Source organism: Mustelus asterias, chromosome 10 (genome assembly GCF_964213995.1).
Source record: "Mustelus asterias chromosome 10, sMusAst1.hap1.1, whole genome shotgun sequence".
Lineage (NCBI taxonomy): Eukaryota > Metazoa > Chordata > Chondrichthyes > Carcharhiniformes > Triakidae > Mustelus > Mustelus asterias.
Genome location: NC_135810.1, coordinates 34,886,189 through 35,867,114, shown reverse-complemented (window position 1 = coordinate 35,867,114; position 980,926 = coordinate 34,886,189). Strand labels below are relative to the sequence as shown.

At 45.4% G+C, this 980,926-nt stretch overlaps 2 protein-coding genes and 1 pseudogene across 3 annotated transcripts; 1 reads left to right on the top strand and 2 right to left on the bottom strand.

The window, feature by feature from the left end:
* Positions 1 to 6,265: 6,265 nt before the first annotated feature.
* Positions 6,266 to 614,378, top strand: uggt2 (UDP-glucose glycoprotein glucosyltransferase 2). 2 transcript variants are annotated; one of them, XM_078221650.1, is made up of 40 exons: positions 6,266 to 6,356; positions 27,359 to 27,489; positions 44,178 to 44,257; positions 96,909 to 97,039; positions 116,582 to 116,694; positions 121,764 to 121,938; positions 144,636 to 144,732; positions 159,903 to 159,975; positions 203,898 to 203,998; positions 230,715 to 230,814; positions 274,937 to 274,997; positions 279,591 to 279,682; positions 292,826 to 292,976; positions 295,426 to 295,545; positions 320,312 to 320,397; positions 336,213 to 336,348; positions 342,627 to 342,758; positions 346,362 to 346,526; positions 365,634 to 365,757; positions 365,849 to 365,947; positions 377,335 to 377,429; positions 402,460 to 402,666; positions 420,844 to 420,975; positions 422,261 to 422,391; positions 424,079 to 424,174; positions 424,605 to 424,704; positions 445,197 to 445,276; positions 454,477 to 454,666; positions 465,206 to 465,364; positions 479,937 to 480,022; positions 481,379 to 481,463; positions 501,257 to 501,342; positions 514,608 to 514,709; positions 532,000 to 532,084; positions 539,039 to 539,221; positions 545,195 to 545,355; positions 553,310 to 553,424; positions 574,306 to 574,422; positions 584,284 to 584,437; positions 612,015 to 614,378. In XM_078221650.1, exons 1-40 carry the CDS (start codon positions 6,333 to 6,335, stop codon positions 612,035 to 612,037), a joined length of 4,578 nt encoding a protein of 1,525 aa, XP_078077776.1. In that variant the 5' UTR covers positions 6,266 to 6,332; the 3' UTR covers positions 612,038 to 614,378. The 2 variants fall into 2 exon arrangements, with proteins under 2 accessions (XP_078077776.1, XP_078077778.1); XM_078221652.1 differs by lacking the exons at positions 6,266 to 6,356; positions 27,359 to 27,489; positions 44,178 to 44,257; ... (4 more) ...; positions 159,903 to 159,975; positions 203,898 to 203,998 and adding an exon at positions 228,609 to 228,908.
* Positions 215,822 to 215,951, bottom strand: LOC144500163 (U2 spliceosomal RNA; annotated as a pseudogene).
* Positions 614,379 to 650,993: 36,615 nt separating the features above from the next.
* Positions 650,994 to 761,198, bottom strand: dnajc3a (DnaJ (Hsp40) homolog, subfamily C, member 3a). Its single transcript, XM_078221656.1, has 12 exons — positions 760,887 to 761,198; positions 733,665 to 733,775; positions 729,496 to 729,620; positions 729,283 to 729,357; positions 706,804 to 706,956; positions 689,388 to 689,569; positions 686,481 to 686,600; positions 685,977 to 686,082; positions 682,048 to 682,168; positions 680,055 to 680,187; positions 679,490 to 679,638; positions 650,994 to 653,711 (listed from the first exon to the last, which is right to left on the bottom strand). Exons 1-12 carry the CDS (start codon positions 760,966 to 760,968, stop codon positions 653,554 to 653,556), a joined length of 1,515 nt encoding a protein of 504 aa, XP_078077782.1. The 5' UTR covers positions 760,969 to 761,198; the 3' UTR covers positions 650,994 to 653,553.
* Positions 761,199 to 980,926: the final 219,728 nt, after the last annotated feature.

The window sequence follows — 980,926 nt, the reverse complement described above, 5'->3', positions numbered from 1 at the left end:
TGAAGCTGGTGGAGCCTGTCTAGTCCCCAGACTTACCGGAGAGAACACAATGTTTGACATACAGCATTAGAGTTCCTATGTCGGGCAGCAAATGCCCAGACAATCTCAGCTTCAAGGTGGAGAAACCAACACTAAATGATTAATTCTAGTTTCAATGACACAGAATCTACATATGTCACACTCAATATGATTTTCGACTAATATGGCACATAAAACTCACATGACTCGCAACAACGCATATGGCCTTAAAGCAGTGATGCGAGATGTCAAAGTTGAACAATGACTCGTATAAACTATCCACCTCCCTCACAATTAAAATAATCAGTTCCATTCTCTAAATTCAAAGTCTATTGTACTCAGAATGGATGAACATAGGGATCTGGGTGTCCATGTGCATAGATCCCTGAAAGTTGGCACCCAGGTTGATAGGGTTGTTAAGAAGGCGTACGGTGTGTTAGCTTTTATTGGTAGAGGGATTGAGTTTCGGAGCCAGGAGGTTATGCTGCAACTGTACAAAACTCTGGTGCGGCCGCATTTGGAGTATTGCGTACAGTTCTGGTCGCCATATTATAGGAAAGATGTGGAAGTGTTGGAAAGGGTGCAGAGGAGATTTACTAGGATGTTGCCTGGTATGGTGGGAAAATCGTATGAGAAAAGGCTGAGGGGCTTGAGGTTGTTTTCGTTAGAGAGAAGAAGGTTAAGAGGTGACTTGATAGAGGCATACAAGATGATCAGAGGATTAGATAGGGTGGATAGTGAGAGCCTTTTTCCTCGGATGGTGTTGGCTCGCACGAGGGGACATAGCTTTAAATTGAGGGGTGAGAGATATAGGACAGATATTAGAGGTAGGTTCTTTACTCAGAGAGTAGTAAGGGCGTGGAATGCCCTGCCTGCAGCAGTGGTGGACTCGTCAACGTTGAGAGCGTTCAAGTGGTTATTGGATAAACATATGGATGATATTGGAATAGTGTAAATTAGAGGGGCTTTAGATTGGTACCACTGGTCGGCGCAACATCGAGGGCCGAAGGGCCTGTACTGCGCTGTAATGTTCTATGTTCTAAACAAGTATTAAAACACCCAGCTTTGTGCATTAAATTAGTGCAGTTTAATGAGTGATACTCAAGAGAAGTCACTTTATTTCACAGTGTAATTATCTTTGATTTTGTAAGTTTAGAACAAAGTTCTGAATTAGTTTTTGTAAATCTTCAGTTCTTTTAAATTTTAATATGTTAGTTTACTGTACTATGTTATAATAAGCAGACCAATCACTTTCAAGTTTTGATATGTAACTTATTATAAGGAAAGTAAAGTAACTCATTCCAAGTAACTAGGGAGGAGTAATAGCAACCTTCAAATCACCTGTTCAAAACAGACAGCATATTATCTCCATCCTGAACAAATGGGCAAGGGAGATATCAAAATGCTCTTTTATATTCGCAAGAAGTCACAGAAACAAACATTAATGAGAAGGACAGTCCCACAACTAATTGACACCTTATAAGGCCAGTCAGGGGGTCTATGGGAAATCCTGAGTTTATTTGATTCAGTTTACCTGGTTTTGCACAAAATAGGGGACTTTGGAACATGATATCAATTGATGACCAACATCCTTGAGAAACAAATTCAAAATGGATCATGCCCACTTTGGACAATCTCACAATTTACCATACTGTGGGGTATGACTTGCAATTAGATGATAAGGAGCAGCTTTCACTGACTAAGTTGCACAGTGAATATGGAACTGAAGTCCATTTGTAGTGCCCGCTGTTCAGAAGAAATAGGTTAAGGGAGAGGTGTTCTCAACATCATGTTGGCCAGTTTCGGTGGTCATCAAACGTCAAAGGGAACCCAAACTGAGCATCCGTGAGCAGATTAATGCTATGGAAGTACCAATTGATAGTGTTGTTGGTGACCCCTTCCATCACTTTACTGATGATTGAGAGTAGTATGATGGGGTAGTAATTGGCCATCTTGCTTTTTGTGTACAGGATATCCCTGGGCAATTTTCCACATTGCTGGGTAGATGCCAATGTTGTAGTTGTACTGGACCAGCTTGGCTAAGGGCACAACAATTTTTGGAGCTCAAGTCTCGAATACTATTGTCAAAATATTGTCAGGGTTCAGAGCTTTGCAGTGCACAGCGTCTTCAGCCATTTTTAGTCCATGTATTTACATATACCTTTTAACAATACCAAATTCCTGTGCTGTATAATTTATAACGCAGGAGGTGGTGCTGGAAGTCTTAAAGCACATCAAGGCACATAAATCCCCAGAACCTGATGAAGTGTATCCCAGGACACTGTGGGAGGCGACGGAGGAAATTGCAGGTCCCCAAGCAGGGATATTTGAATCATCGATAGACACAGGTGAGGTGCCTGAAGATTGGAGGGTGACAAATGTTGTGCCTTTAAGAAGGGCTGCAGGGAAAAGCCTGGGAACCACAAGCCGGTGTAGTAGGTAAGTTATTTCAAGGTATTTTGAGAGACAGGATCTACAGGCGTTAAGAGACGCAAGGACTGATTAGGGACAGTCAGCATGGCTTTATGAGTGGAAAATCATGTCTCACAAATTTGAGTTTTTTGAAGGGGTGACCAAGAAGGTAGATGAGGGCAGTGCAGTTGATGTTGTCTACATGGACGTTAGCAAGGTACCGCATGGTAGGTTGTTGCATAAGGTTAAATCTCATGGGATCTAGGGTGAGGTACCTAGATGGATACAAAACTGGCTTGATGACAGAAGTCAGAGGGTGGTTGGAGAGGGTTGTTTTTCAAACTGGAGACCTGTGACCAGCGGTGTGCCTCAGGGACCGGTGCTGGGTCCACTGTTATTTGTCATTTATATTAATAATTTGGATGAGAATTTAGGGATGTTTACTAAGTTTGCAGATGACACCAAGATTGGTGACATAGTGGACAGTGAAGGTGGTTATCTTGGATTGCAGCGGGATCTTGATCAATTGGGCTAGTGGGCTGATGAATGGCAGATGGAGTTTAATTTAGATAAATGCGAGGTGATGCATTTTGGTAGATCGAACTAGGGCAGGACTTACTCAGTTAATGGTAGGGCGTTGGAGATCTAGGGGTACAGGTTCATAGCTCCTTGAAAGTGGAGTCACAGGCAGACAGAGTGGTGAAGAAGGCATTCGGCATGCTGGTTTCATTGGTCAGAACATTGAATACAAGAGTTGGGATGTCTTGTTGAAGTTGTACAAGACATTAGTAAGGCCATACTTGGAATACTGTGTACAGTCCTGGTCATCCTATTATAGAAAGGATATTATTAAACTGTGCAGAAAAGATTTACAAGGATGCTACCAGGACTTGATGGATTGAGTTATAAAGAGAGGCTGGATAGACTGGGAATTTTTTCTCTGGAGCATAGGAGGCTGAGGGGTGATCTTATAGAGGTCTATAAAATAATGAGGAGCATAGATCAGCTTGATAGCCAATATCTTTTCCCAAAGGTAGGGGAGTCTAAAACTAGAGGGCATAGGTTTCAGGTGAGAGGGGAGAGATCAAAAGGATCCAGAGGGGCAATTGTTTCACATAAAGGGTGGTGACTGTCTGGAACAAGCTGCCAGAGGTAGTAGTAGAGGCGGGTACAATTCTGTCTTTTAAAAAGCGTTTAGACACTTACATGGGTAAGATGGCTATAGAGGGATATAGGCCAAACGCGGGCAATTGGGGTTAAAAAGATAGACGGCATGGACAAGTTGGGCCGAAGGGCCTGTTTCCATGCTGTAAACGTCTATGACTCTATAAGCCATGATGTATCTGTTTCAGAGTCACTCACTAATTCTGCACCTCCCATTCCCTGCTTTGGATTGGCCTTCAGATTTTCAACACCTCCCCCCACCTCGCCTCGCCTCGGCAAACAGCATGAGCAAATCTCTTTGCCCTCTTTTTAGGGTTTGTATTTCGGTGCAACAAACGGGTACCAACAAAATTGACGGTGGGGCAGGCACGCACACAGGAGTTTGCCACAGTGCCCAGACAACCACGACAATTATACCTGTCCTTTTCAGGTGTAACTGCTTGTATAGGTCCCACCTTCCTCAGAACCAGTCTTAATGACTCAAATATAATACCTTCCCTCCATGTGGGACTGGGAGTTAACCTGAGATTACTGCTTTAGAGATCTAGATGTGCTGTTTTTCAATCTCCTTCATAGCTCCCTAAAGTCCGCTTTCAGGACCTTATCCCTTTTCTTAATCAAGTCATTGGTACCATCATGGACCACGATCTCTGGCTGTCCATTTTTCCCCAGAAAAACATCCTGCAGCCATAGAGGTTTACAGCATGGAAATAGGTCCTTCGGCCCAAATTGTCCATGGCGCCCAGTTTTTATTACTGAGCTAGTCCCAATTGCCCACATTTGGCCCAGATCTCCCTATACCCATCTTACCCATGTAACTGTCTAAATGTTTTTTAAAAGACAAAGTTGTACCTGCCTCTGCCTCCAAACACTCACCACCCTGTGTGTGAAAAAATTGCCCCTCTGGATCCTTTTGTATCTCTCCCCTTAAACCAATGCCCTCTAGTTTAAGATTTCCCTACCTTTGAGGAAAGAGGCTAACTTTCTAGTTGATCTATGCCCCTCATTACTTTATAGAGCTCTATAATATCACCCCTAAGCCTCCTGTGCTCCAGGGAAAAAAGTCCCAGTCTATCCAGCCTCTCCTTATAACTCAAACCAGCAAGTCCCAGTAGCATCCTAATAATCTTCTCCGCACTCTTTCCAGTTTAATAATATTCTTTCTATAATAGGGTGACCAGAACTGTACACAATATTCCAAGTGTGGCCTTACTAATGTCTTGTACAACTTTAATAAAACATCCCAACTCCTGCATTCAATGTTCTGATCAATGAAAGCAAGGATGCCGAATGCCTTCTTCACCACCCTGTCCACCTGTGACTCCACTTTCAATGAGCTATGAACCTGTACCCCTCGATTTCTTTGTTCTATAATTCTCCCCACCCTACAATTAACTGAGTAGGTCCTCGCATTTATCTAAATTAAACTCCATCTGCCATTCATCGGCCCACTGGCCCAATTGACCAAGATCCCGTTGCAATCCTTCTTCACTGTCCTCTCGGCCACCAATCTTGGTGTCATTTGCAAACTTACTAACCATGCCTCCTAAATTCTAATAAATCAAATACAGTGCAGGAGGAGGCCATTCGGCCCATCAAGTCTGCACCAACCACAAACCCGCCCAGGCCCTTTCCCTTGCATTTACCCTAGCTTGTTCCCCTGACACTAAGGGGCAACTTAGCATGGCCAATCCAGCGAATCCACACATCTTTGGAGTGTAGGAGGAAACAGGAGCACCCGGAGGAAAATCACACAGACACGGGGAGAATGTACCAACTCCACAGATACAGTGACCCAAGCCGGAAATCGAACCCTGGTCCCTGGAGCTGTGAGGCAGCAGTGCTAACCACTGTGCTGCCCTCTAATCATTAATATAAATATCAAATAACAGTGGACCCAGCACCGATCCCGGAGGCACACCGCTGGTCAGAGGTCTCCAGTCTGAAAAAAACTCTCTAAAACCACTCTCTGTCTTCTGTCACCAAGTCAATTTTGTATCCAATTGGCTACCTCGACGAATAAAAATGGATTGGGACTGAGTACAGAAACGCTACAGTGATGTGACAGAACACAATCTGTATTTAAGAACCTGTGCAGTGTTGGAAACGGCGGTGTGCAGAAGCTTGGAGTCTGCTCCTAACTTGACTTTCACTGTGACTAAAAGTATGGTTCCTTCTCGTTAATATTTACAGTTGAACTACCCGAGACTACGAAGACCTACCGAACAATGCCCGACACCTTACAAGTCATGTTTCCACATGTCACAATCTACATGATATGATTTACATTTGTTAGTGTCGCTTTCCAGTTTTCCTGACTCACTCGGAACTATTACCGATTTTGTATATCCCGCTCTCATGAGTCAACGCAAACGTAACGTAGTCTCCCGATAACTAATGCCTGACTCTAAATATTTCCCTCGAATTACTCGCTGTGTGAACGGCAGTCTGAATCTGCATATTAGACAAATTCTGGTCCCTCGGTGTGATACACAAATCAAAATCCTTCATCCGCTTCAACTGGGAGTTGGTGCAAATGGCCTGGGGTTTTAGGTGGCCAAGTAAATAGCCAGAATATTATTACAATATTAAGGATGTTACGTGCAGCACGGTATTTTTTTTAAAAAGGCACGTGATGTTGATACACCTTTTGGCAATTAGTGTAACTTATTGGTAAATGCAACGGAAGCCGCTTGCATAGGCTGACCAAGTATAACTCGTTAAGAAAGACCCCAAAGATGGCAGGGGTCAGGTCAAGTTTGGTGAGTGAATAAATTTTCATTATTAACCCATGACTCAGTGAAGGATAATAAACCGGGTTCCCGATACACTAGTCCTTTCATTTACTGCATACAGCTTTCTGTCTATCGATTTACAACATTTTAAATCTTTAGCTGTTGTTACAGAAAGTACATGAAAGTTAATTTTGAAATAATTGTTTGCATCGGTTAATGGAAATGTTCTGGTTGGGGTTTAAAGGCTTGTCGCGGACGGTACGTGGCGTATTCTGAAGAGTTCAGTTTACCCGGGCGCGCCCTTTATTAGATTTGGACGACCCTGGGTCTCTGATTTAACATGAAACACAAAGTACGCCAAACTTTTGTTTTAAGACATAGCGCTGCATATTCTGGACGATTGTTCTGAAATGTTTCTGCTGAACTGTTCTGATAATCAAAACATAGGATTTTGTTTCTACGTGTCAGTTGGCACTGCAAAAAGTATCAAAGTAACCGTCTTTCAAACTGTACTCCGAAAGAGCCGTTACCTTGATCATAGACACCTAACAGTGCAGTCGGAGCTCATTCGGCCCAAAGAGTCTGCACCGCCCACAATCCCACCCAGGCCCTATCCCTAGTTGGTACCCCTGACACTAAGGGGTAATTTATCATGGCCAATCCACCTAATCCGCACATTTTTGGATTGTGGGGGGGAAAACTGGAGCACCCTGAGGAAACCCACACAGACAAGGGGAGAATATGCAAACTCCGCACAGACAATGACCCAAGTCGGGAATTGAGCCAGGGTCCTGGTGCTGTGAGACAGCAGTGCTAACCACTGTGCCACCATACTGCTAAGATGTTGTTTTGGGAACGTGAAAGTCCACTTCACACTGGACTATTGACAGAATTTGTTTATTTCTGGATTCCCTGCATTGGTTATCTTCCACCACCCCACCCCCCGTTTTTGTGAGTAATAGTATTTGTAAGGTACAATGTTCCTGTACAGAATTACATAGAAAATAGAAGGAGTAGGTCATTTGTCCCTTCAAATCTGCTCCACCATTCAATCTGAACATGGCTGAACCTCTATCTCACACCATACTCTCTCACTCTCCCTTTGACATCTTTAGAGTCCAGGAATCTATTTCTTTCTTGAGTATATTCAGTGACTTGGCCTCCACAGCCTTCTGTGTAGAGAATCGCAAAAGTTCTTCATCTCCTGAATCTTAAATGGACTACCCCATATCCTGAGAAGTGACCCTTTTGTTCTAGAATGCTCAGCTGAAAGAAATAATATCCCTGCATCCAGTTCATAGAATCATAGAATGTATGGAATGGCAACTGGCCCTTCAGCCCAAACTGGTCCATGCCGACCAAAAAGCACATCAAACTAACTCCATGTGATCCATGTCCCTCTAACTCTTTCCTATCCATGTCCCTCTAACTCTTTCCTATCCATGTATCTATCCACAAAGCTTTTAAATGTTGTCAATGTCCCTGCTGCAACCACTTCCTCCGGCAGCTCATTCCACATACATACCATCCTTTGTGTAAAGAGTTGCTCCTCGGGTTCCCATTAATTACACAGAGGGTGGTGGGGACCTGGATTGCTCTGCCAAGTGAGGTGGTTGAGACAGATACGTTAGCGACATTTTAAGACTTATCTGGATAAGCACATGAACAAGCAGGGTATTGAGGAATACAGGCGGTTGGTCTAGATAGGACAACTTGATCGGCGCAGGCTTGGTTGGCCGAAGAGCTTGTTCCTGTGCTGTACAGTTCATCGTTCTTAGTTCTAATTCTTTCTCCTCTTAAACCGATGCCCTCTAGTTCTCGATTTCCCACCCTAGGAAAAAGACTGACTACATTCACTCTATCTACACCTCTCATGATCTTGTACATCTCTATAAGACCACCCCTCAGTCTCCTACACTCCAAAGAAAAAAGTCCTAGCCTGTCCAATTTCTCCTTGTAACTCAGTCCCTTGAGTCCAGACAACCTTGTAAATCTCTTCTTGCACTCTCTCGTTTAGTAACATCTTTCCTGTAGCAAGGCGACCAAAACGGAACATAATACTCCAGGTGCCAACACCAATGTCCTGTACAACTGCAACATAACATGGAGTGGCACAGTGGTTAGCACTGCTGCCTCACTGCGCCAGGGACCTGGGTTTGATTCCTGGCTTGGGTCAGTCTGTGTGGAGTTTGCATGTTCTCCCTGTGTCTGCATGGGTTTCCTCGGGTGCTCCGGTTTCCTCCCACGGTCCAAAAAAGATGTGCAGATTAGGTGGATTGGCTTTGCTAAATCCTCCCTCCGTGTACCCGAACAGGCGCCAGAATGTGGCGACTAGGGGATTTTCACAACTTCATTGCAGTGTTAATGTAAGTCTACTTGTGACTAAGAAATAAACTTTACTTTTTAACTTCTATACTCAATGCCCTGCCTGATGAAAGCCAGCATGCCAGAAGCCGCCTTCATTGCTCTATCTACCCGTGACTCCACCTTTAGAGAACCGTGCATCTGAACTCCAAGGTCCCTCTGTTCCACGATACTCCTCAACATCCTACTATTCGCCGTGAAAGTCCTACTTTGATTTGACTTTCCAAAATGTAACACCGCGCACATATCTGTATTGAACTCCATTTGCCATTTCTTGGCCCACTTATCCAGCTGATCCAGTCCTGTTAGAATTTTATACATTTCAATGAAATCCCCTCTCATTCTTCTAAATTCTAGTAAATACAGGCCCAGTCGATCAAATCTATCCTCAAACACCAATCTTGCCATTTCAGGAATTAATCTGGTAAACCTTTGCTGCACTCCGCCAAAAAGGTGAAAGAGATCAAAAAAGGTGAAAGAGACCAAAAGAGTAATATATCCTTGCTCCTGTACTCCAGTCCTCTTGCAATGAAGACATACTTACCATTTGCTCCCTTAACTGCTTGCTGGACTTGCATGCTTGCTTTCAGTGACTGGTGCACAACGGCTCACCATTTAAATAATACTTTGCTCCCTGTTTTTCCTTCTGAAGTGGATAGTTTCACATTTATCTGCATTATACTGCATTTGCCATTTATTATTGTCTGTCTACTTACTGAACGTGTGGATAGCCAGAAGCTATATCCCAGGGTAGAAGAGTTAATTGCTAGGGGCCATAAGTTTAAAATGCGAGGGGCAAGGTTTAAAGGAGATGTACGAGGCAAATCTTTTACACAGAGGGTGGTGGATGCCTGAAACTCGCTGCCGGGGAGGTCGTGGAAGCAGATACGATAGTGACTTTTTACAGGTGTCTTGACAAATGCATGAATAGGGGGGGTATGGTCCCCGGAAGAGTAGGGGGTTTAAGTTCAGTCGGGCAGCATGGTCGGTGCACGCTTGAAGGGCCTGTTCCTGTGCTGTAATTTTCTTTTTTTTTGTGTGAAAATTGAAACCTCTTAACATTCTCCTCATCACTCAAGTTTTATGTCATCAGCAAATTTCAAAATATTATATTTGGTTCCTTCATCGTAATCTTTGATGTATATTGTGAAATAGATGGGGCCTGAGTACTGATCTCTGCGGCATCCAGTAGTCATCACCTGCCACTTCGAAGAAGACCCATTTATTCCAAATCTCTGTTTCCCGTTTGCTAACCAATCTCAATCCATGCCATTATACAACCCCAATTCAATGTGCTTTAATTTTGCACACTAACCTCTCAAATGGGACTTCATCAAAAGATTTTTGAAAATCCAAATACACCACATCCTGTGGTTCATCCTTATCTATTCTACCAGTTATATCTTCAACAGGGTCCAATAAATTTGTCAGACATGATTTCCCTTTTAAATCCATATTGAAGTTGTCTAATGCTGTTGATATTTTTTTAAGTGTTGTGTTATCACATCCTTTATAGTGGACTCTAACATTTTTCTGACGACTGATGTTTGGTTAACTAGTATGTAATTCCCTGTTTCCTCCCTCCTTTTTTAAATAGTGGAGTTACATTTGCCACCTTCTATCTAACTGGGGCTGCTTGAGAATCTACTGGATTTTGGAAGATGACAACCAATGCATTCACCATTTCCATGGCTATCTCCTTTAGTACCCTGAGATGTAGCTTTTCAGGCCCTGGGGATTTATCGGCTCTTGGTCCTATTAATTTCTGCAACACTATATTTTTAGTACTATATATTTCTCCTCCTCACTAGACCCTTGGTTTCCTAGCATTTCTGGGAAGTTATTTGTGTCTTCCTCCATGAAGACAGGACTAAAATATTTGTTTAGTTGCTCTGCCATTTCCTTGTTTTCTAATATGAACTCTCTTGTTTCAGACTGTAAGTAGCCTACATTTGTCTTCACTAATCTTTTTTTATTACTTGTAGAAGCTTTTATGTTACCTGCATGTTTACATTCAAGCTCTATTTTTCCCCTCTTTAATCTATTTTTAAATTCATTTATGGGATGTGGGTGCTGCTGGCTCGGTGAGGATTTATTGCCATCCCTAGTTGCCCATCAGGAGGAGGAGGTGGTGAGCTGCCTTCTTGAACCACTGCAGTGCTGTTAGGGAGGAAATTCCAGGATTTTGACCCAGTGAAGGAACAGTAATATATTTCCAAGTCAGGATGGTGAATGACTTGGAGGGGAATTGTCAGATGATGGTGTTCCTAGGTACCAGCTGCTCTTGTCCTTCTCGATCATAGTGTTTGTGGATTTGGAAAGTGCTGCCTCAGGAACCATGGTGAGCTCCTGCAGTGCATCTTGTAGCTGGTACACAAGGCTGCCACTGTTGTTGGTGATGGAGGGAGGGAATGTTTGTGGCGGGGTAGTAATCAAAGAGGTTGCTTTGTCCTGGATGAACAAAGAACAAAGAAAATTACAGTACAGGAACAGGCCCTTCGGCCCTCCAAGCCTGCACCGACCATGCTGCCCGACTTAACTAAAACCCCCTTCCATTCCGGGGGACCATATCCCTCTATTCCCATCCTATTCATGTACTTGTCAAGACACCCCTGAAAAGTCACTACTGTATCCGCTTCCATTACCTCCCCCGGCAACGAGTTCCAGGCACCCACCACCCTCTGTGTAAAAAAAATAAAAATAAATCTGCCTCGTACATCTCCTTTAAACCTTGCACCTCTCGCCTTAAACCTATGCCCCCTAGTAATTGACTCTTCCACCCTGGGAAAAAGCTTCTGACTATCCCTCTGTCCATGCCTCTCATAATCTTGTAGACTTCTATCAGGTCTCCCCTCAATCTCAGTCACTCCAGTGAGAACAAACCAAGTTTCTCCAACCTCTCCTCATAGCTAATGCCCTCTATACCAGGCAAAATCCTGGTAAATCTTTTCTGTACCCTCTCCAAAGCCTCCACATCCTTCTGGTAGTGTGGCGACCAGAATTGAACACTGTATTCCAAGTGCGGCCTAACTAAGGTTCTATAAATCTGCAACATGACTTGCCAATTTTTAAACTCAATACCTCGGCCAATGAAGGCAAGCATGCCGTATGCCTTCTTGACTACCTTCTCTACCTGCTCTGCCACTTTCAGTGACCTGTGTACCTGTACATCCAGATCCCTTTGTCTATCAATACTTAAGGATTCTGCCATTTACTGTCTATTTCCTATCTGTATTAGAGCTTCCAAAATGATGGTGTCAAGCTTTTGTGTTATTGGAGCTGCACAAATCCAGCCAAGTAGATAATATTCCATTACACTTCTGATTTGTGCCTTGTAGATGGTGGACAGGCTCTGGGAAGTCAGGACATGAGTTACTTGCCACAGAATTTCAAGCTTTTGACTTGCCCTGGTAGCCACAGTATTTATATGCCTAGTCCAGTTCAGTTTCTGGTCAGTGGTAACCTTCAGGATGTTGATAGTGGGGGATTAAGCGATGATAATGCCATTGAATGTTAAGTGGTGATGGTTAGAGCTTCTATTGTCAGAGATGGCCATTGCCTAACACTTGTCAAGCGCGAATGATACTTGTCACTTATAGAATTATACAATCTACAGCATGGAGACAGGCCCTTCGGTCCAAACTGATCCATGCTGTCCAAAATGCCCATCTACACTAACCCCATTTACCTGTATTTGACCCATCTTCCTTAAACCTTTCCTATCCATGTATCTGTCCAAATACCTTTTAAATGTTGTCAATGTCCCTGCCTCAACCACTTCCTCCAGCAGCTCATTCCACATATGTACCACCCTCTGTGTAAAAAAAAAATGTTGCTTCTCCGGTTCCTATTAATTCTTTCCCTTCTTATCTTAAACCTATGCCCTCTAGTTCTTGATTCCCCAACCCTGGGGAAAAGACTGAGTGCATTCACCCTATTCATGCCTCTTGTGATCACCTCAAGATGATTACCCCTCAGTCTCCCATGCTCCAAAGAAAGAAGTCTTAGCTTGTCCAATCTCTCCCTATAACTCAGTCCCTTGAGTCCTGGCAACATCCTTGTAAATCTCTTCCGCACTCTCTCCAGTTTAACAACATCTTTCCTATAGCAAGGCGACCAAAACTGAACACAATACTCCAGGTGTGGCCTCACCAACATCCTGTACAACTGCAACATAACTTCCCACCTTCTATACTCAATGCTTAAACTGATAAAGGCCAGCATGCCAAAAACCTTTTTCATTGCCCTATCTACCTGTGACTCCACCTTTAGAGAACTATGTACCTGAACTCCAAGGCCCCTCTGTTCCATGATAATCCCCGAGGTCCTACCATTCATCGTGAAAGTCCTACCTTGATTTGACTTTCCAAAATGGAACGCCTCACACTTGCCTGTATTGAACTCCATTTGCCATTTCTCGTCCCATTTCCCCAGCTGATCAAGATCCTGCTGCAATTTCTGATAACCTTCCTCACTGTCTACAATACCATCTATTTTAGTGTCATCTACAAACTTACTGATCATGCCTTGTACATTCTCATCCAAATTGTCAGCCCACGCCTGGATATTGTCCAGATCTTGCTTCATTTGGACATGGACTGCTTCAGTATCTGAGGAGACATGAATAGTACATTGTGCAGTCATCAGCAAACATCCCTGTCTGACCTTGTGATGGGGGGAAGGCCATTGATGAAGATGGTTGGGCTTAGTACACTACCCTGAGGAGCTCTTGCAGTCCAAAGATGGGTTAATTGACCATGTTAAATTGCCCCTTAGTGTCCCAGGATGTATAGGTTAGGGGGATTGGGGTTACGAGGATAGGGCCTGGGTGAGATGCTGTGTTGGAGAGTCAGTGCAGAAGGAGGCCATTCAGCCCAGTCGTAATTCTATGATGTCCTGGAGCTGAGATGATGACCTCCAACTACCACAAGCATCTTCCTTTATGCTAGGTATGACTCCAACCAGCAGAGGATTTACCCTAATTTCCCAATGACTCCAGTGTTGCTAGGACTCGTTGATGCCGCACTTGGTCAAATGCTGCCTTGATGTCAAGGGTCGTCACTTTCAGCTCACCTCTGACTTCAGCTCTTTTGTCCATAGAATCATAGAAACCCTACAGTACAGAAAGAGGCCATTCGGCCCATCGAGTCTGCACCGACCACAATCCCACCCAGGCCCTACCCCATATTTACCTACTAATCCCTCTAACCTACGCATCTCAGGACACTAAGGGCAATTTTTAGCATGGCCAATCAACCTAACCCGCACATCTTTGGACTGTGGGAGGAAACCAGAGCACCCGGAGGAAACCCACGCAGACACGAGGAGAATGTGCAAACTCCACACAGACAGTGACCCAAGCCGGGAATCGAACCCAGGTTCCTGGAGCTGTGAAGCAGCAGTGCTAACCACTGTGCTACCGTGCCGCCCCCATGTTTGAATCAAGGCTGTAAGGAGGTCAGGAGCTGAATGATCCTGACGGAACTTAGTGTCTATGAACAAGTGAGTAAGTGCTGTTTGATGATGTTGATGACCACTCCCATCAATTTATTGATGATTGAAAGTAGATTGATAGGGTGGTAATTGGCCGGGTTGAATTTGTCCTGTTTCTTGTATACAAGACACACCTGGGCAATTTTCCACACTACTGGGTGGGTGCCAGTGTTGTAGCTGTTCTGGAATAGCTTGGTAGGGACATGGCAAATTCTGGAGCGCAAGTCTTTATTACTATTGCTGGAATATTGTTATAGCCTTTGCAGTATCCAGTGCCTCCAGCCATTTCTTGATCACGTGGGGTGAATTGAATTGGCTGAAGACTGGCATCTGTGATGCTGCGAAGCTCTGGAGGAGGCGGAGATGGATCATCCAGTTGGCACTTCAGGCTGAAAATTGTTGCAAATGAATTATAGAATTATACAGTGCAGAAGGGGCCCTTCAGCCCATCAAGTTTGCGCCAAAACAGAAAAAACACCTGACCTCCCACATAATCCCATTTACTAGCACGTGGCATGCCATAACATTCAAGGCTAAGTGCTCACCCAGGTACTTTTTTAAAAATGTGAAGCAACTCGCCTCCACCATTCTCCCATGCAATGCATTCCAGACCGTTGCCATCCTCTGGGTGAGAGAGTTTTTCTTCTAATCCACCTACCCCTCACCATAAATCTATGTCTGCTTGTGACTGACCCTTCAACTAAGGGGAACAGCTGCTCCTTATCCACTCTATCCATGCTCCCCATAATCTTGTACAACTTGACAAGTCACCCCCCCCCCCACCTCACCTCAGTCCTTTCTGCTCCAACAAAAACAACCCAAGCCTACCCAACCTCTCGTCATAACTTAAATGTTCCATCTCAGTGAATCTCCTCTGCACCCCTACAGTGCAATCACATCCTTCTTATAATGTGGCAACCAGAATTGCACACAGTATTCTAGATGTGGCCTCACCAAACTTCTATACAACTCCAACATGACTTCTCTGCTTTTGTATGCCTCGATTGAGAAAGGCAAGTGTCCTTTTTCACCACCCTACTAATATGCCCTTCTGCCTTAGAGGTCTGTGGACAAACATGCCAAGGTGCATTCATTCCACAGAACTTCTTGGGTGTCATGCTGTTCATTGAATACTTCCTTGTCAAATTACTCCTTCCAAAGTATATCACCTCTCACTTTTCAGGATTGCATAGAAAAATAGAACCTAGGAATAGGAGCAAAAGTAGGCAAATTCACCCCTTCAAACTTGCTCTGCCATTCAATCAGATCATGGCTGATCTGGGGCGGCACGGTAGCACAGTGGTTAGCACTGCTGCTTCACAGCTCCAGGGTCCCGGGTTCGATTCCCGGCTCGGGTCACTGTCTGTGTGGAGTTTGCGCATTCTCCTCGTGTCTGCGTGGGTTTCCTCCGGGTGCTCCGGTTTCCTCCCACAGTCCAAAGATGTGCGGGTTAGGTTGATTGGCCAGGTTAAAAATTGCCCCTTAGAGTCCTGGGATGCGTAGGTTAGAGGGATTAGCGGGTAAATTAGCGGGTAAAAAAAAGGGATCAGTGGGGAGGGCCTGGGTGGGATTGTGGTCGGTGCAGACTCGATGGGCTGAATGGCCTCCTTCTGCACTGTAGGGTTTCTATGATTTCTATGATCTCTCTGTGGTCTCAAATCTACCTCCCTACCTGCTCCCCATATCCCTTTAACCCATTTTTATATCAGAAATATATCTGTCTCCTTGAAACTATTTAATGATTCAGACTCCACCGTGCAATGGATAGCGAACTCCACAAATTTACCACCCTCTGCGAGAAGTGATTCCTTCTCATCTCAGTTTTAAATCTACTGCCTCTCAACCTATATCTGTGACCTCTTGTTCTAGTTTGTCCCTTAAGGGGAAACATTTGGTCTATGTTTACTCTATCAATCCCTTTGGAATTTTATATAGCTCAATCAGATCCCCTCATCCTTCTAAACTCTAGCGAGGAGAAGCTCAACCTGTTCAATCTCTGCTCACACCTCAACCCTTTTAAGAACAAAGAACAGTAGAGCACAGGAACAGGCCCTTCGGCTCACCAAGTCTGCGCCGATCACGTTGTCCTATCTCGACCAACTGCCTGTACCCCTCTATTCCCGTCAGTTCATATGTCTCTCCAGATAAGTCTTAAATATCACTAATGTGTCTCCTTCAATCACCTCACTTGGCAGTGCATTCCAGGTCCCCACCACCCTCTGCAAAAAAAAAACTTCCCCTGCACATCTCCACTGAACCTTTGCCCCCTTACTTTGAACTTTTGCTCCCTTGTAATTGTCTTTTCTGCCCTGGGGAAAAAGCTTCCAACTGTTCACCTTATCTATGCCCTCATAATTTTATAAACTTCTATCAGGTTATAAAAAAAACCAAAGAACAGGCCCTTTGACCCTCCAAGCCTGGGCCGATCATGATGCCCTAACGAAACTAAAAATAAACCTTCTGCCCTTGCTCGGTCAGTATCCCTCTATTCCTTCCCTATTCATGTACCCATCCAGATGCTTCTTAAATGTTGCTTATCCCTGGAATCAATTTGGTGAACGTCCTCTTAACTGCCTCCAATGCCACCAGATCCTTCCTCAAATGAGATCAAAACTGGACACAATTCTCTATACAATTGCAACAATACTCCAGTTCTTTTGCAATACATGCTAACATTCCATTTGCCTTTTTTAATTACATGCTGTACCTGCATACTGACTTTTTGTGATTCATGAACAAAGACACCCAGATCCCTCTGTCCAGATGCATTTTGAATCTGCTTTCCATTTAGATAATTTGCGTTTCTTTTTTTTTGGCCAAAATGGATAACCTCATACTTATACACATTAAACTCCATCTGCCAAATTTTGGCCCATTCACCTAGCCTATCTGTATCCGTCTGTAAAAACTTTATCTCCCCTTCACTGCATGCTTTCAACCTGTTTTGGTATCATCCACAAATTTTGCAATGTCACACTCTCTCCCTGCTTGCAGATCATTTCTACAGATTGTAAATAGTTGAGGGTAATTCGCCAGCCAGAGAATGAATATTTATCCCGACCATCTGCTTTCTGTCAGTCAGACAATCCTCAACCCAGTCTAGTACCCCCAACCCCCTGCGATCTCACCTTCTGGATCAGGTTTTTTATGTGGCACCTTGTCAAATGACTTCTGGAAGTTTTGATCCACAGGTTCCCCATTATCTGGTTATGTCCTCAAAGGCTTAAATTCTGTCTGTCCATTTCACCATCCTGTCTATATCTTCTTATAGCCCAAGATACTCGGCCTCACTGTTAACCATCCGACCAATCTTTGTCATCCACAAATTTACAAATAGTACCCCCCACATAAACATCAATGCCATTTATATAAATAATGAATAATAGAGGACCCAGCAGAGATCCCTGTGTGGTATGCCTCTGGACACTGACTTCCAGTTGCTAAAGCTTCTATCATCACCCCCTCTCCTACAATTAAGCCAATTTTGAATCCACTTTATCAAATTACCCTGTATCTCATAAAAAAGGCAAATGCACATAAGTCGCCCATGTGGGACCTTGTGAAAACTTTGGTGGAATTCATATAAACTACATCAACTGCACTGCCCTCATTTACACACCTGTTCACCTCTCAAAAAGCTCAAAAAAATCTGTTAAGCGTTTGATGAAGTTATGCTGACTATCCCGAATTATGCTTTGCCTCTCCAAGTGGAGATAGATGCTCTACTTAAGAAATTTCTCCAAGTTTCCCTAACATTGATGTGAGACTCACTGGTCTGTAGTTCCCTGGCTTATCTCTACAGTTCCCTGGACTCACTCACCTGAAGAAGGGGCTTAAGGCTCCGAAAGCTTGTGGCTTTTGCTACCGAATAAACCTGTTGGACTTTAACCTGGTGTTGTTAAACTTCTTACTGTGTTTATCTCTACAACCCTTCTTAAATGCGGAACCATATTAACAGTGTCAAAAAGTCAAGCAGTAATCTTGACAAGACCACCTGTTTTTAATTTAGGCCAATCAATTAAAGCAGGCATTCAGCTACCAGGAACTTATAACATTTGAATTTGATGGTATTGATAAAATCAGACCAATCCTATTGTAGGAAAATTGATAGGTCATCACAGGTACAAAAAAGAGTGCAAGGGGGAAAAACAGGAGCTAGCAGCTGCCAACTCTCAAAGTCTCGAGAGGGAGAAAGTAGCTCTCAACCCTGCCAGCTTCAGATATCTCTTTAGAGAACGCACCATTTAACTAGCGAAAGGTACCAAATCAGAAAGAACTTGCAGGCAGAGGAATCATCAGATGAACTCCAAGAGTTTCCAAAAGCCACAAAACATGGTTGTATATTTTAAGAGTGACTGAATTCTATTATTATATTTTCTGCTTAATGAATGAGTATTGTACTTTATTTGAACAGCATTCCATTAGAATCTTATTTTATTTGGCAGGTTACTTATTTAGCTAAAGTTCCCTGTTCGTTAAATAAATGGTTAAGTGCTCATTTTAAAGTGAGTGTCAGGTATTTCTATTAATCATTAAACGTTACTGAAGAACAATTCACATCTTCTCACACACTTTGAATAGATTACGAGGTGAGATATTCCTCTTTGGGAGATTCGACATTACATCTCAAAAGGGGGCCAACCTCTGCATCATAACTGTGGACTTATAATGGATACTAGTGGACAGTTTATCACCAGAAATGGAGACAGAGGTCAAGGAAGGGAAGAGAAGTGTCAGAGATGGACCATGTGAAGGTGATAGAGGGGTGGGAATTGGAAGCAAAATTGATAAATTTTCCCAGGTCTAGACGAAAGCATGAAGTGGCACCAAAATAGTCGTTGATGTACTGATAAAGGAGCTGTGGGAGGGGCCGGAGTTGGGACTGGAACAGGGAATGCTCCACATAACCCATAAGGAGATAGGCATAACTGGGACCCATGTGGGTGCCCCAGCCATACCTTTTATTTGGAGGAAGTGAGGCAAGTTAAGGAGAAATTGTTGTGAGAGAACCAGTTCAGCCAGATGGAGGGGAATGGTGGATGATGGGGATTGCTTAGACCTCTGTTCGAGAAAGAAGTAAGGAGCTTTAAGGCCATCCTGGTGGGGAATAGAGGGATTGGACATTCATGCTGATGAGGTTTGGGCCAGGGAACTGGAAGTCATTGATGTCGCAGATGTAGGTGGGAAGGGACTGGACAAGGCGAGAGAGAATGGAGTCAAGATGGAAGGAAATTAGTTAGGTGGGGCAGGAACAGGCTGACACAAGGGGCTACCGGGGCAGTCCTGTTTGTGGATTTTGGGAAGGAGGTAGAAGCGGACTGTCTGGGGTTGGGAGACTGAGGTTGGCAGCTGTGGAGGGAAGATCTCCACAGGAGATGAGGTCATTGACAGTCCTGGAAACCGTGACTTGATATTCGGTGGTCAGGCCGTGGTACAGGGGGAAGTAGGAGAAAGCGTCCAAGAGTTGGCACTCAGCCTCCGCGAGATAGAGGTCCGTACACCAGACAACAATAGTACCGCTCTTGTCAGCAGGTTTGATGACAAGGTCAGGGTTGGTCCTAAGAGAGTAAAGTGCAGCAAGTTTGGAAGGAGACAAGTTAGAGTAGTTGAGAGGAGTGGAGAAATTGAGATGGCCGATGTCATGCCGACAGTTCTCAATGAAAAGATCAAGAGCAGGTAAAAGGCCAGAGGGAGGGGTCCATGTGGAGGGTGAATGCTGGAGGTGGGTGAAAGGATCAGCTGAGCAGAGGGAGGGCTCCTGTTCAAAGAAGTGAGCACGGAGATGAAGGTGGCAGAAGAAGAGTTCTGAGTCTGAAATTTGTTGAGGTGAGGATGTAAGGACTCGAAGCCAAGTCCTTTGCTGAGACCAGCATGCTCAGCCTCAGAGGGGAAGGTCACAGTGTATAGTGAATAAACAGCTTGGGTTAGGAGGGATGGGATGGGAGGAGGTGGAGGGTCCTGGATGGGTGTTGGTATCGATGAGTTGTTAGAACTTGCGTTCCTTAACACTGAAAAGGAAAGAAAAAGTTTTTTGTTAATGCGTTGGATGAGAAGAAGAATGAAGTGAAGCTGGAGACCAGGGCAGCTTAGTAAAGGACTCCTTAACTAATAATGCAATGCCATGATCAAAATGAATGGCCTACTCCTGCTTCAATTTTCTGTGCCCCCTCCTCTGTCTCACCTGAAGATTCTAAATCCTGGAATGTTGAGTTGCCAATCCTGCTCTTCCGTCAACCATCTGTGATGGATACTATGTCACACGTCCACGTATCAATCATCACCCTTAACCCAATGCTTCAGCCTTAATTTTTGTACTGGACTCCTCCATCATTGAGAATGGGGATATTTGTGGACCCTTCTTCTTCAGTGAGTTGTTTATAATTGATGACCGCAATTCACGACTTTGTGGCAGAACTGCAGAGCTTAGATATAATTTATTGGTTGTGGAATCACTTAACTCTATCTATTATTTGATGTTTGGCATGCAAGTAGTCCTATTTCGTAGCTTCACCAGGTTGACATGATATTTTAGGTATGTCTGGTATTGCTCTTGGCGTTGCTCTCCTGCACTCCTCATTGAACCGTGACGATCTGTAACTATGTCTGATTAAGGATAACCCGAAGAAAGAGAACAATTCAACTGAAAACATGTGTGGTCTCCAAGCTCATCCTATTGTATAATTTTGATGAAATCCCCCAGCCAGATTCTCGTTAACCTTGAGGGGCTGGTGTGAAGGGCACAATGTTCAAAATGTATGAACTGCATTCTCAATTAAGTTTCAAGAAATGAAGCTGGGCCAGTAGATGAGGTCACAGTGGGATCTATTTTGGAGATAACCATAATATAGTTAGATTTAGCATCATTTTTGAAAAGGACCAAGAACAGGAGCAATAGTTCTAAATTGAGGAAAGACAAATTTTACAAAGAACAAAAAGAAATTACAGAACAGGCCCTTCGGCCCTACAAGCCTGCACCGACCATGCTGCCCGACTTATCTAAAACCCCCTATCTTCCAGGGACCATACCCCTCTATTCCCATCCTGTTCATGTATGTGTCAAGACCATATCGCTTCCACTACCTCCCCCCGACGAGTTCCAGGCACCCACTACTCTCTGTGTAAAAAAAAAAAATCTGCCTCGTACATCTCCTTTAAACCTTGCCCCTCGCACCTTAAACCTGTGCCCCCTAGTAATTGACTCTTCCACCCTGTGAAAAAGCTTCTGACTATCCACTCTGTCCATGCCTCCCATAATCTTGTAGACTTCTATTAGGTCGCCCCTCAATCTCCATCATTCCAGTGAGAATAAACCAAGTTTCTCCAACCTCTCCTCATAGCAAATGCCCTCCATACGAGATAACATCCTGGTAAATCTTTTCTGTACCCTCTCTGAAGCCTCCACATCCTTCTGGTAGTGTGGCGACCAGAATTGAACACTATATTCCAAGTGTGGCCTAACTAAGGTTCTATCAATCTGCAACATGACTTGCCAATTTTTAAACTCAATGCCCTGGCCGATTGAAGGCAAGCATGCCATATGCTTTCTTAACTACCTTCTCCACCTGCATTGCCACTTTCAGTGACCTGTGTACCTGTACACCCAGATCCCTTTGCCTATCAATACTCCTAAGGATTCTGCCATTTTCCTATCTGTATTAGACCTTCCAACATGCATTACCTCACATTTGTCCGGATTAAACTCCATCTGCCATCTCTCTGCCCAAGTCTCCAACTGATCTATATCCAAGATAAGAGGTGAGCTGGTGATGGGACATAAATTTAAGGTGATAGAGAGAAGGATTAGAGTGTATATGAGGGAAAACTCTTTTCAACCAGAGTAATTGGCATCTGAAATGGTTAGCAAGGAACGAGCTGAAAAAGGGGCTTAGGAGAGCTAGGAGGGGACATGAGAAGTCCTTGGCGGGTCAGATCAAGGAAAACCCCAAGGCTTTTTACTCTTATGTGAGGAATAAAAGAATGACCAGGGTGAGGTTAGGGCCGGTCAAGGACAGTAGTGGGAACTTGTGAATGGAGTCAGTAGAGATAGGCGAGGTGATGAATGAATACTTTTCTTCAGTGTTCACCAAGGAGAGGGGCCATGTTTTTGAGGAAGAGAAGGTGTTACAGGCTAATAGGCTGGAGGAAATAGATGTTCGGAGGGAGGATGTACTGGCAGTTTTGAATAAACTGAAGGTCGATAAGTCCCCTGGGCCTGATGAAATATATCCTAGGATTCTTTGGGAGGCAAGGGATGAGATTGCAGAGTCTTTGGCTTTGATCTTTGGGTCCTCACTGTCCACTGGGATGGTGCCAGAAGACTGGAGAGTGGCGAATGTTGTTCCTCTGTTTAAGAAAGGGAATAGAAATGACCCTGGTAATTATAGGCCGGTTAGTCTTACTTCGGTGGTTGGTAAATTGATGGAAAAGGTCCTTGGGGATGGGATTTACGACCATTTAGAAAGATGCGGATTAATCCGGGATAGTCAACACGGATTCGTGAAGGGCAAGTCGTGCCTCACAAATTTGATTGAATTTTTTGAGGAGGTAACTAGGTGTGTTGATGAAGGTAGGGCAGTTGATGTCATATACATGGATTTTAGTAAGGCGTTTGGTAAGGTCCCCCATGGTTGGCTTATGATGAAAGTGAGGAGGTGTGGGATAGAGGGAAAGTTGGCCGATTGGATAGGTAACTGGCTGTCTGATCGAAGACAGAGGGTGGTGGTGGATGGAAAATTTTCGGACTGGAGGCAGGTTGCGAGCGGAGTGCCACAGGGATCAGTGCTTGGTCCTCTGCTGTTTGTGATTTTTATTAATGACTTAGAGGAGGGAGCTGAAGGGTGGATCAGTAAATTTGCTGATGACACCAAGATTGGTGGAGTAGTGGATGAGGTGGAGGGGTGTTGTAGGCTGCATAGAGACATAGATAGGATGCAAAGCTGGGCTGAAAAATGGCAAATGGAGTTTAACCCTGATAAATGTGAGGTGATTCATTTTGGTAGGACTAATTTAAATGTGGATTACAGGGTCAAAGGTAGGGTTCTGAAGACTGTGGAGGAACAGAGAGATCTTGGGGTCCATATCCACAGATCTCTAAAGGTTGCCACTCAAGTGGATAGAGCTGTGAAGAAGGCCTATAGTGTGTTAGCTTTTATTAACAGGGGGTTGGAGTTTAAGAGCCGTGGGGTTATGCTGCAACTGTACAGAACCTTGGTGAGACCACATTTGGAATATTTTGTGCAGTTCTGGTCACCTCACTATAAGAAGGATGTGGAAGCGCTGGAAAGAGTGCAGAGGAGATTTACCAGGATGCTGCCTGGTTTGGAGGGTAGGTCTTATGAGGAAAGGTTGAGGGAACTAGGGCTGTTCTCTCTGGAGTGGAGGAGGCTGAGGGGAGACTTAATAGAGGTTTATAAAATGATGAAGGGGATAGATAGAGTGAACGTTCAAAGACTATTTCCTCGGGTGGATGGAGCTATTACAAGGGGGCATAACTATAGGGTTCATGGTGGGAGATATCGGAAGGATATCAGAGGTAGGTTCTTTACGCAGAGAGTGGTTGGGGTGTGGAATGGACTGCCTGCAGTGATAGTGGAGTCAGACACTTTAGGAACATTTAAGCGGTTATTGGATAGGCACATGGAGCACACCAGGATGATAGGGAGTGGGATAGCTTGATCTTTGTTTCAGATAAAGCTTGGCACAACATCGTGGGCCGAAGGGCCTGTTCTGTGCTGTACTGTTCTATGTTCTATGTTCTATTCCAGGAGCAAATCTTTGTTGTAGCTACTACCACTGTTAATTCAGGATATTAACATTTGTAAACCACCATGTATTTTTGCACTGCACTTGGGCCCGCAGCAAAGGAAACTTCCCTATCCCCAGCCACCTTGGATGTGCCATCGGCACAATACGTCTCCTCCCAGGATATATAAACTGTTTGTACTATTACAGGAGTTGATCAAAGATTCTATAACACCAAAACAACTAAAATACATGAGCCCATGAGTTTCTACATGGGTTTTCGTCACCCACTGTGAGGTCACAAAGAAAAGTGCAGCACAGGAATAGGCCCTTTGGCCCTCAGCCTGTGCCAACCACGATGCCCTAACAAAACTAAGAAAAGAACCTTCTGCCCTTACTCAGTCTGTATCCCTGTATTTCCTCCCTATTCATGTACCCATCCAGATGCCTCTTAAATGTGCCTGCTTTCACCACCTCCTCTGGCAGTGCGTTCCAGGTACCCACCACTCTCTGCATGAGAAACTTCCCCTACACATCTCCCTTAAACTTTCCCTCTTTTACCTTGAACCTGTGCCCCCTTGTAATTGGCACTTCCACCCTGGGAAAATGCCTCTCACCATCCACCCTGCTTATGCTTTTCATAATTTTGTAGACCTCCTATCAGGTCTTCCTTCAGTCCGTCTTTCCAGTGAAAACAATCCACGTTTATTCAACCTCTCCTCATAGCCAACGCTCTTGAGACCAGGCAACACCCTGATGAACCTTCTTTGCAATCTCTCCAAAGCTTCCACATCCTTCTAGTGGTGTGGCAACCCTGCACGCAATATTCCAAATGTAGCCGAACCAAGATTTTTAAGTTAAAGTTTAGTGTCACAAGTAGGCTTGCGTTAACATTGCAATGAAGTTACTGTGAAAATCCTCTTGTCGCCACACCATGGTGCCTGTTCGCGTACACTGAGGGAGAATTTAGCATGGCCAATGCTGCTCACCAGCAAGTCTTTCGGACTGTGGGAGGAAACCAGAGCATCCAGAGGAAACCCATACAGACATGGGGGAACGTGCAAATTTTGCACAGGCAATGGCCCAGTAGGTCCCTGGCATTGTGCTAACCACATTTAGCTTTATGGTTTAATATAGCTGCAACATTTATTTTACTAACTCTTGTACCCAGTACCCTGGCCAATTGAAGGCAAGCATGCCATTATGCCGCCTTAATCACCTGCTCTCTCTCTCACGCATACTCTTATTGAAGCACAGATACACACACACATGCTGTCGCTCACACAGACATATGCTCTCACTAACACACACATATGCCTCGCTCACACACGCTCTCACTGAAACACATGTTCTTACACTCACGCACATGTTCTCGCACACGCACCCATATTGCATGCACGCACACACACACCCTCCTGCTGACACACTCACCTGCTCCCACTCACAAACATGCATATGTGCTCTTGCTCACACATACACATGCACATGTTCTCTATCACATACACTCTTGCCTGCTCATACACATGCTTTGGCGCACACACACACGTGGTCGCACTGATATCTACAAACATGTGCTCAGTCGCTCACGCACATTCATGCTCTCGCTGACACACCTACATGCTCTCACTGGTGCATTTAATCACATTCTCTTATTGACACACCCATGCTCTTGCTAATTGAATAATTAAATCAAATCATATTATGTACAAAGTGAGAGGCAAAGATGGATTAGGAGGAGATTTAGAAGGGATTTGAGGAAAACCTTTTTCACCCACTAGGTGGTGAGAACCTGGAACACACTGCCTGAAAGGGTGGTCGAGGCAGGAACCCTCAACATTTTAAGAAGCATTTAGATGAGCAGTTGAAATGTCATAGCATACGAGGCTGTGGACCAAGTGATGAAAAATGGGATTAGAATAGGTAGGTGTTTGATGACCAGCACAGACACGATAGGGCAAATTTTGCTGGGGAAGCTGGCTGCTGAGCTCTCGTTGTGCATGTGCCCCAATCTCTCTGCATCACCGCCCTGCACCGCCCTCTGCAGAGTTGCCCTTCCCATCCTGACCCCTTGCATTGCCCACCACCAGGGCAGTGCCATTGTGCCTTGTGGGCACTGCCAGGCTGGCACTGCCCAAGAGGCACTACCTGGCCCTCCCCCAACCACTCGGGGAGGGGGGGTCTCCAATGACCTCCATTCCCATCAGCAAGGCCATCACGTCTGGTCCCCGGTGGTGAGGGCCATATGTGATCCTTGCTGGTGAGAACCTCGACTGGTGAGCAGGTAAGAGCAAGTGATTCTGAATGATCATGTCCGTGAGTTACTAATTACGTTTAATTTAATTAATAAATATGAGCAAAACAGGGCTGGCAAAATCACAAGGCAAATAACCAGGTGCAACCTTAACATGCTGATCAAACAACGTGACGAGCCAGTAAGATTGCCGTCTATGACACAAAAGGAGGCCTTTTGGTTCCTCGAATCCATGCTGAAAAATTTCTCAAAATTTGTTCCCGTTCTGGGTTAGAGAGGTTGATTGGCATTGCATTGACAATCATCACATAATTTTAAAGATATCCAAACTCTTAATTTTTAACCAGATTTAAACTGGTGAGTTTAGTGGGCATATCCAGCAAATTCTTAAAAAAACATGATGTGGAGATGCCGGCGTTGGACTGGGGTAAACGCAGTAAGAGTTTTAACAACACCAGGTTAAAGTCCAACAGGTTTATTTGGTAGCAAATACCATTAGCTTTCGGAGCGCTGCTCCTTCGTCAGATGGAGTGGAAATCTGCTCACAAATAAGGCATACAGAGACACCTGGTGTCGTTAAAACTCTTACTGTAAAAAAAACATAGGCAGGCCAAGGACACGATGCCTTTTGTGCAGAACAAAAAATGATGCAGCATAAATGACATACAAATTCTCCAGATTTACAGTGTAGCTCTTTAATGCCCTGAAGTTGCTTGCTAATTATTAATAAGGATGTGCATCATATTTATACATTATTTTAACTGCAAAATACAGCCTAGTAGTTCTTTATCTTTTTTCCAGCATAAATAATAAGCTTAAAATACTGAATGAGCATTTGGGGGAAAAAAATGAGACTGGTATTATTGGAAAATATTTGCATTTTAGAAGAATTTGAAAACAAAGGTTTCAGTTTTTTTCTGGGTGTCATTTCTTCCCAGTGACAAGGATTATAGTGATGATGTTTATAATTACTTTAGGAAGGTTACATGATGTAATATTGCTTTCATACAACCTTAATGACAGCTGATGAAGTGGTGCAAATTGAATCTTTTGCTACTTGTTCATTTGTTACATTATATTGTAGAATACTGTTTGACATTCCATCCTTTTTTGTGCATTCAACTTCAGCTGTAAAATTCAGGAATATTGTACTTGATAACTCAGTTTTTCTTCTTTTTAGTTTTCAAAAATGATCATCCTGCCATTCATTGTCCTCATTTTGAGGTTTTGCAACATTCGCGCAGCTGGGAAAGGTGTTACTGCTAGTTTAGATGCAAAGTGGTCATCAATGCCTTTCTTGCTGGAGACAAGGTAACATTACTTTTGGACTATTTTGTACGCATTTAACTTCACCCTTTCTGAAGATCCTTCTTTAAAATTAAATTATGATTTCACAGAATTGTTATGACAGTGTCTGCACTGGAATTTGCCTGGATGAATAAGTATTGCCATTCATGAATAAAATCTAATCAAAATATCTATTTGTGGTTCAGCCAGTGGCTTATTCAAAGGGAGTGAAAAAATGTTCTCCAAATTCTGACTGCACTCTTGTTAATTGTATCCTCATGTCCATGAGTTCTGCATTACAGACCAGTTAAATATTCTGCTTATATCTATTACTTATAATATTTATGGATACTTGGTTACTTACAAAAAATCTTTTCAATCTTTCTTCAATGAAAATAAAATAGAGCCAAAATAGATAGAGAGAGAGATGAAGAGACACCAAGGAAAATGAAAAGCCAGAAGAGGAAATATAATCCAATTATGTTTGAAAATTGATGCATTGGTCCTTGAAGTTAACTGGTGAATAGCAGAGTACAACATTTTCAAGGGTGCTTGGTTCTTGAAGTATAGAACCAGTGCTCCCATTCAGTATGATCATGGACATTGGAATAGATTTCTTTGGAAATGCTACATGAAAATAAACAAAGCTCATCTCTTTTGTTTCCCACTGTCCTGGTAGTCACATGATACAATGATAATCAAGTTCCTGACCAAGTATAATAATGATTCTTTAATTGACCTACAGCAGACCCAGAAATTACAATAGTGAACTTTGGGAGCCGTGAGCCCTAAATCACTCACCGTGTCAGGTCTCAAATTACTTGGAATGTATCCCAAAAGTATTTTCTGAAAGAAATGTATCTAGTTTGTGTTTCTTGCCTCCAAGGTTGAATCATTGCAGGGCCATAAATTATGTCATTAGCGGAATCCTTACCACATGGATTACCACCGGTAAATGGCTGTGCTGAAATTAATTTGCATGAATTATGTAAATCAAGCAGTCTCATGACACGGAATTCAATTCAATGGGGAAGTTTATGGCAAACTTGTAGTTTTCAGTCATGTCAGGGGAAAATGGAGAAGTGCAAATCATACAGTGCAAAAGGGGCCCTTCGGCCCATGTCAAAATCTCGACTTCCGAGTTTGACTTTAACACAAACACACATTAACACAAGATACTTGCATAGGTTAGAGGGATTAGTGGGTAAAATGTGTAGGGATATGGAGGTAGCAACTGGGTGGGATTGTGGTTGGTGCAGACTCGATGGGCCGAATGGCCTCTTTCTGTACTGTAGGGTTTCTATGATACTTAACTGGCAGGTTGTCTTTATTTTACTTGCTAGCAAGAGGGGTAGTCTCTCAACACAATGGATCAGAGATACCACTCCAACAGACAAAGAAAATCATCCTGGTTTATACAATTCTGCAGCTCACAGTCAGTTGGACACAATCCAATCAAAAGTGTTACAAATGACATACTTATTGATCCAACAGAAAAAATACTGAACCACCCTGATCTATGAGATCACGATATCTTGTGGATACCCCAATATATCATCCCTAAGCCTGTCCTCTAGTCTTTTAGTCAGACACCATGTCTCTATTTTGATAGCAGTCTCAAAGCATCTTCACTAAAACAGTCTCACATGGGCATCATTTAATTGATAAATGGGGCCTACAAAAGCCATTAATATTTTATGTCCTTGTCAGTGAAGTTAACTGAATCTCTAAGGGATGTGGTCAACTCATCTTGCCCCAATTTTTGCTCTGATAAGTTTTGTTTATTGCCAACATAATGAAACATATATATATTGCTTATCAATTCAATGACTGAGCTTTTTATCACTACCTCCAAATTCAAGGGGTATCATTATGTTACTATTAATTCTCGTCCGTTCCCACTCAGTCCCCTACCATAACTCTTTGGTTAGCTAAGACTTTAATATCTTTCTGACTCTGTTTTGATTAGAAACTGTGAAGGCAGCCTCATTAAAACTCACTCTTGTTTCTGATGAGGTGTCTGGTGAGGCAATTAAGTCTCCTTCATGGCCTTGTGATTCCAACAATTGGGTTCTTTCAAGGAATGTATTTAACATATGTTTGGTATGAAAGGGCACTCTGTAACTATGCATCAAAGTTTCTTTTTCTAAAAATGTACAGAAGATATATTTATATGTATGGACTAATTAAAGGTATTACATGTACCTTTAAAACTACAAAGTATTTAAAACACCTCATTACAATTACGAGCAAACTTGCTGCCCATTGATAAAGTGAATTCTGCATCTAAGTTGATTAAACAAAAGCCCTAGCAGAGTCTGCCAATCTTATTGTAGCCCTTTTTCTTTTCTATCTTTCTACACCCATCAGGTTTGCACCAACTCATCAAGCAATTTATGGGGAATCAGAACTCATGAAGATGTATCTTTTTCCAGCCACAAATTGCTGAATGTTTTATGATGGTGTACATTTGCTAAAGGAAATGGCAGAGGAATTCCTTAGGATCATAAAGTGTACTTAAATGTTCATGGTTGTAAAGGAGACATGAATGCTGAAACAGCCTGAGTTAATGATGGGCAACAAATATTGCCAGTGACACTCTCATCTCCTGAAAGAATGAAAATTAAATGACTGTTCTTGCTGATTCAACTTCTTAACACTATTGGAATTAGGAGGAACTACTACATTTACTATCAATATGAAGTAGTTGATTAATATCAGGTAGCAGGTAAGACAGACAAACTTAGGGCCTTAATGCTCACGAGGAATTTGGATGTGGTTGCGGTGACAGAGACTTGGTTGAAAGAGGGACAGGATGGGCAGCTGAATATTCCGGGGTACAAGTGTTTTAGGCGAGACAGAGGAGGGGCCAAAAGAGATGGGGGAGTAGTAGTATTAGTTGGAGAGCATATTACAGCGGTGCAGAGGGAGGACAATTCAGAGGGGTCATGTAACGAGTCACTCTGGGTGGAGCTTAGAAACAGGAAGGGCGCAGTCACTATGTTGGGGGTGTACTACAGGCCCCCCAACAGCCCAAGGGAAGTGGAAGAACGGATATGTCAGGAGATATTGGATAGGTGCAGGAAAAATAGGGTTGTTGTAGTGGGAGACTTCAATTTCCCTGGTATAGACTGGAAATCGCTGAGAGCTGGGACTCTGAATGGGGAGGAATTTGTGAAATGCGTACAGGACGGTTCTTTGGAACAATATATAGATAGCCCGACTAGAGAGGGGGCTATACTGGACCTCGTACTGGGGAATGAGCCCTGTCAGGTCTTCAAAGTTTTGGTAGGGGAACATGTGGCAAATAGTGACCACAATTCTGTTAGCTTTAGGATAGTGATGGAAAAGGATGAGTGGTGTCCCAAGGGTAAGGTGTTGGATTGGGGGAAGGCTAACTTTAGTGGCATTAGGCAGAAATTGGCAGCTCTTGATTGGGAGAGGCTGTTTGAGGGTAAATCCACATCTGGCATGTGGGAGTCTTTTAAGGAACAGTTGTTAGGGCTACAGGACAGGCATGTGCCTGTAAAAAAAAAAGGATAGGAAGGGTAGGATTCGATAACCAGGGAAATTGAGGGACTGGTCAAAAAGAAAAGAGAGGCGTATGTTAGGTCCAGCAGCTAAAAACGGAGGGAGCTCTGGAGGAGTACAAAGAAAGTAGGAAAGAACTCAAACGGGGAATTAAAAGGGCAAAAAGGGGTCACAAAATGTCCTTGGCAGACAGGATTAAGGAGAATCCCAAGGCATTTTATTCATAAGTTAGGAACAAAAGGGTTGTCAGGGAAAATATCGGACCTCTTGGGGACAAAAGTGGGGAATTATGCTTGGAGCCCAAAGAAGTAGGGGAGATCCAAAATGAATACTTTGCGTCAGTATTCACAAAGGAGAGGGATGTGTTGACTGGGAATGTCTCGGAGGGGAGTGTTGAGCCGTTGGAGAAAATCTCCATTACAAGGGAGGAAGTGTTAGGTTTGTTGGAGAATATAAAGACTGACAAATTCCCAGGGCCTGATGGAATCTATCCAAAGCTGCTCAGGGAGACGAGAGATGAAATCGCTGGGCCTCTGACGCAAATCTTTGTCTCGTCACTGGACACAGGTGAGGTCCCAGAGGATTGGAGGATAGCTAATGTGGTCCCGTTATTTAAGAAGGGTAGGAAGGATAACTCGGGTAATTATAGGCCGATGAGCTTGACGTCCGTGGTGGGGAAGCTATTGGAGAAGATTCTTAGAGATAGGATGTATGCGCATTTAGAAACTCATTAACGATAGTCAGCATGGTTTTGTGAGAGGGAGGTCAAGCCTCACTAACCTGGTGGAGTTTTTTGAAGAAGTGACCAAAATGGTTGACGAGGGAAGGGCCGTGGATGTCGTCTATATTGGACTTTAGTAAAGCGTTTGACAAAGTCCCTCATGGTAGGCTGGTGAAAAAGGTTGGATCTCATGGGTTAAAGGGGAAGGTGGCTAGATGGGTGGAGAACTGGCTTGGTCACAGAAGACAGAGGGTGGTAGTGGAAGGGTCTTTTTCCAGCTGGATGCCTGTGACTAGTGGTGTTCCGCAGGGCTCTGTATTGGGACCTCTGCTGTTTGTGATTTACATAAACGATCTGGAAGAAAGTGTAACTTGGGTGATCAGTAAGTTTGCGGACGACACAAAATTGGTAGGACTTGCAGATAGTGAGGAGCATTGTCAGAGGCTGCAGAAGGATATAGATAGGCTGGAAATTTGGGCAAAGAAATGGCAGATGGAGTTCAATCCTGATAAATGCGAAGTGATGCATTTTGGTAGAGCTAATGTAGGGAGGAGCTATACAATAAATGGCAGAACCATAAAGGGTGTGGATACGCAGAGGCACCTGGGTGTGCAAGTCCACAGATCCTTGAAGGTGACGTCACAAGTGGAGAAGGTGGTGAAGAAGGCATATGGCATGCTTGCCTTTATAGGACGGGGCATAGAGTATAAAAGTTGGGGTCTGATGTTGCAGATGTATAGAACGTTGGTTCGGCCGCATTTGAAATACTGCGTCCAGTTCTTGTCGCCACACTACCTGAAGGACGTGGAGGCTTTGGAGAGATTACAGAGGAGATTTACCAGGATGTTGCCTGCTATGGAGGGGCTTAGTTATGAGGAGAGATTGGGTAAACTGGGGTTGTTCTCCCTGGAAAGACGGAGGATGAGGGGAGACTTAATAGAGGTGTATAAAATTATGAAAGGCATAGATAGGGTGAGCGGTGGGAAGCTTTTCCCCAGGTCGGTGGTGACGTTCACGAGGGGTCATAGGTTCAAGGTGAAGGGGGGGGAGGTTTAACACAGATATCAGAAGGACATATTTTACACAAAAGGGTGGTGGGGGCCTGGAATGCACTGCCAGGCAAGGTGGTGGAGGCGGACACACTGGGAACGTTTAAGACTTATCTAGATAGCCACATGAACGGAGTGGGAATGGAGGGATACAAAAGAATGGTCTAGTTTGGACCAGGGAGCAGCACGGGCTTGGAGGGCCAAAGGGCCTGTTCCTGTGCTGTATTGTTCTTTATTCTTTGTTCTTTCTTATCAATGCAAATAATTGTCAACCAATAATCCTTCAGGAATTTTGTCTTTACACTGGTAAATTTAATGCTTCAGTTTTGGCATTTAGATGCAAGAATTATTTTCTATATAGGTCTGGTGTTTCTTTACCAACTTTTAAATGTTCTTGTGTTGGGGACAGTTTTTAGAATTTGTAGGGACAATGCCTTTTCTGGTCAGATTGGAGAAGCTGCAATTCACAGCCGTTCAGTACAGAAAAGGCCCTTCAGCTCATCGAGTCTGCACCAACAATAACTACCACTAAGGTCATGCTAATCCCATTTTTCAGAATTTGTCTCATATCCTTCAATGTTATGAAGAGGATTTGAGTCTAGGAATAGAGATGTTTTACTGCAATTGTATAGGGTGTTGGTGAGGCCACACCTGGAGCATTGTGTACAGTTTTGGTGTCCTTTATCTGAGGAAGGATGTCCTTGCAATAAAGAGACCACAGCGAAGGTTTACGAGGCTGGTTCTTTGGATGGCGGGTCTAAGTAGATTAGGAATATATTCACTGGAGTTTAGAAGAGTGAGGAGGATCTCATCGAAACTTATAAAATTCTAACAGGATTGGACAGAGTAGATTCAGAAAGAATGTTCTGAATGGTGGAAGAGTCCAGAACTAGGGATCATAGTTTGAGGGTAGAACTGAGGTGAAGAGAAATTGTTTCACCCAGAGTGTGGTGAATGTGTGGAATTCACTACCACAGAAAGTAGTTGAGGGTAAAACGTGAGAGTTCAAGAAGAAATTAGATCATAGTTCTTGGAGCTAAAATGATCAAGGGATATCGGGGGAAGGATCAGGATATTGAATTTGATGATCAGCTATGATAATGAATGGTGGAGCAGGTTCAAAGGGTCGAATAGCCAACTGCTGCTTCTAGTTTCTATGTTTCAAGTGCTCATCCAGATACTTTTTAAAGGTTTTGAGATGTCCAGCCTCCACTATCTTCACAGGCAGTGCATTCCAGATTCCTACCACCCTCTGAGTGAAAAAATGTTTTCTCAAATCCCCTAAGAATCTCCTGTCCCTTACCTTAAAATTATGCCCCTCGTGATTGACCCCTCAGCCAAGAGGAGCAGCTGCTATTCACCCTGTCCATACCCCTCTTAATCTTATACACTTTGTCCCCCCACTCCTCCTCAGCCTTCTCCACTGTAAAGAAAACAATCCACGTCTCTCTTTATAGCTCAAAAGCTCCATCCAGGCAACATCCTGGTGAAGCTCCTCTGTATCCCCTCTCGTGCAATCACGTCATTTTATAGTGAGTGACCACAACTGCACACACTACTGCAGCTGTGGCCCAACCAACGATCTGTACATCTTTAACATGAATTCCTTTCTCTTGAACTCAATGCCACAACTGATAAAAGCAATTGTCCCATATGCCTTCTTATCTATCCTATTCACCTGTTGTGTTGCCTTCAAGGATCTGTGAACATGTGCCTCAAGATCCCTCTATTCCTCTGAGCTTCCTAGTGTCTTATCATTCATTAAATACTCCCTTGTCTTGTTACTTCTTCCAAAGTGCATTATCTGGTTTTCTCAGGGTTAAATACCATCTGCCACTGTTCTTCCCATCTGACCAACTCATCTATATCTTCCTGTAACCAAAGTCCTTCACTATTAATATTGGTGTCATCTGCAAATTTGCTTATCATTACCCCCCCCCCCATAATATCATCTTCATTAAGGGTCCCAGCACTGATCCTTGCGGTTGTTCTCAGAATAGATAAGGCTAAGAGGAGATTTTACATCTTGTGCCCTTTTTTTTTGAATCCTTACAGTAGTGAAGAAGGCATTCAGCCCATCGAGTCTGCACTGACTTTCTGACAGAGTATCTTACCCAGGTCCTCGCCCCTCTCTGAACCCACATACTTACCGTGGCTAATCCACCTAATTTACACATCTTGGAACAGTAAGGGACAATTTTCCCATGGCCAATCCACCTAACCTGCACATCTTTGGACTGTGGGAGGAAACCGGAGCACCTAGAGGAAACCCACGCAGATATGGGGATAATGCGCAAACCCCACACAGTCACCCAAGACCATAATTAAACCCAGTTCCCTGTCACTGTGAGGGAACAGTGCTAACCACTGTGCCACTGCACCATATTAAAGGCCCACTTTATCTTAGCCGTTTTAATAATTTATAACTTCTACTGATTTAGCAACATGAGAAGAGGTAATTTATCCTCTCAAGCCTACTTTACCATTCAGTGAAATCATTGCTGCTCTGATCTAATTTGTATATCTATAGATCCTTGCTCCATTTCCTTAATACTTTTGGTTCGCAAAAATCCTATCGATCTACGATTTAAAATGATGCCCCTCAGTCTTAGAATCCTCAACAATAGCTTATTTCTATTGATCCTATCTGCCCCCTTCCTTAACCATTGACATTCTAGGGAATACATAAGAAGTAGTAGCGAGAATAGGCCATCTGACTCCTCGAGCCTGCTCCACCATTCAATGGTGGAGCAGGCTCCTTCCCTGATTATCCTCTTCCATTCGATATACTTTGTGACCATGTACCCTGAGTTTTTTAAATCATGACCTCTGCAGCTTTCACAGTAAGTGGTTTCTTCGCTCACAGCTTCAGTGACGTCATTGTTGCTGGGTTGATTAAGATGAGTCCTTTCATTGCTATTTAAATGGGGTTGTTTGTGTTTACTCTGGGATTAGTTTTATGGCCCTGCATTTTTAGGAGAAAAGTTCATGAGTTCTGGACAGGTTTTTTTTCCTTCCCAGGGAGTTTAAAGTTTTTTTCCCTGTTCAGCTGCAGTTTGAATTTGAGTTTTTAGTTTAGAAGGGAGTGGACATCAGACTGAAAGCAGTGGCGTGCTTGTGCCTGGCCTCCTGGGAAGCGGAAGAATACCTCCAGTGATATACAAGAGTTACAGCATCTGGGAGAGGCGGCTGAGGGACTTCTCTGGTGCATTCTGGGAGAGGTCAGCCCAACAACATCTACAAAGAGGTGGGAAGCGGAAGGTCTGGTGTCGAGGAGCGACACCTGTTAGAGGCGGGAGATCTGTGACGCTTCCAGCATCTCAGACATCGGCCTTTTGGCTAAGATCAAGTGGAGTATGGACAGGCTGCACTTGGTTAAGGTCATTAGGTTACATTTAAGCTTCATTTGAAGCAATTTTTAAAAGCGGCATCTCGGCCTTTTGGCTAAGATGCAAATGAGATCAAACCTTGGAGGAGGAGGACTTGCACCTACTCCAATCAGCTTGGCTCATGTAGATCAGGCCCAAGACAGGAGTGGAGGCCCTGTCTTGTCAGCTTGGATAGGAAATGTCTCAACTTGTTGAGACTCTGAATTAGACTTGATTTGATTGAATTGGAATGAAAAAAAACTACAGAAGCTAAATGTAGAACTGTTGACCCCAGAGAACCTCGAGGAACTCAAAAGGGTTTACCACGGTTGGAGGACCGTGAAACCCTTCTTTGAGTCTCCATCGCTCTGGTGGGAAACCATCAAGGGCAACATCAAGAGGTTCTTCATCCGCAAAGGGGTTCAGAAGGCCAGGGAGAGACGGGGGGAAATGTCCCGACTCCAGAAAAGAATGCAGGAGCTACTACAACTGCAGTCGATGGGGGTTGATATCAAGGAGGATCTCCGGGAGGTGAAGAGCCAGCAAGCCTCGCTCTTTGCCTCGGAGGCCTCCAAGGTTATCTTCCGGTCCAGGGTCCGCTCCGTGGAGCAGGACGAAACGTGCTCGCGTTTCTTCTTCCAGAAGGTGCACAGAGAAACTTCTGTGATCAGCAGCCTGAAGGAAGAAGATGGCTCTGTAAGGTCATCGCAGTCTGACATTCTGAGGATCTGCAAATCCTTCTATGCCGGACTGTATGACCTGAAGCCAACAGGAAGCACAGCCTCCCAGTCTTTCCTGTCGTCTATCACGCAGGTCTTAGACGACGGCGAGTGGGAGAGCCTGGACAGACCAGTAACTCTGGATGAGCTGACAAAGGCCGTCGAGTCCCTTCAGAAGGGTAAAACTCCCGGAAGCGACGGCTTACCGGCTGAGTTTTACTTGGCGTTGTGGGACTTGACGGGCCCGGACCTCCTGGAAGTATACGAGAGTATGCTTCTGGAAGGCAGCATGTCAGAATCCATGAGGAAAGGCATCATCACTCTCATCTACAAGCAGAAGGCGGAAAGGGAAGAAATTAGAAATTGGCGACCCATTTCACTATTGAACGTGGACTATAAAATTCTGGCCAAGGTCATCGCCAACCGGGTCAAGTCTGCTCTGGGGTCAGTGATCCATCCTGATCAAACCTGTGCTGTACCCGGCAGGAAGATCTCTGATAGCCTCGCGCTACTCAGGGATACAATCGCCTACGTGCAGGACAGGCAGGTGGATACCTGCCTCATCAGCCTAGACCAGGAGAAGACGTTTGACAGAATATCGCACAGCTACATGATGGATGTGCTCTCCAAAATGGGCTTTGGGGAGGGAATCTGCAATTGGATCCAACTGCTCTACACAGACATCAGTAGCGCAGTTTCAATCAACGGGTGGGAATCAGATATGTTTTGGATCAGGTCTGGAGTCAGGCAGGGCTGCCCTCTCTCCTCCGTCCTTTTTGTGTGTTGCATTGAACTCTTTGCCGAGGCACTCAGAAGCGACCCAGGCATCAAAGGGGTCACAATCCCAGGCAGCGGAGGCACGCAGGTCAAAGCTTCCCTGTACATGGATGACATGGCTGTCTTCTGCTCGGACCCCTCGTCTGTTCGCAGGCTCCTCCAAGTCCGTGAGCAGTTCGAGCTGGCCTCGGGAGCCAAAGTCAACCAGGGTAAGAGCGAGGCCATGTTCTTTGGGAACTGGCCTGACACGTCCTTTGTCCCCTTCACCGTCAGGGCAGACTACCTCAAGGTGCTGGGGATATGGTTTGGAGCGGCAGGGGCATGTGCCAAAAACTGGGAGGAGCACATCGCCAAAGCCAGACAAAAATTGGGATTGTGGGAGCAACGCTCCCTCCCTATCACTAGAAAATACCTTGTGGTCCAATGCGAGGTACTGTCCGTGTTGTTGTACGTGGCGCAGGTCTGGCCTATCCCCAAATCCTGCGTAACAGCAGTGACCCAGGCCATCTTCAAATTTATCTGGAGATCAAAGATGGATCGTGTCCGGAGGGAGGCGATGCACAAATCTCCAGAGAACGGAGGGAAAAACGTTCCCAACGCTGCCCTCATCCTGATGGCCACCTTTGTGTGCGGCTGCATCAAGCTGTGTGTAGATCCTCGGTACACTAACAACAAGTGCCACTATTTTTTGAGGTTCTACCTGTCCCAAGTGTTGCGGAGGATGGGTCTGGCCACATTGCCGTGGAACGCTCCAAGTAGTTGGACCGTACCGCAGCACCTGTCCTTCGTGGAGACATTTTTCCGGCAACACACCTTTGACCACATGGCGATCAAGCAGTGGTCAGCACGTAATGTCCTTGAGGCCCTGAGAGAAAAGGCGATGGAGGATCCTGTCGGATGGTTCCCTGAGCAGACTGTCAGTGTCATCTGGCAGAATGCCTCATCACCAGAACTCACAAACAAGCACCAAGACCTGGCTTGGCTGGTGGTGAAAAGGGCACTCCCTGTCAGATCCTTTATGAATGCTCGAGGTCTCAACCTCACCGCACGCTGCCCTCGAAGCAGCTGATGAGACGGTCGCACACCTCCCTTGTGGAATGTGCCTTTGCAAAGAAGGTCGAGTGAGATGCAGTGGTATTTGTCGCGGTTCGTCCCGGGCAGCTCGGTGACGCAGGACTCTGTGCTCTACGGGCTGTTTCCGGGGACGCACACCGAGACAAATATCAACCGCTGCTGGAGGGTCATCAACTCGGTGAAGGACGCACTTTGGTCCGCCCGAAACTTGCTGATCTTCCAGCTGAAAGAATTGTCCTCGACCGAGTGTTGCAGACTGGCACATTCCAAGGTCCAGGACTACGTGCTCAGGGACGCGCTCAAGCTTGGGGCAGCCGCCGCAAAGGCACAATGGGGAAAGGCCACTGTGTAAAGCGTCTCAACCGAGGCAGACCGAGGGCCCGGTAACTGCAGAATACCCTCGGCCTGCGTAACTGTGTGCTTATCTGAAAAACAAAAAGCACACAGTAAACTCTGATGTGTGTACATAGTTTTAAGTTTTGAAATGCAATGTCGTGTAAATGAGCAAAGGATTTTACTGTAAAAATGTTTCTTTTTTTGCACTGTTTGTAACTTTTGGATCTGTCGTTTTGCAATGTTTCATTTGAGTTTTTTTTTTAATGAATAAAGTATATTTTTGAAATAAAAAAAACTACATCTGCACCCAATTACAGCTCCTTACAGACCTGCATGGATAGGTTGGAGCAGCAGTTGGATGCACTTAGGAGCATGAAGGTGTTGGAAAGTGTCATAGATAGGAACTTTAGAGACGTGGTCACACCCAAGGTGCAGACAGATAGATGGCTGACCACTAGAAGGGACAGGCAGTCAGTGCAGGAATCCACTGTGGTCGTCCCCCTCTCTAACAAGTATACCGTTTTGGATACTGTTGGGGGAGATGGCCTATCAGGGGATAACAGCAGCAGCAGCCAGAGCAGTGGCACCACAGCTGGCTGTGTTGTTAAGTAGGAAGGGACAAAGAGAACTAGAGCAATAGTTATAGGGGACTCTATAGTTAGGGGTGCAGATAGGCGCTTCTGTGGACGTGAGAATGACTCCAGGATGGTATGTTGTCTCCCTGGTGCCAGGGTCCAGGATGTCTCTGAACGGGCAAAAAGCATTCTGAAGGGAGAGGGTGAACAGCTGGAGGGCGTGTTACATATTGGTACTAATGACATGGGCAGGAAGAGTGATGTGGTCCTGCAGCAGCAGTTTAGGGAGTTAGGTAGAAAGTTAAAAAGCAGGATCTCGAGGGTTGAAATCTCAGGATTACTCCCTGTGCCACGTGCCAGTGAGGCGAGGAGTAGGAAGATAGTGCAACTCAACACGTGACTAAGCAGCTGGTGTAGGAGGGAGGGTTTCATATATCTGGACCATTGGGGTCTCTTCCAGGGCAGGTGGGACCTGTACAAGAAGGCAGGGTTGCATTTAAACTGGAAAGCCATAAATATTCTGGCCGGGAGATTTGCTTGTGTCATACGGGAGGATTTAAACTAGTTTGGCAGGAGTGTGGGAACCAAAGCAAAGATGAATTAACTGAAGGGGAACCAGAGAGTAGGGACAGTAAGACTCCAAGAACGAGCAGGCAGGGTGTAGTTGGATCTGGGTACACAGGCCACTGAAAGTGGCAATGCAAGTGGAGAAGGTAGTCAAGAAGGCATGCGTGCCTTCATCACAGTAAGAAGTTTAACAACACCAGGTTAAAGTCCAACAGGTTTATTTGGTAGCAAAAGCCACACAAGCTTTCGGAGCTCCAAGCCCCTTCTTCAGGTGAGTGGGAATTCTGTTCACAAACAGAGCATATAAAGACACAAACTCAATTTACATGAATAATGGTTGGAATGCGAATACTTACAACTAACCAAGTCTTTAAGAAACAAAACAACGTGAGTGGAGAGAGCATCAAGACAGGCTAAAAAGATGTGTATTGTCTCCAGACAGCTGTCTTGTCTGGAGACAATACACATCTTTTTAGCCTGTCTTGATGCTCTCTCCACTCACGTTGTTTTGTTTCTTAAAGACTTGATTAGTTGTAGGTATTCGCATTCCAACCATTATTCATGTAAATTGAGTTTGTGTCTTTATATGCTCTGTTTGTGAACAGAATTCCCACTCACCTGAAGAAGGGGCTTGGGGCTCCGAAAGCTTGTGTGGCTTTTGCTACCAAATAAACCTGTTGGACTTTAACCTGGTGTTGTTAAACTTCTTGCTGTGTTTACCCCAGTCCAACGCTGGCATCTCCACATCATGCCTTCATCAGCCAGGGCATTGAGTTTAAAAATTGGCAAGTCATATTGTAGCTTTATAGATTCTTAGTTAAGCTGCACTTGGAATATAGTGTTCAATTCTGGTCGCCACACTACCAGAAGAATGTGGAGGCTTTGGAGAGGGTACAGAAAAGATTTACCCAGAATGTTGCCTGGTATGGAGGGCATTAGCTATGAGGAGAGGTTGGAGAAACTTGGTTTGTTCTCACTGGAACGACGGAGGTTGAGGGGCGACCTAATAGAAGTCGACAAGATTATGAGAGGCATGGACAGAGTGGATAGTCAGAAGCTTTTTCCCAGGGTGGAAGAGTCAATTACTAGGGGGTATACACTTAAGGTGAGAGGTGCAAGGTTTAAAGGAGATGTACGAGGCAGATTTTTTACACAGAGGGTGGTGGGTGCCTTGAATCCGTTGCCGGGGGGAGGTAGTGGAAGCGGATACGGCAATGACATCTAAGGGGCATCTTGACAAGTACATGAATAGGATGGGAATAGAGGGATATGGTCCCCGGAAGGATAGGGGATTTTAGTTAAGTCGGGCAGCATGGTTGGTGCAGGCTTGGAGGGCCGAAGGGCCTGTTCCTGTGCTGTAATTTTCTTTGTTTTAAAGAGGGTCTGGTGGACTGAAGTGCATTTGTTTCAATGCGAGAAGCACATCAGGTAAGGCAAATGAACTTGGAGCTTGGATTAGTACTTGGAACTATGATATTGTTGCTATTACAGAGACTTGGTTAAGGGAAGGACAGGATTGGCAGCTTAACATTCCAGGATACCGATGTTTCAGGTGGGATGCCAAAGGGGTGGGGGAATTGCACTACTGGTTAAGGAGAATATTACAGCTGTACTGCAGGAGGACGCCTCGGAGGGCTCATACAGCGAGGCAATATGGGTAGAGCTCAGGATTAGGAAGGGTGTAGTCACAATGTTGGGGTTTAGTATAGGCCCCAACAGTCAGCGGGAGATAGAGGAGCAGATATGTAGGCAAATTTTGGCAAGGTGTAAAAGTAACAGGGTTGTTGTAGTGGGACATTTTAACTTCCTCTATATAGACTGGACTCACTTAGTGCTAGGGGCGTGGATGGGGCAGAGTTTGTAAGGAGCACCCAGGAGGACTTCTTGAAACAGAATGTAGATAGTCCAACTAAGGAAAGGGCCGTACTGGACCTGGTGTTGGGGAATGAGCCTGGCCAGATGGTTGACATTTCAGTAGGGGAGCAATTCAGGAACAGTGACCACAATTCAATAAGCTTTAAGGTACTGATGGATAAAGGTAAGTATAGTTCTCAAGTTAAGGTGCTAAACTGGGGGAAGATTAATTACAACAATATTAGGCAGGAACTGAAGAATGTAGATTGGGGGCAGATGTTTGAGGGCAAATCAACATCTGGCATGTGGGAGGCTTTCAAGTGCAAGTTGATAGGGATTCAGGACCGGTACATTCCTATCAGGATGAAGGATAAGTATGGCAAGTTTTGGGAACCTTGGATAACGAGAGCTATTGTAAGCCTCGTCAAAGAGAAAAAGGAAGCATTTGTCAAGGCTAGGAGGCTGGGAACACGTGAAGCAAGTGTGGAATACAAGGAAAGTAGAAAGCAACTTAAGCAAGGAGTAAGGAGGGCTAAAAGGGGTCACTAAAAGTCATTGGCCAGCAGGATTAAGGAAAATCCCAAAGCTTTTTATACATATATAAAGAGCAAGAGGGTAGCCATGCAGAGGGTTGGCCCACTCAAGGACAGGGGAGGGAACCTATGCATGGAGCCAGAGGAAATGGGAGAGGTATTAAATGAGTACTTTGCATCAGTATTCACCAAAGAGAAGGACTTGGTGGATGATGAATCTGAGGAAGGTGTGTAGATGGTTTGAGTCATGTTGAGATTAAAAAGGAGGTATTGGGATTCTTGAGAAACATGAAGTTTCTCAGGGCCTGATGGGATATACCCCAAAATACTGAGAGAGGCAAGGGAGGAAATTGCTTGGGCCTTGAGAGAAATCTTTGTATCCTCACCGGCTACAGGGGAGGTCCCAGAGGATTGGAGAATAGCCAATGTTGTTTCTTTGTTTAAGAAGGGTAGCAAGAATAGTCCACGTAATTACAGGCCGGCGAGCCTTATGTCAGTGGTAGGAAATTATTGGCGAGGATTCTTCGGGACTTATGTCCACTTATTTCCAAGTGGGAGTGTTAGCGAGAGACAACATGGTTTTGTGAAGGGGTGGTTGTGTCTCACGAACTTGATCAAGTTTTTCGAGGAAGTGAAGATGATGATTGAGAAAAGATTTACCAGAATGTTACCTGGTATGGAGGGCATTATCTATGAGGAGAGGTAGGAGAAACTTGGTTTGTTCTCACTGGAACGACGGAGGTTGAAGGGTGACCTGATAGAAGTCTGCAAGATTATGAGGGGCATGGACAGAGTGGATAGTCAGAAGCTTTTTCCCAGGGTGGAAATATCTAAGGGGCATATGTTTAACGAGCGAGGGACAAGGTTTAATGGAGATGTAGGAGGCAAGTTTTTTTACACTGAAGGTGGTGGGTGCCTTGAACTTGTTGCTGGGGGAGGTAGTGGAAGCGGATACAGTAGTGACTTTTAAGGGGCGTCTTGACAAATATATGAATAGGATGGGAATAGAGGGATATGATCTCCGGAAGGGTAATGCGTTTTCGTTGAGTCGGGCAGCATGGTCGGTGCAGGCTTGGAGGACTGAAGGGCCTGTACCTGTGCTGCAATGTTCTTTGTTCTATAAGCCTAATGCTCGTTTGGAGAGCCAGTGCTGACACAATGGGACAAATGGCCTCCTTCTGTGCTGTAACAATCTGTGATTCTGTGTCTTGGGGAACCATTAGCATGCAGAGAGGGATAATTGATGAGTGTATATTTTGTAATTTAGCAGAAGTGGAAGAAAGTGCTTTGAACTCAGTGCTCATTTGTCAGTGTTAATATTCCTTTCTTGTGCTGATTATGTGTCCTTGACATATGTTACAAAATCTTCCCTTTTTCTATAATGTTAACATTTTAACATTCTCCGATTACTACAAATATGGAGAAGTTGTATAAATTTAAATCCTAGCTCAACTCCCCATACTTCACCTCATTTTAGCATTTCTGTGTTGATGTAAAATGTTGTCTGATGGCCAGATTAACTTTTTTCTATTGCTTCTAATCATTCTGTATGAATATATTAATTTACTTTTGTGAAATATAAAATGTTATCTGACATTTCTTTTGCAGTGAGTTTGTAGCAGAAGAAGATAATGAAAAATTCTGGCAGTTTGTTGACACTGTCAAGGAAATAACATACCTTCAGGGAGGTGAGATTATTTTGCGTATGTCACAGTCAATGTCCATGCTGACTTTAATCATTGAGCTCCAAAGATTAAAAAAAAAAGTACATATTTATATGTGCGTTAAGACATTCTCTGGATTGTTTATCTCAGGGCTATGGAAAATATCCAAGAATATCAAAAGCAGACTGATGCCTTTGCAGAGCATAAATAGGCTGATGGTCGAGGTAGATTAGGGCTTGCTGTAATTGTCTGATACATAATGAGCAACTCTGGACGGTGAACAATTAAAAATAGATAATTGTGTGATGGGGACGTTTGACTAAATTGTATTTATAGCCTTGAAGTATAAAAGCCAGGGCCAGGATTTTTACGATTGAGGTTTCCTGTCCTACCATTTGAAGAGTGAGCAGGGAACACATTCGAGCCAAAACTATCTGTCCTGCAGCCATTTCACCTTCTAACAAGTGTTAATTAGCTGCAGGTTAGACCTTCACCCCTCATTTGGGGAGGAAGTCCCATCTTAGAATGAACAGCTGAAGGTGCAGTGGACGGGACTGGGACCCGGAGTCCAAGAACAGGTACATTTTGAGGTTCTCAAGGCAAGGAGATTATGGAGACCTTGAGAGATGGAGAGAGAGGGACTGGAGTGTCGGGCGAGAGGCCTTGGAAGCTATGTTGGAAAGGAGGTCCAGCAGTTCCAGTACATTAAGGGCCTAAAGTTAAAAGGAGGCTTTTGATGAAGGTCCTTCTCGCCTAAAGCTGATTATTTTTGGGCCACTCTCATCCTCAGGAAGACCTCCAACAGCCTAAAATATGGTCAATTATTGGCCACTTTGGGCCTCAAGTGGGGGAAGGTGTTGCCCCCCCCACCACCTCCTGCAATAAATTGCAGAGATGTTGGGGCAGGCAGGAACCCAGAGGGAAACTTGTTTGTGCTTTTTCATGTTCACTCACTCTCCACTCCCCCATCCGCACCATCAACCTCCCCAGCGAAAGAACATTAAATTCAAACCCATGTTTTCTCTGTGCTGGTCTGCTCAGAACGTCCATATTGGACAGTTGACATTGAGAACGCTGTATAGTGAAGAGTTCAGACTTTTATTCTTCCACTCCATAATACTGTTCTTTGAAGTTCAGACCTACTAGGTTATGTAATGCAGGTAATGTCTTGAGATGGATAAAAAGGTGGTTAGCAGATAGGAAGCAAAGAATTGCCATAAATGGGTTTTTTTCCGATTGGCAGTCAATGACTAGAGGGTTCCACAGGGATCTCTGCTGGGACCCCAACTGTTTACATTATATATTAATGATTTGGAAGAGGGAACTGAATGTATTTTCACTAAGTTTGCAGACAATACAAAGATGGGTGGTTGGGTGAGCTCTGAGGAGGTTGCAGAGATGCTTCAGCGTGATTTGAACTGACTGAGTGTATGGGCATGTGCATGACAGATGCAGTATAACGTTGATAAATGTGGGGTTATCCACTTTGGTAGCAATAATAGGAAGACAGATTATTAGTAAAATGGGTGTATATTGAGAGAGGTGGATATTCAGCAAGACCAAGCAAGGCAAATGGTATGTTGGCCTTCATAGCAAGATGGTTTGAGTAGAGGGACAGGGATGTTTTGCTGCAATTATATAGGGCACTGATGAGGCGACAGCTGGAGTATTGTGTGCAGTATTTGTGTCCTTATCTGAGTAAGTCTGTCCTTGCTAATGAGGGAGTACAGCGAAGGTTTACCAGGCTGATTCCTGGGATGGCAGATCTGTCATATGAGGAGAGACTAAGTTGGTTAGGATTATATTCATTGGCGTTCTGATGAGTGAGAAGGGAGTCTCAGAGAAACTTCAAAAATTCTAACAGTCTTACACAGGGTAGATTCAGAAAGAATGTTCTGAATGGTGGGGAAGTCCAGAAGTAGGGCCTGGAGGGGGCAAAGCCAGGCTAGGGTAGCCTGATCGGGGAGAGAGAGAGAGCGGGGACCGCTACGCAATCTGCATTGCGATCAGTATAGAGAGGGAACGGTGGAAGGGGCCCTAAATGGGGTAAACCTTTTAGAACTGATATGAGGAGAGATTTCTTCACCCAGAGGGTGGTGAATGTATGGAATTCACTACCACAGAAAGCAGTGGAGACCAAAACATTGTGTGATTTCAAGACAAAATTACACCTAGCTCTTGGGGCTAAAGGGATCAGGACATTGAATTCGATGATCAAAATGAAGGGCTGAATGGCCTACTGCTGCTTCTAGTTTTTACATTTCTAAGTATCGCCATCAGCATTGATAAGCATATAAGGTATATAGCATACTGATAGTCATAGGCCGCGATATTACCGGCCTGCTGCGCCATTGATGCATCCCGATTTCTTGTCTCTCGAGACCTTACCAGAACTAGATTTGCAGCAAGGTCAGCCTCTCTCCTATTTCTGGTGAGAGGCTGAATATATTACTCAAATTTACGTAAAATGTAATTTCCATGTGATTAGTGAGGCCGGCGCTCAATCATCCGGGTTCACTTGCCTTTATGGCCTCAGCTGGAGAGGAAGAAACCTGCTCCCCATGAACAGTGAGCAGTCGTGTTGGCCTTGGGGAGGCAGAGGGCAATGAGGTGGTGTCTTGGGCAGTGCCAGCCTAGCCTGAAGGACCTATTGGGATGGCCTGTGGGGGCTGGGCGAGGCCAGGAGGGGGCAGGGCCAAGTCAGGGCAGCCCTGATCAGGGAGGGCACGCTGTACTGCAATCAGTATGGGGAGAGGGTAATATGATCAGTGGGACGGGGGGGCGGTGGGGGGGGGCTCTACCACTCTGCAGCTGCGATTGGTGGGGGGGGGGGGAAGGGGGGGCACAATCCATCTGGGTGGGGGGGGGGGGGGGGAAGGGGGGGCACAATCCATCTGGGTAGTGGGGGGGGGTGGCAGAGGTGATATTTCCAGGTGGTATGGGCCTCGTGCTTGGTTGCGGCCTGCGATTGCAGGAGACGGTTGGTTTTGGCTGGCTGCAGCCCCAGAGGTCTGATAGATCATGCGCCCCCTTGCGGGCCTGCTACCCTCCGCCCGTCCTCACCTTCCCCCTTGCCCGCCCCCTCGCTCGCACATGCTCTCTGGGAACTACAGGCCAGTGAGCCTCACATCTGTGGTGGGTAAGTTGTTAGAAGGTATTTTGAGAGATAGGATCGACAAGCATTTGGAGACACAAGGACTGATTAGGGACAGTCAGCATGGTTTTGTGAGTGGAAAATCATGTGTCTCAAATTTGATTGAGATTTTTTTGAAGGGGTAACAAAGAAGGTAGATGAGGGCAATGCAGTTGGATGTTGTCTACATGGACTTTAGCAAGGTCTTTGACAAGGTATCGCATGGTAGGTTGTTGTGTAAGGTTAGATCTCACGGGATCCAGGGTGAGGTATCTAAATGGATACAAAATTGGCTTCTTGACAGAATGTGGAGATGCCGGCGGCTACCATCGACACTGCAAACTGCCGGCTCCAAGTGGAGAGGATCTTCAAGAAGATCGCGCATATCGACTCTTCCTGTTCTTGACAGAAGCCAGTGGGTGGTTGTAGAGGGTTGTTTTTCAAACTGGAGGCCTGTGACCAGTGGTGTGCCTCAGGGATTGGTGCTGGGTCCACTGTTATTTGTCATTTAGATGAATGATTTGGATGAAAAATTAGGTGGTATGGTTAGTAAGTTTGCAGATGACGCCAAGATTGGTGGTATAGTGGACAGTGAAGAAGGTTATCTCGGGTTGCAACGGGATTTTGATCAATTAGGCCAGTAGGCTGATGAATGGCAGATGGAGTTTAATTTAGATAAACGTGAGGTGATGCATTTTGGTAGATTGAACCAGGGCAGGACTTACTCAGTTAATGGTAGGACGTTGGGGAGAGTTAAAGAACAAAGAGATCTCTGGGTACAGGTTGATAGCTCCTTGAAAGTGGAGTAATAGGTGAACAGAGTGGTGAAGAAGGCATTCGGCATGCTTGGTTTCATTGGTCAGAACATTGAATACAGGAGTTGGACGACTTGTTGAAGTTGTAAGAGACATTGGTAAGGCCACACTTGGAATATTGTGTACAGTTCTGGTCACCCTATTATAGAAAGGATATTATTAAACTAGAAAGAGTGCAGAAAGGATTTACTCGATGCTACCGGGACTTGATGATTTGAGTTATAAGGAGAGGCTGGATAGACTGAGATTTTTTTCTCTGGAGTGTCGGAGGCTGAGGGATGATCTTATAGAGGTCTATGAAATAATGGGGAGCATAGATCAACTGGATAGTCAACATCTTTTCCCAAAGGTAGGGGAGTCCGAAGCTAGATGGCTTAGGTTTAAGGGGAGAGAAAGAAAAGTGTCCAGAGGGGCATTTTTTTCACAGAGGGTGGTGAGTGTCTGGAACAAGCTGCCAGAGATGGTAGTAGAGGCGGGTACAATTTTGTCTTTTAAAAAGCATTTAGACAGTTATATGGGTAAGATGGGTATAGAGGGATATGGGCCAAACGCGGGCAATTGGGACTAGCTTAGGGTTTTAAAAAAGAAAAAGGCGGCAAGTTGGGCCGAAGGGCCTGTTTCCATGCAGTAAACCTCTGACCACAACTGATAAAAGCATGTGTCCCATACGCCTTCTTAACCACCCTATTCACGTGTTCTGCCAACTTAAGGGATCTGTGAATAATTACCCCAAGATCGCTCCTCTGAGCTTCCTAGTGGTCTGCCATTCATTAAATACTCCCACATCTTGTTTCTTCTTTCGAAGTGCATCACCTCGCACTTATGAAGGTTAAATATCTTCTGCCACTGCTCTGCTCATCGAACCAACCCATCTATATCTTCCTGTAACCTTCAATCGTCATTTTCATTATTAACCACCTTACCAGTCTTGGTGTTGCCTGCAAACTTGCTTATCATTCCCCCCATATTTTCATCTGTATCATTTATTATTATTATTACCTTTTTTTACATTGAATATTGGAATATTTTTGACTTCCAGTGTACTAATCAGTATTTTGTTTAATTTTGTATTATATAGGATAAAAGGCACATCCATGCCCAAGCTTGTTCTCCACTTGTCCCTCCTCTGATCATTCCTCATTGATCATCAAAACCCGCTAATTCTAGCTCTCTCACGTGATTGTCTAGCTTCCTCTTAAATGTATCTTTGTATTTCACTTCAACCACTCCATTTGTGAGCTTCATATTCCCACCATTTTGGTTTGTTGCCAATATTTTTGAAGAAAATAACATAGAAAGGCAAAGAATAGATTTTGAAAAATGACCAATAAATTTAGTTTGGGATTGTGATCGTCAGTGCTTGCTTTAACCATTTAAACATTTTTCAGTTAAATTTTCATGTAAACAAATTGTCATTTGTACTAATACATGCATAATCTGTAACTGATATTACTAAACATGATTTTAAACTTAAGTCAGTTACTTTATATTTACTTACATTTAAAATATAGATCGTTGGGCTGAATCTTTCATTTTTTTGGCTAATTGTCGTTTTGGGCAAGACGAGGTGAGTAGCCCACCAGTGGCATCGGCAAGCATTTGCGCCTTTTAGGCATTTTGTAAAAACAATTTGCACAAGTTTTATGCTGCATCATTGGCGAGCTGACTCTGACTCTGTCTCGCCCACCCCTGTATCACTTGAGCACTTCAACTCAGAGGGGTGCTCCATTTAAGTGCCTTCTCAGCGTTCCAAGTTATCAGGAGGGTGGCTGCTGAGAAGAGTACCCCAAGGTTTACGAAGGGAGCACTGACCTGCATGCTGGATGGGGTGGAGGAGAAGCAGGACATATTGCACCTTTAAGCGAAGACCCTCCAGCAAGATAGTCAACCCTGCATGAGAAGTGGTGGCAATACTGGTAAGTGAAAGCTCCTGCACAAGAAGACAAGGCATCTAGTGCACAAAGATGAATAACCTCCTCTGTGCAGCTTGGGTAAGCCACTCTCCTCATTTCTCAATGCTCAACCACTCACACCCATCACGCATCTATTGGAAATTCACTCACTGCCACCTCATGGGGCCTACCATTCACCCGACCATATATAATCCCTACAGTGTAAAAGGCAGCCATTCGGCCATTGAGTCTGCACTGACTCCAACAGAGCATCCTGCCTAGGCCCCATCACCTAGTATGGCCAATCCACCTGAACTACACATCTTTGGACTGTGAAAAGAAACCGGAGCACCTGGAAGAAGCCCACGCAGACACAGAAAGAATGTGCAAACTCCACATACACACTCATCTAAGACTGGAATTGAACCCAGGTCCTTGGAGCTGTGAGGCAGCAGTGTTAAACACTGTGCCAACATGCCTCCTCATTTTCCCAGTGGCTCTTCTCTTTACCCCAGTTGAACGCCGACATCTCCACATCGCTCTTCTCTTCAGCACATTCCAGCTCCAACTCACCAACCACACAAGCCATGATTCCTTGCCATCTGACCTGGTACCTGGGGAGTGTTTACCCTTGCCCCATCTGTCTCCTTGCAGGACAAGCTGTATCACAATAAAAAGGAGAAAGCACAGATGGGCAGGGAATCCCTGAAATCCTCTTGCATATTGAGGAGAGCCCTCCATCCCTCTGAAGACGACCATTCCTGCACTGAGAGCAAGGTGCGTGAAGGAGACAAAAGTGAAGACCCACAAAACAATCGTCCATCTGGCCAGCCTCGTGAGTTTTCTCGCTGCTATCCTATGCTCTGTCATGCACTGATGCCATCTCCCTTCCCCTGCAGGGAAATTAGTTGATCATTCACAGGTGTGACTTTGGAGACCGGCCAGGAGAGCAGCTCTGATGAATTCTTGGATGCCACCATCGAAGAGGTGTCACAGCTGTCAGCACACCTCCACCAGCACAGACACACACTTTGGTGGAAATTAGTAGTAACAGGCTTCTGGGTCACTAACTGGTAAGCACCTCATTCCTGATGATTCACAGCTTGTGGAGGGTGATTATATACCAGGGGTCTGGCACTTAGTGGTCTACTGGAGGCCACAAGTCTGCTCAGCCCTAATCAGATGACGTGCCTCTGGACTAGGTTGTCCCTCAGCATAGGATACAAAGTTAAGATCAGGAAGCGATGTCAGCTTCAATCTTCATTTGCAAGGCCCACTGGAGGAGCCCCATTGCTTTCTGTCCAAGAAGATTGTGCCGACACTCCGGGTTAACCAGGCTAACGCTACAAGAGTGGCAGCTATATTGGAGACTGTGCAGGAAATGCACTCCATGATGCGGAATGTGCACTCCATGGTCCAGACCACAAACGCCTCATGGCTGAGAGCTCCATGCTTCAGGGCATTGACAACATGGTGCTGGCACTTATGACCATCTGTAAGTGCCAGTGTCAGAGGGCTTCTGGATCTCACTCCAGCTGCCCCTCTATGCCAAGGAGGAACTCGGGGGGGCCCCTGAGCACCCATAGGGAGGAGGATCAGCTGGTGCATCGCCGGGGTCTTGCACCCAGGGCACCCTGGGATGTCCCGCTCACCTGACTCTCCTGTTCCTGTAACCAACACAGCGCTAGCCCCACACCCCAAAGAACGTTGCACTAGCAGGCCTGTGCTACTTGAAAGCAAGTTGGAACCCTCCTGGTCTTGGCCCTCCAGATGATGTCTACTAAAGTCACCTCAGACAATAGGATGTGGCAGACAGCAGACCGCCTCCACCACAGCAGTGGATCCTGTGGAAATATCAAAATGTAGCGGCAGGGTTCGAACAAAGAACAAATAAAATTACAGCACAGGAACAGGCCTTCGGCCCTCCAAACCTGCACCGTCCATGCTGCCCGTGTGAACTGAAACCCCTTGCCCTTCTGGGGACCGTATCCCTCTATTCTCACCCTATTCATTTCTTTGCCCAGACGCCCCTTTAAAAGTCACTATCGTATCTGCTTCCACTACCTCCCCCTAACAGCGAGTTCCAGGCACCCACCATCCTCTGTGTAAAAAAAAAACAAACTTGCCTCATACATCTCCTTTTATGCATTGCTCTTTGCACCTTAAACCTCTGTCCCCTAGCAATTGACTCTTATACCCTGGGAAAAGCTTCTGACTATCCACTCTGTCCACGCCCCTCATAATCTTATGGACTTCTATCGGGTCGTCTTTCCACCTCCATCGTCCCAGTGAAAGCAAACCAAGTTTCTCCAATCTCTCCTCGTAGCTAATGCCCTCCAAACAAGGCAACATCCTGGTAAATCTTTTCTGTATCCCCTCCAAAACCTTCACATCCTTCTGGTAGTATGGCGAACAGAATTGAACACTACATTCCAAGTGTGGCCAAATTAAGATTCTATAAAGCTGCAACATGACTTGCCAATGTTTAAACTCAATGCCCCGGCCAATGAAGGCAGGCATGCTGTATGCCTTCTTGACTACCTTCTCCACCTGTGTTGCCACTTTCAATGACCTGTGTACCTGTACACCCAGATCCCTCTGCCTATCAATACTCTTAAGGGTTCTGCCATTTACTGTATATTTCCCATCTGTATTGGACCTTTCCAAAATGCATTACCTCACATTTGTCCAGATTAAACTCCATCTGCCATCTCTCCGCCCAAGTCTCCAACGGATCTATATCCTGCTGTATCCTCTGATGGTCCTCAAAGAACAATACAGCACAGGAACAGGCCCTCCGGCCCTCCAAGCCCGCGCCGCTCCCTGGTCCAAACTAGACCATTCTTTTGTATCCCTCCATTCCCACTCCGTTCATGTGGCTATGTAGCTAAGTCTTAAACGTTCCCAGTGTGCCCGCCTCCACCACCTTGCCTGGCAGCGCATTCCAGGCCCTCCCCCCCCCCCCCCCCCCCCCCCCCCCCCCCCACCCCCACCTTGAACCTATGACCCCTCGTGAACGTCACCACCGACCTGGGAAAAAGCTTCCCACCGTTCACCCTATCTATGCCTTTCATAATTTTATACACCTCTATTAGGTCTCCCCTCATCCTCCGTCTTTCCAGTGAGAATAACCCCAGTTTACCCAATCTCTCCTCATAACTAAGCCCCTCCATACCAGGCAACATCCTGATAAACCTCCTCTGCACTCTCTCTAAAGCCTCCACGTCCTTCTGGTAGTGTGGCGACCAGAACTGGACGCAGTATTCCAAATGTGGCCGAACCAACGTTCGATACATCTGCAACATCAGACCCCAACTTTTATACTCTATGCCCCGTCCTATAAAGGCAAGCATGCCATATGCCTTATTCACTACCTTTTCCACCTGTGACGTCACCTTCAAGGATCTGTGGACTTGCGCACCCAGGTCCCTCTGCGTATCTACACCCTTTCTGGTTCTGCCATTTATCGTATAGCTCCCCCCTACATTAGCTCTACCAAAATGCATCACTTCGCATTGATCTGGATTGAACTCCATCTGCCTGGCAGGGACCCTCATCATTATCCGCAATTCCATCAACCTTTGTGTCGTCCGCAAACCTACTATATATATATATATACAAACAGCAAAGGTCCGAGAACTGATCTCTGTGGAACACCGTTCGTCACAGCCCTCCGTTCAGAAATGCACCCTTCCATTGCTACCCTCTGTCTTCTGTGACCGAGCCAGTTCCGTATTCATCTTGCCAGCTCACCTCTGATCCGTGCGACTGCACCTTCTATACCAGCCTGCCATGCGGGACCTTGTCAAAGGCCTTACTGAAGTCCATATAGACAACAGCCAATGCCCTACCCTCATTAATCATCTTTGTCACTTTCTCAAAAAACTCGATCAAGTTAATGAGACACGACCTCCACTTCACAAAACCCTGTTGCCTCTCATTAATACGTCCACTTATTTCCAAGTGGGAGTAAATCCTGTCTCGAAGAATCCTCTCCAGTAATTTCCCGACCACTAACAGAAGGCTCACCGGCCTGTAATTACCTGGATTATTCTTGCTACCTTTCTTAAACAAATGAACAACATTGGCTGTTCTCCAATCCTCTGGAACCTCCCCTGTTGCCAGTAAGGATACAAAGATTTCTCTCAAGGCCCCAGCAATTTCCTCCCTTGCTTCTCTCAGTATTCTGGGGTATATCCCATCAGGCCCCAGGGACTTGCCTACCTTAATGTTTCTCAAGACCCCCAGTACCACCACCTTTTTGATCTCAACATGACGCAAACTATCTGCACATCCTTCCCCAGATTCATCATCCACCAAGTCCTTCTCTTTGGTGAATGCTGATACAAAATATTCATTTAATACCTTGCCCATTTCCTTTGACTCAATGCATAGATTCCCACCCTTGTCCTTGAATGGGGCAACTTTCTCTCTGGGGGCTACCCTCTTGCTCTTTATATATGGATATAAAGCCTTGTGATTTCCCTTAATTCTGCTGGCTAGTGACTTTCTGTGACCCCTTTTAGCTCTCCTGACTCCTTGCTTAGGTTTCTTTGTACTTTCCTTGTATCCTACACTTGCCTCGTGTGTCCTCAGCCTCCTAGCCTTGACAAATGCTTCCTTTTTCTTTTTAACTCTGTTCACAATATCTCTCGTTATCCAAGGTTCCCAAAACTTGCCCTTATTGTTCATCCTTACAGGAACGTGCCGGTCCTGAATTTCTATCAACTTACACTTGAAAGCCTCCCACATGCCAGATGTTGATTTGCCCTCAAACATCTGTCCCAATTTACATTCTTCAGTTGCTGCCTAATATTGTTGCATTTACCCTTCCCCCAATTCAGCACCTTCACCTGAGGCTTGCGCTTATCTTCATCCATCAGTACCTTAAAGCTTACTGAATTGTGGTCACTGTTCCCGAACGTCAACCACCTGGCCGGGCTCATTCCCCAATTCCAGGTATAGCCCCTTCCCTTGTTGGACTATCTACATACAGTTTCATAGAAACATAGACGACAGGAGCAGGAGGAGGCCATTTGGCACTTCAAGCCTGCTCTGCCATTCATTACGATCATGGCTGATATCCAACTCAAAAGCCTAATCTTGCTTTTTCCACATAGCCTTTGATCCCATTCGCCCCTAAGTGCTCTATCCAGCTGCCTCTTGAATACATTCAATGTTTTGGCATCAACTACTTCCTGTGGTAATGAATTCCACAGGCTCATCACTCTTTGGGTTAAGTAAATTGGAATATTATTTAAATGGAGAAAAATTACATCGTGCGACTGTGCAGAGGGACCTGGGGGTCCTTGTGCACGAATCGCAAAAACTCAGTCTGCAGGTGCAGCAGGTGATCAAGAAGGCGAATGGAATGTTGGCCTTTATCGCGAGGGGGATAGAATATAAAAGCAGGGAGGTCTTGCTGCAACTATACAAGGCACTGGTGAAGCCGCAACTGGAGTACTGTGTGCAGTTTTGGTCCCCTTATTTGCGAAAGGATATATTGGCCTTGGAGGGAGTGCAGAGAAGGTTCACCAGGTTGATACCGGAGATGAGGGGTGTAGCTTATGAGGAGAGATTAAACAGATTGGGTCTGTACTCGTTGGAGTTTCGAAGGATGAGGGGTGATCTTATCGAGACATATAAGATAATGAAGGGGCTGGATAGGGTAGAGGTGGAGAGATTCTTCCCACTTAGAAGGGAAACCAGAACTAGCGGGCACAGCCTCAAAATAAGGGGGGGCCGGTTCAGAACAGAGTTGAGGGGGAACTACTTCTCTCAGAGGGTAGTGAATCTCTGGAATTCTCTGCCCATTGAAGTGGTGGAGGCTTCCTCGTTGAATATGTTTAAATCACGGGTAGATAGTTTTCTGATCGATAAGGGAATTAGGGGATATGGGGAGCAGGCGGGTAAGTGGAACTGATTCGCTTCAGATCAGTCATGATCTTGTTGAATGGCGGGGCAGGCTCGAAGGGCCAGATGGCCAACTCCTGCTCCTATTTCTTATGTTCTTATGAAATGCTTCCTCACCTCCGTCCTAAATGGTCTACCCTGAATCCTTAGACTGTGACCCCTGGTTCTGGACTCCCCCACCATCGGGAATATCCTCCCTGCACATACCCTGTTAGTCCTGTTAGAGTTTTATAAGTCTCTCTGAACTCCAGCGAAAACAATCCTAACCTCATCAATCACTCCTCATGCGTCAGTCCCGCCATCCCCGGAATCAGCCTGGTTTCAAGAAGCTGCCCCATCCACACCCAGTCAATATAGGGGAAGTTAAAATCACCCCCCCACAACAACCCTGTTGCTTCTACACTTTTCCAAAATCTGCCTACGTATCTGTTCCTCTATCTCCCGCTGGCTGGTTGGGCGGCCCATAGTAAATCCCCAACATTGTGACTACACCCTTCCTATTCCTGAGCTCTACCCATACTGCCTCACTGTACGAACCTCCAGGGTGTCCTCCCAGTTAGGATGGTAAAGAAGTTGTATTTGCGCAGTGTACACACGAGTTGTTGGCCATGAGCAAACATAAGTTATTTCACCCTGTTCATGGCCCACTGCTCACTCTATAGCACCATAACTGTTGAATACACAGTGGCACCCATCTAACATGTAAAGGCTGGATGCTGTCAACCAGTGCCACCTGCAACTACTGTCTTGTGAGGATGTCATCCCACTGGTTGGCCTTCCCATATCCTGACTAGACATAGTTATGCAAGTGTCATCCTGGCCATGAAGAACCCCCTTCTCTATGGTCAAGCCCACCACTCAACCCAGCTATTTGGGGAAGTCTGATTTCAGCACAAGGAGGCCAGCGGCTGCAGCTTTGTGAGAGCGGTTCCTCGGGTACCTGTGATACAGATCCTCATGGGCACCCTTAACAATGGAGGTGCCTGCATCAGCAGAATGGGTCTGTCCGCATATCATCATTCTGAGATTACACTAGTTAGTGGGAATTCATGAGCTGCCTTTAGCCGGGCAGGAGTCAGACATTCACAGTCGCTCTTCGAGGACCAATGCTATGTTTTCACTGCAAGTCATCCTCATCCTCCTGCATCAAATGGACCATGGACAACTGTGCCCTCCCCAGGACAGAAGCAATATCAGTTGGGATCATGCTGTCACTACACAGTGAGGAAGCGCTATTGCCCATGATGGAACCTCAGTGCCCAACCTAGTCATAGAATCCCTACAGTGCAGAAGAAGGCGTTAGAGAGAGTGCAGAGAAGGTTTACCAGGAGGTTGCCTGATATGGAGGGTCTTGGCTATGAGGAGAGATTGGGTAAACTGGGGTTGTTCTCCCTGGAAAGACAGAGAATGAGTGGAGATCTAATAGAGGTGTACAAGATTATGAAGGGGATAGATCGGGTGAACGGTGGGAAGCTTTTTCCCAGATCAGAAGTGACGATCACGAGGGGTCACGGGCTCAAGGTGAGAGGGGCGAAATATAACTCGGATATTAGAGGGACGTTTTTTACACAGAGGGTGGTGGGGGCCTGGAATGCGCTGCCAAGTAGGGTGGTGGAGGCAGACACGCTGACATCGATTAAGACTTACCTGGATAGTCACATGAGCAGCCTGGGAATGGAGGGAAACAAACGTTTGGTCTAGTTGGACCAAGGAGCGGCACAGGCTTAGAGAGCCGAAGGGCCTGTTTCCTGTGCTGTACTGTTCTTTGTATTCTCTGCCTGCACCTTAGGTGTAGAACATAGAACATAGAACATAGAACATTACAGCGCAGAACAGGCCCTTCGGCCCACGATGTTGCACCGACCAGTTAAAAAAAAAAACTGTAACCCTCCAACCTAAACCAATTTCTTTTCGTCCATGAACCTATCTACGGATCTCTTAAACACCCCCAAACTAGGCGCATTTACTACTGATGCTGGCAGGGCATTCCAATCCCTCACCACCCTCTGGGTAAAGAACCTACCCCTGACATCGGTTCTATAACTACCCCCCCTCAATTTAAAGCCATGCCCCCTCGTGCTGGATTTCTCCATCAGAGGAAAAAGGCTATCACTATCCACCCTATCTAAACCTCTAATCATCTTATATGTTTCAATAAGATCCCCTCTTAGCCGCCGCCTTTCCAGCGAAAACAATCCCAAATCCCTCAGCCTCTCCTCATAGGATCTCCCCTCCATACCAGGCAACATCCTGGTAAACCTCCTCTGCACCCTCTCCAAAGCCTCCACATCCTTCCTGTAATGTGGGGACCAGAACTGCACACAGTACTCCAAGTGCGGCCGCACCAGAGTTGTGTACAGTTGCAACATAACGCTACGACTCCTAAATTCAATCCCCCTGCCAATAAACGCCAAGACACCATATGCCTTCTTAACAACCTTATCTACTTGATTCCCAACTTTCAGGGATCTATGCACACATACACCTAGATCCCTCTGCTCCTCCACACTATTCAAAGTCCTCCCGTTAGCCCTATACTCAACACATCTGTTATTCCTACCAAAGTGAATTACCTCACACTTCTCCGCATTAAACTCCATCCGCCACCTCTCGGCCCAACTTTGCAACCTGTCTAAGTCTTCCTGCAAACTACGACACCCTTCCTCACTGTCTACCACACCACCGACTTTGGTGTCATCAGCAAATTTGCTAATCCACCCAACTATACCCTCATCCAGATCATTAATAAATATTACAAACAGCAGTGGCCCCAAAACAGATCCCTGAGGTACACCACTTGTAACCGCACTCCATGATGAATATTTACTATCAACCACCACCCTCTGTGACCGCCTCACTAAAAAACTCACTAAAAAACTCACTAAAAAACTCACTAAAAACTCACTAAAAAACTCACTAAAAAACCTCACTAAAAAACGGTGAGGTGTGACCGCCTCACTAAAAAACTCTTTTCTATGAAGTGCTCAGCATCCTGATGATCCTAAGTGCATCCAACTCCAGCTCCCTAACTCGGTCTCCCAGGAACTGCAGCTAGGTGCACTTCCCACAAGTGAGTTATACTTCGCCCCTCTCACCTTGAGCCCGTAACCCCTTGTGATCGTCACTTCTGATCTGGGAAAAAGCTTCCCACCGTTCACCCTATCTATACCCTTCATAATCTTGTACACCTCTATTAGATCTCCCCTCATTCTCCGTCTTTCCAGGGAGAACAACCCCAGTTTACCCAATCTCTCCTCCTAGCTAAGACCCTCCATACCAGGCAATATTCTGGTAAACCTTCTCTGCACTCGAAAGCCTCCACGTCCTTCTGGTAGTGCGGCGACCAGAACTGGACGCAGTACTCCAAATGTGGCCTAACCAGGGTTCTATACAGCTGCATCATCAGACTCCAGCTTTTATACTCTATACCCCGTCCTATAAAGGAAAGCATACCATATGCCTTCTTCACCACCTTCTCCACCTGTGTTGCCACCTTCAAGGATTTGTGGACTTGCACACTAGGTGTCTCTGTGTTTCTATACTCTTGATGGCTCTGCCATTTATTGGATAACTCCTCCCGACATTATTTCTTCCAAAATGCATCACTTCGCATTTATCCGGATTAAATTCCATCTGCCACCTCTCCGCCCAATTTTCCAGCCTATCGATATCCTGCTGTATTGCCCGACAATGCTCTTCGCTATCCGCAAGTCCAGCCATCTTTGTGTCATCCGCAAACTTGCTGATAACACCAGTTACACCTTCTTCCAAATCATTCATATATATATATATATATCACAAATAGCAGAGATCCCAGTACAGAGCCCTGCGGAACACCACTGGTCACAGACCTCCATCCGGAAAAAGATCCTTCGACCGCTACCCTCTGCCTCCTATGGCCAATGCAGTAAGAAGTCTAACAACACCAGGTTAAAGTCCAACAGGTTTATTTGGTAGCAAATACCATAACCTTTCGGAGTGCTGCTGCTTCGTCAGATGGAGTGGAAATGTGCTCTCAAACAGTGCACAGAGACACAACATCAAGTTACAGAATACTGATCAGAATGTGAATCCCTACAACCAGCCAGGTCTTAAAGGTACAGACAATGTGGGTGGAGGGAGCATTAAACACAGGTTAAAGAGATGTGTATTGTCTCCAGACAGAACAGCTAGTGAGATTCTGCAAGTCCAGGGGGCAAGCTGTGGGGGTTACTGATAATGTGACATAAATCCAACATCCCGGTTTAGGCCGTCCTCGTGTGCGGAACTTGGCTATCAGTTTCTGCTCAGCAACTCTGCGCTGTTGTGTGTCGTGAAGGCCGCCTTGGAGAACGCTTACCTGAAGATCCAAGGCTGAATGCCCGTGACTGCTGAAGTGCTCCCCCACAGGAAGAGAACCGTCTTGCCTGGTGATTGTCGAGCTGTGTTCATTCATCCGTTGTCGTAGCGTCTGCATGGTTTCCCCAATGTACCTATGGCCAAGGCAGTTCTCCACCCATCTAGCCACTTCTTGTATCCCATGAGCCTTAACCTTCTTAACCAATCTGCCATGTGGGACTTTGTCAAATGCCTTACTGAAATCCATATAGACGACATCCACGGCCCTTCCTTCGTCAACGGTTTTTGTCACCACCTCAAAAAACTCCACCAAATTTGTCAGACACGATCTCCCTCTTACAAAACTATGCTGTCTGTCACTAATGAGATTGTTCCGTTCTAAATGCACATACATCCTGTCTCTAAGAATCCTCTCCAACAACTTCCCTACCACGGATGTCAAGCTCACCGGCCCATAATTTCCCGGGTTATCCCTGCTACCCTTCTTAAACAACGGGACCACATTCGCTATCCTCCAATCCTCAGGGACCCCACCTGTGTCCAAAGAAGCGACAAAGATTTCCAGGTGACCACCTGGAAAGGCAAAGGGAGCAGGCAGAGTGCAGGAGTCCCCTGTGGCCATTCCCCTCATAAACAAGTATACAATTTGGATACTGTTGGGGGGGATGACAGTTCAGGTAAAAGCAGTAGTAGCCAGATCTGTGGCACTACAAATGGCTCTGAAGCACAGCAGGAAAGGGTAAAGGTAAACCGGATCGTAGTGATGGGAGATTCGATAGGGGGACAGACAGGAGATTCTGTGGCTGCAAACAGGAGTCCAGGATGGTGTGCTGCCTCCCAGGTGCCAGGGGTCAAGGATATCTTGGAGCGGCTACAGAACATTCTCAAGGGGGAGGGTGAGAAGGTGAGCAGCCAGAAGCCGTGCACGTCAACACAAATGACACAAATAGAAAAAGGGATGAAGTCCTGAGGAGTGATTATAGAGAGCTCGGAAAAAGGTTCCGAAGCAGGACCTCGAGGATGGTAATCTCTGGATTATTTCCAATGCCACGAGCTAGTGGTGGTGAGAACAGGAGAATATGACAGATGAATGCATGGCTAAAGAATTGGTGCAGGGGACAGGGATTCAGATTCTTAGATCATTGGGATCTTTTCTGGGACCTGTTTAAGAGGGACAGTTTGCATGTGAACTGGACGGGGACCAATATTCTGAGGGGCAGATTTGCGAGTGCAACAAGGGAAGATTTAAACTAGATTGGCAGGGGGGTGGGATCCTCAGCAGCAGGGAAGCAAATGAGAGGCTGAACAGAAGTGCAGTACTCAGCAAAAACAAGCGGAATCGGCAGGAGCATGGCAGGGAACAGGGAAAATCTGTTGGATTAAACTGCATCTATTTCATAGAAACATAGAAAACTACAGCACAAAACAGGCCCTTCGGCCCCACAAGTTATGCCGAACATATCCCTACCTTTTAGGCCTACCTATAACCCTCCATCCTATTACGTCCCATGTACTCATCCAGGAGTCTCTTAAAAGACCCTATTGAGTTTGCCTCCACCACCACTGACGGCAGCCGATTCCACTCGCCCACCACCCTCTGTGTGAAAAACTTCCCCCTAACATTTCCCCTGTACCTACACCCCAGCACCTTAAACCTGTGTCCTCTCGTAGCAGCCATTTCCACCCTGGGAAAAAGCCTCTGAGAGTCCACCCGATCTATGCCTCTCAACATCTTATACACCTCTATTAGGTCTCCTCTCATCCTACGTCTCTCCAAGGAGAAAAGACCGAGCTCCCTCAGCCTATCCTCATAAGGCATGCCACTCAGTCCAGGCAACATCCTTGTAAATCTCCTCTGCACCCTTTCAATCTTTTCCACATCCTTCCTGTAATGAGGCGACCAGAACTGAGCACAGTACTCCCAAGTGGGGTCTGACGAGGGTCTTGTATAGCTGCATCATTATCCCTGGACTCCTAAACTCAATCCCTCGATTGATAAAGGCCAGCACACCATAAGCCTTCTTAACCACCTGCGGGGCCGATTTTAGAGTCCTATGGACCCGGACCCCAAGGTCCTTCTGATCCTCTACCGTACTAAGAGTCTTTCCCTTTTATATTGTACTCCTTCATCCCATTTGACCTGCCAAAATGGACCACGACGCATTTATCTGGGTTGAAGTCCATCTGCCACTTCTCCGCCCAGTCTTGCATCCTATCTATGTCCCTCTGTAACTTCTGACATCCCTCCAGACTATCCACAACCTCACCAACCTTCGTGTCGTCGGCAAACTTACCAACCCATCCCTCCGCTTCCTCATCCAGGTCATTTATGAAAATGACAAACAGCAAGGGTCCCAGAACAGATCCCTGGGGCACTCCACTGGTGACCGACCTCCATTTAGAAAAAGACCCATCTATACCCACTCTCTGCCTCCTTTGGGCAAGCCAGTTCTGGATCCACAGGGCAGCAGCCACTTGGATCCCATGCCCTCTCACTTTTTCTCGAAGCCTTGCATGGGGGACCTTATCGAACGCCTTGCTAAAATCCATATAAACCACATCTACGGCTTTCCCTTCATCAATGTGTTTAGTCACATTTTCTAAGAACTCCACCAGGCTTGTAAGGCACGATCTGCCTTTGACAAAGCCATGCTGAGTATTCTTGAACATACTAAACCTCTCTAAATGCTCATAAATCTTGTCCCTCAGGATCTTCTCCATCAGCTTACCAACCACTGAGGTTAGACCCCCGGTCGGTAATTTCCTGGGCTATCCCTATTCCCCTTCTTGAAAATAGGAACCACATCCGCAATCCTCCGGCACCTCTCCCGTCTCCATCGACGACGCAAAGATCATCGCCAGAGGTTCTGCAATCTCTTCCCTCATCTCCCACAGTAACCTGGGGTACATCCCATCCGGACCCGGTGACTTATCTATCCTGATGCCATTCAAAGATTCCAGCACAACCTCTTTGTTAAAGTCCACATACTCAATCTTTTCAGTCCACCGCAAGCCCACAGTCCATCCACCCATGTCCTTCTCCGCTGTGAAAACCGAGGCAAAATACTCATTAAGCACCTCTGCCATTTCTACTGGTTCCGTACTGATTTTCCTGCCTTCACCTTTTATAGGCCCTATTCCTTCACGTCTCATCCTTTTACTCTTCACATATTGATAGAACGCCTTAGGGTTTTCCTTCATCCTACTTGCCAAGGCCTTCTCGTGACCCCTTCTGGCTCTCCTAATTTCCTTATTCAGTCCCTTCCTACAACCGTACACTCATCTAGATCCCTATCTTCGCCAAGCTCTCTGCACCTTTTGTACGCTTTCCTTTTCTTCTCGACTAGGTACCGCACAGCTTTTGTGCACCACGGTTCCTTTAACCTACCAACTCCTCCCTGTCTGCTCAGAACATTGTCCTGTAGAACCCTAGGCAGACATTCCTTGAAAAACTGCCACCTCTCTTCAGTAGATTTCCCCGAGAATACTTCCTTCTAATTTACTCCTCTAATTTGCTGCCTCATGTCTTCATATTTCCCCTTACTCCATATAAACGCTTTCCGAGCTTGCCTGATCCTCCCTTTTTCCAATGCAAGCATAAAGCAGATAGAGTTATGATCGCTATCCCAAGATGCTCTCCCACTGAGAGATCTGACACCTGTCCAGTTTCATTGGTCAGTATCAGATCAAGTACAGCCTCTCCTCTTGTCGGCTTGTCCACATGCTGTGTCAGGAAACCCTCCTGAACACATCTAACGAACTCCTCCCCATCCAATCCCCTTACCCTAGGGATATTCCAATCTATGTTTGGGAAATTAAAGTCTCCCATCACAACAACTCTGCTATTATTGCAACTCTCCAGGATCTGTTTCCCTATCTGCTCCTCCACCTCCCTGTCACTATTGGGCGGCCGATAGAAAACTCCCAGCAAAGTGATCGACCCCTTCCCACTCCGAACTTCCACCCACAGAGACTCTGTAGACAATCCCTCCACAGCATACACCTTCTCTACAGCTGTGACACTATTCCTGATCACTCCACCCCCTCTCCTCCCTCCCTCTCTGTCCTTCCTGAACCATCTGAATCCGGGCACCTGTAGTATCCAGTCCTGTCCCTGAGACATCCAAGTCTCCGTAATGGCCACCACATCACACTTCCAGGCATCGATCCACGCTCTGAGCTCATCCCCTTTATTCACTATACTCCTGGCATTAAAGTAAACACATCTCAATCCTTTGGTCTGAGCTCTCCCCTTCTCTATCCCCCATCCATCCTCCCTCTTGCACCGTCTATAACTCTTCTCTGTTTGCGAGCTAACTTCCTCGCTCCCAGTCACCTCGTCTTGATCCCCTCCCCCCAACCTATCTAGTTTAAACTCTCCCCAGTAGCCTTAGCCAACCTTCCCGCCAGGATATTGGTCCCCCTGGGATTCAAGTGCCACCTGTTTTGTGTGTACAGGTCACACCTGCCCCTAAAGAGGTCCCAATGGTCCAGGAACCTGAATCCCTGCCCCCTGCCCCCGGCACCAGTCCCTCAGCCACACATTCATCCTCCACCTCACTCCATTCCTGCCCTCACCCTCCCGTGGCACAGGCAGCAAACCTGAGATTACTACCTTTGCTTTCCTCCTTCTCAGCTGTCTCCCTAATTCCCTATACTCTCTTTTCATGACCCCTTCCCCCTTCCTTCCCAAATCAGCGGTACCAATATGTACCGCTACCTCTGGCTCCTCTCCCTCCCCCATCAGGATTTCTGGGAGTCGACCAGCATCCTGGATCCTGGCCCCAAGGAGGCAGACCACCATCCGAGACTCCTGCCTGCCTCCGCAAAAACGCCTGTCTGACCCCCTTACTGTCGAGTCCCCGATTAACACTGCCTTCCTCCTCTTTTCCTTCGCCCTCTGAGTTACAGGGCCGGACTCCACTCCGGAGACACGGCCACTGCTGCTTCCCCCAGGCAGACTGTCCCCCCCAGCAGTACTCTGGCAGGAGTACTTGTTGTGTAGAGGCACATCCACCAGGGTGCTCTCAATCACCCGAGCTTTACCCTTCCTGGTTGTCACCCACTTGGCCTCCACCCATGGCCCTGGTGTGACCACCTGATGATAGCTCTTGTCTATCACCTCCTCATTCTCCCTTAACAGTCTAAGATCCTCGAGCTGCAGTTCCAGTTCCTTAACACAGTCCCTCAGGAACCGCAGCTCGACACACCCCTCACAGATGTGGTTGTCCAGGAGGCCAGGTGCCTCCAGGACCTCCCACTTCTTATACTGGGAACAACACACTGGCTTCACACTCATATTTGACCCTTTATATCAAGGTACACAGAGAAAAGTAAATAAGAATGAAAAATCTCACCCCTGCTCGCCCTGTCCCCCGAAGCCCTGTGAACCAAAGCCCTTATAGCTCACACTCTGCTCCCTGCTCACTCCGCTGCCCGCTCCCGACGCTGCCCGCTGTATACTGCAGCCTACCGGCACGGTAGCACAGTGGTTAGCACTGCTGCTTCACCGCTCCAGGGTCCCGGGTTCGATTCCCAGCTCGGGTCACTGTCTGTGTGGAGTTTGCACATTCTCCTCGTGTCTGCGTGGGTTTCCTCCGGGTGCTCCGGTTTCCTCCCACAGTCCAAAGATGTGCGGGTTAGGTTGATTGGCCAAGTTAAAAAAATTGCCCCTTAGAGTCCTGGGATGCGTAGGTTAGAGGGATTAGTGGGTAAAATATGTGGGGGTAGGGCCTGGGTGGGATTGTGGTCGGTGCAGACTCGATGGGCCGAATGGCCTCCTTCTGCACTGTAGGGTTTCTATGATTCTATATACTTCGCGCGCTTACAAAACCCTTCCCAGACTCCTTAGCAGCCCACTTCCGGTTTTCAGTTTAAAATTAAGAAAAATACTACTACAAAAATAAAGGCAAAAAAACCCCACACTAACTGACTAAATAAATAAATAAATAAATCTCTCACCAGCACTCCTGCCACAAATCACTCCCTCTCTGCTTGCTCCATTGGAACAATGAACAATTTCAATACAAGAGGGTAAGGCTGATGGACTCGGGCATGACAGGTATGTAGGACTGGGATATTATAGCGATACTGAAACATGGCAAAGGAAGAGGCAGGACAGGCAGCTTAATGTTCCAGGGTACAGGTGCTTTAGGTGGGACAGAGGTGAAGGAAAAAAGGAGGGGGAGTTGCATTTTTGATTAAGAGGAGCATCACAGCAGTCGTCAGAGATGAAATAACCGAGGGAATATCCAGCGAGTCTTTGTGGGTAGAACTAAAAAATAAGAGGATGGTGACCTTGTTGGGGTTGTACTATAGGCCCCCAAATAGTCAACGGGAATTAAAAGAACAAATGTGCAGAGCGATTGGGGAGACTTGCCGGAGTAATAGTGTTGTCTTAGTAGGAGATTTTAATTCTCCTAACATAGACTGGGACTGCCATTGTGTTAAGACTTGGATAGATTGGAATTTGTTAAGTGTGGGGTTCAGGAAAGTTTCTTCAGGCAGTATGTGGAGGGTTCTAGAACAAAGAACAAAGAACAATACAGCACAGGAAACAGGCCCTTCGGCCCTCCAAGCCTGTGCCGCTCCTTGGTCCGACTAGACCAATCGTTTGTATCCCTCCATTCCCAGGCTGCTCATGTGACTATCCAGGTAAGTCTTAAACGATGTCAGCATTCCAGGCCCCCACCACCCTACTTGGCAGCGCATTCCAGGCCCCCACCACCCTGTGTGTAAAAAACGTCCCTCTGATATCTGAGTTATACTTCGCCCCTCTCACCTTGAGCCCGTGACCCCTCGTGATCGTCACCTCCAACCTGGGAAAAAGCTTCCCACTGTTCACCCTATCTATCCCCTTCATAATCTTGTACACCTCTATTAGATCTCCCCTCATTCTCCGTCTTTCCAGGGAGAACAACCCCAGTTTACCCAATCTCTCCTCATAGCTAAGACCATCCATACCAGGCAACATCCTGGTAAACCTCTGCACTCTCTCTAACGCCTCCATGTCCTTCTGGTAGTGCGGCGACCAGAACTGGACGCAGTACTCCAAATGTGGCCTAACCAGCGTTCTATACAGCTGCATCATCAGACTCCAGCTTTTATACTCTATACCCCGTCCTATAAAGGCAAGCATACCATATGCCTTCTTCACCACCTTCTCCACCTGTGTTACCACCTTCAAGGATTTGTGGACTTGCACACCTAGGTCCCTCTGTGTTTCTATACTCCTGATGACTCTGCCATTTATTGTATAACTCCTCCCTACATTATTTCTTCCAAAATGCATCACTTCACATTTATCCGGATTAAACTCCATCTGCCACCTCTCCGCCCAATTTCCCAGCCTATCTATATCCTGCTGTATTGCCCGACAATGCTCTTCGCTATCCGCAAGTCCTGCCATCTTCGTGTCATCCGCAAACTTGCTGATGACACCAGTTACACCTTCTTCCAAATCATTTATATATATCACAAAAAGCAGGGGCCCCAGTAGAGAGCCCTGCGGAACACCACTGGTCACAGACCTCCAGCCGGAAAAAGACCCTTCGACCACTACCCTCTGTCTCCTATGGCCAAGCCAGTTCTCCTTGTATCCCATGAGCCTTGACCTTCTTAACCAACCTGCCATGTGGGACTTTGTCAAATGCCTTACTGAAATCCATATAGACGACATCCACGGCCCTTCCTTCATCGACCGTTTTTGTCACTTCCTCAAAAAACTCCACCAAATTTGTAAGGCACGACCTCCCTCTTACAAAACCATGCTGTCTGTCACTAATGAGATTGTTCCGTTCTAAATGCACATACATCCTGTCTCTAAGAATCCTCTCCAACAACTTCCCTACCACGGACGTCAAGCTCACCGGCCTATAATTTCCTGGGTTATCCCTGCTACCCTTCTTAAACAACGGGACCACATTCGCTATCCTCCAATCCTCAGGGACCTCACCCGTGTCCAAAGAAGCGACAAAGATTTCCGTCAGAGGCCCAGCAATTTCATCTCTCGTCTCCCTGAGCAGTCGAGGATAGATGCCATCAGGCCCTGGGGCTTTGTCAGTTTTAATGTTCCCTAAAAAACCTAACACTTCCTCTCTTGTAATGGAGATTTTCTCTAACGGGTCAACACCTCCCTCCGAGACACTCCCGGTTAACACGCCCCTCTCCTTTGTGAATACCGATGCAAAGTATTCATTTAGGATCTCCCCTATTCCCTTGGGTTCTAAGCATAATTCCCCTCCTTTGTCCCTGAGAGGTCCGATTTTCTCCCTGACAACTCTACTTGGAAAAGGGCAAAACTTGGCCTACTTTTGGGAAATAGGGCAGGGCAAGTGACTGAGATGACGATTGGTGACCACTTTGGGATCAGTGATCATAGTTCTATTAATTTTAAAATAGTTATGGAAAGGGACAAAACTGGCCCACACGTGCAAGTTCGAAATTGAGGCAAGACAAATTTTAATAGAATTAGCCAGGAGCTTGCAAGGTTTGATTGGTATCGCTTGTTTGAGGGCAAAGCGACCTCAGCAAGTGGGAGGCCTTTAAACGTGAAATAGCTAGGGTTCAGGGTCACTAATGAGATGGGCTTGGGTCACTGTCTGTGTGGAGTTTGCACATTCTCCTCGTGTCTGCGTGGGTTTCCTCCGGGTGCTCCGGTTTCCTCCCACAGTCCAAAGATGTGCGGGTTAGGTTGATTGGCCATGCTAAAATTGCCCCTTAGTGTCCTGAGGTGAGTAGGTTAGAGGGATTAGTGGGTAAAATATGTAGGGATATGGGGGTAGGGCCTGGGTGGGATTGTGGTCGGTGCAGACTCGATGGGCTGAATGGCCTCTTTCTGTACTGTAGGGTTTCTATGATTTCTATGATTTCTATATGTTCCTGTTGGAGTGAACGGCAAGGCTGGCAGGGGTAAGGAACCCTGGATGACACAACATATTAGCTATGAGGAGAGGTTGGAGAAACTTGGTTTGTTCTCACTGGAACGACGGAGGTTGAGGGGTGACTTAATAGTCTACAAGATTATGAGAGGCATGGACAGAGTGGATAGTCAGAAGCTTTTTCCCCAAGGTCGAAGAGTCAATTACGAGGGGGCACAGGTTTAAGGTGTGAGGGACAAGGTTTAAAGGAGATGTACGAGGCAGATTTTTTACACAGAGTAGTGGGTGCCTGGAACTCGTTGCTGGGGAGGTAGTGGAAGCGGATATGATTGTGACTTTTAAGGGGCGTCTTGACAAATACATGAATAGGATGGGAATAGAGGGATGTGGTCCCCGGAAGGGTAGAGGGTTTTAGTTAAGTCGGGCAGCATGGTCAGTGCAGGCTTTGAGGGCCGAAGGGCCTGTTCCTGTGCTGTAATGTTCTTTGTTCTGTGCTCTTTATATTGAGGTTTTGGCCAGGAAAAAGGAGGAGGCATGGCTCAGGTACAAACAGCTAGAATCAAGGGATTCCCTAGAGGTGTAAAGGGAATGCAGGAGTGTACTCAAGAAGCAAAAAGGAGGCATGAGGTAGCTTTGGCTGAGAGGATTAAGGTGAATCCAAAGTGATTCTTTAAGTATATTAAAGGAAAAAGAATAACTAGAGAGAGAATAGGACCCGTCGAGGACCAAAGTGGACAAACATATGTGGAACCGCAGAGGATGGTCAAGGTTCTCAATAAATATTTTTTCCCTGTGTTTACTGTGGAGAATGACACGAAGACTTTGGGAAACCTGTGAAAGTTAGTGCTGATATATTGGGGACAGTTCGCGTTACAGTCGAGGAAGTGATGGACGTATTAAAATGTATGAAGGTGGATAAATCTCATGGCCCTGATCAGGTATATCCAAGAATACTACATGAGGCTCGAGAAGAAATTGCGGGAGCCCTGGCTGAGATATTTGCATCATCGTTAGCCATGGGTGAGGTACCAGAAGACTGAAGGGTAGCAAATGTTGCAGCCCTTTAAGAAGGGCTGCAAAGAAAAACCTGGGAATTATAGACTGGTGAGCCTAACATCTGTGGTTGGTCAGTTACGAGAGAGGATAGTGAGGGATGAGATATTTAGGCATTTATAAAGACAGGGTTTGATTAAGAGTCGTCAGCATGGCTTTGTGCATGGGAGATCATGCCTTACAAATTTGTTAGAGTTCTTTGATCAAGTGACCAGGAAGGTTGACACGGGCAGGGCAGTAGACATAGTCTATATGGACTTCAGTAAGGCCTTTGATAAAGTTCCACGTGGTCGGCTGGTCTGGAAGGTTCCATCACATGGAATCCAGGGAGAGCTGGAAATTGGATATACAATTGGCTTGATGCTTGTTGGACTGGAGGCCTGTGATGATGTTGTGCCACAGGAGTCAGTGTTGGGCCCATTGCTGTTTGTTATCTATATCAACGATTTGGATGAGAATGTACAAGGCATGATCAGTAAGTTTGCAGATGACACTAAAATAGGTGGCATTGTAGACAGTGAGGAAGGTTATCAAAAATTGTAGCAGGATCTTGATCAGCTGGGGAAGTGGGCCGAAAAATGGAAAATGGAGTTCAATACAGGTAAGTGTGAGGTGTTGCATTTTGGAAAGTCAAATCAAGGTAGGACTTTCACAGTAGGACCTTAGGGAATATCATGGAACAGAAAGACTTTGGAGTTCAGGTGCACGGTTCTCTAAAGGTGGAGTCACAGGTAGATAGAGCAGCGAAGAATGGTTTTGGCATGCTGGCCTTCATCAGTCAGGGCATTGAGTCTAGAAGTTGTGAAGTTATGTTGTAGTTGTATGGCATGTTGGTGAGGCCGCACCTGGAGTATTGTGTTTTCGCTTGCTATAGGAAAGATATTGTTAAACTGGAGAGAGTGCAGAAGAGATTTACAAGAATATTGCCAGGACTCAAGGGACTGAGATATTGGGGGAAATTGGACAGTCTAGACTTTTTTCTTTGGAGCGTAGGAAACTGAGAGATGATTTTATGGAGGTGTACAATATCATGAGAGGCATGGATAGGGTGAACGCAGTCAGTCTTTTTCCCAGGGTTGGGGAATCGAGGACCAGAGGGCATTGGTTTAAGTTAAAAGGAGAAAGAGTTAATGGAAGACTGACGAGCAACGTTTTGACACAGAGGGTGGTACATCGATGGAATGAGCTACTGGATGAAGTGGTTGAGGCAGGGACATTTTCAACATTTAAAAGGCATTTGGACAGATACATGGATAGGAAAGATTTAAGGGATGTGGGCCAAATGCAAACAAATGGGGTTAGCTTAGATGGCATTTTGGTCGGCATGGACCAGTTTGGGCCGAAGGGCCTGTCTCCATGCTGTTGATTCTATGATCCACACAGACAGTGACCTGAGGCCGGAATTGAACCCAGGTCCCCAGTGCTGTGAGGCAGCAGTGCTAACCACTGTGCTACCCTGCTGCCCCGGTCATCAGTGAAGCAAGAATCTATCTGGGCGTCCCAAGCTCTCGTTCTCATTTAGATCCATGCCATCGCCGAACAGCCTTTCTCGGCACCCTCCACCGCGTCCCTCTCGGCACCCCTCCCCTGAGGTCCCCCCCTTGGCACCCCTCCCCTGCGTCCTCTTCATTGGAGGAAATGTGCCACTTATCCATCTGTTCCTCTGCTGGCTCCTCATCCCATTGCAGATTATGGAGGGTGCAACAGCACAATGCTGCGCAAAATTCTCTTGGGGCTATATTGGAGGGCTCCACCTGACTGTCCACACACTCGAGCTGCATCTTCAGGATTCTACCTCTCTGCCCGACTACCATGCAGGTGTCAGTCTGAGCCTTGTTGTAACATAGAAAACTACAGCACAAAACAGGCCCTTCGGCCCCACAAGTTGCGCCGAACATATCCCTACCTTTTAGGCCTACCTATAACCCTCCATCCTATTAAGTCCCATGTACTCATCCAGGAGTCTCTTAAAAGACCCTATTGAGTTTGCCTCCACCACCACCAACGGCAGCCGATTCCACTCGCCCACCACCCTCTGTGTGAAAAACTTCCCCCTAACATTTCCCCTGTACCTACCCCCCAGCACCTTAAACCTGTGTCCTCTCGTAGCAGCCATTTCCACCCTGGGAAAAAGCCTCTGAGAGTCCACCCGATCTATGCCTCTCAACATCTTATATACGGATCTCTGCTACACTCTGTGGACTCGGCACAGGCATCATCAGGTTTAGAATCATAGAATTCTAAATGCAGAAGGAGGTCATTTGGCCCATCAGGTCTGCACTGACCACAAGCCCAACCAGGCCCTATCCCTGTAACCCCATCAGCCATGTCCTGAGGGGGTAATCTTTGTCCCTGAGGAGCCATCCCCGTAGAGCCATAGAGTTGTAGAGATATACAGCATGGAAAAAGGTCTTTCAATCCAACTCGTAAATGTCGATCAGGTTTCCTAAACTGAACTAGTCCCATTTGCCCGTTTTTGGCAAGAAAAAGCAATAGGTCTAAGGATTGGGAGCAATTTAAAATTCAACCAAGGAGGAGGACCAAGGGATTGATTAAGAATGAAAAATAGAATCTGGAAGTAAGCTAGTGGGTAACAAAAGCTAACTGTAAAAGTTTCTATAGATATGTAAAGATTGACAAAAATGAATGGAGGCCCCTTACAATCAGAAACAGGAGAATTCATAATCGAGTATTAAAAAAAAGGCTGAGGAATTAAATTTGTGCTTCAGTCTTCACAAAGGAAGACATGTACAATGTTCCAGAAGTGCTGAGAGAAACATGTTTTAGTGAGGAGCTGAAGGAAATCAGCATTAGTAGAAAAATGGTTTTGGGGAAATTGATAGTGGATAAATCTCTTGTTCCTGATAATCTTCAGCCTCGAGTACTTAAAGAAGTAGCTTTGGAAATAGTAGATCCATTGGTGGTTATTTTCCAAGATTCTTTGGACTCTGGAATAGTTCCTACATATTGGAGGATAGCTAATGTAAGCCTGCTATTCAAGCCCACGTAGGATTGCAGGTAATGTCTTGGGATGGATCGAAAGCTGGTTAGCGAGATGGGAAGCAAAGAATTGGCATAAATGGGTCTTTTTCTGATTGGCAGTCAGTGACTAATGGGGTTCTGCAGGGATCTGTACTAGGACACCAACTGTTCACATAATATATTAATGATTGAAAGAGGGAATTGAATATATTATCTCCAAATTTGCAGATGATACAAAATTGGGTGGGAAGGTGAGCTGTGATTAGGATGCAGAGATGGTTCAGCGTGATTTGGACAAACTGAGTGTGCGGGCATCTGCATGGCAGATGCAGTATAATGTGGATAAATGTAAGATTATTCACTTTGGTAGCAATAATAGAAGACATTATTATTTGAATGCGTGTAAATTGAGAGAGGTGGATACGCAATGAGACCTTTGGAGTCCTCGTGCATCAGTCGTTGAAAGTAAGCGTGCAGGTACAGCAGGCAGTAAAGAAGGCAAATGGCATGTTGGCCTTCATAGCGAGAGGATTTGAATATAGGGATGTTTTGCTGCAATTGTTTAGCACAGTGGTGAGGCCAGAACTGGAATATTGTGTGTAGTTTTGGTGTCCTTATCTGAGGAAGGATAGCCTTGCTATAGAGGGAGTACAGCGAAAGTTTACCAGACTCAATCCTGGGATGGCAGGTCGGTCATATAAGAATTTAATCCTAAATCAGTTAGGATTATATTCACTGGAGTGAGAGGGATCTAATAGAAATTTATAAAATTCTAACAGGTTAGATTCAGAAAGAATGTTCCCAATGGTGGGTGAGTCCAGAACTCAGGGTCATTGTTTGAGGATAAGGGCTAAATCTTCTCACTGAGGTGAGAAGAAATTTCTTCACCCAGAGGGTGGTGAATGTGTGGAATTCACTTCCACAGAAAGTAGTTGAGGTTGTTTGATTTCAAGAAAAAAATAGATATAGTTCTTGGGGCTAAAGGGATCAAGGGATACGGTGGGAACGGGGGATCAGGATATTGAATTTGATGATCAGCCATGATCAAAATGAATGGCGGAGCAGGCTCAAAGGGCCAATTGGTCTACTCCTTCTCGTTTCTATCCCTTGAAACCTTTTCTATCCATGTTCCTGTTTAAATGTTGTAATTGTACCCACCTCTACCACTGCTTCTGACTGCTCATTCCAAATAGGCCCCACCCTCTGTGTGAAAAAGTTGCCCCTCCGATCCCTTTTAAATCCTGCCCCTCTCACCTTAAACCGATGCCCTCTAGCTTTGGACTCCCCTACCTTGGGAAAATCTATGTCCCTCATGATTCGATAAACTTATCCTCTTATGCTCCACGGTAAAAAGTCACAGCCCTATCTAGTTCCTCCTTGTAATTCAAACCTTTCTGTTCTGGTAACATGCTTGTAAATCCTTTTTACTCCCTTTCCAGTTTAATAACATCCTTCCTGTAGCAGGGTGACTAGAATTGTATGTAGTACTCCAAATGCGGCCTTACTAATGTCTTGTAGCCGCTGACCTTCCTCGGATGCCTCTGGTTTACGAGAGCAGCCAAGGATGTAACTGTCACGTATGCTCTCTAGGAACTTGGAACATACTTGCAGGATGTGCTTAGCATGGTTGCAGATGACCTGGGCATTCAGGGAGTGGAAAACCTTGCTGATTTATAAAGAGATCACCTTGATGCCATAGGGCATAGAGAGCCACAGACGTACAGTCTATGGCTGCCTGGACATGTGGGAAGCCAACTATCTGGGTGAAATCTGTGGTGTCCTGGCTAGTTTGGCCAGGCCCATAATGGTTGGAATGCGAGTCTTCACAGATAATCAAGCCTTAAAGGTACAGACAGTGTGAGTGGAGAGAGGGTTGAGCACAGGTTAAAGATGTATACCCCATGTATACCCAGCGACTGAACCTTCCTAACTAACCTCCCATGAGGGACCTTGTCAAAGGCCTTGCTGAAATCCAGGTAGACAACATCCACCGCCTTCCCTTCATCCACTTTCCTGGTAACCTCCTCGAAAAACTCCAATAGATTGGTCAAACATGACCTACCACGCACAAAGCCATGTTGACTCTCCCTAATAAGTCCCTGTCTATCCAAATATTTGTAGATCCTATCCCTTATCACACCTTCCAATAATTTGCCCACCACCGACGTCAAACTTACTGGCCGATAATTTCCAGGATTTCTTTTGGAACCTTTTTTAAACAACGGAACAACATGAGCCACCCTCCAATCATCCGGCACCTCCCCCGTGAATACTGACATTTTAAATATGTCTGCAAGTTCAACACTAGCTTCCCTCAAGGTCCGTGGGAATACCCTGTCCGGTCCTGGGGATTTATCCACTCTGATTTGCCTCAAGACAGCGAGCAAACTAGACCATTCTTTTGTATCCCAAACTAGGTCCAAACTAGACCATTCTTTTGTATCCCTCCATTCCCACCTCTATGACTCTATGGAGGTCCCTCTGTTTCAGTTTCATACAACCATAGATTGCATCAGTTCACGGACTCCCAAGATGCCTGACTTTTTACGGTTCTGTGGACCATGCTTCTATCGGATGCTTTCAGCTACACTCCCTTTTCAATTATTTAAGAAATCTTTATTACAGTTTTCATAGAATCGGAGAATCATACAGCGCAGAAGAGGCCCTTTGGCCCATCAAGTCCACACCGACATATTAGAAACACCTGAACTCCCACCTAATCCCATCTGCCAGCACTTGGCCCACAGCCCTGAATGTTATGAAGTGCCAAGTGCTCATCCAGATACTTCTTAAAGGTTGTGAGGCAATCTCAACCCCACACTCCTGATCTTTGGACACCAGGTAAGGAGAGGGGTGTGGACGAAGGACAACCTCCGGAATCTGCTTCTGGACCTGGCCAAACTTGCTGTCAACAGGTCCAGGCAGAGGGTGATTGAGAGGGTCAAATTACTTGATTGTCTGACCCTCTACTGCGGCTTCATTTGCGGCCGGGTATCCCTGAGGAAGAGTTTACTGGCACCATTGAGGCTTTCCATGCCTGGAGGGTACCATGGGGACGTTTGATGTTTAAAGTTTAATTTGTGATTTGGTTTAAGACAGTATTCCTTTAAGGGGCTGCCCCTTTTACTTTGTCCCTCAGTTTGTTTGATTTAGTTTAATTTGTTCTCTACAAAATAGTTGAAGCTGCTGATGTCGATTCCAAGGGAGTAGGAGACTCTTGGACTTTGGGCATTCCTTCTACAAGCAATTGCATTTGTACCAGGAGGATTTGCAGGGAGGATAGGCATAGCCTCAAGGCTTAACTGAGGCCCTGCTGCAATCTGAGGTCTTAAGGCCTACATTGCACTGAGGGGTGCGGACTTGCTCGGAATATCAGAACAGACTGCACCACAATTTCCATCAAGGGGTTGGTGCCTGAGACTTTGTGTCGTGGGGGCAGATACAGAAGGATATTGTGCATATTTGATCTGTGCTGACAGGGTAAGGAGAAGAAGACTGCAAAAAGACCTGCTATGTCACGGAAAATTTTGTACCCCACATGCCTCCCCGAGGCAGCCTTCTGGATCTGCCCTGTGAAGACAATCCTCATTTTGCAGGATAAGTGCTTCGCACTCCCAACTGCCTGGCTGAAGACATTTTCCCCCCCCCGCCCCGGGTTGAATGATCAATCAAATAACACTCTCCCATCCACCCCCCAACCACCATCTTTCTCCACCCAACCCAACTGACTATCCTGTGCCTTGCCCTTTGTCCTTCCTCCTGTGCCTCCCTCCCTCTCCATTACCATCATTTACTGTACATAGAAAGCCACAGCACAAACAGGCCCTTCGGCCCACAGGTTGCGCCGATCACATCCCCACCTCTAGGCCTATCTATAGCCCTCAATCCCATTAAATCCCATGTACTCATCCAGAAGTCTCTTAAAAGACCCCAACGAGTTTGCCTCCACCACCACCGACGTCAGCCGATTCCACTCACCCACCACCCTCTGAGTGAAAAACTTACCCCTGACATCTCCTCTGTACCTACCCCCCAGCACCTTAAACCTGTGTCCTCTCGTAGCAACCATTTCAGCCCTTGGAAATAGCCTCTGAGAGTCTACCCTATCCAGACCTCTCAACATCTTGTAAACCTCTATCAGGTCACCTCTCATCCTTCGTCTCTCCAGGGAGAAGAGACCAAGCTCCCTCAACCTATCCTCATAAGGCATGCCCCCCAATCCAGGCAACATCCTTGTAAATCTCCTCTGCACCCTTTCAATGGCTTCAACATCTTTCCTGTAATGAGGTGACCAGAACTGCGCGCAGTACTCCAAGTGGGGTCTAACCAGGGTCCTATAAAGCTGCAGCATTATCTCCCGACTCCTAAACTCAATCCCTCGATTAATGAAGGCCAGTACGCCGTACGCCTTCTTGACCGCATCCTCCACCTGCGAGGCCGATTTAAGAGTCCTATGGACCCGGACCCCAAGGTCCTTCTGATCCTCTACACTGCTAAGAATGGTACCCTTCATATTATATTGCTGCTTCATCCCATTGGATCTGCCAAAATGGATCACCACACACTTATCCGGGTTGAAGTCCATCTGCCACTTCTCCGCCCAGTCTTGCATTCTATCTATGTCTCGCTGCAACTTCTGACATCCCTCCAAACTATCCACAACACCACCTACCTTGGTGTCGTCAGCAAACTTACCAACCCATCCCTCCACTTCCTCATCCAGGTCATTTATGAAAATGACAAACAGCAAGGGTCCCAGAACAGATCCCTGGGGCACTCCACTGGTCACTGACCGCCATGCAGAGAAAGACCCCTCCACAGCCACTCTCTGCCTTCTGCAGGCAAGCCAGTTCTGGATCCACAAGGCAACAGCCCCTTGGATCCCATGCCCTCTCACTTTCTCAAGAAGTCTTGCATGGGGGACCTTATCGAACGCCTTGCTGAAGTCCATATAGACCACATCCACCGCTCTTCCTTCGTCAATGTGTTTGGTCACATTTTCAAAGAACTCAACCAGGCTCGTAAGGCACGACCTGCCCTTGACAAAGCCGTGCTGACTACTTTTGATCATACTAAACTTCTCTAGATGATCATAAATCCTGTCTCTCAGGATCCTCTCCATCAACTTACCAACCACTGAGGTTAGACTCACCGGTCGGTAATTTCCCGGGCTGTCCCTGTTCCCTTTCTTGAATATAGGGACCACATCTGCAATCCTCCAATCCTCCAGAACCTCTCCCGTCTCCATCGACGATGCAAAGATCATCGCCAAAGGCTCCGCAATCTCCTCCCTCGCCTCCCACAGTAACCTGGGGTACATCCCATCCGGTCCCGGCGACTTACCAACCTTGATGCCATTCAATAGTTCCAACACATCCTCTTTCTTTATGTCCACATGCTCGATCCTTTCTGTCCACCGCAAACCAGCAGTACAACCACCCAGATCCCTTTCCACCGTGAATACCGAGGTAAAGTATTCATTAAGCAGCTCCGCCATTTCTAACGGTTCCGCACAAACTTTTCCCCCTTCACCTTTTAAGGGTCCTATGCCTTCACATCTCATCCTTTTACTCTTGACATATTTGTAGAAAGCCTTGGGGTTCTCCTTAATCTTACCCGCCAAGGCCTTCTCATGACCCCTTCTCGCTCTCCTAATTTCCTTCTTAAGCTCCTTCCTACATCCCGTATACTCCTCTAAATCCTTAACACCTCCTAGCTCTCTGAACCTTCTGTACGCCTCTCTTTTCTTATTCACCAGGTTCATCACAACCTTCGTGCACCACGGTTCCCGTACCCTACCAACACCCCCCTGTCTCATCGGAACGTTGTCATGCAGAGCTCCAGACAAACATTCCTTGAAAATCCTCCACTTTCCTTCGGTACTTTTCCCCAAGAATGCCTCCTTCCAATTTACCCGTCTAATTTCCTCCCTGATGACACTGTATTTCCCTTTACTCCAGAGAAACACTTTCCTAGCCTGCCTGATCCTATCTCTTTCCAATGCTATCATGAAGGAGATAGAATTATGATCGCTATCCCCAAGATGCTCACCCACCGAGAGATCCTCCACCTGTCCAGGTTCATTAGCCAGCACCAGATCAAGTACAGCCTCTCCTCTAGTAGGCTTATCCACATACTGTGTCAGGAAACTCTCCTGGACACACCTAACAAACTCCTCTCCATCCAAACCCCTAGCCCTAGGGATATTCCAATCTATGTTTGGGAAATTAAAATCTCCCATCACGACAACTCTGTTATTCCTACATCTCTCCAGGATCTGTTTCCCCATCTGCTCCTCAACATCTCTGTTACTATTGGGCGGCCTATAGAAAACACCCAGCAACGTTACCGACCCCTTCCTGTTCCTAACCTCCACCCACAGAGACTCCGTCGTCAATCCCTCCACGGCGTCCACCTTCTCTACAGCCGTGACACTATCCCTGATCAACAGTGCCACTCCCCCCCCTCTCTTGCCTCCCTCCCTGTCCTTCCTGAAACATCTAAAACCCGGCACCTGAAGCACCCAGTCCTGTCCCTGAGACATCCAAGTCTCCGTAATGGCCACCACATCACAATTCGAAGCAGCAATCCACGCTCTAAGCTCATCCACTTTATTCACTACACTCCTGGCATTAAAATAGACACATCTCAGACCTTCAGCCTGAGCACTTCCCTTCTCCATCACTCGTCTAACCTCCCTCTTACCCTGTTTACATTCCTTATCTATTTGCGAGCTAACCTCCTCGCTCTCAGTCCCCTCATTTCGATTCCCTCCCCCCAACCTTTCTAGTTTAAAGTCTCTCCAGTAGCCTTAGCCAACCTTCCCGCCAGGATATTGGTCCCCCTGGGATTCAAGTGCCACCCGTCTTTTTTAAACAGGTCACACCTGCCCCAAAAGACGTCCCAATGATCCAAGTACCCAAATCCTTGTCCCTTGCTCCAGTCCCTCAGCCACGCATTCATTCTCCACCGATTCCTGTTCTCACTCTCCCGCGGCACAGGCAGCAATCCCGAGATTACTACCTTTGCATTCCTCTTTCTCAGCTGTCTACCTAACTCCCTATATTCTCTTTTCATGACCCCTTCCCTCTTCCTACCTATGTCAGCAGTACCTATATGCATCACGACCTTCGGCTCCTCTCCCTCCCCCTTCAGGATTTCTGGGACTCGACCAGAGACATCCCGGACCCCTGCACCAGGGAGGCAAACCACCATCCGAGAGTCCCGTCTTTGTCCGCAAAAACGCCTATCTGACCCACTCACCGTAGAGTCCCCAATTAGCACTACCCTCCTTTCCTTACCCTTTTGCACTACTGGGCCAGGCTCAGCTCCAGAGACACTGCCACCGCTGCTTCCCCCAGGTGGGCTGTCCACCCCAGTAGTACTCAGACAGGAGTACTTATTATTAAGGGGCACATCCACCGGGGTGCTCACCATCAACTGAGTTTTCTCCTTCCTCACTGTTACCCAGTTACCTTCCTCCCGTGGTCCCGGTGTGACCACCTGCCGATAGCTCCTGTCAATGACCTCCTCACTATCCCTAACCTGGCGAAGGTCCTCGAGCTGCAATTCCAGTTCCCTAACATGGTCCCTTAGGAACCGCAGCTCAACACACCCAGCACAGATATGGTCGTCCGGGAGGCTAGGAGCCTCCAGGACCTCCCACATCCTACATTGGGAACAACATACTGGCCTCACACTCATAATTGCCCCTTTAAACACACATGGAAAAAAAAGTGAATGAAAATTTTAAACTTACCTTTCCTCCTCCTGTTTTCTCCAAAGCCCTGCTCTCACTGGGTCTTTTTTTTTAGGTTAGAGGAGGAGGGAGGGTGGGATACTCTACAAGTGTAGAGTATCGGGATTCCTCTCTGTTCCAATTTATTGGGGAAAAAAAAATCTCTCTCTCCCAGACCTCCCTGCGCGACCACTTCCGGGTTTAGATATTTTTAAAGAAAAAACCCGCGAAAAAGTAAGTTAAAAATAACAGCGCTTACCCGCAGCACTCCTCTCGCGAATCTCTCCCTCTCTGCTGCACTTCCAAGACGCAATGAGGAGGAGAGTTCTTTCACCCTTTTGCTCTCCACTACCATCAGTAAACAAGTAGTCACTTGAACATAGGTGTAGCACCACTACCTTCTTCACTATCGGCAGGGCCCTCTAAAGCCACCTGTGCGGCGGTGGCGGCCTATTCAGTATCTGCTGCTGCTGCAGTCCCATCACCATTCAATCTGATGACAGGGAAGCACAGGGATGACAAGGAAGCGCAGTGCTACACCCCATCATGACCATCGAGGCATGCATCCGGCAATGGCTGGGGTTGTCAGTCTCTTGGACATTGTTGCCACCTTGCCCTGTGAGAGGTGCTCACCAGTGGGCGGGACCATCCTGACAGTGAACCCACTGGAGGCCAGTTTATTTATTCGTGTCACAAGTAGGCTTACATTAACATTGCAATGAAGTTACAGTGAAAATCCCCGATTTTAATATAATTAGTTTATTATGATTATGTAACATGTGACATTATGATTCACGCTCTCCAATATCCTGCCCTTTATTTCTAATGAGATCCTCCTCCCCCACTGCCACCTACTGGAGTATGACCAGTCTGAGGTGGCATTGGTCCTGCTTGATCATGTTGATTCCTTCTGGTGCTGGGTCTTTGTCTGCCTGGCCCGGAAGGCGTGTTCAGAAGGGAGCTTTGATATCCCCCATGAGGGAACCACCTACCATGTCTTCTGGTTGACAGGTGGCGTGTGGTGCCATGTCCGCAAGAACTGTCCTGCCTCCAAAGCCACTTAAAATAGCCGTGGCTGGCACCGCCGCACCTCCCCTACCAAAGCTCGTGATTGCAGATTTGTCTCTCTTGTGGTGCAGGCCCGTCATTGCCTTACTGCCCAAGAAGGAGGATCACCGCCTGTTTGAAAAACTGGCACCCAGTCTCCCTCCTCAGCATGGATTATAAAATCTTCATAGAAAGAAATCATAGAAATCATAGAATCCCTACAGTGCAGAAGGAGGCCATTCGGCCCATCGAGTCTGCACCGACCACAATCCCACCCAGGCCCTACCCCCACATATTTTACCCGCTAATCCCTCTAACCTACACATCCCAGGACTCTAAGGGGCAATTTTTTAACCTGGCCAATCAACCTAACCCACACATCTTTGGACTGTGGGAGGAAACCGGAGCACCCGGAGGAAACCCACGCAGACACGAGGAGAATGTGCAAACTCCACACAGACAGTGACCCGAGCCGGGAATCGAACCCAGGACCCTGGAGCTGTGAAGCAGCAGTGCTAACCACTGTGCTACCGTGCTACCGTGCCGCCCTTCAGGGCAATGTCTTCCCACTTTGCCACCATGCTGGACCCCATGATCCACCCTCATCAGTTCTACTTGATCCTAGGCCGGGCCATTTATGAAAACATCCACCTGGACCAAGATCTGATCCACCATTTCCAGAGGACTGGTCTGTTGAGTGATCCGGATCTGACATCTGCATGCTGCCACAGAGTGTCTCATTAAGGCTAACTGATCCCTAGCTGGCGAATTGGCATTCCTTCGCTTTGGGAGAAGAGTGTGTTAGCACATGTCTGGCCAGTTATATTCTATCTACAAGGAGCCTTTCCTGTGTCTTTTGCAAAGGAAGTTGTCGGTTTGGTTCCGTTTGGGCCAGGCATTGGGATGGTCCCTTTTGTATTATGTTGATGACGTGCTCCTCATGTTCACAGACCTGACTGAGCTGTGAATAATCCGCGCGTGCTAGGCTGTCTACTCTGCTGCACCTTTGGCCAGGGTTAGTCCATCTGTGGGAGATGGACTAACCTCCTGGAGGAGCTCAGGCCTTTCACCTGGAGCAGCACTCGCCTCCTCTACTTGGGAGTCCATCTTTAACCAGTTGAAGAAACCGAGCTGGCGAATTGGCAAGAGCTGGAGACCAAGGTCACTGCTTGCCTGAGACACTGGACAGGACTGCTCCGTGTGCTGTCTTAAAGGGGTCAAGTGTTGGTCATAAACCAGCTGATTGCCTCCCTGTTGTGGCACCAACTGGTCACTTTGACAGAGGAAGTCACTCTGTGGAGGCGTCTTCCCCATTAACTTCAGGAACCTGGGAACAAGGGTGTTGCAGCAGTCCCATACAAACTTAGGATGCATCAGTTCAGACTCTCAAGATGCTTGCCTTCTTTGCAGCCTTCATAAGATCTCATAAAAGGAGGCCATTCAGCCCAATGAGTCTGCAGTGACTCTCCGAAAGACCCAGCCCTATCTCTGTAACCTTGTGCATTTACCATGGCTTTGAGCACATCTTTGGCAATTAAGTCTATGGACCATTTTTGTATAGATTGCTTTAGACTGCACTTGCTTTTCAGTTATTTAAAAAAACAATTTTTTGTTACAGTTTTGTTTGCACTTCAGCCCCACGCTCCTGATCTACGGGCACTGGGTGTGGAGAGAGATGTGGAAGGAGGACAACCCCCTTGTTAACCTGTTTCTGGGCCTGGCCAAACTTTCCATCAACGTGTCCAAATAGCAGATGACCAAGGGGGTTGACTGACCCGACTGTCTAACCCTCTACTGTCGCTATATTCGCAGCCAGGTGTATCTGGAGAGGGGACTGCAGTGTTCACCAGCACCCCTGAGGCCTTCCATGTTCAGTTGGCACCACAGGGACTGGTGAATTATTCACACTCTTAATCACGTTTTGATGTTTCATTTGTGATTTGTTACGGCACTATCCCTTTGAGAGGCTGTCCCTTTAATTTGGCCTTTAGTTTATTCGAATTGCCTCAAAATAGGGTAAACCACAAACCTAGAGCAATGATCTGGGGTTCCACGTTTGAATTCCATCATGGTAGAAGGTTAGATTTGAATTCTAAAGTAAACCTCCTGTAGCAGGCAAGGGTAAACTCATGGCTGTTATGCTTCGATATTAAACTAATGAGGATCAGATAACATCACTGGCAGCCACATGCTCCCAATGCTGTGCCTCCCACCAGCCTTGTATTATGTATGCCCACCCACTCAAACCAGCGCCAGGGCCCCTCGAGATTGCATTGGCCCTTCACTCTGGATTTCACCCTCAGGGTAGATGAGATTTATTAGTAGCTTCATTGCCTCCTCATTCCAGCCCCCCTTTGAGTCATGCTAATGTCAGAACCCCAAAATGTCCTCCATCCCTGCTGAGTAAAATAGCTTTTGCCCCTTGTTTTACTATGGTGTCTGACCCCCGCGGATCCAACAACTGCCCCTGCCCCCCCTCTGGGACTGGCCTCTCCAGCTCTCATTCTTTCTGCACCCACCCCATGGTGCTGACTCTGGGCTGGACTTTCTGGCCTGCACAGCACATATCCTCGAACTCACGAACACCCCTCCTCTGAACTAACAAGCACCTCAACCAGAATGATACCGCTTAGCTGACCCCACACCACAAGCTCTTTGATATCTCCCTCCCCATGGACTCCCTTGTGGGCAGTGATGACCTGTGTGCTCACCTCCAAACTCCTCCTTGGAAGTGAGGTCATCAGGTTCACGTTTCCAGAAACCGTGATGTCATATCAGCGGGGTCGGAATTTACAATGAGGATGTGGCCGCAGGTGATGATATTACAATGCATTCAAATAAGGTTATCATAGAATCATTCAGTGCAGAAGAGGCCCTTTTTGGCCCATCGAGTCTGCACCGGCACACGAGAAACACCTGACCTCCCACCCAATCCCATTTACCAGCACTTGGCCCATAGCCCTCAATGTTATGGCGTGCCAGGTGCTCAGCCAGGTCCTTTATAAAGGATGGGGGTAGGGCCTGGGTGGGATTGTGGTCGGTGCAGACTCGATGGGCCGAATGGCCTCCTTCTGCACTGTAGGGTTTCTATGATTCTATGATTCTATGTGAGGTAACCTGCCTTTACCACCTCGCAAGTAGCACACTCCAGACTGCCACCACCCACTGGGTAAAAACATTTTTCCTCAATTCCCCATGAACCTCCTGCCGCTCACTTGAACCTATGTCCCCTCGTGACTGACCCTTCAACTATCCACTCTGTCCATGCCCGTCATAATTTTGTTCACCTCAATCAGGTCACCCCTCAGTCTTCTCTGTTCCAACAAAAACAACCTAAACCTATCCAACCTCTCTTCATAACTTAAATGTTCCATCCCAGGCAGCATCCTGGTGAATCTCCTCTGCACTCCCTTCAGTGCAATCACGTCCTTCCTATAATGTGGTGGCCAGAACTGCACACACTACTCTAGCTGTGGCCTCAGCAAAGTTCTATACAACTCCAGCTCGACTTCTCTGCTTTTATAATCTATGCCTCAATTGATAAAGGCAAATGTTCCATTTGCCTTTTTCACCACCGTACTAACATGCTCTTCCACCTTCAGAGATCAATAAACAAACACACCCAGGTCCCTTTGTTCCATAGAACTTCCCAATGTCATACTGTTCATTGAATACTTCCTTGTCAAATTACTCCTTCCAAAATTTATCACCTCGCACTTTTTGACCTTGCTCAGCGTGTACCTCGTTACGACACTGGCAGGAGGAGGGGTCAATAGTATTGTGAGATTTTACTGGCAGGTGTCTTGTTTCTAGCGCCTCATGAGATTTTGCGCCAACATTCCCATTTATACTTCCTATATTACTGCATTTTTAAAAAACTAGCCCACATTTGCTGTGACTGTAAATGGCGATGTGGGTGCAAAGTCACGGCCATTGATTTTTTTTTTCTGAGTTCAGTGGTTCAAAAAGGAACAGTTTAATGCTTCAGGCTTCGTGTTTCTATTTTTCAGTAAAGAACAAAGAAGAAAATTACAGCACAGGAAAAAGTCCTTCGGCCCTCTATGCCTGCACTGACCATGCTGCCCGACATAAAATAAACCCCCAACCCTTCCGGGGATCATATCCCTCCATTCCCATCCTATTCATGGATTTGTCAAGAACCCCCTTAAAAGTCACTATCGTAGCTGCTTCCACTACCTACCCTGGTAGCGAGTTCAAGACACCCACCACCCTGAAAAAAAAAACCTGTCTCGTACATCTCCTTTAAACCTTACCCCTCGCACCTTAAACCTGTGCCCCCGAGTAATTGACTCTTCCACCCTGGGAAAAAGCTTATGACTATCCACTCTGTGCATGCCTCTCATAATCTTGTAGGCATCTATCAGGTCGCACCTCAACCTCAGTTGTTCCAGTGAGAACAAACCGAGTTTCTCCAACCTCCCCTCATAGCTAATGCCCTCCATAACAGGCAACATCCTGGTAAATCTTTTCTGTACCCTCTCCAAAGGCTCCACATTTTTCTGGTAGTGTGGCGACCAGAATTGAACATTATATTCTAAGTGCCTAACTAAGGTTCCATAAAGCTGCAACATGACTTGCCAATTTTAAAACTCAGTGCCCCGGCCAATGAAGGCAAGCATGCCGTATGCCTTCTTGACTACCTTCTCCACCTGCATTGCCACTTTCAGTGACCTGTGTACCTGTACACCCAGATCCCTCTGCCTATCAATATTCTTAAGGGTTCTGCCATTTACTGTATATTTCCTATCTGTATTAGACGTTCCAAAATGCATTACCTCACATTTATCTGAATTAAACCCCATCTGCCAACTCTGCGCCCAAGTCTCCAACCGATCTACATCCTGCTGTATCCTCTGATGGTCCTCATCACTATCCGCAAATCCACCAACCTTTGTGTCATCCGCAAACTTTGTAATCAAACCAGTTACATTTTCCTCCAAATCATTTATATATAATTACAAACAGCAAAGGTCCCAGCACTGATCCCTGAGGAAACCACTTGTCACAGCTCTCCATTCAGAAACGCACCCTTCCATTGCTACCCTCTGTTCTCTATGACCAAGTAAGAAGTCTAACAACACCAGGTTAAAGTCCAACAGGTTTATTTGGTAGCAAATGCCACTAGCTTTCGGAGTGCTGCCCCTTCGTCAGGTGGAGTGAGAGATGTGCTCACAAACAGGGCATACAGAGACACAAACTCAATTTACAGAATAATGATTGGAATGCTAATCAAGTCTTAAAGGTACAGACAATATGAGTGGAGAGAGCATTAAGCACAGGTTAAAGAGATGTGTATTGTCTCCAGACAGGACAGCTAGTGAGATTTTGCAAGTCCAGGCAAGTCGTGGGGGTTACGGATAGTATGACATGAATCCAAAATCCTGGTTGAGGCCGTCCTCATGTGTGCGGAACTTGGCTATCAGTTTCTGCTCAGTGGCCCTGCGGTGTTTTGTGTCGTGAAGGCCATCTTAGAACATAGAACATAGAACATTACAGCGCAGAACAGGCCCTTCGGCCCACGATGTTGCACCGACCAGTTAAGAAAAAAAAACTGTGACCCTCCAACCTAAACCAATTTCTTTTCGTCCATGAACCTATCTACGGATCTCTTAAACGCCCCCAAACTAGGCGCATTTACAACTGATGCTGGCAGGGCATTCCAATCCCTCACCACCCTCTGGGTAAAGAACCTACCCCTGACATCGGTTCTATAACTACCCCCCCTCAATTTAAAGCCATGCCCCCTCGTGCTGGATTTCTCCATCAGAGGAAAAAGGCTATCACTATCCACCCTATCTAAACCTCTAATCATCTTATATGTTTCAATAAGATCCCCTCTTAGCCGCCGCCTTTCCAGCGAAAACAATCCCAAATCCCTCAGCCTCTCCTCATAGGATCTCCCCTCCATACCAGGCAACATCCTGGTAAACCTCCTCTGCACCCTCTCCAAAGCCTCCACATCCTTCCTGTAATGTGGGGACCAGAACTGCACACAGTACTCCAAGTGCGGCCGCACCAGAGTTGTGTACAGTTGCAACATAACGCTACGACTCCTAAATTCAATCCCCCTACCAATAAACGCCAAGACACCATATGCCTTCTTAACAACCTTATCTACTTGATTCCCAACTTTCAGGGATCTATGCACACATACACCTAGATCCCTCTGCTCCTCCACACTATTCAAAGTCCTCCCGTTAGCCCTATACTCAACACATCTGTTATTCCTACCAAAGTGAATTACCTCACACTTCTCCGCATTAAACTCCATCCGCCACCTCTCGGCCCAACTTTGCAACCTGTCTAAGTCTTCCTGCAAACTACGACACCCTTCCTCACTGTCTACCACACCACCGACTTTGGTGTCATCAGCAAATTTGCTAATCCACCCAACTATACCCTCATCCAGATCATTAATAAATATTACAAACAGCAGTGGCCCCAAAACAGATCCCTGAGGTACACCACTTGTAACCGCACTCCATGATGAATATTTACTATCAACCACCACCCTCTGTTTCCTATCCGCTAGCCAATTCCTGATCCAATTTCCTAGATCACCCCCAATCCCATACATCTGCATTTTCTGCAGAAGCCTACCATGGTGAACCTTATCAAACGCCTTACTAAAATCCATATATACCACGTCCACTGCCTTGCCCCCATCCACCTCCTTGGTCACTTTCTCAAAAAACTCAATAAGGTTAGTAAGGCACGACCTACCTGCCACAAAACCATGCTGACTATCACCTATCAATTCATTACTCTCCAAATAACTATAAATCCTATCCCTTATAATTTTTTCCAACATCTTGCCGACAACAGAAGTGAGACTCACCGGTCTATAATTCCCGGGGAAGTCTCTGTTCCCCTTCTTAAACAATGGGACAACATTCGCTAACCTCCAATCTTCTGGTACTATACCAGAGGCCAACGACGACCTGAAGATCAGAGCCAGAGGCTCTGCAATCACTTCTCTTGCCTCCCAGAGAATCCTTGGATAAATCCCATCCGGACCAGGGGATTTATCTATTTTCAGACCCTCCAGAATATCCTGCACATCCTCCTTATCAACTGTAATACTGTCTATTCTACTCCCCTGCAACCCAGTGTCCTCCTCAGCTATATTCATGTCCCCTTGCGTGAACACCGAAGAGAAATATTGGTTCAATGCTTCACCAATCTCCTCCGGTTCCACACATAACTTCCCTCTGCCATCTATAACTGGCCCTAAACTTGCCCTAACCAACCTTCTGTTCTTGACATACCTATAGAACGCCTTAGGATTCTCTTTAACCCTATCCGCCAAAGTCTTCTCATGTCCCCTTTTAGCCCTTCTAAGCTCGCTCTTCAACTCCCTATTAGCCAATCTAAAGCTTTCTAGTGCACTACCCGAGTGCTCACGTCTCATCCGAACATAAGCCTCCTTTTTCTTTTTAACCAACAAAGAAACTTTTTTGGTGCACCACGGTTCCCTAGCCCTACCAATTCCTCCTTGCCTGACAGGGACATACCTATCACAGACTCGCAGTAGCTGCTCCTTGAAAAAACTCCACATGTCGGACGTTCCCAGTCCCTGTAATCTCCTAGTCCAACCTATGTTTCCTAATTCTCTCCTAATAGCCTCATAATTACCCTTCCCCCAGCGAAAACCACTGGCCCGAGGTTCATGCCTATCCCTTTCCATCACTAAGGTGAACGTAACCGAATTGTGGTCACTATCACCAAAATGCACACCAACTTCCAAGTCTAGCACCTGGTCTGGCTCATTTCCCAGCACCAGATCCAATATAGCCTCACCTCTAGTTGGCCTGTCTACATACTGAGTCAAAAAACCTTCCTGCACGCTTTGAACAAAAACTGACCCCTCTAACGAGCTAGAGCTATAACAATTCCAGTCAATATTAGTCAAGTTAAAATCCCCCATAACAATTGCCCTATTACTTTCACTCCTAAGCAGGATTGACTCCGCAATCCTTTCCTCAACCTCTCTAGAACTTTTAGGAGGTCTATAAAAGACTCCCAACAGGGTGACCTCTCCTCTCCTATTTCTAATCTCCGCCCATACTACCTCAACAGATAAGTCCTCATCAAACCTCCTCTCTGACACTGTGATACAATCTCTGACCAATAATGCTACCCCTCCCCCTCTTCTACCTCCTTCCCTACTTCGACTAAAACATTTGAACCCCGGGACCTGCAGCATCCATTCCTGCCCCTGCTCTATCCATGTCTCTGAAATAGCCACAACATCGAAGTCCCAGGTACTGATCCACGCTGCAAGTTCACCCACTTTATTGCGAATACTCCTGGCATTGAAGTATACACATTTCAAACCCTGCTCCACCCCACCTCTGCAATGCCGTGCATTGCAGTCCCCATCCATGCATCCCTCACTTTCAGCCCCACTACTCAGGATCCCTCCCCCCCCCCGAATCAGTTTAAACCTCCCTGCATGGCCTTAGCAAATTTACCCCCCAGGATATTGGTCCCCTTCTGATTAAGGTGTAGACCATCCTTCTCATAGAGGTCACACCTTCCCCAGTACGAGCCCCAATTGCTTAAGTACCTGAACCCCTCCCTCCTGCACCATCCCCTCAGCCATGAATTCAAACCTTCCCTCTCCCTATTCCTCTCTAAACTATCCCGTGGTACAGGCAAGAGTCCAGAGATAACCACTCTGTCAGTCTTGGCCTTTAGTTTCCACCCCAACTCCATAAATCCCTGCCTAATATCCCCTTCCCCTATCCTCCCTATGTCGTGTGTCCCCACATGTACAATAACTTGTGGTTTATCTCCCTCCCCCCTAAGAGTCCTGAATACCCTGTCAGACACATCCCGGACCCCAGCCCCTGGTAGGCAACACACCAACCCTGAGTCCCTACCTTTAGTTCCGACCCTCCTATCTGTCCCTTTAATTGTGGAGTCCCCAATCACAAGGCCCAGTCTTTTACAGCCCCTAACCACCTGAGCTTTCTCACTCGGCTCACCCCCAGAGATCTGCTCTCTATGCTCAGTTGATTCCTCCTCAACTGTAGCCTCCAGCACCGAAAACCTATTATGGAGGGGAACCGCCCCAGGGGATTGTCTTCCCGATTGCTTCTTACCCCTCCTCCTGGCATTGACCCAAGCCTCATTTCTAGGAGTTACTATTTCTCTATAACTCCTATCAACTTCCACCTCCGCCTCCCGAATTATGCGGAGTTCCTCTAACTCCCCCTCCAGCTCCTTTACACGCTCCTCCAGAAGCTGCAATCTAATGCACTTCTTACAACTAAAATCTCCTGAAACACTACTGGATTTCCTCACCACATACATCCCACAGGAGATGCAGCATACTGCCTGAACTGCCATCCCTGAAGCCATTACCAGCAAGAAAAAAAGAAAACAAAAAACTTCCCCACACTTATAATTAGGTTAGAGGAGGATGGAAGGGTGGGATCCTCTACCAGTGTAGAGGATCGGGTATCTCCTCTTGGAGAACGCTCACCCGAAGATCAGAAGCTGTATGCCCGTGACCGCTGAAGTGCCCCCCAACAGGAAGAGAACAGTCTTGCCTGGTGATTGCCGAGTGGTGTTCATTCATCCGTTGTCATAGCGTCTGCATGGTTTACCCAATGTACCATGCCTCGGGACATCCTTTCTTGCAGCGTATCAGGTAGATAACGTTGGCCGAGTTGTAAGTGTATGTACCGTGTATCTGGTGGATGGTGTTCTCACGTGAGATGATGGCATCCGTGTCGATGATCCGGCACGTCTTGCAGAGGTTGCTGTGGCAGGGTTGTGTGGTGTCGTGGTCACTGTTCTCCTGAAGGCTGCGGACAATGGTCTGTTTGAGGTTGTGTGGTTGTTTGAAGGCAAGAAGTGAGGGTGTGGGGATGGCCTTGGCGAGATGTTCGTCTTCATCAATGACATGTTGAAGACTCCGGAGGAGATGCCGTAGCTTCTCCACTGTGGGGAAGTACTGGACGACGAAGGGTACTCTGTCCACCGTGTCCCGTGTTTGTCATCTGAGGAGGTCGGTGCGGTTTTTCACTGTGCTGCGTTGGAACTGTCGATCGATGAGTCGAGCGCCATATCCTGTTCTTATGAGGGCATCTTTCAGCGTCTGGAGGTGTCTGTTGCAATCGTCCTCATCCGAGCAGATCCTGTGTATACGGAGGGCTTGTCCGTAGGGGATGGCTTCTTTAACGTGTTTAGGGTGGAAGCTGGAGAAGTGGAGCATCGTGAGGTTATCCGTGGGCTTGCAGTACAGTGCGGTGCTGAGGTGACCGTCCTTAATGGAGATGCGCGTGTCCAAGAATGCAACCGATTCCGGAGAGTAGTCCATGGTGAGTCTGATGGTGGGATGGAACTTGTTGATGTCATCAAATAGCTGTTTCAGTGATTGTTCACCATGAGTCCAAAGGAAGAAAATGTCATCGATGTATCTAGTGTATAGCATCGGTTGAAGGTCCTGTGCGGTGAAGAAGTCACACAACCCTGCCACAGCAACCTCTGCAAGACGTGCCGGATCATCGACACAGATGCCATCATCTCATGTGAGAACACCATCCACCAGGTACATGGTACATACACTTGCAACCCGGCCACCGTTATCTACCTGATACGCTGCAGGAAAGGATGTCTGGAGGCATGGTACATTGGGGAAACCATGCAAACGCTATGACAACGGATGAATGAACACCGCTCGACAATCACCAGGCAAGACTGTTCTCTTCCTGTTGGGGAGCACTTCAGCGGTCACGGGCATACAGCCTCTGATCTTCGGGTAAGCGTTCTCCAAGGCGGCCTTCACGACACATGACACCGCAGGGTCGCTGAGCAGAAACTGATAGCCAAGTTCTGCACACATGAGGACGGCCTCAACCGGGATCTTGGATTCATGTCACACGATCTGTAACCCCCACAACTTGCCTGGACTTGCAAAATCTCACTAGCTGTCATAGAACATAGAACAGTACAGCACAGAACAGGCCCTTCGGCCCACGTTGTTGTGCTGAGCTTTGTCTGAAACCCAGATCAAGCTATTTCCTCCCTATCGTCCTGAAGTACTCCATGTGCCTATCCAATAGCTTCTTAAATGTTCCTAAAGTTTCTGACTCCACTATCACTGCAGGCAGTCCATTCCACACCCCAACCACTCTGAGTAAAAAACCTACCTCGGACATCCTTCCTATATCTCCCACCATGAACCCTATAGTTATGCCCCCTAGTTACCACTCCATTCACTCGAGGAAATAGTCTTTGAACGTTCACTCTATCTATCCCCCTCATCATCTTATAAACCTCTATCAAGTCTCCTCTCAACCTCCTCCGCTCCAAAGAGAAAAGCCCAAGTTCCCTCAACCTTTCCTCATAAGACCTACCCTCCAAACCAGACAGCACCCTGGTAAATCTCCTCTGCACTCTTTCCAGTGTCTCCACATCCTTCTTATAATGAGGTGACCAGAACTGCACACAATATTCCAAATGTGGTCTCACCAAGGTCCTGTACAGTTGCAGCATAACCCCACGGCTCTTAAACTCAAACCCCCTGTTAATGAACGCCAACACACTATAGGCCTTCTTCACGGCTCTATCCACTTGAGTGGCAACCTTCAGAGATCTATGGATATGAACCCCAAGATCTCTCTGTTCCTCCACATTCTTTAGAACCCTACCTTTGACACTGTAATCCACATTTAAATTTGTCCTACCAAAATAAATCACCTCGCATTTGTCAGGGTTAAACTCCATTTGCCATTTTTCAGCCCAGCTCTGCATCCTATCTATATCTCTTTGCAGCCTACAACAGCCCTCCACCTCATCCACTACTCCACCAATCTTGGTGTCATCAGCAAATTTACTGATCCACCCTTCAGCCCCCTCCTCCAAGTCATTTATAAAAATGACAAATAGCAGAGGACCAAGCACTTATCCCTGTGGCACTCCGGTGGTAACCGGTTTCCAGTCCGAAAATTTTCCATCCACCACCACCCTCTGTCTTTTGTTAGATACAGTAAGAAGTTTAACACCACCAGGTTAAAGTCCAACAGCTTTATTTGGTAGCAAAAGCCACACAAGCTTTCGGAGCTGCAAGCCCCTTCAGGTGAGTGGGAATTCTGTTCACAAACAGAGCATATAAAGACACAAACTCAATTTACATGAATAATGGTTGGAATGCGAATACCTACAACTAATCAAGTCTTTAAGAAACAAAACAATGTGAGTGGAGAGAGCATCAAGACAGGCTAAACAGATGTGTATTGTCTCCAGACAAGACAGCCAGTGAAACTCTGTGGGGGTTACAAATAGTGTGACATGAACGCAATATCCCGGTTGAGACCGTCCTCGTGTGTGCGGAACTTGGCTATCAGTTTCTGCTCAGCGACTCTGCGCCGTCGTGTGTCGCGAAGGCCGCCTTGGAGAACGCTTACCCGAATATCAGATATTCGGGTAAGCGTTCTCCAAGGCGGCCTTCGCGACACTCGACGGCGCAGAGTCGCTGAGCAGAAACTGATAGCCAAGTTTCGCACACACGAGAACGGCCTCAACTGGGATATTGGGTTCATGTCCCACTATTTGTAACCCCCACAGAGTTTCACTGGCTGTCTTGTCTGGAGACAATACACATCTTTTTAGCCTGTCTTGATGCTCTCTCCACTCATGTTGTTTTGTTTCTTAAAGACTTGATTAGTTGTAGGTATTCGCATTCCAACCATTATTCATGTAAATTGAGTTTGTGTCTTTATATGCTCTGTTTGTGAACAGAATTCCCACTCACCTGAAGAAGGGGCTTGCAGCTCCGAAAGCTTGTGTGGCTTTTGCTACCAAATAAACCTGTTGGACTTTAACCTGGTGTTGTTAAACTTCTTACTGTGTTTACCCCAGTCCAACGCCGGCATCTCCACATTCTGTTAGATAGCCAGTTACCTATCCAATCGGCCAAACTTCCCTCTATCCCACACATCCTTACTTTCTTCATAAGCCGACCATGGGGGACTTTATCAAACGCCTTACTAAAATCCATGTATATGACATCAACTGCACTACCTTCATCTATATACTTAGTTACCTCCTCAAAAAATTCTATCAAATTTGTGAGGCAAGAATAGGCCATTTGAGTCTGTTCTGACACTTGTAAATATCATGACTGATCTGATTATCAAAAAGGGGTGTAGAGAGAAAACAAAGATTTTCGACCAGTGAGCCTAACATTGGTACTGGAGAATTTGCTAGAGTCCATTAGCAAGGATTTCATAACTCAGCACTTGGAAGGGAGTGGTTTAATCAGATAAAAATGAAATCTTGCTTGACGAATCTATTGGAGTTCTTTAAGGATGTAAGGAGTAGACTTAACTGAGGAGAACTAGTGGATATCGTTTATTTAGACTTTTAGAACGCTTTTGACAGAGTCTTGTGTAACAGACTACTGTGTAAAGTTGAAGCACATAGGATTGCAGGTAATGTCTTCAGATGGGCCTCACGGTGGCACAGTGGTTAGCACTGCTGCCTTACAGCGTTAAGGACCCGGGTTCAATTCCAGCCTCGGGTCACTGTCTGAGGAGTTTACACATTCTCCCCATGTCTGCGTAGGTTTGCTCCGGTTTCCTCCCACAGTCCAAAGATGTGCGGGTTAGGTGGATTGGCCATGCTAAATTGACCCTAGTGTCGGGGAATTAGCAGGGTAAATAAGTCGGGTTACGGGAGTAGGGCCTTGGTGGGATTGTGGTCGGTGCAGACACCTTGGGCCGAATACCTCCTTCTGCACTGTAGGGATTCTATGGATGGATAAAAAGCTGGTTAGCAGATGGGAAGCAGAGTTGACACAAACGGGTCTCTTTCTGATTTGCACTGAGTGACTAGTGGGGTTCTGCAGGGATCTGTGAGAGGACACCAGCTGTTCACATAATATATTAATGATTGAAAGAGGGAATTGAACATATTATCTCCAAATTTGCAGGTGATGCAAAGTTGGTGGGAAGGTGAGCTGTGAGTAGGATGCAGAGATGCTGCAGTGTGATTTGGACAAACTGAGTGTGCGGGCATCTGCATCGCAGATGCAGTATAATGTGGATAAATGTGAGGTTATCCACTTTGGTAGCAATAATAGGAAGACATTATTATTTGAATGGGTATAAATTGAGAGAGGTAGATACTCGGTGAGACCTTGATGTCCTTGTGCCTTAGTTGCTGAAAGTAAGCATGTGGGTACATCAGGCAGTAAAGAAGGCAAATGGTATGTTGTCCTTAGAACCATAGAAAATTACAGCTCAGAGAACATAGAACATTACAGCGCAGTACAGGCCCTTCGGCCCACGATGTTGCGCCGACCTGTGAAACCAATCTAAAGCCCATCTAACCTACACTATTCCAATATCATCCAAATGTTTATCCAATGACCATTTAAATGCCCTTAATGTTGACGAGTCCACTACTGTTGCAGGCAGGGCATTCCACGCCTTTACTACTCTCTGAGTAAAGAACCTACCTCTGACATCTGTCCTATATCTCACCCCTCAATTTAAAAGCCTGCTTGGCTTTCTATGAGAATTCTTTAATGTGATTGGCTGCTTGAAAAGCTTGACATCACTGCAGCTTGACAGTTGGAATCCCCAGTAAATTATTCTACAATCAATTTCATTTTGAGGGGGTTAAAGTTCTCACCACAGAGAATGGCAAGCACCCATGCTTTGCCATTGACAGCAAAATTCTTGACATCATAACTTTGGATGACAGATTTTCAGGAGCACTAGGAATTTAGCATTGCAATGAAAAAGCTGTTATTTGTAAAATTAATCATTTGTGGCATACTATTAGGATAATTACTTCAATTGACATTTATAAAATTCTCCTACTAATATAATAATTTTAATTTACAGATTCTGAACATAGCTATTATAATCTGATTCTGAAGAAAGCTGGTCAGTTTTTGTCACAACTGAAACTCAACCTTCTGAAGTTTGCTCTCTCACTAAGAGCATATTCTCCAACTGTTCAGATGTTTCAACAGGTGCGTATAGTAATCTTCATGTTATTAGCTTTGTTGGATGAAAGGGACTATGGCATAAAAAGCACAGGTAAAACATTTCTTTCATTTAAGCAAAAGGAAGACTACTGAAGCGAAATGACACTGCATTTCCTTCTCAGTTTGATTTTGTAGTTCATTAACTGAGATATTTAAATTTAAAAAAAGTAATTTTAATCTAGATCAAAATTTATTTTTAAAATATTTAGTAGGGGAGAATCCTGTCAGTCAAACATGCTTCCCAATGAAATAACTGTGACGATGGTGGGAATTTCCGCCCAAAGTCAACAGAACTTGGTTGGTCCATCAAATGTTCCATCCTGTGTACGGCAATTCCCACAAAAGATGGAGCCAGAAAATCCAGCCCTCTGTCTGTGGAACTGTATTTCCTTTCTAAAGTTCATGGATGCTTAGCTAAATTTCAATTCATTTTAAGTGCATGTTTCTCAATATGAGCAATCTCTTGTATACAACTCATGCAATGCATTTCATTTGATGTATGAACCACATTGTCCATTTTGTCTTCTTGCTAGATTTTGTTCTTTTGGTGCTGTGTTTTACAATGTTGGTGATCATGGCTCACCAACCTCATGGTCCTTGATAACAGTTAACATCTTAGTGATCTCAAATCTTGTTTCTATAGCTGTTAGGCTATAGAATGAACAGCTGTATAGCTGTCGGCGCAACATCGTGGGCCGATGGGCCTGTATTGCGCTGTAATGTTCTATGTTCTATTGCTTAAGAAGGGCAGCAGGGATAATGGAGGAAATTATAGGCCGGTGAGCCTTATGTCAGTGGTGGGGAAATTATTGGAAAAGATTCTTAGGGACAGGATTTACTCACACTTGGAAACAAATGGTCTTATTAGTGATAGACAACATGGTTTTGTGAAGGGGAAGTCATGCCTCACTAACTTCTATGGTTCTAACTTATATGGTTCTAACTTGATCGAGTTTTTCGAGGAAGTAACGAAGGTGATAGATGAGGGAAAGGCAGTGGATTTTGTATACATGGACGTCAGTAAAACCTTTGACAAAGTACCCCATGGGAGACTGGTACAAAAGATGAAGTCACATCGCATCAGAGGCGAGCTGGCAAGATGGATACAGAACTGACTTGGGCATAGAAAACAGAGGGTAGCAGTAGAGGATTGCTTTTCTGAATGGAAGGTTGTGACTAGCGGTGTTCCACAGGGATCAGTTCTGGGACCTTTTGTTGTTCGTGATATGTAAAAATGATTTGGAGGAAAATGTAGCTGGTCTGATTAGTAAGTTCGCTGGTGACGCACAAATTGGTGAGTTGCAGATAGTGAAGAGGATTGTCAGAGGTTATAGCAAGATATAGACTGGTTGGAGACTTGGGCAGAGAAATGGCAGATGGAGTTTAATCCGGACAAGTGTGAGGTGATGCATTTTGGAAGGTCCAATGCATATAGGAATTGTACAGTAAATGGTAGAACCCTTCAGAGTATTGACAGGCAGAGGGATCTGGACATACATGTCCACCAATCGCTGAAAGTCGCAACGCAGGTGGATAAGGTAGTCAAGAAGGCATATGGCATGCATGCCTTCATCGGTCGGAGTATTGAATATAAAAATTGGCAGGTCATGCTGCAGCTGTACAGAACCCTAGTTCAGCCTCATTTAGAATGTGGTGTACAATTCTGGTTGCCACACCCAGAACGATGTGGATGCTTTGAAGAAGGTACAGAGACTTACCAGTCTGCCTGGTCTGGGGGGTATTAGCTATGAGGAGAGGTTGGATAATCACGGTTTGTTCTCACTGGAACAATGGAGGTTGAGAGGTGACTTGATAGAGGTTTACAAGATTATGAGTGGCATGGACAGAGTGGATAGTCAGCTGCTCTTTCCTACGTTAGAAAGTCAAGTACTAGGAGACATAAGTTTAAGGTGCGTGTGGGAAGTTTCGAGGAGATGTTTTTTTCAGAGGGTGGTGAATGTCTGGAACGCGCTGCCCGGGGAAATGGTGGGAGCAGGTACAATAGCAGCATTTAAAGGGCAACTATACGAATACGTGAATAGGATGGGAATGGAAGGATATGGACTCCGTAAATGCATATGGTTTTAGTTTAGGCAGGCATCATGGTCGGCTCAGGCTTGGAGGGCCTAAGGACCTATTCCTGTACAGCACTGTTCTTTGTTCTGCACAGACACATGAGAACCACTTTGTTGTGTTTATGATCTGATATTGAGACTAATAATAGACCATGAGGTCAGTGGTGGTAAACTGACTGGAACAGTGTATTAACACATCTTTATCCTAACACAGTCAGCACAAGACTGGCTAGGCAAGCTCCAACCAGCGTGGGGCTCGAGACCCAGGTCACTTGATTTGTTCTCTTAAGGGAGAATGCTTCAACATACCTATTTCCATTTACCAACTCTTGGCTATAGCTTTGAATGTTATCACATGCCAAGTGCTCATCCGATACTTTTTAAAGGACACCAGCACACTTGGTAGTGGTGCAACCGAGCCACACTCGGTGATGGTCATTGAAGTATACCCAGTGTCTGTTGTCTATTTGGAAACATGACACTTGGGAGCACTTTGGTAAAACCGAACGGAATGAAGTGGTGTGTGATCTCTTCCATGGCTGCTGCTTCTCTTTCTGTTTCCCGCTCTGCATCTCATGACAGCACTTCTGTTTGCAGGTGGAACAGGCTTGAAGAGCCAAATGGCCTCCTCCTGCTCCTATTTTTCTATATATTACTCAATCAATATAGCAGGGCTCCACAGTGATCCAATAGGAAAAAATACAAATGCATACCATTTCCTTCCCCTTTAATTTGAATGTCCCCAAAACAGTTCAGCATAAATAAAATTCAATAAGCCACTCATTATTAATAATCAGATGGTCTGGATGTTGTTGCTCTCAAAATGGTTGATGGCAAACCTTTGGTGTCGTCTTTTGTCTTCGCACTGTTGTGAACTTCTAACATCTTCACCTTACCGCTGACGTCATCAGTGGTTCTATTAACTGACATTGACATAGGAACTGGAGGTTACCTCTGTGTCTGGACAGAGGATGAGGTATTGACCTCCTCAACGATGTCTGATTGTGTAGGGGTTGTACAAAAGTCCAATCTTGGTGGATCTATTTTCCCAGCCAGTAACTGGTCTGCATATCTCCTCCAGATAATGTAACTCCTGGCCTGGACAGTGTAAGAGTCAGGTCCAGTTTACAGAGATTGTGACGGGAACCAATTTTTTCCCCTATGGAGTAGTTCCAAGCCAAAACTCCTTGTCCTTGGTGGAAAACTTTGTTTTGCCATGCATTCCTGACATTCCACTTGTGCTTGTAATTGCTGCTGCACAATCTCCTTAGTTTTTATAAGTTTTAAAAGATCAAATGCAGAACACAGCATGAGAATTTGAGAGTGAGAGAGATGTTTTGGCTTGCCGGTAGTCCTTATTGCATTGATCTGACCACTTCCATATCTTGTTCTGGTATGAGAGGTTATGTAATGGTTTTAGAGTTGTTTCCAAATTGGGACAAATCTTCCATAATAATTCAACAATTCCAGGAAGGAATGCATTTTGATGTGCAGGAACCTCTGTGATGGACTTAACCATTGAAGGAGATTTGTGAAGGCCAGCATCATAGTCATCAGTGGTGTCAGTCACGTGTCCAGATAGCAAACGAAAGATTGAAAGAACTCACATTTGTCCTTACGGATGCTCCATAGAACCACAGAAAAGCTACAGCACAGAAGGAAGCCATTTGGCCCATTTTATCCGTGCCAGTCCAAGGACACCCAGGTGCTCTTTCTAATACCGCCTTCCTGCATCCAGCCCATAACCCTGTAGTTTACAGCACTTAAGGTTCAGATTCAGATTCATTTTAAAAGAGTTTAGAGTCTCTGCCTCCACCACTAACTCGGGCAGTGAATTCCAGGCACCCACCACCTTCTGAGTCAATACGTTCTTCCTCATGTTCCCTCTGCACCTACTGGTTTTGGCATGGTTTTGTAAGCCGGAGGTCGTGCCTTACAAATTTGGTGGAGTTTTTTGAGGAAGTGACAAAAACGGTTGACGAAGGAAGGGCCGTGGATGTCGTCTATATGGATTTCAGTAAGGCATTTGACAAAGTCCCTCATGGCAGGTTGGTTAAAAAGGTTAAGGCTCATGGGATACAAGGAGAGGTGGCTAGATGGGTAGAAAACTGGCTTGGCCACAGGAGACAGTGGGTAGCAGTCGAAGGGTCTTTTTCCGGATGGAGGTCTGTGACCAGTGGTGTTCCGCAGGTCTCTGTACTGGGACCTCTGCTATTTGTGATATATATAAATGATTTGGAAGAAGGTGTAACTGGTGTTATCAGCAAGTTTGCGGATGATACGAAGATGGCTAGACTTGCGGATAGCGATGAACATTGTCGGTCAATACAGCAGGATATAGATAGGCTGGAAAATTGGGCGGAGAAATGGCAGATGGAATTTAATCCAGATAAATGCGAAATGATGCATTTTGGAAGAACTAATGTCGGGGGGAGTTATACAATGAATGGCAGAGCCATCAAGAGTATAGAAACACAGAGGGACCTGTGTGTGCAAGTCCACAAATCCTTGATGGTGGCAGTGCAGGTGGAGAAGGTGGTGAAGAAGGCATATGGTATGCTTGCCTTTATAGGACGGGGTATAGAGTATAAAAGCTGGAGTCTGATGTTGCAGCTGTATAGAACGCTGGTTAGGCCACATTTGGACTACTGCGTCCAGTTCTGGTCGCCGCACTACCAGAAGGACGTGGAGGCTTTAGAGAGAGTGCAGAGAAGGTTTACCAGGATGTTGCCTGGTATGGAGGGTCTTAGCTATGAGGAAAGATTGGGTAAACTGGGCTTGTTCTCCCTGGAAAGACGGAGAATGAGGGGAGACCTAATAGAGGTGTACAAAATTATGAAGGGTATAGATAGGGTGAACAGTGGGAAGCTTTTTCCCAGGTCGGAGGTGACGATCAAAGAACAAAGAGAACAAAGAACAGTACAGCACAAGAAACGGGCCCTTCGGCCCTCCAAGCCTGTGCCGCTCCTTGGTCCAACTAGACCAATCGTTTGTATCCCTCCATTCCCAGGCTGCTCATGTGACTATCCAGGTAAGTCTTAAACGATGTCAGCGTGTCTGCCTCCACCACCCTACTTGGCAGCGCATTCCAGGCCCCCACCACCCTCTGTGTAAAAAACATTCCTCTAATATCTGAGTTATACTTCGCCCCTCTCACCTTGAGCCCGTGACCCCTCGTGATCGTCACTTCTGATGTGGGAAAAAGCTTCCCACCGTTCACCCTATCTATCCCCTTCATAATCTTGTACACCTCTATTAGATCTCCCCTCATTCTCCGTCTTTCCAGGGAGAACAACCCCAGTTTACCCAATCTCTCCTCATAGCTACGAGGGGTCACGGGCTCAAGGTGAGAGGGGTGAGGTATAACTCAGATATCAGAGGGACGTTTTTTACACAGAGAGTGGTGGGGGCCTGGAATGCGCTGCCAAGTTGGGTGGTGAAGGCAGACACGCTGGCATCGTTTAAGACTTACCTGGATAGCCACATGAGCAGTCTGGGAATGGAGGGATACAAACGAAGGGTCTAGTTGGACCAATGAGCGGCACGAGCTTGGAGGGCCAAAGGATCTGTTTCCTGTGCTGTACTGTTCTTTGTTCTTTGTACTGTTGCTTATCTTGAATCTATGTCCCCTGGTTCTAGAATTTTCCAACAAGGGAAACACTTTTATCCTGTCCACTCAAACTCTTCCCCTCTTAATTTTGAATATCTCTATTAAGTCACCTCAAAGCCTTCTTTGTTCCTTGGAAAATAACCCCAAGCTATCCAATTCCTCTTCATAGCTACACTTTTCTAGCTCTGGCAACATTGTTGTAAGCCTCCTCTGCACTCTGTCCAGAGCAATTATGTTCTTCCTGTAACATGGTGACCAGAACCGCACAAAATAATCCAGTTGTGGCCTCACCAGTCTTTTACATAATTCCAACATTATATTGTTACTTTTATATTCTATACCTCTGCCAATGAAGAATAGCATTCCATATGCCTCCCTTACAACCTTGTCTATTTGAACTGCTGCCTTTCGGGACCTTTGTACTTGTATGCCAAGATCTCTCACTTTGTTCACCCTTCTTCATATATTACATTTGTCGTGTATTCCCTATAACTAGATCTCCTTAAACGCATTACTTCACACTTCTCTCTGTTATAATCCATCTGCCACTTTGCCACCCATTCCACCAACCCATTGACATCGTTTTTTTCAGATTATAGCTATCCTCCACACTATCCACGACTCAGTCAATCTTTGTGCCAGCTGAATATTTTCCAATCATTCCTCCTATGTTCACATCCCAATCGTTAATATGTAACACAAACAGCAGGGGTCCCAACACTGAACCCTGTGGAACACCGCTTGAAACAACTTTCCATTCGCAAGGGTATCCATCGACCATTACCCTTTGTTTCCTGTTACTAAGCCAACTTTTGATTCCATTTGCCACATTCCCCTGTATCCCATAGGCTTTTACTGTTTTGACTAATCTGTCATAAGAACAAAGAAAATTACAGCCCAGGAACAGGCCCTTCGACCCTCCAAGCCTGTGCCAATCATGACTAAAAAAAACCTTCTGCCCTGGCTTGTCCTGGAGTTCTGTTAAACAACTGTTCTAATGAAAGCTATATAGCTATATCTCTGACCAATGATATATCAACCTCCCTTGTCACTGTTCCTTGTTCTAATGGGCAAACGTGAGCTGCAGCTGCACATCATTCAATTAAATGGTCCTTGACTCTTTTCTGGGTCTACTTTAATCAAGAACTGTGGTTTTCTCACAGCCCTGTGTGACTGAGATACAGCTTGCAGCTTATGTGATTTTTAAACTTGTGTGATTTATTAACCCTTTCAGTTCCCCCTTTGGCCATTGAGTGACCACCCAAAAAGGCCAATATGATGAGAATACCTTTCCAAATCCTTTGGGTGGCCCGTCATCCAGATGTCAGGTGGTATCCTAAATGCTTCTGCTGTAAATTTCAGCTTCTGATTTTCCCACTTCTTCTTCCTTACAGGAAACCATGGGAACATAGCAAGGTACTACCAGAGCTGACAATTCAGCTAACTTTCTTTGATAACAGCACATTATGGTGGCCCAGAATAACATTACCCCTGTCTCTATGGTCATCCCTATCCTGATGATTTCCCACCAATTAGTGAGGCTGTTCCTGGAATAAATGTGTCCCACGACTGATGTGTTCCTGATTCTTTCAGTCTGGGTCGCTAGGTTCACCTGTACGGAGTACAGGAAAGAGACAGAGAAACTGGTGCGACGACAATAATCTCTACCTCAATGTCAGCAAAACGAAGGAGATAGTCATCGATTTCAGGAAGCGTAGGGGAGGACATTCCACTGTCTACATCAACGGGGGCAAAGTGGAAATGGTCGACAGCTTCAGGTTTCTAGGTGTCCAGATCACCAACAACCTGTCCTCCAAGTCACTCCATGCTGATGCTATGGTTAAGAAAGCCCACCAACATCTCTACTTGCTCAGAAGACTGAGGAAATTTGGCATGTTGGGTACGACTCTCACCAACTTTTACAGATGTATCATAGAAAGCATTCTTTCTGGTTGTATCACAGTTTGGTATGGCTCCCGCTGTGCCTAAGACCACAAAAAACTACAAAGAATCGTGAACGAAGCCCAGTTCATCACGCAAATCAACCTCCCATCCATTGACTCTGTTTACACTTCCCGCTGCCTTGGAAAAGCTGCCAGCATAATCATGGAAATCATGTACGCGGGACAAACTCTCTTCAACCTTCTTCCGTTGGGAAAAGAATGCAAAGGTCTGAGAACATGTACCAACTGACTCGAGAACAGCTTCTTCTCTGTTGCCATCAGACTTTTGAATGGACCTACCTCATACTAAGTTGACCGTTCTCTACATCCCAGCTATGACTGTAATACTACATTATGCACCCTCTCCTTTGCTTCTCGATGTATGCTTTGTCTGTATAGCGCGCAAGAAACAATACTTTTCACTATAATAATACATGTGACCATCATAAAACAAATCAAAACCAGCATATGTCCCTTATAGGTCTTCTTTGGAGCATCTGACATATTTATGGGTAATTTCCATTTCTTGCATGGTCTGTCGGATCACTTTCCCTGGTGTCTCTTCAGTGTTAATGATCGGGTCATCCCACCCAAGTATCAAACAAGTATCCCGACATTTTTCTGTGTAAGTGGAATTCTTCCACAGTCAATGAGTCTCGCGTGCAGACCAAAATTGTGATTACTTTCAGAAAGTAAATCCCCTGATATAATCTCTGTTTTTGGGGGGGAGTATGCACCACTGCGTTGGGCCCACCTGCACTGCTTTAAATGCCTACTTCAATGTTAAGATATCAACGATGATCTTGCTGGTGTTCCCTAGAGGCTCAAGGGTCCGGCAAGCACACACTATGTAATGCTCTGATTCTGAACAGCACTTTATCATGCTCAAATATGCCAGACCCCCCATCCTTATGGGTCGTATATCCTTTGGGTCCGACTTGGTGAACCCAGTCCTCTTCCTTTGTCCCTAAGTGATTCATAACTGTATCCATACAGATCCCATTGGATGTACTCTCCTGTGATATTGCCATGATAAACTTCAGAGCTCCTTTTACTGGGCCCCCCCACCCAGTTGAGTGACCATCAATTTATGTTTGCCTCAATGGATGTTAAGAACATTTATATCGGGAGACAAATAAATGTCAAGGACTGGTTCCAAATCCTAAATCTTCTATGTTAGACCTAACCTCATCTATCAGATCTCTGGCGAGATTGTCGCATGCCTGCCCTTTGACCTGGGCTTCAGTGGTATTGATCATTCCTTTGGTTACATGACTAAACGTTTTTAGGATTCCCTCACCGTGTAGGTCTGTGGTGGTGAATGTGTACTCAGTTCCATAGGCTCCATACAGTCGTCCCTTTCCAATTTACGTGGAAACCCAGGAGGAATAGCCTTTCAGTTCAGACAGTGGCATAGTGATTAGCTTTGCTGCCTTGCTGCGCCAGAGACCCATGTTCAATTCTGGCCTTGGGTGATTGGCTGTGTGGGGTTTGCATGTTAGAAAATAAAATGGGCACGGACATTAACAGGTCAGAAAGTGATGTGAGACCAATGGACGCAGCTGACTGCTAAGTCCTGGTGGGTATTTCCAAACTATATTAAATTGAAACTCATTGTTTAGGCAAGGGTAGGGAATGATTTGCTTTATTTCTTTTTTTAAAAAAAACTTAGTTTTTAAACTTAAAAGATTTAGTCATGGCAGGAGAACTCGAAGCTCTTCTTGCTACATCCAAAGATGTGCGGGTTAGGTTGATTGGCCATGCTAAAAATTGCCCTTAGAGTTCTGGGATGCGTAGGTTAGAGGGATTAGTGGGTAAAATATGTAGGGATAGGGGGGTAGGGACTGGGTGGGATTGTGGTCGGTGCAGACTCGATGGGCCAAATGGCCTCTTTCTGTACTGTAGGGTTTCTATGATTCTATGATTCTACATGAAGGAGGTCGGGCACATTTTCAGTGCCTGGGGCCAGCATGTGTGCAGGAAGTGTCTCCAGCTGCAGCTCCTGGAAACTCGAGTTTCGGAGCTGGAACGGTGGCTGGGGACACTGTGGAGTATCCGCAAGTCTGAGAGCATTGTGGATAGCACATTTAGGGAGGTGGTCACACCGCAGCTGAGGGGATTTGAGGAAGGAAGGAAGGGAATGGGTGACCACCAGGCAATCCAAAAGATGTAGGCAGGTAGTTCAGGAGTCCCTTGGAATCTTGCTCATAAATCGGTATTCCATTTTGGAGGCTGGTGTGAGAGCTGGCTCCTCCAGGGAGTGCAGGCAAAGCCAAGCTTCTGGCACCACAAGCAGCCTGTCTGTACAGGATTGGGGGGAAGAGAGGCAGAGAAATAGTAATAGGGGATTCTATTGTCAGGGGTACAAATAGAGTCAACATGGCTCCAGGATGGTATGTTGCCTCCATGGTGCTAGGGTCTGGGATGTCACTGAACAGCTGCAGGGCATTCTGAAGGGGGAAGGTAATAAGGCAGAGGTCATGGTACATGTTGGTACCAATAACAGATAGAAAGAGGGATGAGGTCTTGCATCAAGAATTCAAGGAGTTAGGAGGTAGACTAAAAGAAGCAAGACTTTTTGGGTTGTAATCTCGGGATTGCTGCCTGTGCCACATGCTAGCAAGCGCAGAAATAGGAGGCTGGTACAGATGAATGCGTGGCTTAAGAGTTGATGCAGGAGGGAGGGTTTTAGATTCCTGGACCTCTGGGACTATTTCTGGGGAAGGTGGGACCTGTACAAGCGGGACGGTCTACATCTGAACCAGAACAGGACTAACATCCTTGCAGGATGTTTTGCTAGTGCTGTTGGGAGGAGTTCAAACTAATTTGCCATTGGGAGGGGACACTGACTGTTAGAATAAGGGCAAGGATTCATACTGCAAAACAATTAAGTTGGAGGGAGTGTAGCTGTATTAAGTTTCAAGGGAGTAAGGCCAGACTGGATGGCCTCTGCTTTAACACCAGGATTATTGCAGGCAAAATGGATGAGTTGAGGGTAATGATTGACACGTGGAAGTATGATGAAGTAGCTATCACAGAGACTTCGTTGAAGGAAGGACATGATTGGAAACTCAACATTCCGGGATATAGAATTTTCAAGTGAGACAGGGGAGGAGGTAAAAGAGGAGGAGGCATTGCATTATTAGTTAAGGAGTCAGTAACTGCAGTAAGGAGAGACGATATCTTGGATAGGGCATCAAATGAAGCTTTGTGGGTAGAGCTTCGAAATAAAAAAGGGACAGCCACATTGTCAGGTGTTTATGAAGACCCCCAGATAGTCAGAGGGGTATTGAGGAGCAAATACATGCTCAGTTTGTGGAGGTGTGTAAAAACAATAACAACCGGGTTATTATTTTAGGTGATTTCAACTTTCCCAACATTAACTGGATCATGCATGGTGTTAAGGGCTTGGATGGAGTAGATTTCTTGAAATGTGTACAGGAGAAGTTTTTAAATGAATGTGTGGAGGGTCCAACAGGGGAAGGAGCTGTGCTGGACTTAATTCTGGGGAATGAAGCCAGACAGGTGGTTGAGGTGGTGGTGGGAGAGCATTTTAGTGACAGCAATCACATCATGGTACAAATTAAGCTTGTTATGGACAAGGAAATAGACAAGCTGCAAAAAAAAAGTTTTGGATTGGGGGACAGCAGATTTTAGTAAAATAAGACAGGATCTGGCCAAGGTACACTGGGAATAGTCACTAACTGGAAAATCTACAGAGGAGCAGTAGGGGACATTCAAAAAGAAAATGGGAAGGGTGTAAGCCCAGCATGTTCCCTCTATGGTGATAGGTAGGAATAACAGGCCCAGAGAACCATGGATGACCAGAGATATTCAAGATACAATGAGAATGAGGAGAAAGGCTTTTAAAAAGTACAAGGGGGAGCAAATCAGTGGAGGCATTAGTGAGATATAGAAAGTGCAGGGTGGAGCTTAAGAAAGAAACTGGGAATGCAAAGATGGGATATGAGAAAGCTCTAGCTGGTAAAAGTCATGAAAATCCCATTCTATAAGTGTATCAATGGGAAGAGGATTAATCAGGGAAAAAGTCGGGACGATTAGGGACCAAGGAGGCAATCTGGAGGTGGAGCCGAAGGACATTGGTAGAGTGTTGATGTATACTCCACATCTCTCTTCACCCAAGAGAAGAGGGCGATGGTATGGAATTCATGGAAAGAGACTGTGAAGTTCTTGAGCAAAATGACATAGGGTAGGGCAAACAAGGTATTGGAACTGTTGGCAGCCTTAAAAGTGGATAAATATCCAGGTCCAGATGACTTTATAGCAGAACATTTAGAAAGCAGTGGCAGGATCAGACGGTCAGCATGAATTTATGAAGGGGAAATCATGCTTGACAAATCTGTTGGAATTCTTTGATGATGTAACGAGTAGAGTTGACCAGGGGGAGCCAGTCGATGTGATATATTTGGACTTTCAGAAAGCGTTTGACAAAGTCCCGCATAAGAGATGATCACGCAAGATTAAAGCGCATGGGATTGGGGGAAGTGTATTGAGATGGATAGAAGACTGGTCGGCAGAGAGGAAACAAAGAATAGGAATTAAAGGGTCCTTTTCAAATTGGCAGGCAGTAACTAGTGGGGTGCCACAGGGATCGGTGATGGGACCCCAGCTATTTACTATCTATATTAGTGATTTGGATGAGGGACCAAAATGTAACATCTCAAAGTTTGCAGATGATACCAAGCTCGGTGGGAGGGTGAACTGTGATGAGGATGCAAAGATCCTTCAGATTGATCTAGACAGGTTGGGTCAGTGGGCAAATCAATGGCAGATGCAGTATAATTTGGATAAATGTGAAGTTATTCACTTTGGAAGCAAAAACAAGAAGGTAGATTACTACTTGAAGGCTATAAATTGGGAGGGGGGAGTGTGCAGCGGGATCTGGGTGCCCTTGTGCACAGTCGCTGAAGGTCAGCATGCAGGTGTAGCAAAGGCAAATGGTATATTGGCCTTCATTGCAAGAGGTTTCGAGTACAGGAGCCAGGGATGTGCTGTTGCAATTATACAGGGCCTTGGTGAGGCCACATCTAGAATATTGTGTGCAGTTTTGGCCTCCTTTCCTCAGGAAAGGAGACCAAAACTTCTCTCGAGGGATCGCATTGAAGGTTTACCAGGCTGATTCTGGGGATGACAGGACTGATGTATGAGGAGAGATTGATCAGGTAAGGATTGTTTTCACTGCAGTTCAGAAGAATGAGGGGAGATCTCATAGAGACTTATAAAATTCTAACAGGACTAGACAGGGTAGATGCAGGGAGGATGTTCCCTATGGTGGGGGAATCCAGAACCTGGGTTACAGTTTGAGGATTCAGGGTAGATCATTTGGGACGGAGATGAGGAGACATTTCTTCAGCCAAAGAGTGGTGAGCCTGTGGAATTCATTACCACAGGAAGTAGTTGATGCCAAAATATTGAATGTATTCAAAGGACAGCTACATATAACACTTGGGGTGAACAGGATCAAAGGTTATGGAGAGAAAGCAGGATCGTGCTGAATGGCGGAGCAGACTCGGAGGGCCAAATGGCCTCCTCCTGTTCCTATCTTCTATGTTTACTCTCTGACTTCTATGAGCAAGCCAATTTTGAATTCAAGTGACCAAGTCACTGTGGATCTCATGCATCTTAATCTTCTTTATGAACCTACCATGAGGGACCTGTCAAAAGCATCCACTGCTCTACCCTCATCGATCACCCTTTGCCGCTTCCTCGAATAAATCAATCAGCATAGGAAGACATGATCTGCCCTGAACAAAGCCATGCTGACTTTCCCTAATTAGTTCCCTGTGTCCACGTGGGTTTCCTCGGGATGCTCTGGTTTACTCCTACACTCCAGCTGTATAGAACGCTGGTTAGGCCACATTTGGAGTACTGCGTCCAGTTCTGGTTGCCGCACTACCAGAAGGACGTGGAGGCATTAGAGAGAGTGCAGAGAAGGTTTACCAGGATGTTGCCTGGTATGGAGGGTCTTAGCTATGAGGAAAGATTGGGTAAACTGGGGTTGTTCTCCTTGGAAAGACGGAGAATAAGGGGAGATCTAATAGAGATGTACAAGATTATGAAGGGTATAGATAGGGTGAACAGTGGGAAGCTTTTTCCCAGGTCGGAGGTGACGATCACGAGGGGTCACGGTCTCAAGGTGAGAGGGGCGAAGTATAACACAGATATCAGAGGGACGTTTTTTACACACAGGGTGGTGGGGGCCTGGAATGCGCTGCCAAGCAGGGTGGTGGAGGCAGGCACGCTGACATCGTTTAAGACTTACCTGGATAGTCACATGAGCAGCCTGGGAATGGAGGGATACAAATGATTGGTCTAGTTGGACCAAGGAGCGGCACAGGCTTGGAGGGCCGAAGGGCATGTTTCCTTTGCTGTACTGTTCTTTGTTCTTTGTTGTCCAAAGGTGTGTGGGTTAGGTTGATTGGCCATGATAAATTGCCCTTTTGCCTCAGGGTCATTCGCAGGAGAAATGCGTGGGGCTATGGGGAAAGAGGCTGTGTGGGATTGTTGTCGATGCAGGCTCAATGGGCTGAATAGAACATAGAAAAAATACAGCACAAACAGGCCCTTCGGCCCACAAGTTGCGCCGGTCATGCCCCTACCTACCTAGGCTTCTATATAGGCTTACCTATAACCCTCAATCCTATTAAGTCCCATGTACTCATCCAGAAGTCTCTTTCTTAAAAGACCCTATCGAGTTTGCCTCCACCACCACTGACGGCAGCCGATTCCACTCACCCACCACCCTCTGAGTGGAAAACGTACCCCTGACATCTCCTCTGTACCTACTCCCCAGCACCTTAAACCTGTGTCCTCTCGTAGCAGCCATTTCAGCCCTGGGAAAAAGCCTCCGAGAATCCACCCGATCTATACCTCTCAACATCTTGTACACCTCTATCAGGTCACCTCTCATCCTTCGTCTCTCCACCTGCACAGTCGGGATTCTGAGTTGTTCTGAATTAACTACCGAGTTTGTACTCCCAAACAATCCCTCGATATCTCCCAGTATGTTCCTTTTATCTTGTATCCGTGATTCAGGAACAATTCTGTAAGTATAATCACCAGTGATTCTCTGCAGTTGGACTTTCGCCTATATAATGGCGTTTGAATGATCATGGCATGTTGAATGTAAGATTGCTAATAAACCCGAAACTTTGTAGATTACCCCTAGAGATACCTTTGACACATCACGTAGTAAGGTTTTAGCTTTCCCAACCCGAACTAACCCACTTAGTGGTGGGCATTGGGTAGGTTTTTGATATCCACAGGTATTAAGCTGGCAACATCTAATATCTCTACAATCAAGTCTTATCTATTACATGTTTACATAGTTCTTTACAATACTGGCCTTCAAGGCCAGGTTCTGTGTCATTAAATAAATATTTCTATGAAGCCAGCATTTAAATCGTTTATCATTTTAATATCCAAATTGCCCCGAGTCTTTTTATTTGAGTCCCATCTCAGAGGGTGTTATGAAGGCTGCCCCTTTTACTTCCCTCTCAAATTGCCACTCAATGGGGTGGTTATGGTGCCAGGTTCCTATCCTTTCTCAGACTATCCACAAACTGGATTAATGATTTGGATTGGCATACCTGGCCTTTCTAGCGGCACAAAAACCTTGCGCTCTGTCTCAGTTCCTCTGCATGAAGGCACAATTACTTGTGCCCAATGATTGATGGGGGTCACTTGATCCGATATCCAGATGTTGGGTTTTATTTATCCACTCTCCTGTTTCTCCGATGGGTAACTGAACATCAGGGTCCTAATACGTTTTTAACAGAGTATAATGCTTCCATCAACTTCCTGTCTTTGTATTTACAAATGCGCACGTATCACCTGTCATAATTATCTTGTACGGTCCATGCCACTGCGGTTGGAGACCACTGCACTCCGGTCCCACCTTTACCATCGCCTGTTGCTCACTTGTGGTACTCTTGAATGATTGACTTGATGCTCCTTTCTGCCTGACACTCCCCATCTGCAGATCATCTCAATCAATATCATTCGAAATAACATTATGCATGAACTTAATATTCTTCAGCTCCCCATTTATCTGTATCCATCTTGTGGATATTCCTTACCAGGCTTATTTGCTACTAGGCCCTTAATTTGTTCCAACCCAAATTATTTACTCTTTCACTTTAATTTTACCTTTTATTTGACTTGTCCCAATTGTTTTGAAATCAGTTTCTCTATGGAGTGTGTGTCAGTACCGTGATCATTTAATTGTGCTGTTTGACTCTACTGGCCCCATTAGCCATTCGTGCTATATTGTTTGTCAAGTAATCTGAGACTTGCTCATCAATGTATAATTGTAAGTTCTTCCAAACACTTGAATGGGTCTAATTTAAACTGGTTTCCTGCATATTAGTTACTTCACATGTAACTCGTGTACACACTTATGCATTATCTCAGTATTGTGCCAACACCTTGACTTTCAGGCGATCTTATCAAAATATTTTGAAGTCTTTACTCATCTCTCCATGTATGGTCTAAATGCTTTGGATGAGGGTCAGAGTATGAAGTTCTGTTCTCTTAGAAAAAAAGACTAGGACACAAATATTACCACAAGAAAGCTATCAGTTTATTAGCCCATCTATAAACAAACAAAGAACAATACAGCACAGGAACAGGCCCTTCGGCCCTCCAAGCCCGCGCCGCTCCCCGGTCCAGGATTGAATCCTGAATCCAGGATCCCCGCCCAATTTTCCAGCCTATCTACATACTTCCTTTCCTTTCGCGAGAATATACAAAGGTGCCAGATCGAAATGTTCCACTAAATTGCACCCAATATCCCAATTCCATTTGCTGATAATTTTTGGTAGCATTTTTAAGGTAGCTTGCAAACAGCACATTTTTCCTTTGTCAAAATTGTCTCAAATCCAAACAACAGTGTTAGCTTTCAAATGTCCATTAATGCCTATCTTATCTTTTTTTAAAAACAAAAACTTTGTTCCTACATCCATAGAAATCACTTAAACTGTTTCTTTTTTTTCCTCTTAGAATCCCTTTAAATGTCTTTTTTTTTATCACATTGCATTCTCGTCATCCATCAAATAAATCCTACCTTCAATTCTGTCCTACACTGTTCAACAATTGTCCATCCTGTTCTTGGCTCTCCACTCACTGTATTGTAACTCGTTGACAAGCATGGTCACATCAGCTCCCCTATATTTGCTCTTTTATTACTCTGTTCACTTTCTCATATCTCATCTTCACATCACATGATCCCTTCCCTCAGTGTTCATCTATTCCACTGGGTTATTTCCCTTGTCCCTAACTATAATAATCTGCCAATTTGGTGGCAGGAGCAGACTTTCCCATTGAGCCTTCCTCGCATCTGACACAATTTTCAACCTTCCCATGTTTAAAATTTGCACCAGGGTGTGCTCTGTGTGTAGAATCACTTCTCCCAGCATTGTGATTGGTTCACTAACTTTGACCACCCACACCACACAGTCCAACAAGAATTTTGTTGGGTTACTATGGCAGTGTAAAAATTCCCATTATTATCTGGCAGCCCTAAAGTCGATGCAGTTGTTAAAAGTTGTCCAATAGTGGTGAATGTAACCTGGCACTCTTTTGTAATTCCTCACTGGATGCCCCCCCGCCCCCTTTTTTAAACCAGATTTTGTTTCAGGTTGAAGATTGCTTCTCTATTGAAAGTATACAAATAAATTCTTGAATGTCTTGAAGTTATTGCAAATCTTGCTTTATTTGCAGTTACCTGCAAAACAAAACACAAAAGATCTATCCTGCTTGGGTCAGAATGGGTTAATTAATCTGAACACATCTGATGATCCAAAACTTAAAAATGTAGTAATTCCCAGTTCCTGCAAAAAAAATCTTCAGCAATGATGAACTTCACCTGTTAACAGACGAGAGTTAATTCTCTATTGTTTTAAAAAGGCTGGAATAATGTTCTCAAATGGCGGACATTACGTCATCTCCCATTGTCTGGAATCGTTTCTATTTAACAATCTCTGCTTTCAAACTCTTTTCCCCAGTATCTCAGTCCACAATTTTCTTTTCATGGTGCCAATTGTGCCAGAAATAAATCTTTCGACCTCGCAGGAAGTTTTAGCCCAAGATCAATCCAACACAGGATTTGTTATCATTTTCAAATATCCCAAATTTTAATCAACCATTACAATTAAAACTATCTCATTCTCACATGTGTGAATTTGTATTGAGATTAAAATTCCCACGTTTCTCAAAATATTCTGCAATCATGCCTGTGGCCATTGAATCATGAATTCAGGTCTGTATCTTATGAAAAGAAAACTTCATTAACTTCCTCTTTCTTTTATCTATTTGACTTAAATCACAAACTATGATCACAAAATTATACTGAAAACATTAAAGCTTGAAACATACAACTTGCAAATATTATCCAAACATAAGCAGAGAAACTTAGCACACACTTTAAAGCAACAATGAATTCTGTAAGTATTCTCATGGTTCTGTTTTTAACCTTCTAAATTCTTGTAATTAGAAACTCAAGATAAAGTTAATTTCCCAGAAAGTTAACTATTTAACAAATGTAGCCTTGTAGCTTTCAAACAAATCACTTGTTCTTTATCTGGGATTGATGTGACAACATGATAAAATACTTTTTCCAAATCTTTTAAAATTTCCACATTTAACTGGTTCCCATAAATCCACAATTATAAACTAACACAGACGCGAACTAGCATGGCCAATCCACCTAACCTGTAGATCTTTGGACTCTGGGAGGAAACTGATACCCAGAGGAAACCCACACGAACACAGGGAGAATGTGCAAACTCCACACAGTCACCCAAGGCTGGGATTGAACCCGGGTCCCTGGTGCTTTGAGGCAGTAGTACTATCCATTGCACCACCGTGCTGAGCATCCTTTACTCATGTCCACATTAACCCACTAGTTCTCCATCGCTCATGTGAAAAGGTTTCTTTTTCTGACTTTTCCTCGCTGAAACTTTGTGTGGCTCTGCAACCGCACATCCATAGTCCATAGCACTGGTTTTGTTGTATGTTTGGAAAATGACACTCGGGAGCACTTTGGTATTTCCAACTCTACGTCTCATAACATCACTTGCATTTGCATTTATTACTACATTATTATAACAGGGCTTCACAGTGAGCCAATACGAACAAATACTAGAGTCATAGAGGTTTACAGCTTTTCCAAGTAGTGTTCAACATGGAGGAGTTCTAATTCTCAGCTGAGGGAGGAAGGTGGTAGGTAGTAATGAGGAGGAAGTTTCCTTGTCCATGTTTGACCTGATGCCAAGAGATTAAATGGAGTCCAGACCATTCATGATTTAAAGCACCCCGTTAAATCTCTTGTATACTTTCTCAACTTTAAGTTTCTGCATGTAATTGATTCATTCGTTCCTGATAACGTTCTTACACCTTTCTATGAGGTCCTCTCCAGGTCTTTACATCTTTGCAAAAATGTAGCATCCACAGTTCTCTAGTTGAGGCCTAATCATCATTATTTTTGAACATAAAAAAGAAAAGCAAAAATGTTACATTCAACTATGCTCTTATTAATAAGACCTGTTTAATCGGACAGGATCCCACCTGTTTCTTTTAGCAAGCTTTGAAACATGTCCTTCCAATTTCCAAGATTAATGTAGCACCTTTAATACAATAAATAATGCAATAATACTTAGTCAATGAAGAATATTTTAAGGAGCATGTTGAAGGAGAAAAATTAGATTGAGAGTATTGGGGAATACATCCCTGGAATTAAGGCCCAGGTATGGCCTTCAGTGACGTAAGCAGGTAAAATCTGATGCTAAAAATAGTTACTCATCTCTCAGAAGATGCTGAGAGTTTATGTCATTAAACTTATTTTATACTTTCAGATATTTACTTGTAACATTTGGCTTAGATTGCAGCTGATGAACCAGCACCAAAAGGATGCAACAGTTTTGTAGCTGTCCATGGGGAACATACCTGCCATACTGGTGAAATCAAGAAGCTTCTCAAAAGAGCAGCTAATAGGTATACAGCATATGTATGCTCTTGTATATGCATGACATTTTATGTTCCTCAGCTTCTCAATAAATTTCAATTCAGAATTAGGTAAAATATAAATCATGGAATGTATTTAGATATGAAATTATCTCATTGCTGCTACGTACAGAAACATTTTGTGAATTTTTCATTGATTAGTATTATGGGGCTTTTTGGTGTTTAGCCTTTTCATTTATTAAATTTTGTTCCCATCAAATGGCTAGACCAAGTCATTCACAACATTTTATTTGAGCTGTATAGCGAGGACTCTGGGAAGCCAGCTAGTGGCCAGCCAGAGTACAGGATTTAGCATTAAACAGGCAGATATGCTTTCAGATTCGAATACAAGTAATTAACATATACCAATCAAACAAAGAACAATAAAGAACAAAGAACAGTACAGCACAGGAAACAGGCCCTTCGGCCCTCCAAGCCTGTGCCGCTCCTTGGTCCAACTAGACCAATCGTTTGTATCCCTCCATTCCCAGGCTGCTCATGTGACTATCCAGGTAAGTCTTAAACGATGTCAGCGTGTCTGCCTCCACCACCCTACTTGGCAGCGCATTCCAGGCCCCCACCACCCTCTGTGTAAAAAACGTCCCTCTGATGTCTGAGTTATAAGTCCAAAGATGTGCGGGTTAGGTTGATTGGCCAGGTTAAAATTGCCACTTAGAGTACTGTGATGCGTGGGTTAGTGGGATTAGCGGGTAAATATGTGCGGGTGGGGCCTGGGTGGGATTGTGGTCGGTGCAGACTCGATGGGCCGAATGGCCTCCTTCTGCACTGTAGGGTTTCTATGATTTCTATGATTTATACTTCGCCCCTCTCAGCTTGAGCCCGTGACCCCTCGTGATCGTCACCTCCGACCTGGGAAAAAGCTTCCCACTGTTCACCCTATCTATACCCTTCATAATCTTGTATACCTCTATTAGATCTCCCCTCATTCTCCGTCTTTCCAAGGAGAACAACCCCAGTTTACCCAATCTCTCCTCATAGCTAAGACCCTCCATACCAGGCAACATCCTGGTAAACCTCTGCACTCTCTCTAACGCCTCCATGTCCTTCTGGTAGTGCGGCGACCAGAACTGGACGCAGTACTCCAAATGTGGCCTAACCAGCGTTCTATACAGCTGCATCATCAGACTCCAGCTTTTATACTCTATACCCCGTCCTATAAAGGCAAGCATACCATATGCTTTGTTCACCACCTTCTCCACCTGTGTTGCCACCTTCAAGGATTTGTGGACTTGCACACCTAGGTCCCTCTGTGTTTCTATACTCCTGATGACTCTGCCATTTATTGTATAACTCCTCCCTACATTATTTCTTCCAAAATGCATCACTTCACATTTATCCAGATTAAACTCCATCTGCCACCTCTCCGCCCAATTTTCCAGCCTATCTATATCCTGCTGTATTGCCCGACAATGCTCTTCGCTATCCGCAATTCCAGCCATCTTCGTGTCATCCGCAAACTTGCTGATGACACCAGTTACACCTTCTTCCAAATCATTTATATATATCACAAATAGCAGAGGTCCCAGTACAGAGCCCTGCGGAACACCACTGGTCACAGACCTCCAGCCGGAAAAAGACCCTTCGACCACAACCCTCTGTCTCCTATGGCCAAGCCAGTTCTCCACCCATCTAGCCACTTCTCCTTGTATCCCATGAGCCTTAACCTTCTTAACCAACCTGCCATGTGGGACTTTGTCAAATGCCTTACTGAAATCCATATAGACGACATCCACGGCCCTTCCTTCATCGACCGTTTTTGTCACTTCCTCAAAAAACTCCACCAAATTTGTAAGGCACGACCTCCCTCTTACAAAACCATGCTGTCTGTCACTAATGAGATTGTTTCGTTCTAAATGCACATACATCCTGTCTCTAAGAATCCTCTCCAACAACTTCCCTACCACGGACGTCAAGCTCACCAGCCTATAATTTCCTGGGTTATCCCTGCTACCCGTCTTAAACAACGGGACCACATTCGCTATCCTCCAATCCTCAGGGACCTCACCCGTGTCCAAAGAAGCGACAAAGATTTCCGTCAGAGGCCCAGCAATTTCATCTCTCGTCTCCCTGAGCAGTCGAGGATAGATGCCATCAGGCTCTGGGGCTTTGTCAGTTTTAATGTTCCCTAAAAAACCTAACACTTCCTCTCTTGTAATGGAGATTTTCTCTAACGGGTCAACACCTCCCCCCGAGACACTCCCGGTTAACACGCCCCTCTCCTTCGTGAATACCGATGCAAAGTATTCATTTAGGATCTCCCCTATTCCCTTGGGTTCTAAGCATAATTCCCCTCCTTTGTCCCTGAGAGGTCCGATTTTCTCCCTGACAAGTCTTTTGTTCCTAACGTATGAATAGAATGCCTTAGGATTCTCCTTAATCCTGCCTGCCAAGAACATCTCGTGACCTCTTTTTGCCCTTCTAACCCCCCGTTTGAATTCTTTCCTCCTCTCTCTGTATTCCTCCAGAACTCCATCTGTTTTCAGTTGCCTAAACTTAACGTACGCCTCCCTTTTCATTTTAATCAGACCCTCAATTTCCATGGTTATCCACGGCTCTCGAATCCTACCTTTCCTATCTTTCCTTTTTACAGGCACATGCCTATCCTGCAGCCTTATCAATAGTTCCTTAAAAGACTCCAGGTGTAGGAGTTATCCCCTTGCACCTATTGATTTGGTTAGGCATAAGATACTAATGTTAAAAAAACCAATCACAACCATTGCACGTCTGCTTAATTATTACATGCAATCAGTGCAAAGGTTTGAATATGTTAGCTGACCTAATTTATTATTGTTACAAGTTATCCTTAACATCCCAGCTTGTGTCTGGGTCTGTAGATACCAATTGTCTCTCCCATGTCCAAATGCCTGATTTAACGATTTTTCTTTTCAGACTAAGGGTCTTTGTTAGATAAACTAACTTATAACCTCGGGTTTCCTCCCTTGTAACTGGGCCTTGATGCTAATCTGGGTCAACTTTAATAAATGTCAGTGGTTTCTCTTATTACAGCTTGTGATTTTTAAACGTCTGTGATTATTAACCCTTTCAGTTGGTATGGCCGCTGTTGTTTCCCTCCCTTTCTTTAGCTTACCATGACAAACTTCCTTTAAAATTCATTCCACCCACCCTCAATTTATATCTTTTTCAGGTTTCTCTTCTGTCGCCCTCCCTCATGCACTATCTGAGCTTAGAGTCATAGAGCAATACAGCATGGAAACAGGCCCTTCAGCCCAACTGGTACACGCCGACCATGGTGCCCTCCCCGCTAGTCCCAATTGCCCTCGTTTGGCCCATATCAATCTAATCCTTTCCCATCCATGTACTTATCCAAATGCTGTTTAAATGTTGCTATTGTACCTGCCTCAACCACTTTCTCTGGCAGCTCATTCCATATAGGCACCACCCTCTGTGTGAAGAAGTTGCCCCTCAGGTCCCTTATAAATCTTTCCCCTCTCACCTTAAACCTATGCCCTCTAGTTCTCAATTGCCCTTCCCTGGGAAAAATACTATATGTATTCATCCAATATGTGCCCCTCTGATTTTATACACTTCAATAAAGTCACCCCTCATTTTCCTATGTTCCAAGGAATAAAGTCCGAGCCTGCTAATCTCTCCCTATAACTCAGGCCTGTCCTGGTAACATCCTCGTAAATATCCTTTGCACTCTTTCCAGTTTATCAATGTCTTTCCTATAAGAAGGTGACCAAAACTGTACATAAAACTCCAAGTGCGGCCTTACCAACGACTTGTACAACTGTAACACAATGTCCCAACTCCTATACTCAATGCTCTGACTGATGAAGGCCAGTGTGCGAAATGCCTTCTTCACCACTCTGTCGACCTGTGATGCCACCGGCCTCCAGACTGAGAAATAACCTTCGACCATCACCCTCTGCTTCCTACCATCGAGCCAATTTTGAATCCAATTAGCTAGCTCTCCTTGGATCTCATGCAATCTAACCTTCCAGACTAACCTGCCATGCAGGACCTTGTGAAAGGTCTTGCTAAAGTCTATACGAATAGCATCTACTGCCCTACCCTCATCCATTCTCTTGGTTACCTCTTCAAAAAAACTCTGAAAGATTCGTAGACATGACTTCCCATGCACAAAGCTGTGCTGACTATCCCTGATCAGACTTTGACTATCCAAATGTTGGTAGATCCTGTCCCTCAGAATCCCCTCCAGTAACTTACCCACCACTGATGTCAGGCTCACTGGCCTGTAATTCCCTGGCTTGTCTTTGCTACCTTAAACAACGGAAGAAGACTAGTCATCCTCCAGTCAAGGGAAAAGAGATGATGTAAATATCTCTGCAAGGCCTCTGCAATTTCTTTGATAAAAGCAAAATACTACTAATGCTGGCAATCTGAAACACAAATAGAAAATGCTGGACATACTGAGTAGGTTCAGGTTGATGACCTTTCATGAATTCAGTCATCATCCAGAAACACTAACTCTGTTTCATTCCACAGATACTGCCTGACCAACACAGTATTTCCAGCATTTTTTTGTTCTTCTGTCAGGATGTACTTTGACAAGGAGAGAGTAAATTCACCTTGTTAGCAAATAACTTTTGCATTCTGCGAAACCATTCATTTCATTACATTATACAAACCCTTTGTCATTTTTCAACTTCCAACTGTTGACATTTTAAAGCCAGGGTGCATGCCCTATTGATATCATAGAATCAAAGAATCCCTATAGTACAGAAGGAGGCCATTTGGCCCATTTAGTCTGCACTGACCACAAACTCACCCAGACCCTATTCCTGTAACCATCTGTTATCCTGCTAATCCCCCGACATTAAGGTCAATTTAGCACGGCCAATCAACCTAAACCACACATCTTGGACTGTGGAAGGAAACTGGAGCACCCGGAGGAAACCCACGCATTTTCTGGGAGAGATTGTCATAATCATATATTTGTTTATTGAATGAAGTCCATTCAACTTAATTTGTTATTTGAGAATTGTTAAAGCAGTTAAACTGTTTTTTTAAATGCAGGATAGATCCTAGAATTTCAACCTCATTTCTGTTTTCAGACCCAAGCCATACTTGTTTAAAGGGGATCATACATTTCCAACAAAGAAAACTGAAGCTCCAGTTGCCATTTTGTACGCTGAAATTGGTACAAAAGAATTTTCTAAATTCCACAAAATTCTGTCTGAGAAGGCTGGCAAAGGGGAAGTTATTTATGTTCTGCGCCATTATGTGCAGGTATGTGCTAAAAATTTGGTTTGCATGACTTTCATAAATATAGAGTCATAGAGGTTTACAAGTTCTTTGACAAAGGGTCATCTGGACTCTAAATGTCAGCTCTTTTCTCTCCTTTCAGATTTTGCCAGACAACTGAGATTTTCCAGCATTTTCTCTTTTGGTTTCAGATTCCAGCATCCGCAGCAATTTACTCCTATCTTATTGAAGTCCACATAGACTACATCTACTGCCTTGCCCTCATCGACCTTCCTGGTCACTTTATCAAAGAACTCTAATTTGTAAGGCATGATATCCCATGCACAAAGCCGTGCTGACTACTTCTAATCAAACCCTGTCTTTCCAAACATCTGTATATCATCCCTCAGAATCCTCTCTCGTGATTTAGCCACCACAGTTGTTAGGCTTGCCAGTCTATAATTCCCAGGTTTTTCTTTGCAGTCCTTCTTAAATAAGGGCACAACATGTGCTACCCTCCAATCTTCTGGTACCTCCCCCATGGCTAATGGTGATGCAAACATCTCGGCCAGGGCTCCCACAATTTCTTCTCTAGCCTCAGGCAGTGTTCTTGGATATACCTGGTCAGGGCCAGGAGATTTATCCACATTCATACATTTTAAAATGTCCATCACCTCCTCTACTGTAATGTGAACTGCCCCCAATATATGACCACTAACTTTTCCAGGTTCCCAAATCGTCATGACTTTCTGCCCTCAAGCAAGCTACTCCAATCAACCCTTGCAAGCTCCTATCTATTTCCATCAAAATTCACCTTGCCCCAATTTAGAACTTGCACCACCTGTGAACCAGTTTTGTCCCTTTCCGTAACTATTTTAAAATTAATAGAACTATGGTCACTGGTCCCAGAGTGGTCCCCCACTGTCACCTCAGTTACTTGCCCTGCCCTAATTCCCAAGAGTAGGTCAAGTTTTGCCCTTTCCCGAGTAGGACCCTACACATACTGCCTGAAAAAGCTTTCCTAGATACACTTATTTTCAGGTGATTACAGGCCAGTGAGCCTTATGTCAATGGTAAGGGAATTATTGGAGAGGATCCTTCGAGACAGGATTTACTCACTTGGAAATAAGTGAACACATTAGTGAGAGGCAACATGGTTTTGTGAAGTGGAGGTCGTGTCTCAGTAACTTGATTGAGTTTTTCGAGGAAAGGTCGAAGATGATTGAGGGTAGGGCAGTAGATGTTGTCCACATGGACTTCAGTAAGGCCTTTGACAAGGTCCCTTAGAGCAGACTGGTACAGAAGGTGAAGTCGCATGGTATCAGAGGTGAGCTGACAAATGGATACAAAACTGGCACGGTCACAGCAGACAGAGGGTAGCAGTGGAAGGGTGCATTTCTGAATGGAGGGCTGTGACAAGTGGCATTCCTCAGGGATCCGTGCTGGGACCTTTGCTGTTTGTAATATATATAAATGATTAGAGTCATAGAGGTTTACAGCAATGAAACAGGCCCTTCAGCCCAACTTGTCCATGCCGCCCATTTTTTAACCGCAAAGCTAGTCCCAATTGCCCGCATTAGGCCCATATCCCTTTATACCCATCTGACTCATGTAACTGTCTAAATGCTTTTTAAAAGACAAAATTGTACCCGCCTCTACTACTACCTCTGACAGCTTGTTCCAGACACTCACTACCCTCTGTGGAAAAAATTGCCTCTCTGGACCTTTTGTATCTCTCCCTTCTCACCTTAAACCTATGCCCTCTAGTTTTAGACTCCCCTATCTTTGGGAAAAAATGTCGACTATCTCGCTGATCTATGCCCCTCGTTATTTTATAGACCTTATAAGATCACCTATGCTTCCTACGCTCCAGAGAAAAAAGTCCCAGTCTATCCAGCCTCTCCTTATAACTCAAACCATCAAGTACTGGTAACATCCGAAGTAAATCATTTCTGCACTCTTTCTAGTTTAATAATATCCTTTCTATAATACGGTGATCAGAACTGTACACAGTTCCTTTCTATAATAGGGTGACCAGAACTGTACACAGTTTTGGAGGAAAATGTAACTGGTTTGATTACAAAGTTTGCGGACGACACAAAGGTTGGTGGAATTGTGGATAGCGATGAACATCAAGAGGATACAGCAGGATATGGATCGGTTGGAGACTTGGGCGCAGAGATGGCAGATGGAGTTTAATCTGGACAAATGCGAGGTAATGCATTTTGGAAGGTCTCATACAGATGGGAAATATACAGTAAATGGCAGAACCCTGAAGAATATTGATAGGCAGAGGGATCTGGGTGTACAGGTACACAGGTCACTGAAGGTGGCAACGCAGGTGGAGAAGGTTGTCAAGAAGGCATACGGCATGCTTGCCTTCATCGGCCAGGGCATTGAGTTTAAAAGTTGTCAAGTCATATTGCAGCTTTATGGAACCTTAGTTAGGCCGCACTTGGAATATAATGTTCAATTCTGGTCATCACACTACCAGAAGGATGTGGTGGCTTTGGAGAGGGTACAGAAAAGATTTACCAGGATGTTGCCTGGTATTAGCCTGGGGAGGGCAAAAGCTATGAGGAGAGGTTGGAGAAACTTTGTTTGTTCTCACTGGAATGATGGAGGTTGAGGAATGACCTGATATAAGTCTACAAGATTATGAGGGGCATGGACAGAGTGGATAGTCAGAAGCTTTTTCCGAGGGTGGAAGCGTCAATTACTAGGGGGCATAGGTTTAAAATGCGAGGGGCAAGGTTTAAAGGAGATGTACAGGGCAAGTTTTTTATGCAGAGGGTGGTGGGTGCCTGGAACTCGCTGCCAGGTGAGGTAGTGGAGGCAGATACGATCGTGACTTTTAAGGGGCGTCTTGACAAATACATGAATAGGATGGGAATGGAGGGGTGTGGTCCCCGGAAGGGTAAGGGGTTTTAGTTCAGTCGGGCAGCATGATCGATGCAGGCTTGGAGGGCCGAAGGGCCTGTTCCTCTGCTGTAATTTTCTTTCTTCTTGTTAACAACTTCCACTCCATTTAAGCCTTTTATCCATATGGCAGTCCCAGTCTATGTTAGAAAAATTAAAATTGCCTACTGTGACATCCCTATTACTCCTGCAAGTTTCCCCAATCTCCCTGCATATTTTTTTTTCCAATTCGCGTTTACTATTTGGGGGCCTATAGGACAACTCCAATAAGGAATAACGTCACCATCCTCTTATTTCTTAGTTCCATCCACAAAGCCTCCGTTGATGACCCCTCGGTTACTTAATCTCTGACTACTACTGTGATGCTCCCCATAATCAAAAATACAACTCCTCTCTCCCACGCGCACACACACACACACACACACACACACACACACACACCCCCGCCCCCCCCACCGCACCCCAACCGTTTCCCACCAAAAGCACTTGTACCCTGGAACATTAAGCTGCCAGTCCTGTCCCTCCCTTAGCCATGTTTCAGTAATACCCATGCACCAATCCATGCCCTGAGGTCATCTGCCTTGCCCATCAGACCTCTTGCACTGAAATAAATGCAGTTTAATCTGGACTTCTCTTGCTCTCTGTCCTGCTTTTGGCTGACCCGTGTAGTACTAGGATTACTGACACTGCCTTTACTATTTAATGTGCTCTCTTTAACTTTTTTCTGTGCTGTCCTCAACCTTTTCTTCTGTCTCCCTACTGCTTTTGGGTCCCAACTATAAAATAGCTTTGTCCTGATTATCATCACAGACTCTGCTACAATGTCAAAGTTGGCGGGGGTGATCTTCACAAAAAAAAATGTAAGTGTCATAAAAATCTGAAAATGGAGCGGAGCAAAGCCAAAGTATGCCAGGGAAGCTGGCTGTTGTGCGCTCGGAGACCTCCTCCCACACTGCCCCACAGACATCGGACACCCCTTGGAAACCACAACACCCCTTGCATTGCCCCTCCCATTCCTTGCAAATCCCCTCCCCCTTGTATATTCCCCGCCATGGATACATCAGAAGATAGAAAAGGTGTGTAAGAAAGGCAAGGTTACAGTGACCATGGAGGACATCAATATGAAGGTGGACTGAGAAAGTCAGGTTGGTAGTGGATCCAAAGAAAAGGAATTTGTGGAATGCCATATGAGATCGCTTTTTGGAGAAGCTTGTAGTGCTGGCAATTGAGAATTTGGTGATGTGTAATGAAGCAGACTTGATAAGGGGGTTGAAGGTGAAGGAACCCTTAGGAGGCAGTGACCATAATATGACTGAGTTCACTCTGCAGTTTGAGAGGCAGAAGCTGGAATCCAATGTAACGGTATTGCAGTTGAGTTAAGGCAACTACAGAGGCATGAGGGAGGAGTTGGCTAGAGTTGATTGGGAGAGGAGCCTAGCAGAAAAGACAGTGGACCAGCAATGGAGGCGTTCTGGGAGTAATTCGGGAGAAACAGCAGAATTTCATCCCAAGGAAGAAGAAGCATGCTTAAGGGGAGGACGAAGCAACCATGGCTGACGAGGGAAGTCAGACAGCATAAAAGCAAAATAAAAAGCATACAATGTGACGAAGATTAGTGGGAAGCCAGGGCCTTTTAAAATCAACAGAGGACAACTAAAAAAGCAACAAGGGAAGGGGTGAGTATGGTGTGCATTACTAAGGAGAAGATGTGGGGAAGCTGAAAGGTCTGAAGGTGAATAAATCACCTGGACTACACCCCTGAATTCTGAAGGAGATGGCTGAAGAGATAGTGGAGGCATTAGTGGTGATCTTTCAGGAATCACTGGAGTCGGGGAGGGTTACAGAAGACTAGAAAAAACACTTGTCACATCCCTGATCCCAGCAATGAAAGGCTTGATGTATGAAGAGCGTTTGAAGACTCTGGGTCTGCACTCAATGGAGTTTAGAAGGATGAGGGGGATTTCATACTTACAGAATACTGAAAGGCCTGGATAGAGTGGACGTGAAAAATATGTTCCATTAGTAGGAGAGATTAGGATCCGAGAGCCCAGCCTCAGAGTTAAGAGACGACCCTTTAGAACCGAGATGAGAAGGAATTTCTTCAGCCAGAAGGTGGTGACCCTGTGGAATTCATTTCCACAGAAGGCTGCAGAGCAGCTTATTGAGTGTATTTGAGACAAATATAGATAGGTTCTTGATTGGTAAGGGGATCAAAGGTTATGGAAACAAGGTGAGAGAATGGTGTTGAGAAACATATCAGCCATGGCGGAGCAGACTTGATGGGCTGAATGGCCTGATTCTGCTCTGATATCTTATGGTCTTATGGGATTAGCACCCACCCCACTCAGGCCCCACCTCATTCAGGCCGCACGCCCTTGGCACTGCCCCGGCACACTTAAAGTGCCCAACTGAGTACTGTCAGGGTCAGCCATGCCTCCAACTACACAGGGTCTTCAGTGGTCTCCGATTCACTGGTGTGGCCATGGCACCTGGTCTCCATTGGTGAAGATCAGTAGAGATTCTGATACAATAGGGGGAAGATTCCAGGATGCTGGAAGATGCTGTGCAGAAGCAAGTTAAGCCCTTTTAACTCTCCTTAATCTTCCTGCACATGGCACATAACTCTGCAACTTACAGCACTTAAGGTGCAGATCCAGGTGGTACTTAAATGAGTTCAGGGTCTCTCTCTCCACCACCAACACAGGCAACCAATTCCAAACACCAACCGCCCTCTGAGTGAAAAGGTTTTTCCTCATGTCCTCTCTAATCCTTCTGCCGCTTATCTTGAATCTGATTTTGATTTGATTCATTATTGTCACATGTATTAATATGCAGTGGAAAGTATTGTTTCTTGTGCGTTATACAGACAAAGCATACTGTTGAGAGGCATAGATAGGGTGGACTCTCAGAGGCTTTTTCCCAGGGTGGAAATGGCTGCTACGAGAGGACACAGGTTTAAGGTGCTGGGGGGTAGGTACAGGGGAGATGTTAGGGGTACGTTTTTCACACACAGGGTGGTGGGCGAGTGGAATCGGCTGCCGTCAGTGGTGCTGGAGGCGAACTCAATAGGGTCTTTTAAGAGACTCCTGGATGAGTACATGGAGTTTAATAGGATGGAGGGTTATAGGTAGGTCTAGAAGGTAGGGATGTGTTCAGCACAACTTGTTGGCCGAAGGGCCTGTTTGTGTTGTGGTTTTTCTATGTTTCTATGTTCATAGAGAAAGAAATGAGAGAGTGCAGAATGTAGTGTTACAGTCATAGCTAGGGTGCAGAGAAAGATCAACTTAGTGCAAGGTAGGTCCATTCAAAAGTCTGATGGCAGCAGGGAAGAAGCTGTTCTTGAGTCGGTTGGTACATGACCTCAGACCTTTGTATCTTTTTCCCTTTAGAAGAAGGTGGAAGAGAGTATGTCCGGGGTGCGTGGGGTCCTTAATTATGCTGGCTGCTTTTCCAAGGCAGCGTGGACAGAGTCAATGGATGGGAGGTTGGTTGCGTGATGGACTGGTCTTCATGCATGACCCTTTATAGTATCTTACAGTCTTGGGCAGAGCAGGAGCCATACCAAGCTCTGATACAATCAGAAAGAATGCTTTCTATGGTGCATCTGTAGAAGTTGGTGAGAGTCGTAGTGGACATGCCAAATTTCCTCAGTCTTCTGAGAAAGTAGAGGCATTTGTGGGCGTTCTTAGCATTAGTGTTGGCATGGGGGGACCAGGACAGGTTGCTGGTGAGCTGGACTGCTAAAAACCTGAAGCTCTCAACAATTTCTACTTTGTCCCCATTGATGTCCCCATTGATGTAGACAGGGACATGCTCTCCACTATGCTTCCTGTGACCCTAGTTTTAGAACTCTCTGTCAAGGGAAAAGGTTCTCCCTGTCTACTCTCTCCCTACCCTTACAATTTTGTATACCTCAGTCATGTCGCCCCTCAGCCTTCTCTTTTCCACAGAAAACAACCCCAACCTAGAACAAAGAACAGCACAGCATCAAAACAGGCCCTCAGGCCTACCAAGCTTGCGCCGACACAAGACACCTTTCTAAATTAAAGACCTTTGCCTCTACGTGGTCATGTCCCTTTATTCCCTGCCTATTCATGTATTTGTCAAGATGCCTCTTAAACATTGCTATTGTATCTACTTCTACCACCTCCACTGGCAGCGTATTCCAGGCACTTATCACCCTCTGTGTAGAAAACTTGCCTCTCACATCTCCTTTAAACTTTCCCCCTTTTATTTTAAATCTATGTCCCCCAGCAATTGACATTTCTATCCAGGGAAAATACTTTGACTCTCCATTCTATCCATGCCTTTCATAATTTTGTAAACTTCTATCAGGTCACCCCTCAGCCTTCAGTGTTCAAATGAAAACAAACCAAGTTTGTCCAATCTCTCCTCATAGTTAATACCCTCCAAACCAGACAACATCCTGAAAAACCTTTTCTGTACCCTCTCCAAAGCCTTCACATCCTTCCAGTAGTGTGGTAACCAGACCTGTATGCTGTATTCCAAATGTGGCTGACCTGAAGTTCTATACAGCTGCAACTTGTCTTGCCAACTTTTACACTTTATGCCCTGACCGATGAAGGCAAGAATGCCATATGCCGCCTTGACCACCTTATCCACCTGCGTCGCCATTTACAGGGAACTGTGGATCTCTACGCCTAGATACCTCTGTATGTCAATGCTTCTAAGGGTTCTGCCATTCACTGTATACTTCACTCCTGCATTAGACCTTCCAAAATGCATCACCTTGCATTGGTCTAGAGTAAATTCCATCTGCCATTTCTCCGCCCAAGTCTCCAGCCTGTCTATAATCCTGCTGTTACCTCAAGCAATCCACCTCGCTATACGCAGCTCTTCCGATCTTTGTGTCGTCTGCAAACTTACTAACCAGAGCACCTACATTCTCCTCCAAATCATTTACATATATTGCAAACAACAGGAGTCCCAGCAATGGTCCCTGCAGAACACCACTGGTCACAGGTCTCCAGTCAGAAAAATACCCTTCCACCGCTACTCTCTATCTTCTGTGACCAACCAGTTTTTATCCATTTTACCAGCTCATGCGGAATCCCATGTGACTTCATCTTCTGTATCAGCCTGCCATAAGGGACATTGTCATAGGCCTTGCTAAAGTCCATGTAGACAACATCCACCACCCTGCCCTCAACAATTGTCTTTGTCACTTAATCAAAAAACTCCAACAGGTTTGTGAGACATGACCTTCTCCGAACAAAGCCATACTGCCAATCACTAATAAGTCCATATTTTTCCAAAAGTGAGTAAATCCTGTCCCTCAGTATATTTTCCAATAATTTCCCTAACCTTTCTGTACTCTCTCTCCAAAGTCCCCACATCCTTCTGGTAGTGTAGTGACCAGAACTGTATGCAGTATTTCAAGTGTGGTCTAACTGAAGTTCTCTAAAGCTGCAAAATAGGAACATAGAAAATAGAAGCAGGAGTATGCCATTCCAACCTTCGAGCCTGGTACGCCATTCATTTTGATTATGGCTGATCATCAAATGCAATATCCTGACCCTACCTGCCCTCTCCCACCACTGCCCCCCCCCCCCCTTTCCCCATATCCCTTTACCCCAAGAGCTATATCTAATTACTTCTTCAAACTACACAAAGTTTTGGCCTCAACTACTTTTGGTGGGAGTGAATTCCACAGATTCGTCACTGAGTAAAGAAATTTCTCCTGACCTCCGTCCTAAAAGGTTTACCCCTTATCCTCAAACTATGACCCCTAGTTCTCGACTCCCCTTCTGGACATTTGTGCAAACTCACAACCTACTGCGCAGAAGTGCATCTCGCAGGTGATGGATGTCTTGATTCTTAGAACTGCCACCTGCTTTTCTACTGGTGAGAAATAAAAACAAAAAATGCTGGAATAAGTCAACAATTCTGGCACTGTCTTTGGAGAGAGAAATAAAGAATCATAGAATCCCTATAGTGCAGAAAGAGGACATTCAGCCCATCAAGTCTGCACCGACTCTCCGAAAGGGCATCCAACCCAGGCTTCCCCTCCATTTATCATGATGTGGAGATGGCGGCATTGGACTGGGGTAGGCACAGTAAGAAGTCTCACAGCACCAGATTAAATTCCAACAGATTTATTTGGAATCACAAGCTGACAGAGTGCTGCTCCTTCATCAGGCGAGTGAAGAGGTAGGTTTCATAAACATGACATCTATAGACAGACACAATTGCAAGATAATGGTTGGAATGTGAGTCTTTTCTGGTCATCAAGTCTTTACAGGTACCGACAGTGCGAGTGGAGAGAGGGATAATCACAGGTTAAAGAGATGTGAATTGCCTCAAACCAGGACCTCCGATCTTCGGGTAAGTTTTCTCCAAGGCGGCCTTCAAGACGCACGACAACGCAGAATCGCAGAGCAGAAATTGCCAAGTTCCGCACGCATGAGGACGGCCTCAACTGGGATCTTGGGTTCATGTCACACTACATGTAACCCCCACAATTTTGCCTGGGCTTGCAAAATGCCACAAACTGTCCTGGTTTGAGACAATTCACACCTCTTTAACCTGTGATTATCCCTCTCTCACTCGCACTGTCTGTACCTGTAAAGACTTGATTACCTGAAAAGACTTGCATTCCAACCATTATCTTGCAATTGTTTCTTTATCTGTATATGCCGTGTTTGTGAAACCTACCTCTCCACTCACCTAATGAAGGAGCAGTGCTGTGAAAGCTTGTGATCCCAAATAAACTTGTTGGACTTTAACCTGATGTTGTGAGACTTCTTACTGTGTCCATTTATCATGGCTAATCCATCTAACCTATACATTCTTGGCACGAAAGGGTAATTTACCATAGCCAAATCACCTAACCTGCACATGTTTGGACTTAGAATTAACATTTTGCGCCTGTGTGACTACTTATCATATTGCTACTGATTGAGCCCTATCAGGTTCTTACTGGACTCCCAGAGATACAGAGAGAAATAGGTTGTACAAAAATGAGCAGAATTCATCAATCAAAGTGATTCCACCCCTTTAATGATCAACTAATATGCAAACACTAGAATGTGCTGCTCTAAGAAATAGTTCCAAAAACACTCTACAAACTAATTTTCCAGACTACCTTTGCCAATCTGATTCATTGCAAAGATGAGGGATTTTAGTTACAAGATTAGGTTGGAGAAGATGGGGTTGTTACTTTGGGGCAAAGGAAGTTGAAGAAAGATCTGATATAGGTAGCAAGAATATAGTAGGTCCAGATGATATAAGGGGGAAAAAAAGCTTGTTCCTATTAGCTGGGGGAGCATTGTGGGCTGAGCGACTATAATTGCATAAGATTTTGGATAGTTATTGTTGTGAAGTTAGTGTTTGTAAATTTTTTTAAAAATTGTAAAATGCTAAGAGCTGTAAAATTGCATGATCTGTTTAAAAGGTAATTTTAGGTAAGATGCAGGTGCATATCTGGTACACAGACTGAAACATTGTATTGAGAGGCTAGGCAGTAGTGTTGCCAAGATACTTTTTGAAGTTTGCCCAATCCGTTTAAACTAGGCATTTGAATAACATCAGCCTATTAGATTTGAATTTCATGTTTTGGTAACCTGTAAACCAATCCTATTGTGGGGATGTTGCTGTGTCATCAGGGGGTGTAAGAGACAGAGGCAGTGGCAAACTGGAGGAGAAGAGCACCTGCCGAATGACAGCTTAGCACAGCTCTCAAAGAGAGAGAAACTGGTTGGTTCTCATAACTGCATTTATGTCTTAAAAGAAAGTCTCATCTCATAGAATCCATAGCATTCTAGAATCGCTACAGTACATAAGGAGGCCATTCGGTCCATTGAGTCTGTACCGACCACAAACCCACCCAGGCCATATTCCTGTAAACCCACGCATTTACCCTGCTAATCCCCCTGACACTGGGGTCAATTCAACACGGCCAATCAACCTAACACGCACATCTTTGGACTGTGGGGGGGAAGCTGGAGCACCCGGAGGAAACCCACTCACACACGGGAAGAAAGTGCAAATAGTGAAGCAAAAGAAGCCAGCGATTCCAGAAGACTACTAACCTGGTTGTATTTTGAGAGTGACTAAAAATTCTATCTTTTTGTTAATAAGTGTGAATTGCATTTATCTAAACAACATTCTGTTAGAATAGTGTTTTATTTGGTTTGTTAATAGTTTAGTTAACCTGTTCACTGTTAGTTAAATAAATAAAGTGATACTTGTTGATTTTACAGAGAGTCTCTCAGGTAATTATTTTGATTTAATTTTGATTTAAAGTTGCTGAAGCGCAGATAGTACTACTTCTCATACACATTTTAACAGATTATGAAGGGAGGTATTCCTCTTTGAGTGGTTAAGTGTTAGTTCTCAGAGAGGAGATCAGTTCTGGTCACCCTATATTAGAAAGGATATTATTAAACTAGAAAGAGTGCAGTAAAGATTTACTAGGATGCTACCAGGACTTGATGGTTTGAGTTATAAGGAGAGGCTGGATAGACTGGGACCTTTTTCTCTGGAGCATAAGAGGCTTAGGGGTGATCTAAAAGAGATCTATAAAATAATGAGGGGCATAAATCAGCTAGATAAATATCTTTTCCCAAAGGTAGGGGAGTCTAAAACTAGAGGGCATACATTTAAAGTGAGCGGGGAAAGATACAAAAGGGTCCAGAGGGGCAATTGTTTTCACTCACAAGGTGGTGACTGTCTAGAACAAGCTGCCAGAGGTAGTAGTAAAGGCGGGTACAATTTTGTCTTTTAAATAGCATTTAGACATTTACATTGTTAAGATGGCTATGGAGGGATTTGGGCCAAGTGCGGGTAAATGGGACTAGATTAGTGATTTTAAAAAAAAAAGGAGGCATAGACAAGCTGGGCCAAAAGGGCCTGTTTCCGTGCTGTAAACCCCCATGACTCTATGACTGTGGCACAGTGGTTAGTACTGCTGCCTCACAGCTCCAGGGACCTGGGTTTGATTTCCGGCTTGGGTCACTGTCTGTGTGCAGTTTGCACATTCGCCCCGTGTCTGTGCAGGTTTCCTCCGGATGATCTGGTTTCCTCCCGCAGTCCAAGGATGTGCAAATTAGGTGCATTGGCTATGCTAAATTGCCCTTTAGTGTCCGGGATGCGTAGGTTAGAGGGATTAGCAGGGTAAATATTTGGAGTTACAGGGATAGGGCATGGGTGGGATTGTGGTTGGTGCAGACTCGATGGGCCGAATGGCCTCCTTCTGCACTGTAGGGATTCTGTGACTCTATGAGTCTCTATAAGACCCCTATAAGATCAACCCGAAGCTTCCTATGCTCCACAGAAAAAGGTCCCAGTCTATCCAGCCTTTCCTTTTAACACAAATCATCAAGTCCCGGTAACATCCGAGTAAACCTTTTCTGCATTTTTTCTAGTTTAATAATATCCTTTCTACAATAGGGTGACCAGAACTGTACATGGCATTCCAAGTGTGGCCTTACCAATGTAATTATTTTGATTTAGTTTTGATTTAAAGTTGCTGAAGCGCAGATAGTACTACTTCTCACACACATTTTAACAGATTATGAAGGGAGGTATTCCTCTTTGAGTGGTTAAGTGTTAGTTCTCAGAGAGGGGATCAGTTCTGGTCACCCTATATTAGAAAGGATATTATTAAACTAGAAGGAGTGCAGTAAAGATTTACTAGGATGCTACCAGGACTCGCTGGCTTCTTTTGCTTCACTATTTGCACTTTCTTCCCGTGTGTGAGTGGGTTTCCTCCGGGTGCTCCAGCTTCCCCCCCACAGTCCAAAGATGTGCGTGTTAGGTTGATTGGCCGTGTTGAATTGACCCCAGTGTCAGGGGGATTAGCAGGGTAAAAGCGTGGGTTTACAGGAATATGGCCTGGGTGGGTTTGTGGTCGGTACAGACTCAATGGACCAAATGGCCTCCTTCTGTACTGTAGCGATTCCAGAATTCTATAGAATGTCTTATGGAACTTCAACATGACGTCCCAACTCCTGTATTCAGAGTTCTAACCAATGCAACCAAGCATGCTGAATGCATTCTTCACCATTCTGTCCACCTGTGTCTCCACTTTCAAGGAGTTATGAACTTGTACCCCTCGACCTCTTTGTTCTACAACACTCCCCAATGCCCTTCCATTAATTGAGTAAGTCCTGCCCTGGTTTGATCTACCAAAATGCATCACCTCACATTTATCTAAATTAAACTCCATCTGCCATTCATCAGCCCATTGGCCCGATTGATCAAGATCCCGCTGCAATCTGAGATAACCTTCACTGTCCACTATGCCAATCTTGGTGTCATCTGCAAACCTACTAACCATATTCTCATCCAAATCATTAATATAAATGACAAATAACAGTGGACCCAGCACTGATCCCTGAGACACACCACTGGTCATAGGCCTCCAGTTTGAAAAACAATCCTCTACAACCACTCTCTGTCTTCTGTCATCCAGCCAATTTTATATCCATTTGGCTACCTCACTCTGGATCCAATGAGATTTAATCTCATGCAACAACCATGCAGTACCTTGTGAAAAGCCTTGCTAAACTCCATGTAGACAACATCAACTGTACAGCCCTCATTGACCTTCTTGGTTACCCCTTCAAAAAACTTAATCAAATTTGTGAGACATGATTTTCCACTCACAAAGCCAGGCTCAAAATGAAAAGGGAGGGCAAACAATTCCAGAGCTTGCTGGATGAAATAGGAGATAAATTTTCAGATAGGAAGAAAATGTGTATTTGGGTAGAAAATACAGTTGAGAACCAAAAGGAATACAGAAGGGGGCGGCGAAGAAGCACATTGGAGAGGAGTGGAGGGATTATGAGGAAAGGCTGGCAGCCAACATGAAGGGGAACACAAAAGTCTTCTGTGGACATAGAAATAATAAAAGGCTGGCAAAAGAAAGAGTAGGGGAGGCTGGGGGCATGACTGAGGTATTAAATCAATTCTTTGCATCTGTTTTTACCAAGGAGGTAGATTCTACACAGGCCATGGTGACAAATGGGGAATCTCTGCCTTTAGAAGGTTTCAAAATTGATAAGAAGGAAGTAAATACTGAAATGGTCAAAAGAGATGCATCCAAAAATATTGAAAGAAGTGGAATTTTTTAGAAAGCTGATTGTTCGTTGACTTTTTTTTAAAAAAGCCTGAAGAGAAAAAAATTCAGGGCCCTTGAAAATTGAGGAGAGTTGGCAAGCTCAGTCTCTCTTATAGAGAGCAACAACATGATGGACAACATTTCTTCCATTTGGTGGTATAACTAATCAAAGATTCCATGATTTTAACATTGTTGTATCTAACAGTTACAAATTTAAAAATATTTTTAAAAAAATAGAATGTCTCAGATGCTGGAAATCCAAAATAAAAAATAAAATGTTGGGAATATATTCACACCTTGGGCAGCATCTGTGGAGAGAGAAACGTTTAGCTCAGTTTAGATGAAAAGTCACAGATCTGAAACATTGGCCAGAAACTTTCCGGCTGATCACACTGGTGGGACCTTCTGGTCCCGCCGACAGCACACTCTTGCTGAATTTCCTGGCAGCAAGGAGTGCATTCAACAGGATACAGTCTGGTCGGTACAGACTCGATGGGCCAAATGGCCTCCTTCTGTACTGTCGGGCTTCTATGATATTCTGCTGACAATGGCAGGACCAGAAAATCCCTCCACCGTCCAACAGCAGGTTGCCTTCTGCCGCCACAAAACATGCAGCGGATTGAGTGGATTGAGCCCGTTAGCTCTGCTGCTATCTGCACAGGTTTTTATTTAACCATTCAGCTATTTCATTGGCATCAAATTTTACTGGGTTCTTAGTATGTGTTTGTGTTTGACATATCACAGAGAAGGTGGTGCTGGAAGTCTTAAAACGCATCAAGGTAGATAAATCCCCAAGACCTGATGAAGTGTATCCCAGGACATTGTGGGAGGCTAGGGAGGAAATTGCGGGTCCCCTGCCGAGATATTTGAATCATCAATTGTCACGGGTGAGGTGCCTGAAGATTGGAGAGTGACAAATGTTGTGCCTTTGTTTAAAAAGGGCTGCAGGGAAAAGCCTGGGAACTACAGGCCAGTGAGCCTCACATCTGTGGTGGGTAAATTGTTGGAAGGTATTTTGAGAGACGGGATCTACAGGCACTTAGAGATGCAGGGACTGATTAGGGACAGTCAGCATGGCTTTGTGAGTGGAAAATCATGTCTCACAAATTTAATTGAGTTTTTTGAAGAGGTAATCAAGAAGGTAGATGAGGACAGTGCAGTTGATGTTGTCTACATGGGCTTTAGCAAGGCCTTTGACAAGGTACCGCATGGTAGGTTGTTGCATAAGGTTAAATCTCACGGGATCCAGGGTGAGGTATCTAAATGGATACAAAATTGGCTTCTTGACAGAAGCCATTTGGTTGTAGAGAGGGTTGCAGAGGGTTATTTTTCAAACTGGAGGCCTGTGACCAACGGTGTGCCTCAGGGATCAGTGCTGGGCCCACTGTTATTTGTCATTTATATTAATGATTTAGATGAGAATATACGAGGCATGGTTAGTAAGTTTGCAGATGACACTAAGATTGGTGGCATAGTGGACAGTGAAGAAAGTTATCTCCAATTGCAACGGGATCTTGATCAATTGGGCCAGTGGGCTGACGAATGGCAGATGGAGTTTAATTTGGACAAATGCGAGGTGATGCATTTTGGTAGATTGAACCAGGGCAGGACTTACTCAGTTAATGGTAGGGCGTTGGGGAGAGTTACAGAACAAAGAGATCTAGGGGTACATGTTCATAGCTCCTTGAAAGTGGAGCCACAGGTGGACAGTGATGAAGAAGGCATTCGGCATGCTTGGTTTCATCGGTCAGTACATTGAATACAGGAGTTGGAATGTCTTGTTGAAGTTGTGCAAGACATTGATAAGGCCACACTTGGAATACTGTGTGCAATTCTGGTCACCCTATTATAGAAAGGATATTATTAAACTAGAAAGAGTGCAGAAAAGATTTACTAGGATGCTACCGGGACTTGATGGTTTGAGTTATAAGGAGAGGCTGCATAGACTGGGACTTTTTTCTCTGGAGCGTAGGAGGCTGAGGGGTGATCTTATAGAGGTCTATAAAATAATGAGAGGCACAGATCAGCGAGATAGTCAATATCTTTTCCCAAAGGTAGGGGAGTCTAAAACTAGAGGGCATAGGTTTAAGGTGAGAGGGGAGAGATACAAAAAAGTCTGGAACAAGCTGCCAGAGGTAGGAGTAGAGGCCGGTACAATTTTGTCTTTTAAAAAGCATTTAGATAGTTACATGGGTGAAATGGGTACAGAGGGATATGGGCCAAATGCGGGCAATTGGGATTAGCTTAGGGGTTTTTTAAAAAAAAAGGGCGGCATGGGTAAGTTGGGCCGAAGGGTCTGTTTCCATGCTGTGAACCTCTATGACTCTATGACATACTCAGCAATAAATTCTTATCATTTCAGGGAAAGGTTGATTTGCTACATAATAGGTTATACATTATATAGAATTACATTGAATGTGCCCCACAAGAATAAACTGTTTGTCTCAACTGCCACTTGCAGATATTTTATACCCCACACTTTAAGATCACAATTACTCTAGGGTAGCAATCTCTGGACTACTCCCAGTGCCACGTGCTAGTGAGGCTAGAAACAGGGAGACTGCACAGCTGAACGCGTGGCTAAAGGACTGGTGCAGGAGGGAGGGTTTCGAATTCGTAGATCACTGGGAAGTCTTCAAGAGAGGATGGCACCTGTACGAGAAGGACGGGTTGCACCTAAACTGGAGGGGTACGAATATCCTAGCTGGGAGTTTTGCTAGTGTGGTTCGGGTGGGTTTAAACTAATGTGGCAGGGGGGTGGGGATCAGAACAATAGGTCAATAAGCATAGGGGCTGGGGACGAGGTTGGGGCCAAGACAAGGCTATCTAAGAGGAAGAGCATTCTGGGGGAGGATGACCTCAGTGGGCTTGGAGGTCTGGAGTGCATCTGCTTCAAAGCAAGGAGCGTCACGGGCAAGACAGACGAGCTTAGAGCCTTAATGCTTGCGCGGAACTTGGATGTGGTTGCAGTGACGGAGCTTTGGTTAAAAGGACAGGACTGGCAGCTGAATATTCCGGGGTACAAGTGTTTTAGGTGAGACAGAGGAGGGGTGAGGAGAAGTGGGGGAGTAGCAATGCTGGTTCGGGAGCATATTACAGCGGTACAGAGGATGGACGATATGGAAGGGTCAGGTAACAAGTCACTGTGGGTGGAGCTCAGAAACAGGAAGGGCGCAGTCACTATGCTGGGGTTATACTACAGGCCTCCCAACAGCCCACGGGAAGTTGAGGAACGGATATATAAGGAGATTCTGGACAGGTGCAGAAAAAATAGGGTTGTTGTAGTAGGAGACTTTAATTTCCCTCACATAGATTGGAAATCGCTTAGGGCTGGGGGCCTGGACGGGGAAGAATGCATACAGGAAGGCTCTTTGGAACAATGTGTTGACAGTCCAACTAGAGTGGGGGCTATAGTGGACCTAGTACTGGGGAATGAGCCCCGTCAGGTCATCAAAGTTGCAGATGGGGAACATGTGGCAAATAGTGACCACAATTCTGTAAACTTTAGGATAGTAATGGAAAAAGATGAGTGTTGTCCTATGGGTAAGGTGCTGAATTGGCGGAAGGCTAACTACAGCCGGATTAGGCAGGATTTGATGGCTGTTGATTGGGAGAGGCTGTTTGAGGGTAGATCCACATTTGGCATGTGGGAGTCTTTTAAGGAGCAGTTGACAGGACTGCAGGACAGGCATGTGCCTGTAAAGAGGAAGGATAGGAAATGTAGGATTCGAGAGCCGTGGATAACCAGTGAAATTGTGGGTCTAATCAAAAAGAAAAAAGAGGCATACATGAGGTCCAGGCAGTTAAAAACAGATGGAGCACTGGAGGAATACAGAGAAAATAGTAAAGAACTCAAACAGGGAGTTAGAAGGGCAAAAAGGGGCCACGAAATGTCCTTGGCAGACAGGATTAAGGAGAATCCTAAGGCATTTTATACATACGTTAGGAACAAGAGGGTTGTTCGGGAAAGAATCGGACCTCTCCGGGACAAAGGAGGGGAATTATGCTTCGAACCAAAGGAAGTAGGTGAGATCCTAAACGAATACTTTGCATCAGTATTCACAAAGGAGAGGGACATGTTGACTGGTAGTGTCTCAGAGAGATGTGTTGACCCGTTAGAAAAAATCTCAATTACAAGGGAGGGAGTGTTAGGTTTTTTAGGAAACATTAAGACAGACAGATCCCAAGGGCTGGACGGCATCTATCCGAGACTCCTCAGGGAGGCGAGAGATGCAATTGCTGGGCCTCTAACAGAAATCTTTGTCTCTTCACTGGACACAAGTGAGGTCATGATGTGGAGATGCCGGCGTTGGACTGGGGTAAACACAGTAAGAAGTTTAACAACACCAGGTTAAAGTCCAACAGGTTTATTTGGTAGCAAAAGCCACACAAGCTTTCGGAACTGCAAGCCCCTTCTTCAGGTGAGTGGGAATTCTGTTCACAAACAGAGCATATAAAGACACAAACTCAATTTACATGAATAATGGTTGGAATGCGAATACTTACAACTAATCAAGTCTTTAAGAAACAAAACAATGTGAGTGGAGAGAGCATCAAGACAGGCTAAAAAGATGTGTATTGTCTCCAGACAAGACAGCCAGTGAAACTCTGTGGGGGTTACAAATAGTGGGACATGAACCCAATATCCCGGTTGAGGCCGTCCTCGTGTGTGCGGAACTTGGCTATCAGTTTCTGCTCAGCGACTCTGCGCCGTCGTGTGTCGCGAAGGCCGCCTTGGAGAACGCTTACCCGAATATCAGAGGCCGAATGCCCGTGACCGCTGAAGTGCTCCCCAACAGGAAGAGAACAGTCTTGCCTGGTGATTGTCGAGCGGTGTTCATTCATCCGTTGTCGCAGCGTCTGCATAGTTTCCCCAATGTACCATGCCTCGGGACATCCTTTCTTGCAGCGTATCAGGTAGACAACGTTGGCCGAGTTGCAAGAGTATGTACCGTGTACCTGGTGGATGGTGTTCTCACATGAGATGATGGCATCTGTGTCGATGATCCGGCACGTCTTGCAGAGGTTGCTGTGGCAGGGTTGTGTGGTGTCATGGTCACTGTTCTCCTGAAGGCTGGGTAGTTTGCTGCGGACAATGGTCTGTTTGAGGTTGTGCGGTTGTTTGAAGGCAAGAAGTGGGGGTTTGGGGATGGCCTTGGCGAGATGTTCGTCTTCATCAATGACATGTTGGAGGCTCCGGAGGAGATGCCGTAGCTTCTCCGCTCCGGGGAAGTACTGGACAACGAAGGGTACTCTGTCCACTGTGTCCCGTGTTTGTCTTCTGAGGAGGTCGGTGCGGTTTTTCGCTGTGGCGTGTTGGAACTGTTGATCAATGAGTCGAGCACTATATCCTGTTCTTATGAGGGCATCTTTCAGCGTCTGGAGGTAGAACATAGAACATAGAACAGTACAGCACAGAACAGGCCCTTCGGCCCACGATGTTGTGCCGAGCTTTATCTGAAACCAAGATCAAGCTATCCCACTCCCTATCATCCTGGTGTGCTCCATGTGCCTATCCAATAACCGCTTAAATGTTTCTAAAGTGTCTGACTCCACTATCACTGCAGGCAGTCCATTCCACACCCCAACCACTCTCTGCGTAAAGAACCTACCTCTGATATCCGTCCTGTATCTCCCACCACGAACCCTATAGTTATGCCCCCTTGTAATAGCTCCATCCACCCGAGGAAATAGTCTTTGAACGTTCACTCTATCTATCCCCTTCATCATTTTATACACCTCTCTTAAGTCTCCCCTCAGCCTCCTCCGCTCCAGAGAGAATAGCCCTAGCTCCCTCAACCTTTCCTCATATGACCTACCCTCCAAACCAGGCAGCATCCTGGTAAATCTCCTCTGCACTCCTTCCAGCGCTTCCACATCCTTCCTATAGTGAGGTGACCAGAACTGCACACAATATTCCAAATGTGGTCTCACCAAGGTCCTGTACAGTTGCAGCATAACCCCACGGCTCTTAAACTCCAACCCCCTGTTAATAAAAGCTAACACACTACAGGCCTTCTTCACAGCTCTATCCACTTGAGTGGCAACCTTTAGAGATCTGTGGATATGGACCCCAAGATCTCTCTGTTCCTCCACAGTCTTCAGAACCCTACCTTTGACCCTGTAATCCACATTTAAATTTGTCCTACCAAAATGAATCACCTCACATTTATCAGGGTTAAACTCCATTTGCCATTTTTCAGCCCAGCTTTGCATCCTATCTATGTCTCTTTGCAGCCTACAACAGCCCTCCACCTCATCCACTACTCCACCAATCTTGGTGTCATCAGCAAATTTACTGATCCACCCTTCAGCCCCCTCCTCTAAGTCATTAATAAAAATCACAAAGAGCAGAGGACCAAAGGTGTCTGTTGCGATCCTCCTCATCCGAGCAGATCCTGTGTGTACGGAGGGCTTGTCCGTAGGGGGTGGCTTCTTTTACGTGTTTTGGGTGGAAGCTGGAGAAGTGGAGCATCGTGAGGTTATCCGTGGGCTTGCGGTACAGTGAGGTGCTGAGGTGACCGTCCTTAATGGAGATGCGTGTGTCCAAGAATGCAACCGATTCCGGAGAGTAGTCTATGGTATTGGGTTCATGGCACACTATTTGTAACCCCCACAGAGTTTCACTGGCTGTCTTGTCTGGAGACAATACACATCTTTTTAGCCTGTCTTGATGCTCTCTTCACTCGCATTGTTTTGTATCTTAAAGACTTGATTAGTTGTAAGTATTCACATTCCAACCATTATTCATGTAAATTGAGTTTGTGTCTTTATATGCTCTGTTTGTGAACAGAATTCCCACTCACCTGAAGAAAGGGCTTGGAGCTCCGAAAGCTTGTGTGGCTTTTGCTACCAAATAAACCTGTTGGACTTTAACCTGGTGTTGTTAAACTTTTCACAAGTGAGGTCCCAGAGGATTGGAGGATAGCAAATGTGGTCCTGTTATTTAAGAAGGGTAGCAAGGATAACCCGGGTAATTATAGGCTGGTGAGCTTGACGTCCATGGTAGGGAAGTTGTTGGAGAAGATTCTTAGAGAAAGGATATATGCGCATTTAGAACTGAATAATCTCATTAGCGGTAGACAGCATGATTTTGTACGAGGGAGGTCATGCCTCACAAATTTGGTTGAGTTTTTTGAGGAGGTGACAAAAACGATTGACGAGGGAAGGGCCGTGGATTCTGTATGGATTTTAGTAAAGCGTTTGACAAGGTCCCTCGTGGCAGGCTGGTGCAAAAGGTTAAATCTCACGGGATAAAAGGTGAGGTCGCTAGATGGGTGGAGAACTGGCTTAGCCATAGAAAGAAGTTTAACAACACCAGGTTAAAGTCCAACAGGTTTATTTGGTAGCAAATACCATTAGCTTTCGGAGCGCTGCTCCTTCGTCAGATAGAGTGGAAATCAGAGCAGATTTCTATTCCATCTGACGAAGGAGCAGCGCTCCGAAAGCTAATGGTATTTGCTAACAAATAAACCTGTTGGACTTTAACCTGGTGTTAAAACTCTTACTGTGTTCACCCCAGTCCAACGCCGGCATCTCCACATCATGATTAGCCATAGAAGACAGAGGGTAGCACTGGAGGGGTCTTTTTCCGGTTGGAGGTCTGTGACTAGTGGTGTTCCGCAGGGCTCTGTACTGGGACCTCTACTGTTTGTGATATATATAAATGATTTGGAGGAAGATGTAGTTAGTGTGATCAGTAAGTTTGCGGACGACACACTGATTCCTGGAGCTGCAGATAGTGATGAACATTGTCAGAGAATACAACAGGATATAGATAGGCTGGAACATTGGGCGGAGAAATGGCAGATGGAATTTAACCAGATAAATGCGAAGTGATGCATTTCGGTAGATCTAATGTAAGGGGGAGCTATACAATAAATGACAGAACCATCAGGAGTATAGACACACAGAAGGACCTGGGTGTACAAGTCCACAGATCCTTAAAGGCGGCAGCACAGGTGGAGAGGGTGGTCAAGAAGGCATATGGCATGCTAGCCTTTATTGGACGGGGCATGGAATATAAAAGTTGGCATATGATGTTGCAGCTGTATAGAACGATGGTTAGGCCACATTTGGAGTACTGTGTCCAGTTCTGGTCGCCACACTACCAGAAGGACGTGGAGGCTTTGGAGAGAGTACAGAGAAGGTTTACCAGGATGTTGCCTGGTATGGAGGGTCTTAGCTATGAGGAGAGATTGGGTAAACTGGGGTTGTTCTCCCTGGAAAGACGGAGGATGAGGGGCGACCTAATAGAGGTGTATAAAATTATGAAGGGCATAGTTAGAGTGAACAGTGGGAAGCTTTTTCCCAGGTCAGAGGTGACGAACACAAGGGGTCACGGGTTCAAGGTGAGGGGGGCAAGGTTCAACACAGATGTCAGGGGGACGTATTTTACACAGAGGGTGCTGGGGGCCTGGAATGCACTGCCAAGCAAGGTGATTGAGGCGGACACACTGGGATCGTTTAAGACTTATCGAGATAACCACATGAACAGACTGGGAATAGAGGGGATACAAAAGAATGGTCTAGTTGGGCACATGAGCGGCGCAGGCTTGGAGGGCCGAAGGGCCTGTTCCTGTGCTGTATTGTTCTTTGTTCTTTGTACTTATCTTTATAGCATATTTTTTCTGTACTAGCAGAAATATAATTAGCATTTCTGGGTATTCATGTTCTTGCATGTTTTGACAATGAAAATGAGTTGCATAGCTTACTCTGGTGAATACTATATCGTTAACAGAAAGCCAGCTCTAAGAAAGTGCGTATTTCAGGATATGGTGTTGAACTTGCTATTAAAAGTACAGAATACAAAGCGGTGGATGACACTCGGTTTGAAGGTATGTGTCTTCCTCTTTCTTCTACACACAAAATATGTTCAAGCTTGGTTGTTGAGGTAAATATTTCAGTTGAACCTTTTTCTATTTGTACTGCTCATGCTGGGATATTTTTATGCAGCTGTTTCATGAGATGTCAAGTTTCAGGTAAAGTCCAGTGTTTTTAAAGTATGTAGCTGTCCACTTTATTTCTATAGAGTTGCTCAAAAAGTAAAAACCACTGATGACACTGGCACCTTGAATACAATAGCAATCCTGTTCAGAAATACATTTACCTGCAGAAAGCCCAAGAAGTTAAAATTCTTATAATTCCTTTTTAAAAATTTAAACACATATAACACATCTTTTATGGGACATGATCATTGGTCTTTGTGTCAGTGCATTCACTGCTACTGCCACCGCTTCCCAGGCCACATTGCCGGCCTGACTCCTGGGTTGTCAACTAACTTAGGGGAACAGGATGACCCGCCTCTCCTCCACTATACCCAGCAGCCATCCGAACTCTCCCTCTGTGAACCATGGGGCTACCCTGTATGGTACCACCTTCCTGTCATGACTGCTTGTGGGTGCAGCAGGAGCATTTAAATGCAGCTCACCCTACTCAATGGCACACAGCTGTAGCCATGTGAGGCAGCACAGTGGTTAGCACTGCTGCCTCACAGCACCAGGGACCCAGGTTCAATTCTGGCCTTGGGTCACTATCTGTGTGGAGTTTGCACATTCTCCCTCTGTCTGCGTGGGTTGGTGCAGACTCAATGGGCCGAATGGCCTCCTTCTGCACTGTAGGGATTCTATGAAGTCACGCACCTGGGACTTCCATGAGTGAATGATTCTCATGGGACCTCTTTCATTGCAGTAAATGGTAGATTGCAATGCCGCGCTCCCTGAGATACCTACGCAGTTCACCCCAACTTTCCCTCGGTTTTGACACTAAGAAATTTGGGGGGAAATTTCCACCCCGATCCAGACTAAGGGCAGGATTTTCCGACCGTGCTCACCCCAAGGCCAGAAAATCCCGCCCAAGGTCAACGTACCTTTGCGTGGTCCGCCCATGCCTGCTATAATTCCTTTGGCAGGCAGGATGGGAAATTCCGCCCCTTTCTACTTCCTGGGAAGAAAATGTCAGGTATCACCCTTATTGGCCAGCATCATCATCTGTACCACTTGGGCTATCATGGATCTCTGATAACAACAAATACAGAGACTAATGATAACGACCGCAACAAATGCTGCCACTCTCCCTATTTCCCACCAGTCATATTGCATTCTTGCCAAGTTGGTCGATTACTGGCTGAGGCCTCCAATCTCTCAGCATTTTCTGTGTCCAGAGTCTTTCTGCATCCATCTCCTTATGATTGTTGACAGCTTTGTTCCAAAAACCTCCTGGTGATCAGGGCACTTTCCATTGCTACCTAAGCTTTTTGACCCGGAGTGTCATCAATGTTAAATTAACTGTCCCACCGTGGACTGAGGGCCCTGCCTGCAAGGTGAAAATCCTCCACTGTAAAGGAGTGAGTGATCTGTAAAAGAAGGTGTGTTTATGATCATACACTGATCCTCGATATTGGAATCTTGTTCTGTCCTGTCGGAAGGGTTTGGACTGCCCTCGGGCAACTTGGGATGAGCAATAAATGCTGGCCAGCCAGCGACGCCCATGTTCTGCAAATGAATTTAAAAAACCCAACACCAAAAGCACAGAAGAACTAGAAGCAGGAGTTGGCAATTCAACCCTTCAAGCCTGCTCTGCCATTATTTTATGATCATAGCAGATCTCATCTTGGCCTCATCTCCACCTTGCTGCTCATCACCTTTCATCCCTATACTAATTAGAAACATATCTTTTTCAGCCTTGGAGTTGTTTGTGTTCTTGTGTCCACTACACTCTGGGAAGAGAATTCCAAAGATTCACGACACTTTGAGTGAAGTAATTCCTCCAAATTTCTGTTTCGTTCTCTCGTTCTTGATTGTCCAACAAAGGGCAATACCTGCTCTATGTTTACCCAGTCAATCTCCTTTAGCATCTTATATGCCTCAAATAGATCGCTTTTCGCTCTTCTAAACTGCAGCGAGTAGAAGCCTAAACTGCTCGATCTCTCTTCAGTGGGGGCGGCACGGTAGAACAGTGGTTAGCACTGCTGCCTCACAGCGCCAGGGACCCGGGTTCAATTCTGACATCGGGTGACTGTGTGGAGTTTGCACGTCTCCCCATGTCTCCATGGGTTTCTTCTGGGTGCTCCAGTTTCCTCCCATACTCCAAAGATGTGTGGGTTAGGTTGATTGGCCACGCTAAATTGGCCCTTAATGTCATGGGGATTAGGAGGGTAAATGTGTGGGGTTATGGGGAAAGGATCTGGGTGGGATTGTTGACGGTGCAGGCTTGAAGGGCCAAAGGGCCGCCTCCTGCACTGTAGGGATTCTATGATTCATAAGGCAAGTCCTTCATCCCTGAATCAATCTAGTGAACTATTTCTGAACGAGCTCTAATGCACTCACATCCTACCTCAAGTAAGAGGAATAAGCCTGTGCACTGTACTCCAGATGCTGTCTTGTCAATGCCCTGCACAGTTGTAACAGCCCCTACTTTTGTACTCTGTTCCATTAGCAATGAATGCTATAATACAATTTGCCTTTCTTATTACCTGCTGCAACTGCATATTTACTTTCTGCAATTCGTGCACGAAGACACTCAGGTCCCTCTCTAACAAAGTATTTTGAAGTTTCTCTTCATTTAGGTAATAAGTTGCCTTTTTATTCCTCTGACTAAAATGGATAACCTCACATTTATCCACGATAAATTCCATCAGCCAAAGTTTAACCCACTCACCTAACCTATCCATATCCATTTGTAAATTTCTTATTTCCTCATTGCAACTTGCTTTTCCACCTATTTTAGTGTTGTCTGCAAATCTGGCTATCGTACATTCCATCTCTGCATTCAAGTCATTAATATAGCTTGTAAATACTTGGGGCTTGAGGACCGAACCTTGTGGCACACCACTAGTTACAGCTTGTCAACCCTTTCTCCAGTTTGCTTGTTGCAGACAACTCCACTAAATTAGTCAAACACAATTTACCCTTTCATAAAACCATGTTGACTCTGATGAATTGCATTTTGACTTTCTAAATGTTCTATTATTACTTCCTTAATAATAGATTCCAACAGTTTCCCAACAACAGAAATTAAACTAACTGTTCTATAGTTTCCTACTTTCTGCTTTTCTCCCTTTTTGAAGAGAGGTCTTTTTCCAATCCACTGGAAGCTTTTCAGAATCCAGGGAATTTTGGAATATTCTAACCAATGCCTCCACGAGCATAGATCAGCCACATAGACTCCTCTACCTTTGGGAAAAAATATTGATGAAAATTAGAGGGCATAGGTTTAAGGTGAGAGGGGAGAGATCCAAAAGGGTCCAGACACGGATAAGATGGGTATAGAGGGATATGGGCCAAACACGGGCAATTGGGACTAGCTTAGGGGTTTAAAAAAGGCGGCATGGACAAGTTGGGCTGAAGGGCCTGTTTCCATACTGTAGACCTCTATGACTCTATCGCTGCTGCCACTTCCTTTACGACCCGAGAATGTAGGCCATCAGGCTCCGGGGACTTCTCTGCCCTTTTAATCTCAATAACTTGTTCAGTACTTTTTCCCTAGTCGGCACAATGTTACCTGAGTCAGTCTGTCCCCTTTTTGAAACAATAGCCTGAATAACATGACAATAGGATATGGATAGGCTGGAAAATTGGGCGGAGAGGTGGCAGATGGAATTTAATCCGGATAAATGCGAAGTGATGCATTTTGGAAGAAATAATGTAGGGAGGAGTTATACAATAAATGGCAGAGTCATCAGGAGTATAGAAACACAGAGGGACCTAGGTGTGCAAGTCCACAAATCCTTGAAGGTGGCAACACAGGTGGAGAAGGTGGTGAAGAAGGCATATGGTATGCTTGCCTTTATAGGACGGAGTATAGAGTATAAAAGCTGGAGTCTGATGATGCAGCTGTATAGAACGCTGGTTAGGCCACATTTGGAGTACTGCGTCCAGTTCTGGTCGCCGCACTACCAGAAGGACGTGGAGGCATTGGAGAGAGTGCAGAGAAGGTTTACCAGGATGTTGCCTGGTATGAAGGGTCTTAGCTATGAGGAGAGATTGGGTAGACTGGGGTTGTTCTCCTTGGAAAGACGGAGAATGAGGGGAGATCTAATAGAGGTATACAAGATTATGAAGGGTATAGGTAGGGTGAACAGTGGGAAGCTTTTTCCCAGGTCGGAGGTGACGATCACGAGGGGTCATGGGCTCAAGCTGAGAGGGGCGAAGTATAACTCAGACATCAGAGGGACGTTTTTTACACAGAGGGTGGTGGGGGCCTGGAATGCGCTGCCAAGTAGGGTGGTGGAGGCAGGCACGCTGACATCGTTTAAGACTTACCTGGATAGTCACATGAGCAGCCTGGGAATGGAGGGATACAAACGATTGGTCTAGTTGGACCAAGGAGCGGCACAGGCTTGGAGGGCCGAAGGGCCTGTTTCCTGTGCTGTACTGTTCTTTGTTCTTTGTTCTTTAACTATAGGAAGTGACTTCTGTCAGAAATTCCAACACTTTGTTTCTTGATTCATTCTCTGCTCCCTCCTTTGAGTAGCTGCATGTACTGTCCTGAATGCAGACAGGTGGCTTTATGGATGCTCACAGCGAGAGCTCCTATGCTCCTGTAATCGTTAAGAGGGTAATTACGGCTGGGGCTGTCCTCCAGATTGCTATTGTTCTGAGCATTTGAAACAAAAATAGTTAAGTGGTCTGCTGGTTGTTTCCTTGCGAACAGAAATAGACCATGAGATGTAAGGTTTCACCTGTGACCAATGTTTCCAAACCTACACGTGTCACCAGTCACCGTTATCCAGTAAAGTCCTTGCCATTGCGGCAAAGATCCAGATCATTCTGGTGCCCTTCAAATATTACCTTATCATCTACTTCTGACCTGTCCTCCCTCACTAATATCTGGTTCCGCTACATTAGAAATATAGAAAATAGAAGTAGGAATTGGCCAATCAGCCCTTTGGGCCTGCCCCGCCATTCATTTTGATCATGGTTGATCATCAAATTCAATATCCTAATCTCACCTTTCTCCCATATCCGTTGATCCCTTTAGCCCAAAGAGCTTCTTGAAATCACACATTTTGGCCTCAATCACTTTCTGTGGTAGTGAATGCTGCAGATTCACCACTCTCTGGGTGAAAAATTTCTCTGCACCTCAGTCCTAAAAAATTTACCCTTTATCCTCAAACTATGACCCCTAGTTCTGGACTCACCATTGGGAACATTCTTACTGAACCTATCCTGTCTAATCCTGTTAGAATTTAATAGGTTTCTATGAGATCATACTTCTAACCTCCAATGAATACAATCCTAACTGACTTGGTCTTTCCTTATATGACGGACCTGTTATCCCATGAATCAGCCTGGTAAACCTTCGCTGCAGTCTCTCTACAGCAAGGACGCCCTTCCACAAATAAGGACACCAAAACTGCATGCAATGCTCCAGGTGTCACCTCACCCTATACAATTGCAGCAAAACATCCCTGTCCCTTTACTCAAATCCTCTCACTATGAAGGCCAACATACTGTTTGGTTTTGTTATAATCCAGGCCAGAAACTCCAAGGTTTTTTTATGAAGTCAGCCAAGACCATAGGTTTTGCACTTTGAGTTTGGCACAGGTGAGTATAAGAACAAAGAACAAGAACAAAGAACAATACAGCACAGGAACAGGCCCTTCGGCCCTCCAAGCCCACGCCGCTCCCTGGTCCAAACTAGACCATTCTTTTGTATCCCTCCATTCCCACTCCGTTCATGTGGCTATCTAGATAAGTCTTAAACGTTCCTAGTGTGTCCGCCTCCACCACCTTGCCCGGCAGCGCATTCCAGGCCCCCACCACCCTCTGTGTAAAATACGTCCTTCTGATATCCGTTAAACCTCCTCCTCCTCCTCTCTCTCTCCACCCCCCCCCCCCCCCCCCCCCCCCCCCCCCCCCCCCCTCACCTTGAACCTATGACCCCTCGTGAACGTCACCACCGATCTGGGAAAAAGCTTCCCACCGTTCACCCTATCTATGCCTTTCATAATTTTATACACCTCTATTAGGTCACCCCTCATCCTCCATCTTTCCACTGAGAACAACCCCAGTTTACCCAATCTCTCCTCATAACTAAGCCCTTCCATACCAGGCAACATCCTGGTAAACCTCCTCTGCACTCTCTCTAAAGCCTCCACATCCTTCTGGTAGTGTGGCGACCAGAACTGGGTGCAGTATTCCAAATGCGGCCGAACCAACGTTCTATACAACTGCAACATCAGACACCAACTTTTATACTCTATGCCCTGTCCTATAAAGGCAAGCATGCCATATGCCTTATTCACCACCTTCTCCACCTGTGACGTCACCTTCAAGGATCTGTGGACTTGCACACCCAGGTCCCTCTGCGTATCTACACACTTTATGGTTCTGCCATTTATCGTATAGCTCCCCCCTACGTTAGTTCTACCAAAATGCATCCCTTCACATTTATCTGGATTGAACTCCATCTGCCATTTCTTTGCCCAAATTTCCAGCCTATCTATATCCTTCTGTAGCCTCTGACAATGTTCCTCACTATCTGCAAGTCCAGCCATTTTCGTGTCGTCCGCAAACTTACTGATCACCCCAGTTACGCCTTCTTCCAGATCGTTTATATAAATCACGAACAGCAGAGGTCCCAATACAGAGCCCTGCGGAACACCACTAGTCACAGGCTTCCAGCCGGAAAAAGACCCTTCCACTACCACCCTCTGTCTTCTGTGACCAAGTCAGTTGTCCACCCATCTAGCCACCTCCCCCTTTATCCCATGAGATCCAGGTATACAAAGAGAAGTACAGCACAGGAACAGGTCCTCTGGCCCTCCAAGCCTGTGCCAATCATGATGTCTGCCTAAACTAAAACCATATGCAATTAGGGAGTTCATATCCTTCCATCCCCCCACCTCCGTTGTTCCAGTGAAAACAAACCGAGTTTATCCAACCTCTCCTCATAGCTAATACCCTCCAGACCAGGAAACATGCTGATAAACCTCTTCTGTACCCTCTCCAAAGCATCCACATCCTTCTGGTAGTGTGGCGACCCGAATTGTACACAATATTCCAAATGAGGCCGAACTAAGGTTCTGCACAGCTGCAGCACGACTTGGCAATTTTTATACTCATTGTCCCGACCGATGAAGGCAAGCATGCCGTATGTTTTCTTGACCACCTTATCCACCTGCATTGCAACTTCCAGTGATCGGTGGACATGTTCTTAAGTTCATAAGATATAGGAGCAGAATTAGGCTATTTGGCCCATTGAACCTGTTCTGCCATTCAATCATGGCTGATATGCTCTCATCCCCATTTCCCTGCCTTCTCCCCATAACCTTTCAACCCGCTACCAAACAAAAATCTGTCTAACTCCTCCTTAAATTTACTCACTGTTCCAGCATCTACCGCACTTTGTGTGTGGTGAATTCCACAGATTCACGACCTTTGGGAGAAGTAGTTTCCCCTCAACGCTGTTTTAAATTTGCTGCCCCTTATCCTAAGACCTCTCGTCCTAGAATGCCCCGCCAGCGGAAGCATCCGCTCCACGTCTACTTTATCCATACCTTTTATCATTTTGAATACCTAAATTTGATCTCCCCTCATTCTTCTAAATTCCAGAGTCGAGGGCTAAACTATTCAATCTCTCTTCATACGACAACCCCTCATCTCTGGAATCAATCTAGTGAACCTCCCCTGAACTGCTTCCAATGCCACTACATCTTTCCTCATGTACGGGCGGCACGGTAGCACAGTGGTTAGCACTGCTGCTTCACAGCTCCAGGGACCTGGGTTCAATTCCCGGCTTGGGTCACTGTCTGTGTGGAGTTTGCACATTCTCCTCGTGTCTGCGTGGGTTTCCTCTGGGTGCTCCGGTTTCCTCCCACAGTCTAAAGATGTGTGGGTTAGGTTGATTGGCCATGCTAAAAATTGCCCTTAGTGTCCTGGGATGTGTAGGTTAGAGGGATTAGTGGGTAAATATATAGGGATATGGGGGTAGGGCCTGGGTGGGATTGTGGTCGGTGCAGACTCGATGGGCCGAATGGTCTCTTTCTGTACTGTAGGGTTTCTATGATTCTATGATTACATCCAGATCTCTCTGCCTGTCAATACTCCGAAGGGTTCTACCATTTACTGTGTAATTCCTACATGCATTGGACCTTCCAAAATGCATTATCTCACATTTGTCCGGATTAAACTCCATCTGCCACTTCTCCACCGAAGTCTCCAACCAGTCTATATCTTGCTATATCCTCTGACAATCCTCTTCACCATCTGCAACTCCACAATTTTTGTATCGTCTACGCACTTACTAATCAGACGAGCTACATTTTCCTCCAAATCATTTATATATATATGATGAACAACAAAGCTCCCAGAACTGATCCCTGTGGAACACCGCTAGTCACAGCCTTCCATTCAAAAAAGCACCCCTCTACTGTTCCCCTCTGTCTCCTATGCCCAAGCCAGTTCGATATCCAACTTGCCAGCTCTCCTCTGATTCCATGTGACGTCACCTTTTGTACCAGATGTCACCTTTCGTACCAGTTTTGTGTCCCAACCGATGAAGGCAGGCATGCCGTATGCCTTCTTGACTACCTTATCCACTGCCTTGCCACTTTCAGTGATCGGTGGACATGTACACCCAGATCTCTCTGCCTCTCAGTACTCCTAAGGGTTCTACCATTTACTGTATAATTTCTACATGCATTGGACCTTCCAGAAAAGCACCCCTCTACTGCTACCGTCTGTCTTCTATGGCCATGCCAGTTCTGTATCCACCTTGCAAGCTCTCCTCCGATCCCGTGTGACTTCACCTTTCGTACGAGTCTACCATGAGATACTATGTCAAAGGCTTTACCGAAGTCCATGTATACAACATCCACTCATCTATCATCTTCGTCACTTCCTCGAAAAACTCGATCAAGTTAGTGAGGCACGACTTGCCCTTCACAAAACCATGCTGTCTACCGCTAATAAGTCCATTTGTTTCCAAATGTGAGTAAATCCTATCCCTAAGAATCTTTTCCAATAACTTCCCTACCACTGACATAAGGCTCACTGACCTATTATTTCCTGGGTTATCCCTGCGGCCCTTCTTAAACAATGGAACAACATTGGTTATTCTCCAACTTCACCTGTAGCCAATGATGATACAAAGATTTCTGTCAAGGCCCCAGCAATTTCCTTCCTTGCCTCTCTTAGTATTCTGGGGTAGATCCCATTAGGCCCTGGGGACTTATCTACTTTCATGCTTTTTAAGTCGCTGATATCGACATGACCCAGAATATCCAAATTCTACCCTCGGCTCCTCATCCACCAAGTCCTCCTCTTTGGTGAATACTGAGGCAAAGTATTCATTTAGTATCTCGCCCATTTCCTCTGGTTCCGGCGTGGGTCATTGTCTGTGTGGAGTTTACATGTTCTCCCCTTGTTTGTGTGGGTTTTTTCCGGGTACTCCGATTTCCTCCCACAGTCTGAAAGACGTGCTGGTTCGGTGCATTGACCCGAATAGGCACCGGAATGTGGCGACTAGGGGAATTTCACAGTCACTTCATTGCAGTGTTCGTGTAAGCCTTACTTGTGACTACTAAATAAACTTAAACTTTAACAATACCAGGTCTAATATGGCTTCTTTTCAAGTTGTGCTGTTTACATACTGTTTCAAGAAACCCTCCTGGACGCTCCTTACAAATTCTGCCCCATCCAAACCCCTGGCGCTAAGTGAACCCCAGTCAGTACAGGGAAAATTAAAATCATCCACCACAACAACCCTGTTGTTTTTGCATCTTTCCAAAATCTGTCAGCACATCTCCTCCTCCTGCTGGCTATTGGGAGGCCTGTAATAAACCCCCAACATTGTGACTCCGCCCTTCTTATTCCGGAGCTCTACCCATATTGCCTCGCTGCCTGAACCCTCCGAGGTGTCCTCCCTCAGTATAGCTGTGATCTTTTCCTTAACACTGGGTTGCAGGGGAGTAGAATAGACAGTATTACAGTTGATAAGGAGGATGTGCAGGATATTCTGGAGGGTCTGAAAATAGATAAATCCCCTGGTCCGGATGGGATTTATCCAAGGATTCTCTGGGAGGCAAGAGAAGTGATTGCAGAGCCTCTGGCTCTGATCTTCAGGTCGTCGTTGGCCTCTGGTATAGTACCAGAAGATTGGAGGTTAGCGAATGTTGTCCCATTGTTTAAGAAGGGGAACAGAGACTTCCCCGGGAATTATAGACCGGTGAGTCTCACTTCTGTTGTCGGCAAGATGTTGGAAAAAATTATAAGGGATAGGATTTATAGTTATTTGGAGAGTAATGAATTGATAGGTGATAGTCAGCATGGTTTTGTGGCAGGTAGGTCGTGCCTTACTAACCTTATTGAGTTTTTTGAGAAAGTGACCAAGGAGGTGGATGGGGGCAAGGCAGTGGACGTGGTATATATGGATTTTAGTAAGGCGTTTGATAAGGTTCACCATGGTAGGCTTCTGCAGAAAATGCAGATGTATGGGATTGGGGGTGATCTAGGAAATTGGATCAGGAATTGGCTAGCGGATAGGAAACAGAGGGTGGTGGTTGATAGTAAATATTCATCATGGAGTGCGGTTACAAGTGGTGTACCTCAGGGATCTGTTTTGGGGCCACTGCTGTTTGTAATATTTATTAATGATCTGGATGAGGGTATAGTTGGGTGGATTAGCAAATTTGCTGATGACACCAAAGTCGGTGGTGTGGTAGACAGTGAGGAAGGGTGTCGTAGTTTGCAGGAAGACTTAGACAGGTTGCAAAGTTGGGCCGAGAGGTGGCGGATGGAGTTTAATGCGGAGAAGTGTGAGGTAATTCACTTTGGTAGGAATAACAGATGTGTTGAGTATAGGGCTAACGGGAGGACTTTGAATAGTGTGGAGGAGCAGAGGGATCTAGGTGTATGTGTGCATAGATCCCTGAAAGTTGGGAATCAAGTAGATAAGGTTGTTAGGAAGGCATATGGTGTCTTGGCGTTTATTGGTAGGTGTATTGAATTTAGGAGTCGTAGCGTTATGTTGCAACTGTACACAACTCTGGTGCGGCCGCACTTGGAGTACTGTGTGCAGTTCTGGTCCCCACATTACAGGAAGGATGTGGAGGCTTTGGAGAGGGTGCAGAGGAGGTTTACCAGGATGTTGCCTGGTATGGAGGGGAGATCCTATGAGGAGAGGCTGAGGGATTTGGGATTGTTTTCGCTGGAAAGGCGGCGGCTGAGAGGGGATCTTATTGAAACATATAGGATGATTAGAGGTTTAGATGGGGTGGATAGTGATAGCCTTTTTCCTCTGATGGAGAAATCCAGCACGAGGGGGCATGGCTTTAAATTGAGGGGGGGTAGTTATAGAACCGATGTCAGGGGTAGGTTCTTTACCCAGAGGGTGGTGAGGGATTGGAATGCCCTGCCAGCATCAGTTGTAAATGCGCCTAGTTTGGGGGCGTTTAAGAGATCCGTAGATAGGTTCATGGACGAAAAGAAATTGGTTTAGGTTGGAGGGTCACAGTTTTTTTTTTAACTGGTCGGTGCAACATCGTGGGCCGAAGGGCCTGTTCTGCGCTGTAATGTTCTATGTTCTATGTTCTATGTTCTTAACCAGTAATGCAACTCCCCCACGTCTTTTACATCCCCTTCTATCCTGCCTGAAACATCTAAATCCTGGAATGTTTAGCTGCCAATCATAATCCCTCTTTCAACCAAGTCTCTGTAATAGCAACAACATCATAGTTCCAAGTACTAATTCAAGCTCTAAATTCATCTGTCTTACTTGTTATGCTTCTCGCGGTGAAAGAAATGCGCTTCAGACAACAAGTCCTGCTGTGTTCAAGAACGACTCCCTGCCTGAACTTTCTCTTAATCTTACTGGCCTTAGTCTGTAGCTTCCCTCAGTTATTTCTCCTGCTAAACTACTGCTCTGCTTACCACCCCCATGATGTGGAGATGCCGGCGTTGGACTGGGGTAAACACAGTAAGAAGTTTAACAACACCAGGTTAAAGTCCAACAGGTTTATTTGGTAGCAAAAGTGGCTTTTGCTGCCAAATAAACCTGTTGGACTTTAACCTGGTGTTGTTAAACTTCTTGCTGTACCACCCCCATGCCATACTAGTTTAAATGTGGAGATGTGGTTGAGGAGTGTGAGAGAGGTGCGACGGCAAAGTCTCTCAGCGTAGTCTGTGTTATAGGTTGACCTGAGTGGGTTCGTGATCCGTAGTCCTTTCGGTATCTTGTCTGCTTTCTTGCATGTTTGTAGAACCTTGATGTCTGCGTCGATTTGCGCGATCTTCTTGGAGATCCTCTCCACTTGGAGCCGGCAGTTTGCGGTGTCGATGGTAGTCATGATGTGGAGATGATGATGTTGGAGTTATGTCACATTATCAGTGACCCCCACAGCTTGCCTCCTGGACTTGCAGGCTGTCCTGTCTGGAGACAATACACATCTCTTTAACCTGTGCTTAATGCTCCCCCCACTCACATTGTCTGTATCTTTAAGATCTGGTTGGTTGTAGGGATTCACATTCTAATCAGTATTCTGTAACTTGATTTTGTGTCTCTGTGCCCTGTTTGAGAGCAGATTTCCACCCCATCTGACGAAGGAGCAGCGCTCCGAAAGCTAATGGTATTTGCGACCAAATAAACCTGTTGGACTTTAACCTGGTGTTGTTAAAACTCATACTAGTTTAATACAGTAAGAAGTCTCACAACACCAGGTTAAAGTCCAACAGCTTTATTTGGTATCACAAGCTTTCGGAACGTTACTCCTTCATCAGGTGAGTCTGACATCATACCAGTTTAAACCCTCCAGAGTGACTCTAGCAAATCTACCTGCCAGGATATTGGTGCCCCTCCAGTTTAGGTGTAACCTGTCCTTCTTGTACAGTTCCCATTTGTCCTGGAAAAGATCTCAATGATCAAGATATCTGAACACCTCCCTCTTACACCAGCTCTTTAGGCACATGTTTAGTTGCACTATCTTCCTATTCCGAGTCTCTCTGGCACGTGAGATTGCAAAACCAGAGGTCCTCTTTTTTAACTTACTACCTAACTCCCTGAACTCCCCTTGCAGGACCTTGTAATTCTTGCTGCCTATGTTGTTAGTACCAACGTGTACCACGACCTTTGCCTGTTTGCGCCGGAGTTGCCAGCTCCGTCATGGTGCCCGACCCGCCAGCGCCCGTCGTGGCGCCCGACCCCACCCCCCATCGTGGCGCCTGCCCCACTTGGCCCACCCCCGTTGTGGCACCCGACCCACCGGCCCCGTCATGGCGCCCACCTCGCCTACCCCCCCCCCCCACCCCCCCCCGCACTGGATGTGTCAATTGTCGCACGACAACGTATGCATGCATGAGTTTTCTTGCCGCACTGGACGCGTGGCTTTTCCCTCACCACTGGACGCGTGGCTTTTCCCTCACCACTGGAAGCGTGGCTTTTCCCACACCACTGGACGCGTGGCTTTTCCCTCAGCACTGGAAGCGTGGCTTTTCCCACACCACTGGACGCGTGTCTTTTCCCTCACCACTGGACGCGTGTCTTTTCCCTCACCACTGGACGCGTGTCTTTTCCCTCACCACTGGACGCGTGTCTTTTCCCTCACCACTGGACGCGTGGCTTTTCCCTCACCACTGGACGCGTGGCTTTTCCCACACCACTGGACGCGTGTCTTTTCCCTCACCACTGGACGCGTGGCTTTTCCCTCACCACTGGACGCGTGTCTTTTCCCTCACCACTGGACGCGTGGCTTTTCCCTCACCACTGGACGCGTGGCTTTTCCCTCACCACTGGACGCGTGGCTTTTCCCTCACCACTGGACGCGTGTCTTTTCCCTCACCACTGGACGCGTGGCTTTTCCCTCACCACTGGACGCGTGGCTTTTCCCTCACCACTGGACGCGTGGCTTTTCCCTCACCACTGGACGCGTGGCTTTTCCCTCACCACTGGACGCGTGGCTTTTCCCTCACCACTGGACGCGTGGCTTTTCTCAGCACCTGGTGTAAGTGTGTGGTGACTGATGAGAAGAATGAGATAGTCTGGCTGCATGATGGAAGTTATTCTTCCTGCACTGGATTCCCATCTGCATGTGCAGTAAGCTTGAGCTCACTAACTCTGCCACTGCCTCCCATGCTGAGTTTTTGACTTTGCTGGCAGGTCTTCTGCCCATTTTGGGTGGAGGATGTCATGCCTCTGCTGAACCCCGTCCAGAAACTTGGTGAGGGCTCTTTCTCAAACCTCAAAGATTTGCTTCCTGATTGATGAGCCCAAATGATACGAGGGTTTGTGAATCAGAGGCAGGGTGCCACATGCACAGTGTGAAACCTGTGGAAAAATATATATTTTTTAAGGATCTGTAGATACGGTGTAATTTCCCACTGACAATGCCAGCAGGATTCTCTCCAGTTTTCTCACTTTTATTTTCTTACACTTTGCCAAAATATTGAAAGGAGGAGTTTTAATTTTAACAGCCCTGATTTCTCCTCTCACTCCCTGTCCAGAAACAAAAAGGTATTTTTTGACTTTGAGTTTCAATCCTCTTTTAATAGCTCACAGAGCAATCTTGATAAATAAAATAAAAAGGATTGGTTTATTTTTGCACCCGAGTAGTTTTGCAATATCTGCACCTTGCAATCATAGATCATACACTACAAAGAGCGATGAAGAAAAGGAAGGGGGTTCAGGGCTTGACCACAATAAAATATAAGTTTTACATGGGTCTAGAGTCCAGAATCAAAAGTTTAATGAGAGGAGGTTGAATGTTGCAGGGTGATCTGTCTTTCCAGAAATGAGTCTTCTACCAGGGGAGAAGGCATGTAGTGTTGAGTTTGTCTTGAAGGCAGGAGTTCCAATGTCCCAGTAGTTTGCAGGCTTGATAAGGGCCAGAACTAAAATAGTAACTGCCTATAACTTCTCACAGCTCTCAGGGTTAAAACTTCCATTCCTTGGGTAGCTATAGTTCTGACCCCTCCACTGGACACTTCAACTACCCACCGCTATTGTATATACATGTGTCAAAAGTAAACCACTGTGTAATTATGTGATAAATATTATATCTGACTTGTCCTAGGTAAAAATACTACTGTGTTGGAAGAAAATGATGACATTGATGAAGTTCAGGGATTTCATTTTAGGAAATTGAAGTAAGTTATTTTTATTTTGATCCTACCTGTGTTTTTTCTCCAACGAATAATCACAAATGGTACCTCTGATCATAGAATTATACAGCAATGAAGACACCCATCAGTGTCAGAGCTATCTAACCAGTTTCGTTTCCCTCATCCTTCTCTATAGCAGTGCAGGTTTTTCCTTTTGAAGTATATATCGCGCTTCATTTTAAAAGTTACTGTAGAATCTGCTTTTGCCACTCTTTCTGGTAGTGCAGTTAAGCTCTTAACAACTCACTCGCTCTGCCACTGCCTCCCATGCAGAGTTGGTGATTTTGTGGGCAGGCCTCCTGCCCCTTTGAGGGTAGAAGATGTCACACCTTTGCTTCACATCATATGAATGAGGGCTCCTTCTGAAAACCTTGGCTAGCAACCCCTGATTGGACATGTAACAAGTGCTGGGGGGATGTTTAAAAGGTGTGCCCCCTGATTGATGAGCTCAAGTCTTCCATTGGTTAAGTGTCAATTATTTTAAATCTGTGGAGAAGGGCCCTAGAGTATCTTCCAAATGGTATAATTTAAAGTGGTAAGTCATGGCAACCATAGACCATAGAAAATTACAGCTCAGAAACAGGCCTTTTGGCCCTTCTTGTCTGTGCCGACCCATTTTTTGCCTCGTCCCACTGACCTGCACTTGGACCATATCCCTCCACACCCATAGATTATAACATCAGCCGGTACGGGAATTGAACCCTGTGCTGCTGGCATCACTCTGCACCACAACCTGCTGTCCAGCCAACTGAGCTAAACCAACCCCCAATTTGAGCAAAAGAGCTCAAATTCATGTTGTGCTCCTCCTGCTCTATGTGGGAAGTCAGGAATATTTCCTGTGCCCAGGACTAGCGTATGTGCAGGAAATGTCTCTAGCTGGAGCAGCGGCTGGGGACACTGTGGAGAACATCATGAATAGCATCTCTTCTTATGAAGGTCCACATACCATTTGCCTTCTTCACTGCCTCTTGCATCTGAATGCTTACTTTCAGCGACTGTTGTACAAGGCACCAAGGTCTTCTTGCACATTCCCCTCTCCCAATCTAAAGCAATTCAGATAATAATCTGCCTTCCTGTTTTCATTACCAAGGTAGATAACCTCAAGTTTATCCACATTATACTGCATCTGTCTTACAACCAGGGAAATGATATAGCATAGAAGGTGGCTATTCATCCCATTTTATCCATGCCAGCCCACAGACATCTAGGTGGCCTTTCTAATCCCATCTTCCTGCACATGGCCCATAGCCCTGCAACTTACAGCACTTAAGCTGCAGATCAAGATGCTTTTTAAATGAGTTTAGTGTCCCTGCCTCAGCCATCAATTCAGGCATCCAATTCCAGACAACAACCACCCTCTTCATCAAAAGGATTTTCCTCATGTCTCCCTTTAATCCTCCTTCTGTTTATCTTGAATCTCTGACTCCTGGCCTCTGCCAAGGAAAACACGTTCCTCCTGTCTACTCCTTTACTCTCACATTTTAATATACCTCAATCATGTCGCCCCTCGGCCTTCTCTGTTCCATGGAAAACAACTCCAACCTCAGAACAAAGAACAGTGCAGCACAGGAACAGGCCCTTCGGCCCACAAAACCTGGGCCGACACATGATGCCTTTCTAAGTTCAGGATCTTGGCCTCTATGCAGTCCGTATCCCTCTATTCCCTGCCTATTATGTATCAGTCAAGATGCCTCTTAAACATTGCTATTGTAAATGGTTTTTGGAATGCACGGCCTCTGGCAGCGCATTCCAGGCACTTATCACCCTCTGTGAAGAAAACTTGCCTCTCACATCCCCTTTAAACTTTCCCCCTTTTACCTTAAACCTGTGGCCCCTAGCAATCGACATTTCTACCCTTGGAAAAACACTCCACAACTATCCATTCTATCCAAGCCTCTCATAAATTTGTATACTTCTGTCAGGTCACCCCTCAGCCTCGGATGATCAAGTGAAAATAAACCAAGTTTGTCAAACCTCATTGCTAATACTCTCCAAACCAGGCAACATCCTGATAAACCTTTTCTGTACCCTCTCCAAAGCATCCACATCTATATAGTGTGGTGACCAGAGCTGTACATTGTATTCCAAATGTGGCCCAATTAAAGTTCTATAGAGCTGCAACTTGACCTGCCAATTTTTGTACTCTATGCCCTGACCAATGAAGGCAACCATGCCATATGCCTTCTTGACCACTTTATCCACTTGTGTTACCACTTTCAGGGAACTATGAACCTGTATGCCTAGATCCCTCTGTATGTCAATGCTTCTAATGGTTCTGCCATTAGACCTCACAAAATGCATCACCTCGCATTTGTCCAGATTAAATTCTATCTGCTATTTCTCCGCCCAAGTCTCCAGCTTATCTATATCCTGCTGTATCCTCTGGCAATTCTCCTTACTTTCTGCAACTCCTCCAAAATCCATGTTGTCTGCAAACCTACTAATCAGACCACCTACATTCTCCTCCAAATATGTATATTACAAACCACAGGGGTCCCAGCACTGATCCATGTGGAACACCACTAATCATAGACCTCCAGTCAGAAAAACATCCTTCCACCATTACTCTCTGCCTTCTGTTACCAAGCCAGTTCTGTATCCATCTTACCAGCTCATCGCAGATCTCATGTGACTTCACCTTTTGTATCAGCCTGTCATGAAGGACCTTGTCAGAGGCCTTGCTAAAGTCCATGTAGACAACAACCACCACCCTGTCCTCAACAATCATCTTTGTCACTTAATCAAAAAATTCCAATCAGGTTTGTGAGACATGACCTCCCCTGCACAAAGTAATGCTGTCTAATGAGTCCATATTTTTTCCAAATGTGAGTAAATTCACATCTAATAATCTTCTCCAATAATTTCCCCATCCCATTTTCTCTCCAAAGTCTCCACATCCTTCTGGTAGTGTGGTGGTCAGCACTGTATGCAGTATTCCAAATGTGGCCTAACTAAAGTTCTGTACAGCTGCAACATGACTTGCTAATTTTTATACTCTATGGCCTGACCGAAGTAAGGCTCACTGGCCTGTAATTTTCTGGATTGCCTTGTTGCTCTGCTCAAAAAAAGGAACAATATTGTGTTATAATCCAGGTCAGAAACCCCAAGAGAGTGCATTAGGCCCAGATTAAATAAAAAACAAAATCCCATTTAAGCAGCAATTAAAGAACATTAAAAGTGAGAGGGCATGGGATCCAAGGGGCTGCTGCCCAGTGGATCCAGAACTGGCTTGCCCAAAGGAGGCAGAGAGTGGGTATAGATGGGTCTTTTTCTAAATGGAGGTCGGTCATCAGTGGTGTGCCCCAGGGATCTGTTCTGGGACCCTTGCTGTTTGTCATTTTTATAAATGACCTGGATGAGGAAGCGGAGGGATGGGTTGGTAAGTTTGCCGACGACACGAAGGTTGGTGGGGTTGTGGATAGTCTGGAGGGATGTCAGAAGTTACAGAGGGACATAGATAGGATGCAAGACTGGGCGGAGAAGTGGCAGATGGACTTCAACCCAGATAAATGCGTCGTGGTCCACTTTGGCAGGACAAATGGGATGAAGGAGTACAATATAAAGGGAAAGACTCTTAGTACGGTAGAAGATGAGAAGGACCTTGGGGTCCGGGTCCATAGGACTCTAAAATTGGCCCCGCAGGTGGAGGAGGTGGTTAAGAAGGCGTATGGTGTGCTGGCCTTTATCAATCGAGGGATTGAGTTTAGGAGTCCAGGGATAATGATGCAGCTATATAAGACCCTCGTCAGACCCCACTTGGAGTACTGTGCTCAGTTCTGGTCGCCTCATTACAGGAAGGATGTGGAAAAGATTGAAAGGGTGCAGAGGAGATTTACAAGGATGTTGCCTGGACTGAGTGGCATGCCTTATGAGGATAGGCTGAGGGAGCTCGGTCTTTTCTCCTTGGAGAGACGTAGGATGAGAGGAGACCTAATAGAGGTGTATAAGATGTTGAGAGGCAAAGATCGGGTGGACTCTCAGAGGCTTTTTCCCAGGGTGGAAATGTCTGCTACGAGAGGACACAGGTTTAAGGTGCTGGGGGGTAGGTACAGGGGAAATGTTGGGGGTAAGTTTTTCACACAGAGGGTGGTGGGCGAGTGGAATCGGCTGCCGTCAGTGGTGGTGGAGGCGAACTCGATAGGGTCTTTTAAGAGACTCCTGGATGAGTACATAGAGCTTAATAGGATGGAGGGTTTTAGGTAGGTCTAGAAGGTAGGGATGTGTTCGGCACAACTTGTGGGCCGAAGGGCCTGTTTGTGCTGTATTTTTTCTATGTTCTATGTTCTATCTGATCAGGCAGCTCGGTGCCACAATGGGAAAAAAGCAGAGCTGCTTATAATTGCAGAGAACATGCTTAAAATACCTTACTTAAAGGCACAGTAATGTCATACCCCCCCGTTTAGAAAAAAATGCATTCAAAGATGGCTTTATTTTTCAAATCCTTTCAGTTTCACACACCTAGTACTCTACAATAAATGTACATACATTTTACAAAATCAAAACATGAAAATATAACAGTATTTTCAGTCCTTGTCTTACACCACCGAACAATTCTTCTTCCTGTATCACATTCGTGACAAAGCATTGGCAATCAACTTCTCACTTCCTGCCACATACAGAATTTTTAATTTAAATATCGATAATAATAATCGACAATAATAGCAATAATAGACTCCATCGAAATAGTCTGGCATTTTTATTCTTAAATTTCTCCAAAAACATCAATGGAATGTGATCAGTACACATAATCATCTCAGATGAATTACTGGCAACATAAATGTTAAAATGTTGCAATGCCAGCACCAAACACAAGGTCTCTTTCTCAATCGTTGAAAGTTCCTTATGATGATCATTCAATTTTTTTGAAAAATACCCAATAGGCCACTCTATCCTTTCATTGTCTTATTATAAAAGCTAGGCACCGACACCCACAACACTTGCACCAATGGTCACCTTGAATGGTTTTGTGTAATTTGGTGTGGCCAACACAGGGGTGGTGGTTAACAGCCTTCAGGCCGTCAAATGCCTGTTGACACTCTGCCATCCACTGAAATTTGCTACACTTCTTTCAACACATCAGTCAGTGGAGCAACCACACTGCTAAATTTTGGCACAAGTTACCGGTAAAAACCACTCGGGGCCCAGAATTTCCCTCCTTGTCAATGGTATTGGGAACTCCCCAATAACTGAGGGGCCATCTGTCCGTGTCCAATTGTATGGCTGAGGAACATGACTTGGGCTTTTCCAAACTCACTCTTAGCTAGGTTTACCATCAAGCCCGTCTCCTGAAGTCGATTGAGTAATTCCGTGAGGTGCTTCAAGTGTTCTTTCCACATTTAACTAAAAATCACCAGATCATCGCTGTTGACTGCACAATTGGATAATCCTGAAATAACCTTCTTGGTTAATCTTTGAAATGTGACTGGGGCATTTTTCATTACAAATGGCATAACTTTGAGCTGGTACAAACTATTTGGTATCACAAAAACCGAAATCTCCTTCACCCTTTTGGATAAAGATAACTGCCTCATCTTTGAGTCAGTCAAGTTTGAAGATAGAACATAGAACATAGAACATTACAGCGCAGAACAGGCCCTTCGGCCCACGATGTTGCACCGACCAGTTAAAAAAAAAACTGTGACCCTCCAACCTAAACCAATTTCTTTTCGTCCATGAACCTATCTACGGATCTCTTAAACGCCCCCAAACTAGGCGCATTTACAACTGATGCTGGCAGGGCATTCCAATCCCTCACCACCCTCTGGGTAAAGAACCTACCCCTGACATCGGTTCTATAACTACCCCCCCTCAATTTAAAGCCATGCCCCCTCGTGCTGGATTTCTCCATCAGAGGAAAAAGGCTATCACTATCCACCCTATCTAAACCTCTAATCATCTTATATGTTTCAATAAGATCCCCTCTTAGCCGCCGCCTTTCCAGCGAAAACAATCCCAAATCCCTCAGCCTCTCCTCATAGGATCTCCCCTCCATACCAGGCAACATCCTGGTAAACCTCCTCTGCACCCTCTCCAAAGCCTCCACATCCTTCCTGTAATGTGGGGACCAGAACTGCACACAGTACTCCAAGTGCGGCCGCACCAGAGTTGTGTACAGTTGCAACATAACGCTACGACTCCTAAATTCAATCCCCCTACCAATAAACGCCAAGACACCATATGCCTTCTTAACAACCTTATCTACTTGATTCCCAACTTTCAGGGATCTATGCACACATACACCTAGATCCCTCTGCTCCTCCACACTATTCAAAGTCCTCCCGTTAGCCCTATACTCAACACATCTGTTATTCCTACCAAAGTGAATTACCTCACACTTCTCCGCATTAAACTCCATCCGCCACCTCTCGGCCCAACTTTGCAACCTGTCTAAGTCTTCCTGCAAACTACGACACCCTTCCTCACTGTCTACCACACCACCGACTTTGGTGTCATCAGCAAATTTGCTAATCCACCCAACTATACCCTCATCCAGATCATTAATAAATATTACAAACAGCAGTGGCCCCAAAACAGATCCCTGAGGTACACCACTTGTAACCGCACTCCATGATGAATATTTACTATCAACCACCACCCTCTGTTTCCTATCCGCTAGCCAATTCCTGATCCAATTTCCTAGATCACCCCCAATCCCATACATCTGCATTTTCTGCAGAAGCCTACCATGGTGAACCTTATCAAACGCCTTACTAAAATCCATATATACCACGTCCACTGCCTTGCCCCCATCCACCTCCTTGGTCACTTTCTCAAAAAACTCAATAAGGTTAGTAAGGCACGACCTACCTGCCACAAAACCATGCTGACTATCACCTATCAATTCATTACTCTCCAAATAACTATAAATCCTATCCCTTATAATTTTTTCCAACATCTTGCCGACAACAGAAGTGAGACTCACCGGTCTATAATTCCCGGGGAAGTCTCTGTTCCCCTTCTTAAACAATGGGACAACATTCGCTAACCTCCAATCTTCTGGTACTATACCAGAGGCCAACGACGACCTGAAGATCAGAGCCAGAGGCTCTGCAATCACTTCTCTTGCCTCCCAGAGAATCCTTGGATAAATCCCATCCGGACCAGGGGATTTATCTATTTTCAGACCCTCCAGAATATCCTGCACATCCTCCTTATCAACTGTAATACTGTCTATTCTACTCCCCTGCAACCCAGTGTCCTCCTCAGCTATATTCATGTCCCCTTGCGTGAACACCGAAGAGAAATATTGGTTCAATGCTTCACCAATCTCCTCCGGTTCCACACATAACTTCCCTCTGCCATCTATAACTGGCCCTAAACTTGCCCTAACCAACCTTCTGTTCTTGACATACCTATAGAACGCCTTAGGATTCTCTTTAACCCTATCCGCCAAAGTCTTCTCATGTCCCCTTTTAGCCCTTCTAAGCTCGCTCTTCAACTCCCTCTTAGCCAATCTAAAGCTTTCTAGTGCACTACCCGAGTGCTCACGTCTCATCCGAACATAAGCCTCCTTTTTCTTTTTAACCAACAAAGAAACTTTTTTGGTGCACCACGGTTCCCTAGCCCTACCAATTCCTCCTTGCCTGACAGGGACATACCTATCACAGACTCGCAGTAGCTGCTCCTTGAAAAAACTCCACATGTCGGACGTTCCCAGTCCCTGTAATCTCCTAGTCCAACCTATGTTTCCTAATTCTCTCCTAATAGCCTCATAATTACCCTTCCCCCAGCGAAAACCACTGGCCCGAGGTTCATGCCTATCCCTTTCCATCACTAAGGTGAACGTAACCGAATTGTGGTCACTATCACCAAAATGCACACCAACTTCCAAGTCTAGCACCTGGTCTGGCTCATTTCCCAGCACCAGATCCAATATAGCCTCACCTCTAGTTGGCCTGTCTACATACTGAGTCAAAAAACCTTCCTGCACGCTTTGAACAAAAACTGACCCCTCTAACGAGCTAGAGCTATAACAATTCCAGTCAATATTAGTCAAGTTAAAATCCCCCATAACAATTGCCCTATTACTTTCACTCCTAAGCAGGATTGACTCCGCAATCCTTTCCTCAACCTCTCTAGAACTTTTAGGAGGTCTATAAAAGACTCCCAACAGGGTGACCTCTCCTCTCCTATTTCTAATCTCCGCCCATACTACCTCAACAGATAAGTCCTCATCAAACCTCCTCTCTGACACTGTGATACAATCTCTGACCAATAATGCTACCCCTCCCCCTCTTCTACCTCCTTCCCTACTTCGACTAAAACATTTGAACCCCGGGACCTGCAGCATCCATTCCTGCCCCTGCTCTATCCATGTCTCTGAAATAGCCACAACATCGAAGTCCCAGGTACTGATCCACGCTGCAAGTTCACCCACTTTATTGCGAATACTCCTGGCATTGAAGTATACACATTTCAAACCCTGCTCCACCCCACCTCTGCAATGCCGTGCATTGCAGTCCCCATCCATGCATCCCTCACTTTCAGCCCCACTACTCAGGATCCCTCCCCCCCCCCGAATCAGTTTAAACCTCCCTGCATGGCCTTAGCAAATTTACCCCCCAGGATATTGGTCCCCTTCTGATTAAGGTGTAGACCATCCTTCTCATAGAGGTCACACCTTCCCCAGTACGAGCCCCAATTGCTTAAGTACCTGAACCCCTCCCTCCTGCACCATCCCCTCAGCCATGAATTCAAACCTTCCCTCTCCCTATTCCTCTCTAAACTATCCCGTGGTACAGGCAAGAGTCCAGAGATAACCACTCTGTCAGTCTTGGCCTTTAGTTTCCACCCCAACTCCATAAATCCCTGCCTAATATCCCCTTCCCCTATCCTCCCTATGTCGTGTGTCCCCACATGTACAATAACTTGTGGTTTATCTCCCTCCCCCCTAAGAGTCCTGAATACCCTGTCAGACACATCCCGGACCCCAGCCCCTGGTAGGCAACACACCAACCCTGAGTCCCTACCTTTAGTTCCGACCCTCCTATCTGTCCCTTTAATTGTGGAGTCCCCAATCACAAGGCCCAGTCTTTTACAGCCCCTAACCACCTGAGCTTTCTCACTCGGCTCACCCCCAGAGATCTGCTCTCTATGCTCAGTTGATTCCTCCTCAACTGTAGCCTCCAGCACCGAAAACCTATTATGGAGGGGAACCGCCCCAGGGGATTGTCTTCCCGATTGCTTCTTACCCCTCCTCCTGGCATTGACCCAAGCCTCATTTCTAGGAGTTACTATTTCTCTATAACTCCTATCAACTTCCACCTCCGCCTCCCGAATTATGCGGAGTTCCTCTAACTCCCCCTCCAGCTCCTTTACACGCTCCTCCAGAAGCTGCAATCTAATGCACTTCTTACAACTAAAATCTCCTGAAACACTACTGGATTTCCTCACCACATACATCCCACAGGAGATGCAGCATACTGCCTGAACTGCCATCCCTGAAGCCATTACCAGCAAGAAAAAAAGAAAACAAAAAACTTCCCCACACTTATAATTAGGTTAGAGGAGGATGGAAGGGTGGGATCCTCTACCAGTGTAGAGGATCGGGTATCTCCTCCGCACCAATTTATAGGGCTAGGGGCTATGAAGTTGCTTGTCCCACTTTCTCAGTGTAGTCCTCCAACTAAGGAATAGGACATGAGCCTGATTTTGTATTTGTATTAACTTTCCTAAAGTCCAAACACAATCGCTGGGTACCATCACTATGGGTGAGCTCCACTTGCTGCAACTCACTTTAATTATGTCATTTTTAAACATACATTCAATCTCCTTTTGAACCTGTGCCAATTTTAGAGGGTTAAGTCTATAAGGATGTTGTTTAATTGAAACAGCATTTCCTACCTCTACGTCACGTATAACCATTCTAGTACTTCCCAACTTATTCCCACACACTTTTCCATCTGATTTTAGTATCTCCTTCAGATCATCTTGATTTTTCTCTGGAAGGTAACTCAATTTATCCCAATTTCTGATAACTTCCTCATTATTCAATTTAATTTGAGGAATGTCAAATTCAGAGTCATAGAACAGTACAGCACAGAACAGGCCCTTCGGTCCACGTTGTTGTGCCGAGCTTTGTCTGAAACCCAGATCAAGCTCTTTCCTCCCTATCATCCCGAAGTACTCCATGTGCCTATCCAATAGCTTCTTCAATGTTCCTAAAGTTTCTGACTCCACTATCACTGCAGGCAGTCCATTCCACACCCCAACCACTCTGAGTAAAAAAACCTACCTCGGACATCCTTCCTATATCTCCCACCATGAACCCTATAGTTATGCCCCCTAGTTACCACTCCATTCACCCGAGGAAATAGTCTTTGAACGTTCACTCTATCTATCCCCCTCATCATCTTATAAACCTCTATCAAGTCTCCTCTCAACCTCCTCCGCTCCACAGAGAAAAGCCCAAGTTCCCTCAACCTTTCCTCATAAGACCTACCCTCCAAACCAGGCAGCATCCTGGTAAATCTCCTTTGCACTCTTTCCAGTGTCTCCACATCCTTCTTATAATGAGGTGACCAGAACTGCACACAATATTCCAAATGTGGTCTCACCAAGGTCCTGTACAGTCGCAGCATAACCCCACGGCTCTTAAACTCAAACCCCCTGTAAATGAACGCCAACACACTATAGGCCTTCTTCACGGCTCTATCCACTTGAGTGGCAACCTTCAGAGATCTATGGATATGAACCCCAAGATCTCTCTGTTCCTCCACATTCTTCAGAACCCTACCTTTGACCCTGTAATCCACATTTAAATTTGTCCTACCAAAATGAATCACCTCGCATTTGTCAGGGTTAAACTCCATTTGCCATTTTTCAGCCCAGCTCTGCATCCTATCTATATATCTTTGCAGCCTACAACAGCCCTCCACCTCATCCACTACTCCACCAATCTTGGTGTCATCAGCAAATTTACTGATCCACCCTTCAGCCCCCTCCTCCAAGTCATTTATAAAAATGACAAATAGCAGAGGACCAAGCACTGATCCCTGTGGCACTCCGCTGGTAACCGGTTTCCAGTCCGAAAATTTTCCATCCACCACCACCCTCTGTCTTCTGTTAGATAGCCAGTTACCTATCCAATCGGCCAAACTTCCCTCTATCCCACACATCCTTACTTTCTTCATAAGCCGACCATGGGGGACTTTATCAAACGCCTTACTAAAATCCATGTATATGACATCAACTGCACTACCTTCATCTACATACTTAGTTACCTCCTCAAAAAATTCTATCAAATTTGTGAGGCAAGACTTGCCCTTCACAAATCCGTGCTGACTATCCCGGATTAAGCTGCATCTTTCTAAATGGTCGTAAATCCTATCCCTGAGGACCTTTTCCATCAACTTACCGACCACCGAAGTAAGACTAACCGGCCTATAATTACCAGGGTCATTTCTATTCCCTTTCTTAAACAGAGGAACCACATTTGCCACTCTCCAGTCCTCTGGCACCACCCCCGTGGACAGTGAGGACGCAAAGATCAATGCCAAAGGCTCTGCTATCTCATCCCTTGCCTCCCAAAGACTCCTAGGATATATTTCATCAGGCCCAGGGGACTTATCAACTTTCAGTTTATTCAAAATTGCTAGTATATCTTCCCTCCGAACATCTACTTCCTCCAGCCTATCAGCCTGTGACACCCTCTCTTCCTCAAAAACATGACCCCTCTCCTTGGTGAACACCGAAGAAAAGTATTCATTCATCACCTCTCCTATCTCTTCTGACTCCATGCTCAGCGACTCTGTGCTGTCATGTGTCTTGTGTCGTGATGTCCCAAGGCATGGTGCATTGGGGAAACCATGCAGACGCTACGACAACGGATGAACACCGCTCGACAATCACCAGGCAAGACTGTTCTCTTCCTGTGGGGGAGCACTTCAGCGGTCACGGGCATTCGGCCTCTGATCTTCGGGTAAGCGTTCTCCAAGGCGGCCTTTGCAACACACGACAGCGCAGAGTGGCTGAGCAGAAACTGATAGCCAAGTTCCGCACACATGAGGACGGCCTAAACCGGGATCTTGGATTCATGTCACACTATCGGTAACCCCCACAGCTTGCCTGGACTTGCAGAATCTCACTGACTGTCCTGTCTGGAGACAATACACATTTCTTTAATCTGTGCCTAATGCTCCCTCCACTCACATTGTCTGTATCTTTAAGACTTGATTAGCTGTAAAGATTCGCATTCTAATCAGTATTCTGTAAATTGAGTTTGTGTCTCTGTGTGCCCTGTTTGTGAGCAGATTTCCACTCCATCTGACGAAGGAGCAGCGCTCCGAAAGCTAATGGCATTTGCTAACAAATAAACCTGTTGGACTTTAACCTGGTGTTGTTAAAACTCTTACCATCTTCTTGTAGCCTAAGACACTCCGCCTCACTGTTAACCACCCGTCCAATCTTTGTGTCATCCGCAAACTTACTAATCCTACCCCCCCACATAGTCGTCCATGTCTTTTATGATGAATAAAAGGGGGCCTAACACAGATCCCTGTGGTATTCCATCGGACACTAACTTCCAGCCACTAAAACAGCCTTCTGACATCATCCTCTGTCTCCTACAACTGAGCTAATTTTGAATCCACTTCATCAAATTACTCTGCATCCCATGTGAATTTACCTTCTTTACAAGTCACCCCTGTGGGACTTTGTCAAAGGCTTCATTGAAATCCATATAAACACCATTGACTGCAGTACTCTCGTCTACACACCTGGTCACCTCCTCAAAAAAATTAATCATAGAGTCATAGAGGTTTACAGCTTGGAAACAGGCCCTTCGGCCCAACTTGTCCATGCAGCCCTTTTTTTTTTAAACCCCTAAGCTAATCCCAGTTGCCCACATTTGGCCCATATCCCTCTATACCCATTTCACCCATGTAACTATCTAAATGCTTTTTAAAAGACAAAATTGTACCCGCCTCTACTATTCCCTCTGACAGCTTGTTCCAGACACTCACCAAAAATTGCCCCTCTGGGCACTTTTGTATCTCTCCCCTCTCACCTTAAACCTATGCCCTCTAATTTTAGACTCCCCTACCTTTGGGAAAAGATATTGACTATCTAGCTGATCTGTGCCCCTCATTATTTTATGGACCTCTATAAGATCACCCCTCAGCCTCCTACGCTCCAGAGAAAAAAGTCCCAGTCTATCCAGCCTCTCCTTGTAACTCAATCCATCAAGTCCCGGTAGCATCATAGTAAATCTTTTCTGCACTCTTTCTCGTTTAATAATATCCTTTCTATAATAGGGTGACCAGAAATCAAATTTGTTAAGGATGACCTTCCTCTGACGAAGCCATGCTGACTATCCCTGACCAAGCTTTGCCTCTCCAAGTGGAAATAGATGCCCTCCTTCAAAAGTTTCTCCAATAGTTTCCTGACCACTAACATGAGACTCACTCGTCTGTAGTTCCCTGGTTTATCTGTATAGGGGCGGCACAGTGGCTAGCACTGCTGCCTCACAGCTCCAGGGACTCGGGTTCGATTTCCAGCCTCAGGTCACTGTCTCTTGGGAGAAGATGGATGTGACGCATGCTGTGTGGAGTCTGCACGTACTCCCTGTGTCTGCGTGGGTTTCCTTGGGGTGCTCTGGTTTTCTACCACAGTCTAAAGATGTGCGGGCTACGTGCATTGGCCATGCTAAATTGCCCCTTAGTATGCTGGGATGCATAGGTTGGAGGGATTAGCAGTGGGCTTACGGGGATAGGGCCTTGGTGGGATTGTTGTCAGTGCAAACACGATGAGCTGAATGGCCTTCTTCTGCAATGTAAGGTTTCTATGATTCTATGAACCTTTCATTAAATATTGGAACTACATTAGCTGTTGTCCAGTTCTCTGGCACCTTCCCCATGGCCAGAGAGGAATTGAAAATTTGGGTCAGAGCCCCTGCAATCTCCTCCCTTGCTTCCCTGGAGATTTATCCACTTTTAGGCTGCCAACACTTCCAATACCTTGTCTTTCACTGTGTCAATTTTCTCAAGAACCTCACACAGTCTCTTTCCCTGAATTTCATACCTTCATCCTCATTTTCTTGGGTGAAGATGGATGTGAAGTATTCATTCAACACTCTATCAGTGTCCTCTGGCTCCACCCACAGATTGCCCCCTTGGTCCCTAATGTGCCCTGCCTTGTTCCTGGTTATCCTCTTCCCATTGATATACTTATAGAATATCTTGGGATTTTCCCCACTTTTACCAGCCAGAGCTTTCTCATATCTCCTCTTTGCTTCCCTAATTGCTTTCTTAGGAAACAATCCATCTGGCCCTGGCGACTTTTTCACTTTCAAGGATTCCAACTTCTCTAACACTTCCTCTCTCGTTATGATTATTTTATCTAATATTTCACACTCTGTTATAATTCAGGTCAGAAAGTGTTTTATGAAGTCCACCTGGATCACTGGTTTTGCACTTTGAATTTGGCTAGGGTGAGCATGAGATATTTCACTTCAGGTATGATTCAAATTATCCACTTGGGAGTTTTTATCAAACAAAGTTTATTTAAGAATACAGTTAACATGTATAGGAAGAAAATTAGCAATATCTTTTACCAGTTACAAACAAAGAAAAAACAATTGTGATATATTATAACCCTTAACAGGTAAACACCATTCCAATGAATCAAATCCCCAAAACAAAACCTTTGCCACAGGTTTAATACATAAAGTATGAATGCTCACATGATGCTGGAACTTAGACCTTTGGGTGGAAAATTGAAACTCTGACCTCCTAGCCTTGTAACTTCTTGATACACCCAGAACAGCTTGAAGTCAGAACAGCTCCTAAAACACCAGGGAGAGAATCTCTAGGACAGCCAGCCAGCAACAGCAGATCTTCCACTCCAGGAAGGCCAGCAGACTCTGTCATACCAGGGAGAGAGAGCAAAACACTGCTTTTGATCTGATGTCCACCCGTTCCAAAGTAAAACTGAAAATGAATGATTTTTAACTGGGGAGGAGCCATCTGACTTTGACTTGTCAATGAATCTTCCCTTTCACAATGCAAGGTCATAAAAATTCCCAGAAAGTACCTGAGGCCTCAGAGTAAAAATAAACAAAACCCAATTTAAACCCCATTTTTGAAGCAGCAATAATAGGACTTCTCCAGACAGCAGGCGCCGCAACGAAAAAAAAACTGAAGCTGTCATAGCTGCAAAGAACATGATTTAAAAAAAAAAATTCTTAAAGATACATTATCATCACACCTCCCCGCTTAAGAAAAAAATGAACCATCAACATTCAAAGATGGTTTCATTTTTCAAACCCTTTCAGTTTCACACTACTAGTACAATAAATATACAGCTTACAGTATCAAAACATGCAAACATAACAGTAATATAGTCCATTTCAGTCCTTGTCTTCCATCACTGAACACGCCTTCTTCCTGTATCACATTTGTGGCAAACAGCTTCATCTCCAAGACTCTCTTTCAGCCCATAATCTTGTGTTGATTCCAAAGCCAAACTCAGTTCGTTGTCACAATGATAAATTAACTATGGTAAAGTCCTCAAGAGAACTAGCTAGGATCACACACGACGTGTATAGTCAGAAAAGTCTTTTTATCTCTGTCCCCTTTCTTGTTAATTGGCCTTAGCTCCTCCTCTGCCAAGCAATTCCACTCTTTTGTTTGCTCTAGATCTGCACCATCACTTTCTGCACACTCGTTGGCAAAGACACTCAGCAGATTGTCTTCCTTGGTGTCAGAACCCATTTCGACCATGGTTCCAAATAACACTGGCAGTTACTCTGCTGTGAAACCCACTATAAATTCCAATATTCAAAAAAGGGAGGTAGAAAGAAAACAGGGAATTATAGACCAGTAAGCCTAACATCGGTAGTGGGGAAAATTCTTGAATCCATTATCAAGGACTTTCTCGCGGAGCATTTAGAAAGCAGTGGCAGGATCAGACAGAGTCAGCATGGATTTATGAAGGGGAAATCATGCTTGACAAATCTGTTGGAATTCTTTGATGATGTAACTAGTAGAGTTGGCAAAGGGGAGCCAGTCGATGTGGTACATTTGGACTTTCAGAAAGCATTTGACAAAGTCCCGCATAAGACATTATCGTGCAAGATTAAAGCGCATAGGATTGGGGAAAGTGTATTGAGATGGATAGAAAACTGGTTGGCAGAGAGGAAACAAAGAATAGGAATTAATGGGTTCTTTTCAAGTTGGAAGGGGTGCTATTAACTAGTGGGGTGCCATAGGGATTGTTGCTGGGACCCCAGCTATTCACAATATATATTAATGATTTGGATGAGGGAACAAAACGTAACATCTCAAAGTTTGCAGATGATAACAAACTCGGTGGGAGGGTGAACTGTGACGAGGATGCAGAGATCCTTCAGCATGATCTGGACAGGGTGGGTGAGTGGGCAAATCAATGGCAGATGCAGTATTATTTGGATAAATGTGACGTTATTCACTTTGGAAGCAAAAGCAGGAAGGCAGATTACTACCTGAATGGCTGTAAATTGGGAGAGGGGAGTGTGCAGCGGGACCTGGGTGTCCTTCTGCACCAGTCACTGAAGGTGGTATATACCACAGGTACACAGGTCACTGAAAGTGGCAACTCGGGTGGATAAGGTAGTCAAGAAGGCATACGGCATGCTTGCCTTCATCGGCCAGGACATTGAGTTTAAAAATTGGCAACTCATGTTGCAGCTTTATTAGAACCTTAGTTAGACCGCACTTGGAATATAGTGTTCAATTCTGTTCGCCACACTACCAGAAAAATGTGGAGGCTTTGGAGAGGGTACGGAAAAGATTTATCAGGATGTTGCCTAGTATGGAGGGCATTAGCTATGAGGAGAGGTTGGAGAAACATAGTTTGTTCTCACTGGAAGGACGGAGTTTGCGGGGGCGACCTGATAGAAGTCTACAAGGTTATGAGGGGCATACTTACAAGATACTGCGAGGCCTGGATAGAGTAGACGTGGAAAGGATGTTTCCACTAGTTGGTTAAACTAGAACCAGGGGGCACAACCTCAGGCTAAAGGGACGATCCTTTAAAACAGATGAGGAGAAATTTCTTCAGCCAGAGTGGTGAATCTGTGGAACTCTTTGCCGCAGAAGGCTGTGGAGGCCAAGTCATTGAGTGTCTTTAAGACAGAGACAAATAGGTTCTTGATCAATAAGGGGATCAGGGGTTATGGGGAAATGGCAGGACAATGGGAATGAGAAAAATATCAGCTAACATTGAATGGCAGAGCAGACTTGATGGGCCAAGAGGCCTAATTCTGCTCCCATATCTTATGGCATAGACAGAGTGGATAGTCAGAAGCTTTTTCCCAGGGTGGAAGAGTCAATTACTAGGGGACATAGGTTTAAGGTGTGAGGGGCAAGGTTTAAAGGAGATGAACGAGCCAAGTTTTTTACACAGAGGGTGGTGGATGCCTGGAAGTCGCTGCTGGGGGAGGTAGTGGAAGCAGATACAATGGTGACTTCTAAGGGGCGTCTTGACAAATACATGGCTAGGATGGGAATGGAGGGATATGGTCCCCAGAAGGGTAGGGGGTTTTAGTTCAGTCGGGCAGCATGGTCAGTGCGGGCTTGGAGGGCCGAAGAACCTGTTCCTGTGCTATATTTTTCTTTGTTCTTTGTTCTATGTTGGCCTTCATTGCGAGAGGTTTCGAGTACAGGAGCAGGGACGTGTTGTTGCAATTCTACAGGACCTTGATAAGGCCACACCTAGAATATATGCAGTTTTGGTCTCCTTTTCTGAGGAAGGATGTTCTTACTCTCGAGGGAGCGCAGCGAAGGTTTACCAGACTGATTCTGGGGATGGCGGAACTGATTGTCAGATTGAGAGATTGACTAGGTTAAGATTGTTTTCATTGGAGTTCAGACGAATGATGGGGGAATCTCATAGAGACTTATAAAGTCCTAACTGGACTAGACAGGGTAGATCCAGGGAGGATGTTCCTGATGGTGGGGGAGTCCAGAATCAGGGGTCACAGTCTGAGGATTCGGGGAAGATCATTCGAGACAGAGATGAGGAAACATTTCTTCACCCAAAGAGTGGTGAGCCTGTGGAATTCATTACCACCGGCAGTAGTTGATGACAAAACATTGAATGTATTCAAGAGGTGGCTAGATATAGCACTTGGGGCAAATGGGATCAAAGTTTATGGGGAGAAAGCAAGATTCGGCTATTGAGTTGGACGATCAGCCATTATCGTGATGAAAATCACAGGTGGAGAAGGTGGTGAAGAAGGCATATGGCATGCTTGCCTTTATAGGACGGGGCATAGAGTATAAAAGTTGGGGTCTGATGTTGCAGATGTATAGAACGTTGGTTCGGCCGCATTTGGAATACTGCGTCCAGTTCTGGTCGCCACACTACCAGAAGGACGTGGAGGCTTTGGAGAGAGTACAGAGGAGGTTTACCAGGATGTTGCCTGGTATGGAGGGGCTTGGTTATGAGGAGAGATTGGGGAAACTGGGGTTGTTCTCCTTGGAAAGACGGAGGATGAGGGGAGACTTAATCGAGGTGTATAAAATTATGAAAGGCATAGATAGGGTGAACGGTGGGAAGCTTTTCCCCGGGTCGGTGGTGACGTTCACAAGGGGTCATAGGTTCAAGGTGAAGGGGAGGGAGGTTTAACACAGATATCAGAAGGACATATTTTACACAGAGGGTCGTGGGGGCCTGGAATGTGTTGCCGGGCAAGGTGGTGGAGGCGGACACACTGGGAACGTTTAAGACTTATCTAGACAGCTATATGAACGGAGTGGGAATGGAGGGATACAAAAGAGTGGTCTAGTTTGGACCAGGGAGCGGCGCGGGCTAATTGTTCTTTGTTTCTCGTTTCAAGGCTTCATTCTATGATCATCTTGCTGGTGCCAGTACAGAGCGAGACTGCGGATAGTTGGGAACCTGTCTCGGGGGCAGGGAATTCAGATGGTGTTCGTAAAGCAGAAGTGGAAATGAATAGGGTTGGGAAGCATTTTCTGATCAGGGCCAGTGTGATCTCCTGGACTCGTTTCGATCGCCACAGGGGGTCGGAGAGGAATTTCCCAGATTTTTTTTTTCCCCATATTGGCCCTGGGGTTTTCACTCTGGGTTTTCGCCTCTCCCTGGAGATCACATGGTCTGGAATGGGGGGGTGGGGGTGAGTTAATAGGTTGTGATGAACAAAGAATCGTAGCTGTGAGGGACAGCTCGGTGGATAGGATATTAGGATGTAGATAGGCTGGAAAATTGGGCGGGGATCCTGGATTCAGGATTCAATCCTGGACCGGGGAGCGGCGCGGGCTTGGAGGGCCGAAGGGCCTTTTCCTGTGCTGTATTGTTCTTTGTTCTTTGAATGGCGGAGCAGGCTCGAAGGGCCGCATGGCCTCCTCCTGCTCCTATCTTCTATGTTTCTCTAAGTTACTCGAACACCAGCTGTGTACAGTATGTTTTCACTTGGGCATCCACATCTTTGTACACTGTACAGAAATGGTACCATCGTCATTTTAGATGATTGTACCATTTCAACAATAGTCTGATCTCACGTTGTTGTCTCCTTTGATCCAGATTAGTACGATACTTCCACTCCAAAATCGCCTTTTAGGGATTACACATGACTGTTGATTCATCCACATTTTTCTTCACATAGATGATGATGATGGGCAATTTATGCTCAGGCAATTTGAACAATACAGGAACATATTTCAAAACAGTCACCAAAAGGGAAAATGCTGGAAAATCTTAGCAGGTCTGACAGCATCTGTAAGGAGAGAAAAGAGCTGATGTTTCAAGATGAACCTTTGTCAAAGCTCCACAAAGCTCTTTTTTCCAAAACAGTCAATTTAACTTGTATTTGTCTCCGCACCTGCTCACTTTCTTTAGTCACATCACTATTGTCCATCAACTGGTTCTCCTTCTCCAGCTCCATCAATTGAGACTTCCGTCTGCTGCATCTCACCAATTTGAAAAGGTCATATTTGCAAGGATGTTGTTTAATTGGAACAGCATTTCCACATTTACATCATGTATAACCACTCTAGTACTTTCTAACTTATTCCCAAATACTTATCCATATGATATTGGTAACTCTTTGAGGTCAGTTTGATTTTCCTCTGGAAGGTAATTCAATAATTTATCCCAATTTCTGATAACTTCCTCAGCATCCAATTTAATTTGAGGAATGTCAAATTCAGAGTCATCTGGATTTGGTTCTTCACTCTGAGTTATAACCACTAAAACGTCCTGCTTCTGCTTTCCTTCCCTATCAAAATATATTTTAAGCATATTCACATGACACACTGAGTTTTCCTTCTATCTGGCGTTCTTATCAATTAATTCACCTTAATTTCCTTTCAATTTGATAAGGCCCACTAAACCTTGCTTTTAAAGTTCACCTACCACTGGTAGCAGTACGATGACTTCATCCCCACGAGCAAAACTATGAATTTTTGATTTCTTATCCACTTCTTGTTTAATCACATGCTGTGCCACTTTTAAATATAATACCAGAGTCTACCCCCTTCCAAACTAAAACTGGAAATTAATCCTTAAATTCTTTTCTGGGGCGGAATTACCTGACTTTGACTTGTCAATCCATCTTCTCTCTCACAATGCAAGGTCATAGCAAATCCAAGAAAGTGCTTGAGGCCCCAGAGTAAAAATAAACAAAGCCCCATTAAACCATTGAAGCAACAATTAAAGGGTTTCTCCAGACAGTTAGAACATAGAACATAGAACAGTACAGCACAGAACAGGCCCTTCGGCCCACGATGTTGTGCCGACCTTCATCTGAAACCAAGATCAAGCTATCCCACTCCCTGCCATCCTGGTGTGCTCCATGTGCCTATCCAATAACCGCTTAAATGTTCCTAAAGTGTCTGACTCCACTATCACTGCAGGCAGTCCATTCCACACCCCAACCACTCTCTGCGTGAAGAACCTACCTCTGATATCCTTCCTATATCTCCCACCATGAACCCTATAGTTATGCCCCCTCGTAATAGCTCCATCCACCCGAGGAAATAGTCTTTGAACGTTCACTCGATCTATCCCCTTCATCATTTTATAAACCTCTATTAAGTCTCCCCTCAATCTCCTCCGCTCCAGAGAGAACAGCCCCAGCTCCCTCAACCTTTCCTCATAAGACCGACACTCCAAACCAGGCAGCATCCTGGTAAATCTCCTCTGCACTCTTTCCAGCGCTTCCACATCCTTCTTATAGTGAGGTGACCAGAACTGCACGCAATATTCCAAATGCGGTCTCACCAAGGTCCTGTACAGTTGCAGCATAACCCCACGGCTCTTAAACTCCAACCCCCTGTTAATAAAAGCTAACACACTATATGCCTTCTTCACAGCTCTATCCACTTGAGTGGCAACCTTTAGAGATCTGTGGATATGGACCCCAAGATCTCTCTGTTCCTCCACAGTCTTCAGAACCCTACCTTTGACCCTGTAATCCACATTTAAATTAGTCCTACCAAAATGAATCACCTCACATTTATCAGGGTTAAACTCCATTTGCCATTTTTCAGCCCAGCTTTGCATCCTATCTATGTCTCTTTGCAGCCTACAACACCCCTCCACCTCATCCACTACTCCACCAATCTTGGTGTCATCAGCAAATTTACTGATCCACCCTTCAGCCCCCTCCTCTAAGTCATTAATAAAAATCACAAAGAGCAGAGGACCAAGCACCGATCCCTGCGGCACTCCGCTAGCAACCTGCCTCCAGTCCGAAAATTTTCCATCCACCACCACCCTCTGTCTTCGATCAGACAGCCAGTTACCTATCCAATCGGCCAACTTTCCCTCTAGTTGGTGCCACTATGGAAAAAAAAACTGAAGCTGTGATAGCTGCAGAGAACATGAATTTAAAAAAACATTTCTTAAAGCTACACGAACATCACAACTGTTCCTCTTGGATTGCTATATCCACATTATCCCTTTAATTTCTGAATACGAAGACAAAAAATTCATGTAAAACTTTTCCCGTATCCTCTGCATCTTCATTCGAGTTCCCTTCATCTCCAATAGGTCCGACTTTTCTTTAACTGTCCTTTTGTTCTTTATATACTGGGAAAACACCTTTGGATTTTCCTTTATCTTGTTTGCTAATATTTTTTTCATGCCCCCTCTTTGATTTCCTGATTTCACTTTTTAATTGATCGCTATACTTTCTATACTCCCCTAGGCTATCTGCAGTGTTGGGTTATTGGTGATTATCATAAGATTTATTTTTTTGTTCAATCTTCCCCTGTATTTTTCGAGACAACCATGGGGGTCGAGATCTTATTTTTGGAGGGGATATGTTTTGTATCCTTACGGTCTTACTTATTAGTGCTTCCCATTAGTTTATTGCTGACTTATCCTTTAGCAGCCTTCTCCTGTCCACCTCAACCGAATCACTTCTCAAATTTGTAAAATTTGCCTCCCCCCAGTTTAAAACTTTTACTCCTGATTTATTGGTGTCCTCTTGCATAATACTAAATCTAATCGAATTGTGGTCACTTTTCCTGATGTGGTCTCCCATTGTCACTTTACCCACTTGCCCATCTTCATTTCCAAGACTAAATCAGAATTGCATCTCCTCTTGTTGGGTTTGTCACGTATTGCTTTAAAAAATTTCCTGGACACAATACATGACTTTTTCACCCTCAATGCCTCTTGTATTGTTTGAAACCCATTTGATATTGGGATAGTTAAAGTCTCCCAGTATTATCGTCCTCCTATTACTACAGGCAGAAATTTGTCTACGTATATGTTCTATCTCCCTCTCACTATTTGGGGGTCTGCAGTCTACTCCAAGTAGTGTGACTGCCTCTTTTTTATTCCAAGTTCGACCCATAAAGCCTCATTTGTTAACCTGTTTAGTATATCATCCCTTCTCACAACTGTAATTGATTCTTTAATATTGCTACCTCCCTCCTTTATGTCAACGCACTCTATCCTGCCTGAAAACTTTATATCCAGGGATACTGAGCTGCCAATGTTGCCCCTCCTTTAGCCAGCTTTCTGTCATAGCAACAGCATCTATCTGTCATGTGTCTATCTGTGCTCTTCGTTCATCTGTCTTGTTGGTAATCCTCCTTGCATTGAAGTATAAACAGGTCAATCCTGTCAATTTCCTTTGCTGGATGCTTTTTAACTCTAGTTTATTTTGTTTTTTTGAATTGTTGACTACATTACGAACTAATGTTCTACCTCCCATTTCCTGAGCTGAATCTGACCCATCTAAAGCCACTCTTTGGTTCATAAGAACATAAGAAATAGGAGCAGAAGTAGGCCGTCTGGCCCCTCGAGCCTGCTCCGCCATTCAATAAAGTCATGGCTGATCTTTTGTGAACTCAGCTCATCTTACCCGCCCACTCACCATAACCCTTAATTCTTTTATTGTTCAAAAATTTATCCATCTTTGCCTAAAAAACATTCAACGAGGTAGTCTCAACTGCTTCACTGGGCAGGGAATTCCACAGATTCACAACCCTTTGGGTGAAGAAGTTCCTCCTCAACTCAGTCATAAATTTGCTCCCCCTTATTTTGAGGCTAGACTCCCTGGTTCTAGTTTCACCCGTCAGTGGAAACAACCTCCCTGCTTCTATCTCATTTATTCCCTTCATAATTTTATATGTTTTGATAAGATCCCCCCTCATTCTGCTCAATTCCAATGAGTATAGTTTCCGTCTACTTGGTCTCTCATAAGCCAACCTTGTCAACTCTGGAATCAACCTCGTGAATCTCCTCTGCACCCCCTCCAGGCCAGTATATCCTTTCCCAAGTAAGGAGACCAAAACTGGACATAGTACTCAAGGTGTGGCCTCACCAGCAGCTTTATACAACTGCAACATAACCTCCCTGTTTTTAAACTCCATCCCTCCAGCAGTGAAGGATAAAATTCCATTTGCCTTCTTAATTAGCTGCTCGGCCTACAAATCAACATTTTGCGATTCATAGAATCATAGATTCATGCACAAGGACACCCAGGTCCCTCTGGATAGCAGCATGCTGCAAATTTTTACCATTTAAATAATAGTCCATTTTGCTGTTAGTCCTATCAAAATGACCTCATACCAACATTGTGTCCATCTGCCAGATCTTTGCCCACTCACTTAAACTATCTGCAGACTTTCAGTGTCCTCTGCACATTTTCAGTATCCTCTGCACACTTTGCTCTATCGTAGTGTCATCTGCGAACTTTGACACACTGCACTTATTCCAAATCATCTCCAAATCATCTATGTAAATTGTAAACAATTGCGGTCCCAACACTGATTCTTGAGGCACACCACTAGTCACTGATCGCCCACTAGAAAAACACCCATTTATCCTCACTCTTTGCTTTCTATTAGTTAATCAATCCTTTATCCATGCTAATATATTACCTGTAATATATTATTGGCACCTTTATCTTATGCAGCAGCTTTTTGTGCAGCACCTTTCAAATATCTTCTGGAAATTCGGATACCTCACATCCACCAGTGGTGTCACAGATGCTGTTTTAGAATCTGATGGAACCGCTCCAGTGAAGTTTGTTAAATTACCATGAGCACATTTGCTATTTCTCCCGCCATCTCTTTTTAGTACCCTGAGATACATTCCATCAAGGTCAGAAGACTTGTCTAGCTTTAGCCTTATTATCTTACCCAACACTACCTCTTTCGCGATTATGATCGTTTCTGGATCCTCGCCTGCCATAGCCTCCTTGACATCAAATTTTGGCATGTTATTTGTGTTTTCCACTGTGAAGACTGGCACAAAATACCTGTTCAATGCCTCAGCCATCTCCTCATTTCCCATTATTAAATTCCCCTTCTCATCTTCTAAAGGACCAATGTTTCATCCCCCTGCCACTAGCAAAAGCCCTCCATAGGATATTGGTCCCAGCTCTGCCCAGGCTTGTACAGGTCCCACCTTCCCCAAAACCAGTCCCACTGCCTCAAGAATCTATACCCTTTCCTGGTACACCATTTCTTCAGCCGCACAGCTCCAGGGACCTGGGTTCGATTCCCGGCTTGGGTCACTTTTTGTGTGGAGTTTGCACATTCTCCTCGTGTCTGCGTGGGTTTCCTCCGGGTGCTCCGGCTTCTTCCCACAGTCCAAAACTGTGCGGGTTAGGTTGATTGGCCATGCTAAAAATTGCCCGTTCGTGTCCTGAGATGTGTAGGTTAGAGGGATTAGCGGGTAAATATGTAGGGATATGGGGGTAGGGCCTGGGTGGGATTGTGGTCAGTGCAGACTCGATGGGTCAAATGGCCTCCTTCTGCACTGTAGGGTTTCTATGATTCTATCTGTGAATAGAATCTTGTCATCCCCCTAACCAGCAAAGACTCAATGGTGTCATGAACGTGGCTCTACTTCTTTCCCCTGAGAGAGCCCCCCCCTCCCCCCGCACTACCCACAGGGGCCACAGAGGACTCCTGCACTTCCTTCCTGAGCCTTTTACTTTGTCTGATGGGCACCCATTCCCTTTCTGCCTGTGTAATCCTCACCTGTGATGTGACCACCTTGCCGAATGTGCTATCCACAACATTCTCAGCATTGCAGATGCTCCAGTGAGTCCACCTGCAGCGAGACAAACTTCCTGCACAAATGATCATTAGGGACATTGGAAGGGTCCCTTTTTTCCCACATTGTGCAAGAGGAGCACACCACGAGTCTGAGTCTCTTGCCGTGACTTCTCTCTGGACTAAGCTAGTTACTCCCTTTCAGAGAATTTAATAAAGCTAGGGACCTTCCTTTGTTTCAAGTGCATCAATAAGCTAATACATTGTACTTTAAAAACCGCAAGAAAATACTCTGCAGCTATCACTTACCAATCGGCTGTTTCCGCTCGGACTATGTCACTTTCTGAACTGTGATGTCACCTCTGAAAGCCACTGTTGGTGGACAGATGGTTCCTGCTGCAAAGCTGCTGCTTGCCTTTGAGGATAGGTGGAAATGGAAAGGAGCACCTCGCTTCCCCCTGCCCCAACTCCCTCAGTCACCAAACTCCAACTTAAGCATTCTACTGCTACTCAAAGTAGCAAACAGATTCGCCCACTCTCTCAACTTACACAAATCACACTAAAGCATCTCTATATCCTCCTCGCAGCTCATCCTCCCACCTGACTTTCTGTCATCTGCAAATCTGGAGATGTTATATTTAATTCTCTCATCTAAACCATTAATATACATTGTGAATATTGGAGTCCTAGAACTGATTCTCACCGTACCCCACTAGTCACTGCCTGCCACTTGGAAAAAGACCCATTTATTCCTTCACTTTGTTTCCTCTGTGTCAATCAGTTTTCTATCCATCTCAATACACTAGCTCCAATCCCATACACTTTAATTTTATACGCAAATCTCTTATGTGGGAACTTGTTGAAAGCAGTCTGGAAGTCCAAATAAACCACATCTACTGGCTCCCCTTCATCAAATATATGAGTTACAGCCTTGAAGAATTCCAGTAGATTTGTCAAACATGATTTTCCTTTCGTAAACCTGTACTCACTCTGTCCAATTTTACCACAGTTTCCCAAGTGCCCTGCTGTTAAATCTTAATGGACGATAACATTTTCTCCACTATTGACATTAGGCTGACTGGTCTATTATTCCCTGTTTTCGCTCTACCTCCCTTTACATTAGCTACCTTGGGGTTACATTAGCTACCCTCCAATTTGTAGGATAGGATTTATTATTCTATCATGCTTACTCTCGTACTCTATTTTCCCTTTCTTAATTAATTCCTTTGTTGTAGAATCTCTACAATGCAAAAGAAGGCCATTCAGCCCATCGAGCCTGTACCAACAGCAATCCCTATCCCTGTAACCCCCATACTAATCCCCTGGCCATGATGTGGAGTTATAGAGTCAGAGGTTTACAGCATGGAAACAGGCCCTTTGGCCCAACTTGTCCATGCAGCCCTAAGCTAATCCCAATTGCCCGCATTTGGCCCATATCCCTCGATACACATCTTACCCATGTAACTATCTAAATGCTTTTTAAAAGACAAAATTGTACCCGCCTCTACTACTATCTCTGACAGCTTGTTCCAGACACTCACCACCCTCTGTGTGAAGAAATTGCCTTTTGGACACTTTTGTATCTCTCCCCTCTCATCTTAAACCTATGCCCTCTAATTTTAGACTCCCCTACCTTTGGGAAAAGATATTGGCTATCAAGCTGATCTCTGTCCTTCAGTATTTTATAGACCTTTGTAAGATCACCCCTCAGCCACCTACGCTCCAGAGAAAAAAGTCCCAGTCTATCCAGCCTCTCCCTATAACTCAATCCATCAAGTCCTGGTAGCATCCAAGTAAATCTTTTCTGCACTCTTTCGAGTTTAATAATATCCTTTCTATTATAGGGTGACCAGAACTGTACACAGTATTCCAAGTGTGGCCTTACCAATGTCTTGTACAACTTCAACAAGATGTTCCAACTCCTGTATTCGATGTTCTGACCAATGAAACCAAGCATGCTGAATGCCTTCTTCACCACTCTGTCCACCTGTGACTCCACTTTCAGTGAGCTATGAACCTGTTTCTTCAGGTTACAGAACAAAGATCTCTTTGTTCTACAACTCTCCCCAACGCCCTACCATTAACTGAGTAAGTCCTGCCCTGGTTCAGTCTACCAAAATGCATCACCTCGTACTTATCTAAATTAAATTCCATCTGCCATTTGTCAGCCCACTGGCCCAATTGATCAAGATCCCTTTGCAATTTTGTTCCCAGGAGTTCCCAGGAGCAGGCTGAGGGTAAGAGAGTGGGTTTTCTGACTGTAATTAATTATTTATTTTTTCAGTTAATTTTGGGTTTAAAATCGGAGGCTTTTTTCAAAACCGGAAGTCGGGCCAGGAGTGGCCTGGGGAAGTTTTTGGAGGGTTTAAAAGTGCACCAAAGTATACAGCGGGCAGCAGAGTGAGTGGGAAGTTGAGTGAGCTGTCAGGGCTTTGGCTCACAGGGCTTGGACGAGCAGGGGTGAGTTTTTGTTTCCTTACATTCTTATTAACTTTTCACTGTCTAACTTGACATAAAGTGTCCAGTATGAGTGTGAAACCAGTGTGTTGTTCCCAGTGTAGGATGTGGGAGGTCCTGGAGGCATCTGGCCTCCCGGACATCCACATCTGTGAGGGGTGTGTCGAGCTGCGGTTCCTGAGGGACCGTGTTAGGGAGCTGGAACTGCAGCTCGAGGATCTTAGGCTGATGAGGGAGAATGAGGAGGTGATAGACAAGAGCTATCATCAGGTGGTCACACCAGGGCCACGGGAGGAGGCCAAGTGGGTGACGGCCAGGAAGGGTAAGGCTAGGGTGGTTGAGAGCACCCCAGTGGATTTGCCCCTGCACAACAAGTACTCCTGCTTGAGTACTGCTGGGGGGGACAGCCCGCCTGGGGGAAGCAGCAGTGGCCGTGTCTCCGCAGTGGAGTCCAGCCCTGTAACTCAGAGGGCTAAGGAAAAGAGGAGGAAGGCGGTATTAATCGGGGACTCGATGGTGAAGGGGACAGACAGGCGTTTCTGCGGAGGTAGGCGGGATTCTCGCATGGTGGTCTGCCTCCCTGGGGCCGGGATCCAGGATGTCGCTAGTCGCGTCCCGGAAATCCTGAGGTGGGAGGGAGAGGAGCCTGAGGTAGCGGTACATATTGGTACCGCTGATGTGGGTAGGAAGGGAGAAGGGGTCATGAAAAGGGAGTACAGGGAATTAGGGAGACAGCTGAGAAAGAGGAAAGCAAAGGTAGTAATCTCAGGATTACTGCCTGTGCCACGGGAAGGTGAGGGCAGGAATGGAGTGAGGTGGAGGATGAATGTGTGGCTGAGGGACTGGTGCAGGGGGCAGGGATTCAGGTTCCTGGACCATTGGGACCTCTTTAGGGGCAGGGGTGATCTGTATACAAAAAACGGGTGGAACTTGAATCACACGGGGACCAATATCCTGGCCGGTAGGTTGGCTAAGGCTACTGGGGAGAATTTAAACTAGATAGGTTGGGGGGAGGGGAGCTAGAAGAGTTGACTAGGATCAAGGAACTAATTGATGGGGGGGAGGATGCAGGGGTAAGGGGAATTACAAAATTAATGGTAGAGGAGAGGGTGCAAGTGAATGAAGGCGGTAATTTAGATAAGGGAGTAGAGGGAGAGGGTGTTCGCGACTCATCAAAGCGGGTCCAGATAAAAGCTGGAATAAGGACACTTTGCCTGAATGCACGAAGCATTCGGAACAAGGTAAATGAGTTGATGGTGCAAATCAGCACAAGTGGGTACGATCTGGTGGCCATTACAGAAACGTGGCTGAAAGGTGACCAGGACTGGGAGATGAATATCCAGGGGTATCAGGCGTTTAGGAAGAATAGACAGGAAGGAAAAGGTGGTGGGGTCGCGCTATTAATAAGAGATAATATCAGGGTAGTACTGAGGGATGACATAGGCTCTGAGGAACAAAACGTGGAATCATTATGGGTAGAGATGAGGAATAGTAGAGGGAGAAAGACACTAGTAGGTGTGGTATATAGGCCCCCAAATAATAATGTTGAGGTAGGGAGGGCTATAAACAAGCAGATAAGGGATGCGTGTAAAAACGGAACGGCAATAATCATGGGGGACTTCAACATGCACATTGACTGGCAGACTCAAGTCGGTAAGGGTGGAATGGAGGAAGAGTTCTTAGAATGCTGTCGGGATAGTTTCCTTGAACAGCATGTTACGGAACCGACGAGGGAACGAGCTATTTTGGATCTGGTATTGTGTAACGAGGTAGGTAGAATTAAGGATCTTATTGTGAAGGACCCTCTTGGGTCTAGTGACCACAATATGGTCGAATTTCTGATTCAGATGGAAGAGGAGAAAGTTTGGTCCCAAACCAGTGTCCTCTGTTTGAACAGAGGGAAATATGATAGGATGAGGGATGAATTGGCTAAGGTAGACTGGGAGAGCAGGCTGGCAGGTAGGATAGCTGAGGAACAGTGGAGGATTTTTAAGGAGATCCTTTTCAGTTCTCAGCAAAAATATATTCCAGCAAAAAACAAGGATTGTAAGAAAAGGGAGAACCAGCCGTGGATAACGAAGGAAATAAAGGAGAGTATTAAAATAAAAACAGCTGCGTACAGAGTGGCCAAAAATAGTGGAGAAACAAGTGATTGGGAAAAATTTAAGAAACAACAAAGAGAGACTAAGAAAGCGATAAAGAAAGGAAGGATAGACTATGAAGCTAGGCTAGCAATTAATATAAAAAATGATAGTAAAGGTTTTTATAAATATATAAAAAGGAATAGAGTGGCGAGAGTGAATGTTGGACCCTTGGAGGACGAGAGGGGGGAGTTAATAGTGGGAAATGAGGATATGGCTGAGTCTTTAAATAAGTTTTCTGTGTCGGTCTTCACGGTGGAGGACACAAATAGTTTGCCAAATATTAACGATAGAGGGTTGGCAGCAGGAGAAATACTTAATACAATTAATGTTACCAGAGAGGCAGTGCTGGGTAGACTAATGGGACTGAAGGTGGACAAGTCCCCGGGTCCGGATGGAATGCATCCCAGGGTATTGAAAGAAATGTCAGAGGTAATAATGGATGCGTTAGTGATTATTTATCAAAACTCGTTGCATTCTGGGGTAGTGCCGGTTGATTGGAAAACGGCTAATGTTACGCCGCTGTTTAAAAAAGGAAGGAGACAAAAGGCGGGTAACTATAGGCCGGTCAGCTTAACGTCTGTAGTAGGGAAAATGCTGGAATCCATTATTAAAGAGGAGATAGCAGGGCATCTGGATAGAAATGGTTCGATCAATCAGACGCAGCATGGATTCATGAGGGGAAAGTCGTGCTTGACGAACATGTTGGATTTTTATGAAGATGTGACTAGGGCGGTTGATGGAGGAGAACCGGTGGATGCGGTGTTCCTGGATTTCCAAAAGGCGTTTGATAAGGTGCCCCATAAAAGGCTGCTGAAGAAGATTAGGGCACACGGAGTTGGGGGTAGTGTGTTAAAGTGGATTGGGGACTGGCTATCCGACAGGAAGCAAAGAGTCTGAATAAATGGGTGTTTTTCCGGTTGGAGGAAGGTAACTAGTGGCGTGCCGCAGGGATCGGTACTCGGGCCGCAACTGTTTACCATTTATATAGATGATCTGGAGGAGGGGACGGAGTGTAGGGTAACGAAGTTTGCAGACGACACAAAGATAAGTGGAAAAGTGAATCGTGTGGAGGACGGAGAAGATCTGCAGAGAGATTTGGACAGGCTGAGTGAGTGGGCGAGGATATGGCAAATGGAGTATAACGTTGAGAAATGCGAGGTTATACACTTTGGAGGAAATAATAACAAATGGGATTATTATCTCAATGGAAACAAATTAAAACATGCTACCGTGCAAAGGGACCTGGGGGTCCTTGTGCATGAGACGCAAAAGCCCAGTCTGCAGGTACAACAGGTGATCAAGAAGGCAAATGGGATGTTGGCCTATATTGCGAAGGGGATAGAATATAAAAGCAGGGATGTCTTGATGCACCTGTACAGGGCATTGGTGAGGCCGCAGCTGGAATACTGTGTGCAGTATTGGTCCCCTTATATGAGGAAGGATATATTGGCATTGGAGGGAGTGCAGAGAAGGTTCACCAGGTTGATACCGGAGATGAGGGGTTTGGATTATGAGGAGAGGCTGAGGAGATTGGGTTTGTACTCGTTGGAGTTTAGAAGGATGAGGGGGGATCTTATGGAGACTTATAAGATAATGCGGGGGCTGGATAGGGTGGAGGCGGAGAGATTCTTTCCACTTAGTAAGGAAGATAAAACTAGAGGACACAGTCTCAAAATAAAGGGGGGTCGGTTTAAGACAGAGTTGAGGAGGAACTTCTTCTCCCAGAGGGTGGTGAATCTCTGGAATTCTCTGCCCACTGAGGTGGTGGAGGCTACCTCGCTGAATATGTTTAAAGCGCGGATGGATGGATTCCTGATCGGTAAGGGAATTAAGGGTTATGGGGATCAGGCGGGTAAGTGGTACTGATCCACGTCAGATCAGCCATGATCTTATTGAATGGCGGGGCAGGCTCGAGGGGCGAGATGGCCTACTGCTGCTCCTATTTCTTATGTTCTTATGTTCTTATAATTTGAGATAACCTTCTTCCCTGTCCTCTATGCCACCAATCTTGGTGTCATCTGCAAACGTACTAATTATGCCTCCTATATTCTCATCCAAATCATTAATATAAATGACAAATAACAGTGAACCCAGCACTGAGGCACACTGCTGGTCATCGGTCTCCAGTTTGAAAAACAACCCTCTACAACCACCCTCCGGCTTCTGTCATCAGTAGGTAGTCTCACAACACCAGGTTAAAGTCCAACAGGTTTATTTGGTAGCACGAGCTTTCGGAGCGTTGCTCCTTCATCAAGTGAGTGAAGAGTTCTGTTCACAAACAGGGCATATGTAGACACAAACTTAATTACAAGATAATGGTTGGAATGCGTGTCTTTACAGATAATCAAGTCTTTACAGATACAGACAATGTGAATGGAGAGAGGGTTAATCACAGGTTAAGGAGGTGTGAATTGTCTCCAGCCAGGACAGTTAGTGAGATTTTGCAAGCCCAGGCAAGTCGTGGGGGTTACAGATAATGAACCCAAGATCCCGGTTGCGGCCATCCTTGAGTACGGAACTTGGCTATCAGTTTCTGCTCAGCGATTCTGCGTTGTCCTGTGTTGTGAAGGCCGCCTTGGAGAAGGGATTCATGATCCCAGCTGTCATCAAGCCAATTTTGTATCCATTTGGCTACCTCTCCCTGGATCCCGTGAGATTTAATCTTATGCAACAACCTACCATGCTGTACCTTGTCAAAGGCCTTGCTAAAGTCCATGTAGACAACATCAACTGCACTGCCCTCATCTACCTTCTTGGTTACCCCTTCAAGAAACACAATCAAATTTGTGAGACATGATTTTCCACTCACAAAGCCATGCTGATGACTGTCCCTAATCAGTCTCTAAATGTTTGTAGATCCTGTCTCTCAAAATATCTTCCAACAACTTACCCACCACAGATGTGAGGCGCACCGGCCTGTAGTTCCCAGGCTTTTCCCTGCAGCTCTTTTTAAACACAGGCACAACATTTGCCACCCTCCAATCTTCAGGCACCTCACCTGTGACGGTATCGATGATTCAAATATCTCGGCAAGGGGACCCACAATTTCCTCCCTAGCCCCCCACAATGTCCTGGGATACACTTCATCAGGTCCCAGGGATTTTTCGACTTGATGCGCTTTAGATTTCCAGCACCTCCTCCTCTGTAATATGTACACTCCTCAAGACATCACTATTTATTTCCCCAAATCCCCTAACATCCATGCTTTTCTCAATGGTAAATACTAATGAGAAATATTCATCTAGGATCTCACCCATCTCTTGTGGATCAGCACATAGATGGCCCTGTTGATCCTTAAGAGGCCCTACCCTCTCCCTAGTTACTCTTTTGGCCTTTATGTATTTGTAGAAGCTCCTTGGATTCTCCTTCGCCTTATCTGCCAAAACAATCTCATGTCCCCTTTTTGCCCTCCTGATTTCTCTCTTAACTCTACTCCTACACCCCCTATACTCCTCAAGGGATTCACTTGATCCCAGCTGCCTATGCATGTCATGTGCCTCTTCCTTCTTCTTGACCAGGGCCTCAATATCCCAAGTCATCCAGGGTTCCCTACTTCTACCAGCCTTGCCCTTCACTCTAAGAGCAACGTGCTTACTCTGAACCCTGATTAACACACTTTTGAAAGCCTCCCACTTACCAGACGTCCCTTTGCTTTCCCACAGACTCCCCCACTTAACTGTTGAAAGTTCCTGCCTGATACCATCAAAATTGGCATTGACCCAATTTACAATTTTAACTTTTGGGCCAGACCTATCATTCTCGACAGCTATCTTAAAACTAATAGAAATGTGTTCACTGGTCCCAAAGTGATCTGTCAGTAACACTTCTTTCACCTGCCCTTCCTTATTTCCCAAGAGGAGGTCAAGTTTTGCCCCCTCTCTATGTGGCAATCCACATACTGAATGAGAAATTCCTCCTGAATACACTCAACGAATTTCTCTCCATCCAACCCTCTAATACTATGATTGTCCCAGTCAATGTTGGGAAAATTAAAATCTCTGACTATTACCACCCTATTTTTCTTGGAGCTATCTGTAATCTCCTTACATATTTGCTCCTCAATTTCCCGCTGACTATTTGGGGGCCTATAGTACAACCCTAACAAAGTGATTTCCCCCTTCTTATTTCTCAGTTCTACCCACCTAGACTCAGTGGGCGAACCCTCGGATATATCCCCTCTTAGTACTGCCGTGATGTTTTCCCTAATCAAAAGTGCAACTCCCACCTCTCTTATCTCCTGTTCCATCTTTCCTAAAGCATTAGTACCCTGGAACATTGAGCTGCCAGTCCTGTCCCTCCCTTAGTCATGTTTCAGTAATTGCTATAATATCCCAGTCCCACGTACCCACCCATGTCCTGAGTTCATTTGCCTTGCCCGTCAGGCCTCTTGCATTGAAATAAATGCAGTTTAATCTGGACTTCCCTTGCTCTCTGCTCTGCTCTTGCCTGATCTGTCTGGTACTAGATCACTGACACTGCTTATACTGAGACTGCCTAAGTTCTATAAAGCTGCAACATAACTTGCCAATCTTTAAACTCAATGCCCTGGCGATGAAGGCAAGCATGCCGTATGCTTTCTTGACCACCTTCTCCACCTGTTTTGCTACTTTCAATGACCTGTGTACCTGTACACCCAGATCTTTCTGCCTATCAATCCTCTGAAGGGTTCTGCCATTTACTGTATATTTCCTATCTGTATTAGACCTTCCAAAATGCATTACCTCACATTTGTCCGGATTAAACTCCATCTGCCATCTCTCCTCCCAAGTCTCCAACCAATCTATATCCAACTGTATCCTCTGATGGTCCTCATCATATCCACAAATTCACCAACCTTTGTGTCGTCAGCAAACTTACTAATCAAACCAGTTGCATTTTCCTCCAAATCATTTATATAATATATATATTACAAACAGCAAAGGTCCCAGCATTGATCCATAGAACCATAGAAAATTACAGCTCAGAAACAGGCCTTTTGGCCCTTCTTGTCTGTGCCGAACCATTTTTTGCCTAGTCCCACTGACCTGCACTTGGACCATATCCCTCCACACCCCTCTCATCCATGAACCCGTCCAAGATTTTCTTAAATGTTAAAAGTGACCTCGCATTTACCACTTTATCCGGCAGCTCATTCCACACTCCCACCACTCTCTGCGTGAAGAAGCCCCCCCTAATATTCCCTTTAAACTTTTCTCCTTTCAGCCTTAACCCATGCCCTCTGGTTTTTTCCTCCCCTAGCCTCAGCGGAAAAAGCCTGCTTGCATTCACTCTATCTACACCCATCAAAATCTTATACACCTCTATCAAATCTCCCCTCAATCTTCCCCTCAATAGAGACACAAACTCAATTTACAAAATGTCTCTATATGCCCTGTTTGTGAACTGAAATCTCACTCACCTGACGAAGGAGCAGCGAGCGCTCCGAAAGCTAGTGGCTTTTGCTACCACGTAAACCTGTTGGACTTTAACCTGGTGTTGTGAGACTTTTTACTGTGACCTCCCCTGTAGCCAGTGAGGATACAAAGATTTCTCTCAAGGCCCCAGCAATTTCCTCCCTTGCCACTCTCGGTATTCTGGGATATATCCCATCAGGCCCTGGCGACTTGTCTATCTTTGTGTTTCTCAAGAACGCCAATACATCCTCCTCTTTGATCTCAGCTTGACTCAAACTGTCTACACACCCTTTCCCAGACTCATCCGCCAAGTCCTTCTCTTTGGTGAATACTGATGCAAAGTACTCATTTAATGCCTCTCCCATTTCCTCTGGCTACACGCATAGATTCCCTCCCCTGTCCTTGAGTGGGCCAACCCTCTCCCTGTCTACGCTCTTGCTCTTTATGTATGCATAAAAAGCTTTGGGATTTTCCTTAATCCTGCTGGCCAATGCTTTTCCGTGACCCCTTTTAGCCCTCCTTACTCCTTGCTTAAGTTTCTTTCTACTTTCCTTGTATTCCAAACTTGCTTCATGTGTTCCCAGCCTCCTAGCTTTGACAAATACTTGCTTTTTCTCTTTGACTAGGCTCACAATATTTCTTGTTATCCAAGGTTCCCAAAACTTGCCATACTTATCGTTCATCCTTACAGGAATGTGCCGGTTCTGAATCCCTATCAACTTACACTTGAAAGTCTCCCACATGCCAGATGTTGATTTGCCCTCAAACATCTGCCCCCAATCTACTTTCTTCAGTTCCTGCCTAATATTGTTGTAATTAGCCTTCCCCCAATTTAGCACCTTCACTTGAGGACTACACCTATCTTTATCCATCAGTACCTTAAAGCTTACTGAATTGTGGTCACTGTTCCCGAACTGCTCCCCTACTGAAACATCGACCACCTGGCCGGGCTCATTCCCCAATACCAGGTCCAGTATGGCCCCTTCCCTAGTTGGACTATCTCCATATTGTTTCAAGAAGCCCTCCTGGATGCTCCTCACAAACTCTGCCCCATCCACGCTCCGCACTAAGTGAGAACATAAGAACATAAGAAATAGGAGCAGGAGTAGGCCATCTCGCCCCTCGAGCCTGCCCCGCCATTCATTAAGATCATGGCTGATCTGATAGTGGTTTAGTTCCACTTAACCACCCGCTCCCCATAATCCTTAATTCCCTTATTGATCAGAAATCTATCTACCTGTGACTTAAACATATTTAACGAGGTAGCCTCCACTGCTTCAATGGGCAGAGAATTCCAGAGATTCACTACCCTCTGAGAGGAGAAGTTCCTCCTCAACTCTGTTCTAAACTGACTCCCCCTTATTTTGAGACAGTGTCCTCTAGTTCTTGTTTCCTTTCTAAGTGGAAAGAATCTCTCTGCCTCTACCCTGTCTAGCCCCTTCATTATCTCCTATGTCTCTATAAGATCTCCCCTCAGCCTTCTAAACTCCAACGAGTACAGGACCAATCTACTCAATCTCTCCTCATAAGCTAACCCCCTCATCTCCAGTATCAACCTGGTGAATCTTCTCTGCACTCCCTCCAAGGCCAATATATCCTTCCGCAAATAAGGGGACCAAAATTGCACACACTACTCTAGTTGCGGCCTCACCAGTACCTTGTACAGTTGCATCAAGACCTCCCTGCTTTTATACTCCATCCCCTTCGCGATAAAGGCCAACATTCCATTTGCCTTCTTGATCACCTGCTGCACCTGCAAACTGAATTTTTGCGATTCATGCACAAGGACCCCCAGGTCCCTCTGCACAGTAGCATGTTGTAATTTTTCACCATTTAAATAATAGTTCATTTTACTATCATTCCTTCCAAAGTGGATAGCCTCACACTTGTCAACGTTATACTCCATCTGCCAGATCCTCGCCCACTCACTTAGCCTAGGCGGCACGGTAGCACAGTGGTTAGCAATGCTGCTGCACAGCTCCAGGGACCTGGGTTCGATTCCCGGCTTGGGTCACTGTCTGTGTGGAGTTTGCACATTCTCCTCGTGTCTGTGTGGGTTTCCTCCGGGGGCACCGGTTTCCTCCCACAGTCCAAAGATGTGCGGGTTAGAACATAGAACATAGAAAAACTACAGCACAAACAGGCCCTTCGGCCCACAAGTTGTGCCGAACACATCCCTACCTTCTAGACCTACCTATAACCCTCCATCCTATTAAGCTCCATTAGGTCGATTGGTCATGCTAAAAAATTGCCCCTTAGAGTCCTGAGATGTGTAGGTTTGAGGGATTAGCGGGTAAATATGTAGGGATATGGGGGTAGGGTCTGGGTGGGATTGTGATCGGTGCAGACTCGATGGGCCGAATGGCCTCCTTCTGCACTGTAAGGTTTCTATGATTTCTATGATTCTATCCAAATCTTTCTGCAGACTTTCCGCATCCTCCACGCAATTCGCTTTCCCACTCATCTTTGTGGCATCCGCAAACTTTGTTACCCTACACTCGTCCCCTCCTCCAGATCATCTATGTATATGGTAAACAGTTGAGGCCCCAGCACCGATCCCTGCGGCATGCCACTCGTCACCAATCTCCCACCACAACAACTCTGTTACTTTTACACCTTGCCAAAATCTGCCTACATATCTGTTCCTCTATCTCCCGCTGGCAGTTGGGCGGCCAATAGTAAACCTCCGACATTGTGACTACACCCTTCCTGTTCCTGAGCTCTACTCATATTGCCTCTACCCATATTGCCCTCCGAGGTGTCCTCCCGCAGTACAGCTCTGATATTCTTCTTAACCAGTAGTGCAACTCCCCCACCCCTTTTACATCCCTCTCTATCCCACCTGAAACATTTGAATCCTGGAACGTTAAGCTGCCAATCCTGTCCTTCCCTTAACCAAGTCTCTGTAATGGCAACAATATCATAGTTCCGAGTACTAATCCAAGCTTTAAATTCATCTGTCTTACCTGTTACACTTCTCGCATTGAAACAAATGTACTTCAGTCCACCAGACCCTCTTTGATTAGCAACCACACCCTACCTGCACTTTCTCTCAATCTTACTGGCCCTACTCTCTGATTCCTGTTCAGCTAATTCACCTTTGCTTTGGTTCCCACCCCCCCTGCCAAACTTGTTTAAATCCTCCCATGTGACACTAGCAAATTTCCCTGCCAGAATATTTATACCCTTCCAGTTTAGATGCAACCTATCCTTCCTGTACAGGTCCCACCTGCCCTGGAAGAGACCCCAATGGTCCAGATATATGAAACTTTCCCTCCTACTGTTTAGCCATGTGTTGAACTGCACTATCTTCCTACTCCTCGCCTCACAAACATGTGGCACAGGGAGTAATCCTGAGATTACAACCCTCAAGGTCCTGCTTTTTAACTTTCTACCTAATTCCCTGAACTGCTGCTGCAGGACCTCATCACTCTTCCTACCTATGTCGTTAGTACTAACATGTACCACGACCTCTGGCTGTTCACCCTCTCCCTTCAGAATGTTTTTTGCCCGTTCAGAGACATCCTGGACCTTGGCACCAGGGAGGCAACATACCATCCTTTCACGTCCACAGAAGTGCCTATCTGCACCTCCAACTATAAAGTCCCCTATAACTATTACTCTAGTGTTCTTTGTCCCTCCCTGCTTAACAACAGAGCCAGCATGGTGCCACTGCTCTGGCTGCTGCTGCTGTTATCCCTTCATAGGCCATGCCCCCCAACAGTATCCAAAACGATATACTTGTTAGAGAGGCTGACGCCAAAGGGGATACCTGCACTGACTGCCTGTCCCTTCTAGTAGTCACCCATTTATCTGGCAGCACCTTGGGTGAGACCATGTCTCTAAAGCTCCTATCTATGAAGGTTTCCGCCACCTTCATGCTCCTAAGTGCATCCAACTGCTGCTCCAACCTATCCATGCGGTCTGTAAGGAGATGCAATTAGGTGCATTTCCTGCAGACGTTGTCGTCCGAGACGCTGGAAGCATCACGGATCTCCCACATCTCACAAGTACAGCACTTAACCCCACTACTGACATTTCGAGCACCAATTAAAGTATTTAAGAAAATTTATAAAACTCTTACCGTAACTTTCTCACAGTGGCCTTTTATTTTGGTTAAAGGAGGAGGGAGAGAGGGAAACACTAATGTAATCTTTCGGGCATACCACTCCTTGACACCAGATCTTCCGCTTCCCACTTCTTAATAGCTGTTGCTGGTCTGACTTCTCCCAGAATGCACCAGTGAAGTCCCTCAACCGCCTCTAGCGGATGCTGTAACTCTTGTTTATCATTGGAGGGGTTCTTGCGCTTCCCACTTAGTAGCTGTTGCTTGTCTGATTTCTCCTCGAATGCACCAGTGAAGCCCCTCAGCCGCCTCTAGCGGATGCTCTGACTCCTGTTTATCACTGGAGGTGATCTTCCACTTCCCACTTCTTAGTAGATATTGCTGGTCCGACATCTACCAGAATGCACCAGTGAAGTCCCTCAGCTACCTGTACCAGACTTTGCACATTCTCCCCATGTCTGTGTGGGTTTCCTCCGGGTGCCTCGGTTTCCTCCCACAGTCCAAAGCTGTGCAGGTTAGGTGTATTGGCCATGCTAAATTGTCCCTTAGTGTCAGGGGGCTTGGCTGGGGTGGCTGCATAGGGTTATGGGGGTGGGGCCCGGGTGGGATTGTGGTCGGTGCAGACTCGATGGGCTGAGTGGCCTCCTTCTGCACTGTAGGATTCTATGATAACAAAAACAACTTTCTGCCCTTAATCGGTCCATATCCCTCTATTCCTTTCCAATTCATGTACCCATCCACAAGCCTCTTAAATGTTGTGAATGTGCCTGCTTCCACCACCTCCTCTGACAGCACGTTCCAGGCACCCACCACTCTGTGTGAAAAACTTCCACTGCACTTCTCCCTCTCACCTTAAACCTGTGCATGGCCAATCAACCTAACCTGCACAAGAGTTATTCATTCCTGCCTGGCACAAAAATGAAATTGGATAGGTGGCTAAATCATGGCTTACAAGGGAAATTAGAAATAGTATTAGATTCAAGGAAGAGGCCCACAAATTGGCCAGAAAAAAACAGCACATCTGAGGATTGGGAGTAGTTCAGAATTCACGACACCAATGGAATTCCTCCTCTTTGATATTGTTACTAATTTGGTTTGTCCAATCTACATACAGATTAAAGCCACCCACAAGTACACTTGTTGCTTTATTGTATGCGTCTCTAATTTCCTGTTTAATGCCATCCCCAGCATCACCACTACAGATTGGGGGTCCATATACAACCCCCATTAATGCTTCCCCCACCCCGCCCCCCCTTGGTGTTATCCACTCGCAGGTGGATCAGCAACTAATTATTGAAATCCCTCATAATATCAAACAGTTCCATTAAATTTCCCCTTAATCCTCTTCACTGTAAGGAGAACAATCCCAACTTCTCCACACAGCCAGCAGCATTCGAGTAAATCTCTGCCTCACCTTTCTAAAGTGTAGTGCCCAGAATTGGATAGAGTACTGTCACAGATCTAGCCAATGATTTGTAAAGATTTATCATAACTTTTTTGCTTTTGTACTCTATACCTCTGTACACAAAGTCAAGGATCCAGTATTTTTTAAAAAACATTCTTATCAACATTGGTGGAGTAGTGGATGAGGTGGAGGGCTGTTGTAGGCTGCAAAGAGACATAGATAGGATGCAAAGCTGGGCTGAAAAATGGCAAATGGAGTTTAACCCTGATAAATGTGAGGTGATGCATTTTGGTAGGACTAATTTAAATGTGGATTACAGGGTCAAAGGTAGGGTTCTGAAGACTGTGGAGGAACAGAGAGATCTTGGGGTCCATATCCACAGATCTCTAAAGGTTGCCACTCAAGTGGATAGAGCTGTGAAGAAGGCCTATAGTGTGTTAGCTTTTATTAACAGGGGGTTGGAGTTTAAGAGCCGTGGGGTTATGCTGCAACTGTACAGGACCTTGGTGAGACCACATTTGGAATATTGTGTGCAGTTCTGGTCACCTCACTATAAGAAGGATGTGGAAGCGCTGGAAAGAGTGCAGAGGAGATTTACCAGGATGCTGCCTGGTTTGGAGGGTAGGTCTTATGAGGAAAGGTTGAGGGAACTAGGGCTGTTCTCTCTGGAGTGGAGGAGGCTGAGGGGAGACTTAATAGAGGTTTATAAAATGATGAAGGGGATAGATCGAGTGAACGTTCAAAGACTATTTCCTCGGGTGGATGGAAAGGGGGCATAACTATAGGGTTCGTGGTGGGAGATATAGGAAGGATATCAGAGGTAGGTTCTTCATGCAGAGAGTGGTTGAGGTGTGGAATGGACTGCCTGCAGTGATAGTGGAGTCAGACACTTTAGGAACATTTAAGCGGTTATTGGATAGGCGCATGGAGCACACCAGGATGATAGGGAGTGGGATAGCTTGATCTTGGTTTCAGATAAAGATCGGCACAACATCGTGGGCCGAAGGGCCTGTTCTGTGCTGTACTGTTCTATGTTCTATGTTCTGGCACCATCAAAAGATTTGTTTATATGAACCTCCAGATCTCTGTTACTTTACACCTGCTTTAAAATTGTTCTATTTTAGATGGGCCTTCCTTCCTCATTCTTCTAAAATATTGTCTCTCCATTTCACCAGTATCTCCATGTCAAGTGTCCTCTTATCATTTTCACTATTCACTATATGCTTGCAAAAATAGAATACTGCAGAGCTATAAACCTGAAAACAAAACAGCAAGTGTTTGAAACACTCAACCAGATCTGGTGACATCTGTGGGAGAAAGACTGATTAATGTTTCAAATTGATTAGTAGTTCTACTTCTTTTGTCACCTTTGCAATTCTGTCCTCCTAACCAAATTGTGGACACCATATACTTACCTCCAGTTTGAAACACCAATCCTCACTATTACTTTCAGCTTTGAATCACTTAGCCAATTATGTAACCACACTACTACTGTTGTTTTAATCTCAGGTGACAATTTAGCTAAAATATCAAATGTCTTTTGAAAGACCACATATACAAGATTAAGCGTATTACCTTCAGCAACACTGTTGTTGCATTGAAACACTTGATCACGTTTGTCAGCCATGATCTATCTTCAAAAAATCCATGGTGACTGTCATTTATTAACTCACATTTTTCCAAGTGACTTTTAATTTTGTTGCAGATTATGGCCTCTCAAGTTTCCACCTGTATCAATGTTACTAGGTGCTTCTTTCTTCCCCCTTTTTGAACGAGAGGGTAAACTGCTATTCAGCCTCACGATTGATGTGTAATAATAGAAACATAGAATCCCTACAGTGCAGAAGGAGGCCGTTCAGCCCATTGAGCCTGCCCTGACAACAATCCCATCCAGTGGGTGACCCCACGTATTTACCCTGCTAATCCCCCTGACTAAGGGGCAATTTAACATGGCCAATTAACCTAACCCGCATATCTTTGGAGTGTGGAAGGAAATGGGAGCACCCGGAGGAAACCCAAGCGGACACGGGGAGAACGTGCAGACTCCACACAGACAGTCACCTGAGGCCGGAATTGAACCCCCGTCCCTGGCGCTGTGAGGCAGAAGTGCTAACCACTGTGCCACCGTGTTGCCACTATTAAATAGTGGGAAGTCCAATCTCCTTCGCACTGCAAATCCCCTTTTTCTAATCAAATGACTCCATTCCTTAATAAAAGCAAATTACTCCGGATGCTGGACTCTGAAAATCTCAGCAGGTCTGGCAGCATCTGTAAAGATAGAAAAGAGCTGACATTTCAAGTTCAGTTGATCCTTTGTCAAGCTCTCCGTTCCTTTCCTGGCTGTAGTCTGGGACTGAACCAGCTTGTTTGAAATCCAAGCATCCAGTTTGACTTCCCAGTCCCTCCTCTTTTCCCACCTGCTCATTTCCTCTTCCAACTCTCCTCCCATGTCCATTTTTAAAGAATTTAGGAACAGATGCAGCATGAGGTATTATCTGTGATGTGTATCTTTGATGTAGATATACTAAAATGTACAAATGAGCATGATTTATTTGGTGGACCCAAAAGATAGAAGAGCTAAAAAGCATCTCTCAATATACAGTTACATTGACAGCCCATGCTGTATATTAAAATCTGCTCTCTATAATTCACCATCACACACCTTTGGCGGGATTGTCTGGCTGCGCTCGCCCCAAGGCCAGAAAATCCTGCCCGAGTTCAAGTGATCTTTGCATGGTCCATGTCCCACCCGCAATGATTCCAGTGGTGGGCAAGATGGGAAAATTCCGCCCCTTGTGTTTAGTCACAGTGAATTGTTCGTTATGAGTCATAGAAGGAAGGCGTTTGACGAACAACCTCCTTCATCTTGCGATTTCCGCCCCCCCCCCCCCACCCCTACATGCTTCGCCTTCCTGCCAGCCACACACTCTTCACTCAGCTGTTTGCCTATTCCTCTGTGTAAATGTTATATTGTTCTTTGAACAGGTGCCTGTATCCTGATTTAAAAAGCCAGCTGAAGGAATTAAGGAAACATCTTATTCAAAGCACGAACGACATGGCACCATTAAAAGTGTGGGAGCTTCAAGGTATTCTTTACAATTTCTGTCAGGATTTCTCCAGTTGGATATTTTATGCTGAACCTATTATATCACTTTTTTAAACCTGGTTCTGCTATCCTTTGCCCCACTTTCCTGCAAGCAACAAGAAGACAATGTTTCTTGATTGGCATAGATGCAATTTTGGTTTGGTGAAAGAAATTATCAGCCTTAAAATTTCCTACATTTGCCTGATTAGTGATGGTAGAGTATATCACTTGAAGCAAGAGCCAAGTTTGTGGCACCATAGCTGGCTCAGCCTCACAGGAGGGGAGGAGAAAGATTGGAAGTGGGATAATGGTGGAGGATTCCATAATTAAAAGAGCACATAAGTGTGACTCCACGATGGTATATTGCTTACCTGGTGCCAGAGTCAAGCATGTCAAACTGCGGCCTCAGGACATTCTTTTCAGGGGAGAGTGAGCAGCCAGAGGTTGTAGTTCACATTAGGACCAACAAAATGGTTGGAAAAGGGATGAGGTCCTGATCGCAGATTTTGGGGAATTAGGATGGAAATTGTAAAGCAGAACCTCAAGAGTAGTAGTCTCAGGCTTACCTCAGGTGCCATATGGTGAGCATAAGAACATAAGAAATAGGAGCAGGAGTAGGCCATCTAGCCCCTCGAGCCTGCCCCGCCATTCAACAAGATCATGGCTGATCTGAAGCGAATCAGTTCCACTTACCCGCCTGCTCTCCATATCCCTTAATTCCCTTATTGATCAGAAATCTATCTACCCGTGATTTAAACATATTCAACGAGGTAGCCTCCACCACTTCAATGGACAGAGAATTCCAGAGATTCACTACCTCCTGAGAGAAGAAGTTCCCCCTCAACTCTGTTCTGAACCGGCCCCCACTTATTTTGAGGCTGTGCCCTCTAGTTCTAGTTTCCCTTCAAAGTGGAAAGAATCTCTCTACCTCTACCCTATCCAGCCCCTTCATTATCTTATATGTCTCTATAAGATCACCCCTCAGCCTTCTAAACTCCAACGAGTACAGACCCAATCTGTTCAATCTCTCCTCATAAGCTAAACCCCTCATCTCCGGTATCTACCTGGTGAACCTTCTCTGCACTCCCTCCAAGGCCAATATATCCTTTCGCAAATAAGGGGACCAAAACTGCACACAGTATTCCAGTTGCGGCCTCACCAGTGCCTTGTATAGTTGCAGCAAGACCTCCCTGCTTTTATATTCTATCCCCTTGGCGATAAAGGCCAACATTCCATTCGCCTTCTTGATCACTTGCTGCACCTGCAGACTGAGTTTTTGCGATTCGTGCACAAGGACCCCCAGATCCCTCTGCACAGTAGCATGATGTAATTTTTCTCCATTCAATAATATTCCAATTTACTATTATTTCTTCCAAAGTGGATAACCTCACATTTGCCAACGTTATATTCCATCTGCCAGATCCTCGCCCACACGCTCAGCCTATCCAAATCTCTCTGCAGACTTTCCACGTCCTCCACGCAATTCGCTTTCCCACTCAACTTCATGTCATCAGCAAACTTTGATACCCTACACTCAGTCGCCTCCTCCAGATCATCTATGTAAATGGTAAACAGTTGAGGCCCCAGCACCGATCCCTGCGGCATGCCACTGGTCACCAACTGCCAACCAGAAAAGCACCCATTTATTCCAACTCTCTGCTTCCTGTAAGATAGCCAATCCCCAATCCACGCCAACACCTTACCCCCAACTCTGTTTACCCCAATCTTCTGCAGCAACCTTTTGTGAGGCACCTTATCGAATGCCTTCTGGAAATTTAAAAACACCATATCCACCGGTTCCCCTCTGTCAACCGCACATCTTCATAAAAATCCAGTAAATTCGTCAACACGACTTTCCTTTCATGAATCCATGCTGCGTCTGCTTGATCGAACCATTCTTATCCAGGTACTCTGCTATTTCCTCTTTAATGATGGACTCCAGCATCTTCTCAACTACAGACGTTAAGCTAACCGGCCTGTAGTTACCCGCCTTTTGTCTACTTCCTTTTTTAAACAGCGGCGTAACAGTAGCTGTTTTCCAATCAGCTGGCACTACCCCAGAGTCCAGCGAATTTTGATAAATAACTACTGACGCATCTGCTATTACCTCAGCCATTTCTTTCAGTACCCTGGGATGCATTCCATCCGGGCCTGGGGACTTGTCTACCTTCAGTCCCTTTAGTCTACTAAGCACTACCTCTTTAGTAACAGTAATTGTATTAAGGACCTCACCTCCCACCAACTCTCGATCTCTAATATTCGGTAAACTACTTGTGTCTGCCACCGTGAAGACCGACACAAAGAACTTATTTAAAGTCTCAGCCATTTCCTCGTTTTCCACTATTAAATCCCCCCTCTCGTCCTCCAAGGGTCCAACATTCACTCGAGCCACTCTATTCCTTTTTATATATTTGTAAAAGCTTTTACTATCATTTTTTTATATTTTGAGCTAGTTTAGTTTCATAATCTATCTTTCCTTTCTTAATCGCTTTCTTAGTCGTTCTTTGTTATTTTTTAAAGCTTTCCCAATCCACTAATTCTCCACTATTTTTGGCCACTCTGTACGCATCTGTTTTTATTTTAATACTCTCCTTTATTTCCTTTGTTATCCACGTCTGGTTATCCCTTTTCTTACAGTCCTTCTTTATCACTGGAATATATTTTTGCTGAGTACTGAGATTAATAAGATTACTGAACTACAGACCCAGCTTGACAAATGAAACTATGAAAGTGTTGCTATAAACTGAGATATGCTTCAAAGAAGAGCAGAACTAGATGATAAATATTCCAGGGTAGCAGGTGTTTAGGAGAGATTGGAAAGGAAGAAAAAGTAAGGTTGGGTAGTGACAGTACTGATTAAAGATGATGGGCACAATTTTTCCAAAAAAATTCTAAGTGCCCAACGAGCGAGAAAACAGGTTTTCCCACACGTTTTTTGGGCGAGTTTGTGAAATGAATTTATGGCACTATGTGCAACACAGTGGTCGTCAGGAGATTCATGCTTGCGGCGGGGTGGGGGGGGGGGGGGCCTAATCCAGCCCGAGAGGCTGGCATCAGACTGCTGAGAGGGCCACGCGCATCAAACCGATCTCACGCTCCCTGGACATTGCTGCTGGCTCCGGCCCGTGCCAATCACCAGCCTCCCAATGGTTGGCCAAAAGCTCTAAAGGCCGGCCCTGGCCTCAGATCGCTGGTCTCACCACTAACCACCCCCCATGCAGAGTTCCCCCTTTCCCTCCCTGTCTGGCTTCACTTCGGTCTGGCATTGCCCCCATGAGGCCCTGCCCCCTTTGCAGTACCCATTGGGCACTGCCAGTGTGCCAGGTTGACAATGTCTAGGTGCCCAGTAGACACTGCCAGGTTGCCAGGCTGGCACTGCCCAAAGGACACTGCCCCCTCTGCCCCTGACCTTCCGGGGGCCACAGTGCCCAGACAATTGCGTCCCCTGCTCACTAAACAGATGTAAATAAAGAAATGAATATTGTAATCAGCCTCTTTTCCCAGTGTGAGGCTGATTACGTCAGAAAAAAATGGCCCAGGAAGATCATGATCAGCAGGATGCTGGTCACAATTCCCGTTTTTGGCCTCCTGCTTAAATTTCCTACCCCGCTACGCTACTCAACCAGTGGGAAAATTGCATCCAGTATCACAGTACTGCAGAGAGAGAATGATCTGGAAGGGGCCAATGGTAGGATTTCTTTGGTTTGAGGTAAGGAATGAAAAATGTGCGATAACATTGATCGCTGTAGTACATAGACCAAGGGTGTAGAAAAATAAATTTGCAAAGAAATTACAGAGAGGTGCAAGATTTTGAGTAAATATAATGGGGGACTTCAATTATCCAATTGTAGATTGTGATAGAAATTGTGCAAAGGAACAAGAAGGGCGAGAGTTCCTGGAATGTATTCAGGAAGATTTTCTGCAACAGTATGTTTCCAATCTAATGAGAGGACAGGTACTGTTGGACCTGGTTCTGGGGAATGAGTTGGTCCAAGTGGAGCAAATATCAGTGCAAGAGCATTTTGGGGTCAGTGACCATTGTTTAGGTTGGCCATAGAAAAGGATAAGGAGAAATCCAGAGCAGGGATAATTAATTGGGGAAAAGTCAACTTTGATGGGATGAGAATGTATCAGAGGTCAGTGAGTTGGAATCAAATGTTGGCAGAAAAGATGGTGGCTGAACAATGGGCCACCTTCAAAGAGACAGTAATGCAGGCAATGTGAAGGTACATTTCTTTGAAGGGGAAAGAACGAAGAAAATTACAGCCTAGGAACAGGCTCTTCAGCCCTCCTAGTCTGCATCGATCAAGCTGGCGTCTGAACTAAAACCCCTTCCCCTTCCGGGGACCATATCCCTCGATTCCTGTCCTATTCATGTATTTGTCCAGATGCCCCTTAGAAGTTACTATGGTATCTGCTTCCACTATCTCCCTCATCAGCGAGTTCCAGGCACCCACCACCCTCTGTATAACAAAAACTTGCCTTGTACATCTCCTTTAAACCTTACCCCTTGCACCTTAAATCTATGCGCTCTAGTAATTGACTCTTCCACCCTGGGAAGCTACGAAATCTAGAACAGTCTGGATGACAAGAGCGAGATAGAGATAACGATGAAAAGAAAGAAATGTGTGTATGACAGGTGTCAGGTAAAAAATATAATGGAGAATCAGACTGACTATAGAAGAACAGAGAGGGAGGGAAAAAACTAATAAGGAAAGCAAGGAGGTAATATGGAAAGAGGTTAGCAACTAACATAAATAGAAGGCAATCCCAAGGCCCTTTATAAGCTCGCAAATAATTAAAGGTTGGTAAAAGAAAGAGCATGGCCAGTTAGGGATAAAAACGGAAACTTACACTTGGAGGCAGGAGAAGTAACAGAGATTTTAAATGGGTACTTTGCATCTGCCTTTACAAAGGAAGAGGATGCTACCCAAGCCGAGCTGAGCAGGGGTAACTGGTACACTCAAGGAATTTATAATTGAGAAGGAGGAAATGTTACAAAGTCTATCTTTACTTAAAACTATTGAGGCTCCAGGACCAGGTGAGATGCAGGTGAGAGTAGAAATTTCAGAGGCATTGGTGATAATCATCCAATCTTTCTTGAACTCAGAGGTGGTGCAGGAGGACTGGAGAAATGTGAATGTCACACCCTTGTTCAAAAAAAGGCTCCAGACCTGTTAGTGTGGTGTATATGGATTTTAAAAGGCATTTAATACAATGTACACAATAGACTGATGAGCAAATTTCTAACGCATGAAATAAAAGCAAAAGTAGACACTTGGATAAGAAATTGTCTGAGTGACAGGAAACAGAAAGTAGTGAAAAATAATTGTTTTTCAGATTGGAGGGAAGTTTGTAGTGGAGTTCTTTAGGGGACAGTGTTGGGATCCTTGCTCTATATAACATATATGACCTAGACTCGAGTGTGCAGGAGATAATTTTGAAATTTGTAAATGATATGAAGATTTGAAAGCATTGTCAACTGTGATGAGGATAGTCTTGAATTTCAAAAGGGCACAGATATATTGGTGGATTGGGCAAAGAGTGGCAGATCAGGTTCAATGCAGAGAAGTATGAGGTGATTCATTTTCGCAGGAAGAATATGGGAGGCATTGGGTGAAATTCTCCCAATCTGCCCATGGCAAGTTTGACAGGTGAGAGATGAATGTAGATGGAGCAAAAAAAGGGGAATCCTGCCAGCTTAAAATTAAGTTGCAATTCTCCCAAAGGGAGATTAATGGTGGATTGGTGTTCCTGCCGCTGGTGTGAATGTCATTTGCATTCATTTACATTACATGAGTGCTCCTTAAAACAGCTGCCAGGCAGCATCCCATCAGGTCTTCCAACCTTTCATCACACCAGCATGAAATTACATTGGTGTGAAACCTGATTGCTAAAGAATGGCGTGCACAAGGCCGTCCTCAGTTTGCTAGACACTTCGAGGTGAATGCAACAAAACAACTACCGTAGTGCTGCGCTACTCCTCTGATGCATTGTACACAACTCTACTGAGGCAGACCAGTTCCTGCTCTCCATCTCCATGCTGAGCTGATCTTCATGGACAGCGTTGTGCTTGACAGGGTAAATGCTGAGAGGATGGATAGAATTTTACTGACATGCCCGCCCGAGGCTCGTAAGATCCCACTCGAGGCCAACGGAGAATGCCTCCGGGGCGGGCGAGCCAGTAAAATTCTGGCCGATGCCTCCCATCATGGGAGAGTCTAGGACAGTGGGAATAGCCTCAGAATAGAGGGTGCCAATTTAAGACTGAGATGAGGAGGAATTTCTTCTCCCAAAGGGTTGTGAGTCTTTGGAACTCCTTGCCACAGAGCGCTGTGGCAGCAGAGTCATTGTGGGTATTTAAGGCTGAGATAGATAGATTTTTGATCTATAAGGAAATCGAGGGTTACGGAGAAAGGTAGGAAAGTGGGCATGAGGAATGTTGAATCAGCCATGATCCTAGTGGCAGAGCAGGAATGAGGCGTCAAACGGCCTACTCCTGTTCCTATTTCTTGTTGCTTTATGGATCCATGGATCTTCCTGTGTCATCAGGTTGGATCAGAACTGTGCCTGTGGTTTGGGAGTACAGGGATCTCCTTCCTCCTGGTGCCACAGACAAGTACCTATCCAGACAGCACTGTGCTGCGGGTCTCGTGCAGCCATTGCAATAAGTGTCTGAATTTTGACCGGGAATGGAGTGGGAGGTGAGACCTGTGGGATGGAAGACAAATGGAACAATGTGCAAGAAGGGCTGTGCAAGGAGGGTGGGGGAGAGAAGGGAATGGGCTCACGATGTTAGGTAGAGGGGTAAGGAGGTAGATGAAGAGGTTGAACAATGGAAAGCAGAGCGAATACTGAGGGGAGGGATGCTGGACCCTGATAAGGCTGCATGAAAAGAGTAGTGAGCCTGTGGAATTTATTACCACAGAATTAGTTGATGCCAAAACATTAAATATATTCAAGAGGCGGCTGGATAAAGCACTTGGGGCAATTGGGATCAAAGGTTAATGGGAGAAAGCAGGATTAGGCTATTGAGTTGGATGAGCAGCCATGATCATGATGAATGGCAGAGCAGGCTCAAAGGATCGAATGGCCTTCTCCTGTTCCTATCTTCTATGTTTCTATGTAAAAGCTCACGAATGAGGAGATCAAAGGGGATTTACTGGAAGGGGATGCATGAAGACTCCAGATGCAGTGAGTAGAGGTCCAAGTGGAGCATAGATGCCTCATACGTGGTGGATTCAGAGGGTCAAATTAAGGAACAGACCATCTTCTTGAGACGCCTGGCCTTTTCCCTCTGCATTGCTGACATTCTGCATGGTCTCGTGAAGCCAACTGGGCTGGACCATCGAACCCACTGGCTGACTGGGGGAAGACTAATCAGCTACTGGCCTGCCAGGAGATTTGGAGGGTATCTCTTCTGTGCAAAATTAATGAAGTTTGAAGCATAGAATTTGGCACAGGTTCCTGCCATTCTGGCCAGTGGGAATGGTGCCGCTGGAGCTCTCCACCCTCAAACATAGTCTCTAAAAACAGAGAACTTGGCCCAGTATAAAATAAAGGGAAAAACTCTTAAGGAGGCGCAGGAACAAAGTGTTGTGATGTTAGTGTGCCTTTAAGAATTTTTTTTTCAAATGCTCTCTGTAGCAAAAAAATCTTAGATGATGTCATTGTGGGAGGAGAAAAAAAATCAAGGTCAGGTGACGAGGGTTGTTTTTAATTTTAGTTCTGGGCTGCAGTGTTAGAAGCATAGCTGAAAAAAAGTCTCTCTCTGTTTTTAGAACAATACAGCACAGGAACAGGCCCTTCGGCCCTCCAATTTATTTTGAAAATTTTACCAGTTAGCTTAAAGCGCAGCTTATTGCCATCCTGCAATAAAGAATCTGTGTTTTGGGGAGCTGATCTTGAAAACTCAGAACAGCTTTTCGTCAGATCATTTGAAATCCGCATTCAACCCAGGGAACTGGATTTCAGTGTCATCATAGAAATCATAGAAACCCTACAGTACAGAAAGAGGCCATTCGGCCCATCGAGTCTGCACCGACCACAATCCCACCCAGGCCCTACCCCCATATCTACCCACTAATCCCTCCAACCTATGCATCTCAGGACACTAAGGGCAATTTTCAGCATGGCCAATCAACCTAACCCGCACATCTTTGGACTGTGCAACTTCATGTGAACTTTAGCCTGTGCAACGATAAATCTGTTTAAAGGGTTTTGTTTACTGGATATTGGTTTTGATTGGAACATCTAATATATTGGTTAGGGGTTATATATTGGTGTGGTTGCTTTGTATTTTTTGTAATTGATAAAAGTTCTTGCTAATTTCTTACTATACATGTTAACTATATTCTTAAATACACTTTGTTTGATAAAAGCTCCCTAGTAGGTCTTCTGAATCACATTGAAGTGGAACATATCATGCTTATCCTAGCTAAATTCAAGATTCAAAACTTATGATTCAGGCGGCCTTCATAAGACACTGGGGTTTCTAACCTGTGTATATTGTTGCGAAGTTGGGTAGAGTAATTGTAGATTGCTGTTTGTAAAATTGTAAAATGCCAGAGAGAAAGCATTGCATGGTCCCTTTAAAAGGTGGTGCTTTTTCTGTGCTTAGAGTTAGAGTTAAAAAAGAAATGCAAGTCCATTTCGAATGCCCAAACTGAAAACTTTGTAGCGAAAGGCCAAGTAGCAGTGTTACCAAGACAACAGGCTTACAGGCTTTGGAATTTAGCCAATCAATTTGAATCAGAACAGGTTTTTGAATTTAGCCAATTGGTTTGAATCAGGCACTTAAATACCAGCAACCTATTAAATTTAAATCTGATGATTTTGGCAACCTAGGACCATTCCTATTGGGGATATTGATATGTCATCATGGGTATAAAAGAAGAGGACAGTGGGACAAAAAGCAGAGAGCAACTGGCGCTTGCCACAGCTCTTAGCACAAAGCTTCATCTAGATAGCAAAAGAAGAAACAACAGAGAAGAACAGAATATTTCAAAAGACGCAAAACCTGGTTGGAATTTAGAGAGTGACTAACATTCTATTTTTTGTATTTGTTAGAACAGCATTCCATTAGAATCGTGACTTACTTGGTTTGTTAATAGTTAAGTTAACTTGTTCACTGTTAGTTAGATAAATAAATTGTTACTTGTTGATTTTAGAGAGTGTCAGGGAGTTATTTTGATTTAACCACAAAGTTGCTGAAGAGCAGATCGTACCACTTCACATTCACTTTTTACAGATTATAGGGTGAGGTACTTCTCTTTGAGTGGTGCTCAGAGGGGAGATCAACCTCTGCTTTATGACAATAAGTACATAACTCATTGAAGGTGGCAGTGCATGTGAGAGCAGTTAACAAACCATATGGTATCCGAGATTTTATTAATAGACATGATGTGGAGTTACCGGAGTTGGACAGGGGTAGGCACAGTAAGTAGTCTGACAACACCAGGTTAATAGAGGCATTGAGTACAAGAGTAAGGTGGTCATGTTGAACTTTTATACAAGTTCAACTTGTATAGAATCATAGAATCCCTACAGTGCAGAAGGAGGCCATTCAACCTATCAAGGCTTCACTGACAACAGTCCCACCCAGGCCCCAGCCACATGACCCGATGTATTTACCCTACCAATCCCCCTGACACAAAGGGGCAATTTATCATGGCTGATCAACCTAACCTGCACACCTTAGGCTTCATCCTGTTCTGGATTCTGTACTTGAGGAAGGATGTCAGGAGATTGACAGGAATGATTTTAGGGATGAACAACTGTAGCTATGAGGATTGATTGAAGAGATTCAGACTGTTTTCCTTGGAGAAAAGAAGGCTAGGAAGAGACTGAATAGATTTGAGAGAGAGATCCTGATGGGTGTGGTCAGGATATGTAGTAAGAAACTGTTCCCTCTCCAGAGAGAGCCAAGAACAGATCTAAAACAATGGGCAGAACATTTTCTGATGTGGAGATGCCGGCGTTGGACTGGGGTAAACACAGTAAGAAGTCTAACAACACCAGGTTAAAGTCTACAAATAAACCTGTTGGACTTTAACCTGGTGTTGTTAGACTTCTTACAGAACACTTTCTCCCAGAGGGTAGTTGGAGTCTCGGACAAACTTTCTGAGAGTATGGCGGGCGCAGGTTTGATTGAGATATTCAAAAGGGAATTGATTGGTATCTGAACAGAAAAAATGTGAAAGGTTACGGGGATAAGGCAAGGGAGTGAGATTAGGTTGAATACTTCGCTGGTGCATTGTGGGAGAAGTCAGCCCAGCAACATCGAAGAAGTGGGAAGCGGAAGAACCCCTCCAGTAATAAACAGGAGTTAGAGCATCCGCTTGAGGCAGCTGAGGGACTTCACTGGTGCATTGTGGAAGAAGTTGGCTCAGCAACATCTACTAAGAAGTGGGAAACCGAAGATTTGGTGTCAAGGAGTGGTAAGTCCGAAACACTACATTAGTGTTTCCCTCCCTCCCTCCTCCTCTAACCAAAAATAAAAGGCCACTGTGAGAAGGTAAGAGTGAAGGTAAGAGTTTAATAAATTTTCTTAAATAATTTAATTGGTGCTCGAAATGTCAGTCAGTGGGGTTAAGTGCTGCACTTGTGAGATCCGAGACGCTGCCGTGACGCTTCCAGGGTCTCGGAAGACTACGTCTGCAGGAAGTGCACCCAATTGCAGCTCCTTACAGACCGCATGGATAGGTTGGAGCAGCAGTTGGATGCACTTAGGAGCATGAAGATAGTGGAAAGTGTCATAGATAGGAGCTTTAGAAACGTGGTCACACCCAAGGTGCAGACAGATAGATGGGTGACTGCTCGAAGGGGAAGGCAGTCAGTGCAGGAATCCCTTGTGGTCGTCCTCCTCTCTTAACAAGTATACCGTTTTGGATACTTGGGGGAGATGGCTTATCAGGGGATAACAGCAGCAGCAGCCAGAGCAGTGGCACCAAGGCTGGCTTTGTTGTTAAGCAGGGAGGGACAAAGAGAACTAGAGCAATAGTTATAGGGGATTCTATAGTTAGGGGTGCAGATAGGCGCTTCTGTGGACGTGAAAATGACTCCAGGATGGTATGTTGCCTCCCTGGTGCCAGGGTCCAGGATGTCTCTGAACGGGCAAAAAGCATTCTGAAGGGAGAGGGTGAACAGCTGGAGGGCATGTTACATATTGGTACTAATGACATAGGCGGGAAGAGTGATGAGGTCCTGCAGCAGCAGTTTAGGGAGTTAGGTAAATAATTAAAAAGCAGGACCTCGAGGGTTGTAATCTCAGGATTACGTGCTCGTGAGGCTAGAAATAGGAAGACAGCACAGCTCAACACGTGGCTAAACAGCTGGTGGAGGAGGGAGGGTTTCAGATATCTGAACCATTGGGATCTCTTCCAGGGCAGGTGGGACCTGCACAAAAAGGACAGGTTGCATCTAAACTGGAAGGACATAAATATTCTGGCCGGGAGGTTTGCTAGTGTCACAGAATTTAAACTAGTTTGGCAGGGGGTGGGAACCAAAGCAAAGGTGATTTGACTGAAGGGGAACCAGAGAGTGGGGCATGTAAGACTCAGAGGAAGAGCAGACAGGGTGCGGTTGCTAATCAAAGAGGGTCTGGTGGACTGAAGTGCATTTGTTTTTTTTTTAATACTTTTCCAATTCAATCAAATCAAATCCAATTCAGAGTCTCAACAAGTTGAGACATTTCAGATCCAGGCTGACAAGACAGGACGGGAGACCAAAACCACCCTGTCCTGGGCCTGATCTACATGAGTCAAGCTGATTGGAGAAGGGGGAGGATCCTCCTCCAAGACTTGAGCTCATTTGCATCTTAGCCAAAAGGCCGAGATGCCGCTTTTAAAAATTGCTTCATATGAAACATATGAAGCCTCAGCGTAACCCAATGACCTCAACCAAGCGCAGATCCGATACTACACTTGATCTTAGCCAAAAGGCCGAGAAGCATTTGTTTCAATGCGCGAAGTGTAACAGGTAAGGCAGATGAATTTAGAGCTTGGATTAGTACTCGGAACTATGATGTTGCTATTTCAGAGATCTGCTTAAGGGAAGGACGGGATTGGCAGCTCAACATTCCAGGATACGGATGTTTCAGGCGGGGTAGAGGGGGATGTTAAAGGAGTCGGGGAGTTGCTCACAAGCAGAAAGCTAATGGCATTTGCTACCAAATAAACCTGTTGGACTTTAACCTGGTGTTGTTAAAACTCTTACTGTGTAAGCAGAATATCGCAGCTGTACTGCGGGAGGACACCTCAGAGGTCTCATATAGTGAGACAATATGTGTAGAGCTCAGGAATAGGAATGTTGGGGGTTTACTACAGGCCGCCCAATTGCCAGTGGGAGATAGAGGAACAGATATGCAGACAGATTTTGGCAAGGTGTAAAAGGAACAATGTTGTTGTGGTGGGAGATGTAAATTTCCCCTATATTGACTGGGACTCACTTAGTGCTGGGAGCGTGGATGGGGCAGAGTTTGTAAGGAGCATCCAGGAGGGCTTCTTCAAACAGTACGTAGATAGTCCAACTAGGGAAGAGCCATACTGGACCTGGTATTGGGGAATGAGCCCGGCCACGTGGTCGAAACTTCAGGAGGGAGCAGTTCAGGAACAGTGACCACAATTCAGAAGCTTTAAGGTCCTGACGGATAAAGATAAGTGTGGTCCTCAAGTGAAGGTGCTAAATTGGGGGAAGGCTAATTACAACAATATTCGGCAGGAACTGAAGAATGTAAATTGGGGGCAAATGTTTGAGGGCAAATCAACATCCGGCATGTGGGAGGCTTTCAAGTGTAAGTTGATAGGAATTCAGGACCGGCACATTCCTGTCGGGATGAAGGATAAATATGGCAAGTTTTGGGAACCTTGGATAACGAGCGATATTGTGAGCCTAGTCAAAGAGAAAAAGGAAGCATTTGTCAAGGCTAGAAACACATGAAGCAAGTGTGGAATACAAGGAAAGTAGAAAGAAACTTAAGCAAGGAGTAAGGAGGGTTAAAAGGGGTCACGTAAAATCATTGGCCAGCAAGATTAAGGAAAATCCTACCACTTTTTATTCATACATAAAGAGCAAGAGGGTAGCCAGGAAGAGAGTTGGCCCACTCGAGGACAAGGGAGGGAATCAATTTGTGGAGCCAGAGGAAACGGGCGAAGTATTAAATGAGTACTTTGCGTCAGTATTCACCAAAGAGAGGGACTTGGTGGATGATGAGTCTGGGAAAGGGTATATTTAGTTTGATGCAGTTGAGATCAAAAAGGAGGAGGTATTGGGGTTCTTGAGAAACATTAAGGTGGACAAGTCCCCAGGGCCTGATGGGATATATCCCAGAATACTGAGGGAGGCAAGGGAGGAAATTGCTGGGGCCTTGAGAGAAATCTTTGTATCCTCACTGGCTACAGGGGAGGTCACAGTAAGAGTTTTAACAACACCAGGTTAAAGTCCAACAGGTTTATTTGGTCACAACTACTATTAGCTTTCGGAGCGCTGCTCCTTCGTCAGAGGGAGTGGAAATCTGCTCTCAAACAGGGCACAGAGACACAAAATCAAGTTACAGAATACTGATTAGAATGCGAATCCCTACAGCCAACCAGATCTTAAAGATACAGACAATGTGGGTGGAGGGAGCATTAAGCACAGGTTAAAGAGATGTGTATTGTCTCCAGACAGGACAGCCCACAAGTCCAGGAGGCAAGCTGTGGGGGTCACTGATAATGTGACAGAAATCCAACATCCCGGTTTAGGCCGTCCTCATGTGTGCGGAACTTGGCTATCCGTTTCTGCTCAGCGACTCTGCGCTGTCGTGTGTCGTGAAGGCCGCTTTGGAGAACGCTTACCTGAAGATCCAAGGCTGAATGCCCATGACTGCTGAAGTGCTCCCCCACAGGAAGAGAACAGTCTTGCCTGGTGATTGTCGAGCACATTGTCTGTATCTTTAAGATCTGGTTGGTTGTAGGGATTCGCATTCTAATCAGTATTCTGTAACTTGATTTTGTGTCTCTGTGCCCTGTTTGAGAGCACATTTCCACTCCATCTGACGAAGGAGCGGCGCTCCGAAAGCTAATGGTATTTGGTACCAAATAAACCTGTTGGACTTTAACCTGGTGTTGTTAAAACTCTTACTGTGTTCACCCCAGTCCAACGCCGGCATCTCCACATCATGACTACAGGGGAGGTCCCAGAGGATTGGAGATTAGCTAATGTTGTTCCTTTGTTGCAGAAGGGTAGCAAGAATAATCGAGGTAACTACAGGCCTTACGTCAGTGGTAGGGAAATTATTGGAGAAGATTCTTTGAGACAGGATTTACTCCCACTTAGAAATAAGTGGACGTATTAGCAAGAGGCAACATTGTTTTGTGAAGGGGAGATCGTGTCTCAGTGACTTGATTGAGTTTTTCGAGGAAGTGACAAAGATGATTGATGAGAGTAGGGCAATGAATGTTGTCCACATGGACTTCAGTAAGGCCTTTGACAAGGTCCCTCATGGCAGACTGGTGCAGAAGGTGAAGTTGCATGGGATCAGAGGTGAGCTGGCAAGCTGGATACAGAACTGGCTCAGTCATAGAAGACAGAGGGTAGCAGTGGAAGGGTGCGTTTCTGACTGGAGGACGGTGACAAATGGCGTTCCTCAGGGATCAGTGCTGGGACCTTTGCTGTTTGTAGTACATAAATGATTTGGAGGAAAATGTAACTGGTTTGATTAATAAGTTTGCTGACGACACAAAGGTTGGTGGATTTGCGGATACTGATGAGGATCATCAGAAGATTACAGCAAGATATAGATCGGTTGGAGACTTGGGCGGAGAGATGGCAGATGGCGTTTAATTCAGACAAATGTGAGGTAATGCATTTTGGAAGATCTAGTGAAGATAGGAAATACACAGTAAATGGCAGAACCCTTAAGAATATTGATAGGCAGAGGGATCTGGGTGTACAGGTACACAGGTCACTGAAAGCGGCAACACAGGTGGAGAGCGTAGTCAAGAAGGCATATGCCATGCTTGCCTTCATTGGCCGGGGCATTGAGTTTAAAAATAGGCAAGTCATGTTGCAGCCTTATAGAACCTTAGTTAGGCCGCACTTGGAATATAGTGTTCAATTCTGGTTACCACACTACCAGGAGGATGTGGAGGCTTTGGAGAGGGTACAGAAAAGATTTACCAGGATGTTGCCTGACATGGAGGGCATTAGCTATGAGGAGAGGTTGGAGAAACATGGTTTGTTCTCACTGGAACGACAGAGGTTGAGGGGCGACCTGATAGATGTCTACAAGATTATGAGAGGCATGGACAGAGTTGAATAGTCAGAAGCTTTTTCCCAGGGTGGAAGAGTCAATTACTCGGGGGCATAGGGTTAAGGGGCAAGATTTAAAGCAAATGTACGAGGCACAGAGGGTGGTTGGTGCCTGGAACTCGCTGCCGGGGGAGGTAGTGGAAGCAGATACAATAGTGTCTTGACAAATACATGAATAGAACATAGAACATTACAGCACAGTACAGGCCCTTCTGCCCTCAATGTTGCGCCGACCAGTGGTACCAATCTAAAGCCCCTCTAATCTACACTATTCCAATATCATCCATATGTTTATCCAATAACCACTTGAACGCTCTCAACGTTGACGAGTCCACCACTGCTGCAGGCAGGGCATTCCACGCCCTTACTACTCTCTGAGTAAAGAACCTACCTCTAATATCTGTCCTATATCTCTCACCCCTCAATTTAAAGCTATGTCCCCTCGTGCTAGCCAACACCATCCGAGGAAAAAGGCTCTCACTATCCACCCTATCTAATCCTCTGATCATCTTGTATGCCTCTATTAAGTCACCTCTTAACCTTCTTCTCTCTAACGAAAACAACCTCAAGCCCCTCAGCCTTTTCTCATACGATTTTCCCACCATACCAGGCAACATCCTGGTAAATCTCCTCTGCACCCTTTCCAACATTTCCACATCTTTCCTATAATACGGCGACCAGAACTGTATGCAATACTCCAAATGCGGCCGCACCAGAGTTTTGTACAGTTGCAGCATGACCTCCTGGCTCCGAAACTCAATCCCTCTACCAATAAAAGCTAACACACCGTACGCCTTCTTAACAACCCTATCAACCTGGGTGCCAACTTTCAGGGATCTATGCACATGGACACCCAGATCCCTCTGTTCATCCACGCTACCAAGTATCTTACCATTAGCCCAGTACTCTGTGTTCCTGTTACTCCTTCCAAAGTGAATCACCTCACATTTTTCCGCATTAAACTCCATTTGCCACCTCTCAGCCCAGCTCTGCAGCTTATCTATGTCCCTCTGCAACCTGCCACTTCCCTCCGCACTGTCTACAACTCCACCGACTTTAGTGTCATCCGCAAATTTACTAATCCATCCTTCCACGCCCTCATCCAAGTCATTAATAAAAATGACAAACAGCAGTGGCCCCAAAACAGATCGTTGCGGTACACCACTAGTAACTGAACTCCAGGATGAATATTTCCCATCAACCACCACCCTTTGTTTTCTTACAGCGAGCCAATTCCTGATCCAAACCACTAAATCACCCTCAATCCCATGTGCCCGTGTTTTCTGCAAAAGCTTACCATGGGGAACCTTATCAAACGCTTTGCTGAAATCCATATACACCACATCAACCGCTTTACCCTCATCCACCTCTTTGGTCACCTTCTCAAAGAACTCAATAAGGTTTGTGAGGCACGACCTACCCTTCACAAAACCGTGCTGACTATCCCTAATCAAATTATTCCTTTCTAGGTGATTATAAATCCTATCTCTTATAATCCTTTCCAATACTTTGCCCACAACAGAAGTAAGGCTCACCAGTCTATAATTACCAGGGTTGTCCCTACTCCCCTTCTTGAACAAGGGGACAACATTTGCTATCCTCCAGTCTTCTGGCACTGTTCCTGTAGACAATGACGACACAAAGATCAAAGCCAAAAGCTCTGCAATCTCCTCTCTAGCCTCCCAGAGAATCCTAGGATAAATCCCATCCGGCCCAGGGGACTTATCTATTTTTACCCTTTCCAGAATTGCTAACACCTCCTCCTGATGAACATCAATCCCATCCAGTCCAACAGCCTGCATCTCAGTACTCCCCTCAACAACACTGTCCCTCTCCAGTGTGAATACCGATGAAAAATATTCATTTAGTGCCTCTCCTATCTCTTCAGACTCCACGCACAACTTCCCACTCCTGTCCTTGACTGGCCCTAATCTTACCCTAGTCATTCTTTTACTCCTGACATACCTATAGAAAGCTTTAGGGTTTTCCTTGATCCTACCTGCCAAAGACTTCTCATGTCCCCTCCTGGCTCGTCTTAACTCTTTCTTTAGGTCCTTCCTGGCTAACTTGTAACTCTCAAGCGCCCTAACTGAGCCTTCACGTCTCATCTTAACATAAGTCTCCTTCTTCCTCTTCACAAGAAATTCAACCTCCTTAGTAAACCACGGTTCCCTCACACGTCTGCTTCCTCCCTGCCTGACAGGTACATATTTATCAAGGACGCGTAGTAGCTGTTCCTTGAACAAGTTCCACATTACAATTGTGCCCATCCCCTGCAGTTTCCTTCCCCAACCTATGCCAGCTAAATCTCGCCTAATCGCATCATAATTTCCTTTCCCCCAGCTATAACTCTTGCCCTTTGGTATATACCTATCCTTTTCCATTGCTAAAGTAAACGTAATCGAATTGTGGTCACTGTCACCAAAGTGCTCACCTACCTCCAAATCTAACACCTGGCCTGGTTCATTACCCAGTACCAAATCCAATGTGGCCTCGTCTCTTGTTGGTCTATCTACATACTGCGTCAGGAAGCCTTCCTGCACACATTGGACAAAAACCGACCCCTCTAAAGTTCTCGAACTATAGCTTTTCCAGTCAATATTTAAAAAGTTAAAGTCCCCCATAACAACTACCCTGTTACTTTCGCTCCTATCCAGAATCATCTTTGCAATCTTTTCCTCTTCATCTCTGGAACGTTTCGGAGGTCTATAAAAAAACTCCCAACAGGGTGACCTCTCCTTTCCTGTTTCTAACCTCAGCCCAAACTACCTCAGTAGACGAGTCCTCATCAAATGTCCTTTCTGCCACCGTAGTACTGTCCTTGACTAACAATGCCACACCTCCCCCTCTTTTACCACCTTCCCTGCACTTACTGAAACATCTAAACCCCGGAACCTGCAACAACCATTCCTGTCCCTGCTCTATCCATGTCTCCGAGATGGCCACAACATCGAAATCCCAGGTACCAACCCATGCTGCAAGCTCATCACCTTATTCCGGATGCTCCTGGCGTTGAAGTATACACACTTCAAACCGCCTTCCTGCCTGCCAGTACACTCCTGCGACCCTGAAACCTCATCCATGACCTCACTACTCTCAACCTCCTGTACACTGGAGCTACAATTCAGGTAACCACCCCCCTGCTGAATTAGTTTAAACCCTCCCGAAGAGCATTAGCAAATTTCCCCCCCAAGATATTGGTACCCCTCTGGTTCAAGTGCAGACCATCCTGTTTGTAGAGGTCCCACCTACCCCAGGAAGAGCCCCAATTGTCCAGGTATCTGAATCCCTCCCTCCTGCACCATCCCTGTAACCACGTGTTCAACTGCTCTCTCTCCCTATTCCTCTCCTCACTATCACGTGGCACGGGTAACAAACCTGAACTGTGTGTATGATATATTTTTTTGTCTTCTTAGAATACTTTTAAATCTTTAACACCTTCATTGTTCTCACTATCCATCAAATAAATTCCACCTTTAATTTTGTCCTACCTTGTTCAACTATTGTCCATTCTGTCTTCGCTTGCCATTACCTCTGCTGTAATCTGTCGACAAACAGGGTCACATTGCCCCTCTAACGGTTCTTTTCTTACCCCGTATCTGCAAATCACATCCATGGTCCTTCAATATTCATATCCCACTGGGTTATCTTCCTCATCCCGAACTATGGTGATCAGCCTATTTGTGGTGAATGCAAGCTCGTATTTCCCCCATCCATTCTGTCTTGTGTAACTCCTCACTCGATACCCTCCCCCTTTTACCAGATTTGGAATCTGGCTTACCATTGTTGCAATATTGAAAGTCTACAATTAAATTCTCAGGCAGGATGGATTATTTGATCTGAAAATATCTGACAATTCAAAACCTTAAAATTATGCAATTCCAAATTTCTGCACAAATAAATACACCTTCAGGTGTAAATAACCAAGAGTTCGTTCTCGACTAGTTTGAAAAGGGGTGGAGTAAAAGTTCTCAAGTCGACATCATTATATGATCACCCTTTGTTTGAATCTAACAAGCACATGGTCTGAGACTCATTTTTGCTTCGCGATCTTTCCTTTTAAACTCTTTTCTTCAGTATCCAGTTCTAGAATTTTCTTTTTCTTTTTCATTGTGCCAGTTGTATCAGGAATATATCTTCCGACCAAAGATCAATCCAACACAGGATTTTAAAAATCATTTTAAATATCCCAAATTTTAATTAACCCTACCAGATTAAAACTATCTCATTCTCACACAGAATCCCCACAGTACAGAAGGAGGCCATTCGGCACATCGCGTCTGTCCCAACCACAATCCCACCCAGGCCCTAGTCCCGTAACCCCACATATTTACCCTGCTAATTCCCCTGACACTAGGGTCAATTTATCATGGCCAATTAACCTAACCCGCACATCTTTGGACTGTGGGAGGAAACCGGAGCACCCGGAGGAAAGCCACGCAGACATGGGGAGAAAGTGCAAACTCCACATAGACAGTGGACCGAGGCCAGAATTGAACCTGAGTCCCTGGTGCTGTGAAGCAGCAGTGCTAACTACTGTGCCACCATGACGCCCACTTTTTAACAATGATATTTGTTCCCTCTTCATTGAAGTTTTGCCAGTTTAGAATCATAGAATCCTTACAGTAGGTGAATTCAAATTAACAATAACAGACAGAAACATTAAAGTTTGAAACGTACAACCTACAATTATCATCTTACACAAGCAGATCAACATAGCACGTGTTTTAAACGATAACCAAAATGAATTCGACAAGCGTTCTCATAATTCTGTTTTTAACCTTCCAAATCCCTGTAACTAAAAATTTAAGATAAGGTTAATTCCCCAGAAAGATAAACCTTAACAAATGTAGCCCTAAACAATGATAAATCAACTCTATGAGCATCCAGGTAAACCAAGTGGAACACACTGGTTCCTGCAGCCATAAATTTCAAACAAATAATTTTCAGCATTCTTGGAACTATAGCTTCTTAAAGTGACAGTAAGACTCGGTGAGTCCATTCACCTGATGAAGGGGCAGCGCTCCGAAAGTTCGTGCTACCAAATAAACCTGTTGGACTTTAACCTGGTGTTATGAGAATTCTTACTGTGCCCACCCCAGTCCAACGTGGCATCTCCACGTCATTCTTAAAGCGACAGAGCATGACAAGCTCACAACCTCTTGATGAAAATAAGAAACACGTTTCTCCATTCTCCTTTATTATAACTTAACCTTTTTTGTTCCATTTAAGCCAATTTTTCCAATGCCTGATTTTATAGGCAATACCTGTTCTTTATTGATTCAAAATTTCAAATTTATACTCACCCATACACATTACCAGCTGCAAAAGCTTTGTTCTTTACCTGGGTTGATTTAGTAACACAATAAAATTCTCACACTTATTCCAAATTCTTCCAGCCTTTGCTTAAAATTTCCAGATTTAACTGGTCTCCATAAATCCGCAGTTATAGACTAACATAGACGCATACATAATCACAGACACACAGGTCTCCAGGCTGGAAAGTTCAGATTGGATTGCTGCCAAACTGCGAGTTTTCTATGACTTTGAACAATTTTTATAACATTCTTCAAACCTTCTCCTCAATCTTCTGAACTTTGAAAAACAGCCTGAATTGAATGTATTCAAAAGGTGGCTCGATATCGCACTTGGGGCGAATGGGATCAAAGGTTATGGGGAAAAGGCAGGATTAGGCTATTGAATTGGATGATCAGCCATGATTGTAATGAATGGCAGAGTAGGCTTGAAGGGCCAAATGGCCTCCTCCTGCACCTGTCTTCTATGTTTCTATGGTTCCTTAGACAGATATTCATTTCATAGAGTCATAGAAGGTTTACAGCATGGAAACAGGTCCTTCTGCCCAACTTGTCCATGGTGCCACTTTGTTTTTAACCACTAAACTAGTCCCAGTTGCTCGTGTTTGGCCCACATTCCTCTATAGCCATCTTACCCATGTAATTGTCTAAACGCTTTTTAAAAGACAAAATTGTACCTGCCTCTACTGCTACATCTGGCAGCTTGTTCCAGTAACTCACGACCCTCTTTGTGAAAAAATTGCCCCTCTGGACACTTTTGTATCTCTCCTCTCGCACCTTAAACCTATGCCTTTTAGTTTCCCTACCTTTGGGAATAGATATTGACTATCTAGCTGATCTATGCCTCTCATTATTTTCTAGACCTCTATAAGATCACCCCTCAGCCTCCCATGCTCCAGGGAAAAAAGTCCCAGTCTATCCAGCCTCTCCTTATAACTCAAACCATCTAGTCCCGATAGCATCCGAGTAAATCTTTTCTGCACTCTTTCTAGTTTAATAGTATCCTTTCTATAGTAGGGTGACCAGAACTGTACACAGTATTCCAAGTGTGGCCTTGCAATGTCTTGTACAACTTCAACAAGACGTCCCAACCCCTGTATTCGATGTTCTGACCAATGAAACCAAGCATGCTAAATGCCTTCTTCACCACTCTGTCCACCTGTGACTCCACTTTCAAGGAGCTATGAACCTGTACCCCGAGATCTCTTTGTTCTATAACTCTCCTCAACGCCCTACCATTAAGTGAGTAAGTCCTGCCTTGGTTCAATCTACCAAAATGCATCGCCTCGCATTTATCTGAATTAAACTCCATCTGCCATTTGTCAGCCCACTGGCCCAATTGGTCAAGATCTCATTGCAATCCGAGATAACCTTCTTCACTGTCCACTATGCCACCAATCTTGGTGTCATCTGCAAACTTACTAACCATGCCTACTAAATTCTCATCCAAATCATGAATATAAATGACAAATAACAGTGGATCCAACACACAGGCCTCCAGTTTGAAAAACAACCCTCTATAACCACCCTCTGTTTTCTCTCATCAAGCCAATTTTGTATCCATTTGGCTTATCTCAACCTCATTCAGAATGAGCTAAGTACAGAATGAGCTTGAAATAAGCATGTAGGGTGTCTGTTGGAATCCCCCTTTTTGCATTTTGCTAATTAATTGTAAATGTTTCTGGGTGAGGTAGGGATATAATTCTTCCTCCCCATTCAGTAATTAACTCGAGTTCTGCCTCCCCGGCTTTTGCCTTCTCAGCTTTTCGCCTTTTCAGCTCTCGCTGTGGCGCTTGTGGTTTTTTATAACTGCTCTCAAGGATTCAACTGTACTCCCTTCACCTGGTCTACTCTGGGTTCAGCAGGTTTTGGTGGCTGGTTTACAACAGTATCCAGTCGAGAGTGTAATCAAAAGATAATACTCACCAATCTGTAGATACTGTGTGCCTAGCCAGCCTGAGTGAATGCCATCTTGTCACCAATTTGTAGTGGGGCTGTTTGCTGTCCAGCTGCTTCCAGACTTTGTTCCTGTCAAATGATCAGACGAAGAATTTCAGAATTTTACAATCAGCTTTTATTACAATCTACAGCGAGGGTTCCAGTCGGCCAGCTGGTGGTGCAGTCCAGAGCAGAGGATACAACATCACACAAACAAATATACTTCCTGATTCGATTATAAGTAATTAGTGTATGCCAATCGAAGATGTACATTTTCATAGAAGTTATCTGTATCCACTCAGAACTATTGATTAGATTTATATCATGCATAAGAGTCATAGTCATCGAGGTTTACAGCATGGAAACAGGCCCTTCGGCCTAACTTGCCCATGCTGCCCTTTTTTCTTAAACCCCAAAGCTAATTCCAATTGCCCGCATTTGGCCCATATCCCTCTATACCCATCGTACCCATGTAACTATCTAAATGCTTTTTAAAAGACAAAATTGTACCCGCCTCTACTGCTCCCTCTGACAGCTTGTTCCAGACACTCACCATCCTCTGTATGAAAAAATTGCCCCTCTGGACACTTTTATATCTCTCCCCTCTCACCTTAAACCTATGCCCTCTCGTTTTAGGCTCCCCTACCTTTGGAAAAAGATATTGACTATCAAGCTGATCTGTGCCCCTCATTATTTTATAGACCTCTATAAGATCACCCCTCAGCCTCCTACGCTCCAGAGAAAAAAGTCCCAGTCTATCCAGCCTCTCCTTATCACTCAAATTATAACTCGGTCCAAAGATGTGCGGGTTAGGTTGATTGGCCAGGTTAAAAATTGCCCCTTAGAGTCCTGGGATGTGTAGGTTAGAGGGATTAGCGGGTAAATATGTAGTGATAAGGGGGTAGGGCCTGGGTGGGATTGTGGTCGGTGCAGACTCGATGGGCCGAATGGCCTCCTTCTGCACTGTAGGGTTTCTATGTTTCAATCCATCAAGTCCCGGTAGCATCCGAGTAAATCTTTTCTGCTCTCTTTCTAGTTTAATAATATCCTTTCTATAATAGGGTGACCAGAATTGCACACAGTATTCCAAGTGTGGCCTTACCAATGTCTTGTACAACTTCAACAAGACGTCCCAACTCCTGTATTCAATGTTCTGACCAATGAAACCAAGCATGCCGAATGCCTTCTTCACTACTCTGTCCACCTGTGACTCCACTTTCAAGGAGCTATGAACATGTACCCCTCGATCTCTTTGTTCTGTAACTCTTCCCAACGTCCTACCATTAACTGAGTAAGTCCTGCCCTGGTTCAATCTACCAAAATGCATCACCTCGCATTTGTCTAAATTAAACTCCATCTGCCATTGGTAAGCCCACTGGCCCAATTGATCAAGATCCCGTTGCAATTGGAGATAACTTTCTTCACTGTGCACTATGCCACCAATCTTGGTGTCATCTGCAAACTTACTAACCATGCCTCCTATATTCTCATCCAAATCATGAATATAAATGACAAATAACAGTGGACCCAGCACTGGGTGTGCAAGTCCACAGATCCTTGAAGGTGACGTCACAGGTGGAGAAGGTAGTGAATAAAGCATGTGGCATGCTTGCCTTTATAGAGTATGAAAGTTGGGATCTGATGTTGCAGTTGTATAGAACGTTGGTTCGGCTGCATTTGGAATACTGCGCCCAGTTCTGGTCGCCACACTACCGGAAGGACGTGGAGGTTTTAGAGAGAGTGCAGAGGAGGTTTACCAGGATGTTGCCTGTTATGGAAGGGCTTAGTTATGAGGAGAGATTGAGTAAACTGGGGTTGTTCTCGCTGGAAAACGGAGGATGAGGGGTGACCTAATAGAGGTGTATAAAATTATGAAAGGCATAGATAGGGTGAACAGTGGGAAGCTTTTTCCCAGGTCGGTGGTGACGTTCACGAGGGGTCATAGGTTCAAGGTGAGAGGGGGGGAGGTTTAACACAGATATTAGAAGGACGTATTTTACACAGAGGGTGGTGGGGGCCTGGAATGCGCTGCTGGGCAAGGTGGTGGAGGTGGACACACTGGGAACGTTTAAGACTTATCTAGATAGCCACATGAACGAAGTGGGAATGGAGGGATACAAAAGAATGGTCTAGTTTGGACCAGGGAGCGGCGCGGGCTTGGAGGGCCGAAGGGCCTGTTCCTGTGCTGTATTGTTCTTTGATCCCCGAGGCCTCCAGTTTAAAAAACAACTCTCTACAACCAAATGGCTTCTGTCAAGAAGCCAATTTTGTATCCATTTAGATACCTCACCCTGGATCCTGTGAGATTTAACCTTATGCAACAATCTACCATGCCGTACCTTGTGAAAGGCCAACAAAGGTCATCAGGTACAAATACTACTAACCAATCACAAAATGTGCACATGTATTGATTATAATGTTCAATCAGCTTGAATATGCTATCTATTCTGATAGTATCAGCCACATTTGGCCATAACATAACAACTTGTGTTTGACTTAGAAGTATCAATTATCCTCCCTATGTCCAAGGCCCCTAGTGTTTGATGAATTTTCTTAGGCGAGGGAGGTTTGACAGACAAACAAACCCTTATGTTCAATCTGTGAACAGTGTTGTTTCCCTATGTTATCTTTTGACTATTTGGTTATCAGACCAAAATGGTAAAGCAGTCTCCCATTGTTTTACAGTCTGTGAGAGTTGACACATGTGATGTTTCTGCCCGAGAACTAACACCCTGCAGTTTGTGTCCTTAGGTACTTGCTCACAGCTAGCAGCATGTATGAGTTTTCTACTAAACTAAATATTTTAACCCTTTCAGTAAGTATGATTATTAGTATGGCTACTAGCCCTCCTTCAGTTCCCATATCCATGGAGAGGAGGAGGGTTGCCCTTGTACATGGGGGGGCAGTCTCTAGCGTAGAGGTGGTTCCTTTTTTTAAAAATCAGAGATCTGAGTGCCACTTTTAAAAAAAGCTCCCCGATCCAGGGATTTCTGGCATTTCTAGCTTTACCCAACCCCATCCCACCAGCCTGATGGCGTGGGCCCTGCCACATTCCTTTTTTTGCACAGAGTACTGCACAATATACGAAAAGCCAACTGTGCAGCCAGAGAGCTGAGCTACTGGTACTTGCCTCAGCCAGCACTCTGTGCAGAAATGGAAAAATTCCACCCAGTATCAGGTGTTATGTGTGGTGGCTGACACACAGTGATACATTGGATAGCTCAGGAACTCAGGGAGCAAATACACAGGTCTTGGATGTGGGCACTGGGGGTTCTGAAGGGGTAGTGATGTCCTTGATCTGGTGGGGTTGTATTTCATCTCGCCCTTTTGTCGTTCTCTACTGAAGCAACCCTTACTGCACTCCCTGGTGTCCTGTCCTCCCACTCCTTAAGAAGTTTAACAACACCAGGTTAAAGTCCAACAGGTTTATTTGGTAGCAAAAGCCACACAAGCTTTCGAGGCTCTGAGCCCCTTCTTCAGGTGACCCCTAACAAGATCACCATGATCCCTCACCTTTCTTATGATGAATCCCAGTAGGTAAGCCAATACAGCATTTCCCCTTAATTTTACTGAAAGGAATTGCAGAATAAATGTAGCTCGAGTCGCGGTGAAATTTTGACAAAATGTTCTAGAAGGTCTCCTGAATTGTCTGATGCCCTGTTTGCAGCTGCAGTAGCAAATAAACATGCAACAGTGGGTAGTCCTTCCAGAGGCATTCAAAATCCACATCAGCACTATTTACTTCCAAACAGCAGGTTGCTGTTCAGAGAGAACGGACAAACGCTAGGTAGCAATGTTCCATACAACCTTTTTCCTGATTGCTAACAAATATTTTAATCTCTATGACTCTATAACCTCTTTACCAAGATGGTTTCTTGTGCAAAACCAGCATTTCAGATCAAAATCCCTTCTTGGTCACCTCAGCTAAACTTGGGGCAGGAATATGCTGCTGAAAATTGACCCGTGTCTCCAGGCAAAAATGTTAATTTCTATGTTATGAATTTTAATTTTTCCACTTCTATACGTTTGAAATGCAAACAGGATTGTTCTTTTCACACTAATGTATTCTTGGATAATAATACCAGATGGGTTTAATCTGCAGAATCTTTTTAAAGGTGGAAATTGTGCAGATATAAACATTCTACAGGCTTCATACCCAATTTTTTCTTTCAGATCTAAGTTTCCAAACAGCGACTCGCATTGTCTCCACTCCTGTTCATGATGCTTTGAAGTCAATGCGAGACCTTAGTCAGAATTTCCCAACAAAAGCCAGGTAAGGAAATTAGTATTATTTACACATTTCAGCCTAAAAGTATACTGTGTTAATGCTTTTAAGAAGAGAAAAGGCTTCTGGAATATATATTCATCTACAATTCTGCGTAACCAATCAATTATGACATTTTGTCAATAGAAACATTTACATTAACATCTTGTTTCTAGTAGAAAAGGCACACAGTATGACACAAATAGTGGCTAAACATGGTTGCTTAGCTGCATCTCTGCAACTCTAGGAAAATAATTAATGATTTGAAGGATCGTAACAGAATTCCAAGATAGCACAGTTGTAATTCTTATTTTAGAGAACATTGTAAATATTAGAAGGCTGGCCTGATCGAGCTAATAGAATAAGGTTTATTGCAAATAGGAAGTAGAAATACTCCTGAAACATTATGAACAGCATAGTGCCACAATGGTTCGTGGGTAGTCATGGATAAGGACAAGAGTGGCCCTCAGGTGAAGGTGCATAATTGGGTGAGGGCAAAATACATCCAAATTAGACACGAACTGGGGAATGTGGATTGGGAGTGGCTATTTGAGGGCAAATCCATGTCTGACATTTGGGAGGCTTTTGGTTGAAGTGAAGGACAGGCATACCCCGCAAAATTGAAGAATAGAAATGACAGGATTCAGGAACCATTGGTAAGGACAAATTGGAAGCTTAGTCAAAAGAAAAAAGGAAACATACGGTAGATTTAGGCATCTAAAAACTGACGAAGCCCTTGAGGAGTATAATAAAAGTAGGAAAGAACTTAAACCCGGAATTAGGAAGGCTAAAAGGGGCCATGAAATATCTATAGCAAACAGGGTCAAAGAGAATCCCAAGGCTTTTTATGCCTATATTAGGAGGAAGAGGGTAGCAAGAGAAAGAGTAGGCCCACTCAAGAACAATGAAGGGAAGTTATGCGTGGAGCCACACGAAGTGGGTGAGATTTTTCATGAATACTTTATACTTCACCAAGGAAAAGAACATGACGTTTGTTGAGGATAGGTGTTGAACGCTCTAAAGAATATCAATATAACGAAGGAGGAAATGTTGGGTATCCTAAATTGCACTAAGATAGACAAGTCCCCGGGGCCAGATGGAATCTAACCCAGGTTACTGCGGGAGGCAAGGGAAAAATTAGCTGGGGACTTAACAGATATCTTCGCATCCTGTTTGACCACAGACGAGGTTCCAGAGGGCCAGGAATAGCCGATTTTGTTCCCTTGTTTAAGAAAGGAAGCAGGGATAATTCGGGAAATTATAGGCCAGTACGCCTGACGTCAGTGGTGGGGAAGTTTTTGAAGATGAAACTGAGGTGAGGGACAGGATATATGCACAGTTGGAAGAAAATGAACTAGTTGGTGACAGGCAGCATGGTTTTGTACGGGGAAGGTCATGTCTCAACAAGCTGAATGTTTTGAAGAGGTGACAAAGATGATTGATGAGGGAAGGGCTGTGGATGTGGTTTATATGGGCTTTAGTAAAGCATTTAACAAGGTCCCACATGGCAGAATGGTACAAAAACTAAAATCACATGGGATTCGGGTGGGCTGTCTAGATGGATACAGAACTGGCTTGGCCATAGAAGACCGAGAATAGCGTGGAAGTATGGAATTGCAGAATGGAGATCTGTATATCGTGGTATTCTGTTGGGATCTCTGTTGTTTGTAGTGTATATAAATGATCTGGAGGAAAATGTGTGTTGTCTGGTTAATAAGTTTGTGGATGGCATGAAGATTTGTGGAGTTTCAGCTAGTGACAGGGATTGTCAGAGGATACAACAGGATATCGATAGATTGGAGACTTGGGCACCGAAATGGCAGGTGGAGTTTAATCCGGAGAAATACGAGGTGATGCAATTGGGAGGATCGAATTTAGGTGTAAATTATACTGTAAATGGCATAACCCTTCGGAACATTAACATATAGAGGGATCTGGGCATGCAGGTCTTCAGTTCCCGAAAACTGGCAACACAGGTGGCCAAGATGATTTTGAAGACATATGGCATGCTTGCCTTCATCGGCCAGGGCATTGAGTACAAGAGTTGGGCAATCATGTTGCAGCTATATAAAACCTCGGTTAGGCTGGATTTTAGAGTATTTTGTGCAGTTCTGGTTGCCACACGACTAGAAGGACTGGAAGCTTTCGAGAGACTGCAGAGAAAGTTCACCAGGAAAGTTCACCGGGGTAAAAAGACAGGTTAGTTCAAGCAAAATCACAAATGGAAGGGTAGAGTGTGGTGGAAATAATTTTTTGAGGTGTGTCTATTTCAATGCCAGGAGTATTGTGGGGAAGGCAGATGAGCTGAAGGCGTGGATAGACACATGGAAATATGACATTATAGCCATTAGTGAAACTTGGCTACAGGAGGGGCAGGACTGGCAGCTCAATGTTCCAGGGTTCCAATGTTTCAGGCGGGATAGAGGCAGAGGGATAAAAGGTGGGGGGGTGGCATTGTTGGTCAGGGAAAATGTTACAGCGGTACTCAGGCAGGATAGATTAGGGAGCTTGTCTACAGAGGCCCGATGGGTGGAGCTGAGAAACAGGAAAGGTATGACCACATTAATGGGCTTGTATTATAGACCACTCAATAGTCAGTGAGAATTGGAGGAGCAAATCAGCGGAGAGATAGCTGACAACTGCAAGAAACACAAAGTTGTGATAGTAGGGGATTTTAATTTTCCACATATAGATTGGGACTCGCATACTGTTAAAGGTTTAGATGGGGTAGAGTTTGTAAAATGTGTTCAGGAGAATTTTCTACATCAGTATATAGAGGTGCTAACTAGAGAGGATGCGATATTGGATCTCCTATTGGGAAATGAGTTAGGGCAGGTGATGGATGTGAGTGTGAGGGAACACTTTGGATCCAGTGATCATAATGCTATTAGTTTCAACCTGATCGTGGATAAGGATAGATCTGGTCCTCGGGTTGAAGTTCTGAACTGGAAAAAGGCCAAATTTAATGAAATGAGAAGGGATCTGGGAAGCGTGGATTGGCACAGGCTGTTCTCTAGTAAGGATGTAAATGGAAAGTGGGAGGCCTTCAAAGGAGAAATTTTGAGAGTGCAGAGTTTGTATGTTCCTGTCAGGATTAAAGGCAAAGTAAATAGGAATAAGGAACCTTGGTTCTCGAGGGAGATTGTAACACTGATTAGGAGGAGGAGAGAGTTGTATGAAATGTACAGGCAGCAAGGAACACATCAGATGCTCAAGGAGTATAAAAAGTGCAAGAAGCTACTTAAGAGGGAAATCAGGAGGGCTAAAAGAAGACATGAGGTTGCTTTGGCAGACAGAGTGAAGGAAAATCCAAAGAGCTTCTATAGGTATGTTAGGAGCAAAAGGATAGTGAGGGATAAAATTGGTCCACTTGAAGACCAGAGTGGTAGACTGTGTATGGAACCAAAAGAGATGGGGGAGATACTAAATGGTTTTTTTGCATCCGTATTTACTGAGGAAACGGGCATGGAGTCTACGGAAATAGGGCAAACTGGTAGGGAGGCCATGGAACCTTTACAGATTAAAGGGGAGGAGGTGCTTGCTGTCTTGAGGCAAATCAGAGTGGATAAATCCCCAGGATCGGACAGGGTATTCCCACGGACCTTGAGGGAAGCTAATGTTGAACTTGCAGGGGCCCTGGCAGACATATTTAAAATGTCAGTATTCACGGGGGAGGTGCCGGATGATTGGAGGGTGGCTCATGTTGTTCCGTTGTTTAAAAAAGGTTCCAAAAGAAATCCTGGAAATTATCGGCCAGTAAGTTTGACGTCGGTGGTGGGCAAGTTATTGGAAGGTGTGATAAGGGATAGGATCTACAAATATTTGGATAGACAGGGACTTATTAGGGAGAGTCAACATGGCTTTGTGCGTGGTAGGTCATGTTTGACCAATCTATTAGAGTTTTTCGAGGAGGTTACCAGGAAAGTGGATGAAGGGAAGGCGGTTGTCTACCTGGATTTCAGCAAGGCCTTTGACAAGGTCCCTCATGGGAGGTTAGTTAGGAAGGTTCAGTTGCTAGGTATACATGGGGAGGTAGTAAATTGGATAAGACACTGGCTCAATGGAAGAAGCCAGAGAGTGGTTGTGGAGGATTGCTTCTCTGAGTGGAGGCCTGTGACGAGTGGTGTGCCGCAGGGATCGGTGTTGGGTCCATTGTTGTTTGTCATCTATATCAATGATCTGGATGATAATGTGGTCAATTGGATCAGCAAGTTTGCTGATGATACAAAGATTGGAGGTGTAGTGGACAGTGAGGAAGGTTTTCAAAGCTTGCAGAGGGATTTGGACCAACTAGAAAAATGGGCTGAAAAATGGCAAATGGAATTTAACGCAGACAAGTGTGAGATATTGCACTTTGGAAGGACAAACCAAAGAAGAACGTACAGAGTAAATGGTAGGACTCTGAAGAGTGCAGTTGAACAGAGGGATCTGGGAATACAGGTACAGAATTCCCTAAAAGTGACGTCACAGGTGGATAGGGTCGTAAAGAGTGCCTTTGGTACATTGGCCTTTATAAATCGGAGTATCGAGTATAAAAGTTGGAGTGTTATGGTAAGGTTATATAAGGCACTAGTGAGGCCGAATTTGGAGTATTGTGTACAGTTTTGGTCACCTAGTTACAGGAAGGATGTAAATAAGATTGAAAGAGTGCAGAAAAGGTTCACAAGGATGTTGCCGGGACTTGAGAAGCTGAGTTACAGAGAGAGATTGAATAGGCTGGAGCGTAGAAGATTGAGGGGAGATTTGATAGAGGTGTATAAGATTTTGATGGGTATCGATAGAGTGAATGCAAGCAGGCTTTTTCCGCTGAGGCTAGGGGAGAAAAAAACCAGAGGGCATGGGTTAAGGGTGAAAGGAGAAAAGTTTAAAGGGAATATTAGGGGGGGCTTCTTCACGCAGAGAGTGGTGGGAGTGTGGAATGAGCTGCCGGATAAAGTGGTAAATGCGGGGTCACTTTTAACATTTAAGAAAATCTTGGACGGGTTCATGGATGAGAGGGGTGTGGAGGGATATGGTCCAAGTGCAGGTCAGTGGGACTAGGCATAAAATGGTTCGACACAGACAAGAAGAGCCAAGGAGAGGTTGAATAAACTAGCATTTTCACTGGAAGGACGGAGGCTGCATGGAGACCTGATAGAGGTCTACAAAATTATGAGAGGCATAGACAGGGTGGATAGTCAGAGGCTTTTTCCCAGGGTGGAAGTGTCAATTACAAGGGGCACAAGTTCAAGGTGAGAGTAAATGTGAGGTCATCCATTTTGGTGGGAATAACAGCAAAATGGACTATTATTTAAATGGTAAAAAATTGCAGCATGCTGCTGTGCAGAGGGACCTGGGTGTCCTTGTGCAGGAATCTCAAGGAGTTGGTTTGCAGGTGCAGCAGGTAATTAAGAAGGCAAATGGAATGTTGTCCTTCATTGCTAGAGGGATGGACTTTAAAAACAGCAAAGTTATGTTGCAGCTGTATAAGGTGCTTGTCAGGCCACACCTGGAGTACTGTGTACAGTTTTGGTCTCCTTACTTGAGAAAGGATATACTGGCACTGGAGGGGGTGCAGAGGAGATTCACTAGATTGATTCCGGAGTTGAGAGGGTTGGTTAATGAGGAGAGACTGAGTAGACTGGGGCTATACTCATTGGAATTCAGAAGAATGAGGGGAGATTTTATAGAAACATATAAGATTATGAAGGGAATAGATAAGATAGAAGCAGGGAAGTTGTTTCCACTGGAGTGTGAAACTAGAACTAGGGGTATGGCCTCAAAATAAGGGGAAGCAGATTTAGGACTGAGTTGAGGAGGAACTTCTTCACACAAAGGGTTGTGAATCTGTGGAATTCCCTGCCCAGTGAAGCAGTTGAGGCTACCTCATTGAATGTTTTTAAGGCAAGGATAGATAAATTTTTGAACAATAAAGGAATTAAGGGTCATGGTGAGCGGGCGGGTAAGTGGAGCTGAGTCCACAAAAAGATCAGCCATGATCTTATTGAATGGCGGAGCAGGCTCGAGGGGCCAGATGTCCTACTCCTGCTCCTAGTTCTTATGTTCTTATGAGAGGGGGAAAGTTTGAGGTGTGCGGGCTAAGTTTTCTATGCAGAGAGTGGTGGGTGCCTGGAACGTGCTGCCAGAGGGGGCGGTGGAAGAGGCACATTAGCAACATTTAAGAGGCATCTGGATGGGTACATAAATAGGGAAGGAATAGAGGGATATGTTCAGTGTAAGAACATACCATTCTCTATGAACGATATGCTCTGTCAGTATAGCGCGCAAGAGACAATACTTTTCACTGTATGCTAATACATATGACAATAATAAATCAAATCAGAAGGTTGTTTTGTAGTTTAGTTGGGGCATCATGATCGGCACAGGCTTGTCGATCCAAAGGGCCTGTTCCTTAGCACTGCTGTTTCACAGCACCAGGAACACAAGTTTGATTCCGGCCTTGGGTAACTGTCTCTGTGGAGTTTGCACTTTCTTCCTGTGTCTGTGTGGATTTTCTCCTACAGTCCAACGATGTGCAAGTTAGGTGGATCAGCCAAGCTGAATTCCCCTTAGTGACCAAAAGGTGTATAGGTTAGGTGGATTAGGCATGGTATATGCACGGGGTTACGGAGGTAGGATGTGGTGGGGAGGTGGGCCTAGGCCTGGGCCGAGGTACGGTGTTATTTTGGAAAGTCGGTGCACTTATCTGTATTGAACTCCATTTTCCATTTCTCGGCCCACTTCCCAAGCTGATTAAGGTCCTGCTGCAATTTTTGATAACCTTCCTCACTGTCTACAATACCGCCTATTTTAGTGTCATGTGCAAACATACTGAAAATGCCTTGTACATTCTCATCCAACTCGTTGATATAGATAACAAACAGCAGTAGGCCCAGCAGTGACCCCTGAGGCACACCACTAGTCAGTCACAGGCCTCCAGTCCGACAAGAATCCTTCCACCATTACTCTCTGCTTCTTGCCATCAAGCCAACTGGACATCAAATTTGCCAGCTCTCCCTGGATTCCATGTGATCGAACCTTTCAGAGCAGCCTACCATGTGGAACTTTATCAAGTGTCCCTGCTGATGACACCTGTGGGAAGTGCACCCATCTGCAGCTCCTCCAAAACCGTGTTAGGGAACTGGAGCTGGAGTTGGATGAACTTAGGATCATTAGGGAGGCAGAGGTGGCCATAGACAGAAGCTTTATGGATATAGTTACTCCAGGAAAGGAAAATAGATGGGTGACAGTGAGAGGGGCTGGGAGGAAGCAGTCAGTGCAGGGATCCTCTGTGGTCGTTCTCCTTAGCAACAAGTATTCCGCTTTGGATGCAGTTGAGGGGGACAACATACCAGTGGTGAGCCGCAGTGGGCAGATCTCCAGCACTGAATCCGTTCCTGTGGCTCGGGAGGGTAAGGGGGAGAGCGGGAGGGCAATAGTTATTGGGGACTCGTTAGTTAGAGGGATAGATAGGAGGTTCTGTGGCAGCAAAAGAGACTCACGGATGGTATGTTGCCTACCGGATGCCAGGGTCTGTGACGTCTCGGACCGTGTTTTCCGGATTCTTAAGGGGGAGGGGGAACAGTCACAAGTCGTGGTACACATTGGTACCAACGACATAGGTAAGAGAAGGGACGGGGATTAAAAACAGGAATTTAGGGAGCCTGGCTGGAAGCTGAGAGCCAAGACAAAACATGTGGTCATCTCTGGTACGTTGCCGGTGCCATGTGATAGCGAGTAGAGGAACAGGGAGAGAGTGCAGTTAAACATGTGGTTGCAGGGATGGTGTCGGAGGGAGGGTTTCAGCTACGTCGATAATTGGAACACATTCTGGGGAAGGTGGGACCTGTACAAACAGGACGGGGTGCACCTGAACCAGAGGGGCACCAATATCCTGGGAGGGAAATGTGCTACAGCTCTTCAGGGGGGTTTAAACTAATTTGTCAGGGGGGTGGGAAAAGGAGTTGTAGTCCGGAAGTCAGTGTTGAGGGTAGTGAGGTATTGGGGAAGGTATCAAGGTCAAGGGTGGGTACCAGTAGACAGGAAGGTGGGTTGAAGTGTGTCTACTTCAATGCAAGGAGCATCCGGAACAAGGTAGATGAACTTGGGGCGTGGATTGGTACTTGGGACTATGATGTTGTGGCCATTACGGAGACATGGGTAGAACAAGGACAGGAATGGGTGTTGGAGTATTCCAGGGTATAGAGGTTTCAGTAAGTGTAGGGAAGCTGGTAAAAGAGGTGGAGGAGTGGCATTGTTAATCAAGGATAGTTTAACGGCAGCAGAAAGGCACTTCGAGGGGGATCTGCATACTGAGGTAATATGGGCTGAAGTTAGAAATAGGAAAGGAGCGGTCACGTTGTTAGGAGTTTACTATCGGCCCCCGAATAGTAATAGAGATGTGGAGGAATAAATTGCGAAGCAGATTATGGATATGTGTGGGGGTCACAGGGTAGTTGTCATGGGGGACTTTAACTTTCCAAATATTGATTGGAACCTTTGTAGGTCGAATAGTTCGGATGGGGCAGTTTTTGTGCAGTGTGTGCAGGAGGCACAATATGTGGATAGGCCGACAAGAGGTGGGGCCACATTGGATTTGGTACTGGGAAATGAACCGGGCCAAGTGTTAGATTTGGTTGTGGGAGAGCACTTTGGAGATAGTGACCACAATTCAGTGTTTTTTGATATTGCAATGGAGAGGGATAGGACCATACGGCAGGGCAAGGTTTATAATTGGGGGAGAGGTAATTATGATGCGATTAAGCAAGAATTAGGGGGCATAGGATGGGAACAGAAACTGTCAGGGAAAGGCACTAATGAAAAGTGGAACTTTTTCAAGGAACAAATACTGTGTGTCCTTGATAGGTATGTCCCTGTCAGGCAGGGAGGAAATGGCCGAGTGAGGGAACCATGGTTCACAAAAGAGGTGGAATGTCTTGTAAAAAGGAAGAGGGAAGCTTATGTTGGGATGAGGAAAGAAGGTTCAGATGGCTCAATTGAGGGTTACAAGTTAGCAAGGAATGAGCTGAAAAAGGGGCTTAGGAGAGCTAGGAGGGGGCATGAGAAGTCCTTGGCAGGTCGGATCAAGGAAAACCCCAAGGCTTTTTACTCTTTTGTGAGGAATAAAAGAATGACCAGGGTGAGGTTAGGGCTGGTCAAGAACAGTAGTGGGAACCTGTTTATGGAGTCAGTAGAGATAGGAGAGGTGATGAATGAATACTTTTCTTCAGTGTTCACCAAGGAGAGGGGCCATGTTTTTGAGGAAGAGAAGGTGTTACAGGCTAATAGGCTGGAGGAAGTAGATGTTCGGAGGGAGGATGTACTAGTAGTTTTGAATAAACTGAAGGTCGATAAGTCCCCTGGGCCTGATGAAATATATCCTAGGATTCTTTGGGAGGCAAGGGATGAGATTGCAGAGCCTTTGGCTTTGATCTTTGGGGCCTCACTGTCCACGGGGATAGTGCCAGAGGACTGGAGAGTGGCGAATGTTGTTCCTCTGTTTCAGAAAGGGAATAGAAATGGCCCTGGTAATTATAGGCCGGTTAGTCTTCGGTGGTTGGTAAGTTGATGGAAAAGGTCCTTAGGGATGGGATATACGACCATTTCGAAAGATGCGGATTAATTCGGGATAGTCAGCACGGATTTGTGAAGGGCAAGTCGTGCCTCACAAATTTGATTGAATTTTTTGAGGAGGTAACTAAGTGTGTTGATGAAGGTAGGGCAGTTGATGTCATATGCATGGATTTTAGTAAGGCGTTTGATAAGGTCCCCCATGGTAGGCTTATGATGAAAGTAAGGAGGTATGGGATAGAGGGAAAGTTGGCCAATTGGATAGGTAACTGGCTATCTGATCGAAGACAGAGGGTGGTGATGGATGGAAAATTTTTGGAATGAAGGCAGGTTGCTAGCGGAGTGCCACAGGGATCAGTGCTTGGTCGTCTGCTATTTGTGATTTTTATTAATGACTTAGAGGAGGGAGCTGAAGGGTGGATCAGTAAATTTGCTGATGACACCAAGATTGGTGGAGTAGTGGATGAGGTGGAGGGCTGTTGTAGACTGCAAAGAGACATAGATAGGATGCAAAGCTGGGCTGAAAAATGGCAGATGGAGTTTAACCCTGATAAATGTGAGGTGATTCATTTTGGTCGGACAAATTTAAATTAAAAACAGGCGGCACGGTAGCACAGTGGTTAGCACTGCTGCTTCACAGCTCCAGGGACCTGGGTTCGATTCCCGGCTTGGGTCACTGTCTGTGTGGAGTTTGCACATTGTCCTCGAGCCTGCGTGGGTTTCCTCCCACAGTCCAAAGATGTGCGGGTTAGGTTGATTGGCCATGCTAAAATTGCCCCTTAGTGTCCTGGGATGCGTAGATTAGAGGGATTAGCGGGTAAAATATGTAGGGATATGGGGGTACGGCCTGGGTGGGATTGTGGTCGGTGCAGACTCAATGGGCCGAATGGCCTCTTTCTGCACTATAGGGTTTCTATGATTTCTATGAAATGTGGATTACAGGGTCAAAGGTAGGGTTCTGAAGACTGTGGAGGAACAGAGAGATCTTGGGGTCCATATCCACAGATCTCTGAAGGTTGCCACTCAAGTGGATAGAGCTGTGGAGAAGGCCTATAGTGTGTTAGCTTTTATTAACAGGGGGGTTGGAGTTTAAGAGCCGTGGGGTTATGCTGAAACTGTACAGGACCTTGGTGAGACCACATTTGGAATATTTTGTGCAGTTCTAGTCACCTCACTATAAGAAGGATGTGGAAGCGCTGGAAAGAGTGCAGAGGAGATTTACCAGGATGCTGCCTGGTTTGGAGGGTTGGCCTTATGAGGAAAGGTTGAGGGAGCTAGGGCTGTTCTCTCTGGAGCGGAGGAGGTTGAGGGGAGACTTAGAACCATAGAAAATTACAGCTCAGAAACAGGCCTTTTGGCCCTTCTTGTCTGTGCCGAACCATTTTATGCCTAGTCCCACTGACCTGCACTTGGACCATATCCCTCCACACCCCTCTCATCCATGAACCCGTCCAAGTTTTTCTTAAATGTTAAAAGTGACCCCGCATTTACCACTTTATCCGGCAGCTTATTCCACACTCCCACCACTCGCTGCGTGAAGAAGCCCCCCCTAATATTCCCTTTAAACTTTTCTCCTTTCACCCTTAACCCATGCCCTCTGGTTTTTTTCTCCCCTAGCCTCAGCGGAAAAGCCTGCTTGCATTCACTCTATCTATACCCATCAAAATCTTATACACCTCTATCAAATCTCCCCTCAATCTTCTACGCTCCAGGAAATAAAGTCCCAACCTATTCAATCTCTCTCTGTAACTCAGCTTCTCAAGTCCCGGCAACATCCTTGTGAACCTTCTCTGCACTCTTCCAATCTTATTTACATCCTTCCTGTAACTAGGTGACCAAAACTGTACACAATACTCCAAATTCGGCCTCACCAATGCCTTATATAACCTTACCATAACACTCCAACTTTTATAACAACAAAGAACAATACAGCACAGGAACAGGCCCTTCGACCCTCCAAGCCCGCGCCGCTCCCTGGTCCAAACTAGACCATTCTTTTGTATCCCTCCATTCCCACTCCGTTCATATGGCTGTCTAGGTAAGTCTTAAACGTTCCCAGTGTGTCCGCCTCCACCACCTTGCCTGGCAGCGCATTCCAGGCCCCCACCACCCTCTGTGTAAAATATGTCCGTCTGATATCTGTGTTAAACCTCTGTCTTCTGTGACCAAGCCAGTTCTCCACCCATCTAGCCACCTTCCCCTTTATCCCATGAGATCCAACCTTTTTCACCAGCCTACCATGAGGGACTTTGTCAAACGCTTTACTAAAGTCCATATAGACGACATCCACGGCCCTTCCCTCGTCAACCATTTTGGTCACTTCTTCAAAAAACTCCACCAGGTTAGTGAGGCATGACCTCCCTCTCACAAAACCATGCTGACTATCGTTAATGAGTTTATTCCTTTCTAAATGCGCATACATCCTATCTCTAAGAATCTTCTCCAACAACTTCCCCACCACGGACGTCAAGCTCATCGGCCTATAATTACCTGGGTTATCCTTCCTACCCTTCTTAAATAACGGGACCACATTAGCTATCCTCCAATCCTCTGGGACCTCACCTGTGTCCAGTGACGAGACAAAGATTTGCATCAGAGGCCCAGCGATTTCATCTCTCGTCTCCCTGAGCAGCCTTGGATAGATTCCATCAGGCCCTGGGGATTTGTCAGTCTTTATATTCTCTAACAAACCTAACACTTCCTCCTTTGTAATGGAGATTTTCTCCAACGGTTCAACACTCCCCTCCGAGACACTCCCAGTCAACACATCCCTCCCCTTTGTGAATACCGACGCAAAGTATTCATTTTGGATCTCCCCTACTTCTTTGGGCTCCCCTACTTCTTTGGGTCACTGTCTGTGTGGAGTTTGCACATTCTCCTCGTGTCTGCGTGGGTTTCCTCCGGGTGCTCCGGTTTCCTCCCACAGTCCAAAGATGTGCGGGTTAGGTTGATTGGCCAGGTTAAAAATTGCCCCTTAGAGTCCTGGGATGCGTAGGTTAGAGGGATTAGTGGGTAAATATGTGGGGATAGGGCCTGGGTGGGATTGTGGTCGGTGCAGACTCGATGGGCCGAATGGCCTCCTTCTGCACTGTAGGGTTTCTATGATTTCTATGATTTCTATGAAGCATAATTCCCCACTTCTGTCCCTGAGAGGTCCGATTTTTTCCCTGACAACCCTTTTGTTCCTAACTTATGATTAAAATGCCTTGGGATTCTCCTTAATCCTGTCTGCCAAGAACATTTCGTGACCCCTTTTTGCTCTTCTAATTCCCCGTTTGAGTTCTTTCCTACTTTCTTTGTACTCCTCCAGAGCTCCCTCCGTTTTTAGCTGCCTGGACCTACCATACGCCTCTCTTTTCTTTTTGACCAGTCCCTCAATTTCCCTGGTTATCCACGGTTCTCGAATCCTACCCTTCCTATCCTTCTTTTTAACAGGCACATGCCTGCCCTGTGGCCCTAACAACTGTTCCTTAAAAGACTCCCACATGCCAGATGTGGATTTACCCTCAAACAGCCTCTCCCAATCAAGAGCTGCCAATTTCTGCCTAATCCCACTAAAGTTAGCCTTCCCCCAATCCAACACCTTACCCTTGGGACACCACTCATTCTTTTCCATCACTATCCTAAAGCTAACAGAATTGTGGTCACTATTTGCCACATGTTCCCCTACCAAAACTTTGAAGACCTGACCGGGCTCATTCCCCAGTACGAGGTCCAGTATAGCCCCCTCTCTAGTCGGGCTATCTACATATTGTTCCAAAGAACCCTCCTGTATGCATTTTACAAATTCCTCCCCATTCAGAGTCCCTGCTCTCAGCGATTTCCAGTCTATACCAGGGAAATTGAAGTCTCCCACTACAACAACCCTATTTTTCCTGCACCTATCCAGTATCTCCTGACATATCCGTTCTTCCACTTCCCTTGGGCTGTCGGGGGGCCTGTAGTACACCCCCAACATAGTGACTGCGCCCTTCCTGTTTCTAAGTTCCACCCAGAGTGACTCGTTACACGACCCCTCTGAATTGTCCTCCCTCTGCACCGCTGTAATATGCTCTCCAACTAATACTGCTACTCCCCCACCTCTTTTGGCCCCTCCTCTGTCTCGCCTAAAACACTTGTACCCCGGAATATTCAGCTGCCAGTCCTGTCCCTCTTTCAACCAAGTCTCTGTCACCGCAACCACATCCAAATTTTTCGTGAGCATTAAGGCCTAAGTTCATCTGTCTTACCTGCTACGCTCCTTGCATTGAAGTATAAGCACTCCAGACCTCCAGGCCCAGTGAGGTCATCCTCCCCCAGAGTGCTCTTCTTCTTTGCCAGCCTTGTCCCAGCCCCAAGCTCGTCCCCAGCCTCTACACTTGTAGACCTAATATTTTGATCCCCTCCCCCCTGCCATACTAGTTTAAATCCCCCCGAACTGCACTAGCAAAACTCCCAGCCAGGATATTCGTGCCCTTCCAACTTAGTTGTGACCCGTCCTTCTTGTACAGGTGCCATCCTCTCCTGAAAACTTCCCATTGATCTAGGAAAATGAAGCCCTCCCTCCTGGACCAGTCCTTTAGCCAAGCATTCAATTGTACTAACTCCCTATTCTTAGCCTCACTGGCACGAGGCATTGGGAGCAGCCCAGAGATGGCCACCCTGGAGGCCCTACTTTTTAGCCTATTTCCCAACTCCCTGAATTGCTCTCGTAGGATCCCCCTGCTCTTCCTATCTACGTCATTTGCACCAATGTGTACAATGACATCCGTTTCTTTATCTTCCCCTTTTAATATGCCTCCTATCCGCTCGGAGACATCCATGACCCCAGCACCAGGTAGGCAGACTACCATCCTGGAGTCCCGTTCGCACCCACAGAATCGCCTGTCCGTGCCTCTAACCGACGCATCCCCCACCACTATTGCTCTCCTAACCCCTCTCTTTCCTTTCTGGGCCACAGAGCCTGACTGTGTGCCAGTGACCTGGTCACTGTGGCTTACCCCTAGAGAGTCATCCTCCCGCACACTATCCAAAACAATATACTTGTTTTGGAGTGGGACAACCACAGGTGACCCCTCCTCTAATTGCTCACTCCCCTCCCCTCTCATCGAGTATCGAGTATACTCGATACTCCTATTTATAAAGGCCAATGTACCAAAGGCACTCTTTACGACCCTATCCACCTGTGACGTCACTTTTAGGGAATTCTATACCTGTATTCCCAGATCCCTCTGTTCAACTGCACTCTTCAGAGTCCTACCATTTACCCTGTACGTTCTTCTTTGGTTTGTCCTTCCAAAGTGCAATATCTCACACTTGTCTGCGTTAAATTCCATTTGCCATTTTTCAGCCCATTTTTCTAGTTGGTCCAAATCCCTCTGCAAGCTTTGAAAACCTTCCTCACTGTCCACTACACCTCCAATCTTTGTATCATCAGCAAACTTGCTGATCCAATTTACCACATTATCATCCAGATCATTGATATAGATGACAAACAACAATGGACCCAACACCGATCCCTGTGGCACACCACTAGTCACAGGCCTCCACTCAGAGAAGCAATCCTCCACAACCACTCTCTGGCTTCTTCCATTGAGCCAGTGTCTAATCCAATTTACTACCTCCCCATGTATACACTGCGACTGAATCTTCCTAACTAACCTCCCATGAGGGACCTTGTCAAAGGCCTTGCTGAAATCCAGGTAGACAACATCCACCGCCTTCCCTTCATCCACTTTCCTGGTAACCTCCTCGAAAAACTCCAATAGATTGGTCAAACATGACCTACCATGCACAAAGCCATGTTGACTCTCCCTAATAAGTCCCTGACTCACAAAGCCATGTTGACTCTCCCTAATAAGTCCCTGTCAGGGTGAAGGGAACTTAATAGAGGTTTATAAAATGATGAAGGGGATAGATAGAGTGAACATTCAAAGACTATTTCCTCGGGTGGATGGAGCTATTACAAGGGGGCATAACTATAGGGTTCATGGTGGGAGATATAGGAAGGATATCAGAGGTAGGTTCTTTATGCAGAGAGTGGTTGGGGTGTGGCATGGACTGGACTGCCTGCAGTGATAGTGGACTTTAGGAACATTTAAGCGGTTATTGGATAGGCACATGGAGCACACCAGGATGATAGGGAGTGGGGTAGCTTGATCTTGGGTTTCAGATAAAGCTTGGCACAACATCGTGGGCCGAAGGACCTGTTCTGTGCTGTACTGTTCTATGTTCTAAAGGCCTTACTGAAGTCCATATAGACTATGTCTATCGCCCTGGCCACGTCAACCTTCTTGGTCACTTCATCAAAAGAACTCTAACAAATTTGTAAGGCATAATCTCTCATGCATAAAGCCCTGCTGACTTCTCCAATCAAACTCTGTCTTTCCAAATGCCTGTATATCTTATCCCTCAGAATCCTCTCTGGTAACTTACCCACCACTGATGTTAGGCTTATCGGTCTATAATTCCCAGGTTTTTCTTTTGCAGCCCTTCTTAAATAAGGGCACAACATTTGCTCCCCTCCATCTTCTGGTACCTGACCCATGGCTGACGATGATGCAAATATCTCAGCCAGGGCTCCTGCAATTTCTTCTCGAGCCTCAGGCAGTGTTTCTTGGACATACCTAGTCAGAGCCAGGAGATTTATCCACCTTCATACATTTTAATACATCCATCACCTCCTCTACTGGAATGCAAACTGTCCCCAGTATTTCACTACTAATGTTCCCAGGGTCCCAAGTCTTCTTGTCTTTCTCCATGGTAAACACAGAGAAGAAATATTCATTGAGAACCTCGCCCATCTCCTGCGGTTCCACACGGGTGTTCATTTTGGTCCTTGAGGGGGTCATATTCTCTCTCTCGTTATTCTTTTTCCTTTAATATACCAAAAAAAATCCTTTTAGATTCATCTTACCACTCTCAGCCAAAGCTACCTCATGCTCCCTTTTTGCCCTCCTAATTTCCTTCTTGAGCACACTCCTGTATACCCTGTACATCTCCAGGGAATCCCTTGATTCCAGTTGCTTTTATATGATTCATGTCTCCTTTTTCCTGGCAAAAATCTCTCTGTTTTGTCATCCAGGGTTCCCTATTCCTGCCAGCCTTTCCCTTCACCCTGACAGGAACATGTAGACCCTGAACTCTAGCTATTTCACTTTTGAAGGCCACCCACTTGTCAGAGGTCCCTTTTCCCTCAAACAAGCTACTCCAGTCAGTCCTTGCAAGCTCCTGCCTAATTCCATCAAAATTTGCCTTGCCTGCCCTGCCCTATTTCCCAAGAATAGATCAAGTTTTGCCCTTCCCGAGTAGGACCCTCCACATACTGCCTGAGGAAACTTTCCTGCACACACTGAGCAAATTCCACCCCATCTAAGCCCTTAACATTATGGCAGTCCAAGTCTCTGTTCGGAAAATTAAAATCCCCAACTATGACGACCCTATTACTCCTGCAAGTCTCCCCAATCTCCCTGCATATTTGTTCTTCTAATTCTCGTTGACTATTTGGGGTCCTCTAATACAACCCCAATAAGGGTGTTCTTGGATATACCTGGCCTTGATCAGGTATATCCAAGAACACCCCCTTCTTATTTCTTAGTTCCACCCACAAAGCCTCGCTGGATGATCCTTGGTTATTCATCTCTGACTACTGCCGTAATGCTCCCCTTAATCAAGAATGCAACTCCACCTCCTCTTCTTTCCTCCACCTCTGTCCTGCCTGAAGCACCTGTACCCTGGAAAATTAAGCTGCCTGTCCTGTCCCTCCCTTAACCATGTTTCAGTTGTAGCTATAATTTCCCAGTCCTGCGTACCGATCCAAGCCCTGAGTTCATTAGCCTTACCTGTCAGCCCCACTGCATTGAAATAGATACAATTTAATCGAACAGGTTTTCCCCGCTCCCTGCCATGCTCCTGCCTATCACGTCTGTGCAGCTTGCCGTTGCTGAGTACTGCATCTCCTTTCAGCCCCACATTTGCTTCCCTGCTGTTGAGGATCCCACCCCCCTGCCAATCTAGTTTAGACCCTCCCTTGTAGCATTAACAAATCTGTCCCCAGGATATTGGTCCCCCTCTAGTTCAGATGCAGCCCTTAAACAGGTCACCTCTGCTCCAGAAAAGATCCCAATGATCTAAGAATCTGAATCCCTGCCCCCTGCACCAATTCTTTATCCACGCATTGATCTGCCATATTCTCCTGTTCCTACTCTCACTAGCACGTGGCACTGGAAGTAATCCAGAGATTAGCACCCTCGAGGTCCTGCTTCTTAACCTTTTTCCTAGCTCTCTATAATCAGCCCTGAGGACCTCATCCCTATTTCTATTTACGTCATTTGTGCCGACGTGCACAATAACTACTGGCTGCTCACCCTCCCCCTTGAGAATGTTCTGCAGCCACTTCGAGATATCCTTGACCCTGGCATGTGGGAGGCAACACACCATCGTGGACTCCCGTTTGCGGCCACAGAACCTTCTGTCTGTCGGTCTAACTATTTAGTCTCCTATCACTACGGTCTTGTTACCTTTATCCTTTCCTGCTGTGCCCCAGAGCCAGTTGTAGTGCCACAGATCTGACCACTGCTGCTTTCTTCTGAACGGTCATTCCCCTCAACAGTATCCAAAAGGTATACTTGTTTGCAAAGGGAATGGCTACAGGGGACTCCTGCACTCTGCCTGCTCCCTTTGCCTTTCCAGGTGGTCACCCAGCTATTCTCTGCCTGCACCTTAGGTGTGACCGCCTCACTAAAACTCTTATCTATAAAGTGCTCAGCATCCCGGATGACCCTGAATGCATCCACCTGCAGCTCCCTAACTCAGTCTCCCTGGAGCTGCTGCCGGGTGTACTTCCCACAGGTGTAGTCATCAAGGACAGCGGAATTCTCCCTGAGCTCCCACATCCTGCAGGAGGAGCATATCATTGCCCTCATTGCCATCCCAACTGCACCAAGACTAAAGAGGAAAATTAAGAGGATGTTATCTGAGATTATTACCTGTATTCTGCTGAGACGCCACTCGCCGAAGCTTCTCAAGCCAAAACCTCACCACTCAAGCACTCTGCTGCAAATTTTCTAATAGTGCACCTCTCTCGCTCCCTCCTTTTTTTCTTTCTCTTACCGAAGTCCTCACAGTGACTTTTGTTTGGTTAAAGGAGGAGGGAGGGAGGCAAATACTGAAGTAGTGTTTGGGGTTTAACTGTCCCTTGACAACAGCTCCTCTACAAACCACTTTCTGGAAGCACTGACCGCCCAATGAAAATGAAAATGTTCCCCGCAACAGCCAAACAGCATCACCGTTCTGCTGGACCTTCAAAAGACATCCTCCGTGTTCGAGTGAAGGCAAGCATCCAGCAAAGGCAGTAGGATGGTGACGGTGATTGGCTGTTGTGGGGAAAATTTGCATAGGCGCAGTCACTGCTTGCAGAAAGTGGTTTGTGGAGGAACTGTTGCAAAGGGACAGTTAAACCCCAAACACTACTTTAGTGTTTCCCTACCTCCTCCTCTAACCAAAAAAAAAGTAAGGTTAAGACCACAAGCAAGCGAATGTCGGCAGGGAGCAGTCAGAGGGCGGAGCATGAATCGAACTGACCTCAGGGATCCATGGCCTAGCATCCAGGGAGCAGGCAGAGGGCTGAGCAGCAGCAGCAGCACTGAGAGTATAAATCTAACTTCCGGAAAGAAAAACCTGAAAAAGGACACTGTGATCTGGTTGGCTGGTAGGAAATCTGTGCTAAATTTGAGAAAAAGAACACTGCAGAATTAAAATAAAACAAAACTAATTAATTAACTAAGTAAAGATTTTCATTGGGCGGTCAGTGCTTCCAGAAAGTCATCAGGAGGGGGATCCTGAATTCAGGAACTGAGGAGCCTCAGCTCTTGATCTTGTCCAAACAGGTATGAGGTACTTGCTCCCTGTATGGATGAGGAAGACAGCTGTAGGGAGGATGAGCTAGCTGACCTCTGCACCATGGTACAGGAGGCCATTCAAGAGGGGGGAGCAAAAAGACAAGTGGTAGTTGTCAGGAATTCTATAATTAGGAGGATTGATAGTTGTATGATGTGGGAGCTGGCAGATCCCATTGCGAACTGCAGTGACCACATCTGCAGCAAGTGTTGGTTGCTCAAAGAACTTCGGCTCAGAATTGATGAGCTAGAGTCTGAGCTTCAGACACTGCAGCACATCCGGGAGGGGGAGAGTTACCTGGACACTGTGTTTCAGGAGGCGGTCACACCCAGTAGATTAGGTACTTCTAATTCAGTTGGTGGTTAGGAACAGCAGGGTGTGACTGCAAGTGAGGCAGGGAGGGGGATCCTGAATTCAGGAATTGAGGAGCCTCAGCTCTTGACCTTGTCCAACAGGTATGAGGTACTTGCTCCCTGTATGGATGAGGAAGACAGCTGTAGGGAGGATGAGCTAGCTGACCACTGCACCATGGTACAGGAGGCCATTCAAGAGGGGGGAGCAAAAAGACAAGTGGTAGTTGTCAGGAATTCTATAATTAGGAGGATTGATAGCATCCTTTGTAAGCCAGATCGTGAGTCCTGCATGGTATGTTGCCTGCCAGGTGCTAGGGTGAGGGACATCTTTGACTGGCTTGAAAGAATATTGGAACGGGAGGGGAGGATCCAGTTATTGTGGTTCACATTGGGGAAAACAACATAGGAAGCAAGACTAGGAAAGAGAACTTGTTTGGGGACTATCAAGCACTAGGAACTAAATTAAAGAACAGGTCCCAAGGGTTAAAATCCCTGGATTACTACCCGAGCCACAAGCAAATTGGCATAGGGTTGAGAAAATTAAGGAAGTTAACACATGGCTAAAGGAAAGGTGCGGGAAAGAGGGTTCCATTTCATGGGGCATTGGCATCAGTATTGGAACAGGAAGGATCTGTACTGTTGGGACGGTCTTCACCTGAACCGATCTGGGATCAGTCTAGCAAAAAGAATAAATAGCGTGGTCACAAGGACTCTAAATGAGCAAGTTGGGGGGAAGGGAAGAGTAAAACTACGGGAAGTATAATGGTTGATAGAAAGCAAAGCAGCAGGTTAGCCGATGGGGAAAAGGTTTCAACTACATTGAAAATCAGGAAAACAGTTCAAAGGAAGAACTCAGGAGATGTTATTAATGGAGGTGTTAGGATTCAAAAAGAAGGTACAAAAACTAGCATAAAGGCACTTTATCTAAATGTTTGTGGCATTCGAAACAAGGTAAATAAGTTGACGGCACAAATCATCGTGAATGACTATGATTTGGTGGCCATTACAGAGACATGGTTGCAGGATGATCACAACTAGGAGTTAAATATCCATGGGTATCTGACTGTTCGGAAGGACAGACAGGAAGGTAAGGGAGGTGGTGTAGCTCTGATATTTCAGGATGACATCAGGTGGTAGTGAGAGATAATATAGGTTCTATGGTTAAAAATGTTGAATCCATTTGGGTGGAAATTAGAAATGGTAAGGAGAAAAAGTCACTGATAGGTGTTGTCTATAGGCCACCAAATAATAACGTCACGGTGGGGCAAGCAATAAACAAGGAAATAACTGATGCATGTAAAACTGGTACAGCAATTATCATGGGGGATTTTAATCTACATGCCGATTAGTCGAACCAGGTCGGTCAAGGCAGCCTTGAGGAGGAGTTCATAGAATGTCTCTGCGATAGCTTCCTTGAACAGTATGTAATGGAACCTACAAGCAGCAAGTTACCCTAGACCTGGTCCTGTCTCATGAGACAGGAATAATTAATGAGCTTACAGTTCAGGATCCTCTCGGAAGAAACAATCACAGTATGGTTGAATTTAAAATATAGATGGAGCGTGAGAAGGTAAAATCCAATACCAGTGTCTTGTGTTTAAACAAAGGAGACTACAATGGGATGAGGGAGGAGTTGGCTAAGGTACACTGGGAGCAAAATCTTTATGGTGGGACAATTGAGGAGCAGTGCAGGACTTACAATGCGATTTTTCAGTGCACAGCAAAAGTATATACCAGTGATAAGGAAGGACTGTAGAAAAAGAGATAATCCGCCATGGATATCTAAGGAAATAAAGGAGGGTATCAAATTGAAAGAAAATGCATACAAAGCGGCAAAAATTAGTGGGAAACTAGAGGGTTGGGAAATCTTTAAAGGTCAAGAGAAAGCCACAAAATAAGCTATAAAGAAATGTAAGATGGATTATGAGAGTAAACTAGCTCAGAATATAAAAACAGATAGCAAACGTTTCTACAAATATATAAAATGAAAAAGAGTGGCTAAAGTAAACATTGGTCCTTTAGAGGATGAGAAGGGGGATGTGATAACTGGAAATGAGGAAATGGCTGAGGCATTGAACAGGTATTTGGTGTCAGTCTTCACAGTGGAAGACACAAATAACATGCCAAAAATTGAGACAAGAAGGCTATGGCAGGTGAGGACTGTCATTATCATTAAAGAAGTCATGTTGGGCAAGCTAATGGGGCAAACAACAGAGGCAAGACTGGGAAAGAGGACTTATTTCCTAGCCCTGATGGAATGCATCCCAGGGTACTAAAAGAGATGATGGGGGAAATAGCAAATGGACTGGTGGTAATTTACCAAAATTCGTTGGATTCTGGGGTGGTTCCCGCAGATTGGAAAACAGCAAATGTGACGCCACTGTTTAAAAAAGGAGGAAGACAAAAGGTGGGTAACTATAAGCGGTTCGCTTAACTTCTTTAGTCAGGAAAATGCTTGAATGAATGCTCAACTTCACTGCCATCACTGGTGCTATCCCTTCTGTGGACTTGGACAGCCTTGAACAGGCACACTTGACTACATTGACGAGTACCAGCAATGCCAAGATCACCATGAGGAATATGACGATCCCTTGTAGGATTGATGTTCCCACAGCATCCAGCCAATCTGATAGCTATCCAGCCAAGGTAATCAATAATGGTTGTTTAAGTTTCTCCACTCTTCTGATGTGAGCATCCAGATTGGTTACGTTTTCTGAACTATTTGGTTTGTAGATAAAACACCCTGAACCAAGCATCGCACACGTCCCACACCTCTCTGCCAAGACATAATCCAATGTCAATCGATGCTGAAGCACCACAGTGCGTATGGCAACCACCTCATCGTTTATTGCAGCTAGGGTTGTAGCTGTGTCATTGGCAACTTGTTCCAAAATGGAGCACAATAACCTTTCACATTGTCTTAGCCACTCCATAGGTAGGTAATAGTATGCCTAAGAATCATTCTGTTTCTGAAATTGCTCGTCGATGTCGTGGCAAGGGAGGGAGTTTATGAGTGTGGTATATGTAGGGGAGCACATATCCAAGGTAACACGACCCTTCCATCCAACCAGGGGGGGCCAAGGATAGGCTTTATCTTTACAGACCCAGTAAGTACTATTGAGTGTTGGGTAAGTGTTGCCTCCTTTAAAGTAATAGGATATGTTACATGACTGATCCCCTTTGGGTAGATTGAGGTAGATCTGGCTTTTCTGACCCACTTTGTAGTTGCATTCACTTACCCCTAAGTTCTTCCCAGGGCCTTTCAGATTCTCCACACACTGGCTGGAATTTTACCACAGAATGGAATTCTCTGTTGGCCTCGGATGGGATTTTACAAGCCTCACCCGAGTGAGGATGTAAAATACCAGCAAGCAAGTCCCTTTTGGTTTCAGGTTTGGCTGTTTCAAAATCAGATTAGAGGCTGACATTTTTAGACTATAGATGGGTGTGTACCATCTCATACAACCTATCTTCCCTGCACAGTCCCTCCTGCTATGGAACTTTTTCCACATCTCGTGTTGTCAAATCCTGACATGTGGTGTCCAGGATATCTAGCCTCCTGAGAGACCTGATCTGCCATTATCAACTCTGACCATGTCAGGGGTGTTGTCTGTAAAGGTATTCCTCCTCCTGCATGGATGGGAATGTGTGAACAAAGCCAACACCTTAACTGGTTAGTCATCTTTGCATGTGTGTGTGCCATATATAGATAAGTGTTCACATGTACCTCTCCAGAAGCATGATGTCACATCCAAAAAACTGGTTCTACTTCAGCCAACATATGTATATTTAATACTAAAACAATATAAACACATGCATTCATTGCAACAGTCTTCACAAGTCTTACAATCAGGCACAATTGTTGGTCAATATCAAGTAATGACAAAACTTGTTTACAAAACTTGTGCTCTCGACTTGATTTGCTTCTGTGCTGAGGGATGTTCAGTCAATCTTGATAGGAGCTGTGCCATGACTGTAGCTCCAGGTCTTTTCGCTAGCAAGTAATCTGTAATATATTCCAGATAGCCTCGCAGCCTTAAAACTAGTAATCAGAACAGAGTTGATCTAATCAGATTCTCTCCTCTTCTACTATTATAATTAATCATTCAGTCACTCGGTCAGGTTCGCTATCTTGGGGTTTCTCACTGAGGTTGAAGAGGTGACAAAGATAATTAATGTGGGAAGGGCTGTGGATGTAGTTTATTTAGACTTTAGTAAGTCATTTGACAAGGTCTCACATGGCAGACTTGTACAAAAACTACAATCACATGGGATTCGGGGTGGACTGGCTAGATGGATACAGAACTGACTTGGTTACAGAAGACAGAGAGTAGTGGTGGAAGGGAGTTTTTCAGAATGGAGATCTGTAGCTAGTGGTGTTCTATAGGGATCAGTGCAGGGACCTCTGCTATTTGTTGTATATATAAATGATCTGGAGGAAAAAGTAGGGAACCTGATTCGTAAGTTTGCGGATGACATGAAGATTGGTGGAGTTGCGAATAGTGCTAGGGATTGTCAGAGGATACAACTAGATATAGATAGATTGGAGACTTGGGCACAGAAATGGCAGATGGAATTTCATTTGGACAAAGGCGAGGTAATGCATTTTGGAGGATAAAATTTAGATGTGAATTATACTGTAAATGGCAGAACCCTTAGGAATATTAACATAGAGGGATCTGGGCGTGCTGGTCCACAGTTCCCTGAAAGTGGGCACACAGGTGGCCAAGGTGATTAAGAAAGCATATGGCACATTTGCCTTCATCAGTTGAGGCATTGCGTACAAAATTTGGGAAGTCATGTTGCAGCTATATAAAACCTTGGTTAGACCTCATTTGGAGTATTGTGTGCATTTCTGGTCACCACGCTACCAGAAGGACATGGAAGCTTTGGAGAAAGTGCGAAGAAGGTTCATCAGGATGTTGCCTGGTCTCGAGGGTGTTGACTATGAGGAGAGTTGAATAAACTAGGATTGTTTTCACTGGAAAGACAGAGGCTGAGGGGAGACCTGATAGAAGTCTACAAAATTATGAGTGGCACAGACAGGATGGATTGGCCAGAGGCTTTTTCCCAGAGTGGAAGTGTCAATTAAAAAGGGGCATAGGTTCAAGGTGAGAGGGGGAAAATTTAAGGAGATGTGCGGGGAATGTTTTTCATGCAGAGTGTGCCTGAAATGTGCTGCCAGAGGAGCTGGTGGATGCAGGCACATTAGCAACATTTAAGAGGCATCTGGATGGGTACATGAATAGGGAGACAACAGAGGGATATGGACCGAGTAAGGGCAGAAGGTTTTTTTTAGTTTAGTTTGGGCATCATGATCGGCATATGCTTGGAGGGCTGAAGGGCCTGTTCCTGTGCTGTACTGTTCTTTGTTCTTTATATAGTTATGTGATACTGGAAGTGGGAGGAGCTAGGTTTGTTACAGAAAAGCAGTTTTTCTGTGTTCAGTTTCTGGAGAGGGCTGTTTAAAGATACAAGCCAACAAGCTGCCCTCTCTCTCTCTGAAAAAAATCTCTGGAACATACACAGTTGTTACCACAATTTAAAGCAAGTATGTCTGAGTTTGCTAACTGTATTTAAAGTGGGGTTTAAGCCTGTGGGAAGACTGTTGCTTACTTGGACCTGAAATAATGTTAAGTTAGAAATTAAGAGTTGTTTCTTTTCATGTTCAGAAATTGTTCAACAGTTAAGAGTTAAACTTCTTCGTTTTATTAGAGTTATAATTAAACTGTGTAATGAATAAAGCTTATTTTGATAAAAAGATCTCCAATTTGTCAGTGGAATTACTCCTGAGGTAAAGCATCCTTTCCTCGCGTTTATGCCAAAATAAGAAAATTGTTGGGGTCTAGTCTGGCTTCACAGCATACCTTCGGGTTCAGGTCAAGCACCCTAATGATAGTAATTGCTATTGCTAAATTACATTGCATGGTTTATATTTCTATTAATGTTTATTTCATCTCTTCTGTGGTAGAGAATTCCACAGGTTCACCGCACTTAGTTAAGAAATTTTTACTCATTTCAGTCCTAAATGGTCTACCCTGTATCCTGAGCCTTTGTCCCCTGGGTTCTCGGTTCCCCATAAGAAGTCTCACAACACCAGGTTAAAGTCCAACAGGTTTATTTGGGAGCAAAAGCCACTAGCTTTCGGAGCGCTGCTCCTTCATCAGGTAAGTGGGAACTCCCAGTCCAACACCGGCATCTCCACATCTAGATTCCCCACCCAGAGAAAACATCCTCCCTGCTTCTAGTTTGTCCAGCCCTGTTAAAAGAGTTTTATACGTTTCAATCAGATCTCCTCTCGTCCTTCTCATACAAGCCCAGTCGAACCAATCCCTCTAATAGGACAATCCAACACTGGTATCAGCCTCGTGAGCCTCTGCTGCACTTCCTCTGTTTCAGATATATCCTTTCTTAGGGAGGAAGACCAAACTTGCATGCAGTACTCCAGGTGTGCTCACACCAAGGCCCTCTGTAACTGCAGTAAGACATTAATAATTCTGTACTCAAATCCTTTTGCAATGAAGGCCAACATACTGTTTGTCTTCCAAATTCCTTGCTGCACCTGCTCTCCACTTTCATTGGCTGGTGTACAAGGACACCCAGATCCCTTTGTACATCCACACTCAGTGAAGTCAGTGGACTGGTCAATATTTAAAAACTCAGTGACCAACCTGAATGAGTACACCATTTCAGTAACTGACTTCATTTGTAAGTGTGTAGAAGTCTGTATGCCAAAGAAGCAATTCCGTGTGTTTCCCGATCAGAAACCATGGATGAACAGGGATATCCACTGCTTGCTTAAGTCCAGGTCTGAGTTCACGTTAGGCAACCCTGATCTACACAAGAAAGCCAGATACAATCTACGGAGATCCATCAAAGATACCAAAAGACAGTACCAGACAAAGCTAGAGTTCTAGGCTAGCCTCCCATCAACAATGGCTAGGTCTGCAAGATGTAACAAGCTGCAAGATGAAGGCACGTAGAATTGCCGGCACTAATGCACCCCTCCCCAATAATGCCTATTTTGCGCAAGAGGTAAGTGAGAGCATGCTTTCTGCCCCGGAAACCTCGGCCGAAACAGTATCCGAGGTCACCATTGCAGACATCACATCAGCCTTCTCAAAAGTCAGCCTACAGAAAGCAACTGACCCGGATAGGGTACCCAGACAAGCACTCAGATCCTGCGCGGACCAGCTGGCAGGGGTATTCACAGACATCTTTATACCAATCTTAGGTCCCTTTCTGCCTCAAGAAGACAACCATCATCCTTATACGAAAGAAATGCCTGGCAGCATGCCTTAATGACTATCGCCTGGTGGCTCTGACACCCATCAGTATGAAGTACTTCGAAAGGTTAATCATAATCAGTGAGGAAGGAGAAAGCTCGGGTGATGGTGAGCACCCCGGTGGATGTGCCCCTTAATAATAAGTACTCCTGTCTGAGTACTACTGGGGTGGACAGCCCACCTGGGGGAAGCAGCGGTGGCAGTGTCTCTGGAGCTGAGCCTGGCCCAGTAGTGCAAAGGGGTAAGGAAAGGAGGGTAGTGCTAATTGGGGACTCTACGGTGAGAGGGTCAGATAGGCGTTTTTGCGGACACAGACGGGACTCTCGGATGGTGGTTTGCCTCCCTGGTGCAGGGGTCCGGGATGTCTCTGGTCGAGTCCCAGAAATCCTGAAGGGGGAGGGAGAGGAGCCCAAGGTCGTGATGCATATAGGTACTGCTGACATAGGTAGGAAGAGGGAAGGGGTCATGAAAAGAGAATATAGGGAGTTGGGTAGACAGCTGAGAAAGAGGAATGCAAAGGTAGTAATCTCGGGATTGCTGCCTGTGCCGCGGGAGAGTGAGAACAGGAATCGGTGGAGAATGAATGCGTGGCTGAGGGACTGGAGCAAGGGACAAGGATTTGGGTACTTGGATCATTGGGACCTCTTTAGGGGCAGGTGTGACCTGTTTAAAAAAGACGGGTGGCACTTGAATCCCAGGGGGACCAATATCCTGGCGGGAAGGTTGGCTAAGGCTACTGGTGAGACTTTAAACTAGAAAGGTTGGGGGGAGGGAATCGAAATGAGGGGACTGAGAGCGAGGAGGTTAGCTCGCAAATAGATAAGGAATGTAGACAGGGTAAGAGGGAGGTTAGACGAGTGAGGGAGAAGGGAAGTGCTCAGGCTGAAGGTCTGAGATGTGTCTATTTTAATGCCAGGAGTGTAGTGAATAAAATGGATGAGCTTGGAGCGTGGATTGCTGCTTCGAATTGTGATGTGGTGGCCATTACGGAGACTTGGATGTCTCAGGGACAGGACTGGGTGCTTCAGGTGCCGGGTTTTAGATGTTTCAGGAAGGACAGGGAGGGAGGCAAGAGAGGGGGGGGAGTGGCACTGTTGATCAGGGATAGTGTCACGGCTGTAGAGAAGGTGGACGCCGTGGAGGGACTGACTACGGAATCTCTGTGGGTGGAGGTTAGGAACAGGAAGGGGTCGGTAACTTTGCTGGGTGTTTTCTATAGGCCGCCCAATAGTAACAGAGATGTTGAGGAGCAGATGGGGAAACAGATCCTGGAGAGATGTAGGAATAACAGAGTTGTCGTGATGGGAGATTTTAATTTCCCAAACATAGATTGGAATATCCCTAGGGCTAGGGGTTTGGATGGAGAGGAGTTTGTTAGGTGTGTCCAGGAGAGTTTCCTGACACAGTATGTGGATAAGCCTACTAGAGGAGAGGCTGTTCTTGATCTGGTGCTGGCTAATGAACCTGGACAGGTGGAGGATCTCTCGGTGGGTGAGCATCTTGGGGATAGCGATCATAATTCTATCTCCTTCACGATAGCATTGGAAAGAGATAGGGTCAGGCAGGCTAGGAAAGTGTTTCTCTGGAGTAAAGGGAAATACAGTGTCATCAGGGAGGAAATTAGACGGGTAAATTGGAAGGAGGCATTCTTGGGGAAAAGTACCGAAGGAAAGTGGAGGATTTTCAAGGAATGTTTGTCTGGAGCTCTGCATGACAACGTTCCGATGAGACAGGGGGGTGTTGGTAGGGTACGGGAACCGTGGTGCACGAAGGTTGTGATGAACCTGGTGAATAAGAAAAGAGAGGCGTACAGAAGGTTCAGAGAGCTAGGAGGTGTTAAGGATTTAGAGGAGTATACGCGATGTAGGAAGGAGCTTAAGAAGGAAATTAGGAGAGCGAGAAGGGGTCATGAGAAGACCTTGGCGGGTAAGATTAAGGAGAATCCCAAGGCTTTCTACAAATATGTCAAGAGTAAAAGGATGAGATGTGAAGGCATAGGACCCTTAAAAGGTGAAGGGGGAAAAGTTTGTGCGGAACCGTTAGAAATGGCGGAGCTGCTTAATGAATACTTTACCTCGGTATTCACGGTGGAAAGGGATCTGGGTGGTTGTACTGCTGGATTGCGGAGGACAGAAAGGATCGAGCATGTGGACATAAAGAAAGAGGATGTGTTGGAACTATTGAATGGCATCAAGGTTGGTAAGTCGCCGGGACCGGATGGGATGTACCCCAGGTTACTGTGGGAGGCGAGGGAGGAGATTGCGGAGCCTTTGGCGATGATCTTTGCATCGTCGATGGAGACGGGAGAGGTTCCGGAGGATTGGAGGATTGCGGATGTGGTCCCTATATTCAAGAAAGGGAACAGGGACAGCCCGGGAAATTACCGACCGGTGAGTCTAACCTCAGTGGTTGGTAAGTTGATGGAGAGGATCCTGAGAGACAGGATTTATGATCATCTAGAGAAGTTTAGTATGATCAAAAGTAGTCAGCACGGCTTTGTCAGGGGCAGGTCGTGCCTTACGAGCCTGGTTGAGTTCTTTGAAAATGTGACCAAGCACATTGACGAAGGAAGAGCGGTGGATGTGGTCTATATGGACTTCAGCAAAGCGTTCGATAAGGTCCCCCATGCAAGACTTCTTGAGAAAGTGAGAGGGCATGGGATCCAAGGGGCTGTTGCCTTGTGGATCCAGAACTGGCTTGCCTGCAGAAGGCAGAGAGTGGCTGTGGAGGGGTCTTTCTCTGCATGGAGGTCAGTGACCAGTGGAGTGCCCCAGGGATCTGTTCTGGGACCCTTGCTGTTTGTCATTTTCATAAATGACCTGGATGAGGAAGTGGAGGGATGGGTTGGTAAGTTTGCTGACGACACCAAGGTAGGTGGTGTTGTGGATAGTTTGGAGGGATGTCAGAAGTTGCAGCGAGACATAGATAGAATGCAAGACTGGGCGGAGAAGTGGCAGATGGACTTCAACCCGGATAAGTGTGTAGTGATCCATTTTGGCAGATCCAATGGGATGGAGCAGCAGTATAAAATGAAGGGTACCATTCTTAGCAGTGTAGAGGATCAGAAGGACCTTGGGGTCCGGGTCCATAGGACTCTTAAATCGGCCTCGCAGGTGGAGGATGCGGTCAAGAAGGCGTATGGCGTACTAGCCTTCATTAATCGAGGGATTGAGTTTAGGAGTCGGGAGATAATGCTGCAGCTTTATAGGACCCTGGTTAGACCCCACTTGGAGTACTGCGCGCAGTTCTGGTCACCTCATTACAGGAAAGATGTTGAAGCCATTGAAAGGGTGCAGAGGAGATTTACAAGGATGTTGCCTGGATTGGGGGGCATGCCTTATGAGGATAGGTTGAGGGAGCTTGGTCTCTTCTCCCTGGAGAGACGAAGGATGAGAGGTGACCTGATAGAGGTTTACAAGATGTTGAGGGGTCTGGATAGGGTGGACTCTCAGAGGCTATTTCCAAGGGCTGAAATGGTTGCTACGAGAGGACACAGGTTTAAGGTGCTGGGGGGTAGGTACAGGGGGGATGTCAGGGGTAAGTTTTTCACTCAGAGGGTGGTGGGTGAGTGGAATCGGCTGACGTCGGTGGTGGTGGAGGCAAACTCGTTGGGGTCTTTTAAGAGACTTCTGGATGAGTACATGGGATTTAATGGGATTGAGGGCTATAGATAGGCCTAGAGGTGGGGATGTGATCGGCGCAACTTGTGGGCCGAAGGGCCTGTTTGTGCTGTGGCTTTCTATGTTCTATGTTCTATAACCTGAATCAATTCTGGCGTCCCAGATTGCCTGGATTCACTACAGTTCGCCTACTGCCGCAACAGGTCCACAGCAAACACCATATCCCTGGCCCTACACTCAACCCTGGAGCATCTGGATAACAAAGACACTTATGTTGATTCCTAGTTTTTCACTATAGCTCAGCCTTCAGCACCATTGTCGCTAAAAAAACTCACATCCAAATTCCGTGGCCTAGGGCTCGGCTCCTTCCTCTGCAACTGATTTCTGAACTTCCTAATCCACAGATCACAATCATAAGGATAAGCAAAACTTCCGGCATGATTCTCAACACCGCTGCTCCACAAGGCTATGTTAAATCTCGTGGGATTCAGCGTGAGGTAGCTAAATGGATACAAAATTGGCTTGATGACAGAAGCCAGAGGGTGGTTGTAGAGAGATGTTTTTCAAACTGGAGGCCTGTGACCAGCGGTGTGCCTCAGGAATCGGTCCACTGTTATTTGTCATTTATATAAATGATTTGAATGAGAATATAGGAGGCCATGGTTCGCAAGTTTGCAGATGACACCAAGATTGGTGGCATAGTGGACAGTGAAGAATGTTATCTCCAATTGTAATGGGATCTTGATCAATTGGGCCAGTGGACTGACGAATGGCAGATGGAGTTTAATTTAGATAAATGCGAGGCGATGCATTTTGGTAGATTGAACCAAGGCAGGACTTAGTTAATGGTAGGGTGTTGGGGAAAGTTACAGATCAAAGAGATCGAGGGGTACAGGTTCATAGCTCCTTGAAAGTGGAGTCACAGGTGGATGGAGTGGTGAAGAAGGCATTCCGCATCTTTGGTTTCATTGGTCAGAACGTTGAATACAGAAGTTGGGATGTCTTGTTGAAGTTGTACAAGACAGTCGTAAGGCCACACTTGGAATACTGTGTGCAGTTCTGATCACCCTATTATAGAAAGGATATTATTAAACGAGAAAAAGTGCAGAAAAGATTTACTAGGATGCTACCGGGACTTGATGGATTGAGTTATAAGGAGAGGCTGAATAGACTGGGACTTTTTTCTGGAGCATAGGAGGCTGAGGGGTGATCTTATAGAGGTCTATAAAATAATGAGGGGCATAGATCAGCAAGATAGTCAACATCTTTTCCAAAGGTAGGGGAGTCTAAAACTAGAGGGCATAGGTTTAAAGTGAGAGGGGAGAAATACAAAAGGGTCCATAAGAACATAAAGAACTAGGAGCAGGAGTAGGCCATCTGGCCCCTCGAACCTACTCCACCATTCAGTAAGATCATGGCTGATCTTTTTGTGGACTCAGCTCCACTTACCCGCCCGCTCACCATAACCCTTAATTCCTTTACTGTTCAAAAATTTATCTAACCTTGCCTTAAAAACATTCAATGAGGTAGCCTCAACTGCTTCACTGGGCAGGGAATTCCACAGATTCACAACCCTTTGTGTGAAGAAGTTCCTCCTCAAGAACAAAGAACAGTACAGCACAGGAAACAGGCCCTTCGGCCCTCCAAGCCTGTGCCGCTCCTTGGTCCAACTAGACCAATCGTTTGTATCCCTCCATTCCCAGGCTGCTCATGTGACTATCCAGGTAAGTCTTAAACGATGTCAGCGTGCCTGCCTCCACCACCCTACTTGGCAGCGCATTCCAGGCCCCCACCACCCTCTGTGTAAAAAACGTCCCTCTGATATCTGAGTTATACTTCATCCCTCTCACCTTGAGACCGTGACCCCTCGTGATCGTCACCTCCAACCTGGGAAAAAGCTTCCCACTGTTCACCCTATGTATACCCTTCATAATCTTGTACACCTCTATTAGATCTCCCCTCATTCTCCGTCTTTCCAGGGAGAACAACCCCAGTTTACCCAATCTCTCCTCATAGCTAAGACCCTCCATACCAGGCAACATCCTGGTAAACCTTCTCTGCACTCTCTCTAACGCCTCCACGTCCTTCTGGTAGTGCTGCGACCAAAACTGGACGCAGTACTCCAAATGTGGCCTAACCAGCGTTCTATACAGCTGCATCATCAGACTCCAGCTTTTATACTCTATACCCCGTCCTAAAAAGGCAAGCATACCATATGCTTCTTCACCACCTTCTCCACCTGTGTTGCCACCTTCAAGGATTTGTGGACTTGCACAACTAGGTCCCTCTGTGTTTCTATACTCTTGATGGCTCTGCCATTTATTGTATAACTCCTCCCTACATTATTTCTTCCAAAATGCATCACTTCACATTTATCCGGATTAAACTCCATCTGCCACCTCTCCACCCAATTTTCCAGCCTATCTATATCCTGCTGTATTGCCCGACAATGCTCTTCGCTATCCGCAATTCCAGCCATCTTCGTGTCATCCGCAAACTTGCTGATTGCACCAGTTACACCTTCTTCCAAATCATTTATATATATCACAAATAGCAGACTCAACTCAGTCCTAAATCTGCTTCCCCTTATTTTGAGGCTATGCCGCCTAGTTCTAGTTTCACCCGCCAGTGGAAACAACTTCCCTGCTTCTATCTTATCTATTCCCTTCATAATCTTATATATTTCTATAAGATCTCCCCTCATTCTTCTGAATTCCAATGAGTATAGCCCCAGTGTACTCAGTCTTTGCTCATAAGCCAACCCTCTCAACTCCGGAATCAATCTAGTGTATCTCCTCTGCACCCCCTCCAGTGCCAGTATATCCTTTCTCAAGTAAGGAGACCAAATCTGTACACAGTACTTCAGGTGTGGCCTGACCAGCACCTGAGACAGCTGCAACATAACCTTGCTGTTTTTAAACTCCATCCCTCTAGCAATGAAGGATGATTCTTGCACAAGGACACCTAGGCACAGCAGCATGCTGCAATTTTTTACCATTTAAATAATAGTCCATTTTGCTGTTATTCCTACCAAACTGGATGACCTCACATTTACCAACATTGTACTCCATCTGCCAGACCCTCGCCCACTCACTTAGCCAGAGGGACATTTTTTTCTCAGAGTGTAGAGTGTCTAGAACAAGCTGCCACAGAGGCGGATACAATTTTGTCTTTTGAAAAGCATTTAGACAGTTACATGGGTAAGATGGGATGGAGGGATTTGGGCCAAATGCGGGCAATTGGGACTAGCTTAGGGGTTTAAAAAACAAGGACGGCATGGACAAGTTGGGCCGAAGGGCCTGTTTCCATGTTGTAAACCTCTATGACTCTATGTCCTCAGCCCCCTATTATACTTCTTATACTTCTATGATTGTGTAGCCAAATTCCCTTCCAACTTGATTTTCAAGTTTGCTGATGACACCACCATGGTGGGTCGGATCTCAAACAATGGTGAGACGGAGTACAGGAAAGATATAGAGAAGCTGGTGAACTGGTGCAACGACAATAATCTCTCCCTCAATATCAGTAAAACGAAGGAGATAGTCATCAACTTCAGGAAGCATAGTGGAGTACATGCCTACATCAACGGGGATGAAGTAAGTGCGTACGGTTTTAGTTTAGTTTGGCATCATGATCGGCACAGGTTTGGAGGGCCGAAGGGCCTGTTCCAGTGCTGTACTGTTCTTTGTTGAAGTGGAAATAGAAACATAGAAAAACTACAGCACAAAACAGGCCCTTCGGCCCCACAAGTTGTGCCGAACATATCCCTACCTTTTAGGCCTACCTATAACCCTCCATCCTATTAAGTCCCATGTTCTCATCCAGGAGTCTCTTAAAAGACCCTATGATAAAAAGCTTCACTGGTGATGATGGAATCCCCGGGATTGAACCAGGGTCCCTGATTCTGTGAGGCAGCAGTGCTAACCACTGTGCCATAGTGCCGCCCTAAATGGTCAAGAGCTGCAAGTTTCTAGGTGTCCAGATTACCAACAACCTGTTCTGGTCCTCCCTGCCGACGCTATAGTTAAGAAAGCCCATCTATGCCTCTACTTTCTCAGGAGGCTAAGGAAATTTGACATGTCTGCGACGACTCGCATCAACTTTTGCAGATGCACATAGAAAGTATTCTTTCTGGTTCACAGCTTGGTAGGGCTCCTGTTCTATCCAAGACCACAAGAAAGTAAAGGATCGTGAACGAAGCCCGATCCATCATGCAAACCAGCCTCCCATACATTGACTCTGTCTACACTTCTTCCATCGCGAAAAAGATACAAAAGTCTGAGGTCACATACCAACCGACTCAAGAACAGCTCTTTCCCTGCTTTTGAATGGATCACCTTCACCTGGTCCATCTCTGACACTTCTCTGTCTGGTACAAAAGCAAAATGGTCAAGAGGGCCAATCCATGGCTTACAAAGGAAATTAGAGAGAATATCTGATCTGAGGAAGAATCTTGCAGGGAACATAAAGACTGACACTAAGAGTTTCTATAGATATGTAAAGAGAATGAGGTTGGTGAAGACAAATGTAGGTCCTCTGCAGACAAAAACGGGGAAATGTATAAGGGGACAAATAAATACCCGAGCAACTGAATACATACTTTGGTTCTGTCTTCACAAAAGAGGACACAAATCAGATGCCAGAAATGTTGGAGAATGCGAGATTTAATGAGAGGGAAGAACTGAGGGAGATCAATATTAGTAGAGAAATTGTACTGGGAAAGCTGATGGGGTTGAAGGCGGATAATCCCCAGGGCCAGATAATCTACATCCCAGAGTATTTAAAGAAGTGGCTCTAGAAATAGTGGATGCATTGGTGATCATTTTACAGGATTCTATAGACTCTGGAACAGACACTGCAGATCGGAGGGTAGCTAATGTCACTCCAATATTCAAAAAGGGAGGTAGAGAGAAAACAGGGAATTATAGACCAGTCAGCCTAACATCGGTAGTAGGGAAAATTCTCGAATCCATTATCAAGGACTTTATAGCAGAGCATTTGGAAAGCAGTGGCAGGATCAGACAGAGTCAGAATGGGTTTATGAAGGCAAAATCATGCTTGACAAATCTGTTCGAATTCTTTGAAGATGTAACTAAAACAGTTGACAAGGGGGAACCAGTAGATGTGGTATATTTGGACTTTCAGGAAGCATTTGACAAAGTCCCATACAAGAGATTATCGTGCAAGATTGAAGCGCATGGGATTGGGGGAAGTGTATTGAGATGGAGAGAAAACTGGTTGGCAGAGAAGAAACAAAGAGTAGGAATTAATGGGTGCTTTTCAAATTGGCAGGCAGAAACTAGTGGGTTGCCACAGGGATCGGTGCTGGGACCCCCAGCTATTCACAATATAAATGATTTTGATGAGAGAACAAAATGTAACATCTCAAAGTTTGCAGATGATACCAAGTTGGGTGGGAGGGTGAACTGTGATGAGGATGCAGAGATCCTTCAGGACGATCTGGACAGGGTGGGTGCGTGGGCAAATCAATGGCAGATGCAATATAAATTGGATAATTGTGAGGTTATTCACTTTGGAAGCAAAAACAAGTAGGCAGATTGAATGGCTGTAAATTGCGAGAGGGGAGTGTGCAGCGAGACCTGGGTGTCCTTGTACACCAGTCACTGAAGGTAAGCATGCAGGTGCAGCAGGCGGTAAAGAAGGCAAATGGCATGTTTGCCTTCATTGCGAGAGGTTTCGAGTACAGGAGCAGGGATGTGTTGTTGCCTTGGTGAGGCCACACTTCAAATATTAAGTGCAGTTTTGATCTCCTTTACTGAGGAAGAATGTTCCTGCTCTCGTTGGGAGTACACCAAAGGTTTACCAGGCTGATTCAGGGGATGGCGGGATTGATGTATGAGGCGAGATTGACCAGGTTAGGATTGTTTTTGCTGGAGTTCAGATGAATGAGGGGGGATCTCATAGAGACTTCTAAAATTCTAACAGATCTAGACAAGATAGATGCAGGAAGGACGTTCTCAATGGTGGGGGAACTCAGAAAGAAGTTTAACAACACCAGGTTAAAGTCCAACAGGTTTATTTGGTAGCAAAAGCCACACAAGCTTTCGAGGCTCTGAGCCCCTTCTTCAGGGAACTGTTTTAGAAAATGACATCATCAGGGGAACTCAGAACCAGGGGTCACAGTCTGAGGATTCAGGGTAGACCATTTAGGACCAAGATGAGGAGATATTTCTTCACCCAAAGAGTGGTGAGCCTGTGGAATTCATTATCACAGGAAATAGTTGATATATTTGATGCCAAAACATTGAATGCATTCAAGAGGCGGCTGGATATAGTACTTGGGGCAAATGGGGGTAAAAGCAGGATTAGGCTTTTGAATTGGATGGTCAGCCATGATCTTAATGAATGCCGGAATAGGCTCGAAGGGCCAAATGGCCTCCTCCTGCTCTTATCTTCTATGTTTCCCTTCCTTGACTTCTCAGTCTCCATTTCTGGTGATAAACTGTCTACCAGCATCCATTACAAACCAACTGACTCCCACAACTACCTCATAGAATCCCTGCAGTACAGAAGCAGGCCGCTCGGCCCATTGAGTCACAGAATCACAGAGGTTACAGCATAGAAACAGGCCCTTCGGCCCAACTTGTCCATGCCACCCTTTTTTTTAAAAATCCCCTAAGCTAATCCCAATTGCCCGCATTTGGCCCATATCCCTCTATACCCATCGTACCCATGTAACTATCTAAATGCTTTTTAAAAGATAAAATTGTACCCGTCTCTACTGCTCCCTCTGGCAGCTTGTTCCAGACACTCACCACCCTCTATGTGAAAAAACTGCCCCTCTGGACACTTTTGTATCTCTCCCCTCTCACCTTAAACCTATGCCCTCTAGTTTTAGACTCCCCTACCTTTGGGAAAAGATATTGACTATCTACCTTGTCTATGCCCCTCATTATTTTATAGACCTCTATAAGGTCACCCCTCAGCCTCCTACGCTCCAGAGAAAAAAGTCCAAGTCTATTCAGCCTCTCCTTATAACTCAATCCATCAAGTCCCGGTAGCATCCTAGTAAATCGTCTCTGTACTGACCACAATCCCACCCAGGCCCTATTCCCATAACCCCACATTTACCCTGCTAATCACCCTGACACTAGGGTCAATTTTAGCATGGCCAGTCAACCTAACACGCATAGTGGTTAGCACTGCTGCCTCAGAGCTCCAGGGACCCAGGTTCGATTCCCAGCTTGGGTCACTGTCTGTGTGGAGTTTGCACATTCTCTCCATGTCTGCGTGGATTTCCTCACACAGTCCAAAGATGTGCGGGTTAGGTTGATTGGCCAAGCTGAATTGCCCCTTAGTGTCAGGGAATGTATAGGTTAGAGGGATTAGTGGGGTAAATTTGTGGGGATAGGGCCTGGGGTGGGATTGTTGTTGGTGCAGACTCGATGGGCCGAATGGCCTCCTTCTACACTGAAGGGATTCTATGATCTATGATTTTATGATCTTTGGACTGTGGGAGAAAATCAGTGCACCTGGAGGAAACCCACGCAGACAAGGGGAGAAATGCAGACTCCACACAGACCGTGACCAAGGCTGGAATCGAACCTGGGTCCCTGGCACTGTGAGGCAGCAGTGCTCACCACTGTGCCACCGTGCTGCCCCTTGACTAGAGCTCTTCACACCCCACATTCTGTAAGGACTCCATCCCATTGTTTCAGTTCCTTCGCCGCATCTGTTCTGATGATGTCATTTTCTAAAACAGTGCTGCCTTTTTCTTCCTTTTTCCTCAATCATGGTTTTCCACCCACTGTGGTTGACAGGGCTCTTGACCGTGTCCAACCCATCCCCCGGGCTACTGATCTCACCCTCTCCCCTCCTCTCCCTCCCAGAACCAGGATAGGGGCCCCCTTGCCCTCACTTCTCACCCCACCAAATTCCACAGTCAAAGGATCATCCTCTGCCATTTCCGTCAACTCCAGCATGATGCCACTGCTGAACACATCTTCCCCTCACTTGCGCTGTCAGCATTGGGTATAAAAATTGGCATGTAATGCTGCAGTTGTACAGAACCTTAGTTAGGCCTCATTTGGAATACTACGTACAATTCTGGTCTCCATACTACCAGAAGGATGTGGATGCTTTGGAGAGGGTACTGAAGACGTTTACCAGAATGTTACCTTGTCTGGAGGGTATTAGTCATGAGGAAAGGTTGGATAAACTCGGTTTGTTCTCACTGGAACGATGGAGGTTGAGGGGTGACCTGATATAGGTTTACAAGATTATGAATGGCATGGACAGAGTGGATAGTCAGATGCTCTTTCCTAGGGTGGAAAAGTCAAAAACTAAGGACATAGGTTTAAGGTGCATGGGGAAAAGTTTAGAGATGTGCGAGGCACGTTTTTTACACAGAAGGTGGTGAGTGTCTAGAATGCGCTTCCTGGGGAGATGGTGGGAGCAGGTACGATGCAGCATTTAAGGGGCAACTAGACAAATATGTGAATAGGATGGGAATGGAAGGATACGGACTCTATGTGTATATAGTTTTAGTTTAGACAGGCATCATGATCAGCCTTGGAGGGCCGAGGGGCCTGTTCCTGTGCTGTACTTTTCTTTGTTCTTTTCTGTGACCATTCTCTCCAGGACACCCTGGTCCACTCCTCCGTCACACCTAACACCTCACCCCCTACCCATGGCACCTTCCCATGCAATCATAGAAGGTGCAACACCTGCCCCTTTGCCTTCTCCCTGCTCACCATCCCGGGTCCTTAACACCCCCTTTCAGGTGAAGCAGCGCTACACATGCACCTCCTTCAATCTGATCTATTGCATTCAATGCTCCTAATACGGTTTACTCTATACCGAAGAGACCAAACACAGACTCGGTGATCGCTTTTGGTACATCCGCAAGCAAGACTCAGACATTCCTGTCACTTGCCACTTCAACACACCACCCTGCTCTCCTGTCCACATGTCCATCCTTGGCCTTTTGCGATGTTCTAGCAAACCCCAATACAAACTGGAGGAACAGCACCTCATCTTCCAATTGGGCACTTTACAGCCTTCCAGACTGAACATTGAGTTCAACATCTTCAGAGCATGAACTCTCCCCTCCATCTTTGCCCCATTCATCCATTTTTATCATCCTTCTTTCTCTCTTCCATTTTTCCACTTCTTCATTCCCACTCTCCTCCTTGTCCAACCCCCTCCTTCCTCTCCTTCAGACCAACTGCCTTGACCATCTGTACCTCTGTTCTGCCATTTACACATTGTGCTCTCTAAATGGACACTTTTAGCACCTCTCTCAGCCATCTTTATCCTCATTTACATTCTCTTTGTCCTTTTACAGCTCTCCTCCCTCTCCAAAGTATAAATCTTTTCTGATTCTCTTTGCCCTTAGCTCGAATGAAGGGTCATCCAGGCTCGATATGTTGGCTCTATTCTCTCTCCACAGGTGCTGTCAGATCTGCTGAGATTTTCCAGTATTTTCTGTTTTTCTTTCTACCTTGATCTTTCTCTATCACCTAACTGTAACACTACGTTCTGCACCGTCTCCTTTCCTTCTCTGTGTATGGTATGCTTTGTCTATATGGCATGCAAGAAACAATACTTTTCACTGTATACTAATGCATGTGACAAATCAAGTGACAATAAATCAATCAATTAACTTTCCAATAGTTCACCGTTTAAATGCTACTCTGGCAATGATGTCCCGGAACTGAGATTATTTAAATATATTTTTGTTGACTTAAAGCAAACCGTTTCCTTTATTCAGTATTGTTGTTTTAAAGTTGATTTTCAGTATTCATATTGGAGGGAGTTGTAAGTCAGAGCATACTTACGTGTTGATTCATGGAGTAACCAGCAAATTAGATTATTTAATACAAAAAATAATTGTAGGGTTAGGTATAGGGGCTGAAGCTCGTCAAATTTGGCATAACTAAATAAGAACTGGCTGAGAATTTACTTCAACAGTGAATGCCATGAGTTGGATTCTTTTTCCTTCCAGTTCAAATCAACTTTGTACTGTTAAATTGTTGTAAATATAATTGTGAGATCAAGGGGGCATCTGTGACCTTGGTGAACAAGGGAATGTTACCGTAACTAATTAATGTTAAGGATAGAGAAAGGAAGGAAATAAGATTAACTGGTGTCAAATTAGATGCAGAAAAATAAGGAAAATGATTGGATTAAATGAGAGAGAATAATGAAACAAAGGAAAAATAAGAAAATATTTAAAATTACAAAGTACTATGGACAATTTACTATCTGTAAGAGTTAATTTCCGTTGCTATCTTGCTGGTCTTCCAAGGCAGAGTGACTTGTCAGGATCATAACTCAGTCCTTTAACAACATCCTTATTCAGTGAAATAGCAGCCTTAACAATTGACAGACATTTAGTTCATACTTTGACATAAAATCTTCAAATTCTTAAGAATTATTGTGAGGTCGACTGCAAACTCCTGTTTTTGCTCACATCCAGGGCAACTTGTACTTCTTGGACAGAATTTTCGCTCCAGTAAAAGGACAGAAACAAAGATGGCTAGATATATAATAGAAACATAGAAGATAGGAGCAGGGGGAGGCCATTCAGCCCTTCGAGCCTGCTCCGCCATTCGTCACGATCATGGCTGATCATCCAACTCAATAGCCTAAACCTGCTTTCTCCCCATAACCTTTGATCCCATCCACCCCAAATGCTATATCCAGCCGCTTCTTGAATACATTCAATGTTTTGGCATCAACCACTTCCTGTGATAATGAATTCCACAGACTCACCACTCTTTGGGTGAAGAAATGTCTCCCCATCTCTGTCCTTGGAGTACTGTGCTCAGTTCTGGTCGCCTCATTACAGGAAGGATGTGGAAAAGATTGAAAGGGTGCAGAGGAGATTTACAAGGATGTTGCCTGGATTGAGTGGCATGCCTTATGAGGATAGGCTGAGGGAGCTCGGTCTTTTCTCCTTGGAGAGACGTAGGATGAGAGGAGACCTCATAGAGGTATATAAGATGTTGAGAGGCATAGATAGGGTGAACTGTCAGAGGCTTTTTCCCAGGGTGGAAATGTCTGCTACGAGAGGACACAGGTTTAGGGTGCTGGGGGGTAGGTACAGGGGAAATGTTAGGGGGAAGTTTTTCACACACAGGGTGGTGGGCAAGTGGAATCGGCTGCTGTCAGTGGTGGTGGAGGCAAACTCAATAGGGTCTTTTAAGAGACTCCTGGATGAGTACATGGGACTTAATAGGATAGAGGGTTATGGGTAGGCCGAAAAGGTAGGGATATGTTCGGCACAACTTGTGGGGCCAAAGGGCCTGTTTTTGTGCTGCAGTTTTTCTATGTTTCTATGTAAATGGTCCACCCTGTATCCTCAGACTGTGACCCCTGGTTCTGGACACCCCCACCATCGGGAACATCTTCCTGTTTCTACCCTAAATTCTGTTAGAATTTTATAAGTTTCTATGAGATCCCCCCTCCTTCGTCAGAACTCCAGTGAAAACAATTCTAACCCAGTCAATCTCTCCTCATATATCAGTCCCGCCAACCCCGGAATCAGCCTGTTAAACCTTCATTGCACTCCTTCGAGAGCAAGAACATCCTTCCTCAGAAAAGGAGACCAAAACTTGCACAATATTCTAGGTGTGGCCACACCAATGCCCTGTATAATTGCAACAACACATCCTTGCTCCTGTACTCAAAACCTCTCGCAATGAAGGCCAACATACCATTTGCCTTCTTTACCGCTTGCTGCACCTGCATGAGTACCTTCAGCGACTCATGTATAAGGACACCCAGGTCCCGCTGCACACATTCCTCTCCCAATTTACAGCCAGAATAAGACCATAAGACATAGGAGCAGAATTAGGCCACTCGGTCCATTGAATCTGCTCCGCCATTCAATCATGGCTCATATTTTTCTCATCTTCATTCTCCTGCCTTTTCCCCATAACCCCTGATCCTCTTATTAATCAAGAACGTATCTATCTCTGTCTTAAAGACATTCAAAGATCTGGCCTCCACAGTCTTCTGTGGCAAAGAGTTCCACAGATTCATCACTCTCTGGCTGAAGAAATTCCTCCTCATCTCTGTTTTAAAGGATCGTCCCTTTAGTCTGAGGTTGTGTCCTCTGGTTCTAGTTTTTCCTACTGTGGGAACATCCTCTCCACATCCACTCCATCCAGGCCTCGCATTATCCTGTAAATTTCAATAGGATCCCTCCTCATCCTTCTAAACTCTGAGTACAGACCCAGAGTCCTCAACCATTCTTCATACGACAAGCTTTTCATTCCAGGGATCATTCTTGTGAACCTCCTCTGGACCCTTTCCAAGGCCAGCACATCCTTCCTTAGATACAGAGCCCAAAACTGCTCACAGCACTCCAAATAGGGTCTGACCAGAGCATTATAAAGCCTCTTGTCTGGAACAAGCTGCCAGAGGTAGCAATAGAGGCAGGTACAATTTTGTCTTTTAAAAAGCATTTAGACAGTTACATGGGTAAAATGGGTATGGAGGGATATGGGCCAAATGCAGGCAATTGGGATTAGCTTAGGGGTTTTAAAAAAAGGGCGGCATGGACAAGTTGGGCCGAAGGGCCTGTTTCCATGCTGTAAACCTCTATGACTCAGAAGTGCATCCCTGCCCTTATATTCTAGCCCTCTCAACAGGAATGCTAACATTGCATTTTCCTTCCTCACTGCTGATGTTGCACCTCTGGCCATTGTGTTAGTTTGCTGGTACCATCCTGCCCCAGAATCATCTTCCCAGAAGCTGGATTGGAATTGAATGTTTAAGGTACATTTGAGGTGAGTTAGATGCCAATTATCAGAGGGAGTTCTCTCTGATAAGGTGTCTGGCACATATACCTATTTTTTATTTCAATTTTTTTAGGGTTGCTGAGAGATGCCCTCTCCTTCACTCACCTGTAACAGCAGGCTGTAGTTCCTCTTCTTATTGGCCCTCCAGCTACGAGAGCCTGTCCGCTGTCCCTATTTGGACAATAAGTTGTCCTTTGGGCAATCAAGGCAAAATCACTGTTGAGTGACAGGTTCCAATACAGTACAGAGTTGGGACCTATATTTAACTGTGATATCAAGGTCCAAACCCAGCATGCAAAATTCTGCCCATGGTGCACCTTTTCCACACCACAACTTGCTGGGTTTTTCCTTTCTCCAATTATAACTCACTAATTTTTCAAGTAACATCTTGGAGCAACCCTTTACACATTTTGAGAATCAGATGGTAACTCTGCGTAAAGTTTACAAGATAAGTTATCAGGAATTGTACTGTTGCAATCCAGCCATATCCATTTGCCTGCAATGCATTATTTAATTGGCCACAAAAAGAGACAAATGACTTTCTCTGGACAGAATTTAGAGTTCCAGCATTAAAGTTTGCATATAAGGCACGGCTCTATAAAAGAAAAAATTTCATATTGGAAAAGTGAGTGTCATAATTTCTGTTTCTAAAATGTTTTATTTGAAATTTACCACAGATCACTGACAAAAATAGCTGTAAACCAGGAAATGCGAAATGAAATAGAGGCAAATCAAAAGGTAGGAATGTTTCTGTCATTAAAAACTGTCGCATCTCCATGAATCTAGACAACTGTTCGAAGATTATTAAGTTTGATTTAAAACTAACTGGTTGTAAACTATTAATTTAATCAAAATAAATACATCCTGGAGGCCATTTAAAACTTCCTTTTGACAATTGCAAATTAATCTCTTGGTGCTTTTTGTGAAATCCCAATGAACTAGAACTCCGGCATCCAATTCTTATTTAACATCTTGGGAACCAGATGCAGGTTCTGTGCAAAGCTCTGTTTATAAGTTTGTTCAAAAGTTAGCACTTTGGATAAATCTGTTGATCTTGTTACCATTATTATTTCCACACCACTTATGCCGAGGATAAAGAAAATTAATTATTGAGTAATTATAAATGAAGCTCTCAGCACAAGATTTGACCACGTAGTATACCAGTCAGTTGATTTTTGGCAGAGACAAACTGACATGGCAGAAGAAGCAGGAAGCAGCACTGACACAGTCAGCAATGTACTGGAAAAAGATACAAGGGAGGGGGCCTGACTATGACTGGAAGACTAAGTGTTCAACATATCTGACCAAAAGACAGCCATAGCTGAGTCCCATGCAAATATCCATAACAACACTTTTATTTGAAGGAAGTGGTGGAATTGAAGGAGAAACTGCTCAGTATGAGAACAAGTTCAGCCAATCGGAAAAGGGAGGAGTGGAGGTGTAAAGGATTAGATGTCAATGGTGGAGAGTAAACAGCACCAGGAAACCAGAAACTGCTAAAGTAATATAGGGCATTTGGTACAGGCACGGATGTCGGTAGGAAGAAACTGGACGAGGATTGGTAGAATAGAGTTGAGATTGGAAGAAGTGCATTCAGTGGGACTGGAAAAGGTTGAAAGAATCAGTCATCCAGGGCAATCACGCTGATGAATATTTGGAAAGGCGGTAGACTGGGATTGAAGGAGATTGATGGCAATTTTAATTCTCCATCTTGCTTCTGACATTTCTCTCCATTGTCTGCTACAATGATCCGAAGTTCAACATAAGCTGAAGGAACAGCAACTCATGTCTTGACTTGGCACACTACTGCCTTCTGAGCTCAACATTAAGTTCAAAATTGTCAATTATAATCTCTGCCTCCATTATCTTTTCTTTTTGACTTTGAATAAATAAAATAAATCTGATACATTAATCATAGAATTCCTACAGTACAAAGGAGGCAATTTGGCCCATCGAGCCTACACCGACTCTCCAAAAGGGCATTTTACTCAGAGCTTTTCCCCATAACGCCACGGATTTATCTCACTGATCCCCCGAACGTACACATCTTGGGACATGGCATGGCCAAACAACCTATCCTGCACATCTTTGGACTGTGGGAGGAAATCAGAGCACCCGAAGGAAACCCATGTAGACAAGGGGATAACGGGCAAACTCCATGCAGACAGTCACCTGAGGCAGGAGTTGAACCTGGGTCCCTGGCGCTGTGAGGTAGCAGTGCTAACCACTGTGCCACCCAAAATGCCAATAATGGATTTGAAATCTGAGCTAATTCCAGTTTTTCTTTTGTACTTGTTGATTTAAAAGCACTATTTGAATTTATTTTAATAAAATTAAGCAATTATTTGTTCAAACGTTCATGTGCCCATTTTTTAATGGATTAAAGAATTCACCAGAATAAAATTCCATTTCAGTCTGTCGCTATGTCTATATTTCAGGCCCAACTGAAATTTTCTAACAGACTAGCTGATATTTGAGCTTGATTTACAGAAATGAAAATCTTGAATTTAGTTTCAGAAAGCTATGACAATGACAACCTTTTGTCCTTGGAAATTTGGTATTTGTAATGAAATGTGGCACTTTAGATTAATCACTGGTATAACATAAATGTGAACCCACGATGGCAGTTTTTATGACACTATTAGCACTATAACACTACTAGTGGTTACAAGGGTAACCTGGGTAATTATAGGCCAGTGAGCTTGACGTCAGTAATAATAAAACTGTTGGAGAAGATTCTTGGGAATAGGATTTGTACACATTTGGAACTGAATCATAGAAACCCTACAGTGCAGAAGGAAGCCATTCGGCCCATCGAGTCTGCACCGACCACAATCCCACCCAGGCCCAACCCCCATATATTTTACCCGCTAATCCCTCTAACCTATGCATCTCAGGACTCTAAGGGGCAATTTTTAACCTGGCCAATCAACCTAACCTGCATATCTTTGGACTGTGGGAGGAAACCGGAGCACCCGGAGGAAACCCACGCAGACACGAGGAGAATGTGCAAACTCCACACAGACAGTGACCCGAGCCGGGAATCGAACCCGGGACCCTGGAGCTGTGAAGCAGCAGTGCTAACCACTGTGCTACCGTGCCGCCAAGAATGGTCTTGTTAGCGACAGACAGCATGGTTTTGTACATGGGAGGTCATGTCTCACTAAGTTAATTGAGTTTTTTGAGGAGGTGACAAAAATGATTGATGAGGGAAGGGCTGTGGATGTTGTCTCCATGGACTTTAGTAAGGCATTTGACAAGGTCCCTCATGGCAGGCTGGTGCAAAAGATTAAATCTCACGGGATCAGCGCTGAACTAGCTAGATGGATTCAGAACTGGCTTGGCCATAGAAGATAGAGGGTAGCGGTGGAAGGGTGTTTTTCTGAATGGAGGTCTGTAACTAGTGGTGTTCCAGGATCAGTGCTGGGACCTCTGCTGTTTGTAATATCTATAAATGATTCGGAAGAAAACGTAGCTGGTTTGATCAGCAAGTTTTTGGATGATACTTCAAAACAGTGCTATGTCAATATATTCATACAAAGATTCATTCAATACCAGTGTAGAATCCCAGTTAGTTTAGCAGTGTTCCAATGATAGCTGAAGAAAATTTCTATGTAAATAATGATAAATGGGACAGCACAGTGGTTAGCACTGCCGCCTCACAGCGCCAGGCACCTGGGTTCAATTCCGGACTTGGGCGACTGTCATTGTGGAGTTTGCACATTCTCCCCATGCCTGCATGGGTTTCCCCTGTGTGTGCTGGTTTCCTCCCACAGTCGGTGAAGACCCGACGGGCCAAATGGCCTGCTTCTACACTGTCGGGATTCTATGAAAGGAAGCTGATTTCCCTAAAACTTCAAATCACAATGATATTGTTAGCATACCTTCACACCCATACTGTTTTTTTAGCCTTTGAACGAATAATGGGAAGGATTTGTAATATTTATTAATGATTTGGATGAGGGTATAGTTGGGTGGATTAGCAAATTTGCTGATGACACCAAAGTCGGTGGTGTGGTAGACAGTGAGGAAGGGTGTCGTAGTTTGCAGGAAGACAGGTTGCAAAGTTGGGCCGAGAGGTGGCGGATGGAGTTTAATGCGGAGAAGTGTGAGGTAATTCACTTTGGTAGGAATAACAGATGTGTTGAGTATAGGGCTAACGGGAGGACTTTGAATAGTGTGGAGGAGCAGAGGGATCTAGGTGTATGTGTGCATAGATCCCTGAAAGTTGGGAATCAAGTAGATAAGGTTGTTAAGAAGGCATATGGTGTCTTGGCGTTTATTGGTAGGGGGATTGAATTTAGGAGTCGTAGCGTTATGTTGCAACTGTACACAACTCTGGTGCGGCCGCACTTGGAGTACTGTGTGCAGTTCTGGTCCCCACATTACAGGAAGGATGTGGAGGCTTTGGAGAGGGTGCAGAGGAGGTTTACCAGGATGTTGCCTGGTATGGAGGGGAGATCCTATGAGGAGAGGCTGAGGGATTTGGGATTGTTTTCGCTGGAAAGGCGGCGGCTAAGAGGGGATCTTATTGAAACATATAAGATGATTAGAGGTTTAGATAGGGTGGATAGTGATAGCCTTTTTCCTCTGATGGAGAAATCCAGCACGAGGGGGCATGGCTTTAAATTGAGGGGGGGTAGTTATAGAACCGATGTCAGGGGTAGGTTCTTTACCCAGAGGGTGGTGAGGGATTGGAATGCCCTGCCAGCATCAGTAGTAAATGCGCCTAGTTTGGGGGCGTTTAAGAGATCCGTAGATAGGTTCATGGACGAAAAGAAATTGGTTTAGGTTGGAGGGTCACAGTTTTTTTTTAACTGGTCGGTGCAACATCGTGGGCCGAAGGGCCTGTTCTGCGCTGTAATGTTCTATGTTCTATGTTCTATGTTCTATTTCCAACCTGATTATCAAGCGGTTGTGTTACATTGAACCTTCCTTCCATGGCCAACGAGCCCTGGCATAGGAGCTGAACCACATGCTTCTGGTCCAGGGGTAGAGGACACTTCTATTGCACCACAAGGCCTCCTAAGTCATAATGATGATACAAAATGGTGTATATTTTCCAAAAGTTGTAAATTTTATGCTTTCATTTTATTTTTGATTCAGTATGTATGGTTTTGATTTTTATATCATTGGAAATTACATGTTGTGCTAACTAACTGTTGAGGTATCTGTTCACTAAACAGTCAATGATGTTAAGTTGCTTGAGCTTCACTAGAAATTTCAAGAATTGGGAAAACAATAGCACAAATAGGTGAATGTGATCAATTTCACTTACTGTATTAACCAAATGGGAAACTATTTCTCTAAAAGTCCATTTGGTTTATTTAGCACTTTGCAGAAACTTTGGGACTTCAAACTGGAGATTCAGCTTTGTTTATAAATGGGCTACATATTGATCTGGACACTCAGAATCCATTCAGGTGGGTATACTGTTATTTTTCTGTTATCCATAATTACCAGATACTGATGTTTTTTCTCTTTAGCGTTACAGCATGCTATTCAGTTACTTAGTCAATTACTGTGTGGGTTTAAAAGGCCATCTCAACCTAAAGAAGATCTTTGCTTCCGTAACCAGCAACGAATTGTGTATTTCCCAACTTCCCTGATTGAACAAATAGGAACAGTTGTGTTCTCAAAGTGTGTCTTTGAGACTTCCCATTAAGTCTTTGTGGCATTCAATAAAATTTTCCACCCTGTCCTGATGCAACTTGTTCCCTGGGCTCAAAGTAAGGAAAAAGGACAAAGACAAAGTAAAAGAATGAGCATATAGAAGAGGAGAAAGGAAAAAGCTATAAAATGACAGAGGGGGCAAATCTCTGACCTTATCATGCCTGGAGCAGATTGCACCGATCCTGGAAAATAGCATGTGAAAAATGGTTTTGTACCCAGCGCCAAACAGTTTGCGATTCTCCCAGCCCCTTTCTATTGGCATGAACAGCATCCAGAAAGGGTGCAAGACTGATTAGCATGAGATTGACTGGATCTCAATCTCAATAGTGAGTTCGACATGCAATCCTCCCCTCTCCCAGAATGCTCCCACCACTCCGGCGGGAGGTCACACCAGCACAGATCACGATTGGTCTCCACTAGCGGAGAACTGGTGGTGGAGGCTCGGGGGCCATTGAAGATCCTGGTTGATCGGGGTCATGACTGGCCAGTGCCTGTTGGGTAGTGCCTACCTGGCACATTGGCAGGGTCCAAATGGCACACTGGCATGTCCACTGGACAGCCCGGCAGGGCCACTGGTCAGTCTGGCGGCGCCAATGGGTGAGGGTGGGCTATGTGTGGGAGTGATGAAGGGAGGCATGAAAGGGGTCATGGAGGGGGTGTTAGGAAGGGGGAGAAATGAAGGGGGAACATGAAGGGTAGGGCATGTAGCGGTGTCATGAAGGGGCACCCATTGGAAGGGCTCCAATGTCCCGATGCCAGTGATCTTTGTTGGGGAGGAGGTGGGGAAACATGCCATCAATGAGAGGGGGGTCCTGATGTCTTTGAGCGGAGGGAAAGGGTCTGCCACATGACTGTGAGATTGGGATGCCCTTTAAAAGCATCATCCAATTTCTTTGAAGCTGGATTTACTGGGATATTTAGGATCTGCCCCCCTCAGAACTGATGCAAAGCTCACCCCTCTCCCAAAAAATGACTGAGTGTAGGAAAAGTGCGATCTGAGTTGAGCTAGACATACCGGCGCAAATCACACCCGTTTTTCTTGCCCAGCTGTTCCTATTAGTTGAAGGGTCAGTCACGAAGGGACACAAGTTGAGGAGCAGGAGGTTTAGGGGACGTGAGGAAAAACTTTTTTACCCAGTGGGTGGTGACAGTTTGGAATGTGCTGCCTGGGAGGGTGGTAGAGGCAGATTGCCTCACATCCTTTAAAAAAATACTTGGATGAGCACTTGACACATCATAACATCCAAGGCTGTGGGCCAAGTGCTGATGAATGCAATTAGGTGGGAGGTCAGGTGTTGCACACATGTCTTTGCAGACTCGATTGGCCGAAGGGCCTCTCCTGCACTGTATGATTCTATAAAATGACACTTAATCATTTTTTGGAGAATTCTGCCTGTAGTCACCAGTGATGTTACAAATGAGAAAGGTTGTCCAACTGAAGCTGTCCCTACATCTGTCTATTGTGTCATTTCTTTTTTGCTGCGTGCACATTTATTTTAGACCGGTGTGAACTGTGCGCACATCTTGGCTGCTGCTCCAGACCTGAACACATCTCTTCCATTGCCCCTGTTCTCTCTCTTTTTAAAAAACTTGTCTTTCCCCTTTACCCTTCATAGACCACTTTTATCCTGCTGTCCTGCCTCCTTTCACTTCTCTCATCTTAATTACTCTGCTGTCTCAAATCTTCAGCATTCTTTGACATTCCTTCTCTGCCACGACTGCCCCAGGTCCAACTCGGTCTTGGATAAGTTCACGGCTTCCCTCTTTGGCACTTTTGACATCCTCTAAAGGGGCATCGAGGCATTCATCACTGCTTACTTTATGAGCAGAAACCCCAACTGTCTGTCCTAGTCACTAGTCACGAAGCAAGTGTGGAATACAAGGAAAGCAGAAAGAAACTTAAGCAAGGAGTAAGGAGGGCGAAAAGGGGTCACGAAAAGTCATTGGCCAGCAGCATTAAAGAAAATCCCAAGGCTTTTGATACATATATAAAGAACAAGAGGGTAGCCAGGAAGAGTGTTGGCCCATTCAAGGACAGGAGAGGGAATCTATGCGTGGAGCCAGAGGAAATGGGCGAGGTACTAAATGAGTACTTTGTGTCAGTATTTACCAAAGAGACTTGGTGGATGACCTTAAACCTGCGCACCCCAGTAATTGACTCTTCCACCCTGGGAAAAAGGTTCTGACTATCCACTCTGTCCATGGCCCTCATAATCTTGTAGACTTCTATCAGGTCGCCCCTCAACCTCCGTCGTTCCAGTGAGAACAAACCAAGTTTCTCCAACCTCTCCTCATAGCTAATGCCCTCCATACCAGGTAACAGCCTGGTAAATCTTTTCTGTACCTTGCCAAAGCCTCCACATCCTTCTGGTAGTGTGGCAACCAGAATTGAACACTATTTTCCAAGTGTGGCCTAACTAAGGTTCTATAAAGCTACAACGTGGTTGTAAATTTTTAGACTTAATGTCCCGGCCGATGAAGGCAAGCCTGCCATATGCCTTCTTGACTACCTTCTCCACCTGCATTGCCACTTTCAGGGACCTGTGTACCTGTACACCCAGATCCCTCTGCCTATCAATGCTCTTAAAGGTTCTGCCATTTACTGTATATTTCCTATCTGTATTAGACCTTCCAAAATGCATTACCTCACATTTGTCTGGGTTAAGCTCCATCTGCCATCTCTCCGTCCAAGTCTCCAACCGATCTATACCCTGCTGTATCCTCTGATGGTCCTCATCGCTATCTGCAATTCCACCAACCTTTGTGTCGTCCGCAAACTTACTCATCAAACCAGTTACGTTTTCTTCCAAATCATTTGTATATATTACAAACAGCAAAGGTCCCAGCACTGATCCCTGATGAACGCCACTTGTCACAGCCCTCCATTCAGAAACACACCCTTACACGGCTACCGTCTGTCTTCTATAACCGACATGATGTGGAGATGCCGGCGTTGGACTGGGGTAAAACACAGTATGAAGTCTCACAACACCAGGTTAAAGTCCAACAGGTTTATTTGGCAGCAAAAGCCACCAGCTTTCGGAGCGCTGCTCCTTCGTCAGGTGAGTGGGAGTTCTATTCACAAACAGGGCACACAGAGACACAAACTCAATTTACAAAATAATGCAAGTCTTTACAGGTAATTAAGTCTTAAAGGTACAGACAATGTGAGTGGAGAGAGCGTTAAGCACAGGTTAAAGAGATGTATATTGTCTCCAGACAGGACAGTTAGTGAGATTTTGCAAGCCCAGGCAAGTCGTGGGGGTTACAGATAGTGTGACATGAACCGAAGATCCCAGTTGAGGCCGTCCTCATGTGTGCGGAACTTGGCTATCAGTCTCTGCTCAGCGACTCTGCGTTGTCGTGTGTCGTGAAGGTCGCCTTGGAGAACGCTTACCCAAAGATCAGAGGCCGAATGCCCGTGACCGCTGAAGTGTTCCCCAACAGGAAGAGAACACCCTTGCCTGGTGATTGTTGAACGGTGTTGTTCATTCATCCGTTGTCGTAGCGTCTGCGTGGTCTCGCCAATGTCCCATGCCTCGGGACCTCCTTTCCTGCAGCGTATCAGGTAGACAACGTTGGTCGAGTTGCAAGAGTATGTACCATATGCAGATGAACGCGTGGCTGTAGGGATGGTGTAGGAGAGAGGGTTTCAGTTTCATGGATAATTGGAGCATATTCTGGGGGAGGTGGGACCTGTACAAACAGGACGGTTTGCACCTGAACCAGAGGGGCACCAATATCCTGGGAAGGAAATTTGCTATGGCTCTTCAGGGGGGTTTAAACTAATTTGTCAGGGGGATGGGAAAACGAGCTGTCGTCCAGAAGCCAGTGTTGAGTGTAGTGAGGTACTGAGGAGGGTATCAAGGTCACAGGAGTGTACCGGCAGACAGGAAGGTGGGTTGAAGTGTGTCTACTTCAATGCAAGGAGCATCCGGAATAAGGTAGGTGAACTTGGAGCGTGGATTGGTACTTGGGACTACGATGTTGTGGCCATTACGGAGACATGTGAGAACAGGGGCAGGAATGGTTGTTGGAAGTTCCGGGGTATAGATGTTTCAGTAAGAGTAGGGAAGGTGTTAAAAGAGGTGGAGGAGTAGCATTGTTAATCAAGGATAGTTTAACGGCTGCTGAAAGGCAGTTCGAGGGGGATCTGCTTACTGAGGTAATATGGGCTGAAGTTAGAAATAGGAAAGGAGCGGTCACGTTGTTGGGGGTTTTCTATAGCCCCCAAATAGGAATAGAGATGTGGAGGAAGAAATTGCAAAGCAGATTATGGATAGGTGTGGAGGTCACAGGGTAGTTGTCATGGGTGACTTTAACTTTCCAAACATTGATTGGAACCTTTATAGGTCGAATAGTTCGGATGGGGCAGTTTTTGAACAGTGCGTGCAGGAGGGTTTCCTGACACAATATGTGGATAGGCCGACAAGAGGTGGGCCACATTGGACTTGGTACTGGGTAATGAACCGGGCCAAGTGTTAGATTTGGTTGTGCAAGAGCACTTTGGAGATAGTGACGATAATTTGGTGTCATTCATTATTGCAATGGAGAGGAATAGGGCCTTACGGCAGGGCAAGGTTTATAATTGGGGGAGGGGTAATTATGATGCAATTAGGCAAGAATTAGGGAGCATAAGATGGGAACAGAAACTGCCAGGGAAAGGCACAAATGAAAAGTGGAGCTTGTTCTTGATAGGCATGTCCCTGTCAGGCAGGGAGGAAATGGCCGAGTGAGGGAACCATGGTTCACAAAAGAGGTTGAATGTCTTGTCAAGAGGAAAAAGGAAGCGTGTGTAAGGATGAGAAAACAAGGTTCAGTTGGGTCGCTTGAGGGTTACAAGGTAGCAAGGAATGAGCTAAAGAAAGGGCTTAGGAGAGCTAGGAGGGGGCATGAAAAGTCCTTGGCGGGTCGGATCAAGGAAAACACCAAGGCTTTTTACTCTTATGTGAGAAATAAAAGAATGACCAGGGTGAGGTTAGGGCCGGTCAAGGATAGTAGTGGGAACCTGTGCATGGAGTCAGAAGAGATAGGAGAGGCGATGAATGAATACTTTTCTTCAGTGTTCACCAAGAAGAGGGACCATGTTTTTGAGGATGAGAACGGGATACAGGCTGATAGGCTGGAGGAGGTAGATGTTCTGAGGGAAGGTGTCTTAGCAACTTTGAAAAACCTGAGGGTCGATAAGTCCCCTGGGCCAGATGGGATATATCCTAGGATTCTTTGGGAGGCAAGGGATGAGATTGCAGAGCCATTGGCTTTGATATTTGGGTCCTCACTGTCCACGGGGATAGTGCCAGAGGACTGGAGAGTGGTGAATGTTGTTCCTCTGTTCAAGAAAGGAAATAGGAATGACCTTGGTAATTATAGGCCGGTTAGTCTTACTTCGGTGGTTGGTAAGTTAATGGAAAAGGTCCTGAAGGATAGGATTTATGACCATTTGGATAGATGCAGCTTAATCCGTGATAGTCAGCACGGATTCGTGAAGGGGAAGTCTTGCCTCACAAATTTAAGAACATAAGAACATAAGAAATAGGAGCAGGAGTAGGCCATCTAGCCCCTCGAGCCTGCCCCGCCATTCAATAAGATCATGGCTGATCTGACGTGGATCAGTACCACTTACCCGCCTGATCCCCATAACCCTTAATTCCCTTGCCGATCAGGAATCCATCCATCCGCGCTTTAAACATATTCAGCGAGGAAGCCTCCACCACCTCAGTGGGCAGAGAATTCCAGAGATTCACCACCCTCTGGGAGAAGAAGTTCCTCCTCAACTCTGTCTTAAACCGACCCCCCTTTATTTTGAGGCTGTGTCCTCTAGTTTTAACTTCCTTACTAAGTGGAAAGAATCTCTCCGCCTCCACCCTATCCAGCCCCCGCATTATCTTATAAGTCTCCATAAGATCCCCCCTCATCCTTCTAAACTCCAACGAGTACAAACCCAATCTCCTCAGCCTCTCCTCATAATCCAAACCCCTCATCTCCGGTATCAACCTGGTGAACCTTCTCTGCACTCCCTCCAATGCCAATATATCCTTCCTCATATAAGGGGACCAATACTGCACACAGTATTCCAGCTGCGGCCTCACCAATGCCCTTTACAGGTGCATCAAGACATCCCTGCTTTTATATTCTATCCCCCTCGCGATATAGGCCAACATCCCATTTGCCTTCTTGATCACCTGTTGTACCTGCAGACTGGGCTTTTGCGTCTCATGCACAAGGACCCCCAGGTCCCTTTGCACGGTAGCATGTTTTAATTTGTTTCCATTGAGATAATAATCCCATTTGTTATTATTTCCTCCAAAGTGTATAACCTCGCATTTCTCAACGTTATACTCCATTTGCCATATCCTCGCCCACTCACTCAGCCTCTCCAAATCTCTCTGCAGATCTTCTCCGTCCTCCACACAATTCACTTTTCCACTTATCTTTGTGTCGTCTGCAAACTTCGTTACCCTACACTCCGTCCCCTCCTCCAGATCATCTATATAAATGGTAAATAGTTGCGGCCCGAGTACCGATCCCTGCGGCACGCCACTAGTTACCTTCCTCCAACCGGAAAAACACCCATTTATTCAGACTCTTTGCTTCCTGTCGGATAGCCAGTCCCCAATCCACTTTAACACACTACCCCCAACTCCGTGTGCCCTAATCTTCTTCAGCAGCCTTTTATGGGGCACCTTATCAAACGCCTTTTGGAAATCCAAAAACACTGCATCCACCGGTTCTCCTCCATCAACCGGAGGTAACTAAGTGTGTAGATGAAGGTAGAGCAGTTGATGTCGTATACATGGATTTTAGTAAGGCGTTTGATCAGGTTCCCCATGGTCGGCTCATGATGAAAGTAAGGAGGTGTGGGATAGAGGGAAATTTGGCCAATTGGATAAGTAACTGGCTATCTCATAGAAGTCATGATGTGGAGATGCCGGCGTTGGACTGGGGTAAACACAGTAAGAAGTTTAACAACACCAGGTTAAAGTCCAACAGGTTTATTTGGTAGCAAAAGCCACACAAGCTTTCGAGGCTCTGAGCCCCTTCTTCAGGTGAGTGAATTGTGTGGAGGACGGAGAAGATCTGCAGAGAGATTTGGAGAGGCTGAGTGAGTGGGCGAGGATATGGCAAATGGAGTATAACGTTGAGAAATGCGAGGTTATACACTTTGGAGGAAATAATAACAAATGGGATTATTATCTCAATGGAAACAAATTAAAACATGCTACCGTGCAAAGGGACCTGGGGGTCCTTGTGCATGAGACGCAAAAGCCCAGTCTGCAGGTACAACAGGTGATCACACCACACAACCCTGCACCACACAACCCTGCCACAGCAACCTCTGCAAGACGTGCCGGATCATCGACACAGATGCCATCATCTCACGTGAGAACACCATCCACCAGGTACACGGTACATACTCTTGCAACTCGGCCAACGTTGTCTACCTGATACGCTGCAAGAAAGGATGTCCCGAGGCATGGTACATTGGGGAAACTATGCAGACGCTGCGACAACGGATGAATGAACACCGCTCGACAATCACCAGGCAAGACTGTTCTCTTCCTGTTGGGGAGCACTTCAGCGGTCACGGGCATTCGGCCTCTGATATTCGGGTAAGCGTTCTCCAAGGCGGCCTTCGCGACACACGACAGCGCAGAGTCGCGGAGCAGAAACTGATAGCCAGGTTCCGCACACACAAGGACGGCCTCAACCGGGATATTGGGTTTATGTCACACTATTTCACATAAATATTTCTGCTTTTTTCCTCCTGAGTCTTTATCATGCGATCCTAGAATCAGAATTTATGTCACACTATTTGTAACTCCCACAGTTGCGTGGACCTGCAGAGTTTCACTGGCTGTCTTGTCTGGAGACAATACACATCTTTTTAACCTGTCTTGATGCTCTCTCCACTCCCATTGTTTTGTTTCTTAAAGACTGGATTAGTTGTAAGTATTCGCATTCCAACCATTATTCATGTAAATTGAGTCTGTGTCTTATAAGTTCTGTTTGTGAACGGAATTCCCACTCACCTGAAGAAGGGGCTCAGAGCCTCGAAAGCTTGTGTGGCTTTTGCTACCAAATAAACCTGTTGGACTTTAACCTGGTGTTGTTAAACTTCTTACTGTATCTCATAGAAGACAGAGGGTGGTGGTGGATGGAAAATTTTCAGACTGGAGACCAGTTATCAGCGGTGTACCACAGGGATCAGTTCTGGGTCCTCTGCTATTTGCGATTTTTACCAATGACTTGGAGGAGGGGGCTGAAGGGTGGGTCAGTAAATTTGCTGATGACACCAAGATTGGTGGAGTAGTGGATGAGGCAGAGGGCTGTTGTAGGCTGCAAAGAGACATTGATTGGATGCAGAGCTGGGCCGAAAAATGGCAGATGGAGTTTAACACAGATAAGTGCGAGGTGATTCATTTGGTAGGACAAATTTGAATGCAGATTACAGGGTCAACGGCAGGGTTCTGAGGAATGTGGAGGAACAGAGAGATCTTGGGGTTCATATTCCCAGATCTCTGAAGGTTGCCACTCAAGTGGATAGAGCCGTGAAGAAGGCCTATAGTGTGTTAGCGTTTATTAACAGGGGGTTTGAGTTTAAGAGCCATGAGGTTATGCTGCAACTGTACAGGACCTTGGTGAGACCACATTTGGAATATTGTGTGCAGTTCTGGTCATCTCACTATAAGAGAGGGAATAGGGGAGATCCTAAATGAATACTTTGCATCGGTAGTCACGAAGGGCGTGTTAACCGGGAGTGTCTCGGAGGGAGGTGTTGACCCGTTACAGAAAATCTCCATTACAAGAGAGGAAGTGTTAGGTTTTTTAGGGAACATTAAAACTGACAAAGCCCCAGGGCCTGATGGCATCTATCCTCGACTGCTCAGGGAAACGAGAGATGAAATTGCTGGGCCTCTGACGGAAATCTTTGTCGCTTCTTTGGACACGGGTGAGGTCCCTGAGGATTGGAGGATAGCGAATGTGGTCCCGTTGTTTAAGAAGGGTAGCAGGGATAACCCAGGAAATTATAGGCCGGTGAGCTTGACGTCCGTGGTAGGGAAGTTGTTGGAGAGGATACTTAGAGACAGGATGTATGTGCATTTAGAACGGAACAATCTCATTAGTGACAGACAGCATGGTTTTGTAAGAGGGAGGTCGTGCCTTACAAATTTGGTGGAGTTTTTTGAGGAAGTGACAAAAACGGTTGATGAAGGAAGGGCCGTGGATGTCGTCTATATGGATTTCAGTAAGGCATTTGACAAAGTCCCACATGGCAGGTTGGTTAAGAAGGTTAAGGCTCATGGGATACAAGGAGAAGTGGCTAGATGGGTGGAGAACTGGCTTGGCCATAGGAGACAGAGGGTAGTGGTCGAAGGGTCTTTTTCCGGCTGGAGGTCTGTGACCAGTGGTGTTCCGCAGGGCTCTGTACTGGGATCTCTGCTATTTGTGATATATATAAATGATTTGGAAGAAGGTGTAACTGGTGTAATCAGCAAGTTTGCGGATGACACAAAGATGGCTGGACTTGCGGATAGCGAAGAGCATTGTCGGGCAATACAGCAGGATATAAATAGGCTGGAAAATTGGGCGGAGAGGTGGCAGATGGAGTTTAATCCGGATAAATGCGAAGTGATGCATTTTGGAAGAAATAATGTAGGGAGGAGTTATACAATAAATGGCAGAGTCATCAGGAGTATAGAAACACAGAGGGACCTAGGTGTCCACAAATCCTTGAAGGTGGCAACACAGGTGGAGAAGGTGGTGAAGAAGGCATATGGTATGCTTGCCTTTATAGGACGGGGTATAGAGTATAAAAGCTGGAGTCTGATGTGCATCATCAGCTGTATAGTACGCTGGTAAGGCCACATTTGGAGTACTGCGTCCAGTTCTGGTCGCCGCACTACCAGAAGGACGTGGAGGTGTTAGGGAGAGTGCAGAGAAGGTTTACCAGGATGTTGCCTGGTATGGAGGGTCTTAGCTATGAGGAGAGATTGGGTAGACTGGGGTTGTTCTCCTTGGAAAGACGGAGAATGAGGGGAGATCTAATAGAGGTGTACAAGATTATGAAGGGTATAGATAGGGTGAACGGTGGGAAGCTTTTTCCCAGGTCGGAGGTGACGATCACGAGGGCTCACGGGCTCAAGGTGAGAGGGGCGAAGTATAACTCAGATATCAGAGAGACGTTTTTTACACAGAGGGTGGTGGGGGCCTGGAATGCGCTGCCAAGTAGGGTGGTGGAGGCAGGCACGCTGACATCGTTTAAGAAGGATGTGGAAGCATTGGAGAGAGTGTAGAGGATATTTACCAGGATGCTGCCTGGTTTGGAGCATAGGTCTTGTGAGGAAAGGTTGAGGGAGCGAGGGCTTTTCTCTTTAGAACGGAGGAGGATGAGAGGCGACTTAATAGAGGTTTATAAGATGACAAGGGGGATAGATAGAGTGGACGTTCAGAGACTATTTCCTCGGGTGAATGTAGCTATTACTAGGGGCATAACTATAAGGTTCATGGCGGGAGATATAGGAGGGATGTCCGAGGTAGGTTCTTTACTCAGAGAGTGGTTGGGGCGTGGAATGGACTACCTGCTGTGATAGTGGAGTCGGACACTTTGGGAACTTTCAAGCGGTTATTGGATAGGCACATGGAGTACACCAGAATGATAGAGAGTGGGATAGCTTGATCTTGGTTTCAGACAAAGCACGGCACAACATCGAGGGCCGAAGGCCTGTACTGTGCTGTACTGTTCTATGTTCTATTATGTATCCAGGCTCTTCACTCCCTCCCGGTAACCAGTGCACTAATGAGGCAGAACGCCAGCAACCCGACACCATCCCCAGTGCCATGCCTGAGTGGGCTGGCAACCGCTGCCACATCATCGCCTTGGTGGGCACGGGGGACATACGAGTGTCTGTGAGGGAGTATCCATTGAGAACTCCTGCATCATAGACATGAGTGCACCCACCCGTATGCCTAGTGCAGTGGCGACAAGGAATGGCTTGCAGTTCAGACAGACGAGGAAGGCGCACCCTCATGACTTGCACGGGATGGGTTTCCATCGAAGGCAGCACTGCAGAGTCCATGAAGTGTGAAGAGCCGTGTTAACACCTGCCGAGCTCCCCTGATTGGAGTAGCAGCTGACAGAGCTGCTGCTCGTTACTGTTAGCGGGCCTGAGATGGAAAGTCTGCAGTCAGCCAACGAGCCTGCCCAGCACATAAATGGCAGGGTGGCTATAGCGACTTCAGTGCAGTTGGGAGTTGACTTCAAGCAGACCCAAGCCAGCACCAAATCCTAACCTGAGGACCCCCATATCGGCATGAGCCCCCCTCAAACCCCTGCATCCATGCAAGCCCCCCACCTCATCTCACACCATGGCAGCAGCTGAGACTCCCAGGGGTTAGTGCTCAGTTGTACTCACCTCCTTGTTCCCCTTCACTACTGCCGAGCCTGAAGCAGAATTTTATAGAGCAATATTGATTCGGTCCAGTGTGACATCATGCCGGTGAGCTGGGAAGATGCTGGGAGGGGAGGTGATCAGCAACCTTGCTGCTGATATTGAAATTTTGGGAGCAAAGTGTTCGCACCTGTAGAAAGGGGCTGGGAAGATAGCAAACCATTTGATGCTATGCGCGAATCTGATTTTTAGCTTCATACGCCATCTTCCCACCTTGCCACGCTAATTAATGGGTTGGATGAGGTGGTAAGATGGCACCCACTATATTTAAGTATATTTTCTTTGGAAATGGAGTTGGAACATCTGATAATACAAATTATCAGCCCCAAAGAGCATTAAAAGTTAATGCAGTCATGAAATTGCAGAGAAAACAATCTAATCAAAAATTTTAATTTGCAACCAAGAGTAGAACCCAAACTAAGAAGGTAAATTCCAACTCAGCATGATGTTGGTTGAGGGATAAATATTGACCAGGTTGAAAGGATAAATACTTCATTTTTCAGATGGTGCTGTGAAATCTTTCACATTGACCTGAGAAGGAAATCTTGGTTTAACATCACTTCCAAAACCTAGCCCTCCTTCAGAATTATATTGTAGTGTCAGCTTAGGTCGCATAGGCAAGAGTGTGCGATTTGAAGCAATTTTATTTTCAAATTATGCAGCAGCATAGAAAACAAAAGTTTCCACTCAGACGTTCCGCAGTTGACGCCTTGAGTGATGTGACATGCACAGCTGAGTGAAAAATTTAAATGGCCCATGCAATTCAATAAATTTCCCATGCACTCTGAAAAAACTTTGAGGAATTCCTTTTTCCTACCCAACCTTCAGAATGGGGTAAGAGTGTCAACACTGAACAATAGCTGTTAGCTAATTTAGTTTGTATCTAAGTATTGTATTTTACTTAATTATGTAACCAATGGGATTAAAAACTGCAAGTCAGGGTCATTGTCAGTTAAATGATTGAAAGCAAAGTTAGGAGATAATTTTAAATTTCTTTGAACCATGATATTTGGGAGCTTAATAAATAGAGTGAGAGAGGACACTTGATCAGGGGTGAAACCATGCTCAATCAGGTGGTTCGCCCAAGCTAGGGTAGAGTCAATGATCATGGTAGCCGATGAGGTTTAACCAAAGCATTGCCTGATGCAATTTTTCAAAGCCATTTCGGCCTTTTGGCAAAGATGAAGTGTCAGATCAAGCCATGGTGGGATGCAATGCCTCATCTTGTCAGCTTGGATCTAGTTTGTCTCCCTTGTGGGGACCATGAGTTGGATTCAATTGGAATTTAGGTGGAATAAAAATTTGAAATTTAAATAAATATATAATCCTTTACAAACTTTTGATTTATCCATGCTATTTCCAGATTTAACCTGCATTTTCATAGTTCCTGTACTTGTTACCTTGTCTGCCAGTAAGTCTTATTAATTTTATGTTTTTCCCCAGCATCCTAGATATCCTCAAAGAGGAAGGAAGAATTATGGATGGTCTTTATAACCTTGGAATCAAAGACAAAGATCTAAGCAAATTTCTGAGTCTGAATGTTTATCCTACAGAAGAAAACCCAGCTCTTGATATCCGACACTCAACCATAATTGTTAGTATATTGTGCATTGTTCTGTGTTGTGTGTGTGTTCTCAGCCTTTGATCACTTGAGCTCTTCTTGGTATATAGTTCCGAAGAACAAAGGGACCTTGGCGTGTTTGTCCATAGATTTCTGAAGGCGGAAAGGCAGGTTAATAGGGTGGTGAAAAAGCTATATGGCACACTCGCCTTTATCAACCGGGGTATAGATTACAAAAGCAGAGAGGTCATGATGGAGTTGTATAGAACTTTGGTGAGACCACAGCTGGAGTACTGTGTGCAGTTCTGGTCAGCACATTATAGGAAGGACGTGAACGCACTGGAGGGGGTGCAGAGGAGATTCACCAGGATGTTGCCTGGAATGGAACATTTAAGTTATGAAGAAAGGTTGGATAGGCTTGTGTTGTTTTCACTGGAGCAGAGAAGACTGAGGGGCGACCTGATTGAGGTGCTCAAGATTATGAGGGGCATGAACAGGGTGGATTGGGAGCAGCTGTTCCCCTTAGTTGAAGAGTCAGTTACGAGGGGATACAAGTTAAAAGTGAGGGGTGGGAGGTTTAGGGGGGATTTGAGAAAAAACGTTTTTACTCAGCAGGTGGTGACGGTCAGGAATGCACTGTCTGGGAGGGTGGTGGAGGCAGGATGCCTCACATCCTTTAAAAAGTACCTGGATGTTATGGCGCACCATAACATTCAAGGCTGTGGACCAAGTGCTGGCAAGTGGGATTAGGTGGGTAGGTCAAGGCACTTCATGCATCGGTGCAGACTCGATGAGCCGAAGGGCCTCTTCTGCACTGTAGTATTCTGTGATATGATTGTTCACAAATTTTTTTGGCTTTATATTTGTCTAAGGATTGTGTATAGCTTTGTCACAGCTTCAGGAGAACATCAGTGGAAGCCCTGGAGTAAATAATATATCAGTCATACAGCACAGAAATCCAAATAGCTCCAAATAGAATCCAAATCTTTATCCAATTTGACCTGCGCCTCTGTTCTTATTCCATAACTCTGCAAATTTCAACTTTTTAGGGAATGGCAGTATGTGAATTGCTCTTAAGGAAAGCCAGCATGGACATGATTGGTCATATAGCCTTCTTCTGTGCTGTAAAGTTTCTATGATTCTTTACTAAATCCAGTTCTCTTCTGAAAGTTTTTATTGAATGTGTTTTCACCACGATATCAGGGAATTACATCCCAGATTGTAGCAATTTACTACTTAACAAAAGAAACAATCTAATTTGTCCCTCCTGAATTTTGGGCCATTTCTAATAACTCCCTGTCTTCTGGTAACCAATCCTCTTGCAATTGGAAACAGGTTTTTTCTTATCTGCCCATAAAACTCTAACTCATCCAGGTTCTTACTGGCATGTCCATCGCGACAAGTCAAAAACCTGTTCACACCCGGTTTCTGACCTGTCGCAATATTACCAGCCCTGTTCTAATTAGCCTTGCATTTGGGAAGGGTGTGAGGCAGATTTAAATATTTATGATTTGATTTTAATCTTATCAGGGAGCTTGGGATGCAATTGTCTGGGCTCATTTGCCTTAATAACCTCACCGGTGGAGGTCCTCACCAGCAAGCACTACGTATGGTACCCCACCAACGGGGACCTGACATGGTGGCCTCACTGGTGGGACTGGAGGCCACTGAGGTCCCACGTGTGGTTAAAGGCAGGGGTGGGCAGTGCCAGCCTGGCACTCTAGAAGTTTCACCGAGCATCCTGGCAGTGTCAGCCTGGCACGCTGATTGTCCACCAGACACCCTCGCACTGCCCACCGGGCACCCCCGACACCCACAACCCCCCAGCCATCAGGTTTTCAATCCCCACTGGAGAAGATGTCCCATAATCAAAATGAATAAAACCACAATTGCCTTGCATTTTAATTCTCTTTGTCCTCAAATCTCCTGGATTCAACATTGAGTTCAATTATTTCATTCTCTAATTTTTGCACTCTTGTTGTCTTCCTTTTTCATTGCAGGTTTTTGTTTTACTTTTGCCTTTCTCTATGTGTCATAGGATAAGCTAGTGTCTCTTGGAGATTCCTTTTCAGCTTTATGTGGAGCCTCAAGCTCCTCATGCCCTTTTACATTAGGATGTGCTGCCATATGTTTGAGAAGTCTGTTAATTGCACAAAAAACAAAGGTGTTGAAAGCTATACAGCGGTTTCTTGAAAGTATGAAACAGGGCAATGGCTAAAAACATTTTAACTAATCCTTTGTTTTGGAACCTCCTTCGCATTTTGCATCCTTCACTGACCAGTGGAGTAGGCAGGTTACTTCAACAAGGCTTCAACCAATCTTTTGCTGGGATTAGTTTCCAATTGGTGCATCAAAACAATTTGGGATTCCCATTCCCACTGATAGCCTTCCGACAAAATCTTGTCCAACAGGGAGAATTTCACCGAAATTACTGTATTTGTGGATCTTCAACATATTTACTGTCTTGTTCCTTTTTGTTTAGTGGATAAATGACCTGGAAAGGGACCAAAAGTACCGTTCTTGGCCATCAAGTTATCAAGAGTTATTGCGACCAACCTTCCCAGGTGTTATACGGCAAATTAGGCGCAACTTTTTCAATTTGGTAAGTATTTTGAAGTAAAGGTAATGAGTTAATCATATGCATTTTTGGTTTAATTTTACACTAGCTCTATGATTATTAATCTGATAATGGTACAAAGAATTGGATGTGATGGAAGTGAAGTCACATTAGTATTTTTTTTAATTAAATCTTTATGTCAATGAAATGCTTGACAGAGAAAAGTTTATTGGCTAGAGTGTTATGCTCTCCTTTCCCCAGGCGGGCTTGTTCTGAGGCGGTGGGCTGGGGGAGCATGAGATTACATGAAACAGGATCCTGCCCACCCTGACCTGGTTACAGTTTTATGCCAGGGCAGGCAGGGATGGGAAACATACCCTTGCCCCAAGTTTTCAACTGGTGGGTGGATGACCAATCGGGGGACAAACACAAAAAATTCAAACACGAAAGTTCAATCTTGGATGGGAAAGCGGTTGCTTCCTCCAACAGAAGCACCATTCTGACTGGAGGGTGCCCTCCCTTTAAGGCCCGGTGACCTTGAAATAACACTTATTTTTATTTTGTATTTGGACAACTGTGTGAGTTGTTGAACTGAGTGAACTCCAATTTGCCTATCACAATTCCCACTCCCTTGTGATGTCACATTTGGTGGAAAATATGGGCTTAGGTTGTGGGAGATCATAGAGAACTCAGATCGATAATGGAAGCCCTAATGCTACACTGGCTCAACGTGAGGCCATCAGAGTGCTGCAAGAGGCCATTCATACTCAAGTGGAGATTGACTGTTTGTTTGTTTATTTGTTACTAAAATCAGCTTCTACAGGCAAAACTCCACATGGGCTTGTCAGTTAGACAGCTCAACCTTCCTGAGAGTCACACAGTGCAGAAAAGGCCTTTAAGCCCATCAAGTCTGCACCAATAACCACCACTAAAGTCGCACTAATCCCATTTTCTCGCACTTGTTTTTGAATGTTATGGGGCGGTGGGGGGGGGGGGGGGGGCAATTCTCCCAGCCCGCTGCACTGCAAAGCCAGCACAGCGGGCCGCGTGGCTCAAACCGAGGTCATTTTGCGGGTCCCCTGTTGGGTGCTTTGGCCTCCGCAAGTCTCTGGCAGCCGGACTTCCGGCACTGTCAGCTCCGCGCCAGAAATCGGCACAGAGCTGAATACTTTATGTAAATCACTATTTTATTCTATTTTACATTAGGGAGAATCCCAAGATATTCGATAAATACATTAAGGGGAAGAGTAGGGCCAAGGAGGCAATCTAAGTCTGAAGCCAGAAGACGTTGGAAGGGTGTTAAATAAATACTTCTCTTCAGTCTTCATTCAGGAAAAGGAGAACATAGGCATATAATTCAGGAAAAAGGACTGTGAGGAATGTACAGTGGTTAGCACTGCTGCTTCACAGCTCCAGGGTCCCGGGTTCGATTCCCGGCTCGGGTCACTGTCTGTGTGGAGTTTGCACATTCTCCTCGTGTCTGCGTGGGTTTCCTCCGGGTGCTCCAGTTTCCTCCCACAGTCCAAAGATGTGCGGGTTAGGTTGATTGGCCAGGTTAAAAATTGCCCCTTAGAGTCCTGGGATGTGTAGGTTAGAGGGATTAGCGGGTAAATATGTGGGGGTAGGGCCTGGGTGGGATCGTGGTCGGTGCAGACTCGATGGGCCAAATGGCCTCCTTCTGCACTGTAGGGTTTCTATGAATTCTATGATTTAGTAAAGCGTTTGTCAAAGTCCCTCATGGTAGGCTGGTGAAAAAGGTTGGATCTCATGGGATAAAGGGGGAGGTGGCTAGATGGGTGGAGAACTGGCTTGGTCACAGAAGACAGAGGGTGGTAGTGGAAGGGTCTTTTTCCGGCTGGAGGCCTGTGACTAGTGGTGTTCCGCAGGGCTCTGTATTGGGACCTCTGCTGTTTGTGATTTATATAAATGATCTGGAAGAAGGTGTAACTGGGGTGATCAGTAAGTTTGCGGACGACACAAAATTGGCAGGACTTGCAGATAGTGAGGAGCATTGTCAGAAGCTACAGAAGGATATAGATAGGCTGGAAATTTGGGCAAAGAAATGGCAGATGGAGTTCAATCCTGATAAATGCGAAGTGATGCATTTTGGTAGAAATAATGTAGGGAGGAGCTGTATGATAAATGGCAGAACCATAAAGGGTGTAGATACGCAGAGGGACCTGGGTGTGCAAGTTCACAGAATCTTGAAAGTGACGTCACAGGTGGAGAAGGTGGTGAAGAAGGCATATGGCATGCTTGCCTTTATAGGATGGGGCATAGAGTATAAAAGTTGGGGTCTGATGTTGCAGATGTATAGAACGTTGTTTGGCCGCATCTGGAATATTGCGTCCAGTTCTGGTTGCCACACTACCAGAAGGACGTGGAGGCTTTGGAGAGATTACAGAGGAGGTTTACCAGGATGTTACCTGGTATGGAGGGGCTTAGTTATGAGGAGAGATTGGGTAAACTGGGGTTGTTCTCCCTGGAAAGACGGAGGATGAGGGGAGACTTAATAGAGGTGTATAAAATTATGAAAGGCATAGATAGGGTGAACGGTGGGAAGCTTTTCCCCAGGTCGGTGGTGACGTTCACGAGGGGTCATAGGTTCAAGGTGAAGGGGGGGAGGTTTAACACAGATATCAGACGGACATATTTTACACAGAGGGTGGTGGGGGCCTGGAATGCGCTGCCAGGCAAGGTGGTGGAGGCGGACACACTGGGAACGTTTAAGACTTATCTAGACAGCCATATGAACGGAGTGGGAATGGAGGGATACAAAAGAATGGTCTTGTTTGGACCAGGGAGTGGCGCGGGCTTGGAGGGCCGAAGGGCCTGTTCCTGTGCTGTATTGTTCTTTGTTCTTTGTTCACACTTAGTCACATTTTTGAAAAATTATATCAAATTTGTTAGGCATTCTCTAACAAAGCCATGCTGACTATCCCTAATTAACTCATGCCTTTCCAAGTGGAAATAAAATTCCCTCCTTCCGAATTTTCTCCTATAGCTTCTCTACCACTGACATGAGACTCACCGGCCTATAATTTCCTGGTTTACCTCTACCACACTTCTTGAAAGGTGTAACCACATTAACCATCCCCCAGTCTTTTAGCACTTCCCTGTGGTCGGAGAGGAATTAAAAAATTGTGTCAGAGCCCCTGCAATTTCCTGCTTTGCGTCCCATAGCAGCCTGGGATGCAATTCATCCGGGCCTGGGGATTTGTCTATTTTTAAACTCATCAGAGCCTCCAATGACATTTCCTATTTCCAACTGTACATTCCTCACAGTCCTTTTTCCTGAATTATATGCCTATGTTCTCCTTTTCCTGAATGAAGACTGAAGAGAAGTATTTATTTAACACCCTTCCAACGTCTTCTGGCTTCAGACTTAAATTGCCTCCTTGGCCCTACTCTTCCCCTTAATGTATTTATCGAATATCTTGGGATTCTCCCTAATCTTGTGTGGAAGTCCTTTTACATACCCTCTTTTTGCTCTTCTAATTGCTTTAAGTTCCCTCTTACATTTCCTATATTCCTCTAGGGCCAAAGCTGAATTGCTCCCTATGCACTCCTTATCCAGCCCTGAATTGTCCTAGCCATCTAGGGTTCCCTGAACTTATTGCTCCTACATTTCCTCTGATTGTGAACATGTTGGACTTATACCCCACCACATTTCCTTTTTGAATGCCCCCCGCAGCTCGGCTGTAGACATCCCACAAGGAGCTGTTCTGAGTCAACTTTGGCCAGATCCTGCCTTATTGTAATAAAATTTGCCTACCCCCTAATCCAAAGCCATTTTTTGCCACCTTTCTCCTTGTCCACAACAAACTTGAACAGTGCTGTGTTGTGGTTGCTATTGCTATCATGTTCCCCTATTACAAAAGATGACTGAGATGGATGATGTGGAAACTTTCCTGAGGATTTTGAATAGGCAGCAAACAGGAATGCCTGACCATGAGACCAATGGCTGGAATTATTTCTCCGTATTTGGCTGACAAAGCCCAGAATGTTTATGGCCCGGAGAAGATAACAGCTGAGAATTACAAGGCACTGGAAAAAGAAATCCTAACATGGCTAGGAGTAATGACTACTACCACTTTCATGCCTGGGTATACCAAAAAGAAAGGGCACCCCAGTCCCAGATGCTTGATCACTTGGCTCAGAGGAGCTCAGCCCTGGAGAAGTGATGGAAAGAGTCATCCTTGCTCACTTCCTCAGGACCTTACCACTGCACATAGGAGGTTGGTGAACCAATGGAATCCCCAGTCAGTGGATCAAGCAATGAAACTTTCCATGAAATAGTGGTACTAATATAGGAAAGCCAAATGTTTGAGTTATAAGGATAGGCTAGATAGACTGGGACTTTTTTCTCTGGAGTGTAGAGGGCTGAGGGGTGGTCTTATAGAGATCTATAAAATAATGAGGAGCATAGATCAGCTAGATAATCAATATCTTTTCCCAAAGGTGGGGGAGTCTAAAACTAGAGGGCATAGGTTTAAGGTGAGATGGGAGAGATACAAAAGGGTCCAGAGGGGCAATTTTTTCTCTCACAGAGTGGTGAGTGTCTGGAACAAGCTGCCAGAGGTAGTAGTAGAGGCGGGTACAATTTTGTCTTTTAAAAAGCGTTTAGACAGTTACATGGGTAAGATGGGGATAGAGGGATATGGGCCAAACGCAGGCAATTGGGACTAGCTTCGGGGTTTTAAAAAAAAAGGCTGGCATGGACAAGTTGGGCCGAAGGGCCTGTTTCCATGCTGTAAACCTCTATGATTAAATGGAGAAACCTAAGTGAGAAGTAGGGCCCGAACTAAAGTGTGCCGTTACCCAGTGACAGAGAAGAGAGCTTGTTGGGAATTGGGATACATGGTTGGCCATTGTCCCTTCCAGAGTGACCCAAGACAGAGGAAGACCCTAAGGGTCATTGCAGCCTTTAGCGCCACCAACCTTGTAACCCCAAGAACCCATCAACTGGATAGGGAAGAGATAACCATAGAACTCATGTTGGACTCTAGGAGCATGGTAACTTTGGTGGACTAAGTGTTGGTTGCCCAAAGACATGCCTTTGAAGGAAGGAGCACATGCCTTGGCAATCATTTGTGTACATGAGGATACCCGGACACATCCCATAGTGCAACTCCACTTTTAAACACCCCAAGGGGATTACCAGGCTAAAGTTGGTGTGGTAAAGCAATTGCCATATCAAGTACTGATTGCTCGAGATTGTCCTTTCAGGCACTATGGGAGCAGTCCAGAGCACTGCATCAGATGCTGTGGTCTATTGGGGGATGCAGATAGGGAACTTCCTGAAGACGAGCATGAAGACGTCTTTCCAAAAGTGGAACTGCCTGAGACAGCTTCCCAACAGTGGAACTTTCCGGACTTGAGATGAAGGTGTGCATTCAATGAGTAGTACCTATTCTGAGGTAACATCTGGAAAGGGCTCAAGCGGAGCGGGGTGGGATGGGGGGGGGTCTCACACTCTACCAATGCCAAAATATATGTGAGTTTCTGTCCCAGGTGTTTTCAAACCTTCCATCTAAAACTCTCAACCTAGACCACAAGATTGTCACCGAACCAGGACAAAAGGTGCGACTACAGTCCTACCAGATCCCTGAAGCATGGCGGGAAGCTATCAAGAAAGAGGTTGCCTTCCAGGTGACAACTTGGACCCAAGGGGGTGTATGTGGTGTCACCAGGGGCTGTGTTTTGGAAGGGCGGTACATTTCTCATAACATTTCAGTTTTTGAAGAGTTTCCCCCTACTAAGACGGCCACAGGTAGTCAACCCAGAAGTCACATGGCGGACTGGGAAAAGCCCCATCAGAAATCAGTGTAACAAGGATCAGCTGTGTAGCCTTGCTAGACTATATGAACAAAGCACTGAGTCCTGCTAGGGCAGAGGTCATCTTGGTGTCTTGAAAAGTGAGAAAGTTGCTGTGTTTATGCAGTTCCATTGCTGACCTCAGACAGTACAAAAACTCTGATTTGGATTGAACTTTAACCTGTAAGAAAACCTGCTCTGGTAATCTGGCCTTTCTCATCTGTATTTTTACCTTCCCTTCTGAAAGACTGTTGCTGTTGGATTATTTTGTATTTGGAGAACTGAGTGAACTCCACCCCACCTATAATAATCCTCAGCCGCTTGCAATATCACACTGCATATGAGCTTTTAGTAACTTCAGAACAATGACACGGGTATCTTCGGACATTAGCACTTCCTATCCTCTCACCATTTAAGAAGCTCACTGGGTATTTCTGGTCCTGCCTTTGGCGGACATTGTCACAAGTGGGATCGAAAGTTTAAAGAGCATTGACCTTTGGTGAGAATTTCAGTGGGACCAGAAAATCCTGCCTAATGTTTTTCTATTTTTTCTACCAGAGTGGGTGTCTTCATACTTATTCACATTATATTCCATTTGCCACATTCTTGCCTATTCACTAAGCATGACCAGATCCTCTCGAAGCTTCTTTGTATCCTCCTCAACTTCCACTCTCAACTAGTTGTGTCATCAGCAAATCTGGAATTTTATTTTGTTAATTCATGGGACATGGGCATCGCTGGTTGGCCAGCATTCGTTGCCCTTCTTCAGAGGGCAGTTGAGAGTCAACCACATTGCTGTGGTCACATGTGAGTCAGTCCAGGTCAGCTTCCCTTACATTAGTGAACCTGATGGGTTTTTCCAACAATCGACAATGGTTTTATGGTCATCAGTAGATTCTTAATTCCAGATATTTGTTATGAATTTAATTCCACCATCTGCCGTGTCGGGATTCGAACCTGCATCCCCAGAACATTACCTGAGTTCCTGGATTATTAGTCTAGCAATAATACCATTAGGCCATTGTCTCCCCATTTGATCCCCACATCTAAATCATTTATATAATGGTGAACTGCTGTGCCTCAGCATTGATCCTTGCACTAGTCAGGCTGCCATCCTGAGAACAGCCAGTTTATTCCTACTGTTTTCTGTCTGTTTACCAGTTCTCAAACAATTCCAGTATTATTACCTCTAATCCAAACGTGCTGCAATTTTTAAAAAACTACTCATGTGAATCAGAAGGCTTCTAAAAGTCCAAATGTCCCAAATGCACTGGTTCTCCCTTATCTATGCTTTCGGTAACATCTTCAAAACTCTAGTAGGCTTATCAAACATGATTTCCCTTTCATAGTTCCATGTTGACTGCCCAATAGTTTCATCATGTCCAGTTATCACATCTTTTATAATAGATTCTAACATTTTCCCATTGCTAACATCCAACTACTAGTTCAGTTTCTTTCTCACTCCTCCTTAAATAGCATAGTTACATTTGCAACTTTACAGTCTGCAGGAACCTTTCCAGAATGTAAAGAATTTTGAAAGATAAATACCAATGTATCCACATTTGTCCTTGCTAATCTTTTCCTTTTTATGTGAAGGAGCTTTTATAGTTTGCCATTATGTTTCTCGGTAGCTAGCATTCATATTCTCTTTTTGCGCTTTCTTCATAGAATCTCTACAGTGCAGAAGGAGGCCATTTGGCCCATCGAGTCTGCACCGACCACAATCCCACCCAGGCCCTATTCCTGTAAACCTACATATTTACCCTGCTAATCCCCCTGACACTAGGGTCAATTTAGCATAGCCAATCAACCTAACCTGCACATCTTTGGTCCATCTTCTAAATTGCCCTCAATCCTTGGGCATACTCTAGCAACCTGAAAAGCCACTTGATCAAAAGCAATTTTAAATATCAGCCAATGTTACCTCGCCTTTTCTGTTGGGTTTGTGTCTTAGAGGAATGTATATTTGTTGTAGAAGTCTAAAAGTCAAATTGACCTCTCATTCCCCAAGGCATTGCCAATGTTTTGTTGAATTGAGAAAGGTGAAACATCTGAACATGTTCTTTCTGTTTGCAAAGTCCTGCATAGGAATATATGTAACTCAGAACAACAGGTCCGACATTTGATCTGATTTCATAATTGGACAGCACTTAAATCCCCAATGTGCTAAAAATGATGCTAACCAATTCAGTCATGTTTGCAATGTGGCTCACCTATCCTTGCTAGAAGCCACATATATTAAAATGCAGGGTCCTGTTCTTTGTAGCTCTATCCATTTCTCTCTCAAATCACTTTCTCACATCTCCATCAGAACAAACCACTAACATAAACCTTCATTTCTTATTCACTTATGGGATATGGCCTACATTTATTGCTCACCCTAATTACTCTTGCGCAGATCCACGAGAGATGAGTGAGATCCTAAATGAATATTTCTCATCAGTACTTATTGTTGAGAAAGGCATGGATGTTAGGGAACTTGGGGAAATAAATAGTGATATCTTGAGGAGTGTACATATTACAGAGAAGGAGATACTGGAAGTCTTAAAGCACATCAAAGTAGATAAATCCCTGGGGCCTGATGAAGTGTATCCCAGGACTTTGTGGGAGGCTAGGGAGGAAATTGGGAGTCCCCTAGCAGAGGCATTTGAATCAGGAGACATGATTAGTAAGTTTGCAGATGACACCAAGATTGGTGGCATAGTGGACAATGAAGAAGGTTATCTAGGATTTCAACGGGATCTTGATCAATTGGGTCAGTGGGCTGATGAATGGCAGATGGAGTTTAATTTAGATAAATGTGAGATGATGCATTTTGGTCGATCAAACCAGGGCAGGACTTACTCAGTTAATGGTAGGGCATGGGGAGAGTTGCAGAACAAAGAGATCTAGGGGTACAGATTCATAGCTTCTTGAAAGTGGAGTCACAGGTGGACAGAGTGGTGAAGAAGGCATTCGGCGTGCTTGGTTTCATTGGTCAGAACATTGAATACAGGAGCTGAGACATCTTGTTGAAGTTGTACAAGACAACTTGGTAAGGCCACACTTGTAATACTGTTTACAGTTCTGGCCACCCTATTATAGAAAGGATATTATTAAACTAGAAAGAATGCAGAAAAGATTTACTGGGATGCTAATAGGACTTGATGGTTTGAGTTATAAGGAGAGGCTGGATAGACTGGGACCTTTTTCCCTGGAGCGTAAGAGGCTTTGGGGTGATCTTATAGAGGTCTATAAAATTATAAGGGGCACAGGTAAGGTAGATAATCAACATCTTTTCCCAAAGGTAGGGGAGTCTAAAACTAGAGGCCATAGGTTTAAGATGAGAAGGGAGAGATACAAAAGGGTCCAGAGGGGCAATTTTTTCACACAGAAGGTGGTGAGTGTCTGGAACCAGCTGCCAGAGGTAGTAGTAGAGGCGGGTACAATTTTGTCTTTTAAAAAGCATTTAGACAGTTACATGGGTAAGATGGGTAAAGAGGGATATGGGGCAAACGTGGGCAATTGGGACTAGTTTAGTGGTTTTAAAAAAAAGCACGGCATGGACAGGTTTCCATGCTGTAAGCCTCTGACTCTAGGGAGTGGTGAGTCGTCTCCTTGAACCATGCGATATCAGTACAGCAACATTTGAGTTCCAGAATTTTGATCTAACAACAGTGAAGGACTGATATCTTTCCAAGACAGCATGTTGTGTAACTTCGAGATTAATTTGCAGGAGGTGGTGTTCCCATACACCTTTGCCCTAGTCTGTACAACATTTAACACTTCAAGTGTACTGTTAAAGTAGTTTTTGCAAGATGCTGCAGTGCATCTTAATATAGGCGGTACACACTGCTCCTACTGTGCAGTACTGGTGGAGGGAGTGATTGGTTAAGGTAATGGATGGGATGCCAGTCACGAGAGCTGCTGTGTTTTGAGAAATGTCAAGCTTCTTGAATGGAACTGTACTAACCTATACAAAGGGGGAGTATTTCATCACACTCCATTCCATCCAAAGATGTGCAGGTTAGGTGGATTGGCCATGGTAAATTGCCCCTTAGTGTCCAATAATGTGTCGGTTAGATGGTTTAGCCATGGGAAATGCGTAGGGTAATGGGGATAGGGTGGGGTAGAGGGCCTGGGTAATGTGCTCTGCTCAAGAGTCAGAGCAGACTCGATGGGACAAATGGTCTCTTCTGCACTGTAGGGATTCTATGACATTGACTTGTGCCTTCTAGGTGATGGACAGGCTTTGGGGAATCAGCAAGCGTGGAAATCGGGGATCATTTGCAGAATTTCAAATCTCTATTAGCTTTGCAGCCACTTCTTAAATAACGGATACTGTTCAGTTTCTGGTCAGTGGTGACCCCAGTATGTTAATTTTGGGAAATTGAGAAATGATAATTGTGAGGGGACATAGTTTTAGGGTAGGGGGCAGGGAATTCACACGGGATTTGAGAATTCTTTTCAGAGGGTGATGGGAATCTGGAATGCACTATCTGGGAAGGTAGTGGAGGCCAGAAGCCTTACCATCTTTAAAAATTATTTGGATGAGCACTTGAAACATCATAACATTCAAGTTTATGTCCAGCATTACATAAGATATGTCTGGGTGAGGGAATTTCCTCCTGGAACCATATCACAGTGAGATAATGAATGCCTTTGGAGGGGGAGAAAAAAAATAGTATTTTTTCTTAATAAATCATCGAGGCATGTTTGGATTCAGATGATGGCCAAGTTTCATTGTTGTGGTTTAGGATTATTCCTGTGCACTTTAATTGGAATACCTTATCAATTAATCCAAGAAATAAAACTAAACACTGCTTAAAATTCAAAAGAAATAGAAGGAAGAGGTGACTGCCATATCGGCAGTGGAACCTGCTCTGTCATTCAGTATGATCATGGCTGCTTTTGCCTTAACTCTCTCACCTGCTCCCAAATCCCTTGGTTCCCCGAGAGACCAAGGCTGCAATTCTCCCAAAAAAGTTCTAAGTGTCGAATTCACGGGAGAACTGGTGTAAATTACACTGGTTTTTTCAGTGCGACTTCAGACAAAAATCTCCCACACTCTGCGCAATGCAGAGATCACAATCGGGAATATCATTAAAAGCTTGGGAGGGGCAAGGGCCTATTCATGCCGGAGGCTGACAGTTCTGGGCCCCTGCGCATGCGCACTGGCCCCTATCTGTCAGCGTGCAGTTTGCTGGCCAGCCCGAGACCGCCGCAGTGCTGCCCCCACTCCCCCACAGCCTGATCGTGGCCCCCCCATCCATTCGCGGGCCAGCCCAGAACCCCTCCCCCCGTCTCAGACTGCCCGATCCCCAGCCTGCCCTGATCGCTGGCCTCCCTCCTACCCCTCTCATTGCAATGGCAGCGGGACCCCACCCCTCCGAGCGCCCCCTGGGCATAGGCACTTTGCCCCTTGGGCAGTGCCAGGGGGCCCAGGCTGGCAGTGCCAGGATGCCCATGCCCAGGGGCTGCCAGCACAACATTGTAATCTACCTGATAATATGTTAAATTAAGTCAGTATGCCCTGTCCATGAAATGAAGGGCAAATCACATCCAGCCAATTACAACCTCATCAGTCTACCGTCCATCATCTAAGTGATAAAAGTGCAACAAATAGCATTTAATCAGCAATAACCTGATTTTGGGTTCTGCCAGGATAACATGGCTCTAAATATGGACAGAAGAGCTGGATTTCGGAGGTGAAAGTGGTAGTCCTGGACATCAAGGCAACATTTGTCTACGGAGCCTTGACAAAGTCAATGGGAATCACTGCACTGAAATAGCTGAAGCCATAACCAATACAAAGGATGATAGTTTTGATTGTCAGAGACCAAAAGATTTGATTGTCAGAGGACATTTCCACAAAAGTACCTCATGGTCGTGTCATAAGCCCAATCACCTTTAGCAAATTTATAATAGTCTTCACTCCATCATAAGATCAGAAGTGAAGATGTTTTCTGTTGATTGCAAAAAATGTTCAGTATCATTTGTAACTCAGATATTGAAGCAGTCTGTGTCCACATGCAGCAAGACATGGATAATCTTCAAGTTCAGGCTGATTAATGACAAGTAACATTCATAACACAAAAGCGCCAGGCAATTACATCTACCAAGCCAACATCTAATCATCCCCCCTCAACTTTTAAAGACAGAATCATATAGCACAGGAAACATTTGTCTAAGGAGCCTTGACAAAGTCAATGAGAATCACTGCACTGAAATAGCTGAAGCCATAACCAATACAAAGGATGATAGTTTTGATTGTCAGAGACCAAAAGATTTGATTGTCAGAGGATGGGGCATCTTTAATCCACTGGTAGAGAATTCCAAAGATTTGCTGTAGCGATTTGAGGGTGGCATGGTGGCTCAGTGGTTAGTACTGCCTCACAGTGGCAGAGACCCAGGTTCGTTTCTAGCCTTGGGTGACTGGCTCACCCCTGTTTGTATGAGTTTCCTCCGGGTGCTCTGGTTTCCTCCCACAGTCCAAAGATGTGCAGGTTAGATGGATTAGCCATGCTAAATTGCCTAAGATGTGTTGGTTAAGGGGATTGGTGGGGTAAATGCATGGGGTTAAGGAAATGGGGCAGGTGTTGCACCTGGATAAAATGCTGTGTTGGAGAGTCGGTGCAGACTAGATGGGCTGAATGGCCTTCTGCACTGTAGGAATTCTTTGTGGGACAAGGGGCTATTATAGAATCATAGAAACCCTACAGTGCAGAAGGAGGCCATTCGGCCCATCGAGTCTGCACCGACCACAATCCCACCCAGGCCCTACCCCCACATATTTACTCGCTAATCCCTCTAACCTACACATCCCAGGACTCTCCGGGGCAATTTTTAACCTGGCCAATCAACCTAACCCGCACATCTTTGGACTGTGGTGCAGACTAGATGGGCCAAATGGCTTTTCCTGTGCTGTATGATTCTGTCTTTAAATGTTATGGGGGGATGATTAGATGTTGGCTTGGTAGATGTAATTGCCTGGCACTTTTGTGGGTATGAATGTTACTTGTCATTAATCAGCCTGAGCTTGAAGATTATGCACGTCTTGCTGCTTGTGGACACAGACTGCTTCAATATCTGAGTCATAAATGAGACTGAACATTTTTTGCAATCAACAGAAAACATCTTCATTTCTGATCCTATGATGGAGTGAAGACTATTATAAATCTGCTGAAGATGATTGGGCTTATGGCACTACCATGAGGTACTTTTGTGGAAATGTCCTCTGACAATCAAATCTTTTGGTCTCTGACAATCAAAACTATCATTCTTTGTATTGGCTATGGCTTCAGCTATTTCAGTGCAATGATTTCCATTGACTTTGTCAAGGCTCCGTAGACAAATGTTGCCTTGATGTCCAGGAATCCTACAGTGCAGAAAGAGGCCATTCAGCCCATCGAGTCTGCACCAACCACAATCCCACCCAGGCCCTATCCACATATCCCTACATATTTACCCACTAACCCCTCTAACCTATGCATCCCGGGACACTAAGGGACAATTTAGAATGGCCAATCAACCTAGCCCACACATCTTTGGACTGTGGGATGAAACCGGAGCACCCGGAGGAAACCCACGCAGACACAGGGAGAATGTGCAAACTCCACACAGACAGCGACCCGAGCCGGGATTCGAACCCAGGTCCCTGGAGCTGTGAAGCAGCACTGCTAACCACTGTGCTACCGTGCCGCCCCCAGGACTACCACTTTCACCTCCGAAATCCAGCTCTTCTGTCCATGTTTAGAGCCACGTGATCCTGGCAGAACCCAAAATCAGTGATCAGGTAATTGCGTTTTTTGCACTGCCATCGCTTTGATGATGGAGGGTAGACTGATGGAGGGATTGCCCAGCTTTTCAAGGCAAGTTTTTTACAGAAGGTGCCTGGAATGCACTGCCAGAGGAAGTGGTAGAACAAGATACAAAAGCAAAGTTTAGGAGGCATCTTTGACAGATACATGACTAGACAGGGAATAAAGGGATATGGACCATGTCGAGGCAAAAGGTCTTTAATTTAGAAAGGGGTTATGTGTCGGTGCGGGCTCGGTGGGGTAAGGGGCCTGTTTCTGTGCTGTACTATTTTTTTTCAATACTAATCCTATTTACCAGCACTTGGACCATAACCTACTATGCCTTGGCGATTTAGTGCTTGTCCAGATGCTTCTTAACCTGGCTCCATCACCCCTTCAGACAGTGTGTTCCTTATTTCCACCACCCTCTGCATGAAAAATATTTCCCTCAGATCCCCTCTAAACCATTTATTCCTCAGCTTAACTGTACATGTATATATCTGTACATGTAGTATATCTGGACTTCCAGAAGGCATTTAGCACCTTATCAAAGGTTAATTCATAAGGTTAAATCACATGAAATTAAGGGTAATTTATTAGCTTGGATAGGTGACTGGCTTATGGACAGAAGACAGAGTTCGGATAAATGTTTTTTTTTCTGGATGGCAAGAAGTAACTAGTGGGGGTGCCACAGGGTTCGGTCCTTGGGCCCCAGCTACTTACAATCTATGTTAATGAGTTGGATACAGGGATAGAAGGCTCTCTAGCTAAATTTGCAGATGACACAAAAGTAGGTGGGACAGTAAGTTGCAATGAGGAAGTAAGAACCTTACAAATGGATATAGATAGGTTGGGTGAGTGGGCCAAAATGTGGCAGATGGAGTTTAACATGGATAAGTGTGAGGTCATGCATTTTGGTTGGAAAAATGGGAAGGCAGCTTATCATCTAAATGGGGAGAGGCTTCGGGGTGCTCCGGTGCAGAGGGATCTGGATGTCCTCGTTCATGATACACAGAAAACAAGCATGCAGGTACAGCAGATAATAAAGAAAGCGAATGGAATGTTGGCATAAGGAATAGAATATAAAGGTAAGGAAGTATTGTTCCAACAAGACAAGGCATTGGTGAGGCTGCACTTGGAGTATTGTGCACAGTTTTGGACCCCTTATTTGACGAAAAATGTAGTGGCATTGGAGGCAGTTCAGAGGAGGTTCACTAGATTGATCTCAGAAATGATGGGCTCGCTGTATGACGAGATTGAACAGCTTTGGCCTATACTCTCTGGAATTTAGAAGAACAAGGAGAGATCAAATTGAGTTATACAAGATGATAAAAGATATGGATAAAGTAGAAGTGGAGCGGATGCTTCCGATGGTGGGGCATTCTAGGATGAGAGGTCATAGTCTTAGGATAAAGGGTAGCAAATTTAAAACAGAGTTGAGGAGAAACAACTTCTCCCAAAGGGTTGTGAATATGAGGAATTTGCAACCCCAAACTAAATACAAATGAAACATTAAACCAAAAAGTGATTAAAGGGGTTGATAAGGCACTCCAGTCCCTACGAGTCCCAACAGAAGTCCTCGATGGCACCCCAGGACACTGCATGCTCCCTCTCCAGAAACACCACACCGCAAATGTGGCTGCGGTAGAGTGGCAGACAGTCAGGACGGACGATCCCGTTGTCACCCACTGCCTGGACCTGTTGTTAGAAGTTTGACCAGGAGCAGGTTAACGAGGAGTCCCTCTGCCTGGTATGGAGGGGCTTAGTTATGAGGAGAGATTGGGTAAACTGGGGTTGTTCTCCCTGGAAAGACGGAGGATGAGGGGAGACTTAATAGAGGTGTATAAAATTATGAAAGGCAGAGATAGGGTGAACGGTGGGAAGCTTTTCCCCAGGTTGGTGGTGACGTTCACGAGGGGTCATAGGTTCAAGGTGAAGGGGGGGGAGGTTTAACACAGATATCAGACGGACATATTTTACACAGAGGGTGGTGGGGGCCTGGAATGCGCTGCCAGGCAAGGTGGTGGAGGCGGACACACTGGGAACGTTTAAGACTTATCTAGATAGCCATATGAACGGAGTGGGAATGGAGGGATACAAAAGAGTGGTCTAGTTTGGACCAGGGAGCGGCACGGGCTTGGAGGGCCAAAGGGCCTGTTCCTGTGCTGTATTGTTCTTTGTTCTTTGCCTTCCCAGCCCCCCTGCACAACATAGATCAGGGGCATGGGCCTGAGTGCAAACAAAACATTAAAAGTTTGTTAAATAATGAAAAGGAGTGCAGCCTAAGACAATAAACATCGACATGGTCCACGGACTCCGCCAGACCGCAGAAAGGGCAGGTCTCTTGGGAGCCCATGAACCGAGGTAATCTACAGTTATACAGACTTCTGCATGCTTTTTTTTATTTCAAAAATATACTTTATTCACACAAAAAAAACTCTCCAATAAAACATTACAAAATTACAGATCCAAAAGTCATAAACAGTGTAAAAAAGAATCATTTTTACAGTCCAATACCGTGCTCATTTACAAAAACATTACATTCCGTTACATTTCATTTCTTAAAACTATATACATGTGTCAGAGTTTACTGTGTGCTGTTATTTTTCAGGTTGACACACAGTTGCGCAGGCCGAGGGTATTCTGCAGTTACCCGGCCCTCGGTCTGCCTCGGTTGAGACGCTTTACACAGTGGCCTTTCCCCATTGTGCCTTGGCGGCGGCTGCTCCAAGCTTGAGCGCGTCCCTGAGCACGTAGTCCTGGACCTTGGAATGTGCCAGTCTGCAACACTCGGTCGAGGACAATTCTTTCAGCTGGAAGATCAGCAAGTTTCGGGCGGACCAAACTGCGTCCTTCACCGAGTTGATGACCCTCCAGCAGCGGTTGATATTTGTCTCGGTGTGCGTCCCCGGAAACAGCCCGTAGAGCACAGAGTCCTGCGTCACCGAGCTGCTCGGGACGAACCGCGACAAATACCACTGCATCTCGTTCCAGACCTTCTTTGCAAAGGCACATTCCACAAGGAGGTGTGCGACCGTCTCATCAGCCCCGCAGCCGCTTCGGGGGCAGCGTGCGGTGAGGTTGAGACCTCGGGCGTGCATAAAGGATCTGACGGGGAGTGCCCTTCTCACCACCAGCCAAGCCAGGTCTTGGTGCTTGTTTGTGAGTTCTGGTGATGAGGCATTCTGCCAAATGACACTGACAGTCCGCTCAGGGAACCATCCGACAGGATTTGCCGTCTCCTTTTCTCTCAGGGCCTCAAGGACATTACGTGCTGACCACTGCTTGATAGCCATGTGGTCAAAGGTGTGTTTCCGGAAGAATTTCTCCACGAAGGACAGGTGCTGCGGTACGGTCCAACTACTTGGAGCGTTCCGCGGCAATGTGGCCAGATCCATCCTCCGCAACACTTGGGACAGGTAGAACCTCAAAAAATAGTGGCACTTGCTGTTACTGTACCGAGGATCTTGACTTCTGCATGCTTTACCCTCCACCCAGGTCCCCAATGCAGAAGGGGAGGATTCCTCCATAGAGCGGACCTCCGCCACTGGATGACAACAAGGCACATCAAGGTGTGTCTGAGCGAGGGCACAGTAGTGGAAGATGTGCAGCAGCAACCCATAGCTGAAATCCCTTCATGCAGTGGCAAAAGGCACAGAGGGCATTTCCATGATGCCACTCAGATTGTGGGGCTCCAGCCCCGGGGGAATAGGTCTGGTCTTGGGGCCAATGTGAAATTCGGTTCAATCAGGGGTACTCTCAGACAGGATTCCGCTTCTCCGAGACCACGTGTGACCACGTCGGGTCTGAGCATGACTGTTTTTGAGGTCAAGGATGGCATCATTCGCAAGCTGCATGCCCATCTCCGTGTGTTGAGCATCATGGGATGTCATCCAGCTCACTCCTCCGCCATCCACCACATCCCGACCCTAGTCACCCCAGCATTCACAAGCCGTCTCTCCGCCAGCCACCGGAAATGACATTTGTAGAGAAGCGGATTCCTGAGCAGGGGCTCCCGGACTATAGCTACTACTCCAGACAGGAGACAGCTGCAGTGCGAGGCAATCGTGTCACGGACTTTGAATGTGTCTCAGACGACAACGTCTGCAAGGAGTTTTGAAGATTCCTCAGGTCCATGACCAGGAACTGGCAAAAGAAATAATCACCAGGGCACATCATCGAGGAGGGGGCTCGATGTAAAAGCTGCAGGGTCTGAAGGCGAAGGTTAACACCTGGGTGCAAAGACACACCAGCACCTAACAGCCCTCTCTAAGTGGAAGACTCAGAACTTCAACAGCAACCCAGAAGAACTGCGTGACCATTGTGTGGATATTTATGACAGATCAGGGGGAGGCGTCAAAATGGCCAGCCAATCAGCTGGTTTACGATGAGAACAGCACGCTGAGCAGTCCTGTCCAGTGCTTCAGGCGAGTGGTGACCTTGGCCTCCAGCTCCTGCCAATTAGGTGAAGGCACCTGTTGCAGTGTTGGTCCTATGCTGCCATCACTGCCACTGTCTTCCGATCCTGATTTAGCTACATATGCGCTCTCATGCTGCTGGGGGAGCTGACAGCAGGAAAGTGCAGATCAAAGTCAACAATGTTGAAAATAGCAGAAATGGCCCCAAGTGTTGGAAATCAGCCCTTATAAAAAATTAAAACCCACTCTCAGAACAAGTCTTGTGAGTAAAGGCCTTTTGCCTAGGCAAGGAAACAATTGTGCTCATTTAGCATTTAAAAATTATCCAGCTGTTAATTTTCCACAACAAAAACAGAAAATGTTGGAAAGACTCAACAGGTCTGACAGCATTTGTGGGGAGAGAATAGAGCCAAGGTTTCCAGTCTGGATGACCCTTCGTCATCAGATTCCTGCATCCACAGTATTTTGCCTTTATCTTTCTGTTTAGTTTTACAGTCTGTTCAATCTGTACTGTGTTCTCACTCTATTGTCCCAGCTCAGAGAACCTGTGCATGCCAGTTAAAGCCAGATGCAAGATCAAATGTTCATTCAGTTTGCCCTTATTTAATAGTGACCCCGCCAGATCCATAGCAGTGTTTCCTGTGTATCGTAGAAAAGTTACAGTCAAAAGGAGGCAATTGTCCATGACATCTGAGGTCATGTTGAGTTTCTGGCATAGGGGCACATTCTGGTGTTTTGACACCCTGCTCACACCAACAGCTACTCACCCTTGCATGTTAAAAATCACCCCAAGTCTAAGATTGTCAACTTGACAGTTTATCTTATTTTTTTCATTATTTTAAAGCTAAGGATGCGGCTGACGAGTTGTCATTGCCAATGTCTAGGTAATGTGGCAAAACAAACATAATGGGTAAATGAATGCATCACAGAATAATGCAGTCCTATTCCGATTACGCTGATATTATAACATGCAGTGGCCAGGTTTTCAATGTAATACTTTCGGTATTAAATTTAGAAACCTCTCAATTTAGGCCTTAAAGAAAAGAAAAACATCTAATTGTATTGACGCAGGCTTGGAAGGGCGAAGGGCCTGTTCCTGTGCTGTACTTTTCATTGTTCTTTGCAATAGAGAAAAGTTAAAGGACAAATTTTTACCATGCAAGGAGATTTCACTGAGTATTAAGAAGGACTAATTGTATCTTGATTAATTGGGCATTGAGCATAATTGGCAGGTCATGCTGCAGCTGTACAGAACCTTAGCTGGGCCTCATTTAGAATATGGTGTACAATTCTGGTTGCCACACTACCAGAAGGATGTGGATGCTTTGGAGAGGATACAGAAGAGGTTTCTCAGGATGTTGCCTGGTCTGGAGAGTATTAGCTATGAGGAGAGATTGGATAAACTTGATTTGTTCTCACTGGAACGACAGAGGTTGAGGGGTGACCTGATAGAGGTTTATAAGATTATGAGTGGCATGGACAGAGTTAGATGCTCTTTCCTAAGGTAGAAAAGTCAAGTACTAGGGGACATAGGTTTAAGGTGCATTGGGAAATGTTTAGAGGAGATGTGTGAAGCAAGTTTTCTTTTACATAGAGGGTGGAGAATGTCAGAACGCATTGCCTGGGGAGGTGGTGAGAGCAGGCACAATAATGGCATTTAAGGGGCATCACGACAAATACATGAATAGGATGGGAATGGAAGGATACAGACTCCGTAAGTGCATATGGTTTTAGTTTAGGCAGGCATCACGATCGGCGCAGACTTGGAGGGCTAAAGGGCCTTTTCCTGTGCTGTACTGTGCTTTGTTCTTCGTTAGCAAATGCAGCTACACTCTTGGCTCACAGGATATTCTGGCAATCATTGGTCGCCTTCTGGGATTGCCACAAATGTGTCAGTCTCTGTGGTTCCGTTACGAACCAAAAAGTTGGTGTTTTGGTTAAAGGGCCGAGTTTTCACTAATTGGGATGGGAGGGCAATCTGGCTCCATCATCTGTCACCCCATTGATTGCTAGGGTTGATTCAGCTGATCTGGCTGGTGAAGTGGGTGCCCCCACTTTCCCCACAGTTCCTTGTGCATCCCTCCCAAAGCTCAGCACTTGGTCGCAGAGGATGACCCCCGAGAAGAGGACCACTCCGCCAGTCGAGAGTATCTCTTCGGTTCTCCTCTTTGAATAGATGTAGGCAAAACTGGTCTGAAGTGAAATCCTTTTTATTGATTAAAACTACAGAGAGCAAAAGAGATGGATTTACTGGAGAAAGAGAGGAGGCCCAGGAAGCTGCTTTGTCTTGGATTCAACTGAAAAACAGATAGCTGTATAGAGCATTATAACTTACCTGTGTTATGAAATTTCTGGGCACACACAGTCTGTAACTTTCAAAAACAATTTACAGCTGTGACCATGAAAGCTTGTTTATGCCAACCCTTTCTGTTAACATTGCACTTTCAAATGAAGTCAATTTCTAAGTTCATCCAGAACAAAGAACAGTACAGCACAGGAACAGGCCCTTCAGCCCTCCAGGCCTGCGCCGATCATGATGCCCACCTAAACTAAAACCATATGCACTTATGGAATCCGTATCCTTCCATTCCCATCCTATTCATGTATTTGTCTAGATGCCCCGTAAATGCTGCTATTGTACCTGATCCCACAACCTCCCCGGGCAGCACATTCCAGACATTCATCACCCTCTGTGCAAAGAAAAACGCACCTTAAGGAAAGAGCATCTGACTATCCACTCTGTCCATGCCACTCATAATTGCAGGGAACATAAAGACTGACAGTAAGAGTTTCTATAGATATGTGAAGAGAAAGAGGTTAGTGAAGACAAATGTAGGTTGTCTACAGACTAAATGTATAATGGGAGACAAAGAAATGGCTGGGCAACTGAATACATACTTTGGTTCCGTCGTCACAAAAGAGGATACAAATCAGATACCAGAAATGTTGGAGAATGCAAGCTTTAGTGAGAGGGGAGAACTGAGGGAGATTTAATATTAGTAGAGAAATGGTGCTGGGAAATTGATGGGATTGAAGGCGGATAAATCCCCAGGGCCTGATAATCTACGGTAGCACAGTGGTTAGCACTGCTGCTTCACAGCTCCAGGGTCCCGGGTTCGATTCCCGGCTCGGGTCACTGTCTGTGTGGAGTTTGCACATTCTCCTCGTATCTGCGTGGGTTTCCCCCGGGTACTCCGGTTTCCTCCCACAGTCCAAAGATGTGCGGGTTAGGTTGATTGGCCAGGTTAAAAAAATGTCCCTTAGAGTACTGGGATGCGTAGGTTAGAGGGATTAGCGGGTAAAATATGTGGGGGTAGGGCCTGGGTGGGATTGTGGTCGGTGCAGACTCGATGGGCCGAATGGCCTCCTTCTGCACTGTAGGGTTTCTATGTTTCTATGTTTCTATCCCAGAATACTTCAGGAAGTGGCTCTCGAAATAGTGGATGCATTGGTGATCATTTTACAGGATTCTATAGACTCTGGAACAGTCCCTGCAGATTAGAAGGTAACTAATGTCACTCCAATATTCAAAAAGGGAGGTAGAGAGAAAACAGGGAATTATAGACCAGTAAGCCTAACATCGGTAGTGGGGAAAATTCTCGAATCCATTATCAAGGACTTTATATCAGAGCATTTAGAAAGCAGTGGCAGGATCAGACAGAGTCAGAATGGGTTTATGAAGGCAAAATCATGCTTGACAAATCTGTTCTTTGAAGATGTAACTGGTAGAGTTGACAAGGGGGAGCCAGTCGACGTGGTATACTTGGACTTTCAGAAAGCGTTTGACAAAGTCCCGCACAAGAGATTACCATGCAAGATGGGATTGGAGGAAGTGTGTTGAGATGGAGAGAAAACTGGTCGGCAGAGAGGAAACAAAGAGTAGGAATTAATGGGTCATTTTCAAATTGGCAGGCAGTAACTTGTGGGGTGCCACAGGGATCGGTGCTGGGACCCCAGCTATTCACAATATATATTAATGATTTGGATGAGGGAACAAAATGTAACATCTCAAAGTTTGCAAATGATACCAAGTTGGGTGGGAGGATGAACAAAGAACAAAGAACAGTACAGCACAGGAAACAGGCCCTTCGACCCTCCAAGCCTGTGCCGCTCCTTGGTCCAACTAGACCAATCGTTTGTATCCCTCCATTCCCAGGCTGCTCATGTGACTATCCAGGTAAGTCTTAAACGATGTCAGCGTGCCTGCCTCCACCACCCTACTTGGCAGCGCATTCCAGGCCCCCACCACCCTCTGTGTAAAAACGTCCCTCGGATATCCGAGTTATACTTCGCCCCTCTCAGCTTGAGCCCGTGACCCCTCGTGATCGTCACCTCCGACCTGGGAAAAAGCTTCCCACTGTTCACCCTATCTATACCCTTCATAATCTTGTACATGAACTGTGACGAGCATACAGAGATCCTTCAGCATGATCTGGACAGGTTGGATGAGTGGGCATATCAATGGCAGCTGCAGTATGTTTTGGATAAATGTGAGGTAGCCTTCTTGACTACCCTATCCACTTGTGTTGCCACTTTCAGTGATCGGTGGAGATGTATGCCCAGATCTCTCTGCCTTTCAATACTCCTAAGGGTTCTACCATTTACTGCCAAGAAGGCAGATTACTACCTGAATGGCTGTAAATTGGGAGAGGGGAGTGCGCAGCAAGACCTGGGTGTCCTTGTGCACCAGTCGCTGAAGGTAAACATGCAGGTGCAGCAGGCGGTAAAGAAGGCAAATGGTATGATGGTATGTTGGCCTTCATAGCGAGAGGTTTCGAGTATAGGAGCAGGGATGTGTTGTTGCAATTATACAGGGTCTTGCTGTGGCCCACTAGAATATTTGTGTGCAGTTTTAGTCTCCTTTTCTGAGGAAGGATGTTTTGCTCTCAAAGGAGTGCAACAAAGGATTGCCAGGCTGATTCCGGGGATGACGGGACTGATGTATGAGGAGAGATTGACTAGGTTAGGATTGTTTTCACTGGAGTTCAGACGAATGGACTAGGCATAAAATGGTTCGGCACAGACAAGAAGGGCCAAAAGGCCTGTTTCTGAGCTGTAATTTTCTATGGTTCTATGGAATGAGGGGGGATCTGAGAGAGACTTATAAAATTCTAACAGGATGAGACAGGGTAGATGCAAGGAGGATATTCCCGATGGTGGGGGAGTCCAGAACCAGGGGTCACAGTCTGAGGATTCGAGGATGACCATTTACGATGGAGGTGAGGAGACATTTCTTCACCCAAAGAGTGGTGAGCCTGTGGAATTTATTACCACAGGAAGTAGTTGATGCCAAAACATTGAATGTATTCAAGAGGCCATAGCACCTGGGGTGAATGGGATCAAAGGTTATGGGGAGAAAGCAGGATTAGGCTATTGAATTGGACAATCAGCCATGATAGTAATGAATGGCGGAGCACGCTCGAAGGGCCAAATGCCCTCCTCCTGCTCCTATCTTCTATGTTTCTGTGTTTAGTCTTGTAAACCTCTATCAGGTCACCCCTCAACTTCTGTTGTTCCAGTGAGAACAAACTGAGTTTATCCAACCTCTCCTCATAGCTAAATACCCTCCAGACCAGGTAGTATCCTGGTAAACCTCTTCTGTACTCTCTTCAAATCATCCGCATCCTTCTGATAGTGTGGTGGCCAGAATTGTACACAATATTCCAAATGAGGCCGAACTAAGGTTCTGTTACAGCTGGAGCATGACCTGCCAATTTTTATACTCAATGCCCTGACCGATGAAGGCAAGCGTGCCATAAGTAGTGGACTCGTCAACATTAAGAGCATTCAAATAGTTATCGGATAAACATATGGATGATATTGGAATAGTGTAGATTAGAGGGGCTTTAGATTGGTTCCACTGGTCGGCGCAACATCGAGGGCCGAAGGGCCTGTACTGCGCTGTAATGTTCTATGTTCTATATGCCTTCTTGACTACCCTATCCACTTGTGTTGCCACTTTCAGTGATCGGTGGAGATGTATGCCCAGATCTCTCTGCCTTTCAATACTCCAAAGGGCTCTACCATTTACTGTATAATTCCTACATACATTGGACTTTCCAAAATGCATTACCTCACATTTGTCCGGATTAAACTCCATCTGCCATTTCTCCGCCCAAGTCTCCAGTTGGTCTATACCTTGCTGTATCCTCTGACAATTCCCAGCTGAGTCTAAAATGTGGTCAAGTTAGCTTTAAAGCTTAGCATAATTAGTTATATGGGCAGAAATACCTTCAAATGAAGCCATTTAACTAAAGCAAACCATACAAAGGGTGAAATAGCTACACTCCCCTACTCGGCGAATCCTCCAAGAATGGTGTACGATGATGTATGGAAGTCAAGCTCCTAAACTTCAGCCCATGGCAGTCTGCCATTTTTTTAAGAAAAGAATCATGGACACTTGGGATAACTCTCCTGCCCTTTGTTCATATGAACATATCTAACCTGAAGTAAAGTGAATGCAGTGCAATATTTTACTAAACTCGATTGCCAAACAGGATAATGATTGTTGTGACAAGCAAATTATTGTAATACAGTTTGCAATGATGATCAATTCATAGGCAGGCAAAGATCAGTCCATTTCATGCGAAGATTCTTGTCTTTTCTTTGTAAGAAATAAAAATTAAGCTGTGGACTCCTCGTTCTTTGAAATTATCTGATCTGTGAGCATATGCAATTTGTTTTGCATGTTTTTGGTTTGGAAAACAAAAGCTTTTTTAGCTATCACATAAACTGAAAACATTGATCCTTCTTGTTTAAAGATTTCACTAATTTTATTGTTCCCTTTTCTTACCACAGATTCTATGTGTTGATCCTGCGCAGGAAGATGCAGTTGCGTTGGTGAAATTGGCTGATCTGTTCTTTCGCCACAATATTCCTCTCAGGTAAATAGTAAATAAAGTACCTCTTTGGTATTGGCTGAGTAATGGTATTTTCTCCTTTGAGATGTTTTATTCCCTAATGTTAGCGTGCAGATTAAGAAGCATTAAAAAGCCCAGTATCTTGTACCAGGTTCATGTAGAAATAACAACATGCTGAGAGAAAGAGACTAACCTCCAGTATTCACGTTCAATTTCTTAGTAGCAGTGATAACAAAACAGCTGAATGGATTTTCTGTTTTCAAGATGGCAGAAATAGAGAGGAAGCATGACATCAATTTTATAATTGTGAATGCACAAAACAAGGTATTGGCAAAAATACCATGGCTTAGATTCACTGGGGGAATCCTACCAAAAAATGGCAGTGTGTTACTTCCGACAAGAAAACTGGCATGTTTCTCTCTGGAGAAACAGGCTGGTTTTGTCTTCAGATCTTATGACATTGTGCTTAAAAAACAATGAAAGGGGCATGTTTCATACCATTATTCGGGGGATGCCCTGAAGGTATAATTCTGCCCCCCCCCCCCCCTTGCCCCAGCTCACCCTCAACTGGGGTCAGCACTTCTCTGCCTCTCTCCTCCCCAACATACAGTCTGAGCCAGTACCTGCCTATGTCAGGGCGAACCTGTGGTAGTCGACATCTTGCAGATATCTGGCGTGGGGGCTGGTTAATGATATTACAATTTATTTAAATGCCCCTTATGAGTGTGAACCTGATGTCGCTGGCAGGGAAGATCTGAAATTGCGACCTCACTGGCGAGATCTTCGGAGTCTTGAGCTTTTGCCAGCATTTGCACAGACAGCGAGCATGGGCTTAAGATCACCCTGCACGCCCAGATCCCTCTATGTTAATGTTCCTAAGGATTCTGCCATTTACAGTACAATTCACACCTAAATTTGTTCTTCCAAAATGTATCACCTCGCATTTGTCTGAATTAAACACCATCTGCCATTTCTGTGCCCAAGTCTCCAATCTATCTATATCTTGTATCCTCTGATGATCCCCAGCACTATCAGCAACTCCACTCACATACCACCCATTATTTTCCTACGGATCATTTATATATACTACAAACAGGAGGTCCCAGCACTGACCCCTGTGGAACACCACTGCATTCTAAAACCACCCTTCCACTGCTACTCTGTCTTCTATGACCAAGCTAGGTCTGTATCCATCTAGTAAGAAGTCTCACAACACCAGATTAAAGTCCAACAGGTTTATTTGGTCGCAAACGGGTTCATGTCAAACTATCTGTAACCCCCACGACTTGCCTGGACTTGCAAAATCTCACTAACTGTCCTGTCTGGAGACAATACACATCTCTTTAACCTGTGCTTAATGCTCTCTCCACTCACATTGTCTGTACCTTTAAGACTTCATTGGCTGTAAAGACTCGCATTCCAATCATTATTCTGTAACCAAATAAACCTGTTGGACTTTAACCTGGTGTTATGAGACTTCTTACTGTGTTTATCCCAGTCCAACACCGGCATCTCCACACTGTATCCATCTAGCCAGCCCACCCGAAAACCATGTGATTTTAGTTTTTGTACCAGTCTGCCAGGTGGGACATTATGTGGCGATGCCGGCGTTGGACTGGGGTGAACACAGTAAGAGTTTTAACAACACCAGGTTAAAGTCCAACAGGTTTATTTGGTAGCAAATACCATTAGCTTTCGGAGTGCTGCTCCTTCGTCAGATGGAGTGGAAATTACATCTATACATTTCCACTCCATCTGATGAAGGAGCAGCGCTCCGAAAGCTAATGGTATTTGCTACCAAATAAACCTGTTGGAATTTAACCTGGTGTTGTTAAAACTCTTAACGTGGGACATTGACTGATGCCTCACTAAAGTCCATGTAAACTACATCCACAGCCCTTCTCTTCAAAAAACATAATCAAGTTGGTGAGACAGACCTTTCCCATACAAAACCATGCTGCCTATCACTAAGTAGTCCTTTCTCTTCCAAATATATCCTTTCCTTCAGTATCTTCTCCAAAAGCTTACCCACCACAGACGTCAGGCTCACCAACCTTATAATTTCCTGGATTATCTCTGCTTCCTTCTTGAAACAAGGGAATAAAATTGACTTTTACGAATCCTCTGGAACCTCACTTTGATTTGATTTATTATTGTCATATGTTTACAGTGAAAAGTATTGTTTCTTGCGCACTATACAGACAAAGCATATTGTACATAGAGAAGGAAGGGAGAGAGTGCAGAATGTAGTATTGCAGTCATAGTTAGGGTGTGGAGAAAGATCAACTTAAAATGAGGTAGGTCCATTCAAAAATCACAGGAAAGAAGCTGTTCTTTGGTCGGTTGGTACATGTCCTCAGACTTTTGTATCTTTTTCTCAATGGAAGAAAGCAGAAGAGAGTATGTCCGGGTGTGTAGGGTCCTTGATTATGCTGCTGCTTTGCCGAGGCAGTGGGAACTGTAGACAGAGTCAATGGATGGGAGGCTGGTTTGCATGATGGACTGAGCTTCGTTCATGACCCTTTGTAGTTTTTTGTGGTCTTGAACAGAGCAGGAGCCATACCAAGCTGTGATACAACCAAAAAGAATGCTTTCAGTGGTGCATCTGTAAATGTTGGTGAAAGTCGTAGCGGAGAGCCGCATGTGTAGTCAAAGAGGATGTGAAGATATCTGTTATTCATTGCCTCCCGCAGTAACCTGGGATAGACAACACTTCCTTCTTCGATATACTTACATTCCCTGGAGCGTCCTATCCCTGACCTCAAGATCCGTTGTGTCCTTCTCCTTGGTAAATACCAATGCAAAGTATTCATTAAGGATCTCACCCACTTGCTGTGCCTCCATGCACAACTTCCCTCCATTTTTTCCTTGAGTGGGCCTACTCTTTTTCTTGCTACCCTCTTGCTCCTAATATATGCATGATAGGCCTTGGGATTCTCCTTCATCCTGTTTGCTAAAGACATTTCATGGCCCCTTTTAGCCCTCCTAATTCTGCATTTACGTTCCTTCCTACTTTCACTATACTCCCCAGGGCTTTGTCTGTTTTTAGTTGTCCAGACCTATCGTATGCTTCCTTTTTTCCTTTAGACGAAGCTTACAAATTCACTTGTCAACCATGGTTACCGAATCCTGTCATTTCTATCCTTAATTTTTGCAGGGACATGCCTGTCCTGCACTTCAATCAACTAGCCTTTAAAAGCCTCCCACATACCAGACATAGATTTTGCCTTCAAATAGCCAATCCCAAACCACATTCAGCTGTTCCTGTCTAATTTGGATGTAATTGGCCCTCACCCAATTAAGCACCTTCACCCAAGGGCCACTCTTGTCCTTCGCCATGACTACCTGATATCTGATGGAATTATGGTCGCTAAGCCCAAAATGCTCCCCCACCAAAACATCGATCGCCTGGACTGGCTCATTCCTCAACATCAAGTGAGTATGGCCTCTCCCTGTGTTGTCAGCATACTGTATCAAAAAGCCCTCCTGGAAACATCTAACAAATTGCTCTCCATCCAAATCAATATAGTCCCAGTCTATATGGGGGAAGATAAAGTCACCCACCACAACTACCCTGCTTTATTTCACACCTTTCTAGTATCTGATGACACATTTGCTCCTCTGTTCCCTGTGGGTTCTTGGGAGATCTATAGTACACTCCCAACATTATGATTTCGCCCTTCCTATTCCTGAGCTCCATCCATAATGCCTCACTATAATATCCCTCCAATGTGTCCCCCCTCAACGCAGCTGTGAAGTGCTCCCGAATCAGCAATGCAATTCCCCCAACTACAAGGATATCCTGGAATGTTAAGCTGTCAGTCCTGTCCCTCCTTTAACCATGTCTCCGTAATTGCAATGATATTACAATTCCATGCAGTAATCCAGGCTCTCAGTTCATCTGTTTTACCTGTTATGCTTCTTGCATTGAAACAAATGCACTCCAACCTCCAGTCCCACCAAGCCCCGCAACTTCCCTCTGCCTGCTCTTACTCTGCGCTATGTTTATCTCTGTCTCATTTTCTTCCTCAGTCCCTACGTTACTGGCCTGCTGTTCCGGTTCCCACCCCCTGCCGCACTAATTTAAACCCTCCCAAACAGCAATAGCAAACCGTGCCCCTCCAGTTCAGATGCAACCCATCCTTGTACAGGTCCCACTTTCCCCAGAAGACATAGAAACATAGAAAAACTACAGCACAATACAGGCCCTTCAGCCCACAAAGTTGTGCCGAACATGTCCCTACCTTAGCAATTACTAGGCTTACCTATAACCCTCTATCTTACTAAGTTCCATGTACTTATCTAAAAGTCTCTTAAAAGACCCGATCGAATCTGCCTCCACCACCGTTGCTGGCAGGCCATTCCACGCACCCACCACCCTCTGAGTGAAAAACTTACCCCTGACATCTCCTCTGTACCTACTCCCCAGCACCTTAAACCTGTGTCCTCTTGTGGCAACCATTTCAGCCCTGGGGAAAAGCCTCTGACTGTCCACTCGATCAATACCTCTCAACATCTTATACACCTCTATCAGGTCACCCCCTCATCCTTTGTCTCTCCAAGGAGAAAAGGCCGAGCTCACTCAACCTATCCTCATAAGGCATGCTCCCCAACCCAGGCAACATCCTTGTAAATCTCCTCTGCACCCTTTCTATGGCTTCCACATCCTTCCTAATGAGGCGACCAGAACTGAGCACAGTACTCCAAGTGTGGACTGACCAGGGTCTTGTATAGCTGCAACATTATCTCACGACTCCTAAACTCAATTCCTCGATTGATGAAGGCCAGTACTACATACGCCTTCTTAACCACAGCCTCAACCTGCACAGCTGCTTTGAGGTAAACATCCCAGTGATCCATATATCGAAAGCCCTCCCTCCCACACCAGCTCTTTAGCCACATGTTCAAATGCACTGTCTCTCTTCATAGAATCATAGAAACCCTACAGTACAGAAAGAGGCCGTTCGGCCCACCGACCACAATCCCACCCAGACCCTATCCTCATGTCCCTACATATTTACCCACTAATCCCTCTAACCTACGCATCTCAGGACACTAAGGGCAATTTTAGCATGGCCAATCAACCTAACCAGCACATCTTTGGACTGTGGAAGGAAACCGGAGCACCCAGAGGAAACCCACACAGACACGAGGAGAATGTGCAAACTCCACACAGACAGTGACCCAAGCCAGGACAGTGACCCAAGCTTTTACCTACTTGTCCACCTACAGTGCCTTTTTTTTGGTTAGAGAAGGAGGGAGGGAAATGCAAATGTAGTGTCTCGGGCTTAACTGCTCCTTGGCACCAGTTCTTCCAATACCGACTGTTCAGGTCGAGGTGACTGAGCCAACTTCTCCCAGAATGCTCCTCTGCCGCCTCTGTTGCATGTTCTTCCTTCTGTTTATCACTGGAGGGATTCTTCTGTTATCCACTGTTCAGTTGAGGTGATTGAGCCAACCTCTCCCAGAATGCTCCTCTGCCACCTCTGTTGGATCTTTTGATTGTCACACTGGTGGGACTGTATTATAGAACCCCCCCCCCCAGTTAGAATCTCTCACTAATACCACCCCCACCAATAGGGTGGTATTAGTGAGAGATTCTAATTTCCCCAGTATTCACTGGGCCATCAAATAGGCTGGACAGGATGGACTTTGTTAAATGTGTCCAAGAAAGCTTCCTGAATCAATATGTAGAGGACCTACTCGGGAGGGTGCATCACTGAACCTCCAAGGTGGGGCAAATGACTGAAGTGTCAGCCGGGAAGCACTTTGGGTCCAGTGACCATAACATTATTAGTTTTAAAATGGTTATGGAAAAAGATAGGATGGGGCCACAGGTTAAGGTCCTAAACTGGAGCAGGGCCAATATTGGGGCATTAGGCAGGATCTAGTAGAGGTCAGTTGGGTGACTCTGTTTGAAGGGAAAGGTACAAATGGCAAATGGGAGGCTTTTAGAAGTGTGATATCAAGAGTCCAGGAGCAATATGTTCCTGTTAGGGTGAAAGGAAAGGCTAGCTGATGAGGGATTTGAAGCTCTAGTCAGGAAAAAGAAGGAAGCATACATTGGGTTTAGGCAATTGGGGACAAGTGTATTCCTTGATGACTATAAAAAGTGTAAGAATACACTTGAGAGGGAAATCAGAAGGGCAAAAATAAGGTATGAGACGGATCTTGCAGGTAAGGTTAAAGAAAATCCCAAGAAGTGCGATAGCTATATTAACACTGAAAGGGTGGCTAAGGAGAGAATAGATCTCCTTAATGATCAGCATGGCCGTCAATGGGTGAGATTTTTACTGACTATTTCTCCTCAATGTTTACTGAGGAGAAAATTATCGGTACTAAAGAAATAAGGGAAACATGATGTCTTGGGCCACATGCATATTACTAGGAAGGAGGTATCTGCAGCCTTAAAGTGCATTAAGGTGGATAAATGCCCTGGGCCTCATCAAATGCATCGTTAAATCTTGTCGGTGGCGAGGGAAGAAATTGCAGAGACCCAAGCAGAGATACTTGCTTCATCTCTTTCCACTGGTGAAGTTCCAAAAGACTGGGAGATGGCTAATGTTGTTCCATTGTTTGGAAGGGTAACAAAGACAAGCCAGGGAATTACAGGCCGGTGAGCCTGACATCAGTGGTATGTAAGTTACTCGAGGGGATTCTGAAGGACAGGATCTACCACTATTTGGATAACCAAGATCTGATTAGGGATAGTCAGCCTGGCTTTGTGCATGGGAAGTCATGTCTGACGAATCTTTCAGAGTTTTTCAAAGAGGTAACCAAGAGAATGGATGAGGGTCGGGCAGTAGATGTTGTCTGTATGGACTTTAGCAAGGCCTTTGACAAGGTCCCGCATGGCAGGCTAGTCTGGAAGGTTAGGTCGCATGGGATCCAGGGAGAGCTAGCAAATTGGATTCAAAATTGGCTTGATGGTAGGAAGGAGGGGGTGATGGTCCAAGGTTGTTTCTTAGGCTGGAGGCCTGTGACTAGTGGTGTGCCTCAGGGGTTGGTCTTGGGACCCTTATAATAAGTTATTTATATAAATGATTTGGATGTGAATGTAGAAAGCATGGTTAGTAAGTTTACGGATGATATTAAATTAGGAGGTATCGTTGATAGCGAAGAAGGTTATCAAAAATTACAGGGGGATCTTGATCAGTTAGGGAAGTGGGCTGAGGAATGGCAAATAGATTTCAATACAGATAAGCGTGAGGTGTTGCATTTTGGAAAGTCAAACCAAACCAGGGCAGGACTTGGACAGTGAATGGTAGGGCCCTGGGCAGTGTTGAAGAACAGAAGATCTAGGAGTACGATTACATAGTTTGAAAGTGGTATTACAGGTAAACAGGGTGATGAAGAAGGCGTTTAGCACATTGACCTTCATCAGTCAGGAGTATAGGAGTTGGGATGTAATGTTACAGTTGTATAAGTCATTGATGAGGCTGCACTTGCAGTATTGTGTACAGTTTTTGTCGCTCTGTTATAGGAAAGATATTGATAAACTGGAAAGAGTGCAAAGAAGATTTATGAGGATGTTGCCTGGACTAGTGGACCTGAGTTATTGGGAGAGTTTGGCCACTTTATTCCTTTGAATGTAGGAGAATGAGGGATGACCTTGTTGAGGTGTATAAAATCATGAGGGGCATATAGAGGATGAATGCACATAGTCTTTTTCCCAGGGTAGGGGAATTGAAAACTAGGGGGCATAGGTTTAAGGTGAGACAGGAAGATTTAAACGGGACCTGAGGGGCAACTTCTTCACGCAGAGGATGGTGCATATATATAATGAGCTGCCAGAGAAAGTGGTTGAGGCAGATACAATAGCAACATTTAAAAAGTATTTGGATAAGTACATGGATGGGAAGGATTAGAGGGATATGAGCCAAATGCAGGCATATGGGACTAGCTGAGGGGGCATCATGGTCAGCATGGACCTTTTGTCCAAAGAGTGTGTTTTCATGCTATATTGCTCTATGACTCTAACTCCTTTTCTGTGCCATGATGACTTGGAAATATATCGCCATTCCTTGGCAGTCGCTGGGTCAAAATCCTGGAATTCCCTCACTAATGGCATTGTGGGTCAACCCACAGCACATTGACTGCAGTGATTCAAGAAGGCAGCTCACCACCACCACCTCAAGGGCAATTAGGGATGGGCAATAAAATGCTGGCCCACCAGCGATGCCCATGTCCCACAAATGATTTTTTAAAAAAAGTCCCCATAGTCCTCTCTTTCTTGATCCATCAAATCTTTATCCACCTCCACTTTAAATATTTCTAACGATCCAAAATGCACCACCCCTTTGGGCAAAGAGTCCCAGAGTTTCACCACCCTCTGCAAGAAGAATTGTACCTTGTCCCCTTGTTTGAGACACTCGCTGGTGAAAACATCTCACCATCTACCTTGTCAAGGTCCATCAGGATCTTGTATGTTTGAATACGTTCACCCCTCAGGAGGCATGGTTAGTAAGTTTGCAGATGACACCAAGATTGGTGGCATAGTGGACTGTGAAGAACGTTATCTCGGATTGCAATGGGATCTTGATCAATTGGGCCAGTGTGCTGACAAATGGCAGATGGAGTTTAATTTAGATAAATGCGAGGTGATGCATTTTGGTAGACTGAACCAGGGCAGGACTTGCTCAGTTACTGGTAGGGCATTGGGGAGAGTTACAGAACAAAGAGACCTAGGGGTACAGGTTCATAGCTCCTTGAAAGTGGAGTCACAAGTGGACAGAGTGGTAAAGAAGGCATTCAGCATGCTTGGTTTCATTGGTCAGAACACTGAATACAGGAGTTGGGACATCTTGTTGAAGTTGTACAAGACATTGGTAAGGCCACACTTGTAATACTGTGTACAGTTCTGGTCACCCTATTACAGAAAGGATATTATTAAACTAGAAAGAGTGCAGAAAAGATTTACTAGGATGCTATCGGGACTTGATGGTTTGAATTATAAGGTGAGGATGGATAGACTGGGACTTTTTTCTCTGGAGCGTAGAAGGCTGAGGGGTGATCTTATAGAGGTCTATAAAATAGTGAGGGGCATAGATCAGCTAGAAAGTCAACATCTTCTCCCAAAAGTAGGGGAGTCTAAAACTAGAGGGCATAGGTTTGAGGTGGGAGGGGAGAGATACGAAAGGGTCCAATGTTTTCACAGAGGATGGCGAGTGTTTGGAACAAGCTACCAGAAGTAGTAGTAGAGGCGGGTACAATTTTGTCTTTTAAAAAGCATTTAGATAGTTACATGGGTAAGATGGGTATAGGGGATGTAGGCCAAATGCGGGCAATTGGGACTAGCTTTGGGTTTTAAAAAAAAGGGCAGCATGGACAAGTTGGGCCGAAGGGCCTGTTTCCATGCTGTAAACCTCTATAACTCACTGTTCTAAACTCCAAGGAATACAGACCCAGATTATTTTGGCTCTCTTGGTTGGACAGCACTCTATCCAGGAATTAGCCTGGTGAATCTCCTTTGGACTGCATGCAATATGTTACCATATACATTTTTGGATAAGAGGACCAAGACTGTATGCAGTATTCCTGGTGAGGCCCCACCAACACGCTACACCATTGCAACAAAACCTCCCCATTTTTTAACTGACGCTTTTTTCAATAAAAGCCAAACTGCCATTTTCTTTCTTAACTACTTGTTGCACCTGCCTGCTAGCTTTTTGTAATTCATGTACTAAAACACTTGGATCCCTCTGTACTTCACTACTTGCAGTCTCTGTCAATTTAGATAATCTGCCTTTTGATTCCTGCTACCACAGTGCATGACCTCACACTTCCCCACATTTAAACTCCATTTGCCAGGTTTTTGCCGAGTCAATATCTTCATCATGACATGCCCTTTCACCTATCTTCATATCATCGGCAAATTTGGAAACTGTACATTCTGTTCCTTCCTCTAGGGTATTAATTTAAATAGCGAATAATTGTGGGCCAAGAACTGATCCCTGCGGTATTACATCTTTACACTCTGAAAAGGACCCATTTATTCCAATTCTCTGACAGCCAGTTTTCAATCCATGCTAACACACTTCCTCCAATTGCTGATGAGACCTACTAAAAGAGCAAATAGAGATTGCAGTTAAGGTATCAAGTTATTAAAGCCAAGAAAGTGTTGGCAGTATGGGATGGGTGTTCTGGCACTTAAGGATGGTTGTTGGAAGTCAATCATTTCAGTTCCAGGATATCTACGCAGATGTTCCTCAAGTTAGTGTCTTAGACCCAACCATCTTCAACTGCTTCATGTCTTTAGCTGCTTCATCAATGACTGTCTCTCGATCAAAAGGTCAGAAATATGGATGTTGTTCAGCACCTTTCGCGACTCTTCAGATACTGACACAGTCTGTGCCTGTGTGCAGCAAGACCTGCACAACAGTCATGTTTGCTCTGATATGTGGTGGGTAACATTGCCTGGCACTTGTATGGTGCAAATGATCAAGGAGAGAGAATGTAACCATCTCCCCTTGACACACCATTACCATTGCTGAATCCCTCACTATCAACATCCTGCAGATTACCATTGACCAGAAACTGAATTCGAACAGCCACCCAAATACTGTGGCTACAAGAGCAGGCTAGAGGTTGGGAATTCTGCAATGACTAACTCCCCTTCTGAAACTCCAAAGGCTGTCCAGAATCTGCCAATCAGGAATGTAGAATACTCTCCACTTGTTTGGATGACTGAATATCCATGAGCATTGAATAAAACTATCCAGAACACAGCAGCTTGACTGGGACCTCATTTATTGCCTTAATCTGTCTCCAACACTGACACACACGGCAAGATCTAGCGGCCTCAATTGCTGTGGGTGCAAATCCCATTATAGCCGCTAAATGCCAAAAGGGATGTGATCACGGTATGAACCTAATTTACATAATTTTAAATACATTTTAATAGGGTCCAGCCACTTTAAGTACCCCCCCCCCCACCCCCCAGCGAAGGGTGTAAGTGTCCCCCGAAGCTTCATATGGAGGGAGATCCTCAGGGTCAATGTGGAGGTTGGGGCAACTTACTTTAAATGCAGATTGGATGCCCTTTAAAGATGCCCCCCACACATTTTATGCACTAAGTACCAGAAAATCTGCTCTGAAAATGTAGCGATTTTTGAGGTGGGGGGAGGGTGAATGGGAGGTGGGGGCGATCAGCCGAGGTGGAGGTGAACAGAGTCAGCGTTCAGCTGGAGTTTGGGGGGGGAGGCGATGTCACTCCCCTGGACAATGTCCCAATGCACTGTTGTACATAGTGCATTGGGAGATTGTGCGCAATAGTGCCCTCTGTCAATCAGCAGCTGGCTGTCCAGCGTGAATAGTCTCCATCCACTCTCCCTACTCATTTTTTTCCAAGTGACATAACCATAGAATCATACAGTGCAGAAGAGACCGTTCGGTCAATCAAGTCTGTACCAACACATGAAACACCTGAACTCCCACCTAATTCCATCTACCAGCACTTGATCCATAGCTTTGAATGTTATGATGTGCCAAATGCTCGTCCAGGTAATTTTTAAAGGATATGAGGCAACCCGCCTCTACCACCCTCCCAAGCAGCGTATTCCAGACCGTCACCATCCACTGGGTAAAAAGGTTTTCCCTCACATCCACCCAAAGCCCCTTCCCCTCACCTTGAATCTCTGTCCCCTTTTGACTGACCCTTCATCTAAGGGGAACAACTGCTCCTTATCCACTCTGTCCATGTCCCTCATAATATTGTACACATCGATCAGGTCACCCCTCAATCTTCTCTGCTCCAACGAAAACAACCCAAACCTACCCAACCTCTCAACTTAAATGTTCCCTCCCAGGCAGCATCCTGGTGAATCTCTTCTGCACCCACAAAGAACAAAGAACAATACAGCACAGGAACAGGCCCTTCGGCCCTCCAAGCCCGCGCCACTCCCCGGTCCAGGATTGAATCCTGAATCCAGGATCCCCGCCCAATTTTCCAGCCTATCTACATACCAATATCCTATCCACCGAGCTGTCCCTCACAGCTACGATGCTTTGTTCATCACAACCTATTAACTCACCCCCACCCCCCCATTCCAGACCATGTGATCTCCAGGGAGAGGCGAAAACCCAGAGTGAAAACCCCAGGGCCAATATGGGGAAAAAAAATCTGGGAAATTCCTCTCCGACCCCCTGAGGCGATCGAAACGAGTCCAGGAGATCACACTGGCCCTGATCGGAAAATGCTTCCCAACCCTAGTCATTTCCACTTCCACGAACACCATATGAATTCCCTGCCCCCGAGACAGGTTCCCAACTATCCGCAGTCTCGCTCTGTACTGGCACCAGCAAGATGATCATAGAATGAAGCCTTGAAACGAGAAACAAGGAACAATTAGCCCGCGCCGCTCCCTGGTCCAAACTAGACCACTCTTTTGTATCCCTCCATTCCCACTCCGTTCATATAGCTGTCTAGATAAGTCTTAAACGTTCCCAGTGTGTCCGCCTCCACCACCCTGCCCGGCAACACATTCCAGGCCCCCACGACCCTCTGTGTAAAATATGTCCTTCTGATATCTGTGTTAAACCTCCCCCCCTTCACCTTGAACCTATGACCCCTCGTGAACGTCACCACCGACCCGGGGAAAAGCTTCCCACCGTTCACCCTATCTATGCCTTTCAGAAGTTTATACACCTCTATTAAGTCTCCCCTCATCCTCCGTCTTTCCAAGGAGAACAACCCCAGTTTCCCCAATCTCTCCTCATAACCAAGCCCCTCCATACCAGGCAACATCCTGGTAAACCTCCTCTGTACTCTCTCCAAAGCCTCCACGTCCTTCTGGTAGTGTGGCGACCAGAACTGGACGCAGTATTCCAAATGCGGCCGAACCAACGTTCTATACATCTGCAACATCAGACCCCAACTCTTATACTCTATGCCCCGTCCTATAAAGGCAAGCATGCCATATGCCTTCTTCACCACCTTCTCCACCTGTGACGTCACCTTCAAAGATCTGTGGACTTGCACACCCAGGTCCCTCTGCGTCTCTACACCCTTTATGGTTCTTCCATTTATCGTGTAGATCCTCCCTACATTATTTCTGCCAAAATGCATACTTCGCATTTATCAGGATTGAACTCCATCTGCCATTTCCTTGCCCAAATTTCCAGCCTATCTATATCCTTCTGTAGCCTCTGACAATGTTCCTCACTATCTGCAAGTCCTGCCAGTTTTGTGTCGTCCGCAAACTTACTGATCACCCCAGTTACTCCTTCTTCCAGATCATTTATATAAATCACAAACAGCAGAGGTCCCAATACAGAGCCCTGCGGTACACCACTAGTCACAGGCCTCCAGCCGGAAAAAGACCCTTCCACTACCACCCTCTGTCTTCTATGACCAAGCCAGTTCTCCACCCATCTAGCCACCTCCCCCTTTATCCCATGAGATCCAACCTTTTTCACTAGCCTACCATGAGGGACTTTGTCAAACGCTTTACTAAAGTCCATATAGACAACATCCACGACCCTTCCTTCGTCAACCATTTTGGTCACTTCTTCAAAAAACTCCACCAGGTTAGTGAGGCATGACCTCCCTCTCACAAAACCATGCTGACTATCGTTAATGAGTTTATTCCTTTCTAAATGCGCATACATCCTATCTCTAAGAATCTTCTCCAACAACTTCCCCACCACGGACGTCAAGCTCACCGGCCTATAATTACCCGGGTTATCCTTCCTACCCTTCTTAAATAACGGGACCACATTGGCTATCCTCCAATCCTCTGGGACCTCACCTGTGTCCAGTGACGAGACAAAGATTTGTGTCAGAGGCCCAACGATTTCACCTCTCGTCTCCCTGAGCAGCCTTGGATAGATTCCATCAGGCCCTGGGGATTTGTCAGTCTTTATATTCTCTAACAAACCTAACACTTCCTCCTTTGTAATGGAGATTTTCTCCAACGGTTCAACACTCCCCTCAGAGACACTCCCAGTCAACACATCCCTCTCCTTTGTGAATACCGATGCAAAGTATTCATTTAGGATCTCCCCTACTTCTTTGGGCTCCAAGCATAAGTCCCCACTTTTGTCCCTGAGAGGTCCGATTTTTTCCCTAACAACCCTTTTGTTCCTAACGTATGAATAAAATGCCTTGGGATTCTCCTTGATCCTGAGTTTGCACCCCTCCAGTGCAATCACATTTTTCCTATAATATGGCTCCCAGAAGTACACACACTGCTCTAACTGTGGCCTCACCAAAGTTCTAAAGAACTGCAACATGACTGCCCTGTTTTTGTATTCTGTGCCTTGATTGTTAAAGGCAAGTGTCCCATATGCCTTTTTCACCACCCAACCAACATGCTGTTCTGTCTTCTGAGATCTGTGGGCGAACGTACCAAGGTTACTTTGTTCCACAGAACTTCCTAGTGTCATGCCATTCATTGAGTAAGAGCTTCTGAGAATGATTCTATCCTGTTTTCACGCTTATTCGGTACTTAAGATATTTTTGGTAAGATCGCCCTTGTTGTTTTTCTGTCAGACCCTGACACTTGCATTTTTTTGGGAAAATTCCACCCATACCAGCAATGGTACCATAAATAAATATACTGCAGCTGTTCATCAGCTTTGCACCTTCAAAACTCACAATTTCTACTACCTAAGAAGGACAAGGGCAGCAGACACATGGGGACACCCTCACCTGAAAGTTCACCCCAAGCCAGTCACCATCCTGACTTGGAAATATATCACTGTTGATTCGTTGTCTCTGGGTCAAAATCCTGGAATTCCCTCCCTAACTGTGGATGTACTGACAACATGGATTGCAGCAGCTCAAGGAACCATCTCCCCACTACTCTCAAGAGCAGTTAGGGATGGGGAACAAATGTTGATCTCATGAACAAGCCCCTCATCCTGTGAAAAAAATAAGCAAGGAGGCAAAACCTTGTTTGGTCACGGAAAAAAATCAGCAAATTCTGTTTATTTTTGCAGTAAATTGTAAATGTAAGCAGCTGAATTTTCTATTCAGTGCATATGTTTCTTCCTAACAGCCAGTTGACCTCTGTGAAACAACAGATCAAGTTCAGATATGGTAATGGCCCTCTTAAACTCAACTTGTTGCTATGAAAGTTCCTCTATTTGATGGTAGAAAAATGATAATCACTTAACTTGATTTTGCTTATTTTGCTTCATGCTTTTACTAGACAGCATTTGGAAACAAATTAAGCGTTTTGGCTTTGCTTTGGATTTGGTTCTCATGGAGACCATAAGACATAGGAGCGGAAGTAAGGCCATTCGGCCCATCGCATCCACTCCACCATTCAATCATGGTTGATTTCAACTCCATTTACCCGCTCTCTCCCCATAGCCCTTAATTCCTCGAGAAATCAAGAATTTATCAATTTCTGTCTTGAAGACGCTCAACGTCTCGGCCTCCACAGCCCTCTGTGGCAATGAATTCCACAGACCCACCACTCTCTGGCTGAAGAAATTTCTCCTCATCTCTGTTCTAAAGTGACTCCCTTTTATTCTAAGGCTGTGCCCCCGCGTCCTAGTCTCCCCTGCTAATGGAAACAACTTCCCTACGTCCATCCTATCGAAGCCCAGACCAGGTGGTCTGTGCAATTAGCTTAGAGCTGTAGATTTCTTTTTCATTGGAACTTTGGTTGCTGGAGCTTTCTGCACTTTTTCAATTTTTCAGTCCCATTTCTTCTTATGAAGAACTGCGGTTTGCTATGATTATCTTGGTGTTAAAATGAGCCCGACAAACTCCAGAAAGTGTGAAATCTGCACAAACCTCTGAAATTTCATACAAAATATGAGTAATCTTCGTAAAATCTAGAGATTTACTGTCACATTAAAATACTAATGTTTTCTTTTTTCACGATTAGAATTGGTTTCATCTTTGTTGTAAATGCTGATGAGAAAGTTGATGGCAATCAAGTTGCAGGAGTTGCTCTTCTGAGGGCCTTTAACTTCATAGGAGAAGATTCTGAACTTTCCCATGCATTTTCTTCAATAGTAGCAGTGAGTATGGAAAGGATTATTCTATGATGATTCTATGATTAATATGATTAAATCGTAACACTGCATGATAAACTCATTTACATAGAGCAGCTGTAATTCCCACTGGTGTGACATCTCACTGAAAAGGTGGTTAATGCAAGTGTTGCGAAGTTGAGTTCGTGAAGTTGGAATTTGATGTTGATAAAAATGCAAAAAAATGTAAAAATGCTAGCGAGAAGAAACATTGCATGGTCCCTTTAAAAGCTGCTGTTTGTTTCAGTGCTTGGAGATTTAAAATGCAAAGTACACACTGAGTCCAAGCTGAAACATTTTGTATCAAAAAGTCAAGCAGTAGTGTTGACAAGACAACCTGTTTTTTAAGCTTTACCCAATCAATTTAAAACAGGCACTCGGCTACCAAGAACCTATAAGATGTGAATTTGATGATGTTGACAACATCAGACCAATCCTATTGTAGGAAAATTGATAGGTCATCACAGGTATAAAAGAGCGTGCAGGGGAGAAAAAGAGCTGCCACCTCAAGTCTCAAGGGCGCGAGCAGCTGTCCACTCTGTCAGTTTCAGATATCTCTTAAGAGAACGCACCATCTAACCAGCAAAAGGTACAAAATCATAAAGAACTTACAGACAGGGGAATCAAACGAGAAATTCCAGAAGATTCCAAAAAGCACAAAACCTGGTTTTATATTTTCTGAGAGTGACTGAATTCTATTTTTTTTTGGTGAATGAATGAGTATTGTATTTATTTGAATAGCATTCCATTGGAATCTTATTTTTTTCGGTATGTTACTTGTTTAGTTAAAGTTCCCTGTGCGTTAAATAAATAGTTGTGTTCATTTTAAAGTGTGTCAGGTATTTCTGTTAGTTAACCACTAAACGTTACCAAAGAACAGTTCACACCGTCCCACGCGCTTTTAACAGATTATGAGGCGAGGTATTCCTCTTTAGGGGATTCGGCGTGATGTCTCAAAAGAGACAACCTCCACATCATAACATAAGTGAGGGGGGACGATTGTGTACCAAATTCATTAATGATATTGAAATCCATTCAAATGCATGCTAATGTGCGTCCCACCCATTTTGGGCATGAAGCTATTTATGCCCAGAAACTGTGGTTGGTAAGATTGGAAGCAACGTGAAACCAGGCGCATTTCCATTTTTCCACTTCACATGCAATCTTACCACCTTGCCCAACAGGTGGGACAACATCATAAAATTGCGCCCCAAGTTTCATAATGTTTTGGACAAGTTAGGCAATGAAACCTTCCGGCACTCTGTCAGTTTTTATTTGACAGCTGGGAGCTTTGTGCCGGCAGAGGGGGAACAAAGCCTAAGTACAACGGGGAAGCCAGCTTCAGAGCACTTGGGCTGATCTATTGAACCAAGACCTCCTCCCAACTCCGTGGAAATTGAACACCACCCCCCACCTCCCACTGCATCATCAGCGGCATTGTCACCATCCCCCCCCCCTCCTGATTTGTCTCCTAGCGGGCCCCTGATATGCCTCCTCCCCGCTGCCTAAACTCAGGCCCCACCCCTTTGGACACTAAGTGTGCCGGGCACTGCCAGGTTGGCAGGTGGACACTGCCCGGCCACACCTCCGACCACCCAGAGGCTCCAATGGCCTCTGATCTACCCGCTGTGGCCATGGTGCATGCCAAAAACTGATGAGCGTCCTCCCGGACCGGCTTCCCCTGGCTCTCCGTTGCTTGTAGTTAGGCCTTCAGAATCTGAAATGAACACTGTGGATGAATCTGCAGCTACTCCTTTGTCTCCCGAGGAATGGAGTGAACCGGAAATCCAGCGCTCACGGTGGAAGAGACGAATGCCTGTTCAATGCACCCCCATCCAGTCCGGACACCGAGTTGGAGGAACCAGATCCGGTGTTGGAACGTCACGAGACCTATGAGAGACTGACCTCAATGAGGTCCATGTGGTTGGCCTCTTGGAGTATGAGCTCCCTGATTGAGGTAATGATTGTCTGCCCAATCAGGGTATCTCAGCTGCATGTATATATAATATATATACTGAGGAGTGTCAGTGCTACTGACACTTCGGATTCTGACTTTGTACCTGAAGCACTCTTGGGAGTTGAGATCAGTTTGTAAATAATGAGAATCTGGTTAACAGACACCTACCTCTGAGGAGTTATTTCAATTTTACAGCACTCGCAAAGGTGAAAAAAGGACTTCTTTGAAAATAATGTCAATTTGTAAGGAATAGTTAAGAAGTAACTGATAGTGTGCTTCATCATGTCATTGTGTCACACCAGATGTGAAATAGAAAACATTTTCATTTTTCAGTCGTGTTAACTGAGAACACAAATTAAGATATCAGTGGCAGGGTGACAAAGTGGTTAGCACTGCTGCCTCACAATGCCAGGTACCCAGGTTCAATTCCCAGCTTGGGTCACTGTCTGTGTGGGGCAAAGAAAAGTACAGCGCAGGAACAGACCCTTAGGCCCTCCAAGCCGGCACCGATCGTGATGCCTGCCTAAACTAAAGCCGTATGTACTTGGAGTCCATATCCTTCCATTCCCATCCTATTTATGTATTTGTCTAGTTGCCCTTTAAATGCCGCTTTCGTACCTACTCCCACCACCTCCCCGGGCAGTACGTTCCCCGTTGCAGACATTCATCACCCTCTGTGTAAAAAAAGAACTTGCCTCGCACATCTCCTCTAAACTTTTCCCCACGCACCTTAAACCTATGTCCCCTAGTACTTGAATTTTCTACCCGAGGAAAGAGCATTTGACTATCCACTCTGTCCATGTCACTCATAATCTCGTAAACCTCTATCAGGTTATCCCTCAACCTCTGTCATTCCAGTGAGAACAAACCGAGTTTATCCAACCTCTCCTCATAGCTACTACCCTCTAGACCAGCTAACATCCTGGTAAACCTCTTCTGTACCCTCTCCAAAGCATCCACATCCTCCTCATAGTGTGGCGACCAGAATTGTACACAATATTCCAAATGAGGCCTAACTAAGGTTCTGTACAGCTGGAACATGACCTGCCAATTTTTATACTCAATGCCCCAACCGATGAAGGCAAGCATGCTATATGCCTTCTTGACTACCCTATCCACCTGTGTTGCCACTTTCAGTGATCAGGACAAATGTGAGGTGATGCATTTTGGAAGCTCAAGTGCATGTAGGAATTATACAATTACCCTTGAGAGTTATCGGCAGAGGCAGAGAGATCTGGACGTACATCTCCACCGACCCTTGCTCTTACTGAGATACCTCTCAAGGAAAGAAGAAGAACTGGCTGTTGTAGGCTCCTTGGCAGACAAGACAATAACCTAGCCTCCAAAAGGGCAAAAACTGGCCCACATAAGCAATTTTTGGGGAAGAGATTATGGCACAGTTAAGAGGATGGATCTAGGAGTGGAGAAAAGGAAAATAAAGGTTATTGTTACTGCTTCAGTTATTTAAAAGGAAATGATTGACCAAATGTAACCATAAAGTGCACTGGGCTATTACTAAGGGTTCAAATAAAGGTAAATCTAGTGGATGGCCCCATCAGGACTGATGCGAACAGAGCCGAGGAGATTCTGTACTGAATGCGTCATTTTGGTGAAGACATCATTTTGCCAAACCAAATAAATTAAGTCAAATAAACTGAGGGACAAAGTAAAAGGGGCAGCCCCTTTAAAAAAAGGGGGCGGGAACCGTCCAAAGCAAAATAAACCAAAGTGTAAAGGAAACTTGAAACATCAAATCAAAATGTGATTAAAGGGGTCAATAATAGGCCCCAGCCCCTGTGAGATCCAATGGGCACAGAAGGCCTTGATGGTGCCCCTGGAATCCGCATGGTCCCTCTCCAGGGACACCCAGTCGCGAATGTAGCCACGCTAGAGGGGCAGACAGTTGGGTCGGACGACCCCCTTGGACGCCCGCTGCCTGGACCTGTTTATGGGGAGTCTGGTCAGGCCCAGGAGCAGGTTCACGAGGAGGTCCTCCATCTTTCCTGCCCCCATTCCATAACTCAGGAGCATAGGACTAAAGTGCAAACAAAACATCAATCAATGGTTTTTATGTAACAAAAAAGGGGGCAGCACAGTGCCACAGTGGTTAGTGCCATGAACCCGGGTTCAATTCCGGCCTCAGGTCACTATCTTTGTGGAGTTTACACATTCTGCCCATGTTGGTGTGGATTTCCTCCAGGTGCTCCGGTTTCCTCCCACAGTCCAAAGATGTGCGGGTTAGGTTGATTGGCCATGCTAAATTGACCCGAGTGTCGGGGGGATTTGCAGGATAAATATGTGGGGTTACGGGAATAGGGCCTGGGTGGGATTGTGGCCGGTGCAGACACGATGGGCTGAACAGCCTCCTTCTGCACTGTAGAAATTCTATGAGTGCAGCCTAAAACAGTGAACATAGATGTGGCCCACAGCATTATGGTGAAGACCATGCCCTTGAAACTCAGATTGATTGGCAGTTATTGTCGGATGAGAATAGTGGTTAATTCCTTAAAGAAAAGGAGCTGACATTTGTACCTGAGGAATTTCAGAACTTTGAGAGATTGGGTGGCTGAGATTAGTGGACTGCCTCATAAATTCATGATATCTGTCCTCGTTGTATCTAATATTTAATCCTCAATGTATTGCGTATTTAACCCAATATTCTGGCTTTAACAGACTGGGATTTCCAAATTGTGTGGAACTTGCCTGGGTTAGTCATGCTTAGCATATCAGGGAGTCCTTCATTAATACTTAAGCAATGAACCTGAAGAGCTTCAACCATGCCTAGGTGAGAAACCACTGCTACGGAACTGCTTTTGAGAGTGTATTCTCACTTGCTTGATAGAGGATTTCTAACTTCCGGGAATTTACTCTAATGCACTTCATTAACCTTGAGCTGCACTTCCCTGATGTAAGCCTTCACTCCAACATGGGGGTATACTATGCAGCCCTACTTTGGACCTCTGAAATGGAACAACATGAACAACAACATCAGCAGCACGTTTTTCTTCTCAGGACTGTGAGGATATGCAGAGATCCAATTCAAATCTGCTTGTTCCCAACACAGGGTCAAATCTCTTTGTGAACACCAGTGCCTCAGAGGGTGCAGGCTGTGTCTGATATCTGCAGTCACCTGGTGGGCATTATTGCTAGCATCCAGCAAGTTTGCTATTCCCGTCTCCATCAGTCTCTGCCCCTCCCCGAAGATCTGTTTCTCCCCTGCAAGGAGAGAAAACAGATGATAGAGAATCCGACTCATCCTCTCTCAACATACTGCTTTTCAACCAGTGCAATGGATAAGTTAAACAGATGAGGCAAAGCCCACTGACAGAACAAATGACCCACTATTGGCTTTCCTACTGCATGTGGATCTGATAGTGAGCATAATTTTATTCTAAAGTGATGTTGGTTCTGGCTTCATTTCTATTGCGTCTCATTGGTTTCTATTTTCTTTCCAATTCTCTTTTGAATGTCCTGATTCTTGCGGGAATGTATGCACTTGCATGTTTGGAGAGGAATGGGTTGGTACCGCTTCCAATTGCTGTCCTGACTTTGCCATGACATCAGTGCAGTTCATGATGCATTTATGATGGAATACCTACCCATGACCCTAAGAAAACACTTAATTGTTTCTGTGAGACTTCTGTTGTGGAATAACAAGAGATGGGTTATCACTTGAAGGGTGGAGCCAAGTACCATAACACTAGAAGCTTTGACCAACCAAGGGAATATAGAAGAGTTTGACTGAAACTGGAAAGGAGACTCCTCGTCCATCAGAAAAATTAAAGAACTCTGACCCCCACTGTCGCAGGGACTATTACCGCCAGGTTTCATTTTGTGGTTCCAGATAGCACCATTGGAGGGAAAAGTCACCTATGTATTTCCTTGAAGTGAACGAGGCAGGGCAATGGCAGCTTGCTGCAATCTCAGTTGTGGTGACGGGGCAGAAAAATTCAGGGCAGTGGTATACCTTCCTCCTTACCACTATTGTCATGACATGGGGATTACAATTGATCCTGTTTTTATTTGTACTCCAAATTTACACATCAGTAAATTGAGTTACTGGGTAGTAATGGAAAGCAGAGAACCTGGCTGATTTATTTTTCCTTCCGTAGTGAAAGTACACCCTTAATGAGATCATTGGTACCAGAATATTAATAAATGCTTGCCAAATCAGGAAATTGTTAAATATGCTACTCCAGAGTTAAATTGCATTATTGACTCATAGATTTTGATGACTTTTATGTGTGAATGTAATTAACAGAATAAAAGCAAAATTACAATTAATTAACACCATTCTCTATTCTTGCAGATATACAATCAAGTACAGGATGGAGAATCACTTACTGTGGACAATGTAATCAATTTTATGAAAAAAAAGTATCCACGGGTTAATGTTCAAAACATCTTGGGTGTTGATTCTGAATTTGATGACCAAAGGATGGTGAGAAGTATAAGTGCTGTTTTTAGTTATACTAATGTCTCTATCACTATGGGCTGGATTTAAAGGAAAGTCCCAAAGATGCAGTTTTTAATATGCTATGCGAGCACATCACAAGTTATAATTTTACGTCCTATGTTATCCCCATGGAGACAGTAAACCAACAGAATCGCATTTATTGAATGACCCCTCTATGAGAAAACCAATTGGAATAAAAATTACCTTACTTTAACAACCAAATCAAAAATAACATAATTAAACATGAATTGACAAATGCATTGGATTCAATTGCACATTAAAAAGAAACAATTGGTCACTGTCTGTGTGGAGTTTGCACACTCTCCTCATGTCTGTGTGGGTTTCCTCCGGGTGCTCCGGTTTCCTCCCACAGTCCAAAGATGTGCGGGTTAGGTTGATTGGCCATGCTAAAAAAAAATTGCCCTTAGTGTCCTGAGATGCGTAGGTTAGAGGGATTAGTGGGTAAATATGTAGGGATATGGGGGTAGGGCCTGGGTGGGATTGTAGTCAGTGCAGATGCGATGGGCCGAATGGCCTCTTTCTGTACTGTAGGGTTTCTATGATTCGAGCTTCCTCCTCCATTCAATATGATCACGGCTGATCCTCTACCTCAACACCATACTCCAGTGCTCTCTTCATATCACTTGATGCTTTTAGAGTCTAAAAATCTATTTCCTCCTCAAATATATTCAGTGACTGAATATGGATGGCACCGTGGTTATTGCTGCTGCTTCACAGCACCAGGGACCCAGGTTCAATTCTGGCCTTGAGTGACCATGTGTGTGGAGTTTGCACATTCTCCCTGTGTCTGTGTGGGTTTCCTCCGAATGTTCCAGTTTCCTCCCACAGTCCAGAGATGTGCAATTTAGGTGGATTGACCATGCTAAATTAACCTTTAATGTCAGGGGGATTAGCAGGGTAAATATGTGGTGTTACGAGGCTAGGGCCTGGGTGGGATTGTTGTCGGTGGAGGTTCAATGGGTCAAATGGCCTCCTTCTGCACTATTGGGATTCTATGACTTGGCCTCCACAGCCTTCGATGATTTGAGAATTTCACAAGTTCACCATTCTCTGTGTGAAGAAGTTTCTTCTCAGCTCAGTCCTAAGTGACTTACCCCATATCCAGAGACTGAGAGTCCTTGTTCTAAACCCTGCAGCCAGTGGAAACAACACCCCTACATCCAGCCTGTCTAATCCTGTCAGAATTCCATCTCATTTTTCTAAACTCCGATCAATACAGACCAAGTCAACCCAATCTCTCCTTGTACAACAATCCTGCCATTCTAGGAATCTGATGCAGCAGATACAGCAAAAATAGGTCCCACAGTTTTACTAAGCAGTCCAATCAAAACAGACAGCAAAAATATCAAGTGAAAAGTTCTTCAATGCTCTGAAGTTTGATAGAATTCCAGCTCCTTACCTTTGAGAATTTTTCTTGATCTTCAGCCAGCAACCCAACCCAAAATGCTTAGGCATCAACATGACACATGTCTGGAGAATCTCTGCTCTGGTCACACCTGTATTGGTGCTCTGGATCCATCAATGTTATCTTCATGTCACAAACAGCTGCAGAAACCTATTCACGATTCCTGGACCCAGCCTCCATGTTCTTTGGCCTATCTATTGCACCAGTAGCTCAAATGGCTCTTTGCATTTCTTCCTAGTTTCAACCAATGTCAGTTTCCCCAGAAACTTGACATTTTTGTTTCCATTTATGTTTGTTTTTTTCCTGGACAGTTGCAGCTCCAGTTTACCTTTCAGCCACCTGAAGGTTCAATCATAGAATCCCTATCATGCAGAAGAAGGCCATTTGACCCATCGAGTCTGCACAAACTCACTCTGACGGAGTGCCCTACCCAGGCCCTTTCCCCCACCATATCACTGTAACCCCACACATTTACCATGGATCCACCAAACCTTCTACTTTGGAACGTGAAGGGGCAATTTATCATGGCTAATCCACCTAACCTGCACATCTTTCGGACTGTGGGAGGAAACAGGAGCACCTGGAGGAAACCCACGCAGACACAGACAACTTGTAGACTCTACGAGAAAGTCACCCAAGGCTCGAATTGAACCCGGGTCCCTGGCGCTGAAGTAGCAGTGCTAACCACCGTGCCATCTGTTTCTCAAAAAATGCAAGGGTTGAAACCATGAACCCTGTCAAACCTAAACTTCCACTATTGTTAAATGCCACAAAAACATATTGGATCACAATGTTGTCAAGGAGGCAAATACTTCAGATATAATCCCTTGCAATCATCTAATGCTATAGGCATTACCATACCTGTCCAAGTTGTTAGCTGATTGCATCGTGCAAAGAACATTTCCTAGCAGTACATGTTGACTCTTAATTTCCAGGCAAGGTTTTATTTTTATTTTTCAGTAAGTTTAAAGATTTTTTTCTTACTTCTCTCCTGAAATACAGCCCAATGACTTGTGGCAGTTCTAAGGTACTTAGAATCATTGAATCCCTACAGTGCAGAAGCAGGCTGTTCAAACCATAAAGTCTGCACCAACACTCCAAAGAGCATCCACCCAGACTCTAACTCTGTAAGCCCACGTATTTATCCCTGGGCGGCTCTACTACCTCACAACGCCAAGGACCCGGGTTCGATTCCTGGCTTGGGTCGCTGTCTGTGCGGAATCTGCACGTTCTCCCATGTCTGTCTGGGCTTCCTTCAGGTGCTCTGGCTTCCTCCCATTGTCGGAAAGACATGCTGGTTAGTTGCATTGGCCGTGCTAAATTCTTGCTCAGTGTACCCAAACAAACATCGGAGTGTGGCGACTAGGGGATTTTCACAGTAACTTAATTGCAGCAAGCCTACTTGTAACAATAAATAAACTTTTAAAAACACTAATCTCCCTAACCCACACATCCTAGGACACTAAGGGGCAATTTAGCATGGCCAATCCATATAACCTGCACATCTTTGGAATGTGGGAGGAAACTGGAGCATCCAGAGCAAACCCGTGCAGACAGTGGGAGAATGTGCAAACTTCACACAGTCACCTGAGGCTGGAATTGAACCTGGGTTCCTGGCACTGAGGCCCCAGTGCAAATCACTGTGCTGCCCATACTTGCCCAAGTGCTGTTTGTCATGTATCCTACACAGAAGAGACAACAACCTAAAGGGTATTAAAACCAAGCCTGATCTTTTTCTCTGTGACATTCATGCATTTGTACTTTTCAGGAGTAGCAGCAAGACTGCATCAAGGAGTGGGGGAGTCCAGTTGATTTTCTTGTTTGCACCACATCCCCTCACTCATCCAAGAGGCTGACTATACTAATCAAATTATCGCTAAGATCAGTTTACTCAGCAGATCATGGGAAGTGGAACTTTTTGATCCAAAAGGTTCAAATCTAGAAGGAGCAGCGAATGTACTTACCTAGTCTAGTTGATCATTTTTACAATATTTGTTAAAATTAATAAAATAGCTTTGAACGTGAGCCAATGTTTTTGTACTGCTCACACTACAAGTGTCAAGCTGTCAGGTTAAGTATCATAGATGTAATAATTTTAAGATTTCTTTTGTTATATAGGGTAAATCCTATATTAATATCTGTCTCACTTCTGATTTGAATAGGCAGGAGCAAGCTTTTATGAAACCACTGGCTTGGGTTCACTGCCACAAGGTCTCTTTAATGGCATTCCCTTTAACATAGATGAGTTGGATCCTGACGAGTTGGAAACTATTATCCTTCAAAAGATGATGGATGCAGCAGGGTTTTTTCAGAAGGCAGTTTTCATGGTATGTTTTATATATTTTAAGTGTCATAATATGTGGTCGGTAGGTATAAGTCTGACTATCGATTCTTAAACTAGTTTTTCTAATTTCAGAACTCACTGGACAAGCACTGCATTACAGATGATTCTTATTTTTAAAAAGAGCCAAGGATGATTTGTCCAATTACAGAATTATAAAACTTAATTATCAGGAAACCTCTTTGAAACTAAAAATGAGTAGTGTGATGGATTATTTTAAACAACAAAGACCAACTAGTGATTAGCATCATGCTAATAGGATCAGCAGGTTATTTATTGAATTTCTTGAAGAAATCTATGGACCTGACAATGGGAATATATATCTGAGGCACCATCTTAAGAGCTTGTCCCACCCTTGGTTTGGTGAAGCAAGGTGTTAAGATTGCTTGTGAATCAACATTTCAGCAACGTACCTAGTTTCCCATTTTACCAGCTACTTTTTCCAGGTATGAACAGCTTTGTGCATTTGAATGCATTACATTAGAATTAGCGAGTGGCATGCAATCGTCCCTCCTCACTTACTTAATCTTAACTACTTTGTCGGTCAGATGTCACACTGGCGAAAATGTCAAATACTCCATATATATTCTATAGACTTCTGGATGAGTACATGGGAATTAATAGGATTGAGGGTTACAGGTAAGCCTATATATAAGCCTAGGTAGGTAGGGACATGATCGGCGCAACTTGTGGGCCGAAGCGCCTGTTTGTGCTGCATTTTTTAAATGTTCTATGTTCTAGAACATAGAAAAACTACAGCACAAACAGGTCCCTCGGCCCACAAGTTGTGCCGAACACATCCCTACCTTCTAGACCTACCTATAACCCTCCATCCTATTAAGCTCCATGTACTCATCCAGGAGTCTCTTAAAAGACCCTATTGAGTTCGCCTCCACCACCACTGACGGCAGCCGATTCCACTTGCCCACCACCCTCTGGGTGAAAAACTTACCCCTAACATCTCCCCTGTACCTACCCCCCAGCACCTTAAACCTGTGTCCTCTCATAGCAGACATTTCCACCCTGGGAAAAAGCCTCTGAGAGTCCACCCGATCTATGCCTTTCAACATCTTATACACCTCTATTAGGTCTCCTCTCATCCTTCGTCTCTCCAAGGAGAAAAGACCGAGCTCCCTCAGTCTATCCTCATAAGGCATGCCACTCAATCCAGGCAACATCCTTGTAAATCTCCTCTGCACCCTTTCAATCTTTTCCTATAGTGAGGTGACCAGAACTGAGCACAGTACTCCAAGTGGGGTCTGACGAGGATCTTATATAGCTGCATCATTATCCCCGGACTCCTAAACTCAATCCCTCGATTGATAAAGGCCAGCACACCAAACGCCTTCTTAACCACCTCCTCCACCTGCGGGGCCGATTTCAGAGTCCTATGGACCCAGACCCCAAGGTCCTTCTGATCCTCTACAGTACTAAGAGTCTTTCCCTTTATATTGTACTCCTTCATCCCATTTGACCTATAAGTGAGTTTCAGGTGCAGCAGTGATGAAGGTGAGCGGCGAGGAGGTGAGTACCGCTCAGCACCAACCTGCCATAGTGGGGAGGAGGGGCAGGGGTCGGGGGTGTTCTCAGCCGCAATCATGGTGTTGGTATGGAGCCAATCTACCTGCTCGTCGTTCTTTAAAGGTTGCAGCAGGCAGACAGGCCTGCTAGTTGAGGAGGTTGTCACCCAATGGTCCGAGGAGGGGGCCAGAGGAGGAGGAGACCCCGGCAGTTCAGGACACGCATGTCCTTTAATGAACTGACAGACGCCGTGTGCTGCTGCAGGCTCCGACTCAGCAAGGAGATGGTGCAGCACCTGTCAGGTCCTCGCGGGCTCAGCACCTTGGGGACAGGGGTACACCTGTTCACGATAGCAGTGAAGGTTATGGCAGCCCTAAACCCTTTACGCAACCGGGCCTTTACAGGCCATTAGCGAAGACCTCTGTGGGATTTCCCAATCCTTGGTCCACAAGTGTGTCCGTGAGGTTAAGGATGCCCTGTTTGCCCGGCAAGCCAGTATATCAATTTCGACGTGGGCCAGGCCCGGCAGCACTGTAGCCTTTGCCACCATTGCCAGTGTGCTGAATATGCAAGGGGTATTAATTGCATTCACATGGCCCTGTGGTCCCCAAAACATCAAGCACTGTGCTCTGTGAACAGGAAGGGGTTCCACTCCCTGAATATTCAGCTGGCTTGCGACCCAAGAAGAATGTCATGCATGTGTGTGCACACCACCCGGGGAGCGTGCACAATAACTTCATCTTGCAGAAGTCTGAAATCCCCAGGGTCTTCGAAGACCAGCCCATCGCTGCCAGGATGGTTTGTGGAGGACAAGGGCTATCCACTAAGCTTTTGGCTATGACACCTGTGCGGGAGGTCAGAGACCAATGGGGAGACCCATTCTAATGAGGCATGCGCTGCCAACCAGTCCACCGGTGAGTGGTGCTTCGAGATCCCGAAGATTTGGTTCCGCTGCCTTGACTATGGCAAGCCCCACCAGTACAGCCCCATGAGAGTCTCGCACACCATCTTGCCTTATTGTGCGCTCCATAACCTGCCGCAGCAGTGGGGAGAATTCCTGAAGGAGTGTGAACAGGCGGACGCCTCTGAGGAGGAGGGGACCCATGAGGATGTGGAGGAGAAGGCCGAAGAGGAGACAGGGGATGGAGGACGTGCGGCAGCAAGGGTCTGGCAGGGCAGAGCAATGAGGGAGACCCTCCGCCACAAGATTCTATGACTAGGGGGCATGTGAACCTCCACCTCCTACCCCCTGTCCCCACTACCCACCATGGGTCCCATTAACATCACAAGGGTGATGGGCCTTGGTTGGCCATGTTAGTGAGTTACTGGTCCAGGTAGGGTTATGATGATTCGCTATGCATCACGCTGTGGTACAGATCCGGTACCATACAAGTCTGACTCTGACCTGTTCTCTGACTGCAAACTAGCGCCTGGGCTCAAGTCTGAGTGAAGGTTGGGAGCTCTCATCTGAGTGAAGGTTGGGGGCTCAACTGTCTGGTTCAATACTTGTGTATGGGGGAGAGGGGTTGTGTTCCCAGGGTCCGGTGGCTGCTGTACGACAGTGGGCCTACAGGGTACCAGCTGTTGGAACAGCAAGGGATGAGTGCTTTGAATCCCACACCAGTCAGGGGTCAGGCAGAGGCGTTCGGAAATGGGGGATTGCATACTTGATGACCCTTGATGAAAGTGGTAGTCCTGGGGGCGGCACGGTAGCACAGTGGTTAGCACTGCTGCTTCACAGCTCCAGGGACCTGGGTTCGAATCCCGGCTCGGGTCGCTGTCTGTGTGGAGTTTGCACATTCTCCCTGTGTCTGCGTGGGTTTCCCCCGGGTGCTCCGGTTTCATTTCACAGTCCAAAGATGTGTGGGTTAGGTTGATTGGCCATTCTAAATTGCCCCTTAGTGTCCTGGGATGCGTAGGTTAGAGGGGTTAGTTGGAAAATATGTAGGGATATGTGGATAGGGCCTGGGTGGGATCGTGGTTGGTGCAGACTCGATGGGCCGAATGGCCTCTTTCTGCACTGTAGGATTCTATGATTCTATGATAAGAAGGCTATGGCGGATGAGGACCTAGAAATTATCATTATCACAAAAGAGGTAGCGTTAGGCAGGCTAATGGGGCTAAAGTTAGACAAGTCTCCTGGCCCTGATGGAATGCATCCTAGGGTACTAAAAGAGATGGCGAGGGAAATAGCAAATGCACTAGTGGTAATTTATAAAAATTCGCTGGACTCTGGTGTGGTTTCCGCAGATTGGAAAACAGCAAATGTGATGCCACTGTTTAAAAAATAAGGTAGACAAGAGGTGGGTAACTATAGGCCGGTTAGCTTAACTTCTGCAGTAGGGAAAATGCTTGAATCTATCATCAAGGAAGAAATAGTGAGACATCTGGATATCAATTGTCCCCTTGGTAAGATGCAGCATGGGTTGATGAAGGGCAGGTCATATTTGACTAATTTGGTGGAATTAGAATCATAGAAATAGAAATCCTACAGTGCAGAAGGAGGCCATTCGGCCCATCGAGTCTGCACCGACCACAGTCCCACCCAGGCCCTACCCCCACATATTATCCCGCTAACCTACGCATCTATGGACTCTAAGGGGCAATTTTTAACCTGGCCAATCAACCTAACCCGCACATCTTTGGACTGTGGGAGGAAACCGGAGCACCCGGAGGAAACCCACGCAGACACGAGGAGAATGTGCAAACTCCACACAGACAGTGACCCGAGCCGGGAATTGAACCCGGGACCCTGGAGCTGTGAAGCAGCAGTGCTAACCACTGTGCTACCGTGCCGCCCTCTTTTGAGAACATTACATGTGCAGTGAACAATGGAGAACCTGTGGATGTGGTGTTTCTGGATTTCCAGAAGGCATTTGACAAGGTGCCGCACAAAAGGCTGCTGCATAAGATAAAGGTACACGGTGTTACGGATAATGTATTAACATGGATAGAGGATTGGTTAATTAACAGAAAGCAGAGAGTGGGGGTAAATGGGTGTTTTTCTGGTTGGCGATCAGTGACTAATGGTGTGCCTCAAGGATCAATGTTGGGAAAGCAATTGTTTACGATTTATATGGATGATTTGCAGATGGGATCCAAGTATAGTGTGTCAAAATTTGCAGATGACACTGAGATGAGTGGCAGAGCAAAATGTGCAGAGGACACTGAAAGTCTACAAAGGGATATACATAATCTAAATGAGTGAGCAAGGGTCTGACAGATGGAGTACAATGTTGGTAAATGTGAGGTCATCCATTTTGGTAGGAATAACAGCAAAATGGACTATTATTGAAATGGTAAACATTTACAGCATGCTGCTCTGCAGAGGGACCTGGGTGTCCTTATGCATGAATCGCAAAAAGTTGGTTTGCAGGTACAGCAGGTAATTAAGAAGCAAATGGAATTTTGTCCTTCATTGCTAGAGGGATGGAGTTTAAAACAGCAAGGTTATGTTGCAGCTGTATAAGGTGCTGCTGAAGCCACACCTCAAGTACTGTGTACAGTTTTGGTCTCCTTACTTGAGAAAGGATATACTGGCACTGGAGAGGGTACAGAGGAGATTCACAAGGTTGATTCTGGAGTTGAGAGGGTTGGCTTATGAGGAAAGACTGAGTAGACTGGGGCTATACTCATTGGAATTCAGAAGAATGAGGGGAGATCTTCGAGGAACATTTAAGATTATGAAGAGAATAGATAAGCTAGAAGCAGGGAAGTTGTTTCCACTGGCAGGTGAAACTAGAACTAGGGGGCATAGCCTCAAAATAAGGGGGAGCAGGTTTAGGATTGAGTGGAGGAGGAAGGTCTTCACCCAAAGGGTTGTGAATCTGTGGAATTCCCTGCCCAATGAAGCAGTTGAGGCTACCTCATTGAATGTTTTTAAGGCAAGGATAGATAAATTTTTGAACAGTAAAGGAATTAAGGGTCATGGTGAGCGGGCGGGTAAGTGGAGCTGAGTCCACGAAAAGATCAGCCATGATCTTATTGAATAGCGGGGCAGGATCATAGGGCCAGATGGCCTACTCCCGCTCCCAGTTCTTATGTTCTTATTAAGTACCATAAGATTGCAACTTGCGGCTCACCAAAGAAACTGGCGCCATTCACTCCCATCTTCTTGCTCATTCGGCGCTTGGAATCTTTTCATAAAATCGCCCCCTGGGGATTTAGAAATTGATTCACTTTGTCCACCATTACTGAAAGAACACGCTCCTAAATAGATCTTTTCCATATATTGTAACTTATATATTGCAGATGATGGAAATATAAAATAAAAATGAAAAATGCTGGAAATACCCAGCTGGTCTTACAGCATTAACGAGAGAGAAACAGAATTAACATTTCATTGATATAAACGTTAACTCTATTTCTGTCACCACAAATATTGCCAAATCTGCTGAGTATTTCCAGCATTTTCTGTTTTAATTGTAGGGGTTGAACTTTCCCAAAAAAAGGCTAAGGGCTCAATCTTATTAACTCATCGGGTCTGGAGGAAGTGGGGTGGGGGGGGGGGTGTATCAGGTGCTGCTATAGTGTGGGGTCGGGGGTCTGGTTGGGTGTTGGGATTTCAGGGGCACGGACTTGTCTGGGGGTCCTAGGGTCGTGATTTACCACTGGCACAAGTTCCGCCTGGCAGCTGAATGACAATCTCCCACCCACCCCCCCAACTCCCCACCACCCCAAACCAGTGATTTCACAAGGAGTCGAGTCCCAACCCCACTAATGCCTCACTGGTTACGCTGCCATTTGTCTGCTGGGCAGGCTCTGTGACCGACTGCAGACATTGCATCTCAGGCCCACTAACAGTAACAAGAACCAGGTGTGGCAGCTGTCACCTCAGTCAAGGGAGCTTGGCAGGTGTTAACACAGCTCCTCACACTGCATGCACTCTGCAGTGCAGTTATACTCATGGCTGCTGTAGTGGAGGCCAACCCACAGTGGAGGCTATAGCCACAGTGGGAGGACAAAGGGTTGCCATTCAGGGCTAGGATGTGGCCGCCCATCAACCCTTTATTAATTGAAAGGTGTTCCACTCCCTGAATGTCCAGATAATCTGTGAACACTGGCTGATAGGAAGGCCCCAGCATGGGCTCTGGCCCTTCCTCCTTCATTGAGATACCATTGGATCTCTAGGACATTCCATGGGATGGGGGAGCAGCTGGAGTGAACTCCAGAAGCCTCTGCGTCACCCTGTTTTGCCGGTCCTGGAGGCCCAACTCTGATCGCCCTCTGTCCTATGAAGTGTCAATTACAAGGGGCACAGATTCAAGGTGAAAGGAGGAAAGTTTAAGGGAGATGTGCGGGGGAATTTTTTCACACAGAGAGTGGTGGTACCTGGAACTGCCAGATGTGGTGGTGGAAGCAGGTACATTGGCAACATTTAAGAGGCATCTGGACGGGTACATGAATAGGGAGGGAATAGAGGGATACAGATCGAGTATGGGCAGATTTTATTTTAGTTTAGTTCGGGCATCATGATCGGCAGAGGCTTGGAGGGCCAAAGGCCCTGTTCTTGTGCTGTACTGCTCTTTGAGTCTGGACCAAGCCCTGGAGGCCCTCAGTGATAGCCTGCTGTGGGTGGGCCATGCTCACCAAGTCTGCAGCCATGGCCCACTGTGACTGGCCCACACTCACCAGGTCTGCAGCCATGGCCCACTGTGACTGGGCCATACTCACCAAGGCCACAAGTGTCTCTGCCATGCCTTGGACCGCACTATCCATTTTCTGCCACAGGCTTCCCACTGCGGCCGCCACCCTTGCAGTGTTGGCCTTGCAGTTTCAGCGGGGACTGCGATGGTGGCACTAACTTCTGAGGGCCTGGGCTCATCTGGGTCATCTCCTGCAAAAGTAGATGCACAGTTCAGTGCAAGGGAGGGACCCGTGTCAGGGCAGATTGCAACATAATGCTGGCACTATTAACTGCACCTGAAGGCTGTGGGACTCCAGGCAGACTTGCAGTTGCAGAAATGTTGCTGACACCCTCTCCTGTAATCGCCGGCTCTGCATCTCCAGCAGCTTCTGGAGAACTGTTCCCAGCAGCTCGCACCTGCCCAGGGACGGCTGTTTTCTTGGGTTTGGCAGATCTCTGGCTGCCCAAGCCCTTGGATGTTCCCTCTTCCACTTGATGTGCACCAGACAGCGTCCCAGAGGCCTCACTGCTAACATAGCCCACTGTCATGACTGTATCTGCGTTGGTGGATGGTATGTCTGCTGCCTTTGTTGACTAGTCAGTGCTTTCCTCAGAACTTTCATGGAATCTATATTGTGCAGAAGGAGGCCATTCGGCCCATCAAGGCTGGAATTGAACCCAGAGCACTGTGACACGACAGTGCTAACCACTGTGCCACCCTGGCGCCCCTTTCCTCAGAGGTACTGAGGTGCTCATCTGGATCATTTCCTGCAAAAGACACATGATTCAGTGCAAGGGAGGGACACACATCAGGGCAAATTGCAACATAATTGAGAAAGGTCATATGAAAAATTTTGTGGATCTTCACTTCTATGGTGTACACCAATCTGGCTGTCATGACTCTTTCCTCTTTCTTCCTCCCCTTGAGATCTTCATGGCATGCTCCTCGAATGGAATGAAGAGACGCAGCTCAGGACCTCCACTGCTGGTCCTCTCCCACTCCTTACTGTTATGGGCCATCTTATCCTGTGGCACACAAGGGGGGTATTGAAAGCCCGATGGCTGGAAGGACGCAGGGTAGCGGGGGTGTAGTGGGTGGGGGAAATCGGGTGGTATCTCGGCAGGGGTTTTGACGGGAGGTGCCAGAGGTGTTAGAGGCAGGTGTTAGAGACAGGTGTTAGGTGGTCAGGTGTTGGAAGGCCGAGGGATGCCAGGGAGTGGACATTCCAGGCGTGACATTCGGAACTGCTGCCATGATGGGATGGACACTTGCCCTTGCTGCACGAATGAGGTCATCTTCTTGCGGCATTGAGCATTGGTCCTCATGTCAGTGGACAGACACCGATTGCCACCACTTCCCAGGCCATATTGCCGGCTCGACCTCTGAGTCATTGACCATCTCAAAGAACAAAGAAAATTACAGCACAGGAACAGGCACTTCGACCCTCCAAGCCTGCACCGACTATGCTGCCGGAGACCATATCCCTCCATTCCCATCCTATTCATGTATTTGTCCAGACACCCCTTAAAACTCACTATCGTATTTGCTTCCACGGCAGTGAGTTCCAGGCACCCACCACCCTCTCAAAAAAAACTTGCCTCGTACATCTCCTTTAAACTTTAAACTTATGCCCCCTAATAATTGACTCTTGCACCCTGGGAAAAAGCTTCTGACTATCCACTCTGTCCACACCCCTCATAATCTTGTAGACCTCTATCAGGTCACCTTGCATCCTCCGTCATTCCAGTGAGAACAAATCAAGTTTCTCCAAGGCAACAATCTGGTAAACCTTTTCAGTACCTTCTCCACATCCTTCTGGTAGTGTGGCGATTAGAATTGAACACTATATTCCAAGTGCAGCCTAACTAAGGTTCTATAAAGCTGCAACATGACTTGCCAATTTTTAAACTCAGTGACCTGGCTGATGAAGGCAAGCATGCTTTATGCCTCCTTGACTACCTCCTCCACCTGTGTTGCCACTTTCAGTGACCTGTGTATCTGTACACCCAGATCCCTCTGCCTATCAATACTCTTAAGGGTTCTGCCATTTACTGTATATTTCCTATCTTTATTAGACCTTCCAAAATGCATTACCTTGCATTTGTCTGGATTAAACTCCACCTGCCATCTCTCCGCCCAAGTCTCCAACCGATCTATATCCTGCTGTATCCTCTGATGGTCTTCATCGCTATCCAAAAATCCACCAACCTTTGTGTCATCTGCAAACTTACTAATCAAACCAGTTACATTTTCCTCCAAATCAGCAAAGGTCCCAACAGTGATCCCTGAGGAACGCCACTTGTCACAGCCCTCCATTCAGAAACACACCCTTCCACTGCTACCCTCTGTCTTCTATGACCGAGCGAGTTCTGTATCCATCTTGCCTGCTCAGCTCTGATCCTGTGCAACTTCACCTTCTGTGTCAGTCTGCCATGAGGGACCTTGTCAAAGGCCCTACTGAAGTCCATGTAGACAACGTTCACTGCCCTGCCCTGATCAATCATCTTCTTCACTTCCTCGAAAAACTTGATCATGTTAATGAGATACGGCCTTCACAAAACCATGTTACCTCTCGCTAATATGTCCACTTGTTTCCAAGTGCGAGTAAATCCTGTCTCGCAGAATCCTCTCCAATAATTTCCCTTCCACTGATGTAAGGCTCACCGGTCTATAATTACCTGGATTATCCTTGCTACCCTTCTTAAACAAAGGAACAACATTGGCTATTCTCCAATCCTCTGGGACCTCCCCCGCAGCCAGTGAGGATACAAAGATTTCTCCGAAGGCCCCAGCAATTTCCTTCCCTTGCCCCTCTCAATATTCTGGGGCATATCCCATCAGGCCCTGGGAATTGTCTACCTTAATGTTTCTCAAGACCCCAAATACCTCCTTTTCGATCTCAACATGACTCAAACAATCTAAACACCCTTCCCTAGTCCTTCTCTTTGGTGAAGACTGATGCAAAGTACTCATTTAATACCCCGCCCACTTCCTCTGGCTCCATGCATAGATTCCCTCCCCTGTCCTTGAGTGGTCTCAGGAGAACAAGAGTCTCATAGCGTTCAGCAGCCATCCCAGCTCACACTTGGTGAAGCATGGGGCTGCTCTGCGTGATGCCAACTTCCTGGCATGACTGATTGTGGGTGCCTTGTTAGTGTTTAAATGCAGCTCCCTCTGCTTAATGGTGCATAGCTGAGCCTGGAGCCTCCATAATGGTGTGATTCGCATTGAGACTCTTTCATTGCACTAATTGTCGAAGGATCATTGTGCCAAGCGCGCCTGAGAGACCAGCTTGGTCACCCCAATTTTCTCACAGTTCTGACACTAACGATGAGTCATTTTTGGCACCAAAACAGGTGCGGATTGCACCAGCCCATCTGGCGCGAATCAGATTGCAATCTTCCAACACAAAGTGGAATAAATGAATCCCCACTTGAATCACACTGAGTTGTAGTCACCAGGCACCTAATTCACCCGAATCAGCTGTGCAGTGCAGTGCAATTGTTAATATAGGGGGGATGCATTTAAACAGTCCCTCTTGCACTCACTCTCAGGCCAGAAGGATGGCTGCAAGAAGACCAGCTCCACGTTTTCTGGAAGCAGATTTCTATTGCCTGGACGGAGTGGAAGAGAGGTGGGCCGCTGTTTACCCCCCGACTGGGTCGAGGATCCAGAGCTAGTCAGGCTGATTCCGCCTGGGATGTGGTGGCAGCCTGGCACCTAATATGAGCTGCAAGGGTGAATGACTACCTGTCTCCTATTGGTATCAGTCCCATATGTTACCCCTGGAATGTCATCATTAATCCACTCCCCGCCACCTCTCAACCTCCCAGTACGCGACCCCGCAGCAGAACCACACCCCCTCCCCCCTCCCACACCCCCAGCAGTACTTGTCACAATGCCTTCCTGTCTAGGTGTGGTGTCCACATATGCCACTTGCTAGACGTCTGGCTCACAATGTCCTCTTGTACCCTGACAAAGGTGCTGGGGATTCCATACCAGGCTATCTATCACTGTGGGCCTCCATGCTCCCCCCTCCCCCACTGCTGGGCCTGTTTGGAGTGTTGGCAGGGATTGGAGCAGAGGGGCTCAGCCCACTTATTTCCCTATCAGCAGTGGGGGCCGGCGACCCTGTGGCCCTAACGGCATTTCTGGCTGAGTGCTTGGAGTACCATAGCAGTCAGAAACTCGGCACAGGTGCTGGGAATGGCAGATTCAATGGGCTGAAAGGTCTATATCACACAGAACAACGCTCTGAGCTTCAATGCATATGGTCGGGGTACGGAAATCACAGACAAATTAGTCACAGCTGTGGGGTGCAATAACATAAATTGCCAAAACCCTAACTAGTGCTTGCCTTATCCATGACCTCTTGGTGATCCTTCAACTTATTCTTTACGTGGCCGACTGCTACGACTAGATTCCACCCCCCCCCCCTCCTCCCCCCAGTTGCAAATCAGAGTGGAGGTGGTCAGCTGTGTTCTGTGCCTCATGGACTGTGATGCTCTTGGCGGATGTCCGCTTGGGGGCTGGGACCTAGAGGCCCTTTGCTGACTTTCAAGTGTCATGGATATAGCTGTGCTATCCTATTCAGCCTTTTGCCCGTGAGATGCAATGGTGTCAGGCAGGAGGGTTTCGGAAGGGCTGGTGATGGCCTAGGTCTCCTGGGTGGAAGGCCCAGGCATGGGCTCCAGTGCTTCCTTCTGCCTCCCTGGGACACTTGATGGGATGAAGGGGCAGCTGGAGTGAGCTCCAGAAGCCTCTGCATCACCTGGCTCTGCCAGTCCTGGAGGCCCAAATGTGTTTGCACCATGGTGTGCGAGCCCTTGGCGATGACTCCTTGAGTCTGAGTCAAGCTCTGGAGCCCCTCAGCGTGTACCCTCTAACACTGGGCCAAGTTCTGGAGGTCCGCAGTCATGGTTCATTGAATCATAGAATCATACAGTGCAGAAGAGGGTGTCGAGTCCGCACCGACACATTAGAAACAAGTGAACTAATCCCGTCTGCCAGCACTTGGCCCATAGCTCTGAATGTTATGATGTGTCAAGTGCTCATCCATCTACTTTTTAAAGGATGTGAGGCACCCCGCCTCCACCATCCTCCCGGGCTGTGCATTCCGGACGGTCACCACCCTCTGGGTAAAAAGGTTTTTCCTCACATCCCCCCGAAACCCCTACCTTGAACCAATGTGTCCTTGTGACTGACCCTTCAAGTAAGGGGAACAGTTGCTCCTTATCCACTCTATCCATGCCTCTCAATCTTGTACACCTCGAACAGGTTGCCCCTCAGTCTTCTCTGCTCCAATGAAAACACAGTAAGAAGTCTCACAACACCAGGTTAAAGTCCAACAGGTTTATTTGGTAGCAAAAGCCACTAGCTTTCAGAGCGCTGCTCCTTCGTCAGGGAGTTCTGTTCACAAACAGGGCATATAAAAGACACAAACTCAATTTGGAAAATAATAGTTGGAATGCGAGTCTTTACAGGTAATCAAGTCTTAAAGGTACAGACAATGTGAGTGGAGAGAGCATTAAGCACAGGTTAAAGAGGTGTGTATTGTCTCCAGACAGGACAGTTCGTAAGATTTTGCAAGCCAGGCAAGTCGTGGGGGTTACAGATAGTGTGACATGAACCCAAGATCCCGGTTGAGGCCGTCCTCATGTGTGCGGAACTTTGGAAGGAATGAAAACAACCTAAGCCTATCCAACCTCTCTTAATAACTTAAATGTTCCATCCCAGGCAGCATCCTGGTAAATCTCCTCTGCACCCGCTCCAGTACAACTACATCCTCCCGATAATGTGGTTCTATACAATTCCAACATGACTTCCCTGCTTTTGTAATCCCTGCCTCGATTAACATAGGCAAGTGTCCCATTTGCCTTTTTCACCACCCTGCTAACATACCCTTCCGCTTTCCGAGATCTATGGACAAACATGCCAAGGTCCCTTTGTTCCACAGAACTCCCTAGTGTGCTACCATTCATTGAATACTTCCTTGTCAAATTACTCCTTCAAAAGTGTGTCACCTCACACTTTTCAGGGTTAAATTCCATCTGCCCATTCCGTCTATATCTTCTAAGGCACTCCGCCTCACTGTTAACCACTCGTCCAATCTTTGTGTCATCAAGTAGTCAACCCCCACATACTCAACCATGTCATTTATATAAATGATGAATAATAGAGGGCCCAACATAGATCCCTGTGGTACGCCACTGAACACTGGCTTCCAGTCACTAAAAGCAGACTTCTGTCATCACCCTCTGTCTCCTACAACTGAGGCAATTTTGAATCAACTTTATCAAATTACCCTGTATCCCATGTGAATTTGCCTTCTTTACAAGTGTCCTATGTGGGACCTTGTCAATGGCTTTGCTGAAATCTATATAAACTACATCGACTGCACTACCCTCGTCTACACACCTGGTTACCTCCTCAAAAAATTCAATCAAATTTGTTAGGCATGACCTCCCTCTGACGAAACCATGCTGACTATCCCTGATCAAGCTTTGCGTCTCCAAGTGGAGATAGATGCTCTCCTTCAGAAGTTTCTCTAATAGTTTCCCTACCACTAACATGAGACTCACTGGTCTGTGGTTCCCTGGTTTATCTCTACAATAAGAAGTCTCACAACACCAGGTTAAAGTCCAACAGGTTTATTTGGTAGCACAACTTGTGCTACCCAAATATACCTGTTGGACTTTTAACCTGGTGTTGTGAGACTTCTTATTTGTTTACCCCAGTCCAACACCGGCATCTCCACATCATTATCTCTACAACCCTTTTTAAATAATGGAACCACATTAGCTGTTCTTCAGTCATCTGGCACCTCCCCTGTGGCATCTCCACATCATGACCTCCCCTGTGGCCAGAGAGGAATTGAAAATTTGCTTCTATGAATTGAAATGTTTCTAATGAGACTCAGCCATGCATTGGACCCTGCCACCCCTAGCAACCATTTCCTGCCCGAGTGTTGCAAAGTTGGTAGAGTAATTGTAGATTGCTATTTGTAAAATGCTAGGGAGAAAGCATTGCATGGTCCCTTTAAAAGGTGGTGCTTTTTCTGTGCTTAGAGATTTAGTGGGCTGACGAATGGCAGATGGAGTTTAATTTAGACAAATGCGAGGTGATGCATTTTGGTAGATTGAACCAGGGCAGGACTTACTCAGTTAATGGTAGGGCGTTGGGGAGAGTTACAGAACAAAGAGATCTAGGGATACATGTTCATAGCTCCTTGAAAGTGGAGTCACAGGTGGACAGAGTGGTGAAGAAGGCATTCGGCATGCTTGGTTTCATCGGTCAGAACATTGAATGCAGGAGTTGGAATGTCTTGTTGAAGTTGTACAAGATATTGGTAAGGCCACACTTGGAATACTGTGTGCAATTCTGGTCACCCTATTATAGAAAGGATATTATTAAACTAGAAAGAGTGCAGAAAAGATTTACTAGGATGCTACCGGGACTTGATGAATTGAGTTATAAGGAGAGGCTGGATAGACTGGGACTTTTTTCCCTGGAACGTAGGAGGCTGAGAGGTAACCTTATAGAGGTCTATAAAATAATGAGGGGCACAGATCAGCTAGATAGTCAATATCTTTTCCCAAAGGTAGGGGAGTCTAAAACTAGAGGACATAGGTTTAAGGTGAAAGGGGAGAGATACAAAAGGGTCCAGAGGGGCAATTTTTTCACACAAAGGGTGGTGAGTGTCTGGAACAAGCTGCCAGAGGTAGTAGTAGAGGCGGGTACAATTTTGTCTTTTAAAAAGCATTTAGATCGTTACATGGGTACAATGGGTATAGAGGGATATGGGCCAAATGCGAGCAATTGGAATTAGCTTAAGGGTTTAAAAAACAAAGGGCGGCATGGACAAGTTGGACCGAAGGGCCTGTTTCCATGCTGTAAACCTCTATGACTCTAGGACCAAATACATAGAGAGGCCCAAACTGAAACATTTGTATGAAAAGGCCAAGCAGCAGTTTTTAACCAAGACAACAGGCTTTTGAATTTAGCCAATCAATTTGAATCAGGCACTTAGATACCAAGGACCTATTAAATCTGATATTTTGACAACCTAGGACCAATCCTATTGTGGGAAATGTTGATATGTCATCGCAGGTATAAAATAAGGGGGGGCAATGGGACAAAAAGTGAGAGCAACTGCCACTTGCCAGGGATAACAGCGCTCAGTTCTCAGAGAGAGAGAATCGCTGGCTCTCATAGCTTCATCTGTGTTTTAGAGAAATCACAATCTACATAGCAAAGGTACCAAAGAAGTTCCAGACAGAAAAGAACAAAGAACAATACAGCACAGGAACAGGCCCTTCGGCCCTCCAAGCCTGCGCCAATCATGTGCCCAACTAGACCATTCGTTTGTATCCCTCTATTCCCGGTCTGTTCATGTGGCTATCTAGATAAGTCTTAAACGATCCCAGCGTGTCCGCCTCAATCACCTTGTTTGACAGTGCATTCCAGGCCCCCACCATCCTCTGTGTAAAATACGTCCCCCTGACATCTGTGTTGAACCTTGCCCCCCTCACCTTGAACCCGTGACCCCTTGTGTTCGTCACCTCCGACCTGGGAAAAAGCTTCCCACTGTTCACCCTATCAATGCCCTTCATAATTTTATACACCTCTATGAGGTCACCCCTCATCCTCCGTCTTTCCAGGGAGAGCATCCCCAGTTTACCCAATCTCTCCTCATAGCAGACAACATCCTGGTAAACCTTTTCTGCATTCTCTCCAAAGCCTCCAAGTCCTTCTGGTAGTGTGGCGACCAGAACTGGACGCAGTATTCCAAATGTGGCCTAACCATCGTTCTATACCGCTGCAACATCATAAGCCAACTTTTATATTCTATGCCCCGTCCAATAAAGGCAAGCATGCCATATACCTTCTTGACCACCCTCTCCACCTGTACTGCCACCTTTAAGGATCTGTGGACTTGTACACCCAGGTCCCTCTGTGTGTCTATACTCCTGATGGCTCTGCCATTTATTGGATAGCTCCCCCTTACATTAGATCGACCGAAATGCATCACTTCGTATTTATCTGGATTAAATTAAATTCCATCTGCCATTTCTCGACAGAGAAGGCCCAGAATGTTCCGGAAGACACAATACCTGGTTGTAATTTAGTGAGTGACTAAATTCTATTTTTGTTAATTAGTGGGAATTGTATTTGTTGAATAGCATATCATTAGAATCTTGTTTTATTCAGGAATAGTTAATAATTAGAAGGGATTTATTTGGTTTGTTAATAGTTTAGGTAATTTGTACACTGTTAGTTTAATAAATAAATTGTTTTGAGTTGATTTTAGACTGAGTGTCAGGAATTTATTTTATATTTAACCACTAGAAGTTGCTGAAGAGCAGGTCACACCACTTCACACACACGTTTTGCAGATTATGAGGTGAGGTACTTCTCTTTGGGTGTTTCGGTGTTAGTTCTTCGAGTGGGGGGGAATACAACTCCGCTTTATAACACCAGTCTTTCCACTGCCACCCTTGCAGTGTTGGCCTGGATACCACACAATGCCGGCACAACTTCCTGGGCCTGAAGGCTGTGGGATTCCTCCAAACAGCCTTGTAGTTGCTGGAATGTTGCTTCTGCAATCGCCGGCTTTGCCTTTGCATCTCCAGCTGCTTTGGGAGAACTGATCCCAGTGGCTTGGCACCTGGCTGGGGGTCAGCTGATTCCAGGAGACCTGCTCCTCCCAAGCCCTCTAACGTTTCCGCCTCCACATTATGTTTATCAACAGGTGTGTGGTGCGCACCAAAAAATGTCCCAAAAACCTCACCGCTAATGTGCCCCACCAAGATGACTGTATCTGTCCTGGTGGATACAGCTCCGCAATGCCTGTGTTGACTGGTAGGTGCTTTCCTCGGAGGTTTCTGCGGAGTTTTTTTCTGAGGTTTCCTCGGAGAGTTCCTCCGCAGTTTAGATGGTGGTCGTATTGGGGGCTGCCGGGGTAGGGGGATGCCGACTCCTGACGGCACAACCTGCAAAACAAGACATATGGTGAGTGCAAGGGAGGGGCATGTATCTGGGCAGATCACAACTTACTTGAACAAGATCACGAATGAAGGTTTTGTGTCTCCTTACTTCTGTGGGACACCCCGACCTTGCTGTCAGTCACCACCCTCTACTCAACTTCCCCGGACAGGTCCATCACATGATCCTCCAAGAGAGTCAGGAAACACAGCTCAGGGACTCCGTCTTCTCTTGCTCCCTCCTGTTGTGGGCCATCTTCTCCTGCGGGGACAGAAATGGGGATTGAAAGCCTGATGGCTGGAAAAGCGTGGGGTGTAGGGGGTGGCGGCTCAGCAGGCAGGGATGTGACGTGAGGTGCCAGAGGGATTGGAGGCAGATGCTAGACGGGTGCTGGAAGGCCTGGGGGTGTCAAGGAGTGGATGAACGCTCACCTTTGCTGCACAAACGAGGTCGTTCACTTTCTTTCTGCACTGGCTGCCGGTCTCGTCAGTGCGCAAGCACTGACTGTGGCTGCCACCTCTTCCCAGTCCAACCCCTGGGCTGTCAACTGTCTCGGGGGAAGAAGATGGTTCTCCTCTCCTGCACGAAGCCATCCCAGCTCTCCCTCTGTAAAAAAATCATAGAAACCGTACAGTGCAGAAGGAGGCCATTCGGCCCATCGAGTCTGCACTAACAACAATCCCACCCTGGCCCTATCCCCATAATCGCACATATATACCCTGCTAAGGGTCAATTTAGCATGGCCAATGCACCTAACCCGCACATCTTTGGACTGTGGGAGGAACAGTAAGAAGTCTCACAACATCAGGTTACAGCACTGTGTGAGACTTCTTACTGTGCTTACCCCAGTCCAACACCGGCATCTCCATATCTGTGGGAGGAAACCAGAGCACCTGGACGAGACACGGTGAGAACGTGCAAACTCCACACAGACAGTGACCCAAGATTTTTGGCATGAAAAGCAACTTTACGTTCAAAGGTAAGTTGAACAGTAATAAAAACTATTGGGCAGCCATATTTTAGCTTTTAGGAGCTGTTACTCCTCTTCCCTATCCTAACCTTCAGTGTTTTAATCTTCCCATAACCTCCTGTAGGGACAGCAAGTAGCAGGAATGGAATCTTCTATGTTGGAGTTTTGCTTAAAACTAGACCTTCTTAAAGTCAGTTAAGTTCCTGCACAAATCTCACAGTTGGTAGACTTGTACTAATTAAGCTCCCCCAAATTTGAACTACCTTACCTGGACCCAGTGTCTGCTTGATGGATCGAGGTGTGGTATGTCCCAAAACAACGATACAGTTTGTACAATCTGCAGTACTGCAGAACCGTTTACATGCAGTCAGCTCATACTTGGTTGTCTCACTTCCACACCATTACTTATGCTGGATATGAACAGTTTAATACTTCTCAGCCAAATCTCCAAAACCAAATAATGCACTTTTATTCAATGTAAATGCACCAATCATACTACAAGGACAGTGTTAACTGGGATGCTTCCACCACTACTGTTGTTGAGTTGAAGGATCGGTTAGCTCAGTTGGCTGAGCTGATTTGTGGTGCTAACATTGCGAGTCCAACTCCTGTACTGGCTGAGGTTATCCATGAAGCTCTCTCAATCTTGCCCCAAGCCTGAGGTGTGATGACCCACAGGCTAAATCACCACTAATTTGCTCTCTCTCTCAAAGAGGAAAGCAGCCAATGGTTATCTGGGACTACAGTATCACATGCTGTGGTGCTGATAGTGATTGACAGCAGGTTAAGATACCCACTGTTAAAATTACATGCATATAACATGACAATATTCTTTTTGCAACTGCAGAAACATATGCCTGTTAACCTAACTCTACAATCACTTATCTGTACTATTTTTTCCAGTTAAGATCCATTGTTTTAATAATTACTGAATTTCTAATGCCCATTAAGAGTCTGGATTACACTAGCCTATGTAAAAATCTGATTACAGGGTCAATTAAATGAACATATGGATGTGGTAGATTTCTTGATGGATCAGCCAAATGTTGTTCTCCGCATCAATCCTGTAATTCTGAGCACTGAGCGGAAGTACCTTGATCTTACATCGAAGGCAGGTAATGTAATTAGTTATTTTCCTATTTTAAAAGTGTTACTATTGATTAAATCCAGAGTTGCATTTTATTAAACACATTTCTTCTGTTTTAGCTTTGAGTGATTGGAATGACTTTACCACATATTCCTTCCTGGATTCTCAAGACAAAAGCGCAGTAATTGCTGATCAGATGAAATACCTCACAAGAAAAGGTACTGGTAATTATTCTTTCTGTGTTAAAGTGTTTATATCAGTTTCTGATTAATAGATAACAAAGTCATTTGATAAGTTTCCGCTTAAAAAGTTACTGCACAGAATGAAAGCCTTGGTTTTGGGGGTAACATTAATCGAAAGCAGAGTCATATAAATGTGGAGCAGGAATAGGCCACTCGGCCATTCGAGCCTGCTACATCACTCAGTCAGGGCAGTGTCATAACTGCACGAATAATGGAGTGAACTGTGTCAGTCTTGCAGGCGCACTTCACATGACAATCTTCCGACACTCAGTCACTTTTTGGGAGAGTGGAGAGTTTTGCACCGAATTCAGAGCACTTGGCCGCCATTTCATAGTGCACTGGGAGACCCTTCTCACCCCCACGGACATCGACCCCCCCCCCCCCCCCCCAATCAGTGGCATGTTCTCCCCCTACCCCAACACTGGTGACCTGCATTGGGCATCAGGGCCCCTCCCAGACATGATCCCCTGTCATGGACCCCTCACTGCCTTCAAAACTTTCAAATACTCGTGCTTCCACTGCCTTTTGAGGAAATTTAAAAGACTAAAACACTCAGAAAAAAAATTCTTCTCGCCTCTGATTTAAATGGGTGATATCTTATTTTAAACAGTGACCCCCTAGTTTTAAATTCTCCAACGTGGGGCGGCATAGTGGCACAGTGGTTAGCACTGCTGCTTCACAGCTTGGGTCACTGTCTGTGAGGAATTTGCACATTCTCCCCATTTCTGCATGGGTTTCCTCGAGGTGCTCCGGTTTCCTTCCACAGTCCAAAGATATGCAAATGGTTAGGCTGATTGGCCATGCTAAATTGACCCTAGTGTCAGGGGGATTAGCAGGGTAAATGGGGGTTATGGGAATAGGGCCTGGCTGGCATTGTGGTCGGTACAGACTCAATGGCCGAATGGCCTCCTTCTGTACTGTAGGGATTCTTCCATTCTAAAAAGAAATATCCTCTTCACATCCACCCTTAAGCCAGCATATGTTTCAATAAAGTTGTCTCTTACTGTTGTAAACAACCAGCTGACATAGCCGAGCCTGTCCAATCTTTCCTCATAAGATAACTTGATTATTTCTGGTATTAGTGTAATAAACCTTATCGGAACTGTTTCTAATGCACTATATCTTGCATTAAATAAGAAGATTAATACTGTTCACAATACACCAGATGTGGTCTCACCAGTGTCCTATGCAACTGAAGCATAATTTCCCTACTTCTGTAAATCAATTTTCCTTGCAATACACAACATTCTCTTAACTTTCCTAATATTTTCTGTACCTAGTCATGGAGGTTTACAGCATGGAAACAGGTCCTTCGGCCCAACTTGTCCATGCTGTCCAGTTTTTACCATTTAAGTTAGTCCCAATTGCCCGCATTTGGCCCATATCCTTCTATACCAATCTTACCTATGTAACTGACTAAATGCTTTTTAAAGTACACAATTATACCCGTCTCTACTATTACCTCTGGCAGCTCGTTCCAGACATTCACCGTCCTCCATGTGAAAAAAACTGCTCCTCTGGACCTTTTTGTATCTCTCTCCTCTCACCTTAAACCTGTGCCCTCTAGTTTTAGACTCCCCTACCTTTGAAAAAAGGTGTTGACTATCTACCTTATCTATACCTCTCATTATATCATAAGATCACCTCTAAACCTCCTACACTCCAGGGGAAAAAAGTCCCAGTCTATCCAGCCCCTCCTTATAACTCAAACCATCAAGCCCCAGTAGCATCCTAGTATATCCTTTCTGCACTCTTTCTAGTTTAATAATATTCTTTCTATAATAGGTCAACCCAGAACTGTACATGGTATTCCAAATGTGGCCTTACCAATATCTTGTACAACTTCAACAAGACGTCCCAACTCCTGTATTCAGTGTTCTGACCAATGAAACCAAACATGCCGAATGCCTTCTTCACCATCCTATCCACCGTGACTCCATTTTCAAAGAGTTATGAATCTGTACTCCTAGATCTCTTTGTTCTATAACTCTCCCTAACACCCTACCATTAACTGAGTAAGTCCTGCCCTGGTTCGATCGACCAAAATGCATCACCTCGCATTTATCTAAATTAAACTCCATCTGCCATTCATCAGCCCACTGGCCCAATTGGTCAAGATCCCGTTGCAATCCTAGATAATCATCACCGTCTGCTATGCACCGATCTTGGTGTCATCTGCAAACTTACTAACCATGCCTCCTAAATTCGCATCCAAATCATTAATATAAATGACAAATAACAGTGGACCCAGCACCGATCCCTGAGGCACACCACTGGTCACAAGGCTCCAATTTGAAAAACAACCCTCTACAACCACCCTCTGTCTTCTGTCACCAAGCCAATTTTGTATCCAGTTGGCTACCTTACTCTGGATCCCGTGAGATTTAATCTTATGCAACAACTTATCATGCAGTACTTTGTCAAAGGCCTTGCTAAAGTCCATGTAGACAATGTCGACTCACTGCCCTGAAGGAGTAACCTTCTTGGTTACCCCTTCAAAAAAACGGAATCAAATTCGTGAGACAAGATCTTCCACTCACAAAGCCATGCTGACTGTCCCTAATCAATCTTTGCCTCTCTAAATGCCTGTAGATCTTGTCTCTCAGAATACCTTCTAACAACTTACCCACTACAGACGTTAGACTCGCGGGCCTGTAGTTCCCAGGCTTTTCCATGCTGCCCTTCTTAAACAAAGGCATAACATTTGCCATCCTCCATTCTTCAGACAGCTCACCTGTGGCTGTCGATGATTCAAATATCTCTGCTAGGGGATCTCTGTAGCCTCCCACAACATCCTGGGCTTCATCGTTTGGTGCGCTTTAGGACTTCCAGCACCTCCCTTTCTGTAATATGCACACTCCTCAAGATATCAATATTTATTTCCCCAAGTTCCTTAACATCCATGCCTTTCTCAACAGTAAATACTGCTGAGAAATATTCATCTAGGATCTCACCCATCTCTTGTGGATCCGCACATTGATGACCTTGTTGATCCTTAAGAGGTCCTATTCTTTCCAAAGTTACTCTTTTGCCCTTGGATTCTATTTTGCCTTATCTGCCAAAGCAATCTCTTGTCCCTTCTTTGTTCTCCTGATTTCTCTTTTAACTCCACTCCGACACTCTCTATACTCTTCAAGGGATCCACTTGATCCCAGCTGCCTATGCTATGCCTATGCATGTCTTCTTCTTGACCAGGGCCTCAATATCCCAAGTCACCCAGAGTTCTCTAATGCCACCAGCCTTGCCCTTCACTCTAAGAGGAATGTTCTTACCCTGAACTCTGGTTGATACATTTTTGAAGGCCTCCCACTTACCAGACGTTTCTTTGCCTGCCACTAGACTCTCCCAATTAACTTTTGAAAGTCCCTGTCTGATACCATCAAAATTGGCCTTGCCTCAATTTAGAATTTTAACTTTTGGGCCAGACCTATCATTCTCCATAGCTACCTTAAAAACGAATGGAATTATGGTCACTGGTCCCAAAGTGACCCATCACTAGCACTTCTGTCACATGCCCTTCATATTTCCCAAGAGGAGGTCAAGTTTTGCCCCCTCTCGGGCCTCGTCGGGCCATCCACATACTGAATGAGAAATTCCTCCTGAATACACTCAACAAATTTCTCTCCATCCAACCCTCTAATACTATGGCTGTCCCAGTCAATGTTGGGAAAGTTAAAATCCCCTACTATTACCACCTATTTTTTTTGGAGCTATCCGTAATCTCCTTGACATATTTGCTCCTCAATTTCCCGCTGCCTATTTGGGGGCCTATAGTACAATGCTATTATAGTGATCTCCCTTTTCTTATTTCTCAGTTTAACCCATATAGACTCTGTGGGCGAACCCTCAGAAATATATCCCCTCAGTACTGCCGTGATGTTCTCCTTAAACAAAAATGCAACTCCCCTCCTCTCTTACCTCCTGGTCTATCTTTCCTATAGCATCTGTACCCTGGAACATTGAGTTGCCAGTTCTGTCCCTCCCTTAGCTATGTTTCAGTGTTAGCTATAATATCCCAGTCCCATGTACCCATCTGTTAGAGGAATTTTCTCAGGTATCCCCTGGGGTGCTCTGTACTTATTGAACCTCACTCAACCAATATATAGACTGAGAAAGACAGTATATAATTAAAGAATGAAAAGGAATTTATTTGCTATTGCATGCATCAGGAGAAAGACACAGTAAATGAGGGTTGGCTGTCCTCTCTGAGCTAATATTGCTCGGTAAAATTACTATATTATTCTGAACATTTCAATACTCCACCCAGTCTCGTGAATCAGATTGGAGGGCCCAATCACAACATCACACATTATTACCTCAGCCAATTACATTCCACCTGTCAACAGGAATAGGAACTTATTAGCTTATTGCCCATGTAGGTTCCTTCCCCTTTAACCTAGGGAACGTAACCCACATCATTACCAGTAACCAAGGCCATTATTAACATCTATGATTTTTAATTGGTGAAAGAAGTCACTCTTTCGCTGGAACCCTTATCAGTTTGAGAGACCGCTCCAGCCTTGGTACCCATGAACGAATTTACTCCCTTAAATAGCAGGCCTGTGATTAAATTTGTTTTTGCGTATTCAGAAACAGATAACAGAAGCTGCTTTTCTGTGCTCCATTGTATTAACAGAATTTGGCCTGTCTACCACTGTGTTTCCCATCATGTTACATTCAGAACGAAATTGGCCAAGGCACAGAATACATATGTCTTGAAATTACAGTTTAAGCTTATAATACTTGGTTAATTTGTGGTTGTACAGTTTATAATATCTTTGCAGTTTATAATACCTTTGTATATTTTGTTCAGGCACATTGTGAATTCTTACTATGTATAAGGCACTTTATAATTACCTTAACCTAGTCTACTTATTATAGTAAAACTAAAATGAAGGGCCTGATACTAGAATTCTATACTACCCCCCATCACCATCCATCTGCCTTGCCTGCCAAGCCTCTTGCATTGAAATAAATGCAGTTTAATCTAGATTTCCCTTGTTCTCCTCCCTGCTCTTGTTTAACCCGTCTAGTACTAGGATAACTGACACTGCCTTTACTGTTTAACATGCTCTCTTTAACTTCTGCACTGTCCACAACCTTCTCTTCTATCTCCATACTGCTTTGGATCCCAGCCCCCTACCAAACTAGTATAAACCCTCCTGAGTGGCTTTAGCAAATCTCCCTGCCAGGATATTAGTCCCCCTCCAGTACAGGTCTAACCCATCCCTCTTGAACAGGTCACCCCTGGCCCACACATTAATTTGCATAATCATCCTATTCGTACTTTCGCTAGCACATGGTACTGGCAGTAGTCCAGTTGAGGTCCTGCACTTTAGCCTTCTGCCTAACTCACTCTATTCACGCTTCAGGACCTTATCTTTTTTCCTATGTCGAACGACTTCCTCCCCCTTAAGAATGTCCTGTAACCATTCAGAAACGTCTGACCCTGGCACCAGGGAGGAAACGCACCATCCTGGAGTCTCGATCACAGCCACAGAAACATCTGCCTGTACCTTTATCTAGCAAGTCCCTCTTCCTACTGCTTGCATGTTCTTTGCCCGACCCTGTTCTACAACAGAACCAGGTGTGGTGTCATAAGCCTGGCTGCTGTTGGTATTTTCCCCTTCAACAGTATCCAAAACGGTATATCTGTCTGAAAGGGGAATAGCCACAAGAGATTCCTGCACTGCCTGCCTCTCCTGGTAGTCACCCATCTATCTGACTGAACCTGTGGTGTGATAACCTCCCTGTAATTAGTTTCTATCTCACGCTTTGCCCCCCGCATGCTCTGCAGTGCATCCAGCTGTGAAGAGCTGCATATGGACACACCACCTGCAGACAAAGTTGTCAGGGAGATTCAATTCCTCCCTAATTTCTCACATCTGGCAGGAGGAGCATACCACTGCCTGAACTGCCCTTTTACAGTTAAAAGGATAACTGAATCTCAACCTGTCTTTCCTTTGCTTGTGGTCCTCACAGTGACTTTTTTTTTGGTTATGGGAGGAGGAAGGGAAGGAAATACTGAAGTAGTGTTTGGGGTTTAAATATCCCTTAATAACAGTTCCTTCACCAAACACTGTCTTGTTTAGGTCCACTTCTTGGAAAGGGTGACTGCGCCAAAGATGCAAATTTTCACCCTGACAGCCAATCAGGCCACTTTGTTGCCCTCTGCTGGACCTGCATAGAAACCTTGAGATTCATGTACTAGGGCTTCCAGATTCCCCTGAACCTCCTCTGCAATTTCTCACCATTCAGATAATGTGCTATTTTGTATTCTTCCTGCCAAAATGGGCAGTTTCATATTTGCCCATTTTATGCCATTTGGACTGTGGAAGGAAACCAGAGCACCTAGCGAAAACCCACACAGACATGGGGAGAACATGCAAACTGCACACAGTCACCCAAGGGCAGAATTGAACCTGGGGTCCATGGAGCCATGATGCAGCAGTGCTAATCACTACGACCTGCTTATTTATTTTCCTTTTTAAAAATATTTTATTCACCATAGAGTTTGAATTATTTTTAAACCTTAGGAACAGAATACTCACCAGTTAGCTTCTACCCTTGTAGTTGAGCAAGAACCAAATCTACAGGGTGGAAAAGTTTAAAAAAGGCAAAAGAGCATCTGCTTTCCCGTAACTCCCTAATCACTCAACTTCCAGCACTTTATTACACTCCCTGCTAAAACATGTGAAGTGGCTGATTATATATCCTGCTGAGATTAAACTTTTAGTGAATCCCAGTTACAGAAAAACTGGTTTAGTCTGCTTTCCTTAATTAGCTAACTTCCAACTTCTTTTGCAGTGGAGTTCTGAAAACATTGCTTAAAGTTGGGAAATTTAGAATTTAAACAGCAAATTTCAGTTAAATGCTAATACAAAAAAAATTGAATTTTACAAAGAGATCTCTGCAAATCTCTCTGCACCAGAGCACCCCGAAGTCTTTCTCCATTTAGATGATAAGTCGCCTTCCCATTTTTCCGACCAAAATGCATGACCTCACACTAATCACATTAAACTCCATCTGCCACATTTTGGCCCACTCTCCTAACCTATCCATTTGTAAGGCTCTTATTTCCTCATTGCAATTTACTGTCCCTTGCTTATCCATATTGCTAGCAATCAATCAGGAAAAATAACTCATTGTAGTTTGACACTGAACAGTGGGGTGCTGGTGCCTCAACCATGCTTGGATGAAGGGACAGAGTGTATCAAAACCAAATTTGATGGTGACTTATTATCTAAATGGGGAGAGACTTCGGGGTGCTCCGGTGCAGAGGGATCTGGGTGTCCTCGTTCATGAGTCACAGAAAACTAGCATGCAGGTACAGCCGATAATAAAGAAAGCGAATGAAATGTTGGCATTTATAGCTAAAGGAATTATTGTTGCAACTATACAAGGCATTGGTGAGACTGCATCTGGAGTATCATGCACAGTACAATACAATGGTGGGTGAGAAAGCAAGTTGTCAGAAGAATACAAGAGTCTACAAAGGGATTTGCTAGGTTAAGCGAGTGGACAAAAATTTGTCAGATGATGGATGATGAGAGAAAATATAAGACCATTTACTTTGGTAGAATGAATTGTTATGGCTCCTGTGGAGAACAGTAATATAAAAGAATAAAACTTTCCAAATTAATCCAACAGAAAAATCTGATGGACAAAATTTTGCTTTTCAACAGATATCTTCTCTTTGACCGTAGGCAAGGTTCCAGAGGACTGGAGAATAGCCAATGTTGTTTCCTTGTTAAAGAAAGGAAGCAGGGGTAATCCAGAAAATTATAGGCTAGTGAGCCTGACTGTGGTGGGGAAGCTTTTGGGGAAGATACTGAGGGGCAGGATACATGCACATTTGGAAGAAAATGGACTAGTTAGTGACAGGCAGCATGGTTTTGTATGGGGAAGATCATGTCTCACCAACTTGATTTGAGTTTTTTGAAGAGATAACAAAGATAATTATAAGTTATAAGATATATGAAGTCCAAAGATGTGCAGGTTAAATGCATTGGCCATGCTAAATTGCCTTTTGGTGTCCCAGGATGCGTATGTTAGCGGAATTAGCGGTGTAAATATGTGGGGTTACAGGGATAGGGCCTAAGTGGGATTGTGGTCGATGCAGACCCGATGGGCTGAACGGCCTCCTTCTGCACTGTAAGGATTCTATGATTCTATGACATAGGTGCAGAATTAGGCCATTCGGCCCATTGAGTCTGCTCCGCCATTCGATCATGGCTGATATGCTCCTCATCCCCATTTTACTGCCTTCTCCCCATAACCCTTCAACCCATTACCAATTAAAAAGCTATCTAATTCCTCCTTAAATTTACTCATTGTCCCAGCATTCAACACACTTTGGGGTAGCGAATTCCACAGATTCACAACCATTTGGGAGAAGTCGTTTCTCCTCAACTCTGTTTTAAATTTGCTACCCCTCATTCTAAGACTATGACGTCTCGTCCTGGAATGCCCCACAAGAGGAAACATCCACTCCATGTCGACTTTATCCATACTTTTTATCATCTTATATACCTCAATTTGATCTCCTTTCATTCTACTAAATTCCAGAGAGTGATCTCTCATCATACGACAAACCCCTCATCTCTGGAATCAATCTCATGAACCTCCTTTAAACTGCTTCCAATGCCACTACATCTTTCCTCAAATAAGGGGACCCAAAACTGTGCGTGATACTCCAGATACGGTCTCACCAATACCTTGTATAGTTGCAACAATACTTCCTTACCTTTATATTCTATTCCTGTAGCTATAAATGCCAACATTCCATTTGCTTTCTTTATTATCTGCTATGCCTGCATGCTAGTTTTCTGTGACTCATGAATGAGGACACCCAAATCTCTCTGCACCAGAGCACCCCGAAGTCTTTCTCCATTTAGATGATAAGTCGCCTTCCCATTTTTCCGACCAAAATGCATGACCTCACACTAATCACATTAAACTCCATCTGCCACATTTTGGCCCACTCTCCTAACCTATCCATTTGTAAGGCTCTTATTTCCTCATTGCAATTTACTGTCCCGCCTATTTTTGTGTCATCTGCAAATTTGGCTATAGAGCCTTCTATTCCTGTATCCAAGTTGTTAATATGGATTGTAAGTAGCTGGGTCCCAAGAACCAAACCCTGTGGCACCCCACTCGTTAGTTACTTCCTGCTATCCAGTAAAAAAACCATTTATCCCGATTCTCTATCTTCTGTCCATCAGCCAGTCACCTATTCAAACGAATAAATGAATCCTAATCCCATGTGATCTAACCTTGTGAATTAACCTTTTGTGCGGCACCTCATCAAACGCCTTCTGGAAGTCCAGATGTACTACATCTGCAGGATCCCCATTATCCACTTTGCTTGTTACATCTTCAAAGAACTCTAGCAAATTAGCCAAACATGATTTGCCCTTCATAAAACCATGCTGACTCTGATGGATAGCGTTTTAACTTTTCAAATGTCCTGATATTGGTTCCTCAATAATTGATTCTAACACTTTCCCAACAACAGATGTTAAACTAACTGGTCTGTAATTTCCCACATTTTGCCTGCCTTTCTGAATAAGGGCGTTACATTAGCATTTTTCCAGTCCACTGGAACCTTTCCCATGTCCAAGGATTTTTGGAATATTATAACCAATGGATCCATTATCTCCGCCACCACTTCCTTTAATACCCTAGCATCTAGGCCATCAGGGTTTGGGGGACTTGTCTGCCCTCAATTCTAATAGTTTGCTGAGTACCTTTTCCCTATCGATGTTGATTGTTCTAAGTTCTAACCTTTCTATTACCTCTGACTTGCCCGTTCCTTTAGGAATGGTACTAGTGTCCCCCACCGTGAAAACTGAGGCAAAGTATTCATTTAGCATCTTTGCCATTTTGGTGTTCCCCACTAATAGCTGTCCAGTTTCACCTTCCAAGGGGGCCAACATTCACCTTAGCGACTCTCTTTCCGTTTATATACTTATAGAAGCTTTTGCTATCCTTTTTGATATTTTGTGCTAGTTTTCTTTCGTAATTTGCCTTGGCTCTTTTTATTATTTTTTTAGTATCCCTTAGTTTATGTTTGAAAGTTTCCCAATCTCCAGCCTGCCACTGGCCTTTGCAATATGGTGTACCTTGGTTTTAGTCTTTATATTGTCCTTGACCTCCTTGTTTAGCTATGGATGTTTCTTTACATTCTCCACCCCCCCCCCCCCCCCCCCCCCACCCGCTTACCATAATTGATGAGGGAAGGGTTGTGGATGTAGTTCATGTGGACTATAGTAAGGTGTTTGACAACGTCCCACATGGCAGACTGGTACAAAAACTAAAATCACATGGAATTTGGGATGGGCTGGCTAGATGGATACATAACCGGCTTGGTCATTGGAGACACAGAGTAGAGGTGGAAGGATGTTTTTCAGAATGGAGATCTGTAGCTAGTAGTGTTCCGCAAGGATCATTGAACAAAGAAAATTAAAGCACTGGAACAGGCTGTTCGGCCCTCCAAGCCTGCCTGAACTAAAACCCCCTACCCCTCTGGGGACCATATCCCTCTATTCCCATCCTATTCATTCATGTATTTCGTGCTGGGATCTCTGTTGTTTGTAGTATATGTAAATAATCTGGAGGAAAATGTGGGTGATATGATTAGTACGTTTGCGGATGACACAAAGATTGGTGGAGTTTCTGACAGTGCCGGGGATTGTCAGAGGATACAACAGGATACAAGTCCACTCATTACCTATCTGACACCACGTTGAGTGCTAATGACTCTCGCACTTCCTTTTAACTCCAGAAGAGCTCAACCACTCTGCCTTGCAGAATCTGAAACTCAAGTAGCCTCCATCTCCAATACAGCACACTTCTGCAGAACCTCTTTGATTCGGGTTACGATAGTTCTGATGGTGTAGCTTTCTCAATAACACCCCAGCACCTTTTGATCTGATGTAAACCACGTCTTCTTCAGAAACCATGAAAACTTGCAGTTGGAAGTTTGAAATCACTGCTTCCTGTTGTGAAAGCACTGTCGTTGGAATTGCTGCGTGTAGGTTTGCAATCCACACCTGATCCCATGCCCTTAAAAATACCATGCAATGGAAATGGGGAAGGAAATCTAGGAATTGGTTCCCAGCCGCCTCTTTTCTCCTGCAGCTGTGTCGGGACTGCAAAATCTGGCCCTGCAGTTCTAACCAGATTTGAGTTATTTTTATGCCTTGAAGTGAAGTCAATGATATAAGCTACCAATGATTTGGCTTAGATAATGAAGGTATGCTATAAAAACCTCTAACGTCCTATTTTTATAGGCTATTTATGTCCCCGAAGTATTACTATTTAGCATTGCAGCAGTCATTATAGTATTTCTTACTTGGCAGATGAGGACGTAATTTATGCAGTGACCATCTGGATTGTTGCTGATTTTGACAAGTTATCTGGAAGAAGATTGCTTCTCAATGCTATGAAACAAATGGTAAGTAATTTGATTATTCTTAACATCTTGTGACATTGGCCTTCAAAATATGCCATGTGTGTTAAACACTCTAGTGCCTGCACTGCCATACTGCTCCCCCCACCAGCCTAAAATTATCCATTTGTTGGAAATGCACAGGCCAGATATGTACTTTTTCATTGAATGTTTGAGCTTCTAGAAAGTTAAGTGGAAGTTCAAAACATGTCAGTGTTGTGGTTCCCTGTTATTGGTTGGGATTCTTTATTAAAAATCAAATGGGCCAGATTTTGAAGTCAACAGTGAATGTTACAAATTCATTCCAATTACGCTTGCTCACAAATTTTCTTCAGGGGTTTGCACTGGAATTTACTGTGATTAGAAAGCCATTATGACATTCAAAGGCATCTGGAACCTGTATAGACAGAGTAAACCAATGAGATTTCAGAATAATTTACGATCAGCACAGATTCTGAACCAGAAAGTGGAAATTAGCAACATCAAGTGATATTGAAAGCAAAATAAAGAGAGAAATCTGGAGGTCCTGCGGATACCGATTACACCTGGCCCACAGAAGCATGGACCTGGGGCTGTGGGGAGGGGATGCAAGCAGTGAACTGCAGACTCCAATTGCACCCCTGCATCCAATCCATCTGCTGCTGCCAGAATGCGGATGGCAGGTTCCTCAACAGAAAAGGCTATTGGGATGGCTCAGGCTGGAGGGGAAGGGGTTGACCACAGGATGGGCGCGGGGGGTGGGGGGGGCTCCCCACGATTGTGCTCTACTGGCTGCACATGTCCTTGTTGCCCTGGAAAAAGTGGTGTTCACTGTCAGGTTGATGATTTCAGACAACTTTCTGGGAAAAATATTCATTGTTATCTCTGTCCTTCAAAACCTTTGAAGTGCCCTGGTCACTTTGACATCCATGCCCCATAGACACCTGGAAGCCTTGAAGATCACTGCAGCACATTCCATGGCAGGTATTGGCCCTGGTTACCGTCATAAGCTCCAGGTGTTAAATTACCTCTTTCAGTTTTACCAAGGAGATCCCTTCCTTTCTCTCAAAGCCCAGCTGCTCTGGAACCTCTTTGAAGAAGGCAGAACAGTGGTTAACACTGCTGTATCACAGTGCCAGGGACACGGGTTCAATTCCACTCTTGGTGTCTGTCTGTGTGGAGTATGCGCATTCTCCTTGTGTCTGTGCGTGTTTCTTCTGAGTTCTGCAGTTTAGAAACATAGAAAATAGGAGTAGGAATTGGCCATTCTGTCCTTCGAGCCTTCTCCGCCATTTATTGTGATCATGCCTGATCATCCAACTCAATAGCTTGATTCTGCCTCCCCCCCCCCCCCCCCCATATCCTTTGATCCTCTTTGCCTCAAGTGCAAGATCTAACTGCATCTTGAAAACATTCAATGTTTTGGCCTCAACTACTTCCTGTGGTAATGAATTCCCCTAGGCTGACCACTTGGTGGGTGAAGAAATTTCTCCTCATCTCTGTCCTAAATGTATTCTCAGACTATTGACTCCCTGCTTCTAGACACCTTCACCATTGGGAACATCCATCCTGCATCTACCCAGTCTAGCCGTGTTAGAACTTTGTAGGTTTCTGTAAGATCCCCTCTTCATTCTTCTAAACTCCAGTAAATACATTTCTAACCAACTTTATCTCTTCTCATACATCAGTCCCAACATCCCAGGAATCAGTCTGGTAAAACTTTGCTTTACTCCCTCTGGAACAAGCACAGATGAGGAAACCAAAATAGCACACAATATTCCAGGTGTGTTCTCACCAAGGCCCTGTATAATAGCACCAAGATATCCCTGCTCCTGTACTTGAATCCTCTCGCTCTGAAGGCCAACATACCGTTTGCCTTTTTTACTGCCTGCTGCACCTGCATGCTTACCTTCAGTGACTGGTGTATGAGGACACCCAGGTCTCGTTGCACGTTCCTCTCTCCTAATTTATGGCCATCCAGATAGTAATCACCTTTCCATTTTTGCTACCAAAGTGGATAACATCACATTTATCCAAATCATTCTGCATCTGCCAATCATTTGGTCACTTACTCAACTTGTCCAAATTACACTGAAGCATCTCTGCATCCTCCTCACAGCTCACCCTCCCACTCAACTTTGTGTCATCTGAAAACTTGCAGATATTTCATTTAGTTCCCTCATCTAAATCATTTATATAGTGAATAGCTGGGATCCTAGCACTGATCCCTGCGGTGCACCACTAGCCGTTACCTGCATTTGAAAAAAGACCTGTTTATTCCTACTCATTGTTTTCTGTCTGCCAACCAGCTTTCTATCCATCTCAATATATTACCCCCCAAGCCCATGTGCTTCAAATGTACACGCTAATCTCGAGCTTCCAGGAGCTGCAACTGGACATACTCCCTGCACACATGCTGGCCCCGGGCACTGGAAATGTGCTCAGCCTCCCACATGGAGCATGAAGAGCAAACCAAAGCTTCAATCTCTCCTGCCATGACTAAACCCTTTAAGTTTAAAAACTTCATAAGATTTTATTTTTAAATAAAGAAATAAAGCAAATATTTCCCTACCCTTGCCTAAACAATGAGTTTCAATTTCATAGAAATCATAGAAACCCTACAGTACAGAAAGAGGCCATTCGGCCCATCGGGTCTGCACCAACCACAATCCCACCCAGGCCCTACCCCCAAATCCCTACATATTTTACCCACTAAACCCTCTAACCTACACATCTCAGGACACTAAGGGGCAATTTAAGCATGGCCAATCAACCTAACCCGCACATCTTTGGAATGTGGGAGGAAACCGGAGCACCCGGAGGAAACCCACGCAGACACGAGGAGAATGTGCAAACTCCACACAGACAGTGACCCAAGCCGGGAATCGAACCCAGGTCCCTGGAGCTGTGAAGCAGCAGTGCTAACCACGGTACGGTAGCACAGTACGGTGACCAATCAGTGTAAATTTTTGATCATGTAAGCTGACCATTGTTACAAGTAATCCTTGATATCCCAGCTTCTGTCTGGGTTTGTACGTACCAATTACCTCTTCCACGTCCAGATGTCTGATTTGATGAATTGTCTCAAACTAACAGCCTATCGTAGACCAAGCTGCATTCTATATTCTGTGGCTTCCTCCTTTGTAACTAGCCCTTGATGCTTATCTGGGTCAACTACAATGAAGACCTCTGGTTTCTCTCAATTGAGCATCCAGAACCAGCCACCAAAAATAACTGTGCTAATTCCTTCATCCCAGATATCCAAGAATGTCCTTCATGTAGTTGTTCAAGAAATGTGGAAGAACTGGAAAGGGAACTGTGGTCAAACTATGGCTTACAAGGGAAATTAGGGATAGTATTAGAATCAAAGAAGCATGCAAATTGGAGATTTATTATAGGCCTTCTAACAGCCAGTGGGAGATAGAGGAGCAGATATGCAGACAACTTTTGGAAAGATGCAAAAACAACAGGGTTGTTGTGGTGGATGATTTTAACTTTTCCTATATTGCCTGGGACTCACTCACTGCTCGGGGCTTGGATGGGGCAGAATTTGTCAGGAGCGTCCAGGAGGGTTTCATGAAACAGTATGTAAATAGCCCAACTCAGGAAGGAGCCATTTTAAACCTGGTATTGGGGAATGAGCCCAGCCAGGTGATCAAAGTTTCAGTAGAATGGCATTTTGGGAAGTGATCATAATTCATAAGTTTTAAAGTGCTTGTGGATAAGCACAAGAGTGATCCTTGGAAGAAGGTGTTAAATTGGGGGAAGACTAACTACAACAACATTAGGCAGGATCTGGAGAGTGTAGATTGGGGTATGCTGTTTGAGAGTAAATCAACATCCAACATGTGGGGGGTCTTTCAAATGTCAGTTGATTGGACTTCAGGACCAGCATGTACCTGTGAGGATGAAGGATAAGTGTGGCAAGTACCGGGAACCCTGGATGATGAGGGATACTATTAGCCTTGTCAAACAGATAAAGGAAGCATTCGTAAGGTCTAAAAGGCTTAGGACAGATGAAGCCTTTGAAGAATACAAAGAAAGTAGGGAAGAACCTAAGGAAGGAGTTAGGAGGGCTAAAAGCGGTCGTGAAAAGGCCTTGGCAAAAGGATTAAGGAAAATCCTTAGGCACTTTATAAGTATGTAAAGAGCAAGAGGGTAGCCAAGGAAAGGGTTGGTCCACTCAAGGATAGTGGAGGGAATCTATGCATGGAACCAGAGGAAATGGGCAAGATACTAAATGAATCCAAGGCTGCTCAGGGAGACGAGAGATGAAATCGCTGGGCCTCTGATGCAAATCTTTGTCTTGTCACTGGACGCAGGTGAGGTCCCAGAGGATTGGAGGATAGCTAATGTTGTTCCGTCATTTAAGAAGGGTAGGAAGGATAACCCGGGTAATTATAGGCCGGTGAGCTTGACGTCCGTGGTGGGGAAGTTGTTGGAGAAGATTCTTAGAGATAGGATGTATGCGCATTTAGAAAGGAATAAACTCATTAACGATAGTCAGCATGGTTTTGTGAGAGGGAGGTCATGCCTCACTAACCTGGTGGAGTTTTTTGAAGAAGTGACCAAAATGGTTGACGAGGGAAGGGCCGTGGATGTCGTCTATATGGACTTTAGTAAAGCGTTTGACAAAGTCCCTCATGGTAGGCTGGTGAAAAAGGTTGGATCTCATGGGATAAAGGGGGAGGTGGCTAGATGGGTGGAGAAGTGGCTTGGTCACAGAAGACAGAGGGTGGTAGTGGGAGGGTCTTTTTCCGGCTGGAGGCCTGTGACTAGTGGTGTTCCGCAGGGCTCTGTATTGGGACCTCTGCTGTTTGTGATTTATATAAACGATCTGGAAGAAGGTGGAACTGGGGTGATCAGTAAGTTTGCGGACGACACAAAATTGGCAGGACTTGCAGATAGTGAGGAGCATTGTCAGAAGCTACAGAAGGATATAGATAGGCTGGAAATTTGGGCAAAGAAATGGCAGATGGAGTTCAATCCTGATAAATGCGAAGTATGCATTTTGGCAGAAATAATGTAGGGAGGAGCTATACGATAAATGGCAGAACCATAAAGGGTGTAGATACGCAGAGGGACCTGGGTATGCAAGTCCACAGATCCTTGAAGGTGACGTCACAGGTGGTGAAGAAGGCATATGGCATGCTTGCCTTTATAGGATGGGGCATAGAGTATAAAAGTTGGGGTCTGATGTTGCAGATGTATAGAACGTTGGTTCGGCCGCATTTGGAATACTGCGTCCAGTTCTGGTCGCCACACTACCAGAAGGACATGGAGGCTTTGGAGAGAGTACAGAGGAGGTTTACAAGGATGTTGCCTGGTATGGAGGGGCTGAGTTATGAGGAGAGATTGGGTAAACTGGGGTTGTTCTCCCTGGAAAGACGGAGGATGAGGGGAGACTTAATAGAGGTGTATAAAATTATGAAAGGCATAGATAGGGTGAACGGTGGGAAGCTTTTCCCCAGGTCGGTGGTGACGTTCACGAGGGGTCATAGGTTCAAGGTGAAGGGGGGGAGGTTTAACACAGATATCAGACGGACATATTTTACACAGAGGGTGGTGGGGGCCTGGAATGCGCTGCCAGGCAAGGTGGTGGAGGCGGACACACTGGGAACGTTTAAGACTTATCTAGATAGCCATACGAACGGAGTGGGAATGGAGGGATACAATAGTCGGAGATTTTAACTTTCCCAATATTGACTGGGACAACCATAGTGTTAGAGGGTTGGATGGAGAGAAATTTGAGTGTATTCAGGAGGAATTTCTCATTCAGTATGTGGATGGCCCGGGCTAGAGAGGGGACAAAACTTGACCTCCTCTTGGGAAATAAGGAAGGGCAGGTCACAGAAGTGTTAGTGAGGGATCACTTTGGGACCAGTGACCATAATTCTATTAGTTTTAAGATAGCTATGGAGAATGATAGGTTTGGCCCAAAAGTTAAAATTCTAAATTGGGGCAAGGCCAATTTTGATGGTATCAGGCAGGAACTTTCAAAAGTTAATTGGGGAAGTCTGTGGGAAGGCAAAGGGACATCTGGTAAGTGGTACGCTTTCAAAAGTGTGTTAATCAGGGTTCAGGGTAAATACATTCCTCTTAGAGTGAAGGGCAAGGCTGGCAGAAGTAGGGAATCCTGGATGACTCGGGATATTGAGGCCCTGGTCAAAAAGAAGAAAGAGGCACATGACATGCATAGGCAGCTGGGATCAAGTGAATCCCTTGAAGAGTATAGGGGGTGTAGGAGTAGACTTAAGAAAGAAATCAGAAGGGCCAGAAGGGGACACGAGGTTGTTTTGGCAGATAAGGCAAAGGAGAATGCAAAGATCTTCTACAAATACATAAAGGGCAAAAGAGTAACAAGGGAGAGAGTAGGGCCTCTTAAGGATCAACAAGGTCATCTATGTGCGGATCCACAAGAGACGGGTGAGATCCTAAATGAATATTTCTCATCAATATTTACTGTTGAGAAAAGCATACATGTTAGGGAACTTGGGGAAATAAATAGTGATGTCTTGAGGAGTGTACATATTACAGAGAAGGATGTGCTGGAAGTAATTATCGATAGTCACGGGTGAGGTGCCTGAAGATTGGAGAGTAGCAAATGTTGTGCCTTTGTTTAAAAAGGGCTGCAGGGAAAAGCCTGGGAACTACAGGTCAGTGAGCCTCACACCTGTGGTGGGAAAATTGTTGGAAGGTATTTTGAGAGACAGGATCTACAGTCATTTAGAGACGCAAGTACTGATTAGGAACAGTCAGCATGGCTTTGTGAATGGAAAATCATGTCTCACAAATTTGATTGAGTTTTTTGATGGGGTAACCAAGAAGGTAGATAAGGGCAGTGCAGTTGATGTTGTCTACATGGACTTTAGCAAGGCCTTTGACAAGGTACCGCATGGTAGGTTGTTGCATAAGGTTAAATCTCACAGGATCCAGGGTGAGGTATCTAAATGGATACAAAATTGGCTTCTTGACAGAAGCCAGAGGGTGGTTGCAGAGAGTAGGGTGTAGGAGTAGAGTTAAGAAAGAAATCAGGAAGGCAAAAAGGGGACACGAGATTGTTTTGGCAGATAAGGCAAAGGAAAATGCAAAGATCTTCTACAAATACATAAAGGGCAAAAGAGTAACAAGGGAGAGAGTAGGGCCTCTTAAGGATCAACAAGGTCATCTATGTGCGGATCCACAAGAGATGGGTGAGATCCTAAATGAATATTTCTTATCAATATTTACTGTTGAGAAAAGCAGTTTCAAACTGGAGGCCTGTGACCAGCGGTGTGCCTCAGGGATCAGTGCTGGGTCCACTGTTATTTGTCATTTATATTAATGATTTGGGTGAGAATATAGGAGGCATGCTTAGTAAGTTTTCAGATGACACTAAGATTAGTGACATAGTGGATAGTGAAGAAAGTTATCTCCAATTGCAACGGGATCTTGATCAATTGGACCAGTGGGCTGACGAATGGCAGATGGAGTTTAATTTAGACAAATGCGAGGTGATGCATTTTGGTAGATTGAACCAGGGCAGGACTTACTCAGTTAATGGTCGGGCGTTGGGGAGAGTTACAGAACAAAGAGATCTTGGGGTACATGTTCATAGCTCCTTGAAAGTGGAGTCACAGGTGGACAGAGTGGTGAAGAAGGCATTCGGCATGCTTGGTTTCATCGGTCAGAACATTGAATACAGGAGTTGGAATGTCTTGTTGAAGTTGTACAAGACATTGGTAAGGCCACACTTGGAATACTGTGTGCAATTCTGGTCACCCTATTATAGAAAGGATATTATTAAACTAGAAAGAGTGCAGAAAAGATTGACTGGGATGCTACTTGATACATTGAGTTAGAAGGAGAGGCTGGATAGACTGGGACTTTTTTCTCTGGAGCATAGGAGGCTGAGGGGTGATCTTATAGAGGTCCATGAAATAATGAGGGGCACAGATCAGCTAGATAGTCAACATCTTTTCCCAAAGTTAGGGGAGTCCAAAACTAGAGGGCATAGGTTTAAGGTGAGAGGGGAGAGATACAAAAGTGTCCAGAGGGGCAATTTATTCACACACAGGGTGATGAGTGTCTGGAACAAGCTGCCAGAACTAGTAGTAGAGGCGGGTACAACTTTATCTTTCAAAAAGCATTTAGATAGTTACATGGGTACGATGGGTATAGAGGGATATGGGCCAAATGCGGGCAATTGGGATTAGCTTTGGGGTTTTAAAAAAAAGGGCGGCATGGACAAGTTGGGCCGAAGGGCCTGTTTCCATGCTGTAAACCTCTATGATTCTCTGAGTAGCAATGGTTGTGATTCAATGGCTGCATTTATCTGTAAATATGCTTGTGAAAGATCAATCCTGTTGCATTTCTGCCCAACTGATAACTCAGCAAACAAATCTTCAATTAAAGGAAGCGGATATTGATCAGCACACAACACTGGATTTCTGATTGCTTTAAAATTGCCATAAATACGAACTGAACCATCTGGTTTCATGAAAGATACGATGGGGGCAGCCCAGTCACCTACTGTAACTTGGTCTAACATACCAGTGTTAACAAGTCATACTAATTCTACTTTGACCTTGAGACAAATTGTATATTTCATCGTTCTTGCTTTGAGACTTTTTGGTTGACTGTTCGGCTTTATCTTGAGTATCACTTGAACTCCCTTCATTGAGCCCAGTGTCTCTTTGTGTATTTATGCACTCGTGTATTTATCTAGAAGGTGCTGTCGGTCTGTTTTGGCATCAACCAGACTGTTGACATCACTAGTTAAGCTTTATCTTTCCTAACCATAATCTTCCAAATAGAACTGGTAAATTTCCATGGACGACATGGAGCGGCAGCTCCGCTGTTTGTCCACTCATCTCTATATGACCATGATATAACCTTTTAATGGGACAATCTCTTCTGTGTTTATCCTTAGAATCCCATCCCTGTGGCTCGGGAGGGTAAGGGGGAGAGCGGGAGAGCAATAGTTATTGGGGACTCGTTAGTTAGAGGGATAGATAGGAGGTTCTGTGGCAGCAAAAGAGACTCACGGATGGTATGTTGCCTACCGGATGCCAGGGTCCGTGACGTCTCAGACCGTGTTTTCTGGATTCTTAAGGGGGAGGGGGAACAGTCACAAGTCGTGGTACACATTGGTACCAACGACATAGGTAAGAGAAGGGACGGGGATTAAAAACAGGAATTTAGGGAGCTGGGTTGGAAGCTGAGAGCCAAGACAAAACATGTGGTCATCTCTGGTACGTTGCCGGTGCCACGTGATAGCGAGTTGAGGAACAGGGAGAGAGTGCAGTTAAACATGTGGTTGCAGGGATGGTGTAGGAGGGAAGGTTTCAGATACGTGGATATTTGGAACACATTCTGGGGAAGGTGGGACCTGTATAAACAAGACGGGGTGCACCTGAACCAGAGGAGCACCAATATCCTGGGAGGGAAATTTGCTACGGCTCTTCAGGGGGGTTTAAACTAATTTGTCAGGGGAGTGGGAAAAGGAGTTGTAGTCCGGAAGTCAGTGTTGAGGGTAGTGAGGTATTGGGGAAGGTATCAAGATCAAGGGTGGGTACCAGTCGACAGGAAGGTGGGTTGAAGTGTGTCTACTTCAATGCAAGGAGCATCCGGAACAAGGTAGATGAACTTGGGGTGTGGATTGATACTTGGGACTACGATGTTGTGGCCATTAGGGAGACGTGGGTAGAACAAGGACAGGAATGGTTGTTGGACGTTCCGGGGTATAGATGTTTCAGTAAGTGTAGGGAAGCTGGTAAAAGGAGTGGCATTGTTAATCAAGGATAGTTTAACGGCTGCGGAAAGGCACTTCAAGGGGGATCTGCACACTGAGGTAATATGGGCTGACATTAGAAATAGGAAAGGAGCGGTCACGTTGTTAGGAGTTTACTGTAGGCCCCCAAATAGTAATAGAGATGTGGAGGAAGAAATTGCTAAGCAGATTATGGATAGGTGTGGGGGTCACAGGGTAGTTGTCATGGGGGACTTTAACTTTCCAAATATTGATTGGAACCTTTGTAGGTCGAATAGTTTGGATGGGGCAGTTTTTGTGCAGTGTGTGCAGGAGGCACAATATGACACAATATGTGGATAGGCCGACAAGAGGTGGGGCCACATTGGATTTGGTACTGGGAAATAAACCGGGCCAAGTGTTAGATTTGGTTGTGGGAGAGCACTTTGGAGATAGTGACCACAATTCAGTGTCTTTTGTTATTGCAATGGAGAGGGATAGGGCCGTACGGCAGGGCAAGGTTTATAATTGGGGGAGAGGTAATTATGATGCGATTAGGCAAGAATTAGGGGGCATAAGATGGGAACAGAAACTGTCAGGGAAAGGCACTAATGAAAAGTGGAACTTTTTCAAGGAACAAATACTGTGTGTCCTTGATAGGTATGTCCCTGTCAGGCAGGGAGGAAATGGCCGAGTGAGGGAACCATGGTTCACAAAAGAGGTGGAATGTCTTGTAAAAAGGACGAGGGAAGCTTATGTAGGGATGAGGAAACAAGGTTGAGGGTTACAAGTTAGCAAGGAATGAGCTGAAAAAGGGGCTTAGGAGAGCTGGGAGGGGGCATGAGAAGTCCTTGGCGGGTCGGATCAAGGAAAACCTCAAGGCTTTTTACTCTTATGTGAGGAATACAAGAATGACCAGGGTGAGGTTAGGGCCGGTCAAGGACAGTAGTGGGAACTTGTGTATGGGGTCAGTCGAGGTAGGAGAGGTGATGAATGAATACTTTTCTTCAGTGTTCACCAAGGAGAGGGGCCGTGTTTTTGAGGAAAAGAAGTTGTTACAGGCTAATAGGCTGGAGGAAGTAGATGTTCGGAGGGAGGATGTACTAGCAGTTTTGAATAAACTGAAGATCAATAAGTCCCCTGGGCCTGATGAAATATTTCCTAGGATTCTTTGGGAGGCAAGGGATGAGATTGCAGAGCCTTTGGCTTTGATCTTTGGGTCCTCACTGTCCACTGGGATGGTGCCAGAGGACTGGAGAGTGGCGAATGTTGTTCCTCTGTTTAAGAAAGGGAATAGAAATGACCCTGGTAATTATAGGCCGGTTAGTCTTACTTCGGTGGTTGGTAAGTTGATGGAAAAGGTCCTTGGGGATGGGATTTATGACCATTTAGAAAGATGCAGATTAATCCGGGATAGTCAGCACGGATTCGTGAAGGGCAAGTCGTGCCTCACAAATTTGATAGAATTTTTTGAGGAGGTAACTAAGTGTGTTGATGAAGGTAGGGCAGTTGATGTCATATGCATGGATTTTAGTAAGGCGTTTGATAAGGTCCCCCATGGTCGGCTTATGATGAAAGTAAGGAGGTGTGGGATGGAGGGAAAGTTGGCCGATTGGATAGGTAACTGGCTATCTGATCGAAGACAGAGGGTGGTGGTGGATGGAAAATTTTTGGAATGAAGGCAGGTTGCTAGCGGAGTGCCACAGGGATCAGTGCTTGGTCCTCTGCTATTTGTGATTTTTATTAATGACTTAGAGGAGGGGGCTGAAGGGTGGATCAGTAAATTTGCTGATGACACCAAGATTGGTGGAGTAGTGGATGAGGTGGAGGGCTGTTGTAGGCTGCAAAGGGACATAGATAGGATGCAAAGCTGGGCTGAAAAATGGCAGATGGAGTTTAACCCTGATAAATGTGAGGTGATTCATTTTGGTAGGACTAATTTAAATGTGGATTACAGGGTCAAAGGTAGGCTTCTGAAGACTGTGGAGGAACAGAGAGATCTTGGGGTCCATATCCACAGATCGCTGAAGGTTGCCACTCAAATGGATAGAGCTGTGAAGAAGGCCTATAGTGTGTTAGCTTTTATTAACAGGGGGTTGGAGTTTAAGAGCCGTGGGGTTATGCTGCAACTGTACAGGACCTTGGTGAGACCACATTTGGAATATTGTATGCAGTTCTGGTCACCTCGCTATAAGAAGGATGTGGAAGCGCTGGAAAGAGTGCAGAGGAGATTTACCAGGATGCTGCCTGGTTTGGAGGGTAGGTCTAATGAGGAACGGTTGAGGGAGCTAGGGCTGTTCTCTCTGGAGCGGAGAGGGTTGAGGGGCGACTTAATAGAGGTTTATAAAATGAAGGGGATAGATAGAGTGAACGTTCAAAGACTATTTCCTCGGGTGGATGGAGCTATTACAAGGGGGCATAACTATAGGGTTCATGGTGGGAGATATAGGAAGGATGTCCGAGGTAGGTTCTTTACGCAGAGAGTGGTTGGGGTGTGGAATGGACTGCCTGCAGTGATAGTGGAGTCAGACACTTTAGGAACATTTAAGTGATTATTGGATAGGCACATGGAGCACACCAGGATGATAGGGAGTGGGATAGCTTGATCTTGGTTTCAGATAAAGCTCAGCACAACATCGTGGGCCGAAGGGCCTGTTCTGTGCTGTACTGTTCTATGTTCTATGTTCTGTATCCAGATTCTTCTTCTGAATATGTTTCTCAGGGAAAGCTGGTCTGGCCCAACAAGCATTTGCAATGTGACCAATTGTGCCACAATTATTTAATTGACTCTTCTTGCTGCAGCATTTGCTGGCTGGATGGCCCATTTTGGTACATCTGTGACATGCTTGTTACTGTTTTGACTTCTTATGGGCAGTTCCCAACTTGTGGATCTTCATCCCTTCATTCCTAGCAGTCAATTCCATTGACACTGCAATTTATTTTGCTGTATTTAAAGTTAAATCATGTTCAGTCTGCACTCTTCTTTGGATAGCTTCATTTTGGAAACCACAAACCAGTCGATCTCGAAGAGTGTCTTGTTATGGCTCACAAAATTCAATGTAGGAAAATTATTGGAGAGGATTCTTCGAGACAGAATTTATTCCCACTTGGAATTTATTGGACGTATTAATGAGAGGCAACGTAGTTTTGTGAAAGGGAAGTCGTGTCTCACTAGCTTGATCGAGTTTTTCGAGGAAGTAATGAAGATGATTGATGAGGGTAGGGCAGTGGATGTTGTCTACATGGACTTCAGTAAGGCCTTTGACCAGGTCCCTCGTGGCAGACTGGTGCAGAAGGTGAAGTCGCGTGGGATCAGAGATGAGCTGGCAAGGTGGATATGGGTGTGCAGGTACACAGGTCACTGAAAGTGGCAACACAAGTGGAGAAGGTAGTCAAGAAGGCATACAGCATGCTTGCCTTCATTGGCCGGGGCATTGAGTTTAAAAATTGGCAAGTCATGTTGCAGCTTTCTAGAACCTTCGTTAGGCCGCACTTGGAATATCGTGTTCAATTCTGGTCGCCACACTACCAGAAAGATGTGGAGGCTTTGGAGAGGGTTACAGAAATGATTTACCAAGATGTTGCCTGGTATGGAGGGCATTAGCTATGAAGAGAGGTTGGAGAAACTTGGTTTGTTCTCACTGGAAGGTTGAGGGACGGCTTTAGGAGGTTGAGGGACGACCTGATAGAAGTCTGCAAGATTATGAGAGGCATAGACAGAGTGGATAGTCAGAAGCTTTTTCCCAGGATGGAAGAGTCAATTACTAGGGGGCACAGGTTTAAGGTGCGAGGGGCAAGGTTTAAAGGAGATGTATGAGGCAGATTTTTTACACAGAGGGTGGTGGGTGCCTGGAACTTGCTGCCGGGGAGGTAGTGGAAGCGGATACGGTAGTGGCTTTTAAGGGGCATCTTGACAAATACATGAATAAGATGGGAATAGAGGGATATGGTCCCCGGAAGGGTAGGGGGTTTTAGTTAAGTCGGGCAGCATGGTCAGTGCAGGCTTGGAGGGCCGAAGGGCCTGTTCCTGTGCTGTAATTTTCTTTGTTCTTTGTGTACCAGCCTTTTTAGGTTGCCACAAATTGAGCAATGTTTTCGTCCTCCAATTGATTCATTTGGTGGAACCTGAAACTTTCCATGATGATCAGTGACTTTTAAGAATAATCCCCTTCAAGGATTTTGTCAAGTCATCGTTACGGTTTGTTTCATGGCTTTGCTGAATGAACCCAGTTCCAGAGTAAACTGAAGGTTTTATTTATTGTACTGAGAAATGCTGGTATGATCTCATTTTCAATTTTATTCACTTGTACAAAGTGTTGGAAATGCTCTACATAGGAGCTCCGTGATTCACTTTCTTCAGTGAAAGGACACACAGATCCTAATGGACCCACCATTTCTCTTGTCGGCACTATCAACTCGCGACTGCTCAGTACACACCCTGGTGACCGTTGACCTTATTTATTTTTCAAATGACTCCAGTTGTACAGCAAAGCATCCCTTTTTTTCAAATATACCAGATAAGAAGGAATCTTATCCTTCTGATTGGGGGTGGGATGGAGGCAGGATACCCTTTCTTAAAACCATGCAAACAGTTTTTTTCCTCCTTGATCTTCCTGCAGTGATACTTGAATCTTTTGTTGCTTCTCCAAAACTTTTAATTTTTGAAGTGTGAGGACCCAAATTTTTTTTTTCTCAATGTTCTTGATGAAACAAAATCCTGACGCATCACCAATGTTTTTACTTGTAATGTTCTAACAACATTAGAGGTTGTGGGCTTTAACAAGTAGAAGATGTGGTTTGCACATGTCATGGTGTCATAGAGTCATCCAGCGCAGAAAAAACCCTTCAGCCCATCAAGTCTGCACCCACACTACACTAAAGTCGCGCTAATCCCATTTTCCTGCACTTACCCCATATCCTTGAATGTTATGAGATTTCAGGTGCTCATCCAAATACCTTTTAAAGGTTATAAGGTTTCTGACCTCCACTACCTTCTCAGGCACTGCATTCCAGATTCTCTCAACGCTCTGAGTGAAAACATTTTTTCTCAAATGCCCTCTGAATCTCTTGCCCTTCACCCTAAAACTATGCCTCTCATGATTGATCCCTGAACCAAGGGGAACAGTTACTTCCTATCAGCCTGTCTATGTGCCTCGCAATCTTATTCACCTCAATCAATACCTCTTCAGCCCTCACTGATCTAAAGAAAATAGTCCAAACGATAGTCCCACCTGATAGCTCAAATGCTTCCTCCTGGGGCACATTCTGGTGAACTTACTCTCTACCCCCTGTAGTGCAATCACATCCTTCCTATAGTGAGGTGACCAGAACTGCACACAGTACTCCAATTGTGGCCTAACCAATATTCTATGCAGCTCCAACATTACCTCCTTGCTCTTAAACTCTATGCCATGACTGATAAAAGCAAGTGCTCTGCTCTACCCATCTGACCAAACCATCTATATCTTCCTGTAATCTATGACCTTCTTCACTATTAACCACCCTATCAATCTTGGTGTATTTTGCAAACATGCTTAATAAAGGAAACTATGAAGTGTGAATTGGCCTTGATAGACTGGGGAAAGTTACTTAAAGGGAAGACAGTGGATAAGCAATGGCAAACACTCAAGGAACGCATGGGGGAACTGCAGCAACTGTTTATTCTTGTCTGACACAAAAGCAAAATGGGAAAGAGCCAATCCATGGCTCACCAAGGAAATTAGAGAGAGTATCCCATTGAAGGAAAAAGCGTACTGATTGGCCAAGAAAAATAATAGGTCTGAGGATTGGGAGCAGTTTAGAATTCAGCAAAGAAAGGCCAAAGGATTGATTTAAGAAGGGGAAAATACAGTACGAAAGTAACTGACATTAAGACTGACACTAAGAGTTTCTATAGATATGTGAAGAGAAAGAGGTTGGTGAAGAGAAATGTAGGTCCCCTACAGACGGAAACGGAGGAATGTGTAATAGGGAACAAAGAAATGGCCGAGCAACTGAATACATATTTTAGTTCTGTCATAGAACATAGAACAGTACAGCACAGAACAGGCCCTTCGGCCCACGATGTTGTGCCGACCTTCATCTGAAACCAAGATCAAGCTATCCCACTCCCTACCATCCTGGTGTGCTCCATGTGCCTATCCAATAACCGCTTAAATGTTCCTAAAGTATCTGACTCCACTATCACTGCAGGCAGTCCATTCCACACCCCAACCACTCTCTGCGTGAAGAACCTACCTCTGATATCCTTCCTATATCTCCCACCATGAACCCTATAGTTATGCCCCCTCGTAATAGCTCCATCCACCCGAGGAAATAGTCTTTGAACGTTCACTCGATCTATCCCCTTCATCATTTTATAAACCTCTATTAAGTCTCCCCTCAATCTCCTCCGCTCCAGAGAGAACAGCCCCAGCTCCCTCAACCTTTCCTCATAAGACCGACACTCCAAACCAGGCAGCATCCTGGTAAATCTCCTCTGCACTCTTTCCAGCGCTTCCACATCCTTCTTATAGTGAGGTGACCAGAACTGCACGCAATATTCCAAATGTGGTCTCACCAAGGTCCTGTACAGTTGCAGCATAACCCCACGGCTCTTAAACTCCAACCCCCTGTTAATAAAAGCTAACACACTATATGCCTTCTTCACAGCTCTATCCACTTGAGTGGCAACCTTTAGAGACCTGTGGATATGGACCCCAAGATCTCTCTGTTCCTCCACAGTCTTCAGAACCCTACCTTTGACCCTGTAATCCACATTTAAATTAGTCCTACCAAAATGAATCACCTCACATTTATCAGGGTTAAACTCCATTTGCCATTTTTCAGCCCAGCTTTGCATCCTATCTATGTCTCTATGCAGCCTACAACACCCCTCCACCTCATCCACTACTCCACCAATCTTGGTGTCATCAGCAAATTTACTGATCCACCCTTCAGCCCCCTCCTCTAAGTCATTAATAAAAATCACAAAGAGCAGAGGACCAAGCACCGATCCCTGCGGCACTCCGCTAGCAACCTGCCTCCAGTCCGAAAATTTTCCATCCACCACCACCCTCTGTCTTCGATCAGACAGCCAGTTACCTATCCAATCGGCCAACTTTCCCTCTACCCCACACCTCCTTACTTTCATCATAAGCCGACCATGGGGGACCTTATCAAACGCCTTACTAAAATCCATGTATATGACATCAACCGCCCTACCTTCATCAACACACCTAGTTACCTCCTCAAAAAATTCTATCAAATTTGTGAGGCACGATTTGCCCTTCACAAATCCGTGCTGACTATCCCGGATTAATCCGCATCTTTCTAAATGGTCGTAAATCCCATCCCTAAGGACCTTTTCCATCAATTTACCAACCACCGAAGTCAGACTAATCGGTCTATAATTACCAGGGTCATTTCTATTCCCTTTCTTAAACAGAGGAACAACATTTGCCACTCTCCAGTCCTCTGGCACCATCCCCGTGGACAGCGAGGACCCAAAGATCAAAGCCAAAGGCTCTGCAATCTCATCCCTCGCCTCCCAAAGAATCCTAGGATACATTTCATCAGGCCCAGGGGACTTATCGACCTTCAGTTTATTCAAAACTGCCAGTACATCCTCCCTCCGAACATCTATTTCCTCCAGCCTATTAGTCTGTAACACCTTCTCTTCCTGAAAAACATGGCCCCTCTCCTTGGTGAACACTGAAGAAAAGTATTCATTCATCACCTCGCCTATCTCTACTGATTCCATACACAAGTTCCCACCACTGTCCTTGACCGGCCCTAACCTCACCCTGGTCATTCTTTTATTCCTCACATAAGAGTAAAAAGCCTTGGGGTTTTCCTTGATCCGTCTTCACAAAAGAGGACACAAATCAGATGCCAGAAATGTTGGAGAATGCAAGCTTTAGTGAGAGGGAAGAACTGATGGAGATCAATATTAGTAGAGAAATGGTGCTGGGAAAATTGATGGCATTGAAGGTGGATAAATCTCCAGGGCCTGATAATCTACATCCCAGAGTACTTAAGGAAGTGGCTGTAGAAATAGTGGATGGATTGGTAGTCAGCTTCCAGGATTCTATCGACTCTGGAACAGTCCCTGCAGATTGGAGGGTAGCCAATGTCACTCCAATATTCAAAAAGGGAGGTAGAGAGAAAACAGGGAATTATAGACCAGTAAGTTTAACATCGGCAGTGAAGAAAATTCTCAAACCCATTATCAAGGACTTTATATCAGAGCATTTAGAAAGTAGTGGCAGGATCAGACAGAGTCAGCATGGATTTAAGAAGTGGAAATCATGCTTGAAGATGTAACTAGTAGAGTTGACAAGGGGGAGCAGTTGATGTGGTATATTTGGACTTTCAGAAAGCGTTTGACAAAGTCCCACACAAGAGATTATCGTGCAAGATTAAAGCGCATGGGATTGGGGGAGGTGTATTGAGATGGACAGAAAACTGGTTGGCAGAAAGGTAACAAAGAGTAGGAATTAATGGGTGCTTTTCAAATTGGCAGGCAGTAACTAGTGGGGTGCCACAGGGATCAGTGCTGGGACCCCAGCTATTCACAATATAAATGATTTGGATGAGGGAACAAAATGTAACATCTCAAAGTTTGCAGATGATACCAAATTGGATGAGAGGGTGAACTGTGACAGGGATGCAGAGATCCTTCAGAATGATCTGGACAGGTTGGGTGAGTGGGCAAATCAATGGCTGATGCAGTATAATTTGGATAAAACTTTGGAAGCAAAAACAAGAAGGCAGCTTACTCCCTGAATGGCTGTAAATTGCGAGAGGGGAGTGTGCAGCGGAACCTGGGTGTTCTTGTGCACCAGTCACTGAAGATAAGCGTGCAGGTGCAGCAGGCGGTAAAGAAGGCAAATGGTATGTTTGCCTTCATTGCGAGAGGTTTCGAATACAGGAGCAGGGATGTGTTGTTGCAATTATACAGGGCCTTGGTAAGGCCACACCTAGAATATCGTATGCAGTTTTGGTCTCCTTTTCTGAGGAAGGATGATCTTGCTCTCTCGAGAGTGCCGCGAAGGTTTACCAGGCTGATTCCAGAGATGTATGACGAGAGACTGACTGGGTTAGGATTGTTTTCTCTGGAGTTCAGATAAATGAGGGGGGATCTCATAGAGACTTATAAAATTCTAACAGGACTAGACAGGGTAGATGCAGGGAGGATATTCCCAACGGTGGGGGAGTCCAGAACTCGGAGTCACAGTCTGAGGATTCAGGGTGAGACCATTTAGGACGGAGGTGAGGAGACATTTCTTCTCCCAAAGCGTGGTGAGCCTATGGAATTCATTACCACAGGAAGTAGTTGATACCAAAACATTGAATGCATTCAAGAGGCGGCTGGATATAGCAGTTGGGCGAATGGGATCAAAGGTTATGGGGGAAAAAGCAGGATTAGGCTATTGAGCTGAATGATCACTCATGATCATGATGAGTGGCAGAGCAGGCTCGAAGGTCAAAATGGCCTCCTCTTACTCCTGTCTTCTATGTTTCTATGTCTATGCTTATCATTCCCCCGCCCCCCCCCCAAACCCCCACACATAATCATCGATATTATTTATGTATATAACAAACAACAAGGGACCCAGCACTGAACCTTGTGGTACACCACTTGACACCGGCCTCCAGTCACTCAAATAGTCTTCTACCTTTGTGTCCTATGAATAAGCCAGTTTCAAATCCATCTTGCCAAGATGTAGATCCATCTTGCAAATGTAGCTCTAAGATAGAACTGCCAGACCTCTCCAATGAAATCTGATATATACAATTCAAAATGGATCAATTACAGGTTTTCTTATCAATAACTCACACCTTTCATTAGCTTAAAATCAATCATTTTCAATATACACAAATCAACAATAATACCTGTATCTTAGCCAACTGCATCCTACTCTCTTGCATAATGACATTTTATTAGTCCGTAGAATTTGGAAGCTAACTCCTGACTTGGCTGACCTCACTTCCCATGTTGCCTGATGACCTCAGATGCCAGCCCAGAGTTTAAATGAATGTTCTCATGGGTTCCCTTAAAGGTCACTGCCAAATCAGATTAACACATGACTCCATGCATCTTGCCTGGGTAGTGAATAAACTCTATTCATGAAATATGATTAAGTGTCTTAGATGTTCTCTCCTTACTGACTTACTCCTTACTGACTTACTCTTTACTGATGTGGAGATGCCGGCGTTGGACTGGGGTAAACACAGTAAGAAGTTTAACAACACCAGGTTAAAGTCCAACAGGTTTATTTGGTAGCAAAAGCCACACAAGCTTTCGGAGCTCTAAGCCCCTTCTTCAGGTGAGTGGGAATTCTGTTCACAAACAGAGCTTATAAAGACACAGACTCAATTTACATGAATAATGGTTGGAATGCGAATACTTACAACTAATCAAGAAACAAAACAATGTGAGTGGAGAGAGCATCAAGACAGGCTAAAAAGATGTGTATTGTCTCCAGACAAGACAGCCAGTGAAACTCTGCAGGTCCACGCAACTGTGGGAGTTACAAATAGTGTGACATGAACCCAATATCCCGGTTGAGGCCGTCCTCGTGTGTGCGGAACTTGGCTATCAGTTTCTGCTCAGCGACTCTGCGCTGTCGTGTGTCGCGAAGGCCGCCTTGGAGAACGCTTACCCGAATATCAGAGGCCGAATGCCCGTGACCGCTGAAGTGCTCCCCAACAGGAAGAGAACAGTCTTGCCTGGTGATTGTCGAGCGGTGTTCATTCATCCGTTGTCGCAGCGTCTGCATAGTTTCCCCAATGTACCATGCCTCGGGACATCCTTTCTTGCAGCGTATCAGGTAGACAACGTTGGCCGAATTGCAAGAGTATGTACCGTGTACCTGGTGGATGGTGTTCTCATGTGAGATGATGGCATCTGTGTCGATGATCTGGCACGTCTTTCAGAGGTTGCTGTGGCAGGGTTGTGTGGTGTCATGGTCACTGTTCCCCTGAAGGCTGGGTAGTTTGCTGCGGACAATGGTCTGTTTGAGGTTGTGCGGTTGTTTGAAGGCAAGAAGTGGGGGTGTGGGGATGGCCTTGGCGAGATGTTCGTCTTCATCAATGACAATGTTGAAGGCTCCGGAGGAGATGCCGTAGCTTCTCCGCTCCGGGGAAGTACTGGACAACGAAGGGTACTCTGTCCACTGTGTCCCGTGTTTGTCTTCTGAGGAGGTTGGAGGACCTCTGCAAGACGTGCTGGATCATCGACACAGATGCCATCATCTCACGTGAGAACCACTTCTTGCCTTCAAACAACCACACAACCTCAAACAGACCATTGTCCGCAGCAAACTACCCAGCCTTCAGGAGAACAGTGACCATGACACCACACAACCCTGCCACAGCAACCTCTGCAAGACGTGCCGGATCATCAACATGGATGCCATCATCTCACGTGAGAACACCATCCACCAGGTACACGGTACATACTCTTGCAATTCGGCCAACGTTGTCTACCTGATACGCTGCAAGAAAGGATGTCCCGAGGCATGGTACATTGGGGAAACTATGCAGACGCTGCGACAACGGATGAATGAACACCGCTCGACAATCACCAGGCAAGACTGTTCTCTTCCTGTTGGGGAGCACTTCAGTGGTCACGGTCATTCGGCCTCTGATATTCGGGTAAGCGTTCTCCAAGGCGGCCTTCGCGACACACGACAGCGCAGAGTCGCTGAGCAGAAACTGATAGCCAAGTTCCGCACACACGAGGACGGCCTCAACCGGGATATTGGGTTCATGTCACACTATTTGTAACTCCCACAGTTGCGTGGACCTGCAGAGTTTCACTGGCTGTCTTGTCTGGAGACAATACACATCTTTTTAGCCTGTCTTGATGCTCTCTCCACTCACATTGTTTTGTTTCTTAAAGACTTGATTAGTTGTAAGTATTCGCATTCCAACCATTATTCATGTAAATTGAGTCTGTGTCTTTATAAGCTCTGTTTGTGAACAGAATTCCCACTCACCTGAAGAAGGGGCTTAGAGCTCCGAAAGCTTGTGTGGCTTTTGCTACCAAATAAACCTGTTGGACTTTAACCTGGTGTTGTTAAACTTCTTACTGTGTTTACTCTTTACTGTCAGCTCATGTGCTGCTGCAGGCTCTGGCTCAGAAAGGAGGCAGTGTGGCACCTGTGTCAGGTCCTCATGGACTTGGCCTCTTGTGGCACAGGATGACACCCGCTCTTGGTGGCGGTGAAGGTCATGGCAGTTAACCTTTATGCTGGGACCTCTGGGATTTCGCAGTCCTTGGTCCACAAGTATGTCTGTGAGGTGATGGATGCTCTGTTTGCCCAGGCAGGCCAATGCGTTCATTTCGACATTGGCCAGGCCCAGCAGAAAGCCCAGGCCGCACGCTTTTCCGTTATTGCTGGGATGCCGAATGAGCAGAGTGCAATTGTTTGTATGCACATCACCCTGCGGTCCCTAACATGTCGGGCACTGTGGTTTGTGAACAGGAAGGGGTTCCACTCCCTGAATTGTCAGCTGGTCTGTAACCACGGAGTAAACCTCATGCACGTGTGTGCACACCACCTAGGGAGCATGCACAACAATTTCATTTTGTACAGCTCTGACATCCCCGACCTCTTCAAGAACCAATCCAGGCTCCTGGGAAGGGTCCTGGGGGGTCAAGGGCTACCTGTTAAGTACCTGGCAAATGATGCCAGTATGGAATCCAGAGACCGAGGCAGAGTCTCAGTGCAATGAGGTCCACTCTGCCACCCGGTCCATCATCGACCATCAGGCTTGTCAAGATGCGGTTCCACTGCCTGGACCGTTCTGGTGGGGCCCTCCCGCATCATCGTGGTCTGCTTTGTGTTCCACAATCTGGTGCAGCAGCGGAGAGACTTCCTGGAGTAGGAGGACAGTGACCAGGTGAACACCCCTGGGAAGGACGGGACCCAGGAAGATGTGAAGGTTGACAAGAAGGAGGAGGACACCAAAGAGGATCTGGGGAATGGAGGACAGGCGGCAACAAGGGTTCATTAGGGCAGACTAATGAGGGAGGCTTGCATCACCACAAGGTTCTTCAATCAAGGAGTGTGCGGTGTACCAGCAGCAAACCCCAGTCCCTCCTCCAACCCCTGTCCACAGCCCTGCACCATGGGTCCCTTTAACATTACACCAGGTGATGGGCCTGGGTTGGTCGTGTAAGCAAATTTCTAGTGCAGGCAGGAGAGTGATGGTGACTTGCAATGCGGGGCACTATGATGCTGCCCTGATGCAAAACAAATCTGATTCCTACCTGTTTTCTTCATGCAAACTGGCGCTTGGGCCCACATCTGGGTGGGGGTCAGGGGCATCACCATCGGCGGCAATGCCCTGGAGGTGGGGCGTGGTCCCAGGTTCTGCAGTGCCAGGGTGCCAGGCTGGCACTGCACAAAGGGCACTGCCCCCCGACCACCTGGGGGACTTCAGTGGCCTCCGGTCCCACCAGCGAGGCCATTCCATCAGGTCCCTGTTGGTGGGACCTGCACCAGCAAGGTCATTAAGGCAAGTGAACCCAGACAATTGCCTCTGGGACCCACTAATTACATTTAAATCACAACATAATTATTTAAATCTGCCTTGCTTCCTTCCCAGGCACAAGGCTGATTACGCCGACAGATCAGGGCCGATATCATCGTGAGGCAAGAAACCAGGCGCAAACCCGTTTCTTTCGCTTCTCGCCCCATCTCACAATGATTGACTGACATGATGAGACAGTAAGATCACCCCCCAGGACTCTGCTGAGCTCCTTGCCAATGAGGTGGATGGGGGCAAGGCAGTGGACGTGGTATATATGGATTTTAGTAAGGCGTTTGATAAGGTTCACCATGGTAGGCTTCTGCAGAAAATGCAGATGTATGGGATTGGGGGTGATCTAGGAAATTGGATCAGGAATTGGCTAGCGGATAGGAAACAGAGGGTGGTGGTTGATAGTAAATATTCATCATGGAGTGCGGTTACAAGTGGTGTACCTCAGGGATCTGTTTTGGGGCCACTGCTGTTTGTAATATTTATTAATGATCTGGATGAGGGTATAGTTGGGTGGATTAGCAAATTTGCTGATGACACCAAAGTCGGTGGTGTGGTAGACAGTGAGGAAGGGTGTCGTAGTTTGCAGGAAGACTTAGACAGGTTGCAAAGTTGGGCCGAGAGGTGGCGGATGGAGTTTAATGCGGAGAAGTGTGAGGTAATTCACTTTGGTAGGAATAACAGATGTGTTGAGTATAGGGCTAACGGGAGGACTTTGAATAGTGTGGAGGAGCAGAGGGATCTAGGTGTATGTGTGCATAGATCCCTGAAAGTTGGGAATCAAGTAGATAAGGTTGTTAAGAAGGCATATGGTGTCTTGGCGTTTATTGGTAGGGGGATTGAATTTAGGAGTCGTAGCGTTATGTTGCAACTGTACACAACTCTGGTGCGGCTGCACTTGGAGTACTGTGTGCAGTTCTGGTCCCCACATTACAGGAAGGATGTGGAGGCTTTGGAGAGGGTGCAGAGGAGGTTTACCAGGATGTTGCCTGGTATGGAGGGGAGATCCTATGAGGAGAGGCTGAGGGATTTGGGATTGTTTTCGCTGGAAAGGCGGCGGCTAAGAGGGGATCTTATTGAAACATATAAGATGATTAGAGGTTTAGATAGGGTGGATAGTGATAGCCTTTTTCCTCTGATGGAGAAATCCAGCACGAGGGGGCATGGCTTTAAATTGAGGGGGGGTAGTTATAGAACCGATGTCAGGGGTAGGTTCTTTACCCAGAGGGTGGTGAGGGATTGGAATGCCCTGCCAGCATCAGTAGTAAATGCGCCTAGTTTGGGGGCGTTTAAGAGATCCGTAGATAGGTTCATGGACGAAAAGAAATTGGTTTAGGTTGGAGGGTCACAGTTTTTTTTTTTAACTGGTCGGTGCAACATCGTGGGCCGAAGGGCCTGTTCTGCGCTGTTATGTTCTATGTTCTATAATTGGGAAATCAGATCCATAAATCCATTTTTGATTCCCGTGTGCTGGTGTCAAGTCACTCTCAAGTATCTTACCAATCTCATTACACAAAAGTACCAGTTTAGAACATGAACAATGACTAAAAATATTAATTAGTTGGACAATTACAGGAGTTGGAGGTTTCATAAAATAATTTTTTTATACCACATTTCTGGTTCCAATAAATCATATAGTGATCTGTTAATTATTGTTTTAAAAGATGTTGGTATGAATAAGAAGTAGATGTAGAATTTTTTTGTCATATTATGTTATGCCATGTTATTTGCAATATAATATGCATTTCAGGGTCTTAATGAAAATGTTAACAGTAATTGCATTTTTTGTTTCAGAAAGTAAGCAGTAATATTCGAATAGGAATCATACATAATCCTGAGGCTGAAGTAACAGAAGATAATACTACTATTGCAAAAGCTATTTGGGCTGTACTTCTGACACAGAATGGAAATATTGCAAGAAACTTCATTACCAAGCTGATCAATGAAGAAACTGCAGAAGCACTTGCATCAGGAGCAAAAGTTCTGGAATTTGTTGTTAAAGTTAGTAATTTTAGTTTTTTATAATAATTGTAAACATATTGACTATATGTATATATAAATGTTTCTATAATTGCAACTGTCCAAGAATATTTGCTATTTTATTCTTTATTGTAATGTCAAATTCTACAACATAAAAGGCACACCAGTACTCAGAGACAATGCCACTTTGAAAAAAGTAAACCTTTCTTTACTCACATATATGGTAAATTATTCCAGTTGCAACCTTAATGCAATATGACAGTGAGGAATGCTCACTGTGTCTGAATATCCTTGTTAGTCTCACCACCAGTTTGTTGCTGCAATTATATTATAGAATAATACATAGATTATGCTGGTAATGCACAGCAGGTAAAACAGTGGCCAGAATTCTCGGACCTCACCTGCAGCTCGGATTCTCCAGCTGAGTGCCAAATTTACCATTTCGCTGGTAGTGGTAGTGGTATGTACGAGACCAGAGAATTCTGGGATCTGTGAAGAGGGAAACAGAGTTAATGCTTTGTTAGAGATGTAACAAAAGTTAGAGATGTAACAGGTCTGAAGCAAGTACAAAGACAAGGTTTGCAAGTGTTAATTTTCACATGTCTCACTCCCACAATCAGGAGCGGACACAGGTTCAAGGGTGAGGGGCAGGAGGTTTAGGGGGGATGTGACGAAAAACATTTTTACCCAAAGGATGGTGACGGTCTGGAATGCGCTGCCTGGGAGGGTGGTAGAGGTGGGTTGCCTCACATCCTTTAAAAAGTATCTGGATGAGCACTTGGCACATCATAACTTTCAGGGCTATGGGCCAAGTGCTGGCAGATGGGATTAGAACTAAGGACAAGGAAATTACTGAACAGGAACAGGTCCGTCGGCCCTGCAAGCCTGTGCCGATCATGATGCCCTAACTAAACTAAAGAAAAACCTTCTGCCCTTACTCAGTCCATATCCCTCTATTCCCTCTCTATTCATGTACCCATCCAGGTGCCTCTTAAATGTTGCTAATGTGCCTGCTTTCAGCATTTCTTCTGGCAGTATGTTCCAGGCACTCACTACTCTGTGCGTGAAAAACTTTTCCTGCACATCTCGCCTAAACTTTCCCCTTCTCACCTTGAACTTGTCCCCCTTTGTAATTGACACTTCCACCCTGGGAAAAAGCCTCTGACTATCCACCCTGTCTTGCCTCTCATAATTTTGTAGACCTCTATCAGGTCTACCCTCAGACTCCGTCTTTCAAGTGAAATCAATCCTAGTTTATTCAACCTCACATAACCAACACCCTCAAGACCAGGCAACATCCTAAGGAACTTTCTTTGCACTCTCTCCAAAGCTTTCATGTCCTTCTGGTAGTGTGACGACCAGAACTGCACGCAATACTCCAAATGTGGCCGAACCAAAGTTTTACATACCTGCAACAAGATTTCCCAACTCTTGTACTCAATGCCCCAGCTGATGAAGGCAAGAATGCCATATGCTTTCTTGATCACTTTGGCCACCTATGGCACCACTTTTAGGGAACGGTGAACCTGCACGCCCAGATCTGTCTGTATGTTAATGGTCCTAAGGGTGGGTGGCACGGTGCCACAGTGGTTCACACTGCTGCCTCTCAGCACCAGGGACTTGGGTTCATTTCTGGCCTCAGGCCACTGTCTGTGTGGGTTTCCTCTGGGTGCTCCATTTTCCTCCTACAGTCCAAAGATGTGCGGGTTAGGTTGATTGCCATGCTAAATTGACCCTAGTGTCAGGGGGATTAGCAGGGTAAATATGTGGGGTTATGGGAATAGGGCCTGGGTGGGATTGTTGTCGGTGCAGACTCAATGGGCTAAATGGCCTCCTCCTGCACTGTACAAAGAACAAAGAAAATTGCAGCACAGGAACAGGCCCTTCGGCCCTCCAAGCCTGCACCGACCCATGCTGCCGACTTAACTAAAACCCCCTACCCTCCCTGGGACCATATCCCTCTATTCCCATCCTGTTCATGTACTTGTCAAGACACCCCTTAAAAGTCACTATCGTATCCGCTTCCACTACCTCCCCCGGCAACGAGTTCCAGGCACCCACCACTCTGTGTAAAAAATCTGTCTCATACATCTCCTTTAAACCTTGCCCCTTAAACCTGTGCCCCCTAGGAATTGACTCTTCCACCCTGGGAAAAAGCTTCTGACTATCCACTCTGTCCTTGCTTCTCATAATCTTGTAGACTTCTGCCAGGTCACTCCTCAACCTCCGTCATTCCAGTGAGAACAAACCAAGTTTCTCCAACCTCTCCTCATAGCCAGTGCCCTCCATACTAGGCAACATCCTGGTAAATCTTTTCTGTACCCTCTCCAAAGCCTCCACATCCTTCTGGTAGTGTGGTGACCAGAATTGAACACTATATTCCAAATGCGGCCTAACTAAGGTTCTATAAAGCTGCAACATGACTTGCCAATTGTTAAATTCAATGCCCCGGCCGATGAAGGCAAGCATGCCGTATGCCTTCTTGACTACCTTCTCCATCTGCATTGCCACTTTCAGTGACCAGTGTACCAGTACCCCCAGATCCCTTTGAACAAAGAACAATACAGCATAGGAACAGGCCCTTCGGCCCTCCAAGCCTGCGCCGCTCATGTGCCCACCAGACCATTCTTTTGTATCCCTCTATTCCCAGTCTGTTCATGTAGTTATAGAACAAAGAACAGTACAGCACAGGAAACAGGCCCTTCGGCCTTCCAAGCCTGTGCCGCTCCTTGGTCCAACTAGACCAATCGTTTGTATCCCTCCATTCCCAGGCTGCTCATGTGACTATCCAGGTAAGTCTTAAACGATGTCAGCGTGCCTGCCTCCACCACCCTACTTGGCAGCGCATTCCAGGCCCCCACCACCCTCTGTGTAAAAAACGTCCCTCTTATCTAGATAAGTCTTAAACGATCCCAGCGTGTCTGCCTCAATCACCTTGCTTGGCAGTGCATTCCAGGCCCCCACCACCCTCTGTGTAAAATACGTCCCCCTGACATCTGTGTTGAACCTTGCCTCCCTCACCTTGAACCCGTGACCCCTTGTGTTCGTCACCTCCGACCTGGGAAAAAGCTTCCCACTGTTCACCCTATCTATGCCCTTCATAATTTTATACACCTCTATTAGGTCGCCCCTCATCCTCCGTCTTTCCAGGGAGAACAACCCCAGTTTACCCAATCTCTCCTCATAGCTAAGACCCTCCATACCAGGCAACATCCTGGTAAACCTTCTCTGTACTATCTCCAAAGCCACCACGTCCTTCTGGTAGTGTGGCGACCAGAACTGGACGCAGTAATCCAAATGTGGCCTAACCATCGTTCTATACAGCTGCAACATCATATGCCAACTTTTATATTCTATGCCCCATCCAATAAAGGCAAGCATGCCATATGCCTTCTTGACCACCCTCTCCACCTGTGCTGCCACCTTTAAGGATCTGTGGACTTGTACACCCAGGTCCTTCTGTGTGTCTATACTCCTGATGGTTCTGCCATTTATTGTATAGCTCCCCCTTACATTAGATCTACCGAAATGCATCACTTCGCATTTGTCTGGATTAAATTCCATCTGCCATTTCTCCGCCCAATGTTCCAGCCTATCTATATCCTGTTGTATTCTCTGACAATGTTCATCACTATCCGCAACTCCAGCAATCTTTGTGTTGTCCGCAAACTTGCTGATCACACCAGCTACATCTTCCTCCAAATCATTTATATATATCACAAACAGCAGAGGTCCCAGTACAGAGCCCTGCGGAACACCACTAGTCACAGACCTCCAACCGGAAAAAGACCCCTCCACTGTTACCCTCTGTCTTCTATGGCTAAGCCAGTTCTCCACCCATCTAGCTAGCTCACCTTTTATCCCGTGAGATTTAACCTTTTGCACCAGCCTGCCATGAAGGGCCTTGTCAAACGCTTTACTAAAATCCATATAGACGACATCCATGGCCCTTGCCTCGTCAATCGTTTTTGTCACCTCCTCAAAAAACTCAACCAAATTTGTGAGGCATGACCTCCCTCGTACAAAACCATGCTGTCTATCGCTAATGAGATTATTCAGTTCTAAATGCGCATATATCCTATCTCTAAGAATCTTCTCCAACAACTTTCCTACCATGGACGTCAAGCTCACCGGCCTATAATTACCCGGGTTATCCTTGCTACCCTTCTTAAATAACGGAACCACATTTGCCATCCTCCAATCCTTTGGGACCTCACCTGTGTCCAGTGAAGAGACAAAGATTTCTGTTAGAGGCCCAGCAATTGCATCTCTTGCCTCCCTGAGGAGTCTAGGATAGATGCCATCTGGCCCTGGGGATTTGTCTGTCTTAATGTTTCCTAAAAAACACTTCCTCCCTTGTAATTGAGATTTTTTCTAATGGGTCAACACATCTCTCTAAGACACTACCAGTCAACATGTCCCTCTCCTTTGTGAATACTGATGCAAAGTATTCGTTTAGGATCTCACCTACTTCCTTTGGTTCTAAGCATAATTCCCCTCCTTTGTCCCTGAGATTCTTTCCCTAACAACCCTCTTGTTCCTAACGTATGTATAAAATGCCTTAGGATTCTCCTTAATCCTGTCTGCTGAGGACATTTCGTGATCCCTTTTTGCCCTTCTAACTCCCTGTTTGAGTTCTTTTCTACTTTCTCTGTATTCCTCCAGTGCTCCATCTGTTTTTAGCTGCCTGGACCTCATGTATGCCTCTTTTTTCTTTTTGATTAGACCCACAATTTCACTGATTAGACCCACAATTTGCCCATGAATACTCTTCAGGGTTCTGCCATTTACTGTATATTTCCTATCTGTATTAGATCTTCCAAAATGCATTACCTCACATTTGTAGGGATTCTATGGTTCCGCCATTTACAGTATAATTCGCAACTAAATTTGATCATCCAAAATTAATCACCTCACGTTTGTCTGGATTAAACTCCATCTGCCGTTTCTGTGTCCAAGTCTACAATCTTTTTTTATATTTTGTTGCACCCTCTAACAATCCTGGCACTGTCAACAACTCCACCAATCTTCGTGTCATCCGCAAACTTACTAATCAGACATCCCACATTTTCCTCCAAATCATTTATATATACTACAAACAACAGAGACCCCAGCATTGATCCCTGCGGAATGCCCCTAGCAGCAGATCTCTATTCTGAAAGATACCCTTCCACCGCTACTTTCTGTCTTCTATAACTAAGCCAGTTCTGCATCCATCCAGCCAGCCCACTCTGAATCCCATGTGATTCTCAAACTTTCATGGGAGTCTAAAACTAGAGGGCACAGGTTTAAGGTGAGAGGGGAGAGATACAAAAGGGTCCAGAGGGGCAATCTTTTCACACACAGGGTGGTGAGTGTCTGGAAGGAGCTCCCAGAGGTAGTAATAGAGGCAGGTACAGTTTTGTCTTTTAAAAAGCACTTAGATAGTTGCATGGGTAAGGTGGGTATAGAGGGATTTGGGCCAAATGTAGGCAATTGGTGCTAGCTTAGTGGTTAAAAAAGGGCAGCATGGACAAGTTGGGCTGAAGGACCTGTTCCCATGCTTTGATTTTTGTTTTTGTACCAGTCTGCCATGTGGGACCTTGTCAAACACCTTACTAAAGTCCATATACACCACATCCACAGCGCTTCCTTCATCGATTATCTTTGTCACCTCTTCAAAAAACTCAATCAAGTTGGTGAGACATGATCTTACCCGTACAAAGCTATGCTGCCTGTCATTAACTAGTCCATTAGGTGGAAGTTCCGGTCTTTCTAATGTGTTGGTGCGAACTCGATGGGTCGAAGGGCCTTTTATGCGCTTTCTGATTTTATAAATCTGAACTCAAACCAAATCCTATCAGCCTTTGCTGCCTGACTTACGATTGTTCCTAATATAGTAACACCTCAATTTTAAAATTCTCAGCCAAAGTTCCTCAGCCGTCCACGTGCCCTCCCCACCCCCCATTGCTGAAAGCAAGGACGGAGAAGTTAGCGCTCAGCCAAATCTCTGTTCGCTGCAGTGGGAAGTTTAACAACACCAGGTTAAAGTCCAACAGGTTTATTTGGTAGCAAAAGCCACACAAGCTTTCGAGGCTCTGAGCCCCTTCTTCAGGTGAGTGGGAATGAATTCCCACTCACCTGAAGAAGGGGCTCAGAGCCTCGAAAGCTTGTGTGGCTTTTGCTACCAAATAAACCTGTTGGACTTTAACCTGGTGTTGTTAAACTTCTTACTGTGTTTACCCCAGTCCAACGCCGGCATCTCCACATCATGGCTGCAGTGGAACCAGAGAATCCCATCAGTGTGAACAGCCGTAGAATTCCCCCCCCCCCCCTCCCCATCTTCATTTTAAAATCCTCTCTTTGCTGTGCCCCTCAGTAGCTCTGTAATCTCTTACAGTCTAAAGTTCCTCCTGCTCATAGAACTTGCAAGGTCAGGGAGAAGTGTGCCATGTGTGAAGGGTTTTCTTTTATTCATTCAAAGGGTGTAGATTCTGCTTTCTAGGCTAGCATTCATTGCCCATCCCTAACTGCCCTTGACAGGTGGTGTAGGTATACCCACAGTGCTGTTAGTAGGGGGTTCCAGTGAAGGAACAGCAATATATTGCCAAGTCAGGATGGTGAGTGGCTTGGAGAAGAACTACCAGGTGATGGTGTTCCCATGAATTTGCTGCTCTTGTCCTTCTAAGTGGGAGTGGTTGTGGGTTTCGAATTTGCTGCCTAAGGAGCCTTTGCGAGTTCCTGTAGGCCATCTTGTAGATGGTCACACTGCTGCTACTGGGCACTGGTGATGGAGGGAGTAAATGTTTGTGGAAGGGATGCCAATCAAGCAGACTGCATTAGGAAGTGCAGGAATCTCCTGTTGCCATTCCACTGCAAAACAATTATACCGCTTTGGGTACTGTCGAGGGGAATGGCCTCTCGGTGTGTGGGTGGGAAAGCAGCAAACTTGTTGCACCACGGTTGGCTCTGCCACAGAGACGAGGAGTAAAAAGTGTGGTAATGCAATAGTTATCGGGGATTCAATTGTCAGGGGGACAGTCATCTCTGTGGCTGCAAAGGAGATTCCAGGATGGTGTGTTGCCTTGCTGGTTCTAGGGTCAAGGATATCTTGGAGTGGTTACAGGAAAATCAGTGAATGGTTCATGGTTGTGGTACACATTCGTGCCAATGACACAGGTCAGTGGCTCACCTGAGGAAGGAGCAGCGCTCCAAAAGCTCGTGATTCCAAATAAACCTGTTAGACTTTAACCTGGTGTTGTGAGACTTCATACTGTGCCCACCCCAGTCCAACGCCGGCATCTCTACATCATGGTGCATATAGGCACCAGCGATATAGGTAAAAAACGGGATGAGGTCCTACAAGCTGAATTTAGGGTGTTAGCAATTAAACTAAAAAGTAGGACCTCAAAGGTAGTAATCTCAGGATTGCTACTAGTGTCATGTGCTAGTCAGAGTAAGAATGTCAGGATAGCTAAGATGAATACGTGGCTTTAGAGGTGGTACAAGAGGGAGTGATTCAAATTCCTGGGACATTGGAACCGGTTCTGGAGGAGGTGGGACCAGTACAAATCGGACGGTCTGTACCTAGGTAGAACTGCAACCAATGTCCAATGGGGTTGTTGGGGAGGCTTTAAACTAATGTGGCAGGGGATGGGAACCGATGCAGGAAGTCAGAGGGAAGTAAAGTGGGGAACAGAAACAAAAGACAGTAAGGAGAAAAGTGAAAGGCAGAGAAACCAAAGTCAAAAATCAAAAAGGCCACAGTACAGAGTACAGAGACTTGAAGAATTCAGTGAATGAGTCCAGTAAGGCTAAGATAAATAAAACACAGGCAGAGTGTACAAAACATGACCAGTCAGATGGTCTGAGAAAGCAGGGCAGGGAGCAAAGGAAGTCGAGATTAAACTGCATTTATTTCAATTCCTGATGGGCAAGGCAGATGAACTGAGGGCATGGATGGGTACATGGGACTGGCAAATTATAGGTATTACTGACACGTGGCTAAGGGAAGGGCAGGACTGGCAGCTCAATGTTCCAGGGTACAGATCTATAGGAAAGATAGAACAGGAAGTAAGAGAGGAGGGGGAGTTGTGATTTTGATTCGGGAGAACATCACGCCCGTTTCCTCCCATAGTCAAAGATGTGCAGGTTAGATTGATGCTAGTGTCGGGGGATTAGCAGGGTAAATATGTGGGGTTACAGCAATAGGACCTGGATGGGATTGTGGTCGGTGCATACTCGATGGGCCAAATGGCCTCCTTCAAAACTGTAGGGATTCTATGATCACAGCAGTCCTGAGAGGGGATATATCTGAGTGTTCGCCCATTGAGTCCATATGGCAAAATAAGAAGGGGGAGATCACTTTGATAGGATTCTACTACAGGTCCCCAAATAGTCAGCAGGAAATTGAGGAGCAAATATGTAAGGAGAGTACAGATCGCTGCAAGAAAAATAAGGTGGTAATAGTAATAGGGCGGCACGGTAGCACAGTGGTTAGCACTGCTGCTTCACAGCTCCAGGGTCCCGGGTTCGATTCCCGGCTCAGGTCACTGTCTGTGTGGAGTTTGCACATTCTCCTCGTGTCTGCGTGGGTTTCCTCTGGGTGCTCCGGTTTCCTCCCACAGTCCAAAGATGTGCGGGTTAGGTTGATTGGCCAGGTTAAAAATAATTGCCCCTTAGAGTCCTGGGATGTGTAGGTTAAAGGGATTAGCGGGTAAATATGTGGGGGTAGGGCCTGGGTGGGATTGTGGTCGGTGCAGACTCGATGGGCCGAATGGCCTCCTTCTGCACTGTAGGGTTTCTATGATTTCTATGATAGTCGGGGACTTTAACACTCCCAATATTGATTGGGATATCTGCAGCATTAGGGGCTTGAATGGAGAGAAATTTGAGTGTATTCAGGAGGAATTTCTCATTCAGTATATGGATGGCCCGACTAGAGAGGAGTCAAAACTTGACCTCCTCTTGAGAAATAAGGAAGGGTAGGTGACAGAAGTGGTAGTGAGGGATCACTTTGGGATCAATGACCATAAGTTTTAAGATAGCTATGGAGAATGATAGGACTGGCCCAAAAGTTAAAATTCTAAATTGGGACAAAGCCAATTTTGATGGTATTAGACAGGAACTTTTAAAAGTTGATTGGGGTGTCTGTTCACAGGTCTGGTAAGTGGGAGGCTTTCAAAAGTGTGTTCACCAGAATTCAGTGTAAGTACATTCCTTTCTGAGTGAAGGGCAAGGCTGGTAGAAGTAGGGAACCCTGCTTGACTCAGGATATTGAGGCCCTGGTCAAAAAGAAGAAGGAGGCATATGACATGCATAGGCAGCTGGAATCAAGTAGATCCCTTGAAGAGTATAGAAGTTCATAGAATCCCTACAGTGCATAAGGAGGCCATTCGGCCCATCAAGTCTGCACCTACCACAATCCCACCCAGCCCCTTTAATGTAGCCCCACGCATTTGCCCTGCTAGTTCCCCTGACACAAGGGGCAACTTACCATGGCCAATCAACCTAACCCACACATCTTTGGATTGTGGGAGGAAATCGGAGTACCCGGAGGAAACCCACACAGATACGAGGAGAATGTACAAACTCCACACAGACAGTGACCCAAGGCAGGAATCGAACCTGGGTTGGAGTAGAGCTAATCGAGAAATCAGGAGAGCAAAAAGAGGTCATGAGATTGCTTTAGCACATAAGACAAAGGAGGATCCAAAGGGCTTCTCAAATGCATGAAGGGCAAAAGAGTAACTCGGGAGAGAGTATGATCAACAAGGTCATCTCTATGCGGATTCACAAGAGATGAATATTTCTCATCAGTATTTACTGTTGAGAAAGGCATGGGTATTAGGGAACTTGGGGAAATAAATAGTGATGTCTTGAGTAATGTACATATTACAGAGAAGGAGGTGCTGGTAGTCTTAAAGTGCATCAAGGTAGATAAATCCCCGGGACCTGATGAAATGTATCCATACCAGGATCCAGGGTTAGGTTGCCAAATGGATACAAAATTGGCTTGATGATAGAAGACAGAGTGGTTGTAGAGGGTTGTTTTTCCAAACTGGAGGTCTGTGACCACCAGCATACTTCAGGGGTCGGTGCTGGGTCCACTATTATTTTTAATTTTTATTAATGAATTGGATGAGAATTTAGTAGACATGGTTAGTAAGTTTGCAGATGACATCAAGATTGGTGGCATAGTGGACAGTGAAGAAGATTATCTAGGATTGCAACGGGATCTTGATCAATTGGGCCAGTGGGCCGATGAATAGCAGATGGAGTTTAGTTTAGATAAACGGGAGGTGATGCATTTTGGTTTCATTGGTCAGAACACTGAATACAGGAGTTGGGACGCCTTGTTGAAGTTGTACGGCCACACTTGGAATACTGTGTACAGTTCTGGTCATCCTATTATAGAAAGGATATTATGAAATAGAAAGAGTGCAGAAAAGATTTACCAAGATTTCACAAAAGATTTGAGTTATGAGAGTCTGGATAGACTGGGACTTTTTTCCCCTGGAGTGTAGGAGGTTTACATAAGAAATAGGAGCAGGAGTAGGCCATCTAGCCACTCAAGCCTGCTCTGTCATTCAATAAGATCATGGCTGATCTGATAGTGGGTTCAGTTCCACTTACCCGCCCGCTCCCCATAACCCTTAATTCCCTTAATGGTTACAAATCTATCTATCTGTGACTTAAACACATTTAACGAGGTAGCCTCTACTGCTTCATTGGGCAGAAAATTCCAAATATTCACTACCCTCTGGGAGAAGAAGTTCCTCCTCAACTCTGTTCTAAATTGACTCCCCCGTATTTTGAGGCTATGCCCCCTAGTTCTTGTTTCCATTGTAAGTGGAAATAACATTGCTGATTCTACCCTGTCTAGCCCCTTCATTATCTTATATGTCTCTATAAGATCTCCCCTCAACCTTCTAAACTCCAATGAGTACAGGCCCAGTCTACTCAATCTCTCCTAATAAGCTAACCCCTTCATCTCTGGAATCAACCTGGTGAACCTTCTCTGTACCCCCTCCAAAGCTAATATATCCTTTCTTAAATAAGGGGACCAAAATTGTACACAGTACTCTAGGTGTGGCCTCACCAGCACCTTGTACAGTTGCAGCATGACCTCCCTGCTTTTATACCCCATCCCTCTCGCGATAAAGGCCAACATTCCATTTGCCTTCTTGATTACCTGCTGCACCCGCAAACTGAATTTCTGTGATTCATGCACAAGGACCCCCAGGTCCCTCTGCACAGTAGCATGTTGTAATTTTTCACCATTTAAATAGTAGTCCATTTTACTATTATTCCTTCCAAAGTGGATAACCTCACACTTACCAACGTTATACTCCATCTGCCAGATCCTTGCCCACTCACTTAGCCTATCCAAATCTCTCTGCAGACTCTCTGTGTCCTCCACGCAATTTGCTTTCCCACTCATCTTTCTGTCATCCGCAAACTTTGTTACCCTACACTCGGTCCCCTCCTCCAGATCGTCTATGTATATGGTAAATAGTTGAGGCCCCAGCACCGATCCCTGCGGCACGCCACTAGTCACTGATTGCCAACCAGAAAAGCACCCATTTATTCCGACTCTCTGCTTTCTGTTAGATAGCCAATCCTCAATCCACGCTAACACTTTACCCCCAACTCCGTGTACCTTTATCTTATGCAGCAACCTTTTGTGAGGCACCTTATCGAATGCCTTCTGGAAATCTAAATACACCACATCCACTGGTTCCCCTCTGTCGTTATATCCTCAAAAAATTCCAGTAAATTAGTCAAACATGACTTTCCCTTCATGAATCCATGCTGCGTCTGCTTGATTGAACCATTCTTTTCCAGGTGTCCTGCTATTTCTTCCTTAATGATAGATTCCAGCATTTTCCCAACTACGGATGTTAAGCTAACCGGCCTGTAGTTACCCGCCTTTTGTCTACCTCCTTTTTTAAACAGTGGCGTTACATTAGCTGTTTTCCAATCAGCTGGCACCTCCCCAGGTTTAACAACACCATGTTAAAGTTCAACAGATGTATTTGGTAGCAAAAGCCACACAAGCTTTCGGAGCCTTAAGCCCCTTCTTCAGGTGAGTGGGAATTCTGTTCACAAACAGGGCATATAAAGACACAAACTCAATTTACATGAATAATTGTTGGAATGCGAATACTTACAGCTAATCAAGTCTTTAAGATACAAACAATGTGAGTGGAGAGAGCATCAAGACAGGCTAAAGAGATGTGTATTGTCTCCAGACAGGACAGCCAGTGAGACTCTGCAGGTCCAGGCAGGCTGTGGGGATTACAAATAGTGTGACATGAACCCAATATCCCGGTTGAGGCCGTCCTCATGTGTGTGGAACTTGGCTATCAGTTTCTGCTCAGTGACTCTGCACCGTCGTGTGTCGGGAAGGCCACCTTGGAGAACTTCTCCAAGGTCAACATCTTTTCCCAAAGGTAGAGGAGTCTAAAACTAGAGGGCATATGTTTAAGATGAGAGGGGAGAGATCCAAAAGGGTCCAGTGAGGCAATCTTTTCACACAGAGAGTGGTGAGTGTCTGCAATGAGCTGCCAGAGGCAGTAGTAGTAGCGGGTACAATTTTGTCCTTTAAAAAACATTTAGAGAGTTACATGGGTAAGCTGAGTAGAGAGGGATATAAGCCAAATGCGGGCAATTGACACTTGCTTAGTGATAAAAACTTGGCAGCATGGACAAGTTGGGCCAATGGGCCTGTTTCCATGCTGTAAACCTCTATGACGTGGCTGCAGGGTGACCAGGGATGGGAACTGAACATCCAGGGGCAATCAGTATTTAGGAAGGACAGACAAAAAGGTAAAGTCAGTGGAGTTGCATTGCTGGTTAAAGAGGAAATTAACACCATTCTGAAGAAGGATATTAGCTCCAACAAGTTGGAATTTATATGGGTAGAGCTAAAAAAACACCAAGGGACAAAAAATATTAGTGCTGATGTTGCGAATGACAAACAGAAAATTTGAGATGCATGTGATAAAGAACACCTGTAATTATGGGTGAATTTAATCTGCATATAGATTGGGCAAATCAAATTGGTCACAATATTGTGGAGGAAGAATTCCTGCAGTGAAGATGGGATGGGTTTCTGGACCAATACGTTGAGCAGCCAAGTAGACAGCATGCCATTTTAGAATGGGTATTGTGTAATGAAAAAGGAATAATTGGCAATCTAGTTGTGAAAGTCCCCTTGGGGATGAGCAGCCATACATAACATGATCGAATGTTTCACCAAAGTGGAGAGTAATATAGTCCATTATGAGACTAAGGTCCTGAATCTTAATAAAGGAAACTACAGTGATATGAGGCACGAGTTGACTATGATAGATTGGGAAATGTTACTGAAAGGATGACGGTGGATTAGGCAATAGCAAACATTCAAGAAGTGCATGGGTGAACTGCAACAATTGTTTATTCCTGTCTGGTGCAAAACTAAAATGGAAAAGGTGGCCAAGCCAAGGCTTACAAGGGACATTAGAGATAGCATTAGATCCAAGGGAGAGCCATATATATTGGTCAGGAAAAACAACAGATCTGAGGATTAGGAGCAGTTTAGAATTCAGCAAAGGAGGACCAATGGACTGATTAAGAAGGGGAAAATAGAGTACAAGAGTAAGCTTGCGGGCAACATAAAAACTGACTGTAGAAGTTTTTGTAGTTATGTGAGGCAGCGGAGATCCTTCAGCGTCATTTGGACAAGGTGAGTGAGTGGACAAATGGCAGATGCAGTATAATTTGTTTAAATGAGAGGTTATCCAGTTCGCTAGCAAAAACGAGAAAGTAGATTACTATCTGACATGGCCATAAATTAGGAGAGGGGAATGTGCAACGAGACCTGGGTGTCCTCGCACACCAGTCACTGAAGGTAAACATGCAGGTGCAGTAGGCAGTAAAAATGGCAAATGATATGTTGGCCTTCAGAGCGAGAGAATTCGAGAAGGGAGCAGGAATATTTTACAGGGCCTTGATGAGGCCACACCTGGAATATTGTGTGCAGTTTTGTCTCCTTATCTGTGGAAGGATGTCCTTGCTCCAGAGCGAGTACAGAGAAGGTTACCCAAAACTGATTCCACGGATGGTAGGTCTGATATATGAGGAGAGATTGATTTCATTAGGATTGTATACACTGAAATTCATAAGAATGAGGGGGCATCTCATGAAAATCTATAAAATTCTAACGGGAAGGATGTTCTCGATGGTGGGGGTGTCCAGTGGTCACAGTCTGAGGATACAGGATCGACCGTTTAGGTCGGAGATGAGGAGAAATTTCTTCACCCAGAGAGTGATCAGTCTGTGGAATTCACTACCTCAGAAAGTAGTTGAGGCCAAAATACCGAATATTTTCAAAAAGCAGTTCGATATCGCACTTGGGGTGAAGGGGATCAAAGGATATGGGGGGAGGCGGGATCAAGCTATTGAGATGGATGATCATGAATGATGGTGCAGACTCGAAGGGCTGAATGGTCTCCTTCTGCTCCTATTTTCTATCTCCTGAATGGTGTTAAAGTTTTCAGTATCCTTGGAGCCACACTCATCCAGGCAAGTGAAGAGTATTCCATCACACTCCTGACTTGTGTCTTGTAGATTGTAGACAGGCTTTGGGGAGACAGGAGGTGAGTTACTCACTGCAGGATTCTAGTCTCTGATCTGCTTTTGTAGCCACAGTATTTTTATAGCTGGTCTTAATTTCTATCATAGAATCCCTACAGAAGACTGAGGGGCGACCTGATCGAGGTGCACAAGATTATGAGGGACATGGACAGAGTGGATAAGGAGCAATTGTTCAACTGTTCCCCTTCGTTGAAGGGTCAGTCACGGGGGGACATGGGTTCAAGGTGAGGGGCAGAAAGTTTAGAGGGGATGTGAGGAACAACTTCTTTACCCAGAGGGTGGTGACATCTGGAATGCGCTGCTGGGGAAGGTGGTAGAGGCGGGTTGCCTCACATCCTTTAAAAAGTATCTGGATGAACATTTGGCACACCATAACATTCAGCCTACCACCCTCTGTGTAAAAAGAACTTGCCCTGTACATCTCCTTTAAACCTTGCCCCTTGCACCTTAAACCTATGCCCCTTAGTAATTGACTCTTCCACCCTGGGAAAAAGCTTCTGACAATCCACTCTGTCCATGCCTCTCAATCTTGTAGACTTCTATCAGGTCACCCCCCCTCAACCTCCTTCATTCCAGTGAGAACAAACTAAGTTTCTCCAACCTCTCCTCATAGCTAATGCCCTCCACACCAGGCAACAAATCATCTCTGTACCCTCTCCAAAGCCTCCACATCCTTCTGGTAGTGTGGTGACCAGAATTTAACACTATATTCCAAGTGCGGCCTAACTAAAGTTCTATAAAGCTGCAACATGACTCGCCAATTTTTAAACTCAGTGCCCCGGCTATGAAGGCAAGCATGCCGTATGCCTTCTTGACTACCTTCTCCACCTGCATTGCCACTTTCAGATCCCTTTGCCTATCAGTACTCTTAAGCGTTCTGCCATTTACTGTATATTTCCTATGATTCTATAGTTCCTATGATTCTATAATTTCCTATGATTCTATAATTCTATGATTCCATGAGTGTAGAAGGAGGCCATTTGGCCCATCAAGTCTACACTGACAACAATACAATCCTGGCATGACCACTGTAACCCCACGTATTTACCCTGGTCAATGGTAATCTCCAGGATGTCTATAGTTGGGGATTCAGTGATGGTAATGCCATTGAACATCAAGGGGCAATGGCTAGATTCCCTCTTGTTGGAGATAGTCATTGCTTGGAACGTTGTCGCACATATGTGACTTGTCACTCGTCAGTCTTAGCCTGGATATTGTCTAGGTTATGTTGCATTTAGATGTGGACTGAATATTGTGCAATCATCAGTGAACATCCCCACTTCTGATCTTTATGATGAATGAATGATCACTGATGATGCAGCCGAAGATGGGTTGGCTTTGGACACTCCCCTGAGGAATTACATTAATATCCTGGAGCTGACATGACTGACCTCCAACAATCACAACCACCTTCCTTTGTGCCAGGTATAACAAAGGAGCATTTTCCCCCGCCCCTTCCCCTGATTTCCCCAACCTCACCTCTGGAGTTCAGCTTTTTTGTCTATTTCTTTTTATTTGAATTTGAACCAAGTCTGTAATTTGATCAGAAACTGAGTGGCCCTGGCAGAAACCAAAGTGAGCAGCAAGTTCTGGAGCACAAATACTATTGTCAGGTCTCATAGCCTTTGTGTATTCAGCCTCTTCTTAATATCATATGAAATGAATCAAATTGGCTGAAGACTGGCATCTCTGATGCTGAGGACCTCCAGGTGACAATCAACAATGATTTCATGGTCATCATTAGACCTTCGCTTCCAAATATTTCATTGATTTCAAATTCCACCGCCTGTCTGGTGAGATTCGAAACTGGTCCCCAGAGTATTACCCTGAGCCTCTAGTCCAGCGAAAATAGCACTATGCCCCCATCTCCGTGAGTTTGGGAAGGTGATCTAAGATTGGGGCTTGGAGTGGTGGGTAGGAAGAAAAGGTGGAGGCAGTCAGAGATTAGAGGGAGAGATTGGGAATAAGAAACTACTCCTCCCCCATTCCTTAATCGTTGTGGGGATTTTGCTAGAGATTGGTGAGGGTTGAGGGGGTGGTTTCTAATTGCTGGGGAGTTGACAGGTTTGCTTGGTAGTATGGTGTTGGAAGTATGGCTCTTTTTGGTCCAGTGCTGGGTAAGCAATTCGCTCATTTGCTGCATTTCACACCTCCCTGTAGCTGTTGGGTTTCCTGAAACCTGAGAAATTCAGCCAGCCAGCACTACAACTGAAACACTGATGAATATTTGAGCAGACAACCTGATTAAATTATTTAAATGAGCAACCCACTCCCAAAGCAAGTTTCTTACCTTCCCATTGCCTCCATTAAAATTTAAAAATTGGAGTGTTCAAGTTTATAATCTTTTACGTTTTAACATCCCAACTAACCCTAAACCACCCCGTTTGCGGGGAGATGTTGGGGTTAAAGTACCTTTCAATGAATGATTCTCTGGCTTAAAGAAGAGACTAGTCCAAAAATCAGTGGAACTCATTTTCCAACTTTGTTAGTTTATTGATCCCATAGTGGAAGAAGTTTTGGTATGTCTTTCTCCCATTTCTGATCAATGTTGTAACGTCGAAGTAAAAGATGATTTGATGTTCAGCTCCCTGGATAAGGAAGAATTGTGACCTAACAGAATCTGTTACAGGGGAAACTGCTTGCTACAGACCTAGAAACAACAGCACCAGATGTGAGTTTCATCATTTATTGAAACATGTTATCGATATGGTTACAAATTATTTCCTCCCATGTGCATAAGAGGGGTAGACAAGAGATCATATAGACATATCTATTAAAGGAATACTGATTTGGAAGGTAGTCTCCTCGATCCCTTCGACAGATTTGTTCTACAGTTCCTCACCCAAAGGCAACATAAAAACTCTGAAATATAATAGTACATTCAAAGGTGTTTTAACATTATTTCACTGCAGAAGTATGCTCTGATCAAAATCATTAATTATCTTTCAGTCTCTTCTGTTAGCACAGAGCTGCACTTGTACGCTATAGCCATGTCAAGTTGTCAGTGAAGCTGAGGTGAGGTTTCCTGACCTGTAACAAAGCAGCAATATTTCTAATGCTTTATTTATTTAGAACATGCATTACAAAATGCCTTTATGGAAATCAATATCCTATTTAATCTGTTTTAACTACAGCATTCGTTTAGTTCTGGGTACTATAGTTTTTAACAAAAACTATGCTTTTTACATTAATAATCAGATTTTGGAAGACCTCTCATAAACATTGACAAGAAGTAGCAGCAAAAATATTTTCACAGGCATTATGTTTTCCTAAACTATGTCACACACATTCTTGATGCCGTACTGGTTTGTATTTGTATCATATGTCAATATTCCTTCACTGATTGAATAGATAACAGATGCGCCTTTTTACAACAAAACTCAGATCATAGCAATATTTAAGTTTTTAGCCCATGTCCCATCTTTCATCTTTAATTGAGCGGATTGGTCAAAGACTTCTCTTCATGTTCAGAAATGGTCCCAAAGTAGGTTTGGAAACAGCCAGAAATAATTTTTTTGAAGAAAATATGTCACTATCACTCATTTAATCAGCTAAAATAATTCATTACTGTTACTCCAGGGAATGGATAATGATGCCTTTGAGAAGAAATATAACACCATAGGAGTCGACTTTCTTCGGACTCATCAACTGTTCTGTAAAGATGTTCTGAAGCTGTTACCTGGCCAGGAGGCTGTTGTTAGCAATGGTCGGGTAGGTAACTGTGTGCATGCATTGCAGTTATTTATCTATCTTAAATTTATTACATGCCTCAATGCAGTGGCTGACTAAAGCAGATCGTGTGATACCACCTGAAAATGTTAAGGTAATTTTTTCATTCAACTGTTCAATGTGCTCAATCACAATTTGACATCAAAAGTTCTACTTGAAGTGAATTTGATGTCAAATTTGATAGTGCACGCAAAGCTATCCAGTGCGCTCACACTTAGATCCAGCATGCTCAAAACTATCAAATATGGTCAACAACCTGCATTAAAAAATAGAAGAAATAGAAGATAAGTACTTAATTATGCCACTGCCTTCAGGAGAATTTCTCCCAGTTTATTATGGCTAAAGGTGGAACTGCACAAATAATCCAGCAATTTATAGAAAATCAGAACTCATGGTGTATCTCAGTTTTTTGGATTTTTTTAGGAACTAATTGCAATAAGTCCACGGAGGTGAAGGTCCTGTCACCAAATGTTCCTTTATTTACAAGACATACTACACAACAGAATGCTCTCTGTGTGCTCCCTGCTTCAGCAGGCAGAGAGACTGACATACCTGCTTTAAATAGGGAATATGAGGCTCCCTGATTGGGCCATCAATTAGTACTCAATCAGGGATTTCTTTTGTTTATTACAAATACATTATTACAAAAACACCTACAAATATTCAAAATACAAATGTGAAAGATACATTACCAATGGCTAACACCATCCCTTTATCAATAACCTGCAATTACTACCTTCTATTTAGGAAGGGTAGGACTCAGTCAGGGAGTTCATATTCTAGCAGGCCAACCTAATTTGCCTGACTGAAGTCATCACATTAATAATGAAGAGCACTGTTAATTCACTATCGTATTTCCAGGAATTTCTAGGTCATTGTGAATTAAAGACTAGCAGAGCACAAGAATTTAATATTCTCTATACACCTCTATTTCATATTCTAGCATGAGCTATTGGTATGGCCTAATGGCTATGCTGTTTTTTATATTGAAGTACCAAAATTGCTTTTCTCTATAATTGGCCCTGAATGCTGCAAAACAGAACTCAATTTAAGCATTAAACATACTATTTTATGGCAGGCATGGGCCCCAGACTATCAGGTTGTTCCATCTGAGTGCCTGGGGGGAAAAAAATCATAATTTTACATTTTATACATTAAAGCCTTGATGGTTAATAGTAAACCACTTTTAAGTGTGAATAATATGAGGCCCTCACAAATTACTATTTAATAAAAATTTCTAATATAATTTTGTTATTTACACTCTCAGATCCTGGATGTTTACAGTGAAAGTGTTGAGTTCCAACGCGAAGATTTCAACCTCCTGGAAAGAATCATCCTCAGTACTTCATCAGAAAAGATTAAAGTTCATATCAAACAGATGGGTGTGGATTCTAAAAGGTGTGTTTGTCTTTTTCTTTTGACTCTTAAAATTAGTTCATTTTGTTGGTGATGTAACAATCAAGTACAAACAAGTAAAGATGTTATTCCTCTCAAAATCGATGCTGATTGATACTGGAAATACTGAAAAGATTGGTGTTTATATACTAAGAATAAATAATCATTGATTATGAAATTATGCTTTTGCACAAAGGATGTAATTACATTGAAAGTATAACAAAAAGTGTCACACAACATGGAGAAATATCTAGAGTATTAACATAGAGCTTGGTGCTCTAATTGCATCAATAGACCTGGGAGTTCTAATTGTATCAGCCAATTTTGTGGTGTGAATTAGACAGAAGGTGGGAAGTGGGGGGAATATCCATTACCCCATGAAGATATACATACATTATATTGTAATTGAAAATAAAGAACTGGCAGTCTTACTAAATAGTTACTTTCTATTGACCTTCACAGAAGAAGAGTAGAATAAGGATCTTCACAGAAGAGGAGTGGAATAAAGTACCAGAGATATATGTAAAATCATAGCATTGAACAGCCGTTGCTTCAATCCCTGAAGTATCAGGGAGCCCTGACTGCTGTTGTCCCCATCTACGTATGTCCAGATATGATAAACATATGGATTTGAATTCTGAGCAGAGATTCCTTACTCTGCCCTCAATCAAGGAGCGGGTAGACATTTCTTCTGCCTGCATTCCTCTGTCCTGATATCACCTTTGGTTGGTTGGATTCTGTCCTACCCAGAAATTCCAGCACTTATCTCACCTATATGAGCAACAATTAGTCCATTTGGAGGCAGCAAATGGTCTTGTATATGAAACAAAAACAGAAAATGCTGGAAAACCTCAGCAGGTCTGACAGCATTTGTGGAGAGAGAGTAGAGCCATGATTTCGAGTCAGGATGACACAAAGGGAGATTGGCACAGTGGTGGGGAAAATGGCAAAGAAGCTCCCAGCCCCAAAGGCGACTTTCCCTGTCATATTGTTCGGAACTTAGAGGAAAAGAATTTCCAAGGTGTGGGTCCTACGACATCATGCTGGAGGCAGTGTCTGCCCCACCAGCAACTTGTGTTTTAAAGAGCACCCTGATCCAAAAATGTAAAAATAGAGATCCCCCAAACACCCGACGAAACACCTCCCTCCCCAGCAACGCCTACCAATGGAAACTGCTCCTATGGAATCGCCCCCCCATGTAATTCCTCCCCTCCGTGGAAGAAGCCCCTGGCAACCCAGGCAGTATTATGGGCAATACCCATGGGTATTGCCCAAGAATTACCCTCTCCCCCTCGGGGAGTGTACTCACCTGCACACCTCTGGTGGATTCTGGACACTAGGTGCACGCCATGGGACCTGTCGTGATTCACATTGGTGTGCCCTCACACCAACAAGAATGGGCAATATAAAGGCCTGATAATGACATTTAAATGTATTCAAAGTGGATGCCCATAGTTCAACATTGGGATTCTAGCTATGGCAGGGGCAGGGACAGTCAGAACGGGAAGTCCTGCAGGCATAAAGCATGTTTTGGGAGGCCCTTGGCATTTCCCATTCTCATCCCCAAACCAGAAGCGCAAAATCTGCCGCCCACCCCCCTCTCCCCCCCGCCCACAGCCTTCCGATAATTATCCTTTGAATAGAAGTAACATTGGGAAGCAACTTAAAATTTCTTCCTTCTATTTTGAAGTGGCAGTGATCTACTCATGAAGGTAGATGCTCTTCTATCGTCAATGCCTAAAGTGGAATCTCGAAGAGAGATCAAGTTTCTTCACGATCAGCTGAGGTAATAACAGATTCAATAACTGAACTTTTCCTAAACTAAGTTGTATTCCTAGTGGCCTGTTGTGGGTGGCAGGGTAGCGCAGTGGTTAGCACAGCTGCCTCACAGTGCTAGGGATCCGGGTTCAATTCTCAGCTTGAGTCATTGTCTGTGCGGAGTCTGCATGTTCTCCCCGTGTCTGTGTGGGTTTCCTCTGGATGTCCGGTTTTCTCCCACAGTCCAAAGATGTGCGGGTTAAGTTGATTGAACACGCTAAATTGCCTCTTAGTGTCAGGGGAATTAGTGGGGTGAATGTGTGGGGTTAGGGGATAGGGCCTGGGTGGGACTGTTGTCGGTACAGACGCGATGGACCAAATGGCCTCCTCCTGCACTGTAGGGATTCTATGATTCCATGATTGTCTAAATTGTCAAAATATTTGTTTTTGCTCTGCAGTGTAGTAAAGATACAACCTCAAGATGGAGTTTTTTATGAAGTGGTGGCCATTCTTGATCCAGTAAGCAGGGAGGCACAAAGGATGGCGTCATTACTCATGGTGAGAATGTGAAATTTCATTCAATTGTGCACATTGTTCACCATTTAATTTTGAATAATTATCTACGATAGGCCTGCAGTGTAAATTATTACAGAGATATAATTGGCATGGACTCTGAGTAATAGAACAGAGTTACTGTTTTAAGTCTAATGTGCATCTTCTGCAGAACTTCTTCTGCAGAACTTCTTCATTCATTGAAAGATTAACTTTGTTTCTCCCTCCACAGATAATGCTGAGCTTTTCCAGATATTTATCTCAAATCTCCAGCATCTGCAATATTTTGATTTTATTTCTAAAACTACTCTTTCCTTGCCCCCCAAGGGAGGCAGTGGTGTTATGGTATTGTCACTAAACTAGTAACCCAGAGATCCAGGGTAACACCCTGGGACCCCAGTTTGAATCCCACCACAACAGATGCTGAAATTTGAATCCGATAAAAATCTGGAGTTAAAAGTCTAATTATGAACGTGAAACTATTGTCGATTGTTGCAAAGACCCATCTGGTTAATTAATGTCCCTTAGGGAAGGAAACCTGCCATCATCTGGTCTGGCCGACATGTGACTCCAGACCACAGCAAGGTCTCTTAAATGCCCCATAGAATAGCTTCAGTTCAAGGGCAATTAAATGCTGAGCCAGACACCAATGCCCACTTTTCACAAGTGGAAAAAAAACACGCTGAAAAAGAAATACACACACAGATAGAAACACATTTTTATGTTTTATCTCCATGTGAACTGGAATAAATCTGTTTATGAATTTAGAAGTATGTTATCAGTGTTCAATATGTTTCTCCACGAGACCTTTCAAAAACAGTCACAGAAAACTGCTATGTGTAAAATCACTGCAGTTTAGTCTTTGCAGTGTCACTGAATTTGCTGTTAGATTTCCCTATCACCCTCAGGATAATTTTTGAAAAAGTAACCCCTTAATCCCTGTAAAGATGTGCGGGTTAGGTTGATTGGCCATATTAAATTGCCCCTTTGTTTCTTGAGGTATGTAGGTTATGTGGATTAGCAGGGTAAACACGTGGGGTTATGGGGATAGGGCCTGGATAGAGTGCTCTGTTGGAGAGTCGGGTGTAGGTTTGATGGGTCGAATGGCTTCCTTCCGCACTGTAGGGATTATATGATCCTATAATCATTAGAAGTAAGTCTTTGTACATATAATACTTAAATTAATACTAAACTTAGTCAGAGATTTTCTGTCATATACTTTGGTTCATTCCAAAAACAAGTGATTTGGTAACCAGCATAAGTTTTTGTTTATTCATTCAAAAAATGTGGATGATGCTGGCTGGGTCAACATTCATTGTCCATCTCTAATTGCCCTTGTGAAGATGGTGGTGAGCTGCCTTCTTGAACTGTTGCTGTCCATGGTAGGTACACCCGTGATGTTGTTAGGGAGGATTTTGACCTAGTGACAGTGAAGGACCAGCAATATGTTTCCAAGTCAGGGTGGTGAGTGACTTTAAGGTGAACTTTCAGATCATGATGTTTCCATATATCTGCCGCCCTTGCTCTTCAGGACCGTAGTGGTCATGGGTTTGAAAGGTGCTATCTGAAGTGGTGAGTTCCTGCAGTGCATCTTCTAGATGGTGCACATTGCTGCTGCTGTGCATTGGTGGTGGAAGGAGTGAATGTTTATGGATGGGTACCAGTCAAGTGGGCTGCTTTGTCCTGGATGGTGTCAAGCTTCTTGAGTATGTTAGGGACCAGATCAGAAATGCCAAGTTATATTACGAAGTAAACCTAGATCCGGACTTTTATTTTTGATTTTGGTATTAGGGTGAGCATAAGGTGTTTTACCCCAGGTATAATTCAATTGACCCACTAGGAAGCATTTATCAGAATAAACTTTATTTAAGAACACAGAATATCACTCTTAATAGCTATCCATCTCGATTGTTCCAATTTAGCAGTATCCCCATAGACATAAGTCTCTTCTTCAGAACCAGTTAGCACCAAAATTCTCAGTTTTCACAGAGGAGAAGGACATGGGCTTGCGGGCTTGCGGTGGACTGAAAAGATTGAGTATGTGGACTTTAACAAAGAGGTTGTGCTGGAATCTTTGAATGGCATCAAGATAGATAAGTCACCGGGTCCGGATGGGATGTACCCCAGGTTACTGTGGGAGGCGAGAGAAGAGATTGCAGAGCCTCTGGTGATGATCTTTGCGTCGTCAATGGAGACAGGAGAGGTGCCAGAGGATTGCGGATGTGGTTCCTATTTTCAAGAAGGGGAATAGGGAAAGCCCAGGAAATTACCGACTGGCATTTTGGAAGAAATAATGTAGGGAGGAGTTATACAATAAATGGCAGTCATCAGGAGTATAGAAACACAGAGGGACCTAGGTGTGCAAGTCCACAAATCCTTGAAGGTGGCAACACAGGTGGAGAAGGTGGTGGAGAAGGCATATGGTATGCTTGCCTTTATAGGACGGGGTATAGAGTATAAAAGCTGGAGTCTGATGATGCAGCTGTATAGAACGCTGGTTAGCCCACATTTGGAGTACTGCGTCCAGTTCTGGTCACCGCACTACCAGAAGGACGTGGAGGCATTGGAGAGAGTGCAGAGAAGGTTTACCAGGATGTTGCCTGGTATGGAGGGTCTTAGCTATGAGGAGAGATTGGGTAGACTGGGGTTGTTCTCCTTGGAAAGACGGAGAATGAGGGGAGATCTAATAGAGGTATACAAGATTATGAAGGGGATAGATAGGGTGAACAGTGGGAAGCTTTTTCCCAGGTCGGAGGTGACGATCACGAGGGGTCACGGGCTCAAGGTGAGAGGGGCGAAGTATAACTCAGATATCAGAGGGACGTTTTTTACACAGAGGGTGGTGGGGGCCTGGAATGCGCTGCCAAGTAGGGTGGTGGAGGCAGGCACGCTGACATCGTTTAAGACTTACCTGGATAGTCACATGAGCAGCCTGGGAATGGAGGGATACAAACGATTGGTCTAGTTGGACCAAGGAGCGGCACAGGCTTGGAGGGCCGAAGGGCCTGTTTCCTGTGCTGTACTGTTCTTTGTTCTTTGTGAGTCTAACCTCAGTGGTTGGTAAGCTGATGGAGAAGATCCTGAGGGACAAGATTTATGAGCATTTGGAGAGCTTTAGTATGCTCAAGAATACGCAGCATGGCTTTGTCAAAGGCAGATCATGCCTTACGAGCCTGGTGGAGTTCTTCGAAAATGTGACTAAACACATTGACGAAGGGAAAGCGGTAGATGTGGTTTATATGGATTTTAGCAATGCGTTCGATAAGGCTTCTAGAAAAAGTGAGAGGGCATGGGATGCAAGGGGCTGCTGCCCTGTGGATCCAGAACTGGCTTGCCCAAAGGAGGCAGAGAGTGGGTCTCGATGGGTCTTTTTCTAAATGGAGGTCGGTCACCAGTGGTGTGCCCCAGGAATCTGTTCTGGGACCCTTGCTGTTTGTCATTTTCATAAATGACCTGGATGAGGAAATGGATGGATGGGTTGGTACGTTTGCCGACAACACGAAGGTTGGTGGGGTTGTGGATAGTCTGGAGGGATGTCAGAAGTTACAGAGGGACATAGATAGGATGCAAGACTGAGCGGAGAAGTGGCAGATGGACTTCAACCCAGATAAATGCGTAGTGGTCCATTTTGGCAGGTCAAATGGGATGAAGGAGTACAATATAAAGGGAAAGACTCTTAGTACTGTGGAGGATCAGAAGGACCTTGGGGTCCGGGTCCATAGGACTCTAAAATTGGCCCCGCAGGTGGAGGAGGTGATTAAGAAGGCGTATGGTGTGCTGGCCTTTATCAATTGAGGGATTGAGTTTAGGAGTCCGGGGATAATGATGCAGCTATATAAGACCCTCGTCAGACCCCACTTGGAGTACTGTGCTCAGTTCTGGTCGCCTCGTTACAGGAAGGATGCGGAAAAGATTGAAAGGGTGCAGAGGAGATTTACAAGGATGTTGCCTGGATTGAGTGGCATGCCTTATGAGGATAGGCTGAGGGAGCTCGGTCTTTTCTCCTTGGAGAGACGTAGGATGAGAGGAGACCGAATAGAGGTATATAAGATGTTGAGAGGCATAGATCGTGTGGACTCTGAGGCTTTTTCCCAGGGTAGAAATGGCTGCTACAAGAGGACACAGGTTTAAGCTGCTGGGGTGTAGGTACAGGGGAAATGTTAGGGGGAAGCTTTTCACACAGAGAGTGGTGGGCGTGTGGAATCGGCTGCCGTCAGTGGTGGTGGAGGCAAACTCAATGGGGTCTTTTAAGAGACTCCTGGATGAGTACATGGGACTTTCTAGCACACTCAAAATGAGTGCCATGTTCGAGTCTTTACGTCGCTCGTCGACGTGGTTGTCTACCTGTAGCAAATCCACAGTCAGGGGACTACTGATCTAAACTGAGGCCAGATTAATAAGGTCAAATCAGGGGTACTAACCTCCCAAGATCTAATTGGGACTAATGAGCCTAGTTGTCAGTAACCCAGTGCACGAAACTCCACCACTAAAAAGAACAAACAATCAGGACTGATAGGATAGGCCGAATCAGGACAGATCGAATTAAAATAAACTGTTTAAACTTTAAACTTTAATAAAATAGTAAAAAGTGCATTAAAATAAAATAAGAATAAAACAAATCAAACTATAGAATTGCATAGGACCACAACAAACAAACGTGGCCCAACATTTCAAACAACAACTGAGCCAGATGCAACACCCAGTGCATTCCAGCAACAAATTAATGTCAATTTAACGTTGCCAATCAACCTAAGGAACACGTTTTTAGGGTTGTGGAAGGAAACCGGAGTACCCGGAGGAAACCCACGCAACATGAGGAGAATGTGCAAACTCCCACATCCCGCGACCGGAGCCGAAAATCGGACTCAAGCCGCTGAGGCTGTGCAGCTACAGTGCTAATCACGATAACTGTCATGCTGCCCACGAGTCGGTCCACCAAGATACACCCACCTGACCCAGCGACACGAAGCAGCAACAGGAGCACATGTCCGCATAGTACTGAGGTTCGGTGCGAACGCCAAAGACATCACACCAACCGGGAAGCTAGGCAGAAGTCACATGGGCAAAGGGGCACTGATAGCACTCCAACCCCAAGGGCGAACTGCAAAGGCATACCACAGCGTTTGTGCGACCCAACGGCGAAGCCCTTCCAACAGTACCGTCATGCGTGCATAGCAACCCGAGACCACCAACGCGCACCCCCGGGGGACCGAGATACCTAGGATGGAATAGGCATGTTATTTACAAACCAACATTCAGGCGGTAATTTAAACTAACTAGTAAAATAATAAAATCCTCCGTACTAATTATATACAGTCAATTACGGTAAAAATGGTCTCATCTATCGTTGAAAATACCTAGTATCTCCAACGTTAATGACAAAGTAAGTCTAGATATTTGTTGGGCAAATGATTGAAATTTGCTAATGCCCAGGAACATCATAAGGCCATTATTCTTCTCTAACCATTTACCCCTTGCACCCATAACAAATCCAAAATACCGTATTTCCAAACCACGAGTTAATTTCACAATTTCAGATTCCAAATGTTTATACTGACTACACTTCTCTTCCCACGCCCTCTCTAAACTACCACAATTATCCTCAAATCGGATAGTCACATCTACTACAGCAATGCGCTGATCTTTATCCCTCTTAAATATAATATCTGGCTTCCAAAGGGAACCATCCTCAGCAGTAAGTCTTGGCTCTACATAGGATGTCCACCCATATTTTCCAACAAATTTATGCAATTGATCCAATATCTTATTATGACGCTTAATCCTACTATTCTTAACGAATGGGCAAAAACTGGAAATATGTCCTAAAGTTTCAGTCCCTACCTCACACCTTCGACAAGTTTTATTTGCAAGGGGTTTACCTCTTGTTAGGGTTATCCTAGTGGGATACAAATTACATCTTAATAATATGTTATTAATAAATTTATTGGATTTAAGCTGAAATACAGCCTTAACCCAGCAATTAGAAATTTTATCATTCTCATAATAATGAATTCCTATGCCTTGGCATTGTAGCCGTCTCCATTTATCAAATTCCCAATCTCTCCACCCTACATATTTATTCAATGGTTTCTTGGGCCCTACCTCCTCATTCCTAAGTAATGGCACTACCGCCCTAATCATCTCCATTGACTCATTGGCATCCCCATTATCCTCACTAACTTCAGGCATAAAATCCTCAATCTCCGTAAGGACATTAAGAGATCTTAACTCCTGAATATTATCACTAATATTTAGCTCACAATATTGAAAAGAAGCACGGATAACTCGATCCGTGGAGATAGACAGTGACTCCCATTTAACTGCTGACGGGATCTGTACCTCGAGTTTAGGAATCCCTAAACCTCCATTCCTCATACGGGAATAGAGGACCACATCTGTTATATGGGGGGGAAGGTGTAAAAATTGTTTAACTGCATTCCTAATAATTAAATCTAATTTAATAAGCGTATTTTGTGACACCTCAGAAAGAATCAAATGAAAATATAATCTCGGGATAACATATACAGTTAACAGCTCAACGCGCTGTCTAGGCCGAAGAGCTGCAGCCTGCAAACTAGAAACCCAAACCTTTAACTTATCTTCCCAAGCACTTTCCTCAACACCTACCCACGGGTCTATCCAAGCACCCAAATATTTCTCAGTTTCGCCTGGGGGATATAAGCAATTACCTCTTTCCTAATCTGCCAATTTTTACAATGATTATACAGGAAAGTCTTCCGTTTATGGGTAAAATGAAAACCCTTTGTCTTATTAATATTAATAGACAAACCTGTAAGACCACAGAAAGACTGCAAAATTTTCAAATTACGCGCCATCCCAGTATAAGTATCATCTGCAAAAGCTAGGGCCGAACAATTTATTTTAGCTCCATCCAAGGTCATAAAGACCCTGGATTCAGCCTCTTCAAGACTACAAATCAATGGGTCCATCGCAATATTAAATAAAATAGGTGAAAGTGAATCCCCTTGCTTTACACCCCACTCTATATTTATTGGAGCGGTCTTGGACTTATTGCCCTCAATCACTGTTGTATTGCCAGTGTAAAGATCTCGAATGGGATCCACAAACGCTTGTGGGAGTTTAACACGCTCTAAAGCTTTAATAAGTAATTTCTGCCCTATTGAATCGAATGCCTTCGCCAGATCGACAAAGACCACGGCCAAGTCCTTACAATTTTTCTTAGCACCCTTAATAATGTTCTGTAACACAGCAATATTCTCGTTGCAGCCGGGTGTTGCTGCCAAAAACCCCTTCTGACGTGGGTTAATGTCAACAGTATTACTCAACCTCTTAGCCATGATCTTAGTGAAAAGACGGAGCAACATAGGACCAATAGTAATTGGACGCCAATTATCAATATTTTTCAAACGTTTTCTATCCTCACATTTAGGAATCAAAACAGTTCTACTCTGTTTCATACAATCTGGGATCATTCTTGATGTCAACCAAAGATTAAAAAGGCGAGGTATCCTATTCTCATCAGCCTCATTAATATCACGGATGTCCTCAATTTTCTGTCCATCCGGCCCGGGAGCACTATCCTCTTTAATTCCCTTTATTGCTCGGGAGACCTCCTCAGCTTTAATTGACATCATCAATTCCCCCGTATCTACTTTACTTTGTACTTAGCAAATTTACTAATATTAGATTTATTATTACTACTGGAGAGTTTTCCTCGAAGACTTTCCTCCAGCTCCATTACAGATAATGGACAGGACACTGTTGTGGGCGCCCCCATAATCTGCCGAGCCAATTGACGCCTATTATTTTTATGAAGTAATTGAGTGGCTCTAAATATTGATTTCCGTTTTGCCCACCGTTTCTTAGCTCCACTATTTACATCACTTTTAGGCTGCCTATCTGCATTCCTAACCTTAACAAAACCAACCTTATAGAACATAGAACATAGAAAGCCACAGCACAAACAGGCCCTTCGGCCCACAAGTTGCGCCGATCACATCCCCACCTCTAGGCCTATCTATAGCCCTCAATCCCATTAAATCCCATGTACTCATCCAGAAGTCTCTTAAAAGACCCCAACGAGTTTGCCTCCACCACCACCGACGTCAGCCGATTCCACTCACCCACCACCCTCTGAGTGAAAAACTTACCCCTGACATCTCCTCTGTACCTACCCCCCAGCACCTTAAACCTGTGTCCTCTCGTAGCAACCATTTCAGCCCTTGGAAATAGCCTCTGAGAGTCTACCCTATCCAGACCTCTCAACATCTTGTAAACCTCTATCAGGTCACCTCTCATCCTGCGTCTCTCCAGGGAGAAGAGACCAAGCTCCCTCAACCTATCCTCATAAGGCATGCCCCCCAATCCAGGCAACATCCTTGTAAATCTCCTCTGCACCCTTTCAATGGCTTCAACATCTTTCCTGTAATGAGGTGACCAGAACTGCGCGCAGTACTCCAAGTGGGGTCTAACCAGGGTCCTATAAAGCTGCAGCATTATCTCCCGACTCCTAAACTCAATCCCTCGATTAATGAAGGCCAGTACGCCGTACGCCTTCTTGACCGCATCCTCCACTTGCGAGGCCGATTTAAGAGTCCTATGGACCCGGACCCCAAGGTCCTTCTGATCCTCTACACTGCTAAGAATGGTACCCTTCATATTATACTGCTGCTTCATCCCATTGGATCTGCCAAAATGGATCACCACACACTTATCCGGGTTGAAGTCCATCTGCCACTTCTCCGCCCAGTCTTGCATTCTATCTATGTCTCGCTGCAACTTCTGACATCCCTCCAAACTATCCACAACACCACCTACCTTGGTGTCGTCAGCAAACTTACCAACCCATCCCTCCACTTCCTCATCCAGGTCATTTATGAAAATGACAAACAGCAAGGGTCCCAGAACAGATCCCTGGGGCACTCCACTGGTCACTGACCTCCATGCAGAGAAAGACCCCTCCACAGCCACTCTCTGCCTTCTGCAGGCAAGCCAGTTCTGGATCCACAAGGCAACAGCCCCTTGGATCCCATGCCCTCTCACTTTCTCAAGAAGTCTTGCATGGGGGACCTTATCGAACGCCTTGCTGAAGTCCATATAGACCACATCCACCGCTCTTCCTTCGTCAATGTGTTTGGTCACATTTTCAAAGAACTCAACCAGGCTCGTAAGGCACGACCTGCCCTTGACAAAGCCGTGCTGACTACTTTTGATCATACTAAACTTCTCTAGATGATCATAAATCCTGTCTCTCAGGATCCTCTCCATCAACTTACCAACCACTGAGGTTAGACTCACCGGTCGGTAATTTCCCGGGCTGTCCCTGTTCCCTTTCTTGAATATAGGGACCACATCTGCAATCCTCCAATCCTCCGGAACCTCTCCCGTCTCCATCGACTGTGCAAAGATCATCGCCAAAGGCTCCGCAATCTCCTCCCTCGCCTCCCACAGTAACCTGGGGTACATCCCATCCGGTCCCGGCGACTTACCAACCTTGATGCCATTCAATAGTTCCAACACATCCTCTTTCTTTATGTCCACATGCTCGATCCTTTCTGTCCACCGCAAACCAGCAGTACAACCACCCAGATCCCTTTCCACCGTGAATACCGAGGTAAAGTATTCATTAAGCAGCTCCGCCATTTCTAACGGTTCCGCACAAACTTTTCTCCCTTCACCTTTTAAGGGTCCTATGCCTTCACATCTCATCCTTTTACTCTTGACATATTTGTAGAAAGCCTTGGGATTCTCCTTAATCTTACCCGCCAAGGCCTTCTCATGACCCCTTCTCGCTCTCCTAATTTCCTTCTTAAGCTCCTTCCTACATCCCGTATACTCCTCTAAATCCTTAACACCTCCTAGCTCTCTGAACCTTCTGTACGCCTCTCTTTTCTTATTCACCAGGTTCATCACAACCTTCGTGCACCACGGTTCCCGTACCCTACCAACACCCCCCTGTCTCATCGGAACGTTGTCATGCAGAGCTCCAGACAAACATTCCTTGAAAATCCTCCACTTTCCTTCGGTACTTTTCCCCAAGAATGCCTCCTTCCAATTTACCCGTCTAATTTCCTCCCTGATGACACTGTATTTCCCTTTACTCCAGAGAAACACTTTCCTAGCCTGCCTGATCCTATCTCTTTCCAATGCTATCGTGAAGGAGATAGAATTATGATCGCTATCCCCAAGATGCTCACCCACCGAGAGATCCTCCACCTGTCCAGGTTCATTAGCCAGCACCAGATCAAGTACAGCCTCTCCTCTAGTAGGCTTATCCACATACTGTGTCAGGAAACTCTCCTGGACACACCTAACAAACTCCTCTCCATCCAAACCCCTAGCCCTAGGGATATTCCAATCTATGTTTGGGAAATTAAAATCTCCCATCATGACAACTCTGTTATTCCTACATCTCTCCAGGATCTGTTTCCCCATCTGCTCCTCAACATCTCTGTTACTATTGGGCGGCCTATAGAAAACACCCAGCAACGTTACCGACCCCTTCCTGTTCCTAACCTCCACCCACAGAGACTCCGTCGTCAATCCCTCCACGGCGTCCACCTTCTCTACAGCCGTGACACTATCCCTGATCAACAGTGCCACTCCCCCCCCCTCTCTTGCCTCCCTCCCTGTCCTTCCTGAAACATCTAAAACCCGGCACCTGAAGCACCCAGTCCTGTCCCTGAGACATCCAAGTCTCCGTAATGGCCACCACATCACAATTCGAAGCAGCAATCCACGCTCTAAGCTCATCCACTTTATTCACTACACTCCTGGCATTAAAATAGACACATCTCAGACCTTCAGCCTGAGCACTTCCCTTCTCCATCACTCGTCTAACCTCCCTCTTACCCTGTTTACATTCCTTATCTATTTGCGAGCTAACCTCCTCGCTCTCAGTCCCCTCATTTCGATTCCCTCCCCCCAACCTTTCGAGTTTAAAGTCTCTCCAGTAGCCTTAGCCAACCTTCCCGCCAGGATATTGGTCCCCCTGGGATTCAAGTGCCACCCGTCTTTTTTAAACAGGTCACACCTGCCCCTAAAGAGGTCCCAATGATCCAAGTACCCAAATCCTTGTCCCTTGCTCCAGTCCCTCAGCCACGCATTCATTCTCCACCGATTCCTGTTCTCACTCTCCCGCGGCACAGGCAGCAATCCCGAGATTACTACCTTTGCATTCCTCTTTCTCAGCTGTCTACCTAACTCCCTATATTCTCTTTTCATGACCCCTTCCCTCTTCCTACCTATGTCAGCAGTACCTATATGCATCACGACCTTCGGCTCCTCTCCCACCCCCTTCAGGATTTCTGGGACTCGACCAGAGACATCCCGGACCCCTGCACCAGGGAGACAAACCACCATCCGAGAGTCCCGTCTGTGTCCGCAAAAACGCCTATCTGACCCCCTCACCGTAGAGTCCCCAATTAGCACTACCCTCCTTTCCTTACCCTTTTGCACTACTGGGCCAGGCTCAGCTCCAGAGACACTGCCACCGCTGCTTCCCCCAGGTGGGCTGTCCACCCCAGTAGTACTCAGACAGGAGTACTTATTATTAAGGGGCACATCCACCGGGGTGCTCACCATCAACTGAGCTTTCTCCTTCCTCACTGTTACCCAGTTACCCTCCTCCCGTGGTCCCGGTGTGACCACCTGTTGATAGCTCCTGTCAATGACCTCCTCACTATCCCTAACCCGGCGAAGGTCCTCGAGCTGCAATTCCAGTTCCCTAACATGGTCCCTTAGGAACCGCAGCTCAACACACCCAGCACAGATATGGTCGTCCGGGAGGCTAGGAGCCTCCAGGACCTCCCACATCCTACATTGGGAACAACATACTGGCCTCACACTCATAATTGCCCCTTTAAACACACCGGGAAAAAAAAAGTGAATGAAAATTTTAAACTTACCTTTCCTCCTCCTGTTTTCTCCAAAGCCCTGCTCTCACTGGGTCTTTTTTTTTTAGGTTAGAGGAGGAGGGAGGGTGGGATACTCTACAAGTGTAGAGTATCGGGATTCCTCTCTGTTCCAATTTATTGGGGAAAAAAAAAAAATCTCTCTCTCCCAGACCTCCCTGCGCGACCACTTCCGGGTTTAGATATTTTTAAAGAAAAAACCCGCGAAAAAGTAAGTTAAAAATAACAGCGCTTACCCGCAGCACTCCTCTCGCGAATCTCTCCCTCTCTGCTGCACTTCCAAGACGCAATGAGGAACCTTCTTCTGTTTAGTTTTCTCACCCTTTACAAAAAAATTTGTAATACTTTTCATTAAACCGGGCTCTATTATCTGGATCATTCCAAACCCTCATCAAAGCCTCAGCTTGTGTAAGCTGGTCATCTATCTCTCTATGTTTAGGGATTAAAACTGGAAGTTGCTTATCAACGCCAATTCGTGAAACCGGAGCCCTCGTATCAACCTCACCTAAATCCTGTTCTTGCTCAGAACCTGAAGATATTTCTATCACTGCTGCCATAGCTGCAGCTTCTGCCTTACGTTTACCCACTAACAACCGACGTTTATCACCAATCTGTTTGGGCGTTTTAGTTACTAACACAGTACTAATGTCCTTATTGATGCTCTGGGACCCAGCAAATCTCACTTCTAATTCTAGATCATAGAAAGATCATAGAAACCCTACAGTGCAGAAGGAGGCCATTCGGCCCATCGAGTCTGCACCGACCACAATCCCACCCAGGCCCTACCCCCACATATTTACCCGCTAATCCCTCTAACTACACATCTCAGGGACAATTTTTAACCTGGCCAATCAACCTAACCCGCATATCTTTGGACTGTGGGAGGAAACCGGAGCACCCGGAGGAAACCCACGCAGACACGAGGAGAATGTGCAAACTCCACACAGACAGTGACCCGAACCGGGAATCGAACCCAGGACCCTGGAGCTGTGAAGCAGCAGTGCTAACCACTGTGCTACCGTGCCGCCCTACGAGGAGTCTTTCCTCCTCCTCAGACCAAACTGATGGTATCCTACCACGTTTCTTAGCCGGAGCCGGCATAGCCTGCTTCAACCGCTTGGTATTACGTAGGACAGGATGACGGTGTCTTTCGTGCTGGGAGAGTCCACTTTCCGTTGTGAACGCGAGTTCACACGCACTGCATTGAAACTCACCGACTGTCAAAGGTGACTTCTCACCTTTACATTTCGGGTAGTGACAAGCAATGGAATGGTACTCACCAGACTTACCGCACCGTGAACATTTAGTTCTAATGTTGTTCATTTTATGTACCGTCTTAATATGTTTACTAAATGCCCCTACTGTGGGAAAAATGGCACTACAGGACTTACAAAATAACGTGTCAATGGGATAGTGTATTATTACCTCGTTAACCTCAGTTCGATCCTGAGTTGGCTCTATACTAACAGTCTCAATAAAGGTACCAGTAGTACCAGCATCGCTTACGGTATTTGTGTTTATTTCTAAACTTCCCGAACCCATATTCTGGGCTTTATAGGCCTTATTATAGAAGGTAACTGTCGTTAACTCAACCACATCATCCGTTGGATGGACCGTCCAAACGGGCTCTTCTACAATAGGTTCAATGTCATCAACTACTGGGGTAGCTACCTCACCTGGACTGGGACCAGAATATACCACCCAATAGTGCCGATAATTTAACTCTGGTCTCAAGACCGCCTCTTCTGTTTGAGTGGAGACGGAACTTGTCTCTAGCTTTTTAGAGCTAAATCTAGTATAGCCTAACTTTTTAAATTGTTCCCAAAGAGCGGCTATGGACTCATCTGGGGGGCTGTTGTTTAACCGGGACCCAACCCATCCGGATTCCCCCTTTTCGGGAGGACTATTCATTTTTGCTAACCGTCAATATCCAATCTCACAAATCTCTCTGCGGACTATCTATCTACGGTCGTTGCGTTGTTTTTAACAAAGTTGTTTAGCCCTTGGTAGCAAGCCACCAAGGTTTCCAGCGGGGCCACGAGGAGGCACCACTTCACTGTGAACGCCAAAACATGCCAATAACGTTCACAGAGGTAACTAGCCAGAGATGACTCTCGAGTGAGACCCTTCTAAGAGAGTCATAGTTACTCCCGCCAATAGAATGGAGGGTTATAGGTAGGCCTAAAAGGTAGGGATATGTTCGGCACAACTTGTGGGGCCGAAGGGCCTGTTTTGTGCTGTAGTTTTCTATGTTTCTAAAAGTAGATATGCTTACGTGGATGCTGGAGTTCTAAGCTTTTAACACCTCTGGACAGGCACTTGCTTTCTGACTCTCGTACAGTAATTTCCAGAGAAGGATATATCATCAAGCTGCAGACCTTCAGAGAAATAAACCTTGCCTCTGGCAGATCCCAGTCTGGAGACTGCAGAGAGAGAAAGGGCTACTTCTCTCTGCAGCTTCCAAGCAGCAACTACGCTCGAGTTCTCTCTAAGTCTAGATCCACCCAGTCACCTGATGTTACTGTCAATCAACCCAATCAAGTCCTACTCTGCAAAACCCCAAGGAAGAACTCAATCGTAACAATCCTGCATTAGTCCAGATTAAAACAAACATTGTAGCAATTAAAATCAATTAGGCTGCTGCAGTAACAACAGAGGCTGCCAGTTACAGTCAAAATGGCACTGATAATAAAACAAACTGCTGCAACAGATCCTGCAGAAGAAACCTGACAGAAGTACACTTCTGAAACGCACAATATTGTCACAAGTAATAAGTGATCATAAATGCCTCCCTTTGACCTCAAACGATCTTCAATTACACTTTAACCTGAATTATAAGGAAGTTTGATTCACAGAGGGGTAAAATAAACTGGCGAATATAAAGCAAATAGCACACAAAAATAAGTTTGTATCCAAAAATGTTATAACTGAGATAAGAGAGAAGGACTCAGAATCACACTTGGGCCAGGATTCTTCCAAAAAATCTCTAAGTCACTAATTCATGTGAAAACGGAAGTAACTCCCGCTGATTTTTTTTTTAGTGTGATTTTCAGAATCTGTGCATTTCTGTGCATCACAGAGTGTCCTAACGTGATTCCCTCTGGAAATCAGTGGGCCTATTATCAGTGAGCTATGTTGCAGCCTTATAGAATCTTAGTTAGGCCGCACTTGGAATATAGTGTTCAATTCTGGTCGTCACACTACCAGAAGGATGTGGAGGCTTTGGAGAGGGTACAGAAAAGATTTACCAGGATGTTGCCTAGTATGGAGGGCATTAGAAATGAGGAGAGGTTGGAGAAACTTGGTTTGTTCTCACTGGAGCGATGGAGGTCGAGGGGCGACCTGATAGAAGTCTACAAGATTATGAGAGGCATGGACAGAGTGGATAGTCAGAAGCTTTTTCCCAGGGTGGAAGAGTCAATTACTAGGGGGCATAGGTTTAAGGTGCGAGGGGCAAGGTTTAAAGGAGATATACCAGGCAGATTTTCTACACCGAGTAGTGGGTGCCTGGAACTCGTTGCCGGGGGAGGTAGTGGAAGTGGATACGATAGTGGCTTTTAAGGAGCGTCTTGACAAGTACATGAATAGGATGGGAATAGAGGGATATGGTCCCTGGAAGGGCAGGGGGTTTTAGTTAAGTCGGGCAGCATGGTCGATGCAGGCGTGGAGGGCCGAAGGGCCTGTTCCTGTGCTGTTCTTTTGTTCATTATTCCCACCCAAGAGGCCAGCAGCATAGCGCTGAGTGGGCCACTGTGCACACGTCGATCTGTCAGCACTAAGATCGGCGCATGCGCAGTGGCCCGCATTATCGGCCTCCAGATCATTGGCCTTCCCTATCGCTGGCCAGCTCCACAACCCCACAACGCTGGCCATGTGAAACCTCCACCCCTTGATCATTGGCCTCCCACACCTCCCCGGGCAAGCCCCGATATCCCCCTCCCTCAGCCAGCCCCAATCTCCCTGACCACCCCCCATCTGGCCAGCCCCGATCTCCTGATTCCCCTCCCCTCGCCCAGGCCTGCAACCCCGACCCTCCAGCAGCCCCGACATCCCCCCATCGTCTCCCCCCTCAACCCGGATGGCTAGCCCTGATCGCTGTTTGCCCTTCCTCTGCCTGCAATCCCAAATAGTAAGAAGTTTAACAACACCAGGTTAAAGTCCAACAGGTTTATTTGGTAGCAAAAGCCACACAAGCTTTCGGAGCTCTAAGCCCCTTCTTCAGGTGAGTGGGAATTCTGTTCACAAACAGAGCTTATAAAGACACAGACTCAATTTACATGAATAATGGTTGGAATGCGAATACTTACAACTAATCAAGTCTTTAAGAAACAAAACAATGTGAGTGGAGAGAGCATCAAGACAGGCTAAAAAGATGTGTATTGTCTCCAGACAAGACAGCCAGTGAAACTATGCAGGTCCACGCAACTGTGGGAGTTACAAATAGTGTGACATGAACCCAATATCCCGGTTGAGGCCGTCCTCGTGTGTGCGGAACTTGGCTATCAGTTTCTGCTCAGCGACTCTGCGCCGTCGTGTGTCGCGAAGGCCGCCTTGGAGAACGCTTACCCGAATATCAGAGGCCGAATGCCCGTGACCGCTGAAGTGCTCCCCAACAGGAAGAGAACAGTCTTGCCTGGTGATTGTCGAGCGGTGTTCATTCATCCGTTGTCGCAGCGTCTGCATAGTTTCCCCAATGTACCATGCCTCGGGACATCCTTCCTTGCAGCGTATCAGGTAGACAACGTTGGCCGAATTGCAAGAGTATGTACCGTGTACAAGGATGAATGAACACCGCTCGACAATCACCAGGCAAGACTGTTCTCTTCCTGTTGGGGAGCACTTCAGCGGTCACGGGCATTCGGCCTCTGATATTCGGGTAAGCGTTCTCCAAGGCGGCCTTCGCGACACACGACAGCGCAGAGTCGCAGAGCAGAAACTGATAGCCAAGTTCCGCACACACGAGGACGGCCTCAACCGGGATATTGGGTTCATGTCACACTATTTGTAACTCCCACAGTTGCGTGGACCTGCAGAGTTTCACTGGCTGTCTTGTCTGGAGACAATACACATCTTTTTAGCCTGTCTTGATGCTCTCTCCACTCACATTGTTTTGTTTCTTAAAGACTTGATTAGTTGTAAGTATTCGCATTCCAACCATTATTCATGTAAATTGAGTCTGTGTCTTTATATGCTCTGTTTGTGAACAGAATTCCCACTCACCTGAAGAAGGGGCTTAGAGCTCCGAAAGCTTGTGTGGCTTTTGCTACCAAATAAACCTGTTGGACTTTAACCTGGTGTTGTTAAACTTCTTACTGTGTTTACCCCAGTCCAACACCGGCATCTCCACATCATGCAATCCCAAATGCAGAGTGGCAGCAGGACCCCCCTACCTCCACCTTTACTCTCTACACTCCAGCAGGGTCAGCGGGGCCTGTTCCCTGTTAGTGGAAAGCAATTGTAAACCCCACTGGGGTGGAGGGGGAGACGCTAGCGGGCCTGGAGGCTCCATTCCCAGACTCGCTAATGACATTGAAATCCGGACTTCCATACTTAGGAACTCTTTGGCTGGGAGACGCATGGAGGCCCGGGCGTCCTGCGGGAAGCCCACAAAACGGCCTCTGCTGATGTCTCCTGTTCCACTGCGCTGCTCTGGCTGGGAGAATCGTCAACCTTGGTATCAATACTGACCATTCAGATTTGTTGTCTGGATTTGAACCTGACCAAGATTGATGGGAAATTTCTCTTTATATACCATTTATATTAGTAAAACACGTTGTAGAACAATCAAGCCACTTCTAAGCAGTAAAACGTACAGAAGTTCTGAACATAATTTACTTACGATTGGTGCTCCAATGTTTAGATCAGAGCTCCTTATGAATCATCATCTTAGTGAGCATCCATGGTCTCAAGTTGAAATTTTGCTACCGTAGTAAATGGAAATATTTGCATTTCTTATTCTGATCCCTGTTTTACATAATTCGATTTCCACAGATGAAGAATTTAGATTCATACTGATTTGTATTTCTATTGAATACAATTAAAATGATCAATTGACCATTTTAAAAACATTTTCTTATACAGGAATCTTTTGCAAAGTTCTTTATCTTTTTGTACTTTCCTCATATTTTTAATAGTCAAGAGTAAATGTATTCCTAAACTCAAGCGGAGTTTGATGGTAAAGCCAGTTGAAATAGAGTGAGCCAACGTAATTCATTCTCCATTGTGAGGTCAGATAATATGTCCTATTTTTGCATGATGCCATGGGAACACCTTTTGCAATAACTGGTCCTGTTGCTGAATTAAGATTGCATCAAGCGAGAAAAAGTAAACTTTAACATACCAGAAGCAAATGTGAGGGGAAAAAAAGATGATTTTATCTTCACCTTTATGTTATTTGTGAGAAAGATAGCAATTTATACTCTTATTTATTCAACATTTTAGATTTGTATGGTCTTATAGAGCCAGCAAGATTGAGATGTTATTATCTAAGATGTTAACTAGATTGAAGGATGTGTAATTTTGAAGAAGGTGGAGAATAAGGTGATTTAGGATGAAACAGAAAAAGTATCAGACAGATGAAAAGACTACACTACAATGTTTAATTATAATTTTAGTTTGATTGAACCCTTACTGCCATCATTGAAGAGTTTGCTCAGTGATCAAAAGATTCTGCTTTTGTGTCACTCTTTCAGCTCTATAGTGTATAAAATCTTACCACTCAGAAGGAAGTCCATTATGCCTGATCTTTTTTTTTTCACATTTCTTTGAGCTATCCAAGTAAACCACACTTCTGCTTTTTCTCCATAATTTAAAAAAAATTCCCCATGAAGCATTTATCAGATTCCCTTCTGAAAGTTACAATTGACTCCCCTTCTACCATCTTTCAGACAATGCATTCCAGATCATCATGACCCACTGCATAAAAAAAGTCTGCTTTCTCCTCGCCTCACTTCTGGCTTTTTTGCCAATTAACTTATAGTTGTGTCTTGTCATTGTCAATTCATTGTCAGTAAAATAGTTTCACTTTATTTGCTTTATCAAAACCTTTCATGATTTTGAAAAGTTCTATCGAACCACACCTTAATCTTTGCTGCTCCAAGGATCAATATCTCTGGTGTTCCAGTTTCTCAATGTGACTGAAATATCTCATTCCTCATGCCGGGCAACCTACTCAGGAACCTCCAAGTCTGACCTATTTAGGATGGTGACCTATATTAAGGTCCAAGTGTGCAGGATACTCTGTAATACATTGCAGAGTCCCTCCTGACCTATTAAGAGGTCAAGGCTCTTTAAGGTCCCTGGAGATTTCTGTATGGCAACTTGGCAGAGGCATGTACTTCATTGTGGCACTCCATAATTACTGTTCCTGCATCTGATATAATATTCTCTCTCATTTACTCATCTGTTCACTTGATTCCCTCTTTAAAGGGGTCAGGGAAGGCAGAATTCCTGATAGAAACTATTATGGCAACCTCCAGCAAGTCTGGCATCAATGTGAAAGGACGTGTTTACACACAGTCCAACCATTCAGCATGTGATATCCCTTTCTGTCAACATAGATTAATGCCTAACTTCTGCCCTCAAATGTTTGTTGGTAAGATAATATTAAACACGTTTTCTGTAGTTGCTTGAAATAAGCCAGCTTCTTAAAAAATTGAATGCAATGGTAATTTTCACAACTTCAGGCAGACCTGTGAAATGGGCAAATCGATAATTCAACTTACCTATTCTCTCTATGGTAAAATGTGGTCGTCTTAATGAGATCTTATGGCCTGCACATTCTTTGAGGTGGATAATATCTTGCAGGGTGCATTGATCTTATGTACTGTTTCACCTTCCACACTATCTTGTACTGCTCATAGAGGGTGAGGAAACTAGTCAGGAGAGCATTGGAATAGTCATATCTGGAAATAACAAAGGCACGAATGAGGGTTTCAGCAGTAGATTAGCTGAGGTACAGGTGGAGATGGATGATGTTGCAGAGGTAGAAGTAAGCAATCTTGATGATAAAATGGATATGAGGTCAGAAGGTCATCTTGGGACCAAGGACCGCACCAAAATTGCAAAGGGTCTGGTTCAAACTCAGACAATGGCCAGGGAGAAGGACAGAGTGGGTGAAGGAAACCACATCCTGGTTGGGTCACAGGCTCTCGGGCTGTGAATGCCAAGTTCAACACTTTGTGGCTGGAAGGAATATTTGTGATAGAAAAAATGATAGAAGCTATTCCTTTTGCAAGGTATATGGCTGAGAGTCCATTGCAAATTTTAATTGCAATGTAATCAAGTGTGTAACTTTGTTCTGTTTCCTGTTCAAAGTGTGAACTTAAAGGCTAGGATTTTCAGGTCCATCCAGTTGGCAGGATCTTCTGGCCCCGCCAAAGTTGACCCTTGTGGCGGATTCCCCAGCAATGGGGCGGGTGAACTATGACTATAAAGTTTGACAGAACTGGTGGCCAACAGCGTGCCACATCTGCCTTGGGGAAACCCACAGTGAGGGGGAGGTTGCAGGGGGAGAAATCCCAAAATACAATTCTAATTTGATAATCACTTTTGCCTGCTTTAAGGTGAACATCATAAAACATGAAAATATTTGCTTTCATTCAGGTACTGCATCAGGTGATCAACATGAAGCTGAAAGTGTTCATGAACTGCAGACCCCAACTTTCTGAGATGCCTTTAAAAAGGTGAGAAATATTTTCAAGTTACTCCTGCCACTCTGTGGAATTCATGATGTGGAGATGCCGGCGTTGGACTGGGGTAAACACAGTAAGAAGTTTAACAACACCAGGTTAAAGTCCAACAGGTTTATTTGGTAGCAAAAGCCACATAAGCTTTCGGAGCTGCAAGCCCCTTCTTCAGGTGAGTGGGAATTCTGTTCACAAACAGAGCATATAAAGACACAAACTCAATTTACATGAATAATGGTTGGAATGCGAATACTTACAACTAATCAAGTCTTTAAGAAACAAAACAACGTGAGTGGAAAGAGCATCAAGACAGGCTAAAAAGATATGTATTGTCTCCAGACAAGACAGCCAGTGAAACTCTGTGGGGGTTACAAATAGTGTGACATGAACCCAATATCCCGGTTGAGGCCGTCCTCGTGTGTGCGGAACTTGGCTATCAGTTTCTGCTCAGCGACTCTGCGCCGTCGTGTGTCGCGAAGGCCGCCTTGGAGAACGCTTACCCGAATATCAGAGGCCGAATGCCCGTGACCGCTGAAGTGCTCCCCAACAGGAAGAGAACAGTCTTGCCTGGTGATTGTCGAGTGGTGTTCATTCATCCGTTGTCGCAGCGTCTGCATAGTTTCCCCAATGTACCATGCCTCGGGACATCCTTTCTTGCAGCGTATCAGGTAGACAACGTTGGCCGAGTTGCAAGAGTATGTACCGTGTACCTGGTGGATGGTGTTCTCACGTGAGATGATGGCATCTGTGTCGATGATCCGGCACGTCTTGCAGAGGTTGCTGTGGCAGGGTTGTGTGGTGTCATGGTCACTGTTCTCCTGAAGGCTGGGTAGTTTGCTGCGGACAATGGTCTGTTTGAGGTTGTGCGGTTGTTTGAAGGCAAGAAGTGGGGGTGTGGGGATGGCCTTGGCGAGATGTTCATCTTCATCAATGACATGTTGAAGGCTCCGGAGGAGATGCCGTAGCTTCTCCACTCTGGGGAAGTACTGGACAACGAAGGGTACTCTGTCCACTGTGTCCCGTGTTTGTCTTCTGAGGAGGTCGGTGCAGTTTTTCGCTGTGGCGCGTTGGAACTGTTGATCAATGAATCGAGCGCCATATCCTGTTCTTATGAGGGCATCTTTCAGCGTCTGGAGGTGTCTGTTGCGATCCTCCTCATCCGAGCAGATCCTGTGTATACGGAGGGCTTGTCCGTAGGGGATGGCTTCTTTAACGTGTTTAGGGTGGAAGCTGGAGAAGTGGAGCGTCGTGAGGTTATCCGTGGGCTTGCGGTACAGTGAGGTGCTGAGGTGACCGTCCTTAATGGAGATGCGTGTGTCCAAGAATGCAACCGATTCCGGAGAGTAGTCTATGGTGAGCCTGATGGTGGGATGGAACTTGTTGATGTCATCATAGAGTTGTTTCAGTGATTGTTCACCATGAGTCCAAAGGAAGAAAATGTCATCGATGTATCTAGTGTATAGCATCGGTTGAAGGTCCCGTGCGGTGAAGAAGTCTTGTTCGAACCTGTGCATGAAGATGTTGGCATATTGAGGTGCGAATTTGGTCCCCATGGCTGTTCCGTGTGTCTGGATGAAGAACTGGTTGTTGAAGGTGAAGATATTGTGGTCCAGGATGAAGCGGATGAGATGTAAAATTGCATCTGGAAACTGGCAGCTGTTGGCGCTGAGCACTGAGGCCGTTGCAGCAATGCCATCGTCATGGGGGATGCTGGTGTAGAGTGCCGAGACATCCATTGTTCTCTTCCTGTTGGGGAGCACTTCAGCGGTCACGGGCATTCGGCCTCTGATATTCGGGTAAGCGTTCTCCAAGGCGGCCTTTGCGACACACGACGGCGCAGAGTCGCTGAGCAGAAACTGATAGCCAAGTTCCGCACACACGAGGACGGCCTCAACCGGGATATTGGGTTCATGTCACACTATTTGTAACCCCCACAGAGTTTCACTGGCTGTCTTGTCTGGAGACAATACACATCTTTTTAGCCTGTCTTGATGCTCTCTCCACTCACGTTGTTTTGTTTCTTAAAGACTTGATTAGTTGTAAGTATTCGCATTCCAACCATTATTCATGTAAATTGAGTTTGTGTCTTTATATGCTCTGTTTGTGAACAGAATTCCCACTCACCTGAAGAAGGGGCTTAGAGCTCTGAAAGCTTGTGTGGCTTTTGCTACCAAATAAACCTGTTGGACTTTAACCTGGTGTTGTTAAACTTCTTACTCTGTGGAATGCCATTATCATTGTTTGAGTTAATTCATCCTAATGTACTCTTGAATTGCTTGTTGACAACAGAAAACTGCAGATAACATACCACTGAGTGAATTTACATCACCTCGAATCATAGAATCATAGAAACCCTACAGTACAGAAAGAGGCCATTCGGCCCATCAAGTCTGCACCGACCACAATCCCACCCAGGCCCTACCCCCATATATTTTACCCGCTAATCCCTCTAATCTACGCATCCCAGAACACTAAGGGGCAATTTTAACAAGGCCAATCAACCTAACCCGCACATCTTTGGACTGTGGGAGGAAACCGGAGCACCCGGAGGAAACCCACGCAGACACGAGGAGAATGTGCAAACTCCACACAGACAGTGACCCAACCGGGAATCGAACCCAGGTCCTTGGAGCTGTGAAGCAGTAGTGCTAACCACTGTGCTACCGTGCCGCCCTAGTCGAGTAGTCATTTCAAGCACAGAATGAGGCCATTCAGACCATCACATTTATGCCACCCCTCAGCAGAGCAATTCAGTCAATCCCAATCCCCTGCTCTATCATTGGATCCCTAAAAGTTTATTTCCTGCAAGTTCCCATCCAATATCCTTTCAAATCATTGATTATTTTTGTTTCCAGCACTCTTGTAGGCAGCAGGTTCTTGGTCATTACTGTTCACAACTTAAAAATAGTTCCTCACCACATTCCCCCTGCATCTCGTGCCCAAAACAAAGAACAAAGAAAATTACAGCACAGGAACAGGTCCTTCGGCCCTCCAAGCCTGCACCGATCATGCTGCCCAACTTAACTAAAACCCCCTAACCTTCCGGGGACCATATCCCTCTATTCCCATCTCATTCATGTACTTGTCAAAACGCCCCTTAAAAGTCACTACCGCATCCGCTTCCACTACCTCCCCCGGCAACGGGTTCCAGGCACCCACTACTCTGTGTAAAAAATCTGCCTCGTACATCTCCTTTAAACCTTGCCCCTCGCACCTTAAACCTGTGCCCCCTAGTAATTGGCTCTTCCACCCTGGGAACAAGCTTCCGACTATCCACTCTGTCCATGCCTCTCAGAATCTTGTAGACTTCTATCACGTCTCCCCTCAATCTCTGTCGCTCCAGTGAGAACAAACCGAGTTTCTCCAACCTCTCCTCATAGCTAATGCCCTCCCTACCAGGCAACATCTTGGTAAATCTTTTCTGTATCCTCCCCAAAGCCTCCACACCTTAGAATCTTAGAAATCCTGCAGCACAGAAAGAGGCCATTCAGCTCATCAAGTCTGCACCGACCACAATCCCACCCAGGCCCTAACCCCATATCCCTACATATTTATCCACTAATCCCTCTAACCTACGCATCCCAGGACACTAAGGGCAATTTATTTTTAGCATGGCCAATCAACCTAACCCGCACATCTTTGGTAGTGTGGCAACCAGAATTGAACACTATATTCCAAGTGCGGCCTAACTAAGTTTCTATAAAGCTGCAGCATGACTTGCCAATTTTTAAACTCAATGCCCCAGCTGATGAAAGCAAGCATGCCGTATGCCTTCTTGACTACCTTCTCCACCTGCATTGCCACTTTCAGTGACCTGTGTACCTATACACCCAGATCCCTTTGCCTATCAATACTCTTCAGGGTTCTGCCATTTACTGTATATTTCCTATCTGTATTAGACCTTCCAAAATGCATTACCTCACATTTGTCCGGATTGAACTCCACCTGCCATTTCTCCGCCCAAGTCTCCAACTGATCTATATCCTGCTGTATCCTCTGATGGTCCTCATCGCTATCCGCAAATCCACCAACCTTTGTGTCGAGCACAAACTTACTAATCAATCCAGTTACATTTTCTTCCAAATCATTTATATAGATTACAAACAGCAAAGGTCCCAGCACTGATCCCTGAGGAACGCCACTTGTCACAGCCCTCCATTCAGAAACGCATCCTTCCACTGCTACCCTCTGTCTGCTTTGACCGAACCAGTTTTGTATCCACCTTGCCAGCTCACCTCTGATCCCATGCGACTTCACCTTCTGCACCAGTCTGCCATGAGGGACCTTGTCAAAGGCCTTACTGAAGTCCATGTAGACAACATCCACTGCCTTACCCTCAACAATCATCTTCGTCACTTCCTCGAAAAACCCGGATCAAGTTCATGAGACACGACCTCCCCTTCACAAGACCATGTTGCCTCTCGCTAATATGCCCACTTATTTCCAAGTGGGAATAAATCCTGTCTCGAAGAATCCTCTCCAATAATTTCCCTACCACTGTTGTAAGACTCACCAGCCTGTAATTACCTGGATTATTCTTGCTACCCTTCGTAAACAAAGGAACGTAGAATCATAGAAACCCTACAGTGCAGAAAGAGGCCATCTGGCCCATCGAATCTGCACCGACCACAATCCCACCCAGGTCCTATCCGCATATCCCTACACATTTACCCGCTAATCCCTCTAACCTACGCATCTCAGGACACTTAGGGGCAATTTTAGCATGGCCAACCAACCTAACCCGCACATCTTTGGACTGTGGGAAGAAACCGGAGCACCCGGACGAAACCCACGCAGACACGAGGAGAATGTGCAAACTCCACACAGACAGTGACCCAAGCCGGGAATCGAACCCAGGTCCCTCGAGCTGTGAAGCAGCAGTGCTAACCACTGTGCTACCGTGCCACCCTCACTGTGCTACCGTGCCGTCCTACATTGGCTATTCTCCTGCAATCCTCCAAACCTCAAATTGCTGTCCCCTATTCCTTGTGCTATATGCTAATGGGAACCATTTTTTCCTTACCTACCTTGTTCAAACTGGTCAAAAGTTTACAGCTTTTTCAAATCTTGCTCATTCTTCTTTACTCCAATGAGAACCACCCTAGCTTTTCCAACCTAACCTTGTAACTAAAATCCCTATTCCTGGAACTATTCTAGTAAATCTCTTCTACACTCTCTTGAGGTCCCTCACATCCTTCCTGAAGTCTGGTGACCAGAACTAGACACAACAGTTTAGTCGGGGCCTAACCAGAGCTTTACCAGTTCAGTATTTCAGATAAAGCTCGGCACAACATCGTGGGCCGAAGGGCCTGTTGTGTGCTGTACTGTTCTATGTTCTAGTATAACTTCCATAGTTTTGTATGTCCTTGTATATGAATCCCAAGATTCCGTATGCTTTGCTAACAACTCTCTCAATGTATCCTTCAAAAATCCCCTTGGTCCTTCTACATAGAACATAGAACATAGAACATTACAGCGCAGAACAGGCCCTTCGGCCCACGATGTTGCACCGACCAGTTAAAAAAAAACAAAAAACTGTGACCCTCCAACCTAAACCAATTTCTTTTCGTCCATGAACCTATCTACGGATCTCTTAAACGCCCCCAAACTAGGCGCATTTACAACTGATGCTGGCAGGGCATTCCAATCCCTCACCACCCTCTGGGTAAAGAACCTACCCCTGACATCGGTTCTATAACTACCCCCCCTCAATTTAAAGCCATGCCCCCTCGTGCTGGATTTCTCCATCAGAGGAAAAAGGCTATCACTATCCACCCTATCTAAACCTCTAATCATCTTATATGTTTCAATAAGATCCCCTCTTAGCCGCCGCCTTTCCAGCGAAAACAATCCCAAATCCCTCAGCCTCTCCTCATAGGATCTCCCCTCCATACCAGGCAACATCCTGGTAAACCTCCTCTGCACCCTCTCCAAAGCCTCCACATCCTTCCTGTAATGTGGGGACCAGAACTGCACACAGTACTCCAAGTGCGGCCGCACCAGAGTTGTGTACAGTTGCAACATAACGCTACGACTCCTAAATTCAATCCCCCTACCAATAAACGCCAAGACACCATATGCCTTCTTAACAACCTTATCTACTTGATTCCCAACTTTCAGGGATCTATGCACACATACACCTAGATCCCTCTGCTCCTCCACACTATTCAAAGTCCTCCCGTTAGCCCTATACTCAACACATCTGTTATTCCTACCAAAGTGAATTACCTCACACTTCTCCGCATTAAACTCCATCCGCCACCTCTCGGCCCAACTTTGCAACCTGTCTAAGTCTTCCTGCAAACTACGACACCCTTCCTCACTGTCTACCACACCACCGACTTTGGTGTCATCAGCAAATTTGCTAATCCACCCAACTATACCCTCATCCAGATCATTAATAAATATTACAAACAGCAGTGGCCCCAAAACAGATCCCTGAGGTACACCACTTGTAACCGCACTCCATGATGAATATTTACTATCAACCACCACCCTCTGTTTCCTATCCGCTAGCCAATTCCTGATCCAATTTCCTAGATCACCCCCAATCCCATACATCTGCATTTTCTGCAGAAGCCTACCATGGTGAACCTTATCAAACTGTTCCTGCACACCGTGGAGAACTATGCCATTAAGTTTATATTGCCTCTCCTTAGCCCTTCTCCCAAAGTGCATCACATCACACTTCTCTGTATTAAATTCTATCTTCCATTTATCTATCCATTCTACTGGTCAACCTATTATCATGTTACTGGTGATGTGTATTAACACACGGTTTGCCACATTTCCAAGTTGGGTATGATCAACAAATTTTGAAATGTTACTCTGTATTGCAATATATATATTTATGTATAGCAAAGAAAGCAGTGGGCCCAGTAGTTGACCCTTGTCTACCATCCTCCGGTCTGAAAAATGAATATTTCTGTCCTTAAGTCAATTTTATATCCAATTGGGCACTGATCCTCCTATTCCATGAGACAGGGCAGCATGGTGGCCCAGTGAATAGCATTACTGCCTCACAGCTCCAGGGACCCGGGTTCAATTCCAGCCTTGGCTCACTGTCTCCGTGGAGTTTGCAAATTCTCCCTGTGTCTGCATAGGTTTCTTCTGGGTGCTCTGGTTTCCTCCCACAGTCCAAAGATGTGCAAGTTAAGTGGATTGGCCATGCTAAAATTGGCCATGCTAAAATTGCTCCCTTAGTGTCTCAAAATGTCTAGATTAGATGGATTAACCATGCAGTTCGAGGGATTGGGTGGGGGAGAAGACCTGGGTAAGATACTCAGTCAGAGAGTGCAGACTTGATGGGCCGAATGGCCTCTTCTGTACTGTTGGGATTCTATTAGCCTCAATTTTATGACAAATGCATCTACATTCAGCCCCTTGAGCCTGCTCCGCTATTTAATTAGATCATGGTTTATCGGATAATTACATCAAATTTGCATGCTGCCTACTCCTAATATAACGAACTTTTGATGTAGTAATTTATCATAGAATCATAAAATCCCTACTGTGCAGAAGGCAGCCATTCGGCCCATCAAGTTTGCACCGACAACAATCCCACCCAGGCCCTATTCCGGTAACCCATATAGTTACCCTGCTAATCCCCTGACTCTAGGGTCAATTTAGCATGGCCAATTAACTTAACCCGATGTCTTTGGACTGTGGGAGGAAATGTGAGGTTTTGGGCACAAGATGCAAGGGGAATGCGATGAGGAACTATTTTTAAGTAGTGAATATTAATGACCAAACACCTTCCTAAAAAATAATACAGACAACATCCACTGCATTCGACTCTGGACCCCATAAAATCTCATTGCATCAGATCAAATATGGGCAAGGAAACCTACTCCCCTGAGCTGATGAATCAGTACATCTGCACGTTGACTACTTGGAGGAAGCACTGAGGGTGGCTAGGGCCTACAATTTACCCGTGATGGGAATTTCAATGTCCATCAATCACCAAGAGTGGCTCAGTAACACTGCTACTGACTGAGCTGACCAAAAACATTTGGCTGTTAGTCTGGAGATGCAGCAGGTGGGGGAACTAACAAGAGGAGAAGAAAAAAAGCTACTTAACCTGATCCTCACCAATCTACTATATTGAGGTCATGATGGAGTTATATAGAACTTTGGTGAGGCCACAGGCTGGAGCACTGTGTGCAGTTCTGGTCGCCACATTATAGGAAGGACGTGAACGCACTGGAGAGGGTGCAGAGGAGATTCACCAGGATGTTGCCTGGAATGGAACATTTAAGTTAAAAAGAGAGGTTGGATAGGCTTGGGTTGTTTTCTCTGGAGCAGAGAAGACTGAGGGGTGACCTGATTGAGATGTTCAAAATTATGAGGGGCATGGACAGGGTAGGTAGGGAGCAGCTGTTGCCCTTAATTGAAGGGTCAGTTATGAGGGGACACAAGTTAAAAGTAAGGGGTGGGAGGTTTAGGGGAGATTTGAGGAAAGACATTTTTACTCAGAGGTTGGTGACGACCTGGAATGCCCTGTCTGGGAGGGTGGTGGAGGCGGGATGCCTCATCCTTTAAAACGTACCTGGATGAGTATTTGGCATGCCATAACATTTCAGGCTATGGGCAAAGTGCTGGCAAGTGGGATTAGGTGGACAGGTCAGGGCCTTTCATGCGTTGGTGCAGACTCAATGGGCCAAGGGGCCTTTTTTGCACTCTGTGATTCTGTGAAATTGCACATGCATTTGTCCATGATAGTATTCGAAGGATTGGCCATCGCACAGTTCTTGTGGTGCTGGAACCTTGTCTTCACATTGAGGATACCCTCCATGTCGGAAAACAGAGGTATTTTTAAGTGATTTATGTTTGTAATATTGGATATTAGAAATAAAGGATAGATTTAAGTGAATTTAATTTAGTATTCCTATGTGAGAAAGTGATGAAATTTTAGTTAGATTCATGTTAAAGAACAATGTTTGCATGTAAGGGGTTTGGTTTCATTTCGAATACGTCTGCATTGTGCAGAGTTTACAATGTAAAAAGCAAACAAGAGCTTAAAGAAAGACTGAGCTGTTGCTTAGTAATCAGGGGCCATCTTTAAGTTGGAAAGACATTTTGAGTTTATACCTGGTTTGATAATGATATTTCATACCAGTTGCATTGGTAAGCTGCATGGATAGCTTTTAACCAATATACATTACACAGAAACTCAGTCTATTATATTCTTTTCACAGCTTTTATCGTTTTGTGCTGGAGCCTGAACTGGTCTTCACAGCTGACAACAACTTATCAGCAGGACCCATGGCCAAATTTCTTGAAATACCAGAAACATCATTGTTTACTCTTAACATGATTACACCTGAAAGTTGGTTGGTAGAATCACTACACAGCCCAATTGACTTGGATAATATTCACTTAGAAGAAGTAAGTATCTTTTTAGGGACAGAAATAAAATTCTTAAATTGTGCTGCAAATATATTTTGCACAATAGGGCAATTTGCTTTAACAAATAATTTGCCAATTGTAATTACTGCTTTGTGTACTTAAAAATAATTGCTAAGATCTTGGTTAATGATTGTTACAATGTGGTGGTTGACCCCCTTTTAAGAAGTAACACCGAATCCCCCAAAGAGGAATACATCGCCTCGTAATCTGTTAAAAATGTGTGAACTGTTCTTCAATAATGTTTAGTAGTTAATTGACAGAAATACCTGACCCTCACTTTAAAATGAACACTTACCAATTTATTTATTTTACTAACAGGGAACTTTAACTAAACAAGTAACATACCGAATAAAATAAGATTCCAAAGAAATGCTGTTCATTAACCAAAATATATATAATAATGGAGTTCAGTCACTCTCAAAAATACAACCAGGTTTGTGGCTTTTGGGATCTTTTGGAATTCCTCTGTTGATTCTTTTGTCTCGTTAGATGGTGTATTCTCTCTTAAGAGATATCTGAAGCTGGCAGAGTTGAGAGCTGCTCTCTCCCCCTCGAGGCTTGAAAGGTGGCAGTTCTTCTGTTGCTCTCCTGTTTTTTCCCCCTGCACTCTGTTTTATACCTGTGATAATCTATCAATTTTCCTACAATAGGATTGGTCTGATGTTGTCAACACCATCAAATTCAAACTTTATAGTTTCCTGTAGCTGAGTGTCTGTTTAAATTGATTGGGCTAAATTAAAAAAACCAGGTTGTCTTGTCAAGACCACAGCTTGACTTTTTGATGCAAGTGTTTCAGCTTGGACTCTGTGGGTGGCATTTTACCATGTTTTGACTAAGTGCCGGACGGATTTGAAACTGGGAGAGTTTCAGATCCGTTTTTGGGTGTGTTTTAAGCCCCTCCCCCATATGCAGTCTGGCTGCAAAATTTTGAGCAGGACCAATTCTCACTGCAGAAGCCTGTGGATGGGGCCTAACATGCCCGAAACCGTGCATCTCTGATTGGAGCCTTCAACTGCATGTATGCAAAAAAACCCCCCAAAAATGCAGCTCCCCTGACAGATCCCTCCTGCACCGGATAATGCGTCTTGGCCCCCACGGACATTGGGCCCCCCCCAACATTACTGACCCCATATCCCCCCACCCCCTGCCACCCAGACCAATTGTGCCCCCCCCCCCCCCCCCTCCCTCCCTCCCACCAATCGCAGGCAGAGTGGCAATGCCTCCCCACCCCAGATCCACCTGCACATGGCTCCTATCTCCCCCTGGCTCTGATGGTTGTATGACACCTCCCTCTCTCTCCCCTGCCCACAATCATCATGGAGGCACAGATCCCCCACCCCACCATCAACACACCTGCAAGTGCTCACTTGCCTTCCTCTCAATGCTAACAAGCAAACTGCATTCAACTTGCTGGAATGCTCTCCCAAACTGCCTACAACTGATCTGCCCTAACGAGGGGCAGCTTCATAAAACTCTAAGGATGGACAGGCAGGCAGGCAGTGCAGGAAAATGTCTAAAAAGCCGGCATCACGGTTCACAGAGGGTGACCTCAGCAGGTTGCTGAATGCAGCAGAGGCAAGGTGGGGCACACTCTTCCCCCCCCCCCCCAACAAGTCACAGATCCAGGGGAGATGACAGCAGAGCAGCCTGGGAGGCAATTGCTTTCTTGGTTAGTGCCATGGCACTGGCCCCAAGAACAGGCAAACAGTGCAGCAAAAAGGTGAATGACCTCATCCAGGCAGCAAGGGTGAGTGTTTAACCCCATCTAGCATCTTCCTCCAAACCTCTCCCAGATCTTCCCAGCCCCTGACCCCCAAGAGTATCACTGCGTTGCCCTCTGAGGGCCACTCCCTGACACTCTGCTGGAGTCACACCATCATTTATTTCATGGCTCCTTCTGTCCCCACAGGAAAAGAATGCCCATAACATTTGGAAGAGCGCGAAGACAGGGGGTGATGAGCCTGACCTCCGAGTCCTTACCCCCTTTGAGGAGCGGGCGTTGGAGCTGTCCACAGGAGGACGTCTGGGCCATAGGCGACAGCATGGTTGGGGTGGAGTCGAGAACTGAGCACCTGTCAATCCTCCACTCAATTTCAGTCAATTACTAGGGGGCATAGATTTAAGGTGCGAGGGACAAGGTTTAAAGGAGATGTACGACACATGTTTAAATACACAGGTGGTGGATGCCTGGAACTCACTGCCAGGGGAGGTCGTGGAAGCAGAAAAAATAGTGATTTTTAAGGGGCATCTTGACAAATGCATGAATGGGATGAGAATAGAGGGATATGGTCTCCGGGAGGGTAGGAGTTTTAATTCAGATAGGCAGCATGGTCGCTGCAGGCATGGAGGGTCGAAGTGCCTGTTCCTGTAATGTAATTTTCTTTGTGCTTCATTCTATTTTCAGTGGAGAAATATGAACCCACTTTCTGGCATCCCAGATTCCACTTCCTCCCTTGCACTTAATCATGCATCCTGTGTTGCAGGAATAGATGCGGATGCACCTGGGCTACTGGGAGTGGCGGCCCCCTATGCAGCCTCCAGCCATGCTGAGACAGACAGCTCGGACGGGTCCTCAGAGGAAGCGGCTGAAGGGACCTCCGAGGGTGGCACCTTTTTTTTTGGCATGAGCTTCCACCTCACAACTCACCATCCCAGATACTGTCACATCGGTGGGTCCAGTTAGTGGTGAGGCTTCTGAGACGCTCTCTGGGGAGCACGACACATCTGAAAATGTACATTGGATGGAGGAGAGAACGTCTGAGGACTCTGGCATGCGGAAGCCTGCCGGAGGCGAGGACTCAGCTGGCCCCAGGCTACATGCTGAGCCTCTGAGATCACTTCTCCCTCAGCTGCTGGAGATGCAGCAACAGAGCCAGGAGGGGCTGACAGCCACACTGGACCAACTGCAAGCTGTTGGGAGGAGTCGCAAAGCTTTCAAGCAGACCAGCTGTTGCCTGTTTTGATTGGTTTCCAGGCCAACACTGCAAGGGTGGCATCCGCGGTGGAAACACTGGGGCAGGGAATCATCACCATGAGTGGCAGGCTCCAAGTCACAGCAGGCCACAACTGAGTAACTCAACAGGATTCTTGAGGTTCTACAGCCCATGGCTGAGAGGCTCGAGAGCTTGCACAGGACCCAGCAGGACAGCACTGAGACATAGCGGGCTATGGCAGCAGTCCTTGAGAATGTGGCAGAGGGTCATGGCCGAGAGGCTGCAGAGCGTGGCCCAGTCTCCGAGGGCGCTTGCTGCAGCCATTGACAGGTGGTTCCCCGACTCAGGTGGCCATCGCAGAGGGCTCGAACACCATGGGTAGAACGCAGGTGGTCCTCCAGGACTGGCAGGGTCAGGTGACGCCAGAGCTTCCCGAGCTCACTGCAGAAGTGCCGCCATCCCATAGAGTGACCCAGAGGCCCACAGGAACCCCAAGGGAGGAGGAAGGGCCGAGCCCATGCCAGGGCCTTCCAGCCAGGAGACTATGGCTGTGGCTCCTCCATCTGACTCACCCCTTCCTGACACCGGAGCATCTCAGAGGCAGGGGATGAAGAGGGTGTCATGGATGAGTCCCAGACATCTGGAAGCCGGCCAGGCCCCCAAGGTCCAGGCCCTCCAGGGGATGCCCGCCAAGTGCATCACAGGCCACAGGGCGGGGTAGGCAGCTGGCCCCCTCCACCTCCAATGTATAGGAAGTTGTACTAAGATAGCATGGATGAAGGGCTGCAATAGTTAGATAGATTTTTAAGGACCTTAATGTTTTCTGTTCATGTGTTTTTATGTTCGCACTTATGATTTACACACTTCTAATGTAATCAATAAATGTTTTTTTCACCACCCACCTGTGACTAATTTGTTTCAGGAAATCCTCTTACAGGAATCCTCCCTCGCCAGAGACATCCTTCATGTTGATGTCAGTCAATGCTCTGTCACTGAGAAAAGGAGACCTTTTGGAGGAGGAGGATGTGGAGGCCGACCAGCTGGGCGTCGCTGGGAGGAGGAGGATGACAATGCCAAGCAACACCATCCAGGCGCTTGAGGGCTGGCAGCAAAGATCAGACATGCAAGGTCGGCAAGGGGGGCCCTGATCACCTGAGAAAATGAACCCAGACCCCCACGAGATTTTCCCTCCCCTCCCCCACCCCACCCCACCCGCAGGGGCCCTGTATGGTGGTTTTCAGATCCCTTACCCACTACACAGATGTGGGCCCAGGTGCCAAAGTGCATGCGGAGCTCAGGTAGGAGTCAGACTACATTGCACCAGGACATCATTATAATGGTGCTTAGTGAGTCATCATCACCCTCCTGCCTGCCAAAGAAACTCGCTAACACGGCGTACCCAGGCCCACCACTCTGGTGTTACAATATTGCAGGAGATAGAAGGACTTTGGGAGAATGGAATCCAAGTGCAGAAACACAGGCCCCCAGTAAGTGAAGCGCCTGGTGATCAGGGCCCCCCTCGCCTACCTTGCATGTCTGATCTTTGCTGTCAGCCCTCAAGCGCCTGGATGGTGTTGCTTGGCATTGTCATCCTCCTCCTCCCAGCGACGCCCAGCTGGTCGGCCTCCACATCCTCCTCCTCCTCCTCCAAAAGGTCTCCTTGCTGCTGCGCCACATTGTGAAGGGCATAACACACCATCACAATGTGGGAGGCTATACTTCAAGGCCCCGCCAGAGCGGTCCAGGAACCTGAACCACATTTTTAGCAGTCATTTGTACCTCTGCACTATCGAGCGGGTGGCAACATGGGCCTAATTATACCCCTGCATCAGTCTCAGGCCTCCGCACAGGCATCATCAGCCAAATCCACAGCGAGTCCCCCACAAGCCACTGCTGCGCTCTGGACTCCTTTTCAAGGGCCTCCGGTTTGTCGGAGCTCCTCAGTAAAAAACTGTCATGCATGCTGCTGGGGTGTCGGGCACAGACATGCATGATGTTCATGTTATGGTCACAAACCAATTGCACATTTAGGGAATGAAACCCCTTTCTATTGATAAATCTTCGTGGATTCTGAAGTGGGGCCTTTAGGGCGACATGGGTGCAGTCTATAGCACCCTGCACATTAGGCACCACCGCCATGGCCACGAATCCTGCAGCCTGGGCTTCATGCTGGGCCTGGTCCAGATCAAATTTGATATACTGGCCCGCCCGGGCATACAAGGCATCCGTGACTTCCTTCACACAGGTGTGCACAGCTGACTGGGAAATACCACATACATCTCCACTGGAGGCCTGAAAGGAGCCAGTGGCATAAAAGATTAATGTGGTCATCAATTTGACAGCCACCGAGACAGGGTGCCCCCCCGCCCACCCGCCCGCACACCCCAAGGTGCCAGGTCCTGCAATAAATGGCACAGGTGTTGCACTGTCTCCTTTCAAAGCTGGCTAGCCGTCTCAGTAGCATAAATCTGGGTCAATGTTTCAGATAAATGCTCTTTCATCAGAACTATTCAACTTTGTTATTCTTGATCTGTCTGCATCCGTTGACACAGTTAATCTCACAATCCTCCAATATATTTCCACCTTTGGCCAACTGGATTCTCATCTATAACTTGCCGAATTGTCTAAACATAGCCAGAGAATCACCTGCAGAGATTTCACTCACACTATTACCTCTGATGCCCCCCTCCCCAAGGATCTGTCCATGGTGTCCTCCTATTTCACATCTGACAATGATTTGAAAACACAGTTTCATAATAATGCTGATGCCGTTCAGCTCTACCACACTACTACCTCTCTCGACTGTTCCCTTGTCCCTCAATTGCCATGCTATTTGTCCTGCACCCAAAACTGCATCGGGAAATATCTCCTGCAATTAGGGGCAGTGGTGACCTGTTCAAGAGGGAAGGGTTACACCTGAAATAGAGGAGGACTAATATCCTAATAGGGAGATTTGCTAGAGCCACTCGGGCGGATTTAAACTAGTTTGGCAGGAGGGGGGAGACCCAAAGCAGTAGGTGACAGAAGAGAAGGTTGAGGACAGCATGAAAGTTAAAGACAACATGTTAAATAGTAAAGGCATGTGTCAGTAATCCTAGTACTGGATAGGTCAGGCAGAGACTAACGGAAGTCCAGATTAAACTGCATTTATTTCAATGCAAGAGGCCTGACTGGCAAAGCAGATGAACTCAGGGCATGGATGGGTCTATAGGACTGGGATATTATAGCTATTACTGAAACATGGCTAAGGGAGGGACAGAACTGGCTCAATGTTCCAGGGCGGCATGGTAGCACAGTGGTTAGCACTGCTGCTTCACAGCTCCAGGGACCTGGGTTCGAATCCCGGCTCGGGTCACTGTCTGTGTGGAGTTTGCACGTTCTCCCTGTGTCTGCGTGGGTTTCCTCCGGGTGCTCCTGTTTCCTCCCACAGTCCAAAGATGTGCGGGCTAGGTTGATTGGCCATTCTAAATTGCCCCTTAGTGTCCTGGGATGCATAGGTTAGAGGGATTAGTGGGTAGATATGTAGAGATGTGGGGATAGGGCCTGGGTGGGACTGTGGTTGCTGCAGACTAGATGGGCCGAATGGCCTCTTTCTGCACTGTAGGATTCTATGATTCTATGGTACAGAGGTTATAGGAATGATAGAAAAGGAGGTAAGAGAGGAGGGGAAGTTCATTAGGGAGAACATCACGGCAGTACTGAGAGGGAATATTTCTGAGGGTTTGCCCACAGAGTCTATATGGGTAGAAATAAGAAGGGGGAGATCACTTTGATAGGATTGTACTGTAGGCTCCAAATAGTCAGCAGGAAATTGAGGAGCGAATATGTAAAGAGATTACAGATAGCTGCAAGAAAAATAGCATGGTAATAGTAGGGAACTTTAACTTCCCCAACATTGACTGGGACAATTTAGGGGCTTGGATGGAGAAACATTTATTGAGTGTATTCAGGAGGAATTTCTCATTCAGTATGTGGATGGCCCAACAAGAGAGGGGACAAAACTTTACCTCCTCTTGGGAAATAAGAAAGGGCAGGTGACAGAAGTGTTAGTGAGGGATCACTTTGGGACCAGTGACCATAAGTCCATTAGTTTTAAGATAGTTATGGACAATGATAGGTCTGGTCCAAAAGTTAAAATTCTAAACGGGGACAAGGCCAATTTTGATGGTATTAGACAGGAACTTTCCACAGTTGATTGGAGAGTCTGTTGGCAAGTAAAGGGATGTCTGGTAAGTGGTAGGCTTTCAAAGGTGTGCTAACCAGGGTTCAGGATAAGCACATTCCTTTTCGAAAGAAGGGCAAGGTTGGTAGAAGTAGGGAACCCTGGATGACTCAAGATATTGAGGCCCTGGTCAAGAAGAAGAAGGAGGCATATGACAGGCATAGGCAGTTGGGATCAAGTAGAACTCTTGAAGAGTAAAGAGGCTGTCGGCGTAGCATTAAGAGAGAAATCAGAAGGGCAAAAAGGCAAAGGAGAATCTAAAGAGCTTCTACAAATACATAAAGGGCAAAAGAGTAACTAGGGAGAGAATAGGGCTTCTTAAGGATCAACAAGGTCATCTATGTGCAGATCCACAAGAAATGGGTGAGATCCTAAATGAATATTTCTCATCCGTATTTACTGTTGAGCAAGGCATGGGTGTTCGGGAACTTGGGAAAATAAATAGTGATGTCTTGAGGAGTGCACATATTACAGAAAAGGAGGTGCTGGAAGTCCTAAAGTGCATCAAAGTAGATAAATATCTGGAACTTAATGAAATGTATCCCAGGACATTGTGGGAGGCTAGGGAGAAAATTGCGGGTCCCCTCGCAGAGATATTTGAATCATCAACATCCAAAGGTGAGGTGCCTGAAGATTGGAGGGTAGCAAATGCTGTGCCTTTGTTTAAGAAGGGCTGCAGGGAAAAGCCTGGGAACTACATGCCGTTTGTAGTGAGTAAGTTTTGAGAAGGTATTCTGAGAGACAGGATCTATAGGCATATAGAGAGGCAAAGACTAATTAGGGACAGTCAGCATGGCTGACTGAGTGGAAAATCATGTCTCACGAACTTGACTGAGTTTTTTTGAAGGGATACCCAAGAAGGTAGATGACAGTGCAGCCAACGTTGTCTACATGGTCTTTGGCAAGGACTTTGACAAGGTACCATATGGTAGGTTGTTGCATAGGGTTAAATCTCACGGGATCCAGGGTGAGGTAGCCAATTGGCTACAAAATTGGCTTGATGGCAGAAGACTGAGAGTGGTTGTAGAGGGTTGTTTTTCAAACTGGAAGCCTGTGACCGGCGGTATGCCTCAAGGATCGGTGCTGGGTCCACTATTATTTGTCATTTATATGAATGATTTGTATGAGAATTTAAGAGGCATGATTAGTAAGTTTGCAGAAGACACCAGAATTGGTGGCATAGTGGATAGTGATGAAGGTTATCTAGGATTGCAATGGGATCTTGATCAATTGGGCCAGTGGGCTGATGAATAGCAGATGGAGTTTAATTTAGATAAATGTGAGGTGATGCATTTTGGTAGATTGAACCAGGGCAGGACTTACTCAGTTAATGGTAGGGCGTTGAGGAGAGTTATAGAAAAAAAGAGGTCCAGAGGTACAGGCTCATAGTTCCTTGAAAGTGGAATCACAGGTAGACAGAGTGATGAAGAAGGCATGCTTAGTTTCATTGGTCAGAACATTGAATACGGGATTTGGGACGTCTTGTTGAAGTTGTACAGGACATTGGTAAGGCTACACTTGGAATACTTTGTACAGTTCTGGTCACCCTGTGAAAGGATATTATTAAACTAGAAAATGCGCAGAAAAGATTTATAGGATGGTACTGGGACTTGATGGTTTGAGTTATAAGGAGACGCTGGATAGACTGGGACTTTTGTCCCTGGAGAATAGGAGACTTGGGGATGATCTTATAGAGGCCTATAAAATAATGAAGGGCATAGATAGGGTAGATAGTCAACATCTTTTCCCAAAGGTAGGGGAGTCTAAAATAGAGGGCATAGGTTTAAGGTGAGAGGGGAGAGATACAAAAGGATCCAAAGGAGCAATTCTTTCACACAGAGGGTGTTGAGTGTATGGAACAAGCTGCCTGAGGTAGTCGTCTAGGCGGGTTCAATTTTGTCTTTTAAAAAGCATTTAGGCAGTTAAACTCAACGCAAACTGGAGGAACCGCATTTCATCTTCTGGCTGGGTACATTATAGCCTTCCGGCCTCAACATTGCATTCAACAACTTCACATGATTAGCTCTACCCCTCCTCAAACTCCTTTGTTTTCATTTCATTTCATTTTTAACTGTTCTCTACCTTTTACTTCTTTATTGTCTTTCTTTATTTTTCTGTCCCCATCACTCTCCCCCTATTTTATCCCCCTTCCCTTATCTTTCCTTGCCCCTTTGCTTCCCATTTCCCCCTTTTTCTCAATTTTACCTCTCTCCCACCCATTCCCTCCCCCCCCCCCACCCACACCTTCATCTGTCACACCTTACCCTCTGATTTCAGCTTCACACCTTTTATACTCTCTATGGACTGCTATTTGCAGATTTTCCCCTTGTTTTTGTGGCTATGACTCATCTTTCATTCCTTCACCCCACAGTATAAATATCTCCCACTTTCTATGCCTTTTAGCTTTGACAAAGGTCATCTGGACTCAAAACGTTAACTCTTTTCTGTCCTTACAGATGCTGTGGAGATGCCGTCTATTTTGGTGATGGGGCAGAAATTGACTTGCAGATGCTGCCAGACTGCTGAGATTTTCCAGCATTTTCTCTTTTGGTTTCAGATTCCAGCATCCACAGTAATTTGCTTTTAGACAGTTACATGGGTCAGATTGCTGCAGAGGTTATGGACCAAACGTGGGCAACGGGGACCAACTGGGTGGCATGGACAAGTTGGGCCAAGGGCCTGTTTCCATGCTGCAAACCTCTATGACTCTCTGTCTAATGAAATATTTGGAAGACGAAAGCTTGTCTTTTACTTGCTGATCCTTGGTACTATCATTGGCACACATTGTCTGCTTCCAAAAGAGGACACCAAGCTAAGCTCCATCTGTCTTAACTTCTCTGACTGCATCTGTGCAGCTGAATGCTTGCCAGACATTGAGTTTTGCAGGAGTCTTACCTCCTTGGCTAAATATTGGGAGGGTTGAAGCCATTTATTTCATGAGTTAGATACATACATCCCAAAATCTTAAAGTTCTTATGTCATCAGAAATATTTGGAAGCATTATAATGAGATTTTGTGTTAGAAGTTTAGTGATTGCAATGTTTCAAAAAATCACAGTGTACTTAAGATACCAGAACTGATGCCTATCTTGGAGAATGCAGCCTTACTATAGTGTATCATCTTGTGGAGGTGAATTTAATAGAAGTTTACCATTGTGGAGTAGAAAGCCAACTGGGACGGTGGCACAAAATTAATGCTGTTATATCAGCTGCCTTTTTTATGTAGCATCTGATATTCTATTAATTGCAATGGAACTGATTATCAGCAGCTGCACATAGTGGGCACACAAATCTATTTATCCATCGCCCAAGCTGAATTTCTCCCCTCGACATTTAATGTTATTTGTTTTGACTATTCTGCTAGGTTGAAGGAATTGTTTCAGCAGAATACGAACTAGAGTACATAATACTTGAAGGGCACTGTTTTGATGTCACTACTGGCCAACCACCCAGAGGATTACAGTTCACCCTGGGTATGAAACATAATCCTGCTATGGTGGACACTGTAGTGATGGCTAACCTGGTAAGTTGGAGAATTTACAGGTTTTTTCTTTAGTAGTTTATTCCCACATTGTTCATTAACTATGTTACAGCTGTGGCACTTGATTTCCAAAGCATCATGAAAATGCCAGAATTAAGTTTTGACTAATTTAATCATAAATTTAGCGCCCTGATGATACTTGAAAACAAAGTTGGGAAGATCATCGGCAACTGCGATAAATCAATGGAAGGATGGGTGGAACACTTCGGGTGGAATTTTCCAAACAAATTCATGGGGACCAATCTTAGCAGCTCATCCCGCCAGTCAATCGGCGAGGCAAGCTGGTAAGATCAGGTGAGAAGCGAAAAATCAGATTCATGCCCAGTTTTTCGCCTCTCGTGATCTTACCAGACCCAGTTTGCTGACGAAATTGGCTTGGGCGCGAAGCCGATTTCAATGTTCATAACATAATATAAATATAATTACTAAGTCCCGGATGGGATGGCGATCAAAGGTGGGGGAGCAATCGGCCGGGGCAGCGATCGGGGTGAGGGGGGAATGTCCGTGGTGGGAAATGGAATACTGTGTAAACAGTATACTGAAAATGGGGGCGTCTGCACAATGGCACAATCAGCAGCCCATTTCTCAGGCGAGCTACAACTCCACAACACCATCCTTCACTGGCAAGAATGACATTATGGCTCCTGTGTTGCACAGAATGCTGTAAATTCCCATTACTTACCGCACTGAAAGAAACTGGCAAGAAAACCTACTGTTTTCTCGTCCGTTCAACACTTAGAATTTTTTTGTGAAAATTTTGCTCTTAGTTTTTGTTTGGAAAATTCCGCCTATATACTCTTGCAGCATCTTCACAAAGTTCTCTGTCTCTGGTAAAAGGAGAATGTGAAATTATGCATTTTGGTAGGAAGAACATGGAGAGACAAAGGATACAGTGTTATGTGGAGGGTAGGATTAGTAAGTTTGCAAATGACACAAAGCTTGAGTGCCTTGGGCTACAAGAAGATCTAGATGGGAAGGTGAAATGGACAGATTAGTGGCAGAGGGAATTTAACCCTGAACAGTGTGAGGTGATACACTTTGGAAGGAGTAATTTGACAAGGAACTATTCAATGAACAGCATGACTCTAGGAAGTTCTGTGGAACAAAGGGACCTTGGCATGTTTGTCCATAGACCTCTGAAGACAGAACGATATGTTAGTAAGGTGGTGAAAAAAGCATAAGGGGTACTTGCCTTTGTCAATCGAGACATAGATTACAAAAGCGGGGAAGTCATGTTGGATTGGTATAGAATTTTGGTGAGTCCACTGTGGTACTGTGTGCCATTCTGGTTGCCACATTATAGGAAGGACGTGATTGCACTGGAGGAGGTGCAGAGGAGATTCATCAGGATGCTGCCTGGGATGGAACATTTAAGTAATGAAGAGAGGTTGGATTGGCTTGGGTTTTTTCCGTTGGAGCAGAAAAGACTGAGGGGCATGAACATGGTGGATAGGGAGCTGCCGTTCCCCTTAGTTGAAGGGTCAGTAACAGGGAACATAGGTTCCAGGTGAGCGGCAGGTGGTTTGGCGGGAAATGAGGAAAAATGTTTTTACCCAGAGGGTGCTGACAGTCTGAAATGTGCTGCCTGGGAAGGTGGTAGAGGCGAGTTGCGCGCATCCTTTAAAAAATACCTGGATGAGTACTTGGCATGTCATAACATTCAAGGCTATGGACCAAGTGCTGGTAAATGGGATTAGATGGGAGGTCTGGTGTTTCTCGTGTGTCAGCGCAGACTTTATGGGCTGAAGAGCCTCGTCTGCACTGTATGATTCTATGAATTCTGAAAGGGGTGTATACGTACATAATTCATTGAAGGTTGAAGGTGCCAGGACAGGTTGAGAGCACAGTCAACAAAGCATACAATACCCTAGGTTTCATAAATAGAATCAGAGAGTACAAAAGGAAGGCAGTTACCTTTGACCTATATAAAACACTTGTTCCCCTCAACTGGTGAATTTCTCCCATTTTTGGCCACCAGAAAGGGAGGAGAAAAGATTTCTGAGTCCAGCCATGAGGAATTTCAGTTAAGTAGATTAATTGGAGAAGTTGAAACTGTTTTTGTTGGAGAAGAGAAAGTTGAGAGGAGATTTGATACAGGTGTTCAAAATCATGAGGTGTATAGAGAGGAACTGTCCCATTGGTGGAAGGATCGAGAACAAGAGGATACAGATTAAAGATAATTGGTGAAATAAGCAATAGTGACAGGAACATTTTTTCACAGAGTGAGTGGTAAGGATCAGGAGTGCATTGCCTGAGAGTGTGGTGAAGGCAGGTTCAATTGAGGCTTTCAACATGGCTTTGGATTGTTATCTGAAAGGGAAGAATGTGGTCGGTTGGCCTTCATAGCGAGAGGATTTGAGTACAGGAATAGGGATGTTTTACTGTAATTGATGCGTTGTGCTTGGGTGATGTTCGGGGCTGTCTTGTGAGTGTGGCTGATGAATCTGGTGATGACGCACCTCCTGATGGCTTGGGCATACATGTCAAGTCAAGGGCTGCGGTCTTCCGGAGGAGTCCAATTCGACTCAGCATGGCTTTGTCAAAGGCAGATCGTGCCTTACGAGCCTGGTGGAGTTCTTCGAAAATGTGACTAAACACATTGACGAAGGGAAGGCGGTAGATGTGATTTATATGGATTTTAGCAAGGCGTTCGATAAGGTCCCCCATGCAAGGCTTCTAGAAAAAGTGAGAGGGCATGGGATCCAAGGGGCTGCTGCCCGGTGGATCCAGAATTGGCTTGCCCAAAGGAGGCAGAGAGTGGGTATAGATGGGTCTTTTTCTAAATGGAGGTCGGTCACCAGTGGTGTGCCCCAGGGATCTGTTCTGGGACTCTTGCTGTTTGTCATTTTCATAAATGACCTGGATGAGGAAGCGGATGGATGGGTTGGTAAGTTTGCCGACGGCACGAAGGTTGGTGGGGTTGTGGATAGTTTGGAGGGATGTCAGAAGTTACAAAGGGACATAGATAGGATGCAAGGCTGGGCAGACAAGTGGCAGATGGACTTCAACCCAGATAAATGCGCCGTGGTCCATTTTGGTAGGTCAAATGAGATGAAGGAGTACAATATAAAGGGAAAGACTCTTAGTACTGTAGAGGATCAGAAGGACCTTGGGGTCCGGGTCCATAGGACTCTAAAATCAGCCCCGCAGGTGGAGGAGGTGGTTAAGAAGGCGTATGGTGTGCTGGCCTTTATCAATCGAGGTATTGAGTTTAGGAGTCTGGGGATAATGATGCAGCTATATAAGACCCTCGTCAGACCCCACTTGGAGTACTGTGCTCAGTTCTGGTCACCTCACTATAGGAAGGATGTGGAAAAGATTGAAAGGGTGCAGAGGAGATTTAGAAGGATGTTGCCTGGATTGAGCGGCATGCCTTATGAGGATAGGCTGAGGGAGCTCGGTCTTTTCTCCTTGGAGAGACGAAGGATGAGAGGAGACCTAATAGAGGTGTATAAGATGTTGAGAGGCATAAATCGTGTGGACTCTCAGAGGCTTTTTCCCAGGGTGGAAATGTCTGCTACGAGAGGACACAGGTTTAAGGTGCTGGGGGGTAGGTACAGGGGAGATGTCAGGGGTAAGTTTTTCACACAGAGGGTGGTGGGCGAGTGGAATCGGCTGCCGTCAGTGGTGGTGGAAGCGAACTCAGTAGGGTCTTTTAAGAGACGCCTGGATGAGTACGTGGAGCGTAATAGGATGGAGGGTTTTAGGTAGGTCTAGAAGGTAGGGATGTTCGGCACAACTTGTGGGCCGAAGGGCCTGTTTGTGCTGTAGTTATTCTATGTTTCTATGTTTCTATGACTACAGATAGGACTACAGGCATACAATAGGACTACAGATCACGAACCCACTCAGGTCAACCTATAACACAGACTACGCTGAGAGACTTTGCCGTTGCACCTCTCTCACACTCCTCAACCACCTCATACACCAACTCTACAGCAAACGCTGCATCCTCGAAACCAAGATAGAATCCATATTCTCAACTTGCGCTCAGGACGCAGACCAGCTGCGAAGCTCTGCCAAGCAGACGATACAAAGGAACTACGCTATCTACATGCACACCAAGAACAGGAAACTTGAGAAACTCGGCATCACCACCAGCAGCAACCAAGCCTCCCTCAGTACCACAGTAGAAAACAGTACCACTGCAGGGAAGTCCATTGTCAACTTGTCGGACTACACACTTCAACCAGATGAAATCGAAGTTCTCAGCTGAGAGCTCAATTTCTGCCCCACCACCAAAATGGACCCCATCAGTCTCGCAGCAGACACAGAGGAATTCATCAGGCAAATGAGGCTGCGGGAGTTCTTCCACAAACCCCAAGAGGCCAACAGCAAAGACAATGAGACAGCCAATGAACCAGAACAGCCGACAGAGAGATCCGCAGTGCAGCAACCGATGAGGAAAGAGTCGAATTGGACTCCTCCGGAAGGCAGCTGCCCTCGACTTGACATGTATGCCCAAGCCATCAGGAGGTACGTCAACACCAGATTCATCAGCCGCACTCGCAAGACAGCCCCGAACATCACCCAAGCACAACGCGACGCCATCCGCGCTCTCCAGACCAACCGCAATATTGTCATCAAACCAGCAGACAAAGGAGGGGCCATCGTTACTGAACAGAACGGATTACTGCAAAGAAATGTACCGACAACTGAACAACGAGGAACACTACAGACAGTTACCCACAGATCCGACCAAAGAACACACCCGTCAACTCAACAGACTGATCAAGAACTTTGATCCGGACCTTTAGAGCACCCTCCGTGCTCCCATCCCACGTACTCCCCGCGTTGGAGATCTCTACTGCCTCCCGAAGATACACAAGGCAAACACGCCCAGCCGTCCCATCGTATCGGGCAATGGGATCCTGTGCGAGAACCTCTTCAACTACGTCGAGGGCATCCTGAAACCCATTGTACAAAGAACCCCCAGCTTTTGTCACGACACTACGGACTTCCTACAGAAACTCAGCACACATGGAGCAGTTGAACCAGGAGCACTCCTCATCACAATGGATGTCTTGGCACTCTACACCAACATCCCCCACGACGATGGCATTGCTGCAACTGCCTCAGTACTCAACGCCGACAACTGCCCGTTTCCAGATGCAATTTTACAACTAATCCGCTTCATCCTGGACCACAACGTCTTCACCTTCAACAACCAGTTCTTCATCCAGACACATGGAACAGCCATGGGGACCAAATTCGCACCTCAATATGCCAACATCTTCATGCACAGGTTCGAACAAGACCTCTTCACTGCCCAGGACCTTCAACCGATGCTATACACTAGATACATCGGTGATATTTTCTTCCTTTGGACTCGTGATGAACAATCACTGAAACAACTATATGATGACATCAACAAGTTCCATCCCACCATCAGACTCACCATGGATTACTCTCCGGAATCGGTTGCATTCTTGGACACATGCATCTCCATCAAGGACGGTCACCTCAGCACTTCACTGTACCGCAAGCCCATGGATAACTCACGATGCTCCACTTCTCCAGCTTCCACCCTAAACATGTTAAAGAAGCCATCCCCTACGGACAAGCCCTCCGTATACACAGGATCTGCTCAGATGAGGAGGATCGCAACAGACACCTCCAGATGCCGAAAGATGCCCTCATAAGAACAGGATATGGCGCTCAACTCATCGATCGACAGTTCCGACGCGCCACAGCGAAAAACTGCACCGACCGCCTCAGAAGACAAACACGGGACACGGCGGACAGAGTACCCTTCGTCGTCCAGTACTTCCCCGGAGCGGAGAAGCTACGACATCTTCTCCGGAGCCTTCAACATGTCATTGATGAAGATGAACATCTCGCCAAGGCCATCCCCACACCCCCACTTCTTGCCTTCAAACAACCGCACAACCTCAAACAGACCATTGTCCGCAGCAAACTACCCAGCCTTCAGGAGAACAGTGACCACGACACCACGCAACCCTGCCACAGCAACCTCTGCAAGACGTGCCGGATCTTCGACACGGATGCCATCATCTCACGTGAGAACGCCATCTACCAGGTACACGGTACCTACTCTTGCAACTCGGCCAATGTTGTCTACCTGATACGCTGCAGGAAAGGATGTCCCGAGGCATGGTACATTGGGAAAACCAGGCAGACGCTACGACAACGGATGAATGAACACCGCTCGACAATCACCAGGCAAGACTGTTCTCTTCCTGTGGGGGAGCACTTCAGCGGTCACGGGCATTCAGCCTCTGATCTTCGGGTAAGCGTTCTCCAAGGCAGCCTTCACGACACACGACAGCGCAGAGTCGCTGAGCAGAAACTGATAGCCAAGTTCTGCACACATGAGGACGGCCTAAACCGGGATGTTGGGTTTATGTCACACTATCAGTAACCCCCACAGCTTGCCTCCTGGACTTGCTGGCTGTCCTGTCTGGAGACAATACACATCTCTAACCTGTGCTTAATGCTCCCTCCACTCACGTTGTCTGTATCTTTAAGACCTGGTTGGCTGTAGAAATTCACATTCTAATCAGTATTCTGCAACTTGATTTTGTGTCTCTGTGCCCTGTTTGAGAGCAGATTTCCACTCCATCTGACGAAGGAGCAGCGCTCTGAAAGCTAGTTGCGTTTGCTACCAAATAAACCTGTTGGACTTTAACCTGGTGTTGTTAGACTCCTTACTGTGTTTACCCCAGTCCAATGCTGGCATCTCCACATCTTTACTGTAATTATACAGGGCATTGGTGAAGCTACACCAGAAGTACTGTCTGCAATTTATACCTGGAATACTGTCTGCAATTTTAGTGTCCTGATCTGAGGAATGCAGCAAAGGTTCACCAGGCTAATTCCTGGGATGGCAGGTCTGCCATATGAGGAGAGACTACATCAGTTAGGATTATGTTCATTGGAGTTTAGAAGAGTGAGAGGGCATCTCATAGAAATTTATAAAATTCTAACAGAGTGGATTCAGAAAGAATGTTCCCGATGGTGGCGGAGTCCAGACAAGGGGTTATCGTTTGAGAATAAGGGGTAAACCTTTTAGGACTGAGGTGAGGAGAAATTTCTTCACCCATTGGTACTAATGACATAGGCAGGAAGAGTGACAAGGTCCTGCAAGGGGAGTTCAGGGAGTTAGGTACTAAGTTAAAAAAGAGGACCTCTAGGGTTGTAATCTCAGGATTATTTCCTGTGCCACATGCCAGTGAGGCTAGGAATAGGAGGATAGTGCAGCTAAACACATGGCTAAAGATGCTGTAGGAGGGAGGGGTTCAGATATCATGATCATTGGGATCTCTTCCAGGACAGGTGGGACCTGTACAGGGATACACCTAAATTGGAGGGGCACCAATATCCTGGCAGGCAGATTTGCTCGAATCACTCAGGAGAGTTTAAACTAGTATCGCAGGGGGGTGGGAACCAGAGCAGTAGGTCAGCAGCAGAAATAACTGAGGGAGAGTTACAGACTAAAGCCAGTAAGATTAGGAGAAAGAGCAGGCAGGGAGTAGTTGTTGAACACAGCAGGACTGAAGATCTGAAGTGCATTTGTTTCAACGCGAGTTGCATAACAGGTAAGGCAGGTTAACTTAGAGCTTGGATTAGTACTTGGAACTATGATATTGTTATTACAGACTTGGTTGAAAAATGGACAGGATTGGCAACTAAACATTCCAAGATTTAGATGCTTCAGAGCAGGATAGTGGGGGATATAAAAGGGGTGGGGGAGTTGCATTACTGGTTAAGGAGAATATCACTCCGCTCCACTGAGGGAGGATACCTCAGGCAGCCAGGCAATATGGGTAGAGTTCAGGAACAGGAAGGGTGCAGTCACAATGTTGGGGGTTTATTACAGGCCTCCTAACAGCCAGCAGGAGATCGAGAAGCAGATATGCAGACAGATTTTGGAAAGATGCAAAAACAACAGGGTCGTTGTGCTCGGTGATTTTAACTTTCCCTATATTGACTGGGACTCACTGCTAGGTGCTTGGATGGGGCAGAATTTGTAAGGAACGTCCAGAGGGGTTTCTTGACATAGTGTGTAAATGGCCCAACTCAGGAAGGAGCCATAATAGACCTGGTATTGGGGAATGAGCCCGGCCAGGTGATCGGAGTTTCAGCAGGAGAGCATTTAGGGAACAGTGATCATAATTCCATACGTTTTAAGGTCCTTGTGGATCAGAACAAGAGTGGAGCTCGGGCAAAGGTGTTAAATTGGAGGAAGACTAATTACGACAACATTAGGCAGGATCTGAAGAGTGTAGATTGGGGGAGGCTGTTTGGGGGTGAATCAACATCCGACATGTGGTGAGCCTTGCGTCATTGTAGAGAAATTATTGGAAAAGATTCTCAGGGACAGGGTTTACTCACATTTGGAAACAAATGGACTTAATGATAGACAGCATGGTTTTGTGAAGAGGAGGTCGTGCATCACTAACTTGATCAAGTTTTTCAAGGAAGTGATGAAGATGATAGATGAGGGAAAGGTAGTGGATGTTGTATACATGGACTTCAGTAAAGCCTTTGACAAGGTACCTCATGGTAGACTCGTACGAAAGGTGAAGTCACACGTGATTAGAGGAGAGCTGGTAAAATGGATACAGAATTGGCTTGGCCATAGAAGACAGAGGGTAGCAGCGGAGGGGTGCTTTTCTGAATACAAAGAACAAAGAACAATACAGCACAGGAACAGGCCCTTCGGCCCTCCAAGCCCGCGCCGCTCCCTGGTCCAAACTAGACCATTCTTTTGTATCCCTCCATTCCCACTCCGTTCATATGGCTGTCTAGATAAGTCTTAAACGTTCCCAGTGTGTCCGCCTCCACCACCTTACCTGGCAGCGCATTCCAGGCCCCCACCACCCTCTGTGTAAAATATGTCCGTCTGATATCTGTGTTAAACCTTCCCCCCCCTTCACCTTGAACCTATGACCCCTCGTGAACGTCACCACCGACCTGGGGAAAAGCTTCCCACCGTTCACCCTATCTATGCCTTTCATAATTTTATACACCTCTATTAAGTCTCCCCTCATCCTCCGTCTTTCCAGGGAGAACAACCCCAGTTTACCCAATCTCTCCTCATAACTAAGCCCCTCCATACCAGGTAACATCCTGGTAAACCTCCTCTGTACTCTCTCCAAAGCCTCCACGTCCTTCTGGTAGTGTGGCGACCAGAACTGGACGCAGTATTCCAGATGCGGCCGAACCAACGTTCTATACATCTGCAACATCAGACCCCAACTTTTATACACTATGCCCCGTCCTATAAAGGCAAGCATGCCATATGCCGCCTTCACCACCTTGTCCACCTGTGACGTCACTTTCAAGGATCTGTGGACTTGCACACCCAGGTCCCTCTGCGTATCTACACCCTTTATGGTTCTGCCATTTATCATATAGCTCCTCCCTACATTATTTCTACCAAAATGCATCACTTCGCATTTATCAGGATTGAACTCCATCTGCCATTTCTTTGCCCAAATTTCCAGCCTATCTATATCCTTCTGTAGCTTCTGACAATGCTCCTCACTATCTGCAAGTCCTGCCAATTTTGTGTCATCCGCAAACTTACTGATCACCCCAGTTACACCTTCTTCCAGATCATTTATATAAATCACAAACAGCAGAGGTCCCAATACAGAGCCCTGCGGAACACCACTAGTCACAGGCCTCCAGCCGGAAAAAGACCCTCCCACTACCACCCTCTGTCTTCTGTGACCAAGCCAGTTCTCCACCCATCTAGCCACCTCCCCCTTTATCCCATGAGATCCAACCTTTTTCACCAGCCTACCATGAGGGACTTTGTCAAACGCTTTACTAAAGTCCATATAGACGACATCCACGGCCCTTCCCTCGTCAACCATTTTGGTCACTTCTTCAAAAAACTCCACCAGGTTAGTGAGGCATGACCTCCCTCTCACAAAACCATGCTGACTATCGTTAATGAGTTTATTCCTTTCTAAATGCGCATACATCCTATCTCTAAGAATCTTCTCCAACAACTTCCCCACCACGGACGTCAAGCTCATCGGCCTATAATTACCCGGGTTATCCTTCCTACCCTTCTTAAATAACGGGACCACATTAGCTATCCTCCAATCCTCTGGGACCTCACCTGCGTCCAGTGACGAGACAAAGATTTGCGTCAGAGGTCCAGCGATTTCATCTCTCGTCTCCCTGAGCAGCCTTGGATAGATTCCATCAGGCCCTGGGGATTTGTCAGTCTTTAAATTCTCTAACAAACCTAACACTTTCTCCTTTGTAATGGAGATTTTCTCCAACGGTTCAACACTCCCCTCCGAGACACACCCAGTCAACACATCCCTCTCCTTTGTGAATACCGACGCAAAGTATTCATTTAGGATCTCCCCTACTTCTTTGGGCTCCAAGCATAATTCCCCACTTTTGTCCCCGAGAGGTCCGATTTTTTCCCTGACAACCCTTTTTTGACTAGTTCCACAGGGATCAGTTCTGGGACCTTTGTTGTTCATAGTATATATCAATGACTTGGAGGAAAAGTAGCTGGTCTGCTCAGTAAGTTCGCAGAGAACACAAAAATTGGTGGAGTTGCAGATAGTGAAGAGGATTGTGAGAGGATACAGCAAGATATAGACTGGTTGGAGACTTGGGTGAGGATATGGCAGATGGAGTTTAATCCAGACAAATGTGAAATAATGCATTTTGGAAGATCCAAAGCATGTAGGAGTTATACAGTAAATGGTAGAACCCTTAGAAATATTGACAGGTAGAGAGATCTGGGCATACATGTTCACCGAGCACTGAAAGTAGCAACGCAGGTGGATAAGGCAGTCAAGAAAGCATACGGCATGCTTGCCTTCATCAGTCGAGGCATTGAGTATAAAAATTGGCAGGTCATGCTGCAGCTGTACAGAACCTTAGTTAGGCCTCATTTAGAATATGGTGTACAATTCTGGTTGCCACACTACCAGCAGGATGTGGATGCTTTGCAAGAGGGTACAGAAGAGGTTTACCAGAATGTTGCCTGGTCTGGAAGGTATTACTTATGAGGAGATGTTGGATAAACTCAGTTTGTTCTCACTGGAATGACGGAGGTTGAGGGGTGACCTGATAGAGCTTTACAAGATTATGAGTGGCATGGACAGAGTGCTCAGATGCTCTTTCCTCGGGTGGAAAAGTCAAGTACTAGGGACATAGGTTCAAGGTGCGTGAGGAAAAGTTTAGAGGAGATGTGCGAGGCAAGTTTTTTACACAGAGGTTGGTGAATGTCAGAACGCGCTGTGCGGGGAGGTGGTGGGAGCAGTTACGATTACAGCATTTAAGGGGCAACTGGACAAATACATGAATAGGATGGGAATGGAAGGATACAGACTCTGTGTGCATACGGTTTTAGTTTAGGCAGGTATCATGATCGGCACAGGCTTGGAGGGCCAAAGGGCCTGTTCCTGTGCTGTACTTTTCTTTGTTCTTTTTTGTTCAGAGAGTGGTGAATCTGTGGAATTCCCCACCATAGAAAATAGTTTTTTAAAATTCTTCTGACAATAATGGTCAAGAAGAAACCATATGACATGCATAGGCAGCTGGGATCAAATGGATATATATCAAGTATACTCGAAGAGTATAAAGAGTGTTGCAATAGAGTTAATAAATAAGAAAGGCAAAAAGGTGACACAAGATTGCTTTGGCAGATAAGGCAAAGGAGAATCCAAAGAGCTTCTGCAAATACATAAAGGGCAAAAGAGTAGCTAGCATCCTCTTAAGGATCAACAAGGTCATCCATGCGCGGATCCACAAGTGATGGGTGAGATCCTAAATGAATATTTCATATAACTCCTACAGTACAGAAGGAGGTCATTCAGCCCATCGAGTCTGTACCGACCACAATTCCACCCAGGCCCTATTCCTGAATCCCCACATTTACCCTGCTAATCCCCCTAACATTAGGGTCAATTTAGCATAGACGGTCAACCTAACCTGCACATCTTTGGACGGTGGGAGGAAACCGGAGCACCCAGAGGAAACCCACGCAAGCACGGGGAGAAAGTGCAAACTTCATATAGACACTGACCTGAGGTTGGAATTGAACCTGGGTCCCTGACGCTGTGAGGCAGCAGTGCTTGCCACTGTGCCGTTTCATCAGTATTTGCTGTTGAGAAAGGCATGGATATTAGGGAACTTGGGGAAATAAATAGTGATGTCTTGAGGAGTGTGGATATAACAGAGAAGGAAGTGCTTAGATGTTTTTAAAGGCATCAAGGTAAATAAATAGATGAAATGTATCCCAGGATGTTGTGGGAGGCCAGGGAGGAAATTGCGGGTCCCCTAGCAGAGATAGTTAAATCATTGACAGCCACAGGTGAGGTGCCTGAAGATTGGAGGGTGGCAAATGTTGTGCCTTTGTTTAAAAAGGGCTGCAGGAAAAAGCTTGGGAACTACAGGCAGGTGAGCCTAACATCTATAGTGGGTAAGTTGTTGGAAGGTATTCTGAGAGACAGGATCTACAGGCATTTAGAGAGCAGGGACAGTCAGCATGGCTTTGTGAGTTTGAGTTTTTTGGATGGGTAACCAAGAAGGTAGATGAGGGCAGTGCAGTCGATGTTGTCAACATGGACTTCAGCGAGGCATTTGACAAGGTACTGCTTGGTAGGTTGTTGCATAAGGTTAAATCTCACAGAATCCAGGATGAGGTAGCCAATTGGCTACAAAATTGGCTTGATGACAGAAGACAGAGAGTGGTTGTAGTGTTTTGTTTTTCAAACTGGAGGCCTGTAACCAGTGGTGTGCCTCAGGGATCAGTGATGGGTCCACTGTTATTTGTCATTTATATCAATGATTTAGATCCAAGATGAATGTGACTCATTTACACAAAGGAAAGACTGTTGGAATCTTGACACACACAGACAGGCACACGGGCACGATTGCTTTCACAGTTTCTTTACTCCCGATAACTTTCCCAGCTTCCTTTTGTGTCCTTGGTTAGCTCCGGCTGCTACATGGCCACGCCCACCAAACAAACCTCTGAATTTAGGAGGCATGGTTAGTAAGTTTGCAGATGATGCCAAGGTTGGTGGCATAGTGGATAGTGAAGAAGGTTATCTAGGATTGCAATTGATCTGGAATCTTGATCAATTGGGCCAGTGGGCTGATGAATGGCAGATGGAGTTTAATTTAGATAAATGGGAGATGATTTTGGTAGATCAAACCAGAGCACGACTTATTCAGGGACAGGATGGTGAAGAAGGCACTCTGCATGCTTGGTTTCATTGGTCAGAACATTGAATACAGGAATTGGGACGCTTTGTTTACAAGACTTAGTAAGGCCACACTTGGAATACCGTATACAGTTCTGGTCACCCTATTATAGAAAGGATTATTAAATTAGAAAGAATGCAAAAAGGATTTACTAGGTTGCTACCGGAATTTGATGTTTTGAGTTATAAGGAAAGGCTGGATAGACTGGAATGTTTTTTTTTCCCTGGCTTAGGGGTGATCTTATAGAGGCCTATAAAATAATGAAGGGCATTGATCAGGTAGATGGTCAACATCTTTTCCCAAAGTTAGGGGAGTCTAAAATTAGAGGGCATAGATTTAAGGTGAGAGGGGAGTGATACAAAAGGGTCCAGAGGGGTAATGTTTTCAGTGAGTGTCTGGAATGAGCTGCCAGGAGGTAGTCATCAAGGCGGATACAATTTTGTCTCTTATAAAGCATTTAGACAGTTACATGGATAAGATTGGTTTTGAGGGATATGGGCAAAGCGCTAAAATTGGGACTAGCTTAATGGTAAAAACTGGGTGACATGGACAAATTGGGCCAAAGGGCCTGTTTCCATGCTGTAAACCTCTGACTCTATAACTCTAATATTTATTTATTATTTACAAAGCCTCTGTAACTAAACCCAAGATGAATGTGACTCATTTACACAAAAGAAAGACTGTTGGAATCTGACATACACACAGACAGGCACACGGACACGATTGCTTTCACAGTTTCTTTACTCCCAATAACTTTCCCAGCTTCATTTTGTGTCCTTGGTTAGCTCCGGCTCCTGCATGGCCACCGAACAAACTTCTGCCAGCACCATCATCAGCTCCTTGCCTTTTCTGCGGCTTCTGTTGCTGGATACTGCGAGTTCTACCCTTTGACACTACCTCTTCTTTCACCATGTTAATGATTTCATTGGGGATGTGGAGACATTTAATGGCTTCAGTTGTTTGACAGTTAACTGCCACTCAGCTAGCTGGGTCAGCTTCTTATTGGCCTTTTAACTAGACTACTGAACTTACAAAGGAAAAAAACATCATATTTCAAGATAGAGGCATAGCTGTAGACTGTTATAAAATAATGTCCCCAATTTGTTTTGTGCTGTGATGAGGGAGATTGTCTTGTAAGTATCTAGTTATTAAAATGTGTGTGTGTCTTGTCATTTTTTAATCCTATCTTTGTGAACCAAACAGATGTGTAAGTCATCAAAAATGTTACAAAGTATTGAAGAACATGATAAAAACACTGATTTTTGCAGTCCATATAAAGAAACAAATTCTATTTTCCTGATAAGTTGAGAAATTTTGTTAACATTGATTTTCACTTTTTAAGGGTTATTTCCAGCTAAAAGCAAATCCAGGAGCTTGGTTGCTTCGCTTGCGTAAAGGGAGATCTAGCGATATCTACCAGATATTTACGTAAGTAGAACATGATATTACTTGATTTATTTCAAGCTGGTAAACTACCCAATTTGTTCCACACTCCTCTTCTTTCCCCATTGGGCTGTGAAATAGTTATTCAATTCCCTTTTGAAAGTCATTATTGAATATGCTTTGACCAACTTTCCAGGCAATACATTCCAAATCATTATTGCTGTGTAAAAGCAGTTTCCACACATGTTTAATTCTTTTACCAATTGCATTATGTATTTGTCTTCTAGTTTTCTACCGTTTAGTTGTAGTTTCTCGAACAAAGTTCTTCATGATTTAGAACTTTATTTCCACTTTACCTTTTCTGCTATGAATACAGTCCCAGCTTTTCTCCACATCTGTACCCCTGGAGCCATTCTAGTAAATCTATCCAAGGCCTAGACATCCCTCCTATAGCTTGGCATTCAGAATTGTCCACAATTGTTGGGTGGCACGGTGGTGCACTTGTTAGCACTGCTGCCTCACTGCGCCAGGGACCTGGGTTCAATAACGGCCTCGGGTGACTGTCTATATGGAGTTCACACATTCTCCCCATGTCTGCGTGGGTTTCCTCCGGGTGCTCCAGTTGTCTCCCACACTCCAAAGATATGCGGGTTAGGTTGATTGGCCATTCTAAATTACCCCTTAGTGTCAGGGAGATTAGCAGGGTAAATACACGGGGTTATGAGGATAGGGCCTGGGTGGGATTGTTGTCGATATAGGCTCAATGGGATGACTAGGCTCCTTCTGCACTATGGGTTCTGTAATTTGTCTATAATTCTAAAATATTACAGCTCAGGCCTAACCATAAACTCTTTGAGTGTCCGTAACAGGTAAAGCACTGACTATACGCAACCAGCCTGTGCTTGCAAAACTCAAAATGTTGTGTCCAATTTTCGATGTGATTTCACAATTGGACAACACCTGCTAAATAATCCTGATTGTACTAAGAATTACATGGAAAACCAGTTTAAGATTTTCAGTTGGACTTTCAGTATGGCTTGCATATGCATGCAAGAAGCCTCATATTCACACACAGGTCTCTCTTTGCAGAAGTGTCCACATTTTGTACCTTTTTCAACTAAATAACCACTTGGGAAACAGTCACTCCCAGATTAATTTATCCAGGGCTATGCTGTGATCAGAGTTGACCTGCCTTTCAACAGCATTTAACCCCTTTCTACCTTCCTTCAGTTCTGAAGAAGTCATATTGAACTCAAAACATTAACACTGTTTCCCTCTCCACAGATACAGCCAGACGTGCTGACTATTTTCAGCACTTTGTTTTTAATTCAGATTTACTAGAATGGCTCCAGTTTCTTTAATAGCTCATTATTTATCAAAGACTTCATGTTTCCTCTGCAGACATGAAGGTGCAGATTCTACTGATGATGCAGATGATCTTGTTGTAGAAGTGAACAGTTTCAAAAGTAAAATCCTCAAAGTTCAGGTACGTAAGTGCAATTGCAAATCTGTCCGAAAGTAATTGCTCAAAAGTGGGCTGGAGCTTTATTTGTGATAGAATAATCAATATTATACTCGACTTTTTTAATGCATTCATGGATGTTGCAAGCTGGGCCAGCATTTATTGCCCATCCCTAATTGCCCTAAAACTAACTGACTTGCTGGGAAATTTCTGGAGTCAAATGTAAGCCAGACAGAGTAAGGATGACAGAATCCCTTCCCTAAAGAACATTAACAAACCAGATGGGTTTTACAACTATCAACAATGGTTTCATGGGAGTCCTAGTCCAGGATTCTCTAAAGGTAAACTTGCAGGTTGAGTCCGTAATTAGGAAAGCAAATGTAATGTTGTCATTTATCTCAAGAGGCTTGGAATACAAAAGCAGGGATGTACTTCTGAGGCTTTATAAAGCACTGGTTAGGCCCCATTTGGAGTACTGTGAGCAATTTTGGGCCCCACACCTCAGGAAGGACATACTGGCACTGGAGCGGGTCCAGCGGAGATTCACACGGATGATCCCAGGAATGGTAGGCCTGACATACGATGAACGTCTGAGGATCGTGGGATTATATTCATTGGAGTTTAGGAGGTTGAGGGGAGATCTGATAGAAACTTACAAGATAATGAACGGCTTAGATAGGATGGACGTAGGGAAGTTGTTTCCATTAACAGGGGAGACTAGGACGCGGGGGCACAGCCTTAGAATAAAAGGGAGTCACTTTAGAACAGAGATGAGGAGAAATTTCTTCAGCCAGAGAGTGGTGGGTCTGTGGAATTCATTGCCACAGAGGGCTGTGGAGGCCGAGACGTTGAGCGTCTTCAAGACAGAAATTGATAAATTCTTGATTTCTCGAGGAATTAAGGGCTATGGGGAGAGAGCGGGTAAATGGAGTTGAAATCAACCATGATTGAATGGTGGAGTGGACTCGATGGGCCGAATGGCCTTACTTCCGCTCCTATGTCTTATGGTCTTATGGTCTTATGGTCATCCTAAGACTTTTAATTCCAGAGTTTTACATTACTGCAGTCAGGAGAGATGATAGCTTGGAGAGGGCATTGAATTAAGCTTAGGAATAAAAAGGGACAGCCTCATTGCAAGGTGTTTATTATAGATCCCCAGTTAGTAAGCAGGAAATTGAGGAGCAAATATGTGCACAATTCATGGAGATGTGTAAAAATAACAATATGGTAATTATAGTAGGGGATTTCAACCTTCCCAACATTAATTGGGATAGATAGATTAAGGGCTTGGATGGAGTGGAATTCTTGAAATGTGTACAGGAGAACTTTGTAGGCCAATATGTAGTGGGTCCAACAAGGGAAGGATTTAATTCTGTGGAGTGAAGCTAAACAGGTGGTTGAGGGTGGGTGGTAGGAAAGAGTATTTTGGTGATAGTGATCAAAACATGATACAATTTAAGCTTGTTATGGACAAAGAAATAGACCAGTTTCAAAAAAGGTTTTAGAACATAGAACATTACAGCGCAGAACAGGCCCTTCGGCCCACGATGTTGCACCGACCAGTTAAAAAAAAAAACTGTGACCCTCCAACCTAAACCAATTTCTTTTCGTCCATGAACCTATCTACGGATCTCTTAAACGCCCCCAAACTAGGCGCATTTACAACTGATGCTGGCAGGGCATTCCAATCCCTCACCACCCTCTGGGTAAAGAACCTACCCCTGACATCGGTTCTATAACTACCCCCCCTCAATTTAAAGCCATGCCCCCTCGTGCTGGATTTCTCCATCAGAGGAAAAAGGCTATCACTATCCACCCTATCTAAACCTCTAATCATCTTATATGTTTCAATAAGATCCCCTCTTAGCCGCCGCCTTTCCAGCGAAAACAATCCCAAATCCCTCAGCCTCTCCTCATAGGATCTCCCCTCCATACCAGGCAACATCCTGGTAAACCTCCTCTGCACCCTCTCCAAAGCCTCCACATCCTTCCTGTAATGTGGGGACCAGAACTGCACACAGTACTCCAAGTGCGGCCGCACCAGAGTTGTGTACAGTTGCAACATAACGCTACGACTCCTAAATTCAATCCCCCTACCAATAAACGCCAAGACACCATATGCCTTCTTAACAACCTTATCTACTTGATTCCCAACTTTCAGGGATCTATGCACACATACACCTAGATCCCTCTGCTCCTCCACACTATTCAAAGTCCTCCCGTTAGCCCTATACTCAACACATCTGTTATTCCTACCAAAGTGAATTACCTCACACTTCTCCGCATTAAACTCCATCCGCCACCTCTCGGCCCAACTTTGCAACCTGTCTAAGTCTTCCTGCAAACTACGACACCCTTCCTCACTGTCTACCACACCACCGACTTTGGTGTCATCAGCAAATTTGCTAATCCACCCAACTATACCCTCATCCAGATCATTAATAAATATTACAAACAGCAGTGGCCCCAAAACAGATCCCTGAGGTACACCACTTGTAACCGCACTCCATGATGAATATTTACTATCAACCACCACCCTCTGTTTCCTATCCGCTAGCCAATTCCTGATCCAATTTCCTAGATCACCCCCAATCCCATACATCTGCATTTTCTGCAGAAGCCTACCATGGTGAACCTTATCAAACGCCTTACTAAAATCCATATATACCACGTCCACTGCCTTGCCCCCATCCACCTCCTTGGTCACTTTCTCAAAAAACTCAATAAGGTTAGTAAGGCACGACCTACCTGCCACAAAACCATGCTGACTATCACCTATCAATTCATTACTCTCCAAATAACTATAAATCCTATCCCTTATAATTTTTTCCAACATCTTGCCGACAACAGAAGTGAGACTCACCGGTCTATAATTCCCGGGGAAGTCTCTGTTCCCCTTCTTAAACAATGGGACAACATTCGCTAACCTCCAATCTTCTGGTACTATACCAGAGGCCAACGACGACCTGAAGATCAGAGCCAGAGGCTCTGCAATCACTTCTCTTGCCTCCCAGAGAATCCTTGGATAAATCCCATCCGGACCAGGGGATTTATCTATTTTCAGACCCTCCAGAATATCCTGCACATCCTCCTTATCAACTGTAATACTGTCTATTCTACTCCCTTGCAACCCAGTGTCCTCCTCAGCTATATTCATGTCCCCTTGCGTGAACACCGAAGAGAAATATTGGTTCAATGCTTCACCAATCTCCTCCGGTTCCACACATAACTTCCCTCTGCCATCTATAACTGGCCCTAAACTTGCCCTAACCAACCTTCTGTTCTTGACATACCTATAAAACGCCTTAGGATTCTCTTTAACCCTATCCGCCAAAGTCTTCTCATGTCCCCTTTTAGCCCTTCTAAGCTCGCTCTTCAACTCCCTCTTAGCCAATCTAAAGCTTTCTAGTGCACTACCCGAGTGCTCACGTCTCATCCGAACATAAGCCTCCTTTTTCTTTTTAACCAACAAAGAAACTTTTTTGGTGCACCACGGTTCCCTAGCCCTACCAATTCCTCCTTGCCTGACAGGGACATACCTATCACAGACTCGCAGTAGCTGCTCCTTGAAAAAACTCCACATGTCGGACGTTCCCAGTCCCTGTAATCTCCTAGTCCAACCTATGTTTCCTAATTCTCTCCTAATAGCCTCATAATTACCCTTCCCCCAGCTAAAACCACTGGCCCGAGGTTCATGCCTATCCCTTTCCATCACTAAGGTGAACGTAACCGAATTGTGGTCACTATCACCAAAATGCACACCAACTTCCAAGTCTAGCACCTGGTCTGGCTCATTTCCCAGCACCAGATCCAATATAGCCTCACCTCTAGTTGGCCTGTCTACATACTGAGTCAAAAAACCTTCCTGCACGCTTTGAACAAAAACTGACCCCTCTAACGAGCTAGAGCTATAACAATTCCAGTCAATATTAGTCAAGTTAAAATCCCCCATAACAATTGCCCTATTACTTTCACTCCTAAGCAGGATTGACTCCGCAATCCTTTCCTCAACCTCTCTAGAACTTTTAGGAGGTCTATAAAAGACTCCCAACAGGGTGACCTCTCCTCTCCTATTTCTAATCTCCGCCCATACTACCTCAACAGATAAGTCCTCATCAAACCTCCTCTCTGACACTGTGATACAATCTCTGACCAATAATGCTACCCCTCCCCCTCTTCTACCTCCTTCCCTACTTCGACTAAAACATTTGAACCCCGGGACCTGCAGCATCCATTCCTGCCCCTGCTCTATCCATGTCTCTGAAATAGCCACAACATCGAAGTCCCAGGTACTGATCCACGCTGCAAGTTCACCCACTTTATTGCGAATACTCCTGGCATTGAAGTATACACATTTCAAACCCTGCTCCACCCCACCTCTGCAATGCCGTGCATTGCAGTCCCCATCCATGCATCCCTCACTTTCAGCCCCACTACTCAGGATCCCTCCCCCCCCCCGAATCAGTTTAAACCTCCCTGCATGGCCTTAGCAAATTTACCCCCCAGGATATTGGTCCCCTTCTGATTAAGGTGTAGACCATCCTTCTCATAGAGGTCACACCTTCCCCAGTACGAGCCCCAATTGCTTAAGTACCTGAACCCCCTCCCTCCTGCACCATCCCCTCAGCCATGAATTCAAACCTTCCCTCTCCCTATTCCTCTCTAAACTATCCCGTGGTACAGGCAAGAGTCCAGAGATAACCACTCTGTCAGTCTTGGCCTTTAGTTTCCACCCCAACTCCATAAATCCCTGCCTAATATCCCCTTCCCCTATCCTCCCTATGTCGTGTGTCCCCACATGTACAATAACTTGTGGTTTATCTCCCTCCCCCCTAAGAGTCCTGAATACCCTGTCAGACACATCCCGGACCCCAGCCCCTGGTAGGCAACACACCAACCCTGAGTCCCTACCTTTAGTTCCGACTCTCCTATCTGTCCCCTTAATTGTGGAGTCCCCAATCACAAGGCCCAGTCTTTTACAGCCCCTAACCACCTGAGCTTTCTCACTCGGCTCACCCCCAGAGATCTGCTCTCTATGCTCAGTTGATTCCTCCTCAACTGTAGCCTCCAGCACCGAAAACCTATTATGGAGGGGAACCGCCCCAGGGGATTGTCTTCCCGATTGCTTCTTACCCCTCCTCCTGGCATTGACCCAAGCCTCATTTCTAGGAGTTACTATTTCTCTATAACTCCTATCAACTTCCACCTCCGCCTCCCGAATTATGCGGAGTTCCTCTACCTCCCCCTCCAGCTCCTTTACACGCTCCTCCAGAAGCTGCAATCTAATGCACTTCTTACAACTAAAATCTCCTGAAACACTACTGGATTTCCTCACCACATACATCCCACAGGAGATGCAGCATACTGCCTGAACTGCCATCCCTGAAGCCATTACCAGCAAGAAAAAAAGAAAACAAAAAACTTCCCCACACTTATAATTAGGTTAGAGGAGGATGGAAGGGTGGGATCCTCTACCAGTGTAGAGGATCGGGTATCTCCTCTGCACCAATTTATAGGGCTAGGGGCCCGAGAGAAAAAAAAAAACTACTACTGAGGGGGAACCTCCCAGGTAACTGACTTTTAAAGTTAAAATAAAAACCCTTCCCAGACTCCTTTGCTGCCCACTTCTAGTTTTCACTTTAAACTTGAAAAACTGCTGTTAAAGTAAAGGCCAAAAAAATACACACACTAGCTGACTAATTAAATAAATAAACAATTCAATTAATCCAATTAATCTCTTACCAGCACTGCTGCTTTTCAATCACCCCTCTCAGCTTGCTCCAGTGGATCAATGAGGGGGGAACCTCCCAGGTAACTGACTTTTAAAGTTAAAATAAAAACCCTTCCCAGACTCCTTTGCTGCCCACTTCTAGTTTTCACTTTAAACTTGAAAAACTGCTGTTAAAGTAAAGGCCAAAAAAATACACACACTAGCTGACTAATTAAATAAATAAACAATTCAATTAATCCAATTAATCTCTTACCAGCACTGCTGCTTTTCAATCACCCCTCTCAGCTTGCTCCAGTGGATCAATGAGGGGGGAACCTCCCAGGTAACTGACTTTTAAAGTTAAAATAAAAACCCTTCCCAGACTCCTTTGCTGCCCACTTCTAGTTTTCACTTTAAACTTGAAAAACTGCTGTTAAAGTAAAGGCCAAAAAAATACACACACTAGCTGACTAATTAAATAAATAAACAATTCAATTAATCCAATTAATCTCTTACCAGCACTGCTGCTTTTCAATCACCCCTCTCAGCTTGCTCCAGTGGATCAATGAGGGGGGAACCTCCCAGGTAACTGACTTTTAAAGTTAAAATAAAAACCCTTCCCAGACTCCTTTGCTGCCCACTTCTAGTTTTCACTTTAAACTTGAAAAACTGCTGTTAAAGTAAAGGCCAAAAAAATACACACACTAGCTGACTAATTAAATAAATAAACAATTCAATTAATCCAATTAATCTCTTACCAGCACTGCTGCTTTTCAATCACCCCTCTCAGCTTGCTCCAGTGGATCAATGAGGGGGGAACCTCCCAGGTAACTGACTTTTAAAGTTAAAATAAAAACCCTTCCCAGACTCCTTTGCTGCCCACTTCTAGTTTTCACTTTAAACTTGAAAAACTGCTGTTAAAGTAAAGGCCAAAAAAATACACACACTAGCTGACTAATTAAATAAATAAACAATTCAATTAATCCAATTAATCTCTTACCAGCACTGCTGCTTTTCAATCACCCCTCTCAGCTTGCTCCAGTGGATCAATGAGGGGGGAACCTCCCAGGTAACTGACTTTTAAAGTTAAAATAAAAACCCTTCCCAGACTCCTTTGCTGCCCACTTCTAGTTTTCACTTTAAACTTGAAAAACTGCTGTTAAAGTAAAGGCCAAAAAAATACACACACTAGCTGACTAATTAAATAAATAAACAATTCAATTAATCCAATTAATCTCTTACCAGCACTGCTGCTTTTCAATCACCCCTCTCAGCTTGCTCCAGTGGATCAATGAGGGGGGAACCTCCCAGGTAACTGACTTTTAAAGTTAAAATAAAAACCCTTCCCAGACTCCTTTGCTGCCCACTTCTAGTTTTCACTTTAAACTTGAAAAACTGCTGTTAAAGTAAAGGCCAAAAAAATACACACACTAGCTGACTAATTAAATAAATAAACAATTCAATTAATCCAATTAATCTCTTACCAGCACTGCTGCTTTTCAATCACCCCTCTCAGCTTGCTCCAGTGGATCAATGAGGGGGGAACCTCCCAGGTAACTGACTTTTAAAGTTAAAATAAAAACCCTTCCCAGACTCCTTTGCTGCCCACTTCTAGTTTTCACTTTAAACTTGAAAAACTGCTGTTAAAGTAAAGGCCAAAAAAATACACACACTAGCTGACTAATTAAATAAATAAACAATTCAATTAATCCAATTAATCTCTTACCAGCACTGCTGCTTTTCAATCACCCCTCTCAGCTTGCTCCAGTGGATCAATGAGGGGGGAACCTCCCAGGTAACTGACTTTTAAAGTTAAAATAAAAACCCTTCCCAGACTCCTTTGCTGCCCACTTCTAGTTTTCACTTTAAACTTGAAAAACTGCTGTTAAAGTAAAGGCCAAAAAAATACACACACTAGCTGACTAATTAAATAAATAAACAATTCAATTAATCCAATTAATCTCTTACCAGCACTGCTGCTTTTCAATCACCCCTCTCAGCTTGCTCCAGTGGATCAATGAGGGGGGAACCTCCCAGGTAACTGACTTTTAAAGTTAAAATAAAAACCCTTCCCAGACTCCTTTGCTGCCCACTTCTAGTTTTCACTTTAAACTTGAAAAACTGCTGTTAAAGTAAAGGCCAAAAAAATACACACACTAGCTGACTAATTAAATAAATAAACAATTCAATTAATCCAATTAATCTCTTACCAGCACTGCTGCTTTTCAATCACCCCTCTCAGCTTGCTCCAGTGGATCAATGAGGGGGGAACCTCCCAGGTAACTGACTTTTAAAGTTAAAATAAAAACCCTTCCCAGACTCCTTTGCTGCCCACTTCTAGTTTTCACTTTAAACTTGAAAAACTGCTGTTAAAGTAAAGGCCAAAAAAATACACACACTAGCTGACTAATTAAATAAATAAACAATTCAATTAATCCAATTAATCTCTTACCAGCACTGCTGCTTTTCAATCACCCCTCTCAGCTTGCTCCAGTGGATCAATGAGGGGGGAACCTCCCAGGTAACTGACTTTTAAAGTTAAAATAAAAACCCTTCCCAGACTCCTTTGCTGCCCACTTCTAGTTTTCACTTTAAACTTGAAAAACTGCTGTTAAAGTAAAGGCCAAAAAAATACACACACTAGCTGACTAATTAAATAAATAAACAATTCAATTAATCCAATTAATCTCTTACCAGCACTGCTGCTTTTCAATCACCCCTCTCAGCTTGCTCCAGTGGATCAATGAGGGGGGAACCTCCCAGGTAACTGACTTTTAAAGTTAAAATAAAAACCCTTCCCAGACTCCTTTGCTGCCCACTTCTAGTTTTCACTTTAAACTTGAAAAACTGCTGTTAAAGTAAAGGCCAAAAAAATACACACACTAGCTGACTAATTAAATAAATAAACAATTCAATTAATCCAATTAATCTCTTACCAGCACTGCTGCTTTTCAATCACCCCTCTCAGCTTGCTCCAGTGGATCAATGAGGGGGGAACCTCCCAGGTAACTGACTTTTAAAGTTAAAATAAAAACCCTTCCCAGACTCCTTTGCTGCCCACTTCTAGTTTTCACTTTAAACTTGAAAAACTGCTGTTAAAGTAAAGGCCAAAAAAATACACACACTAGCTGACTAATTAAATAAATAAACAATTCAATTAATCCAATTAATCTCTTACCAGCACTGCTGCTTTTCAATCACCCCTCTCAGCTTGCTCCAGTGGATCAATGAGGGGGGAACCTCCCAGGTAACTGACTTTTAAAGTTAAAATAAAAACCCTTCCCAGACTCCTTTGCTGCCCACTTCTAGTTTTCACTTTAAACTTGAAAAACTGCTGTTAAAGTAAAGGCCAAAAAAATACACACACTAGCTGACTAATTAAATAAATAAACAATTCAATTAATCCAATTAATCTCTTACCAGCACTGCTGCTTTTCAATCACCCCTCTCAGCTTGCTCCAGTGGATCAATGAGGGGGGAACCTCCCAGGTAACTGACTTTTAAAGTTAAAATAAAAACCCTTCCCAGACTCCTTTGCTGCCCACTTCTAGTTTTCACTTTAAACTTGAAAAACTGCTGTTAAAGTAAAGGCCAAAAAAATACACACACTAGCTGACTAATTAAATAAATAAACAATTCAATTAATCCAATTAATCTCTTACCAGCACTGCTGCTTTTCAATCACCCCTCTCAGCTTGCTCCAGTGGATCAATGAGGGGGGAACCTCCCAGGTAACTGACTTTTAAAGTTAAAATAAAAACCCTTCCCAGACTCCTTTGCTGCCCACTTCTAGTTTTCACTTTAAACTTGAAAAACTGCTGTTAAAGTAAAGGCCAAAAAAATACACACACTAGCTGACTAATTAAATAAATAAACAATTCAATTAATCCAATTAATCTCTTACCAGCACTGCTGCTTTTCAATCACCCCTCTCAGCTTGCTCCAGTGGATCAATGAGGGGGGAACCTCCCAGGTAACTGACTTTTAAAGTTAAAATAAAAACCCTTCCCAGACTCCTTTGCTGCCCACTTCTAGTTTTCACTTTAAACTTGAAAAACTGCTGTTAAAGTAAAGGCCAAAAAAATACACACACTAGCTGACTAATTAAATAAATAAACAATTCAATTAATCCAATTAATCTCTTACCAGCACTGCTGCTTTTCAATCACCCCTCTCAGCTTGCTCCAGTGGATCAATGAGGGGGGAACCTCCCAGGTAACTGACTTTTAAAGTTAAAATAAAAACCCTTCCCAGACTCCTTTGCTGCCCACTTCTAGTTTTCACTTTAAACTTGAAAAACTGCTGTTAAAGTAAAGGCCAAAAAAATACACACACTAGCTGACTAATTAAATAAATAAACAATTCAATTAATCCAATTAATCTCTTACCAGCACTGCTGCTTTTCAATCACCCCTCTCAGCTTGCTCCAGTGGATCAATGAGGGGGGAACCTCCCAGGTAACTGACTTTTAAAGTTAAAATAAAAACCCTTCCCAGACTCCTTTGCTGCCCACTTCTAGTTTTCACTTTAAACTTGAAAAACTGCTGTTAAAGTAAAGGCCAAAAAAATACACACACTAGCTGACTAATTAAATAAATAAACAATTCAATTAATCCAATTAATCTCTTACCAGCACTGCTGCTTTTCAATCACCCCTCTCAGCTTGCTCCAGTGGATCAATGAGGGGGGAACCTCCCAGGTAACTGACTTTTAAAGTTAAAATAAAAACCCTTCCCAGACTCCTTTGCTGCCCACTTCTAGTTTTCACTTTAAACTTGAAAAACTGCTGTTAAAGTAAAGGCCAAAAAAATACACACACTAGCTGACTAATTAAATAAATAAACAATTCAATTAATCCAATTAATCTCTTACCAGCACTGCTGCTTTTCAATCACCCCTCTCAGCTTGCTCCAGTGGATCAATGAGGGGGGAACCTCCCAGGTAACTGACTTTTAAAGTTAAAATAAAAACCCTTCCCAGACTCCTTTGCTGCCCACTTCTAGTTTTCACTTTAAACTTGAAAAACTGCTGTTAAAGTAAAGGCCAAAAAAATACACACACTAGCTGACTAATTAAATAAATAAACAATTCAATTAATCCAATTAATCTCTTACCAGCACTGCTGCTTTTCAATCACCCCTCTCAGCTTGCTCCAGTGGATCAATGAGGGGGGAACCTCCCAGGTAACTGACTTTTAAAGTTAAAATAAAAACCCTTCCCAGACTCCTTTGCTGCCCACTTCTAGTTTTCACTTTAAACTTGAAAAACTGCTGTTAAAGTAAAGGCCAAAAAAATACACACACTAGCTGACTAATTAAATAAATAAACAATTCAATTAATCCAATTAATCTCTTACCAGCACTGCTGCTTTTCAATCACCCCTCTCAGCTTGCTCCAGTGGATCAATGAGGGGGGAACCTCCCAGGTAACTGACTTTTAAAGTTAAAATAAAAACCCTTCCCAGACTCCTTTGCTGCCCACTTCTAGTTTTCACTTTAAACTTGAAAAACTGCTGTTAAAGTAAAGGCCAAAAAAATACACACACTAGCTGACTAATTAAATAAATAAACAATTCAATTAATCCAATTAATCTCTTACCAGCACTGCTGCTTTTCAATCACCCCTCTCAGCTTGCTCCAGTGGATCAATGAGGGGGGAACCTCCCAGGTAACTGACTTTTAAAGTTAAAATAAAAACCCTTCCCAGACTCCTTTGCTGCCCACTTCTAGTTTTCACTTTAAACTTGAAAAACTGCTGTTAAAGTAAAGGCCAAAAAAATACACACACTAGCTGACTAATTAAATAAATAAACAATTCAATTAATCCAATTAATCTCTTACCAGCACTGCTGCTTTTCAATCACCCCTCTCAGCTTGCTCCAGTGGATCAATGAGGGGGGAACCTCCCAGGTAACTGACTTTTAAAGTTAAAATAAAAACCCTTCCCAGACTCCTTTGCTGCCCACTTCTAGTTTTCACTTTAAACTTGAAAAACTGCTGTTAAAGTAAAGGCCAAAAAAATACACACACTAGCTGACTAATTAAATAAATAAACAATTCAATTAATCCAATTAATCTCTTACCAGCACTGCTGCTTTTCAATCACCCCTCTCAGCTTGCTCCAGTGGATCAATGAGGGGGGAACCTCCCAGGTAACTGACTTTTAAAGTTAAAATAAAAACCCTTCCCAGACTCCTTTGCTGCCCACTTCTAGTTTTCACTTTAAACTTGAAAAACTGCTGTTAAAGTAAAGGCCAAAAAAATACACACACTAGCTGACTAATTAAATAAATAAACAATTCAATTAATCCAATTAATCTCTTACCAGCACTGCTGCTTTTCAATCACCCCTCTCAGCTTGCTCCAGTGGATCAATGAGGGGGGAACCTCCCAGGTAACTGACTTTTAAAGTTAAAATAAAAACCCTTCCCAGACTCCTTTGCTGCCCACTTCTAGTTTTCACTTTAAACTTGAAAAACTGCTGTTAAAGTAAAGGCCAAAAAAATACACACACTAGCTGACTAATTAAATAAATAAACAATTCAATTAATCCAATTAATCTCTTACCAGCACTGCTGCTTTTCAATCACCCCTCTCAGCTTGCTCCAGTGGATCAATGAGGGGGGAACCTCCCAGGTAACTGACTTTTAAAGTTAAAATAAAAACCCTTCCCAGACTCCTTTGCTGCCCACTTCTAGTTTTCACTTTAAACTTGAAAAACTGCTGTTAAAGTAAAGGCCAAAAAAATACACACACTAGCTGACTAATTAAATAAATAAACAATTCAATTAATTGGGGGGTGGGGGGGGGGTGGGGGGGGGGGGGGGTGGGGTGGGGGGTGTGGGGGGGGGGGTGTGGGGGGGGGGTGTGGGGGGGGGGGGGGGGGTGGGGGGGGGGGTGTGGGGGGGGGGGTGTGGGGGGGGGGGGGGTGGGGGGGGGGGTGTGGGGGGGGGGGGTGGGGGGGGGGGGGGTGGGGGGGGGTGTGGGGGGGGGGGGGTGTGGGGGGGGGGGGGTGGGGTGGGGGGGGGGGGGTGGGGGGGGGGGGGGGGTGGGGGGGGGGTGGGCGGGGTGGGGGGGGGGGTGGGGGGGGGGGGGGGGGTGGGGGGTGAGGTGGGGGGTGGGGGGTGGGGGGGGGGGGGGGTGGGGGGTGAGGGGGGGGGTGGGGGGTGGGGGGTGGGGGGGGGTGGGGGAGGGTGGGGTGTTCAAAAAGGAAATGGGGAGGTTAAAAGCTCAGCATGTTCCCTCTAGGGTGATAGGAAGGAGTAACTTGGAGAGAATAAGGGATGGCCGGAGATATGGAACAGAAAGGTTTTTAACAGGTACAAGGGGAGCAAATCAACAGAGGCATTAGTGAAGTAGAGAAAGTGCAGGGTGGAGCTTAAGAAAATAATTAGGAAGGCAAAGGGGATATGAGAAAGCTCTGGCTGGTAAAAGTAAGGATAATCCCAAGATATTCTTTCTGTAAGGAAATCAATGGGAATTCGGTGTCTTTTGTTATTGCAATGGAGAGGGATAGGGCCGTACGGCAGGGCAAGGTTTACAATTGGGGGAGAGGTAATTATAGAACCATAGAACCTTGTGAAAAGGAAGAGGGAAGCTTATGTAGGGATGAGGAAACAAGGTTCAGATGGCTCGATTGAGGGTTACAAGTTAGCAAGGAACTTGTAACCCTTCACACATATCTTGAAATTCATCATTTGCAAATTCGCCCCCATTGTCCGTCAAAAATTTAGACGGTACCCCCAATCCTGTTGGTCTTAATTTTATAATGGTCTTTTTATCTTTGCTGTAAACCACCGTGGATATGCTAAACCAGATGGCCATGTCCACAAAATGCAATAGATAGACGCCTTTGTCCTTGTCCCATATCTTAAGATCCATCACCACTACATCATTGAAATCTCATGCTAGCAGTAGACTCATGAATGGACACTAGGGTGTCCTTCTATATTTTTTGCAAATTTCACACTGGGCTGATATTTGTTCTAGGAGATCATTATATCCTTTGTCCAGCACACCTGCAGCAGTGTTTTCAGTTTCTGTGGTGCTGGATGATCAAACTGTTTATGGAGTTTCAGAATAATCTTTTTGTCCATCATGCTGTTGTCTGTTAGCGACACTAATGCCTCATGAATCCTTTGGTTTGATAATTTGGGTTCATTTAAAGGAAGACAATAATGGCCAGATCTTGTAAAATGTAGGTCCACAGTTTTCCCAAATACCACAGCTTTCGGATAAAAACAAATTACTGCAGATGCTGGAATCTAAAACCAAAAGAGAAAACGCTGGAAAATCTCAGCAGGTCTGGCAGCATCTGTAAGGAGAGAAAAGAGCTGACGTTTCAAGTCCAGACGACCCTATGTCAAAACTAAAAGGCATAGAAAGTGGGAGATATTTATACTGTGATTGCACACAGACCAAATGTGCTCAGCAAAGCAAACACCCAGTCTACACTTGGTCTCTCCAGTATAGAGGACACCACATTGGGAGCAGCAAATGCAATGCACCAAATTGAAAGAGGTGCAAATGAAATGCTGCTTAACCTGGAATGAATGTTTTGGACCTTGGGATGGTAGCATAGAAAAGGTAAAGGGACAGGTGTTACACCTTCTGCAATTGCATGGGAAGGTGCCATGTGTGACAGAGGTGTTGGCTACAGTGGAGGAGTGGGCTATCCCAGAGGGAATGGTCTCTGCGGAATGCTGACAGAGGGAGCGAAGGGAAGGTGTGTTTGGTGGTGGCGTGCAGCTTCTCTGCCGTTTGGCCATTCGCACCCTTTATTCTCTGTGGACAGCTATTAGCAGTCTTTTCCCCTGGTTTCTATAGTGATGACTCATAGAACATAGAACAGTACAGCACAGAACAGGCCCTTCGGCCCACGTTGTTGTGCCAAGCTTTGTCTGAAACCCAGATCAAGCTATTTCCTCCCTATCATCCCGAAGTACTCCATGTGCCTATCCAATAGCTTCTTAAATGTTCCTAAAGTTTCTGACTCCACTATCACTGCAGGCAGTCCATTCCACACCCCAACCACTCTGAGTAAAAAACCTACCTCGGACATCCTTCCTATATCTCCCACCATGAACCCTATAGTTATGCCCCCTAGTTACCACTCCATTCACCCGAGGAAATAGTCTTTGAACGTTCACTCTATCTATCCCCCTCATCATCTTATAAACCTCTATCAAGTCTCCTCTCAACCTTCTCCGCTCCAAAGAGAAAAGCCCAAGTTCCCTCAACCTTTCCTCATAAGACCTACTCTCCAAACCAGGCAGCATCCTGGTAAATCTCCTTTGCACTCTTTCCAGTGTCTCCACATCCTTCTTATAGTGAGGTGACCAGAACTGCACACAATATTCCAACTGTGGTCTCACCAAGATCCTGTACAGTTGCAGCATAACCCCACGGCTCTTAAACTCAAACCCCCTGTTAATGAACGCTAACACACTATAGGCCTTCTTCACGGCTCTATCTACTTGAGTGGCAACCTTCAGAGATCTATGGATATGAACCCCAAGATCTCTCTGTTCCTCCACATTCTTCAGAACCCTACCTTTGACCCTGTAGTCCACATTTAAATTTGTCCTACCAAAATGAATCACCTCGCATTTGACTCATCTTTCATTCCCTTCCCTTGTAGTATACAGATACTTCCTCTTACCTCCCCCTGGGCCATGACCACACCACTGAACATCAAACCATTATCTTCCAACACCGTCACAGACCTCTTCCTCCAGATGACTTCCCCTCACAGCTTCCAACCTCAGTTTCCCAACCCCGGACAGCCTGCTTCTACCTACTTCCCAAAATCCACAAAAAGGACTGTCCTGGTAGGCCCATTGTGTCAACATGTTCCTGCCCCTCTGAACTTATTTCTTCTTACCTTGACTCCATCCTCACTCCCCTGGTCCATTCCCTCCCCACCTACATCCAGGATTCCTCTGATGCCCTGCATCATATTGACAGCTTCCAGTTCGCAGGCCCTAATCACCTTCTATTCACCATGGATGTGCAATCTCTCCATACCTCCATCCCATACCAGGATGGCCTGAGAGTTCATTGCTTCTTTCTTGAAAAGAGGCCTAAACAATTCCCTTCCACCACCACTCCTCCGCTTGGCTGAACTTGTTCGATCTCTCAACAACTCATCCCACTTTCTCCAAATCAAAGGAGTAGCAATGGGTACCCGCATGGGTCCTAGCTATACTTGTCTTTTTATGGGTATGTGGAACATTCCTTGTTCCAGGCCTACCCAGGTCCCTTTCCATAACTCCTTTACCGGTACATTGATGACTATTTTGGTGCTATTTCATGCTCTCGTCCAGACTTCAATCCATCAACTTTGCTTCCAGTTTTCACCCCTCCATCGCCTTCACCTGATCCATCTCAGACACTTTCCTTCCTTGACCTTAGTCTATTGCCGGAAGTGGAGACAATCTACCAATATCCATTACAAGCTCACCGACTCCCACAGCTTGTCACACCCTATATCCTCCAAGGACTCCATCCCTTTCTCTCAGCTCCTTCACCTCCGTTGCATTTGTTCCGATGATGCCACTTTCCAAAGTGGTGCTTCTAATATGTGCTCCATTTTCCTCAACCGGGGATTCCCGTCTACAGTTGTCGACAGGGCCCTCAACAGCATGCAGTCCATCTCCCGCGCCACGACCCTCACTCCCTCCCCTCCATCCAGAACAAGGATAGAGTCCCCCTTGTTCTCACATTTCACCCTGCCAGCCTCTACATGCAAAGCATAATCCGCCACCATTTTCGCCAACCCCAAACACACCTTCCCTTCACTCTGTCAGCATTCCATAGAGACTGTTCCTTCCAGGATAACCTAGTCCACTCCTCCACTATACCTAACACCTCTCCCATCACTCATGGCATCATCTCATGCAATCGCAAAAGGTGTAACACCTGTCCCTTTACCTCTTCTATGCTTACTATCCGAGGTCCAAAACATTAATTCCAGGTTAAGCAGCATTTCACTTGCACCATTTTCAATTTGGTCTGTTGCATTTGCTGCGCCCAATGTGGTCTCTCCAATTATAGAGGAGACCAAGCGTAGACTGGGTGATTGCTTTGCGCACAGACTGAAGGTGCTCAGCAATCAGTACCCTGACCTTCCGGTTGCTTGCCATTTTAACACTATCCTGCTTCCATGCCCAAATGTCCGTCCTTGGCTTGCTGCAATGTTCCAGTGAAGCTCAACGCAAACTGGAGGAACAGCATCTCAACTTCCAGCACCTCCAGACGCTGAAAGATGCCCTCATAAGGACAGGATATGGCACTCAACTCATCGATCGACAGTTCCGACGTGCCACAGCGAAAAACTGCACCGACTTCCTCATAGAATCATAGAAAATTACAGCTCAGAAACAGGCCTTTTGGCCCTTCTTGTCTGTGCCGAACCATTTTTTGCCGAGTCCCACTGACCTGCACTTGGACCATATCCCTCCACAGCTCTCTCATCCATGAACCTGTCCAAATTTTTCTTAAATGTTAAAAGTGATTCACAATCACTCTAGCATTCCTTTGATTTAAATGTCTTTTATCAGAATCCCATGTGCGACTTCTTTCCCCATTTTCAAATTGGTTATAACCATTTTTGACACTAGGTCTGTTATCAACATAACTGTCTCTGTTTAAAGGCCTTCATGTACCATTTGGTCTGGCACAGGGTTGAGTCACCATTGACTCCTCTGTTCTGGGCACTATGACATTCCAGTCTGTATTGAACAAGGTGTCAGGGAAGAATTGTTTCCCGAAAACTTTTTTAATGATGCTGCCATTTGATCAAAGAGGGTCTTGGTTCCCCTTAATTGTATTCCTGTCATTACTGAAAGAGTATCCATATGCAACAGACATGCACAGTCCAACAACTTAAAGGCCAATACTGCATCTGGAACCTCCAAATTAAATTTCATTAGCCTCTATCACAATCCATAATATATTCTTCCAGGGACTGGGTGTCTTGTCACTTCATCCTGTCAAACATCACCCAGTCCAAAGATATGCGGGTTAGGTTGATTGGCCAAGCTAAAATTGCCCTAAGTGTCCTGAGATGTGTAGGTTAGAGGGATTAGTGGGTAAAATATGTAGGGATATGGGGGTAGGGCCTGGGTGGGATTGTGGTCAGTGCAGACTCGATGGACCAAATGGCCACTTTGTGCTGTAAGGATTCTAAGATTTTAAGATCCTTCATAATTCTCCAAGAACTCATCTTTCTGGTAAAACTTATCTAAGCATTGTAGCAGGAGCTGTAGCTCTTCTTCATTATTCAGGGCATCTGCTGTCCATTCAGAAAATACTTTGCTTCTTGTTCCTAATTGGAAGCAAGAAAGCTAATGCCATACCTTTGCTTTTCGTTTCAGTATTGTGGTGACAAGGGTCCACATTTCCACCTTTGCCTTCCATTGCTGATATGGTTCAGCATCTGAAAAGACAGGGGGACAATCCAATCCCACCGGTTTACTTCTCCCTTTTGCCATCGTTGTGGCACTTCTTCAAAAACAAACAGCAAATTACGATCGGTTTTCCTCTGCCACCAATGTTTCCTCAGAAGGAACTCTTCAAAATGCAGCTAATGAAAATATAACAAAACTTACTCCAACTTAAAAATCAAAGAAAGGGTCTAATAAAGAAACATCATTACTCCAAACTTGGGGCCTCACCCTGGACCACTCCAAGCTCCCCACAATTCTACATAGTTCCTTATTTATAGTGAATCAGCTGGTCAGCTGACTATTACATCACTCTGTGATTGGTTCCATGTTTTACTGGGTCAGCTGACCCTCACATCTTGTTCCCATTGGTCACATTACATCCAATCAAAGTTGTCACCGGTTACATTCTAGCACACTGTAGGGGATGTAGAGAAGATTCACCAGGATATTGCCTGGGATGGAACACTTAAGTTATGAGGAGAGGTTGGATAGGATTGGGTTATTTTTGTTGGAGCAGAGAAGACTCTGTTGTAGCAGGGCAACCTGATTGAGGTGTACAAAATTATGGGGGACATGGACAGAGTGAATAAGGAACAGCTGGTTCTCTTAGTTGAAGGGTCAGTCATAAACGGGTGTAGGTTCAAGGTGAGAGACAGAAGATTTAGGTGGGATTTTTTACCCAGAGGGGTTCATGAAACACAAATTGAAAAAGAAAATTTCTAACTACTGTTGGAGGCTCACCCATTTTGATTTCAGGGCAGGCATCAATTTAGGCAGCCAATGCACCAGTGGAACTTGACAAGACATTATTAATGTCATAGAATCAGAGAGTAATTTATTGCACAGAAGGAGGCCATTGAATCATTCCTGCTTCTCTGTCAAGCGATCTAGTCAGACTAATTTCCTCACTCTAGTCGGGTGATGGGGAGGTGGTATTCTCTAGTTGTTCATAACTGGGATTCTCTGGTCCCTCTGCAGTGAACGAAGATTTGGTTGAGCGCCAAATTCTCCATCCTTGCTTGTAGCGGTAACAGGGCATGAACTGCCGGAGAGTCAAGTTTGTTTCTTTACATCTACAGTATTATTATTAAAATTAGGTTTTGTGTTGTTGAAGAAGAGAAACTGAAGTTCTTACACTTTTTCAACTCGGGCAGACCATGCTAAATATAACGGAAACACTACAGACCTTCCTTTTTTTTAATATCCAAGGAAATTCAAGGAAAGTTGACGACAAACACCTTGGTCTTTTTATTGGTGTTTGCAGTCATTCACTTCTTTGGTTTAAAATGTTATGTGTATTAAAGAAAGTTTGTTTCTTTCAATATTTTTAATATTTCTATTGTTTTTGTTAGTTTCATTCTATTTATATCCATACTTATGTGATTTGAATATGGGAAAGAGAAACAGAATTATGATTTATAGCAAGACTTGGATATCTAGTTACCCATAGCTCAATGTCTTTAAAGTTATGAAAGACTAATTGTACGCCCAAACACTTTCTCTTTTTTGAAAGGAGTGTAAGCATATTAATAATGTTGTCAGAAAATTCTGATTCTTCATTCATAACAATTTGTAGATTTGGATTTCTTGTGCATAGATATGTGTTATTTATGCTTCAGTCAGTTACATCAATTATAGTTTAGTTTTATTGATGCACAGGTGCACAAAAAGCCTGGTAAAATAAATGAACATCTTCTCAATGATGAAGGTTCAGAAGACAAGGGGATCTGGAAGTCGATCACAAGGTATTCTTGAAAATACAGCTTTCTGGCTCATTTAAATATTTCCTGTTTCTTTATTGTTAAAATATAATCATAAATAATTGTCAGTGAGTTACGATATGATTATAGTCAGAATAATTTTGAGTCTATCTTCAAGAGACAAAGGTTCACCTGCCCAGACCATATCAGTAATTTACCTCCTCAATTTTCTGTGAAGCGAAGATCAAGTGAGGCATGAGGTGAAGAGAATTCACGACAAGCCCAGCTGACAGAGATGAAGTTCTGAATGTATAAATTTGCTCCTTGGTTATGATTGAGGTATTCAATTGATAGTTGAAACAGTATGAGTTAGTTACATTGTCTGAACCATGAGGTTTTGCAGTTATCTTGAACTTCCTCATTGCTGACTTACAAATAATATATAGCATGTACAGCAGCTAGGAGAGTGTGATCAGAAATATCCACTAACTACATCTTCAGAATTTCAAACACTGTAATCAGCTGTGGAGAACAGGATCAGGTAGTCTTGAGTGCCAGCCTGCTAAGTTGGTAGCATTTTTGTATCTGAGTCACAAGTAGGCAAACAGAGAGTTAAAAGGCTGGAAATACTCAACAGATCAGGCAGCACCTATTGAGAGAGAAATAAAGTTAACATTTCAAACTTGTGACCTTTCATCAGAACTGGGAAAAGACCTGAAATGTTAATCCTGTTCATCTCTCTATAAATGCTGCCTAACCTGTTCTTTGCAGCATTTTCTCTCTTGATTTCAGATTTCCAGCATCCACAGTGTTTTGCACTTGTGTCATTTCTGAGAGAGTGTTGTACTGTCAGATTTGCCAGCCTTTTAGATGACACCTAACCAACCAAGTATGTTCAAATCTGTATAAAAGACCCTATGAAATTATTTAAAGAAGCGCTGGGGAGATTTCCAATATCCTGGCCACCTTTCTCTTGACCAATATTTATCTCCCGATTAATGCCATCAGAAATGTTTGACACTGCAACCTCGCAATTCTGGAACTGCAGAATCTGGAAACACCACTCATTTTTAATTTTTTGAGTGCACATGCAATGTCCCACTTGTGAGACTTCAGAAGGGTTAATCCTTAATGGTAAATATTTCGAGCTTTTACAGGCACTATTTTAATGACCTCTGTCAGTTATAAGAGACACATATGCACATACACACACATGCACCGGCCAGGACACGGACCTGCTTGGTACCCACTAATAAATATGTTTTCTTATGCTAAAAGAGTGCAGTGCTTTGAAAGCATGGAAAATATAATATAAAGATAAACAAAACATTTTTATTCATGCTTTATAATGTTTTGTCAATGTTACAATTCATATCCAGTTCATACACTTGTGAAGAGGCATTCTAACATTATTCAGCAATTAAGAACATTCTGAAATCCAGTAATGCCCTTCCCTAAGTATTCGGGACTCGTGACGTTACAGTGCACATTGTCATTTATCTGGTTTGCTATTTGTGGACTATGCTGTGCACAAATTGGTTGCTATATTTGTCAGGAAAATAGAGTTAGTTTTAAGTGATCTATATTTGTATTGTTAAATATTAGAAATAAGGCATAGATTTAAGTGGGCTTAATTTAGTGTTTCTGTGTAAAATGAGTACTACCCTAGTTAAATTCATGTTAAACAAAGTTGGTTTTATGTATGGGGGTTAGGTTTCAGTTCAAACTGTGTGTTTATTATGCTTGGGGAAGTTTATGGTATGAAAACAAAAGCTACGAGAAGGAAAGAGGTTGGCGATTCTCGAGCACCGGCCAATTCATACTGGGTGTCCAGGCCTGAGCGCATCTCCCAGCGCTGGATTTCCAGCTTCGTCAGCTCAAAGCGGAGTTGCATTATATATTCAGCCAGCAATTTAAATGTAATTTAAATATAATTAGTGGGCCCACTAGCCTTTCCCTGCCGCCAGGAGTATTTTACTCCAGCTGGGCTTACAGTAGCTCCCCACTTGCGGGGAACTAGTGCCCCGACCTCTCAAGTGAATGGGAGGCAATCGAGGCCCCCACAGAAGGTCAGGCACCTGGGGGCTGCCCCCTGGGCATTGCCACCTGTGCAGTGCCAGCTTGGGCTCCCGGCACTGCCCAAGGGGCCAAGTGCCAATGCCCAGGGGGCACCTTGGGCATGGCCAGTGCAGAGGGGGCAGGACCTGATGGGGTAGGGCCTGGTGGAAGAGGGACTTCGGGGGGGAAATTGGTGCGGGTGGGGAGTCCTGTTACCACTGTGCAGTCAGGATCAGTAGGGGAGGGAAGGAGGCCAGTGAAGTGGGGGGTGGGCAGCCTGCTGGAGGGTCAGGCCTGCAGGGTGTGGGGGGGGTTTGGTACTTCTGAGGGGGGGGGGGGAGGTGGTGGGAGATCGAGGTGGGCCAGGAGGAGTTGGTCAAAGCTGGCCTGGACATGTCCAGGGGGCCAGCAATTGGACCGTTGGGGGCTTGGAGGCATTGCGGGGATCGTGGGACTGGTCAGTGATTGGAGGCCAGCAGACAGGGGCCACTGTCCATGCGTCGCTCCCGGCACTGACAGATTGGCGCATGTGCAGTGGCCCACTCAGCGCTCTGCTGCCGGCCGCTCCAGTGGGAATAGGCCCCACCCATTGATATCTGGAATGAATCACTCTAGTGTGCTCTGCGGTGCACAGACTGTGGGAGATTCATTTTGGAAATCTGCTAAAAAATCCAACGTGATTTACTCCAGTTTTTATGCAAATTCAACGCTTAGAATTTTTTTTTGGAGGATCGCCCCCAAATTGTTACTTAATAACCAGGGGAACCTTTAGAGTACAAGGCTTTTTGTGAGTGTGTTTAACTGAATTCATAGCAAATGGTGACAGGAAGCTAGAGAGTGATGAGCTCTCAGCTTTGCTATAAGAAAAGCCATTCAGTGGAGTAATGGTTAAGAAAACCAGTGCCAAAAATTTAAAGAATAGCTAATTAAAGAAACTAGAAAAATGAAGAGTAATAAGTCAGAGATGAAAGGAACAAAGAGCAAATGGAACTAGAACTGAGTACGATGCAGTAAAGTGAGAGCTGAGAAGGAGTTGGCTCGTGAAAAGACAGAAAGATATCTCAAGTAGTTGTAAATTGTGATATCTTACAACAGTTTGTGAGATGTTAGTAGAAATAATTGTGGACCAGTTGGTGGCTGGATTTCAAAGTTTGTGTAAAAGTATTCAGGGCAACGAAATCCTGAAAAGAAAGTTGGATAACCTAGAGGCAGATGCTTATTAAAACAATGGAGAGGAAGCTTTGTTTGAAAAGATAGTTGGAAAATCTGGAGGTGGATTTTTGGGGAAAATATCTGATGGAAAGTATTGTTTGAAAGAAGATGTTAAAACATGCCTTTTTAGAGTGGAGTTTAGAAACACTTGTGACAATCAACTGGGGCAATTCAAAGAGAAATCTATGAAAGACCGATTGTGTAGCATCTGCCATTTGGTTTCAAGTGGGCTGTTATCTTTGATAAATGTGTACATTTGTGAAGATAAGGGGGAATGAAGGAGTATTGTATTATAATCAAACTTTTCATGTATAATGAATGCTTTTTTTTCTTGTAAAAAATCTAATTGGTAGCCCTGTGACTCTGTTTCTCCATGTTTCCTAAAAAAAAATAAAACTTTGGTCTTCTGAGCCAGGGTTTCATTCTGGGACCATCTTGTCCAATAGTAACACCAACTGGGACCGTAACATATTTAACTAAGTAACAAAAATGTCTATATTTAAATAATAATTAACTGACTTTAAAGAATGTCAAGCTGCCCTGAAGATGTGAAAGTTGCGACCTGAATGCAAAAATGATTGTTTTGTATGCATTATAGTCAAATATGCTTTTGTATTACTGGCTAGTAAGCTTTAAAATCTGCTGCAGTTTTCTCGGTGCTTGCAGTGAATTAAAATTCTGTTCGGTGTGAACCAGTGTTGATATGTGTTTGTTTTTAATTGCTGTAATTTGCACTCCGATAATTTATTTTAAATCAGCTGAGTTTAGCACAATGAATGTACAATATAGAACTGGTATTATTGAAACAATTCAGTTAACTATTATCATTAGAAGCAACAAATTAGAAGTCTGCTGATGAGTAATCAAGGAAATATGTCACTCCTGTATTGCATATCAAAGCTCTAAAACTATCAGAACCCAGAACATTATCGTGAGACCAGGGGCAAAGTGATTGAATCATAGATGCGGTCATGGTCTATGTTTGACCCTGGATTGCTCTAGAGTACAAAAAACAGTCATTATTACAGCCCTCCCATTATTACAACCTTTAAGATATTTACAAACTTCTCCTGTACCCGACTAAATCATGTAGTCAACTAGAACCCCACTAAGACAGTATTCCAACCAGAAACCCATTGATCCACTATTCCAAACAGGACCCCATTGAGCCACTATTCCAGGCAACATCCCATTGAATCACAATTCCAACCAGAACCCCATTGAGCCACTATTCCAACTAGTACCCCATTGAGCAACTATTCCAACCAGAACCCCATGGAACGACTATTCCAACCAGAATCCCATTGAGCCAATATTCCAAACAGTACCCCTTTGATCCACAAATCCAACCAGAACCCCATTGAACCATTCTTCCAACCAGAACCCCATTGAGCCACGATTCCAACTAGCACTGCATTGAGCCACAATTTCAACCAGAACCACATTCAGCCACTATTCAACCAGCATCCCATAGAACCACAATTCAAACCACAACCCAAATGAGCCACTATTCCAAGCAGATCCTCATTGAACCTCAATTGCAACCAGTACCCAATTGATCCACTATTCCAACCGGGACCCCGTTGATCCCTTAATCTAAAAAGAACCGCATTGAAACACTAATCCAACCAGTACACTATTGCGCAACTATTCTAACCAGAACCCCATTGAACCACTATTCCAACTAGTACCCAATTGAGCTAGTATTCCAACCAGAACCCCATGGAATGACTATTCCAACCAGAATCTCATTGAGCCAATATTCCAAACAGTACCCCGTTGATCCACAAATCCAACCAGAACCCCACTGAACCACTATTCCAACCAGAATCCTATTGAGCCCGTCTTTCAAACAGAACTCCATCGAGCAACTAATATAACCAGAACCCCATTGAACCATTCTTCCAACCAGATTCCCATTAAACCACTATTCCAACCAGAGCCCCAATGAACCACTTTTCCAACCAAACCCCCATTGAGTCACTATTCCAACCAGCACCCCATTGAACCACTATTCCAACCAGAACCCCATTCAGCCACTATTCCAGCTCTCCAACTTTCTATATTTATCTTTGATGAGGCAGAGAGGAAGCCTCTGCATACCACTGAAATGCACTCACAAATTCCCAATTGAGTTATTTTTCCACTTTGCCCATTGAAATGGTTTCCCACCGCATACTTTTGCCTTCCCTTACTTTCTCTCCTTTTCTTCATTCCTCTTCTTTCCAGCTCCCACTTCCCTCCTTCCTATGCATTCACTTCACACTCTTGCATTCTTTTGTATGAGAGAAAGGTGTGTGCCTGCGTGCGTGCGTGCGATATGCACCACGAAAACAGGCCCTTTGGCCCAACCCATCCATGCCGACCAGGTTTCCTAAACTGAATTAGCCCCATTTGCCTGCATTTGGTCCATATCCCTCTAAACCTTTCCTATCCACATATCTGTCCAAATGTCTTTTAAATGTTTTAATTGTACCTGCCTCTGGCAGCTCATTCCATATAAACACCACCCTCTGTGTGAAAAAGTTGCCCATCAGGCCCTTTTTAAAGCTTTCACCTCTTACCTTAATCCCATGCCCTCTCGTATTGAACTCTTCTAACCTGGGGAAAGACCTCAGCTATAAGGTCACCCCTCATCCTCCTAAGCTCCAGGGAAAATAGTCCTAACTTATCAGCTTCTCCTTATAATTCAAACCTTCCAATCCATGTCACATCCTTGTAAACTTTTTTGCACCTTTTCCAGCTTAATAACATCCTTCAAACAGCAGGGTGACCAGAATTGTACACAGTACTCCAAATGTGGCCTTACCAATGTCTTGTACAGTTGTAACATAGCATCCCAACTCCTGTACTCAATGCAGTGACCGATGAAGGCAAGTGTGCCAAATACATTCTTCACCACCAAAGAACAAAGAAAATTACAGCACAGGAACAGGCCCTTCGGCCCTCCAAGCTTGCACCAACCATGCTGCCTGACTTAACTAAAACCCCCTACCCTTCCGGGGACCATATCCCTCCATTCATGTATTTGTCAAGACGCCCCTTAAAAGTCACTATCGTATCCACTTCCACTACCTCCCCCGGCAAAGAGTTCCAGGCACCCACCACCTTCTGTGTAAAAAAACCTGCCTCGTGCATCTCCTTTAAACCTTGTCCCTCGCATCCTAAACCTATGCCCCTAATAATTGACTCTTCCACCCTGGGAAAAAGCTTCTGACTATCCACTCTGTCCCTGCCCCTCATAATCTTGTAGACTTCTATCAGGTCGCCCCTCAACCTCCGTCGTTCCAGTGAGAACAAACCAAGTTTCTCCAACCTCTCCTCATAGCTAATGCCCTCCATACCAGGCAACATCTTGGTAAATCTTTTCTGTGCCCTCTCCAAAGCCTCCACATCCTTCTGGTAGTGTGGCAACCAGAATTGAACACTATATTCCAAGGTTCTATAAAGCTGCAGCATGACTTGCCAATTTTTAAACTCAATGCCCCAGCTGATGAAGGCAAGCATGTCGTATGCCTTCTTGACTACCTTCTCTACCTGTGTTGCCACTTTCAGTGACCTATGTACCTGTACACTCAGATCCCTCTGCCTATCAATACTCTTAAGAGTTCTGCCATTTACTGTATATTTCCTATCTGTATTAGACCTTCCAAAATGCATTACCTCACATTTGTCTGGATTAAACTCTATCTGCCATCTCTCCGCCCAAGTCTCCAACCGATCTATATCCTACTGTATCCTCTGATGGTCCTCATCACTATCCGCAAATCCACCAACCTTTGTGTCGTTTGCAAACTTACGAATCAAACCAGTTATATTTTCCTCCAAATCATTTATATATATATTACAAACAGCAAAGATCCCCAGCACTGATCCCTGAGGAACGCCACTTGTCACAGCCCTCCATTCAGAAATGCACCCTTCCACTGCTACCCTCTGTCTTCTTTGACTGATGTCCTTCTTTGACTGAACCAGTTTTGTATCCACCTTGCCAGCTCACCTCTGATCCCATGTGACTGCACCTTCTGCACCAGTCTGCTATGAGGGACCTTGTCAAAGGTCTTACTGAAGTCCATGTAGACAAAATTCACTGCCCTATCCTCATCAATCATCTTCGTCACTTGCTTGAAAAACTCGGATCAAGTTAGTGAGACATGACCTCCCCTTCACAAGACCATGTTGCCTCTCGCTAATACGTCCACTTATTTCCAAGTGGGAATAAATCCTGTCTCGAAGAATCCTCTCCATTAATTTCTCTACCTACTGATGTAAGACTCACCGGCTTGTAATTACCTGGATTATTCTTGCTACCCTTCTTAAACAAAGGAATGGTAGCACAGTGGTTAGCACTGCTGCTTCACAGCTCCAGGGACCTGGGTTCGATTCCCGGCTTGGGTCACTGTCTGTGTGGAGTTTGCACATTCTCCTCGTGTCTGCATGGGTTTCCTCCGGGTGCTCCGGTTTCCTCCCACAGTCCAAAGATGTGTGGGTTAGGTTGATTGGCCATGCTAAAATTGCCCCTTAGTCTCCTGAGATGTGTAGCTTAGAGGGATTAGCGGGTAAATGTGTAGGGATATGGGGGTAGGGCCTGGGTGGAATTGTGGTCGGTGCAGACTCAAAGAACAAAGAACAATACAGCACAGGAACAGGCTCTTCGGCCCTCCAAGCCCGCGCCGCTCGCTGGTCCAAACTAGACCATTCTTTTGTATCCCTCCATTCCCACTCCGTTCATGTGGCTATCTAGATAAGTCTTAAACATTCCCAGTGTGTCCACCTCCACCACCTTGCCTGGCAGCGCATTCCAGGCCCCCACCACCCTCTGTGTAAAATACGTCCTTATGATATCCGTGTTAAACCTCCCCCTCCTCACCTTGAACCTATGACCCCTCGTGAACGTCACCACCGACCTGGGAAAAAGCTTCCCACCGTCCACCATATCTATGCCTTTCATAATTTTATACACCTCTATTAGGTCACCCCTCATCCTCTGTCTTTCCACTGAGAACAACCCCAATTTACCCAATCTCTCCTCATAACTAAGCCCTTCCATACCAGGCAGCATCCTGGTAAACCTCCTCTGCACTCTCTCTAAAGCCTCCACGTCCTTCTGGTAGTGTGGCAACCAGAACTGGGCGCAGTATTCCAAATGCGGCCGAACCAACGCTCTATACAACCGCAACATCAGACCCCAACTTTTATACTCTATGCCCCGTCCTATAAAGGCAAGCATGCCCTATGCCTTATTCACTACCTTCTCCACCTGTGACGTCACCTTCAAGGATCTGTGGACTTGCACACCCAGGTCCCTCTGCGTATCTACACCCTTTATGGTTCTGCCATTTATCGTATAGCTCCCCCCTACGTTAGTTCTACCAAAATGCATCACTTCGCATTTATCTGGATTGAACTCCATCTGCCATTTCTTTGCCCAAATTTCCAGCCTATCTATATCCTTCTGTAGCCTCTGACAATGTTCCTCACTATCTGCAAGTCCAGCCATTTTCATGTTGTCCGCAAACTTACTGATCACCCCAGTTACACCTTCTTCCAGATCGTTTATATCAATCACAAACAGCAGAGGTCCCAATACAGACTCGATGGGCCGAATGGCCTGTTTCTGCACTGTAGGGTTTCTATGATTTCTATGAACAACATTGGCTATTCTCCAATCCTCTGGGACCTCCCCTATAGCCAGTGAGGATACAAAGATTTCTCTCAAGGCCCGAGCAATTTCCTCCCTTGCCTCTCTCAGTATTTTGGGGTATATCTCATCAGGCCCTGGGGATTTGTCTATCTTAATGTTTCTCAAGAACCCCAATACCTCCTTTTTGATCTCAACATGACTCAAAGTATCTACACACCCTTTCCCAGACTCATCATCCACCAAGTCCTTCTCTTTGGTGAATACTGATGCAAAGTACTCATTTAATACCTCGCCCATTTCCTCTGGCTCCACGCATAGATTCCCTCCCCTGTCCTTGAGTGGGCCAACCCTCTGCATGGCTACCCTGTTGCTCTTTATATATGTATAAAAAGCCTTGGAATTTTCCTTAATCCTACTGGCCAATGCTTTTTCATGACCCCTTTTAGCCCTCCTTACTGTCAACCCCGTCAACCTGTGATGCAACTTTCAAGGAACTATGTACCTGCATCCCTAGGTCTCTCTATTCTACAACACTCCCCAGTGCCTTACCATTAACTGTGTAAGTCCTGCTCTGGTTTGTCTTACCAAAATGCAATACCTCGTATTTATCTGAATTAAATTCCATCTGCCATTCCTTGGCCCACTGGCCCAGTTGATCAAGATGTGGAGATGTCGGCGTTGGACTGGAGTGGGCACAGTAAGAAGTCTCACAATACCAGGTTAAAGTCTAACAGGTTTATTTGGAATCACAAGCTTTCGGAGCTCTGCTCCTTCATCAAGACTCACCTCCGAAAGCTCGTGATTCCAAATAAACCTTTTGGAATTTAACCAGTTGATCAAGATCACATTGGAGTCTTAGATAACCACCTTGCTGTCCACTACACCACTTATTTTAGTGTCATCCGCAAACTTACTCACCATGCCTCCTATAATCTCACTCAAATCATTTATATAAATGACAACAACAGTGGACCCAGCACCGATCTCTGCGTCACTCAGGGAGGTGTTTGTATGTGTGAGCGAGGTGTCTGTGAGAGAGATGTGTGTGCGTATATGAGAGAGAGGTCAGTGTATACACGAGAGATGTGTGTGCGAGAGAGAGGTGTGAGTGTATACAAGAAAGAGTGGTATGTGTATATGTGAGAGAGGGGGGTATGTGTATATGTGAGAGAGAGGTGTGCGTATGTACCAGAGAAGGTGTGTGTGTTCACCACATTAAGTGAAAGGCGTAAGTGGGGTATGTGTATGTGTGTAGGTCAGGTGTGAAAAAGAGGTTTGTGCATGTGATTGTGCAGGAGGTGTGTATGTGTGTAGCAGAGAGAGGTTTGTGTAAGTATGTATGTGTTTGTGTGTAAATGAGCTGTGTGTGTAAGAGTAGTGTATGTGTAAGAGATAGGGGTTGTGTAAGAAAGGGTGGTGTGAGTAAAATAGAGGTGTTTGTAAGAATGTGAAAGAGAGATGTGTGCATATTGGGAGGTGAATATGTCTGTAAGAGAGATATGCGAGCGTGGAGGAGATGTGTGTTGTGTGAGAGAGAGATGTGTATGTATACACGAGATGTATGTGTAAGAGAAAGGATGTTTCTGAGAGTTGTGTGTGCGTAAGAGAGAGAAGTGTGCGTTTAAGAGAGAGGTGTGTGTAAGACAGGAATGCTGCTTGAAAGGTCGATTCTTATATTGGACACACACAAATGCTCTCACCTCAGTCACACAGACTCATACACACTCCAGTCTCTCTCTCACCCCTTTCTCACACACACACTCACCCCTCTCCATTTCACTCTCACACACCAAATACTCACCTACCTCTCCGACACACACACATTCACCTTTCTCTCTTAAACACATATGTATAAAAGGGGTGTGTGTCTGTGTTTAAGAATGTGTAAGAGAGGTATGTGGATAAGAAAGAGAGGTGTGTGCAAGAGAGGAGATGTGTGTGTATATGTATGTGTAATAGAGGTTTAAGAGAGTCATATGTAAAAGAGCTGTATGTCTCTAAGAGAGTGAGATGTGTGTGTGAGATGTTTGTGTGTAAGAGAGAGCAGTGTGTGTGAGAGAGAAATGGAGAGGGGGGTGTGTCTGAGAGAGAGGTGAGAGTGCTTGTATGTGTCCAATATGAGAATCCACCTTTCGAGCATCATTCCTCCCATTAACAAAGAATTAACATCACTCTTGCCATTAAAAATGACAAAAAAAAACTTAAATATCTTTTTTCAAATAAGACAACTTCTTAATTATAATTAACATGAACTTATACAAATAAGAAAATACTTCTATAAATTAGTTTTGTATATTTGTACCTATTGCCTAAAACATCGTTGGAGAAATTTTCCGGCTGTTCAAACTCTGGTCCCGTTGCAGTGAACGGAGATTTGGCTGAGGTCCAAATTCTCCCTTCTTGCTTGCAATGGTGATGGGGCATGAATGGCAGAGAATTCCGGCCTATATTTTGTGTGGTTTAACACTTCAATCAGAATATTTCTCAGGGGTTCCATCAGTACACTTGGGAGGTCAAAAGGGTTCAATTGTCAGAAAAGTTTGGGAAACTCTCCAATAGACAATACAGAAAGTGCAAAGGAGAAGTGGAAAAAGGAAATAAGAGGGACAAATAGTGCATGAGAAAAGATTAGCAGGTAACAAAAGGTGTTATGTATGTTGAGGCATAGCCCCTTTAAAGGAACGGTCATGTGGCCTGGGATTTGGGGTGAGCTGGCCTTGAGTGCAGTTGTCATTTGGACTGTGGAGCGTGTAGACTGAATTGACCTGACAAACACATTCACATGCACGAAATAACCTAAACCTGTGTTTCTTGATGCCTGGTTGAGGAGTGGTTCCTGAGGGGATCCCACCCATACGAAAGAATTTAATAAAAGGCAACACTAAAATATTTTATCAACATATAAAATGTAGGAACTAAAAAGAAAATTTAGTGGAGGCAGCTATGGCCAAGGTACAAAATGAATATTTTATATCTGTCTCCACTAAAGAAGAGGACTATGCCAATGAAGGTGGACGCAATAGAGATACTAGACAGGATAAAAATAAACACAAGATATTTAAAAGGTCAGCACTGCTCAAAGTTATCTCATCCAGTCCTGATGAGATATACCCCAGGTTGCTGTGGAAAGTAAGGGTGAACATAAAGCAATCTCTGGCCACAATCTTCCAATCCTCAGATATGGCAGTGGTCCTAGAGGACTGAAGGATTGCCAGGTTCAATTCCGGCCTCGCATCAGTGACTATGTGGAGTTTGCATGTTGTCTCCATTTTTGCATGGGTCTCCTCTGGGAGTTCCGGTTTCCTCCCACACTTTAAAGATTTGTGGGTTACGTTGATTGGCCATGCTAAATTGCCCCTTTGTGTCAGGTGGACTAGCGGGATAAAAAATGGGGTTGTGGGGATGCAGCCTGGGTGCAATTGTTGTCGGCACAGGCTCGATGCGCCGAATGGCCTCCTTCTGCACTGTCACGATTCTAAGGATTGCAAATACTGCACCCCCTTCAAATACCCATTGAACAACAAGAATACTCGCTATTTTATATATGAAAATAATAATTTTAATCATATTTTCAAGAAAATAAATTTATATTATGTTCAGAAATGAAATCCAGTGCTCAAATTGTTGTTATCCGACTGTAAGCTTAAACTTTTTCCATGTGTGTATGACAAATCAAAGGATAGAGTTGACTCAAATTTAACTCAAAACAAAGCCTTTCTCTTTATTTAATACTTCAGGCACCAAAACTCAACATAAATTCACATCAGTTGCGACACTTCCTTTAACTCATTTAACTTTAACTCCCTTAACTCTGGTCTTACGATTGAAAATGAATACAAGCCCACTTGAGCAAAATGGGCTAAACTTGCTTTCTTGTAGCTTCTTTGTCTTTTCCCTGAAGAGATGTCTTCAGGGTACATTTTGCCAATGTGGGTCTTGAGTTCCCACTGAAGAGAAAGACTCGAACATATCTCTTTATCCTAAAACTATCCAGAAAGTTATCTACCACCAGAAATGGATCACAAAGTTTGATTAAGCCAATGGAGTTATGTGTAAACAACTCCCAAATGTTTCTACCAAGCTGCATAGCCTCACCATCTATGGCAACAATGGCTTTGGCATGTCTAGTGTTGTCCAAATAAGTATCCTTATTTGGTTAACACAGGAAATGTCAGGTCAAAGCTCACAGAACAGGTCATGACTTGCTGCAGCCTTCTCTGACTTGCATCTGTGTTTAATATAACTTGATCAAAATTCCCAGAATGCTTGATTTTGTTGTCGCTGTTGGCCACCCAGCTGCATTGTACTTCTCATTACAACCTCTGCTCATGTAAATTCTGTGGAATTGTTCAAATTTTTGTTCAACTATCAAATGATTCTCCTCCCTGTGCTTCAGCTTTGCAGAAGATTTCAGATCTGATCAGACTGAAAATAAGGAAGATGACATCCTTAATATTTTCTCTGTTGCATCAGGACATCTGTATGAGCGATTTTTAAGGTTAGTTGGATGACAAATTGATTCCAATAATAACTGTGGACTAGGAAGGGTGCAGGAGAAACTGAAAAATCTGGTGTAGCCGGGAACATGGTGCCCTACAGATCTGACCACGTGATTTATCTTATTATAGGCCACCTTTTGCTTAGATCAAATGGCCAGTCCAGCCAGTGGACAGAAAGCCACAACCAGGGATCCTTGGAAATAATCCTCAACATGGGGAAGGGTAGAGATCATGAGATGCAGGAATTTGCCAATTGGGAGGGCTGCAACTCGGTAGAGGTAGATAGCTGAAGTTGAATCTGTGGCGCTAGTGATAAGCACTGCTGCGTCAGATCACCAGGGACCAAGGTTTGATTCCCGGCTTGGGTCATTTTGGGCGGCACGGTAGCACAGTGGTTAGCACTGCTGCTTCACAGCTCCAGGGACCTGGGTTCGAATCCTGGCTCGGGTCACTGTCTGTGTGGAGTTTGCACATTTTCTCTGTGTCTGTGTGAGTTTCCTCCGGGTGCTCCGGTTTCCTCCCACAGTCCAAAGATGTGCGGGCTAGGTTGATTGGCCATTCTAAATTGTCCCTCAGTGTCCCGGGATGCGTAGGTTGGAGGGATTAGTGGGTAAATATGTAGGGATATGGGGATAGGGTCTGGGTGGAATTGTGGTTGGTGCAGACTCGATGGGCCGAATGGCCTCTTTCTGCGCTGTAGGATTCTATGATTCTAAGTTGGCCTGAGGGATACAAAAATGTTTTGTGAGCAATTGGGAAGCAGCCGTGCTGCTCCTGGCTGTCAAGGGTAATAAAGGAGACGCTTGGTGGGAGATGGGGAGGGAACTCTGCGGGTGGTGGGGGAGACAAGAGGGAAGCTCTGCAGCTGGGGGAGGGGGGTGCGTGATTGGCATGGGGGGTCATGCAAGGGGTTTGATCGGGGGCGGGGGGGAGGTTTTGGACAGGAGGTCTCCCACTTCACTGGGAGATCAGGGCGTCTGCACAATGGCACCCCTAGCAGTCTGCAGCCAACTTCACCAGTCATATTAAGCTCTGCCCCCCCCAACTGGTGAGAATTGCACCTCTGTCCTCTGGCAGTGTCAGCTGTCCAATCAACAGGTCTGATGCTTAGAATTTTTTTCCATAAGATTGCACCCTTTGTCTTGGGCAGTTTTATAAAAAAATAGCACCTTGTATAAAAAATTATCCTAATCTCACCTCTGGTCCTTTAATCTCTGTCCACTGAAATAAAGACGTTGGGATCAGAACTAACATAATGACAATAGTAAGAGAGGACCTAGCACAGAAATTAGAAACAATCTATATGCATTCAGATCAAAGATAATAAGGGTCAGATGCAAGCTACCAAATAGCGGAAAAGAATTGGAGGCAGAAATATTTAGCCAAATCTAAGACGAGAGGGAGAACTGTTATATTGTTATACCTTGTGGCTAAAAGGATCAAGGGTTATGGAGAGAAAGCGGGAGTGGGATACTGAGAGTGCATGATCAGCCATGATCATATTGAATGGTGGGATAGGTTCAAAGGGCCGAATGGTCTACTCCTCCACCTATTTTCTATGTTTTTATGTACTTAAAACAAGTACCTAAAGCTTCTTTGGCAGCATCTGCCAAACCCATGACCTCTACCAAAGATGCATGAGTTGCAAAAACTCAGTCTGCAAGTACAACAGGTGATCAAGAAGGCAAATGGGATGTTGGCATTTATCGCGAGGGGGATAGAATATAAAAGCAGAGAAGTCTTGCTGCATCTGTACAGGGCATTGGTGAGGCCACAGCTGGAATACTGTGTGCAGTTTTGGTCCCCTTACTTGTGAAAGAATATATTGGCCTTGGAGGGAGTGCAGAGAAGGTTCACCAGGTTGATACCGGAGATGAGGGGTGTAGATTATGAGGAGAGATTGAGCAGATTCGGTTTGTACTCGTTGGAGTTTAGGAGGCTGAGGGGTGATCTTATAGAGGCATATAAGATAATGAAGGGGCTAGATAGGGTAGAAGTGGAGAGATTCTTTCCACTTAGAAAGGAAACCAGAACTAGAGGGAACAGCCTCAAAATAAAGGGGGGTCAGTTTAGGACAGAGTTGAGGAGGAACATCTCTCAGAGGGTGGTGAATCTCTGGAATTCTCTGCCATTGAAGTGGTGGAGGCTACCTCGTTGAATATATTTAAGTCACGGATAGATGGATTTCTGATCGATAGGGGAATTAAGGGTTATGGGGAGCAGGCGGGTAAGTGGAACTGATTCACTTCAGATCAGCCATGATCTTATTGAATGGCGGGGCAGGCTCGAGGGGCTAGATGGCCTGCTCCTGCTCCTAGTTCTTATGTTCTACCACCTAAAAAGACAAGCACAGCAAACACATGGAGACATCACCAACTGCAAGTTCCACTCCAAGTCACACAGCATCCTGATTTTGAGCATTATTGCTGTTCCTTCACCTTCGCTGAGTCAAATTCCTCCCTAACAGCACTTTGTGTGTACTTACATCACAAGAACTGCAATGGTTCAAGAAGACGGCTCACCATCACTTTCTCAAGGACAACTAGGGATTGGCAACAAATGTTGACCTTGGGCGTTCACATTCCAAGAACAAATAAAGAAAAAAATAATAATGTGAAATGAACTGGAGGATGTAAAACAAATAAATAATAACAGTCCAAGGGAAATAGAAGAGCAGATATGTATGCAAATTTCAGAGAAGAGTAAAAATAATAGGGTAGTGCAGTAGATAAATCTACTGGGCCGGATGAGATGTATCCCAGGTTGTTGAATGAGGCAAGAGAGGAAATAGCAGGGGTGCTGGCAATAATTTTCATTTCCTCTCTGGTCAGAGGAGAGGTACAGTAAAAAGTCTCACAACACCAGGTTAAAGTCCAACAGGTTTATTTGGTAGTACAAGCTTTCGGAGTGTCACTGCTTCTTCAAGGAGCTTGTGCTGCCAAATAAACCTATTGGACTTTAACCTGGTGTTGTGAGATTTCTTACTGTGCTTACCCCAGTCCAACGCCCGCATCTCCACATCAGAGGAGAGGTGCCAGAGGACTGGATGACAGATAATGTGGTACCATTATTCAAGAAGGGAGGAAGGGATAAACCAGGAAACTACAGGCTAGTCAGTTTAACCTCAACTGTGGGGGAGCTATTGGAAACAATTCAGAGAAACAGAATTAATCTGCATTTGGAAAGTAGGGATTAATCAAGAACAGTCAGAATGGTTTGACTAAGGGGAAGCCTTGACTGATCAACTTGATTGAATTTTTCAAAGGGGTGACCAGATGTGTAGATGAGGACACTGCATTTGACCTAGTCTACTTGGACTTCAGCAAGGCTTTTGACAAGGGCGTTAACATTGATCCCTGTGGGGCATCACTGGACACAGCCTTCCAAACACCTTCTTGATCACCTGTTGTACTTGCAGACTGAGTTTTTGCAACTCATGCATCTTTGGTAGAGGTCATGGGTTTGGCAGATGCTGCCAAAGAAGCTTTAGGTACTTGTTTTAAGTACATAAAAACATAGAAAATAGGTGGAGGAGTAGGCCATTCGGCCCTTTGAACCTGAACCACCATTCAATATGATCATGGCTGACAAATTCTCCATGGGAGACTGATAGCGAAGGTAAGAGCCCATGGGATCAAAGGAAATTTGGCAAATTAGATCCAGAATTGGCTGAATGCCAGGAAGCAAAGGGTGATGGTCAAGGGGTGTTTGGAAGGCTGTGTCCAGTGATGCCCCACAGGGATCAATGTTAATGCCCTTGCTGTTTGTTGTTTATACAAATGGTTTATTAGACTTCAATGTAGGAGGCTTGATTAGTAAGTTCAATGATGATATGAAAATCGGTAGGATGTAAATAGTGAGGAGGGTAGCTTTAGATTACCAAAGAATATAGATGGGCTGGTCAGATGGGCTGATCAGTGGCAAATAGAATTCAATCCAAATAAGTGTGAGGAGCTACATTTGGGCAGAACAAAGAAGGTGACGGAATACATGATGAATGGCAGGATCCTGTGAAGCACTGAGGATCAGAGGAATTTTGGTATGCATGTACACCAGGTTTTAAAGTTGGAAGGACATGCAGACAAAGTGGTTAAGAAGACATATGGTATGCTCCCTTAATTAGCCGAGGAATAGAGTTTAAAAGCAGGAAAGCTATGCTGGGACTTAATAAAATGTTGTTTAGGCCACAGTTAGAGTATTGTGTGCAGTTTTGGAATCCACGTTATAGGGGGGACTGGAAAGGGTGTAGAGGGGATTTACCAGTATGTTGATTGGGCTGGAGAGTTTTAGTTATGAAGAGAAATTGGATAGACTGGGGTTATTTTCCTTGGAACTGAGGAGGCTAAGGGGGGACATGACTGAGATGTATAAAACTATGAGGGGAATAGATAGAGTGGACAGGAAGAAACTTTTCCTCTTGGTGAAGGGATCAATGACCAGGGGGCATACATTTAAGGTAAGGAGCAGGAGGTTTCGAGGTAATGTGAGGAAAAACATTTTCACCCAATGGGTGATGGGAGTCTGAAAGGGTGGTGGATGCGGAGACCCTCATGACATTTTAGAAGTATTTAGATGTGCACTTGCAATGGCAAGGTCTACAAGGCTATGGGCCAAGTGCTGGAAAATGGGATTACAATAGTTGCAACAAAAATAGAAAATGTTGGAAAATGTCAGCCGGTCTGATAGCATCTGTGGAGAGCCAACATTTCAAGTCTGTATGACTCTTCATCAGAGCTATTAAAATAGTTGGATGGTTTGTCTTTGATCAACGAAGACGCAATGGGCCAAAGAGCCTTTTCCTGTGCTTGTAGACCTCTATGACTCAAACATATGTTGCCAAGTTGGTGTTTGTAAAATTATTTTAAAATTGTAAAATGCTAAAAGGTGAAAATATTGCATGGCACCTTTAAAAAGTGGTGCTTTTTCTGAACTTAGAGTTTTTTTAAAAAAGGATGCAGGTGCATTTAGAGAACTCAGACTGAAACAAAGAACAATACAGCACAGGAACAGGCCCTTCGGCCCTCCAAGCCCGCGCCGCTCCCTGGTCCAAACTAGACCATTATTTTGTATCCCTCCATTCCCACTCCGTTCATGAAACATTGTATCGAAGGGACAGGCAGCAGTGTTGCCTTGGTAACAGGCTTTCAGGCTTTTTGAATCTTTTTGAATTCAGCCAATTAATTTGAAACAGAACAAGCTTTTGAATTTGAACCAATCAATTTAGACATTTAGCTACCAGCAGCCTATTAGATTAAAATTTGACGTTTTGGTAACCTGAGAATCAATTCTATTGTGGGGATCTTGGTATGTCATCAGGGGTATAAGGGTCCACTCTCAGCTCCAGAGAGACACAGCAACTGCTCTCTGCCACAGCTAATAGCTTTTAGCTCAAAGCCTCATCTGAATAGCAAATGTACCAAAAGAAGACAGAGATTCCGGGCAGTAGAAAGAAGACAGAAGATTCCAGAAGACAACAAACCTGATTGAAATTTTGAGAGTGACTAAAAATCCTATAAGTGGGAATTGTATTTATCTAAACAACATTCCATTAGGATAAGGTTTTATTCGGTTTGTTGATAGTTTAGTTTTACCTTTTGACTGTTGGTTAGATAGATAAAGTGGTACTTGTTAATTTTACAGAGAGTCTCAGGTAGTTACTTAGATTTGACCAATAAAATTTGCTGAAGAGCAGATTGCACTACTTCTCACACACTTTTAACAAATTATGAAGCGAGGTACTCCTCTTTGAGTGGTTAAGTGTTAGTTCTCAGTGAGGGGATCAACCTCCGTTTCATAACAGATAGTATCATGCAGCCTCTTTCCTCGGCTCTGGACTGCAGTAAATGTTGTCCAAGTTTCTACACTACATAACAAGGCTGGTCTCACAACTGTCTTGTAGGTTATCCATTTTAGTTCCATTGCTTAATTTTCAATCCCATACTTCCACTATCGATCCAAGGTATTTTTTGAAGCTATTCTCTTTCTCCAGGACCGGAGCTTAACATTCATTGCCGATAGGTTTTTAGACATGGGGAGCACAAAATAGAAAGAATTGGCTTCTCTCTGGTCCTCACAACAAATTTATGCTGAGGTGGGCAAGGCTTCGGACGGGCTCTAATTAAAAGCAAACTAGTGCGGATACTGGAAATCTGAAATCTGAAATAAGGACAGAAAATGCTCGAAAAACTGTGGAAAGAGAAAAACACAGTTAATATTTTGAGTCCATTGACTGTCCAGTTCTGCAGAAGAGTCAATGGACTCGAAACGTTAACCGTGTTCCTCTGTCCATAGACACTGCCAGATCTGCTGAACTTTTCTTGCTTTTTTTTATTTCAGAGGGCCTTAGTTGGCCAATTATTTGCCACTTAAGCGCTGTTTCCTACCCAAACTCACTTTCTCATCTTGTGGGAGGATTCCCCAGACATGGGGGAAACCTGAAAATGATCAGGCTTAGGATTTATATGGGTGATGGGGGTGCCTGAAACAGAAGCTCCCTGCTAACTTTGCGTGCCGCCACTCCTCTCCCACTTCTCCCTTTAAGATCCAGTAGCCACTGGCCCTCCTCCTTCTCCACTGACGTCTACTCCTACATCACTTTCCAACCCCACCCAGGCATTCCCTACCCTCCCTACTCTAGGATCCCAAAACATACCTTTTTGTCCAGCACTTGGGCTTTGTCACCTTCATGAAATTCTTCTTCTGTCCACTGCAACCCCTGTCACTGCAAGAACTGGAGAGTTGCCAGCCAATCAGATTGGCCAGTAGCTCTATAGCCCTAAATGGGGGGCATGAAATAGCTGCTGGGCTGACAGATTGTTGGGGACCCCTTTGGATGGTGGGATCGGAAACCCCCCCCATCCAAAATATCCTGGCCCAGATCTTTGCCTATAACATTTACACCTTCATTCTGATCCTCTTTCCTAGGCTCTGTTCTCCCAGTGTCCTTTGTTCCCCCCATAGTGCCTTTCTCCATTTCTCTTGATGCTCAGTCATATTCTCATCAACCCAGTCACATAGCTCAAATATATCTGAAAATATCAGTGACCATGGCATTTCCTGTTTCACTTGATTAGTTAGAGTGGTCATAGCAAATGGGAAGAAGAACAGGCTCGTTGCCAGTCCTTGGTCCAATTAACTTTGGCTTTTGTGATGATACAATGCTATTGTTATATTTTATGTTTAAGGGGAGTGTTTCAGAGTTCAGTTTTCTACAAGCAGTCAGTATGTCTGGAAGTAATACAGCTCAAATGCTGGGAAAAGAGGATCATTATTCATTTTAGCCATGTAGTTTACTTAAGAGAGAGCTAATGGACTCTTGTTTACAAAAGAAAAGGTCCAGTGGGGACGTTTGATTAAAGGAATGAAAGTTGAATTTAAGTAAGGAGGGTCAAGTGATAATGTGGTTAATGGAAGGATCTAGATATGTAGCTGAAAACAGTTTTCAGTTTCTGGTTAGGATTGGTTAAATACAGAAGTCTGTAAGCTGTTTTGAAAATCAAAACATCGCTAAAAACTTCAAGGATATTAACCCAATTGATAGCAAGTATGCTGTATTTAAAGTGGCATTTGCGTCTAAGAGAACTGTTGCTTCTCTGGAACTGAAATAGTGATAAGTTAGGAATTAGAGTTATTTCCTTTAATTTCTCGAACTATTGTACAACTGTTAAAAGTTAAGCTGCTTCATTTTTTAGAGTTACATTTCAACTGTGTTATGAATAAAGCTTGTTTTGATAAATGATCCCTAATTTGTCAGTCAAACTACTCCTGGGCCAAAACTTCCAATCCTCACACTTATGCCAAAATAGAAAAATTGTTGGGGTCTTGTCTGGCTCCACATTATACTTTGGATACAGGACCCTAACACTTTGAAATTCTCACTTTCTCCCACACTGCTTCTTTCTCTTCTTTGGCATTCTTTGGACATGTTCTATAATAGTGAAAAGTACTTTCCAGGGGCACAGTGGAATTTCCCCACAAATTCTAGCACATCTCCAGTCTTCCTTTTAGGCACTGGGGCTAATCCACCTTGGTCTGGACATACTTACTCTGCAGCATCACCTCCTAGAGATGCTGGAATACAAAGACTCGTTTAATTGTGACATCATTGGGAAGCTACCCATCGTATCTCATGTGATGTTGGGTGACTCTGTAACACCCATTGTCTGTGCTTCAAGAAGAGGGCCCTTGCAATGAAACAGAAAGTAGTTCATGAACTGCTGATCTTCAAAGCTGACTAAGTTCATGTCTCTGGTAGGCAGATACCATTTCCTCAACATGCCCAATGGGATCTCCACTGGCAGCAAGATCTTCCACTGGTGTGTCTATTTTAACGCCAGGAGTGTAGTGAATAAAGTGGATGAGCTTAGAGTGTGGATCGATGCTTGGAAGTGTGATGCGGTGGCCATTACGGAGACTTGGGGACAGGGACAGGACTGGATACTTCAGGTGCCGGGTTTCAGAACTTTCAGAAAGGACAGAGAGGGAGGCAAAAGGGCGGCGGGGGGGCGGGGGGGGGGGGGAGTGGCACTGCTAATCAGGGACAGTGTAACAGCTGTAGAGAAGGTGGAAGCCGTGGAGGGATTGTCTACAGAGTCTCTGTGGGTGGAAGTTCGGAGCGGGAAGGGGTCGATAACTTTTCTGGGTGTTTTCTACAGGCTGCCCAATAGTAACAGGGATGTTGAGGAGCAGATAGGGAAACAGATCCTGGAGAGACGTAGGAATAACAGGGTTGTCGTGATGGGAGACTTTAATTTCCCAAACATCGATTGGAATATCCCTAGGGTAAGGGGTTTGGATGGGGAGGAGTTTGTTAGGTGTGTTCAGGAGGGTTTCCTGACACAGCATGTGGATAAGCCTACAAGAGGAGAGGCTGTACTCGATCTGGTACTGGCTAATGAGCCTGGACAGGTGTCGGATCTCTCAGTGGGGGAGCATCTTGGGGATAGTGATCATGACTCTTTCTCCTTTACGCTAGCATTGGAAAGAGATAGGATCAGGCAAGCTAGGAAAGTGTTATCTGGAGTAAGGGGAAATATGAAGCCATCAGGCAGGAGATTAGAGGCGTAAATTGGAAGGAGGCATTCTCGAGGAAAAGTACTGAAGTAAGGTGGCAGATTTTCAAGGAATGTTTGTCTGGAGTTCTGCATGATAACATTCCGATGAGACAGGGAGGTGTTGGTAGGATACGGGAACCGTGGTGCACGAAAGCTGCGCTGAACCTAGTGAGAAAGAAAAGGTAAGCGTACAAAAGGTTCAGAGAGCTAGGCGATGATAGGGATCTCAATGAGTATACGGCTTGTAGGAAGGGACTTAAGAAAGAAATTAGGAGAGCCAGAAGGGGTCACGAGAAGGCTTTGGCAGGTAAGATTGAGAACCCTAAGGCGTTCTATAAATATGTGAAGAGTAAAAGGATGAGATGTGAAGGAATAGGACCTATAAAAGTTGAAGGTGTGAAAGTCTGTACAGAACTGGAAGAAATAGCAGAGGTGCTTAATGAATATTTTACCTCGGTATTCATGGTGGAAAAAGACCTGGGTGGTTGTACTACAGGATTGAGGCGGACTGAAAAGATTGAGTATGTGGACATTAAGAAAGAGGATGTGTTGGAAATTTTGAATAGCATCAAGATAAGTCGCCGGGACCGAATGGGATGTACCCCAGGTTACTGTGGGAGGCGAGGGAAGAGATTGCAGAGCTTCTGGCAATGATCTTTGTGTCGTCGATGGAGACGGGAGAGGTTCCGGAGGATTGGAGGATTGCAGATGTGGTTCCTATATTCAAGAAAGGGAATAGGGATAGCCCAGGAAATTACCGACCGGTGAGTCTAACCTCAGTGGTTGGTAAATTGACGGAGAAGATCCTGAGGGACAGGATTTATGAACATTTAGAGAAGTTTAGTATGCTCAAAAGTAGTCAGCACGGCTTTGTCAAAGGCAAATTGTGCCTTACGAGCCTGGTGGAGTTCTTTGAAAATGTGACTAAACACATTGACGAAGGAAAAGCGGTAGATGTGGTTTACATGGACTTCAGCAAGGCGTTCGATAAGATCCCCCATGCAAGACTTCTCGAGAAAGTGAGAGGGCATAGGATCCAAGGGGCTGTTGCCTTGTGGATTCAGAACTGGCTTGCCTCCAGAAGGCAAAGAGTGGTTGTAGACTGGTCTTTTTCTGAATGGAGGTCAGTCACCAGTGGAGTGCCCCAGGGATCTGTTCTGGGACCCTTGCTGTTTGTCATTTTCATAAATGACCTGGATGAGGAAGTGGAGGGATGGGTTGGTAAGTTTGCCGACGACACGAAGGTTGGTGGTGTTGTGGATAGGTTGGAGGAATGTCAGAAGCTGCAGCGTGACATAGATAGGATGCAAGACTGGGCGGAGAAGTGGCAGATGGACGTTAACCCGGATAAATGTGTAGTGGTCCATTTTGGCAGGTCAAATGGGATGAAGGAGTATAATATTAAGGGTAAGACTCTTAGCAGTGTAGAGGATCAGAAGGACCTTGGGGTCCAGGTCCATCGGACTCTTAAATCGGCCTCGCAGGTAGAGGAGGTGGTTAAGAAGGCGTATGGTGTGTTGGCCTTCATCAATCGAGGGATTGAGTTTAGGAGTCGGGAGATAATGATACAGCTTTATAAGACCCTCGTCAGACCCCACTTGGAGTACTGTGCTCAGTTCTGGTCGCCTCATTACAGGAGGGATGTGGAAGTGATTGAAAGGGTGCAGAGAAGATTTACAAGGATGTTACCTGGATTGGTTGGCATGCCTTATGAGGATAGGCTGAGGGAGCTCGGTCTTTTCTCCTTGGCGAGACGAAGGATGAGAGGTGTACAAGATGTTGAGAGGTATAGATCGGGTGGATTCTAGGAGGCTTTTTCCCAGGGCTGAAATGGCTGCTACGAGAGGACACAGGTTTAAGTGCTGGGGAGTAGGTACAGAGGAGATGTTAGGGGTAAGTTTTTCACTCGGAGGGTGGTGGGTGAGTGGAATCAGCTGCCGTCAGTGGTGGTGGAGGCAAACTCGATCGGGTCTTTCAAGAGACTTCTGGATGAGTACATGGGACTTAATAGGATTGAGGGTTATAGGTAAGCCTATATATAAGCCTAGGTCTGTAGGGACATGACCGGCGCAACTTGTAGGCCGAAGGGCCTGTTTGTGCTGTATTTTTTTCTATGTTCTATGGTGCATGGAACAATTCTGTGAAAGTATCATTGATCACATCCTTGTCTGGGGTCACATTTGCAAGAACATAGTGCACATTTGCATTTGCTCATCAGCAGAATCAAGATCATATAGTTGAAGCTCAATTCTGCTGAATGCAGATTCAGGGTCAACCAGGTTCCTTACATGATTCATTTCTCACAACCAATGGTGTGAAGTCAGATCCAGACAAGACAACGGCTATGCAATAAATGTCCATTCCTGAGGACAAGTACATCTTGCAGTGCTTCCTAGGTGTGGCAAATTACTTAACCAGGTTCATTTCTAGCTACCGTGAGGTGATTGGACCCCTCCATCAGCAACAAAAGGCCCCTGTGTTGGCAGGAGCACCACACCACTATGTTCATCAAACTCAAGGAGGCACTCTCAGCCCCTCTGGTGTTACCACACTTTGATGTTCAAGCACCTGTACTCTTATTAGCAGATGCCTCCCAGCACAGACAAGAATGACACTATCCAGAATGGCAGATCAGCAGCCTTCGCATCAAGGGCCCTCACTGAGACTGAAACTTGTTATGCCCACATCAAGAAGGAACTCCTTGGCCTAATCATGTCAGAAATTTCATGACTTCATCTAAGGCCACTCTGCCAACGTTGAAACTGATTATCAGCCACTCATAACTATTCTCGAAAAGCCTGTATATACTGCATCGGCACAACTGCAGCGTACGCTGTTCAAGCTACAACATTACAACCTCAGTGTCCTCGACAAACACAGTGAGGAGCTGTACTTTGCTGATGCCCTTGCCAAGGTTTATCCACCTTGATAGGAAATATACAGAAAATGGCAGAACTCTTAAGAATATTGATAGGCAGAGGGATCTGGGCGTACAGGTACACAGGTCACTGAAAGTGGCAACGCAGGTGGAGAAGGTAGTCAAGAAGGCATACGGCATGCTTGCCTTCATCGGCCGGGGCATTGAGTTTAAAAATTGGCAAGTCATGTTGCAGCTTTATAGAACTTTAGTTAGGCCGCACTTGGAATATAGTGTTCAATTCTGGTCGTCACACTACCAGAAGGATGTGGTGGCTTTGGAGAGAGTACAGAAAAGATTCACCAGGATGTTGCCTGGTATGGAGGGCATTAGCTACAAGGAGAGGTTGGAGAAACTTGGTTTGTTTTCACTGGAACGACGGAGGTTGAGAGGCGACCTGATAGAAGTCTACAAGATTATGAGGGACATTGACAGAGTGGATAGTCAGAAGCTTTTTCCCAGGGTGGAAGAGTCAATTACTAGGGGGCATAGGTTTAAGGTGCGAGGGGCAAGGTTTAAAGGCAATTTCCTCGGGTGGATGGAGCTATTACAAGGGGGCATAACTATAGGGTTCGTGGTGGGAGATACAGGAAGGATATCAGAGGTAGGTTCTTTACGCAGAGAGTGGTTGGGGTGTGGAATGGCCTGCCTGCAGTGATAGTGGAGTCAGACACTTTAGGAACATTTAAGCGGTTATTGGATAGGCACATGGAGCACACCAGGATGATAGGGAGTGGGATAGCTTGATCTTGGTTTCAGATAAAGCTCGGCACAACATCGTGGCCGAAGGGCCTGTTCTGTGCTGTACTGTTCTATGTTCTATAAGTTCTTTTACAGAGGGTGGTGGGTGCCTGGAACTTGCTGCCGGGGGAGGTAATGGAAGCAAACACGATAGTGAGTTTTAAGGGCCGTCTGGACAAATACAAATAGGATGGGAATAGAGGATATGGTCCCTGGTAGGGTAGGGGGTTTTAGTTAAGCCGGGCAGCATGGTCGATGCAGGCTTGGAGGGCCGAAGGGCCTGTTCCTGTGCTGTAATTTTCTTTGTTCTTTGTTTTTGTTCTTTAGTACCTACCACTGACCAGGCAGATCATGAGAAGGACATTGACATCATGACAATTTGAGTACTGTCATCCCATAAAATCAATAAACTCAAAGCTATCCTACAGGTGGATCTCACGTGTAGGCTGCTCCGTAATGTCATTGTGAAATGCTGGCCTGAGGTATCAAACGACCTTCCTATGAACTCTGCACCTTCTTCATTATAATCATAGAATCCCTAGTGCAGAAGGAGGCCATTTGGCCCATCGAGTCTGCACCGACCACAGTCCCAACGAGGCCCTATCCCCGCAATTCCACATATAGCCAATCAACCTAACCCACACATCCTTGGACTGTGGGAGGAAACCGGAGCACCCAAAGAAGACATGGGGAGAATGTGCAAACTCCACACAGACAATGATCCAAGCTGGGATTCTAACCCAAGTGCCTGGAGCTGTGAGGCAACAGTGCTAACCACTGTGCCGCCCCATAAACACACAGGACAAACTGATACTGTGTGGCCAGCGATTCATCATCTCCACTTTTCTGCCACCAAAGGCACCCAGGATTGGAAGTAACAAGATATAGGGCAAAGAAATCCTTGGCTCTCCATGTATGTAGATATAAGAGAGGGAAGTGTCCAGATGTGCACCATGCAATGCACTCAAGCCTCATCAAACCAAAGAACAAGTGCACCTACATGAGGTCTCCAACCTCCCATGGTCGCTCATGGTAGCAAACATATACAAATGGAACTTGTTGCTGGTTGGCCCAGACTGTGGACGGTATGAAATTGTCTATCTGCCTGATCTGAAAAGCAACATTCCGGAGTTGAAAGGGTTGGCTTATAGAACAAGAAGAAAATAACAGCACAGGAACAGGCCCTTTGGCCCTCCAAGCCTGCACCAACCATGCTGCCCGGCTTAACTAAAATCCCCTACCCTTCAGGGGACCATGTCCCTCTATTCCCATCCTATTCATGTATTTGTCAAGACGTCCCTTAAAAGTCACTACCATATCCGCTTCCATTACCTCCCCCGGCAACGAGTTCCAGGCACCCACTACTCTCTGTGTAAAAAGTCCTGCCTCGTACATTGCCTTGAAATCTTGCCCTCGCACCTTAAACCTATGCCCCCTAGTAATTGACTCTTCCAACCTGGGAAAAAGCTTCTGACTATCTACACTGTCCATGCCTCTCATAATCTTGTCGACTTCTATCAGGTCGCCCCTCAACCTCCGTCGTTCCAGTGAGAACAAACCAAGTTTCTCCAACCTCTCCTCATAGCTAATGCAACATGCCCTATGCCTTCTTGACTACCTTCTCCACCTGCATTGCCACTTTCAGTGACCTGTGTACTTATACACCCGGATCCCTTTGCCTATCAATACTCTTAAGGGTTCTGCCATTTACTGTAAATTTCCTATCTGTGTTAGACCTTCCAAAATGCATTACCTCACATTTGTCCGGATTAAACTCCATCTGCCATCTCTCCGTCCAAGTCTCCAACTGATCTGTATCCTCTGATGGTCCTCATCGCGATCCACAAATCCACCAACCTTTGTGTCGTCCGCAAACTTACTAATCAAACCAGTTACATTTTCCTCCAAATCAGTTATATATATATATATTACAAACAGCAAAGGTCCCAGCACTGATCCCTGTGGAACGCCACTTGTCACAGTCCTCCATTCAGAAACGCAGCCTTCCACTGCTACCCTCTGTCTTCTTTGACCGAGCCAGTGACATCCACCTCCCTACCCTCAACAATCACCTTCGTCACAGCTTTCGAACCCAGGTCCCTGGAGCTGTGATAGATAAATGTTTGAACAGTAAAGGAATTAAGGGTTATGGTGCGAGGGTGGGTAGTGGAGCTGAGTCCATGAAAAGATCAACCATGATCTTGTTGAATGGCAGAAGAGGCTCAAGGGGCCAGATGGCCTACTCCTGCTCTTAGTTCTTATGTTCTTATTTCTTATGTATTCAACCTGCAAAATGTGCTGAGTGAGGGCCTGCTCTCATCAGCACAGAGAATGGTTTCCAGGCATACTAGAACCATGATCCTTGTTACCAAGGCCCTTCTGCAAACCTGGAATGGAGACAAATGTGGGCAGAGCCCTCATCAAGCAGCGATGAAAAGATAAACATTACTGTGATTGTACTGTAAGGGGCAACGAGATGAATACATGAAAATAATGGGAATGGAAGGATACGGACTACATAAGTGCATACGGTTTCAGCTTAGGCAGGCATCATGATCGACGCAGGCTTGGACGGCCAAAGGGCCTGTTCCTGTGCTGTACTTTGTTCTGACCGCCAACTTTGAATTCTAGAACCAGGCCAAACGGTCAGCATCCAAACTGAGGGCTGGACATAGCTATGCCAAACAGCTAAATGATTGTCTTGGAAGGTGCTTGCTACATCAGGAACCAGCATCACCTGTTTCATGTACCTGAACCAGCACCACCCAGTGCTGCAGAGTTCACCCCACCAAGTCTGCAATCTGCACCCTTTATACTGGTGGAAATGAATGCCCTTCCCAAGGCCAATGCAACAAGCCCTGCAGCAAGTGGGCATACCAAAAGGATGCCTGATACCATCAACCCTGAGGCCAACAACCTGAGGGCATCCCAAGCATAGCCAAATGGCACAATCACACACTCAGGGTGCCTGAGCAGATGAAATGCAAAGTTCAAGGACTATGTGCTGACTTAGTCTACATATGGACTGTGTCTTTTAAAAAGGGGTGGAGGTCGAGTGAAGAGGTACGGTGGGCTATGCGTCAGATATAGCAGCCCAGGTTAGTAATCTGCATATTGCAAATAGTATGTTCTGTTTGCCAAATTTGTGCTCTGGACATTGTAAATAGTTTACAATTTGTCATTGCTGTTTTACTTTGTCATATGCCCATAGTACCAGTTGTCCCAACTTAAAAGGGGAAAATGTAGACTGGGTGGTCACATGTAGATTAGGATGACATGGACACAGGAGGTGATGTGCCAGTAGCGTGGTAGTTGTCTCCAGCACAGGTAGACACACAGCATGTAAGCACTGCTCAGATCATTGAATAAATCCTTCTGCTTGTTCATCCCTTGTTGCCAGTCTATACAACCCAGCAACTTCTACACATTATTGAATAGTCCAGTAGTATTTTTATTACATTTGTTCTAGCAGCTTCCATATCTGAATTCAAATGGGAATGGAATATAACACATTCAGTGGAATGTTTTAATTGTTACGAAACCCTGCTGATGTTATGTGTGAGAGTGTCCCAACTGGTTTCCTGTGGCGTATTGAGTTTTTTATATTCGCAAGAAATATTTGTGGAGACAGTGAAAACTCAGACCTCTCTTTCGTTAAATAACAAAATGAACAGTATTTATTAAAGTAGAAGAAAGATAATAGAACACTACAATCGAACAATCTTATACTTAAGCAAATTAACAGTGAGTACTTAGTCCCTCAAAAACTGTAAACCCAGAAGTACCTGTTTCCCCTATAATCCTAAACTCTGCTGAGACCCCCATTTCCCAAACGACAACCATGAACCAATTTGTCAGATCTCGCCAATGGTTACCACACTGTACAGCTTAAGCGACCAGGACTTGGGAGTAGTCTTCGGTTCAGTGAAGAAAACAATCTTTTGCACAAACTGATTTTCACCTTCAGCACTTCATCTCTAGCTGAGCTGTTTCCTGAGGACAGCTGCCCTTCTCCCTGCTCTTCTGCTACCTTCAACCCCAAATATCTTGCTGAACTGGGTCCTGGGGATGGCTGCCTCTCTCTCTTTCTCGCTGCTGCTTCTTCATCACCTCATCTATGTCTAAACTGTTTCCTGGCTCTAACTACTAATAATATCAATTGCAAAGAATACTGTGTTCCCTATTCTTTCATTTTTCTTAGTTTCTGACCAGACATGGCTTACAAAATATACAGCAGTTTGTTTTACTTGTATATTAAAAAAATATATTTTAATAACATCCTACCATTTTTTGATATAATTTAGAGAAAACACCATGATGGACACAAGAGTAAGTTCCTTTACCAACTCAACTTAAAGATTTTCTATTTGTGTTCATTTAGTTATTTTCCGTTAAAAATTATTTTACACTTTAACTTCATTTTCTTCATTAGATAATGATATTTTGACTGATGCAAAGTTGACTTTGTGATATAACTTTCATTCTGAATGATTCATTGTTTTCTGTATTTAAGTTGCATTGGTAGCATGCAGATGTTAAAATGTTGAATTATTTACCTTTTCACATTTATGTTTTCAGAATAATGATGCTTTCTGTGTTAAAGCACACCAAATCCACTGTCAAGTTCTGGTTTTTGAAGAATTACCTGTCTCCTACTTTCAAAGTAAGGAAACTTAGATATTCAGTAAAATATCTAAAATACAGTAACAGAAAATATTGGAACAATTTAACAGGTTAGGCAGCATCTATAAAGAGAACAAACCAATTAACATTTGCCGATCCTTCATCAGAACTCACCTGCTGCTTGTGTCCAGAATTTTCTGTTTTTATTTCAAACCTCTGTAATATTTTGCCTTCTATTCACAGTCAAACTAGCGTACAAGATTTTCACCGAAAATCCTGTATGTGCATGTGCAGCACAGTGGTATGCAGTCAGGAGGTTTGTCCCTTGGGATTCCTCAACATTGACACTGGACCCTTTGAAGTCTCATGGCATCAGATCAAACATGGACAAGAAATTCTTCTGCTGATTACCACCTACAGCCCTCCACCCCGCCTTAGCTAAAAAATCAGTATTCCTCTATGTTGAACAACACTTGGAGAAAGCATTGAGGGTGACAAGGACGTAGACTGTATTCTGGGTGCGGACTTCAATGTCCATCACCATGAGTGACTCAGTAGCATCAATAGACCAAGCAGGCTGATATAACTGTTGGATTGGGGCTGCAGCAGGTGGTGAAGGAACCAACAAGAGGGAAAACAAACCTGACTTCGTTCTCACCAACCTACTCACTGTAGATGCATCTGTCATTAAGAGCCTCAGTAGGAGTGACCACCATACAATCCTTGTGTACACAAAGTCCTGTTGTAGCATTGAGGATACCCTCTATTATGTAGTGCGGCACTATCGCTGCTAAATGGGATAGATTTCTAGTAACTCAAGATTGGACAGCCATGAAACAATATAGGCCATTAGCAGCAGCAGAATTGTACTCGACCACAATCCATAATCTCATGGCCCAGCACATGCCCCACTCTGCCATTACTACCAATCCAGGGGATCAACCATGGTTCAATGAAGAGTTCAGGGGAGCATGTCAAGGGCATACTAAAAATGAGGTAAAGAGGACTCACAACACAAGATTATTTGCACGCCAAACAGCATAAGCAACAAGTAATAGACAGAGCTACGCTATTCCATAACCAACACATTAGATCTGAACTCTGCAGTTCTGTCACATCTAGTTGGGAATGGTGGTGAACAATTAAACAGCTCGCGTGAGGAGAAGGCTGCACAAATATCCCCATCCCCAATGAAGGTGGAGCCAAGCACATCAGTGCAAAAGATAAGTCTGAAGCGTTCGCAATGATATTCAGCCAGCAGTGCCGAGTGGATGATCCACCTTTTTACCTCTTCCGGAGGTTTCCAGAATCAGATGTCAGTCTTCAGCCAATCTGATTCACTCCATATGATATCAAGGAATGGTTGAAGGCCGAATGTGCTAAAGGACCTTTTCTGCACTGTATGACTCTATGAATATGGCACTGGATACTGCAAAGGCTCTGGGCTTTGACAATATTCTGGCAATAGTACCAGGGTGACCCTAACCAAGCTGCTAAAGTACAGCTACAATATTGACATCCACTAGTCGTGTGAAAAATTGCCCAGGTATTCCCCGAACACAAAAAGCAGGACATATACAACCCAGCCAATTACTGTCCCATCAGTCCACTCTCGATCATCAGTAAAGTTTAATGGATTTGCCTGGTGCAAAGGTTCTTCCTTGCAACAAGGAACGGCCCTTTCATCAGAAGGCATCTTACTGAGATGCCTGAGAGATCGGGGGGGGGGCATATAGATGCTAGTATTCACGGGTCAGGAAGGTAGGACAGACAGATGGCCCAATATATGAGGAGCAGAATTAAAGAGAGCCAGAAGTATAATTGTCAACTCCTGCAGAAGCAGACAGTTTAACATCTGACTGAGAGGGCAGTTTAATATCTCAGTGAGAGGCCAGTTTAAATCTCATTGGATGGTCATGGTAACATCTAACAGCAAGTCAGCTATAGCATGGTCCTTTAAAGTCTTACAGTTAAGTTAATGTTGAAACCTTCTTAAAGGCAGTTTAGCTATCTTCGCAGAACCAGGCAAAGGTGCTTCCCAGACTGGATCATCTTCCTGATATTGTGTGGTAACGATAAGCTGGATTTAACTTATTGGTTTATTTAAGATGGAAGTTGTTCGGGTAAGTTCAAGTATTGGGGATATAGTTGGACGAGATAATTTCTAGATAAAACTGTGTGTGTACATTACTCCAGTGTTTATGTGCCTTATAATATTATAGTCCTGTTCTTTTCTTTCATTTCATAAATAGCATTTAGTAATTGATAAATTACGACGGGGCTGTTTATTCTTATGGGTGGTTTCATGTGACACCATTTTTAAAAAATGAACAAAGAAAACTACAGCACAGGAAGAGGCCCTTTGGCCCTCCAAGCCTGCACCAACCATGCTGCCCGACTTAACTAAATCCCCCTACCCTTCTGGAGACCATATCCCTCTATTCCCATCCTATTCATGTATTTGTCCAGATGCCCCTTAAAAGCCACTACCGTATCCGCTTCCACTACCTTCCCTGGCAGCGAGTTCCAGGCACCACCACCCTCTGTGTAAAACCTCTGTCATTGTACACATTGGTGCAAATGACGTAGATAGGAAGAGCAGGGGGATCCTACGAGAGCAATTCAGGGAGTTGGGAAATAGACTAAAAAGTAGGGCCTCCAGGGTGGCCATCTCTGGGCTGCTCCCAATGCCTCGTGCCAGTGAGGCAAGGAATAGGGAGTTAGTACAATTGAATGCTTGGCTAAAGGACTGGTCCAGGAGGGAGGGCTTCATTTTCCTAGATCAATGGGAAGTTTTCAGGAGAGGATGGCACCTGTACAAGAAGGACGGGTCACAACTAAGTTGGAAGGGCGCGAATATCCTGGCTGGGAGTTTTGCTCGTGCAGTTCGGGGGGGTTTAAACTAGTATGGCAGGGGGGTGGGATCAAAATATTAGGTCTACAAGTGTAGAGGCTGGGGACGAGCTTGGAGCTGGGACAAGGCTGGCAAAGAAGAAGAGCACTCTGGGGGAGGATGACCTCACTGGGCCTGGAGGTCTGGAGTGCTTATACTTCAATGCAATGAGCGTAGCAGGTAAGACAGACGAACTTAGGGCCTTAATGCTCACGAGGAATTTGAAATCATAGAAACCCCACAGTACAGAAAGAGGCCATTGGGCCCATCGAGTCTGCACCGACCACAATCCCACCCAGGCCCACCCACTAATCCCTCTAACCTACGCATCTCAGGACACTCAGGGGCAATTTTTAGCATGGCCAGAGTCGCTGAGCAGAGACTGATAACCAGGTTCCGCACACATGAGGACGGCCTCAACCGGGATCTTGGGTTCATGTCACACTATCTGTAACCCCCACAACTGGCCTGGACTTGCAAAATCTCACTAACTGTCCTGGCTGGAGACAATACACAACCTGTGCTTAATGCTCTCTCCACTCACATTGTCTGTACCTTGAAGACTTGATTAGCTGTAAAGACTCGCATTCCAATCATTAGTCTGTAAATTGAGTTTGTGTCTCTGTATGCCCTGTTTGTGAGCAGATCTCCCACTCCACCTGACGAAGGAGCAGCACGCTCCGAAAGCTAGTGGCGTTTGCTACCAAATAAACCTGTTGGACTTTAACCTGGTGTTGTTAGACTTTTTTCTATGGCCAAGCCAGTTCTGCATCCATCTTGCCAGCTCTCCTCTGATCCCGTGTGACTTCACCTTTTGTACCAGTTTACCATGAGGTACCTTGTCAAAGGCTTCACTGATGTCCATGTGTACAACATCCACTGCCTTTCCCTCATCTATCACCTTTGTCACTTCCTCGAAAAAATCAATCAAGTTAGTGAGGCACAACCTCCCCTTCACAAAACCATGCTATCTATCACTAATAAGTCCAAGTGGTAGCAATGTGTACTGTTTACAAGATGCACTGCAAGAACTCACCAAGGCTCCTTAGACAGCAACTTACAAACCTACAAATGCTACCATCTAGAAGGACGGGAGCAGTAGATGCATGGGAATACCACTACCTGGAAATTTGCTTTTAAATCACTCCTCTTGATTTGAAAATGTATCACTGTCCCTTCACTGTTACTGGGTCAAAATCCTGGAACTCCTTCCCTGACAATACTGTGGGTTCACATACAGTAACAGTTTTAACAACACCAGGTTCAAGTCCAACAGGTTTATTTGGTAGCAAATATCACTCGCTTTCGGAGCGCTGCTCCTTCGTCAGATGGAGTGGAAATCTGCTCTCAAACAGGGCACAGAGACACAAAATCAAGTTACAGAATACTGATTAGAATGCGAATCCCTACAGCCAACCAGGCCTTAAAGATACAGACAATGTGAGTGGAGGGAGCATTTTGCACAGGTTAAAGAGATGTGAATTGTCTCCAGACAGGACAGCCAGCAAGTCCAGGAGGCAAGCTGTGGGGGTTACTGATAATGTGACATAAATCCAATATCCCGGTTTAGGCCGTCCTCATGTGTGCGGAACTTGGCTATCAGTTTCTGCTCAGCGACTCTGCGCTGTCGTGTGTCGTGAAGGCCGCCTTGGAGAACGCTTACCCGAAGATCAGAGGCTGAATGCCCGTGACCGCTGAAGTGCTCCCCCACAGGAAGAGAACAGTCTTGCCTGGTGATTGACGAGCGGTATTCATTCATCCGTTGTCGTAGCGCCTGCATGGTTTCCCCAATGTACCATGCCTCGGGACATCCTTTCCTGCAGCGTATCAGGTAGACAACGTTGGCCGAGTTGCAAGAGTAGGTACCGTGTACCTGATAGATGGTGTTCTCACATGAGATGATGGCATCCGTGTCGATGATCCGGCACGTCTTGCAGAGGTTGCTGTGGCAGGGTTGTGTGGTGTCGTGGTCACTGTTCTCCTGAAGGCTGGGTAGTTTGCTGCGGACAATGGTCCTTTTGAGGTTGTGCGGTTGTTTGAAGGCAAGAAGTGGGGGTGTGGGGATGGCCTTGGCGAGATGTTCGTCTTCATCAATGACCATGTTGAAGCCTCCGGAGAAGATGTCATAGCTTCTCCGCTCCGGGGAAGGACTGGACGATGAAGGGTACTCTCTCTCCACCGTGTCCCGTGTTTGTCTTCTGAGGAGGTCGGTGCGGTTTTTCGCTGTGGCGCGTCGGAACTGTCGATCGATGAGTTGAGCGCCATATCCTGTTCTTATGAGGGCATCTTTCAGCGTCCGGAGGTGTCTGTTGCGATCCTCCTCATCCGAGCAGGTTCTGTGTATACGGAGGGCTTGTCCGTAGGGGATGGCTTCTTTAACGTGTTTAGGGTGGAAGCTGGAGAAGTGGAGCATCGTGAGGTTATCCGTGGGCTTGCGGTACAGTGAGATGCTGAGGTGACCGTCCTTAATGGAGATACATGTGTCCAAGAATGTAACTGATTCCGGAGAGTAGTCCATGGTGAGTCTGATGGTGGGATGGAACTTGTTGATGTCATCACAGCTTGCCTCCTGGACTTGCTGGCTGTCCTGTCTGGAGACAATACACATCTCTTTAACCTGTGCTTAATGCTCCCTCCACTCACATTGTCTGTATCTTTAAGAACTGGTTGGCTGTAGAGATTTGCATTCTAATCAGTATTCTGTAACTTGATTTTGTGTCTCTGTGCCCTGTTTGAGAGCAAATTTCCACTCCATCTGACGAAGGAGCAGCGCTCCGAAAGCTAATGGTATTTGCTACCAAATCAACCTGTTGGACTTTAACCTGGTGTTGTTAAAACTCTTACTGTGTTCACCCCAGTCCAACGCCGGTATCTCCACATCAGGTTTACATACATGCATGGATTGCAGCAGTTCAGGATTAGGGACAGACAATAAACGCTGGCCTCGCCAGCAATGCCAACATTCCATAAGTGAATTTTAAAATTTTAAATGTAACTGCTGTGCAATTCGGTCTTAATGAAAAACTGGTGCAAAAATGGAAGAAGCACAAATCCATGCTATAGAGGATGCCCAAGACCAAATGCATCATGAGAACAGAGAGTAACCATTGGCCTGAATTTGTGACAGTCGAAATAATGAATGCAGCTTTTTAGTGTGGGACATGTTCAGATCCCATATGATGTGATCAAGAGGCATCAATAAAGAAATAACACCCGTCCTGCAGATACCAGGGCACAAATTCTCTGGCCGTTCACAACCCGCTGTCGCAGCCAGTGAGAACAGAGAATTTGGTGCTCAGCCAAATCTCCATTCACTGCAGCAGGACAGGTGAATCCTAGCTGCAGGCCAAATTGGTGAATCCAGTCCCAGGGATCCATTGTCCACCATTCAGCCTTTAAATGTCTGCCAGAATAAGCAATTCAAGGATTATGTTCAAAGAACAGTACAGTCACTCAACATGTTCATGTTGAGTGGAATAGGCTGGATGGTTGTTGCAGAAACAATCTTCGCAAAAGGGTGGAAATATGCAAACTTGATGTTTTGTGTGATTTCATCATCAAATCATGGGATGCATTTAGTGCACAAACTGTCATAAGCTGATTCAAAAATGCAGAATATCCAATTCAATGGACAGCAAGGAAGATAATTTGTCGTGGAGGGATGATTCTGAAACCAATCCAGAATGGAATGCTTACAATGATGCTATTGTGACTCAGAATAAATTTTAGCACAGATACTGAAGAAAATGAATTTGATGAGTTTATTAATTCTTTCATTGTAGTTAAAGGTATTTTGTATAAGTAATTTATTCAATAAGCTGTGCCACATTAATTTAATATGAATGACTAGCGTTATGTTTTTTCTCACATTTTCACATTTTACACTGGTGTTTTAGTCAAGTTTTTAGAATGATTTTTGGAGGCTTCAAATGCAGACATTAGTATTTCATCATGTTTGGTTTAGTTAACCATATTTTGTATGTTTACCGGCTAATAAGTACAAATGGCACAAATTCTTTCTTGTTATTCTCGTGTTACATGTTCTGGACACTGTTTTACTAAAATAAAGACTTGCTTGACAACTTTGATTTCCTCACCTAGGAATTGATTCCAGAAATGGCACATGAGTATGGATTCCAGTATGAATTAGTGCAGTACAAGTGGCCTCAGTGGCTCCATCAGCAAACGGAGAAACAGAGGACTATTTGGGGCTACAAGATCCTTTTCCTAGATGTTCTCTTCCCATTAGCTGTTAACAAAATCATCTTTGTTGATGCTGACCAGGTAAATTGAATGGTGGTATGACTCTCATTGGTATTGAATAGCCAAAATTTTTCTTGACAGATAACATAATCTGCCTGGGCCTGAAGAATATCAGAAGATGGGAGTTTTGAGTGCATAAAAAAGAACATAGCAATAGTTGCAGGTGTAGACAGTACACCCATCAAGCCTGTTCCATTAAGTAACATTGGGTGGAATTTTCCCTCAAAATTTCAAAGTATCGTAATGGCAAGAAAACAGGACTTTTCTGCGCTGGTCTCTTAGGAGCGCTCCACATCTCAATCTTCCGACACTTAATGCAATGAAAGAGCCTCCATGCAAATCATGCTATTTTGGGGACTCCAGGTGTGTGACTCGCACAAAATAGCCATAGCTGTGCACCGTTAACAAGGATGAGCTGCACTCACTAATGATTCACTCACAGTCAGTCACACCTGGAAGATGGCAACGTGCAGAGCTACTCCACAGTTTATGGAGGGAGAGTTGGGACAGCTACTGGATGCTGTGGAGGAGAGGAGGGCTATCTCCTTTCCCCGGGACAGTCAGTGGCTCAGGGGTTGGGCTGGCAATGTGGCCTGGGAAGTAGTGGCAGTGAGTGCCCATGCATTAGCACGGAGGAGCAGCGTCCAATACCGCAAGAAAATGAATGGCCTTGCTCGGGCAGCAAGGGTAAGAACCCTGGGAGCGGGCTCAGGAGACCCAGTGTCCTTCTGGCACCTGACCCCCTGGCTTCAACCTCTCTGGCACCCCTGCATCACAAACATCTGCCTGCAGAGGCATGGTGCCAACATACACCACCCTATTGGCCCCAACCCCTACACCCTCAACATCCTGCACCCTTCCAGCCATTAGGCTTTCAATCCTCCCTTTTAACCCCACAGGAGAAGATGGCCCATAACCGTTGGGAGCGAGGGCAGACCGGAGGTAGGGTCCCTGAGCTGCATCTCCTCACTCCATTCGAGAAGCGAAACATTGAGCTGTTGGGGAACTCCGAGGAGAGGGAGCGCTGACTGACAGCCAAGCCAAGGTGAGCCACAGACCTGAGGAGCCACGAAACCTTAATTCATATGACCTATCTCAAGTATTCTGCCCAGATACCTATCGCTCCCTTGCACTTATCCATGTGTCTTGTTTTGCAGGAGACGACCCCAATAAGGCCGGGCCATCAGGAGTCTGCATCCACTCCCTACGGTCCCTGCTGAAACCCCCGATGACACCTCAGAGGAACGCTTCAAGAAAACCTCCAAGGAAAGCACCTAGCAGTCAACACAGGCATCACATGCACCATCCACAAGCGCAGATATGGTCATCACGGTGGGACATGTTAGTGGTGAGGCTTCTGGTGCGCACCATACAGCCATTGATAAACATGAGGTGGAAGGCGTGAACATCCGAGGGCTTGGGCAGGTGGAGGTATCCTGGAACCAAGGAGACAGCTGTTCCCCAGCCAATTGCCGAGCCACTGGGATTAGTTCTCCAGAAGCTGCTGGAGATGCAGAGGCAGGGCCAGGGATTGTAGGAGGGACTGTCAGCAACATTCCAACATGTGCCAGGCTGTGTGGAGGAATCCCACAGCCTTCAGATGCAGAAGGTTTTGCAGGCATTGCATGGCACCCAGGCCAACACTGGATGGGTGGTGTCCACAGTGGAAAGCCTGGGGCAGGAAATGGTTACCATGGGTGGCAGGGTCCAAGGCATGGGTGAGTCATTGAGTGCCATGGCTGAGGGCACCGGAAGCATGCGCGAGGCACAGCAGGCCATGGCTGTGGGCCTCAAGAGCATGGCCCAGTCTCAGAGGACGCTCGCTGATGGGATCCAGAGCTTGGCCCAGACTCGGAGGGCTATTGCTGAGGGCTTGCACACCATGGTGCAGACACAGTTGGGTCTCCCGGATTGTCAGCCAGGTGACACAGAAGCCTCTTGAGCTTACTCCAGCTGCCTGCCATCCCATGGCATGTCCCAAATGCCCACAGGCACCCCAAGGGAGAAGGAAGGGCTGGAGCCCGTGCTGGGGCATTCCATCAAGGAGATACCAGCCATCTCCAGCCCTTCCGAATCCCCCCTTCCTGACACCTCATGGGCAGTGGGTGGAAAAGGATGGCATGGCTACATCTGTGACACCTGAAATTTGGCCGGGGCCCCCTAGGGGACACCCACCAAGCACATCACAGACCACGGAAGCAGAAAGCAGCTGACCGCCACCATCTCTGATGTGCATCCTGTGGGGCACTTAGACGTAGCGGAAGGCCACGGAAGGTCAAGAAGTTGGAGGGTCACCAAGAGGGCATGGGTAAGGGCAGTCACTGTAGTTAGGGATAAGGTAATTGGCAATGTAGATAATCACTATTAGATGTGATTGCACCCCACAGCTGTGACTAATCTGTTTTTGATCTGTCTGTCTGGCGATACGGGCCTCCCTTGTCCTGCCATGCCGGACACTTGCCGCCATCTGGCCTCCATTCTCTGGTTCCTCCTCGGCCACCACATCCTCCTGACCATCCTCCTCCTCCTCAGCAGTGTCTGCCTGGTCTCCCTCCAGGATGTCTCTTCACTGCTGCACCAGATTGAGGAGCGCCCAGCAGACCACAATGATGTAGGAGACCCTCAGGGGGCTGTATAGGGGGGGTATTGTCAGTGTGGTCCAGGCATCCAAAAAAGATTGGCAGGGTCTGCCAAAAGCTTTGGCAGTGGAACCACATCTTCAGTAACCCGATGCACTGCTCGACGATGGACAGGTTGGCAGCATTGGCTTCATTGTAGCGAGTCTCCGCCTTGGTCTCAGGCCTCTCCACTGGTATCATCGGCCTTGTACGCAACGGTTAGCCATTGTCCCCCACAAGCCATCCCGGCAGCCTGACTAGGTCCTCAAAGACCCTGGGATGTCCGGCCTGCGCATGATGCAGCTGTCATGCTCACTCCCCAGGTGGCATGCACACATGTGTGTGATGTTCATCCGGTGGCCACACAATCTGGATTTTAAGGGAATGGAATCCCTTTCGATTAATGATCTTATGGGGCCCACAGGGCAGTGTGCATGCCATCTATAGACCTCTGCTCATGGGGCTTCCCAGTGATGGGGGCGAAGCCTGCAGCATGGGCTTCCTGTTGGAACTGGCCCACGATAAATGTGAATCCAGCTGCCTGCCCACGTGTACAAGTTTTCGTCACCTCACTTGTTTACAGAAAATTGCGAGATACCACAGAGATCTTCGCTGGAGGGAAGGACCTTTTGGTGTAGAAGTTGAGGGCTGCCGTGATCTTCATTGCCAAAGGCAGCGGTGTCCTTCTGCTTCATAAGGAGCCAGGTCTGTGAGGACCTGGCACAGGTGCTGCACTGTCTCCTTGCTGAGACGCAGTCTGCAGCAGCACACAGTGTCCGGCAACCCATCGAAGGACATGTGGATCCTGTAGAGGCATAATCTCCATCTCTGACATCCTCAGGCCGATGGGCGGCCATGTCCTATCCCCTGTCATCCTGCTGTGGCCTCTGAGCCCAGGGTTGTCCTTGCAGCGGGCAGATGTCTCCCTCCTCTACTACAGCGACCACCTGTATAACTGCCAGCTCTATGGGCTCGAGAGTGAAATCCATTATTCCTTTTGCGAGGGCTGGGGAAGAGAGAAAGAGAGGCAGTCCGTAAATTTATCCATCCCGGGCCCCTCACTCCCTTCCAGCAACCTGTATCCACATGAGTCTGGATACTAGCAACCCGCCACCTTCCCCGGCACTGTGCGCCACTTCAATGGGCTGCTGACCATTGTCAGACCATCACCATCATGGGCACAGAGAGCATCTAGGTGGCTGTGATGGGGTCCCCATTGGAAAACCCTGAAGCATAGACATGAGTGCACCCACCTGGATGTCTGGTGCACTGGCTTCCAGTAATAGTTAGTAGTTCAGACAGACGGTGGAGAAGCACCCTCATAACTTTCATATGACTGGTGGCCATTGTAGGGAGCAGTACAGAGTCCATGTAATGTGACGAGCTGTGTTAACACCTGTCAAGCTCCCTGAATTGGGGCAACAGATGCCAGCTTGGTGCTTGTTACTGTTAGTGGGGCCTGGGTTGGGATGTCCGCAGTCAGCCACAGAGCCTGGCCAGCAGACAGATGGCAAGGTAACCAGTGCGACATTAGTGGGATTGGGACTCAAGCTCATATGCAACCCCTTGGAGGTCATTCAGTGGCCAGGGGGAATGAGCACAACACAAGCCCCAAGCCAGTAGAGTGACCTGCAACATGAGGACCTCCATACCTGCATGAGCCCCCCACATACCCTTGTACCCACGCAAGCTCCCCACCCCACCCAGCACCATGGCGGAAGCTGAGAGACCCCCCTCCCCACCCCCCCAATCCCCACTGCATCCCAGAGGTTGGTGCCCAGTGATACTCATCTTCTAGCTGTCTTTTGCTACTGCTCCGCCTGAGCCACACTTTTATAGAGCAGTAGTGATTCACACTTCCAGGGAGATAGCAAACCATTTCACGCTGGGCACAAATCGGATTTTTAGCATCGCATGCTTTTTCCCAGCTCGCCACACTGATCACCGGGTGAGGCGAGGTGGTAAAATCCTGCCCATTGTATCTAGTCGTTGTTCTCAATCCCACTTCCTGCCCAATCCCAATAGAATTCAGAAATCTATTTCATACTTGAATGTACTCAGTAACTGAACATCCACTAAGGAGGAAAAATTAGAGTTCAAGTAAAAGCTAGCTAAAAATAGTAAAACGGATATTTAGAGTTTCTATAGATACTTAAATAAGAAAGTGAGCATTGATCCTATAGAAAGTGAGTGTGGAAAATTAATAATGGAAAATGAAGAGATGGCAGATGTATTAAACAGATATTTTGCATCAATCTTCACTACAAGGAACACCCCAGAATTCAGAAAATGGAAGGGAGGGAGGAACTCAGAAAAATTGCAATCATCAGGGAAGAGGTATTTAGAAAATTGTTGAACTTCATCCTAGAGTCTGAAAAAGAAGTGGCTCACAAGATAGTTAATGCATTGTTTTTAATTTTCCAAAATTCCCTGGATTCAGGAAGGTGCCATTAGATTGGAAAATTGCAAATGTAACTCCTTTATTCAAAAAGAGAGGGAGACACAAAGCTTTAGGTCAGTTATTATGGCAGATGTTATGGCAGAGCAGTTAGAAAATCTCAAGAGAGTGTGATCAGGCCCAAATCTGTGATGCACTCACCAACCACCCCCAAAAATCTCAACATTCTTGTACATTTCCACCGAGGTGAGTATATTGAGTCGAGACAGCCTCGGTCGTGAAAATCTGGTCTAAAGTGTGCATAGAGTTTCGTTTTTTTTTAACTTCATAGAATCCCAACAATGCAGAAGGAGGGCATTCAGCCCATCAACCCTGCACCGACAACAATCCCACCCAGGCTTTATCCCCTTAACCCCACATATTACCCTGCTAATCCCCCTGATATGGAGGACAGTTTAGCATGGTTAATCAACCTGACCCGCACATCTTTGGAGTGTGGGAGGAAACCCACACAGACACGGGGAGAATGTGCAAACTCCACACAGTGACCCAAGGCCAGAATTGAACCTGGGTCTCTAGCGCTGTGAGGCAGCAGTGCTAATCACTGTGCCATTGTGCAACCGTGCCACCCAACATCTTCCGTAATATGTAGTTATAAACTGTTGACTATTTCTTTCTAACTTTGTTTAATAAAAACAAAACAGAGTACGGTTAATTAGTTTATTTTTGTTTAAATATCTATTTTAAAAATATTTTTGTGGGTTATTTTTCTCTGGGCATTCAAAGTTTCCAACTTTCTCAAATTTAGTGCCTTTTTCAGTACATCTTCATATTTTCCCAGCTCTAAACCTATTTGCCTTTCAAGATACTTCTTCTTTCTCAAAGTAAACAAGATCTTTCTTAAAAAGAATTGTTAAATGTGTTCATTTCTTGAAGCAGTTGCTTGTATTAAATATTTACTTGTGTTCTTTCCTCTAGATTGTGAGAACTGATTTAAAAGAATTACTTGATTTGGATTTAGATGGTGCACCCTATGGATACACACCATTCTGTGACAGTCGTAAAGAAATGGATGGTTACCGCTTCTGGAACTCAGGATACTGGGCTTCACATTTGGGAGATAGAAAGTACCACATAAGGTATAATAATAATAAAAACATAAGAACTAGGAGCAGGAGTAGGCCCCTCGAGCCTGCTCCGCCATTCAATAAGATCATGGCTGATCTTTTTGTGGACTCAGCTCCACTTACCCGCCCGCTCACCATGACCCTTAATTCCTTTACTGTTCAAAAATTTATCTATCCTTGCCTTAAAAACATTCAATGAGGTAGCCTCAACTGCTTCACTGGGCAGGGAATTCCACAGATTCACAACCCTTTGTGTGAAGAAGTTCCTCCTCAACTCAGTCCTAAATCCGCTTCCCCTTATTTTGAGGCTATGCCCCCTAGTTCTAGTTTCACCCGCCAGTGGAAACAACTTCCCTGCTTCTATCTTATCTATTCCCTTAATAATCATAGAAACCCTACAGTGCAGAAGGAGGCCATTCGGCCCATCAAGTCTGCACCGACCACAATCCCACCCAGGCCCTACCCCCACATATTTACCCGCTAATCCCTCTAACCTACACACCTCAGGACTCGAAGGGGCAATTCTTAACCTGACCAATCAACCTAACTTGCACATCTTTGGACTGTGGGAGGAAACCGGAGCACCCGGAGGAAACCCACGCAGACACGAGGAGAATGTGCAAACTCCACACAGACAGTGACCCGAGCCGGGAATCGAACCCGGGACCCTGGAGCTGTGAAGCAGCAGTGCTAACCACTGTGCTACCGTGCCGCCCAATAATCTTATATATTTCAATAAGACCTCTCCTCATTCTTCTGAATTCCAATGAGTATAGCCCCAGTCTACTCAATCTCTCCTCATAAGCCAACCCTCTCAACTCCGAAATCAAACGAGTGAATCTCCTCTCCACCACCTCCAGTGCCAGGATATATTTTCTCAAGTAAGGAGACCAAAACTATACACAGTATTCCAGGTGTGGCCTCACCAGCACCTTATACAGCTGCAACATAATCTCGCTGTTTTTAAACTCCATCCCTCTAGCAATGAAGGACAAAATTCCATTTGCCTTCTTAATTACCTGCTGCACCTGCAGACCAACTCCTTGAGATTCCTGCACAAGGATACCCAGGTCCCTCTGCACAGCAGCATGCTGCAATTTTTTACCATTTAAATAATAGTCCATTTTGCTGTTATTCCTACCAAAATGGATGACCTCACATTTATCAACATAGTACTCCATCTGCCAGACCCTCGCCCACTCACTTAGGCTATCTATATTCCTTTGCAGACTTTCAACATCCTCTGCACACTTTGCTCTTCCACCCATCTTAGTGTCATCTGTGAATTTTGACACACTACACTTGGTCCCCAACTCCAAATCATCTATGTAAATCGTAAACAATTGCAGTCCCAACACTGATCCCTGAGGCACACCATTAGTCACTGATCGCCAACCAGAAAAACACCCATTTACCCCCACTCTTTGCTTTCTGTTAGTTAACCAATCCTCTATCCATGCTAATACATTACCCGTAACACTGTGCATCTTTATCTTATGTCGCAGTCTTTGGTGCGGCACCTTGTCAAATGCCTTCTGGAAATCCAGATACACCACATCCACAGGTTCCCCATTGTCCACTGCACATGTAATGTTCTCAAAGAATTCCACCAAATTCGTCAAACATGACCTCCCATTCATGAACCCATGTTGCGCCTTACCAATGGGATAATACAGGGAGAGTATCTCAATTTCGGCTATCCGAAAACTGCCAGTGGTTCAAAACTAGACATTTTTTTCCCATGCACCAATGAACCTTGACCCCACCTGCCTTAGTTCTGAAACGTTTGGAGAGTTACCAAGTACGGCTTCATGCCATGACATTTCCCACGTTCCAGCAAACCTTGACTCCACCCAACCCAGTGCAGAGATGGTCCAATTCACCTGAATCTTGGACCAGAATTCACCTGAATCTTGGACTAGAATTTTGGATCTTGGACCAGAATTTTAAATCCCCAGGACCGGACAGGGTATTCCCACGGACCTTGAGGGAAGCTAGTGTTGAACTTGCAGGGGCCCTAGCAGACATATTTAAAATGTCAGTATTCACGGGGGAGGTGCCGGATGATTGGAGGGTGGCTCATGTTGTTCCATTGTTTAAAAAAGGTTCCAAAAGAAATCCGGGAAATTATCGGCCAGTAAGTTTGACGTCGGTGGTGGGCAAGTTATTGGAAGGTGTGATAAGGGATAGGATCTACAAATATTTGGATAGACAGGGACTTATTAGGGAGAGTCAACATGGCTTTGTGCGTGGTAGGTCATGTTTGACCAATCTGTTAGAGTTTTTCGAGGAGGTTACCAGGAAAGTGGATGAAGGGAAGGCGGTGGATGTTGTCTACCTGGATTTCAGCAAGGCCTTTGACAAGGTCCCTCATGGGAGGTTAGTTAGGAAGGTTCAGTCGCTGGGTATACATGGGGAGGTAGTAAATTGGATAAGACACTGGCTCAATGGAAGAACACAGTAAGAAGTTTAACAACACCAGGTTAAAGTCCAACAGGTTTATTTGGTAGCAAAAGCCACACAAGCTTTCGGAGCTCTAAGCCCCTTCTTCAGGTGAGTGGGAATTCTGTTCACAAACAGAATTTGTGAACAGAATTCCCACTCACCTGAAGAAGGGGCTTAGAGCTCCGAAAGCTTGTGTGGCTTTTGCTACCAAATAAACCTGTTGGACTTTAACCTGGTGTTGTTAAACTTCTTACTGTGTTCACCCCAGTCCAACGCCGGCATCTCCACATCAATGGAAGAAGCCAGAGAGTGGTTGTGGAGGATTGCTTCTCTGAGTGGAGGCCTGTGACTAATGGTGTGCCGCAGGGATCGGTGTTGGGTCCATTGTTGTTTCTCATCTATATCAATGATCTGGATGAGAATGTGGTAAATTGGATCAGCAAATTTGCTGATGATGCAAAGATTGGAGGTGTAGTGGACAGTGAGGAAGGTTTTCAAAGCTTGTAGAGGAATTTGGACCAACTAGAAAAATGGGCTAAAAAATGGCAAATGGAATTTAACGCAGACAAGTGTGAGATATTGCACTTTGGAAGGACAAACCAAAGTAGAACGTACAGGGTAAATGGTAGAACTCTGAAGAGTGCAGTTGAACAGAGAGATCTGGGAATACAGGTACAAAATTCCCTAAAAGTGACGTCACAGGTGGATAGGGTTGTAAAGAGTGTCTTTGGTACATTGGCCTTTATAAATCGGAGTATCGAGTATAAAAGTTGGAGTGTTATGGTAAGGTTATATAACAGTAAGAAGTCTCACAACACCAGGTTAAAGTCCAACAGGTTTATTTGGTAGCAAATACCATAAGCTTTCGGAGCAATGCTCCTTCGTCAGATGGAGTGGTCTCTGTTCTCAAACAGGGCACAGACACAGAAATCAAATTACAGAATACTGATTAGAATGCAAATCTCTACAGCCAGCCAGGTCTTAAATGTACAGACGATGTGGGTGGAGGGAGCATTCAACACAGGTTAAAGAGATGTGTATTGTCTCCAGACAGTACAGCTTGTGAAATTGTGCAAGTCCAGGAGGCAAGCTGTGGGGGTTACTGATAATGTGACATAAATCCAACATCCCGGTTTAGACCGTCCTCATGTGTGCGGAACTTGGCTATCAGTTTCTGTTCAGTGACTCTGCGCTGTCGTGTGTCGTGAAGGCCACCTTGGAGAACGCTTACCTGAAGATCATTCAGCCTTGGATCTTCAGGTAAGCGTTCTCCAAGGTGGCCTTCACAACACACGACAGCGCAGAGTCACTGAACAGAAACTGACAGCCAAGTTCCGCACACATGAGGACGGTCTAAACCGGGATGTTGGATTTATGTCACATTATCAGTAACCCCCACAGCTTGCCTCCTGGACTTGCACAATTTCACAAGCTGTACTGTCTGGAGACAATACACATCTCTTTAACCTGTGTTGAATGCTCCCTCCACCCACATCGTCTGTACATTTAAGACCTGGCTGGCTGTAGAGATTTGCATTCTAATCAGTATTCTGTAATTTGATTTCTGTGTCTGTGCCCTGTTTGAGAACAGAGACCACTCCATCTGACGAAGGAGCATTGCTCCGAAAGCTTATGGTATTTGCTACCAAATAAACCTGTTGGACTTTAACCTGGTGTTGTGAGACTTCTTACTGTGCTTACCCCAGTCCAACGCCGGCATCTCCACATCAAGGTTATATAAGGCATTGGTGAGGCCGAATTTAGAGTATTGTGTACAGTTTTGGTCACCTAGTTACAGGAAGGATGTAAATAAGATTGAAAGAGTGCAGAGAAGGTTCACAAGGATGTTGCCGGGACTTGAGAAGCTGAGTTACAGAGAGAGATTGAATAGGTTGGGATTTTATTCCCTGGAGCGTAGAAGGATGCGGGGAGATTTGATAGAGGTGTATAAGATTTTGATGGGTATAGATAGAGTGAATGCAAGCAGGCTTTTTCCACTGAGGCTAGGGGAGAAAAAAACCAGAGGGCATGGGTTAAGGGTGAAAGGAGAAAAGTTTAAAGGGAATATTACGGGGGGCTTCTTCACGCAGAGAGTGGTGGGAGTGTGGAATGAGCTGCCGGATAAAGTGGTAAATGTGGGGTCACTTTTAACATTTAAGAAAAACTTGGACGGGTTCATGGATGAGAGGGGTGTGGAGGGATATGGTCCAAGTGCAGGTCAGTGGGACTAGGCATAAAATGGTTCGGCACAGACAAGAAGGGCCAAAAGGCCTGTTTCTGAGCTGTAATTTTCTATGGTTCTGAGAGTCAGTGGGAAAGATATCACCTCGGCTTCAGAAGGCAATTTCACATTCTAATGAGCACTGATAGGTAGAAGGTGGGACTTATGAATGTCACAATGTTTACAGTGCAGCAGGAGATTATTTGGCACATTAAGTCAGCAATAGCTCTTTGAAAGCGTCACCACAAAGATTGACTGGCAGCTCTCCAGTTATTGCTGGAACAGTGCAGCTATGGCCAGAAGAGGCACTGCATATAGCTGCCTGGAACTCAGTGCCAGGAACTGGAGGACAGCTAAGGGAGGGTGATGTATGGAAGGCGGGGGGTGGGGGGGCAGCGGACAGCAGGAAAATCAGTGGATAGATTGTGCTGGGAGTGAGGGGGGGGGCTTAGGTAGGCCTGGAGGTCACCTAGCCCTAAGGGGCGGGCACCCCCAGTCCGACGGGGATTCTGAAAGAACCACTGTACTTCCCCTTCCCACATTCCAAATTTTGTTCAGTGTGGACTTTCCCCACCGATGTATTATCTGCCTTCCAGCATAAAAATTGAAGCTAGGCGGAGAAAGGCCCTTACTGGCCATTAAGTAGTCACTTAAGGGTCTTAACTAGGGTGGGGAGTGTTCTTCCCGTCCTGCATGACCCAGCATAAAATTGTAACCTACTTGGGGCTTGCAAGATCCCAGAGGAAATCTCATACTTGCTATCTTAGTTTCCTCCCCTACCCTACCTCAGAACCTACCAGAGTGGGAAAGCGCAAAACTCTGGCCTTGAAAAATTGAATCAGGTAGAATATTTAGTATTGTACTTGGGATCGGAACACTTGTTTATTCTTACTGCAGTATTGAGTTTTGACATCAATGCTACCCAAATAGAGGATCACAAGCTTAAATTCAAGCATTGTCCTTGATTCCCAAAAGCGTTTACATTCCATGTGCACTGGTTGCCTTCTTGCAGCTGGCCAAAGTCAGTTCAAAGAGAATTATTAAAGAGTACTGTGCAATCTTGCATAAATGAAAAGTAAATAGTTTTCTGTTACAACTACAGGGCATTTCAATTTGATTGATCTTTTCTCATTTTACATTATATAGGGAAGTGGGGGAGACATGAAAGAGTTAAATTCAATGCATAACCATTCACCTAAAGGGCAGTATTTTACCATTTTTTGTCTAAGTGCTGGGCGGACTTGAAACTGAGAGAGTTTCAGACTCATTCTTTGGGTTTTTAGGCCCCCCCATACGTACTCTGGCTGCAAAATTTTGAGCGAGTCCGATTCTCGTTGCAGAAGCATGTGGGTGGGGTTTAATGCACTCAAAACCCTGCAGCTTCAACTGGAGTCTCCAGTTGCGTATGTGCTAAATAAATAATGCAGTTCCTCTGACAGATCCCTCCCGCGCCGGATAATGCCTTCCCCCTGGCCCCCACGGACATTGGACCTCCCTCCAACATTACTGACACCCTTATTCCCTCCCCCCCCCCCCCCCCCCGCCACCCAGACCGATCACGCCTCTCTCCCCACCCCCCCCCCACCGATAGGCAGCAGGGTGGCAAAACCCCTCCCCCACCAATCGCAGGCAGAGTGATTGTGCCCCCCCCTTCCTCCTCGCAGCCCCACAGCAACCCAGCCTCCCGATTCTCCCCCCCCCCCCCCACAGGCTCCCGAGCAACACAGCCCCACCATTCTCCCCCCAGTAACACACACCCAGAACCCATGTAGTAGTGACTACAGACACTGCTGCTTGGAAAGTCCTGAGGCTGCAACACTGTCACTTCAAAGCGTTTCTAGCACATCCCCACCTGGAAAAGTGCTGCATGCCCTAGGATCCAGCAGCATCCCCAAGATCCGAGGTCAGTGCTGAAACCCGGGTCCGTGCTGCAAATCTGACATTGGACACCTTGATCAGCAACTTTTCTCCATGACCCCCACACACTCGCAGAGCCCTCCCAACCCGAAATGCAACAAAACGACCCCCTGTAAGCATCACGGAGCTGTCCGACGGTAGTCACTTACCTCCTCACTAACCCTTCCTGATGGAGTGCCAGAATCCAAATTTTATCGAGCATGTCTGTTCCAGACCGATCTGGCTGGGGTGGATGCGGTGTAAAGGCAGGCGTGCTGGTAAATTGGGGCGTGCAGCACGCTAATGGGATTGAGATGCATTTAAAAATATTTAAATTGACAGTGCGCCCGTTTTGGGCGGGTTCCCAATTGCGCCTGTTTTTTTGGCCTTGGTGAAGTGGGAACTGCTGCGAAAACGGATGCAGATCACACTAATCGCCTCACGTCCGACTTTACCAATTTTTCACGCCTGAAAATGGGTGTAATGCGATGGTAAGATACCACCCAAAGTGTTTTGCAATCATGTATGTTAATTTTCCTGCAGATACGATGTGAGCGTTTAAGGGGCTTTTAGATAAGCACATGAATATGCAAGGAATAGAGGGATATGGACCAAGCGCAGGCAGATGGGATTAGTTTAATTTGACGTAATGTTCAGCACAACACTGTGGGCCTAAGGGCCTGTTCCTGTGCTGTACTGTTCGATGTTCTATTCCCTATTCACTGAATTAAGGCATTTCATTCTGAGTTTAGACATTCCAGTTTGGCAAGTTCCAAAATCCAACAGACATGGTGCCGAAGTTGCCAGATTTGAGACACTGTACCTGTGACAGATTTTGTCTGCCCAGGATGTCCCTGAGAACTGATTAAGAATTGTATGACTGCAGTCATAAATGTCAGTTGTTTGCTGCATTTTATTGCCTGGTGAGTGTTGCACCAAAATCAGAATTGTTTATTTTTTTTCCCCCATTCATTAAGACTGGTGAGACTTGTATTTATTGGAGACTAGTATCCCTCGTGGCCTTTGAGAAGTGGTAGGCCACGTTTTGAATTACTGCAATGCAACAGTATGATTGCTAAGCAGTTATCAGTTAACCACATTGATATGAGACTGCAGTCACAAGCCAAACTGGCTAAGAATTTCCTTCACTAAAAGACATTAATGAATCTGATGGTCTTTTGCAATAATTCAATAGTTTCCTGGTGGTAAGCACACTCTCGTAGAGAAATGTTCTTTTTCACATCATGATTTTTTGATTGACCAAGGATTTGTTAACATGATTTACTAAATTCATTGGACGTTAGTCAGATTTTATGATTTGAAATGATTACCTCACTAGATATTTTAACTGGTTCACATACTATGGTTAGAATGAAGAAAATTTGCAATTATCTCTTTTTTTAGTGCTTTGTATGTTGTGGATTTAAAGAGATTTAGGAAATTAGCAGCAGGTGATCGCCTTCGAGGTCAGTATCAAGCACTCAGTCAGGATCCCAACAGTCTATCTAACTTGGATCAGGTCAGTTTTTACTTAAATTACTCATGGATACCATATAATCTGATTTTTCTGAATTCTTAATTTTAAGTCTTATTTGAATTGAAGTATATATGTTGATGATTTTTTACAATCATGCTTGAATTATTGAAACAACATGGGAGTGATCTTCAGCATTGGCAGAACCAATAAATGTGGTAGGTGACTGTTTGTCCGTTTCAAGAAAAACTTGTTGGCATGCGTAAGAAGAAACTGATCCACCACAGCAGATTTTATCATATACATGTTGCATGTTTTTTCCTCTCCTTTCAAAGGAGAAGTTAGCTTTTGGGAGATTCCATACCCCGATGGAGGCTCAATGGGATAGAGGTTGAACAGCAATGTGCTCATTTCTGTGCAGAAGTCAAGCTCAGGGGCTGAATTTCAGGTTACTGGCACCGAGGTTTTCCAGGTACCTATTTGAAATGCATGTATGTGCTAATTGGAGTCCTAATGCTTGTTATAGGAGCCTGATGCAAAACTGCTTTTCATTTAATTGGAGTTTGTGCTGTACTAATTACTCCATCCAATTTTGTTTTGTTGGGGGAGTTGCGGATGTTCAAGGTTTTCAGCTGCCTCATCAACTGTCCTTCAAAGGACATTGTTTTGTGCAAAAAATCTGAATTATGGGCTGAATTTCAGGTCTGGTGTTCCAGGATCTAACTAGCTCAACAGTGAAGGTGTCTAAAATAACAAAGGGGTCAACGAGCAAGCTACATTCAGATGCCCAATTGGTGTCTCCAGCTCTCCAATTTTAGTCAAGTTTGGCTTTGGCCTTTTTGTCATTTTTTTTCAGTTAGGTATTTGATTCATACTGTCTTTTTGGTATTGAAAAACAGTGCAAGTTGAGTTTCTCTCCCATTGCTTGAAGTAAGGTTCCAATACAACAGAATTCTCGATCTAGCATATAAACTAGACAGATTTTGCATCCATTTGGTATGGTAAGCTTCATATTTCATAACAGATTGGCATCCACTCTGAAGTCAAGACCAGTTTGTGGGGTTGGGCATGTGTATAAAAATAAAATCATATTAATTTCTCATTCATACTCTATGGTGGGAAATAAATGAGTTTGTTTCAGGAAAGATGTTAAAATTCGCCGATCCAAACCCATTCATACTTTCAATCTGGTTGCCTGGGTTTTCTGGGCTTTGGGAAACTGACAACTAAAGGAAGGTGAGGACAGCTGCTTTTATCCCAACACCCCCACAATGGAAGATGGAGGAGGGTCAACTGGAAGTGATGTGAGATCTGATCATCATGGTATTGGTTGAACAAATTCTAATGGGAATAACTCACAGTTTTCTATTATATGAGTGGTTTTGTGATTTCTGCTATTGATATCTTATGATAGATATTCAGATACCAAAGGCCAAAGCTCCGCATTGGGATGCCTCCGCAGACCTTTAAAAATGGCAGATGAGACCTGAATGCAGAAAGATGTTCTGCTGCATTTCCAGCTGATATAATGGAAACATAGAAACTAGAAGCAGGAGTAGGCCATTCGGCTCTTCAAACCTGCTCCACCATTCATTTTGATCATGGTTGATAATTGAATTCAATATCCTGATCTCCCTTTCCTCCCATATCCCTTGATCCCTTTAGCCCCAAGAGCCATATCTAATTTCTCCTTGAAATGAGACAACGTTTTGGCCTCAACTCACATTCTGTGGAAGTGAATTCCACACATTCACCACACTCTGGGTGAAGAAATTTTTCCTCAGTTTTAAAAGGTTTACCCCTTCTTCTCAAACTATGACCCCACCATTAGGAACATTCTTTCTGAATCTACCCTGTCTAACCCTGTTAGAATTTTATAAGTTCCTACGAGATCCCCTCTCACTCTTCTAAGCTCCAGTGAACATAATCCGAACCGACGTAGGCTCTTCTCATATGACAGAACTGCAATCTCAGGAATCTGGCCTGGTAAACCTTCACAGTACTCCCTCTATATCAAGGACATTCTTCCTCAGATAAGGACACCAAAACCACACACAGTACTCCAGTTGTGGTCTCATCAACGCGCTGTACAACTGCAGCAAAAATCTCGATCCCTATACTCAAATCCTCTCGCCAACATACCATTTGCCATCTTTACTGCCTGCTGTACCTGTGCATTTACTTTCAGCGACTGAGGCACAAAGACAGAAGGACAATCTTTTCACACATAAGAACATAAGAACATAAGAAATAGGAGCAGGAGTAGGCCATCTAGCCCCTCGAGCCTGCCCCGCCATTCAATAAGATCATGGCTGATCTGACGTGGATCAGTACCACTTACCCGCCTGATCCCCATAACCCTTAATTCCCTTACCGATCAGGAATCCATCCATCCGCGCTTTAAACATATTCAGCGAGGTAGCCTCCACCACCTCAGTGGGCAGAGAATTCCAGAGATTCACCACCCTCTGGGAGAAGAAGTTCCTCCTCAACTCTGTCTTAAACCGACCCCCCTTTATTTTGAGGCTGTGTCCTCTAGTTTTAACTTCCTTACTAAGTGGAAAGATTCTCTCCGCCTCCACCCTATCCAGCCCCCGCATTATCTTATAAGTCTCCATAAGATCCCCCCTCATCCTTCTAAACTCCAACGAGTACAAACCCAATCTCCTCAGCCTCTCCTCATAATCCAAACCCCTCATCTCAGGTATCAACCTGGTGAACCTTCTCTGCACTCCCTCCAATGCCAATATATCCTTCCTCATATAAGGGGACCAATACTGCACACAGTATTCCAGCTGCGGCCTCACCAATGCCCTGTACAGGTGCATCAAGACATCCCTGCTTTTATATTCTATCCCCTTCGCAATATAGGCCAACATCCCATTTGCCTTCTTGATCACCTGTTGTACCTGCAGACTGGGCTTTTGCGTCTCATGCACAAGGACCCCCAGGTCCCTTTGCACGGTAGCATGTTTTAATTTGTTTCCATTGAGATAGTAATCCCATTTGTTATTATTTCCTCCAAAGTGTATAACCTCGCATTTCTCAACGTTATACTCCATTTGCCATATCCTCGCCCACTCACTCAGCCTGTCCAAATCTCTCTGCAGATCTTCTCCGTCCTCCACACGATTCACTTTTCCACTTATCTTTGTGTCGTCTGCAAACTTCGTTACCCTACACTCCGTCCCCTCCTCCAGATCATCTATATAAATGGTAAATAGTTGCGGCCCGAGTACCGATCCCTGCGGCACGCCACTAGTTACCTTCCTCCAACCGGAAAAACACCCATTTATTCCGACTCTTTGCTTCCTGTCGGATAGCCAGTCCCCAATCCACTTTAACACACTACCCCCAACTCCGTGTGCCCTAATCTTCTTCAGTAGCCTTTTATGGGGCACCTTATCAAACGCCTTTTGGAAATCCAAAAACACCGCATCCACCGGTTCTCCTACATCAACCGCCCTAGTCACATCTTCATAAAAATCCAACATGTTCGTCAAGCACGACTTTCCCCTCATGAATCCATGCTGCGTCTGATTGATCGAACCATTTCTATCCAGATGCCCTGCTATCTCCTCTTTAATAATGGATTCCAGCATTTTCCCTACTACAGACGTTAAGCTGACCGGCCTATAGTTACCCGCCTTTTGTCTCCTTCCTTTTTTAAACAGCGGCGTAACATTAGCCGTTTTCCAATCAACCGGCACTACCCCAGAATGCAACGAGTTTTGATAAATAATCACTAACGCATCCACTATTACCTCTGACATTTCTTTCAATACCCTGGGATGCATTCCATCCGGACCCGGGGACTTATCCACCTTCAGTCCCATTAGTCTACCCAGCACTGCCTCTCTGGTAACATTAATTGTATTAAGTATTTCTCCTGCTGCCAACCCTCTATCGTTAATATTTGGCAAACTATTTGTGTCCTCCACCGTGAAGACCGACACAAAAAACTTATTTAAAGACTCAGCCATATCCTCATTTCCCACTATTAACTCCCCCCTCTCGTCCTCCAAGGGTCCAACATTCACTCTAGCCACTCTATTCCTTTTTATATATTTATAAAAACTTTTACTATCATTTTTTATATTAATTGCTAGCCTAGCTTCATAGTCTATCCTTCCTTTCTTTATCGCTTTCTTAGTATCTCTGTTGTTTCTTAAATTTTTCCCAATCACTTGTTTCTCCACTATTTTTGGCCACTCTGTACGCAGCTGTTTTTATTTTAATACTCTCCTTTATTTCCTTCGTTATCCACGGCTGGTTCTCCCTTTTCTTACAATCCTTGTTTTTTGCTGGAATATATTTTTGCTGAGAACTGAAAAGGATCTCCTTAAAAATCCTCCACTGTTCCTCAGCTATCCTACCTGCCAGCCTGCTCTCCCAGTCTACCTTAGCCAATTCATCCCTCATCCTATCATATTTCCCTCTGTTCAAACAGAGGACACTGGTTTGGGACCAAACTTTCTCCTCTTCCATCTGAATCAGAAATTCGACCATATTGTGGTCACTAGACCCAAGAGGGTCCTTCACAATAAGATCCTTAATTCTACCTACCTCGTTACACAATACCAGATCCAAAATAGCTCGTTCCCTCGTCGGTTCCGTAACATGCTGTTCAAGGAAACTATCCCGACAGCATTCTAAGAACTCTTCCTCCATTCCACCCTTACCGACTTGAGTCTGCCAGTCAATGTGCATGTTGAAGTCCCCCATGATTATTGCCGTTCCGTTTTTACACGCATCCCTTATCTGCTTGTTTATAGCCCTCCCTACCTCAACATTATTATTTGGGGGCCTATATACCACACCTACTAGTGTCTTTCTCCCTCTACTATTCCTCATCTCTACCCATAATGATTCCACGTTTTGTTCCTCAGAGCCTATTTCATCCCTCAGTACTACCCTGATATTATCTCTTATTAATAGCGCGACCCCACCACCTTTTCCTTCCTGTCTATTCTTCCTAAACGCCTGATACCCCTGGATATTCATCTCCCAGTCCTGGTCACCTTTCAGCCACGTTTCTGTAATGGCCACCAGATCGTACCCACTCGTGCTGATTTGCACCATCAACTCATTTACCTTGTTCCGAATGCTTCGTGCATTCAGGCAAAGTGTCCTTATTCCAGCTTTTATCTGGACCCGCTTTGATGAGTCGCGAACACCCTCTCCCTCTACTCCCTTATCTAAATTACCGCCTTCATTCACTTGCACCCTCTCCTCTACCATTAATTTTGTAATTCCCCTTACCCCTGCATCCTCCACCCCATCAATTAGTTCCTTGATCCTAGTCAACTCTTCTAGCTCCCCTCCCCCCAACCTATCTAGTTTAAATTCTCCCCAGTAACCTTAGCCAACCTACCGGCCAGGATATTGGTCCCCGTGTGATTCAAGTTCCACCCGTTTTTTGTATACAGATCACCCCTGCCCCCAAAGAGGTCCCAATGGTCCAGGAACCTGAATCCCTGCCCCCTGCACCGGTCCCTCAGCAGAGGGTTGTGAGGAACAAGTTGCCAGAGGTAGTAGTAGAGGCGAGTACAATTTTGTCTTGTAAAAAGCATTTAGACAGTTACATTGGTAAGATTGGTATAGAGGGATATGGGCCAAATATGGGCAGTTGGGACTAGCTTAATGGTTAAAAACTGGGCGGCACGAACAAGTTGGATCCAAAGAGCCTGTTTCCATGCTGTAAACCTCTATGACTCTATGACTACAAGGTCTCGCTGAGTATCCATCTCTCTCAATTTACACCAATTCAAGTAATAATCTGTCTTCCTACTATTGCTACCAAAGTGGATAACCTCACATTTATCCACATTATCATCCTCACAGTGCCAGGAACCCGGGTTCAATTCCGACCTCAGATCACTGTGTGGAGTTTGCACAGTATGAAGTCTAACAACACCAGGTTAAAGTCCAACAGGTTTATTTGGTGGCAAACGCCACTAGCTTTCGGAGCGCTGCTCCTTCGTCAGGTGGAGTGGGAGATCTGCTCACAAACAGGGAATACAGAGACACAAACTCAATTTACAGACTAATGATTGGAATGCGATTCTTTACAGCTGATCAAGTCTTAAAGGTACAGACAATGTGAGTGGAGAGAGCATTAAGCACAGGTTAAAGAAATGTGTATTGTCTCCAGACAGAACAGCTAGTGAGATTTTGCAAGTCCAGGCAAGTTGTGGGGGTTACAGATAGTGTGACATGAACCCAAGATCCCAGTTGAGGCCGTCCTCATGTGTGCGGAACTTGGCTATCAGTTTCTGCTCAGCGACTCTGCGTTGTCGTGTGTCGTGAAGGCCACCTTGGAGAACGCTTACCTGAAGATCAGAGGCCGAATGCCCGTGACCGCTGAAGTGCTCCCCAACAGGAAGAGAACAGCCTTGCCTGGCGATTGTCGAGCGGTGTTCATTCATCCGTTGTTGTAGCGTGTGTGGAGTTTGCACATTCTCGCCATGGCTGCGTGGGTTTGCTCTGGGTACTCCTATTTCCTCCCACAGTCTAAAAGATGTGCGGGTTAGGTTGATTGGCTATGATAAATTGCTCCTTAGTGTCAGGGGATTAGCAGACTAAATATGTGGGGTTATGAGAATAGGGCTTGGGTGGGATTGTGGTCGGTGCAGACTCAATGGGCCGAATGGCTTTCTTCTGCACTGTAGGGATTCTATGGTTCTATGATGATTACACTGCATCTGCCATGCACATGTCCACACACTCAGCCTCTCCAAATCACGCTGAAGCATCTCTGCATCCTCCTCATAGCTCACCCTCCCACCCAACTTTCTATCATCCGCAAATTTGGAGAGAATACATTCAGTTCCCTCTTCCAAATCATTAAGATATAATGTTGGGGCCCCAGCACAGATCCATGCGGAACCCCACTAGTCACTGATTGCCAATCAGAAAAAGACCCATTTATGCCATCTCTTTGCTTCATATCTGCTAACCAATTTATTATCTATCTCAAGACATTACCTGCCATCCCATGTGCTTTAACTTTACATAGTAGTCTGTTATGTGAGACCTTGTTGAAAGACTTTTGAAAGTCTAAATAAACCACATCCACTGGTTCTCCCCGGTCAACTCTACTAGTTACATCCTCAAAGAATTCCAGTAGATTTGTCAAGCATGATTTCCCTTCGTAAATTCATGATGACTTTGTCTGATTATACCTCTGCCTCCCAAATGCCAAGTTATGAAATCCTTGATAATCGACTCCAGCAACTTTCCCAGTACCGACATTAGGCTCACTAGTCTATAGTTCCTTGATTTCTCTCTGCCTCCCTTTTTGAATAGCGGGCTTACCTTAGTTACCCTCCAATCTGTAGGAACCAGTCCAGAGTCCAAAGAATTTTGGAAAATAACCGCCAATGGATCTACTATTTCCAGCGCCACTTCCTTAAGTATTCTGGGATGAAGATTATCAAGACCTGAAGATTTATCCACCTTCTATCCCATCAATTTCCCCCAAACCATTTCTCGACTAATGCTGATTTCCTTCAGCTTCTCACTAAAACTTGTTTCTCTCAGCATTTCTGGCACATTATTCATTTCTTCCTTTGTGAAGACTGAAACACAGTATGAATTTAATTCCTCAGCCATTTCTTTATTGCTATTATGAATTCTTCTGTTTCTGATTGTAAGGGGCCTAGATTCGTTTTTGTCTATCTTTTATTCTTTACATACCTATGGAAACTTTTAAAATCAATTTTTATGTTCTCCGCTAGCTCACTTTCATACTCTATTTTTCCCTTCTTAATCAATCCCTTGGTCCTCCTTTGCTGAATTTTAAACTGCTCCCAATCCTCAGGCCTATTTCTTTTTCTTGCCAATTTGTAGGCTTCTTCCTTGAATCTGATACAATGTCTAATTTCATTTGTAAGCCATGGTTTGACTACAATTCCTTTACCACTCTTGCGCCAAACAGGAGTGAACAACTTCTGGAGTTCACCTATTCGTTCTTTAAGTGCCTGCCATTGCCTATGCCCTGTCTTTCCTTTCAGTAATGTTTCCCAGTCCATCATGGCCAATTCATGCCTCATACCATCATATTTACATTTATTGAGATCCAGGACCCTGGTGTCAGAATCAAATACATCTCTACTCACCTTGACAAAAAATCCTATCATATTATGGTCACTCGTCCCCAAGGGTTCTCTCTCAACTAGATTGCCAACTAATCCTTTCTCATTGCATAACACCAAGTCCAAGATGGCCTGCTTCCCTTGTTGGTCCCTCAACATATTGCTCCAGAAATCCATCCCGTATGCAATCCAGAAATTCCTCCTTTATTGTACTATGTGTAGATTAAAGTTGTCCATAATCACAGATGTTCCTTTAACACATGCATCTCTGATTTCCTGTCTAATGCTTTTCCCAACATTACCACTACAATTTGGTGGTCTGTATACCACCCCCACAAATGTTTTTTGCCCCTTGTTGTTTCTTAACTCGACCGATACAGATTCCATGTCATCTTTGCTAATATTTTTCCTCAATATCCTATCAATATCATCTTTAATCAACAATGCAACTCAAAGAACAAAGAACAGTACAGCACAGGAAACAGGCCCTTTGGCCCTCCAAGCCTGTGCCACTCATTGGTCCAACTAGACCATTCGTTTGTATCCCTCCATTCCCAGACTGCTCATGTGACTTTCCAGGTAAGTCTTAAACGATGCCAGCATGTCTGCCTCCACCACCCTACTTGGCAGCGCATTCCAGGCCCCCACCACTCTCTGTGTAAAATACGTCCCTCTGATATCTGAGTTATACCTCGCCCCTCTCACTTTGAGCCCGTGACCCCTCGTGATCGTCACCTCCGACCTGGGAAAAAGCTTCCCACTGTTCACCCCATCTATACACTTCATAATTTTGTACACCTCTGTTAGGTCTCACCTCATTCTCCGTCTTTCCAGGGAGAACAAGCCCAGTTTACCCAATCTCTCCTCATAGCCAAGACCCTCCATACCAGGCAACATCCTGGTAAACCTTTTCTGTACTCTCTCTAAAGCCTCCACGTCCTTCTGGTAGTGCGGCAACCAGAACTGGACGCAGTACTCCAAATGTGGCCTAACCAGCGTTCTATACAGCTGCAACATCAGACTCCAGCTTTTATACTCGATACCCCGTCCTATAAAGGCAAGCATACCATATGTCTTCTTCACCACCTTCTCCACCTGTGCTGCCACCTTCAAGGATTTGTGGACTTGCACACCTAGGTCCCTCTGTGTTTCTATACTCTCGATGGCTCTGCCATTTATTGTATACCTCCCCCGTACATTAGTTCTTCCAAAATGCATCACTTCGCATTTATCTGGATTAAATTCCATCTGCCATTTCTCCGTCCAATTTTCCAGCCTATCTATATCCTGCTGTATTGTCCGACAATGTTCATCGCCAACCGCAAGTCCAGCCATCTTCGTGTCATCCGCAAACTTGCTGATAATACCAGTTACACCTTCTTCCAAATCATTTATATATATCACAAATAGCAGAGGTCCCAGTACAGAGCCCTGCGGAACACCACTGGTCACAGACCTCCAGCCGAAAAAAGACCCTTCGACTGTTACCCTCTGTCTCCTGTGGCCAAGCCAGTTTTCTACCCATCTAACCGCCTCTCCTTGTATCCCATGAGCCTTAACCTTCTTAACCAACCTGCCATGAGGGACTTTGTCAAATGCCTTACTGAAATCCATATAGACAACATCCACGGCCCTTCCTTCGTCAACCGTTTTTGTCACTTCCTCAAAAAACTCCACCAAATTTGTAAGGCATGACCTCCCTCTTACAAAACCATGCTGTCTGTCACTAATGAGATTGTTCCGTTCTAAATGCGCATACATCCTGTCTCTAAGAATCCTCTCCAACAACTTCCTTACCACGGACGTCAAGCTCACTGGCCTATAATAACCCGGGTTATCCCTGCTACCCTTCTTAAATAACGGTACCACATTCGCTATCCTCCAATCCTCAGGGACCTCACCTGTGTCCAATGAAGAGACAAAGATTTTCGTCAGAGGCCCAGCGATTACATCTCTTGTCTCCCTGAGCAGTCTAGGATAGATGCCATCAGGCCCTGGGGATTTGTCAGTTTTAATGTTACCTAAAAAACCTAACACTTCCTCGCTTGTAATGGAGATTCTCTCTAACGGGTCAACATCTCCCTCTGAGACACTCCCAGTCAACAAGTCCCTCTCCTTTGTGAATACCGATGCAAAGTATTCATTTAGGATCTCCCCTATTCCCTTGGGTTCTAAGCGTAATTCCCCTCCTTTGTCCCTGAGAGGTCCGACTTTTTCCCTGACAACTCTTTTGTCCCTAACATATGAATAAAATGCCTTAGGATTCTCCTTAATACTATCTGCCAAGAACATTTCGTGACCTCTTTTTGCCCTTTTAACTCCCCGTTTGAGTTCTTTCCTACTCTCTCTGTATTCCTCCAGAGCTCCATCTGTTTTCAGTTGCCTGGACTTAACGTACGCCTCTCTTTTCTTTTTGATCAGATCCTCAATTTCCCTGGTTATCCACGGCTCTCGAATCCTATCTTTCCTATCCTTCCTTTTTACAGGAACATGCCTGTCCTGCAGCCTTATCAACTGTTCCTTAAAAGACTCCCACATGCCAGACGTGGACTTACCCCCGAACAGCCTCTCCCAATCAACGGCCACCAATTCCTGCCTAATCTGGCTATAGTTAGCCTTCCCCAAATTTAGCACCCTACCCTTCGGACAACACTCGTCCTTGTCAATTACTATCCTAAAGTTAACAGAGTTGTGGTCACTATTTGCTACATGTTCCCCTACCGAAACTTTGACGACCTGACTGGGCTCATTTCCCAGAACTAGATCCAGTAGAGCCCCCTCTCTAGTTGGGCATTTGATAAAGTTCCCCATGGTCAGCTTATGAAGAAAGTAAGGATGTGTGGGATAGAGGGAAGTTTGGCCGATTGGATAGGTAACTGGCTATCTAACAGAAGACAGAGGGTGGTGGTGGATGGAAAATTTTCAGACTGGAAACCGGTTACCACCGGAGTGCCACAGGGATCAGTGCTTGGTCCTCTGCTATTTGTAATTTTTATAAATGACTTGGAGGAGGGGGCTGAAGGGTGGATCAGTAAATTTGCTGATGACACCAAAATTGGAGGAGTAGTGGATGAGGTGGAGGGCTGTTGTAGGCTGCAAAGAGATATAGATAGGATGCAGAGCTGGGCTGAAAAATGGCAAATGGAGTTTAACGCTGACAAATGCGAGGTGATTCATTTTGGTAGGACAAATTTAAATGTGGATTACAGGGTCAAAGGTGCAGGGTTCTGAAGAATGTGGAGGAACAGAGAGATCTTGGGGTTCATATCCACAGATCTCTGAAGGCTGCCACTCAAGTGGATAGAGCCGTGAAGAAGGCCTATAGTGTGTTGGCGTTCATTAACAGGGGGTTTGAGTTTAAGAGCTGTGGGGTTATGCTGCAACTGTATAGGACCTTTGTGAGACCACATTTGGAATATTGTATGCAGTTCTGGTCACCTCACTATAAGAAGGATGTGGAGACACTGGAAAGAGTGCAAAGGAGATTTACCAGGATGCTGCCTGGTTTGGACGGTAGGTCTTATGAGGAAAGGTTGAGGGAACTTGGGCTTTTCTCTTTGGAGCGGAGGAGGTTGAGAGGAGACTTGATAGAGGTTTATAAGATGATGAGGGGGATAGATAGAGTGAACGTTCAAAGACTATTTCCTCGGGTGAATGGAGCGGTAACTCGGGGGCATAACTATAGGGTTCATGGTGGGAGATATAGGAAGGATGTCCGAGGTAGGTTTTTTACTCCGAGAGTGGTTGAGGTGTGGAATGGACTGCCTGCAGGGATAGTGGAGTCAGAAACTTTAGGAACATTGAAGAAGCTATTGGATAGGCACATGGAGCACTTCGGGATGATAGGGAGGAAATAGCTTGATCTGGGTTTCAGACAAAGCTTGGCACAACATCGTGGGCCGAAGGGCCTGTTCTGTGCTGTACTGTTCATAGAATCATAGAAACCCTACAGTGCAGAAGGAGGCCATTCGGCCCATCGAGTCTGCACCGACCACAATCCCACCCAGGCCCTATCCCCACATATTTACCCGCTAATCCCTCTAACCTACACATCCCAGGACTCTAAGGGGCAATTTTTAACCTGGCCAATCAACCTAACCCGCACATCTTTGGACTGTGGGAGGAAACCGGAGCACCCGGAGGAAACCCACGCAGACACGAGGAGAATGTGCAAACTCCACACAGACAGTGACCCGAGCCGGGAATCGAACCCGGGACCCTGGAGCTGTGAAGCAGCAGTGCTAACCACTGTGCTACTGTGCCGCCCACTATGTTCTATGTACATACTGTTCCAAAGAACCTTCCAGTACGCATTTTACAAATTCCTCCCCGTCCAGACCCCCAGCCGTAAGCACTTTCCAGTCTATACCAGGGAAATTGAAGTCTCCCACTACCACAACCCTATTTTTTCTGCACATATCCAGAATCTCCTGACGTATCCGTTCCTCCACTTCCCGTGGGCTGTTGGGTGGCCTGTAGTATACTCCCAGTATAGTGATTGCACCTTTCCTGTTTCTGAGCTCCACCCACAGCAACTCATTACATGACACCTCTAAATTGTCCACCCTCTGCACCGCTGTAATATGCTCCCTAACTAATACCGCTACTCCCCCACCTTTTTTTAGCCCCTCCTCTGTCTCGCCTAAAACACTTATACCCCGGAATATTCAGCTACCAGTCTTGTCCTTTTAACCATGTCTCCATCACCGCAACCACATCCAAATTCCGCGTAAGCGTTAAGGCCCTAAGTTCGCCTGTCTTACCCGTTACGCTCCTCGCATTGAAGCAGATGCACTCCAGACCTCCAGGCCCACTCAGGTCATCCTGCTCCAGAATGCTCTTCTTAGCTAGCCTTGCCCTGGCCCCCAGATCGACCCCAGCCTCAGTACTTACTGACCTACTGTTTTGATCCCCACCCCGCTGCACACTAGTTTAAACCCTGCCGAAACACTCTCGCAAATCTCCCAGCCAGGATATTTGTGCCCTTCCAGTTAAGGTGTAACCCATCCTTTCCGTACAGGTGCCGTCCTCTCATGAAGACTTCCCAATGAACTATGAATTTGAAACCCTCCCTCTTGCACCAGTCCTTTAGCCACGTGTTCAATTGTAGAATCTCCCTGTTCCTGGCCTCACTAGCACTAGGCACTGGGAGCAGTCCAGAGATTGCTACCCTCGAGGTCTTATTTTTTAGCCTCGCACCCATCTCCCTGAATTGCTCTCGTATGACCCCCCCTGCTCTTTCTACCTACGTCATTTTCACCAATGTGTACAATTACATCTGTTTGATTACCTTCCCTTTTTAATATGCTTCCTACCCTCTCGGAGACATCCAGTACCATGGCACCAGGGAGGCAGACTACTATCCTGGAGTCTCGTTTGTGCCCGCAGAACCACCTGTCCGTGCCTCTAACCATCGCATCCCCCACCACTATTTCTCTCCTAATCCCCTTCTTTCCCTTCTGGGCCTCTGAGCCTGTCTCTGTGCAGGCGATCTGGTCTTCGTGGCTTACCCCTGGAGGATCATCCCCCTCCACAAAATCCAAAACAATATACCTATTTTGGAGGGCAACCACAGGGGATCCTTCCCCTCTCCCATCTGTTGCCCAGCCCTTACTATTATGGGAGACTGCCACTGGGGTACATGACCCTTATGACTTTTACCCTTCCTAACTGTGACCCACTTGTCTTCCTTCTGAGGCCCCGGTGTGACTACCTGCTTATAACTTCTGTCTATTATTTTCTCATTTTCCCTGACTAAACTGAGGTCATCCAGCCGCAGCTCCAGCTCCCTTACTCGGTCTCTCAGGAGTTGCAGTTCCATGCATCTGGCACAGATATGGACCTCCGGGAGGCAAGTCGTCTCCAGGAACTCCCACATCCCACACCGAATGCAGCGAACTGGCCTCTCACTCGTACCTGCCATTTCCTTTATAGTTTTGGAAAAAAATAACAACCTTCCTTGCCTCCGCCTATTTTTGCCTAAGCCCTTAGAGCCAAAGCCCTTACAGCTCTCACTCTGCTCCCTGCTTACTCCGCTGCCCGCTCAAAAGTGCAGCCTGCTTTTAAACCCACCAAAAACCTTCCCAGGCCTCTCCTGGGCCTACTTCCGGTTTCGGAAAAAACCTCTGATTTTAAACCCAAAAACCACTGAAAAATAAATAAATAAATCAAGTCTAGAAACAAACTCTCTTACCCTCAGTCTGCTCCTGTGGAACAATGAGGCTGAAACCTCCAAGGTGAGCCCTTTTTAAACCCACCAAAAACCTTCCCAGGCCTCTCCTGGGCCTACTTCCGGTTTCGCAAAAAACGTCTGATTTTAAACCCAAAAACCACTGAAAAATAAATAAATCAAGTCGAGAAACAAACTCCACCACCTTTTTCTTTCTGTCTCCCCTTCCAACACTGAATAGCCCTCAATGTTTAATTCCCATCCTTGCCCACCTTGGAGCCACGTCTCTGTAATGCCAACTATATCATACATCTATCTGTGCAACAAATTCATCTATTTTATTTCGAATGCTCCGAGCATTCAGGTACAAAACCTTAAGGTGGATACTTTTAACATTTCTTTCCCTTTCCTACTATTTTTTATTCGGTCTTTATCTGACTCTGGCCCTTGATTTCTCTGCCTATCACTTTCCTTATTCTCCTTACTCTATCTTCCTCTTGTTCTTAATTCCCCTGCTCTGAATCATTGCAAAGGTTTCCATCCCCCTGCCACATTATTTTAAACCCTTCCAACCACTCTGGCAAATACCCCCCACAAGGACATCTGTCCCAATCCTGCCCAGATGTAACCCGTCCAGTTTGTACAGGTCCCACCTCCCCCAGAAGCAGTCCCAATGCCCCAGGAATCTGAAACCCTCCCCCTCACACCATCTTTTCAGCCACGTATTCATCCTATGTATCCTGCTGTTTCTACTCTGACTAGCACGTGGCACAGATAGTAATCCTGAGATCACTATCTTTGAGGTCCTACTTTTCAGCTTGCTTCCTAGCTCTCTACATTCTGCTCTTAGGATTTCATCCCTTTTTTACTTATGACATTTGTACCAACGTGTACTATGACCACTGGCTGTTCGTCCTCCCCCTTCAGAATGTCCTGCAGGCGCTCTGAGACATTCTTGACCCTACTACCAGTGTTGCGAAGTTGGAATTTGAGGTTGATAAAGATGTAAAAAATTGTAAAAATGCTAGAGGGAAGAAACATTGCATGATCCCTTTAAAAGCTGGTGTTTTGATTCAGTGCTTGGAGGTTTAAAGTGCAAAGTACACACAGCGTCCAAGCTGAAACATTTGTATCAAAAAGTCAAGCTGTGGTCTTCACAAGACAACCTGTTTTTTTTTATTTAGCCCAATCAATTTAACCAGACACTCAGCTACAGGAACCTATAAGATGTGAATTTGATGGTGTTGACAACATCAGACCAATCCTATTGTAGGAAAATTGATAGGTCACCTTCACAGATATAAAACAGAGTGCAGGGGGAAAAACAGGAGAGCAACAGAAGAAGTGTAACTGCTCAAGTCTCGAGAGGGAGAGAGCAGCTCTCAACTCTGCCAGCTTCAGATATCTCTTACGAGAGAATACACCATCTAACTAGCAAAATATATCAAATCAGAAAGAACTTACAGACAGAGGAATCAACAGAGGAACTCCAAAAGATTCCGAAAGCCTCAAACCTGGTTGTATTTTTGAGAGTGACTGAATTCTATTATTATATTATTTTTTGGTTAATGAATGAGTATTGTATATATTTGAACAGCATTCCATTAGAATCTTATTTTATTTGGTACGTTACTTGTTTCGTTAAAGTTCCCGGTTAGTTAAATAAATAAATGGTTAAGTGTTCATTTTAAAGTGAGTATCAGGTGTTTCTGTTAGTTAACCACTAAATGTTGCTGAAGAATAGTTCGCACCCTCTCACACACTTTTAATAGATTATGAGGTGAGGTATTCCTCTTTGGGGGATTCAGCGTTACTTCTCAGAAGGGGGTCACCTCTGCATCGTAACACCAGGGAAGCAACATACCATCCTGGAGTCTCGTTTGCGGCCACATTCCCCTCACAATTGAATCTCCTCTAACTATTGCATTCCCACACTTTATACTCCTTCCCTCTGCAGCAGAACAAACTGTAGTGCAACAGATTTGGCTGTTGCTGTTTTCCCCTGAAAGGCCATTCTCCTCAACAATATCCAAAACGGCACATCTGTTTTGCAGGGGAATAGCCACAGGAGATTCCTGCATTGCCTGCCAGCTCTCTTACTCTGCATGGTGGTCACCCATTCCCTTCCTGCCTGTGGAGTCTGAGCCTGAGGTGTGACCACCTCTCTATATGTGCTATCCATGGAACTCTCCGCCTCACGGATGCTCCACAGTGTGCCAAGCTGCCACTCCAGCTCCAAAATGTGGGCTTCCAGGAACTGCAGCTGGAGACACTTCCTGCACACATGCTGGCCCCAGGCACTGGAAATGTTCCCGGCCTCCCACATGGAGCATGAAGAGCAGACCATGGCTTGGAGATCTCCTGTCATGTCTTACCCCTTTAGATTAAACCTTTGAAAGATGTTTTGTTTCAGATTATATCTAATTCTCTAGCCCTTCTTTTCTGCTCTGCTTTACTGCCGAATATGACCCTTACAAACTATAAACTACAGAAATTACAAAGAACAAAGAACAATACAGCACAGGAACAGGCCCTTCGGCCCTCCAAGCCCGCGCCGCTCCCTGGTCCAAACTAGACCATTCTTTTGTATCCCTCCATTCCCACTCCGTTCATATGGCTGTCTAGATAAGTCTTAAACGTTCCCAGTGTGTCCGCCTCCACCACCTTGCCTGGCAGCGCATTCCAGGCCCCCACCACCCTCTGTGTAAAATATGTCCGTCTGATATCTGTTAAACCTCCCCCCCTTCACCTTGAACCTATGACCCCTCGCGAACGTCACCACCAACCTGGGGAAAAGCTTCCCACCGTTCACCCTATCTATGCCTTTCATAATTTTATACACCTCTATTAAGTCTCCCCTCATCCTCCGTCTTTCCAGGGAGAACAACCCCAGTTTACCCAATCTCTCCTCATAACTAAGCCCCTCCATACCAGGTAACATCCTGGTAAACCTCCTCTGTACTCTCTCCAAAACCTCCACGTCCTTCTGGTAGTGTGGCGACCAGAACTGGACGCAGTATTCCAGATGCGGCCGAACCAACGTTCTATACATCTGCAACATCAGACCCCAACTTTTATACTCTGTGCCCCGTCCTATAAAGGCAAGCATGCCATATGCCTTCTTCACCACCTTCTCCACCTGTGACGTCACTTTCAAGGATCTGTGGACTTGCACACCCAGGTCCCTCTGCGTATCTACACCCTTTATGGTTCTGCCATTTATCATATAGCTCCTCCCTACATTATTTCTACCAAAATGCATCACTTCGCATTTATCAGGATTGAACTCCATCTGCCATTTCTTTGCCCAAATTTCCAGCCTATCTGTATCCTTCTGTAGCTTCTGACAATGCTCCTCACTATCTGCAAGTCCTGCCAATTTTGTGTCGTCCGCAAACTTACTGATCACCCCAGTTACACCTTCTTCCAGATCATTTATATAAATCACAAACAGCAGAGGTCCCAATACAGAGCCCTGCGGAACACCACTAGTCACAGGCATCCAGCCGGAAAAAGACCCTCCCACTACCACCCTCTGTCTTCTGTGACCAAGCCAGTTCTCCACCCATCTAGCCACCTCCCCCTTTATCCCATGAGATCCAACCTTTTTCACCAGCCTACCATGAGGGACTTTGTCAAACGCTTTACTAAAGTCCATATAGACGACATCCACGGCCCTTCCCTCGTCAACCATTTTGGTCACTTCTTCAAAAAACTCCACCAGGTTAGTGAGGCATGACCTCCCTCTCACAAAACCATGCTGACTATCGTTAATGAGTTTATTTCTTTCTAAATCCGCATACATCCTATCTCTAAGAATCTTCTCCAACAACTTCCCCACCACGGACGTCAAGCTCACCGGCCTATAATTACCCGGGTTATCCTTCCTACCCTTCTTAAATAACGGGACCACATTAGCTATCCTCCAATCCTCTGGGACCTCACCTGCGTCCAGTGACGAGACAAAGATTTGCGTCAGAGGCCCAGCGATTTCATCTCTCGTCTCCCTGAGCAGCCTTGGATAGATTCCATCAGGCCCTGGGGATTTGTCAGTCTTTAAATTCTCTAACAAACCTAACACTTCCTCCTTTGTAATGGAGATTTTCTCCAACGGTTCAACACTCCCCTCCGAGACACTCCCAGTCAACACATCCCTCTCCTTTGTGAATACCGACGCAAAGTATTCATTTAGGATCACCCCTACTTCTTTGGGCTCCAAGCATAATTCCCTCTGACGCTACAAAATTATTAAATATTTACCCGACCTTTCTACTTCCCAATCAGCTCTTTCCCTTGTGCCCTCTGCTACTGCAGCAGAGCAAGACCATACCTTGCTTTTACCTTGCTTGTCCTCCTCACAGTGCCCTTTTTTTTTGGTTAGAGGAGGATGAAGGGAGGATGTTGTTCTTCTGTTTATCTCTGGAAAGGTTCTTCTGATCACTGGCCAGCTCGATCACTGACCAGCACAGCGACCCCTCATCGCAGCCCCACCAATCCCCCCCCCATGCCCGATCGCTTGCCTTCTGGGCCAGCCTTGACCCCCCCCCCCCACCTCTCCCCTGACCCCGGCAGTCCCAATTCCCCCCGCCACTCTCCACAGTCCCGACCACCCCAGCAGCTTGACCCCGATGGCCATCCCAAATCGCTTGGGCACCCTCTCTCTGTCACTGCCGAGTGCAGAGTGGCAGCAGGGTTTCCCACCCCAAGTGGTCTCCCTGCACCCAGAGGCCCTGCTTCCTCTGGCCCCACCTCCTTGGCACGGCTTGTTGCCCGGTGGGGAGTACTAAGGTGCCCCCTTGAGCCTTGCCACTTTGTCCCTTGGGCCGTGCTCTGCTTTACTGCCGCATATGACTCTTACAAACTATCAACTACAGAAATTACCTCTGACACTACAAAATTATTAAATATTTACCCGACCTTTCTCCTTCCCAATCGGCTCTTTCCCTTGTGCCCTCTGCTAAGGGGGCTGGCAATACCCAGGTGGCACTCCCCCTCAAGCTCCGACCCTCTGGGAGACCTCCATGGTCCCCCCTTCACTCCAGTGGGGTCAGGCCGCCAGCTCCCCGCAAGTGGGGAGCTATTGTAAACCCCGCTGGAGTGAAACACTCCTGGTGGGTGGAGGGGTGAGGGAAGGCTAGTGGGCCTGGAGACTTCAGCATGGGCCCACCAGTGAAATGTAAATTACATTGAAATCAGCATCAGCTGGAAATCCAGCAGCCGGAGACTCGCGGAAGCCATGGCGCCCGCTAAGTGGCCTCCGTAAAGCAGTGCAGCGGGCTGGGAGAATCGCCCCCCTCCCACATGTATCTCATCAGGAATGGAGTGCTGAGTTCATATTTTGTTTGACAGTTTTAAGAGGCTATTAAAGGATTAGCTGTCTTTTATATGGTCATTGATACGAAAAATAGGAGCAAGAGGAGCCAGGTGGCGCTTCAAGCCTACTCTGCCATTCAATACTATCATGGTTGATCTTGGGCTTCAACTTCACTTCCCCATCCACTCTTGATTCTCTGAAAGACCAAAAATCTATTTATCCCAGTTGATCCACGATCAAGCATTCACACCCTCTGGGATAGAAAATCCCAAAGCTTCACAACTCTTTGAGTAAATTAATTTCCTCTCATCTCAGTGCAAAATGATCTGTCCCTTATACAGTGGAAGCAATCTCTCAGTATCTACCCCTTTAATCCCTTGCAATATTATCCATTTAAAGAAATTGCCTCTCATTCTTCTAAACTCTAGAGAATAAAGGCCCAATTTACTCAACTTCACATCATAGGAGAATCCTCTCATCGCAGGGACTAACTTAGTGAACCTTGACAACCAATAGATTTATTGGGCAATATGTAGCGCCACAGTTTTTTCTCTTACATTTGTCGGTGTGAATAATGCAGAAGTGAATAATGTGAATAATACACAACAACGTCAATGATACATTTGTTCACTGTCAGAGTTCTGGATTTTAAGACCAAGGAAAATAGAATTATCTTGCAAGCATTCAACCTGCACTAGAGCTAGAATATTCATTTTGACATTGGGTTGGTTACGCTAATTAAAATATTTTTGTTATCCTTAAACAATTATTAAAAGGATTATTAAAAGAAAAAATAACTGCAGGTGAATGATCTATCTCAGATTGTTTACTAGGCATTTTACCAAGTTAAATTTAATAATATTGAACAATGTCCCCAGGATTTAATCACATGAGTATTTACATATTTATCTGCTTGAACACTACCTTTTCTGGCCATGGGTGACTGTGTGGAGTTTGCACATTCTCCCTGTGTCTACATGGGTTTCCTCTGGGTGTTCCAGTTTACTCCCACAGTCCAAAGATGTGCAGGTTAAGTAGATTGGCCATGTTAAATTGCCCCTTAGTGTCCAAAGATATATAGTGGATCAGCAATGGTAAATGTGTAGGGTTATGAGGATAGGGTGATGGGAGTGGGCCTGGGTAAGATGCTCTGTTGGAGAGTTGATGCATACCTGATGGGCCGAATGGCCTCTTTGTGCTCTGTAGGCATTCTTTGTTTAACCTAACTTCATCTCTTTTTAACTACAATGACTCTTAATTCATTTATTAATTTACTGTTTTGGATATTTTGTTTCGTTTAATTAGTCCTCAAGATTACTGTCATCATTTTGTTTGTCTTGCTTCCAGGATCTGCCCAATAACATGATTCATCAGGTGGCTATCAAATCCCTACCGCAGGAATGGCTCTGGTGTGAAACCTGGTGCAGTGATGAGTCCAAAAAGATGGCTAAAACTATAGACTTGGTGGGTAAAGTACCTGATGTTATTAATTACGGGAAGGGGTGGGGGCTGTTCAGTTCCCATTCGCCACAGGCACAAATCCCATTATGGCTGCAAATTATCTTAACAGAGCCATAACAGGATTTGTACCAGGGAAATCTCAGAATGACGGCGAAAATCTACACATGATGGCGACGTTATCAAGTTCACACACAGTGAGGGCATGACCCTGATTACCATCAATTTGAATAGATTTAAATATTCTTAAAAGGCTTAGCACCATTGCTTTTGGGGACTTTAGATACTCCCCCCCCCCCCCCCCCCCCCCCATCTCCAGCGTGGTGTCATGCCAGCGGGAATCATCACTGCTCTCTTGCAGTCAATTAGACCATACGGGGGGCTTGGAGGCCAGTGTAGCCCCCAGGTGTTTAGGGACATGGTAGGGAAGTGCCCAGCACCACTCTCTGACATCCTTGTACTGCCAGGTTGGCAAGGGGCGGAGCAGGGCAAGATGCAGAGGCTTCCCATTTTGTAGGGGAGGTGTAGTCAGAATTACTGACTACTAACAATAGTCACAAACTAGACTAACCTCTAAAAAGTCAAAAAACTCTTACCTTGTAGTTGTAGTCACGTTTCAGTCCTGTATAACTAAGAGACTGCTTACCAACTACTTCAGGGCAAAGGTCACTGCAGAGTGCACTCTTCCCAGACTGCTTCAGGGAGATGGTGACTGCGGCGTACACTCTTCCCAGATTGCTTCAGGGTGACTGCAGAGTTTATTCATTCGTGGGATATGAGCATCGCTGGCTGGCCAGCATTTATTGCCCATCCCTGTTTGCCCTTGGGAGGCAGTTGAGAGTCCACCTCATTGTTGTGGCTCTGGAGTCACATGTGGGCCAGACCAGGTAAGAACAGCAGATTTCCGTCCCTAAAGGACATTAGTGAACCAGATGGGTTTTTCCAACAATTGACAATGGTTTCATGGTCATCAGTAAATTCTTAATTCCAAATTTTTTTTAATTGAATTCAAATTCCACCATCTGCCATGGCGGGATTCGAACCCGGGTCCCCAGAACATGAGTTGAGTTTCTGGATTAATAGTCTAGTGATAATCGCACGAGGCCATCACCTCCCGAGGACACTCTTCCCATATTGCTTCTCAGATTGCTTCAGGGTGATGGTGACTGCAGAGGACACTGTATCCTGACTGGCAGACTACTTGCTGTTGTTCTGAACAGCTGTTATTATTGATCCAGTAGAACACACCTTGTCTTGCAGCTTGTTGAATTTGGAGGGTGGACTGTGATCGAGTGTGGTGTGTCTTCTGCTTGGACTTTGAAGTTGTGTGCTTCCTGTACCTATAGGAGTGGAATGTTAGACAAATACCTGCATTTTAATGTAATTCCCCGACTTAATTTAAGTCCTCAGCCAGCCCCCCTACTCCCCCCTGTCCTCAATGTTCATCCTCCAACACCTACAAAGGAGCTCTTCAGGATTTAGAGATGTGGTCAGGAGGATAAGGACTCTGGGTCACAAACAAATAGCACATCTGTGATCCAGCATTCGTCCCCTCCCAATATCTTCTGGGTTTGAAGTTGTCCCCAATTCCACTCCTTCAATGACAGATCTGTGATCCTGTCTTCTTCTCTGGGTCCTCTCCCAATCCCCCAATGCTTCATCGGAAAGATAGGATACTGTTTCTCTTGCTGGTAGAAAATCAAAGATTGTGTCTGTACAGACATGGACCCTCATGCCCAATATTAAAGCCTCCATTTAGTGGCAACTGGTGACAATCTAGCAAGAATGGAAAAGATTGGGCCTTTCCCCATCATTAACACATGGAATATAGCAATTCCTTATCAATACATTGGTTTGATTTTTTTCCATCTATTTTGTATTGGATAGCTTTCCTTAACTTATTGCATTTTGCTGGAGAAATAATTATGCTGCAGACTGCTTCTTTGCTCAAGACTTAAAAGGTTCATAGGATGTGCACTGCCACAAACCTGCAGCTGACAGTCAATATTCTGTTTAAATATTAACAACATCCCAAAACTGGGTTTGTGGATGTGGTAAGAAGTTTAACAACACCAGGTTAAAGTCCAACAGATTTATTTGGTAGCAAAAGCCACACAAGCTTTCGGAGCTCTTAGCCCCTTCTTCAGGTGAGTGGGAATTCTGTTCACAAACAGAACTTATAAAGACACAGACTCAATTTACATGAATAATGGTTGGAATGCGAATACTTACAACTAATCAAGTCTTTAAGAAACGAAACAATGTGAGTGGAGAGAGCATCAAGACAGGCTAAAAAGATGTGTATTGTCTCCAGACAAGACAGCCAGTGAAACTCTGCAGGTCCACGCAACTGTGGGAGTTACAAATAGTGTGACATGAACCCAATATCCCGGTTGAGGCCGTCCTCGTGTGTGCGGAACTTGGCTATCAGTTTCTGCTCAGCGACTCTGCGCTGTCGTGTGTCGCGAAGGCTGCCTTGGAGAACGCTTACCCGAATATCAGAGGCCGAATGCCCGTGACCGCTGAAGTGCTCCCCAACAGGAAGAGAACAGTCTTGCCTGGTGATTGTCGAGCGGTGTTCATTCATCCGTTGTCGCAGTGTCTGCATAGTTTCCCCAATGTACCATGCCTCGTGGATGTGGTCAACAGCCTGGACAGCTGGCAGACAGGTCTCTCTCTCCCCTTCACACTTCTTGTGACAGTGGGATCTGGCAATTTTGGGCACATACTCAAAAGGTACAATACTGCTATGTTCTCATCAGTGTAGTTTAACTGCAACTTCAGGCTTAATCAAAGTGACACAAGTTACTAACATGAAATCATTGAAGGGTGTTACTGTTTTCATCATGTAATAAAATTAATAACGTAAGAAATAATTTAATTGTTAATGGTGTGTGATAAATTGATATAGATAAGGGAGAAAATCTCTAGAAAATATTTATTTTTAAGAGGTGTTTCAAGAGATATAGCATTTTCATGAAAAGGATTTGTGGGATGTTGAAGTTTGGGAACTTCTGTTTGGTAGTAGTGGATTTCATAGAAATAGAATCATAGAAACCCTACAGTGCAGAAGGAGGCCATTCGGCCCATCGAGTCTGCACCGACCACAATCCCACCTAGGCCCTACCCCCACATATTTACCCGCTAATCCCTCTAACCTACGCATCTCAGGATTCTAAGGGGCAATTTTTAACCTGGCCAATCAACCTAACCCGCACATCTTTGGAAGGTGCTGTCTAAGTGAGTTTCCGCATTTGGTGAGGTGAGTTTCCGCGTGCAGTGGTAGTACACATGGCTGCTACTGGGCATTGGTAGTGGGAGTGATTTTGGATGGGGTGTCATTCAAATTATATCATCGAAGAAACAAGTTATGTTGTCTTAGAGCCATAGAATCCCTACAGTGCAGAAAGAGGCTATTTGGCTCACCGAGTATGCACTGACTCTCTGAAAGAGCTTCCCAGCCAGGCCGCCCTCTCTACCCTATCCCCATAACCCATTTACCATAGTTAATTCACCTATTGCCTCGGTACATCAGTCTATACATCTTTGGACACTGAGGGCCCTATTTTACCATTTTGATTCTAAGGGCTGGGCGGACTTGAAACTGGGAATGTTTCAGATCTGACTTTTAGACCCGTTCTGAGGCACCCCCATACGCACTCTGCCTGCAAAAATATCAGCGAGTCCGAATCGCGCTGCACAAGCCTGTGGGCGGGGCTTAACGCACCCGAAACCCTGCAGCTCCGATCGGCGCCTCCAACTGCGCATGCGCAGAAAAAAAGTGATGGCATGCTGCTCCCCTGCCACATCCCTCTTGGGCCAGATAATGCCGCCCCCTGGCCCCCACAGACATTGCCCCACCCCCACAACATTACTTATCCCCCTCCACCACCCAGACCAATCGTGGGTCCCTCCCCCCGTCCCCTCCGATCTCAGGCAGTGTGGCAGCAGACCCCCCTTCCCCCCCACTGATCTCAGGCAAAGTGATCCACCCTCCCCCATTTCCCTCCTGCCAATCTCAGGCAGAGTGGCAGCGGACCCCCTATCTGCCCCACTGATGTCAGGCAGAGTGATCCACCCTCCCCCCTCCCTGCCACCGATCTCAGGCAGAGTGAACTCCCCCTTCACCCCAAACCCTCCTGCACAAGGCCCCCTTCTCCTTCTGACTCCGATGGCTGTACGACACTTCCCTCAGCTGCAAGTGCTCACTTACCTTTCCCTCAATGCTAACAAGCAAACTGCATGTAACTTGCTGGAATGCTCTGAACAAACTGCCTGCAGCTGACCTGCCTCAACGAGGGGCAGCTCCATTAAAAACCCAAGGATGGACAGGCAGGCGGTACAGGAAAAGATGACGACACGATCAGCCCCCCGATTTACTGAGGGCAACCTGGGGAGGTACTGGATGCGGCAGAGGCGAGGCAGGACATCCTCTTCCCCCCAGGAGGATGCAAACCTAGGAGGGCTGATGGCAATGCGGCCTGGAAGGCAGTTGCCGTCTTGGTCAGTGCCATAGCACTGGCCCCCTGAACCGGGAAGCAGTGCTGCAAGAAGGTCAATGACCTCATCCAGGCAGCAAGGGTGAGTGCTTAACCCCATCTTAACCCCTTAACTCACATCTTCCCCCAAATCATTCCCAGATCCTCCCATCTCCAGCACCCTGCATATTTCCAGCCCCTGACCGCCAAGCATCTCCTCCTTTTCTGCTCCCCCCCCCCACCCTGCCCCCCTCAAGAGCACCACTGCGCTTGCCCTCAAAGGGTCACTACCTGATACTCTGCAGGAATCACACCATTTCTTTCATTGCTCCTTCGTCTCCACAGGAGAAGACCGACCATAACACCAAAGAAAGGGCAAAGACAGGGAGTGGTGAGCCAGACTTCCGGGTCCTCACCCCCTTTGAAGAATGGGCGCTGGAGATGTCCAGGGAAGGGAAGATGTGGACTGTCAGCGACAGCATGGTCGGGCTGGAGTCAAGAAGTGAGCACCTGTCAATCCTCCACTCAATTGGAGGCAATTTCTCGGAGCCATGAGTTTTGGATGCGAGGGGCAAGGTTTAAAGGAGATGTACCGAGGCATGTTTATTTGCACAGAGAGAGTGGTGGGTGCCTGGAACTCGCTGCCGGGGAAGGTTGCGGAGGAAGATATGAGAGTGACCTTTAAGGGGCGTCTTTACAGCGACATGAATGAGATGGGAATAGAGGCATATGGTCCCCGGAAGGATAGGTGGTTACAATTCAGATGGGCAGCCTGGTCGCTGGAGGGCCGAAGGGCCTGTTCCTGTGATGTAATCTTCTTTGTGTTTTGTTCTATGTTCAATGTTCTATGTTCAATAGGTTGATTGGTCAGGTTAAAAATTGCCCCTTAGAGTCCTGAGATGCGTAGGTTAGCGGGATTAGCGGGTAAATATGTGGGGGTAGGGCCTGGGTGGGATTGTGGTCGGTGCAGACTCGATGGGCCGAATGGCCTCCTTCTGCACTGTAGGGTTTCTATGATGATTCTATGATTCAATGGTGAAATGTGAATCACGTTTTTTGCATCCCGGATTCTCCTCCTTCCCTTGTACTTAACGTTGTGTCCTGTGTTGCAGGGACAGATCCGGACGCCCCGGGACCATCTGGCATCATGGCCCCCACTGCGGCTTCTGCCCATCCTGCTCCATACAGCTCGGACATGTCCTCAGAGGATATGGGTGAAGGGACCTCTGAGGGTGGCACCAATTTGGCGTCAGCTTCCATCTTGCAGTTCACCATTCCAGATACTGATACGTCGGTGGGTCCAGTTGGTGGTGAGCTTCAGGGTCACTCTCTGGGAGCACGGCACATCTGATAATGTACATCGGGTGGAGGAGGAAACGTCCGAGGCCTTTGGCATGTGGGTGCTTGCTGAAGGCAAGGACTCAGCTGGCCCCAGGCTACATGCTGGGCCTCTGAGATCACTTCTCCCTCAGCTGCTGGAGATGCAGCAACAGAGCCAGGGAATGCAGGAGAGGCTGACAGCCACAATGGACCAACTGCGAGGCTGTTGGGAGGAGTCCCAAAGCTTTCAGACGGACCAGCTATTGCCTGTCTTGCGTAGTTCTCAGGCCAACACTGCAAGGGTAGCATCTGCAGTGGAAAGCCTGGGGCAGGGGATCCTCACCATGAGTGGCAGGCTCCAAGCAATGGCCAAGTCACAACAGGCCACAGCGGAGTCCCAAAGGGCCACGGCCGAGTCACAGTGGGCCACAGTTGAGGGACTGAACAGGATTCTTGAGATTCTGCGGCCCATGACTGAGAGGCTCGAGAGCTTGCAGGACACCCAGTGGGACAGCGCTGAGATTCAGCAGACTACGGCAGCAGCCCTTGAGAATGTGGCCCAGTCGCAGAGGATCGTAGCTGAGGGGCTCAGAGGGAACTTTCTGCGCCCATTGACAGGTGGCTCCCGACTCAGGTGGCCATCGCAGAAGCTCAACCACCATGGGTAGGATGCAGGTGGTCCACCAGGACTGGCAGGGCCAGATGTCACTGGAGCTTCTGGACCTCACTGCAGAAGCACCGCCATCCCATGGAGTGACCCAGAGGCCCACAGGGGCTCGAGCCCATGCTGGGGCCTTCCAACCAGGAGACTGTGGCTCTGGCTACACCTTCTGACTCCCTGCTTCCTGACACCGGGGCATCTCAGGGGCAGCGGGATGAAGAGGGTGTCATGGAAATGTCCCAGATACCTGGAAGCTGGCCAGGGTCCTCAAGATCCAGGGCCTCTAGTGATGCCACACGCATCACAGGCAACGGGTTGAGCGAGGCATCTGGCCTCCTCCACTTCCAATGTACATTTTGGGGAGACACAGATGTAGTGGTAGGCCACAAAAGGTTAGGAAGTTGTAGTTGCACTGAGATGGCACGGGTGAAGGACTGCGCTAGTTAGATAGATCGTTTAGCACCTTAACGTTTTCCATTTACAAGTTTTTATGTTAGAACTATTGTAGTCATTTTTTCACCACTCACCTTTGACTAACTTGTCTTAGATTTGTCTCGAATGTGAATCCTCTTCCATTGATGATCGCCGGAGAGGTGCTTCATGTTGATGTCAGTTGGGGAGGCCACTCAATGCTGTGTCACTGAGAAAAGGAGGCCATTAGTTCCCCAGAATCCATGAGCAATTCCCTCCCCTCCCCTACCCCACCCACCCAGGGCCCTGTATGGGGGTTTCAGATCACTTACCACTACACAGACATGGGCCCATGTGCCAGTGTGCATGCGGAGCTCAGGTAGGAGTCTGACTAGTTTGCACCAGGGCATTATCATAATGGTGCTTAGCGAGTCATCTTCACCCACCTGCCTGCCAAAGAAACTCGCTAACACAGCGTACCCAGGCCCATCACTCTTGTGTGACAATGTTGAAGGATATGGAAGGGCTTTTGGGGGTGTTGGGGGGGGAGGGTTGGTGGGGGAGCGGGGTGGCGAATGGAACCTGCAGACACAAGCCCCTAGCAACTGAAATGCCTGGTGATCAAGGCCTCCTTAGCCGCCCTCGCATGCCTCATTCGAGCTGCCAGTCCTCCAATGTCTGGGTGGTGTTGCTCGGCGTGCTCCTCCTGCTGGGCAGCCTCCTCCCCAGCAATGCCCAGCTGGTCAGCCTCCATCTCCTCTTCCTCCTCCTCCAATATGTCACCTCTCTGCTGTGCCAGGTTGTGCAAGGCACAGCACACCACCACAATGCGGGAAGACATCAGGGGGCTGTATTGTAGAACCCCACCAGAGCGGTCCAGGCACCGGAATCGCATTTTGAAGAGCCCAATGCACCCCTTCACTAATGCACGGGTGGCTACATGGGCCTCATTATAGCGGGTCTCCGCCTCAGTCACAGGCCTCCACACAGGCGTCATCAGCCATGTCTGAAGCGGGTAACCCATATCACCCACGAACTAACCCCACAGCTTGGGCTCCTCCTCAAATGCCTCCGGGATGTCAGCTCCTGAGAATGAAGCTGTCATGCACACTGCCTGGATGTCTCGCACAGATGTGCATAACGTTCATGTTGTGGTCACACACCAGTTGGACATTCAGGGAGTGGAACTCCTTTCTGTTGATGAATCTTTGTGGATTCTGCAGGGGGGCCTTGAGGATTACATGGGTGCAGTCGATGGCTCCCTATACGTTAGGCATCCCTGCAATGGATGGACGCGCCTGGTCCAGGTTAAATTTGATGTACTGCCCTGCCCGGGCATACAGGCCTTCCATGACCTTCTTGACACAGGTGTGCACAGCTGACTGGGAAATGCCACATACATCTCTGCTAGAGGTCTGGAAGGAGCCAGTTGCATAAAACTTCAGAGCAGCCATCAATTTAACAGCTACTGAGAGTGGGTGCCCCCCCCACCCCCCCCGCCCCCGCCCCGAGGTGCCAGGTCCTGCAACTAGTGGTACAGGTGTTGTACTGTCTCCTTTCAGAGGCAGAGCCATCAGTGGCTCACAGTGTCCAACATCTGTTCAAATGACACTCGTGCATGGAACTACCGGGGTCTCTGCTCCCTCCTTCTCCTCTGAGCGAATGCCGGCCACCCCCTGCCTTTGATGGTCGTCTCGCTCTACTCCTGCAAGTGGTAAGGCCTGGGCCTCCTGTGCCTGCAATTCTTCGTCTTTCTCCTCCTCCTCAGCTCCAGCAGCAACCAAAAGAACAGAAAGATCAATCGGTTGCATCACAAAAGCCATCTCGTCACTCCAAAGGTGGGGGGGGGGGGGGGGGGGGGGGCGGGGGCGGAGGGGGGGGGGGGGGGGCGGAGGGGGGGGGGCAGGGGGGTTGGTGGGGTGGCTGGTGGTTGGAGATGGAGAGGAACACATGTAGAGGTTAAGGAACACTGCTTGCTCCTAGCCCATGAATGATCACTGTCCACACTGCCCATTCCCCCACCCACATGTTCCCCAGAATCACAGACTCCCATTCCCCCACCCACATGCTCCCCAGAATCACAGACCACCCATTTCCCCACCCACATACGCCCCAGAATCACAGCTCCTTGAAAAGTTAAGAGGCTGTAGCAGTGCAAATTGCAAGGGCTTTTTGCACATCCTTCAGCTGGAAGAGTGCTGAGTGCACTAGGACCCAGCAGCACCCAAAAAACCTGCAATCAGTGCTGAGACCCAGGTCCATTCTGCAAATCAGACATCGGAGACCCTGCTGAGCAACAGCCCCACACACACATACACACACACACTCGTAGAGCCCCCACCGAACCAAGAAAGAAAATGGCCGCAACGAAAGGACCAACGAAAGCAGCAGAGAGCTATCAGACACTCGGCACTTACCTCCTGACTAAACCTCACTGATGGAGCGCTGGAGTTGGACTTTTATGGAGCATGTCTGTTCCGTGCCGATTCCAGATGGGCGAATGCAGTGGTAAAGGGGGAAGTGCCGGTAAAGCTGGGCGTGCAGCCGACTAAGTCAATTTAAATGCATGCAAATTAATTTAAATGGGTGTCGCACCCATTTTGGTCCCGATCCCAGACATTTTCGGGCCTTGGTAAAGGAGGAACCGGCACGGTGGCGGGCGCGGATCGCAATACTCGCCTCAACTTCACCAAGTTTTCGAGCCCGAAAACGGGCGCAGCTTGATGGTAAAATCGGGCCCTAAGGAGTAATTTAGCATGGTCAATCCACCTAACCTGCACATCTTTGGACTGTGGAAGGAAATCGGAGCATCCAGAGGAAACCCATGAAGAAGGTGAGAAAGTGCAAACTCCACACAATCAGTTGAACCCAGGTCAATTCGGGCGCAGTGAGGCATTTATTTTCTATTTAACAGTCTGTTGTACTTTTCTTGATAGTATACTACATAGCACTTTAAGGAGGAAAAAAAGTCTTTAAAAACTTCCTTTTAAATTTCAGTGCAACAACCCCAAGACCAAGGAACCCAAGTTAAAAGCTGCTGTGAGAATTGTACCAGAGTGGAGTGATTACGATAATGAAATAAAGTTGTTATTAAAGCGAGTGGAGGAACAAAAAATGGATAACCACATAAAGGCAAATTCACAGTCTCCAGGTAAGATATTGACCTTCACAATTCTTGGGCCCGATTCTCCCATCGCAACCCGCAGCTTTTCTGGCAGGTTCGATCCGGAGAATCGCGTATTGGCTATTTCGCGGGATTTGCACATGCGTTGGGAACGCATGCGCGTCTTTCACAGCCGGAGAACAGTTGCAGTCAGACTGCTCTGGAAACTGGCAGGAAGAGAGATAAGTTATTTGAATCTTTTTTTAATGTATTTTAAATATATTTTGCATGTGATTATCGGGCCCGGCAAGTTCCGTGCCGGGCCCGATAGCATTTCCCAACCCGCCAGGAGTGCTTCATTCCAGCAAGGTTTAGAATAGCTCCCCACGTTTGGGGAACTACTGGGAGACCCCGCCCAAATGAACGAGGGCAATTGGCGCCACCCAGGGGGTCGGGCAGCAGGGGGGGTTGTGCCCCCTGGGCACGGGCACCCACATCTCCACATCATGGGCACCCTGGCAGTGCCAGCCTGTGCCCCGGCACTGCCCAAGGGGCAAAGTGGCAATGCCCAGGGGGCAACTTGGCACTGTCCAGCAGGCATTAGGCAGTGCCAAGGGGGTGGGGCCTATTGTGGGCGGGGCCTAGGAGTGATCAGTGGCGTTGGGGAGGTCCCGCTGCCACTCTGCATTAGGATCAGTCTGGGCTCAAGGGAGGGCAGTGATTGGGGTGAGCTGGGGGGGGGGATAGTCTGCCGGGGTGGGGTCTGAACCCAAGGGGGGGGGGGTTCAGCTGGGGTGGAGGTCTGCCAGGGTGAGGGGTTGGGGGATCGCCACTGCTGGGCGCTCCGGTGCGGGAGGAGCTCAGGGCTGGCCCGGGAATTGTTGTGGGGTCCGCGATCGGGCCGTGGGAGGGGGGCTGGAGAGGCAGCACTGCGAAAGTCCCGAGCTGGCCAGCAAATGGGGAGACTGACAGACCTGGACCACTGCGCATGCGCAGAGACCCGGAGCTGTCAGACTCCGGAGCGAATAGGCCCCGCCCCCTCCCGGGTTTTTAATGAGATGCAAGATTGTGACCTCCGCAATGGACAGAGTGGGGACATTCAGGTCTGAAGTTGCAATGAAAAAATAGTCGTGATCGAGAACAATTTTCCCACCAATTCAGCACTTTTGGGAGAATCGCCTCCCTTGTCGACATGGATCTGGAAATTTTTCATTTTAAATTGTTGCAGTAAGCTATCGAACATCATGAAAGATTTTACAGCATTGTAGACCGCATTAATAACATTTATTGAAGGGCTAAAGATGGGTAGAAAAAAGCAGAGGGAATGCAAGGTGGAAACTTGGGTCTATGCCAAAAGTCAGCAAAGAAGTCATGCAGTCATTATCATAGAATCCTACAGTGCAGAAGGAGGCTATTCGGCCAATTGCAACTGCACCGACCACAATCCTGGTCCTATCCCCATATCCCCATGCATTTACCCTAGCTAGTTCCCCTGACACTAAGGGGCCATTTAGCATGGCCAATCCACCGATCCCACACATCTTTGCACTGTGGGAGGGAACCGGAGCACCCGGAGGAAACCCACACAAACAGGAGGAGAATGTGCAAACTCCACACAGACAGTGACCCGAGCCGGGAATCGAACCCGGGTCCAGGTGCTGTGAAGCAGCAATGCTAACCACTGTGCCACCGTGCCGCCCCAATGACACAGAAGGAGACCATTTGTCTTACTGCGCCCATGTAGAGCAATCCAGTCACTCCTATTATCCCATTCCATCCCTCTAAACCTGCCAAGTTTGTCAAGTTTATTTCTCTCAACTGTCTATCAATTTCCTTTTAAAATTTTTGATCATCTCCACTTTCATCACTCTCACAGTCAGCAAATTCCAAGTTATTATCATATACTTACATAAAAGTTCTTCCTTACATCCTTCCTGTATCTCTTGCCCAAAACCTGTGTTCCCCAGTTCTTATACCAACAGCTAATTGAAATACATTTTCTTTGTTGACTGGTCCCAGTCTGTTTTAATTCAGCAGGACACTGGTCTTGGTCTGTTTTAATTCAGCAGGACATTGATCTTGGACTGTTTCAATTTAGCCGGACTCTGGTCCCAGTCTGTTTTAATTCAGCAGAACCCTGGTTCCAGTCTGTTTGAATTCAACAGGACACTGGTTCCTGTCCCCTTTAATTCAGCAGGATACTGGTCATTATCTGTTTTATTTCAGCAGGACCGTGGTCCCAGTCTGTTTTAATTCTGCAGGACTATGATCCCAGTATGTTTTATGTAAGCAGGACACTGATCCCAGTCTGTTTTAATTCAACAGAATACTTGTCCCAGTCTGTTTAAATTCTGCAGGACACTGACCCCAGTCGGTTTTAATTCAGCAGGACACTGATCCCAGTCTGTTTGAATTCAGCAGGATACTGGTCTCAGTCTGTTTTATTTCAGCAGGATCATGGTCCCAGTCTGTTTTAATTCAACAGGATTACGATCCAATTATGTTTTAAGTAAGCAGGACATTGATCCCAGTTTGTTTTAATTCAGCAGGACACTGGGTCCTGTCCCCTTTAATTCAGCAGGACACTGGTCATTGTCTGTTTTATTTCAGCAGGACCGTGGACCCAGTCTGTTTCAATTCTGCAGGACTATGATCCAGTATGTTTTATGTAAGCAGGACCCTGGTTCCTGAAGGTCTGCAGAGAGATTTGGACAGGCTGAGTGAGTGGGCGAGGATCTGGCAGATGGAGTATAACGTTGACAAATGCGAGGTTATTCACTTTGGAGGAAATAATAGCAAATTGGATTATTATCTAAATGGAAAAAAATTACAACATGCTACTGTGCAAAGGGACCTGGGGGTCCTTGTGCATGAGATGCAAAAACCCAGTCTGCAGGTGCAACAGGTGATCAAGAAGGCAAATGGGATGTTGGCCTATATCGCAAGGGGGATAGAATATAAAAACAGAGATGTCTTGCGGCATCTGTACAGGGCATTGGTGATGCGCTATTCAGACACGAGGCTTGAAGCTCAGTAAATGAAAGGCTTTTATTTACTGTTAACGAAGCTACCAGAACTTATATACACTATCCCAGACTGAAGGGGTCCCGGCCAGAGCAGGGACTCTTATACCTCTCCCAGGAGGCGGAGCCCGACTGGGATGTGCCACAACACTACAGTACAAAGGTGTAACAACCCCACCCTAACCCAACAGCAACAATAGCACAACCCAACAGTAACATATGTTGAGGCTATATTGGATCTGGTGCTGGGAAATGAGCCAGACCAGGTGCTAGACTTGGAAGTTGGTGTGCATTTTGGTGATAGTGACCACAATTCGGTTACGTTCACCTTAGTGATGGAAAGGGATAGGCATGAACCTCGGGCCAGTGGTTTTAGCTGGGGGAAGGGTAATTATGAGGCTATTAGGAGAGAATTAGGAAACATAGGTTGGACTAGGAGATTACAGGGACTGGGAACGTCCGACATGTGGAGTTTTTTCAAGGAGCAGCTACTGCGAGTCTGTGATAGGTATGTCCCTGTCAGGCAAGGAGGAATTGGTAGGGCTAGGGAACCGTGGTGCACCAAAAAAGTTTCTTTGTTGGTTAAAAAGAAAAAGGAGGCTTATGTTCGGATGAGACGTGAGCACTCGGGTAGTGCACTAGAAAGCTTTAGATTGGCTAAGAGGGAGTTGAAGAGCGAGCTTAGAAGGGCTAAAAGGGGACATGAGAAGACTTTGGCGGATAGGGTTAAAGAGAATCCTAAGGCGTTCTATAGGTATGTCAAGAACAGAAGGTTGGTTAGGGCAAGTTTAGGGCCAGTTATAGATGGCAGAGGGAAGTTATGTGTGGAACCGGAGGAGATTGGTGAAGCATTGAACCAATATTTCTCTTCGGTGTTCACGCAAGGGGACATGAATATAGCTGAGGAGGACACTGGGTTGCAAGGGAGTAGAATAGACAGTATTACAGTTGATAAGGAGGATGTGCAGGATATTCTGGAGGGTCTGAAAATAGATAAATCCCCTGGTCCGGATGGGATTTATCCAAGGATTCTCTGGGAGGCAAGAGAAGTGATTGCAGAGCCTCTGGCTCTGATCTTCAGGTCGTCGTTGGCCTCTGGTATAGTACCAGAAGATTGGAGGTTAGCGAATGTTGTCCCATTGTTTAAGAAGGGGAACAGAGACTTCCCCGGGAATTATAGACCGGTGAGTCTCACTTCTGTTGTCGGCAAGATGTTGGAAAAAATTATAAGGGATAGGATTTATAGTTATTTGGAGAGTAATGAATTGATAGGTGATAGTCAGCATGGTTTTGTGGCAGGTAGGTCGTGCCTTACTAACCTTATTGAGTTTTTTGAGAAAGTGACCAAGGAGGTGGATGGGGGCAAGGCAGTGGACATGGTATATATGGATTTTAGTAAGGCGTTTGATAAGGTTCACCATGGTAGGCTTCTGCAGAAAATGCAGATGTATGGGATTGGGGGTGATCTAGGAAATTGGATCAGGAATTGGCTAGCGGATAGGAAACAGAGGGTGGTGGTTGATAGTAAATATTCATCATGGAGTGCGGTTACAAGTGGTGTACCTCAGGGATCTGTTTTGGGGCCACTGCTGTTTGTAATATTTATTAATGATCTGGATGAGGGTATAGTTGGGTGGATTAGCAAATTTGCTGATGACACCAAAGTCGGTGGTGTGGTAGACAGTGAGGAAGGGTGTCGTAGTTTGCAGGAAGACTTAGACAGGTTGCAAAGTTGGGCCGAGAGGTGGCGGATGGAGTTTAATGCGGAGAAGTGTGAGGTAATTCACTTTGGTAGGAATAACAGATGTGTTGAGTATAGGGCTAACGGGAGGACTTTGAATAGTGTGGAGGAGCAGAGGGATCTAGGTGTATGTGTGCATAGATCCCTGAAAGTTGGGAATCAAGTAGATAAGGTTGTTAAGAAGGCATATGGTGTCTTGGCGTTTATTGGTAGGGGGATTGAATTTAGGAGTCGTAGCGTTATGTTGCAACTGTACACAACTCTGGTGCGGCCGCACTTGGAGTACTGTGTGCAGTTCTGGTCCCCACATTACAGGAAGGATGTGGAGGCTTTGGAGAGGGTGCAGAGGAGGTTTACCAGGATGTTGCCTGGTATGGAGGGGAGATCCTATGAGGAGAGGCTGAGGGATTTGGGATTGTTTTCGCTGGAAAGGCGGCGGCTAAGAGGGGATCTTATTGAAACATATAAGATGATTAGAGGTTTAGATAGGGTGGATAGTGATAGCCTTTTTCCTCTGATGGAGAAATCCAGCACGAGGGGGCATGGCTTTAAATTGAGGGGGGGTAGTTATAGAACCGATGTCAGGGGTAGGTTCTTTACCCAGAGGGTGGTGAGGGATTGGAATGCCCTGCCAGCATCAGTAGTAAATGCGCCTAGTTTGGGGGCGTTTAAGAGATCCGTAGATAGGTTCATGGACGAAAAGAAATTGGTTTAGGTTGGAGGGTCACAGTTTTTTTTTTTAACTGGTCGGTGCAACATCGTGGGCCGAAGGGCCTGTTCTGCGCTGTAATGTTCTATGTTCTATGTTCTATGTTCTATCCTTGTAGTCCTGGCCAGCCCCTGGCTCAGCACTATCCAGTGGGAACCAACGATGGTTCACCACAATTGGTGAGGCTGCAGCTGGAATACTGTGTGCAGTATTGGTCCCCTTATTTGCGGAAGGATATATTGGCCTTGGAGGGAGTGCAGAGAAGGTTCACCAGGTTGATACCAGAGATGAGGGGTGTTGATTATGAGGAGAGACTGAGCAGATTGGTTTTGTACTCGTTGGAATTTAGAAGGCTGAGGGGGGATCTTATAGAGACTTATAAGATAATGAAGGGGCTGGATAGGGTAGAGGTGGAGACATTCTTTCCACTTAGAAAGGAAGCTAGAACTAGAGGGCACAGCCTCAAAATAAAGGGGGGTCAGTTTCGGACAGAGGTGAGGAGGAACTTCTTCTCTCAGAGGGTGGTGAATCTCTGGAATTCTCTGCCCACTGAAGTGGTGGAGGCTACCTCGTTGAATATGTTTAAATCACGGATAGATGGATTCCTGATCAGTAAGGGAATTAGGGGTTATAGGGATCACGCGGGTAAGTGGAACTGATCCACTTCAGATCAGCCATGATCTTATTGAATGGCGGGGCAGGCTCGAGGGGCTAGATGGCCTACTCCTGCTCCTATTTCTCATATTCTTATGTTCCAGTCTGTTTTAATTCTGCAGTCATGATATGGAGATGCTGGCGTTGGACTGGGGTGAACACAGTAAGAGTTTTAACAACACCAGGTTAAAGTCCAACAGGTTTATTTGGTAGCAAATACCATTAGCTTTCGGAGCGCTGCTCCTTCATCAGATGGAGTGGAAATCTGCTCTCAAACAGGGCACAGAGACACAAAATCAAGTTACAGAATACTGATTAGAATGCGAATCCCTACAGCCAACCAGATCTTAAAGATACAGACAATGTGGGTGAAGGGAGCATTAAGCACAGGTTAAAGAGATGTGTATTGTCTCCAGACAGGACAGCCAGCAAGTCCAAGAGGCAAGCTGTGGGGGTTACTGATAGTGTGACATAAATCCAACATCCCGGTTTAGGCCGTCCTCATGTGTGCAGAACTTGGCTATCAGTTTCTGCTCAGCGACTCTGCGCTGTCGTGTGTCGTGAAGGCCGCCTTGGAGAACGGGGACATCCTTTCCTGGGGAAAGGATGTCCCGAGGCATGGTACATTGGGGAAACCATGCAGATGCTACGACAACGGATGAATGAACACCGCTCGACAATCACCAGGCAAGACTGTTCTCTTCCTGTGGGGAAGCACTTCAGCAGTCACAGGCATTCAGCCTCTGATCTTCAGGTAAGCGTTCTCCAAGGCGGCCTTCACGACACACGACGGCGCAGAGTCGCTGAGCAGAAACTGATAGCCAAGTTCTGCACACATGAGGATGGCCTCAATCGGGATGTTGGATTTATGTCACATTATCAGTAACCCCCACAGCTTGCCTCCTGGACTTGCAGGCTGTCCTGTCTGGAGACAATTCACATCTCTTTAACCTGTGCTTAATGCTCCCTCCACCCACATTGTCTGTATCTTTAAGATCTGGTTGGCTGTAGGGATTCGCATTCTAATCAGTATTCTGTAACTTGATTTTGTGTCTCTGTGCCCTGTTTGAGAGCAGATTTCCACTCCATCTGACGAAGGAGCAGCGCTCCGAAAGCTAATGGTATTTGCTACCAAATAAACCTGTTGGACTTTAACCTGGTGTTGTTAAAACTCTTACTTAATTCTGCAGGACACTGATCCCAGTCTGTTTTAACTCAGCAGGACACTGATCCCAGTCTGTTTTAATTCAGCAGGAACCTGGTCTCAGTCTGTTTTAATTCAGCATGGCATGGTCCCAATCAGTTTTAATTCAGCAGGACATTGATCCCAGTCTGTTTTAATTCAGCAGGACACTGTTTCCTGACCCCTTTTATTTCAGCAGGAAACTAGTCATTGTCTGTTTTAATTCAGCATTATACTGATTCCAGTCTGTTTTAAATCAGCAGGACACTGTTTGTTGTCCCCTTTAATTCAGCAGGATTTTGATCCCAGTCTGTTTCAATTCAGCAGGACATTCGTTCCTGTCCCCTTTAATTCATCAGGACGCTGGTCCCAGTCAGTATTAATTCATCAGGACGCTGGTCCCAATCTGTTTTAGTTCGGCAGGTCACTGGCTGCAGTCTGTTTTAATTCAGCAGGACACTGTTTCCCCTCCTCTTTAATTCAGCAGGACACTGGTCATTGTCTGTTTTAATTCAGCAGTGCACTGATCCCCATCTGTTTTAATTCAGCAGGACACAAGTTCCTGTCCCCTTTCATTCCAGTATGTTTAAAGTAAGCAGACCCTTGTTTCCTGTCTGTATTAATTGAGCAGGAATCTGTTGTAGGGAAAAATCCCTGTACCAGTGCATTCAAGGAAGTCGAGTCACAAGGCAATGTTCAAAGTGTTTTTCTTTATTGTACAATTACTGGGAACCCAGGGAGACCCCTGTAGCCAGCTCCGAAACAGTGCTTGGCCACGTTGATCTCAATAGTTATACATTTGCTCTGGATATTTATAGGAATCCAAATTCGAGCGGGAACATTTGCTCATACAGTTTTACAATACTTACAAAGTGGCCTGTCTGGTCAGGAGGTTCCCTGGGAGGCTTGTCAATTTGCATCTGTATGGTGTGTGTCCGTGTTAATGGGACTGCCTGTTCTTGCCCCGGTGTTTTAATGTGTTTCCCATTATCCTCTCGATGTGTCCCCTTATCTAAATCGACCTCTACTGTTTTGTGTCTGTATTCTATGCTTGCGAGATTCGGTGTTAATGTCATTTTGTCCTGCTGTGTGTAGGGGGATTTAATCTAATCTTTTATTCTTTTTATCCTAGTTTATTAAGTTTCTTTGCCTGCCTTGGCCATTTTATTCCTGTAATATTTTATTGACAGTCCGGTTATGCCATATAACCCACTCCAGGTCTTGACTCGCAGATATCCCGATCTTCTGGCCAAAGGCCGGTTTAAAATGCAGCTTCGTGCTGTTGCTGGGCAGAATAAGGATCTTTTGTCAGCTTTGAAATTAAAGGTCTCTCAGCTGTGCAGAGGGGGATTTAAACGATTGTCCATTCGGGTGTTCCCCTCTGCATTGTGGGCACGTTATGAATGGTGCCAATCAGTCCAATAAATGAATATGTTTAATGAGGTGAATATTGATGAGATAATAAAAATATGGCTTTTGGAAAATGGCCTACTTCAAATCTGACCCCAGTTGTTTTAATTCAGCAGAACTCAGGTCCGAGTCTGTTTTAATTCAGCAGGAAACTGATCCCAGTCTGTTTTAATTGAGTAGGAAACTGATCCCAGTCTGTTTTAATTGAGTAGGAAACTGATCCCAGTCTGATTTAATTCAGCAGGATGCTGGTTCCTGTCCTATTTAATACAGCAGGACACTGGTCATTGTCTCTTAATTCAGTAGGACTCTGATCCCAGTCTGTTTTAATTCAGCAGGACATTGTTTCCTGTCCTCTTTAGTTCAGCAGGAGACTGGTCATTGTCTGTTTTAATTCAGCAGCACTCGGATCCCAATCTGTTTTAATTCAGCAGGACACTGATCTCAGTCTGTTTTAATTCAGCAGGACACTGATCCCAATCTGTTTTAATTCAGCAGGACACTGATCTCAGTCTGTTTTAATTCAGCAGGACACTGATCCCAATCTGTTTTAATTCAGCCGGACACTGATTCCAATCTGTTTTAATTCAGCAGGACACTGGTCTCAATCTGTTTTAATTCAGCAGGACACTGGTCTCAATCTGTTTTAATTCAGCAGGACACTGGTCTCAATCTGTTTTAATTCAGCAGGACACTGATCTCAGTCTGTTTTAATTCAGCAGGACACTGATCTCAGTCTTTTTTAATTCAGCAGGACACTGATCCCAATCTGTTTTAATTCAGCAGGACACTGATACCAATCTGTTTTAATTCAGCAGGACACTGATCCCAATCTGTTTTAATTCAGCAGGACACTGATACCAATCTGTTTTAATTCAGCAGGACACTGATACCAATCTGTTTTAATTCAGCAGGACACTGATCCCAATCTGTTTTAATTCAGCAGGACACTGATCTCAGTCTGTTTTAATTCAGCAGGACACTGATCCCAATCTGTTTTAATTCAGCAGGACACTGATACCAATCTGTTTTAATTCAGCAGGACACTGATCCCAATCTGTTTTAATTCAGCCGGACACTGATCCCAATCTGTTTTAATTCAGCAGGACACTGATACCAATCTGTTTTAATTCAGCCGGACACTGATCCCAATCTGTTTTAATTCAGCCGGACACTGATCCCAATCTGTTTTAATTCAGCCGGACACTGATCCCAATCTGTTTTAATTCAGCCGGACACTGATCCCAATCTGTTTTAATTCAGCAGGTCACTGGTCCCAGTCTGTTTTTATACAGCATGATCCTGTTTCCAGTCTGTTTTAATTCAGCAGGACACTCGTCCCTGTCTGCTTCAATTCAGCAGGGCGCTGGTCATCATTTGTTTCATTTCAGCAGGACCATGGTCCCCATCTGTTTTAATTCAGCAGGATTGATCTCAATCTGTTTTAATTCAGCAGGACTGGTGTCAATCTGTTTTAATTCAGCAGGACACTGATCCCAATCAGTTTTAATTCAGCAGGACACTGGTCTCAATCTGTTTTAATTCAGCAGGACACTGATCCCAATCTGTTTTAATTCAGCAGGACACTGATCCCAATCTGTTTTAATTCAGCAGGACACTGATCCCAATCTGTTTTAATTCAGCAGGACACTGATCCCAATCAGTTTTAATTCAGCAGGACACTGGTCTCAATCTGTTTTAATTCAGCAGGACACTGATCCCAATCTGTTTTAATTCAGCAGGACACTGATCCCAATCTGTTTTAATTCAGCAGGACACTGATCCCAATCAGTTTTAATTCAGCAGGACACTGATCCCAATCAGTTTTAAATCAGCAGGACACTGATCCCAATCAGTTTTAATTTAGCAGGAAACTGATTCCAGTCTGTTTTAATTCAGCAGGTCACTGGTCCCAGTCTGTTTTAATTCAGCAGGACACTGGTCCCAGTCTGTTTTAATTCAGCAGGACACTGATCCCAATCAGTTTTAATTCAGCAGGACACTGGTCCCAATCTGTTTTAATTCAGCAGGACACTGGTCCCAATCTGATTTAATTCAGCAGGACACTGGTCTCAATCTGTTTTAATTCAGCAGGACACTGATCCCAATCTGTTTTAACTCAGCAGGAAACTGATTCCAGTCTGTTTTAAATCAGCAGGACACTGTTTCCTGTCCTCTTTACATAAGAACATAAGAAATAGGAGCAGGAGTAGGCCATCTAGCCACTCAAGCCTGCTCCGCCATTCAATAAGATCATGACTGATCTGATAGTGAGTTCAGTTCCACTTACCCGCCCGCTCCCCATAACCCTTAATTCCCTTAATGGTTACAAATCTATCTATCTGTGACTTAAACACATTTAACGAGGTAGCCTCTACTGCTTCATTGGGCAGAGAATTCCAAATATTCACTACCCTCTGGGAGAAGAAGTTCCTCCTCAACTCTGTTCTAAATTAACTCCCCCGTATTTTGAGGCTATGCCCCCTAGTTCTTGTTTCCATTGTAAGTGGAAATAACCTCGCTGCTTCTACCCTGTCTAGCCTCTTCATTATCTTATATGTCTCTATAAGATCTCCCCTCAACCTTCTAAACTCCAATGAGTACAGGCCCAGTCTACTCAATCTCTCCTAATAAGCCAACCCCCTCATCTCTGGAATCAACCTGGTGAACCTTCTCTGTACCCTCTCCAAAGCTAATATATCCTTTCTTAAATAAGGGGACCAAAATTGGACACAGTACTCTAGGTGTGGCCTCACCAGTACCCTGTACAGTTGCAGCATGACCTCCCTGCTTTTATACTCCAAAGACCAACATTCCATTTGCATTCTTGATTACCTGCTGCACCTGCAAACTGAGTTTTTGTGATTCATGCACAAGGACCCCCAGGTCCCTCTGCACAGTCGCATGTTCTAATTTTTCATTGTTTAAATAATAGTCCATTTTACTATTATTCCTTCCAAAGTGGATAACCTCACACTTACCAACGTTAAGGTGACGATCACGAGGGGTCACGGGCTCAAGCTGAGAGGGGCGAAGTATAACTCAGACATCAGAGGGACGTTTTTTACACAGAGGGTGGTGGGGGCCTGGAATGCGCTGCCAAGTAGGGTGGTGTAGGCAGGCATGTTGACATCGTTTAAGACTTACCTGGATAGTCACATGAGCAGCCTGGGAATGGAGGGATACAAACGATTGGTCTAGTTGGACCAAGGAGCGGCACAGGCTTAAGAACATAGAACATAGAACATTACAGCGCAGAACAGGCCCTTCGGCCCACGATGTTGCACCGACCAGTTAAAAAAAAAAACTGTGACCCTCCAACCTAAACCAATTTCTTTTCGTCCATGAACCTATCTACGGATCTCTTAAACGCCCCCAAACTAGGCGCATTTACTACTGATGCTGGCAGGGCATTCCAATCCCTCACCACCCTCTGGGTAAAGAACCTACCCCTGACATCGGTTCTATAACTACCCCCCCTCAATTTAAAGCCATGCCCCCTCGTGCTGGATTTCTCCATCAGAGGAAAAAGGCTATCACTATCCACCCTATCTAAACCTCTAATCATCTTATATGTTTCAATAAGATCCCCTCTTAGCCGCCGCCTTTCCAGCGAAAACAATCCCAAATCCCTCAGCCTCTCCTCATAGGATCTCCCCTCCATACCAGGCAACATCCTGGTAAACCTCCTCTGCACCCTCTCCAAAGCCTCCACATCCTTCCTGTAATGTGGGGACCAGAACTGCACACAGTACTCCAAGTGCGGCCGCACCAGAGTTGTGTACAGTTGCAACATAACGCTACGACTCCTAAATTCAATCCCCCTACCAATAAACGCCAAGACACCATATGCCTTCTTAACAACCTTATCTACTTGATTCCCAACTTTCAGGGATCTATGCACACATACACCTAGATCCCTCTGCTCCTCCACACTATTCAAAGTCCTCCCGTTAGCCCTATACTCAACACATCTGTTATTCCTACCAAAGTGAATTACCTCACACTTCTCCGCATTAAACTCCATCCGCCACCTCTCGGCCCAACTTTGCAACCTGTCTAAGTCTTCCTGCAAACTACGACACCCTTCCTCACTGTCTACCACACCACCGACTTTGGTGTCATCAGCAAATTTGCTAATCCACCCAACTATACCCTCATCCAGATCATTAATAAATATTACAAACAGCAGTGGCCCCAAAACAGATCCCTGAGGTACACCACTTGTAACCGCACTCCATGATGAATATTTACTATCAACCACCACCCTCTGTTTCCTATCCGCTAGCCAATTCCTGATCCAATTTCCTAGATCACCCCCAATCCCATACATCTGCATTTTCTGCAGAAGCCTACCATGGTGAACCTTATCAAACGCCTTACTAAAATCCATATATACCACGTCCACTGCCTTGCCCCCATCCACCTCCTTGGTCACTTTCTCAAAAAACTCAATAAGGTTAGTAAGGCACGACCTACCTGCCACAAAACCATGCTGACTATCACCTATCAATTCATTACTCTCCAAATAACTATAAATCCTATCCCTTATAATTTTTTCCAACATCTTGCCGACAACAGAAGTGAGACTCACCGGTCTATAATTCCCGGGGAAGTCTCTGTTCCCCTTCTTAAACAATGGGACAACATTCGCTAACCTCCAATCTTCTGGTACTATACCAGAGGCCAACGACGACCTGAAGATCAGAGCCAGAGGCTCTGCAATCACTTCTCTTGCCTCCCAGAGAATCCTTGGATAAATCCCATCCGGACCAGGGGATTTATCTATTTTCAGACCCTCCAGAATATCCTGCACATCCTCCTTATCAACTGTAATACTGTCTATTCTACTCCCTTGCAACCCAGTGTCCTCCTCAGCTATATTCATGTCCCCTTGCGTGAACACCGAAGAGAAATATTGGTTCAATGCTTCACCAATCTCCTCCGGTTCCACACATAACTTCCCTCTGCCATCTATAACTGGCCCTAAACTTGCCCTAACCAACCTTCTGTTCTTGACATACCTATAGAACGCCTTAGGATTCTCTTTAACCCTATCCGCCAAAGTCTTCTCATGTCCCCTTTTAGCCCTTCTAAGCTCGCTCTTCAACTCCCTCTTAGCCAATCTAAAGCTTTCTAGTGCACTACCCGAGTGCTCACGTCTCATCCGAACATAAGCCTCCTTTTTCTTTTTAACCAACAAAGAAACTTTTTTGGTGCACCACGGTTCCCTAGCCCTACCAATTCCTCCTTGCCTGACAGGGACATACCTATCACAGACTCGCAGTAGCTGCTCCTTGAAAAAACTCCACATGTCGGACGTTCCCAGTCCCTGTAATCTCCTAGTCCAACCTATGTTTCCTAATTCTCTCCTAATAGCCTCATAATTACCCTTCCCCCAGCTAAAACCACTGGCCCGAGGTTCATGCCTATCCCTTTCCATCACTAAGGTGAACGTAACCGAATTGTGGTCACTATCACCAAAATGCACACCAACTTCCAAGTCTAGCACCTGGTCTGGCTCATTTCCCAGCACCAGATCCAATATAGGCTTGGAGGGCCGAAGGGCCTGTTTCCTGTGCTGTACTGTTCTTTGTTCTTTGTTATACTCCATCTGCCAGATCCTTGCCCACTCACTCAGCCTATCCAAATCTCTGCAGACTCTCTGTGTCCTCCACGCAATTTGCTTTCCCACTCATCTTGAACCCGTCCAAGTTTTTCTTAAATGTTAAAAGTGACCCCACATTTACCACTTTATCTGGCAGCGCATTCCACACTCCCACCACTCTCTGCGTGAAGAAGCCCCCCCTAATATTCCCTTTAAACCTTTCTCCTTTCACTCTTAACCCATGCCCTCTGGGTTTTTTTCTCCCCTAGCCTCAGCGGAAAAAGCCTGCTTGCATTCACTCTATCTATACCCATCAAAATCTTATACACCTCTATCAAATCTCCCCTCAATCTTCTACGCTCCAGGGAATAAAGTCCCAACCTATTCAATCTCTCTCTGTAACTCAGCTTCTCAAGTCCCGGCAACATCCTTGTGAACCTTCTCTGCACTCTTTCAACTTTATTTACATCCTTCCTGTAACTAGGTGACCGAAACTGTACACAATACTCTAAATTCGGCCTCACCAATGCCTTATATAACCTTACCATAACACTCCAACCTTTATACTCGATACTCTGATTTATAAAGGCCAATGTACCAAAGGCACTCTTTACGACCCTATCCACCTGTGACGTCACTTTTAGGGAATTCTGTACCTGTATTCCCAGATCCCTCTGTTCAACTGCACTCTTCAGAGTCCTACCACTTACCCTGTACGTTCTACTTTGGTTTGTCCTTCCAAAGTGCAATATCTCGCACTTGTCTGCGTTAAATTCATTTGCCATTTTTTAGCCCATTTTTCTAGTTAGTCCAAATCCCTCTGCAAGCTTTGAAAACCTTCCTCACTGTCCACTACACCTCCAATCTTTGTATCATCAGCAAACTTGCTGATCCAATTTACCACATTATCATCCAGATAATTGATATAGATGACAAACAACAATGGACCCAACACCGATCCCTGCGGCTCACCACTAGTCACAGGCCTCCACTCAGAGAAGCAATCCTCCACAACCACTCTCTGGCTTCTTCCATTGAGCCAGTGTCTAATCCAATTTACTACCTCCCCATGTATACCTAGCGACTAAACCTTCCTAACTAACCTCCCATGAGGGACCTTGTCAAAGACCTTGCTGAAATCCAGGTAGACAACACCCACCACCTTCCCTTCATCCACTTTCCTGGTAACCTCCTCGAAAAACTCTAATAGATTGGTCAAACATGACCTACCACGCACAAAGCCATGTTGACTCTCCCTAATAAGTCCCTGTCTATCCAAATATTTGTAGATCCTATCCCTTATCACACCTTCCAATAACTTGCCCACCACCGACGTCAAACTTACTGGCCTATAATTTCCCGGATTTCTTTTGGAACCTTTTTTAAACAACGAACAACATGAGCCACCCTCCAATCATCCGGCACCTCCCCCGTGAATACTGACATTTTAAATATGCCTGCCAGGGCCCCTGCAAGTTCAACACTAGCTTCCCTCAAGGTCCGTGGGAATACTCTGTCTGGTCCTGGGGATTTATCCACTCTGATTTGCCTCAAGACAGCGAGCACCTCCTCCCCTTTAATCTGTAAAGGTTCCATGACCTCCCTACCTGTTTGCCCTATTTCCGTAGACTCCATGCCCGTTTCCTCAGTAAATACGGATGCAAAAAAACCATTTAGTATCTCCCCCATCTCTTTTGGTTCCATACACAGTGTACCACTCTGGTCTTCAAGAGGACCAATTTTATCCCTCACTATCCTTTTGCTCCTAACATACCTATAGAAGCTCTTTGGATTTTCCTTCACTCTGTCTGCCAAAGCAACCTCATGTCTTCTTTTAGCCCTCCTGATTTCCCTCTTAAGTAGCTTCTTGCACTTTTTATACTCCTCGAGCATCTGATCTGTTCCTTGCTGCCTGTACATTTCATACAACTCTCTCTTCCTCTTAATCAGTGTTACTATCTCCCTCGAGAACCAAGGTTCCTTATTCCTATTTACTTTGCCTTTAATCCTGACAGGAACATACAAACTCTGCACTCTCAAAATTTCTCCTTTGAAGGCCTCCCACTTTCCATTTACATCCCTACCAGAGAACAGCCTGTGCCAATCCACACTTTCCAGATCCCTTCTCATTTCATCAAATTTGGCCTTTTTCCAGTTCAGAACTTCAACCCGAGGACCAGATCTATCCTTATCCATGATCAGGTTGAAACTAATGGCATTATGATCACTGGATCCAGTGTTCCCTCACACTCACATCCATCACCTGCCCTAACTCATTTCCCAATAGGAGATCCAATGTCGCATCCTCTCTAGTTGGCACCTCTAAATACTGATGTAGAAAATTCTCCTGAACACATTTTACAAACTCTACCCCGTCTAAACCTTTAACAGTATGTGAGTCCCAATCTATATGTGGAAAATTAAAATCCCCATCTATCACAACTTTGTGTTTCTTGCAGTTGTCAGCTATCTCTCCGCTGATTTGCTCCTCCAATTCTCGCTGACTATTGGGTGGTCTATAATACAGCCCCATTAATATGGTCATACCTTTCCTGTTTCTCAGCTCTATCCATAGGGCCTCTGTAGACAAGCTCCCCAATCTATCCTGAGTACCGCTGTAACATTTTCCCTGACCAACAATGCCACCCCCCCCACCTTTTATCCCTCTGCCTCTATCCCGCCTGAAACATTGGAACCCTGGAACATTGAGCTGCCAGTCCTGCCCCTCTTGTAGCCAAGTTTCACTAATGGCTATAATGTCATATTTCCATGTGTCTATCCACGCCTTCAGCTCATCTGCCTTCCCCACAATACTCCTGGCATTGAAATAGACACGGTAGCACAGTGGTTAGCACTGCTGCTTCACAGCTCCAGGGTCCCGGGTTCGATTCCCGACTCGGGTCACTGTCTGTGTGGAGTTTGCACATTCTCCTCGTGTCTGCGTGGGTTTCCTCCGGGTGCTCCGGTTTCCTCCCACAGTCCAAAGATGTGCAGGTTAGGTTGATTGGCCAGGTTAAAAAATTGCCCCTTAGAGTCCTGAGATGTGTAGGTTAGAGGGATTAGCGGGTAAATATGTGGGGGTAGGGCCTGGGTGGGATTGTGGTCGGTGCAGACTCGATGGGCCAAATGGCCTCCTTCTGCACTGTCGGGTTTCTATGTTCTATGTTCAAAAGATTATTTCCACCACACTCAACCCTTCCATTTGTGATTTTGCTTGAACTAACCTGTCTTTTTACCCCAGCTCCACTATCTGCTCTGGCACTCTGGTTCTCATCCCCCTGCAAATCTAGTTTAAACGCTCCCCAATAACACTAGCAAATCTCCCTGCAAGTATATTGGTCTCCTTGTAGTTTAGGTGTAACCCGTCTCTCTTGTACAGGTCCCACCTGCCCCAGAAGAGGTCCCAATGATCCAAGAATTGGAAACCCTGCCCCCTGCACCAGTTCCTCAGCCACGTGTTCATCTGCCCAAGCATCCTACTCCTGCCCTCACTGGCATGTGGCTCAGGTAGCAATCATGAGATTACTACCCTCGGGGTCCTGCTTTTTAACTTCCTTCCAAGCTCTTTGTACTCACTCAAAAAATATCAAACAAAGAACAATGAACAATACAGCACAGGAACAGGCCCTTCGGCCCTCCAAGCTCGCGCCTCAAAAAATTCCAGTAAATTAGTCAAACATGACTTTCCCTTCATGAATCAGCACGGTAGCACAGTGGTTAGCACTGCTGCTTCACAGCTCCAGGAACCTGGGTTCAATTCCTGGCTGGGTCACCGTCTGTGTGGAGTTTGCACATTCTCCTTGTGTTTGCGTGGGTTTCCTCCGGGTGCTCCGGTTTCCTCCCACAGTCCAAAGATGTGAGGGTTAGGTTGATTGGCTATGCTAAAAATTGCCCTTAGTGTCCTGAAATGCGTAGGTTAGAGGGATTAGTGGGTAAATATGTAGGGATATGGGGGTAGGGCCTGGGTGGGATTGTGGTCGGTGCAGACTCGATGGGCCGAATGGCCTCTTTCTGTACTGTAGGGTTTCTATGGACCCATGCTGCATCTGTTTGATTGAACCATTCTTTTCCAGGTGTCCTGCTATTTCTTCCTTAATGATAGAATTCCTTTAACTCAGCAGGGCACTGGTCATTGTCTCTTAATTCAGTCAGACTCTGATCTCAGTCTGTCTTAATTCAGCAAGACACTGATCCAGTCCGTTTTAATTTAGCAGGGCACTGATCCCAGTCTGTTTTAATTCAGTTGTGATGTGGAGATGCTGGCATTGGACTGGGATAAGCATAGTAAGAAGTCACACAACACCAGGTTAAAATTCAACAGGTTTATTTGGTAGCACAAGCCACAAGCTTTTGGAGCACTGCCCCTTCATCAGGTGAGTGGGAGTTGTGTTCACAAACAGGGCATATATAGACACAAACTCAATTTACAAGATAATGGTTGGAATGCGAGTCTTTATGGTAATCAAGTCTTAAAGGTACAGACAATGTGAGTGGAGAGAGGGTTAAGCACAGGTTAAAGAGATGTGTATTGTCTCCAGCCAGGACAGTTAGTGAGATTTTGCAAGCCCAGGCAAGTCGTGGGGGTACAGATAGTGTGACATGAACAGTGTGACAGGATCTGCTCGGATGAGGACGATCGCAACCGACACCTCCAGACGCTGAAAGATGCCCTCATAAGGGCAGGATGTGGCACTCAACTCATCGATCGACAGTTCCGACGTGCCACAGCGAAAAACTGCCCCGACTTCCTCATAGAACCATAGAAAATTACAGCTCAGAAACAGGCCTTTTGGCCCTTCTTGTCTGTGCCGAACCATTTTATGCCTAGTCCCACTGACCTGCACTTGGACCACATCCCTCCACACCCCTCTCATCCATGAACCCGTCCAAGTTTTTCTTAAATGTTAAAAGCATTTACCACTTTATCCGGCAGCTCATTCCACACTCCCACCACTCTCTGCGTGAAGAAGCCCCCCCTAATATTCCCTTTAAACTTTTCTCCTTTCACCCTTAACCCATGCCCTCTGGTTTTTTTCTCCCCTAGCCTCAGTGGAAAAAGCCTGCTTGCATTCACTCTATCTATACCCATCAAAATCTTATACACCTCTATCAAATCTCCCCTCATTCTTCTACGCTCCAGGGAATAAAGTCCCAACCTATTCAATCTCTCTCTGTAACTCAGCTTCTCAAGTCCCGGCAACATCCTTGTGAACCTTCGCTGCACTCTTTCAACCTTATTTACATCCTTCCTGTAACTAGGTGACCAAACCTGTACACAATACTCTAAATTCGGCCTCACCAATGCCTTATATAACCTTGATGTGGAGATGCCGGCGTTGGACTGGGGTAAACACAGTAAGAAGTTTAACAACACCAGGTTAAAGTCCAACAGGTTTATTTGGTAGCAAAAGCCACACAAGCTTTCGGAGCTCCAAGCCCCTTCTTCAGGTGAGTGGGAATTCTGTTCACAAACAGGGCATATAAAGACACAGACTCAATTTACATGAATAATGGTTGGAATGCGAATACTTACAGCTAATCAAGTCTTTAAGATACAAACAACGTGAGTGGAGAGAGCATCAAGACAGGCTAAAAAGATGTGTATTGTCTCCAGACAAGACTGTCTTGTCTGGCTGGACTGTCAAGACTGGAGACAATGCACATCTTTTTCGCCTGTCTTGATGCTCTCTCCACTCACGTGGTTTGTATCTTAAAGACTTGATTAGCTGTAAGTATTCGCATTCCAACCATTATTCATGTAAATTGAGTCTGTGTCTTTATATGCCCTGTTTGTGAACAGAATTCCCACTCACCTGAAAAAGGGGCTTGGAGCTCCGAAAGCTTGTGTGGCTTTTGCTACCAAATAAACCTGTTGGACTTTAACCTGATGTTGTTAAACTTCTTATTATATAACCTTACCATAACACTCCAACTTTTATACTCCGATTTATAAAGGCCAATGTACCAAAGGCACTCTTTACGACTCTATCCACCTGTGACGTCACTTTTAGGGAATTCTGTACCTGTATTCCCAGATCCCTCTATTCAACTGCACTCTTCAGAGTCCTACCATTTACCCTGTACGTTCTACTTTGGTTTGTCCTTCCAAAGTGGAATATCTCACACTTGTCTGCGTTAAATTCCATTTGCCATTTTTCTAATTGGTCCAAATCCCTCTGCAAGCTTTGAAAACCTTCCTCACTGTCCACTACGCCTCCAATCTTTGCATCATCAGCAAATTTGCTGATCCAATTTACCACATTCTCATCCAGATCATTGATATAGATGAGAAACAACAATGGACCCAACACCGATCCCTGCGGCACACCACTAGTCACAGGTCTCCACTCAGAGAAGCAATCCTCCACAACCACTCTCTGGCTTCTTCCCTATTTGCTACCAAATAAACCTGTTGGACTTTAACCTGGTGTTGGGAGACTTCTTATTGTTCTTCCATTGAGCCAGTGTCTAATCCAATTTACTACCACCCCATGTATACCCAGCGACTGAACCTTCCTAACTAACCTCCCATGAGGGACCTTGTCAAAGGCCTTGCTGAAATCCAGGTAGACAACATCCACCGCCTTCCCTTCATCCACTTTCCTGGTAACCTCCTCAAAAAACTCTAATAGATTGGTCAAACATGACCTACCACGCACAAAGCCATGTTGACTCTCCCTAATAAGTCCCTGCCTATCCAAATATTTGTAGATCCTATCCCTTATCACACCTTCCAATAACTTGCCCACCACCAATGTCAAACTTACTGACCTATAATTTCTAGGATTTCTTTTGGAAACTTTTTTAAATAACAGAACAACAGAAGACAAACACGGGACACGACGGACAGAGTACCCTTTGTTGTCCAGTACTTCCCTGGAGCGGAGAAGCTACAACATCTTCTCCAGAGCCTTCAACATGTCATCGATGAAGATGAACATCTCACCAAGGCCATCCCCACACCCCCACTTGTTGACATCAAACAACCGCACAACCTCAAACAGACCATTGTCCGCAGCAAACTACCCAGCCTTCAGGAGAATAGTGACCACGACACCACACAACCCTGCCACAGCAACCTCTGCAAGACGTGCCAGATCATCGACACGGATGCCATCATCTCACGTGAGAACACCATCCACCAGGTACACGGTACATACGCTTGCAACTCGGCCAACGTTGTCTACCTGATATACTGCAGGAAAGGATGTCCCGAGGCATGGCACGTTGGGGAAACCATGCAGACGCTACGACAACAGATGAACACACACCGCTCGACAATCACCAGGCAAGAGTGTTCTCTTCCTGTTGGGGAACATTTCAGCAGTCGCGGGCATTCAGCCTCTGATCTTCAGGTAAGCGTTCTCCAAGGTGGCCTTCACGACACACGACAACACAGAATCGCTGAGCAGAAACTGATAGCCAAGTTCTGCACACGAGGACGGCCTCAACCGGGATCTTGGGTTCATGTCACACTATCTGTAACCCCCCCATGACTTGCCTGGGTTTGCAAAATCTCACTAACTGTCCTGTCTGGAGACAATACACATCTCTTTAACCTGTGCTTAACGCTCTCTCCACTCACATTGTCTGTACCTTTAAGACTTGATTAGCTGTAAAGACTCGCATTCCAACCATTATCTTGTAAATTGAGTTTGTGTCTATATATGCCCTGTTTGTGAACACAACTCCCACTCACCTGATGAAGGGGCAGTGCTCCAAAAGCTTGTGGCTTGTGCTACCAAATAAACCTGTTGGACTTTAACCTAGTGTTGTGAGACTTCTTACTTAATTCAGTTCGCCACTAGTCTCAGTCTGTTTTAATTCAGTAGGACACTGATCCCAGTCTGTTTAATTCAGCAGGAACTGGTTATTATCTGTTTTAATTCTGCAGGACTATGATCCAGTATGTTTTAAGTAAGCAGGACACTGGTTCCAGTCTGTTTTAATTCAGCAGCACTCTGATCCCAGAATGTTTTAATTGAGCAGGAAACTGATCCCAGTCTGCGTTAATTCATCAGGATACTGGTCCCCATCTGTTTTAATTCAGCAGGACACTGGTCCCAGTCTGTTTTAATTTAGCAGGAGCCTGTTTCCAGTCTACTTTGAATCAACAGGACACGGTTTATTGTCCTCTCTAATTCAGTAGGACACTGGTCATTGTCTGTTTTAATTCAGCAAAACTCTGATCCCAGTCTGTTTTAATTCAGCTGTGCACTGATCTACATCTGTTTTAATTCAGCAGGACACAAGCTCCTGTCCCCTTTCATTCCATTATGTTTTAAGTCCCCGTCTGTTTTAATTCAGCAGGACACTGACCCGATCCGTTTTAATTCAGCAGGGCACTGGTTCCTGTCCCCTTTAATACAGCAGGACACTGGTCATTGTCTCTTAATTCAGTAGGACTCTGATCTCAGTCTGTTTTAATTCAGCAGGACACTGACCCGATCCGTTCTAATTCAGTAGGACACTGGTCCCAGTCTGCTTTAATTCAGCAGATGCTAGTTCCTGTCCCCTTTAATTCCAGTATGTTTTAAGTAAGCTGAACCCTGTTTCCAGTCTGTTTTAATTCATCAGGACTTTGATCTTAGTTTGTTCTAATTCAGCAGGACGATAGTTCGCGTCCCCTTCACTTCCAGTATGTTATAAGTAAGCAGGACCCTGTTTCCCGTGAGTTTTATTCAGCCGCTCACTGATCCCAGTCTGTTTTAATTCTGCAGGACTATGATCCCAGCCTGTTTTAATTCAGTTCTGATCTCAGTCTGTTTTAATTCAGCAGAACACTGGTCTCCTCTGTTTTACTTCAGCAGGACCCTCGTTCCAGTCTGTTTTAATTGTTATATCATAGAATCTTACAGTGCAAAAGGAAGCCATTCAGCCCATCGAGTTTGCACCGACCACAATCCCACTTCGTGTCAGGGGGACTAAGGGGCTACTTAGCATGGCCAATCCAGCTAACCCGCACATCTTTGGAGTGTGGGAGAAAACCGGAGCACCCGGAGGAGAATATGCAAACTCCACACAGACAGTGACCCAAGCCGGGAATCAAACTCGGGTCCCCATCTCTGTACTTACTGATCTATTACTCTGGTTCCCACCCTCCCACCTGACTAGTTTAAACCTCCCGAGCAATACTAGCAAACTTTCTGGCCAGGATATTGGTTCCCCTCCAGTTTAGGTGCAATCCGTCCTTCGTGTAGAGGTCCCACTTTCCCTGGAAGACATCCCAATGATCAATATATCTGAAGTCCTCCCCCACCCCCCCACAGCAACTCTTTAGCCATGTGTTCAACTGTACATTTCTCTATTCCTAGACTTAGTAGTATGTGACACAGGAAGTAATCCTGAGATTACTACCCCACAGATCCTGCTTTCTGGCTTACTACTTAACTCCCTGAATTGTCTTTGCAGGACATTGTCACACTTCCTGCCTATGTCAGTTGTGCCAATGTGGACAATGACATATGTCTGTTTACCCTCCTGTTTCAGGATGCCCGTTACCCGCTTAGAGACATCCATGACCCTGGCAAGGAGGCAACATACCATCCTGGAGTCACTTTCTCGGCCACAAAAGTGCCTATCTGTGCCCCTGACTATCGAATCCCCAATTACTATTGCTCTACTTTTCTTTGTCCCTGCCCTCTGTACAGCTGTGGTGCCACTGCCCTGGCTGCTGCTGCTGTCACCTGATGGACCATCACCCTCATCATTATCCAAAATTGTACACTTGTTTGACAGGGGGACAGCCGCATGGACTCCTGCATTGACTGCCTGTCCTGTCTTGCGGCCACCTATCTATCTTCCTGTACATTGGGTGTGACCAAGTCTCTATAACTTCTATCTATGCCGCTCTATGCTATTTGTGTGCTCCTTGGAGCCTCCAACTGCTGCTCAAACCAATCCATTCACTCGATGGAGTAGCTGAAGCTGGGTACCCTTCCTCAGATGTAATTATCAGGGACGCTTTCAGCGTCCATGATTGACCATATCTCGCAGGTGGATCGTACAATCCCACCAACTGACATGACTAACCCTCTATTGGCTGTTTAATTAAAAGTTAAATTTTAATTAGCTATCTGAAAACTACAGTTATTACTTTCTGACTTACTTACTCACTGTACTAGCCTGTAGTAACCAGAGGATGAACTAACTGTACTAACACCCTCGGTGCAACATCGTGGGCCGAAGGGCCTGTTCTGCGCTGTAATGTTCTATGTTCTATGTTCTAACCCTTTAGAAATACTGAGGCACACACAGTCTGTACCGCAGTGAGATTCCTTCTCCTGTAGCACTAGGGAATGAATGGGTTAACAAAAACTAGCACTTGACCAGCACTCACCAATCAGAAGGAGTGCTCCCTTTTCACCTGAACAAGTGACAAATACTTACCTGACCATACTCACTACTTACGCTTCAGCTCTTTCCCTTGTGACCTCTGCAAATGCAGCAGAGCAAGGCAACTCCTAGGATTTAAAAGTTAGAAAGCCTGGAAGTGTCGGGGAGACAAGTTCGGTCGAGGCATTTGAGAGAGTATTAAATGACCATGTGAATAGAAACAATGTGCAAGGGCGCAGGGAATGGCTCTAAGTCATAATGCTTGTTTGGAGAGCTGGAGCAGAAACATTGGGCCAAATGGCCTCCTTCTGCACTGTACTAATTTTGTGATAAGCTGTTGAGCCCTCCTAGAATTTTGTACACTTCATGGAGACCGTCCCTCATTGTTCTAAACTATAAAGAATACAGGCCAATCTTCTCAATATTTCCTCGTAGCATGGATCCTTTCTACAGGAACCTCTTGCCTCTGCAACTATTGAACCTTCTCTTCAGAACATTTCCCAATGTCATTCTCTAACCCCAACCTTGTTTCCATCTCTATAAATATTTCCACATCAATTTCTCAATGTTTTATTTGTATGAAAATTATGGGAAACTGCCAAGTAACTCGGCCACCATTGTCTGTCTATCCTTAAATTTATTTTCCTATTTCAGCTGTCCAAGCACTGCACAGTAATTAGCTTGAAACTCAATGAATGTACCATAAATGTCAGAGATATTGATATCAACTGATACCTCTGATTTAAAAGAGAGTCATAAAGTCATAGAGGTTTACAACATGGAAACAGGCCCTTTGGTCCAAATTGTCCATGCCGCCCTTTTTTTAAACCACTTGCTCGTGTTTGGCCCATATCCTTCTCTATTCATCTTAACCATGTAACTGTCTAAATGCTTATTTTAGGTCAAAATTGTACCCGCCTCTACTACCACCTTGTTCCAGACACCCAACATCCTCTGTGAAAAAAATGCCCCTTTGAACCCTTTTGTATCTCTCCCCTCTCACCTTAAACCTATGCCCTCTCGTTTTAGACTCCCCTACCTTTTGGAAAAGATGTTGACTATCTTGCTGATCTATGCCCCTCATTATTTTATAGACCTCTGTAAGATCACCTCCAAGCCTCCTAGGCTTCATGGAAAAAGACCCAGTCTATCCAGCCTCTCCTTATAACTCAAACCATCAAGTCCTGGTAACATTCTAGTCAATCTTTTCTGCACTTTTTCAACTTTGATAAAGTCCTTTCTATAATAGGGTGACCAGAACTGTACACAGTATTCCAAGTGTAGCCTTACCAATGTCTTGTACAACTTCAACAAGACGTCCCAACTCCTGTATTCAATGTCCTGACTAAAGAAACCAAGCATGCCGAATGCCTTCTTCACCACCCTGCCCACTTGTGACTCCACTTTCAAGGAGCTATGAACCTGTACCCCTAGATCTCTTTGTTCTGTAACTCTCCCCCATGCCCTACCATTAACTGAGTAAGTCCTGCCCTGGTTCAGTCTGCCAAAATGCATCACCTCGCATTTATCTAAATTAAACTCCATCTGTCATTCATTAGCCCACTGGCCCAATTGATCAAGATGCTGTTGCAATCCTAGATAATCTTCGTCATTGTCCACTATGCCATCAATCTTGGTGTCATCTGCAAACTTACTAACCGTGCCTCCTAAATTCCGATCCAAATCATTAATATAAATGACACAATCTTTAATTGAACAATATAAATGGGCGGCACGCTAGCACAGTGGTTAGCAGTGCTGCTTCACAGCTCCAGGGACTGATTCCCGGCTTGGGTCACTGTCTGTGTGGAGTTTGCACATTCTCCTCGTGTCTGCATGGGTTTTCTCCGGGTGCTCCAGTTTACTCCCACAGTCCAAAGATGTGCGGGTTAGGTTGATTGGCCATGCTAAAAATTGCCCTTAGTGTCCTGAGATGTGTAGGTTAGAGGCATTAGTGGGTAAATATGTAGGGATATGGGGGTAGGGCCTGGGTGGGATTGTGGTCGGTGCAGACTCGATGGGCCGAATGGCCTCTTTCTGTACTGTAGGAATTCTATTTCTATTTCAAACAACAGTGGACCCAGCATCGATCCCTGAGGCACACTGCTGGTAAGAAGTCTCACAACACCAGGTTAAAGTCCAACAGGTTTATTTGGTAGCAAATACCATAAGCTTTCGGAGCTTGCTGCTCCTTCGTCAGATGGAGTGGTCTCTGTTCTCCAACAGTGCACTGGTCACAGGCCTCCAGTTTGAAAAACAACCACCCTCTGTCTTCTGTCATTAAGCCAATTTTGTATCCAATTGGCTACCTCACCCTGGATCCCATGAGATTTAACCTAGATCAACAACCTACCATGTGGTACCTTGTCAAAAGCCTTGCTAAAGTGAGCATATTCTTTGTTTGCTGTTTAAAGTATCCATCAGAATTTAGCATTATACCAGCATAATCAGTGTCATTCAATTATTAGATAGATCCTTGATTAATAAGGGAATCAGGGGTTAAGGGGAAAAGGCAGGAAAATGGGGATGAGAAAAATATCAGCCACGATTGAATGGCGGGGCGTACTTGATGGGCCAAGTGGCCTAATTCTGCTCATGTCTTATGGTCTTATGACCACTGGTCAATTTGATCATTATAGCTGGTCTCTATTATAATTTCTGAAGGAAATTTTCAAAAACAATAGTTTGATAGTGCTATATATAATCCATAATTTGCAACATTCAAAAGAAAAAGGGCAGTGCAGTCGACTTTAGCAGGCCAAAGGGATATGGGCAATTGGGACTAGCTTAATGGTAAAAACTGGGCGGCATGGACGAGTTGGGTCGAAGGGCCTATTTCCATGCTGTAAACCTCTATAATGTTTTACAAAGTTGAAAATATCAGGCCTTAATTTGGGGCCATTTTGAAGGTTGGGATGCATCTGCTGAAGAAATATTCAATCTAATATTTCTTACTTTCCAGCTCCTAAGCGCGATGAACTCTAGCATCTATGAAACGAATATCCTACGTTGCACACTGAATGGGTAACATCTACAATTATAGTAAAAAGATATCATTTGTAACCTTTAATGATGTGTCGAACTTGAGAACTTCATATACGTTTTACATGCATTTGTTATGGCAATAATGTTTGGAAGGTGATGGATATATCATGAACCTTCGGGTAAACACCACAAAGATTCCCACGATATTTACTTGTTTATTGTAAATTGGAAACATTTTGCCATGAAATTCACATTTCTGGCTGTTAATGTGAGATCATAGTCAAAATTGAAAGCAGATAAGACTGTTTCCAAAAAATAATTATCAGAATAATATTTGTTAATTTACATACTTGAATTCAAATTGGTCTCATTGTTAGGTATTTAGTACCATTGCTTAAGAAGTATACCTAATTCACGGTAGCAGTTCTTTGATAAGAAAATATTTTCCATTATTTGAAATATCAAATAAAATGCATTGCTTTCAACTTTGAACTTACTCCTTCCTATTCATCTAGAATTTTGACTCTGAACCTCACAACTATTTGGTGGTTTGGTTTTTTTTTTAATCACGTCTATCTTTTGAGTAATGATGATTTACATACAACAGCAGTATGAAGTAATAAAGTGATCATATGGTGGTGTTGTACTAGAGTCAGAGGTTTACAGCATGGAAATAGGCCCTTCGGCCCAACTTGTCCATGCCACTCTTTTTTTAAACCCTGAAGCTAGTCCCAATTGCCCGCGTTTGGCCCATATCCCTCTATACCCATCTTACCCATGTAACTGTCTAAATGCTTTTTAAAAGACAAAGTTGTACCCGTCTCTACTACTACCTCTGGCAGCTTGTTCCAGACACTCACCACCCTCTGTGTGAAAAAATTGCTCCTCTGGATACTTTTGTATCTCTCCCCTTAAACTTATGCCCTCTAGCTTTAGATTCCCCTACCTTTGGGAAAATAGATGGACTTTCTAGCTGATCTACGCCCCTCATTATTTTATAGACCTCTATAAGATCACCCCTCAGCCTTCTACGCTCCAGAGAAAAAAGTCCCAGTCTATCCAACTCCTCATTATAACTCAAACCATCAACTCCCGGTAGCACCATAGTAAATCTCTTCTGCACTCTTTCTAGTTTAATAATATCCTTTCTATAATAGGGTGACCAGAACTGTACACAGTATTCCGAGTGTGGTCTTACCAATGTCTTGTACAACTTCAACAAGATGTCCCAACTCCTGTATTCAGTGTTCTGACCAATGAAACCAAGCATGCCAAATGCCTTCTTCACCACTCTGTCCACCTGTGACTCCACTTTCAAGGAGCTATGAACCTGTACCCCTAGATCTCTTTGTTCTGTAACTCTCCCCAATGCCCTACCATTTACTGAGTAAGTCCTGCCCTGGTTCAATCAAAATGCATCACCTCGCATTTATCTAAGTCAAACTCCATCTGCCATTTGTCAGCCCACTGGTCCAATTGATCAAGATCCCGTTGCAATCCTAGATCACCTTCACTGTCCACTATGCCACCAATCTTGGTGTCATCTGCAAACTTACTCAACCATGTCTCCTATATTCTCATCCAAATCATTAATATAAATGACAAATAACAGTGGACCCAGCACCGATCCCTGAGGCACACTGCTGGTCACAGGTCTCCAGTTTGAAAAACAACCCTCTACAACCACCCTCGTCATCAAGCCAGTTTTGTATCCATCTAGGTACCTCACCCTGGATCCCATGAGATTTAACCTTATGCAACAACCTACCATGCGGTACTTTGCTAAAGTCCATGTAGACAACATCAACTGCACTGCCCTCATCTACCTTCTTGGTTACCCCTTCAAAAAACTCAAATTTGTGAGATGATTTTCCACTCACAAAGCCATGCTGACTGTCCCTAATCAGTCCTTGCATCTCCAAATGCCTGTTGATCCTGTCTCTCAAAATACCTTTCAACAATTTACCCACCTCAGATGTGAGGCTCACCGGCCTGTAGTTCCCAGGCTTTTCCCTGCAGCTCTTTTTAAACAAAGGCACAACATTTGCCCCCCTCCAATCTTCAGGCATCTCACCTGTGACTATCGATGATTCAAATATCTCTGCTAGGGGACCTGCAATTTCCTCCCTCACCTCCCACAATTTCCTGGGATACGCTTCATCAGGTCCCGGGAATTTATCTATCTTGATGCGCTTTAAGACTTCCAGCACCTCCTTCTCTGTAATATGTACATTCATAGAACATAGAACATAGAAAGCCACAGCACAAACAGGCCCTTCGGCCCACAAGTTGCGCCGATCACATCCCCACCTCTAGGCCTATCTATAGCCCTCAATCCCATTAAATCCCATGTACTCATCCAGAAGTCTCTTAAAAGACCCCAACGAGTTTGCCTCCACCACCACCGACGTCAGCCGATTCCACTCACCCACCACCCTCTGAGTGAAAAACTTACCCCTGACATCTCCTCTGTACCTACCCCCCAGCACCTTAAACCTGTGTCCTCTCGTAGCAACCATTTCAGCCCTTGGAAATAGCCTCTGAGAGTCTACCCTATCCAGACCTCTCAACATCTTGTAAACCTCTATCAGGTCACCTCTCATCCTTCGTCTCTCCAGGGAGAAGAGACCAAGCTCCCTCAACCTATCCTCATAAGGCATGCCCCCCAATCCAGGCAACATCCTTGTAAATCTCCTCTGCACCCTTTCAATGGCTTCAACATCTTTCCTGTAATGAGGTGACCAGAACTGCGCGCAGTACTCCAAGTGGGGTCTAACCAGGGTCCTATAAAGCTGCAGCATTATCTCCCGACTCCTAAACTCAATCCCTCGATTAATGAAGGCCAGTACGCCTTCTTGACCGCATCCTCCACCTGCGAGGCCGATTTAAGAGTCCTATGGACCCGGACCCCAAGGTCCTTCTGATCCTCTACACTGCTAAGAATGGTACCCTTCATATTATACTGCTGCTTCATCCCATTGGATCTGCCAAAATGGATCACCACACACTTATCCGGGTTGAAGTCCATCTGCCACTTCTCCGCCCAGTCTTGCATTCTATCTATGTCTCGCTGCAACTTCTGACATCCCTCCAAACTATCCACAACACCACCTACCTTGGTGTCGTCAGCAAACTTACCAACCCATCCCTCCACTTCCTCATCCAGGTCATTTATGAAAATGACAAACAGCAAGGGTCCCAGAACAGATCCCTGGGGCACTCCACTGGTCACTGACCTCCATGCAGAGAAAGACCCCTCCACAGCCACTCTCTGCCTTCTGCAGGCAAGCCAGTTCTGGATCCACAAGGTAACAGCCCCTTGGATCCCATGCCCTCTCACTTTCTCAAGAAGTCTTGCATGGGGGACTTTATCGAACGCCTTGCTGAAGTCCATATAGACCACATCCACCGCTCTTCCTTCGTCAATGTGTTTGGTCACATTTTCAAAGAACTCAACCAGGCTCGTAAGGCACGACCTGCCCTTGACAAAGCCGTGCTGACTACTTTTGATCATACTAAACTTCTCTAGATGATCATAAATCCTGTCTCTCAGGATCCTCTCCATCAACTTACCAACCACTGAGGTTAGACTCACCGGTCGGTAATTTCCCGGGCTGTCCCTGTTCCCTTTCTTGAATATAGGGACCACATCTGCAATTCCTCAAGACATCACTATTTATTCCCTAACATCCATGCTTTTCACAACAGTAAATACTGATAATAAATATTCATTTAGGATCTCACCCATCTCTGTAAGATCCGCACATAGATGGCCTTGTTGATCCTTAATCCCTACTCTCTCCCTAGTTACTCTTTTGCCCTTTATGTATTTGTAGAAGCTCTTTGGATTCTCTTGTGCCTTATCTGCCAAAGCAATCTCATGTCCCCTTTTTGCCCTCCTGATTTTTCTCTTAACTCTACTCCTACACCCCCTATACGCTTCAAGGAATTCACTTGATCCCAGCTGCCTATGCATGTCATGTGCCTCCTTCTTCTTTTTGACCAGGGTCTCAATATCCTGAGTCATCCAGGGTGCCCTACTTCTACCAGCCTTGCCCTTCACTCCAAGAGGAATGTGCTTACCCTGAACCCTGGTTAACACACTTTTGAAAGCCTCCCACTTACCAGATGTACCTTTGCCTTCCCACAGACTCCCCCAATTTACTTTTGAAACTTCCTGCCTGATACCATCAAAATTTGTCTTGCCCCAATTCAGAATTTTAACTTTTGGGCCAGACCTATCATTCTCCATAGCTATCTTAAAACTAATAGAATTATGGTCACTGGTCCCAAAGTGATTTCTCACTAACACTTCTGTCACTTGCCCTTCCTCATTTCCCAAGAGGAGGTCAAGTTTTGCCCCCTCTCTAGTCGGGGCATCCACATACCGAATGAGAAATTCTTCCTGAATACACTCAAATTTCTCTCTCCATCCAACCCTCTAATACTATGGCAGTCAATGTTGGGAAAGTTAAAATTCCCTACTATTACCACCCTATTTTTCTTGGAGCTACCTGTAATCTCCTTAAATATTTGCTCCTCAATTTCCCGCTGACTATTTGGAGGCCTATAGTCCAACCCTAACAGTGATTTCCCCTTTCTTATTTCTCAGTTCTACCCATCCAGACTCAGTGGCTGAACCCTCAGATATATCTCCTCTCAGTACAGCCATGATGTTTTCCCTATTCAAAAGTGCAACTCCCTCTCCTCTCCTAACCCCTGTTCTATCTTTCCTATAGCATCTGTACTCTGGAACATTGAGCTGCCAGTCCTGTCCCTCCCTTAGCCATGTTTCAGTAATTGCTATAATATCGCAGTCCCACATACATACCCGAGTAGTGGATGGGTATCAACCTTTTATATCATGTGTGGCAAATGTTGGAGCATTTAGAATTGGTACATAAAACATCCTTTCTTGCTCTTATTTCACTAATTAGTAAACTTGAAATGTCAGTACTATCAAAGTTCCCTGTTTTCAATGCTTTTCTTCCAGTATCATCCCAGGGCTCATTTATGTGATACATTTTAATGAATTAACAGTTAATGGATTGATCTGACACTAACAGCAGTAGACAAAATAAAGATTTATGCCTATATTATAATATATATTAACAAGTTTATTTGTCCCAGGTAATTGTGGAAATGTGTCTCATGAAAATATACACCAGTAATATCCTTGGGGCATTCCATCTCATCACCATAAAACTCTATTTACCCACATAAACAAAAGTTACAGTGATGGAGTAGGGACAGCCTTGACTAAGTTCATCTCCGTGTATTTTTTTAATACTCATTTTCAAAAAGTAACAAAATACTTGCAAAGAGCTTTTTAAACGATATCATTTCATCTTAGTAGGCTGACAACAAAAAAGTTGTTTAAAAAATCCAGAAAATCCTTTAAATATAAATATATAGAATCCCTACAAATGCAGAAGGAGACCATTCGGCCCATCGACATCAATCCCACCAAAGCCCTATCCTCGTAACCCCACATTTTAACCCCACTAATCCTTCTAACTTTTACATCCTGGAACATTAAGGGGAAATTTAGCATGGTCAATCAACCTAACCGGCACATCTTTGGACTGTGGGAGGAAACTGGAGCACCCGGAGGAAATCCACGCTGACACGAGGAGAATGTGTAACCTCCAGACAGACAGTGACCTAAGCCGGGAATCGAACTCGGGTCCCTGGAGCTGTGAGACAGCAGTTCTAACCACTGTGCCATCATGCTGCCACCGTGCCACCCCAAATATACTTTGAAGAATAATTAATCTGCGGCAGTAAGTTTAGGGCATCTCTTGATTCTTCAGCTGTTCATACTCAATTAAAAACCATTGTTGTAGTTTGTCCTCAAATTCACTTAGTTGTATTCTAATGTCCTGCCTCTTACTGTTCATCCTCACAATAAAATGCAGCATTGTAATCATGAGTCAAATTAAAACAGGAATAATAATTGTTTTGTTATTAGAAAACAAATGTACAAATTAATTATTTGCAATACTTGAACAAACCTGATGAGAGTTTTGTCTCTCATTGTCAGCTAATTGAACTTTTTAAAATGTTATTGGTCTTACATTAAAGCTTCATGAACATGGGCTTTCAGCAAACTAAATAAATTGTTTTCTGTTCACTATAGTATTTGTTTATTTCTCATTATGAAAAATAACGTTTGAATGCTTTCCACTACATTCTGTTCATTCTTTCCAAGATATTTTCCATAGAAACAGAAGAGCTGTGACTAACCATGTATTTCCATTTGGCACTCAAGTGTTTCTGTATTTTGACATCACAAGCAGGATATTCATATTTCATGGCGAATGGTGTATAATGGAAAACAATATTAAGAAAAAACAATCAGAAATATTTTGCCATCGATGTCATGATAACCGATAACAATGTTTGCATGCAGTTATTTTAATAAAAATCAGTGGAATGCAAACTCTCCCTACATCTTGTGAACATTGCCACTTGAGTTTTCAGATTAAGTTTATTAATTAATGTCACAAGTAGGCTTACATTAACACTGCAACAAAGTTACTGTGAAAATCCCCTAGTCACCACACTCCAGCACCCTTTGAGATTACCTACCCCTTTATTTGAAACTATTATATATATTCGAAAATATCATCCATAATTCCTCAGTAGGTATTGTCTATTTAAGACGCATGACCAAGTATTAGTGTTAGCACTGCTGCCTCACAGCGCCAGCACCCGGGTTCAATTCTGATCTCAGGTGACTGTGTGAAGTTTGCAAATTTTCCCTGTGTCTGCATGGTTTTCCTCCAGGTGCTCTGGTTTGTTCCCACGCTCCTAAGATTAGCGGGTTAGATTGTTTGGCCATGGTAAATTGCTCCTTAGTGTCAGGGTAAATTCGTAGGGTTATAGGGATAGGGCCTGGGTGGGATTGTTGTTGGTGCAGGCTTGGTGAAGGAGACTCCAGAGGCGAGGCAGCAGGCAGATCAAGGACGTTGACTCCACGGAGGCAAAAGTCTTGTCACCAAGTTACTTTATTTATACCATACATCTATACACAGACAGCTCTCCAGTTGCTCCCTGCATTCAGCAGCTGGAAGTCTGACACACTAGTTTTGAATAGAACATAGAACATAGAACATTACAGCGCAGAACAGGCCCTTCGGCCCACGATGTTGCACCGACCAGTTAAAAAAAAACTGTGACCCTCCAACCTAAACCAATTTCTTTTCGTCCATGAACCTATCTACGGATCTCTTAAACGCCCCCAAACTAGGCGCATTTACTACTGATGCTGGCAGGGCATTCCAATCCCTCACCACCCTCTGGGTAAAGAACCTACCCCTGACATCGGTTCTATAACTACCCCCCCTCAATTTAAAGCCATGCCCCCTCGTGCTGGATTTCTCCATCAGAGGAAAAAGGCTATCACTATCCACCCTATCTAAACCTCTAATCATCTTATATGTTTCAATAAGATCCCCTCTTAGCCGCCGCCTTTCCAGCGAAAACAATCCCAAATCCCTCAGCCTCTCCTCATAGGATCTCCCCTCCATACCAGGCAACATCCTGGTAAACCTCCTCTGCACCCTCTCCAAAGCCTCCACATCCTTCCTGTAATGTGGGGACCAGAACTGCACACAGTACTCCAAGTGCGGCCGCACCAGAGTTGTGTACAGTTGCAACATAACGCTACGACTCCTAAATTCAATCCCCCTACCAATAAACGCCAAGACACCATATGCCTTCTTAACAACCTTATCTACTTGATTCCCAACTTTCAGGGATCTATGCACACATACACCTAGATCCCTCTGCTCCTCCACACTATTCAAAGTCCTCCCGTTAGCCCTATACTCAACACATCTGTTATTCCTACCAAAGTGAATTACCTCACACTTCTCCGCATTAAACTCCATCCGCCACCTCTCGGCCCAACTTTGCAACCTGTCTAAGTCTTCCTGCAAACTACGACACCCTTCCTCACTGTCTACCACACCACCGACTTTGGTGTCATCAGCAAATTTGCTAATCCACCCAACTATACCCTCATCCAGATCATTAATAAATATTACAAACAGCAGTGGCCCCAAAACAGATCCCTGAGGTACACCACTTGTAACCGCACTCCATGATGAATATTTACTATCAACCACCACCCTCTGTTTCCTATCCGCTAGCCAATTCCTGATCCAATTTCCTAGATCACCCCCAATCCCATACATCTGCATTTTCTGCAGAAGCCTACCATGGTGAACCTTATCAAACGCCTTACTAAAATCCATATATACCACGTCCACTGCCTTGCCCCCATCCACCTCCTTGGTCACTTTCTCAAAAAACTCAATAAGGTTAGTAAGGCACGACCTACCTGCCACAAAACCATGCTGACTATCACGTATCAATTCATTACTCTCCAAATAACTATAAATCCTATCCCTTATAATTTTTTCCAACATCTTGCCGACAACAGAAGTGAGACTCACCGGTCTATAATTCCCGGGGAAGTCTCTGTTCCCCTTCTTAAACAATGGGACAACATTCGCTAACCTCCAATCTTCTGGTACTATACCAGAGGCCAACGACGACCTGAAGATCAGAGCCAGAGGCTCTGCAATCACTTCTCTTGCCTCCCAGAGAATCCTTGGATAAATCCCATCCGGACCAGGGGATTTATCTATTTTCAGACCCTCCAGAATATCCTGCACATCCTCCTTATCAACTGTAATACTGTCTATTCTACTCCCTTGCAACCCAGTGTCCTCCTCAGCTATATTCATGTCCCCTTGCGTGAACACCGAAGAGAAATATTGGTTCAATGCTTCACCAATCTCCTCCGGTTCCACACATAACTTCCCTCTGCCATCTATAACTGGCCCTAAACTTGCCCTAACCATATAGGGAGCATGAGGCTTCCTGATTTAACCATCATTCTCTAGCAAGCCAACTTCATTAGCCTGGCTGAAGTCATCACACTCCTCCCCCTCCCACAAAGTCCAAGGAACCCCTCGGTTTGCTTTCCTCAGGGGTCTTTTCCTCTGCTGGAGCGCCAGGTCAGGATCCTCCAACTTGGTCTCTGATGTCGGCGGTGTGTAACGGCTGGGCGCCCGTCTCTTCCGCCGCGAACTCTGGAGGTCTGGTTCCTCGTCCACTTCAGGTGGTAGGGAAATCGCTGCAGCTTCGTCCAGTGTTCATTTTGGACACTGAGGTCCCCATCAAGGGTGCAGGGGAGGCGGTATTGGCTTGTCGAGGGGGACTCTGCTTGTCCCTAGGGCTGCCTCGACTCCGGAACAGGTGGAGAGCTTGAGGCCCGGACCTGGTCCAGGTGTTTCCTTACCACTGCCTCGCCTACACGTACTAGGTAGGATACCGGTCCGGTCAGGGATTCGACTGTTCCGGTTACCCAGGTGGGTCAATTTGCATAATTTCTGACCCAAACTCTCTCTCCACCGCTTCAAAGTGTCTCTCTCGGCGAATGTTGTTATGGCCCCTGCACTGGGCTTCCTGGTGTCTTTCCACCTTTCCTCCCACGTTTGGCAATAATGGTGGAGTGTCTGGTAATGGTAGCCGGCTTAAGGCATCAGCATTTGCCACTCTAGTCCCTGTTTGGTGCTCCAATCGATACTGATATGCCGCCAGCAATAATGCCCAACGCTGGATCCGGTCTGACGCTATCTGCGGCACTGCTTTGTCTTCCTTCAGTAGGCCCAGCAAGAGTTAATGATCTGTTATGATCATAAATTTTCACCCATATAAATACTGGTGAAATATTTTGACTGCGAAGATTACCGCCAGTCCTTCCTTTTCAATCTGGGCATATCTTTGCTCTGCCATTGCCAGGGTCCTGGAGACATACGCTATTGGCTGCTCTTATCCATTCTGCCACCTGTGTGCCAGGACTGCGCCCACTCCATATGGGGACACGTCACAGGTGAGTACCAATTCCTTCTTGGGGGTCATAGTGGACCAATACATTTTCGGATGAGAGTTGCAGTTTAATTTTCTTGAAGGCCCTGTCCTGGTGTGCCGACCATTCCCAAGTTTGTCCCTTTTTTAGCAACTGGTGGAAGGGGTCCAGAATGGAGGCCCTATTCTGTATGAATTTCCTGTAGTATGCTACCAGTCCTAAAAATGACCGTAGCTCCTGGATGGTTGTGGGGCGTCTTTTATTGCTCGCATCCGATCATCCAGAGGATGTAGGCCCGACGTATCCACTTTGTACCTGAGATAAGTTACTTGTGGTGCTAAAAAGACGCATTTCTCCCTTTTCAGATGCACTCCCGCTACTGCAAATCTCCTGAGAACTTCCTCCAGGTTCTGCGGATGTTCTGCCCTTGTTTTACCCATAATGAGGATATCATCTCGGTAAATGGCAACCTCTGGTAACCCTGTAGGATGCTCTCCATTGTCCTTTGGAATATGGCACAAGCTGATGAAACCCCGAAGGGCAATCTTTTATACTGGAAGAGGCCTTTCAGCATATTTATTGTGGCGAATTTTTGCGAATCCTCGTCCAGCCGTAGTTTGCAGGTATGCATGGCTCATGTCCAGTTTTGTCCTCCTGACAACTTTGCGTACAGGTCCTCAATCCTGGGAATTGGCTATTTGTCTAGCTGAGTGTAATGATCTATCGTCTGTTTGTAATCGCCGCAAAGGCGCACCGAGCCATCTGGCTTTAAGATAGGAACTACGGGTGCCGCCCATTCTGCGACCTGGACCAGTTTTATTACTCCATTGTGCTGTAATCTTTTGATTTGCGTATTGACCTTTTCCCTTAACGCAAATGGTACCGGTCGGGCTTTGCAAAACTTTGGGACAGCCTCCGGGTCGATGTGCAATTTTGCCTGGATGCCTTTGATTGTCCCTAGACCTTCCTGAAAAACCTCTGGATATTTGCTCAGGGCCTCACTCAGGCAACCATTTTTCAGCTGAAAGATATTTGTCCAATCTAGTTGGATCTCTTTTAGCCAATTTCGCCCCAATAGGCTCGGTCCCGAACCTTCCACTACCATTTATGGGAGCCTAATTAATTGTTTCCCGTAAGCAACTGGCACATGGGTTGTACCCATCACTTTCAGTGGTTCTCCCATATAGGTCCTCAGCCTTGCTGAAGTTTTGGTCAGGGCTAAGGGTTGGAGTCCAGTGTGTATCTTGTTAAACACTGTCTCCCCTGTGACTGATACGGCTGCGCCTGTGTCGACCTCCATTAAAATTGGATGTCCATTCAGTCTCACTGACAACTTGATGGGTTCTGATTTTGTCATCGCTACGCATAGTAGCTGTTCCTCTTCAGAGGTAGGAGAAGCTTCCAGGTTGTGCATTCTCCTGTCCCTTGGCCTATGTGTTCTTTTCAGCCATGTTGGTTTAGGAGACTTGCTTTTCCTCTGCATCCTGACACTGGCAACCATAGCAATGTTATGTCGGGCAGGACTCGACAGGAACTGTGTCACTCTGGGCTTAACCTGACCTTGTCTAGGTGTGGTTCTATAGGTGGACTTGGGCTCCCTCGTATCCGAATCCTTCCAGAGGGCTGCTATGTAGTGGCCTGCTCCATAGTGGTAGTCCCCTAACCCAGTCTCCCTGGTGTTGGCCTCTACCTCCATTGGGATACCTTGGAGCTCATGTGCTCTGCTTGCCGCTTTTTCTAATGACAAGGCCAGCTGTAATGCCTGTTTACAGTCCAGCTGGGCCTCTGCCAACAGGCGTTTCTGTATAGTCATATCGTTAATTCTGCACATCAACCGGTCTCGGAGCATCTCATTTAGTGTCCCCCCGAATTCGCAAGCCTCCTCTAGACAACTTAGCCTTGTTAGGAAACTGGTGATTGACTCCCCCGCTTCTCTAAATATGGAGTAAAAACGATACCTCCGCAGGATCAGGGGTGGCTTTGGATCATGATAATATTCTTGAACTAAGTTTGACAACTCTGGGAAGGACTTTGTGTCCGGTGCCTCCGGGAAAGTTAAACTGCACATAATCGCAAAAGCTGCTGGTCCACATGCAGTCAGCTTCTCATGTGAGGTTATGTCGTTTGCTCTGAATAAATACTTCATCCTTTCCACATATTGGGCCCAGCCCTCCAGTGCAGGGTCAAAAGAGTCCAATTTCCCAAACAGCAGCATGTTTTCTCAACAATGGCTTACCCTCAATATGTACAGTGGTTTAGCAAGTTCCTTCAGGTCACTCCTTTTTCCTCGTCACCACTGTAATAACTCCACGGAGGCCAAAGTCCCGTCACCAAGTTACTTTGTTTACATCATACATCTGTACACAATTAGCTTTCCTGTTGCACCTTGCTGAATGCAGGCTAGGAGTCTGACACGCCTGCTTTAAATAGGGAGCATGAGGCTCCCTGATTTAACCATCAATTAGGACTCATCAGATATTTATTTTCATACCAAACAGAAGGACTCATCAGGTAGCTCTTTCGGCACCAATCAAGTAAACGAACTCAAATTAACTGAGGGACAAATTAAAAGGGGCAGCTCCCCAAAAGGAGGGGGAACAGCCTGAACAAAAAACAAAGTCGAAAGGAAACTTAAATCATAATGTGATTTTCGGGGTTGATAATACACCCCATCCCCTGCAGTGCCCAGCGGGCATGGAAGGTGTCAACTGCACCCGTGGATACCACTTGCTCCCTCTCCTGGCCGTGAATATAGCCGCGGTAGAGGGGCAGACAGGATGGACGACCCCATTGATCGTCCGCTGCCTGGACCTGTTGATGGCTTGCTTCACCAGGCCCAGGAGCAGGTTCACGAGGAGGTCATCCTCCCGACCCACCCCTCTTCACACCAGGTGCCCATAGATCAAGAGCACGGGGCTGAAGTGCAGACAAAACATCAGTAAAAGGTGTTTGAGAAAACCAAAAAGGATGTGCAACCTAGAACACAGAGCATAGACATGGTCCATGGACTCCACAAGACCACAGAAGGGGAAAGCTTGGGAGCTAGTGAACTGGAAAAACCTATGGTTGTACAGGACTGCTGCGTACAGCACCCTCCACCCCAGGTCCCCAAGATAAAGAACAAAGAACAAAGAACAATACAGCACAGGAACAGGCCCTTCGGCCCTCCAAGCCCGCGCCGCTCCCCAGTCCAGGATTGAATCCTGAATCCAGGATCCCCACCCAATTTTCCAGCCTATCTACATACCAATATCCTATCCACCGAGCTGTCCCTCACAGCTACGATGCTTTGTTCATTACAACCTATTAACTTACCCCCACCCCCCCATTCCAGACCATGTGATCTCCAGGGAGAGGCGAAAACCCAGAGTGAAAAACCCCAGGGCCAATATGGGGAAAAAAAAATCTGGGAAATTCCTCTCCGACCCCCTGAGGCGATCGAAACGAGTCCAGGAGATCACAATGGCCCCGATCGGAAAATGCTTCCCAACCCTAGTCATTTCCACTTCCACGAACACCATATGAATCCCCTGCCCCCGAGACAGGTTCCCAACTATCCGCAGTATCACTCTGTACTGGCACCAGCAAGATGATCGTAGAATGAAGCCTTGAAACGAGAAACCAGGAACAATTAGCCCGCGCCGCTCCCTGGTCCAAACTAGATCACTCTTTTGTATCCCTCCATTCCCACTCCGTTCATATAGCTGTCTAGATAAGTCTTAAACGTTCCCAGTGTGTCCGCCTCCACCACCTTGCCCGGCAACACATTCCAGGCCCCCACGACCCTCTGTGTGAAATATGTCCTTCTGATATCTGTGTTAAACCTCCCCCCCTTCACCTTGAACCTATGACCCCTCGTGAACGTCACCACCGACCCGGGGAAAAGCTTCCCACCGTTCACCCTATCTATGCCTTTCATAATTTTATTATGGGGGAGATCCCTCCGTAGAGGGACCTCCACTGGGGACCTCCGCCGCCCAGCGGCAACAAGGCCCGCCAAGGTGTATCCGGGCGACAGGCGAGGACACGGTAGTGGAAGGTGTGCAGCAACAGCCTGTACAGGAAATGCCTCCATGCAGTAGAAAAGGGCACAGAGGACATTTCCGTAAGGCAGCACATGCTGCGGGGCACCTGATCCGGGGGTGGGGTGAGGGGACCGAGGCTTTGGGCCAATGTGAAATTCTGTCCGAGCAGGGGAACGCTCAGGCGGGATCCCGCCACACGCCTGTGCCGCCTCGAGACCGCCTGCGCACTCGGGGCCGAGCACACGGGGGCGGTCGTCTGGCACGCGGCCAAAGCCATCCAAGACCTTAGGACGGTCCATTGTGGAGAGGCTCGACGTAAAGGTATCTCTGCAGGGTCTGGAGGCGGTAGGTCACTACCTGTGTGCGGAGGCACACCAGACCTTGACCGCCCTCCCCAAGCGGGAGATGCAAAACCTCAGTGCAATCGGTTGTCCCAGAAGAACCGCACGAGGGTTTTCTGGATATTGGTGACAAAGCCAGGGGGAGGGGTCAAAGTGACCAGCCGGTACCACAATATGGAGGTGATCAGCTGGTTTACTTCGGGAACTCGCGCCCTGTAGGACTCGGAGCAGTCCTGTCCAGCGACTCAGGCGAGCGGTGACTTTGGCCTCCAACTCCTGCCAGTTCGCCGCCGAGGATTCCTCGGCTGGGCAGAGATCGACCCCCAAGTAGAGGAGGTTCGTCCTGCTCCAGGTGAAAGACCTGAGCTCCTCCGGAAGGGGGTCTGTCTCCCACGGACCAATCAGGAGTCCAAAGCATTTGGCCCAGTTGATCCTGGCGGAGGACGCGGTGGAGTACACCGCCTGGCATTCTCGAGGAGCACGTCATCGGTGTAAGCCGACAGGACCACTCCTACGTCCGGGCTGCGGAGAGCCAAACCCGGCAACCTCCTCCGCAAGAGGCGCAGGAATGGCTCCATGCATATAGAATACAGTTGGCCGTTCAAGGGGCAGCCCTGCACTACTCCTCTCCCAAAGCAAAGGGGCGCCGTCAGGGACCCGTTAACCTTAAGTAGACACTCTGCGGCAGAGTACAGTAATCGGATCCAGGTGACAACATGCGTCCCGAACCCAAAAGCCCACAGAGTTCCGAGCAGATACTCGTGCTCCACCCTGTCAAATGCCTTCTCCTGATCAAAAGACAAGGCAGCACTCGACAGACCAGCCCTCTCGGAATGATGTATGAGGTCCCGGACGAAATGGAGGTTGTCATGAATCGACCTGCCTGGGATCGTGTAGGACTGGTCAGGGTGGATCATGTGGTACGGAGCCAAGTCGTGAAGCCATTGCCCTAGCAAAGATTTTATAGTCCATGCTGAGGAGGGAGACCGGGCGCCAGTTTTTGAGGTACCGGAGATCCCTCTTCTTTGGCAGCAGGGCAATGATTGCCCTGCGCCACGAAAGGGGCATCTCCCCTGTGGCAATGCTCTCCCCCCAGGATGCGTAGTCATTTCCCAGGACCTCCCAGAGTGTCCTGAAGAACTCCATGGTCAGCCCATCCAGCCCCAGGGCCTTGCCCGTTGGAGCTGTCGAGGGTGGACTGATAGGGGCCTCAAGCCTGCCAACGCCCTCCCAGCTGACCTGCAGCAGGTCCTCCCACAAAACTCTGCGGGCATCCTTGCTGGACGGATCCTGGGCAATAGCCCGGATGCCCTCCGCATCCGAGACGGGGGGACCGTCATCGGCCAGCAGCGTAAGGAGCTGCTGATGGTTAGCCCGCCCTTTTTCCAGCGAGTCGAAGAAGGAGGAGCCACGGTCCAGGTCCACGTGGAACTGGAGCCGCGACCTCACGTACGTGCCATGGGACCTGACAAGTTGCAGGTCCCACAACGCGCCCTTCTTCTCCCTGTACTCCAGCCGCAGGGCCGGGTCCGCATCGGGCTGACTAAGGCGTGACGCCAGGCCGAACACCTCTTTCTAACATAAGAACATAAGAAATAGGAGCAGGAGTAGGGCATCTAGCCCATCGAGCCTGCCCTACCATTCAATAAGATCATGGCTGATCTGAAGTGGATCAGTTCCATAACCCATAATCCCTAATTCCCTTACCGATCAGGAATCCATCTATCTGTGATTTAAACATATTCAGCGAGGTAGCCTCCACCACATCAGTGGGCAGAGAATTCCAGAGATTCACCACCCTCTGAGAGAAGAAGTTCCTCCTCAACTCTGTCCTAAACTGACCCCACTTTCTTTTGAGGCTGTGCCCTCTAGTTCTAGTTTCCTTTCTAAGTGGAAAGAATCTCTCCATCTCTACCCTAAACAGCCCCTTCATTATCTTATAGGTCTCTATAAGATCCCCCCTCAGCCTTCTAAATTCCAACGAGTACAAACCCAATCTGCTCAGTTTCTCCTCATAATCAACACCCCTCATCTCTGGTATCAACCTGGTGAACCTTCTCTGCACTCCCTCCAAGGCCAATATATCCTTCCGCAAATAAGGGGACCAATACTGCACACAGTATTGCAGCTGCGGCCTCACCAATGCCCTGTACAGATGCAGCAAGACATCTCTGCTTTTATATTCTATCCCCCTTGCGATATAGGCCAACATCCCATTTGCCTTCTTGATCACCTGTTGCACCTGCAGACTGGGTTTTTGCATCTCATGCACAAGGACCCCCAGGTCCCTCTGCACAGCAGCATGTTGTAATTTTTTTCCATTTAGATAATAATCCAATTTGCTACTATTTCTTCCAAAGTGAATAAGGTCTTGGATGGCTTTGGCCGCGCGCCAGACGGCCACCCCCGCACGCCCAGCCAGCATGTGGGAGCTCATCCAGCCCGCTCCTCCGCCATCCAGCCCGCTCCGCCGCCATCCAGCACGTCCCCGATCCTAGTCACCCCGGCGTCCATGGCCCTCCTCTCCGCCAGCTGCCTGAAGTTATATGGCTGGAGGAGCGGATTCCTGAGCAGCGGCTCTCGCACAAGAGCCGCTCCTCCTGACGGGGGAGAGCTGCATTGCGAGGCGACCGTGTTCCAGACCGTGAGGAGGTTCTGGTAAAAGACAGGCAACGCCTGCAAGGAGGTCGGAATACGCCCCAGGTTGATGTGCAGGAGCTGCATGTCATAATTCAGGCCGTGCAACTGGCAGAAGAAATACGTCGCCAGGGCACGCCATTGTGGAGGAGGCTCGATGTAGAAGTATCTCTGCAGGGTCTGGAGGCGGAAGATCGCTACCTGTGTGTGGAGGCACACTAGACCTTGACCGCCCTCCCCAAGCGCATGATGCAGAACCTTGGCAGAGACCCAGTGCAGTCGGTTGTCCCAGAAGAACCGCATGAGGGTTTTCTGGATATTGGTGACAAAGCCAGGGGGAGGGGTCAAAGTGACCAGCCAGTACCACAGCATGGAGGCAAGCAGCTGGTTTATGACGAGAACTCGCGCCCTGTAGGACAGCACTCGGAGCAGTCCTGTCCAGCGACCCAGGCGGGCGGAGACTTTGGCCTCCAGCTCCTGCCAGTTCGCCGGCCAGGATTCCTCGGCTGGGCAGAGATGGACCCCCAAGTAGAGGAGGTTGGTCCTGCTCCAGGTGAAAGGCCTGAGCTCCTCCGGAAGGGGGTCCGTCTCCCACGGACCGACCAGGAGCCCGGAGCACTTGGCCCAGTTGATCCTGGTGGAGGATGTGGCATTCCCCCTGGCATTCTCGCATCCTCCGCAGATCAGCCGGGTCCATGAACACAAGGAGCACATCATCGGCGTACACCGATAGGTGTACACGCAGAGCCAAACCCGACAAGAGGCTCAGGAATGGCTCCACGCATATAGAATACAGTTGGCTGGACAAGGGGCAACCCTGCTGGACTCCTCTCCCAAAGCGAAGGGGTGGTGTCAGGGACCCGTTAACCTTAATTAGACACTCTGCAGCAGAGTACAGTAATCGGATCCGACAAAATGCGTCCCGAACCCGAATGCCTGTAGAATTCTGAGTAAATACTCGTGCTCCACCCTGTCGAACGCCTTCTCCTGATCTAGAACAAAGAACAAAGAAAATTACAGCACAGGAACAGACCCTTCAGCCCTCCAAGCCTGCAGCGACCATGCTGCCCGACTGAACTAAAACCCTTCCGGGGACCATATCATAGAACATAGAAAAGCTACAGCACAAATAGACCCTTCGGCCCACAAGTTGCGCCGAACATGTCCCTACCTACTAGGCTTACCTATAACCCTCCAACTGACTAACTTCCAGGAACTTATCCAAAAGTTTCTTAAAAGACCCTATCGAATCCGCCCCCACCACCACTACCGGCAGCCGATTCCACGCACCCACCACCCTCTGAGTGAAAAACTTACCCCTAACATCTCCTCTGTACCCACTCCCCAGCACCCTAAACCTGTGACCTCTTGTGGCAACCATTACAACCCTTGGTAAAAGCCTCTGAGAATCCACTCTATCAATACCCCTCAACATCTTATACACCTCTATCAGATCACCGCTCATCCTTCGCCTCTCCAAGGAGAAAAGACACAGCTCTCTCAACCTATCCTCATAAGGCATGCCACCTAATCCAGGCAACATCCTTGTAAATCTCCTCTGCACCCTTTCTATGGCTTCCACATCCTTTCTGTAATGAGGTGACCAGAACTGGGCACAGTACTCCAGGTGGGGTCTGACCAGGGTCCTATACAGCTGCAGCATTATCTCCCGATTTCTAAACTCAATTCCTCTATTGATGAAGGCTAGTATTCCATACGCCTTCTTAACCACAGCCTCCACCTGCGACGCTGCTTTGAGCGTCCTATGAACCCGGACCCCAAGATCCTTCTGATCTTCCACACTGTCAAGCATCTTACCCTTAATGTTATATTCTTTCATCCTATTCGACCTGCCAAAATGAACCACCACACACTTATCGGGGTGAAGTCCATCTGCCACTTCTCCGTCCATTCTTGCATCTTATGTGGCAAATAGTGACCACAATTCTGTAAACTTTAGGATAGTAATGGAAAAAGATGAGTGTTGTCCTATGGGTAAGGTGCTGAATTGAGGGAAGGCTAACTACAGCCGGATTAGGCAGGATTTGGTGGCTGTTGATTGAGAGAAGTTGTTCGAGGGTAAATCCACATCTGGCATGTGGGAGTCTTTTAAGGAGCAGTTGATCGGACTGCAGGACAGGCATGTGCCTGTAAAGAGGAAGGATAGGAAAGGTAGGATTCGGGAGCCGTGGATAACCAGTGAAATTGTGGGTCTAATCAAAAAGAAAAAAGAGGCATACATGAGGTCCAGGCAGCTAAAAACAGATGGAGCACTGGAGGAATACAGAGAAAGTAGAAAAGAACTCAAACAGGGAGTCAGAAGGGTAAAAAGGGACCACGAAATGTCCTTGGCAGACAGGATTAAGGAGAATCCTAAGGCATTTTATACATACGTTAGGAACAAGAGGGTTGTTAGGGAAAGAACTGGACCTCTCAGGGACAAAGGAGGGGAATTATGCTTAGAACCAAAGGAAGTAGGAGAGATCCTAAACGAATACTTTGCATCAGTATTCACAAAGGAGAGGGACATGTTGACTGGTAGTGTCTCAGAGAGATGTGTTGACCCGTTAGAAAAAATCTCAATTACAAGGGACTTAGGGTGTTAGGTTTTTTAGGAAACATTAAGACAGACAAACCCCCAGGGCCAGATGGCATCTATCCTAGACTCCTCAGGGAGGCAAGAGATGAAATTGCTGAGCCTCTAACAGAAATCTTTGTCTCTTCACTGGACACAGGTGAGGTCCCAGAGGATTGGAGGATAGCAAATGTGGTCCCGTTATTTAAGAAGGGTCGCAAGGATAACCCGGGTAATTATAGGCCGGTGAGCTTGACATCCGTGGTGGGGAAATTGTTGGAGAAGATTCTTAGAAATAGGATATATGCGCATTTAGAATTGAATAATCTCATTAGCGATAGACAGCATGGTTTTGTATGAGGGAGGTCATGCCTCACAAATTTGGTTGAGTTTTTTGAGGAGGTGACAAAAATGATTGACGAGGGAAGGGCCGTGGATGTCTGCCTCAATCACCTTGCTTGGATGGATTTTAGTAAAGCGTTTGACAAGGTCCCTCATGGCAGGCTGGTGCAAAAGGTTAAATCTCACGGGATAAAAGGTGAGCTAGCTAGATGGGTGGAGAACTGGCTTAGCCATAGAAGACAGAGGGTAACAGTGGAGGGGTCTTTTTCTGGTTGGAGGTCTGTGACTAGTGGTGTTCCACAGGGCTCTGTACTGGGACCTCTGCTGTTTGTGATATATATAAATGATTTGGAGGAAGATGTAGCTGGTGTGATCAGTAAGTTTGCGGATGACACAAAGATTGCTGGAGTTGCGGATAGTGATGAACATTGTCAGAGAATACAGCAGGATATAGATAGGCTGGAACATTGGGCGGAGAAATGGCAGATGGAATTTAATCCAGATAAATGCGAAGTGATGCATTTCGGTAGATCTAATGTGAGGGGGAGCTATACAATAAATGGCAGAACCATCAGGAGTATAGACACACAGAGGGACCTGGGAGTACAAGTCCACAGATCCTTAAAGGTGGCAGCACAGGTGGAGAGGGTGTTCAAGAAGGCATATGGCATGCTTGCCTTTATTGGATGGGGCATAGAATATAAAAGTTGGCATATGATGTTGCAGCTGTATAGAACGTTGGTTCGGCCACATTTGGAGTACTGTGTCCAGTTCTGGTCGCCACACTACCAGAAGGACGTGGAGGCTTTGGAGAGAGTACAGAAAAGGTTTACCAGGATGTTGCCTGGTATGGAGGGTATTAGGAGAGATTGGGTAAACTGGGGTTGTTCTCCCTGGAAAGACGGAGGATGAGGGGCGACCTAATAGAGGTGTATAAAATTCTGAAGGGCATAGGTAGGGTGAACAGTGGGAAGCTTTTTCCCAGGTCGGAGGTGACGAACACAAGGGGTCACGGGTTCAAGGTGAGGGGGGCAAGGTTCAACACAGATGTCAGGGGGTACTGGGGGCCTGGAATGCACTGCCAAGCAAGGTGATTGAGGCAGACACGCTGGGATCGTTTAAGACTTATCTAGATAGCCACATGAACAGACCGGGAATAGAGGGATACAAACAAATGATCTAGTTGGGCACATGAGCGGCGCAGGCTTGGAGGGCCGAAGGGCCTGTTCCTGTGCTGTATTGTTCTTTGTTCTTTATGTCTCGTTGCAACTGCTGACATCCCTCTACACTATCCACAACCCCACCAACCTTTGTGTCATCAGGGGCGGCACGGTAGCACAGTGGTTAGCACTGCTGCTTCACAGCTCCAGGGACCTGGGTTCGATTCCGGCTTGGGTCACTGTCTGTGTGGAGTTTGCACATTCTCCTCGTGTCTGCATGGGTTTCCTCCGGGTGCTCCGGTTTCCTCCCACAGTCCAAAGATGTGCGGGTTAGGTTGATTGGCCATGCTAAAAATTGCCCTTAGTGAACTTGGATGCGTAGGTTAAAGGGATTAGTGGGTAAATATGTAGAGATATAGGCGTAGGGCCTGGGTGGGATTGTGGTCGGTGCAGACTCGATGGGCCGAATGGCCTCTTTCTGTGCTGTAGGGTTTCTAAGATCAGCAAACTTGCCAACCCATCCTTCCACTTCCTCATCCAGGTCATTTATAAAAATCACAAAGAGCAAGGGTCCCAGAAGATCCCTGGGGCACTCCACTGGTGACCAACCTCCATGCTGAAAAAGACCCATCCACAACCACTCTTTGCCTTCTGTGGGCAAGCCAGTTCTGAATCCAGAAAGCAATGTCCCCTTGTATCCCATGCCCCTTCACTTTCTCAATGAGCCTTTCATGGGGCACCTTATCAAACGCCTTGCTGAAATCCATATAAACTACATCTACCGCTCTTCCCTCGTCTATGTGTCTAAATCCCTCTATTCCCATCCTATTCATGTACTTGTCAAGATGCTCCTTAAAAGTCACTACCGTATTCGCTTCCACTACCTCCCCTGGCAACGAGTTCCAGGCACTCACCACCCTCTGTGTAAAAAATCTGCCTCGTACATCTCCTTTAAACCTTGCACCTCGCACCTTAATCCTATGCCCCCTAGTAATTGACTCTTCCACCCTGGGAAAAAGCTTCTGACTATCCACTCTGTCCATGCCTCTCATAATCTTGTAGACTTCTATCAGGTCTCCCCTCAACCTCCATCGTTCCAGTGAGAACAAACCAAGTTTCTCCAACCTCTCCTCATAGCTAATGCCCTCCATCCCAGGCAAAATCCCCCTGGTAAGTCTTTTCTGTACCCTCTCCAAAGCCTCCACATCCTTCTGGTCGTGTGGCGACCAGAATTGAACACTATATTCCAAGTGCGGCCTAATTAAGGTTCTATAAAGCTACATGACTTGCCAGTTTTTAAACTCAATACCCTGGCTGATGAAGGCAAGCATGCCGTATGCCTTCTTGACTACCTTCTCCACCTGCATTGCCACTTTCAGTGACCTGTGTACCTGTACACCCAGATCCCTTTGACTATCAATACTCTTGTTTTCCTTGTTTGGTTTGGGATTATTGGACTCAAATACAGTGAGTGGTGAGTATATTTGAATTTTCTTTTCAGGTGTTGCATTTTGAGTCATAGAGCTTTGCAGCATGGAAACAGGCCCTTCAGCCCAACTGCTCCATGCTGAGGATGGTGTCCTCCCAGCTAGTCCCCATTGCCTGCATTTAGCCCATATCCATCTAGTCCTTTCTCATCTATGTACTTATCCAAATGCTGTTTAAATGTTGCTATTGTACCTGCCTCAACCACTTTCTCTGGCAGCTCATTCCATATACGCACCACCCTCTGTGTGAAGAAGTTACCCCTTAGGTCCCTTTTAAATCTTTCCTCTCTCACCTTAAACCTATGCCCTCTAGTTTTCAAGTCCCCTTCCCTTGGAAAAAGGCCAAATACTTTCATCCAATATATTCCCCTTATGATTTTGTACAGCTCAATAAGGTCACCCCTCATTCTTCTAAGTTCCAAGAAATAAAGTCCTAGCCTGGCTAACCTCTCCGTATAACTCAGGTCCATTAGTCCTCGCAACATCCTTGTAAATCTTCTTCGCACCCATTCTAGTTTATCAATGTCTTTCCTATAACAGGGTGGCCAAAACTGTATACGAAACACCAAGGATGGAATTTTACGGCCTTGTTCATCTAAAAGCTGTAAAATCCTGCCCGAGGTCAATGGACCTCCCCATTGTCCGTCCAAAGATGTGTGGGTTAGGTGCATTGGCTATGCCCCTTAGTGTCCCGGGATGCATAGGTTAGAGAGATTAGCAGGGTAAATAAACAGGGATAGGGGCTGGTGGGATTGTTGTCAATGAAGACTCGATGGGCTGAATGGCCCTATTCTGCACTGTAGGGTTTCTATGAATACCATTGCTCAACTTGATTCTCACGGAGGACAGGGTGGTAGAATTCTGGCGCAAGTGCGGCTTCACTGACTTATACAACTGTAATGGAATGTCCCAATCCTATACTCAGTGCCCTGACTGATGAATGCCTTCTCAACCCTGTCTACCTGTGACGCTGCTTTCAATGAACCATGTACTTGTACTACACGGTTCCCTTCTTCTTCAACTCTCCCCAGAACCCTACAATTCATCGTATAAGTCCTGCCCTGGTTTGACTTTCCAAAATGCCACACCTCACACTTATCGGTATTGAAATCCATCTGCCAATCCTCAGCCCACTTCCCTAACTGATCAAGATCCCCCTGTAACTTGTGAAACCGTTATTCACTATCAGTGATACCTCCCAATCATTCACAAACTTACTAACTATGCCTACTACATTCACATTCAAATCATTGATATAAATAGCAAATAACAAGGGTCCCAGCACTGACCCTTGGGACACACCACTAGTCACAGGCCTCTAGCCCGAGAAACAACCATCGACTATTACCCACTGCTTCCCACCATTGAACCAATTTTGAATCCAATTAGCTAGCTCTCCCTGGATCCCATGCCCCTTAGTGCCCCGGATGCGTAAGTTAGAGGGATTAGTGGATAAATATCTTTCCATGTGGGACCTTGCTAAAGTCCATATAAACAACATCTACTGTTGTATCCTCATCCATCTTCTTGGTTACCACTTTCAAAAACTTGAAAAGATTAGTCAGACATGACTGCCCACACACGAAGCCTTGCTAACTATCCCGAATTAGATCTTGGCTGGATTTATCCTGCCCCCTCAGAATCCTTCTCGTAACTTACCCTCCACTGATGTCAGGCTCACCAGCTTGTAATTACCTGACATTAGCCACCCTCCAGTCTTCTGGAATTGCGCCACTTGAAAGAGATGAAGCAAATATTTCTGCAAGGGCCTCTGCAGTTTCTTCCCTCGCCTACCACAAGATCTGAGGATGCATTTGATCAGGCCCAGGGGATTTATTCACCTTAATGCATTTTAAGGTGCAAATACCCTCTCCCTCGTAATATGCATTTCTTCAGCACCCATGATTTTCTACTCAGTAAACATTGAGGAGAAATATTCATTAAAAATCTGACCCATCGCCTGTTGTCCATGCACAGATGGCCATATCTGATCTTTAAGGTTTTAAATCGGGAATGCCCTTGTGGAATAATGGCTGTCTCAGTGGCTAAAAGTGTGGAAAAAATCATTCAGAGTCGTTTACAAAAGGTGATTAAAACAAAGCATTTGGAATTGGCAAAAGCGCTGCAGTTGACATTACCTGAAGGGGCAAGGAAGGTGGAGATAATTGCAGCAACAGCTCAGAATTTATAATTGCCAGAAACACGGTCAGAAATGGCTAGAATTCAATTACAAATTAAACAACTTGAACATGAAAAGAAAATGAAACAGTTTAAATTGAAATTAAAAACAGCGGAGAAAGAGAAAGAGTAGCAAAAGCAAGAGAGGGAGGCAATTGCAGCAGAGCAACAAGCAGAAGAACTGAAACTGCTTGAATTACAGGCAAAAGGAAAAGAAAGGAACAAAATAGCCCTCGAAGAGGAAAAAGGAAAATAATTTGAATATCAGAAACTGGCATGGAAAAGTGATTGACTTAAAATGGCAGAGGTAAAGGGAACAGTTGAGAGTGGTGATGTGGACAGTGAGGAAGAGTGAAAGCATTGTATTCAAAGGCCTGGTGGGGATCTGTTTAAATTTGTCCAAGCATTGCCAAGGCTTGATGAGAAAGATGTAGAAGCCTTTTTCATGCAATTTGAAAAAGTTGCTAAACAAACAAAATGGCCACAATGTGGGTCTTGTTGTTTCAAACGAAGTTGGTAGCTTGAGCTATGGGGTGTTTGCGTCACTATCAGAAGAGGTATTTGAGGATTATGATGAGGTGAAAAAAGCCATCGTAAGTGCATATGAATTAGTGCCAGAAACCTATAGACAACAGTTTAGAAAATTAAAACTTGGTAAAACGTACACAGAATTTGAAAGGATCAACAAAATCATTTTGATAAGTGGGTAAAGGATTTGAAAATAGACCAGATGTATAATGCTTTTAGAGAAATAGTTATCTTGGAGTTTAAAATTGATTTCCCGAACTAGTGAGAGCTCAAGTGGAAGAGCAGAGGGTTAAAACTGCAAGGTTAGCAGCAGAAATGGCAGATGATTATGAATTAATTCATAAATCAAAGATTGGTTTCTGACATTAGTTTCAGCCTTTAAGGGATAGAAGCTGCGGAAGAGAGAAATCTTTAGGTGGTAAAGGTAAAGGGGATCTCATGGGAGATAAGAAAGACAGTGTATCTCAGGTTAAAAAGGAAACACCTGAGGATGGAAGAGAAATGAAAAGCCTCATATGTTTTCACTCTAATAAAATAGGACACAAAAAGTCGCAGTGTTGGTGGTTTAAGAAAAGCACTGGGGAGACTGATCTGGTAGAAAAAGATAAGCCAGTGGGGTTTCTTAAAGTGGTAAAGAAAAGCCCAGTTGAAGCTAAAGAGGTACAAAAGAATGTACAGCCTGGTCAGGGGTTGCTTGATGAAGTCCCAGATCTCTTTAAATAATTTACTTGTGTGGGTAATGTTTACTCATGTGTACTAGGAGGAGAAGGTAAAGAAGTTAAAATTTTAAGGTATGCAGGAGCAAGTCAATTTTTGATAGTGAGAGATGAGGTGATATGTAGTTTGGAAGGAGTATTGCCAGTAAAGGTAGTAATAATGGAGGCTTTCGAGAGAGTGCAGAGGAGGTTTACCAGGATGTTGCCTGGTATGGAAGGGCTTAGTTAGGAGGAGAGATTGGGTAAACTGGGGTTGTTCTCACTGGAAAGACGGAGGATGAGGGGTGACCTAATAGAGCTGTATAAAATTATGAAAGGCATAGATAGGGTGAACGGTGGGAAGCTTTTTACCAGGTCGATGGTGACGTTCACGAGGGGTCATAGGTTCAAGGTGAGGGGGGAGGTTTAACACGGATATCAGAAGGACGTATTTTACACAGAGGGTGGTGGGGGCTTGGAATGCGCTGCCGGGCAAGGTGGTGGAGGCGGACACACTGGGAACGTTTAAGACTTATCTAGATAGCCACATGAACGGAGTGGGAATGGAGGGATACAAAAGAATGGTCTAGTTTGGACCAGGGAGCAGCGCGGGCTTGGAGGGCCGAAGGACCTGTTCCTGTGCTGTATTGTTCTTTGTTCGACAATGGGAAGGCCAAGGTATTGGAGGTTTGGCAGTCTTAAAAGTGGATAACGTTCTAGGTCTGGATAAATTATGCCCTAAGCTGCTGCGGGAGGCAAGGGAGGAGATTGTAGGAGCCCTAACCTAAATTTTCAATTCCTCTCTGGCCACGGGGAAGGTGCCAGATGACTGGAGAACAGCTATTGTGGTTTCGCTATTTAAGATACGTTGTAGAGATAAACCATGGAACTACAGACCAGTGAGTCTCACGTCAGTGGTAGGGAAACTTTTGGAGAAACTTCTGAAGGAGAGCATCTATTTCCACTTGGAGAGGCAAGGCATGATCAGGGTTAGTCAGCATGGCTTCGTCAGAGCCATTCTTCTTTGTCAAATATGCCTAACAAATTTGATTGAATTTTTTGAGGAGGTGACCAGGTGTGTAGATGACGGTAGTGCAGTTGATGTAGTTTATATGGATTGCAGCAAAGCCTTTGACAAGGTCCCACATGGGAGACTTGTAAAGAAGGTAAATGGTCAGAGAGAGAAATTATCTTGTTCAGGGATACAGTTTATCTTGGGGTAATGATATAGCTGGATCACAGGTGGGAGTGATGCCTCCTGTGATGAGTTGTTAAAAGATACATATGCTGGGATTTTTTCTGATTGTGTGGTAACAAAGTCACAAAGCCACAGGTTAAAACAAGCAGAGAAATCAAAGAGTTAAGATAAAGAAGTTGAAGTTCAATTGTCAAAAATCACTTGTGATCAGATAGTGGAAAAGAACAAGAACAAGGAGGATAAAGTGGACATTTTTAGTTCAGGAAAGTTAGCAGTTACAACAGAAAGATAGAGATAAAATAGTCGTATCAGAAAGCATACAGGGAAGTAGAATCTTAGTGTATACCGGAATGTTATTACCTTAAAAATTATGTCTTAATGAGGAAATTGAGATCTTTGCATATTCAAGTGGATAAAAAACGGGCAGAAGTTCATCAAGTTGTATTATATAGGGTTGTGGGTAGCATGACATAGGGCGTCATTTGGGAGTAAGGAAAATGCGAGCTAAAATATGAAACATTTTTGTTGGCCTGGACTGCATAATGATATGGTTGCCAGACATGTTACATGTCAGGGAATAGGGAAACCTCAACCGGTGATAAAACCAGTGCCCTAGTACCCATTCCATCATTGAGGAACTTTTTACAAGGGTTTTAATTGATTATGTATGACCCCTCCCTAAAACATAGTGGCAATCAGTATCTATTGACCATAATGGATGTGTCCACTAGATTTCCAAAGGTCACTCCATTTCACAATATGACAACTAAAAGATTTGTAGAGGAGTTATTTAAATGTTTTACTAGTGTTGCCCAAACCTGTGTGTTTTAACGTGTGCAGCGAATAAAGACAAAGTCGACTTTAAATACTTAAAACACAATTTCCTTTATTCTGTAACTACTTAAACAACAGTAAATACTTGCAATGAATAAACCAAATACTCACTAACTTACTTAAGGTTGATTTCCACTTGCAATTAAAACCTGGCCAGGATTTTGTCACATGGAATCAGTTATTTCTCTTCTCCTTCCAGATGTTGTCTCTTCTTGTGAGCTTGGTTCCCAGGTTCTTCACACTGCCTTTCTGAACAAGCTCTTTGAGTTAGCAGAGTTAAAACTCCAAAAGTTCTTTGAATTGATCAGGACCCCAATTGCATCATTCGATTAGGCCAATCAAATCCAACCATAGTATCATTGGTCACTTCAGGCCTCATCATCTGAGTGCATATTGTTTACATTCCAATGCCCAGCTAAGGAACACTGGCTCCAAGAGTCTGTTCACAACTCATCCCTGCCAAGTAGAGTGTGACAGTTGGTGTCTCAGTGTGGGAGTGCTGCTCGGGCTGCAGTAGAGTGTGACAGTTGGTGTCTCACTGTGGGAGTGCTGCTCGGGCTGCAGTGGAGAGTAACAGTTGGTGTCTCAGTGAGGGAGTGTTGCTCGGGCTGCAGTGGAGAGTGACAGTTGGTGTCTCACTGTGGGAGTGCTGCTCGGGCTGCAGTAGAGTGTGACAGTTGGTGTCTCAGTGAGGGAGTGCTGCTCGGGCTGCAGTAGAGTGTGACAGTTGGTGTCTCAGTGAGGGAGTGTTGCTCGGGCTGCAGTGGAGAGTGACAGTTGGGGAAGTGTGGGGAAGTTTTTTGTTTTCTTTTTTTCTTGCTGGTAATGGCTTCAGGGATGGCAGTTCAGGCAGTATGCTGCATCTCCTGTGGGATGTATGTGGTGAGGAAATCCAGTAGTGTTTCAGGAGATTTTAGTTGTAAGAAGTGCATTAGATTGCAGCTTCTGGAGGAGCGTGTAAAGGAGCTGGAGGGGGAGTTAGAGGAACTCCGCATAATTCGGGAGGCGGAGGTGGAAGTTGATAGGAGTTATAGAGAAATAGTAACTCCTAGAAATGAGGCTTGGGTCAATGCCAGGAGGAGGGGTAAGAAGCAATCGGGAAGACAATCCCCTGGGGCGGTTCCCCTCCATAATAGGTTTTCGGTGCTGGAGGCTACAGTTGAGGAGGAATCAACTGAGCATAGAGAGCAGATCTCTGGGGGTGAGCCGAGTGAGAAAGCTCAGGTGGTTAGGGGCTGTAAAAGACTGGGCCTTGTGATTGGGGACTCCACAATTAAGGAGACAGATAGGAGGGTCGGAACTAAAGGTAGGGACTCAGGGTTGGTGTGTTGCCTACCAGGGGCTGGGGTCCGGGATGTGTCTGACAGGGTATTCAGGACTCTTAGGGGGGAGGGAGATAAACCACAAGTTATTGTACATGTGGGGACACACGACATAGGGAGGATAGGGGAAGGGGATATTAGGCAGGGATTTATGGAGTTGGGGTGGAAACTAAAGGCCAAGACTGACAGAGTGGTTATCTCTGGACTCTTGCCTGTACCACGGGATAGTTTAGAGAGGAATAGGGAGAGGGAAGGTTTGAATTCATGGCTGAGGGGATGGTGCAGGAGGGAGGGGTTCAGGTACTTAAGCAATTGGGGCTCGTACTGGGGAAGGTGTGACCTCTATGAGAAGGATGGTCTACACCTTAATCAGAAGGGGACCAATATCCTGGGGGGTAAATTTGCTAAGGCCATGCAGGGAGGTTTAAACTGATTCGGGGGGGGGGAGGGATCCTGAGTAGTGGGGCTGAAAGTGAGGGATGCATGGATGGGGACTGCAATGCACGGCATTGCAGAGGTGGGGTGGAGCAGGGTTTGAAATGTGTATACTTCAATGCCAGGAGTATTCGCAATAAAGTGGGTGAACTTGCAGCGTGGATCAGTACCTGGGACTTCGATGTTGTGGCTATTTCAGAGACATGGATAGAGCAGGGGCAGGAATGGATACTGCAGGTCCCGGGGTTCAAATGTTTTAGTCGAAGTAGGGAAGGAGGTAGAAGAGGGGGAGGGGTAGCATTATTGGTCAGAGATTGTATCACAGTGTCAGAGAGGAGGTTTGATGAGGACTTATCTGTTGAGGTAGTATGGGCGGAGATTAGAAATAGGAGAGGAGAGGTCACCCTGTTGGGAGTCTTTTATAGACCTCCTAAAAGTTCTAGAGAGGTTGAGGAAAGGATTGCGGAGTCAATCCTGCTTAGGAGTGAAAGTAATAGGGCAATTGTTATGGGGGATTTTAACTTGACTAATATTGACTGGAATTGTTATAGCTCTAGCTCGTTAGAGGGGTCAGTTTTTGTTCAAAGCGTGCAGGAAGGTTTTTTGACTCAGTATGTAGACAGGCCAACTAGAGGTGAGGCTATATTGGATCTGGTGCTGGGAAATGAGCCAGACCAGGTGCTAGACTTGGAAGTTGGTGTGCATTTTGGTGATAGTGACCACAATTCGGTTACGTTCACCTTAGTGATGGAAAGGGATAGGCATGAACCTCGGGCCAATGGTTTTAGCTGGGGGAAGGGTAATTATGAGGCTATTAGGAGAGAATTAGGAAACATAGGTTGGACTAGGAGATTACAGGGACTGGGAACGTCCGACATGTGGAGTTTTTTCAAGGAGCAGCTACTGCGAGTCTGTGATAGGTATGTCCCTGTCAGGCAAGGAGGAATTGGTAGGGCTAGGGAACCGTGGTGCACCAAAAAAGTTTCTTTGTTGGTTAAAAAGAAAAAGGAGGCTTATGTTCGGATGAGACGTGAGCACTCGGGTAGTGCACTAGAAAGCTTTAGATTGGCTAAGAGGGAGTTGAAGAGCGAGCTTAGAAGGGCTAAAAGGGGACATGAGAAGACTTTGGCGGATAGGGTTAAAGAGAATCCTAAGGCGTTCTATAGGTATGTCAAGAACAGAAGGTTGGTTAGGGCAAGTTTAGGGCCAATTATAGATGGCAGAGGGAAGTTATGTGTGGAACCGGAGGAGATTGGTGAAGCATTGAACCAATATTTCTCTTCGGTGTTCACGCAAGGGGACATGAATATAGCTGAGGAGGACACTGGGTTGCAAGGGAGTAGAATAGACAGTATTACAGTTGATAAGGAGGATGTGCAGGATATTCTGGAGGGTCTGAAAATAGATAAATCCCCTGGTCCGGATGGGATTTATCCAAGGATTCTCTGGGAGGCAAGAGAAGTGATTGCAGAGCCTCTGGCTCTGATCTTCAGGTCGTCGTTGGCCTCTGGTATAGTACCAGAAGATTGGAGGTTAGCGAATGTTGTCCCATTGTTTAAGAAGGGGAACAGAGACTTCCCCGGGAATTATAGACCGGTGAGTCTCACTTCTGTTGTCGGCAAGATGTTGGAAAAAATTATAAGGGATAGGATTTATAGTTATTTGGAGAGTAATGAATTGATAGGTGATAGTCAGCATGGTTTTGTGGCAGGTAGGTCGTGCCTTACTAACCTTATTGAGTTTTTTGAGAAAGTGACCAAGGAGGTGGATGGGGGCAAGGCAGTGGACGTGGTATATATGGATTTTAGTAAGGCGTTTGATAAGGTTCACCATGGTAGGCTTCTGCAGAAAATGCAGATGTATGGGATTGGGGGTGATCTAGGAAATTGGATCAGGAATTGGCTAGCGGATAGGAAACAGAGGGTGGTGGTTGATAGTAAATATTCATCATGGAGTGCGGTTACAAGTGGTGTACCTCAGGGATCTGTTTTGGGGCCACTGCTGTTTGTAATATTTATTAATGATCTGGATGAGGGTATAGTTGGGTGGATTAGCAAATTTGCTGATGACACCAAAGTCGGTGGTGTGGTAGACAGTGAGGAAGGGTGTCGTAGTTTGCAGGAAGACTTAGACAGGTTGCAAAGTTGGGCCGAGAGGTGGCGGATGGAGTTTAATGCGGAGAAGTGTGAGGTAATTCACTTTGGTAGGAATAACAGATGTGTTGAGTATAGGGCTAACGGGAGGACTTTGAATAGTGTGGAGGAGCAGAGGGATCTAGGTGTATGTGTGCATAGATCCCTGAAAGTTGGGAATCAAGTAGATAAGGTTGTTAAGAAGGCATATGGTGTCTTGGCGTTTATTGGTAGGGGGATTGAATTTAGGAGTCGTAGCGTTATGTTGCAACTGTACACAACTCTGGTGCGGCCGCACTTGGAGTACTGTGTGCAGTTCTGGTCCCCACATTACAGGAAGGATGTGGAGGCTTTGGAGAGGGTGCAGAGGAGGTTTACCAGGATGTTGCCTGGTATGGAGGGGAGATCCTATGAGGAGAGGCTGAGGGATTTGGGATTGTTTTCGCTGGAAAGGCGGCGGCTAAGAGGGGATCTTATTGAAACATATAAGATGATTAGAGGTTTAGATAGGGTGGATAGTGATAGCCTTTTTCCTCTGATGGAGAAATCCAGCACGAGGGGGCATGGCTTTAAATTGAGGGGGGGTAGTTATAGAACCGATGTCAGGGGTAGGTTCTTTACCCAGAGGGTGGTGAGGGATTGGAATGCCCTGCCAGCATCAGTAGTAAATGCGCCTAGTTTGGGGGCGTTTAAGAGATCCGTAGATAGGTTCATGGATGAAAAGAAATTGGTTTAGGTTGGAGGGTCACAGTTTTTTTTTAACTGGTCGGTGCAACATCGTGGGCCGAAGGGCCTGTTCTGCGCTGTAATGTTCTATGTTCTATGTTCTAAGGACAAGCTGTTGAATCTGACACCTTCTGTCCTTTGACAAATTCCAGGCCACTGGCCACAAGGAAAATCCAGCTGCGAATAAACAACTTATAACCAAAAAATCGGGTTGGCTTGATTGAAGATCTTTCAGCATATTAAAAGTTAAAACGCCATTCAGCCACAATAGATATGGACTATCCACAGAAATACAATCAGATCAAATTTTACATCAAAGTTATTCAAAGAGGTTAATGGTGGCTCAGGACCAAAACAATTCAAATCAACTGTGTATCACCCAGAATTGCAGGCAGCGTTAGAGCAGTGGCATCAAACTTTAAAAACCATGTTCAGGGCTTATCAAGATTATCTGGAGGATTGGGATAAAGAAATTACATTTGTACTTTATGTAATTATGAATGTACCTAATGAATCAACTAAATTCAATCCATTTCAACCCATTTTTGGTTATGAAGAGGATTACATAAATTGATTAAAAAGAAATGGTTGAGTCAGTGTTCCGAGACTATATATCAAATTTTAGGGAAAGATTGAATAGAGCAGGTGTGTTGGGTAACAACATTTGAAGGTGGCACAGCATGTGATGAAACTGGAAGCAGATAAGAAATCAAAACTTCGTAGTTTTGCTAGTGGGGATAAAGTATTACTACCAGTGGAAGATGAACCTTTAAAAGTAAGGTTTAATAGGCCTTATCAAATTGAAAGGAAATTAAGTGAGCTGAGTTATTTGATAAGAACGCTAGATAGAACAAAAAGTTTGTCATGTGAATATGCTCAAATGGAATTTTGATAGACAGGCTGACACAATGGCCCTACCAGGGCAGACCTGTTTATGGATTTTGGGAAGGAGTTAGAAGCTGGTTGTCAAGGGTTGGGAAGATCTCTGGAGGAGATTAGGTCAGTGACAGTTCTGAAAACATTAGCTTGATGTTCGGTGGTCCAGTGGGAAGTTAGGAGGAAGTGTCTGAGAGTTGGCACTCAGCCTCTGAGGTATCTTGACTCCATTCTCTCTCCTCTTGTCCACTCCCTTCCCATTTACATTCGCAATTCCTCCAATGCCCTACGCCATATCAACAACTTCCAGTTCCCTGGCCCAAACCACCTCCTCACCATGGATGTCCAATCCCTCCGCACCCCCATTCTCCACCAGGATGGCCTCAAAGCTCTTCACTTCTTCCATGAACAGAGGCTGAACAATCCCCATCCACCACCACTCTCCTTGTCTGGCTGAACTTGTTCTCACTCAGTAATTTCTCTTTCAACTCATCTCACTTCCTCCAAATAAAAGGTGTGGCTATGGTTACCTGCATGGGTTCCAGTTAGTCTTGTTTCTTTATGAGGTATGTGGAGCATTCCCTATCCCAGGATATTCCAGCCCTCCCACAACTTTCATCAGTCCATCAACTATTTCACTGCTGCTTCATGCTCTCATCTGGACCTGGAAAAAATTAACACTTTTGCTTCCAATTTCCATGCCTCTATCACCTTCACATGGTCTATCTCTGACACTTGCCTTCCCTGTACTCCTGTCTTTATTTTGAGTGATAGCCTGTCCACTAGTATCCATTACAAGTCCACCAACTCCCACTACAGCTTTTCATACCCCACATCCTGCAAGGATTCCATCCCGCAAGGATTCCATCCCATTCTCTCAGTTCCTTCGCCTCCACTGCACCTGTTCTAATGATGCCACTTTCCAAAATATTGCTGTCGATATGTCTTCCTTCTTCCTAAATTGTGGTTTTCCACCCACTATGGTTAACAGGGCTCTCAATATGTCCGACCCATTCCCCGGGCCACTGCTCTCATCCCCTCCCCTAACCAGGATAGGGTCCCCTTTGTCCTCACTTTTCACTCCAGCAGCCTCTGCATTCAAAGGATCATCCTCTGCCATTTCTGCCAACTCCAGCACAATGCCACTACTCAACACATCTTCTCCTCAGCATTCCACAGGGACCATTCTGGTCCACTCCACCACACCCAACACTTCAGTCCACCCACGGCATCTTGCCGTGCAATCACAGAAGGTGCAACACCTGCCCCTTTACCTCCTCCCTGCTTACTATCCCAGGTCTCAAGCACTCTTCAGGTGAAGCAGCACTTCACGCCCACCTCCTTCAAATCTGGTCTATTGCATTCGCTGCTCCCAATATCTACGTCGGAGACACCAAACGTAGACTGGGTGACCGCTGTGCATAATACCTTTGGTCCGTCCGCAAGCAGGACCCAGAAATTCCCGTCAGTTGCCATTTCAACACACCACCCTGCACTCCTGTCCACATGTTCATCCTTGGCCTTTTGCAATGTGAAGCCCAACAAAAACTGGAGGAACAGCACCTCATCTTCTGATTGAGCATCATACAGCTTTCTGGACTAACCATTTGAATTCAACAACTTCAGAGCATGAACTCTCCCTTGCGCCTTCACCCCATTTCCATTTATTTCTTCTCATCTCATTCATCCATTTTTCTCATTTTTCTACTTCTGAAATCTCACTATCATGTCCCTAACCCTCCCCCCAGACCAGCTGCCACATTCCTCAGGTAGTCCCCCAAGAATCTCTACCTTTGTTCTGCCATTCACACATTCCAATTACTTAATGGATGCTTTTAGCACCTCTCAGCCTTGATCACCATTTTACATTCCCTTTGTCCAATTACACCCCCCACTCACCACTTCATAAGAAAATCAGACAAGGTTTATACTTTCATCCTGACTTGAAACATTGGCGGCATGGTGGCACAGTGGTTAGCACTGCTGCTTCACAGTTCCAGGGACCTGGGTCCGATTCCCAGCTTGGGTCACGGTCTGTCTGTCACTGGCCAGGCTATAAATTGCCCCTTAGAGTCCTGAGATGTGTAGGTTAGAGGGGTAAATATGTAGGGATATGGGGTGGGATTGTGGTCGGTGCAGACTCGATGGGCTGAATGGCCTCCTTCTGCACTGTAGGGTTCCTATGATTTCTATGGCTCTATTCTCTCCTCCACAGATGCTGTCAGACCTGCTGAGTTTCTCCAGCATTTTGCTTCAGATTCCAACATCTATAGTATTTGGCTTTAACTTACCAGCTTGTTCCAAGGCTTACTCAGACTTTTTTTTGGAGCATTATACAACATTACAACTGCTAGTTTTAATTTCTAACATTCAGCTTTCATATGCCCTTTCTCAATCTTTGCAAGGTTCCAAAGAGTGACCTGTCACTAACCATCATACACCTATAAAACATCCTATAAGAAATGTGATGAATTGTTTGAGAATGGTGGAGACAGATTGAATGGTGGCTTTCAAAAGAAGCAGATGATGGAAAAAAAATTGCAGGGCTACAGGGAGAAGAGTGGGGAGTGGGTGTAGGAGAGTTGCTCTTGCACAGAGTTAGCACTACTGGAGGGTTTTGGGTCCCTGCTGCTACTCTGCATTTGGGCTGAGTGACAGAGGGAAGGAGGCCAGCCTACGAAGTGATGCATTTTGGAAGAAATAATGTAGGGGGGAGTTATACAATAAATGGCAGAGCCATCAAGAGTATAGAAACACAGAGGGACCTAGGTGTGCAAGTCCACAAATCCTTGAAGGTGGCAACACAGGTGGTGGTGGTGAAGGCGGCATATGGTATGCTTGCCCATGGAGGCTTTAGAGTGCAGAGAAGGCTTACCAGGATGTTGCCTGGTATGGAGGGTCTTAGCTATGAGGAGAGATTGGGTAAACTGGGGTTGTTCTCCCTGGAAAGACAGAGAATGAGGGGAGATCTAATAGAGGTATACAGGATTATGACGAGGGTGAACAAAGAACAGTACAGCACAGGAAACAGGCCCTTCGGCCCTCCAAGCCTGTGCCGCTCCCTGGTCCAACTAGACCAATCGTTTGTATCCCTCCATTCCCAGGCTGCTCATGTGACTATCCAGGTAAGTCTTAAACGATGTCAGCGTGCCTGCCTCCACCACCCTACTTGGCAGCGCATTCCAGGCCCCCACCACCCTCTGTGTAAAAAACGTCCCTCTGATGTCTGAGTTATACTTCGCCCCTCTCAGCTTGAGCCCGTGACCCCTCGTGATCGTCACCTCCGACCTGGGAAAAAGCTTCCCACTGTTCACCCTATCTATACCCTTCATAATCTTGTATACCTCTATTAGATCTCCCCTCATTCTCCGTCTTTCCAAGGAGAACAACCCCAGTCTACCCAATCTCTCCTCATAGCTAAGACCCTCCATACCAGGCAACATCCTGGTAAACCTTCTCTGCACTCTCTCCAATGCCTCCACGTCCTTCTGGTAGTGCGGCGACCAGAACTGGACGCAGTACTCCAAATGTGGCCTAACCAGCGTTCTATACAGCTGCATCATCAGACTCCAGCTTTTATACTCTATACCCCGTCCTATAAAGGCAAGCATACCATATGCGGTGGGAAGCTTTCCCCAGAGCACGCACGCACAGGCGCACACGGGCCTGGAATGCGCTGCCAAGTAGGGTGGTGGAGGCAGACACGCTGACATCGTTTAAGACTTACCTGGATAGTCACATGAGCAGCCTGGGAATGGAGGGATACAAGCGATTAGTCTAGTTGGACCAAGGAGCGGCACAGGCTTGGAGGGCCGAAGGGCCTGTTTCCTGTGCTGTACTGTTCTTTGTTCTGGGCAGGGATAGGAAGGAAGCAGTCAAGAGGCTGGCAGTGAGGGTCCACTGTGCATGCGTTAATCTCGACGCTGACAGATTGGTGCATGTGCAATGGGCTGCTCAGCGCTATGCTGCCTGCCTCTCCAGCGGGAATAGGTTCCAGCCACTGATTTTCAGCATGATTCATGTTAGGGCACTCTGCAGTGCCACCTGAAAAAACTGGAGTAAATCACACTAGTTTTTAATGCAAATTTGACAATTGTTTTGGGGAGAATCGCCACCAACATCCTTGATACATACAACAGGGAATTAAATCAGTGCAGATGTTCCTGAGTCCCAGCATTTAGATTTATTCTAGACTCATGCATTGGGAGGGGATTTTCCTGTCCCACCCACCACAGAAATCATAGCAGGTGGGGTGGGGTGGAGTGGGGGGGGGGGGGGGGAAGAAGAGACCATGCAAAGAGATTGTGGTTGGTGCAGATTTGATGGGCTGAATGGCTTCCTTCTGCACTGTAGGGATTCTACGAATTAAAATTCAACATGTTCATTTCGAAATTCTAATCCAAACACAAATCAGTTGACTCCAGTGCAAATAAGACAAGTGAAATAAAATCCTCATTATTGCAGACCAAAATGTTCTGCAATTAGATGTTACTGGGAAGTTTTATTCCACAACTAGCTAGTGTTAGACTGCTACAGTGTTACTATTTCAAAATTAATTTTGTTGCAGTATGATTGAGCCCTGGTTATTTAAAGGGGTTGTCTGTTTTTTGGGGACAATGAAGCTTTGTTTTCAGTGCAAATTCACCATATTCATTGCTGGCAGGCAAAGTAACTGTCCACTGACTAATCATTATAATACATAATTGGCCATGTTCAGTGAGGTTGATACTGGTGAAAACTAATTTTTTAAAATTCTGATATTTTTATAATTTTGATACTTCATGGAAATAAAAATAGTTCAACTTGAGTGCAAGCACAGTAAAATTACATTAAGTTACTCCTAAGGCATGTTTGTACTGCAAGTCTACTTCATATTCATCGACATGCCACTTTATGCAGGCAATTGTGTTTTGTTGCAGACATTCAAAAGTTATACACATTGTAAATCTATCCATTCACCCTTCAATTTTACACACAGAAAACTGGTTGAAACGGATCAAAAAGTCCCCATTCTTAGCAACATGAACCCAGATAAAATCTAGACAAATTTGATTTGCAAATGGCAAACTAGAGCAAAATTTTATATTCCTCCTTTCATCACCCCCCCCCCCCCCGCCCCAACCCATAATCATTTTAACAGCTTAAAATGAATGATACCTGATCCTCCATTGATCTTTAAAATATAGTGGCAAGGACTCAATAATTCAACCTTAAACTCATACCTCCCTTCTAGGCTACTAGATTTAAAATGCACAACTGGGCTTGTTAATTCTAACATGCAATCAGATGGAGTATTCCACTGAAAAAGCATTTGGGGCACAATGCAAAAAAATATTTTAAATCAAACTAGGCTTTTTACATTCCAAGTATGGAGTGCCAATGAGAAAACGCAGTTGACTTGCCCACAATTTTCATATGTGCTGGCAGAGGGGGAAGTTACCAAATCTCAGAAGCAAAATACAGGATGCTGGACATAGAATGCCAGAAACACTCTGCAGGCCAGGCAGCATCTGTTAAGAAGTATCAACCTGAAAAAAGGTTAATGCTGCTTCTCTCCAGATATGCCGAGTATTATTCTCGAATGTCAGTATGTGCTTGGGGAAAATCACCCTTGTTCAACAAATAAAGTTTATGCTTATTCTCAAAGCTATGTAAATGGAATGGATGCGATGCATTGCCAACTTAAGGTCTTGAATTAATTTTAAGCTCATCTTTCACAAAGAAAGCAGACAATTTTAATGCCAGATGGTAAAATGCTAATCTGGTATTTACCTGAACATAAAAGCATATGTGTGTTTTTATATGGCCATCCCTGCTGCTATTAACTGTGTGGTTATGAAACAAGACAAAAATGTCCCACTCTAACCTCAGCACATCAAAAATGGGCAAATTATTTTTAGGAGGAAGAAATGCAGGATGCTATTAGTATGCCAGGTCTTTTATCCAATTAGATACAGCAGATACAAGATTCTATCAGCATAGGCTCTGTCCTGAAGGGAATGAAAATGAGATGTCTTCCTGCTGAATTTGTCATATTCAACAATCTTGTATGGTCCACAAATTCAAGTTTCCTTGTACACTACTGTGACAGGAAAAACTTGGACAAACCTGCAGGTTATTTTGCATTAACTAGGCAAATTTAAATGGCTGGTGTACATTAAAAACTTTTGAAAATTAGAAGGGTTACTTTACATAACCAGAGCTGTAGCAGCAAACAAGCCACAGCTACAAGAACATGATTGGGTACCTTCATCATGGAGAAGAATGTCCAGTTTAATGTAAAGAACGCATTTTTCATAACTGAGGATAGACAGATTCTAATATCAGCCAAGCCAGGCTTTAACCTTTAAAAATTGTTAAATTCATTTTCATTTGATAGTGCAGGAATTGAGCATTGCTGAGAACAGATATGTCAAAGTTGGGTGTCTTGCATTCAGCAGGACACGTCACAATAATACCAATATAAACATCAATTTGTATGCATGTTTCAGCTAAATAAAATTTCCCCAAGGGCAATAAGAACACGAGTAGGCCATCTGGCCCCTCAAGCCTGCTCTGCCATTCAGTAAGATCGTGGCTGATCTTTTTGTGGACTCAACTCCACTTACCCACCCGCTACCATAACCCTTAATTCCTTTACCGGTTCAAAAATTTATCTATCCTTGCCTTAAAAACATTCAATGAGGTCGCGTCAACTGCTTCACAGGGCAGGGAATTCCACAGATTCACAACCCTTTGTGTGAGGTAGTTCCTCCTCAACTCAATCCTAAATCTGCTTCCCCTTATTTTGAGGCTATGCCCCCTAGTTCTAGTTTCACCCGCCAGTGGAAACAACTTCCCTGCTTCTATCTTATGGTATTTGCTTATGGTATTATGGTATTCTATCTTATGGTATTTGCTACCAAATAAACCTGTTGGACTTTAACCTGGTGTTGTGAGACTTCTTACTCTATCTTATCTAGCAGGTCAAGTTGCCTGTTCTAAATTTCAAACAATGCTTGGCAGTTAACAGTCAGTCACCATCAACTGGTGCATTTTCTATGGCAGCACTTCAACTTGCCAACTAATGAGCACTCTTGTCTCAATATAGATTCTTATTTTCCCCTTAGATGGTTTGCATACAAAGGGTCCTGACGAGAGCAAGACAAAATGCTTCAACGCGTCTTTAATCAGCAAAACTCACTTTTGAAAGAAACATGCACGATTGAGAAATCTGAAGATAGCATTTACCTGCAACTATAATATGTAGGGATCAAACACCATATAACAGCCTAGACATTTCAAATATTAAAATTTCCAGATTGCTACCAAATGATTTGCTATAAGGGAATAGCCCTATTATCTTGCACTACAGATGAGTTGCTTCACAATCTTTAAACAGTATCTGAATGAGCAATTGGCACAACGTAACAGTCAAGGCTATGGGCCAAGGGCTGGTAAATGGGATAAGGTGGGAGGTCAAGTGCTTCTCATGTGTCACTGCAGACTCGATGGGCTGAAAGGCCTTTACTGCATTGTATGATTAGCGTTAAACCATTCTAACGATTTAGTGTCCTTGTATATTAACAGGTAGATTAAATTAGATCAAGTAGTGAATGGGACTTCTTCAATGCATCTAAAACACATTCCATGTAAAGATGAATACCAGAATATTTTGCAGTAGTACAAGTTCTTCTTCTGTGAATTGGAAATAATCCCACAATACAAAAAGTAACATGGAAAACAAGTGCCATTATATGCCAGTAAATTGCTCTCATGCTAATGAAAAAAGTACTTGTGCCAATTTGCATAATAAAATTGCCATTTAACTGAATCATTTTCTGGATAATTTGCTGTTTCATCTTAGAAGTCAAGGACTTTCAAATTACCTGTACAATTAGGACAATATTTTGGGGAAATAAATTTTCAATTGGATCACATTTATAAAGGCAATTTGCTTTATTACAAGTGTACATTGCATTTCATTATATTTTTAAAGGAAAATATTTCAAAACTGTCCTTGAGAAAAATACTACTTCTGAACATTTTTGGCTGAACAAGAATGTTACGCTGTTTAAACCTTAGACTTAGGTTTCTGGCATCACATTCAACGTTTCTGTTCTTTGAAGTCTTTATAGAAATGAGTAAGCTAATACTCAAAACTTAGTTAAAGTGGAATTTAAAATTGAAAGGTCCTCCTGAGCCAAAAGGATTGAACCCTTGCCATTGGTTCCAGGATCTGTGAAAGTGATGACCACCTCCGCCCTGTTGATTTTCTGGATCCAGGGGATCCTCGCCTGAATCAAATTTCTTCCTCATTTCTGTAATGAAAAAACAAAGACATTAGTCTTTCCAGCACAGTTGGCTATTCAGCCCATTGCGTGTCCATGCCAGCTTTCCATAGAATTCAATTAGATCCCCAGTACTCCACTATCCCAAGAGCCCAGCAAGTTTATTTCCCTCAAGCACATATCCAGTTTCCTTTTGAAATGATTGATATTCTCTGCTCCTACCACCCTTGTCAGCAGCCTGTTCCAGGTAATTACCATTTGCTGGATGAAAAGATTCTTCCTTACATTCCCCCTGCATTTCTCGCCCAAAGCCTTAAATCTGTGCTCCCTAGTCCTTGTGCAATAAGCTGACAGGAACAACTTTTCTTTTTCTACTTTATCTAAACTCACCATAATGGTGATCACCTTATCATCAAATCTTCCATTGGTTTCCTTTGGTTCAATCTGCCTTTGGCTGATGGAGAACATCCAACTTCTCCAGTCAAATTCTGTAGTCGAATTACTTCAGACCTGGAACCATTCTAGTAAATGTCTCCTGTATCATTTCCAGGATTTCTATATTCTTCCTGAGGTGTGGTGACCAGAACTGAATCCAATACTCTAGTTGTAACCTATTCGGAGCTTCATAAAGATTAAAGCATAACTATTGCTTTTGTACTCAATACCTTTATGAAGCTTACCATATGCTTTGCTATCTACTCAAAATGCCCCATCATCTTCAAAGATCTAATGAATGCACTGCCAGGTCCTGTCTCTGCAAATTTAGACTTGTACTATTAAGAATACATAGTCACTCCCTTCTTCCAAAATGCATCACCTGATGTCTCTGCAAAAAAAGGGTATGGCAGATAGACATGCAGCAGATCAGATTTGGTAGTTGATTGGTACTCATCGTTTGCCACACTTCGATAATTTTGAAATGACACTATTCCAATATCCAAGTCAACAAACCGTGGTTCTAATCCTGACCTTGTGAAATATTCCTCCAATCTGAAAAACAATACACCACAATTTGCTGTGTTGTCCTCAATCAATCTTTTTTGTCCAGGCTTCGTTAACGAGGCCTTATTTTCTAAAAATCCTTTGATAACATTCACTGCATTCCCTTCACCAACATTACTTTCCTTCAAAAGATTAAATTAGATCAGAAACAAAATGTATGCATTGTGACAGTTATCCATTCCTTTCTGGTGCAAAAACACAAGAAAAGCTGCCCAACCACGGCTTACAAAAGAAATGTGGGATAGTATTAGATCCAAAGAGGAGTCATATAAAGTTGCGAGAAAATGTAGCAGGGCTGAAGTTGGGAAAAGTTCAGTATTCAGCAAAGGGGGACAACAATTGATTAAGGTGGGCGGGTGGGGGGGGAAGAAAGAGAAAAAACACAGTACAAGAGTAAACTTGAAAGCAACATAAGTGGACTGTAAAAGCTTCAACAGTTTAAAAAAAGATTACTGAAGACAAATGAAGGACCCTTACAATCTGAAATGGGGGAAATAATAGACCATGGAAATGGCAATAGCAATTAAACAATACTTTAGCTCAGTCTTCAAGGAAGACAAGTAACTCCCCAGAGATGCTAAGGAATCAAGGGTCTAGCAAGAAAAAGGAATTGAAGGAAATTAGTATTATTGAAACATGCTGGAGAATTTGATGGGACTGAAAAGGTGATAACTTCCCAGGACTTCAATCTACACCCAGGGTAGTAAAGGAGTTGGCTGTGAAAGCGTGGCTGGTGCTGGTTGCCATCTTGCAAATTCCATAGATTCTGGAACAGTCTCAGTTAATTAGAGGATGGCAAATGTAACACACTTTAAAAAAACAGGAAGGGGAATTACAGACCGGTTTGCCTCATCTGTAACAGGGAAAATGCTAGAATCTATCATAAAGAATGCAACAACAGGACACTTTAGTCAACATACACCAATAAAAGGGAAATCACGTTTGACAAACTGATGATACTGTGCATTTATACCATGTTTCATGTTAGGGGTATGTTAGAAAGTCTGCTGAGTTTTATACAGTGCCCTTCTGTCTGGGCAGCAGGATGTTTGTTTAAACAGCGTTAATGCATTTTGTTTACTTGGGTCTCCCTTGGGGTTTCAGAGCAAGATTTTGATTAGGTTGATTGACAATCATGTGATCAATGGGAGGTGCTAAGTTTGCAGAAAAGACTGTTGTAGTTTCATTTTTAAAATCAAGAGCAGTTGCTGACCAGAGCTTTTTAAAAGAGGGGGCTCTCTGAAAAAGATTTCTCTTTCCCCGGAGATGTTACAAAAGCTCTAAAACTGTTAACAAGTACAAGCATGCAAAGCTGTGTTTTCTAACTGATTTTGAAGAGAAGCTTAAGTCTGCAAGAGGAATAGTGCTGAAATTGGAACCAATTGAGATAAATTAGCAGTTAAGAATCGCACCCTGCCATGTTTAAATATTGTTCAAATGTTAAGCTGAGATTTGTTTCATTTAAACTGTATTGTTAAATAAAGTTTGTTTTGATAAAAGCTCCCGAGTTTGTCAATGGAATCACACCTGGAGTGAAACATCTCATCTTCACACTAACGCCAAAATAGAAAAATTGTTGGGGTCTAGCCTGGCTTCAAAGAACAGTATAGCACAGGAAACAGGCCCTTCGGCCCTCCAAGCCTGCGCCGCTCCTTGGTCCAACTAGACCAATCGTTTGTATCCCTCCATTCCCAGGCTGCCCATGTGACTATCCAGGTAAGTCTTAAACGATGTCAGCGTGCCTGCCTCCACCACCCTACTTGGCAGCGCATTCCAGGCCCCCACCACCCTCTGTGTAAAAAAACGTCCCTCTGATATCCGAGTTATACTTCGCCCCTCTCACCTTGAGCCCGTGACCCCTCGTGATCGTCACCTCCGACCTGGGAAAAAGCTTCCCACCGTTCACCCTATCTATACCCTTCATAATCTTGTACACCTCTATTAGATCTCCCCTCATTCTCCGTCTTTCCAGGGAGAACAACCCAAGTTCACCCAATCTCTCCTCATAGCTAAGACCCTCCATACCAGGCAACATCCTGGTAAACCTTCTCTGCACTCTCTCTAACGCCTCCATGTCCTTCTGGTAGTGCGGCGACCAGAACTGGACGCAGTACTCCAAATGTGGCCTTACCAGCGTTCTATACAGCTGCATCATCAGACTCCAGCTTTTATACTCTATACCCCGTCCTATAAAAGGCAAGCATACCATATGCCTTCTTCACCACCTTCTCCATCTGTGTTGCCACCTTCAAGGATTTGTGGACTTGCACACCTAGGTCCCTCTGTGTTTCTATACTCCTGATGACTCTGCCATTTATTGTATAACTCCTCCCTACATTTCTTCCAAAATGCATCACTTCGCATTTGTCCGGATAAAACTCCATCTGCCACCTCTCCGCCCAATTTCCCAGCCTATCTATATCCTGCTGTATTGCCCGACAATGCTCTTCGCTATCCGCAAGTCCAGCCATCTTCGTGTCATCCGCAAACTTGCTGATTACACCAGTTACACCTTCTTCCAAATCATTTATATATATCACAAATAGCAGAGGTCCCAGTACAGAGCCCTGCGGAACACCACTGGTCACAGACCTCCAGCCGGAAAAAGACCCTTCGACCACTACCCTCTGTCTCCTATGGCCAAGCCAGTTCTCCACCCATCTAGCCACTTCTCCTTGTATCCCATGAGCCTTAACCTTCTTAACCAACCTGCCATGTGGGACTTTGTCAAATGCCTTACTGAAATCCATATAGACGACATCCACGGCCCTTCCTTCATCAACCGCTTTTGTCACTAAATGTGACAATGTACCTTGGTTTCTGATTGGTACCCTAACAAAAATTGGGGGTTCTTTTACAGGATTAAAAGCAATAAAACAGTGGGTGTTAAAGTCCTGTAGTTTTTTTTTCAGTTGTTGCATTCTGTTAGTTTAAATAGGGAATACCTTGTGGAACAATGGCTCTTTCAGTGACTAAGGATTTCCTAGCTGTGGAAAAATGAATGGATTATAAAAGGTGGTTAAAATAAAGCTTTCGGAATTGGGCAACAAGCTTCAGATGACCTCAAGAGGCGAGGAAGGCAGAGATAATTGCAGTGATAACTCAGTATTTAAAATGATCAGAAACAGTCCGGAGCACTGGCTAGAATTCAGTTACAAATGAAACAGCTTGAATTAGAAGCAAAAGAAGAGTGGAAAAAGGGAAAAAAGGCAATCACAGCAGAAGAAAGAAAAATTATAGCAGTTTGAACAGCAAAAGAATTGATTTTTTAAAATTTAAATTAAAATGCAACAGAAGAAAAGCCCTGGCAGAACAAAAAGCAAGAGAAAGTGTGGAAAAGGAGAGAGATTTTGAACTTCAGAATCTGGAACTTAAAAGCTAATATCAACTTGAACTGGCGGAGATCAAAGCTGGGAGTACTTGTGAGGACAGTGAGGAAGAGTCAACCCATTGTAGTGAAAGAACTGGTGGGGTTCGGTTTAAATATACAAGGTTTGACGAGAAGGATGTAGAAGCCTTTTTCATTTCATTTGAGAAAGTAATTAAACAAGTAAAAACAGCCACAGACCATGACAGAGCAAAGAACAAAGTACAGAACAGAAACAGGCCCTTTGGCCCTCCAAACCCATGCTGATCATGACGCCTTAACTAAACTAAAAAAGCCTTCTGCCCTTACTCATTCCACAACCCTCTATTCCCTCCTTATTCATGTACCCATCCAGATGCCTCTTAAATGTTGCTAATGTGTCTGCTCCCACCACCTCCTCTGGCAGCGTGTTCTGGACATCCACCACCCTCTGCATAAAAAATTTCCGTAAGAGTTTTAACGCCAGGTTAAAGTCCAACAGGTCTATTTGGTAGCAAATACCATTAGCTTTCGGAGCGCTGCTCTTTCGTCAGATGGAGTGGAAATCTGCTCTCAATCAGGGCACAGAGAGACACAATCAAGTTACAGAATACTGATTAGAAAGCAAATCTCTACAGCCAACCAGGTCTTAAAGATACAGACAATGTGAGTGGAGGGAGCATTAAGCACATGTTAAAGAGATGGCGTATTGTCTCCAGATAGGACAGCCAGTGAGATTCTGCAAGTCCAGAAGGCAAGCTGTGGGGGTTACTGGTAATGTGACATAAACCCAACATCCCAGTTTAGGCCGTCCTCACGTGTGGAACTTGGCTATCAGTTTCTGCTCAGCGACTCTGCGCTGTCGTGTGTCATGAAGACCGCCTTGGAGAATGCTTACCCGAAGATCAGAGGCTGAATGCCCATGACCGCTGAAGTGCTCCCCCACAGGAAGAGAACAGTCTCGCTTGGTGATGGTCGAGTGGTGTTAATTCATCCGTTGTCGTAGCGTCTGCATGGTTTCTCCAATGTACCATGCCTCGTGACATCCTTTCCTGCAGCGTAACAGGTAGACAACGTTGACCAAGTTGCAAGAGTAGGTACCGTGTACCTGGTAGATGGTGTTCTTGCGCGAGATGATGGCATCCATGTCGATGATCCGGCACGTCTTGCAGAGGTTGCTGTGGCAGGGTTGTGTGGTGTCGTGGTCACTGTTCTCCTGAAGGCTGGGTAGTTTGCTGCGGACAATGGTCTGTTTGAGGTTGTGCAGCTGTTTGAAGGCAAAAAGTGGGGGTGTGGGGGTGGCCTTGGCGAGATGTTCGTCTTCATCAATGACACATTTGAAGGCTCTGGAGGAGATGCCGTAGCTTCTCCGCTCTGGGGAAGTACTGGACGACGAAGGGTACTCTGTCCACTGTGTCCCATGTTTGTCTTCTGAGGAGGTCGGTGCGGTTTTTCGCTGTGGCGCGTCGGAACTGTTGATCAATGAGTCGAGCGCCATATCCTGTTCTTGAGGGCATCTTTCGGTGTCTGGAGGTGTCTGTTGCAATCCTCCTCATCCAAGCAGATCCTGTGTGTACGGAGGGCTTGTCCGTAGGGGATGGCTTCTTTAATGTGTTTAGGGTGGAAGCTGGAGAAGTGGAGCATCGTGAGGTTATTCGTGGGCTTGCGGTACAGTGAAGTGCTGAGGTGACCGTCCTTAATGGAGATGCGTGTGTCCAAGAATGCAACCGATTCTGGAGAGTAGTCCATGGCGAGTCTGATGGTGGGATGGAACTTGTTGATGTCATCATATAGTTGTTTCAGTGATTGCTCACCATGACTCCAAAGGAAGAAAATGTCATCGATGTATATAGTGTATAGCATCGGCTGAAGGTCCTGTGCGGTGAAGTTCTCTTCCTGTGGGGGAGCACTTCAGCAGTCACGGGCATTCAGCCTCTGATCTTCGGGTAAGCATTCTCCAAGGTGGCCTTCACGACAGCGCAGAGTCGCTGAGCAGAAACTGATAGCCAAGTTCCGCACATGAGGACAGCCTAAACCAGGATGTTAGTGTGACATAAACCCATCAGTAACCCCCACAGCTTACCTCCTGGACTTGCAGAATCTCACTGGCTGTCCTGTCTGGAGACAATACACATCTCTAACCTGTGCTTAATGCTCCCTCCACTCACATTGTCTGTATCTTTAAGACCTGGTTGGCTGTAGAGATTCGCATTCTAATCAGTATTCTGTAACTTGATTGTGTCTCTCTGTATGCCCTGTTTGAGAGCAGATTTCCACTTCATCTGACGAAGGAGCAGCGCTCCGAAAGCTAATGGTATTTGCTACCAAATAGACCTGTTGGACTTTAACCTGTTGTTAAAACGGTTACTGTGTTTACCCCAGTCCAACGCCGGCATCTCCACATCATGACTAGTTTCCAAGGAGCAGTCGGAGGGCGGAGCATAAAACTAACTTACTGAAGAAACCAGAAACATGACATCACTGCAAAGCTGTAACCTGACTGGCTGGTAGGAAATCTATGCTAAATTCGAAAAAGCAACATTAAAAAACTAATGAATAAATTAATTAGCTAAGCAGAGATGGCTGGGCAGGTGATGTGCTGTAGCTGCATGATATGGGAGCTGGCAGATGCCATTGCAAGCTGTGGTGACCATATCTGCAGCAAGTGTTGGTTGAAATGTAGAAAACTACAGCACAAAACAGACCCTTCGGCCCCACAAGTTGTGCCGAACATATCCCTACCTTTTAGGCCTACCTATAACCCTCCATCCTATTAAGTCCCATGTACTCATCCAGGAGTCTCTTAAAAGACCGTATTGAGTTTGCCTCCACCACCACTGACGGCAGCCGATTCCACTCGCCCACCACCCTCTGAAAAACTTCCCCCTAACATCTCCCCTGTACCTACCCCCCAGCACCTTAAACCTGCGCCCTCTCGTAGCAGCCGTTTCCACCCTGGAAAAAAGCCTCAGGCCACCCAATCTATGCCTCTCAACATCTTATACACCTCTATTAGGTCTCCTCTCATCCTACGTCTCTCCAAGGAGAAAAGACAGAGCTCCCTCAGCCTATCCTCATAAGGCATGCCACTCAATCCAGGCAACATCCTTGTAAATCTCCTCTGCACCCTTTCAATCTTTTCCACATCCCTCCTGTAATTAGGCGACCAGAACTGAGCACAGTACTCCAAGTGGGGTCTGACGAGGGTCTTATATAGCTGCATCATTACAGGCTCGTAAGGCACGATCTGCCTTTGACAAAACTATGCTGAGTATTCTTGAGCATACTAAAGCTCTCTAAATGCTCATAAATCTTGTCCCTCAGGATCTTCTCCATCAGCTTACCAACCACTGAGGTTAGACTCACCGGTCGGTAATTTCCTGGGCTATCCCTATTCCCCTTGAAAATAGGAACCACATCCGCAATCCTCGGGCACCTCTCCCGTCCCCATCGACGACACAAAGATCAATCGGCAGAGGCTCTGCAATCTCTTCCCTCGCCTCCCACAGTAACCTGGGGTACATCCCATCCGGACCCAGCGACTTATCTATCTTGATGCCATTCAAAGATTCCAGCATGTTAAAGCCCACATACTCAATCTTTTCAGTCACCGCAAGCCCACAGTACATCCACCCAGGTCCTTCTCTCTGAAAACCAAGGCAAAATACTCATTAAGCACCTCTGCCATTTCTACTGGTTCCGTACAGACTTTCCCGCCTTCACCTTTTATAGGCGCTATTCCTTCACGTCTCATCCTTTTACTCTTCACATATTTATAGAACGCCTTAGGGTTTTCCTTAATCCTACCTGCCAAGGCCTTCTCATGACCCCTTCTGGCTCTCCTAATTTCCTTCTTTAGTCCCTTCCTACAAGCCGTATTCTCGTCTAGATCCCTATCTTTGCCAAGCTCTCTGAACCTTTTGTATGCTTTCCTTTTCTTTTCGACCAGGTCCCGCACAGCTTTTGTGCACCACGGTTCCTTTACCCTACCAACTCCTCCGTCTGCTCGGAACGTTGTCCTGTAGAACTCTAGACAAACATTCCTTGAAAAACTGCCACCTCTCCAGTACATTTCCCCCGAGAATACCTCCTTCCAATTTACTCCTCTAATTTGTTGCCTCATGTCTTCATATTTCCCCTTACTCCCTATAAACGCTTTCCTGATCCTCTTTTTCCAATGCAAGCATAAAGGGGATAGAGTTATGATCGCTATCCCAAAGATGCTCTCCCACTGAGAGATCTGACACCTGTCCAGGTTCATTGGTCAGTATCAGATCAAGTACAGCCTCTCCTCTTGTAGGCTTGTCCACATGCTGTGTCAGGAAACCCTCCTGAACACACCGAAGGAACTCCTCCCCATCCAATCCCCTGACCCTAGGGATATTCCAATCTATGTTTGGGAAATTAAAGTCTCCCATCACAACAACTCTGCTATTATTGCAACTCTCCAGGATCTGTTTCCCCATCTGCTCCTCCACCTCCCTGTTGCTATTGGGCAGCCTATAGAAAACTCCCAGCAAAGTGATCGACCCCTTCCCACTCCAAACTTCCACCCACAGAGACTCTGTAGACAATCCCTCCACAGCATACACCTTCTCTACAGCTGTGACACTATCCCTGATCAGCAGTGCCACTCCACCCCCTCTCTTGCCTCCCTCCCCGTGCTTCCTGAAACATCCGAATCCCGGCACCTGGAGTATCCAGTCCTGTCCCGGAGACATCCAAGTCTCCGTAATGGCCACACCACACTTCCAGGCATCGATCCATGCTCTGAGCTCATCCCCTATATTCACTATACTCCTGGCATTAAAGTAAACACATCTCAATCCTTTGGTCTGAGCTCTCCCCTTCTCTATCCCCCGTCCATCCTCCCTCTTGCACTGTCTATAACCCTTCTGTTTGCGAGCTAACTACCTCGCTCCCAGTCACCTTGTCTCGATCCCCTCCCCCCAACCCATCTAGTTTAAACTCTCCCCAGTAGCCTTAGCCAACCTTCCCGCCAGGATATTGGTCCCCCTGGGCTTCAAGTGCCACCCGTTGTGGGTGTACAGGTCACACCTGCCCCTAAAGAGGTCCCAATGGTCCAGGAACCTGAATCCCTGCCCCCTGCACCAGTCCCTCAGCCACACATTCATTCTCCACCGTACTCCATTCCTGCCCTCGCCCTCCTGTGGCACAGGCAGCAATCCTGAGATTACTACCTTTGCTTTCCTCCTTCTCAGCTGTCTCCCCAATTCCCTATACTCTTTTCATGACCCCTTCCTTCCCACATCGGCGGTACCAATATGTACCGCTACCTCTGGCTCCTCTCCCTCAGGATTTCTGGGAGCCGACCAGCGACATCCTGGATCCTGGCCCCAGAGAGGCAGACCACCATCCGAGACTCCCGCCTGCCTCTGCAAAAACACCTCTCCGACCCCCTTACTGTAGAGTCCCCGATTAACACTGCCTTCCTCCTCTTTTCCTTCGCCCTCCGAATTCCAGGGCCGGGCTCCACTCCGGAGACACGGCCACTGCTGCTTCCCCCAGGCGGGCTGTCCCCCCCGAGCAGTACTCTGGCAGGAGTACTTGTGTAGGGGCACATCCACCGGGGTGCTCTTTACCTGAGCTTTACCCTTCCTGGCCATCACCCACTTGGCTTCCACCCTTGGCCCTGGTGTGACCACCTGATGATAGCTCTTGTCTATCACCTCCTCATTCTCCCTTAACAGTCTAAGATCCTCGAGCTGCAGTTCCAGTTCCTTAACACGGTCCCTCAGGAACCGCAGCTCGACACACCCCTCACAGATGTGGATGTCCGGGAGGCCAGGTGCCTCCAGGACCTCCCACATCCTACACTGGGAACAACAGACTGGCTTCACACTCATATTTGACCCTTTACACCAAGGTACAGAGAGAAAAGTAAATATGAAAAAACTCACCCCTGCTCGCCCTGTCCCCCGAAGCCCTGTGAGCCAAAGCCCTTATAGCTCACACTCCTTCATCCCATTTGACCTACCAAAATGGACCACTATGCATTTATCTGCCACTTCTCCGCCCAGTCTTGCATCCTAGCTATGTCCCTCTAACTTCTGACATCCCTCCAGACTATCCACAACCCCACCAACCTTTGTGTCGTCGGCAAACTTACCAACCCATCCCTCCACTTCCTCATCCAGGTCATTTATGAAAATGACAAACAGCAAGGGTCCCAGAACAGATCCCTGGGGCACACCACTGATGACCGACCTCCATTTAGAAAAAGACCCATCTATACCCACTGCCTCCTTTGGGCAAGCCAGTTCTGGATCCACAGGGCAGCAGCCCCTTGGATCCCATGCCCTCTCACTTTTTCTAGAAGCCTTGCATGGGGGACCTTATCGAACGCCTTGCTAAAATCCATATAAACCACATCTACCGCTTTGCCTTTGTCAATGTGTTTAGTCACATTTTCGGAGAACTCCACCAGGCTCGTAAGGCACGATCTGCCTTTGACAAAGCCATGCTGAGTATTCTTGAGCATACTAAACCTCTCTAAATGCTCATAAATCCTGTCCCTCAGGATCTTCTCCATCAGCTTACCAACCACTGAGGTTAGACTCACTGGTCGGTAATTTCCTGGGCTATCCCTATTCCCCTTGAAAATAGGAACCACATCCGCAATCCTCCGGCACCTCTCCCGTCTCCATCGACGACGCAAAGATCATCGCCAGAGGCTCTGCAATCTCTTCCCTCGTCTCCCACAGTAACCTGGGGTACATCCCATCCAGACCCGGCGACTTATCTATCTTGATGCCATTCAAACATTCCAGCATAACCTCTTTGTTAAAGTCCACCGCAAGCCTGCAGTGCATCCACCCAGGTCCTCTCCTCTCTGAAAACCGAGGCAAAATACTCATTAAGCATCTCTGCCATTTCTACTGGTTCCATACAAACATTCCCACCTTCACCTTTTATAGGCGCTATTCCTTCACGTCTCATCCTTTTACTCTTCACATATTTATAGAACGCCTTAGGGTTTTCCTTAATCCTACCTGCCAAGGCCTTCTCGTGACCCCTTCTGGCTTTCCTAATTTCCTTCTTTAGTCCCTTCCTACAAGCCGTATACTCATCTAGATCCCTATCTTCGCCAAGCTCTCTGAACCTTTTGTATGCTTTCCTTTTCTTCACGACTAGGTCCCGCACAGTTTTCGTGCACCACGGTTCCTTTAACCTACCAACTCCTCCTTGTCTGCTCAGAACATTTTCCTGTAGAACTCTAGACAGACATTCCTTGAAAAACTGCCACCTCGATTGCTCGAAGAACTTCAGCTCAGAATCAATAAGCTGGAAATCATAGAAATCATAGAAACCCTACAGTGCAGAAGGAGGCCATTCGGCCCATCGAGTCTGCACCGACCACAATCCCACCCAGGCCCTACCCCCACATATTTTACCCGCTAATCCCTCTAACCTACACATCCCAGGACTCCAAGGGGCAATTTTTAACCTGGCCAATCAACCTAACCCGCACATCTTTGGACTGTGGGAGGAAACCGGAGCACCCGGAGGAAACCCACGCAGACACGAGGAGAATGTGCAAACTCCACACAGACAGTGACCCGAGCCGGGAATCGAACCCGGGACCCTGGAGCTGTGAAGCAGCAGTGCTAACCACTGTGCTACCGTGCCGCCCTGGAGTCAGAGCTTCAGACACCGCGGCACATCGGAGAGGGGCTCTGAATGCTTTGTTTCATGTAGATCAAGTGCCTCAAATTTTGTCATTGGTTGGGGACAGCAGGGCACAACTACAAGTGAGGCAGGTAGAGATATCCTGAATTCAGGAATGGAGGAGCCTCAGCTCTTGACCTTGTCCAACAGGCATCAGGTACTTGCTCCCTGGATGAGGAAAAGGGTTGTAGCAAGGATGAGCTAGCAGATCACAGCACTGTGGTACAGAAAGTCATTCAAGAGGGGGCAGCAAAGAGACAAGGTGGTAATTGTAGGGGATTGATAGCATCCTTTGTTGGCAGGATCAAGAGTCCCGCAAAGTATGTTGCCTGCCCAGTGACAGGATGAGGGACATCTGACTGGCTTGAAAGGACCCAGTTGTTGTGGTTCACGTTGGGACAAAACACAGGCAAGACTTGGAAAGAGGACCTGTTTGGGGATTATCAGGCATCAGGAACTAAAGAACAGGTGCTCAAAAGGTTATAATCTCTGGATTACGACCCAAGCCATGTGCGAATTGGTATAGGGATAAGAAAACTAGTGAAGTAAACATGTGGCTAAAGAGGTACCTGAAAAAGGGGTTCTGGTATCAGTATTGGAACAGGAAGAATCTGTACCGTTGGGACGGTCTTCACCCGAACTGATCTGGGACCAGTGCTCTAGCAGAAAGGATAAATAGGGCGGTCACAAGGACTTTAAGGGGGGGGGGGGGTAAAATTACAGGAAGCATAATGGTTAATGGGAAGCAAAGCAGCAGGTTAGCATGAGGGAAGGATTCAACTACATGGAAAATTATGAAAAATAGGAAGGAGTACTCAGGAGATGTTAGGATTCGAAAAGGAATATAAACTAGCATAAAGGCACTTTGCCAAAATGTGCGTAGCATTTGAAACAAGGTAAAAATGAGTTGATGGCACAAATCACCACAAATGAGTATGATTTAGTGGCCATTACAGAGACATGGTTGCAGGGTAGTCACAACCGAGTTAAATATCCAGGGGTATCAGACTATTCAGAAGGACAGACAGGAAGGCAAGGTGGTGGTGTAGCTCTGATATTTAAAGATATCAGGGCAGGAGAGAGATGATGTAGGTTCTATGGAGAAAGGTTGAATCTATTTGGGTGGAAATTAGAAATAGTTAGGAGACAAAGGTCACTAATAGGCGTAGTCATAGGCCACCAAATAATAACAGCACAATGGGCGAGCAATAAACAAGGAAATAACTGATGCATGTAAAAATGGTATGGCAATCATGGAGGATTTTAATCTACATGTCAATTGGTCAAACCAGCCTTGGAGAAGTTCCTAGAATGTATTCTAGGGGAGGTAGAGGAACTCCGCATAATTCGGGAGGCGGAGGTGGAAGTTGATAGGAGTTATAGAGAAATAGTAACTCCTAGAAATGAGGCTTGGGTCAATGCCAGGAGGAGGGGTAAGAAGCAATCGGGAAGACAATCCCCTGGGGCGGTTCCCCTCCATAATAGGTTTTCGGTGCTGGAGGCTACAGTTGAGGAGGAATCAACTGAGCATAGAGAGCAGATCTCTGGGGGTGAGCCGAGTGAGAAAGCTCAGGTGGTTAGGGGCTGTAAAAGACTGGGCCTTGTGATTGGGGACTCCACAATTAAGGGGACAGATAGGAGGGTCGGAACTAAAGGTAGGGACTCAGGGTTGGTGTGTTGCCTACCAGGGGCTGGGGTCCGGGATGTGTCTGACAGGGTATTCAGGACTCTTAGGGGGGAGGGAGATAAACCACAAGTTATTGTACATGTGGGGACACACGACATAGGGAGGATAGGGGAAGGGGATATTAGGCAGGGATTTATGGAGTTGGGGTGGAAACTAAAGGCCAAGACTGACAGAGTGGTTATCTCTGGACTCTTGCCTGTACCACGGGATAGTTTAGAGAGGAATAGGGAGAGGGAAGGTTTGAATTCATGGCTGAGGGGATGGTGCAGGAGGGAGGGGTTCAGGTACTTAAGCAATTGGGGCTCGTACTGGGGAAGGTGTGACCTCTATGAGAAGGATGGTCTACACCTTAATCAGAAGGGGACCAATATCCTGGGGGGTAAATTTGCTAAGGCCATGCAAGGAGGTTTAAACTGATTCGGGGGGGGGGAGGGATCCTGAGTAGTGGGGCTGAAAGTGAGGGATGCATGGATGGGGACTGCAATGCACGGCATTGCAGAGGTGGGGTGGAGCAGGGTTTGAAATGTGTATACTTCAATGCCAGGAGTATTCGCAATAAAGTGGGTGAACTTGCAGCGTGGATCAGTACCTGGGACTTCGATGTTGTGGCTATTTCAGAGACATGGATAGAGCAGGGGCAGGAATGGATGCTGCAGGTCCCGGGGTTCAAATGTTTTAGTCGAAGTAGGGAAGGAGGTAGAAGAGGGGGAGGGGTAGCATTATTGGTCAGAGATTGTATCACAGTGTCAGAGAGGAGATTTGATGAGGACTTATCTGTTGAGGTAGTATGGGCGGAGATTAGAAATAGGAGAGGAGAGGTCACCCTGTTGGGAGTCTTTTATAGACCTCCTAAAAGTTCTAGAGAGGTTGAGGAAAGGATTGCGGAGTCAATCCTGCTTAGGAGTGAAAGTAATAGGGCAATTGTTATGGGGGATTTTAACTTGACTAATATTGACTGGAATTGTTATAGCTCTAGCTCGTTAGAGGGGTCAGTTTTTGTTCAAAGCGTGCAGGAAGGTTTTTTGACTCAGTATGTAGACAGGCCAACTAGAGGTGAGGCTATATTGGATCTGGTGCTGGGAAATGAGCCAGACCAGGTGCTAGACTTGGAAGTTGGTGTGCATTTTGGTGATAGTGACCACAATTCGGTTACGTTCACCTTAGTGATGGAAAGGGATAGGCATGAACCTCGGGCCAGTGGTTTTAGCTGGGGGAAGGGTAATTATGAGGCTATTAGGAGAGAATTAGGAAACATAGGTTGGACTAGGAGATTACAGGGACTGGGAACGTCCGACATGTGGAGTTTTTTCAAGGAGCAGCTACTGCGAGTCTGTGATAGGTATGTCCCTGTCAGGCAAGGAGGAATTGGTAGGGCTAGGGAACCGTGGTGCACCAAAAAAGTTTCTTTGTTGGTTAAAAAGAAAAAGGAGGCTTATGTTCGGATGAGACGTGAGCACTCGGGTAGTGCACTAGAAAGCTTTAGATTGGCTAAGAGGGAGTTGAAGAGCGAGCTTAGAAGGGCTAAAAGGGGACATGAGAAGACTTTGGCGGATAGGGTTAAAGAGAATCCTAAGGCGTTCTATAGGTATGTCAAGAACAGAAGGTTGGTTAGGGCAAGTTTAGGGCCAGTTATAGATGGCAGAGGGAAGTTATGTGTGGAACCGGAGGAGATTGGTGAAGCATTGAACCAATATTTCTCTTCGGTGTTCACGCAAGGGGACATGAATATAGCTGAGGAGGACACTGGGTTGCAAGGGAGTAGAATAGACAGTATTACAGTTGATAAGGAGGATGTGCAGGATATTCTGGAGGGTCTGAAAATAGATAAATCCCCTGGTCCGGATGGGATTTATCCAAGGATTCTCTGGGAGGCAAGAGAAGTGATTGCAGAGCCTCTGGCTCTGATCTTCAGGTCGTCGTTGGCCTCTGGTATAGTACCAGAAGATTGGAGGTTAGCGAATGTTGTCCCATTGTTTAAGAAGGGGAACAGAGACTTCCCCGGGAATTATAGACCGGTGAGTCTCACTTCTGTTGTCGGCAAGATGTTGGAAAAAATTATAAGGGATAGGATTTATAGTTATTTGGAGAGTAATGAATTGATAGGTGATAGTCAGCATGGTTTTGTGGCAGGTAGGTCGTGCCTTACTAACCTTATTGAGTTTTTTGAGAAAGTGACCAAGGAGGTGGATGGGGGCAAGGCAGTGGACGTGGTATATATGGATTTTAGTAAGGCGTTTGATAAGGTTCACCATGGTAGGCTTCTGCAGAAAATGCAGATGTATGGGATTGGGGGTGATCTAGGAAATTGGATCAGGAATTGGCTAGCGGATAGGAAACAGAGGGTGGTGGTTGATAGTAAATATTCATCATGGAGTGCGGTTACAAGTGGTGTACCTCAGGGATCTGTTTTGGGGCCACTGCTGTTTGTAATATTTATTAATGATCTGGATGAGGGTATAGTTGGGTGGATTAGCAAATTTGCTGATGACACCAAAGTCGGTGGTGTGGTAGACAGTGAGGAAGGGTGTCGTAGTTTGCAGGAAGACTTAGACAGGTTGCAAAGTTGGGCCGAGAGGTGGCGGATGGAGTTTAATGCGGAGAAGTGTGAGGTAATTCACTTTGGTAGGAATAACAGATGTGTTGAGTATAGGGCTAACGGGAGGACTTTGAATAGTGTGGAGGAGCAGAGGGATCTAGGTGTATGTGTGCATAGATCCCTGAAAGTTGGGAATCAAGTAGATAAGGTTGTTAAGAAGGCATATGGTGTCTTGGCGTTTATTGGTAGGGGGATTGAATTTAGGAGTCGTAGCGTTATGTTGCAACTGTACACAACTCTGGTGCGGCCGCACTTGGAGTACTGTGTGCAGTTCTGGTCCCCACATTACAGGAAGGATGTGGAGGCTTTGGAGAGGGTGCAGAGGAGGTTTACCAGGATGTTGCCTGGTATGGAGGGGAGATCCTATGAGGAGAGGCTGAGGGATTTGGGATTGTTTTCGCTGGAAAGGCGGCGGCTAAGAGGGGATCTTATTGAAACATATAAGATGATTAGAGGTTTAGATAGGGTGGATAGTGATAGCCTTTTTCCTCTGATGGAGAAATCCAGCACGAGGGGGCATGGCTTTAAATTGAGGGGGGGTAGTTATAGAACCGATGTCAGGGGTAGGTTCTTTACCCAGAGGGTGGTGAGGGATTGGAATGCCCTGCCAGCATCAGTAGTAAATGCGCCTAGTTTGGGGGCGTTTAAGAGATCCGTAGATAGGTTCATGGACGAAAAGAAATTGGTTTAGGTTGGAGGGTCACAGTTTTTTTTTTAACTGGTCGGTGCAACATCGTGGGCCGAAGGGCCTGTTCTGCGCTGTAATGTTCTATGTTCTATGTTCTATTCACTAACTTGAGCGAGTTTGAGGAAGTACGAAGATGATTGATGAGGGAAGGGCAGTGGATGTTGTCTACATGGACTTCAGTAAGGCCTTTCACAAGGTCCCTCATGGCAGGCTGGTGCAGAAGGTGAAGTTGCATGGGATCAGAGGTGAGCTGGGAAGATGGATACAGAACCGGCTCAATCATAGAAGACAGAGGGTAGCAATGGAAGGGTGCGTTTCTGAATGGAGGGCTGTGACAAGTGGCAGTCCTCAGGGATCAGTGATGGGACCTTTGCTGTTTGTAATATAAATGATTGAGGAAAATGTAACTGGTTTGATTAGCAAGTTTGCAGACGACACAAAAGGTTGATGGAATTGTGGGTAGCGATGAGGACCATCGGAGGATGCTGCAGGATGCAGATCAGCTGGAGACTTGGGCAGAGAGATGGCAGATGGAGTTTAATCTGGGCAAATGTGAGGTAATGCATTTTGGAAGGTCAATACAGATGGGAAAATGTACAGTAAATGGCAGAACCCTTAAGAGCATTGATAGGCAGAGAGATCTGGGTGTACAGGTCACTGAAAATGGCAACACAGGTGGAGAAGGTAGTCAAGAAGGCATGCTTGTCTTCATCGACCGAGGCATTGAGTTTAAAAATTGGCAAGTCATATTGCAGCTTTATAGAGAGTCTTAGTTCGGCCACACTTGGAAAATAGTGTTCAATTCTGGTCGCCACACTACCAGAAGGATGAGGCGGCTTTGGAAAGTGTAGAGAAAAGATTTACCGGGATGTTGCCTGGTATGGAGGGCATTAGCTAGAAGGAGAGGTTGGAGAAACTTGGTTTCTCACTGGGACAACAGAGGTTGAGGGGTGACCGGATAGAAGTCTACGAGATTATGAGGGGCATGGACAGAGTGGATAGTCAGAAGCTTTTTCCCAGGGTGGAAAATTCAATTACTGGAGGGCATAGGTTTAAGGGGAAAGTTTTTTTTTATTACACAGGGTGGTGGGTGCCTGGAACTTGCTGCCAGGGGAGGTCGTGGAAGCAGATATGATAGTGACTTTTAAGGGACATCTGGACAAATACATGAATAGGGTGGGAATAGAGGAATATGGTCCCCATAAGGGTCAAGTATTTCAGTTCAGCATGTTTGGTGCAGGCTTGGAAGGCCAATTGGCCTGTCCCTGTGCTGTAATTTTCTTTGTTCTTGAAAGTTTCCTCGAACAGTATGTAATGGAACCCATGAGGGAACAAGCTATCCTAAATCTGGCCTTATGGATTCTCTTGGAAGGAACGATCAAAGTATGGTTGAATTTAAAATACAGATGGAGGGCGAGAAGGTAAAATCCAATACCAGTGTCTTGTGCTTAAGCAAAGGAAACAGAGATCTGGGCGTATGTGTCCACCAATCTCTGAAAGTGGCAATGCACGTGGATAAAGTAGTCAAGAAGGCATATGTGCCTTCATCGGTCAGGGCAGAGAGTATAAAAATTGGCAGATCATGCTGCAGCTGTACAGAACCTTAGTTAGGCCTCATTTAGAATATGGTGTACAATTCTGTTCACCACATTACCAGAATGGTGTGGATGCTTTGGAGAGGGTACAGAAGAGGTTTACCAGGATGTTGCCTGGTCTGGAGGGTATTAGCTACGAAGAGAGGTTGGAGAAACTTGGTTTGTTCTCATTGGAACGTCGGAGGTTGAGGGATGACTTGATAAAAGTCTACAAGATTATGAGTGGCATGGATAGAGTGGGTAGTCATAGAAATCATAGAAACCCTACAGTACAGAAAGAGGCCATTCGGCCCATCGAGTCTGCACCGACCACAATCCCACCCAGGCCCCACCCCCACATATTTCACCCACTAATCTACGCATCCCAGGACACTAAGGGGCAATTTTAGCATAGCCAATCAACCTAACCCGCACATCTTTGGACTGTGGGAGGAAACCGGAGCACCCGGAGGAAACCCACGCAGACACGAGGAGAATGTGCAAACTCCACACAGACAGTGACCCAAGCCGAGAATCGAACCCAGGTCCCTGGAGCTGTGAAGCAGCAGTGCTAACCATTGTGCTACCGTGCCGAGTCAGATGCTCTTTCCTAGGGTAGAAAAGTGAAGATATAGGGGACATGGGTTTAAGGTGCATAGGGAAAAGTTGAGATGTGCAAGGCAATTTTTTTTAAAAAAACTACACAGGGTGGTGAATGACTGCCCGGGGCGGTGGTGGGAGCAGGTACGATTGTGACATTTGAGGGGCAACTAGATGAATAGGATAGGAATGGAAGGATACAGATTTCAATTTTTGGCATGTTATTTGTGCCTCAACTGTTCAATGCCTTGGCAATGTCCTCATTTCCCATTATTAAAATCCCCCTTATCCTCAAAAGGACCAATGTTTACCTTGGCCACCCTTTTTAGTTTTAAATATTTGTAGAAACCCTTTTGCTAGCTTTTTATATTCTGAGCTAGTTTACTCTCATCCATCTTACTTTCTGTTTTAGTTTAGACACAGGCGTCATTATCGGCACAGTCCTGGAGGGCTGAAAGGCCTGTTCCTGTGCTGTAGTTTTCGTTGTTCTTTGTTGAAACTACAATGGGATGAGGGAGGAATTGGCTGAGGTAGACTGGGAGCAAAGACTTTATGGTGGGACAATTGAGAAACAGTGGAGGACTGTCAAAACAATTTTTTCCACCACAGTTCTCAACAAAATTATATACCAGTGAAAAGGAAGGACTGTAGAAAAGGAATAAATCAGTCATGGATATCTAAGGAAATAAAGGATATCAAATTGAACCAAATGCATACAAAGTGGCAAAGAGTGGGAAACGAGGAGGATTGGGAAATCTTTAAAGGTCACCAGGAAGCCACAAAAAAAAGTTATAAAAAGAAGAGATAGGCAAGTGTAAATTAGCTCAGAATATAAAAAGATAGCAAAAGTTTCTACAAATATTTAAAACAAAAGGGTGACCAAGGTAAACATTAGTCCTTTAGAGGACGAGGAGGGAGATTTAATAATGGGAAATGAGGACATGGCCGAGGCATTGAACAGTTAAGGCACAAATAACATGCCAAAAATTGAAGACAAGGAGGCTATGGCAGGTGAGGATCCAGAAACTATTACCACTCAAGAGGTGAGTTGGGCAAGCTAAAGGTCAGTCTCCTGGCCCTTATGCAATGCATCCCAGGGTACTAAAAAAGAGATGGTGGGGGAAGGAGCAAATGCACTTGTAATAAAGTCTGCAAGAGGGATATGGATAGTTGAGTAGGCAAGGGTCTGGCAGATGGAGTACAATATTGGTAAATGAGGTCATCCATTTGTCGGGACAACAGCAAAGTGGACTATTGTTTAAGTAGTTAAAAAAATTGCAGTGTTGCTGTACAGAGGGACCTGGGTGTCCTTGTACATGAATCACAAAGTTGGTTTGCAGGTGCAGCAGGTAATTAGACCACAAGATATAGGAGCAGAATTAGGCCATTCGGCCCATCGGATCCACTCTGCCATTCAATCATGACTCAAGCGATTCTCTTGCCTTCTCCCCATAACCCTTGATCCCCTTATTGATCAAGAACCTGTGTCTTAAAGACACTCAATGACCTGGCCTCCAGTCCGGAGGCAATGAGTTCCACAGATTCATCACCCTCTGGCTGAATAAATTCCTCATCTCAGTTTTAAAGGAGTGTTCCTTCACCAGAGGTTGTGCCCTTGAGTTCTAGTCTCTCCCAGCAATGTAAACAGCCTCTCCATGCCTACTGTATCTAGGCCTCTCAGTATTGAGAGGCCTAGATACGGGCGGCACGGTAGCACAGTGGTTAGCACTACTGCTTCACAGCTCCAGGGTCCCGGGTTCGATTCCCGGCTCGGGTCACTGTCTGTGCGGAGTTTGCACATTCTCCTCGTGTCTGCGTGGGTTTCCTCCGGGTGCTCCGAATTTTAGGCGTGAATTGTACTGCAAATGGCAGAACCCTCAGGAACATTAACAGAGAGATCTGGGCATGCAGGTCCACGGTTCCCTAAAAGTAGCAACACAAGTGGCCATGATGAAAAAGAAAGCACATGGCATGCTTGCCTTCATCAGCTGGGGCACTGAGTACAAGAGTTGGCAGATCATGCTGCAACTATATAAAATCTTGGTTAGGCCACATTTGGAGTATTGCGTGCAGTTCTGGTCACCACACCACCACAAGGATGTGGAAGCTTTGGAGTGTGTGCCACAGCACACACCCTTCGGCCCTCCAAGCCTGCACCGATCATGTGTTCCTAACTAGACCATCCGTTTGTATCCCTCTATTCCCAGTCTGTTCATGTGGCCATCTAGATAAGTCTTAAATGATCCTCGCGTGTCTGCCTCAACCACCTTGCTTGGTAGTACATTCCAGGCCCCCCCAACCCTGTGTAAAATACATCCCCCGCATATCTGTATTGAACCTTACCTTGAACTTGTGACCCCTTGCATTTGTCATTTCCGACCTGGGAAAAAGCTTCCAACTGTTCACCCTATCTATGTCCTTCATAATTTTATAAACTTCTATTAGGTCGCCCCTCAACTCAGTCTTTCCAGGGAGAACCACCCTAGTTTACTCAATCTCTCCTCATAGCCAATACCCTCCATACCAGGCAACATCCTGGTAAACCTTTTCTGCACTCTCTCCAAAGCCTCAATGTCCTTCTGGTAGTGTGGCGACCAGAACTGGACGCAGTATTCCAGATGTGGCCTAACCAACGTTCTATATAACTGCATCATCATATGCCAACTTTTATACTCTATGCCCTGTCCCATAAAGGCAAGCATGCCATAGGCCTTCTTCACCATCTTTTCCACCTGTGCTGCCACCTTTAAGGATCTGTGGACTTGCACACCCAGATCCCTGTGATCCCTGTGTGACTATAGTCCTGATGGTTCTGCCATTTATTGTATAGCTCCCCCCTGCATTAGATTACCAAAATGCATCACTTTGCATTTATCTGGATAAATTCCATCTGCCATTTCTCCGCCCAATTTTCCAGCCTATCTATATCCTGCTGTAAAAAAATATATATAGGTCCCTGTGCAGAGCCCTGCGGAACATCACTAGTCACAGACCTCCAATCAGAAAAAGACCTTTCCACTGCTACCCTCTCTCTTCTATGGCCAAGTAAGAAGTCTCACAACACCAGGTTAAAGTCCAACAGGTTTATTTGGTAGCGAATACCATAAGCTTTTGGAGCACAGCTCCTTCGTCAGATGGAGTGGATATCTGTTCTCAAACAGGGCACAGACACAGAAAACAAATTACAGATTTCTGTGTCTGTGCCCTGTTTGAGAAGATATCCACTCCATCTGACGAAGGAGTTGTGCTCCGAAAGCTTATGGTATTTGCTACCAAATAAACATGTTGGACTTTAACCTGGTGTTGTGAGACTTCTTACTGTGCTTACCCCAGTCCAACGCCGGCATCTCCACATCATGACTTCTATGGCCAAGCCAGTTCACAAAGAAGGTAGAGTTGGACTACCTGACAGAAGGCAGGCCAGTTAGTACAAAAAAAAAGACAGATAAAGTGACCCTTCCGGCTGGCCCCAAACTCACGTGAGTTGGGAAACCAGGCAAAGGGACAGGTTCTTTTTGACAAAGTCTGTGACCAGCTCAACCTTGAGAATACGATTACTTCATTTTGACATTTCAGGACTCCGGAAATCTTAAGAGCTGTTTGGACTCTGAAGGAAATTAAAAAGAAAATCCGAAGTGGTTTGTGCCAGTTGGCATAATTCTTGAGGACATTGCCAGAATTATTTATAATCATGACAACAGAATCAAGCTCAGACTTGGAATCAAGGCAGGATCGAAAACAGGTGGTCATCTCTGGAAAGAAAGACGAAGCAGTGTGTTGAGGAAAGGAGGAAGAGAACATGGTTGCTGAAGCTTTATTACAACTTTGGTATTGTTCAGTTCTTCCAACATTGAAAATTCCTTCTTACACCACTGTTATTTGCATGCTTAGATGTAGTAAAATAATGCACATCTTCGAGTTCTTGAAAAGTGAAGCCATCTTTTTATACCGTCAGTTCATCTTTTTAAGGGAGCGTGATGATACTGTGCCTTTATCATTGTAAGGGACATGGTTGAAAGTCAGCTCTGTTTTAGTTTTGGCAGCAGACAGCTCAAATGTCGAGAATGCAGGATAATGGCTGATTTTAGCTCAGATGTGCGTGCTTCAACAGTTAATGCATTTTTGTTTACTTGGGTTTTTGCTTGGGGTCACAATAGACGTTTGATTAGGTTGATTGACAGTCATCATACAATCCTTACAGAGCAGAAGGAAACCATTTGAGAGGAGAGCAAAGAACATTACAGCACAGGAATAGGCCCTTCGGCCCTCCAAGCCTGCACCGACCACGCTGCCCGACTGAACTAAAACCGCCTACCCTTCCGGGGACCATATCCCTCTATTCCCATCCTATTCATGTATTTGTCAAGACGCCCCTCAAATGTCACTACTGAATCCACTACCTTCCCGGCAACAAGTTTCAGGCACCCACTACTCAAAAAAAAATCTGCCTCGTACATCTCCTTTAAACCTTGCTCCTCATATCTTAAACCTGTGCCCCCTAGTAATTGACTCTTCCACCCTGGGAAAAAGTTTGACTATCCAAGCTAAACATGCAGGAAAGAGTGCTTTAGTTTCATTGTTTAAAATCAAGCGCAGTTGTTGACTGTTTGAAAGAGGTGTTACTGAAAAGATCTCTTCAGATGTGTTCAAAAAGTACACACATAAGCCTGCATTATTTGATTTTGAAGGAGGAGTTCAAGTCTGTAAGAGGAATACTGCTTGAACTGGAACTTAGATATGTCAACAGTATAGCAGTTCTAAGTATTGTTCAAATGTTAAACTGATTCATTACCTGTGCTGTTCTCGTTTGACTGGTTAAACACCACAAATTCCAATAGGAAATTCAGATAGGAGGATCTACAATTGACAAAGACTCAATTTTACATTTGGATGGACACCAAGTGATGGGGTGCAAAACCCACTCCTGCCCAGGACCATGTTTCTAACATGATTCTTTTTTAAAAAATCATTCATGGGATGTGGGCATCACTGGCTGGGCCAATTTTTTTTTATATAAACGATCCCTGAAAAGAAGTCACCTATATTGCTATGAATCAGGACTCATATGTAAACCAGATGAGCACGACAGATTTCCTTCCCCAAATGGCATTTTTAAACCAGATGGGTTTTTAATGACAAATGACAATGGTTTCATGGATATTACACTTTTAATTCCTAATTTTTATTGAATTCAAATTTCACCATTTGCCATGGTGGGATTCAAGCCCTAGAGCATTTCCCCAGGTCTCTGGATTACTAGTCCAGCAACAATACCACTATGCCAATTAGTGACCATCCGGTGAGAGACGTACGCTGCGCATGCAGGCTTACACATGTGATGTGGTCCCTTGGTGCGCGCGCACCCGCACACACGCGCAACAGCTACTGTGCAGCTGAGGGAGCTGCAGACCCATTTTTAAAAAGTGGCAAAACTGCCACAAGTGTCAATCAGACACAGATCATAGTCCCCAAACAAATTTGAACCCTGAATTTCATTCTAACTTGGATCAAGTTCGCAGCTTAAAAAGTAAAGGCTGCCTGCCAACAGTAAAGCAGACGGGTCAAAATCCCAATCAATTGGCTGATCAGCATGTGCACCTGAAACTTGCACGCACATCCACCAAACAAAATATTATGCGAGGGTACAATGACAATGGGACATGCTTCTAAAATGTGTAAAATTCTGGCTATAATCTTCAGTTGGAAATACTAACTTGCACGGCTTTAAAATCACCATTTTGTCAACTGCCTGCAACTTTACACAAGGAAATTCAAGAGTGTGAAAATGAGCACAGAGACAAGAAAAAAAACCAGCTGGTCTTCAGAATCTGTCCCACTCCTGTTGCAACTAGGCAACCTGGCCAATGTTCCCTATTTAACAGCCAGGTTGTTTCCTTGAAGTGACAATACTGTGCCTGAAATGTATTTCAATTATGTTTCTCTGCAAGATGCCTCAAACAGGCCCTACATTTTATTGGTGCGGTGCTGTCTGTAACTGGTATCCTTTATTGCTGCTGAGGCAGTACAATTGACATCATGTTCATTTTTAATCTGGACTAATGCAGGGTCCTGTTGTTTTAATGGCCCCTTAGGAATGCAGAGTGAAGCGCGATTGACAGTTTGTCACATGGCCAAGGACAGATTCATAGAGAAGTCCAGTTTTTAAGTTTCACTTTTCAGTAGTAGCCTGAAATGGACAGAGGCAGTGCTTTTTTCCCCACTCTGGAGTTAGTGTTTTGTTTCCCAGTTGCTACCAGAAGCTGGAAGACAGCAGTGTTTCTAGAGAGAGAGAGAGAGAGAGAGAAAGACTTTTTGGAAAGTTCCAGGACTGGGAAGCCTGAGATTTGATTCAACAGTCGAAGGACCAATTCACAGCAGGCGTTAACAAGCTGCAAATCCAGCATCACGAGAGAGAGAGAGAGACAGAGATACTATTCTGCCCCACACTGCAGTCATCTAGCCAATCCCCACAGAGCCTGAAATGACTTTCAGGTTCATCAGATACTGCAGGTAAATATTTCCAATGTTAACATGGAATATACCCAGTAAATTTGTAATGCATATTGAAATAAGATGTCAATTAATTATTCAGCAATTAGCTCAGAGAAAAAGAGACCACTCCATACCTGGATCAGTGAGTACTTCTTTAGCAGCTGCTATGTCTATGAACTTTTTTTCTGCTTGCTTCTTTTCAGTTTCTTCCTGAAAGTTATCAGGATGCCACTGCATTGCTAGTTTTCTGTATGCTTTTATAATGTCCCGTTTTTTGGCACTTCTGAAATGTCAAAAGAAAGAAACTTCACATCTCCAGCTTGTTGAGGTTTTGTGCATTTAAACTGCACAAGGTCTAATGCAAACATATAGATTGAATAAGTTGTCTTAGAAAGTGTTTTGAGCCTCTATTGCTCCACAATTTAGCCCAATTTAAAAACACAGACAGAATAATTAAATTAATTCAAAATGCATGTTGTATATTAGAATTTATTACGCTTACAACTGCAAAAACAAACATGAATTCTCTTACTGCATCACCTAATTTAAAAATGTATTGCCTTCAGTAGTCAATAAAATATACTGTCTATGCAGTGTTTTACATGTTACAAGGCCTACTATAAACTTAAAGTCAATTGTCTCAGTCCAGACTCAGGATCCATAGATAGCAGTAAAAATTGGCAGAGATTCAGTAAATACCTTTTCACTCCTAATATTTTGTAGTAATCTTTCTTCTGTGATTGTTTTAGTAGTTTGTGCGCTCTTTCCAGCCCTTCCTTTATTCCTTGATCATTGTCACTGTGATCTCTTGCAACTTCATAGTCTTTGATTGCTGTACAACACAAATAATTTTGAATTTACTCTGAACTCTGCATATTAGGTTTCTCACTCAAGTGGGCAGCATGCAGTGCATTTCTTGCAACATAAAAACTAATGAACTACTGTTTTATAATGGGCAAAAGTGAGCTAACTTGAAGTCTTCTCATAAACCTGTACCTTAGAATTAAATCAGAAATCAGATCGACAAAACCTTAAAATTGGAAGAGATAGGCCAGAATTCAAAGATTGGAAGCTATTATTGATAATGTTAATGAGCAAGTTTTAAACAAACACAAACATAGAAGATAGAAGCAAGCCATTCGACCCTGTTCGGCCATTCATCACGATCATGGCTGATCATTCAATTCAATAGCCTAATCCTGCTTTCTCCCCATAACCTTTAATCCCATTCACCCCAAGTGCTAGATCTAGCTGCTTCTTGAATACATTCAACGTTTTGGCATCATATCTCCTGTGGTAACGAATTTCACAGGCTCATCACTCTTTGGGTGACGAAATGTCTCCTTATCTTCGTCCTAAATGGTCTACCCCAAATCCTCAGACTCTGACCCCTGGTTCTGGACACCCCCACCATCAGGAACATCCTTCCTGCATCTACCTGGTCTAGTCCTGTTAGAATTTTATTAAGTCTCTCTGAGATATCCAGTCATTCATAGGAATTCCAGTGAAAACAATCCTAACCCAGTCTCTACCTCCTCCTATCAGTCCTGCCATCTCCAGAATCAGCCTGGTAAACATTTGCTGCACTCCTGAGACCAACATCCTTCCTCAGAAAAGGAGGGAGACAGACCAAAATGGCACACAATATTCTAGGTGTGGCTTCAACAGGCCCTGTACAATTGCAACAACACATCACTGCTCCTGTATTCGAAACCTCTCGCAATGAAGGCCAACATACCATTTACCTTCTTGACCGTCTGTTGCACCTGCATGCTTACCTTCAGTGGCTGGTGTACAGGGACACCCAGGTCTCGCTGCACACTTCCCCTCTCCCAATTTACAGCCAGATAGTAATCTGCCTTCTCGTCTTTGTGAGGTTATTCACTTTGGAAGCATTTATCCAAATTATACTGCATCTGCCATTGATTTGCCCACTCACCCAACCTGTCCAGATCATGCTGAAGAATCTTGGCATGCTCGTCACAGGTCACCCTCCCACCCAACTTGGTATCATCTGCAAATTGAGATGTTACATTTTGTTTCCTCATCCAAATCATTAACATATAGTGAATAGCTGGGGTCCCAGCACCGATCCCTCTGGTACCCCACTAGTTACTGCCAGCCAATTTGAAAAGGATCCTTAACTCCTATTGTTTCCTCTCTGCCAACCAGTTTTCTATCCATCTCAATACATTTCCTCTAATCCCATGTGCTTTAATCTTGCACGGGACTTTGTCAAATGCTTACTGAAAGTCCAAATATACCACATCGACTGGCTCCCCCTTGTCATCTCTACTAGTTACATCTTCAAAAGAATTCCAACAGGTTTGTCAAATTAGTTAGAACATAGAACAGTACAGCACAGAACAGGCCCTTCGGCCCACGATGTTGTGCCGAGCTTTATCTGAAACCCAGATCAAGCTATCCCACTCCCCATCATCCTGGTGTGCTCCATGTGCCTATCCAATAACCGCTTAAATGTTCCTAAAGTGTCTGACTCCACTATCACTGCAGGCAGTCCATTCCACACCCCAACCACTCTCTGCGTAAAGAACCTACCTCTGATATCCTTCCTGTATCTCCCACCACGAACCCTATAGTTGTAGTTCAAACGGGATGAATGAAATTTTGGATCTCAACGTGCAATAGATATAAACATAGGCATATATTAAGAGAAACAGCAAACCCGTACCTTCTTCATATTGTTCCTCTAAAATATAAGCTTCTGCTCGGTCTTTCAACGCATTTATATTGCTGGCATCCTGCTCCAATATTTGAGTGCAGGTGGTGATGGCTTCTTTTGCTTGTTGGTTCTAAATTAGAAATTACAATAATAGTAGGGTACTACCTTCATGAATTACTCAGTCTTCCTTGGAAGAAAGTTATGCATAATTTTAGCCTGACTTAGATTACTTGCAAATTGGGGGGTATTAACAATACAAGATTCACTCAAGACGGATATATAATCTATCAAAAAAGGAAGAATTGCGAAGACCAAGGTTCATTAATTCTAAATTATGATTTTTGACAGTTATTCTTACACAGGGCATGGGCGTCAGTGGCTAGGCCAGCATTTATTGCCCATCCCCAATTGCACTCGAGGTGGTGGTGCTGAGCCACCTTCTTGAATTAGTGCAATGTTGGTATACCAACAGTGTTGTTAGAAAGTGACAATGGCAGTGGTATTGTTGCTGGATTAGTAATAAAAATTGTATTAAAAAGTCCAATGATGACTGTCAATTGTTGTAAAAACCCACTTGGTTCACCAATGCTCTTTAGGGAAGAAAATCTGCCATCCTTATCTGGCCTACATGTGACCCATACAGACATAGCAATGTGGTTGACACTTACATGCACTCCAAAATGGTCTAGCAAGCCACTCAATTGTATCAAGCTAGCAAAGTTAAAGGAATAAAACCAAATGGACCACCTGGCATCAACCCAAAACTCACTCCCAACAGCACAGGGTGTATTTACACCACATGGACTGCAGCAGTTCATCTTCTCAAGGACATTTAGGGATGGCGAAAAATGCTGGCTGAGAAAGTGAAGTCCATATTCTTTAATAAGGGTGATTTGCAGGTGGTGTTCCCAAGAATCGGCTGCGCTTGTCTATCTAGATTTTGGAGATCATGGGTTTGGAAGAGGCTATAGAAGGAGCTTTGCCAAGTTGCAGCAGCATACTTTGTAGCTGTACCACTGAAGCAGTGTGTACGAGGGATTGAAAGTTAAGATGGTGAATGGGGTCCCAATCAAGCAGGTTGCTTTGCCCTGAATACCGTCAAACTTCTAGTGTTGTTGCAGCTGCACTTTCCAGACAAGGAGTATTCCATCACATTCTTGACTTCTGCTTGGTAGATGTGAACAAGCTTTGGCAAACCCAGTGGAGAGCTACTCACTACAGAACTCCGCCTCTGACCTGCTCTTGTAGCAGAGCTGATCCAGTTCAGTTTCTGGTCAATGACAACCAGGCTGTTAATAGTGGGGGCTTCAGTAATGATAAAGTCAACGTCATGGGGAGATGATTAGACTCTACTGCCATCCCTTCCCACTTTGTCATTTGGAGATGCACTTGTGGCACAAACGTTATTTGCCACTTATCAGCCCAAGCCTGAATGTTGTCCAGGCCTTGCTACAAATTGATTCGGACTACATCAGTCAGTGAAATCAGTGACAATCCTACTTCTGACCTTATGATAGAGGGAAGGTCATAGATGAAGCAGTTGATGGTTGGGCCTAGAACCCTATCCTGAGGAGTTCCTGCAACAGATCTTGGGAGAGAGATGACTGACCTCCAAAATTCAATATCTTCCTTTGTGCTAGGTATGATCCTAGCACAAAGTGGAGAATTTTTGACTGATTCCAGTTTTGCTGGAGCTCCTTAATGCCACAAATGCCTCAAGTCAAGGGTAGTCACTCTTAGCCATGTGGTTTCTAATAAATTCTAGATAGTTATAATGCTCAAGGTTAGCTATGGTGGATTTAAGATGACAATTTGAGGAATGCAATAGTAAAGAGAGATTAAATGGTTTTTTTATTCATTCGTGGGACAAGGGTATTTTCTTTTGGCCAGTATTTATTGCCTGTCCCTCGTTGTCCTCAAGAAGATAGTGGTGAGCTGCCTTCTTAAGCAAGAGTGACTTGCTAGTCCATTTTTGAGGGCAGTTGAGAGTCAACCACATTGCTGTGACTTGGAGTCATATGTAAGGATGATAGGGAGGAAATAGCTTGATCTGGGTTTCAGACAAAGCTCGGCACAACAACGTGGGCCAAAGGGCCTGTTCTGTGCTGTACTGTTCTATGTTCTATGTAAGCCAGACCAGGTAAGGACAGATTTCCTTTCCTAAAAAAGGACATTAGTGAACTGGATGGATTTTTCTGACAACTGGTCATCAGTAGATTCTTAATTCCAGATTTTATTGAATTCCAATTCCACCATCCACTGTGGCGGGATTTAAACCTGGGTTCCCAGAACATTAACTGAGTTTCTGTATTAATAGTCTAAGGTAACAGTTCATAAAATATAGGCCAGAATTTTACCGGCCTGCCCGCCACGGGAACTGGAGCGAGTGAGGGGCAGAGCACAGGAAGGTCTGTAGACCCTGGGTGGGATTTTACTGCTTTGGTTCGAGAGAGGCCATAAAATCCCACTCCATAATCTTTCTAGGGTCTGGGTTCAAATTCACATCAGGGAGTTGGGCAGGATTTTTGGGATGGTGCTTCTGGACCCCCCCCCCCCCCACCTGAAGAGTCAGAGTAAACACATACCCACCAATCACATTAGCACCATAGTACCAAAGTAAAGTTTGTGTCACACAAGTAGGCTTACATTAACACTGCAATTAAGTTGCTGTGAAAATCCCCATGTCACCACACAAGTGCCTATTTGGGTACACAGAGGAAGAATTTAGCATGGCCAATGCGCCTAACCAGCACGTGATGCAGACTGTGGGAGAAAATGTGAGCAACCAGAGAAAATCCATGCAGACATGGAGAATATGCAGACTCCACACCGACAGTGACCCAAGCTGGGAACCGAATCAGGTCCCTGATGCTGTGCTAACCACTAGTTTAATGCCCTGAAGAATCTGTTTAGCCAGGGTGTCCGAGTAGCAGCAGGTCTGAATGGGGGGGTGCACGTCCTAATGTGGACCTACCACACTTGTGCGCTCCTAAACTCCTCCCTCAAAAATCAAGGCTAGATGGGAAGCACCAGCTAGCCATTTAAAAAAAGGACCTCAACTGGATTAAGGATGACAGGTTGCCCTAAATCTTGCCTTTCCCATGTTAAAATTGTTGTGGGCAGGCAAGAGCACAGCAAGGCCACTTGGGGCATTTTACCAATCTCCAACTGGGGACTGTAAAATTCTGTTCCTGTTCTTTGTACACTTGCCACGCCAAACTTTTCACTTAAGAATACAGACCCCATTTTCTCCCAGTATTTCTTTCCAGCCTTTAAATATCATGTCTGCTGCCATAATTTAAATCTCAGGTCCATAACCAGTTTCAACCAGAATCACAAGGTATAGAAACTATACAAAAAAAATTCACAAATGGCTCTATTCCCTCCACCAGTTACCTATCGGGCCATATCCCACACTGGGATTTGGTGTGGAAAGCAGCGATTAATTCAACTCTGAAGTGCACTTAAACACCCGAGTACTAGCAATAATGCACTTCATATTGCGAATGTTATATGGCAGATGCCTTCTACCAAGGGACAAATATTCAGTTAATACTGGTGGTGTTGGCAGAATTTGAACATTAGCTGATGCACTGACCAAAACATTCAGTGCTTTGAATGTCATAATATCCTTCGCCATTCTTAAATTCACTGGATCAGAAAGACAAGGCTTTGGGATGGCACTTTGGGAAATACAGCTCTCCTTCAGTACTGTAATGCACTGTCAACTTCAGAAGATCTAGAGGGGGCTTGAATCCATAATCTGGTAACTCAACACTGCACCATCGGGACTAAAAATAAATTTCTGCTCGACACCACAGATATTAAAATCACCCTGCAAGCATAACTTGAGACGAATGCTTGAATTATCTCTTAATACATGCTACCACCATATTCATAACCAAAGCCTCAAATAGTCCAATTACAAAACTTCTTACCTTTGATAAACAATGACAAATTCTTTCCTTTGCATACAAAGTATACTGAAGAACATTTGGTTCAGTTTTCATAGCAGACTCATATTTACTGACTGCATCAGAGTATCTATGTCAGGAAAGAAAACATTTACAATACTGCAGATGCTGGAAATCAAATAAAACCAGAAAATGCTGGATAAACACAGCATTGTGGAGAAAACCAGAGTTATCAAGTCTGTATGGTTCTTCTTCAGAGTTGGAGGGGTGAAATCTTTCACATTTCTATCTCTCTTCAGTCTGAAGAGTCATACAGACATGAAACACTAACTCTTATCCAGCATTTTGTGTTTTTATTTAAAATATTTACAATGTACTACAAGAACTAGAAACAATATTTTGTTTAATAAGCAGGACCCTTCTATTTACTGTGATTATACATTTCACTATAAACCATGCCAATTAATGCCCATTATTCTAGTATGCACAGAATGCATTCCAAGTTGAATGATCAAAAGAGTAATTTACCTTTCTTGTTTTATGAAGTCTTCTCCAGTTGCCAACTGCTTGTTGAGCTTTTTCACTTGCTTATAGTGGGCAAAACAGAGTTTGTGATCTGGGTCCAATTTCAGGCATTCGCGAATTTCACTAAATAAATCATAACATGTTACATTAGCATTTAATGCAATGATGGCAAAAGCTCACTCAAGCAAACTCCAATTCCAGAAAGTAAAAAACAAAAATGTTAGGGACAAGTGGGAAAGGAGGTAGAGTTGGGCACAAATCCAAAATAATGTTTATGGTTTGTTTTATCCCAACTACTTTCTCCCTTTCCCCACAAAAACAAAAATGAAAGCATTGAACCGGAAGGAAAGAAAATATTGGGTTGGCTCAGATCAAACCAAGCTAATGTTTCATATCCTTGCTGTAAATAATAGTATCAAGAGTGATGACTTTGTTGTTCACAAGTGAAGATCCATAAACAAAATATAGGAACCATTAATGTCATATAAATGAACAAAGAGACCTTGGCATGTTTGTCCATAGATCTCAGGTGGAAAGGCAGGTTAATAGGGTGGTGAAAAGGCCATATGGCACACTTGCCTTTATAAATCAGGGTATAGATTACCAAAGCAGAGAGGTCATGGAGTTGTATAAAACTTTGGCGAGGCCACAGCTGGAGTACTGTACGCAGTTCTGGTCACCACATTATAGGAAGGACGTGAACGCACTGGAGGGGGTGCAGAGGAGATTCACCAGGATGCTGCCTGGGATGGAACATTTAAATTAGAGGTTGGATAGGCTTGGGTTGTTTTCTCTGGAGCAGAGAAGATTGTGGGGGTGACCTGATTGAAGTGTCCAAGATTATGAGGGGCATGGACAGGGAGCAGCTGTTTCCCTTACTTGAAGGGTCAGTTAAGAGGGGACACAAGTTAAAAGTGAGGGGTGGGAGGTTTCGGGGAATTTGAGGAAAAACCTTTTTATTCGGAGGGTGGCGACGGTCTGGAATGCCTTGCCTGGGAGGGTGGTGGAGGCAGGATGCCTCCCGTCTTTTAAAAAGTACCTGGATGAGTATTAGTTATGCCATAACATTCAAGATTATGGGCCAAGTGGGGTTAGGTGGGCAATCAGGGCCTTTCATGCATCAGTGCAGACTTGATAGACCTCTTCTGCAACATGGAATTCTTTGATTTATTTGGTTATACGTTCTCAGCACTGTTGTGGCTCAGCATCAATTTTTTCTGACAACACTTGTCAAAAGCTTTGAAGAGTTTTACTTAAAGTTGGGACTTTAAGCACCCTTAAAGTCACATTTGCACCCATTTTCACATTGAGCATTGCACATTTTGTTTGAGTTGTTTTGCACAGAGTCTGATGTAGGACCACATCACAAGAGCAGCCATGTTCCCCATTCCTCCTCTAACTGCCAACCCTCCAGTTTGCTGCCTCTGCCACTCAGTTTGTTCCCAGACTGCCTCATGCAAGCTGAACTTGCTCTTTCTGCCTCTCACTGCACATCTCTAGAATCCTTGCTCACAGTGAAGTTCAAGAGGGAAGCGGGCAAGAGCAATCAGGTCAATGAACCAGAGAGTCAGCAACAACTCAGTAGGCTAGGGAACAAGAGAGGCCAAGAGTTACAGGGTCAGAGAGAGGAAAGGCCCACAGCAACCAGAGAGCAGAATGGTGAGAGCAGGGGAGGCAGGAGGGTTGGTATTTATATTTTAAAAAATTAATTTTTCATTTAACAATTTAGGAATTTAGTATGCAAGAATTATAATTTTTTTTCTGATAAGAAAGGAACTATAGAACCTAGCCACAGCTTCTACACTGGAAAAATTGATTTGGTTTTAGTGAGAAAACCTAATTTGCTTAAAATTATTTCACTTAATATTACACTTTCCAGGAATGCAACTACAACTTTAAGTGAGAATTCACTATTATAAATGCAATGTTGTTAATAACCCTATTCTCAAAGGGCAGCAGATCTTACAACTCAGCGAGCAATGTCACAGATTTACTAGTTTAAAAAAAATAGCATTTGGGAATGGTGACCTGACCAAGACAGCTGTGTCCCAATCCTATTTTTGAAGTTTTTGTTTTCAACCATCTTTTCAGCAGTGGATTGTCTGTGATTCTTCCCCCCCGCCCCCCTCCCCAAAACCCCAGAGAAATACAGTGAAGGTTCACTCGATTGGTCCCCTGGATGAACGTTGTCCTGTGATGAATTGGGTTAAGAATGAGGGGATCTCTCATTGAAACATTCAAGATTATGAAGGGACAGACAGGTTGGATATGGAGATGTTGTCTCCTGACTGGGGGGAATCTAGAAGGAGGGAAACAGTTTAGGCCAAGGACCCAATCATTTAGAGCAAAGAACAGTACAGCACAGGAAACAGGCCCTTCAGCCCTCTCATTTAGGACTGAGAGGAGGATAAATTTCTTCACTCAGGAATTCTCTACCCCAGAGCACTCCAGGAATATGGGAATCAGGAAGGGAGCCAAGTTGAATGCCATGATCAGTGAATAGTGCAGAATGCAGAGAAAGCTCAAATAAGCTGCATGATCTCCTGCTACTATTTATGTTGCAGATACTACTTGAAAGATTGCCTGAGCATTCACATCACAATTTCAGTGCAAAGCCATGACCCTAAAGCATAGATGGAGAACAGAGGCCAACATAGTACAATCTCTGATCCATGAGCCCAATGTGTACATCAATTTGAGCAACAGATGTGTCAATAACTGCTACAATTGTTACTTAAATAGCAACTTTAAATTAGATTTTTCTTGCATAAGAATTTATCCTACAAAATATTTTTACACTGAAAGATCCACCCACTATTGAATGTTTAATGAAAATTGATGACCAAAAAAGACTGCAAAGGATATATAATTTGTAGATCAATAATGGAGATTACTGGAAGATATACTTGCCTAAGAGACATTTCATGGTCTCCAAGCTGGTAATAGATTATACTGATTTTGTAGAATGCTTCAGTGTTGTCATGTTTAAGTTTGGATGCCGCTTTTAAGTCACTTATTGCTTTTCCACTTTCATCAATCTGTATGTAGCATTCTGCCCGGAGTTCTCGCAACTCCGAATCCCAAACACATGTCTGATGCAGAAGACAGACAAAAGCTTTAGTACTAAATTGTACATTACGCTTTTTAAATTTAATGCAACAACTTGCATTTACCATAGATGTTGGCATTTAAGTTGACCGTTGAAGCCTCTAAATACTTCCAAAAACAGGGGTCAACCGACAAAGTATAAAAGTGAACTGCTGGTGTGGGTTTGTCTTGAACACCCACACATCTTTACAAGTAATTTGTATTGTCTGCTTGATCCTTTACAACCAACCAGTCACAAGATGGTAAAAGGAGTGCTAATTATTTGTGGAATGTAAGATTGACACTGACTATTATGCAAGTACAGCATGTTGTGGGCAAGGAAGAGCCAAAACACGTGCAAACAAAAATTGGCTGAAATGATGGGTTCAACATATACACTGAATACATGCTATGATCTACCGAAGCTTTAAAATAGAAAATGCCCCAAGGCATAAGTAATGGGCGTCGAGCCAAAGACAACATTAGGAGAGATTTCCATGGGGGGGGGGGGGGGGGTCATGGTGCAAAAGTTACCAAGAAAAAAAAGAGCACAGGAAAAGGCTTTGCGGCCCACCAAGACTGTGCTGATTCCCAATCCTCATTTAGAACCACTACCTATTACGTGGTTTCTATCCCTCTATTTGCCTACCGTTCCTATGTTTATCAAGATTAACCTTGAACATTGCCACTCCAACTTTCCCCTCATCTTGAACCTGTGCCCTCTTGTAGTTGGCATTTCCACCCTGGGAAAAAGCCTTTGACTATCCACCCTGTCTATGCATCTCAATTTTGTAGATCCGTCAGGTCACCCCTCAGCCTCTGTCTTTCCAATGAAAACACTTGAGTTTATCCAACTTTTCCTCGTAATGAAAACCATCCAGACCAAGCAACATTCTTTGCACCTTCAAAGCATCCATGTCCTTCTGGTAGTGTGATAACCATAACTACGTGCAATGTACCATATGTGGCCTGAAGTATTATACAACTGTAACATAACTTGCCAACTTTAATACTCGATGCCCCAGCCGATGAAGGCAAGCATGCTGTATGCTTCTTGACCACCTTATCCACCTGTGTTGCCACTTGAGATCAGTGGACCCAGATCCCCATGTTTATTTACTGTATAATTTGATCTTCCAAAATTTATCAACTCGCATTTGTCCAGATTAAACTCCATCTGCCATTTCTCTGCCCAAGCTTGCAATCTGTATCCTGCTGTATCCTTCGACAATCCTCAGTACTCTGCAACTCCACCAATGCGTGTCATCCACAAACTTAATCAGACCACCTACATTTTCCTCCAGAGATAACAAAGATCCCAGCAGAACACTAGTTACTGATCTCCATTCTGAAAAGCACCCTTCTACTGCTACTCTGTCTTCTGTGACCAAGTAAGAAGTCTTACAACACCAGGTTAAAGTCCAACAGGTTTATTTGGTAGCAAAAGCCACATAACCTGTTGGACTTCTTACTGTGTTTACCCCAGTCCAACGCTGGCATCTCCACATCATGACTTCTATGACCAGGCCAGTTTTGTATCCATCTAGCCAGCACACCTTGGATCCCATAAGGCATTTGACAATGTGTCTCACTAAAGTCCATGCAGACAACATCCACTACTTTTCCTTCAATCAGTTGTCACCTCTTCAAAAAACTCAATCAACTTGGTGAGACATGACCTTCCCTGCACAGAACCATGGTGCCCATCATTCATGTCCATTCACTTCCAAATGTGAATAAATCCTGTCTCAGTATCTTCAACTGCTTCCCTACCACAAGAACTGAGATTTGAGTGCAGACATGAAAGTTGGTGGAAGCCAAAGAGATAGGATGGGATAGGCCAAGAAAAAAATTAGATACAAGAACGATTTTAAATTTGGGCTGGCCTGTTAGAGGACAAGGAGAACAGGACATGGGCAGCAGAGTTTTGGATCAACTGAATTTTGGGGAGGCTTTGAGGAGAATAGAATGTGTGTGCTTGAGGGAAGAAGTCCAGAGAACCATTGTGCTGGTGCAGAGGGCAAGGAAGATTGTTCCCTCACTGGAACACAACCACAAAGAACACCAAAATGGAAAAGGGACTGTGGAGAAAAAAAAAAGGAAAGGGCGGCACGGTAGCACAGTGGTTAGCACTGCTGCTTCACAGCTCCAGGGTCCCGGGTTCGATTCCTGGCTAGGATCACTGTCTGTGTGGAGTTTGCACATTCTTCTCGTGTCTGCGTGGGTTTCCTCCGGGTGCTCCGGTTTCCTCCCACAGTCCAAAGATGCGCAGGTTAGGTTGATTGGCCAGGTTAAAAATTGCCCCTTAGAGTCCTCAGATGCGTAGGTTAGTGGGATTAGCGGGTAAATATGTGGGGGTAGAGCCTGGTGGGATTGTGGTCGGTGCAGACTTGATGGGCCGAATGGCCTCCTTCTGCACTGTAGGGTTCTATTCTATGAGAGCATGCAAGAGAAAAAAGGATTTAATTCTTTTCCTTTGAGCTCTATTCAACTCTTGCTTCTCCTTGCAGTACCTGCAGATGGCACAAGTTTTCAACTCAGCCTATCCAAAACTACAATATCCATATTTTTCACACCCATTTGTTCCATACTTCTACTACATTTGCTTCTGCTCCAGCAATACATCAATTTTACAATTCTCATTTTGGTTTTCAGATCATTTCATGGCCTCACCCCTCACTAGCTCTAGAACAGTGATAGGCACCTAGGCTAGTGAGTGGGCCAAATGAATGGCCCTCATCTCAGTAGCCTGAAATATTGAAATTACGTTTGTTAACCATGACCCAGGAATAATACTGAATACATTTAATACATGCTGAGTATTTCAGTTACAGAAAATGCTTAATCATTAATATTTTTTTTAGAACTATCAAGCACAACATGAGCAGAAACATATAGGCTTTGATTGGATACAGAGCAAGCACATGGCTCTCAACGTGGTGTGGAATCATGCACCTCATTTCATGTGCCCTTGCTTTACGTATCTATCACTTTAGTCATACTGGTAGGAAAGAAAACTATGCAAATGTAAACCAGTATAAACTGGCAACTCTAAACAGTCAACAAAATATCTCATTGGCTGCGCTCAGAACCTCGATGGGCTATGTGGCCCCTAGGTCAGAACCTCTCTAGCCTTGCAACCCTTAAAAGATCTCTATGCTCCTCAATTCCTGCCTCTTGCACCATCAGTGATAGCCAAATCTTCAAGTACCTAGCCCTTAATTATACAATTTTCTCCCAAACTCTCCACCTCAAGGTCTTGGGGAATTTATGCATTGAGGAGTGGATGGGAAAACAGAGTTGAATGGTGGAGCAGGCTCAACAGACCATATGGTCTACACTGCTACCATTTCTCGTGGTATTACTTCATCCCTCTAGTCCTGTCTCCAGCTTTAAAACATCCCTTGATACTTATGGCTGTCTTGTTTGATAATTCTCAGGTTAAACCCTTCGGGTCAGTGCATCCCAGGGTACTAAAAGGGATGGCGGGGGCAATAGCAAATGCACTAGTTGTAATTTACCAAAATTTGCTGGACTCTGGGGTGGTTCCCGCAGATTGGAAAACTGCAAATGTGATGCCACTGTTTAAAAAAAAAAGGGAGGCAGACAAAAGGCAGGTAACTATAGGCCGGTTAGCTTAACTTCTGTAGTAGGGAAAATGCTTGAATCTATCAAGGAAGTAGTAGTGAGACATCTGGATATAAATTGTCCCATTGGCAAGATGCAGCATGGGTTCATGAAAGGCAGGTCATGTTTGACTAATTTGGTGGAATTCTTTGAGAACATTACATGCTCCAGGGACCTGGGTTCGATTCCCGGCTTGGGTCACTGTCTGTGTGGAGTTTGCACATTCTCCTCATGTCTGCGTGGGTTTCCTCCGGGTGCTCCGGTTTCCTCCCACAGTCCAAAGATGTGCGGTTTAGGTTGATTGGCCATGCTAAAAATTGCCCTTAGCGTCCTGAGATGCGTAGATTAGTGGGTAAATATGTAGGGATATGGGGATAGGGCCTGGGTGGGATTGTGGTCGGTGCAGACTCGATGGGCCGAATGGCCTCTTTCTGTACTGTAGGGTTTCTATGATTCTATGTGCAGTGGACAATGGGGAACTTGTGGGTGTGGTGTATCTGGATTTTCAGAAGGCATTTGACAAGGTGCCGCACCAAAGACTGCTGCATGAAATAAAGGTGCATGGTGTTACAGGTAATGTATTAGCATGGATAGAGGATTGGTTGACTAACAGAAAGCAAAGAGTAAACGGGTGTTTATCTGGCTGGCGATCAGTGACTCAGGGATCAGTGTTGGGACTGCAATTGTTTATGATATACATAGATGATTTGGAGTTGGGGACCAAGTGTAGTGTGTCAAAATTCGCAGATGAGTGGCAGAGCAAAGTGCGCAGAGGACGCTGAAAGTCTGCAAAGGGATATAGGTAGTCTAGTGAGTGGGCAAGGGTCTGGCAGATGGAGTACAATGTTGGTAAATGTGAGGTCATCCATTTTGGTAGGAATAACAGCAAAATGGGCTATTATTTAAATGGTAAACATTTACAGCATGCTGCTCTGCAGAGGGATCTGGGTGTCCTTGTGCATGAATCACAAAAAGATGGTTTGCAGGTAATTAGGCAGCAAATTGAATTTGCTAGAGGGATGGAGTTTAAAAACAGCGAGGTTATGTTGCAGTTGTACAAGGTGCTGGTGAGGCCACGTCTGGAGTACTGTGGACAGTTTTGGTCTCCTTACTTAAGGATATACTGGCACTGGAGGCGGTGGAGAGGAGATTCACTAGTTTGTTTCTGGAGTTGCGAGGGTTGGCTTATGAGGAGAGACTGAGTAGACTGGGGCTATACTCATTGGAATTCAGAAGAATGAGGGGAGATCTTATAGAACCATAGAAGATTATAAAGGGAATAGATAAGATAGAAGCAGGGAAATTGTTTCCACTGTCAGGTGAAACTAGAACTAGGGGGAATGGCCTCAAAATAAGGGGAGGCAGATTTTAGGACTGAGTTGAGGAGGAACTTCCTCACACAAAGGGTTGTGAATCTGTGGAATTCCCTACCCAGTGAAGCAGTTGAGGCTACCTCATTGAATGTTTTTAAGGCATGGATAGATAAATTTTTAAACAGTAAAGGAATTAAGGATTACGGTGAGCAGGCAGGCAAGTGGAGCTGAGTCCACGAAAAGATCAGCCATGATCTTGTTGAATGGTGGAGCAGGCTTGAGGGGCCAGATGGCCTACTCCTAGTTCTTATGTTCCTCCATTAAAGGCAATATATAGATAGAACCATAGAACATTACAGCACAGAACCAGGTCTTTTGGCCCCTCTTGCCTGTGCCGAACCATTTTTCTGCCTAGTCCCACTGACCTGCACCATATCCCTCCACACCCCTCATCTATGTACCTGTCCAAGTTTTTCTTAAATGTCAAAAGGTGAGCCCGCATTCACCACTTCATCTGGCAGCTCATTCCACACTCCCACCACTGAAGAAGCCCCCCCCAATGCAATATTAGCAATGTGTTTTCATATATTATGTAAAATGAGGATTCTTGGAAAGTAAAATAATGGACTTCCAACAGTAGAAATATAGGGTTACAGCAATGAAATGGGTCAACTGAAAGGAAGTAGGAATGTAGGGGGAATAGGTCAGCCTGTCATTCAACATGATCTTGGCCAATCATCCACTTTAATGCCCTTTTCCCCTCACTACCCCATAAGCGCTTTGTGTCATTGGTATTTAGAAATCTGTCAATTGCCGTTTCCAACTGATAGAAAAAAATACAGCACAAACAGGCCCTTCGGCCCACAAGTTGCACCGGTCATGTCCCTACCTACCTAGGCTTACCTATAACCCTCAATCCTATTAAGTCCCATGTACTCATCCAGAAGTCTCCTAAAGGACCCTATCAAGTTTGCCTCCACCACCACTGACGACAGCCGATTCCACTCACCCACCACCCTCTGAGTGGAAAACTTAGCCCTGACATCTCCTCTGTACCTACTCCCCAGCACCTTAAACCCGTGTCCTCTCGTAGCAGCCATTTCAGCCCTGGGAAAAAGCCTCCAAGAATCCACCCGATCTATACCTCTCAACATCTCGTTCACCTCGATCAGGTCACCTTTCATCCTTCGTCTCTCCAAGGAGAAGCCCCCCCCAACGATCTGGAAGATGATCTAACTGGGGTGATCAGCAAGTTTGTGGACGACATGAAAATGGCTGGACTTGCAGATAGTGAGGAACATTGTCAGAGGCTACAGAAGGATATAGATAGGCTGGAAATTTGGGCAAAGAAATGGCAGATGGAGTTCAATCCAGATAAATGCGAAGTGATGCATTTTGGTAGAACTAATGTAGGGGGGGAGCTATACGATAAACGGCAGAACCATAAAGGGTGTAGATACGCAGAGGGACCTGGGTGTGCAAGTCCACAGATCCTTGAAGATGACGTCACAGGTGGAGAAGGTAGTGAATAGGGCATATGGCATGCTTGCCTTTATAGGACGGGGCATAGAGTATAAAAGTTGGGGTCTGATGTTGCAGTTGTATAGAACATTGGTTCGGCCGCACTTGGAATACTGCGCCCCGTTCTGGTTGCCACACTACCAGAAGGACATGGAGGCTTTAGAGAGAGAGTGCAGAGGAGGTTTATCAAGGTGTTGCCTGGTATGGAAGGGCTTAGTTATGAGGAGAGATTGGGTAAACTGGGGTTGTTCTCACTAGAAAGACGGAGGATGAGGGGTGACCTAATAGGAGGTGTATAAAATTATGAAAGGCATAGATAGGGTGAATGGTGGGAAGCTTTTTCCCAGATCGGTGGTGACGTTCACGAGGGGTCATAGGTTCAAGGTGGGGGGGGGGGGGGGGGGGGGGGGTGGTGAAAGAGGTTTAACGCGGGTATTTTACACAGAGGGTGGTGGGGGCCTGGAATGCGCTGCCAGGCAAGGTGGTGGAGGCGGACACACTGGGAACGTTTAAGACTTATCTAGATAGCCACATGAACAGAGTGGGAATGGAGGGATACAAAAGAATGGTCTAGTTTGGACCAGGGAGCGGCGCGGGCTTGGAGGGCCGAAGGGCCTGTTCCTGTGCTGTATTGTTCTTTGTTTTGTTGAGAAAAGACCGAGCTCCCTCAGCCTATCCTCATAAGGCATGCCAACCAATCCAGGCAACATCCTTGTAAATCCTCTCTGCATCCTTTCAATCATTTCCACATCCCTCCTGTAGTGAGGCGACCAGAACTGAGCACAGTACTCCAAGTGGGGTCTGACGAGGGTCTTATAAAGCTGCATCATTATCTCCCGACTCCTAAACTCAATCCCTCGAATGATGGCCAGCACACCATACGCCTTCTTAGCCACCTCCTCTACCTGCGAGACCGATTTAAGAGTTCTATGGACCTGGACCCCAAGGTCCTTCTGATCCTCTACATTACTAAGAGTCTTACCCTGATATTATACTCCTTCATCCCATTTGACCTGCCAAAATGGACCACTACGCATTTATCCGGGTTGAAGTCCATCTGCCACTTCTCCGCCCAGTCTTGCATCCTATCTATGTCACGCTGCAGCTTCTGACATCCCTCCAACCTATCCACAACACCAACCTTAGTGTCGTCAGCAAACTTACTAACCCATCCCTCCACTTCCTCATCCAGGTCATTTATGAAAATGACAAACAGCAAGGGTCCCAGAACAGATCCCTGGGGCACTCCACTGGTGACCGACCTCCATTCAGAAAAAGACCCATCTACAACCACTCTGCCTTCTGCAGGCAAGCCAGTTCTGAATCCACAAGGCAACAGCCCTTGGATCCCACGCCCTCTCACTTTCGAGAAGTCTTGCATGGGGGACCTTATCGAACACCTTGCTGAAGTCCATGTAAACCACATCTACCGCTTTTCCTTCGTCAATGTGTTTAGTCACATTTTCAAAGAACTCCACCAGGCTCATAAGGCACGATTTTCCTTTGACAAAGCCGTGCTGACTACTTTTGAGCATACTAAACTTCTCTAAATGTTCATAAATCCTGTCCCTCAGGATCTTCTCTATCAACTTACCAACCACTGAGGTTAGACTCACCGGTCAGTAATTTCCTGGGCTATCCCTATTCCCTTTCTTGAATATCCTCCGGAACCTCTCCCATCTCCATCGACGACGCAAAGATCACCACCAGAGGCTCTGCAATCTCTTCCCTCGCCTCCCACAGTAACCTGGGGTACATCCCATCCGGTCCCGGTGACTTATCTATCTTGATGCTATTCAAAATTTCCAACACATCCTCTTTCTTAATGTCCACATACTCAATCTTTTCAGTCCGCCTGAATCCTGTAGTACAACCACCCAGGTCTTTTTCCACCGTGAATACAGAGGTAAAATATTCATTAAACACCTCTGCTATTTCTTCCGGTTCTGTACAGACTCTCACCTTCACCTTTTATAGGTCCTATTCCTTCACATCTCATCTTTTTTTACTCTTCACATATTTATAGAACGCCTTAGGGTTCTCCTTAATCTTACCTGCCAAGGCCTTCTCGTGACCCCTTCTGGCTTTCTAATTTCTTTCTCAAGTCCCTTCCTACAAGCCGTATACTCATCTAGATCCCGATCACCACCTAGCTCCCTGAACCTTTTGTACGCTTTCCTTTTCTTTTTGACTAGGTTCAGCGCAGCTTTCGTGCACCACGGTTCCCGTAACCTACCAAAACCTCCCCGTCTCATCGGAATGTTGTCATGCAGAACTCCAGACAAACTTGCCTTGAAAATCTGCCACCTTACTTCGGTACTTTTCCTCGAGAATGCCTCCTTCCAATTTATGTCTCTAATCTCCTGCCTGATGGCTTCATATTTCCCCTTACTCCAGATAAACACTTTCCTAGCTTGCCTGATCCTATCTCTTTCCAATGCTAGCGTAAAGGAGATAGAGTTATGATCACTATCCCCAAGATGCTCCCCCACTGAGATCCGACACCTGTCCAGGCTCATTAGCCAGTACCAGATCAAGTACAGCCTCTCCTCTTGTAGGCTTATCCACATGCTGTGTCAGGAAACCCTCCTGAACACACCTAAAAATTCCTCTCCATCCAAACCCCTTACCCTAGGGATATTCCAATCGATGTTTGGGAAATTAAAGTCTCCCATCACGACAACCCTGTTATTCCTACATCTCTTCAGGATCTGTTTCCCTACCTGCTCCTCAACATCCCTGTTACTATTGGGCAGCCTGTAGAAAACACCCAGTAAAGTTATCGACCCCTTCCCGCTCCGAACTTCCACCCACAGAGACTCTGTAGACAATCCCTCCACAGCTTCCACCTTCTCTACAGCTGTAACACTATCCCTGATCAGCAGTGCCACTCTCCCCACCCCCTCTTTTGCCTCCCTCTGTCCTTTCTGGAACATCTGAAACCCAGCACCTGAAGTATCCAATCCTGTCCCCAAGTCTCCGTAATGGCCACCACATCACACTTCCAAGCATCGATCCACACTGAAGCTCATCCACTTTATTCACTACACTCTTGGCGTTAAAATGGATACATCTCAAACCTTTGGTCCGAGCTCTCCCCTTCTCCATCACCCGTCTATTGTGATGAAGGGAATTTAATCAGCCTGATCACAATACCCAACATGGGGAACTAGCAGCTCATATTTTAGTACAAGAATTTTAAATGAAAAATAAACGAGGGCATCAAAAGTCATTAATATTATTTGTTAAATCTACCAGTAACTGATTATTAGCCCAAGGTTTTCCTGCAGAGAATGATTTGGAATGCATGAAAAACCTAATTACAATGTAACTTAGACATAGTACATTATGAAATTATCCTTTGAAGAGACAAATTACATACATTTTTATACAACATGGAGTTTAGTTTGGGACTTATGCCAAATGCATGGACTTGCATCCAGCAGAACTGGTTCTAACCTCTTTATAAAATGCTGAAGTCGAATGTATAATTTTGTATTGCTATGCAACAAGGAGCCATATTCATTTAGGAGTGTGCGTCCAATAGTTAAACTGATAAATAACAAACCATTATTTAAGGTGCCAGACTATAATTTGAGAGAATGTCATGAATAGCAGCATGGTGGCATAGTGGTTAGCATTGCTGCCTCAGCGCCAGGAACCCGGCTTGGGTCACTGCGTGGACTTTGCACGTTCTCCCCGTGTCTGCATGGGTTTCCTCCAGGTGCTCCAGTTTCCTCCCACAGTCTGAAGGTGCATTAACCCGAACAGGCGCCAGAGTGTGGTGACTAGGAATTTCACAGCAACGTCATTGGGTGTGAATGTAAAGCCTTACTTGTGACTAATAAATAAACTTAGATTGATTATTAAATCAAATCATGTTAAGTTAATTGCTGGGCTGTATCTAAGATAACCAAATTGTATGATCTCAGATTTTGGCATGAAAGTCAGATCTCTGGAGGAAACAAGGTGCTATTGTATCACTAGATCCCCCTTCGGCCGAAGCATTGTCTAATGTAGGTCTTTTGTTCTTAGCACTGATATGTTTTACAACACAACTAGTTTTGGAAAATAAATTTATTATGCTTTAAATCTGAGTTTCATTTACCTTTGCAAAAAAAATATAATTTTCTAAAAACATTCCGGCCACTGAGTACAGAATTCCCCACTTCAATTTGGCGATGGTACGGGATATCCTTGGAACACCAATGATTGGGTGAACACATGAGTTGCACACTAGAGCACCAAAATCCAGGATATATTCAAACTCTTACGGGGTCACAGAGGTAAAACTGTTAGCAATAGTTCTGTGCTTAAAGTGGGGGTTTGGGAACAAGTACCACCAGCCCATGATCCAAAGGGACGCACGGATGAATCTGCAGGGGGCCAAAGTGAAAAAGATCTGGTCCTTTAGCAGTATCTAAAGGAATTAGGTTGCACACCTGCATATCAGCTAGCTGTGGGAGAGATGGCAGTTTACTTAAAGGTCGAGAGCTAGCTGTGGGAGAGAGGAGAGACTGTAGTTAACGTTACCAAAAAAAAAATTTGAGAAAGGGAGAGCTATATTTACAATAAGTTTGTAAAATTAGCTTAGGAATCTCAGATTTAGGCTAGGAGATTCAGAAAACAGAACAAAATGGCAGGAAGAAATAATCAGGAATGAGGAATTGCAGGGTCCGTAATTCAATCAGTTGTTGATGAAAATAGCAAATTAATCAAGAAAATGATAGCAAAAGGCTATGACCCTGAAGCCTCTGATGAGATAGAGAAAAATTGGTGGAGTAAACAGACAAAACATAAATCTGAAATGGTAAGAGTCATTTGAGCTACCACTACAAAAAATCGTTTAGCCAAAGAAGCAGAGAGAAAGAAATGAGAAAGAACTCAAAAAATTGGAGCAAGAAAAACAAGATCAGGAAAATGCAAAAGTACAGAATCAAACATATTTCAACTCAACATACTCACAATTGAACTGCCACAGCCTTCTTGGGTAGAGAATTCCAAAGCTTCCCTCGGAGTAAAAAAATTCTTCTAATTTCAATCTCAAGTGGCTTCCCCTTATTTAGAAATTATGCCCCGTTTCCAAACTCCAAGGGAATCATCTTGCATCTACCCATCTATCCCTTTAAGTATTTTGTAGATTTCAATGACATCACTGCTTACTCTTTGAAACTAATAATACAGGCCCAGTTTCTCCAATCTTTCATAGGATAGTACTGCCATCCTGGGGACAAATCTGGTGAATGATCATTGCACTCCCTCTGTGGCAATGTCCCCTTCGAGATAAGGAGAGCAAAGCTGCACAGTACCCAAGGCATAGTCTAACCAAGGTCTAATACAACTGAAGTGAAAATTGCTATATACAAGATGTCAATTATTGATTAGGACACCCTTTATTGACACTAATGTCTTACCATTTAAGAAATACTCTGTACATCCTTCTATCAAGAATAACCTAAATATTTTTCCATGTTATATTTAATTCACCAAGACTATCCAAATCCTCTTAAAGATGCTTTGCAGAGGCAAGGGTTTTGCGGGGGAGGGGGGAGAAAATGTGATGCAAGTGCTGGAATGGCTGTGTTTGTGAGCTCTGGTGCTACTCATCTTTTATTTATCCTAATGCAGAGCTCACAAGTACCTAATCTTGGAGTGAAAACTCTGCATCACGTCTCTGGAAGATTTCTGGTTCAGTTTTGGGACAAGGTGCCATGTAAAGCCATGAAAATTCTCTATGCAAAGAAGCAGTCAGAGGCACCTTGGGTGAAGCCAAGCCCTCAACACAGCAACTTGGTTATCGAGTGGGTTCTCGACCCAATGAATGTTTTGCAGATGATTGCTAATATGATTAAGGATAGAGACAACAAACTCAGCTTAGAGGCATAGAATTTCAGTGCTTATATTGCTGAATTGCAGAACACTGATAAGAAGCTGTGTGAAGCAGAGAAAAGAATATCAAGAATGCAGTTTCCTCAGTTGGAGGAGTGTCCGAGTGACCTGTTCTCCAGAAGGAGCAGAGGGGAGTGCCTAGCTACATTTGAGAACTAGCTACCATGTTTTCTTAATCCATGACACAAAAGCTCAGCATATTAACCTTGAAGGGGAATGTCGTATCCTAACACACCACCCAACCAGCAATCGTGCTTTTTCATACCTTCTGTTGCAGCGATTTCAATGAAGCTAGAAAACATTTGAAAGCTACCCGAATGCAGTGTGCCCTGCTTTATCTTGCTACCCTGATGGATCTACATCTAGTAAGAAGTTTAACAACACCAGGTTAAAGTCCAACAGGTTTATTTGGTAGCAAAAGCCACAAGCTTTCGGAGCTCTTAGCCCCTTCTTCAGGTGAGTAGGAATTCTGTTCACAAACAGAGCTTATAAAGACACAGACACAGTTTCACTGGCTGTCTTGTCTGGAGACAATACACATCACTTTAGCCTGTCTTGATGCTCTCTCCATTCACATTGTTTTGTTTCTTAAAGACTTGATTAGTTGTAAGTATTCGCATTCCAACCATTATTCATGTAAATTGAGTCTGTGTCTTTATAAGCTCTGTTTGTGAACAGAATTCCCACTCACCTGAAGAAGGGGCTAAGAGCTCCGAAAGCTTGTGTGGCTTTTGCTACCAAATAAACCTGTTGGACTTTAACCTGGTGTTGTTAAACTTCTTACTGTGTTTACCCCAGTCCAACGCCGGCATCTCCACATCGGATCTACATCTGACAGATCTTTTAAGGTTGTCTGACAAGGCTTTGGCCTCTCTCTGGGTGCAATAAATTGGAGTCATAATCTGCAGTTCATTACTAATCCTGGACTTCACCCCTTGTCATTACACACACTTTGATTTTGAGACACTATTTACCATGTTTACCATAGGGCGCACGGTAGCACAGTGGTTAGCACTGCTGCTTCACAGCTCCAGGGACCTGGGTTCGATTCCCGCTCGGGTCACTGTCTGTGTGGAGTTTGCACATTCTCCCCGTGTCTGTGTGGGTTTCCTTCGGGTTTCCTCCCACAGTCCAAAGATGTGTGGGTTAGGTTGATTGGCCATGCTAAAAATTGCCCCTTAATGTCCTGAGATGTGTAGGTTAGAGGGATTAGTGGGTAAAATATATATGGGGGTAGGGCCTGGGTGGGATTGTGGTCGGTGCAGACTCGATGGGCCGAATGGCCTCTTTCTGTACTGTAGGGTTTCTATGATTTCTATGATGTTGACAGGGGTGATCTAGTATGAATACCGAGGTGAATGTCACCCATTATCCTTTGAAAACCAGGGATGTCCATTGGTTATAAATGGAATGCAGCCCTCAGCATGTTTCTTCAAGGTTAAAACACAGATTTGACCCGACAATATTCTCATTATGCCAGGAGTGCAATGTGGTATTGCTTCTGACCCGGTGTCAAAATTGAATCCAAATGGTTTAATATCCTTAAGGGCTTAAGTGGTGAGGAGCACGTGGAATAGGTTGTAGAACAGAAGAACTAGGAGCAGGAGTAGGCCATCTGGCCCCTCAAGCCTGCTCCGCCATTCAATAAGATCATGGCTGATATTTGTGGACTCAGCTCCACTTACCCGCCCACTCACCATAACCCTTAATTTCTTTACAGTTCAAAAATTTATCTTTCCTTGCCTTAAAAACATTCAATGAGGTAGCCTCAACTGCTTCACTGGGCAGGAAATTCCACAGATTCACAACCCTTTGTGTGAAGAAGTTCCTCCTCAACTCAGTCCTAAATCTGCTTCCCCTTATTTTGAGGCTATGCCCCCTAGTTCTAGTTTCACCCGCCAGTGGAAACAACTTCCCTGCTTCTATCTCATCTATTCCCTTCATAATCTTGTATGTTTCTATAAGATCTCCCCTCATTCTTCTGATTCCAATGAGTATAGCCCCAGTCTACTCAGTCTCTCCTCCAAGTGAATCCCCTCTGCACCGCCTCCAGTGCCAGTATATCCTTTCTCAAGCGAGACCAAAACTGTATACAGTACTCCAGATGTGGCCTCACCAGCACCTTATACAGCTGCAACATAACCTCGCTGTTTTTAAACTCCATCCCTCTAGCAATGAAGGCGAAAATTCCATTTGCCTTCTTAATTACCTGCTGCACCTGCAAACCAACTCCTTGAGATTCCTGCACAAGGACACCCAGGTCCCTCTGCACAGCAGTATGTTGCAATTTTGTACCATTTAAATAATAGTCCATTTTGCTGTTATTCCTACCAAAATGGATGACCTCACATTTACCAACATTGTACTCCATCTGCCAGACCCTTGTCCACTCAGACTACCTATATCCCTTTGCAGACTTTCAGCGTCCTCTGCACACTTTGCTCTTCCACCCATCTTAGTGTCATCTGCGAATTTGACACACTACACTTGGTCCCCAACTCCAAATCATCTATGTAAATCGTAAACAATTGCGGTCCCAACACTGATCCCTGAGGCACACCAATAGTCACTGACCGCCAACCAGAAAAACACCCATTTACCCCCACTTTGCTTTGTTAGTTAACCAATCCTCTAACCATGCCATACATTACCTGTAACACCATGCACCTTTATCTTGTGTAGCAGTCTTTGGTGCGGCACCTTGTCAAATGCCTTCTGGAAATCCAGATACACCACATCCACAGGTTCCCCATTGTCCACTGCACATGTAATGTTCTCAAAGAATTCCACCAAATTAGTCATGAACCCATGCTGTGTCTTGCCAATGGGAGAATGTCCAGATGTCTCGCTATTTCTTCCTTGATAGGGAAAATGCTTGAATCTACTACAGAATTTAAATTAACCGACCTATACTACCTGCCTTTTGTCTACCTCCTTTTTTAAACAGTGGCGTCACATTTGCTGTTTTCCAATCTGTGGGAACCACCCCAGAGTCCACAAATTTTGGTAAATTACCACTAAATTGGTACTGGGGTACTATTGGTAAATTACCACTATGGTACTAGGGCTGTGCAATATTTCAGTTTTATCTTATAATCCTTACATTTATGATAGTGGTATATGCTATGTGGCATCCTTTATTCTGGTCATGACGAATACAAATTAGGTGTCAGTGCAGGAAGTGGATGGGTTGTTTGGTGTAGAGCTTTTGGGTATGGTTTTGCGAGTCCTCAACTGGTGAGCACTTTGGACTATTGGTATCAGGTAGTGTGTGTCTGGTGTATCTTTGTTTTTTTTGGGGGTCAAAGAATCTGACCAAGTCCTGTATTTGTGCAGACAGAACATACATTGGAAAAAGACAGTTTCATACCAATGGTGCAGGGTGGGGGAAACAAGTACATAAGTGGTACTAGAATCTTTAGCTGAAGAGCCTTTTCTAAAGCTATATCAATATCCTATATTCTCAAAAAACAAAGAAAGCTACAGCACAACAGGAACCGGTCCTTTGGCCCTCCAACCCTACACCAACCGAACTAAAACCTGCTTCCCTTCTGGAGACCATATCCCTCCATTCCCATATTTGTCAAGATGCCCCTTAAAAGCCACTATTGTATCAGCTGCCACTACCTCCCCAGCAGCAAGTTCCAGGCACCCAACCGTAAAAAAAAAAACTTGCCTCCTACATCTCCTTTAAACCTTGCCCCTCACACCTTAAACCTATACCCCCTAGTAATTGACTCTTCCACCCTGAGAAAAAGCTCTGACTATCCACTCTGTCCATGCCCCTCAATCGTGTAGACTTCTATCAGGTCGCCCCTCAACCTCCGTCGTTCCAGTGAGAACAAACCAAGTTTCTCCAACCTCTCCTCATAGTTAAATGCCCTCCTTGCCAGGCAACATCCTGGTAAATCTTTTCTGTACCGTCTCCACATCCTTCTGGCAGTGCAGCGACCAGAATTGAACACTATATTCCAAGTGCAGCCTAATTAAGATTCTATAAAGCTGCAATGTGACTTGCCAATTCCCGTGCAACTTCACCTTCCGTACCAATCTGCTACGAGGGATCTTGTCAAAAGCCTTGCTGAAGTCCATGTAGACAACATCCACTGCCCTACCCTCAATCATCTTCGTTACTTCCTTGAAAAACTCGATCAAGTTAGTGAAACATGATCTCCACTTCTCCTTGGCCGAATACACAATGGCAATAGCTTTGAAAATGTTGGAAAGTTAGTTCTATGGCTCTGTTTCTAGTATCATAAGCAACGACATGCACCATGTATCCAACTTGTTATCCTGTTTTCCCCTAATGTCCAAAGTATACTTTCATTGCTCGTAATGAATAATCCAAGCCAACTGCATTGGTGCCCTCCTGTCTTTTTCAATATGCATATGTGGAGAAATGATTATATTGTACTGTACCAATCCTTGAGGTATTGTTTCATTGAAGATTTTTGTAAAACAATAAAAATATACTTTAAGATATTTGAAGATACAAAGATGCTTTGTATCTTCCCCATAGACAGTCACACCCAGCTTCGTGTCACCTGCAAACTTGTAAATCTCACATTTGGTTCCAGCATCCAAATCATATAACATGAACAGCTGGGGTTGCACTGGTACAGGATTTAAAAGAAATCTGTCCAGATAGCAGAGAAAGGCCATTCAGCCCATTGCCAATGTCTTGCCTAGGCCCTCTCCAGCATCACCCCCCATAACTCAGCATATTTACCATGGCTAATCCACACATTCGGACTGTGGGAGGAAACTGGAGCACCTGGAGGAAAGCCATGCATACAGGGGGGAGAAAATATTGGAATAAAGTACTTCCCTTCAGCTGTATCACACTAAAAAAAAAAATCTATTGCAAGCAATGTTTAACTGAAGCTTGCCTCAATAAGGGTGTCCAGGAGTGCAATTGCTACTGTGTAATCCTGGTGTTCATATGCAGTTCGTGCCTGCGTAATGATACGTTGCAATTCATCCGCTTTACTTAATTGGGACTTTGCTTCATTTTCTTCTTTCTCATTGGGGTTAGATTTTAGCTGAAAAACAAAAGGACAGATGAGGTTAAATGAACATACTTCTGTTGCCTTGATCTGTCTCATTTATTGCACTTTATTAAACAGAGTAAATATTGGTAAAAGTTTTATAAGTCACAAGAAAGACTTACATTAACACTGCAATGAAGTTACTGTGAAATCCCCCTAGTTGCCACAGTCCGGGCCAATGCACTTAACCAGCAAGTCTTTCAGAATTTGGGAGGAAACCAAAGCACCTGGAGGAAACCCATACAGACACGGGGAGAATGTGAAAACTCCACACAAAGAGTGATTCAAGTCGGGAATCGAACCCAGGTCCCTAGCACTGAAGCAGTGCTAACCACTGCTACCGTGCCACCTCCTATACTTTAGCATCTCAGGACACCTTTTCTTTGATTAGTGCAGGAGCACCCTGGGGTCCCACTCAAAAATTGGTTTTCCATTTTGGAAGCTGGCTCCTCAGAATGCAATCACAGCCAGGTTTGTGGCATCACAAACAGCTCAGCTGTACATGAGGGGAGGAAGGAGGGAATAGCAATATTGATGGGGTTTGGTTGGTGTTGCTGTTCCTCAGGACATTCTTCTGGGGTAGGTGAAGACCCAGAGGTAATGGTCCACATTGGTACCAATGATTTGGGAAGGAAGGAAATGGAGTCCCGCAATCAGGATTTTGGGAGCAAGGTAGGAAATTAGCAAGTAGGGTCTCAAATGCAGTAAAATCGCTGTACAACTTCCACTGCCACGTGCAAGTGAGTGAAAGAGAAGGCAGATCTGAGAATAAGTTCTGCTAGAGCTGTTGGGAGAAATGCAGCATGGGTGTAGAAAGCAAGAGGAAATATTAGACGAATAGCAGGATGCTAGGAGGGACAGCAAGCACGCGTATAGAGAATAGCAAGTTTTTTTATTCGTGGGATATGGGCATTGCTGGCTGACCAGCATTTATTGCCCATCCCCAATTGCCCTTAAGGTGGTGGTGGTGAGAGCCTTCTTGAATCACTGCAGTCCTTGTTCTGTGGGTTGACCCACAATGCCATTAGGGAGGGAATTCCAGGATTTTGACCTAGCAACTGAAGGAATGACAATATACTTCCAAGTCAGGATGATGACCGGCTTGGAGGGAGAACTTGCAGGTGGTGGTGTTCCCATGTATCTGCTGCCCTGGCCCTTCTAGATGGAAGTGGTTGTGGGTTTGGAAGGTGCTGCCTCAGGATCTTTGGTGAATTGTTGCAGTGCACCTTGTAAATAGTATACACTGCTGCTTCTGAGTATTGGTGATGGGGGGCAGGGGCGGGGGAATGTGGTGCCAATCAAGCGGGCTGTTTTGCCTTGGATGGCGTCAAGCTTCTTGATTGTTGTTGGAGCTGCACCCATCCAGGCAAGCGGGCAGTATTCCATCACACTCCTGACTTGTGTCTTGTAGATGGTGGATAGGCTTGGGGAGTCAGGTGGTGAGTTACTCACCACAGTATTCCTAACCTGCTCCTGTAGCCAATGTTTATGTGGTGAGTCCAGTTGAGTTTCTGGTCAATGATAACCCCAAAGATGTTGGCAGTGGAGGGAATTCAGTGATGGTAACACCATTGAATGTCAAGGGGCAGTGGTTAGAGTGTCTCTTATTGGTGGTCATTGCCTGGCATTTGTGTATGCAAAAGTTACTTGCCACTTGTCAGCCCAAGTCTGGATATTGTCTAGGTCTTGTTGCATTTGGACATGGGCTGCTTCAGTATGAGTAGTGAAAGGTGCTGAACATTGTGCAATTAGCAGACATCCCCACTTCTGACCTTATGACGGAGGGAAGGTCAATGATGAAGCAGCTGAAGATTGTTTGGCCTAGTACACTACCCTGAGGGACTCCTGCAGTGATATCCTGGAGCAGAGATGACTGACCCTCCACAACCATCTTCCAATGTACCAGGTACGACTCCAACCAGAGGATTATTTGCCCCTTGATACCCATTGATCCCAGTTTTGCCAAGGTTCCTTGATGCCACACTGTCAAAAGCAGTCTTGATGTTAAGGTCCGTCACTCTCACCTCAAATTGAGTTCTTTTGCCCATGTTTGAACCAAGGCTATAATGAGGTCAGGAGCGGAGTGATCCTGGTGAAATCCAAACTGGACATCACTGAGCAGGTGCTGCTTGATGGAAGGAGTTATCAACAGTTCTATCACTCTACTGATGGAGCAGTAATTGGCTGGGTTGAATTTGTCCTGCTGTGTGTGTACAGGACGTACCTGGAGCTTAGATCTGATCTGTTGGTTGTGGGATCGCTTAGCTTGATCACTTGCTTCCCCCCCCCACCCGCCACTTGGCATGCAAGTAGTCCTGTTTAGTAGCATCACCAGGTTGACATCTCATTTTTAGATATGCCAGGTGCTGCTCCTGGCATGCCCTCCTGAACTCTCCATTGAACCAATGTTGATCTCCTGGCTTGATGGCAATGGTTGAATGGGGGATATGCCAGGCCATGAGGTTGCAGACTGCACTGGGGTACAGATCCGCTGCTGTTGATGGCCCACAGCACCTCATGGATGCCCAATTGAGTAGATAGATTGGTTTGAAGTCTGACCCATTTAGCATGGCAATAGTGCCACACAACATGGAGGTTATTCTCAATGTGAAGGCATGACTTCTCCACAAGGACTGTGCGGTGGTCACTCTTCCTGATACCGTCATGGACAGATGCATCTGCAGCAGGCAGATTGGCAAGGAGGAGGTCAAACATGTTATTCCCTCTTGTTGGTTCCTTCACCACCTGCTGCAGACCCAATCTAGCAGTTATATCCTCTAGGACTCAACCAGCTTGATTAGTAATGCTGGGGCCAAGCTACTCTGGTGGACATTGAAATCCCCCACGTGGAGTACATTTTGCACCCTTGCCACCCTCAGTGCTTCCTCCAAGTATTGCTCAACATGGAGAAGCATTGATTCATCAGCAGAAGGACAGTATGTGGTAACCAGCAAGAGGTTTCCATGCCTGTATTTAATGTGAAGCCATGAGACTTCATGGGGTCTGTAGTTGATGTTAAGGACTCCCAGGGCAACTCCCTCCCATCTGTATGCCACAGTGCCGTCACCTCTGGTGGGTCTGTCCTGCGGGTGGGACAGGACATATCCAGGGATGGTAATAGTGGTGTTATCTGTAAGGTATAATCACATGAGAATGACTGTCAGGCTGTTGCTTGACTAATCTATGAGACAGCTCTCCCAATTTTGGCACTAGCCTCCAGATGTTAGTAAGGAGGACTTTCAGGGTCGACAGGACTGCTTGTTTTGCCTTTTCTTTTCTGGTTGATGCCAGATGGACTGTCCGGTTTCACTTCTTTGTAGCAATTGATACAACTGAGTGGCTTACTAGGCCATTCAAGAGGCTTGGAATACAAAAGCAGGGATGTACTTCTGAGGCTTTATAAAGCACTGGTTAGGCCCCATTTGGAGTACTGTGAGCAATTTTGGGCCCCACACCTCAGGAAGGACATACTGGCACTGGAGCGGGTCCAGCGGCGATTCACACAGATGATCCCAGGAATGGTAGGCCTGACATACGATGAACGTCTGAGGATCGTGGGATTATATTCATTGGAGTTTAGGAGGTTGAGGGGAGATCTGATAGAAACTTACAAGATAATGAACGGCTTAGATAGGATGGACGTAGGGAAGTTGTTTCCATTAACAGGGGAGACTAGGACGCGGGGGCATAGCCTTAGAATAAAAGGGAGTCACTTTAGAACAGAGATGAGGAGAAATTTCTTCAGCCAGAGAGTGGTGGGTCTGTGGAATTCATTGCCACAGAGGGCTGTGGAGGCCGAGACGTTGAGCGTCTTCAAGACAGAAATTGATAAATTCTTGATTTCTCGAGGAATTAAGGGCTATGGGGAGAGAGCGGGTAAATGGAGTTGAAATCAACCATGATTGAATGGTGGAGTGGACTCGATGGGCCGAATGGCCTTACTTCCGCTCCTATGTCTTATGGTCTTATGGTCTTATGACAGAGAGCAGTTGAGAGTCAACCATATTGCTGTGGCTCGAGTCACACGTAGGCCAGACCAGGTAAGAACAGCAGATTTCCTTCCCTAAAAAAGGACATTAGTGAACTAGATGGGTTTTTCTTGACAAACAAGAACAGTTTCATGGTCATCAGTAGACTCAATCTGAATTAGTCAGGAGGTTTACAGCATGGAAACAGGCCCTTAGATTCAACTTGTCCATGCTGCTCCTTTTTTTTTAAAAAACCCTTAGTCCCAAATCCCTCTACACCCATCTTACCCATGTGTTAAAAAGACAAGTAAAAACTTAAAGACAATTGTACCCGCCTCTACTACCACCTCTGGCAGCTTGTTCCAGACACTCACCATCCTCTGAACACTTTTGTATCTCTTCCCTTAAACCTATGCCCTCTAGTTTTAGACTCTCCCACCTTTGGGAAAGATATTGACTATCTAGCTGATCTATGCCCCTCATTATTTTATAGAACTCTATAAGATCACCCCTCAGCCTTCTACGTTCCAGAGAAAAAAGTCCCAGTCTATCCAGCATCTCCTTATAACTCAAACCATTAAGTCCCAGTAGCATCCCAGTAAATCTTTTCTGCACTCTCTAGTTTAATATCCTTTCTATAATAGGTTGACCAGAACTGTACACACTATTCCAAGTGTGGCCTTGCTAATGTCTTCAAGATGTCCCAATTAGGGAACATTAAAACTGACAAAGCCCCCAGGGCCTGATGGCATCTATCCTCGACTGCTCGGAGACGAGAGATGAAATTGCTGGGCCTCTGATGGAAATCTTTGTCGCTTCTTTGGACACGGGTGAAGTCCCTGAGGATTGGAGGATAGTGAATGTGGTCCCGTTGTTTAAGACGGGTAGCAGGGATAACCCAGGAAATTATAGGCCGGTGAGCTTGACGTCTGTGGTAGGGAAGTTGTTGGAGAGGATACTTAGAGACAGGATGTATGTGCATTTAGAACGGAACAATCTCATTAGTGACAGACAGCATGGTTTTGTAAGAGGGAGGTCGTGCCTTACAAATTTGGTGGAGTTTTTTGAGGAAGTGACAAAAACGGTTGATGAAGGAAGGGCCGTGGATGTCATCTATATGGATTTAGTAAGGCATTTGACAAAGTCCCACATGGCAGGTTGGTTAAGAAGGTTAAGGCTCATGGGATACAAGGAGAAGTGGCTAGATGGGTGGAGAACTGGCTTGGCCATAGGAGACAGAGGGTAGTGGTCGAAGGGTCTTTTTCCGGCTGGAGGTCTGTGACCAGTGGTGTTCCGCAGAGTGTGTGTATATATATATATATAGACACGAAGATAGCTGGAATTGCGGATAGCAAAGAGCATTGTCGGGCAATACAGCAGGATATAGATAGGCTGGAAAATTGGGCGGAGAGGTGGCAGATGGAGTTTAATCCGGATAAATGCGAAGTGATGCATTTTGGAAGAAATAATGTAGGGAGGAGTTATACAATAAATGGCAGAGTCATCAGGAGTATAGAAACAGAGGGACCTAGGTGTGCAAGTCCACAAATCCTTGAAGGTGGCAACACAGGTGGAGAAGGTGGTGAAGAAGGCATATGGTATGCTTGCCTTTATAGGACGGGGTATAGAGTATAAAAGCTGGAGTCTGATGATGCAGCTGTATAGAACGCTGGTAAGGCCACATTTGGAGTACTGCATCCAGTTCTGGTCGCCGCACTACCAGAAGGACATGGAGGCTTTAGAGTGCAGAGAAGGTTTACCAGGATGTTGCCTGGTATGGAGGGTCTTAGCTATGAGGAGAGATTGGGTAAACTGGGGTTGTTCTCCCTGGAAAGACGGAGAATGAGGGGAGATCTAATAGAGGTGTACAAGATTATGAAGGGGATAGATAGGGTGAACGGTGGGAAGCTTTTTCCCAGATCAGAAGTGACGTTCACGAGGGGTCACGCGCTCAAGGTGAGAGGGGCGAAGTATAACTCAGATATTAGAGGGATGTTTTTTTTTTTTACACAGAGGGTGGTGGGGGCCTGGAATGCACTGCCAAGTAGGGTGGTGGAGGCAGGCACGCTGACATCGTTTAAGACTTACCTGGATAGTCACATGAGCAGCCTGGGAATGGAGGGATACAAACGATTGGTCTAGTTGGACCAAGGAGCTGTGCAGGCTTGGAGGGCCGAAGGGCCGGTTTCCTGTGCTGTACTAACGGGAGGACTTTGAATAGTGTGGAGGAGCAGAGGGATCTAGGTGTATGTGTGCATAGATCCCTGAAAGTTGGGAATCAAGTAGATAAGGTTGTTAAGAAGGCATATGGTGTCTTGGCGTTTATTGGTAGGGGGATTGAATTTAGGAGTCGTAGCGTTATGTTGCAACTGTACACAACTCTGGTGCGGCCGCACTTGGAGTACTGTGTGCAGTTCTGGTCCCCACATTACAGGAAGGATGTGGAGGCTTTGGAGAGGGTGCAGAGGAGGTTTACCAGGATGTTGCCTGGTATGGAGGGGAGATCCTATGAGGAGAGGCTGAGGGATTTGGGATTGTTTTCGCTGGAAAGGCGGCGGCTAAGAGGGGATCTTATTGAAACATATAAGATGATTAGAGGTTTGGATAGGGTGGATAGTGATAGCCTTTTTCCTCTGATGGAGAAATCCAGCACGAGGGGGCATGGCTTTAAATTGAGGGGGGGTAGTTATAGAACCGATGTCAGGGGTAGGTTCTTTACCCAGAGGGTGGTGAGGGATTGGAATGCCCTGCCAGCATCAGTAGTAAATGCGCCTAGTTTGGGGGCGTTTAAGAGATCCGTAGATAGGTTCATGGACGAAAAGAAATTGGTTTAGGTTGGAGGGTCACAGTTTTTTTTTAACTGGTCGGTGCAACATCGTGGGCCGAAGGGCCTGTTCTGCGCTGTAATGTTCTATGTTCTATGTTCTATGTACTGTTCTTTGTTCCCAACGAAACCAAACATGCCAAATGCCTTTTTCACCACTGTCCACCTGTGACTCCACTTTCAAGGAGCTATGAACCTGTACCCCTAGATCTGTTTACTCGATAACTCTCCCCAATGCCCTACCATTAACTGACTAAGTCCTGCCCTGGTTCAATCTACCAAAATGCATCACCTTGCATTATCCAAATTAAACTCCATCTGCCATTCGTCAGCCCACTGGCCCAATTGATCAAGATCCCGTTGCAATCCTACATAACCTTCTTCACTGTTCACTATGCCACCAATCTTGGTGTCATCTGCAAACCTACTAACCATGCCTCCTATATTCTCATCCAAATCATTAACGTAATGAGAAATAACAGTGGACCCAGCACTGATTCCGGAGGCATATCACTGGTCACAGGCATCCAGTTTGAAAAACAACCCTCTGTCTTGTGTCACCAAGCCAATTTTGTATCCATTTGGCTACCTCACCCTGGATCCCGAGAGATTTAACCTTATGCAACAACCTATGTCAAAGGCCTTGCTAAAGCCCATGTAGACATCAACTGCACTGCCCTCATCTACCTTCTTGGTCTTCAAAAAAAACCCTCCAATTTGAGACACATGATTTTCCATTCAAAGCCATGCTGACTGTCCCTAATCAGTCCTTGCCCCTCTAAATGCCTGTAGATCCAGTCTCAAAATACCTTCCAACAACTTACCCACCACAGATGTGAGACTCACTGGCCTGTAGTTCCCTGGCTTTGACCTGCAGTCCTTTTTAAACAAAGGCACATTTACCACCTTCCAATCTTTAGGCACCTCCAGTGGCTGTCGATGATTCAAATATCTCTGCTAGGGGACCTGCAATTTCCTCCCTAGCCTCCCAGTGCCCTGGGATACACTTCATCAGGAATTAAACTCAAATTCTACCAGCTGCTGGCCACAAACCCAAATCCCCAGAACATTATCTGGGTTTCTGGATTAATAGTCAAGTGACTATTAGTCACTAGGCCATTGCCTCCTAGTCAATAGGTGAAGTTGGATTAAGGAAGAACGTAATGATTGTCCATTCACAGTAACCCTGATTTAGAGTATACCAAATGAAGTATAACGTTGATAAATGCGAGGTTATACACTTTGGAGGAAATAACAAATGGGATTACTATCTCAATGGAAACAAATTAAAACATGCTACCGTGCAAAGAGACCTGGGGGTCCTTGTGCATGAGACGCAAAAGCCCAGTCTGCAGGTACAACAGGTGATCAAGAAGTCAAATGGGATGTTGGCCTATATCGCGAGGGGGATAGAATATAAAAGCAGGGATGTCTTGATGCACCTGTACAGGGCATTGGTGAGGCCGCAGCTGGAATACTGTGTGCAGTATTGGTCCCCTTATATGAGGAAGGATATATTGGCATTGGAGGGAGTGCAGAGAAGGTTCACCAGGTTGATACCGGAGAGGGGGGGTTTGGATTATGAGGGCGGCACGGTAGCGCAGTGGTTAGCACTGTTGCTTCACAGCTCCAGGGTCCCGGGTTCGATTCCCGGCTCGGGTCACTGTCTGTGTGGAGTTTGCACATTCTCCCCGTGTCTGCATGGGTTTCCTCCGGGTACTCCGGTTTCCTCCCACAGTCCAAAGATGTGCGGGTTAGGTTGATTGGCCAGGTTAAAAATTGCCCCTTAGAATCCTAAAATGTGTAAATTAGAGGGATTAGTGGGTAAATATGTGGGGGTAGGGCCTGGGTGGGATTGTGGTCAGTGCAGACTCGATGGGCCGAATGGCCTCCTTCTGCACTGTAGGGTTTCTATGATTTCTATGAGAGGCTGAGGAGATTGGGTTTGTACGCGTTGGAGTTTAGAAGGATGAGGGGGATCTTATGGAGACTTATAAGATAATGCGGGGGCTGGATAGGGTGGAGACGGAGAGATTCTTTCCACTTAGTAAGGAAGTTAAAACTAGAGGACACAGCCTCAAAATAAAGGGGGGGTCGGTTTAAGACAGAGTTGAGGAGGAACTTCTTCTCCCAGAGGGTGGTGAATCTCTGGAATTCTCTGCCCACTGTGGTGGTGGAGGCTACCTCGCGGAATATGTTTAAAGCGCGGATGGATGGATTCCTGATCGGTAAGGGAATTCAGGGTTATGGGGATCAGGCGGGTAAGTGGTACTGATCCACGTCAGATCAGCCATGATCTTATTGAATGGCGGGGCAGGCTCGAGGGGCTAGATGGCCTACTCCTGCTCCTATTTCTTATGTTCTTATGTAAATGAGATTGGAGTGTGACAGGTGCACATTGTGTTGTGGTGATGAGACCTAGCTCAAGGAAAGATGGGACTGGGTGTTCATGGGTGGCACAGTGGCGAGCACTACTGCCTCATGGCACCAGGGACCTGGGTTCAATCCCCAGCTTGGGTCACTGTGCAGACTCCAGACATTGTGTCTGCATAGGTTTCCTCCCATTCAAAAGATGTGCTGGTTAGGTGCATTGGCCATGCCAAATTCTCTGTACCCAAACAGGTGCCAGGATGGCGACCAGGGGATTTTCACAGTAACTTCATTAGTGTTAATATAAGCCCAATTGTGAAACTACATATTTGTGGGTACAAGGTGTTCAGAAAATATAGGAAAGGAGGGATGGTGGTATTGGTCAAGGAGAGCATTGCAGGTGCTGGAGAATGAGGATGCCCCCGAGGGTTCAAGGACAGGATCAATTTGGCTAGAACTAAGGAACAAAATGCAATTACATTGATCAGTGTATACAGACAGTCAACTAGTGAGGATGTAGAACCAATCTGCAGGGCAAATACAGAGATATGCAAACATAGTAAATAATAATGAGGGATTTTAATTAGCTGAATGTAGACAGGGACAGTGATGTAAAAAGGGTGGACGAGGCAAAAGTTCCTGATTATCTTCAGGAAGAGTTTCTACAGCAGTATGTATCCAGTCCAACAGGAACCTTTCGCTTCTTGCCCCAGCCAATTTTGGATGCAACTTGCCATTTTGCTTTGGTAACCAGTCTGCATGTGGGATCTACCTAAAATCCATGCAGTCCACATCAAGTGAATGAGGTAACAAGGTAGGTCAGTGATTAGTCACTTAACAAATTTTCTTTGATTAATGTATGCCTTATTTTGCCCCTCAGACTTTATCTTTTTCCCCCGACGGAAGGTGGTGGAAGGGAGAACGTCCGAGGTGCATGGGATCCTTAATTATGCTGGCTGCTTTGCCAAGGCAGCAGGAAGTGTAGACAAAGTCAATGGATGGGAGGCTGGTTTGCGTGATGGATTGGGCTACATTCACGATCTTTTTGTAGTTTCTTGTGGTCTTGGTCAGAGCAGGAGCTATACCAAGCTGTGATGCACCATAGAAAGCATTCTTTCTGGTTGTATTTGTCGAGGTTGGACAGAGTCATAGCTGACATGCCAAATTTCCTTAGTCTTCTGAGAACGTAGGTGTTGGTGAGCTTTAACTTTAGTGTCAGCATGGGGGGACCAGCACAGGATGTTGGTGATCTGAACACCTAAAAACACAAAGCTCTCGACCCTTTCTACTTCGTCCCTGTTGTTGATGTACACAAGGGCATGTTCTCCTCTACACTTCCTGAAGTCGATGACAATCTCCTTAGTTTTGTTGACATTGAGGGAGATTGTCACCACACCAGTTCACCAGGTTCTCTATCTCATTCCACCATTCTCATGTCATTCTGGTCAGGCATCCATTGAATGTCTACACTTCCCACTGCCTTGGAAAAGCAGCCAGCATAAGGACCCCACGCACCCCAGACATTCTCTTCCACCTTCTTCCGTTGGGAAAAAGATACAAAAGTCCGAGGTTACGTACCAACCGACTCAGCTTCTTTGTTGCTGCTGTCAGACTTTTGAATGGAGCTACCTTGCATTAAGTTGATCTTTCTCTACACCCTAGCTATGACTGTAACACTACATTCTGCACTTTCCTTTCCTTCTCTCTGAACAGTATGCTTTGTCTGTATAGCATGCAAGGAACAATACTTTTCGCTGCATACTAATACATGTGACAATAGTAAATCAAATACAAAATGATTGGCAGAGAGTGAGGCAGGTATGAGGACCCAGAAAACAGGTACCAGGTGTTGCTAACTGTGGCCAGGAGCAGGGATTGCAAGATGAGAAAATTGAACCAAACAGTGGTACAAGGAGCCATCAAGTGGAGCAATATGTAGTGGTGGCAATAGTGGCATTATGGGTGGGAGACAGTACAGGTAGGGCAATAAATACTGTTCAGCAAAAGATTGTGAAGGCTCTGATTGGAATATCCCTAGGGCTAGGGGTTTGGATGGAGAGGAGTTTGTTAGGTGTGTCCAGGAGAGTTTCCTGACACAGTATGTGGATAAGCCTACTAGAGGAGAGGCTGTACTTGATCTGGTGCTGGCTAATGAACCTGGACAGGTGGAGGATCTCTCGGTGGGTGAGCATCTTGGGGATAGCGATCATAATTCTATCTCCTTCACGATAGCATTGGAAAGAGATAGGATCAGGCAGGCTAGGAAAGTGTTTCTCTGGAGTAAAGGGAAATACAGTGTCATCAGGGAGGAAATTAGACGGGTAAATTGGAAGGAGGCATTCTTGGGGAAAAGTACCGAAGGAAAGTGGAGGATTTTCAAGGAATGTTTGTCTGGAGCTCTGCATGACAACGTTCCGATGAGACAGGGGGGTGTTGGTAGGGTACGGGAACCGTGGTGCACGAAGGTTGTGATGAACCTGGTGAATAAGAAAAGAGAGGCGTACAGAAGGTTCAGGGAGCTAGGAGGTGTTAAGGATTTAGAGGAGTATACGGGATGTAGGAAGGAGCTTAAGAAGGAAATTAGGAGAGCGAGAAGGGGTCATGAGAAGGCCTTGGCGGGTAAGATTAAGGAGAATCCCAAGGCTTTCTACAAATATGTCAAGAGTAAAAGGATGAGATGTGAAGGCATAGGACCCTTAAAAGGTGAAGGGGGAAAAGTTTGTGCGGAACTGTTAGAAATGGCGGAGGTGCTTAATGAATACTTTACCTCGGTATTCACGGTGGAAAGGGATCTGGGTGGTTGTACTGCTGGTTTGCGGTGGACAGAAAGGATCGAGCATGTGGACATAAAGAAAGAGGATGTGTTGGAACTATTGAATGGCATCAAGGTTGGTAAGTCGCCGGGACCGGATGGGATGTACCCCAGGTTACTGTGGGAGGCGAGGGAGGAGATTGCGGAGCCTTTGGCGATGATCTTTGCATCGTCGATGGAGACGGGAGAGGTTCCGGAGGATTGGAGGATTGCAGATGTGGTCCCTATATTCAAGAAAGGGAACAGGGACAGCCCGGGAAATTACCGACCGGTGAGTCTAACCTCAGTGGTTGGTAAGTTGATGGAGAGGATCCTGAGAGACAGGATTTATGATCATCTAGAGAAGTTTAGTATGATCAAAAGTAGTCAGCACGGCTTTGTCAAGGGCAGGTCGTGCCTTACGAGCCTGGTTGAGTTCTTTGAAAATGTGACCAAACACATTGACGAAGGAAGAGCGGTGGATGTGGTCTATATGGACTTCAGCAAGGCGTTCGATAAGGTCCCCCATGCAAGACTTCTTGAGAAAGTGAGAGGGCATGGGATCCAAGGGGCTGTTGCCTTGTGGATCCAGAACTGGCTTGCCTGCAGAAGGCAGAGAGTGGCTGTGGAGGGGTCTTTCTCTGCATGGAGGTCAGTGACCAGTGGAGTGCCCCAGGGATCTGTTCTGGGACCCTTGCTGTTTGTCATTTTCATAAATGACCTGGATGAGGAAGTGGAGGGATGGGTTGGTAAGTTTGCTGACGACACCAAGGTAGGTGGTGTTGTGGATAGTTTGGAGGGATGTCAGAAGTTGCAGCGAGACATAGATAGAATGCAAGACTGGGCGGAGAAGTGGCAGATGGACTTCAACCCGGATAAGTGTGTGGTGATCCATTTTGGCAGATCCAATGGGATGAAGCAGCAGTATAATATGAAGGGTACCATTCTTAGCAGTGTAGAGGATCAGAAGGACCTTGGGGTCCGGGTCCATAGGACTCTTAAATCGGCCTCGCAGGTGGAGGATGCGGTCAAGAAGGCGTACGGCGTACTGGCCTTCATTAATCGAGCGATTGAGTTTAGGAGTCGGGAGATAATGCTGCAGCTTTATAGGACCCTGATTAGACCCCACTTGGAGTACTGCGCGCAGTTCTGGTCACCTCATTACAGGAAAGATGTTGAAGCCATTGAAAGGGTGCAGAGGAGATTTACAAGGATGTTGCCTGGATTGGGGGGCATGCCTTATGAGGATAGGTTGAGGGAGCTTGGTCTCTTCTCCCTGGAGAGACGAAGGATGAGAGGTGACCTGATAGAGGTTTACAAGATGTTGAGAGGTCTGGATAGGGTAGACTCTCAGAGGCTATTTCCAAGGGCTGAAATGGTTGCTACGAGAGGACACAGGTTTAAGGTGCTGGGGGGTAGGTACAGAGGAGATGTCAGGGGTAAGTTTTTCACTCAGAGGGTGGTGGGTGAGTGGAATCGGCTGACGTCGGTGGTGGTGGAGGCAAACTCGTTGGGGTCTTTTAAGAGACTTCTGGATGAGTACATGGGATTTAATGGGATTGAGGGCTATAGATAGGCCTAGAGGTGGGGATGTGATCGGCGCAACTTGTGGGCCGAAGGGCCTGTTTGTGCTGTGGCTTTCTATGTTCTATGTTCTATAACAGGATTGAGAACATTTTCAGAGCTGGGGGGGAACAAGCCAGTTGTCTTGCTTCAAGTGGGTATCAATGACATAGGACTTAAGTTCTGCTAAGGGATTCTGGATTACTAATTGGCAACGGGTAAGGAAAGTCAGAGCTAACTCATGATTCAAAAATTCGTGAAAAAAGGAAAAGGTAATCATCAGTGCTGGAGAGAAAGAAGGAGTCAAACCATTATTTCGGGTTTCACCTGAATGGTGCTGGGACTAGAGTCCTATCAGATCATATAACAAGGACTGTAGGGAAGGCTTTGGAGAGAAGGGTCAAGGTTACTATGCAGGGTAGTGATACAGATCATGGTAACTAGTGAGATAGGAAGTATAAATGTGAAGCTGCTCATTTTGGCAGGAAAATTTAGAGTATTACTTAATCAGAACAACTGCAGAATAGAGGTTCAGAAGGATCTAGGTATTCTGATGCACGAGTCACAAAAAGCTAGGAGGCAGGTTCAGCACATGGATTTTTCTTATAAGAGAAATTGAACAGAAACAAGGATGTTATGCTTTGGTCAGATGGCATTGGTGGGACCACACCACATACTGTGCACATTTTGGTCTCCTCATTTGAAGATGTAAACACATTGGAGGCAGTTCACAAACATGAACAAGGGAGTAGACCAGTCAATCCCTCTGCCATTTAATAAGGTCATGGCTGATCTTAAAGTTAAAATCTGCATCCCACCTAACTGGTAATCTATCACTGCCTTGCTTACCAAGAATATACCCACCTTAAAAATATTCAGACCATGCTTCTACTGCTTTTTCAGGATGAAAACTCCAAAGACTCATGATCCTCAAATTCTCGTCACCTCCATTTTAAACATACTCCAACTCCCTTGAAATAAGGGTCAACATTCCATTGGCTTTCCCGATTACCTGCTGCATGTGCTAGCTCTGTTTCATGCACAAGTACCCAAAGTAGTTTGTGCTGCCCTTTTCTCCATTTAAATACTACTGTTCTTTTGTTCTCCGTCAAATGAACTTCATATTCTCCCACATTATATTTCATTTGTCAACTTACTTAACCTATCAAGATTTTGGTGTAAACTGCTTGCACCCCTCTCAACTTGCCTTTCCATCTATTTAATGTAGTCTGTAAATTTGGCTACAGTACATTCGCTTCCTTCCTCCAAGTCATAATTTTAAACAGATACAGTCCCAGCACTGATCCGGCACGGTAGCACAGTGGTTAGCACTGCTGCTTCACAGCTCCAGGGTCCCAGGTTCGATTCCCGGCTCGGGTCACTGTCTGTGTGGAGTTTGCACATTCTCCTCGTGTCTGCGTGGGTTTCCTCCGGGTGCTCCGGTTTCCTCCCACAGTCCAAAGATGTGCGGGTTAGGTTGATTGGCCAGGTTAAAAATTGCCCCTTAGAGTCCTGGGATGCGTAGGTTAGAGGGATTAGTGGGTAAAATATGTGGGGTGGGATTGTGGTCGGTGCAGACTCGATGGGCCGAATGGCCTCCTTCTGCACTGTAGGGTTTCTATGATTTCTATGATCCCTGTGGAACTTAACTGGTTACATGCGCCTTCAGTTAGTGCAACCAAAATTAGTTGCTCAAAATGGGAATTATTTCCTGAAAAAAAGTGTTCTAAACCATACATAGCATACTGGAAGCTTTTTAAAATGTTACTTTCAACTTGGCCACAGGCTCAATAAGAGCACTCGGGTCAAAGAGAAGAGACGAGACTCGAGCACATTGTCCAAAGATGTGCGGGTTAAGTTGATTGGCCAGGTTAAAAATTGTCCCTTAGAGTCCTGGGATGCATAGGTTAGAGGGATTAGCAGGTAAAATGTGTGGGGGTAGGGCCTGGGTGGGATTGTGGACGGTGCAGACTCGATGGGCCGAATGGCCTCCTTCTGCACTGTAGGGTTTCTATGTTTCTAGGCACTTTAGAGTGCTGCACTCTGAGGTGGGATTCAACCCTGGGTTCCCAGAGCATTACCCTGGATTATTAGTATGCCTCTCTTCAGCATCTAAGAAGGACTTGGAAGTGTCCAGTTGTTGTGAAAGGCACTAAATGCAATTGCTTTTCCTTCCTTTACTCATTACTTCTTTAGCATGTACATAGAAGACTGTGCTAAAGAAGCAAATCCAAGTGTTTCAAGCTGGCAACCATGGATAAACAGGGCCATCCAGTGCTTACTGAAGTCCAGGTCTGAGGCAGTCAAGTTGGGTGGCCCTGACCAATGCAAAAAACTCAGATACAATCTCTGGAGAACCAAAGATGCCAAGACAGTACCACACCAAGCTAGAGTCCCAGACCACATGAAAACCCACCAATTATGGCAAGGTCTATATGACACAACAGGCTACATGGATAAGGTGTAGAATCATTGGCAACAATGCACCCCTCCCCAATGAGCTCAATGCATTCAATGCCCATTTTGTGCAACCGATCAGGGAGAGGACATCATCCATCCCAGAAGCCTCGGTTGAACCGGTATCCCAGAGGTCACCATTGAGACTAAACACCAGATTAGCTTTCTTGAAAGTTAACTCTCAAAGTGACTGGCCGAAATGGGGTATCTCGACAAGCAGTCAGATCCTGTGCAGACCAGCAGATGGAGCTTCTTACTCCAATCTGAGATCCCTACCTGTTTCAAGATAACCATCATTCCTGTATCAAAGAAAACCCAGGCAGCATGCCTTAATGACTACCATCTGGTGGCACTGGCATCCATCATGAAGTGCTTTGAAAGGTTAGTCACAGCATGCATCAACTGCAGTCTCAGATAGATGGATCCACTCCAGTTTGTCTATTGCCACAACAGGTCCACAGCTGACACCATCTCCTTGGCCCTACACTCAACACTGGAACACCTGGATAACAAGGACCTGATGTGGAGATGCCAGCGTTGGACTGGGGTAAACACAATAAGAGTTTTAACAACACCAGGTTAAAGTCCAACAGGTTTATTTGGTAGCAAATGCCATTAGCTTTCAGAGCGCTGTCAGATGGAGTGGAAATCTGCTCAAACAGGACATACAGAGACACACAATCAAGTTACAGAATACTGATTAGAATGCGAATCCCTTCAACCAACCAGGTCTTAAAGATACAGACAATGTGAGTGGAGGTAGCATTAAGCACACATTAAAGAGATGTGTATTGTCTCCAGACAGGACAGCCAGTGAGATTCTGCAAGTCCAGGAGGCAAGCTGTGGGGGTTACTGCTAGTGTGACATAAACCCAAGATCCCAGTTTGGGGACCAAATTCACACCTCAGTATGCCAACATCTTCATGCACAGGTTCGAACAAGACTTCTTCACCGCACAGGGCCTTCAACTGATGCTATACACTAGATACATTGATGACATTTTCTTCCTTTGGAGTCATGGTGAGCAATCACTGAAACAACTATATGACGACATCGACAAGTTCCATCCGACCATCAGGCTCACCATGGACTACTCTCTGGAATCGGTTGCATTCTTGGACACAAACATCTCCATTAAGGACAGTCGCCTCAGCACTTCACTGTACCGCAAGCCCACGGATAACCTCATGATGCTCCACTTCTCCAGCTTCCACCCAAAACACGTTAAAGAAGCCATCCCCTACAGACAAGCCCTCCATATACACAGGATCTGCTTTGAGGATCGAATGAGGAGGATCGCAAGACACCTCCAGACACCGAAAGATGCCCTCATAAGAACAGGATATGGCGCTCGACTCATTGATTGACAGTTCTGACACAGCACAGCGAAAAACCACACCAACCTCCTCAGAAGACAAACACGGGACACGGTGGACAGAGTACCCTTCATCGTCCAGTACTTCCCCGGAGCGGAGAAGCTATGACATCTTCTCCGGAGGCTTCAACATGGTCATTGATGAAGACGAACATCTCGCCAAGGCCATCCCCACATCTTGCCTTCAAACAACCGCACAACCTCAAACTGACCATTGTCTGCAGCAAACTACCCAGCCTTCAGGAGAACAGTGACCACGACACCACACAACCCTGCCACAGCAACCTCTGCAAGACGTGCTGGATCATCGACATGGATGCCATCATCTCACGCAAGAACACCATCTACCAGGTACACGGTACATACTCTTGCAACTCGGCCAACGTTGTCTACCTGTTACGCTGCAGGAAAGGATGTCCCGAGGCATGGTACATTGGGGAAACCATGCAAACACTACGACAACGGATGAATGAACACTGCTTACCAGGCAAGACTGTTCTCTTCCTGTGGGGGAGCACTTCAGTGGTCACGGGTATTCAGCCTCTGATCTTCAGGTAAGCGTTCTCCAAGGCGGCCTTCACAACACACGACAGCGCAGAGTCGCTGAGCAGAAACTGATAGCCAAGTTCCGCACACATGAGGACGGCCTCAACCAGGATCTTGGGTTTATGTCACACTATCAGTAACCCCCACAGCTTGCCTCCTAGACTTGCAGAATCTCACTGGCTGTCCTGTCTGGAGACAATACACATCTCTAACCTGTGCTTAATGCTCCCTCCACTCACATTGTCTGTATCTTTAAGACCTGGTTGGCTGTAGAGATTCGCATTCTAATCAGTATTCTGTAACTTGATTTTGTGTCTCTGTGCGTGCCCTGTTTGAGCAGATTTCCACTCCATCTGACGAAGGAGCAGCACTCTGAAAGCTAATGGCATTTGCAACCAAATAAACCTGTTGGACTTTAACCTGGTGTTGTTAAAACTCTAACAAGGACCTGTCAGACTCCTATATATTGAGCACAGCTCAGCTTTCAAATCATTATCGTAACAAATACAAAGGGCTAGGTTCCTCCCTCTAACTGGATCCTAGACTTCCTAACCCACAGACCAGAATCAGTAAGGATAGGTCATGACACCTTTACGATTATCCTCAACATTGGTGTCCTGCAAGGCAATCCTCAGCCTCTTACTTTTATTCCTTATATGCTCATGCAAAATCTGCTCCAACTCTATTTTCAAGTTTGCTGATGACAACTGTAGTGGGTTGGATCTGAAACAATAAGACAGTACAAGAGAGAATTTGGTGAAATTGAGAGATGACAATCTCTCCCTCAATGTCAACAAATGAAGGAGATAGTCATCAACTTCAGGAAATGTATTGGAGCACATGCCCCTGTCTACATCAGTAAGTGGAAATGGTTGAGAGCTTCAGATTTTGACGTGTTCAGGCCAATCTGTCCTGGTACCTCCACACTGACACTATAGTTAAGAAAACCCAACAACACCTCTATTTTCCTCAGCAGGCTAAGAAAATTCAGCATGTCCACTGACTCAATTTTTACAGATGCACCATAGAAAGTGTCCTTTCCTGATATATGACAGCTTGGTATGGCTCCTGCTCTGACCAAGACTGCAAGAAACTAAAGGGTTGCCAATGTAGCCCAGTCCATCATGCAAACCAGCCTCCCATCCACTGACTTTACACACTTCAGAAAAGCAGCCAACATAATCAAGGACCCCACACACCCTGGACATTCCATCTTCTTCCATTGGGAAAAAGACAAGTCTGAGAACATGTACCAACCAACTCAAAAACAGCCCCCTTCTACCATCAATTAAGCTGATCTTTCTCTTCACCCTATCCTTTCCTTCTTCCATATGTATATTTTGTATGGAAACAATACTGCTTCCCAATACATGTGACAATGTATTGTCACATGTATTGGGAAACATGCTGGGTCCACTGTTATTAGTCATTTATCATAGAAATCACAGAACCCCTACAGTACAGAAAGAGGCCATTCGGCCCATCGAGTCTGCACCGACCACATTCCCACCTAGGCCCTACCCCCCATATCCCTACATATTTAACCCGCTAATCCCTCTAATCTACTCATCCCAGGACACTAAGGGGCAATTTTAGCATGGCCAATCAACCTAACCCACACATCTTTGGACTGTGGGAGGAAACCCACGCAGACACGAGGAGAATGTGCAAACTCCACACAGACAGTGACCCAAGCCGGGAATCGAATCCAGGTCCCTGGAGCTGTGAAGCAGCAGTGCTAACCACTGTGTTAATGATTTGGATGAGAATATAGGAGGCATGGTTAGTAAGTTTGCAGATGACACCAAGATTGGTGGCATAGTGGACAGTGAAGGTGATCTAGGATTGCAACGGGATCTTGATCAATAGGGCCAGTGGGCTGACTAATGGCAGATGGACTTTAATTTAGATAAATGCGAGGTGATGCATTGTGGTAGACTGAACCAGGGCAGGACTTGCTCAGTTAATGGTAGGGCTTTGGGGAGAACAAAGTGCATTACAGCACAGGAACAGGCCCTTCGGCTCTCCAAGCTTGCACCGACCACGCTGCCTGACTGAACTAAAACCCCCTACCCTTCAACAGTACCATAACCCTCTACTCCCATCATGTGTGTGTGGCCAGACGCTCCTTAAAACTCACTATTGTATCTGCTTCCACTACCTCCCCCAGCAGCATGTTCCAGGCACCCACCACCCTCTTTAGAAAAAAGCCCGCCTCGTACATCTCCTTTAAACCTTGCCCCTGAAACCTATGCTCCCTAGTAATTGACTCTTCTCCCCTGGGAAAAAGCTTCTGACTAGCCACTCTGTCCATGCCCCTCAATCTCGTAAACTTCTATCAGGTCACCCCTCAACCTCCATTGTTCCAGTGAGAAGAAACCAAGTTTCTCCAACCTCTCTTCATAACTAATGCCCTCCTTAACAGGCAACATCCTGGTAAATCTTCTGTACCCTCTCCAAAGCCTCCACACCCTTCTGGTAATGTGGCAACCAGAATTGAACATTATATTCCAAGTGCAGCCTAAGAATCTATAAAGCTGCAACATGACTTGCCAATGTTTAAACTCAATGCCCCTACCGATGAAGGCAAGCATGCCATATGCCTTCTTGACTACCTTCTCCACCTATGTTGCTACTTTGTGACCTGTGTACCTGTACACCCAGATCCCTCTGCCTATCAATACTCTTCAGGGTTCTGCCATTTACTGTATTTCCTCTCTATTAGGCCTTCCAAAATGCATTACCTCACATTTATCCAGATTAAGCTCCATCTGCCATCTCTCCGCCCAAGCCTCCAACCGATCTATATCCTGATGGTGCTCATCGCTATCCACAAATCCACCAAGCTGTGTGTCAACTGTGCGGCACGGTAGCACAGTGGTTAGCACTGCTGCTTCACAGCTGCAAAAACTTGGTTTTGATTCCCGGCTTGGGTCACTGTCTGTGTGGAGTTTGCACATTCTCCTAGTGTCTGTGTGGGTTTCCTCCGGGTGCTCCGGTTTCCTCTCAGTCCAAAGATGCGTGGGTTAGGTTGATTGGCTATGCTAAAAATTGCCCTTAGTGTCCCGAGATGCGTAGGTTAGAGGGATTAGTGGGTAAATGTGGGAGTAGTGCCTGGGTGAGATGGTGGTCGGTTCAGACTTGATGGGCCGAATGGCCTGTTTCTGCACTGTAGGGTTTCTATGATTTCTAACTTAATCAAACCACAGCCTTCCATTCAGAAACACACCCTTCCACTGTTACCCTGTCTTCTATGATAGAGCCAGTCCTGTATCCATCTTGCCAGCTTACCTCTGATCCCTTGCGACTTCACCTTCTGCATCAGTCTGCTATGAGGGACCTTGTCAAAGCCTTAAAGTTAATGTAGACAACATCCACTGCCCTACCTTCAATCATCTTCGTCACTTCCTCAAAAAACTTGATCAAGTTAGTGAGAATGACCTCCCCTTCACAAAACCATGTTGCCGCTCACTAATATGTCCACTTATTTCCAAGTGGGAGTAAATCCTGTCTCGAAGAATCCTCTCCAATATTCTTTTTTTAAAAAAAAGTTATAGAACAAAGATCTAGGGGTACAGGTTCATAGCTCCTTGAAAGTGGAGTCACAGGCGGATAGAGTAATGAAGGCATTCAGCATGCTTGGTTTCATTGGTCAGAACATCGAATACAAGAGTTGGGACGTCTTGAAGTTGTACAAGACATTGGTATGGTCACACTTAGAATACTGTGTTCAGTTTGGTCACCCCATTATAGAAAGGATATTATTAAACTAGAAAGAGTGCAGAAAAGACTTACTAGGATGCTACCGAGACTTGATGGATTGAGTTATAAGGAGAGGCTGGATAGACAGACTTCTTTCTCTGGAGCGTAGGAGGCTGAGAGGTGATCTTATAGAGGTCTATAAAATAATGAGGGGCATAGATCAGCTAGATAGTCAATATCTTTTCCCAAAGGTCAGGGAGTCTAAAACTAGAGGGCATAGGTTTAAGGCGAGAGGGGAGAGATACAGAAGGGTCCAGAGGAGCATTCCCCCCCCCCTACAGAGGGTGGCGAGTGTCTGGAACAAGCTGCCAGAGGTAGAAGTGGGTACAATCATCATTTAAAAAACATTTAGACAGTTCCATGGGTAAGATGGGTATAGAGGGATTTGGGCTAAATGTGAGCAATTGGGACTAGCTTAGGGATTTTAAAAAAAAAGCAGCATGGATAATTTGGACCGAAGGGTCTGTTTCCATGATGTAAACCTCTGACTCTAAATCAAATACAAAACAATGACAAAGAACCTACTGGCAAGTTAAAAACATGCAGCTCTAAGAATGGTCCAATGTTTAGGTGGCACTTAGGCGAATGGATGCAATGAATCAACAGACAGTAGTTGGTCAAAAGCAAAAATCAGAATTTCACTATACACAGGTGCAAACTTACCACTTTTTTAAAGTCTTCCTCTGCTTCATCCAACCTTCCCTGTTTGAGCAGCAAGTTTCCTCTCTGTAATCTAGCCTAAATATAGTCAAAATCATAAGTTATACCAAAACAAATTTGGCTGTGTATTTTTTCATGCAATATAACCATGAGCAAAATTCTATGCAAGACTTTCTCAACTCAAAACAGTAGAGGAAACTAAAGAGCATTACTTACAGATGTGAAGTCTGGTTTCAGCTCAATGACCTTACTTAGGTCCGGAAGAGCAGACTTTGATTTACCCATAGCCAGATAGACTGTGGCTCGTCTATAATACGCAATATAGTTATCTGGATCCCCATCTGCAAACACAAGTCATCAGATAGAATTAAGGATGGTCTTGCTTTAAACAGCAAGATTCTGAAGCTTTAATAAAAAAGACAAGCCATGTCTATTGAAATGGTTGAGCATTGCTGTTGCATACAAATCTAAATCAGAACAGAATGCAAATAATTTGGGTTAGTACCAAAACTTCAGAAGGTCTAGCTAAACAGCTGAATGCACCACATGGTGTGAAACTGAACAAACTGAAACAATGGAGAGGGAGTATGAGGGTAGTGCAGTTAGTGTTGTGTATGTAGATTTTCAAAAGTATTGTGACAACTTTTCACATTATATTCGTATTAGCAAAATGAAAGCTCATGGGATACAAAATTGTCTAAAAGCAGAATAGTGGCAAACAATTGTTCGATATATTAGTATGTACTGGGGGTACGCAACACATTTGCTATGACAAAACAAATAAATGATAGTCTTCTTGAAGTCAAAACTGAGGTAGACGAAATTTAATGCAAAGTGATACATTTTGGTGGAAAGGATGCAAAGAGGCATGAACTAAATTATACAAATTTTAAAGAAGGTGCAGCCATATTATGGCATGGGCAGTGTATTATCAAGGTGAATTGACTTGATGAGCTCAAGGGTAGGTGGGTATCTGCTCCATTTTGCTAACTCACTGAAAGCATGACAAGTGGTGGCACAAAATCCAGCCTATGGTGTTCAATTCTGAGCCTATGCTTAATGTCAAGATTTGCCGAAGATATTTACTGGAATGGAACACAAGTTCTTATGGAGACTGAGAAGATTAGTCAAGATGTTTACAATCATTAAAAGTATAGAATTGTACAGGCAAAGCTGCACTCATTTTAAACACAGCACTGTGACCAATTAACTCAATTTTAACTGAAGATTCTCAACCTGAAACAATTGTGTGGCGTTTGTATGTTCTCCCAGTGTGTCTACATGGGTTTTGCCCCTTAGTGCCAGGGGTATTAGCAGGGGAAATCTGTGGGGTTGCAGGGATAGTGCTGGGGGGGGGGGGGTGGATTGTTGTCAGTGCCAGTTTGATGGGCCAAATGGCCTCCTTCTGCACTCACTGTAGGGATTCTATGAACTGTTTCTCACTTCATTCATGCTGCCAGGCGTGCAGGTTTTTCCAAAAAGCATACTGAACACACGTCTATTGCTTTCGACCAAAAGCAGTTTAGCCAGCATTAACTGGCACACAAATATGGGCAAGCCAAGGCATGAAAAAAAGTGTTATGAAAAGCATAGGTTAGTTAGAGTTCCACTCATAAGGATGCCCAAAAAACTAATAAGAAGTCTCACAACACCAAGTCCAACAGGAGAGTGGGCTCCACTCACCTGATGAAGGAGCAGTGCTCCGAAAGCTCGTGATACCAAATAAACCTGTTGGACTTTAACCTGGTGTTGAGAGACTTCTGACTGTGTCCACCCTAGTCTAAGACCAGCATCTCCACATCAAGAAAACTAATCAATCCCTTGCTTAAAAACCACCAATATCCCTCCAAAGTTGCAGTTGTAATCACCTCACCTCAGACTTCACAGCATGGAGACTTAAAAAATGTCACTAAAATGGGGCTTAAACAAAAATAAATGTAGGGACCAGTTTAAATCATGCATAAAAAATTGCGAATGTTGGAAATCTGAAATCAAAACAAATGTTGGATAAACTCAGATTCAACTGAGACTGATCTGCACTTGCTACTATAACCCAATACACCCCACTTCTCCCAGCTCCAGGGCACTCCTGACACTTGACTAAGCCATACACCCAGCAGGTACTTGCAGTCGAGAGCCTTTGAAATTGCAACAAAACTCATCTCAGGCCTCCTGCACATGACTGCAACAGTGTCTTCACAATTACGACACCTGAAGATCTTCAGTGTTCACATCAACGAAATAAAAGCCAACAGGACCTTGGTTTCGCATTTCAAAAAAAAAGACAATTCCTCTGACAATGCTGGATTATGAATTATCTACCCAAGTCTTGAGTAGACAGATGAATCTGAAAACAATCAAGTTTGACACTAAGACAATGAAAAACGTCCTCAGTTATGCACTATTACTGTCCACTGGTGGTGCTATTATTAAGATAGCACTTGGCGTTGGACTGGGGTAAACACAGTAAGAGTTTTAACAACACCAGGTTAAAGTCCAACAGGTTTATTTGGTAGCAAATACCATTAGCTTTCGGAGCGCTGCTCCTTCGGCAGATGGAGTGGATATCTGCTCTCAAACAGGGCACAGAGACACAAAATCAAGTTACAGAATACTGAGTAGAATGCGAATCTCTACAGCCAACCAGGCCTTAAAGATACAGACAATGTGAGTGGAGGAGGGAGCATTAAGCACACGTTAAAGAGAGGTGTATTGTCTCCCGACAGGACAGCCAGTGAGATTCTGCAAGTCCAGGAGGCAAGCTGTGGGGGTTACTGATAGTGTGACATGAACCCATCAGTAACGCCCACAGCTTGTCTCCTGGACTTGCAGAATCTCACAGGCTGTCCTGTCTGGAGACAATACACATCTCTTTAACCTGTGCCTAATGCCCTCTCCACTCACATTGTATCTTTAAGACCCAGTTGGCTGTAAAGATTCACATTCTAATCAGTATTTTATAACTCGATTGTGTGTCCGTATGACCTGTTTGTCAGATGGAGTGGATATCTGCTCTCAAAAGGAGCAGTGCTCCAAAAGCTAATGGCATTTACTACCAAATAAGCCTGTTGGACTTTAACCTGGTGTTAAAACTCTTACTGGCTATACTCAAGGGCAGCAGTGGTTAGCACTGCTGCCTCACAGCACCAGGGACCTGGCTTGGGTTAGTGTGTGTGGAATTTGCACATTCTCCCAGTGTGTGTGGGTTTCCTCCCACACTCCAAAAGGTGTGGATTGGGTGGATTGGCTGTGCTAAATTGCCCCATGTCAGGGGAACTAGCTCGATTAATGCATGGGTTTCGGCGGATTATGGGCTGGGTGGGGTTGTGGTTGGTGCAGACTCGATGGGCCAAATGGCCTCCTTCTGCTTTGCAGGATTCTATGATTCTATGGCATAAAGCCCACCTACTTGCTCTGGCAGTCATTAAATCATGGCTCGTGTCTTATTTCACACCACCAAAAAAAACTGGAAATCTCACTGGGATCATCCAAAGCTTAAATCAGCTGCCCGATTAGTCATCTATTACAAATAACAATAATGCAAGTTCTTTTATAATGTCAAGGACAATATGCATTTCATGCAAACAGCACAGCTCCACTATAGTGAGACTTGTGACGCAATGCTATACCATCCCCTAACAAGAGGAAATTTTTAAAAGAGACCATAACACAGTTATCACTGAAAAAAAAATCTATTCTATTAAGAACGCGGCCTGTGCAAATGGTTTTGTTCACCTGCAAAGTTACAATTAAAATGTTAGTACAAACCTCAAATCTGTTGTGATTGACAGAACAACCAAACTAGTTTAGCAAGTTCCAAATAAAAACAGAACAATTTTTGACCTAATAAATCATATGGCAAACGTTTGCTGGAAAATCTCAGCAAGTCCAACAGCATCTCTGGAGGAAGATAGAGTCAGAATGGCACTTTGTAAGTCAAGTGGGTTTGTTTGTGCTTACTGGAGAAAATACAGGGCAACATCAATAAGAATGGTAAACTTAATTTTGGGTGTTTACAGCAACAAAATTCAAGGGAAATTTTAGTCACTTGTCTCCATTTTAGTCCCCTCCTCCAAACCCTCAGGAGTTTATCTAATTCTAGGTGTTGAGGTTGAGGGGTGGAAAAGAGCAAATGTTATTTGATGTGAAACATTATTTGATTGAGGATTTCCAGCATCTTAAGTATTTTGTGTTGATATCCATCCATTTCTTTCTTACTCGACAAGAAATTGATACATCTTGGAGAACCTATTCACCAAGTAGTACTTATACCAACTGCTGTTCAATTTTTTTTGCACGTGCTGTTTTCTTGAAATATTAATTTGGTGCCAAAAATGATGAATGAAAATTGCATTGCTAACAGTACATCTGTAACAGATACGTACCTACAGCAGCATGAAAATGAGACAACGCATCTGCTAACTGTCCTGCAGCCAGCAGTTTCTTCCCCATTTCAAGGTGCTTTTCAACTTCAGCATTTATACCACCTTCTATTCCTGAAAAACAGGAAAAAGAAATTTAATTGGAGGGCAAAACACTTCAGGCTATCAATAAAGCCAAGTTTGCCATCAGTTTGACTTTGCCTAGAAAGCATTTTGAGATCAAAATGAGCTGAGTGAAGGAGAAAAGAACAGACAGCTGTCAATGAGAGCATTTTTAAAATGTTTGAATTAATCCTTAAATATAAAAATTAGAGTGCCCATAAGAACTATTTGCAGAGGTGTATGGACACCATTTCCTGACATTCAAGCACTTAATTTGGCTATCTGCAATCATGCTCACCTGAAAAGTGCCAAACTTCATTACCAAAATTTTTTTTTTACTGAAGCGGTCTAACCGATCAAGGCAATCAAGAATATCAATATCAGGGAACAACTTTATATTGTAGAAGAGGAGTGCTGATTTGTAGGCAAATGGCCTTTGATTAGTAGAAGTATTGTCATTGAGAATGAACCAGTAATGGGTCACCAACAGTTAACTGCCAAGTATTAAAAACTAAGCTGTTCCATTCTGGTGAAGGCATCCCCCAGAGGAACGAACGAGCAAATGCTATCATCTTTTCTTTAGTTGAAACATGTGCAGTGTACATGTTCTTTTTGCATAATAAAACAGTATATTAGAGTATGTAGCTTCCAGTGCATGCATGTGCCACACTGACCTTAAATTGGTTGTCAGCTTATATTGTTAAGCACACTAAAGGAGAACATGCCGAAAGCTTGAAGTTTTTAGGTGACCAGATCACCAACAACCTGTCCTGGTCCCCCCATGCCAACACTATAGTTAAAAAGCCCATCAACACCTCTATTTGCTCAGAAGACCAAGGAAAATTTGGCATGTCAGCTATGACTCTTACCAACTTTTACAGATACACCATAGAAAGCATTCTCTGGTTGTATCACAGCTTGGTATAGCTCCTGCTCTGTCCAAGACCACAAGGAACTACAAAAGGTCATGAATGTAGCCCAATCCATCACACAAACCTGCCTCCCATCCATTGACTCTGTCTATACTTCCCGCTTCTCGGCAAAGCAGCCAACATAATTAAGGACCCCACACACCCTGGACATTCTCCCTTCCACTTTCTTCCATTGGGAAAAAGATACAAAAGTCTGAGTACCAACTGACTCAAGAACAGCTTCTTCCCTGCTGCAGTCAGATTTTTGAATGGACTTGCCTTGCATTAAGTTGACCTTTCTCTACACCCTAGCTATGACTAACACAGTACTCATTTCCTTCTCTATGAACAGTATGTTTTGTCTGTATAGTGTGCAAGAAACAATACTTTTCATTGTTAATTTTTGATTTGTCACGTTAAGCAATTGTTGTCCAATCACAGAATCTGTCAATTTTGAACTTTGCAAACATGGACTGGCTGCATAGAACAAAGAACAGTACAGGAACAGGCCCAATGACCCACCAGCCTGTATCAAACCAACACCTCTTGCCTCTACATGGTCCATAGCCCACTATTCCCTGCCTATTTATCTGTCAGGATGCTTCTCAAATGTTAGTATCCGTTTCCACCACCTCCTCAGGCAGCACATTCCAAGCACCTACCACCCTCTAAAGACTCCCTTTTACCTTAAACCTTCCGTCCGAGTAATTGACATTTCTACCCTGGGAAAAAGACTCCGACCATCCATGCCTCATTGTAAACTTCTATCAGGTCACCTTCAGTCTCCAACGTTCAACTGAAAACAAACCAAGTTTGTCCAATCTCTTCTCATAGGTAATATCCTTCAAACCTGTACCCTCTCCAAAACTTCAAACTGAACACAGCAATGCGGCCCAAGTTCTATACAGTTGTAAAATGACTTGGCAATTTTTGTATTCTATGCCCTGACCAAAGGCAAGCATGTCATATGGCTTTTTAGAAACATAGAAAACTACAGCACAAAACAGGCCCTTCGGCCCCACAAGTTGTGCCGAACATATCCCTACCTTTTAGGCCTACCTATAACCCTCCATCCTATTAAGTCCCATGTACTCATCCAGGAGTCTCTTAAAAGTCCCTATTGTGTTTGCCTCCACCACTGATGGCAGCCGATTCCACTCGCCCACCACCCTCTGGAAAAACTTCCCTCTAACATTTCCCCTGTACCTACTCCCCCAGCACCTTCAAACTGTGTCCTCTCGTAGCAGCCATTTCCACCTGGGGAAAAAGCCTCTGAGTCCACCTGATCTATGCCTCGCAACATCTTATATACCTCTATTAGGTCTCCTCTCATCCTATGTCTCTTCAAGGAGAAAAGACCGAACTCCCTCAGCCTATCCTCATAAGGCATGCCACTCAATCCAGGCAACATCCTTGTAAATCTCCTCCCTTTCAATCTTTTCCACATCCTTACTGTAATGAGGCGACCAGAACGGAGCACAGTACTCCAAGTGGGGTCTGACGAGTGTCTTGTATAGCTGCATCATTATCCCCGGACTCCTAAACTCAATCCCTCAATTGATAAAGGCCAGCACACCATACACCTTCTTAACCACCTCCTCCACCTGCAGGGCCAATTTTAGAGTCCTATGGACCCAGACCCCAAGGTCCTTCTGATCCTCTACCATACTAAGACTCTTTCCCTTAATATTGTACTCCTTCATCCCATTTGACCTGCCAAAATGGACCACTACGCATTTATCTGGGTTGAAGTCCATCTGCCACTTTTCCGCCCAGTCTTGCATCCTATCTATGTCCCTCTGTAACTTCTGACATCCCTCCAGACTATCCACAACCCCACCAACCTTTGTGTCGTCGGCAAACTTACCAACCCATCTCTCCACTTCCTCATCCAGGTCATTTATGAAAATGACAAACAGCAAGGGTCCCAGAACAGATCCCTGGGGCACACCACTGGTGACTGACCTCCATTTAGAAAAAGACCCATCTATACCCACTCTCTGCCTCCTTTGGGCAAGCTAGATCTGGATCCACAGGGCAACAGCCCGTTGGATCCCATGCCCCCTCACTTTTTCTAGAAGCCTTGCATGGGGGAACTTATCAAGCGCCTTGCTAAAATCCATATAAACCACATCTACCGCTTTCCTTTTGTCAATGCGTTTAGTCACATTTTCGAAGAACTCCACCAGGCTCATAAGGCACAATCTGCCTTTGACAAAACCATGCTGAGTATTCTTGAGCATACTAAACCTCTCTAAATGCTCATAAATCTTGTCCCTCAGGATCTTCATCAGCTTACCAACCACTGAGGTTAGACTCACCGGTCAGTAATTCTGGGCTATCCCTATTCCCCTTCTTGAAAATCATAGAAATCATAGAAACCCTACAGTACAGAAAGAGGCCATTCGGCCCATCGAGTCTGCACCGACCACAATCCCACCCAGGCCCTCCCCCCATATCCCTACATCGTTTACCCGCTAATCCCTCTAATTTATGCATCCCAGGACACTAAGGGGCAATTTTAGCATGGCCAATCAACCTAACCCGCACATCTTTGGACTGTGGGAGGAAACCTGAGCACCCGGAGGAAACCCACGCAGACACGAGGCAAATGTGCAAACTCCACAGACAGTGACCCAAGCCGGGAATCGAATCCAGGTCCCTGGAGCTGTGAAGCAGCAGTGCTAACCACTGTGCTACTGTGCCGCCCACGAAATAGGAACCACATCCACAATCCTCCGGCACCTCTCCAGTCTCCATCGACGACACAAAGATCATCGCCAGAGGCTCTGCAATCTCTTCCCTCGCCTCCCACAGTAACCTGGGGTACATCCCATCCAGACCCGCCGACGTATCTATCTTGATGCCATTCAAAGATTCCAGCACAACCTCTTTGTTAAAGTCCACATACTCAATCTTTTCAGTCCACCGCAAGCCCGCAGTACATCCACCCAGGTCCTTCTCCTTTGTGAAAACCGAGGCAAAATACTCATTAAGCACCTCTGCCATTTCTACTGGTTCCGTACAGATTTTCCCGCCTTCACCTTTTATAGGCCCTATTCCTTCACGTCTCATCCTTTTACTCTTCACATATTTATAGAATGCCTTAGGGTTTTCCCTAATTCTACTTGCCAAGGCCTTCTCGTGACCCCTTGTGGCTCTCCTAATTTCCTTCCTTAGTCCCTTCCTACAAGCCGTATACTCATCTAGATCCCCATCTTCACCAAGCTCTGAACCTTTTGTACGCTTTCCTTTTCTTCTCGACTAGGTCCCGCACAGCTTTCGTGCACCACGGTTCCTTTAACCTACCAACTCCTCCCTGTCTGCTCAGAACATTGTCCTGTAGAACCCTAGACAGACATTCCTTGAAAAACTGCCACCTCTCTTCAGTACATTTCCCCAAGAATACCTCCTTCCAATTTACTCCTCTAATTTGCTGATCACATTGTGTTGCCGCTTTCACAGAACTGTGGACCTGCACACCCAAATCCCTCGATGTTAGTGCTTCTAAGGGTTCTGCCATTTACTGTACATGTCCTTCCTGCATTAGACCTCCCAATTTGTCCAGAATAAATTCCATCTGCATTTCTCTGCCCAAGTCTTCAGCCTACCTATATCCGGCTGTTTCCTTTGGCAATCCTCCTATCTGCAGCTCCCCAAATCCTTGGGTCATCTATAAACTTGCTAACCAAACCACCTACATTACAAACATGGGTCGCAGAACACTCCTGCTCAGAGATCTCCAGTCAGAAAAGCACCCTTCCATGACCAAGCCAGTTCTGTATCCATTTTACCAGTTTACCACAGATCCCCATGTGACTTCACCTTCTGTATCAACATGCCATGATGGACCTCGTCAAAGGCTTTGCTAGAATTTATGTAGACAACCACTACTAACCTGTCCACAAACAATCTTGAAAACTCAAGTTCGAGACACAAGCTCTCCCAGACAAAACCAGACTACCGATTGCTAACAAGTCCATATTTTATCCCCCAAATGCAAGTAAATCCTGTCTTTAAGCATCTTCTCCCTACCACTGACACCAGACTCAGCCTGTAATTTCCAGATTATCACTGTTGCTCTTAAACAAAGGAACAACATTGGCTATTCTCCAGTCCTCTGGGACCTCTCCTGTGACAATGGATACCAAGGTTTCATACAAGGTTCCAACAATTTCCTCCCTTGCCTTTCAGTATTCGGAGATAGATCCCACCTGGGGACTTGTCTACCTTACTTTCAAGGCACCCAATACCTTTTTTATATTGACATGCCCTAGAATTCAACATACTCCTATCTAGATTCACCATCCAATGCAGGTATTTGTTAAGGACCTTATCCACTTTCTCCAGCTCTACACAAATTCCATCCTTTGTCCCAGAGTAGATCTACCATTTCCCTAGCTATGCTCTTGCTCATTACACATCAAATGTCTTGGGATCTTTCTTAATCCTGTTTGTCAAATATATTTCAAGGTCCTTTTTAGCCCTCAACTCCCTCGCACAAGTTCTTTCCTGCTTTCTTTATATTCAAGGGTTTTGTCAGTCTCTCCTTTTCCAACATAACACATGGTTTTTTTTGGACTAAGCTCACAATTTTCTCTCATCATCCAAAGTTCCTGAATCTGGTCATCCATATCCTTCATTGTCACAGGAAAATGCTGGTCTGAGCCTTCCCTTCGAGCTCAGAAACAGGAAGGGCAGTCACTATGCTGGGGGTATAATACAGGCCTCCCAACAGCCCACGGGAAGTTGAGGAACAGATATGCAAGGAGATTCTGGACAGGTGTAGAAAACATAGGGTTGTTGGAGTGGGAGACTTTAATTTCTCTCATATAGACTGGAAATCTTTTAGGGCTGGGGGTCTGGACAGGGAGGATATGTGTAAAATGTGTCCAGGAAGGTTCTTTGGAACAATATGTTGATAGTCCAACTAGAGAGGAGGCTATACTGGACAATGAGCCCGGTCAGGTCAAAGTTTCAGTGGGGGAACATATGAACAGTGACCACAATTCTGTAAACTTTCGGATAGTCATGGAAAAGGATGTGTTGTCCTATGGGTAAGGTGCTGAATTGGGGGAAGGCCAACTACGGCCAGATTAGGCAGGATTTGGTGGCTGTTGATTGGGAGAGGCTGTTCGAGGGTAAATCCACATCTGGCATGTGGGAGTCTTTTAAAGGAGCAGTTGATAGGAGTGCAGGACAGGCATGTGCCTGTAAAAAGGGAGGACAGGAAAGGTAGGATTCGAGAGCCGTGGATAACCAGGGAAATTGTGGGTCTAATCAAAAAGAAAAAAAGATGCATACATAAGGTCCAGGCAGCCAGAAACAGATGAAGTACTGGAGGAATACAGAGAAAGTAGAAAAGAACTCAAACAGGGAGTCAGAAGGGCAAAAAGGGGTCACGAAATGTCCTTGGCAGACAGGATTAAGGAGAATCCCAAGGCATTTTATACATACGTTAGGAACAAGAGGGTTGTCAGAGAATGAGTTGGACCTCAAGAACAAGGGGGGGGGGGAGGAAATTATGCTTAGAACCCAAGGAAGCAGGTGAGATCCTAAATGAATACTTTGCATCAGTATTCACAAAGGAGGGGGACACGTTGATTGGTAGTGTCTCAGAGAGATGTGTAGACCCATTAGAACAAATCACAATTACAAGGGAGGAAGTGTCAGGTGTTTTAGGAAGCATTAAGGTAGACAAATCCCCAGGGCCAGATGACATCTGTCCTAGATTACTGAGAGAGACAAAAGATGAAATTGCTGGGCCTCTAACAGAAATCTTTGTTTCTTCATTGGACATAGGCAAGGTCCCAGAGGATTGGAGGATAGCAAATGTGGTCTCATTTTTTAAGAAGGGTAGCAAGGATAACCCGGGTAATTATAGGCCAGTGAGCTTGACGTCCGTGGTAGGGAAATTGTTGAAGATTCTTAGAGATAGGATTATATGCACATTTAGAACTGAAAAGTCTCATCAGCAATAGACAACATAGTTTTGCACGAGGGAGGTCATGCCTCACAAATTTGGTTGAGTTTTTTTGAGGTGACAAAAATGATTGACGAGGGAAGGGCCGTGGATGTCGTCTACATGGATTTCAGTAAAGCATTTGACAAGGTCCCCCATGGCAGGCTGGTGCAAAGGGTTAAATCTCACAGGATCAAAGGTGAACTAGCTAGATGGGTACAGAACTGGCTTGGCCATAGAAGACAGAGGGTAGCAGTGGAGGGGTCTTTTTCTGATTGGAGGTCTGTGACTAGTGGTGTTCTGCAGGGCTCTGCACTGGGACCTCTGCTGGAGGAAGATGTAGCTGTTGTGATCAGCAAGTTTGCGGATGACAAAGATTGCTGGAGTTGCGGATAGCGATGAACATTGTCAGAGAATACAGCAGGATATAGATAGGCTGGAACTTTGGGCGGAGAAATGGCAGATGGAATTTAATCCAGATAAATGCGAAGTGATGCATTTTGGTAGATCTAATGCAGGGGGAGCTATACAATAAATGGCAGAACCATCAGGAGTATAGACAGAGGGATCTGGGTGTACAAGTCCACAGATCCTTAAAGGTGGCAGCACAGGTGGAGAGGATGGTGAAGGCAGCATATGGCATGCTTGCCTTTATTGGACGGGGCAGAGAGTATAAAAGTTGGCCTATGATGTTACAGTTATATAGAACGTTGGTTAGGCCACATCTGGAATACTGCGTCCAGTTCTGGTCACCACAATACCAGAAGGACGTTGAGGCTTTGGAGAGAGTACAGAAAAGTGCAGACATCCACATCTGAGGGGTGTGTCGAGCTGCAGTTCCTGAGGGAACGTGTAACAGAGCTGGAACTGCAGCTCGAGGATCTGAGGCTGTTAAGGGAGAATGTGACAGACAAGAGCTATCATCAGGTGGTCACACCAGGGCCATGGGTGGAGGCCAAGTGGGTGACGGCCAGGAAGGGTAAAGCTCGGGTGATTGAGAGCACCCCGGTGGATGTGCCCCTACACAACAAGTCAACAAGTACTCCTGCCAGAGTACTGCTTGGGGGGGGGGGGGGGGGCAGCAGTGGCAGTGTCCCCAGGGTGGAGTCTGGCCCTGTAACTCAGAGGGCTAAGGAAAAGAGGAGGAAGGCAGTGTTAATCAGGGACTCGGACAGGCGTTTTTGGAGAGGCAGGCAGGAGTCTCGGATGGTGGTCTGCCTCCTTGGGGCTGGGATCCAGGATGTCGCTGGTCGACTCCCAGAAATCCTGAGGGGGGAGGGAGAGGAGCCAGAGGTAGCGGTACATATTGGTACCGCTGATGTGGGAAGGGGGAAAGGGGTCATGAAAAGAGAGTATAGGGAATTAGGAAGACAGCTGAGGAGGAGGAAAGCAAAGGTAGTAATCTCAGGATTGCTGCCTGTGCCACAGGAAGGTGAGTGCAGGAATGGAGTGAGGTGGAGGATAAATGTGTGGCTGAGGGACTGGCGCAGGGGGCAGGGATTCAGGTTCCTGGACCATTGGGACCTTAGGGGCAGGTGTGACCTGTACACAAAAAACGGGTGGCACTTGAATCCCAGGGGGACCAATATCCTGGCGGGAAGGTTGACTAAGGCTACTGGGGAGAGTTTAAACCAGATAGGTTGGGGGAGGGGGAATCGAGACGAGGTTACAGGGAGCGAGGAAGTTAACTCGCAAACAGAGAAGGGTTATAGACAGTGCAAGAGGGAGGATGGACGGGGGATAGAGAAGGAGAGAGCTCAGACCAAAGGATTGAGATGTGCTAACTTTAATGCCAGGAGTATAGTGAATAAAGAGGATGAGCTCAGAGCGTGGATCGACTCCTAGAAGTGTGATGTGGTGGCCATTACGGAGACTTGGATGTCTCAGGGACAGGACTGGATACTCCAGGTGCCAGGATTCAGATGTTTCAGGAAGGACAGGGAGGGAGGCAAGAGAGTGGGTGGAGTGGCACTGCTGATCAGGGATAGTGTCATAGCTGTAGAGAAGGTGTATGCTGTGGAGGGATTGTCCACAGAGTCTCTGTGGGTGGAAGTTCGGAGTATGAAGGGGTCGATCACTTTGCTGGGAGTTTTCTATGGGATGCCCAATAGTGACAGGGAGGTGGAGGAGCAGATAGGGAAACAGATCCTGGAGAGTTGCAATAATAGCAGAGTTGTTGTGATGGGAGACTTTAATTTCCCAAACATGGATTGGAATATCCCTAGGGTCAGGGGATTGGATGGGGAGGAGTTCGTTAGGTGTGTTCAGGAGGGTTTCCTGACACAGCATGTGGACAAGCCTACAAAAGGAGAGGCTGTACTTGATCTGATACTGACCAATGAACCTGGACAGGTGTCAGATCTCTGTGGGAGAGCATCTTGGGGATAGCGATCATAACTATCTCCTTTACACTTGCATTGGAAAAAGAGGGGCATCAGGCAAGCTAGGAAAGCGTTTGTATGGAGTAAGGGGAAATATGAAGACATAAGGCAACAAATTAGAGGAGTAAATTGGAAGGAGGTATTCTCGGGGAAATGTACTGAAGAGAGGTGGCAGTTTTGCGAGGAATGTCTGTCTAGAGTTCTACAGGACAACATTCCGAGCAGACAGGGAGGAGTTGGTAGGTTAAAGGAACCGTGGTGCATGAAAGCTGTACGGGACCTAGTCGTGAAGAAAAGGAGAGCATACAAAAGGTTCAGAGAGCTTGGCGAAGATAGGGATCTAGATGAGTATACGGCTTGTAGGAAGGGACTGAAGGAAATTAGGAAAGCCAGAAGGGGTCACGAGAAGGCCTTGGCAGGTAGGATTAAGGAAAACCCTAAGGCGTTCTATAAATATGTGAAGAGTAAAAGGATGAGACGTGAAGGAATAGGGCCTTTAAAAAGTGAAGACAGGAAAATCTGTACAGAACCAGTAGAAATGGCAGAGGTGCTTAATGAGTATTTTGCCTCAGTTTTCAGAGAGGAGAAGGACCTGGGTGGATGTACTGCGGGCTTGCAGTGGACTGAAAAGATTGAGTATGTGGACTTTAACAAAGAGGTTGTGCTGGAATCTTTGAATGGCATCAAGATAGATAAGTCGCCGGGTCTGGATGGGATGTACCCCAGGTTACTGTGGGAGGCGAGGGAAGAGATTGCAGTGCCTCTGGCAATGATCTTTGCGTCGTCGATGGAGATGGGAGAGGTGCCGGAAGATTGCGGATGTGGTTTCTATTTTCAAGAAGGGGAATAGGGATAGCCCAGAATTACCAACCGGTGAGTATAACCTCAGTGGTTGGTAAGCTGATGGAGAAGATCCTGAGGAACAAGATTTATGAGCATTTAGAGAGGTTTAGTATGCTCAAGAATACTCAGCATGGTTTTGTCAAAGGCAGATCGTGCCTTACGAGCCTGGTGGAGTTCTCCGAAAATGTGACTAAACACATTGACAAAGGGAAAGCGGTAGATGTGGTTTATATGGATTTTAGCAAGGCGTTCGATAAGGTACCCCATGCAAGGCTTCCAGAAAAAGAGAGAGGGCATGGAATCCAAGGGGCTACTGCCCTGTGGATCCAGAACTGGCTTGGCCAAAGGAGGCAGAGAGTGGGTATAGATGGGTCTTTTTCTAAACGGAGGTCGGTCCCCAGTGGTGTGCCCCAGGGATCTGTTCTGGGACCCTTGCTGTTTGTAATTTTCATAAATGACCTGGATGAGGAAATGGAGGGATGGGTTGGTAAGTTTGCCGGCGACACAAAGGTTGGTGGGGTTGTGGATAGTCTCGAGGGATGTCAGAAGTTACAGAGGGACATAGATAGGATGCAAGACTGGGCGGAGAAGTGGCAGATGGACTTCAACCCAGATAAATGCGTAGTGGTCCATTTTGGCAGGTCAAATGGGATGAAGGAGTACAATATAAAAGGGAAAGACTCTTAGTACTGTCGAGGATCAGAAGGACCTTGGGGTCCGGGTCCATAGGACTCTAAAATCAGCCCCGCAGGTGGAGGAGGTGGTTAAGAAGGCGTATGGTGTCCCTTTATCAATCGAGGGATTGAGTTTAGGAGTCCGTGGATAATGATGCAGCTATATACGACCCTCGTCAGACCCCACTTGCTCAGTTCTGGTCACCTCATTACAGGAAGGATGTGGAAAAGATTGAAAGGGTGCAGAGAAGATTTACAAGAATGTTGCCTGGATTGAGTGGCATGCCTTATGAGGATAGGCTGAGGGAGCTCGGTCTTGTCTCCTTGGAGAGATGTAGGATGAGTGGAGACCTAATAGAGGTATATAAGATGTTGCGAGGCATAGATCGGGTGGACTCAGAGGCTTTTTCCCAGGGTGGAAATGGCTGCTAAGAGAGGACATGGGTTTGAGGTGCTGGGGGGGGGGGGGGGGGGGGGGGGGGGGGGGGGGGGTAGGTACAGGGGAAATGTTAGGGGGAAGTTTTTCCAGAGGGTGGTGGGCGAGTGGAATCGGCTGCCATCAGTGGTGGAGGCAAACTCAATAGGGTCTTTTAAGAGACTCCTGGATGAGTACATGGGACTTAATAGGATGGAGGGTTATAGGTAGGCCTAGAAGGTAGGGATATGTTTGACACAACTTGTGGGGCCGAAGGGCCTGTTTTGTGCTGTAGTTTTTCTATGTTTCTAAAAGGTTTACCAGGATGTTGCCTGGTATGGAGGGTATTAGTTATGGAGGAGGGATTGAGTAAACTTGGGTTGGTCTCTTTGGAAAGATGGAGGTTGAGGGGTGACCTAATAGAAGTTTATAAAATTATGAAGGGCGTAGATAGGGTGAACAGTTGGAAGCTTTTTCCCAGGTCAGGAATGACAAACACAAGGGGTCACAAGTTCAAGGTAAGGTGGGCAAGGTTCAATATGAATATGCGGGGGATGTATTTTACATGGAGGGTGGTGGGGGCCTGGAATGCACTACCAAGCAAGGTGGTTGAGGCAGACACGCTGGGATCATTTAAGACTTATCTAGACAGCCACATGAACAGACTGGGAATAGAGGGATACAAACGGATGGTCTAGTTAGGAACACATGATCAGTGCAGGCTTGGAGCACCGAAGGGTCTGTTCCTGTGCTGTATTGTTCTTTGTTCCCGCAATGTAGTACTTTCACCCGAGGACTACCTTACCCACACACAAGACAAAACTTAGAATTAGTCGCTGTTCCCAAAAGGCTCCCCCACTGCCTTGCCCATTGTGGACAGAGGGACATGCTGTTTGATTTGACTCATTGCAGTATATATGGCTTGCATACTTAATGCAAGACATATCTGGCATCGAAATTCATATACCGCATTATTCTTTGCACATGTGAGTGAGGTGGCCAGATTGGGATTGAAATTTCGAGCAGTGTGGTAATTGAAGTGGTGAATCTAATTTTCCTGTTTTGTTTCAGATACAAGCTTAGTGGTCTATTTAGTTGGTTAAAAAAGCAGCTGCCCCACCCAAATAGCAGAGTGGCAGTTATCTGTCAATAACTAAAACCTGATTAGAGGCAGCCAGAGCAAGGCAGCCAGAGCAGTACTTTGATGCAAAGTGGGAGGAGATGCTTTTCCCCTTTCTTTTGCTTTTCTTCTTGCTTGGTAACTGTTAATCTACAGGGAGATCTCATCCTGGGAAGGTAAGTGATATAATCACCTACCTCAGGTACTTGTAGCAATAAATGAAGGTAAGAGTTTAATAAATGTTCTTAAATAATTTAATTGGTGATAGAAATGTTAGTCAGTGGGGTTAAGTGCTGCGCGATAGATGTGGGAGATCCGTGACGCTTCCACCATCTTGGATGACAGCATCTGCAGGAAGTGCACCCAATTGCAGCTCCTAAGATTGCATGGATAGGTTGGAGCAGCAGCTGGATGCACTTGGGAACATGAAGGTGGCAGGAAGTGTCATAGACAGGAGTGGGGTGGCACAGTGGTTAGCACTGCTGCTTCACAGCTCCAGGGACCTGGGTTTGATTCCCCGGTTTGGGTCACTGTGTGGAGTTTGCACATTCTCCTCGTGTCTGCGTGGGTTTCCTCCGGGTGCTCTGGTTTCCTCCCACAGTCATGATGTGGAGATGCCGGCGTTGGACTGGGGTAAACACAGTAAGAAGTTTAACAACACCAGGTTAAAGTCCAACAGGTTTATTTGGTAGCAAAAGCCACACAAGCTTTCGAAGCTCCAAGCCCCTTCTTCAGGTGAGTGGGAATTCTGTTCACAAACAGAGCTTATAAAGACACAGACTCAATTTACATGAATAATGGTTGGAATGCGAATACTTACAACTAATCAAGTCTTTAAGAAACAAAACAATGGGAGTGGAGAGAGCATCAAGACAGGCTAAAAAGATGTGTATTGTCTGGTTCCTCCCACAGTCCAAAGATGTGTGGGTTAGGTTGATTGGCCATGCTAAAATTGCCCCTTAGTGTCCTGAAATACCTGTACCAGTCTACCATGAGGGACCTTGTCAAAAGTCTTACTGAAGTCCATGTAGACAACATCCACTGTCCTACCCTCATCGATCATCTTTGTCACTTCCTCAAAACTCGATCAAGTTAGTGAGACACCACCTCCCCTACAGTCACACAAGTAGGTTAGAGGGTAAAATATGTAGAGATATGGGGGTAGGGCCTGAGTGGGATGGTGGTCAGTACAGACTCGATGGGCCAAATGGCCTCTTTCTGTACTGTAGGGTTTCTATGATTTTTTTAGTGATTTGGTGACACCCAAGGATAGAAGGGTGACTGCTAGAAGGGCAGGCAATCAGTGCAGGAATCCCCTGTGATCATTCCCCCTCTCTAACAAGTATAACTTTTTGGATACGGGGGGGATGGGATATACCCCAGAATACTGAAAGCAGCAAGGGAGGAAATTGCTGGGGCCTTGAGAGAAATGTTTGAATCCTCACTGGCTCCAGGAGAGGTCCCAGAAGATTGGAGAATAGCCAATGTTGTTCCTTTGCTTACAATGGGCAACAGGGATAATCTAGGTAATTACAGGCCGGTGAGCCTTACGTCAGTGGTAGGGAAATTTGAGGATTCTGCGAGACAGGATCTACTCACACTTGGAAATAAGTGGATGTATTTGCAAGAGGCAACATGGCTTTGTTACGGGGAGGTGGTGTCTCACTAACTTGATCGAGTTTTGAGGAAGTGACAAAGATGATCGATGAGGGTAGGACAGTGGATGTTGTCTACATGGACTTCAGTAAGACTTTTGACAAGGTCCCTCATGGTAGACTGGTACAGAAGATGAAGTTGCACAGGATCAGAGGTGAGCTGGCAAGATGGATACAGAACTTGCTCAGTCATAGAACAGAGGGTAGCAATAGAAGGGCGTGTTTCTGAATGGAGGGCTGTGACTAGTGGTGTTCCTCAGGGATCAGTGCTGGGACCCTTGCTGAATGATTGGGAGGAAAATGGTTTGATTAGTAAATTTGCAGATGACAAAGGTTAGTAGAATTGCAGATAGCAATGAGGACTGTCAGAAGATAGATAGGTTGGAGACCTGGGCAGAGAGATGGCAGACGGAGTTTAATCTGGACAAATGCAAGGTAATGCATTTTTGGAATGTCAAATACAGATGGGGAACATATAGTAAATGGCATAACACAAGAGTATTGATAGGCAGATGGATCTGGGTGCACAGGTCACTGAAAGTGGCAACACAGATGGAGAAGGTAGTCGAGGAGGCATACTTGCCTTCATCAGCTGGGCATCAAGTTTAAAAATTGGCAAGTCATGTTGCAGCTTTATATTGCAAGTGCAGCCTAATTAAGGTTCTATAGTGTTTAAAGCTTTGACAAAAGGTCATCTGGACTCAAATGTCAGCTCCTTTCTCTTTGCTGCCAGACCTGCTGAGATTTACCAGCACTCCCTTTTGGTTCTCTAGCGTTCAATTCTGGTCGCCACACTACCAGAAGGTTGGAGGTAGCTTTGGAGAGGGTACAGAAAAGATTTATCAGGATGGTGCCAGGTATGAAGGGCATTAGCTGCAAGGAGAGCTTGGAGAAACTTGGTTTGTTCTCACTGGAACGATGGAGGTCAAGGGGTGACCTGATAGAAGTCTACAAAGATTGAGGGGCATGGACAGAGTGGATAGTCAGAAGCTTTTTCCCCAGGTGGAAGAGTCAATTACCTGGGGGCATAGATTGTAGGTGCGAAGGGCAAGGTTTAAAGGATGTACAAGGCAGGTTTAAATACAGAGGATGGTGGTGCCTGGAACTCACTGCCAGGGGAGGTAGTGAAAGCAGATACAGTAGTGACTTAAGGGGTGCCTGGACAAATACATGAATAGCATGGGAATAGAGGGATATGGTCCCCAGAAGTGTAGAGGGTTTTAGTTCACACAGGCAGCATGGTCAGTGCATGCTTGGAGGACTGAAGGGCCTTTCCCAGTGCTGTAATTTTCTTTGTACTCATTTGGATACACACATGACAGTTAACTTTCCAGAAACAGGCAAGTCACTATTTGCTTAGCAAATTCTCTATGGCAACACCTCTTTCTAGTGTCCACTTGCCAACCAATCAGCACTTCTCATACAGTATGGTGATTGTGTCACCTGACATTGATATTCATTTGGTTTTGAGTGCAAGATAAAAAACTTCAACAAAATGTATTTTTCATCAATGATTAAGGTGAAACTACATTGGTCAGGCAACATCCAATAGAGAACATTTCAGAATTATATGGTTTGAACTATATTCTATTTTTATCTCAGACTTCCAGTATCCACAGAATTTGCTTCTGTTTCAGCACTTAAGCAGAATCTTTAGCAACATCAGTATGAATCCCTACTTATGAACATGATTTCTTAATGACAATGGTATAGTTAGCAGCAAAGCACTTGGGCAAAGGTTGTGAAAGGCACTAATAAATGCAAGTCTTTCCATAAACTACAGAAGATATCTTCACATGGTCCAAGTAAACAGGGAGCTAGAAGAACCAAAAGGCACCTGCAAATACCATGTATAGAGCTGGAACATATAATGGCAACAATCAGCTGTGGTCTGAAGTTCGGCTCTGCCTACCTTTAGGGCAGTATCTAATGCTGTCCTATTGAGAAGAGCACAAATTGGGAACTTTCCTTGCAAGCACATCATGCAATATCCATCCAACAACTAAATAGGTGAGCTGCTGTCATTGGGCTGCAAACACATTTCACTCCTTCAGCCTTGGCAAAGGTGGCCAAAAAGGATAGGCAAGCATTTCAGGTTTGAACTTTAAAAGTTAGTGGGATGTTTGGCATGGATCTCAATGAAATAGTTTTTAGAAAACTGTCTCAACTACAGTTATAACATTTTGTATCATAAGAACATAAGAAGTAGGAGCAGGAGTAGGCCATCTAGCCCCTCGAGCCTGCCCCGCCATTCAATAAGATCATGGCTGATCTGACGTGGATCAGTACCACTTACCCGCCTGATCCCCATAACCCTTAATTCCCTTACCGATCAGGAATCCATCCATCCGCGCTTTAAACATATTCAGCGAGGTAGCCTCCACCACCTCAGTGGGCAGAGAATTCCAGAGATTCACCACCCTCTGGGAGAAGAAGCTCCTCCTCAACTCTGTCTTAAACCGACCCCCCTTTATTTTGAGGCTGTGTCCTCTAGTTTTAACTTCCTTACTAAGTGGAAAGAATCTCTCCGCCTCCACCCTATCCAGCCCCCGCATTATCTTACAAGTCTCCATAAGATCCCCCCTCATCCTTCTAAACTCCAACGAGTACAAACCCAATCTCCTCAGCCTCTCCTCATAATCCAAACCCCTCATCTCCGGTATCAACCTGGTGAACCTTCTCTGCACTCCCTCCAATGCCAATATATCCTTCCTCATATAAGGGGACCAATACTGCACACAGTATTCCAGCTGCGGCCTCACCAATGCCCTGTACAGGTGCATCAAGACATCCCTGCTTTTATATTCTATCCCCCTCGCAATATAGGCCAACATCCCATTTGCCTTCTTGATCACCTGTTGTACCTGCAGACTGGGCTTTTGCGTCTCATGCACAAGGACCCCCAGGTCCCTTTGCACGGTAGCATGTTTTAATTTGTTTCCATTGAGATAGTAATCCCATTTGTTATTATTTCCTCCAAAGTGTATAACCTCGCATTTATCAACGTTATACTCCATTTGCCATATCCTCGCCCACTCACTCAGCCTGTCCAAATCTCTCTGCAGATCTTCTCCGTCCTCCACACGATTCACTTTTCCACTTATCTTTGTGTCGTCTGCAAACTTCGTTACCCTACACTCCGTCCCCTCCTCCAGATCATCTATATAAATGGTAAACAGTTGCGGCCCGAGTACCGATCCCTGCGGCACGCCACTAGTTACCTTCCTCCAACCGGAAAAACACCCATTTATTCCGACTCTTTGCTTCCTGTCGGATAGCCAGTCCCCAATCCACTTTAACACACTACCCCCAACTCCGTGTGCCCTAATCTTCTTCAGCAGCCTTTTATGGGGCACCTTATCAAATGCCTTTTGGAAATCCAAAAACACCGCATCCACCGGTTCTCCTCCATCAACCGCCCTAGTCACATCTTCATAAAAATCCAACATGTTCGTCAAGCACGACTTTCCCCTCATGAATCCATGCTGCGTCTGATTGATCGAACCATTTCTATCCAGATGCCCTGCTATCTCCTCTTTAATAATGGATTCCAGCATTTTCCCTACTACAGACGTTAAGCTGACCGTTAGGCTGAAATGTCATGAACAAAGGGTGGAGATGCCAGTGTTGGACTGGGGTGGGCACAGTAAGTAGTCTCATAGCACCAGGTTATTGGGCATGTGACAATGATTCACAATGCTGAATTGATTGCTGCCTTTCAAAAGCTGTCACTTGACAATAAAAGCCATTTAAAAAAAAACAGAATTCCCATCTTTAAATTTAACCATCAACCAAATCCTGTGCCCCTACAAATCTAAATCAGTACCTGAAGCTAAATTCACAACTGACCTTAGAATATTGTGTTTCAAATGGGTTTCCTTTGTTTCCTGCATGGATACATGCTTTATCTGGTCACAAACAAGTGTATAGAATTCTGGATAAAGTACACCCAAGCCTCCTCAGCTTTTGCTTCCATCTATCAAATTCAAAATTTGAAAGATACATCTCAACTCTTGGATTGGAGCATCTAATTGTGCTGTGGTCTCCCATTGCATTGCAGTTCTTAAATTTAAGTTTGTGACCCACTCTGCCATAAAAATGCATTATATCCATAAAAGCTGAGAAACATCCTCAATCGTAGATTGTTAAATTTGTGCCCGAAATGTCCAGACCAGAAGTGCAATTTTACAATGCATTCCGTCACAGGATGTGGTATCAGCAGCATTTTTACTCATTCCAATTGTCCTTCAGAATGCAAAGATTCTGACTCCTTGATGAGCATTATGGGAAAAATAAATGTTACTCTAGTCAGGCTGCAGATCCTGGCTGAATGGAACTATTCTGAATCCCAATACAGTTTTGAAACTGGAGGATCCACAACTGGCATCTTCTCAGCCTCAAAATAAATGTCATGAACAAAGGGTGGAGATGCCAGTGTTGGACTGGGGTGGGCACAGTAAGTAGTCTCATAGCACCAGGTTATTGGGTATAAACAAGCTTTTGGAGTGCTGCTCCTCATCAGGTGAGTGGGCTCCACTCACCTGATGAAGGAACAGCACTCCAAAAGCTCGTGATACCAAATAAACCTATTGGACTACAACCTGGTGTTGTGAGACTTAATAAACAAAGGAGACCTTTGCCTTCAATCAATCTCATCAAGGCATTTGACCACAAGAGCAGAGGCAGTGCAAGAATCTCCTGCAGCTATTCCCCTGCAAAACAGATATACCATTTTGAATACTGTTGAGGGGAATGGCCTCAGGGGAAAACAGGAACAACCAAATTTGTTGCATCATAATTGGCTCTAAGTGTGGGAATGCAATAGTTACAGGGGATTCAATTGTAAGAGTAATAAATAGGTGTTTCTGCTGCCTCAAACAAGATGCCAGAATGGCATGTTACGTCACTGGTGTTAGGATCAAGGATGCCTCCAAACAGTTACTGGACTTTTTGAAGGGGGAGGGTGATCAGCCAGTGGCCTTGGTACACATGGCATATGTTTAAAAAAAGAGTCCTAAAAGCAGAATTTAGGGAGCTGTTAGGAAGCAAGTTGAAAAAGAGAACCTCAAATGGCAGTATTCAAGATTACTCAGTGCCATGCACTAGCAGAATAGCTGGATATATCAGATGATTAGGGGCTGAAGAGATGTGCGAGGGAGAGGGTTTCAGATTCCTGTGACATTGGGACTGGTTTTAGGAGAACCAATACAAAATGGATCAGTTACATCTGGGTAGAACCAGGACTGAAGTCCTAGGGGGATTATTTGCTAGAGTGGATAGGATGGATTTAAACTAAAATGGCCAGGTTCCCATCCCCCATGCCAAGGAGTCAGGGAAAACAAAAACAAAAACAAAGGGGAATAAGAAAAGTGATAAGTGGAGAAATACAGGGCCAAAGTGAAAAATAGTGGGAATAGGACATGTTAAAAAGACAAGCCTTAAGGCTTTGTGCCTTAACACGTGCAGTAAAGTGAATGAATTAATTGTGCAAATAAAAACAGGCATGATGTAGTCAGGATTACTGACATGGCTGCAGGGTGACCAGGGATGGGAAATGAACACCCAGGGATAATCAATATTTAGAAAGGAGACAAAAAAGTAAAAACGTTAGCACCAATGATAGGTAGAGTTGAGAAACATAAGGGGCAAAAAACATTTGTGGGGGTTATATATAGACCACACTGTATTGATTTTGGGAATGGTATTAAACAGGAAATTAGAGCCATATGCAGTAAAGGAACATCTGTAATTATGGGTGACTTTAACCTGCATATAGATTGGGCAAATCAAATGAGTAACACTGTAGAGGAGGAATTCCTGGAGTGTATGCAGAATGTTTTTTCTAACAAATATGTTGAGGAACCAAGCAGGCCATCCTGGACAGGACATTGTGTAATGAGAAAGGAATAATTGGCAATCTAGTTGTGTGCGACCTCTCAAGGTCGAGCGATCATAATTACAGAATTCTTCATCAAGGTGGAGACTGACACAGATGATTGAGATCAGAATCCTGAATCTTAATAAAGGAAACTACAATGGTATGAGGTTATGATGGCTATGATGAAATGGAATTAAAGGGACGACAGTGGATTAGTGAGAGAGAACTGGAATAATTGTGTATTTTTGTCTAGTGCAAGAATAAAATGGAAAAGGTGGCCAAACTATGACTTAAGGGAAATGGTAGTATTAGAATCAAGGATGAGGCATACAAATTAGCCAGAAAAACAGACTTGAGGATTGGGAGCAGTTTATAATGCAACAAAGGAGGACCATGGGGACCAAAGAACAGTACAGCACAGGAACAGGCCCTTTGGCCCTCCAAGCCTGTGCCAATCACACATCCCTCTATTCCCCGTTTGTTCAGATGTCTATCAAGATAAGTCTTAAATGTGGCTAATGTAACTGCCTCAACCACCTCATTTGACAGTGCATTCCAGGCCCCCACCACCCTAAAAAAAACTTCCCCAGCACTTCTCCACTGAACCTTCCCCCCCCCTTATAATTGTCATTTCTACCTTGGAAAAAGCTTCCAACTACTCACCCTATCTATACCCTTCAATTTTATAAACTTCTATCAGGTTCCCCCCTCAGCCTCCATCTCTCAAAGGAGAAAAATCCCAGTTTATTCAATCTCTCCTCATAGCTAATACCCTCCATACCAGACAACACTCTGGTAAACCTTTTGTGCACTCTCCAAAGCCTCCATGTCCTTCTGGTAGCGTGGTGACCAGAATTGGACACAGTATTCCAAATGTGGCCTAACCAATGTTTTATACAACTAACATAATTTGCCAGCTTTTTTTTATGTCCCATCTGATGAAGGCAAGCGTGCCATATGCTTTCTTCACCACCTTTTCCACATGCTGCCACTTAAGAATCTGTGTCTATGGTCCTGATGATTCTGCCATTTTATCATTCCCACCCGATTTGGATCTACCAAAATGCATCACCTCACATTTGTCTGGGTTAAATTCCATCTGCCATTTCTCCGCCCAATTTTACAGCCCATCTATATCCTGCTGTATTCTAAATCTTCATCACTATCCACAACTCCACCAATCTTAGTATCATCCACAAACTTGCTAATCAGACCAGCTACGTTTTCTTCCAAGTCATTTGTATATATTACAAACAGCAGAGGTCCCAGCAGTGATCCCTGCGGAACACCACAGACCTCCATTCAGAAAAACACCCCTTCACTGCTATCTTCTGTCTATGGCCAAGCCAGTTCTGAATCCATCTAGCTAGTTCACCCTGATCCTGAGATTTAATCTTTTGCACCAACCTGCCATGAGGGACCTTGGGAGGGCAAAGGCACAAGAGTAAGCTTGCAAGGAACATATAAAAAGATTGGTGAAGGCAAATGTAGGCCCCTTACTGTCCCAAATAGGGGAAGGGAAGTTATAATGGGACCAAGGAAACAGGTGACCTACCAAATACATACTTTGGCTCCGTCTTCAAAAAAAAGGACAAAGAAAAACAGTGGTAGAATCATCATGGATTTACAAAAGGGAAATCATGTGTTGTAAAGTGTAGGTTGATTCCCCCCTCTGAGAACAAACACCAAAACACCCAAAGAGTACCTCACCTTATAATCTGTAAAAGTGTGAAGTGGTGTGACCTGCACTTCAGCAACATCTAGTTGTTAAATACCAAATAAATCCCTGACACTCAGATAAATTGTTGTGTGTTGATTTTAGACTAACAGTGAACAAACTAAATTAACAAACCAAATAAATCCCTTAACTATTCCCAAATAAAACAAGATTCTAAATGGTATGCTGTTACAATTCCCACTCATTAAAATAGAATTTAGTCACTCTGAATTACAACCAGATTTTCTGTCTTTCGGAATATTCTGGGCCTTCTGTGTCTGGAACTACATTGGTACCCTTGCTATCTAGATAGGTGCTCTCTCTAAGACGTAGGTGAAGCTATGAGAGCTAGCAATATTGCTGTGAGCTATCTCTAGCAGGTGGTTGTTGCTCTTTGTCCCACTGCTCCCCTTTTATATCTGTGATGTATCAATATTTTCCACAATAGGATAGTCCTAGGTTGTCAAAACCATCAGATTAAAATTTAATAGAACTCTGGTATCCAACTGCCTGATTCAAATTGAACCTGTTGTCTTGGTTAAAAACTGCTGCTTTGCCTTTTGCGAGTGTACTTACATTTGTACTTGCATTTTTTTTTAAAAAGCACCACCTTTTAAGAGACCATGCAACGCTTTCTCCCTAGCATTTTAGTTCGCAACACATTTGTTGATAAATCTACTAGAATATCTAGTTGATAAATCTACTAGAATTTGAGAATGCAAATAACACAGTGGATTTGGTGTATTTGAACTTTCAGAAGGCATTTGACAAGGTCCCAAACAAGAGATTAGCAAGTAAAATTAAAGCACATGGGATTGGAGTTTGAGAAATTAGATGGGTCAAATGATTAGGGGACAGGAAACTACAGCCAGGATTTTACAGCCTCACTCAGGTGAGACCAAAATTCCCACCCAAGATCAATGGAGATTTCCATTGTTGGACCCTTGCCTGTTTCGATTCCGTGGCAGGCAAGGTGGTAAACCTCTGGCTAAAGTGTTTTCCCCCCAAATGGCAGGCAATGACTAGTGGGGTACCACAGCAAACAGTGCCAGGACCCAAGCTATTTACAATATATATTAATGATTTAGATGAGGGAACCAAATGCAATATCTCCAAATTTGCAGATGCCAAAGCTGGGTGGGAGGGTGAACTGTGAAGATGATACAGGAGGTTTCAGTATGGTTTGGACAAGCTGAGTGGGTGGGCAAATGCAGTATAACATGGATAAATATCAGTTATCCACTTTGGTAGCAAAAGCAGAAAGGCAGATTTGGCTATACAAATGGAGGGAAATGTGCAATGAGACCTGGGTGTCCTTCCACACCAGTCGCCAAAAGGTAAGCATGCAAGTGCAGTAGGCAGTGAAGGAGGCAAATGATTGGTGGCCCTCAGAGAGGATGAGTACAGGAGCAGGCATTGTATAGTTTTGGTTTCCTCATTTGAGGAAGCATGTTCTTGATACAGAGGGCATGCAATGAAGGTTTACCAGACCGATTCCTGGGATGGCAGACTGACATATGAGGAGAGATTGAGTCAGTTATGATTATATTTGCTGGATTAAGAATGGGAAGGTGGGATCTCAGAAGCCTCTAAAATTCTAACAGGAATACACAAGGTACATGCAGGAAGAATGTTGCCAATGGTGGGCATGTCCAGAGTCAGGACTTACAGTCCAAGTATATGGGGGAAACCTTTTAGGGCAAAGAGGAGAAATTTCTTCAACGTGGTGAGCATGTGGAATTCACTACCACAGAAAGTTCATGGGATATGGGTTCACTGGCTGTACAAAATTACCCTTGAATTGAGCAGCTTGCAAGGCTATTTCAGAGAGCATTGAAGAACCAAGCATAATACTGAGGGTCTGGAGTCGGATGAAAACCAGATCAGGCATGACAGCAGATTTCCTTCCCTCCAGGACATTAGTAAATCAGATGAGTTTTTAACAAGACTGGACTTCAAAAATTTGAATTCAAATTTCCCCAACTGCCGTGGTAGGATTTGAACCAGAGTCCTGAGAATATCACCCTGAGTCAGTAGTCTACTGACAATATCACTAAAGTCATCATGCACAAATACCGCACCCTTGATGGAAATCTGGCTGGCTGACGTTGGCACCTTGCTGAAAATAAGCCTTCCTGTGTCTTTCCACCTTTCACCACTCATCCCAACAGCCAGCAATAGTGGCTTTGACCACCAAAAACCCCCAATTATGCTCATCTTCGGTACTGTTCCCTACTTGGAACATCTCAGCTTGTTCCAACCCTCTCATTCAATCCTAATTTCCTACACCCACCCAACAGCATCACAATATTGCATCAAAAATATCTCCACTTTCTGCAATCTTTGCAATAAAGAAACCAGTCATCCATGACAATTTCAACCTCCCCATCTCAATTTATGATGTTGCCTCTTCCCATTGGTCACCTTCTCCATATAAAAAAACTTTTATTCTCTCACCATGCCATCTCATTGCCTTGCTGCCTCTTGGAAAATACTCCCTTAATCCCAACTGTCTGGCTTTTGGCATTCCACACAATGACAGCTTTGAATCACCAATCTGCTCACGCCTTCACCTCCAACATTGATGCACAAATCTCCCCTTAAAACCATTGTCTCCTTCTCACCCTTGACATGCCTTTGGTAGTAACCCATAAGTTCAAGGGACACAGACCTTAATAAATATGGCAGACAGTCTGCTTCTCCATTCAATGTTCTGCTGTTGTCTGCCAAAATTGTTCAAAATTAAGGGCTATCCTTGAATGCAAACTTTTTCCCCCCTAATCGCTAACAATCTTAAATTCTATCTCACCTTCAGTTGGAGAAACGAGGAGCAGATTCTTTCGTCAGCAAAATTGAGACCCAAGCATGTGCTGCTTTCCTCCCATCTCAGCCCAATTTCTAATAGCAGCTCCCTTGCTCGAATTCATCTCTCTAGTTACCTTCACAACCCCTGAAGCCTCAGATCATCTTGTCCACAAAATCCACATTCAAATCTATTCCCATCCAACTGCTGACCACCTAGTTCCCATATTAGCTCATTTTGTTAATAGTGCACCCCTCAGGTACACTTTGGTTTATTGTCACATTTTTGGTATACAGTGAAGAGTATTATTTCTTGTATACTATACAAAGCATACCATACATAAAGGAAAGGAGAGGAGAGGGTGCCAAATGTAGCGTTACAGTCATAGCTAGGGTGTAGAGAAAGATCAATTTAATGCAAGGTAGGTCCATTCAAAAGTCTGATGGCAACAGGGAAGAAGCTGTTCTTGAGTCAGTTGGTACATGTTCAGACTTTTGTACCCTTCTCTCCTCTTCCCCCCCCGATGGAAGTGTGTATGTCCGGGGGCGTGGAGTCCTCAATTATGCTGCCTGCTTTTCTGAGGCAGCGGGAAGTGTAGATAGTGTCAATGGATAGGAGGCTGGTTTGAGTGATGGACTGGGCTTTGTTCACGACCTTTTGTAGTTTTATTTGCAGTCTTGGACAGAGTAGGAGCCATACCATGTAATGCAAACAATGCTTTTTAAGGTGCACATGTAAAAGTTGTCATAGCAGATTTGCAAAATTTCCTTCCTCCTGAGAAAGTAGAGGAGTTGGTGGATTAACTATATAGCGTCGGCATGGAGGGACCAGGACAGGTTGTTGATGATCTAGACACCTAGAAACCTGAAGCTCTCGACCATTTCCACTGAATTGGTCATGCTGCTTGTCCAACATACAATACTAATGAGTAGAAACAGAAATTCCCTCCAAATATATAGCAAGACAACTCAAGGCATCATCTAGACTCCACCACACCTTAGCTCCCTAGCCAATGAGTCCACCACTCTCCTGCCAAATTTCCAGAGTCTAAACCAAACATTTGGAATAATGGTGTCATTTAATTCAGAGATGGAACACTAAAACCACTTATTCCCACATAGTTAGACCAGAACAGGAACAGACGCTGCCACCCACCATGTTGTGCCAAACATGACACCAAATTAGCTAATCCCTTCTGCCCATCTTGGTCCATATCCCTTTACTCCTTGGATATTCACATGCTCATCTAAAAGCCCCTTAAAATACCCCCATCTCATCTGCCTGCACCACCACCCCTGGCAGCAAATTGCAGACACCTACCACTATATAAAATCCTCTTCAAACTTTCCCCCCCCTCACCTCAAGTGCATCCAATTCCAACCCTGTCACAGCTGGTCTACTGAACTACTTATCACTGGTTTATGTACCTTCATCTCAGCCCAAATACAACTGCTCTTTCCTCCTTCACAATACTCTTTAAACCTCACTTTAGTCAATGTCCTTGCATCGAATGTAGCTGGAGGCCTAATTGTACTTTATAATGCTCCTGTGAAAGTACCTTGGGACATTTCACTGCATTGAAAAATGCCAAAAAAATGCCAAGTTGTGGTGTCAGCTCTTTATTCAATTCACCCAATTATCCTGCTGTCCTTTTGGTCCTGTAAATTGTTACCCCCTCAACCATTTAACAAATGGGATATAGATATCTTTATAAAAACCAACTGTCTTGGTATGCTGTAATATCCCACTTAATTCTTATCTTAAATTTTAGGGAAATAATTTTTTTTAACGTGGTGGGTTTGTGCAACATACAATACTAACATTTGACCTCCAGTGTCCAATTTAAGTTACACCCATAACTAATTCAACCCTTAGGTACATAGATGACAAAGGTGAAATGCCAACAAGGAAACAGTCAACTGGTGGATCGATTTAAGACGTCACTTAGAATCAGGGAATGCCGTAGCACCAAAGACTGCTAGTTGCGAACATTTCACAACAAAATATTTTGGGTCTTCTTCATTTCCAGTTGTCTATGATTTCCAAATAAAGATGCTGGAGGTCACAGGGCAATTTTATTGTACTTGTCCACCGAAGACCCCCCCCCACCAGTTTATATATCAACCCTACGAGTTTGAAGAACAACAGAATCATAGAATCACTACAGTACAGAAAGAGGCCAGTCGGCCCATCAAGTCTGCACCGACCACAATCCCACCCAGGCCCTACTCCCATATCCCTACATATTTACCCACTAATCCCTCTAACCTACACATCTTAGGACACTAAGGGGCAATTTCAACATGGCCAATCAACCTAACCTACACATCTTTGGGCTGTGGGAGGAAACCGGAGCACCCGGAGGAAACCCACACAGACACGAGGAGAATGTGCAAACTCCACACAGACAGTGACCCGAGCCAGGAATTGAACCCAGGTCCCTGGAGCTGTGAAGCAGCAGTGCTAACCACTGTGCTACCGTCGATAAACTATCAAAGTTAATTTACTGCACTAAAAAAAAGGACGAGTACTGCCTTCCTTTCAAGTCACGTTGGGTCCTGTCACGGTAACACCCCTGGCTCTAGATCATTACAAAGGAGTATACACATGGCGAATTCACTCCCAGATAGAGGGGGAAGCGGAAGTTGTAAACGGAATTAAACGTTTGAGTCAATGGCATGGATCTTCCCAAGCACTAGTACAACCCCCCACCCTCCCCCTCCTCCTCCTCCTCTCCACTCCACCGTTCCCACCTCCCCCTTACCTTCACACTGAAGATCAATAAGAACCAATAGGAAGGGGAAATATGACAACACTTTAGTCAGACAGGCTCGTGGCGCCACCATTCCGGACACGGTAACGGGCCGGAGCCCTTTCAAATCGCCGGAGCGTGCGACAGTATCCCTGCTCCCACCTCCCTGAGCTCCGCGCGCGCTCTCAACGGCTCTGCCCAAAGTTGTCCGCTCTCCGAAGAACCCGCTCTCAATATACTTCCGCTTCTTTGCCCACCAGCCGCCAGCTCAAGGCCGCACTTAAAGCAACACCGTTCAATCGTGGTCTGTTCCGATTGGATAGCAAGGAACAGGTCACACCCACTTACCGCTGCTCTGATTGGATAGTGACCGTTCAGAGTCCCACCCACAATTTCTAAGCTGCACTACGTGGAGTTCAGACACAAGTTCATGCAGACAGGCTTGTATAGGATTGTTCACTGTCTTAAAGGCATAGAAACGAAACTGGCTCTCTTTGGAAATACAGTAAGAAGTCTCACAGGTTAAAGTCCAACAGGTTTATTTGGTAGCACAAGCCACAAGCTTTCGGAGCGCTGCTCCTTCATCAGGTAAGTCCTGTCACGGTCATTCAGAGCACTGCTCCTTCATCTGGTAAGTCCTGATGAAGGAGCAGCGCTCTGAAAGCTAGTGGCTTATGCTACCAAATAAACCTGTTGGACTTTAACCTGGTGTTGTGAGACTTTTTACTGTTTTTACCCCAGTCCAACGCAGGCATCTCCACATCATCTCTTTGGAAATGACAGTAGTAGAATGTATTTTGCTCTAGAACACGAATATCTCTCACGTTATATAGAAACTAGAAGCAGGGGTAGGCCATTCAGCTCTTCCAACTTGCTCCATCATTCATTCTGATCATGGCTGATCATCAGATTCAATATCCTGATCCCTCCTTCCACCTATATTCTGTGGGGCGGCACGGTAGCACAGTGGTTAGCACTGCTGCTTCACAGCTCCCGGGTTCGATTCCCGGCTCGGGTCACTGTCTGTGTGGAGTTTGCACATTCTCCTCGTGTCTGCGTGGGTTTCCTCCGGGTGCTCCGGTTTCCTCCCACAGTCCAAAGACGTGCGGGTTAGGTTAATTGGCCAGGTTAAAAAATTGCCCATTAGAGTCCTGGGATGTGTAGGTTAGAGGGATTAGCGGGTAAAATATGTGGGGGTAGGGCCTGGGTGGGATTGTGGTCGGTGCAGACTCAATGGGCCGAATGGCCTCCTTCTGCACTGTAGGGTTTCTTTCTTTCTTTCTATATCCCTTGATCCCTTTAGCCCCAAGAGCTATATGTAATCTCTTCTTAAAATCACAGTCATTTTTAAATTTCATTTTTATATTTAATTTTTATCCTTTATGAAATATGGGCATCACTGGCAAGGTCAACATTTGCTGTCCATCACTATTTCCTCTTGCACTTGCTAGACCATTTCAGAGGACAGTTAAGAGTCAACCACATTGCTGTGGTCTGGAGTCTCATGCAGTCTGAACTGGGTCAGTTTGGTAGATTTCTATTGTTAATTAGCATTACTGAACCAGGTGGGCTTTTACAACGACCCATGATACTGAAACTAGCTTTCAGTTCTAGATTTACTAATTTGATGGTGGGATTTGAACCCGTGCCCCCAGAGCTTTACCTTGGGTCTCTAGATTAACTAGTCCAGTAATATTACCACAACGTGACGTTGCCGGCGTTAGACAGGGGTAGGCACAATAAGTAGTCTCACAACACCAGGTGAAAGTCCAACAGGTTTATTTGGTAGCACGAGCTTTTGGAGCGCTGCTCCTTCATCAGGTGAGTGCAGGATTTGTTTCACAAACAGGGCATATATAGACACAAACTCAGTTACAAGATAATGGTTGGAATGCGAATCTGAACAGGTAATCAGTGTCTGAACAGGTAACCAACTCTTTACAACTTTCAACTCACATCATGCCCACAGTCTGGGATATAACGTGCAGGAGATGATTTCTGTTCAGATGGTAATCAGCCTCTAGTATTTCCACAGATTACAGTTCAGTTTTTGAATTGCACCTCTTCCTTTGAAGTTTCTTTGTCTATAAAGGTGGACTCATTTGTCAAGATATTTATACGCTATTGAGAAAAAATATTAGCATAGATTATGTGGAATCTGTATGGGTCGAGTTAAGAAATAATAAGGGGCAAAAAACAATTGTGGGGGTGTTATACAGACCGCCAAACTGTAGAGGTAATGTTTGGGAAAAATATTAGATAGGAAATCAGAGATGTATATGTTAAAGGAACATCTTAGGGCGGCACAGTGGTTAGCACTGCTGTCTCACAGCTCCAGGGACCTGAGTTCCATTCCCAGCTTGGGTCACTGTCTGTGCGGAGTTTGCACATTCTCACCATTGTCTGCGTGGGTTTCCTCCAGGTGCTTCAGTTTCCTCTCATAGTCCACAGCTGTGCGGGTAGATTGATTGGCCATGCTAAATTGCCCCTTAGTGTTCCGGGATGCGTAGGTGAGAGGGATTAGTGGGGTAAATATGTGGGGTGAATGGGATAAGGCCTGGGTGTGATTGTTGTTGGTGCAGACCCGATGTGCCGAATGGCCTTCTTCTGCACTGTAAGGTTTCTAAAAATTTTCTAAAATCTGTGATTAAAGGGGACTTTAATCTGCATTTAGATTGGGAGAGTCAAATTAGTCACAGTAAAATAGAGGAGGAAGTTCTGGAGTGTATACCGGATGGTTTTCTGGAGCAATATGTTGAGGAACCAACAAGGGAACAGGCCATCTTGGTATTGTGCAGTGAGAAAGGATTAGTTGGCAATCTAGTTGTGAGAGAACCCTTGGAGACAAGAGTATCGTAGAATTATTTGTCAACGTGGATAGTGATGTAGTTGAGAGATCAGGGTCCTGAATCTCAATAAGGGTAACTATGATGGTATGAAGCATGGATTGGCCATAATGCACTGGAAAACATTCCTGAAAGGAAAGACAGTGGAGAGACAAAGAACAAAGAACAGTACAGCACAGGAAACAGGCCCTTCGGTGCTCCAAGCCTGTGCCGCTCCTTGGTCCAACTGGACCAATCGTTTGTATCCCTCCATTCCCAGGCTGCTCATGTGACTATCCAGGTAAGTCTTAAACGATGTCAGCGTGCCTGCCTCCACCACCCTACTTGGCAGTGCATTCCAGGCCCCCACCACCCTCTGTGTAAAAAAGTCCCTCTGATATCTGAGTTATACTTCGCCCCTCTCACCTTGAGCCCGTGACCCCTCGTGATCGTCACCTCCGACCTGGGAAAAAGCTTCCCACTGTTCACCCTATCTATACCCTTCATAATCTTGTACACCTCTATTAGATCTCCCCTCATTCTCCGTCTTTCCAGGGAGAACAACCCCAGTTTACCTAATCTCTCCTCATAGCTAAGACTCTCCATACCAGGCAACATCCTGGTAAACCTTCTCTGCACTCTCTCCAATACCTCCACGTCCTTCTGGTAGTGCGGCGACCAGAACTGGACGCAGTACTCCAAATGTGGTCTAACCAGCGTTCTATACAGCTGCATCATCAGACTCCAGCTTTTATACTCTATACCCCGTCCTATAAAGGCAAGCATACCATATGCCTTCTTCACCACCTTCTCCACCTGTGTTGCCACCTTCACAGATTTGTGGACTTGCACACCTAGGTCCCTCTGTCTTTCTATACTCCTGATGACTCTGCCATTTATTGTATAACTCCTCCCTACATTATTTCTTCCAAAATGCATCACTTCGCATTTATCCGGATTAAACTCCATCTGCCACCTCTCCACCCAATTTTCCAGCCTATCTATATCCTGCTGTATTGCCCGACAATGCTCTTCGCTATCCGCAAGTCCAGCCATCTTCGTGTCATCCGCAAACTTGCTGATTACACCAGTTACACCTTCTTCCAAATCATTTATATATATCACAAATAGCAGAGGTCCCAGTACAGAGCCCTGCGGACAATAGCAGGCATTTAAGGAATGAATAGGTGAACTCCAGAAGTTGTTTACTCCTGTTTCGCATAAGAGTGGTAAGGGAACTGAAGCCAAACCATAGTTCACAATGGAAATTAGCGATAGTATCAGATTTAACAAAGACACTTACAAATTAGCAAGAATAAGCAATAGGCCTGAAGATTGAGGGCAGTTTAAAATTCAGCAAAGGAGAACCAAGGGATTGATTAAGAAGGGAGAAATAGATTTGCGGAGAGTGATGAGGATCATCAGAGGATATAGCAGGATATAGATCAGTTGGAGATTTGGGCGGAGAGATGGCAGATGGAGTTTAATCCGGACAAATGTGAGGTAATACATTTTGGAAGTCTAATACAGATAGGAAATATACAGTAAATGACAGAGTATTGATAATAAGAGTATTGATAGGCAGAGGGATCTGGGTGTACAAGTACATAGGTGACTGAAAGTGGCAACGCAGGTGGAGAAGGTAGTCAAGAAGGCATGCGACATGCTTGCCTTCATAGGCCGAGGCATTGAGTTTAAAAATTGGCAAGTCATGTTGCAGCTTTATAGAACCTTAGTTAGGCCATACTTGGAATATAGTGTTCAATTCTGGTCGCCACACTACCAGAAGGATGTGGAGGCTTTGGAGAAGATACAGAAACGATTTACCAGGATGTTGCCTGTTATGGAGGGCATTAGCTATGAGGAGAGGTTGGAGAAACTTGGTTTAGAAATCATAGAAATCATAGAAACCCTACAGTGCAGAAGGAGGCCATTCGGCCCATCGAGTCTGCACCGACCACAATCCCACCCAGGCCCTACCTCCACATATTTACCCACTAATCCCTCTAACCTACGCATCCCAGGACTCTAAGGGGCAATTTTTAACCTGGCCAATCAACCTAACCCGCACATCTTTGGACTGTGGGAGGAAACCGGAGCACCCGGAGGAAACCCACGCAGACACGAGGAGAATGTGCAAACTCCACACAGACAGTGACCCGAGCCGGGAATCGAACCCGGGACCCTGGAGCTGTGAAGCAGCAGTGCTAACCACTGTGCTACCGTGCCGCCCTATTTGTTTGTTCTCACTGGAACGACGGAAGTTGAGAGGCGATAGAAGTCTACAAGATTAAGAGAGGCATGGACAGACTGGATAGTCAGAAGCTTTTTCCCAGGGTGGAAGAGTCAAATACTAGGGGGCATAGGTTTAAGGTGCGAGGGGCAAGGTTTAAAGGAGATGTATGAAGCAGATTTTTTACACAGAGGGTGGTGGGTGCTGGAACTCACTGCCAGGGGTGGTAGTGGAACCGGATACGATAGTGAGTTTTAAGGGGCGTCTTGACAAATACATGAATAGGATGGGAATGGAGGGATATAGTCCCCGGAAGGGTAGGGGGTTTTCGTTAAGTTGGGCAGCATGGTCGGTGCAGGCTTTGAGGGCCAAAGGGCCTGCTTCTGTGCTGTAATTTTCTTTGTTCTTTAGAGTATTAAAGTAAGAAAGCAGGGAACATAAAAACTGACTGTAAAAGTTTCTATAGTTATGTAAAGAGAAAAAGATTGACAAAACGAACGTCAGTAACAGGAGAATTCATAATGGGGAATAACAAAATAGCCAAAGTTCATACTTTGCTTCAATCTTCACAAAGGAAGACATGAATAATGTACCAGAAGTTTGGAAAGAAACGTGTTTTAGTGAGGAGCTAAAGGAAGTCAGCATTAGTAGAGAAATGGTTTTGGAGAAATTGATGAGCTTGAAGGTGGATAAATCTCCAAGTCCTGATAATCTTCGTCCTAGAGTACTTAAGGAAGTGGCCCTGGAAATAGTGCTTTTCATGATTATTTCCCAAAATTCTTTGGACTCTGAATTGGTTCCTACAGATTGAAGGGTAGCTAATGTAAGCCCGCTATTCAAAGAGGGAGGTAGAGAGAAAACAGGGAACTATAAACCAGTGAACCTAACGTTGCTAGCATTATCTAGGATTTCAAACTCAGCATTTGAAAAGCAGTGGTATAATCAGACAAAGTCAGCATGGATTTACAAAGGAAAAATCATGCTTGACAAATCTATTGGAATTCTGAGGTCCAGGTGAGGGCAGCAGAGTGGCGAAGGTGATTGGCGGTTGCAGGTCATGTTTGCATAAGTGCAGTCACTGCGACCAGAAGGTGTTTGTGGAGGAGCTGCTGTGAAGGGACAGTTAAACCCCAAACACTACTTCAGTGTTTCCCTCCCTACCTCCTCCTCTTACCAAAAAAAAAAGTTGGCAGGAGGACCACAAGCAAGAAACAGGTGAGTTGAGATTCATTTAGCGTTTTACCTGTATAAGAGCAGTATGGCAGCTAGGGCAGTGGCATGCTCCTCCTGCCAGATGTGGGCGTTGTTAGGGAGCAATCTAGTCTCCCTAACAACTTTGTCTGCAGGAAGTGTGTCCAGTTGCAACTCCTCACGGACCGCATTGTTCGGTTGGAGCAGCAGGTGGATGCACTGCAGAGCATACAGGAGGCAGAGTGTGTGATCAGACACTAGTTACAGGGAGGTTGTCACACCACAGGTTCAGACAGGTAGATGGTGACTGCCAGGAGAGGCAGGCAGGTAGTGCAGGAGTCTCCTGTGCCTGTTCCCCTTTCAAGCAGGTATACCGTTTTGGATACTGTTAAGGGGGATAGCCTGTCAGGGGGAGATACCAGCAGCAGCCAGGCCTGTGACACCACAGCTGGTTCTCCTGTGGGACAGGGTCGGGCAAAGAGCAAGCGAGCAGTAGTAATAGGAGACTCGCTAGCTAGTGGCATTTCTGTGGCCGCAATCGAGACTCCAGGATGGTGTGTTGCCTCCCTGGTGCCAGGGTCAAGGACGTCTCTGAGCGCTTGCAGGACATTCTTAAGGGGGAGGGGGAGCAGCCAGAGGTCGTTGTACACATTGGTACCAATGACAAAGGTAGGAAAAGGGATGAGGTCCTGAAGTGTGAATATAGAGAGTTAGGCAGAAGGCTAAAGTGCAGGACCTCGAAGGTAGTAATTTCAGGACTACTACCGCTGCCTGTGCTAGTGAGAGTATGAATAGGAGGATTAGGCATGAAGGAGGAAAAATATACAGATGGATACACATAAGATGGTTGCCTGGCACACAAACAGTCACCTGGGAAAGAGACATTAAACGGACACTGACTTTCAGTACAAACAGCCACCTGAGATTAAAACATAAATGACAGACAGCTATCCAAAGTTAAACATGCAGGAATCAAATCCTACAGGAAGCCAGCCAGGGCTTAAATATAAGGACAATAGGGATAGATAATGAGATTAACTACAGGCGGGATCGGGAATACAAAATGCAGGAAAACCAATTACTGTAAACTACTGTATGAATAGACCGAAACTAAAGTAATTGATAGTCACTGACGTAGGAAATGTATCCATTCATAGAGCAATGTGATGTTAACATGCTTCTGTCTGTATTTGTCTATAACGATGTGTTTAACAATCAATCAACTACTTGATTACAATGATGTGATAATGGCTAGATGTCCGGTCCATCTATTGTGTAAAGGGTATAAAGATGGACTGCTCCCATTGTCTCATTAAGAGAAGGTAGCTGTCTAGAAGCACTGCGAAGTGCCAGTGCCTTTTCTCCACGAAGCTTCGTTAAATAAAACTGTATTGTTGAAACCTTCAAGCCTGACTCACAAAGTGGCATTTTTCCCACAATAGGCAGATGAATGCGTGGCTTGAGAGTTGGTGCAGGAGGCAGAGATTTAGATTTTTGGATCATTGGGATCTCTTCTGGGGAAGGGCTGACCTGTTCAAGAGGGATGGGTTACATCTGAACTGGAGGGGGACTAACATCCTGGCGGGGAGATTTGCTAGAGCCACTCAGGAGGGTTTAAACTAGTTTGGCAGGGGGGTGGGATCCAAAGCAGTAGGGAGACAGAAGAGAAGTTTGAGGACAGCACAGAAGTTAAGGAGAGCACATTAAGTAGTAAAAGCAGTGTCCATAATCCTAGTACCAGACAGATCAGGCAAAAGCAGGACAGAGAGCAAGGGAAGTCCAGATTAAACTGCATTTATTTCAATGCAAGAGGCCTGACTGGCAAGGCAGATGAACTCAGGGCATGGATGGGTACGTGGGACTGGGATATTATAGCAATTACTGAAACATGGCTAAGGGAGGGACAGGACTGGCAGCTCAATGTTCCAGGGTACAGATGCTATAGGAAAGATAGAACAGGAGGTAAGAGAGGAGGGGGAGTTGCACTTTTGATCAGCGAAAGCATCACGGCTGTACTGAGAGGGGATATATCCGAGGGTTCGGCCACTGAGTCGATATGGGTAGAACTGAGAAATAAGAAGGGGGAAATCTCTTTGATAGGGTTGTACTATAGGCCCCCAAATAGTCGGCGGGAAATTGAGGAGCAAATATGTAAGGAGATTACAGATAGCTCCAAGAAAAACAAGGTGGTAATAATCGGAGATTTTAATTTTCCCAACATTGACTGGGACAGCCATAGTATCAGAGGGTTGGATGGAGAGAAATTTGTTGAGTGTATTCAGGAGGAATTTTTCATTCAGTATGTGGATGGCCCAACTAGAGAGGGGGCAAAACTTGACCTCCTCTTGGGAAATAAGGAAGGGCAGGTGACAGAAGTGTTAATGAGGGATCACTTTGGGACCAGTGACTATAATTCTATTGGTTTTAAGATAGCTATGGAGAATGATCTGTCTGGCCCAAAAGTTAAAATTCTAAATTGGGGCAAGGCCAATTTTGATGGTATCAGGCAGGAATTTTCAAAAGTTAATTGGGGGAGTCTGTGGGAAGGCAAAGGGACGTCTGGTAAGTGGCAGGCTTTCAAAAGTGTGTTATCCAGGGTTCAGGGTAAACGCATTCCTCTTCGAGTGAAGGGCAAGGCTGGCAGATGTAGGGAACCCTGGATGACTCGGAATATTGAGGCCCTGGTCAAGAAGAAGAAAGAGGCACATGACATGCATAGGCAGCTGGGATCAAGTGAATCCCTTGAAGAGTATAGAGGGTGTTGGAGTAGAGTTAAGAGAGAAATCAGGAGGGCAAAAAGGGGACACAAGATTGTTTTGGCAGATAAGGCAAAGGAGAAACCAAAGAGCTTCTACAAATACTTAAAGGGCAAAAGAGTAACAAGGGAGAGAGTAGGGCCTCTTGAGGATCAAAAAGGTCATCTATGTGCAGATCCACAAGAGTTGGGTGAGATCTAAATTTCTCATCAGTATTTATTGTTGAGAAAAGCATGGATGTTAGGGAACTTGGGATAATAAATAGTGATGTCTTGAGGAGTGTACATATTACAGAGAAGGAGGTGCTGGACGTCTTAAAGCGCATCAAGGTAGATAAATCCCCGGAACCTGATGAAGTGTATCCCAGGACATTGTGGGAGGCTAGGGAGGAAATTGCGGTCCCCTAGCCGAGACATTTGAATCATCGATAGCCACGGGTGAGGTGCCTTTGTTTAAAAAGGGCTGCAGGGAAAAGCCTGGGAACTACAGGCCAGTGAGCCTCACATCTGTGGTGGGTAAATTGTTGGAAGGTATTTTGAGAGACAGGATCTACAGGCATTTAGAGATGGAAGGACTGATTAGGGACAGTCAGCATGGCTTTGTGAGTGGAAAATCATGTCTCACAAATTTGATTGAATTTTTTGAAGGGGTAATCAAGAAGGTAGATGAGGGCAGTGCAGTTGATGTTGTCTACATGGACATTAGCAAGGCCTTTGACAAGGTACCGCATGGTAGGTTGTTGCATAAGGTTAAATCTCACGGGAGCCAGGGTGAGGTATCTAAATGGATACAAAATTGGTTTCTTGACAGAAGTCAGAGGGTGGTTGTAGAGAATTGTTTTTCAAACTGGAGGCCTGTGACCAGTGGTGTGCCTCAGGGATCAGTGCTGGGTCAACTGTCATTTGTCATTTATATTAATGATTTGGATGAGAATATAGGAGGCATGGTTAGTAAATTTGCAGATGACACTAAGATTGGTGGCATCGTGGACAGTGAAGAAAGTTATCTCCAATTGCAACGGGATCTTGATCAATTGGGCCAGTGGGCTGACGAATGGCAGATGGAGTTTAATTTCGACAAATGCAAGCTGATGCATTTTGGTAGATTGAACCAGGGCAGGACTTACTCAGTTAATGGTAGGGCATTGGAGAGAGTTACAGAACAAAGAGATCTAGGGGTACATGTTCATAGCTCCTTGAAAGTGGAGTCACAGGTGGACAGAGTGGTGAAGAAGGCATTTAGCATGCTTGGTTTCATCGGTCAGAACATTGAATACAGGAGTTGGAATGTCTTGTTGAAGTTGTACAGGACATTGGTAAGGCCACACTTGGAATACTATGTGCAATTCTGGTCACCCTATTACAGAAAGGATATTATTAAACTAGAAAGAGTGCAGAAAAGATTTACTGGGATGCTACCAGGACTTGATGGATCGAGTTATAAAGAGAGGCTGGATAGACTGGGACTTTTTTCTCTGGAGCGTAGGAGGCTGAGAGGTGATCTTGTAGAGGTCTATAAAATAATGAAGGGCATAGATCAGATAGATAGTCATTATCTATTCCCAAAGGTAGGGGAGTCTAAAACTAGAGGGCATAGGTTTAAGGTGAGAGGGGGGAGATAGAAAAGTGTCCAGAGGGGCAATTTCTTCACACACAGGATGGTGAGTGTCTGGAACAAGCTGCCAGAGGTAGTAGTAGAGGCGGGTACAATCTTGTCTTTTAAAAAGCATTTAGAGAGTTACATGGGTATAGAGGGATATGGGCATATGCGGACAATTGGGATTAGCTTCGGGGTTTGAAAGAAAAGGGCGGCATGGACAAGTTGGGCCGAAGGGCCTGTTTCCATGCTGTAAACCTCTATGACTCTATGTGGATCTCACCCAAAATCATCGAGATGTCAATTTGCATGCATTTGCGTGCATCTCAATCTAATAACATGGTATTCTCCCAATCGTCCCACCTCACTTCCCTTAATGATTTCATTGGGGGGACCTCATACCGGCAGTAAAACACCTGCTCTAGAAAAGTCTGCTGCAAGTGCAGCAGTATCGAGGCTGAGTGAGGGGGTGGGGGTGAAGCAGCACTATAGTGGCAGTGCTGTTTCCCTCGGGGCCTGGGACTCAGCGCTGCCTTGGGCCATTAGTGCTGGGGTTCTGTGTGAGGGGGAGAGGGGGAGATTGGAGGAGTAGCTGGTTGGTTGGAGTCCCTGAGTGATGTAATGTCTCCCCCACTTATCCCAACCAAACCCATCTCCCCCACTTCATCCTCCTCCCCCCCCCCCCCCCCAACCAGGCTTCCAGAGTGGAAATGGACAATGGACTTCGTTATGCAGCCAATTGATGAGGCAGTCATTTTTATGGCTGCTGCTACTGCGAAAGAGGAGGAACTGCGGGCACTGCAAGGGCAGCTCAGACCACAGGCTGAAGCAGGATGAGAGGGAGGTGCCCCCGGAGGCAGAAGCCGACCTCCAATTGGCCCAAGGGGGAAGTAAGGTGAATGAGGATATGGAGACTCCAATAGTTCAGGAAACGCATGTCCTTTGAACAGCTTTTGGACAGTTGAATGTGAGGTTAATTGAGTCTGAGGGAATTGGTGATTGCGGAGTGGATTGGGCGGCTAGAAGAGAATTCCTGGTGGTATGCCGCACGTGGGTCCCCCACCTCCCTTTCCGGAGTTGCCTAATCCCTCAGCGCCTGTGGAAGGGGATTTGAAGCTAGCTGGAATAGTAACAATCGGTAGAGAAAGAGTTAAGATGATTTACACCCAATATGAGGATGCTAATAGTTTGATCATGTGTGGATGCAATTAACTGAAGTGAAATTAAGTATTATGATTTTGAGTGTGGATTTAAATTGAAAAGTATTTAATGTATTTTAATGGATTGAAAAGTATTTTCCTAGATATTAAGCTTTCAGTCAAAACACGCGAATTATGCAGAAAACTATGATATGGGTTAAAAACTGTGTAGAAAACATGATACAAGTTCAGAAACTCATAACTTAGTTAGTAAAGGAATAGAATGTTTCAAATTAGGTATAGTTAATGAAACCCATTAAATTAAGACCAGCCTTCTGGTCTCAACATCGAATTCAACAACTTCAGATGATTAGCTCTACCGCACCTCAACCCCTTTGTTTTCATTCTATTTTATTTAATTTTTTGCTGTTCTCTACCTTTTATTTCTTTATTGTCTTTCATCATTTTTCTCCCCCCCGCACCCCCCCCCCCCCCCCCGCCCTCCCCTCTTTCCCCCTACATTATCCCCCTTCCCTTACCTTTTCTCCCCCTTTGGTTCCACTTTTCTAAATTTTATCTCTGTCCCATCCATTCCCCCCACCCCACCAACATCCTCATCTGTCACAGCTTACCCTCTCATTTTAGCTTCTCTGCCATTTGGCCATTCACACCCTTTATTCTCTCTGTGACTGTCATTTGCAGTCTTTTCCCCTGGTTTCTGTGGCTATGACTCATCTTTTATTTCCCTCACTCTGCAGTATAAATATCTCCCACTTTCTATGCCTTTTAGCTTTGACAAAGGGTCATCTGGACTCGAAACATCAGCTCTTTTCTCTCCTTACAGATGCTGTCAGAACTGCTGAGATTTTCCAGCATTTTCTCTTTTAGTTTCAGATTCCAGCATCCGTAGTAATTTGCTTTTATCCAGTGGAAATCGGTATTGGAATAAATTAACAGAATGTCACTATATCAGGTGGCATATCACAATTGGCCGAGGTAATCTGTCATAAGATTGAGCATCTCCACATCATAATAAGATTGACATATCAATATAGAACATAGAACATAGAACAGTACAGCACAGAACAGGCCCTTCGGCCCACGATGTTGTGCCGACCTTCATCTGAAACCAAGATCAAGCTATCCCACTCCCTACCATCCTGGTGTGCTCCATGTGCCTATCCAATAACCGCTTAAATGTTCCTAAAGTGTCTGACTCCACTATCACTGCAGGCAGTCCATTCCACACCCCAACCACTCTCTGCGTGAAGAACCTACCTCTGATATCCTTCCTATATCTCCCACCATGAACCCTATAGTTATGCCCCCTTGTAATAGCTCCATCCACCCGAGGAAATAGTCTTTAAACGTTCACTCGATCTATCCCCTTCATCATTTTATAAACCTCTATTAAGTCTCCCCTCAATCTCCTCCGCTCCAGAGAGAACAGCCCCAGCTCCCTGGGAAATAGAATTGAATTAAGCAAATTAGTAGGAAAGACTGAGATAAGAAAAAAGTATAATTGTATTGAATTTTGGCTCGAAGTTTGAGTTCTTTGGAAAAGCTTTGTGGCACTCTGTGCTGCTTGGCAATCTGAAGGGCTCCCTTCGGCCATTGGTTAATATTTTTGTCTGTTTAATTGTATGTTTTAGATGTGTTTAATAAAATTTAGTATGCCTTAAGCTGAGACTTTGCCTTTGTGATATTTAATAAAAGAACACTTAGTTTTTTCTAAGAAATCAGGCCACCATTCGAAAATTCCCCACTTCAGCGCCCTTAGAACTTGTCCCTGTTCCGATGAATCCTGTGACTATCAGTCACAAGGAAGGCAAGGAATTACCAGGAGATTATGTTGATTGGGAAGGAATGAATGCCTTAAAGAACCTCACCTCCGTATGTAGTTCCAAATGCAGACTTAACCAGCCCCCACCAATGGATATTCTTGCATTATTAGAAAATGCTATGCCCATGAACCCCATTAAAACGGACCATTTGGGGCAAGGAGCAGGAGCTCAAACCCTCAATTACACTGCAAAGGACCCTTTGCATCAAAACAAAAAGAGTGTGGGGTAGTGAGCAGTGTGGTGTTACAGAATGGAGAGAGAAAGGAACAAGTCCTGTCACCATCCAGAAAATACTGTAAATTAATTGGCAAGATGCAAAAACCTCTTACAGATCTGCCTCTGTGCAGTAAGAATGGAGGGAAACTCAGTTCAGTCACATTTGGAACAAACTAATTAACAGTCTGGGGAAGAGTTTTGAATTGTTTCATTCTTGCGAAGTTACCTTTTCTTTCAGTTTTGAGTACAGTTTTGAATAAAGAAGAATGAAGACTATTGTCTTAATCTATTTCCTTTATTATATGAGTGTTTTATTTTCATTCAAGTTTAAATCGTTAAGATTTAATGAAAGCAAAATACTGTGGAGATTTTGTGTGTTGGGAAGCTTCCAAACTGAATGTGTGTATGTCTAATAAAGAATTTGTGTGGATTTTCTTGGATGTGTTGTTTGCATTAATGCTTTAATGTTTCCTCCCAACTTGTGATTTTACAACAGTAGTTTTGATAGAGTTTAATATCAAATGGGAGTTGTGAGTCAGATTGAAAGTATAATTTGAAACAAGATAAATATTTGGCATTCCCTAACCTTGAGTATAATTGTTACTGTCTAGAGATAGAGTCATTGAGGTTTACAGCATGGAAACAGGCCCTTCAGCCCAACTTGCCCATGCCGCCCTTTTTTTTAACTCTCAAGCTAGTCTCAATTGCCCGCATTTGGCCCATATCCCTCTATACACATCTTACCCATATAACTCTAAACACTTTTTAAAAGACAAAATTGTACCCGTCTCTACTACTACCTCTGGCAGTTTGTTCCAGACACTCACCACCCTCTGTGTGAAACAATTGCCCCTCTGGACACTTTTGTATCTCTCCCCTCTCACCTTAAACCTATGCCCTCTAGTTTTAGACTCCCCTACCTTTGGGAAAAGATATTGACTATCTAGCTAATCTATGCCCTTCATTATTTTATAGACCTCTATAAGATCACCCCTCAGCCTCCTACGCTCCAGAGAAAAAAGTCCCAGTCTACCCAGCCTCTCCTTATAACTCAAACCATCAAGTCCTGGTAGCATCCTGGTAAATCTTTTCTGCACTCTTTCTAGTTTAATAATATCCTTTCTACAATAGGGTGACCAGAATTGCACACAGTATTCCAAGTATGGCCTTACCAATGTCTTGTACAACTTCAACAAGACGTCCCAATTTCTGTGTTCAATGTTCTGACCAATGAAACCAAGCACGCCGAATGCCTTCTTCACCACTCTGTCCACCTGTGACTCCACTTTCAAGGAGCTATGAACCTGTACCCCTAGATCTCTTTGTTCTATAACTCTCTCCAATGCCCTACCATTAACTGAGTAAGTCCTGCCCTGGTTCAATCTACCAAAATGCATCACCTCGCATTTATCTAAATCAAACTCCATCTGCCATTCGTCAGCCCACTGGCCCAATTGATCAAGATAGAACATAGAACATAGAACATAGAACATTACAGCGCAGAACAGGCCCTTCGGCCCACGATGTTGCACCGACCAGTTAAAAAAAAAACTGTGACCCTCCAACCTAAACCAATTTCTTTTCGTCCATGAACCTATCTACGGATCTCTTAAACGCCCCCAAACTAGGCGCATTTACTACTGATGCTGGCAGGGCATTCCAATCCCTCACCACCCTCTGGGTAAAGAACCTACCCCTGACATCGGTTCTATAACTACCCCCCCTCAATTTAAAGCCATGCCCCCTCGTGCTGGATTTCTCCATCAGAGGAAAAAGGCTATCACTATCCACCCTATCTAAACCTCTAATCATCTTATATGTTTCAATAAGATCCCCTCTTAGCCGCCGCCTTTCCAGCGAAAACAATCCCAAATCCCTCAGCCTCTCCTCATAGGATCTCCCCTCCATACCAGGCAACATCCTGGTAAACCTCCTCTGCACCCTCTCCAAAGCCTCCACATCCTTCCTGTAATGTGGGGACCAGAACTGCACACAGTACTCCAAGTGCGGCCGCACCAGAGTTGTGTACAGTTGCAACATAACGCTACGACTCCTAAATTCAATCCCCCTACCAATAAACGCCAAGACACCATATGCCTTCTTAACAACCTTATCTACCTGATTCCCAACTTTCAGGGATCTATGCACACATACACCTAGATCCCTCTGCTCCTCCACACTATTCAAAGTCCTCCCGTTAGCCCTATACTCAACACATCTGTTATTCCTACCAAAGTGAATTACCTCACACTTCTCCGCATTAAACTCCATCCGCCACCTCTCGGCCCAACTTTGCAACCTGTCTAAGTCTTCCTGCAAACTACGACACCCTTCCTCACTGTCTACCACACCACCGACTTTGGTGTCATCAGCAAATTTGCTAATCCACCCAACTATACCCTCATCCAGATCATTAATAAATATTACAAACAGCAGTGGCCCCAAAACAGATCCTTGAGGTACACCACTTGTAACCGCACTCCATGATGAATATTTACTATCAACCACCACCCTCTGTTTCCTATCCGCTAGCCAATTCCTGATCCAATTTCCTAGATCACCCCCAATCCCATACATCTGCATTTTCTGCAGAAGCCTACCATGGTGAACCTTATCAAACGCCTTACTAAAATCCATATATACCACGTCCACTGCCTTGCCCCCATCCACCTCCTTGGTCACTTTCTCAAAAAACTCAATAAGGTTAGTAAGGCACGACCTACCTGCCACAAAACCATGCTGACTATCACCTATCAATTCATTACTCTCCAAATAACTATAAATCCTATCCCTTATAATTTTTTCCAACATCTTGCCGACAACAGAAGTGAGACTCACCGGTCTATAATTCCCGGGGAAGTCTCTGTTCCCCTTCTTAAACAATGGGACAACATTCGCTAACCTCCAATCTTCTGGTACTATACCAGAGGCCAACGACGACCTGAAGATCAGAGCCAGAGGCTCTGCAATCACTTCTCTTGCCTCCCAGAGAATCCTTGGATAAATCCCATCCGGACCAGGGGATTTATCTATTTTCAGACCCTCCAGAATATCCTGCACATCCTCCTTATCAACTGTAATACTGTCTATTCTACTCCCTTGCAACCCAGTGTCCTCCTCAGCTATATTCATGTCCCCTTGCGTGAACACCGAAGAGAAATATTGGTTCAATGCTTCACCAATCTCCTCCGGTTCCACACATAACTTCCCTCTGCCATCTATAACTGGCCCTAAACTTGCCCTAACCAACCTTCTGTTCTTGATCCCATTGCAATCCGAGATAACGTTCTTCACTGTCCACTATGCCACCAATCTTAGTGTCATCTGCAAATTTACTAACCATGCCTTCTATATTCTCATCCATATCATTAATATAAATGATAACTAACAGTAGATCCAGCACCGATCCCTGAGGCACACCACTGGTCACAGGCCTCCAGTTTGAAAAACAACCCTCAACAACCACCCTTTGTTTTCTGTCATCAAGCCAATTTTGTATCCATTTGGCTACCTCACCCTGGATCCCATGAGATTTAACCTTATGCAACAACCTACCATGTGGTACCTTGTCAAAGGCCTTGTAAAGTCCATGTAGACAACATCAACTGCACTGCCCTCATCTACCTTCTTGGTTACCCCTTCAAAGAATTCAATCAAATTTGTGAGACATGATTTTCCACTCACAAAGCCATGCTGACTGTCCCTTATCAGTCCTTGCGTCTCTAAATGCCTGTAGATCCTGTCTCTCAAAATACCTTCCAACAACTTACCCAATACAGATGTGAGGCTCACCGGCCTGTGGTTCCCAGGCTTTTCCTTGCAGCCCTTCTTAAACAAAAGCACAACATTTGCCATCCTCCAATCTCCAGGCACCTCACCTGTGACTATCGATGATTGAAATATATCTGCTAGGGGACCCTAGCCTCCCACAGTGTCCTGGGGATTTATCTACCTTGATGCGCTTTAAGACTTCCAACACCATCTTCTCTGTTATATGTACACTCCGCAAGACACCACTATTTATTTCCCCAAGTTCCCTAACCATAGAACCATAGAAAATTACAGCTCAGAAACATCCATGCTTTTCTCAACAGTGAATACTGATGAGAAATATCTAGGATCTCACCCATCTCTTGTGGATCCGCACATAGATGACCTTGTTGATCCTTAAGTCACACTCTCTCCCTAGTTACTCTTTTGCCCTTTTTGTATTTGTAGAAGTTCTTTGGATTCTCCTTTGCCTTATCTGCCAGAACAATCTTGTGTCCCCTTTTTGCCCTCCTGATTTCTCTCTTAACTCTACTCCTACACCCTCTATACTCTTCAAGGGATTCACTTGATCCCAGCTGTCTGTGCATGTCATGTGCCTCTTTTTTCTTCTTGACCAGGGCCTCAATATCCCAAGTCATCCATGGTTCGCTACTTCTACCAGCCTTACCCTTCACTCTAAATGGAATGTGCTTACCCTGAACTCTGGTTAACACACTTTTGAAAGCTTCCCACTTACCAGACTTCCCTTTGCCTTCCCACAGACTCCCCCAATTAATTGTCGAAAGTTCCTGCCCGATACCATCAAAATTGGCCTTGCCCCAATTTAGAATTTTAACTTTTGGGCCAGACCTATCATTCTCCATAGCTATCTTAAAACTAATGGAATTATGGTCACTGGTCCCAAAGTGATGCCTCACCAACACTTCTGTCACCAGCCCTTCCTTATTTCCCAAGAGGAGGTCACGTTTTTCCCCCTCTCTAGTCAGGCCATCCACAAAGTGAATGAGAAATTCCTCCTAAATACACTCAACAAATTTCTCTCCACCAAGCCTCTAACACTATGGCTGTCCCAGTCAATGTTGGGAAAGTTAAAATCCCCTACTATTGTCACCCTATTTTTCTTGGAGCTATTTGTAATCTCATTATATATTTGCTCCTCAATTTCCTGCCGACTATTTGGGGGCCTATAGTACAACCCTATCAAAGTGATTTCCCTGTTCTGATTTCTCAGATCAATCCATATAGACTCAGTGGGCGAACCCTCGGATATATCCCCTCTCACTACTGCCGTGATGTTTTCCTTAATCAAAAGAGCAATTCCCCCTCCTCTCTAACCTCCTGTTCTAGCTTTCCTATAGCATCTGTACCCTAGAATATTGAGCTGCCAGTCCTGTCCTTCCCTTAGCCATGTTTCAGTAATTGCTATAATATCCCAGTCCCATGTCCCCATCAATGCCCTGAGTTCATCTGCCTTGCCCGTCAGGCCTCTTACATTGAAATAAATGCAATTTAATCTGGATTTTCCTTGCTTTCTGTCTTGCTTCTGCCTGATCTGTCTAGTACTCGGATTACTAACACTGCCTTTACTATTTAATGTGCTCTCTTTAACTTCTGTGCTGTCCTCAACCTTTTCTTTTACTTCCCTACTGCTTTGGGTCCCACCCCCTGCCAAACTAGTTTAAACCCTCCTGAGTGGCTCTAGCAAATCTCCCCGCCAGGATGTTAGTCCCCCTCCTGTTCAGGTATAACCCGTCCCTCTTGAACAGGTCACCCCTTCCCCAGAAGAGATCCCAATGATCCAAAAATCTAAATCCCTGCCCCCTCTCAAGCCACCGCATTCAAAAGAACAAAGAAAGAACAAAAAAAATTACAGCACAGGAACAGGCCTTTCGGCCCTCCAAGCTTGCACCGACCATGCTGCCCAACTGAACAAAAATCCCCTACCCTTCCGGGGAACATATCCCTCTCTTCCAATCCTATTCATGTTTTTGTCCAGACATCCCTTAAAACTCACTATCGCATCCACTTCCACTACCTCCCCTGGCAGCGAGTTCCAGGCATCCACCACCCTCTGTGTAAAAAAACTTGCCTCGTACACCTCCTTTAAACCTTGTCCCTCGCACCTTAAACCTATGCACCCTAGTGTTTGACTGTTCCACCCTGGGAAAAAACTTCTGACTATCCACTCTGTCCATAACCCTCATAATCTTGTAGACTTCTATCAGGTCGCCCCTCAACCTCCGTCATTCTAGTGAGAACAAACCAAGTTTCTCCAACCTCTCCTCATAGCTAATGCCCTCCATACCAGGCAACATCCTGGTAAATCTTTTCTGTACCCTCTCCAAAGCCTCCACATCTTTCTGCTAGTGCGGCGACCAGAATTGAACACTATATTCCAAGTGTGGCCTAACTAAGGTTCTACAAAGCTGTAACATGACTTGCCAATTTTTAAACTCAGTGCCTTGGCCGGTGAAGGCAAGCATGCCGTATGCCTTCTTGACTACCTTCTGCACTTGGGTTGCCACTTTCAGTGACCTGTGTACCTGTACACCCAGATCCCTCTGCCTATCAATACTCTTAAGGGTTCTGCCATTTACTGTAAATTTCCTATCTTTATTAAACCTTCCAAAATGCATTACCTCACATTCATCCGGATTAAACTCCATCTGCCATCTCTCTGCCCAAGCCTCCAACCTATCTATATCTTGCTGTATCCTCCGATTGTCCTCATCGCTATCTGCAAATCCACCAACCCTTGTTTCATCCGCAAACTTACTAATCAAACCAGTTACATTTTCCTCCAAATCATTTATATATTATGAACAGCAAAGGCCCCAGCACTGACCCATGAGGAACGCCACTTGTCACAGGCCTCCATTGCTACCACTGCTACCCTCTGTCTTCTTTGACTGAGCCAGTTCTGTATCCACCTTGCCAGCTCACCTCTGATCCCATGCGACTTCACCTTCTGCACCAGTCTGCCATGAGGGACCTTGTCAAAGGCCTTACTGAAGTCCATATAGACAACATTCACTGCCCTACCATCATCAATCATCTTCGTCACTTCCTCGAAAAACTTGATCAAGTTAGATCATTCATCTGCCAAATCTCCCTATTCCTACTCTCACTAGCACGTGGCACCGGTAGTAGTCCAGAAATTACTACCTTTGAGATCCTGCACTTCAGCCTTTTGCCTAACTCTCTATATTCACACTTCACGACCTCATCCCTTTTCCTACCTATGTCGTTGGTACCAATATCTACAGCAACTTCTGGTTGCTCACCCTCCCCCTTAAGAACGTCCTGCAACCGCTCAGAGACGTCCCTCACCCTGGCACCAGGGAGGCAACACATTATCCTGGAGTATCGATTGCGGCCACAGAAACACCTGTCTGTGCTTCTAACTAGCGAGTCCTCTATTACCACAGCTCACTTGCTCTTTGCCCGACGCTGCTCTATAGCAGAACCAAGTGTAGTGCCACAGACCTGGCTGCTGCTGGTATCTTCCCCTGACAGGCTATCTTCCTCAACAGTATCCAAAACAGTATACCCTGTTTGAAAGGGGAATAGCCACAGGGTGTCTTCTGGAGGTCCACCTTCTGGTAGCAGTGACTGTGCCTATGCAAATCTTACCTGAAGCAGCCAATCAGCGTCGCCGCTCCGCTGCCCTCACCTGGACATAGATATAGGATATACATATATAACAATACATACGGGAAGTTTTGGAAACTAAATTGAAATTTTATAATCAAAGTATATAAATTGGAATTTGAAAATAACCATCTTGAACTTGGAATAATGCTGGGTTCAAATTGTGAAAGAAAAGGATTTAAAGCTCGCAGGAAATCATGTGCTTGCTCTCCTTTGCTTTTAGTCTTTGAAGGTGTGGTGATGTCACTACATTTGAAACTGGTCCACCTCTTTTGTTTTCTAACCGGCAGAGATTTCACTACTTTCAGTTTGATTCATTACATATCTAATTTGGTGATTGAGAATTTATATACACTGGAGATTATGAATTTTATATTTATTTTTAATTTGACAGATTTCTAGACCAAATTAACTCTTTTGGCTCCAAGATGAATGTATTCATTCCAGAACCAGGGGTTCTGAGGATTCAGGGTAGACCATTTAGGACGGAGGTGAGGAGACATTTCTTCACCCAAAGAGTGGTGAGCCTGTGGAATTCATTACCACAGGAAGTAGTTGATGCCAAAACATTGAATGTATTCAAAAGGCGGCTGGACAAAGCACTTGGGGCGAATGGGATCAAAGGTTATGGAGAAAAAGCAGGATTAGGGTATTGTGTTGGACGATTAGCCATGATCATAATGAATGGCAGAGCAGGCTCGAAGGGCCAAATGGCCTCCTCCTGCTCCTATCTTCTATGTTTCTATGTTTTTTTTGTGCTTTGTTTTTAAATAGGTGGATCGTGAATTGCAGATAATCGACAAGTCTAGCAGCTTCAAGACTTCAACATTGTTTGTCACAACATAGTGATGGACTGAGACGAAAAGGCTTTGTGGAAGAGTTTAACTCATTCTGATTTTTCCTGTTACTTTTTGAATTAATGTGACTGGTAACACAATTGTAGGCATTACTGTTTCTGATATTTAATTAATAGAATAGCAACTCATAAGGGAATAAATACATTTTATACAAATGGATACATACATTTTGACAAATAAAGGGTAATGGAAAGAGAGTCTGTATGAGTTTTGCATTTCAAGAAAATAAAACTTTTCTTTTGCTGTTGAAGAGAGATAAATTGAAACATATTCTCAGTTCATGATGTCACCATTTGAAGCTGGGATAAATTTTATAAAGTAATTTTTGTTTTGTGTGTTACTTATATTGAGTAAATGTTATCGAAGACAATGCACATGTGAACAGATAAAATTTGTTTTGATTCAAAGTACCTAAATGCTAGTAAGTTACAAGTATCCCAAATGCTTTTTTCTTTAAGCACAGCTCCGCACCGATTTACGGATTCATTGAAATTGACATTTCCATATGATTAGCAGGCCCGGGTCAGTATTCTCCAGGCCCACTAACACCACCCTCCACTCCACCCACCCCCGCCCCCCCCACCCCCACTGGGAGTGGTTCCTACCAGCGGGGTTTACAACTGCTCCCCATTAACAGGGGACAGGCATCCTCACCCCACTGATGGGGAGAGAGGCCATTGAGGCCCCCCTGGAGAGCGGGCCAAAGGGGGGGGGCCCCATTGAACAGTGCCAGCCTGGTGACCTGGCACTGCCCAAGGGACAAAATGGCACCATCTACCAGACACCTTGGCACTGCTCACTGGGCACCAGGCAGTTGGATCAGTTGGAGAGAGAGGGAGGAGGGCGATTGGGGCTGGCCATTGGGATAGGGGGGGGGGGGGGGAAATTGGGATGGGGCTGGCCATCAGGGTGGGGTGGGGGGGTGGGGTGGGGGGGTAGACTGAGGCTGGCCTGGAGGGTGGTCTGGTAGGCCAGCAATTGAGCAGTGGTGGTCTGGAAGACCAGCGATCAGAGGGGTTGCAGGGAAGGCCAGTGATCAGAGGCCAGCGATTGGGAGGACGGTGATGGCGGGGTGTGGGGGCAGTGCACATGAGATGATCTCTGCACTGACAGATCGACGCATGCTCTCTCTGCTTATCATTATGCTGCCAGCTTCTTGGGCGGGAATAGCCCTGCCCCCTGCTTTTCAGTGTGAAATCATGCTGAGGCACTCTGCATTGCACAGAGTGTTGGAGATTCATTCTGGTAAGTACACCCAAAAAGTGGGTGGGAAATACTCCTGTTTTTCCCCTTTTGGGCACTTAGTTTTGTTTTGGGAGAATCTGAGCCAGTGTTAAATCTGGGGAGTGTCAATGACATTGCAACAGATGACAGGATTTTCCTATTGTTTAATTATCTGGGATTATGGAATTCAAACCCTTAAAAGATGAATAAAATACACCATTTGTGCAGATCACGCTATTCATTAACTTAAAAAAGACATGAAGAGTTGATGAGATAATGGAGGAATTTTCTCTACAATTCGTTAAATTGGCATAAAAATCACTTGTGTTACTTCATACTTGAATAGTGGGCTAATTGAGCCTTAAAAGAATCGCATATGTATGCTAATAGGAGACACATGTTTGAGCTATGATATTGGGAATTAAGATTTACAGTGGTAGCTGTGACAAAGGGATTATGCAGTGTGGAGTAGAAAAGAATGGTGTACTGGTAGGATCTGGATTAGAGTGCTGAAAAAAAATCCAACCAATTAATAAATATGTCCCTATCCTCTCTATGACGCAGAATTAAATGTGGACTTTGATTGGGAAAGGAGGTTAGTTGCACTTGGGAGAGAGAGACAAGTGAAAGGATGTATGTAAAGGTAGGGTACATGGGAGATGGAACATACTGTGTACATGCTGACGGAGTAGAAAGACATTACAGTAGAGAAATTTGCCCTATGCATCACCCCACCTGCTGTTTTGGCAAGAATCGGACAAATTGACCTAATTGATGTACATGTTAGTGAGGGATCGCTTTGGGACCAAAGAACAGTGCAGCACAGGAGCAGGCCCTTCAGCCATCCAAGCCTGCGCCGATCATGATGCCTGCCTAAACTAAAACTGTATGCACTTACGGAGTCCGTATCCTTCCATTCCCATCCTATTCATGTATTCATCTAGTTGCCCATTAAATGCCGCTATCATACCTGTTCCAACCATCTCCCCGGGCAGCGCGTTCCAGACATTCACCACCTTCTGTGTAAAAAAAAACTTTCCTCGCACATCTCCTCTAAACTTTTCCCCACGCATCTTAAACCTATGTCCCACAGTACTTGACTTTTCTACCCTAGGAAAGAGCATCTGACTATCCACTCTGTCCATGCCACTCATAATCTTGGAAACCTCTATCAGGTCACCCCTCAACCTCTGTTGCTCCAATAAGAACAAATCGAGTTTATTTAGCCTTGCCTCATAGATAATACCCTTTAGACCAGGCAACATCCTGGTAAGCCTCCTCTGTACCCACTCCAAAGCATCCACATCCTCTGGCAGGGTGGCGACCAGAATTATACACAATATTCTAAAATATTCTAAAGGGCGGCACGGTAGCACAGTGGTTAGCACTGCTGCTTCACAGCTCCAGGGTCCCGGGTTCGATTCCCAGCTCGGGTCACTGTCTGTGTGGAGTTTGCACATTCTCCTCGTGACTGCGTGGGTTTCCTCCGGGTGCTCCGGTTTCCTCCCACATCCAAAGATGTGCAGGTTAGGTTGATTGGCCAGGTTAAAAATTGCCCCTTAGAATCCTGGGATGCGTAGATTAGTGGGTAAAATATGTGGGGGTAGGGCCTGGGTGGGATTGTAGTCGGTGCAGACTCGATGGGCCGAATGGCCTCCTTCTGCACTGTAGGGTTTCTATGATTTCTATGAAATGTGACGTTCACGAGGGGTCATAGGTTCAAGGTGAAGGGGGGGAGGTTTAACACAGATATCAGACGGACATATTTTACACAGAGGGTGGTGGGGGCCTGGAATGCGCTGCCAGGCAAGGTGGTGGAGGCGGACACACTGGGAACGTTTAAGACTTATCTAGACAGCCATATGAACGGAGTGGGAATGGAGGGATACAAAAGAATGGTCTAGTTTGGACCAGGGAGCGGCGCGGGCTTGGAGGGCCGAAGGGCCTGTTCCTGTGCTGTATTGTTCTTTGTTCTTTGAGGTCTAACTAAGGTTCTATACAGCTGCAGCATGGCCTGCCAATTTTTACACTCAATACCCCGATCGATGAAGGCAAGCATGCCGTATGCCTTCTTGACTACCTTATCCACTTGTGTTGCCACTTTCAGTGATCGATGGACATGAACACCCAGATCTCTCTGCCTGTCAATACTCCTGAGGGTTCTACCATTTACTGTATAATTTCTACATGCATTGGACTTTCCAAAATGCATTACCTCACACTTGTCCGGATTAAACACCATCTGCCATTTCTCTGCCCAAGTCTCCAACCAAGTATCTTGCTGTATCCTCTGACAATCCTCTTCACTATCCGCAACTCCACCAATTTTTGTGTCATCTGCGAACTTACTAGTCAAACCAGCTACATTTTCCTTCAATTCATTTATATATACTAACAACAAAGGTCCCAGAACAGATCCGTATGGAATACCACTAGTCACAACCTTTCATTCAGAAAAGCACCCCTCTGCTGCAACCCTCTGTCTTGTAAGCCAGTTCTGTATCCACCTTGCAGTATCCACCTCGGGTCACTGTCTGTGTGGAGTTTGCACATTCTCCTCGTGACTGCGTGGGTTTCCTCCGGGTGCTCCGGTTTCCTCCCACATCCAAAGATGTGCAGGTTAGGTTGATTGGCCAGGTTAAAAATTGCCCCTTAGAATCCTGGGATGCGTAGATTAGTGGGTAAAATATGTGGGGGTAGGGCCTGGGTGGGATTGATCCCAGTGACTTCATCTTTCATACCAGTCCACCATGAGCTTTATTGAAGTCCATGTATACAACATCCACTGCCTTCCCTCATCTATCATCTTTGTCACTTCCTTGAAAAACTCCATCAAGTTAGTAAGGCATGATCTCCCCTTCACAAAACCATGCTGTTTCCAAATGTGAGTAAATCCTGTCCCTAAGAATCTTTTCCAATAATTTCCCTACCACTGACGTAAGACTCACTGGCCTATAATTTCCTGGGTTATCCCTGCTGCTCTTCTTAAACAATGGAACAACATTGGCTATCCTCTAGTCCTCTGGAACTTCACCTGTAGTCAATGAGGATACAAAGGTTTCTGTTAAGTCCCCAGCAATTTCCGTCCTTGCCTCCCTCTGTACTCTGGGATAGATCCCATCAGGCCATAGGGATTTATCAACTTTAATGCTTTTTAAGACGCCCAACACCTCCTCCTTTTTGCTATTGACATGACCCAGAATATCTACACACCCTACCCTAGGCTCCTCATCCATCAATTCCCTCTCTTTGGTGAATGCTGAGGCAAAGTATTCATTTAGTATCTCGCCATTTTCCTTTGATTCCAAGAAGAGATCCCCTCCACTATCCTTGAGTAGACCAACCCTTTCCCTGGCTACCATCTTGGTCTTTACATGCGTATAAAATGCCTTAGGATTTTCCTTAATCCTGTGTGCCAAAGACTTTTCATGACCCCTTTTAGCCCTCCTAGCTCCTTCCTTAAGTTCCTTCCTAGTTCTTTATATTCTTCAAGGGCTTCATCTGTCCTAAGCCTTATAGGCCTTACAAATGCTTCCTTTTCCTTTTTGACAAGGCTGAATGCAGGGCTCCCGATACTTGCCACACTTATCTTTCGTCCTCACAGGCACATGCCGGACCAGTGACCATAATTCCATTAGTTTTAAGATAGCTATGGAGAATGATAGGTCTGGCCCAAAAGTTAAAATTCTAAATTGGTGCAAGGCCAATTTTGATTGAATTAGACAGGAACTTTCAAAAGTTGATTGGGGGAGTCTGTTGGCAGGCAAAGGGATGGCTGGTAATGGGAGGCTTTCAAAAGTGTGTTAACCAGAGTTCAGGGTAAGCACATTCCACTTAGAGTGAAGGGCAAGGCTGGTAGAAGTAGGGAACCCTGGATGACTTGGGATATTGAGGCCCTGGTTAAGAAGAATATGAAGGCAGATGACATGTATAGGCAACTGGGATCAAGTGGATCCCTTGAAGAGTATAGGGGGTGTAGGAGTAGAGTTAAGAGAGAAATCAGGAGGGCAAAAAGGGGACACGAGATTGCTTTGGCAGATAAGGCAAAGGAGTATCCAAAGAGCTTCTACAAATACATAAATGCAAAAGAGTAACTAGGGAGAGAGCAGGGCCTCTTAAGGATCAACAAGGTCATCTATGTGCAGATCCACAAGAGATGGGTGAGATCCTAAATGAATATTTCTCATCAGTATTTACTGTTGAGAAAAGCATGGATGTTAGGGAACTTGGGAAAATAAATAGTGATGTCTTGAGAAGGGCGGCACGGTAGCACAGTGGTTAGCACTGCTGCTTCACAGCTCCAGGGACCTGGGTTCGATTCCCGGCTTGGGTCACTGTCTGTGTGGAGTTTGCACATTCTCCTTGTGTCTGCGTGGGTTTCCTCCGGGTGCTCCGGTTTCCTCCCACAGTCCAAAGATGTGCGGGTTAGGTTGTTTGGCTATGCTAAAAATTGCCCTTAGTGTCCTGAGATGTGTAGGTTAGAGGGATTAGTGGGTAGATATATAGGGATATGGGGGTAGGGCCTGGGTGGGATTGTGGTCGGTGCAGACTTGATGGGCCGAATGGCCTCTTTCTGTACTGTAGGGTTTCTATGATTTCTATGAGTGTACATATTACAGAGAAGGAGGTGCTGGAAGTCTTAAAGCGCATCAAGGTAGATAAATCCCCGGACCTGATGAAATGTATCCCAGGACATTGTGGGAGGCTAGGGAGGAAATTGTGGGTTCCCCCGCAGAGATATTTGAATCATCGATAGTCACAGGTGAGGTGTCTGAAGATTGGAGGGTGGCAAATGCTGCATCTTTGTTTAAGAAGGGCTTCAGGGAAAAGCCTGGGAACTATCAGCCAGTGAGCCTCACATCTGTAGTGGGTAAGTTGTTAGAAGGTATTCTGAGAATCTACAGGCAGTTCGAGGTAAGGACTGATTGGGGACGGTCAGCGTGGCTTTGTGAGTGGAAAATCAGGTCTCACAAATTTGATTGAGTTTTTTAAAGGGGTAACCAAAAAGGTAGATGAAGGTAGTGCAGTAGATGTTGTCTATATGGACTTTAGCGAGACCATAACACCTAGGAGCAGAATTAGGCCACTCGGCCCATCAAGTCTGCTCCGCCATTCAATCATGGCTGATATTTTTCTCATCCCCATTCTCCTCCCTTTTCCCCATAACCCCTGATCCCCTTATTAATCAAGAACCTACCTATCTCTGTCTTAAAGACACTCAATGACCTGGCCTCCACAGCCTTCTGTGGCAAAGAGTTCCACAAATTCACCACTCTCTGGCTGAAGAAATTCCTCCTCATCTCTGTTTTAAAGGAGCATCCATTTAGCCTGAGATTGTGCCTCCAGTTCTAGTTTTTCCTACTAGTGGAAACAGCCTCTCCACATCCACTCTATCCAGGCCTCGTAGTGTCCTGTAAGTTTCAATAAGATCCCCCCTCATCCTTCTAAACTCCAATGAGTACAGACCCAGAGTCCTCAACCGTTCCTCATACGGCAAGCTCTTCATTCCAGGGATCATTCTTGTGGCAAGGCCTTTGACAAAGTATCACATGGTAGGTTGTTGCATAAGGTTAAATCTCACAGGATCCAGGTGAGGTAGCCAATTGGATACAAAATTGGCTTGATGAAAGAAAACAGAGGGTGGTTGTTGACAGTTGTTTTTCAAACTGGAGGCCTGTGACCAGTAGTGTGCCTTAGGAATCGGTGCTGGGTCCACAATTATTTGTCATTTATATTAACGATTTGGATGAGAATTTAAGAGGCATGGTTAGTAAGTTTGCAGATGACACCAAGTGGCATTGTGGACAGTGAAGAAGATTATCTAGGATTGCAACTGGACCTCGATCAATTGGACCAGTGGGCTGATGAATGTCAGATGGATTTAATTTAGATAAATGTGAGGTGATGCATTTTGGTGGATCGAACCTTACTCAGTTAATGGTAAGGTATCGGGGAGAGCTATAGAACAAAGAGATCTAGGGGTACAGGTTCATAGATCCTTGAAAGTGTAGTCACAGGTGGACAGAGTGGTGAAGAAGACATGCTTGGTTTCATTGGTCAGAATATTGAATACAGAAGTTGGGACGTCTTGTTGAGTTGTACAAGACATTCGTAAGGCCACACTTGGAATACTGTGTACAGTTCTGGTCACCCTATTATAGAAAGAATATTATTAAACTAGAAAGAATGCAGAAAAGATTTACTGGGATGCACTGGGACTTGATGTTTTGAGTTATAAGGAGAGGCTGGATAGATTGGGACTTTTTTCCCTGGAGTGTAGGAGGCTTAGAGGTCTATAAGATAATGAGGGGCGCAGATCAGCTAGATAGTCAAAATCTTTTCCCAAAGGTAGGGGAGTCGAAAACTAGACGGCATTTGATTGGATTTTGATTTAATTTATTATTGTCACATGTATTAACATACAGTGAAAAGTATTGTTTCTTGCATGCTATATAAAGCATGACGTTCATAGAGAGGGAAATGAGAGCATGCAGAATGAAGTGTGACAGTCATAGCTAGGGTGTAGAGAAAGATCAACTTAATGCAAGGTAAGTCCATTCAAAAGTCTGATAGCAGCAGAGAAGAAGAAGTTCTTGAGTTGGTTGGTACGTGACCTCAGACTTTTGTACATTTTTCCCAACGGAAGAAGGTGGAAGAGAGAATGTCCGGGGTCCGTGGGGTCCTTAATTATGCTGGCTGCTTTGCTGAGGCAGCGGGAAGTGTAGACAGAGTCAATGGATGGGAGGCTGGTTTGCGTGATGGATTGGGCTACATTCACAACCTTTTGTGGTTCCTTGCGGTCTTGGGCAGAGCAGGAGCCATACCAGGCTGTGATACAACCAGAAAGAATGCTTTCTGTGGTGCATCTGTAAACATTGGTGAAAGTCGTAGCCAAATTTCCTTAGTCTTCTGTGAAAGTAGAGACGTTGGTGGGCTTTTTAACGAGAGTCTGCATGGGGGGACCAGCACAGGTTGTTGGTGATCTGGACACCTAAAAACATGAAGCTCTCGACCCTTTCTACTTCGTCCCCGTTGATGTAGATAGGGGCGTGTTCTCCTTTACGCTTCCTGAAGTCGATGACAATCTCCTTCATTTTATTGACATTGAGAGAGAGATTATTGTTGCCGCACCAGTTCACCAGATTCTCTATCTCATTCCTGTACTCTACCTCATCATTGCTTGAATTTTCAACTCATCATAGGTTTAAGGTGAGAGGGGGGAGATACAAAAGGGTCCAGAATGGCAATTTTTTCACACACAGGGTGGTGAGTGTCTGGAACGAGCTGCCAGAGGTAGTGGTAGAGGCGGATACAATTTGTCTTTTAATAAGCATTTAGACAGTTACATGGGAACATAGAACATAGAACATTACAGCGCAGTACAGGCCCTTCGGCCCTCGATATTGCACCGACCTGTGAAACCAATCTAAAGCCCATCTAACCTACACTATTCCAGTATCATCCATATGTTTATCCAATGACCATTTAAATGCCCTTAATGTTGGCAAGTCCACTACTGTTGCAAGCAGGGCATTCCACGCCCTTACTACTCTCTGAGTAAAGAACCTACCTCTGACATCTGTCCTATATCTATCACCACTCAATTTAAAGCCATGTCCCCTTGTGCTAGCCATCACCATCCGAGGAAAAAGGCTCTCACTGTCCACCCTATCTAATCCTCTGATCATCTTGTGCCTCTATTAAGTCACCTCTTAACCTTCTTCTCTCTAACGAAAACAGCCTCAAGTCACTCAGCCTTTCCTCATAAGACCTTCCCACCATACCAGGCAACATCCTGGTAAATCTCCTCTGCACCCTTTCCAATGCTTCCACATCCTTCCTATGGCTCTGAAACTCAATCCCTCTACCAATAAAAGCTAACACACCGTACGCCTTCTTAACAACCCTATCAACCTGGGTGCCAACTTTCAGGGATCTATGCACATGGACACCGAGATCTCTCTGCTCATCCACACTACCAAGTATCTTACCATTAGCCCAGTACTCTGTATTCCTGTTACTCCTTCCAAAGTGAATCACCTCACACTTTTCCGCATTAAACTCCATTTGCCACCTCTCAGCCCAGCTCTGCAGCTTATCTATGTCCCTCTGTAACCTGCAACATCCTTCCGCACTGCCCACAACTCCACCGACTTTAGTGTCATCCGCAAATTTACTAACCCATCCTTCTACGCCCTCATCCAGGTCATTAATAAAAATGACAAACAGCAGTGACCCCAAAACAGATCCTTGCAGTACACCACTAGTAACTGAACTCCAGGATGAACATTTCCCATCAACCACCACCCTCTGTCTTCTTACAGATGGCCAATTTCTGATCCAAACCACTAAATCACCCTCAAACCCATGCTTCCGTATTTTCTGCAATAGCCTACCGTGGGGAACCTTATCAAACGCTTTACTGAAATCCATATACACCACATCAACTGCTTTACCCTTATCCACTTCTTTGGTCACCTTCTCAAAGAACTCAATAAGGTTTGTGAGGCACGACCTACCCTTCACAAAACCGTATTGACTATCCCTAATCAAATTATTCCTTTCAAGATGATTATAAATCCTATCTCTTATAATCCTTTACAAAACTTTGCCCACAATAGAAGTAAGGCTCACTGGTCTATAATTACCAGGGTTGTCTCTACTTCCCTTCTTGAACAAAGGGACAACATTTGCTATCCTCCAGTCTTCTGGCACTATTCCTGTAGACAATGACGACATAAAGATCAAAGCCAAAGGCACTGCAATCTCCTCCCTAGCCTCCCAGAGAATCCTAGGATAAATCCCATCTGGCCCAGGGGACTTATCTATTTTCACACTTTCCAGAATCGCTAACACCTCCTCCTTATGAACCTCAATCCCGTCTAGACTAATAGCCTGTATCTCAGTATTCTCCTCAACAACATTGTCTTTTTCCTGTGTGAATACGGACGAAAAATATTCATTTAGCGCCTCTCCTATCTCTTCGGACTCCACGCACAACTTCCCACTATTGTCCTTGACTGGCCCTAATCTTACCCTAGTCATTCTTTTATTCCTGACATACCTATAGAAAGCTTTAGGGTTTTCCTTGATCCTACCTGCCAAAGACTTCTCACGTCCCCTCCTGGCTCTTCTTCACTCTCTCTTTAGGTCCTTCCTGGCTAACTTGTAACTCTCAAGCGCCCTAACTGAGCCTTCACGTCTCATCTTTACATAAGTCTCCTTCCTCCTCTTCACAAGAGATTCAACTTCTTTAGTAAACCACGGTTCCCTCACTCGACCACTTCCTCCCTGTCTGACAGGTACATACTTATCAAGGACACGCAGTAGCTGTTCCTTGAACAAGCTCCACATTTCAATTGTGCCCATCCTCTGCAGTTTCCTTCCACATCCTATGCATCCTCAATCTCGCCTAATCGCATCATAATTTCCTTTCCCCCAGCTATAACTCTTGCCCTGCGGTATATACCTATCCCTTTCCATCGCTACAGTAAACGTAACCGAATTGTGGTCACTATCACCAAAGTGCTCACCCACCTCCAAATCTAACACCTGGCCTGGTTCATTACCCAGTACCGAATCCAATGTGGCCTCGCCTCTTGTTGGCCTATCTACATACTGTGTCAGGAAACCCTCCTGCACACATTGGACAAAAACTGACCCATCTAAAGTACTCGAACTATAGCGTTTCCAGTCAATATTTGTAAAGTTAAAGTCCCCCATAACAACTACCCTGTTACTTTCACTCCTATCCAGAATCATCTTTGCAATCCTTTCCTCTACATCTCTGGAACTTTTCAGAGGCCTATAGAAAACTCCCAACAGGGTGACCTCTCCTTTTCTGTTTCTAACCTCAGCCCATACTACCTCAGTAGACGAGTCCTCATCAAACCTCCTTTCTGCTACCGTAATACTGGATGGGTAGAGAGAGATATGGACTAAATGTGGGCAATTGGGACTGGCTTAGTGGTTAAAAAAGGGCTGTAAGCCACTGACTTTTTGTTAGGGAATGAATTACAATTAATGTCCTTAAAGAATTGAGGGAAATTTGAGTGAACATTGAGAAAATAATTTGGCAAATATTCTGAAACTAGATGATGAGTTGAAAATTCAGACAATAGGTGGGATAAGTATTTAAAGCATATAGAAACATAGAATCCCTACAGTGCAGAAAGAGGCCATTCGGCTCATCAGGTCTGCACCGACAGTTATCCCACCCAGGCCCTATCCCGGTAACCAAAGTATTTACCCTGCTAATCTCCCTGACACTAAGGGACAATTGAGCATCAACCTAACCTACACATCATGGGGCACTAAGGGCAATTTAGCATAGGCAATCAACCTAACCTGCACTTCTTTGGACTGTGGGAGGTAACTGGAGCACCCAGAGGAAACTTACACAGACAAGGGGAGAATGTGCAAATGTCCACACAGACAGTCACCAAGCCGGAATTGAACCTGGGTCTCTGGTGCTGTGAGGCAGCAGTGCTGACCACTGTGCCACCATGCTGCCCATATGTAAAAGGGGGATATGATTGAGGTGTATAAGATTATGAGGGGTATGGACAGGGTGAGTAGGGAACAACTGTTTCTCTTGGTTGAGGGGTCAATCATGAGGAACATAATTTTAGGGTAAGGGGCAGGAGATTCAGAGGGGATTTAAGAGAAAACCTTTTCATTCAGAGGCTTTGGGAATCTGGAATGCACTGCTTGGGAAGGTTGTTGAGGCCAAAAAATCATACAACCTTTAAAAAATATTGGATGAGCACTTGAAATATCATATTTAAGGAGATGGGACAAGTGCAGGAAAATAGGAATAGCACGTCTTTATTGGTAGGTATTGTCGGCACAGATTCAATGAGCCAAAGGGCCTTTTCTACACTCTATTGCCAGAATTTTACCAGCTTGCCTGTCCCGGAATCAGGGTCATAAAGTCATAGCGTTTTACAGCATGGAAACAGGCCCTTCGGCCCAACTTGTCCATGCCCCACTTTTTTTTTAAACCCCTAAACTAATCCCAATTGCCCGCATTTGGCCCATATCCCTCTATACCCATCTTACCCATATAACTGTCTAAATGCTTTTTAAAAGACAAAATTGTGCCCACCTCTACGACTACTCCAGACACTCACCACCCTCTGTGTGAAGAAATTGCTCCTCTGGACCCTTCTGTATCTCTCCTCTCTCACCTTAAACCTATGCCCTCTAGTTTTAGACTCCTCTACCTTTGGGAAAAGATATTGACTATCTAGCTGATCTGTGCCCCTCATTATTTTATAGACCTCTATAAGATCACCTCTCAGCCTCCTACGCTCCAGAGAAAAAAGTCCTAGTCTATCCAGCCTCTCCTTATAACTCAAACCATCAAGTCCCGGTAGCATCCTAGTAAATCTTTTCTGCACTCTTTCTAGTTTAATAATATCCTTTCTATAATAGGGTGATCAGAACTGCACACAGCATTTCAAGTGTGGCCTTACCAATGTCTTGTTCAACAAGACGTCCCAACTCCTGTATTCAATGTTCTGACCGATGAAACCAAGCATGCCAAATGCCTTCTTCACCACTCTGTCCACCTGTGACTCCACTTTCAAGGAGCTATGAACATGTACCCCTAGATCTCTTTGTTCTGTAACTCTCTCCAATGCCCTACCATTAACTGAGTAAGTCTTGCCCTGGTTCAATCTACCAAAATGCATCACCTCGCATTTGTCGAAATTAAACTCCATCTGCCATTCGTCAGCCCACTGGCCCAATTGATCAACATCCCATTGCAATTAGAGATAACTTTCTTCACTGTCCACTCTGCCACCAATCTTATTGTCATCTGCAAACTTACTAACCATGCCTCCTATATTCTCATCCAAATCATTCATATAAATGACAAATAAGAGTGGACCCAGCACTGATCCCTGAGACACACCGCTGGTCACAGGCCTCCAGTTTGAAAAACAACCCTCTACAACCACCCTCAGGCTTCTGTCAAGAAGTGACGCTCGGAGAACAGCATTCTCCGTTGGCCTCAGGCGGGAGCTTACGAGACTCGGACGTGCGTGCCAGTAAAATTCCGGCATATGACTATTTAACAAGAAACTTAAGGGAATTAATGAGGGAATTAAAGGTATCAAGAGAAACATAAGGTGGGATGATATCTGGGATTGGGGTGCAAATGTACAAATTCATCCATGAGTTCGTCTATATGTCACATGTTGCAGTATTAATCATCTTTACACTCCAGGATCAAGAAGAGAGACTGTGGTTGGAGAGCCAACTACAACAATGATTTCAGCAACAATAACAGCAATATTAGCTATAACTGTGACAATAAGAGTCAAGCATGCTGGGATTTTATAATCAAGATAGATGAGGTCATAAAAACTATTGCAAGCTGTGACCTGGCCTGTGGACTGTGACCTGACACTTCCTGTGCTAATGTGGTAAATCTCCGGAGGCAGAAGTCCCTTCACCAAAATCCCTTTAATTATAATTCCAACAGCAGTACACAGTGCTATCAGTGAGCATTCTACCTTCCTGGGAGATAAGAGGAATTGACACTCCCGGTTAAATACAAGGAAAAGGCTCCCTGATTGGCCCATCAATTGACTCCTTAATCAGGGAACTTTTTTCCTGTTGAACCAAATAAACGAAGTCAAATTAACTTAGGGACAACTCAAAAGGGGCATCTCCCTAAAAGGAGAGAAACTGCCCGAAACAAAAAACAAAGCGGAAAGGAAACTTAAAACATCAAATTAAAATGTGATCAAAGAGGGTCAAAATTACACCCCCGTGTAATACACGGAAGGCATCAACGGTGCCCTCGGACACCGCATGCTCCCTTTCCAGGGACACCCGGGCGCAAATGTAGCCGCGGTAGAGAGGCAGACAGTCGGGTTGGACGACCCCCTCGATTGCCCGCTGCCTGGACCTGTAGATAGCACACCTTGCCAGGCCCAGGTTCTCGAGGAGGTCCTCCTCCTTCCCCGCCCTCCCTCCACACCAGGTGCCCATAGATCAGGAGCTTGGGGCTAAAGTGTAAACAAAACTTCAATAAAAGGTTTTTGAGGAAACTGAAAACGTTGTGTAGCCTATGACACAGAACATAGACATGGTCCACGGACTCCACAAGATTGCAAAAGAAGGGACGCTTGGGAGCCTGCGACCCGGTACAACCGACGGCAACAAGGCCCATCAAAATGTAAGGTGTATCCGGGCGACAGGTGAGGACGCGGTAATAGAAGATGTGCAGCAGCAGCCCGTACAGGAAACGCCTCCGTGCGGTAGCAAATGGCACGGAAGGCATTTCCCCGAGGCGGATCAAGCTGTGGGGCACTTGACTTAGGAGAGGGGGGTCTAGGCTTGGGGCCAATGTGAAATTCTATCCGAGCAGGGGCACGCTCGGGCAGAATCCCACCACACAGTTGCGCCTCCTCGAGACCATGTATGCCTTTGGGTCCGAACACGACCGTCCTAAGGTCTTGGATGGCTTTGGCTGTGTGCCGGATGGCCACCCCCGCGTGCTCAGCCAGCTCATGGGGGCTCACCCAGCCTGCTCCTCCGCCACCCAGCATGTCCCCGATCCTGGTCACCCCGGCGTCCACAGCCCCCCTCTCCGCCAGCCACCTGAAGTTATCCGGCTGGAGGAGCGGATTCCTGAGCAGCGGCTCTTGCACGATAGCTGCTACTCCTGACAGGCGAGAGCCGCGGCACGGGGCAACCATGTTCCAGACTTTGAGAAGGTCCTGGTAAAAGACGGGCAACACCTGCAAGGAGGCCCGAAGACTCCCCAGATTTATGTACAGGAGCTGCATGGCATAATTCAGGCTGTGCACCTGGTGGAAGAAATACGTCGCCAGGGCACACCATCGTGGAGGATGTTCTGCAAGGTCTCGAGGCGGATGGTCACCACCTGAGTGCGAAGGCAGACCAGCACCTGACTGCCCACCCTAAGTGGGAAATACAGAACCTCAGCAGGGACCCAGTGCAGTCTGTTGACCCAGAAAAATCGGACGAGGGTTCTCTGGATGCTTGTGACAAAGTCAGGGGGAGGGATCACAGTGACCAGCTGGTACCACAGCATGGAAGCGATCAGCTGGTTTATGATGAGAACTTGCCATAAGACAGCACTCGGAGCAGTCTTTTCCAGCGACTCAGGCTAGCAGTGACTTTGGTCTCCAGCTCCTGCAGGTTTGCTGGCCAGGATTCCTCAGCCGGGCAAAGATGGACTTCCAAGGTGAAAGGCCTGAACTACTCCGGGAGGGGGTCCACCTGCCACGGACCAACCAGGAGTCCAGAGCACTTGGCCCAGTTGATCCTGGCAGAGGACGCAGCGGAGTACATAGTCTGGCACTCTTGCATCCTCCGCAGGTCAGCCTGATCCGTGAACATGAGGAGCACGTCATCGGCTTAAGCCAACAGGACCACCCCAACGCCCGGTCCGCGCAGAGTCAAACCAGACAACCTCCTCCGCAAGGGGCGCAGGAATGGCTCCATGCAAATCAAATACAGTTGGCCGGATAAGGGGCAGCCCTGGTGCACTCCTCTCCCAAAGCGAAGGAGTGCCATCAGGGACCTGTTCATTTTAATGAGACACTCTGCGGCCGAGTACAGTAATAGGATCCGGGCAACAAAGTGCATCCCGAACCCGAATGCCCGCAGAGTTCCAAGCAGATACTCGTGATCCACTCTTTCGAACGCCTTCTCCTGATCAAGGGACAGGAAGGCGTTCGACAGACTAGCCCTCTGGGAACGATGGATCAGGTCCCGGACCAGATAGAGGTTATCGTGTATTGAACGGCCCGGGATCGTGTAGGACTGGTCAGGGTGGATCATGTGGTCTAGCATGGAGCCAAGGCACATTGACATGGCCCTGGCGAAGATTTTATAGTCCGTGCTGAGGAGGGAGACCGGTTGCCAGTTTTTTAGCAGGCGGAGATCCCCCTTCTTGGGAAGCAGGGCAATGATGGCCCTGTGCCAAGAGAGCGGCATTTCCCCGGTTGCAAGACTCTCCCCCAGGTCCCCCACATAGTCGTCCCCCAGGACGTCCCAGACACCCTGAAGAACTCCACGGTCAGCCCGTCCAGCCCTGGGGCTTTCCCCCTGGAGAGGCTATCGAGAGTGCCAGTCAGCTCCCCCAGGTTTATAGGAGCGTCAAGCCTGCCAGCGCCCTTCGGGCTGACCTGCGGCAGGTCCTCTCACAAAATTCTGTGGGCATCCTTGCTGGATGGATCTGGAGAGAAGAGGGCAGTGTAGTAATTTCGGGCGATAGCCCTGATGCCACCCGGATCCGAGACGGGGGACCCATCATCAGCCAGCAGCATAAGGAGCTGCTGATGGGTCACCCGCCTTTTTTCCAGCGAGTAGAAGAAGGGGGAGCCGTGGTCCAGGTCCACGCGGAACTGGAGCCGTGACCTCACATACGCGCCAAGAGACCCGATGAGTTGCAGGTCCCGCAGCGCACCCTTCTTCTACCTGTATTCCAGCCACAGGGCCGGTTCCGCAACGGGCTGACTGAGATGTGACTCCAGATCGAAAACCTCCCGCTCCAACTCCTCGACCCTGGATTGCCGCCTCTTTGTCGACCCCCTCGCGTACTCCTGACAGAAGGTACGGATGTGAGTCTTGCCCACATCCCACCATAGCCCCAAAGAGGGGAAGCCTCCCCACTTCCTTTTTCAGCCAGCCCAGAAACAACGAAATGAGTCCAGGAACCACCTGTCCTCCAGCAACAGGTTGTTAAAGTGCCAGTATGCAGATCCCCCCCCGGACGCGAGACGGAACAAATTCTGCCCACATTAGGTGGTGGTCTGAGCACGGCACCTGCTTCATGGAAGCCGACGGGACACCAGACACGTACGTCCTCAAAATGTAGAGGCGGTCGAGTCTGGGCACTCTGGCTCCAGGCCTCACATAAGTGAAGGTTCTGGAACCAGGATGGAGATGTCTCCAGACGTCCACCAAGTTGTGGGTCCTGAACAGGTCCCGCAACTTCACCATCACTGGGGTGCGCAGCCAGGAGCCGGTGCGGTCCTGAGCCTCAAAGGTGCAGTTGAAATCCCCCACGAGGATATTGCATTCGCCCCCTTTGATGGTGAGATGAGTGGACACTTTCATGTAGAAAGTTGTTTGCTGCGGTCAAGCGGTTGGGGCGTAAACGTTCAGGAAGTGAATGACCACCCCCTCCTCATGGACCATCAAGTGCAGCAATCGGCCTGGCACAGGCTCCTTGACCCCCAAGATCTCTGGCTGAAAATGAGGGGCCACCAGGATAGCCATCCCACTAGAAGCGAGCGTGAGGTGGCTCATGTAGACCGTCCCCCCTCGCCACTCCAGGAGCCATTGGGCTTTGTTTCCTGGGAAGCTGCTACAATGCTGAAGGTTGGGGGGTGATGGTCTTTCCTCCTTTGAAACTTCCAGGGAGGCAGGAGTCCCTTTCACCAAAATCCCTTTTTTAAAAAAAACAACTTTAAACGACTCTAACAGTGCTAGCTGTTAGCAGTCTACCTTCCTGGGAGAGCAGAGGAACTGACACCCCCAGTTAAATACAAGGAAAAGACTCCCTGATTGGCCCTTCAATTAACACCTTAATCAGGGAACTCTTTTTTTTCCCCCAACCAAATAAACGAAACCAAATTAACTTAGGGACAACTCAAAAGGGCAGCTCCCTATAAGGAGGGGAACTGCCTGAAACAAAGCGGAAAGGAAACTTAAACATCAAATTAAAATGTGATTGAAAGGGTCAATAACACACCCCTGTCTCTGCGGAGTCAGTGGGCATGGAAGGCATCAACAGTGCCCTCAGACACCGCATGCTCCCTTTCCAGGGACACACGGCCGTGAATATAGCTGCGGTAGAGGGGCGGATAGTCAGGTTGGATGATCCCCTCGATCACCCGCTGCCTGGACCTGTAGATGGAACGCCTTGCCAGGCCCAGGGACAAGTTCATGAGGACGTCCTCCTCCTTCCCCACCCCTCTCCACACCGGGTGCCCGTAGATCAGGAGTGTGGGATTGAAGTGCAAATAAAACTTCAATAAAAGGTTTTTTTAGAAAACTGAAAAGGTTGTGCAGCCTATATCATATAACATAGACATAGTCCACGAACAAGGTTGCAAAAAGGGCACGCTTGGGAGCCTGTGAACTGGTACGACCTACGATTGTATGGTACTGCCGTGTGCAGCACCCTCCACCCCAGGTCCCCAAGATAGTGAGGGGAGATCCCTCCGTAGAGGGACCTCCGCCACCCGGCGGCAAAAAGACCCGCCAAGGTGTATCCAGGCGACGGGCGAGGACGCGATAGCACTCCTTAATCAGGGAGTTCATATTCCAATAGGCCAACCTCAATGGCCTGATTGAAGTCATCACCAGGTAGGGATAGTTATTTGGACCAAATTAGACATGTCAGAGCCATACCCATATAGGATTAAGGCTATGTAACCTAGTTGCCATTTATACTAAGATTATGGAGATGTTTATGGGTTACTCCATTGGCCTGATCGAATAACATGATCGGTTTCTGGTTTCCCTGAGTGTCAAGCAACTTTCTGGAAGATTGGGACAATTTGAGGATAAAGACATATAAAGACAGGCCTTTGTTTTCAGCGAGAACTTGGAGATCAAACATCACGAGTGTGCTCTGAAAGAACATCTTCAAAGAAGACAAAGAACCACATGGAAGAATCTACACTGGGGATGGACTTGGCCACTTTGTTCTGAACCGGGTAGTACTCATTTCAGAGTTCAGACTGAGAGTTTCAGTAAGAGTTAATGTTGAAGTGTCAGTGTTAAAGTGTTGCAACTGTTGTAAGCTTGAGTTTGGTACCTAAATAAACAAAGTTTAAGAGAATTTGAGTTAACTCCTGTCCTTTGGTCTAAACTAAGTACCTGCAAAGTAGTTTAAGTTTAAAGCTGAGTAACAGTCATTATGTTAAAACTTTTAGAAAGCTCTGATTACACCACATCTAGAGTATGGTGTCCAGTCTGGCAATCACACTTTAGAAAATATATCAAGATCATTGAGCGGGTGCATAGATTTACCAGAATTGTTTCAGGGATGGGGAATTCCAGCAACAAAGTTAGGTTGGAGAAGCTCTGGTTGTTCTCCATGGAACAAAGGAGATCGAGGGCAGATTTTTTGGAGGTGTACAAGATTATGACAGGTTTAGATGAGGTAGACAAAGAAGCTGTTCCCATGGTACAAATGATGTGGAGATGCCGGCGTTGGACTGGGGTGAACACAGTAAGAAGTCTCACAACACCAGGTTAAAGTACAACAGGTTTATTTGGTAGCAAATACCATAAGCTTTCAGTGCGCTGCTCCTTCGTCAGATGGAGTGGAAAAGAGTTTTTTCTATTTTTTTTTACACTGGGATGCCCTTTAAAAAAGGAGCATCGATCTTTTAAAAGCCAAGGTTGCTGGTAGGGTACATTCATTCAGAACCTACCCTGCCAGCCTGGGACCCGTCTCCTGGATGTTTATTTCAAAGTGTTCAAAATTTCAGGAAAACCTGGCCATGCAACTGGCGGACTACATCACTGCTTTTCCCACCCAAGGTGACACTTTGAAAAAAATCAAAAATTTTGCCCTTGCAAGTAGTAATGACCTGTAAGCCACTGCTCAAGAGGGTCTTTGGACTGAATGGATTGTTCTACAGTTAGCCACATGGACTCAATGGGTCAAATAGCCTCCTTCTATACTGTAATGATTCTGATTTGTGTAAGCGTGTATGGCAAGGAATATCTATGTATCGATACATTACAGTTTGAAGATGTGCCTCTTCTCAATTGAAGGTTTTGCAGTAAGGACATAACACAAATTGACGCACACTAGCTTCAGTACCCAGCAAATGGTGCAAGGACCCTGTTCCAATCCCCAGGCCATGCTATCATTTAACTATTAGGCAGCAGAACTTGCACTACTGACTGCAAGTTTGACTTATGGGAGTGACTGATAACCCTGAATTAACATCTGTTGCAGAAATCTCAAAATTCTATCATCCAAATATCTCTGTAATAATAAATTAAAATAGCATTTAAATTCAGGTCTTTTATGCAGAGCTTCTTAAAACGTGAATAGAGTCATAGAGGTTTACAGCATGGAAACAGGGCCTTTGGCCCAACTTGTCCATGCCGCCCTTTTTTTGGAAACCCCTAAGCTAATCCCAATTGCCCGCATTTGGCCCATATCCCTCTATACTCATCGTACTCATGTAACTATCAAAATGCTTTTTAAAAGACAAAATTGTACCCGCCTCTACTACTAGCTTGTTCCAGACACCACCCTCTGTGTGAAAAAATTGCCCCTCTGGACACTTTTGTATCTCTCCCCTCTCACCTTACACCTGTGCCCTCTCGTTTTAGACTCCCCTACCTTTGGGAAAAGATATTGACTATCTTGCTGATCTGTGCCCCTCATTATTTTATAGACCGCTATAAGATCACCCCTCAGCCTCCTACGCTCCAGAGAAAAAAATCCCAGTCTCTTCAGCCTCTCCTTATAACTCAATCCATCAAGTTCCGGTAGCATCCTAATAAATCTTTTCTGCACTCTTTCTAGTTTAATAATATCCTTTCTATAATAGGATGACCAGAATTGCACACAGTATTCAAAGTGTGGCCATACCAATGTCTTGTACAACTTCAACAAGACATTCCAACTCCTGCATTCAATGTTCTGACCGATGAAACCAAGCATGCCGAATGCCTTCTTCACCACTCTGTCCACCTGTGACTCCACTTTCAAGGAGCTATGAACATGTACCCCTAGATCTCTTTGTTCTGTAACTCTCCCCAACGCCCTACCATTAACTGAATAAGTCCTGCCCTGGTTCAATCTACCAAAATGTATGACCTTGCATTTGTTGACATTAAACTCCATCTGCCATTCGTCAGCCCACTGGCCCAATTGATCAAGATCCTGTTGCAATTGGAGATAACTTTCTTCACTGTCCACTATGCCACCAATCTTGGTGTCATCTGCAAACTTACTAACCATGCCCCCTATATTCTCATCCAAATCATTAATATAAATGACAAATAACAGTGGGCCCAGCACTGAACCCTGAGGCACACTGCTGGTCACAGGCCTCCAGTTTGAAAAACAACTCTCTACAACCACCCTCTGGCTTCTGTCAAGAAGCCAATTTTGTATCCATTTAGATACCTCACCCTGGATCCCGTGAGATTTAACTTTTGCAACAACCTACCATGCTGTACCTTGTCAAAGGCTTTGCTAAAGACCACGTAGACAACATCAACTGCACTGCCCTCAGCTACCTTCTTGGTTACCCCTTCAAAAAACTCAATTAAATTTGTGAGACATGATTTTCCACTCATAAAGCCATGCTGACTGTCCCTAATCAGTCCTTCCATCTCTAAATGCCTGTAGATCCTGTCTCTCAAAATACCTTCCAACAATTTACCCACCACAGATGTGAGGCTCACTGGCCTGTTGTTCCCAGGCTTTTCCCTGCAGCCCTTTTTAAACAAAGGCACAACATTTGCCACTCTCCAATCTTCAGGCACCTCACCCATGACTATGGATGATTCAAATATCTCAGCTAGGGGACCCGCAATTTCCTCCCCAGCCTCCCACAACTGGGATATACTTCATCAGGTCCCGGGGATTTATCTACCTTGATGCGCTTTAAGACTTCCAGCACCTCCTTCTCTGTAATATGTACACTCCTCAAGATATCACTATTTATTTCCCCCAAGTTCCCTAACATCAATGATAGTACAGTCCTTCCAGAATTCTGTGCATTCATATTAATATTTTCACTGATGTTTTTTCCTGTGCTATCCAAACCTGTGTTTTAACCTCTGCAGGAAATAAAGGCACAAAGTCAACTTTAAATACTTAAACACAATTTCCTTTATTCTGTAGCTACTTAAACAGTAAATACTTGCAATACATAAACCAAATACTCACTAGCTGTTACTTTACTTAAGGTTGATTTCCACTTGCTATTAAAACCTGGCCAGGATTTTATTGTCACATGGAATCAGCCCTTTGTCTTCTTCTTCCAGATGTTGTGTTTCCTTGTGAGCTTGGTTCCCGGGTTCTTCACATTGCCTTCTCAACAAGCTGTGTGTTAGCAGAGTTAAAACTCTAAATGTTCCTTGGTAATCAGCCAATAAATTGATCAGAGCTCCAATTGCATCGTTCGATTAGGCCAATCAAATCCAACCAGAATTGTGTCATCATTCTCTCCAGACCTCATCTCTAGACACCTTAAGTGAATTTTATTTACATTCCAATGCCCAGATAAGGAACACTGGCTCCCAAAAGTCTGTTCAGAACTCATCCTCGACAGGGACAAGCTGTTGAATCTGACACCTTCTGTCCTTTGACAAATTCCAGGCCACTGGCCACAATAAATCCCAGCATAGTGAAAAAAACAACTTTAACAAAAATAAATCAGGTTTTACTTGATTGAAGAACTTTCAGCGTATTAAAAGTTAAAACTCTATTCAGCCACCCTGTAAACACATAAATGGCTTCCTACACACAGGATACATTTCAAAATAAACAGTACCCAATTGAAAAAAATTGAAGTTTTTAAATTTCCTTTTATTAATCTTACCTTTGATGGGGTGGGGAAAAGAGTGCTTGCAGTTGTTCTTGTAGCACTAGCTCTGCACAAAATAGGATCTACAATCCTTCTTCCACCTGGCCCACAGATCTGTTTCTTACCTAATGCATTTGAGGGTTAATGATTTGGATGAGAGAACAAAATGTATCATGTCAAAGTTTGCAGATGATACCAAGTTGGGTGGGAGGGTGAACTGTGACGAGCATGCAGCATGATCTGGACAGGTTGGGTGAGTGGGCAAATCAATGGCAGATGCAGTATAATTTGGATAAATGTGGGGTTATTCACTTTGGAAGCAAAAACAAGGCGGCAGATTACTACCTGAATGGTTGTAAGTTGGGAGAGGGAAATGTGCAGCAGGACCTGGGTGTCCTTGTGCACCAGTCACTGAAGGTGAGCGTGCAGGTGCAGCAGGCAGTAAAGAAGGCAAATGGCATGTTGGCCTTCATTGCGAAAGGTTTCCAGTGCAGGAGCAGGGATGTTGCAATTATACAGGACCTTGGTGAGGCCACACCTAGAATATTGTGCGCAGTTTTGGTCTCCTTTTCTGAGGAAGGATGTTGTTGCTCTCGAGGGAGTGCAGCAAAGGTTTACCAGGCTGATTCCAGGGATGGCGGGATTGATTATGAGGAGAGATTGACTAGGTTAGGATTGTTTTCGCTGGAGTTCATACGAATGAGGGGGGAATCTCATTCTAACAGGATTAATTCTAACAGGACTAGACAGGATAGATGCAGGGAGGATATTCCCGATGGTGTGTGGGGGAGGGGGGGGGGGTCAGTGAGTCCAGAACCAGGGGTCACAGTCTGAGGATTCGCGGTAGACCATTTAGGACAGAGATGAGGAGAGTGGTGAGTCTGTGCAATTCAGTACACAGAAAGTAGTTGATGCCAAAACATTGAATGCATTCAAGAGGCAGCTAGATATAGCACTTGAAGTGAAAGGGATCAAACGTTATGGGAGAAAGCAGGATGAGGCTATTGAGTTAGATGATCAGCCACGATCGTGATGAATGGCAGAGCAGGCTCGAAGGGCCAAATGGCCTCCTCCTGCTCCTATCTTCTATGTTTTTTTTCTCATGTAATTTAGTTCATTTGAACCTTTCTCAATTTCAATCCAATTATTGGAAGGCATAGAATGTTATGTCCCTAGATTAGAGACTTGAATCATTTACTCTATTTCTCTCTTCATAGATGTTGCCTGACCTGTTGAGCATTTCCAACATTTTATTTAGATTTTCAATGATATTTTTGTTTTACATAGAATATTATTGCATGAAACAGATCACTAAGTCCATCAAGTCTGTGCCAAAGCTTTTTTTCCCCACAACAACAATCTAATGTTAATAGTTCTACTACCTTTGCCCCGGTAAGGTAAGCCCGTTTGCTTGAACTTATTGCCAGCTTAGAATCAGAATCCTACAGTGCAGAAGGAGGCCATTTGGCCCATCAAGTCTGTACCGATAACAATCCCACCCAGGCCCTATTCCCATAACTCCATACATTTACCCTAGCTAGTCCCCCAACAATCAGGGGCAATTTAGCATGGCCAATCCACCTACTTTCTCAGAAGACTAAGGAAATTTGGCATGTCAGCTACGACTCTCACCAACTTTTACAGATGCACCACAGAAAGCATTCTTTCTGGGTTGTATCACAGCTTGGTATGGCTCCTGCCCTGCCCAAGACCGCAAGGAACTACAAAATGTTGTGAATGTGGCCCAATCCATCACGCAAACCAGCCTCCCATCCATTGACTCGGTCTACACTTCCCGCTGCCTCGGCAAAGCAGCCAGCATAATCAAGGACCCCATGCACCCCAGACATTCTCTCTTCCACTCTTCTTCCTTTGGGAAAAAGATACAAAAGTCTGAGGTCTCGTACCAATCAACTCAAGAACAGTTTCTTCACTGCTGCTGTCAGACTTTTGAATGGACTTACCTTGCATTAAGTTTATCTTTCTCTACACCCTAGCCATGACTGTAACACTACATTCTGCACTCTCTCATTTCCTTCTCTATGAACGGTATCATAGAAATCATAGAATCTTACAGTGCAGAAAGAGGCCATTCGGCCCATCGGGTCTGCACCGACCACAATCCCACCCAGGCCCTATCCCCATATCCCTACATATTAATCCGCTAATCCCTCTAACCTATGCATCCCGGATCACTAAGGGGCAATTTAGAATGGCCAATCAACCTAATCCGCACATCTTTGGACTGTGGGAGGAAACCGGAGCATCCGGCGGAAGCCCACACAGACACAGGGAGAATGTGCAAACTCCACACAGACAGTGACCCGAGCCGGGAATCGAATCCACTGTGCTACCATGCCGCCCCTGTTTTGTCTGTATAGTGCGCAGGAAATAATACTTTTCACTATGTTAATACACATGACAATAGTAAATCAAATCAAAAATCTTTGGACTGTGGAAGGAAACCAAAGCACACAGAGGAAATCCACGCATAGAATCGCAGTGCAGAAGGTGGCAGAATTCAAACTAAAATACAATTCTAAATATTAAAGGAATATAGTCTTAAACTTGGTCTTCAAATGAAAAGCCTTTCCCTCAGGAGTCTCCAAATTAACAAAGTTGTCTTAAGAAGGAGGCATGGCTCAGGTACAAGCAGCTGGAATCAAGGGATTCCCTGGAGGTGTACAGGGGATACAGGAGTACACTCAAGAAGGAAATTAGGAGGGCAAAAAGGGGGCATGAGGTAGCTTTGGTTGAGAGGATTAAGATGAATCCAAAGGGATTCTTTAAATATAAAAAAGGAAAAAGAATAACTAGAGAGAGAATAGGGCCCCTCAAGGACCAAAGTGGACATACACATGTGGAACCGCAGGAGATGGGCGAGGTTCTCAATGAGTATTTCTCTTCTATGTTTACCGTGGAGAAAGACATGAAGATTTGGGAACATGGGAAAGTTAGTGGTGATACATTGGGGATAGTTCGCGCATTACAGTGGAGGTGATGGACATATTAAAATGTATGAAGGTGGATAAATCTCCTGGCCCTGACCAGGTATATCCAGGAACACTGAGACTAGAGAAGAAATTGTGGGAGTCCTGGCTGAGATATTTGCATCACTGTTAGCCATGGGTGAGGTACCAGAAGATTTTCCAGAGAGCACAGGTTTAAGATGAGGGGGGGGAGAGATACAAAAGGGGCAATTTTTTCACACAGAGGGTGGTGAGTATCTGGAACAAACTGCCAGAGGTAGTAGAAACGGGTACAATTTTGTCTTTTTAAAGCGTTTGGACAGTTACATGCGTAAGATGGGTACACAGGGATATAGGCCAAACGTGGGCAATTGGGACTAGCTTAGGGGGTGGTTTTAAAAAAAAAAGGGTGGCATGGACAGGTTGGGCCAAAGGTCCTGTTGCCATGCTGTAAACCTCTATGACTCTGACTGGAGGATAGCAAATGCTGTGCTCTTATTTAAACAGGGCTGCAAATAAAAACCTGGGAATTATAGACCGGTAATCTACTAGTGAGGATTCTGATATACAGGCATTTGGAGAGCCAGGGTTTGATTAGTAGTCAGCATGATTTTGTGCATGGGAGATAATGTTGGAGTTCTTTGCTGAAGTGACAGGAAGATTGATGAGGGCAGGATGGTAGACGTGGTCAATATGGACTACAGTAAGGCCTTTGATAAAGTTCCACATGGTAGGCTGCTCTGGAAGGTTAGGTCACATGGAATCCAGGGAGAGCTGGCAAATTGGATATACAATTGGCTTGATGGTAGAAAGCAGAGTGTTATGATGGAAGGATGCTTATTGGACTGGAGGCCTGTGACTAGTGGCGTGCCTCGGGGTCAGTGTTGGGCCCATTGCTGTTTGTTATCTATATCAACGATTTGGATGAGAATGTACAAGGCATGATCAGTAAGTTTGCAGATGACACTAAAATAGGTGGTATTGTAGACAGTGAGGAAGGTTATCCAAAATTGTAGCAGGATCTTGATCGGCTGGGGAAGTGGGCCGAGAAATGGCAAATGGAGTTCAATACAGATAAATGTGAGGTGTTGCATTTTGGAAAGTCAAATCAAGGTAGGTCTTTCACGGTGAATGTTAGGACTTTAGGGAGTATTATGGAACAGAAGGACTTTGAGAGTTCAGGTGCACGGTTCTCTAAAGATGGAGTCACAGTTAGATAGGGCAGTGAAGAAGGCTGTTGGCATGCTGGCCTTCATCAGTCAGGGCATTGAGTATAGAAGTTGGGAAGTTATGTTGCAGTTGTACAGGACATTGGTGAGGCCGCACTGAATTATTCTGTCCAGTTTTTGGTCACCTTGCTATAGGAAAGATGTTATTAAACTGGAGAGAGTGCAGAAGAGATTTACAAGAATGTTTGCCAGGACTCAAGGGATTGAGTTATAGTGAGAGATTGGACTTTTTTCTTTGGAGTGCAGGAGACTGAGGGGTTAAATTAAAGTTAATTTATAAGTCACAAGTAAGACTTACATTAACATTGCAATGAAATTACTGTGAAATTCCCCTAGTTGCCACAGTCTGGTGCATGTTTGAATCAATGCACGTAACCAGCATGTCTTTCAGAATGTGGGAGGAAAACGGAGCACCCGGAGGAAACCCACGCAGACATGGGGAGAATGTGCAAACTCCACACAGACTGTAACCCAATAAGTAAATCGAACTCGGGTCCCTGGTGATGTGAAGCAGCAGTGCTAACCACTGCGCTACCGTGCCGCTCGAGGGGTGATCTTATAGAGGTGTTTAGGATCATGAGAGGCATGAATAGGGTGAATGCACTCAGTCTTTTTCCCCAGGGTTGGGGAAATCGGGAACTAGAGAGCATAGGTAAGAGGGGAAAGAATTAATGGGAACCCGAGGAGCAGTGTTTTTTTCTTACACAGAGGGTGGTACGTCTGTGGAAATGGTTAAGGCAGGGACATTGACAACATTTAAAAGGCATTTGGACAGATACATGGATAGGAAAGGTTCAGAGTGATATGAGCCAAATGGGGTTAGCTTATATGGGCCTTTTGGTCAGCATGAACCACCTTGGGCTGAAGGGCCTGTCTCCGCGCCAGATATTCTACGATTCCATGGGAGATACATCGAGGCATGTCTTAATAGACCAAGCTTTGTGAAAATTTACTGATATCATCCCTTAGGAGTCTAACTCAGATCCTGAGAGTTATTTGAGTACGTGGCTCCTCAAGATAAGATACACTTGAGATTATAACCCCTTGTATGCTTCATTAATACATGTCTTTTATTGAAAATAATTACAGATTACTGCTTTTATATAAGAATTATAGATAGTAACTAAAGCTAATCATAATGTCAATAATGTAGTAAAATACATGCAATCTTTAAACCCACCATAGTCAGCAATATTATAGGATAATCAAACAAATAATAAAAAAGGTAATTATACTCACAAATCCAATATGACGATATTAGAATAAGCAAAATACTATGGATGCTGGAACCTAAAACAAGATCAGAGGATGCTGCAATGATATTAGATTTTGTTTCTGTCTTGGCCCGGGGGAATTCAACAAGGAATTTGATCCCTAATGTTGTTAAAATATGGCCGATTGCTGACTAATTAAGTGTCCTCAGCCATATGTCTTTTTAATAGGAATTTCAGCAGAATTTTAAAATGACTTTGAATGTTGGTGAGAGACGTCATCATATCTGAAGAGTGATCTTGGTTCATTAATACCTCGTTCATAAAGCTTTGGATTTTTGACAGGCAGCTTGACTGGCTGCTTTCTAATTTTCACAGTCTGAAGGATGCTTTCTTTACTTTATTATTGTTTATTTTTACTCTGGGCCTAATGCATTTTCTTTATTTTATTATTGTTTATTCAAATTAGCAGTCATTTTCATTAGAGTTTTTGACCTGGATTCTAACACAGTGTTTTATGAAGTCCACCTGGATCATAAATTTTGCACTTTGAATTTGGTTAGGGTGTTAAAGTCTGTTTTTCAGACACACTTACGTACTTGATGTAAAAGCAAAACACTGATCTTTAGAGGTAACCTAGTCCTTTATTTTCAAGCAAGTACAAGCTTTTTTGGAGGATCGCTTTTCTAACTTAGTACAGTGCTCTGAGTCTAGCCAAACGATTCTACCTCGAACAGGGGGGATGTCTCTCCCTTTATCCTCTTTTTACAGTAATTCGTCACGTACATAGTATTACTTCAGCCAAATCACGTGTTTAGCCATAGCAAAATACAAAGACAGTTGAAAAAACATAAATATGTCGAACCCCCCCCCCCCCCCCCCCTCCCTTCCCAACCCCAACCTTCACATTCCTTTGATAAGATGAAGGTGTTCTGTATGAACATCCCAGTTTGTGTAGTGGAACAAGAAACCTTTCTTCTTTCCGACTGGGATAGGTAATATTAAACTGCTGAATGCAGTAGCTATGGCCAACGGATATGGTTCCGTTTCTTATCAGGCAGATATCCTCTTTGTTGATTTTTTACAACAAAGTGGGGTCTGATCTATCGTAGTTGGGTTGGTAATGGTTCTTAAAAGAATTCCTCTCTGCAAGTTGAGTAATATTTTTGCCCGAAGGTACCTATAGAGGGGTGTCCTGTCGGTTAACCTTTATGAAGCCTATAGGATCGAACACAGCCCTCGTTCCGTTTTTAGTTTAGTTTTGATACAAAATCCATTTGATCATTTCCTGGGAGTTGAGAGGAATAGGGAACAGAGGAATCCCTTCTTTAGCATGTGGTGGTATATGTGAGCAGACCCAACACCCACTTACATTAAACTTTACAGCATACTCGTAAGACATAGACAAAAAAGGTGTTAGAGTGAAATCGCCCATTAGTAAGTCCTTCTTTCAGTCCATCTTTCCGTTGATCTGGTTGTCCTGGTGCCAGGAAAGTAGCCGAAAGGCCGAAGATGGTGAAGGTGATCCTCATGATTTATTAGCAGGAACTGGCGTCCACCGTCCACATCCATCCGAATGGATCCAGCGACTCCATCCCCCGACCTCAACCGCCACCGGAGCCCGGAGAAGCACCAGAAACGGTCCCCTTCACCCCGGTCCAAGCTTGGAGCGATCCCACTCTTGAATCAGCATGAAGTCTCCTATCTGCGGTTCAGGGTAGTAGTCCTGTGGGTCAGGATCTTGATCTGGCGTCCGTAGAGTTGATCCACTGTACCTGTGAACGAAGAAACTTTAAAGACAATGTTAGCTGCTGGAAGTACTTCTGCATTTCCTCTCCCATAACGTGTAAATCTATCTGGGTGGGCGGGCTTGTATTTGCATTCCAGGGTGTTCTGCTGGGTCGGCCATAAATGATCTCTGCCGCCGAGAGTCCAGTAGTAGAGTGGGGCGTTATTCTCATGTGGTAGAGGGCAAGGCTTTTAACCAATTTAGACTGGTTTCAGATGTTAGCTTGGCTCGCTTGGCTTTAAGGGCCCCATTGGCTCTTTCCACTATCCCTGCTGCCTGAAGGTGGTAGGCACAGTGGAATTGTTGTTGGATGTGTAACGCATCACACAATTCCTTATTGACTTTTCCTACAAAGTGGGGGCCATTATCTGAACTAATTTGTTGAGGCACCCCAAACCTTGGTATTACTTCAGTTAGCAACAATTTTACTACCGTCGAGGCCTTGTTGTTTGTCGTGGGGAAAGCCTCTATCCATCTACTAAATACATCAACAATCACAAGACAATACTTATAGCAATGTACACGCGGCAATTCAATAAAATCTAGCTGAATACATTCAAACGGTCCACCTGGCAAGGGTGTTCTTCCTGGTGAGCATCTCACCCCTTGACTGGCATGTCAAACATGATGCTATACGAGACTGGACTGCCTCAGCTAGTCGGGGGTGCCACCAGGTACAGAGCATAATACCACTCATTCCCTCCTTGCCAAGGTGGGTATCAGAATGAAGACAATCAATAAGCAAAGGCAACAAAGCATCAGGTATACACACTTGGCCGATTGGAGTAACCCAAAGGCCTGATGACGCAGAATGCGAACATCCATGCGTCTTCCAAATGTCCTTTTCAGAGGCAGGGGGGGTCCCCCTGTAAGCGCTGAACAGTGACAATATCTGGCATGCCCGTCGTGTTCGAAGAAAATTAAGCTCTTCATGTGAGCCAACCAAAGTATTACCTGCAGAACAACAAGGCAGTGAAAGATGTACCTAGACACTGCGCACTCTTAATACTTTTGTACAAATTCTAATACAAATAGTTTTTAATTTTTTCGTGAAGGGAACTTCAGTGATCATGTCACAGTGAGAGATCTAACCTTTTTTAAATAGGTAATTTTATTATTGATCCTGATTGGCAGATTATTAATTTATTCCCGAAAACATCAGTCCTTTTTAGGATAAATTTAATCCCTGTTAATATTGTTCAATATTCACACTGCAGTAACCGGTTCCCAGATGCAGGCATGGAGTTACTCTCAACAGTAAGTTGACCATTGTGGATTCAGGAGTGTTTACACAAACCACTTTCTGCCAATTTAATACAAATTGTCTGAATTCATTTCCAAATGTTTCAGCAAACTTAATTGCTAACCCTCAGAAGAAAAAACTGACCAATGTTGAAAATTATACTGGAAATTATTGAGCCAATGAGACATTTTTAAATTAAATTAGCTAAATGTAAATGACTACTGTACATAATGGGCCATTTACAGAGTAAACTTCAATTGGCTTTTATAGGACGGGGCATAGAGTATAAAAGTTTTGGTCTGATGTTGCAGATGTATAGAACGTTGGTTCGGCCGCATTTGGAATACTGCGTCCAATTCTGGTCGCCACACTACCAGAAGGAGGTGGAGGCTTTAGAGAGGGGGCAGAGGAGGTTTACCAGGATGTTGCCTGGTATGGAGGGGCTTAGTTATGAGGAGAGATTGGGTAAACTGGGGTTGTTCTCACTGGAAAGACGGAGGATGAGGGGAGATCTAATAGAGGTGTATAAAATTATGAAAGGCACAGATAGGGTGAACGGTGGGAAGTTTTTTCCCAGGTCGGTGTTGACGTTCACGAGGGGTCATAGGTTCAAGGTGAGGAGAGGGGGGCGGGGGTGGGGGGGAAGGTTTAACACGGATATCAGAAGGACACATTTTACACAAAGGGTGGTGGGGGCCTGGAATGCGCTGCCGGGCAAGGTGGTGGAGGCAGACACACTGGGAACGTTTAAGACGTATCTGGATAGCCACATGAACGGAGTGGGAATGGAGGGATACAAAAGAATGGTCTAGTTTGGACCAGGGAGCGGCGCAGGCTTGGAGGGCCGAAGGGCCTGTTCCTGTGCTGTATTGTTCTTTGTTCTTTGGCATCTTTCAAATTGATCTAAAAATGACTAGAAGAGTTGAGCCTCAATATACTGGTTACATTGTATCAGTTCCAGTTAACTCCAGTTTCATAAGCTTGTGTTGGTAATTGTGTTGCTATCTTCCCCCTACACATTATTTTCAATACCCTCTTAAGTTTGGTGTAGGTGCACTGGGAATACATGCTGAAGCAGCTGTTTTTTTAACTTGTACTTATATTTTTTAAACTCTTTCCTACAGTTGCACATCTTTATTTTGCAACCAACACTGAAAAGGCAAGGCTTCCTTCAGTTTTTCTGAGTGAAAATATTTTGGTATTACAAATATAAATTGTTTAATGAGCCACTTAAGTCTAGAAATTCAAAAATCACAACCACTGCATTCACTAACTTTATGTGCACCTCACCAGTATTTCTTCTGTTATACTGTAACTCCTGACAATTTTTGGGAAAATATTTGTTGCACAATGAGGCCAAATAGGGATTTGTTTGCAGTCCCTACAATGAAAGTAATTCATTGTACCTGGAGCACCCTGAAATATTTCTGTAGCAATGTCATCAGGTGCGGTGCAAATGCAAGTTTTTTTTTAACTGTTTGGTTGGGGTTGGATTTGGGGAGCGGTCGGAGCGCTAGGTTACCTTCTCCAATCCTCCTCCTCCTGTTGTTCATCAGTATCGGTATTTTGGAACAACATTGGCATGCCAGATATGTCAGGAGGTACCTCCGGTTTTTTATCTTTCCTTTGTTCGGCCTGCCGCTCTAATCCTTTTTCTTGGTTTCGTCTCTCATACTTCTCACATTCCCACTTCAACATTTCCCAGGTTTTAGAGTTTTTTTCATTATCACATTCACTGATCCCTCTCCTACGTGTATTATCCCCCCCCCTCCACCCCTCCCCAGCTGGCCAGCTTTGATTTCTCGGTCAATTCATCGGCTCTCTAATAGCCTCTTCTGTTTTAATACATTGATCCACATCTCAAGTTTCCCCGAATGGCCAATTTTCATTTCCCAGTTTTTTTAAACACCCTGGCAAGCTTCTGAGTAGCTCCTCGTCTTTCAGGTTTTCATGACACATTTTATATAAAGGGGTCCCATCCCCTGACTTATCCAAAGTTTGACCCATTGTTAAGAGATTTTGACCACTTGTGCTTCACGATCTGCAGTGCCTTGTTGCCTCTATGCACACTTCAATGTCCTGACCTTCGGTCCAAGGCTGCGCGTTTGAGGCAGGCACCTCCCTTCGATCGGCACAAGCAATCACGTTTCCAACTTCACCTAATTTTTTTTGAAAACAATTTAATAAATATTCCACAAGAACAAACAGGCTTTAACAATTCCTGCTTTCAATCTAATGCAACAACAACCACCTACATTCGACAAGCAACCAGACCACACAAACACACTGAAATACAGAAACTACTCAAATTATTAGGTCAACCTTAGATTTGTTCGAATCAATTTTCCAATTTGCCAATTAATTTATAATATTTCCCGAGGAATTTGAGAGAACATAGTTCCTTTCTCTCAAAAATCTATAACACACACTGCACACTCCCTCCCTTTTAAAAAAAACAAAAGCAATTACTACCGACCTAGGGAGTCGAACCTCAATTACTCCTGAACCTGGGGCCTCTAACCCTTAACCTCCCTCGGTGGGCTCCTGTGTACATCCACTTTCCTCAGTGGGCTCCTGTGAACATCCACCTTTAACACCTAACACTCAAACCAGGAGCCTCTATACCACCCGGCTTCCCTAACCCTCAAACCGGGGGCCTCTATACCACCTGGCTTCCCTAACCCTCAAACCGGGGGCCTCTATACCACCCGGCTTCCAACCCCTTACCTTTATTGGGCATCTCCTCAATTCCCAACCCGAATCTTAGACCAGTCAGTGTTCAAGGACGTAGGTCGTCTCAGAGTTCCGTCAACACAGAGCCTCGGGGGATGAGGGGTCGACTTGAGTAATAGGTTCAGAGAGAGAAACCAAGGTTTTAATCTTACCTTGTGGGCCTGTTCGTCTCACGTAACCGACACTCAGACGATCGCTTATTCAATCCGCCTCGGAGGACAGCTATATATCTTGGAAGCCTGCTTCGCAGCGCCAAATGTTAAAGTCTGTTTTTCAGACACACTTACGTACTTGATGTAAAAGCAAAACACTGATCTTTAGAGATAACCTAGTCCTTTATTTTCAAGCAAGTACAAGCTTTTTTGGAGGATTGCTTTTCTAACTCAGTACAGTGCTCTGAGTCTAGCCAAACGATTCTACCTCAAACAGAGGGGGATGTCTCTCCCTTTATCCTCTTTTTACAGTAATTCGTCACGTACACAGTATTACTACAGTATTACTTCAGCCAAATCACGTGTTTAGCCACAGCAAAATACAAAGACAGTTGAAAAAACATAAATATGTCGAAACCCCCCCTCCGGTTGCCATAGAAATCACACGTCCACCATTGCTCCAGTGTGAGATCATAAACGTTTCCCATATATCTTGGGACTCTATTTTGCACATAGAATGAATTTTATCTTTCAGAAACAAGGACACATTAGGAGTTGATATAGGGAATATGTTACCAGCACAAATTGTTCCAGGCAGTTTTAAGCTTATCAGCATTTGCAAGTTCAAAAGTTTGCTTAGCTCGCTCACATTTTTTTAGTTAAAAAACCAAGATCATATCAAATTCATGGGATGTTAACCCCTTAACATCTCATTGGGAAGCATAAGATGTTTCACTTCAGGTTCAAATGACCCACTAAAGGAGTTTTTATCAAACAAAGTTTATTTAAAAATACAGTTAACATACAGGAACCAATTACGAACAAGAAAACAACAACCATTATATCGTATAAACTTTAACTAAATACTGTTTCAATACAACAAAACCTTCTTATGAACGTACACCTGCCACAGGTTTAGCACAGCAAATAAGAATGCTTAAGTGATGCTATTGGGTTCTGCAGCTTTCTTGACACACACAAGCTTGAAGTCAGAACTGCCTCCCAAGAAAAACAGGGAGAAACAGACAGACAGAATGCTGCATCCAACTTTAAGTCAGCAGCCAGCAGCCCAAACTGAAAATGAAAGAACTCTTGTCACCTGACCTGTCAATCATTCTTCCTGCAACAATTCAAAAGGTTGTAAACTCCCAGAAAATGCATTAGGCTGAGAGTAAAAATAAATAAAACCCCATTTAAGCAGCAATTAAAGGACATCCAAGCAGGCAGCCCGCCACAACAAAAACAAAAAAGGTGGCTTACAAACTGCAAAAGAACACGATTTAGAATACATTTCCTAAAGAATCACAATTGCGAGATTTTATGTCAAGCTGCCATTTTATAGTGCTAACTTGGGATTAACACAGCAATGATTTAAATTTCCCATCAGATGTGTGAATTTTTTAATACTAGTAAGATGTTAGTATCATGCTTAATATTTATTTTAAAAATAAGTTGTGAACATCAATCACAACAAACTGTATTTGTATGGCACCTTTAATGTAGTAAAACATTCTAAGCTGTTTCACAAAAGTGTTATAAAAAAATTTGACTGGAGAACATACTGACATTTTTGGGTAGGAAACCAAAAGCTTAGACGAAAGAGTTGGGTTTTTGTGGAATGCCTTAAAGAAGGAAAGTGAAGTAGAAAACAGAGAAGCATATGGAGTGAATTGATGGGACAATTAAAATCAAGGATTTTTAAGAGGTCAGAACAGTCATCACAGAAGATCTTTGGGTTGGAGGAGGTTCTGGAGATAGGGAAAGGCGAGACCATGGGGGACCTGAAAATCATGATGATAATTTTAAAATTAAGACATTGCTTGACTAGGACATAAATTACATCAGCAAGCAAAGGGGTGAAGGTGACTTACTGGGCAGGATTTTCAGGCTATGCTCACTCTGAAACCAGAAAATCATTGGAGGCATCAGAGGTAACACTGTTTAAGTAGGAAGAAACCGAGACGGAAAACTGCACTGACTACTCTCTGCGTAAAGAATTTTATTCTCACCTCTACCTTAATTTTTATTATTTTATGCTACTGCCTTATAATAATCTCTGACTGTAGGAGCCAACATCTCACGACTAATTTTGCTACATTCCTTCATGTTTATGATGACATTTGACTGTCTCCACTCCCAAAGGAAAACTAATTGTCTCAAGTCTCCCCTCATAACTATAAACCTCCTATCTCTAATAACATTCCAGTGACACTTTTTCATTGTGTTATATCCTTCCTACATCGGGGTACCCACAATTGACAATAATAGTTCAACAGCAGCCAAACTAAAATTTTGTACAAATTCAACATTATCCTTCGCGTTCTAAAATTCAGTCTAAACATTCAAGGATTATGGCATTATCTGCTAAATGTATTGCTGTGTATCAGCACAATAAATTCGCTCATTTATGATGTGCTACCTTAACCTCTAAAACATCATTCTCTAACTCCTCTTCATTTTCTACACATTTGCCAAGCTCACTGCTTTATCTCTGTCCCCTGATAACACTGCTTCTAATTTGCCACACCTCCCAAACTGTTTGCAAATTCTGATCCTAGTCTGTTTACCTGGCGCAGATGATTTATAACGAAAGGCATCCGTAGAAGACGGAATACCTCATCGTTTATTTTGTCCACCTGCCAAGGTAAAAAAAATCCAATAATTTCAATTCTAAGATTGTTTATGGTTGTGAAGAAAATATTTAAATTGTACAAATAAAACATCAATATAAACATAGGCAGAATATCTGATTTTTTTTTCCTGTCGCAACTTGCGAAATATAATCGAAAAGCGAAGAAGCAGCAGAAGGGACGGAGACTGTAATTGGCCCAGGAAATCTGGCTGCTCGCTTCTCTTGAAAGCGGACATGACTGAAATTGTGATTCCATTTGATTGATGTCCTTTCCCTTTTATCAGTTGGATGTTGTTGTTTAAAAAGGGAACGCGAAAGCAAATTAGATTCTGATTGGTGAAAGCGAGGCCGTCATAATCGGACATTCAGCTCCGTTGCTAAGCAATGGAATACATGCGCAGGTGACCGTGATCAAAGGGCGGGTGGTGAACAGAAAGGGTTAACCGGTTAGAGCGGGCAGCGAGATTAACCAATTTGAGCGGGTTAACCGATAAAGTCGGTTTGATAAAGATAACCAGCTGGTGTGGGAGAGGGACAGCGGATGATTAACCAGTTTGATCGAGTTAACCTGTTAGAATGCGTGGGGAGGACGGAGAGACGGACCAACCTGTTTAACCAGGGAAAGGGAGAGACAGGTAAATCAATTTGAGCGCGTTTACCGGTTAGAGTTGAGGAGGGAAAAAAATAACCACTTTGATGGAGTAACACCGTTAAAGCGGGAAAGGAAGAGGGAAATTAACTGGTTCGACTGAGTTGACTGATGGGGGGTGGTGACAGTGATGAACAGGTTTAATTGGTTTGACAGTTAACCGGTTAGAGTGGGGGAAGAAGCTGGATATTAGCCACAATGTGAAGTTGTGGAGCCATTTTACCCATACAGTAAGTTCCATCATAGCTGTGTTTATTACTTACCATATACAGTAAATATTGAAGGAGCGGATGCTGGAAATCTGAAATAAAAACAGAAACTGCTGGGAATATCTAGCACGATAGGGTGGCACAATGGTTAGCACTGTTGTCTCACCGCACCTGGGATCTGGTTTATCCACAGCCTGAGATGACTGTGGATTTTGCATGTTTTCCCTGTATCTTACTTCTGATGCTCTGGTTTCTTCCCACAATCCAAAGATGTACAAGGATAGGTGGATTAGCTATGCTAAATTGCAGTTTAGTGTCCCAAGATGTGTAGGTTAGATAGATTAGCCATGGTAAATGTGTGGGGTTACGGGGATAGAGTGGGGGAAAGAGCCTGTGTAAGGTACGGCACGGTGGTTTGCACTGCTGCCAAGAACCTGGGTTCGATTCCCGGCTTGGGTGACTGTGTGGAGTTTGCACATTCTCCCCGTGTCTGCATGGGTTTTCTCCGGGTGTTCTGGTTTCCTCCCACTGTCCAAAGATGTGTGGGTTAGGTGGATTGGCTATGCTAAATTGCCCCTTAGTGTTAGGGGGACTAGTTAGGGTAAATAGAAAACCATACTGGGCAGACTGGGCGGCACGGTAGCAGTGGTTAGCACTGCTGCTTCACAGCTCCAAGGTTCCGGGTTCGATTCCCAGCTCGGGTCACTGTCTGTGTGGAGTTTGCACATTCTCCTCGTGTCTGCGTGGGTTTCCTCCGGGTGCTCCGGTTTCCTCCCACAGTCCAAAGATGTGCGGGTTAGGTGGATTGGCCAGGTTAAAATAAATTGCCCCTTAGAGTCCTGGGATGCGTAGGTTAGAGGGATTAGCGGGTAAAGTATGTGGGGGTAGGGCCTGGGTGGGATTGTGGTCGGTGCAGACTCGATGGGCCGAATGGCCTCCTTCTGCACTGTAGGGTTTCTATGATTTTCTTTGATAGAAAATTACAGCTCAGAAACAGGCCTTTTGGCCCTTCTTGTCTGTGCCGAATCATTTTTTGCCTAGTCCCACTGACCTGCACTTGGACCATATCCCTCCACACCCCTCTCATCCATGAACCCGTCCAAGTTTTTCTTAAATGTTAAAAGTGACATGGGGTTATTGGGATAGGGCCTGAGTGGTATTGTGGTTGGTACAGACTCGATGGGCTGAATGGCTTCCTTCTGCACCGTTTGATTCTCTGAAGGGTACATTGTCAGAGAGTTGGTGCAGACTCAATGGGCCGAATGGCCTCCTTCTGCACTGTAGGGATTCTATGATGAAAGGTCACAACCAGAAATGTTAACTCCATTTCTCTTTCCTCAGATGCTGTCAGAACTGTTGAGTATTTCCAACATTTTTCTGCTTTTATTGCGTTGTGATAGTTGGTTCCAGGATTAAATTTTTAAAAATGATTTTAGTGATTAAAATCTGCTGAATGTGGCAGATTGATTGTTGCAAGAGGATGTAAAATGGGGCAGATAGTAAAGATGGTACAATAAACAATGTGTTTCTGTTAGCAGACAGATTATCAGTTGCTTGTCTATCTGAGTTGTCAATTACCTGTCTGTTGCTGGACTCCTGTGGAAAAGTAAACTTTAACAAAATCAAATCTTCCAGCATATTTTTATGTAAGCTCCGTTAAAGATAAAATCAAAATATCCTCCAAATTTGGGGAATTTTTCAGTGCCACACTATTTGCATGGAATTGCCTTGAAGATATAATTTCAATTTTGGCTGAATTTAAGTTGTAATATATGGTGTCTGTTTTACTTGTAATCAGTGGTTATGTATGTACTTGACAGCCAATAATGAATACTATCCTTGCTGTGTGAGTATGCAAATTATAAGTTGTGCTTTCAAAGAAAAGTTGACGGAATAGCACAAGGAGCATTAAAATCCAGAGGTGGAAATCCTATCAAATCATCTTAGGCAGTCCCTGTAGATCGAAGGTGACTTGCTTCCATTTGGTTCCATGGATTCTGAGATGGCTGATAAATCCAGTGCGTAATCTGCAGATTCTGTCACATACTGGGAAGGTAGTTCTTGTAGGGTCAGACAGATGAGGAGTAGTTTAGAGTTTTGTGCGTGCTCTCTCTTGCCTTGACTTTGCCTTTGTAGGTGGGATTTTTCAATACTTCCCACTGGCTAGATTGTCCGGCCCTGCCAGAGACAATTCTTGTGGCAGGTTCCCTGGCAACAGGGTGGACAAGCCATGCAAAATACCGTAGACTTTGGAGCAACTGGAAGATCCTAGTGGCCAATGGCAAGCTGCCGCTGCCACCAGAAAACATGCTGCCTGTGTGTTTGTGATGAGGTTTCTTGATGTGCCCAGTGCCTTCCCAAATGAACCTTTGTGTTATCACTGACTTCTTACAAGCTAATCACAGGAGACTCAGAGCAGGTTACAATCATTTATTAAAGCATATGAAGGGAGAGTTAGCTCAACAACTGCTAAGGGATTTTCACAGTAACTTCATTGCAGCATTAATGTAAATCTACTTGTGATATGAATAAATAAACTTTTATCTTTATACCAAGCTTCGCATATACACAGACATCTGACTGTAAACTTAAACCTTTTCCCAGGTGATTTTAGTATAACAACCAAAGTACAAGAGTTGACTCAAATTCACTTAAACAAAACTTTCGCTTTATTCAATACGTTGGGTACCAAAACTCATAAATTCACAACATTGCAATACTTTAACTCATTTCAGTTTAACCCTCTGACTCTAACTACCTGGTTTGAGCGAGCTGGCCAAGTCTGCCCTCCGATGTAGATCTTCCCTGGTGGTTCTTTGTCTTCACTGAAGATGTTCTCCAGGGAACACTTGCGATGGTTGGTCTCATATTGTCGGTGGCGACGAAGGCTCAAACACATAATTTTACCCCTGAACTTTCCCAGGCTTCCAGAAAGTTCTGTGGCACTCAGCTAATTATATTGTTGGAAACTGATCACAATGTTTGATGATGGCCAATGGAGTTACTTATAAACAACTCCTTAATGTTTGTCCCAACTGCACATAGACCACCTAACCTCACCATATGTAGACATGGCAGGAAACCTTGGTGCTGAGAAGTCTAGCACAACCCAAATAACTGCCCTTATTTGGTCAACACAAAGTGTCAGGTTACAGCTCACAGGACAGGTCATGACTTCCAACAGCCTTATAACTTGCATTTGTGTTTAATTATAATTTGACCAGAGTTCCCAGCATGCTTGACTCTCATCAGAATTGCTCTCAGCTAATATTGCAGTTGTTGGCCATCTGGCCACACCAATAACAGGCATATCCTGTAATCATGATGTGGAGATGCCGGCGTTGGACTGGGGTAAACACAGTAAGAAGTTTAACAACACCAGGTTAAAGTCCAACAGGTTTATTTGGTAGCAAAAGCCACACAAGCTTGTGTGGCTTTTGCTACCAAATAAACCTGTTGGACTTTAACCTGGTGTTGTTAAACTTCTTACTATATCCTGTAATACCACACCTACTTCCTCTGCAGAGGCTTCTATTTTATCTTGGTATGATTATTGCCCCTGTCTCGAACTGGTATTAAGACAATGTTCTTGTTGTCTAACTCCATGACTTGCCATCCCCAAGCAGTCTTTGCAAAGTAACTAAGCACAGCTGGAGGTTCAGGTGATGTGCCTTTTAAGTTTTATAAAGGTCAATTGTTGCTAGAATATGCTCAATGCTGATTTTTGGAACAGAGATCTCTAATCCTTTCCTATTATTTCTCATTAATTCTTAACCCTCACTACGTAATCATATTTAAATCTCAAGCTTTATTATCTATTCCCCCCTAACACCTTTTGCCATTTTGGTCAGTCACAAACCAGAGACTCCCATGTGCCTGCAAGGATATTTGACTTTTTCTTTGAAGACATCACAAATTTGTTCCTGCTGTCCTCCGAGTATCTTGCTGTGCTTGAATTCCGAGTACAACAGTTGCTTCTGGGAGTCTGGTATGAGGCATTTGAATGACATGTTCTGCCCAGTGGAGCTTGTTTTGAGTGATTAGTACCTTGATGCTGGATGTATTGGGAGAGTTTTCTGCTGTTGGACCATCTTACTTGCCACCAGATTTGGAGGATCTTGTGAAGTTTTCTGTTCATGTTGCAGAGTAACGCCAACAACGTTGTACCAGCTGAGGTTACTCAATCTTCTCAATCTTGCCTTAGGTGTGGTGATCCTCAGGTTAAATCATCACCAGTCAGCTGTCCCACTCAAAGAGGAGAGCAGCCTATAATCATCTAGAACTATGGTAACTTTATCTTTACTTCTCCAGTGCTTTGAGATGCCTGCTGTTATGCTGTCCAAGTCTCAAAAGCATATAGCAGCACAGTCTGGGGTTTGAGATCTTGATCCTAGAGATTTATTTCCTCAATTGACTGAAGGTTGAGTTGGAGGCAATGATGAATTTTGTCATCTCAAACTATGTTGAAAGGAGGCTCCCAAGATATGTAAAGTGGTCCACATTTTCCAGGACCTCGTTGTTGATTTGAATCGATATAGGGGAGTATTCTGTTGTGGGAGCTGGTTTTCTGGGTGTTTAGTGAAAGGCCCATTTTCTGATATGCTTTGGATACTGAGTTGTCAAGCACCTGGAGCTAGGTTTCTGAGTGAGTGCACACGACACATCATCTGCATTTTGGATCCCAGTGACTGAAGTGGAGTAATTTTTGTTTTTGATTGAACGAGATATTGGTTGAATAGTTTCCCATCTGTTCTGTAAATTCTCTCTCTATGTTTGTGAGTAGTTTTTTGGAGGTGATGTGCAATATTGCAGCGAGGAAGAAGGTTGGTTTGATTATACAGCCATGTTTGACTCTAGATGTTACAATTGAGGTGACTTGATAGGTCAATTTAATAATGTTTTTGCAGTTATTTGCCCATGGGACCTTTTATCCTTTAGGTCTTGCCATTGTTTGTATGGTAAGAGTATGATTTATATTCTATCGTTTCAAAGAAAATCTTTCATATACATCATTTGAAGGTTAGTGGTGAAGCATTATACAATTTTACACCATTGGTTTTACTGCTATAAATGTCTGTAAAGAGTTACTACAATAAATATCTGGAATGGAAAAATGACATACAGTACTTTATAACTTGAATGTAATGCACGAAAATCCAAATTTTTATTTTTTATTAATCTAACAAAAAAGCAATGGAGTTTTTTAACATGAACTCAGCCGCCCAAATTGTGACTGAAAGGAAAAACTTGGATCAAGTAGAATTCAACAGATTTGAAAGTTGTTTAATTTGCCCCAATAATTTGCTGGATTGATAAATGTTCATAGTGTGTTATCCAAACATGACAATACATATATTGATAGAAACATAGAAAAACTACAGCACAAACAGGCCCTTCGGCCCCACAAGTTGTGCCGAACATATCCCCACCTTCTAGGCCTACCTATAACCCTCCATCCTATTAAGTCCCATGTACTCATCCAGGAGTCTCTTAAAAGTCCCTATTGAGTTTGCCTCCACCACCACTGACGGCAGCCGATTCCACTCGCCCACCACCCTCTGTGTGAAAAACTTCCCCCTAACATCTCCCCTGTACCTATCCCCCAGCACCTTAAACCTGTGTCCTCTCGTAGCAGCCATTTCCACCCTGGGAAAAAGCCTCTGAGAGTCCACCCGATCTATGCATCTCAACATCTTATATACCTCTATTAGGTCTCCTCTCATCCTACGTCTCTCCAAGGAGAAAAGACCGAGCTCCCTCAGCCTATCCTCATAAGGCATGCCACTCAATCCAGGCGACATCCTTGTAAATCTCCTCTGCACCCTTTCAATTATTTCCACATCCTTCCTGTAATGAGGCGACCAGAACTGAGCACAGTACTCCAAGTGGGGTCTGACGAGGGTCTTCTATAGCTGCATTATTATCCCCGGACTCCTAAACTCAATCCCTCGATTGATAAAGGCCAGCACACCATACGCCTTCTTAACCACCTCCTCCACTTGCGGGGCCGATTTTAGAGTCCTATGGACCCGGACCCAAGGCCCTTCTGATCCTTTACAGTACTAAGAGTCTTTCCCTTTATATTGTACTCCTTCATCCCATTTGACCTGCCAAAATGGACCACTATGCATTTATCTGGGTTGAAGTCCATCTGCCATTTCTCCGCCCAGTCTTGCATCCTATCTATGTCCCTCTGTAACTTCTGACATCCCTCCAGACTTTCCACAACCCCACCAACCTTCGTGTCGTCGGCAAACTTACCAACCCATCCCTCCACTTCCTCATCCAGGTCATTTATGACAATGACAAACAGCAAGGGTCCCAGAACAGATCCCTGGGGCACATCACTGGTGACCGACCTCCACTTAGAAAAAGACCCATCCATATACACTCTCTGCCTCCTTTGGGCAAGCCAGTTCTGGATCCACAGGGCAGCAGCACCTTGGATCCCATGCCCTCTCACTTTTTCTAGAAGCCTTGCATGGGGGACCTTATCGAACGCCTTGCTAAAATCCATATAAACCACATCTACCGCTTTCCCTTTGTCATTGCGTTTAGTCACATTTTTGAAGAACTCCGCCAGGCTCGTAAGGCACGATCTGCCTTTGACAAAGTCGTGCTGTGTATTCTTGAGCATACTAAACCTCTCTAAATGCTCATAAATCCTGTCCCTCAGGATCTTCTCCATCAGCTTACCATCCACTGAGGTTAGACTCACTGGTCGGTAATTTCCTGGGCTATCCCTATTCCCCTTCTTGAAAATAGGAACCACCTCTCCCATCTCCATCGACGACGCAAAGATCATCGCCAGAGGCTCTGCAATCTCTTCCCTCGCCTCCCACAGTAACCTGGGGTACATTCCATCCAGACCCTCCGACTTATCTATCTTGATGCCATTCAAAGATTCCAGCACAACCTCTTTGTTAAAGTCCACATATTCAATCTTTTCAGTCCACCGCAAGCCCGCAGTACATCCACCCAGGTCCTTCTCCTTTGTGAAAACCGAGGCAAAATACACATTAAGCACCTCTGCCATTTCTACTGGTTCCGTACAGACTTTCCTGCCTTCACCTTTTATAGGCCCTATTTCCTTCACGTCTCATCCTTTTACTCTTCACATATTTATAGAACACCTTGGGGTTCTCCTTAATCCTACCTGCCAAGGCTTTCTCGTGACCCCTTCTGGCTCTCCTAATTTCCTTCTTTAGTCCCTTCCTACAAGTCATATACTCATCTAGATCCCTATCTTCGCCAAGCTCTCTGAACCTTTTGTACGCTTTCCTTTTCTTCGCGACTAGGTCCCGCACAACTTTCGTGCGCCACGGTTCCTTTAACCTACCAACACCTCCCTGTCTGCTCGGAACGTTGTCCTGTAGAACTCTAGACAGACATTCCTTGAAAAACTGCCACCTCTCTTCAGTACATTTCCCCAAGAATACCTCCTTCCAATTTACTCCTCTAATTTGCTGCCTTATGTCTTCATATTTCCCCTTACTCCATATAAACGCTTTCCTAGCTAGCCTGATCCTCTCTTTTTCCAATGCAAGCATAAAGGAGATAGAGTTATGATCGCTATCCCCAAGATGCTCTCCCACTGAGAGATCTGACACCTGTCCAGGTTCATTGGTCAGTATCAGATCAAGTACAGCCTCTCCTCTTGTAGGCTTGTCTACATGCTGTGTCAGGAAACCCTCCTGAACACACCTAACGAACTCCTCCCTGTCCAATCCCCTTACCCTAGGGCTATTCCAATCCATGTTTGGGAAATTAAAGTCTCCCATCACAACAACTCTGCTATTACTGCATCTCTCCAGGATCTGTTTCCCTATCTGCTCCTCCAACTCCCTGTTACTATTGGGTGGCCTATAGAAAACTCCCAGCAAAGTGATCGACCCCTTCCCACTCCGAACTTCCACCCACAGAGACTCTGTAGACAATCCCTCCACAGCATACACCTTCTCTACAGCTGTGACACTATCCCTGATCAACAGTGCCACTCCACCCCCTCTCTTGCCTCTCTCCCTGACCTTCCTGAAGCATCTGAATCCCGGCACCTGGAGTATCCAGTCCTGACCCTGAGACATCCAAGTCTCCGTAATGGCCACCACATCACACTTCCAGGCATCGATCCACTCTCTGAGCTCATCCCCTTTATTCACTATGCTCCTGGCATTTCTTTTAATGGATATTTCTTTTAATGGAGTAAAACATCTCAAGGTACTTCATAGGATTTCCATTGACACTGAACTAAATAAACTAGTCATTAGGAGCTGTGACATAAAGCTTCAAGGTAAATTTTAAATAAGTCTTGGGAGGAGAGGTTGAAAGATCGAGTTTAGAGTAAAATTTCTAGATGGTGGAATGCACATCTGTGCGGAGAACAAGGAAGTGATGATTCAAAAGTGTCCAGCATTGGAAGGTTGTGGGATGATGTAGGAGGTTATAGATGTGGAGGGATGGGGCAATGAAGAGTTTTGTATACGAGATGTTAAAATTAAGGTATAAACCAATGTAAGTTAGTGAGCACTGGATATAGGGGTACTGAATTGGAATACAAACAGCAGACATTTGTTTAAACTTGAGTTAACATCGGGTGAGGATAGGAGGCTGGCTAGGAGATTGTGGGAATAATTGAATTTGGAAGTAACCAAAGCATAAAGGAGGGTTCCAATGTACCTGCTGCCTGTATTCATCCAGGTGGTGATGGGTAATCAATGGATATTCATACTCCCTTTTGTTCATGTACTTCATTTAAATTTATTTTCCAAGAAATGAGTTCATTGGTTTTCTTGTCAAAACATAATTCAAAAAAGGTATATTTATATGATACTTTTTATGACCACTTCGAATCATAGAAACCCCACGGTGCAGAAAGAGGCCATTTGGCCCATCGAGTCTGCACCGACCACAATCCCACCCAGGCCCTACCCCCATTAGGGGCGGCACGGTAGCACAGTGGTTAGCACTGCTGCTTCACAGCTCCAGGGTCCCGGGTTCGATTCCCGGCTCGAGTCACTGTCTGTGTGGAGTTTGCACATTCTCCTCGTGTCTGCGTGGGTTTCCTCCGGGTGCTCCGGTTTCCTCCCACAGTCCAAAGATGTGCGGGTTAGGTTGATTGGCCAGGTTAAAAAATTGCCCCTTAGAGTCCTGGGATGTGTAGGTTAGAGGGGTTAGTGGGTAAAATATGTGGGGGTAGGGCCTGGGTGGGATTGTGGTCGGTGCAGACTCGATGGGCCGAATGGCCTCCTTCTGCACTGTAGGGTTTCTATGACTTCTATGACTTCTATATGGCGGCACGGTAGCACAGTGGTTAGCACTGCTGCTTCACAGCTCCAGGGTCCCGGGTTCGATTCCCGGCTCGGGTCACTGTCTGTGTGGAGTTTGCACATTCTCCTCGTGTCTGCGTGGGTTTCCTCTGGGTGCTCCGGTTTCCTCCCACAGTCCAAAGATATGCGGGTTAGGTTGATTGGCCAGGTTAAAAATTGCCCCTTAGTGTCCTGAGATGTGTGGATTAGTGGGTAAATATGTGGGGGTAGGGTCTGGGTGGGATTGTGGTCGGTGCAGACTCGATGGGCCGAATGGCCTCCTTCTACACTGTAGGGTTTCTATGATGATTTCTATATCCCTACATATTTTACCCGCTAATCCCTCTAACCTAGCATCTCAGGACTCTAAGGGGCAATTTTTAGCATGGCCAATCAACCTAACCCACACATCTTTGGACACTTGACATCTCTAAGCACTTTACAGCTGATGAAACTGTGTTGTGATGATTCTGAGATTATAATGCCATAGAATGTCAAGGTGAGTGGTAAGATTTTCTATTTTTGGAGATGGTCATTTTCTAGCACTTGTGTATTACATGTTACTTGACAATTATCATCCCAAATCTAAATGTTGTCTAGGTCTTGCTCTACGTGATTATGGACTGCACGGTTTCTTGAGGAATCGAAAACTGCACCATCATCCATGAACATCCAAAGTTTGACACAAATGGAGGAAAGGTCATTGATGATGTTTGATCCTCTAGGAACTCCTGCAATGATCCCCTGAGCTGAGATGATTGATTTGCAACAACCAGAATCATCATCTTTTGTGCTGGGAGTTTTCCTTGATTTTCATTGACTTTGTGGCAAACTCAGTCAAATGTTGTTTGATGGTTAATTATTTTCACCTCATTCATAACTCATCCTAGAATTCACATCTTTTGTTCCTGTTTGGATTTAATGAGGACTTGAGGACTGGAGCAGAGTGGAACATACTAAGCATCATTGAGCAAGTTGCTGGCACGTAAAGATTTTTTGTTAGCATGGTCAGTGACAACTTTCATCACTTTGCTGATGATTGAGGGTAGTTTGATGGTAAATGGCTGGATTGGATTTGTCCTAATTTTTGTGGGCAGAGTGTACCAAGGCTGGTGCATTTTCTAGATGGTAAGAAGTCTCACAACACCAGGTTAAAGTCCAACAGGTTTATTTGGTAGCAAATACCATAAGCTTTCGGAGCACTGCTCCTTCGTCAGATGGAGTGGAAATGTGCTCTCAAACAGTGCAAACAGACAAAATCAAGTTGCAGAATACTGATTAGAATGCGAATCCTACAGCCAGCCAGGTCTTAAAGGTACAGACAATGTGGGTGGAGGGAACATTAAACACAGGTTAAAGAAGTGTGTATTGTCTCCAGACAGAACAGCTAGTGAGATTCTACAAGCCCAAGAGGGGCTAGATGCCAGTGTTGTAATTATATTGGAACAGTTTGGCTAGAGTACGGGTTTTAGCATTGCAGCCAGGAAGTTTTTGGGGATTTAAAGCCTTTGCATGGTACGTGGCAAGAATAAATTGGTTGAAGACTGACATCTGTCAATTCTTCACAGGCTGTGAGATGCAACTGAGTTTTTGCAAAAACCAGCTGAACCAGCAGTTTTGGGTAAATGACAAGCTTAAGACATCTGTGATTAACGAACTTACCCATTAACAGTTCTCTTTCTTTCAACATAACCATATTACGACCTTAGATATGGTTAGCCTGACTAGAACAAAGGGTATCTTGTGATTAGCTATTTTGTATCAGACTGCATGTGACCATGAGGATTGTAAAACTACATAAAGGGGGCACTGTCCCATTATTCAGCACGCCTTTGCTACCTGACTCTCAGCAGTGAGTGGAGGTTATGTAGCAAAGGCTTGCCAGCTTGCATATGCAAGAAGAATAAAGAACTTTTGAATCGGACAGCGGTTGGTGTTTTGCCTTTGTATCAAGGATGGAAGAATCTCACGAAAATGAACATAACAATTGGCGCTGCAGAGCAGGGTTCCAACATATACAGACGTCCTCTGAGGTGGACTGAATAAGTGATCGTCTGGGTGTCGGTGACGTGAGACGGACGGGCCCACAAGGTAAGATTAACCTTGGTCTCTCTCACTGAACTAATACTCAGTCGACCCCTCATCCCCTGAGGCCCTGTATTGACGGAACCCAGAGACGACTTACATCCTTGAACACTGACTAGTCTTACACCGGGTGGTTAGAGTCCCCAGGTTTATTCCGTAAGATAACGGAGGTTCAAGTCCCCCACACATACCTGGAGGTTAGAGTCCCCAGGGCTTTGGTATATCAAAACTGGGAGGTTTGAGTCCCCCGGTTGACCGGGGTTCGAGTCCCTAGGTCGGTAGAATTTGAGGTTCGAGTCCTCTCAGCCATAGTAACGGGTGGGAATTAGGTGAAGTTGGAGACGTGACTACTTTGTGCCGATCAAAAGGAAGTGCCTGTCTCAAACGCGCAGCCTTAGGCCGGTTGTTAAGAGGGGAAATGCTCCACATGAAGGTCAGGACCCTGAAGTGGGCGTAGGGACAACAGGACACTGAAGATCGTGAAGCACAAGTGGTCAAAGTCTTCTAACAATGGGTCAAACTTTGGATAAGTCAGGGGATGGGACCCCTTTATATAAAATGTGTCGTGAAAACCCAAAGGACAAGGAGCGACTCAGACGCTTGTCAAGGTGTTTAAACAAAAAACTGGGAAAGGAGAATTGGCCATTAGGGGGAACTTGGGATTTGGATAAGTGTATTAAAGCAGAGGAGGCTATTTGGAAACGCAATGCGGGAAGTAAATGGAAGGTTTTAATGTAATCTTGGAGGAAGAGAGCCGATGAATTAACTGAGAAATCAAAGCTGGCCAGCTGGGAGGATAATGCACATAGGAGAGGGATCAGTGGATGTGATAATAAAGGGAAGCCCAAACCTTGGGAAATGCTGAAGTGGGAATGTGAAAAGCATGAGGAGGACAAAAGAGATAGAGCAGAACAAGAGAGATTGGAAAAGGAGAGACGAGACCGAGAAAAAGGATTAGAGCGGCAGGCCGAACAAAGGAAAGACAAAAACCCGGAGGTACCTCCTGACATATCTGGTATGCCATTGTTGTTGCAAAGTACTGACACTGATGAACAACAGGAGGAGGAGGATTGGGGAAGGCAACCTAGCGCTCTGATCGCTCCGCAAATCCAACCCCAACCAGTCCAGGTCCAACCAACTCCACCTCCCCCGCCTTATACGCCAGAGTCTGAAATTCCCGTTCAAACTCCTGTTTTGCCGACCCCGACAACATCTGATGTCCCTGTCCAACAAACTACCTCAGGACCTGGCATCCGCCCTCACGAGGGCTCAACACAGGGACCGTTCACTGACCCGATAGCCTGTAGAACCCGATCTCGTACTACCCATACGAAACCTCGGGCTGAGGAAAAGCCGCATCCCTTTAAGACCCATCGGCGCCGACAAGATAATTACTCCAGTGATTCGGAAGACAGTGAGGATTATGATAGTCCCGATTCTCAGGGAAAGGAGGGTGACGACTGGGACGAAGAAGAAGATTATTACTACTCCCCTCGCCATAGGAGGGAGACTAGGGAGAGAGGTCCCCATAGGCCCCCAAAGGGACGTAACCAACAGTTCCCCAATTGCACAGTCCCCAATGCAGCGGCGGGGCAAGATGCCCCAGCTGCTCAACAGACCATGCAAGTTTATACTCCTTGGAAACCTCAGGAGATGTGCTTGATTATGTCCAATACCCCTAACCATAAGACAAGCCCAGAGGATTTCATAGAGTACATTGTGGGAACCATTCAAATGTACCAGGCAACCCCCCCCAGACCTCTTTAGCCTTTGTTGCATGGCCCTCATGCCCAGTGAATGTGCCAGATGGAAGACCCACCTGGAACACCAGGATTGGGCGGCCTTTTCAGGGGCTTTTAATCAGCTCCAGCAACAGATTACAACCATCAGGAATGCCCTTCAACGAACTTTACAGCAGCCGGTGGATGTCACCAAGGTGCTGGAATGTAAGCCTAAACCTGGAGAGGATGGACCCGATTATTGGGACTGTTTCTGTTCCACTTAATGTGACCTTTGCTGGGGATGCCGCTTACAATGGAGAGAATAGATCTCCCCAATTTAACGCCCTCCTGTTGCAATGCATTCCTGAGACATTAGCTGCTGCCATTCGTACTAACAATATAGACTGGCCTGACACCAGATGAGAAGGGCTCTAACTTATTATTGGAATCCTTTAAGGAATCAAAACCTACTAAAGTTAAGCACGAAATGGTGCAACGCCCTCTGCATCAACCGTGACCCTGCTCCGCCTGATCCCAGGCTGGCAGAAGGGTACCAAATGGAACCCCAGTATTGTGTCCCTGGATGGGTGGATAATTATGGGAAGGGTTATGTGACCCACCCGAACGGCCCTCATACTCCCCAATACGGACCCCCGTATGCACCGCACCCTCCATACCATGGACCGAGTCCTCCTCCACACCACCCTGTGCGAAGGGGGCCACCCCGACCAGGACAGGGTTGTTTTAACTGTGGCAGCCGGGATCATTAGCAGCGGGAATGCCCCCGCAACCAATCTCAAGGGGGGCCTCGGGGACTGAGACCGATGTTCTCTACAGCCAACCCATTTTCGGGATGACTACCCTCTTCCCATAACTTGGCAGTTTTGACTAGGGATCCCGGGGATGAACCAATGATCGACTTGGTGGTCCAGGGCCAGATTATTTCTTTTATGATTGACACTGGAGCCACCACGTCAACAATGGACACCTCATGTATGCGGCAACATGGATTTCAGCTTTCACCTGTCTCAGTGAACCTTAGCAGATTCACGGGGCGGGAATGAGCCTACCCCTTGACAGAGCCTCTAACGGTGGAGTTTGGCCCCCAGACCTGTGTTGTCCCATTCGCCTAAGCCCCGGAATTAGGAGTTAACTTAGCTGGGAGAGACTTATTGTGCCCCCTTCAGATTGAAATCCTCTGCCTCAACGAGGGCATCAGTATTAGGAGTGAACCAACTAAGTGACATTTTTGGGTCCACAGGTCCCCACAATGGTGGACGACCGACCTATCCCCGCAGGACTTTATTCTTCCCCTGCAAATTCCCCACCCTCATGTCACCCTGTGTTATGATCCTACCAGAGCCTCATTGGAATTGGCTGCCATTTTGCCCCTTACATTGACTCGTGTATGCCCGTCACTGTCATGGGCTTTATTGAGGGGAAGGAAGGGTCGGCCTTCCTTGTATAGGTCCTGCCTTATCTATGGCACCAATCGGGCCTCATGACCCCTCACATTACATTGACCGTCAATCCAGGATACAGGGCCAAATCCTTAGGGTTTCTGGCACGCCGATTGATTGAACAATCAGACCCCACTATTAAGGGCCCCCCACAACAGTTGCCTGATGGTCTCCTAAGATATTATTGCAGTTTCTTCACCGTGACTGACCCTTTACATCACCACCACCCACACCACAACCCCTCTGACGAACCCTCGGCGGACCTTTGGTCCGCTTCCAAACATGAGGTCGGGTTTACCCGTCTCCCCGGTTGAAGTACAGGTTGTCCTTGGAGCATCCCTTCCAGCAATACCTCAGTACCCCCTTAAACCTGAGGCAGAAAAAGGCATTACCGCCCTAGTGGAGTCTTTCCTACAACAAGGAATTTTGGTCCCCTGTCAATCACCCTGTAATACTCCTATCTTACCGGTCCCAAAGCCAGGCCGCCAGGAATGGCGGCTGGTCCAAGACTTACGTCAGATAAATAAAATAGTTAAACCCCTGCATCCCATAGTCCCGAATCCTGCCACCATCCTCAGCCATATCCCCCCAGATTCATGCGTGCTGACCCTGGTTGATTTACAACACGCGTTCTTTGCCATTCCTTTGGCTCAGGAATCCCAATATTTGTTGGCCTTCACCTTCCAGGGTCAACAATACACTTGGACACTTCTTCCTCAAGGCTTTATTCACTCCTCCCACCCTCTTCTCTCAACTCTACATCGCCAGCTCCAAAGTCTGGAGCTTCTTGATGGATCTACAGTCATCCAATATGTCGATGACTTGCTTTTGGCCAGTCCGACAGAATCTGCCAACATTGCAGACACAAACAGACTCCTAAATGCCCTCCACTTCTGGGGATATGTTGTCCCGGCTGCAAAGGTTAAACGTACGCAATGGCAGGTTCAATTCTTAGGGACCTTTCTCAGAGCTTCTGAGTGTTCCCTCACTGCCAAGCGCATCTCACCCACCCTCACGACTCCTTTGCCCTCTACTCTGAAACAGATGAGGGTCTTTTTAGGCCTGGTTAACTATTGCCGACAATGGCTGCCCAATGTTACTTTCTTAACTAAACCCCTGACTCCCCTTGCCTCCTGCAAGGCTCCAAAAACCTTTGTCCTTTCAGAGGAGTAACAGACTGCTTTTGGGGAACTAAAGACAGCCCTTGCCGCGGCCCCAGCTCTGGGAAGGCCATTATATGACAGGCCCTTCCAGCTTTACGTTAACGTCATGGAAGGATGTGCCACTGGAATCCTGACCCAGACTCATGGGGACTGCTGACGGCCAGTTGCATACTATTCCACTCGTTTAGATCCCGTTGCCCTACAAAATTGCAGCTACAAAATACTGTATTGGATTTTGAATTTGGCCTCAATTGTTCACTCAAAAATGTATGGTTATCTTATTTTATACTGTATGTTGGTGCATGGGATCAAGCAGGTGATATGCTCTGTTGTGTGGAAGATTTGAGGGAGTTTAAGACACACCTTGAGCAGACTTCATATAGCATGATGAGTGAAGCACAGATATAAGTCGTCCTTCAAATGAATATGGTACAAAGTTGCTTTCAAGCTATTTGCTAACTCATCAAATTCCTTTGCTGCAGCATAGGTTACTTAATGTTAGTGAAAAACTGGTGCGAGAATGGAAGAAGGAATCCACTCTAAAGTAGATGGGAACAGGGATCAGCCACTCAATTGATCTTGAGAAGCTTGTACCGGAATGTATCCTCAAATTTACAGAATGTTTACATCACCACCAGAATGGTTACATCAACAAAACTGAAATGCACTGTGTATTGAAGCACTTTAACAGACTTCATTGGAAACACAAAAGGATTTCTTAGTAAGAAGAATTGTGCAGTAGCGTATGGCAAGAGACCCGGGTTCAATTCCATCTTGGGTCACTGTCTGCGTGGAGTTTGAACATTCTCCCTGTGTCTACGTGGGTTTCCTCGGAGTGCTCCGATTTCCTCCCATAGTCCAAAGATGTGTGGGTTAGGCGGATTGGCCATGCTAAATTGCCCCTTAGTGTCGGGGGGCTAGCTAGGTTAAGTTCATGGGGTTATGTGGCCTGGGTGGGATTGTGGTCAGTGCAGACTTGATGGGGCGAATAGCCTCCGTCTGCACTGTAGGATTCTATGATGATGTGGAGATGCCGGCGTTGGACTGGGGTAAACACAGTAAGAAGTTTAACAACACCAGGTTAAAGTCCAACAGGTTTATTTGGTACAGTGAACAGAATTCCCACTCACCTGAAGAATGGGCTTGGGGCTTGGAGCTCCGAAAGCTTGTGTGGCTTTTGCTACCAAATAAACCTGTTGGACTTTAACCTGGTGTTGTTAAACTTCTTACTGGATTCTATGATGACATGAGTTGAACAATTCTATATGGAGTCTTTGAGGGTTTTTTCTATCTTTTGTCGAGTGGTATAAATCAAAGCTGCAGCAGTGTTTCTTAGTGCCAGCCATTTTTCTTAGCTAGTTGTTTACCTGCAGCAATTCTTTGCTACTTATCCAAGTTCCTTATTTTTAAATTTAAAGCCACAGCCCTTTTTGCTGCCAGCTCTGCATGACCATCTTGTTCTTTTTACTCTTTCTTTTTTAAACATTTGACTCAGCCTGTTATATATTTGTCCCTTTTGGCTCATCGTAGACCCTTGCTGTAATAATATATGCAAGAAAGTGATGCAATGTGAGGTAGAGCGGGAAGCAGAAGGTGTGACAGAAACGCCACACTAAAGTTACATTTATCTATCAAGTGTCCCCGAGTGTGATTCTCCAAATATACAACAGAACTGGTGGAGGAGATAATGGATGTCCTCTTGCTAAACCACTCGGAAGATGACGCTTAAGCAAAGAAAGGTCAGAAAAAGTGCAATTTTGCTCTGTGTGGGGAAAATCAGTTGGTATCGTGGACATCAGTAAAAGATACTTTGAAAAAACAGATTCTAGAGCTGGCTAAAGAAAACGACAGACTCTCCAACCTCACCTTGTATAATGGAACACTACTCTTCTCACCCTGAATTCTACATATTACCAACTTTTCTGGCAATACTTCTCTTAAACTACAGAACTCCTCCTCTCTTACCATCAAAAATTGACTTGCTCCCTTATCGCAAAATTTTAACCTCTTTACCTACTCCTCCTGTACACGAGTAAACTTTATCCACACAAGTAAATTCTTTAAAGGGATCTGGCAACTTCTTATCAATCAACTCCTGATCAGGCTGTACCTTCCTAGCTTCGATTGGACTTTCCTTTACCACTTTAACAAACCCCACTGGCTTACCATGTCAGTCTTCCCAGTGCTTTTCTTAAACCTCCAACACTGACTTTACATGGCCTAATTTATTACGGTAAAAACATCTGAAGCTTTTAATTTCCCTTCCACCCTCCTGGATTTCTTTTTTAACCTGAGGTGCACTATCTTTATTATCATAGAATCATAGAAATCATAGAAACCCTACAGTGCAGAAAGAGGCCATTTGGCCCATCGAGTCTGCACCGACCACAATCCCACCCAGGCCCTACCCCTATATCCCAACATATTTACCCACTAATCCCTCTAACCTACGCATCTCAGGACACTAAGGGGCAATTTTAGCATGGCCAATCAACCTAACCGGCACATCTTTGGACTATGGGAGGAAACCGGAGCACCCGGAGGAAACCCACGCAGACACGAGGAGAATGTGCAAACTCCGCACAGACAGAGACCCAAGCCGGGAATCGAACCCAGGTCCCTGGCGCTGTGAAGCAGCAGTGCTAACCACTGTGCTATCGTGCCGCCCCTCCACAAAACACATTGCCTGACAAGAGTGTGGAAAGGAGAGATAATTGTGACGATAGTACAGCATTTGAAATTGCCAGAAGCAGTCAGAATCGTTGGAAATGGCAAGAATTCAGTTACAAATGAAACACATTATCTCCACAAAATCTTCTTAACCACCTGAGTATTTCTCTTTTGCCCAGTTTTTACTTTTCACCGGCTGAAACTGTTGTCAGAAACCAACCTTTAATTTATGAACTAATTCATAATCGTCTGCCATTCTGCTACTCTCTCAGTTTTAACCCTCTGCTCTTCCACGAGTTCTCACTATGTCAGGAAGTGAATTTTTAAACTCCTCCAAAATAATCATTTCTCTAGCTTCATATGCCTGGTCAATTTCAAAGCCCTTATCCATGGATCAAAATTACTGTTTGATCCTTTCAAATTCTATGTACCTTTGACCTGGTTCTTTCCTTAGATTTCTAAATCTTTGTCTACAAGCTTCTGCCACTAACTTGCTGCCAAACTGCTTCCAACACATTGCCCTAAATGAAACTGAAAACCCAAAGGGAAAAAACCTATCACCTGACTGCCACAAACAAAACTGAAAGCCCTATCACCTGACTGCCACAGCTTAGACCCACCCCCCCGTGACATCGCTGAAGCTGTAAACTGCATGATTTTTAAAAAACCTTTCTTAAAGGTAAACTCACATGAAAAAAGCCAGAGCATTCTGCTGCTGAATGCTGGTGTAAAAACACAGTGACAAAGCTATAGGAAAAAAAGCAAGAATAAACTAACACAACATTTAAACAAAATAAAAGGAGAAATCGCCATACTGTACAATTGGGCCGAGAAGAGTTAAGTGACAGTCAGAAGAGAAGCTATCATTACATATGCTAGCCATTGCTGGTAACATAAACAGATACTTGGTAACTTCACTGCTGGAAGGACAGCCATTTGGGATGGAAGTTGACACAGGGGAAGCAGTCTCACTGGTGCCAGAGACTATCTACAATGAGAAATTCCAACACAATCTCTTAGGCCATCAAGGATAGTGCCGAAGATATACACAGGAGAAGTGGTTCTCCTGCAGAGCCATATAGAACTGGCTGTGCAGCTCAATGGGCATACAGCAAATATGCCTCTCCATGTAGTGAAGGGAAACTACACAGTGTTTGTAGAATCATAGAATCCTTACAGTGCAGAAGGAGGCCATTTGGCCCATCGAGTCTGCACCGACCACAATCCCACCAGGCCTTATCCCCGTAACCCCATGTATTTACCCTTGCTAATCCCCCATGATGGGTCATGCGTGGCTGGAGAAGATTTGACTGAAATGGACTGAAGTCCACATGATGGCCAATGGAGAATCAGGCCTCACGAAAACTTTAACAAAGCACATTTGTTTTCCATGGAGAATTAAGGAGCATGAATGACATTACAGTCAAACTAAAAATAAAAGACGGAAGTCAACCAAAATGTTTGAACCAAAATACCCCATATGCTATTGGGTCGAAGGTGGAAGCTGGCTTGGAGTCCGAGTCCAGGATTCTCTAAAGGTAAACTTGCAGGTTGAGTCCGTAATTAAGAAAGCAAATGTAATGTTGTCATTTATCTCAAGAGGCTTGGAATACAAAAGCAGGGATGTACTTCTGAGGCTTTATAAAGCACTGGTTAGGCCCCATTTGGAGTACTGTGAGCAATTTTGGGCCCCACACCTCAGGAAGGACATACTGGCACTGGAGCGGGTCCAGCGGAGATTCACACGGATGATCCCAGGAATGGTAGGCCTGACATACGATGAACGTCTGAGGATCGTGGGATTATATTCATTGGAGTTTAGGAGGTTGAGGGGAGATCTAATAGAAACTTACAAGATAATGAACGGCTTAGATAGGATGGACGTAGGGAAGTTGTTTCCATTAGCAGGGGAGACTAGGACGCGGGGGCACAGCCTGAGAATAAAAGGGAGTCACTTTAGAACAGAGATGAGGAGAAATTTCTTCAGCCAGAGAGTGGTAGGTCTGTGGAATTCATTGCCACAGAGGGCTGTGGAGGCCGAGACGTTGAGCGTCTTCAAGACAGAAATTGATAAATTCTTGATTTCTCGAGGAATTAAGGGCTATGGGGAGAGAGCGGATAAATGGAGTTGAAATCAACCATGATTGAATGGTGGAGTGGACTCGATGGGCCGAATGGCCTTACTTCCGCTCCTATGTCTTATGGTCTTATGGTCTAACTTGTGAAGACAAGAGTTTTGGAACCTGTCAGCATCAGTGAATGGGCCTTGCCTATTATTCTAGTCATCAAGTAAGGTGGCTCTATGAGGATTGGTGGGGACTTTAAGGTCACCATAAATCCAGTGTTATGTGCTGAGTAGTACACATTACCTCACATTGAGGACTCGTTTGTGGGATTGGTAGGAGGCCAAAACGTTTAGCAAAATTGACCTGAACTAGGCCCACTTGCAGATGAATTTGGACAAGAAGTCACAGGAATTTCTGACAATAGTGACATATAAGGGCTTGTTTTGGTACCGAAGATTGTGTTTAGTATCCTGCATTGTTTCAAAGAGCAATGGACGAGATCCTGAGTGGAGTCCAGTGCTATCTGGATGACATCCTAGTCTGGAAGAGAGGAAGAGGAACACCTTCAAAACTTGGAAACCACTCTCCACAGATTGGAAGAGAGTCCTTAAGGACAAGCGTGAGTTCTTGCAATCCTCCGCTGAGTACGTGAGATATATGATTGATGCCACCGGCCTTCCCAAATCTCTTTCTGAGGTTAAGACGATCACAGAGCTGCCTGAACAGATGCTGTTAGATCGGCTGAGATTTTCCAGCATTTTCTGTTCATATTTATTCCTGGGATTGTTGAATTATTATGGAAGATTTGTCCCAAACGTGGCAACAATTCTGAAACCATTATATAACCTCATGTGCTGGGACAATGGTAAGACCAGTGCAATGATGCCTTCCTACAGGCCAAAGAAGCGTTATTTAAGTCTGAAACTATGATGCACTTTTATCATACAGTTACAGTTAGCTTGTGATGCATCCTCTTATGGTGAAGGAGCAGTGGTCTCCCACATCTTGCCATCAGATGAAGAAAGACCCATTGTTTTTATTTCTCGAACCATAAGCAAAGCTGAGGGCGACTCTGACCAGATTGAAAGGGAAGCACGAGGGATCATCTTCAACATCAAGAAATTCCATCAGCTGCTGTATGAGAGAGAGTTTACATTGTGGTGATATAAACAGGGCCTAGTTTTAAGGCTGATAAAATTGGATATCCTAAATTAAAGAATTGGGCATATTGAAATCAAACACAGTCACACCGCAGGCAGGCCAATTGTACAATACACAAATGTGTCTGGGCCTGACCCATCAACCACCCATCAAAGGTCATTACACTCTACTTGAGACTTAGCAGGAGATCATGGCACCTCATTGAAATGCATCGCCCTATTGTTAGAAGCGCAGATTGAGCCAGACTTTCTGTCACCAAGAGTTCCTGTAGATACCTTATCTGATAACAAGTTCAACAACATGGAGATGGACACCTGGGGGGTGGACCCTGGTGTCCTGTCAGGCAGACATCAAAAAACCCACTGGGTGTTGGAACCCCCTCCTGGGACCTCATTGGCCAGAAGCCAGAGAAGTTTCTGGAAAGGCAAGCAGGCTGGGGGATAAAGGGACACACTTCAAGACACACAGGAGCGAAGACTCGACAGGGGAGATGGCCGTGACCATTCGGAAGACTGACCAGAGAAGGAAGGAAGGAAGAAGCGGCCATCGAGACTCACCTTCGTGATGACAGACCAGAGGGACTCAGAGAATCGGACCTGCAGTTCAACCAAACCATCTTTACGGGTAGTATACGTGAATCTGCTGGGGTATCCTCTTGTTTTATGTGGGTAATTTAAGGGTTAATAGTGTTATTATTAATAAACTTGTTGATCCTTTACTTGTGTTTGTCCTTTGTCCATCTTGCAAATAAGGGCACCGGGGTAAAACCTTGGAGTAAGTAAACTGGTTGAAAGTATCTGAGAATTAACAGGTACAACAATGGCACCCCAGATGGGACTTCGATAAGAAGTGATACGTTGCTCCGAAGTTGAACCTTCAACCCGGTATTCTCCAACACTCCGTCTGAGCCGGAATAAAGAGGGCAGCTGCCCCACGTGACGGCCAGTCTTAAGTGAGTGAAGGACTAATACAGATTCAACCAGTAAATTGGGCCATAAACCCGGTGTCTGTAACACAAGGTGGACAAACTGTGTAGTTAGAACTGGAATAGTCTAGGGAATTTGGGTAAAATCTACGGGAGGGAATTTAGTGAAAACCGGACCCCTCCCCCAATCCCTTACCTATACTCAAGTGACGAATCCTAAAAGGAAATAATTATGGCCAGTCATGCTGAATGGGAGGACCTCTGGGATTGGGGTTCAAATGTCCAAATCCACCCATGGGTCCGCATTCTGTCACAACTGGCCGTAATAGGAATCCTACTTATGGCAGTGTACCTAACCATCCTCACATTTAAGTGCGCCCAATGGAAGACCGCGCGCATACAACAATTGGAAGCGGAGGTAAACACACGAGAGGAAAGGAACCAAATCAATATGATACACATGAGCCAATTCCAGGCTCAATGTGATAAAGCCTGCCAAAAGGCACAGCGCGCTGTCCGTGAGAGAGAGGCTGCGCTGCAACAGGTAGAGGAAGTTAAACGTAAATGCAGCGACCTACAGGCTGCAGTAAATGTTTTGCACCAAGCAGGAGAAGTAAATATAGCCCGCGCAACAGACCACTCCAAATGCCTGCATGAGATTGAAGATTTAAAAGCACAACTAGCCATAAAAAGGCGTGTAATGTGTGCATACACGACTGAAACAGGGGATAGTGACCCAGGGGTAGAGTGGGGGATTTAGAAGAAGGTGCCTGCCATTATGCAACAGCTAGCGTCACTGCCAACAGGGGACTCCCACCTCCCTTCCCAGTAGTGGAACCAACGGCACCACCTAATCCGGCCCCCATCTGAGGAAACTCAGTCTCCGCTCCGAGTCCTTTTACCATCCCAATAAGCCTAGTCACTAATCCGGTTCCTGTACTGATGAATCCGGTCACCACCATCCGGTCACACCACAATCCAGTACCATCCTGTACTGATGAATCCGGTCCAACGACAGGACGGACAGAACCATAACGTGACTTATGTATCTCCATACACCATGACACAGCTCACTGACATAGCTAAAGTGATTGGAGTATTTGAACCCTCCGGGGATCCACATGCTCTCTTTGACCAGGTCACCCAATATCGTGTTTTAAACGGCCTAGACGAGGCAGAAGAGGTTAAACTTATTCTGTTATGTTTAAGTCCTGCCATCCGTTCCGCCCTACCCGAACCCCAGAACGTGGCCAGGGGAACCCTACCAGAAATGAAGGCGGCCATTCTGGCCACCATAGGCTACAATAGGGATGACCTGGTACAAGGCTTAAACTGAGTTTAGGAGTCCGGGGATAATGATGCAGCTATATAAGACCCTCATCAGACCCCACTTGGAGTACTGTGCTCAGTTCTGGTCGCCTCATTACAGGAAGGATGTGGAAAAGATTGAAAGGGTGCAGAGGAGATTTACAAGGATGTTGCCTGGATTGAGTGGCATGCCTTATGAGGATAGGCTGAGGGAGCTCGGTCTTTTCTCCTTGGAGAGACGTAGAATGAGAGGAGACCTAATAGAGGTATATAAGATGTTGAGAGGCATAGATCGGGTGGACTCTCAGAGGCTTTTTTCCCAGGGTGGAAATGGCTGCTGCGAGAGGACACAGGTTTAAGGTGCTGGGGGGTAGGTACAGGGGAAATGTTAGGGGAAAGTTTTTCATACAGAGGGTGGTGGGCGAGTGGAATCGGCTGCCATCAGTGGTGGTGGAGGCAAACTCCATAGGGTCTTTTAAGAGACTCCTGGATGAGTACATGGGACTTAATAGGATGGAGGGTTATAGGTAGGCCTAAAAGGTAGGGATATGTTCGGCACAACTTGTGGGGCTGAAGGGCCTGTTTTGTGCTGTAGTTTTCTATGTTTCTATGCTTCTAAAAACAGCCTATGCTGGCTGACTATGGAACCAATTTGTTGCGGTTTTTGGCCAATTAAATAGAGCCCAATTAAATGCACACCACCGGCTCACATGGATCCGGACCCTGATAGCACATGCCACCAAGGGGAGTCGGACAGCCTGAGAGAATTTTGATCCAGATGATAATACTCACACACAAGCCTGGGCCATCCACAAAATGACTCGTGTGTGGGAACGGGAAGTCAGACAAACAGACACCCCCAAGCTCACAAAACACGGAAAGATGAACCCAATCCACACAGATCCAGCCCGGTTTGGCGTAACGAAGGGGAAGGTGGAAATAGGGGACAGGGAAACTCAGGGCACCCACCCCCATATACCCCTGCCAATCATCGATACAGAAAACCGCAGCCCTGCGCAGAATCCCGATATATCCCCAACCCCAGGTACAGGGAACAAGACAAAGCCACTTTCAGATATCCACCCCCACAAGCGCAGTGTTACAACTGTGGCCAGATCGGCCATTTTGCCAGGGAATGTAGAGCCCCGCCCAGCCAGACCCCACAACCGCCCCAACGATTTCACAGAGGAGAACCCCGACCTATGGCACTGTTGATCAGGGATAGTGTCACGGCTGTAGAGAAGGTGGACGCCGTGGAGGGATTGACTACGGAGTCTCTGTGGGTGGAGGTTAGGAACAGGAAGGGGTCGGTAACGTTGCTGGGTGTTTTCTATAGGCCGCCCAATAGTAACAGAGATGTTGAGGAGCAGATGGGGAAACAGATCCTGGAGAGATGTAGGAATAACAGAGTTGTCGTGATGGGAGATTTTAATTTCCCAAACATAGATTGGAATACCCCTAGGGCTAGGGGTTTGGATGGAGAGGAGTTTGTTAGGTGTGTCCAGGAGAGTTTCCTGACACAGTATGTGGATAAGCCTACTAGAGGAGAGGCTGTATTTGATCTGGTGCTGGCTAATGAACCTGGACAGGTGGAGGATCTCTCGGTGGGTGAGCATCTTGGGGATAGCGATCATAATTCTATCTCCTTCACGATAGCATTGGAAAGAGATAGGATCAGGCAGGCTAGGAAAGTGTTTCTCTGGAGTAAAGGGAAATACAGTGTCATCAGGGAGGAAATTAGACGGGTAAATTGGAAGGAGGCATTCTTGGGGAAAAGTACCGAAGGAAAGTGGAGGATTTTCAAGGAATGTTTGTCTGGAGCTCTGCATGACAACGTTCCGATGAGACAGGGGGGTGTTGGTTGGGTACGGGAACCGTGGTGCACGAAGGTTGTGATGAACCTGGTGAATAAGAAAAGAGAGGCGTACAGAAGGTTCAGAGAGCTAGGAGGTGTTAAGGATTTAGAGGAGTATACGGGATGTAGGAAGGAGCTTAAGAAGGAAATTAGGAGAGCGAGAAGGGGTCATGAGAAGGCCTTGGCGAGTAAGATTAAGGAGAATCCCAAGGCTTTCTACAAATATGTCAAGAGTAAAAGGATGAGATGTGAAGGCATAGGACCCGTAAAAGGTGAAGGGGGAAAAGTTTGTGCGGGACCGTTAGAAATGGCGGAGCTGCTTAATGAATACTTTACCTCGGTATTCACGGTGGAAAGGGATCTGGGTGGTTGTACTGCTGGTTTGCGGTGGACAGAAAGGATCGAGCATGTGGACATAAAGAAAGAGGATGTGTTGGAACTATTGAATGGCATCAAGGTTGGTAAGTTGCCGGGACCGGATGGGATGTACCCCAGGTTACTGTGGGAGGCGAGGGAGAAGATTGCGGAGCCTTTGGCGATGATCTTTGCATCGTCGATGGAGACGGGAGAGGTTCCGGAGGATTGGAGGATTGCAGATGTGGTCCCTATATTCAAGAAAGGGAACAGGGACAGCCCGGGAAATTACCGACCGGTGAGTCTAACCTCAGTGGTTGGTAAGTTGATGGAGAGGATCCTGAGAGACAGGATTTATGATCATCTAGAGAAGTTTAGTATGATCAAAAGTAGTCAGCACGGCTTTGTCAAGGGCAGGTCGTGCCTTACGAGCCTGGTTGAGTTCTTTGAAAATGTGACCAAACACATTGACGAAGGAAGAGCGGTGGATGTGGTCTATATGGACTTCAGCAAGACGTTTGATAAGGTCCCCCATGCAAGACTTCTTGAGAAAGTGAGAGGGCATGGGATCCAAGGGGCTGTTGCCTTGTGGATCCAGAACTGGCTTGCCTGCAGAAGGCAGTCTGTGGCTGTGGAGGGGTCTTTCTCTGCATGGAGGTCAGTGACCAGTGGAGTGCCCCAGGGATCTGTTCTGGGACCCTTGCTGTTTGTCATTTTCATAAATGACCTGGATGAGGAAGTGGAGGGATGGGTTGGTAAGTTTGCTCTCGACACCAAGGTAGGTGGTGTTGTGGATAGTTTGGAGGGATGTCAGAAGTTGCAGCGAGACATAGATAGAATGCAAGACTGGGCGGAGAAGTGGCAGATGGACTTCAACCCGGATAAGTGTGTGGTGATCCATTTTGGCAGATCCAATGGGATGAAGCAGCAGTATAATATGAAGGGTACCATTCTTAGCAGTGTAGAGGATCAGAAGGACCTTGGGGTCCGGGTCCATAGGACTCTTAAATCGGCCTCGCAGGTGGAGGATGCGGTCAAGAAGGCGTACGGCGTACTGGCCTTCATTAATCGAGGGATTGAGTTTAGGAGTCGGGAGATAATGCTGCAGCTTTATAGGACCCTGGTTAGACCCCACTTGGAGTACTGCGCGCAGTTCTGGTCACCTCATTACAGGAAAGATGTTGAAGCCATTGAAAGGGTGCAGAGGAGATTTACAAGGATGTTGCCTGGATTGGGGGGCATGCCTTATGAGGATAGGTTGAGGGAGCTTGGTCTCTTCTCCCTGGAGAGACGAAGGATGAGAGGTGACCTGATAGAGGTTTACAAGATGTTGAGAGGTCTGGATAGGGTAGACTCTCAGAGGCTATTTCCAAGGGCTGAAATGGTTGCTACGAGAGGACACAGGTTTAAGGTGCTGGGGGGTAGGTACAGAGGAGATGTCAGGGGTAAGTTTTTCACTCAGAGGGTGGTGGGTGAGTGGAATCGGCTGACGTCGGTGGTGGTGGAGGCAAACTCGTTGGGGTCTTTTAAGAGACTTCTGGATGAGTAGATGGGATTTAATGGGATTGAGGGCTATAGATAGGCCTAGAGGTGGGGATGTGATCGGCGCAACTTGTGGGCCGAAGGGCCTGTTTGTGCTGTGGCTTTCTATGCTCTATGTCATTAGAAGAACCTGCCAAACAATGCATCACAACCCCGGTGGAGTCCTTTGACACCCCTTTCACTCCAATTAGACTCCGGACTGGAAGCATAACTGTGTCAGACCTCCCCAACTTGGGTTTGCAACACTGAATGGGATAGTGTAGGGAGACCCCTTGTAAAAGGCAAAGTAGGAGGCCGCCCCATCGAGTTCCTGTGGGACATAGGGGGATCCCGTACCACTCTTAACACATCCTGTGACCTCCGCTGCACTTGGTCTACCAGGAAAACAATAATGTTAAGTGGCTTTACGGGACATTTACAGGAAGGCTTGGAAACAGACCCATTAGAATTTCGACTGGGTAATATAATATGTCATCACCCAGCTATCTTGGTTAAACTCCACCCAGAGGCAGAGCACATTCTAGGGTCCGATCTGATGAGGAAAAGCAACCTATCGTTTGACCCCACTAACTGTTGCATTTGGCAAATGCCAACCACCTGTCCATCCCCAGTCGAGGTGGCCATCGGCAGATACATAGACCGAATATCTACTTTTGGAGAATTGTGGATCAGGCCCACAGAAATGACGGAAGACCCTGAAATACCCTGAAGCATAGGGTATATTAGCCAAACACACAAGCATTCGCCAGTCACAAGCATGACTGTGGCTGAATAACAGGGGAGGTAATCATAGAAGGTCCTGACCCTAAACCCCAAAGACAGTTCGGCTTCCCTAAGCAAGCTGAAGGGGAAGTGGCCAAGGTGATTAGCAGTTTATTAAAACAAGGAGTCCTGCGCCCTGTTGCTTCCACTAACAACTTCCCCATATGGCTGGTAAGGAAACCGGACGGTTCCTGGAGACTCACAATCGATTATCGAGCCCTAAATCAGACCACCCCCGTCACAGCCCCCACAGTGGCGACTAGCCCAGAAGCCATGATGAAACAAGCCCCACACGCAAAACTTTTCAGTGTTGGACATCAGTAATGGCTTCTGGTCAATTCCCTTAGATCACCACTGTCAATACAAATTTGCCTTCACGTTCCAGGGACAACAGCACACCTGGACGTGTTTACCACAAGGTTTTCATAACTCCCCCTCCATATTTCACCAGCGCTTAGCAAAAGGCTTGAAGGGATTCTCCAGACCAGAATGTTTGGTACAATATGTAGATGATCTCCTCTTACAGACTGAAACAAGAGGGGAACATCTAAAGTTATTGGATGAACTGCTGAACCTCCTCACTACATTAGGGTTAAAGGTAAATCCCAAGAAAGCCCAGATCATGAGACGACAGGTCTCTTACTTGGGTACAGTAGTGACTGAGGGAAAGCATGAGATAGAAAGGAAGCGAATCGAATCTGTAACACACCTTCCCTTACCAAAGGACGTGAGCTCCCTGCACTCCTTTCTGGGCTTAGAGGGGTACTGCCGCAACCACATAGACGGTTTCGCCACTAAAGCCGCTCCCCTGTCCAAACTTTTACGGAAAAACACCCCGTGGGTCTGGACTGCGCGACACGCACAAGCAGTCTCAGACCTCAAACAATCCCTTGCACAAGCCCTTGCCTTACAGGTACCCAACCCTGAACTCCCCTTTGCCCTTGAAGTAGCGGCCACTGACAGCACACTAGCTGCTCTGCTCCTCCAAGAATGGCACGGACGACTCGGCCCAATTGCTTACGCTTCCCGCATACTAACTCCGGTTGAACGAAGTTTTTCGGTGTGCGAAACCCACTTATTATCAGTTTTCTGGGCAATGCACCACTTTAACTACATAGTCGGCTTGAACCCTCTCACTATACTTACAGAACACATCCCCATACAACTATGTGGGAGGTCCTGGAGGCTCTTGGTCTCCCGGACGTCCATATCTGTGATGGGTGTGTCGAGCTGCGGTTCCTAAAGGACCATGTTAGAGAACTGGAACTAAGTGTGTTGATGAAGGTAGGGCAGTTGATGTCATATACATGGATTTTAGTAAGGCGTTTGATAAGGTCCCCCATGGTCGGCTTATGATGAAAGTGAGGAGGTGTGGGATAGAGGGAAAGTTGGCCGATTGGATAGGTAACTGGCTGTCTGATTGAAGACAGAGGGTGGTAGTGGATGGAAAATTTTCGGATTGGAGGCAGGTTGCTAGCGGAGTGCCGCAGGGATCAGTGCTTGGTCCTCCGCTCTTTGTGATTTTTATTAATGACTTAGAGGAGGGGGCTGAAGGGTGGATCAGTAAATTTGCTGATGACACCAAGATTGGTGGAGTAGTGGATGAGGTGGAGGGCTGTTGTAGGCTGCAAAGAGACATAGATAGGATGCAAAGCTGGGCTGAAAAATGGCAAATGGAGTTTAACCCTGATAAATGTGAGGTGATTCATTTTGGTAGGACTAATTTAAATGTGGATTACAGGGTCAAAGGTAGGGTTCTGAAGACTGTGGAGGAACAGAGAGATCTTGGGGTTCATATCCACAGATCTCTAAAGGTTGCCACTCAAGTGGATAGAGCTGTGAAGAAGGCCTATAGTGTGTTAGCTTTTATTAACAGGGGGTTGGAGTTTAAGAGCCGTGGGGTTATGCTGCAACTGTACAGGACCTTGCTGAGACCACATTTGGAATATTGTGTGCAGTTCTGATCACCTCACTATAAGTAGGATGTGGAAGCGCTGGAAAGAGTGCAGAGGAGATTTACCAGGATGCTGCCTGGTTTGGAGGGTAGGTCTTATGAGGAAAGGTTGAGGGAGCTAGGGCTGTTCTCTCTGGAGCGGAGGAGGCTGAGGGGAGACTTAATAGAGGTTTATAAAATGATGAAGGGGATAGATAGAGTGAACGTTCAAAGACTATTTCCTCGGGTGGATGGAGCTATTACAAGGGGGCATAACTATAGGGTTCGTGGTGGGAGATACAGGAAGGATATCAGAGGTAGGTTCTTTACGCAGAGAGTGGTTGGGGTGTGGAATGGACTGTCTGCAGTGATAGTGGAGTCGGACACTTTAGGAACATTTAAGCGGTTATTGGATAGGCACATGGAGCACATCAGGAGGATAGGGAGTGGGATAGCTTGATCTTGGTTTCAGATAAAGCTCGGCACAACATCGTGGGCCGAAGGGCCTGTTCTGTGCTGTACTGTTCTATGTCTATGTTCTATGCAGCTCGAGGATCTTCGTCTGATTAGGGAAAATGAGGAGGTGATAGACAGGAGCTATCAGCAGGTGGTCACACTGGGGCCACAGGAGGCAGACAAGTGGGTAACGTCCAGGAAGGGGAAAGCTCGGGTGATAGACAGGAGTACTTATTGTGAAGGGGCACATCCACCGGGTGCTCTCTGAGTACTGCTGGGGGGGACAGCCCACCTGGGGGAAGCAGCAGTGGCCGTGTCTCTGGAGCAGAGTTCGGCCCTGTAACTCAGAGGGCTAAGGAAAGGAGGAGGAAGGCAGTATTAATCGGGGACTCAACAGTAAGGGGGTCGGACAGGCATTTTTGCGGAGGCAGACGGGAGTCTCAGATGGTGGTCTGCCTCCCTGGTGCCGGGATCCGGGATGTCTCTGATCGCATCCCAGATATCCTGAGGTGGGAGGGAGAGGAGCCAGAGGTCATGGTACATATTGGTACCGCTGACATAGGTAGGAAGACGAAGGGGTCATGAAAAGAGAATATAGGGAGTTAGGTAAACAGTTGGGAAGGAGGAACGCAAAGGTAGTAATCTCAGGATTGCTGCCTGTGCCACGGGAAAGTGAGAGCAGGAATGGAGTGAGGTGGAGGATGAATGCGTGGCTGGGGGACTGGAGCAGGAGGCAGGGATTCAGGTTCCTGGATCATTGGGACCTCTTTAGGGGAAGGTGTGACCTGTACAAAAATGACGGGTGGCAATTGAATCCCAGGGGGACCAATATCCTGGCAGGAAGGTTGGCGAAGGCTACTGGGGAGACTTTAAACTAGAAAGGTTGGGGGGAGGGAATCGTGATGAGGTGACTGAGAGCGAGGAGGTTAGCCCGCAAATAGAGAAGGATTGTACACAGTGTAAGAGGGAGAATAGACGGGTGATGGAGAAGGGGAGAGCTCAGACCAAAGTTTGAGATGTGTCTATTTTAACGCCAGGAGTGTAGTGAATAAAGTGGATGAGCTTCAGTGTGGATCGATGCTTGGAAGTGTGATGTGGTGGCCATTACGGAGATTTGGGGACAGGGACAGGACTGGATACTTCAGGTGCCGGGTTTCAGATGTTTCAGAAAGGACTGAGAGGGAGGCAAAAGGAGGGGGGGGGGGGGGGGGAGTGGCACTGCTGATCAGGGATAGTGTCACAGCTGTAGAGAAGGTGGAAGCCATGGAGGGATTGTCTACCGAGTCTCTGTGGGTGGAAGTTTGGAGCGGGAAGGGGTCGATAACTTTGCTGGGTGTTTTCTACAGGCCGCCCAATAGTAACAGGGATGTTGAGGAGCAGATGGGGAAACAGATCCTGGAGAGATGTAGGAATAACAGGGTTGTCGTGATGGGAGACTTTAATTTCCCAAACATCGATTGGAATATCCCTAGGGTACAGGGTTTGGATGGGGAGGAGTTTGTTAGGTGTGTTCAGGAGGGTTTCCTGACACAGCATGTGGATAAGCCGACAAGAGGAGAGGCTGTACTCGATCTGGTACTGCCTGCTGAGCCTGGACAGGTGTCGGATCTCTCAGTGGGGGAGCATCTTGGGGATAGTGATCATAACTCTATCTCCTTTACGCTAGCATTGGAAAGAGATAGGATCAGGCAAGCTAGGAAAGTGTTATCTGGAGTAAGGGGAAATATGAAGCCATCAGGCAGGAGATTAGAGGCGTAAATTGGAAGGAGGCATTCTCGAGGAAAAGTACTGAAGTAAGGTGGCAGATTTTCAAGGAATGTTTGTCTGGAGTTCTGCATGACAACGCTCCGATGAGACAGGGAGGTTTTGGTAGGTTATGGGAACCGTGGTGCACGAAAGCTGCGCTGAACCTAGTGAGAAAGAAAAGGAAAGCGTACAAAAGGTTCAGAGAGCTAGGTGATGATAGGGATCTATATGAGTGTACGGCTTGTAGGAAGGGACTTAAGAAAGAAATTAGAAGAGCCAGAAGGGGTCACGAGAAGGCCTTGGCAGGTAAGAATAAGGAGAACCCTAAGGCGTTCTATAAATATGTGAAGAGTAAAAGGATGAGATGTGAAGGAATAGGACCTATAAAATGTGAAGGTGAGAAAGTCTGTACAGAACTGGAAGAAATAGCAGAGGTGCTGAATGAATATTTTACCTCGGTATTCACGGTGGAAAAAGACCTGGGTGGTTGTACTATAGGATTCAGGCGGACTGAAAAGATTGAGTATGTGGACATTAAGAAAGAGGATGTGTTGGAAATTTTGAATAGCATCAAGATAGATAAGTCGCCGGGACCGGATGGGATGTACCCCAGGTTACTGTGGGAGGCGAGGGAAGAGATTGCAGAGCCTCTGGCGATGATCTTTGTGTCATCGATGGAGACGGGAGAGGTTCCGGAGGATTGGAGGATTGCGGATGTGGTTCCTATATTCAAGAAAGGGAATAGGGATAGCCCAGGAAATTACCGACCGGTGAGTCTAACCTCAGTGGTTGGTAAGTTGATGGAGAAGATCCTGAGGGAGAGGATTTATGAACATTTAGAGAAGTTTAGTATGCTCAAAAGTAGTCAGCACGGCTTTGTCAAAGGAAAATCGTGCCTTACGAGCCCGGTGGAGTTCTTTGAAAATGTGACTAAACACATTGACGAAGAAAAAGCGGTAGATGTGGTTTACATGGACTTCAGCAAGGCGTTCGATAAGGTCCCCCATGCAAGACTTCTCGAGAAAGTGAGAGGGCATGGAATCCAAGGGGCTATTGCCTTGTGGATTCAGAACTGGCTTGCCTGCAGAAGGCACATAGTGGTTGTAGACGGGTCTTTTTCTGAATGGAGGTCAGTCACCAGTGGAGTGCCCCAGGGATCTGTTCTGGGACCCTTGCTGTTTGTCATTTTCATAAATGACCTGGATGAGGAAGTGGAGGGATGGGTTGGTAAGTTTGCCGACGACACGAAGGTTGGTGATGTTGTATATAGGTTGGAGGGATGTCAGAAGCTGCAGCGTGACATAGATAGGATGCAAGACTGGGCGGAGAAGTGGCAGATGGACTTCAACCCGGATAAATGTGTAGTGGTCCTTTTTGGCAGGTCAAATGGGATGAAGGAGTATAATATCAAGGGTAAGACTCTTAGCAGTGTAGAGGATCAGAAGGGCCTTGGGGTCCGGGTCCATAGGATTCTTAAATTGGCCTCGCAGGTGGAGGAGGCGGTTAAGAAGGCGTATGGTGTGTTGGCCTTCATCAATCGAGGGATTGAGTTTAGGAGTCGGGAGATAATGATGCAGTTTTATAAGACCCTCGTCAGACCCCACTTGGAGTACTGTGCTCAGTTCTGGTCGCCTCATTACAGGAGGGATGTGGAAATGATTGAAAGGGTGCAGAGAAGATTGACAAGGATGTTGCCTGGATTGGTTGGCATGCCTTATGAGGATAGGCTGAGGGAGCTCGGTCTTTTCTCCTTGGAGAGAGACGATGGATGAGAGGTGACCTGATAGAGGTGTACAAGATGTTGAGAGGTATAGATCGGGTGGATTCTCGGAGGCTTTTTCCCAGGGCTGAAATGGCTACTATGAGAGGACATAGGTTTAAGGTGCTGGGGAGTAGGTACAGAGGAGATGTCAGGAGTAATTTTTTCACTCAGAGGGTAGTGGGTGAGTAGAATCAGCTGCCGTCAGTGGTGGTGGAGGCAAACCCGATAGGGTCTTTTAAGAGACTTCTGGATGAGTACATGGGACTTAATAGGATTGAGGGTTATAGGTAAGCCTGTATATAAGCCTAGGTAGGTAGGGACATGACCGGTGCAACTTGTGGGCCGAAGGGCCTGTTTGTGCAGTACTTTTTCTATGTTCTATGTTCTGCTGCTGAACGGCCGAATTAGAGATGGGACGGTTAGTCAAAACCGTATTGCACGGTGGATACTCATGTTACTGGGTCGAGACATTGCGGTCAAACACACCCTGGTCCCCGTGGGCAGCACGGTAGCACAGTGGTTAGCACTGCTGCTTCACAGCTCCAGGGACCTGGGTTCGATTCCCGGCTTGGGTCACTGTCTGTGTGGAGTTTGCACATTCTCCTCGTGTCTGCGTGGGTTTCCTCCGGGTGCTCCGGTTTCCTCCCACAGTCCAAAGATATGCGGGTTAGGTTGATTGGCCACACTAAAAATTGCCCTTAGTGTCCTGAGATGCGTAGGTTAGAGGGATTAGTGGGTAAATATGTAGGGATATAGGGGTAGGGCCTGGGTGGGATTGTGGTCGGTGCAGACTCGATGGGCCGAATGGCCTCTCTCTGTACTGTAGGGTTTCTTTCTTTCTATTCCTGGCAGACAACCTAACCTACAGCGGGGAGCCCCATGAATGCCAGGTTCCGGCAATAAAAGACCCCAAGGGGCCATTTTTGCCAAAACAAAAGGGGGGAGCAGCCAGGGGAATCAGCCAAACCCAGGCTCAGGACAGTTTAAAAATTTTTGCAGATGGGACATCCATGGTGGAAGAGGGAAACAGGAGAACAGGATGCGGGATACACGTGGAAGACCAAGAAGGCCAGCCCCTCGGTATACAAGGTCATAGTCGACCACACGAAAGCCGGGTGGTATCATGTGAACCAAATGAAGGCATTCGGCTCCCAGCAAAATTTTCACTAATACCATGTCACCTTGGAAGGAGTCTTTGAGTCACAAGGAAGCCCCAACCTTCACCCCACAGCACTGGACCTAAACAACAGTCCACAATCTGTACCCCAGGTTATCAACCCCCACCCAGTATCCCCAGGAACAGCACACGCAACCTCGGTCCCCGCCCCAATTTACAGGGCTTCAGGAATAAAACCCCGGCCCAGGGGACCCCGACGGAAAGGATGGGGAACCCGCAAACCTTACCCCCTGTGGCACCCCTGGTACAGGGACTCCCAGAACCGTTTGACCCGGCGCTCACTACCAGAGGTGGTAATGCAGTGGGTACCTGGCAGCCAAGGCCGCCCACATAGGTTCCCTCCACTCAGAAAGAATCAGGACATCACAGTCCAGATTGTAAATAGCTTTATCTGTCCACTCCACGCATCACCCAATTGAAAAGGGTTTCTTATCTGCCCACGTTATCCTGCGTCATAATTTTCTGACACACCACAGTTTGGATGTGGGATGAAGAATCTGTTGTTATACTGTGCCATAGTCCTCCAACAACAAGGACACATGCCACATATCCAACATTTTATTTTCACGCTCTGCAAACTCCTTACCCCACTCAACCCCATCAACACTGATTGCCGACCAACCCTTCGTATGACACTGTTGGGCCTTTATTATTCCTTTACTTATTTCTTTTTTTTTAAAAAAAAGAGGAGTCATACGACATTCTACTAAAGAAAAGGAAAAGAGAATCAGATATTAATAAGAATTAACAGGTGCTACCTTGATCTCCCCCAGAATGAACTACATACTTCTCTGCTATCTGGGACTCCTCGTCTCAGACCGAACCACAGACACCACATCAACCAAAGACCAGAAGATCAGCCTACGATACCCCGGATATAAGTGGTTCACCCCACACCCGATGGAAGAAGGAATTTCTGCAAAGTAGTTTGGTTCGGTTTCAGTGTCATTCGGAGTCAGTTGGATGACGTCGGTTGTTATTCCCACCTTGCGGACACTGCCAAAGGAGTCTGTAATGAGAATGCTGTTGGGGTTCCTCTGGAATAGATCAGTCCTGTGCCCAGGGTTGGACTCGGCAAGGGCCATCCAACATCGGGAGAGGCTCTACAACCAAGAGCCTTGATACTCTCCCATCTGTATTTAATATGTATCGTCACTTGTCATTTTGTACTGTTTATTGCTTTGTTTTGTATATACCCGATTGACGTATTGTTTCTTATTTTTTAAAAATTATTTTACTTCATTTAAATTTGTTGGTACTATTGTGGGTTAGGGATGATACTGTCAACCCCAGATTCGGGGTACTCGCTTGTTGAGATGGTTTGGAGAGAATTGTGTGATCCGGTTCGCTGATGCTTATTGGATCAAGAGGAGGGAATGTGGTGATATAAACAGGGCCTAGTTTTAAGGCTGATAAAATTGGATATCCTAAATTAAAGAATTGGGCATATTAAAATCAAACACAGTCAAACCTCAGGCAGGCCAATTGTACAATACACAAACGTGTCTGGGCCTGACCCATCAACCACCCATCAAAGGTCGTTACACTCTACTTGAGACTTAGCAGGAAATCATGGCACCTCATTGAAATGCATCGGCCTATTGTTAGAAGCGCAGATTGAGCCAGACTTTCTGTCACCAAGAGTTCCTGTAGATACCTTATCTGATAACAAGTTCAACAACATGGAGATGGACACCTGGGGGGTGGACCCTGGTGTCCTGTCAGGCAGACATCAAAAAACCCACTGGGTGTTGGAAGCCCCTCCTGGGACCTCATTGGCCAGAAGCCAGAGAAGTTTCTGGAAAGGCAAGCAGGCTGGGGGATAAAGGGACACACTTCAAGACACACAGGAGCGAAGACTCGACAGGGGAGATGGCCATGACCATTCGGAAGACTGACCAGGGAAGGAAGGAAGAAGCGGTCATCGAGACTCACCTTCGTGACGACGGACCAGAGGGACTCAGAGAATCGGACCTGCAGTTCAACCAAACCATCTTTACGAGTAGTATACTTGAATCTGCTGGGGTATCCTCTTGTTTTATGTGGATAATTTAAGGGTTAATAGTGTTATTATTAATAAACTTGTTGATCCTTTACTTGTGTTTGTCCTTTGTCCATCTTGCAAATAAGGGCACCGGGGTAAAACCTTGGAGTAAGTAAACTGGTTGAAAGTATCTGAGAATTAACAGGTACAACACATTGCTGCTTACTATTTCACTCACTATTTTTGGATCACACACAAAAATTCCATCAATCGCTACAGTTTTTAAATTCATTTGTAGGGACATGGGCGTTGCTGGCTGGCCAGCATTTATTGCCCATCCCTAGTTGCCTGAGGGCAGTTAAGAGTCAACGACATTGCTGTGGCTCTGGAGTCACATGTAGGCCAGACTAGGTAAGGACAGCAGATTTCCTTCCCTAAATGACATTAGTGAACCAGATGGGTTTTCCCGACAATCGACAATGGCTTCATGGTCATCAGTAGATTCTTAGTTCCAGATATTTTTAATTGAATTCAAATTCCACCAGTTCCCGTGGCAGGATTCGAACCTGGGTCTCCAGAACATTAGCTGAGTTTCTGGATTAATAGTCTAGCGATAATGCCACTAGGCCATCGCCTCTCCTATGTAGGATGCAAAGGTGGGCATTCCTCCTGTCAATAATACTGAAATTGTCACTACCTTAAGTTCTTCAGACTGCTCGGACGTGGATATTTAATACTTAACCAAGTAGACAACACACTGGTCACCTCTATACAATGACCCTGTGCTCTCTCAGATGTATTGGAGATGGTTTTACAAGGAAAGACTTCAGGACTTAGGTGGTATTATAAACAGTGAGGAAGGTTATCAAAAATTTCAGCAGGATCTTGATCACCTGGAGAAGTGGGCTGAGAAATGGCAAATGGAGTTCAATCCTGATAAGTGTGGGGTGTTGCATTTTGGAAAGTCAAATCAAGGTAGGACTTTCACAGCGAATGGTAGGACCCAAAGGAGTATCGTGGAACAGAGGGACCTTGGAGTTCAGGAGCACGATTCTCTAAAGGTGGAGTCACAGGTAGATAGGGCAGTGAAGAAAGTTTTAGGCATGCTGGCCTTCATCAGTCAGGGCACTGAGTATAGAAGTTGGAAAGTTATGTTGCAGTTGGTGAGGCTGCACCTGGAGTATTGTGTTCAGTTTTGGTCGCCTTACTATAGAAAAGATGTTATCAAACTGGAGAGAGTACAAAAGAGATTTACAAGGATGTTGCCAGGACTCAAGGGACTGAGTTATAGGGAGAGATTGGACAGGCTAGGATTTTTTATTTGGAGCATATGAGACTGAGGGGTAATCTTATTGAGATGTATAAAATCATGAGAGGCATGGATAGGGTGAATGCACTCAGTCTTTTTCCCAGGGTTGGGGAATCGAGCACTGGAGGGCATTGGTTTAAGTTAAGAGGGGAAAGAATTAATGGAAACCTGAGGAGCAACTTTTTTACACAGAGGGTGGTACGTATGTGAAATGAGCTGCCAGAAGAAGTGGTTGAGGCAGGGACATTGACAATATTTAAAAGACATTTGGACAGATACATGGATAGGAAAGGTTTAGAGGGATATGGGCCAAATGCAGGCAAATGGGGTTAGCTAGATGGGCAATTTATTCGGCATGGACCAGTTTGCACCGATAGGCCTGTCTCTGTGCCGTAGATTCTATGATTTTATGACTCTATGACTAATGTCTAGCTGAAACCCTACCACTCCAGGAGAACGGATCTGCCAGTTCAGTCAGGGTGTCTCCTATGGAGGCTCAGAGTATTTATTTTACTATAATTGAGGAAAAGAGCATTAGAGGAGCTACTTTAAAGCTACTGCAGAGTCATACACATGAAGGAAATAGGAAGAAGTTATTTCTGGTGGCCTGGATGGCACGGTGACTCAGTGGTTAGCACTGCTGCCTCTCAGCGCCAGGGACCAGTGTTCATTTCCAGCCTTGGGTCACTGTCTGTGTGGAGTTTGCACATTCTCATATTCATTTTTGGGCTTCCTCTGGGTGCTCCGGTTCTCTCCCACAGTCCAAAGATGTGCTGGTTAGGTTGATTGGCCATGCTAAATTGACCCAAGAGTCGGAGTTAGCAGGGTAAATATGTGGGGTTATGGGAATCGGGCCTTGATGGGATTGTGGTTGGTACAGACTTGATGGGCCGAATGGCCTGCTTCTGCACTGTAGGAATTCTATGATTCTATGGACGTGATGCTGAAATTGAAGAGAAAGCCGGGACGTATTCTTCCTGTGCAAAGGTAAGTAACCTGCCATCTTTGGGATGCCTGCATCCATGAGAATGGCCTGAAGAGGCTTGGCAACATGTGCACATGGATTTTGCAGGACCTTTGAAAGGATTCATGTTTTACTAATTGTTGATGCTCACAACAAATGGCCAGAGGCTAGTGTGATGACATTTACCTCATCTGAGAAGACTATTGAGAAGCTGGGAGAAGTGTTTAGTCACTTTGGATTTGTAGAACAGCTGATGTGTGACAACAGACCTCAATTTGTCTTGCAGGCATTTGAGAACTTGCTACTAGAAACAGCATTCAAAACATTACATCTGTGCCATATCAATCTGCCATTCACGGATTAGCAGAATGTTCTGCCCAAACCATGAAACATGCTTTGAAAACAACCAAAGAACAAGGTACACTTATTCAACATGTCAACAAGTTCTTACTGGTCTATCGGAATACTGCACATTCCACAACTAAAGCCTCTCCTGATGAAAAGACTTCTTCATTCGATCTTCTAAAATCTCCAAAAACAAGGAGAGTGTGCGACAACAAGAAGCACAAGTAGAATGGCATGAAAGCTGGACAAAGCACAAAGTTTTCGAACAGGGACAAGGAATCCTGGCTTGGAATTACTCCTCAGAGGAAGGGTGGGTTCCTGTTCCAGTCTTTATGCTAACTGGATTTGTCTCTTGCACAATCCGGACCTCAAATGACATTATCTGGAGGAGACATGCTGGATGAGTTACTGGCTGGAAAAACAGATCTGCCAACGGGCGGCACAGTGGTTAGCACTGCTGCCTCACAGCGCCAGGGACCCGGGTTAGATTCCTTGGGTGACTGTGTGGCGTTTGCACATTCTCCCCATGTCTGCATGGGTTTCCTCTAGATGCTCCAGTTTCCTCCCACAATCCAAAGATGTGCGGGGTTAGGTGGATTGGCCATGCTAAATTGCCTCTTAGTTTTATGGGGACTAGCTAGAGTAAATGCATGGGGTTATGGGGATAGGACCTGGGTGGAATTGTGGTCAGTGCAGATGGGCTGAATGGCCTCCTTCTGCACTGTAGGGATTCTATGATTCTATGAAAATTGCAGTCTCTTTAGAATTTAGGTTCAGCTTTACCAAGTCAGGACTTTGCTCTGACCCCTACACCACCAGACATGGTTGAGGTTGTCAACGCCGGTTAAACCAACCACCACTGACATCAGTGTAAAGATGAAAACACCAGAGGTTTCTGTCAGTGTAAAGATGAAAACTCCAGAGGTTCACTCAACTGTGTACAATTCTGGTCACCACACGACCAGAAGGATGTGGATGCTTTGGAGAAGGTACAGAAGAGGTTTACTAGGATGTTGCCTGGTCTGGAGGGTATTAGCTATGAAGAAAGGTTGGATAAATTCGGTTTGTTCTCACTGGAACAACAGAGGTTGAGGGGTGACCTGATAGAGGTCTACAAGATTATGAGTGGCACAGACGGAGTGGATAGTCAGATGCTCTTTCCTAGGGTAGAAAAGTGAAGAGCTAGGGGACATAGGTTTAAGGTGAATGGGGAAAAGTTTAAAGGAGATGTGCGCGACAAGTTTTTTTACACAGAGGGTGGTGAATGTCTGGAACGCGCTGCCTGGGAAGGTAGTGGGAACAGGTACGAAAGTGTCACTTAAGGGGCAACTAGACGAATACATGAATAGGACGGGAATGGTGCATACGGTTTTAGTTTAGGCAGGCATCATGATCAGCTTGGATGGTCGAAGGCCTGTTCCTGTGCTGTACTTTTCTTTGTTCTTTGTTTGTTCTTTGAGGGCTAACTAAGGTTCTGTACAGTTGCAGCATGACCTGCCAATTTTTATACTCAATACCCCGACCGATGAAGGCAAGCATGCCATCTGCTTTCTTGACTACCTTATCAACCTGCTACTTTAAGTGATCAGTGTCAATACTCATAAGGGTTCTACCATTTACTGCATAATTCCTACATGCATTGGACCTTTCAAAATGCATTATCTCACACTTGTCCGGATTAAACTCCATTTGCCATTTCTCCGCCCAAGTCTCCAACCGGCCTATATCTTGCTATATCCTCTGACAATCTTCTTCACTATCCGCAACTCCACCAATTTTGTGTCATCTGCGAACTTACTAATCAGTAATCAGTATTAATTAGTTCATCTTTTCTTGTTCTACATTATCAGAGTCTGGTACTTTCTCAAATGGATCTATTCACCCAAAGAGGGGCATTTGGGTGAGTACTTTATTTTTCGCACTTTAATTAAAATGGGACATCCTCAGGTGTCGGGCCAGAGGCAGTGTCATGATAATTTTCTCCTCATTGTCAGATGTAATGTCGCACTTTCATTGACTTCATTTGAAAAGGATTTAAAAGGGAACAAAGAACAATTCGCAGGAACAGGTCCTTCGGCCCACCAAGACTATGCTGCCATATGACACCTTTCTAAACTAAAGACTTTATTCCTCTACGTGGTCCATATTGTATCTACTTCTATCACCTCCACTGGCAGCGTGTTCCGGATACTTACCGCACTCTGTGTAAAAGACTTGCCTCACACATCTCCTTTAACCTTAAACTATGCCCCCTAGTAATTGAGATTTCTACCCTGGGAAAAATACTCTGACCATTCATTCTAACTTTGTAAACTTCTATGGTATACGGTTTTAGTTTAGGCAGACATAAAGATCGGCACAGGCTTGGAGGGCTGTTCCTGTGCTGTACTTTCTTTGTTCTTTGTTTTGTTTTATCAGGTTGCCCTTCAGTCTCCGATATTCAAATGAAAACAAACAAAGTTTGTCCAATCTCTCCTCCTAGCTAATACCCGCCAAACCAGGCAACATTCTGATTAACTTTTTCTGTACCCTTTCCAAAGCTTCCACATCCTTCTGGCAGTGTGGCAACTAGAACTGTATGTAGTATTCCAAATGTGGCCTAACTAAAGTTCTATACAGTCGTTTCATGACTTGCCAATTTTTATACTCTATGCCCCGACTGATGAAAGTAAGCATGCCATATGCCTTCTTGACCACCTTATCCACTTGTGTTGCCACTTTCAGGAAACTGTGTGGACTCTTAGATCCTTCTATAAATGCTTCTAAGGATTCTACCATTTACTGTATACTTCCCTCCTGCATTAGACCTTCCAAAATGCATCACCTCGCATTTGTCCAGATTAAATTCCATCTGCCATTTCTCCACCCAAGTATCCAGCCTATCTATATATATATATATCCTGTTGTATCTCTGGCAATCCTCACTATTGTAAGAAGTCTCACAACACCAGGTTAAAATCCAACAGGTTTATTTGGTAGCAAATACCATAAGCTTTCGGAGCAGAGCTCCTTCGTCAGATGGAGTGGATATCTGTTCTCAAACAGGGCACAGACACAGAAATCAAATTACAGAATACTGATTAGAATGCAAATCTCTACAGCCAGCAAGGTCTTAAATGTACAGACAATGTGGGTGGAGGGAGCATTCAACACAGGTTAAAGAGATGTGTAAAGTCTCCAGACAGAACAGCTTGTGAAATTCTGCAAGTCCAGGAGGCAAGCTGTGGGGGTTACTGATAATGTGACATAAATCCAACATCCCGGTTTAGGCCGTCCTCATGTGTGCGGAACTTGGCTATCAGTTTCTGCTCAGCGACTCTGCGCTGTCGTATGTCGTGAAGGCCGCCTTGGAGAACGCTTACCTGAAGATCCAAGGCTGAATGCCCGTGACTGCTGAAGTGCTCCCCCACAGGAAGAGAACAGTCTTGCCTGGTGATTGTCGAGCGGTGTTCATTCATCCGTTGTCGTAGCGTCTGCATGGTTTCCCCAATGTACCATGCCTCGGGACATCCTTTCTTGCAGCGTATCAGGTAGACAACGTTGGCCGAGTTGCAAGAGTAGGTACCGTGTACCTGGTAGATGGTGTTCTCATGTGAGATGTAATCCTCACTATTCACAGCTTCCCCAATCTTTGTGTCATCTGCAAACTTATTAATCAGACCACCTGCATTCTCCTCTAAATCATTTTGTATATTACAAACAACAGGGGTCCCAGCACTAATCCCTGCGGAACATCACTGGTCACAGATCTCCAGTCAGAAAACACCCTTCAATCGCTACTCTCTGTCTTCTATGACCAAACCTAATGTAAGTTTTCTTATATGCATCTACATTTATAAACTATGAATCCGACCATTGATTTCACTTTGAAAAGTTTTAAGGCAACCCTCAGAGCTTAGTGTCTACAACACAGTATTTCAACTGGGGTTAGACAAGCCTCATGTACAAAATCATGATTTGTGTTCTATTCAATTGGGCATTACAGACCAAATTGCACTTGCTCTGTCTCTCCCTACTATGCTATTGACTTAAATAAACATGTAAACTTTGGGGAGCGGGATGAGCAGCAGGTAGTTATGGTCCTCTGTATTATGCAAAAGACATCCAGGAACTGGGGAAGGTGCAGGAATAGACAATAAAATTTAGCTGTGGTAAGGTACCCGATTAATGAAGAGAGACTGCAGAATCTGGAGTCCCTTACACTAAAGAGAAACTTCAGTCACTATTTTATTCAAATATTCAAGATCTTAAAGAGTTTAAACAAAATAATTGTTAGTGGAATCTATCAGCTCCCTTGTTGCCTACAGGTTTCCCAGGGGATTGAGTTGGACCTGGGCTTGTATTTGCAGTTGGGCCAGTTTTGTAAGGGGCGCAGGCACACCTTATTGAGATTATTGCTCACCTTCCTGTTTAATTTCATGTTCCTGTTCCCAGATGTAAGGCTTCTGTCAAGTTGATGCTAAGGCTTTTCCTGAGACCCTGCACAGTGCTAAGCTGATTTTAACATCATGTGTATTTATTCATCTCCAGGACTGTTTCCATCTTTGCACTGAATTTATGGCACAGATACAGACCATTTGGCCCAAAAGGTCAGTGCCGGCTGGCATTTATGCTCTACCCAAATCTTCCTCCACCTTTCCTCATCTTAATCTATCATCATAACCCTCCATTCCCTCTCCCTCTTTTACTTGTCTAGTTTCCCTGATATGCAGTAGTAGCGAATTTCACATTCTCATCAGTGTTTACTAAAGATGTTTCTGCTGAATTTTGTATTGGATTTCCAGGTATTGTTGACCTTTAGTTATGCTCTTTCCCACAAGCGTTTTAAATCCAAAATATATTGGATCCCACGCCTATTTTGTAAATACCAAGAAAAATCATAATATTGCAGACTATGCTATACCTTGCAGGTATTTTACAATTAATACAGGGATGTTTAGTCGCATGCCGATTTCATTTTGTGCTATTCAGTGGATCTGCCTTCGTTGAACACATTTTAATTCTATTAGGATGATAGCACACTTAAATTCTAATGTAGCTGAATCTTGTTTTCCTTCTTCATAGGAATAATTAATATTGAATGCCTACTTTCTGCTTTGCAGCACTTAGTTGTTTATTTTTCTGTTGCTCTGTTCTGTGTCGCACTTTAGTTTCACTCTATTTAATTGTTGCAGTGATTTATAGCGGATAGTATTTTTCCTGGTTACCATGACAGCGGGAGGGACATCCCGTCAGATTGACGAATAGCACAAAGAGAGAGAGAGAGGTGTCAGGTGGGGATGGCTGTTGCAGTAATAGATCTTTGTAACCTTGGCAGTTTCATCAATAATCGCTACGAAAGAGGATTTTCATAACGACATGAAAAGGAAATTCAGATAGGTAAAACACCAGGAAGTGTGCCGTTAACTAGGATGCATATATGTGAGTGATCAGCATATTTCAGTTACGTATTATGTCTAGTTTTTAGGTTTGAGCAATATTTGAATGAATTTATCTATCAATAATATAGCTATTCAGTTTATCTGACCTTTTCTTCATCTCGTTCTAGGATGTGGTCGACTGGGATATCGGCAGCACCTTTTTCTCACGATCTGCTTTCAGACAGCACGCCGTTGCCATCAGCATTAACAGCAGGTGTGCGCGGAGGTCAACTTCCTCTGTTTAAATTCAAAAATCGTCATGAAACTGTCAATTGGAGACGCATCAGTGCCATTGATGTGGACAGAGTGGCCAATGAACTGGATTTTGTCACTTTGCAGGAAAATATAATGAATATCACCTTTTGCAACCTTGATCCTGAAAAATGTCCTTATTGTCAAAACTCGCTGGATCCCACCTTACTGAAAATCTTCAAATTGGCACAACTCACCATAGAGTATCTACTTCATTCTCAGGAATATCTTGCATCTAATTTGCAGATATATGAAGAAAAATTGCAAGCATCAGAATTTGGAAAAGAGCAAATGAAAAAGGAACTTTGCCAATTGGCTAATGAGATGAAGTCTCAGAAAGAGGAATGTAAACGCAGGAAGCAAATAATTTCTACTCAACAGCTGATGCTCCAGTCTGGTGCTAATAATTATTATAAGGTATGAAATATATAAGAAACTGAATTCGGTCAATTCAAAATCATAAAAGTTTTCATTGTTACAAGTGAGGAACAATGTTTATATTAAGGAGGTTACATAATACATAAAAGGTTAAATCATAAATTTGAAATAGAATTGTTTTTTAATATACCTCAGTATTAGTTTATTAACATCATCTATGTGAGGGTAGGTTGACCTAATGGTGTCTGGATATTTCCTCATAGAATCATAGAAACCCTACAGTGCAGAAAGAGGCCATTTGGCCCATCGAGTCTACACTGACCACAATCCCACCCAGGCCCTACCCCCATATCCCTACATATTTACCCGCTAATCCCTCTAACCTACGCATCTCAGGACACTAAGGAGCAATTTTAGCATAGCCAATCAACCTAACCCGCACATCTTTGGACTGTGGGAGGAAACCGGAACACCCGGAGGAAACTCACGCAGACACGAGGAGAATGTGCAAACTCCACACGGACAGTGACCCAAGCCAGGAATCGAACCCAGGTCTCTGGAGCCTTTCCACTTTCCTTTCCTGGCACAACTCCACTTTCCTGGAGCCTTTCCTTTCCACTTTATAGTCCAGATTTAAATGATAAAAATATTGACCAGCATTTAGGCCTATATTTAATCCTTTCTGTTTCTTTTCTTTATGTACACTAATAATTACACAATCTTGTTCTTTCTTGTAGATACATAGATTTTGATATTTTCATATTGGTACAAATGTGTTTGGTTACTGAAGTGTGCTACATTACATTGCGTATACAGACACACACTTGCATAAAAGATCATTTTGCTTTATCATTCACAAAAAGCTTTTGGAGAAGATACAGGGGGACAGGATACATGCACATTTGGAAGAAACTAGCTCGTGACAGGCAGCATGGTTTTATACGGGGAAGATCATGTCTGATCAACTTGATTGAGTATTTTGAAGAGGTGGCAAATATAATTGATGAGGGAAGGACTGTAAATGTAGTTTATATAGACTTTAATAAGGCGTTTAACAAGGTCCCACATGGCAGACAAAGACAAAAGTTAAAATCACACGGGATTAGGGGTGGGCTGGCTAGATGGATACAGAACTGGCTTGGTCATAGAAGGCAGAGAGTAGTGGTGGAAGGGAGAAGATTTTTTTTCAGTTAGCGCATCATGACTGGTATGAGCTTGGAGGACTGAAAGGCCTGTTCCTGTGCTGTACTTTTTAATGTTCTTATAACATTCAAGGCTTTCGGTCTAGTGCTGGTAGATGAGATTAGGTAGAAGGTCAGGTGTTTCTCATGTGTTGGTGCCAAAGGGCCCCTTCGGCACTGTATGATTCCATGATCCTATGATGCTATGATCCTATTCACTGTTGGCTCTCCAGTCTCCAATTTTCGCACTCTAAAGATAATACTCAGTGTTTCTTTCTACAACTAGGCGTAATTTGATTATGCACTCATCAAGGTACATGATGCAAAAGCTATTGATCTTTCTTCCTCTGATGGTAGTATATGTGACACCACTGCTCCAACTCCATATGGTGAGGCATCACAGGTAAGTTGTAGTGGTAACTTTGAAATGTACCAACACTTCTGACTTCTTCAGGGCTTCCTTAACTGGCTGATATGTGTTTTTGCACTCTGGTGTCCATTGCCAAGCTTGTTTTGTGCACAACAAATTCTGCAATGATTTAAGTAGGGTTGCTACATTCTAAACAAATTTCCCATAATAATTATTGATCTTAACTGTGTTCTATTCATTGGTCATGGGATCTCCACGATAGCCTCCATCTTCTTGGGTGCCTTGTGTAAACGCTTGATCGATCACATGGCCTAATGTCATAATCCAGGTCAGAAACACCAAGGTATTTTATGAAGTCAGCCTAGACCATAAGTTTTGCACTTTGAATTTGGCATGGATAAACATAAAATGTTTCACCCCAGGTATGATTCAAATGACCCACTAAGTAGCCTTTATCAAAATTTATTTAAGAATACACTTAACATATAATAAGACAATTAGCACTAACTTTTACCAATTACAAACGAGAAAGAAACAACCATGATATTGTATATACTGTAACAGCTAAAAATACTATTACAACACAAACACCCCTACAATCATACACCCCTGTTCTAGGCTTACCACAGAAAGTAAGCATGCGCACATGATGCTGGATCTTGCAGCTTTGAAACACTTGCTGTGAATTAGTCCTTTGGATCGAGAATTGAAACTCTGACTTCCCGTCCTGAAGCTCCCAGCACACCTCAGGGTAGAGATAAAGCCACTGCTCACCTCTAGCTTCTAGCTAGCAAACAACTGACAGCAAAATTTTACCTTCAACTGGGCTAGGGTCTGGGATGTCACTGAAAGGATGCAGGGCATCCTGAAAGGGGAGGGTGATAAGGCAGAGGTCATGGTACATGTTGGTACTAATGACATAGATAGAAAGAGGGATGAGGTTTTGCATCAAGAGTTCAGGGAGTTAGGCAGTAGACTGAAAAACAAGACGTCTCAGGTTGTAATCTTTGGATTATTCCCAGTGAGAGTTTTAACAACACCAGGTTAAAGTCCAACAGGTTTATTTGGTAGCAAATGCCATTAGCTTTCGGAGCGCTGCTCCTTCGTCAGATGGAGTGGAAGTCTGTCCACATCATTATTCCCAGTGCCACATGCTGGAAATAGGAGAATAGTGCAGATGAATGAATGGCTTTAGAATTGTTGCAGGAGGGAGGGTTTTGGATTCATGGATCACTGGGATCATTTCTGGGGAAGATGGGACCTGTACAAGCGTGACAGTCTACATCTAGGGGAATTTCACAGTAACTTCATTGCAGTGTTAATGTAAGCCTTACTTGTGACTAATAAATAAACTTTAACTGAACTAGTGTGGGACTAACATCCTTGTGGGATGTTTTGTCAGTACTGTTGGGAGGAGTTTAAACTAATTTGGCAGGGGGAGGATACGCAGATTGTTAGCAGAATAAGGGCACAGAATCCTACAGTTAAACAATCAAGTCACAGGGAGTGCAGCTGTAAAATTCAAGGGAGTAAGGCCAGACTGGATGGCCTCTACTTTAATGCTAGGAGTATTTCTGGTAAAACAGACGAGTTAAGGATGATGATTGATCCATGGAAGTGTGATATAGTAGACCAGGTTGAAGGGCACAATTGGCAACTCAACATTCCGGGATATAGAATCTTCAGGTGAGACAGAGGAGGGGGTAAAAGAGAAGGAGGCATTGCATTATCAATTAAGGAGTCAATTACTGCACTAAGGAGAGATGATATCTTGGAGCGGGCATCAAATTAAGCTTTGTGGGTAGAACGAAGGAATACAAAAGAGGTAGCCACATTCTTAGGTGTTTATTATAGGCTCCCAGATAGCAGGATATTGAGGGGCAAATGTGTGCACAATTTGCGGAGGTGTGTAAAAACAATAACAATAGGGTTATTATGTTAGATGATTTCAACTTTCCCAGCATTAACTGGGATAGTCATAGTGTTAAGGGCTTGTAAGGAGTAGATTTCTTGAAATGTGTACAGGAGAACTTTTTAGATCAATATGTAGAGGGTCTAACAAGGGAAGAAGCTGTGCTGGACCAAATGAAGCAGGACAGGTAGTTGAGGTGATGGCGAGGGAACATTTTGGTGATAGCAATCACAACATGGTACAATTTAAGCTTGTTGTGGACAAGGAAATAGAAGGAAAGTTACAAAAACAAGTTTTGGATTGGAGGAGAGTGGATTTTAGTAAAATAAGGCAGGATCTGGCTAAAGTAGACTGGGAACAGCTACTAATGGGAAAATCTACAGAAAAACAGTGGGTGGGCATTCAAAAAAGAAATGGAGAGGGTGCAAGCCCTGCATGTTCCCTCCAGGGAGATAGGACGGAGTAACAAACCTAGAGAACGTAAGAACATAAGAAATAGGAGCAGGAGTAGGCCATCTGGCCCTTCGAGCCTGCCCCGCCATTCAACAAGATCATGGCTGATCTGAAGCGAATCAGTTCCACTTACCCGCCTGCTCCCCATAACCCCTAATTCCCTTATCGATCAGAAAACTATCTACCCGTGATTTAAACATATTCAACGAGGAAACCTCCACCACTTCAATGGGCAGAGAATTCCAGAGATTCACTCCCCTCTGAGAGAAGAAGTTCCCCCTCAACTCTGTTCTGAACCGGCCCCCCCTTATTTTGAGGCTGTGCCCTCTAGTTCTGGTTTCCCTTCTAAGTGGAAAGAATCTCTCCACCTCTACCCTATCCAGCCCCTTCATTATCTTATATGCTCTATAAGATCACCCCTCATCCTTCTAAACTCCAACGAGTACAGACCCAATCTGTTTAATCTCTCCTCATAAGCTACACTCCTCATCTCCGGTATCAACCTGGTGAACCTTCTCTGCACTCCCTCCAAGGCCAATATATCCTTTCAAAGAACAAAACAAAGAACAATACAGAACAGGAACAGGCCCTTCGGCCCTCCAAGCCCGCGCCGCTCCCCGGTCCAGGATTGAATCCTGAATCCAGGATCCCCGCCCAATTTTCCAGCCTATCTACATACCAATATCCTATCCATCGAGCTGTCCCTCACAGCTACGATGCTTTGTTCATTACAACCTATTAACTCACCCCCACCCCCAAATAAGGGGACCAAAACTGCACACAGTACTCCAGTTGCGGCCTCACCAGTGCCTTGTACAGTTGCAGCAAGACCACCCTGCTTTTATATTCTATCCCCCTCGCGATAAAGGCCAACATTCCATTCGCCCTCCTGATCACCTGCTGCACCTGCAGACTGAGTTTTTGCGATTCGTGCACAAGAACCCCCAGGTCCCTCTGCACAGTCGCACGATGTAATTTTTCTCCATTTAAATAATATTCCAATTTACTATTATTTCTTCCAAAGTGGATAACCTCACATTTGCTAACGTTATATTCCATCTGCCAGATCCTCGCCCACTTGCTCAGCCTATCCAAATCTCTCTGCAGACTTTCCGCGTCCTCCACGCAATTCGCTTTCCCACTCACCTTCGTGTCATCAGCAAACTTGAATACCCTACATTCAGTCCCCTCCTCCAGATCATCTATGTAAATGGTAAACAATTGAGGCCCCAGCACCGATCCCTGCGGCACGCCACTGGTCACCAACTGCCAACCAGAAAAGCACCCATTTATCCCAACTCTCTGCTTCCTGTTAGATAGCCAATCCCCAATCCACGCCAACACCTTACCCCTAACTCCGTGTATCCCAATCTTCTGCAGCAACCTTTTGTGAGGCACCTTATCGAACGCCTTCTGGAAATCTAAAAACACCACATCCACCGGTTCCCCTCTGTCAACCGCACTAGTGACATCTTCATAAAAGTCCAGTAGATTCGTCAAACACGACTTTCCCTTCATGAATCCATGCTGTGTCTGCTTGATCGAACCATTCTTATTCAGGTGCTCTGTTATTTCCTCTTTAATAATGGACTCTAGCATCTTCCCAACTACGGACGTTAAGCTAACCGGCCTGCAGTTACCCGCCTTTTGTCTACTTCCTTTTTTAAACAGTGGCGTAACAGTAGCTATTTTCCAGTCAGCCGGCACTACCCCAGAGTCCAGCGAATTTTGATAAATTACTACTAACGCATCTGCTATTACCTCAGCCATTTCTTTCAGTACCCTGGGATGCATTCCATCCGGGCCCGGGGACTTGTCTACCTTCAGTCCTATTAGTCTACCAAGCCCCACCTCCTTAGTAACAGTAATTGTATTAAGGACCTCCCCTCCCACCAACTCTCGATCTCTAATATTCGGCAAACTATTTGTGTCTTCCACCGTGAAGACCGACACAAAGAACTTATTTAAAGTCTCAGCCATTTCCTCGTTTTCCACTATTAAATTCCCCCGCTCATCTTCCAAGGGTCCAACATTCACTCTAGCCACTCTATTCCTTTTTATATACTTGTAAAAACTTTTACTATCATTTTTTATATTTTGAGCTAGTTTAGTTTCATAATCTATCTTTCCTTTCTTAATCGCTTTCTTAGTCGTTCTTTGTTTTTCTTTAAAGCTTTCCCAATCCACTAATTCTCCACTATTTTTGGCCACTCTGTACGCATCTGATTTTATTTTAATACTTTCCTTTATTTCCTTCGTTATCCACGTCCGGTTATCCTTTTTCTTACAGTCCTTCTTTATCACCGGAATATATTTTTGCTGAGTACTTAAAAAAATCTCCTTAAAAGTCCTCCACTGTTCCTCAGCTGTCCTACCTACCAGTCTGCTCGCCCAGTCTACATTAGCCAATTCCACCCTCATCCTATCGTACTCCCCTCTGTTCAAGCAGAGGACACTGGTTTGGGACCCTACTTTCTCACCCTCCATCTGTATCAGAAATTCCACCATATTATGATCACTCATCCCAAGAGGATCCTTCACAAGAAGATCCTTAATCCTACCTGTCTCATTGCACAGAACCAGATCCAAGATAGCTCGCTCTCTCGTAGGTTCTGTAACATACTGTTCAATGAAACAATCCCGACAGCATTCCAAGAACTCTTCCTCAAGCCCTCCACGTCCAATTTGAGTCGACCAATCAATATGTAGGTTAAAATCCCCCATGATTATTGCCGTTCCACTTTTGCACGCATCCATTATTTGCTTGTTTATAGCCCTCCCCACCTCTAAGTTATTATTTGGGGGCCTATAGACCACGCGTACCAGTGTCTTTCTCCCCCTACTATTCCTTATCTCCACCCACAACGATTCCACGTTTTGCTCCTTAGAGCCTATGTCGTCTCTCACTACCGTCCTGATATTATCCTTTATTAACAAAGCTACCCCACCTCCTTTTTCTACCTGTCTATCCTTCCTAAATGCCTGATAACCCTGTATATTCAGTTCCCAGTCCCGGTCACCCTGCAACCACGTTTCTGTGATGGACACTAGATCATATTCATTTGTATGGATTTGTGCCATCAACTCATTTACTTTGTTTCGAATGCTTCGTGCATTCAGGCAAAGTGTCTTTATGCCAGCCTTTATCTGGACCCGGTTTGTTGAAGCGCTACTAACATCTCCCAAGCCCTCTCCCCTTTAGCTAGTTGTTTATTCACTATACTCCTGGCATTAGAGTAGACACATAGGAAGAACCATGGATGACCAGAGATATTCAGGATATGATGATGAAGAAAAGAAAGGCTTTTAACAAGTACAAGGGGAGCAAATCAGCAGAGAAATCTAGAAAGTGCAGGATGGAGCTTAGAAAGTAATTAGGAAAACAAAGCGGGCTATGAATAGGCTCTGGTTGGTAAAAGTAGAGACAATCCCACGATATTCCATAAATATAGCAATGGGAAGAGGATTACCAGGGAAAGCGTGGGGCCCATTAGGGACCAACAGGGCAATCTGTGGGTGGAGCCAGAGGACATTGGTAGAGTGTTGAATGAATACTTCACATCTGTCTTCATTCACGAGAAAGAGGTTAAAGGTATGGAATTCAGGGAGAGAAACTGAGAGGTTCCTGAGCAAGTTGACATAGGGAAGGTCAAGATATTGGAGGTGTTGGCAGCCTTAAAATTGGATAAATCTCCATGTGCAGATGAATTGTGCCATAGACTGTTGTGGGAGGCAATGGGCTTTGACACAAATTTTCAGTTCCTCTCTGGCCACGGGGGTGGTGTCAGACAATGTGAAAACAGCTAATATGGTTCCGTTATTTAAAAAGGGTGGTAGGGATAAGCCAGGGAACTATAGACCAGTGAGTCTCACGTCAATGGTAGGGAAACTATTGTAGAAACCAATTAGAGAGGCAAGCCTTGATCAGGGATAGTTAGCATAGCTTTTAGAGGGAGGTCATTCCTCACAAATTTCATTGAATTTTTTGAGGAGGTGAACAGGGGTGTAGATGAGGATAATGCAGTTGATATAGTTTATATGGATTTCAGCAAAGCCTTTGACAAGGTCCCACATGGGAGACTTGTAAAGAAAGTAAATGGACATGGGATATAGGGTAATTTGATAAAGTGGATTCAAAATTCGCTCAGTTTTAGGAGACAGAGAGTGATGACACAAGGCTGCTTTAGTGACTGGAAACCAGTGTCCAGTGGTGTACCACAGGCAGTTGTGTTGGTGCCCCTATTATTCGTCATTTGTATAAATGACGTTGATGACTATGCAGAGTAGGATTTGTAAGTTTGTGGATCACTGGAAGATTCTAGAAGATTGGTCAGGTTGTTAACAGTGAGGCTGAGTGTCTTGGGCCACAAGAAGATATAGACGGAATGGTCAAATGGACAGGTAAGTGACAGATGGAATTTAACCCTGAAAAGTGTGAGGTGATACACTTTGGAAGGAATAATTTGACAAGGAAGTACTCAATGAATGGCAGGACATTAGGAAGTTCTGTGGAACAAAGCAACCTTGGTGTGTTTGTCCACAGATCTCTGAAAGCAGAAGACATAGAGTCATAGAATCATAGAATCCCTAAGAAGGAGACCATTCGTCCCATCGAGTCTGCATCGAGCACAATCCCACCCAGACTCTATTGCCCATATCCCTCATTTTTACCCTGCTAATCCCCCTGACACTGTGGTCAACGTACCATGGCCAATCAACATAACCACACATCTTTGGACTGTGGGAGGAAACCGGAGCACCCAGAGGTAACCCACGCAGACACAGGGAGAATGTGCAAACTCCACACAGACAGTGACCCGAGACCGGAATTGAACAAGGGTCCTTGGCGCTGTGAGGCCGCAGCGCTAACCACTGTGCTGCCTGAGTCATAGAGGTTTACAGCATGGAAGCATGCCCTTCGGCCCAATTTGTCCATGCCGGCCAATTTTTATCACTAAGCTCGTCCCAATTGCCCGCATTTGGCTCATATCCCTCTATATCCATCTTACCCATGTAACTGTCTAAACGATTTTTAAAATACAAAGTTGTACCCATCTCTACTACTGCTGCCTCTGGCAGCTTGTTCCAGACACTCACCACCCTCTGAGTGAAAAGAATTGCCCCTCTGGACCCTTTTGTATCTCTCCCTTCTCGCCTTAAATCTATGCCCTCTCGTTTTAAACTCCCCTACCTTTGGGAAAAGATGTTGACTATCTACCTTATCTCTGCCCCTCATAATTTTTGTAGACCTCTAAAAGATCACCCCTAGGCCTTCTACGCTCTAGGGAAAAAAGGTCCCAGTCTATCCAGCCTCTCCTTATAACTCAAGTCATCAAGTTCTGGTAGTATCCGAGTAAATCTTTTCTGCATTCTTTCTAGTTACTTTAGTAGGGTGGTGAAAAAGGCATATGGGACACTTGCCTTTATCAATTGAGGCATAGATTACAAGAGCAGAGAAGTCATGTTGGGGTTGTACAGAACTTTGGTAAGGCCACAGCTAGATTACTGTGTGCACTTCTGGGAGCCACATAGGAAGGATGTGATTTCACTGGGGTGGGTGCAGAGGAGATACACCAGGATGCTGCCTGTGATGGAACATTTAAGTTATGAAGAGAAGTTGGATAGGCTTAGGTAGTTTTCATTGGAGCAGGGAAGACTGAGGGGCGACCTGATTGAGGTGTACAAGATTATGAGGGACATGGACAGTGTGGATATGGAGCAGCTGTTCCCCTTAGTTGAAGGGTCAGTCATGAGGTGACATAGGTTCAAGGTGAGGGGCGGGAGTTCGAGAGGGGATGTGAGGAAAATCTTTTTTACTCAGAGGGTGGTGACTGTCTGGAAGGCACTGCCTGGGTGGGTGGTAGAGGCGGGTTGCCTCACATCCTTGAAAAAGTACCTAGATGAGCACTTGGCATCATACCATTCAAGGCTATGGGCCAAGTGCTAGTATTAGGTGGGAGTTCAGGCATAATTGTATTCTAGCCATTTCCAATAATTATGACTGTTTTTGGCAATTTGAAATGCTGAGCTATCACCACAATTATCTCCGCCTTCTTTATGCAATCAGGTAATGTCAACTGCAACGTTTTTACCCAAAAGCTTTGTTTTAGTCATCTTTTGCAAACCACCTTGAGTGACTTCTTCCACCCCAGGAACTTCTTAGCTTCTAAAAGAGCTATTATTCCACTCGGTACTTCTTATTTAAACTTGAATGCAACACCTGAAAAGAAAACACAAATATGCTCACCACTTTGAATCCAATAATCCCAAAGCAAACAAAGAGTATGGATTTTAAACCCTGTAAAAGAACCCCCAATTGCTATCATAGAATTCCTACAGTGCAGAAGGAGACCATTCGGCGTATTAGTTCTGCACTGACTCCCTGATAAAGCATCTTACCCAGGCCCTAGCCTCATTATCCCATATATTTAACCCTTAACCTACACATCTTGAGACACTACGGGGCAATTTAGCATGGCCAATCAACCTAACTTGCATACCTTTGGACTGTGGGAGGAAACCGGAGCACCCAGAGAAAACCCACGCAGACACAGGGAGAACGCGCAAACTCCACACAGTCACCCAAGGCCAGAATTGAACCCGGGTGCTTGACGTTATGAGCCAGCAGTGCTTACCACTGTGCGACCATGCTGTCCTTTATAATCCAAGTCAGAAACTCCAAGATATTTTATGAAGTCAGCCAAGACCATAATTTTTGCACTTTTATTTGGCAAGGGTAAGTATAAGATGTTTCTCTCCAGGTATGATTCAAATGACCCACTACGGAGCTTTTATAAAACAAAGTTTATTTCCCCCATATAATAAGACAACTAGCACTAACGTTTACCAATTACAAACGAGGACAAAAAAAACATGATATTGTATGTACCTTAACAACTAAAAATACTGCTTCAACACAAACACCCCTACAAAAATACATTCCCGTTTTAGGCTTAGCACAGAAAGTAAGTATGCTCATGTGATGCTGGATCTTGCAGCTTAGTAACACCTACTAAGAATTAGTCCTTGGATGGAGAATTGAAACGCTAACTTCCCTATCCTGGAGTTCCCAGCACACCTTAAGAAAGAGATAGAGCCACTGCTTGTCCCTAGCTTTGAGCTAGCAAACCACAAAACTTTCACTCCAGGGAGGCAAGAAAGACTGTTTCCAGTCTGCAGTCCAAACAGCTTCTAACTAGCCAGCAGCCAGCAGAATTTCCAATATCAGGGATACACAAACACTGTTTTCAGTCTGGAGTCCAAAAAGCTTCTGTGAAACTGAAAGTGACTCTTAGATTTTCCCTGTGAAAAAAACTGTTCCACCTGACCTGTCAATCATTCTTCCCCCAACAATTCAAAAAAGTTCATAACACTCAATAAGGCCTATTATATGACTTTAGCAACAATAAAAGGACATTGGCTCAAAGAGCTTGGTGCAATAACAAAAAATAACAGGCCTGCCTTCGAATTGCAGAGAACATGCTTAAAATACATTTCTTAAAGGCACAGTAGTGTCACACTAAATATTGTATTGGCATTTGAAGGAAGTCACAGTTATCTTTCCTGATGCGAAGACCATGCATCTGAAGGCATTTCACTGTGGATTCTAGGTTATATAAGTATTCCTGTTTGTTGGTACCAGTTGTCAAGTTAACATTGTTCCCCCTGCAGACCATCTTAAGATCTCAACATGGACCGTTGAAATAAAGGGGGTGCTGATGATATCCCAAAAGGCCATCTCTTATAGTGGAATAGGCCTTTATGTGTTAAAATGGTAAGCAGGTGTTGAGATTTAGCTACAACATTCATTTGCAGGTCGGCCTGTCATAGGTCAATTTTGCTGAACTTCTGTCCTCCTAAGCTTGTTAGCAAATCCTCAATCAAAGGTAGTGAGTATTATTCCGCACATAGGACTGGATTGGTTGTTGTTTTGAAATCTCTGCAAGTGCGTATACTCCTATCCTACTTCATTACAGTCAGAATTGGTCATTAGTACTGATGGGTTCTCAGACTCCTGTATCTATAAGTCTCATTAATTCAGATTCCACCTTTGGACGTATGGCATAGGGCACTGTTCTTTCCTTGAGACTCTTAGGCTGGCTGTTTTGTTTGATCTTAGGTGCCACCTATACTCTTTTCATACTCAAATGTCCTCAAATACCATACTGTATTTCTGAATTTCTTCAAGATGTTCTGTAGATCTGTTTTAGAATCAAAGTAATCTGTTCACAGGACTCCAGTTCAACTTTATTTTCTCAGGCCCAGATAGGCCGAAGGGAGCTGGAAAACATGGAGAGGGCCTAGGGGTGATCGGTGGGGTGAGAGGGGTCCCGCTGTCACTTTGCAGACAGGATCGGTCTGGGATGGAGGGAGGGCAGCCGATTGGGGTGGGCTGGGGGGGGGGGGGCGGGGGGTGGCGGGGGGGGGAGAGGTCTGTCTAGGGGAGGGGTCAGTGGGTGGGGGGGGGGTTTGCCAGAGGGTGGAGGGATCACCACTGCTAGGGGGTGGGGGGGTGGGCTGTACATCGGGGTGCTCCGGGATGGGGGGGTCAGGGCTGGCCAGGGAATTGTGTGGGGGCCACGATCGGGCCGTGGGGGGGCTGGAGGGGCAGCACTGCGGGGGTCCCGGGTTGGCCAGCGATCGGGCTGGCCAGCAAACGAGGAGTCTGACAGATCGGGACTACAGCGCATGCGCAGAGTTCCATAACTGTCAAACTCTGGCGCAAATAGGCCCCGCCCCCTGGGTTTTTAATGAGATTCATGACTGGAACCTCTGCAGTGCACAGAGTGCGGAGATTCAGGTGAGAAGCTAAACTGACAAAACAGTCGGGATTTAGAACAGTTTTGCCACCAACTCAACACTTTTGGGAGAATTGGGAGGGGGTCCCGCCCAAATTCTAAACTGGGGAAGTGCTGAGTTTAATAAAATCAGATATGATTTGGCCAGAGTGGAGTGGAAGCAGACACTTTGAGGTAAATTTGTGACAGAAGAGTAGGATGCATTCAAGAAGGAAATAGGGAGAGTACAGGGCCAACATGTTCCAATGAAGAAAAAGGGTGGGAGCAACAAATCCTGTGAACCCTGAATATCAAGGCATCTACAACATTGGATGAAGAAAAAAAGGGAGGCTTATAGCAGACATTGAGGGCTCAAAACAGCAGAAGTCCTAGAGGAGCATAGAATGTGCGAGAAGGAAATTAAAAATATAATTAGGAGAGCAAAAAAGGGATAAGAAAGAATACTGGCAGGTAAAATAAAGAAAAATCCTTACTTGTTTTACAAGTACATTAAAGGTAAAGGGATAAAGTAAAGAGTGCCAGGGACCCGGGTCCAGGTTGAGACTTGGGTGACTGTCTGTGTGGAATTTGCACATTCTCCCTGTGTCTACATGGATTTCCTCTGGGTGCTCCGATTTCCTCTCTCAGGCCAAAGATATGCAGGTTAGATGGATTGGTCGTGGTAAATTGTCCCTTAATATCCAAAGATCTGTAGTTTAGGGGGATTAATGGGGTAAATACATAGGGTTATGGGGTAAGCCTGGGTATGAGTTGGTGCAGATTCGACAGGACAAATGGCCTCCTTCTGAATTCAGTGATTCTATGATAATTCAGGAAAGAGTAGGGTCCATTAAAGACCACAATGGTGATTTGTGTGTGGAGCTGGAGGACATAGGTAGGGTTCACAAGTGAGAGAGAAGCATAGAAATCAGGGAGGAGTGTGATACAATTTTAAAAAAATAACACAGAGCGGAAATTCTGAGTGGTCTGGCAGGCTTAGAAGTAGGTAAATTTCCAGGACCAGATGAAATACATCTTGGGCTGTTGAGTGAGGCGAAGGAGGAAATAGCAGGAGCGCTGGCAATAATTTTCAATTCCTCAATGACCACAGGAGAGGTGTTAGAAGTCTGGAGAACAGACAATATGGTACTATTATTCAAGCAGGGAGAAAGGGATTAACCAGGAAACTACAGGCCAATCAGCAGCTATTGGAAGCAATTCAGAGAAACAGAATTAATTGCATTTGGAGAGGCAGGGATTAATCAAGGACAGTCAGTATAGTTTTGTTAAGGGGAGGATATGTCTGACCAACTTGATTGAATTTTTCAAAGAGGTGATCAGGTGTGTAGATGAAGGAAATACATTTGACATAGTCTAGTTGGACTTCAGCAAAGCTTTTGATAAGGTCCTTCATTGGTGACTGAAATCGAGAGCCCATGGGATCTAAGGAAATTTGGCAAATTGGATCCAGAATTGGCTGAGTGGCAGGAAGCAGAAAGTGATGGTCAAGGGGTATTTTCCAGACTGGAAGCCTGGGTCCAGTGGGGTCCCTCAGGGATCAGTTTTGGGGCCCTTGCTGTTTGTGGTTTATATAAATGATTTAGACTTGAATGTAGGAGGGCTGATCATTAAGTTTGTGGATGATACAAAAATTGGTGGGGTGGGAGATAGTGAGGAGGATAGCCTCAGATTACAGGATGATAGACACGGGCTGGTCAGATGGGCTGAATAATGGCAAATGGAATTCAATCTGGATAAGGATAAGGTGATACACTTGGGCAGAACAAGCGAGGTGAGATAAACAGTCCAACTAGGGAAGGGGCCATACTGGACCTGGAATTGGGGAATGAGCCCAGCCAGGTGGTCGATGTTTCAGTAGGGGAGCAGTTTGGGAACAGTGACCACAATTCAGTAAGCTTTAAGGTACTGATGGATAAAGAAAAGTGTAGTCCTCAAGTTAAGATGCTAAACCGGGGGAAGGCTAATTACAACAATTTTAGGCAGGAATTGAAGAATGTAGATTGTGGGCAGATGTTTGCGGACAAATCAACATCTGGCATATGGGAGGCTTTCAAGTCTAAATTGATAGGGATTCAGGACCGGCATATTCCTGTAAGGATGAAGGATAAGTATGGCAAGTTTTGGGAACCTTGGATAACGAGAGATATTGTGAGCCTAGTCGAAGAGAAAAAGGAAGCATTTGTTAAGGCTAGGAGGCTGAGAACACACGAAGCATGTGTGGAATACAAGGAAAGTAGAACGAAATTTAAGCAAAGAGTAAGGAGGGCTAAAAGGGGTAAAAAAAAAGTCATTGGCCAGCAGGATTAAGGAAAATCCCAAGGCTTTTTATACATATATAAAGAGCAAGAAGGTAGTCAGGGAGAGGTTTGGCCCACTCAAGGACAGGGAAGGGAATCTATGCATGGAGCCAGAGGAAATGGGTGAGGTATTAAATGAGGACAAAATGAGCCACATGCTAGATAGGTAGAAAACTGGCTTGGCCACAGGAGACAGAGGGTAACAGTCGAAGGGTCTTTTTCCGGTTGGAGGTCTGTGACCAGTGGTGTTCCGCAGGGCTCTGTACTGGGACTTCTGCTATTTGTGATATATATATAAGTGATTTGGAAGAAGGTGTAACTGGTGTTATCATCAAGTTTGCGGATGACACGAAGATAGCTGGACTTGCGGATAGCGATGAACATTGTCGGACAATACAGCAGGATATAGATAGGCTGGAAAATTGGGCGGAGAAATGGCAGATGGAATTTAATCCAGATGAATGCGAAGTGATGCATTTTGGAAGAACTAATGTAAGACCATAAGACCATAAGACATAGGAGCGGAAGTAAGGCCATTCGGCCCATCGAGTCCACTCCACCATTCAATCATGGTTGATTTCAACTCCATTTACCCGCTCTCTCCCCATAGCCCTTAATTCCTCGAGAAATCAAGAATTTATAAATTTCTGTCTTGAAGACGCTCAACGTCTCGGCCTCCACAGCCCTCTGTGGCAATGAATTCCACAGACCTACCACTCTCTGGCTGAAGAAATTTCTCCTCATCTCTGTTCTAAAGTGACTCCCTTTTATTCTAAGGCTGTGCCCCCGCGTCCTAGTCTCCCCTGCTAATGGAAACAACTTCCCTACGTCCATCCTATCTAAGCCGTTCATTATCTTGTAAGTCTCTATCAGATCTCCCCTCAACCTCCTAAACTCCAATGAATATAATCCCACGATCCTCAGACGTTCATCGTATGTCAGGCCTACCATTCCTGGGATCATCCGTGTGAATCTCCGCTGGACCCGCTCCAGTGCCAGTATGTCCTTCCTGAGGTGTGGGGCCCAAAATTGCTCACAGTACTCCAAATGGGGCCTAACCAGTGCTTTATAAAGCCACAGAAGTACATCCCTGCCTTTGTATTCCAAGCCTCTTGAGATAAATGACAACATTACATTTGCTTTCTTAATTACGGACTCAACCTGCAAGTTTACCTTTAGAGAATCCTGGACTAGGATTCCCAAGTCCCTTTGCACTTTAGCATTATGAATTTTGTCACCGTTTAGAAAATAGTCCATGCCTCTATTCTTTTTTCCAAAGTGCACGACCTCGCACTTGCCCACGTTGAATTTCATCAGCCACTTCTTGGACCACTCTCCTAAACTGTCTAAATCTTTCTGCAGCCTCCCCACCTCCTCAATACTACCTGCCCCTCCACCTATCTTTGTATCATCGGCAAACTTGGCCAGAATGCCCCCAGTCCCGTCGTCTAGATCGTTAATATATAAAGAGAACAGCTGTGGCCCCAACACTGAACCCTGCGGGACACCACTTGTCACCGGTTGCCATTCTGAGAAAGAACCTTTTATCCCAACTCTCTGCCTTCTGTCTGACAGCCAATCGTCAATCCATGTTAGTACCTTGCCTCGAATACCATGGGCCCTTATTTTACTCAGCAGTCTCCCGTGAGGCACCTTGTCAAAGGCCTTTTGGAAGTCAAGATAGATAACATCCATTGGCTCTCCTTGGTCTAACCTATTTGTTATCACTTCAAAGAACTCTAACAGGTTTGTCAGGCACGACCTCCCCTTACTAAATCCATGCTGACTTGTCCTAATCTGACCCTGCACTTCCAAGAATTTAGAAATCTCATCCTTAACGATGGATTCTAGAATTTTGCCCACAACTGAGGTTAGGCTAATTGGCCTATAATTTTCCATCTTTTTTCTTGTTCCCTTCTTGAACAGTGGGGTTACAACAGCGATTTTCCAATCCTCTGGGACTTTCCCTGACTCCAGTGACTTTTGAAAGATCATAACTAACGCCTCCACTATTTCTTCAGCTATCTCCTTTAGAACTCTAGGATGTAGCCCATCCGGGCCCGGAGATTTATCAATTTTCAGACCTTTTAGTTTCTCTAGCACTTTCTCCTTTGTGATGGCAACCATATTCAACTCTGCCCCCTGACTTTCCTGAATTGTTGGGATATTACTCATGTCTTCTACTGTGAAGACTGACGCAAAGTACTTATTAAGTTCCTCAGCTATTTCCTTGTCTCCCATCACTAGATTACCAGCGTCATTTTGGAGCGGCCCAATGTCTACTTTTGCCTCCCGTTTGTTTTTAATGTATTTAAAGAAACTTTTACTATCATTCCTAATGTTACTGGCTAGCCTACCTTCATATTTGATCCTCTCCTTCCTTATTTCTCTCTTTGTTAAAATTTTCATTCACTTTTTTTTTCCCTGTGTGTTTAAAGGGGCAATTATGAGTGTGAGGCCAGTATGTTGTTCCCAATGTAGGATGTGGGAGGTCCTGGAGGCTCCTAGCCTCCCGGACGACCATATCTGTGCTGGGTGTGTTGAGCTGCGGTTCCTAAGGGACCATGTTAGGGAACTGGAATTGCAGCTCGAGGACCTTCGCCGGGTTAGGGATAGTGAGGAGGTCATTGACAGGAGCTATCGGCAGGTGGTCACACCGGGACCACGGGAGGAGGGTAACTGGGTAACAGTGAGGAAGGAGAAAGCTCAGTTGATGGTGAGCACCCCGGTGGATGTGCCCCTTAATAATAAGTACTCCTGTCTGAGTACTACTGGGGTGGACAGCCCACCTGGGGGAAGCAGCGGTGGCAGTGTCTCTGGAGCTGAGCCTGGCCCAGTAGTGCAAAAGGGTAAGGAAAGGAGGGTAGTGCTAATTGGGGACTCTACGGTGAGGGGGTCAGATAGGCGTTTTTGCGGACACAGACGGGACTCTCGGATGGTGGTTTGTCTCCCTGGTGCAGGGGTCCGGGATGTCTCTGGTCGAGTCCCAGAAATCCTGAAGGGGGAGGGAGAGGAGCCGAAGGTCGTGATGCATATAGGTACTGCTGACATAGGTAGGAAGAGGGAAGGGGTCATGAAAAGAGAATATAGGGAGTTCGGTAGACAGCTGAGAAAGAGGAATGCAAAGGTAGTAATCTCGGGATTGCTGCCTGTGCCGAGTGAGAACAGGAATCGGTGGAGAATGAATGCGTGGCTGAGGGACTGGAGCAAGGGACAAGGATTTGGGTACTTGGATCATTGGGACCTCTTTAGGGGCAGGTGTGACCTGTTTAAAAAAGACGGGTGGCACTTGAATCCCAGGGGAACCAATATCCTGGCGGGAAGGTTGGCTAAGGCTACTGGAGAGACTTTAAACTAGAAAGGTTGGGGGGAGGGAATCGAAATGAGGGGACTGAGAGCGAGGAGGTTAGCTCGCAAATAGATAAGGAATGTAAACAGGGTAAGAGGGAGGTTAGACGAGTGATGGAGAAGGGAAGTGCTCAGGCTGAAGGTCTGAGATGTGTCTATTTTAATGCCAGGAGTGTAGTGAATAAAGTGGATGAGCTTAGAGCGTGGATTGCTGCTTCGAATTGTGATGTGGTGGCCATTACGGAGACTTGGATGTCTCAGGGACAGGACTGGGTGCTTCAGGTGCCGGGTTTTAGATGTTTCAGGAAGGACAGGGAGGGAGGCAAGAGAGGGGGGGGAGTGGCACTGTTGATCAGGGATAGTGTCACGGCTGTAGAGAAGGTGGACGCCGTGGAGGGATTGACTACGGAGTCTCTGTGGGTGGAGGTTAGGAACAGGAAGGGGTCGGTAACGTTGCTGGGTGTTTTCTATAGGCCGCCCAATAGTAACAGAGATGTTGAGGAGCAGATGGGGAAACAGATCCTGGAGAGATGTAGGAATAACAGAGTTGTCATGATGGGAGATTTTAATTTCCCAAACATAGATTGGAATATCCCTAGGGCTAGGGGTTTGGATGGAGAGGAGTTTGTTAGGTGTGTCCAGGAGAGTTTCCTGACACAGTATGTGGATAAGCCTACTAGAGGAGAGGCTGTACTTGATCTGGTGCTGGCTAATGAACCTGGACAGGTGGAGGATCTCTCGGTGGGTGAGCATCTTGGGGATAGCGATCATAATTCTATCTCCTTCACGATAGCATTGGAAAGAGATAGGATCAGGCAGGCTAGGAAAGTGTTTCTCTGGAGTAAAGGGAAATACAGTGTCATCAGGGAGGAAATTAGACGGGTAAATTGGAAGGAGGCATTCTTGGGGAAAAGTACCGAAGGAAAGTGGAGGATTTTCAAGGAATGTTTGTCTGGAGCTCTGCATGACAACGTTCCGATGAGACAGGGGGGTGTTGGTAGGGTACGGGAACCGTGGTGCACGAAGGTTGTGATGAACCTGGTGAATAAGAAAAGAGAGGCGTACAGAAGGTTCAGAGAGCTAGGAGGTGTTAAGGATTTAGAGGAGTATACGGGATGTAGGAAGGAGCTTAAGAAGGAAATTAGGAGAGCGAGAAGGGGTCATGAGAAGGCCTTGGCGGGTAAGATTAAGGAGAATCCCAAGGCTTTCTACAAATATGTCAAGAGTAAAAGGATGAGATGTGAAGGCATAGGACCCTTAAAAGGTGAAGGGAGAAAAGTTTGTGCGGAACCGTTAGAAATGGCGGAGCTGCTTAATGAATACTTTACCTCGGTATTCACGGTGGAAAGGGATCTGGGTGGTTGTACTGCTGGTTTGCGGTGGACAGAAAGGATCGAGCATGTGGACATAAAGAAAGAAGATGTGTTGGAACTATTGAATGGCATCAAGGTTGGTAAGTCGCCGGGACCGGATGGGATGTACCCCAGGTTACTGTGGGAGGCGAGGGAGGAGATTGCGGAGCCTTTGGCGATGATCTTTGCATCGTCGATGGAGACGGGAGAGGTTCCGGAGGATTGGAGGATTGCAGATGTGGTCCCTATATTCAAGAAAGGGAACAGGGACAGCCCGGGAAATTACCGACCGGTGAGTCTAACCTCAGTGGTTGGTAAGTTGATGGAGAGGATCCTGAGAGACAGGATTTATGATCATCTAGAGAAGTTTAGTATGATCAAAAGTAGTCAGCACGGCTTTGTCAAGGGCAGGTCGTGCCTTACGAGCCTGGTTGAGTTCTTTGAAAATGTGACCAAACACATTGACGAAGGAAGAGCGGTGGATGTGGTCTATATGGACTTCAGCAAGGCGTTCGATAAGGTCCCCCATGCAAGACTTCTTGAGAAAGTGAGAGGGCATGGGATCCAAGGGGCTGTTGCCTTGTGGATCCAGAACTGGCTTGCCTGCAGAAGGCAGAGAGTGGCTGTGGAGGGGTCTTTCTCTGCATGGAGGTCAGTGACCAGTGGAGTGCCCCAGGGATCTGTTCTGGGACCCTTGCTGTTTGTCATTTTCATAAATGACCTGGATGAGGAAGTGGAGGGATGGGTTGGTAAGTTTGCTGACGACACCAAGGTAGGTGGTGTTGTGGATAGTTTGGAGGGATGTCAGAAGTTGCAGCGAGACATAGATAGAATGCAAGACTGGGCGGAGAAGTGGCAGATGGACTTCAACCCGGATAAGTGTGTGGTGATCCATTTTGGCAGATCCAATGGGATGAAGCAGCAGTATAATATGAAGGGTACCATTCTTAGCAGTGTAGAGGATCAGAAGGACCTTGGGGTCCGGGTCCATAGGACTCTTAAATCGGCCTCGCAGGTGGAGGATGCGGTCAAGAAGGCGTACGGCGTACTGGCCTTCATTAATCGAGCGATTGAGTTTAGGAGTCGGGAGATAATGCTGCAGCTTTATAGGACCCTGATTAGACCCCACTTGGAGTACTGCGCGCAGTTCTGGTCACCTCATTACAGGAAAGATGTTGAAGCCATTGAAAGGGTGCAGAGGAGATTTACAAGGATGTTGCCTGGATTGGGGGGCATGCCTTATGAGGATAGGTTGAGGGAGCTTGGTCTCTTCTCCCTGGAGAGACGAAGGATGAGAGGTGACCTGATAGAGGTTTACAAGATGTTGAGAGGTCTGGATAGGGTAGACTCTCAGAGGCTATTTCCAAGGGCTGAAATGGTTGCTACGAGAGGACACAGGTTTAAGGTGCTGGGGGGTAGGTACAGAGGAGATGTCAGGGGTAAGTTTTTCACTCAGAGGGTGGTGGGTGAGTGGAATCGGCTGACGTCGGTGGTGGTGGAGGCAAACTCGTTGGGGTCTTTTAAGAGACTTCTGGATGAGTACATGGGATTTAATGGGATTGAGGGCTATAGATAGGCCTAGAGGTGGGGATGTGATCGGCGCAACTTGTGGGCCGAAGGGCCTGTTTGTGCTGTGGCTTTCTATGTTCTATGTTCTATGTTGTTATCCTCTGTTGTTTTTATAGCCTTCCCAATCTTCTGACTTCCCACTACTCTTTGCCACATTATAGGCTCTCTCTTTTGCCTTGATGCATTCCCTGACTTCCTTTGTCAGCCATGGCTGCCTAATCCCCCCTCTGATAACCTTTCTTTTGTTTGGGATGAACCTCTGCACTGTGTCCTCAATTACTCCCAGAAACTCCTGCCATTGCTGTTCTACTGTCTTTCCCACTAGGCTCTGCTTCCAGTCGATTTTTGTCAGTTCCTCCCTCATGCGCCTGTAATTACCTTTATTTAACTGTAGAACCTTCACATCTGATTCTGCCTTCCTTCTTTCAAATTGCAGACTGAATTCTACCATATTATGATCACTGCTTCCTAAGTGTTCCCTTACTTTAAGATCTTTTATCACGTCTGGCTCATTACATAACACTAAGTCCAGAATAGCCTGTTCCCTCGTGGGCTCCATCACAAGCTGTTCCAAAAAGCCATCCTGTAAACATTCAATGAATTCCCTTTCTTTGGGTCCAATGGCAACATTATTTACCCAGTCCACCTGCATATTGAAATCCCCCATGATCACTGTGACCTTGCCTTTCTGACATGCCCTTTCTATTTCGTGGTGCATTTTGTGCCCCTGGTCCTGACCACTGTCAGGAGGCCTGTACATAACTCCCATTATGGTTTTTTTGCCTTTGTAGTTCCTTTGTAGGGGGGAGTTATACAATAAATGGCAGAGCCACCAAGAGTATAGAAACACAGAGGGACCTAGGTGTGCAAGTCCACAAATCCTTGAAGGTGGCAGCACAGGTGGAGAAGGTGGTGAAGAAGATGTATGGTATGCTTGCCTTTATAGGACGGGGTATAGAGTATAAAAGCTGGAGTCTGATGTTGTAGCTGTATAGAACACTGGTTAAGCCACATTTGGAGTACTGCGTCCAGTTCTGGTTGCCGCACTTAGGAAGGATGTGGAGGCTTTAGAGAGAGTGCAGAGAAGGTTTACCAGGACGTTGCCTGGTATGGAGGGTCTTAGCTATGAGGAGTGATTGGGCTTGTTCTCCCTGGAAAGATGGAGAATGAGGGGGAGACCTAATAGAGGTGTACAAAATTATGAAGGGTATAGATAGGATGAACAGTGGGAAGCTTTTTCCCAGGTCGGAGGTGACGATCACGAGGGGTCACGGGCTCAAAGTGAGAGGGGCGAGGTATAACTCAGATATTAGAGGGACGTATTTTACACAGAGAGTGGTGGGGGCCTGGAATGCGCTGCCAAGTAGGGTGGTGGAGGCAGACACGCTGGCATCGTTTAAGACTTACCTGGATAGTCACATGAGCAGTCTGGGAATGGAGGGATACAAACGAATGGTCTAGTTGGACCAATGAGCGGCACAGGCTTGGAAGGCTGAAGGGCCTGTTTCCTGTGCTGTACTGTTCTTTGTTCTTTTGAGTACTTTGCGTTAGTATTCACCAAAGAGAAGGACTTGGTGGATGATGAGTCTGGGAAAGGATGTGTAGATAGTTTGAGTCATGTTGAGATCAAAAAAGGAGGAGGTATTGGGGTTCTTGAGAAACATTAAGGTAGACAAGTCCCCAGGGCCTGATGGGATATACCCGAGAATACTGAGAGGCAAGGGAGAAAATTGCTGGGGTCTTGAGAGAAATCTTTGTATCCGCACTGGCTACAAGGGAAATCCCAGAAGATTGGAGAATAGCCAATGTTGTTCCTTTGTTTAAGAAGGGTAGCAAGAATAATCCAGGTAATTACAGGCCGGTGAGCCTTACATCAGTGATAGGGAAATTATTAGAGAGGATTCTTTGAGACAGGATTTATTCCCACTTGGAAATAAGTGGACATATTAGTGAGAGGCAACGGCACGGTAGGGACCTGGGACCCAGGGACCTGGGTTCGATTCCCGGCTCGGGTCACTGTCTGTGTGGAGTTTGCACATTCTTCCTGTGTCTGCGTGGGTTTCCTCCGGGTGCTCCGGTTTCCTCCCACAGTCCAAAGATGTGCGGGTTAGGTTAATTGGCCATACTAAATTGCCCCTTAGAGTCCCAGATGCGTGCGTTAGAGGGATTAGCGGGTAAATATGTAGGGATATGGGGATAGGGCCTGGGTGGGATTGTGATCAGTGCAGACCCGATGGGCCGAATGGCCTCTTTCTGCACTGTAGGGTTTCTATGGTTTTGTGAAGGGGAGGTTATGTCTCACGAACTTGATCGAGTTTTTTGAAGAAGTGACAAAGGTGATTGATGAGGGTAGGGCAGTGGATGTTGTCTACATGGACTTCAGTAAGGCCTTTCACAAGGTCCCTCATGGCAGACTGGTACAGAAGGTGAAGTCGCATGGGATCAGAGGTGAGCTGGCAAGGTGGATACAAAACTGGCTTGGTCAAAGAAGATAGAGGGTAGCAGTGGAAGGGTGCGTTTCAGAATGGAGGACTGTGACAAGTGGCGTTCCTCAGGGATCAGTGCTGGGACCTTTGCTGTTTGTAATATATATAAATGATTTGGAGGAAAATGTAACTGGTTTGATTAGTAAGTTTGCAGACGACACAAAGGTTGGTGGATTTGCGGATAACGATCAGAGGACATAGCAGGATATAGATCAGTTGGAGACTTGGGCGGAGAGATGGCAGATGTGAGGTAATGCATTTTGGAAGATCTAATGTACAGTAAATGGCAGAACCCTTAAGAGTATTGATAGGCAAAGGGATCTGGGTGTACAGGTACACAGGTCACTGAAAGTGGCAATGCAGATGGAGAAGGTAGCCAAGAAGGCATACGGCATGCTTGCCTTCATCAGCCTGGGCTTTGAGTTTAAACATTGGCAAGTCATGTTGCAGCTTTATAAAACCTTAGTTAGGCCACACTTGGAATATAGTGTTCAATTCTGGTCGCCACACTACCAGAAGGATGTGGAGGCTTTGGAGAGGGTACAGAAAAGATTTACCAGGATGTTGCTTGATATGGAGAGCATTAGCTATGAGGAAAGTTTGGAGAAACTTGGTTTGTTCTCACTGGAACGACGGAAGTTGAGGGCCTGATAGAAGTCTACAAGATTATGAGAGGCATGGACAGAGTGGATAGTCAAAAGCTTTTTCCCAGGGTGGAAGAGTCAATTATTAGGGGGTTTACTAGGGGTTTAAGGTGCGAGGGGCAAGGTTTAAAGGAGATGTGCGAGGCAGATTTTTTACACAGAGGGTGGTGGATGCCTGGAACTGTTTGCCGGGGGAGGTAGTGGAAGTGGATTTGGTAGTGACTTTTAAGGGGCGTCTTGACAAATACATGAATAGGTTGGGAATAGAGGGATATGGTCCCTGGAAGGGTAGGGGGGTTTTAGTTAAGTCGGTGCAGGCTTGGAGGGCCAACATGCCTGTTCTTGTGCTGTAATTTTCTTTGTTCTTTGTTGTTTGTCAGAGAAAGCGTGAGTGTGTGTGTGAGAGAGAGAGAGAGAGAGAGAGCGTGGGTGTGCATGTTAGATAGAACGTGGGTGTGTCTGAGAGAGAGAGCGCGAATGTGCATGTGAGAGAGAGAGTGGGTGTGCATGTCAGAGAAAGCGTGGGTGTGGATCTGAAAGAGAGCATGCGTGTGCATGTTAGAGAGTGTTGGTGTGTATGTGACAGAGTGTGTTGGTGTGCGTTCGCGCGTGGGTGTGGGAGAGCACGTAGTTGTGAGAGAGAATGGCTGTGCATGTGAGAGAGAACGTGGGTATGTATGTGAGGGAGAGCATGGGTGTGTATATCAGAGAAAGCGTAAGTGTGTGTGAGTGAGAGAGCGTGGGTGTGCATGTTAGATAGAACATGGGTGTGGATGAGAGAGAGAGTGGATGTGCATATGAGAGAGAGAGTGGGTGTGTATGTCAGAGAAAGTGTCGGTGTGTATCTGAGAGAGAGCATGCGTGTGCATGTTAGAGAGAGCGTGGGTGTGTGAGTGAGAGTGCGCGTGGGTGTGTATGAAAGAGAACATGGGTGTGTATGAGAGAGAGAGTGTGGATGTGTTTGTGAGAGAGAGCGTGGGTATGTATGTGAGAGAGAGCGTGGGTGTGTATGTGAGAGTGAGAGTGCGCGTGGGTGTGTATGAGAGAGAACATGGGTGTGTATGAGAGAGAGAGTGTGGATTTGTTTGTGAGAGAGAGCGTGGGTGTGTATGTGAGAGAGAGCGTGGGTGTGCAGGTGAGAGAGAGCGTGGGGGTGTGTGTGTGTGAGAGAGCGTGGGTGTGTTTGAGAATGAGAGAGCGTGGGTATGTATGTGAGAGAGAGCGTGGGTGTGTATGTGAGAGAGAGCGTGGGTGTGTATGTGAGAGAGAGCGTGGGTGTGTATGTGAGAGTGAGAGTGCGCGTGGGTGTGTATGAGAGAGAACATGGGTGTGTATGAGAGAGAGAGTGTGGATTTGTTTGTGAGAGAGAGCGTGGGTGTGTATGTGAGAGAGAGCGTGGGTGTGCAGGTGTGAGAGAGCGTGGGTGTGTTTGAGAATGAGAGAGCGTGGGTGTGCATGTTAGAGATAACATGGGTGTGCATGTTAGAGAGAGCGTGGGTGTTTATCTGAGAGATAGCGTGGGTGTGTACGTGAGAGGGAGCGTGGATGTGCATGTGAGAGAGCGTGGGTGTGCATGTGAGAGAGAGCGTGGGTGTGTATGTGAGAGAGAGTGTGGGTGTGTATGTGAGAGAGAGTGTGGGTGTGTATGTGAGAGAGAGTGTGGGTGTGTACGTGAGAGCGAGCGTGGGTGTATGTTAGAAAGAGCGGTGGTGTGTGTGTGAGAGAGTGCATGGGAGTGTGTATGAGAGAGAGAGTTGATGAGCATGTTAGAGAGAATGTGTGTGTGTATTTGATAGAGAGCATGGGTGTGTATTTGATAGAGAGCGTGGGTGTGTATGTGAGAGAGAGCGTGGGTGTGTATGTGAGAGAGAGCGTGGGTGTGTATGTGAGAGAGAGCGTGGGTGTGTATGTGAGAGAGAGCGTGGGTGTGTATGTGAGAGAGAGCGTGGGTGTGTACGTGAGAGAGAGCGTGGGTGTGTACGTGAGAGAGAGCGTGGGTGTGTACGTGAGAGAGAGCGTGTGTGTGTACGTGAGAGAGAGCGTGGGTGTGTACGTGAGAGAGAGCGTGGGTGTGTATGTGAGAGAGAGCGTGTGTGTGCGTGTTAGAGAGGGCGTGACTGCATGTTGGAGAGTGCTGGGGTGTGCATGTTACAGAGAGTGTGGTTGTGCACCTTAGAGAGTGCATGGGTGTGTATGGGTAAGAGAGAGCATGGATCTGCATGTTAGAGAGGGCGTGGTTGTGCATGTGAGAGAGAGCGTGGGTGTGTATGTGAGAGAGAGGATGCGTGTGCGTGTGAGGTAGAGTGTAGATGTGCATGTTAGAGAGAGCGTGAGTGTGCATGTTAGATGGAGCATAGGTATGCACTTGAAAGAGCGTGGGTGCGCATGTTAGAGAGTGCGTCGTGCATGTTAAAGAGAGCGTGGGTGTGTATGTAAGAAAGAGCATGGGTGTGTGTGTGTGAGAGGGAGCGTGGGTATGTGTGCGAGAGGGAGCGTGGGTATGTATGCGAGAGGGAGCGTGGGTGCGTATGTGAGAGGGAGCGTGGGTGCGTATGCGAGAGAGAGTGTCGGTGTGTTTGTGAGAGAGAGCTTGGGTGCGTATGTTAGAGAGGGTGTGGCTATGCAAATTGGAGAGAGCGTGGTTCTGCGTGTTAGAGAGAGTATGGGTGTGTTTGAGAGAGAGAGCGTGGGTGTGCATGTTATAGGGCATGGTTGTGCGTGTTATACAGAGTGTGGGTTTATATGAGAGAGAGAGAGTGTGTGGGTGTGCATGTTAGAGAGAGCTTGGGTGTGTTTGAGAATGAGAGAGCATGGGTGTGCATGTTAGAGAGAGCTTGGGTGTTTATCTGAGAGATAGTGTGGGTGTGTACGTGAGAGCGAGTGTGGGTGTGTACGTGAGAGCGAGCGTGGGTGTGTATGTGAGAGAGAGCGTGGGTGTGTACGTGAGAGCGAGCATGGGTGTGTACGTGAGAGCGAGCGTGGGTGTGTACGTGAGAGCGAGCGTGGGTGTGTACGTGAGAGCGAGCGTGGGTGTGTACGTGAGAGCGAGCGTGGGTGTGTATGTGAGAGAGAGCGTGGGTGTGTACGTGAGAGCGAGCGTGGGTGTGTACGTGAGAGCGAGCGTGAGTGTGTACGTGAGAGCGAGCGTGGGTGTGTACGTGAGAGCGAGCGTGGGTGTGTATGTGAGAGCGAGCGTGGGTGTGTATGTGAGAGAGAGCGTGGGTGTGTATGTGAGAGAGAGCGTGGGTGTGTATGTGAGAGAGAGCGTGGGTATGTATGTGAGAGAGAGTGTGGGTGTGTATGTGAGAGAGAGCGTGGGTATGTATGTGAGAGAGAGTGTGGGTGTGTATGTGAGAGCGAGCGTGGGTGTATGTTAGAAAGAGCGGTGGTGTATGTGCGAGAGAGTGCGTGGGAGTGTGTATGAGAGAGAGTGTTGATGTGCATGTTAGAGAGAATGTGGGTGCGAATGTGAGAGAGCGTGTGTGTGCATGTTAGAGAGAATGTGGGTGCGAATGTGAGAGAGAGCGTGTGTGTGCATGTTAGAGAGGGCGTGACTGCATGTTGGAGAGTGCCTGGGTGTGCATGTTACAGAGAGTGTGAGAGAGAGCATGGGTGTGTGTGTGGGAGCGTTGGTGTGTACGCGAGAGAGAGCGTTGCTGTGCTTGTTAGAGAGAGCGTGGGTGTGCATGTTAGAGAGAGTGTGGGTGTGTATGAGAATGAGAGAGCGTGGGTGTGCACGTTAGAGAGAGCATGCGTTTGCATGTTAGAGAGAGTGTGGGTGTGTATGGGTAAGAGAGAGCATGGATCTGCATGTTAGAGAGAGCGTGGTTGTGTATGTTAGGGGGAGCATGGTTGTGCGTGTTAGAGCATGGGTTTGGATGAGAGAGAGAGAGTTTGTGGCTGTGCATGTAAGAGAGAGCGTGGGTGTGTATGTGAGGGAGAGCATTTGTATGTGTGTGAGAGAGAGCGTGGGTGTGTATGCAAGAGAGAGAGTTGGTATGCATGTTCGAGAGAGCGTGGGTGTGCATGCTAGAGAGTGCATGGTGTGTATGAGTTAGAGAGTGCGTAGATCTGCATGTTAGAGAGAGCGTGGGTGTTTATCTGTCAGATAGTATGCGTGTATGTGTGAGAGAGAGTGTGGGTGTGCACGAGAGAGAGCGTTGCTGTGCTTGTTAGAGAGAGCGTGGGTGTGTATGAGAATGAGAGAGCGTGGGTGTGTATGTGAGAGAGAGCGTGGATATGTGTGTGAGATCCTGGGTGTGTACGCGAGAGAGAGCATTGGTGTGCATGTTTGAGAGAGCGTGGGTATGTATGTGAGAGAGAGCGTGGGTGTGTGTGTGTGTGAAAGGGCAAGGGTGTGTATGTTAGGTGTGTGTGTGAGAGAGAGCGTGGGTGTGTTTGTGAGAGAGCGAGTATGTGTAAGAGCGAGTGTAGGTGTGTATGTTAGAGTGACCATGGGTGTGTATGTGGGAGAGAGCGTGGGTGTGGATGTGAGAGAGCGAGTATGTGTAAGAGAGAGTGTAGGTGTGTATGTTAGAGTGACCATGGGTGTGTATGTGGGAGAGAGCGTGGGTGTGGATGTGAGAGAGCGAGTATGTGTAAGAGAGAGTGTAGGTGTGTATGTTAGAGTGACCATGGGTGTGTATGTGAGAGAGAGCGTGGGTGTGTGTGTGTGTGTGTGAAAGGGCAAGGGTGTGTATGTTAGGTGTGTGTGTGAGAGAGAGCGTGGGTGTGTATGTGAGAGCGAGCGTGGGTGTGTATGTGAGAGAGAGCGTGGGTGTGTATGTGAGAGAGAGCGTGGGTGTGTATGTGAGAGAGAGCGTGGGTATGTATGTGAGAGAGAGTGTGGGTGTGTATGTGAGAGAGAGCGTGGGTATGTATGTGAGAGAGAGTGTGGGTGTGTATGTGAGAGCGAGCGTGGGTGTATGTTAGAAAGAGCGGTGGTGTATGTGCGAGAGAGTGCGTGGGAGTGTGTATGAGAGAGAGTGTTGATGTGCATGTTAGAGAGAATGTGGGTGCGAATGTGAGAGAGCGTGTGTGTGCATGTTAGAGAGAATGTGGGTGCGAATGTGAGAGAGAGCGTGTGTGTGCATGTTAGAGAGGGCGTGACTGCATGTTGGAGAGTGCCTGGGTGTGCATGTTACAGAGAGTGTGAGAGAGAGCATGGGTGTGTGTGTGGGAGCGTTGGTGTGTACGCGAGAGAGAGCGTTGCTGTGCTTGTTAGAGAGAGCGTGGGTGTGCATGTTAGAGAGAGTGTGGGTGTGTATGAGAATGAGAGAGCGTGGGTGTGCACGTTAGAGAGAGCATGCGTTTGCATGTTAGAGAGAGTGTGGGTGTGTATGGGTAAGAGAGAGCATGGATCTGCATGTTAGAGAGAGCGTGGTTGTGTATGTTAGGGGGAGCATGGTTGTGCGTGTTAGAGCATGGGTTTGGATGAGAGAGAGAGAGTTTGTGGCTGTGCATGTAAGAGAGAGCGTGGGTGTGTATGTGAGGGAGAGCATTTGTATGTGTGTGAGAGAGAGCGTGGGTGTGTATGCAAGAGAGAGAGTTGGTATGCATGTTCGAGAGAGCGTGGGTGTGCATGCTAGAGAGTGCATGGTGTGTATGAGTTAGAGAGTGCGTAGATCTGCATGTTAGAGAGAGCGTGGGTGTTTATCTGTCAGATAGTATGCGTGTATGTGTGAGAGAGAGTGTGGGTGTGCACGAGAGAGAGCGTTGCTGTGCTTGTTAGAGAGAGCGTGGGTGTGTATGAGAATGAGAGAGCGTGGGTGTGTATGTGAGAGAGAGCGTGGATATGTGTGTGAGATCCTGGGTGTGTACGCGAGAGAGAGCATTGGTGTGCATGTTTGAGAGAGCGTGGGTATGTATGTGAGAGAGAGCGTGGGTGTGTGTGTGTGTGAAAGGGCAAGGGTGTGTATGTTAGGTGTGTGTGTGAGAGAGAGCGTGGGTGTGTTTGTGAGAGAGCGAGTATGTGTAAGAGCGAGTGTAGGTGTGTATGTTAGAGTGACCATGGGTGTGTATGTGGGAGAGAGCGTGGGTGTGGATGTGAGAGAGCGAGTATGTGTAAGAGAGAGTGTAGGTGTGTATGTTAGAGTGACCATGGGTGTGTATGTGGGAGAGAGCGTGGGTGTGGATGTGAGAGAGCGAGTATGTGTAAGAGAGAGTGTAGGTGTGTATGTTAGAGTGACCATGGGTGTGTATGTGGGAGAGAGCGTGGGTGTGGATGTGAGAGAGCGAGTATGTGTAAGAGAGAGTGTAGGTGTGTATGTTAGAGTGACCATGGGTGTGTATGTGAGAGAGAGCGTGGGTGTGTGTGTGTGTGTGTGAAAGGGCAAGGGTGTGTATGTTAGGTGTGTGTGTGAGAGAGAGCGTGGGTGTGTTTGTGAGAGAGCGAGTATGTGTAAGAGGGTGTGTAGGTGTGTATGTTAGAGTGAGCATGGGTGTGTATGTGGGAGAGAGCGTGGGTGTGGATGTGAGACAGCGTTGTGGATGAGAGAGAGGATGGGTTTGTATGTGAGAGAGGTCATGTTTGTGCATGTTAGAGAGAGCGTGGGTGTGTATGCAAGAGAGAACGTGGTTGTATATGTGAGAGTGTGTGCATGTTAGAGAGAGCGTGGGTATGCATGTTAGAGGGCGTGGTTATGCATGTTGGAAAGAGCATGGGTGTGTATGTCAGAGAGAGCGTGGGTGTGCATGTGAGACAGAGTCGTTGTGGACGTGAGAGAGAGCATGGATTTGTAGGTGAGCGAGAGCGTGGGGGTATATGTGAGAGAGATCGTACATGCATATGTGAGAGAGTGCGTGGGTGTGTTTGTGAGAGAGAGCTTGGGTCTGCATGTTAGAGAGAGCGTGGTTGTGTGTGTTAGAGCCTGGGTTTGGATGAGAGAGACAGTGTGTGCGTGTGCATGTGAGAGAGAGCGTGGGTGATTATCTGAGAGATTGCATGGGTGTGTATGTGAGAGAGCGTGGGTTTGTATGTGAGAGAGGGCATGTTTGTGCATATTAGAGAGAACATTGGTGTGTATGTGAGAGAGAGCATGGGTGTGTAGGCGAGAGAGAATGTGGTTGTGTTTGTGAGAGAGCGAGTATGTGTAAGATAGCGTGGGTGTGTTTTGATGTGTTTGGGAGAGCGCCTGGTTGTGCCAGAGAGCGTGTGTGTGCATGTGAGACAAAGCCAGGTTGTGTATGTGAGATAGAGCATGTGTGTGTGTGAGGGAGAGCATGGGTGTGCATGTTAGAGAGTGTGGATTTGTATGTGAGAGAGCATGTGTGTGTATGTGAGGGAGAGCGCAAGTGTGCATGTTAGAGAGAGCATGGCTGCACATGTTTCAGAGTCCGTGTGTGTGTATGTTAGAGGGAACGTGGGTGTGCATGTTGGAGGGAACATGGGTGTGCGTGTTGGAAGGAGCACGGGTGTTCATGTTAGGAGGAGCATGGGTGTGTAGGAAAGGAAGGATAGGAAAGGTAGGATTCGAGAGCCGTAGATAACCAGGGAAATTGAGGATCTGATCAAAAAGAAAAGAGAGGCGTACGTTAGGTCCAGGCAACTGAAAACAGATGGAGCTCTGGAGGAATACAGAGAGAGTAGGAAAGAACTCAAACGGGGAGTTAGAAGGGCAAAAAGAGGTAATGAAATGCTCTTGGCAGACAGGATTAAGGAGAATCCTAAGGCTTTTTATTCAGATGTTAGGAACAAAAGAGTTGTCAGGGAAAAAGTTGGACCTCTCAGGGACAAAGGAGGGGAATTATGCTTAGAACCCAAGGGAATAGGGGAGATCCTAAATGAATACTTTGCATCGGTATTCACAAAGGAGAGGGACTTGTTGACTGGGAGTGTCTCAGAGGGAGATGTTGACCCGTTAGAGATAATCCCCATTACAAGGGAGGGAGTGTTAGGTTTTTTAGGTAACATTAAAACTGACAAATTCCCAGGGCCTGATGGCATCTATCCTAGACTGCTCAGGGAGACAAGAGATGTAATCGCTGGGCCTCTGACGGAAATCTTTGTCTCTTCATTGGACACAGGTGAGGTCCCTGAGGATTGGAGGATAGTGAATGTGGTACCGTTATTTAAGAAGGGTAGCAGGGATAACCCGGGTAATTATAGGCCAGTGAGCTTGACGTCCGTGGTAGGGAAGTTGTTGGAGAGGATTCTTAGAGACAGGATGTATGTGCATTTAGAACGGAACCATCTCATTAGTGACGGACAGCATGGTTTTGTAAGAGGGAGGTCGTGCCTTACAAATTTGGTGGAGTTTTTTGAGGAAGTGACAAAAACGGTTGACGAAGGAAGGGCCGTGGATGTCGTCTATATGGATTTCAGTAAGGCATTTGACAAGGTCCCTCATGGCAGGTTGGTTAAGAAGGTTAAGGCTCATGGGATACAAGGAGAGGTGGCTAGATGGGTAGAAAACTGGCTTGGCCACAGGAGACAGAGGGTAACAGTCGAAGGGTCTTTTTCCGGCTGGAGGTCTGTGACCAGTGGTGTTCCGCAGGGCTCTGTACTGGGACCTCTGCTATTTGTGATATATATAAATGATTTGGAAGAAGGTGTAACTGGTGTTATCAGCAAGTTTGCGGATGACACGAAGATGGCTGGACTTGCGGATAGCGATGAACATTGTTGGACAGTACAGCAGGGTATAGATAGGCTGGAAAATTGGGCGGAGAAATGGCAGATGGAATTTAATCCAGATAAATGCGAAGTGATGCATTTTGGAAGAACTAATGTAGGGGGGAGTTATACAATAAATGGCAGAGCCATCAAGAGTATAGAAACACAGGGACCTAGGTGTGCAAGTCCACAAATCCTTGAAGGTGGCAGCACAGGTGGAGAAGGTGGTGAAGAAGGCATATGGTATGCTTGCCTTTGTAGGACGGGGTATAGAGTATAAAAGCTGGAGTCTGATGTTGCAGCTGTATAGAACGCTGGTTAGGCCACATTTGGAGTACTGTGTCCAGTTCTGGTTTCCGCACTACCAGAAGGACATGGAGGCTTTAGAGAGAGAGCAGAGAAGGTTTACCAGGATGTTGCCTAGTATGGAGGATCTTAGCTATGAGGAGAGATTGGGTAAACTGGGCTTGTTCTCCCTGGAAAGATGGAGAATGAGGGGAGACCTAATAGAGGTGTATAAAATTATGAAGGGTATAGATAGGGTGAACAGTGGGAAGCTTTTTCTCAGGTCGGGGGTGACGATCACGAGGGGTCACGGGCTCAAGGTGAGAGGGGCGAGGTATAACTCAGATATCAGAGGGACGTTTTTTACACAGAGAGTGGTGGGGGCCTGGAATGCGCTGCCAAGTAGGGTGGTGGAGGCAGACACGCTGGCATCGTTTAAGACTTACCTGGATAGTCACATGAGCAGCCTGGGAATGGAGGGATACAAATGAATGGTCTAGTTGGACCAATGAGCGGCACAGGCTTGGAGGGCCGAAGGGCCTGTTTCCTGTGCTGTACTGTTCTTTGTTCTTTGTATGTGAGAGAGAGCATGGGTGTGTATGTGAGAGAGAGCGTTGGTGTTTATGTGAGAGATAGCATCAGTGTGTGTGCGAGAGAGAGCATGGATGTGTATGTGAGTGTGCGCTTGGGTGTGAGAGGGCGCATGGGTTTGGGAGAGCGTCTGGTTGTGAGAGAGAGCATGGGTGTGTACGAGTTAGAGAGAGCGTGGGTGTGTATGTGCGAGAGAGCGCGTGTGTGTGTGTGTGAGAAGGAGAGCATAGATGTGTATGTTAGAGAGAACGTAGGTGTGCATGTCGGAGGGAGCGTGGGTGTGCATGTTAGGGAAAGCGTTAGTGTGAGCGTGGTTGTGTTTGTGAGAGCATGGGTGTGTATGTGAGAGAGCGTGGGTGTGCATGTTAGAAAGGGCATGGTGTGTGAAAGAGAGAGTGGATGTGCTTGTTCGAGAGAGAGTGGGTGTGCATGTTAGAAAGAGCATGGGTGTGTATGTGAGAGAGACCGTGGGTGTATATGTGGGAGAGAGCGTGTGAGTGCGTGGGTGCGCATGTTAGAGAGAGCATTAGCGTTAGAGAGAGTTTCTGTGGGACAGGGTGGTGGGATGAGAGCCTGGGGAAGGGTGATCTGGTTGGAGGGCCCAGGTCGGTTTGGTGGGGGAATGGTACCTGCACTTGCTCCTGGGGTGCAGGTGGATGTGTGTTGGTTGCAGCTCCCTCACTGCACAGCACCAGCTAAGTGAAGCGGGCTGCGATTAAGGCATCCCTCGTTGCTCTTTCCTGCCAGACACCTGGCATCGCCACCTGCCCTCCTTCCTCTGGCTCCTCATATGGCGGCACGCCCACCTCGCCTCCTCACCTCTCCTTCTCCTCCTCCTGCTCCAGCTGGTCTCCCCGCTGCTGGGCGATGTTGTGCAGAGCGCTGAAAATTATGATTATGCGTGAAGCACGCACAGGTGGGACCCTCCAGAGCGGCCTTAGCAGCAGAACCACATTTTAAGCAGGCCGATGCACCGCTCTACTGTGGACCGGGTGGCTGCATGGGCCTCATTGCAGCGAGTCTCCACCTCAGTCTCAGGCCTCCACAGAGGCGTCATCAGCCATGACCTTAGCGGATAACCCTTATTACCCATCCCGGCAGCCTGGGCTGGTCTTCAACGAGGCCAGGGATGTGCGACTGCCTGAGGACAAGCTGTCACGGACACTCTCTCGATGGCGTACATGATCTGCATGAGATGGTCACATACAATCTGCATATTTAGGGAGTGGAACCCTTTTCTGTTGACGAATGGCTGTGGTGCTCCATGTAGAACAAGGTGATGTGTGTCCCATCCACTGCTCCCTGTACATTCGGAATCCATGCAATGGCTGCAAAGCCAACAGCCCAGGCCTCCTGCTGTGCATGGCCCACATCAAGTACTGTCCTGCCCGGGCATACAGGGCATCTGTGACCTGTCGCACACATCTGTGAATGGAGACTTAGGAGATCCCACTGAGGTTGCCACTGGGTGCCTGAAATGACCCAGATGCAAAAAAGTTCAGGGCAGCTGTAATCTTAACTTCCACAGGGAGTGGGTGGCTGCCCCTCCCCTGAGGTGCCAGGTGTGCGAGCACCTCACATAAGTGCCGCACCGTGCTCTTGGAGAGCCGCAGCCGGCACAGCACATCGCCTCTGAGAGGGCCTCAAATGAATTCCGGGGCCTGGACCTCCTTGTCCTCTGCACCCTCCGTCTTCTGTGTACCATTTCAGGTGACTGCCCACCTATCTCCGGGCCCTCAGCGGCAGCCCCCTGCCCTCCTTCCTGATTGGCTGCTCCTGCGCTGGTCTCCCCACACCCTCCACCTCCTGAACCGCCTCCTCCTCTTCCTCCTCCTCATCTGCCACCATAATGGCTCCAAATCTATCAGTCCAAGATGCATCTGCACAGTAGGGTTTGGAAAGAGCGAAGGTTGGCAGTTTAATGCCATTGGCTGCATAGACCCAGCACCATCTCAATCCCTCAGTTGTTCCATTCCCCCCACTTGTGGGTGCTGGCAACACCACACAATCCATGGTGCCATGCGTGACCTGATTAGGTTGTGTGAAATTCCCGTCATGACAAATGCTGGCACAGATTATGCAGGTCTGTGTGCAGCCATGGGCACTGCGCATCCTTGAGCCATTGCCATGTGTGCAACTGCAGCATCCGTTACAGGCATGTGTTGCTGGTCAGTGTCATGGGGCAGGGACAGACTGCAAATCATCACCAGATGGGTGCCCAGTGACAGCAGAATACATGCAGTCTATGTCCGAACCTCTGCACCCCGGCCTGGAGCACCAGCTGCTTGATGTGGTTAGGCCTCAGTCATCACATGGTGCACACAACCACCCACCTCCACAGCCCTCCGGAACCCTAGCACTCACTGCAGTCCCTGACCACACCCCGTGGCAAGACAATTCCATTGCAGAGTGGTCTCAAGGCGAAGGCTGAGCAGGACTCCTTCAGAGCCCTGCCTCCACAGAGCTCTGAGAAAATAGAAGCCCCCCCTCCCTCCCTCCCCGCCACCACAGATATCACTGGTCCACTGATCCACCTGAAGACAGCCAGGAGGAAGTCCACCAAGCATCTCCATGGCCTGTCTGCAACATCCCCCGCTCGCTTCAGGCCCACAACACTTACCTCCTCACGCCTGCTCAATGCTGCCATACGAGGTTGAGACCTTTATATACCTACTCTGATTTGCTCCAAAGTGAAATCATGCTAAAGAGGTGGGAGATGCTAACATGGAGATTGCCATGTCGATCCCGATAATAGCATGCTAAAATATGGTAAGTGATGCAAATTAGCAGTAGGCCGGTTTTCAGCGCGGTCCCAACGGCGCCAACTTTTTTCGGTTGGGAGATGCGCACGCTTGCGGGGATCCTGCGAAATGGCTGACATGCGCATCTCCCGACCCGCCAAAAAATTATTGGGTCGGAATGGGAGAATTTCCCCCTAAGTGCATAAGATTGGGCACGATAACTCACCCAGAAAACGGATCAGGAACTCTCCCACTTTCATGCCAGGTTGATACTGAGAATCAATCTTGTAAAATTCCTCCCATAGTCTCTGTATCAAGAATGAAAAGTGTGACTTTTCCCAGACATCAGTCCAATATTTGGATCATATTATTGAAGGTAAAGGCCAGCATAAAGCACTTAAAAAGCTGGAAGCTACTTTAGAAGCACCACATCCAAAGATGAACTAATTTGGTGCTCTCGTGCTCACCAATTGTCATTTCAAAATTATTTTTCAGAATCATTTCCAGAAGTAACAACTTCTTTAATCCTTTGTGTTGTGAACTACTATGGAAGACTTAGTTGAATCTGAGTTGTCTGATGATTATGTCCATTCTATTATACTACATGGGAATAATGCATAATTAGTTCCAGAGAAAAAGTGTCTACTGAAATTCTGATTTGATTTGATTTATTATTGTCACATGTATTACCTTACAGTGAAAAGTATTGTTTCTTGTGCGCTATACAGACAGAGCATACCATTCATAGAGAAGGAAATGAGAGAGTGCAGAATGTAATGTTACAGTCATAGTTAGGGTGTAGAGAAAGATCAACTTAATGCAAAATAGGTCCATTCAAAAGTCTGATGGCAGCAGGGAAGAAGCTGTTCTTGAGTTGGTTGGTACATGACCTCAGACTTTTGTATCTTTTTCCCAAGGACGGAAGAGGGTGGAAGAGAGAATGTCCAGGGCGTGGGGTCCTTAATTATGCTGGCTGCTTTGCTGAGGCAATGGTAAATGTAGACTGAGTCAATAGATGGGAGGCTGGTTTGCATGATGGATTGGGCTATATTGATGACCTTTGGTAGTTTATTGCGGTCTTGGGCAGAGCAGGAGCCATACCAAGCTGTGATACAACCAGATTTGAATGCTTTCTATGGTGCATTTGTAAACGTTGGTGAGAGTCGTGGCTGACATGCCAAATTTCCTTAGTCTTCTGAGAAAGTAGAGGCATTGCTGGGCTTTCTTAACTATAGTGTCAGCATGGGGGACCAGGATAGGTTCTTGGTGATCCGGACACCTAAAAACTTGAAACTTTCGACCCTTTCTATTTTGCCTGTGTTGATGTATATGGGGCATGTTCTCCTCTACGCTTCCTGAAGTCGATGACAATCTCCTTCATTTTGTTGACATTGAGGGAGAGATTATTGTCGCCGCACCAGTTCACCAGATTCTCCATCTCATTCCTGAATCATGCTGCTGGGGTCAAGGACAGCCAAATTCCAGAACTTTGTATATAACCAAAGAGGAATAGACATCTTCCTGATTGACTTTTTTTTATTGATGGTGCATTGTACTGTGTCTAGAATATTATTGGTCCTATGTATAACCTCGTAGTAATTTGTTGTTATGACCACAGAAGAGGGAAGGTTGTTATCTATTTAAGTGGTTGCAGATTGCTTTAAGATCTGATCACATGATTTGATGGTGTGGCCATTGCACAGGCTGCTGTTTTTATTTCAGTTTGTACTCTGTACAAGCAAAAGCTCCTCAAATAAACCTTATTGTTGTTTGTTTGAATCTATGTGTGCAAACCACGTATTTTCCTTTCGTTTAAAACCCACTACCCCTAACATAGTTAGGATGTTACACAAATAAAACTTACAATTTATAGATTTCCTTTATTTAATCTTTATATTTTGAAATGTATTCTCATATTGGATGCAGCTTTTCTGTGGTTATCATTGAGACAGTCACCAAGCAAGCCAATCAAGAAAACATAGTATAAGCAGCAGAAATTCTAGACATGCTGTGCCATTAATCAAGTTTGTAAGGAGTTTCAGAATAAAAGTACTGAATTTAAATAGATTTATTTAGGCAGAACCTTTTAGTAATAAAACAGTATGTAATATTCCACAGGTATTTGGTTGTGAGTTTCCATCTCTCTAAGTTTTATTTTTCTCTTTACTCACCATAAAGAATTTATACTATAAATAGATTGACTCTAAAGGTAATGCTGATCTGTGCATGGAAGATCACACCTCACAAATTTGTTAGAGATCTTTGATGAAGTGACGAGGAAGATTGATGAGGGCAGGGTGGTAGACGTAGTCTATATGGATTTCAGTAAGGTCTTTGATAAGGCTCCACATGGTAGGCTGCTCTGGAAGGTTAGATCGCATGGAATCCAGGGAGAGCTAGCAAATTGGATACACAATTGGCTTGATGGTAGGAAGCAGAGGGTAATAGTGGAAGGATGCTTGTTAGACTGGAGGCCTGTGACTAGAGGTGTGCCTCAGGGGTCAGTGCTGGGCTCATTGCTGTTTGTTATCTATATCAATGATTTGGATGAGAATGTACAAGGTATGATTAATAAGTTTGCAGGTGACACTAAAGTAGGCAGTATCGTGGACAGTGAGAGAGGTTATCAGAAATTGCAGCAGGACCTTGATCAGCTGGAGAAGTGGGCTGAGAAATGGCAAATGGAGTTTAATATAAATAAGTGTGAGGTATTGCATTTGACAAGGTGCCTCACGGGAGACTGCTGAGTAAAATAAGGGCCCATGGTATTCGAGGCAAGGTACTAACATGGATTGACGATTGGCTGTCAGACAGAAGGCAGAGAGTTGGGATAAAAGGTTCTTTCTCAGAATGGCAACCGGTGACAAGTGGTGTCCCGCAGGGTTCAGTGTTGGGGCCACAGCTGTTCTCTTTATATATTAACGATCTAGATGACGGGACTGGGGGCATTCTGGCCAAGTTTGCCGATGATACAAAGATAGGTGGAGGGGCAGGTAGTATTGAGGAGGTGGGGAGGCTGCAGAAAGATTTAGACAGTTTAGGAGAGTGGTCCAAGAAGTGGCTGATGAAATTCAACGTGGGCAAGTGCGAGGTCTTGCACTTTGGAAAAAAGAATAGAGGCATGGACTATTTTCTAAACGGTGACAAAATTCATAATGCTAAAGTGCAAAGGGACTTGGGAGTCCTAGTCCAGGATTCTCTAAAGGTAAACTTGCAGGTTGAGTCCGTAATTAAGAAAGCAAATGTAATGTTGTCATTTATCTCAAGAGGCTTGGAATACAAAAGCAGGGATGTACTTCTGAGGCTTTATAAAGCACTGGTTAGGCCCCATTTGGAGTACTGTGAGCAATTTTGGGCCCCACACCTCAGGAAGGACATACTGGCACTGGAGCGGGTCCAGCGGAGATTCACACGGATGATCCCAGGAATGGTAGGCCTGACATACGATGAACGTCTGAGGATCGTGGGATTATATTCATTGGCGTTTAGGAGGTTGAGGGGAGATCTAATAGAAACTTACAAGATAATGAACGGCTTAGATAGGATGGACGTAGGGAAGTTGTTTCCATTAGCAGGGGAGACTAGGACGCGGGGGCACAGCCTTAGAATAAAAGGGAGTCACTTTAGAACAGAGATGAGGAGAAATTTCTTCAGCCAAAGAGTGGTAGGTCTGTGGAATTCATTGTCACAGAGGGCTGTGGAGGCTGAGACGTTGAGCGTCTTCAAGACAGAAATTGATAAATTCTTGATTTCTCGAGGAATTAAGGGCTATGGGGAGAGAGCGGGTAAATGGAGTTGAAATCAACCATGATTGAATGGTGGAGTGGACTCGATGGGCCGAATGGCCTTACTTCCGCTCCTATGTCTTATGGTCTTATGGAAAGCCAAATCAAGATAGGAGTTTCATGGTGAATGGTAGGGCCTTAAGGAGTGTGGTAGATCATTAGGTGCATGGTCTCTGAAAATGGAGTCACAGGTAGACAGGGCAGTGAAGAAGGCTTTTGGCACATTGGCCTTTGATTTGATTTATTATTGTCACATGTATTAGCATACAGTGAAAAGTATCGTTTCTCGCGTGCTATACGTACAAAGCATACCGTTCATAGAGAAGGAAATGAGAGAGTGCAGAATGTAATGCGAGTTATAGCTACGGTGAAGAGAAAGATCAACTTAATGCACGGTAGGTCCATTCAAAAATCTGATGGCAGGGAAGAAGCTGTTCTTGTGTCTTTTGGTACGTGACCTTAGACTTTTGTATTTTTTTCCTGACCTGAAGGTGGAAGAGAGAATGTCCAGGGTGCATGGGGTTCTTAATTATGCTGGCTGCTTTGCCGAGGCAGCAGGGAGTGTAGACAGAGTCAATGGATGGGAGGCTGGTTTGCGTGATGGATTGGGCTACATTCATGACCTTTTGTAATTCCTTGCGGTCTTGGGCAGAGCAGGAGCCAGACCAAGCTGTGATACAACCAGAAAGAATGCTTTCTGTGGTGCATCTGTAGAAGTTGGTGAGAGTCGTAGCTAACATGCCAAATTTTCTTAGTCTTCTGAGAAAGCAGAGGCCTTCAGTCAGGCCATTGAGTATAGAAGTTGGGAAGTTATGTTACAGTTGTACAGGATTCTGGTGAGACCACACATGGAGTATTATGTTCAGTTTTGGTAACCTTGCTATAGGAAGGATGTAATTAAACTGGAGAGAGTGCCGGAGCATGGTCTGGACATCATCCGACCTCCGAAACCAAACCGCAGCCTGACAGCGACCCGGAACACCGACCGCATAGACCCATCTACTGCACAGGAACCATAAACAAGGCAACAAATCTTCCATCCACACATAGACCAAGGTGAAGAACCTCACTGAACACACCTGTACCCTTAATACCGCAAACTACTCTCACCGCCTCCCAGGCACGAAAAGAAGCTGTCACTTCAGGAAGTGCAGGAAACATTTAGGCCTGCAGGTGAGAATGAAACAACATGGTCCCAAGGCTTACTCCAGGCAAATGTCCAATTTCTTGAAAACAAGCTAGACAAACTTAAAGACAGACTCACTTTTCAAAGGGAACTAAGAGACTGCTGTGTACTCTGTTTCACGGAAATATGGGTCTTTCCTGCTTCACCAGACTGTGCCCTACAACCAGACAGCTTCTCAATCTGCTGAATGGACCATACAGTGGCCTCAGGCAAGGCTAGGGGAGGTGGGGTCTGCCTTCTAATCAACACCTCTTGGTGCCTAGACATAGCAACACTGGCGAGTTTCTGCTCCCTGGACCTAGAATACCTGACGCTGAAATGTCGCCCCTATTACCTTCGCAGGATTTCACCTCTGTTATCCTGACAACAGTTTACATCCCACCCCATGTGGACATGAAGACTGCGCTGGATGAAATATATACCACCACAAATAGCTTTCAGACAAAACATCCTGAGGCCTTGTTCATTATGGTTGGGGACTTCAATCAGGCCAAGCTCAGGACCGTCCTACCACCAACATGTCTCCTGTTCCTCCAGAGGATCAAACACCCAAGACCACTGCTACACAAACATCCGACATGCCTACCGCTCTATTGCCTGCCCACACTTTGGCAAATCAGATTGCAAGGCTGTGCTCCTGCTCCTGGCTTACAAGCAAAAACTGAAATAAGAACAAAGAAAAGAACAAAGAAAATTACAGCACCGGAACAGGCCCTTCGGCCCTCCAAGCCTGCACCGACCATGTTGCCCGACTGAACTAAAATCTCCTACTCTTGCGAGGACCATATCCCTCTATTCCCAATCTATTAATGTTTTTGTCAAGACGCCCCTTAAAAGTTGCTATCGTATCTGTTCCACTACCTCCTCCGGCAGCGAGTTCCAGGCACCCACCACCCTCTGTAAAAAAACTTGCCTCGTACATCTCCTTTAAACCTTGTCCCTCGCACCTTAAACCTATGCCCCCTAGTAATTGATTCTTCCACTCTGGGAAAAAGCTTCTGACTCTATCCATGCCCCTCATAATCTATCAGGTCGCCCCTCAACCTCCATCATTCCAGTGAGAAGAAACCTTGTTTCTCCAACCTCTCCTCATAGCTAATGCCCTCCATACCAGGCAACATCCTTAAATAAATCTTTTCTGTACCCTCTCCAAAGCCTCCACATCCTCTGGTAGTATGGTGACCAGAATTGAACACTATATTCCAAGTTCGGCCCAACTAATGTTCTACAAAGCTGCAACATGACTTGCCAATTTTTAAACTCAATGCCCTGGCCGATAAAGGCAAGCATGCCGTATGTCTTCTTGACTACCTTCTCCACCTGCGTTGCCACTTTCAGTGACCTGTGTACCTGTGCACCCTGATCGCTCTGCCTATCAATACTCTTCAGGGCTCTGCCATTTACTGTATATTTCCTATCTGTATTAGACCTTCCAAAATGCATTACCTCATATTTGGCTGGAGTAAACTCCATCTGCCATCTCTCCAACCAAGTCTTCAACCGAGAGGAGGACCTCTGATGGTCCTCATCGCTATTTGCAATTCCATCAACCTTTGTGTCATCTGCAAACTTACTAATCAAACCAGTTACATTTTCCTCCGAATCATTTATATATATATTACAAACAGCAAAGGTCCCAGCACTGATCTCTGAGGAATGCCACTTTTCACAGCCCTCCATTCAGCAACGCACCCTTCCACTGCTACCCTCTTCTATGACCGAGCCAGTTCTGTATCCACCTCGCCAGCTCATCTCTGGTCTTGTGCAACTTAGAAACATAGAAAAACTACAGCACAATACAGGCCCTTCAGCCCACAGAGGTGTGCCGAACATGTCCCTACCTTAGCGATTACTAGGCTTACCTATAACCCTCTATCTGACTAAGTTCCATGTACTTATCTAAAAGTCTCTTAAAAGACCCTATCGAATCCGCCTCCATCACCGTTGCTGGCAGCCCATTCCATGCATCCACCACCCTCTGAGTGAAAAACTTACCCCTGACATCTCCTCTGTACCTACTCCCCAGCACCTTAAACCTGTGTCCTCTTGTGGCAACCATTTCAGCCCTAGGAAAAAGCCTCTGACTGTCCACTCGATCAATACCTCTCAACATCTTATACACCTCTATCAGGTCACCCCTCATTCTCCGTCTCTCCAAGGAGAAAAGACCGAGCTCACTCAACCTATCCTCAACCCAGGCAACATCCTTGTAAATCTCCTCTGCACCCTTTCTATTGGCTTCCACATCCTTCCTGTAATGAGGCAACCAGAACTGAGCACAGTACTCCAAGTGTGGTCTGACCGGTTATAGACCAGTTAGTCTTACTTCGGTGGTTGGTAAATTGATGGAAAAGGTCCTTAGAGATGGGATTTACGACCATTTAGAAACATGCGGATTAATCCGGGATAGTCAGCACGGATTCGTGAAGGGCAAGTCGTGCCTCACAAATTTGATTGAAGTTTTTGAGGAGGTAACTAAGTGTGTTGATGAAGGTAGGGCAGTTGATGTCATATACATGGATTTTAGTAAGGCGTTTGATAAGGTCCCCCATGGTCGGCTTATGATGAAAGTGAGGAGGTGTGGGATAGAGGGAAAGTTGGCCGATTGGATAGGTAACTGGCTGTCTGATCGAAGACAGGGTGGTGGTGGATGGAAAATTTTCGGATTGGAGGCAGGTTGCTAGCGGAGTGCCACAGGGATCAGTGCTTGGTCCTCTGCTCTTTGTGATTTTTATTAATGACTGAGAGGTGGGGGCTGAAGGGTGGATCAGTAAATTTGCTGATGACACCAAGATTGGTGGAGTAATGGATGGGGTGGAGGGCTGTTGTAGGCTGCAAAGAGACATAGATAGGATGCAAAGCTGGGCTGAAAAATGGCAAATGGAGTTTAACCCTGATAAATGTGAGGTGATTAATTTTGGTAGGACTAATTTAAATGTGGATTACTGGGTCAAGTGTAGGGTTCTGAAGACTGTGGAGGAACAGAGAGATCTTGGGGTCCATATCCACAGATCTCTAAAGGATGCCACTCAAGTGGATAGAGCTGTGAAGAAGGCCTATAGTGTGTTAGCTTTTATCATAGAAACGGGCGGCACGGTAGCACAGTGATTAGCACTGCTGCTTCACAGCTCCAGGGTCCCGGGTTCAATTCCCGGCTCGGGTCACTGTCTGTGTGGAGTTTGCACATTCTCCTCGTCTCTGCGTGGGTTTCCTCTGGGTGCTCCGGTTTCCCCCCACAGTCCAAAGATGTGCGGGTTAGGTTGATTGGCCAGGTTAAAAATTGCCCCTTAGAGTTCTGAGATGCGTAGATTAGCGGGTAAATATGTGGGGGTAGGGCCTGGGTGGGATTGTGGTCGGTGCAGACTCGATGGGCCGAATGGCCTCCTTCTGCACTGTAGGGTTTCTATGATTTCAACCCTACAGTACAGAAAGAGGCCATTTGGCCCATCGAGTCAGCATCGACCACAATCCCACCCAGACCCTACCCCCATATCCCTACATATTTTATCCACTAATCCCTCTAACCTATGCATCTCAGCACACTGAGGGGTAATTTTTAGCATGGCCAATCAACCTAACCCGCACATCTTTGGACTGTGGGAGGAAACCGGAGCACCCGGAGAAAACCCATGCAGACACGAGGAGAATGTGCAAACTCCACACAGACAGTGACCCAAGCCGGGAATCGAACCCAGGTCCCTGGAGCTGTGAAGCAGCAGTGCTAACCACTGTGCTACCGTGCCGCCCCATTTTATTAACAGGCGGTTGGAGTTTAAGAGCCGTGGGGTTATGCTGCAACTGTACAGGACCTTGGTGAGACCACATTTGGAATATTGTGTGCAGTTCTGGTCACCTCACTATAAGAAGCGCTGGAAAGAGTGCAGAGGAGATTTACCAGGATGCTGCCTGGTTTGGAGGGTAGGTCTTATGAGGAAAGGTTGAGGGAGCTCGGGCTGTTCTCTCTGGAGCGGAGGAGGCTGAGGGGAGACTTAATAGAGGTTTATAAAATGATGAAGGGGATAGATAGAGTGAACGTTCAAAGACTATTTCCTTGGGTGGAGGGAGCTATTACAAGGGGGCATAACTATAGGGTTCGTGGTGGGAGATATAGGAAGGATATCAGAGGTAGGTTCTTTACGCAGAGAGTGGTTGGGGTGTGGAATGGACTGCCTGCAGTGATAATGGAGTCAGACACTTTAGGAACATTTAAGCGGTTATTGGATAGGCACATGGAGCACACCAGGATGATAGGGAGTGGGATAGCTTGATCTTGGTTTCAGATAAAGCTGTGCACAACATCGTGGGCCGAAGGGCCTGTTCTGTGCTGTACTGTTCTATGTTCTATGTTCTATACAGCTGCAACATTATCTCATGACTCCTAAACTCAATTCCTCGATTGATGAAGGCTAGTACACCATACGCCTTCTTAACCACAGCCTCAATCTGCACAGCTGCTTTGAGTGTCCTATGAACTCGGACCCCAAGATCCTTCTGATCTTTCACACTGCCAAGAGTCCTATCATTAATATTATATTCCGCCATCCTATTTGACCTGCCAAAATGAACCACCTCACAATTATCTGGGTTGAACTCCATCTGCCACTTCTCCGCCCTGTCTTGCATCCTATCAATGTCTCGCTGCAACTTCTGACATCCCTCCACACTATCCACAACACCTCCAACCTTTGTGTCATCAGCAAACCTACCAACCCATCCCTCCACTTCCTCATCCAGGTCATTTATAAAAATCACAAAGAGTAAGGGTCCCAGAACAGATCCCTGGGGCACTCCACTGGTGACCGACCTCCATGCAGAATATGACCCATCTATAACCACTCTTTGCCTTCTGTGAGCAAGCCAGTTCTGGATCCACAAAGCAATGTCCCCTCAGATCCCATGCCCCCTCACTTTCTCAATAAGCCTTGCATGGGGCACCTTATTAAATGCCTTGCTGAAGTCCATATATACTACATCTACTGCTTTTCCTTCATCAATGTGTTTAGTCACATCCTCAAAAAGTTCAATCAGGCTCGTAAGGCATGATCTGCCTTTGACAAAGCCATGCTGACTATTCTTAATCATATTATACCTCTCCAAATGTTCATAAATCCTGCCTCTCAGGATCTTCTCCATCAACTTACCAACCACTGAGGTTAGACTCACTGGTCTATAATTTCCAGGGATATCTCTACTCCCTTTCTTGAATAAAGGAACAACATCTGCAATCCTCCAATCCTCCGGAACCTCTCCCGTCTCCATTGATGATGCAAAGATCATTGCCAGAGGCTCAGCAATCTCCTCCCTCGCCTCCCACAGTAGCCTGGGATACATCTCATCTGGTCCCGGCAACTTATCTAACTTGATGCTATTCAAAAGCTCCAACACATCCTCTTTTTTAATATCTACATACTCAAGCTTTTCAGTCCGCTGCAAGTGTGCACTACAACCACCAAGATCCTTTTCCATAGTGAATACTGAAGTAAAGTATTCATTAAGTACCTCTGCCATTTCTTCCGGTTCACTCTGCCATTTCTTGCTCTTCACATACTTGTAGAATGCCTTGGGGTTTTCTTTGACCCTGCCTTCGCATGACCCCTCCTGGCTCTCCTAATTTCCTTCTTAAGATTCTTCCTATTAGCCGTATACTCTTCTAAATCTCTAACATTACCTAGCTCTCTGAACCTCTTGTAAGCTTTTCTTTTCTTCTTGATTAGATTCTGTGGTGAACCATAGATGGTTACCACTATGGGTACTTGTACATATGTTACTCTTGTTACTGTTGGGGTTAGGGTTTGGGTGTTCCACCTGTTATTATTGTTTATGTGGTACACTCCGTTCGGCTCCGCCTTCTTACAGGAGTATAAAGGTCACTGCTACTTCCTAGTAGCCCTTAGTTTGGGATAATATTGTTAAGTAGTGTGCTCCAATCTTGTTGTGAATAAAGGCCGGGTACGTCCTAGCCTCCCGTGTGAATCAATCGCGCATCAGATTCATTACAGCCTTTGTATACCACGGTTCCTGTAACCTACCATAACTTCCCTGTCTCAATGGAATGTTGCTATGCAGAACTCCAGACAAATATTCCCTGAAAATTTGCCACATTTCTTCCGTACATTTCCCTGAGAAAACCTCTTTCCAATTTAAGCCTCCAATTTCCTGCCTGATAGCCTCATAATTCCCCTTACTCCAATTAAACACTTTTCTAACTTGTCTGATCCTATCTCTCTCCAACGCTATTGTAAAGGAGATAGAATTATGATCACTATCTCCAAAATGCTCTCCCATTGAGAGATCTGACACCTGCCCAGGTTCATTTCCCAATACCAAATCAAGTACAGCCTCTCCTCTTGTAGGCTTATCTACATACTGTGTCAAGAAACGCTCCTGAACACACCTAACAACCTCCCCCCCATCTACACCCCTCACTCTAGGAAGTTCCAATCAATATTTGGGAAATTAAAATCTCCCATCATGACAATTCTGTTATTATTACACCTTTCCAGGATCTGATTCCCTATCTGCTCCTCAACATCCCTGTCACTATTGGGCGGCCTATAGAAAACACCCAGTAAAGTTATTGACCCCATCCTGTTCCTAACCTCCACCCACAGAGACTCCGTAGACAATCCCTCCATGGTGTCCATCTTTTCTGCAGCTATCTCTGATCAACGGTGCCACTCCCCCACCTCTTTTGCCTTCCTCCCTGTCCCTTCTGAAACATCCAAAGATGTGCGGGTTAGGTTGATTGGCCAGGTTAAAAATTGCCCCTTAGAGTCCTGAGATGCGTAGGTTAGAGGGATTAGTGGGTAAAATATGTGGGGGTAGGGCCTGGGTGGGATTGTGGTCGGTGCAGACTTGATGGGCCGAATGGCCTCCTTCTGCACTGTAGGGATTCTATGATATCTGAAACCCGGCACTTGAAGTAACCAGTCCTGTCCCTGAGTCATCCAAGTCTCTGTAATGGCCACCACATCATATTTCCAAGTAGTGATCCACTCTCTAAGCTCATCCACTTTGTTCACAACACTCCTTGCGTTAAAATAGACACATCTCAAACCTTCGGTCTGAGCGCTCCCCTTCCCAATCACCCGCCTATCCTCCCTCTCACACTGTCGGCAAGCTTTCTTTATTTGTGAGCTAACCTCCTCTCTCCCAGTCACTTCAATTTGATTCCCACCCCCCAACCATACTTGTTTAAACTCTCCCCAGTAGCCTTAGCAAACCTCCCCGCCAGGATATTTCTCCCCCTGGGATTCAAGTGCAACCCGTCCTTATTGCACAGGTCACACCTGCCCCAAAAAAGGTCCCAGTGATCCAGAAACCTGAATCCCTGCCCCCTGCTCCAATCCCTCAGCCACGCATTTATCCTCCACCTCATTCCATTCCTACTCTCACTGTCGTGTGGCACAGGCAGCAATCCCGAGACTACGGTAGCACAGTGGTTAGGTAGCACAGTGGTTAGCACTGCTGCTTCACAGCTCCAGGGTCCTGAGTTCGATTCCCGGCTCGGGTCACTGTCTGTGTGGAGTTTGCACATTCTCCTTGTGTCTGCGTGGGTTTCCTCCGGGTGCTCCGGTTTCCTCCCACAGTCCAAAGATGTGCGGGATAGGTTGATTGGCCAGGTTAAAAATTGCCCCTTAGAGTCCTGGGATGTGTAGGTTAGAGGGATTAGTGGGTAAAATATGTGGGGGTAGGGCCTGGGTGGGATTGTGGTCGGTGCAGACTCGATGGGCCGAATGGCCTCCTTCTGCACTGTAGGGTTTCTATGTTTCTATGTTTTTTTACTACCTTTGCGGTCCTTCTTCTCAACTCTCTTCCCAACTCTCCTTTCAGGACCTCTTCCCTTTTCCTACCTGTGTCATTGGTACCAATATGTACCACAACCTCGGGCTCTTCTCCCTCCCACTTCAGCATATCCTGGATGCGATCAGAAACATCCTGGATCCTGGCACCAGGGAGGCAAACTACCATCCGAGTTTCTTTTCTGCGTCCACAGAATCGCCTGTCCAACCCCCTCACTATAGAGTCCCCTATTACTACTGCCTTCCCCTTCCTTTCCCTACCCTTCGGAGCTACAGGGCCGGACTCTGTGCCGGAGGCACGGCCACTATTGCTTCCTCCAGGTAGGCTGTCCCCCCCAACAGCACTCAAACAGGAGTACTTATTGTTAAGGGGCACAGCCTCTGGGGTACTCTCTAGTACCTGACCTTTCCCCTTCCCCTTCCTAACCGTGACCCACTTGTCTGCCTCCCGTGGCCCCGGTGTGACCACCTGCCTGTAACTCCTCTCTATCACCTCCTCATTCTCCCTGACCAGACGAAGGTCATCGAACTGCAGCTCTAGTTGCCTAACGTGGTCCCTTAGGAGTTGCAGTTCCACGCACCTGGCGCAGATATGGACGTCCGGGAGGCTAGGAGACTGCAGGACCTCCCACATCCGACACCAAGAACAACAAACTGGCCTCACAATCATAATTCCCCCTTTCTTCAAATAACACAGGAAACAACTAAGAACTAAACCTACCCTGCCTCACCCATTCCCGCCTAAGCCCGTTGAGCCAAAGCCCTACAGCCTTCACTCTGCTACCTGCTCACTCCACTGCCTGCTAACGACGCTGCCCGCTGGATAGTGCTGCCTGCTCTTTAAACCTCACGCGCACTACTGGCTGACTTCAGGCACCTGCGCAGTCAAAAAAAAACCCCTGTCTCTGCTCTGTATTCCTTCTCCTTTAAATGTCGCCGCTCTGTCTTCCTGCTCTTTAAACTGTGTTCGCTCTGTATTCCTTCTCTTTTAACTGTCTCCGCTCTGTGTTCATCTTCATCTTCTGCACCAGTCTGCCATGTGGGACCTTGTCAAAGGCTTTACTGAAGTCCATGTAGATAACATCCCCCGCCCTACCCTCATCAATCTTCTTCGTCACTTCCTCAAAAAACTCGATCAAGTTAGTGAGACACGACCTGCCCTTCACAAAACCATATGCTAATACATCCACTTATTTCCAAGTGGGAAATGAGCCTCGAAAAATCCTCTCCAATAATTTCCCTACCACCGATGTAAGGCTCACCGGCCTGTAATTACCTGGATTATTCTTGCTACCTTTCTTAAACAAAGGAACAACATTGGCTATTCTCCAATCCTCTGGGACCTCCCCTGATGCCAGTGAGGATACAAAGATTTCTCTCAAGGCCCCAGCAATTTCCTCCCTTGCCTCTTTCAGTATTCTGGGGTATATCCCATCAGGCCCTGGGGACTTGTCTACCTTAATGTTTGTCAAGAACTCCAATACCTCCTCCTTTTTGATCTCAACATGATTCAAACTATCTACACACCCTTTTCCCAGACTCATCATCCACCAAGTCTTTCTCTTTGGTGAATACTGACACAAAGTACTCATTTAATACCTCGCCCATTTCCTCTGGCTCCACTCATAGATTCACTGCCCTGTTCTTGGGAGAATCCGATAAAGAAAGTCATGCAATGTTGGTCTGAGAAATCGGATGATCTCCTGTGGGGCTACTTCGAGTTAGTGGACTGGTCAATATTTAAAAACTCAAGGACCTACCTGAACGAGTACGCCATTTCAGTAACTGGGGGAGGTAGTGGAAGGACGTAGTGGGGGAGGTAGTGGAAGCAGATACGATAGTGAGTTTTAAGGGGCACCTTGAATAGGATGGGAATAGAGGGATATGCTCCCCAGAAGGGTAGGGGGTTTAGTTCAGTCGGGCAGCATGGTCGGTGCAGGCTTGGAGGGCTGAAGGACCTGTTCCTGTGCTGTAATTTTCTTTGTTCTTTGTTCATTAGCAAGTATGTAGAAGACTGTGTGCCAAAGAAGCAAATCTGTGTGTTTCCCAACCGGAGACTTTGGATGAATAGGGTTGCTGAGGTCCAGGTCTGAGGCGTTCAAATCAGGCAACCCAGACCTATATAGGAAATCCAGATACGATCTATGGAGATCCATCAAATGCGCCAAAAGACAGTATTGGACCAAGCTAGAGTCCCAGACTAGCCACATGGACCCCCACCGACTATAGCAAGGTATGCAAGACATAACAGGCTACACAATGAAGGCATGTAAAATTGCCGGCACCAATGCACCCCTCTCTGATGAGCTCAATGCGTTCTATGTCTGTTTTGAGCAAGAGATCAGCGAGAGCATGCCTTCCACCCCAGAAGCCTCAGCCGAACTGATATCCAAGGTCACTATCGCAGACATCAGATCAGCCTTCTCGAATGTCAGCCCATGGAAAGCGACAGGCCTGGATGGGGTACCTGGACGAGCACTCAGATCCTGGGCAGACCAGCTGTCGGAGGTATTCGCAGACATCTTTAACCTCTCTTTACAACAATCTGAGGTCCCTATCTGCTTCAAGAAGACGACTATCATCCCTGTACCAAAGAAAAGCCAGGCAGCGTGTCTTTATGTCTATTGCCCGGTGGCTCGGATATCCATCATTATGAACTGCTTCTAAAGGTTAGTCATGGCAGGAATCAATTTTGGCCACCCAGGTTGCCTGGATCCACTGCGTTTTGCCTATCGCCACAACAGGCCCACAGCAGCTGCCATCCCCCTGGCCCTGTACTCTACCCTGAAACACCTGGATAACAAAGACACCTATGTCAGACTCCTATTTAGTGACAACAGCTCAGACTTCAACCATTATTCCTACAAAACCCATCTCCAAACTCTATGGCCTGAGGCTCAGCTTCTCCCTCTGCAACTGGATCCTAGACTTCTGAACCCACACACCGCAATCAGTAAGGATAGACAGCAACAGCTCCTCCATGATCATCCTCAACACTAGTGCCCCACATAGCTGTGTCCTCAGCCCCTTACTATACTCCCTGTACACCTGTGACTGTGTGGCCAAATTCCCCTTCAACTCTATTTTCAAGTTTGTTGATGATACCACCGTCGTGAGTTGGTTCTCAATGATGAGACAGAATTCAGGAACGAGATAAAGAATCTGATGAACTGGTGCAACGACAATAATCTCTCCCTCAATGTCAGCAAAATAAAGGAGATAGTCATCGACTCACAGGAAGTGTAATGGAGCACATGCCCCTGTCAACATCGACGGGGATGAAATGGTCCTGAGCTTCAAATTTCTCGGTGTCCAGATCAACAACCTGTCCTAGTCTGTTCATGCCGACGCTATAGTTAAGAAAGCCCACCAAAGCCTCTACTTTTGCAGGAGACTAAGGAAATTTGGCATGTCCGATATGACTCTCACCAACTTTTACAGATGCACCATAGAAAGCACTTTGTCTGGTTGTCTCATAGCTTGGTATGGCTCCTGCTCTGTCCAAGACCGCAAGAAACTACAAAGGGTCATGAACGAAACCCAGTACATCACTCAAATCAGTCTCCCATCCATTGATTCTGTCTATATTTCCCGCTGCCTCGGAAAAGCAGCCAGCGTAATGAGGACCCCACACACCCCAGATGTACTGTCTTCAACCTTCTTTAACTGGATTATGGTACAAACGTCTGAGGTCACATACCAACTGACCCAAGAACAGCTTCTTCCCTGCTGCCATCAGACTTTTGAATGAACCGACCTCATATTAAGTTGATCTTTCTCCATACCCTAGCTATGACTGCAACACTACATTCTGCACCCTCTCCTTTCCTTCTCAATGTACGGTATGCTTTGTCTATATAGCATGCAAGAAACAACACTTTTCACTGTATACTATGTAACAATAATAAATCAAATCAAATCAAATAAGCAGCAATGATAGACAGAGCTATGCAATTCCACAGCTAACAAATCAAATCTAAACTCTGCATTCCTGCCACATCTAGCCATGAATGGTGGGGGACAATTTAAAAAATCACTTGAGAAAGAAGCTCCCAACTATCCCCAGTGATGATGGAACCCAGCACATCAATTCAAACGATAAGGTGCAGAAGTGCCAAGTTGATGCTCCATCTTGGCCTCTTCCGGAGGACCCCAGTATCACAGTGGCTAGTCTTCAATCAATTTGATTCACTCTATATGATATCAAGAAATAGATGAAGGCACAAGATACTACAAAGGCTATGGGCCCCGATAATAGCAATAGTACCGAAGACTTGTGCTCCAGAACTTGCTGCACCCCTTGCCAAGGCTCATCCAGTAAAGCTACAACACTGGCATCTACCCAGCAATGTGAAAAATTGCCCTCTATACAAAAAGCAGGACAAATCCAATCCAGCCAATTATGAAATCATTAGTCTGCTCTCAAGCTGTGAACAATCAACAGAGCAATCAAGTAGCAATTATAACTATATAAGTTTATTTATTTACTGCCACAAGTAGGCTTACATAAACACTGCAGTAAAGTTACTGTGAAAATCCCCGAGTCGCCATACTCTAGCGTCTGTTTGGGCACACTGAGGGAGAATTTAGCATGGCCAATGCACGTCGTTCGGACTCTGCACGTCGTTTGGACTGTGGGAGGAAACTGGAGCACCCAGAGGAAACCCCTGCAGACACGGGGAGAACATGCAGACTTCGTACAGACTGTGACCCAAGCCAGGAATCAAACCCGGGTCCCTGGTGCTGTGAGGCAGAAGTACTAAACACTGTGCCACTGTGTCACCCATTCTGTTCACTGATGCTCAGTTTGGTTTTCTGTCGGGGCACTCGGCTCCTGACCTCTTTACAGCCACGGTTCAATCATGGACAAAAGAGGTGAGGTGAGAGTGACTGCACTTGACATCAAGGCTGCCTTTGACCAACTGTGGTATCAAGGAACCCTGGCAAAATTGGAGTTAGTAAGAATCTGGGGAGAAAACGTTCCACTGGTTGGCAGAAAAGAAGATTGTTGTGGTTATTGGAGGCAGTGGCATAGTGATATTGTCACTGGATGAGTAATCCACAGACTCAGGTTAATGCTGTGGGGAAATCTGTCATCTTTACTGGTCAAGTCTATATGTGATTTCAGATCTTCAGCAATGTGGTTGACCTTTAATTGCCCTCAGGGATGAGAGATAAATGTTGGCCCAGCCAGCAATGCCCACATCCCATGATCAAGTAAAAAAAAAAATCTCAGCTCCACGATATCTCAGGGGAAAGTTCTAGGCCCAACCGTCTTCAGCTGTTTCATCAATGACTTACCTTCCATCATAAGATCAGAAATGGGAACATTTGCTGATGGTTGGATGATGTTCAGCACCATTGGTGACTCCTCAGATACTGAAGCAATCAATTTTCAAATGTAGCAAGGGCTAGACAATATGGAGGTTTGGGCTGGCAATTGGCAACTAACATTTGCAACACACAGGTGCCATGCAATGACTATCTCCAACAAGAGAGAATCTAACCATTGTCCCTTGGCATTCAATGGCATTAATATTGCTGAATCCCTCACTTTTAATATCCTGGTGGTTACCATTGATGAAGAAACTAAACTGGACTAGCCATATATATGGCTACGAGAGCAGGTTGAATGCTCGGAATTCTGCTACCTCACCTCCTGACTCCCCAAAGCCTGTCCACAATCTACAAGGCATAAGTCAGAGAGTGTGATAGAATAGCCTCCTCTTGCCTGGATGAGTGAAGCTTTAAATGCACTCAGAAGGTTGACGCCATCCAGGATAAAGCTTGATTGGTACCCCGTCCACAAACAATCACCCTCTCTACATTTGTAACAGTATGTACCATCTACAAGATGCACTCCAGGAACTTACCAAGGCTTGTTAGACAGCACCTTTCAAACCCATGACCACTACTATCTAGAAGGAAAAGGGCAGCAGATACATGAAACACTACCACCTGGAAGTTCACCTCCAAACCACTGAGTTGGAAATATATCACAATTTCTTCACTGTTGCTGGGTCAAAATGCTAGAACTCCCTCCCAAATTACACTGTGGGTGTACCTACATCATATAGACTGCAGTGGGTTCAAGAAGGCAGCTCATCACCACCAGGACAATTGGGGATGGGCAATAAAAGCTGGCCTAGCTAGCAAAGCCTGCATCATATGATTGAAAAAAATTCTATCCCAATAAACAATAAGTAAACTGCTTACAACACTAAGCCTGAGGCCAGACCCACAAACTTCTTGCAAATTCTATCGCTGATATTCTGCAGTCTGAATGCAGGAGAATTATTTTACCTTATTTAATAATCTTATAAAACCTAGAAGCCACAAGAAGGTACAGTTTGCCAACTAATTAGCTTTCAATATGAAATTCCTATAATGTTTTCATTAATCGTTTTCTTTTTGCTGTTACAATATATGTTTAAAATATAGTTTTTGTTTTTTTTAAATAACTAAAGATAAAAAGGACACCTATGTCAGATTCCTATTTATTGACTACTGCTCAGCCTTCAACACTATTATTCCCCCGAAATTCATCTCCAAACTGCACCTCCCTCTATGGCTGGATCCTGAACTTCCTAACTCTCAGACCCCAATCAGTTAGGATAGGTAACAACACCTCCTCCATGATCATCCTCAATACCGGTGCCCCACAAGGCTGTGTTCTGAGACCCCTACTATACTCCTTATAGCCCTATGACTGTGTGGCCAAATTCCCCTCCAATTCGATTTTCAAGTTTGCTGACAACGCCATCGTAGTGGGTCGGATCTCAAACAATGAGAGACAGACTGCAGGAATGAGATAGAGAATCTGGTGAACTGGTGCAGCAACAATAATCTCTCCCTCAATGTCAACAAAACGAAGGAGATTGTCATCGACTTCAAGAAGCGTAAAGGAGAACATGCCCCTGTCTACATCAACAGGGACAAAGTAGAAAGGGTCGAGAGCTTCATGTTTTTAGGTGTCCAGATCACTAACAACCTGTCCTGGTCCCCCCATGCCGACACTATAGTTAAGAAAGCCCACCAGGCCCTATTCCCGATTCCCATAACTCTATGCATTTACCCTAGCTAGTCCCCCGACAATAAGGGACAATTTAGCATGGCCAATCCACCTACTTTCTCAGAAGACGAAGGAAATTTGGCATGTCAGCTACAACTCTCACCAACTTTTACAGATGCACCAGAGAAAGCATTCTTTCTGGTTGTATCACAGCTTGGTATGGGCTCCTGCTCTGCTCAAGACCACAAGGAACTACAAAAGGTCATGAATGTAGCCCAATCCATCACACAAACCAGCCTCCCATCCATTGGCTCTGTCTACACTTGCCGCTGCCTCAGCAAAGCAGCCAACATAATTAAGGACCCCACGCACCCCGGACATTCTCTCTTCCACCTTCTTCCGTCAGGAAAAAGATACAAAAGTCTGAGGTCATGTACCAACCGACTCAAGAACAGCTTCTTCCCTGCTGCTGTCAGACTTTTGAATGGACTTACCTTGCATTAAGTTGATCTTTCTCTACACCCTAGCTATGATTGTAACACTACATTCTGCACTCACTCGTTTCCTTCTCTATGAACGGTATGCTTTGTCTGTATAGCACGCAAGAAACAATACTTTTCACTGTATGTTAATACATGTGACAATAGTAAGTCAAATCAAATCAAACTATAAATTGAAATTTATTGCTGAAAAAACAGACATGTCAAAGCTTTTTGTCTTGTAATCATCAGAATACTTTTCAAGAACAGTCAGTCACAATCAACTGGTGCATTCTCCATGGCAACATCTCTGTCAATCAGGGTCCACTTGCTTTCCACCAGCACTTTTTTCTCATACAGTGTAAATTGTTGTTTTCCTCTTATACTGGTATTGTTGCAAAGTGTCCTGTTGAGTGCAAGAGAAAAAACTTTTCAGCAATACTAAAATTCTGTACAGCTAAATAACTAATAGAAATTTATTTGAATAAAGATTGCTGCTCCTCATCAGGAAAGAAATTCACTGCATTTTGAACACTGCTGTTCAATGCATATTTATAAATTTTCTTTTTTATTTTCAGTGCCAATATTGTGAAAAAACGTTTATGAACAGTTTTTTTATGCAAGGTCACATTCAACGTCGGCACCCAAATCATACTGATGTTGGTAAGTGATCTTCAATAATATAATCCAGTTTATCTAATTTCCCATGACACCTTTTGTTCCTCCATCTTGCTCTAAACTAAAGACAGAGGCTGGGATTGTCTGATCTCATTCGCCCTGCCACCACTGCCAGCAAGAACAAAGAATTTGGTGGTCAACCAAAACTTAATGCACTGCAGCGGGACTGGAGAATCCCAGCCATGGGCAAACTAGAGAATTCCAGCCACAGTCGTAAAACACAACAATCTTATAAGCTTCATAATTCGAACACTAAGCTCCTTGGACTTTAGAAGAATGAGAGGTGATCCCATAGAGCAGAATCATAGAATCAAACAGTGCAGAAGGAGACCGTTCAGCCCATTGAGTCTACATCAACCACAATCCCACCCAGGCCTATTCCCGTAACCCCACATATTTACCCTGCTAATCCCCTGACATTAGGGTCAATTTAGCATAGCCAATCAACCTAACCCGCACATCTTTGGAGTGTGGGAGGAAACCAGAGCGCCCGGAGGAAACCCATGCTGACACGGGGAGAATGTGCAAACTCCACACAGTGACCTGAGGCCGGAATTGAACCTGGAACCCTGACGCTGTGAGGTAGCAACGCTAACTACTGGGCTACCGTGCTGCCCAACCATATAGGATTCTGAGGGGGCTTCAAACATATAGGATTCTGAGGGGGCATGAAAGAGTAGATGTTGAGGAGTTATTACTCCTGATTTGATGGTCTAACTCTAATCTCAAATAAAGGCATTGATCATTTAAGACTGAAATTAGGAGGAATTTGTTGACTCTAAGAGTTGTGGAACTTTGGAATTCTCTGCCTCAGACGGCTGTGGATGCTCAATTGTTAAGTACATTCAAGGCTGAGAAAGAGTTTTGAATTCTAGGAGAATCAATGGATATGGTAATCAGGTGGGAAAGTAAAGTTCAGATAAAGATCAACCATGATCTTGTTGAATGGAGAATTAGTCTAGATGGTTATTTGACTGATTCTGCTTCTATTTGTTTTATTCTCATATTCTTAAACATGCTTTGTTTGATATAAGAATATAGGCCGGGATTCTCCCAAAAACATTCTTAGTGCCAAATTCGCTCAATCGCTGGCCAGCCCCGCAACCCCCCATCACTGGCTTGCAGAGCCCCTCACCCCCCAATTGCTGGCCTCCCCAATGTCTCCGGGCCGGCACCGATCTCCCTGACTGCTCCCCCCCCCCCCCCCCCCCCCCCCACCTTGCAGCTCCAATCCCACCGGCAGCCTCCCCCACCCCGATGGCCAGCCCTGATCAGCCCCTTTCCTCCCTCTGCCTGATGGGCAGTGCCAAGGTGCCCCTTGGGCATTGCCAGTTTGCCCCTCGGGCAGTGCCAGGGGGCAAATGCCCCCTCCTCCCCCCACACCCGATCTCTTGGGGAAGCCTCCGTGGCCTCCCTTCACTCCAGCGGGTTTGGGCCGCCAGTTCCCCATTAGCGGAGAGCTGTTGTAAATCTTGCTGGAGTGAACCACTCCTGGCCCATGGCGAGGTGGGGGGGCATCGGCGGGGGGGGCGGGGGGGGGGGGGGGGTGGGGTGGTGGAAGAGGCTCGCGGGCCTGGAAAATTGAGTCCTTTAATAGGATGCAGATTTAAATTTTAATATTTTAATCGGCTCCACTTCGATTTCCGGCGAGGAGTTGACAACGCAGAAATCCTGGGCCCGGAGGCATGCGGACACCATGGCACTAAACGACCTCCACTGGTGTCACACGGCCCACTGGCAGTGCAATGGGCTGGGAGAATCACTCCCATATTCTTTGAGCCCAAAACTTTTAAGTAGATTTTCAAAGATACATTTGTGAGATTGCAATGAAAATACCTTTTAACTTGCATATTTGATAGTAATGTTTTATAGCCAACCTAATTGTACTTTGTTTTTTTTGTACCAAGTAGATTCTTTTTATCTATCTAGTTTTAAAGATGAACTGTCTGTCTAGTTGTTTTCTGATGCTTTTAGATTTCTTTCTGTTCTTATGCTTTGTTCTCCATTCTGATCATCTGGAACTTCTGGATTTCAAACATTGGTCTTAAGACTTGTTTCAAATATTAAGATTCAATATATATTCAAAAATCATTTTATGTAATTGTTATGTTAATAGAAAAGCAGAAGAATCAATCGGACAAAATCAAGGATGAAATAGATCAACTGAAAAAGCAATTGCAAAATACTCAGTCCCAGTTGGAAGCTGAGAAGCAGCTATATTTTACAAAACATTCTCAGGTATGGTAACTCAAGTGCAAATCGTGATAAACTGACTTAAACAAATTTTTACTTTATCCTCTATACTCCAGTGGATAAAAGCCTAACCTGTCCAACTTTTCTTCATAAGCCATCCCACTCATTCCTGGTATTCATCTGTAAACCTTCTCTGAAGTGGTTCTTATGCATTTACATCCTTCCTTAAATAAGTAGACCAGAATTGTTTAACCCTTTTGCTCCAGGGGCCACATAGAACATAGAACAGTACAGCGACTATGAAGGAATGGTGATATATTCCAAGTCAGTATGGTGAGTGGCTTGGAGGGGAATTTGCAGGTAGTGGTGTTCCCATGTATCTGCTGCCCTTGTCCTTCTAGATAGAAGTGGTCATTGATTTGGAAGGTGATGTCTAAGGTGAATTGCTGCAGTGCATCTTGTAGATTGTACACACTGCTGCTACTGAGCGTTGGTGGTGAAAGTAGTGGATGTTTGTAGATGTGGTGCCAGTCAAGCAGGCTGCTGTGTCCTGGATGGTGTCAAGCTTCTTGAGTGTTGTTGGAGCTGCATCCATCCAGGCACGTGGGGAGTATTCCATCGCAGTCCTGACTTGTGCCTTCTAGATGGTGGATAGACTTTGGGGAGTCAGGAGGTGAGTTACTCGCCGCAATATTCCTAGCCTCTGATCTGCTCTTGTAGCCACTATGTTAACGTGGTGAGTCAGGTTGAGTTTCTGGTCAATGGTAACCCCAAGGATGTCGACAGTGGGGGATTCATAGAACCATAGAAAATTACAGCTCAGAAACAGGCCTTTTGGCCCTTCTTGTCTGTGCCGAACCATTTTTTGCCTCGTCCCACTGACCTGCACTTGGACCATATCCCTCCACACCCCTCTCATCCATGAACCCGTCCAAGTTTTTCTTAAATGTTAAAAGTGACCCCGCATTTGCCACTTTATCCGGCAGCTCATTCCAGACTCCCATCACCCTTTGCGTGAAGAAGCCCCCCCTAATATTCCCTTTAAACTTTTCTCCTTTCACCCTTAACCCATGCCCTCTGGTTTTTTTCTCCCCTAGCCTCAGTGGAAAAAGCCTACTTGCATTCACTCTATCTATACCTATCAAAATCTCCCCTCATTCTTCTGCGCTCCAGGGAATAAAGTCCCAACGTATTCAATCTCTCTCTGTAACTCAGCTTCTCAAGTCCCGGCAACATCCTTGTGAACCTTCTCTGCACTCTTTCAACCTTATTTACACCTTTCTGTAACTAGGTGATCAAAACTGTACACAATACTCTAAATTCGGCCTCACCAATGCCTTATATAACCTTACCATAACACTCCAACTTTTATACTCGATACTCCGATTTATAAAGGCCAATGTACCAAAGGCACTCTTTACGACCCTATCCACCTGTGACGTCACTTTTAGGGAATTCTGTACCTGTATTCCCAGATCCCTCTGTTCAACTGCACTCTTCAGAGTCCTACCATTTACCCTGTATGTTCTACTTTGGTTTGTCCTTCCAAAGTGCAATATCTCACGCTTGTCTGCATTAAATTCCATTTGCCATTTTTCAGCCCATTTTTCTAGTTGGTCCAAATCCCTCTGCAAGCTTTGAAAACCTTCCTCACTGTCCACTACACCTCCAATCTTTGTATCATCAGCAAATTTGCTGATCCAATTCACCACATTATCATCCATATCATTGATATATATGACAAACAACAATGGACCCAACACCGAACCCTGCGGCACACCACTAGTCACAGGCCTCCACTCAGAGAAGCAATCCTCCACAACCACTCTCTGACTTCTTCCATTGAGCCAGTGTCTAATCCAATTTACTACCTCCCCATGTATACCCAGCAACTGAACCTTCCTAACTAACCTCCCAAGAGCGACTTTGTCAACATCCACCACCTTCCCTTCATCCACTTTCCTGGTAACCTCCTCGAAAAACTCTAATAGATTGGTCAAACATGACCTACCACGCACAAAGCCATGTTGACGCTCCTGTCTATAAGTCCCTGTCTATCCAAATATTTGTAAATCCTATCCCTTATCACACCTTCCAATAACTTGCCCACCACCGACGTCAAACTTACTGGCCTATAATTTCCCGGATTTCTCTTGGAACCTTTTTTAAACAACGGAACAACATGAGCCACCCTCCAATCATCCGGCACCTCCCCCATGAATACTGACATTTTAAATATGTCTGCCAGGGCCCCTGCAAGTTCAACACTAGCTTCCCTCAAGGTCCATGGGAATACCCTGTCTGGTCCTGGGGATTTATCCACTCTGATTTGCCTCAAGATTTGCCTTTAATCTGTAAAGGTTCCATGACCTCCCTACCTGTTTGCCCTATTTCCGTAGACTCCATGCCCGTTTCCTCAGTAAATACGGATGCAAAAAAACCATTTAGTAGCTCCCCCATCTCTTTTGGTTCCATACACAGTCTACCACTCTGGTCTTCAAGAGGACCAATTTTATCCCTCACTATCCTTTTGCTCCTAACATTCCTATAGAAGCTCTTTGGATTTTCCTTCACTCTGTCTGCCAAAGCAACCTCATGTCTTCTTTTAGCCCTCCTGATTTCCCTCTTAAGTAGCTTCTTGCACTTTTTATACACCTCGAGCATCTGATCTGTTCCTTGCTGCCTGTACATTTCATACAACTCTCTCTTCCTCTTAATCAGTGTTACAATCTCCCTCGAGAACCAAGGTTCCTTATTCCTATTTACTTTGCCTTTAATCCTGACAGGAACAAACAAACTCTCAAAATTTCTCCTTTGAAGGCCTCCCACTTTCCATTTACATCCTTACCAGAGAACAGCCTGTGCCAATCCACACTTCCCAGATCCCTTCTCATTTCATCAAATTTGGCCTTTTTCCAGTTCAGAACTTCAACCCGAGGACCAGATCTATCCTTATCCACGATCAGGTTGAAACTAATGGCATTATGATCACTGGATCCAAAGTGTTCCCTCACACTCACATCCATCGCCTGCCCTAACTCATTTCCCAATAGGAGATCCAATATTGCATTCTCTCTAGTTGGCACCTCTATATACTGATGTAGAAAATTCTCCTGAACACATTTTACAAACTTTACCCCATCTAAACCTTTAACAGTATGTGAGTCCCAATCTATATGTGGAAAATTAAAATCCCGTACTATCACATCTTTGTGTTTCTTGCAGTTGTCAGCTATCTCTCTGCTGATTTGCTGCTCCAATTCTCGCTGACTATTGGGTGGTCTATAATACAACCCCATTAATGTGGTCATACCTTTCCTGTTTCTCAGCTCCACCCAGCGGGGCTCTGTAGACAAGCTCCCTAATCTATCCTGCCTGAGTACCGCTTTGTAACATTTTCCCTGACCAACAATGCCACCCCCCCACCTTTTATCCCTCTGCCTCTATCCCGCCTGAAACATTGGAACCCCGGAACATTGAGCTGCCAGTCCTGCCCCTCCTCTAGCCAAGTTTCACTAATGGCTATAATGTCATATTTCCATGTGTCTATCCACGCCTTCAGCTCATCTGCCTTCCCCACAATACTCCTGGCATTGAAATAGACACACCTCAAAAGGTTATTTCCGCCACACTCAACCCTTCCATTTGTGATTTTACTTGAACTAACCTGTCTTTTTACCCCTGCTCCACTATCTGCTCTGGCACTCTGGTTCCCATCCCCCTGCAAATCTAGTTTAAACGCTCCCCTATAACACTAGCAAACCTCCCTGCAAGTATATTGGTCCCCTTGTAGTTTAGGTGTAACCCGTCTCTCTTGTACAGGTCCCACCTGCCCCAGAAGTGGTCCCAATGATCCAAGAATCGGAAGCCCTGCCACCTACACCAGTTCCTCAGCCACGTGTTCATCCGCCCAAGCATCCTACTCCTACCCTCACTGGCACGTGGTACAAGTAGCAATCCTGAGATTACTACCTTCGGGGTCCTGCTTTCTAACTTCCTTCCAAGCTCTTTGTACTCACTCTTTGGGACCTCCTCACTCTTCCTACCTACGTCATTTGTACCGATGTGTACCACGACATCTGGCTGATCACCTTCCCACTTTAGAACACTGTGCACACGATCAGAGACATCCCTGACCTTGGCACCTGGGAGGCAACAAACCATGCGGGAGTCTCTGTCCCGACCACAGAACCTCCTGTCCCTACCTCTGACCATTCAGTGATGGTAATACCATTGAATGTCAATGTCAAAGACAATGTTGTCGAGGAGAATACTGAGATACAGGCTATTGGACTAGACGGGTTTGAGGTTCATAAGGAGGAGGTGTTAGCAATTCTGGAAAGTGTGAAAATAGATAAGTCCCCTGGGTCGGATGGGATTTATCCTAGGATTTTCTGGGAGGCTAGGGAGGAGATTGCAGAGCCTTTGGCTTTGATCTTTATGTCGTCATTGTCTACAGGAATAGTGCCAGAACACTGGAGGATAGCAAATGTTGCCCCCTTGTTCAAGAAGGGGAGTAGAGACAACCCTGGTAATTATAGACCAGTGAGCCTTACTTCTGTTGTGGGCAAAGTTTTGGAAAGGATTGTAAGAGATAGGATTTATAATCATCTGGAAAGGAATAATTTGATTAGGGATAATCAACACGGTTTTGTGAAGGGTAGGTCGTGCCTCACAAACCTTATTGAGTTCTTTGAGAAGATGATCAAAAAGGTGGATGAGGGTAAAGCAGTTGATGTGGTGTATATGGATTTCAATAAAGCATTTGATAAGGTTCCCCACGGTAAGCTATTGCAGAAGATACGGAGGCATGGGATTGAGGGTGATTTTGCGGTTTGGATCAGAAATTGGCTAGCTGTAAGAAGACAGAGGGTGGTGGTTGATGGGAAATGTTCATCCTGGAGTTCAGTTACTAGTGGTGTACCGCAAGGATCTGTTTTGGGGCCACTGTTTGTCATTTTAATAAATTACCTGGATGAGGGCGTAGAAGGATGGGTTAGTAAATTTGCAGATGACACTAAAGTCAGTGGAGTTGTGGACAGTGCGGAAGGATGTTGCAGGTTACAGAGGGACATAGATAAGCTGCAGAGCTGGGCTGAGAGGTGGCAAATGGAGTTTAATGCAGAAAAGTGTGAGGTGATTCACTTTGGAAGGAGTAACAGGAATACAGAGTACTGGGCTAATGGTAAGATACGTGGTAGTGTGGATGAGCAGAGAGATCTCGGTGTCCATGTGCATAGATTCCTGAAAGTTGGCACCCAGGTTGATAGGGTTGTTAAGGCGGACGGTGTGTTAGCTTTTATTGGTAGAGGGATTGAGTTTCGGAGTCATGAGGTCATTTTGCAACTGTACAAAACTCTGGTGCGGCCGCACTTGGAGTATTGCGTACAGTTCTGGTGGCTGCATTATAGGAAGGATGTGGAAGCATTGGAAAGGGTGCAGAGGAGATTTACCAGGATGTTGCCTGGTATAGTGGGAAGGTCTTATGAGGAAAGGCTGAGTGACTTGAGGCTGTTTTCGTTAGAGAGAAGAAGTTTAAGAGGTGACTTCATAGAGGCATACAAGATGATCAGAGGATTAGATAGGGTGGACAGTGAGAGCCTTTTTCCTCGGATGGTGATGGCTAGCATGAAGGAACATAGCTTTAAATTGAGTGGTGATAGATATAGGACAGATGTCAGAGGTAGGTTCTTTACTCAGAGTAGTAAGGGCGTGGAATGCCCTGCCTGCAACAGTAGTGGACTTGCCAACATTAAGGGCATTTAAATGGTCATTGGATAAACAGATGGATGATATTGGTTCATCCATGGTTCACGAAAGAGGTAGAATGTCTTGTGAAAAGGAAGAGGGAAGCTTATGTAGGGATGAGGAAACAAGGTTCAGATGGCTCGATTGAGGGTTACAAGTTAGCAAGGAATGAGCTGAAAAAGGGGCTTAGGAGAGCTAGGAGGGGAAACGAGAAGTCCTTGGCGGGTCGGATCAAGGAAAACCCCAAGGCTTTTTACTCTTATGTGAGGAACAAAAGAATGACCAGGGTGAGGTTAGGGCCGGTCAAGGACAGTAGTGGGAACTTGTGTATGGAGTCAGTAGAGATAGGCGAGGTGATGAATGAATACTTTTCTTCAGTGTTCACCAAGGAGAGGGGCCATGTTTTTGAGGAAGAGAAGGTGTTACAGGCTAATAGGCTGGAGGAAATAGATGTTCGGAGGCAGGATGTCCTGGCAGTTTTGAATAAACTGAAGGTCGATAAGTCCCCTGGGCCTGATGAAATGTATCCTAGGATTCTTTGGGAGGCATGGGATGAGATTGCAGAGCCTTTGGCTTTGATCTTTGGGTCCTCGCTGTCCACGGGGAGGGTGCCAGAGGACTGGAGAATGGCGAATGTTGTTCCTCTGTTTAAGAAAGGGAATAGAAATGACCCTGGTAATTATAGACCGGTTAGTCTTACTTCGGTGGTTGATAAATTGATGGAAAAGGTCCTTAGAGATGGGATTTACGACCATTTAGAAAGATGCGGATTAATCCGGGATAGTCAGCACGGATTCATGAAGGGCAAGTCGTGCCTCACAAATTTGATAGAATTTTTTGAGGAGGTAACTAGGTGTGTTGATGAAGGTAGGGCAGTTGATGTCATATACATGGATTTTAGTAAGGCGTTTGATAAGGTCCCCCATGGTCGGCTTATGATGAAAGTGAGGAGGTGTGGGATAGAGGGAAAGTTGGTCGATTGGATAGGTAACTGGCTATCTGATCGAAGACAGAGGGTGGTGGTGGATGGAAAATTTTCGGATTGGAGGCAGGTTGCTAGCAGAGTGCCGCAGGGATCAGTGCTTGGTCCTCTGCTCTTTGTGATTTTTATTAATGACTTAGAGGAGGGGGCTGAAGGGTGGATCAGTAAATTTGCTGATGACACCAAGATTGGTGGAGTAGTGGATGAGGTGGAGGGCTGTTGTAGACTGCAAAGAGACATAGATAGGATGCAAAGCTGGGCTGAAAAATGGCAAATGGAGTATAACCCTGATAAATGTGAGGTGATTCATTTTGGTAGGACTAATTTAAATGTGGATTACAGGGTCAAAGGTAGGGTTCTGAAGACTGTGGAGGAACAGAGAGATCTTGGGGTTCATATCCACAGATCTCTAAAGGTTGCCACTCAAGTGGATAGAGCTGTGAAGAAGGCTGTGTGTTAGCTTTTATTAACAGGGGGTTGGAGTTTAAGAGCCGTGGGGTTATGCTGCAACTGTACAGGACCTTGGTGAGACCACATTTGGAATATTGTGTGCAGTTCTGGTCACCTCACTATAAGAAGGATGTGGAAGCGCTGGAAAGAGTGCAGAGGAGATTTACCAGGATGCTGCCTGGTTTGGAGGGTAGGTCTTATGAGGAAAGGTTGAGGGAGCTCGGGCTGTTCTCTCTGGAGCGGAGGAAGCTGAGGGGAGACTTAATAGAGGTTTATAAAATGATGAAGGGGATAGATAGAGTGAACGTTCAAAGACTATTTCCTCGGGTGGTTGGAGCTATTACAAGGGGGCATGACTATAGGGTTCGTGGTGGGAGATACAGGAAGGATATCAGAGGTAGGTTCTTTACGCAGAGAGTGGTTGGGGTGTGGAATGGACTGCCTGCAGTGATAGTGGAGTCAGACACTTTAGGAACATTTAAGCGGTTATTGGATAGGCACATGGAGCACACCAGGATGATAGGGAGTGGGATAGCTTGATCTTGGTTTCAGATAAAGCTCGGCACAACATCGTGGGCCGAAGGGCCTGCTCTGTGCTGTACTGTTCTATGTTCTATGTTCTGTGTTCTATTGGAATAGTGTAGATTAGATCGGCTTTAGATTGGTTTCACAGGTCGGCGCAACATCGAGGGCCGAAGGGCCTGTACTGCGCTGTAATATTCTATGTTCTATGGTGCATAAATCAGAAAAAGCTAGTGGTTAGAGTGTCTCTTATTGGTGATGGTCATTGTCTTGCATTTGTGTGGTGCCTGCACAAAACCATGTTGACTTTCCCTAATTAGGCCATGCTTTCCCAAATGCTTGTAAATCCTATCCCTAAGAATCCTCACCAATAGCTTCCAACCACTGATGTGAAACTCTCTGGTCCATAATATCCGGATTATACCTGGCACAAATGAAAATGGTTCTGGTGTTTGGAAGTCAATCATCTGCAATTAGGTTAGGTGGAATGGCCATGCTAAATTGCCCCTTAGTGTCAGGGGGACTGGCTAGGATAAATGCATGGGGTTATGGAGATAGGACCTGGCTGGGATTGTGGTTGGTGCAGACTCAATGGGCCGAATAGCCTCCTTCTGCACTGTAGGATTCTATGACTATGATCTCAGTTCCAAGACATCACTGCAAGTATTCCTCAGGGTAGTGTTCCAGGACCATCCATCTTCAGCTGGTTTATCAATGACCTTGCTTCCATCATAAGGCTGGGAATAGGGATGTTGGCTAATGATTGTATAATGTTCAGCACCATTCGCGATTCCTCAGATATTGAAGCAGATCATGTCCAAATGCAGCAAGACCTGGGCAATATCCATGCTTGGGTTGACATGTGGCAAGTAACATCCGGGCCACACAAGTGCTAGGCCATAAGACTATAAGAAGTAGGAACAGAGGAAGGCATCGAGTCTGCTCTGCCACTCAATGAGATGATGACTGGTCTGATGTGATACCTCTCAACTCCACTTTCCCACCTTATCGTAATAACCTTTGATTCATTTACTGATGAGAAATCTGTCTACTACTGCCTTTAACAAACTTAACAACCTGGTCTCTGCAGCCCTGTGCAGTAAAGAATTCCACAAATTCACTACCCTCTGAGGGAAGAAATTTATCCTCGTCTGTCTTGAATGGGTGACCCCCAACTCTGAGATTATGCCCTCTGGTCTTAGATTTTCCTACGAGGGGAAACAACCTCACATCCTCTATCCTGTCAAGCTCCCTGACAATGTCTCAATAATGTCACCTCTTATTGTTCTGAACTTCTGTGAGTTGTTATGAAGGGGGAGGTTGATCTCCTCTCTGAGAACTAACACTCATAGAATCATAAAAGCCCTACAGTGCAGAAAGAGGCCATTTGGCCCATCAAGTCTGCACCAACCAGAATTCCACCCATCCCTATCCCCGTAGCCCCACGTATTTACCCTGCTAGTCCCCCTGACACTAAGGGGCAATTTACCATGGCCAATCAACCTAACCTGCACATTCTTGGACTTTGGGAGGAAACCCGAGCACTCAGAGGAAACCCACGCAGACACGAGGAGAACGTACAAACTCCACACAGACAGTCCCCAAACCGGGTCCCTGGCGCTGTGAGGCAGCAGTGCCAACCACTGTGTCACTGTGCCACTCAACCACACAAAGAGAAGTACATCACCTCATAATCTGTTAAAGTGTGTGAGATGGGGTAACATCTGCGCTTCAGCAACTTTTAGTAGTTAAATCAAAATAACTACCTGAGACTGTCTCTGTAAAAGCAACAAGTAACACTTTATTTATCTAACTAACAATGAACAGGTTAACTAAACCATTAACAAACCGAATAAAACACTATTCTAACAGAATGCTGTTTAGATAAATACAATTCCCACTTATTAACAAAAGAAATAGAATTTTTAGTCACTCTCAAAATACAACCAGGTTTAGAATCATAGAAACCCTACAGCACAGAAAGAGGCCATTCGGCCCATCGAGTCTGCACCGACCACAATCCCACCCAGGCCCTACCCCATATCCTTACATATTTACCCGCTAATCCCTCTAACCTACACGTCTATATGGATTTCAGTAAGGCATTTGACAAAGTCCCACATGGCAGGTTGGTTAAAAAGGTTAAGGCTCATGGGATACAAGGAGAGGTGGCTAGATGGGTAGAAAACTGGCTTGGCCACAGGAGACAGAGGGTAGCAGTCGAAGGGTCTTTTTCCAGCTGGAGGTCTGTGACCAGTGGTGTTCCGCAGGGCTCTGTACTGGGACCTCTGCTATTTGTGATATATATAAATGATTTGGAAGAAGGTGTAACTGGTGTTATCAGCAAGTTTGTGGATTACACGAAAATGGCTGGACTTGCGGATAGCGATGAACATTGTCGGACAATACAGCAGGATATAGATAGGCTGGAAAATTGGGCAGAGAAATGGCAGATGGAATTTAATCCAGATAAATGCGAAGTGATTTTGGAAGCACTAATGTAGGGGGGAGTTATACAATAAATGGCAGAGCCATCAAGAGTATAGAAACACAAAGGGACCTAGGTGTACAAGTCGACAAATCCTTGAAGGTGGCAGCACAGGTGGAGAAGGTGGTGAAGAAGGTATATGGTATGCTTGCCTTTATAGGATGGGGTATAGAGTATAAAAGCTGGAGTCTGATGTTGCAGCTGTATAGAACGCTGGTTAGGCCACATTTGGAGTACTGCATCCAGTTCTGGTCGCCGCACTACCAGAAGGACGTGGAGGCTTTAGAGAGAGTGCAGAGAAGGTTTACCAGGATGTTGCCTGGTATGGAGGGTCTTAGCTATGAGGAGAGATTGGGTAAACTGGGCTTGTTCTCCCTGGAAAGACGGAGAATGAGGGGAGACCTAATAGAGGTGTACAAAATTATGAAGGGTATAGATAGGGTGAACAGTGGGAAGCTTTTTCCCAGGTCGGAGCTGACGATCACAAGGGGTCACGGGCTCAAGGTGAGAGGGGCGAGGTATAACTCAGATATCAGAGGGACGTTTTTTACACAGAGAGTGGTGGGGGCTCTTGCCACTCTATTCCTTTTTATATATTTGTAAAAGCTTTTACTATCATTTTTTATATTTAGAGCTAGCCTAGCTTCGTGACCTATCTTTCCTTTCTTTATCGCTTTCTTAATCGTTCTTTGTTGTTTCTTAAAGTTTTCCCAATCTTCCGATTCTCCACTATTTTTGGCCACTCTGTACGCATCGGTCTTTAATTTAATACTCTCCTTAATTTCCTTTGTTATCCACGGCTGGTTATCCCTTTTCTTACAGTCCTTCTTTATCACCGGAATATATTGTTGCTGAGTACTGAAAAGGATCTCCTTAAAAATCCTCCACTGTTCCTCAGCTGTCCTACCTACCAGTCTGTTCTCCCAGTCCATCTTAGCCAATTCAGCCCTCATCCTATTTACTTCCCTCTATACAAACAGAGGACACTGGAATGGGACCCTACTTTCTCCTCTTCCATTTGTACCAGAAATTCGACCATATTGTGATCACTTGACCCAAGAGGGTCCTTCACAAGAACATCCTTAATTCTACCTACCTCGTTACACATTACCAGATCTAAGATAACTCATTCCCTCGTCGGTTCTGTAACATACTGTTCAAGGTAACTATCCCGACAGCATTCTAGGAACTCTTCCGCCATCCCACCCCTTCCAACTTGAGTCAGCCAATCAATATGCAGGTTGAAGTCCCCCATGATTATTGCTGTTCCGTTTTTGCACGCATCCATTATTTGCTTGTTTATAGCCCTCCCCACCTCAACATTATTATTTGGGGGCCTATAGACCATGCCTACTAGTGTCTTTCTCCCCCTACTATTCCTTATCTCTACCCATAACGATTCCATGTTTTGTTCCTTAGAGCCTATGTCATCCCTCACTACTACCCTGATATTATCTTTTATTAACAGAGCTACCCCACCACCTTTTCCTTCCTGTCTATTCTTCCTAAATGCCTGATACTCCTGGATATTCATCTCCCAGTCCTGGTCTCCCTGCAGCCACGTTTCTGTAATGGCCACTAGATCATACCCATTAGTGCTGATTTGCACCATCAACTCATTAACTTTGTTCCGAATGCTTCGTGCATTTAGGCAAAGTGTCTTTATTCTAGCTTTTATCTGGACCCGATTTGATGAAATGCTATCAACCTCTCCCTCGCCCTCTACTCCTTTAACTATTCGAATGCCCTCATTCACTTGCACTCGCTCCCTCTCCTCTACCACTGATTTCATAATTCCTCTTACCTCTGCACCCTCCCCCCCATAAATTAGTTTAAAGCCCTATCTACAGCCCCAGTGATCCGATTCACTAGGACTCTGGTCCCAGCATGGTTCAAACGGAGACCATCCCATCTATACAGGTCCCATCTGCCCAAATACTGGTGCGAATGCCCCATGAATTCGAACCCATTCCTCCCACACCAATCCTTGAGCCACGCATTCATCTCCTTAATCCTATTAACCATGCGCCAATTCGCGCGTGGCTCAGGTAGTAATCCAGAGATTACCACCTTGTTGGTTCTGCTTTTTAATTTGTTCCCCAGCTCTTCGTACTCCTGCAGATCCTTAGTTCCTGTTCTGTCTTTGTCATTGGCACCTACATGGACCACGACAACTGGATTTTCACCCTCCCACTCCAAATTCCTCTGCAGCCCAGATGATACATCCTGGACCCAAGCACCAGGCAGGCAACACAACCTACGGTATTCCTTATCCTGGTCACAGAGAACAGTGTCTATGCCCTTAACTACACTATCCCCAATTACTACTATATTTCTCTTTGATTTCTCCGTTGCAGCAGCACCCTGCACCCTGGTACTGCCGACAGTTTGCTCGTCCTTCTCGCAGTCATTTTTCCCATCTACACAAGATGGCAAGAACCTCAAATCTGTTGCACAGATTTAAGGGCTGAGGTTCTTGGGACTTTACCTCCCGCAAACTACTTCCTTTCTTCCCTCCCACTGCCCACCTTCTTCCCCCCACTGCCCGCCTCACCCGCAGCCACTCCCTGTTGTCCCTGACCCCCAGCTAAGCTAGTCAGTCTAAGGGGCGTGACTTTCTCTTTATACACATTATCCAGATAGCTCTCCCCTTCCCTGATAAGCCTCAGTGTCTGTAGCTCAGAGTCCAGTTCATCTACCTTGAGCTGGAGATCCTCCAGCAACCAGCACTTACTGCAGACATGGTCCCTGGGGTCCACCTTGGGGTCCATTTGCTCCCACATCATGCAGAAACAGCATATTACATATCCCTCCATACCAATTTACCTTGTATAAGTTGGTGTAATTTAGAAGTGAAACCCTACCCTGCCTCTGCCTGTCCTCACCGAAGCCCTGTGAGCCAAAGCCCTTACAGTTCACACTCTACTCCCCACTCACGACGCTGCCCGCTCCCGACGCTGCCCGCTCAAAAGTGCGGCCTGCTTTTAAACCCTCCAAAAACCTTCCCAGGCTTCTCCTGGGCCTACTTCCTGTTTTGGAAAAAAAACCCTCCGATTTTTAACACAAATTTAACTGAAAAATAAATAAATCAAATGCAGAAACACACTCCCTTACCCTCAGCCTGCTCCTGTGGAACAATGTGCTACAAGGTTACGCTTCAGTAAGGACACAATGCAACACCTGTGGCATGTCCTTGCAGATCTGGCACTTTGTGGGGGAGGAAAACAACCCGCTTCTGGTGGCATTGAAAGTGATGACAGTCCTTACTTTGTATGCCTTTGGGTCATTGCAGGGCTTGAGTGGGGACTTAGATAGAAAATAGATAGAAACCCGACAGTGCAGAAGGAGGCCATTCGGCCCATCGAGTCTGCACCGACCACAATCCCACCCAGGCCCTACCCCCACATATTTACCCGCGAATCCCTCTAACCTACGCATCTCAGGACTCCAAGGGGCAATTTTTAACCTGGCCAATCAACCTAACCTGCACATCTTTGGACTGTGGGAGGAAACCGGAGCACCCGGAGGAAACCCACGCAGACACGAGGAGAATGTGCAAACTCCACACAGACAGTGACCCGAGCCGGGAATCGAACCCGGGACCCTGGAGCTGTGAAGCAGCAGTGCTAACCACTGTGCTACCGTGCCGCCCCGTGCTACCGTGCCTTGTGTGACATTTCGCAGTTGTTGACCAAACATGCATCCGGGAGGCCAGTACATCCATTTTGACTGGAGCCAGGCCCAACAAGATGCCTGGGCTGAAAGCTCCGCCATTGCAGGCATGCCACAGAAGGCTATAGATGTCACACATGTTGCGCTTTGTGTGGAAGCAGGGAGTGCCCTTTTTCAATGGGAAGGAGTTCCACTTCTTGAACATGCAGCCAACATCCTGGAGATGTGTGCATGCTTCTTGGGGACTGTATATGACAGCTACATCCTGAGGTAATTGGACAATCCCCAGCTCTTTGAGGACCACCCTGGGCTGCCGGGATGGCTGGGGGTGATAAGGGCTGATAAGGGATAAAGGATACAAGGCTAATGATGCCAATGTGGAGACAGAGACCTAATATAATGAGGCCCACGTCCATCATCTAGCAATGCATCAGCCTGCTGAAGATGCGGTTCCGCTGCCTGGACTGCTCTGGTTGGGCACTGCAGTACAGCCCCCAGAGGATCTCCCACATTGTGGTCATCTGCTGGGCACTCCACAACCTGGCAGAGTAGTGTGGTGACAGTCTGGATGAGAAGGAGGAGGACCAGGCAGATACCCTAGCAGAAGAGGCAGACCAGGAGAGTGTGGAGGACAAGGCTGAGGATGACCTGCAGAATTTTGGACTGGCGACGACGGCAATGATCTGTCAGGCCAGGAGAACCGGTGAGGCCCTCATCACCACTAGGTTTGCACATTAGAAGGCATGGTGTCTGGCAGCTGCAACCACCTCGCCATTCACCCCCCTTCCCCTTCCTCCAGCCCCGACCAGGAGCCCTTCAAATTCCCCTCCATAACCCTTGTTCAAACTCCTGACAGGACACAATCCCCGCCCCCAGCCGGAGGATCGCACTGACATCACAGTAGGGTGATGAGCCTGAGTTTGCCGTGCCAGCAAGTGACTTGTCCAGGCAAGAGGGTTTTGATGACTTGCTGTGAGGCAAGCTGTGATGCTACCCTGGTGCTGCCAAAGTCTGACTCCTGCCTGTCCTCAGAATGCACCCAGATGCCCGGGCCTATGACCGAGTGAGAATCAGGGTCATTACCATGCGTTGCAATGCTTCAAGCTGTGGTGTAGGAGGGTGGTTGGACTGTTTCCTTTGGCGCAGCAGAGGCTGAGCGGGGGACATGGTTGGGGTGCATGGGTTCGTGGGGGCTGTGCATAGGGAGCAGCTGTTCCCTTGCTTGGGGAAGCTATGATGAGGAGGCACAGTTGCAAGGCACGGGACGGGGTCTCAGCGGGATCTGTGGGGACAGTCCGCATCCAGCGCTGGTGGTGGTCTGGAATGCACGACTGGTGACGGCAGTGGGGGGCGATAACCTTGTGACCAGTCCACATACTCGGCTGAGCACTGGGAGAACCACAGCATCCACAGATGCTGAGAGATGGGATTCATGCAACTTCAGTGGCAGTTATCGTCAGAACAGACTTGGTGGGCTGAAAGGCCTTGCCCGTGCTTCACAACGCTGCATCACTCTACAGGTGCGGGTGGGGGTATGAGGCTCCCGTGGCAGATGGGTCACAGGCAGAGGAGCTGTGGCTGCAGAGTGCAATAATCTTTAACTGATATGATTTACAGTGCATTCTATCCCTAACTACAGTGTCTGCCTTTACCCCTTGGGACAGCGGACCAGCATCTTGGTGACCCTACAACTTCTTCATCCTACAATGTCTGCTGCTATGTCTAAGTGACTCCCCAGGATGCATATCAGAGGTGGAGTCAGTCAGCTGGGTTCCATTCACTGTGGCTTTTGATGCCCTTGATGCGCATCCCCTGGAGGGCTGGGACCTATGTGGGGGACCAGGCCGACTTTTGAATGTCATGGATCAGCTGTGTTCCTGAGATACTCCCATGAAATGGCAAGGCAGCTGGATTGAGCTCCAGAAGCCTCTTTGTTACCTGACATTGCCAGTCCTGGAGGCGCAGCTGACTGCACCATGGTGCAAGCCCTCAGTGATAGCCCCTCGAGTCTGGACTAAGCTCTGGAGCCCCTCACCAATTGCCCTCTCTGTCTGGGTCACGCTCTGGATCCCTTTTGCAATTGGCCACTGCGACCATTACCCCAGGCCCAAAGCAATGGTCCTCAGCCATGTCTTGGACCGTGCCACCCATAGCTACCATTTCCTGTGAAAGGCTTTCCACTTGCAGTGTTTGCCTGGGTACCACGCAAGTTGACACCATCTCCTTCAACTGGATGCTTTTAGACTCTTCTAAATAGCCTCACAGCTGCTGGAATGTCTCCGACATCCCCTCCTGCAATCCCTGGCTCTGCTTCTCCATCTCCAGCAGTTCTGTGAGAACCTTTTACAGCGGCCCAGCATCTGGCTGGGACTAGTTGTTTCCTTGGATCTGGCAGACCTCCACCTGCCCAATCCCTTTGATGTTCCTGCCTCCACCTGATATGCATCAGCAGCTATGTGATGCTCACCAGAAAGTGATCCCTCTGTCTCTAAGTGCACCCACCAAAGCGTGAGTCTCTGTGCTGGTGGATACTGTGGGTGATGCCTCTGATGCCTGGTTGATGGCTTCCTCAGGGCATTTCTTTGAGGTATTCGTGAGGGTCCCGGGAGAGGGGGGGTGCCGACTCCTGAGGGCCTGGCCTCATCCGATGTTACTCCTGCAAGTGAAGAGACATGGGTAAGTACCAGGGAGGAACGAATGTGCAATTTGGAACTTACCTGACAAAGGTCTACATGGATGAAGGTATTGTGGGATCCTTACTTCTGTGGTGGGGCACGCTGACATCACAGTCACTCACAACCCCTTCAGGTGCTTCCCTGTTTTTCAAAGAAAGTCAGGAGATGCAATCAGGGATTCCACTGCATGTCTTCTCCTGCTTTCTGCGATTATGCGCCATCTTCTCCTGCGGAGACATAAGGGGATGATTGAGACTTGAATGTGAGCACGGGGTGTCAGGGAATGGATCAAGGTGAACATTCTAGGTGTGATGGACGGGACTGATGCCAGGGTGAGACACCCTTGCAGCTCGAATCAAGTTGGTCACCTTTCAGCATTGGCCTCTGGTCCTGCGTGCCAATGATGTGGAGATGCCAGTCCTGCGTGTCAAACCAAAGGTACTGACTGCCGTGGCCACTGCATCCCAGGCTGCATTGGAGTCTTTGCTCCTGTGTTGTCTTCCTGTCTGGGGGTACAGGATGGCCCGCCTCTTTTCCACGGTGTTCAGCAGCAGTCCGAGCTCTCCTGCCGCAAACCATGCAGCTGGTCTACCTACTGCCATCTTCTTGGTGTGAGTGCAGCGGGAGCATTTAAATGTAGCCCCCCCTTGTTAACGCCACACAGCTGCGACCACTTCAAGTGAAGCACATGCTTGGAGACTCCATAATGGCATGTTTCATGTGGAACATCTTTTAGTGCACTAAGTATCAGTGGATTGCTGTGTGGAGTGTGTCGAAGAGCCCAGCACGAATCATAAGACCATAAAATATAGGAGCAGAATTAGGCCATTCAGCCCATCGAGTCTGCTCTGCTGTTCAATCATGGTTGATAAGTTTCTCAACCCCATTGATTCGATTTGATTTATTGTCACATGTATTGATATACAGTGAAAAGTATTGTTTCTTGCACGCTATACAGACATGCTATTCTCTTCTCTTTTTCCCACAACCTTTGAACCCCTTACCAATCAAGAACCTATCTACCTCTGCCCGAAATATACTCAATGACCTGGCCTCCACAGCCTTCTGTGGCAATGAATTCCATAGATTCACCACCCTCTGGCTGAAGAAATTCCTCCTCATCTCTGTTCTGAAGGGTTGTCCCTTTACTCTGAAGCTGTGCCTTCAGATCCTAGTCTTGATTACTAATGGAAACATCTTTCCCACATCCACTCTATCCAGGCCTTTCAGTATTCTGTAAGTTTCAATGAAGTCCCCCCTCATCCTTCTAAGCTTCGTCGAGTACAGACCCAGAGTCCTCAATCGCTCCTCATACATCAAGCTTTTCACTCCTGGGATCATTCTTGAACCTCCTCTGGACTCTCTCCAGGGCCAGCACTTCCTCCTTAGATACAAGGCCCAGAATTGCTCATAATACTCCAAATGTGGTCTTACGAGAGCCTTATAAAGCCTCAGCAGTCCATCCCTGCTTTTGTATTCTAGTCCTCTGGAAATGAATACTAACATTGCTTTTGCCTTTCTAACTTCCAACTCAACCTGCAAATTAACCTTAAGAGAATCCTGAATTAGGATTCTCAAGTCCCTTTGCACTTCCGATTTCTGAATCCGCTCCCCACTTAGAAAATACCAGAAGTGCATAACCTCACACTTTCCCACATTGTGTCCATCTGCCACTTCTTTGCCCACTCTCCTAACATATCCAAGTCCTTCTGCAGCCTCCCCATCTTCTCAATACTACCTGTCTCTCCACCTATCTTTGCATCATCTGCAAACTTAGCCACAATGTCCTCAGTTCCTTCATCTAGATCATTGATGTATAAAGTGCAAAGTTGTGGTCTCAACACTGACACCTGCGGAACTCCACTAAGTCACCCACTGCCATCCTGAAAAGGACCCTTTTATCCCCACTCTGTCTTCTGCCAGTCAGCCAATCTTTTACCCATGTTAGTACCTTGCCTCTAACACCGTGGGCTCTTATCTTACTCAGCAGCGTCCTGTGCGGCACCTTGTCAAACGCCTTCTGGAAATTCAAGTAGATAACATCCACTGGCTCTCCTTTGTCTAAACTGCTCGTTCCCTCGTCAAGAATTCTAACAGATTTGTCAGGCATGACTTCCTCTTGATGACTTCGCCCTCTTTTACCATGCACTTCCAAATTATCCGAAATCTCATCCTTAATAATGGACTCTAAAATTTTACCAACGACTGAGGTCAGGCTAAATTGGCCTGTAATTTCCTCCCTCCCTTCTTAAACTAGTGTATTAGAACCATAGAACCATAGAAAATTACAGCTCAGAAACAGGCCTTTTGGCCCTTATTGTCTGTGCCGAACCATTTTTTGCCTAGTCCCACTGACCTGCACTTGGACCATATCCATTTGGACCATATTACATTTGCGATTTTCCAGTCCCCTGGGATCCTCCCTGACTCCAGATCATCACCAATGCCTCCACTATCTCTTCAGCTATCTCCTTCTGAACTCTGGAGGGTAGTCCATCTGGTCCAGGTTATTTATCCAGCTTCAGACCTGTCAGCTTCCTAGCACCTTTTCCTCAGTAATGACCATCATAATCAGCTCTGCCCCTGACTGTCTTGAATTTTTGGTATGTTACTGGTGTCTTCCACTGTGAAGACTGACACAAAGTGCCTATTAAGTTCCTGTGCCATTTTTTGGTTCCCCATTACTACTACTCCAACATCACTTTCCAGTGGTCCAATGTTCACCCTCTCTTACCCTTTATATATCAAAAAAAACTATTGCAATCTTCTTTTATATTTCTGTCTAGCTTGCCCTCACATTTCATCTTCTCCCACCTTATTTCTTTTTTAGTTGTCCTCATTTGGTCTTTAAAAGCTTCCCAATCCCCTGGCTTCCCATTCATTTTCACCACATTGTATGCTATTTCTTTTATGCTGTCCATGACTTCCCTCATCAGCCATGGTTGCCTCATCCTCCCCTTGGTATGCTTCTCCTTTCTTGTGATGAAATTTTGATGTGTCTTGTGAATTATTCCCAGAAACTCCTGTCATTGCTTTTCCACCGCCTTTCCTGCCAGGCTCTTCTCCCAACAAATTCTGACCAGCTCCTCCCTCATGCCTCTATAGTTGCAATACCATTACATTTAATTCCAGCTTCTCCCTCTCAAACTGCAGGATAAATTCTATCATATGATGGTTACTGCCTCCTAAGGGTTCCTTCACCTTAAGCTCCCTTATCAAGTTACACATCACCAAATCCAGAATTACCTGTTTCCTTGTGGGTCCCACCACAAGCTGCTCCAAAAGCCATCTCGTAGGAATTGCACAAATTCCTTTTCTTGGGATACACTACCAACCTGAGTTTCCCAGTCCACCTGCATATTGAAGCCCCCTATGATTGAATTTTTTGAGGAGGTGAGCATGGGATTTCATATTGTAAAAGGGACATCCATTCTCCACAATAACTGAATATTATTCAGTAGATGAGGGAAGTGCAGTTGAGTAGTTTGTATGGATTCTAATCTATGCCATAAGCTGATTTACTTCATTTCGTGTACTGCGCGCATTCAATTTCAGCACCTTCACCTGCATTAATCACCCCCCCTTCTGTGCCTGAAGTTAGATTCCTAACTCTTTCCAAACACTCTGTCCTATTATTTATTCTGGAGACTATAATAACATCTCCTGAGCTCTCAAAGAATGAAGAACAAAGAAAATTACAGTACAGGAGTAGGCCCTTCGGCCCTCCAAGCCTGCGCCGACCATGTTGCCCGACTGAACTAAAACCCCCTACCCTTCTGGGAATCATATCCCTTTATTCCCATCCTATTCATGTGTTTGTCAAGACGCTCCTTAAATGTCACTATCATATCCGCTTCCACTATCTCCCCCGGCAATGAGTTCCAAGCACCCACCACCCTCTGTGTAAAGAACTTGCCCTGTACATCGCCTTTAAACTTTGCTCCTCGCACCTTAAACCTTTGCCCCCTAGTAATTGATTCTTCCACCCTGGGAAAAAGCTTCTGACTATCTACTCTGTCCATGCCCCTCATAATCTTGTAGACTTCTATCAGGTCGCCTTTCAATTCCGTCGTTCCAGTGAGAACAAACCAAGTTTCTCCAACCTCTCCTCATAGCTAATGCCCTCCATACCAGGCAACATCCTGGTAAATGTTTTTTGTGCCCTCTCCAAAGCCTCCACATCATTCTGGTAGTGTGGTGACCAGAATTGAACGCCATATTCCAAGTGCGGCCTAACTAAGGTTCTATAAAGCTACAACATGATTTGCTAATTTTTAAACTCAATACCCCGGCCGATGAAGGCATGCCTTCTTGACTACCATCTCCACCTGCATTGCCACTTTCAGTGATCTATGTACCTGTACACACAGACCCCCCTGCCTATCAATACTCTTAATGGTTCTGCCATTTACTGTAAATTTCCTATCTGTATTAGACCTTCCAAAATGCATTAATTACATCACATTTGTCCGGATTAAACTCGATCTGCCATCTCACTGCCCAAGTCTCCAACCGATCTGTATCCTGCTGTATCCTCTGACGCTCCTCATCGCTAACCGCAATTCCACCAAACTTTGTGTCATCCGCAAACTTATTAATCAAAACAGTTACATTTTCCTCGAAATCATTTATATATATTACAAACAGCAAAGGTCCCATTATTAATCCCCGAGGAATGCCACTTGTCACAGCCCTCCATTCAGAAATGCACCCTTCCACTGCTACCCTCTGTCTTCTATGACTGAGCCAGTTCTGTATCCATCTTGCCAGCTCACCTCTGATCCCATGCGATTTCACCTTCTATACTAGTCTGCCATGAGGAACATAGAAACATAGCAGATAGGAGCAGGAGGAGGCCATCTGGCCCTTCGTGTCTGCTGCGCCATTCATTATGATCATGGCTGATCATCCAACTCAATAGCCTAATCCTGCTTTTTCGCCATAATCTTTGATCCCATTCATCCCAAGTGCTATATCCAGCCACCTCTTGAATACATTCAATGTTTTGGCATCAACTTTTTCCTGTGGTAATGAATTCCACAGGCTCACCACTCTTTGGGTGAAGAAATGTCTCCTCACCTCCGTCCTAAATGGTCTACCCTGAATCCTCAGACTGTGACCCTGGTTATAAGTCTCTATGAGATCCCCCCCCTCATTCGTCTGAACTCCAGTGAAAACAATCCTAACTAAGTGTGTAGATGAAGGTAGTGCAGTTGATGTCATATACATGGATTTTAGTAAGGCGTTTGATAAAGTCCCCCACGGTCGGCTTATGAAGGAAGTAAGGATGTGTGGGATAGAGGGAAGTTTGGCTGATTGGATAGGTAACTGGCTATCTAACAGAAGACAGAGGGTGGTGGTGGATGGAAAATTTTCGGACTGAAAACTGGTTACCAGCGGAGTGCCACAGGGATCAGTGCTTGGTCCTCTGCTATTTGTAATTTTTATAAATGACTTGGAGGAGGGGGCTGAAGGGTGGATCAGTAAATTTGCTGATGACACCAAGATTGGTGGAGTAGTGGATGAGGTGGAGGGCTGTGGTAGGCTGCAAAGAGATATAGATAGGATGCAGAGCTGGGCTGAAAAATGGCAAATGGAGTTTAACCCTGACAAATGCGAGATGATTCATTTTGGTAGGACAAATTTAAATGTGGATTACAGGGTCAAAGGTAGGGTTCTGAAGAATGTGGAGGAACAGAGAGATCTTGGGGTTTATATCCATAGATCTCTGAAGGTTGCCACTCAAGTGGATAGAACCGTGAAGAAGGCCTATAGTGTGTTGGCGTTCATTAACAGGGGGTTTGAGTTTAAGAGCCGTGGGGTTATGCTGCAACTGTACAGGACCTTGGTGAGACCACATTTGGAATATTGTGTGCAGTTCTGGTCACCTCACTACAAGAAGGATGTGGAGACACTGGAAAGAGTGCAGAGGAGATTTACCAGGATGCTGCCTGGTTTGGAGGGTAGGTCTTATGAGGAAAGGTTGAGGGAACTTGGGCTTTTCTCTTTGGAGCGGAGGAGGTTGAGAGGAGACTTGATAGAGGTTTATAAGATGATGAGGGGGATAGATAGAGTGAACGTTCAAAGACTATTTCCTTGGGTGAATGGAGCGGTAACTAGGGGACATAACTATAGGGTTCATGGTGGGAGATATAGGAAGGATGTCCGAGGTAGGTTCTTTACGCAGAGAGTGGTTGGGGTGTGGAATGGACTGCCTGCAGGGATAGTGGAGTCAGAAACTTTAGGAACATTTAAGAAGCTATTGGATAGGCACATGGAGTACTTCGGGATGATAGGGAGGAAATAGCTTGATCTGGGTTTCAGACAAAGCTCGGCACAACATCGTGGGCCGAAGGGCCTGTTCTGTGCTGTACTGTTCTATGTTCTAACCTCGTCATACATCAGTCCTGCCATCCCAAAATCAGCCTGGTAAATCTTCTTTGCACTTCTTGAGAGCAAGAACATCCTTCCTCAGAAAAGGAGACCAAAACTGCACACAATACTCGAGCTGTGCCCTCACCTAGGCCCTGTATAATTGCAACAACACATTCCTGCTCCTGTACTCGAAAACTCTCGCAATGAAGGCCAACATGCCATTTGCCTTCTTTACCACCTGCTGCACCTGCATGCTTTACCTTCAGTGACTGGTGCACAAGGACACCCACGTCCTGCTGCACACTCCCCTGTCCTAATTTACAGCCATAAATTTTGTCAAAGGCCTTGTCAAAGTCCATCGAGACAACATCCACTGCCCTACCCTCATCAATCATCTTTGTCACTTCCTTGAAAAACTTGATCAAGTTAGTGAGACACGACCTCCCCTTCATAAAACCAAAACTGTTAAACTTTTTTCATTATTTTCCATGCAGTTGAACCCACCGCCCCATACGCTAACCTGCGATGTTTTCCATTAACGATTATACTACTTGTAGTTTTACACTTCCCTTCCTCCCACTTGCTCGTTTAAAGTCCTTGTGACCACCCTATTTATCCTTTCCGTTAGAATGCTGGTCCCAAATCGGTTCAAGTGGAGACCGTCCCAACGGTACAGATTCCTCCTGTTCCAATGCCAGTGCCCCATGAAATGGAACCCCTTTTTTCCACACCACTCCTTTAGCCACGTTCCCTAATTTTCCCTAATCTTCCCAGTTTCCTCATCCTTATGCCAATTCACACATGGCTTGGGTAGTAATCCAGAAATTATAAACCTTGAGGACCTGTCCTTTAATTTAGTTCCTAGTGCTTGATAGTCCCCAAACAGGTCCTCTTTCCTAGTCTTGCTTATGTTGTTTGTCCCAACATGGACCACATCCACTGGATCCTCCCACTCCAATATCCTTTCAAGCCAATCAGAGATGTCCCTCACCCTGCATGCAACATTCCATGTGGGACTCTTGATCTTGCTCACAAAGGATGCTATCAATCCCCTAATTATGGAATCCTGTACAACTACCATTTGTCTTTTTGCTCCTCCCTCTTGAATGGCCTCCTGTACCACGGTGCTGTGGTCAGCTAGCTTATCCAGCCTACAGCACCTTTCCTAATCCACTCATGTACCTCACACCTGTTGGACCCCTTCCGGATGTGCCGCAGCATCTGAAGCTTAGACTCCAGTCCATCAATTGTGAGCCGAGGTTCTTTGAGGAACCAACACTTGCTGCAGATGTGGTCACTGCAGCTTGCAATGGGATCTTCCATCTCCACATCATGGCTCCCACATCATACAGCTACAGCACATCACCTGCCCAACCATCTCTACTCAGCTATTTAATTTCTTAAAATTAGTTTTGCAGTGTTTTTCTTCGAATTTAGCACAGACGTCACTTTTCCAAATGTAACCCTTACAAACTATAAACCGTAAGAATTACCTCTGAAAGTATAAGTGAAAGAACGATTAAATACTTAGCTGACCTTACCACTTACTGATTGACACTTTCCGTTGCATTCTCTACGACTGCAGCAGGGCAAGACCACAGCTAGGATTTAAAAGTTAGAAAGCAAGGAAACAAAACAGAAAGCACCTCTTTCCCCTCAGCACCGAATTCCCACCCCGCTCGAAATTTCAGAGGATGTGGTCTCACTCCAGATGAAGTCACTCTCCCACTGGTCATGTGCAAGCTCACTAAATCACTTCATTATTCTCACTATTATGACACTTCGAAATTGTTTGGGAGAATTCCGCCTATTGTGTCATCATTACAGGCTAATAGGCTGGAGGAAATAGATGTTCGGAGGGAGGATGTCCTGACAGTTTTGAATAAACTGAAGGTCGATAAATCCCCTGGGCCTGATGAAATATATCCTAGGATTCTTTGGGAGGCAAGGGATGAGATTGCAGAGCCTTTGGCTCTGATCTTTGGGTCCTCGCTGTCCACGGGGATGGTGCCAGAGGACTGGAGAATGGTGAATGTTGTTCCTCTGTTTAAGAAAGGGAATAGAAATGACCCTGGTAATTATAGACCGGTTAGTCTTACTTCGGTGGTTGGTAAGTTGATGGAAAAGGTCCTTAGGGATGGGATTTACAACCATTTAGAAAGATGCGGATTAATCTGGGATAGTCAGCACGGATTCGTGAAGGGCAAGTCGTGCCTCACAAATTTGATAGAATTTTTTGAGGAGGTAACTAACTGTGTTGATGAAGGTAGGGCAGTTGATGTCATATACATGGATTTTAGTAAGGCATTTGATAAGGTCCTCCATGGTTGGCTTATGATGAAAGTGAGGAGGTGTGGGATAGAGGGAAAGTTGGCCGATTGGATAGGTAACTGGTTGTCTGATCGAAGACAGAGGGTGGTGGTGGATGGGAAATTTTCGGATTGGAGGCAGGTTGCTAGTGGAGTGCCACAGGGATCAGTGCTTGGTCCTCTGCTCTTTGTGATTTTTATTAATGACTTAGAGGAGGGGGCTGAAGTGTGGATCAGTAAATTTGCTGATGACACCAAGATTGGTGGAGTAGTGGATGAGGTGGAGGGCTGTTGTAGACTGCAAAGAGACATAGATAGAATGCAAAGCTGGGCTGAAAAATGGCAAATGGAGTTTAACCCTGATAAATGTGAGGTGATTCATTTTGGAGGACTAATTTAAATGTGGATTACAGGGTCAAAGGTAGGGTTCTGAAGACTGTGGAGGAACAGAGAGATCTTGGGGTTTATATCCACAGATCTCTAAAGGTTGCCACTCAAGTGGATAGAGCTGTGAAGAAGGCCTATAGTGTGTTAGCTTTTATTGATGTGGAGATGCCGGCGTTGGACTGGGGTAAACACAGTAAGAAGTTTAACAACACCAGGTTAAAGTCCAACAGGTTTATTTGGTAGCAAAAGCCACACAAGCTTTCGAGGCTCTGAGCCCCTTCTTCAGGTGAGTGGGAATTCTGTTCACAAACAGAACTTATAAGACACAGACTCAATTTACATGAATAATGGTTGGAATGCGAATACTTACAACTAATCCAGTCTTTAAGAAACAAAACAATGGGAGTGGAGAGAGCATCAAGACAGGCTAAAAAGATGTGTATTGTCTCCAGACAAACCGGGATATTGGGTTTATGTCACACTATTTCACATAAATATTTCTGCTTTTTTCCTCCTGAGTCTTTATCATGCGATCCTAGAATCAGAATTTATGTCACACTATTTGTAACTCCCACAGTTGCGTGGACCTGCAGAGTTTCACTGGCTGTCTTGTCTGGAGACAATACACATCTTTTTAGCCTGTCTTGATGCTCTCTCCACTCCCATTGTTTTGTTTCTTAAAGACTGGATTAGTTGTAAGTATTCGCATTCCAACCATTATTCATGTAAATTGAGTCTGTGTCTTATAAGTTCTGTTTGTGAACAGAATTCCCACTCACCTGAAGAAGGGGCTCAGAGCCTCGAAAGCTTGTGTGGCTTTTGCTACCAAATAAACCTGTTGGACTTTAACCTGGTGTTGTTAAACTTCTTACTTAGCTTTTATTAACAGGGGGTTGGAGTTTAAGAGCCGTGGGGTTATGCTGCAACTGTTCAGGACCTTGGTGAGACCACATTTGGAATATTGTGTGCAGTTCTGGTCACCTCACTATAAGAAGAATGTGGAAGCGCTGGAAAGAGTGCAGAGGAGATTTACCAGGATGCTGCCTGGTTTGGAGGGTAGGTCTTATGAGGAAAGGTTGGGGGAGCTAGGGCTGTTCTCTCTGGAGCGGAGGAGGCTGAGGGGAGACTTAATAGAGGTTTATAAAATGATGAAGGGGATAGATAGAGTGAACGTTCAAAGACTATTTCCTCGGGTGGAAGGAGCTATTACAAGGGGGCATAACTATAGGGTTCATGGTGGGAGATATAGGAAGGATATCAGAGGTAGGTTCTTTACGCAGAGAGTGGTTGGGGTGTGGAATGGACTGCCTGCAGTGATAGTGGAGTCAGACACTTTAGGAACATTTAAGCGGTTATTGGATAGGCACATGGAGCACACCAGGATGATAGGGAGTGGGATAGCTTGATCTTGGTTTCAGATAAAGCTCGGCACAACATCGTGGGCCGAAGGGCCTGTTCTGTGCTGTACTGTTCTATGTTCTATTACCACTTGCTTTTCCACCTGTTTTTGTGTCATCTGAAAACTTGGCAATGGTACCGTCACTGTTTCCCAGGGGATCCATAACTTTGGGATTGGTTATTAAACCTGCCTCATTACAGATCCAACATAGCCTGATCCTTGGCTGGAATTACAACCTATTTTTTCTAGGAAATTATCCTGAATACACTCTATGAATTCTTCCTCGTGGCTATCTGTCAATTTCATTTTCTCAATCCACATGAAGAATAGAGTTACCCACCATTAATGTATAGCCTGTTTTACATTAGCTCATTATCTCTTGATTTATTCTTTGTCCTACTTAGTTCTTTGTGTAGTTGATGTTGTCTGCATGGACTTTTGCAAGGCCTTTGACAAGATACCCCATGGTAGGTTGTTGCATAAGGTTAAATCTCACGGGATCCAGGGTGAGGTAGCCAAATTGACAGAAGACAGAGGGTGGTTGTAGAGGGTTGTTTTTCAAACTGGAGGCCTATGATCAGCGGTGTGCCTCAGGGATCGATGTTGGGTCCACTGTTATTTGTCATTTATATTAATGATTTGGATCAGAATTTAGGAGGCATGGTTGGTAAATTTGCAGATGACGCCAAGATTGGTGGCATAGTGGACAGTGAAGCAGATTATCTAGGATTGCAATGGGATCTTGATCAATTGGGCCAGTGGGCTGATGAATGGCAAATGGAGTTTAATTTAGATAAATGCGAGATGATGTATTTTGGTAGATCGAACCAGGGCAGGACTTACTCAGTTAATGGTAGGGCATTGGGGAGAGTTATAGAACAAAGAGATCTAGGGGTACATGTTCAAAGATTCTTGAAAGTGGAGTCACAGCTGGACAGAGTGGGGAAGATAGCATTTGGCATGCTTGGTTTCATTGGTCAGAACATTGAATACATGAGTTGAGAAGTCTTGTTGAAGTTGTACAAGACATTGGTAAGGCCATACTTGGAATACTGTGTACAGTTCTGGTCACCCTATTATAGAAAGGATATTATTAAACTAGAAAGAGTGCAGAAAAGATTTACTGGGATGCTATCAGGACTTGATGGTTTGAATTATAAGGCGTGGCTGGATAGACTGGGACTTCTTCTCTGGAGCGCAGGAGGCTTAGGGTGATCTTAAAAGCGGTCTATAAAATAATGAGGGGCAAAGATCAGCTAGATAGTCAAAATATTTTCCCAAAGGTAGGGGAGTCTAAAACTGGAGGGCATAGGTTTAAGGTGAGAGGAGAGAGATACAAAAGGGTCCAGAGGGGCAATTTTTTCATACAGATGGTGGTGTGTGTCTGGAACAAACTGCCCGAGATAGTAGTAGAGGCGGGTACAATTTTGTCTTTTAAAAAGCATTTAGACAGTTACATGGATAAGATGGGTATAGAGGGATATGGGCGAAACGCAGGCAATTGGGATTATCTTAGTCAGTAAAAAAAGGACAGCATGGACAAATTGGGCCAAAGACCCTGTTTCCAAGCTGGAAACCTCCAAGACTCTATGACTCTATCGTACCACTACGGTTAGGAATCCTATAAATGACTTCGACCAGTGTCTTCTTCTCCTTATTTCTTACCTCCACCCAAATGGATTCCACATATTCCAGTCCAAGATCATTTCTTGCTATCATATTTATTCCATCTCGTACTAACAAGGCTACTTCACCACTCTTTCCTTCCTGCCTGTCCTTATGAAAAGTCACGTTGTCCTGAATATTTCGTTCCCAGCTTTGATGTCCTTGTAACTATGTCACTGTCATGGCTATACGATCATGCCCATTAACTTCAATTTGTGCCGTAAATTCATTTACTTTGTTTTGAATACTATGCATTTAAGCAGAGCCATTAATTTTGCCTTGTGACCATTTTTTCCCATTTTGACCCTATTTGGTTTTTTTTACATTGTACACTCTGTCCCTTCCTGTCACACTTTGAATATTATTAACTAAATATCTGACTTGCAATGCTGCCATATCAAAACAGAGTTAAGGGGAAACTACTTCTCCCAAAGGGTTGTGAATCTGTGGAATTCACTACCCCAAGGTGCAGTCGATGTTGGGACAGTGAGTAAATTTAAGAAGGAGTTAGACAGATTTTTAATTGGTAATGGGTTAAAAGGTTATGGGGAGAAGGCAGGAAAATGGGGATGAGGAGCATATCAGCTATGATTGAATGGCGGAGCAGACTCGATGGGCCGAATGGCCTAATTATGCTCCTATCTCTTCTGAACTTATATCCTTTTGCTCTGTAAGGCTACATATCCCCTTTACAGAACCATCCCCCTTTCTTTAAATTTAAAGCCCTCTCTACTTCTCTGGTTCTGTTGTTTGCAAGAACACTGGTTCTAGTGTGGGTTGATGTAGGCCATCCTAACGGTACAGCCCTCACTTTCCCAAAATTAATGCTAGTGCCTCGCAAACCGAAACCCACATCTCCCACACCAGTCTTTGAGCCACATATTCATCTTTCTTATTTTATGTACCCTATGCCAATTTGCATATGGCTCAAGTAATAATCCAGAGAAATATAACCTTGAAGGTTCTGATGTTTAATTTGGTGCCTAGTTCCTCAAACTCTCTATGCAGAACCTTTTTCCTCATTCTACCTATGTTGTACGTATGGACCATGACAACTGGATCTTCCCCCTCCCACCGCGAGTTCCTCTCCAGCCCAGAGCAGATGTCCCAAACCCTGGCAATGGGCAGGCAACACTGCCGTCTAGACTCAGTTTCTTGCTCTGAGGCAATTACCTCAGGGCAAGAGAGGATCTAACCATTGCCCCTTGACATTCAATAGTAATATCATCGCTGAATTCCCCACTATCACATCCCTATGTTTACCATTAACCAGAAACTAAACTGGACAAGCCAAATGTAGCTACAAATAATGTAGCTACAAAAGTAGGTCAAAGGTTAGGAATCCTGTGGTGAATAACTCACCTCCCCATAAAGATCCTGTCTTGAAAATATATCCCCATTTCCAGATTGTTGGCTTCCCAGAAGTGCAGGGATTTATTGACTGTACACTTGGTTCCCCATTCTTCAATGCATCAAGGAGGCCTGATTATTAACTGCAAAGGCTTTCATTCCCTGGATGTAAAGCTAACCTGCGACTACATAAGGCGCATATTGTACTAGGTTCCCAGGGAGCATCCATGATATCTTCATCCGTGGCCACTCACAGATAGGCGAAGTATTTGAGGGAGCGCAGCGGCTAAAAAGATTATTCCTCAGGGACAAGGAGTACCCACTGAGGATGCCTAAGCAGAGGCCTCCAAATGCAGAAGAGACTCAATATAATGAGGGAACTCACGCTTTGGTCGAGCAATCTATTGGGGTTTGAAGGTGCGATCCCAGTGCCTGGACTGCGCAGGTGGAGTGCTGCAATACAGTCCCTAAAGGATTTTGTGCATTGTGGTTTTGTGCTGCACCATCCAAAACCAGGCACTTCAATGGGATGAGGAGGTGGCCGAGGAGCAAGTGGATGAGCAGCACATTTCCTCTGATGAGGATGATGTTGAGGTGGCCAACAATAGCAAAGCCCTGGAGGAGGCAGATGAAGGCTATAATGCGGTGGTAAGAGGCCTTCAGCGTGAGAAAGACCCCATTACTGTTACTTGCTGCTTCCCTGTTAGTTAGCCAATCTTCTATCCATGTCAGAATGTTACCCCCAATACCATGAGTTCATATCCTCTGCAGGAGCCTTTTGAGCAGCACCTTATCAGATGCCTTGTGAAAATCCAAATATACAACATCAACTGGTTCTCCTCTATCTACTCTGGCTGATACCTAAAGAACAAAGAACAAAGAACAGTACAGCACAGGAAACAGGCCCTTCGGCCCTCCAAGCCTGTGCCGCTCCTTGGTCCAACTAGACCAATCGTTTGTATCCCTCCATTCCCAGGCTGCTCATGTGACTATCCAGGTAAGTCCTAAACGATGTCAGCGTGCCTGCCTCCACCACCCTACTTGGCAGCGCATTCCAGGCCCCCACCACCCTCTGTGTAAAAAACATCCCTCTAATATCTGAGTTATACTTCGCCCCTCTCACCTTGAGCCCGTGACCCCTCGTGATCGTCACCTCCGACCTGGGAAAAAGCTTCCCACCGTTCACCCTATCTATACCCTTCATAATCTTGTACACCTCTGTTAGATCTCCCCTCATTCTCCGTCTTTCCAGGAAGAACAAGCCCAGTCTACCCAATCTCTCCTCATAGCTAAGACCCTCCATACCAGGCAACATCCTGGTAAACCTTCTCTGCACTCTCTCTAATGCCTCCACGTCCTTCTGGTAGTGCGGCGACCAGAACTGGACGCAGTACTCCAAATGTGGCCTAACCAGCGTTCTATACAGCTGCATCATCAGACTCCAGCTTTTATACTCTATACCCCGTCCTATAAAGGCAAGCATACCATATGCCTTCTTCACCACCTTCTCCACCTGTGTTGCCACCTTCAAGGATTTGTGGACTTGCACACCTAGGTCCCTCTGTGTTTCTATACTCCTGATGACTCTGCCATTTAACTCCTCCCTACATTATTTCTTCCAAAATGCATCACTTTGCATTTATCCAGATTAAACTCCATCTGCCACCTCTCCGCCCAATTTTCCAGCCTATCTATATCCTGCTGTATTGCCCGACAATGCTCTTCGCTATCCGCAAGTCCAGCCACCTTCGTGTCATCGCAAACTTGCTGATTACACCAGTTACACCTTCTTCCAAATCATTTATATATATCACAAATAGCAGAGGCCCCAGTACAGAGCCCTGCGGAACACCACTGGTCACAGACCTCCAGCCGGAAAAAGATCCTTCGACCACCACCCTCTGTCTCCTATGGCCAAGCCAGTTTTCCACCCATCTAGCCACTGCTCCTTGTATCCCATGAGCCTTAACCTTCTTAACCAACCTGCCATGTGGGACTTTGTCAAATGCCTTACTGAAATCCATATAGACGACATCCACGGCCCTTCCTTCATCAACCGTTTTCGTCAGTTCCTCAAAAAACCTCAAAGAATTCGAGTGAATTTGTCAGACATTAATTCCCCTTCATGAAACCATGCTGACTCTGCTTGATCAGATTATGACTTTCCAAATGCACTTCTATTCTTTCCATAATAATTGATTCTAATACTTTTCCAATTACTGAAGATGGATTAACTGGCTTGTCGTTTTCTAAGTTTTGCCTCATTCCTTTTCTAAATAAGGGTACAACATTGGCCATTTTCCAATTCTTTGGCACAGTCCCAGGATTTTTGGAAAAAACCTACCGATGCTTCCACGATCTCTGTAACCACCTCCTTTAAGATTCTGGGGTGTAAACCATCGGGTCCAAGGGACTTTTCTTTATTCATTTGTGGGACACAGGTGTCACTGGCTGGCCAGCATTTATTGCCCATCCCTAGTTGCCTGAGGGCAGTTGACAGTCAACCACATTGCTGTGGCTCCAGAGTTACATGCAGGCCAGACCAGGTAAGGACGGCAGATTTCCTTCCCTAAAGGACATAAGTGAACCAGATGGATTTTTCAGACAATCGACAATGGTTTCATGATCATCAGTATATTATTAATTCCAGACTCTTTTTTTTATTGAATTCAAATTCCACCATCTGCCGTGGCGGTTTCGAACCAGGGTTCCCAGAATATTAGCTGATTTTCTGGATTAATCATCTAATGATCATACCACCAAGCCATCGGCTCCCCAAGGAGGCTTTAACCCCATTAGTTTGCCTAGAACTAATTTTCTGACGATGGTGACAGTATTTAATTCCTCCCCTGTATTTTTTCCTATTTCTAGGATGTTTGTAGTATCCTTTACATTGAAGACTGATGCAAAATATCTATTTAACTCCTCTTTTCTTTCTTCCCATAATTACATCCCCAGTTTCATTCTCTAAGGGCCCAATGCTTTCTTTTACTTCTTCTTTTCATTTAATGTAGTTTAAAAAGCTCTTATTGTCTGTTTTTATGTTTCTCTCTCGCTTGCACTTATTGCTGGAATTTTCTGGTCCTGCCAACAGTGCATCCCCACTGGGTTTCCTGGTGGTGTGGGGTAGTCACTGGGAAACGCCCAGTGGGACCCGAAGATCCTGTCACCAGCAAATGGAGCACTGCCTCCTGCTGTGAAAAACATACCGTGGTGAGGGCAAGATGTCCCCCCCCAGAGGGTGCTAACTTCCCAATAATTGGCAGAGCGCTGGATCGGGCGAAACCTCACGTGTTTCACAGCCAACTCTTCTTGCCAGATCTAATGACACTCTGTTCAATTTCAAAGGCTGGTGCTGTTCACACTGTAAGAAGTCTCACAACACCAGGTTAAAGTCCAACAAGTTTATTATGTAGCACAAGCCACAAGCTTTCGGAGCGCTGCCCCTTCATCAGGTGAGTGGGAGTTCTGAATCACGAGGAGGCATAGATTTAGGGAGAGAGACAAGAGATTTAGAACATAGAACATAGAAAAAATACAGCACAAACAGACCCTTTGGCCCACAAGTTGCGCTGGTCATGTCCCTACCTACCTAGGCTTATATATAGGCTTACCTATAACCCTCAATCCTATTAAGTCCCATGTACTCATCCAGAAGTCTCTTAAAAGACCCTATCGAGTTTGCCTCCACCACCACTAACGGCAGCTGATTCCACTCACCCACCACCTTCTGAGTGAAAAACTTACTCCTGACATCTCCTCTGTACCTACTCCCCAGCACCTTAAACCTGTGTCCTCTCGTAGCAGCCATTTCAGCCCTGGGAAAAAGCCTCCGAGAATCCACCCGATCTATACCTCTCAACATCTTGTACACCTCTATCAGGTCACCTCTCATCTTTCGTCTCTCCAAGGAGAAAAGACCGAGCTCCCTCAGCCTATCCTCATAAGGCATGCCAACCAATCCAGGCAACATCCTTGTAAATCTTCTCCGCACCCTTTCAATCATTTCCACATCCCTCCTGTAATGAGGCGACCAGAACTGAGCACGGTACTCCAAGTGGGGTCTGACGAGGGTCTTATAAAGCTGCATCATTATCTCCCGACTCCGAAACTCAATCCCTCGATTGATGAAGGCCAGCACACCATACGCCTTCTTAACCACCTCCTCTACCTGCGAGGCCGATTTAAGAATCCTATCGACCCGGACCCCAAGGTCCTTCTGATCCTCTACACTGCTAAGAGTCTTACCCTTGATATTATGCTCCTTCATCCCATTTGACCTGCCAAAATGGACCACTACACATTTATCCAGGTTGAAGTCCATCTGCCACTTATCCGCCCAGTCTTGTATCCTATCTATGTCACGCTGCAGCTTCTGACATCCCTCCAACCTATCCACAACATCACCAACCTTCGTGTCGTCGGCAAACTTACCAACCCGTCCCTCCACTTCCTCATCCAGGTCATTTATGAAAATGACAAACAGCAAGGGTCCCAGAACAGATCCCTGGGGCACTCCACTGGTGACCGACCTCCATTCAGAAAAAGACCCATCTACAACCACTCTCTGCCGTCTGCAGGCAAGCCAGTTCTGAATCCACAAGGCAACAGCCCCTTGGATCCCATGCCCTCTAACTTTCTCGAGAAGTCTTGCATGGGGGACCTTATCGAACTCCTTGCTGATGTCCATGTAAACCACATCTACCGCTTTTCCTTCATCAATGTGTTTAGTCACATTTTCAAAGAACTCCACCGGGCTCGTAAGGCACGATTTTCCTTTGACAAAGCCGTGCTGACTACGTTTGAGCATACTAAACTTCTCTAAATGTTCATAAATCCTGTCCCTCAGGATCTTCTCCATCAACTTACCAACCACTGAGGTTAGACTCACCGGTCGGTAATTTCCTGGGTTATCCCTATTCCCTTTCTTGAATATAGGAACCACATCCGCAATCCTCCGGAACCCCTCCCGTCTCCATCGACGACGCAAAGATCATCGCCAGAGGCTCTGCAATCTCTTCCCTCGCCTCCCACAGTAACCTGGGGTACATCCCATCCGGTCCCGGCGACTTATCTATCTTGATGCTATTCAAAATTTCCAACACATCCTCTTTCTTAATGTCCACATACTCAATCTTTTCAGTCTGCCTCAATCCTGTAGTACAACCACCCAGGTCTTTTTCCACCGTGAATACCGAGGTAAAATATTCATTAAGCACCTCTGCTATTTCTTCCAGTTCTGTACAGACTTTCTCACCTTCACCTTTTATAGGTCCTATCCTTCACATCTCATCCTTTTACTCTTCACATATTTATAGAACGCCTTAGGGTTCTCCTTAATCTTACCTGCCAAGGCCTTCTCGTGACCCCTTCTGGCTCTTCTAATTTCTTTCTTAAGTCCCTTCCTACAAGCTGTATACTCATCGAGATCCCCATCATCGCCTAGCTCTCTGGACCTTTTGTACGCTTTCCTTTTCATTTTGACTAGGTTCAGCGCAGCTTTCGTGCACCACGGTTCCCGTAACCTACCAAAACCTCCCTGTCTCATTGGAACGTTGTCATGCAGAACTCCAGACAAACATTCCTTGAAAATCTGCCACCTTACTTCAGTACTTTTCCTCGAGAATGCCTCCTTCCAATTTACGCCTCTAATCTCCTGCCTGATGGCTTCATGTTTCCCCTTACTCCAGATAAACACTTTCCTTGCTTGCCTGATCCTATCTCTTTCCAATGCTAGCGTAAAGGAGATAGAGTTATGATCACTATCCCCAAGATGCTCCCCCACTGAGAGATCCGACACCTGTCTGGGCTCATTAGCCAGTACCAGATCGAGTACAGCCTCTCCTCTTGTAGGCTTATCCACATGCTGTGTCAGGAAACACTCGTGAATACACCTAACGAACTCCTCCCCATCCAAACCCCTTACCCTAGGGATATTCCAATGGAGGGGATTTGGGAAAAATATCACTGAGATTGATGGGAATCTGGAATGCACTGCCTGGGATGGTAGTGGTGTCCAGAAACATTACAACCTTGAAAACGTATATGGATGAGCTCTTCAAATATCATAATATTCCAGGATATATGACAAGTGCTGGAAAATGGGATTAGCGTGACTTTAGTGGTAGTTATTCTTGGTGCAGACTCGATAGGATGAAGGGTCTTTTCATGAGCTGTACAACTCTATAGCTGTGACTCTATGACTGTCACCACTTTTCCTTCCACTAAACCCATCTCTAGAGATAACACAGTCACTGCTCTTTTCCTTTTATTCCCATGTCTTCCTTTTTTTGCTTTCACCTTTTCTGCCTTTTGTTTCTACCTCAGTTTTCATTTCTTCTAACTCCCTGCTCAGGTACCCATCTCCCTGCCATACCAGTTTAAAGCCTCCCCAACAGAACAAGCAAACACCCCTGCAGGTATATTAGTCCCAGACCTGATATGTTCAAGGCTGAGATAGACAGCTATTTGATCAGTAATGGAATCAAGGGTCATGGAGATAAGGTGGGAATGTGAAGTTGAGGATTATTGTATCAGATCAGTCATGCTGATTGAATGACAGAGCAGACCTGATGGGCCAAATTGCATACTTTTGCTCCTTTATCTTATAGTCTCTCCTGTTCTTTCCGCCCACCACTGGCGTGTGTTGGAAGGATTTTTCAGGTTGATACTCAAGCTGCTGGCCGTGTTATGAATGCATTTTCCTTGGTCATTAAATACTGAGGTGGGACTTGAACCGAGGGCTTCTGGCTCAGAGGCTGGGACTGCCCCACAAGATCTCCATACAGTCGGGTTCAGTTAAATACTCATTTGTCTCTTTGATGGTTACATCACAATGGTTAATATTGTTAAAATTTTTAATTTAAATGAATATGTGTGCAAAGCTAGAAAATCAGCATAAGCTGATCAGCAACATCAATAAAATAACAAACTTAAATGAACTGTTTTTTCATAAATGACCTGGATGAGGAAGTGGAGGGATGGGTTGGTAAGTTTGCTGACGACACCAAGGTAGGTGGTGTTGTGGATAGTTTGGAGGGATGTCAGAAGTTGCAGCGAGACATAGATAGAATGCAAGACTGGGCGGAGAAGTGGCAGATGGACTTCAACCCGGATAAGTGTGTAGTGATCCATTTTGGCAGATCCAATGGGATGGAGCAGCAGTATAAAATGAAGGGTACCATTCTTAGCAGTGTAGAGGATCAGAAGGACCTTGGGGTCCGGGTCCATAGGACTCTTAAATCGGCCTCGCAGGTGGAGGATGCGGTCAAGAAGGCGTATGGCGTACTAGCCTTCATTAATCGAGGGATTGAGTTTAGGAGTCGGGAGATAATGCTGCAGCTTTATAGGACCCTGGTTAGACCCCACTTGGAGTACTGCGCGCAGTTCTGGTCACCTCATTACAGGAAAGATGTTGAAGCCATTGAAAGGGTGCAGAGGAGATTTACAAGGATGTTGCCTGGATTGGGGGGCATGCCTTATGAGGATAGGTTGAGGGAGCTTGGTCTCTTCTCCCTGGAGAGACGAAGGATGAGAGGTGACCTGATAGAGGTTTACAAGATGTTGAGGGGTCTGGATAGGGTGGACTCTCAGAGGCTATTTCCAAGGGCTGAAATGGTTGCTACGAGAGGACACAGGTTTAAGGTGCTGGGGGGTAGGTACAGGGGGGATGTCAGGGGTAAGTTTTTCACTCAGAGGGTGGTGGGTGAGTGGAATCGGCTGACGTCGGTGGTGGTGGAGGCAAACTCGTTGGGGTCTTTTAAGAGACTTCTGGATGAGTACATGGGATTTAATGGGATTGAGGGCTATAGATAGGCCTAGAGGTGGGGATGTGATCGGCGCAACTTGTGGGCCGAAGGGCCTGTTTGTGCTGTGACTTTCTATGTTCTATGTTCTATGTTAATTCAAAATAATTGATTTTACACATGCTAATTTTAAATAAAGCAATTGTTGACAATTGGACACAACCTCTGAAATGCTGATTATTTTTATAATTTACACCACAGCATTCAAAACAATAACTAAACCAATTGGGCACATTGGCACTACTATTGTACCATAGCTGATATGCTTTTTTATTTCACTCCAGTGAGACAGAATCTTGCTGTCAGTTCAAGTAAGCACATGGAACAGCCCAGCACTGCTCACAGCCAGTATGAATTATTGATTCTCTCAGGGATGACTGAATTATTCCCTACTTAAGGAAGGCCTGTTTTCTTTTGCCAATTTCAGCCAATGTTTTAATATTTTCAGACACAAATTCAGGCTATGATCAAGAGTCAGTAAAGAGGAAATCATGCACAAAAAATGTTAAGCTATCAGCTTTTTGTGCCATTAATTCATATCTACACTTATTAACCAGAAAAATATGTTCCTGTATCTTTATCAAAATGTTACATAGTATATTGGTAATAAGGGTTCTGGAAGGATGAGTTTGAAACATTGCAGATACTCAGATGCTTCTATGTTATTCCACTTCTGAGATCTGATTTTGCATTGAGGTCTATTTGGATATAGCTAGAAGAGAAGAATGCACATGCAGAGGTTTTGCAAGTGCAGTGATTCAGTCATGCATTTGTCCTGAGAATTGTGCTATTTCTATTGGCTATCTTTCAGCTATCTTTGAAGTTGATAAAACACTTTGATACATTTGTTTTGCACTTTATGGACTTAACATTGCTGGTTTACTTTAGGAACTTGAAAGTAGAATAATGAAAGAAGAGGAAACAACCAAAAACTTTGAAAGATGGAGGGATGAAGAAAAAAAGAACCTGAATTATGAAATGGAGCAAATGAAAGAAATGTTCACTAAAGAGTTTAAAGAAATGACTCAAAAGAATGCTGCATTAGAAGCAGTTAAGTAAAACTTTTAAGATCGTGAGTGATAGTAACAAGGTGGATGTGGAGAGGATGTTTCTTCTTGTTGGAAAATCTAGAACGAGGAGTCACTGTTTAAAAATAAGACACAGATGAGGAGAACATTTTTCTCTGAAAGTGTTGTAAGCTTTCATAGAATCTCTACAATGCAGAAGGCGGCCATTTGGCCCATCGAGTCTGCCCCGATCACAATCCCACCCAGACCCTATTCCCGTAATCCCACAGATTTACCCTGCTAATCCTCCTGACACTAGGGTCAATTTAGCATGGCCAATCAACCTAACCTGCACATCTTTTGGAATTTTCTTCCTCAAAAGGCAGTGGAAGCAGAGTCTTTGAATACTTTTAAGGCAGAGCGAGATAGATTCTCAATTAACAAGGGGTGAAAGGTTATTAAAGGTAATGGGAATGTGGATTTGAGGTTATAATCAATTCAGCCACAGTCATATTGAATAGTGGAGAAGGCTCAAAGGACCAAGTGGCCTACTTCTGGTCCTAATTTGTACATTTGAATATAAACAACTTGAAATAATTCCTCAGGTGCCTGTGTTCCTTCACCAGATTCCCTTTATTCACAAACTTTATTCTACTCCTGGAATGCTTCAGGTACAAAGTCAGAATCAGGAGTGTCAGTGGACCTGACACTCCCATATTTATAAACAAGCGAGGCTCCCTGATTGGGCAGGAAATTATGACCTCAATCCGGAACCTCATACTCCAAGAGGCCAACCTCATGGATCTTGTTGAAGTCATTACATCCCTCCCCCCTAAGTCCGAGGAACCTCGGGGGTTCATGCACCTCATGGGTCTCTTGCGACCTTTCAGTGTTGGGTGAAGATTTTCCAACTTGGCGTCCGATGTGGGAGGAATGTATCTATCAGGTGTCCGTCTCTTATGATGCAAGCACTGGGGTTCTGGTTCGCTCCCTTCCTCGGGTGGAAGGGGAGTAGCCGCAACTTTGTCTGCAGTGTTCATTTTGGACTGGGAGGTCCTAACTGTGGGCGACGGAGTGGCGGGGCTGGCCGATCTGGGAGGACTCTCCTCGGCTCTTGTCCCGCTGGGCATGGTTGGCTCCTGGACGAGCTGTGATTTTGAGGCCCTCACCTGGTCCAGATATTTTTTCATGATGGCTTCACCCACACAGACCCTGTCCTAGAATCCATTGCTCCTGGTAACCATGCAGGACCTCTTCCGGGGCAGGTGGGACCTGTACAAGAAGGACGGGTTGCATCTAAACTGGAAGGGCTGGGAGGTTTGCTAGTGTCACATGGGAGGATTTAAACTAGTTTGGAAGGGGGGTGGGAACCAAAGCAAAGGTGAATTAGCTGAAGGGAAACCAGAGAGTAGGCCAGTCAGACTCAGAGAAAAAGCAGGCAGGGTGAGGTTGCTAATCAAAGAGGGTCTGGTGGACTGAAATGCATTTGTTTCAATGCGAGAAGTGTAACAGGTAGGGCAGATGAACTTAGAGCTTGGAATAGTACTAGGAACTATGATGTTGTTGCCATTACAGAGACTTGGTTAAGGGAAGGACAGGATTGGCAGCTTAACATTCCAGGATACAGTTGTTTCAGGTGGGATAGAGGGGGATGTAAAAGGGGTGGGGGAGTTGCACTACTGGTTAAGGAGAATATCACAGCTGTACTGCATGAGGACACCTTAGAGGGCTAGATAGCGAGGCAATATGGGTAGAGCTCAGGAATAGGAAGGGTATAGTCACAATGTTGGGGATTTACTATAGGTCACCCAACTGCCAGCGGGAGATAGAGGAACAGATATGTAGGTAGATTTTGGCAAGGTGTAAAAGTAACAGGATTGTTGAGGTGGGAGATTTTAACTTCCCCTATATTGACTGGGACTCACTTAGTGCTAGGGGCGTGGATGGGGCAGAGTTTGTAAGGAGCATCCAGGAGGGCTTCCTGAAACAGTATGTAGATAGTCCAACTAGGGAAGGGGCCATACTGGACCTGGTATTGGGGAATGAGCCCGGCCAGGTAGTTGATGTTTCAGTATGGGAGCAGTTCGGGAAGAGTGACCACAATTCAGTAAGCTTTAAGGTACTGATGGATAAAGATAAGTGTAGTCCTCAAGTTAATATACCGAATTGGGGAAGGGTAATTACAACAATATTAGGCAGGAACTGAAGAATGTAAATTGGGAGCAGATGTTTGAGGGCAAATCAACATCTGGCATGTGGGAGGCTTTCGAGTGTAAGTTGATAGGGATTCAGGACCGGCACATTCCTGTAAGGGTGAAGGATAAGTTTGGCAAGTTTTGGGAACCTTGGATAATGACAGATATTGTGAGCCCAGTCAAAAAGAAAAATGAACCATTTCTCAAAGTCAGGAGGCTGGGAACACACGAAGCAAGTGTGGAATACAAGGAAAGTAGAAAGAAACTTAAGCAAGGAGTAAGGAGGGATTAAAGGGGTCACAAAAAAGCATTGGCCAGCAGGATTAAGGAAAATCCCAAGGCTTTTTATACATACATAAAGAGCAAGAGAGTAGCCAGGGAGAGGGTTGGCCCACTCAAGGACAAGGGATGGGGGAGTTGGGGGAGTCTGTGGGAAGGCAAAGGGTCGCCTGGTAAGTGGGAGGCTTTCAAAAGTGTGTTAACCAGGGTTCAGGGTAAGCACATTCCTCTTAGAATGAAGGGCAAGGCTGGCAGAAGTAGGGAACCCTGGATGACTCGGGATATTGAGGCCCAGGTCAAGAAGAAGAAAGAGGCACATGACATGCATAGGCAGCTGGGATCAAGTGAATCCCTTGAAGCGTATAGGTGTAGGAGTAGAGTTAAGAGAGAAATCAGGAGGGCAAAAAGGGGACACAAGATTGTTTTGGCAGATAAGGCAAAGGAGAATCCAAAGAGCTTCTACAAAAACATAAAGGGCAAAAGAGTAACAAGGGAGAGAGTAGGGCTTCTTAAGGATCAATAAGGTCATCTATGTGCGGATCCACAAGGGATGGGTGAGATCCTAAATGAATATTTCTCATCAGTATTTACTGTTGAGAAAAGCATGGATGTTAGGGAACTTGGGGAAATAAATAGTGATGTCTTGAGGAGTGTACATATTACAGAGAAGGAGGTGCTGGAAGTCTTAAAGCGCATCAAGGTAGATAATCCCCGGGACCTGATGAAGTGTTTGAATCATCGATAGTCACGGGTGAGGTGCCTGAAGATTGGAGAATGGCTAATGTTGTGCCTTTATTTAAAAAGGGCTGCAGGGAAAAGCCTGGGAACTTCAGGCCAGTGAGCCTCACATCTGTGGTGGGTAAGTTGTTGGAAGGTATTTTGAGAGACACTATCTACAGGCATTTAGAGACGCAAGGACTGATTAGGGACAGTCAGCATGGCTTTGTGAGTGGAAAATCATGTCTCACAAATTTGATTGAGTTTTTTGAAGGGGTAACCAAGAAGGTAGATGAGGGCGGTGCAGCTGATGTTATCTACATGGACTTCAGCAAGGCCTTTGACAAGGTACCGCATGGTAGGTTGTCGCATAAGGTTAAATCTCACGGGATCCAGGATGAGGTATCTAAATGGATACAAAATTGGCTTCTTGACAGAAGCCAGAGGGTGGTGAAAGAGCGTTATTTTTCAAACTGGAGGCCTGTGACCAGCGGTGAGCCTCAGGAATCAGTGCTGGGTCCACTGTTATTTGTCATTTATATTAATGATTTGGATGAGAATATAGGAGGCATGGTTAGTAAGTTTGCAGATGACACAAAGATTGGTGGCATAGTGGACAGTGAAGAAAGCTATCTCCGATTGCAACAGGATCTTGATCAATTAGGCCAGTGGGCTGATGAATGGCAGATGGAGTTTAATTTCGACAAATAGAACATAGAACATAGAACATTACAGCGCAGAACAGGCCCTTCGGCCCACGATGTTGCACCGACCAGTTAAAAAAAAACTGTGACCCTCCAACCTAAACCAATTTATTTTCGTCCATGAACCTATCTACGGATCTCTTAAACGCCCCCAAACTAGGCGCATTTACAACTGATGCTGGCAGGGCATTCCAATCCCTCACCACCCTCTGGGTAAAGAACCTACCCCTGACATCGGTTCTATAACTACCCCCCCTCAATTTAAAGCCATGCCCCCTCGTGCTGGATTTCTCCATCAGAGGAAAAAGGCTATCACTATCCACCCTATCTAAACCTCTAATCATCTTATATGTTTCAATAAGATCCCCTCTTAGCCGCCGCCTTTCCAGCGAAAACAATCCCAAATCCCTCAGCCTCTCCTCATAGGATCTCCCCTCCATACCAGGCAACATCCTGGTAAACCTCCTCTGCACCCTCTCCAAAGCCTCCACATCCTTCCTGTAATGTGGGGACCAGAACTGCACACAGTACTCCAAGTGCGGCCGCACCAGAGTTGTGTACAGTTGCAACATAACGCTACGACTCCTAAATTCAATCCCCCTACCAATAAACGCCAAGACACCATATGCCTTCTTAACAACCTTATCTACTTGATTCCCAACTTTCAGGGATCTATGCACACATACACCTAGATCCCTCTGCTCCTCCACACTATTCAAAGTCCTCCCGTTAGCCCTATACTCAACACATCTGTTATTCCTACCAAAGTGAATTACCTCACACTTCTCCGCATTAAACTCCATCCGCCACCTCTCGGCCCAACTTTGCAACCTGTCTAAGTCTTCCTGCAAACTACGACACCCTTCCTCACTGTCTACCACACCACCGACTTTGGTGTCATCAGCAAATTTGCTAATCCACCCAACTATACCCTCATCCAGATCATAAATAAATATTACAAACAGCAGTGGCCCCAAAACAGATCCCTGAGGTACACCACTTGTAACCGCACTCCATGATGAATATTTACTATCAACCACCACCCTCTGTTTCCTATCCGCTAGCCAATTCCTGATCCAATTTCCTAGATCACCCCCAATCCCATACATCTGCATTTTCTGCAGAAGCCTACCATGGTGAACCTTATCAAACGCCTTACTAAAATCCATATATACCACGTCCACTGCCTTGCCCCCATCCACCTCCTTGGTCACTTTCTCAAAAAACTGTGAGGTGATGCATGCATTTTGGTAGATTGAACCAGGGCAGGACTTACTCAGTTAATGGTAGGGCGTTGGGGAGAGTTACAGAACAAAGAGATCTATGGGTACATGTTCATAGCTCCTTGAAAGTGGAGTCACAGGTGGACAGAATGATGAAGAAGGCATTCGGCATGCTTGGATTCATCGGTCAGAACATTGAATACAGGAGTTGAGACGTCTTGTTGAAGTTGTACAAGACATTGGTAAGACCGCACTTGGAATACTGTGTACAGTTCTGGTCACCCTATTATAGAAAGGATATTATTAAACTAGAAAGAGTGCAGAAAAGATTTACTAGGATGCTACCGGGACTTGATGGTTTGAGTTATAAGGAGGGGCTTGATAGACTGGGACTTTTTTCTCTGGAGCGTAGGAGGCTGAAGGGTGATCTTATCGAGGTCTATAAAATAATGAGGGGCAAAGATCAGCTAGATAGTCAATATTTTTTCCCAAAGGTCGGGGAGTCTAAAACTAGAGGGCATAGATTTAGGGTGAGAGGGGAGAGATAGAAAAGTGTCCAGAGGGGCAGTTTTTTCACACAGAGGGTGGTGAGTGTCTGGAACAAGCTACCAGAGGTAGTAGTTGAGGCGGGTACAATTTTGTCTTTTAAAAAGCATTTGGACAGTAACATGGGTAAGATGGATATAGAGGGCTATGGGCCAAATGCGGGCAATTGGGATTAGCTCAGGGGTTTAAAAAAAGGGAGGCATGGACAAGTTGAGCCTTATATCAGTGGTAGGGAAATTATTGGAGAGGATTCTTCAAGACAGGATTTATTCCCACTTGGAAATAAAAAAAAGTGGGCATATTAGTGAGAGGCAACATGGTTTTGTGAAGAGGAGGCCATGTCTCACTAACTTGATTGAGTTTTTCGAGGCAGTGACGAAGATAATTGATGAGGGTAGGGCGGTGGATGTTGTCTACATGGACTTCAGTAAGGCCTTTGGCAAGGTCCGTCATGGCAGACTGGTGCAGAAGGTGAAGTCGCATGGGATAAGAGGTGAGCTGGTAAGGTGGATACAAAACTGGCTCGGTCATAGAACACAGAGGGTAGCAGTGGAAGGGTGCGTTTCTGAATGGAGGGCTGTGACAAGTGGCATTCCTCAGGGATCAGTGCTGGGACCTTTGCTGTTTGTAATATATATAAATGATTTGGAGGAAAATGTAACTGGTTTGATTAGTAAGTTTGCGGACGACACAAAGGTTGGTGGATTTGTGGATAGCGATGAGGACCATCAGAGGATACAGCAGGATATCGATCAGTTGAAGACTTCGGCTGAGAGATGGCAGATGGAGTTTACTCCGGACAAATGTGAGGTAATGCATTTTGGAAGGTCTATTACGGAGAGGAAATATACAGTAAATGTCAGAACCCTTAAGAGTATTCATAGCAAAGGGATCTGGGCGTACAGGTACACAGGTCACTGAAAGTAGCAATGCAGGTGGAGAAGGTAGTCAAGAAGGCATACGGCATGCTTGCCCTCATCGGCCGGGGCATTGAGTTTAAAAATTGGCAAGTCATGTTGCAGCCTTATAGAACCTTAATTAGGCTGCACTTGGAATATAGTGTTCAATTCTGGTCGCCACACTGCCAGAAGGATGTGGAGGCTTTGGAGAGGGTACAGAAAAGATTTACCAGGATGTTGCCTGGTATGGAGGGCATTAGCTATGAGGAGAGGTTAGAGAAACTTAGTTTGTTCTCACTGGAACGACGGAGGTTGAGGGGCAACCTGATAGAAGTCTACAAGATTATAAGAGGCATGGACAGAGTGGATAGTCAGAAGCTTTTTCCCAGGGTGGAAGAGTCAATTTTTAGGGGGCACAGGTTTTAGGTGCGAGGGGCAAGGTTTAAAGGAGATGTATGAGGCAGATTTTTTACACAGAGGGTGGTGAGTGCCTGGAACTCGCTGCCGGGGGAGGTAGTGGAAGCGGATACAGTAGTGACTTTTAAGGGGCGTCTGGACAAATACATGAATAGGATGAGAATAGAGGGATATCGTTCCTGGAAGGATAGGGGATTTTAGTTAAGTCGGGCAGCATGGTCGGTGCAGGCTTGGAGGGCCGAAGGGCCTGTTCCTGTGCTGTAATTTTCTTTGTTCTTTGTTCATTGGCATAATTTTTTATCAAAACGTTTTCACCGGCCTCCAATTATTCTCAAAGAGTGAAGAATAAAGAAAATTACAACACAGGAACAGGCTCTTCAGCCCTCCAAATCTGTACCAACCATGCTGCCTGTGTGAGCTAAAACCCCTTACCCTTCCAGGGACCATATTCATCTATTCCCATCCTATTCATGTATTTGTCCAGACGCCCCTTAAATGTCACTATGGTATCTGCTTCCACTACTTCCCCCAGCAGCAGGTTCCAGGCGCCCACCACCCTCTGTGTAAAATACTTGGCTTGTACAACTCCTTTAAACCTTGCCCCTCACACTTAAACTTATGCCCCTGAGTAACTGACTCTTCCACCCTGGGAGAAAGCTTCTGACTATCCAATCTATCTGTGTCCCTCATAATCTTGTCGACAGGTCGCCCTTCAACCTCCGTCGTTCCAGTAAGAACAAACCATGTTTCTCCAACCTCTCCTCATAACTGATGCCCTCCATACCAGGCATCATCGTGGTAAATCTTTTCTGTACCATCTCCAAAGCCTCCACATCGTTCTGATAGTGTGACGACCAGAATTGAACACTGTATTCTAAGTGCGGCCTAACTAAGGTTCTGTAAAGCTGCAACATGACTTGCCAATTTTTAAACTCAGTGCCCTGGCCAATGAAGGCAAGCATGCTGTATGCATTCTTGACTACCTTCTCCATCTGCGTTGCCACTTTCAGTGACCTGTGTATCTCAACATCCAGATCCCTCTACCTATCAATACTCTTAAGAGTTCTGCCATTTACCGAATATTTCCCATATAGACCTTCCAAAATGCATTACCTCTCATTTGTTTGAATTAAACTCGATCTGCCATGTCTCCGCCCAAATCTTCAATCGAACTATATCCTGCTGTATCCTCTGACGATCCTCATCGCTATCCGCAATTCCACAACGTTTGTGTCGTCCGCAGACTTGCTTATCAAACCAGTTACATTTTCCTCCAAATCATTTATATATATTACAAACAACAAAGGTGCCAGCACTGATCCCTGAGGAACGCCACTAGTCACAACCCTCCATTCAGAAACACACCCTTCCATTGCTACCCTCTGTCTTCCATGACCGAGCCAGCTCTGTATCCACCTCGCCAGCTCACCTCTGATCCCAAGTGGGAGTAAATCCTGTCTCAAAGAATCCTCTCCAATAATTTCCGTACCACTCATTTAATGCTTACCACCCTGTAATTTACCTGGATTATCCTTGCTACCCTTCTTAAACCAAGGAACAACATTGGCTATTCTCCAGTCCTCTGGGACCTCCCCTGTAGCCAGTGAGGATACAAAGATTTCTCTCAAGGCCCCAGCAATTTCCTCCCCTCCCTCTCTGAGGTATATCCCATCAGGCCCTGGGAACTTTCCTACCTTAATGTTTTTCAGGACCCTCCATACCTCTTGCTTTTTGATCTCAACATGACCCAAACTATCTGCGCACCCTTTCCCAGACTCATCACCCACTGATCCCTTCTCTTTGGTGAATACTGACGCAAAGTATTAATTTAATACCTCGCCCATTTCCTCTGCCTCCACGCATAGATTCATATCCCTGTCCTTGAGTGGGCCAACCCTCTCCCTGGCTACCCTCTTTCTCTTTATATATGTATGAAAAGCATTGGGATTTTCCTTAATCCTGCTGGCCAATGACTTTTCGTGACCCCTTTTAGTGCCCCTACTCCTTGCTTAAGTTTCTTTCTACTTTTCTTGTATTCCACACTTGTTTTGTGTGTTCCCTGCCTCCTAGTCTTGACAAAGGCTTCCTTTTTCTTTTTAGCTAGGCTCACAATATCTCTTCTTATCCAAGGTTTCTGAAATTTGCCATACCTATCCTTCATCCTTACAGGCATGTGTTGGTCCTGACTTCCTATCAACTTACACTTGAAAGCTTCCCACATGCCAGATGTTGATTTGCCCCCAATCTACATTTTTCAGTTCCTGCCTAATATTGTCTCATGACTGCTATTGTCGTGGCCTTTGTGTTGAGCTTTTTGTTGTTATTCCACCCTCACCTGCCGCCCCCCTCCCTCCCAGGTTTGGGAAGAGCAAATTTAATCTGGTGCTGAATCATAGAGCCATAGATGTTTATAGCATGAACACAGACCTTTCAGCCCAACTTGTCCATGCCTCCCAGTTTTTACCACTAACTAGTCCCAATTGCCCGCATTTGGCTCATATTCCTCTATACCCATCTTACCCATATAACTGTCTAAATGCTTTTAAAACGACAAAATTGTACCCACCTCTACTACTGACTCTTGCAGCTCGTTCCAGACACTCACCACCCTCTGAGTGAAAAAATTGCCCCTCTGGGCACTTTTGTATCTCTCCCCTCTCACCTTAAACCGATTCCCTCTCGTTTTAGACTTCCCTATCTTTGTGAAAAGATGTTGACTATCTATCTTATCTATGCCCCTCATTATTTTATAGACTTCTATAAGATCACCCCTAAACCTCCTATGCTCCAGAGAAAAAAGTGCCAGTCTATCCAGCCTCTCCTTATAACTCAAACCATCAAGTCCTGGTAGCATCCTAGTGAATCTTTTCTACACTCTTTTTAGTTTAATAATAACCTTCTATAAGAGGGTGACCAGAACTGTACATAGTATTCCAAGTGTGGCATAGTATTCTAAATCTTGTACAAGGCATCCCAATTCCTGTATTCAATGTTCTGACCAATGAATCCAAGCATGTCAAATGCTTTCTTCACCACTCTGTCCACCTGTGACTCAACTTTCAAGGAGCTATGAATTTGTACTTCTAGATCTCTTTGTTCTATAACTCCCCCAAGCGCCCTACCATTAACTGAGTAGGTCCTGCTCACTAAGATCTCCTAAAGTGCATCACCTCGCATTTATCTAAATTAAACTCCATCTGCCATTCGTCAGCCCATTGGCTCAATTGATCAAGACCCCGTTGCAATCCTAGATAACCCTCTTCACTGTCCACTATGCCACCAATCTTGGTGTCATTTGCAAACTTACTAACTATGCCTCCTAAATTATCATCCAAATCATTAATATAAAAAACAAATAACAGTGGACTCAGCACCGATCCCTGAGGCACACCGCTAGTCTCACAGGCCTCCAGTTTTAAAAACAACGCTCCACAACCACCCTCTGTCTTCTGTCGTCAAGCCAATTTTGTATCCAGTTGGCTACCTCACCCTGGATCCCATGAGATTTAACCTCATGCAACAGCCTACCATGCGATATCTTGCTAAAGGCCTTGCTAAAGTCCATGTAGACAATGTCGCCTGCACTGTCCCGATCTACATTCTTCGTCACCCCTTCAAAAAACTCAATCAAATTCGTGGGACATGATTTTCCACTCAAAGCCATGCTGACTGTCCCTAAATCAGTCCTTGCCTCTCTAAATGCCTAAATGTCTCTCAGAATACCTTCTAACAACTTACCACTACAGACGTTAGGCTCACCAGTCTGTAGTTCCCAGGCTTTTCCGTGCAGCCCTTCTTAAACAAAGGCACAACATTTGCAACCCTTCAAGCTTCAGGCACCTCACCTGTGGCTGTCGATGATTAAAATATCTCTGCTAAGGGAGCGCAATTTCATCCCTCGCATCGCACAATGTCCTGGGATACATTTCATCAGGTCCTGGGGATTTATCTACCTTGATGCGCTTTAAGACTTCCTGCATCTCCTTCTCTGTAATATGTACACTCCTCAAGACAATACTATTTATTTCCCGAAGTTGCCTAGTTGTCTGCCCATGAGCAATTCTGCGGGCGCTATTCCATTGGTGGCATGGGAGTTTGTTCTATAATTGAATAACCAATGGGAGAGCTTGATGTCCATTGATGCTGCCAGCTTTAAACCAACTTTTAAAGTCTGGACCGCTCTCTCCGCGAGGCTGTTCGATTATGGATGGTAGGGTGCTGTCCTGAATTATCAATTCCCATTCGACTTCAATTCCCATTCGACTGGCTGGCAAAAGCCGGTCCATTGTCAGAGACCAGCACCTCTGGGATCCCAGGCATCAAAAATGAGGTGCAAAGTTTCTCTACTGTTATCGTTATGAGACCAAATTCACCATATGGATGTCCATCCACTTGGACTGGGCATCTAATAGGACTAGAGACATCAAGCCAATGTGTGGGCCTGCATAGTCTATGTGCAGCTGCGTCCATGTTCTACCTGGCCATTTTCACAGCTGTAGGGGAGCTGTTGGTGGCAACTTTGACCTTGCTGGCATTCCTGGCACCAACCCATGAGCCGCTAGGTCCACGTCCATTTCGGGCCACCAAACATAGCTTCTGACCAGCATCTTCATTTTGGTCACTCCTGGGTGGCCGTGATGTAGTTTAGCCAGTATGGCACGGCGGCCCTGACTCTAAAAAATCACTCGTGCCATATTCTACAGTGAACAGCTCTCTTCTACTCCAATAATGGTGGAATTGGGGCTGGCCTGGCCTTTCCATTTCTCCCGTCAGTATTAAGTGTTTAACTTTTGCGAGGACAGAGTCCTTTTGCATCCAAAGACGTGTATTATATGCGTCCACTGGGAGGGTATCCATCGGGTGGGGGAGTTTACTAAAGGCAGCCTACTTAAGGCATCTGTATTTGCCAATTCGCCTCCTGGCTGGTGCTCCAACCAATAGTTGTAAGCAGCCAATAATAAAGCTCACCGTTGAATAGGGGGCTGATGCTATTGGCGGCACCACTTTATCTTCTCCTAACAGTCCCAATAATGGCTTGTGATGGGTGGCAATCAGAAATTTCCACCCATAAAGGTATTGATAGATTTTTTTAACTTCAAATATTCCCACCAACCCTTTTTTCAATGTGGGCGTACTTTCTTTCCAGTATGGCCAAGGTCCTGGCAGCATATGCTATTGGGCATTCCTCTCCATTTGGCCACCTATGTGCTAATACCACCCCAATGCTGTAGGGAGATGCATTGCAGGTTAGTACTAACTTTTTTCTGGGATTGTAATGTACAAAGGCATTTGACGATGACAGTTGTTGCTTTATTCTCCTAGAAGCCAAGTCTTGGTGGACAGAGCACTCCCAAGCTTGACTCTTTTTTAGTAGTTGATGTACTGGAACCAAGATGAAGGCCCAGTTTGGTATAAATTTTCCGTGGTACATCACCAGCTCTAGAAACGACTAACTCCTGGATGGACATGGGAGCCAGGGCTTCTTTTATTGCCTGGACCCAGTCCTCCAAAGGATATAAGCCCAACTCGGCCAGGTAGGTCACTTGAGGCACCAGGAGCATGCATTTGTTCCTTCTTACGTGCACTCTGGCCATCAAAAAAACAATGAAGAACTTTCTCCAGGTTCTGTAGAAGTTCTGCCTTTATCTTACCTGTAATGAGAACTTCATCCAGATAATGGCCACCTGGGGTAAATGTTCTAAGAAGTTCTCCATTGTTCCTTGGAAGATTGAGCAGGCTGATGATACCCCAAAAGGTAACCTTGATAGAGGCCCTTTGGAGTATTGATGGTGGAATATTGCTGCGAATAAGCATGCCTCATATCTAATTTCGAGAATAGGAATCCCCCTGCCGACTATGCATACAAATCCTCGATCCACAGAATTGGGCATTTGTCCAATTGTGAATAACGGCTTATTGTTTGTTTAAAGTTCAAAGACGGACTGAACCATCTGGCTTCAAAATAGGCATGATGTGGAAATGCCGGTGTTGGACTGGGGTGAGCACAGTAAGGAGTCTAGCAGCGCCAGGTTAGGGTCCAACAGGTTTGTTTGGTGGCGGACACCACTGGCTTTCAGGGCGCTGCTCCTTCGTCAGATGGGGTGGAGGTCTGCTCTCAAACAGGGCACAGAGACACAAAATCAAAAAATCTTTTTTGATTTTGTGTCTCTGTGCCCTGTTTGGGAGCGGATTTTCGCTGCATCTGGCGGGGGAGCGGCGCTCCGAGGGCCGGTGGCATTTGCTACCAGGTGAGCCAGTTGGACTTTAGCCTGGTGTTGTTGGACTCCTTACTGTGTTCAAAATAGGCACCATAGGTGCTGTCCATTCCGCAAACTGGGCAGGTTTAATGATACCTTCTCATTCCAGTCTTATAATTTCTGTTTCCACTTACTCCCTTAAAGCAAACGAGACTAGGTGGGCCTTGGAAAATCGCAGGACTGCTTCCTGGTTGACATGTAAGGTTGCCTTGGCTCCTTTTATGGTTCCTAGCCCTTTTCGGAAAACTTCTGGATATTTGAGCAGGACTTCTTTCAATTGACCATTTTCTAAAAGGAAGATGTTTACCCAATCCAGGTGGATTTCTCAACCAGTTGTGCCTCATTAGGCTCGAGCCCAAGCCCTTCACCACCATGAATGGTAACTGAGCCAGTTGCCTTTCGTAGGAGACAGGAGCAAAGGTTGTGCCCACAATTCTCAGAGGTTACGCTATGTAAGTTCTCAGTCTTGCCAAAGTCTTGGTTAAAGTTAAGGGTTGAAGTCCAGTTCAAATTTTACTGAACAATGATTCTCCGACCACCGATACTGCTTTGCCTGTATCAATCTCCATTAATACCGGATGTCCATTTAATCTTACAGTTACTTTAATTGGGTCCGATTTGAACATTGCTATGCAGTTTAATTGTTTCACGTCTGATGTATGTGGACCTTCCAGGGTGTGCACTCTCTTGGACACCAGCCTACATGTCGTTTTCGTAAACCTAGGTCTTGAAGGCTCACTTAGCTGCTCCGACTCTGCACATTGGCAACAATTACAATGACTTGCCGGGCGGAACTCTGAAGGGACTGTTGACTGCCTGGTCAAAGTTTGATGTGGAGAGGCCAACGTTGGACTGGGATGGACACAGTAAGGAATCTCACAACACCAGGTTTATTTGAATCATGAGCTTTTGGAGCACTGTTCCTTCCTCAGGTAAATTGGGTTTATAGACACAGACTCAATTACAAGATAATGGTTGGAATGCGAGACTTTATAAGTAATGAAGTCTTTACAGGTACAGACAAAGTGAGTGGAGAGAGAGATAATCACAGGCTAAAGAGGTGTGAATTGTCTCAAGCCAGGACAGTTAGTGGGATTTTGCAAGCCCAGGCCAAATGATGGGGGTTACATATAGTGTGACATGAACCCAAGATCCCGGTTGAGGCCGTCCTCATGCATGCAGAACTTGGCTATCAGTTCCTGCTCGGCGATTCTGCATTGTCGTGTGTCTTGAAAGCCGCCTTGGAGAACGCTTACCCGAAGATCAGAGGCTGAATGCCCTTACTGCTGAAATGTTCCCCGACAGGAAGGGAACACTCCTGCCTGGTGATTGTCGCGCAGTGTCTGTTCATCCGTTGTAGCGTCTGCATAGTCTTGCTGGTGTACCATGCCTCAGGACATTCATTCCTGCAGCGTATGAGGTAGACAATGTTGGCAGAGTAGCATGAGTATGTACCATGTGCCTGGTGTTCTCACGTGTGATGTTGGTATCCGTGTCGATGATCCGGCATGTTTTGTAGAAGTTGCCGTGGCAGTGTTTTGTGGTGTAGTGGTTGCTGTTCTCCTGAAGGCTGGGTAGTTTGCTGCGAACAATGATCTGTTTGAGGTTGCGTGATTGTTTGAAGGCAAGTAGTGGGGGTGTGCCTTGGTGAGATGTTCGTCTTCATCGATGACATGCTGAAGGCTCTGAAGAAGAGGTCGCAGTTTCTCTGCTCTGGGAAGTACCGGACGACGAAAGGTACTCCGTCAGTCGTGTCCCGTGTTTGTCTTCTGAGGAAGTCGGAGGTCTATGATAGGGGAAAGCTATAGAGATGGGAAGATTTAGGAAGGCGATCTCAAACTTTTAAAAAGGGGCGGTACGGTGGCACCGTGGTTGGCACTGCTGCCTCACAGCGCCAGGGACCCAGGTTCAATTCTGGCCTCGGGTCACTGTCTATATGGAGTTTGCACACTCTCCCCATGCCTGCATAGGTTTCCTCAAGGTGCTCCGGTTTCCTCCCACACTCCAAAGATGTGCGGGTTAGGTTGATTGCCCATGCTAATTAACCCTAGCATCAGGGAGATTAGCAGGGTAAATATGCGGGGTTACGGGAATAGGGCCTGAATGGGATTGTGGTCGGTGCAGACTTGATGGGCTGAATGGCCTCTTTTTGCACTATAGGGATTCCATTAAAAAAATTACATTATTTCTCCCACATAGGGCGGCACGGTAGCACAGTGGTTAGCACTGCTGCTTCACAGCTCCAGAGACGTGGGTTCGAATCCCGGCTCGGGTCACTGTCTGTGTGGAGTTTGCACATTCTCCCTGTGTCTGCGTGGGTTTCCTCCGGGTGCTCCGGTTTCCTCCCACAGTCCAAAGATGTGCGAGCTAGGTTGATTGGCCATTCTAAATTGCCCTTAGTGTCCCGGGATGCATAGGTT

Coding starts and splice junctions, on each gene's coding strand:
- uggt2 (XM_078221650.1), top strand. CDS start 6,333: ATGGCAGGGGTCAGGTCAAGTTTG. Junction 424,705..445,196: donor GGATGGCGTCATTACTCATG/GTGAGAATGTGA, acceptor GCTTTCATTCAG/GTACTGCATCAGGTGATCAA. Junction 454,667..465,205: donor ATAATATTCACTTAGAAGAA/GTAAGTATCTTT, acceptor CTATTCTGCTAG/GTTGAAGGAATTGTTTCAGC.
- dnajc3a (XM_078221656.1), bottom strand. CDS start 760,968: ATGGTGGCGCCACGAGCCTGTCTGACTAAAGTGTTGTCATATTTCCCC. Junction 733,776..760,886: donor TATTGATCTTCAGTGTGAAG/GTAAGGGGGAGG, acceptor CCTGTTTTTCAG/GAATAGAAGGTGGTATAAAT. Junction 706,957..729,282: donor AGGAAGACTTTAAAAAAGTG/GTAAGTTTGCAC, acceptor TTTGTTTTTCAG/CTAAAATCTAACCCCAATGA.